This window comes from Scyliorhinus canicula, chromosome 18 (assembly GCF_902713615.1).
Source record: "Scyliorhinus canicula chromosome 18, sScyCan1.1, whole genome shotgun sequence".
Taxonomy (NCBI): domain Eukaryota; kingdom Metazoa; phylum Chordata; class Chondrichthyes; order Carcharhiniformes; family Scyliorhinidae; genus Scyliorhinus; species Scyliorhinus canicula.
Genome location: NC_052163.1, coordinates 75,887,758 through 76,890,511, shown reverse-complemented (window position 1 = coordinate 76,890,511; position 1,002,754 = coordinate 75,887,758). Strand labels below are relative to the sequence as shown.

Genomic DNA, 1,002,754 nt, shown 5'->3' with positions numbered 1-1,002,754 from the left:
GTTTACAGGGGCTGGGTTGTACAGGGGGGGGTGGGTACAGGGGCTGGTGGGGCAGGTGCTGGGGGGGGGTTTACAGGGTCTGGGGGGGTGTTTACAGGGTGCTGGGTGGGGTGTTTACAGGTGCTGTGGGGTGTTTACAGGGCTGGGTGGGGTTTTCAGGGTGCTGGGTGGGGTGTTTACAGGGTGCTGGGTGGGGTATTACAGGGTACTGGGTGGGGTGTTTAGGGTGCGGGTCGGGTGTTTACAGGGTGCTGGGTGTTTACAGGGTTGGGGTGGGGTTTCAGGGTCTGGGTGTTTACAGGGTGCTGGGTGTTTACAGGGTGCTGGTGGGTGTTTACAGGGTGTGGGTGGGTTGTTTACAGGGTGCTGGGTGGGGTGTTACAGGGTGCTGGGTGGGTGTTTACAGGGTGCTGGGTGGGGTGTTTACAGGGTGCTGGGTGGGGTGTTTACAGGGTGCTGGGTGGGGTTTACAGGGTCTGGGTGTTTACAGGGTGCTGGGTGGGGTGTTTACAGGGTGCTGGGTGGGGTGTTTACAGGTGTGTGGGTGGGATGTTTACAGGGTGCTGGTGGGGTGTTTACAGGTGCTGGGGGGGTGTTTACAGGGTGCTGGGTGGGGTGTTTACAGGGTGCTGGGTGGGGTGTTTACAGGGTGCTGGGTGGGGTGTTTACCGGGTGCTACATTGGAGGGAGTACGCTGCTGAGAAGGAAGTGATCTTGTTAATCGCACTTGGTCAGAGAGGCAGCTTCTCTGGAGTTATAAAAAACTGGGGATCGCTTTAGTGCAAAGAAAAACATTGAATATGAAACAGTTTTCCGGAGGTGGAGGCCGGAGTTGAGGTTTGACAGCTGGTACAAATCTTAGACAAGTGTTGAGATTGAGCGAGTGCCAGACATGTTCACAGACAGCTACGTCAATGACAGAGAGACACACTAATCCTTAGATGTGGCGAAGATAAAATCCTAAACTGTACCTCCACCCACCTAATCTCAGCCATTGAGGGCTCAAACATGTCATCCAGGTCTTTACCAGTTGAATATTAAGATCAGAGGTAAATATAACACCATAATAAAACCCTGAACAGCAAAGTACAACTCCAACATTGCAAATTCCTAATAGATTAGACCAGGGAAGAACAGAAATGAAACACAATAGGGACATAAACAATGCTGCCCCCTGAAAAAACAGTCACTCCACCGTTAGACAGTGAAGAATCCTTCCCCTGCTGAATAATCAGTCAGTCCACTTGGTTACCCAGCGAGTGATCCTTCCCCTGCTGTATAAACAGTCAGTCCACTTGGTTACACAGCGATGTGATCCTTCCCCTGCTGAATAATCAGTCAGTCCACTTGGTTACCCAGCGAGTGATCCTTCCCCTGCTGAATAATCAGTCAGTCCACTTGGTTACCCAGCGAGTGATCCTTCCCCTGCTGATAATCAGTCAGTCCACTTGGTTTCACAGCGAGTGATCCTTCCCCTGCTGTATAATCAGTCAGTCCACTTGGTTATCCAGCGAGTGATCCTTCCCCTGCTGAATAAACAGTCTATAAGACCATAAAATATGGGAGTAGAATTCGGCCATTTGGCCCATCATGTCTGCTCTGCCATTCTATTATGACTGATATGTTCCTCATCCCCATTCTCCTGCCTTCCCCCACAACCCTGATCCCCTTATTAATCAAGAAATCCCCTTTAGGGCAGCACGGTGGCCTAGTGGTTAGCACTGCTGCCTCACGGCGCTGAGGTCCAGGTTCGATCCCGGCTCTGGGTCACTGTCTTTGTGGAGTTTGCACATTCTCCCCGTGTTTTTGCGTGGGTGTTGTCATAATATACACACAAGTATATGATGGTGCACAGACAGACACTGACTGACACACTGAATGACCAATTAACACACAGAACACAGCAGCCAATCACCAGACAGGACACGGCCACTATAAAGCCAGAGGGCACTAGTTTCCCCGCTCTCTGGGGATGTAGCCTCTGAGACAGCCAGAGCCCGTGATCAGCAACACGAACAGCTACCATGTGCCAGCGGTATAGTCTGGTCAGGTTAGCCTCAGGTCTCCAGTCAACTTAACATAGTGTCAACCCACAGTGCAAGTATGTTTAACAGCTCTAAGTTCAATAAAAATAGAGTTGCATTTCTACAAGAGTTGTAGCCTGTATCTCTCACTGCTCTGGTAAACGCAGTGCCCTCGCAGACCCACATACCCAACACATCAGTTTCACACCCCACAACCCAAAAATGTGCAGAGTTGATGGATTGGCCACACTAATTGCTCCTTAATTTGGAAAAAGTAATTGGTAATCTAAATTCATTAAAAAAAAGAAATCCCCTTATTAAGCAGAACAGCAGCTTTGTGGCTTGAGGTGCTGTGACCCACAGGGTTTACAGACCAAGAGCGTGGAAGGGTTGGAATTAGACAGAGTAGTTATTTCTTAGAACATAATGAACTTGGAGCTGGAGTAGACAATTTAGCCTCTCGACCTGCAGCCACCATTCAATACGATCAGTGTGCTGATCTCATCATGGGCCTCAACTCCCGACCATCCTCCCTTTCTCCTTAACCCTTCACCCAATACAATTAAAATAATTTAGGATTACTACTCAAATTATTTTTTTCCAATTAAGGGGCAATTTATCGTGGCAATCCACCTACCCTGCACAGCTTGGGTTGTGGGGGTGAGGCCCACCAAGACACAGTGGACCTGGGGCTGGGATTGAACCCGGGTCCTCGGCGTCATGAGGCAGCAGTGCTAACCACTGCACCACCGCGCTGCTCCCCCCTTCAACCTATTACAAATCTGTCCTGCTCCTCCTTAAATTTACTCTTTGTTCCAGCGTCCACCGCACTCTGGGGTAGCAAATTCCCACAGATTCACAACCCTTTGGGAGAAGTAGTTTCTCCTCATATCTATTTTAAATTTGCTGTCCCTTATCCTGAGATTATGACCTCTCGTTCTAAAATGCCACTCAAGAGGAAGCATCCACTCCATGTCTACTTTATCCATACCAATTATCATCTTATATACCTCAATTTGATCTCCCCTCATTCTTCGAAACTCTAGAGAGTATAGGCCTAAACTGTTCAATCTCTCCTCAAACGACAACCCCCTCATCTCTGGGATCAATCTAGTGAACTTCCTCTGAACTGCCTCCAATGCTGCTACACCTTTCCTCAAATAAGGAAGCAAAACTATGCACAATACTCCAGGTGCGATCTCACCAATGCCTTGTAAAGTTGCAACATACTTCCTTACCTTTATATTCTATTCCTTTAGCTCTAAATACCAACATTCCATTCACTTTCTTTGCTACCTGCTACACCTGCATGCTCATTTTCGGCGAATAATGCACAAGGAAACCCAGATCGCTCTGCACTCCACGCAGTTACACATCGAGTGATCCTTAACCTGCTGAATAATCACTCTACACAGTTACACAGCGAGAGATCCTACTCTGCTGAATAAACAGTCACCCACACGGTTACACAGTGAATGATCCTTACCCTGCTGAATAAACAGTCCCACCCCACACAGTTACACAGTGAATGATCCTTACCCTGCTGAATAAACAGTCACCCCACACAGTTACACAGTGAGTAAACCTGACCCTGCTGAATTAAATAATCACTCCACAGTTAGACAGCGAGTGATCGTTATCCTGCTGGATGACCGTCACTCTGTAACGAGTTACACAATGAGTGAACTTGGCCCTGCTGAATGAATAATCATTGCACTGTTCGATTTCAAGAGTTCTTTCCCCTTCCCCAACTTATCCTGTGATATCAATCTGTCTGTCAAGGTGTACGTAGGCAGCTGAGGGTAAGGGGGGACCCCCCTGTGGAGAAAGTCCTGTACCTGGAGATATCTGGGGTGTAATTTTCCCTCCTGGGGACTAAGTCCCCATGGCGCGGCGGGAAAACAGGCAGTCAACCAATCCAGCGTCAACAGCCCCCGAAACTGAGCAATTCTCCAAATTTCCGGGGGCTAGTTTGATGCAGAGTGGATGGCGCCGCTCCAGCCGGCGCGAAGGGCCAGCGCGAGTTTACACATGCGCGGACTGGCCAGCACATTTCCACGCATGCGCGGGGTTCACTTCTCCGTGTCGCCCCAGGCAATATGGCAGAGCCCTACAGGGCCCGGTGTGGAGGAAAGAAGGCCCCACGGAAAACAGCCCGCCCCCCGGATCGGTAGGGCCCCGATCGTGGGCCAGGCTAACTGTGGGCCCCCCCCCCCCCCCCCCCCCACCCCACCCCTGAGGAACCCCCTCCACACACTGACCTGCCACTGTGCGTGAGGTGAGTACTTCACGCCTGGTGGGACTGACCAAAACTGGACGGCCACTCCGCCCATCGGGTTGAATCGCCCGGGAGGGCCGCTGTCCACGGCTACAGACTGGCGACGTTGGAATCCCGCCGCCGCCCGAAAAACAGCGCCGGAGAATAGGGCAGCCGGCGTCGGGGGCGGGACTCGCGCTCCCCCCATGCCCCCCTCCCCGGGCATTCCTCCGACGTGTATGGGGGGTCAGAGAATCCCGGCCCTGAACTCCACTGGCTGGGGAGAGCGGGTGTGGCAGTAACCAGTGCCCGCAGGGAACTCCCTGCACATGGTGCTTCCTTCATTTTATCCCACCTCCGCCCACAGATCACATGCCAACCCCGCATCCTTTCCACGTTTGCTGCCCAATAGTAATACAGGAGGTTTAGAGCTCCTGAGTGCCTCTCCTCTGCAGGAGGGTTCTACGATTTCTGGTGCTCTTCCCCACTCATAAGAAGGCCAAAATCAGTTTATCCACCTTGGCGAAGAATTTGGGAAGGAAGATCGGGAGCGACCAAAACCTCAGCAGGGCATTCATTATTATTGTCTGCACTCTCCCCGCCACGGAGATCGGGAGTGAGTCCCACCTTTGCAGGTTCCCATTCACCCCTTCCACCAAATTAGTTTGGTTCAATTTGTGGAGCTGGGCCCAGTTCTGGGCTATCTGAACGACATTGCTCCCAGCTCCGCCTCTCTTCCCTGGGAAGATGTTATTCTTGCTCAGGTTTAATTGGTACCCTGGGAAAGCTCCAAATTCCCTCAGGAGCTCCATTATCTTTTCCGTGCTGGCTAGGAGGTCTGAAACATAGAGCAGCAGGTCATCTGCATGAGGAGAGACTCGATGCCTTTCCACTCACCCGATGACCTGAGCACGATGGCTCAATTGCCAGAGCCTTTTATGCCGGTGTTCAGGAATGTGATAGGTCTGCATAACCCACACTCCACCGGGTCTTTCCCTGTCCTCAGTATCAAGAGCTCAAAGCCTGTGCCAACGTGGGGAGCAAGGCCCCCTCAACAGCGCGTTGTTGAACTTCCCCAGCATGTGTGGAGCCAGCTCCACTGCAAACGTTTTGTAGAAGTCCATCAGGAATCCATCTGGTCCCACCGCCTTCCCGGATTCATGCAATTGATGCAGCCCATAACCTCCTCCAGGCCCAACGTTGCTTCTAGTCCCTGCCCCTTTCCTCCTGCAGCACTGGAACGTCTAATCCATTGAGGAATTGCTACATCTTAAGTGTCCCCCTCCGGGGCCTCAGATGTGTACAGCCCTCAGTAGAAGGTACCAAAGGCACCATTGATCTCCTCTGGAGCCGTGGCCAAACTCCCCACCCCACCGTGTGCTCCCATCCGGCCGCCTGCTTCCTCAACTGATGGGCCAGCGGGCAGCTGACCTTGTGACCATGCTGAGGGAAGGTACCATGTGAACGGAGGAGCTGGCTCACTGCCTCCCCCGTTGAGATCAGCTCCAACTCCATTTGCAGTCTTTTCGCCTCTGCTACCAGCTCCAAAGTCGGGGCTGCAGAGTTCTGCAGATCCACTTCCAGAATGAAGTTAATCATCCACTGTGTAGTTGCTCTCTCCCCCCTGTCCCTATGCACCCTGTATGAGATCATCTACCCCTCTGACCACAATCTACAGTGCCTCCCAGAATGGGGAAGGTGATACCTCCCTGATTTAGTTGCAACTTAAATAATTGTCGATGGCCAATGCCACTTCATTACAACACGCCTTGTCCACGAGGAAGGCTGTGTCCCACCTCCACGGGAGCCACTGGGCCCAGCCCGGCCCTACTACCTCTGAAAGCACTGATTTCTCCACTGCAGGGAAGTCTATTCATGAATAGGCCCTGTGAACGTGTGAGAAGAAGGAGAACTCCTTCTCCCTCGGGTGGCTGAACCTCCAAGGGTCCAGGCCCCCCCCCCCCGCATCTGTTCCATGAAGACAGTCAGTTCCTACGCCATTCCTGACTTTACCCCTGACCCGGGACTGGCCCCAATAACTGTAAGGTTCAGCCCTGTAACCTCAGGCAGCAGAAACCAACGTCTTCTGGTGTCTTTCCATTATGTCAAGTACATCTGGGAATTCCCAACTTGACAAAAGAATCTCACACAAGAGGAAAACAACAGCATAGAAAATAACCATGGCCTCGCGTCCCTCCGTTTAGTTATTTCCTAATCCATTCTTTTCTACAAAGTCATTTGCCTCCCCGTCATGTTAAAGAAATGGTCCCTGTCCTTATAAGTGACTCAAAGGTTCGCTGGCTACAACAAGCCGAATCGTACCTTGCATTCGAAAAGTGCCATCCAGCTTTGTTAAATTCCACTCAGCGTTTAGCCAGGTCAGTCCCAATGCCCGGGTGGACAGGAATAGAGTATCCCTCCCAGTCACAGGTCCACGTAATCTTCACCCATCTTAGGATACGTTCCTTGTCCTGATGCCTCAGGAGTCGGACAATTACAGCTCACGGTGGTTCCCCGGGTCGTGGCCCTGCCAGAGCAGTGGGCCCTGTCAATGGCCGAGCAATCTGTGGGCCCGGTCAACCTCCGGGGGGTTGAGGGGTGGTTGTGTGGTTTAGTAGAGGCCCTGTCTCCGACCAGCTTCTCGAGCATCTTCGAGGGCAACACGGTCGCACAAGTGGATAGCACTGTGGCTTCACAGCACCAGGGTCCCAGGTTCGATTCCTGCTGGGTCACTGTCTGTACGCAGTCTGCAAGTTCTCCCTGTGTCTGCGTGGGTTTCCTCCGGGTGCTCCGGTTTCCTCCCACAGTCCAAAGACGTGCAGGTTAGGTGGATTGGCCATGATAAATTGCCCTTAGTGACCAAAAAGGTTAAGAGGGGTTATTGGGTTACGGCGATAGGGTGGAAGTGAGGCCTTAAGTGGGTCGGTACAGACTCGATGGGCCGAATGGCCTCCTTCTGCCCTGTATGTTCTATGTACTCAGCTGGGCTCTTACCTGCTGAGCTCTATGGTAGCACGATAATCCAGAGGTTCTGATGCCGAGACAGGTTCTCCTGGTTGTCCACTCTGGATTTCAGGATGTTTTGGGTTGCTGCTAATATTGTTACTTCAGCTTCTATTGAGGCAATTTGTTTGTCCTGCTCCGTGGCCGCTTTCTCTATTTCTCGGATTTTCGCCTCCTGGGCCTCCTCTCCACGCTGTCCATCGACCCACGTAAGGGGGCCAAAAGGCCTCGATAGCCGACTCCTTTGCCGACAACAGGTCTTCCTTCATTGCCTTTCTATGCTTTGGAGTTCCACCACAATGGACTCCATCAGCCTCTCCGTCGAAGACTGGAATGGCATTGACGACTCTGCAAGGTCCGCCGCGTCCAGTTTCACGCTGCTCCGTGGGTCCACTGGTTCTGATGCTGGGGTTTCACTCTGTCTGTTTTTGTTCCCTTTGTGTCTCATTTGGTCGCCCGTCGACATCCCAAACCGGCCGAGGTATCGATGAGGGTCAGGTTTCTACATTTTGTTTTCAGGTTTGGTGCCCGTTCATTGGGTGAAAAAAGGTCCAAAAACGAGTTTCCAGGTGGGAGCCATCTTTTGTGCGGTCACTTAGCTCAAGGCTGTCACTGGAAGTCCCAAATCTAGAAGGTTACCGAGTGAGTGATCCTTATCTTGCTGATGAACACTCACTCCACATTTACAGTGAGTAATCCTTACTCTGCTGAATAAATAGCCCTCCACAGTTAAACAGGGAATGATCTTTAGCCTGTTGAATAAACAGTCACTCCACACAGTTACACAGTGAATAATCCTTGCCCAGCTGAATAAACAATCACCCGACAATTGCAAAGCGAATCATCTCAAATGGATTGTGCTGTACACAAAGCCACCTTTTCTGGTGGATTAGATCACAGGGGAGAATACAAAGTAAAGTTGCAGAAGGCAAAGGGGCTAAAAATGATGTTATTCAGTCAAGTAACACAAATCAATCACACTTGATAGTTATGTTTATGCTACACCTACGTTGGATAGAGGATTGGCTGACTGGCAGAAGGCAGAGATTGGGGATGGCAGCTGGTGACTAGTGGTGTTTCGCAGGGGTCAGTGTTGGGACCACAGCTATTCACAATGTACATTAACAATCTGGAAGAAGGAACTGAAGACACTGTTGCTAAGTTTGCAGATGATACAAAGATATGTAGAGGGACAGGTTATATTGAGGAAGCAGGGGGTTCAGAAGGATTTGGACAGGCTAGGAGAGTGGGTAAAGAAGTGGCAGATGGAATACAATGTGGAAAAGTGTGAGGTTGTGCACTTTAGTAGGATGAATAGAGGCACAGACTATTTTCTTAATGGGAAAAGGTGTAGGAAATCAGAAGCACCAAGGAATTTAGGAGTCCTAGTTCAGGATTCTCAAGGTTAAAATGCAGGTTCAGTTGGCAGTTAGGGAGGCACATGCAATGTTAGTGTTCATTTCGAGAGGGCTAGAAAACAAGAACAGAGATGTATTACTGAGGCTATATAAGGCTCTGGTCAGACCCCATTTGGAATATTGTGAGCAGTTTTGGGCACTATACCTAAGGAAGGCTTTGCTGGCTTTGGAGGGGGTCCAGAGGAGGTTCACCAGAATGATCCCCAGAATGAAGGGCTTGTCACATGAGAAGTGGTTGAGAACTCTGGATCTGTACTCGATGGCGTTTAGAAGGATGGGTGGGGGGATCTTATTGAAACTTACAGAATACTGAGAGGCCAGAGACCTTGATAGAGTGAATGTGGAGAGGATGTTTCCGCTTGTAGGAGAGACTAGAAACTGGGGGAACAGCCTCAGACTGAAAGGACGATCCTTTAAAACTGAGATGAGGAGGAATTTCTTCAGCCTGGTGGTGGTGAATCTGTGGAACTCTTTGCCGCAGAAGGCTGTGGAGGCCAAATCACTGAGTGTCTTTAAGACAGAGATAGATAGGTTCTTGATTAATAAGGGGATCAGGGTTTACGGGTAAAAGGCAGGAGAATGGGGATAAGAAACATATTAGCGATGATTGAATGGCAGAGCACACTCAATGGTCCAAATGGCTTAATTCTGTTCCTATATCTGCTCCTATATAACAGGGGCTGGTTTAGCACAGGGCTAAATTGCTGGATTTGAAAGCAGGCCAGCAGCACGGTTCGATTCCCGTAACAGCTTCCCCGAACAGGCGCCGGAATGTGGCGACTAGGGGCTTTTCACAGTATCTTCATTTGAAGCCTACTTGTGACAATAAGCGATTTTCATTTCATTTTTCGTATCTTATGGTCTTTTATGGCCCAATGAAGATCATTGGTTAGCATAGGTGAGGCAACACCACTTTAACTAAATGCATTAATTTCAGTAGAAAACTGTCTCAATACTTCACATGTATGCTTTACTTCACAAACACTTCAGTTACTAGGAAGCAAAGGCCTTACAATAAAGAAAAAACTACTCACTCTCTGCTTTTCATTTTACTATTGAACTGATAAATGCATAAAAAAAGTTAAAATTCACATGCAGAGGCCATGGGTGTTTGAGCATTGAGATCACAGACCCAGTAATGGTATCATTTGCTCATTTTTAAATTTTATAATCAGGAATGGAATTAGCCACATCTGGACTTCTAATTAGCCACATGTGGCTAATGTTTAACACATTGGACACCACTGCACTATATGCACTGTGTAACACACACCAACTGCTATTCATCCTCGGCACCAGCTACAAATGTAACTGTACTGTGAATGCCCAGACGTATTGAATATTAATGTAGGTTTTGTAAATTAATGCAAAAAAAATTAAGATAAAAATCCCTGTAAAGTGAATTCAAAATCCACAGTGAACGTTATTTGGCAGGGGAGCAGCTCTATTAGTGTGCTTGTTGGGTCAATTTCCCCCTCCCCACCCATTCATTTAAATCAGCGAGATGTGAAAATAGAAACGTTTTCAGGGCTACAGGGAAAAGGTAGGGGAGTGACACTTGGTAAAGTGCTCCTTTAGAGGCCCAGCACAGACACGACAGGCCAAATGGCCTCCTTCTGCCCTGCAACCCTTCTATCAATCTATGAAACTAAAGTGAGTTAATGGGGTTAAGATAATCAGCCACAATCAAACTGAATAGCGGAACACAGAAGAAACTTATGTTGGTCACTGTGTTTGAAAAAAGGGAATTAACTGGTCGGCAACAGGTTCTTTCAAGCAGACACCATATAACCTCACACAGATAAAGATGATAATTTACACGCAAGTCAAGCTTCACTTCCAGATAGAAACCACCAACCATTACCAATTCTAAACTCCAATGGGACCCGTAAAAACAAAGGATAGGTACGGACCCTGGTGAACAGGAAATACTTACCGGTTACAGCTGACAAATTTGTTCTAAAACCTTGTGGTAGAGTTTGTGAAAGCTTCAAAGGGAACATGGATAGTCCACTATCATTAAAACATTCCCATTACTGTTCCCACATCACCTTTCAACAGCAATGCAACTTGGATTTCAGCTGAGAGAAGTCTTCACTTTGCTGTGTGTTGTCCTGCTTGAGGTTCGAATGTTTGTAACTGGGTGGGGTGTGGGCTGACACTCAGGTACACCAATGTGGAGGATAAAGGATGAGTAAGATAAAAGCACGGTCGCTGTGACAGATAGGGACTTTTGGGCACATTTTAATAACAGAGGCTCCAAATATTGCAGCTGCTTTGTCCAGGATTGCTGGTCATGGGCTTACATTTGGAAGCCTTGGTTACTCGCAAACCATTAGACTATGTCAGAACAAACTGCCAAATAAAGGATAAGGTGGTTCTGTTGTTTACATTTATATTGAAGGTATAATTTTCAGACAGTATGCTTCCCAGCAGGGCAGCACAGTAGCACAGTGGGTAGCACTGTGGCTTCACAGCACCAGGGTCCCAGGTCCGACTCCCGGCTGGGTCACTGTCTGTGCAGAGTCTGCACGTTCTACCCGGGTCTGCCTGGGTTTCCTCCGGTGCTCCGGTTTCCTCCCACAAAGACGTCCAGGTTAGGTGGATTGGCCATGCTAAATTGCCCTTAGTGACCAAAAAGGTTAGGAGGGGTTATTGGGTTACGGGGATAGGGTGGAAGTGAGGGCTTAAGTAGGTCGGTGCAGACTCGATGGCCGAATGGCCTCCTTCTGCACTATATGTTCTATGTTCTTTTTTTAGAATCCCTTAGAGTATATTGAAAATTCAATGCCCTGGTCAAAATATCCTCAGTGGGCATTGATCATGAGGGAGGGCAGAGTTAGAAAAATAATGGCCGCAATTTAGCTAAATGGGAACAAAGTCCCGGAATGGCCACATGTTTCCTGGTGCTCGCAGTGGCCAAGGCTGTACACAGCTCAATTTTCTGCTCTGTGAAACCCCATTTAAAACCACTTCCCCGATCCCGATTCCCCCCCCCCCCCCCTTGAATCCCAATGCACTATGAGAGGGCTGATCATCGCCACGTGAAAAATGCCAACCAAGCATCTTGGCAGAAGCAATGCAGTACCTTGGCAGTGCCACCTGGGCACCTTGGCAGTGCCAACTTTCTATCCTGGCAGTGCCCCAACCAGCTGGCAGTGCCACCTGGGCACTTTGGCGGTACCAGTCTCACGCTCAGCGCGCTGCTTCTCGGGCTAAGCATGGCCATTCGATTGCACCCAATCTCAGAGATTTAAAATGTATTCTGTTAAGAGGCATCTCTTGTGATTGCTGTGCATTTAATACTATTCAGTTACTTGTTTCTGATTTATAAAACATTTGGTAATTTATAACTTAAGCTATGGTCTGTTACAATGTTAATTATATCACTTACTGAATTCAAGCAAAACTTGTGTGAATAGCTGATACACCCAGTAGACTAGAAGAGAGTGATGCAGCTTCTCTGTGCAACCCCTGGGCTTATAGGACCATGGGAAGGTCACTCAAGTCTGTTTCGGCATTCAAGTAGATCGTGCCTGATCATAGAATCCCTACAGTGCAGATGGAGCCCATTAGGCCCATCGAGTCCGCACCGATCCTCTAAACAGCACTCTACCCAAGCCCACTTCCCCCGCCCTATTCCTAAAACCCCATTACTGAACAACACATCCCTGGGCACTAAGGGGCAATTTAGCATGGCCAATCTACCTGACCTGCACATCTTTGGACTGTGGGAGGAAACTGGAGCACCCGGAGGAAACCCACGCAGACACGAGGAGGATGTGCAGACTCTACACAGACAGTGACCCAAGCCGGAACTGAATCCGGATCCCTGGCGCTATGAGGGAGCAATGCTAACCAGTGTGCCACCGTGCCTGTTTATATAGGGTGGGGTAGGGTGGGGAGGGTAGTGCTATCTTTGTTCTTTGTCTCTGTTCACATATATACCATAAGCTCCATTTCCCCACTTTGGTTTCAAATCCCTTATACCCTTGCTTTCCAAAAATCTCTCAAATGACCTGCTAATCTGTTTTAACAAAGGTGGCGGAGGGATAAACATTAGCCAGGACACCAGGAGAATTTCTGTTTTTTGAATAATGTTGCTGCATCTTTTATGCTCGCTGGAGAAGGATTTGCTTCAACGTCTCCTCTGGCTCTCACTCTGCAGCTCCCTCGGTATTTTACTGAAGATTTGCTTAATAAGGCCAAGCAAAAAAAACCCCCATAATATTACATTGAAATCAAATTTGAGGGACATCAACACTGAAAATGTTGATACTTAATTATGCTTTTAATAAAGTAGACATGATACTGATGTTTTTCAAACAATGTCTTCTTCGCCAGAAAAATAAAGTAATTTCTTCTATTTTTTTGCTTCCAGACATCACTGACCCTATCTCTGTTACTGACACATTCTGCTATTTTGCTTTCAGACAGTGTTGACCTTTTCTCCGCTGTTAACATTTGCTCTGGACCAAAGCACTATCATTACCTCTCCCTCTGACTTGTGTTCCATTACACCTTTGTCATTCAATCACTCCCTCTAACCTATCCCTAACTTTTTCTTTTGCTCCACCTGCCCCTCCCCCAACCCCATTTTTCAACAGCACATCGTATAACTTTTCCACCTCCCTCCAGTTCCAAAGAAATCGTATTGGACTTGAAACATTAGTTCTGTTTCTCTCTGCACAGGTGCTGCCAAACCTGCTGAATTTTACAACATTTTTGGTTTTAATCCCTTCTGGCCGGCATTGGGCCAGCGGGACTATAACATGAGTTGCCCAGTCAAAACCCTGCACTGGGACCAGCGGCAGCAATTTATTTGAAACCAACATGATATTGACTTGATCTGGTTTGCTTTAAGCAAGGTTGCAATGTGGCTACTACTCAAAATAGTCATGCTCAAAACAGCCTGCAGAACTTTGAAAAACAACTGAAACCGAGCTCCACCATGGTCAAAACCTAAGACCATAAAAAAAAGCTTGAAAGCGTTTTGAGCTAAACAGAGAAATCTTATCTGGTTGTGGGATCTTATGTTGATAAAGCAAAGGGTGTGGTCCAAAATAAGACTTGTACACAGAACATCACAGAGAACAATCATCTCCCCATTGCTGCCCTATGTTCGGCCTGCATTACTTAAAGAGGTTAGTGTCCCCCCCAAAACAATGTTTCCCCCTCATTGGGCAAATGGAAAGGAATGATACAAAGATAGGATCTACAAAGTTAAAACTGGGCCACAAGTCTCTGAAGTTGTAAAGAACCGGGGGGGGGGGGGGGGCAGAATTCAAAGAGTTAAACCACTCACCCAATTGCAAGGTTTTTGAAGTCAGCTGACCTTTATGGGCCAGGAAAATGAAATAAAAAGAGGATTGGGGTTAACAACAGAAAGAACTACCCCTCCCTTCTGCAGTCCCATATTTTAAATAAACAATCAATCCCACACCCCAATCGTCACCAGAGTAGAGCTTTTCTTCTGACAAAGATCTGTTGGCACAAGACTGGTGGCATCTGGATAATTTTAATCCCAGTCCCCCTGAAACTCCGATGTAAGTGTTGGAAAATCTTGCTGTGTGCCAAGGTTCTGAAACCTCCCCTTAGCCCAATTACTCACCAGTGACCAATAAACTCCAAGAGCAGCTGATTAAATACATCAGCCTCCACGATGATTAACATCACCAAATAACTGGCAAAAGGCAATCTGCACAAAATATTCAATTTTCAGTTCATTAAATTCTTTAAAATGCCATTAATTTGCAACATATGCTGTGTGAATCAAATGGGAGATTTGGTGAATCCGAGCCTCACCCAAAAACAGACTCATAACCTTCAGATTAGAGCCAGTTATCTGTTTCCTGCCATAATTCACAGAAAAATTACTCTGTCGTCGTTTTCACCTGGACCAGAAGTTTATTTTGTAGGGTTTTTTATCTTCTTGGTCTGCCAGATAGCAAGCTGTGTGTTCAGGTCCGGGACTTGTTTGGATAAGCACCTCTCAAACTATGATCAGACACCAGTGCCTCTTTACTCTGGGAGAAGATGGGAAAGCAGAACCACACACCAGGGCCGGGATTCTCCCCTACCCGGCGGGGCAGGGGGTCCCAGCGTGTCGGGGGGTCCCCGGCGTGTCGGAGTGGCGTGAACCACTCCGGCGTCGGGCCGCCCCAAAGATGCGGAGAATCCTTTAGGGGCCACGCCCTCACATTGAGGGACTAGGCCCATGCCGGAGTGGTTCCCACTCCGCCGGCTGGCGTGAACGGCCTTTGGCGCCACGCCAGCCGGGGCCGAAAGGACTTTGCCGGCCGGCGTAAGTCCGCGCATGTGCCGGAGCATTAGCGGCTGCTGACGTCATACCGGCGCATGCGCAGGGGAGGGGGTCTCTGAGGCAGAAGCAAAAGAGTGCCCCCACGGCACAGGCCCGCCCGCCGATCGGTGAGCCCCGATGTGGGCCAGGCCACTGTGGGGGCACCCCCCGGGCTCAGATCGCCCCGCGCCCCCCCCCAGGACCCCATAGCCTGCCCGCGCCGCCAATCCCGCCGGTCAGGTAGGTGGTTTAATCCACGCCCGCGGGAGAGACCCGTCAACGGCGGGACTTTGGTCCATTGCGGTCCGGAGAATCGCCGCGGGAGAGCCCGTCGACCGGCACGGGGGGCCCGCCAACCGGCGCGATTCCCGCCCCTGCCGAATCTTGGGGGGCGGAGAATTCGGCACATGGCGGGGGCGGAATTGACGCCGGCCCCGCCCCAGGTCTCCACAAAAAGCCTCAGGCCTGATATATCTGTACTCCAGGAGTGGATTGCGTGTAACAGCATGAAAACCTGGTTCAGGTCCCAATAATGAATTCAACAATGGATGGCACCCCAATGCTTTCTTAATCTAGAAATGGAGGTCACAAAACCCAGGCAAAGAAGGTAAATGCCGGTCAAAATAAACAAAGGCACATTCAGGATGCTGCACTCACCGATATGCCTCTCTCTTGTTCTCCCTCAAATTGAGCCTGACAATGTGCCCTCCTCTTGACCTAAAGCGGCCGCAAGTCTCCTTGTGACAGCACCACCAAGATTGTAAGCTCGGCTCAGCACAAGCACTTTCATAGACTCAAGCCCCATTCCACATAATCTAGGTTGAAAATTCAGTGCAGTACTGAGGGAGCGTCTCAATGTGGGAGGTGTTGTTTTTCAGACTGACTGTCTCCAGCTGTTTGGGTGGACATGGCATTCATTGGAAAGCAAGGCTATTATTCCTCAATCGCCAAACAAGATTAACTAGTCGTTTATTTTAAGTGCTATTTGTGCAGCCTTGCTATGTCTAATTTGGTTGCTTGGTTTGGCTCTGTACAAGTCCTGTACCTTCACCTCCGCAAAGGGGAAAATAGCCTATGGTCATCTGGGACTATGGCAACTCTACCTTACCTTACCCGCAATTCAACATTGCCCATGATCTACTCAGCGCATGGAGAATCATAGGCCGAGGTGTCAATTCCTATCAATGTGTGACGTGGTACACCAATCTAATATTCACACAGTAGTGCAGTGTGTTGTACATGGACTACACCATAGACTACATTGAGTCCATGAAGACAAAAGTATCTGGCGCAATTCACTGATAACATTGCAGTGTCATCCGTTCTATAATTCATTTATAATTATGGATTTTGCTCCCTAATCCTCTCTCTATCTCTTTTCCCTTGAAGATGATCCTTAAAACTCACTGAAATAATAAAACAGAAGACACTGGAAACACTCAGGCCAGGTAGCATCTGTCGAGAGAAATAAAAGTGAATATTTCCGACCAATGACCTCTCGTCAGAAACTCCTTCACCAAGTGTTTAGCCACCTGTTCCAATGCCTTGCCATGGATTTGGTAGCAAACTACATTTTATTAAACTCCTGTGAAGAACATTTTATTATGTTAAAGGGGTTATATAATTGCAAGTCGTTGTAATAAGGCTCCACTTGGACCTACTCAATCTTATGCGTTATTGGAAATTTGCAACAACAATCCCAGGGGACCATTGACAAATCGACACAAGCTGTGAAGTCAGGGAGAGATCAGGGTGGAAACGGCACACTGCCAGCGCGTAAAGCTAATTTCCAGGTTGAAACCTCTCAAATCCACGACCTTCACTGTCTAGAAGGGCAGAGGGGAAGGGAACACCATCACCTCCAAGTCAAACACCCATCCCAACTTGGACATGTATCACTGTTTGTTTGTTGTCGCTGGATCAAAATGCTGGAACTCCCTGCCAAACAGCTCACTGATCTTTCACCACACGGTCTGCAGCAATTCACGAGGGAAGTTCACCATCATCAAGGGATGGACAGTAATTGGCAGCCTTGCCAATGACATCCACATCCTGTGAACAAATTCAAAAAGGAATTTGCGAGGGCAGTTGTAGAATAGTTTGAAAAAAATACTCAAAAGGTTTGCCCAATTGGACGCCACCAGAATTTCTCCCCGAACAATGAATTACTCCGAAACAATTTTCTTGTAACAGAAGAAGCCCAAGCTGGTCGAGGCACCTTCCCACACAAGGGTGTCACTTATTGTTCCGTATTCTGACAATAAACATGTTCAGGATTCACCAAGGCTGCTAAAATGTATACTGAAGGTGAGACAGCCACAAGAGACCCCATTTGTCGGAGCTGGCTTCACCAGCACAGGTCTCGTGCAGCCTAAGAGCTGCTTTAAGAGTAAACAGAGTTTCAAAGGACTTGCAACAACTACATGTGGCTTTCATAGCAGGAAACAACAGTTTATGCATGGTTGGGGAGGAAGTGCATGAATGAGCGAGTGCCAGCAGTGTCTGTGGACAGAATTCATTTTATTTGAACAGACTATAAAACAAATGCAAAAATGAAAGTCAGGGACGAGAAAAGGCTGCTTCTGCAATTCTCCTATCCTATCTAGCTACATGTTCAATATTCCCTCATGAAGTTGCCACCACTTGCACTCAACACATTCAGCTCTCTGGTAAACTATTCCAGTAAGTTCACACTCTAAGGCTGATTTGTCAAAAAAGAGGGTGGCTGATCGGCGAGGGGGGGAGGGGGGGGGGGGGGGGGGGGGCAATGAGACCCCAACCAGGCTGATCACCTGAAATGTTCGAGGATTAAATGGGCCTGTCAAGAGGGCACGTGTGTTCGCGCATCTTAGGCGACTGAAGGCGGACGTGGTAATGTTGCAGGAGACGCACCTTAGAGTAACTGACCAGATTAGATTGAGGAAAGGATGGGGCAGTCAGGCCTTTCACTCGGGACTAGATTCAAAGACTAGAGGGGTCGCGATCCTGATCAATAAGGGGGGTGGTATTTGAGGCGGGAAGAATAGTTTCAGATGTGGGAGGTCGGTACATTATGGTCAGTGGGAACCTGGACGGGGTGCAGGTGGTATTAGTAAATAAATGCGTATGCGGACTTCCGGTAGTGGCCATGTCCGAATAGGTCGCGAACAGGCCAGCTCCCACCGGATCGGAGTTTCGGGCCTTTAAACCAAGCGGCAACGACACTTTGGCGGTGATTCCCGGCGTGGCAAAGGACGCTGGAGAGGTTCCCCCCACTGCTGCATGGAGGGAACCAGGAGTTAAAAGAGTGATTGTGGGGAAGCGAGCAGAGCGGGTCCGGGAGGACAAAATGGCAGCCGGCGCGAACCAAGCAGCGTGGGCCCAGTGGTCGAGAGAACAGCAAGAGTTTTTGAGAAGCTACTTCACAGAGCTGAAGACGGAGATGTTGGCCGCTATGAAGGCGTCCATGGAAAAGATGGTGGAGACTCAGAAGGTGCAGGAGAAGGCGATCAAAGAGGTGGAGAGAAAGGTATCTGACAATGAGGATGAGATCCTGGGCCTGGCGGTCAGAGTGGAGGTGCACGAGCGCCTACACAAGAGATGGCAGGAGAGACAGATGACCTTGAGTATAGGTCTAGGAGTCACAACCTGCGGATTCTGGGCCTCCCTGAAGGTGAGGAGGGGGCGGACGTGAGCACGTATGTGACTACAATGCTGGGGACGCTGATGGGCGCGGGGGCCTTCCCGTGGCTCTTGGAACTGGACGGGGCGCATAGAGTCCTCGCGAGGAAGCCGAGAGCGAACGAACCACTAAGGGCAATGGTGATAAGGGACAGACAGGGAGCGTGTCTTGTGTTGGGCAAAGAAGGAGCGGAGCAGTAAGTGGGAGAACTGCAAAATTCGTATATACCAGGACCTGGGAGCTGAATTGGCGAAGAGGCGTGCGGGTTTCAACCGGGCTAAGGCGTTCTCCACAGCAAAGGGATGAAGTTCGGGCTGCTGCATCCGGCGAGACTTTGGGTAACGTACCAGGACAGGCACCATTACTTTGATACGCCGGACAAGGCGTGGACATTTATTAGGCATGAAAAGCTGGACTCGGGCAGCACTGTGGCTAGCATTGCTGCCTACGGCACCGAGGACCTGGGTTCGAATCCCGGCCCTGGGTCACTGTCCGTGTGGAGTTTGCACATTCTCCCCGTGTCTGTGTGGGTTTCACCCCCACAACCCAAAGATGTGCAGGGTAGGTGGATTGGCCACGCTAAATTGCCCGTTAATTGGAACAATAATTGGGTACTCTAAATTTTTTTTAAAAGAAAAAAAAAGAAAAGCTGGACTCGAACGAAAGGACAGCTGCATGTAGGTGAAACACACTGGCGGGGATGTGTAATCGGTTGTTGGCCTAATGTAAGATTGGCAGTAGAATTTAAGTTGCTCGCTTTTCTTTTTCTGGGTTTTTTTTTCTGTGTTTCTCGCAGGGGGCGGGGTAACGCCCGTGTTGTGTTTCTCGTTGCACGGGAAGAATCTGGATGGCTATCGCCCTCTGACCCCGTGGGGGAGGTGTGGCTGGGGGCCCGAAGGAGGAGACAATAGTAAGTTTGGAGATAGAGGTGGGAGCGGCCGGGGTCAGCTGACGTATGGAAGCATAATGGGGGGGGAAATCAGTGCTAAGCGGGTGCTTGGCATGGGGGTTTGGGATTGGGGGGTTGGGGGGGGTGGGGCGCTGCTCTGCTGACTGAAGGGGAGCCAACGTTTGGGTACAGATGAAGAGTTGGGTTGGGGGGGCCTCCCATCTTCATCCCCAAATCCTTCATCAAGTGGGTGAACAGGATTATCACCGGATTTGTGTGGGCAAACAAGTTAAAAGCGAGTTAAAAGACTGTTTTTGGAGCGCAGTCAGTTGGGGGTTGGCGCTTCCAAACTTCTGCAGCTACTACTGGGCGGCTAATGTAGGAAATGGGTAATAGAGGTGGGGTCGGCGTCATGCAAAGGCACCAGCCTAGGGGCACTAGTAACGGCACCGCTGCCATTCTCGCCGGCACGATACACCACAAGCCCGGTGGTGACGGCGGCACTGAGGGTCTGGGGTCAGTGGAGAAGGCACAGGAAGGAGGAGGGGGCCTCAATTTGGACCCCGATACGGAATAACCATAGATTTGCTCCGGGCAAGATGGACGGGGGGTTTCAAAGCTGGCATAGAGCAGGCATTAGAAGGATGGGAGACCTGTTTATTGATGGGACTTTCCCTAGCTTGAAGGTGCTGGAGGAGAAATTCAGCCTTCCCCCTGGAAACGCCTTCAGATACCTCCAAGTCCACGACTTTCTCAAAGTTGAAGGATACAGGACAGGGTGCTGTCTGGCTTCTGGGTAGGAGAGGGGAAGGTGTCGGACATCTACCATGAACTGCAGGAGGCCCCAGTGGAGGAACTGAAGGGCAAGTGGGAGGAGGAGCTGGGTGAGGAGCTAGATGAGGGCCTGTGGGCTGATGTCCTGGGCAGGGTAAATTCCTCCTCATCATGTGCCAGGCTCAGCTTAATACAGTTTAAGGTGGTACACCGGACAGCGAGAATGAGCAAGTTCTTTGGAGTGGAGGACAGCTGTGCGAGATGTTCAGGGAGTCCAGCAAACCATGTCAATATGATCTGGGCATGCCCGGTGCTTAAAGAATTCTGGCAGGGCTTTGCGAGGGCTATGTCCAGGATTTTGGACACCCGGGTGAAGCCGAGTCCAGGAATAGCGATCTTTCGGGTGTCAGAGGATCCGGGAGTGCAGGAAGCGAAAGAGGCCGAGGTTTTGGCCTTTGCCTTCCTGGTAGCCCGGAGACGGATCTTGTTAATGGAGAGAGACTCGAAACCCCTGAGTGTGGAGACCTGGGTTAGTGACATGGCTGGGTTCCTCAGCATGGAGTGAATAAAGTTTGCCTTGAGAGGGTCCTTGCTGGGGTTCTCCCGGCGGTAGCAACCGTTCCTTGACTTTCTAGGAGAGCGTTAAAATGTCAACAGCAGCAGCAATCTGGGGGGGGGGGGGGGGGGGGGGGGCTTAGGTGAGAGAACTGTCTATTTAAACATATTTTCTTTTTGTATAATGATAACAGCCACCTAATTTCGTTAAATATGTTTCATTTATTTTTCTGTTATTAGTGATGTAAAAATTCTGTTTGAAAAAGCTTTAATAAAAACAATTTTTAAAAAAGTAAATGTGTATGTGCCAAATTGGGATGATGCGGAGTTTATAAAGAGGATGCTGGGGAAGATACCGGACCTGGACTCACACAGGTTGGTCATGGGAGGGGACTTCAACACAGTTATTGACCCTGGCTTAGACCCGTGAAACTCAAAAATGGGCAGGGTGCCAGCAATGGCAAAGGAACTAAAAGGGTTAATGGAGCAGATTGGGGGGGGGGGATCCATGGTGATTTGGACAGCTGAGGGTGAAGGAGTTCTCCTTCTACTCACACGTGCATAAAGTGTACTCCCGGATTGATTTCTTTATTCTGAGCAGGGCCTTACTGACAGGGGTGGTGGACACGGGGTACTCGGCGATCACAATCTCAGACCATGCTCCGCACTGGGTTGGTTAGTAAAGTCATCAACCAGTGCCCGCACTGGAGGTTAGATTTGGGACTTTTGGCTGACGAAGGGGTGTGCGAGCGGCTGAGGAAATGTATTCAGAACTACTGCAAGTCAACGACACGGGAGAAATTTCAGTAGCAATGGTCTGGGAAGCACTGAAGGCGGTGGTCAGAGGGGAGCTGATCTCGATACGGGCCCATAGGGAGAAGGTGGACAGGGCAGAGATGGACCGACTGGTAAAGGAGATACTACAGATCGATAGGAGGTATGCGGAGACCCCAATGACAGGGCTTTTAAGGGAACGGCGGAGGTTAAAGGCGGAGTTCGGCTTGTTAACCACAGGGAGGGCGGTGGAGCAGCTGAGAAAGGCCACGATCTCGCTGATCCTGAAGCGGGACAAGAACCCGGAGCTGTGTGGGTCCTACAGGCCGATATCCCTGTTGGATGTGGACGCCAAACTGCTGGCCAAAATTTTGTCCTCCAGGATTGAGGATTGTGTTCCGGACGTTATTGGGAAGTATCAGACAGGGTTTGTTAAGGGTAGGCAGTTGGTGGCCAATGTAAGAAGGTTTTTAAACGAGATCATGATGCCCCGGAAGGTAGGGAGGTGGAGGTAGTGATCGCAATGGATGCAGACAAGGCTTTTGATCGGGTACAATGGGATTATCTGTAGGAGGTACTGGGACAGTTTGGATTTGGGCGGGGCTTTATTGACTGTGTCAGGTTGCTGACTCAGGCTCCTGTGGCAAGTGTATGGACGAATAGGACAACATCAGACTATTTTAGACTGCACTGGGGGACGAGACAGGGATGCCCCCTCTCCTCATTGTTGTTTGCGCTAGCTATAAAGCCGTTGGCAATTGCTCTGAGAGCCTCAAAGGGCTGGTCCGGGGGCGTGTGGAGCACAGAGTCTCGTTCTATGCAGACGACCTGCTTCTGTATGTATCGGACCCAATAGAGGGGATGGAAGAAATCATAATGTTTCTAGGGGAATTTGGCCTGTTTTCGGGTATAAGCTAAATATGGGGAAAAGCGAGATGTTTGCAGTCCAGGCGAGGGGACAGGAGAGGCGATTGGGGAGCTGCCGTTTAGATTAGTAGGGGGGAGCTTTAGGTACCTAGGCATTCAAGTGGTGCAGGAATGGGACCAGCTTGATAAATTAAATCTGGCCCGATTAATATGAAATGAAATGAAATGGAAATTGCTTATTGTCACAAGTCGGCTTCAAATGAGGTTACTGTGAAAAGCCCCGAGTCGCCACATTCCTGCGCCTGTTCAGGGAGGCTGGTACGGGTATTGAACTGTGCTGCTGGCCTGCCTTGGTCTGCTTTAAAAGCCAGCGATTTAGCCCAGTGTGCCCAAATGAAGAATGATTTCAGAAATGGGACGCGCTTCCATTGTCACTGGCTGGCAGGGTGCAGACGGTGAAGATGACCGAGATTCCTCTTTGTATTTCAGTGTCTCTCCATCTTTATTCTGCGGTCCTTTTTTAAACAGGTCAACAAAGTGGGACTTCCGGTGACGGTGGGCGGGCTTAGTCGCACGTTGGAGGGCTCCCGTTTGGGAACGGCATTGTCGGGGATTGACGCCCGATCCTAGGGGCAGTGAAGGTGGTGAAGGACAGGAGAAAGCACAGCGAAGGGATATGTCGAGGACCAGTAAAAAAACGGCTGTTAAAACAGCTGAAAGTTCATCGGGGAGGAGAAAGGTCGCTGCGGGGTCACCAAGGAAAATGGAGGCTGGAGCACCGGGGAGGCCGCATTGCTTACGGCTGAAGAAATAACTAAGGTGATGGCTGCGGAATTCGAAAGGCAGTTTACAAAACACTTGGAGACAATGAGGAAGGAGATGAGGGAGGTTTTGAGTGTGCTGGTGGAGGAGGCAATTTCCCCGGTGACGACAGCGTTGGCGAGTGCAGTGGCGGAGGTGCGGGAGCAAGGGGAGGCGCTGAAGGAAGTGGAGGAGACATTATTGCAGCACGGTGATCAACTTACCTTGATGGGGAAGGAGATGCGGAAGGTGATGGAGATTAACAAGGATCTGCGAGGAAAAATGGAAGACCTGGAAAACAGATCCCGTCGACAGAATTTGAGGATTGTGTGTCTGCCCAAAGGAGTTGAAGGGTTGAGACCGACTGAGTATTTTGCTGCGAAGTTGGCGAAACTATTGGGGGAGTAGGAGGATCCCTCCCGGTATGAACTGGATCGGGCTCATCGGTCGTGGAGGCCTGTACCAAAGGCGAGTGAGCTGCCAAGGGTAGTGACTCTGTGCTTCCGTAGGTACAGTGTGAAGGAGAAGGTCCTGTGCTGGGCTAAGCAGAAGTGGGTGGTGCAGTGGGCTGGAGCTGGTATACGTGTATACCAGGACTTTACGGTGGAGCTGGCGAGGAGGCGGGCTGCTTTCAACCGGATGAAGAGGGCACTGTACATTAGCAAGGTGCAGTGCGGCATTGTATATCCAGCGAAGCTGAGGGTGACTTACAAGCTCAAGGACTTTTATTTTGGAACGGCGATAGCAGCGGAGGAGTTTGCGAAGGCAGAAGGACTGTGGCAGAACCGAGAAATGGCCATGTGCCGATGTAACTTCATGACTGTATTTTCTTCTTTTGTTTGTTTGTTTCACTGCGTGCAGGTGTATGGGCTAAAGGAGCCGGTGTTGTATATATTTGGACAAGGGAAGTGATGGTACTTTCACTCGAAGTGAGGGCCCTTTGGGGTGTAGGTGGATATGCGGGGTTTGTGTGCTAAAAGGGGATTTCTGGGCTTTCTTAGGGCCGGGCAAGGGGGAAAGGGACCCGGGGGGTGGCTCCACGCTGGCCGGTTGAAGCCGGCCAGTGAACGGGAGTGAGGTGGGGTGAGGGGCTGCAGCCATCGGAGCCTGGCAGAACAGGGTTCGAGTGGTCTAGCCGGGGTGGAAAGTTGGGATGGGAAGGAACTGAGGTTGAGGGAAGGAGTTGTACAAGAGGCAGTGGGCGGGAGAAGTTGGGGAAGGGGGGGGGGGGCAGGTTTACAACTCTTGGTACCATGTACGGTACTTTCAGAGGTTGGATGGCGTTGAGTGTTGTTGGGGGGGGGGGGGGGGGAGAAATTGGACTCTATGGTGACCATGGGCGGTCCCGGACTCCTTTTTCTCCTTTGTTTTTTGTTTCCACCGTGGGAGGGTTTGTTTTATTGGATGCATATATTGACAGGTGAGCCGTTGTTTGGGGTGATGGGATCATTGTTATTGTTAAGGGGATTGATTTTGTATTTGTTACCGTTTACTGTCTGTGGGTGGGGTGTAAATTTTGGAGGAAAAAGTGAAAATGGAGAATAAAAACATTTATATAAAAAAACCAGTACAGTAGCATTGTGGATAGCACAATTGCTTCACAGCTCCAGGGTCCCAGGTTCGATTCCCGGCTTGGGTCACTGTCTGTGCGGAGTCTGCATATCCTCCCCGTGTGTGCGTGGGTTTTCTCCGGGTGCTCCGGTTTCCTCCCACAGTCCAAAAATGTGCAGGATAGCTAGATTGGCCATGCTAAATTGCCCTTAGTGTCCAAAGTTTCCTTTAGTGTTGGGTAGGGTTACTGGGTTATGGGGATAGGGTGGGGGTGTTGACCTTGGGTAGGGTGCTCTTTCCAAGAGCCAGTGCAGACTCGATGGGCCGAATGGCCTCCTTCTGCACTGTAAATTCTATGATAAAATTCTATGATAAACAGGTCAACAAAGTGATCACTGGCTTCGTTTGGGTGGGCAAGACCCCGCAAGTAAGGAAGGTAATGCTTGAGCGGAGTCGGGGAGAGGGCAGGCTGGTGCTGTCAAATTTTAGTAACTATGACTGGGCGGCAAATATAGCCATGATCAGGAAGTGGGTGGTGGGGGAGAGGTCGGCATGGGAGCGTATGGAGGCGGCTTCATGCAAGGGCACCTGTTTGGGTGCGTTGATAACTGCACCTCTGCCGTTCCCGCCGGCACGGTACTTCACCAGCCCAGTGGTGGTGGCAGCCCTGAGAGTCTGGGGGCAATGGAGGAGACATGTGGGAGCATCGGTCTGGTCCCCAATCTGTAATAATCACCCGTATGCCCCGAAAAGTATTGATGGGGGTTCCGGATATGGCAGAGAGCAGGGATTGAGAGGATGGGGGATATGTTTATAGAGGGGAGCTTTCAGAGTATGAAGGCGCTGGAGGAGAAGCTTGGATTGGCGAGGGGAAATTAATTCAGGTATCTGCAGGTGCTGGACTTCTTACGTAAACACGTGTCAAATTTCCACTCCTCCCATTAAGGGGGCTTCAGGACAGGGTAGTTTCCAGAGGGTGGGTAGGAGAAGGGAGCGTCTCCGACATTTACAATGAACTTATGGGGTCAGAGGAGACGCAGACCGAGGAGCTGAAGCGCAAGTGGGAGGAAGAGCTGGGAGGATGGTCTATGGGCAGACGCGTTGAGTTGAGGCAACGCGTCCGCAACAATTTAAGGTTGTTCATCGGGCTCACATGACAGTGGCCCGGATGAGCAGATTCTTTGGGGTGGAAGGCAGGTGTGCAAAATGTGCTGGAGGACCGGCGAACCATGTCCACATGTTCTGGGCATTTCCGAAGCTTAAGGGACTTTGACAGGGGTTTGCAGTTGTCATGTCCACGGTGTTGAAAACAAGGGTGGCGCTGAGTCCAGAGGTGGCGATTTTCGGGGTGTCGGAAGACTCGGGAATCCAGGAGGAGAAAGAGGCAGGCGTTCTGGCTTTTGCTTCTCTGGTATCCCGGAGACGGATACTATTAGCATGGAGGGACTCAAAGCCCCCCGAAGTCGGAGACCTGGCTATCGGACATGGCTAGCTTTCTCTGTTTGGAGAAAATCAAGTTTGCCTTGAGAGGGTCACCGTTAGGGTTCGCCCGGAGGTGGCAAACCTTCGTCGACTTCTTTGTGGAAAATTAATTGTCAGCGGGATGGTGGGGGGGATAGTTTAGCTGAGAGTAGGGGGTTAATAAAGGTAGGACCTGTAAGGAAGGGAGACAGCATTTGCACTATGTTTATAGTTTCATGTACATTGTTTATTGTGTTGATGTTACAATACCAAAAATACCTCAAAATGTTCATTAACAAAAAAAGGCTGATTTGTCAAATTTGTGCTCCTGCTTTGCCCACCAATTGCAAGCAGGTCTTCCCCTGATCTTAATAGATGGAAAATCACAGGTAGATTATCCAGGATTCCAAAATGCATGGTTGCCCGGTGAAACATGTTCTTACCATTTGCACAGCAAATCTGGTGAACTCCCCACTTTGGGTTAAAATGTTCTTACATTTGAATTCATGGCCTCCCGACCTACTTTCATAAATTCATTTTAAGTGGCACTCGTGGCTCAGTGGCAGCGTTACACTCCAAAAACCTGAACCCATAATCTAAGCTGATCCTTTAGGATAGCCCCAAAGACATGCTGCACCTTCTTTGAGATCAGACATCAAATTGAGCTCTTGTCCAACTCGTCGGGTGCATGCAAAAGATCCTATTGTGCTATTCAAAAAGAATGTCTGGTTCCCTAACCAAATACTTCCTTCAACAAACGTCACTGAAACTGACTAACCAACCCCTAACTGTAGGCTTATGTCGTATGCAAGCTGCCCACTTTGATTGTCCACGAAAGTGACTACACCTCAAGCAATTTAGAAGCAGTAAAGTGCTTTGGAATATCCTGTGGATATAAAAGGCACTATATAAATGACTCAAGTATAATTTACAATTTTATATATTAAAAATGGTGGAAATAGCAGGTCTGACAATATCAAGAGAAAGAGTCAAAGCTTCAGGTCAATGGACCTTTCATCAGAATCCATTAATAGTTTTTGTATAATTAGTTGAATTAATTTTACATACTTTCATAATATAGAACATATAGTGCAGGAGGCCATTCGGCCCATCGAACCCGGGTCCTTGGTGCTGTGAAACCGTAGTGCTAACCATGGCGCCACCGTGCTGCCCTCCAATGACCCCTCCTATTCTTTTTTGGACACCAAGGGCAATTTCGCATGGCCAATCCACCTAACCTGCACGTCTTTGGACTGTGGGAGGAAACCGGAGCACCTGGAGGAAACCCACGCAGACAGGGGAGAACGTGCAGACTCTGCACAGACAGTGATCCAGCGGGGAATCGAACCTGGGACCATGGCGCTGTGAAGCCACAATGCTAACCACTATGCTACCAAGCTGCCCAAGCTCCTCTAAACTCCAGAGCTTCATTTTTATAGCCGTTTTCACAACCATAGGAGATCCAAAGTGTATCTGCCAATTAATTACTTGTGTGGTCACCATTAAAATGTGGAGAAATACAGCACGGTCTGTTTCAGTTAATGTAATGTTTGCCAGCACATTGGGGAAGAATCACCTTGTTCCTCTTCAAATGGTACTATGGCTTCCTGTACAGACATGAGAAGGCAAATGTGTTCATTGTCACATCCGAAAGATGGCACCTTCAACATTGCACCATGAAGTCCAGCTTGATGGAGTACTGCTGGACAGAGTCCATACTTAACTCGGGAAGTTTGATGATTGAGGGAATTCTGCACAGGGATGCTGTTCTGGACTTTAACTGAGGGCGAGCGAGAGAGAAAGACAGCGAGACCCGAGAGCTGAAGTCCAGACACATTAACTAGGTAAGCAGATAGGTGATTGCTTCATGAGTTTAAGCTCTGAAAAGTTTTCCTCTAAACTGAAGCAGTAGTTTAAGTTATAAATTTAATACAGTACTACTATCTCCTTGATACTAATTTAAACTACTTGATATAACTACAAATAATCATTGAGTGAAACTTCTAAACTTAACCATATTTGGTTGAATAAAATGTAATAGTGAAGGCAGGGGAGGTGATGCGTTGCAGCAGGTAAGGGTGGCAGTTAGCACTGCTGCCCCTCAGCACCGGGGATCCAGGTTCAATTCTGGCCTTGGGTGACTATCTGTGTGGTGTTTGCACGTTCTCCCAGTGTCTGCGTGGGTTTCCTCCGGGTGCTCCAGTTTCCTCCCACAGTCCAAAGATGTGCAGGATGGCTAGATTGGCCATGCCCCTTAGTCCTCAAAGGTTAGGTGGAGTTATGGGGATAGGATGGGGGAGTGGGCCTAGGTAGGATGCTCTTTCAGAGAGTCGGTGCAGACTCGATGGGCCGAATGACCTCCTTTTGCATTGTAGGAATTCTATGATTCTATTGCTAAGGTTAGCGGATGAGACAGGGGAATTTGTAATGGAAAAAGAGAAAACAGCAAAGGTTTTGAACAACAAAGTGGCAGCAGGGCATTTAGAAATTCAAAACACAATCAAGCAGAGTCAACATGGTATTAAACATGGTATTATGAAAAGGAAATCATTTTGACAAATTTATTAGAACTCTTTGAGAATGTGACAACCAGTAGATGTAGTCCAAAAGGGATTCAGTAAAGTGTCACATAAAAGGTTACTACACAAGCTAGGAGCTCATTGTGCTGGGGTGGATAGTGCATTCGTTAACAGAAACAGAGAGTCAGGGCAGCACGGTGGCGCCATGGTTAGCACTACTGCCTCACAGCGCCAAGGACCCGGGTTCGGATCCCGGCCCCGGGTCACTGTGTGGAGTTTGCACATTCTCCCCGTTTCTGCGCGGGTTTAACCCCCACAACCCAAAAAGATGTGAAGGGTAGGTCAATTGGCCATGCTAAATTGCCCCTTAATTGGAGAAAAAAGAATTGGGTACTCTAAACTTATATTCAAAAAAAAAGAAACAGAGTCAGGATAAATTTCAAGTTGACAAACTGTAACCAGTGGTTAGCACTGTTGCTTCACAGTGCCAGGGACCCGAGTTCGTTTCCGGCTTGGGTCACTGTCTGTGCAGAGTCTGCACGTTCTCCCAGTGACTGCGTGGGTTTCCTCCGGGTGCTCTGGTTTCCTTTCACAAAGTCCCCAAAGACGTGCTTGTTAGGCGAATTGGACATTCTGAATTCTTCCTCTGTGTACTCATGTAGGCGCCGTCGTGTGGGATTTTCACAGTAACTTCACTGCAGTGTTAATGTGAGCCTACTTGTGACACTAATAAAGATTATTATTATTATGGGGCAACAACTATTTACAATCTATATTCAGGGCTTTATTAAGGGGTGGAGCATAGTGTAGCCAGATTTGTTGGCAATACAAAGATAGGTATGAAAGCAAGTTGGGAGGACATATAGGGCGCAGTTCAACTAATTGCAAACAAAGTTCCATAACAAGCAAGTATATCAGCACGCATGTTTCCCGATGCTCGCAGTGTCGAGAAACACTTGGCTATATAACGCAACTTGCGTTGAATGATTGGCCTCAGTGGGAAACGCGATGCACAGCCCCATTTCTACGCTCGGGAGCTCTGCTCACAGATCCCCCCAGTGTAGCAAAAGCCCACCCCCCCCCACCGCAAGTGACCCCCGACCCTCCCCAGCCTGAATGCATTATGGAACCCCCAACCCCCGCAACACCCACGCAAGGCACCTCAGCCCGATCGTGCAATAAATACCAGCTGGGCAGTGCCAACCTGGTAGTGCAATCCAGCTAGGGTTCCAGGCTGGCACTGCAAAGGTGCCCAAGTGGTACCAACAGTGCCAGGGCACCACCCTGCACAAAGGGCATGCAACTCGGGGCTTCCGATTCCCGGGAGACACCCACGAGCGCCGGTTCGTCTAGTCCCTGTTTGTGGAGACCAGTACCAAACGGCGAACGTCTGAGTTCTCTGAGGTGAAAGGGATCAAATCCCAACGTCTCAGTACCTCGGGAATCTGCACATTAGAATGAGACTAGCTGTCTTGCTCTAATCGGCAAATTTGCAAAAAAGTGATCTTGCCCATAATGGGTGGGATTCACGACGCGTCGTCTCGCGAGATCGTGTTGGCTCACGCGAGGCGTTGCAAGCTGGATAGATCCCGGGAGCGGGTTCTCCCGACTTTTATCGGCCACGCTGCACTGCAGCATGTTGCTTTCCGGGAACAGCGCAGCCATTAGATTGCGCCCAAAGAATCTGTTAGGTGGATTGGCCATGATAAATTGCCCTTAGTGTCCAAAATTCCCTTAGTGTTGGGTGGGGTTACTGGGTTATGGGGATAGGGTGGAGGTGTTGACCTTGGGTAGGGTGCTCTTTCCAAGAGCTGGTGCAGACTCGATGGGCCGAATGGCCTCCTTCTGCACTGTAAATTCTATGATAAAAAAGGGATATCAATAGGTTAAGTGATTGGGTGAAATATTGGCAGATTGAGTATAGTGTGAGAAAACATATTGAGTATATTGTGTGAAAACATGAGATGCTCCACTTTGGCAGGAATAACAGAATATTATGTAAATGGCAAGAGGTTGTAGAATGCTGTGGCACTGAGGAATCCAGATGGTCTTGTACATGAATGACAGATAGTATGTAAGTACAGAAAGTATTTTGGAAGGTAAGGGGATGTCAGCCTTTGTTGCGAGGGGATGGAGTATAAAAGTAGAGAGGTTTTGTGACAACTCTTCAGAGCACTGGTGAGACCACACCTTGAGTACAGCATTCAGTTTTGCTCTCCTGACTTAAAGAGGGAATGTACTTGCATTGGAGGTAGTTCAGAGAAGGTTCACCATATTTGTTTTTTTTGCGATGGCCGGGAATCGAACCCAGGTCAACTGCTTGGAAGGCAGCTATGCTCACCACTATACCACCATCGCTCACTTAAGGTTCACCATATTGATCCCTGAGATGAAGGGGCTTTCTAATGATGACAGGGTGAGCATTTGAGTTGAGAAGAATGAGGTGAACCTATTGAAACACATTGGCCGAGATTCTCTGACCCGGCGCTGGGTGGGAGAAACCCTGGAGGGACGCGGGAATCATGCCCCGCCACCCGTTTTCCCCATTCTTCAGCGCCGATTCTCGGGCGCCCGCGGTATTACCGCTGCCCCAGTCGGGGGCCGTTGACAGCAGCTTCCCCGGCGATACTCCGGGCCCGATGGGCCGACGATTTTGGCTGAGTCCCGCCGGCGTGGGTTACTCAGGTCCCACACAGCGGGACCTGGAAGGTGAGTCTGCAGGGGCCGTCCTGGAGGGGGTTGGGGCCCCCATGGTGGCCTGGCCTGCGATCGGGCCTACCAATCGGTGAGGGGGCTGGTTCCATGGGGGCCTATTTCTCTCCGCACCGGGCCCTTCTAGTGCTCCGCCATATTGCCCGGGGGCAGGTGTGGAGAAGGGAACCCCCGCGCATGCACGGAAATACGGCGGCTGTAGCGTGCATGCCCGGAATCACCCTGGTCGTTCCGCCATGCACGAACTTGCGCGGGCCATTCCACGCCGGCTGGAGCTGCCGAGACGATTTCGGCGCCAACCTAGCCCCCTAGGAAGGGGAGCATTTCCCTATATTCGGGGACTGTTGATGCCGGAGTGGTTGGTGCCGCCTTTCACGTCGGCGTGGGGACATAGCACCATTATTGAAGAATCCCACCCATGATTCTGAAGGGATTTGCCAGGTTAAATGCGGAGAGAATTTTTCCCCTCATTGGGGAATCTAGAGCTAGGAAGTAGTTTCAAAATAAGAGAAGACAGAGAAATTAGGAATTTCTTCTCTTAAGACGGCTGACTCATTGAATATATTCAAAGCTGAGTTACAGATGTTTTGGTCTACAAGGAAATCAAGGATTCTGCAGGAGTGGGGGGGGGGGGGGGGGGGGGTCACTAAAGTGGAATATCCAGATCGACCATGATCTTGCTGAATGGACTTGAGGGGTCAAATGACTTACTCCTGCTCTTATTTCTAATCTTCTTTCAGCACTACGCTAGATTATGTGCTCGAATATCAGGATTGGTGTTTAAACCAATGAAGTTTTGACTCTGGGCCAAGAGAGAAGACTGACACCATAATTAATGTTGATTTAAAAGAATGAGTGCAAGCACTAATTCCACTCCCGCCCCTACTTTCCCAAGGGAATCTTCTCAATATCTCTTCTGAAATTCCATCTTTGAAATATTTAATTAACAAGTATCTAGCCTCTTGCTCTAAAAAAACTCATGTATATAGTATTTTTCACAGACGTCTCAAAGAACCTCACTGCCAATGGCTTTTTTTTTGCTAAGTTTCTGTCAGTGTTGTAGAGAACGTGGCATCTAACTTAGTGCTCAGCAAACAGCAATGTGTCAGCGACTAGATAGTGTCTTTTGTGATATCGGGATAAATATTGGGCAGGACACTGGGGACAAATCATCTGCTCCTTTTCAAAATAATGCGATGTGTGATGTTTTACGTCGACTTGTGCAAGCAGTGGGGACCTTGTTTTAATGTCTCATCCAAAAGATGGCACTGCCAACAGTGCCACACTCCCTCTGCACTGCGCTGGAGTGCCAGCCTTGATTTTTGTGCTCAAGCCCTGATTGGACTTGAATCCGAAACCTTGTTAATCAGAGGCAAGTGTGTGACTAATCGAGCCATTGCCGACACACAAACTACTCTCAATTCCAAAAGCTTTCAGTTTTTCATGTGTTGGTTTTGTAAAAGATTGTCCAAAAATTCAAGTAAGCCAAGTCATTTTAATTATACAGGAGCACCACCTTGTAAAGTATGTTACTGTAAAACAAACAAACAGCTATTCTCCACCAAGCCATTAGAACTATTTCGGATAATGTAACTATTACTGATGGGCCCATAGTTGCCTGGGTCCAATGTTTTGCGGAATAGATAATACTTTCGCTTCCAGTGAATGTACCTGTGTGAATTTCTCTCCCGAGCCCAAACCAACTATGTGGCCCACTTTGCCCTAAGGACAGTGTCATCATTTGCAGTTTCACAAAGAGGCTAATGTGGGTAGCATTGTTGCTTCACAGCTTCAGGGTCCCAGATTCGATTCGCGGCTTGGGTCACTGTCGGTGTGGCGTCTGCACATTCTTCCTGTGTCTGCATGGGTTTCCTCCGGGTGCTCCGGTTTCCTCCCACAAGTCCCAAAAGACGTGCCATTAGGTAATTTGGGCATTCTGAATTCTCCCTCTGTGTACCCGAACAGGCGCCGGAATGGGGCGACGAGGGGCATTTCACAGTAACTTCATTGCAGTGTTAAATGTAAGTCTACTTGTGACAATAAAGATTATTATTATTAAATGGTGTCTTCCGCATCGCTGGTTTTCTACCAATTCCCAGAGGCTCAGCATTCATAAAACTGAATTCAAAACAGTTTGTCCACTATTCTGCGGGAAGAATTAGAGTTCCGCAAATACTGTCCATCCAACCGATTTTGACAGGATTCTTGTTTACACGAGTCGTTGAAGCCCCACTTGAGGCATTTTCTTCCCTGATGCTTTTTGGTCACTAAATGGAAATCTCAGGCCATTGTGAATCTCCCCAGCAGGAGGTTACAATGGCTTTTCCTTTCTGTTAGGAAGTGTCGGACTCTCCACCTCACATCACTGCTACCAAGCTCAAGGTCAGCGACTGTGTGTGTGTACTGAATGGAGATGGAAATTCAACATTGGACTATATATAAATTAATAACTATTTATAAAGAACCATGAGTAAAGGTATACTGTGCCTCCGTACTGAAAGAGTGACCATAAATGAAACACTTCATGTGGTTTTGGTAGTGTTCCAAACCAAGTAGAAGCAAAGCCTTCATACACCACTTCTGATGTAATGTAGCGAACAAAGTACGGCACCAAACCACAAAACGGCGATATTAGGTAAATTGACCAAAAGCTTGGTCAAAGAGGTAGGTGGATTAAAGGTTTGACAAAGGGTCACCTGGACTCGAAAAGTTAGCTCTTTTCTCTCCTTACAGATGCTGCCAGGTCTGCTGAGATTTTCCAGCATTTTCTCTTTTGGTTAGAGGGATTAAAGCTAGTCTTAAACAAAGAAAGACGGAGACGTTAAGGGATGAAATTTTGGAGCATGGGACTGAGGTAACTGAAGGTGAGGTCACCAATGATGGAGCGATTAAAATCAGCACAATAGGTCAGAATTAGAGGAGTGCAGATATCAGAGGGTTGTAGGACTGGAGGAGATTAAGATAGGGAGGGTTGAGGCTCTGATTGGATTTGAAAATAACCATATTACGCCTCTTCTTCCCTACAGGTGATGAATTATGTTGCATCCTGAGCCACAAGTGCCCCTAGGCCTAGTTGGCAAAGTTGAGGAAATGTCTGAAATGCCAAGAGAATGGGAATTCGCCAACCCAAACAAATAGAGCTTTGCTAATTTATTTTAAGAGTGGCACACATTAAAGCAGGCTACATTTTAAAACTGGTCGTTTACTTCTTTGCTGTCTGTGAAAACCTGTTGTGTGCAAATTAAGCTGTTGTGTTTCCTACGTTACAACACTGACTATATTTCACAAATAATTCAAAGGAGGAGGTAGAGGCTATATAAATGCAAGATTTTCGTCTGGAGGTTAATGGGTGCCTTATTGAAGTATATTAATTAAAGAGTGCAAACAAAGCAAAGTCATAATACTTTATTTCAAAAAAATAGACTTTACATACGATCCCAAAACGTCCAACCCCGATTTCCTACATTTTCAGCTGGGTGGAGTGTGGCTCTTTCAAAAGTATTTCATTAGGGTGTAAAGCACTTTGGGCCACCCCAAGGTCCTGAAAGACGCTATATAATTGGAAATCTTTATTTCCCCCCCAAAATGAGTGAATCAAACAAGTCTTTTATCACAGCTATCACATCACCTCGGTGGGCATTCTGTGTGTTGAAGGAAACAGCAGTGTGAGAAAGCCCTAGCAAGTGTAAGAGATTTAAGAGCCTCCCAATTATGAGAAGAGCCAGACTGGGAACATGTCTAGAACATAGATGGCTATCCATCATCCAAATATACACGTTTAGACCCTCTCATAACTTGCATTTATGTAGCACCTTTAATGCAGTAAAATGTCCCAAGGCACTTCACAGGAGTGTTAAAGACAAAAATTGATACTGAGGCAGAGTTACAGATGACCAGAATCTTGGTCATAGAGGTGAATTTTAAAGGAGGAGAGAGGTGCAGGGGTTGAGGGAGAAATTTCCAAGCTCATAGGCAGCTGAAAGCACAAACACCAATGACGGTGCAAAGTAAACCAGGAATGTACAATTGAATGAAGTCAGAGTTCTCAGGAGGGTAGTAGGGCTTGAGGAGGTAATGGAGATGGGGGGGGGGGGGGGGGGGGGGGGTAGTGAAGGAGAAACCAAAGAGGGATTTCAATACAAGGATAAGAATATTCAATCCAGCGTGTTGCTGCATGGAGCTTGTGTAGTTCAATGAGTACAGGGCACACACAAGCTGCATTGAAGCGCACTCACACAAGGAGCGCACTGGAGTCATGCTAACTTGAAACGCTAACTCTGTTTTTCTGTCTCCAAAGATGCTGCCAGGCCTGCAGAGTTTTTGCACCATTTTCTGTTTTTGTTTGAGTCAGCCAAGTAGCCTCAAGTTCTGCCAATTTCGAATGACTGGTTGTTTTGAGAGTGTTTCCAAGAGAATACATCTTAATTCCACAGTATACACATACATGTCAGAAGAGATATCATCCAACGGAGCGACAGGAGTCTGAAAAGATGGATTTCACCCTTTTCTGGTCCAGAATGTTGAAAGAGGCTTGCTGCTAGCCTCTCCCCTTGTGTATCCCTCCTTTTGGATATCATTACTCAGTAATTCAATTCCTCTCACTCAGTAACAGGGGAAATACTTTACCAACTGCAAGTACTGGACACAAGAGAATTGTTTCTTGCCTTTTACCAGTTATTCCATTGCAAACTTCATCCTCTAGCCTCATCCTCCAGGCTATTCCTACCATGAGGTGGGATATCATCTGGTGACAGCCACAGAATGTGACCATAACCTAGATCATTCACAACAATCATCCCTCCAGGTGGTTATTGGGATAGGGTGGGGAAGTTGACTTGGGTGGAGTTCTCTTTCAGAGGGTCGGTGCAGACTCAATGAACCGAACAAATGAATCCATAAAGTTGAGTGTGGCCACTACCTCGTCCCTCCTGTGAGGAGAAACAGGGTGCGTCGGTAAAGGCAGTCGGCTTAATGCATCTGCATTTGCAATCTGGGTGCCGGGACCGTACCCAAACAGGTACTTGTTTGCAGGAGGGCCCAAAGTTGGATCCAGGCGGAGGCAATGGGCGGAATTGTCTCGTCTTCTTTAAAAAGACCGAGCAGTGGCTTGTGGTCCGTGATGATAGTGAAACATTGACTGCGCACATATTGATGGAAATTCTTCACAAAGAAGACAACTGCCAAATCTTCTTTTGCGATTTGTGCACAATTGCGCATGGCCACATCCAGTGTGTGGGAGGCGAAAGCGATTAGCCTCTCTCTCTGCCATCTTCCACGTGCTATGATAAAATGGCGCCAATGCCGTTCGGTGACACATCACATGTGAGAATTAGCTGTTTGGCGGAATCATTATGTGCTAACAAGCCGGAGGAAGTGTTTAAAAAAAAAATAATTTCGAGTACCCGATTCTTTTTTTTTTCCAATTAAGGGGCAATTTAGCGTGGCCAATTTGCATACTCTGCGCATCTTTTTGGGTTGTTGGCATAAGGCCCACGCAGACAAGGGGAAGCCAGAGGAAGTCAACTTATTTTTTCCCTGAATGCTGCTTCCTGTTGCTCTCTCCCCGCCCATTCCTGGCCCTTTTTAAAAGGAGATGTTGGGGGGGGGGGGGGCGTGGTTAACACAATCGCGAGGCCGGGGATGAACTTGTCATAACAGTTCACCAATCTCAAAAAGCACCACGACTCTGTGGTGTAACCCTTTAAGGACCACTCGGTAGCCCAGGTACACCGCTTCCCTCGCATGGAAAATGCACATTTCCGCAAACGCCCGTCTCCAAGAAATGAGGGGCACCTCATCCAAATAACTTAAGTGTTCCTGTTCGGTTGCCCCGATGACCAACATGTCATCCAGATATACTGACACTCGCGTTAACCCTCGTAGTATATTTCCCATCACCCTCTGAAATACGGCACAGGTCAATGACACTCCAAAGGGTAGTCTGGTGTACTCATACAGGCCTCAATGGGTGTTTATAGAGACGTATTTCTGCAGGGTCCAATTCCAACTGCAGATACATGGCACATATCAAGCTAGGTAAATGAGTGCCCACTGGTCAATCCTGCGTCTAGGTCCTCGATGATGGGCATTGGGTAATGATCCAACCGGGTGGCCCTGTTGACCGTTAACGTATAGTCCCCACACAATCTGACCATTTTATCATGTTGGAGCACCGAGACCACCGATGCCCCTAATTGGCAAAATGTATTGGCCTGATGATCCTAAGCCCTTCGAGCTGGCTAAGTACGGCCTCAGCTTTCACTAACAAACTGTAAGGGACCGGGCGAACTCTGAAATATCTTGGTTGTGTATCCAAGTCAACTTGAACTTTTACCATGGCCCCTTAAACTTTCTCTAGTCCAGGTTAGAAAACCTCAGGATATTTTCCTCGCACATCGTACAAGCCCCTGGACCCCATTTGGAAAATCTATTGCCAATCCAGATGTAGGCGCTTTACCCAATCACAGCCTAGCAGGCTGTGGCCATGTCCCTTGACAATGATCAATAGGAGACGCACCGACTGTTGTCCTTAAATTGCCTGTGACCAGTAGATCCAACTGCTGTACTCCCTATTTTGTCCTGTCGAAAGTCTGCTTTCCAACAACACGGCTCCCTTGTCTAGCTCCATGTCCAATGGATACCCATTAACCTGTACAGTTATCTTGAAAGGGGCGGGGGGGTGCACTTGGGGTGCCGTAACACAATTCAGCGGCGTACACTCTTCCTCGGGCTGGTCCAGGTGGAAAGTGCGAGCCCGTGATTGGCGCCTGCCTCGACCAGGGTGCCCGACCTGTGCCTTGCTCTCCCTCTATTGACTCCGGGGAGGTATCCTATTGCGACGACACAGTCCTTGACCAACGGACCTGGCCCCTATGGCACTCGGTCTATGACAGGGTATCAGTCCTAGAAGGGCCTGTTCGCCGGGAGGGTGCGAGTCCTAGAATGTTTACTTCCGCATGATCTCCTGCAATACTCTTTCAGCACTTTTGCGGGAAAGCAAAATTTGTAAGCCTGAAGGTTTAGGGATTGTTCGGCTAGCAACTCCCTATGAGTAGCCATGTTATTGACGCCGCAGGCCAAACGGTTGCACAGCATTTCGGAAAGGGAAATTCCGTATTCACAAATTTCGGCTATTTTTTGTAGTCTTGTCAAAAAACTCAGTTACTCTCCAGGGGTCCTCGCTGCTGTATTAAAACGGTATCTTTGCACTAATCCAGATGGATTAGGGTTGAAATGTTGCTCCACTAGGGTTATCAATTGTTCAAAAGTGTTAGCATCTGGAGCTGTAGGATATGTTAGTCTTTTAATCCCTCCATAAGTATGTGCTCCACAGGGGTCAGCAATATTTCTGTCTGTCGATCATCTTCTGTGGTAGCGTTCTCCCAGAAAAAGTAACATATGCGTTCTGTGTACTGTGTCCAATCCTCGAAATGTGTCGTACATGCCCAATCTTCCAAATAAAGGAATTTTTGTAAAAAAACATTCCAACCGTGATCCAGCAAAGTAAAGGCGGTGGTTCACCCAACAGTGTAGCAGAGCAACAGTGATCCAGTTGTATCCTCATCACCAGTTTTTATTGACCACAAATGAGTCCGAACCGAGTTATTAAAAAGTAAACTTGGGTTATTGCAAAGCAATTATATTTCCAATATACCTCAGATCCCAGCCAGGTCTGCTTTGTCGGTTCCATACCTGGCCGACTTTACACAGATCTTAACCATGAATCATCTAGTTTCCCATCCTCTTAGCAGGGGGAGCTTGTATTCAGCGAGACTTACAGGGAGACGGATTGTTCCAACCCTGTCGGTCTTGTGCAGATTATAACAATCATGCTCAAGCAGTCAGAGGCTAGAGCCTCCAACAGACCATATAGAAATAGCATCATCATGGATTGCCCCACCAAATTCTTTAATGTCCTAAAGTAGAAGATCACTTTCACACAGAGCTAAGTGTAAAATCTCTCCCAGCTCAAGACGATTACTGAAGAAAAACTACAGCATTGATGCAATATTAAAGTGAACATGAAGCAAGCCTAACTGGGTCCATTATGTAAATGATATGCTCAATGGCCCAAATTGGACTGGATCCAGACTTCCGGTGGCGCCCTCGAGGAGGCAGGTCGCAGGTCGGATTGCTCCCGCCCGCGATGGGCAAACGGACCTTTAACAACAGACTTTTTTGGGACCTGGCAGCCTGAATCGGTGGAGGAGACGATAGGGAAGAGGTTTCCTTTCCGGGGTATGGGCAGCTGGACTAGAAGTGGTCGTGTGGAGCAGCAAGGATCGAAGCGGGAGCAGCGGGGACCCCAGACCGGGCGGCCAAGCATGGCGGACGGCAGGGACCGGGGAGCGAAGGCTCACTGGCCAAGTGAGGAACAGATGGAGTTCTTCAAGAACTGCTTCGCCGAGCTGAGGAGGGACACGCTGGACCCGATGAGAGCGGTGATGGACCGAATGGTCGAGACACAGGCGGTCCAAGGGAAGGCGCTCAGGGAGGTCGAGGCGAAGCTCTCCAGCCAGGCGGGCACGATAACGGAGCTGGAGCACGAAGTGGAGGAGCTGAACGCCCGTCAGAGGAGGATGCAGGAGCAGCTTGAAGAGCTGGGGAACAGAGCCAGGAGGCAGGATTTAAGGATCATTGGCCTCCCCGAGGGCTGCGAGGGGTCAGATGTGGGCGCATACGTTACGGGTATGCTCGAGGCGCTGAAGGGACCGGAGGCCTTCCCTCAACCCCTGGAGTTAGATGGGGCACATAGAGCTCCCGCAAGGAAGCCCAGGACGGGCGACCGACCGAGGGCCTTGGTGGTCCGCTTTCACCGGCTTGCTGACAGGGAACGTGTGCTGCGATGGGCCAAGGCGGAGAGGAGCAGCAGATGGGAGAACTGCGAGGTGCGCATTTACCAGGACTTGGGAACGGAGCTGGCTAAGAGGCGTGAAGGATTCATCAAGGTAAAGGCAGCCCTCTACAAAAAGGAGGTGAGGTTTGGAATGCTGTATCCTGCAAAGCTCTGGGTTACGTTTGAGGAACTCCACTACTATTTTGAGACACCAGAACACGTTTGCACCTTTATTAAAGAGAAGACGCTGGACTTGAACTAATCGGCACATGGTTCTTTCAGTGCTGTACAGTGGCGGCGGCCTGTTAACCCAAAATTGCTCTGATTAGGTGTGGACTTTTATTAAAAGAAGCTGGACTGGAACTAAAGGACTTTGGGCTCTCAGAGCTTTTGTGTGGCGGCGGTTTGTTAAACTATCCTGTACTGTAATGTTTTATCCAAGATTGTTTTCAGCCTGGACAGAGAGTGGGGGCTGGAGGGCGCACTGTTTAGGGTGTTTTTGGGGGATTGCAACGGGGGCGGGGGGGGGGGGGGGAAAGAGAGGGGCCCTGCAAAGGGGGATGGGCTAGGGTACCTTTTGGCGGGAGATCGGGGCCTCTGATAGGGGGATGGGCTAGGGGCTGGTTACGGGACTTGAAAGGGCACGGTGGGATACAATTAGGTTAATGGGTCCCTGGTGTGTGGGGGGAGGGCCCGAGCACTGGGACGGGAGACAGGTAGGCGCCAAGAGCATGGGTCAGCGTAGCTAGCGTAGGTCAGGGGGCACCAGGGAGAGTCGGAGGTGGGGCAGGGCGGGCTAGGGCCAAGCGCAGGGCTGACCTGGCAGGTCAGGCCTTGGGGGGCAGGGGAGGGGAGGGGAGGGGAGGGGAGTGTTAGGGCCACGTTAGTTTAGTTGAATACGTGTGGCATGGGCAAACAGAGCTGGCAGGGGAAGTGCCTTGTTAACATGTTTATTCTTTCCCACTGTTCGTTTTCACTATGTTAAGGCTCTTTGCACAGGGCCATTTTTCTCTCTGTAACTGTTACAAATTTGTGTTAAATAAAAAACTCAAAAAAAAACTAATTGGACTGGATCCATAATATTCCAGCAAGTGTTTCACTTGAGCCAGATTCTACCTGGGTCAGTTTTGAAACACTAATGCTGTGAGAACACAGCAATCTAAACAGAATGTTAAAGATCATTACATACTGCATCAGAACTGACTTGAGATGATGTTTGCATACCACCGAACACTTCCAATGGGGCTATAATTCAAAATCAAACAATTTGAATCTCTTCATCACCTGGAACCTTGAATTTTACATTTCTTATGAACCGTGGTGGGTTCGGGTCTGTGAGAGAAAATACATACATTTTTACATCTATCCTCTGTTCATTAATAGTAAAGGACAAGCTGGAAGCGTAAAGCTTTCAAACGCAGAGATGCCAGAATAAATTACCACAAATTTGATCATACCCTTGTGTCACCACATCTGTAATTCTTTCAAATATCTTGCGTATTATAGATAGAACATGTCAACAACAGAGAGGCCAACTGTGGGTTGCTGTATTTCAACAGGCCATGATTCTGGCACTGCCATTGTGGAGGTTGCCCAGCGGAATGAACATTTGCCCACAGACATGAAAAGGAGGTCAGAGAATCAGACAACACAGGAAATGGCCACATTCAGCTCATCATATCGGTTCTTTGAAAGAGTTAGCCAATAAATTCCATACCCTTGGTGTTTCCGCGTAGCCTTACAAAAGTTTCCTTTTAAGCAGATATATCCATTTCCTTTTGAAATATACCACCCCCTCAGGCAGCATATTATTCCAGGCCACTTTCTCATTCCTGCTCGTAGTTATTAGGATAGGTCTGACAATGGAGCTGATGAAAAGTGAGAAAATAAAACAGCATCAGGATCAGCACCGGTCATGCCTCAAACTAATGAAGTTACAACATGGGAACCCCCATGCATGCTAAACACAAGTAGCATGTAATGGACAGAGCTAAGCGATGCTACAATCAATGGATCAGATCAAAGCCCTGCAATTTCATAGAAAATAGGAGGATTAGGCCATTTGGTCCTTTGAATCTGCTCCGCCATTCAGTATGACCATTGCTGATCCTCTTATCTCAAAACCATACTCTGGTCGTTTCCCCTTACCTCTGGACATCTTTAAAGAGTCCATAAATCTATTTGTTTCTTAAATATATTCAGTAATTTGTGCCTCCACAGCCTTCTGTAGTAGAGAATTCCATAGCTTCTGAGTGAAGAAATTTATTCTGACCTCAATTCTAAATGGCCTATCCTGTATCCTGAGACTATGACCCCTTGTTCTAGATTCTCCAGCCAGAGGAAACAACAAGCCTGCGTTCAGGCTGCCCAGCTCTGTCAGAATTTTAGAAGTTTGAATTCGATCCCCTCTCGTTTTTCTAAATTCCAGTGAATACAGGCGCATTGGCCCAATCGCTCCTCAGACAAAATCCTGTCACCCCAACAATCAGTCTGGGGAATCTTCATTGCACTTCCTCTATGGCAAGTATATTATTTCTTAGATAAGGAGACCAAAACTGCACATGAAACTCCAGGTGCGGTCTCACCAAGGTGTAGTGTGATCTCCTTGCTCCTGTACTCAAGTCCTCTTGCAATGAAGGCCAGAATACCAATTGTTTTCCTAACTGCTTGCTGTACCTGCATGCTTGCTTTCAGTGACTGGTGCACTAAGACATCCAGGCTCCTTTTTACATCAATTCTGCCACATCCAGTCCTGAATGATGGTGGATAATTAAACTAATGGGGAGGAGGCAGCTCTGAGAACATCCCCATCCTTAAATGATGAAACAGCCCAGCTTCTGAGTGCAAACGACAAGGTTTGCAATCAGCTTCAACAAGAAGTGCTGAGTAGATGATCGATCTCGGTCTCCGACTGAGTTCTCGACCAACATAGAAGCCAGTCTTCAACCAATATAATTTGGTTTATTTGAGCGCACACGGCACTGCAAAGGCTATTGGCCCCGACAACATCCTGGCTGTAGATCTGAAGATGTGTGCACCAGGATTAGCTGTTGAGCTGTTATGGTACAGCTGCAACACTTGCATCCATCTGATGAAGTAGAAAACTGCTTAGCCATGTCCTACCCATAGAAAACAAGAGAAATCCAGTCTACCTAATTATGGTCAGTTTACTCTCAATCATCAGTAAAGCGATGAAAAGAATCAGCAAATGTGTTATTAAACAACACCTAGTTATCAATAAGCTGCTCAACAATTCTCAGTGTGGGTTCCACCAGGGTCACTCAAATCCAGACCTCAGTCTTGGTTCAAACCTGGACAAAAGGGTTGGAATTCCTGAGGAGGTAACAATGATTTCCCTTGACATCAAGGCAGCATTTGACCAAATGCGGGATTAAGGAGCCAGAACAAAACTGGAGTTAATAGGAATCAAGGTGAAAATTCATCATTGGTTGGAGCCATACCTAGCACAAAGGACAATGCTTGTGGTTGTTGGAGATAATCATCTCAGCCCTAGGATATCACTGCAGGTGTTCTTCAGAGTAGTGTCCACCTAACCATCTTCAGTTGTGTTATCAATGATCTTTCTTCGATCATAAGGTCAGAAGAGGAGATATTCAATGATGATTGCACAGTATTCAATTCAAAACTCGTCTGATAATAAAGTAGTCCCTGCCCATACACAGTGGGACCCAGACACATTTGGGCTTGTGCTGATAAGCGGGCAAGTAATATTCATGCCACAGAAGTGCCAGGCAATGACCATTGACTACAAGAGAAAGTCTAACCGCACCTCCCCCTTATATTTAATGGTGGTGGTGGTGGTGGGGGGGGGGGGGGGGGGGGGGGTGGGGAGGCGGGGGCGGTACTCTAGTAAAAGTTCCCGCCATCACAAGGGGGGAGTTGATGCGTGTGTGTGTGTGCGCGCGCGATGTAGCGAGGTAGATCAGCATTGATCACAAAATTAACTGGACAAAGGATATGAATATTGTGGCTCGAGTAAATCAGAGGCTGTGAATTCTGTTGTGAATAACTCACCTCCCATAAACTGTGAAAGACACCCAAACAGTGCAACTATAATTCTGCCAAACTTCATGTCTGGAGAGAACGCTTGGAGATTTCTACTGTGGAGTTCTCAGCTAATTAATTGAAGATATCCAAAAGAGGCACATTGATCAATACAAGTGTGTACATATACTGCAACAGTTTTGATGGCACTTAAAGCTGGTGTGATGGAATACTCCCCACTTGCTTGGATGAATGAGACTCCAGTAACACTCAAGAAGCTTGACACCATCCTGGACAAAAGAGCCACTTGATTGGCACCCCATTCAACACCTTAAATATTCACTCCCTCCAGCATTGGTGCACAGTGGCAGTGGTGTGTCCCATCTACAAGATCCACTACAGGAACTCACCAAGCCTCCTTCAACATTACCTTCCAAACCTGCGATCTCTTAAAGAACAAGGCAGCAGTTACATGGGAACAATACCTCCAATTTCCCCTCCAAGTCACAGACTACCCAGACTATTGAACCTATATCGCTGGTTCTTCATCCTCGGAACTCTCTGAGAGCCTTGTGGGACTACCTTTACCACACAAGTTGCAGCAGTTCAAGGGCTTTTAGGGATGGGCAATAAATTGTGGCCTTGTTAGTGATGCCCACATCCCATAAATAAACACAAAAATGGGAGAAGTAAAACAACAATATTGAAAGCAGGGAAGGAGTTGGGGATAAACAATTAAATTAAACAGCCTCCTCTATACAAGTCATATAAAGTAAAATAAAGGCATCAGGCAACTTCTGTGTCTTAAAATTAAAACAGTACATAAATCAAAAACAGCCATGTGCATTTTGCTGAATCCACAAAACTGGGTGTTGGCGTGGTGGATCTAGTCCAGCCTATTCCAATATTCTGCATGAGTCACACAGACCTTGAAGAGACGTTGACCCTCATATAGAGTCCATAAAGAGAACCTGCCTCGGCAAAACTCTACACATTCTGCTGCTAGGACAGACTGTTCTTATGATAAAATAATTTCTGTACAAGTGTTATGCAGCAAGCGGAATTGTGCTCATTTAGCGACAACCTATCGACATTGGATGAACTACAGAATCAAGTGGGAGTGAAGTGCCTTTTCACATGAAGGGGACTGCAAGATTTATACAAGGAAAAATGTAGCTCATCACCTTTTACCAAAATTGGACAGCATTTGCTGCATATGATTGTCGCTAGGATTTTAGCTTTGTGTAAAAAGGGATGGGGAAATTCACTGCACAATGTCCACAATTCTGTGAAAGACTCCCTTAATCGTGCAATCATAATCCTGCAAACCTAATGCCTGGTGAGAACACGTCCAACTATACAAGTGTGAAATAGTGATGTTGGCAGGAGGAGTTCTCAGCAGTTGAACTAAAGACATTGAAGAATAAGCTCATCGATCAACATAAGAATGTATGTATAAACTGCAACAATTTTCAAGTGAAAATTTAAACCCAGAGGCAACAATGGCCATGCATGAATGAATTGTTACCTTGCCTTCAGGTAGAAAGGCAGAAAGTCACAGGCAAGCTTTAAAAACATCTGCAGTGCTCCTACTCGCCCAACTGTAGAGGCTTGACACCTGTGGAATTTCAAAAGTTGTCAAGTTGTGGTCCATATGCCAAGACCTCATTGTAATTACGCAAATGGCATGGTCATACACACGTACATCGTCACTCAGCAATGTGGATGCTTTGTAGGCGATTTGAGAGACCAGCTGCTGAACTGCAACTATCGATTAAAAAAGCTAAACAAGGATTCATCAATAACAACACAGGTGATTAAGCGGCAAGTTGAAAATATTTACATTGTTAGTAATCAATTCGCTGGAATCAGAAATCTTTGTAGTTGCTAAGAAAACCCATCACTATTTACTTCTCAGAACACAAAGGGAAATGTTTTCACTAAAACTGTATATGAAACCGCTCTGGTAATGTTATGGAGTGCTCTCAGTGCCAGGGAAATAGGTACTTTTTGACAGAACGAGGAGTCCACCAAAAATTAAGCTGGAAAAGAAATATTAGTATCATGCACGACAAAGGGCAATTTTCTGCTTTGGATGTATTATATTCAGACACTTGTTAAATGACACAAGTAGCATATGGACTCAAAATGGTTTCATTCCACTTGTGCAGATAGCTCAAAAGCAATGCCATCTTCCCCCTTATTAACTCTTTTGCAAACTATATCACCTTCTGAACAAGTCATATTTAAGTTAATTTTGTCCCTTTGCAAAAGGCTCAAAATTCGAGGCAGAAGACATCAGTATGTAGTTTTGCAGGAAAAGAACCTGCACAATCTTATCAGAGGCTACAATAACACAGGACAGTGAGAAAACTTGAATACCCTTTACATATTTTCATTGTACTACAATCAAAAAGTACTGAAACATCAGGAGTGCGCTGCATTGTCCAGTTGCACAGGAATGTCTCCACACATTTATTATATTAAAGAAAAGCAATGTGCAATGAGTTAAAATCTGATAGATTTTTAAGTTACACAACATTCTATTGGACAAATATAACTGACATAATGTACAAGTCCTTACAGGTTAATAAGCTGCACTGAACAGGGTGATTTCCTATCCAGGATTTTTAGTTTACTGCAGTCTCACAGTTACACGAAGGCATGTTTGATGGGGAGGTATGGGCGGGTCGTTATAAAACATAAAACAGGACACTGTACATTTAGAGTTTGCAAAAACACCACTTAGGCATTTTGCACCACAAGTAGAATAATAAACCGGGCAGTTTATATATATTATGTATTTTTTTTCCTTTAGGAGAGAGGGCGGAGGGGTTTGGCGTTGCTTCTCTCCAATATCGCATTAAAGTTAGTTATAGCATCAGTATCAAAGCTTTCAAGTCTTTCATGTGCATAAACACAAGAGCTGAAATTGCTGATTCACTGAGAATGATACAGGTTTCTCTCTCCTTTTTAACTACACAGAACATTCTTTGTGCACCATCACCTCCTGTGCCCCCAACGGAGTCCATGCAATTTATTCCACTGGTCCATAAAGTGATTGTTTAGATGCCATCTGGAGAGGATTCGGCTTTTGTTCAGTACGTTCAGTGTCCAACCATTTTCTCTTTCCTTCCCATTTCTTCGGCCCTTTAATTTGACAGCTCACACGCCTTTGATTCAGTGGACCAGGGCACTATTTACACATTTGACATTTCTGCTTTGCTGAGTGCTATGGCAAGCTCTAGGTCCTCTTGTTCTTGCCTTCGTAACCGCTCCAATCTCTCATGTTCTGCTCTTTCACTCTCTCTTTTCGCCCATTCCAGTTGTTGCTCTTCATTACCAAACTGTAAAGAAACAAAACAGGGGAAAATATTAATGTGCATTTAAGAAATGTCCCTCGTGATGTAAACATGCAGCATCCCCACCCCTCAGATGGAGCAACCAACAAGCACCTGTACGATCAACACCAACACTAATTGAGAGACATTCATAGTGAGACAGTAGCACAAAAGGGGACTGATGGATCAGCAAGCTGCCCCACCCAGCCTCACTAATTCTTACTCAGTTGTTCAAAAACTATGTAATCAGATAATTTAGACTATTTAAGTAAATTAAGACTGGTGAAAATTAATTTAGAAATATCCTGTTGCATGCTTCTAGCATTTGACTGCAAAGAAAAAAGGACATTAAGCCTAAGTAGACTCTGCCAGATTGTACAATTTGCCCACAAACTGGGTATACCCAGTCCACTTCACTAATGCAGTTAGCCGACCACAGTTCATCCTCCCAGTTGATTAAGGTCTGTTGAGCTCATTGACATTTTTTGACATTCCAGGTTTTTTCAACCTTATTTCAACTGTGTGGGATCTTGCTATGTACATATTGGTTGTTGCTTATCATTCATTATAGTAGTGACTGCACTTCAAAGTACTTCATTGGCTGTGAAGGACTTGGGGATGCCCAGAGGTCATGAAAGGTGTGATTAAAAGCAGAATTTATTTTCCTTATAAATCTCATCACTCGACTGAGATACAAATACAGTCCACAAATTTTTCATGCAAAATGCTGGACTTTCTCCACCTCAATTTTTTATATCAATGAGATAAACATCAACTCATATTACAGGGATTTAGCATCATAGAGGTCTACAGCACAGAAAGGACCCTTTGGCCCATCGCATTGGCGCTGGTTAAAAACAACTGCCCAAGTATTCTAACACCATTTTTTAGCACTTGGCCCATAGCTTTGTATTCCTGGCACCGCAAGTGCACATCTCATAGAATCATAGAATTTACAGCGCAGAGGGAACCATTCTGCCTATCGAGTCTGCACCGGCCTTTGGAAAGAGCACCCTATCTAAGCCCACACCTCCACCCTATCCCCACACCGCCACCCAATCCCCGTAACCCCACCTAACCTTTTTTGAACACTAAGGGCAATTTAGCATAGCCAATTCACGCAGACACGGAAGAACGTGCAGACTCAGCACAGACAGTGACCCAAGCCGAGAATCAAACCTGGGACCCTGGAACAGTGAAGCAACTATGCTAACCACTGTGCTACCGCGCTAAATACTTCTTGTATGTAATGAGGGTCTCCTCCTCCACCAACCTTTCAGGCAGTAAGTTTCAGACTCCCTCACATCCCCTCTAAACTTCCTGTCCCTTACCTTAAATCTATGTCCCTTGGCATATCGTTCCACCAAGGGGAAAAGTTTCTTCCTGTCTACTCTTTATACACCTCATAATTTTATACATCTCAAGTCACCTCTGCTCCAAGTAAAACAACCCGTCTATCGAGTCTCTCTTCATAATTAAAACTCTCCAACCCAGGAAGGGGCTGGTTTAGCTCACTCAGCTAAATCGCTGGCTTTTAAAGCAGACCAAGCAGGCCAGCAGCACAGTTCAATTCCCGTACCAGCCTCCCCGGACAGACGCCGGAATGTGGCGACTAGGGGCTTTTCACAGTAACTTAATTGAAGCCTACTCGTGACAATAAGCGATTTTCATTTTTCATATTCCTCCTATAATGTGGATTCCAGAACTGCACACATTACTCTAGTTGTGGCCTAACCAACGGTTTATACAGTTCCAGCATAACCTCCCTGCTTAACTCTATGCCTCCGCTAACAAAGGCAAGAAATATAATATAGAAACTGTTGCTCTGATAGCGTCTGTAGAGAGAGAAGGGAGCTAATGTTTCGAGTGAGGATGATTCTTTGTCAAAGCAAGCATATAATATGTCTTCTTAACCACTTTATCCACCTGGTCTGCTACCTTAAAGAACCAGTGTACATGCACAGCAAGATCCCTCTGATCCTTGGTGCTTCCCAGTATCCTGCCGTTCATCATGTATTCCCTTGTCATGTTTATCCTGCCCAATTTAAATTTGCATGTCGAATATTCTGCAGCCTGGGGAAAGGGGGAGATTCAGGTACTTATGGTTTGAATTTGTTATCTGCATTTCTACAATCAAATGTCCTCTTATTTTCTCAAGTTCAGTTTGTATCACTCTACATAATAGCCTGAGTGCTAGAATCCGAATGAACATGCTTTTATACACTCTTTGCAATGTACCTGCTTCAACATAAGTGGTCAAAGTCACACAGATACAACTTAAGTGTGGTAATGAGTATGTTGGGTTAACTGGTTTAACCCTTTAGCCTCATATCCTTCAGAATCAACCATGATTTTGACAGAGTAGCTTCATGATTACTTGAGTTGGCGGGGCAGTACAGTGGCGCAATGGTTAGCACTGCTGTCTCACGGCACCGAGGTCCCAGGTTCGATCCGGGCTCTGGGTCACTGTCCGTGTGGAGTTTGCACATTCTCCCCGTGTTTGCGTGGGTTTCACCCCCACAACCCAAAGATGTGCAGGGTAGGTGGATTGAACACGCTAAATTGCCGCTTAATTGGAAAAAAAAATGAATTGGATACTCTACATTTATTTAAAAAAAATGATTACTTGAGTAGTCACGTGGGCTAAGGAAGTTATCAATTAAGAGACCATGGGCTCAAATCCCAGGATTTCCATCTCACAAAACCAATGGCTGTGGACCAAAGAGAAGAAATATTGCAGGCTTTTAGTCAAAATAGGGCCCATTTAATAATTTCCAGGTTTCATGCATCCTGATCTAATATGTAATTATCGTACCATATCCCCACCATTTCACCCTGCAGGGTGTCCTCGATCCCTCTTTCAGGAGTCACCCAGTAACATACCTTGGTGCCATCCAACTTACTGAGTTATTACATGTGTTTGCAATTCAAAAATGTACTTGCTTCCACAAATCACTTCAACACGATGCATGTTCATCTTATAAAACAATAACTGTACAATGTTACTTATCCAGCATCCATGCCTTTGTTATCTCAATACTCGTCTCTTTCAATGTCTTCTGGCTGGCCTTCCAACTGCATCCTCATCAACAGGAGCTCGCCCCATTGCTATAGTCATACTGCACAGAAAAGGTCCTTCGGCCCATCGAGTCTGCGCTGGTCAAAAACAACCACCTAACTGTTCTAATCCCATTTCCCACCACTTGGCCCATAGCCTTAGCATCCCAAGTGCACATCTAAATACTTAAATGTTATGAGGGTCTCTGCCTCCACCACCCTTTCAGGCAGTGAGTTCCAAACTCCCATCACTTTCTGGGTAAAAATGTTCTTTCTCACATCCCTTCTAAACCACCTGCTCCTTACCTTAAATCTATGCCCCCTGATCATTGACCTCTCCACCAAGGGGAAAAGTTTCTTCCTGTCTAATCCATCTATGCCCCTCATAATTTTATACAGCTCAATCTTGTCTCCTCCCCTCAGTCTCCTCTGCTCCAAGGAAAACAATCCAGGTCTATTTAGTCTCTCTTCATAGCTAAAACTCTCCAGCCCAGGTAACATGCTGTTAAATCTCCTCTGCACCCTTTCCAGTGCTATCACATCCCACCTATAATGTGGATTCCAGAACTACACACAATACTCCAGCTGTAGCCTAACCAAAGTCTTATACAGTTCCAGCATAACCCCCCTGGCTCTTAAACTCTATACCTTGGCTAATAAAGGCAATTATACCATATACCTTCTTTTTTTTTAATAAACAATTTTATTGAGGTAGTTTTTGGCTTTATAAACAGTTACAGACATCATCAGAAAGGAAGCAAAAAAGGCAAAAATGTGCAAACATCCACGTACTTTCAATACTTCCATCGTACCGTATTGCACAAGCCCGCTCCCCTCCCACCCGTACTACCCGCCATATTTTCCCTCCTACTCTACTCTACCCCCCCTCCCCCCACCCCCCTGCTGACGCTCACTCTCCCGCAAAGAAATCAATAAATGGTTGCCACCTCCGGATGAACCCCTGCACAGATCCCCTCAAGGCGAACTTAATTTTTTCCATCCCCAGGAAACTTGACATGTCCGCAAGCCACCACTCAGTCTTCGGGGGCTTTGAGTCCCTCCACGCCAATAATATTCGTCGCTGGGCTATCAGGGAAGCAAAGGCCAGCACATCGGCCGCTTTCTCCCCCTGGACGCCCGGGTCTTCCGAAACCCCAAAAATTGCCACCCCTGGACTCATCACCACCCTTGTTTTTAGCACCTGGGACATGACCCCCGCAAATCCCTCCCAGTACCCCCTCAGCTCAGGGCATGCCCAAAACATGTGCACATGGTTCGCTGGTCCTCCCGCGCACCTAGCGCATTTGTCCTCTATCCCGAAAAATTTGCTCATCCGAGCCACCGTCATATGGGCCCGGTGAACGACCTTAAATTGTATCAGCCCGAGCCTAGCACATGTCGCGGTCGAGTTTACCCTACTCAGGGCCTCTGCCCACAGCCCATCCTCCATTTCCCCGCCTAGCTCCTCCTCCCATTTAAGTTTCAGTTCCTCTGTCTGGGACCCTTCCTCCCTCATGAGCACCTTATAAATACCCGAGACTCTACCCTCCCCTTCGTCCCTCCCAGAGACTATTCTGTCTAGGATCCCCATTGGCGGGAGGCGCAGGAAAGATGGGACCTGTCTACGAACAAAGTCCCGCAACTGTAGGTATCTAAAATCATTTCCCCTTACCAACCCAAATTTCTCCTCCAAGCTCCTCAAACTCGCGAAGCTCCCTTCCAGGAACATATCACCCACCCTTCCCGCCCCTGCTCGCCGCCATACTCTGAACCCCCCATCCATACTGCCGGGGGCAAACCGATGGTTGTCGCAGATTGGCGCCCAGACAGACGCCCCCATCTCCCCCACATGCCTCCTCCACTGGCCCCATATCCGCAGGGTCGCCACCACTACCGGGCTGGTGGTGTACTTGGCCGGCGGCAGCGGTAGAGGAGCCGTGACCAGGGCTTCCAAACTGGAGCCCCTGCACGAAGCCGCCTCCACCCGCTCCCAAATAGACCCCGTACGCACCATCCACTTCCTTATCATAGCGATGTTGGCCGTACAGTAATAATTGACCAGACTCGGCAAAGCCAGCCCTCCCTCGCTGCGGTTCCTCTCCAACATCGCCTTCTTCACCCGCGGAGACTTTCCCGCCCAGACAAAGCTCATGATCAGCCCGTTAACTCTTTTGAAGAAGGACTGTGGGATAAAGATCGGGAGGCACTGAAAAATAAACAAAAATCGAGGGAGGATTGTCATCTTTACAGTCTGCACCCTCCCTGCCAGCGACAGCGGGAGTGCATCCCATCTCCGAAACTCTCCCTTCATTTGCTCCACCACCCTGGCCAAATTTAACTTATGCAGCCTGCCCCAGTCTCGTGCCACCTGGATTCCCAAATACCGGAAATTTTCCTCAACTAACCTAAACGGTAGCCCTCTCAATCTGTTCTCCTGGCCCCTTGCCTGTACCACAAACATTTCACTCTTGACCGTATTTAATTTGTATCCTGAGAACTGGCCGAACTCCCTCAGCATTCCCAGTATAGTTCCCATCCCGGCCACTGGGTCCGACACGTACAGGAGCAGGTCGTCTGCATAAAGAGAAACCCTGTGTTCAACCCCGCCCCTCACCATCCCCTTCCAACCCTCTGCGGCTCTCAGCGCAATCGCCAGCGGCTCTATGGCCAGCGCAAACAGCAGCGGGGAGAGCGGGCAGCCCTGCCTGGTCCCTCGGTACAACCTAAAGTACTCCGACACTTCTCTGTTGGTCCTGACGCTGGCCCTCGGGGCCTGATATAATAATTTGATCCAATCCACCAATCCCTCCCCGAACCCAAACCGTCCGAGCACCTCCCATAGATATTCCCACTCCACCCGGTCAAAGGCCTTCTCGGCGTCCATAGCCACCACTACCTCCACCTCTCTACCCGCCGGGGGCATCATTATCACATTGAGCAATCTCCTCAGATTGGCCGCCAGCTGCCTACCTTTCACGAACCCCGTTTGATCCTCCCCAATCACCTCCGGTACACAGTCCTCCATTCTACCCGCCAGTACCTTTGCCAGGAGCTTGGCATCTACATTAATCAGGGAGATTGGCCTGTAGGACCCGCACACCTCCGGGTCTTTACCCCGCTTTAATATCAGAGATATGGTGGCTTGTGACATCGTCGGCGGCAGGGTCCCTCTGTCCCTTGCCTCATTGAAAACCCTCGCCAAGACCGGGCCCACCAGCTCCGAGAACTTCCTATAAAACTCTACTGGGTATCCATCCGGCCCCGGGGACTTCCCCGACTGCATGGCCTTTAGGCCCCCCAATACCTCCTCTACTCTAATCGGGGCCCCCAGCTCTTCCACTCGCCCCCCCCCCAACTGTTGGGAATGTTAACCCATCCAGAAACCTTTTCATCCTCTCCGGTTCTTCTGGCGGCTCCGAAGTATACAGCTTACGATAGAAGTCCCGGAATACCCTATTCAATTCTGCCGGATCCTCCACTTTGTGCCCCCCCTCGTCCCTCACTCTACCCATTTCCCTGGCCGCCTCCCTCCTCCTAAGTTGCTGCGCTAACAGTCTGCTAGCCTTTTCCCCATACTCGTACACCACTCCCCTCGCCTTCCTAAGCTGTTCCACGGCCCTGCTCGTGGATAGTGCCCCCAGTTCCGCCTGTAGCCTCTGCCTGTCCCTGAGTAAAACCTCCCCCGGGGACTCCGCGTGCTCTTCATCTATCCGGCCCATTTCCCTGACCAATCTATCCATCTCTGCCCGGTCTGCCTTGGCTCTATGGGCCCCAATTGAAATCAGCTCCCCCCGCACTACTGCCTTTAGCGCCTCCCACACGGTCGCCGCTGAGACCTCCCCAGTGTCATTCACCTGCAGGTAATTTTTTATACATTTCCGAAGCCTCTCGCAGATCCCCTCCTCCGACAGCAGTCCCACATCTAGCCTCCATTGCGGGCGTTGATAACTCGCTCCCCCGAACTGCAGGTCCACCCAATGCGGGGCATGGTCTGAAATGGTAATTGCTGAGTATTCCGTGTTCTTTACCTCCCCCATACAGTCCCTGCTTAGCACAAAGAAATCTATCCTGGAATATACTTTGTGAACATGCGAGTAAAACGAGTAGCCCCTTCCTGTTGGCTGTCCCTCTCTCCAGGGGTCCACTGCCTCCATTTGCTCCATAAACCCTTTCAGCTCCCTTGCCATTGCTGAGAGTCTACCCGTTCTGGGACACGACCGATCCAAAGTCCGGTCAAGGACCATGTTAAAGTCCCCTCCCATTATTAGCCTGCGAGAATCCAAGTCCGGGATCTTCCCCAGCACTTTTTTAATGAAGTCCACGTCATCCCAGTTCGGGGCATATATATTCACCAGCACCACTCTTCTCCCCTCCAGCCTGCCCCGTACCATCAGGTATCTGCCCCCCCTGTCTGCGGATATGCCCTCTGCCTCAAATTGCACGCGCTTGTTGATCATGATTGCCACCCCTCTGGACTTCGAGTCCAAGTCCGAGTGGAAGACCTGGCTAATCCAGCCCTTCCTTAGCCTGGTCTGGTCTGACACTTTCAGATGTGTCTCCTGCAACATAATTACGTCCGCCCTCAGGGCCCGCAAGTGCGCGAACACCCGCGCCCTCTTAACCGGCCCATTCAGTCCCTTGACGTTCCAGGTGATCAGCCTGGTCGGGGGGCACATCCCACCCCCCCCACCCCGCCGGTCAGCCATAGCCTTTCTCGGGCCGGCCCCTGACCCGTGCGTCGCGCCTTTCCTGGCCCGCCCTATAGCTGCCTCCACCCTCGACCTCCTTTCCAGTGCCTATTTCAAGTCCCTCTCCCGTCAGCAGAACAACCCCCCCCTCCCCTAACCCCATCCCCCGATACCCCCACCCCTGCCATCTACTGGCTGTAACTTCCCCCCCCATCTGACTTCCTTGACTAGCCAATCTGCTAGCCCGGTGACTCAACACTCCGGCGCCTTCCTGTCCCATTCCCCTTGTTTCCCCGCCCTCCTCCCCACCCACTGGGGCAAGCCGGCTCCAGTGTCTTCCGCGTGCTGCACAAAAAGCCCAAACGGGAAAAAAAAAAAGGGAAAAAACATAGAAAAAAAAGAGAAAAAGCACATAAATGTCCATGAACAAAGGAAAGAGTCTCAAATGTTCCGCTTGGCCCCTTTGGCCCAGCAAACCGTTGAGCAGCAGTCCAGGCACATTCGGCGTTCCTCCCCACAGAAATCCTCGGGCCCTAACTCGCGTCCTTGGGGCCTCCTTTCGGGACCAGCCCCAGGTCCCTCCCAAAATCCATCGCTTCTTCGGGCTCGGAAAAGTAGTGGTGTTGACCCTGGTGCGTGACCCATAGCCGAGCTGGGAACAGCAGACCAAACTTCACGTGCTTCTTGAACAGCACCTCCTTGACATTCTTAAAGGCTGCTCGCCGCCGAGCCACCTCCTGGCTTAGGTCCTGATAGATGCGGAGAACACTGTTATTCCACGTGCTGCTCCTGGCGCTCTTTGCCCACTGCAGCACCCGCTCCTTGTCCACGAACCTGTGGAACCTAATCACCATCGGGCGGGGGGGTCCGCCCGGCCGCCCCTGCCTTGCCTGCACTCTGTGTGCCCCCTCCAGCTCCAGCGGTCGCGGAAAGGCTTCGGCCCCCATCAGCTGCTTCAGCAGGTCTGCTACAAACGCTGCAGCATCAGCTCCCTCCGCCCCCTCCGGGAGGCCGACCATCCTCAGATTGTTCCTGCGGACTCTATTCTCCAGCTCCTCCACTCTGTCCAGCAGTCTTCTCTGCCGCTCTTTCAGGCCGTCCACTTCTAGCGCTGCAACCGTTTGCGCTTCCGCCTGCTCCTCCACCGCCTCTCCCAGCTCCTTAACTTTAACATCCTGGGCGTCCAGCCTCTGGTTCAGCTGATCCACCGCTTTCTGGATTGGGTCCAAGCTGTCCCGCTTCAGCGCTTCAAAACTGGACTTCATTACCTGGAGCATGTTATCCAGCGCCAGCTGGATTGCTGAGTCCGGGGTCCGTGTGTCCGCCATCTTAGGTCCCAGGTAATTTTCTTCCGGTCCTTGTCTCTGTCCCTTTTTCTCCTTCTTCTTCTGCCTTCTGGAATCCCGCTGTTCCATATGCCGCAGCCCGCTCCTCAGCACCTCCGCTGCCGCTTTCCTTCGCCCAGCTCCTTCAATTTTACCTCCTGGGCATCTGAAGTGGGTCCAAGCTGTCCCTCCTCAGCAACTCCAAACTTTTTCTTTTTCCCTTTGTCCTGGAGGAAGGAAGGTCCGTGGGTCCGCCATCTTACCCTGCAGGTCAGCTTCCTCCTTTCCTCCGTCTCTCTCTCCTTCCTCCTCACCTGCTGGCCTCCCACATTTTCATCTTCTGCAGCCGCTCTCCTCTTCTGTTCCCGGCAGCCTTTCTGCCGCCTCCGTGGTCCCGATATCGCGGGGAAACAGCTGTTCAGGCCCGCCGGAGTGAGAGCCCACCGAATGTGCGGCTCACTCGGACATCGCCGCCACCGGAAGTCCACCATATACCTTCTTAATCACTATATCCACCTGCTCTGCTGCCTTAAGGGATTGGTGGACATGCACAACAAGGTCCCTCTGATCCTCGGTGCTTCCCAGGTTCCTGCCATTTATCATGTATTCCCTTACCTTAGAACATAGAACAGTACAGCACAGAACAGGCCCTTCGGCCCTCAATGTTGTGCCGAGCCATGATCACCCTACTCAAACCCACGTATCCACTCTATACCCGTAACCCAATAACCCCCCCCTTAACCTTACTTTTTATTAGGACACTACGGGCAATTTAGCATGGCCAATCCACCTAACCCGCACATCTTTGGACTGTGGGAGGAAACCGGAACACCCGGAAGAAACCCACGCACACAGGGGGAGGACGTGCAGACTCCACACAGACAGTGACCCAGCCGGGAATCGAACCTGGGACCCTGGAGCTGTGAAGCATTTATGCTAACCACCATGCTACCCTGCTGCCCCAAGGCTGCACCTTGTTTGTCCTTCGCAGGTGCATCACCTTGCACTTATCTGGATTGAATTCCATTTGCCATTGATCAGTCTGACCGTCTACATCAGGGATGGGCAAACTTTTCCGTGCAAGGGCCACATTCAGAAATTCACAATTTTAAAGGGCCGCATAGTATATTAAGTAAAATATTACTTCACCCGGTTATGATTCTGGGCGCCTCATATAGAACATAGAACAGTACAGCACAGAACAGGCCCTTCGGCCCTCGACGTTGTGCCGAGCAATGATCACCCTACTCAAGTCAACGTATCCACCCGAAACCAGTAAGTAATCCAACAGCCCCCCCCATTAACCTTAAAAAAAAATAAAAAATTTATTTAAAAAATGTTTTTTTTTAATGACTTGGGCCGCATAAAGACCTTTGGCGGGCCGCATGCGGCCCGCGGGCCCGTAGTTTGCCCACCCCTGGTCTACATCCACCTGTAATCGAAGGCTATCTTTATCACTATTTACCACCCCACCAACTTTCATATCATCCGCAAACTTACTGTTCAACCCTCCTACATTCATATCTAAATAATACATATGAACCACAAACAACAAGGATCCCAACACTGATCCCTGCGTGACCCCACTGGACACAGGCTTCCAGTCAGAAAAACACCCCTCGACCATCACCCTCTGCTTCCTGCCACTCAGCCAATTTTGGATCAATTTGCCAAATTTTCTTGAATCCAATAAGCTCTTACCTTCGCTATCAGTCTCCCATGTGAAGTCCAAGTAGACCATGTCAAATGCATTTCTGTCGTCTACATACCAGGTCACCTCTTTGACAAATTCAATCAAGTTGGTCAGACATGACAGCCCCTGTGTATTGTGCAAAGGAAAACCAGACCAAACTGAAACTTGCACCTGTTAAAAGGTCGATCACCGATTTCCCCAGGACAATAGACTCAAATCAAGGACCAGCAACAGTAGCAGACTCACCGGCGCCGCTTCCCCTTATTTGGAAAGGCATATGTACTTGGGACAATGATAACTAGGACCCTCCCCATAATCGAGGTACCCGCCCCTAATTGATTAGGGTGATCGAGACCCTATCGATCCTTTGGATCCTGTGTTAGCACCGCCCAAAAGGCCGTGAAAAAGGAGAAGGATAAGAGGCCCTGCGCAATAGGGATCGGTCTCTTTTGGGACCGGCCTGTGCCCACAACAACTCCAGCATAACGACCAGCCAAGTTCAAGACCCGCGGTCGCTCCCTGAGAGAGACGGGCCGCAGCCGAGATGAACCGGACGACATCCAGCCGACACATGTGGAGATTCAGATAAAGGCTTTATCTACCTGCACAGAGCTGGTCATCCAGAAGTGAAGTAAAGGTCACCTTAGTTGATAGGTATAGTTTAATGCATAGCCGCGTGTGTCATTACACACAGAGATAAGTCTTGAATAATAAACTGTCTTTGGAACTAACATACTGGTTGTGTGGTCACTGGTCAATACAGGAAACATACTCGCAGCTTGTGGTTTGTTAATAAACGTAGCAACAAGGGGTACCCTGTTCCCCAGGGTGGGAAGGAGGCCGTCGCCCTTCACCGTACACTGGGCCGGGACACAAGTGACAGGTCGTGAGCGGCATGGACCCCACCACCAGACCGGTCAGCAGTGCTGGAAAAAGCTGCATGACCTCTTCAGGACAGCCAGAGTGAGTGGTCAGTACCATGCCCTGGCACCAACCCGTCCCACACACTCACATGCCACCCCCCCCCCCCACGGGAATCGAACTCCACCCACTGGCAGTCCGTTCACACCCCACCCTGTTCCATATGCCAGCACCCATACCGTCCGCCAAGGCTGGGTGCCCTGTCCACAGCCCACCCCCTGTGCTACCCGCATCCGATTGCCTAGCGCTGTGCATTTTCTGTTTCCTCCCCCCACCCCTCCTGAGAAGGCGATGGACAACCGCAGGGAGAAAGAGAAGACTGGAGGGGTCCTGGACCTACAGCTCCTCATAGTCGCGGAGCGGTGGGTACTGGACCTGGTTGGTGAGCATGGGGAGAGGGCAGTCGCCGAGACAGAGATTGGCATCGGGGAACCAAATGAGAACCCGCTGAGTTACGGTGTCCCATAGCACACATGGCACAACCCCTACACCACCCCTAAACCACACCGCCACCACCTCAACCTCAGCACCCCACCTCCCCCACACACCCCAACCCAAGCACCCCACCACCCCCGCATCACTGCAACTCCAGCACCTCCACACCACCCCAGCACTTTCACCCCACCATAACCCCAGCATCCCACCTCCCCTACACCATCCCAACCCCAGCACCTCCACAAAACCCAACCCCAGCACCTCCACCCCACATCAACCCCAGCATCCCACCACCCTAACCCCAGCACCCCACCTCCCCCAGCTCACCCTAATCCCAGCACCCCACCTCCCTCACACAACCCCAACCCCAGTACCCCACCTCCCTCACACAACCCCAGCACCCCACCTCCCTCACACTACCCCAACCCGAGCACTTCCATCCCATCATAACCCCAGCATCCCACCACCCTAACCCCAGCACCCCATCTCCCCCACCCCATTCTAATCCCAGCACCCCACCTCCCTCACACAACCCCAACACCCCACCTCTCTCACACTACCCCAACCCCCCACCTCCCTCACACTACCCCAACCCAAGCACTTCCATCCCATCATAACCCCAGCATCCCACCACCCTAACCCAGCACCCCATCTCCCCCACCCCACTCTAATCCCAGCACCCCACCTCCCTCACACAACCCCAACCCCAGTACCCCACCTCTCTCACACTACCCCAACCCCCCACACACTACCCCAACCCAAGCACTTCCATCCCATCATAACCCCAGCATCCCACCTCCCCAACACCATCCCAACAGCACTCCATGTAGCCATCTAAGATGGACACCAGTAACACAAAATGGAAGACTGCAAAGAATACAGGGAAAAACAGACATAGTAAAGAGCAAACAGCTTGCAGAAGCAGTCAGCATTGAGACACTTGCAAAAACCGGTTTCCCGACAGCTGCAGAGTTCAGGCAGCGCTGTAAATGGGAAAACAGTTTACATACTAATGCAGTGATACCGGGACAATCCCGGGCACAATGGATACACTCAAGTATCAATCAATACTTTCAAAAGCGAAGCAGACACGATGGAGCCAGCGAAGCCAGGACAATGAGTCCTAAGAACCGCCCCAGCCATCAAGGAACGACCCTAGGATAGGGGGGTTCAAATCATATCGATTGGGAAAAGGCCCAATCGATCCCCAGCAGGTGAGGAAGCCCGCCCCAAGGGGCACGGACCTTCTGGGACCTATAAAAGAAGGTCCCGCACATGGTTCGGTCTCCTGTCTCCGGCCTTCGACTCCAGAATCCTGTCTTTTACACCAGCCGTCGAGCAGCAGCCATCGATAAGTAAGTGCCAAACGACGATCGCTACCTTGACCCAGGCATTACTTATACCCGTGCCGACCAGTAGTAACAAGAAGTTGCAGACCAGAACGGAACGAAGGCCTTGTTGCCTGACCTTGCCTGTTCCTTCTTAGATAAGCATTAGTCGTTTAATGGTAGAAGTAAGTTAGTCTTTAGCGTGTGCATGAGTATTTATTATAATTGTTATAATAAACTCTAACTGTTTGGACTTACTAATTGGTGTATAGCTTTATTGCTTTGAACTTGACCTTGATACTTGTGACGGTGTCTCTTACGGCACCTGGCGACTCCAGAGCATAGAAACGAGAAACAGAGCCAAGCGAGTGTTAAGCACACTTCCTCTGCTGGAGGAGTGTTAAACACACTTACTCAGAACGAGCAACACCCAGCACCTCCACAAAACTCAACCCCAGCACCTCCACCCCACATCAACTCCAGCATCCCACCACCCTAACCCCAGCACCCCACCTCCCCCACCCCACCCTAATCCCAGTACCCCACCATCTCCAAACCCCAGCACCCTACCTCCCTCACACTACCCCAACCCCAGTACCCCACCTCCCTCACACTACCCCAGCCCCAGTACCCCACCTCCCTCACTACCCCAACCCCAGTACCCCACCTCCCTCACACTACCCCAGCCCCAGTACCCCACCACCCTCGCACTACCCCAACCCCAGTACCCCACCTCCCTCACACTACCCCAACCCCAGTACCCCACCTCCCTCACACTACCCCAGCCCCAGTACCCCACCTCCCTCACAAAACCCCAACCCCAGTACCCCACCTCCCTCACACTACACCAGCCCCAGTACCCCACCACCCTCACACTACCCCAACCCCAGTACCCCACCTCCCTCACACTACCCCAACGCCAGTACCCCACCTCCCTCACACTACCCCAGCCCCAGTACCCCACCTCCCTCACAAAACCCCAACCCCAGTACCCCACCTCCCTCACATTACCCCAGCCCCAGTACCCCACCACCTCCACACTATCCCAAGCCAGCACCTCACCTTGCTTTTTAAAATATATTTTGTGGAATTATTTTGAGTTAATTTATATGAATCATTTCGCGGAGGGAAATGCTGCCATTAGTTCATTGAATTTAATGCTGATATTTGTCAGGATACTTTATTTAGTTAGGAATGTGATGCAAAGGGAAAAATGAGGTGAGGCCTGAGCCACTGAACATCAATGCTTGGGAATCAAAGTGCATGGGAAGAGGGCATGACTGACTGGTATTCTGCACAGTGTGAGTAGGAAGGATTTTAGTTCATAGCAAGTCCATTCAAGGGAAGCAAATGAGAGAGAATCTGGCCCATGCAGTTCTGTCCAATATGAGTTATTCAATGTTTGATTTAGGTAGTCATTCAATTGGAATTAACTGGAGCAAATTTTAATTCACGCTCATTTGTTTTTGCACATTAAGTTAAGTAGTAATGATTGCTCCCTATCACGGCATTAGAAATTACTGCTAAAGAGTAAATTTATAGCGTAGGTGTTCATTCAACATTCTGATATAGATGAAATACCATTACCCTAAAGCAGGAAACCACTGAGCTGTTGTTTCTCGTGTGGTGAAATGAGAGAACCATTTAATCATGTGGTCTTCCTTCTGTTTATGCTGTTTAGTGGGTTGCACTCATGATTATGTCTCAATTCGTTCAAAAGCTGCATACAACCGTATGCAGATTACGAAACTAGAAGCACACTATAGGGGCCAAGGTGGAAGGACACTTGTAAATTGCAAGAATGAACAAAACTGCCACTTGGGAGTTAATTGTTGTGATTCAATTTCCAAATATAAATGAATAGTGCAAAGTACAGTACAGGAAATGGAGCAGTAGGCACGGCGACTTAGCTTGGAGCTGTTTGGAAGTTCTGTAGAACCATGGTTTAGTTCAGTTGGCTGGACAGCTGGTTCGTGATGCAGTGAGGCCAACAACACAGGTTCAATTCCTGTACTAGTTTTGGTTATTCATAAATGATTCCATATGACTGCAGTGTGACTATAGTCCTAAGTTTCCTTCAAAGGTGCTGACTTGAGGGAGGTGAGTTTAGCTAAACGTTTGTTCCAAAATGTTAAATCTACAGGGAATAGTCAGGCTCTGTAAATATCCATGATGTGGAGATGCCGGCGTTGGACTGGGGTGAGCACAGTAAGAAGTCTTACAACACCAGGTTAAAGTCCAACAGGTTTGTTTCAAACACGAGCTTTCGGAGCGCAGCTCCTTCCTCAGGTGAATGGAGAGGTATGATCCAGAAACATTTATATAGACAAAGTCAGAGATGCCGGACAATGCTTGGAATGCGAGCATTAGCAGGTAATCAAATCATTACAGATCCAGAGAGACGGATAATCATAGGTTAAAAAAGTGTGAATCGTCTCAAGCCAGAACCTTTTTGCCAGTCCAGGCCAGATGGTGGGCGGTGGATGTAATACGACATGAATCCAAGATCCCGGTTGAGGCCGCACTCATGCGTGCGGAACTTAGCTATAAGTTTTTGCTCGGCAATTCTGCGTTGTCGCGTGTCCTGAAGACCGCCTTGGAGAATGCTTACTCGGAGATCAGAGGCTGAATGCCCCTGACTGCTGAAGTGTTCCCCGACTGGAAGGGAACATTCCTGCCTGGTGATTGTCGCGCGATGTCCGTTCATTCGTTGTCGCAGTGTCTGTATGGTCTCGCCAATGTACCACGCTTCGGGGCATCCTTTCCTGCAGCGTATGAGGTAGACTACATTGGTCGAGTCGCACGAGTTTGTGCCACGTACCTGGTGGGTGGTGTTTCCACGTGTAATGGTGGTATCCAAGTCGATGATCTGGCATGTCTTGCAGAGATTGCCCTGGCAGGGTTGTGTGGTGTCGTGATCGCTGTTCTGAAGGTTCTGTAAATATCAATTATGTGCTAATGGGAAACCAGATGAGGAAACTTTTGGCTATAGTCACACTGCAGCCATGCTGGGGCCCTGTATCCAGTGGTTTTCTCTTTTTAAAAATAATAATTTTAGAGTACCCAATTCTTTCTTTTCCCAATTAAAGTGCAATTTAGCAAATTCACTTACGTTGCGTTTCTCATATTTCATTGCATTGCATATTTCATTTTTTCATTTAATTTCTTTTTGGGTTGTGGGGGTGAGACCCACGCAGACATGGGGAGAATGTGCAAACACCACACGGATAGTGTCCCGGGGGTGGTATCGAACCTGGATCCTCGGTGGCATGAGGAAGCAGTGCTAACCACTGCGCCACCGTGCTGCACCTGCGCTTCTCTCTTGATTATATTTGGAGATCTTTGTGCAACAATATTGTCTTAACATGCCAGGCTGGGTCACTGTCTGTGTGGAGTCTGCACGTCCTCCCCGTGTGTGCGTGGGTTTCCTCCGGGTGCTCCGGTTTCCTCCCACAGTCCAAAGATGTGCGGGATAGGTGGATTGGCCATGCTAAATTGCCCGTAGTGTCCTAAAAAGTAAGGTTAGAGGGGGGTTGTTGGGTTAAGGGTATAGGGTGGATACGTGGGTTTGAGTAGGGTGATCATTGCTCGGCACAACATCGATGGCTGAAGGGCCTGTTCTGTGCTGTACTGTTCTATGTTCTATGTTAAACTGGCAGCAAGTGTTTTGATCCAGTTAACCTCATTCTACATGGCGCCATGATATCGTGAGGAAATCTTGGGATAAACTCCAAAACACCATGTTGCAACATTAAACAGAAATCTTCAGCTGTTACCGGTCATAATATCCACTCATGTATATAATGAGATGCAGACAGGCAATGATTGACACACAGGATGACCAGTAAGCATACAACACAGTGCAGCCAATCACCAGACAGGACACTACCACTATAAAGCCAGAGGGCACAAGGTTTCCCGCTCTCTTGGGACCCAGCTACTGATCCATCTCTGCGGCGATTGACAAGAATTCGTCACCCACCACAAAGACTGAATCTGTAGACTGAACTTCTGTAAATTTTGTGACTGAATTCATCGATTTAACCTTTGTAAATACTGCTTTGTTTGCCATGTATCTGCACTATCGACACCTTCCCATGTATGTACGTTTGTTCAAGCACCGTTTGTGTATAGTCAGGCATATATATATATATATATATATATATATACATACATACCTCAGTATTTATTTAACTAAAAAAAAGGGGTAAGATGTCATAATATCCACTCATGTATGTAATGAGATGCAGCCAGGCAGTGATTGACACATAGGATGACCAGTAAGCATACAGCACAGTACAGCCAATCACCAGACAGGACACTACCACTATAAAGCCAGAGGGACTAGGTTTCCCGCTCTCTCCAGCTACTGACACAGTCAGAGTCCACGAGTTAGCAAGTGCAAACACCATGCGGTAGCTAGTCAATCTGGTCAGGCTACTACAAGGCACCAGTCAGGTCAGTATAGTGTCGACCCACAGCTGAAATGTATAGCAGTTCTATAGTTGAATAAAAGAGTGTTGGATCTTCTCCAGTGTTGGACATCTGTTTCTGACTTCCCTGCATCGAGTGCAGTCCACATTGAACCAACCTGCCTAACACATCATTACCCATGAAAGGATAATGAGCATTGCAATGATTTACACTTCAAACAGTGACTCACACCTTCACAACTAGTGTCAGCAGCGGCAAAATGTTACAGACGGGCTGAATTCTTAGAAAGATTGTGCATCTATAGTTGTTCCATCAGTATCCATTTGCCTTGAATTATAAAACTGGGTGAATCTGAAGTGAGGAACTTGATTATATTAACACATAACGGAAGATGACTAGATACCAGAGGTTCAAAGAGAGGCTGATAGGAGTTTGTGCAAAACAAGATTTAAATCCCAAATCTCCATTTTTGGCCGTACAAATTGTTTAATTTTCCACCTGTTTATCACAAAACTTTGTTGCTATAGGAAGTTTACCAACGGAGTAGGTTAGAATAGAATCAGTGGTTTTCCTACAAGTTATGCAAGGGCAGAACGAGGTTAAATATCAAAAAGTCCTCCTTTTCCCAGAGAATGGAGAATCCTTGGAACAGATTGCTGGCTTATGTAGTGGGGACCGATTCTCTGAATTCGTTGTGCAAAGGGTGGGTCTGCTGTAAAGTTAATCAGAGCCAGGGTAGTGTCCTGGACTAATTTCATTCACCAAGGGACTTGGAGAGGAATTTTAAGATTTATGCACCATCAGGCCGCAAATTGGATAGGGTTTTTAATTGTTTTTTTGGCTCTCCTTGGGAGAGTAGGATGGGGATCCTGAGTAGGGTGGGAAGTGTAGGTAGTGTGATTCCCAAGGAATTGCAGTTGTGTGAAACAAGGCTGGATGGAGCAGAGGGTCTTTTTCCTGCCCTTTCCTTCAGGAGCCTTGAGTGATTAATAAACCTTAAAGACTAAATATAATAAACAGAGTGCCTCACTTTTCATCTTGCCATGAGTGAAAAGATCAGCTTTCAGCTGATGTCAAATGATTTGGGAAAGTTTATAGAGGAATCACACTGTTAAAGCCTCTTGTTTGCTTCACTCCTCCCACAAAGATTCCAATTGTGATGGCGTACAGTGCCAACCAAATGGTACCCTCAATGTTTGACCTGGTCTAAGTGTCAGCAAGAGAGGGGGCATCACCCGCCTCTCCTGTCCAACTCTCATACACTTGCATTTTCTTGATGAGGAATAGCAACTTCACCATCGCCCCCACCCCCAATCCTGCCTGCACAACCTTTTCCCACATTCAGGACTTTTCTCAGCATCACACTCGACGACGCATTTATCCAGGAATCACTGGGAGCCACCATTTTAGATCTCTAGTTATCTCACAGTTGGTTTCAGCGTTCTGGAAAAATAAAGTGTCTCTTGATATGTGATCATTGCAAGAACCTGAGCTTCACTCTGCATCATAAACTGTGCTGTGATGAGTCCCAAAGATCTATAAATACTGTTGAGTTCTGAATTCTGTACCGTGCTTCATTCCAAATCTCAGCATGTGGTGTATCTACACCACATGGACTGCAGTGGTTCATGAAAGCAGCTCACCATCACCTTCAAGGGCAATTAGGGATGGACAATAAATGCTGACCTAGCCAGCGACGTCCATATCCTATGAATGAATACATTTTTAAAAGTTAGCTTTAAATCAGGATAGTTTTACTCAGGAGAATAAATAAATACACACCTTCAATATCAGAGGGAGATCCAGCAGGAAGAGAGGGGTTTTGGAGAGCATGACCTGCTCCCCGAGCACCCAGCACACCCGTCTTCGCCCCCGAAGAACCTGCTCATCCTCGACCCGGTCATGTGAGCTCTATGTAGCACCTTGAACTGTATGAGGCTATGCCTCGCACAAGAAGAGGAGGAATTCACTCTTTCCAGGGCATCCACCCACGTCCCCTCCTCAATTTCCTCACCCAGCTCCTCTTTCCATTTACCCTTCAGCTCCTCCACCGAGGCCTCATCTACCTCCTGCATTACGTGGTACACGTCCAAAATCCTCCCTCCTCCAACCCACACCCCGAGAGCACCCTGTCCCGTACCCCACGTGGGGGCAGCAGAGGGAACCCCTCCACCTGCGGCCTGGCAAACACCCTAACCTGCATGTACCTAAACATGTTCCCCGGGGGAGCCCAAACTTCCCCTCTAACTCACCAGGCTCGCAAACCTCCCATCCACAAACAGGTCCCTCAACCTCCTAATGCCTACCCTGTGCCAGCTAAGAAACCCGCCATCAATGCTCCCTGGAACAAACCGGTGGTTCCCCCGTATCGGGGACTCCGTCGAGCCCCCCCACCTCCCCCCATGCCGTCTCCATTGCCCCCAGATTAGGGCTCGGATGGAAATCAACTCCCCTCTAATCACCGTCTTCAATGCCTCCCAAACCGTCCCCACTCGGACCTCCCCATTATCATTGGCCTCTAAGTACCTCTTGATACACCCCCGAACCCGCCTGCCCACCTTCTCAATCCTCATAAGGTACAATATAACTCATTTTTGGTTTTGCTATAGATATGTGTTTATCTTCATATCTTCATCTGCCTTTATTTCTGGTCTTGAGCTTTTGTGATGAATGTTGGATAGTTTTATATATATATTGTATTAATGAAATGAAAAAAATGAAATTAAATGAATTATGTGTCCGTTGCAGTAATGTTATTAAAATCACTCAGGTTAAGGTATCCAGGTTAAATGCCTGATAAAGCTGTGATTAAGAAGTTAACAGGTAGGCAGGCTGTGATGTCACGCATGAGACGGGCTGGATCTGTTTTTAGTTTTATTTTCAGCCCTGCCCTGTGTCTGTTGTTTTTAGTTTTATTTGTAGAATCCTGCTCTGAATTCTGAGGAAAGGAGTTGTGTTTTTCAAACAATTTTTGTATTTGTCTAAATCTCGGTAAATAAATCTGTAAGCAACTAAGTGTTAGCTGTATTAATGAGTGGCATTTGATCTGTGTATGGATTTGTTAAATTTAAATTTTAGAAGTCGATGAGAAAGTAAACTCAAAGGTCTTACTTTATTTTTTTAAGAACTATTTGACTGTGAATTAAAAAGCTGATTTTCTTTGGGTGTTAATGGGTGAATCATGTGTTAATAATAAAGTTTGTTTGAATATAAAAGATTCCTAGATATCAGTGGAATCTCTCCTGGAGTGAAGTATCCTTTTCTCACAGTTTACAAATTGAAAAATTGTTGGGGTCTTGTCCGATTTCCTAATATAAATTGGGGTCTGATCTGGGTACTATAACACTTTCCGTCTGTAACCAAACTGCTCTTGCTCCTTGTGATGTGAACTCTGATAATTTCAGCACAATCCTCTCTTCCATTCCATGTGACAAAACAAACTTGTATTAGAACTGACCAGAAAGCCAGCCATCCAGCACAGGACATGTGCTGAATGATGTTCCTGGAAATCAAGCATTGGTTTAGCCAGAGACATTCATTTTCTCTGACTTGGGAAACTTCTCTTTAAAATTGTTTTACTTCCAAGAAGGTTTCCTAAGGTGAGGAGGAATACTAAGGAATGAAACACTCTTTCACTTTTTGCATCAAAAACTCCAAATTCAGCAATAGCCGGGTGAAGGTTAAAATGCTTTCTAATTTGTCCTGCAATATGCCCTTGTTGCAGCCTCAGAAGGATATCTCCCGTTTGAATTTAAAGGCAACTTCCACATCAGCTTCCCTGAAAATCTCAAATCACATCCCCCCACACAAGTAAGCACAGCAATTCAATTGCTCAATTATTATGTTACAATTAGTCAAATTTGAAGAATGCAGATTCAGTAAATACCACAGTACAATAGAGACACCATGATATAAGATCTATTTTATGACTTGTTGAATGAAGAATGTTAGAACTTCTCCAGGAATTTTAATGTCAGTTTCAGGGTCACTTTGGGAGTACTGATGGAAATCAAAGCTAAGAAATTTATTATGAATTTATAAATCCTAAACCATGTTTCAGACCTTTCTATTTAAACAATTAACTGATGCAGCATAATGCAATTAATGGAAGATGACTGATTTCACAATTTAACAAGCAAGACCGTGTACACTACAACAGTGCAGCATTGCAATAAGTATACTTTTATTTATGTAGTGTCTTGCACATATTTCAGATGCCTCAATGAAATGCTGCTTTATGGGAAAATGCAGCACTCAATTTGTATACTTCAAGATATAGGTCACCTTCTTTGTGGTGTTGGCTGGGTGCTAGTTGTAGGCCAGAACACAGAAACCCCCCCTTTCCCCTTCTTCTTTGGCCTTTTGTATCAAACTGAACGTGCGGATATCTCATCTGAATGTCTCATTAGAAAGGCGGTACCTCCCACAGTGCAACATGCCATCAGTACTGCACTGGAGTGTCAGACTAGGTTATGTGCTTAAGTACATGAAGTGGGGCTTAAACCTACGATCTTCTGACTCATATTTGAGTGCTTCCAACCGAGCTAAGCTAACATGCAAGATGCGATAGTCATGCTAAGTAAACCCCAAATCTATTGTTGTTTGCAGCTTGAATAATTTTTATTTTAATAAAAATGAAAACTTCTGAGTCATAGAATTACAGTGCAGAAGTAGGCAATTCGGCCCATCGAGTCTGCACCGACCCTTGGAAAGAGCACCCTACCCAAGCCCACACCTCCACCCTATCCCCGTAACCCCACCCAACTCAACCTTTTTTGGACACTAAGGGCAATTTAGCATGGCCAATCCAACTAACCTGCACATCTTTGGACTGTGGGAGGAAACCGGAGTACCCGGCGGAAACCCACGCAGGCACGGGGACAAAGTGCAAACTCCGCACAGACAGTGACCCAAGCCAGGAGCTGTGGTGCAACTGTGCTAACCACTGTGCTTCGTGCTCCCCACATGTCAAAGCATAGTACAATTTAAGTTTAGTTTTCCTGTCCATTAATTCTGCTGTGACAACTTCCCTACGCCTCCCCAACTTCACTTTCTCAGCTCAACGTCAAGTCTCATTAGGAAGAATGATCACTAGGGTGAAGTCATGGATAAGAGCCCTAAGCAACCACGTAACAGTCAGGCAGGAAAGGAAACCAATGGCAGAGAAAATGTAATTCCTGGTGTCACAGGAGACTTTGATTTTGAAATTTGCAAAACTTATATGGAATGTCTGGGAGACAGGTAATCTGAATAGCAGGAATTCGAATAGCAGGAATTCAAATCGCAGTATGGCAATTTGAGAAACTGAATTCAGTTTAAAAGAAATCTGGGAATAAAAAGGTAATATCAGTAAAAGTGAATGGGCGGCATGGTAGCACAGTGGGTAGCACTGTTGCTTCACAGCTCCAGGGTCCCAGGTTCGATTCCAGGCTGGGTCACTGTCTGTGTGGAGTCTGCATGTTCTCCCCGTGTCTGCGTGGGTTTCCTCCGGGTGCTCCAGTTTCCTCCCACAGTCCAAAGAAGTGCTGGGTAGGTGATTTGACCATGATAAATTAACCTTAGTGTCCGAAACGGTTAGGTGGGGTTACTGGGTTATGGGGATAGGGTGGAGGGTGTGGGCTTGGGTAGGATGCTCTTTCCAAGGGCCCATGCAGACTCGATGGGCTAATGGTCTCCTTCTTCACTGTAAATTCTATGAAATCTATTACCATGAAGCCAACAGGATTGTTGTAAAAAGCTAAATTATTCACAGGTAACAAATCTGCCACCCTTATCTGTCTTGTGGTTGCAGCGAGCTCCTATGTCAGGGCAACTATGGAGAGGCAATAAATGTTAGCTATGCCCATATTCTAAGAACACATTAGAAAAAATTAAAAGACAATTACACATGGTATTGATCATAGAGCTAAGTGAAGGACAGGCATCAACATATCAAAGCAAATCAAAGTATTGATGAAGATTGGATCTACCACTAGTATTGGCAGGGGACTCACACTGAAGAAGGTAACATAACTGAGCCTGTGAATGAATGTGATATAATTCAGGTCTAGAGTAATGGTGTGTTCCATTTTCTATATTTAGAGGTGGTGTACAATTATGAATGGTACTGGTTGGAGGTGTGATTGTGTGAGACACATTGGATCTCAACCCTGTGAAGATATTGTAGTCGTTTTTTAAACTGCATGGTTGCACATTGGTCACCTGGAGGAAAATAAACAAAACCACTGAGCAGTGACCTTAGGGTCAAGTGACTCTTGTGAAGATTTCCAAGCACTGATCACTATCCAGAATCCACTGGGCATTTATTTGGATAGGGGAGACCTAGATTGGCAACAGTTCTGAGACAATTTATTGTATCGTATACTGACACATTTGATTTAAACTCACAACAGCTAATCTTCATTTGCTTCCTTCTCTTTACACTGTTAGCCGTGGCTTACTGCAACACTCCTGTATTTGAGTTAGAAGGTCATGGGTTGAAATAACACTACAGAAACTAGAGCACATAATCTCAGCTGGTCTTAGATGAAATGTTAAACCAAGGTACCCTCTCTGTACCTCTCTCAAGTGGATTCTAAAGACCCCATCCCAGAACTTCAAAGAAGAATAGGGGAATCTTCTAGCATCCTAGCCAATATTTATCCCTCGATGAACATTATTAAAGAACAGTTTATCTAGTCATTAATTTCATCACTGTTTCAGACTTTCACATATCCCTTCGTAATAACAATGACTGCAATTTAAAAGTCCTTCATTGACTGTGAAGCCCTTGGGAATGTTCTCAGATTGTGAAAGGTGCTATATAAAGTTGGCTCAAAGACTGGTTAGATTTTTAAAAATATGTTCCACTGTGCCCCATTGCTCCAGCCACTGTTGGAGCTTGAATTGCAATGCTCATTATAAATGAGCACAGTAAGAAGTCTTACAACACCAGGTTAAAGTCCAACAGGTTTGTTTCAAACACGAGCTTTCGGAGCACGGCTCCTTCTTCAGGTGAAGGAGCCGTGCTCCGAAAGCTCGTGTTTGAAACAAACCTGTTGGACTTTAACCTGGTGTTGTAAGACTTCTTACTGTGCTCACCCCAGTCCAACGCCGGCATCTCCACATCATTATAAATGAATCAGTCTGAAGTTACAAATGTACAAAATAGTCGCAAGCTGCCAAGGATAGACATGTACTCATCTCTAGCCACCTCACTGCATTGTGTAAAAAACATATTTTCATGTAAAAGATGGTGCTTGTCCCCTCACAATGTCATTGCACAGGTATTTCGCCAAATTTCAGCTCTATTCAACAACTATTCTTGATATCAAAATAAACACCAAAACTCATTGTCCAGAAAGGAATGGGGTGGGGAAAGGGTCAGGTCTTGTGTTTATTATAGATACCAGTGAAAAAAAAAAATTCCAGTCCTTTTCTGCCATTTCAAACTTTTGGTAAACATGGAAACCCTAAGAGAGAGGTCATGTGCTACATAAATTCTTAAAAATGCAAACAGATTTTTTTTTTTTAAAGTCAGATGAGATGGGTGGGGATGAGCTTGGCTTGAATTCTGAGCAAGTGGAATCTATGGGCTGAAAACTGGAGACGCTCTACAGATTTTACCTCGGGGTGTTTGAGGGGAAGCCTTCATTGTCAACCCTCTCTTCCCAGACTGCACGATCTGATCACAACTAAAGCTTTTATATATTAAACCACTGACTTCAAGATCTTACACATCCTATTTGCCATAGAAAAGATGACAAGTGTCCACTAAAGCAGGCACTGAAACTCAAGACTTTGTGTGTCAGAATCTAATCTACTGTACTAAAACAGAACACATACTGTTGGTGAATTGTTGCTGCTACTGACCGTTGAATGTTCAAAATATTATCTTTATCGGTTTGAAATGTTGCTGAGGGGTGTCACTCGGCAGCTGAAATGTATGAACCCGCAGCATGTGGCTTAGTTTCGGCTACCATCGTAACCTTATGGAGGTGCATTGTGTGTTACCACACTAAACTGTGGTCATGTGGCCTAATCACACGTTACCAAACAATTGTAACTTCCAAATGAGATAACATTGACTGCAGCCTACAGCAACAGAGGAACAAACTCAAAATATTTAAAAAAACAATGACAATGGTTAAATCACCGCAAATGCTGATCCATTGTGCAATGAAAGGTCTGCACATTTAGGTCCCTCTCAAACTTGTGATATTAATAGAATCCCCTACAATGCAGATGGAGGCCATTCGGCCCATCGAGTCTGCATCAAGCCTCCAAAGATCACCATACCTAGGCCCACTCCGCCACCCTAACCCTGTAACCCCCTCTGATCTTTGGACACTAAGTAGCACTTTAGCACAGTTAATCTACCTAACCTGCACATTTTTGGACTGTGGGAGGAAACCGGAGCACCTGGAGGAACTTGGACAGAAAGTGCAAACTCCACACAGTCACCCAAGGTCAGAATCAAACCAGGGTTCCTGGCGCTGAGACAGCAGTGCTAACCACTGTGCCACCATACCATCCAATATATCCTTAATATCGGATTCCTGCACTATCTAGAAATCAATTGATTTCTTTCTTCAATGCACTCAAAGACTGAGCCTCTACATCAGTCTGGGGAAGAAAATTTTAAAGATTCACCATCCTTCTCAATTCTAAATGGTCCACCCTCTTATTTTGAGAATGAGCCCCCTGATTCTTGAACTATCCCCACTCAGGGAAATCATTCTTCCTGTCAATCCCAAGCCCTGCAAGAATTGTTGCCTATTTTTATTCACAGTGCTCAATGTGCTAACCATGCATTGATCTTTTTCATGTGGTGGGGCAGGGCTGAGAGGAGGAAGATACAGGTTAGTGCCTCCAAAAAAAAACTTCACCATTCACTTAACCTTTTTGATAAGGCAAAAAAAAATTGAAAAAATGAGCCTCTAATTTTCCAAGTTTGTATATTCTGATGTAAACAATTCTTTTTTTTTAATTTAAAGTGCCCAATTCACCTACCCGGCAAATCTTTGGACTGCGTGGATGAGATCAAGCAGACTCGGGGAGAATGTGCAAATTCCACACGGACAGTGACCCAGGGCCAGGATCGAACCCGGGTCCTCGGCATCGTGAGGCAGCAACGCTAATGCGCCACCGTGCCGCCCATCGATGTAAACAATTCTATCTAAAGTATTAGGTGGTAAGGAAAGTTCTGAATAAAATCAGCTGGTGAAGCTAATCTTAGCTTCTTATCTTCTATAAGATTAGCTTTATCAAGGTTCCAAAACTTTGGGAAAACCCTTACTTCATTATTGCAAAGTTCTACTCAAATACTTAATACCTCCTCGTGGGAACTGTTCTCGAGGGCAAAGATGGATCCAGTCTTTTGGATTCAGTCATTTTTGACAGTTTAAAAAATCCAAAACATCTCACAAAATCAGAGTATTTTTCTTCTGGTACAATAGCGAACAAAGCAACGTTACATAAAAATTGGCGTAACGTGGAATTTATTTCACATGGGAAACTAGAGTCTTTGTAGCTCTGAGGTCCAATATATTCTCTGTTACGGTATTGATCCATACAGGTTCTAAGTTCAACTCCAACCTTTATTAAGCTAGCTGATTTTATTGAGGTAGGATTATAACTGATGCAATTAGTCTCAGCGCCAATGGGAACTAGATAAATAAAGTTAGGATTCCAGGTGCAGAATGCTATCCATCGGCCCTTTAGCAAAATGCATATGAAAGGCATTAGGTGAAGACAAGGTTCAGAAAATCTATGAAGATTCCAATCAACCAAGAGTCACCTGCGGTTGGCCGACTGGGGCATGTAAACATAGCATAACAAACTGTAGTTAGGACCTTCAGTAGATTTAAGCATCTTTTTTAATCGGGTGGAAGGCACCAACAGTACAGGGCAGGGAGAACTGAGTATTTCAGCACAATTAATGGTAAGCTTTAACATGTTGAGAAATCCTGCGTATCAATGATTTCCATTGCTCCAGGATTGTTGCCCGTGCCTTCAGCTACCTAAGCATGAAGCCCTGGAGTTCCTTCCCTGTATCTCTCTCTCACAGAATCTCTACAGTGTAGAAGACAGACCATTCGTCCCATCAAGTCTACATCAACCCTCTGAAAGAGCACCCTACCTTCGCCCACTCCCCCGCCCTATCCCTATAACCCCAGAACTCCACCTAACCGCTGGACACTAAAGGATCATTTAGAATAGCCAATCGACTGAACCTACCCATCTTTGGACTCCTCTTTTAAACTGCTGCTTAAACGCTACATCTCTGTAAAAACATGAAAAAACGGGCAGCACGGTAGCATGGTGGTTAGCATAAATGCTTCACAGCTCCAGGGTCCCAGGTTTGATTCCCGGCTGGGTCACTGTCTGTACGGAGTCTGCACATCCTCCCCGTGTGTGCGTGGGTTTCCTCCGGGTGCTCCGGTTTCCTCCCACAGTCCAAAGATGTGCGGGTTAGGTGGATTGGCCATGCTAAATTGCCAACACACCCAAGATGACTGATGTTGTTTGCATCCACTCCACAATGATGCTTCCCTCCTATCTGTATAGTTTGTGATGGCAGGAGTGAAGTAATGATAGATGTATGTGAGGGGAAGGAAAACACGCTGCCTTCATATAATTCCTAATTTTTAATTGCAGCTATTAATCCCACAAAGTCAAAAACTTATCAACTACATATTCCTGGGATTTGTTTGCCTCAGGAATGTATAGATAGCTGACTGTTAGGCCGTTTGTCTTCATGAGCTGTGTAACAGAAATGCGAAGGTCCTGTGACTTTTCAATATGCTCCCATTGTATCTAATGTACAGCATGGAAGCAGGCCATTCAGCCCAACTGATCAAGCTGGCTGTTTATGCTGCACACAAGCCTCTTCTCACTCCGTCAGCATATCGTTTTACTCTTTTCTCATGTGTTTGTCTGGCTTCACTTTATAGCATCTACACTGCTCGCCTCAACTATTCCTTGTGGTCAAAAGTTGCACATTTTCTCTCCACTCTCTGGCTAAATAAGTTCCCTTTTGGGTTTATTAGTGACTTTCTGCCCCTGGTTTTGGTTTACCCACAAGTAAAAGCACGTAGGTAACTACTATTAATTTGCATGTATCTCAAGTTGCTGATATTAATGAAATTTGTTGTTGTTATCCAGGGTTTACTCTCCACTGAAGCAACAGTGCTTGGACAAAGTCCTTCTTGAACATTCAGCCTGAAGAAATTCAAAAAAGGCAAACCCAAAATAAGCAATACAAGCTGAAATAGGACTGAACAGCTTGGGTTTTGAGGTCAAGATGCATCCCGCAGTTGGACACCCCATACTCTATGTAAACTGACCTGCAAGTCAGTTCAATTTTTATGGTGCATATTTCCGAGTGTAGGAGACAGGGCACTTGCAACTGCTTTTTTTTTAAAGAAAAAGCTCAGCACTTTTGATAAGACAAATGATACAGATTGATTCCAAGTATATGAAAACAAAAATGAACATAGAGTCATTGTCTGTAAGGAGTTGAAACTACAACATGAGTTTATGGACATTTTCTCCTCGTTTTAATGTTTTAAAAACACATCAATAAGTAATAAGCATCAGCTAGGATAGCTGCAATATCTATGGTCAAAATATTACAATGTATACTAAAAAAAAGAGGGCTTTCTAAAAAAAAAAGAGTCTTTATTTAAAGGAGCAGAATACACTATTTTTTACACAATCCCAAATGTTATAATGCTACAAATTCCTTTGTTAAAGCTTGAAATGGATAGTTAGAGGCAGGTTGGCAATACAGATCCGATAGATTCTTGTTAGGCAAGGGTATTAAGGATATTAAGGATTACGAAACTAAGGTGGCAACTTGAGTTAAGATACAGATCAGCCATGATCTGAGTGACTGGCACAGTAGAATGGGCTTTCCTATTTTCATCCCTCGTCAGGACTCAAAGCAGGATTTTCACCAGCCCAGGAACATGCAGTGGAGAAAGAGGATATCCAGGGGAATGAGTGGATAAATCTGTAGAAATTGTCACAAGGTGGTGTACTGCACCCAATCACTTACCTAAAATGCTGTGAAGTCTCACTCCGGTACCATGAATAGAATTGCATGAAAATTTAGTAACTGGACATGAACACTGTTGTTTTAATTTCCCGACTAAAATTGCCAAGCCATCTAAAATTCTGACAAGTAATGGGTTACTTATTAACAAAATGTTCAAACTTTTGGATCTTGATGCCAAATATCTGCTGCTCCCCGTGATCCCATGGGATTATTGCTCTGGTGAGGTCATGGGTTGAATCTCTGTTCAAGTTCATTGCATCATTCAGTGGAAGTGTTAGCATGAAGAGAACATTTTGTTAAATTGAATTTAAGGGGAGGATTGGATTTCTGGTTGCTGGATTTTAATATGAAACCCATCAGCTGCTGGAATTTTAAAATGCAAGCCACTAGCGATGATCATAACCAGGCTCACTGCCTCACTAGGGTATCACACAGATTGTCTAAACTACGATACATTTTCTATATGTCAACATGCACAAACATTCTGAAATAAAAAGATCTGACTTTCTAGCATCTAGGAAGAAATTCTTCAAAGAAAAACATGAACTAGAAAAGTGCACAAATTTAGCAAGGTTGTTACATCCAGGCATCGATGCAAATCGATAGGAATCACATTCAATTAATAACGTATTATCCCTGTCCAAGTAAAAAAAAAACAAGCATTTTGAGGAAGAAGTGAGGTTTTCTTTTAACCCTTTCAATCAGTTATTCCCTAGCAGGTAGCAAAACAAACCAAGTTCGGATCAGAACTCCCACCTTCATCTTCTCACCTCTCCATCCCAAATGGGTTTTTCTATTTGTTCCAAGAACTCGCCATCTTTCTTGATCTTTCTATGCCTCGTGCCTTTCTGCTGAGCAGAAAGGTAGGGCAGTGTACTCTTAGGACCCGAGCTATACTAGCACAGGTTACTATGAAAAACACTCTTGCTTTACCCTTCGAGCTGTGGATGGGTCTCAACTCCATTTAACAGCCTCCTGGGGCAGTACATGCGAGACCAAGAGTGCAGTGAGTACAAGCTCACTTCCTACCCTGACATGCCTTGGTGCATGATTTTACGGTCTGGCTGAAACAGAGGCAGCACCTCATGCATCAACTAAAAGAGAATTATGCAGCTCCTCTTACATTTGTTGCAAGGTCCTTGCGAACTGGGGATTTTGTATATTTCTCAGAGTGCAACACATTTAACTGTGTCTCCCTCTCTGCTGAATTGGTAATGTAGATTGAGTCACTTCTGATATCAGCTGTTAAAACATTCCATACAAAAGTGAAGAAACTAAAAAACATATTTTTAAAAACCATAAATACTTTGAAAAGGCTCCACAAACTTTCCCCTTTGAACCTGGCTATGCAAATATAGTAGAGATGGGTACAGATTTATGAACAGTTACAGTCAGACACAAGAAAATATTCTACTTCTATAAGATTCTTGGGAATGGAGTTCAGTCGCAGACCAGCCATGATCTCACCGTTTAGAGGAACAGACTCGAGCGGCTAAATGACCCCCTCTGTTATGTTTCTACTTCTTTAAACTTTTACTTCTAGAAGTTTCCAATTCCTTAGGGTTCCCCATTCCCTTTCGTTGTCTGAATCAGTTAAAATATTAAGTTAAATTAAGAAATGATAGTGTGAAATAGAAAATACATCTTAAGGGTGGGTCTGGCAGATCAGAACTCACTCATCCTCACAAACACATATTCCCAAAAGCTGTTTTCTTTCCAGCAACTGTCTTGCCTTAGGGACAAATTATACAGCAAGAAACATTTTGAAAGTATAAGCTTGCAAGAAACTATATCCAATGATATTTTTCCCTGATGTACAATAACAATCAAAGTCTATTTCCCCCTCTCTTCCATTATCCTTATAAAAAGCAAAACATTTCAGTTGATTCAGATATCAAAGCTGACAAATATGGCATAATCCCAAGGACAAACTCACAGCGTGAAACTAATACTGGGGGGTGGAGTACGGATGGATTAAGAAGTTTTAAGGGAAAGAGAGAAACAAGCAATTGCAGGACAGTGGTGAATAATGTGATCAAAGCAAAACTCTGTCGCAGGTGGAGTGCATCTGAGAACTACAGCGTGCAAGCGATTCACAAACTCACAAGGCAGAAGCTTCAGGAGACCTGAGAAGGTGAATCAAAACGGCAGTTTATATACGGCCAAAGGAAAAGGTATGCAAGGTGGCATACCGTATATAGGTCCCAACTGGGTCTACCGATCATACATATCCCAATCCAGACCGGCTCTTAAGGATTGATTCTATGAGCGCCAGCTGATGGGCCTCCACCCATTAGCGAGAAAGCTCATATTCCTCAAGTCCCACAGAGAGATCAATTGGGTTGTTGCCGTGGGTCTTGGGACGGTTATTACAAGCACAAATAGCAATGGCAAGTATATCTTCCCTTAGGTAAGTAGACAAAAGCTGCACTCAATACTCCAGATGTGGTCTCGCAAAGCATGTTTGCAATTGCAGATATCTTCAGTGCCAGGGACGCGGGTTCGATTCCCGGCTTGGGTCACTGTCTGTGAGGAGTCTGCACGGTCTCCCTGTGTCTGCGTGCATTTCCTCCGGGTGCTCCGGTTTCCTCCCACAAGTCCAGAAAGATGTGCTGTTAGGTAATTTGGACATTCTGAATTCTCCCTCAGCGTACCCAAACAAGCACTGGAATGTGATGACTAGGGAATTTTCACAGTAACTTCATTGCAGTGTTAATGTAAGTCTACTTGTGGCATTAATAAAGATTATTATTTTAACTCCAATAGTCAAATCCTCTTGTAATAAAGGCCAACATACCATTTGACTTTTTAATTGCTTGCTGGACATGCATGATGGCTCTCAGTGAATCATGAACAAGGACATCCAGATCCCTCTGAAGTTCAACACTTCCCAACCTCTCAACATTTAAGAAATACTTTCCTACCAAAGTGGACAATCTCACATTTTTGCACATTGTATTTCACCTGCTAAATTTATGCCCACTCGCTTATCATCTCCAAATCCCCTTCAACTGTCTTTGTATCCTTCTCACAACTCATACTTCCATCTAGTTTTGTATCATCTGCAAATTTGGAAATTTTACGTTTAATCCCCACATCAGAATTATTGATATAGATGGTGTACAGTTGGTGCCGAAGCACTGATTCTTGGGGTACCCCATTAGTCACGGCCTGCCAACCTAAAAATGACCCCTATTCCTACTCTCTGTTTTCTGTCCGTTAACCAGTTCTCAATCTATGGCAGTGTATTACCGCCCAATCTCCTGTGCTCTAATATTGTTTACATGTGGCATGTGGCACTTTATCAAAGCTTTCTGAAAATCTAAATATAGCACATCCACCGGTTCCTGCTTATCTATTTTGCTGGTAACATCCTCCAAAAACACCAATCGGCTTGTTAAACATGATTTCCCTTTCATAAATCTATGTTGAGTCTGCCTAATCCTACCATTATTTTCCAAGTGCCCTTCTATCACATCCTTTATTACACATTACAATAGTTTCCATACTACTGATATCAGGCCAACAGGTCTATAGATCCCAGTTTTCTCTCTCCCATCTTTCTTAAAAATAGTGGAGTTACATTTGCTACCTCATAATCTAATCAGCAACGAAAATTAATTTAACCCAGGTAATTAATTTAACCCATTTAAGTCGGTAACAATAGAGAGATATAGGCTTTTCACTGCAGAGAAAATGAATGCAAATGAACTCCGAATGATGTACACTCTAACAATGTTGTCTTTTTCTCCCCCTCACAAAGTATCTTCCTCTGGTGAAGAAAGACAATCTTACTGAGGTAAGTTACCAAAGTCCTTCAGTACCTGTGTCAACTGCTAATGCTTCATTTCTGAACATAGACAGTATAGGTCAACAGGCTATTCGACAAACAAAAATATCACAGCCAAGAAACTCTTGTCCTCAAACACAGTCTACACACACTGATGTTCTAGCAAGATTCACTGGATAGTGATCAGGAGTTGGTTTCTTGACTGATAGTAAAGATCAATTGCAGCATTCATAACAGCTGCCCTGGCTGAGAGCAGCAAACAGACAGGATTGAAACTGGGACCTTTTGATCTATCTGCCTTTGTACTACACTAACTTTACCAAGTAGGTCATTGCATGAGCTACTTGAAAGTTCTATTATTCTAACTCGGTGTGGAATCCCCAACATGACTGGACACCCATAACATGGTATGCAACTATTTTCACAACTGCACACTGACTCACTAGAGAGAGCTGAAGTCTTTAAACAGACATCAAGCTGCAATAATATAGAGTATCTCTGCAGTATTATTGTTACAATGACTATTATAAATTTGGATGAGAGTTTAAATTGGATAGATAAAACAAAGGGGGTTCACTAATAACTTTTAATAAAGGCATATTGATTTCCACAGATTTTTGAGACATTATATAAAACTTTTAAAAATTGAATCATGTAACAAAAAAAAGTGATTTCTCTTGAATTGCTGAACATTAGCTGAAGCTGCAGACCAGCTGGGTTCACTCCATGCTCTCCGCTGAATCTCTCCATGACTGCCTGTGAACACCAGAATGTAAGTTTGGGGCAGGGGTTGAATCTTAAATTACCTATTGCTGCTGTCAATTCCCCCACTCACTGAAAGATATTCAACTCGTACATTTAAACAGTGTTGCCATGATCCAAAGACAGGTTGGGCAGATGAAATGTTAAGAAATTTGGACCGTCATAGGTTTTGTTACATCCACTCTATTGAATGGAAGGTTTTGCTCAAAACTGCTTCAGTTCTTCTACTGGAGGAAATGGCACTGAGACCAGTAGCACGATACATGGAGGATGTCACAGAATCCCGATAATACAGAAAGAGGCCATTCGGCTCATTGAGTCTGCATCGGCCCTTTGAAAGGCCACTCTACCCCGGCCCTATCCCCATCCTGCAACCTCACCCTACGGGGCAATTGAGCATGTCCAATCTGTCATAATATACACACAGGTATATGATGGTGCACAGACAGGCAGTGATTGACACACAGGATGACCAATGAACACACAGAACACAGCAGCCAATCACCAGACAGGACACGACCACTATAAAGCCAGAGGGCACTAGTTTTCCCGCTCTCTTGGGATCCAGCCTCTGAGACAGTCAGAGCTCGTGAGCAGCAACTAGAACAAACACCATGTGGTAGTAAGATAGTCTGGTCAGGTTAGCCTCAGGTCTCCAGTCAAGTCAGCATAGTGTCAACCCACAGTTAAAGTATGTATGATAGTTAAGAGTTCAATAAAATCGAGTTGCATTTCTTCAAGTGTTGGAAGCCTGTCTCTCTCACCATTGCAGTAAACGCAGTCCTCACAGACCCAGCTTACCCAACACATCACAATCCACCTAATCTGCATATCTTTGGACTTGAATATCTTTGGATGTCTTCCAAAAAACAAGATAGATAATATTTAACAACAGTTAAATTAATATTCTTCCTAGTTGTCAGGCACCTAGTACTGTACCACAACTCTGCATAAAACCTGACAATGGAACTCAGACCAGCTTGACGCACATTGCCAAAATTAAAAGTGGCCATATCCAGAAAATATGATGGTAAAGCAAGAAAGTTAATGGAACTAGCTTCATCCGAAACTTTCCACACTGGTTCAAGAAGTAGCCATAACATGTGAAATTGGCTTATGCTTTCTCTAATAAATCTACTCTGCCAAGGAAAAAAATCTATTCCACACACAAACACATCGTCATTGTGCAATGAGTTTGTCAGAGGTCTATTCCATTTGGAAGGAAGAAATTCCCTGGGTGTTGGAAACATTTGGTTTTATCTACATATATAGCTAAATCTCTGAGAATAATAAGGCATAACTTGTCTCAGTGGAGGAAATGAGATGCAGATAAAACCGTGGTACCTTCCTGTAGGTAATTTCTGGAGATAGATATTCAGTTATAGTTTTTTTTAAAATTAAACATTCAAAAAAATTTTTTTTTAAAAATAAAGAGTACCCAATTCATTTTTCCAATTAAGGGACAATTTAGCATGGCCAATCCACCTACCCTGCACATCTTTGGGTTGTGGGGGCGAAACCCACGCAAACACGGGGAGAATGTGCAAACTCCACACGGACAGTGACCCATAGCCGGGATCGAACCTGGGACCTTGGCACCGTGAGGCTGCAGTGCTAACCCACTGCGCCACCGTTTCAGTTATAGTTTTCAACACAGCAGTTGATGATTCTAAACAAATAGTCAACTGTTTTTTTTGAACAGAATATGATGGGTTCAAAGTTGGTAGTTATTTAATCCTTTGCACTAACATAAGGCTAGATTTAAATGTAATTATCCGACAAGTTTCAAATGAAATCAACAGAAAAGTTACCCAGGGCACAATTCAAAACTAAAATGAAACAGTGCTGCTGAGCGAGATGAGTAGACATCAAGAGGAACATGAACTTTCAACAAACTGAGTCAGTCCTCTCCATGCATACAAAAATCATTGGACTATCACAGCCATGTACAGATTTTGTTTTTCATTTTGCAGGATAAACCTTCAAAGTTGAGGTTTTTCTGGATCAGTGCCACAATGATGAACCAGAAATGTTGCTATGCCTCTTGTGGTATACAATTGGGACCTTATAAAAAGATAGGCCCTGTCCTGACAGTAATTAGGTTTACGATGAAATCCAGCCTGTGCACACAGCTCATGATCTGCTCGACGGCCGTCATGACAGAGAGGTCCACAACTAGTCAGTCATCCACTTGAAGTAAACCTGTAGCTCAAAACAAAGCTGCATGGAAGTGCCTGAGACCTGGTATGCCGAAGAACACACAACTTTAAATCACAGGAGTGGTCCCAAAGCATTGGAAAAACAGACAACACTTTTTCCACATGCAGTTGGTTCAAAGTAATTAAATATCACTCTTTGTTTCTGGCCATTGCATCTTCCTGCAGTGCCTGGAGAAGATTAACACAAGCCAGTGAGTGAAAGACCAACTTGCTGTCAGTCTGGGTGGCCTGAACCGTTCAGTCTGGAGGCAGACAAAATGGCAGCCTCTGCTGGCTATGTTTGGAATATACTTGACGTTGATTCTGAAGTCCATAGGGGCAGCAATACAGACTGTAGCATCGGAAATGCAGTTATGCTCACAAAGTACAGATAGAATAAGAAAAATGGCTGCTGGGTAATGTCTAGCCTGCTGATGCAATCAAGAGGTCTGTAGCTAAATGTCACAGTGCTCCGGGGCACAGACTCATAGTTCAGAGGTAACATAGAACATACACTGTCATAGAACATACAGTGCAGAAGGTGGCCATTCGGCCCATCGAGTCTGCACTGACACACTTAAGCCCTCACTTCCACCCTATCCCCATAACCCAATAACCCCATCTAACTTTTTTGGTCACTAAGGGCAATTTATCATGGCCAATCCACCTAACCTGCACGTCTTTGGACTGTGGGATGAAACCGGAGCACCCGGAGTAAACCCACGCAGACACGGGGAGAGCGTGCAGACTCCGCACAGACAGTGACCCAGCGGAATCGAACCTGGAACCCTGGCGCTGTGAAGCCACAGTGCTATCCACCTGTGCTACCGTGCTGCCCTCAACGTCAACTAGTACAGGACATTGTCATCATCTTGCCTGCTCTGCCCAAAGGCAGGTCCTATGCTCATAGTAGTCTTTCCGCCTCGTTCGATACTGTGCCAGTCTTTTCATTTGCCAATAATTTTCTTCAATTTTCAAGCCACCCAGCATTGATATTCTCTTCCTCATTTTTTCAAGAATACTGAGACCCTGCCGCCTGTGTCTGCAAGTAACTTTTCCCCATCTCAATTACATTCCAAAGGCTCCAGATAAAAAGGATCAGTTTGAGTTAAATCAGTACCACCTCAGTTTATTTAAAAACCATCATGGCTTACACCAGTGCTGGTCATATGGGTCATTGCTGCAACTGAACAAGACTTTATGGTACGCACCCTTTCTTTAAAACAAATTGTCAAGTTGGGGGTGAGAGAAGAATTTGTATTGCAGGTGAATGTTGTTCATGCTGAGTAATGGAGGACCTACAGGATCTCTGTGTCCAGCTCAGTTAGGGGCAAACAGTTTCCTCTATTCTGCTTCCAGCAAAATGTTTCTGCCCAAACTTAGAAGAATATCCAATACTGCATCCATGTACAATGTTAGTTTCCCATCAGATGATCTTTGAGCTATTTTGGGCTGTAGGACATGTTGTGTTAGGTACGCTGGTATAACACTGGCTGCAACTGGATGCAGCTTAGATCAGAAAGATACTCCAGACCTTGTACTAGTCAATCAGGTTTATTCAACTAATAGCAGTTAGCACAGTTCTCTGTGAGTTTGACTCTCTGCTAACTTAAGTGTGGTTACTCTGTCTGACTGAACCAGACTAGCTCTTAGCCACGTGGTGGAGATGTGAGATTGTAACAACACCCTTGACTGAGTCTCTAGATGTTCATCAGTGGAAAGAGGCGGAGTGTGAATGCCTCGTGTCTTTTATAGACAGATCGCACCCGAGTGTCCTGCCTGCTTATTGGTCATGTCCTGTTCTGTGTGTCCATTAGCTGTTTGTCTGTGCCTGTCTGCATATCGTTATGTGTGTGTCTGCATGTCATGACATCTCCCCTTTTTTTTAATGTTTGGATAACATATGTGAACGTATCTACAAGAATAGGCCAATATTAACATATATACATGCAGTGGATGTGAACATATGTACATATGAAAACACCCGTCTAATACAATAATACAGAACATAGCAAACAGAACAAATGTTCAAAAGTCCGGTCTCTGTGGCGTCTGATCCTGGTCGACCGCCGGAGAGGTGGTGGTGGGGACATCAGCGCCTTGATGGGTGGGATTGAAGCCTGACTGGTGGCCTCGTGAGTTGAGATATCAGAAGGTGGCAAAAGAACAGAAGGAAACGGAGAAGAATGTGGTTGCGGGTTGGCAACTTTGCGCAGTGCCCGTCTGTTTCATCGCACAACAGAACCATCAGCCAGACGCACACCATATGAGCGGGGGGGGGGGCAGCCTGTCGAACAACGACAGCTGGAGGTGACCAGCCTCCATCAGGGATCTTGACCCGAACAGTGTCTGACGGGGATAACACGGGTAAATCGGTGGCATGAGCATCATAGTCCTATTTTTGCCGGTCTCGGAGTTGCTGCAGGAGGGGGAGGTGATCCAGGTCGGGCAAGTGTATGGCTGGAAGTGTCATTCGCAGGTCCCTGTTCATCAGTTGAGCCGGCGACATGCCAGTGGACAGTGGGGTCACCCCGTATGCAAGCAACGCAAAGTGAATGTCAGACGCAGACTCCACAGCCTTGCAGATGAGCTGCTTCATTACGCGCACCCCTTTCTCAACTTTTCCATTTGACTGTGGATAGTTTGGGCTGGAAGTGATGTGTTTGAACTGATACGACTGGGCAAACAGACCATTCATGGCTGCTGAAGCATGGGCCATTGTCACTCATGACAGTGAGTGGGATACCATGCCTGGAGAACGTCTCCTTACAGGCCTTGATGACGGTCCGAGATGGGAGGTTTGAGAGCTTCACGACTTCAGGGTAATTGGAAAAATAATCAATGATTAACACGTAATCACGACCATTTGCATGAAAGAGGTCGATGCCAACCTTGGACCACGGAGTGGTTTCGATTTCATGCTGCTGAAGTGTCTCCTTACTCTGCGCTGGCTGGAAGCGTTGACAGGTCGCACAGTATGGAACCATGTTCGCGATGTCCTGGCTAATCCAGGGCCCAGTAGACAGCCTGTCTGGCTCTGCTTCTGCACTTTTCCACACCCAGGTGGCCCTCATGGATTTGACGGAGTACCAAGTTCTGGAGACTATGTGGAATTACAATCTGGTCCAATTTGAGGAGGATACCATCAACCACCGTCAGGTTTTCCTTTACATTGAAAAATTGAGGGCACTGCCCTTTTTGCCAGCCATTGGCTAGGTGTTGCATAACACGCTGCAAGAGGGGTCTTTGGTTGTTTCCTCACAGATGCGAATAACCTTCTCATCAGTTGCCGGGAGGGTGCTAGCACATAGCTGCACCTGTGACTCAACCCGTGACTCAATTTGCTGGATGATGTTCAGTGGTTCACTAGGCATGGTGATGGAGCGGGTCAGTGTATTGGCAATGATGAGCTCCTTGCCAGGCGTATAGACCAGGTCAAAGTCGTACCTTCGGAGTTTGAGGAGGATGCGCTGCAACCGAGGCATCATGCCATTAAGGTCCTTGTGGATAATGTGGACCATGGGTCTGTGATCCGTCTCAACTGTGAATGTCGGCAGGTCGTAGACATAGTCATGAAACTTGAGAACGCCAGCGAGGAGGCCGAGGCATTCCTTCTCTATTTCTGCATACCTTTGTTCGGTGGGCGTCATTGCCCTTGATGCGTAGGCAACCGGTGCTCAGGATGAGGTGTCATCGCGTTGGCAGCAGTTCCGCACCGATGCCATCCTGGCTCGCATCTGTCGAGATTTTCATTTCCCTGTCTGGGTCGAAAATGCCAATACGGGTGCAGTGGTGAGCTTGGCTTTCAGCTCCAACCACTCTGCCTGATCGGCCACCTTCCACTCAAAGGCAGTGGCATTCTTCACTAGGTTTCGTAGGGCCGTGGTGTGAGGCGCCATGTTTGGGATGAACTTGCCCAGAAAATTGACCATGCCCAGGAAACGCAATACCGCCTTCTTGTCTTCCGGGACCTTCATGGCTGCGATGGCCTTGACCTTGTCTGTGTCGGGGCACACGCCCTGCTGAGAGATCTGGTCTCCTAGGAACTTGAGTGTCGACATGCCAAAGCAACATTTGGCCCTGTTCAGTTTCAGGCCATTAGCGTGGACACGGCAGAATAACTGCTGGAGACGGGAAACATGCTCCTCAGGGGTCGTGGACCATATGATGATGTCATCCACGTACACACGAACCCCTTCAATGCCCTGTATCATCTGCTCCATGATGTGATGAAATATCTCCGATGCCGAACGGCATACGGTTATAGCAGTACCGGCCAAATGGTGTGTTGAAGGTGGAGAGCCTTCTGCTGGACTCTTCCAGCTGGATTTGCCAGAATCCATTTGACGCATCTAACTTTGTGAAAAGCCTTGCATGTGCCATCTCACTGGTGAGTTCCTCCCGCTTCGGGATGGGGTAGTGTTCACGCATTACATTCTGGTTGAGATCCTTGGGATAAATGCAGGTGCGCAGGTCTCCAGATGGTTTTTTAACCACCACCATCGAGCTGACCCAGTCAGTCGGTTCGATTACCCTGGAAATGATCCCCTGCTGCTGCAGCTCCTTGAGCTGTTCCTTCAGGCGCTCCTTCAGCGGAGCCGGGACCCGGCGTGGTGCATGGACCACTGGCTTGGCATCAGGTCGCAGTAGGATCTTGTACCGATATGGCAAAGTGCCCATCCCATCAAACACATCTGGATACTGAGTGAGGATGTCATCAATGCCAGCTTGAAGATCCACGTTGGAGGATGTCGTTGCATAAACCCGCTGCACCAGGTTTAGCTTTTTGCAAGTATGCGCGCCCAGTAGGGATGCCCTGTCCGGCATGACAATTTCAAAGCTTTAGCCGTGCATGGGTACTCCGGTTGGAGACGAGTAGATGGCAGGATCCCAGTGCCGTGATGGCATTACCGTTATAGTCCAGGAGCTGGCAGGCTGCTGGAAGGACCTTGGGGGGCTTCTTGATGCGTTTGAAGTCTGCCTGTGAGAGGAGGTTGGCAGAAGCACCTGTCTCCAGCTTGAACTGGATGGAGCAGCGGTTGACCTGCATCACCGCACACCATTCGTCCTCCGAATCCAATGCGAGGATGGACTGAATGCGAGACGAATTAGGTGTGGCATGTTCACGTGTGGTAATGATGTCCACTCGGTAGGCGGACTCCAGGCACTGGTCCTCTGGATCTGTTGTACTGCCAGGATCAGAATCCTGTAATCATCGTTGCACATTCTGGACGCGCTATCGTCGGAATTGGGAGCGCTGGCCTCTGACTGGTGGTGCAGAGCTGCACAAGGCTGCATAGTGTCCAGGCTTCCCTGCAGTTTAAACATTGCCTGCCTCTTGCAGGGCAGTATACCTTTATGTGGGCGTTGCCGCAGTTCGGGCACTTCATGACGTCGGTGTCATGATGCAGTGTACGTTGTCGCACCCGCGCAGTGTGGGAGACGGCCGCTTCGTTAAATTAGTCTCCTGGTATATGTCGTGTTAGGTACACTAATATAACACTGGCTGCAACTGGATGCAGCTTAGATCAAAAAGATACTCCAGACCTTGAAGTTAGTTCAATCAGGGTTTATTGAACTATTAGCACAGTTCTCTGTGAGTTCGACTCTCTGCTAACATAAGTGTGGTCACTCTGTCTGACTGAACCAGACTAGCTCTTAGCCACGTGGTGGAGATGTGAGATTGTAACAACACCCTTGACTGAGTCTCTAGATGTTCATCAGTGGAAAGAGGCGGAGTGTGAATGCCTCGTGTCTTTTATAGACAGATCGCACCCGAGTGTCCTGCCTGCTTATTGGTCATGTCCTGTTCTCTGTGTCCATTAGCTGCCTGGCTGTGCCTGCCTGTATATCAATATGTGTGTGTCTGCATATCATGACAGGACACTTTACAGCTTTTACCTCAGCAGTTTGGGCTGGATGCAAAGGCCCCAGAGCTGAAAGACCATGTTCTAATGCACGGCATTCACCAGGAGCCAAACTGAATCCCAAAGGATATTACATGACAGCAGATACAGCGTTCATGTTGATAAACCTGAGTCAAAGTCACAAGGTAGATAATTAACCAGCCTAAGCTGATTTCTGCTTGATCTTGGTTGAAATGTCCATTGTCATTGATTGTATCAAAGACAGTGACAACTGCAGTTGAGCACTGGTGGAAAACTGTTCTTGATCAAAACTGCCATCAAGCAGCAATGGAAGTTAGAGAATCCTGACATCAAGCTGGTCGGGACTAATTCTAAAGAAGTACAATCCTTCAGGAATCACAAATTGCTGCTCACTTTATGCAGCTTACTATAACATAATGGCTCCATGCTGAAACTCAATTATTCCTCAATTTATAATTGCTGGTCCTTCATAAGGCGAACATGATAAGTAGTGGTGTGCCTGTACTCAGCTAAATTAAGTTTCACTGACCTTGCCCTCGGGAGAAACCTCCAGCGAAGGAGATGATGGCTGCAATAAGTCTTTTTGCTAAGTTTAGAGTTGATTTCACAATTCTGCAAATTGTGCAGCAGCTGAAGACACTGCAAGCAGGTGCTACATGCTGTGTTGTAACACAAATTCCGAAATCACCAGCCTTGACGCAGGCCAAATATGAGTGGAATATATATGAACAGAACAGGAAAGGTTTAAATGTGCTTTTACTACAGCCTGAAAAATGGGCAACCAAGGCAAATGCATTAATAGGTCAAATAAAATTCACAAACTACTCAAAGAGCACTCTGGGATCAGCAGACTGGCATTGATTTAAAGTGACAATACTGAAAAACTGTCGTGATTGCTATTCTCGGTCCACAAATTGACTACAATTCTTCCTCAAATGAGGTTGAATAAATGTGGAAGACCCAGAATTTTTGTTGGTGTGGGGGAAATGGGGTTTCTCATGAACTTAACAGTCTGAGGCCTTTCACTGATATGTTTACAAATTTAAGTACGGGTACCCCTGATTCCAGAGTGTACAGGATGGCAGGATCACGTCAATTAAGTTGGAAAGATTGATATATTTATCACAACCATATGAAACCTGGTCCAATAGCAAAGTTGGGAGAATCATATCACACGAACATACCTTTACCCTTTCTGCATCTTTAGGCTGATTGAGACAAAATAGCCTTTGGTTGTGATCACATCATTTAGTCAACACTTTCACAATTCTTTTCTATATTCCGGAAACTGAGCAAGCTAGGCCATTAAAGCACTGAAATCTGCTGACAGTAAGAAACTAATAATTGAAAAATGGAAGTCAGATTAACCCAGGAACGCATCCAAGGTGAAAGATGAGAACGTTAACAACAAACTTGCTGCAAATTGTGCATAGTGACTTAATAGGCTTGTGAGTTCCCGATACTGGTTGCGTCAGGAGGAATGCCAAACAATAGCCAGGTGCTTCACCACAGAACCGGAAAAGCCCTTCTTTCAAATGTATACAGCAGTAATCCCTGGAGCAGCACCAGCAGAGATTCTGGAACAGGATCATCTTCCTTTCCCCGCCCCCTGCCTCAAACCCTCATGGTTTGACACAATGCTTTTTAAAATAAGGTGGAAGGAAATTAACAGTCACCTATGTAATTCAGCAGTAATTGGCAAACTTGTTATTGCATTTCAAACGGTTTATTTTAAACGGCCCTCTGTGTGTGCTGTGAGGTTAATCTGTATTTTAAACGGCCCTCCGTGTGTGCTGTGAGGTTAATCTGTTGGTTCTTATAAACAGCTCTAACTGATTTCTCTCCGATTCTGATCAGGAATCTAACCAAAACACTTCAAGGCTCTAAACGTCAATCTTTTCACTTCAACTTTTATACATATTTGGGTTTATTGCATAGAGCACCGGAATCAATGAAGAATGGCAAAAGGTGAATAAAATCAGCCTCTAATTGAGCACAACAAAGTGGAGTTTAATTTTTACTTGCTGGTATCAGGCCTGCCACACCCAGAGATACAGTTCCCCAGGTAGCTGATGTGGTTACCCTGAAGTATGAAACCTTTTATGCAAAGGGCAATGCTTCGAAATTTGCAGAAAACACAGACAGGCCAAATCAAAGCATCTTAACTTTGATCTGTCAGCTCAGCAGTTTGAAAACCATATTTCATGATCTTGTAAACATCTTACTCAGGAAATCTCCCTCCCCCCCCCCACCCTCCCAAAAACACTATCCTTTAAAATTAGGCTGAGGCAACTCCCTTGAAAACTCCAGTGAATGACTGAGCCAATAGTAACCAAGAGTCATCGTGGTTCCATCACCAATCTGTTTTGTGTTACCCGATCTAAGGAGAAGTAGCATGAAGGGTGCTCTACATGGGCTCAGGGCTTGCAATTTGGGGGACAATGCAAGAGAAGCAAAGAGAAAAATTCAATGGCCTAGATAATGTATTATTCCCCAATGACCCCTCGCGCAAAAGCGTGCACGCCTGCAGTGTTTTGGATGTCAGCTGTGATGTTGCCCTTATTCTGCCCGTAGGAAGGTGGTGGCATAGTGCCACTGTCACTGGACTAGTAATTCAGAGACCCAAGATAATGCTTTGGAGACCCAGGTTTGAATCTCACCACAGCAGATGGTGAAATTTTAATTCAATAAAAATCTGGGATCAAAAAGTCTAACGATGACCAGGAAACCATTACAGGTAGTTGTAAAAACCCATCTGGTTCACTAATATCCTTTTGGGAAGGAAATCTGCCTCCTTACCTGGTCTGGCCTAACTGTGACTCTGGACCCACAAAAATGTGATTGACTCTTGAAATGCCCTCCAAACAAGGGCAATTAGGGGTGGGCAATAATTACTGGCCCAACGCCCAGATCCCAAGCATGAATAAAAACACACAGCCCAGAAAGAAAACGTGCTTTGGTGAGCTACCAGGAGTTCACTACCATGTTCTGAGAGAAGTTGGGGGAAGCAAGTCTACATTATCATTAAGCTTTTATGGCAATACCTGGATCATCATCATGCATATTTTGAGAAGTAATGAGCTTAAATCATAATCAACTGAGTATGAGAACAGTTGGGTTGGGCATTACTTGTTCTCTATTTAGAATTCACATGAACCATTTAAATAGACAGAGAATACATTTTTAAATGATGTTATGTTACAATTAACATTAACAAGAAGCAACCATTTTCAAAAGGCAAAGACAGTTTTCTGAAGAATTTTGACCTGTCAGTTTCTGATTTAGCAGTGAAAATGTTTGAAGAAGTTTCTATCTACATTATGGGGTGCACAAATCTGATAAGATCAAATCTTTGCTGGGATCCACCTTTGCTTTGGTTAAAACAGAGTTGATCTCATGCACTCCTATGTAGGTCTGCACAGACTTTGAAATGTATTTCTTATTACATTTTCATGACTTCCAAGAAGCATAGCTGAACAAAACACCATTTCCTGTTGATACATCAGCCCCAGGGAAATAAAAAAAGTCCTGCTTATTTTTTTTCTGTTATAAGGCGTGAAGAGGAGAGACAGGCAGTTTTGGCACATCAGATAGGGAGGAGCGGTCAGGGAGGGGAGGGAATGAGCATGGGCACTGGAGCAGGTGAGGGTGGGAGTGATGGTGGGTGCGAGAGTGAGTGCCTGAGTATGAATGAATGAGTGAAATAAAGGCAGAAAGTGATGCAGTGAGAATGAGAAGCAGAGAAAGTGTCATAAAGGAAGAGACATACACATACACGCACATCTAGAAGGACACAATACATAAAGAATGACAACAAGGAAACAGATTGCCCGGTCTAGCTTACTGTTACTCAGTGCTATATAGAAGATGCAAAATGTTGATTCATTGGCCCACCTGGGAGACGGACGGAGCCTACACTGGAGCCTACACTTAACAATTCTTCCTCGGGGAATGTCTTCAATTGAGCACCATTCTTCTCACTTCCTGAGGCAATGGCACTGAGTATGACAAAAGTCTGATTTATCTTTAGTCTTCTGGACTAAATAGCGTATCAAGGCCACAGCCAATTGGCAACCAATTCAAGGCTTTTCTTCCTAGGTTTCCTATATTATCTTCCCAGGACCTTTTCAACATTTTAAATTAAAGTTAGTCACAATGTTCCACCAACAACCTTTGAATTTCTAACCAATCAATACACGTGAATTCAACTGTGCAAACATCTGAAAATGCCATGTATTTAAAATTCAGAAATTACCTCCATTACTGCAATATTCTTGTAGTCACAATAATACACACTCTGTATCTGAAACTTCATTCACCTCAGCCGTAAAATTTCTTGCAGCCTGGCCCAAGTACAAAATGATATTGTAAAGGAGGAGGTCATTCAGCACATTGTGCCTGTCCTGGCTCCTTGGGGAAGCTGGCCAAACTCCTGCTGCTCTTTCCTCATAGCCCAGCAAATATTTTCTTTTCAAGTATTCAGCCAGTTCCCTAATGATTGCGTTGGGGCCTGGATTTATTGAGCATTTTCATCAAAGTATTACTGAAAATAAACTGCTCATAGTTTAGAACCCCAATAAACATGTCATTGTCTTTGTGGTAGTTGGTATTAGGGGTATTATGGTACACTGGACAATGCTGTAAGACCATTGGTGTGGGAGGTACTTGAGACTGCTATATCATTGGTGAAGCCTGCCTGCTGGTTCCGCCCAGTAAGGCGGAGCATAAGAGCCAGTGTCTCCCCAGCAGCTGCATTCTGTACCTGCGCTGTTGGGGGAAACATCTAGTACAATAAAGCCTTCAATTGTCACCCAATCTTGCTTCTGGAGTTATTGATCGAGCATCAATTTATTGTACTAGATTTTAAAGAATGGAGCTCCGAATCAAGCCAGAGTGTCTGCAACTCAGTTGTGCGACCAGTGGGCGCCACCATCTTGGCTGGAGTCTCAGGAGCCGGAGTGTCTGCAACTCATCCCCCACGTGGCAAACGCAGCGGCAACCTTCAAACACTGGCTGGCGACCTTCGACGGGTACAACTACACCCACGGCGGACCAGAAAATGCAAGTTCTTCACTCGAGGGTGAGGCCAGAGATCTACACCCTCATTGAGGATGCGGACAACTTCGAGGCCGCGATGGCCCTGTTGAAAGCACACTATATTCGCCGAGTGAACCAGGTCGACGCCCGACATCTGCTAGCGACGAGGCGGCAAATCACCGGGGAATCACTGGAGGACTTCTACCGTGCGCTCCTGGCGTTAGGCAGGAACTGTGACTGCCCACAAGTTTCAGCCAGCGACCACACAGAACTTTTGATCCGGGACGCATTCGTTGCAGGAATGCTGTCCTCCCAAATCCGCCAGCGGCTGTTTGAAAAAGAGACACGAGGCCTCAAGGAGGCACGGGCTCTTGCTAACTCCATGGATGTGGCCTTTTGAAACGCCCGCGTGGACGTCCCCGACTGCGCGGCAGCCCCTTGGGAAGCATGGAACCCCCCCGCGGCTGACTCCGGTGCATCCCCCATCCCCCCGCAAGCTTGTGCTGCACGACTACGAGGCAACCCCTGGGGGCCACCGGTGCTACTTTTGCGGGCAAGCCAAACACCCCGGCAGCTCTGTCCGGTCCGCTCCTCCCTCCACCTGCAAACGGTGCGGCAAAAAGGCCATTTTGTGGCGTTATGCCAGGCCCGAGCGGTCGCCGCGGTCTCGGGGGACAAACCGGGACTGCCACCCCAATCTTCTCCACGAGGCACGTGCGGCCAGTGGGCACCGCCATCTTCCTTTCCCAGAGCCACGTGTGGACCCCAGGGACCACGTGCGACGGATGGGCGCCGCCATCTTGCACACCCCCAGCCATGTCCGACCAGTGGGCGCCGCCATCTTGGCTGGATGGATCTGCGCGGAGTGCAAGACGCACTTCTACAGGCCACAGAAAGCGCACCTGATAAAGGCTTCCCGTCCCTTTGAACGCCTCAGTGTGGACATCAAAGGGCCCCTCCCCTCCACCGACCACAACACATAGTTCCTGAACGTGATTAATGAGTACTCCCGGTTCCCATTCGCCATCCCCTGCCCCGACATGACCGCAGCCACTGTCATAAAAGCCCTCCACTGGCAGCACGATGGCACAGTGGTTAGCATTGCTGCCTACGGCGCTGAGGACCCGGGTTCGAATCCTGGCCCTGGGCCACTGTCTGTGTGGAGTTTGCATGTTCTCCCCGTGTTTGCGTGGGTTTCACCCCCACAACCCAAACGATATGTAGGTTAGGTGGATTGACCATGCTAAATTGCCCCTTAATTGGAAAAAATAATTGGGTACTCTAAATTAAAAATTAAATAAATAAATAAAAGCCCTCCACAGTATCTTTACATTGTTCGGTTCCCCGCCTACATACACAGCGATAGGGGGTTCTTCCTTATGAGCGACGAACTGCGTCAATTCCTGCTCAGCAAGGGCATTGCCTCAAGCAGGACAACCAGTTACAACGCCCAGGGAAACGGACAGGTAGAGAGGGAAAACGGAACGGTCTGGAAGACCGTCCTTCTGGCCCTACGGTCCAGGGATCTCCCAGTCTCCCGCTGGCAGGAGGTCCTTCCTGATGCTCTCCACTCCATCCGATCACTGCTGTGTACCACGACCAACCAAACACCTCACGAACGTCTCCTTGTCTTCCCTAGGAAGTCCTCCTACGGGACCTCGCTCCCGACCTGGCTGGCAGCTCCTGGACCCATCCTGCTCCGCAAACACGTGTGGGTGCACAAGTTGGACCCATTGGTCGAGAGGGTCCATCTCCTTCACGCTAACCCGCAATACGCCTACGTGGCGTACCCCGACGGCCGACAGTATACGGTCTCTCTTCTGGACCTGGCGCCCGCTGGATCCCCACCCACACCTCCACCACCACCACCACCCTCCCTCCCACTGGCGCACCCACACCCCAACCCCGAGCAATTTCTCCAGACCCCGTCATCCAGTCGTCAGAGTCGGAGATGAAAATATTCTGCAGGGACTACTGCAGGTGGCGATTTATTTGGACAATGTCTTAATCACGGGTAGGACAAACAGGGAATACTTAAGGAACCTGGAGGAAGTGCTCAGGCGTTTCGCAAAGGCAGGCGTACGGCTAAAAAGGGAAAAATGTGTTTTTCTGGCCCCACAAGTGACGTACCTGGGATATAAAGTAGACAAGTCGGGCTTACACCCATTAGAAGACAGAGTAAAGGCAATAAAAGAAGCCCCAGCTCCCACCATGGTCCAGGAGTTACGATCATTTCTAGGGTTGGTAACCTATAATGGAAAATTTATTGAAAATAGGGCGTCCATCCTAGAACCCCTCCACCAGCTACTAAAAAAGGGGCAAGAATGGAAATGGTCCGCCCGCCAAAACCGAGCATTTAGGGACATTAAGGAACAGCTGTCATCCGAAAACGTCCTAGAGCATTATGACCCAAGGAAGGAGTTGGTGGTCATTTGTGATGCATCCCCCTACGGGGTAGGAGCCGTCTGAGCCCATAGAGGAAGGAAAGGGGAAGAACGGCCAATAGCCTATGCTTCGAGGACCTTGGCGATGGCTGAGAGGAAGTACGCCCAAATCGAGAAGGAAGGACTGGCGGTGATATTCGCAGTAAAAAAATTTCACCAGTATCTGTACGGGCAGAAATTCACCATAGTGACGGACCATAAGCCGTTATTAGGGTTATTAAAAGAAGACAAGTCAATACCCCCGATTGCATCAGCTAGAATCCAACGCTGGGCGTTGCTACTGGCGGCGTATAGATACGTTCTGGAGCACAGACCGGGAACGTGAGTTACAAATACAGATGCTTTGAGCAGACTTCCCCTCCCGGACACTCTGCCGCAAATACCAAAAGCAGAGGAGACAGTAATGACTAAATATTTTGGATACCCTACCAGTAGACGCACAACATATTCGGTTGTGGATGCAAAAAGACCCAGTTTTAGCCAAGGTGAAGCATTTACTGCTAACAAGGGAACTGGAAAGACCAGTGGAGCTCTAGATGCACCCATACTGGAGCAGAAGGGACCAAATAACCATAGAAGACGGTATCCTATTATGGCGTGCCCGGGTAATCGTCCCAGCTCAGGGCCGTCAGGCAATCTTAACTGAGTTACATCACGGACACACAGGGGTTTCTAAAATGAAGATGCTAGCTCGAAGCTACGTTTGGTGGCCAGGTTTAGACGCAGACATAGCAGCCTTGGTACGTCGGTGCCAGGAGTGCCAACAGGGGCAAAGAGTGCCACCAGCGGCGCCATTGCACCCGTGGGAATGGCCTGGCAGACCGTGGACCGACCTGCATATTGACCACGCCGGCCCTTTCATGGGCTCAATGTTTTTGGTGATAGTGGACGCCCACTCCAAATGGTTGGATGTCCACCGGGTAAACGCGGCAAGCACAGCATCGACAATTGAAACGCTCAGGGCCTCGTTTGCAACACATGGACTTCCGGAGGTATTGGTGTCGGACAACGGAACGGCATTCACAAGTGGGGAATTTGGAAAATTTCTGAAGGAAAACGGAGTCCGTCACATCAAAACGGCCCCTTATCATCCAGCGACCAACGGCCTGGCAGAGAGAGCGGTCCAGACACTTAAAGCAGGACTCAAGAAGCAGCCGGCAGCGTCAACAGACACAAAGCTCTCCCGCTGGCTGTTTGATTACAGGACGACATCGCATTCCACAACGGGCATAACGCCAGCTGAACTCTTAATGGGAAGGCGGCTGCGAACGAGGCTGAGTCTCCTTTTCCCAAATTTAACAGGGAAAGTGGAGAAACAACAGGAGGCATGATAATAGTCGGCAGCAGAGACATTTCCAGATGGGGGCACCAGTTTGGGTCAAGAATTATGGGAATGGACCAACGTGGGTCAAAGGCACGGTAGAGTCCCAAACAGGGCCCATATCCTATGAGGTTTCAATAGGAGGTAAGGTGCTGAAGAAACACCTAGACCAAATAAGGGCTGCGGAACCACACCTGGAGGCAGGCGAAGCAGGACCGCCTCAAGCTGGGATATTCCAGACGGAAAGGATACCCACACCCCAACCCCGAGCAATTTCTCCAGACCCCGTCATCCAGTCGTCAGAGTCGGAGATGGACACTTTCGACGAGGCCGCCACGACACCTCTCCCCGAGGATGAGGAAGAACAACTTCCAAGGAGGTCGTCAAGGAAAAGACGGGCACCTATAAGGTGCACCCCGCCCACTTCGGAGAACGACCCGGCGGACGACACAGAGGTGACAGACCCAGACATGAGGAGCAGGAAGAAGCTCAGAGGAATGCCAGCTGGCAGGAATTCCTCGGACCTTTGGGGGGGGGGGGGGGGGGGGGGGGGGGTGTAATGAACTCCAATTGGCTTTATTGGTTGTCCAATTGGAGTATGAGCTCCCTCAATGATAGCTCATTGAGGGGGCCCATATAATCACCTTTGTAGGCTTTGTGAGACAGTCTTAAGTTGACTGGACTGCTAGGAGCACTGTTTGTAGCTGCTCCTGTAATATTGTTATTGTAAATAAATATTGGTGTGGTGACGGAACTCCTGACTCCCGTGGATTACTACAAAAATAATGGAAGAAAAGTAAAATAAATTCTAAGAAGGTGGATAGGGCTAAAAGCTGTCAGGATGATCATATTTTAAAATTTTCTGAAAAACAGACATGAACACTACCACTTATGATTCTTAATATCTCAGTTAATTCACTAACGGGAACAGCAGCGCATCCCAGACTAAAACTGCTGCATAAAAAGTATTCATGCCATCTGAGTTGGCGCTCGGGCTTCATTTTACTCACCCTCATTTCGGCTGTGAGAAGGAAAGTGGTAACAGGCTAATAATCAATGAGAGCAATTTGCTTCCTTTCTCTGCCATTACTCCTTGTCAAGTTCCATCTCTTATCTGTCAAAGAATACTTCTTTGAGAGCTGTGGTGCACCAGCCAAAAACAAATCAAGTCAGCAGGTAACGATGAACGAGGACTTCTCTTTTGGGAAAATGTGTTCAATACGTACTATAATGATATATAATTTATTTTGTCTGCTTGCCTTCTTGTTAAACTTTTGTAAATATGTAACTCATTAAACAAACCAAAAAATGCAGCAAACACTTCAATACTGAAACACAGAGAATGCTCTAGAAACTCGAAGGAAAGACAAACTCCAGCTAAATGGCAAACAACAAGTAAAATTTCTTAAAGGCAAGGAAACAGAGGTACTGAGAACACTTGCAATGACTAATCAATGTAGAAACATGGCAGGCAACCTCAACAGGATAGCTTGCATTAGCCTATCGGTGAAGAGTACACGACCAAACCCAAACCTATTGATGCCTCTCCCATGTTTCCCATTTGTTTGGTTCAGTTCATAGTTCACGTATAACACTACAAGTTCACTAACTTTATAAATCATTTAAACGTATACAAAGAGAGAACACTGATGCACACTGGTTCACACACAATACGCACAGGACTGAGAACCTGTTGACACAGGTTAATTTAAAAAATCCAATCAATGTCTCACGTGCACCAGCTGAGTATTGCACGAGGAAATTGAACTGAAGCAGATCAGGTCAATTGTCTCAAGTAGTGCATGGTGGGGAGATGGTGGGGGTTGCGGGATGGGGGTAATGAAGAAGAAATGTTAACACCCAGCCACCAACTAAAGTATGTCTGGCAAAAGGCCTTGGTGATACATCTATCCAGGTTGAAGTTTATTTGGAAATGATTGTCACCTTGGACAGAACCAAAATAAACACTTCAATCCCAGTCCATGACAGCCTCATAACAATCACCATATCCAGTTTAATGTTGGCGGGAAACAGTTAGCCCCTTGCCAATCTACAATTGGTCATTTGCCAAATGATTATGGAATTACTTTCCCCATCTAAGCCCACGTCAAGAATTTTATTTTTGGAAAGGCTGCTAGTTGTCGTTATAAGGTTGGCCACTGGTTAGAAGAACTCCCTCTCCCCCCACACTATGTTAGACAGAAAGCGAGGGAAGGGCAAGATATATTGAAGAGATCAGTGTTATTATGCAGAAATGGCTAGCATGATTTTCAAAAGAATGGCAAGAGAAGCTGGTGAGGTGTCCAGTTGTAGGCTTTAGTAAAATGATCATACTAGCACAGATTGGGAGAGGGGACAGGGGGAGGGGGTTGATTGTGGACAGAGAGTATCACTGATCTCAACTTACAGAGCTGAAGTCTGCAAAACCCAAGGAAGAATCTTTAGAAGTTTTACTTGAGGAAGTAGGCGTGAAGGGATCTTTACCGCTGAATGGGTCACCGAGCCCCTTTTTACTTTGAAACGGGTCACCATCAAAAGCGCCAAAGGGCTGGAAAGGATCGTGGGACTTGACAGAGTTAGCTGAGCCAGGCCTGTTTACAGGGGTACTTTTACCTGGAAAGTTTAGAAAGAACAGAATTATTTCCCACCAGGACATAAAGTCAGCCTTTAACCACTTCACTAAATGCATTAGGTTTTCATCATTTTGTTTTGGAGGGGGGTTGCTTGGTGGGTGGGTGAGGATGGGGTGGGGGGAGGGGGTTCAAATTAGCTGTGAGAGACATTTTAGAATGCAACTAGAATTCAGAGAATTAGCAACTCCAAGAGCCAACACAGGCACTTTGGGTCAAATGGCCACCTCCTGGATGAAGTGCGGCACATTCACACTCCAATACACTGATACACTGTGGCAGTAGGATGTAGGTTCAAAATCCCTAATCCCAATCTCAGCTGTGTGAAGCACCAGGCAGAGAACACAAGTAAGTACACAGGTCACCTTTTCACCACAGTTTGCTTCAGCACACCACCTGGTCACTGATTCAAAGTAGCGTTGATGGAGGAATAGGAATGACCATTGCAGATTATGCAGAAAATCCAGTTGGACAGAATGCCACAAACATAATACAAGTCAAAGAGGGTGGGGAATTCACACTGTAAATCTGAACGTTCATCAGTGTGATCCGAGTAGCTCATTGTTGAAATGGCGTTGAAGAGATTAATCTGTCTTTTAGAAAATGGAACCACGGGAAATGTGATGTCCTTTTCGATCATACCTAGGAAAGTGCACAATTTTAACTGGCTAAATGTTAGTTTGAATGGTGATTGCCTGGAGGCAACATTTACATTTTGCACTATGCTATTTCCAGCCAAATCTGTCAAAACAGCTTGAAAATAGCAACAACTTTCTATACTTGCTTGCTAACTGGAATAGTAGAGATGCTGCTAATTTGGAAAGGTATGATCGAAAGAGAATGACATACTTGCACCTGTAATGTAGAAGAATATGGCCAGCCTACCCACGATTCCCTGGTTCAGTCCAGGTGTACTTTATTGCTCAAATCATTCTGCACATCACTTACCCTGAGATAACGAGAGAATGGGTTCTTTTCCAGCATTTAACACAGTTAGAGAGGGCATGGACCCTTGCAGGGTTCAACACAAGGTAAGGAGTGCATGGATTCCTACAGGATTTAAGTACAAGGCAGAGAAATCTTGGGCTCTTACAGGATTAAAGACAAAAAGAAGAAGTGTGGGAACTTCTAGAATTAAAAACAGATAGTTAGGACATGGATTCTTTTAGATTAAGACGACCTGGGTACATACAAGATTAAACAGAGAAAGCAAGACAGGTCATGGGTTCTTGAAGATTCAATACAGATTAAGGGGCAAGGAATAAACACAAGATAAAAAGGGCATGGGCTTTTACTGGGTTAGCACAGATGGAAAAGGTATGGGTTCCTAAGGGGTTTAAAAACAAGAGAAATTTGCATATAATTTAAAACAAATATAAAATGTATTTTGGAAATGCTAATTATCAATAGGGACCAAAAGGTGTTAAGAGGGTCAATTTCCATTTCCATCAGTTTCACCATCGTCTGGGCCGGTGGATTCTATCCTTTAAGAACATTACAATATTTTCCAGGTACACAGCACCGTGATAGTTCAATCAAAGACTTGGAATCAGCGAAATCATCCCGACTGAGTTACTGCCTGAAATCAAAATGTGCAGCATCAAAAGAATGAGAACCATAGATACCTCACTAAGACAAAGTAAGCGACAGTTCTGTTTTCTATGACAGGAAAGCAGGGGGTTTATTGAAAAAGAAAGAAAAATGGCAACACAAAAGAATAGCATCACAGCAATCAACGTACTTTATTTAGCATGAAGGGACAGAATGTCAATGCTTGTGGTGCAAGGTGCTCATCTGAGACATTTCACCCAGAGCAGGTGAAATGCAGAGGCTAGGGGCTTCTGCGGTGAAGGGCAAGTGGTGCGGGGTAAAGTCATGGGAAGTGATCATGGATGATTCTTATGCATGCCTGTTCCAGTTCACGAGTGATCTTACTAGTGGTCCACCCATACTTCAAATGAAGCTTTGTTGAGCGTTATTGTGGATAGGTATGATTTTTTAAAAATTAAATACTTCAAAGTTATTTTACAACTTTAAAAAATGAATAGAAGAATCGGCCCAGGCAAATAGTGGGGAGGCAGTGGCGCAGTGGTGTCACTGGGCTGGTGGTCCAAAGACCTGGATTCGAATCCCGCCACGATGGTGGAAATTGATTCCAATAAATATCTGGAACTTAAAGTCTAATAATAACCATTGTTGATTGTCATAAAAGCCCAGCTGGTTCACTAATGTCCTTTAGGGAAGGAAATCTGCCATTCTTGCCTGGTCTGGCCTGTGACTCCAGATGCACAACAAGGTGGTTGACTCTTAAATGCCCTCTGAGATGGCCTTGCAAGTCACTATCAAGCCTACCAAAAACTGCTAAAAAGTGAATAAAAAATAAAACAAAGGACGGACCACTCGACTTCGGCAAACCCAGCCCCATCAACCCTCCAAAGCCTTCCTTACTAACATTTAGAGGCTTGTGCCAAAATTGGGAGAATTGTCTCATAGACTAGTCAAGCAACAGCCTGAGGTAGTCATGCACACAGAATCAACCTTACAGATAACACCCCAGCAGGACAGACCCAGCAGAGGTGGCAGTACAGTGATATACAGGAGGGAGGGAGTTGCCCTGTGAGTCCTCAACATTGTCTCTGGATCCCATGAAGTCTCATGGCTTCAGCTCAAACATGGGCATGGAATCCTCCTGCTTATTACCACATACGTCCACCTTGTATCAATACTCCCCTGTATTGAACACCACTTGGAGGAAGCACTGAGGGTGTCAAGGGCACAGTATTTACTCTGGGTAGGGGACTTCAATGTCTATCACCAAGAGTGGTTCAGTAGCACCACTACTAAGCAGACTGGCCGAGTCCTAAATGCCATAGCTGCTGGACTGGGTCTGCAACAGTTGGTGAGAGAACCAACAAGAAAGAAATGCATTCTAGACCTCATCCTCACCAACCTGCCGGCCGCAGATGCATCTGTCCATGACAGTACTGGTGGGAGGTGACCACCGCACAGTCCTTGTGGAGATGAAGTCCGGTCTTTACATTGAGAATATTATTCATCGTGTTGTGTGGCACTAGCATTATGCTAAATGGGATAGATTCAGAACAGATCTCGTAACTGAAGACTGGGCATCCATGAGGTGCTGTGGGCCATCAGCAGCAGCAGAAGAATTGTACTCAGCCTGAATCTGTAACCTCATGACCCAGGATATCCCCCACTCTGCCATTACCGTCAAAACAGGGGATCAACCCTGGTTCAATGAAGAGTGCAGGAGAGCATGCCAGCAGCAGCATCAGGCATACCGAAAAATGAAGTCTCAACCTGGTGAAGCTGCAACACAGGACTACTTGTGTGCCAAACAACATAAGCAGCAAGTAATAGACAGAGCTAAGTAATCCCACAACCAATGGATCAGATCTAAAGCTCTGCAGTCCTGCTACATCCAGTCATGAATGATGGTGAACAATTAAACAACTCACTGGAGGAAGAGGCGCCACAAATATCCCCATCCTCAATGTTGGAGGAGCTAGCACATCTGTGCAAAAGACAAGGCTGAAGCATTCGCAATTATCTTCAGACAGAGGTACCAAGTGGATGACCCATCTCGTTTTCCTCCAGAAGTCCCCGCATCATTCAAAATGTCAGTATTCAACCAATTCGATTCACCCCACGTGATATCAAGAAATGGCTGAAGGTACTAGATACTACAAAGACTATGCTCCAAAACGTGCTGCGCCCTTAGCCAAGCTGCTCCAGTATAGCTACAACACGAGCATCTTCCTGGCAATGTGGAAAGTTACCCAGGTATGTCCTGTACACAAAAAGCAGGACCAATCCAACTCGGCCAATTATTGCTCTATCAGTCTACTTTCAATCATCAGTAGAGTGATGGAAGGGGTCATCAACAGTGTTATCAAGTGACACTTAGTTAACAATTACCTGCTCACTGACACTCAGTTTGTGTTCCGCCAGGGTCACTAACTCCTGACATCATTACATGGCCTTGGTTCCAATATGGACAAAAGAGCTGAACCCCAGAGCTGGGGTGAGGTGAGAGTGACTTTTTTTTAATAAATGTTTTTATTGGGTTTTTTTGAGCAAGGTATAATTACCGTTATGTACACAGAATAAGAAACACACACATATATATATATATATATACACACATTTAGAGGAGAAGGGCACACCCCAACATAAAAAAAAATACAATAACATATGCAATGGAATAACTGGTGGGGTATTGTGCACCAGCTCGACAGCGGCATCTCTGTACATCTGGCAAAATTACCCACCCCACAGAAGTAGGCGACTGCCTGCGGGGGGACTGGGGGGGGGCAAGCACACCTTTGGGTGCCGGGGAGAAAATCACAGCGTGCGATATTTGGCTGTGCTGTGTGCTGCTGTCGCCCGCCCTTCCCGGACGGGTCTTGTGCCGTCCCACGCTCGCCCCCACTTCTGCCGTCCTCCATCTCCAGTTTCCTCGTTCCACGCTCCTGGAAATGTTATGCACGTTTTGGCATCTTGTGTCCTCCCTCCGGCTCCCGCTTCCCTGCCCCCCCCCCCTCCCCTCCCCTCCACGGTTCGCCTCCCTCTCCCCAGGTTTAGCTGTCTTCCTCACCCCCCCCTCCCTCCTCGAGTTTAGCCGCCCCCTCCCCCCTTCCCTCCCAGTCCATCTCTCCCCTCCATGCCCCGGCTACCTTCTCCCGACCATTTTCCCCTGATTCTTGGCTACCCAACTATTCTTCCTCTTGTTCGTTAGCCACAAACAGGTCCCGGAACAATTGCATGAATGGCTCCCACGTTCTGTGGAAGCCGTCGTCTGACCCTCGAATGGCGAATTTGATTTTCTCCATTTGGAGAGATTCCGAGAGGTCGGACAGCCAGTCTGCAGCTCTGGGTGGTGCTGCTGACCGCCAGCCAAACAGGATTCTATGGCGGGCAATTAGGGAGGCAAAGGCAAGGGCGTCTGCCCTCCTCCCCAGGAATAGATCTGGCTGGTCTAAAACCCCGAAGATCGCCACTATCGGGCTCCACCCTCCACCCTCACCACTTTGGACATAGCCTCGAAGAAGGCTTTCCAGTACTCCACAAGTCTGGGGCAAGACCAGAACATGTGGGCGTGGTTCGCCGGGCCTCTTTGACACCATTCACATCTGTCCTCCACCTCCGGGAAGAACCTACTCATACGGGATCTTGTTAAGTGGGCTCTATGTACCAGGCTGAGCCTTGCGCACGTGGCGATGGAGTTGACCCTATGCAGTGCCTTGCTCCAGAGTCCCCACCCTATCTCCATCCCCAGGTCGTCCTCCCATTTCCTCCTTGTTGCGTCCAGTACGGTGTCGTCCCTATCTACCAGTCGGTCATACATGTCGCTACAGTTCCCTTTATCTAGGATGCTTGCGTCCAGTAGGTCTTCCAGTAGTGTCTGTCGTGGCAGTTGTGGGTATGTCCTTGTCTCCTTTCGTAAGAGTTTTTTGAGCTGCAGATACCGTAGCTCGTTCCCCCTGGCTAGCCGAAATTTCTCTGTCAGTTCATCCAGTGTTGCGATCCTGTCGTCCGTGTATAGGTCCCTGACTGTCAGTGTCCCTCCGTCCTGCCTCCACCTTTTGAAGGTGGCGTCAGTCAGTGCTGGTGTGAACCTATGGTTATTGCAGATGGGAGCCTTGTCCAACATTTTGGTCAGGCCAAATTGCTGCCGCAGTTGGTTCCAGGATTGGAGGGTGGCTGTCACCACTGGGCTGCTGGAGTGTTTTTTGGGCGGGGATGGGAGTGCTGCTGTGGCGAGGTCTCCTCCGCGCGCACCCACTCGGCCTCTGGCTCCTGGATCCATCCCCTTACTCGCTCGGCTGTTGCCGCCCAGTGGTAGAATTGTAGGTTTGGGAGGGCTAGCCCCCCCGGATTTTGTTTTTTGTAGGACCTTCTTTTGGATCCTAGCATTTTTACCCCCCCCATACAAACGTCATGATTAGTTTGTTCAGCGCTTTGAAAAAGGCCTTGGGAATGTAGATCGGAATGGATCTAAACAGGAAGAGGAACCTGGGGAATACGTTCATTTTGATCGCCTGGACTCTCCCCACGAGGGAGAGTGGGAGTGTGTTCCATCTTTGCAGGTCCTTTTTTACTTCCTCTGTCAGACTGGTGAGGTTCCATTTGTGGATCCCTTTCCAGTCATGGGCTATTTGGATCCCCAGGTAGCGGAATTTGTGTTGGGCTTGTTTGAATGGCAGCCCCTTTAGTGCTGCTGCCCCCCCCCCCCGCCTTGCGCGTGTACTGGGAAGATGTCGCTTTTGCTCATGTTGAGTTTGTAGCCCGAGAAGGCTCCAAACTCTTTCAGGAGCGCAATGATTCCGTCCATGCTGCTCTGTGGGTCCGAGATGTAGAGGAGCAGGTCATCTGCATAGAGTGAGACTCTGTGCGCTCTGCCTTCCCTTCGGATCCCCCTACAATTTTTTGCTGCCCTGAGCGCGATTGCTAGTGGTGCGATTGCTAGTGCGAACAGCAGCGGGGACGGTGGGCATCCTTGTCTGGTGCCCCTGTGCAGCTGGAAGTATTGGGAGTTGGTATTGTTGGTCCGTACACTCGCCATGGGAGCGTTGTATAGGAGCTTTACCCAAGCGGTGAACCCTGCTCCAAGCCCGAACCGCTCCAGTACCGCTATGAGGTATTTCCATTCGATTCTGTCAAAGGCCTTTTCTGCGTCCAGGGAGACGATCACCTCTTGTGTTCTCTCCCTGGAGGGGGTTATTATCACGTTCAGCAGGCGCCTGATGTTCGAGAGTGACTGTTCTTGACATCAAAGCAACATTTGCTCGAGTAGGGCATTAAAGAGCCCCAGCAATTCAATGGGAATCAGGGAGAAAACTCTACACTGATTGGAGTCATACCTAGCACAAAGGAAGATGGTTGTGGTTGTTGGAGATCAGTCATCTCAGTCCTGGAACATCACTGCAGGACTTCCTCAGGGTAGTGTCCAAGGCTCAAACATCATCAGCTGCTTCATCAATGATCTTCCTTCCAACATAAGGCCAGATGATTTCACAATGTTCAGCACCATTTGCAACTCCTCAGACACTGAAGCAGTCAACGTGCGAATGCAAGACGACCTGGACACTATCTAGGCTTGGGCTGACAAGTGGCAAGTAACATTCACGCCATACAAGTGCCAGGCAATGACCATGACCAATAAGAGAGAATCAAACCATCGCCCCTTGACATTGTCATCTTTGAAACCCCCACTATCAACATCCTGGGGGAATTATCATTGACCAGAAACTGAACTGGACTAGCCATATAAATATTGTGGCTAGAAGAGCTGGTCAGAGGCTAGGGATCTTGTAGTGAGTAACTCACCTCCTGACTCTCCAAAGCCTGTCCACCATATTTAAGGCATAAGTCAGGAATGTGATGGAATACCCCCCACTTACCTAGATGAGTGAAGCTCCAACAACACTCAAGAAGCTCAATGCCATCCAGGACAAAGCAGCCCACTTGACTGGCATCTCTTCTACAAATATTCACTCCCTCCACCACTAAGCATAGCATCAGTGTGTACCATTGACAAAATGCACTGCAGGAACTTAACAAGGCTCCTTTGGCAGCATCTTCCAAACCCACGACCACTATCATCTAGAAGGACAAGGGCAGCAGATACATGGAAACACAATCATTTGGAAGTTCCCCTCCAAGCTACTCACCATCCTAACTTGGAAATATATCGCTGCTCCTTCACTGTCACTGGGTCAAAATCCTGGAACCCTCTAATAGCACGGTGGGTGTACCTACACTACATGGCTACAGTGGTTCAAGAAGACAGCTCACCTCCACCTTCACAAGCAATTAGGGATGGGCAACAAAATGTGAGGACTGAATTTACTCCCTCAAATGCCCCAATATGTTTATCCAGCTCGTGATGCATAACAACAAGAACGTCCAAGGTTCAGTATCCAATCTATTCTGATGTTGCTGATCTAAGTCAAGGTTACAGGAGGTGCGCACTGCAACGGAGAGTAGAAAAGTAAGGTCCATGCACCTGATGGTCAAACAACAACCCTTGCCACATGGATGTTGTGTGGACATATGATGTTGCTAAGCTATAGAGACCCAGCAGTTCAACAGTTTCCTGATGCTCACTTTCAAGGGCTCCAATATGATTAAGTGTACCATAGAAAATCAACACCTTTAGGACAGAAGAAAGCAACTTAGTCAGAAGTAATAAAAAACATCAAAAAATGTGAGTGCTGCCATGGTATCAGTGATGCCATGGTGTTAGAGGGCACCTTTAGGAAGGCAGCTGCTATTCACTGTCAGAGCTCTATGGCAGTTACTATGGTATCAGAATATTATGGCCGTTGTATAGGAAGGAAGCTCCCAATCATTTTAATAGCACCTTTGAGGTTGCTTTGTCAGGAGTGACTCATTTTGAAGCCCACTTTCAGAGAAACATGTAACGGGGGAAACAAAAACCAATAGAAAATGAGCAGTTGTTGGGCAGAATGGATTCAAACAGTCAACAAAGGTTAACCAAAGAAAACAGTCTCCACTTGCATGTGCAATAACCTCGTGTTCTAATGCTGTCAGCTCAGAGTAAAACACATAGTAAAGATCAATACCGTTTTACAAGCATTAGCCCACAGCACCTCAGACACGCAAAGCATGAAAATGTACTGACTGATTGCTTTAGCTCAATCAGCAAGCAGGAGTTATTCAGAAAGGCAATATGCAGCTGATGACACACTTAAGTGCTGCTTTTAAAACCAGCCATCTTCATCTGCTGTGAGCAAGTGTGTCCTGGGTTTCTCCACAAATCAATCTGTGGCCAACAGGATGCATAGATGCAGGGCCAACATAATCATGGACAATCATTGCAAACACAGGGGGAACTTAACAGGGTACGATTTCCAAACATTTGAACATATTGCCTTGTCATCACAAGCAGGAACACTTCTGAAATGCCAAATATCGGACTTTTAAAAATTGCAACACAGACTGAGCTTGAGCAGATCGCACAAGCTGAAAGTAGCACAAAACATTAAACAAATCCTTTAATAAACTATATTTGTAGATCAGAAAAGAATCATTACTAGTTCCTTTGTAAACGAAAGCAGCAGGATTGGGGTTGAATGTTACATATAGTACCTAACGTAATGTCATAAAGCCGCAGATAATTTTAAAATCTCATTGTGAAAGTGGTTAAACTGCTGCTTTTGAACTGTGCATAAAACAGTAGAAATGCACACTTTTAAAAATAGATAATTTTACTTAATATCACGTTTTAAACACCAGTCAGTGATACCAGTAGTTGGAAATATTGCTTATTCAGAACGAAAGAGAACATTCTGTTAAGATTTTGATTTAGCTCAGTTCCCCACACAGTGTAACAGAGTAATCTATGACAACTGATTATGGAGAATCATACTAGAACGTACTGGCTCAACGTTCAGCTAAGAACCACGGTACAGTAAACACAAATCTTTAACTTCCACACAGGAAACATATTGCCTCAGTGATTTTAGACTATAGATCTACATTTGTTTAATTAAAAAACTATTTAAAGCTAGTTCTGTAATGATTATTAATTACTGGTCTCCAATTAAAGTTTAATGCTTGACATGCAATTCAGAGCAAATGAATACCCAGGGTCCAGTTGTTGCGCACACAGCTTCTTCAGTAACTATTGACACTATAAAACTGTTTGCAGCTAGCTCTATATTAAATAGCCACTGCTGTTTAAAGGACCTAACTCGCCCAATAACACAGCAAGTTTTAAACCGGTCTGAGTTAGGGAGGAAATATTCTGATCAAGTTCCCACTCCTGTTCCAGATTTGATGGCTCTGACTCAGTCCGGGAAGGAGGTCAGTCCGGGAGGGGCTGTCCGTCCGGGTGGGGGATCTGCCTGGGTGGGGGAACAGTCTGGGGGAAAGGGGGGGATGTTCGTGCGGGGACATTACTCTGCCTCTTGGATTCCTTTGTTGTATATTGACCCCGCTGCCAGAGTTTGCACGAACACTCTACATTCAGATTGCCTGCCCCTAACAGGCTGCCCTCGTTCCCCACTTTTATTTGCCTCTCTCTATAGCTTTGAGGGCCTCTTAGTCAATGGAGGGGTATTTGTCGTGGTGGGGTGGAGTATTGGGTATCGCTCTGTGTGGATGACTTACTTCTGTACATGACAGACCCAAATCGCCCATAGAAGGCATAATGAAGATGCTTAATACCGTTGGCTGCTTCCCTGGCTACAAATTGAATCCAGGCACGAGTGAATGTTTTCTGGTAAACCCTCCTGTTGGAAGAGCTCAGTTAAGTTCATTACCTTTCTAATACCAGTTTCCGTTATTTGGGACTCATGGCATCCTATAATTGGGAATAACTTCATAAGTTAAACTACGCAAACCTGATCAATAGTGTTAGAACGCATCTACAGGGGTGGAGCATCCTCCCTCTGAAATCTGGCGGGTTGGATCCAAACAATTAAAATTAATGTACTTCTTAGGTTTTTAAAAATAAATTTAGAATACCCAATTCATTTGTTCCAATTAAGGGGCAATTTAGCATGGCCAATCCACCTAGCCTGCACATCTTTGGGTTGTGGGGGCGAAACCCACGCAAACACGGGGAGAATGTGCAAACTCCACACAGACAGTGACCCAGAACCGGGATCAAACCTGGGACCTCGGCGGCGTGAGGCAGCAGGGCTAATCCACTGGGCCACTGTGCTGCCCTACTTCCTAGGTTTTTCTTTTTCTTTCAATGTATTCCCATTTTTGGCCCAAATCCTTTTTTTATTCTGGTCAACAGATTGATTTCTGCTTTCATTTGGGTAAGCAAGAATGCCAGAATCTGCAGTGTTCTGCTCCAGAGGGACAGGTGGACAGGAGGCTTGGCTCTCCCAAATTTATTTTTCTATTATTGGGCTGCTCAAATCCAAAAAATGTTGCTATGGATTAGTGACCCCTGTTGTGTTTGTGTTCTATATCCAGCAAGGAATCTACCAAACGACTTGTGACTTTTCCAAACCAGGATCTTTATTAAATCACACATGGTAAGATAAGCGATCTGTTACAGAGCAAGTTATCATGGAGTTTCTTTGTACCCCGCTGGGATTACCCCCAGACTTATTATTATTATTATAGGCACGACTGTCTTCTTGTACATCTTATAACCATCTGTTCATCACCGGATGTGCCTGCACTTATATCCGAGTTGCAGCCATGTAAAATGGCCACCTGCAAAGGACCATGGGAACTGTGGTCAATTTGGGACAGACAGGTACACAGCCTCAGTGTATTGTGCAAAGAAAACAGACTTGGCTGAAACTTGCATCCATTGAGAATCAATTACCATTTCCCAACACAATAGCATTCGCATTAAGGACCATCAACGACAGCAGACTAACCGGCGCCACCCCCCCTTATTTGGAAAGGCCTACGTGCCTGGGACAATGATAGCTAGGACCTGCCCAGCCATCAAGGTATCAGCCCCTTAATTGGCTGAGATCGATGAGGGTGATCGAAAACCCTATAGATCCATTGGACCTGGAGTAACAACCGCCCAAAAGGGCGCAAAAGAGACGAAGGATAAAAAACCCTGCGCACTAGGGATCAGCCTCTTTTGGGACCGGCCTGTGCGCGACCAACTGTAGCAGAACAACCAAGTTCAAGGACCCGCGACCATCCTGAAGGACGAGCCCAGCTGAGACAAACCCAATAACTTCCAACCAACCACGTGGACCCGGATAAAGGCCTCATCACTCACAGTGCCGGTCACTCGAAGTTAAGTAAAGGTCATCTTAGTTGTGAGGTGTAGTTTCATACAGAGCCACGTGTATTATTGCATAGAGACACAAGTCTTGTGTTATTAATAAACTGTGTTTTTGGGCTAACATACTGGTTGTGTGGTCATTTGGTCAATATAAGAAACAGCTTGTGGTTCACATAAAGGGTAAAAAGGCAACAGAGTGCCTGTTCCCATGACCACTGACTCGTGACGCGTGGTGGGTCAGTACCAGCACCTGCTGGTCAGAGGTCGCACCACCAGCCATCTACAATATTGCCTACAGGCATATCACCACAATCCCGATTCTATGTGGGGCCGAATGGAGGCTCGCTCATGCACTACCTCTACTCTTCATGTCATAATGACTGCACCACTGCCCTTCTCTTTTGCCAGATATTCCTCAAACCCAGCGGTGGACTCCTCCCATAGGATTTAGAAACAGATTAAGCAGAACTTTAAGCTTTTTCCCCCCACTGTCTTCTTTAGCCCCTATTTGTAACAATCACCTCTTCTTATCTTCTGATTTGGACTCTTCATTTAAATCTTGGAAGGCAAAGGGACTTGAGTACTTTGAGGACCTATTTGTGGAGGTGAGGTTTTCCAGTTTTAGAGAGCTGGCTGAAAACTTCAATAAACATACTTTAAAAAAAGTTTGTGTGGGGTTTCCCTTGCAAGGCTGGGTCTGGTGTTTAAGATAGTTACTCTGGAGTAAGAAGTGATTTTTTTCCCTCCTTCCAACTCCTTCAGAGTAACTATTAAGGTAAAACTGGCAGAAGCATCCGAAGTTAACAATTTAAATCACTTCTGTCGGATGGTTCACAGCGCAGCAGAATTGTCCAGAGGAAGTTAGCGCTTCTAGACAATTGCTGGGTAAACTCTGACATGGGAACTTCCTAAAGGGATTCCCAGTGCACCCTATGGATACCCCCTAAATCTGAGGCTGGGGAACCTGGAAGTTATGGCCCTAATTCCTTTGTTTAGTCATGGTTAGCCTTGTGTTTGAATGAAGAGACTGAATCCTATACCTGTTTACATTTATCTCACAGAATTTACAGTGCAGAAGGAGGCCATTCGGCCCATCAAGTCTGCACCGGCCCTAGGAAAGAACACCCTACTTAAACCCACACCTCCACCCTATCACCACAACCCAGCAACACCATCCAACATTTGTTTTTTGGACACTAAGTGCAGTTTGGCATGACAAATCCACCGGACCTGCACATCTTTAGACTGTGGGAGGAAACCGGAGCACCTGGAGAAAACCCACGCAGGCATGGGGAGAACTTGCAGACACCGCACAGACAGTGACCCAAGCCGGTAATCAAACCCGGGACCCTGGCGCTGAGAAGCAACAGTGATAACCACTGTGCTACCGTTCCACCCACGGCATCGTATTCTGTTTATATTGTTGCAGTATCCAATAAGAAACTGCATTTTAATTTATCCCAGTTTGTTGATTTGGTTTATTCGGTTAACCAAAATAAGCACACAGCCCTGATGAACCAAAAAGAATTAAAATAACTCTCAGCGAGGTGGTGAAGGCTTGTGTGGCAAAAATGGCTCAATTTGTTTGATTCAGAGAATCCATAGAATACCTCCAAGCACACACAAAAACTTCATCACTGCACTCTTACTGACTCCAGCAGAATACACAACTTGGTCACTGTACACTGGCTGAAAGTTCAGTTTGGAATCCACCGTTGTCCTTTATTATACGTATTAATTTATACATATATATTTATACATATATGGAGCTTCCTGCTCCAGCTCTGCACCTTCTCCGCATTAGCCGCCTAATAATAATACATCAGGTTTGGAAGAGCCAGGACCCTGACTGTCACTCACTCTGAAGCACCATCCTCCTAATCCGTGCCAATTTACCTGCCCACACAAACGATAAAATTAATCGTTCCACCCTCATAAAAAACATTTTCTGCAAAAAGACCGGTAGGCACTGAAATAAAAATAAAAACCACAGTAAAACATTCCCGTACCAGCCTCCCCGAACAGGTGCCGGAATGTAGCGACTAGGGGCTTTTCACAGTAACTTCATTTGAAGCCTACTTGTGACAGTAAGCGATTTTCATTTTTTTTTCATCTTAACAGCCTGCATTCGGCCTGTCAACGATAGTGGAAGGCTCTCCCATCTCAATATATCTGCCTTAGCCCTGCCCACCAGGATCGTAAAATACAACTTACGAAGCCGGGCCCAATCTCGAGCCACCTGCACTCCCAAGTACTGTGGCAACCCCCCCCCCCCCCCCCAAAAACCCCTCCCACGGAGAAGACACCACAAAACACTCATTCTTTTCCAAATTTAACTTATAGCCTGAAAAAGCCCCAAATCTCCTAAGCTGTCCCATTATATCCCCCACCGGGTTGATGACATACAACAAATAAATGATTATCAACCTAGAGGGAAACCCACGCTCCACCCTCCTCACCATCCCCCTACATTTATCCAAGTACCTAAGTGCTGTGGCCAAGGGCTCTTTGGCAGCACAAACAGGAGGGGCGACCTCACCTATGTAAGGGAAAGTACCCCAAGTTCACATCATTCGTGCGCACACTCGTCATCGGCTTCTTATGCAGCAATTTAATCCATGCCACAAACGTAGGCCCAATCCCAAATCTCTCCAACATTATAAATGAATAGCTCCACTTCACACAATTAAACGCATTCCCCACATCTCGCACCATCACCACCACCTTTGGCTCCCTCCCTTCTGCCGGAGAAAGCACCACATTCAGCAGACGTCGCATGTCCGACAACAATTACCTGCCCTTTACGAACCCTGCCTGGTCCTCCCCAATCATCTTCGGGAGCCCCTCCTCCAACCTAAGCGGCAGCACCTTAGCCAAAATCTTGGCATCCAGAAGACAAAACTTGCAGATCATGGGAATGCCCGAAGACATTGAAGAGCGGAGGATAGCATTTAGGGGAAAAGATGTTGGAAAAGCTGATGGGGGAGGGGGCCGTTGACTGGTCCCTGGAGGCTGACCGAGAATGGGAGCGATGCAAATAAGGAAGGCCCCGGGCCGGCGAATTGGACATTCTGAATTTTCCCTCAGTGTACCCGAACAGGCGCCAGAATGTGGCGACTCGGGGATTTTCACAACAACTTTATTGCCGTGTTAATGTAAGCCTACTTATGACACTAATAAATATTATTATTAGAGTTTTAGGCACTGCCCACTCGGAGCTTAAGCTGGCTCCCATTTTAGATGATATTAAGTGCGCTGCTTTCTTTCAACCTCCATCAGCCCCTCCTCAAAGAAATCCATTCTCAATCCTTGCTGTTCCCACCATTGCCCCATCTCCAATCTGCCAAGTGTAGTCACCTCCACGTAGTGTTCATCTCTCCCATAAAGCATTGTCCGCGTCCTTCCCACAGCACTAAACAGCTCCAACCAAAGCATCAAATAGCATTTCCGTGCTTTGATTATGATGAATCAGCCCACCCTACTCACTTAGACTTTAGCGCAGTCAATCACACCATATTGCTCGAATATCTATCCTCCTTTATCCAGTTTTGCGGGATTGAACTTTTTTGGGCTCCAGACACTGCATCTCATGGCCCTGTCATATGGCTGGGGGCGGGTTGGCGTGGGAGAACCGTGGGGGGTGGCAGCCCCCATAGAACGGGGCGCTGCTCAGCGTGGCGCCATGTTGCGGCTCCATCGGCGGCCTGTGCGGTCGCGTCACCTTATGTGTGCCGCGGCGCTGCGTTGATTGCGTGGCGCCAAGTCTCCGAAGCTGCTCTAAGGCCGCGCCCCCGTGCTTCCCGCCACACCCCTGCTAGCCCCCTTGTACGCTGGAGAATGGGATCCCGGAACGGGCACCGACCGTGGAGTGAAACACTCCTGTGTTGACGCTGGCGTCAACACTCTGCTGTCGGAGCAGAGAATCGCGCCCCTTCCGTCCACATTCAATCCCACAGCAAGCCAACTTGCTACCCCCTGTTGTCCTTAGTCATCTACATTGGCTCCAGGTCCTCCAATGCTTCAAATTTAACATTCTCATTTTGACATTTAAATCTACATGTAGCCTCGCTGTTCCTTACCTCTATAACCTCTCTCAGACCTACAACTGCTCCAAAAATCCGTTCCTCTGACTCCAACCTCTCTCTTTGTCCCATACTATGATAGTCATGCCAACAGCTTCCTCAGCCACACACTTGCATTTCTTCCCGAGATTTCTTGAACTCCCTTTCCTTCTTAAAACCTGACTCTTTGAATAAGGTTTTTATTTGCCTAATCCATAACACATAGGAGCTGACTTGGCCCATCGAGTCCGCTCCACAATTCAATCATGGTTAATATGTTTCTCATCCCCATTCTCCTACCTTCTTCCCATAACCCCTGATCCCCTTATTAATCAAGAACCTATCTATCTCTGTCTTAAAGACACTCAGTGATTTGGCCTCCACAGCCTTCTACTGCAAAGAATTCCACAGATTCACCACCCTCTGGCTTAAGACATTTCTTCTCATCTCTGTTTTAAAGGATCATCCCTTCAGTCAGAGACTGTGCCCTCGAGTTCTAGTTTCTCCTAATAGTGGAAACATCCTCTCTACATTCACTCTGTCTAGGCCTTTCAGTATTCTTTAAGTTTCAATGCGCTCCCCCCTCATCATTCTAAACTCCACAGACCCAGTGTCCTCAACCGCTCCTCATATGTCAAGTACTTCATTCTGGGGATCATTCTTGTGAACCTCTTCCGGACCCTCTCCAAGGCCAGCACATCCTTCCTTCGAAACGGGGCCCAAAACTACTCATAATATTCCAAATGGGATCTGAGCAGAGCCTTTACAGCCTCAATAGTATGCCCCTGCTCCTGTATTCTAGCTCTCTTAACATGAATGCTGACATTGCATTCGCTTCCTAACTGCCAACTGAACCTGCATGTTAGCCGTAAGAGAATCCTGAATTAGAACTGCTAAGACCCTTAGGATTTCCAAAGCATTTTCCATTTAGAAAATAGTCTATGCCTCTTCCTAACAAAGTGTATTACATCACACTTTCCGCATTGTATTCCATCTGCCACTTCTTTGCCCACTCTCCTAGCCTGTCCAGGTCCTTCTACAACCCCCACTGCTTCCTCAACACTACCAGTCCCGCTACACATCTTTGTATCATCTGCAAACTTAGCAAAAATGCCCTCAGTTCCTTCTTCTAGATCATTAAAGTACATTGTGAATAGTTGTGGTCCCAACACTGACCCCTGCGGAACACCACTAGTCACCAGCTGCCATCCTGAACAAGACCTCTTTATCCCCATTCTCTGCCTTCTGCCAGTCAGCCAATCTTTATCTATGCCAGTACTTGCCCCTCACACCATGGGCTCTTAAACTATTTAACAGCCTCCTGTACGGCACCTTGTCAAAGGCCTTCTGGAAAATCCCAATAGATCACGTCCATTGGTTCTCCTTTGTCTAACTTCCTCATTACCTCCTCAAAAAATTCTAACAGATGTCAGCCATGACCTCCCCTTGATAAAGCTGTGCTAACTCAGTCCTATTTTATCATGCACTTCTCAGTACTGTGCAATCTCATCCTTAATAATAGACTCTAGAATTTTACCAGCAACCGAAGCCAGGCTAACCGACCTAGAATTTCCAGTCTTCTGCTTCCCTCTCTTCTTAAACAGGGGTGTTACATTTACGTTAGCCATTTTCCAATCCTCTAGCACCCTCCCTGCCTCCAGTTGTTCCCGGAAAATCACCATCAATGCCCCCATAATCTCCTCAGCTATCTCCTTTAGAACCCTGGGGTGTAGTCTATCCAGTCCGGGTGGTTTATCCACCTTCAGACCTTTCAGTTTCGCCAGAACTTTCACCTCTACCTCCAACTCTCTTTAAGTTCTTCCTTGGCGCATTGTTTGCTCTCCTTACACCTCTATGAAATTCCTTGGGCAACCTATTGGGCCAGATAAGAGTATTGAAAGGATGCCATCTTGCAGTGCTTACAAATGTCCATGGAAATACAATAAAAGATTCCATGGTCAGCATTTAGAAGGGCAGCAGGGATGCTCTCTCCAATGTCCTGGACAACATATCCGTCAACCAATATCACAATATTCCCATCCTCCATGATGGGGGAACCCAACACATCAGTGAAAAAGACAAAGCTGAAGCATTTGCAACAATTTTCTGCCAGTGGTGCCTGATGGGTGATCCATTTTGCCCTTCTCCTGATGTCCCCAGCATCACAGACCAGGCTTAAGCCAATTCATTTCACTCCAGGTGATATCAAGAAACGGCTGAAGACACTTGATACTGCAAAGGCTATGGGCCCTGACAATGTTCTGGCAATAGTACTGAAGACTTGTGCTCTAAAAGTAGTTGCACCCCTAGCCAATCTGTTCCAGTGCAGCTACAACACAGGCATCCACCCAGAAATGTGGAAAATTTCCCAGGTATGTCCAAAAGGCAGGATTAACCCAACCTGACCAATTACAGCCCCAACATCAACTCCTGAACGCCAAAGTGGTGGAAGGGGTCTTTGACAGTGTTATCGAAGGGCACTTGGTCAGCAATGACCTGCTTACTGATGCTCAGTTTGGGTTCCACCAGAGCCACTCAGCTACTGACCTAATTACAGCTTTGATCCAAACATAAGCAAAAGAAGTGAACTCAAGAGGTGAGTTGAGAGTAACTGCTCTTGACATAAAGGCATTTGACTGAGTTTGGCATCAAGGCACCCTAGCAAAAAAGTCAATGAGAATCAGGGGGAAAGCTCTCCACTGATTCGAGTCATAACTACCACAAAGCAAGATGAATGTGCAGGAGTTCCTCAGAGTCATGTCCTAGGCCCAATGATCTTCAGCTGCTTCACCAATGGCCCTGTCTCCCTTGTAAGATCAGAAGTGCGAATGTTCACTGATGACTCCTTACAGTCTGTGTCCATATGCAGCAAGACATGGGCACTATTCAGGCTTGGGCTGATAAGTAGCAAATAACATTCACATCATAAGTGTGCCAGGCAATGACCATCTCTATTCAATGGCATTACCACCACTGAATCCCCCACTACCAACATCCTGGGGATTACCACCAACCAGAAACTAAAATGGACCAGCCATATAAATACTGTGGCTGCAAGAGCAGATCAGAGGCTGGGAATTCTGCAGCAAGTAATTCACCTCCTGTCTCTTGAGCACTCTGCACTTAAGAGTGAATGGTATGAACGTTTAGGGGCTGTTTAGCACACTGGGCTAAATCGCTGGCTTTGAAAGCAGACCAAGGCAGGCCAGCAGCACGGTTCGATTCCCGTAACAGCCTCCCTGAACAGGCGCCGGAATGTGGCAACTAGGGGCTTTTCACAGTAACTTCATTGAAGCCTACTCGTGACAATAAGCGATTTTCATTTTTCACGTGCTTGGGACAGATATGAAGGCGATGGCTGAGGAATAGGTGGGACCTGGGGTGGGGTGGTCATTATGGGAGGAGGCATGAATTATGTGCTGGACCCAAGGGTAGATCGTTCTAGGCCAAGATGGCAGGCCCTGAGGGGTATGGCAAAGGCGTTGATTGCTTTTCTGGAAGAAACGGAGAGGACAAACCCTTTGTGGTTCAGTCACCCGGGTGAATAAGAGTTCTCGTTCTTCTGCTCAGGAGACAATGTTTTTCCAGGATTGACTATTTTGTCATAAACCGAGCGCTAGCGGCAGGGGTGAAGAACCAGTACTCGGCGATAGTCATTTCTGACCATGCCCCATATTGGATGGACCTTGAGTTGGGGCAGGATAAAGGGCATCGAAAGGAGTGGCAGTTGGATGTGGGGAGGTCTGTCCCTCGATACTTTGGGAAGCACTGAAGGTTATAATTAGAGGCAAAATTATATCTATTAAGGCCCATGTAGAGCTGGAGGCAAGGAGGGAGTAGGAAAAACTAGAGATGATATTGTAGAGGTAGATCACAAGTATGCGGACAGCACATCTCAAGAACTATTAATTGAGAGGAGAAAACTGCAAATGCAGTTTGATCTGATCACTACAGGGGGGGGGTGGAATTCCTGGGTGAGCTGGAGTTTACCAAGCTGGAGGAGGAATTACGAGAAGACCTTGAAGCTCCGCTAGCATTGGATGAGATCAAGCAAGCGCTGAAAATGATGCAGTTGGGAAGGCACCGGGACCTGACGGGTTCCCAATAGAATTTTATAAAAGACATATTAGCCCCTCTATTGTTCAGGATATTCAGGGACTCCTTGGAAAAAGGGAGCTTTGCCACAGACTCTAAGACAGGCTTCGGTTTCCCTGCTCTTGAAAAGAGACAAGGACCCCTTAGACTGTGGGATGTATCGTCCAATCTCCCTATTAAACGTGGATGAGCAGCTACTAGCCAAGGTGGTGGGGAAAGACCAAACAGGTTTTATTAAGGGGCGGAGGTTGACAGGGCGGCACGGTAGCACAGTGGTTAGGACAGTTATTTCACAGCTCCAGGGTCCAGGTTCGATTTCCGGCTAGATCACTGTGCGGAGTTTGCATGTTCGCCCCGTCGCTGCGTGGGTTTTCTCCGGGTGCTCCGGTTTTCTCCCACTGCCCAAAGATGTGCTGGTTAGGTGCATTTGCCATGCTAAATTGTCCTTAGTGTCCAAAAAGGTTTGGTTGGGTTACGAGGATAGGGTGGAGGTCTGGGCATAGGTAGGGTGCTGTTTCCAAGGGCTGGTGCAGACTCGATGGCTGAATGGTCTCCTTCTGCAGCGTAAATTCTATGAATGAGACACGACCATTAAATGTAGTGCTTGCTCCAGGGGAGGGTCACGTCCCGAAGATTATAATCTCGCTCAACGTGGAGATGGCGTTTGACCGGGTAGAATGGGATTATCTGTTTGCAGTTTTAGAAAACTTTGGAATTGGGTGCAGCTTTGTGGTGTGGGTGTGGCAGTTATGTACGACCCCATTTGCCAGTATTTGCACCAACAAAGTGGCCTCCGACACAGGGACTTTTTCCCAGGGTAGAGGGGTCAATTACTAGGGGGCATAGGCTTAAGGTGTGAGGGGCAAGGTTCAGAGGAGATGGACAAGGTACGTTTCTTTTTACATAGAGGGTAGTGGGTGCCTGGAACCCACTGCCGGAGGAGGTGGTGGAAGCAGGGATGATAGTAACGTTTAAGGGGCATCTTGACAAATACATGAATAGGATGGGAATAGAGGGATACGGACCCCGGAAGTGCAGAAGATTTTAGTTTAGACGGGCAGCATGGTTGGCGCAGGCTTGGAGGGCCGAAGGGCCTGTTCCTGTGCTGTACTTTTCTTTGTTCTTTGACCCCTTTTGTCTTTACCGGGGTACCAGGCGGGGATATCCGTTGTCACCTTTGCTGTTTGGCCATTAGCCATGGCCCCGAGATCCCCAAATACATGGGGGGGGGGGGGGGGGGAAGAATAGTTATAGAGGTGGGGTGGAACACAGGGTCTCGCTGTACAGCGACAACATATTATATGTGAGGGATCCTGAGGCGCCAATCGATAACATTATGGGAATCTTGCAGCGTTTTGGGGCCTTTTCTGGTGACAAGATCAATATAGGAAAGAGTGAATATTTTGTGGTTGGGTTGATGAGGAGGGGGGGTGGGGCTGGGAGTACCATTCGGTATTTGGGTGTCCATATAGTGAGGTACTGGAGGGAACTCTGGAGGTTGAATTATACGACTCTGGTGGCAAAGGTCAAAGCAGATTTGCAAAGATGGGACGGTCTCTCATTATCCCCTGGCGGGCCAAGTGCAATCAGTCAAAATGAACATCTTGCTGAGATTTTTATTTTTACTCCAGTGCCTTCCGATATTCTTACCCAAGGTTTTTTCAGAGAGATGGACCATCTGGTGTCTGAATTTATTTGGGCGGGTAAGAGCCCAAGGATCAGGAGGTCATTATTCCAGAGGGAGACACAATTAGGGGGCTTGGCCTTGCCAAACTTTCAATACTATTATTGGGCAGCTAATGCTGAAAAGGTGCTAGAGTGAATCGGAGATTCGTATGGGCTTTGGGTTCGTGGAAGCAGAGTCTGTGAGGGGAGCAGGCCTAATGGCGCTTGTATCAGCTCCATTACCGGTGGTACCAAAAATACACTCGTCTAACTCGGTAGTACCCACGTTAAAAATTTGAAGTCAACTCCGCCATCATTTTAACTTGAGAGCCGCCTCCAGGCTGACCCCTACCTGTTCGATTCAGTTATTCAACCTGCTATGTCGGATGTGAAATTTAGGGACTGGAAGGATAAGTGTTTAGAGAAAGTGGGAGACGTATTTTTAGAAGGTTAGTTCGATAGCTAAGGGGAACTGAAAGAAAAATATGGGCTGAAGGTGCTGATGGGTTCAGACATCTCCAGGTGCACAGCTGGGTCAAAAAGTACTTTCTAGCCTTTTCAATGAAGCTGCCTTCTACCTTGCTCGAGAGGATCCTGCTATGGTTTGGAGGTGGCCAGCACATTGGGTATATACAAGCGGAGGATGGGGGAGAAGATGGGCTCTGTTGAGGGTGTGAAGGCGAAGTGGACAGAGGAGCTGGGTCTGCACTTGGAGGAGGAGGTTTGGAGTTAGGTGCTGAGGAGAGTGAACTCAACCTCGTCCTGTGCGAGGCTGAGTCTCATCCAGCTGAAACTTCTGTTCTGAGCACATCTTACAAAGGCTAGAATGAGCCAATTTTTTGAAGGGGTAGATGATAGATGTGATCAGTGTCTGGGGAGCCGGTACATCATGCGCACATGTTCTGGTTGTGCTCAAAACTGGTGGACCTCTGGAGACCTCTTTGGAGACTAAGTCAGCACTCCTGAACATTGGGTTGGAGCCTTGCCCTTTGGTGGTAATTTTCAGAGTTTTGGTTGGGCCAGAACTCCGGACGGGGGCAGACGTCCTGTCCTTTGCCTCACTGGCGGCAAGGAGGAGGATCGTCATGGGTTGGAGGTCGATGACACCGCCATGTGCCTCAGCGTGGCTGGGTGACTTAATGAGTTTTAACATCTCAAGAAGGTTAATTTTAGCGTGAGAGGGCCAGTGGAAAGGTTTTATTGCAGGTGGCTGCCGCTCATATTGTACTTTTAAAAAATCAATTTAGAGTACCCAATTTTTTTTTCCAATTAAGTGACAATTTAGCGTGGTCAATCCACCTAGCCTGCATATCTTTGGGTTGTGGGGTGAAACTCACGTAAACCCAGGGAGAATGTGCAAACTCCACACGGACAGTGACCCAGAGCCGGGATCGAACCTGGGACCTCGGCGCCGTGAGGCAGCAATGCTAAACACTGAACCATCATGCTTTAAAGAACTGGTCACTGTTAGCTTTTAGAAGGGTGGGGGATAGGGTGGGTGGGGGAGACTTAGTTTTAGTGTTGTAAGGGAGGAGGGGGAATGGTGGAGGGGACTCACTGTTTTATTGTTATCCTGTGTTTATGTAGGTTTTGCATTAAAATTATTTAAAAAATTTAATTAAAATATTACCCCCAAAAAAGTGAATGGTATGGAGAATTGAAATGTCACACTAGACTTTTCTAAAGGTTCAGTGGATATAGAAACCTCCATCCCACGCCTTCAGTTTGAAGATGTCCCAGCTTCAATCCCTGGTTTATGCCAAGTTAACCTCTCAATAACCAGCATTATTGGTACCAAAATGCCTCAGTGTCCCTGGCTGGTTGTGGAGGGAAAAATGCCAAGCTCGGATTCCCATTCCTGACTGGTATCCAGAGATCTCTTCTGCAAATAGCATATGTGGATATGAAGTCATGACAGTCAGTACTCCTGCTGGGGGTCTGTACGGCTGCAAATGGAGGACAGTATACTTGCTGGAATATGCACATTCAAGACAGAATTCTTGCTGGAGATGTTTGCATGGATACAATTTGAGGGCAACATCAGGTTCAGTTGTGATGCTGTGAAACAGCTTACAGATGTTCACTGTTTCGGCTGACACATTAAGAATGACCACTTGAGGAGGTTCAAAAGGCAGCCACGCATGTGCAACTGGACCTCAATGCAAACCTTCATCTCTGCGAAAGTTAGAGGGAAAGAGAGTTGGAGAATGGAGAAAGAACAGCAAGAGAAAATAAATAAAAATGCTGCCAGGGAGCTGTCCCTAGATCATTCCGGCATTCATTTTTGATTAGAAAAACACTCCAGTACACAATGATTAATTCACAATCACTATTTACACCTACAGATGTTTTGCCAAACATTTTTTGACCAATGTATACACACAGGAACCATTCTTGGCTGCTCATCAGCTGCTAATACAGCATTTATGTGCTAACAATCTGGTATAAATGTATAGTATTGTCACAGCACAGCTGGATTTAATGGGGTGGTTCATGATCTTTGATTATGCCTAATACCTAATGCATTTTCAGATCAACATTCAGTAGACTTTATTTCCAAAGAAAAGCCTATTCCTTGGAAGTTGAACATAAACTAACCACGGGGGGTGGGGGGGGGGGAAATGGTGGCTGAGTGGCAATATAACTAGGCCAGTAATCCTGGGCCAAGGCTAATGCTCTGGGGTCTTTGGTTCAAATCTCACCCCAGCAGCTGGTGGAATTTAAACTTGATTAATAATCTGGAATAAAAAGCTAGTCTCAGTGATGGTGACCATGACAACTATCACTGATTGCTGTAAAAACTCATCTTGTTCACTAATGTCCATTAGGGAAGGAAATCTGCCATCCTTATCCAGCCTGGTTTATATTTGCCTCCAGGCTCACACCAATGTAGTTGACTCTCAAATGCCCTCTGAAATGGCCTAGCTAAAGGATGGGCAAGAAATGCTGGCCTTGCCAAGGATGCCCATATACCATTAAAGAATAAAGGAAAAACAAGTCACCAGTAACTTCAGCCAGACCTTGAAGGACACAAACTACCCTGAAGCATTTAGAGAAAAAAACCTGTTTGGTGTTAAATGCAAACTAAGCTCATGAAAAATTACATGCTGGTCCATTTCACTTAATTGTGGTGGATTGCAACATACATTTTGTGAAATGCAGTCCAAAAGACACACAGAATGCAAATACAACTTTGAAGAGAAAAACAAAACAAAAAAAAAAGATACAAATGATTGAGATTGTGAGTACATCGGTACTCTATCGCCCCATGGTCTGATGACAAAGATAACAAGATGATAGGCTGAGAAACCTGGTGTCAGCCTCCTGCTTACTGACAGTGTTTGTCACAAACCAGTGCTGAGCTCTTTCTACAAAGAAATAAGCAGCAAGAGGGTGATAGCACAGTGGCTGTGATATCAAAACGTAATCGAGAAGCCTAGATTAATGACATAAAAGCCCAGCATGGCAGCTGAAGAACTTCAAATTCAAATAGAATGTGGAATTTAAAAATGCCAGTTTCAGTAATGATAGACAAGAAACTAGTAGAACGTCATAAAAATCCATCTGGTTCACCAATATCCTTTAGAGAAGAAAATCTGCTGTCCTTACTCGGCTGGCTATTTGTTGTTAATTGGATGTTAATTGGATGTCAATTATGAGTTCATTGTTTTCATATGGTGGGTATTAATTGAGGACTCAACTGTGCTCATATATATATATATATATATATAGGAGTGTATATATGGAAAGTATGGTTGCAGGTTACAGGTGCACAATGTATTGTTTCTGTACATAAAAGCCTGTAAATCCAGTCTCATCCTTCATTGTCTGATGATCTGCATTGTAACATCATAACAATGTAATTTAACTCTGAACTGGTCCTTGAAATGGTCTACCAAGCCACTCAATTGAATACAAAACAACTGCTCACCATTTGAGCAACTTGGGATGGGCAATAAATGCTGGATTTACCAGCAACACACACACCTGATAAATGAATAAAAAAATGTGCCCAGCAAGTACTGGACAGCCTATCTCACTACTTAAAAACAGTAGCAGAAATTTCACTCGGTGGCTCATGCTGAAAGAGCCACAGAGTGCGAATGCACAGAAGGAAAACACGCAAAAGGCAAGCATCGAAAAGAAGGCGGCAAGTGGAAGGACATACAGGAAAGGAGAGGCCAAAAGCGAGAAGAACATGGGAATCCAGAAAGCTGAGGGTAGGCATACAAGCGAGAGAACTGACAACTACAATGATGCAATGGAACAGCGAAGGATTCAAATAACAGAAGTGACTGGAATGGTGATGATTCTCACCCTGTGGCAAAAATATAAGACAGTAAAAGTAGCCCTCCCACGCTTATTGTTTCCTCCCTTGCTCAGGGAAGTCTGTTGAGAGCAGTGGATCATACACCCATGAGCAGCAGCACTCCCCTGTAACAAGTGGTAACTTTGGGTAAAACCTGCATTCAGCAGAAGTTTTGTAAACTTCAATGACTGCAGCTCGTTCCCCCCCAGCCCTCCTTCCTCAGTTCCTGCAGCTCAGGTTGCAGACTTTGCAGGTTTCTCTGAAGCACGTCAGGTGCTGGACAAGGACGACATCTCTCAGAGAACATGGGTATAGCAAGTGAAATTTCCTGAAAATTATATTTAAAAATACATATTAAAAAATCTTTTTTTTAAAAAGCCATTAAAACAGGGGTCATTAAAAAAACAAATAAAAATAAAACACAGTTACACCAACTATCTTCAAACTGAAACTTGTCAGTTACTTGAAAATATTTGCCACAAGCCTCTGCTGTGAAGAAACAATGCTTGTCGCAAGCTTAGCTGCTGAAACATTTTATGTAGTGTACCAACCGAAATACCCCGAAAAGCCACAGCAGCTTTTAACCCTTACCGTTTCGGTACACCAAAACCACAAGAGACAATGTTCACGTGTTAGTAGAGAAAAACATTTTGAAAAACTACTCTGCTCTATTTTAAAAATTACAGCAAACTGATTGCTCTCGCTAACAGTAACTAGGGCAACTTGTTTGAGAGAACGGGTGGTGGCCGCTGAGGTTTTAATTCAGAAATTTATTGTCTTGGTTCTCACAAAGGAAAATTAGAATTATCTACCATCAGAAACAACATCCCAAGAATGCCAAATATTGGCATTGTAGGGTCCCCCAAGTACAGACAAATTAGCACAAACACATCAGTGTGGAAATTAAGAAATAGTAACACCAGAATTCCAAACAAATCTGAACCCCAACGGAGTGACTGACAACGACAATGATGCATTGGAATAGCAAAAGATTCAAATAACAGAAGTGACTAGAATAGTGACGATTTTCACCCTGTGGCAAAAATATAAGACAGTAAAAGTAATCCTAACAAACTGCACTCAGTGTGCCTTAAGGGTGGGTTTTACCAGCAAGCACCTTCCAGAAAGTTTAATGGAAGATCAACATGGGTGGGGGTCGGGAATTGGTGTGTGTGTTGGGGGGTGGGATAGAGGGGTGGGACTTCCTCTGACATCGTTCCTTGATGGGCATATGCAGGTTTCTAAACTCTGCGAGAGGTCTCAAGCATGTTTTGATGTTGTCTGTGAATCACAGGCAAGCAGCCTTTGTGTTACTTTGTGATCAGAATATCAAAAAAGAGGTGGGTTTCCAGTGCTATCTGTGTGAACACTTATCTGTGAAGTAACTATGTACATAATGTACATAGAGAAACAATGTGCAAAGTGAGAGCATACGAGTGCACGTGTTAGAGGGAGGTGAGCACATGTCACAATGTATATTCAGAGAGCAAAGAAAGCGAGAGAATGTGAATTCGGCAGCCAGAATCAGATGTGTAAAAGCAGATTGAAAACTAGGAGAATGAGAGAAGGCCCTTTGACAGATTGCAAATGTGTTTAACAGAGTGCGGGAGATTACATATGTTTAAACAGACAGGAGAGAGAGAGAGAGAGAGAGAGTAGAGAGAGAGTACAAGAGAATAAAGTATGAGAGCATGAAAAGGAGAGGGGGTAATGAGACCTATTCGATAAAACAGTAACCTCGATCAGAAAACTGAATAGGAAATAAGAATTTGGAGCTGGGGAAATTTATAACAGAAGAAAATTGCCTTGTGTGCAAGTTTGGAACTGAGGGAAGAGATGTTCTTGAATAATGAAGCTTTCACATTGACAAAAAATCAATCTCAACATCTTGATATTTTAAAATCTATCTTATCTGATTTAAGGGTTCTTGTTATTTTGCCGATGGTAAATTAATAATTTGCTCCTATTTCTCCCCAACCAAAACAATGAAAGACAATTCACATAAACTACTCCGGAAATATATTACTCAACCATTAGCTTTTATTTATTTATTTTTTTTAAATGTTTTTATTCTCCATTTTCACATTTTCCTTCAAAATTTACACCCCACCCACAGACAGTAAACGGTAACAAATATAAAATCAATCCCCTTAACTATAACAACGATCCCATCCTCCCACCACCGCAAACAACGGCCCACCTGTTAACCCGACTTCCAACTCTCCTCCCATCTCTTCCTCTCACTTCCTCTTTACCTTCCCAATTGGGACCCCTTCCCACTCCATCAGTTCCTTATATTTTTCCAACACCCTTACCTCCCCAACCCCTATTTTAGACAACACCTTATCCTGTAGTCCCCTTATGGGAGGCAAGGAAAACTCAGGACCTGTCTCCGGACAAAATCCCGTACCTGCAGGTACCGGAACCCATTCCCACCTGGCAATTCAAACTCTTCCTCTAGCTCCTCCAGACTCGGGAAACCCTCCTCAATGAAAAGGTCCCCAAATCTCTCAATCCCTGCCCGCTGCCACCTTCTGAAGCCCCTGTCCAGCCTCCCCGGAGCGAACCAGTGGTTATCACAGATCGGTGACCACACCAACGCCCCCTCTAGTCTCATGTGCTGCCTCCATTGTCCCCACACTTTCAGGGCTGCCACTACAACTGGGCTTGTGGAGTACCGAGCCGGCGAGAATGGCAGAGATGCCGTTAACAAAGCCTTCAGACTCGTGATCTTGCAAGATGTCGCCTCCATTCGCTTCCAAACCGACCCAGTACCCATTTCCTAACCATCGATATATTAGCTGCCCAGTAGTAATTAATAAAGTTCGGAAGGGCCAAGCCCCCCTCCCCCGTTCAAGAAGTACCTTCTTCACCCTCTGGGCAGCCATTCATAATTTTATACAAATTAATTAAGTCTCTCCCGAGACTCCTCTGTTGCAAAGAAAACAACACCAGCCTATTTTGTCTGTCGTTACATTAATAATTTGATCCTATTTTCCCAACATTGGAAGGCATCTCTGCTAAGAATTCTGCTCCCGAGCCAACTCCATCCCTCTCCCTGGCTGAAGCTGAATTTTCATCATCATTATGAGGATTTCCACCTCTGCTGCATACCTAAGTCTGTTCCTGTCTCAGCTCATCTGCTGCTTTGTTACATTTGGCCTTGACTATTCCAATATGCTGCAGTCCAGCCCCCATGCTCTCCAGTTTGTAAACTCACCTGTTCCATAACTCACACCAAGTTCCATTCACTACTCAACCCCGTTTCCACAGACCGCAATTGCTTTTAAGCAATTCCTCAATTTTAACATTTGCATACGTTTTCAAATTCCTCCATAGCTTCTGCTATGAAACCGCGAATCTTAATTCCCACTAAGATCTCTGTGTTTCTCCAATGCCGACCTCTTGAACATCTCAGATTTTAATTGTTCTTTTGCCCAAATATTTCCTTATGTGGCTTGATGTCAAATTCTGTTAAAACTTTGGGCTATAGTACTGTGCTCAATGAAGCTACATAAATGTAAATATTTGTTATTGTTGCATGCATACAGCACACCCTGCACAAGGTCCAGTGTGTGCACAAACACAGTGCACAGGTTCCAGTGAGAACTCAAGGTTCCAATGTGTTGTCTCTAGAGTGTTACAGATTGGCAAGCACAATGATAAGGCATTGAGATGATATCTCAACTCCAGATACGTCAGATCTTTTCAGCACCATCCAATCCGTACTGCTCAATTTAACCAATAAATTAGGATAAAAATACATCTGATATCTGCTGGTCTGCTATTGGGCAATGGTTTTCAGTAGTTTTATATGGGACTGCAATATTATCAACATAGTTTCTATGCTGGATGAACAGCTTCAGAAAACATATATTCCTGCCTTAATAAACTTGAGATCCCTATTCCAGTTTCAAATTTGTTAAGTCATTGACAGAGATCCAAGTCTGTTAGAAGCAGTTTAGAAAAGGTTTACTATACTGATACCAGGAAAGGGCGGGTTGTCTTATGAGGAAAGATTGGAGACGTTAGGTTTGTATCCACTGGAGTTTAGAAGAGTAAGAAGTAACTTGATTAAAACCTTTAAGATCCTGAGGGTGGACTTCGTGCAGATGGTTCCTCTTAGAACATAAGAACATAAGAACTAGGAGCAGGAGTAGGCCATCTGGCCCCTCGAGCCTGCTCCACCATTCAATGAGATCATGGCTAATCTTTTGTGGACTCAGCTCCACTTTCCGGCCCGAACACCATAACCCTTAATCCCTTTATTCTTCAAAAAACTATCTAACTTTACCTTAAAAACATTTAATGAAGGAGCCTCAACTGCTTCAATGGGCAAGGAATTCCATAGATTCACAACCCTTTCGGTGAAGAAGTTCCTCCTAAACTCAGTCCTAAATCTACTTCCCCTTATTTTGAGGCTAAGCCCCCTAGTTCTGCTTTCACCCGCCAGTGGACACAACCTGCCCGCATCTATCCTATCTATTCCCTTCATAATTTTATATGTTTCTATAAGATCCCCCCTCATCCTTCTAAATTCCAACGAGTACAGTCCCAGTCTACTCAACCTCTCCTCGTAATCCAACCCCTTCAGCTCTGGGATTAACCTAGTGAATCTCCTCTGCACACCCTCCAGTGCCAGTATGTCCTTTCTCAAGTAAGGAGACCAAAACTGAACACAATACTCCAGGTGTGGCCTCACTAACACCTTATACAATTACAGCATAACCTCCCTAGTTTTAAACTCCATCCCTCTAGCAATGAAGGACAAAATTCCATTTGCCTTCTTAATCACCTGTTGCACCTGTAAACCAACTTTCTGTGACTCATGCATTAGTACACCCAGGTCTCTCTGCACAGCAGCATGTTTTAATATTTTATCATTTAAATAATAATCCCGTTTGCTGTTATTCCTACCAAAATGGATAACCTCACATTTGTCAACATTGTATTCCATCTGCCAGACCCTAGCCCATTCACTTAATCTATCCAAATCCCTCTGCAGACTTCCAGTATCCTCTGCACTTTTTGCTTTACCACTCATTTTAGTGTCATCTACAAACTTGGACACATTTCCCTTGGTCCCCAACTCCAAATCATCTATGTAAATTGTGAACAATTGTGGGCCCAACACGGATCCCTGAGGGACACCACTAGCTACTGATTGCCAACCAGAGAAACACCCATTAATCCCCACTCTTTGCTTTCTATTAATTAACCAATCCTCTATCCATGCTACTACTTTACCCTTAATGCCATGCATCTTTATCTTATGCAGCAGCCTTTTGTGTGGCACCTTGTCAAAGGCTTTCTGGAAATCCAGATATACCACATCCATTGGCTCCCCGTTATCTACTGCACTGATAATGTCCTCAAAAAATTCCACTAAATTAGTTAGGCACAACCTGCCCTTTATGAACCCATACTGCGTCCGCCCAATGGGACAATTTCTATCCAGATGCCTCGCTATTTCTTCCTTGATGATAGATTCCAGCATCTTCCCTACTACTGAAGTTAAGCTCACTGGCCCATAATTACCCGCTCTCTGCCTACCTCCTTTTTTAAATAGTGGTGTCACATTTGCTAATTTCCAATCCACCGGGACCACCCCAGAGTCTAGTGAATTTTTGTAAATTATCACTAGTGCATTTGCAATTTTCCTAGCCATCTCTTTTACCACTCTGGGATGCATTCCATCAGGGCCAGGAGACTTGTCCACCTTTAGCCCCATTAGCTTGCCCATCACTACCTCCTTAGTGATAACAATCCTCTCAAGGTTCTCACCTGTTACAGCCTCATTTCTATCAGTCACTGGCATGTTATTTATGTCTTCCACTGTGAAGACTGACCCAAAAAACCTGTTCAGTTCCTCAGCCATTTCCTCATCTCCCATTATTAAAACTCCTTTCTCATCCTCTAAAGGACCAATATTTACCTTAGCCACTCTTTTTTGTTTTATATATTTGTAGAAACTTTTACTGTTTGTTTTTATATTCTGAGGAAGTTTACTCTCATAATCTATCTTGAAATGAAATGAAATGAAATGAAAATCGCTTATTGTCACGAGTAGGCTTCAATGAAGTTACTGTGAAAAGCCCCTAGTCGCCACATTATGGCGCCTGTCCGGGGAGGCTGGTACGGGAATCGAACCGTGCTGCTGGCCTGCTTGGTCTGCTTTAAAAGACAGCGATTTAGCTGAGTGAGCTTTATGTTGCCCCCTAAAGATTTCCCAGTCCTCTAGTCTCCCACTAATCTTTCCCACTTTGTATGCTTTTTCCTTCAATTTGATACTCTCCCTTATTTCCAGAGATATCCACGGTCGATTTTCCCTCTTTCTACCGTCCTTCCTTTGGGAGAATCTAGGACTTGGGGGGTCAGTGTTTAAGAATAAGGGATCACTCTTCAAGACAGAAATGAGGAGAATTTTCTTCCTTCAGTGGGCAGTGAAGACACTGAATTTGAATATTTTTAAGGCAGAGCTAGACAGATTAACAAGGAGGTGAAAGGTTATCAGGAATAGACAAGAACGTTAGGTTGAAGTACAATCACATCAGGCAGGCTCGAAGGACCCAGTTGCCTACTTCCCCTAATTCACATGTTCGTAAGTTCAAGGCTATATCGCTTTTTAAACAAAGTCTCTGCCCTCTACTAATACTGATCTCTTGCGCATTCGCAATTTTAATTGCTATTGTTTTCAGCTGCGCAGGTCCCAAAATTCTGGAATTCCCATCCCGAAACCACTCCCTCCTTTAGGATGCTCCTTAAAATCCACATCTTTGACCACACTTCTGGTCACCTTTGCTAATATTTAATGTGGCATTTTTTTGTTAATATTTTAAATATTTTTGTTGCCTAATAAAAGTCCTGTGAAGCACCTTGGGACATCCTACTCTGATAAAAGTGCTAGAATTGCAAGTTGCTGTTATAGTTTATAAACCTATCGGATTTGATAGATTATTGCCTAGTTTTCTTAAGTAACAAATTAAATTTTATGACTTTCTTTTTGCACCATTTAAAGTGTAATAACTGAAGCAAACATGGAATGAAAACCTCCGTTCTGTATTCAACACTGTCAATTGAACAATCTGAGCCACATTTACCAATATTTTGAAAGTGGTTAATTCTGGTGTGACTGGCTAATAACACATGGTGGAGGGTTTCAACTTAAGGCCTACATATTTGGTATATTAAGGTACTGATGCATTGTGCCTGTTACATCAGCCGATTTCCTCCAAAAATAGATGACCATTTTCCTTAACTTTTCCCAAGTCACATACCATCAACTAATCAGTTAGATATCTCATTCAAAGCATATGCCAGCAAGATTCTATGTCAGTTGCTGGAATTCCGATGCAAGTTGTCTCTGGCCTTCCACTGTTTCCATTCTCTCTACTCTTGACATCAAGTTAATTTGTCAGACACCTTGTTGCCTACTCTTTTGATCCCCTTCCCTCTAAACTCTTCTTCAATCAACTTTGTGAATGGGACCAAATGCTTTTTGCCCTGACTTTCGCTGAGACTCCCCTCATAGCCCTCTTTCGAATCACCATCAAATACCAAAAAAAATAATGACCTATCACCCCGTTTTCAAATTTTCTTGCATGTTCAAAGATGTAGCCTTGTCCATCACTTGAATATAATCAGGATAGACACAGCAGCTTACCTCTGCTTCCTATCTCAATGGAACTGTCCTTGCTTATTTCCCTCCTTAGCTTTCTGATTGTGGGCAAAATGCCTCAAAAAGCTTCACTTCTCACCTTGAATGTCACATGTGGCATCCCCATAATGCCCTCACTATCTGGGACTCATTAGAAGGTATCATGTTATACTGAGATAAAGGCCAAAGACATCCTATTCTGCCTTCTCACCAATAATTTTAATCTCTCCATTGCTTCTCATCTCAGATAGCTTATCTGACAGCTGGTCTTGGATAAGCTTTAACCCCCTTCTGTAAAATGTCGGGAAGATTGACGCCATCGTCTTTGGCCGCCATAAGTCTTTGCTCGCTCATGACTAACTCTATCAAAATCTACAGTCATTGTTCAAACAACTATCCAGAAACCTTGATTAATGCCCGTGATGATTTGACTATGGCAATGATCTCCTGGCTGGTCTCTATTTCTTCTCCTTCCACAAACCAGAGCCTATGCAAAACTCTGCTCTTCCAATCCCATCCAGCACCAACTCCACTTTCCGATTACCCTGCCCCCAGTGATATAATTTATCTACTGTTCCCCCAATGGCTCAAATTTGACTTTTAAATAATAGTAATAATCTTCATTGTCACAAGTAGGTTTACATTAACAGTGCAAAGAAGATATTGTAAAAAGCCCCTAGCCGCTACATTCCGGCGCATGTTCGGGTACATGGAGGGAGAATTCAGAATGTCCAAATGACCTCACAGCACGTCTTTCGGGACTTGTGGGAGGAAACCGGAGCACCCGGAGGAAACCCATGCAGGCACAGGGATAACTTGCAGACTGCGCACAGACAGTGACCCAAGCCGGGAATCGAACCCGGGAGCCTGGTGCTGCGAAGCAACAGTGCTAACCACTGTGCTACTAAATGGAACAATGCAGTTTTCCAGCGAGAAGGGACAGCAGAGAGCAGGTCCCAGCACATACATTCACGTCACACGCCCTGTACGTCCATGCTTTTGGTGCAAAATCTCGAGGAGAGATTCCTCCATTTTCTAGCTGCGAGCAAGCAATGCGACAGGATTGTGAAGAACTAAAGATGGATCATGGCAAATGAAGATAACATTTAAAACCCTCAAAACTTCAAGGCATGGCAAGTTCGAGGACAAACCTCTTGATTTTTTTCAAAGGATGTCGCAACAACTTAAATCATCAGCTGAAGTCCTGAGCAGAAATATATCACTGAATGACAAAGCAAGTGAGATTGTGAGGACTAAGCAAGCTCATCTGTCGTATGAAAGGAACTAGAACGTTTAGTGTGTCATGAAGGTTGGCGGGCATGGGTCACAAAGGTCAGCCGGTTGGTAAAAGTGGGTCCCGGGGAAAAATGTTTGAAAAACACTGCTCTCCAGTCCACCCATTAACTCCTTCCATCTCCTATTTAATTAAATATAAATTATGAATGGCCGAGATAGGTCGGATATGGTCAACCTTTTTTTCATTTAGAAAGGAAATAAATAACCAGGAGCATATATTTAATGTAATCGATAGAAGCATCAGAGGGAGTTGAGGGAGTGAGATCTCCTTTGACCCAGAGGGTGGTAGCAGTCTGTAATTCACTTGTCAGAAAGAGTGATAGAGGTGGAAACCCTCATTCTATTTGAAACAATACTTTGATAACTGCCTGAGATGCTGTAACCTACAAGACTAGAGACCAAGAGCTGGAAAGTGAGATCTGGCTTCTTCACTCTTTTTCAGCTGGTTAAAAACATTACTTCCTTTGGGTGCTGTAGATTGCAACAATTCTAACCATGCTATTTTAACAGAGATTCAGCCTAATTATAAATAGATTAATTCTAAATAAAAAGTGCTGACAGGTATTTCCATCAATAAGCTAAGATTTAGGCTGACAGCATTGCAGAGGAGGAATTAAATCCTTTGTCAGAAGGCTAAAATCGTTTAACAGAACCAGTGACAGATTTCCTTTATTTCATACATTGGTTCACATGTCACCTGAACCCTCACCTTACTCTGTCCACCCCATCAGATCAGCTTGTGTTCTATAACTTGACAGAGGGCTATTGTCTAATTCACGGGAGCTTTGGTTGATAACAACTATTTTCTCACACAGTGGATTTTGTTTTCTTTGCAGATTTTATTTTGCTGTGGTGGGTGTTGCTTCCTCTGAAAATAAAAGCAGCATCAGAAAGTGCAGAGTACCACAAGTTGCATTTTTCAGTCTGCAATTCCTTGCAGAAAGGGAACACTCATTGTATTGAGCTCTTTTATACATAAATTAGCAGAAATAATCACTGTCTGCACAGGGCGGAATCATGTTGTTCACCGATAGGTTTGAGGAAATTGTGTCAGGATTTAAATAAAACAGTATGCTGAAATCCTAGCTTCGAGCTCAATATTACCCCAATACCACTGATAGAACCTCAGCTCCCACCCAATGCAAGACCCCAAGACCACTGTTTAAACCTCAGCTTCTACCCAATACAAGACCGCAAGGTTACTGATAAAGCACAGGTTCTACCCAATATCAGAGTCTAAGGACACTGATCAAAGTACAGTAAATGCAAGATTGGCTTCCTTTTTGCCGATATTGATTCCTACAACTTGCAGTGATGTATGGAGCTTACAATGCAGTTTATTAATAAATGTAGTAAGATAATGACATACAGAATGCGAGTGAGGAGAAGAATTGGGTTAAAAGCTGGGGTTGTGATTGGTGGCCAGTGCCTGGGTTGAGTAAAATGTGTAAAAACCTGTTAATGAGGCATCCTTTTAAGTACACAGGGGGATATGGTGGTGCAGTGGTAATGTCATTGGATTAGTAATCCAGAGGCCCAAACTAATGTTCTCAGGACACAAATTCAAATCCCACCATGGCTGAATTTAAATTAATTTGATAAAAAATCTGGAATATAAAACTAGTCTTAGTAATGGTGACCATGAAACTATCACCGATTGTCATAAAATCCTTTGACAGCGACCTGTATTGCCTAGAAGAGCAAGGGCATCAGATACTTGGAAACCCCACCACCTGGAAGTTCCCCTCCAAGTCACTCACCATCCTGACTTGGAAATACATCAGCCGCTTCTTCACTGTCGCTGGGTAAAAATTCTGGAACTCCCTCCCTAACGGCACTCTGGATATTCCTACAACACATGACTACAGCGGTGCAAGAAGGCAGGTCACCACGACGTTATCTAAGGAAATTAGGGATGGGCAATAAATGCTGACCAAGCCAGCAACACCTCCATCCCATGAACAGATTTTAAAAAATTGATTCTCTCATGTCCTTTAGGGAAAGAAACCTGCCATTCTTACCTGACCAGACTTACATGTGACTCCAGATCCTCAGTATTGTGTTTGGCTCTTGGCCCAGCAATCTGCTCAGTACAAGGACAATTAAGGATGGACAACAAATGCTGGCCCAGTCAGTGATGCCCATGCCCCACGAAAGAATTTTAAAATATGTTATCAGGAGAGATATTTCCTACTAGCAATCAGTATCTATGGCTGCCTCGGTGAATTACATTTGACAGCAATATCGGTGGTTGTAACTCACCAAGTTGGAGCTGAGAACCCAGAGGAATACACTAAAGCAGAGCACCTAGTGATCTCGCAAAAGCTAACAGTTATATCGGACACGCACCTCCTCTCTCGCGCACACAGGTCTCCCTTGCTCACACACTCACCCCATTCTCAACACGCTCTCACACTCACCCCATTCTCATGCGCTTGCACACTCACCTCCTCTCTCGCGCTCACATACTCAACCCCCCTCGCGCTCGCAGTCACCTTCTCCCTTGTGCTCGCACTCATCCCCTCTCGCGCACTCATCTCTTCGCGTTCACCGCCTCTCTCGCGCTCGCACTCACCCCGTTTCACGCGCTCACTCACCCCCTCTCTCGCACTCGCCCCCTCCCCCTCCCTCGTGCTCGCACACTCATCCCCTCTCTCGTGCTAATCTCCTCACGATCGCACTTACTGCCTCTCTCGCGCTCACTCACCCCCCTCTCGCGCTCGCACTCACCCCCTCTCGCGCTCGCACTCACTCCCTCTCTCGCGCTCACACTCACCCCCCGCTCGCACTCACCCCCTCTCTCGCGCTTGCACACTCACCCCCTCTCTCGCGTTTGCACACTCACCCCCTCTCTTGCGCTTGCACTCACCCCCTCTCTCGCGCACGCACTCACCCCCTCCGAAGCTAGTACACTCACAACCTCTCTTGCACACTCACCCCCACTCTCCCACTTGCACACTCACCCCCTCTCTCATGCTCGCACTCACAACCTCTCTCGCACTCGGACACTCCCTTTTTCACACTCTCAAAGCAACAACCTCTGTTGCACTCACCCCCCTCCCTCACGCACGCGCACATACCCCTTCTTGTGCATGCACACACACCGGGTCATTTGTGCACACTTAGCCCCTCTCTTATGCAGACATACTCCCTCTCACACACGCACTCCCCTCTCTCACACACGCACTCCCCCTCTCTCACACACGCACTCCCCCTCTCTCACACACGCACTCCCCCTCTCTCACACACGCACTCCCCCTCTCTCACACACGCACTCCCCCTCTCTCACACACGCACTCCCCCTCTCTCACACACGCACTCCCCCTCTCTCACACACGCACTCCCCCTCTCTCACACACGCACTCCCCCTCTCTCACACACGCACTCCCCCTCTCTCACACACGCACTCCCCCTCTCTCACACACGCACTCCCCCTCTCTCACACACGCACTCCCCCTCTCTCACACACGCACTCCCCCTCTCTCACACACGCACTCCCCCTCTCTCACACACGCACTCCCCCTCTCTCACACACGCACTCCCCCTCTCTCTCACACGCACTCCCCCTCTCTCACACGCACTCCCCCTCTCTCACACGCACTCCCCCTCTCTCACACGCACTCCCCCTCTCACACGCACTCCCCCTCTCTCTCACACGCACACTCCCCCTCTCTCTCACATACGCACTCCCCCTCACACACGCACTGCCCCTCTCTCACACACGCACTCCCCCTCTCTCACACACGCACTCCCCCTCTCTCTCACACGCACTGCCCCTCTCTCACACACGCACTCCCCCTCTCTCACACACGCACTCCCCCTCTCTCACACACGCACTGCCCCTCTCTCACACACGCACTGCCCCTCTCTCTCACACGCACTCCCCCTCTCTCACATACGCACTCCCCCTCTCTCACACGCACTCCACTTCTCTCTCACACGCACTCCCCCTCTCTCACATACGCACTCCCCCTCACACACGCACTCCCCCTCTCTCACACGCACTGCCCCTCTCTCACACGCACTGCACTTCTCTCTCACACGCACTCCCCCTCTCACACACGCACTCCCCCCTCTCAGACACGCACTCCCCCTCTCTCACACGCACTCCCCTCTCTCACACGCACTCCCCCTCTCTCACACGCACTCCCCCTCTCTCACACACACGCACTCCCCCTCTCTCACACATGCACTCCCCCTCTCTCACACACGCACTGCCCCTCTCTCACACACGCACTCCCCCTCTCTCTCACACGCACTGCCCCTCTCTCTCACGCACTGCCCCTCTCTCTCACGCACTCCCCCTCTCTCACACACGCACACCCCTCTCTCACATATGCACTCCCCCTCTCTCACACACGCACTCCCCCTCTCTCACACGCACTCCCCCTCTCTCACACGCACTCCCCCTCTCACACACGCACTCCCCCTCTCACACGCACTCCCCCTCTCTCTCACACGCACACTCCCCCTCTCTCTCACATACGCACTCCCCCTCACACACGCACTCCCCCTCTCTCTCACACGCACTCCCCCTCTCTCTCACACGCACTCCCCCTCTCTCACACGCACTCCCCCTCTCTCACACGCACTCCCCTTCTCTCACACGCACTCCCCCTCTCTCACACACGCACTCCCCCTCTCTCACACACGCACTCCCCCTCTCACACGCACTCCCCCTCTCTCACACACGCACTCCCCCTCTCTCACACACGCACTCCCCCTCTCTCACACGCACTCCCTCTCTCTCACACACGCACTCCCCCTCTCACACATACGCACTCCCCCTCTCTCACACATGTACTCACCCCTCTCTCACGCACTCACTCCCCCTCTCTCACACACGCATTCCCCCTCTCAAACACGCACTCCCCCTCTCTCACACGCACTCCCCCTCTCTCACACACGCACTCCTACTTTCTCACACACGCACTCCCCCTCTCTCACGCACGCACTCCCCCTCTCTCACGCACGCACTCCCCCTCTCTCACGCACTCACTCCCCCTCTCTCACACCCCCTCTCTCAGACCAGATCACATGATTTACCAAATTTAGGAAGTGTAGGAATTGAGCCAACCAGTATATTAAGGGATTGCATGGACTTAACCTTGCCCTAAGCCGGGTCTGCATGAAAGACTGAGGCATGTAGCTGCCCTGGGCAGTGTCACAGACTGGCCATGCAAATAAAGCTAAGTATTAACAATTGAGTTGCATAGGCTGAACAGTGCATTATAAAAAATGTGACTGTGTGCACTGACTGAGACCTTTTCCAGCGCAGCACTGTAAAGTATTAAGAGTTCTCGGTACCAAACAGCGCACAGCCTAGCAAGGGATCTGATGTACATCAGCACTGTCACATGGAAGAGAACTCTGGGGTTTTAAATGAGTTGCAAAGTGGTTTAATCGACTGAATAGCCAGTAACATGAAAGTTATATTTATAGGTAACAAATCAACTTCTTGAAAATCTACATCTATAAATGTTAGGCTGGGAATAGGTTAATTTATAATTAAATGTTTAATTTTCCTTAGAAGGGTCCATGGCAATTTGGTAAGTAGCTGATTGTGGGCAGCGTGGTGGCTCAGTGGTTAGCACTGCTGCCCATGGCATTGAGGACCCGGATTCGATCCCGGCCCCGGGTCATTGTCTGTGTGGAGTTTACCCATTCTCCCTCTGTCTGCATGGGTTTTGCCCCCACAACCCAAAGGATGTGCAGGTTAGGTGGATTGGCCAGGCTAAATTGCCCCTTAACTGGGAAAAAGTAATTGGGTACTTTAAATTTATTAAAAAAAAGGAAAACAACTGATTGGTGCGTTAAACCAGTTTGAGTCTGTGCATTAGTCCAAAATGAATCACCTTTCCTGTATACCTGAATTTAGTGTTCAAATAAAGAACATTTGAAAATTTTTTAATACAAACTTTAAAAAAGTGAAGTGAAAATTAAACTGTCACAATCTCGAGAACATAATGGCGCAATGTGAAAATTGGCAAAAATAGAACTGGCTGATCAACGATGTGAGCCATTAATTTGTTCCTCAAATTATGTTTGCTCTGAAATTATGATGGAGAGCCACCATTTTAACCACATCTGTGCCCATCTTGCAATTTTGGCATTTGCTCCTGCCACTCAAAATAGCCATATGGAGTGGTGAATAGCTCATTCAATTGCAGAATCAATGTGGATGGAATTGGTTGATTTCAAGCTCAGGCAGTTACTCAGACCCAGAATTGATCTGAGTGTAGTGACTGGGCCAGGGTTAAGTCAAAACAAGAGAAGTATTTTGTTCTATATCATCATTATTGTAAAATCTGCACATGTACATGTGAGAGAGGACATGCCAGAAAATGTACACGATTGTAAATGAGTGAAGGGCAAGCTAGTGAATGTTCAATATTGGCGATGGTTTGCAGCATTGGAACAGTACAGCAAGAATCAGCAGAGAGGAGGGGCAAAGAAAAAAGTTCAACATAAAAGCAGTGCTCGTCATCTGTTCACGGATACAGCTGAGAGCAATTGTTTTTTGAAGTAGGGTCTAACCTCATTTGAAACTCACAGTTCCTCTGACTCCCCAACAATTTTTTTTCCACAATTAATGTTTTTGTTGGATGTTTTAACGGGGGCAAAAGGTCACTGCCATGGGTGGCAGTAAATACTCAGCAGCATAAAGGTGAAAGGCTGGTCAGTGGTGCACACTTCCACCAAGTCAGCAGCAAGCGGCATACCGAAAGCCACAGGAGGAAAGTTTGCTGGTACACAGAGGAAGTGGATTAGGGTGGGGACTTGCAGATGGCTCCAACTTATCAAAGTACCATTGCACCCACTTCTCCTATCATCAATCACCAACACCTACGCTGAGAAAAAGAAAATCTGTTATTTAACATAACCGGACGTTTAGTAAACAGTTTACTCAGAAAGGTTGACAGAAAATTATTACAGTTTGAACTGGTTTTGGTTGTTTTCCGTTAATTAACAGTCCTTTGTGCCAATTAAAATATGGAACTTTTTTTTTGGTTGGTGAAGATTGATGCTGTTGAGGAATAGATTGTTTCCCCAACAACCTCGGAAAACTACTCCCACGCAGTGCTGGGGCATAGGCATCACCCACTTTCTCTGATCTAAATTCATAACACAACTGCAGCGTTTGATTAATGCCAGTCACAGGTTTAACTATATCACATCTGCTCTAATATCATACAAAGCCAGTGCCAGCGGTATCAGCTGTTAACTTTGCTAGGATTTTCCAGGGCGAGAAGATCCAACTAAAAAGGATCTCCATAGCCACCTGCCCTAGCAGATCCAGGCAAGTATATTTTCAAGTTGCAACTGGCTGAGAGATTCAGGAGTGGCAGTTTTCATGCAACGTTAAACTATTTAATTTCTGCTTAAACCTTGTTTGAGTTTGAAAATCCCAGTATCAGGTGGTTATGAGTGTCCTTAGTTTGAAACCCACGTTAGATATTTTGAGAGGTGGGCAGCGTGGTGGCACAGTGGTTAGCACTGCTGCCTCACGGCACAGAGGACCCGGGTTCGATCCCGGCCCCGGGTCACTGTCCGTGGGGAGTTTGCACATTCTCCCCGTGTCTGCCTAGGTCTCACCCCCACAACCCAAAGATGTGCAGGGTAGGTGGACTGGCCACGCTAATGTTGCCCCTTAATTAGAAAAAATAATTAGGTACTCTAAATTAAAAAAAACAGTATTTGAAAAGTGGGTGAGTTGTGACATACGTGTGTGCTTCATTCAAAAATGGTTTGTTTAAACAGCATACATACCAACAAGGAGATTGGATGTTATTGAAATGTCTTATTCTATGAGCAGCATTGTCACATTTAAAGTTAAAATAAATTCTTAGTGTTTTGTTTTTAGATACATGCCTAGTTGGCATTTATCGACTTGTGGAGTGATAGGGTGAGTAATGTTAGCGCTTGGAATGGAAGATTGCACATAGTGAACATTCCGCTACTCACTGCCCCTAACAAAGCTTCAGAACACCCCCTGCCCCACCCAAAGTACGAGTTACTAATACTCCCCTGACATGATAGAAAACAAATGGGGGCGAATTGTACCCAACTGACTTACTCACTCTTCCAACTTCTTCCGTCTGGCAGGAGATACAAATGTCTGAGAACACGCACAAACAGATTCAAAACAGCTTCCGCTGTTACCAGACTCCTAAACAACCCTCTTATGGACTGACCTGATTAATACTACATTCCTGTATGCATCACCCAACGGTGTCTATGTATTTACATTGTGGAGCTTGTGTTGTCCTTTTATGTATTTTCTTTTTATTCTATTTTCTTTTCATGTACTAAATGATCTGCTTGAGCTGCTCGTAGAAAAATACTTTTCACTGTACCTCGGTATACATGACAATAAATAAATTAAATCAAATGTTGATATATCCTGTTGCGGATATTAACAAACACGACAGTGGTAAAGATATTTGACCATTAAACACTCGATTTAATTGAGAGATTTTATTTTTGCTTTGGATACTGATATAGCCTCACGTCCATAACTGTCTCTGGGCATCCAGGGAAAATACTGAAGGAAAAATGTGACCTGCACACCAAAATGGAGGGTTTTAAGCACAAAGGAATTATGCAACACCAAAATCACACAGGTTAAAAAAAAAAGGGAAAATGAGGTGGGGGCATCAGAAAGGAAAGACAGAAGATAACTATTGATGTCCATGTGAGCAAGTTTTAATACAAACAGGTTTGCTAGCATGACTTTTTTAATACCCGATTGGCATAGCCAGGTTAGTAATAACCAGCTCTGCCCTAACTGCAGTTTTGTGCCTTAGACTCAAGCATGGCTGTTCAAATTAATGTCCTGCAGAAAGACAGGGACGCAAAGAGGTGGAATAGAATCCAATTTAGTTTGATTTTTGAAAATATTTTTCCAATAAAGGGGCAATTTAGCGTGGCCAATCCACCTATCCTGTACATATTTTGCATTGTGGGGGTGAGACCCACGCAGACACAGGGAGAATGTGCAATCCCCACACAGGCTGGGATCAAACCCAGGTCCTAAGCGCCATGAGGCAGCAGTGCTAACCACTGTGCCGCCGTGCTGCCCTCAATTTAATCTGATTTTAATGGATCACAGCACCATCACTGATACCATTATAGATTGCTGATCTGAAAGCCTGTTGCTGTAAAGTGCTTTTATATTTGGGGATTCCATGGGTTGAGTTGCAGCTCATCACCACCTTCTCAAGGTCATTTAGGGATGAGCAATAAATGTTGGTCTTGCCAGTGGCACTCATCCCAATAGCAATAAAAATGGAACTGATTCAACTTCATTCGTCCACTCACCTTTACAGAGCAGAGCTGATGTCATTGATACCAGGCAGCCAGTAACTTGCATGTGTGGGGCAGTTAACATGTTACAGAAAGTCATGCCAATGCAGGTCCTCAGCGTTAATCAGCAGTTTCAGTTCTATGCAGGTAAACACATTACTCAGAAATAGTACTGAGTCCCAGGCCACAGTGTCCAAAGGCAATCCCAGGTGTATATCCTCAGTTTTGACAGACATGGGAGGGGGATTAATATGGATGATAGTCAACTAGGGTTCCCACATACATGTTAAGTGCAGTAAGGACATGATCAAGCTCAGCCATAGTGCTCCCAGAGTAAATTAGCTTTCTCAATATTCGATAGATGCTCACCAATCAAAAAATGCTAATTTGATAGAGTAATCCTTATTCAAAAATAAGCCATCACTTTCAGAACAGGAGAGTGATTGAGGGAGGGTTAAAAACTGTTCTAAGCTTTCTCGTGGGTTTGCAAAACAAAGTGATATTTTTGTAAACATGCCACATGAAGTTGAAAGAAAGGGCGTGACACATCAATGGGTTTTCTCATACTTATCTAAACTAGGGTATTTCTGGGTAACTGCGCACTTAGAGGCTGTAGTACAATGCAAAATATTAATAAATGTTTTTATTGCTTAAATAATCTTAACTGTATTTAGACATTGGAGGGGAAATCCTCACCGAGCCTAACATCTGCTGCAACAAACTTAACCCTGCACAAACCCATTCCAAAGTCCCAATCAGGATCAGCTGGTTCACCAACACAGGACAGCAGGATGTGGTTTGGTGCCCAGTTTCCCACACAAGCTGCTGAACCTAAACCAAGTAGAAAAAAAAGCATTCAGGAGTAAGAAGTGTTATGGGCCAGGGTTTAGACAACCCCAAAGTGTATCATGGAGTTCACCTGACCCACAACTTTTAATAGATTGCGTATGGGGAGCACACGGCCCACTCTACAGGTATGGTACAGCAGAAATGGAAAAGTAATTTTTAAAGCAAAACAATGTTTATTCTATGAACTCAAGTTAACCTTTTTAAAACATAGTGAACATCTTAGCGACCATTAATTCAAATACAACCCCCAAAGACGACAACACTAAGTAATCCTCAAGCTGTCCTTTCAACATCCGTAAGACTCAACATGAGCTTTCAACAGAAGCACATCAGGTTAAAGTCACTACTGAGAGCAGTTATTAGTTATAAATCCCCAAAGGATTGATTTACAGTTTTTAGATTACAGAGAGACTAATACCCCTTCTGGTTGTGACTGCAGCTATCCAGCTCTGAAAACGAAACTAAAACACACCCTGTAGCAAACAGCCTAAAACGAAAGTAATAAGCTGACAGACAGCCCAGTTCCACCCACACTCTGACATCACTGATAAACACCCATTTCTTAAAGGTACATTTCTTAAACACCTATTTCTTAAAGGTACTCTCACATGACAGAAGGGTGGGACAGCGAACATTTTCAGAGTGAGTCAGCCCCCACTATATTTATACACATTCTAGTGGCTGACAGGAAAGTAGCAGAGGGCGCTTGGGAGCAGGCTGCTTGCCCGTTTTCATGGTCAAAGAATAGCGATGGGGGTGGGGTAATAACTTTGAAGGCAGACTTCATACAGTAACTTGATTATTTCAATGGTCAAAGTCAAAACATTACTTGAGTCTTATATTAATAAGACAGCAGGCTCCAGAGTAATTCTGAATTTCAGAATTTTAGGTCAAACCTGCCAAAATTGTTTTCACTGTGCACAGGAAGAATCTGGACATGTTGGTAATTCTAGGATGCAGTGAAAGAATAACACATCTTACAACGTGTGGTAAGGAGCAGCAGTCTGGAGATAAATCCAAACCTCAAAGAAGACTGATAAGAACTCCAGCACCTCTCTTAACAGACAAGCTCACTTGCAATAATCACATAATGCAGATATAAATGCAAATCTAAAAACAATTAAAATGTTTCTATCAACAGTTACAAACTAAGGGGGAGATGTCACTCCTATCTTTAATAAGGTGCTTAAAGGATCAGAGTGGTTGTTGTAGGCTGCTGCCTAGTACATAGTTAAGCGCTCTACATTTTTATAGTATTTTTTATGCTCCAACCATGGATATTCTCTGCTTCTTCTCCATTTCCTGTTTCTTGCGATCCCCATACCCTTCTCCCTGGCTATTTTCTTCATTCACTACTCATCAAATCAAATTAGAAAAAAATCTTCCTCTTCAATTAAATTTTTCTCCGAACCACATTCGAAATACAAAACAAATTTTAACCATTTGTATTAGAGAATTTTAAAACATCTCCGAGGTGCCATGACACACTCTACACAGCTCCTGGCTGAGGGAAAGCTTTCCATGAATGAAATGAATGAAACTCGCTTTTTGTCACGAGTAGGCTTCAATGAAGTTACTGTGAAAAGCCCCTAGTCGCCACATTCCCGCGCCTGTTCGGGGAGGCTGGTACGGGAATTGAACCGTGCTGCTGGCCTGCCCTGGTCTGCTTTAAAAGCCAGCGATTTAGCCCAGTGTGCTAAACCAGCCCTAATAGCAACATTGTTTAAAATATAAGGAATTCGATGACGAGTAGATTACCATGAAAAATAAAGTTCTGGCCAACTTGAAACTCCTATTATAGTACACCGGCACACAAGTGTCTAGGCCTCCACAAGCCTTGGACATTGCACATCACTCTACATAAGCTTCATCTGTATTAGCTTTATTTTATTCTGAAGTAAACATACCCATCATATCAACATACAGCCATGCTACTTGTACACACCATAACTCAGCATGAAGCCAATCTTCACCCTAAGCCTCAGGAATGTCCTTCACATTTTCCACTAGATATCCTCCTACAGTCAAAGCTCAATCTTCTCCTCAATCCCAGACAATAGGAAATCTGCTAATATATCTAAATTTATATATATATATATATATATTTAAAAACATAAATTTAGAGTACCCAATTCTTTTTTTCCCAATTAAGGGGCAATTTAGCATGGCCAATTCACCTACACACCTTTTTGGGTTGTGGGGCGTGACCCATGCGGACATGGGAAGAATGTGCAAACTCCACATACGGGGCTGATGACACGACCGTAGTGGGTCAGATCGAGAACAGAGTCAGAGCCCAGGGGGTAAATAGAGAACCTAGTGGAGTGGTGTAATGACAACAATCTCTCACTCAATGTCAGCAAAACTAAAGAGCTGGCCATTGACTTCAGGGAGCAAAGTATCGTACACACCCCTGTCTGCATCAATGGTGCCGAGGGGGAGATGGTTGACAGCTTCATCTTCCTAGGTGTGCACATCACCAACAATCCCTCCTGGTCGACTACGCCAATGCTACAACTAAGGAAGCACAACAGCGCCTATATTTTCTCAGGAAACTAAGGAAATTTGGCATGTCCACATTGACTCTTACCAACTTTTACAGATGCACCATGGAAAGCATCCTATCTGGCTGCATCTCAGCCTGGTATGGCAACTGCTCGGCCCAAGACCGTAAGAAACTAGAGAGAGTCGCGAACACAGCACAGTCCATCACGCAAACCCACTTCCCATCCACTGACCTGTCTACACCTCCCGCTGCCTTGGGAAAGCGGGCAGCATAATCAAAGACCCCTCCCACCGGCTTATTCACTCTTCCAACTTCATCCATCGGGCAGGAGATACAAAAGTCTGAGAACTTGCACTAACAGATTCAAAAACAACTTCTTCCCTGCTGTTACCAGATTCCTAAATGACCCTCTTATGGACTAATCTGATCTCTTCACACATCTTCTCTGAGTAGTACTGCACTCCTGTGTTCTTCACCCGATGCCTGTGTCTTTGTATTTACATTTTGTGCCCTTTTTTTTTCATGTATGGAATGATCTATCTGGACTGTATGCTGATCAATACCTTTCACTGCACCTCAGTACACTTGACAATAAACAAATCCAACAAATCCAATCCAACAAAGTCTCAGAGAACCGAGGTAGGCATTCTAACCAGTCCACCGTAATATTCGCCTGTTCCCATGACCGCCTAGGAACTGCTTCTGGGTCCAGTGGATCTGATTCTATCTGCCTCTTCTCCCCGCCCTCCGAAGCAAAGATTTGGCCGAAGGAGGCCTTTCAAGCAGGTCTGTCAGGTTGGGAAATGTTCCCAACTTGAGCTACCCGGCTCAGTATCAAAAATCTGGCCCTAACATTTTTCCCCTTTTACTTTCTGTTCCTTTTCCTTAACCATGATGGTCGCAACAAAATTCAGAGTTCTCGTTTTACATCAAATAGAGAACATTTATATGACTTTCGATAGCGCAAGTTTGCATTTAAAATTGGCTTTAGATACATATAGCTAGAGAACAGCTTCTTTGTTTCTTGTGGCAATATGTTATACTCTCCTCAAAATCATCCAGTCTCATCAAGAGTTGGCTGATTTCCTTAGTTAGTAGCACTGCTAATTGAGAAGTCAACTAGTTACGTTGCTGAATGGCTGGACCATTGTTTGGAAATGTTAACAAATGCAATGAATTTGTTTACATTTCCAACGCTGTAGATGTCCACAGATTCATTAACCGTAATGGCTGAACGCTAAAGGTTGCTCTGCTCAGAAGGTAGTTGATGAAATGAAATGAAATGAAACTCGCGTATTGTCATAAGTAGGCTTCAAATGAAGTTACTGTGAAAAGCCCCTAGTCGCCACATTCCGGTGCCTGTTCGTGGAGGCTGGTATAGGAATTGAACCGTGCCACTGGCCTGCCCTGGTCTGCTTTAAAAGCCAGCGACTTAGCCACTCAAGATTGAAATAAAGTTAAGTAGCTTTGGTAGTTTGTTTTGCAAAAAGAATGCTTTCATGGAAATCCAATGCATTAACTGAATTTGAAACCACCAAACAACTTGTGACGATACTGTGTATCACAGTTGGTCTGAGTCTCACTGTGGCGCGAAACCCCTCATCTCCTTAGGAGTCAGTGATAATGCCGCCCAGTCGGCGATAGAAGAATGAGTCAAGGGAACTCAAACGCTAGCGATGTAATAAAGTGAATCATCAAAGAAACAACTGCAAAAGGTGGTCTGGGCATAGTCAAGAAAATTAATTGGTGATATGGGACTACCCAGAGATATATAATAGTGCCAAAATCATGTAAACCAGCATATCACATGGGCCCAATCATAGTAGTTAACCTGAAATGAAAGGTGCACCTATTTATTTTTGGTTTAGTTGGCTAAATTAACCAATAGGATTTACCAAATACTGCAGTACGGTAGCATAGTCGTTAGCACAATTGCTTTACAGCTCCAGGGTCCCAGGTTCGATTCCCGGCTGGGTCACTGTCTGTGTGGAGTCGGCACGTTCTCCCCGTGTGTGCGTGGGTTTCCTCCCGGTGCTCCGGTTTCCTCCCACGGTCCAAAGATGTGCGGGTTAGGTGGATTGGCCATGCTAAATTGCCCTTAGTGTTCTAAAATGTTAAGGGGCGGTTGCTGGGTTACATAGAACATAGAACAGTACAGCACAGAACAGGCCTTTCGGCCCTCAATGTTGTGCCGAGCCATGATCACCCTACTCAAACCCACATATCCACCCTATACCCGTAACCCAACAACCCCCCCCTTACTTTTTTTATTAGGACACTACGGGCAATTTATCACGGCCAATCCACCTAACCCGCACATCTTTGGACTGTGGGAGGAAACCGGAGCACCCGGAGGAAACCCACGCACACAGGGGGAGGACGTGCAGACTCCACACAGACAGTGACCCAGCCGGGAATCGAACCTGGGACCCTGGAGCTGTGAAGCATTTATGCTAACCACCATGCTACCCTGCTGCCCTGTGGATAGGGTAGATACATGGGCTTCAGTAGGGTGATCTTTGTAAGGGCTGGTGCAGACTCAATGGGCCGAATGGCCTCCTTCTGCACTGTAAATTCTATGAAATTAAAACCCACAAATCCACGGTTCAGCCTTTAAAAATGTCAAAATGCTCCATCTGCACATACACCAAGTTCCTGTTTTACTGTTCCCTGTTTAAGACATACAGCTTTAATGTTGGTTAGTTAATGGTGCCCATATTTGCATTAAGCCTTGGGAGTTTAATTTTAAAGTCACTTTGTGCCAGCTCGGATGTAGGGTCATATGGCCCAATCGCCACCACTTTGGAGTGGCGACCTCTGCCTTGAGCTAGTGTGATCTGCGCAAAATCTCCTTTCATGTGGCTTAATGTAAACTCAATAAATTGGTCTCTTCTGCATGAGTGGAACATTTCCAATTCTGCAGCAAGCCTCCTCGACTAAAATTAGGCATAGCTCTGTGGGCACAGATAAGCTTTTTTCCTCGCAGTAAGCCAAGAAGATGCTTTCATGCTGCTCTTCTTCAAACTCGGCCCCAGAGTATATAAAACCCACTGTGTATCTTAATGATGGGGTCTTTCAATTTCGATCAATATGGTCATTTGACATTACACAGAACAAACTTCGGACTGGCACAGTACAATATGCTAATTCATCAAAACATCTTAACTGTTGAGCTATATTCGCTCCTATTTTTTCCAACATTTTGCAGACTGATTTAAACAGCAGCAGTCTTGTACTGGGGAATGGAGGATGAGGACATGGTGGCAAATAAGGTAGCATTGTGGTTGTGATTCTGGACTAGGAACCCAGAGGCCCGAGATGAAATCCTATCACAGCAGCTATGGAATTAAATGAACATAATTAAATATGCGTGGAATAAAAAGCTAGCATCAATAAGGGCATGTGTAAAAACCCACCTGGTTACCCATCGCAGTCTGTCCTATATGCAACTCCACACCCACAGCAATGTGGTTGGCGCTTAACTGCCCTGTGAACTGGCCTGGTAAGCCATTCAGTTATTTCAAACTGCAACACAAAACTATAAAGAACAAAATGTTCTGGCCCACCCGGCATTAACTTTGATACAACAAAGGCACATCCATCTTTGCAGCAAGATTCACCATGCGGCATAGACATAGAACATAGAGCAGTACAGCACAGAACAGGCCCTTCAGCCCTCGATGTTGTGCCGAGCAATGATCACCCTACTCAAGCCAACGTATCCACCCTATACCAGTAAACCCCCCCCCCCCATTAACCTTATTTTTTAGGACACTAAGGGCAATTTAGCATGGCCAATCCACCTAACCCGCACATCTTTGGACTGTGGGAGCACCCGGAGGAAACCCACACACACACGGGGAGGACGTGCAGACTCCGCACAGACAGTGACCCAGCCGGGAACTGAACCTGGGACCCTGGAGCTGTGAAGCATTTATGCTAACCACCATGCTACCGTGCTGCCCCTACTAGCTTGGTAGGGGGATGAGAACTGAAAGGGAATCGAGTTAGGAGAGAAACAAAACTGGCAATGGTAGGAAGAAAAGTAGTGAGTGAAATTCGAACGCAGCAGAAACAAAGGCCGGAATTAAATAGGGTCAAAATAAGGAAAAATGTTAAAAGTCAAAAATTAAAGGCACTTGAAAATCTGAATGCATGCAAAATTTTCAATAAGGTAGATGAAACGACGCACAAATAGAGGTAAATGAGTATGATCTAATTGCCATGAGGGTATGTGGCTGTAGGGTGACCAAGGCTAGGAACTGAATATTCAATGGTATTCGACATTTAGGAAGGGTGGGAAAAGGAAAAGGAGGTGGGATAGTGATGTTAATAAAGGATGAGATCAGTACATTAGTGAGGCAGGATCTTAGATTGGAAGATCAAGATGAAGAATCAGTTTGAATGGAGCTACAAAACAGTAAAGGGCAGCAAGCATTCCGAGAATTGTTTATAGGCCACAAAACAGTGGTGATAACGTAAGACGCAATGTGGCAAAATGGCCAACGGCCTGAATCTTAGGCCCGACACAGGATTGGACACTTTAAATACAGAATTGGAGACTACCACAGTCAGAACCACAGGCAGGCCCGATGGGAATGCAAACAGCCACGTTTGAATATACTGGTCAGAGAGTGGCAAGCAAGGGCAATGCTGGACTGGTCCTGAAACAGGAGGTTGGAGATAATCGGCCCTATTCAGATAGATTGATTTGCTGTGGATTGCTCAGATGCAGCCAGACTTTCTGGCACCTTGATTTCCCGTTGTTACTTTATATGGGATAAGGTTACGTGCGGACAATGGTCCTCAGGATGGACCCCTTGGGGAAGTTCTTGGTTTCCTGCTGAATTGAAATCGGCTACTCCATTGGGTGTTGCGACCCCCACCCAGTGACCTCATTGGCTGAAGGCCAGGAAAACCGCTGAAAGGGCGCAAAGAGAGGGAAAGAAGGGACACCCAGGGACCCTCCCCAGCGAAGAGCTGACACGGAGACTATGCCGAAGACTCAGCAGCGAATCAGAGACGGGTGGAAGAGGTGTGTGAGAACCAGCTTCGTAAACGAGTGCCTGAGACGAGGGAGGCTCAGAGGATTGGACCTGCAGCTCATTTAAGTTAATCGCCATGTCTAGTATTAGAATCTTGGGTCAATAATATTGGGAATAATTTGTGATTGTAACTGTTTTATTGTACTTGAGTAAATTTTGATTGAATCGTGAACCTTTGTTCATCTCACAAATATGGGCAAGTGGGTAAAATGTTCTACTAATAAACTGATTAAAGTGTCTGATAATTTACAGACAACAACAATATATGTGATGATGTGGCGATGCCTGCGTTGGACTGGGGTAGGCACAGTAAGAAGTCTTACAATACCAGGTTAAAGTCCAACAGGTCTGTTTTGAATCATTCGCTCCGAAAGCTAGTGATTCGAAACAAACCTGTTGGACTCTAACCTGGTGTTGTAAGACTTCTTACATCAGTGATATAAATCAGGAAATTAGAGTTGCATGTAACAAGGGCAATACAGTAATCAGGGGGGACTTCAATCTACATATAGAATGGGTAAACCTAATTAGCACTAATTCTGTGGAGGACAAATTCCTGGCAAGGAAACAAGACGCTATTCTCGAACAGTATGTTGAGGAATCAACTGGAGAATGGGCAATTTTAGATCGGTTATTATGCAATGCGAAAGGGCTAATTAATAATCATGTAGCAAGTCGAGGCTTCAGGGTAGAGTAACCACAAATGCTGGAATTTTACATTAAGTTCAAAAGTGATCTAGTTTAAATGAAACTAGGGTCAAAATTGAAGGAAAGAAAACTATGAAGGTATGAGGGGCAAGTTGGCCATGGTAGATTGGGAAACATTAAAATATACACTTCTAGGCAGGTGATGGCAAGCATTTAAAGAATTAATACATGGTTACAAGAAATATACATTTCTTTGCAGCATAAAATCTCAACAAGATAAGTGTTCCAATCATAAGACCATAAGACCATAAGACATAGGAGTGGAAGTAAGGCCATTCGGCCCATCGAGTCCACTCCGCCATTCAATCATGGCTGATGGGCATTTCAACTCCACCTCCCAGCATTCTCCCCATAGCCCTTAATTCCTCGCGACATCAAGAATTTATCTATCTCTGCCTTGAAGCCATTTAGCGTCCCGGCCTCCACTGCACTCTGCGGCAATGAATTCCACAGGCCCACCACTCTCTGGCTGAAGAAATGTCTCCGCATTTCTGTTTTGAATTTACCCCCTCTAATTCTAAGGCTGTGCCCACGGGTCCTCGACTCCTCGCCTAACGGAAACAGTTTCTTTGCGTCCATCCTTTCTAAGCCATGTATTATCTTGTAAGTTTCTATTAGATCTCCCCTTAACCTTCTGAACTCCAATGAATACAATCCCAGGAACGCCAGCCGTTCCTCATATGCTAGACCCGCCATTCCAGGGATCATCCGTGTGAATCTCCGCTGGACACGCTCCAGTGCCAGTATGTCCTTCCTGAGATGTGGGGCCCAAAACTGGACACAGTACTCCAAATGGGGCCTAACCAGAGCCTTATAAAGGCTCAGTAGCACATCGCTGCTTTTATATTCCAACCCTCTTGAGATAAATGACAACATAGCATTCGCTTTCTTAATCACGGATTCAACCTGCATGTTTACCTTTAGGGAATCCTCGACTAGCACTCCCAGATCCCTTTGTACTTTGGCATTATGAATTTTCTCACCGTTTAGAAAGTAGTCTATGCTTGGATTCTTTTTTCCAAAGTGCAAGACCTCACATTTTCTCACGTTGAAATGCATCAGCCATTTCCTGCACCACTCTCCCAAACTGTCTAGATCCTTCTGCAGCCTCCCCACTTCCTCAGCACTACCTGCCTGACCACCTAACTTCGTATCATCAGCAAACTTCGCTAGAATGCCCCCAGTCCCTTCATCCAGATCATTAATATATATGGTGAACAGCTGCGGCCCCAACACTGAACCCTGTGGGACACCGCTGGTCACCGGCTGCCATTCCGAAAAAGAACCTTTTATCCCAACTCTCTGCCTTCTGTCAGACAGCCAATCCTCAACCCATGCCAGTAGCTCACCTCGAACACCATGGGCCCTCACCTTACTCAGCAGCCTCCTGTGTGGCACCTTATCAAAGGCCTTTTGGAAATCCAGATAGACCACATCCACTGGGTTTCCCTGGTCTAACCTACTTGTCACCTCCTCAAAGAATTCTAACAGGTTCGTCAGGCACGACCTCCCCTTACTAAATCCATGTTGACTTGTTCTAATCCGACCCTGCTCTTCCAAGAAATTAGAAATCTCATCCTTAACGATCGATTCTAGAATTTTACCAACAACCGAGGTTAGGCTAATTGGCCTATAATTTTCCATCTTTTGTCTTGATCCTTTCTTGAACAAGGGGGTTACAACAGCGATCTTCCAATCGTCCGGGACTTTCCCTGACTCCAGTGATTTTTGAAAGATCTCAACCAACGCTTCCGCTATTTCTTCAGCCACCTCCCTCAGAACTCTAGGATGTAGCCCATCGGGGCCAGGAGATTTGTCAATTTTAAGACCTTTTAGCTTTTTTAGCACCATCTCTTTTGTAATGGCAACCATACTCAACTCAGCCCCCTGACCCTTTATAATTTTTGGGATATTACTAACGTCTTCCACTGTGAAGACAGACGCAAAGTACTTATTAAGTTCTCCAGCCATTTCCTCATCTCCCATCACTAGCCTTCCAGAATCAGTTTGAATTGGCCCAATGTCTACTTTGGCCTGACGTTTGTTTCTTATGTATTGAAAGAAACTTTTACTATCATTTCTTATATTACTGGCTAGCCTGCCTTCATATTTGATCCTCTCCTTCCTTATTTGTCTCTTTGTTAACCTCTGTTTGTTTTTGTAGCCTTCCCAATCTTCTGATTTCCCGGTGCTTTTGGCCACTTTATAGGATCTCTCTTTTTCTTTGATACATTTCCTGACCTCCTTTGTCAGCCATGGCTGTCTAATCCCTCCCTGGATAATCTTTCTTTTCTTGGGGATGAACCTCTGTACAGTGTCCTCAATTATGCATACAAACTCCTGCCATTTTTGCTCTACTGTCTTCCCTGCTAGGGTCTGCTTCCAGTTGATTTTCACCAGTTCCTCTCTCATGCCCTCGTAATTACCTTTATAAATTGCTTATTGTCACGAGTAGGCTTCAAATGAAGTTACTGTGAAAAGCCCCTAGTCGCCACATTCCGGCGCCTGTTTGGGGAGGCTGTTACGGGAATCGAACCGTGCTGCTGGCTTGCCTTGGTCTGCTTTCAAAGCCAGCGATTTAGCCCTGTGAGCTAACAAGATGTGGTAAAAGATAATGTTAGATTAAAAGAAGAAACTTATAAAGTTGCCAAAAGAAAGCAGTAAGCCTGAGAATTGGGAGTATTTTAGAATTCAGCAAAGGAAGACTTTAGAACCGGATTAAGAAAGGAAAAATAGAATATGAAAGTAAACTAGCCAGAAACATAAAAATAGACTGTAAAAGTTCATATAGGCAGTGCACTCCAGACCATCACCACCCTCTGGGTAAAAAGGTTTTTTCCTCAAATCCTCCCCAAACCCGGGTCACTGACTTGTGCAGATTTGCACGTTCTCCCATACGTGGGTTTCCTCCGGGTTCTCCAGTTTTCTCTCAAGTCCCGAAAGACATGCTGCTGGGTGAATTGGACATTCTGAATTCTCCCTCAGTGTACCCGAACAGGCGACGTAACTTCACTGCAGTGTTAATGTAAGCCTACTTGTGACAATAATAAAGATTATTATTCTAAAGATTATTATAAGGTGTGCAGGTTAGGTGGATTGGTTATGCTAAATTGCCCTTCAGTGTCCAAAAGATTGGGTGGGGTTACTGGGATAGGGTGGGGGCTAAGGCCTGGGTGGCGTGCTCTTTCAAAGGATCGGCTCAAACTCGATGGACCGAATGACCTCTTTCTGCACTGTGTGGATTCTATAAGTCTCTGACCTACATTGGTCCCGATCAAGTAACTCCTCAACTTTAAATTTTTCATCCATGTTTTCTAATCCCTCCATCAAACCCTTATTTTTGTAATTACATCTAGCTCCACCATCTGTTCAGACATCTGAGCTCATCTAATTCTGGTTTATTGAACATCTCTGATTTTAGCTGTTCCACCATTGATGGCCATGCCATTAGCTGTCGAGATCCAAAGTCCCTCAACCTCTCGGATTCTCTACCTTCCTCTGCTCCTTTTGGATGATTCTTAAAACCTGCCACAAATTTTTGACCATCTGCTCTAATATCACATTATGTGGCTCAGTATCTAATTTTGCATTATAACATTCAGGGACATTTTATTATGTTAAAGGCACTTTGATAAACATAAATTTTGTTATCTACAAGATGCACTGCAACATTCATTGAGGCTTCTTCAAAAGCAAACCTGAGACCTCTACCACCTAAAAGGGCAAGGGAAGTAGTTGCCACCACCTGCAAGTTCTCCACCAAGACACACAGCATTCCAATTTGGAAACATAATAACGTTCCTTCATGATCACAGAGTTAAAATCCTGCAATTTCCTCCTTAACAGCACTGTGGGTGTTCCTACTTCACCTGGACTGCAGCGATTCAAGAAGATGGTTCATCACCGCTTTCTCAAGGGTAATTAGAGGTGGACAGTAAATGTTGATCTTATCAAATGAAAAACAAGGTCTTTAATCCAACTGGCACTTCAAAATGTATTTAAGGGGTACAAGAAAAGGACACTGTCTGGTCTTGAGCATGTTACAACACTAAGAAACTTGATGGGTTCAATACAAGAACATGGTGGGCTATGTTAAGTCAGAGTAGGCTCCCTCAGTCAGCAAGCTCCCCATCTCAAGTGGAAGCAAGGATGAGTAAACCAATAATGGATTTACACACCATCCCCTGACTTAAGGAGGTGTAAATAAAGACATAGGCAGTACCTCATGCCTGCCCTTCTTGGCAACCTGAAGGGGCAAGAGAGGTAAAGAGCTTGTATCTTCTGCCCAATGGTTAGATAATCATAATACTTCTGCTAGAAAAGCCTGATGCAGCAAAAGGCGACACTCTGAGTTTATTAAACTGGGCACATATACGTCAATCCCAAGACAGTTTTTGGAGTTCCTGTGGGGCAACATCAGTTGGACCATCCACCAAGTCCTCAGTGACAGGCATTAGAAGGGGTCAGGCTATTGTGAGGATCTTCACTGGCCTTTCAACAGATTGGGGCAAGCTTGGCAGTCAATATATCCATTCAGGGACGGCACACATGTATCGAGAGGGCACAGATTTAAAATATTTGACAAAAGAAGCAAAAATGAACCAAAAAATTATTTTTCATGCAGCAAGTGGTCTGGAATGCAGTGCCTGAGAGTATGGTGGAGACTGGTTCAATCAAAATATTTAAAAGGGAACTAAACTGTTATCTGAAAGAGAATGTGCAGGGTTATGGGGAGAATGGCACAAAGCACATTGGCCATCTGGAGAGCTGATTCAGACACGATGAGCTGATTGGTCTTCTGCACCATAACTATTTTTATATTACCCTACATCTCAGTTTCTCTGACTCCAGCCTCCTAGCTATTACCCTCCCTCTTCACCTCGTTAACAGTCGTGCCTTTAGTCACCTAGGTACAAATAATTTGGATTCCTTCCCTAAATCCCTTCACCTCCCTCTCTTCTTTTGTGACCCTACTTCAAACCTAAATCATCTTTTGTTTTAATCAAACAATTTTATTGAGGTATTTTTCGGCATTGTAAACAGTTACAGATAACAACAAAAAACCCCAAAAAGGCAAAAATGTGCAAACAACGACGTAAAATCAATACTTCAATCGAACCATACTGCACAAGCCCGCTCCTCTCCCATCGACACTACCCGCCTATTCATCCCCCCTACTCTACTCTAATCTCCCCCCACCCGCTGACGTTCACTCTCCCGCGAAGAAGTCGATGAATAGTTGCCACCTTCGGGTGAACAGATCCCCTCAAGGCGAACTTAATTTTTTCCATACCCAGAAAACTTGACATGTCCGAAAGCCATAGATCGATCTTCGGGGGCTTTGAGTCCCTCCATGCCAATAGTATTCGTCGCCGGGCTATCAGAGAAGCAAAGGCCAGAACATCGGCCTCTTTCTCGCCCTGGAGTCTCGGGTCTTCCGAAACCCCAAAAATTGCCACCCCTGAATTCATCACCACCCTTGATTTTAGCACCCGGGACATGATCCCCGCAAATCCCTCCCAGTACCCCCTAAGCTTAGGACATGCCCAAAACGTGAACGTGGTTTGCTGGTCCTCCCCCGCATCTAGCGCACTTATCCTCTACCCCAAAGAATTTGCTCATCCGAGCTACCGTCATGTGGGCCCGGTGAACAACCTTAAATTGAATCAGGCCGAGCCTGGCACATGTTGAGGTTGAGTTTACTCTACTCAGGGCTTCTGCCCACAGCCCGTCCTCCATCTCCCCGCCTCCTCCTCCCATTTGAGTTTCAGTTCCTCCGTCTGCGACTCTTCCCCCTTCATGAGCACCTTATAAATATCTGAGACTCTACCCTCTCCTCCTTCTCCTCTAGAGACTATTCTGTCTTGGATCCTATTGGCGGGAGGCGTGGGAAGGATGGGACCCGTCTGCGGACAAAGTCCCGCATCTGTAAGTACCTGAAGTCATTTCCCCTTACCAGACCAAATTTCTCCTCCAAGCCCCTCAAACTCGCAAAGCTCCCCTCCAGGAACATATCGCCCACCCTCCTCACCCCTGCCCACCGCCATGTTCGAAACCCCTCATCCATGTTCCCGGGGGGCAAATCGATGGTTATCACATATTGGAGCCCAGACAGACGCACCCATCTCCCCTACATGCCTCCTCCACTGGCCCCATATCCGCAGGGCCACCCCCACTACCGGGCTGGTGGAGTACCTGGCCGGCGACAGCGGTAGGGGGAGCCGTGTCCAGGCCTGCCAAACCTGTGCCTCTGCACGAAGCCTCCTCCGCCCGCTCCCAAATAGACCCGTACCAACCATCCACTTCCTTATCATGGCTATGTTAGTCGCCCAGTAGTAGTTGATCAGGCTCGGCAATGCCAGCCCTCCCTCGCTGCGGCTCCTCTCAAGCATCATCTTCTTCACCCGCGGGGATTTTCCCGCCCAGACAAAGCTCATGATGATTTTGCCAGTCCTTTTGAAGAAGGACTGTGGAATAAAGATCGGGAGGCACTGGAAGATGAACAGGAATCTAGGGAGGATTGTCATCTTTACAGTCTGTACCCTCCCCGCATCCCATCTCCGAAACTCCCTCTTCATTTGTTCCACCACCCTGGTCAAATTTAACTTGTGCAACCTGCCCCAGTCACGTGCCACCTGTATCCCCAAGTATCGGAAACTTTCCGCAACCAGCCTAAATGGCAGCTCCTTCAGTCCGACACGTACAGGAGCAGGTCGTCCGCATAGAGAGAGAGACCCTATGTTCCACCCTGCCCCTGGTCATTCCCTTCCATCCCTTTGCAGCTCTCAACGCAATCGCCAACGGCTCTATGGCCAGCGCAAACAGCAACGGGGAGAGTGGGCATCCCTGTCTGGTCCCGCGATGTAGTCTGAAATAATCTGACATTACCCTGTTTGTCCTAACACTAGTTTTTGGGGCCTGGTATAGTAGTCTGACCCAATTCACCAGTCCCTCCCCGAACCCAAACCGTCCGAGCACCTCCCACAGATAGCCCCACTCCACCCGATCGAAGGCCTTCTCAGTGTCCATTGCCACCACTACCTCCACCTCCTTGCCCGTCGGGAGCATCATGATCACATTAAGCAATCTTCTCAAGTTAGCTGTCAGCTGCCTGCCTTTCACAAACCCTGTCTGATCGTCCCCAATCACCTCCGGTAGGCAGTCCTCAATTCTAATCGCCAGGACCTTTGCATCCACATTGATCAGGAAGATTGGCCTGTATGACCCGCAGGATTCCGGGTCCTTGTCCCGCTTCAGTATCAGCGAGATGGTGGCTTGCGACATCGGCGGCAGCAGGGTCCCTCTGTCCCTTGCCTCATTAAAAACCCTCGTCAAGACCGGTCCCACTAACTCCGAGAACTTCTTGTAGAACTCTACTGGGTATCCATCCGGCCCCGGGGCTTTCCCCGACTTTAGGCTTAAAACCTAAATCTTTAATCAAGCTTTTGGCCAGCCTAATATTTTCCTTTGTTTCGGTATTGTGCTTTTCTTCCTAAAACAGTGAAGTGCATCCAGTTGTTCAAGGTGTTGCATAAATGTAATTTGATCTGGCCTGTTTATTTTCAACACGGTGGCTTGGGGTTACCACATCAATACCCCCCCAACAATGTAATTCAGCAGGTCAGAGCTACACAGCATTGTGACTGCTGCAAGCTTTGACTGGTATGCATTAGACGCTCCAGTAACTCTAAAGCAGTGGTTCCCCGTGTGCAGCCCGTGGAGGCCATACAAGAGGGCAGGCAAGCACCTTTATTCTCCACACAAGACATCACGCAGCCAGCCTGGTTCGTGAGTGTATGGCATTAGTCGCCGTAAGCATGAGCAACAATGTAGTTTTACAAGCAACATTTTTGAAACTGTTACAATGGTGAGATTTGATTTTCAGCACTTGTGGGGCTAAAAAGAAAGTGGAAGAATTAGCTGGAAATGATGCCTGACATGAGATGGACACCTCCAGCTTAGAACCCGACATTAGTTGATTGGTGTCATCAAAAACAGCGCCATTCTTTCCATTAAATCTCGTAAGATTTTCTTTGCGCTGGCAACCAAAAGCAGATGGGGTAGGGTGGATAGATGGTCACTGTAGCGATATGCATCACTGTAAACACACAAGGGGATAATGTAAATATACTACAACTAAGTAAACACTAGAGGGAGGACCAGAGATGTCATGACATGCAGACCAATGGGCAGTCAAGATACCCAGAGGTGACACTACCACAAGGGGGCATTACACAACCCATATAAAAGGACAGAGCACACATGCTCTGTCTCTTTCCACAGGCGTCACTTAGAGAGTAGGACAGGGGCAGATCAGAAGCATCACACCCACCACATGGCTTAGAGCAGACTGGTTAGTTAGACTGAGTTGCTAAAGCAAGATTAGCAGGAGAGTCAAACTCATAGAGAACTGTGCTAATGGTTAAATAAATCACATTGAACTTACTTCAACATTTGGAGTATCTTTTGGTCAAAGCTGCATCGAGTTGCAGCCTGTGCTATCCCAGAGTACATGACACATGGTACCAGTAGTGCCTGTTGAATCTATATCGTTCAACTCAGCAAGATCCGTGTCTACCAGCAACAGCACCCAGGCAAGATGATCGTGATTCCGGTTCCTCAGCAACTCAGGTACCACAGCAATCTCAGTGCCAACTGGCGTGCATTCAAGCAGAGATTTGAGATTTACATGGTAGCATCCGACCAAGATGGAATGGCCGATGCTGAGAAGATAGATCTTCTACTCACCATTGCGGGTGAAAGTGCAACAGAAATCTTCAACTCCTTCAAGTACTCCAAAGGGCAGGACAAGAGAGACTTCGAGACAGTCCTGGACGAGTTTGAAAACTACTGCGAGGTGAACACAACAGAAATCGGTAAAACTGGCGCCTATACTCACCACGAGGCAGAGGTAGGGTTGCAACAGAAGCAAACGGCAATTTTGATTGGCAGCCATCTTGAGCAAGGAGCTGCGCATACTCAATCCATTCCAACGCTCTACATCACAAGCATCATGATGTCAGAAGCCCCGGACCACGCCCACTTAAAGAGGAAATGTCCGGAAATAGTGAAAAAAAATGTTACAGCCAGAAAACACAATTCTTTCACCTGGCACGACAGCACTGAACTTCAACCAGTAGCTGAAAGTAACCTCTGCAGAACCCTGCAACAAGCAGTTGGCACCGCCCTAAGAGATGATTTAGTCCTTGAAGACTATGACTCAGACGATGATTTCATCACTGGACGTGGTGACCTCAGTATCAAATCCGAACCGCAATGAGATGTGTTGTACATTGAAGCATCTGACACAGTCATGGACGAGTTCTTCAGATTTGACGATCCTCAGCCCAGCATAGACGACATCCCGACCCACGAGTCCAGGATTGTGCTGCGGCCTGACGCCAAGAGACAGAGAGCGGTACTAGCCCACAGAGAGCAGCCTGATGCCAAGAGACAGAGAGCGGTACAATCCCACAGAGAGTAGCCTGACACCAAGAGACAGAGAGCGGTACAAGCCCACAGAGAGCGGCCTGACGCCAAGAGACAGAGAGCGGTACAAGCCCACAGAGAGCGGCCTGATGCCAAGAGAGTGGTCCACGCACCACAAAGAGTCCCCGACTCCGCACAGAAAGCGATGACAGACTCCACAGCAAGACCACTGCACGTCTCCACACAGAGAATACAGAAAGACTCCACGGCGAGACCACTGCTTGACTCCACACAGGGAATGATGACAGACTCCACAGAGAGAGCAGTACAAGCCTCCATGGCGAGCTCGTTGACAGACTCCACGATGGAAGCAACGCAAGACTCCAGTGCGCAGTCCTTGCATGAACAAGACCATGAAGATCTCGCAACCTTATCTGAGCAATCAGCAGCAGACGATGCAAGTCTGCCACGTTCAAGTGCACAGCAAGACAACTATGACAGACTACCACGCTCACGTGAACAACAAAAAGACTATGACAGTCTACCCAGATTATTTGAGCCACCAGAAGAGGACTCTGACAGTCTACCCAGCTCATCTAATCGACAAAAAGACACTGAAGGTCCACCCACTGTATGTGCGACAAGTGACAAAGGCTTCACAATTCCCATACAAGATGTGCGACATCTCAGCGAGACTGACAGATCTCAGCTCGTATGTACAGATGCACTCGACAATCAAAATGAGGCTACTAGTGACTCCGGTGACACTACGTTAATTAAAACCTCATCAACTCGAACCTCTCCACAAGAACCTGAAAGGACTCCAGACGAGGAACATCGACAAGCCAAAGACGATTCAAGTGGACCGGACATGACTCCAGACGGGGAGCGCCAAGGAATCAGAGACAAAACTCTCAATGAAACAGCAGATGCCACAAAGGACACTGACACAAGTAACTTTGTGAAAGACTCGAATTCTCCACTCGGTGTGGTCATGGAGCGCAACAAACACAACAAGAAGCACGACAAAACCAACAACACTGGAACGACGACTGATACAACATGGTACAACTCTGCAAATGCAGGACATGGTAACAGCACAGCTCAAGACAATGGCAAGTGTGCAGACATACCATGGCATGATAATGCATCTTACAGATTCACGTTTGCTACACTACAAACAAGCAGACCAGCTTTCAAGGCAGCTGACATATACCACAAACACAGACACGAGTCCAGGTCAGACAGGAAAGATGACATCAAGAATCGCTAATTTGAACACCTCCTGATGACTTCTTGGTTCCTTAAGCACGGGGACACTGATGGCGTTCACAAGGAAATGACAACATCGACACTTCAATAACAAACCAAGAAAGCCACTCGACTGCGTAAATTCATGAACTTTGGACTCATAACTATTATTTGGTATTTTATAATCCACAATGTCATTATAACTATTCTTTGATCTTGTATACTCATCACAGTCATAATAACTTGGACATGTCATCACTTATTTACCTGTTTTTAACACTGTACAGAAAATATGTAACACAAAAAAGGGGGATGTGGTGATATGTATCACTGTAAATACACAAGGGGTTAATGTAAATACACTACAACTAAGTAAACATGAGAAGGAGCACCGGAGATCTCATGACATGCAGACATACAGCTAATGAACACAAAGAATAGGACACGACCAATGGGCAACCAATACATTCAGAGGTGACACTACCACAAGGGGGCATTTACACAACCCATATAAAAGGACAGGGCACACATGCTCTGTCTCTTTCCACAGGCGACACTCAGAGAGTAGGACAGGGGCAGATCAAAAGCATCACATCCACCATGTGGCTTAGAGCAGACTGGTTAGTTAGACTGAGTTACTATAGCAAGATTAGCCGGAGAGTCGAACTCATAGAGAACTGTTCAATAAATCACACTGAACTTACTGCAAAGTCTGGAGTATCTTTTGGTCAAAGCTGCATCGAGTTGCAGCCCGTGTTATCCCAGAGTACATAACACAACAGTCACAGGGTCTTTTGTCCTACCAAGGTGGTACAGGGACAATAGGGTTTGAGAACCACTGCTCGAAATGTCAACCTAAACATAGCTGTAATATTTGCACTGCATGCTCAAAAAAGCCGGATCCTGCACAAATCAACAGGCAGTTGAAGTTCGTTACAAAGGCCTGAAATTGTGGACCATCTCGAGATCAATACTATTTTTTCTTGTTTGTTGAAGTTTGTCAAATTTCTAAGTAATTCATCTAGTGTTTATACAGCTCTCCCTCAGCCAGCATATGGTGCCTTGATTATCTTTATTGTTGCTGGCATACGTGTCCATGCAGATAGTATTTCCTAATGGCACTGGGATATAAAGTGACCATGGAATATTTCAGTGTTATTTCGAATTAGTTCAAGTGGGATTCTTTAAGGTTTTTGACTCAGCAGCCATGTTTTCACAACCTAGAGAAAAATGCAACGTAGAAAACAAGACTTTCAATATCCAAGCAGCTAAAATTCAGCAGGTTGTTAAAACGTGGTTACCAATTCTAAAACCTTCAAGATCACTTTAATGTGTGGCCAAAACCACGGAAATTTCTATGTCTCATTTGCCACAGGAAATACCATTTGCATGGGCAGTATGCCAAGAGCAATAAAGGTAATTGCAGCACCATGTGACGAATAAACCTGCAAAAACATCAAATGAAGTGAAGAAGCCAATGCTACTTTTATGCTGGCTCTCAAAACAATTGGCAATTTCACTGCGCAGAACCCTGCAGCATTTGTATCACTGTGCATCTCAAGCCTGTCAAATTATGACCTCAAACTATCTCAATGGCATTTTACACCAGCAATGCTTGGTGACAAAGTAGATTTGAGAATTCCTTTTGCAACGGAGTTGATACGCGTGTGATTGTTAGTGTGAAGGAATCAGCCACCATGCTTCACTTCCAAAATCACTGAGGATTCAGATTCTTCCCAGTGAATCAGTACATAACCTTGCAGACTGAAAGCCCAAATGGGTTGGGTCTCGGACAAGTGGCAAATGGAAAGCTTTCTTGTTGTCTGCTCTGGTAATCTGGGTGGCTTGAGTTAGCAAAGCCCGTGGCACATTTTAAAGGTCTTTAAATCCTTGTTCTGCGAAACTAAACCTCAGCTTTCAAACAGAAACATATTGGAGTTTTCAATCGCTTGGTGGCTTGCCAAGCATGGCAGATGCACAGCTGCTTTCCCCCTCCCACCCCACTCAGCCATCATGCACCCACATAGTCAGCAAGCAGGTGGACATGGCTGGAGGGAAGTTACTTCATTTTCAACATCAGGATATGGACACCATTAGTAGGATCAGCATTTATTGCCTGATCAGAATTATTATAAGACCATAAGACCACAAGACATAGGAGCAGAATTAGGCCACTCGGCCCATCAATTCTGCTCCGCCATTCAATCATGGCTGATATTTTTCTCATCCGCATTCTCCTGCCTTCTCCTCATAACCCCATATCCATTTATTAATCAAGAACCTATCTATCTCGGTCTTAAAGACACACTGTGATTTGGCCACCACAGCCTTCTGCAGCAAAGAGTTCCACAGATTCACCACCCTCTGGCTGAAGAAATTCCTCCTCATCTCTGTTTTGAATGATCTTCCCTTTAGTCTGAGATTGTGTCCTCTGGTTCGAGTTTTTCTTACAAGAGGACACATCCTCTCGACGACCACTCTGTCCAGGCTTCTTGAACTGATGAACTGATCGGCAAGTGGCTTGCTGGGTCACTTCAAGGGGGCAGTTCGAGTTAACAACATTCCTGCGGACTGAAATCACATTATAGACCAGGCTGGATAGGGAATGCAAGTTTCCTAAAGTGCATCAGCAAACCAGCCGGAGTTTTCTTTACAATAGGCTGACTATTTTACAGTTTTTATCATGGGGTGGTATGGTAGCACAGTGGGGGGCAGCACAGTAGCACAGTGGGGGACGGTACGGGAGCACAGTGGGGAGGCGGTACGGTAGCACAGTGGGGAGGATGTATGGTAGCACAGTGGGGGACGACACGGTAGCACAGTGGGGAGGCGGTATGGTAGCACAGTGGGGAGGCGGTATGGTAGCACAGTGGGGGACGGTACGGTAGCACAGTGGGGAGACGGTACGGTAGCACAGTGGGGAGGCGGTACGGTAGCACAGTGGGGAGGATGTATGGTAGCACAGTGGGGAGGCGGTATGGTAGCACAGTGGGGAGGATGTATGGTAGCACAGTGGGGAGGATGCATGGTAGCACAGTGGGGGACGGCATGGTAGCACAGGGGCGGTGCGGTATGGTAGCACAGTGGGCGGGGCGATATGGTAGCACAGTGGGCGGGGCGGTATGGTAACAGTGGGGAGGCAGTATGGTAGCACAGTGGGGGACGGCACGGTAGCACAGTGGGGAGGCGGTATGGTAGCACAGTGGGGAGGCGGTATGGTAACACAGTGGGGAGGCGGTATGGTAGCTCACTGGGGAGGCGGTAAGGTAGCACGGTGGGGAGGCGGTATGGTAGCACGGTGGGGAGGCGGTATGGTAGCACAGTGGGGAGGCGGTATGGTAGCACGGAGGGGGACGGCACGGTAGCACAGTGGGGAGGTGGTATGGTAGCACACTGGGGAGGCGGTATGGTAGCACAGTGGGGGACGGCACGGTAGCACAGTGGGGAAGCGGTATGGTAGCACACTGGGGAGGCGGTATGGTAGCACAGTGGGGGACGGCACGGTAGCACAGTGGGGAGGCGGTATGGTAGCACAGTGGGGAGGCGGTATGGTAGCACAGTGGGGGACGGCACGGTAACACAGTGGGGAGGTGGGAGGTAGTATGGTAGCACAGTGGGGAGGCGGTATGGTAGCATACTGGGGAGGCGGTATGGTAGCACAGTGGGCTGGGCGGTATGGTAGCACAGTGGGGGACGGCACGGTAGCACAGTGGGGAGGCAGTATGGTAGCACAGTGGGGAGGCGGTATGGTAGCTCACTGGGGAGGCGGTATGGTAGCACAGTGGGGAGGCGGTATGGTAGCACAGTGGGGGACGGCACGGTAGCACAGTGGGGAGGCGGTACGGTAGCACAGTGGGGAGACGGTATGGTAGCACAGTGGGGGACGGCACGGTAGCACAGTGGGGAGGCAGTATGGTAGCACAGTGGGGGACGGCACGGTAGCACAGTGGGGAGGCAGTATGGTAGCACAGTGGGGAGGCGGTATGGTAGCTCACTGGGGAGGCGGTATGGTAGCACAGTGGGGAGGCGGTATGGTAGCACAGTGGGGGACGGCACGGTAGCACAGTGGGGAGGCGGTACGGTAGCACAGTGGGGAGACGGTATGGTAGCACAGTGGGGAGACGGTATGGTAGCACAGTGGGGAGGCGGTATGGTAGCACAGTGGGGAGACGGTATGGTAGCACAGTGGGGGACGGCACGGTAGAAAAGTGTGGCGGCGGTATGGTAGCACAGTGGGGAGGCGGTATGGTAGCACAGTGGGGAGGCGGTATTGTAGCACAGTGGAGAGGCGGTATGGTAGCACAGAGGGGAGGCTGCACGGTAGCACGGTGGGGAGTCGGTATGGTAGCACAGTGGGGAGGCGGTATGGTAGCACAGTGGGGAGACGGTATGGTAGCACAGTGGGGGACGGCACGGTAGAAAAGTGTGGCGGCGGTATGGTAGCACAGTGGGGAGGCGGTATGGTAGCACAGTGGGGAGGCGGTATGGTAGCACAGTGGAGAGGCGGTATGGTAGCACAGAGGGGAGGCTGCACGGTAGCACAGTGGGGAGTCGGTATGGTAGCACAGTGGCGAGGCGGTACGGTAGCACAGTGGGGACGCGGTTTGGTAGCACAGTGGGGAGGCGGTATGGTAGCACAGTGGGGAGGCGGTATTGTTGCACTATGGGGAGGCGGTATGGTAGCACAGTGGGGAGGCGGTTTGGTAGCACAGTGGGGAGGCGGTATGGTAGCACAGTGGGGAGGCGTTATGGTAGCACAGTGGGGAGACGGTATGGTAGCACAGTGGGGGACTGCATGGTAGCACAGTGGGGAGGCGGTATGGTAGCACAGTGGGGAGGCGGTATGGTAGCACAGTGGGGAGGCGGAACGGTAGCACAGTGGGGAGGCGGTATGGTAGCACAGTGGGGACAGACGGTACGGTAGCACAGTGGGGGACGGCACGGGTAGCACAGTGGGGGACGGCACTGTAGCACAGTGGGCGGGGTGGTATGGTAGCACAGTGGGGAGACGGTATGGTAGCACAGTGGGGAGGCGGTACGGTAGCACAGTGGGGAGACGGTACGGTAGCACAGTGGGGGACGGCACGGTAGCACAGTGGGGAGGCGGTATGGTAGCACAGTGGGGAGGCGGTATGGTAGTACAGTGGGGAGACGGTATGGTAGTACAGTGGGGGATGGCACAGTAGCACAGTGGGGAGGCGGTATGGTCGCACAGTGGGGAGACGGCACGGTAGCACAGTGGGGAGGCGGTATGGTAGCACAGTGGGGGAACGGCACGGTAGCACAGTAGGGAGGCGGTATGGTAGCACAGTGAGGGACGGCACGGTAGCACAGTGGAGAGGCGGTACGGTAGCACAGTGGGGGACGGCACGGTAGCACAGTGGGGAGGCGGTATGGTAGCACAGTGGGGAGGCGGTATGGTAGCACAGTGGGGAGGCGGTATGGTAGCACAGTGGAGAGGCGGTACGGTAGCACAGTGGGGGACGGCACGGTAGCACAGTGGGGAGACGGTATGGTAGTACAGTGGGGGATGGCACAGTAGCACAGTGGGGGGGCGGTATGGTCGCACAGTGGGGAGACGGCACGGTAGCACAGTGGGGAGGCGGTATGGTAGTACAGTGGGGAGGCGGTATGGTAGCACAGTGGGGGACGGCACGGTAGCACACTGGGGAGGCGGTACGGTAGCACAGTGGAGAGGCGGTATGGTAGCACAGTGGGGGACGGCACGGTAGCACAGTGGGGAGGCGGTATGGTAGCACAGTGGGGAGACGGTATGGTAGCACAGTGGGGAGGCGGTATGGTAGCACAGTGGGGAGGCGGTATGGTAGCACAGTGGGGGACGGCACGGTAGCACAGTGGGGAGGCGGTATGGTAGCACTGTGGGAAGGCGGTATGGTAGTACAGTGGGGAGGCGGTATGGTAGCACAGTGGAGGACGGCACGGTAGCACTGTGGGAAGGCGGCATGGTAGCACAGTGGGGACGGCACGGTAGCACAGTGGGGAGACGGTATGGTAGCACAGTGGGGGACGGCACGGTAGCACAGTGGGGAGGCGATATGGTAGCACAGTGGGGAGGCGGTATGGTAGCACAGTGGGGAGGCGGTATGGTAGCACAGTGGGGGACGGCACGGTAGCACAGTGGGGAGGTGGGAGGCAATATGGTAGCACAGTGGGGAGGCGGTATGGTAGCACAGTGGGGAGGCGGTATGGTAGCACAGTGGGGACGCGGTATGGTAGCACAGTGGAGAGGCGTATGGTAGCACAGTGGGGAGGCGGTATGGTAGCACAGTGGGGAGGCGGTATGGTAGCACAGTGGGGAGGCAGAACGGTAGCACAGTGGGCGAGGCGGTATGGTAGCACAGTGGGGGACGGCACGGTAGCACAGTGGGGGACGGCACTGTAGCACAGTGGGCGGGGTGGTATGGTAGCACAGTGGGGAGACGGTATGGTAGCACAGTGGGGAGGCGGTACGGTAGCACAGTGGGGAGACGGTACGGTAGCACAGTGGGGGACGGCACGGTAGCACAGTGTGGAGACGTTATGGGAGCACAGTGAGGGACGGCACGGTAGCACAGTGAGGAGGCGGTTTGGTAGCACAGTGGGGAGGCGGTATGGTAGCACAGTGGGGAGACGGTATGGTAGTACAGTGGGGGATGGCACAGTAGCACAGTGGGGAGGCGGTATGGTCGCACAGTGGGGAGACGGCACGGTAGCACAGTGGGGGAACGGCACGGTAGCACAGTAGGGAGGCGGGAGGGTAGCACAGTGGGGAGGCGGTATGGTAGCACTGTGGGGAGGCGGTATGGTAGTACAGTGGGGAGGCGGTATGGTAGCACAGTGGGGGACGGCACGGTAGCACAGTGGGGAGGCGGTACGGTAGCACAGTGGAGAGGCGGTATGGTAGCACAGTGGGGAGGCGGTATGGTAGCACAGTGGGGAGGCGGTATGGTAGCACAGTGGGGGACGGCACGGTAGCACAGTGGGGAGGCGGTACGGTAGCACAGTGGAGAGGCGGTATGGTAGCACTGTGGGGAGGCGGTATGGTAGCACAGTGGGGAGGCGGTATGGTAGCACAGTGGGGGACGGCACGGTAGCACAGTGGGGAGGCGGTACGGTAGCACAGTGGGGGACGGCACGGTAGCACAGTGGGGAGACGGTATGGTAGCACAGTGGGGGACGGCACGGTAGCACAGTGTGGAGACGTTATGGGAGCACAGTGAGGGACGGCACGGTAGCACAGTGAGGAGGCGGTTTGGTAGCACAGTGGGGAGGCGGTATGGTAGCACAGTGGGGAGACGGTATGGTAGTACAGTGGGGGATGGCACAGTAGCACAGTGGGGAGGCGGTATGGTCGCACAGTGGGGAGACGGCACGGTAGCACAGTGGGGGAACGGCACGGTAGCACAGTAGGGAGGCGGGAGGGTAGCACAGTGGGGAGGCGGTATGGTAGCACTGTGGGGAGGCGGTATGGTAGTACAGTGGGGAGGCGGTATGGTAGCACAGTGGGGGACGGCACGGTAGCACAGTGGGGAGGCGGTACGGTAGCACAGTGGAGAGGCGGTATGGTAGCACTGTGGGGAGGCGGTATGGTAGCACAGTGGGGAGGCGGTATGGTAGCACAGTGGGGGACGGCACGGTAGCACAGTGGGGAGGCGGTACGGTAGCACAGTGGGGGACGGCACGGTAGCACAGTGGGGAGACGGTATGGTAGCACAGTGGGGGACGGCACGGTAGCACAGTGTGGCGGCGGTATGGTAGCACAGTGGGGAGGCGGTATGGTAACACAGTGGGGAGGCGGTATGGTAGCACAGTGGGGAGGCGGCACGGTAGCACAATGGGGAGTCGGTATGGTAGCACAGTGGGGAGGCGGTATGGTAGCACAGTGGGGAGGCGGTATGGTAGCACAGTGGGGAGGCGGTACGGTAGCATAGTGGGGGACGGCACGGTAGCACAGTGGGGGACGGCACTGTAGCACAGTGGACGGGGCGGTATTGTTGCACTATGGGGAGGCGGTATGGTAGCACAGTGGGGAGGCGGTTTGGTAGCACAGTGGGGAGGCGTTATGGTAGCACAGTGGGGAGACGGTATGGTAGCACAGTGGGGGACAGCATGGTAGCACAGTGGGGAGGCGGTATGGTAGCACAGTGGGGAGGCGGTATGGTAGCACAGTGGGGAGGCGGTATGGTAGCACAGTGGGGAGGCGGTATGGTAGCACAGTGGGGAGGCGGAACGGTAGCACAGTGTGGGACGGCAGGGTAGCACAGTGTGGCAGCGGTATGGTAGCACAGTGGGGAGGCGGTCTGGTAGCACAGTGGGGAGGCGGTATGGTAGCACAGTGGGGAGGCAGTATGGTAGCACAGTGGGGAGGCGGAACGGTAGCACAGTGGGGAGGCGGTATGGTAGCACAGTGGGGAGGCGGTATGGTAGCACAGTGAGGAGGCGGTATGGTAGCACAGTGGGGGACGGCACTGTAGCACAGTGGGCGGGGTGGTATGGTAGCACAGTGGGGAGACGGTATGGTAGCACAGTGGGGAGGCGGTACGGTAGCACAATGGGGAGACGGTACGGTAGCACAGTGGGGGACGGCACGGTAGCACAGTGGGGAGACGGTATGGTAGCACAGTGAGGGACGGCACGGTAGCACAGTGGGGAGGCCGTATGGTAGCACAGTGGGGAGGCGGTATGGTAGCACAGTGGGGAGACGGCATGGTAGTACAGTGGGGGATGGCACAGTAGCACAGTGGGGAGGCGGTATGGTCGCACAGTGGGGAGACGGCACGGTAGCACAGTGAGGAGGCGGTATGGTAGCACAGTGGGGGAACGGCACGGTAGCACAGTAGGGAGGCGGGAGGGTAGCACAGTGGGGAGGCGGTATGGTATTACAGTGGGGAGGCGGTATGGTAGCACAGTGGGGGACGGCACGGTCGCACAGTGGGGAGGCGGTACGGTAGCACAGTGGAGAGGCGGTATGGTAGCACAGTGGGGGACGGCACGGTAGCACAGTGGGGAGGCGGTACGGTAGCACAGTGGGGGACGGTATGGTAGCACAGTGGGGAGACGGTATGGTAGCACAGTGGGGGACGGCACGGTAGCACAGTGTGGCGGCGGTATGGTAGCACAGTGGGGAGGCGGTATGGTAGCACAGTGGGGAGGCGGTATGGTAGCACAGTGGGGGACAGCATGGTAGCACAGTGGGGAGGCGGCACGGTAGCACAGTGTGGCAGCGGTATGGTAGCACAGTGGGGGACAGCATGGTAGCACAGTGGGGAGGCGGTATGGTAGCACAGTGGGGAGGCGGTATGGTAGCACAGTGGGGAGGCGGTATGGTAGCACAGTGGGGAGGCGGTATGGTAGCACAGTGGGGAGGCGGTATGGTAGCACAGTGGGGAGGCGGTATGGTAGCACAGTGGGGGACGGTACGGTAGCACAGTGGGGAGGCGGTATGGTAGCACAGTGGGGAGGCGGTATGGTAGCACAGTGGGGAGGCGGTATTGTATCACAGCGGGGAGGCAGTATGGTAGCACAGTGGGGAGGCAGTATGGTAGCACAGTGGGGAGGCAGTATGGTAGCACAGTGGGGAGGCGGTATGGTAGCACAGTGGGGAGGCGGCATGGTAGCACAGTGGGGAGGCGGTATGGTAGCACAGTGGGGAGGCGGTATGGTAGCACAGTGGGGAGGCGGAACGGTAGCACAGTGGGGAGGCGGAACGGTAGCACAGTGGGCGAGGCGGTATGGTAGCACAGTGGGGGACGGCACTGTAGCACAGTGGGGAAACGGTATGGTAGCACAGTGGGGAGGCGGTACGGTAGCACAATGGGGAGACGGTACGGTAGCACAGTGGGGGACGGCACGGTAGCACAGTGGGTAGACGGTATGGTAGCACAGTGAGGGACGGCACGGTAGCACAGTGGGGAGGCCGTATGGTAGCACAGTGGGGAGGCGGTATGGTAGTACAGTGGGGGATGGCACAGTAGCACAGTGGGGAGGCGGTATGGTCGCACAGTGGGGAGACAGCACGGTAGCACAGTGAGGAGGCGGTATGGTAGTACAGTGGGGGATGGCACAGTAGCACAGTGGGCGGGGCAGTATGGTAACACAGTGGGGAGGCGGTATGGTAGTACAGTGGGGGATGGCACAGTAGCACAGTGGGGAGGCGGTATGGTCGCACAGTGGGGAGACAGCACGGTAGCACAGTGAGGAGGCGGTATGGTAGCACAGTGGGGGAACGGCACGGTAGCACAGTAGGGAGGCGGGAGGGTAGCACAGTGGGGAGGCGGTATGGTAGCACTGTGGGGAGGCGGTATGGTAGTACAGTGGGGAGGCGGTATGGTAGCACAGTGGGGGATGGCACGGTAGCACAGTGGGGAGGCGGTACGGTAGCACAGTGAAGAGGCGGTATGGTAGCACTGTGGGGAGGCGGTATGGTAGCACTGTGGGGAGGCGGTATGGTAGCACTGTGGGGAGGCGGTATGGTAGCACAGTGTGGAGACGGTATGGTAGCACAGTGGGGAGGCGGTATGGTAGCACAGTGGGGAGGCGGTATGGTAGCACAGTGTGGAGACGGTATGGTAGCACAGTGGGGAGGCGGTATGGTAGCACAGTGGGGGACGGCACGGTAGCACAGTGGGGAGGCGATATTGTAGCACAGTGGGGAGGCGATATGGTAGCACAGTGGGGGACGGCACGGTAGCACAGTGGGGAGGCGGTATGGTAGCACTGTGGGAAGGCGGTATGGTAGTACAGAGGGGAGGCTGTATGGTAGCACAGTGGAGGACGGCACGGTAGCACAGTGGGGAGGTGGGAGGCAATATGGTAGCACAGTGGGGAGGCGGTATGGTAGCACAGTGGGGAGGCGGTATGGTAGCACAGTGGGGAGGCGGTATGGTAGCACAGTGGGGAGGCGGTATGGTAGCACAGTGGGGAGGCGGTATGGTAGCACAGTGGAGAGGCGTATGGTAGCACAGTGGGGAGGCGGTATGGTAGCACAGTGGGGAGGCGGTTTGGTAGCACAGTGGGGAGGCGGTACGGTAGCACAGTGGGGAGACGGTATGGTAGCACAGTGGGGAGGCGTTATGGTAGCACAGTGGGGAGACGGTATGGTAGCACAGTGGGGGACAGCATGGTAGCACAGTGGGGGACAGCATGGTAGCACAGTGGGGAGGCGGTATGGTAGCACAGTGGGGAGGCGGTATGGTAGCACAGTGGGGAGACGGTATGGTAGCACAGTGGGGGACGGCACGGTAGCACAGTGGGCGGGGCGGTTTGGTAGCACAGTGGGGAGACGGTATGGTAGCACAGTGGGGAGGCGGTACGGTAGCACAGTGGGGAGACGGTACGGTAGCACAGTGGGGGACGGCACGGTAGCACAGTGGGGAGGCGGTATGGTAGCACAGTGGGGAGACGGTATGGTAGTACAGCGGGGGATGGCACAGTAGCACAGTGGGGAGGCGGTATGGTCGCACAGTGGGGAGACGGCACGGTAGCACAGTGGGGAGGCGGTATGGTCGCACAGTGGGGAGACGGCACGGTAGCACAGTGGGGAGGCGGTATGGTAGCACAGTGGGGGAACGGCACGGTAGCACAGTAGGGAGGCGGGAGGGTAGCACAGTGGGGAGGCGGTATGGTAGCACTGTGGGGAGGCTGTATGGTAGTACAGTGGGGGACGGCACGGTAGCACAGTGGGGAGGCGGTACGGTGGCACAGTGGAGAGGCGGTATGGTAGCACTGTGGGGAGGCGGTATGGTAGCACAGTGGGGAGACGGTATGGTAGCACAGTGGGGGACGGCACGGTAGCACAGTGGGGAGGCGATATGGTAGCACAGTGGGGAGGCGGTATGGTAGCACAGTGGGGAGGCGATATGGTAGAACAGTGGGGGACGGCACGGTAGCACAGTGGGGAGGCGGTATGGTAGCACTGTGGGGAGGCGGTATGGTAGTACAGTGGGGAGGCGGTATGGTAGCACAGTGGAGGACGGCACGGTAGCACTGTGGGGAGGCGGTATGGTAGCACAGTGGGGGACGGCACGGTAGCACAGTGGGGAGGCGATATGGTAGCACAGTGGGGAGGCGGTATGGTAGCACAGTGGGGAGGCGATATGGTAGCACAGTGGGGGATGGCACGGTAGCACAGTGGGGAGGTGGGAGGCAATATGGTAGCACAGTGGGGAGGCGGTATGGTAGCACAGTGGGGAGGCGGTATGGTAGCACAGTGGGGAGGCGGTATGGTAGCACAGTGGGGAGGCGGTATGGTAGCACAGTTGAGAGGCGGTATGGTAGCATAGTGGGCGGGGCGGTATGGTAGCACAGTGCGGGACGGTACGGTAGCACAGTGGGGAGGCGGTATGGTAGCACAGTGGGGAGACGGTATGGTAGCACAGTGGGGACGGCACGGTACCACAGTGGGCGGGGTGGTATGGTAGCAGTGGGCGGGGCGGTATGGTAGCACAGTGGGAGGCTGCACAGTAACACAGTGGGGGGGTGGCAAGGTAGCACAGTGGTTAGCGCTGTTGCTTCACAGCGCCAGGGACCGGGTTCGATTCCCGGCTTGGGTCACTGTGTATGTGGAACCTGCACTTTAGAATCATAGTTTCTCCCCGTGTCTGCGTGGGTTTCCTCCTGGTGATCTAGTTTCCTCCCACAGTTCAAAGATGTGCGGGTTAGGTGGATTTGTGACGCTAAATTGCTTCGTAGTGCCCAAATGTTAGATGCGTTGCTGGGTTACGGGGATAGGGTGCAGCTGTGGGCTTAGGGAGGGTGCTCTTTCAGGGGCTGGTGTTGACTCGATGGGCTGAATAACCTCCTTCTACACTGTAAATGTTTCTCCTGGTTTATGGCCGGACCTCTGGATTGCTAGTGCAGTAGGATAACTGCTACTCAAATAAACCCCTTGATACGGTAGATTAGTGGCATACATTCTATTGTACTAGGTGGCAATGTGCATGGGCATTTTCTGCTACCTTCCACCATTGTTCTAACATAACCCAGATGAAGCTAGGGCAGTTCCAGTGGACCCAAAAGAACCAAATGCACCAAAAAACCCAGAAATTGCAATTCTTGCAACACAGAACTGTTAGCAGGCCAAAAGTTAACAAAAGTAACGGATAAAGGCACACCCATGAGTCGTGTAGCTCAGTGTGAGCAGACACACGCTCTGGTCTGGACCGCAGAAAGCGCATCCTCATCTATTACCAGAAATGTAAAATGAACAGCCTCATCCAGGCAGCATCTGCAACCACACAGCATCACTCAGTCTTCAGTCTGAAATAAGTGGGGACTTGATAAGATCATCCCATTGCTTAGTGAAAAGGGAAAAGAATTGAAAATGATAAACACACAATCTTAGCAAGAATTTGTAACCAATTTAAATAAAATTTCTACAATGGGTTATTTGTTCCAAGATTGGAGCCTCTTTCCACCAGTATAGAAATCTGCTTTTACAATCAAGGCTTAATGTATAAATTACATTTGTAATTTGTGTATTATTACAATTTGTAATAGACAACACTTGCGTACTTTGGAAAATGTCTTTCTGCTTGTAATTACATAAAATTACAATTTGGCTCCCAGAGTTGCTCAAGGGCGTGTGCTGCATGTGAGAAATGCCCTCAATATATTCCAATAAAATAGACTGAGTCAAACAACGGCTGCACACCAACAATTCACCTGAGACAACTTCTGGCAATCAGGTGGTTTCGCCACTTTAGGACATTAAAAATCGGGAGACGATTAACGGGTTATTTCGCCCACACCCTGTATATTTTGGTCAAGTATTTCCTTTGAACTTTTATAAAATATGCTCTCTTCGTTCACTTCATCCAAGTCTTCAGGCTGCTTTTTGCAGCTGCAAGCCATTCATACTCGGGCATCCCAGATTCCTTCCAATTTTCCTTCTCTTCTCCTACCCCCACCCCCGGCACTGCATTCACACCACAGCCACCCCAACCAGCACTGGTTTCGTTCTGTAACACTCCAACTACACCACCCAAAAAGTCACTTTCAAATCTGCGTCAAGCTTTGAGGTTAATGCTTTTGGAATTTACTTTATTATTAAAAACTGGAGGGGAACATTTAATAAGAATGATAATTACGTTGTTGACCAACCATGGCAATTAATCAATTAGTTTACCAGAAATCCAGATTTGACACAAAAAAAACATTTAAGTGTTGGAGAACTTTAGGAACCACTGGTCCAAAGATGTCAGCCCCCTTCCTACTAGACTACACATGTCATGTCTCAAATTACTCAGATACAAATCGCAAAATATACTTCTTTGAAAGCAATCTAAAAATGAAACAGGCAAGTAATTTGGATTTTAAGGCAGATACATGCAGGCTTTCAGTCCTGTGTTCAGTGAAGATCAGAGGAGGTTCACTAGTCATATGAGGATAGATTGAACAGTTTCGGCCTATACTCTCTAGAGTTTAGAAGAATAAGGGGAGATGTAATTGATGTTTACAAGATGCTAAAAGATATGGATAAAGTAGATGGGGCCTCACGGTAGCATGGTGGTTAGCATCAATGCTTCACAGCTCCAGGGTCCCAGGTTCGATTCCCGGCTGGGTCGCTGTCTGTGTGGAGTCTGCACGTCCTCCTCGTGTGTGCGTGGGTTTTCTCCGGGTGCTCCGGTTTCCTCCCACAGTCCAAAGATGTGCGGGTTAGGTGGATTGGCCATGCTAAATTGCCCGTAGTGTAAGGTTAATGGGGGGATTGTTGGGTTACAGGTATACGGGTTACGTGGGTTTAAGTAGGGTGATCATTGCTCGGCACAACATTGAGGGCCGAAGGGCCTGTTCTGTGCTGTACTGTTCTATGAAGCTGATGCTTCCTTTTGTGGGGCATTCTAAAATGAGAGGTCATAATCTTAGAATAAGAGCTGGCAAACTTAAAACAGATCTGAGGAAAAACTACTTCTCCCAAAAGGTTGCGAATCTGTGAAATTCACTACCCCAGAGAGCGGTGGATGTAGGGACAGTGAGTAAATTTAAGGAGGAGTTAGACAGATTTTTAATTGGTAGTGCGTTGAAGGGTTTAGAGAACAGGCAGGACAGTGGAGTGGAGGCCAGGATAGGATCAGCCATGATCATGAAATGAAAAATGAAATGAAAATCGCTTATTGTCACAAGTAGGCTTCAAATGAAGTTACTGTGAAAAGCCCCTAGTCGCCACATTCCGGCGCCTGTTCGGGAAGGCTGGTACGGGAACCCTGCTGCAGGCCTGCCTTGGTCTGCTTTCAAAGCCAGCGATTTAGCCGTGTGCTAAACCAGCCCATTGCTAAATCAGCCCATAATATTGAGGGTGTTAGGCTCAGGAGGCTAAATTGTCTACTCCTGCTCCTAGGTCAGGAGTTCTACAGAGGAGATGCTCTGGCTGATTTCGCAACCCAGCTCTTGGTCTGTAGCACTGTAGGTAGCAGATGAGGAACATATCAGTCATGATAGAATGGCGGAACAGACTCGATGGGCTGAATGGTCTAATTCAGCTACTTTATCTTATGAAAAGAAAACAGCTGCTGCTTGAACCATTGAGATAGACACTTCAAACTGAGCAGATCAAGTATTTACTTGGCAATGCATGGCATAACCTTTTGCATTGACATTGAATTTTGTTTGCCGAATATAACGGCATTCTCTGCAACTACATTCTTATCACTGCATCAGGTGTTTTTTGCATGGGAGTGGATTTTAAAAACATTCTTTAATTATTGTTGGTTTGATTGTGCTTATCAAGTCTGGATTCACTCTAAGTGATTGTGACATTGTACATCAGCAAAACCTATATGGGAAGGATCCAGCATTTTGAGACTCCATAAGGATAAAATGAAGAGGAAAAGCAAGAGCAGCAAAAATAACACACCATGACTGGAACTGATTACACGCAACAAGGAGTCCCACATGACACCAAATGCCCTTAGTGCCATAAAGTCTGCAGATCCTGAATCATCCTTATCAGGAATCTTCAGACACATGGAATATAATCATCCTCACTAGCAAGGGATAGCCAATAATATTCCGTTGCAATTTCATATGTTTAAGATTTAGGATTTTTAGACACAATGACAGGACTAAAGGTAAATTTGGGATTGCCATACTTGTTTCAGATACAAAGCAATCTAAATTATTCTACAGATCATATGTGTTCAAGCTAGAGGAGACCATGTTGATGAGAAGGATGTGCAACTCTGCACTTTAACTAAAATTAAGTCTGCAATGTTTATTTGGTAGTTTCCCAAACAGATCTAAGTGAATGAGTGTGCAATGGGTTCAGCAAACACTTCTTCCTCTGCTGGCTCTAAATTTAAATGCTTCACTGACTGATAAGGAGAATGCAACCCACTCTATGTGTTAGAACAACTAAAGACCTTGCTGCAGGCGTCCTTACTGTCAAAATCGCCATTGCTTGTAAACCAGATAGGCCAAAGTCTAGGATCGGTTGCACCTCCTTGCAGCATTCCCTCTTTTTGTTTGCCCTCACCTGGGATTATGCCGAATTCTGGAGTCCTGCCAACCCAATGTTTATTGCATTTCCCAGTTAAGTGCCATCCCAGGGTCATTTTACATTGAGGGAGGGATGTCTGCATCTTGGGATTTAATATTAACGGGGCAAAAGTGCTGGAAGATGCCATGCAAACTGATACATACTATATAATATATATGGGTATGTGTGTGCATGTGTGTGTGCTGTGAATTCAGTCACATCTCAAAGTAATTCACACACTTCCAGTAGAAAGAGAAATCACATAATGAGCATGCCTGCCTGGGATAGCAATGCAGTATAAAAGTGACTGCAAATCTAAGTACACCATCTGTATAAAGGACCCCCTCCATTCATTGTGCTGTAGCTAACAATTGAAGTGCCAGGAAAGCGGGTAGGGGACTGTTAGTAGCTTATAGTTTAGCTGGGATACTAGTAGAGTAAGGCTGGCAACGTTATTGGAGAGATTGCTGGAGATTTGGCCTTGCAATGTTCTGACCACATGATGCCAGATCACATGACATCCAATCGCATGTCTTCTGTAAATGTTACTGAATTTACCTTATAAAAATTGGCTTCCCTATAATTGAGAATCTTTATGGTTTTGCACCATCAGCTGTTGAGAGGAATTCAAATAACTAAAAGGTCAGCCAATAATAATAATCATCATCTTTCTTGTCGGCTTACATTAACAGTGCAATTAAGTTACTGTGAAAATCCTCTAGTCACCACATTCCGGTGCCTGTTCAGGTACACAAAGGAAGAATTAAGAATATCCAATTCAACTAACAGCACGTCTTTGGGACTTGTGGGAGAAAACCTGAGCACCCGGAGGAAACCCACACAGACATAGGGAGAACATGCAGACTCCACAGAGACAGTGACCCAAGTGGAAATCGAACCTGGGACCCTGGAGCTGTGAGCAAGCAAAGAAGGAAGAAATGGGGAAACCATCTCTGCCCTTCCAGCTCCCATCACAACCCCCCCACCCCCAAACTCGAACATTTTTAATCATAATCTTTATTAGTGTCACAAGTAGGCTTACATTAACAATGGAATGAATTTACTGTGAAAGCTCCCTAGTAGCCACACTCCGGCATCTGTTCAGGTACACAGAGGGAGAATTCAGAATCAGTTGACCTAACCTGCACATCTTTCAAGACTTGTGGGAGGAAACCGGAGCACCCTGAGGGAACCCATGCAGACACGGGGAGAACGTGCAGACTCCGCACAGACAGTGACCCAAGTCGGGATCGAATCTGGGAACCTGGCGCTGTGAAGCAACAGTGCTAACCACTGCGCTACCATGCCACGCACTGCCAGTTAATGGCCCCTAATCCTCAATTCCTCCTACCCAACCAATCCACAGTGACAGAGAATTCCTCTTTCCATGGCATACAGCAGTGCAACAAATCAATCCCAGAGAGAGCAGCATAACCAGTCGATCCCAGAGACAGAGAGAGAGAGAGAGAGAAGTGTAACCAATCAATCTCAGGGAGAGAGAGGTCATTCTACTGCCAGGTATACCGTGTTCCGAAGTCTCCCCTCTCAACCTGGCTGAGAAACCAGGGCAATGAGTAAGAAAGGGTTGATCAAAACAGGATGAAGTATGTAGGGACTCCTTATTTCCTCGGCTGCTTCAGTTGCTGTGAAGGTCGGCTAGGAGCCCAAGAAATACTCAGAGTCCGGATCTCTGGCAAACAAACCCTTAACGACACTACATGCAGAGAAAGATATGTCACTTGGAATTACCTCAACGGCTGCTCTGGCAGACAAAGGCTGCAGCAAAATGAAAGCTCGGGTTCCTTACCATAGGATCAAAGTTTCATTCTGGCACACTAAAATATATCACGCATAGGTGTTTTTCTTTCCGATCACTACGCCAACCCCTTCGGTGAACAGCAAATGGTGACAGGGGCAGAATTGTGTAGTCTGGAAGCTTCTGGTCATGATCTGGCATGGAGATAGCAGTTACCAGATGGTCGTTAACCATCAACAAGGTATCAACATTTAAGTTCTGAAGAATCCAATCAAAAGAGACCAATTCCAACAACACCTTAGGGAAGAACTTTCAAACTTCAATTAAGAATAGAAGAAAGGGTAGCACGGTGGCACAGTGGTTAGCATTGCTGCCTACGGCGCTGAGGGGCCCATGTTCGAATCCCGGCCCTGGATCACTGTCCGGGTGGAGTTTGCACACTCTCCCCGTGTCTGTGTGGGTTTCGGCCCCACAACCCAAAAGATGTGCAGGCTAGGTGGATTGGCCACGCTAAATTGCCCCTTAATTGGAAAAAAAAAATTGGGTACTCTAAATTTATAAACAAAGAAGAAGAAAAAAAAATAGAAGAAGAGTGTCCATGGTGTTTAGCATGTCCTGAATGCCAATATCATCAATGTCGGCAAAGAGACATTTGGATTCTCTGTCAGGAAACATTAGGGTTGGTTTGATGGAAATAATCAGGATATCAATTAACTGATTGATCACAAGTGCAAGACTTTTTGTGCCTGCCGGGAATGACCTGAACTCAAAGTAAAAGATACTGGATTACCAACAGGTAAAGGCCGAGATACAAGAGTACATCCATGACACAAAGAACATATGGCTGACTTGAATGATATCCATGGTTTCTTCACTGCCACAAAGACAACTAATGACCCAAGAGCTCAAGGACAGCTTCTCTGAGGCCCAAGGATGGGGAAAATCTGATCAAGGAAAGGGATGCTGTCAGCGCCCATTGGAGAGAGCATTCTGAAAACCTTTTCAATCAAGAATCAACTGTTGACCAAAGTGTTTTCAACTCCATCCCACAATATTCAGTGAGAGATGAGCTCAGAATTCCACCAATGCCCTTTGGAGGTGATGATATAAGTCATCGCGCAAATGAAGAACAGCAGGTGGTGATGGAATCCCTGCTGAAATCTTTAGGCACAGAGATGAGAAACTAACATTAAAGCTCCATGTCCTTATCCTACAGATTTGGAATGAACAGGAAGTCACAAATAATCTCAAGGACACTGTGACTGGGCAGAAAAGGGAAAAATCCAACAGTGTAAATTTCAAAGACTGCTTTCCACTGCAGGAAAAATAATTACAAGAATCCCAATGAGGGTTTAGACCATGAAGAGACAAGGCTGACATGATGTTTACAGCTCGTCAACTCAAGAAAAATGTCACTAACAGCATCATCTTCTCTATAGTGTGGTGGTTGGCTTGACAAAGACTCTGTAAATCATGAGACACTCTGGGCAATTCTTTTTTTAAATTAATTGAGAGTATCCAATTCATTTTTTGCAATTAAGAGGCAATTTAGCATTACCAATCCACCTACCCTGCACATCTTTGGGTTGTGGGGACGAAACCCACGCAAACACGGGGAGAATGTGCAAACTCCATACAGCCAGTGACCCAGGACCGGGATCGAACCTGGGACCTCGGTACCCTGAGACACCAGTGCCAACCACTGTGCCACCGTGCTGCCCCATTCTGGGCAATTCTGCTGAAGAATGGGTGTCCTCCAAAATTCAATATCAACCTTCGCCTGCTGATATGGAAGTGGTGATCTTTAACAATGGATCCATTACAGAACGTTTTGAAGTTAAGACAGGAATCAAACAAGGTTGCGTGATTGCGCCAACTCTTTTTTGATCTTCCTTGCTGCCATGCTCCATTGACTAGACACAAGGTCCCTGCTAGAGTGCAGCTTACTTATTGAATGGACGGTAAACTACTAAATCTCAGACAACTCAAATCAAAAACTAAAAATACCCAACTTCAGTTAATGAGCTTGAAAACTCTGATAATGCTGCAGTAAAACAGATCTCCAGAGAATCGTTGACATATTTTGTAACAATACCAGTTGATGTTATAACTGGACAAGAAGATCCCAGAATTGAACTCTGGCTCAGAAGACTGTAACTTTTTTTATAAAACGTTGAGAAACAGATTCAATGGATCGCTAATTAGTTTTAACAACAAGAACAAAAACTTTTATTAAACGTAAAAAAAAGGGTTGTGATACAAAGGCCTTTACTCCACCCCCACCCCGCTTTAGTTTAACAATTACACATAGGTTTTAGGATTAACACAGATTACAAGGTACACCTTAATCTACAATGGTTTCATTAACACAAAGACTCTTTTAAGCACACAAGATGATTGTGGGCAAATACACTCTCTGCTCTCAAACCCAAGTGAATATTTGTGGATGTCTCCTCAGAATCCCAGATGATTATCACATTAGAGTTTCTAAACTCCACTCCCAAAAACCACTTTAAAATCTACACTCATAATTATGCTTTTCCTTAGTGGTTTGCATTCCCTAATCCAGACTGGGTTTTCCAAATGACACTTTTAAACAAAGCTTCCACACCACTTTTAACAGTGAATACAATCCAGGAGTTTACACCAACCCTTTAAGAATTCCTTGTCTTGACTACTCACAATTGCTTTAACTCTCGATTCCCAGACTGTATTAAAATAGCATCACACATTTCAACTATCTCTGAAACCTGCTATCCCACTTTAAATCTAGTTACTGCAATTGCCTCTTTAAATGTGATCACTTTGTTTCCTCTTCCTTGAATTCTTCTGAATGATAACGTGGTCTCCGTTCTCTAAACATCAGGTGTCTTAAATGTTCTTTATGTCTCAATTCCCTGGTTATCTGGACTGTATCTTGTTCCTAATGAAGCTTGCATCTTTGCAACTTACCGTTTTCTGTCCAGCTTCTATAGTAAGATCTTACATACGAAGTGGAAAGATAGATGCACCAACTGTGTCCTCTCAAAACCAGCACCATAGCATCAAGATTATGATCATCCCCCAACAGTTTTGTTGGGTTACTCATGTAGATCGGATGTCAGACATCAGGCTTTCAAAGCAGGTCTTCTCCCAGCTCAGTCAGGGCTAATGTACCAGAGGAGGTCAGAAGTAGCACTTCAAGAACGTGGTGAAAGTCAACATGAAGAAATGCAACATTGACATCAATTCCTGGGAGACAAAGGCTTTGGATTGAACCAGATGGCAGCAGAGTCTGTGAGAAGGATTCCAGCATTTTGAGACCCAATCATGACAAAATGAAGGAGAAAAGCAGAGTAGCGAGAAGAACACGCCTTGACCTGAACTCATAACAAACGACCAAATGTCCCAGATGATAACAAATGCCCTTAGTGCCATAAAGACTGCAAATCCTGAATGGGCCTCATCAACCATCTTCGGACTCATAGTCCTCACGCCAGTGAGTAATAACCAATAATAATAATAGTGTACTGGGTAAAATAAATCATCTTGTCTCCTGCCAATGCAAGATGGATGCCGAGACCTGTCTATGCACATGCAGAGAACCAATTTTTCAGCGAAACAGTGCCAGTTTGATCTGATTTGGATTCTGGATTACAACCTCCATATCCTGCCTCTGCAGCTCCAGGGCTTCTTCATGGTGACAGGCCTAGGTTAAGGGGAAGGGGCTTTGGAGGAGGAGATTCAGAAAGTGTGGAGAGGCCATAGTATCAAATTGGAAGAAGCCCTGGAGCTCCAAAGGTAGGATACGGAAATTGTAATCCAGAATGGAGGCTGTCACCAGGTGAATCGGAACCTCCCCCATAATCCCCTCCCCCACCAACTCGGATAAGTCACGTCTTTTAATCAGTCTTTAATAGCTGTTTGTTGAACACCTCTTCTGCCCGATGCCTATTCCATTGCTCACAATGACATCACAAAGTAAACAAACATATTTGGCAGAAAACGCAGCCTAAAGAAATATCTAATATACAAAAGCTATTTTCTTCAGCCACTACCACGTTGTATTTACCTGTATGTCTGATGGTTTAAGTAATAAATGGATGTAATGCACTGAAGGCATGGTCTGCAACTTTTAGGTGACCAATGAATATGGTTTGTAATTTTTAAGTGTTCAAAGTTTTAAGGGGAAGTTCTACCATATGCACGTTATTTGGACTGTCAGTGTCTGTTTTTTAGTGCTTTGTTTCTCTGGTTTCTATATATTTCTTCTCCTGCCTGGATTTAAAGGTCATTAAGAAAAACAGGCTATGCCAATCTGAAATGATGTCTAAACCACAGGACTTGTCCCAACTCTGCACAAAACAGCGTTAAATAATAAATTCTATCAAACCAGGAATTTTAATGGCAATATTGAGTGCCAACTGAACTCCCTCCCAATCACTGTGGATGTTCCTACACCAGATGAACTGCAGTGGTTCAAAAAGGTTGCTTTCCAACACTTATTCCAGGACCATTAGGATAGACAATAAAATGTTGGTCTTTCCAGTGATGTTGACATCCCACAAAATAATTAAGAGCGGTAAACATGCCCATTCCCAACACCAGCATCCTTCACTTCAATGAAAACAATAATTAAAACACTACTGGGCTTCAAATGACATTGCCACAATGCGAGTTCCTCAGGACAGCAGATGCATGGGAACACCACTGCCTGCAAGTTTCCCTAATAGTGACACACCATCCTGACTTGGAAATATATCACCATTCCCTCATCAAAGAACTTCCCTCTGTCATAAAGTCAGAAGTGGGAATGTTCCCTGATGATTGCACAATGTTCAGCACCATTCGCGAGTCCTCAGATGCTGAAGCAGTTCATCCCCATATGCAGACAGACCCGAATAACATTTAGGCTTGGACTGACATGTGGCAAATAACATTTGCACCACACAAACGATAAGCAATGACCAAGGCACAGTCGTTAGCACTGCTGCCTCATAACCCGGTTTCAATTCCAGCGTTGGATGACTGTGTGGAGTTTGCACTTTCTCCCCACATCTGCATGTTATTTCTCCGGGTGCTGCGGTCGGTTTCTACCCAGTCCAAAGATGTGCAGGGTTGGTGGATTGGCCATGCTAAATTTCCCCTTGGTGTCCATGGATCTGCGGGTTAGGTGGGGTTACGAGGGTAGGGAGGGGTAGTGGATCTAGGTAGGGTGCTCTTACAGAGGGTTGGTATAGACTCGATGGGCCAAATGGCCTCCTTCTACACTATAGGAATTCTATCTCCAAAAAGAGGCAATCCAAACATCTCCCCACAATATTCACCACTGACCAGAAACTGAACTAGACTAGCCATGTAAATACTATGGCTACAAGAGGTCAGAGGTTGAGTATTCTGCAGACAGTAACTCGCCTCCTAATTCCCCAAAGTTTCTCTACAAAGCACAAGACAGGAGTGTGATAGAATACTCTTCATTTGCCTGGATGAGTGAAACTCCAACAATACTCAAGAAGCTTAACAACATCCAGGACAAAGTGCTTGATTGGCACCCCATCCACTATCTTCAGCATTCACTTCCTCCACCACCGGCACAAAGTGGAAGCAGTGTGTATCCATGTTACACTGTAGCAACTCACCAAAGCTTCTTCAAAAGCACCTTCCAAACTTATGAATTCAACCACCTAGACAGTCAACAGATGCATGGGAACACCACCACCTACAATTTCCCCTCAAAGCCTTGCAACATCCTGACTTGGGACTATATCGCTGTTCCTTCACTGTAGCTGGGTCAAAATTCAGGAACTCCTTCCCTAACAGTGTTGGAGGTGTAGCCAGAGAACATGGACTGCAGTGGTTCAGGAAGGCCACTCACCATCAAATTCTCAAGGGCAATTAGGGACGGGCAACAAATAATTCTGGCCTAACCAATAATGACCATATCCGATGAAAGAATTAAAAAAGTATTTTGACGGGCTTCACGTCCTGCCCAAATGAATGGTCGCAAACAACAAGAAACAACGTTCTTCCAATGCCAACTGAAATTGCTTTCCTGTTTTGAGAATTCTGATTATTTCAAAATTCTCAGATTCAAAAAGGTTCTATAAGAAGGCATTGAACACGACATTGCGAAAGAATAGTATAAGAACACAGCACTTGATTCATGCAGCAAAGTGTTTAGAAGCAGTTACACATAGCATCTGTGACCGTTTTGTATTTTTCTTTGGGAAGCACATTCTAATTCACACACAAACACAAGGTTTCCCCTTTCACATCCCTTTTCCAATTTCGTTTTAGCAATGCCATTCTATGCCCATTTCCGTTCTCAACCCCAAACAAGATTTGAAAAAGGAACACAATTTCTAACAATAGCAGGGAATAAGATCATTGCAAAACAGAGTACATGAGAGACAATTGATGAGAATGTAACAGGTAATGAAGTTTTCTGTTGCTGTGACAGCATGGTAGTATTTGGAAATGGGCAGAAAGCAATATTTGCCAATTCATCTTGCTCACTTATTGGCATCCCACCGGAAGAAACTAATGATTAGCTCAGAAAAACCACAGGCTCTCAACCAACTCTAAATGACTATCTCAGTAAGAAGTCTTACAACACCAGGTTAAAGTCCAACAGGTTTGTTTCAAACATGAACTTTCGGAGCACTGCTCCTTCCTCAGGTGAATGGAGCAGTGCTCTGAAAGCTCGTGTTTGAAACAAACCTGTTGGACTTTAACCTGGTGTTGTAAGACTTCTTACTGTGCTCACCCCAGTCCAACGCCGGCATCTCTACATCATGACTATCTCAGAGCAGTGATAGCAGAAGCCTAGGAATGTTGGGAGACAAGGGGATTTATACCATCACAAAATAAAATTAAATGCCTCAGACTGCCAACTGGACAACGGGAGTATGTATAGCTTAAGTTGTTTATCTTTATGTTTCAAAGAATTCAGAAGAGGATTAGACAATTATCTGAAAAGAAAAATTTACAGAGCTGCGGGGAAAAGGCAGGGGAGTGGGACTAGATAAATTGTCCATGACAGGTTGAATGGCTTTACTTCTGTGCTGTAACCATTCTATAACAAGTATTTGCTATACTTTACTTTCTGAAAATCTGAAGAACGCGAGTTGTGTTTCCTTGCAATCATGTGTCTCCAAATTAAAACTTTCATATTGAGTACCATTTGACACCAACACACTCAAGATTTCATTGCTCACAATCTTCCGCTTGGAGGAGCTAATTTATCATGACTTTAAAAAAGCATCGACTTTTGTGGGTCAATTTACAATTTACAGCATACAGCCAAAGATAACAAAGCAGTAGCATGATGAGATATTAATGCAAAGTGGTCAGTTCATTGTCAAAGGGTGTGAGGTAGGAGAATGTTGTGATCTGGATTGCACTGCTTGAACAGGTGGTGAACGCAGATTCAATAATAACCAGTCTCAATTAAGGAGGTCTCTGCCCACTGTATTTTTGCTCCATGGAAGGGTAGGTGGGGTGGGATGGAGTCAAGTCCGCTGCGTCCACGGACAGGTCTGATGCAGCAATGGAGACGGGCGGATGGCAAGGCCGGAAGGCTGGAACATTCACCTTGGTTTACCGGTTGATCAGCCCAGTTGTAAGGAAGAATGTCAGGTCCTCAAAGTCTCACTCCCCATACCCCAAATGACTCCCTCATACCTCCCATGTCCACTCCATATCCTCCATCCCCCTCCAAGCCACCTCATATCTCCCAATACCCCTTCAGTCCCCTCACATCTTCCATGTGACATTCTATGCCAACTCTTCAAGTATCCTCTATGTACAAAACCAATCAGCTATTGGCAAGGCTGGCAAGCCTTTGAAAAGATCCTTTGAAAAAAATGGTGAAGCTTACAAACTCTTACCAGCGCCAATCAACTACAGTCATTCAGTGTCAGCTTTTGTGCATTTCAGCCTTCTTACTCTGGTGTAACTAACACTTGGGCAGTTAAAAAAGCTCTTCAAGGAAACAGCAAGTTTTTGTGCATATGTGCACGAGCATCAACTTCTTGAAGGGAATGCATAATTGTTTCACTACTCTCTGATACATGTTGAAACTTGCTAGGGTCACGATGACAAAACGTCTTAAACATGTCTGTTGAATTTAGTCTTTTTTTTGGTTTTAGCAACCTCTCCAATTCGTGGTGCCAAATGTGATCACATGCTGATTATTGGTACTTAAGCCTAATGCACCTTTGTGTTGAGATTTGGGCGCCCCTATTGAGTCCAGGCTATTTTTGCCCCTCATTGGCTCTTTTGCAAATAAATCTTTCACAATCTTTCAATTACTCAAGAAATCCTTTCCATGTTTTACCAATAAATAAATTATAGTCCCAATTAATATTGCTAAATTGAAATCTCCAACTACCATAGCTGATCCCTTACTTTTCCCCAGTTCATTCCACAGACAAAGGCTTTTACTTGGCTAGGCAGTCTGATGAATGCCTTCAGTAATAGTTTACACCTGTCACCGTCTATTAATTCTATTCAAAGGAGAATTAAAGGACTTGATGGGGTATATACAGAGAAACTATTTTCCTTGCTAAAGAATTCCAGAACAAAAGACTGAAAATTAGATTAAAGATTAAAATGAGAGTGAAGACATTCAAGGCCATTAGGAAGCACTTGTTCACACAAGAGGCAGTGGGAATCTGGAACACCCCCACCCCCAAAAAAGTGTTGTAGGCAATTAAAACTTTCAAAACTGAGATTGCTAGACTTTTATTACGGGATATTTAACCAAGGTGGACGGATGGAGTTGAAATATTGATCAGTTGTGATATAATTTAATGGCAGGAGAGGCTTGAGGAGTTGAATGGCCTATTCCTGTTCCTATACTGTGATTTTGTGCTTGCCCTTGTTGCCCTTGTCTTTTCACACTTGTGCCTCAATTGTGGAGTTTGTGGGGGGATCCTCCAGCTGTGTTGTGCCCACGGCACATCCTGCTATTTCGGCAGAATTATGGAGAGCCCCAAAACGGGATTTGCGCTGGACGCAAATCAGTATTCCATTCACTCGGCCCACTCTAGCTGGCGTAATCAAGATCTTGCCCAGGAAGGGCAAAAGCATTTTGCAATCATTTTGATCTCATTAGTGAAATTAAAGTTGAATGCAGTGGCCTCTCGGTATTCACCCATGCCCCACTCCCCCCATTCCCGGATGCCATCTGGGCGCAAATCACTACTGGTCCCTAAAAGCAGGGACCTTGCACCAGGGACACCGAGGTGGTTAGTACCCTCTCTAAACTAACCTGTGTGCCGATGGGGGACCTTCACGGGCGGTGGGGATCAGGGGGCTATGTGGGGATCAGATCAAAGGTTATTCCCGGAATGGGGGTTGTGGGGAAAGTCGTCCCTCTACAACCTTGAAAATTTCATTCCCCGTTACCTTTTTCCAGCCTCTGGGCTTGATGAGAAGCCTAAAAGCTTTGAACTGAAATATTTACATTCAATTTGGCACTCCCTTACCTTTTACACACCGGATTAACAGATCCAGGCTATTTCAAAGGAGGCTTTGGCTTTGTTTGTTTTTATAGCTCATCACGCTCCCTTAACTCTGAAGTACCTTCTCTTTTGAGCAGGTGTTGTTTTAACCACAGCCTTTTCATAGAAGCTTTTTCTTTGTTCTGAAGTGCTTCCTGGAAAGAGCAGATGTTGTTTCTAACCAGTTTTTTTCTTCTGGGGTTTCCTCTGTTCTGAAATCCTTCCTAGAAAGACCAGGTGCTCTGTCTGAGTGCTGCCCCGGACAACCTGGCAGTGACAGGTTGCCACTTCCAGAGTGGCACTCCTAAGAGTCGGGCTAAAGGGAAAAGGGGCCTGAAGGGGGGCCTTTGGCTAACTTTTGGGGGGTGGGTGGCCTTTAAGCAATTGTCGACGGAGCAGACTGTAGTATTATTCTGCTGTAGCATTATTGAGATCAGGGCGCCCTTTATCCTGCCTTCCCAGTTTCTTTGGGTCTCATGGCACAAATCACCCCGGCTCCAATAAAATTTTAAAGGTGGATGGATTGCAATCTGGATCGCATCGATCCACCCAGCAGGAATTGCACCTAATTTCCAACCGGAGGCACACTAAAGACCATAAGACATAGGAGAAAACTAGGCCACTCGGCCCATCGAGTCTGCTCCACCATTCAAGCATGGCTGATATTTTTCTCATCCCCATTCTCCTGCCTTCTCCCCATAATCTCGGATTCCCTTATTAATCAAGAACCTATCAATCTCTGTCTTAAAGATACTCAGTAATTTGGCCTCTACAGCCTCCTGCAGCAAAGAGTTCCACAGATTCACCACCCTCTGGCTGAAGAAATTCCTCCTCATCTCTGTTTTAAAGGATTGTGTCCTCTGCTTCTAGTTTTTCCGACAAGTGGAAACATCCTCTCCACGTGCACTGTATCCAGGCCTCGCAGTATCCCGTAAGTTTCAATAAGATCCCCCCATTTTCTTCTCCACTCCAACGAGTACAAACCCAGAGTCCTCACCATTCCTCATAAGACAAGCTGTTCATTCCAGGGATCATTCTTGTGAACCTCCTCTGGACCCTTTCCAATGGCAGCACATTCTTCCTTAGATATGGGGCCCAAAACTGCTCAAAATACTGCACATGGGGTCTGACCAGAGCCTTATACAGCCTCAGAAATATATCCCTGGTCTTGTATTCTAGCCCTCTCGACATGAATGCTAACATTGCATTTGCCTTCCCAACTGCCGACTGAACCTGCACATTAATCTTAAGAGAATCGTGGACAAGGACACCCAAGTCTCTTTGTGCTTCTGATTTCCTAAGCATTTCGCCATTTAGAAAATATTATATGCCCCCATTCCTCCTTCCAAAGTGCATAACTTCACACTTTTCCACATTGTATTCCATCTGCCACTTCTTTGTCGACTCTCCTAGCCTGTCCAAATCCTTCTGCAGCCTCCCTGCTTCCTCAATACTACCTGTCCCTCTACAGATCTTTGTATAATCTACGAAATTAGCAACAGTGCCTTCAGTTCCTTCTTCCAGATCATTAATGTATATTGTGAAAAATTGTGGTCACTGCACAGACACCTGAGGCACCCCAGTAGTCACCGGCTGCCATCCTGAAAAAGACCCCTTTATCCCCACTCTCTGCCTTCTGCCAGTCAGCCAATCCTCTATCCATGCCAGGATCTTACCCTGAACACCATGGGCTCTTAACTTATTTAAGTCTCCAATGCTGCACCTTGACAAAGGCCTTCTGAAAATCTAAATAAATCATGTCCACTGGTTCTCCTTTGTCTAACGTCTCTTTGGCAAAGCCGTGCTGACTCAGTCCTATTTTATCATACACTTCCAAGTACTCCGTGATCTCATCTTTAATAATGGACTCTAATATTTTACTAATGACCAAAGTTTTTACGGTGAATTCAACCCACTACTGTATATGCTGTACTTCATTTACTGCACTGCATGATTCAATGATCCTTACCGGTACATGTGAGTTCTAATCTTATTCAAAGATACTTCACAGAATTACAGGATGACACTGCATGGTAGCAGCAATTCAAACCATCCTGTGTGTGCACTTGCTCTTTGAAAGAGCTATCCAGTCTCATTTTCCTGTCCTTTCCCCACAGCCATGTAACATGTTTCCCTTAACGTATTTATCCAATTACCTTTTAAAAGCTATTAGTGAATCTGCCTCGAGCACCTTTTCAAATAGTGTATTGTAGATCATAACGATTTGTTTTGTGAAAAAGAATTCTCATTGAGCCTCTGGTTCTTTTGCTAATTACCTTAAATTTATATTCACTGGTTCCCAAACCCATTGCCATCGGAAACAATAAATCCTTAATTACACTCCATAAGCATCCGTTAAATCTGCCATCAACTTTCTCTCTTAGTTCCTCTAGTTTCTCCATGTAACTGAAACTTGGGACATTTCTAACATGTAATGAAGTGCCATACAAATGTTCTCTCTTTGGACCAAGTGTTCATCTCACACAGCATGAGATACGCAGTCACCCTAGGAGGAATCACCGCTGGAAACATGCATCCTATCATATTGCCCTGCACAGAATTAGCGCTAGAGTCAACAAGACACTCATGTCAAACTGGTTAGAAGAAGCAGAAGCATAAAGAAATATAATTGAACAGAAAATAATTGACTGTTTTTTAATTTCTGTTTTTTGTTGATTTATGGTATTCTCATATCCTATCTAATCAATCTAATAACAATACTATGTCCAGTCTGTCCAGCCAGTTTTGATCGGCCAGGTTAAAGGGGGTGATATGTGACTGTTGGCATTTTTTTTTTTTGGGGGGGGGGGGGGGGGGGGGGGGGGTGATGCCTGGGTACATTCAGAAACCAAATGTCACAACAAAATTGGAAAATATGTAATTAACCAACCGTCTTCCGAAAGGTGGAGGACAACATGTATTTGCAAAACCACCTCACCAGACAGAAAACATTCCGCAGAGGTGTGGGAGAGGACAGCAGTGGCAGCGGGAGGATGGGCAGGATAAGAATAAAGGGTGGGAATGGAGATGATAATCGGGATGAAAGGAATGGAATGGGTATGACATGAAAATGATGGTATAAGAAGGATGAATATTTAAAGAAGTGACTATTGCAATAAAGATACTAATTGCACTGCAAATGTTTTGCGGATCTCTGCTAGTATTTATTGAAATAAAAACACACTGAACAGCTAAACAAACATAGCAAATGGTGAAAATAAAATCAAGCTACTAATGTTAATACTAGGGAATTATTCAAATGCATACTTACCCATGAGGCAATTCAACTTACCACTAGGGGGTGCTTTAGGCCGTGGGGGTACACTTTTCTTTGGGGGCAGTGCTGGTGTATCCCGTTTACTTTGAAAAGGGTCATCAGTGAATCCTTGCCCTCCAAACTGTCCCGAGCCAGAAGCAGCAAAAGGATCTGAATTTGAGGGCTGTAGATACAGTGCAAAGAACACATGGTCAATCCTGCTGTACCTTCCAGGGTGTGGTTTATATATAAAAAAATCATGTATGATGCTCGATCTCTCCAAGAACAAAGATGGGAAAGAATGTTCAGTGGAATCCATCTCGTCTACCAACAGCGATACCACTCCATGCCCAGCTGGCAGGAACCAAGGATGTACCAGAAGGCCTGCACCACAGCTGGGGGAGGGGGCAGATGGAAGGAAGGGGCAGCGTGAAGGGAATGCAGGGCAGGAGGTTGGAAGAAGAGAAAAATAATCACCAAGCCAGGTACGAGCTTCTGCAATGGCTAAATGGAGCTTGCTGAGCCCTCCGCTGAACATCGTCAGGGGCCAGTCCTCAATGCGAGTCATTTTTGGTGATTTCACCCTCTGCTCATCATGTTCTCCAAGTTCACTGCCCTCTTATCCTCCCGAAATGCCTCCCTCCATGTATACTCTCCAATCCATATCCACAGCTACTCCTTGACATCTTGTGTTTTGTTGTTCCCATCATGGATAAAGCCATCTCTGATCACTTTCTTGTATCACTCACGCCCACATCCCCTTCCTCACCATAACTGTACTTCATTCTGTATACATCCCTGGAAAAGCAATCCCCAATTCACTTACAATTGCACTTTCAAATTCACAGTTCTTGGCCTTCTGTTGAAAATTCTAATCTTTATTATTGTCACAAGTAGGCTTATATTAACACTGCAATGAAGTTAGTATGAAAATTCCCTGGTTGCCACATTCCAGCGCCTGTTCGGGTACACTGAGGGAGAATTCAGAATGTCCAATTCACCTAACCAGCACATCTTTCTGGACCTGTGGGAGGAAACCGGAGCACCCGGAGAGCATGCAGACTCCGCACAGACAGTGACCCAAGCGGGAACCGAACCTGGGACCCTGGTGCTATGAAGCAACAATGCTAACCAGTGTGCTACCGTGCCACTCCTGTTCACTACAGCAGTACTGCAGCTACTGATTTGCTCAACTATACCCTCTCCTGTCCAGCTCTGATGCATTACTCTCACTTACCCAGGTCATTACCCCATAATGGCCCTCATCTCCACTCGCTTAAATTCAAGGAACGCAGATTTGAAGGGAAATGATGGCAACTGATTCAGGTCTGGCAGGGCCTCTTAAAACACCAACGAATCCTGCTTTCCTCTGCTAATCTGATCATCCTGGAATGCAAACGTGACCCCCGGCATCTTCTCTCTACGACAAACCACCTTCCTAAATCCCTCTTCTGCCATTCACTTCAGTGTCACCGCCAAGCTCAAGGACTTCTTTATTATCATTAAGACAATCCAATTAGCTGCTGTTGCTGTGTCCCTCCCTACCACAAGCCTACCTGGCCAATCTTTATTCAACACTCCTTCCTGTCCTAGCCTTGAACTGGCATCTTTCAGAAGTTTCCCATTCATACCCCCTTCTGAGCTCATCTTGCTCATGAGACCCAGCTCTTTTCACTTGATCCCCTTCCCACTGAACTTATCACCTAACTTCGTGCCACTATCATCTCTCCGCAGTAAACCAGCCATCGACCCCCCACCATCCTTGCAAACTACAGTCCCATCTCCAAACTCCTTTTCCTATGAAAGCCCTTGAATGCGTTCCTTCCAAATTAGTGCTCGACAGGCAGGACTGGGGGGGGGTGGGGGAGGGGGGGGGGGGGGGGGGGGGGGGTGGTGGTGGTGGTGGTGGGGTGGGGGGGGAGGAGAATGTCAGGGGGCAAGGGCGAGGAAAAGGATGGGGCAGGCAGGGGGAAATAGTGGGCTGGGCAGGGGGAAATGGCTGGGCAGGGGGAAGTGGCGGGGCGGGCGGGGGAAATGGCGGGGCGGGCGGGGGAAATGGCAGGGCGGGCGGGGGAAATGGTGCGGCGGGCGGGGGAATGGTGCGGCGGGCGGGGGAAATGGCAGGGCGGGGGAAATGGCAGGGCGGGGGAAATGGCGGGGTGGGCGGGGAAATGGCGGGGCGGGCGGGGGAAATGGCAGGGTGGGCGGGGAAATGGCAGGGCGGGCGGGGGAAATGGCAGGGCGGGGGCGGGGGAAATGGTGCGGCGGGCGGGGGAATGGTGCGGCGGGCGGGGGAAATGGCAGGGCGGGGCGGGGGAAATGGCGGGGTGGGCGGGGAAATGGCAGGGTGGGCGGGGAAATGGCAGGGCGGGCGGGGGAAATGGCAGGGTGGGCGGGGGAAATGGTGCAGCGGGCGGAGGAAATGGCAGGGTGGGCGGGGGAAATGGCGGGGCGGGCGGGGGAAAAGGCAGGGTGGGCGGGGGAAATGGGGGCAGACAGGGCTAAAGTTGGGGTGAGCAGAGGGAAATGGCGGGGAACGGGGAGAGGGGAAAATGGCGCAGCGGGCAAGTAGGAGCAGGAAGAGGAAAACGGCGGGGAAGGGGAACGGCGCAGCGGGGAAGGGGAACGGCGCAGCGGGGAAGGGGAACGGCGCAGCGGGGAAGGGGAACGGCGCAGCGGGGAAGGGGAACGGCGCAGCGGGGAAGGGGAACGGCGCAGCGGGGAAGGGGAACGGCGCAGCGGGGAAGGGGAACGGCGCAGCGGGGAAGGGGAACGGCGCAGCGGGGAAGGGGAACGGCGGAGCGGGGAAGGGGAACGGCACAGCGGGGAAGGGGAACGGCGCAGCGGGGAAGGGGAACGGCGCAGCGGGGAAGGGGAACGGCGCAGCGGGGAAGGGGAACGGCGCAGCGGGGAAGGGGAACGGCGCAGCGGGGAAGGGGAACGGCGCAGCGGGGAAGGGGAACGGCGCAGCGGGGAAGGGGAACGGCGCAGCGGGGAAGGGGAACGGCGCAGCGGGGAAGGGGAACGGCGGAGCGGGGAAGGGGAACGGCGGAGCGGGGAAGGGGAACGGCGGAGCGGGGAAGGGGAACGGCGGAGCGGGGAAGGGGAACGGCGGAGCGGGAAGGGGGAACGGCGCAGCGGGGAAGGGGAACGGCGCAGCGGGGAAGGGGAACGGGGAACGGCGGAGCAGGGAAGGGGAACGGCGCAGCGGGGAAGGGGAATGGCAGAGCTGGGAAGGGGAACGGCAGAGCTGGGAAGGGGAACGGCAGACCTGGGAAGGGGAACGGCAGAGCTGGGAAGGGGAACGGCAGAGCTGGGAAGGGGAACGGCAGAGCTGGGAAGGGGAACGGCAGAGCTGGGAAGGGGAACGGCAGAGCTGGGAAGGGGAACGGCAGAGCGGGAAGGGGGAACAGCGCAGCGGGGAAGGGGAACGGCGGAGCGGGGAAGGGGAACGGCGGAGCGGGGAAGGGGAACGGCGGAGCGGGGAGGCAGGGAAGGGGAAAAGGAACGGCGCAGCGGGGAAGGGGAAAGGCGGGGCGGGGAAGGGGAACAGCAGAGCTGGGAAGGGGAACGGCGAAGCGGGGATGGGGAACGGCGCAGCGGGGAAGGGGAACGGCACAGCGGGGAAGGGGAATGGCGCAGCGGGGAAGGGGAACGGCGGAGCGGGGAAGGGGAACGGCGCAGCGGGGAAGGGGAACGGCGCAGCGGGGAAGGGGAACGGCGCAGCGGGGAAAGGGGAACGGCGGAGCGGGGAAGGGGAACGGCGCAGCGGGGAAGGGGAACGGCGCAGCGGGGAAGGGGAACGGCGCAGCGGGGAAGGGGAACGGCGGAGCGGGGAAGGGGAACGGCGCAGCGGGGAAGGGGAACGGCGCAGCGGGGAAGGGGAACGGCGCAGCGGGGAAGGGGAACGGCGCAGCGGGGAAGGGGAACGGCGCAGCGGGGATGGGGAACGGCGCAGCGGGGAAGGGGAACGGCGCAGCGGGGAAGGGGAACGGCACAGCGGGGAGGGGGAACGGCGCAGCGGGGAAGGGGAACGGCGCAACGGGGAAGGGGAACGGCGCAGCGGGGATGGGGAACGGCGCAGCGGGAAGGGGGACGGCAGAGCGGGGGAGGGGGAACGGCGCAGCGGGAAGGGGAACGGCGCAGCGGGGAGGGGGAACGGCGCAGCGGGGAAGGGGAACGGCGCAGCGGGGAGGGGGAACGGCGCAGCGGGAAGGGGGAACGGCGCAGCGGGGAGGGGGAACGGCGCAGCGGAAGGGGGAACGGCGCAGCGGGAAGGGGGAACGGCACAGCGGGAAGGGGGAACGGCGCAGCGGGGAAGGGGAACGGCGCAGCGGGGAAGGGGAACGGCAGAGCGGGAAGGGGGAACAGCGGAGCGGGGAAGGGGAACGGCGCAGCGGGGAAGGGGAACGGCGCAGCGGGGAAGGGGAACGGCGCAGCGGGGAAGGGGAACGGCAGAGCGGAAGGGGGAACAGCGCAGCGGGGAAGGGGAACGGCGCAGCGGGGAAGGGGAACGGCGCAGCGGGGAAGGGGAACGGCGCAGCGGGGAAGGGGAACGGCGCAGCGGGGAAGGGTAACGGCGGAGCGGGGAAGGGGAACGGCGCAGCGGGGAAGGGGAACGGTGCAGCGAGGTGGGGATAAAGTGGAGCGGGGAAGCGGGAAGGAAAGGCGGAGCGGGGAGATGAAAGGCGGAGGCGGGGAGAAGGGGAAAGGCGGAGGTGGGGAGGGGAAAGGTGCAGCGGGAAGAAGGGGAAAGGCGGAGGTGGGGAGGGGAAAGGCGGAGGTGGGGAGGGGAAAGGCGGAGGTGGGGAGGGGAAAGGCAGAGGTGGGGAGGGGAAAGGCGCAGCGGGAAGAAGGGGAAAGGGGCAGCGGGAAGAAGGGGAAAGGGGCAGCGGGAAGAAGGAGAAAGGCGGAGGTGGGGAGGGGAAAGGCGGAGGTGGGGAGGGGAAAGGCGGAGGTGGGGAGGGGAAAGGCGGAGGTGGGGAGGGGAAAGGCGCAGCAGGAAGAAGGGGAAAGGGGCAGCGGGAAGAAGGAGAAAGGCGCAGCGGGAAGAAGGGGAAAGGCGCAGCGGGAAGAAGGGGAAAGGCGCAGCGGGAAAGAAGGAGAAAGGCGCAGTGGGGAGAAGGGGAAAGGCACAGCGGGGAAGAAGGGGAAAGGCGCAGCGGGGAGAAGGAGAAAGGCGCAGCGGGAAGAGGGAAGGAAAGGCGCAGCGGGAAGCGGGAAGGAAAGGGGCAGCGTGAAGAAGGGGAAATGGGCAGCGGGAAGAAGGAGAAAGGCGGAGGTGGGGAGGGGAAAGCGCAGCGGGAAGAAGGGGAAAGGCGCAGCGGGAAGATGGGGAAAGGCGCAGCGGGAAGAGGGGAAAGGCGCAGCGGGAAGAAGGGGAAAGGCTCAGTGGGAAGAAGGGGAAAGGTGCAGCGGGGAGGGGGAAAGGCGCAGTGGGAAGAAGGGGAAAGGCGCAGCGGGAAGAAGGGGAAAGGCGCAGCGGGAAGAAGGGGAAAGGCGCAGTGGGAAGAAGGGGAAAGGCGCAGCGGGAAGAAGGGGAAAGGCGCAGCGGGGAAGGAGAACGGTGCAGCGGGAAGAAGGGGAAAGGCGCAGCGGGAAGAAGGGGAAAGGCGCAGCGGGAAGAAGAGGAAAGGCGCAGCGGGAAGAAGGGGAAAGGCGCAGCGGGAAAAAGGGGAAAGGCGCAGCGGGAAGATGGGGAAAGGCGCAGCGGGGAGGGGGAAAGGCGCAGCGGGAAGAAGGGAAAGGCGGAGCGGGGACGGGGAAAGGCGGAGCGGGAAGAAGTGGAACGGCGCAGCGGGAAGAAGGGGAAAGGCGCAGCGGGAAGAAGGGAACGGCGCAGCGGGGAAGAAGGGGAAAGGCGCAGCGGGAAGAAGGGGAAAGGCGCAGCGGGAAGAAGGGGAACGGCGCAGCGGGAAGAAGGGGAAAGGCGCAGCGGGAAGAAGGGGAAAGGCGCAGCGGGAAGAAGGGGAACGGCGCAGCGGGAAGAAGGGGAAAGGCGCAGCGGGAAGAAGGGGAAAGGCGCAGCGGGAAGAAGGGGAAAGGCGCAGCGGGAAGAAGGGGAAAGGCGCAGCGGGAAGAAGGGGAAAGGCGCAGCGGGAGAAGGGGAAAGGCGCAGCGGGAAGAAGGGGAAAGGCGCAGCAGGGAGGGGGAAAGGTGGAGCGGGGAAGAGGGAAGGAAAGGCGCAGCGGGGAGGGGGAATGGTGGATCGGGGAAGAGGGAAGGAAAGGCAGTGTGAGGAGGGTGAAAGACAATGCAGGAAGTGTTTGCAGTGTTCACCTATGAACTATCATCTTACTGTCTCCAGTGCACCTACATCCTTCCCGAAATATGAAGGCCAAAATTTCACAATGTATTCCATGCGATCTTAGCAAAATCCTGCGCGACTGTCACAAGACATTTTTATTCATGTTTTCAACCTTCTTGCAATAAATGCCAACATTCTGATTGCCTTTCTAATTACTTGCAGTACCTACATGCTAATTTCTGTGTACATTGTACAAGCCCATCCAAATTCCTCTAAATAGCATTGATAAGATTCACGCCTTTTAAAAAAGAATCTACTTTTCAATTCTTATGAGCAAAATGAAGAAGCTCGCACTTTCCCACATTTTACTATTCCTGCCACTCACCTAACTTGTCAGTATCTCTTTGCATCCTCTTTGAAAAGTACATAAAATCAAGTGGAACAACACCGGTAACAGTCAGAAAAGTCTACATTATGAGGAGTTTCTTCAGCTGCCAAAATAATGGTACAATGGAGCCCCAATATTCTTACTCCTCACTCATACCTTTCCAAAGGGCAGGTTCCTATCTATAAAGTCTCTGGAGTAAGAATGCTTATATGATTTCAAGATAACATTGTCTATTGTATGTAAAGACACAATTGAGGTTTCTGTTTACACAGATTTTAATTGTAAACTTTTCCTAAAAATTTAAACTCTGAGATTTATTAAATTCAGCCCTTTAAATGTAGAGTCCAAAGTACTGCCCACTCCAAGCCAATGAGTGCCGGTCGACACAAAAGCTGCTTTTAAACTGCTCTTTCACATCTGATCTTATACTATGGGTTTTGCAAAATCTTACATCAGCGAATCAGATTTTTCCAAACAGGGACTAGGAACCCTAATCTTTTACTGAGTCCTTTTCGGTCCAGTAAACATGCTGTTATGACATTTATTCTCCCTGTTTAACATTCCATAGAATCCCTACAGCGCAGAAGAGGGCCATTCAACCCATCGAGTATGCACCAGCCCTCTGAGAGAGCCCTCTAGCTAAGCCCACTCTCCTGCCCTATCTAGGCAATCCTGCGTATTAGCCATGGCCAATCCACCTAACCTGCACACCATGGCGACATGGTGGCTGTCACGTTATTAAACCTGGGGTAATACAGATTGCAACTGGATGCAGTTATACTATAAAGCAGACACCAAACTTAGACATTGGTTCAATAAGATTTATTGAACTTCTGTAACAAGGTACAGAGCTTGCGGTGGGTTGACACTCTACTACTCTAAGTATACTAACTCTAACTAACTAGACCACGCTAGCCCTGAGCCACGTGTAGAAGGTGCTAACTAATATATACACCCTGACTGTCACTACAGTTGTCACCAGTAGAAAGAGGCGGAGTTCTGATGCCTCGTGTGTTTTATAGTGGGGAAGCCCCCCTCGCATGTTCTGTCTATTGATTGGTTGTGTTCTGTCCTGTGTCTTGATTGGCTAACCTGGGTGCTAATCACTGCCTGTTACCTCATGATGTGTATAGGTGCATATTATGACAGTGGCGCAGTGGTTCGCACTGCTGCCTCACAGCACCAGGGACCCAGGTTCGAATCCGGCCTTGGATGACTGTGTGGAGTTTTCACATTCTCCTCGTGTCAGTGTGGGGTTCCTCCGGGTGCTTCCCCCCCCCCCCTCCACCATCCAAAGATGTGCAGGCTAGGTGGGGTTATCTGGATAGGACGGGGAAGTGGGCCTTGGTAGGCTGCTCCTCGAGAAGGTCAGTGTAGACTCGATGGCCGAATGGCTCCTTCTGCACTGTAGAAATTATATTCTATGTTAGTGTGCCACAACAGTATGAATATGTCACAGTCGGAATGACAGAGTGCAGCTGACATACAATATGACCTGTGAATATAAGCCAGGGGTCCAGTTCGCTAACTCCGCAGAGACCTGACTTCAATGTAGCAGCAGCAGAACAGGCTCAGCAGTTTTTCTGGCGAAAGAGGTGGAGGGGTAGATGGAAATGGGTCTCGGTAGTAATATTGCATCCAGGTTTCTTAAAGGAGAAATAAAATGTACTCGGAGCACAAGGCTCTGCTCAAATGTAACTGACTCCTCTTAGAATAATAATCTTTATTGTCACAAGTAGGCTTACATTAACACTGCAATGAAGTTACTGTGAAAAGACCCAGTCACCACATTCCGGTACCTGTTAGGGTACACGGAGGGAGAATTCAGAATGTCCAAACTACCGAACAGCATGTCTTTCGGGACTTGTGGGAGGAAATCTGAGCACACGGAGGAAACCCACACAGACACAGCGAGAACGTGCAGACTCTACGCAGACAGTGACCTGTGGCCATCTAAAATGGCTGCCTGCAAAGGCTAAGGGGAATTGTGGTCAGGTTGGGACACAGATGGAACACAGCCCCCATGCATTGTGCAGAAGAAACCAGACCTATACAGAAATGTTCACTTGCTAAAGGTCAATCATCGATTTCCCCAGGACAATGGGACACAGATTGAAACACAGCAGCAGTAACAGACTTGGGGACACCTATTTACCTTATTTGGGAATGCCTACATGCCTTGGACAATAACTAGGACTCGCCCAGCTATCAAGATACCCACCCCTAATTGGCCAGAATCAATTTGGATGATCAAAATCCTATCGATCCATTAGATCCCAGGTTGGGACCGCCCAAAAGAGCGCGAAAGATCGGAGGACAAGAAGAACTGCGCGACCAATATTCTGTCTCTTTTGGGTCCGGCCTCTGCCCCTACCAACTGCAGCACATCGACCAGCCAAATTCAAGGACCCGCGATCTCTACCTGAAGGACGAGCCGCAGCCTAGACGTACCTGAATACTTCCAGCCGCCACATGTGGGGATTCATACAAAGGCCTTTTCTAACCTGCACAGAGCCAGTCACTTGAAAGTTAAGCAAAGGTAATTTAAGCTCTTAGGTATAGTTTAAAGTGTAGTCGCATGTAGATTATTACGCATAGAACCAAGCTTGTGTTAATAAACAATAATTGAACTAATATACTGGTTGCATGGTCATTTGTCCAATACACGGAACATACTTGCGCCTGTGGTTATTATTAATAAAGATACAAGAGCAACAGACCCAAGCTGGAATCGAATCTGGGATCCTGGAGCTGTGAAGCAACAGTCCTAACCACCTTAATACCATCCATTACTTTATATGCAGAAAGATTAATATGCCACACATGCTCAGATCTATTGTGCACAAGATCCAATTATACATAAGGAATCTTGCATATGCGAGCACTCCCTTCTTTCAACTTTCAATTGAGATGGCCGTAGTAAACATCCAGAATGGCATTTTCCTATGTAAATAGTCATCTGTCACCATGTAACTAAAGGTTCCATCCACTAGGTAGCACTGTGGCTTAAGTCCCAACTATCCTAATTCCATCAGCAATTTTGTTTTGACCCATTTTGGCCTCCATGCAAGTTAGTTTTACCTTTTTCATTTTAGCAACTCTTAATATATTTTAAATATACTTTTCAGCGGCTTACTTCCCTTAACCTGGTTTCAACCGTCAGTCTTTAGAGCCCCACAACAGTAACCTCACTTCAACCATGGGCCTGTCACATTCACAACAACCATGCTACATTGCTCCATTAAAAAATAAATGCATGCCTGTGATTAGACCTCCAGGAAAAAAAACATACAACTTCTAAAGCACAGGACTCAGTCACATTCAGACACAGGCATACCATACATTATAGGATACATCTACAACATATTAGAAGATATGCCTACTTCTTAAAAATTATTTAACTGGGTGTCAGCGTCACTGCCTCGGTCAGCATTTATTGCCCATCCTTAATTGCCCCTGAGAAGGTGGTGGTGAGCCGCCACTCAGAGGAGAGCAAAGGCATTGAAAGCTAGAGTTCCCTGATAACTGAAGATAGATGAAAATGAAACAGAAAAAGGAGGCTTCCAATAGATGTCAGTTCATAATTCTGGATGGAGCCAAGCTGAATATACGAAATGCAGAGGAGAACTGAAGAAGCTAGAGGATGAAACAGATTGACAGGTTACAGAAAAGAAAACCAAAAGCCTTTTGAACATTTTAAAGGTATTGCAAGAGAAGACCGGGCTGTTTAGGGGCCAACAAAAGTGCGATTGTGGAGGCAGGTGGCAAGACTGAGGATCTAAATGAGTGCAATGCATTTGGTTTTACTTAAAGGGATGCTGCAAATATCATAATCAAGTGATAGTTGCAACAGTGAATAGGGTGAAACAGATAAAGATGAGGTACAAAAAAGGTCGGCAGTGCTAAAGTCACCCAATCTGGATGGTGTCCATATTAGTTTCTAAGGAAAGTTTCTTGTTAAAACTTGTTTTTAAGGAGAGACTGTCACTGGCAAGAGCACATTTATTGCTCATCCCTAAAGCCCTGGAGACAGTGATGGTGAACTGCATGCTTGAAGCACTGCAATTTGTGGTGTAGTCATACCATTGTGCTTTTTCTGTGGTGGTTTGATACAATTGTGTGGCTTGCTAGATCATTTTAGAGGGTAGTTAAAGGTCAATCAATTGCTGTGGGTCTTGACTAAGGGTGGAAATTAGGTAGGCTTTGGTTACAATCTTTCACAGGCATGTGGGTGGTGCCAGAGGACAGGAGGATTGTAAATATTACACTCCTATTTAGAAAAGAGAAAAGCAATAAACCCAAAAACTAGGGGACAGTCCGTCTAATATAATGATAATCTTTATTAAGTGACACAAGTAGGCTTACATTAACGCTGCAATGAAGTTACTGTGAAATTCCCATAGTCGCCACACTCCGCCGCCTGTTCGGGTACATCGAGGGAAAAATTCATAATGTCCAATTCACCTAACAAGTACATCTTTCGGAGCTTGCAGGAGGAAACCGGGGCACCCGGAGGAAACCCACGGGGACAATGTGTAGACTCCGCACAGATAGTGACTCAAGCCAAGAAACAAACCTGGGTCGTGGCGCTGTGCAGCAACATTGCTAACCACTGTGCCACCATGCTGCCTATTTGGAGGCAAGGAAACATTTAGAGATACTATTCCAGTATAAAATTAAAATCTGCATAGATCTGTTAAAGGCAAATTATCTTTGAAAAATGTGATAGCCTTTATCGATGTAGTAGTGGAGAGGATTGATGAGAGTACTATGTTTTTTGTGGACTATCAAAAGGCGTTGATAAAGCTTCACATAATAGGCTTGTTAGTAAAACTAAAGTCTGCGATACTCAAGGATCAATGGTTATGAAATCGACAAAGGGACAGAAAATAGATGGTGGTAATGGTGAACGGTTGGAAGTGCACAGCGGTTTTCTCCAGGGTCATTGTTCGGATCTCTGCTTGATAGAAATAAATTAACGACACTTGGGCATAAAGTGGATAATTTCAAATTTTTCAGATGTTATGAAACTCAGAAACACAGTCTGCGGTGAGAAGGTTAGGAACAGGCTTCAAGAGGGCACACAGACAGACTATGTAGGCGTGAAATTGGAGGGGATCCAGGATGGATCTTTGGGGTCACCAGAGGTAACAATGTTGGAGAGCAAAGAGAAGTCTTTGCAAGTTTCTCTCTGGCTAAGATCAGATAAGAACCGAACGAAACTTGTGCAGTCCCATCAATTGAGCAATGTTGCAGAGACATTGGAGGAGGTTGGTGTGGTCAACTATGTCAAAGGTTGCAGACAGGTCTAAAATGATAAGGATGCATAAATTATCTGTATCACAGTCACATAGATGCCATTATGACTTTGATGTGAGTCTTTAATCAGGCTGTAGCCTGACTAGAAAGACTCAAACAGAGTTCTGGGAAACATGAGTATGGGTGAAACAAACTACAGGGACATATTGCTTCAACTACAGACATAAATCAGTGCAACAGATATTCAACTTAGTTCAAGTGTGAAAGACTTCCATATACATGGTGCAAATAACAGATTCTAGTCAGAGAAGGAAACTAATAAAGCAGATTACCACGTGCCACCAAGACCAATAATTAAAACAAAATTCACATGACCACATCAAGCAACAAAAACAGATACCACCATCACATAAAAGCACACACATGGAGCACATAGAAACACGCATCAATTTCAGACAAAATAACACATTAACACCAGTAGTTTAACTAGGTCAGCCACATTAGCACGATGGCTAAAAGAGTATGAGAAGCACGTCTCCTCTAATCCACTTAGCTGCAACAAATTAGGAGTTTGATGGAATACTCACCACCTGCTTGACTGGGTGAGCTGCAACAGCACTTAGGAAGCTCACACAATCCACAACAGGGCCGTGGACTGAGGTAGGACGAGATGCTACAGTATAACCACTCATGTATGGTGCCAGCAGAATGCACCAATGCTAATGTGACAGCACCTCTCTTTGTGACCTTTACCAGCAAAAGGAACAACAGTACCAAAAGGCATTGGAACATAACCTCCAAGTCAAAACCATCCTGCCCTGGACAGTTATTGTCAACTTGTCATCAGCACTGGGTCCTGAATTACTAACCATCAAAAAGCACATCAGCTGTGGAAGAAAGTTCATTCAAGACTCCGGATCAACAGCCCAAAACTCCATTACAGACCATAACAGCTGCTTGGTGTCAGCAGTAGAAAAATTCACATGAGTGCAGTCCAGATTTATGGTTAAAACAGCCTAGAAATAATACTTCCGTTGGCAGCCATAGAATGAGTGGTCACACACAGGGCAGCTCTGGCTCAAAGGCATTGCTTTGAGCTCTTTTTACCCAAAGTGGGGTAGTTTTGACAGAAAAGTGTAGCTAAAGGTGCAGAGGAGAAGTTCTCCCACGAGTGGCATGCCTGCTGGTTACCAGACCCGGCAAAAAGTCAAGGACCTGGCAGCACAGTGGTTAGCACAGTTGCTTCACAGCTACAGGGTCCCAGGTTAGATTCCTGACTTGGGCCACTGTCTGTGCGGAGTCTGCACGTCTCCCCGTGCCTGCGTGAGTTTCCACCGGGTGCTCCGGTTTCGTCCCACAGTCCAAAGATGTGCATGTTAGGTGGATTGGCCATGATAAATTGCCTTTGGCATCCAAAAAAGGTTAGGTGGGGTTACGGGAATAAGGTGGAGGTGTAGACTTTGGTAGGTTGCTCTTTCCAAGGGCCGGTGCAGACTCGATTGGCCAATTGACCTCCTTCTGCACCGTAAATTCTATGATTCAATGGAACTGGAGGAGACCTGTGGCGCAGTAGCAATTGTGAAAATGGCGAAGGGGAGGAATCATTACAAGTTGGAAAGCCACAGATGGAGCAGTTGAAGGCGTTTATTAAAAAAGCGTTCCACCAGCAAGGGGCAGCATGGTGGTTAGCATAAATGCTTCACAGCTCCAGGGTCCCAGGTTCGATTCCCGGCTGGGTCACTGTCTGTGCGGAGTCTGCACGTCCTCCCCGTGTGTGCGTGGGTTTCCTCCAGGTGCTCCGGTTTCCTCCCACGGTCCAAAGATGTGCGGGTTAGGTGGATTGGCCATGCTAAATTGCCCGTAGTGTCCTAAAAGGTAAGGTTAAGGGGGGGTGGTTGTTGGATTACGGGTATAGGGTGGATACGTGGGTTTGAGTAGGGTGATCATTGCTCGGCACAATATTGAGGGCCGAAGGGCCTGTTCTGTGCTGTACTGTTCTAAGCAAGGGAAGGAGATGCACGAGGAACGGTCGTAGACCATCGAGGGAGCACACCTGAAAGGATCGATGGAGCGAGTGGAGAAATGTCTCGAGGTCGCAGATACGGGAGATGGAGAAGGTGATGTCCGACCACAGTGGTGGCGTTGGAGGCGGAGGTGGAGCTCCTGGGGGATATTTGCAAGTCACTAAGGGCAAAGGCAGGAGAACAGGTCTAGAAGGCAGAATTTGTGTATTGTCAGCCAGCCAGAGGGTGTGGAAGGTACGTGCCACAAGATACATATCAAGGATGCTGGCGGGACTTGGTGGTGGATAGGGTGCTGGACAAGGCCTCAGAGGTGGACATGGCGCACAGGTCCCCAAGGCAATAGCCGAGAGCAGGGGAGCCGCCGTGGCCAATGATTGTGAGGCTCCACAAGTTTGTGGTGCAGGAAAGAATCCTGCGGTGGGCCAGGGCGAAGCGGAACTGTGAATGGGAGGGGAAATGTGTCCGAATTTACCAAGATATCGGTGCAGAGCTGGCGAAGAGGCGTGCCAGATATATCAAGGCCAAAGCAGTGCTATACCAAAGGCAGATTCGGTTTGGGGTACTGTCCCCGGCGAACCTACAGGTAACTTTTGATGGTCGGGAGTATTATTTTAATATGCCATAAGGGGCCAATGACTTTATAAGAGACTATAAACTGAGGGAAGAATTGAATGCTGATGGGAGACGGAGGAGCTGGAACGACAGCGGTCAGACGATGCGGGTATTGTGGGGGGCCAGAGGGTGGGGTTTTTTTGTTTTGGGTTGGGTGATTTTGTCATTGTTGTTGTTTGTTAGTGCGCTATAAATTTGTAACTGGGCAACTGCAACCACCACACCCCGCCCCGCTATCTGTGATGGGATTTTTTGGAGGGGGCGGTGAGCTGTGGTTTTGGATGTGTCTTTGGAGCTGCCACGCTGGCAGGTGTTGCTGGTAAACGGAGGTGAGGTGGGGGAGGTGGCTGCGGGGGATGGCCAAGTGGAGAGGGGTGGGGGTGGTGGAGTAATGGGGAGGGGGGGGGGCGCGACGTGGCTGAGTTGAAGACCGAGCGTGGTAATGGGCGGTGAAGGGGGCCATCTGAATGGGCCTGGTTAAGGGCGAAATTCAAAGAGGAAGAATGGGAAGGGGATGATGGTGGATTGTAGAGGAGAGTGGAGGCATTAGCCTCTGGTAAGATTTCTAACATGGAATGTATGGGGACTGAACGGGCTGGTGAAGAGGTCTCAGGTCTTCACGCACTTGAGGAGTTTGAAGGTGGGGTTGGCCTTTCTGCAGTAGATGCACCTCTAGGTGAAGGATCAGGTGAGGTTGAGGAAGGGATGGGTGGGTCAGGTATTCCGCTCAGGGGTTGATTCAAAGTCGCGGGGGCGGCCACCCTACTGAGTAAAAGAACGGGATTTGCAGTGGCCAAGGAAGTGTGGGACCCGGGTGGGAGGTATATGATAGTGAGTGGGATGTTGGAGGGAAAGTTGATGGTGGTAGTGAATATATATGCGCCAAATTGGTATGACGTGGGGTTTGTGAAGGGATCGCTGGGAATGATTCCAGATTTAGACACTCATCAGTTGTTTATGGGGGAGGGATTTCAACTATGTGCAGGAACCAAGGGTGGATAGGTCGAGCCCTAAGTCAATGGGAAGGTTGAGGATGGTGAAGGAGTTGGGAGGGTTAATGGAATTGATGGGAATGGTGGACCCGTGGAGGTTTAGAAACCCGGGGGGGTGGGGGGGGTTCCTTCTTCCCACATGTGTACAAGGTATACAGAATTGATTTTGTGTGTCGTGAGTCGAGCTGTGTTGGTGGGGTGCTGGCGGAAGAGTACGCAGGAATCGTGATCTCCGATCATGCGCCGCACTGATTGGAGGTTAGACTTTGAGGCAGGAGCAGATGCCAGGATGGAAGCTAGACTCGAGGCTTTTGGCGGATAAGGGTTCTGTGAGAAAGTGCAGTCAGTGATCAGAGACTATATGGAGTTGAATCAGAATGGGGTGGTGTTGGCGGCCATGTTTTGGGAGGCGTTGAAGGCAGTGGTTTGGGGGGAGGTTATCTCGTTCAAGGCGCTCAAGGACAGGAGGAGGAGGAGGGAGGGAGGGCCCATCAGCAACGGAGGCAGGCTGCGACGAGGGAAATTTTGAGGGTGCGGACAGGGAAGGGGGAGGTTGTGTCGGAGCCGGGGAAGATTAATCAAGCATTATGGGAATATTATGAGAAGCTGTGCAGGGCTGAGCCGCGTGGTGAGGAAGGAGATATGCGGTGATTTTTGGATGAGCTGGAGTTCCCACGGCGAGGGGAATAAAAGAGGCAGGTGCTAGAGAAAGAGTGAGGCTGCAATGAATGAGGAGTTTCCGGTGAATGCGGTGGGTCAGGGAGCCAATCTGGGACGTTGCCATTTAGGGTGGCCAGGAACAGGTTTAGGTATTTGGGGTCCAGGTGACGGGGGAGCAGTCGACGATGCACAAGTGGAATCTGACACTGTTGGTGGAGGAGGTTAAAGTAGATTTTAGAAGTTGGGATATGCTGCACATGACACTGGCGGGGAGGGTCCAGCTGGTTAAGATGAACATGTTGCCGAGATTCCTGTTTGTGTTCCAGACCTTTATCCCGAAGGTCTTTTGCCGGAAATTGGCTGCAGTGATCTTGGAATTTATATGAGCAGTTAAGGTACCAAGGGTAAAGGGGTCCTAATACAGAGGCAGAAAGGGGGCTGGCGCTACCAAACCCACTGCATTACTACTGGACGGCGAACGTGGAAAAGGTGAGACGGCGGTTGGAGGGAGAGGGGTTAAAGTGGGTTAGGATGGAGGAGGAGTCCTGCACAGGGTCCAGCCTGAGGGCCATGGTGGCGTCGTCACTTCCGCTGGCACCGCGGAGGTACACGGTGAGCCTGGTGATACAGTCCACGATCAGGGTGTGGCACCAGTTGAGGAGACACTTTAGGATGGAGGGGATGTCAGTGCTGACACCGTTGTGTGGAAACCACGGGTTTAAGTAGGGGGAGAAGGTTAGCATATATAGGAAGTGGAGGGAGGCAGGGCTGGTGAGGGTGAGGGATTTGTACTTGGAAGAGAAGTTTGCAGGTGTGGAAGAGATGTGGGAGAGGGTGGAGCTGCTGAAGGGAAGTGAATTCAGGTATAATATGCAAGTGAGGGACTTTGCGTGGAAGGAACAGAGAGGGTTTCCCAAGCTGCCGGAGTTTACCCTGTTGGAGCGGTTGCTGCTCCCGGATATGGAGGGGAGGGCAGGATTGGTGATATTTATATTTGGCTGGGGGAGCAAAGAGCAGCTGGGGGGGGGGATAGGATGGGGAGTGTGGGGTGAGGTGACACATAGGCTAAATTCAACCTCCCTCCCTGTGTGCAAGAATGAGCTTGATTCAATTCAAGGTAGCGTGTAGGGTGCATATGACCCGGACGAGGATGAGTGGGTTGTTCCAGGGGATGGCAGACAAGTGTGAGAAGTGTGGGCGAGGGCAGGCGAATCATGCGCACATGATCTGTGCTGTGCCAAATGACTCGGCTACAAAAGTGGAAAAAAAAATCATATTTTCTTTGACTGCACCAGAGCTTTCCATTTGATGAACACAAAATAATTCATCGAAAAGAACTCTTGGGCATATGGTAGAAAACTTGCAATGTCCCTAAATCAGCAGAGCTTCTGTTCTGATGACCCCGGTTAAATGTTAAGCAATATATTTTGCTACAACCAGTAGAAAAGGTACATTTTAATACATTAAACATGCCCACAACATAAAAGAGATAACTGTTAAAATTTAGAATTCCAAAGAATGTGTGCACCTCTATCAATTCAAAGTTAAGCTGTATACTTTGAAATAAAATAATCTTTATTATTGTAAAATAATCTTTATTATTGTCACAAGTAGGCTTACATTAACACTGCAATGAAGTTACTGTGAAAATCCCCCAGACATCACATTCCGGCACCTGTTCGGGTGCACAGAGGGAGAATTCAGAATGTCCAGTTCACCTAACAGTACGTCTTTTGGGACCCGTGGGAGGAAATCGGATTCCGGCACCCGGAGGAAGCCCATGCAGACACAGGGAGAATGTGCAGACTCCGCAGAGATGTTTAGACTCTACTCGTGGTTGAGATGGTGGTATCGCAGAAATTCTGGGGCACCGATATCTAGTGTTGTGGCAGTGCAGTCACAACCATTAAACCTCATGACAATGTGGCCGATCTCAGCTGTGATGCTATATCAAGGGGCATGCACCCGGACCATGAGGGACACCTACTCCTGAGATTATATTGCACACCAATTTCTAATGACTGGATTGGGATCTTAGAACTGAAGCAGTGTGTCTCGGGATGGGAAGGAGGGGAGGAAAAAAAAGAGATCCAACTGTAAATTTACGTTTTTGGCAGCCAAACTTCATGTCAAATGCAAAACAAACAACAAAAAAAAATCACCTGGATACCCACAGCATGGTTTGAGGGAAAAACTGTGGAGGTGGTGGTGGGTAATTCTGTGTTAAATTTAGATGTTAGAAAGAGGTTACTCAGTATGTGAAAACCCCCCACGATTTCTAGAAATCTATAATTTGAGGGTTGTATTCGCTACTGCTGCATTTTTGCTTTTAAGATAGTGTGGTTCAAGTATAAACGGTAAATTAGACCTAAATTAGGCAAAAGAAAATTATTAGTTATTCGTTCCTCTTTATATTTAATGACTTATCTAAGATTAAAAAAGTTAATAAAATGCTTTTTTTGTAACCCCGTTCATCAACTGTGAAATCAGCATTCCCGTGTCTCTTCTATACAGGTCGACTCTGAAACGATCTGTCACTGCACACTGGCAGAGTCTCTGGCTGCGATATAGTGGCTGTGCGAGCTGCTGGTGCAAATATCGTAGTGGCAGCTAAATCTCGCGACAGCCTGAAAATGGGATTTGCACCAGTGAGATTTCAGTTCGGAATCTTCCCCGACCACCTCAGATGACACAATCGGGTTCACATCCAGGACCTGCGCGTGCCTGATTAGCACACTTTAGAATCTCATTAGCGGGCTTGATGCAACTACTTCCGCCTTCAAATTTATCTTCCCACCCACCCAGCGCAATTCACTCCTCGTTTTCAAAATCGGAAACCAGTCATGATAACCATATAGGGGGCAGGGGTAAGTATAAACCCCGGGTGGTGAGGGACATGCTCAGGCAGGACCAATGTCGCAGTGCCGAGGGCAGGTCCTCTGGGTGAGGGAGGGGCTGACCTTACATGTTGAGTGTGCCTATGCCTTTGGCAAGAGAATGTTTCCATGCTTGTTTGGGGGAGAGGGACGTGTTCTATGGAGCTGGCCATGCCTTCTCGATCAGATCCACCCCACCAGAGTGACAGCATAAACCAGGCCCCCAGATTCTCTGTGCACTGACTGCCAGAGAATCTGGAGTGAAAACTTGGCTGTGCAGCTGGAGACACACACGCTAGTTTTCAATCTAAAACCAACAGTTTGACAAATTTTGGGAAGATTCCACTCAGTTTATTCACTAGATGGCTTGCTGATGTCTTTACTTCAGCTGCTGCCCTTGCTTTTGGAGACCCTCAAACAAAATGTTCTTGGCAGCGTGTCACCTCCCGAGTCCTCAGGAGGCAGTGAGTATAAAGCACCAAATAAACTGCAAACGTTGAAATCCACCATGTTGTCTGTGCCAAACATATTTTAAACACCGTTTCCAACAGCAATTATTGTCATGCTGTTGGTTTTCATGGAATCGCAGAAATGTATGGAATAGAAAGAAGCCGTTCGGTCCATCACATCATGTGTGCGCCAGTCAAAACAATAGTTATCCAGTTTAATCCACATTCCATCCTTCGGTCTGTTGCTTTGTGGGCTACTGCCCTTCAAGCAGAGGTGGACTTACACTTTGGGGTCCCTACTACTTGTGACAATAAAAAAATTATTATTACACTCTCACTCTTTGTGAGGTCCCATGTCACACCCTTCCCCTGGTGATGTGGCAGCCCGATGGTGTGACAGTCCGTCCCCAATGACATCGAGCCCTGCCCCCACTGTTGTCATGGAAATTGGGGTATCATAAAAGACACAGAAATCTACCAGAGAGAGAAATGGCTGACACCACAAAATGCAGTAAATTCAACATTCAAAAACAATAAGAACAACAAAGATGTTAGTTGGTTGCTGCCCAGCCCAGCCCTCTCACCCTCAGCCCTACCTGGCTGGTCTTTGGTTGAGTTGCCCCTCTCCCACTGGCCACTGCTCCCCGATTCTACGAGAGACGATGCTGGTACCTGCCTGGCCATCTTTGCACCTTCTGACTGTTGCTCTTCTCACCTCTCGCTCGGGTGGACGGGCTCAAGTCACAACGACCGCTTGCTCTCCCGGCTGGTTGCTGCTGCTATCTGGCCTCGCCTCTGCTCTCTCTCGCTCTCACCACCACGTCTGGTTGATGCCCAGCCCAGTTGCTGGGCTGGTCACTGGTTCTGGACAAATCGACCCTTTCCCGCTGCTCCCTGAGACACGTCGCAGGTGCTTGTCAGGCCTTCGCACCACCCGACTATTGCTCCACTCATCTCTCGCTCGGGTGGCTGGGCCTCGCGCCTCAACGATCGTGTGTGTTCCTGGTTAGCGGCCAGCTATCTGGCCTGGTGGCCTCTGATGCTTTTGGTTTATTGCCCACCTGCGCCCCTCAGCACTGGCCTGTATCAGACCAGACCCCAACAGTGGCTGGGATACTGGGCCAAAACCCCAACATTTTAGTTTATTTATAAGATTGTGCGCAAAGAATGATTTCATCCAGGAGTGAGTGCATGAAGAAATAAAGCTTAGTTATTTTTTAAACAAAACTGTATTACGAATACAATATTAACTTTAACTTCACACCCGAAAAGAACATCTTACAACTACCCCTTAAACACTACTACTCAATTTCCCGTTAAACAACAAGAAAAGAAACATACAGCTCACAATCTATATTACTGTGGGAGAATTGTGGATTCAGCATTAGGCAGATGAAAATTCAACTCCTCTCTACAAAGATTTCTCCAAACACTGCCTCCGTAAAACTTTCCAAAATGTCTCTCTGAATTCCTTGGCTCCAGCCAGGCACGATCTCATCTCCCCAAGCTGAAAAACAAATGATCTATACAGGCTGCAAAGCACATTAACACCCCAGGACTTTCCCAGTTAAACCACAGTCCATTAGCCCAGACTGAAAAACACATCCTTTGTCAATTTCACCTTCTGGCTGCTAAAAGCACCCAGCCCCTGCAAAACAGAATTCTTAAAAAAAAAACATAACCACTGCAGTCAAACACACTCTAACCCCTGGCTTTTAACCCTTAAATTGGCCAATACTTGAAACCCAACATTCCTAAAGTCTTCCATTCGTCACAAGGTTGAGAGTTGCCCCGCTGATTCCCTCGACAGCTGTTGCCAGTGTCTCCTTTTTGACTCACTGAAAGTTTAGCTGGCTCGCACCACAATGTATAATATCTTCACAAGCCTCCACTATATCCTCTTCACAATTGCATCCTTCCTATATTGTGGCAGCCAGATCGCAGCATGCAGCTTAACTAGTTTTTTTGCACAGTTCAAGAATAACCTCCCTGTTCATATCATCTTTGTCTCAGCTAATAAAGGAAAGCACGTCTTAAACCTGAGCCATCTTATCTATCAATTGCATTGCCACATTTCAGCTGAGCTAAGTAGTCCATGGATACCTTCCTGCAGGTTACAGCTTTCTTTCTCATTATCAACCTCGTGGTCAATTTTTATATCATCTGCAAATGTCTTAGTCATGCCCCATTCATCAAAATCATTAGTATATACCACAAAGAGCAAGGAGAGCGAGTACTGGGCCCTTTGGAACCCAACTGGAAAGATCCTTTCAGCTACAACAACGCACTTCAGATTTCTAAAGAACACAAAAGCACAAGAAATAATAGCAGTAGTAGACCATATGGCCATGCAAAAGCATGCGGAGATTTGAAAAGAGTATGAATTTCAAAATCATAGTTGCTGCCAACCAGGAGCCAATACAGGTCAACAAACACATGGCCAATGGGTGACATGCAAAGTATTAGGATATTAGCAGCATAGTTTTGGATGAGCTGAAATTTATGAAGTGTGCAAGGTAGGAAGCAGCTCATAATATTTAATGTTATATTTTTTCTTTCTCGGCTGAGATCCCTAAATCACTGCCTATATCACTGTTTCATTCTCATTATTAAATTACCCTGTAGCCTCTCTAATCTAATGAAAATAGCTGGTTCTTAGCTTAGGTAACAGCAGGTTGCTGAAATTATCCTTGGGGACTTCCGGTTGCGGCTATGCGGAGCTAAGCCACACGTTCGGCAGCTCCCGCCAGGAACGGACTTTTGGGATCTTTTAAGGGCCCCCAGCAGTACTTGCTCGACGGTTCCCGACGTAGGAAGGTGCCTGCAGCGGATCCCCAGTGGTCTATGGTCTTGACCAGGAGTGGGGCCAGCAAAATAGCAGTGGCAGCGCCTAAGAAAAAGCAGGGGAAGAGAACCAAGATGGCGGCCGACGGAGGCCTCGAGGAATGGAGGCAGTGAGCGCAGGTGCAGCAGGAGACTCTCCAGCGATGTTCTCAGGAGCTGCTAGACTCGCTGAAGGCGAATGCGGACAAGCTGCTGGCTACGCGGGCAGCCCAGGGGGTGGAGATTCGGGAGCTCCGACAACACGCCTCCGAAAGAGAGGATGAGGCCGCGGCCCACGTGGTAAAGGTGGAGATGCATGAGGCGCTCCATAAGAAGTGGCAGGAGCGGTTAGAGGAGATGGAGAACCGGTCGAGGCGGAAAGATTTGCGGATCCTGGGCCTCACGGAGGGGTCAGACCTGGGGTCCTATGTGGTCATTTTGTTGAACTCGCTGATGGGAGCTGGGTCCTTCCAGGGGCCCCTGGAGCTGGAGGGGGCCCACAGAATACTGGCCAGGAGGCCCAAGCCGAATAAGCCGCCACGGGCGGTGCTGGTGCGGTTCCACCGGTTCGCTGACCGAGAGTGCGTGCTTAGGTGGGCCAAGAAGGAGCAGAGCAGCAGGTGGGAGAACACGGTAGTGCGGATCTACCAGGACTGGAGTGCGGAGGTGGCTAAGCGGAGGGTCGGGTACAACCGGACGAAGGCGGTGCTCCACAGAAAGAGTGTGAAGTTTGGCATGTTACAGCCGGAGGGTCTGTGGGTCACTTTCAAGGACCGACACTTTTATTTTGAGTCCCCGGAGGAGGCGTGGGCCTTTGTGCAGGCCGAGAAGTTGGACTCTGACTGAGGGTCGGGGGTTTCATAGAATCATAGAATTTACAGTGCAGAAGGAGGCCATTCAGCCCATCAAGTCTGCACCGGCTCTTGGAAAGAGTACCCTACTCAAGGTCAACAACTCCACCCTATCCCCATAACCCAGTAACCCCACCCAACACTAAGGGCAATTTTGGACTCTAAGGGCAATTTATCATGGCCAATCCACCTAACCTGCACATCTTTGGACTGTGGGAGGAAACCGGAGCACCCGGAGGAAACCCACGCACACACGGGGAGGATGTGCAGACTCCGCACATCCACACATGGGGACCTGAAGACACCGAAAGGAAGATCCAACTTCGCAAATTCCTGGGGCCCGACCAGACACCAACAATGCCCCCCCCCCCCCCCCCCCCCCCCCACCCCCACCCCATGACCCCGAAATCGCAGTTTGTAAATAACTGTGTTAACTTTTGGTGGGAAGGGTCTCTGTTTTATGCTGTTTTAAGCTGGTTGTGTGTTGGATCTTGGGCGGGTGGGGTGCTGTCTTCTTTGCGCTGGCGGGGTCGAGCAGAGGGAAAGCGTGGGCTTTTCTTCTGTTTCCCGTGCTGAGGGTGGATGGGGGCGGGGTCGGAGCTGAGAAGCGCAGGCTTTTTTCCCGCGCGAGAGCGGGGGTAGGGAGGAGGAGGGTCTGCTGATGGGTCTGGGGGAGGAGGAGTAGCCCCACGTTGGGGGGGGGGGTCGGAGGTGTGGCGGGAGTCGCCGGGGTCAGCAGAAGTTAGCTAGCTCACAGGATTGTTACGGAGGGAGTAACGCGGCTGGGAGGGGTCCTAGCCTTGGGGGGGGGGGGTTACCGGGTTGCTGCTGAAATGGCCAGGAAGGAGCTGGAGTATGCAGGGGGGGCCAGGGTGGGGCTTTGCCGCCGTGGGGACGGGCCGAGCGGGGGGCGCTGGCCTGGGGCTGGCAAGGGACGGGATATGGCTAGTCGGCAGGGGAGGGGGGCAGGGAGCCCTCTGATCCGGCTGATAACTTGGAATGTGAGGGGGCTGAATGGGCCGGTCAAACGGGCCCGGATGTTTACGCACCTGAAGGGGCTGAAGGCAGACGTGGCTATGCTCCAGGAGACGCACCTGAAGGTGGCGGACCAGGTTAGACTGAGGAAGGGATGGGTAGGCCAGGTGTTTCATTCGGGGCCGGATGCAAAAAATCGGGGGGTGGCGATTCTGGTGGGAAAAAGGGTGTCGTTTGAGGTGTCAAAGGTGGTGGCAAACAGTGGAGGGAGGTATGTGATGGTGAGCGACAAGTTGCAAGGGAGCAGGGTGGTGCTGGTGAATGTCTATGCCCCAAATTGGGACGATGAGGGTTTTATGCGGCGTATGCTGGGCCGCATTCCGGATCTAGAGACGGGGGGCCTGATACTGGGGGGGGGGACTTTAACACAGTGCTGGATCCCCCATTGGATCGATCCATGTCCAGAACGGGCAGGAGGCCCACAGCGGCTAAGGTGTTGAGGGGGTTTATGGACTAGATTGGGGGGGGTGGATCCTTGGAGGTTCGCGAGGCTGAGGGCCAGGGAGTATTCATTTTTTTCCCACGTTCATAAAGCCTATTCCTGGATCGATTTTTTTGTCCTAAGCAGGGGGCTGATTTTGAGGGTGAAGGATGCCGAGTATTCGGCCATAGTCATTTCGGACCATGCCCCGCACTGGATAGACCTTGAGCTGGGGGAGGAGAGGGACCAGCGCCCGCTCTGGCGCCTGGAGGTGGGACTGCTGGCAGATGAGAAGGTGGGCAGGCGGGTTCAGGGGGTGTATCAAGAGGTACTTAGAGGCCAATGATAATGGGGAGGTCCGGGTGGGGATGGTTTGGGAGGCATTGAAGGCGGTGATTAGAGGGGAGTTGATTTCCATCCGAGCCCATAGGGAGAGCAAAGAGAGAGGGAGAGGTTGGTGGGGGAGATGGTGAGGGTGGACAGGAGATACGCGGAGGCTCCGGAGGAGGGACTGTTGGGGGAGCGACGTAACCTGCAGGCCAAGTTCGACTTGCTGACCACCGGAAAGGCGGAAGCTCAGTGGAGGAAGGCACAGGGAGCGGTGTACGAATATGGGGAGAAGGCGAGTAGGATGCTGGCGCATCAGCTACGTAAGCGAGACGCGGCCAGGGAGATTGGTGGAATGACGGATAGGGAAGGCAACGTGGTGCGAAGGGGGGGGGGGGGGGGGGGGGGGGAACATTAATGGGGTCTTCAGGGACTTTTATGGGGAATTGTACCGGTCCGAGCCCCCGGTGGAGGGGAGGAGAATGGGGCTCTTTTTGGATAGGCTGAGATTTCCGAAGGTGGAGGAGGGACAGGTGGAGGGGCTGGGGGCGCTGATTGAGCTGGAGGAGCTGGTCACTGGGATAGGCAGCATGCAGTCGGGAAGGCGCCGGGGCCGGATGGGTTTCCGGTCGAATTTTACAAAATGTATGCAGACCTGTTGGGCCCCGTTGGTTAGGACCTTTAACGAGGCAAGGGAGGGGGGGCTTTGCCCCCGACTCTGTCACGGGCGCTGATTTCCTTGATCCTTAAACGGGACAAGGACCCCCTACAATGTGGATCATATAGGCCGATCTCGTTGTTAAATGTGGATGCCAAGCTGTTGGTGAAGATCTTGTCCACAAGGATAGAGGACTGTGCCGGGGGTCATTCATGAGGACCATACAGGGTTTGTGAAGGGAAGGCAGCTGAACACCAATCGTAGGCTTCTGAATGTTATAATGATGCCGGCGGTAGAAGAGGAGGCGGAGATAGTGGTAGCATTAGACGCGGAGAAGGCCTTTGATAGGGTTGAGTGGGGGTACTTGTGGGAGGTGCTGGGTTCGTGGAGGGGTTTGTCAGTTGGGTGAGGCTGCTATACGAGGCCCCGATGGTGAGCGTAGGCACGAATAGGAGGAGATCGGAGTACTTTCGGTTGAACCGGGGACGAGGCAGGGGTGTCCCCTGTCCCCTTTGCTCTTTGCGTTGGCAATTTAGCCCCTGGCCATGAGGGAGTCGAGGAATTGGAGGGGTCTGGTGCGGGGTGGGGAGGAGCACCGAGTGTCATTATACGCAGATGACTTGTTGCTTTATGTTGCGGACTCAGTGGGGGGAATGCCGGAGGTGATGCAGATCCTTAGGGAATTTGAGGGCTTTTCTGGGTACAAGCTCAACCTGGGTAAGAGTGAGCTGTTCGTCGTGCACCCGTGGATCAAGAGGAGGGGATTGGTAGGCTCCCGCTGAAAAGGGCGGGGAGGAGCTTTCGGTACCTGGGAGTCCAGGTGGCTAGGAGCTGGGGGGGGGCCTTCACAAGCTTAACCTCACTAGGCTGGTGGAGCAAATGGAGGAGGAGTTCAAAAGATGGGACATGTTGCCGCTGTCGCTGGCGGGCAGGGTGCAGTCCGTCAAGATGACGGTGCTCCCAAGGTTTTTGTTCCTGTTCCAGTGCCTCCCCATCCTTATCCCGAAGGCCTTTTTTAGGAGGGTCAACAGGAGTATTACGGGATTTGTATGGGCCCATGAGACTCTGAGGGAGAGAAGGGTGTTTTTGGAGCGGGGCAGGGATAGGGGGGAGGGCTGGCGCTGCCCAACCTCTGTGGGTACTATTGGGCTGCCAACGCAGCGATGGTGCATAAGTGGGTAATGGACGGGGCAGGGGCAGCATGGAAGAGGATGGAGATGGCGTCCTGAGTGGACACGAGCCTGGAGGCGCTGGTAACGGCGCCGTTGCCACTCCCTCCAACGAGGTATACCATGAGCCTGGTGGTAGCGGCTACCCTCAAAATTTGGGGGCAATGGAGACGGCATAGGGGGGAGGTGGGGGGCTCGATGGAGTCCCCGATACGGGGGAACCACCGATTTGTTCCAGGGAGCATCGATGGCGGGTTTCTGGGCTGGCACAGGGTAGGTATTAGGAGGTTGAGGGACCTGTTTGTGGATGGGAGGTTTGCGAGCCTGGGTGAGTTAGAGGGGAAGTTTGGGCTCCGCCTGGGGAACATGTTTAAGTACATGCAGGTTCGGGCGTTTGCCAGGCGGCAGGTGGAGGGGTTCCCTCTGCTGCCCCCACGTGGGGTACGGGACAGGGTGCTCTCGGGGGTGTGGGTTGGAGGGGGGAGGATTATCAGACATGTACCACGTCATGCAGGAGGTGGATGAGGCTTCGGTGGAGGAGCTGAAGGGTAAATGGGAGGAGGAGCTGGGTGAGGAGATTGAGGAGGGAACGTGGGCGGATGCCCCGAAAAGAGTGAATTCCTCCTCTTCCTGTGCGAAGCTTAGCCTCATACAGTTCAAGGTGCTGCACAGGGCCCACATGACTGGGATGAGGATGAGTAGGTTTTTCGGGGGCGAAGACAGGTGTACTAGGTGCTCGGGGAGCCCAGCGAGCCACGCCCATATGTTCTGGGCATGCCCAGCGCTGGGGGAGTTTTGGAAGGGGCTAGCAAGGACGGTGTCGAGGGTGGTAGGATCCAGGGTCAAGCCAGGCTGGGGACTCGCAATTTTTGGGGTTGAACTGGAGCTGGGAGTGCAGGAGGCGAAAGAGGCCGGTGTTCTGGCCTTTGCGTCCCTAGTAGCCCGGCGGAGGATCTTGCTTCAATGGGAGGATATGAGGCCCCCATGCATGGAGGCCTGGATCAATGATATGGCGGGGTTCATCAAATTGGAGAAGGTGAAATTTGCCCTGAGGGGATCAGTACAGGGGTTCTTTAGGCAGTGGCAGCCTTTCCTGAACTTCCTGGCAGAACAGTAGGAAAATAGGCCGGCAGCAGCAGCAACCCGGGGGTTGGGGGGAGGGAGAGGAGGGGAGGGTTTGTTTCGGGGGAAGGGAGAAATGTGTATATGTGTTTATTGAATATGCCGGGTGTTTATCTATTTCTTCTTTTTGTAGTTACTGGGTGGGTTTAGTTTTGGGGGTTAGTTTGTTTTTCTTTTTATTGTTGTTAATGCTGTTTTCTTGTTGTTATTTTCTGTTTTTGATATGTTTTTGAAAATCCCAATAAAAATTATTTTTAAAAAAAATTATCCTTGGGGTTTCAGATCGGGATGGGTTAGTGCTGAGGGGAGGGTAAGAAGGGAAATATCAACTGATATTTCAGATCCTATATGGAAACAGAAGAGGGGGCAGGTCTGGCCTGGATGTGATGTTTTCGAGGATAGAATGGACGATCAACATTCATCGTCAAGGTTTACATAAACCTTGGCTACATAGGCAAGTTATGGGAGGACAACCAATGTCTTTGGAACTGTATCTCCAGTCATAGCCCAAGGAGGGGAGAAAATAGCCTTGGGAGCCATCACTGCAGATCTGATTAGAATCATACAATTTACAGGGCCGAAGGAGGCCATTCGGCCCATCGAGTCTGCACCGGCTCTTGGAAAGAGCACCCTACCCAAATCCACACCCCCACCCTATTCCCCTAACCCAGTAACCCCACCGAACACTAAGGGCAATTTTGGACACTAAGGGCAATTTTACATGGCCAATCCACCTAACCTGCACATCTTTGGACTGTGGGAGGAAACCGGAGGACCCGGAGGAAACCCACACACACACGGGGAGAATGTGCAGACTCCGCACAGACAGTGACCCAAGCCGGGAATCAAACCTGGGACCCTGGAGCTGTGAAGCAATTGTGCTAACCACAATGCTACCGTGTGGCCCCCTAGTGAACATATTTTTATTTGTTCTGAAATAAGGGTTGCATTGGAAATGTCAGTTTCAGTCACTCAGCCACTTTAGTAGCCATTAATAACCTGCTATTGGATTGTAGGCTTGTCTTCTGAATAACTAGAAATGAGCCAATGGTTTGTTTTTCTTACAACAATGATCATTCTTTTTTGAAACCAGACCACAAATACTCGATCTATTGAATTTGTTTTTGCATTGTGCCAAGGTGTGATTTATGCATTTAATTTTTGGGTTGCTGGTCCTGTACCATAACCACCAGGCATCAACCATACACCTAATCCTGACCATTATGGGATAAAACAACTCACATCTGTGTATTTTTCAAACACACTTTAAACAATAAAACGGATATACAAACTGTTGGCTTGAGCTACAAATTTCTGAATATTTAAATATTTTTTCCAATAGTTCATAATATTGCAAATCCTCGAATGATATTAGAGTCTTATGGGTCCACCCAAGGGTTTTCTGTTAATTTCAGATGACCAAGTTTCAAAACCCAATTACAGTAATGAAACTAACAGAACATATTTAAATCCTGCAATTCTCATCCAATTGATAACCTTTTCTTGTTCATAAATATTACATTAAATCATTCTTTGATGAAGTTATTAAACTGAGGTCCTTACTAAAATGAACATAAAAATTCACAACACTGTTTAAAGAGGAGAATTTGTCTGGCGTCCTGGCCAATATTCCTCCCTTAATCAACATCATCATTAAAAACAGAGTCTGACAGACTTTGGGTATACAAATTAGTTTACACATGTGCCAGTGTGATTCAAAATAATCCATTATAATCTGCCACTGGCTTGTAAATTCACCTTCAGAATAACACAAATGAGCCAAAGGTTTGTTGGTCTTATAACAATAGTCCATGGTTTCTGGAGACAGGCCACAAATGGCAAGATCTATTGAATTTGTTCCTGCAATGTCCGACAGTGGGATTTACAAAATGTTTTGAGATGTCCCGAGGATGAAATACTTTGGTTGGGATTTGCTGAAACAAACAAAACTGGCAACTGACAGGAGAACAAGAAAGCTTTCATCAGCTACAGGGCTGCATGGTAATTGAGACTGTGCTTGAATAGAACAGAATTGCAGCATACAATGAATATGATAGATACTACAATGGAGTGGGAGAGATGTGCGAAAACCAATAGGAAATCCTGCTCTGTATAATCTTCTGGGCAAGTCTGTGATGTGACAATCTCACCTAATTTTAAACTTTAAATTGTGCTGGGAACCTGCACCACCCAACACTCACACATATAACTATTAATATCAGGACTCATATTTAACTTTCCAATTACTAACGTCAAAATTGAAAACGCTGCTTTCCGAGCTCCACCTACCCTTGCTGAATAGGAAACAAGTCACACTTTTCATACTTATAAGAAATGTTTCTCAAACATTTTCTTTAAATACTGCATGGTGCGGTAAATCATTTGATGTAGGAAAACACCAGTAAAAGTTATTTCAAGGCAGGAATTTCAATCAGCTTACTTCAGGCAGGATTGGCCCAGATTAATGTGGACAGACCACCACAACAAAATAGGTCAGTAGCACATTTGAATATATACATACATGGTGGATATAGCTGCAAGAAGCAATGGCATTCAGTCACTGCAATATGGACTGGTCCTGAAGAGTGAGAGAGAAGCCAGGAAATAATGAACCTTCTAGTCTAACATTTGTTGTGGGGAAGTTACTGGAATCCCTAACTAAGGACAGAATGACTAAGAACTAAGAAAAAGCGAGATAAGTCAGGTCCATTGAATAATTTTAATTTTTTGAGGAATAACTCAGGCAGGGAATTGTCCATGGGTGTTATTTCTATGGACTTCCAGCAGGGCAACTAATAATGTTTCACATAAAAAACTGCTAGGTAGGCTTAAAGTTCATATAATTGAAGGCCTGCTTCTCAAAATGCAGTTGCAGGGTTGCCAGCAACAACACTAGCCTCGCCTGGGGGATCTTCCTCTTAACGAGGGAGTGGGGTTATAAGTAGCATTCTGGATCAAGATGTTTCACTCAGGGAATTGAGAGATTCATTATCAGAAGTTTTTTTTAAATGGTTATTTTTCCGATTGGCAGGCAGTGACAAGTGGGGTACCTGCGGGGATCGTGCTACGATCCCAAATGTTCACATTATATATTAATGGTTTGGACGAGGGAACTAAATATATTATCTGCAAATGATTCAAAGTTGGGTGGGAGGGTGAGCTATAAGGAGGATGAAGTGATGCTTCAGCAGGATTTGGACAGACTGAGTGATTGGGCTTATGCATGGCAGATGCAGTATAATTATGGATAAATGTGAAGTTATCCACTTTGGTAGCAAAAATAGGAAGGCAGATTATTATTTGAATAGGTGTAAATTGAGAGAGATGGATACTCAGTGAGACCTAGGTGTCCTCGTGCATCAGTCATAGAAAGTAAGCATGTAGGTACAGCAGGCAGTAAAGAAAGAAAATTATATGTTGGCCTTCATAGCGAGAGGATTTGAGTATACGAATAAGGATGTTTTACTGCAATTGTAATGGGCATTGTGTGCAGCTTCGGTGTCCTTACCCGAGGAAGAATGTTCTTGCTATGGAGGGAGTGCAGCAAAGGTTTATCAGGCTGATTCCTGGCGGGACTGTAATATGAGGAAAGACTAAATCGGTTAGGATTATATTCATTGGAGTTTAGAAGAGTGAGAGGGGATCTCATAGAAACTTATAACATTCTAACAGGATTAGACAGGGTAGATTCAGAAAGAATATTCCCAATGGTGGGGGAATCCAGAATTAGGGAATCAAAGTTTGGGGATATGGGGGAAATCTTTTAGGGCTGAGGTGAGGAGAAGTTTCTTCACTCAGAGAATGGTGAATCTGTGGAATTTCAAGAAGGAATTAGATATAGCTCTTGGGGCTAAAGGGATCAAGGAATATGGAGGGAAGGTGGGATCAGGGTATTGAACTTGATGATCAGCTACGATCATCATGAATGGCGGAGCAGGCTCGAAGTGCCTCCTCCTGCTTCTATCCTCTATGTAAATGATGGACTTGCTTAGCTGAATGGTAGAAGACAGAGAATAGGGACAATGCATATTGAAGTGTGACATCACAGGAAAACAGATAAGAGATTGGTTTGTGAATATTTTGCCCAATTATCTTCAAACCTTTGGCAATTTATTGGTAATTGTAAGGTTTAATTAGTTGCAGCAAAGTTTACTAGCATTAATAAAAGTTATTGGGAGTAGCAGTGCCTGTTAATTATAAATTAAGAAATCTAATAAATTAAGACGTGGCAGTGCAGGTGATGTGTTGCACCTGCAGAATGTGGGTATTCCAGGATGCTGGTGTGATCCAAGGCAAACATGCCTGCAGTGTTTGCGGCTCGAGAAGTTTTGGCTCCAAATTATTGAGCTAGAGGTTGAGCTGCAGATTGCGATGCTTCAGAGAGGGGGAAAGTTGTCTGGGCACTTTGTACCAAAAGGCAGTCACACCCCTTAGAACAGGGTCTTCTGATTTGGTCAGTGGTCAGGAGAGTGTGAATGCAAGTGAGGCAGATGTGGGGACCCAGAGGAAATGGAGGAGCCACAGCCTTTGCACTTGTCTAAAGGTTCAAGATTCTTGCAGCCTGCATTGGGTGAAAGCAATGGCTGCAGGGTAGATGAGCAAACTGACCATTCATGCGGGGGGAGTTAATAGGAATTCAGTGGTAGTTGGGGAAAGTAGAGACAGGGGGTTAGATATAGTTCTCTGTGGCAAGACAGCAGCCCAGATGGCGATGCCAAGGTTCGGGACATCTGGTCTGGGCTAGAGAAAAACATGCAGTGGGAGGGGAAGGTCCTGTGGTCATGGTTGATGTAGGTACCAACAACATAGGTAGAACTATAAAAGAGGTTCTGCTGAGGGTGTATGAGCAGATAGGTGCACAATTAAAAAGCAGAACCTCAAAGATAGTGATCGCTGGAGTAATACCTGAGCCACGAGCAAAATGGAGTAGGGCAAATCAGATTAGAGATGTAAAGGAGTGGCACAAATATTGGTTTGCAATAAGTGGATTTTAATTCATGGGGCACTGGCACCAGTACTGGTGATAGTGAGAGCTGTACCGTAGGGACTATCTTCACCTTAACTGTGCTGAGGGTTTTCTGGCGAGTAGTATAACTCAGGTGGTAGAGAGATTGGGTGAAAGGTCAAATTTGGGAGAATGTGATAAATAACTAGAGAAGACAAGGCAAGGTGGGAACAAAGGAATGATTATCAGAGTGTGGCAGGAAAGAACAGAATGCACAAATCTAAGAGTGCACCAGCATATAAATTAAAAAACAGAATTAAAAAGTCTGTATCAGAACACACTCCAAATTAAAAATGAAGTGTGAATGACAAGCTCGTGATCAATGCGACAACTAAATCCTAGCACAAATGCTAAAGCAAACTTCCGGTACCAAGTCTCCATTGACCACAATCAGTTTGCCACATGTATCTTTGTATGAGTGTCATCTACATGTCCAACACAAAGAACTGATGGAGATCTGGAAGTTCACAAATGTTGAGGTTTGTATTTTATCTGAGCGCACACTCTTGGACGGAAACTGCTTATCGATACAATCTGAATGATTATTGCACTATTACCCCTTGGCAAATACACTGAGTCTCATAAGTTCATTTAAAATGGCAGCAGCCAAATCTTATACCTTCGCTGTAGACAGTATCAAGTACATGCTACTAAACTTTTCAAATAAACACCGTCGGACAAGTGGCTTTGAAAATACTCGATGTGCAGTAATGCAGAAACAGAAGATTACTAACATTTGCTCTTAACCAATATACCCATATTACAGAACATTTATCGTATGCTGTGCTTCAAAAGGAAAACCATCTGGAATTTGGCTAACTTGTGATATTTAGCATCTCCTCCCTTGTGGTCCTGTGCTATTGGGAATCTCCCACTGAATTGCTATAAAGGCGCATAATTGATAACCACCTCAACTCAAAAGGTGATTGATTTTCACAACATAAATGCAATATTCACTGAGCTAAATAAATTGAGCTGGTGTTGGGGCACTCTCCTCAGATGATGCAAGCTCTTCCCCAGACACATTAAAATTAGACCACTTACAGGCATCAGTGCTTTAAAATAAAGATTTCTTGAGCACATCTTCAGAAATAGCTACAGTGTACATGTATTCTAATTATATATCCAGAAAACTATTTTCTATAAACTTCTAAATTGCAGCCTGCACAGGAACACTGGAAAACGATGGTTTCACAGTGGCTTTTAACAAATAGACCATACAGTTGTTTTATATATAAAGGGCACACAAATTATACTGAAACAGTGAGAGTATCAAATAGTTACGCGGACTGGTGATAAACAGATTCATCATAAACAGACTGCAAAAGTTGGAAATTTGCCGAGAGTGGGAATTTAGTGCAGATAGGAAGGCTGCTTTTGCCTCCAATACTTTTAATAATTCATATAAGCTCAAGCGAGTGAGTATATCAAAGTTTTTTGTGCTTTACTGCTTAGTGCAAGAAATAGATGTAAATAATCTAGACCAAGCTACGGCAGAGTTGATTTGACTGTCTTGACTGCAGTTGTGGACATCAAGACCACAGTAAGCAATCTGCAATAGATGCCTCCATCTCTAATCTCTCCTGCTCACCGTGATTGAGCTGGATTGCAAGTTTGGGACACTGTGACACATAAAAGAGGGAGACAGTATCTGGAAAGTTGGCTCCAGATGTCAGTCACAGTTCATTGAACGGCAGATGCTCTGAATAGGGTTAACATGGCCAATAGTGTACAGATGGCCAGGAACAAGGATATTCAGAAACTATTGCTATCCAATGGGTACAAAGTACTTGCTACCTGTGAGAATAAAGACTGTCAGCACAGACAGCTAAAATGCTGACCATTTAATGAGACCATGGCACCACTGCTTGGTCAGCAAGGAATGGTATTTTTGGGACAGGCTCCATCGTAACTGGGTTGGGACAGGCTCTTTAAGGAAACGATATAAAAGTGGTCACAAAGGCTTTAAACTAGTAAATGGAGGCTGGAGGAGGGGATGGCACAAGTGGAATCAGTAGTATGAATAACAGTTCAGAAACAAACAAAAGGGAAGAAATTACAGTAACAGGCAGAAATTATGCTTAAAGTGCTACAGCTTAAAGGAAAAACTAAAAGTTGCAAAGTAATTAAACCAGGAGCAAAAAATAAGTAATGTATGAGGGAAGCTTTAGGACAGAAGGACAGATTCAAATGTGTAACTAAATGTTCCTGATACAAATGGAATGAACATAAGGAACCAAGTGAATGAATACAGACACATATTTAACTTGGAGAATATGACATAGTAACGTAGAACATTACTGTGCAGTAAAGGCCCTTCGGCCCTTGATCTTGCGCCGACCTGTGAAACCAATCTAAAGCCCATCTACACTATTCCATTATCATCCATGTGTTTATCCAATGACCATTTAAATGCCTTTATTGTTAGGCGAGTCCACTACTGTTGCAGACGGGGCATTCCACACCCTTACTACTCTCTGAGTAAAGAACCTACCTCGGACCTATGTTCTATATCTATCTCCCCTCAATTTAAAGCTATGCCCCCTCGTGCTAGCCATCACCACCTGTGGAAAAAGGCCATGAGTGAGAAATGGCTTCAAGATGTTCAGGAATTAAATATACCCAATTATAAACCCCAAGGAAAGTTGGGAAAATGGTAAATCGGCAGGAATAGTGTCAGTGATTAAGGATAAAATCATTTCAAGCGGTCAAGAGAATATAAAAAAGGGCGAAACAAATAATGGAGAGTTTATGGGTAGAATTAAGAAAAACGAAAGGAATTAAAAAATGAGTGTAACTTGTATATAGGTCCCTCGGTGACTGCTGTATAATAATAGAATGTATAAATTAGTGGTTAGCCAAGCATATAGTAAAGGCAGATTTTAAAGGGTGATTTTGACTTTAACAAAGATTTCAATAGCACATCAGAAAGGTAGTTAATTTCTTCAGTGTGATCAGAATAGTTTTCTGGGGCGGCACGTGGCGCAGTGGTTAGCACTGCTGCCTGCAGCGCTGAGGACCCGGGTTCCAGTCCCGGCCCTGGGTCACTGCCGTGTGGAGTTTGCACATTCTTCCCATGTCTGCGTGGGTTTCGCCCCCACAACCCAAAGACGTGCAGGGTAGGTGGATTGGCCACACTAAATTGCCCCTTAATTGGAAAAAAATTATTGGGTACTCTAAATTTATTTTTAAAAAATAATAGTTTTCTGCAGAAATATAACCTAGAACCAACAAGGAGGCAGCAAATACTAGTTTTAATAATGAGCCAATTTAGTTAACAACCTAACAGTGCATAAACATTTATTTATTAGCGACCTCGGGCCGAAGGGGATGAAATGATATGGGGGGGAAGGCAGGATCAGGCTACTGATTTGGATGATCAGCCATGATCACAATGAATGGTGCAGCAGGTTTGATGAGCTGAAGGGTCTCCTCCTGCTCCTATTTTCTACATTTCCATAATATGATCGAGTTTGAAAGGGAAAAATGGCAAACAGCTAAGATTCTAGGTTTAGATAAGGTTGACTTCAATGCGGTGAGACTTTCAATGGGGAAAGCGAAAAATGATCAGTGGAAGCTATTCAAAAAAGAATTTAGCATGATACACTTTCAGAGTATAAGCAGGTTCTGTAAGATGATTAGAGAGGGAAGAGAGAACATAAGAATAAAGGAAAAGTATACAAAAATGCAAAACATTACATAGATCCCGGCGAACATCTACAATGTTCTCACCTGCTTCCTTTAAAACCCTGGGATGGAAATTATCTGGCCCTGGGAGTTTCCCACGTTGCAGCTGTGACTACACTTCAAAAGTACTTCATTGGCTGTAAAGCACTTTGGGATGCTATATGGCTGTGAACATAATATATATACATTTATATATGGAAGCATAATGGGAAGGTGGCAGCGTAGTAGTATGGTCACTGGACTAGTAATCTGGAGACTCAGGGGTCCGGTTTCGAATCCCACCATGGCAGATGGTGACATTTGTTCCAATAAAATCTGCAATTAAAATGTATAGTCTACGAGCATGAAACTACTGTCAATTGTTGTAAAAACACATCTGTTTCACTAATGTCCTCTTGGGAAGGAAATCTGACATCCTCACCTGGTAGGACTCACATGAGACTCCAGCTCCACAGCAATGTGATTGACCCTTAAATGCCCTCTGAAATAGCCTAGCAAGTCGCAAGGATAATTAGGGATGGACAACAAATGCTGGTCCAGCCAGCGATGCCCACATTCCCTGAATGTTTTTTTTTAAAAGTACAAAGAGGTAATAGATTAAGTAAATAGGCAAAACTATGGCAAACAGGTTTCAATGTCGGCAGATTTTGAAAAACTAGGGTAGAGAGGTCCTAAGCGTACAAGTCTATACACATAAATCATTAAAATGTCACAAACAAATACAAAAAATAATGAAAAGACTAATGGAATGATGGCCTATATAACTACAAGATTAGAATAAAAGAGGGTAGAAGATAGGCGATGGGAAGTATGGTTAGACCACATCTAGAGCATTGAGAATCTTCTGCACACTAAATCTAATCGAAGGATTTATTAGCCTTGGAGGGAGTACAGTGTAGATTTACCAGAATAATAAGTGATCAGAAAAACTTTGTTGCATTCCCTAGAATTTAGACTTTAAGGGATGATTTGTTCTAAATATACCAGATATTAAGAGGGACAGATAGGGTAGATGGAGACAGACTATTTCCGGTGATTGGGTGACTAAGCCTTGGGGACATAACCTGAAATTACAGTTGGACTTTGAGGAGCAAAATTAGGAAAAATCTCAAGGATGGTAAAAGTTTGGAACTCTCTTCTGTAAACAATGAATATTGACACAAGATCAATTGTTAATGTTAAATCTGAGATTGATGGGTTTTTGTTATCAAAAGGTATTACAGGAAATGAGGCGAAGGCAGTGTATGGATTTAAATTACAGATCGGTCTTTACCGTGTTAAACAGTAGAACAGGTTTGAGAAGCTAAATGTTCCTATGTCACTAATTTGTAAAAGAAGGTGTTCAAGGTTGTATTCTCTTTTTTTTTAAATCACTAACTAAATGGAACAGGATGTGGAGATGCCGGCGTTGGACTGGGTGAGCACAGTAAGAAGTCTTACAACACTATGTTAAAGTCCAACAGGTTTGTTTCGAATCACTAGCTTTCAGAGCACAGCTCCTTCCTCAGGTGAATGAACAGAATATGGAACAGAATACTGAAGCAACTTCAGGATCTGATAGTTCCAAAAATTTCCTTTTACTGATCAAAAATGAAACTTAAATTTTGATATTTAAGTATCAGAATCAAATTAAGAATTGGAAAACATGGATCAGAGATTTTACAGCCAATATGAAGGCTATTCAGGCTACTGCGTCTGTGGCGATCAACTAAAAGAGCCGCCACTTCGCCACATTCCTCTCATTTTAAAAGCTATCAAGTATTTTGCACCCATCACTATTTCTAGTCAGGCAATCCAAGATCTAACAACCCTCTATGTAAAAAAAAATCCCACATCTCTTACCTTTTTTCTCATTTATTTTATAATTCCATTCCTTTCTCTCAGTTTCTCAGTCTGCACCATATCCACTCCCAGGACTCCACTTTCAGCACAAGCTGGTGTCATGTCTCTTTTATATTTCATCCCCCTTCTTCACCACCTCTCCACACCCTCATGCTCTCCATCCACCCTGCCTCTCCTTCACCCACCATTCCCCACACCCTTGCACTAAATCGCTTTTCCACCTTATTATCCAGCACTATCATTAAAGCTTCCTCCTTTCAGAACAACATGGTTCCTTCTTGCCCTCAACTAACATCCCACTAAATTTGTTATCTGCCATCTTATATACTTGAATTACCAGGATCCCACTACCAACTACATCTTCCTCTGCTTCTGGAGGTCTTTCCTTCCATGATACCCTTTGTTCCTGCTCTTCCTCAGCACATGCCATACAAACTTAGCAAACATAACATTGTGCTGGTTTCCACACCATTGTCCAGAGCTCTAAACACTCCATACATGACAATAATTTACGAGTACTTCTTTCAATCTAGTACACTATTAAGTGCCCATACAACTGCATTGGCAGAATCTCTCTCTCCACCGTGCCCCCAAGTCCCCAACCAATGCTGCAACAAGACACTGAGTACTTCCTCACAAATAAGGCTGGATAATTGCAGCTTCACAACTGGCTTGGGAGTTTGTCTGCCATGCAGTCAAGGGAAGGTGCATGGTCTTTCCCTAATGTATGAAATTTGCTGCATATATCACCACGGCATTCTAAATGGCGCCACACAAAATGTCTAATTATAAAGCTATCTATCACTGTCACACCTGCACAGAACTACCACTAGATGGATCTTGATCAACTCCAGAACTACTGATCCCCGAACCATTACCGACAGTGTCACTGCTGAACAAGGGGAATTATATCCATCCTAGCTTTCTGTGGCAAGTGCAAGGAGCGATTAACTGATTCAAGTAGAGGAATTAATTCAGCAAATACTCATACTTTTAAGACCCAAACTATGTATTACCTTGGACATCTGGGTGAAGTCTGCGAAACCTCCACTCCCAAAGGCACTACTTCCAAAGGGGTCCAACGTCCCAAATGGATCTGTAAACATAAACAACAACCCAGTTACAGATTCTGTTAGCCATACTAAATACCTTCATTATTACCCTCAAAGTGTAAATCTCTCCAATTTGAGGCATAACGCAACTTTAATATAAATTTTGTATTTCCTGAACAGATTTTCACACATCATAAACAGGGCTGCAATACTGAATACTTCACACTTATACTGTGCTCCATAAAAATGTATCAACAGCCCTGCAGAAATTGCATTCAATCTTACCAATAAGTAAATAAAACAGAATAAACATAAGACACTGGAGATAAAAGCTCAACTGTTAGATTTAAATTTAAGAGACTTACAGTTTGAGCCACTACTTAACATTTTTTGAAGAAGCAGGCATCTTTAATTTCAGTGACGGCAAAGGTTTGAAGCTTTACACACGTGAAGTGGGAGACAGCCTGAGTGAGGCAGCCAGAGTGGGGATTGAAAGTTGGTCATTTGGAGCAGTGTGGTAATTCGGTGCAGAGTGGGAGGAGGTGCTTTTTCTCTTTTTGTTTTGTTTTCTTTCTTTTTGCTTTGTAACTGTTAATCTGCAGGGAGAGATCCAGAGAGCATCCTTGGAAGTTAAGTGATAAAAAGACCTATCTCAGATATTTGCAGAGATAAGTGAAGGTTAAGTGTTCAATAAATTTTCTTAAATAATTTAATGGATGTAATCCAAAAATGTGCGGGTTAGGTGGATTGGCCATGCTAAATTGCCCGTAGTGTCCTAAAAAGTAAGGTTAAGGGGGGGGTTGTTTGGTTACGGGTATAGGGTGGATACGTGGGTTTGAGTAGGGTGATCATTGCTCGGCACAACATCGAGGGCCGAAGGGCCTGTTCTGTGCTGTACTGTTCTATGTACTCTATGTAGGATGATAGAAATATCGGTCAGTGAGGTTAAGTGCTGCACTTGTGAAATGTGAGGGATCAGTGATGCTTCCAGCGTCTCAAACGAGTACAGTTGCAGGAAATGCACCCAAATGCAGCTCTTCACAGACCGCATGGTTCGGTTGGAGCAGCAGTTGGATGCACTTAGGAGCATGAAGGTGGCAGAAAGCGCCATAGGCAGGTGTTTTAGTGATGTGGTGACACCCAAGGTGCAGGCAGATAGATGGGTGACCGCTAGATGCGACAGGCAGTCAGTGCAGGAATCATCTGTGGTCATCCCCCTCTCTCTTCAGTGACTTCATGCATATCATAGGCACAGTAGCAGTGTTTAGCACTGTTGCTTCACAGCAGCCAGGGACCCTGGTTCAATTCCTGGTTTGGGTCATTGTCTGCACAGTCTGCACGTTCTCCCATATCTGCGTGGGCTTCTTCCAGGTGCTCAGGTTTCCTCCCACATGTCCAGAAAGACCGCTGTTAGGTGAATTGAACATTCTGAATTGTCCCTCAGTGTATCTAAACAGGTGCCATAGTGTGGAGACTGGGGGATTTTCACAGTAACTTCATTGTAATGTTAATGTAAGCCTACTTGCAGATTATTGTTATTATTAATAAGTACACTGTTTTGGATACTCTTTTTGGGGGGGGGGGGGGGGTCTATCAGGGATAACAACAGCAGCAGCCAGAGCAGTGGCACCACGGCTGGCCTTATGTTAAGCAGGGTGGGACAATGAGCACTAGAGCAATAGTTAATGGGGACTCTATACTTAGGGGTACAGACCAGCACTTCTCTGGATGTGAAAGAGACTCCAGGATGGTATGTTGCCTCCCTGGTGCCAGGACAAAGGATGTCGCTGAATGGGCAGAAAGCATTCTGAAGGGAAAGGGTGAACAGCCAGAGGTCGTGGTACATATTGGTACTAACGACATAAGTAGGAAGAGTGACAAAGTCTTGCAGCAGCAGTTTAGGAAGTTAGGTAGAAAGTTAAAAAGCAGGGTCTCTCGGGTTGTAATCTCAGAATTGTTCCCTGTGTCACGTGCTAGTGAGGCTAGAAATGGAAAGATAGTACAGCTCAACATGTGGCTAAACAGCTGGTGCAGGAGGGAGGGTTACAGATATCTGGACCATTGGGATCTCTTCAGGGGCAGGTGGGACCTGTACAAGAAGGATGGGGAGCATGTAAACTGGAGGGGCATAAATATTCCGGCAGGGGGGTGGGAACCAAAGCAACGGTGAATTAACTGAAGGGGAACTAGAGAGTAGGGTGGCCAGTAAGACTCAGAGGAAGAGCAGGCAGGGTGTACTTGCTGATCAAAGAGGGTCTGGTGGACTGAAGTGCATTTGTTACAATGCAAGAAATCAATGCAAAAAATGTAACAGGTAAGGCAGAAGAACTTAGAGCTTGGATTAGTACTTGAAATTATGATGTTGCCATTACAGAGACTTGGCTAAAGCTAGGACGGGATTGGCAACTTAACGTTCCAGGATACAGATGTTTCAGGCAGGATAGAGGGAGTGTAAAAGCGGTGGGGGAGTTGCACTACTGCTTAAGGAGAATATCACAGCTGTACTGTGGGAGGACACCTCGGATAGATCATACAGCGGGGCAATATGGGTAGAGCTCAGGGTGGAGTCACAATGCTGGGGTTTACTATAGGCTTCCCAACAGCCAGCGAGAGATAGAGGAACAGATGTGTAGGCAGATTTTTGGCAAGGTGTAAAAGTAACAGGGCTGCTGTGGTGGGTGATTTTAACTTCCCCTATATTGACTGGAACTCACTTAGTACTAGGGGCGTGAATGGGGCAAAGCGTGTAAGGAGTGTCTAGGAGGGTTTCTTGAAACAGTATGTAGATAGTCCAATTTGGGAAGGGGCCTTACTGGACCTGGTATTGGGAAATGAGCCCAGCCAGATGGTTGATGTTTCAGTAGGAGAGCAGTTCGGGAACAATAACCACAATTCAGTAAGCTTTAAGGTACTGATGGATAAGAGTAAGTGTAGTCCTCAGGTGAAGGTGCTAAATTGGGAGAAGGATAATTACAACAATATTAGCCAGAAACTGAAGAATGTAGATTGGAGGCAGATGTTTGAGGGCAAATCAACAGCTGGCATGTGGGAGGCTTTCAGGTGTAAGTTGATAGGAATTCAGGACTTGCACGTTCCTATAGGATGAAGGGTAAGTATGGCAAGTTACGGGAACCTTGGATAATGAGAGATATGTTGAGCCTCGTCAAAAAGAAAAAGGAAGCATTTGTCAAGGCTAGGAGGCTGGGAACACACAAAGAAAATGTGGAATACAAGGAAAGTAGAAATAAACTTAAGCAAGGAGTCAGGAGGGCTAAAAGGGGTCACGAAAAGTCATTGGCCAGCAATTTAAGGAAAATCCCACGGCTTTTTATACATATATAAAGAGCAAGAGGGTAGCCAGTGAGAGGATTAGCCCACTCAAGGACAGGGGAGGGAATGAATGCGTGGAGCCAGAGGAAATGGGCAAGGAAATGAGTACTTTGCATCAGTATTCACCAAAGAGAAGGACTTGTTGGATGATGAGTTTGGTGAAGGGTGTGTAGATAGCTTGAGTCATGTGGAAATCAAAAAGGAGGTATTGGGGGTCTTGAAAAACATTAAGGGCCTGATGGGATATACCCCAGAATACTGAGAGATGCAAGGGAGGAAATTGCTGGGGCTTGAGAGAAATCTTTGTATCCTCACTGGCTACAGGGGAGGTCCCAGAGGATTGGAGAATAGCCAATGTTGTTCCGTTGCGTAAGAAGGGTAGCCAGGATAATCCAGGTAATTACAGGCCGGTGAGGCTTCCATGAGTGGGTAGGGAAACTATTGGAGAGGATTCTTCGAAATAGGATTTATCCCCACTTGGAAATGAGGGGAGAAACAACATGGTTTTCTGAAGGGGGGGTCATGTCTCACTAACTTGATCGAGTTTTTTGAGGAAATGACGAAGATGATTGATGAGGGTAGGGCAGTGGATGTTGACTACATGGACCTCAGGAAGGCCTTTGACAAGATCCCTCATGGCAGACTGGTACAGAAGGTGAAGTCGCATGGGATCAGAAGTGAGCTGGCAAGATGGGCAGAATGGTGGCATAAGTGGCTAACACTGTGGCTTCACAGCGGCAGGGTCCCAGGTTCGATTACCCACTGGGTCACTGTCTGTGCGGAGTCTGCACATTCTCCGTGTGTCTGCTTGGGTTTCCTCCGGGTGTTCCGGTTTCCTCTCACAGTCCAAAGACGTGCAGGCTAGGTGAATTGGCCATGCTAAATTACCCTTGGTGTCCAAAAAGGTTAGGAGTAGTTATTGGGTTACGGGGATAGGGTGGAAGTGAGGGCTTAAGTGGGTCGGTGTGGACTCGATGGGCCGAATGGCCTCCTACCGCACTATATGTTCTATGAATTCTATGAAGATGGATACAGAACTGGCTCGGTCATAGAAGACAGAGGGTAGCAGTGGAAGGGTGTGTTTCTGAATGGAAGGCCGCACTTGGAATATAGTGTTCAATTCTGGTCGCCATGCTACCAGAAGGATGTGGAGGCTTTGGAGCGGGTACAGAAAAGATTTACCAGGATGTTGCCTGGTATGGAGGGCATTAGCTATGAGGAGAGGTTGGAGAAACCTGGTTTGTTCTCACTGGAACGACAGAGGTTGAGGCCGACCTGATAGAAGTCTACAAGATTATGAGGGGCATGGACAGAGTGGATAGTCAGAAGCTTTTTCCCAGGGTGGAAGAGTCAATTACCCGGGGGCATAGGTTTAAAGTGCTAGGGGCAAGGTGTAAAGGAGATGTACGAGACAGGTTGTTTTTACACAGAGGGCGGAACCTGCTGCCGGGGGAGGTAGTGGAAGCAGATACGATAGGGGCTTTTAAGGGGCATCGTAACCAGTACATGAATAGGATAGGAATAGAGGGATATGGTCCTCAGAAGAGTAGGGGGTTTTAGTTCAGACAGGCAGCATGGTCGGTGCAGGCTTGAAGGGCCTGTTCCTGTGCTGTAATTTTCTTTATTCTTGGTTTCCCACAAACTACCTCATACTGACTGAATGAAAAATCTCATTCTGATTAGTAATTAAAAGCTATTCCCCAACATTGTAACACCCCCCCCCCCCCCCAAGAAACACAAAATGGGGCTCAGAAAATGCTCTGTGCTTCACACATCTGTAATATATACCATTTCAGTTTTCAAAATTCATTCATGCTCTGCGATTGAAGTTTTTTTATTTTTTGTTCATGGGATGTGGGTGCTGCCCATCCCTCATGGATGGTGGTGATCTGCCTTTTGAACCACGCAGTCCTTGTGGCATAGGTACATCCACAGTGCTGTTAGCTAGAGAGTTCCAAGATTTTGACCCAGCGACAGTGAGGGAAAGAAAATAGATTTCCAAGTCAGGGTGGTGAGTGACTTGGTGCTCCCATGTACCTGCTGCCCTTGTCCTTCCAATGGTCGGAAATTTGGATGTTGCTGTATAAGGAGCCTTGGTGAGTTCCTACAGGCTATCTTGTAGATGTATACGCTGTGGACACTGTGTGGCGGAAGGAGTGCATGCTTGTGGATGAGGTGCCAATCAAGCTTTCTCCTGGATGATGGCAAGCTTCTTAGGTGCTACTGCACTCATCCAGCCAAGTGGACTGTATTCCAATACACTCCTGACTTATGCCATGTAGTTGATGGCCAGGCTTTGTGGAGTCAGAAAGTGAGTTATGCACAGCAGGATTCCTAACATCTGATCTACTCATGTAGCCTCAGTATTTATGTGGCTTGTCCAGTTCAGTTTCTGATCAATGGTAACCCTCAGTATGTTATAGTGGGGGATTTAGCAATGGTAATGCCATTGAATATCAAAGGGCAATGGTTATATCTCGCTTGTTGGAGATAGTCACTGTCTGGCACTTGTGTGGCACAAATAGTACTTGCCATGCCAGCCCAATCCTGGATATTATCCAGATCTTGCTGCACTTGGACTGCTTCATTATCTGCGAGGTCGCAAATGGGGCTGAAGATTGTGCAATTATCAGCAAACATCCCCACATCTGATCCTATTATGGAATGAAGGTAATTGATGAAGCAGCAGAAGATGGTTGGGCCAAGGACATTACCCTGAGGAACTTCTGCAGTGATGTCTTGGAATTTAGATGATTTACCTCCAACAATTACATCAATCTTCCTTTGTGCTATGGATGACTCCAACCAATGGAGTATTTCCCCCGAATTCCATTTACTCCATTTTTGATCGGGTCTTTGATGCCAGACTTGGTCAAATTTCGTATCGGTGTCAAAAGCAGTCAACTCACCTCACCTCTGGAGTTCAACTCTTTTGTCCTAGTTCGAGTCAAGGCTATAGCCAGGTCAGGAGCCGAATGATCCTGGCAGAACCCAAAATGAATGTCAATGAGCAGGATTTTGGTAGTCCAGTGCTACTTGATAGCATCGTTGGTGATCACGTTATTGATGATCGATGATAGAGCCGAGTTTCATTTGTCCTGCTTTCTGTGTACAAGAAATACTTGGGCAATTATCCACATCACCTGGTAGATTCTGTACTCGGAGAGCTTGGCTCGGGAGGACACAGCAACTTCTAGTGCACACATCTTCCATATTATAGCCAAAATATTGTCTGAGCCTCTCGTCTTTGCAGCATCCAGAGTCTTCAGTTGTTTCTTGATATCAAGCGGAGTGCATCAAATTGGCTGAAGACTGGCATCTGTGATGCTGAGGCACTCTGGAGGGGGCCAAGATGGCTCTTCCATTTGGCACCTCTGGCTAAAGATTGCTGCAAGTGATTCAGCCTTATCTTTTGGACTGATGTGCTGGGCTTTCCCATCATTGACGATGGGGGATATTTGTGAAGCCTCCTCCTCCAGTGCATTGATAAATTTTCCACTACCATTCATGATTGGATGGAGCAGGACTGCAGAGCTTGGATCTAATCCAGTGGTTGTGGATATGCTGTTTGGGATGCAAGTAGTGCTGTGTTGTAGCTTCACCAGGTTGACACCTCATTTTTAGGTATGCCTGGTGTTGCTCCTGGCATACCCCCTTGCACTCTTCATTGAACCAGGGTTGATCCTCTGATTTGGTAGTAATGGTAGAGCGGAGGATATACCAGGTCATGAGGTTATGGATTGTGGTCGAGTCCAATTCTGCTGCTGCTGATGGTTTTCCAATCTTGAGTTGCTAGATCGGTTACAAATCTATCCCATTTAGTTGCAACCAGGATGTGAACACTCACCCCTGTTTCGCCCACTGGTAAATCGATCAAGCATGCAAGTAACAGTCACAAATGGTACGGTGAGAAACATTATGCGATTTTCAAATTAAAAACCAAATATTACCAGAAAAACTCCATCACCTTTGAATCACAATCAGGAAAAAATAAAATCAATCACAAATCAAAAACAAGGTTTTATGGCAGTAAAACCACATCTTACATGTCCAACCTTCATCTCAGTGGCTGTAACGGTCATTCAACAACAGCTTGCATTTACAGAGCACCTGAATTTAATTCTGCGCAGTGTCACATTGACCATAATTCAAATTTTTGGAGAAAAAAATATTAACTCTACGACAGTGTTGAAATGACCCATTCTCAAGAAAACTCTTCTGGAAAAACTTAACCGAAAGACACTAGAATGTGACTCGCCTATAATTAGGTCAGCATTGCTCTCACAGCTGCTCAGCATTCCATAAATTAACACCATATGTAACAGAGGTAGCTCAATAAACAGAATCCACATTTTTAAGATAAAGTATAGTGCTTTTCCTGTTATTGTCACGTTATGCTCATCACCGCTTTCAGTTTCTCAGCCAAAAGAATGAAGGGTATGCACAATAACAATTCTTCACGCCGTTGTACAGCAACCTGGCAACTTCAATTCCGAACAAACCACTTTACAATTACACTGCTATTAAAGTCACATTTGGAAGTTATTTTACTTCCTTTATAATCCTACTGCAGTTTTGTAGTGATTATAAATTAGCCATTCGTTCAGGCTGAACCGTGTGAACATTCACTCTCTGAAGGCTAGCAACAAGATGGTAAAATGGGACATGGCAGCACTGAAAAAATAATCAACATGTGGAATTCTCTATTTAAAATAATTGCAGCCCTCTCCTTCACCGTTATTGGGAGCTATGAAATGGCCTCATCATATTCGACTCGGTGACGCAACAAGACCATTAAATCCCGCAAAAGTCCGTTCGCAAGATTTGCCACACTCGAACGCCTCACAAGTTCTCACCAGACGTCACAATCGGAATCTCACTCTCGCTGGACAAAATCCAGATTAACATATTAAAGTGCGCCATTTAGCTCCTTTAAATATGTCTGCGCCCGATTCTTCCGAGGCTCGGGAACTAACACCTGCACCTGGGAGACATCGCCATGGCGTCGTGTAGCACTGGTCCACACAAATGTAAATCAGGTGTCACAGCACCTAGTGTGGTCTCCCAGGCCATCGGTGGTCGGGCTCTGGGCAGGGTGATACTCTGGCATGCCATTGGTACCTTGGCACCTGGGCCCTGCCGAGGTGCCCAAATATCGCTGCTAGACTGGCTGGGGCACTGCCAGGGTGCCACGATCTCTTCAGCTCATCAGTGCAGGAAATAAAGTAAGTGCGGCCTTGGCAGGGCATTCCCAACCGAGGCAAAAAAAATGACAGAGTCCCGTTCGATAGCAGGGTTGTTCTTGGTGCCATGTCGCCGCGGTATGCGCACAAAACGGGACTCTGCTTTCACATGGTAAATCGCGCCCAATGAGTATTGTTATTCAGATTTGTCACCTTTAGCTTTGCAGTAGTACATTCATCTAGTATCAGAAGGTGGTGAATTCAAACTCCTCAGCACAAAGTCTAGGCTAACTTTATTCACGGAGGTGCCTTCTATCAGTGAGAGAGGTTAAACCAAAGCTCCAACTGACCTTTCTGATGGACACAAAAGATGTTGCAGTATGGGGCTTGGAAGTCCTCCAGTATACCTTGGTCAATTTTAATATATCAACCATTAAAACGCATGCACTGGTTATTTATTCCATTACTGTGTGTGACCTTGTCACATTTCCTACATTAAAACAGTGACTTTATTCAAAAAGTCCCAAATTGTCTTCCTTTCTGAGGTTGTGAAAAATACTGTAAGAAGTCTTACAACACCAGGTTAAAGTCCAACAGGTTTGTTACAAACACTAGCTTTCGGAGCACTGCTGCTTCATCAGGTGAATGGAGGAGCTGCGCTCCGAAAGCCAGTGTTTGTAACAAATCTGTTGGACTTTAACCTGGTGTTGTAAGACTTCTTACTGTGCTCACCCCAGACCAACGCATCGTGCAAAATACTATACAGATGTAAATGCTTGCTTTTACTGGTACCCAAAGTATATTTCAAAACTTGTGACCAATTTACCGCCTCAGTATCTTTGCGTGAGTAGCCAGTTGCTCAGCATCTTCATACTGGTTCCAGGTTTACCATAACATTTTAAAAAAATACTTTTATTCAAGATTTTTCATTAACAAATGATTTTCCATATAAAATGGGCGTTGCAAGTTACAAACAATATAAAGAAACACAACCAACAATGTAGATCACATCCAAAAAACCCACACTCCCAAATGTAAAATAAACCCCCCTCCCCACCTCCAATGGTGACTAACTCATTAAAAAAAGAAATGAATGGCTGCCATCTCAGGTAGAACCCCCAACTGATCCCCTGACAGTGTATTTGACCTTCTCCAAATGCATAGATTCCATGAGGTCATTCAACCAGGCCGAGGCACTGGCAGAGTAGGAGACCTCCACCCAAGCAGAAGTCGCTTCTGGGCTATTAACGAGGCCAAGGCAAGGACATCAGCCTTCACCCCTCCGCCCTGCAGCACCAGCAAGTCCGATATCCAAAAATGGCCACAAAGGACCAGGCTCCAGCCTGTCGTTAAGAATTCATGACATGGTGTTAAAGAAGCAGACCCAAAAGCTTGGCAACTTGGGACCCGGCCAGAACGAGTGTGGTTAGCCGGCCCGCAAGAACACCACTCACATTTTCCCTCCACTCCCAAAAAAGAAATCACTCATCTTAGCCTTGGTCAGATGAGCGCTAGGCACCAACTTGAACTGGATCAGGCTGAGCCGCGCACAGGAGAACCTCGGGTTTACCCTGCAAAGGAGCTGACTCCACACCTCCTGGTCCAAAATAAGTCCCAATTCCCCCACCCACTTTGCCTTCATCTCATCCACTGGGGCGATTCCGCTGACGAGATCTGGCCATAGATATCCAAAATACTGCCCCAATCGGCTAAAGACAGAATCTTCCTCAACAGGGAGGCCAGTGGTGACACGGGAAATGAGGAAAAAGTCTTTCGAAAAAAGTTACGAATCTGGAAGTATTGGAACAAGTTCGGCCCAGAGTTCAAACTTTAGACAGCTCCTCAAAACTGCCGAACCGCCCCTCCACGAACAAGTCCCCAAACCGCTCAAGACCATACCCCTCCCATGACCTAAATGCCGAGCCTAAACTTTACGGCACCTAAAGATGGTTAGCACAGAGACCAACAACAACATGGAGCTAAACTTAACCTCCAACACCATCTACAAGGTTGCTGACGACATCACCGTAGGATCTCGAACAACGATGAGTCAGAGTACAGGAGCTACTCTCCCCAATCACTCCCATTAGCTAGCTGACTTCACTGCTAGCGGGGCCGCCCCTGCCCAGGGTTAAAATGAAAGAAAATACTGCTGCCACTCTCGGGAAACAGAGTAAAGCAAAACCCCTTCGAAATCATATTCCCACCAGGAGCTATATATTTCCTGTAACAACCATAATCCATATACCAACACCCCCATTACATTAAACCCCCACAACATCCAAAATATGAAACAATCTTCTCACTCAAGAACAAAGAAATAGCAACACATATATACAAGGCACCCCAATACCCCTTTCCACCCTCAACAATCAAAAACCTCACCAGGGACACACAATTAATTCAAACTGAGGCCATGTTTTTTAACAATGTAATCAGCCTCCTCTGGTGGATTGAAATAATAGTCCTTCGACGAATAAACCTTGAAACTTTGCCAGGTACACCACCCCAAACCAATCACCGCCCTTCTACAGGGTGGCTTTGGCCTTGTTGAAAGCTGTCTGCTTCCTTGCCAGTTGAACTCGAACACTCTGGTAGATCCTGATGATGTAAACTGCCCATTTGCAGTCCCGATGCTCCTTGGCCCATTTCAGGGGCCACTCCTTCTCTTGGAAGCTGTGGAACTGTACAATGACAGCCCGTGGTGATTCGTTCAGCGGGGGCTTCTGATGGAGCGTCCGATGGGCCCTGTCCAGCTCCGAGTGGATGTGAATATACCCTCCCCCCCTCATCTTCCCAAACTTCTGTGAAAAGTACACATTGGGAGTCAGGCCTTCCAAACCCTGCAGCAACCCCACAATTCTGAGGTTCTGTCACCTCGAGCGGTTTTCGAGATCGTCAACCTTCACCCTCAGCGTCTTTTCGCGCCAGCCAACAGAGATCCTAACAAGGCAATTTGCTCGTCGTGCTTTGACAAAGCCATTTCAACGTCCTTAATCATCGCACCATGCTCTTTATACAGGGCCCTGCTGAGTCCACACCTTGAGTATTGTGTTCAGTTTTGGTCTCCTAGTTTGAGGAAGGACATTCTTGTTAATAAGGTTGTCCGGTGCAGGTTCATCAGACTAATTTCCGGGATGGAAGTACTGACATATGAAGAAAGACTGGATCGACTGGGCTTGTACTCAGTGGAGTTTAGAAGAATGAGTGGGGATCTCATAGAAACATATAAAATCCTGATGGACTGGACAGGATAGATGCGAGAAGAAAGTTCCTGATGTTGGGGAACTCGGGGTGACACCATCTTTTGGTGCCGTAAAGTTTAGGATCGACATTTAGATCATGGGAGGGGTAGGGTCTTGAGCGGTTTGGGGACTTGTTCGTGGAGGGGCAGTTTGGTAGTTTTGAGGAGCTAGAACTTGGGGTCACAGCCTAAGTATAAGGGGTAAGCTATTCAAGTCTGAGATGAGGAAGAACTTCTTCTCTCAGAGAGTTGCGAACTTGTGGAATTCTCTACCACAGTTGGGGCCAGTTCATTGGATATATTCAAGAGGGAGCTGGACGGGGCCCTTGCGGCTAAAGGGATCAATGGGTATGGAAAGAAAATGTGAGCGGGATACTGAATTTGCATGATCAGCCACCATCATATTGAATGGTGGTGTAGGCTCGAAGGGCCAAATGGCTGACTCCTGCACCTATTATCTATGTTTCTATTCTCAGAGGTTTTCTCCAGCTTTGACCGTATGTGACCCAGGGCCTCTTCTGAACGTCTGTCGACATTCGAAGGTCCCCAGATATAACTCTCCACTGCGTCTTGAACTGTTTGTTGAATAGCGCCGCTAGTACACCAGCAAGACACCACCAGAAGTCCACCGTGACATTTAAAAGGGCTGGTGGCAGCAAGAATACATTTACCGGTGGTCAGTAAAGGACAGGAGCCGTTTCTTTTTTTTAAAGTTAGGTTTAAATGAATGCTGTAGAATTTTCATATACCAACTATTCACAACTCATCTCCAGAGTGAAAAGGCAATCGAGTTGAACTCAAGACTCCCAAAACAGCACAGAACTTAAGGCTAGCATTTTCTTGCCCATCAGTAGTTGTCTTGAATTACTTCAGTCTAAGTAATGAAGGTGCTCCGACAGCGCTGTTAGACTATGAATTCCAACAATGTAAAGGAACTATAAGGTACGACGAAATCATGATGGTGTGATGGAGGGCAAACTGGATGGTGATTATGTTCCCACACAACTGTTCTGCTTCTCCTAGGTGGTAGCGTTACTTGAGTATGTGAAGTGCTGTCGAAGAAGCCTCAATGAGCTGCTGAAATAAAGATGCACCCAACAGCTACTGCGCGACTTAAATTGCATGGCATGTTGATCAAGCAAACTGCTTCCTCAGGGTGGTGTTAATCAAGTGTTACTGCAGCTGCACACAGCTTTGCAAGTGGAGAGTACTCTTTTCAGGTTTCCCATAGCCATTGTAGAAATCATATAGTCAGTCACTTGCCTCATAGTACACAATTTCTGATCTGTGCTAGTCACCTTGGCTTTTTCTGTGTTTATCAAGGTGAGTAATTTGGTCATTAGTGACCCACAGTATGTTGATGGCAGGGTCACAACCTATCTAGCAGCAGCATGTATGAGAAGAAGTGAAAAGCATTATATGAATGAGAGGGAAGGAGTCAACATGGTCAAATGCACTTTACTAATCAAGTTCAAATAAATTGGGTTTGTTTTTGTCCCCTATGTTCTTGGTCTGTATTTAGTGCTGCTTAAAAGTACAGTGTGAAGCTTTGCTGAGTGAGGGAATCTCAGGATTAAGGGATAATCACTCACAAAACTCTAGTTTTGTTTCCATTTAGCAATTAACTAAAAATTACTGTTCAAGTTAAGAGGTATATCAAGTTTATTCCAGTCTTAACCTGGGATATACAAGCTGACAGCAGCTGTAATTACTTTATTAGGTAGCTTGCTTAAGCTGGTTCCTAAGCTCTAGCAGAGTCGACTCATCATTGTTTTCAGAGAGTATAAAATGCAGGGGTTTTTGAGTGCAGTGTGAAGCCAGGAGATTGGTGAGTGGGGAGGTTTGGTGAAGGGGGGAAACTATAAATTAAGATAAATACATTTAATTAATAATAAAATAATAATAATCACTTATTGTCACAAGGAGGCTTCAATGAAGTTACTGTGAAAAGCTCCTAATCGCCACATTCCACGCCTGTTCGGGGAGGCCAGTATGGGAATTGAACCCGCACAGCTGGCATTGTTCTGCATTACAAGCCAGCTGGTTAGCCCACTGTGCTAAACCAGCAATAAGATGGCAGGACAACTGATGAGTTACAGTTGCAGCATGTGAGAGCTCCTGGATGCCACTGCAATCCATGGCAACCATATCTGTACTAAGTTCCCATTGCTTGAGGATCTTTAGAGAGATGGAGGCCGAGCTGCAGACATGGTGATGCATCAGGAAGGGGGAATGTTACCTGGACACTTTGTTCCAGAAGGCAGTTACACCTGTTTGGTTAGCATATTTGATTTAGTCAAGGACAGGAGGATATGACTGAATGCCAGGGGACCAAGAACGTGGGAGTGAAGGTGTAGTACTGTACTGAGAGATTACTTTAGTTCTAAAGATCAAGTTCAAGTGGAACTAAGAAACATCAAGGGATAGAAAACATTAGTGGGAGTTGTTTATAACCACTAAACAACAGTGGTACATAAATTACAGTATAAATCAGGAACTTAGAGGAAATTAGTATAACAATGGTAATACAATAATCATAGGGATTTCAATTTACGACTCAACTGGGTAAACTTAATTAATATTAATGTTATAGAGGATGAATTCCTAGAATGCATGCAAGATGGTTTTCTAGAGCAGTACGCTGAGGAACAATCTACAGAACAGGTTATTTTAGATCTATTATTGTGCAATGAAAAAGAGCAAATTAATAATCTTGTTGTAAACAAGGGACTGGTTTAGCTCACTGGGCTAATCGCTGGCTTTTAAAGCAGACCAAGCAGGCCAGCAGCACGGTTCGATTCCCGTACCAGCCTCCCCGGACAGGCGCCGGAATGTGGTGACTAGGGACTTTTCACACTAACTTCATTGAAGCCTACTCGTGGCAATAAGCGATTTTCATTTCATTTCATTTCAAATTTCATTTCATTTCATTTAAAGGAGCCTTTACGAAAGAGTGACCATAATATTATGGAATTTTACATTTAGTTTGAAAGTGATGTAGTTCAATCAGTATCTCTGTGTAGTTTGCACTTTCTCCCTGTGTCTGCATGGGTTTCCTTCGGGTGCTCCGGTCCTCCCACTGTCCAAAGAAGTGCAGTTAGATGGATTGGCCATGCTAAATTGCCCTTAGTATCCAAACGGTTTGGTTGGGTTACGGGGATAGGGTGAAGGTGTCGCCCTCAGTAGGGTGCTCTTTCCAAGGGACAGTGCAGACTTGGGCTGAATGGCCTCCTTCTGCTCTATAAATTCTATGATTCTATGAAATCTAAACAAAGGAAGCTATGATGGGTAAATTACTTTGGTGGATTGTAAAATGAGATTAAAAGGTATGATAGTAGACAGGCAATGGCTAACATTTAAAGAACTAATACATGTTTTGTGTAGTAAAGGGAAGTTCCAACCATGGCTAATGTGAAAGAAATCAAGAAATCTATTAGATCAAAGGAAAGAGGGGTATGAAGTTGCCAAAAAACATCGTAAACCTGAGGATTGGGAGCATTTTAAAATTCTATAAAGGAATACCAAAAAAAAGGCTAAGAAAGAGGAAGATGGAATATGAAAGTAAACTAGCAAGAAACATGAAAACAGACTATAACAGCTTTGACAGGTACGTAAAAAAGAAAATATTAGCCAAAACGAATGTGGTCAATTACAAACTCTTAAGAATTTATAATGGGAAAATAAGGAAATGGCAGAGAAACTAAAATATTTTGTATCTGACTTCATGGAAGAAAATATTAAAAACCTCCCAGAAATAATGGAGAGTCAAGGGACCAGTGTAAATGAGGAACTGCAATATATTAATAAAGAAAAAAAGGTACTAGAGAAATTAATAGGGCTTAAACTAGATAAATTCTCTGGTGGTGGCTGTAGAGATAGTTGATGCATTGGTGGTTGTCCTTCAACATTCTAGAGACGCTGGAATGGTTTCTGCATATTGGAAGGTGGAGAATTTAACCCCACTAAAAAAAAAAAGAGGGAAAGCGCAAATGGGAGATTACAGACCTGTTGGCCTGATATCAATAGTAGAGAAAATGTGAGAATCTATAATAAAGGACGTGTTAACAGGACAATAATGGTAGGAGTCAGCACTGGAAAGGAAAACCATGTTTAGCAAACCTTTTGGGAGTTTTTTGAGGCGGAAACTAGCAAAATAAATAAGGGGAAGTGATGGATGTGATGTATTCAGGTTTTTAGAAAGCTTTTGATAACCTTCCACACTGGAGGTTAGTAAACAAAATTAGGGCACTTGGGATTGGGGGGGGGGGGGGGTAATATACTGACATGGACTGAGAACTTGTTCATGGACAGAAAACCGCGAGTAGGGTTAAATGGGTCATTCTCAGGTTAGCAGGCTGTGATGAGTAGGGTACTGCAAGGATCACCACTTGAGCCACAACTATTCATAATCTATACAAGTGACTAGGATGTGGGGATTACTTGTAATATTTCCATATCTGCAGAGGACACTAAACTAGATGGAAGTGTGAATTCTGAGGAGGATACAAAGACGCTTCAAGGGGATTTGGAGAGGCGAAACAAGTGGGCAAAACATTTGGCAGGTGAAATAATGTGAAGAAATGGGAGATTACTGCCCACATTGATAGGAAAAAGAGAAATATTTCTTCAATGACGAAAGACTTGGAAATATTGAACTTCAAAGGGACGACGGGGTGGCACACTGGTTAGCACTGCTGGCTCACAGCACCAGGGACCCAGGTTCAATTCCGACCTTCAGTGACTGTGTGGAGCTTGCACATTCTCCCTATGTCTGCATGGTTAGATGGGGTTATCAGATTACGGGGATAAGGCAGAAGAGTGGGCCTAGGTAGGGTGCTCTTTCAAGGATGGTGCAGGCTCCATGGGCTGAATGGCTTCCTTCTGCACTGTAAGGAATCTATGAACTTGGGTGCCCTTGTTCATGAAGGTACAGCAAACAATTAAGGAGGTAAATAGCCGGGCAGCACAGTGGCTAGCACTGCTGCCTCACGGCACCAAGGTCCCAGGTTCGATCCAGACTCTGGGTCACTGTCCGTGTGGAGTTTGCACATTCTCCACTTGTTTGCGTGGGTTTCTCCCCCACAACCCAAAGATATGCAGGGTAAGTGAATTTTCCACGCTAAATTGCCCTTTTATTGGGAAAAATTAATTGGGTACTCCATATTTACAAACAAATAGGTAAATGGTATATTGGCCTTTATTACAAGGGGATTTAAGAATAGGAGTAAAGATGTCTTACTTCAATTATGTAGAGTTTTGACGAGACCACACCGGAGTAGCGTGTGCAGATTTGGTCTCCCTACCTAAAGAAAACTACACTTTTGCCCTAGAGGGAATGCAACAAAGGTTCACCAAACTCCTTCCTAGGCTGCAAGCATTGTCCAATGAGAAAGATAAATAGACTGAGCCTCTCTGGAGTTTAGAAAAATGAGTGGTGATCTCATTCAATCATAGAAAATCCTTACAGTGCTTGACAGAGTAGATGTAGGCAGGATATTTCCCCTGTCTGGAGGGTGTAGAACCAGGAATCTGGGCCTGTCCCATTCAATCACCCATCAAAGATCACTGCACTCTACTGAGACCCAGCAGGAGATCATTGTACCCCATTGAAATGCAGGTCTATTGTCCGTAGCCCAGATCGAGCCAGACTTTCCTTCACCCAGAGTATCTACTGTTACCTTCTATGGGAACAGGTCATGTGCTGCCCACACCACCAGAGATGGGACACCTGGGACGGACTCAGGTGGCCTGTGAAATGGTCATCAACCGGACCATCGGCTGCTGGGACCCCTCCTGAGACCTCATTGGCCAAAAGACAGAGAAGGCGGGGAGAGAGGGGAATAAAGGTAAGCATCTCAGAGATACCAGCAGCAAAAACTCGGTGTGTGAGGTGACCTTGACCAGGCCAGAAGGAAGGAAGCAAGGAAGAAACAGCCAGCGAGAGTCACTTTTTCAAAGAGAAACCAGAGGGATTCAGGGATCGGGTCTACAGCATACCAAACCACCTTTGTGGGTAGTTTAGTCTTGTATACTGGATGTTTCTTGTATACATAGTGGGTAATTTACGGGTTACCAATATTTAATAAAGTGTGTTGCATTATATCTGTGTCCGTACTTAGTTCTACTCATAAATAAAGACACCTGGGTAAATATAAATTAAGGAGCTGTTTGAAGTATCTGAATTGGACAGATACAACAGGATGTAGGAGACACTTAAAAAGACGATATTTATTGCCCATTTCTACATGCCTCAGGTGTTAGACCACGTAGTGTGGATGAAATCACATGTAGGTAGATTTGCCTATCCATGCCCAGAATAGTGGCCAATCCTAGGCATCATGCTTAATAAAGGCCTTAGAGTGCAGAGCTTTACAAAATAATAACAGGGATGAAATACTTCACTGATATGGACAGACTAGAGAAACTGCTGTTTTCCTTAGAGCAAGATGGATTAAAAAGTTATCTGACAGCTGTTCAAAACTATGTAAAGTTTAAAAGAGTAACCAGACGGAAATGGTTTCCACCAATAGGTGTGTCATTAACCAGCATATATAGATTTACAAATTTTCACAAAAGATAGGCCAGACGAGGGAAAAAAATACGGAGTGAGTTGCGATGATTTGGGATGCATTGCTTGTGAGATGGAAGGTGGTCCAATAATAACATTCAGAGTGAATTCGGGTAATACATGAAGCAAAAAAAAGCTGGAGTAAGAGCAGGAGAATGGTACTTACGAACTGATAACTCTTTCAGAGAGTCAGATGGGCATGGCCCGCCAAGTGTCCTCGTGTACTGCATTATTTTATGATTCAATAACACAACTTGCCAATTTGGAATTTGAAGCTTTGGCCTCTGCAATTGCTAACCCAGTGCCACAATTACGCTACTGTGCTAAGTTGAAAGACATTTCTTACAAAATGGTGTACAAGAGAAAAACATCTAGTCCATCAAGACTGTCCCATCCAGCAAAGCAGGAAGCTCATATTCAATAAACCCAACCTTATGCAACAATATCCCAGGAAAGCCCCCCAAAAAAGGAAAATTCCTATGGCCAATTCAGAAAGAACACAAATTCCTTTCCAACGCTACAAGAGAATCAAACTTCTGAGACAGCAGTGACCTATGGCTCATTACAAATATGGTTAACTAAAAAGAAGCAAGACGTGCATTTATATAGTGTCTTTCACAACACTTCACAGCCAATGTATACTTTTGAAACATAGTAACTGTTGTAATGTAGAAGCTAACTCCCCACCACGAGAGATCTCTTTTCTCAAATAAGTGTCTAATTTGAAAGGCTTTAGGGATCCTATATTCACTATGTGGCAACAGTTAATTTAGCACAGACCCAAGTGGAGTTCTAACCATTCTGATTTCGGGAGTATGTGCAATACCTTAAAGCTGTGTTTTCTTCTTCGTAACAGACCACAGATTATATAAAATTACAGGACCCACTCCAAGAAGTACATCCAGAAAACAAACTTTAATAATCAAATGAGAAATAAGATCTGAAAACAAAATCAACAATGATCGATTTGTGCACTTATAGTTTGAAAATAAGTTTTGTGATTTATAATCTGCAACGGCTAGAATTGGTATAACGGCGACAAGAAAAGAAGGGCCATAGAGAATCGGACATAATCTAATATTAAGCATTTTGCAAAGCTTCAAAGGGGTACGATATGGCAGGAGAGTGCAAAGCCTTGGTTTGCTCCTCTTGCTCCATGTGGGAAGCCGGGATCATTTCCAGTGCAGTAAGTGTCTCCTGCTACAGCTTCTGGAAACCCGGATTTCAGAGCTGGAGTGGCAGCTGGGAACACTGTGGAGCTGCGTTGTTCATTAAAGAAGATATTGATGCAATACTGAGGAGAGATTATGTGCACAAATTATGTGGAATCTGTCTGGGTCAAGTTAAGAAATGCAATGGGGTAAAAAACATTTGTATGGGTGTTATACAGACCATCAAACTGTTAGCAGTAATGTTGGGAATAGCATTAAGCAGAAAATCAGAGATGCACATGATAACGAAATATCTGTGATTATGGGTGACTTTAATTTGCATATAGACTGAGTGAGTCAAATTAGTCACAGTACAACAAAAGTGGAATTTCCGGGATGTATACGGGATGGTTTTCAACACTATTATGTTGAGGAACCAACAAGGAAACAGGTCATCATGGACTGGGTGTTGTGCAATGAGAAAGGGTTCATTGGCAAGCTGTGAGAGAACCCTTGGGGATGAGTGACCATAATATGGTAAAATTCTTTATCAAGGTGGATAGTGAGGTAGTTGATTCTGAGACCAGGGTCCTGAACCTCAATAAAGGTAACTATGATGGTATGAGGCATGATCTGGCTATGATGGACAGGGAAACATCACTGAAAGGAATGACAATGGACAAGCAATGGCAGGCATTCAAGGAACAAATAGTGAACTCCAAAAGTTGCTTATTCCTATTTGGAACTGTCGCTAAACCATGACTTACAAGGGAAATTAGAGTAATGTTAGAGTCAAAGGAGAGGCATTCAAATTAGCAAGAAAAAGCAATAGACCTGACGATTGGGAACAGTTTAAAAATCAGCAAAAGCGAACCAAGGGATTGATTAAGAAGGGGAAAATATAATACTTTCAAAATTAGTTATTTTGGCATCTTTAGAGAGCAGGTACTATTCATTATTTTGAAAAACTAGCAAGGTGGAGAGGTTTAAGAATTAAGTTCTGAGTGAACAGCTAACACAGTTGAAGGACCTCCATTGATTGTGAAGTGGACGGACGGATGGGAGACTGAATAAGAAACCAGTCAGAGGAATGAAGGAACAGAAAGAAGCTTAAACCAAACACAACTATGCACAAGTTGCCATATTGTGAAACTGGATTTGAAATGATAAACATTAAAACAGAAGTAAATTACACTGGTACATTCCACTGTAATCAGAACAATATCACTTACCCTTATATAAGTTGCAGTCAAGTGGATCTAATTTTTCTTCATAAACTGAAAACTCTTCCATCAAAAAAAACAAATCCCCAAAACAAATTGCAGCTTAAGTTATTACTTTTATGGTGTTTATATCAATGAATTACAATACATTTTGTGAAACGTGAAGACTTGACCCCATGAGTATGAACCACAGTTTTAATGTTATACTTAATCCCCACGTACCGTGGCTGCAAACATGGCTTTCACCATTCTGCTACATATTAGAAAGTGTGAACCACAAGAATTTGTGACAATTACTCGCCATTTCTGAGAGTATTACTTTCAGTCAACCGAAAGAAAAGGCCGGTGTGAAGATGCAGTGCCAGAACAGAGCACTGAGGTTTACTCTCTACCCAGCCTAGGTTACACCCAACCTTCGTGCTGACACTTGGGCAAAACGTAGATAGTGATCAGGTTTCTAGTCTCAAAAGCCCTCGCATTAATTATAAAAATGATCCAAAAATGAGTATTAAAAATTGAGGAAATACTAAAATACGTTTTGAAAACAGTCACGAGAAAGCGTTGCTAATGAATGGTGATTTGTGAAATTAATAGTTTCAGAAATAGAGGTCTACAGCACAGAAAAGGCCCCTCAGCCTATTGCGTCGGCACAGGTCAAAAACAACCACCTAACTATTCTAATACCATCTACCAGCCCTTGGCCCATAGCCTTGTATGCCTTGGCATCGCAACTACACATCTAAATACTTCTTAAATGTTCTGAGGATCTCTGCCTCCACCGCCCTTTCAGGCAGTGAGTTCTAGACTCACAGCACCCTCTGGGTGAAAAGGGTTGCCTCACATCCCCTCTAAACCTTCTGCCCCTTACCTTAAATGTATGCCCCTGATCATTGATTCCTCCAACAAGGGAAAAAGTTTATTCCCGTCTACTCTATGCGCCTCATAATTTTACACATCTCAATCATGTCCCCCCTCAGTCTTTTCTGCTCCAAGGAAAACAACCCCAGACTATCCAATCTCTTGAGAACCAAAAAAGTTCTTCATTCATTCTGTGCGCTAAAATATTTCTGTTGCGGCATTGGGGTCCATCCCCTAGGACCAGTTATTCAGCAGTCATTAGGGACTACGTTCAGGGCAGCACGGTGGCCTAGTGGTTAGCACAACCGCCTCACGGCGCTGAGGTCCCAGGTTCGATCCCGGCTCTGGGTCACTGTCTGTGTGGAGTTTGTACATTCTCCCCGTGTCTGTGTGGGTTTCGCCCCCACAACCCAAAAATGTGCAGAGTAGGTGGATTGGCCACGCTAAATTGCCCCTTAATTGGAAAAAATAATTGGGTAATCTAAATTTTAAAAAAAAAATAAAAAAAATTAGGGACTACGTTTACATACCCGCATATACTGATCCTGGCTAATACATCTTCAGAAATCGTCTCCCTAAAACTAATTCTAAAACATTTCAGTTTTCACCTACCACATTAGAGAGAATTAAGATCAAAATGGAAACAGGTTAAGAGTGTCAGTTAAGGCAGGAGGGTTCATGCAAGGGTCCTGCAACTTCTTTTCAATACCCATTTCAGTGCACGATCATATTCTAAGCACTGGGATTCGAGCAGGAAGTCCACTCAAATGCTGTTAACATTACCTTAGAACAAAACTGCCAGCATCCTTAGGAACAATGAGTCTACTATGTCTCTGCAGCTGGTCCCTTAGTTTTGTCATCAGTGAAATACCCAACTTCATTGCAGTGCTGTAAACCAAATGTCAAAGCACCACTGCTATACAGCATTGAGGAAGCTGACCACACCATTGCCACCAGTAACAGCACTGCCAAAAGGAGAGGCTGCCGTTGATTCTGGCTGCACTGTTCACTCAGTATGTCCACATATAGGTGAGAAATAGGATTCCTCTTCACCCTCCTCCTCGAAGAAATTGCATTCATATAGGAGCCTTCATGATCTTAGGACATCTTAAAGCAATTTACAGATAATTAAATACTTTTGAGATATTGCCTCTGTAATGTAGCAAATTTAGTAACTAATTATCACACAGCAAGATCCCACAAACAGCAATAAGGTACTGACAAATGGTCTACTTTAGCACTGCCGGTTGTAGAAAAACCTTGGGTCACAACACCAGGGAGAATAGTGCCATGGGATCGTTCACATCCACCTGAAGAGGCAGGCGGGGTCTCAATTTCACATCCCATCTGAAAGACAGCACCTCCTCAGTATGGCACTGGGAGAGTCAACCAGGATTTTGTGTTCCTGTTTCAGAGTCGCACGTGAACCATAACTTTCTGAAATATTATTAAAACTAATCCACTGCTGACACAGTGCCACATTAGGAAAGGTCCATCAGCCATGAAATCCAAACATAAACCACCAGTTTAAAACTGTCAAAATATAAATTGAGCTGATTCATCAAGTCCTTTAACCAGAGATCAGTAATGTTGATGTGAATGTAACAGTAGACGTCACTTCCATAGAAATGATTTCTAACGCCAGAGTACTACCTGCACTTCATTCTGCAAAAGTGAAACATGTGCAGTCTAAACAAAACTACTTAAATATTTTGAAACCCTTCAATGCACTCCAAACATGTGCTGTTAATAATAGCTTTACTTTAAACTATATTTGCTAGTATAGGTGTCAACAGGGTGGTAACATTAGTCAGATTTCAATTGCTTTGAAATGGGTCTGCAAATGGGTCTGCACATTTCTACATAACCAGACGACAGCAAAAAATAGTTGGGGAAATTATTGCTCCATAGTTCATTTGAGAAAACACACTCCATATTGTACAGCAGGGAGCCAAAGCACAAAGTACAAATTATTCTGGTTCTACTTTTAAAATGTCTGTACCAAAATATTTTGCAGGAAATTTTAAAATTGTGTTAAAAAAAAAGGGCAGCAGGGTGGTGCAGTGGTTAGCACTGCTGACTCATGACACTGAGAACCCGGGTTTGATTCCGGCCCTGAGTCACTGTCTGTGTGGGGTTTGCACATTCTCCCAGTGTCTGCGTGGGTCTCACAACCACGCTACATTACCCCTTAATTGGAAAGATTTCCCAAAAAAATGTAAAAGAAATAATGGTTGAATCACCAATAATTCTGTTCCTGAATGACACACATTTAGTAAACGTTGAGCTGAATTTCTGGCACAATACTTGGTGTTTTAGAAAGCAATTTTACATGATTTGCAGATTTAATCAGTAACTAAAATCACATACAACATTTTTCTCATGGTCAAAATACTCCCAATGAAATGCAGTCCATTTTACACATAAACATTTGAATTATCCATCAATTTGAATTAAGCAGCTGAAATGAAATAGTACTAGGAGGAGATTTTGTGCAGTTCAAACTATCCAAATGTTTAAAAGTTAAACGGCTTTGAGACCATGCTCGTTAAATTCTTATAAACTGGCTGATGCACATTAAATTCTTATACGTCTTAGATGGATGATGTTTTCATATCAGTTTTGCTTTACTACCAGTAAATTGGAAACAGGGAATCGAAAATGGTTGCAAGTGTTCTCGACATCCAGTGGCAGCCACAAGCTAAATCGTCGCACAAAAGGTGGTTCCCGTCTGGAAACTCATTTTTGGATCTTTTTAACCCGATGAACGGGCCCCAAACACAAAGAAATTGTACAAGCCTGACCCTCGTCAATAGCTGGGCTGGTTTGGAATGTCGACGGGCTATCAAACGAGACACAAAGGAAATAAAAATTAACAGAATGAAATCCCCGCACTGGAGTCAGTGGACCCACGTGGCAGCGCTATGTTTAACATGCCGGACCTTGCACAATCATCAATGCTATCCCAGTCCTCAGCGATGAGGTTGATGGAGTCCATTGCAGTAGAATTCCAAAAACACAGAAAAACAGTGAAGGAGGACCTGCTGTTGGCAATGAAAATGGTTATCAAAGCAGCGGAGGCCCCCCACCTAGGTAGGGCGATGGACAGTGGGGAGCAGCAGCTGGAGTTTCAGGGAGTGAGTTTCAGCAGGACGAACAAATTGCCTCGTTAGAGGCCGAAATAACAATGTTGGCAGTGACCAAAGTCAGAGTTGACGACCAGGAGAACCTGTCTTGGCGCCAGTACCTCCGAACCGTCGGGCTACCAGAGGGTACAGAAGGTAAGAGCCCAATTGGGTAGATCACGAAGATGCTCGGGAAGCTGATTGGTGGGGGAGGCCCATAGGACACTTCGCCAGAAGCCACGGTCCGGGGAATCACTGCAGGCTATAATTATAAAGACTCCACAAGTTCCAAGACAACAAACATATCCTATGATGGGCGAAGACCACAAAGCACTTTGACTGGGAGCGACACTCCATTCTTATCTACCAAGACATTGGGGCCGACCTGTGCAATGCCAAGCGGAGTTTAATAAAGCCAAGGCGGCATTATTCAAAAGTAAATTTTGATTTGGCACGTTGCACCCGGCAAAACCTTGGGTCACTTACAAGGACAGGGACCATTTCTTTAACATGTTGGAGGCGGCAAACGACTTTGGACAGAAGAGTGGACTGGGCAAAAAAAATTAAGCACCGGGGGTCGAGGCCATGGATGTTTTTTATTCAGGAGTTTCCACCCGTATTTATTCAGTTATCTCTCTTACAGACCTTGTTGGTTTTTGCTGCTTGGAGTTACAGGGTTGGACCCTACAGGTATCAGAATTGTTCCATCTGGGCGAAGGGGAGTCTGGGACTCCTCTTTGGGTTTCAAAGTCGTTCCTCTTCCAACATGGGCAACTTTAAATGGGGAGACTGTTGTAGATCATTTAGGTCAGGATTATTACATACATAGAACAGACAGTGCAGAAGGAGGCCATTCAGCCCATCGAGTCTGCACCGACCCACTTAAGCCCTCACTTCCACCCTATCCCCATAACCCAATCATTCCTCCTAACCTTTTTGGACACTAAGGGCAATTTAGCATTGCCAATCCACCTAACCTGCACATCTTTGGACTGTGGGAGGAAACCGGAGGACCCGGAGGAAACCCATGCACACACAGGGAGAACGTGCAGACTCCGCACAGACAGTGACCCAGCGGGGAATCGAACCTGGGACCCTAGCGCTGTGAAGCCACAGTGCTAACCACGTGTGCTAGCGTGCTGCCCTTCTTGGGCTTCGTGTTTTTTGAGGGGGGGGGGGGGGGTGCTGAATGCTGGTCACACAGGTTTCATGGTTGGATGGTTTGAATGAGGGCGGTGGCAACAGCCATCTTGGACGGACTGAGGAAAAAGGCAAGCCTGGGCATGCAGTGGCATGTCCACAAATTGATTCTGGCTGGCCCTAAAATGGGTCAGGATGGTCACCTGGAGCAGGAGGGGTTTAACAGCCCGGGCAAAAGATCCAGAGTCTTCTCCCACTTGAAAAGCCTGAGGGCCAACATAATTTTTTTAAAATTATTTTATGGGATGTGGACGTCGCTGGTTAGGCCCATCCGTAATTGGCCTTCACAAGAAACACATCGGAGGGGCAAGGACCAGATGACGGTAAGGAAGAGCTGTGTGGGACAAGTGTACCAATCAAAGTTTGGCGCAAGGGCGAGAGAGGTGGCACTCCTGTTTAATAAGCGGGCAAGCTTTAGTTAGATAATGGTGAACGGGGCTTTGGAGGGTTCTCTGGTGGTACTGGTAGCCCCAAACTGGGATCATGCAGACTTTACCAAGGAAACATTGGTGGCGATCCCTGACCTCGATCCCTACCAACAGATCAGGGGGGTGACTTTAATGGTTTCCTGGACCGGAGGGTGGATAGGTCATGTCCTAGGTCATGCCCAAGTTTGGGAATGGCAATGGGGCAGATCGGGATCGGCAGTACTCCGCAGCCACGACATTGGAGTTGCTAGCAGAGAAAAGACTGCAAATGGAGTTTGAGCTGATTTCAACCAGCTCTGACATTCATGTGGGATCTTCTATCAGCATGGTGACAAGGTCAGCCGCCTGCTTGCTCACCAGTTGAGGAAGCAGGCGGCCGGATGGGAGATAGCACAGGTCAAAGATTTGGGGGGGGGGAGGAGAGAGACGGGAATGGCTGGTTGCAGCTCGAGAAGAGATTAATGGTGCCCTTTGGAGCTTTCGTCCGAGGGCTATACACATGAGCAACCGAGGGGCACTTGGAGTTGAAACAATTTCTGGATGGATAGGCTTACTGTTGGTGCAGGAGGATAGGGGGCAGAGACTGGAAGCACCATTGGGCCTGGAGGAGGTCATGGAGTGCATTAACTCCATGTAATCCAGGAAGGCACCAGGATCCGTGGGCTCCCGGTGGACTTCTACAAAATGGCTGTGATGGTGCTGGCACCACACTTGCTGGGGATGTTCACCGACTTGCCGTTGAGGAGGGGGGGGGGGGGGGGGGAGAAGAGATGCCACCCACATTGGTACAAGCTTCGATCTCATTTATTCCAAAGAAAGACAAAGACCCGGTGGAGGCCTATCTCACTCCTGAACACCGATGCAAACGTTTTTAGTGCAAAAGTTTCTGGCAAGATGCCTGGAGAGTTGTTTGCCAGAAGTGATTGCAGAAGATCAAACCGGATTTGTCAAAGGCTGACAGCAGTTGGCAAACATTAGGCGACTGTTGAGCGTTGCCATGCTCCCACCCAGGTAGGAGACACTCAAGGTGATCGTTTCCTTGAATGCAGAGAAGGCCTATGACCGGGAGGAGTGGAAGTGTCTCCTTGAGGTATTGGAACAGTTTGGTTTGGGCCAGTGTTCATCTCATGGGTGAAAATGCTGTACAGCGTTCCCCCCCTCCTCCCGAGTCCGCCTCATACAATAGTTTAGGGTAGTACTCCCTAAACACCTTGTTTATCTTCCCCGGCTCCAACAACACTTCCCCAGCCCCAATCCGTATCTCCAATATTTCCCTGGACTCGGCCTGCCTCTGCAGCTGGTGCACCAGCATGCGGCTCGCCTTCTCCACATACTCATATTGCACTCTTCTTGCCCTACGCAGTTGCCCTACCGCCCTCCCCGTTGTCAACCTTTCAAACTGGAGCTTGTTCCTCCTCGGTGGGCACCCTTGAACACTCCCTTGTCCACCTCCATTACCTCACTCGCTAGACGGTCATATTGCTCCTTCCGTTCGCTATCCGCACGAGCCTTAAACAAAATAATTTCCACCCGGCCAACTGCCTTTGTCCTCCCCATTCTGATTCAAATCCACATGCTCCTTAATTGCCGCCCGTACCTTACCACAAAAAGCTCCGTCCGCCAACAACCCCGAATCAAACCTCCACCCCGGCGTCTGCTCTCGTCCCGATCTAAACCGAATCTCAAGCCTGTGGGGCATATGGTCCGAGTTAACCATCCCCACATATTCTGTCCCTCCACCCCAACCAAAATATTCCGACTCACTACAAAGTAATCCTCAAATACACCTCATACACGTTGCAAAAAGGAATACTCTCTTCCCCCTGGGTTCTGAAAGTGCCATGGATCCACCATACCCATCTTCTCCATAACCCCCCCCCCCAGTTCCCTTGCCATTCGTACTCCAGCCATCGACCTGGGGCTCAACCTAGCCACCCTCGGCTCTAGGACACAGTTTTTTTTTTGTTTTTTTTTAATAAATTTAGAGTACCCAATTATTTTTTCCAATTAAGGGGCAATTTAGAGTGGCCAATCTACCTATCCTACACATCTTTTGGATTGTGGGGGTGAAACCCACACAGACACGGGGAGAATGTGCAAACTCCACACGGACAGTGACCCAGGGCCGGGATTCGAACCCGGGTCCTCAGCGCCGTAGGCAGCAATGCTAACCACTGCGCCACCGTGCTGCCCCTCTAGGACACAGTTAAAACCTCCTCCTATGATCAACTGGTGCGTGGCCAAATCCGGGATCGCTGCCAGCAACTCCCTCATAAAACCGACATTATGCCAATTTGGGGCATAAAACTAGCGCCCTTTCTAATACCCCACCTGGATCCCTCACCTCCTTCACACTCACAAATTCCATTTTTTTGCTCATTAAAGTCGCCACTTCCTCGATTTCAAATCAAACCCCAAGTGGAAAACCTGCCCAACTCACCCCTTCCTTAACCTAACCTGGTCCTTCACACGGGGTGCGTCTCCTGCAGAAAGACCACCCCCACTTTCAAGCTCATGAGGTGCATGAACACCTGCCACCTTTTAACCAGCCAATTTAATCTCCGGACATTCTACGTTATGAGCCTTACCGGAGGCTTATGCCCCCAATCCCCTTTACCGTCCATCATCTCCCCACTTAACTCACGCCCCCTTAATTCCACCCTATACATAGCTCATTCCAAATGGTCCTCTTCTCCACCTCTGACCATGTCATCACTCACCCCCTGCCATGTCGCAACAACCCTCCCCCCCACCAACGGTAGCATCGCTAAAGGCCTGAAACCAATTGAAGTTCAGGGGTGTGTCTATCACGGCACAAATTCGTAACATAGATTCATTCTGGCCGGAATGGACGCTATCTATAAAATTGGAAGAGAGGTTGATGAGGTTTAGGGACATGTATGTGGATGGTAGGTTTGCAAATCTGGAGGAGCTGATGCGAGAAGTTTCAACCTCCGAAAGGAGGCGAGTTCAGATCGTTCGTTTCGTTTACAAGATTACAAGATACAAGTTTACAAGATACAAGATTTCCTCCAGAAGGAGGCTCCCTCATTCCCTCCATTGCTTAAGCACACCTTGCTGGACAAAATGTTATCGCAGGATGAGTTAGGAGAGGGGAAGATCTCAGACATATATGGGCGACTGCTAGAGGAAGTAAGGGCCTCGTTGGATGACATAAGGGAGGTGGAAGGAGGAATTGGACGTTGATATAGGAGGAGGGCTTTGGTGTGAGATCCTACACAGAGTTAATTCCACCTCTTCTTCCATTAGTCTGTGCCTGAGACAACTGAAGGTGATACATAGGGCACACTGACCGAAGCGTGCATGTTCTTCCCTTAGGTGGTGGATAGATACGAGTGATGCCAGAATCACTCCCATGTGTTCTGCACATATTGGTAGAATCGTGGGCATCCTTCCTCAAGACCATGTCCGAGATCATGGGGGTTAGGATGAAGCCTTGTCCGCTGGTGGCCAACTTTGGGGTGTCGGTCAAGATGAAACTTTTTGAGGAGAAGGGGGCTGGCGTTGTGGCCTTCACCTCCCTGATATCCCGCCAACAAGTCCTGCTTGGGTGGAGATTGGCTGAGGTGTATAGTCTTAGTTTTGTTTTGCTCGGGTGGCACGGTGGCGCAATGGTTAACACTGCTGCCTCATGGCGCTATGGACCCGAGTTCGATTCCGGCCCCAGGTCACTGTTCATGTGGAGTTTGCACATTCTCCCCATGTTTACGTGGGTCTCACCCCCACAACCCAAAAAGGTGCGCAAGGTAGGTCAATTGGCCACGCTAAACTGCTCCTTAATGTGGCACAGTGGTTAGCATTGTTGCCTAAGGCGCTGAGGACCAGGGTTCGAATCACGGCTCTGGGTCACTGTCCGTGTGGAGTTTGCACATTCTCTCCGTATCTGCATGGGTCTCACCCCCACAACCCAAAGATGTGTGTGGTGAGAATGTTCCTAACTACGTGTGGAGTGTGAAGGCATATTTACAAGGCTATGTACATAAAAACTAATTTGCAGCGTCGCTTTAAATGACTTATTGGAAACTCCGAGTTGGCATAAGCCACTGGCAGTAATAGCATTGCCATTGTAGTCAAGGAGCTGGCAGGCCGGTGGAAGAATGCTTGGTCTGACGCGGATGGTGCCCAGATTGGATTTCGAAATGAGGTTCGCTGATGCGCCGGTGTCCAACTTGAAATGGATGCGAGCCTTGTTAACTGTGAGGACAGCACACCACTCGTCATCAGGATCCACGCTTAGGATGGCAGTGCATGCTTAGTAATGATGCCCACCCGGAATGGGGATTTGAGGCACTCGGCATCAGGATCTGTTGGGTTGTCGGGGTCGGAGTCTGGCACGGCCTGCAGTATTGAACGGACGCTTCCGCGCCATGGCTGGGATCGCTGGATGCTGGGCAGTGGAGCAGATCTGCAAAGTGCTGCGTAGTGGCCAAGCTTGCCACACTGTAGACACCGTCGTGATTTTGCCGGACATTGCCGCTTTAAATGGGCGGAGCCACAATTCGGACACGTCATGATGCCAACGTCAGCGTGTTCCGTGCGGCAACCCACATGCACAGTGTGGTCTAATTACGTACGCACCTGCCCTGGAAAAAGGCTGGAGCCCAGGAAAGCGCGCAAAATGGCCACTCTCATCAAGACTCAGGCCCTGCATTTGTGCAATCGCATGCACCCGTGGGGGGTTAGCTTTGCCTTTTCTGCCGCCCCGATGTGGGAGTACCGGTTGTTAGCATGCTTGTGGAGAACGCACGTTTCGATGGCGATGGTGAGGGTGAGCTGCTTGACTTTCAGGAGTTGCTGGCGAAGGGAATTGGAGTGGACCCCGAAAACGATCTGATCCCGGATCATGGAATCAGTTGTCGAGTCATAGTTACATGACTGCGCGAGGATGCGAGATGGGTCAAAAATGATTGGAAAGGTTGATCCTTACCCTGATGCCTCTGCTGGGAAATGTACCGTTCAAAGCTCTGGTTTACCTTGATGTCGCAGTGGCTGTCGAATTTCAGCAAGACTGTTTTAAATTTTGTCCTGTCTTCGCCTTCAGCGAATGTAAGGGAGTTGTAGATGTGGATGGCGTGGTCCCCGGCTGTGGAGAGGAAGAGTGCAATCTTTCTCGCATCCAATGCGGCCTCGAGGTCGGTGGCATCGAGATAGAGCTGGAACTTTTGGTTGAAGATTTTCCAATTTGCACCGAGGTTGCCGGCGATGCGGAGGAGGGCGGACGTTTTCCATGTCACCGGATGGCTGTTTGCTGGTCAACGCTGATTCACTCAAGGTAGGTCTGTCAATTTTCAGCATCCATACCTGGTACCATGATGTGTTGGGCAGGCTGGGTCGATGTGGACTGTGTTTGATGCAGTGTAGCGAGAGACAGAATTCCAACACTTGATGAGATGCAACACGATTTTATTTAACATCTAACTATTTTACATGTTCAACTGTGGGTTGACACTATGATACCTTGACTGGAGACCTGATGCTAGCCTGACCAGACTAACTGACTACCACATGGTGTTTGCAATGGCTATGCTCATGAGCTCTGACTGTCTCAGAGGTTGGATCCCGAGAGAGCGGGAAAACTGGTGCCCTCTGGCTTTATAGTGGTCGTGTCCTGTCTGGTGATTGGCTGCTGTGTTCTGTGTGCTTACTGGTCATCCTGTGTGTCAATCACTGCCTGTCTGCACTCCATTATATACATGGATTTATATTATGACAATATGTAGACGACTGCCTAAGAAAGTGGTACATCCCCCAACTGGAAACCATGGCTTAATCGGGAGATTGTTCCTACTGAAGGCCAGGTCTGAGGCGTTCAAGTCAGGCAACCCTGACCCATACAAGAAATCTAGGTACAACCTCTGCAAAGGCATCAGGGATGCCAAGAGACAATATCAGACCAAGCTAGAGTCACGGACTAGTGTCACAGACTCTCGTCGGCTGTGGCAGGGCTGAATCGCCATAATGGGCTACAAATCAAAGCCCAGCAGAATCTTAGGTGGCAGTGCACCCTTCCCCGATGAACTCAACACTATAGTTGGTTCAGGCAGGGAACCATCAAACCGCTGCACTGTCGACTGCCCCACCAGCCCTGGACACACCCATGCCCACCGTCACAGCTTCCAAAGTCAGATCGGCCTTCTTGAAAGTGAACCCTCGGAAGGCGACAGGACCGGACGGGGTCCCTGGTCGTGCACTCAGTTCCTGCGCGGACCAGTTGGCAGATGTGTTTGTGGACATCTTCAACCTCTCCTATACCGTTCCGAGATTCCTACCTGCTTCAAGACGACCACCATCATACCGGTGCCAAGTAACAACCAGGCAACTTACCTTAACGACTACTGTCCAGTGGCCTTGACATCGATCGTAATGAGGTGCTTCGAGAGGTTGGTCATGAGGCACATCATCTCAATACTCCCAGAATTCCTAGATCCAATGAAATTTGCATACCACTGCAACCGGTCCACAGCAGATGCCATCTCCCTGGACCTACACTCATCCATGGGAGCATCTCGACAACAAGGACTCCTGCATCAGGCTCCAATTTCTATACCTTAATCCCAGCCAAACTCATATCAAAGCTCTAAAACTTAGGACTTGGATCCTCACTCTGCAACTGGATCCTCAACTTTCTGAGCCATAGAGCACAATCAATAAGGATAAACAACAACACATCCTCAACGATAGTCCTCAATACCGGGGCCCCACAAGGCTGCGTACTTAGCCCCCTACTTTACTCCATATGTACACACCACTGCATGGCAAAATTTGGCTCCAATTCCATCTACAGGTTTGCTGACGACACGACTGTAGTGGGTCGGATCTTGAACAACAATCAGTCAGAATACAAGAGGGAAATAGAGAACCAGTGACAGCAGTTACGATCCTGGCTGAGCCCTTTGATGTTGGACAGCACGGTAGCATAGTGGTTAGCACAGTTGCTTCACAGCTCCAAGGTCCCAGATTCGATTCCTGGCTGCGTCACTGTCTATGCAGAGTCTGCATGTTCTTCCCGTGTCTGCGTGGGTTTCTCCGGGTGCTCTGGTTTCCTCCCACAGTCCAAAGATGTGCACGTTAGGTGGATTGGCCATGCGAAACTGCCCTTAAGTGTCCAAAAAATGTTAAGTGGGGGTTACTGGGTTACAGGGATAGGGTAGACACGTGGGCTTCAGTAGGATGCTCTTTGTAAGGGCCGGTGCAGACTCGATGGGTTGAATGGCCTCCTTCTGCACTGCATATTCTATGATTCTATGAATCTAGTGGAGTGGTGGAACAACAATTGTGGGAATCGTGGGAAAGCAGGCAGCATAATCAAAGACCCCTTAATGTCAGCAAAACTAAAGAGCTGGTCTTTGACTTTGTACACACCCCTGTCTGCATCAACAGGGCCAAGGTGGAGATGGTTGACAGCTTCAAATCCCTAGGTGTGAACATCACCAATCTGCCCTTGTCCACCCATGTTGGCTCTACGCCCAAGAAAGCACAACAGCGCCTATACTTTCTCAGGAATCTAAGCAAATACATCATGTCCACATTGACTCTTAGCAATTTTTACAGATGCACCATAGAAAGCATCCTATCTGGTTGCAGCGGAGCCTGGTGCTTCAACTGCTTGGCCCACGACCGTATGAAACTACAGAAATTTGTGAACACAGCCCAATCCACCAGGCGAATGCGTCTCCCATCCATTGACTTTGTCTACACCTCCCACTGCCGTGGGAAAGCGGGCAGCATAATCAAAGACCCCTCCCACCTGACTTACTCACTCTTCCAACTTCTTCCATCGGGCAGGAGATACAAAAGTCTGAGAACATTGTGTATTTTATGTTTGCCCTATGTATTTTCTTTTCATGTACGAAATGATCAGTCTGATCTGCACACAGAACAATTCTTTTCACTGTACCTCGGTACACATGACAAACAAATCCAATTCAACTTGCTGTGTAACGTTTATCACACTTTCTAGTGTACGTTTCTCCACTATAAATTCCTGTTTTAAAATGGAAATTACTGATGTAAGTAACCGGTCTCACTGCAATTGAAACCTCTCACCAGTGATGTACTTTCAGTTTTGCTCTCCCAGTACCTCAGCCTGTACTGCTACCACCATGCTCCGACCACCTTTCAAACTAATGCAAGCTTTACTATTTCACTGTAAGTTTTTTTTAAATCAAAGAACAGGAACATCATGTACGACTTTAAACTGGGGACTGAATTATTTGCATTACCTGTCCAATTTTGCCTCGTCTTTTATACACATGCATATCTTAAACTTCATTTATATTAGATAAAGTCAACACTTTGACTACAATACACATAAAAATCTATCAAATGCGAAACAACCAATTAAAAATAATTTTCACTTGTTTAATTCCTATGTCCACTGTGGGCTCGGAATAATGGCACCAATCCATTACAATATTTTAAAGTTAAATATTTAACAATAACACACCAATCTTAACCATTACTTTTTGCTTCTTTGAATATCTCCAGTAAGATTTTATTTGGAAATTTCTACCTCCACTAAAGCCTGTGTGTTTCAGTGAAGATTAACCACATAATTCGGAAATCTGAAAACAATGCACAAATAAAAATCTCAATGGTCCAGTATTCCTATAAACAAATTCTACCGATCAAGAGTCTCCCAGGTTCAATCTTGGGGTTCTCTTCAACTATATGTTAGCTGGGGTTCAGCATTCCCAAGCTTGAGGGAGCAGAGTCTCCAGCCTTAATCATTGTCAACTGCTGGAACAAGCACTAGCTGGTTAAGGGCAGGGCTGAGTTTGATTGTGATGATAAATATCCTGCACTTCCCATAACAAGTATGACCACTGAGACAGAATAATGGAGCAATGTTGGGGTGATGACCCAGAAGAGTAAGGATATGGGTGGCACGGTGCCGCAGTGGTTAGCACTGTTGCCTCACGGTGCTGAGGACCCGGGTTCGATCCCAGCCCCGGGTCACTGTCCGCGTGGAGTTTGCACATTCTCCCCGTGTCTGTGTGAGTCTCACCCCCACGACCTAAAGATGTGCAGGGTAGGTGGAGTGGTCAAGCTAAAATTTCCCCTTAAATCGGAAAACAATTAATTGGGCACTTTTAAATTTAAAAAATGTTGGAATTGTATAAAAACAGTGGTGAAGCCACCACTGAAGTAATGTGTGTAATTCTGGCCACATTACAGGAAGGACCTAATTGCTCTGGAGAAAGTCCCGAAGAGGTTTACAAGAATGTTAAAGAGCTAGAGAAGTTTAGCTACGAGGAGAGAGTGGATAGGTTAGGTTATTTTCCTTGGAACAAAGAAGGCCGAGTGGTGACTTAATTAAGGCGTATAAAATTATGAGGTGAAGAGATATAGAATGGACAGAATAAAATTGTTTCCCTTGATGGAGAATTCTAGAACCAGGGAACATAGATTCAAAACAAGTGGCAGACAGTGTACACAAAGGACTTTTTTTTTTACACAAAGGACGGTGGGAGTCTGGAATTCACTGCCCGAGTTGGTGGTGGAGGCAGAGACCCTAAACTCTTCTAAAAAGTCCCTGGATCTGCACCTTAAGTGCTGTAAACTACAGTGCTATAGATTAGGTGCAGGAAGGTGGGATTAAAAAGGGAACCTGGGTGTCCTACGCTGGACATGATGGGGCGAATGGCCTCCTTCTGTTCTGTAACTTTTCTATGGTTCTATAGTTCGGAAAAATTGTAATTTCTTTAAAATATCGCTGGAATCTTGAGTTATTTTTAAAGAACGTTTGAAAAGTACTTGAGGGTTTACATCCAGTGTGGGGGGGTTAATTGTAATTGGATTGGATTGGATTGGATTCTAATCCAATCCAATTACAATGAATCCCCCTACAATGGATAATTTTCTTGAATAAATAAGAAAGACTGATCCATGTGATTGGCTACCCTTGACCTGGCAGCAGTATCAACTCGACGGAGGTTAAGATGCGAAAAGCTGAATGGTCAGTCGGCTCTTTTTTTGGGGGGGGGATGTGTGAGAGAGAGAGAGAGAGAGAGAGAGAAGACAGCTGCTGTTTCAGTTTGCCACAGCCGACCAGACTGTTTAACAGTTATTTAAAAATGGTTAAGATAAAGGAGTCTCTGGAGAATGTGTGCCATTAAGATTGTTGCGAATCTAGCTAAGAAGGTTCTGTCGGAGTGTGCCATTTAAATGGCAACCGTTTCCGGGGACGTTGGATAAAACATGAACACGACTTGAGGGCTCAATTGATTAAGTGGGAAAGTGAGAGATTCGAGGCACAAGAGGCTGAATTAGAGAACTTTGAAAATACACATAGAACATAGAACATAGAACAGTACAGCACAGAACAGGCCCTTCGGCCCTCAATGTTGTGCCGAGCCATGATCACCCTACTCAAACCCACGTATCCACCCTATACCCGTAACCCAACAACCCCCCACCTTAACCTTACTTTTATTAGGACACTACGGGCAATTTAGCATGGTCAATCCGCCTAACCCGCACATCTTTGGACTGTGGGAGGAAACCGGAGCACCCGGAGGAAACCCACGCACACAGGGGGAGGACGTGCAGACTCCACACAGACAGTGACCCAGCCGGGAATCGAACCTGGGACCCTGGAGCTGTGAAGCATTTATGCTAACCACCATGCTACCCTGCTACCCTTATGGTGCCACATGTCGGCAGAGCATGGCGCAAATGGATGGGACTTTGCAAGATTTATCTTTGTTGTCGCAACTATTTAGGGTGAAATTTACCTTTACACTTGAAGTATCACTTGCCTGTTAATTCATATTCAATTTACATTTACTTCAACATGAATCGAATCAAAGTTACAAAAAGAGAAAACTTGTTAGTAATTTCATTTAGGAATCATTCAGTAAATTTGGTTATTTTGGCTTACGATTTTCCCCACAGACATTGTAACAGCCTAGTCATGGAATTCTACATCTCTACCCAGAGTTACTGGTCAGGACCAAAGATTTGTGGTTCAATAACACCTTTCTTAATTTCAGGATTTCCCAAAGCTGCATACACTCAATTAAATATTTCACATATAAGTCACTGCTTTGGAAATGCAGATAATAGCAGAGAATGGTCACATCACTAAAGAAGGCTATTCGCCTTCTTAAATCTGACTCTCTCCAAGAACAATTTATTTGTTCCACCCCTTCTCCCTTAAACCTGCATATTTTTCCATTCAAATGTTTATCCAATTCCCTTTTCAAAGCCACGATTGGATCTGCCTCCACACTCATTCTTTAAAATACATTTATAGTACCCCAATTCTTTTTTCAAATTAAGGGGCAATTTAGCGTGGCCAATCTACCTACCCTGCACATCGTTTGGGTTTTGTAGTGGTGAGACCCACGCAGACACAACGAGAATGTGCAAACTCCACACGGACAGTGACCCGGGGCTGGGATCGAACCCGAGTCCTCAACGGCGTGAGGCAGCAGTGCTAACCACTGTGCCACCATGCTGCCCCTTCACCATTCTTTAACTCTTTCTGCTTTTAGTGATGTTACTTGAAGGTTAGCTATTATCCAGGACACTACAGAATATACCTCTGCTCTTCTTTGAAATAGTGCCATAGGATTTTTTCTGTTCACCCAAAAAGGTAGACAAGAATTTGACCTAATGACTCATGCCGAACATAAGTGTCATGTTGGACTCGAAATCATAACTTTTGTTTCTCGTTCCACAGATGCTGCCAGACATGCAGAGTTTTCCCACATTTTCTGCTTTCATTTCTGAGAGAGCCAAAGTTAGGTGCCTTCTCCAGCGGCAAGGCGGGGGTTCACATTTACACACAGAAAGCACCATGGGTGTGATCCAACAGCCATGCTGCACCGAAAAGCAGCTCAACACGGCGCAGCATGGCTGTTGAAAGCCGGGAAACCCTGTTCCCAGGATCTACTCAGCTCACCACACCTGGCGAGGTCTCGCGAGATGTTGCAAAGTGAATCTTGCCCACAGTGGGCGGGATCACTTTTTGGAAAATCTGCATATTAAAGCAAGGCAGTTAGCCTCATTCTACTGTGCAGATTGCCGAGGTACCTGAGGCTTTGGGATTCAACCCCATCGTCTCAATGGTCTTGGATGAGTGCCATTCAGCACTGGTCCCCACAAACGGGGACCAGACGTAACGGCACTCATGGGTGTCTCCCAAGGGATCAGAGGCCCTTTGGGCAGGGTGGTGTTCTGACATTGCTAGTGCCACCTGGGGTACCCTGGCAATGCCAGCATGGGGTACCCTGGCAGTGCCAGCTGGCAATTGGGCCGGGGTTTCGCGGTGTGGGTGTTTTGGGGGGGGTGGCAGAGACCCTCTCATAGTACGAGTGGGGCCTGGGGGGGGTCGGTGATTGTTTTGGGGGCCTCGGAGATCGAGAGGCCATTTTAAAATCTTAATTTTTAAATAATCTCGCTACAATGGGAGGTTCTGCAAGCAGAGGTACAAAACGGGCTTCCTGTTCAGGCCCCTTATCCAACGAGAGTCGCAATGAATAGCCATGTGTTTCTCAGTACTGCGAGTGCCGGGAAACATGCGACTAAATGCGCTCGCTAGGGGACATTGATCCCATTAGGCAGAATTGCACCTCATATCTTTGTGTGAAAAAAAGTAGATAAAAAGCAGACACTTATGCTTTTGAAATGATATAGCTGCCACTTAATTATATCAAACTGTTACAAAGATATTTACAGCCGTTCAATGAAGGTGCCCACCAGTAACCTATGGCAAATAAGGATGGGCAATAACTGCCAACTTTGTCAACAATACCCACAGGGGAGATGGCGGTGTAGTGGTAATATCACTGGACCAGCAATCCAGAATATGAATCCTGCCACAGCTGCTGGCTGAATGTAAATTCAACCAGTCAATAAAATATGGAACTGAAAGCTTGGCTCAGTGGTGATGACCTTGAAACTATGATTGCAAAAACCCATCCAGTGAACAAATGAAGGGCTGTCATCCTTACCAGGCCAGGTCTACATGTGACTCCAGACCCACTGCCCTCAAATGGCTAACAAGCCACTTAGGTTAAGTGCAATTAGGGCTGAGCAACAAATCCCACATCACATGAAGAATAAAAAAAGAGACGCAGCCACTATGGAAGATACGTGTCACTATAAAATGTGCAAGGAGGCTCTTTACTAGGTCGGTAAAACACAGCAGTGGTTTCAATTCACACAAAGTCAACTATTTATCAAACCCTGCTTGCTCAAGAACGCTCTCCAAGCAGTAAAGGTTCCCAGCACACCCAGTTTTGAAAGGAGCCCAGTTGTCTGAACACAAGGTCACAGAAAACTTATTTAAAATTTAAGGAAGTATTTTTAGTGCAGTGACAGCAACAAGCATGCATATACAGAAATTATCCTTAGCCACACTTGCCCTTCCCTAACATAGACTTTATGGGAAACATTTTAGAGGGGAGGCAACTGTAAACTTAGTAACAGTGCATTATGATTCAAATTTATTTTCTGTCATCAGCTAGTCACTTTATTTATACAAGTATAATTGACAATAAACAGGTGCTATAAACATGCCTAAAATGCTGCCACTCCCACAACACACTATTCCACCTGAAATATGCGATTCACATTGCGGCAGTTTCACAGATGCCACCAGCCATCTAGGATCTCACTCGAGGTCGCTCCTCAAGTTTGAAATTCAATATCATAGATTATTCTGCCGTGGAGGGCATCGCATCACTGCTGTCCTCCTCGAGTATTTGTACAAGTCAAACATTAACTGAGTAAAATTAAGTGTAGAATCCTTCAGTGACATTGTCCTCTGTGCTCAGGGGTGTGAAGACCACATTTAGCAAACCCTTCAGAATGTGTGGTAGAAATGGAGTTGGAAAACCAGACCAATAACTGAATAATCTGGGACATATTACACCAAGCTACAGATAGCAATTGGGGTAAGAAGGAGCAGTTTCACCATTTGTTAAATCCATTAACGGTGCAAGTTAGCTCAGTTGGTTGAACGGCTGGTTCGTGATGTGGAGCATTGTCAACAGCGCGGGTTCAATTCGCGTACTGGCAGAGGTTATTCATGAATAGCCTTCATAATCTTGCCCTTCGCCTAAGGTGTGGTAACCCTCAAGTTAAATCACCACCGGTCAGCTCTCGAAGTGGAGAGCAGCCTAGGGTCCTCTGGGACATTTGTCATAAGAATATGCCTGCTAAGAGTGCAGTGGAGCATTGCAGCAAGGAAGATAGAGAATAGCTTCAGTGTGCTGGCGTAGCCTGTTTTGACACCAGTCCAAATGTGATTAGGGTCAGTGGTGGATCCACTGGTCAGGGTCATAGCTTGAGTGTCATTGTGCAGGTGGAGGAGGATGGTGACAAAACCCTTGAAGGCAGCCGAAATGTAAGACCATGTTCCATAAACCCTTCTGGTTGACAGTGTCGAAGGCTCTTGTGAGGTTAAAGAAAGCCATGTGCAAGAGTTCATGCTGTTCATGCATTACTCTTGTAGTTGCCACAGGGTGAAGATCAGCTCATTGTGTCCTTTAGAAGGCGGAATCCGTATTGTGACTCTGGGAAGAGCATTTTAGCCACAGTGAGAAGTCAATTAAGGAGGATTCTTGCAATAAGCTTCCCTACTGACAACAGGAAAATTCCTCGGTAGTTACTGCAGTCGACTTGCCACTTTTCTTGAAGACGGTCATGAGTATGGCATCTCTGAGATCTCCTGTCATGTTTTCTTCCTTCCAGATAATGGAAATGAGGTCATGTATTATTTCCAAGGGGCAGCACCCCTTGGGCAGAACCCCAGTGGTTCGCACTGCTGCCTCACAGCGCCAAAGACCCAGGTTCAATCCCAGCCCGCGGTCACTGTCCCTGTAGAGTTTGCACATTCTCCTCGTGTCTGTGTGGGTCTCACCCCCACAACCCAAAAAGCTGTGCAGGGTAGGTGAATTGGCCATGCTAAATTGCCCCTTAATTAGAAAAAAATAATTAGGTACTCTAAATTTATTTTAAAATATGTATTCACGCCAAGTGTGCTTCTCTGCCATGTGTTAATGCTTCAGCATGAATGATGGTGGACAATGAGAAGGAGGCGGCTCCACAAATATCCCCATTCTCAATGATGGAGGAGCCCAGGACGTCAGTGCGAAAGACAAGGCTGAAGGATTTGCAGCAATCTTCAGCCAGAAGTGCCAAGTGGATAATGCATCTCCTCTGGAGGTCCCCAGCAGCAAAGATGCCAATCTTTAGATGATGTGATTCAATGCACGAGACATCAAGTAATGGCCGAAGGCTCGGGATACTGCAAAGGATATTGGCCCTGACAACAATCCGATAGCAGGGTGGGCTTCGGCGGGGGAGACCGGTGTGGAGTGCTCCAAGGAAAGGGGGTTACAGGGGGGCAGTTTGTGGTAGGCCAGGTGCAAACACGGCCAACGCCTTGTTGTACGGCGTGGCTGCCGCAGACCACCGCCGTGCGCATGCGCGGCCACGGACCTGGCGGGTAAAGTTGGGGGGCTTTACGTGGCGCGGTCGCTAGTCCCCCACTGGTCCTAAGACCAGACGCATACTCCGGACATTGCCGCAGAATCGGAGAATCCAGCCATTGTGTTTGAACTTAAGTAATTATGTCATGAAATTTGAGTGGGATAAAGTATTGGAAGGGGCCAGGTCTGAATCGGTCAATTTTGAATGTAGTCAGTTTTGGCTGGGAGTTGAACAGTAGGTTCTGTAAAAGGCTGTCAGGTTAAGCATAGTCTGAAACAGAGAACAATCTTTAGGCTGTTTCCTGACAGGATCTCTCTCTGCAAACTATGTCTTAATGGAATTCTTTATCCAGAGGCTGGCAAGTAATCATGTGTTTGCTAACTTTGTTAAAAGTGGGTTTTGACCTGTGACAGGTTTTGCTTGATTGGAGACAAAGAAGGTAGCAGTTAGGAGTTAAAATTTTTAGCATTGTGGATAGCACAATTGCTTCACAGCTCCAGGGTCCCAGGTTCGATTCTGGCTTGGGTCACTGTTTGTGCAGAGTCTGCACATCCTCCCCGTGTGTGCGTGGGTTTCCTCGGGGTGCTCCGGTTTCCTCCCACAGTCCAAAGATGTGCAGGTTAGGTGGATTGGCCATGATAAATTGCCCTTAATGTCCAAAATTGCCCTTAGTGTTGGGTGGGGTTACTGGGTTATGGGGATAGGGTGGAGGTGTTGACCTTGGGTAGGGTGCTCTTTCCAAGAGCCGGTGCAGACTCGATGGGCTGAATGGCCTCCTTCTGCACTGTAAATTCTATGTAATTCTATGTAATGGTAATTATGAGTTATATTTCTGTGCTGTTAAAGCTAGTTTAATATTATATTATAATAAAGTTTGTTTTAATATACAATACCCCAATTTAAGGGTGGAATCACTCCGTATTCTTTCCTCACAGTCTTACAAATTTTTAAAAAAGTGAATTGGGTTCCTGTCCGGTAGCAAAAGTTGAGGTCTGGTCCAGGATCGTAATACTGACGTCATTACAGCCTCAGTCCAAACATGGACAAAAGGGCTGAACATGAGGCGAGGACTGCCCTTGACATCAAGGCAGTATTTGATTGGGTATATGGCATCAAGGACTCTCCATTGGTTGGGAGTCACACCTAGCACAAAGAAAGATGCTTTTGATTGTTTGAAATCAATCACTTCAGTTTTAGGACATGGCTGAATGAGGTCCTCAGGATAGAGTCCCCAGCCCAACCATCTTCAGCTGCTTCATCAATGATCTTCCCCTCCCCCCAGTAGATGGTCAAATGTGGAGATGTTCGCTGATGATTGTACAATATTCAGCGCCATTCACAAATCCTCAGATACTGAAGCAATCCATACCCATATTCAGCAAAACCTGGACAACATTCAGGCTTGGACTGATGAGTGGCAAGTAACATGCATGCCATACAAATGCCAGGAAATGACCATTTCCACCAAAGGAGAATCCAACCATCTCACCTTGACATTCAATCATAACATTACCATCTCTGAATCCCCCACTATCAGCATCCTGGGAGTTACCTTTGACCAGAAACTGAACTGTAACAGCCATGTAAATAATGTGGCTGTAAGGCTGGAAATGTTGTGGTGGGAAACTCACCTCCCGACTCCCCAAAGCCTGCCCACCAGCTATAAGGCACAAGCCAGGAGTGTGAGGAAATACTCTCCACTTGCCTAGATGTGTGGAACTCCAATAACACTCAAGAAGCTTGACACCATCCAGGACAAAGCAGCCTGCCTAATTGGCAACCCATCCACCATCTTAATCATTTATTCCCTTCAACACTAACACACAGAGCACTTGTGACTACGCTCTATAAGATGCTCTGCAGCAATTCACCAAGCTCCTTACACAGCACCTTCCATACTTTCCAGCTATACCATCGAGAAGGGCAAAAGCAGCAGATGCATTAGAACAGTACCATCTTCAAATTCCCCTCCAAGCCATCCTGACTTGGTGCTATATTGCAGTTCCTTCACTGTAGCTGGGTCCGAATCCTGGATCTCTCTTCACAACGGCACTGGGATGTGCATACCACATGGAATGCAACAGTTCAAGGAGGTAGCTCAACACCACCTTCTCAAGGGCAATTAGGGATGGGCAATAAATGCCGATTTAGCCAGTCATACCCCCATCCCATGAAAGAATCAAAAATATGTATACATATATTCATGCTGGATATTTCAGGAAGTTGTCAATAAAGCTTGAAACCACAATCTGGGTAATTTCTTGCCATAATAAATAACTACATAAAGTTTGCATCAATGCAGACATTCTTTTTATTCTGGGATGCAGAAATCACGAACAGGGCCAGTATTTATTGCCCATATCCAATTACTTTTGAGAAGGTGGAGATATGTCACCTTCTTGAACCAGTGTTGTCCATGTGGTGTAGGTACAGTTTAACATTAATGCTGCAGTTACAACTATTTAAGTTCAATTACATTAATCATGTTGCTCGTTTGAAATGACTCAACATGTTAGATCTGCCTTCAGTTATTAAACAGAATAAGGTGTTGGGAACCAGTCAGTGCTGAATGAATGACTCAATAACCGGTGAGTGGAGGAGGGGAGAGAGAGAGAGCAGTCCACATCCACCATCGCACTTTGCAATTTTAATTTAGGATTGAAAATATTTCTATATCGATGTGAAAGGGGATTTTACCTGGTGCTGACTCAGTCACAGTTGTGGGTAACCATCAGCTTGGGAACTCTATTGGGTTCTTTTAGGTTGGTTTCAGAATGAATATTTAACCCGCTTAAAGGCTTCTGGGGTTTATTGAAAAGCTTTTGTTACAGAATTGTGTTCCTCCTTCTTTCAGCTTAACTTTAAGTGTGCCTTTGCTTATTTACATCATTTAATAAACTCCTAAATAGATAGCTCAAGCATGAAGGCCAGGTGTAAAACTTGTTCTAACAGACCCGCCAATCTTAGATATCTACCCTGCTGTGAAAGGATGCTTGATGTTTGAAATGAAGAAACTACCATAAATGATTAGATATTAGGTCAATGATTGTGGCCAACATGAGGAATAACTTAATGGTGTGTACAAATGGGTGAAAAGATGAATAATTAATAATGGTCCATCTTAGCTCAGGAGCAGCACTTCCACTCTGGGAGAAAGTTTAAGATCCAAGTCCTATTCCAGAATTTAAGCATGTATTCCAGGCTGCTACTCCGGTGCATTACTCAGGGAGGGTTGTACTGTTGCACGTGTTGCTTGGTGAATGTGATGTTATACGAGACAGCGTCTGCTCTCTCAGGTGAGTGTAAAAGAACCGCCAACATTATTGGAAGGGTGGGGAGTTCTCCAGTGACCTGACCAACATTCATTCCTCAAGCATTGCCACCCCAACAACTGAATAACAGTTGAGGCACTTTACGGTGCATAAACTGCCTGTTTTTGTTGGCATTACAACTGTGACCATTTCATTGGCTATAAAACACTTTGGGGACATCCAGAAACATAGTAACAGTGCAATTTCTTTCAGCCTGAAATCAGCTCCACCATGGCCATGAAATTTAAATGAAAACATGCATGACTGAGCAATAGTTAAATAGATTCAATTCAAATTTAACTATAAGGGCTAGATATTTTTAATATTCACTCCTGGGACGTGGATGTCGCTGGTTAGGTCAGCATTTTTAAAAAATATATTTTTTATTCTCCTTTTTCACATTTTCTCCCAATATGTCAATCCCCATATCAATAACAACCATCCCATCCTCCCACCAAATCCCAAACATTAACCCGCATGTTCACATAAACAAATGACAAAAAGGAATCAGGAATGACCCATAGTCGCCATTAACACACACTGCCCACACCCCCCCCCAACCCTCCCACTCCCCCCAACTAATGTTCGATGTTATCCAGTTCTTGAAAGTGCATGATGAATAATGCCCATGAATTATAGAACCCCTCCATCCTTCCCATCAGTTCAAACTTAACCTTCTCAAGAGTCAAGAATTCCAACAAGTCCCCCCGCCACGCCAAGGCACAGGGTAGAGAGGCTGCTCTCCATCCCAGCAGGACCCGCCTTCGGGCAATCAACGAGGTGAAGGCTACAACATCTGCCTCCGCACCCGTTTCCAACCCTGGCTAGTCCGACACCCCGAATATGGCCACCCCTTCAAGTGCACCACTTTAGAAATTACACTAAAAACCTCCTTCCAGTAATCCTCAAGCTTTGGACAGGACCAAAACATATGAACGTGATTAGCGTCCCCCCACCCCCCGCAACGTTCACACACATCTTCAACTCCTTCAAAGAATCGGCTCATCCTCGCCCTTGTGAGGTATGCTCTGTATACCACCTTCAGCTGTATCAGCCCCAACCTCGCGCACGAGGTGGAGGCATTCACTCTCTGCAGCACCTCACACCAGAACCCCTCTTCCATACCCTCTCCCAACTCTTCCTCCCACTTTGCTGTGATCCCTTCCAGTGGTGCCTTTTCCTCTTCCAAAATAGTTCCGTAAACCGCTGAAACTACCCCCTTCTCCAGTCCCCCTGTCGCCAGCACCTCCTCCAGCAATGTGGAGGCCGGCTCCACCGGGAAGTTCTGTATCTCCTTCCTGGCAAAATCTCGAACCTGCATATATCTGAACATTTCCCCCTGCTCCAGCCCATACTTCGCTTCCAGCTCCTTCAGCCCTGCAAACCGACCCCTAAGAAACAAATCTTTTAGTGTCTTAATCCCCTTCTCCTCCCATTTCCCAAAATTTCCATCCCACCTCTCTGGCTCAAATCTGTGGTCCCCCCGAATAGGCATTTCCCTTGACCCTGCCCCCAACCTGAAGTGTTGGCGAAACTGCCTCCAAATTCTCAATGAAGCTATTATTACCGGACTCCCTGAGTATTTCCCCGGGGCTATCAGGAGCGGCGCTGTTGCTAGTGCTTTCAGTCCCGACCCCCTGCACAAACTCTCCTCCATTCTGACCCACTGGGAATAAACTCCTCTGACCCAGCTCTGCACCTTCTCATTTGCCACCCAGTAGTAATATAGCAGGTTCGGAAGACTCAAACCCCCTGCCTGCCTTCCTCTCTGGAGCAGCACCTTTCTAACTCTGGCCACCTTCCCTCCCCATATGAACAAAGTAATCCTTCCCCCAATCTCTCTGAGAAAAGCCCTTGGCAGGAAAATCGGCAGGCATTGAAAAATAAACAGAAATCGCGGCAGCACGTTCATTTTAACCACCTGTACCCGACCTGCCAGTGACAGAAGGAGACCATCCCACCTTGCCAGATCAGCTTTCACTCTCCCCACCAAACTAGAAATGTTGTACTTGCGGTGCCCCCCCCCCCCCCCCCCCCCCCCCTCCTGGGCATCCTGCACCCCCAGGTACCTAAAGTGAGTTCCTGCCCTATGGAATGGAAGCCCCCTAACCCTGCCCCCACTCCCGACTGAGACACCACAAAATACTCACTCTTGTCTAGATTTAGTTTGTACCCCGAGAAAGACCCAAACACTCGAAGTATTCCCCCTATTGACACACTCGGTTCCAACATGTATAACAGCAAGTCATCGGCATATAAGGCCCCCCCCCCCCCCCCCGCTATTCCTTTCCATACCCCCAAACTTCTTAAAGTGATGGCCAATGTCTCAATCGCGAGTGCAAACCAGCAGGGGGGACACAGGACATCCCTGCCTAGTCCCACGGTGGAGAGAAAAGTATCTCGAGCTGAGGTTGTTTGTGTGGACACTCGCCCTTGGCTCCTTATACAGCAGCTTTACCCAGTTCGCAAATCTTGGCCCAATCCCAAATCATTCCAGAACTGCCATCAAGTACCCCTATTCTACCCGGTCAAATGCCTTCTCAGCGTCCAGTGCCACAACAACCTCTGTTTCCCCTCTGCCGGTACCATAACAATGTTCAATACCTTCAGTTTGATCTTCCCCTATCACCTTCGGCACTCCTCCAGCCTACCCGCCAGTACCTTCGCCAATACTTTTGCGTCCACATTCAGAAGCGATATGGGCCTATACCACCCACACTCCGTAGGATCCTTATCTTTTTTTAGCAACAGGGAAATCGATGCCTGCCCCAACGTTTGTGGCAACACCCCCTTCCCTATCACCTCTTCAAACATCCCCACCATCAGGGGTGCCAGCTTTTCCTTGAATTGTTTATAAAATTCCACCGGAAACCCAACCGGCCCCGCCACCTTCTCAGACTGCATCCTCCCAATCGCATCCTTTATCTCCTGCTCCACTATCACTCCTTTTAACGTAGCCCTGTCCCCCTCCCCTAATCTCGAGTACTCCAACCCATCTAGAAGTTCCTGCATCTCACGGTCTCCCCCGGGTGGCTCTGACCTGTACAACCTCTCATAAAATTCCTCAAAAACCTTGTTAATCAGATCCGGAGCCACCACCAACTTCCCTGCCCTATCCCTCACCTGAACAATTTCCCTTGTCGCTGCTTCCCTCTGGAGCTGACCTGCTAACATACCTGACCTGCTTATCTCCATGTTCGTAAACTGCACCCCTTGCTCGCCTCAGTTAGCGCACCGCCTTCCTGGTAGATAGCCGGTCAAAGCTCGCCTGTAGTTCCTTCCTCTTTTCCAGCTTTGCTGGGTCCCCATCTTCTGCATAACTCCTATCTACCTCCAACATTTCATCTATTACCCTCTGCCGCTCCAACCTCTCCTCTTTGTCCACCCTGGCCTTAAACAAAATCACCTCGCCCCTCACCACCGCCTTTTGAGCCTCCCAGACTCGAACACCTTCAACACCTCACCCGTACAGTTGAAACCTACATATTCCTTAATTACCTTTTCAATTTTGTCGGTCAGCATTTATATTGCATTCAGTTGCCCTTGCAAAGGTGGTGGTGAGCTGCCTTCTTGAACTTCTGCAGTCCATCTGGTGCAGGTACATCCACAGTGCTGTTAAGAAGAGTGTTCCAGGATTTTACCCAGTGACAGTGAAGGAATAGCAATGTATTTCCAAGTCAGGGTGGTGCTCGTTTTGGAGGGGACCTTACAGGTGGTGGTGTTTCCATGTATTTGCTGCCCTTGTCCTTCTAGATGATCGAGGTCATGGGTTTACAAGGTGCTATCTGAGGAGTCTTCCCGCAGTGCATCTTGTAGATGGCACACACTGCTGTAGAATGCAGAGTATTGTAGTGAAGAAATGAAATGGCCATCCAGGAGTGTGGTGGAATAATCAACTCTAGAGGTAGAAAAGGTATGAATAAGGATTTGAGCAGCAATAAGCTGTAGTACAGGTGAAGATGGGCGGTGTCACAGAGATGAAATTGTGATAATATGCACATGTGGTCAGAAGCTCATCTCCGGGTCAAATTTGACACAAAGCTTGCAAAGAGTCTGGTTAACTTTCAAACAGTTGACAGACGGAGGGATGGAGCCAGCAGCTAGGGAATGGAGTTTGAATTAGAGGCCAAGGGCAATGGCTGCAGTCTTCCAAATGTTTAACTGGAGGAATTCTCTGCTCATCCATGCAGGATCTCGGATAAGCAGTCGGATAATTTAGCAACCATGGAGATGTCAAGAGAGGTGGCTGTCATCAGCACATATGTGAAAACTAACGCTCTGCTTTGGGATGATGTTACTGAGGGGCACCGTGTAGATGAGGAATGGGGGGGGGGGCTATGGACTGATTCTTGGCAGAAGCCAAAGGTAAAAGTGAGAGAACAAGGGGTTGTAAGTGATGGTCTGGCCACAATTAAATGGAGGGCAGCGATGAATCATTGGAAGAGTATGGTGTGGTCAACCTTCTCAAAGGCTCCAGACAGGTCGAGAAGGGATAGGATGTCACTTGCGGCTGTGGCAGCGGTGGAAACCGGAATGCGATGAGTCAAACATGGACTTCCTGGGAAGAGGGCATGGATTTGCAAGCCACAAGAGAGAGACAAACCTGATCAAGAGAGAACTGTTAACAACATCAGTTAACATGGGGACATTTAGTCCACCAAGGTGGTCAGACATTTAGTAGGATTGGAGTCAAGGGAGTAGAAAGTGGGTCACTGGAAGCAAGTCAAGTAACTGCAGTAGATGCAACAATCTGGTACTTCAACAGCTCACAGCACTGCAGGCTACTGCTACATAACCGAGAAGTCAACTTGTCCATTAAAGATATTTGGAGAGGTAAACCAATTATGCATAGTAAAATACAAGCAGGAGGAAGCCACGTCGCTCCTTCGAGCCTGCTCCATCATTCATTATGATCATGGCTGATCATCAAGTTCAATACCCTGATCCCACCATACCCCCACAAAATCTCTTGATTCCTTCATCCCCAAGAGCTATATCTAATTCTTTCTTGAAATTACACAATGTTTTGGCCTCAGCTACTATCTGTGGAAGCGATTTCCACAGATACCCCAACTCCACCTCTTCACCTCAGTCCTAAAAGGTTTATCCCTTATCCGCAAACTATGACCTCTAGTTCGGGACACTCCGACCATCGGGAACATTCTTTCTGAATCTATCCTGTCTAATCGTGATAGTTTCTGAGATCCCCCTCACTCTTCTGAACTCCAATGAATATAATCCTAGCCAACTTAATCTCTCCTCATATGGCTGTCCCGTCATCCCAGGAATCAGCCTGGTAAACCTTCGCTGCACTCTCTCCATAGCAAGAACGTCCTTCCTCAGATAAGGACACCAAGACTGCACACAATGCTCCAGGTGTGGCCTCACCAATGCCCTATACAATTGCAATAAAACATCCCAATTCCTATACTCAATCCTTTCCCCTATGAAGGCCAACATACCATTTGCCTATTTTACTGCCTGCTGTACCTGCATATTTACTTTCAGCAACTGATGTGTGAGAGCACCAAGATCTCACTGAATATCCATCTCTCGCAATTTATACCCATGCAAATAATAATCTGCCTTCCTATTTTTGCTACCAAAGCAGATAACCTCACATTTATCCACATTGTGCTGCATCTGCCATGCATGTGCCCACTCACTCAGCCTGTCCAAATACCGCATGAGCAATTCATCTCCTTACAGCTCACTCAGCCACCCAACTTTGTATCATCTGCAAATTTGCAGATAATACATTTAGTCCCCTCGTTCAAATCATTAATATATAACATGAACAGTTGGGGTCGTAGCACAGATCCCTGCAGTACCCCACTAGTCACTGCTTGCCAATTGTAAAAAGACCATTTATCCCAACTTTTTACTTCCTGCCTGCTAATCAGCTTTCTATCCATTTCAATCTTAATCTCATGTACTTTAACTTTACGTAGTAATTTGCTATGTGAGATCTTGTCGAAAGCCTTCTGAAAGTCTAAATAGAACACATTCACTGGTTCGCCATAGTCAACTCTACTAGTTACATCTTCAAAGGATTCTAGTAGATTTGTCATAGGAGTAGAATCTTTCCAATTGGCATTAGATACCTGACAAGCTATGGAGTGAGCCTGTGATAACATTCCTGCCAGAGTCAGAACATGAAGGGATCAAACTTTACTCCAGTCAGACAATTGGAGAAAGGGATTCCAATTCTGAATTCATTAACATTCATATTTGTACAACAACATACATTTGCAAAACATATTTAACATAGTTACACACTACCAAGGCACTTCACAGGATCAATCATCAAAGAAAATTTGACACCGAGCCACCTAAGGCAGCACTAGTCAACTTAAAAGGAAGTGAGGTGAAGAGGATGTGGTGTCGAGGTGGGAATTCCCAATCATAGGACATTGGCCTATGAATGTACGGCCAGCAATGGTGAAGCAATAAATGTCAGGGACATGCAAGAGGCCAGAATTGGAGGAGCAAAACGATTAGGAATCATAAGGCTGGAAGAGATAAAAGAAATAAAGAAGGGTTCAATGATAGAGTTACATGAAAATAAAGATAAGAATTTCAAAATTGAGTTATTCCTTGAACCAATGTTGGTCAAATGTAGCAAGGGGTATTGGGTGAATGGTGCTTTTTTCCTGTGGGTGTGAGTGGCTGCACACACCCTATGTCCCCTTCACAGATTGTCATCTTAGTGACAGAAGCCCTTAAAACCTTCCAGTCGTACAGTATCACCCACCCTTTCAGCTGCTATAAAGATGTTTCCAGCGATGGAAAGTGCTTTTGTTAATCAGCAAGTGAATTCTTCCACTACTTCACATTAAAGAAACAAGAATGACAACCTGGCAATTCAAAGCCAATGTAAGGAAAGTAATCTTGGTTGGAAAAGCAGCTCTAGTAAGTTAGGCAGTTTTAGCCAGTTTTTCTCCATTCATCTGAGTGCCCTCAGCTTTAGTGGGTGGAACGTGTCCGTGCAGGAGAAAATTTGCGATGCGAGACCTTGTCAAAAGCCTCTGAAAGTCTAAATAGACCACATTCACTGGTTCTCCCCGATCAACTCTACTAGTTACATCTTCAAAGGATTCTAGTAGATTTGCCATAGGAGTAGAATCTTTCTGTCCACATTAGGCAAATAGAAGCTTTAGTTCTGCAGCAACTTTTTAGAAGTTAGAAATCATGGTAATAGATTTTCTTTTTACATTAGACATCTAGCTGACCAAAATAAAAAACGTACAATATTATATGAAACAAGGCACAGGAAGAAAATAATGACATAAAATAATAAGAATGAATCTGTTCACAGGGAATTAAATACACTTTCCCAGAATGTTCAGCACTGTTCATCGCCCAATTCATTAATTTTTGGATGAAAGCCATGGGCAGCACGGTAGGATTGCACTGTGGCTTCACAGCGCCAGGGTCCGAGGTTCGATTCCCCACTGGGTCACTGTCTGTGCGGAGTCTGCACGTTCTCCCTGTGTCTGCGTGGGTTTCCTCCGGGTGCTCCGGTTTTCTCCCACAGTCCAAAGACGTGCAGGTTAGGTGGATTGGCCATGCTAAATTGCCCTTAGTGACCAAAAAGATTAGGAGGGGTTATAGGGTTACAGGGATAGGGTGGAACTGAGGGCTTAAGTGGGTCAGTGCAGACTCGATGTGCTGAATGGCCTCCTTCTGCATTGTATGTTCTATGTTAAAATAAAAGAGGATGCAATATACTGGAATAAGGATATTAATTCAGAACGGAACTGAAGTTAAATAGCTAGCACCACGATCTGTGAAAACCAGCAACTCAACAGTTTAACAAGATCCACAATTTTTGCCGGAGGGTTTTAGATATCAACTATCTTCCTCAAAGCACTTGTCTTGGTGATTCGTTCATCCCGTTAACAAAATTATCTTTCCCACTCTGTGAGCTCATATAAATTAACATTTCAAAGCAGACTTCCTCTGCCACCAGGTAACCTGAGACTCATTAATCTCTGAATACTGACCAGCTAATTCTCATTGCATGTGAGTGGATTTGATCAGTCACGTGTGTTTGTCCCTCAGCTGTCACGGTACAGCTAGCTAATAAGAAATTAATTCAACCTCGTAATAGAACAGGCATTTCTCTTCTCAAATCCTTTCTGAGTTTGAATTCAACAAGTTTTTGCATTCTGTCCAAACTTATTCTGAAATTTCGGGCACTTTCAATTCTCTTCCAGATGCACACAATGCCAAAGTCACATCTAACCTGGCAATATTATTTGGAGGAGATGGAAGAGTGGAATGAGGGAGGAGGGGAATGAGGGGAGTTTGAGGGAGATGGGGAATGAGGAGAACGAGGGAGAGGAGAACGAGGGAGGGGAGAACGAGGGAGGGGAGAACGAGGGAGAGGAGAACGAGGGAGGGGAGAATGAGGGAGGGGAGAACGAGGGAGGGGAGAACGAGGGAGGGGAGAACGAGGGGGGGAGAACGAGGGGGGAGAACGAGGGGGCACAAGAAGGGGGAGGAGAATGAGGGGGAGCAGAATGAGGGGGAGGAGAATAAGGGGGAGGAGAACGAGGGGGAGGAGAACGAGGGGGAGGAGAACGAGGGGGAAGAGAACGAGGAGGAGAACAAGAGGAAGGGGGAATGAGGGGTATGGGGAATGAGTGGAGAGGAAATTAGTTTTTATTAAAAACATTCAGAGTCTTACAGCACAGAAAGTGGCCCTTTGACCCAACATGTCTGTGCTGGTTATCAAGCACCTATCTAATCCCATTGTCCAACATTTGGTCAGTAGCCTTGTATGCTGTGGCATTTCAGTGCTCAGTAAAATGTATCTCAAATGTTGTGAGAGTTCCTGTCCCGACCAGCCTTTCAGGCAGCGAGTTCTAGATTCCCACCAGCCTCTATGTGAAAAGGATTTTCCTCAAATCCCCTCACTCATCTGCATAATCAGAAACCTGAGCTTCCGTGAACCTGCACAATAGGGCAACATAATAGATAATAATTGTTCGTTCTTTTATCTTTCATTAACAAGTACAGCAAAACCTGTGTAAACAGACACCATTTCTTAGCTGGGAATCTGAAATAATAGTAGAAAATAGTAGACATACTCAGCAGGTCAGGGTGCATCAGCAGAGAGAGAAACAGAGCTAATGTTTCAGATTGTGACTTTACATCAGAATTGGCAAAAAAGCCATCAGTCTAAGCTACTAACTCTTATTTCTCCCTCCACAGGTGCTGCCTGGCCTGCTGAGTACTTCCAACATCTTCTGTTGATTGTTGCACTGGGCCTGATGGAACGTTTATTGTCATTTAGAAGCAGACATTCACTCACCTGGACCCTTGGACGCTGCCGGTGCAAAAGGATCACTACTTCCAAAGGGGTCTGCCTAAAATTTAAACAAAAGTTGATGAAAATATGGAAAGATTCCAATTTCTTCATGATCTTAAACCAACTGTCAAAACTATGACATTCCTCTTAATGTGGCATTGATAATCTTTAATTATCTCAGTATATTAAACAAAGAACAGGTAAAATTAACTGCCACAAGAAAGACAAAGTCCAAATAAATTTGTGTTCAGCAGAGTCTGAAATCTTTTTGCAACTGCAGCACTGTAAGAAGTTCCAATATGTGACCAGGTTAGATTTTTAACATTTTTATTTTATTTTATTTTTTTTAAAAGAGTACCCAATTCATTTTTTCCAATTAAGGGGCAATTTAGCGCGGCCAATCCACCTAGCCTGCACATCTTTGGGTTGTGGGGGCGAAACCCGCGCAAACACAGAGAGAATGTGCAAACTCCACACAGACAGTGACCCACAGCTGGGATCGAACCTGGGACCTCGGCACCGTGAGGTTGCAGGGCTAACCCACTGCGCCTCTGTGCTGCCCTGTGACCGGGTTAGATTAGGATGAAGCAACGATGTGCAATAAATACTCAGCATCTTCTCCGATACTGAGAATAATAGCTTCGGCAGTGCTCAGCATTCCCATAATGACGTTTCATTTTATGCATGGTGGTTCATCCCCAGCTCAATGGGAGAATGCTCGTCTGAGTCACAAAGTTGAGAGCTCAATACCCACTCTGAGGCATTAGCGAAGTTAACATTTCAGTGCAGTAGTGAGGTGGTGCTGTCTTTCGAATAACATTTTAAATTGAGGCCCCATCGGCCCTCTCAAGTGGGTGTAAAAGTATCCCATTTGAAGAACAGGTACGTTCGCCTGTGTCCTGGCAAATCATTATCCTTCAAACATAACTAAAATGGATTGTCTCATCATTGTCATATCACTGTTCCTATTACATTACTGTTTGTGACATCTTGTGGAGTGCTAATTGGCTTCTGCATTTCCGACAATGGGTGGCACAGCAGCACAATGGTTAGCATTGTTGCTTCACAGGGTCACGGACCCAGGTTCGATTCCCAGTGTGGCAGCTAGGGGATTTTCACAGCAACTTAATTGCAGTGTTAATGCAAGCCTACTTGTGACACTAATAAAGATTATTATTATTATAATAACAGTGACTACTTCCAAAGGAGCCCACAATAACACCTGAAACCACTTAATTTGCGGCAGAGCCCGACTCTCAGCAAAGTGCACCATGTGAAACTGTCCCATTGCCAATAGACTTACTGCATGCTCACATCTTGTGCAGATAGGAAGATCGAACAACAACAATGTGACTGAAACACTCACCTGTACTTTTACCTCCTCAGGTTCAACTATACCAATTCTCTCTTGATCTGCTTCCAATTTACTACAGAACACAGAATTCATACAATACAGGAGGCCATTTGGCCCATTGAGTCTGCACTGACCCTCTGAAAAAGCACCCCACCCAGGCCAACTCCCCCGCAATCTATCCCCGTAATCCCACCTAACCTGTACATCTTTGGACTGTGGGAGGAAACTGGAGGAAACCTATGCAGACACAGGGGAGAACGTTCAAATTCCACACAGTCACCCAAGACTGGAATTGAACCCAGGTCCCTGGAGCTGTAAGGCAGCAGTGTTCACCGCTGAGCCACCATGCTGCCCCACAGTTGTATGGCCTATTCATTGAAGCATTTACAACCTTTGATTTTTTTTTTGGATGACTAGTGCATGGCCTGCACAATAACTGTTACTGCACAGCCATGCATGTGCAGATCTTAAAAGAACCATGGTTTGTTTCCCGTTCTCCACCTCCTGTAGCCCTCAACTGATTCAAAACTTTGCAGACCATATTCTCTCCTATAACAACAGAAGTATTCCTCCAACCACTGGTCACAGGTCCACCAACATCGCATTTAAAATTACCCCCATTGCATTTAGATCCCTCTTTGGCTTTATTCTTGCTTCTTCTGGAATCTTCCCCAGCCCGACAAGACCTCATCTCAAATGCAGCATATGATTCAACCCACTCTCTTCACCCCACCAATGATGCCCAGCTGGAACTGCGGCTAAAACATTCCTCTCTAACCCCTCATACTCTCCACCTCCCTCTCTTCCTTTAAGACCTTGTTTTACTTGGTTGTTTGTCCTAAAATCTCCTCCTTTCACCTTTTTAAAGAAAACTTGAAGTGAAGGCCTTTCAGATATTTTTCCATGTAAAAGACAGGATACTGCTTTTGCATGAGTCCTCATTATGAATTATATAGAAAACCAGTTGATGATGGATAGAACAGGAGTCAACCTTTACACAGTTTTATAGACATTTATTTACAGAGGTGCACGTTAAAACATGAATCACCTAACTCAACAACCAGAGTTTCTGCCTGCACCTATTTGTAGGGGTACAAGTGAATTTTCAGCCATTAATACAATTAAACACACAACGTATAATTAATCCTCACCAAACTGCCTGTCCCAGGCATATCAATCAATTATGGCACTGGTAGCAGTGACCATCACATAGTTCTAGTGAAGAAAATATTTTGCCTCCACAGTGAAAATCTAGGCTGACGTTCCAGTGCAATACAGAGGGAGTGCTGTGCTGTTGGAAATGCCGCCTTTTAGATGAAATCTGTTCAGGTGATGTAAAAGATCAAAAGAGTAGAGGAACTTTTCCAGTGTCCTAACCAACATTCATCCTTCAAATAACAAACCTAAAAGAGATTAACTGGTCACTTATCTCATTTCCTGCTAGTGGGGCCTTGCGTGTAAATTGGCTGTTGTTTCTCCTTACAGGGCAATAACTGTACTTTAAAGATAATTAACTGTTGCTTCCTTTGAGATATTCTGACATTCGAGATATAATAAATGAAACTTCTGTTTTTTTTAGGAGACGAAAGAATGAGGAAAAGCTTGATTAAATTTAATTCTAACCAGAGAAAGCGCAGTGCCCTAACCCACAACACCACCCAGTCCCGCAAAAGGGTCTCTTTTGAATAATCAAAAACCGCTTCTGCATTTTTAAGCTGTGGTTCACCAGCATATAGTGACAATATAACTAATATATGGCAGATCTGCATTCTACATCCAACTTTAACCAACAGCACACAATAATGCAAGTTACTCATAAATCACTCCTTTTAGGGCAGCGTGGTGGTTAGCACTGCTGCCTCACAGCACTGAGAACCTGGGTTCGATCCCGGCCTCGGGTCCCTGTCTGTGAGGAATTTGCACATTCTCCCCATGACTGCGATGGTCTCATCCCCACAACCCAAAGATGTGCAGAGCAGGTGGATTGGCCATGCTAAATTGCCTCTTAATTGGAAAAAATATGAATATGGTGCTTTAAATCTATAAATAAATAAATCACCCCTTTTGTGGTAAATAACATGATCACGTATAACAAAAACAGAAGACAACAGGAGGTGGGGGTGGGAGGATCAAAAATCAGGGTCTGTCCTTTTCACTGATACAGATCGATTGCAGTATGTTTACGGCTTTTCCTGTCCTTATTCTACATTTTCTGTATTGCTCTTTTTTGCCTTTCGTATGTAGTTTTGACATGTGTTGCGCCAGGAATCTCTCAGCATGGTGCAGCTCTGGGACAACATGGTGGTGCAGTGGTTAGCACTGAAGACCCGGGTTCGATCCCAGCCCCAGGTTACTGTCGGTGTGGAGTTTGCACATTCTCCTCTGCGTGTGTTTCACCCCCGACAACCCAAAGATATGTAGGTTAGGTGGATTGGCCACGCTAAATTGTCCCTTCATTGGAAAAAAAAATAATTGGGTACTCTAAATTAAGAAAACACATGGTGCGGTTCTGTACCATGAATATTTCACAATATTTATTTTTAACTTGTAATTTTCAGCACACTTGCCACTGCTTCCACGAACCAGTCCTACATATCTACAGATGGTGGTATCCGGAGTTTTACACAGCAATTCAGTATTAAAATGGGTGTTTTTTTCATATACGTTGCTTTCAAATCCTCCAGTTTTGACCTATCCAAACATACTGCACTCCCCCGCCTTTTACCTCTGACTTATCCGTCACTCATCTAATACTATAATAACCTGTCACCTGCTTCACCATTGGCAGCGACTTTAGCACCTATATTCTTATCCTCTCAAACTCTTTGTTTTGTTTGCGATGCCTCATTACCTCTCTACCTGCTCAAAACCATCCTCTTTGATACTGGCTTTGCCCCACTATCAGCCCTGACCATTATTCAATTTTCCCCTCCTGCTCTATCTCGAGTCTTTCACCCTGCCCTTCAATGTAAAGGAAGGTGGTCACCCTTGCAGGAATTAAAAATTCATCTCCCTCCCAAGAATTAAAGACTTATCCCCTGGCACTATTGCAAGCAATCCAGGGAATACATCATAGCAGCATTATGTATCATGTATTTTTGTTTTTGTTTTCTTTGAACGGGTTTATTTATTAGACATAAACATTTTAAAAAATAATGATGGCATCTGCATTGCAAGACAAGGAGGTGAAAGGAATGGAGTCAAGATTTTAATTATCTAATGAGTTATTTTAGGGAGGCACTGAGCTCTGAAGCACATGGAGCCGGGCTGGAACAAGCCAGTGGGAAAGGGCTGGATGTTGTCCCTGAGGTGATTCACAGAATCCCAACAGTGCAGGATGGGGCCATTTGGTCCATCGAGTCTGTACCGACTCTCCGAAATAACCACCATACTCAGGCCCTATCCCCGTAACTGCATAACCCCAACTAACGTTTTGGACACTAACGGGCAATTTGGCATGACCAATCCACCTAACCTGCACATCTTTGGACTGCGGGAAAACTGGAGCACCCAAAGGAAACCCATGCAGACAAAGGAAGTGTCACCCAAGGTCAGAATCAAACCTGGATCCCTGGCACTGAGAGGCAGCAGAGCTAACACTGTGCCACCCTGGAGGGCACAAAGCTGGATGGTGCCACATTCAAGAGATGGAGGGAAGGGTGGTAGTAATGACCAACAATTGAAGGGAGAAGGGCACATGATTAAACTTCTTGGAGGTCAGCTATACTGCGGGAAGGTTATCCAAACAGCACGGACAAATAAGTTCCTTCCCTAATGGAACTCACTATCAACAGGTGCATTGGATTTGATGACGGATGTGGCCGTCAAAATTTAATGTTGATTCTTGGGTTGTCAAACATAAGGAAAAGCCTAAGAGTGTACCAGTGGAATTGGATCTTAATTTTGTTTTTAAATAACTGACAGATGAACGGCACATGGCACAGTGCCAGGTTCGATCCCGGCCCTGGGTCACTGTCTGTGTGGAGTTTGCACATTCTCCCCATGTTTGTGTGGGTCTCACCCCCACAACCCAAAGGATGTGCAGGGTAGGTGGGTTGGCCATGCTAAATTGCCCCTTAATTGGAAAAAAAAAATTGGATACTCTAAATTTATTTCAAAAAAAGAACTGACAGATTAGACCAAGCTTGGAGGATAACCTGATGGGGCACAGGAATACATTTTACATCATTTATCTCAAGGACATGAACCAATGTCTTGATGGGGTTGCAAACAAAAATATTTTAATTTTTGAGGCTAAGTGAAAATGGAGACCCAAAGGAGATCTGTCAGACAACAGGGATTAGGGCTGTTGGTCCAAAATTGATTCTTGTAAAATAAGTCAGCCTGCGAAAGATGTACTAGACTCAAAATATTTGTTTCTAAAGTCATTAATATTAAATATGCTTCCAAACTTGACCAAAGTATCAGCACCTGCTAGAACAGTAAGCGTTTTGTAACAAGCAAATGTGAAATTTCAACTCAATACTTAACACTGAACTTTTTAATCCAAGTGCCACCTTCTGGCATCACAGAGAAACGTACTACTAATCTTAATATACTTCACCCTAGAAGAAAGGTTGACATTCATTTATGAGTGGGATGCAGGACACAGATGCTGATTTTAACATATTATAGTAGAAAACCAAAGCTGTCTTCATCATGGTCCTCTCACTTATTGACGTAACGGATCCAATAGTCAAGACCTGAATGAATGCCTAATGCTTCACAAGCCTTAGAAAGAATAAACTAAAACTGTTGCTTTCAACACTTTGGCTGTATGCTATTAAAGTCTTCAGTAGCCCCCTTTCAATGTACTCTTATCAGTTCTACTATTTGTTTTGATTAAATAACAATAATTATGCGTGCAACAGCTCTTTAAAAGAAGCAATATATCCCAAAGCCGTGTACAGGTTGCCCCATTGAAGATCAGTCACTTGGTAGTCTGTCTTTGGATCACAGAAGTGAAAATGCTGAGCAGTCAAAAGGTCAGTTTATGTTCAAAACAAATGTTGAGGTTACAACCACTTTTCCACAGAGGTTGGTTTCAGTCAAATTATGAGAAACAAACTTCTGTAATCCAGATGGATATATCAACCTTGGAGGGAGTGCAGTGCAGATTCACCACAACAACAGAGGCTAAAAGGGTTAAACTTTGAGTACAGGTATGTTTCCAATTTCCTGGCCCTAACTGTCGCCTCTCCACCTCCATCCCTCACTAGGGTGGTCTGAGGGCTCTCCAGTTCTTCCTCAACGCCCAACCAGCACAGTAGCATAGTGGTTAGCACAGTTGCTTCACAGCTCCAGGGTCATATTTTCAATTCTCGGCTTGGGTCACTGTCTGTGCAGTCTTCACGTTCTCCCCATTTTTGCGTGGGTTTCCTCCCGGTGCTCCAGTTTCCTCCCACAGTACAGGTTAGGTGGATTGGCTATGCTAATTGTCCTTAGTGTCCAAAAAAGGTTTGGTAGATAGGTGGGGTACGGGGATAGGGTGGAGGTGTGGGGATAGGGTGGAGGTATGGGCTTAGATAGAGTGCTCTTTCCAAGGGCCAGTGCAGACTCAATGTGCTGAATGGCCTCCTTCTGCACTGTAAATTCTATGATCTTTGAACCAGTTTCCATTGAGCACCATCCTCCTCCACTTGCTCCCTCATTGGACAATTTCCTCTTAATTCATCTCACTTTCTTCAAATAAAAGGTTTTGTTATGTGTAGTCGTATGGGTCTTTTGCGAGGTATTTGAAACATTCCTGGTTTCAACCCTTTTCGGGCATCATCTCTCAATTTTCCCAGACACCAATGACTTGCCCCGAATTGGACAATGTCATCAACTTTGTTTCCAATTTAATAGAATCATAGAATTTACAGTGCAAAAGGAGGCCATTTTAGCCCATCAAGTCTGCACCAGCCCTTGGAAAGAGCCCCCAACTTAAGCCCAAGCCTCCACCCTCTCCCTGTAACCCAGTAACCCCACCTAACCTGCTGATTATCATGGTCAATCCACTTAACCTGCAAATCTTTGGACTGTGGGAGGAAACCGGAACACACAGAGGAAACCCACGCAAACTCCACACAGTCATCTGAGGTCGGAATTGAATCTGGGTCCTTGGAATGTGAGGCAGCAGTGCTAAAACAAAAGCGGCAGCAAGCGGAGCGGGAGATCTTTGGAAGCGTGGATGAAGGCACGATGACGGCGGGCTCCGATAAGGCACTTCTGGCGCAGTGATCGACCAATAAACTGGTTGACCTTTTAACACTCCAGTTTAAAAAACAGAGGATTGAAACCTCAGAAGACCTTGCCAGGATAACGGATCCGATTCGGGCAGCTGTGGAAAGGATGGAGCAAAGGCTTGAATCCCAGCTAGCATCGCTACAAAAAATGGAGGAATCTGTGGCCGACCACAAGGACTGAGAGCCTCGTTGGAGGAGGAAATCTCCCTAGTGGCAGAAAGTCACTATTGCGCATTTGAAGAGTCTAAAGGCAGACGTAATATTCCTACAGGAAACTCACTTAAAAGTGGCGGACCAGATGAGACTAAGCGAGGGCTGGGTGGGTTAGGTCTTCCAATTGGGGCTGGATATTAAGACGAGAGGGTGGCCGTGTTGATTAGCAAGAAGATGGCCGTCGCAGCGGGAAAGATTGTGACCAACCCAGGGGGCAGATTTGTGCTGTTGAATGGGAGGTTGAAAGGTTCCCTGGTGATATTGGGCAACATCTCTGCCCCAAAGTGGGACAATGTGGAATTCATGAGGCGGGTTCTGGCGGAGATCCCGGACACACACAGGTTGAGGGGGGGGGGGGGGGGGGGGGGGGGCATTTTAACACAGTGCTTGCCAATGAGTTAGACTGATCATGTTCGAGACCTCGGAAGCTGTCAACGATGGCGAGGGAGTTAATAATAATAATAACAATAATCGCTTATTGTCACGAGTAGGCTTCAATGAAGTTACTGTGAAAAGCCCCTTATCGCCACAATGCGGCGCCTGTTCGGGGAGGCTGGTACGGGAATTGAACCCACGCTACTGGCATTGTTCTGTATTACAAGCCAACTATTTAGCACACTGTGCTAAACCAGCCCCTAGAGTTGTCGGGGTGGATCCATGGCGCTTCGATAGACCACGGGCGAGGGAATTTTCTTTTTTTCTCGCATGTCCACAAGGTCTACTCCTGGATAGACTTTTTTGTTCTGGACAAGGCATGGTTATAAGAGTGACTGGATCGGAATACTCGGTGATTGTGATGTCAGATCACGCGCTGCAATGTGTGGATCTACATACAGAGGGCATCCTATCTGAGGCCCCAGTGGAGGTTCAATAAACTACCTTTTAAAAAAAAAAGACGGAACATGCCAAGTGGATAATGAGGATCCTGTAGATGTAGTATATCTGGGCTTCCAGAAGGCATTTGATAAGGTGCCACACAAAAGGTTATTACATAAGGTAAGATCACATGGGATTAGGGGTCAGTTATGCGCTTGGATAGAAGACTGGCTAACCGACAGAAGGCGGAGAGTCGGGATAAATGGGTCTTTATCTGGTTGGCATGATGTAACTAGTGGGGTGCAAAAGGGTGCTGTCCTCGTCCCTCAACTAATGACTTGGATGCAGGGATGGAAGGTAATATAACCAAATTTGTAGATGACACTAAAATACATGGGATAGTAAGTTGATTGAGGAAGTAAGAAATTTACAAATGGGTATATATAGGTTAGGTGAGTGGGCCAAAATTTGGCAGATAGAGTTTAACATGGATAAGTGTGAGTTTATCCATTTTGGCCGGAAAAATCGAAAGGCAACTTATTATCCGTTTGTAGAGAAACTTCAGAGTGCTGTGGGTGCCCTCGTGCATGAATTACAGAAAACTAGTACGCAGGTAATAAGGAAGGCCAATGGAATGTTAGCATTTATAGCTAAAGGAATAGAGTATAACGGTAAGGAAGTGTTGTTGCAACTATTCAAGGCATTGGTGAGACTGCACCTGGAGTATTGTGCACAGTTTTGGTCCCCTTATTTGAGGAAAGATGGCACTGGAAGCAGTTCAGAGGAGGTTCACCAGATTCCAGAGATGAGCGAGATTGAGCAGTTTAGGCCTATACTTTCTAAAGTTTAGAAGAATGAGAGGCGATCTAATTGAGGTATTTAAGATGATAAAAGATATTGGCAAAGTAAATGTAGAGTGGATGTTTCGTCTTGTAGGGCAATCTAAAACGAGAGGTTTTAGGATAAGGGTAGCAGATTTAAAACAAAGATGAGGAAAAATTACTTCTCTCAAAGGGTTGTGAATCTGTGGAATTCAGCCATGTCCTTCACAATTCCCTTTCCCTCTTATCCCTTCCCCTCCCTCCCAGAACCACAGTATTATTTCCCTTGTCCTCACCTTTCACCCCATAAGCCATGGATTGAAAGGCAGAAGACTTCTGTCTTCCACCCTATCACAAACCTTTCTTTGTCCCTGTCTCACCCACCTCTTGCTCAAAAAACCTATTACATATCTGTTTTTTCCAATTCTAATGAAGGGCCATTGACCTGAAACGTTAATTCTGTTTTGCTCTCGACAGATGCTGCCTGACCTGCAAACTATTTTCAGAATATTCAGCTTTCATTGCATAGGCTATAATTCTTTGCCTTTAAGTATTAAAAAGTAATCAAATTGAGGTGTTTGAGGTGATTAAAGGATTTAGGGCAAACGGAGGAAACTGTTTTCTTTGGTGGAGCGATCGACAACAAGGGGACATTACTTTAAAATCAGAGATCAGTCATTCAGAGGGGAAATCAGAAGGACTTCTTAACATTTACGATAGTGGAAATCTCAATCAAAAAAGCTGTTGAGGCTGGGGATCAATAGAAACTTTCAAAAATAGGATCGATAGATTCTTGTTTAGGTGATTGTATTCAGGGTTATGGAATCAAGGTAGGTATATGGAATTAAGATACTGATCAGACGTGATCTAATTGAATGGCAAAAATGGTGCCTGCAGTTGAATGATCTCCTCTTGCTCTGATATTCTTAACAGTTTATACCATTAACTCTGGTTTTCGTATCCCAGCAACAGATTTCTAAGCTCAAAAGTGAGACAAAATACTGATTTAGTAATTATGGGGAGACAGCAAATGGACACATATCTCTGAGATCTCTGAAAACAAGCACCAACATAAAGTAGCTTTTCCATTGCCTCCTGCAAGATCCAACACTGAAAAAGCACACTTACTTTAGGTGGCACAGTGGGTTCCCTGCTGAAAGGGTCGGAAGATGACGATGTGAAAGGATCACTCTTTGGAGGCTTCTTGAAGAACTCGTCAGATGATACATTATGGAACGGATCGCTTTCTTTAAATGGATCGGCACCAAATGGATCTGTGCAGAAAATCAAGATCAAAAGGAGCCAGATTTAGCACATGACCGCAGGATGCAAGGTAAAGGAAGGATGAAAAATTGGGAATGTACAATGGGCAAACATGTAGAACATCAGTCTGAAATTGAAGAAAAATGTTCTGAGGATGCTGGAAATCTGGAAACATTCTACAATTATGTGGAGAGTAGCCCAATGAATGTTCAGAGCAAGGCTGATATAAGGTCATTGATCTGAAATGTTTCACTCTCCACAGATTGCATCTAACCTGTTCAGTGTTTACAGTATTTTCAATTTTAAGCTGATCTTATTGATCAAGTTAAATCCACTTTGACTAGTTCTGGCATTGTGCCTGAAGCATTGACATCTACAATAACATCTGGAAAACGGCTGAACAGAAACCACATGGCTGATCAATTAATTCCTTGTTCAAAATCTAAGATGATTTTGAGTACTAAAGATGCCTATCACTCAATCACACTTGCTTCACCAGGGGGTCATTCAATGGCATTTAACTTCTCTGTACAATGGATGCTGTGTAGAACCAGGAGGTTCCAGCTGAGGGGTTCAGAAAAACTCACTGACTCAGTGCCAATTCCAACATCGCTGGGACATGATGGGGAACTATGTTTAGAAAAGGAACAGAAACGCGAGTGTCTCCCACATCGGAAATCAGAAAGGAAATCTGCAATGTGCACAGCAATGAAACAAGATGGCTGGAGGTTGGGAATTACAACACCCTTTCACAGGAAATGGGTGAACACCAGGCACTAGGAAACAGGGAACAGTGAATTCCAAATATCATACCTGTTGAGGCAGTTGTCTGTTGTTGGGCAAAAGGGTCATTTTGGAATGGATCACCTGTTCAGGAAGCACACAAAAGCACAAATAAAACTTAGATAAATTGATTCATTAATTACTGTACACAGACGGTTAGTAAAAATACCATCACCAAATTTCAGTTTGATAATACAAGCTACTCACTATCTTTGAAGGGATCCGCCCCTTTGAATGGGTCCGTCTTGAAAGGATCTTCTGACTGGAATGGGTCTGTGTGCAGTTCTTGAACATTATTATTGAACGGTGATGCTTTGCCCCTGAAGGGATCATCCTGAACACAAAATAAAATTCAATCGATTTCCAATGAGCAAGTTCACCGATTATCAAAATATAAATATATAATGCATTCTATACTTTGTACACCCAAGGTTAGATTCTTCATCGAATCAAAATACATTTTTTGTCAAATTCAAATGGTTCTGAAAATCTATGTCTTTCTAATGTCCTCTTGCACATTCCCTGCTAGCTGTTCCCCCTTTGTCTCACCTGCTCCTACTCACTCCTTCCGAAGCAGGCTACTGTTTCTTGGAAGGAGGAAGACTGTCAATTCTAATAGGCAGTAGAATAATCTGGGTCGGGGTATCAGGGAAAACTATCAACATTTGTGCATTGCACAAAAAATGGGTGACGTGGTTATCTGCGAAGATGATCCCAAATTACTTTAAGAATAGAGAGACAAGATGTTGGATGAAAAATAAGATGAAGAAATGTAATGTGATGTGTTAAGATTCCTAAGTTTTAATGACAGAGGTGTAAAGTACAAAAGCAAAGAGGTAATACCATAGCTATAAAAAGTCTTGGATTTGGCTGGAGTTAGAATAATGTCCAGATATGGGTATCATACTTCAGGAAGCTGATGGTCCCATAGACAGTGAGCAGTAGAGATTCCCCATGATGGTTCCAGACATGAGAAGCATTAATTTACAGGCGAGATTAAAGAAATTGAGAATCTCTTCATTCAGACAGAGAAAAGATCGCAATGAGGGATACAAATTCCGAAAAGTTTTGATGAGATAAATTTGGAAAATCTATTTCTACCTGTCAATGAGCCTGCAACGAAACGCATGTATTTAATACTAGCTCCAACAATTCAAAGGGAAAGATTGGGAGGAATGCTTTTTGTGAAGAAAGTGCAAGCATTATTTGACATGCAACGAGAAAGAGCAAAGAAGCAACATCTATAATTTATCCATCTTATTAAAATTCTGATGGTTGTGAACAAGCTCCTGCCTGCAAAATCTTTTTCTGTAGTTTTGTATTCTGTCGTACCTGTCTTTCCCATGTTGACCGTTGTAATGGAAACAGAGTATGTCAATTTGCAGCACTGGCAAACCATATCAGCTCCATGTTTCTACACTCACGGGTCAGAGCAATTTTTATGCAGCAAGCTGACTTTCCTGTTTCCAGTGTGCCATACCCCATTTGACGATAAACAACATCAGAGTATTCTAAGGACAGAATGTATGACGAAGGTGGACAGTACATATTTGTATAATAGTGATGTGTTTTATTAAAAATCTTACTTCAACAAACCTGGGTCCAAATATCTCTCAACATCTTACCTTACTTCACCTCAAGTCTTGACTTCACACGTGTAACGTTGTAAGAGATCGAATAGCAGCATTCAAAAGGGATAAATATTAAAAATATTTAGAAGGATATTGGGAAAGGCAGGTGAATGGGCCAAAATGAATTGCTCTTTCAGAGAGGCTGCACAGATACTCCATTCAGGTTGTTAAATTCTATGATTAAATGTTGCTCTGAAACCAACTGGGAGCAGAAGGGCCTGGAAGGCCTGCTTGCTGGGATGGGAATGGTGTTCAACTCAGGCCAATAAATAAACATTTCAAATGGGCATTTTGGAGTTCTTCTGACCAAAAGAACAAGTATCGGCTTCAGCTGGCTTGCTCCTTTCTTTAAGGTGGTAAAGGGGTGGTACGGTAGGAAAGAGAAAAGGAGAGAATGAAGCCTGTGAAATAACTGCACAGCAGAGCCTCCCTACCCACCATTGTTGCAAAGCCGCTGTCTCTCTCTGCGATGCCATCGCTCATGTCTGCCAGGTTAGTCATGCTCCCGCCATGATCAGTTAACGAGCCATTCAGTGCATTGCTGTACTGGTCAATGTTTTTACTAACTTCCTGCTGCGAGTCTTGCAATTGGGAAAGTTTACTTCTCGCCTAGGGTTATGAAAGCAGAAGTGATCATATTAGTGAATTGGCATAAGATGTTCAACTCAAATACAATATTTAAGGAAAACCAAAAAACTTTACATCTATATAAAAGCAAATTATTGCGGATGCTGTAATCTGAAACGATGCTGGAAAATCTCAGCAAGTCTGGCAGCATCTGTAGGGAGAGAAAAGAGCTAACGTTTCGAGTCCAATGACTCTTTGTCAAAGCTTTACATCTATATTATGCGTTTCATACCGGCTGGATGTTTCAAAGCCTTTTACAACCAATGATGTACTTTTGAAGTCGACTCAACTAATGTAATGTGGGAAAAATGGCAGCTAATTTGTGCACAGTAAACTCCCACAAACAGCAATGTAATAGCGACCAGATAACGCCCCCTTGCACTTCTTTGAAATACAGTCCTCTGACAAGTACTGCACTCACTCGAGTACTGAGTGAGTGTCAGCCTTGATTTCTGTGTTCAAGCGCTGGAATAGAACTTAAGAGTAGAACTCAGAGGCAAGAATGCTGCTAATTGAGTCATGGCCAACACTCTCAGTTGATGCACAGATAGGTCAGAAGCCCATTGCTGTTCCACAGTACTTGACAAGAGTAGTTTAGCAACTAATCTATACCAACATAGCTCATAAAGATTCCTAAAGTGTATGACACCACCCATTAAAAAGTATAGATATCTTCAACTTGTGGCAGTGAAGAACAGATACCAATAAATTGAAGTGTTATAGTCACACACTTTGCTGCCCAAGTATCCTTTCACCACATGTAAAGAGCCAAGAATTTGAAATAATGACAAGCAACGTAACATAAGCAAGTTATGTAATACAAATAGTTGAAACCATTCTGCCTCCCAGTGGTCACTTTGAAATATGCACATTTGAAAACAATGCCAGTTGAAATGAAATGAAAATTGCTCATTGTCACAAATAGGCTTCAAATGAAGTTACTGTGAAAAGCCCCTAGTCGCCGCATTCTGGCGCCTGTTCGGGGAGGCTGGTACAGGATTATCAACTGGGCTGGATCTAAACAGCGCCAAACACACTAAGGCTGGAGGGGATGCTGATGACAAGGGAACTGGAGAAGGGGGTAGTGTCAGCAGTTTACGGGGTTATTTTGGAGGAAGCAAAGGCGCCTCTAGAAGGGATCAAGGCAAAGTGGGAGGAAGAATTGGGAGAGGGTATGGAGGAGGGGTTCTGGCGTGAGGTGCTCCAGAGGGTGAATGCCTCCACCTCGTGTGTGAGGTTGGGGCTGATGCAGTTGAAGGTGGTGTAGAGAGCGCACCGTACAAGGACGAGGGTGGGCCAGCTCTTTGAGGGGTAGAAGATGTGTGAACGTTGCCGGGGGGGGGCCCGGCAATCCACGTTGATATGTTTTGGTTCGATCCAAAGCTGGAGGATTGCTGGAAGGAGGTGTTTAGGGTAATCTCTAAAGTGGTGCACGTCAAACTGGACCCGGGCCCTCGGAGGCCATATTCGGGGTGTCGGACCAGCCGAGGTTGGAAACAGGCGCAGAGGCAGACGTTGTAGTCTTCGCCTTGTTGATCGCCCAAAAGCAGATCCTGTTAGGGTGGAGATCAACCTCTCCACCCTGTGCCCTGGCGTGGCGGGGGGGACCTGCTGGAATTCTTGACGCTTGAAAAGGTCAAATTTGAACTGAGGGGAAGGATGGAGGGGTTCTAAAATTAATGGCCGTCATTCATTATGCACTTTCGAGAATTGGATCACATCGAACATTAGGAGGGTTGGGGGCTGGGAGGGTTGTGGGAGGGGAACTGTATGTGTTAATGGTGTCTATGGGTGATTCCTGATTCCTTTTGTCATTTGTTTATGTTAACATGCGGGCCAATGTCTGGGGTTTGGTGGGACGATGGGATCGTTGTGATTGATATGGGGATTGGCATTACATTCGTTACTGATTATTGGTTACTGTTGGGTGTAAATCTGGGAGAAAATGTGAAGGAGAATAAAAAATATATTTTTTTAAATATTCAATGACTCAGATTCCACTGTTCTTTGGGAAAATAATTCCACATACTAATGGTCCTCGGAGAGAAATTCTCATCTCCGCCTGTTCCACAAATACCCTCAGGATTTTATATGCTTCAATAAGATTATCTGTCATTCTTATGCCATAAGACATAGGAGCAGGAGGCCATTAGGCCATCGAATCTGCTCCATCATTCAATAAGATCATGACCGATCGCAAATGATAATCCTCAATTCCACTTTCCTGTATTATCCCCATAATCAGTAAGGGAATCCAGGGTTAAAATTTGTTCATCTCAGCCTTGAAAATACGTAACGACCCAGTCTCTACACCCCTCTCTGGTAAAGAATTCCACAAATTCACTACCTTCTGAGAGAAGAAATTCCGTCTCATCTCTTGTCTTGAATGGGCAACCCCTTACGCTGGGATTATGCCCTCTCGCCCTAGACTGTCCCACGAGAGACAACATTCTCTCAGCATCTACCCCATCAAGCCCCCTGAGGATCCTATATGTCTCAATAAGGTCACCTCTCATTCTTCTAAACCCCAATGAGCACAGTACAAAACCTACTCGCCCTCTCTACTCACCCAGGATCAACCTTGCGAATCTTGTCTGGACTATCTCCAATACCAAGATATCTTTCCTTAGATAAAGGACCAAAACTGTCCACAGTATTCCAGGTGTAGTCTAACTAGTACCTTGTAAATTTTAGCTCGACTTTCCTATTTTTATACTCCATTGAAATGGATACAGTCCTAACCTATCCAATCTTTCCACATAAGAAAAGCCCTTCATCCCAGGAATCAGTTGTGGGAACCTTCACCGAACTTTTTCTAATGCAATTATATCCTTTCTTAAGCAGGGAAATCACAACTGAACACTACTGTACTCCAGATATGGTCTCACCACCATCCTGTACAACTGCAACAAAACATCCTTACTTTTATATTCTATTGCCCTCGCAATAAGGCCAACATTCCATTAGCCTTACTTTTTTAAAAAAAATTTTGAGTACCCAATTAATTTTTTCTAATTAAGGGGCAATTTTAGCGTGGCCAATCCACCTACCCTGCACATCTTTGGGTTGTGGGGGTGAAACCCGCGCAAACACTGGGAGAATGTGCAAACTCCACACGGACAGTGACCCAGAGCCAGGATCGAACCTAGGATCTCGCGCCGTGAGGCTGCAGTGCTACCCACTGCGCCACCATGCTGCCCCCCCCCCCCCCCCCCCATTAGCCTTCCCAAGCACTGGATGCACCTTTCCAGCATTCACATTGAGAATACCCTCCATTGTGTTTATCACCATGCGAAATGGAACAAATCTAACAACAGACGAGGAGCTGAAGGCCATCAGCAGAATTATAGGCAACCGCAATCTGCAACCTCATGGTCAGGAACATCCCCCATTCTACCATTACCTCCAGTCCAGGGGATCAACCCAGGTTCAATGAAGATTGCAGGAGGGCAAACCAGGAGATCACCAGGCACATAAAAATGAGGTGAGAAACTGGTGAAGCTACAACATAGAACTACTTGTCTGCCAACCAACATAAGCAGCATGTGATAGACATGGCTAAGCAATCTCACAATCAACAGAGCAAATCTAATTGTAAATGTTGGTGGGCAATTAAACAACTAACTGGAGGTTCAGGGTTCACAAATATCCCCGTTCTCAATGGTGGGGGAACCCAGCACATCAGTGCAAAAGGCTGAATAATTTCTAACAATCTTCAGCCATATGTATTGGGCAGATGATCCATCTCAACCTCCTCTTCCTGAGTTCCCCAGCATCCAGATGCCAGTTTTCAGCCAATTTGATTGACTCCACATGATATCAATAAATAGCTGAATGCACTGGAGATTGCAAAGGCAATGACAACATTACAGCAATAGTACTTAAGACTTGTGTGCCAGAACTAGCTGCGTCCTTAGCCAAAATCTTCTATTCAAGTAGAGACAACACTGGCACTTACCTGGCAATGTGGAAAATTACCCAGGTACGTCCTGTCCTGTCCGTAGAAGCAGGACAAATCCAACCTGGCCAACTATCGCCCTATCAGTCTACTTTTGATCATCAGCAAAGTGATTGAAGGGGTCATCAACAGTGCTATCAAGTGGTACGTCTTTAGCAATAACCTGCTCACCGACACTCAGTTTAGGTTCCACCAGGGCCACTCAACTCCTGACCTCATTACAACCTGAGTTCAAAAACGGACAAAAGAGCTGAACTAAGAAGTGAGGTGAGAGTGACTGCCCTTGACACCAAGGAGTCTGAGAAAAACTGGAATCAATGGGAATCAGAGGGGAAAATTTCCACTGTTGGGAGTTGTGTCTAGCAGAAAAGAAGATGGTTGTGGTTCATGGATGTCAAGCATCTCAGTCTCAGGAGTTCTTCAAGACAGTGTCCTTAGCCCAACTATCTTCAGCTGCTTCATCAATGACCTTCCCTCCATCATTGTAAGATTTTCACTGATGAGTGCACAATGTTCAGCACCACTGGTGACTCCTCAGACACTAAAGTACTCCATGCCCTTGTGCAACAAGACCTGTACAACACTCAGGCCTGGTCTGATAAGTAGTAAGTAACATGTATGCCAAACAAGTGCCAGGTTATGACCAAGAGAGAATCCAACAATCACCCCTTGACATTCAGTGACATCACTGAACATCACCCTGGGGACTACCATCGACCAGAAACTGAACTGGACTAGCCATATAAATATTGTAGCTACAAAAGCAGGTCAGAGAATTCCGTGGGGAATAACCCACGTCCTGACTCCCCAAAACCTACCTCACCATCTACAAGACAGAAGTCATGAGCGTGATGAAATATTCCCCTCTTTCCTGGAAGCTCAATGCCATCCAGGACAAAGTGGCCCGCTTGACTGACAGCCCATCCACCGTCTCCAACATGCACTCCCCCCACTATCGATACTCAGTGGCAGCAGTATACAAGGTGCACTGCAGTGACTCAACAAGTCTCCTTCGAGAGCACCTCCAAAACCACCTTCAACAACAACCTTCCAAACCGAGGACATGGGCAGCAGATACCTGGAAACATCACCGCCTGGAAGTTCCCCTCCAAGTCACACACCATCCTGACTTGAGACCTTTTGCTGTTCCTTCACTGTCACTGGGTCAAAGTCCTGGAGCTTCCTCCCAAACACACTGTGGGTGTGCCGACACCACATGGACTACAGTGATGCAAGAATGCAGCTCATCACCACCTTCTCAGGGACAATTTGCAATGGGCAATAAAAATGTCGGCATAGCCAATGATGCCCACATCCTATGAAAGAACAAAAGAAAAGGCACCAGGACACCCAGATCCGTCTCACCACAGAATTCTGCAATCACTCTTTTTTTAAATATTTTTATTGAAAACTTTTTCATTATAAACAGATTAACATGATATCAAACAGGTGCTTCAAGTTACGATGTAAAAAGAACATAATTATCAATCAAGAACACACCCAATCTTAACACGCCAACATTGAACTAAAACCCCTTTTACAACTGACGGTGACTAACACTTTGAGAAGGAAATGAATGGTTGCCATCTTAGGTACAACCTTTCTCCCAACCTCCTAATGGTGTACTTGAAAGACTGGCAGGCACTGAAATAAAAACACTCCCTTCCCTCTGTACAAAACCAACCGCCAGTCCCATCTCTTATTTTAACCCCAGTCCTTCAGCCCTCACGAATACCTCCGCAACCTCACTGTCTCAAGGTAGAAGTCACTAGAGTTATAGGTCACCCTCAGTTTCGCCGGGTAGACCACACAGAACCTTATGCCATTACTGTAGAGTGCCGCCTTCACCTGACCAAGGCCGCCCACCTTCTCGCTAGCTCCACAGATAAGTCCTGGTATAAATGAATACCAGCTCCTTTCCACTTCACTTCACACCTTTGTTTCGCCCAACTCAGGACCTTCTCGTGGTATTTGTAAAAACAAATTCTGACCGTCCTTGGCAGCTCATTTGTCTTCGACTTGGCCCTGAGCGACCGATGTCCAATTCATACCGGGAGGGTTCTTCCCCCTCTCCCAACAACTCGGCCAGCATCTTTGCAAAGTACTCAGTCGGCCTCGGGCCCTCCACCCCCTCAGTCAAGCCCACAATTCTTACATTCTGCCGCCTTGACCTGTTCTCCAGGTCTTCCACCTTGGCTCCAGGTCCTCTGTTGGCCTCCACCACCTTCCGCAGCTCCACACCCATCGAGGTGAACTGGTCACTATATTGTGACAGAGCTTCCTCCACCCCTTCAACTTCTCTCCTTGCTTCCCACCTCGACTGATGTCTTCAACGCCGCTGCTCTCATCGGGACCATCGCCTCCTCCAGCAACTCCTTCATCACTGCCATCATCTCCTTACGCATCTCCTCCACCTGCTTGCCAAACTGCTTTTCGAACTCTCCAGCCATCATCTTGGTCAAAGTCTTGACTGTGAAGGGCACGGCCCGACCCAGCAACCCATCCTCTGCCATCTTTCCCGCAGCCGGGCTGACCCGTTCGCCAGTTCTCCCCGACGGCTTTTTTCTGGTTCTTCGACGTTCCCCTCCTTCCTCATGTCTCCCTGCACCAGCTTATCCAAAAACTGTCCCGGGACCAGGCATTAAAAAACAGAGCCTAGAGCAGGAGCCACCCAACTTCCATCTACATGCTGCCAACGGAAGTCTCCGGTTTCATAATACAAAGAAGTAAATCATCTGCATACAAGGACACCCTATGCTCTATCCCTCCCAGATTTATGCCCTTCCACGTATTAGAAGGTCTTAATGCTATGGTCAGAGGTTCAATTGCTACAACAAATAAAAGTGGAAACAGTGGACATCCCTACCTCGTACCCTTATTCCGTGGAAAATAACGCGAGCTCAAGGCATTTGTGCGAAGATAAGCAGTGGGGGCCCTATACAGTAAAAAACTCTTGAGATATTAACTTTTGGCCTAAAGCACAGACAGTGACCCAAACAGTTATACTCCACCTGCCATTAATTTGCCCACCCAATTATCCTATCAATAGCCCTTTGCAGGCTCCTTATGCCCTCTTCACTCTCCTACCTACCTTTTCCCTCTTCACTCTCCTACCTACCTTTTCCCTCTTCACTCTCCTACCTACCTTTTCCCTCTTCACTCTCCTACCTACCTTTTCCCTCTTCATTCTCCTACCTACCTTTTCCCTCCTCCCATCTCATTCAATGAGATGTTTATTTTCCTGGAAATGTTTATAATAATTGCTAACTAGGTCACAACAGGGCAGCACGGTGGCACAGTGGTTAGCATTGCTGCCTACGGCGCCGAGGACCCGGGTTCGAATCCCGGCCCTGTGTCACTGTGTGGAGTTTACACATTCTCCCCGTGTCTGCATGGGTTTCGCCCCCACAACCCAAAAATGTGCAGGGTAGGTGGATTGGCCACACTAAATTGCCCCTTAATTGGAAAAAATAATTGGGTAATCTAAATTTAAAAAAATATATATATATTAAAAAAAACTAGGTCACGACAGATTCTTACACAACCAACTGTCGAACAGAAGAGCATATAAAATCTCTGCAGCGTTTTTTAAAAAAAATTCACCATGCAGAAAAATATGAGGTTTATAAAATGTGAAATTTTTATTAGTAATCATTTTGGTTCAATCTTTGCCCTCCAATCTGCTCCCCAGTTTTTTTTCAGCTCATTCTCTTATGTTTTTACCTTCTACATTCCTTTCTACCACAAACCAGCTTTACTGTACACATTTTCGTTCTTGTCCTTGCTTCTCCCAGTCCGCTCTCAAATCCCTTAACTCAACACTCATCTGCAGCCCACGCACTAGAGCATCTGCACAATACGACCTCACTGATCTGTTTGTTTGCCATTATGGAATAATTCAGCCCACAAAAACATTACTTTCACAACTCAAACACTTTGTACAAAGAAAATAAACTATCTAAAGCAAACAGCACAGATCTCCAATTGCACAACTTGTCCAATTTTTTGCATACTCTGTTTTGGTAACTGTATGTAAAAGCTGCTAGGTTCACATACTTAGTGTAACAGCACAACAACACTTATTTGATGCCTGACACAGAAATTCCTCCCAAGGCTTCAGGGGGATGGGCCGGGTGGGGAAGAGGGGGGAGGTATAAAGTACAAGATAAAAGGTAATTTTTTAAGTCACAGTCAGAGAGAGACAGCCAGAGCTTGGGTTTGGAGGCTGTACTAAATGAGGCTGCAGGGATGCAGGGAGCCAGTTCGAGGTGGGTACAGTAAGTCAATGAAGATCAGAAATGACAGTTTGATTTATGAGCAAGTTCTAGGCAGGAGCAAAAAAACAGCAGGGAAGAATTTTAGAAAGTAGAGGATGGACGGTCGGTAGAGAAAGTATAGTCAAGAGTCAGGTGGCACGGTAGCACAGTGGTTAGCCCTGTTGCTTCATACTCCAGGGTCCCAGGTTCGATTCCCAGCTTGGGTCACTGTCTGTGCGGAGTCTGCACGTTCTCCCCGTGTGCATGGGTTTCCTGCGGGTGCTCCGGTTTCCTCCCACTGTCCAAACATGTGGTTAAGTAGATTGGCCATGATAAATTGGCCTTCGTGTCCAAAAAGGTTAGGTGGGGTTACTGAGTTATGGGGATAGGGTGAAGGTGTGGGTTTAATTGGGGTGCTCTTTACAAGGGCCAGTGCAGACTCAATGGAACGAATGGCCTCCTTTTGCACTGTAAATTCTATGATATAATTTCAGCATCTAAGATAGATAAAAACCCAACCAATGTTGTCGAACCAGTGTTGTATCTTCGATTGAATTACATGCCAACCACTCCAGTGCACAGAAACAAAACACACATATCTCCAATGGGACACACAAATCCTGAAACTCCCTCCCTAACGGCACTGTGTACCTACACCACATGGACTGCAGCAGTTCAAGAAGGCAACTCACCACAAACTTCTCAAGGGAAAATATGGATCAAAAATAAATGCTGACTGAGCCAGCGAGGTCCATGTCGCATGATTGAATAAAGAAACTCATTGTGTTGTATTTCTTTTACAGATAGCATTGTCTATATATTACATAAATTCTTCCATGTAACACACAAAATGTACAATATCACATACACTAAGTAAGTTCTGCACAGCTCAATATTATTCAATGATTAAAATAGCTGCATACTTAATATCTACACGGTAACAAAGGCGCTCCGAAGCTGAGGCACAAATCTTGTTTGATCAGTAAGTGGTGCGTTGGACATAAATGTTTGAAGAGGTCAGAGAGTGGCATGAAGTTCACCTCTTGTAACAATATAAATAGGGATGTTAGGCAATGGAGCGCACCCACCATAGATTAGATTATTACCACAGAATTAATGAATGAGAGCGGGGAGCTATCAAAATTGAAAAACAACCTTTTTTTCCTCATTCATGGGATGTGGGTGACACTGGTCAGACCACCATTTATTGCCCATCCCTAATTGCCCTTTAGAAGATGTTGGTGAGCTGCCTTCATGAACTGCTGCAGTCCAGTGGTCAACACTGATGCCTCATAACGCCAGCAAACCTGGTCCGATTCCAACCTTGGGTGAATGACTGTGTGAAGTTTGCACTTTCTCCTCATGTCTGCATGTTTCCCCCCAGGTGCTCCAGTTTCCTCCCCAAGTCAAAAGATGTGCAGGTTAGATGGATTGGTCGTGCTAAATTGTCTCTTTGTGTCCAACGGTTAGGTCGCGTTATGGGGATAGGGTTTAGGTAGGGTGCTCTTTCAGAGGGTCGGTGCAGACCTGATGGACCGAAGAGCCGCCTTCTGCACTGTAGGGATTCTATGATTCAATGATATGATGTAGATACACCCATGGTGCTGTTAGGGAGAGAGTTCCATAATTTTTACCTAGCGACAGTGATGGAATGGCCGATATACTTCCAATTCAGGATGGTGAGTGGTTTGGAGTGAAACCTCCAGCTGGTGGCGTTCCCGTGTGTCTGCTGCCTTTATCCTTCTAGATGGTGGCAGTCGTAGGTTTGGAAGGTGCTGTCTAAGGAAGTGTTTTTCAAGCTTTTTCCCCGGGAACCAGTTTTGCCAACCAGTTGACCTTTGCGATCCACGGCAGCCGACCTTTGCGACCCCTGCCATGTTCACTTACGTATTAATGTGAAAAGGAAGCCTGCTTGGTCCTCACAATCTCACTTTAATCAGGTTCAAAGGAGGAGAGGGCAATGCACATATCAGGCGCAGGCTTCAGCTAGTTCCTTTCTGCCACCTTCATCTTTACGAAAACGGAAAATCCAACCTCGTACATGCAAGTCATCGTGAAGGGCAATAGCAACAAAATGCAAACCTCAGCACTGGATACTCCTGGGATAAGAGAAGATGATCCACCTTCACAGTCCCTTCTCAGAAGCTGGAAAAATGGAAGCAACTCTGCCCCATGATTTGGCGTCAAAAGTACATACATGGGAGGCACTTGATGGCAAGTGTATGTGCAGGGTGTGTGACCTGCTCTCTGCTGCTGCTTCTATCCAGAAGACTGCACATAGACTCATTTATTTTCAATGTAACAATAATGTGGAAAATTGCCCAGGTATGTCATGTACTCAAAAAGCAGGACGTATGCAACCTGGCCAATTTACTGCCCCTTCAGTCAATTCTCGATGTGATGCAGCTGCTATTCACTTTCTTTTTTAAATTATTTTTATTCAAAATTTTTGTCAAAAATATAATTTTTGCAGAACCATGCGCAACCATTAACATAACAAAATAAAAGTTAACCATATATACAAAGAAAATAATTCAACATAACGACCCCCCCTCGGGATGCTGCTGCTGCTGAACATTACTGCTCTCCTAGAAAGTCGAGGAATGGTGCCACCTCCGAGAGAATCCCGCCATGGACCCTCTCAAGGCAAAGTTGATTTTCTCGAGACGGAGAAACCCAGCCATGTCACTAACCCAGGTCTCTGCACTCGGGGGGCTTCGAGTCCCTCCACATTAAAAGGATCTGTCTCCGGGCTACCAGGGAGGCAAAGGCCAATACGTCGGCCTCTTTGAATTCCTGAACTCCCGATCGTCTGATACACCAAAGGTCACTATCTCTGGACTCAGCACCACCCGCGTGTCCAAGATCTTGGACATTGCCTTAGCAAAACCCTGCCAGAATCCCTTAAGAGCCAGGCATGCCCAGAACATATGGACATGATTGGCAGGGCTTCCCGCACACCTCGCACATTTATCCTCAACCCCAAAGAGCCTGCTCAGCCTGGTTGCCGTCATGTGTGTTCGGTGGACCAACTTAAACTGGATTAAGCTAAGCCTGGCACATGATGAGGATGAATTGACCCTGTTTAGGGCATCCACCCACAGGCCCGCATCCAGCTCCTCGCCTAGCTCCTCCTGCCATTTGCCCTTAAGTTCCTCCACTAGGGCTTCCTCCGCCTCATGAAGTTCCTGGTAGATGGCCGACATCATCCCCTCCCCTACCCAGGTGTCAGAGACCACCCTATCCTGTATCCTGCATGGGGGTAACAGTGGAAATGACACCACCTGTTTTTTCAGAAGGGCGCGTACCTGAAGGTATCTGAAAGCATTTTCAGGAGGCAAACTGAATTTCTCCTCCAGTGCTTTCAGGCTGGGAAAGGTCCCGTCTATGAACAGGTCCCCCATCCTTTTAGTGCCTGCCCTATGTCAGCTTAGAAACCCTCCGTCTATCTTGCCCGGGACAAATCTGTGATTGTTGCGTATCGGGGTCCAGACTGAGGCTCCCTCCACCCCTCGTGCCTTCTCCACTGACCCAGCACTTTAATGCCGCCACCACCACCAGACTGGAGGAGTAGCGGGCTGGCGAGAACGGCAGAGGTGCCGTTACAAGTGCCCCGAGGCTCGTACCTTTGCATGAGGCCACCTCTAACCGCCCCCACGTCTACCCCTCCCCCAATACCCATTTCCTAATCGTGGCTATATTAGCCGCCCAGTAGAAGCTGCAAAAGTTCGGCAGCAGCCCCCCCCCCCCCCCGACAGTCTCTTTACTCGGGGGGTCTTATTTGCCCATATGAATCCCGAGATGATCGTGTTCACCTGCTTAAAGAAGGACTTAGGGATGAAGATGGGAAGGAACTGGAAGACAAACAGGAATCTAGGGAGTACCATCATCTTAACGGTCTGCACCCTCCCCGCTAAAGATAGCGGGAGCATGTCCCACTTTTGAAGTCCCCCTCCATCTGCTCTACGAGCTGAGATAGATTAAGCTTGTGCAGGGCATCCCACTTTCGAGCCACCTGTTTCCCTAGGTACCGAAAGCTCTTCTCGACCATCTTCAGCGGAAGCTCTCCCAGTCTCTTTTCCTGCCCCTTAGCTTGGATCACAAACGACTTGCTTTTCTTCTCGTTTAGCTTGTACCCCGAGAAATTGCCAAAGTTCCTCAGAATCTGCATGACCTCCCCCATCCCCTCTAGGGGGTCCGAGATGTACAGGAGCAGATCATCCACGTAGAGAGAGACCCGATGCTCCTCCCCCCTCCACCCCAAACCAGCCCGCGCCAGTTCCTTGAAGTCCACAGTGCAATAGCCAGCAGCTCTATCACAAGGGCGAATAGTAACGGGGAGAGGGGGCACCCCTGCCTCATCCTCCGGTGGAGCCTAAAGTATTCCGACCTCACCCTGTTCGTGCACAAACTTGCCACGGGGGCCTGGTAGAGTAGCTGGACCCAACCTCTGAACCCCTCACCGACCCGAACCTTCTTAGGACCTCCCACAAGTACTCCCATTCCACCCGGTCAAAGGCTTTCTCTGTGTCCATCGCCGTCACTACTTCTGCCTCCCTTCCCTCTGCGGGCATCATGATGATGTTTAGGAGTCTCCGTACATTAGAGTTCACTTGCCTCCCCTTGACGAAGCCTGTCTGATCCTCCCTTATCACCCAGGGACACAGTCTTCAATTCCAGCAGCCAAGATCTTGGCCAGCAGTTTGGCACCTATGTTTAGGAGCGATATCAGTCTATAAGATCCACACTGTCGCGGGTCTTTCTCTCATGTGAGGATGAGTGAAATCGAACCCTATGACATTGTTGGGGGAGGGTCCCTCTCTCTTTGGCCTCGTTAAAGGTCCTTAGCAGGAGTGGGCACAGCAGTTCCGAAAATTTCTTGTAGAATTCCACAGGGTAGCCATCCGGCCCCGGGGCTTTGCCCGACTTCATGTTCCCAAGCCCCTTTACCATCTCCTCCAGCTCTATCTAGGCCCCCAGTCCTTCCACCAGATCCTCTTCCACCTTTGGAAACCTCAGTTGGTTCATGAATTGCTTCATCCCCTCCCCTCCCGGCGGGGGCTCTGACTCATGCAATTTACTGCAGAAAGCCCGAAAGACTTTGTTCACCCCCTCTGGGCCTATGACTGTGTTCCTCTCCTTAGCCCGTATTTCCCCAATTTCCTTGGCCGTCTCCCTCTTGCGAAGTTGGTGCGCCAGCATTCTACTCGCTTTCTCCCCGTACTCGTACACAGCCCCTTTGGCCTTCCTCAGCTGTGTTACCGCCTTCCCAGTGGTCAGCAGGTCAAATTCCGCCTGCAGCCTCTGGCGCTCTTCAGTTGCCCCGTCACGGGGGTCTCCGCGTAACTCCTGTCTACTCTGTGTATCACCTCAACTAGCCTTTTTCTCTCCACTCTTTCTTTCTTCTCTCTATGGGATCTGATAGAGATCAACTCCCCTCTGATAACTGCGTTCAGGGCCTCCCACACCGTGGACGCCGCTACCTCCCCCGTATCATTAATTTCGAGATAGTTTTTAATGTTCCTCCTTATCTGCCCACAAACCTCGTCGTCTGCCAGCAGCCCAACTAGCCTCCATAGTGGGGGCTGACCTCTCTCCACCCCAAGAAGCAAATCCACCCAGTGTGGAGCATGATCGGAGACTGCAATGGCCAAATATTCTGTCCTCTCCACCCTAGGGATTAGCGCCCTGCTCATCACAAAGAAATCTATGCAGGAGTAAACCTTGTGGACATGGGAAAAGAAAGAGAACTCCTTCGCCCTCAGTCAGGCGAATTTCCACGGGTCTACAACCCCCACCTGTGCCATGAATCCCCTCAGTTCTTTAGCCGCCGTTGGTCGCTTCCCCGACCTGGGGTTTGACCGGTCCAATACAGGGTCTATGACTGTGCTGAAATCACCCCCCATAATCAGATTGTGTGAGTCTAAGTCTGGAATTTACCCAGCGTGCGTCTCATAAATTCCCAGTTCGGGGCATAAATGTTCACGAGCACTACCCGAGTCCCCTGCAGCTTCCCGCTGACCATTATGTATCTGCCACCCTTGTCAACCACAATATTCCCTGCCTCAAAAGCCACCCGTTTGCTGACCAGGATTGCTACTCCTCTGGTCTTTGAATCCAACCCCGAATGGAACACCTGGCCCACCCACCCTTTCCTCAATCTTGTTTGGTCTGCAAGTTTCAGACGGGGAAGAGATGGTCGAATGAGGTAACCATGGTTGACAAGAGAGGTTGAATGTCTTGTTAAGAGAAAGGAGGAGACTTATGTAAGGCTGAGGAAACAGACAGGGCACTGGAGGGATACAAGATAGCCAGGAGGGAACTGAAGAAAGAGATTAGGAGAGCTAAGAGAGGGCATGAAAAATCTTTGGCGGGTAGGATCAAGGAAAACCCCAAGGCCTTTTACACATATGTGAGAAATGTGAGAATGACTGGAGCGAGGGTGGATCCGATCAAGGACAGTAGCGGGAGATTGTGTATTGAGTCTGAAGAGATAGGAGAGGTCTTGAACGAGTGCTTTTCTTCAGTATTTACAAATGAGGGGGGCCATATTGTAGGAGAGGACAGTGTGAAACAGACTGGTAAGCACGAGGAGATACTTGTTAGGAAGGAAGATGTTGGGCATTTTGAAAAACTTGATGATAGTCAAGTCCCCCAGGCCTGACACGACATATCCAAGGATTCCATGGGAAGCAAGAGATGAAATTTCATCCTCACTGTCAACAGGGGTGGTACCAGGGGATTGGAGAGTGGCGAATGTCATGCCCCTGTTCAAAAAAGGAAACAGGGATAACCCTGGGAATTACAGGCCAGTTAGTCTTACTTCGGTGGTAGGCAAAGTAATAGAAAGGGTACTGAGGGATAGGATTTCTGAGCATCTGGAAAGACACTGCTTGATTAGGGATAGTCAGCACGGATTTCTGAGGGGTAGGTCTTGCCTCAAGTCTTATTGAATTCTTTGAGGAGGTGGCCAAGCACGTGGATGGAGGTAAAGCAGTGGATGCAGTGTACACAGATTTTAGTAAGGCCTTTGATAAGGTTCCCCATGGTAGGCTTATGCAGAAAGTAAGGAGGCATGGGATAGTGGAAACTTTGGCCAGTTGGATAACAAACTGGCTAACCGATAGAAGTCAGAGAGTGGTGGTGGATGGCAAATATTCAGCCTGGAGCCCAGTTACCAGTGGCGTTCCGCAGGGTCAGTTCTGGGTCCTCTGCTATTTGTGATTTTCATTAATGACTTGAATGAGGGAGTTGAAGGGTGGATCAGTAAATTCGCAGACGATACGAAGATCGGTGGAGTTGTGGATAGTGAGGAGGGCTGTTTTCGGCTGCAAAGAGACATAGATAGGATGCAGAGCTGGACTGAGAAGTGGCAGGTGGAGTTTAACCCTGAAAAGTGTGAGGTTGTCCATTTTGGAAGGACAAATATGAATGCGGAATACAGGATTAACGGTAGGGTTCTTGGCAATGTAGAGGAGCAGAGAGATCTTGAGGTCTATGTCATAGGTCTTTGAAAGTTGCCACTCAAGTGGGTAGAGCTGTGAAGAAGGCCTATGGTTTGCTAGCGTTCATTAGCAGAGGGATTGAATTTAAGAGCCGTGAGGTGATAATGCAGCTGTACAAAACCTTGGTAAGGGCACATTTGGAGTACTGTGTGCAGTTCTGGTCGCCTCATTTTAGGAAGGATGTGGAAGCTTTGGAAAAGGTGCAAAGGAAATTTACCAGAATGTTGCCTGGAATGAAGAGTAGGTCTCACAAGGAAAGGTTGAGGGTGCTAGGCCTTTTCTCATTAGAACGGAGAAGGATGAGGGGCGACTTGATAGAGGTTTATAAGATGATCAGGGGAATAGATAGACATTCAGAGACTTTTTCCCCGGGTAGAACAAACCATTACAAGGGGACATAAATTTAAGGTGAATGGTGGAAGATATAGGGGGGGGGATGTCAGAGGTTGGTTCTTTACCCAGAGAGTAGTGGGGGCACTGCCTGTGAAAGTAGTTGAGTCGGAAACATTAGGGACCTTCAAGTGGCTATTGGGTAGGTACATGGATTATGGTAGAATGCTGGGGTGTAGATTAATTTGTTCTTAATCTAAGACAAAAGTTCGGCACAACATCATGGGCCGAAGGGCCTGTTCTGTGCTGTATTTTCTATGTTTTAGGTGCGTCTACTGTAGCATGGCTACGTCTACCTTTAACCTCTTTAGTGCGAGAACACGCAAGCCCTCTTGACTGGCCCATTTCAGCCCCTCAGCCTGGATGGCGGGCTAAACCCCCCCCTCCTCTGCCGATTAGCCATCTCCTTTTTTGGCCAGCCCTGAGCCCGCGTCTCCCGCTTACTCGAGCCCTCCTATTGGGCCCCTCCCGACTCTCCCTCTATTTCCCCATGTTGGCTCCTTTTCTGTCAGCAAAGCAGCATCCCATCCCATCCCCCCCCCCAGCAGCCCCGTGATCCCAAACCACCAAGTCAAGCACCCGCTTGACACGGGCTCTCCCCCCGTTACGCTTCCATGAGTCAGCTGACCCATGCTGACCCCAGCCGCTCCCCGCTTCTGACTCCGATTGTTCAGATGCCTCGTTTTTTCGGGCCCCTCCCTCCCTGTGGAAAGCCCAGCTTATCTGCTTCAATGGGCCCCAAAGAACATTTCCTGCCCCACTCTCCCCACGAAACAAACAACAAACCCTGGGCACAAACCCGACCCCACAAAAGAAATGGCTCCGGCTGCCAGGAGAGCAGCCCTATGTGTAGGGCCCCTCTCCTCCCTCTGCGGCCAAGCTCTACAAAAGCCGAAAACATGGCCAAAGACACAGGGAACAAACAAAAATAAGAGGGAACAACATAATGTCGCTCCCTCTGGCTACTCGGCAATTACCATTCCCACCAGAGTAACGTCCCAGCATGGCTAGCCTTTAGGTTGAGCCCAACTTTTTTTGCTTGATAAAGTTCCACGCCTCGTCCGGTGTATTAAAGTAATGGTGGCGATCTTGATACGTGACCCACAGCCTTGCCAAATGCAATAGCCCGAACTTCACCCCTTTGCTGTGGAGGGCTGCCTTAGCCTGGTTGAATCCAGCGCATCTCTTGGCCAGTTCTGCTCCCAGGTCCTGGTAGATGCAGAGTACGCTGTTCTCCCACCTGCTGCTCCGCTCCTTTTTAGCCCATCGCAGGACTCGTTCCTTATCCGAGAAGGGGTGGAATCGTACCACCATGGCCCTCGGCGGTTCATTCGTTTTGGGCTTCCTTGCAAGGACTCTGTGCGCCCCATCTAGTTCCAGAGGCCGAGGGAATGCTCCTGACCCCATCAGGGTCCCCAGTAACGTGGTCATGAATGCGCTCGCGTCCAAGCCCTCCGCACCCTCAGGTAGGCCAAGAATGCACAGGTTTTGCCTCCTGGACCTGTTTTCAAGGTCTTCCAGCCTCTCCTGCCACCTCTTATGTAGGGCGTTGTGCACCTCCACCCTGACGGTCAGGCCCAGTATCTCGTCCTCATTATCCAAGACCTTTTTCTCAATCTCCTTGATCGCCTTCTCCTGCATTTTCTGGGTCTCAACTATTTTCTCCATTGAGACCTTCATAGGAACCGTTTTCAGGTCAGCAAAGCAACTTCTCAGGAACTCTTCCTGTTCCCGCGACCACTGGGCCCAAGCTGCTTGATCCGAGCCGGCTGCCATTTTCTGTTCCCGCGTCCGTTCTTGCCGCTTCTTGTTGCTCGTTTGTTTAGCCATCCTGCTCCTGGTCCCCTCCATAAACTACTGCGGGGAGCCTTCTAGCGCTGTTTGCCTGCCGATTTGTTCCGAAAAGGGGTCGTCAAAGCTCCTTGAAAGGGCCCGTTGGTCCGTTAGCAGCGGGAGCTGCCGTAAACGTGACCTACCTGCACATGGCCGCCACCGGAAGTCGCAGCCGTCATTCTCAATGTAACAGCTGATAACAGCCGGTGGGTGCTTCTCCCACGATCGAGACCACACAGGAACGCCGCAACCGATTGTTCTGACGTGCTCTTGTAGCTACAGTATTTATATGGCTAGTCCAGTTCAGTTTCTGGTCAATGGTAACCCCCAGGATTGATAGTGGGGAATTCAATGATGGTAATGTAATTGAATGTCATGGGGCGATGGTTAGGTTCTCTCTTCTTGGAGATGGTCATTGCCTGGCACATTGTGACGCAAATGTAACTTGCCACTTGTCAGCCCAAGCCTGGATGTTGTCCAGGGCTAGTTGCATTTACACATGGACTGCTTCTGCAGCCAAGGAATTGCAATTGGTGCTAAACATCGTACAATTATCAGCTAACATCCCCACTTCTGACCTTATGATGGAAGGCAGGTCATTGATGAAGCAATTGGAGATGGTTGGGCCTAGATCACTACCCTGAGGAACTCCTGAAGGGATGTCCTGGAGCTAAGGTGACTGACTTCCAACAACACACCATCTTCCTTTGTGCCAGTTATGACTCCAACCAGCGAGAGCATTCCCCCAATTCCCATTGGCTCCAGTTTTGCTAGGGCTTCTTAATGCCACACTCAGTCAAATGCTGCATTGATATCACGGACAGTCACTCTCACCTCAGGAATTCAGCACTTCTGTCCATGTTTGAACCAAGGCTGCAACAAGGTCAAGAGGTGAGTGGCTCTAGCAGAACCCAAATTTTATTTTATCATTTTATTGGCATTTTCAAAATTATATACATTGCCATTAGTTTTCATTTATTGTACAGTCCCAAAGGTTTCTTCTTGGGTTTCTCTACAGTTTGTCGCCATCTGGCTCAGCGTACAATCCTCCCTATCCCCCCCCCCCCCCCCCCAACCCCCCTCCTCCAGCTCCCATCTCCTTGACCCACACCCCCTCCCTTCCCCCCATTTTCACTGCTGGTTTTCCATTTTCCTTGCTGGGTTCTGCTACCTATTCTGGGCCAGGATTTAGAGAACACCAAAATATATGATGGAGTTCACCTGACCAAAAACATTAAATAGATTTTGGTTATGGGGAGCACAAGGACCACTTTACAGGTGTGATGCAACAGAGAGCTAAATTATGTTTAAAACAAAACAATGTTTATTCTATGAATCCAATTAACATTTTATAAACACAGTAAAATTTATCAATTACCAATCCTGACCACCCCCCGAAAGATACAGTACTCTATAGATAACCCTTGATAACTTTCCAAACAACATCCACAAGTTAAATCCTTTTTAAAATAAAGACAGCATGTTTAAATGCTCTACAGAAACAGGTATTACTTTGAAATCATCAATGATCTGGAGACATTCCTTAGCTTGTAGAGAGATCATTATACAGCTGCTTGCTTTGAATGTAGCTATCCACCTCTGAAAACAAAACCAAACACACTGCAGCTGCCAGCTCAAAAACCAAAGTAAAAGACAGACAGACAGCCGAGCTCCACCCACACACTTGCATCACTGCAGCTATTTGATAGACACCCATTTCTTAAAGGTACACCCACCTGACACACCTCACCTTGCTCATCCACCACCCCCACCCCTGGTCCACCCTCTCTTTCCTCTTTCTTTCCAGTCCTGGCTATTTCTCCCTGGCTATTTATTTATTTATGTGTTGGCCACAAACAGGTCTCGGAACAGTCGGGTGAATGGCTCCCATGTTACCTGGAAGCCCTCTTCCAACCCACGAATGGTGAAATTGATTTTCTCCATTTGGAGAAAATCTGATAGGTCGGCTTTAGGCGGTGCTGCTGACTGCCAGCTGAGCAGGATTCAATGGCGGGCAATCAGGGAGGCACAGGCAAGGGCATCCGCCCTCCTCCCCATGAAGAGATCTGGCTAGTCTGACCTCCACATTCGGGCATGGCTCCACCCTCATCCCCACCACTTTGGACATTGCCTCGAAGAAGGCTATCCAGTACCCAGCAAGTCTGGGGCAAGACCAGAACATGTGGGTGTGGTTGGCTGGGCCTCCTTGGCACCGTTAACATCTATCCTCCACCTCCAGGAAGAACCTACTCATTCGGGTTCTGGTCAAGTGGGCTCTATGTCCCATTTTTAGCTGCATTAGGTTGAGCCTCGCACACGTGGAGGTAGAGTTGACCCTGTACAGTGCTTCGCTCCAGAATCCTCACCCTATTTCCACCCCAAATCTTCCTCCCATTTCCACCTTGTCATGTCCAGTTCGGTGTCGGCCCTCTCTGGAAGTCATTCATACATGTCACTACGGTTCCCTCTGCCTTGGATGGCTGCGTCCAGTAGCTCTTTTAATAGTGTCTGTCGTGGTGGTCGCGGGTATGTCCTTGTCTCCTATGCCTTTAGCTAATTGGAATATCTGCATCAGTTCTTCCAGTGTTGCAACCCTACCTTCAGTGTATAGGTCCCTGACTGTCAATGTCCCTCCGTCTTGTCACCACCTACCGTCAGTGTATAGGCCCCTGACTGTCAATGTCCCTCCGTCCTGTCTCCACCTACCGTCAGTGTATTGGTCCCTGACTGTCAATGCCCCCCCCGTCCTGTCTCCACCTACCGTCAGTGTATAGATCCCTGACTGTCAATGTCCCCCCCGTCCTGTCTCCACCTACCGTCAGTGTATAGGTCCCTGACTGTCAATGTCCCTCCGTCCTGTCTCCACCTACCGTCAGTGTATTGGTCCCTGACTGTCAATGTCCCCCCGTCCTGTCTCCACCTACCGTCAGTATATAGGTCCCTGACTGTCAATGTCCCCCCCGTCCTGTCTCCACCTACCGTCAGTGTATAGGTCCCTGATTGTCAATGTCCCCCCCCGTCCTGTCTCCACCTACCGTCAGTGTATAGGTCCCTGACTGTCAATGTTCCCCCCGTCCTGTCTCCACCTACCGTCAGTGTATAGGTCCCTGACTGTCAATGTCCACCCCGTCCTGTCTCCACCTACCGTCAGTGTATAGATCCCTGACTGTCAATGTTCCCCCCGTCCTGTCTCCACCTACCGTCAGTGTATAGGTCCCTGACTGTCAATGTCCCACCATCCTGTCTCCACCTACCGTCAGTGTATAGGTCCCTGACTGTCAATGTCCCCCCGTCCTGTCTCCACCTTTGGAAGGTGGCGTCAGTGAGTGCTGGTGTTAATCTGTGGTTATTGCAGATGGGGGCTTTGGCGGACATTTCAGTCAGTCCGAATTGCTGCCGTAGTTGGTTCCACGCCTGGAGGGTGGCTATCACCACTGGGCTGCTGGAGAGTTTCTTGGGAGGGGATGGGAATGTCGCCGTGGCGAGGGCCCAGAGAGAGGTCCCCTTGCAGGAGGCCTGCTCCGCACGCACGCACCCACTCGGCCTCTGGCTCCTTTATCAATCCCATCACTCTTTCCGCAATCGCTGCCCAGTGGTAGAATTGTTTGGGAGGGCTAGCCCTCCCCTGGATTTTGTTTTCTTCTTTGTGATCCTAGCATTCTCTCCCCCCCCCCCCCCCCCCTCCCCCCCCCCATACGAATGCCATGATTAATTTGTCCAGTGAGTTGGGGATACAGATCGGGATGGATCCTAGTAGGAAGAGGTATCTGGGCAGTACGTTCATTTTGATCGTCTGTACTCTCCCTGCCAGGGAGAGTGGGTGTGTGTTCTATCTTTACAGGTCCTTTTTGACTTCCTCTATCAGACTGGTCAGGTTCCAGTTCATCGAGGAACTGTTTCATCCCCAAGTCACCTGGTGCGGGCTCAGAGGTGTAGTCCCCTGGTAAAAGTCCTTGAGAGTCTTGTTAACCTTGCCTGGGTCCGTTTCCAGTGTGCCTCTGCTGTCCCTAATTTGCGCAATCTCTCTGGTGGCTGCCTGCTTTCTCAGCTGGTGTGCCAACAGGTGGCTGGCTTTGTCCCCGTGTTCGTATAGGTTCCCCCATTCCTGGCAGAGTTGGTGCACTGCTTTCCTCATGGAGAGCAGATCAAAGTTCATTTGTAGCTTTTTCCTCTCTGCCAAGAGCTGTACGGTCGGGGCCTCGGAGTATTTACGGTCTACCTCCAGTATGGAGTTGGCCAGCTGCTGCCTAGCCGTTCTCTCCTCTCTATCCCTTTGCGCTTTAAAGGCGCTAATTTCCCTTCTAATCACGGTTTTAAGCGACTCCCAGAACGTGGAGGGTGAGACTTCCCCGTTTTGGTTGGTTCTTCCTGCCCCCACCAATTTAGGAATCTAAAACTGAAATCAATGGTTCTTTCAAAAATGCATTTCATCTTCAAATACGAAGAGACATCATATTTATCATATTATCCTCCTTTTTTTTTTAAAAACTACCGAGACAGAGGGAGACACTGAAAGGCTGAAATACAGGGAAGAGCAGCAGATATATACAATTCTCACCTGATTAATTTCATCCTGGGTAGATTTCAGCGATTTAATGATAGTCTCAAGTTGGACTTTGCCAGCCTCAATACTCTGTTCTAATTGTACTTCCTCCTGTTGCAGTTTATTCAGCTCTACCTTGGCTTTGTTTAGCTCCTCTTCCTGGGATTGCATATCTGATTCCTGATTTGCGATCTGTGTCTTCAGCGATGAAATCTGCCCCACATAAATTCAATATAATTAAAGCACACAACACCAGCAATGTGACAATTGTCCTAAGAAAATATAGTGCACAGTATGCATCGTTCAAACATAGCATTCAAATACCTCATTATATCTGAGGCTTAGTCACATCACATATAATGCCTATTGGCTTAAAAAACGTATTATTTTCTGGACAATAGATGCTGCAGTCACAGTACGTCAAGTGGAGCTTACATAACAATGATTCACCACCATGCATTAGTCATGAAAAACACCTCCAACTCAACATCAGCTAAGACAGGATTACTTAATTAAAACACAAGACAACTGCTTCGCACAACAATATGCAAAAGATGCTGTCTGGGGTTCAAAGGATACAAAATATTCAATGGTTTGAATTGTTTGCAGAATGTATACTGTGCCCTCACATACACAAACATACACGTCCAGATCTCCAGTGGCATTTTTCAGATGATAAAGCTTTTTTGAATTCCTCATACAGCATATGTATGGATCATTAATTAGTGATGCATAAACGGGTCAAATTTGCTTTTATTTCATGAAAGGCAAATTTGTGTTGCAGCTTTAGAGATTGCATTTAGCAATTCTGTCATCCCCTCCCCCGCCCGCTTGGCTGGAGTCAGTTCACTCTGTCTTTCCTAGAGTTTTTTTTGTTATGAAACCTTACCTCAATTATGTTAAATTATTTGAAGCAGTAAATTCAATTAAGGTTGCAGCTTGAAAAGTCAAGTTGCGGGATGGCTTGAAAGAATCACAGTGATCTGTGCCAGGAAATTCTCCACAGAGCACATGCTCAAACCGTGTCATGCTACAAGCTGCAAACCGGATGCACAAGTGCAGTTGCTAATTCTCTCAAACTCAGCATGATAGCTCTTTAAATGAGCTAAAACATAAGAAGACCTGGATTTTGCAGCAGTAATGACCTCAAAATCACTTGCACTCGCTGTCATATTCCTCTGAAACAGACAGGAGCTTCTGGAGTACAGACTTTTGCAATTAAACAGAAGTAATCATCACTGATTCTTTTTTTAAATATAAATTTAGAATACCCAATTTATTTTTTACAATTAAGGGGCAATTTAGCGTGGCCAATCCACCTAGCCTGCACATCTTTGGGTTGAGGGGGCGAAACCCACGCCAACACGGGGAGAATATGCAAACTATACACGGACAATGACCCAGAGCTGGGATCAAACCTGGGATCTCGGTGCTGTGAGACAGCAGTGCTAACCACTGCGCAACCGTGTTGCCCTCGTCATCACTGATCCTATGCTTCTCCCAAGGGCACACTACTCAAATACGCCAAAGTGCAAACAATTAGAAATCCGGTGGCAGCCTTGGAGTGAGTGGTCACACACAGGGTGGCTCCTGCTTGAAGGTGTTGGTTTTAGTCCCTTTTACCTGAACCTTGGGGAATTTTGCCGTAATAATTGAGCAGAACGGGATCAGTTCTCCCACGGATGGGCATGTCTGTGGGCTATCAAACTTGACAGAAGACAGTGGGAGCAGCATCAATTGGGAAAATGGTGGAGGGGAAGGGTCATTGTTGACTGGAAAGCTGCCAATGGAGGAGTTGATGAGCTTCATTGGCAGCACGGTAGCACAGTGATTAGCACTGTTGCTTCTTCAGCACCAGGGTTCCAGGTTCAATTCCTGCTTGTGTCACTGTCTGTGCGGAGTCTGCACGTTCTCCGTGTCTGCGTGGGTTTCCTCCAGGTGCTCGGGTTTCCTTCCACAAGTCCCGAAAGATGTACTTGTTAGGTGAATTGGACATTCTGAATTCTCCCTCTGCGCCCGAACAGCCGCCGGAATGTAGCGACTGTGGGCTTTTCAAAGTAACTTCATTGCAGTGTTAATGTAAGCCGACTTGTGATAATAAAGATTATTATTATTTATTTGGGGGTTTTTTTTGAGTCAAATGGTTTATTGCCAACTTTCGGTGAGGAACAGCAGAAACAAGCAGCAGACCATGTCCCAGCAGGCTCCATTCTGAAGCTACGGCTGCCACCTCCGGGAGAACCCAAGCATTGATCCTCTTGAGGCAAACTTTATTTTCTCGAGGCTGAGAAACCCAGCCATGTCGGTAACCCAGGTCTCTCCACTCGGGGGGGTTTCGAGTCCGTCCACATTAAAAGGATCTGTCTCCGGGCTACCAGGGAGGCAAAGGCCAGAACGTCGGCCTCTTTCACTCCCTGAACTTCCGGGTCTTCTGACACTCCAAAGAGCGCCACCTCTGGAGTCAGCACCACCCGCGTACCTAGCACCTTGGACATTGCCTTGGCAAACCCCTGCCAGAATCCTCCAAGCTTCGGGCATGCCCAAAACATATGGACATGGTTTGCTGGGCTTCCCGCACATCTCGCACATCTGTCTTCTACCCCAAAAAACTTACTTATCCTCGCCACCGTCATGTGGGCCCAGTGGGCCACCTTAAACTGGATTAAACTGAGCCTAGCACATGATGAGGAGGAATTGACCCTACTTACGGCTTCCGCCCACAGACCCGGCTTTAACTCTCCTCCTAACTCCTCCTCCCATTTGCCCTCAAGTTCCCCCACCGGGGTTTCCTCCGCTTCCAGCAGTTCCTGGTATATGTCCGATAGCTTCCCCTCCCTCACCCAGGTACCGGAAACTACCCTGTCCTGTATCCCCCTGTGGCGGCAGAAGCGGGAGGGCCACCACGCGTTTTCTCAGGAAGGCCCGCACTTGTAAATATCTAAAGCCGATCCCTGGCGACAGTTTAAATTTGTCCTCCAGCGCCTCCAGGCTGGGAAAGCTCCCATCTATAAACAGGTCACCCATCCTTTTGATACCCGCCCTCTGCCAGCTCTGAAACCCACCATTCATCCTGCCCGGTAGAAACCTGTGGTTATTACATCTCGGGGTCCAGACCGACACGCCTTCCATCCTCTTGCGTCTCCTTCATTGCCCCCAGATCTTCAGTGCGGCCACCACCACTGGACTTGTGGAGTAACGGGCTGGCGAGAACGACAGAGTTACCAGCGCTCCCAAACTGGTGCCTTTACATGACACCGCCTCCAACCGCTCCCATGCCGACCCCTCCCCCAATACCCACTTCCTAATCATGACTATGTTGGCCGCCCAAGTAGTAGTTGCAAAAGTTCGGCAACGCCAACCCACCCTCCCCTCGACTGCGTTCCAGCAGCACTCTCCTTACTCGCGGGGTCTTAGTCGCTCACGTGTCGCTTGTTTACAGGTAGTTCTGGATACTCTTATTTACCCACCCGCAAACCACCTCATCCGCTAACAAACCCACATCCAGTCTCCACAGCGGACGCTGCTCTCTCTCCACCCTAAGCCGCAAATCCACCCAGTGCGGGGCATGGTCCGAGACTGTAGTCGCCAAGTATTCCGTCCCCGCCACCTTCAAGATCAACGCCCTGCCCAGAACAAAACAGTCAATACGGGAATAAACTTTGTGGACGTGGGAGGAAAAGGAAAACTCCTTTACCCTCAGCCGTGCCAAACCTCCAGGGGTCCACGCCCCCCCATCTGCTCCATAAAGCCCTTCAATTCCTTTGCCGCCGTCAGCCTCTTCCCTGTCCTGGATTTTGAGCAGTCCAATTCAGGTTCAATAACCGTATTGATGTCCCCCCCCACCATGATCAAGTTGTGTGACTCAAGGTCCTGGATTTTGCCTAACACGTGCCTCATAAAATCCACGTCGTCCCAGTTCGGGGCGTAGACGTTCACGAGCACGACTCGGACCCCCTCCAGCTTCCCACTCGCCATTATGTACCAACCCCCTTTATCGGCCACAATTCTCCCAGCCTCAAATGCCACTCGCTTACTGATCAAAATTGCAACCTGCCTGGTCTTCGAGTCCAGCCCTGAGTGGAACACCTGACTAACCCAACCCTTCCTTAATCTCATCTGGTCTGTGACCTTGAGATGTGTCTCCTGAAGCATTGCCACGTCTGCCTTTGGTCCCTTTAAATGCGTGAACACGTGTGATCTCTTAACTGGCCCATTCAGACCTCTCACGTTCCACGTAATCAGCCTGGATTACAACAGCTCTCAAGAATACATTACATAACCGTAAAGCAGAACAGACACACTCACTTAAAACAAAACCCAGTCTCCCAAAGGATAATGCTAACTTCAGCCCCCCCACCCCCCCGTATCAATTCCCTGCTAAACAAAACACCCTCCAACCAACCCTCCAGCCCACTCTTTCACCCAAGACTAAATACAATCTTGTTTAAAACAGAACACAATTACAAACCACCGCCACATCCCATCTTCAAAGCTTAAGTGTCTTTTAACTTCTTCTCTTTAATAAATGTCCAAACATCATCTGGCGACTCAAAATAGCAGTGTCGATCTTCATGCGTTACCCACAGCCTCGCTGGGTATAAGACCCCAAACTTCACCCCTTTCTTAAAGAGAGTCGCCTTTGCCCAGTTGAACCCCGCACGTCTCTTGGCCAGCTCCGCTGCCAGGTCCTGATAGATGCGCACCTCACTGTTCTCCCACTTGCTGCTCCGTTCCTTCTTGGCCCACCGTAAGACGCGCTCCTTATCTGAAAAACTGTGAAAACGAACCACCATGGCCCCGGCGCGTCATTCACCTTGGGCTTCCTTGCAAGGGCTCTGTGCAGGTATCTCATCCTCTTGGTTGGAGAGTTTTAACTCGATCTCCTGAATCGCTTTCCCCTAAGCCGCCTGAGTCACGACCATTTGGTCAATATCGATGCTTTCATCGGGTCAAGCGTATCCCTTTTCAGCTCGGCAAAGCAACTCTGGAAAACTCTATCTGCTGCTCCTTCGGCCAGTGAGCCTCCGTGCCCTGGTTCTTGCCGTCTGCCGTGCTTCGCCGCACTGCCAGCTCCCCTCGCTTCCCTCTATCGGGACTAATTCGTTTCACACGGCCACTGCTGGGCCAGCTGTCCATACATCGGGGATGGGGGGGGGGGGGGGGGGGGGGGGGGGGGGGGGGGGGCTACTCCATCATGGCCGTCACCGGAAGTCCCAAAGATTATTGTTATTAAGGACAATTTCAGCAGCAGCAAAAATAAGTGCAGAGTGTCTGGTGAAAGGCAATTGAGGGGGCAGTGGAACCTCTTCACTGGACTTTGAAACGGGTGGAGAAGAGCCTGAAGCTGCAGGGGGCAATGATCCAAGAGGTAGAGAAGGTGGTGTCCAACCAGGGTGACCAGATTGCATCGTTGGAAGCGGAGATGGCAATCCTGGGGGACATGTGTAAAACACTGCAAGCAAAGTTGAGGACCAGGAAAACAAGTCCAGGCAGCAAAATTATTGCATTATAGGCCTACCACAGGGAATGGAGAGAACGAGGGCTCCGTCGAGGGGATGCTGGCCGGATTGGTGGACGAGAAGGTGCTGGACAATTCCCCGGAGGTGGACCGGGCCCATAGATCCCTGAGGCAGAAGCCAAGAGTGGAGGAGCTGCGCGGGCAGTGATTGTACGTATGCACAAGTTCCAGGTTAGGAGAAGCACCTGAGGTGGGTCAGAAGCAACGGGATTTCGATTTGGAAGCAAACCGAATCCGGATTCATCAAGGTGCAGCGCAGGTCAAGAGATGGTCAAGATTCAAAAAGGCCATGGCAGTGTTGTACCAGCTGCAGACCCGGATTAGGATGTTGTACCCGTCCAAATTTTTGGTCAGGGTCGGGGGGCCCTTCGATGCTGGGGGTCCAATTGTATTGCACTCTGTTTGTTATGCTCTGTCCAGTGCATGTGGGTTTATTGTGGGTCTGTTCAAGAATGTTCTGTATGGGGGCCATTTTGGGCTAATATTTCTTGCATTGGATTAATGGGAGGGTGGGGCAAAGGACTGGAGAGAAGCAATGGGAGGGTACAGGAGAGATGGGTAGAGGGGGTAGTGACGGTTTAGGGCCTTCAAGTGGGAGTCGCCACGCTCGCAAGAAATGCTCATGAACGGAAATGAAGTGGGGGGGGCTGCAGTGGTTAGTCATTGTGGGGGAGGGGAGAAGAAGAGATGTGGGGAGGGAGGGGTGTTGGGAGAGTGGGGTGGTGGAGGGGATGGTACATGGCGGTTATGTAGAGTTAGTTTGGCCAAGGAATGGGCGGGGCGGGGCGGGGGGGGGAAGAGAGAGAGAGAGAGAGAGAGAGAGAGAGAGAGAGAGAGAGAGAGAGAGAGAGAGAGAGAGGAGCCCAAGGGTGATGATCGGCGACTCCTCCAGTAAGAATCGTGACATGGAATGGGCCAGTTAAGCGGTGCTGGGTGTTCACGCACTTGAAAAGTTTGAGAGCAGCGGTAATTTTCCTGGAGGAGACACATCTCCAGCTGAAAGATCAGATGAGGCAGAGGAAAGTATGGGTGGGCCAAGTGTTCCACGAGGGTTTGACTCGGAGTCAAGGGGGATCGCTAAACTGCTGAATAAGAAAATGAGGTTTACTGGGGCTAGGATGGTGCAGGACCGGGTTGGGGGGGGGGTTGTGACAGTGAGTGGGGTGCTAGTGGCAACTCCTGTGATATTGGTGAATGTGAGGCCAAATTCAGGAATAGGCTATTGGGAGCGATCCTGGACTTGGACTCGTGCTAATTATTGGGGAGGGGAATTTTAATTGTGTGCTGGAGCCGAGGGTGGATAGGTTGAGTCCGAAGTCGGTGTGGAGGTTGAAAATGCCATGAGAGCTGGGAGTGTAAATGGAGAGGATTGGGGTGGTAGATCAGTGGAGGTTTGGGCCATCCGGGAGAGAGGCAGTACTCCTTCTTGTTGCATGTAATACAGGTACATTTCCGGACTGAGTTTTTCGTGGTGAGCCGGGCTGTGCTGATGGGAGTGGAAGGAGCGGAATATGCAGGAAAAGTGATTTTGGACCACGCTCCGCACTATCTAGATGGGAGACTTTGTTCGGGTCAGGCAGCAGAGGTGGGAGTAGAGGTTGTATTCGGGGCTTTTGGCAGACAAGTAGTTCTGTGGGAATGTGATGGTGGCGATTAAGAATTACGTTGAGTTCGATCTGAAAGAAGAGTTATCAGCAGCCACGTTTTCGGAGGAAATTGAAAGCGTTGGTCCACCCAAGGGGTGGGTGGGGGGGGTCATTTTGTTCAGGGCTCATAATGACAGGTCGGGGAGGGAGGAGAAGCAGCGGTTGTTGGTTAAGATAGTTAAGGTGGATAGGCTGTACTCTGTGCCCTCATGAAGGAGATGCTGGCAGAAAGAAAGAGGCTGCACAGCAGTTTGACTGGTTCACGATGGGAAGGGCGGTCGGTCAGCTGCGGCAGGAGCCGGGGGTAGAGTATGGGTATGGGGAGAAGGCGATCCGCATATTTTCCGACCAGCTGTGGAGTAGGCAGTATCGAGGGAAATCCTGGAGATCTGATTGTAAAAATGTTATAAATATGAAATTTAAGTCAATCACGAAGTGTAATATCAGTAGTGAGACACAGTAAATACTGTACACTTAACAAGCAGATTGTCTGTGGTGGTGCTCTTGAAAAGGTAGATCTGCAGTTTATATTTTTTTATATTCATTCAAGGGATGTGGGCTTCGCTGGCTAGACCAGCATTAATTGCCAATTCCTAATCGTCCTTGAGAAGGTGGTGGTGAGCTGGCTTGCTGAACTGCTGCAGTCCATGTGATGTAGGCAGACCCACAGTACTGTGACGGAGGGAGGTCCAGGATTTTGACCCTGTGATAATAAAGAAATGGCAATATAGTCAGGATGGTATGTGGTTTGGTGGGGAATGTGCAAGTGGTGGTGTTTCCAGGTATCTACTGTCCTTCCCCTCTAGATGGCAGTGGTAATGGTTGTGGAAGGTGCTGCCTAAAGAGCCTGGGTGAGTTTTTGCAGTGCATTTTGGTGATGGTATACACTGCTCATTGGCAGTGCAGGGATTGAATCTTCATGGAAGGAATGTCAATCAAGCAAACTGCTTTGTCCTGGGTAGCATCAAGCTTCTTGAGTGTTGATGAAGATGCACTGATCCAGGCAAATGGAGAATATTCCATTACATTCCTGACTTGTGCCTTGGAGATGATGGACAGATTTAGGGAGTCAGGTGATGAGTATGCACCGCAGGACTCCTAGCCTCTGACGTGGCCATGATAGTTATATGGCTCGTCCAGTTCAGCTTCTCGTCAATAGTAACAATTTGAGGGCAGCACGGTAGCACAAGTGACTAACACTGTGAATTCACAGCGCCAGCGTCCCAGGTTCGAAACCCCGCTGGGTCACTGTCTGTGCGGAGTCTGCACGTTCTCCCATTGTCTACGTGGGTTTCCTCCAGGTGCTCCGGTTTCCTCCCACAGTCCAAAGATGTGCAGGTTAGGTGGATTGGCCATGATAAATTGCCCTTAGTGTCCAAAAGGTTAGGAGGGATTATTGGGTTACGGGGAAAGGGTGGAAGTGAGGGCTTAAGGGGGTCGGTGCAGACTCGACCGGCCGAATGGCCTCCTTCTGCACTGTATGTTCTATATTCTAACTCCAGATTGTTGTTTGCGGGGCAATTCACTGGCAATAATGTCATCAAATGTCAAGGAACGATGGTTAGATTCTCCCTTGTGGGAGATGGTCATTGCCGGGCATTTGTGTGACGTGCAAATTACTTGTCAGCCCAAGTCTGGATATTGTCCAGGTCTTGCTGCATTTGGACATGGGCTGTTTCAGTGTCTATAGAGTCGTGAATGGTGCTGAACATTGCGTAATCATCAGCGAACGTCTCCACTTTCGACCTTTTGACGGAAGTTGACTGATGAAGCAGCTGAAGATGGTTGGGCCTAGGACACTCTCCTGAGGAACTCCTAGTGATGCCCTGGAGCTGAGATGATTGACCTCCAACAGCCACAGCCATCATCCTTTGTGCCAGGTATGACTCCAACCACGTGAGGGTCTTCCCCCGATTCCTATTGATGCCAATTTTGCTAGGGCTCTATGATGCCATACTCAGTCGAATGCGCTTTGATGTCAAGTGCAGTCACTCTCACCTCACATCTGGATTTCAGCTCTTTTGTCCTTGTTTGAACCAAGGCTGCAATGAGATCAGGAGCCGAGTTGCACAAACGGACTCAAATTGACTGTCAGTGAGTAGGTTATTGCTAAACAAGTGCCACTTCATTGCACTGTTGATGACCCCTTCCATCACTTTACTGATGATCAAGAGTTGAATGATAGGACTGTAATTGGCCAGGTTGCATTTGTCCTGCTTTTTGGATACAGGACATCCCTGGGCAATTTTCCACATTACTGGGTAGGTGCTAGTGTTGTAGCTGTACTGAAACATCTTGGCTAAGGGGCATGGCAGGTTCTGGATGCACAAATCGTCCCTACTATTGCCAGAAAAATATCTGGGGCCCATCACTTGGTGAGCTGATGATGATGAAATGAAAGCATTTATTTGGATGGATCGGGGGGCAGAGCAGTAAGGATGGGTGCATTTTTTTTTTTAAAAGAGCATACTCTATGAGCTATAAAGAACAGTGGCAGAAGGGAATTGGGAAAATAGCCTTTATTTGATAGGAGTGCTCTAAATTTACCAAGAAGCAGCATGGCAGATGGAAGTATCTCGAAGTCAAAAAATATCAAATCAACTAAAATAAAGTAATGAATTTTGCTCTCTGGTTATAATTGGAGAGGGTGTTTTAAGATTAGGACATCTCAGTTAACCAGCTGTAAGAAACGTGTATTTAAACAGTATCTTGGAGTTTGCGATGAAGCGTGATGCGATGATGGGAAAAGCACACTGCTTTAGGAGATTAAATGAAAAAAATGAAATGAAAATCGCTTATTGTCACAAGTAGGCTTCAATGAAGTTACTGTGAAAAGCCCCTAGTTGCCACATACCGGAGCCTGTTCGGGGAGGCTGGTACAGGAATTGAACCGTGCTGCTGACCTGCCTCAGTCTGTTTAAAAGCCAGCGATTTAGCCCAGTGTGCTAAACCAGCCCCGTATAAATTTAGAGTACCCAATTCATTTTTTCCAATGAAGGGGCAATTTAGCATGGTCAATCCACCAAGCCTGCACATCATGGGTTGTGGGGGCGAAACCCATGCAAACACGGGGAGAATGTGCAAACTCCAGATGAACAGTGACCCAGAGCCGGGATCGAACCTGGGACGTCGGCGCCGTGAGGCAGCAGTGCTAACCACTGCGCCACCATGCTGGTGGATTTCCCGAACTCACATTGGCCCAGGTCTTCCTACATGGACATTGAAGCATGTCAGGACCCTGAGGAAATCCGAATATGCGCTCATCTGCAGTACTTACACGGAGCTTTCAACTTCTTTACCAGCTTCACTCCACCCAGACTGCTCCATGATTCCAATGGCAGTGGGATCAGGTGGTCATAGCCACAAAGACCTGGGCTATTTGACCTCTACTTATTCTGGTTCTTACACATTTACTTAGAACATTTCAAAGCAGTTATACAGCCAGCATAACTCATGTACATCAGCTGGATATAACAGCACTTCATCAACCCAACCAATGTTCCTCCCCCACCCCGGCAATTTTTAGCCCCCACCACCCAAACAGTTCATCCACACCACCCCTCCTGCTCCGCCTCTCCTAACTCGCCTTCTGAAATCCGTGACACTGCCCAGCCAATGTTGCAAGAGTCAGCATTGTTGTTGGGTATGGGAGAGAGGTAGGGTGAGCACAGTCATGCATGGGGGGAAGGGGGGGGGGGGGGGGGGGGGGGGCTGTGGTTAAGAACTTTTGTGCGATGGGGTTTGAATATGTCGGGAGTGGGGGGCATCATTGAGGATGGGGGACTGAGCATTGTCACGGGGTGAAAGGATTGAGCACTGCCAAGGAGGAGGGATTGAGCATTGCAGGGGGAATGTGAGGGGATTGAGTGTTGTCAGAGGGGTGGGGGTGAAAGTATTAAGCATTGAAGCGGAGGGGGCGGGGTGGAGCATTGTTGGGGGTGAGGGAATTGAACATTGTCGGGGGTGAGGGGATTGAACATTGTCGGGGGTGAGGGGGTTGAACACTGTCGGGGGTGAGGGGATTGAACATTGTCGGGGGTGAGGGGATTGAACATTGTCGGGGGAGTGAGGGGTTTGAACATTGTCGGGGGGGTGAGGGGGTTGAACATTGTCGGGGGTGAGGCGATTGAACATTGTCGGGGGTGAGGGGATTGAACATTGTCGGGGGTGAGGGGATTGAACATTGTCGGGGGTGAGGGGATTGAACATTGTCGGGGGTGAGGGGATTGAACATTGTCGGGGGTGAGGGGATTGAACATTGTCGGGGGTGAGGGGATTGAACATTGTCGGGGATGAGGGGATTGAACATTGTCGGGGGGATATGGGGATTGAACATTGTCGGGGGTGAGGGATTGAACATTGTCGGGGGATGAGGGGATTGAACATTGTCGGGGGATGAGGGGATTGAACATTGTCGGGGGATGAGGGGATTGAACATTGTCGGGGGATGAGGGGATTGAACGTTGTCGGGGGTGAGGGGATTGAACGTTGTCGGGGGATATGGCGATTGAACATTGTCGGGGGTGAGGGGATTGAACATTGTCGGGGGTGAGGGGATTGAACATTGTCGGGGTGAGGGGATTGAACATTGTCGGGGTGAGGGGATTGAACATCGTCGGGGATTGAACATCGTCGGGGATGAGGGATTGAACGTTGTCGGGGGGTGAGGGGATTGAACATTGTCGGGGGGAGGTGAGGGGGTTCAACATTGTCGGGGGGGATGAGGAGGTTGAACATTGTTGGGGGGTTGAGGGGATTGTGCTTTCTCGGGGGGGTGAGGGGATTGAACATTGTCGGGGGTGAGGGGATTGAACATTGTCGGGGATGGTGAGGGGGTTGAACATTGTCGGGGGGGGTGAGGGGATTGAACATTGCCGGGGATAGTGAGGGGGCTGAACATTGTCGGGGGGGGTGAGGGGATTGAACATTGTCGGGGGGGTGAGGCGGTTGAACATTGTCGGGGGTGAGGGGATTGAACACTGTCAGGGGGGTGAGGGGATTGAACATTGTCAGGGGAATGAGGGGGCTGAACATTGTCGGGGGGTGAGGGGGCTGAACATTGTCGGGGGGTGAGGGGGCTGAACATTGTCAGGGGTGAGGGGATTGAACATTGTCGGGGGATTGAACATTGTCAGGGGGTGAGGGGATTGAACATTGTCGGGGGGGTTGAACATTGTCGGGGGGATGAGGGGGTTGAACATTGTCGGGGGGGTTGAACATTGTCGGGGGGGGTGAGGGGGTTGAACATTGTCGGGGGGGTGAGGGGGTTGAACATTGTCGGGGGTTTGAGGGGATTGAGCTTTTTCGGGGGGTTGAGCATGCTTGGTGGTTTGGGAGGCACTGCTGGGGGCTGGATTGGACTGGACAATGTTAGGATGGAGATGAGAGCTTTGGTGAGGGGCCTGAGCACTGTTCGGACGGATGAGGGGTCTGAGCAGTTTCCTGGTTGGGAGGGGCTGAGCGTTTTCCAGGGGGTGGGGAACTGTGCATTTTCTGGGTGGGGGCGCTGTGCATTTTCCAGGTGAGTGGTGGGCTGATCATTTTCTAGGTTGGAGGGAGTTTGATCATTTTCCAGCTTTGGGGGTCGGTGCTGATCATTTTCCAGTTTAGGGGGCTGAGGATTTTCCAGGTTTAGGGGGCTGAGGATTTTCCGGGTGTGGGGGGGGGTTAAGCATTTTCCAGGTGGGGGGGGTGCTGAGCATTGCAGGAGTTGACAACTACATTTAAAGCAAGACCTTAAGGAGCATGTTCATAATCAGAACAGGGGCTGTAGCTGCGTTCAAATTACACTCAACAATATGCCACCTGACTCTGTTCCTGAATCCCTGCTGGAGTCTGCATCGAAAGATGCAAAGGGTCTGGCATAAAATGGTAACTGGACAGTTTAAATCAGAGTCAGAGCCGGAAACATCATGTCCGAAGCTGACCAGAAGATCTAGGCCATTAATAGATCATAGAATTTACAGTGCAGAAGGAGGCCATTCGGCCCATCGAGTCTGCACCGGCTCTTTGAAAGAGCACCCTACCCAAGGTCCACACCTCCACCCCATAACCCAGTAACCCCACCCAACACGAAGGGCAATTTTGGACACTAAGGGCAATTTATCATGGCCAATCCACCTAACCCGCACATCTTTGGACTGTGGGAGGAAACCAGAGCACCTGGAGGAAACCCACGCACACACAGGGAGAATGTGCAGACTCTGCACAGACAGTGACCCAAGCCGGGAATCGAACCTGGGACCCTGGAGCTGTGAAGCAATTGTGCTATCCACAATGCTACTGTGCTGCCCAAGTCAGATATCTATACTTGATTAGGACAGGAGCACTACAGATTATTCTGTTCTCAAGGCCAATCTATGTCCCCAAAAGTTACATAAAACATAAGAAATAGGTGGAGGCCATATGGTCACTCAAGCCTGCTGCACCATTTAGTAAGATCATGATCGAACGTTTACATCAATGCCGCTTTCCTGCCCAATCCCACATCTCTCAATTCCCTTAGTGCCCGAGAAATTTGGCAAGTTTAGTTTGAACATACTCATCGACTGAGCACTCACAGTTCCAAGGTACAGAATCCACAGGTTCACAACCCTCTCAGTGAAGAAATGTCTCTACCAGTCCTTAAATGGCTTACGACTTATCCTGACACCCTTGCCCCCAGGTTCAGACACTCCAAATAAGGGAAATGGCTTCTCGGCATCTATCCTGTCAAACCCTTGAAGAATTTTTACGCATTCCAATTAAATCACCTTTCAGTCTTTTAAATGCCAGAGTGTATGGGCCGATTCTACTCAATCGCTCCTTATAAGACAATCCCCTCATTCCAGGAATCAGTCTAGTGAATCTTCATTGCACCTCCCTCTAAAACAATCCTTCCTTACGCAAAGGAGACCAAAACTGTTCATAGTACTCCAGGGTATGATCTCACCAAAGTCCTATAAAATTGTAGTACGACTTATTACTCTTAGGGTAGGATTACCGGCTGTTCACGCCGGCAGGAAATTCCGATCACACGTCGGCACACGAGTTTCCTGGCGGTGAGGGGTGCTGTCAATGGGAAATCCCGTTGACAACAGCAGAACCAGTAGATCCCACTAGCGGACCGCCTCCCTCGCGGTCGGTAAATCCCACCCCCATTCTCCAAAACCCTTGCAGTATAGGCTAATAGAGCATTTTTGCTCCTAATTGAGACAGACAGATACAGCAAACAGAGTGTATCTGTTGGTTAAGCACAGTGTATTCAGAATGTAATTGCTAATCAGACGTGAGTCAGAAGCCTTATTTGAGCTAACTTGTCAGTATCAATTGGAAGGCTGCTGAAATTCTGACTCTGATTTCTGTTCCTGGAGAATTTGAGTGTGACGCTATTAGTGTAACTTGCAGGGCAGGAGAAACGTAAAAGGTTCAATTAACTATCTGAATACAAGAACTAAATTTCAGGTTGTACTCGCCATGACAAGCAGGCAGTACATGACACTTACAATGAGAGGTGTTCATGAGAAGAGCATGAACAGGGCTCTCACCAAAACATGCTCTATTCTAAGTAAATCTTGCAGTGGACTACAGCACTGTTAAGTAACTAGCACAAGACAACATTGGACAACTGCAATAACTATTACACACCACTGTGCAAATAAGGTAACGCTCACAACCCAGAGGGCCTACGCTAGAATAAGGGGCAGGAAGATGAGTCATTGTTTTTTTTTTTTATTTACTCAATGTGGGCATCGCTGGCTCAGCCAACTTTTATTGCCCATCCCTAATTGTCCCCGAGAAGGTTGTAGTGTGCTGCCTTCTTGAACTACTGCATTCGCTGAGGTGCAGATACACCCACAGTGCTGTTAGAGAGGGAGTTCCAGGATTTTGAGCCAATCACAGTGAAGGAATGGCAAGATAGTTTCAAGTTGTGATGGTGAGTGACTTAGAGGTGAACATGCAAGTGGTGGTGTTCCAAGATATCTGCCGCTCTAGGCCTTCTACTTTTTTTAAAATGTAGAGTACCCAATTCATTTTTTCCAATTAAGGGGCAATTTAGAGTGGCCAATCCACCTACCCTGCACATTTCGGGTTGTGGGGCGAAACCCATGCAAACATGGGGAGAATGTGCAAACTCCACACAGACAATGACCCAGAGCTGGGTTCAAACCTGGGACCTTGGCGCCGTGAGGCAGCAGTGCTAACCACTGTGCCGCCGTGCTTCCCTTGCTTTAGTCCATCTAGATGGTTGTCAGTTCGGAATGCGCTGCCCAAGGAACCTTGGTATGTTTCTGCAGTTTGTCTTGTAGATGGTACACATGGCTGCAACGGTTCACTGCTACTTCCGGACATGGAAGGGGAGGGAAGAATTGGGGATTATATGCAAGTGGTTGGGGGAACAGGGAGGCGAGCGGGTGGTGAAGACCAAGGAGAAATGAGAAGCGGAGCTGGGAGGGGAGATCAATTGAGGAATATGGAGTGAGGCACTGTGTAGGGTAAACAGGACCTCCTCTTGCGCAAAGATGAGCCTGATGCATATGGCTCGAGCGAGAATGAGTGGGTTCTTTCAGAGGGTAGCAGATGAGTATGGGAGGTGTGAGTGGGGGCCAGCGAATCACGCACACATGATTTGGAAGTGTGAAAAATTGGGAAGATTCTGGGCGGGACTGTTCAGTGTTCGTGGTCTTAGCCAAGTTAGTGGAGGAGGAGGAGGTGGACCCGATCCCTTTAGTGGCGATATTTGGGGTTTCAGAGAAGCTGGAGCTCATGGAGTGGAGGAAAGTCGGTGTCACGGCCTTCACCTCTCTGATTGCACGGCGGCGAATTGTGCTCGAGTGTCTATTGGCATCGCCACCGGGGGTAGCGGCTTGGTTGGGTGACCTGTACGACTTCCTGCGGTTAGAGAAGATAAAGAATGAGTTAAGGGGCTCTTCAGAGGGGTTTGAGGAAAGGTGGAGGATGTTTGTGACCATGTCTGAGGGGCTGCTCATCGTGGAGGAGGGGGTGAAAAAGGGAAAATATCTGTACAGACTGTATAGTTGATTGTTGGGAAGCATGTTTCCCGGGGTGTTTATTCGCTGCAACCTGTTTTGATACATGTTTGTAATAAAATACATTTTTTTTTTTAAAAACGGCTACAACAGTTCGTTGGTGGTGGAGGGATTGGAATTTTGTGGAAGGGGTAGCAATCAAGCGGATTGCTTTGTCCTGGATGGTCTCAAGCTTCAGGTGTTGGAGTTGCACTCATCCGAGCAAGTGTAGAGTATTCCATTGCACCCTTAGACACAGAATTTACAGTGCAGAAGGAGGCCATTCGGCCCATCGAGTGTGCACCGGCCCTTGGAAAGAGCACCCCACTTAAGCCCCACACCTCCACCCTATCCCTGTAATCCCACTTAACCTTATTGGACACTAATTTAGCATTGCCAATCCACCTAACCTGCACATCTTTGGATTGTGGGAGGAAACCGGAGCACCCGGAAGAAACCCACGCATGCACGGGGAGAACGTGCAGACTCCGCACAGACAGTGACCCTGGCGCTGTGAAGCAACGATGCTAACCACTTGACTTGTGCCTTGCAGTTGGTGCGCGGATTTTCCTAGCCTTCGACCTGCTTTGGTAGGCATGGAATTTATATGACTAGTCCAGTTCAGTTTTGGATCAATGGTAATCCTGGGATGTTGACAGTGGGGAACTTAGCCATGGTCATTGACTAATAAAGAGAAATCAGCCATCTGTCTCCTATTGTATTTGCTCATGAACAACGTATGCTGTGTTTTTTCTAAAGGAAAGTTAAAAAGACAATATATGAAATGTTAAATGTAATATAGCCTGTTAGAACAGCATCATTGACCTCTGGGAAATCGGATCAAATGAGCTTAATATAGTACAGGTGAATGGAACCAAACTGTATTGATTTTGAAACAGATTCAAGTGGGCATTAATGAACACCAGACAAACAAAATCAACCACTCTCTCACACAGAGGACATTGCGTTTTGAAAGAAGGGAAGCATAATCTTCTCAGGTTGTTTGTAAAGGCAGTAAGTTAGATATCAGTGAGCTTCACCCGCCGGCTCACTCCGTCTGAGTACGTTTGGCACTGACTAAATGGCAAAATTTGAAAATATTCCATTTTCTCAGCCCTGACATTCTTCAACTCAATAAGAACCAAATTTACAATAAGGAAAATAGATGAGTAAGAATCCTGTACACAGTCTGGGTCAGTCCATAACATTCCAATCCAACCAGAAACTTTGATTACACTCCACCATCTTGCAATGGTTAATATAAAGAGAATGTTCAACACTACAGGGAAAATTCTTCAAACAAGCTGAAATATGTGCACATTTTTTTGGAATCATGTAAAAAAAAAATGCAATACTCCAAAGGTTTATCTGGGAACACAGCCACAGCACTGAGAGTTAATGGCTGACATTTAGAAAAACATTTGTGCGAGGGAGTGGTCTGCCTCGTGGGGAAAGACATAACTGGCTGATGGGCAGGCACTGAGCAGCACTGATGGTGGCCCTGTAGAAAGCGGTGGTGACCTGGACCACCCTACCCCATCCTTCCAGCTCACACAAGCTGCCTCTGAAGACAGAGACCACATGGGAATGATACTTTGAAAGTAAATTATAAATCTGACGATTTATTGGAACATTATTCCTGGCATGCTCAATGATAACGTGCAGCCGAACTGAACTAGAAGGAAGGATGCAGGGGCAAGTTGTTTTCTGCAGAGTGCATGGTAATTCTATACAACTGAACAGCTGGTTGGAGGAATTACTTCGCTATAACACTCTCAAGGGATTCAGACAATAACATAAACCACACAACTGGACCTTGAGCGGCTTACAGTCATTGGAATCAGACTCATGATGCAATGCGGATAACTCCCAAACAACTTTTTCTTTCCATTCTTATTTTCCCTCCTCCCATCTGAAACTGATGTAGAATCGGTTTGGGTGGAGCTAAAAAAAGCAAGGGGCAGCAAACATTGGAGTTGTTTATAGGCCAAACAGCTGTGGTAATAGAGGGTACAATATGAGTCAGGAAATAAGAGGCATATGTAACACAGGTAATACAGTAATCATGGGGGACTTCAATCTACATATAGAATGGGTAAACCCGAGTAGCACTACTGCTGTGGGGGATGAATCCCTGGAATGTATATAACAGTTTTTGAGACGCCAACTAGAGGATGGGCTATTTCAGATCTAGCATTGTCAAAAGGAAAGGGCTAATTAATAATCTCATTGTAGGGGGAACTTCCACTTGCACGATGTAGGGGAAGCTCACGTGGTGTTTCTCCTGGTGGTCATTTTTACAAGTTCTTTCTTAATGCGCTGGTATATTGTTATTTGCCGCCACAAAAATTATTTTAAACACTCAAGGAACAAGTTGTGATAAATTACGCCCAAGAATTTAAAACATACGGCCTGAAAATATTAACTGATAGGGCAGCTCTGTGGTGCAGTGGTCAGCACTGCTGCCTCATGGCACCGAGGATCTGGGTTAGAACCTGGCCCTGGGTCACTGTCCGTGTGGAGTTTGCACATTCTTCCTGTGTCTGCGTTGGACTCACCCCCACAACCCAAAAAGATGTGCAGGGTAGGTGAATTGACCATGCTAAATTGCCCCTTAATTGGAAAAAAAGAATTGGGTACACTAAATTTTTAAAAGACAATATTAAATGATAAAGATAACCCTGCCAAGACAGCTACAGGTAAAATGGCAGCCAGCTCCCCCACACTTCTAACAATCAAAACTTTAAGCAAACTTCTGGTCACTGGGCTCGACACATCCCGCCGAAGTTTGGCTCTGGAGCTGAAAAATTCATTCACTCGGTCCTATTCTGTTTAAAAAGGGAGGGAGGAAGAAGATGGGAAATTATAGACCGGTTAGCTGACTTTGGCCATTGGTAAGATTTTAGAATCCATTATTAAAGATGAGATCACGGCGTACTTGGAAGTGTATGATACAATAGGACTGAGTAGGCATTGTTTTGTCAAAGGGAGGCCATGTCTGACAAATCTGTTATAGAGTTCTTTGAGGCGATAACAAGGAAGTTAGACAAAGGAGAACCAGTGGACATGATTTATTTAGATTTCCAGAAGGCCTTTGACAAGGTGCCGCACAGGAGACTGTGAAATAAGTTAAGAGCCCATGGTGTTCAGGGTAAGATCCTGGCATTGGTAGAGGATTGACTGACTGGCAGAAAGCAGAGAGTGGGGATAAAGGGATCTTTTTCAGGATGGCAGCCGGTGACTAGTCGTGTGCCTCATAGGTCTGTGCAGGGACCACAATTTTTCATAATATACATTAATGATCTGGAAGAAGGAACTGAAGGCACTGTTGCTAAGTTTGCAGATGATATAAAGGTAGAGGGACAGGTAGTTTTCAGGAAGCAGTGGGGCTGAAGAAGGATTTGGACAGGCTAGGAGAGTGGGCAATGAAGTAGCAGATGAAATACAATGTGGAAAATTGTGATGTTATGCATTTTGGAAGGAGGGATTTAGGCATAGACTATTTTCTAAATGGGAAAATGCTTAGGAAATCAGAAGTACAAAGGGACTTGGGAGTCCTTGTTCACGATTCTCTTAAGGTTAATGTGTATGTTCAGTCAGCAGTTAGGAAGGCAAATGCAATGTTAGCATTCATGTCGAGAGGGCTAGATTACAAGACCAGGCATATACTTCTGAGGCTGTATAAGGCTCTGGTCAGACCCCATTTGGAGTACTGTGAGCAGTTTTGGGCTCGTTATCTAAGTAGGATGTGCTGGCATTGAAAGGGTCCAGAGTAGGTTCACAAGAATGATCCCTGGAACGAAGAGCTGGTCCGATGAGGAACGGTTGAGGACTTTGGGTCTGTACTCAATGGAGTTTAGAAGGATGAGAGGGGGAATCTTTTTGAAAATTACAGGATACTGCAAGGCCTGGATAGAATGGATGTGGAGAGGATGTTTCCACTGGTGGGAAAAACTAGAACCAGAGGACACAATATCAGACTAAAAGGACGATCCTTTAAAACAGAGATGAGGAGGAATTTCTTTAGCCAGATGGTGGTGAATCTGTGGAACTCTTTGCCGCAGAAGGCTCTGGAGGCCAAATCACTCAATGTCTTTAAGACAGATAGATGGGGCAACACGATGGCACAGTGGGTTAGCACTGTGGCCTCGTGGCGCCGAGGTGCCAGGTTCGATCTCGGCTCTGGGTCACTGTCCATGTGGAGTTTGCACATTCTCTCCGTGTTTGCGTGGGTTTCACCCCCACAACCCAAAAATGTGCAGGGTAGGTGGATTGGCCACACTAAATTGCCCCTAAATTGGAAAAAATGAATTGGGTATTCTGAATTTATTTTTAAAAAGACAGAGACAGATAGACTCTTGATTAATAAGGGGATCAGGGGTTATGGGGAGAAGGCAGGAGAATAGAGATGATAAAATTATCAGCCATGATTGAATGGTCCGAGTGGCCTAATTCTGCTCCTGTGTCTTATGGTCCATTCGGTTCTCCCATGACACTATTCGTTTAGCTGTCGATTCTCATGCCAGCACCCTTACTGACATCAAGCGGCCCTTTTGCACCACAACGACAAGACCTGTACACCGGAGTCCAGGCTGACTGTGTTGATTAAGATAAGTGAGTCATTGCAGGACAAAGTCGATGACCTGGAAAACTGGTCAAGGCAACAAATCTACGTGCTGTTTGTGTACCAGAAGGGACTGAAGGCCGAGCTCCAACACAGTTTATGACGGAATTATTCAAAAAGGAGGTGGGCAAAGATCCATATCCTAAACCATCAGAGCTGGATCGAGCCCACTGTACCCTTCAGCCGAAACCTCGCCCTGGTGGCCCCGCGAGCCATTATAGTCCAATTCCATCGCTACAAAGATTTCAGTGGACAAAGGACCCAAGGCCACTCAATCAGGTCCACCGAAGCATGAGTGCAAACCTGGTAAGGAGGCATGCAGCATTCAACAACATCAAGGTGGCACAGCAGTTAGCACTGCTGCCTCACAGTGCCATGGACCCAGGTTCAATTTCAGCCTTGGGTGGCTGTCTGTGTGGAGTTTGCATGCTCTCCCAGGGTCTGCATGGGTTTCGACCCTGTGGTCCCGGTTTCCTCCCACAGTCCAAAGATGTGCAGGTTAGGTGGATTCGTCATGTTAAATTGCCCTGAGTTTTGGTGGGGTTACTGGGTTATGGGGTTATGGGGTGGGGGCCCAGGCAGTGTGCTCTTTCCATGGGTCAGTGCAGACTCCATGGGCTGAATGGCCTCCTTCTGTACTGTAGGGATTCAATGATTCTGAGTCCATGCTCTACAAGAAAGAAAGTAGCTTCTGGCTGATTCACCTTGCCCGTTCCCACATCACATTTAATGGAAATCATCATTTCTTTAACGCACCAGAGGAGGCAGATTCTTTACTTCAGTGGCGCATAATTAATTCTTGGCGGGCTTACTAACTTTGTGGTTTTGTTCTTGGATATCATGTGTTTGAATATCTGTATAGGCCATTTAACATGCTCACAATTAAAGACTTGTTCAACTGTTTGTTTACAGTAGAGCTCCTAGTACGTGGTCAGAACAAGCAACTTTCCAATGCCGTATTATATAACATAGCTCATATGTCGGGGTATACCCCATTAAAAAGGTTTGTTAATCAACAAATGTCATATGGCGAGCTGAGGATTTAATTCATGGTTTTATTTAGTTAAAAGTTTATTATCCCACTGTTTGATTTTTGTTCTATTGGTTTGGCAGTGTGACGATTGTTCTGGGGATGGAGTGAATTGGGAGGGATTTCCTGCAATGACAGTAACCAAAGACCTTTTTGTATTTGGCCATTTTCATTATGCAATGGGTCCTCTTGGCTTTTCTTTCTTTTACATTCAATTTATTGACCCTTTTACAAAGTCTTCCTATTTATATGACTAGCTCAGGCGGTCAGGGTGGTATGGCGCTCTCGATCAGATTAGGTGAATGTTATAGTAATAATAATTTTTATTAGTGTCACAAGTAGCCTTACATTAGCACTGCAATGAAGTTACTGTTAGTTAGGGGATTAAATCGCCCAGTAAAAAGTTCTGAAGTGTTTTCGCATCACAAGAGTCTTAACACTGATGTTGCATTTCTTCAAGAAACGCATTTTCGACTTCTGGTGGCGGCTACGAAGGAGTAAGTTGGATATTTGGTGGCTCCCGCTCTGGTCAGATTTTTGGACCTTTTCCCCCGATTTTCTACCGGACTTGAATTGTAAAAAGGATGTTAGTGGCCATTCTCTACTGAATTCCCACTTTGGTGCACGGAGAAAAGGACTAGAAGTGTTCGTAAGGGCAGAAACAAAAAGATAGAGAAGATTTGGGCTGTAGTTGCAACAGGAGATAGCATGGCGGAGGGTCAGACCTCTGGCTTGTCGACCCAGCTGTCTGTGGAGCAGCTGATGCAATTCATTCAGGAAGGCTTTGCTACGCAGAAATGGGACTTCTTGGACCGAATAAAAGAGTCATTTGAGCGGTTGGAGCTTAGACTGGACGCCCAGGATGGGGCAATCCAGAAGGTTGAGAAGGCGCTGGCTGAGCAAGAGGAGCATCAGACTGCGGTGGAGCTGGAAGTGGGGATGCTGAGGGACCAGCAGAAGAAGCTTCTGGAGAAGGTGGAAGACCAAGAGAATAGGTCCCACCGGCTGAACCTAAGAATTGTCGGGGTCCGAAGGAACGGACGCTGGGGCATACATCGCAGACATGTTTGAGAAGCAGCTGGGGAGGGGGCATTTGCCCAGCCCTTGGAGGTGGATAGGGCTCACAGAGCACTTGCAAGGAAGCCGCAAATGGGCTGGTGGTGGACTGAGAACTTTTTATTTTTAATTTAGATTACCCAATTCACTTTTCCAATTAAGGGGCAATTTAGCATGGCCAATCCACCTACTCTGCACATTTTTGGGTTGTGGGGGTGAAACCCACGCAGACACGGGGAGAATGTGCAAACTCCACATGGACAGTGACCCAGAGCAGGGATCGAACCAGGGAGAACTTTTGAACTTGGCTGCCACGTTCATGTTTTTGTTTTTTCTTTTTGTTTCTCTGTTTTTGTAAAACGTTTCTCGTTTTGTGTTTTATGGAAGACGTTTGTGATGCTGTTTGCATTGATTTGGAACCAGCAATAGAGCTGAGTGAATTAAAGTTTTCATTCGCACTGTTGGGGGATGGAGGTATGCTTGTGTGGGGATTGTTTGCTGTCGGAGTTAGTTTGTATAAGCGGGGGGGGGGGGGGGGGGGGCAATAGGTGGGAGACGCACTTTGAGGTAACGCGCCAGGTTAGACTGAGGAAAGGCTGGGTCAGCCAGGTGTTTCGAGGGTGGTCTATGGGCAGATGCGTTGAGTAGTCAACGCGTCCACAACATGTGCCAGGCTCAGCCTGATACAATTTAAGGTTGTTCACCGGGCTCACATGACAGTGACCCAGATGAGCAGGTTCTTTGGGGTGGAGGACAGGTGCACAAAATGTGCGGGAGGACCAGAAAACCATGCCCACATGTTTTGGACATGTCCAAAGCTTAGGGGATTTTGGCAGGGGTTTGCGGGTGTCATGTCCACGGTGTTAAAAAGGGTGGCGCTGAGTCCAGAGGTGGCGATTTACAGGGTGTTGGAACATCCGGGAATCCAGGAGGAGAAAGAGGCAGATGGTCTGGCCTTTGCTTCCCTGGTAGCCCAGAGACGGATAATATTGGCATGGAGGGACTCAAAGCCCTCAAAATCGGAGACCTGGCTATCAGACACAGCTAGCTTTCTCTGTTTGGAGAAAATTAAGTTCGCCTTGAGAGGTTCACTGGTAGGGTTCACCGGAGATGGCAACCCTACAAAATTTATTACATCGCTTCTATCTTCCCTTCCTTATCTAGACATTCGCAATCGTATTTTTGTAGGGGATCTAAACTGTAGATCCAATGCTGGATTGCTCCAGTCCAAAGACTTTCAACCTTTACAATGTTTCCAAGGCTCTTTCCATCTTCAGGATTCAAATGGGTTGTGTGGACCCTAACAAGGGTCCTCATGAGGATTTCCTCGGGGACTTCTGGTGACGGTGGGCGGGAGGCAGCCGCACATTGGAGGGCTCCCGTTCGGGAACAGCATTTTCGGGGTTTAATTCCCAGTTCTAGGGGCAACGAAGGTGGCAAAAGCAGGGAGAAGGCACAGTGAAGGGAAATGTCAAAGATAAGTTTTTAAAAATGGCCGTGAAAAAAGCAGCTGAAAGTCCGTCGGGGAGTGGAGCAAGAAAAGTGGAGGCTGGGGCACCAGGGGAGGCTGAAGAAATGACTACGGTGATGGCCGTGGAACTCGAAAGGCAGTTCACAAAACATATGGAGGCGATGAGGAAGAGGATGGGGGCGGTATTGAAAGTGCTGGTAGAAGAGGCGATTGCCCCGGTGAGGGCGGAGGTATTGAGCGCAGTGGCTGGGGTGCGGGAGCAAGGTGAGGCGCTGAAGGAAGTGGAAGACACATTATTGCAGCACAGTGATCAACTCACCTTGATGGGGAAGGAGATGCGGAAGGTGATAGAGATCTGTGAGCCAAAATGGACGACTTGGAAAACAGATCCAGGCGACAGAATCTGAGGATTGTGGGGCTGCCCGAAGGAGTGGAAGACCCGAGGCCGACTGAGTATTTTGCCACGATGTTGGCAAAGCTGATCCCTCCCGATATAAACTGGATCGGGCTCATCGGTCGTGAAGGCCTGTACCAAAGGAGAGTGAGCCGCCAAGAGTAGTGACGCTGTGTTTTCGTAGGTAGTGTGAAGGAGAAGGTGTTGTGCTGTGCTGGGTGGTGCAGTGGGCTGGAGCTGGTTTACGCATATATCAGGACTTTACGGTGGAGCTGGCGAGGAGGCGGGCTGCCTTCAGCCGGGTGAAGAAGGCACTGTACATTAGTAAGATGCAGTGCAGCATAATATATTCAGCTAAGTTGAGGGTGACCTACAAATCCAAGGGCTTTTATTTTGGGACAGCAGAAGCAGTGGAGGAGTTTGCGATGGCAGAAAGACTGTGGCTGAATTGTGAAATGGTCATGTACCAATGTAGAGAATAGAATAGAGAAATACAGCACAGAACAGGCCCTTCGGCCCACGATGTTGCGCCGAACTTTTGTCCTAGGTTAATCATAGAATTTTGGACAATTTGTCATGGCCAATCCACCCAACCTGCACATCTTTGGACTGTGGGAGGAAACCGGAGTACCCGGAGGAAACCCACGCAGTCACGGGGAGGATGTGCAGACTCCACACAGACAGTGACCCAAGTCGAAATCGAACTTGGGACCCTGGAGCTGTGAAGCAATTGTGCTATCCACAATGCTACCGTGCTGCCCTTAAGAAGTTAACCTACACTCCCTTATTCTACCCTAATCCAAGTACCTATCCAATAGCCGCTTGAAGGTCCATAAATTTTCCGACTCAACTACTACCACAGGCAGTGCATTCCATGCCCCCACTACTCTCTGGGTAAAGAACCTACCTCTGACATCCCCTCTATATCTTCCACCATTTATCTTAAATTTATGTCCCCTTGTAATGGTGTGTTCCACCCGGGGAAAAAGTCTCTGACTGTCTACTCTATCTATTCCCCTGATCATCTTATAAACCTCTATCAAGTCGCCCCTCATCCTTCTCCGTTCTAATGAGAAAAGGCCTAACACCCTCAATCTTTCCTCGTATGACCTACTCTCCATTCCAGGCAACATGTAGCCTCATGTAACTGTATTTCTTCACTGCGTGCTGGTGTATGTGCTAAATGAGCCGACGTTGTATATATTTGGACAAGGGAAGAGATGAGACTTTAACTTGCAATGATGGTTCTTTGGGGTTTAGGTGTGTATGCGGGGTTTGTGTGCTAAAGGGGATTTCTTGGTTTTCCTGGGACCGGGCAAGGGCGAAAGAGACCCAGGCGGGGGCCTCCACGCTGGACGGTTTAAGCCGGCCAGTGAACGGGAGTGAGGTGGGGGGAGGGACTGTGGCCATCGGAGCCTGGCAGAACACGATCCGATGAGTCTAGCCGGGGTGGAAAGTTGGGGAGGAAGGAACAGAGGTTGGGGGGAGGGGTTTTATAAGAGGAAGTGGAGGGGAGGAGTCGGGGGGTGGGTTTACGGTTCATGGGTGTCATTTACGGTACTCTTTTGGGGATTGGATGGAATTCAATGTGGGGGGGGGGGGGGGGGGGGGCAGGCTCTATAGATCAGTGGTGACCACAGGCGATTCGATTCCTTTTTCTTTTCCTGTCCTTTTCCCACCGTGGGAGGGTTTGTTCTATTCGATGCTTATATTGTCAGGTGGGCAGTTGTTTGGGGTGGTGGGAGGATGGGATCAGTGTTGTTGACAAGGGGACTGACTTTGTATTTGTTACCGTTTGCTGCTTGTTGGTGGGGTGTAAATTCTGAAGAAAATGTGAAAACGGAGAATAAAAATATTTTTTTTTAAATGAACGATTTCCTCCACCCACTCGAGGGATTTTTCCTATTCCTCATGTCCACCACGCATACTCACGTATCAATGATTTTATTTGGACAGAGCTCTTCACTCCACAGTTAAAACTGCTGAGTAGTCTGCCATAGTTATATCAGGCCACACGCACCACTCCCTTCACCTGGCTCTTGCGTCCAAAGCTAATGGTCGGCCTCCATGGCGATTTGACACAACCCCTACTACCTGTTGCGGTGACCTAGAGGGCCTAATTTTGAGCCCGAATAAAATTGGATATCATACATTAACGAACTAGACACTTTAAACTACAGTCAGAAAACGGGCTGCTGGGAATTTGGACTTGGCCAAGTTTGAATATACGGAACTCGGACAGGCTGCCTGGGCATGTCTGGGCCTGTCCTGTAAACTATCCATCAAGAGATCATCGCACCCTATTGATATGCACCGGTCTATTGTCCGCAGCCGAGACTGAGCCATTACCTTATTTGACAACGGGTACTTGCAGACCACACCATTGAAAATGGACACCTGGGGCAGGCCCAGCTGTCCTGTCAACAGGTCATCTAATGCAGACATAAAGCTGTTAGCTAACTAAAAAAAAAACTGAACATGACAAATCATATAGGGAGGTGCTGACAACAGGGAAAACCTTGCATTGAAAACAAAGCAACATTCAAAAGTGTTATAAATTCAAAGTTGCAAGGGGTCAAGTGACTATAATAAAGACCGATCCATTCAGCAAATTCCCAACCATCTATTATTCTGTTCATAAAAATAAATCAACTACTGATTTTCTGAATCATCACATGTATTAGGGCAGCATGGTAGCACAGTTTCTTCACAGCTCCAGAGTCCCAAGTTCGATTCCCGGCTTGGGTCAGTGTCTGTGCGGAGTCTGCATGTTCTCTCCACGTCTGCGTGGGTTTCCTCCGGGTGCTCCGGTTTCCTCCCACAGTCCAAAGATTAGGTGGATTGGCCATTCTAAATTGCCCTTAAAGTGTCCTAAAAAAAGGTTTAGGTGGGGTTACGGGGATGGAGTGGAGGTGTGGGCTTAAGTGGGGTGTTCTTTCCAAGGGTTGGTGCAGACTCAATGGGCCGAATGGTCTCCTTCAGCACTGTAAATTCTATGATTCTATTACAGCCATAATACATCCTTGTCGCCGCTCCAACTGAAGATATTATTGACACCCCTGTGCTGAACAAGGGAAGACTCGCACCATGAAGGTTTGATCGAATCAACCCAACCGATGCACAATCATTCTCTCACTTTTTGGGTCTGTTTATATTTTTCCTTCCTGAGGCTTGATCGGTCCTCTTATTCCTCTTAATCTGCAAATACCTGATCCTACATGTCCTTCCTCTTCCATGCATCATCACTGTGCCCAAATCAAATCCCATTGCACTGATTCTTGCACTAATTCATTAGTTCTCAATCCATTGAATGAAATTTTAAGAAAATGCTTCTGATGTTTCAGAAAATCAATAATAGATGTAAATTTATCAACAGAATCAGTGACACAATTTACTTCTGTATAACCCTTCTGAGTTTTGTCCTATTTTCCTTCCTACAAAATACTCAAAATTATCATCTGATCCCCAATATAAAGGATCCATTATTGTTCACCAGACCTTGTCCCTTAGATGTAGATAGAAAAAAGACATAAAATCTCCCAGCTTGCAAACAATGCTATTTGAGTACAGATCCCAAAGTGAAAGGTGCACCACACTATTCAACTATTCAGCCGCCCTTTAAAAGAATTTCAGAGATGGCGTACATGTATGAGTGTTAGAAGTGAAGGTTCACCGCTGTCACACAAATACAAGAGAACTGGAATCTCCAAAAGGGCTCCTAGATAGTTCAGGCCAGTGGTCTACTTGATTGTACACCGCTTCAAACTTAATGTGACAACACAGTTGTTGTGAAAGAACCTGGTACTAAAAATCTCCCCAACTTCAGTTGTTTATAAATTTTTGGTCCCGGGTTACCCCTGTTCTTACCGTCTGGTTCTCCTCCTGACACTTCTGCCGGATGTCACTGAGCATGTCCTCAAGCTTGGCCTTCTGCTGGTCCATTTCATCCAGCCTGTCCTGAGCAGCTTGCTTCTGGGACTCCAGTTCCTGCAGGTTATTGTTTTCTCTGTCCAGGTCATTCTGCAGCTCCTGTGAATAAGGCAACAGCCACAGAATTAACCTTTGGTAAACATCTCCCACAATTGAACACTCTACCCCAAACTTTAAAAACTGCTTTAGAAATGTGAATGTTGCGTTTCATTGTTGATTTATACCTAGCAATTAATGGAATATTCCAGAAGGTCTCAGTGGCTTTATTCAAGTGAGTGATTTAAATCACTGACCTTGCCCATTACAAGAAAACACACCATATACTTCAAGAGAATATGTAATTTCTCCTGGTTATGTGCGTTGCCTTATACCCCACTTGAAACAGATTTGGAGTGAAGCTGCAATGCCGGCCAAGGCTTCCCAGCCTCCTCTCAGCCCGAGGAGCATGTCTTCAAGATGTGGAATTTCAAGTTAAGATTTATTTCTCTCTGTCAACACCCACTCATATATCCCTGCGGTGCAACGATCAATAAAATGATTCCCAGGGTACGAGTGGATGATCTGCACATTTCACGCTTTGAGCACATAACTGAATCCAATAACACATCTGGTGCTTCAAGCTTCTGCATGCAGACCACCCTCTCTGTTCTTTCCAGCTTTCTATCAGTCTACCATCAATTTAAAAAATAAACCCTGCTTCAGCTGAACTCTGACTAGAAGTCAGGTTTAAAGCTAACTGACGAGATGATCTGTTTCTAGCTGTGTTGATACTGGCCAGGGCACCAGGGAAACTGTCTGCTTTCCTTTTACTGCCATGAGATCGTTTATATCCACCTGAAAAACTCAAGCTAAGGAGAAAAGAACTATAGCCCTAGGAAATATGAGCTTAGGGGATGGGGGCCACATTTGGACAATTTCAGATTATTAGATATACCATTATAATTGTGCTTGCCTGTAAAGAAAATGACAGAATTTGTAGCCAGCTTGACATGGTTGATAGCACATTTGTGTCAGGAGGTTCTGAATGCAAGCAGCATTGCAAACTTTAGCATGAAATCCAAATTAATACTTCAGGACTAAGGGAGTATTAAATTCTGCTGTCTTTCAAACAAGATGTGAAATCATGGACCCACCTGCCAGTGTAACTTAATTTAAAATACCTCATGGCATTATTCCAAGAGGAAGGAGACCCCCATTTCTGACCAGCATTTACTTTCCAAGGGGAGGTATTGTCACTGGGTTAGTAACCCAGAGACCCAGAACACTTTGGGAGCTGGATTCAGACCCCACCACGGCAGATGGTGGGATTTCAATTCACTCAATATAAAACTGGTCTAATTAAACCATTGTCATTGAACCTCATCTTCTTCAGGGAAGGAAATCTGCCTTACCTGGTCTGGCCTACATGTGACTTCAGATCCACAGCAATGTGTTTGACTCTTAAATGCCCTATAATGGCCTGAGCAAGCCGGTCAGTTCTATCAACCCGCTAGGAAGTCAATAAGAAATGAAACCAGACACACCAGCCAGCATCGACCTAGCCACCAGAAATTACAATAGTTAACTCAGCCCATCGGCCCTGCAAAGCCCTCTTTACGAACTTCTGGAGTCTTGTGCCAAAATTGGGAGAGCTGCCTCACTGACTAGTCAAACAACAGCCTGACACAGTCCAGCTCACTGAATCATACCTAACAGATAATGTCCCAGACACCACCATCACCTTCCCTGGATATGGCCTGCCCTGTCGGTGGGACAGGACATACCCAACAACAGTGTGGCATGGGAGGGAGGGAAGGAGGGAGGGCGCTGGGAGTCCTTATCAACTCTGGACCCCATGAATTCTTATGACACCTGGTCAAGTATGGTCAAGGAAACCTCCTGATGATTAATATGTATTAACATATCTGCTGATGAATCAATACTCCTCAATGTTGAACACCACTTACAGGAGGCACCAAGTGTGGCAAGGGCACAGAACGTACTCTGGATGGGGGAGTTCAATATCCAACACCAAGAGTGGCCCGGTACTACGACTACTGAGGACGACACAGTTACTAGGCTGGGTCTGCAACAGGTTGTGAGGGAACCAACAAGAGGAAAAAAATATACTTGACGTCGTCCTCACAAACCTGTTGCAGATGTATCTATCAACTACACAGTCCTTCTGGAGATAAGTCCAACCTTCACAATCAGGATATCCTCCATTGTGGTGTGTGGCACTACCACTGAGCTAAATGTGATAGATATCTAACAGCTCAAGGCCAGGCAACTAAGAGGCACTGTAGGCCATCAGCAGAAGACTCAAGCATAATCTGTAACCTCTTGGTCCGGCATATCCCCCTCTACCATTACCACCAAGTCAGGGGATCAACCCTGGTTCAATGAAGACTGCAGGAAGGCATGCCAGCAGCAGCACCAAGCATACCGAAAAATGTGGTGTCAACCTGACAAAGCCACAACACAGGACTACCTCCTTGCCAAACAAGGGCAGCAGGGTAGCATGGTGGTTAGCATAAATGCTTCACAGCTCCAGGGTCCCAGGTTCGATTCCCGGCTGGGTCACTGTCTGTGTGGAGTCTGCGCGTCCTCCCCCTGTGTGCGTGGGTTTCCTCCGGGTGCTCCGGTTTCCTCCCACAGTCCAAAGATGTGCGGGTTAGGTGGATTGGCCATGCTAAATTGCCCGTAGTGTCCTAATGAAAGTAAGGTTAAGGGGGGTGTTGTTGGGTTACGGGTATAGGGTGGATACGTGGGTTTGAGTAGGGTGATCATGGCTCGGCACAACATTGAGGGCCGAAGGGCCTGTTCTGTGCTTCTATGTTCTATGTTCTAACGACAACAGCAAATGATAGAGAGAGCTATCTGATCCCACTGCCAACAGATCAGATCTAAGCTCTGCACTCCTGACACATCCAGTCATGAATGGTGGTAGACAATTAAACTCAATGGCGGAGGTTCCACAAATATCTCCATCATCAAGTAGAGGAATACTCTCTACTTGCCTGGATGAGTGCAGCTTCAAAAACACTTGAGAAGCTCAGGACAAAATTTGTCTGTCACCCAATCCACCTCCTTTAACATTCACTGTTTCCACCGCCAACGTACAATGGCAGCAGTGTGTACCATCTACAAGATGCACTACAGGAATTACTAAGGCTCACCGTCCTAATCCATGACTGCTACCATCTAGAAGGACAAGGCAGTATGCAAGGGAACCTCACCACCTTGAAGTTCCCCTCCAAGACATCTTGGTTTGGGGGGGGGCACAGAGAAAAATAGAGAGAGAGAGAGAGAGAGAGAGAGAGGGAGGGTTTTTTAAAAATCCAATAAAAGGGTCCACTTCCAAGCGGGGACTTGGCTGACCAGGGGGTTGGTATGTGATGGTTGAAAGCACACTGGAGAGAAAGCCAGTAGTCTCAGTGAACGTGTAGGCCCGAATTGGGATGATGTGACGTTTATAAGACAATTGTCAGTTGCAATACCAGATTTAGACACTCACGAACTGGGTAGGACTCTGCTCCTCGGGGTGAAAAAGGTGGAATATTTGGTGCTGGTTATTTTTGACCATGCTCCATATTTGGTAGAACAAGTGTTGGAGGCAGGCCAGACACCACGTACGGGATGGAGGTTGAATGTAGGGCTTTTGTCGGGCATTGCATTCTGTAGAAAGATCTCAGGAGCCTTCAGGGAATATGGGAGTTCAATGAGAATAGGATGGTCTCGCCCTCTACTTTGTGGAAGGCGCTGAAGGCAGATATTAGAGGGGAGATCATATCACAAAAGACATACATGGGCAGCGACGCCAGAAGAGATACTGGGAGTGGACCGTGGGTATGCAAGCAACCCAACTCCTGAACTATTGGCACGCAGGAAAAAGCTGCAAATGCAGTTTGACCTGCTGTCTATGGTGCGGCACCAACTGAGGCGTTTGAGTGGGGTGGTGTATGAGTATGCGGAAAAAGCCAGCCGTCTGTTGGTTCACCAGCTAAGGCAACAGGAGGCTACTACGGAGATCATTCAGGTTAGGGATTCAGAGGCTAGGCTGGTTGCCATCCCAGACAAAGTGAATGGGGCATTTTGAGCTTTCTATGAGAGGCTAAATAGGCCTGAGCCACCAGAGGATGAGCTGGAAATAACAGAGTGTTTAAGAGGGTCTGGAGTTCCCCAGGGTGAGGGAAGAACTGCAGGAAGAACTGGAGGCAACGCTGGGTTTGGAGGAGATCTGAACAGCATTAGGAAAGATGCCGGATGGGTTCTCAGTGGAATTCAACAAGAAGTTTGATGGGGTTGTTTAATGACTCTCTGGCACAGGGTTCACTCCCTGAGGCGTTTGGGGCAGGCATCAATTTCTCTTCTCCTGAAAAAGGATATGGATCACACAGAATGCGGGTCATATCGCCCAATTTCAATGCTCACTGTAGACACAAAGCTGTCAAAATCCTGCTGTTGAGGTTGGAACACTGTCTCCCTGAGGAAGTTGGGGAGTCAAGATTTGTAAAGGGCCCAAAGATGTCATCCAATTTGAGGCAACTGCTTAATATGGTTCCCATCCTGGTGGTTGGGCCGGAACCTGAGATATTGATGTCGTTGGATGCAGAAAAAAAGTTCAATAGGTTCGAGTTGCGGTATCTGTTTGCGGTTTTGGAGTGGTTTGCGTTGGGCCCTGGGTTTGTGTCATGGGTTCCTTCTGCTAGTGTTCGTATCAACACCGCAGGTTTGGTGTCTTTTCAACTGTATAGGGGGACTATGTCTCCCCTTTTGTTTGCTTTGGTGATTGAGCCACAAGCTATTGCCCTCGGGGCCTCAAATAAATGGTATGGGGTAGGTGGAACACGGTGTCTTTGTATGTGGATGACCTTCTGCTACAGGTGAGGGACCCAGGGCCAGTTATGAGGGACATAATGGGTATTTTGAGGAATTTTGCCTTTGTCTTTGGATACAAATTAAGCTAAGGGAAGAGTGAGTATTGTTTGGTCAACACTTTGAGGAGGGGAGCCGGTTTGGGGGGGGGGGGGGGGGGGGGGGGGCGCTACCCTTACGCCTGGCTAGAATGAACTTTTCTTGGTATTTGGGAGTCCAGATGACTCGGGATTGGGCCCCAACTCTGTAAACTGAATTATACCAGCCTGGCGAGTAGGGTCAAGGCTGACTGCAAATATGGGCAGCACGGTAGCATGGTGGTTAGCATAAATGCTTCACAGCTCCAGGGTCCCAGGTTCGATTCCCGGCTGGGTCACTGTCTGTGCGGAGTCTGCACGTCCTCCCCGTGTGTGCGTGGGTTTCCTCCGGGTGCTCCGGTTTCCTCCCACAGTCCAAAGATGTGCGGGTTAGGTGGATTGGCCATGCTAAATTGCCCGTAGTGTCCTAAAAAGTAAGGTTAATGGGGGGGGGGGGGGGGGGGTTATTGGGTTACGGGTATAGGGTGGATACGTGGGTTTGAGTAGGGTGATCATGGCTCGGCACAACATCGAGGGCCGAAGGGCCTGTTCTGCGCTGTACTGTTCTATGTTCTATGTAGGGCAGCCTCCCACTGTCCTTAGGTGAGCTGTCCAATCAATCAAAATAAACATCTTGTCAAGATTTTTGTTCTTATTTCAGTATCTTCCAGTATTTCTACTCAAGTCATTCCATACGAACCACTTGTTCGAACCGGCAAAGTTAGATGCCACATTTGGGGGATGGAAGGGGAAGGGACTGGAGGAAGTGAGTCATTTATTCCTGGATGGATGATTTGCCAGCCTGGAAGAATTGAAAGAAAATGTGGGCTCGGGCTCGTTTAGGTGCCTCCAGGTACAAAATTTTGTTCGACGGACATTTCCGACATTCCTAGTGGCACCGCCATCATCCTTGCTGGAAAGGATTCTTTCCGGTTCGGGGTCAGAAGAGGGTTATATGTCCAGCATATATGGATGGATTTTGGGGGAGGATCTGGTTTTGGAGGAAGGGGTGAAGGCCAATTGGGAGCAGCGGGGGCCTATAATGGAGGAGGAGATGTGGAGTGAGGCCCTTTGCAGGGTGATCATCATGTCATTGTGCGCAAGGCTGAGCCTGATCCAGGTAGTGTTTAGGGCACACCTTACTAAAGTCAGAATGAGTTGTTTCTTTGTGGGGGTTGTGGATAGGTGCGAGCGCTGCTCTAGAGGGCCCGCTAATCACATGCACATGTTCTGTTCCTGTCCCAAGCTTAGAACATAGAACATTACAGCGCAGTACAGGCCCTTCGGCCCATGATGTTGCACCGTCCTCTGAAACCCTTCTAAAGTCCCTCTACACTATTCCCTTATCGTCCATATGCCTATCCAATTACCATTTGAATGCGTTTAGTGTTGGCGAGTCCACTACTGTTGCAGGCAGGGCATTCCACGCCCTTACTACTCTCTGAGTAAAGAACCTACCTCTGACATCTGCCCTATATCTATCTCCCCTCAATTTAAAGCTATGTCCCCTCGTGCTGGACATCACCATCCGAGGAAAAAGGCTCTCGATGTCCACCCTATCTAATCCTCTGATCATCTTGTATGCCTCAATTAAGTCCCCTCTTAACCTTCTTCTCTCTAACAAAAACAGCCTCAAGTCCTACAGCCTTTCCTCATATGATCTTCCCTCCATACCAGGCAACATTCTGGTAAATCACCTCTGTACCCTTTCCAATGCTTCCACATCCTTCCTATAATGTGGCGACCAGAACTGCTCACAATACTCCAAATGCGGCCGCACCAGAGTTTTGTACAACTGCAACATGACCTCATGGCTCCGAAACTCAATTCCTCTTGTGGGTTGTGGGTTTCTTCAGCACCATTTGGGCAGCACGGTAGCACAAGTAGATAGCACTGTGGCTTCACAGCGCCACGGTCCCAGGTTCGATTCCCTGCTGGGTCACTGTCTGTGCGGAGTCTGCACGTCCTCCCCGTGCCTGCGTGGGTTTCTTCCGGGTGCTCCGGTTTCCTCCCACAGTCCAAAGACGTGCAGGTTAGGTGGACTGGCCATGATAAATTGCCCTTAGTGACCAAAAATGTTCGGAGGGGTTACTGAGTTACGGGGAAAGGGTGGAAGTGGGGGCTTAAGGGGTTGGTGCAGACTCGCTGGGACGAATGGCCTCCTTCTGCACTATATGTTCTCTGTTCTATGTCAGCGATCCTGAACATTGAGCTGGAGCCCTGCCCTTTGGCGGCTATATTTGGGGTTTCGGACTTGCCAGAGCTGCGAACAGGTTTTGGGGGGGGGGGGGGGGGGGGGGGCAGACGTCCTTCGCCTCACTGGTTGCTCAGAGGCAAATCCTGTAGAGTTGGAGGCTGGTGACGCCACCTAGTGCTCGGCATGAGTTAATAGTAATTTTGCACCTTGAGACAGTCAAGTGCACCATGAGAGGGCCAACTCAAGGGTTCTACCAAAGATGGCAACAGCGTATATTGTCTTTCAAGGAATTGGTCACTGCTAGTTGTTAGAGGTGGGGTGTTTCTTGGTGACTAGATTATTTTAATTAACTGTTGTTAATTAAAATGTACAAAGTCTGTTTACAACTTAAAACATGGGGGAGAAAGTTTGCGCTTGAGGCAGCATCGAGTGAGAAAAACAACAGCTTCTATGGATTTGGAGATCTCTTAATCCAGCATTCATACTGAAAGGAAAGCTATACCCTGTCTGGATTGAATTCTTGCCCGGCTCTATCGGTCACAGGGATAGGGGCATTTCATTCTGGATGCATACCCATTTCATTTAAGCCGGGAACAACTGGTCAGGCAGAGGAGTCATTGAACCTAAAAATCAGAGGGGGGGGAAGGTAGTGGGGAGAGATGGAGAGAATAGTTTCCCCCTTCCCTACTTTGTCTGATCTCACGTGGTTTCCTGGTTCTTTGGACTTCTCACACATCAGCAGCTGCCGCAAACTAAATAAAGATGTCCAACTATACAGCATAATAAGGCATATGGGATTCTGGGATTTATAAATAGAGGTATACAGTATAAAAACAAGGTGGTTGTCATGACTGCATTGAATATAGGGCAAAACTGTAGCACAGTATTTAGTACAGTTGCTTCACAGCGCCAGGGTCCCAAGTTCGATTCCTGGCTTGGGTCACTGTCTGAGCAGTCTGCACGTTCTCCCCATATCTGCGTGGGTTTCTTCCGAGTGCTCCGGTTTCCTCCCACAGTCCAACGGTGTGCAGGTTAGGTGGATTGGCCATGCTAAATTGTCAAAAAAGGTTTACTGGGTTACGGGGATAGGGTGGAGGTGTGGCTTAAGTAGGATTCTCTTTCCAAGGGCCAGTGCAGACTCGACGAGCCGAATGGCCTCCTTCTGCACTGTAAATTCTACGATTCTATGATTGATTTCAACAGTAGGGAAGAAAGCATGATTGTGTATTTACAACTCTTGAAGAACAAGAGGGCAAGTTCGGGCACAGAGTGAGGCTAAAAATGGCTGTGACAGAGAAAGTTTGAAGGCTAGAAGTGATATGGGAATTACCCAGACAGTTTACTTGTCTCCAGCACAAGTGTACCCTCCCCAGATATGAGGGCAATAATCCAAACCTACATTGGACTTCAGCAAAGGGGAGGTTGTGGCATAGTGGTATTGTCACTGGACAAGTAAAGCAGAAACCCAGGGTAATGCTCTGGGGACACAGGTTCGAATCCCGCCACTGCAGATGGTGAAATTTGAATTCAAGAAAAAAAATCTGGAATTAAATGTCTAATGATGACCATGAAACCATTATCGATTGTCATAAAAACCCATCTGGTTCAGTAATATCCTTCAGGGAAAGAAATCTGCCCATCATTATCTGGTCTGGCCGACATGCGACTCCAGACCCACAACAAAGTGGTTGACTCTTAACTGCCCTCTCAAGGGCAATTGGGGATGGGCAACAAATGCTGGCACAACCTACAGTGTCGAGGTCCCATGGCGGATTAAAAAAAATATCAAAACATATTCTGTGCCAATTTAGGGGTCGAAACTTCATCAGTCTGTCCCAATATTAATTTTCTCGTTAGCTCTTATTCTTCTCACTTCCGTTTCCCAGTGTCTTGCATTGTCCATAGCAGGGAGGCTTCTTTCAGTTGCTTAGTGATCCACGTCTAAAAGATAGAAACACCACAGGCAATGCCTAGCTACTGCGCGGGGGGTGGTTATTGAGCAGCCTACTCTAGGCCAAAAATAATGTCTAATTCGTCTACGTTCACAAATACACCAACAGAATGAGGACATTAAGATTCGTATAGGCAACACACGTACCTGTACCTCATTAGTTTTCTGCCTGATGGCCTCCTCTTTCTCTCGGATGTCCTGTTCTAGTACATACTTCTCCCTGTAACAAACACACCATCATGCATCCTACATACACAAAAGTACATTAAAAAGAATACAATTGAGAAGATAGCTGAATGGATTATTATTTTTAAGGGTCATATTGGACTCAAAGCATTTATTAGTTCTCTCTCCATAGATGGTGCCAGGCCTGCTGAGTTTTCCCAGCATTTTCTGTTTTTATTTCAGATTTGCAACATCAACAGTATTTTTCTATCAATGCGTCGAGTAATTGCTGAAATGGCACAAGAAAATAATATCAAATGCTGCAGCGCTGCTTCACAATATGATTAGGCAGAGTCAACACAGATTTATGAGACAGAATTCATGTTTAATAAATCTATTGGGAGTTTTTTGTAACTAGCAAGTAACTACATGCTGCATTTGAACTAGTGCTTTAAACCTAAATAAGGGCAATTATGAGGGCATAAAATCAGAGCTAGTAACTGGCAAATGTGCTTTAGAGGTAGATCATTATAGGTTCAGTGGCAGACATTTAAAGGGATATTTCAGAATACACACTCCGATGAGAAAAAAAAATTCCAAGGCGAGGTGGGCCTTTCACCTGTAGTTAACTAAAAAAAGTTAAAGGTAATATTAAACTTAAAAAACATATATTTGCAGGTCAGAAGATTTAAAGAATATAAAGAACATCAAAGAATGACAAAAAGTTTGATAGGGAGGGGAAACTAGAGTATGAGGGAAAACTAGCTAGTATTAGAAAGATATATAGCAAGAGTTTCTGTAGATCTTTACATAAGAAAAAGAGTTAACCAACTGAGTGTTGGCCAGATAGAAGGTGCGCCTGGGGAATTGATAATGGAAAGCAGGGCTATGGCGGATGTATGTTGCATCAGTCTTTACTATAGATGACACAAGTAACATCCCAGGAATAGCTGTAAATCAATAAATGGAGGAGAGAAGAATTCAGGAAAATTACAATCACCAGGGAAGTGGCATTGAGATTGTTGGGTCTGCCGGCTGACAAATCTCTGGGTCCAGATGAACTTCATCTTAATGTCTTGACAGAAGTAGCTATTGAGATTGTTGATGCATTGGTTTTAATTTTCCAAATTCCCCAGATTTGGAAAGGCAAATGGAAAGGCAACTTATTATCTAAATGGGAAGAGACTTTGGGGTGCTCTGATGCAGAAGGATCTGGGTTTCCTTGTGCATGAGTCACAGAAAACTAGCATGCAGGTACAGCAGGTAATAAATAAAGTGAATGGAATGTTGGCATTTACAGCTAAAAAAAGAATATAAAGACAAGGAAGTATTGTTGCAACTGTACAAAGCATTGGTGAAATCGCACCTAGAGTATTGTGCACAGTTTTGCATCCCTAACTTGAGGAAAGATGTAGCAGCATTGTAGGCAGTTCAGAGGAGGTTCATTAGATTGATTCTAGAGATGAGGGGTTTGTCTTATGAAGAGAAATTGAGCAGTTTAGGCCGATACTCTCTAGAGTTTGGAAGAACAAGGGGAGATCAAGTTGAGGTATACAAGATGATAAAATCTATGGACAAAGTAGACGTGGAGTCGACACTTCCTCTCATGGGGCATTCTAGAATGAGAGGTCATAGTCTCAGGATAAGAGGTAGCAAATTTGAAACAGATGAGGAGAAACTACTTCTCCCAAAGGGTCATGAATCTGTGGAATTTGCTACCCCAGAGTGCGGTGGATGCTGGGACAGTGAGTAAATTTGAGGAGTCAGATAGTTTTTTATATAGTAATGGGTTGAAGGGTTACAGAGAACGGGCAGGATAGCGGGGCGGTGGCCATGATGAGATCAGCCATGGTCGTATTGAACAGTGGAGCAGGCTCGAGAGGTTAAGCTGCCTACTCCTGCTCCAAGTTCTTACGGTCTAAGATAGAACTATTCTGTCTAATTCCACCTTCCAGCTCTTGGTCTGTAACCCTGTAGATAACAGCACCTCAAGCACAAAGCTGGAGTTCTTGATTAACATGGGGATTGGGGTTATGGGGAGAAGGCGGGAGAATGGGGATGAGGATCATGTCAGCCATGATCGAATGTCAGAGCAGGCTCAATGAGTTGAATGGCCTAATTCTGCTCCTATATCTTCTGGTCTTATGGAGAAGGTTCCAATAGTTTGGAAGATAGCAGACTTAACTCCTTTATTCAGAAAGAGGAGACAGAAAGCAGGAAACTATCTGAGAGCCTCTAGAGGCTGGTCCGTTGGGGGGGGGGGGGGGGGCGCACACAGAGTCTTGCTTTATGCAGACGACCTGCTTGAGCGGAGTCGGGGAAAGGGCAGGCTGGCGCTGCCAAATTCTAGTAACTATTACTGGGCAGCAAATATAGCCATGATCAGGCAGTGGGTGTTGGGGGAGGGGTCGACATGAGAGCGTATGGAGGCGGCTTCATGCAAGTGTACCAATATGGGGGCGTTGGTAACTGCGCCTCTGCTGTTCCCACCGGCACGGTACCCCACCAGCCCAGTGGTGGTGGCAGCCCTGAGAGTCTGGGGGCAATGGAGGTGACATGTGGGAGCAGAGGGAGCATCGGTCTGGTCCCCAATCTGTAATAATCACCGGTTTGCCGCGGGAAATATGGATGGGGTGTTCCGGATATGGCGGTGAGCACGGATTGAGAGGATGGGGGATATGTTCATAGAGGGGAGCTTTCAGAGTAGGAGGGCGCTGGAGGAGAAGTTTGGGTTGGCGAGGGGAAATTAATTCAAGTATCTGCAGGTGCGGGATTTCCCACGTAAACAGGTGTCAACCTTCCCGCTCCTACCGCTAAGGGGGTAGTTTCCAGGGGGTGGGTAAGAGAAGGTAGCGTCTCTGACATTTACAAGGAACTTATGGGGTCAGAGGAGACGCAGACCGAGGAGCTGAAGGGCAAGTGGGAGGAGGAGCTGGGATGAGAGATAGAGGATGGTCTATGGGCTGACGCGTTGAGTAGAGTCAACGCGTCCACAACATGTGCCAGCGGGAGGGTGGGGGGGGGGTTATTTTAGCTTAGAGTAGGGGGTTAATAAAGGTGGGACCTGCAAGGGAGGGAGACGGCTTTTGCACTATGTTTATAGTTTCATGTACATTGTTTATTTTGTTGTTGATATAATACCAAAAATACCTCAATAAAATGTTTATTAAAAAAAAGCAGGAAACTATAGACCATTTAGCCTAACATTTGTGGTAGGAAAAATGTTAGAAATCATTATAGAATCATGGAACCCCTACAGTAGAAGGATGCCATTCAGCCCATTGAGTCTGCACTGATCCTCTGAAAGAGCACTCAACCTCGGCCCACCCCCACACTCTATCCCCATAACACCACATAACCTCGTATCTTTGAAAATTAATGGGCAATTTAGCATGGCCAATCCACCTAATCTGCACTACTTTGAACTGTGGGAGGAAACCCACGCAGACACAGTAAGAATGTGTAAACTCCATACAGACAGTCACCCAAGGCTGGAATTGAACCCGGGTGGTCCCTGGTGCTGTGAGGCTGTAGTACTAACCACTGTGCCACAGTGCTGCCCCATCCATTATTAATGATGCTACATAGGATTCTTGGAAAGATTCTTGGAAAAATTCATGGCAATCAGGCAGAATCTACACAGTTATGTGAAAGGGAAATCATGTGTAACAATTTATTGGAGTTCTATGACAGTGTCACGTGCTGTGGATAAAGGGAAACCGGTGGATGTACTGTACTTAGATTTCCAGAAGGCATTTGATAAGGTGTCACATCAAATTTTGCTGCAGAAAATAAAAGCCATGGTGTAGGGGGTAATTTATTGGCATGGATTGAAGATTAGCTTAAAAGGGAAACAGAATTAGCATAAATGAGTCTTTTTCAGATTGGCAGGATGTGACGAATGATGCGCCACAGCAATCAGTCTGGGGCCTCAACCTTTTACAATTTATATAAATGACTTTGATGAAGGGACTGAAGGCATGGTTGCTAAATATCCTGACGACACAGATAGGTAGGAAGGTAAATTGTGAAGTGAACATAAGGAGGTTACAAAGGGATATCAATAGGTTAAGTGAGTGGGTAAAGATCTAGCAAATGGAGCATTATGTGGGAAAATGCAAAATTGTCCATTTTGGCAGGAGCAATTAAAAAAAATCTTGTCATCTAAACGGTGAGAGATTAATGAGCTCTGAATTGCAGAGGGATCAGAGTGTCCTACTGCATGAATCACAAAAGATATACAGATACAGCAAGTAATTAGGAAAGCTAATAAAATGTTATTGTGTATTGTAAGGTGAATTGATTACACAAGTAGGGAGATTATGCTTCAGCTTTACAGGGTATTAGTGAGACCACATCTAGAGTATTGTGTACAGTATCGATCTCCTATTTAAGGAAAGATGAAATGCAGTAGAAACAGTTCAGAGAAGGTTCACTAAACTAATCCCAAGAATGGACGAATTGTCTTATCAGGAAAGGTTGCAGGGGTTAGGTTTGCATCCACTAGAGTTCAGAGGAATATGAGGCAACTTGATCAAAACCTTTAAGATCCTGAGGGTTACCGACAGGTTGGATGTGAAGTGTAAGTTTCCTCTTGTGGGAGAATCTAGAATTGGTGTCACTGTTAAAAATAAGGGGTCACTCATTTAAGACAGTAAGAAGTCTTACAACACCAGGTTTGTTTCAACTCACTAGCTTTCGAAGTGTAGCTCCTTCATCAGGTGAGTGAAGAGGTGAGTTCCACAACCACATAACCTGGTGTTGTAAGACTTCTTACTGTGCCCACCCCAGTCCAATGCCGGCATCTCCACAGCCAAGAAGATAATTTTTTTCTCTCAGAGGGTCTTGAGTCTCTGGAACTCTCTTCCTGAAAACACAATGGAAGCAGAATCTTTGAATATTTTTAAGACAGAGCTTCTTATTTAACAAGGAGATGAAAGGTTATCAGGGATAAGCAGGAATGTGGGGTTGAGGTTACGACCAGAACAGCCCTGATCTTAAGACCATAAGACATCGGAACAGAATTAGGCCACTCGGCCCATCATGTCTGCTCCGCCATTCAATCACGGCTGGTATTTTTCTCATCCCCATTCTCCTCTTATGGAATGGCAGAGCAGGCTTGCGAGGCCAAGTGGCCTACTCTCGTCACTAATTCGTGTCTGTATGATTTTTAGAAGGCATTCGATAACATTTCACACAAGAATTTGTGACACAAGATTAAGGATTGGGGTAACAATATTAGCATGGAGACACGATTGGTTAAAAGACAGAAAACAAAGAAGGAATAAATGGATCATTGTTGCAAAGGCAGAGTGCAACTAATGGAGTGCCACGTGCTTGCTCCTCAGCTATTTACAATTTATAGGAGTGACTTAGATAAAAGAGATCATGATGATGCAAAGCTAAATGGGAAAGTAAACTGTTAGAAGGCAAAGAGGCTGCAAATGGAAATAAACTGGTTAGGTTATTGGGCAGGGAAGGAGATGAAGCATAATGTGGGAAGCATCAAATTATCCACAAGAATATAATTTAAAAGATGAGAGGTTAGTAAATGCTGAGATTTGGATGGCCTTGTACAAAACACAGATATCATGCAGGAACAGCAATTAGGAAGAAAAATGGTAGGTTAGCATTTATTAAAAAGGGATTGGAGTAAATTCTGGCGGGGGGGAAATTGGAGACCTTGCATGCTCGGCCTATGTATTCCTCAAAACTATAAGAGGTTGTATCATTGAAACATAGAAAATCAAGAGGTTTTACAGGGTAGATGTTGGATGGAGTCTAGAACTAGGGGGTTCATTATCCCAGGATAAGACGTTGTTCATTTAGAATGGAGACCAGGAGAAATCTCTTCACAGCACGGTAACTTTTTTTATTCAGGTTTTTCATTTTATACAATACAAATTAAAAGTCTGTGCAGACCAGATCCAATTTACAAAAGCCAAACATTGGAAATAACCCCAAGACCCCAATGCCTTAACACCACCCCCACCAATCCCCTTCCTATTTCTAATTTTATTTTAAAATATTTTTATTGAATTTTTACATCTGTACACGATACAACAGGTGAGCAACATGGTTTGTATGTACAATTTACATGTTCTCCGTTCATTGACCATCCCCCCTCCCCCTTTTGTGTTGTTTGGGCTCCAAAGAGCCCATAATGGCTCTTTCTTCTGCCGTAGATTTGTTACTTTTGCCCCTATGGCTTTGGGGGGGGAGCCTCTGGCCCCCTCCTTGGTCTTTTCCTGAACCCGAATCCCTCCTGATATTTCCTTGGGTTCCTCCTCTGCTTCGCCCCTCCCCTCCTTGTTCCTATCTGCCCTCATTGGCCCCCCGCCTTCAATCCTATCCCTCTATTGGCCTCGAACAGGTCTTGGAAGAGCCTGATGAATAAGCCCCTCGCTTTGTGGAAGCCCTCGTGGGTCTGCCCACTGCTCGTGGTCTTTCCCTCCGCTTCTGCCATCTGTGGCCTCTCAAGCTCCCGTTTGCTGGCATGATTCTGTCCTTTCGCTTTCTTAATTGTGGATGAGATACACCCGAATTTTCGGGCTAATTTCAACTAAAAGTGCCTATTTGGCGATATTCTGGTGGAGAGCCACCTGATGTGCGTCTGTTCAGCACATAAGAATAAACTTTATTATTGGCACAAGTAGGTTTACATTAATACTGCAATGTCGCCACAGTCCGGCACCTGCTTGTGGTGATCTACCACTGTATATATATGTGTGTGCTTATATTAGGGGATGTACGACAGTACCTGTATTACAGGTTTTCCGGTAAGCCCCTGCCGGCTAGCTCCGCCCAAAGGGAGCAGTATAAATATTCATGTTCCCCTGGGATGCCATTCTACAGCTGCAGCCGAAGGAATAACATCTCACAGTAATAAAGCCTCTCTTGTACCGATTAGAGTCTTTGTGTGTAACTGTTAGCGCACACTGCTCAGGTACACTGAGGGAGAATTCAGAATGTCCAATTCACCTGACATGCATGTCTTTTGGGACTTGTGGGCAGAAACCAGAGCACCCGGAGGAAACCCACGCAGACACAGGGAGAATGTGCAGAGTCCGCACAGACAGTGACCCAAGCAGAAATCGACCATGGGACTCCTGCGCTGTGAAGCACTAATGCAAGCCACTGTGCTACGTGTACATCACCGTCGATGGAAATCAGAGGGTTGTTACTTTTTCTAACTAGAGCTGTGGGTGCACCATTTTCAAGTATGAAATCGATAGAGTTTTGGGAATAAAGGGATACAGGGATAGGGCAGGAAAGTGGAATTGATGTCTTGATATTATTGAATAGAGAAGGAAGTTTGAGAAGTCGTATGACTTACTCTTCATCCTACTGAATATATTTCAAGAAAAGGAACCTGCCATCTCTACCTTATCTAGTCAACATGTAAATCTAGTTTGTTAATGCTGAATGCATTTGCACACCAAGGAATGGCTTTGCCAATTTCATCACATACAAAGAATAAATAATACTTTTAAATCTATAGTGGCTTGTGATTCCACCAGTTACAAGCATTGTACAATGAACAGTCTCAACCTCACCCCATAAAATTCATCCCACGCAAATAAACAAAAGTGAATGACTGTGGCAATCAAAATTCAAACACCGTTAATCTTTAAAACACAGGTTTCAAGTCAGATGCCTAACCTGATTTTTAAAACGCCACCTATTTAAGACCTGTGGACTTGACATGACCTTAATCTCTTTCTCGCCTTCCAAGGAACTGATTCTTAGATAGCAGATAACCATATATAACAGAATAAAATGTCTACGCAATCCCAAAATTCCTGAGGACAGCAATTTAAATCTTGGAGAACTTCCAAAAAATAGGCACCGTGAATATCTTTCAATAAACATTTCTGTAAACTTGCACAAAATAAGCCTGGATCCTTACTGGTGAACATGATTCAGCTCAATACCAAGTGGTGCATTTGTCCAGTCAATAGGGGATGTCCAGTCAACATGTTTGACATTTATCTGCACACTTTCATCCTTGCGCTCTAGAATACAAACCATCAGGCAGGTTCACATTCGCATTTCAAAAGAGTTCAATGAAAACATGTTTGTTTCCAAAGTGCAAACAAGGCAACCTACTGCGGGTCATGTGGCTGACACCACACTGGAACACAGAGCAGTTGTGGTTTCTGTGGTTCTGGAGCTCTCAGAACTCATTTACAAGAAACCATACATAACTACCAATCACCAAAACTGTGTTAGTTTTCTTTTTAAATTAAAAACATTTCTCAACCGAAATGAATGCCCTGCTGTCTGCAGCTCCACCAATCAGGATCGGATGAAATATTTTGGAGTTTGTGAAAGGTATGACATGTACAGGTAAGGATTAGACCTAGCTATTTTTTTAAATTTAGAGTATCTAACTTTTTGTTTCCAATTAAGGGGCAATTTAGCATGATCAATCCACCTACCCTGCATACCTTTTGGGTCATGAGGGCGAGACCCACACAGACACGGGTAAAATGTGAAAACTCCACATAGGCAGTGACCCAGGGCCGGGATTGAACCTGGGACCAAGGCACTGTGAGGCAGCAGTGCTAACCACTGTGGCACCGTGCCGCCCTGACCTGGCTATCTTAACATTAAACTGCAGGTGGTGACGGTGATTATCTGTCTCCTTGTAATCGTTTCTCCAATGCTGCGAATGACAATGTTGGGGAGAGATTCATTTGCTTTGGAGTTCAATGGCCTCATTATCCGCAAAAACCCAACTTCATATCAATGCTCGATACATGATTATATATAGAGCAATGAAAATATCTTTCCCCTGATGCGGCCATCAATTCACACGAGACGATTAGTAGAAGTGAACAGTGGTTTTAATAAGCTAGATCTGCAACTGCTCTGTACTGAGTGCTACCTACAGGCTGCAGATTTATATGCCACCCCCGAGGGGGCGGAGCCACAGGCAGAGCCCTCAAGGGCATCAAAATAATACAATACAATAGTGGTGAATTGTAGTAGCAGTACGTTCACCACATCCCCTTCATGAGTTCCAGTTCTCAGCTCCCGTGTACATTCCTATTTCAGCTCCAATAAGTATCTAGTGCTTAATACCCTTGCTGGTGTAGCATTAACCACTGACCAGGATCGATTCTGATCTCATTATCAAGTATTCCCACTCAAATATGCTGAACTGCATAATACCCTTAACAGGTTTAACTGCAGTATACATTCCAGATTGTGCCAGGACCCAATAAAGTAACATTGGTAGCATGTAATAACTTGTTCAGTAAAGCCTGATGTCTCTATTAAATTGCCTGCTGTTTGTTGCACAATGTTTTAAGAATTACCATTTCGCTAATATGCCAGACGACTACTAACATCATGAAACTAAAAATCATGCACTGATAGCAAAGTAGTGAAGGGCATTGGAGAAGAAAACAAAACACCTTCTTGCCTGCATTCCAGCAGAGATCTCATACAAGTCAAGGTTATTATGTGGTAATATACTTCTCTGCTGCACCTGTGATTCCAGGATAGCATTGTCTGGTATTTGTAACAATATTTGGGCTATCTGATTTTCAAGTTCCCTGAAACTGTGATCACATCCGCTTCTGATTAGTGCAAATACCACAGCTTTTCCATCTGATTGAGAGTGCATCAGAATGATTTATAGCCTTGAAAATTGAACAATTCCTGACATGAACAAGATCTGTAAACAAAATTTCCACAAAACTGCATCCCTTCCATCAAACTGATACTTGTATTCCTGTACAACTTACAAGAATTGCATGCAAACTAAATGGAGGGTTTAATAAACAATACTGTATGTATGCATCAAGCTTCTGGAGGTGAATTTGCAGAATTATTGGTTGCATTCAAAGCTCGCCTTCTGGTCTTAATATATCTTTTTTTGCATAAAAATCATGTAAAACAAAAATCACGTGCATGCAAATACATGCTTTATCAAATCTTCTTGAAAACAGGATTTATTACCAATTTAAAACTTCAGGCTTCATCAACAAGGTAATTTGGAGGACAAGTTTCTGCATGTTTTTCCAACAGTTTGGAACGAAAAAAACAAATCACCAATAAATGTTTATAACTGTCATCACATAAGAATGGTGTTAAAAGGAGTTGAACAGTATCAACTGCATATCAAAGCATGGAAGTTGATCATCTCCATCTGCAGAAAGAGATGACTGGTTTTCAAGCCAGAAAGGAAAAGGGAACGGCCAATTGTGTATAAATAAACAGTCCATTTTTTCCATAGTACCAAGACTGTTCAGATTAACGACAATGGTTTTCTCTGGTGCTGCAAATTCTCAGGCAATATAACTATTTAATGAACATTACAAGATTACATCAGAATAAAAAGTTTGGAGCAGGGGCACAATTTAAAGAAAACTAGTTGATGCCTCATGGCATTATTGATTCACGATGTTTATTGTAAATTTGTCTCCCCAGCAGGTACCACAAATCTGATCAACTGGTTTACAGGGGCCAAATAACTGACATTAGCAAAGACAAATAAAATGTTATGGTCATATTCTTGGCAGAGATCAGTCACAGCATTCAAAACCAATGAATAGTGGTGATCATATAAATTAGGTTACTGACAATTTTCAGCACTAGATAACGCGGATGACTAATGACAGTTGATCTTTCCAGTCACACTGGTCCACTGGACCAATCACTGTACCATTAACAAAAGGCAGTGTTCAAAAGTGACACGAAAAAAGCCAGGTACTATATTTTTTCCTCAGGCTTGCAATATTGCTTGTGGCTGCAGACAGCTGGTTAAACTCATATCACAGTGGATGCCAAATCATCACATTGTGAAAACCATTTGGAGGACACAAGGTTCTAGCTCTCCAAGAAACTGAAAAGCAGAAGACATCATTAGTAATATTTGAATATTGCCATCTGGTACACTACCCTTTCATAGAATTTACAGTGCAGAAGGAGGCCATTCGGCCCATCGAGTCTGCACCGGCTCTTGGAAAGAGCACCCTACCCAAGGTCAAAAACCTCCACCCCATCACATAACCCAGTAATCCCACCCAACGCTAAGGGCAATTTAGCATGGCCAATCCACCTAACCTGCACATCTTTGTACTGTGGGAGGAAACCGGAGAACCCAGAGGAAACCCAGGCACACACGGGGAGGATGTGCAGATTCCGCACAGACTGTGACCCAAGCCGGAATCGAAGCTGGGACCCTGGAGCTGTGAAGCAATTGTGCTATCCACAATGCTACCGTGCTGCATTAGTGTCATGTTATTCACCTTGGGGTAACACGGACTGCAATTGGATGCAGTTGTACTTGAAAGTAAACTCCAAACTGTGATGTTAGTTCAATACGCTTTATTGAACTTATTAAGCAGTGCACACAGTTCTCTGTGGGTTTGATACTCTACTAATCTAAGTATGCTTACTATAACGAACTAGACCAGACTAGCTCTGAGCCATGTGTAGAAGGTGCTAACTGATATATACACCCTGACTGTCACTACAGTTGTCACCAGTGGAAAGAGGCAGATTGTTGATGCCTTGTGTGTTTTGTAGTGGGAGACCACCCTCTAGTGTTATGCCTGGTGATTGGTTGTGTTCTGTCCTGTGTGTTGATTGGCTGTACTGGGCGTCTGTCGCTGCCTGTCTGTATCTCATTATGTGCATGAGTGCATATCATGACATCTCCCCTTTTTAAAAAAAATGTTGGTTGCTTGGAGCATATGCGACTGTATTTACATGTGTAACTATTTACATTAAATGGCGAGTGGATGAATATATACATAAAAGGTGTCTAGCGTACAGATACAGAACAAAATTTACAAGATAAATGTCTATAAATCCAATCTTTGGGGCTTGCGTCTGATCTTTGTCGACCGCCTGAGAGGTGGAGGTGAGGACAACGGCGCCTTGACAGGCAGGATTGCTGCCAGATTGGTGGCCTTATGGTGCGAGGTGTCCAGAGGAGGCATAACAACATATGGAAAAGTAGGATCTGGTGATGGGCAGGCAACTTTGCGCAGTGCCCTTCTGTTGCACCTGACAATGGAGCCATCAGCCATACAAACAACAAATGACATGGGAGCAGCCTGTCGAACCACAACAGCTGGAGCTGACCAGACTCCATCAGGTAGCTTGATCCGAACAGCATCTTCGGGGATAGCACAGGCAAGTCAGTAGCATGAGCATCGTACGTCAGCTTTTGCCGGTTCCAGAGTTGCTGCATCTTTTGCAGCACTGGGAGGTGATCCAGGTCTGATAGGTGTATGGCTGGAACAGTCGTACGCAGGTCTCTATTCATGAGGAGTTGAGCCGGAGACATACCGGTGGACAGAGGGGTTGCCTTGTCCGCCAACAGCGCACAGTTGAAGTCAGAAGCAGAGTCCGCAGCCTTGCAGAGCAGTTGCTTCACTATATGGACCCCTTTCTCAACCTTCCCGTTGGACTGCGGGCAGTGTGGGACTGAGGTAATGTGGCTGAATTGGTACGACTTGGTGAAATTGGACCACTCTTAGCTATGGAAGCAGGGACCATTGTCACTCATGACAGTGAGTGGAATACCATGCCTGGCAAATGTCTTCTTGCAGGCCTTGATGACTGTCCTTGATGTGAGGTCTGACAGCTTCACAACTTCCGGGTAATTTTAGAAGTAATCTGTGATGAGCACATAGTCACGTCCATTGGCGTGAAAAAGATCGATTCCCTCCTTGGACCACGGAGAGGTCCCGATCTTGTGTTGCTGGAGTGTTTCTTTTGTTTGAGCAGGCTGGAAACGCTGACAGGTTGCACAATTTGAGGACCATGCTGGATATGTCCTGGCTGATTTCAGGCCAATAGACAGCCTGCCGGGCCCTGCGTCTACACTTTGACACCTAGATGTCCCTCGTGGGTTTGTTTGAACACTAAGCTCTGCAGACTGTGAGGAATAACGATACGATCTAGCTTGAGGAGGATCCCCTCGTCGACTGTAAGGTCGTCCTTCACATTAAAGAACTGAGGGCATTGCCCTTTTTGCCAGCCATTTGCAAGGTGGTGCATTACACACTGCAGAAGAGGGTCTTTGGCAGTCTCTTCACGAATGCTGATCACTCTTTCATCTGAGGCCGGGAGGTTTCTGGCACACAGCTGCACCTGAACCTCAATCTGGCGGCTGAGGTCAACCTGTTCATAGGGCGAGGTGATGCACCGGGACAGGGCATCCGCAATTATCAGCTCCTTGCATGGTGTGTATACTAACTCAAAAACGTACCTTCGGAGTCAAAGGAGAATGCGCTGAACCCTGGGCGTCATGTCATTCAAGTCCTTATGAATGATATGGACCAAGGGTCTGTGGTCAGTCTCCACTGTGAATGTTGGTAGACCGTAGACGTAGTCATGGAACTTTACAATGCCGGTTAGGAGGCCCAGGCACCGTTTTTCTATCTGGACGTACCTCTGTTCAGTAGGAGTCATGGCCCTTGACGCATAAGCAACTGGAGCCCAGGATGAGGAGTCATCCCTCTGGAGGAGCACCACACCAATGCTGTCCTGGCTTGCGTCCGTGGAGACTTTTTTTCCCTGTCTGGGTCAAAAAATGCAAATACCGGAGCAGTGGTGAGCTTTGCCTTTAGCTCGAGCCACTCCGCTTGATGTGTGGGTAGCCACTGAAATGCAGTGGACTTCTTCACCAGATGCCTGAGAGCCATGGTGTGTGAGGCCATGTTGGGAATGAATTTTCCCAATAAGTTCACCATTCCGAGGATGCGTAATACCACCTTTTTGTCTTCCAGGGTCTTCATGGCGTTAATGGCCTTGACCTTGTCAGAATCTGGTCGCACACCCTGCTGGGATATCTGGTTGCGCAAGAACTTGATGGATGACATGCCAAAGGAGCACTTGGCCTTGTTCAGCTTGAGGCCGTTTGCGTGGACACGTTGAAAGACTTGTTTGAGATGAGATGTTCTTTGGGGGTCGTGGACCATATGATTACATCATCTACGCAGACACGCACACCCTCAATGCCCTCCATCATCTGCTCCATGATCCTGTGGAATATTTCAGAGGCTGAGACGATGCCGAACGGCATACAGTTATAACAGTACCTGCCAAATGGTGTGCTGAACTTGCAGAGCTTCCTGCTGGATTTGTCCAGTTGTATCTGCCAGAAACCACGTAATGCATCTAGCTTCGTGACGAACTTGACGTGTGCCATCTCACTGGTCAGTTCCTCCAACTTCGGGATCAGGTAATGTTCCCGCATTATGTTCTGGTTAAGCTCTTTAGGATCTATGCATATCCGCAACTCTCCTGAGGGCTTCATCACACAGACCATCGAGCTGACCCAGTCAGTCGGTTCCGTCACTTTGGAGATGATGTCCTAGTGTAGGAGCCCCTGCAGCTGTGCCTTTAAACATTCAGAGGAGCCGGCACCCAGCTGGTGCATGGATTTCAGGCATGGCGTCAGGCCCGAGTAGGATCTTGTAGCAGTATGGCAGAGTACCCATTCCATCAAACACATCCAGATATTGAGCAAGGATGTCATCAATGTCAGCCTGAAGATCCACATTGGAAGAAGACATGGCATGGACTCGCTGTACGAGGTAGAGTAGCTTGCATGCATGGGCACCAAGCAGGGATGCCTTATCAGGCTTGACGATTTCGAATCGCAGTGTGTGACATTGATGGTCTTGTTGGAGACGAATAGATGACAAGATCCTAGTGCAGTTATGGCATTGCCATTATAATCGAGGAGCTGGCAAGCTGGTGGAAGAATTTTGGATTGCTTTTTAATGCGGTCAAAATCAGCTTGAGAGATGAGATTGGCAGAAGCACCAGTGTCCAGCTTGAACGGTATGCTGCATTGATTTACGTGTATGACAGCATGCCATTCGTCCACATTGGGGGATACGTAGGCGTCTTGCTGAATTTGAGGAGGCATACTCACATGTAGTGATGATGCCCACACAATATGGGGACTCCAGGCAGTCGTCCTCTGGATCAGTAGTGCTACCAGGATCAGAATCCAGTAAACCTTGCTGTACACATCGAACACTCTTGCGTTGAAATTCGGATCGCTGGTGGTACAGACCTGCACAGGGCTGCATAATGTCCAGGCTTCCCGCAATTTAAACATTGCCTGCCTTTTGCAGGGCATTGCCACTTTAAATGGGCGGTGCCGCAGTTCGGGCACGTCATGACGTTGACGTCGTTACGCTCCGTGCGTCGTCGCACATGCATAGTGCAGTCAGCCGACGTTCACACCTGTGCAGTTTGGTTTTCGGCCGCTTCGTTCTCCTGTTCGTGTTGCTCATGCCTGGTGCCCCGGGAAAAGCGCGCAAAATGGCCGCTACCATCGATGCTAAGGCTCTGCATCCGGGCGATGGCCTGTACACTCTCTGCCTCGTGGGTGGAAAGTTTTTCGTATTCTGCCGATTTGAGATGGGAGCACCGATTTCTCGCATGCTCATGCACTATACATGTCTCGATTGCGATTGGCAGGGTCATGTGTTTATTTTTGAGGAGTTACTCCCGCAAGGAATCGGCGTGCACCCCAACCACGATCTGATCCCTGATGATGGAATCAGCAGTGTCACCATAATTACAGGACTGCGCTAATATACGGAGATGAGTTAGAAAGGATTGGAAAGGTTCATCCTTACCCTGAAGGCGTTGCTGGAAGATATAGCGCTCAAAGCTCTTGTTTGTTTCGACTTCACTATGACTGTCGAACTTCTCTAAAACGGTCTTGAATTTGGTCTTGTCCTGGCCGTCGGTAAAACTAAGTGAGTTGAAAATCTGGATGGCTTGGTCCCCCACAGTTGATAGGAGCAGCGTGATTTTTCTGGCATCGGATGCATCGGCGAGGCCTAAGGCCTAAGGCCTCAATGTAGAGAAGGAACCTTTGCTTGAAGACCTGCCAGTTTGGAGCCGAGATTGCCAGAGATCCGTTACTGTGGAGGGGCCTGGATCTTTTCCATGCCGCTGGAAGGCACTTGCTGGTCGTCACGGAATCACTCAAGGTAAACCACTTAGAGAAAGTAGACTACTGGTACCATGTCTGTTATTCACACTGTTGTAACACGGACTGCAACTGGATGTAGTTGTACTTGAAAATAGACTCCAAACTGCGATTTTAGTTCAATACGCTTTATTGAACTTATTATGCAGTGCACAGAGTTCGCTGTGGGTTTGACACCCTACTAATCTAAGTATGCTTACTATAACTAACTAGACCAGAGTAGCTCTGAGCCATGTGTAGAAGGTACTAACTGATATATACACCCTGACTGTCACTACAGTTGGCACCAGTGGAAAGAGGCAGAGTGTTGATGCCTTGTGTGTTTTATTGTGGGAGACCACCCTCTAGTGATCTGCCTGGTGATCGGTTGTGTTCTGTCCTGTGTGTTGATTGGCTGTACTGGGTGTCTGTCACTGCCTGCCTGTATCTCATTATGTGCATGAGTGCATAGCATGACACTTAGTACAGCCATTTGGAAAAGAGAGAGAAATTCCAGGCTTGCCCACATCCCCAACCAACACCAGCCAGGATCAGAAATGTGGAGTGAAGGGCAATCTCTGCTCTGCAGTGTAAACATCTTCAGGAGACAAGAAGAAAACAGGAGGTGGGTTGGGGCTGGTCTGGGAGAGACGAGGGGGCTAATCTGGAGATATCGACAGAGTAGAAGAGTATTGCAGAAAAGAGAGGCATGTTGTCAAAGGTTTCCATTTTGCACTCAACGGGACAGATTTACAAGAATACCAACTGTAAAGGGAACAATTTATAATCCTGTAGTTGTGGTCCACATTGGGACAAACAACATAGGCAAGAGGATCTGTTTAGGGATTATCAGGAACTATGAACAAAATTAAAGAACACATCCTCAAGGGTTATAATCTCTGGATTACTACATGAGCCACGTGCAAATTGGTATAGGAATAAGAAAATTAGGGAAGTAAACTCTTAGCTAAAGGAGTGGTGCGGAAAGAGGGGTTCCATTTCATGGGGCACTGGCATCAGCTTTGGGATAGGAGGGATCTGTACCATTGAGACGATCTCCACAAACTGATCTAGGACCAGTGTTCTAGCGGAAAGGATAAATAGGGTGGTCACAAGGACTTTAAACTAGCAAATGGGGGGGGGGGGGGGGGGGGGGGGAATAAAAGGGTAAAACTACAATAAGTATATTGGTTAATGGGAACCAAAGCAGGTCAGCATGTGAAGAGAATGTAGAGGTTAATGGGATGAACAGGCAGTGCCAGTCTAACGACTACAGAGGAGAATGGAAGCGTAAAAAAATCAAAATGTAAGATGACTGTGGGAGTTAAAGTTGGGGTGAGGCTGAGTGTTATCAGAGATTAATAAAGGAGGTCAGAATGTGTGGAAAGCAAGAAAATCCTGCAAGGGAAAGACAAATCAGTACGACATATTTAAAAACCTTGTACCTTAAATGCACACAGTACTGGGAATAAGATCAATGAGCTGACGGCACAAATAGAGACAAATGGGTATGATTTGGTGGGGATCATTGAAACGTGGTTGCAGGGAGACCAGGACTGGGAGTTGAATGTTCATGGGTACTCCATATTCCGAAAGGATAGACAGGATGGAACAGGAGGCACAGTTGCTTTGTTGATTAAAGATTACATCAAGGCTGTATTAAAAAATTATATTAGGCACTAAGGGCCAAAATGTTGAACCAATCTGGGTGGAAATAAGAAACAAGGCAAAAAAACACCTTGGTATGTGTAATTTAGAGGTCCCAGAGCAATGCTTCCAAAGTGGGGCATAGTGTAATCCAAGAAATAATGAGGGCTTGTGAGAAAGGCACAATGGAAATAATGGGTGATTTTAATATGCATATTGACTGGATTAATCAAATTGGCAAAGGTCGCCTCAAGGGAGATTTCATAGAATGTATGAGGGAGTGTTTCTTAGAGCAATATGTATGGAGCCAACCAGGAAGCAGGCTGTTATAGATTTAGATTTAATTTTAGAGGATAGGACAGCTGATGAACAGTGGCGGGTGTTCAGGGAGATATTAAATATCTCTCAATTAAAGTATATTCTTAACATGAAGAGGAATTGTAAAAGGAAGAAAAACATAAAACATTCCATGGCTAAACAAGGACGTCAAGGAAGACATGAAGGCAGAAACTAGGGCATAATATACTACAAAAGCTAGTGGTAGGGTGGAGGATTGGTGCCTGCTGTTGGCCCTGGCTTGTGCTTCTCTGCTTGTTGCCATTCCTTCTGTTCCTTCTTTTATCCTTTGGTTTATCCCCTGTTGTTGTGCCCCTTATGTCTCGCAAGCACTTTGTGGGATTTTTACTCCGCCTCCCCCTTCCTTCCATTACTATCCATGACGCCCACCCCCCCCCTTCAAAAATTTGATTATCTTCATTTGGAGAAATTCCGACAGGTCGGACAGCCAGTCTACAGCTTCGGATTGTGCTATAAGCAGGATTCTTCGGCAGGCGATTAAGGAGGCATTGGCCTCCCCTCCCCATGAAGAGTTCTGACTGGTCTGATACCCCCAAAACTTATGGTCGCTTATAAAGTCACAAAATAATACTCATGGTCGTAATGTGTCGCCCAAAATCTAGTCGGGTACAGTACTCCAAACCAAATCGGTCGCCTGCACAATAACACCTTGTCAAAACAGGCATGCCTCTTCGCCAGCTCCTCTCCAATGTCCTGGTAAATCTGGACTCAATTACCCTCCCATTCACCTAACAAGCAGGTCTTTCGGTTACGTGGCGTTATGGGGATAGGGCGGGGCATGGGTCTGGATAGGGTGCTCTTTCACAGGGATTCTATGATTCTTCTCCTTGTCCAAAAACATGTGCATCCGCACAATCACCGCCTGCGCCGGCTCCCAGGCCCTCGGCTTCTGCCTCAAGGACCTATGGGCCCCGTTCACCTCTGGGGCCTTGCCCAGCACCTTCTCCTCCGCCAACCTGGCCAACATCCCCTAAACATACTTTGTGGCGCTCGTTCCCTCCACACCCTCAGGCAGACTCATAATCCGCAAATTTAGTTGTCCAGACCTATTCATAGAATCATAGAATTTACAGTACAGAAGGAGGCCTTTCGGCCTATCGAGTCTGCACCAGCCCTTGGAAAGAGCACCCCACTTAAGCCCGCACCTCCAACCTATCCCCGTAACTTAGTAACCCCACCTAACCTTTTGGGACACTAAGGTCAATTTAGCATGGAGCACTTGGAGGAAACCCATGCAGACACGGGGAGAACGTGCAGACCTATTCGCCTATTCCATCAGCTTAGACCGCAGCGACTTGCATAGATCCCACAGGAGCCCGACCTTCGTCTCCAAAGACACAACCCAGTCACTCTGGTCAGACACCACCTTCTCCATCTCGTGAATCGTCGACCCCTGCGCTTCGAGGCACTTTTCCACCCAAACCAGCGATCAGCGAAGAGGTGTCACTGCTCTCTCTATCGCCTTCAACCACTCACTGTGCACCTCCTTCCTCCTTTGTTGAAATTCTTGCTCGAGGCTTTCCTACTGACAACGACCCCCCCTCCCCGATAGTTTCACAATTGGTGCTGCACCATAGGTCTCCTCCAACTCCTTAGCCAGGTCTTTCACTGTCTTCTACCGGATCTGATAGTCAGTAGACATGCCAATCCAGGGGAGAACTTCTTCCCTTACACTTTCCACTCCACCTTTCTGCCAAAACGCTATGGACTCTTTTTAAAAACAATTTAGAGTACCCAATTCTTTTCTTTCCTATGAAGGGGCAATTTAGCATGGCCAATCCACCTATCCTACACATCTTTGGGTTTTGGGGGGGGACACCCACACAGACACTGGGAGAATGTGCAAGTTCCACATGAACAGTGATCTGGGGCCGGGATCAAACCCAGGACCTTGGCGCTGTGAGGCAGCAATACTAACCACTGTGCCACTGTCTCTCCTCCCCCCCCCCCCCCCCCCCCCCCAATCTCTGTGGATTACCCAAGCAAGAGGCTACAACTTATTAATCTTAGCAATAAAAAGATATGGTGAGCAAGCTCAGAAGGCACTGAAAAGGAAATAGGAACCTTTGGAGAATATGCATTTTTACAGTCTGGATCCTGCCTGCCAACGACAGAGGGAGGATGTCCCACTTCTTCCTCACCCTACTCACCAGACTAGTGTAGTTAAATCCATGGAACGATGGCCACTTGCGAGCCACCTGGCTACCCAGATGACAAAGGCTACTGAAAAGGTGATACCTCCAGATCAGTTCCTCTCCCTTGAGGGTTAACCGGAAAACATTCACTCTTTTCCAGTTTCAATTTGCATCCTGAAAAGGAGTCAAAGCTCCCAAGTAGTTTCATTATTTCATCCGTAGAGGAGACTGGGTTTGTAATATCTAGAAGCAGGTCGTTCTCTCTCACTCTCACGTTCTCTTGCTTCTTGCTCGCTCTCTCTCTCTCGCCTTGCTCTCTCTCGCGCTCTTTTCCGCTCCCTCTCTATCTCGCTCTCTTCCCTTCCATCCATCCGAGGATCTCAGCGCTATCGCCAATGGCTCAATTGCCAGCGGAAATAGGAGTGGCAACAAAGGACATTACAGCCTTGTACTCCTACTTAATGAGATGTCCCGAACTTGAAGTGTTGGTGCGTATACTGGCTGTAGGGGCACTGCAAAGCAGCCGGCCCCACAAAATGAATTTCTGCCCAAGACATAACCTCCCCAAGTCATCAAAGAGGTATTTCCACTCCTCCGTGTCGAACACCTTCTCCGTGTCCAAAGACACAATCACTTCTGGTTTGAAAAGCGGAGAGGAGGAAAGGACAGCATTCAATAATTGCGCACATCATCCGATAATTGTCGACTTTCAATGAAACCTGTCGGTCATCTCCGATCACCCCCAGAACACATGGCTGCAAATACAGAACCATCACCATAGCTATCAATCTGGCATTGACGTTCAGGAGAGAAATTAGTCTGCAAGAACCATGAGGGGTCTGGGAGTGTATAGGGGACAAGGACACTCGTGACAAGGAATCATTCACCATGTCCACTATCACTGGTGTTAACTGGCTTGCAAACATCTTGCAAAATTCGATGGGAAGCCCATCAAGACCAGGGAGCTACAACTACAGGATCCTCCCCCTCCCACATCCTTTCAAGCCTGTTAGAGATGTTCCTCACCCTGGCACTGGGCAGGCAAGATACCATACGGGCTCTTGGTCCTGCTTGCAAAGGATGCCATCAGTTCCCTAATTATAGAATCCCCTACATCTCCCACTTGTCTTTTTGCTCCACCTGCTTGAATGGCCTCTTGTACCACGGTGCAGTGGTCAGTTTGCTCATCCATCCTACAGTCCTTTTCCTCATCCACACAGGGAGCAAGTACCTCGTACCTGTTGGACGTGGTCAAAAGCTGAGACTCCTTCATTTCTGATTTCAGGATCCCTCTACCTGCCTCACGCGCAGTCACAACTTGCTGTTCCTGACCACTGGCCAAATTTGAGGTACTTAATCTACAGGGCGTGACTGTCTCCTGAATCAAAGCGCCCAGGTAACTCTCTCCCTCTTGAATGTGCCGCAGTATCTGAAACGCATTAATTCTGAGCCGAAATTCATCGAGCAACAAACACTTGCTGCAGATGTGGTCACTACAGCTCACAATGGGATCTGCCAGCTCCCACATCATGCAGGTCCAGTACATTGCCTGCCTGCCTGCCTAGCCATCTTTACTTAGTTAATTAATTCATTAATTAGTTTTGCCATGTTTCTTATCAAATTTAGCACAGAATCCCTACCAGTCAATCTGGTCACAGCTTTCCTGTGATGTCAGTTTTATTGAATTCCCGATATTCACTGCTCCGATGATCCGTGCTCCCTGGAAACTCGGCTATGAATCCGAGCTAAGTTACTTTATATACTCATCGCTCCGCGATTCGTCCTCCGAGACTGCTCCGTGGAGACTAGGCTGTGAATCCCCGAGCTAAAATGCTCCGCCCTCCACGACAGCTCATTTTAAACTGGTGGTTTGAATTGGCATTTTGTTTCACATCATAGCCAGTGTGTGGAGATCTGCAATAATCCCATTTTCTAAAGATTTCTTTAACACTGCGATTTCAAAATAAATTTATAATCCAAGTAACTCCCTCTTCCACCACCTCACCGACTCTCTCTTCCATGAATGCTCGAGTGTTCACCGGGTGCTCTCACTCTCCACTGGGAATTTATTGTAGACACTGCTCTTCCCCAAAGGGGTGGTTTTCCCCCTTCTCCTTCTACCTCTTAACTATTTCTGACCTGAATTCTACAGTCAGTCATAACTGCCTAATGCCAAGAGAGATGAACTCATATTATTGTACCTGTAAAAATGTTAGTTACCGTTGCTTGTAAAATAGTACGGGGCAAAATTAACTGTGGTAAGTGGGTAAGTACAAGTACATTAACCTTTTCAGCACACACCTCAGAACAGAATTGACAGGGCAGCATGGTGGTGCAAGTGGTTAGCACGGTTGCTTCACAGCGCCGAGGTCCCAGGTTCGATCCCAGCCCTGGGTCACTGTCCATGTGGAGTTTGCACATTCTCCCCAAGTTTGTGTGGGTTTCGCCCCACTATCTAAAAGATGTGCAGGTGGATTGGCCATGCTAAATTGCCCCTTAATTGGAAGAAATTCATTGGGTACTCTAAATTTATTTAAAAAAAAGAATAGAATTGAGGAAAGATTCAGCTTACAAATTTTGACATCCAATGCTGAGTTTTTTTAAAAACTACAAAAATCTGATACTGCATGCTGTCCATCCTTGGTTAGTCACTTTCACCATATTCTGACAATCTCAGTCCCAACAATTCAATGTTGTGTATAATACAGTCCTGTTTTTGTTAGGTACAAAGGGATTGATAGCTAAGGGGAATGGAGTTGAGATACAGATTAGCCATGATCTAATTGAATGGAAAAATAAGCTTGAGGGAGAATGGCCTACATCTGTACCTATATCCCAGTCAACAAATGACTTGAGAAAGGGCAGATATTCAGGACAAGAGAGACAGAAATAATTCGAGGATAAAACAAAGAGAGAGACAGATATATAGGTTCCAGTGGATATTCTGATGTATAATTTGGATATTGACCACAACTGATGCCTTCAAATGACCCAAAACATGAGGAGAAAGATCATTAATATACAAACATACAAATTAGGAGCAGGAGGCCACTCGCCCAAACCTGCTCCATCTTTCAATGAGATCACAACTGATCAGATTTTAACCTCAACTCCACATTCCTGCCTACCCCCGATAACCTTTCACTACCTTGTTGATCAAGAATCAATCAACCTCAAGAGTGTACGGCCAAAATTCCACCAGCACATCTCCTGTCCCACCAGGGGCGACAACACTCTTGACCACTGCTACTCAAAAATCAAGGACGCCTACCGTTCCATCCCCCGACCGCATTTTGGGAAATCAGACCATAAGACTGTGCTCCTTCTCCCGGCTTAAAAGCAGAAACTTAAGCGGGAGAATCCAGCTAAGAAGGTTGTGCAGTGCTGGTCCGAGGAGACAGAAGAGCTCTTGCGTGACTGCTTAGAGACAGTGGATTGGTCCATATTTAAGAACTCAGCGACTAACTTAAATGAGTATGCCACCACCGTCACAGACTTCATCAGCAAATGTGTGGACGACTGCGTGCCAAAGAAAGCAGTACGTACGTTCCCCAACTGGAAACCATGGCTCAACCGCGAGATTGACTCCCTACTGAAGGACAGATCTGAGGCGTTCAAGGCAGCCGACCCTGTCCTATACAAGAAATCCAGGTACGACCTCCGCAAAGCATTCTAAGATGCCAAGAGAGAATATCAAACTAAGCTAGAGTCACAGACAGACTCTCGGCAGTTGTGGCAAGGACTAAACAACAAGCACGGTAGCATTGTGGATAGCACAATCGCTTCACAGCTCCAGGGTCCCAGGTTCGATTCCGGCTTGGGTCACTGTCTGTGCGGAGTTTGCACATCCTCCCCGTGTGTGTGAGTGGGTTTCCTCCGGGTACTCCGGTTTCCTCCCACAGTCCAAAGATGTGCAGGTTAGGTGGATTGGCCTTGCTAAATTGCCCTTAGTGACCAAAATTGCCCTTAGTGTTGGGAGGGGTTACTGGGTTATGGGGATAGGGTGGAGGTGTTGACCTTGGGTAGGATGCTCTTTCCAAGAGCCGGTGCAGATTCGCTGGGCCGAATGGCCTCCTTCTGCACTGTAAATTCTATGTATGTAACATAACGAGCTACAAAGCGAAGCTGAGCAGTATCTCTGGCAGCAGCGCACCCCTCCCCGATGAACTTAATGCATTCTATGCTCGGTTTGAGCAGGTAACCAACAATCCGCTGTTGAGTGCCCCAGCAGCCCATAATTCACCCATACCCACCATCACAGTTTCCGAAGTCAGATCGGTCTTCCTGAAAGTGAACCAACGGAAGGCGACGGGCCTGGACGGGATCCCTGGTCATGCACTCAGAGCCTGCGCATACCAGCTGGCAGAGGTATTCACAGACATCTTTAACCTATCCCTACTCCACTCCGAGGTCCCCACCTGCTTCAAGAAGACCACCATCATACCGGTACCAAAGAAGAACCAGGCAACATGCCTCAATGACTACCGCCCGGTGGCCCTGACGTCAGTTGTAATGAAGTGATTTGAGAGGCTGATCATGAAGCGCATCACCTCCATACTCCCGGAACGCCTTGACCCACTTCAATTCGCATACCGTCGCAACCGGTCCACATCAGACGCCATTTCCCTGGCCCTACACTCATCCTTAGAGCATCTCGAAAACAAGGACTCCTACATCAGACTCCTATTTATTGACTACAGCTCCGCCTTCAACACCATAATCCCAGCCAAGCTCCTATCAAAGCTCCAAAACCTAGGACTTGGCTCTCCACTCTGCAACTGAATCCTTGACTTTCTGACCAACAGACCACAATCAGTAAGAATGAACACCAACACCTCCTCCACAATAGTCCTCAATACCGGTGCCCCGCAAGGCTGCGTACTTAGCCCCCTACTCTACTCCCTGTACACACACGACTGTGTGGCAAAACTTGGTTCCAACTCCATCTACAAGTTTGCTGACGACACGACCATAGTGGGCCGGATCTCGAATAACGACAAGTCCAAATACAGGAGGGAGAGAGAACTTAGTGGAGTTGTGTAACAACAACAATCTCTCCCTCAATGCCAGCAAAACTAAAGAGCTGGTCATCGACTTCAGGAAGCAAAGTACTGTACACACCCCTGTCAGCATCAACGGAGCCGAGGTGGAGATGGTGAGCAGTTTCAAATTCCTAGGGGTGCACATCACCAAAAATCTGTCCTGGTCCACTCACGTCGACGCTATCACCAAGAAAGCACAACAGCGCCTATACTTCCTCAGGAAACTAAGGAAATTCGGCATGTCCACATTAACCCTTACCAACTTTTACAGATGCACTACAGAAAGCATCCTATCGGGCTGCATCACAGCCTGGTATGACAACTGCTCGGCCCAGGACCGCAAGGAACTTCAGAGAGTCGTGAATACCGCCCAGTCCATCACACGAACCTGCCTCCCATCCATTGACTCCATCTACACCTCCCGCTGCCGGGGGAAAGCGGGCAGCATAATCAAGGATCCGTCCCACCCGGCTTACTCACTTTTCCAACTTCTTCCATTGGGCAGGAGATTCAGAAGTCTGAGAACACGCACGAACAGACTCAAAAACAGCTTCTTCCCCACTGTCACCAGACTCCTAAATGACCCTCTTATTGACTGACCTCATTAACACTACACCCTGTATGCTTCAACCGATGCCAATGCTTATGTAGTTACATTGTATATCTTGTGTTGCCCTATTATGTATTTTCTTGAATTTTGTTTAATTCCCTTTTCTTCCATGTACTGAATGATCTGTTGAGCTGCTTGCCGAAAAATACTTTTCACTGTACCTCGGTACACGTGACAATAAACAAATCCAATCCAATCCAACCTCTGCCTTAAAAACGCTCAAAGATTCTGCCTCCACCACCTTTTAAGGAGGAGAATTCCAGAAACTGACCATCCTTTGAGGAAAACAAATTTCTCATCTCTGTTTGAAATAGGTGTCTTCTTATTTTTAAACAGTGACCCCTAGTTCTAGATTCTTCCATAGGAGGAAACATCCTCTCCAAATCCACCCTGTCAATATGTTTCAATCAAGTTGCCTCTTACTCTTCGAAACTCCAGTCGATACAAACCTAACCTTCCCTCATAAGACAACCCACCCATTCCAGGTATTAATTTAGTAAATCTCTGAATTGTCCTGATCACATATACATCCTTTGTCAAATAATGAGACCAAAACTGTACACAGTATTCCAGATGTGGTCTCACCAATGCCCTGTGTAACTGAAGCATAACCTTCCTATTTTTATATTTAATTCTCCTTCCAGTATCGGATAACATTCTATTAGCTTTCCTAATTATTTGTTGTACCTGCATACTAACCTTCTGTGATTCATGCACCAGAGCACCCAGACCCCTCAGCACCTCAGAACTCTGCCATCTCTCATCAGATATGCTTATTTTTTATTCTTCCTTCCAAAATGAAGGATTTCACATTTGCCCACATTATTCTCCATTTGTCAGATCTTTGCCCACTCACCTAACCTATCTACATCCTTTTGTAGCCTCATGTCCTCTTCACAATTTACTTTCCTACCTATCTTTGTATCATCAGCAAATTTAGTAATCATACCTTCAGTCCATTCATCCAAAGCACACATATAAATTGTAAAACATTAAGGCTCCAGCATTGAACCCTGTTACACACCACTCGTTACATCCTGCCAACTAAAAAGGACCTATTTATGCCTACTCTCAGATCACACTAGATCACAGAAAAATACTGTATAGGTTCCCTTAAGGAAAATTTCAGGTTCTTCAGATAAGGAAAATTTCAGATTTTTCTGCAAAGCGGATACAGTGTCCCAATAAAGGGAATCTCAGAATTGTTACAGTGATGAAGGTCACTTGGCCCACTATGTCTGTACTGGCTCACAAAATGAGCACTTCTCTTAGTGCTATTCACCCCTTTCTACCCAGAAATCTGCACATTTGTTATTTTTAGAGAGTCTAAATCCCTTTCGAATGCTTCGATTGAACCTGCCCCCACCACAATCTCAGGCAGTACATTCCAGACCATAACCACTCACTGCGTGAAAAAGGTTTTTCTCATCTCAGTTTTGCTTCTTTTGCCAATTACTTTAAAACTATGCCCTCTCATTCTCGATCCTTTCCTGTCTTTTAATCTGTTCTGTCCGTCACCCTATCGCAGGCCTTCCCTCATGTCCTTTATCCACCTTGTCCCCTTTCACTTGCTTAAAATCTATTACATTTTTACCTGTTCCCAGCTCTGATAAAAGGTCATTGACATAAAACCTTAACTCTGCTTCTCTCTTCATAGATACTACTTTACTTGAGTATTGCCAGCAATTTCGGTTTTTATGTGGCCACACGGTGGCCCAGTGGTTAGCACTGCTGCCTTACAGTGCCACGGACCGGGTTCGATCCTGGCCCTGTGTCACTGTCCCGTGTGGAGTTTGATCATTCTCCCCGTGTCTGAGGGGGTCTCACCCCCACAACCCAAAAGGATGTGCAGGGTAGATGAATTGGCCACGCTAAATTGCCCCGTAATTGAAAAATAAAAGAATTGGATACTCTAAATTAATTTTTTTCTTAATTCAATTTTTATTTCCAATTTCCAACATCAGCAGTATTTTGTTTTGGCACACCGGCCTTTCCAGTGACACCCACATCCCATTAACAATAAATGGGGAGATGGTCGCATAGTGGTAATATCACTGGACTGGGGATCTAGAGACCCAGGGCAATGCTCTACGGATCTGGGTTAAAATCCCACTACAGCAGATGGTGAAATTTGAATTCAATAATAATCTGGAATTAGAAGTCGAACCATTAAAACATTGTTAACTGTTGTGAAAACCCACCTGGTTCACAAATGTCCTTCAGAGAAGGAAATCTGTCGTCCTTACCTGGTCTGGCCTATGTGTGACTCCTGACCCACAGAAATATGGTCGTCCTTTAACTGCCCTCTGAACAAGGGGAATTAGGGAGGGGCAGTAATTGCATGCCTAGCCAGTGATGCTCACATCCCATGAATAAATAAAAAATAAATAAATCTCCACAGTCTTCAAGCGACACAGATCTGAACATCTTTGGTGGACAACTGGTTTAAGCATTAATCTCCAGGTCTGGTTGGAAAGCTTGAAGCATCATTAGATCCTGCTCTCTATCATTAAACCACCCACCACTCAAATACCATCCAGTGACACGAAGCTAACTTCTGGCTTCTCCTCTCCACCAAAATGGACCTTCTTCAACTACCCACTCCTCCCTAACCTCAAGGGGCTCAGACTTTATTGTTACCGTTTGTTCAGTTGCACAGGGAGTAATTGTATGGCTACAGTTTGACTAGGGTAGTGGTTGAGGAGAATATTATCGGGCTCTCCTTGGGAGCTATCTGCCTGCTAACCTACTATTTTGTGCTGGAAAATATCTACACGCTCCACGTCCCCTCACCCGAGTCACCACTCTTTATTCTGAATGTGAGTGAGCCCTAAGCAGGCTAACCCAGCAATCAAACCTGGCGCCTGCCCAGTCTATGCAATTCAGTACCACGCCATGCAATGACTTTGGGGTGAACCCAAATGCTGTTTTTAAACCTCTGTGATAATTCACTTGAAAAAGCACATGAAGTAGTTTTCAGTAGATTTGTATTTCAAATAGCTGTGCATTTCTCGCTTGTGAGATTGTTTGATCCTGAAGCTGAGAGATACCTTTTCCCAATCTGATTGGGTGCAGTTGCCATTAATGAAATGCTCACCTTTGCAGTTCGCTGATTTCATTGCTAATTGCATCCAGCTCTTTGATGCCAGTGAAATCTCCTGAGCCAATCGAACTCGTGCTATCCTATTGGGAGAACAAATAGAAATACCCATTGTAAAGAAGGCAAAGATAAAGACATATTTTAAATATATATATATATATATATGTATCAATCACAGAATAAGTTAAAAACATACATTTGCCAGTAGCTGAACAAGTTATTTTGACTAAAAACAGAAAATGCTGGAGTACGCTCAGCGGGTCTGGCAGTATCTGTGGGGAGAGAAACAGAGCTAACGTTTTAGGGTAATGGAACATTAATTCTGTTTCTCCTCCACAGATTCTGCCAGAACTGCTGAGAATTTTCAGCACCTTCTGTTGTTATTTCAAATTTCCATCATCATTCTGCTTTTCACCTATTTTGAACAGATAAGTGACTCTGAAGCCCGAGCTGGGTAATACAGTCCTGCTTAGTGTGAGGTTATTGTAGTATCAGCTTTGCAACGCTAGAGGCTCCCAGTGAGTTACAGTGCTTCAACTCAAGAGCTCCTTCTGATGGCAAAAAGCAGAGACTGCAGCCTCACACTCAGAGACCACTTCAACTTAAGTTCTCAAACTTGTAGACTATTTACTTCTTTAATCCAGACCAACAACATTAAAAAGGAATAAAAATAGAAAATGCTGGAAAAGTTCAGCAAGTCTGGCAGCATTTGTGGAGAAAGAAACAAAGTCACATGGACTCAAAACATTGCATCCATTTCCCTCCCCACTGATGGTGCCTGACCTGCTGAACCTTTCGGTTCCTTCGGTTTGAAACCCTTCGTTTTGGTACATAAAAAGGGACAGTGGCTACTTCAATTACAGACTAGGCTGAATATGCTGAAATAGATGCTCATCTCAAGGCCTGGTCTGTGTTGGCAAGGCTGCAATTAAAGAACATAGAACATACAGTGCAGAAAGAAGCCATTTGTACCATCGAGTCCGGACCGAACCACTTAAGCCCTCACTTGCACCCTATCCCCATAACCCAATAGCCCCTCCTAACTTTTTTGGTCACTAAGGGCAATTTATCTTGGCCAATCCACCTAACCTGGACGTCTTTGGCCGGTGGGAGGAAACCGGAGCACCCGGAGGAAACCCACGCAGATACAGGGAAAACGCGCAGACTCCACACAGACAGTGACCCAGCAGGGAATCAAACCTGGGACCCTGGCACTGTGAAGCCATGGTGCTATCCACTTGTGCTACCGTGCTGCCCTAATTCTTGCCCATCTTTAATTGTCCAGGTGGCAGTGAAAGTCCTTCAACCTCTGCAGTCCTTGTAATGATTAGGCAGGAATCCAGGGATTATACATGTCAATATCAGAATGATATGCAACCTGAAGGAGATGGTGTTCCCACAACCTTGCTGCTTTTGTTCTCATCAGTGGTGCAGGTCACAGGGAGAGAAGGCACTGTCAAAGTAACCATGGTGAGATGCTGCCACGTAGGGCAGCATGGTAGCATAGTGGTTAGCACAATTGCTTCACAGCTCCAGGTTCCCAGGTTTGATTCCCGGCTTGGGTCACTGTCTGTGCGGAGTCTGCATGTTCTCCCCGTGTGTGCGTGGGTTTCCTCCGGGTGCTCCGGTTTCCTCCCACAGTCCAAAGATGTGCAGGTTAGGTGGATTGGCCAGGCTAAATTGCCCTTAGTGTCCAAAATTGCCCTTAGTGTCGGGTGGGGTTGCTGGGTTATGGGGAGGGGGTGGAGGTGTGGACTTGGGTAGGGTGCTCTTTCCAAGAGCCGGTGCAGACTCGATGGGCTGAATGGCCTCCTTCTGCACTGTAAATTCTATGATTCTATAGGACCAGTGATGGAAAGAATGAATAATGAGTTCAGTGGCAGATGCACCAACCAAATGAACACCAGGATCCTGGACAGTGATTGGTTGCTTGAATGTTGTTCCGGCTGCACCATCCAGGCAAGTAGCCAATATTTCATCACACTCCTGATGTGAGCCTTGTAGATAGCGGGAAGTTTTTGAGGGCTTCAGAAGGCAAGTCATTCAACAGCAGAGTACCCAATTTCTAATCTGGCAGCCACTCAGTTTATAACATGGCTATTTCTGTTCAGTTCCTAGTCATTAGTGACTCACCAAATTCTTGGTGGGAGATCCAGCAATGTGACATCAAGGAGAGTTGGGTGGGAAGGAGGAAACAAAATATCAGAGGGTGCAAAGCAGTGATGCGGCAGGAGTTGGTAAAAGATTGCGTACTGGCAACATCCAACCATACAATGGAACAGCAGCCGAAAGGGTGATAAAGTGTATTATCATGGCACATCTTCCACTTCAAACAATGTTTTCTTTGAAGAAGAACCAAGTGCCAAGATGGTACAATAGATGAAGTGCTGCCCAGTGTGAAACTACTCTAAGTTCCATTATAGGGGCTGGTTTAGCAGAGTGGGATAAACAGCTGGCTTGTAAGGCAGAACAAGGCCCGCAGTCCGGGTTTAATTCCTGTACCCGCCTCCCCGAACAGGCACTGGAATGTGGCGACAAGGGGCTTTTCACAGTAACTTAATTTGAAGCCTACTTGTAACAATTAGCAATTTTCATTTCATTTCATTTCATTTCATCAATCCCTGGTTTGTGCCATGCTGCCCCGAGTTGGCAATAGGTAAACCATTGTTTGTCGAAGCACGCCTGACCACCACAAAATTAAATAAATCAGCCTATTCTGATCCCAAAAAACTTGCAGTTGTGACAACAGGAGAGTTTTTGGCTCAGATGTAATGACTCTCATGATTAAATGTCTAGTCTCTCACAAGTATCGCAATTGGCAAAATGCAGGAGGGATTTTTAATAAAACAAAAAGAAAACTCAATGGCCCAGCAGTTGCACGCTCGCTTTCATCTGGACTTAAGCCAATGTGGTTCTGCCAATTGAAAAGTCTCTTGATCACCTACTCCATTCAGAATTTCAATCTGGTGCAATTACTGGCAATGATTTAAAACCGAGGTTCTGTTTTGCAAAGGAAACATCAAGTTGAGAGGGCAAATAAGCACACCACAGACAAAAAAGATGCAATTACACGAAGGTCATTGCTCTATATTTTGCTCACTGAACATATGTTCTGGTACATTATGAAAGCACACAAGTCTGATAAATCAATACTCCAGGATCACTACGGAATACTTTGGGTCAACATATAATCTGCCTTTCACCTCTGTCTCCCATCCTCACAGCAATGCAGGTTATTGCAGCTGAAGCTCTCTTTAACCCTGGACGTTTGGATTATATATGTTATGCCATATGGGGCTTGGCCCTGATTAATGACTGCAGGTGCTATAGGCAAGGGATATTTATTTTGACAATTTGCACTATTTAGATTACACTTAAATTTGCTATCTTACTAGCACCAAACGGTCCTTCAGCCAAAAGCATCTTTAGCAGTCAGGTTTGGCATGGATCAGTGAAGGTGAGCCATTGCAGCATGTGATGAGGTTGCCTAGTTCAAGGAAGCCCAATAGCAATCTGTCCTATGTCAAGGAATGGCAATCGTAGAGCATGACACAAAGTTCCCAGGACGCATACTGACATTAGTGCAACTCATTGCAAAGTGAATCCAATACCACGGTCCCTAAAGAAAGAAGTGACTCTGATTTACATGGCAGCATGTGTTGCAGCACTGCAGGATACTTTCTTGCAAAGCAGAACACAAATTACAGTTTAAAAGCAAATTCTTAAATAAAATTTCAAACAAGGGAAAAAGAAACGGAGTTAAAGGCATAAAGCGCAGACTGCACAATAATCCCTCAAAATTCCGACAAGCTCCCACGTATGGCATGATGTACGAGCAGTGACTGGCAGGTACTTTCCCAGAGAAAAAGGGAAAACATGAAGGAGAAGGTTTAATTGAGATTTAACAAAAGGTGTTCAAAATTTAATAAGGGATTGTAAGATTAAAAAGAGAGAACAGGAGGGTTGGTAACCCAATGGCACAAATGTTAAGACGATTGGCAAAAAAAGTCAGGGAGATTTAATTTACTCCACAAGTTTTTGTGATCTGCTATGCACTGCCTGAAAAATTATATATAATATATATTATAAAAGAAAAACACTTCCACTGCTATGGCGAAAGCAGGGATGTGAGACTAAGGTAGGTCTATCAGACAGCCGGTACAGGTACAATGGATGAATAGTCTCCTTCTGTTAGCGGTTAGTTTTACAGTTTGTATATCTGCAATCTGAAACCCTAAAAAAACAGAAAAATCTGCTTTCAGCACAAAATGAAATTGTTGAGGGCAAGGGCTTTTATCTAACATTCAAAACAAACCTTCAGATCTCCAAGCTCTGTGAAGCAGCATTGTGAAGAAATCAATCACATAACTGCCCTTCAGGAACACTAGTGCTCTTGATTACTGCTGCACATTCAGGGTGATAACAGCATGGTTAAAATGACCTTGTAGACTATTTTGCCTAGACCCAGATTTTAATCTGAGTTCAAATTCTGTGGAAAGCCAGGATCCAAAAAACACTGAGCAGAGGACAACACACAATGCTGCAATGGATCATCAGTAAAGCACTAGCGTTAGTGCTCAATTTAAAGCAGGACGAAAGCAGCCAGGTGTCTTGTACTGACCATTCCCAAAATGCTAACGCATGGGTAACATTGTATTGAATAATATAGCCAAACAATGTTAGGCATGGATCCAAGCAAATTCGGGTATTTATGCAGAGGCACAACAGCAAGTAAATCCTAATAAGCCTCTGAGGCCTCCACATTTGCACAGTACAGGCCATACTTGTAAATGGCTCCAACACTAACAGTTCAGCAAGCTACACTCCTTAATAAAGTCTTTTTTTATAAATTTAGTGCATCCAATTAATTTTTTCCAATTAAGGGACAATTTAGAGTCTCCAATCCACCTACTCTGCACATCTTTGTGTTGTAGGGGTGAAACCCACACAAATTCCACACGGTAGTGACCCAGAGCCGGGATCGAACCTGGACCTCAGCGCCGTGAGGCAGCAGCGCTAACCACTGTGCCACCGTGCTGCCCGAGACTCCTTAATAAATGAAACCAATTACATAACAAGAGATGATTATAAACCTCTAAACTATTTTTTCTCTAATTCTGAATGACAAGTACTCTGCCCACTCACAAACAAAGGCTTCAATTCTGCAGTATGTTCAAACAATGGCACCTAGTTTGAAATAAAATTATCTGGGTTCTACGGGGCAAATTACCAAGTTGCAATGCAATGCTGTGCCTTGGGAACAAGATCTGACCCATTCACAATCCATGCCCAAAGTAACTAATTCACCAGTGACAGTCAGGTTTGCACTAACACTGCAATGGTTGGTTGGGGCTGGTTTAGCACACTGGGCTAAGTCGCTGGCTTTTAAAGCAGACCAAGGCAGGCCAGCAGCACGGTTCGATTCCCGTACCAGCCTCCCCGTACAGGCGCCGGAATGTGGCGACTAGGGGCTTTTCATGGTAACTTCATTGAAGCCTACTCGTGACAATAAGCGATTTTCATTTCATTTTCATTTCCATGTTGTGGGGAACTTACAACAGGAATGGACATGTTGGTTAGGATAGCTCCAAATTGTTCCTCAAAATTGCAATATTCTCCTCTAACCCATCGTAGAATTTAACTTTTACCTCCAGAGCATCTTTGAAACATCTGAACTGAGGCTTTATTCAACTCAACCACACATTAAGCTACTGCTTTTTAACACTCGTACAACAGTGGAGTAAGAGGAAACATTAATAACATACAAATTAAAGGGGCAGGAGCTAGATTGCAAAAGCATACCAGGCACCTTACAGGATCTATAAGCATCAGTACAAAATAGTCATGCAATCCTTTCTTACGCTGCACATCGAGTCAAGGCTCTCTCTGGGAAACGTGGTTTCACTTTATAGGTCACTGAGTCCCTAGGATCTGTTTCATCATTCTAGCGGACCGTTGCTAATAGAACAACACAATTGGCTGCATCTCATCCACTCTCAAAACATATCCACAAGGAGGAAAAGACAGAAAGAGTCGTTGAGACTCACCATTACGATGCTTTCAAGGAGCTTCAACCAACAACACTGGCAGAGTCTATTTCTCCACTAACCCTCAAAAACCACAACTATAGGGACCCACAACAAAGAATCACAATATTAGAGTATCAAAATTTCTCTTATAAGTACTGACTGCATGCAGTCCCCACTGTATATGGTGGGTGTTTTATGCAATGCAACATATGAGGTGTGAGACCAAAATATTAGACTTCATATACCTTCTCAGTCTGATATGATGAAGCAGTTGGACACAACCAATGAGACAGCTTCTGGTCACTTTTTACTGTTCCCTATTGTGTATTAATAGATTTCATAAAAAATAAACTTCATATCCGTAGTAGGATTTGTATTTGTGTTCGCTGAATTACTCATCCAGAAACATAGATACATTTCTTTCCTCCATTCTAAAGACACTGACATGCTAAAGTATTTTTCCACACTGACATGCTAAAGTATTTTTCCACGGTCAATAGCAATCCTTCTATACCTTACCCAAGTAGCCTGTTGTCTGAATGATGATAGTGCTGGCGTGCCATATGACAATGGGAATACTACAACTAAATTTGATCAGGTCCTTACCGGACACCCACAAATCTATCTGACTATCCCCTACCCTTCCTTCCAACTGGGCTTACTGGATATTGCTGAAGCGTGGAAGCGCTGAATTATTATTGCTTGCTGAAACTGAGGGCTGTCTGGCAAATTTCAGAGCACCTGCTATTAGGTGGGTTATGAGGTTGTGGGGAAGGGCGGGGGTGTGGGCCTGGATGGGGTGCTCTTTCAGAGGGTCGGTGCAGAATCGATGGGCCGAATGGCCTCCTTCTGCACTGTAGGAATTCTATGATATCCGTTATACATAGCGGCAAGGGCAACAGCTGTGCTAAAACCGCTTTGGTTGTAATTAGGAGTTTTCACTTGTAAACGGAACATCAGGGCAGACAAACTTACATAGGGATTACCAACACACCCATAATACAGGAGGTTAGAGGAGGATGAGAGGTGGCAAGATTCCTGTGACTGTGCCAATGTATTTTTTTATTCTTTCATTAGATATGGGCATCGCTGGTTAGGTCAGGTTTTATTGTCTTTCCCTAATTGTCCTCCAGAGATGGCGATGAGCTACTTTTTTGAACCGCTGCTGACCATGGTACACCCACAGTGCTGGGAGGGAGGCAGTTCCAGGACTTTTACCCAGTGAGTGAAGGAATGGCAAATTACTTCCAAGTCAGGGTGGTGTGTGGCAAACAGTGGTGTTCCCATGTGTCTAATGCCCTTATCCTTAGATATCTGGTAGAGATCAGGATTTGGAAGGAGGTGCTGTCAAAAGAGCCTTGGTGAGTTGTTGCAGTGCATCTTGTAAATGGTACACATTGCCACTGTGTGCCAGTGATGATGTAAGGGGAGGTGTTTAAGTTGGTTGATGGGGTACCAATTAAGTGGGTGGCTTTGCCCTGCATGGTGTCGAGCTTCTTGAAAGTTGCTGGAGCTACATTCAGCCAGGCATGTTGAGAGTATTTGGTTTGGGAAGAAATGGAGGTAAGTTACTTGCCTCAGAATTCCCAGTCTCTGACCTGCTCTTGTAGCCACAATATTTTTATGGCTAAGTCTCTGGTCAATGGTAAGCCCCAGAATGTTGATAGTGGGGATTCAGTGATGGTAATGTTATTGAATACCATGGGGAGATGGTTAGATTCTCTCTCGTTGAAGACAATCATTGCCTGGCAAATGTATAGCATGAACATTACTTGCCACCTAAATTAATCCAAGTCTGAATGTTGTCCGGGTCTTGCTGCACATGGACACAACCTGCTTCAGCATCTGAAGAGTTGTAAATGATGCTGAATCATCAGTGAAAATCCACACTTCTGCTTTTATGATGGAAGAAGCGTCATTGATGAAGCAACTGAAGATGATTGGGCCTAGTACAGTTACTCTGAGGAATTCCTATAGCGACATCCTGGGACTGAGATGATATCTACATGTATGTATTATATGCAAGTGCACTGTATTAGTGGACTATATAGGTCATAACTGAAGAAACTAATCAAGATTCAAAGCAACATAACTAGCTTTGCTTTCAGTGCACCTAAACCTAAACAAGATGTGAACTGGTGAATAAACACAGCCGTTTTTGAAGAAAATAGAAGAGCAATTAACACACGATAAGCAACAACTTTGACATTTATTTTTTATTTATTTATTTTTTAAATTTAGAGTACCCAATTCATTTTTTTTCCAATTAATGGGGCACTTTAGCGTGGCCAATCCACCTAGCCTGCACATCTTTGGGTTGTGGGGGCGAAACCCATGCAAACACGGGGAGAATGTGCGAACTCCACACGGACGGTGACCCAGAGCCAGGTTCGAACCTGGGACCTCGGTGCCGTGAGGCAGCAGGGCTAATCCTCTGCGCCACTGTGCTGCCCAACTTTGACATTTATGTTCATGTAATTGAATAATGGCTATTATCACTTTTTTAGCCGATGTAAGCGACTGCCAGTTTAAATATGAATGTTTTATGTGAGGGGGCCTGTATGGGACATTACATTGTACAACTCCTTCACTTAGTCATGACAGGGTATCTTGTCAAAACCAAAACTGAATACAAGTTTATACCCACAAAGGTAACGAGTGACCAGATCATTTCAGAGCTTGATAACATCTAACATGCACTGGCTCACAACAGGCGTAACAACTAGAAGAAATTCACAGACAATGGGAAGAAAAAGCAATGGTTAGCAGAATGTTTAAAGCAGGCAGCCCTGTTAACATGTGCACAGTGAGTTACTCACACGCCTCATTTCTGTTAGTTGCGAAAGCTCAGGCCCAACAGGTGTCATGTAGCCTGAGAGGCTCTACAGAAAGAAAGGAATAAAGTAGGTCTACAGGTACATTATTGCACAAACATCAAGAACTTTAGCAGCGGGTTCACTTCAGAGAAAACACAGCTCTTAACTTGGGTCAGATTCAGTGAGATCAAGCGGCCAATAAAATAACAAACGTAAGTAAAATTTTAAAAACTTGTGCAAAGTGATCATATAGAAACTTTTTTTTTTCCTCTTTATTCGTTCATGGGGTGTGGCTGTCGCTGGCCAGACCAGCATTTGTTGCCCATCCCTGAAGGCATTTAAGAGTAAACCACATTACATTTTGATTTTGTGATCTCTTGAAAGTTTGTTGTTTTATTTTGGTCAATGATAATTACATTTAATTACAATACAGAAACCTGCTGAGCTAAATGCAAACACAGTGAAACCTGTAAATTACTGACACTTTAGGGACTGGTGTCCTTATTTTCAAATGGTCACTAAATGTTCTGTTAGCACTTATAATAGAATGGGACGGTCTTTATCCAGCATCCATCAAAGAGCTGTTCTTTCCTTGGGGATACAGCCATCAAAACATACAATCCCAGAGATGGAGTGGTCTTTGTTGCGACGGACATTAGTAAAGAGTTCCCCTTTCCACAGGAGCCGTTTCATTCACAAAACTGGCTGCTGGCATATGCTGACCTGCAGACACTAGCCTCCTAATATTTTGGAAGCAGGAAGAAAGCGAGCTCCAAGGAAGGACAAGTACCAGTGATCTTGACTCAGTGATAGTTTCTGAGACTAGCTTTACAACAGGCTGTCCTGTGTTTTTAATTGTGAAAGGGCTTGTCACATTGAAAGTTGGTGGTAGTTTGTGAGTGTCCATTGTTTCAGAGTGCCTCGTGGTTTAGTACACACTGCCCTTTTCTAACCTAAAACACGAGGCAATAAACAACGCATTGTATTATACAGGTCTGTATATACTGTGATAATGTTTGACAACAGAGCACAGGTTCCAATCATCATGGACCCCACTTGGACCACGGCACAACTCTGTCGAGACAGGCATCTTCCACTCACCAAAATTAAGTTTGTGACCTGGGACATCAGGATCCTCATGGACAAGGCCAACAATGACAGACCCAAGTGCTACACCACCATCATAGTTCGTGAACTCAGGCACCTTGTCATTGACGTTGCCTCCAGAAGTGAGACACAATATGCAGGACAAGGTCACCAAAAAGACCAAAGAAACAGGTACACTTTTTTCTGGAACAGTCTTCCAGAAGAGGGACAATCCAGTTTCTTTCATGGGGTGTCGCTGGTATGGTCAACATTTATTGCACATCCCTAACCGTTCTTGAACAGAATGACCCGCTAAGATATTTCAGAGCATAGGTAAGAGTCAACCATACTACTGTGGATCTGGTGTCACATGTAGACCAGACCGGGGAATGGTGGCAAAGTTCTTTTCCTGAAGTACGTGAGAAAACTAGATGGGTTTTTCTGAGAATCAATGATGGTTCCATGGTCACCATTACTGAGACTAGCTCTCAATGCTACATTTTTACTAATTGAATTCAAATTCCATCAGCTGCCATTTTGGGATTTGAACCTGTGCACCCAGAGCATTAGCGTAGGCCTCTGGATTATTAGTGCAGCGGCATTACCACTACATTACCATCAGTAGAGCAGTATGGTCGCACAGTAGTTAGCACAGTTGCTTCACAGCTCCAGGGTCCCAGGTTCGATTCCCTGCTTGGGCCGCTGTCTGTGTGGAGTCTGCATGTTCTCCCCGTGTTTGCGTGGGTTTCCTCCCGTGCTCCATTTTCCTCCCACAGTCCAAAGATGTGCAGGGGTGAGGTGGATTCCCCGTGCTAAATTGTCCTTAGTGTCCAAAAAGGTTAGGTGGGATTACTGGGTTACGGGAATGGGGTGGAGGTGTGGGCTTGGGTAGGATGCTCTTTCCGGTGCAAACTTGGTGGGTCGAATGGCCTCCTTCTGCACTGTAAATTCTATGATTCTATGATCGCCTCCATTGGGTGGGCTTGACCATCAAAAATTTGTTTGTGCGGCAGCTCAGCACCTCCCCATGTGTGATAAGCGAGCGTCTCATAACTGTCCGTCACATCCGAATGAGCAATCAACATGCCATTGTCATCATTCCTACACTTGAAGCAACCGAGGGGGCCAAGGAGGGATTCTATGCCAACCCTGAGTAATCACTAACCCAAGTCCCAGCAGGCGATAAACTGATCCTCCTTGGAGATTTGAATACAGACTCAGGAAAGATGTGAATCTCTGAACGGGTGTGATTGGCAAGGAAGGAGTAGGGAAAGCTCTTGCAGATGGGCAACATCACCACAACTCAAGACAAAAACAGTACTTCTACAGGACTCTGAAGTCAACAGTACACCATAAAATCCCCAGCACATGGAACAAATACTAAGTAGAAAGAGCGCAGGAGCTTCAACAACCCACAGTGACCAATGATATGCACAGTTTATTGTGCTGTCAAGATGATCAATGGCCGAAGCACTCGAGGATCTACACCTTTGAGAACCAAGCATGGCGAAGAGCTCATCAAGGACAGGAAGGCAGTAAATGATGGTTGGAGAGAACGTTGAAGAATTCTTCAACCAAGACTGACTTGAACAACTTCAACTCCATTCCTCAAAATTCCACCCAGCTTAGTCTTGGCACCATACTGATGTGAAACAAAGTTGAAAAAAACATTTGACCGCTGAAACACAATAAAGCCTCTGGAATATATGGAATCCTTGTCTAAATTCTGAAACACAGCGGAGATACACTCCTGGCACAGCTGCACAATCTGATAACTCTCATCTGGGAAGAAAATGCATGCTGGGGGATCTCAGGGATGCTGTGCTCCTCACTATACTTGAGGGAGAGGAATCGATTGCAGTAACCACTCTCTGCTATGTAACTCAGTGAAGGTCACTGCAAGGTTCTTCTTCAATCGCCTCTTCCCATTGACCAAAGAGCTCCTTCCAGAGTCATTTTTGCTCACCGAGGGGCATCATAGACATTGGATTGGATTTGTTTTTTGTCACATGTACCGAGGTATAGTGAAAGTATTGTTCTGCCTAGAGTCCAGACAGATCATTCCATACATGAAAAAAAAACATAGGACATACATAAATGCACAATATAAATACATTATCACGGAGCAGCACGGCGGCGCAGTGGGTTAGACCTGCTGCCTCACGGCGCCGAGGTCCCAGGTTCGATCCCGGCTCTGGGTCACTGTCCATGTGGAGTTTGCACATTAGAACAAAGAACAAAGGAAAGTACAGCACAGGAACAGGCCCTTCGACCCTCCAACCCTGCGCCGACCATGCTGCCCGTCTAAACTAAAATCTTCTACACATCCAGGGTCCATATCCCTCTATTCCCATCCTATTCATGTATTTGTCAAGATGCCCCTTAAACGTCACTATCGTCCCTGCTTCCACCACCTCATCCGGAAGCGAGTTCCAGGCACCCACTACCCTCTGTGTAAAAAACTTACCTCGTACATCTCCTCTAAACCTTGCCCCTCGCACCTTAAACCTATGCCCCCTAGTAATTGACCCCTCTACCCCTGGACAACGTCTCTTGTTATGGGCCAGGTTTTAGAGAACCCCAAAGTGTATCATGGAGTTCACCTGACCCCCAACTTTAATAGATTGTAACACTACCTGTGTTGCCCCTTTCAGTGTCCTGTGGACCTGTACACCAAGATCTCTCTGACTGTCAATACTCGAGGGTTCTACCATTCACTGTATATTCTCTACGTGTATTAGACCTTCCAAATTGCATTATCTCATATTTGTCCGGATTAAACTCCATCTGCCATCGCGCCGCCCAAGTCTCCAAACAATCTAAATCCTGCTGTATCCTCTGACAGTCCTCATCGCTATCCGCAATTCCACGTACCTTTGTGTCATCCGCAAACTTACTAATCAGACCAGTTACATTTTCCACCAAATCATTTATATATACTAGGAACAGCAAAGGTCCCAGAACTGATCCCTGCGGAACACCTCTAGTCACAGCCCGCCAATCAGAAAAGCACCCTTCCATTGCTATTCTCTGCCTTCCATGACCTAGCCACTTCTGTATCCATCTTGCCAGCTCATCTCTGATCCTGTGTGACTTCACCTTTTGTACCAGTCTGCCATGAGGGACCTTGTCAAAGGCCTTAGTGAAGTCCATATAGACAACATCCACTGCCCTACCTGCATTAATCATCTTTGTGACCTCCTCGAAAAACGCTATCAAGTTAGTGAGACACGACCTCCCCTTCACAAAACCGTGCTGCCTCTCGCTAATTCAACCACTTGCTTCCAAATGGGAGTAGATCCTGTCTCGAATAATTCTCTCCAGTAATTTCCCTCCCACTGACGTAAGGCTCACCGGCCTGTAGTTTCTTGGATTATCCTTGCTACCTTTCTTAAATAAAGAAACAACAGTGGCTATTCTTCAGTCCTCCGGTACATCACCTGAAGACAGTCAGGATCCAAAGATTTCTGTCAAGGCCTCAGCAATTTCCTCTCTTGCCTCCTTCGGTATTCTGGGGTAGATCCCATCAGGCCCTGGGGACTTATCCACCTTAATATTTTTCAAGACGCCCAACACCTCATCTTTTTGGGTCTCAATGTGACCCAGGCTATCTACACACCCTTCTCCAGACTCAACATCCACCAATTCCTTCTCTTTGGTGAATACTGATGCAAAGTATTCATTTAATACCTCGCCCACTTCCTGTGGTTCCACACAGATTCCCTCCCCTGTCCTTCAGTGGATCAACCCTTTCCCTGGCTACCCTCTTGCATTTTATGTACGTGTAAAAATCCTTGGGATTTTCCTTAACTGAAACATTCTCCCCATGTTTGCGTGGGTTTCGCCCCCACAACCCAAAGATGAGCAGGCTAGGTGGATTTGCCACGCTAAATTGCCCCTTAATTGGAAAAAATGAATTGGATACTTTAAATTTATTTTTTAAATAAATAAATAAATACATAGACACAGGCATCGGGTGAGCATACGGTGTGTAGTATTACTCAGTAGAGAAAATGTGTGAAGAGATCAGATCAGTCCATAAAAGGATCATTTCGGAATCTGCTAACAGCTGGGAAGAAGCTGTTTTTGAATCAGTTGCCGCGTGTTCTTAGACTTTTGTATCTCCTGCCCAATGGAAGAAGTTGGAAGAGTGAATAAGTCGGTGGGAGGGGTCTTTGATTATGCTGTCCGCTTTCATAGAACATAGAACACTACAGCGTAGTACGGGCCCTTCGGCCCTCGATGTTGCGCCGACCTGTGAAAAGGCAGCGGGAGATGTAGACAGAGTCATGGATAGGAGGCGGGTTTGCATGATGGACTGGGATGTGTTAACAACTCTCTGTAGTTTCTTATAGTCTTGGGCCGAGCAGTTGCCATACCAGGCTGTGATGCAGCCAGATAGGATGCTTTCTTTGGTGCATCTGTAAAAGTTGGTAAGAGTCAATGCGGACATGCCTAATTTCCTTAGTTTCCTGAGAAAGTATAGGCTCTGTTGTGCTTTCTTGATCGTAGCGGCGACTTGGGTGGACCAGGACAGATTGTTTGTGATGTGCACCCCCAGGAATTGGAAGCTGTCAACCACCTCTACCTCAGCACCATTGATGCAGACAGGGGTGTGTACAGGGGTGTGTAAAATACTTTGCTTCCTTAAGTCAATGACCAGCTCTTTAGTTTTAGACATGATCACTGAGTTAAATCGCTGGCTTTTAAAGCAGACCAAGCAGGCCAGCAGCACGGTTCGATTCCCGTACCAGCCTCCCGGACAGGCGCCGGAATGTGGAGACTAGGGACTTTTCACAGTAACTTCATTGAAGCCTACTCGTGACAATAAGCGATTTTCATTTTCATGATCTTCACTGCACAATGCATCCAAGGAAAATGTAAGGAACAGCATCAACTATTGTACCTTGTCTTTTTCAGCCTCACAACGCCGTTGACTATGAAGGGTTATGAGGTATCCTCCTCAAACTTGGCTGCCTGAGAAATTTATTGCCATCCTCCACCTACTGCACAATGACATGCAAACTATGAGGATCATAGCTTGCATGTCATTGTGCAGTAGGTGGAGGATGGCAAACAGACCTCATCTCAGTTAAGACTGGGGTCAAATAAGGCCTTACACTAAATACCCAGAAAACTAAGGCCCACTGCCAACCAACTCCAACATAACCTCCACGCAACAGCTCAGACCAACAGCAAGATCCTGGTCAACATGGACAGAAGACAGATGTAGTCACAGAAACAGATCACCACCTTCAATGTGCTGGCTCAGCCTTCGGTTGACCTAGAAAAAGAATACTTGAGGAACTGGATCTCAAACCGAAGATTAAGGTCATAGTTTACCGGGCAGCAGTGATCCTCATGCTCCTATATGGTTCAGAGACTTGGATGACCTACTGCAAGCACCTCAAATCACAGCACTGGGGCGTTTGTAAGATCCTCCAAATTCAATGGCAAGAAAAGTGGTCCCACAGCAGCGTTCTCTCTCAAGCCAATGTTCCCAGCATTGAGGCACTATCATTCAAAACCAGCTCGAGGAAATGTAATTCATATGCCTGACACCAGACTCCAAAAGCAACAGGTCTACTCAGAACTGGATCACAGCAGGATATTCTCTGGAGGACAGCAGAAAGGTTTTCGGAGGTGGGCTCTTGCAAGGGAACAGGGTTGCGGGCGCTGGCAACAGCAATGCTCCCGATGGGCCAATGGGCGTATATGGCGAGTCCGGTGGTGGTGACCACGTTGAAGATCTGGAGGTACTTTAGACAGCATTTTAGCTTGGAAGTTGGGTCGGGGGATGCCAATTAGGGGGAATCATGGGTTTGAGCTGGGGAGGATGGATGCAAGGTTCCGGGGATAGAAAGAGAGGGGGATTAAGGAAATTAAAGATTTGTTTCTGGGAGGGATATTTGCGAGTTTGGAGGAGTTGGGCGAGAAGTTTGGGCTGGCGCAGGCCTAAAGAAAGCTTTAGGTATATGCAGGTGCGGGACTCTGTGAGTAAGGTCTTTTTCACCTTCCCGATAGCGCCTGCCTCCTCATTGTTGGAGGTGGTGCTGTCAGTGGTGGATTTGGAGGGCGAGTGGTCTTGGCAATTTATGGGGAGGACCTTGGAGAAGGAAGGGGTGTCCAATAAGGGGGTTACGGCGAGATGGGAGGAGGAGTTGGGGTGGTGCTGGAGGAGGGCTTGTGGTGTGAGGTGCTGCCCCTCGACTTTGTGTGCCAGGCTGGGGCTGATACAGCTGAAGGTACTGCACACCCCACAAAGCCTAGGATGAGCCGGCTGTTCAAAGGGGTGGAGGATATCTGTGAGCGATGTGGGAGGGGCTCTGCGAATTATATACACAAGTTTTGGTCCTGCCGAAGTTGGAAAGGTTTTGGAGGACGGTGTTCAGCACCATTTCGGGAGTTTTACATATGGACATGGAGCCAGGGTCCCATCGAAGCCATATTCGGGGTGCTGGACCAGCCGGAGCTGCAGGCGGATGCGGGGGCAGGTGTTTTAGCCTTTGCCTCGCTGACTGCACATAGGCAGGTCCTGTTGGGGTGGATGTTAGCCTCTCCATCCTGTGCCTCGGCGTGGCAAGGGACCTGCTGGAGTTTCTGGAAAAGGAGAAAATGCACATACACCCAATCCTCCAAGCACTACCGCTTCCTGCACGTGGCAGGATCTGCAGATCGTGCATTTGAATCATCTCAGGATCCAACAATCTAGAGTGGAAGCAAGTCATCTTCAATCCAGGACTGCGTAAGAAGGAGATAACTGCAAAGTTTACAGATGGCATGAAACTTAACAATATGGTAAAAATGAGACAGATTGTCATAAACATCAGGAAGACACAGCCAGACTGGTGAAATAGGAAGACACGTGGCAGATGAAATGTGGAAGTATGAAGCTACACATTTTGATAGGAAAAATGAGAAGTGATCTGAAATAAATGCTATTATTTTAAGGGGTATAATTTTAAAGGGACCAAGAAACCTTGGGTGTATGTACACAAATCTTTGAAAATGGCAAGACAGGTTGGGATGGTTCTTAATTAAGCAAATGAGATCCTTAGCTTACAGAATCCTTACAGTGCAAAAGGAGGCAATTTGGCCCATTGAGCCTGCACCAACCCTTCAAATGAGCACTCTACCCATACCCACTTCCCCCCTATTCCCATAACCTACGATGCACATCCCTGGGCATTAAGGGACCAAGCCACCAAACCTGCACATCTTTGGACTGTGGGAGAAAACCAGAGCACCCGGAGAAAACCCACACAGACACGGGGAGAAAGTACAAGCTCCACACAGACAGTAACCCAAGCCGGAATTCAACCCCGGTCCCTGGCGCTGTGAGGCAGCAATGCTGACCACTGTGCCACCGGCTTTATTAATAGTGGAATAGAGTAAAAAATTTAGGAAAGCTGGACTAAATCTTTGTAAAACATTGGTTAGGCCATATTGGAATACTGTGTTCAATGTTGGCCATCACAGTTTAGGAAGGATGTTCAGGCCTTTTGGAGACTGCAGAAGAGATTTACTGGAATAGTACCAGGGATGAGGGATTTCAATTTTGTGGAGAGACTGGAGAATCTATGGCTCTTCTCTTTAGAGCAGAAAAGGTAGAGTTGTTCAAAGTCATGAATGGTTTTGATGGAGTAAATAGGAAGAAACTGTTTCCAGTGGGAGAAGCATTGATAACCAGAGGCAAATTTAAGCAGGTTGGCAAAGAACTACAGGGAATTTGAAGCAATGTATTTTTTTCAAACACCCCTTCAAAACAAACATTGTTCTGATCTGAAATGCACTACCTGAAAGGGTGAAGGAAGCAGATTCAATAGTAATATTCAAAAGAGAATTGGATAAATAATTGGAGGGAAAAGGTTTACAAGAAAATTGAGAAAGAACAGGTGGGTTGGAATACTGATGTAACAGGGTGAAAGGCCTCCCTACGTGGTATATAATTTGATAATTCTACAATTCTAAGACTCCCTCAAAATGTTTGAGTTTTTCAGGCGAACATTCCTTTTGGAGTGTCCATTTATACAGCTTTCACTGTGACATAAAACAAATGTAATGATATTTGAATGCAGGCAATATAAAACAAACCGAAGTACTGAATTCTATTTTGAACTGCTCAAGAAGATGTCTCCACATTTCAAGTATTTCCAATAACCGGTAGGAAACAAAACAACAATGTGCATTTATGTAAAATCTTTACAGCGGCAGACACTGAGTCAAGAAGGGAGAACATTGGAGTGACCAAAAGTCTGCAAGTTTTGTTTTTAAAAAGGGGAGCAACATGTTTCAGCAAATGCATTTCTGAAAAATTATGATCCAAGAAGAAGTTGAAGATTAACACCAGTGGTGGGCAAATGGAGGAGAAAGATTTACTAGAGATCACAGTCAAGGGTTTGGGAAGGATTGCAATGCTGGAAGAGATTGCAAAGATAGAGTGAACTTTGTGATTACTTAGCAAGACTTTGGAAAGAAAGAATATTATTACAACTGCAAAATTTGTAAGAATGCTGGGCTGGATTCTCCGCACCCTGACGCCAAAATCACGGCTGGTGCCAGGGTAGAGAATCCATTTCGGCGTACAAAATCGGGACCGGCGCCGGTTCCCCGGCCTCCGAAAAGCGGCATACTCAGAGAGTTCGCTGCGCCGCAAAGCACCTACCTGCGGTCATTTCTGGAGGACCATCCCGTCCCCAACCGGCCGAAGTCCCGACGGCGTGGATCTAGTATGGTCCTGCTGGTTGGGATACTAGCGTGGCGGCTGCGGACTCGGTCCGTGGTCGCACAGGTAGGGGGCGGGCCGCTCGGAGGGCGGGGGGGGGCCTGATACTCAGCCGGGCAATGTTTGGGCGGGCGGTCAGGGTTGGGCACACAGACGATCGGGGGTCTATTTTTAGTATCCAGCTCCACGATCTGAGTCCGCCATCGAGCACGACGCGGCCACTGGAGGCCACCGTTGTGCACATGCGCCGCCTCCGACCCGGAATTGCAACGCCCGGATCTGCAGCAAAAACTGCTAGAGTTATGCCGGGTCCTTGCCAGCCCCCTGCAGAGCTAGGAATAAGTGGCCCTTTCATGCCAGTTTTTTTGGTGTGAAAGTCCAGTTTTGACGATGGCGTGGGGACATAGTCCCAAAAACAGAGAATCCAGCTCGCTATGTTTAAACTGTCTTTGTGATTTAAGGTAAAACAGAAAACCTAGAAAGGGGGTTGGTAGGAGGTCTCGTCACTCGGACCGGCAACAGATCAGGTGGCCTGGTTACTATGAGCACTCTACCATGGGGAATGTTTCGGACTTGCAGAGTAGAATAGGCTATATATTGCTGGTATTCAGTTCAAAACCTCTCTGGAAATTGAGGGAAGTGCCTTTCAACAATCACCAGACATTAAGACTTGGCAAAGGGCAGCACAGTGGCACAGTGGTTAGCATTGCTGCCTACGGTGCTGAGGACCCGGGTTCGAATCCCGGCCCTGGGTCACTGTCCGTGTAGAGTTTGCACATTCTCCCTGTGTCTGCATGGGTTTCACCCCCACAACCCAAAGATGTGCAGGATAGGTGTATTAGCCATGCTGAATCGCCCCTTAATTGGAAAAAATAATTGGGTACTCTAAATTTATTTTTAAAAAAGACTTGGCAAGACAGGGAGACGTGAATCCAGTGGAAGCTGGGAATGGCTGTGTACTATTCTCTATGAAGACTGTAATCCTACGGAGAGCATATTGTAAAGTAAGTAAAGTCGCCATAGTCCCAGATGACCATAGGCTGCTTTCCCCTTTGAGGAGGGAGAGCTGACTGGTGGTGATTTAGCCTGAGGATCATCATACCTCAGACAAGGGGCAAGGTTGAGAAGATGGGGCCTTCATGAATAACCTCAGCCAGTATGGAAATTGAACCCATGCATCACAAACCAGCTGCCCAGCCAACTGAGCTAAACCAGCCCCCAAAGCATATTGCAATGTATTATAATAACAATAATAATAATCTTTTATTGTCACAAGTAGGCTTACAAGTAGGCAATGAAGTTACTATTTAAAGCCCCTAATCGCCACATTCCAGTGCCTGTTCGGGTAATGAGCCGGTACGGAAATTGAACCCGTGCTGCTGGCATTACAAACCAGCTGTCTGCAGTACGGCGTGGGTTATCGGTCACATTATTTTTTTTAAAATAAACTTAAAGAGTACCCAATTATATTTTGCAATTAAGGGGCAATTTAGCGTGGCCAATTCCCCTAACCTGCACATCTTTGGGTTGTGGGGGCAAAACCCACGCAGACACGGTGAGAATGCGCAAACTCCACACGGACAGTGACCCAGGGCCGGGATTCGAACCCGGGTCCTCAGCGCCGTAGGCATCAATGCTAACCACTGTGCCACCGTGCTGCCCTATCGGTCACATTAAAGCAATAATAAGGGTGAACGTTTCTGTATTAAAGAGTATTAAGTCACATACTAAATAACACTTAGTTGATGCTGCTTTTAGCCTGCTCATTACAGCAGAAATCAAAACTTATAATTTTGTTGTGTGATCCTTTCGTCGGTTACTGTGATTTCAAATCTCTTGTTATTCATCTCCAGAAATCATAACACTTCATGCTACGTTTTAACCATTGAGCATAGAGTATGCGAGGCTGAAAGATAAGCATTAATCAAGTCGGAGGTGAAGATATGTGCAAGAGTTTCACTAGCAGAGGGTTTGAGGGAGCAGTAGATGCTGGCAATGCTGCAGAGGTGGATCGAAATGGTCTTTGAAATGGTGTTGGTGTGACCTCTGAACTTTCATCTCAAGGTTAGATAGGGAAAAGGGTGTGACAGTGACATTTGTGGCAGGAATGAAGACCTTAGTCATCCCATTGCTGAGCTGCAGAGGGGGCTAAGACTCTCCCAAGATAGGATGTTGGACAAACAGTGGGAGCACAAAGGCAGCTGAGGGGTTGAGAGATGCAATGCTCGTCACTTCCAAGACAGAATTCTTTTTTCAATCCATTTATAGAATTAGATCATAGAATTTACAGTGCAGGAGGACATTCGGCCCATCGAGTCTGCACCGGCTCTTTGAAAGAGCACCCTACCCAAGCCCATAACTCCACCCTATCCCCAAAACCCAGTAGCCCCACCCAACACTAAGTGCAATTTTGGACACTAAGGGCAATTTATCATGGCCAATCCACCTAACCTGCACATCTTTTGGACTGTGGGAGGAAACCGGAGCACCCGGAGGAAACCCATGCACACATGGGGAGAACATGCAGACTCCGCACAGACAGTGACCCAAGCCGGGAATTGAACCTGGGACCCTGGAGCTGTGAAGCAATTGTGCTAATCACTACGCTACCGTGCTGCCCATTTACAGATGTGGGTGTCGCAGGTTAGGCCAGCATTTATTGCCTGTCGTTACTTGCCCTTCAGAAGGTGGTGGTGAGTTGCCTTCTTGAACAGCTGCAATTCTTGAGGCGTAGGTACACCCACTGTGCTGTAAAGGAGGGGGTTCCAGGATTTTGCCCCAGCGACAGCGAAGGAATGCCGATATCTTTCCAAGCCAGGGCGGTGATTGACTTGGAGGGGAACTTCCGGATGGTGGAGTTCCCAGGTATCTGTTGTTTCTAAATGATAGAGGTCATGTGTTTGGAAGGTGCTGTCGAAGGAACCTTGGCGAGTTACTGCAGTGCATCTAGTAGATGGCACACACAGCTGTCACTGTTCGTCGGTGGTGGAGGATTTGTCATTTGTGGAAGGGATAGCATTCAAACAGGTTGCTTTGTCCTGAATGGTGTCGAGCTTCTTGAGTGTTGTTGGAGCTGCACTCACCCAGGCAAGTGGCTCCTGACTTGTGCCTTGTAGATGGTGGACAGGCTTCTTTCCTAGCCTTTAACCTGCCATGGTAGCCACAATATTAATATGACTAGTCCAGTTCAGTTTTTGATTAATGGCAACACCCAGGATGTTGATTGTGTGGGATTCAGTGATGGGAATGCCATTGAATGTCATGGGGCAATGGTTAGATCCTCTCCAGTAGGAGAGGATCATGCCTGGCACTTGTGTGTCGCGAATGACTCTTGCCCAAGCCTGGATATTGTCCAGGTCATGTTGCATTTGGACATGGACTGCTTCATTGTCTGAGGAGGTGAGGTCACTGATGAAGCAGCTGAAGATGGTTGGGCCTAGGACACTACCCTGAGGCACCCCTGCAGTGATGTCCTGGAGCTGAGATGATTAACCTCCAACCTCAACCATCTTCCTTTGTGCCAGGTATGACTCCAACCAGCGGAGGAGAGTTTTCCCAGATTCCCATCAACTGCATTTTAGCTCAGGCTTCTTTATGCCATACTCGGTCAAATGCTGCCTTGATGTCAAGGGCAGTCACTTTCACTCACCTCTGGCATTCAACTCTTTTGTGCCTCCCATCCTATATGAACCAGAAATTGCTGAAAATAAACTGCCAGCTCAAGTCTCCAATTCAACTTGTTATGGGAGAGGCGTTTTCAGAACCACGAAATGTATCATTGAGTTCAACCAACCTCCCCCTTTAATGTATTGTTGCTTTTGAAGCACACGGCTTGTTCTCCAGGTGTGCTATTACAATTATGGACACGTGGGTTTTTAAACACAAAACAATGTTTATTCCATGAACTCAACTTAACCTTTTAAATAAACATTGGATCACTTAACACCCCTTACTTCAAAGATAACCCTGGAAATAATACAACACTAAATATCCTTCAGTTGTTCCTTTAAACATCCAAGAGACTTAACACCTTTAAACAGAAACACATCAGGTTAAAGACATTACTATTATGAGTTTAAATCACCCAAATGATTCAGAGATAGTCTTTTCTGGCAGAGATCACCGCAGATCCAGCTCACTGCAAACACAAACACACCCAAGCTCTTTTCCTCAAAACTGAAACCAAAAACAGAAGTGAGCTCAGCTCAGCTCCCCCACCCTCTGACATCACTTCAATAATATGAGCTGCTTCATTTCTTAAAGATACATTGCTTAAACGTCCATTTCTTAAAGGTACTCTCACACGACAAACTATATAGACGTAGGATTATTATTCGCCATTCTCATGACCTTGATATGTAGCCTTCTGAATCAGAGATGAAAACACACTGCTAAGCTAGTTAATTTTCTGATGTTGCGTCAATGCATTTACATAGAACAAAGAACGATACAGCGCAGTACAGGCCCTTCGGCCCATGATGTTGCACCGACATGGGAAGTCCAAAAACTAAAGGCCATCTAACCTACACTATCCCATTATCATCCATATGCTTACCCAATAAACTTTTAAATGCCCTCAATGTTGGCGAGTTCACTACTGGTGCAGGTAGGGCATTCCACGGCCTCACCACTCTTTGCGTAAAAAACCCACCTCTGACCTCTGTCCTATATCTATTACCCCTCAATTTAAGGCTATGTCCCCTCGTGCTAGCCACCTCCATCCGCGGGAGAAGGTTCTCACTGTCCACCCTATCTAACCCTCTGATCATTTTGTATGCCTCTATTAAGTCACCTCTTAACCTTCTCTCTAACGAAAACAACCTCAAGTCCATCAGCCTTTCCTCATCAGATTTTCCCTCCATACCAGGCAACATCCTGGTAAATCTCCTCTGCACCCGCTCCAAAGCTTCTCCGTCCTTCCTATAATGAGGCGACCAGAACTGTACGCAATACTCCAAATGCGGCCGTACTAGTGTTTTGTACAACTGCAACATGACCTCATGGCTCCGGAACTCAATCCTTCTACAAATAAAGGCCAACACACCATAGGCCTTCTTCACAACCCTTCAGAACAGATCCTTGTGGTACGCCACTCGTAACTGAACTCCATTCTGAACATTTCCCATCAACCACCACTCTGTCTTCTTTCAACTAGCCAATTTCTGATACACATCTCTAAATCACCCTCAATCCCCAGCCTCCGTATTTTCTGCAATAGCCGACCGTGGGGAACCTTATCAAACGCTTTACTGAAATCCATATACACCACATCAACTGCTCTACCCTCGTCTACCTGTTCAGTCACCTTCTCAAAGAACTCAATAAGGTTTGTGAGGCATGACCTACCCTTCACAAAACCATGATGACTATCCCTAATCATATTATTCCTAACTAGATGATTATAAATCGTATCTTTCATAATCCTCTCCAAGACTTTACCCACAACAGACGTTAGGCTCACCGGCCTATAGTTACCGGGGTTATCTCTACTCCCCTTCTTGAACAAAGGGACCACATTTGCTATCCTCCAGTCCTCTGGCACTAATCCTGTAGCCAATGATGACATAAAAATCAAAGCCAAAGGCTCAGCAATCTCTTCCCTGGCTTCCCAGAGAATCCTAGGATAAATCCCATCAGGCCCCGGGGACTTATCTATTTTCACCTTGTCCAGAATTGCCAACACTTCTTCCCTACGCACCTCAATGCCATCTATTCTAACAGCCTGGGTCTCAGCATTCTCCTCCACAACATTATCTTTTTCCTGAGTGAATACTGACGAAAAATATTCATTCAGTATCTCGCTTATCTCCTCAGCCTCCACACACAACTTCCCACCACTGTCCTTGACTGGCCCTACTCTTACCCTAGTCATTCTTTTATTCCTGACATACCTATAGAAAGCTTTTGGGTTTTCCTTGATCCTACCTGCCAAAGACTTCTCATGTCCCCTCCTTGCTTGTCTTAGCTCTCTCTTTAGATCCTTCCTTGCTCCCCTGTAACTATCAAGCGCCCCAACTGAAACTTCACGCTTCATCTTCACATAGGCCTCCTTTTTCCTCTTAACAAGAGATTCCACTTCTTTGGTAAACCACGGTTCCCTCGCTCGACCCCTTCCTCCCTGCCTGACTGGTACGTACTGATCAAGAACACGCAATAGCTGTTCCTTGAACATGCTCCACATATCCAGTGTGCCCAACCCTTGCAGCCTACTTCTCCAACCTACACATCCTAAGTCATGTCTAATGGCATTATAATTGCCCTTCCCCCAGCTATAACTCTTACCCTGCAGGGTATACTTATCCCTTTCCATCACTAATGTAAAGGTCACCGAATTGTGGTCACTGTCTCCAAAGTGTTCACCTACCTCCAGATCTAACACCTGGCCTGGTTCATTACCCGAAACCAAATCCAATGTGGCCTCACCTCTTGTTGGCCTGTCAACATATTGTGTCAGGAAACCCTCCTGCACACATTGTACAAAGAACGGCCCATCTAATGTACTCTAACTATATCTTTTCCAGTCAATATTTGGAAAGTTAAAGTCTCCCAGAACATCTACCCTGTTCCTTTCGCTCTTTTCCAGAATCATCTTCGCCATCCTTTCCTCTACATCTCTAGAACTATTAGGTGGCCTATAGAAAACTCCCAGCAGGGTGACCTCTCCTTCCCTGTTTCTAACCTCAGCCCATACTACCTCGGAAGAAGAGTCCCCATCTTGCATCCTTTCTGCCACCGTAATACTGTCCTTGACTAGCAGCGCCACACCACCCCCTCTTTTGCCCCCTTCTCTGACCTTACTAAAACACCTGAACCCCGAAACCTGCAACAACCATTCCTGTCCCTGCTCTATTCATGTCTCTGAAATGGCCACAACATCGAAGTCCCAGGTACCAACCCATGCTGCCAGTTCCCCTACCTTATTTCGTATACTCCTGGCATTGAAGTAGACACACTTCAAACCACCTACCTGAACACTGGCACCCTCTTGCGAAGTCAAATCTGTGCTCCTGACCTCTATACTCTCAATCTCCCGTACCCCAAAACTACAATCCAGGTTCCCATGCCCCTGCTGAATTAGTTTAAACCCCCCCCCCAAAGAGCACTAACAAATCTCCCCCCCAGGATATTGGTGCCCCTCAGGTTCAGATGTAGACCATCCTGTCTATAGAGGTCCCACCTTCCCCAGAAAGAGCCCCAGTTATCCAGAAATCTGAATCCCTCCCGCCTGCACCATCCCTGTAGCCACGTGTTTAATTGCTCTCTCTCCCTATTCCTCATCTCACTATCACGTGGCACGGGCAACAACCCAGAGATAACAACTCTGTTTGTTCTCGCTCTGAGCTTCCATCCTAGCTCCCTAAAGGCCTGTCTGACATCCTTGTCCCCTTTCCTACCTATGTCATTAGTGCCAATGTGGACTACGACTTGGGGCTGCTCCCCTTCCCCCTTAAGGACCCAAAAAACACGATCCGAGACATCACGTACCCTTGCACCTGGGAGGCAACATGAGTCTCTCGCGCTCCCACAAAATCTCCTATCTGTGCCCCTGACTATTGAGTCTCCAATTGCTAATGCTCTGCTCCTATCCCCCCTTCCCTTCTGAGCAACAGGGACAGACTCCGTGCCAGAGGCCCGTACCCCATGGCTTTCCCCTGGTAAGTCGTCCCCCCCACAAGTATCCAAAACGGTATACTTGTTACTCAGGGGAACGACCGCAGAGGGTCCCTGCACTGACTGCTTCTTCCCAGTCCCTCTTACAGTTACCCATCTATCTCCAGTCTTTGGTGTAACTACTTCCCTGAAGCTCCTATCTATGACCCCCTCTGCCTCCCGAATGATCCGAAGTTCATCCAACTCCAGCTCCAGTACCATAACTCGGTCTTGTAGAAGCTGGAGGTGGCTGCACTTCCTGCAGGTAAAATCAGCAGGGACACTAACGGCATCCCTCACCTCAAACACCCTGCAGGAGGAACATTGCACTGCCTTCCCTGCCATCCCTCTTAGTTCCAACCAAGTTCTGGTAAACAAATATAAAATAAATAAAAAATAACAATATAATATAGCATTTACCTGCTCACACCAATGGGTCTTATTATTAGGCTAGAGGAGGAGGGCGGGTGGGAGACACTATACGTGTAGTGTCTCGGGTTTCCTCTCCGCTAGAATTTATTGGCTAGGGGAAAATCCTTCCCAGAAGTCCGCGGGTCGTACTTCCGGTTCCCGCCTTATATTATCTTTGCTCCCACTGGCACCCCGCCGCTCTCCAGCTCTCAATGTGTCTCTCGCGCTCTTTCACTGACTCACCGCCGCTCTCCTCGCGCTCTTTTATTCTGTGTCCCCGCTGCACTCCTCGCTCTGTGTCCCGCCGCTTTCCTCGCGCTCCTTCACTGACTCACCGCCGCTCTCCTCGCGCTCTTTTATTCTGTGTCCCCGCCTCACTCCTCGCTCTGTGTCCCGCCGCTCTCCTCGCGCTCTTTTATTCTGTGTCCCCGCCGCACTCCTCGCTCTCACTGTGTCCCCGCCGCACTCCTCGCTCTCACTGTGTCCCCGCCGCACTCCTCGCTCTCACTGTGTCCCCGCCGCACTCCTCGCTCTCACTGTGTCCCGCCGCTCTCCTCGCTCTCACTGTGTCCCCGCCGCACTCCTCGCTCTCACTGTGTCCCCGCCGCACTCCTCGCTCTCACTGTGTCCCCGCCGCACTCCTCGCTCTCACTGTGTCCCCGCCGCACTCCTCGCTCTCACTGTGTCCCGCCGCTCTCCTCGCGCTCTTTTATTCTGTGTCCCCGCCGCACTCCTCGCTCTCACTGTGTCCCGCCGCTTCCCTCGCGCTCCTTCACTGTAAAGTATTTCTTGTGTGATACTTTTACTTACATCTTTCAAACTATTCCTGCCACTTCCAGCAACAGACCTGTACACCCCATGCATTACCCGAGTACACCCTCTAATTAAAAGGACAAAGTGTATTCGCATGCGAGTCCCACAGTTCAAATGGGCATTGTATAAACATTCAGGCAGCCACCAGTATGCTACTGAAATCCTAGTAGAGACATTTACAGGACACTATCATTGGCCGATTGAGTTTCGAACTTGGGTCTCCAAGTGACACATTACGCTGGGTTAATGACACATTCTGGAATTAAACATATGATGATGAGGCGGTCAAAACAAATACTGCCACACAGCTCAACACGCCTAGTTGTTTTTACCCACCGATTTACTCACCCCCACTCCCATTCTCCTAATATCCTGTTGAATATAGTTCCACAGGTGCTGAGCTTACACTGGGGTAACCCATCCAAGTGGTGGGATGTACCAACCCAGTCTGGTCTAAAGTTAACTGTTGCCGAGAAATTCCGAGAAAGTGGGAGTTGTATCATGTACTTACTGATACTGGTGTAGTCCTCTCTGATGGTGGGATCATTTCTGGAGTAAGCATCTGTGGAGGGTCCGTTCCTTTGCTGACTTTCTGTTGGATCAGATACATTGCTAGAGCAAACTGCTCCCTGTTCAGTTTCCCCATCTGCTTTGTGTCAGCGAGTGCCCTATTGGTAAATAGTTTACTGAATCAATGCAAGCTCAATATTGCAACTACAGCAAAACCATGCCAGCTGCCATGTTTAATGAAACAAACCATTAAAGGAATTTACGCGTTGACACAGCAGCAGTGTAATTCAGTGAAGAGATAAACTATGCAGTTGCAGTGAAGAACGTACAGCAGGTCACTTTGGACAAAGTGAAGAAACCATCTGGAAATGGCTCCCCATTTCAGCTGCATTGCTGTAGATTGATATCTCCCCTAAAAGAGGAAGTAAAGAAACTGGAGAGTTGCTGTTGAGCTGCTGGCAACAATCTCCCTGCAGTTGAAGGATCATGCGATCACAGGTCAGGAAGACCTGCTGGCAATTAAAAATCAATGAAACTAACTCATACCCACTTGACTTTTTGTTTAAAAAGCCTGTCATAGTAGATAAATCCAGCACATACAGTGCTACAGCACACTTCAGTGCATTCCTTTTTAAACAAAATAATAGACTTTGCTTTCAGACTAACTTCAGCTTTAAAATTTGTATTTGACTGAGTGCGGACTGTTCCCTCAACAACATTCAACATGCAAATGTCATCACTGAATCAAAATATACAGTCAATGAAGGGCACTTTATTAAAATGATGTTCTAACTCATGGGAATTATGAAGATGGCTTTATTACCCCCACAAGCATAAAAGTTTATCCGGTGATCTAATTGTGCTGTTTAAAATGATTAAAGGGGTTAAGAAGATAAACAGAACAGGGGGGTGATTACCTTCCGATAGAGGGAGGCCATTGGTGTGAAGTTAAGAAGCAATTCTTCACACAAAGCGACCTCTCCCCAAAAAAGCAATTGAGGCGGGAATCAATTGAAAATATCAAAACTCATACTGAGCTTTTGTTAGGTAAAGATATTAAAGAACCACGGCGGGTAAACAAATTAAGATCTGGATCATCCCTGGTGGTGTTCCTCAGGCGTCAGCATTGGGACCATTGTTTTTCCTGATGTATATTAATGATGGAGATCTTGGCGTGCAGGGGACAATTTCAAAGTTTGCGATGACACAAAACTTAGAAATACTGTAGACTGTGAAGAGGACAGTGCAGAACCTCAAAAGGACATGGGAATGTTGATGGAGAGGTAAGATAGGTGGCAGATGACATTCAATGCAGAGAAGTTTGAGGGGATGCATTTTGATAGGAAGAACATGGATGGACAATATAAAATAAGGGATAAAATTCTTAAGAGGTGTAGGAGCAGAGGATCAGGGTGCATATAGAATTTACAGTGCAGAAGGAGGCCATTCAGCCCATCGAGTCTGCACCGGCTCTTGGAAAGAGCACCCTAACCAAGGTCAACAACTCCACCCTATCCCCATAACCCAGTAACCCCACCCAACACTAAGGGCAATTTTGGACACTAAGGGCAATTTATCATGGCCAATCCGCCTAACCTGCACATCTTTGGACTGTGGGAGGAAACCGGAGCACCCGGAGGAAACCCACGCACACACGGGGAGGATGTGCAGACTCCACACAGACAGTGACCCAAGCCGGAATCGAACCTGGGACCCTGGAGCTGTGAAGCGATTGTGCTATACACAATGCTACCGTGCTGCCACACAATGCTATGTGCTTAGATCATTGAAGGTGACAGGACAGGAGGAGAGAGCAATTACATGAAGATTATAGTATTTTGGACTTTACTGATAGGGGCATAGAGTAAAAGAGCAAATAGGATTTGCTGAACTTCTACAAGACACTAGTTAGACCGCAGCTGGAATATTGTGTACATTTCTGTCCGCCACTCTATAGGAAGGATAGAACATAGAACAGTACAGCACAGAACAGGCCCTTCGGCCCTCGATGTTGTGCCGAGCAATGATCACCCTACTTAAACCCACGTAACCCATATACCCGTAACCCAACAATCCCCCCATTAACCTTACACTACTGGCAATTTAACATGGCCAATCCACCTAACCCGCACATCTTTGGACTGTGGGAGGAAACCGGAGCACCCGGAGGAAACCCACGCACACACGGGGAGGACGTGCAGACTCCACACAGACAGTGACCCAGCCGGGAATCGAACCTGGGACCTGGGATGTGAACACATTGGAGAGAGTGCAGAAGAGGATTACAAGGATCGTTCCAGGGATGAGAAACTTCAGTTAGGAGGATAGATTGGAGAGATTGGGACTGTTCTCCTTGGAGTGAAGAAGGCTAAGATGAAATTTAATAGAGATTGTCAAAATTGTGAGGGAGCTAAACAGAGTAAATAGGGAGAAATGTTCCCGTTTGTAAAAAAATCCCAAACAAGAGGACATAGATTTAATGCAATTTGTCGTTGAAGCAAACGTGATGTGAAAAAAATCTTTTTTACACAGCAAGTGTTCAGGTCTGGAATGAATTGCCTGGAAGTGTGGTGGAGGCAGGGTCAATCGAGGCATTCAGGAGGGCATTAGATGATTATGTGACTAGAAACAGTGTGCAGGTGCAGGGGTACGGGGAAAAGGCAGGGGAATGGCACTAAGTCATGATGCTCATTTGGAAAGCTCGTGCAGACACGACGGGCCGAATGGCCTTGTGATCCGTAACAATTCTGTGAATCTGTGATAATCTAACTAAATGGCAGAAAAGGCTCAAGGAGTTGAATAACCTCTAATTCCTTCCACTGATATAAAATAGGGTGTTATCATTGGTTGGAAAGTCACTAGCCTAAAGGTACTTTTCTCTTTCGTCATAACCTGGGTTCAGATCCTGGGAGAGCAATTTGTAAGTGTTGCGAACCCACCTGTCCGCAACTAACTACTTCTGCTTCAGAAACTGCAAACACACTGCCCTGCATGCTCAGCTCTATTCTGTCAGCACTCTGGTGTTTTCTTAATTCACAGAAAGGACATTGTGCTGACATTCTGAAATAATGGCAGCCTCACAGCATTAGCACACTGACACATTGATCTCACTTCAGCACATTGATCTCACTTCAGCACATTTAGAAGACATCATTGAGGCTGCAAGTCAGAGGCAGGTTAGGAGATTACTGAAATCTGATGGTAGTTAAGGTTGGGTTATTTTGCTTTAGCTAGTACTGCTAACTGTACAAGACACACATGTTGGGAGATGGCAGCATTGAAGGAAGGCAAGAATGTCTTCAGTTTTGTTGGATAATGGTCATTTGTCAATTACGAGCTAAGATGTTCCAAATACTGACTCAGACTCTCTCAATACACGCGGTAAACACTCAGCATGCATATTCTACAACTCTTACCATATATGAGCCAAGAGGTTCTGATGAAGCGCAGATTGCATGAAGATATCTTTGACTTCCAAGCCACTGACGTACCCATCCATATCCAAGTCTATTTTGAGGAAGATTTCATCATACCGCATCTTGTCATTAGATGGCACAACCCAGTTTACTGGCTGCAACAAACAAGATTTTTCCAGGTCACTGCAATTGCACAATATAAGTAAATTAAAGTAACACAGCATAAAGAGTCACAAATCGTCAGAGTCTGGCGATTAGCACTGACTTTATTCACCAACTGAACCAAAAGCAGTGTGAACAGCTAAAAGGGCAACCTACTGCAATATTCAGTCAGTGTCTGTATTTGCAATGTGAGTGATAACAGCCGCAACCACAATGGATGAAATCTAGTCAAATGGGCACATTTAAAGGAGTCATGCAGTTCAAAATCCAGCAGAGGGCAGCAGAGCAGAGCTACTGATCAGCTGTTCTGGGGAATTTGCATACGTGCAGTGCGGTCAGCCTAAGTTGAAGGTGAATCTGCGAAGTCGACCCGAGGAGTTTGAGTGAAGGCACTCATCCAGCAGAGGGCAGCAGAGCAGAGCTACTGATCAGCTGTTCTGGGGGAATTTGCATACGTGCAGTAAAAGGGGCAGCAGGGTAGCATGGTGGTTAGCATAAATGCTTCACAGCTCCAGGGTCCCAGGTTCGATTCCCGGCTGGGTCACTGTCTGTGTGGAGTCTGCACGTCCTCCCCCTGTGTGCGTGGGTTTCCTCCGGGTGCTCCGGTTTCCTCCCACAGTCCAAAGATGTGCGGGTTAGGTGGATTGGCCATGCTAAATTGCCCGTAGTGTCCTAATAAAAGTAAGGTTAAGAGGGGAGTTGTTGGGTTACGGGTATAGGGTGGATTTGAGTAGGGTGATCATGGCTCGGCACAACATTGAGGGCTGAAGGGCCTGTTCTGTGCTGTACTGTTCTAAAACCATGTAGACGTCCTGGTAACTGCTACCACAGAAATTAAGGCTCACCACCCAGGACAGCTTCACATCAACTCAGTAAGCAAGATCAATCTGTGGTTTGCTAGAGATTAAGGATAGTACAAGATTAATTTTATAACCTTCTAAGGAATAGTCGTGAATCTGAGGATTAGGAGTGTTTTACAAACCAGCAAAGAATACCAAAAAGTTGCTAAAAAAGGAAAAAAACTGAATATGAAAGTAAACTAGCCAGGAATATAAAAACAGTGTTTTTTTAAGTATATAAAAAGTAAGAGTAAACACTGGTCCCTTAGAAGCAGCGACAGGAGAAATTATCATGGAGAATGAGGAAATTACACATTTAACAATATTTTGTGCCTTCTTCACAGGAGACATGGCTAACAGACCGGAAATGGTGGGTGACCCAGGGTTTAATAAGAGTGAGGGAATTAAGTTCATTAATATCAGCAGAGAGGGGAGTGGTTAGCACTGCTTCCTCAAGGCACCGGGATGCCAGGTTCGATCCTGGCTTCAGGCCACAGTTCATGTGGAGTTTGCACATTCTCCCCTTGTCTGCATGGGTCTCACCCCCACAGCCCAAAAAGTGCAGGGTAGGTGAATTGGCCACACTAAATTGACCCTTAATTGGAAAAAAATTGGGTACTCTAAATTTATTATTTTAAAAAATTAATATCAGTAGAGAATAAGAACCGGACAAACTCAAAGGACTAAAATCCGAAAAGTCCCCAGGACCTAATTGTCTACATCCTGGGGTTCTAAAAGAGATAGCTGCAGGGATAGTATATATGTGGAATATGATCTTCCAAAATACCTTAGATTCTGGAAACAGTCCCAGAAAGTTAGCAAATCTAGCACCACAGAAAGAAACAAGGGAAAGAGAAACAGTGAACTACAAAGCCAGGTAGCCTGACATCAGTCATCAGGAAACTGACAGAATCTATTGATGTTAGTGATGAATACATTTAGAAAAGCAATGCATCATTAGAACAAGTCAATATGGTTTTACAAAAAGGAAATTATTATTAGAGTTTCTTGAGGTTGCAAATGGAAGGGTACCTAAAGGGGAATCAGTCAAGACTTGGATTTCCAAAAGGCATTCTTTGATAAGGTGCCACACAAAGGGTTAATGCACAAGATAAGGGCTATGGAGTTGAAATGAGATGTGACATGGACAGAAGATTGGTTAACAGACAAGCAGCAGAGTGTACAGATAATTGGGACATTTTCAAGCTGGCGGGCTGTGACTGGTGGAGTACCATCAGGATCAGTATTGACCTTTCAACTATATACAATCTATATTAATGACTTTGACAAAGAGACCAAGAATAACATAGCTAGATTTGCTGACAATACAATGCTAGGTGGGAATGAGTATAAGCTATAAGGAGAACACAAAGAGACTACAAAGATATGCAGTCAGACTAAGCGAGTGGACAAGGTAGCAGATGGAGTATAATGTGGGGTAATGAGAGTTTATTCATTTTGGTCAGAAGAATAGAAAAGCAGAATATTTTTTAAAACACGTAAAACATGTAAATGTTAATCTTCAGAAAGACTTGGACCTCATACAAGTAACATAAAAAAATAGCTTGCAGGTACAACAAGCAATTAGAAAAGTAAAAGACATGTTTGACCTTAATTACAACAGGATTGGAATACAAGAATAAAGGTTTTGCTGCAATTGTTCGGGGCTTTAGTCAGACCACACCTGCAATACTATGCCAATTTTGGTCTCCATATTTAAGGAAAGATGTGCTTGCATTGGAGGCAGCACAGTGGAGGGTCACTATTTTGATCCCTGGGTGAAGAGTTGTCATATGATGAGACACTGAGCAAATTGGGAATATATTGGGAGTTAAGAGAATTGAGGTGATATCATTAAAACATTCAATATTCTGAAGGGGCTTGGCAAGGTGAATACTGGGACGTTGCTTCCCTTGCTGGCAATCTAGAATGACTGGTACAGTTTCAGGATAATGAGCTGATTATTTAGGGCTGAGATGAGGAAAAGTTTCTTCACTTAAAAGGTTTTAAATCTTTGGAATTCTCTCCCCAAGCGGGTTGTGGATGCATCACCATTGATTAAGGCCAAGATAAACGGATTTTTGGTCTCTCATGGAATCAAGGGATATGGGGAGCAGGCAGGAAAATGCAGTTGAAGCCCAAGATCAACCATGATCATATTGAATGGCGCAGCAGGTTCAACAGGCCTTATGGTCTTCTCCTGCTTCTATTTCTTATGGTCTCATGTAACAACTTCCATTTACATCGCACCTTTAAAATAGTAAAATGAACCAAGGCACTTCATAAGAGCGTTATCAAACAAAATTGAACCATAGAATTTACAGTGCAGAAGGAGGCCATTCGGTCCATCAAGTCTGCACCGGCCCGTGGAAAGAGCACCCTACTTAAGCCCACACCTCTACCGTATTCCTGTAACCCAGTAACCCCACTTAATTGGACTTTGAGACACACAGATCTTAAAGGAGGAAAGAGAGATAGCTGGGCAATGAGTGTGCAGAAGGAATTTCATGATTTATGGTCAAATCCCACGCCATGTCTTAAGCTCAAAAACCAGGGTTGGGCAGTAATGCTGAACTGTCAAAGGATTGAGAATTCAGATGAGATGTTAAAACAAGGTGGCTGCAAAAGATCCCCTGGCAATATTTTGAAGGAAAGAGGGAGTTATCCCCAATGTCCTGGCCAACATTTGTCCCCTCAATCAACATCATAAAAAGTAGATTATCTGGTCATTCTCACACTGCTACTTGTTATGTGTAAATTGACTGCCGCACATCCTACATTACGACAGTTACTACACTCCAAAAAGTACATGATCAGCTGTAAACTGTTTTGGGATGTTGGCGGTGCAAAAGACGCTACAGAAATTCGAGTTATCATCAAGATACATGCACTGTACGTGGATGTGAGCAAAAACATTTTACACAATGAGTAGCAAAGACCTGGAATCCACTGGCTACAAATGAAACCAGAGACAATGAATAATTTCAAAAGAAAATTGGATAGACACTTGAGGGAAATAAATAGGCACGGTTACGGGAATAGAACATGGCTAGTGAGTGTCTAGATTGCTCTACAGAGTGACGTGAACTTGATGGGCCAAATGCTTTTCTTGCGCCGTACTAACTCCATGATAGCCAAAGGCATAGCCATCAACAGTGGGGCGATTAAAATCAGGGAGCTCAAAAAATCTGAATTGGAGGTGTGCTGATAAGAGGCTGGAGAGAATACAAAGGTAGGGAACAGAAGAGTTCATGAAGGGATTTGGGAAGAAGGGTGAGAATATTAAGAGTTGAGGCACGCAGACTTCAGAACAGAATTAGCAAAGTCTTACACATAAATCGCCATAAGGCCCTGTTAGATATCTGAAGAAACATCAAAGTGATAATCATTTTTGAAACAAATCAGAATTAAGAGCCATTGTATTGAGATCATAATGTTATATTTGTTTGAACAGCAATATGCAGCCAATCCATGTTCCCACCTCATTGTAAGTCCAGCGTACAAGTCTAACTTTTAATTCAGGTTAATAATTATCCCCAAGTATACAACACTGACTCTGACATTGCAGGAGTGATAACCAAATGGTAAAACTGGCTTAGCAAATACTTGCATCATCGCTTCAACGAAACATCGAGGGTAAAAGCACATAAGAACATAAGAACTAGGAGCAGGAGTAGGCCATCTGGCCCCTCGAGCCTGCTCCGCCATTCAATTAGATCATGGCTGATCTTTTGTGGACTCAGCTCCACTTTCCGGCCCGAACACCATAACCCTTAATCCCTTTATTCTTCAAAAAACTATCTATCTTTACCTTAAAAACATGTAATGAAGGAGCCTCAACTGCTTCACTGGGCAAGGAATTCCATAGATTCATAACCCTTTGGGTGAAGAAGTTCCTCCTAAACTCAGTCCTAAATCTACTTCCCCTTATTTTGAGGCAATGCCCCCTAGTTCTGCTGTCACCCGCCAGTGGAAACATGAAAGGATGTGTCAGGAGAGAGTCACTGAGTTCAATTCTATTCAATCACAGACTATTAGAAATGTCCGCCATCGTAGTATGTGCAAGCTTGACTTCTGATAGGATGTGAGCAACCAACCCAAGTTAAAACCTACAAAAGAACTTGCTTACAAAGCCAATGGTGTGAAATATGAATTCAGCCTTACAATATAAATTCTCAATGTTCAAGCTGCAGATTCCACTGGTACCTGAACCAGAGCTTCAGCAGCCCCTGAAACACTGTGGGCGCGATTCTCCTCCCCCCACGCCGGGTGGGAGAATAGTGGGAGGGCCTCCCGACATTTTTAACGCCCTCCCGCTATTCTCTCTCGCCCCCCCCCCCCCCCCTGACCCACGCCACAAATCGCCGCAACTCCGAGGCCGATGGGCCGAGCGGCCGGGCCTTCACACCCGTTTCAACACGGCAGCAAACACACCTGCTCGCTGCCGTCGTGAAACGGGTGCCAGGTGCACGTTTGGGGCATCTAGAGGCCCGATTGGCACGGGAGCACCACGACTGTGCTCGGGAGGGGACAGGCCCGCGATCGGTGCCCACCGATCGTCGGGCCAGCATCCAAAACAGACGCACTCTTTCCCCTCCGACGCCAGGCAAGATCAAGCCGCCACGTCTTGCCGGGCGGCTGAGGAGAAAGACGCCAACTGCGTATTGGCCAACCTGCGCATGCGCGGCTGACGTCATCGGCCCATCAGCCACCGTGACGCTTGACGTGCGGTCTTGATGACCGTCGTCAAGGCCGCACCGCCGTGACGCACGGGGCCGCGCTCCTAGCCCCGCCCGGGGGGGGGGGGGGGGGGGGGGGGGGGGGGGGGGGGGGGGGGGGGGGGGGGGGAGGAAGAGAATCGGCCCCGGAAGTGGCCATGAAGGCTGCCGTGGGTCACGGCCTGTCCCATGGCAGCCTTTACGATACTCCGCATTTGCGGAGAATCGCGCCCTGTTTTCCTTGGAGAACACACCCATCTGTGTCGTATGTTAATGGTGTGTTAATATTGTTAAAATACACAAGAAGGGCACTGTTTAAGTAAGTACTTACAACACTTATAAAAGAGGAGTGCTGGGGCACTGGGTTGGTAGCTAGGAGAGAGATGTTAAATACTGCATTTATAAATAAACAAACCATCAGGAAATTATTAAAAGCAAAGTATTACTGGAAAAAGGAGACATACTATCAAAGCTTTTTATCCTGCAAACATCCAGACAGCTACGTAAAATAAACCAACGGTAAAGGAAAGAACACTTTGAACTTAATGGTTGGAAGGTGGACTCTGATTGGCGGAGATGCTGCCATTGAAAATGCAGCAGGGGACAGCTAACTGCCAAGCTTTTGTTTAAATTCAAACCAGGCTCTGATTGGGCAAAGCCTTGCCATGGGGAATGAGCCCAGGAATGACTGTACGTCAGGTTTTTGTTTAGTTGGAAACGGTGCAATGTATGGACATGCTCTTTCTATCTACAAATTACAGGCCCTGTACATGAATATACACGGCTTCAACATGCATAAATGACTCGCATTGTGAGCCCAACTGGTACGTTCTCCGAGCACAATCAGGATTGTTTAGCAAGTGCTGCCAATTGTGCAATCACATCTCATGTTGGACTCGATGTTTTGAGTTTTGCAAGCACAGGCTGGTTGGGTATGGTCAGGTAGGTAGACCGGAAGTGCCAACGATTACAGATCGTACCAAACAGCAGGTGACTTTAACAATTTGCATAGTATGTCTTTTTTTCAACAATACTCAAGTTTTGCACTGCTACATTACTGAAAGCAAACTGCTGGAGATGAAGATCCAAAATAAAAATAGCATCTGTGGAGAGAGAAACAGAGTTAACGCTCAAAACTAATTCAGCAGGGGCATGGGAACCTGGATTGTAGTTTTGGGGTACGGGAGATTGAGAGTAGAGAGGTCAGGAGCACAGATTTGACTTCGCAGGAGGGCGCCAGTGTTCAGGTAGGTGGTTTGAAGTGTGTCTATTTCAATGCCAGGAGTATACGAAATAAGGTAGGGGAACTGGCAGCATGGGTTGGTACCTGGGACTTCGATGTTGTGGCCATTTCAGAGACATGGATAGAGCAGGGACAGGAATGGTTGTTGCAGGTTCCGGGGTTTAGGTGTTTTAGTAAGGTCAGAGAAGGGGGCAAAAGAGGGGGAGGTGTGGCGCTGCTAGTCAAGGACAGTATTACGGTGGCAGAAAGGATGCAAGATGGGGACTCTTCTTCCGAGGTAGTATGGGCTGAGGTTAGAAACAGGAAAGGAGAGGTCACACTGCTGGGAGTTTTCTATAGGCCACATAATAGTTCTAGAGATGTAGAGGAAAGGATGGCGAAGATGATTCTGGAAAAGAGCGAAAATAACAGGGTAGTTGTTATGGGAGACTTTAACTTTCCTAATATTGACTGGAAAAGATATAGTTCGAGCACATTGGATGGGTCGTTCTTTGTACAATGTGTGCAGGAGGGTTTTCTGACACAATATGTTGACAGGCCAACAAGAGGTGAGGCCACTTTGGATTTGGTTTTGGGTAATGAACCAGGCCAGGTGTTAGATCTGGAGGTAGGTGAACACTTTGGAGACAGTGACCACAATTCGGTGACCTTTACATTAGTGATGGAAAGGGATAAGTATACCCCGCAGGGCAAGAGTTATAGCTGGGGGAAGGGCAATTATGATGCCATTAGACATGACTTAGGATGTGTTGGTTGGAGAAGTAGGCTGCAAGGGTTGGGCACACTGGATATGTGGAGCTTGTTCAAGGAACAGCTATTGCGTGTTCTTGATCAGTACGTACCAGTCAGACAGGGAGGAAAGGGTAGAGCGAGGGAACCGTGGTTTACCAAAGAAGTGGAATCTCTTGTTAAGAGGAAAAAGGAGGCCTATGTGAAGATGAGGCGTGAAGTTTCAGTTGGGGCGCTTGATAGTTACAGGGAAGCGAGGGAGGATCTAAAGAGAGAGCTAAGACAAGCAAGGAGGGAACATGAGAAGTCTTTGGCAGGTAGGATCAAGGAAAACCCAAAAGCTTTCTATAGGTATGTCAGGAATAAAAGAATGACTAGGGTAAGAGTAGGGCCAGTCAAGGACAATGGTGGGAAGTTGTGTGTGGAGGATGAGGAGATAAGCGAGATACTAAATGAATACTTTTCGTCAGTATTCACTCAGGAAAAAGATAATGTTGTGGAGGAGAATGCTGAGACCCAGGCTATTAGAATAGTTGGCATTGAGGTGCGTAGGGAAGAAGTGTTGGCAATTCTGGACAAGGTGAAAATAGATAAGTCCCCGGGGCCTGATGGGATTTATCCTAGGATTCTCTGGGAAGCCAGGGAAGAGATTGCTGAGCCTTTGGCTTTGATTTTTAGGTCATCATTGGCTACAGGAATAGTGCCAGAGGACTGGAGGATAGCAAATGTGGTCCCTTTGTTCAAGAAGGGGAGTAGAGATAACCCCGGTAACTATAGGCCGGTGAGCCTAACGTCTATGGTGGGTAAAGTCTTGGAGAGGATTATAAAAGATACGATTTATAATCATCTAGATAGGAATAATATGATTAGGGACAGTCAGCATGGTTTTGTGAAGGGTAGGTCATGCCTCACAAACCTTATTGAGTTCTTTGAGAAGGTGACTGAACAGGTGGACGAGGGTAGAGCAGTTGATGTGGTGTATATGGATTTCAGTAAAGCGTTTGATAAGGTTCCCCACGGTCGGCTGTTGCAGAAAATACGGAGGCTGGGGATTGAGGGTGATTTAGAGATGTGGATCAGAAATCGGCTAGTTGAAAGAAGACAGTGGTGGTTGATGGGAAATGTTCAGAATGGAGTTCAGTTACGAGTGGCGTACCACAAGGATCTGTTCTGGGGCCGTTGCTGTTTGTCATTTTTATAAATGACCTAGAGGAGGGCGCAGAAGGACGGGTGAGTAAATTTGCAGACGACACTAAAGTCGGTGGAGTTGTAGACAGTGCGGAAGGATGTTGCAGGTTACAGAGGGACATAGATAAGCTGCAGAGCTGGGCTGAGAGGTGGCAAATGGAGTTTAATGTGGAGAAGTGTGAGGTGATTCACTTTGGAAAGAATAACAGGAATGAGGAATATTTGGCTAATGGTAAAATTTTTGGTAGTGTGGATGAGCAGCGGGATCTCGGTGTCCATGTACATAGATCCCTGAAAGTTGCCACCCAGGTTGATAAGGTTGTGAAGAAGGCCTATGGTGTGATGGCTTTTATTGGTAGAGGGATTGAGTTCCGGAGCCATGAGGTCATGTTGCAGTTGTACAAAACTCTAGTACGGCCGCATTTGGAGTATCGCGTACAGTTCTTGTCGCCTCATTATAGGAAGGACGTGGAAGCTTTGGAACGGGTGCAGAGGAGATTTACCAGGATGTTGCCTGGTATGGAGGGAAAATCTTATGAGGAACGGCTGATGGACTTGAGGTGGTTTTCGTTAGAGAGAAGAAGGTTAAGAGGTGACCTAATAGAGGCATACAAAATGATCAGAGGGTTAGATAGGGTGGACAGCGAGAGCCTTCTCCCGCGGATGGAGGTGGCTAGCACGAGGGGACATAGCCTTAAATTGAGGGGTAATAGATATAGGACAGAGGTCAGAGGTGGGTTTTTTATGCAAAGAGTGGTGCGGCCGTGGAATGCCCTACCTGCAACAGTAGTGAACTTGCCAACATTGAGGGCATTCAAAAGTTTATTGGATAAGCATATGGATGATAAGGGCATAGTGTAGGTTAGATGGCCTTTAGTTTTTTCCATGTCAGTGCAACATCGAGGGCCGAAGGGCCTGTACTGCGCTGTATCGTTCTATGTTTTATGTTCTAAGTCCAATATGACTTCTTCAGGACTAACATCAAGAAATAGTTTCGTACTTCACCATCTGGCTTCAGATCAGTTTGCCATCTAACATAACTTTCAGTCCTATTTTTAAACAAATATGTATATGGTTCACTTAAAATGGAATTACATCACCAGTTTGGTTGGAAGTCCATTCTAATTAGCTACAACCCTTGGAGAGCGGAGACCCTATAATCACTATCTTGAAGCTCATTGCTTTTATCCTGTAACCCTCTAGCTGTGTGATCACATTCTATGTACAATATTTTGATCCATTTTAACTTGTATTCCTCATGTTTGTGCATTAGAAAGACATACAGGTTCTTATTAACTGATTACATGACTTATTAAAATGCACATGATTTAATTATGTCAGTGGGAGACAGTGAGACTTGGGAGGAACACAATTTACTGAAGTCATTAGGTGATACTAATCGACTCCTTTCCTCAGGTACCTCCAGCTGTGCCCAGAAAACTCTCACCATCCCCGAGAATGTGAAAATGATTAAAGACCAGGGTTCTAATCCAAGCCTCACAGCTGAATAAAGAATGTATTTTGATGTTACAAGTTATTTTAAGTTCTATACAAAAATCTCAAACAAAGTCAAAACTCAAGACTGAGCAACTTTTAACTACCAGTCACATGCACACTAACAATAGCAGCAACAACACTACCTCCATAAGTAGGACAGCATGCACGCATATTACTGAGGGAACCTACTATGAAGGACTAGAGCAACGAGGGTCAAGCTTACACCAATTTCCAAAGAAACAAGATTCCAATCTTAAACATGCTGATGGAAGTGAAGAGACACACTGAATGAAAGGGCATAAAAAAATAGGCAAATCGCTAAGCTACTCTTGTAGTAGTTTGGGCCTATGTATATTCGCTCACCAGAGACTGAGCTGTGACAATGCAGGTTATCTTAGAAAGATGTACAGTGATTCCCATCTCATCACCTGTTTGATGTGCTTTGGAGAGATGCTGCCCGCGCTATTTAAACTGTTAATACTGCCATGTGACGGAGTAGATCGCAGGCTATCTTTAGGTGGAGGGCTGGCAGGTAGCACTGATACAGAACCAGCAAGTGCTGGCCCTTGCTTCTTCCTCTTGGATGGTGGCAGAAGCGCAGGTGGCAGTACAGAGGGAACTGGCTCCTTTTCCAAAGCTCTGTAAACAAGGTGCATTGCCTGCAAATAAAACAACAAAAGGTTGGTCAGTCTGTGTGTATATTTCAGCAATAGAGGTAGTTCCACTTGTGTAATCTGAATCTTCCTTTTAATTATTCCTAAACATCACTGTAGCTGTAATTACAACACAGAATAGTGAGTGACCTTTTTCAAATCAAATCTCATTTGTCTGAAAGCGAAGAATTTCACATTTTGAAATGAAACTTTTTCCACCTTAGTTTTCCGCAATACAGAGTCCAGAATCAAGCAGGGCCCCCAAGTAAAGAACTCCCCCATGTTGTCCAACAACCTGCCAAATCCCAACTTCAGGAGCAGTATATCCAACTGCCACACCTGCCCCTTTTCCTTTCAAAATGGAATGAATTAATGCCAAATAATGTGGCTTCGTAGGTAAGTGGAGCAATGGAACTAAACTCTCAATTTCTTCTGCAGCTTCAACGAATTGGTGCCAAAGCCCCTCCAGATCATTATTCCTTCTGCTTCTTCTGACCCTATCCCTTCTTCTAATCACACCCCTTCCTATGTATTCAAGATACGCTCTGATTTGCCTCAGCTTCAACCTTTCTCCTGCCTTCTTTCTGTACATTCTTCCTTTTTAGATGACAGTCTAGTTCCTTTTCACATCGTTTGAATGAGTCTGCCTCCACTGCACTCTCAGATAGTATATTCCAGGCTCCAACCACTCGCAGTGTGAAAAAGCATTTTCTTGCATCACATTTGTTTCTTTTGCAAATCACTTCAAATATAGGTCCTCTTGTCCTCGATTCTTTTCTGTCTGTTAATCTCGCCTATCCTTTACCCTATCATAGGCCTTCACTGGTGTCTTTTTTCTACCTTCCCCACCCCCCTTCACTTATTACATTTTTAACTTTTCCCAGCTCTGATGAAAGGTCATTCACCTAAAACCTTAACTCGGGTTCTCTTTCCACAGACACTACCTGACCCGAGTGTTGCTCACACTTTCTGTTTTTATTTTCAATTTCCAACAGCCGCAGCATTTTGTTTTGGGAAAAGGCAATCCAGATAGGATAATGCCGGCCTTGCCACATCCCATGAACAATAAATGTGCGCACTCTTAAATTTAAAGGACAAAGATTTGAACACCTTTGGGAGGATGACTGGTTTCGTTAGCAATCTCCAGGTCTGGTTGGAAAACCTAAAGCATCATCATATCCTGTTCTCCCGTCATTAAACCACCCGCTATTCAAACACCATCCAGTGACACAGATAAATCTGGCTTCTCCTCTCCACCACAATCCACTTTCTGGCAGAGGTCTGAATGTATCGGGACAAACATATTAAATCCAATGAGGTCACAATTTGTCAGTAAAAATACTGCCTTGCCCTGCTGATGGAACCAAGCCCCCATTTTTTAACACTGTTTCTATGGGGAAATCATTTCCAAATTAAGATGTTTTGACTGACAACACACTTGGTTCCTAGAAATGGTGTGGTAAGCCCAAGAACTGCTTGTACAACAAAGATCCAAGCTAGGACCTATCTACATGCTTGTTTCCACACACAGCTCTGACCAACACCACAGTGACCCCTAGGTGTAGATCATGCATTCTCTTACATCACTGCGTTGGTGGTACTGTACTCAGTCCTATGTTAACCCTCTATGTGCCAGAACCTTATACAGCAGTTCTGAACTCAAGTCTTTCTCTAAATTCTATCCCATATCCTGCATTTCTCTCTCTAGGCTCGCCTTGTCCACTCAACCTACCTCTTACTCCTTCATGCTACTCTGATGAAACAATTGATCACCCAACTTCATTTTCCATTTTAGCTGATATTGTTAACAATTCCCTCTCCACAGATACTGTTCCACCCACTCACACCCATCCTTCAACTCTGAAGTAATCACCCCTTTCCTCATTTAGTGCATCTCAACCTATCCTACTCATCTCCCTATCTCTAACCTCTCTTTCCCTTAGTATGTTAATGTGTTGACACTTCCCAACTGTGTCCCCATTTCCATGTTCGAATCTCTCTAACCAGGTTTCCGACTTTGCTACAGCGCTGAACCAGCCTTTATCAAAGTCACAACTTACATTCTATTTAATTGTAATCATGGTAAGCTATCCCTCCTCTTCCTTCTGTTTTCAACACATCAACACCATGCTGTCATTATTCCCCATCATAAACCCCCATTCCGAGGCCTCCATTTACATCCCTCCCTCTGCCAACTATCTCAAGCTGAGCCAGACAGTTCAAAACCTTGCTGTTGCGTTTGACCCCAAGATCAGCTTCTGATCACATATTTGCTTTATCACCAAGATGTCAACTTCCATTTCCGTACTATCACTCGTCTCCAACCATGCCTCAGTTTACCTGCTGTGGGAAACCCCATTCATGCCTTTGTGACTCTCAACTTAATTATTTCAATGCTCACCTGACCAACCTCCCTTCTTCCACCCTATATAAACTTATGCTTTTCCAAAACTCTCTCATTCATATGTTAACTTGCTCTAAATCTCATTCATCAATTACCACTTTGTTTGGACCTACACTAGCAACTGATCAAACTAAACACACTAAAGTCCTTATTGTTGATTTGATTTCCCCATGGCCTCACACCTCCTTATCTCAGTAATCACCAGCCCGACTAGCCTTTGTGGTTTCTGCTCTCCTCAATTCAGTTCTCTTATGCATCCCCAGTTTTTAGCACTTCATCATTGGCAGCCATGCTTTCATCTGCCTTGCTTCTAATTCTCCCCCTAAGCCGGTCCACCTATTAAGATGATCCTTAATATCTCCATCTGCAAAACATGGGGGCGACCATGGAGTGAGTGGCTGCACATCAGGTGGCTCCCGCTCAGGGCAGGGTTTTTTTTGGTCTTTTCCCCACCCGAAGTGCAAAATGGTTGAGGACAAATGGTACAGGAGTGCCTGGGAAAGGCAAATACTCCTCGGGTGTGGTTGGTGCATGGATCAGCGAACAAGGAGCGCCACGAGAAAGATAAGTGTTGTTAGAGCAGGAGAGTTTTTGTGGTGCGCCATAGGGAAATATGGCGGAGGGCAAGGGGGCTGCACTGCCTGCCCAGTGGTCAAAGGAGCAGTTGGTGGCGTTCTCGAATGATAAGTTTTGGCAACAGATGGAAGAGGCCCTGAAAAACCAAGCCACGGTGGTGGAACATCTGAGATTGGGATTGAGTGAGTTGAGCAGAGGCTGGAGTTCCAGGGCCTGGTGATCCACAGAGCGGTGTGTTTTCAAAAAGAGGGGCGAAGTTATAATAATAATCTTTATTGTCACAAGTAGGCTTACATTAACACTGCAATGAAGTTACTGTGAAAAGCCCCTAGTCGCCACATTCAGGCGCCTGTTCTGGTACACAGAGGGAGAATTCAGAATGTCCAAATTACTTAACGGCATGTCTTTCAGGACTTGTGGGAGGAAACCAGAGCACCTGGAGGAATCCCACGCAGACACAGGGAGAACGTGCAGACTCTGCACAAACAGTGACCCTAGCTCACTGGTGATGGGTTTTTGGGACAGGTTTTGACAGGGGAGCAACAATGATGAGTGTGCCTTTTGTTACTCTCGAGGGATAGATAGTTGGGTTGGTTTTGGGGGAGAGATGGGAATTGGAGGAAGATGGTTGGAGGCCTTGGGTGGGGGCCACCATGCTAGCTGGGCAGGCTAGTTAATGGGAGTGAAGTGGGGAGTTGCCAGGAGGAGGGCGTGGAGGAGTTGTGTTTTTACCGGAGGGCGGGGGGCAGGGGAAGAGGGTTGCTGACATGGGTGTGGTTGGTGTGGCACAGTTTGGAAGAGATCAATGACGGTGGACATCCGAGGGTGGCTTGAAGAGGCGCGTGATGGGGGGGGCTGGCTCAAAAAGGAATATGGCTGAATGGAAGGGGACGGGGAGGCCCTCCAACCAGGTTGGTCACGAGGAAAACGAGAGGGCCGAATGGGCCAGTTAATCAGTCTTGTGCTTTCGCATCTGAGGAGTTTGCAGGCGGACATGGCTTTTTTGCAAGAGACGCACCTAAAGATAGGGGACCAGACAAGGCTGAGAAAGGGATGGGTGGGCAGGTGTTTCATTCGGGGCTCAAGGGGGGTGGCAGTGTTGCTTAATAAGCGGGTTGCGTTCGAGGTCAGGAGTATTGTGGGGTTTGGAATGGATAAGCTGGCCAGTGGAAAGTTGGATGGATGCCAGTGGTTCTGGTAAATATCTATGCCCTGAATTGGGATTATGTGGATTTTATGAGGCAGGTGTTAGTGGGGTTTCCCGGCTTGGAATCGCATCAGCTGATTATTGGGGGAGGGTCATAGATCTGAGTTTGGACTGGTCGAGTCCCAAGTTGTCGAGGGTGTCAGCAGTCCAATAATTGTGTAATACCATTAATTTGCCAGTGAGCAAATTCCAGTCTACAACCTTTGACAATCCTCTCGACCTCATTACTGAGCTGAAGGATCAGTCTAAATTAAGTGGACTTCCATCATCAAGATTTATGCCAGAGTGCACTGATGGAGGCAAGTATGTGATGAACCAAACCAAGGTTGAAAAAATGGCAGAAGGTATACCGAGTTGTGGGTTTCTGAGGACAAATTTTCATTCAGATTGCTTCATCATTTGTGCAACTCTCAAAACTCAGGTCTTGGACTTCAGATCGATATTTTGATCCGAGACACTGTGACTTCATTCAACCAAAGGTAATATAAGACTTACCACAGCAAACTCATCTCTATCCAGGTGGCCATCCTTATCAACATCACTAAGTTCCCAAACCTAATAAGAATAAAAATTGAAATCAAAGAATTAAACCGCCTCAGCCAGGAAATGTAAGGGGGTTTTGGTGAAATGAATCTGAGACATAGAATAACAGATGGACACAGGCAAGATGCCAGCCATATTCAATACCGATGAAAACACTCCTATCAAGATTGAGAATGTCATGAATTTCTCTTTGTAGACACCACTTTCCTATGCAGTATTAAATTGAGTAACAGGTGACAGTCTAAGGCTGCATTGAGCTGTAGCTCATCAGTGACACCAATACATTTTAGAAATCTGTTGTGTGGTCTAACATAATGCAAAGCATATAAAAACATTAAACTCACTCTTAACATTAGCCATTTAACATTACAAATCCCTTCAGAACGTTCTCCCGGACGGGTAGTCCCTTTCTTTACTCTCTGGCTTTTCATTTGGGCAAGCTTCAAGTACACAATGCAAGCTGGATAATATGGAGTTCAGGCCCTAAATTAGCTTGAATTTTGTTCCTGTAGAATGGGTGAGTTTATCATTTGTCAAGTATGATCAGATGTATTTACAGATTATGAATGGTTATTAGCCACTCAAAGAAAGGTTTGAGGAAACAAGATGGCTGCTCAAAGCAAATAACTTTTTTCTCCCCCTTCAACCTGGCTTCAAAGTTTTGCCTGTATGACCAGTGCCTCCAGAGTCATGCAGTCACATATGTGCATATAAATCTTTTCCTTTCATTAACTTTGGTTCAAAAAATATTTTTGGTTTCCTCTATCGGGACTAGGTAAAAATAAGAGTTAATATTCACGCAAAGGTGGGCAGTTTAGGCACTTGCTCTTGTTCAAGAAATTAATTTTATAACGAAGGCTCAGAAATTGAAATGGGGGTTGATGGTATAAATCAATGTTATGGGCATACAGGGCAGTACGCTTAAGGCTAAACTTAAAGATACATGATCAAACATTTGTTCCCGCTTGCTAATTATGTGCTCACTCAATCTTGGTGCATCTGTCTACCTGTCAAGTTTTATGTAGTGGGTTTATGGCACGAGCAGAGGTTTAAAACATTATTTCAGTTGTGGTTCTGCACAGATCCAGATTAAGCACGAGAAAGTGATTGTGCGTTATTATATCTCAGCGTCAGTAACACTGGATACTCCAGCTTCAATTGTGTTTTTTTTTTAAAACTGTTTACAAATTGAAGGATTCGTAAAGGATTAGTTAATAGGGGGTCTGAAAAAGTAGTCTGAGAGAAATATCGCACAGAAAATAAGGAATAATACGGTCCAGAAACTGAAAATGGTGATAAAGAATGTAAATGTTCAGTATATGCACCATTGTGACCAGTGTATGGAACAAATCGTGCACTTCAAGATCCAAATCAATTTATTTGAACCATGATAAACAGATAGTAGCCGCTGCAATTCATAAGGATTAGGTAGGTTGTTTCCTATTCTAAAGATATATATTACTACCTTGTATTCCTCCAAATTTTATTCTCTTCTGAAGAACCAAAATGACTGAGATTGAAATCTATCATTATCCAAGAGCTTCGGTAATATTCCTTTCAGAAAGGTTTCAAAAGCTAGTTTAAAGAGAGCATTGAATAAAGAAATACAGAACTAGCTTCAATGCAATGGATAAAGTGCCGAATGGGGAATTAGCCTACAGTTGTTTGATTTATTCGCTGCTCTGCTACTGCATGCTGTTTCACTAACCTGCTTCAGTTTAAATAAGTGGCCTCTGTATTTGAACAAAAAGTGTATTAATCAAAGTTGCATTGCAAGTATTTTTGATTTAACAGTCAAAATCTCAAGATCAGTTTTGCACTGAAAATAACCACGTGCTTAGATATAACATGCTCACCCTTCCTAAGACATCCAGGGGTAGGTTTGAGTTTATCAACACGGGTTTGACCTTGTCACCCGAAAGGAGGCCGTTAACGGGAGTCAAGCTTTCAAAAATTCCATCAAATTTGGCCCGCTCTTCAGGCTGTGGGGAAGAGAGGCAGGTTAGTTACTGTTTTCTATTGGTGAGATTCTGAAAATGCAATAAAGCTGGTCTTGAAGACAACCTGTGTGAATATTAATCCCAGCATTAGACTTCAAAGTTCTGGCCTTTCTCACAATTACCACAATACTACTTAGCATGGTCATTCCAGTGGTTTATTATGTTAGGCATCTTTGAAATTTTGTTCTTCCACATTTTGGTACTCGTTTGACATTACCATGAACATTTCCAGAACCTCTAGCACCAGGCATATTTCAGCATGTTGCCATCCATTGCCTTTCACCAAAGTAAAGATCATAATTATCTAACTTTCCCTCCAAATGTCAAATCAATAGCCCACTCCAATCATCATTCAACCCTGTTGTTTCTGATACCACTCAAAATTCATCAATCTCCTTCACAGCACAAGCCAACGGCCCAGAAAACATTTATTTCTATCCCAGATGATCAATTCTACATCCTCCAATGGCAAAACGGAAATCTGATTTCTTTCCATTCTTTGTTGTTTGGATTGCCTCACTCAGCTCGGTTTCACACAGATAACCCTGGAACCTGTGATTACAAAATGGGCAGCTTTGGATGGTGAGCTCATGCTCACTTAAATTAAGTTGAGGTTATCCAAACAAATTGATCATTGGGCCATTACAGCAGTGACTCTCAATTCATCCAATCTGACCTGAATTTGAACATTTATCAGAGATGAAATCTAACCTATGTTAAACGTACAAAGTCAGTTATCCAACTCACCCTTACAGCCCAGTGTGTGTCTGAAGATGGAGGAGGTGCTATCAGTGCGGGACTACTGCTGTCGTGCTGCCAAAAGATAAAACAATTCATTAGTAATAAAGTACACACGCCTTCTGCATAGTGAAGTCTTGGAATAAGTTACACATGCAAATACATGTTCAAGGAAACCAGCAATAATAATCTTTATTAATTTTGTCACATGAAGGCTTACATTAACACTGCAACGAAGCTATTGTGAAAATCCCCTAGTCGCCACACTCCGGGGGATACACGGGGGAGAATTCAGAATGTCCAATTCACCTAACAAGCACATATTTCGGGACTTGTGGGAGGAAACCAGAGCACCCGGAGGAAACCCACGCAGACACAGGGAGAACATGCAGACTCCGCACAGACAGTGACCCAAACAGGATTCGAGCCTGGGTCCCTGGTGCTGTGAAGCAACAGTGCTACCCACTGTGCTACCATGTAGCCGTAAAATGCCACCATAAAATGAGATCTACAAGTCATGGGGCTTTTAAGTCAACTACTTCGCCTTAGGAAATAGAATTTATACATCTAGGCTAAACCACAAGATGCAGGAGCAGAATTAGGCCATTCGACCCATCGAGTCTACTCCTCCATTCAATCATGGCTGATATATTTCTTATCCCCATTCTCCTGCCTTCTTCCTGTAAGCCCTGATCCTCTTATTAATCAAGAACCTATTATCTCTTTCTTTAAGACGCTCAGTGATTTAGCCTCCACAGCCTTCTGCAGCAATGGGTTCCACAGATTCACCACCCTCTGGCTGAAGAAATTCCTCCTGACCTCTGTTTTAAAGGATCGTCCCTTCAGTCTGGGATTGTGCCCTCGGTTTCTAGTCTTTCATACTAATGGAAATATCTACTCCACATTCACTCTATCTAGGCCTCTCAGTACTTTGTAAGTTTCAATGGGATCTCCCATCATTCTCCATCGAGTGCAGTCCCAGCGTCCTCAACTGCTGCTCATAAGACAAGCCTCAAGCCCTTCATTCCGGGGATCATTCTTGTGACCTTCCTCTACAACCAGCAACTCCTTCCTTAAATATTGGACCCAAAACTGCTTACAATATTCCAAATGCTGGCTGACCAGAGCCTTATCCAGCCTACGAAGTACATCCCTGCTCTTGCATTCGAGCCGTCTTGAAATGAATGCTAACATTGCATTTACCTTCCTGACTGCCAACTGGACCTGCAGGTTAACCGTAAAAGAACCTGAACGAGGACTGGTCCCTTTGAGCTTCTGATTTCTGACGTCTTTCCCCATTTAGAAAAATAGTCTATGCTTCTATTTTTCCTACCAAAGTGCATAATCGCACATTTTTCCACATTGTATTCCATCTGCCACTTCTTTGCCCACTCTCCTAGCCTGTCCAAGTCTTTCTGCAGCCTCCCCGCTTCCTCAACATTGCCTGTCCCTCTAAATATCTTTTGTATCATCTGCAAACTTTATTTTTAAATTTAGAGTACCCAAATATTTTTTTCCAATTAAGGGGCAATTTAGCGTGGCCAATCCACCTACCCTGCACATCTTTGGGTTGTGAGGGCGAAATCCAAGCAAACACCCGAGAATGTGCAAACTCCACACGGACAGTGACCCAGAGCCAGGATAGAACCTGGGACCATGGCGCCGTGAAGCAGCACTGCTAACTACTGCACCTCCATGCTGTCCTGTATCATCTGCAAACTAAGCAATAATGCCCTCAGTTCCTTCTTCCACACCATTAATTCACCTGAGGAAGGAGCAGTGCCCCGAAAGCTAGTGATTCAAAACAAACCTGTTGGACTTTAACCTGGTGTTGTAAGACTTCTTACTGTGCATCATTAATATATACTGTGAATAGTTGTGGTCCCAACACTGACCCCTGCAGAATACCACTAGTCATTGGCTGCCATCCTGAAAAATCTTTTATCCCCACGCACTACCTTCTGCCAGACAGTCAGTCCCTTATCCATGCCAATACCTTGCCCCTAACACCATGGGATCTTCTCTTATTTAGCAGCCTCCTGTCTGGCACCTTGTCAAAGACTTTCTGGAAATCCAAATAGGTCACGTCCGTTGGTTCTTCTTTGTCTAATTTCCTCATTACCTCCTCAAAGGATTCTGACAAAATTGTCAGGCATGACCTCCCCTGCCGTGCTGACTCAACCTTGATTTACCATGCACTAAGGACTCCACAATCTCATCCTTAACAATAGACTCTAAAATCTTACCAACAACCAAAGTCAGACTAACTTGCGTATAATTTCCCGTCGTCTGCCACCCTCCCTTACATCAGTCATTTTTCAGTCCTCTGGAACCCTGCCTGACCCCAGTGATTCCGGAAAGATCACAACCAATGCCTCCACAATCTCCTCAACTATCTCCTTCAGAGTGTAATCCATCTGGTACGGGTGAGTTCACCATCTTTAGTCCTTTCAGTTTCCCCAGCACCTTCTCCTTAGTGATGGCCACTACACTCACCTCTGCACCATGAGTCTCGTGAAGTTCTGGTACGCCACTGGTGTCTTCCACTGTGAAGATGATGTAAAGTACCTATTCAGTTCCTTTGCCATTTCTTTGTTTCCTATTCTACTTCTCCAGCAGTCCAATGTCCATTCTTCTCTCTCTCTTACCTTTTAATATCGGGAAAAAACTCTTGCAATCTTCTTTTATATTCACTAGCTAGCTGACACTCATATTTCATCTTCTCCCCACTTATTGCTTTTTTAGTTGTCCTCTGCTTGTTTTTGAAGACTTCCCAATCCTCTGGCCTCCCACTAATCCTCGCCGCATTGTATGCTTTTTCTTTTCCCTTTATGCTGTCCCCGATTCCCTTGTCAACCATGGTTGCCTCGTCCTCCCTTCAGCATGTTTCTTCGTCCTTGGGATGAATTTCTGTTGTGCCTTACGAGTAACCCCAAAAAATTCCTACCGCTGCTGTTCCACCATCTTCCCTGCTAGGCTCCCCTTCCAATCAACTCTGGCCAGCTCCTCCCTCATGTCTTTGTAGTTACCTTTATTCAACTGTAAAACCATTACATTTGATTCCAGCTTCTCCCTCTCAAACTGCAGGGTAAATTCTATCATACTGTGGTCACTGCCCCCTAAGGGTTCCTTCACCTTAAGTTCCCTAATCAAGTCTGCCTCATTATACATCACCATAATAAATGACTTTTGACTTAGGGTTGATGGAATCATAACCCAGTGAAGTGACAAGCCCTTCAACAAGTCATTGTGAATGGTCATCTAATGCACTACGACTGATTCGCCTGGACCACACAACTCCAGTAGACACAACTGATTCTCTCACACCAAAGAGCACCAGCACACACCTTGACTAATCCTCCCGCAGCACATATCACCAATACAAGCACAAGAATGCAAGTACACACAAGGACTGAACTTCCCAGACCACTCACCACTACAGACCCTCCCACATCAGTACACACGGCAGCTAACTTCTTACATAACATTGGTCTCAGCTGAAGTCGTGTGTTCAATTCTGGGCAGTGCACTTAGTAAGGGTGTCAAGGTCTTAAGAGAAGACTACTAGAACAGTGCCAGCAAAGAGAAGTTTAACTACATAGAGAATTATGTGCAGAAATTAGGGTTGTTCTTCTTCTGACAGAGATGATTAAAATGAGATTTGAGGAAAGTATTCAAATTCATTGAGCTTTTTTGAAAAATATATTTTATTACAAACATGTATCAAAACAGGTTACAGCAAATAAACACCCTGGAAAACAAACTTCCCATCAATAAACTATACAATCTGTACAAATTTTTACCCTTTTACACCATTTCACCCTCTCCCTCCACCACCTTGCGACCTGAGGAAGGGGCAGTGCTCCGAAAGCTCGTGATTGAAACAAACCTGTTGGACTTTAACCTGGTGTTGTAAGACTTCTTACCTTGCAACGAACAGCTCCTCAAACATGGTCACAAATATCCCCCACCTTTTCTCAAACCCCCCTGTTGAGTCCCTTAACTCATACTTTATCTTCTCTAACCGCCATAAATCATACAGGTCACCCAACCATGCCGCTACCCCCGGTGGCAATGCCAACTGCAACTCCAGCACAGTTCGCCTGTAGCCATCTGAGATGGCCACCTGCAAAGGACCATGGGAATTGTGGCCAACCCAGGACTCAGACATATACAGAGTTTGTGTGAATTTGCAACCCAGATAGCTAGACCTGATCGAAACCCCCGCTTGTTTGCATTCTAATGGCTCATTTTCCCAGAACAATAGGACTGCACTCAAGAAACCGATACAGACACAGATGATCGATGCCACCCCCCTTTACTCAGAGAGCCCAACTGCCAAGGTCAATGAGCACTAAGGACCCGCCCAGCCACCAAGGCACCCACCCCTTTATTGGCCAAAATCAAAGACAGTGATCGAAGCCTGTCGAATTATTGGGTCCAAGATGAAGGACCGCCCCAAAGAGCGCGAAACCCTCGAGGTATAAAAAGAGACACAGCCATGTGTTCGGTCTCTTTTGGACTGGCCTGTGTCAGCCACTTTTGGATCCGGCCTGTGCCAGCCCAACTGCAGCATAACGACCAGACAGCCAAGTTCAGACCAGCGATCGCAGAGACAGAGCCACTTCTTCAAACAAGCCACATGAGATCAAGATAAAGGCCTTATCAATCTGCACAGTGCCGGTCGCCCTGAAGTTAAGTATAGGTCATTGTAGCTGATAGGTGTAGTTTAACTGGTAGTACATTGTGTTTGCATGTCGAAGTAATACTTGTGGATGTAAATAAACCATTTTTGAACTTGAACTGACTAACTGGTTGTTGTGGTCATTTCCCCGACTTCATACACCTGATACTATCCAGCACATCCCTCAGCCCCAGGGGCTCCTTGAATGCCTGCCTCTTTGCTTCCTCCAACTGGGGAAATTCCAGCTCATCCAGAAACCACCTCATGTTCCCCTCCTCTCCCGCTGGGTCTGTCTCATAAAGTCCCTGGTAGTACTCCCTAAACGCCTGCTTATCTTCCCTGGCTCCGACACATCCTCTGCCCCAGTTTGTATCTTCAGTATTTCCCTGGACGCTGTTGGATAGGAAAACAACATCGGACATGTGGGAGTCTTTCAAGCGACAGTTGATTAGGATTCGGGCAAGTCAAGTTCCTAAGAGAATGAAGGATAAGTATGGGAAGTTTAGAGAGCCTTGGATATCGAGGGAGGGATATTGTGAACCTCATCAAAAAGAAAAAGGAGACTTTTGCACGGTCTAGAAGGGCGAGGACAGTCGAAACCCTTGAAGAGTATAAAGAAAGTAGGACATAGAGCATACAGTGCAGTAGGAGTCTGCACCGACCCATTAAGCCCTCATTTTCACCCACTCCCCGTAACCCAATAACCCCTCCTAACCTTTTTGGTCACTAACGGCAATTTATCATGGCCAATCCACCTAACCTGCACGTCTTTTGACTGTGGGAGGAAACCGGAGCACTCGGAGGAAACCCACGCAGACACGGGGAGAACGTGCAGATTCTGCACAGACGGTGACCCAGCCGGGAATCGAACCTGGGACCTAGCGCTGTGAAGCCACTTGAGCTTCCGTGTTGCAAGGAAGTAAGAAGGTACTGACGTGGGAAATTAGGAGGGCTAGGAGGGGTCATAAAAAATCCTTGGCAAGTTTTATTCATATGTAAAAAACAAGAGGGTGGCCAGGGAAAGGGTTGGACCATTTAAGGACAGTGGTGGAAAACCGACCGGTGGCCCTGACGTCTATACCATGAAATGCTTCGAGCGGCTAGTCATGAGATGGATCAACGGCAGCCTCCCAGATGGTCTCAATCCATTGCAGTTCGCCTACCACGGCAACAGCAGATGCTATCTCTCTGGCCCTACAATCAACTCCCAAACATCTCGACAACAAGGACACCTACGTCAGACTGCTGTTCTTAGACTACATCTCTGCCTTCAACACCATTATCCCAACAAGACAAATAACCAAACTCTGCAATCTTGGACTTGACCCCTCCCTGTGCAGCTGGATCCTTGACTTCCTCACCAACAGACCGCAATCTGTCAGGATAGGTAACAACACCTCCACAATAGCCCTCAACACCGGGGCCCCGCAAGGATGTGCGCTCAGTGCTCTACTGTACTCCCTGTACACGCACGACTGTGTGGCAAGATTCAACTCCAATTCAATCCATAAGCTTGCAGATGATACGACTGTGGTGGGCCGTATCTCAAACAACGACAAATCAGATTACAGAAGGGGGATAGATCACTTGGTTGCATGGTGTACGGAAAACAACCTCTCTCTGGAAAGACCAAGGAACTGATCATCGACTTCAGTAAGCGTAGTACGACCCCCCACCCCCACCCCTTTATCTACACCAATGGCTCCGAAGTAGAGATGGCCAATAGCTTTAAGTTCCTGGGGGTCACCATCACCAACAATCTGTCCTGGTCCATTCACATTGATGCAACAGTCAAGAAAGCCCAACAACGTTTCTACTTCCCACAGAAGCTAAAGAAATTCGGCATGTCTGCATTGACTCTCACAAACTACTACAGATGTGCCAGAGAGAGCATCCTATCCAGCTACATTACAGCTTGGTATGGCAACTGCTCAGTCCAAGATCGCAAGAAACTGCAGAGTGTGGTGAACTCAGCCCAATGCATCACACAACCTTGCCACCCTCCCACTGATTCTGCATACACCTCACGCTGCCTCAGAAAGGCAGACGGCATTGTCAGAGACCCTTCCCACCCAGGCATTGCCCTCTTAAAAACCCTTCCATCAGGTAGAAGATACAGAAATCTGAAGATCTGCACATCCAGACATAGGAACAGCTTCTTCCCCGCAGTTACTAGACTCCTCAATGACTCTCCCTTGGACTGATCTGTTCCCTGCAAGAACACTATTCACAACGCCCTATGCTGCTCTTGTTTGGCATTGTTCCGCACTGTAACCAATCACTGTTTGTTGATGCACCACTGTCAATGCACTCTGTCGATTATTCTTTTGTCTACTCTGTACGTACTGTGTACATTCCCTTGGCCGCAGAAAATACTTTTCACTGTACTTCGTTACATGTGACAATAAATATCAATCAATCAATCTATGTGTTGAGCCAGAGGAAATGAGTGAGGTACTAAATGAGTACTTTGTATCAGTGTTCCCCAAAGAAAGGGACTTTGTGGAAGATGATTCTTGGTAGGGTGTGTGGACAGTCTGGATCATGTTAACATCAAAAAGGAGGAGGTATTAGGTCTTTTAAAAGATATTAAGATAGATAAGTCTCCTGGGCCGGATGGGATTTACCCCATTCTGATCCTTAGGGAAGCAAGAGAGGATATTGCTGGGGTCTTGACTAACATATTTGTATCCTCATTGGCTGCAGGAGAATCCCAGAGGACTGGAGAATAGCTAATGTGGTACAGCTGTTTAAAAAAGGTAGCAGGGATAATTCTGGAAACTATAGGCAGGTGAGCCTCACGTCAGTAGTAGGTAAATTATTGGAGAGAATTCTCAGGGACAGGATTTATACCGATTTAGAAACAAATAGGACTCGTAAGCGATAGACAGCATTGTTTTGTGAAGTGGAGGTCGTGCCTCACTAACTTGATTGTGTTTTTTGAGGAGATGACAAAGATGATTTATGAAGGGAGGGTGGTGGATGTTGTTTACATGGACTTCAGTAAAGCCTTTGACAAGGTGCCTCATGGCAGATTGGTACAAAAAGGTGAAGTCACAGAACGCAAAGGGTAGCAGTAGAAGGGTGTTTTTCTGAATGGAGGGCTGTGACTAGTGGTGTCCACAGGAATCTGTGCTTGGGCCTCTGTTGTTTGTAGTGTGCATAAACAATTTAGAGGAAAATGTAGCCAGTCTGATTAGTAAGTTCGCGGATGACACCAAGATTGGTGGAGTGGCAGATAGTGTTGAGGATTCTCAGAAGATACAGCAGGACATAATTAGGCTGGAGACTTGGGCAGAGAAATGGCAAATGGAGTTTAATCTGGACAAATGAGGTAATGCATTTTGGTAGATCTAACATTGAGGGGAAATACACCATAAATGGCAAAACTCTGAGAAATATAGAAAATCTGAGAGATCTGGTCGTGCATGTCCACAGATCTTTGAAGGTGGCAACACAAGTGGACAAACAAGGTAGTCAAGAAAGTATACGGAATGCTCCCTTCATTGGACGGGGCATTGAATAGAAAAACTGGCAAGCATGCTCCAGTTGTATAAAACCTTGGTTAAGACCGCACTTGGAATATTGCGCACAATTCTGGTCGCCACACTACCGAAGGATGTGGCGGCTTTGGAGAGGGTGCAGAGGAGATTTACCAGGATGTTGCCTGGTCTGGAGGGTGTTAGGCATGTGGAGAGGCTAAATAGACTCAGTCTGTTTTCATTAGAAAGATGGAGGTTGAGGGGTGACCTAAGAGGTCTACAAGATTAAGAGGGGCATAGATAGAGTGGATGGGCAGGCACTCTTTCCCAAGGGTGGAGGGGTCAGTCACCAGGGGGCATAGGTTTAAGGTCTGTGGGGCAACATTTAGAGGAGACGTGTGAGGCAGTTTTTTTACGCAGAGGATGGTGAGTGCCTGGAATGCGTTGCCAGGAAAGGTTGTGGAAGCTGATACCTTTTGAACGGCATTAATGTATCTTGAAAAACAGTAAAAAGTCTTACAACACCAGGTAAAAGTCCAACAGGTTTGTTTCAAATCACTAGCTTTCGGAGCACTGCTCCTTCCTCAGCTCCGAAAGCTAGTGATTTGAAACAAACTTGTTGGACTTTAACCTGTTGTTATAAGATTCTTACTGTGCTCACTCCAGTCCAACGCCGGCATCTCCACATCATCTTGAAAAACACATGGACAGGATGTGTATAGAGGGATACGGCAAAAGGAACTGCCGGAAATATTGGCAACGGTTGGTATCATGACCAGTACAGGCTTAGCGTGCCGAAGGGCCTGTTCTAGTGCTGTATTGTTCTTTGTACTGCCTTGGAGACATCAACAGGGTAATGGGGGAGGTTATACGGGTTCACTGCATGCAATGCAATGTGATCAATGTTTACAGGAAGAAGGACAACATTTCACCCCTCAGACCCAGTTTATTTTTGACAAAAAAGGAAACGGTAAAAAAATGGGATATTTGAACTATTTCAAAGGAAATTGTCAGGACACCGGAATATTTAATGAAAAACCAAGATTGTCACAGCAAAATTTGTTTCGGTCACCCTAAATGATCCTCAAGTAGCAGACAGCTCTTGTACACTGATCTTCCCTCCACAGAATTACAGCCGTCATATTTTACACTCAAACCAGTGTTGAGCCGCAAAGAACAGGCACTGAACAACTAACCCAATATGGCAATACTGCACATGAGTAAGTGTTTGCTCGTAGCAGCAACAATGAAAGCTCTATTCTACATATTTTCAATCATAAGCACGGGTCTGGACAACAAGCAGTTTCACTTGGTTAGTTTAGTAAAGTGCAAGGAAACAATCATGCTCATTAGATTTCACATTGAAAATCAACACAAATCGAATCATGCAACGTTCTGAAGGCAGGTCAGTTGAAAATACTGCTGTATTAAATGAAGTTAGAAATTAACAACTGTGAGTTTTGCTGCACATCATTAAAGACACATCAGTCAAAATACACTGATTTAGAATTTTGTTTGGAGGTTTAGACACTTACAAATTTGGGCGGTGGGAGTGTCACATTTAGACTGCTCAGGTTAACATCATGGCCATTCTGTGCACACGCTACCAGGCGTAAAGCCACATAAAAGCCCTAAAATGTAAACAGAGGGTTAAGTATGAGAGGAATTAGTGAAAATCAATTAATTAGAATTAACAAAAGCATGACTCACATACCTGTTTATCCAGGTAGCCTTTGCCTTCTGGGTCTGCCAATTCCCAAATCTGCAGACAAGCACAAAGATTACATGAAGACCATAGTCAAAGACCCTCCCCCATCCCCGTCAAAGGCACCAATGGAGACAGGAATCTAACCACACAAAGATTGGGCACCCATTCTACTCATGACACCAATTCATAAGTGACTTAAAGGGCCTTGAAGGGTAGAAATATTAAAGATAGCAAGAGTCTCCACAAATTTTGACTGAAATATTCTATACTGCTGACTTCAGCACAGTAAAAGGTTGAAACAGCATCACATCTGTTGGGAATGGTCTGGGCCCATGCATACTCAGCACAGCAACAGAATAAATGCAGACACTTTTAAGTAAACAAAAATCAAGCATCGTTTTGGAGCAATGCAGTGTCATTTCTACAAATATTAGCACCCAGTTACTTTCAGATCTACTTGTAGACAACAGCAGTATAGAATGTACCAGTACAAACTTCAATGCCGCAATGGCAAGAGCATTTAATTGCAAAAGCATCTGAGTGACAGAAGATTTAAGATTTGTTCCTATCTGCAGTGTTTGAGAATCAGAGCCTGGGCTGCAGTCAGACTATCACAATCTTAGTGCCTCTGGGTTACAGAACAGAATTGTGGTAGTACTGTATTAATGGTTAAATAGTCTTCAGCTAGGCTTGCCAACCCTCCAGGATTGGCCTGGAGATTCCAGAAATTGAAGTTCAATCTCCAGGACACTGCTCTTTGCAACCCTTCATAAAAACTCATCGGAACATTAAAAAAGGGTTGGGGGGTTTTGGTCAGTTTCTTAAAATGTGGAGAATGGGGAATAAAAGGCTGTTTGACTGACAGTCAAGCATCATCCAATTGGGTGGTGAGACTTTTTTTAAATTACTTTATCAGCGTTACAAAGTCAGAGCTCAGTGTGGGGTCAGGAGCAAACCCCTAATCCAGCTCCTTGCCTGCTCCAAAAATCAATTCAAATTGAATCCAATTCATGGTCCCCACAAGAGAGACATACCAGATCCAGGCACTACATCTGACCTCATGCACATCTTAGCCAAAAGGCCGAGAAGCGATGCTTGTAGTCAGTCTTTTTGCTTTCCAATTGGTATAGGAAGGCCATACGTCACAAGAATGGATATGTTGACCGAGTGGTTGCAGCGTTGGGGGGTCATGTGATGACACCTCCAAGAATGCATTTAATCACAGCTGACGACCCTACTGCCAACATCATTTCTCATGTCGAGAAAGAGAGAGGGGTAGCCAATTATAATTAAATTGTATAAACTATGGGCAACTTCAGCTTCCTGTTGAGATGTCAAAAAGTAACTAACATGCAAGTGATACAATTGTGGGGTTTTACTACCATTCTAGATATTTCTTTGGTGTAGGGGGAAAAGTCGTGTCAAAGAACAACAATGAAAAAAGAAAAGTACAGCACAGGAACAGGCCTTTTGGCCCTCAAGCGTGCACCGGCCATGCTGTCCGTCTAACCTAAAACTTTTTACACTGCCGGGGCCCTTATTCTTCTATTCCCATTCTATTTATCTATTTGTCAAAACTCCGGCAGCGAGTTCCAGGCATCCACTACCCTCCATGTAAAAAACTTCCCTCTCACACCTCTAAACTTTGCCCCTCGCACTTAAACCTATGTCTCCCAGTAATTGACTCTTCCACTCTGGGGAAAAAGCTTCTGACAATCCATTCTGTCCATGCCACTCATAATTTCGGAGACTTCTATCAGGTCGCCCCTCAACCACCATCGTTCCCGTCAGAACAACCCGAGTTTATCCAACCTTAAGAGTATTGATACAAAATGGCAACACAAGTGGAGAAGGTAGTCAAGAAGGAATACGACATGCTTGCCTTCATCGGATGGGGATTCAAGTACAAAAATTGGCAGGTGTCATGTGAGAGTACCTTTAAGAAATGGGTGTTTATTACTGCAGTGATGTCAGAGAGTGGGTGGAGCTGGGCTGTCAGTCAGCTTTTTACTTTCATTTTAGGCTGTTTGCTGCAGGGTGTGTTTTAGTTTCGTTTTCAGAGCTGGATAGCTGCAGTCACAGCCAGAAGGGGTATTAGTCTCTCTCTCTGTAATACAAAGACTGTAAATCGATCCTTTGGTGAATTAAAACCAATAACTGCTCTCAGTGGTGACTTTAACCTGATGTGCTTCTGTTAAAGTTCTTTTTTAAGTCTTATGTATGTTAAAACGTCAGCTTAAGGATTACTTAGTGTTGTATTCTTTGGGGGTTGTATTTGAATTAATGGTTGCTAAGATGTTCACTGTATGTTTTAAAAAGGTTAACTTGAGTTCATAGAATAAACATTGTTTTGCTTTAAAAAATACTTTTCCAGTTCTGCTGTGCCACACCTGTAGAGTGGGCCGTGTGTTCCCCATACCACAATCTATTAAAGGTTGTGGGTCAGGTGAACTCCATGATACACTTTGGGGTTCTCGAAACCCTGGCCCAAACACAGGTCATGCTACAGCTGAATAGAACTTTAGTTAGGCCACACTTGGAGTATTCAATTGGAGTGTTCAATTCTGGTCGCCACACTACCAGAAGGATTTGGAAGAGGGTACAGAAGAGGTTTAGCAGGATGTTGCCTGGTATGAAGGACATTAGCTAAGAGGAGAGGGGGGCTGGCATGTGGCGCAGTGTTTAGCACTGGGACTGTGGTGCTGAGGGCCCGGGTTCGAACCCCGGCCCTGGGTCACTGTCCGTGTGGAGTTTGCACATTCTCCCGTGTCTGCGTGCATTTCATCCCCCAATACCAAGATGTGCAGGTTAGGTGGATTGGCCATGCTAAATTGCCTCTTAATTGGAAAAATAAATAATTGGGTACTCTAAATTTATTTTTTTTAAAGCTATGAAGAGAGGCATCGGATTTATGGACAAGGTTTCTGACTGGTGTCACATCATGAAGCTTGAATCCATGCTTATTTTTGCTGGAAGAGAAATTGTGCAAATAGTAAAGGGAAAGTGGGGCACGGATACATTACAATAAGACCATGAAAAGCTGTCAAATGCAGGTCAGCTTCTTCCTCAGGGAAGAGGACTGGAAACATTGGACTAGAACCCCTCGGTTTGCTTCCAAAATCCTCTGTGTCCAATATCTTACCGCCAATGGCAGAATTTGAGAAAAGCAAGAAAGTCAGCACACTCCTTGTGGAATTCCAAGAAAGAAGCAGAGATTTGCTTCTCTATATCTCAAGCAGATTTTCAGAAATCCTAGTGCAAGGTGCTCTTACTGGAAGGGGAGCAAGGGAACCAACTTCACTACATTGGAGTCACAGTCAAATCTTTATTCTCACCTACATTCAGCATGCAGTTTCCAACAGAGAATCTACTACTGAGGGGCAGGATAGCGGGCTGATTTACATCCCTCCCTTGTACCCATGGACATGACACGGAGGACAATTCTAGCAGTCCTCCTGCCACTCCCATCAGAACAACTAGCTCAGCAGATTGGGATCAACCCTCAAACTTTGCACCTCAATCACCATCTGTGGAGGTCTGGGGAGGCAGGTTCACAGATCCAGAAATTATTCACAGATATACATCCAAAGTTTACTCAAGGAGCATGTGTCTTAATCCAATTAAGGCTGTATCACAATTCCCCCAGGCTTGTGCAATATTCGCTTTACCCCCTGTTAATTTAGGTTACAATATCTTAATACAAAGCCCTGCAAATAGGACAGGATAACAAGGATAATGCTACATTTTCATCCTCTTTAAGCTGTCATTAATATTCTGTGGTGCACAAACCAGATCATTCATATCTCTCTGCAAGATGATTTCTACGCCTATTAGGTATTAGGTTCATAACACATATAAACACAGGTTTTAGTAATACTTGCTAACACAGCAGTGTGTATGACTGGAAACTGTCATGTTGGGGATATTTTGGTGAACAAGGATGAATTATCTTCCCCAAACTTCAGTGACCACTGACCGGACTGGTTTTTCTGCATTCATAAACTAACAACAGGTTTCAAGAAATGTATTGATTGGTACTGTATTCTCACAGCATCTACTGAAGGGCAGACCGGTCAGCTGGATACAGCTGTAAATGCATTTCCTGTTTCAATCAGGGAGTTAACAAAGATATGCAGAGGGACAGGTAGTATTGAAGAAGCAGGGGGGCTGCAGAAGGATTTGGACAGGCTAGGAGAGTGGGCAAATAAGTGGCAGATGGAATACAATGTGGGAAAGTATGAGGTTATGCACTTTGGTGGGAAAAATTGAAGCATAGACTATTTTCTAAATGGGGAAAGGCTTCGGAAATCAGAAGCACAAAGGGTCCAGTCCCCGTTCAAGTTCTCTTAAGGTTAACATGCAGGTTGGAAGTTGGCAGTCAGGAAGGCAAATGCAATGTTGGCATTCATTTCAAGAGGGCTAGAATACAAGAGCAGGGATGTACTTCGGAGGCTGTGTATGGTTCTGATCAGATCTCATTTGGAGTTTTGTGAGCAGTTTTGGGCCCCATTTCGAAGGAAGGATGTGTTGGCCTTGAAAGAGGTTCAAAAGAATAATCCCTGGAATGAAGAGCTTGTCATATGTGGAACGGTTGAAGACTCTGGGTCTGTACTCATTAGAAGGATATGAGAGGGATCTTATTGAAAGTTACAAAATACTGAGAAGCCACGGTAGAGTGGAGGTGGAGAAGATGTTTCCATCAGTAGGAAAAATTAGAACCTGAGGGCACAGCCTCAGACTAAAAGGACGATCCTTTAAAACTGAGATGAGGAGGAATTTCTTCAGCCAGAGGGTGGTGAATCTGTGGAACTCTTTGGCACAGAAAGCTTTGGAGGCCAATTCACTGAGTGTCTTTAAGACAGAGATAGATAGGTTCTTGATTAATAGGGGTAATGAGGGGTTATGGGGAGCAGGCAGGGGAATGGGGATGAGAACCACACCAGCCATGATTGAATGGCGAAACAGACTCGTTGGGCCGAATGGCCTAATTCTGCTTCTATGTCTTTTTATTTATAAATTTAAAGGACCCAATACTTTTATTTTCAATAAAGGGACAATTTAGCGTAGCCAATCCACCTACCCTGCACATCTTTGGGTTGTGGGGGTGATGTCCACAGACACGGCGAGAATGTGCAAGCTCCACACAGACAGTGACCTGGGGCCGAAATCGAACCCGGGTCCTCGGCGCATGAGGCAGCAGTGCTAACCACTGCTCCACGTGCCGCCCACTCCCATGTCTTATGGTCTTATAAGATTTAATTTGGGGCCGTAGGAAAGGCTTTGCAAAAAAGGGAGAGAACGTTTTTTTTAAAAAGGAAGTGACGAACATCCTCAAAGTGTGATAGCAGATTTAATATTACAGTTCAAAAGGGAATTGGAATACTTAAAAAGAAAAATTTCTTTGGCTTTGGAGAAAGAGCAGGGGAGGAAGACAATTGGGCAGCTCTTTCAAAGGGCTGGCAAATATGGGCCAAATGGCCTCATTTTGTGCTATAACATTCTAGGAAAAGGTGATAGAAAAGAAAGGTCGAATTTCTAGATGGGTTGGAGTGCCCGAGGTTAAGGGAGGGGGACAGGGCTACATTAGAAGAAGCAATAGTGGAGCAGGAGATAAAGGATGCGATTAGAAGGACGCAGTCGCGGAAGGTGGCAGGGCCGGATGGGTTTCCGGTGGAATATTATTTAAAAATTCAAGGATAAGCTGGCACCCCTGATGGTGGGGATGTTTGAAGAGGTGATAGGGAAGGGGGTGTTGCCACAAACCTTGGGGCAGGCATCAATCTCCCTCTTGCTAAAAAAAAGATAAGGATCCGACGGAATGTGGGTCGTATAGGCCCATATCACTTCTTAATGTGGACGCAAAAGCATTGGCGAAGGTACTGGCGGGTAGGCTGGAGGAATGCCTCCCGAAGGTGATAGGTGAAGATCAGACGGGGTTCGTGAGAGGGAAGCGGCTCTTTTCAAACATTAGAAGGGTATTGAACGTCGTTATGGCACCGGCAGAGGGGAAGGAAACAGAAGTGATTGTCGCATTGGACGCTGAGAAGGCGTTCGACTGGGTAGAATGGAGGTACTTGATGGCAGTTCTGATCGCGGTTTGGGATTGGACCAAGATTTGTGAATTGGGTAAAGCTACTATATAAAGGAGCCGAGGGCGAGTGTCCGTACAAACAACATCAGCTCGAGATACTTTTCTCTCCACTGTGGGACAAGGCAGGGATGTCCTATGTCCCCCCCGTTTGGTGGGGAGAGTGAAAGCCGATCTGGCACGGTGGGATGGTCTCCCTCTGTCACTGGCGGGTCGGGTACAGGCAGTTAAAATGAATGTGTTGCTGCGATTTCTGTATATATTTCAATGCCGACCGATTTTCCTGCCAAAGGCTTTTTTCAGGGAGATTGAGGGAAGGCGAGTGTCCGCACAAACAACATCAGCTCGAGATACTTTTCACTTAACGGCGGGACTAGGCAGGGAAGGCCCATGTCCCCCCCTGCTGTTTGCACTCGCGATTGAGCCTTTGGCCATCACATTAAGAAGTTCAGGGGTATGGAAAGGAATAGTGTGGCGGGGGATAGAGCATAGGGTGTCTGGTTTAGCTCACTGGGCTAAATCGCTGGCTTTTAAAGCCGACCAAGCAGGCCAGCAGCACGGTTCGATTCCCGTACCGGCCTCCCCGGACAGGCGCCGGAATGTGGCGACTCGGGGCTTTTCACAGTAACTTCATTGAAGCCTACTCGTGACAATAAGCGATTTTCATTTCATTTCATTTATATGCAGATGCCTTGCTGTTATACGTGTCGGAACCAAGTGTGTCGATAGGGGGAATATTGAAGCTGCTTCGAGTGTTTGGGTCTTTCTTGGGGTACAAGCTGAATCTAGACAAGAGTATTTTGTGGTATCTCGGCTGGGTGTGGGGGCAGGGGTGGGGGGGGCTGCCATTCCGTAGGGCAGGGGCTCACTTTAGGTACTTGGGGGTGCAGGTTGCCCAGGAGTGGTGGGTGCTCTGCAGGTAAAACATTTCTAGTTTGGTGGGGAGAGTTACAGCTGATCTGGCAAGGTGGGATGGTCTCCCTCTGTAACTGGCGGGTCGGGTACAAGCGGTTAAAATGAACATGTTGCCACGATTTATATTTTTCGATGCCTGCAAGTTTACCTGCCAAAGGGTTACCTCGTTCACATGGGGAGGGAAGGTGGCCAGAGTTAGAAAGGTGCTGCTACAGAGGGGAAGGCAGGCAGGGGTTTTGGGCCTCCCGAAGCTGATGTACAACTACTGGGCGGCTATTGTGGAGAAGGTGCGGAGCTGGGTCAGAGGGGTTGATTCCCAGTGGGTCAGAATGGAGGAGAGTTTGTGCAGGGGGTCAGGATTGAAGGCACTAACAACAGCGCCGCTCCCGATAGCTCCGGGGAAGTACTCAGGGAGTCCGGTAATAATAGCTTCATTGAGAATTTGGAGGCAGTTTCGCCAACACTTCGGGTTGGGGGCAGGGTCAAGGAAAATGCCGATTCGGGGGAACCAGATTTGAGCCAGAGAGGTGGGATGGAAATTTTTGGAAATGGGAGGTGAAGGGGATTAAGACACTAAAAGATTTGTTTCTTAAGGGTCGATTTGCAGGATTGAAGGAGCTGGAAGCGAAGTATGGGCTGGAGCACGGGGAAATGTTTAGATACATGCAGGTTCGAGATTTTGCCAGAAAGGAGGTACAGGGCTTCCCAGAGGAGCCGGCCTCCACATTGCTGGAGGAGGCGCTGACGACAGGGGGACTGGAGAAGGGGGTAGTGTCAGCGGTGTACGGAGCTATTTTGGAAGAGGAGAAGGCACCACTGGAAGGGATCAAAGCAAAGTGGGAGGAAGAGTTGGGAGAGGATATGGAGGTGAGGTTCTGGTGTGAGGTGCTCTGGAGAGTGAATGCCTCCACCTCGTGCGCGAGGTTGGGGCTGATACAGCTAAAGGTGGTATACAGAGCACACCTCACGAGGGCGAGGATGAGCCAATTATTTGAAGGAGTTGAAGATGTGTGTACGTTGCGGGGGGGCCCCCGTTAATCACGTTCATATGTTTTGGTCCTCTCCAAAGTTAGAGAATTATTGGAAGGAGGTTTTTAGGGTAATTCTAAAGTGGTGCACGTGAAACTGGACCCGGGCCCCCTGGAGGCCATATTCGGGGTGTCGGACCAGCCAGGGTTGGAAACAGGTGCGGAGACAGATGTTGTAACCTTCACCTCATTGATCGCTCGAAGACGGATCCTGATAGGTTGGAGAGCAACCTCGCCGCCCTGTGCCCTGGCTGGTGGGTGGTGGGTGGGTGGGGGGGGGGGGGGGGGGGGGGGGGGGGATCTGTTGGAATTCTTGACCCTTGAGAAGGTTAAGTTTGAACTGAGGGCAAGGACAGAGGGGTTCTATAATTCATGGGCATTATTCATTATGCACTTTCAAGAACTGGATAACATCGAACATTAGTTGGGGGGGGGGGGCAATTGGTGTTAATGGGAGCTATGGGGGATTCCGGATTCCTTTTTGTCATTTGTTTATGTGAACATGTGGGCGTATGTTTTGGGTTTGGTGGGAAAAGATGGGATCGTTGTTGTTGCTATGGGGATTGATATATTTGTTGCTGATTATTGTTTATTGTTAGTGAGTGTAAATTTGGGAGAAAATGCGAAAAAGGAGGAGAATAAAGAAATATTTTTTTAAAAAGAAAAGAAAGAACGGACCTCCGGTGGCGGCCATGGAGGAGTAGGTCGCACATTTGATAGCTCCCGCCTGTAATGGACTTTTGGATCTTCTTCACACGGTTTGTTCGGATTTTATGGGCTAAATCGGTGAAGAGTGAGTCAGTAAGGAGAAATCCCTCTCCGGTGAATGGAGAATTGGACCAGAAGTGGCCGTGTGAGATGATATAGTCCTATAAGGGAGACGCAAGCAGAGCTGGTAACACGGGACAGCATGACGGAGGGCAAGGGCCGTGGAGAGATGACACAGTGGTTAACGGAGCAGCTGGTGAAGTATTTTGAGGATTGCTTCGCCAAGCTGAAGGAGGACACGCTGGACCCAATTAAGGCTGCAATTGATCAAGTGGTTCAGAATCAGGAAACTCACGGGACAACGATCCAGGCGGTTGAACAAAAGTTGTCTGAGCACGAGGAGTATATAACTGTGCTGGAAAGCCTCCAACGAGGTATACCACGAGCCCGGTGGTGGTGGCTACCCTCAAAATTTGGGGGCAATGGAGGCGGCACAGGGGGGAGGTGGGGGCCTCGATGGGATCCCCGATACGGGGGGACCACCGGTTTGTTCCGGGGAGAATTGATGGCGGGTTCCTGAGTTGGCACAGGGCAGGTATCAGGAGGTTGGGGGACCTGTTTATAGACGGGAAATTTGCGAGCCTGGGTGAGCTGGAGAGGAAGTTCGGGCCCCCCCGGGGAACGCCTTTCGGTACATGCAGGTGAGGGCGTTTGTCAGGTGGCAGGTGGCGGGGTTCCCTCTGCTGCCGCCGCGTGGGGTCCAGGACAGGGTGCTCTCGGGGGTATGGGTTGGGGAGGGGAGGATCTCGGCGGCGTACCAAGTGATGCAGGAGATGGACGAGGCCTCGGTTGAGGAGTTGAAGGGTAAATGGGAGGAGGAGCTGGATGAGGAGATTGAGGGGGGACGTGGGCGGACGCCCTGGGGAGGGTGAACTCCTCCTCTTCTTGTGCGAGGCTTGGCCTCATACAGTTTAAGGTGCTGCACAGGGCTCACATGACCGGGACAAGGATGAGCCGGTTCTTTGGGACTGAGGACAGGTGTATTAGGTGCTCTGGGAGCCCAGCAAATCATGCCTATATGTTCTGGACATGTCCAGCATTGGGGGAATTTTGGAAAGGCGTGGCAGGGACGTTGTCGAGGGTGGTAGGATCCAGGGTCAATCCAGGCTGGGGGCTCGCGGTATTTGGGGTTGCGGGGGAGCCGGGAGTGCAGGAGGCGAAAGAGGCCAGTGTTCTGGCCTTTGCGTCCCTGGCAGCCCGGCGGAGGATTCTTCTTCAGTGGAAGGACGCGAGGCCCCCAAGCATGGAGGCCTGGGTCAATGACATGGCGGGGCTTCTCAAGCTAGAGAAGGTGAAATTTGCCCTAAGGGGATCAGTGCAGGGGTTTTTCAGGAGGTGGCAGCCATTCCTGGCAGAACGATAGAAACAGGCCAGCAGCAGCAGCAACCTAGGGGGGTGGGATGTTTTGTACTAAAGGGACGGGCATAGTTGTTCTGTGCCAATGTCGGGCATTAATTCAATTCCTCTTCTGTGTATACGCCCCGGGGGGGGGGGGGGGGGGGGGGGGACTGTGCTGGAAAGCAAGGTGGGGATGATGAACGACCGCCAGAAAAGAATGCAGGAGAAGCTGGAGGACCTGGAGAATCCTGGAGAATAGGTCCAGGAGGCAGGATCTCAGAATTGTTGGCCTCCCTGAAGGTAGTGAGGGATCGGATGCAAGGGCCTATGTGATGGACATGTTGGAGAAGTTGATGGGGGCTGGGGCGTTCTCTCGGCCCCTGCAATTGGACAGTGTGCACAGAGCCCTCGCGAGGATGCCCAGAGCGAACGAACGGCCGAGGGCCATGGTGGTATGTTTTCATGGACAAGGAACACGTTTTGCAGTGGGCCAAGAAAGAACGGAACAGCAAGTGGGAGAACTGTGAGTTGCGCATCTATCAGGGGTTGGGAGCGGATTTGGCCAAGAGGCGAACTGGGTCCAATCGGGCAGAAATGACCCTCTTTAAGAAGGGGGTGAAGTCTGAGATGGTGTACCCAGCCCGCCTGTGGGTCACACATGAGGAACGGGATGTCTACTTTGAAATGCCAGACGAAGAATGGACCTTTATTAAAGAAAAGAAGTTGGAGGCGAATTAAAAGACACTTAAGCCTTGGAGAAGTTCTGTGGCAGCGATTTGTGGTGCTGGATTGTAAAAATTTAAGTAGCTCTATGTGAAATAATGGGCAATGGGCTGTGTGGATGGTTAAAGGTTGATCTGATTTGCAGGGACCTTGTTTGGGGGTGGGGGTGGGGGGGGGGGGGGGGGGGAGAGAGAATGAGCTATGAATTTAGTTCTGATTTTTGGTGAATATTTTTCAAAAGTGATTGTTTCTTCACTTTTTTTTTCTTGTTTGTTTACTGGGGAATGTGATGCTTTTAAAATGTTTATCCATGTGGGGGGAGAGAGGAGAGTACAATAGGGAGACAAACTGCTTGGTGCCAGGGCCGGGAGGTATCGAGTCAGCATGGGTCAGCTGGCTCTCGGAAGCGCAGTGGGGGGTGGACAGGTGTTAAGCTGGAGCTGCTTTGCTGACAGGGGAGGAACTGTTTCTAGGGGACAAATGGGAGGTCAGGAACGGCGACAGCCCGAATTGGGACTCGAGGAAGCGGAGGGCGCGAGCTCGAGGCTGGCCTAAAAAGGGGGATGGTTGGAAGCCCCCATCCAGGCTGATCACATGGAACGTGAGAGGACTGAATGGACCGGTCAAAAGGGATCGCGTGTTTGCGCATTTGAGGGAACTGAAGGTGGACGTGGCAAGGCTACAAGAGACACACATAGAGGTTACAGACCAGGCGAGATTGAGGAACCGGTGGGTCAGCCAAGTATTCCACTCAGGACTGGACTCAAAGACCAGGGGAGTAACGATCTTGATCAGCAAACAAGTCGCATTCGAGGCAGGGAGAATCGTGTCAGACAAGGGGGGTAGGTACACAATGATGAGTGGGGAGCTGGAGGGGGTGCGAGTGGTACTTGTGAACATATATGCTCCGAATTGGGACGACGTGGAATTTATGAGGCAGGTGTTAGGTAAGATCCCAGACTCAGAGTGACATAACCTGAAAATGGGATGGGACTTCAATCCAGTCATTGATCCAGAATTCGACCGGTCAAAATCCAGGACAGGGAGGAGGCCGGCTGCGGAAAAAGGAATTGAAGGGTTTTATGGAACAGATGGGGGGAGTGGACCCATGGAGGTTTGCATGGCCGAGGACAAAGGAGTTTTCCTTTTTTTTCCACATGTCCACAAGGTATACCCTCGCATCGACTTTTTTGTTCTGAGCAGGGCACTAATACCGGAGGTGGTGGATACTGAATATTCAGCAATTGCAGTGTCGGATCGTGCCCTGCACTGGGTGGATCTACAGGTTAGTGTGGAGAGAGAGCAACGCCCGCTGTGGAGACTGGATGTGGGGTTCCTAGCAGTCTGTGAGCGGGTTAACAAGTCCATCAAGAACTACCTGGAAACAAATTATACGGGGGAGGCCTCTGCTGTGACGGTCTGGGAAGCTTTTAAGGCAGTAGTCAGAGGGGAACTAATCTCGATACAGGCCCACAGAGAAAAAGTGGAACGGGCTGAGAGGGATAGATTAGTTGAGGAGATACTCTAGGAGGACAGGAGATACTCGGAGGCCCCGGATGCAGGGCTACTGAGGGTGCGGCGGAGGTTACAGGCAGAGTTTGGGCTGTTGACCACAGGGAAAGCAGTGGAACAGTTGAGAAAGGCAAAGGATCTACGAGTACGGGAAAAAAGCTCGCAGAATGTTGGCGCACTAGCTCAGGAAAAGAGAGGCGGCTAGGGAGATAGGTAAAGTTAAGAGTAAATATACTCTTAATGTCCTGGACCCAGCGGGGTGAACGAGGTGTTGAAGGACTTTTATAGTAAATTATATGAGTCGGAGCCCACGGCTGGGGTGAAGGTGATGAGGCAATTTCTGGATCAGTTGAGGTTCCCGAGGGTGGAGGAGGACCTGGTGGAGGGGCTGGGAGTCCCAATTGAAATTGAGGAAATAATCAAGGGGCTGGAGGGCATGCAGTCGGGCAAGGCCCCGGGGCCTGACATCTACCTGGTGGAATTCTACAAGAGGTTTTCAGAGATATTGAGCCCACTGCTGGGGAGGACATTTAATGAAGCAAGAGAGAAGGGAGTCCTCCCTCCAACAATGTCGCAGGCCTCGATTTCATTGATCCTGAAACAGGAGAAGAATCCGGAGCAATGTGGGTCATACAGGCCGATTTCTCCACTGAATGTGGATGCCAAACTGCTGGCTAAGATACTGGCCACAAGGATAGAGGGCTGTATCCCGGGGGTGATAGGGGAAGACCAGACGGGATTTGTAAAGGGCAGGCAACTCAAGGCCAATGTTCGAAGGCTTCTAAATGTTATTATGATGCCCTCAGAAGGAGAGGAGGTGGAGGTGGTGGTAGCGATGGATGCGGAGAAGCTTTTTGATCGAGTGGAGTGGAATTACCTGTGGGAGGCGTTGGGAAGGTTTGGGTTTGGTGAGGGCTTCATTGACTGGGTGCGGTTGCTCTATCAGGCACCAGTAGCGAGAGTGCATACGAACCTGCTGAGGTTGGGATATTTTGAACTACACCGAGGGACGAGGCAAGTGTGCCCCCCTCCCCATTACTGATTGCTCTGGCCATTAGAGCCATTGGCCATGGCGTTAAGAGCCTCTTGGAACTGGAAAGGGCTGGTTCGGAGGGTGGGGTGAGCACGGGTCTTGCTCTACACAGATGACGTGCTCTTGTACATTTCAAACCCGTTGGAGGGATGGGGGAAGTAATGCGAATCTTGGGGGAATTTGGCCATTTTGCAGGGTATAAATTGAACATGGGGAAAAGCGAGATGTTTGCGATCCAAGCAAGAGGGCAGGAGAAGAGACTGGGAGAGCTGCCACTTAGAATAGTAGGGAAGGCTTTTAATATCTGGGAATTCAGGTGGCCCGGGAATGGGAGGTACTACACAAATTAATCTTATCACGATTGGTAGAACAAATGGAAGGGGACTTTAGGACATGGGACATGCTCCCATATCACTGGCAGGGAGGGTACAGACCGTGAAAATGACGGTCCTCCCCAGATTTCTGTTTGTCTTTCAGTGCCGCCCCATCTTCATCCCTTGTTTTTTTAGAAATTTTAGAGTACCCAATTAATTTTTTCCAATTAAGGGGCAATTTAGCGCGGCCAATCCACCTACCCTGCACATCTTTGGGTTGTGGGGGCGAAACCATACAAACATGGGGAGAATGTGCAAACTCCACACAGACAGTGACCCAGAGCCGGGATCGAACCTGGGACCTCGGCGCCGTGAGGCAGCAGTGCAAACCACTGTGCCACCGTGCCGCTCCCCCATCTTCACCCCTAAGGCTTTATTCAAGCGGGTGAATAAGATTATTTTGGGCTTTGTGTGGGCGGGTAAAGCCCCACGAGCAAAGAAAGTGTTGCTCGAGCACAGTGGGGTGGGGGGTGGTTTGGCGCTGCCGAACTTCTGCAATTACTATTGGCCGGCTAATATAGCCGTGATCAGGAAGTGGGTAGTGGGGGAGGGGTCGGCATGGGAGTGGATGGAGGCAGCGTCATGTAAAGACACCAGTCTGGGAGCATTGGTAACGGCACCTCTGCCGTTCTCGCCGGCCCAATACTCCACAACTCCAGTGGTGGAGGCGGCTCTGAGGATCTGGGGGCAGTGGAGGAGATATGAGAGTTGAGGGAGCATCGATTTGGACCCTGATGTATAATAACCACAGGTTTGTACCTGGTAGGCTAGATGGCAGGTTCCGGAGTTGGCAGAGGGCAGAAATTCGAAAGATGGGAGATCTATTTATAGATGGGAGCTTTCCAAGCTTGAAAGCTTTGGAGGATAAATTTAAATTGCCAGCAGGGAATGGTTTTAGGTATTTGGAGGTGCGAGACTTCCTGAGAAAACAGGTGCCAGCCTTTCCACTGCTGCTGCCACGGGGGATACAGGATAGAGTAATTTCTAATACCTGGGTGGGAGAGGGGAAGGTGTTGGATATTTACCAGGAGCTTTCGGAGGCGGAGGTGGAGGAGCTTAAGGGCAAGTGGGAGGACGAGCTAGGAGGAGAGATAGAGGCAGGTCTATGGGCAGATGCCCTAAGCAGGGTTAATACCTCCTCCTCATCGTGCGCCAAGCTTAGCCTGATATAATTTGAGGTAGTCCACTGGGCACACATGACAGTGGCTAGAATGAGCAAGTTTTTCGGGGTAGAGGATAGGTGTGCGAGGTGCGCGGGGAGCCCAGAAAATCATGTGCACATGTTTTGGGCATGCCCAAAGAGGGTTTTGGCAGGGTTTTGCTAAGGCAATATCCACAGTGCTATAAACACGGGTGGTGCCAAGTCCGGAGGTAGCAATCTTTGGAGTGTCGGAAGAGCCGGGAGTGCAGGGGATGAAAGAGGCCGATGTCTTGGCCTTTACCTCCCTGGTAGCCCAGAGACTGATTTTATTAATGTGGAGGGACTCAAAGCCCCCGAGTGTAGAGACCTGGGTTAGCGACATGGCTGGATTTCTCAGTCTTGAGAAAATAAAGTTTGCCTTAAGAGGGTCAATGTTAGGGTTCACCCGGAGGTGACAGCCGTTCGTCAACTTTCTCGGGGAAAATTTAAAATGTCAGCAGGGGGGGGGGGGGGGGGGGGATTGTTGTTGTATGGTTGAGGTGTGTGAAGATTGGGCTGGGGGAGGAAATGTTTATTTTACCATGTTGATGTCATTGTTTTTGTTACTGTTATAAAAAATTTTAAATACCTTAATAAAATATTATTTTTTTAAAAAGGAAAAGAAAGAACAAGACCCTGAAAGAATAGAGCATCGGGGGCAGCACAGTGGAGCGCCGAGATCCCAGGTTCGATCCCGGCTCTGGGTCACTGTCCGTGTGGAGTTTGCACATTCACCCGTGTTTGCGTGGGTTTCGCCCCCACAGCCCAAAAGATGTGCAGGGTGGGTGGATTGGTCACGCTAAATTGCCCCTTAATTGGAAAAAAAAATTAATTGGGTACTCTAAATTTCTAAAAAAAAGATGAAGAATAGAGCATTGATGGAGTTGAAGCCAAGTACTTAAATCTGCTTCTTGCCCAATATAAACATGACAGAAAAATAATTTTGATGCAATCATGAAGCTACAGCAGCTAAACGCAAGGAATGCTGGCTTTATCCCCAATAATGCCTACTCCTTCAGCCAGCAGTCAATAACCTAACATAAACCATTTCCTGTTGAAAGAATACGAAGTGCTTGTTTAGTATTCACTCAAGTATCTTTCACAGGAAGCTGACAGATTGTAGCTATTATATTCCATTCGTCACTTATTGCATACATCAGCCATGAAAGCCTCTGTATCCCATCCCTTATTGATGGATTCATGACATTTGGTGCAATATGCAAGTTAGCATCAGACTTTTTTTTTCAAAAGACAAATTGGTACTGTACTACAATTTAATTCAGAAAGTCTCATACAGTGTAGGTTCTCCTTGAACAGCATCTCGGTCTAAAACAGTAAACATTGGCCAGGCCTCCGTAGTAGCTACAAGACAATTGTGTTTGATCACAACAAAGCACAGTGTGCAATTCCAAGCACCGCACCTAGGGTAGAAATCTTGTCCATGGAAGGGGTTCAGCTCAGAATGATACCTGGAGTTTTAAACCCGATAGATATTTTTGAAGTAAGGGTATAACTAAGAATATTCGGCAAAGAATGATAAATGTACAAACTGGATGGGTTACACCGAGCAGTTGGGGAGGGTTTCAATTAATATGCCAGGGGGGTGGGAACCTATGCAAGGAGTCAGAGAAAGAGGGAGCAAGGACAAAAACACATGGTAGAAAGGTGAATAAGAAAAGTGATAGGTGGAGAAACCAAAGGCAAAGTTCAAACAGGGCAATATAGAAAAATATTGGGAGCAAGGCAAACAATGTGAAAAAGACACACTTAACGGCTCTGTGCCTTAATGCACAGAGCATTTGTAATAAAGTGGATGAACTAATCACGCAGATAGATATAAATGGGTATGTTATAATTGGGATTTCGGAGACATGGCTGCAGGGTGACCAGGGATGGGAACTGAATGTCCCAGGGCTATCAGTATTTAGGAAGGACAGGCATAAAAGAAAAGGTGGTTGCATGGCACTGCTGGTTAAAGAAGAAATTAATCAGCTGAGGAAACAGGAGGCGGCGAGAGAAATAGGGAAAATAAAGAATTTGAGGGGGAAGACAGTGACGGACCCGGGGCAGTGAATTTTATAGCCAGCTCTACGAGTTGGAACCCCCGGTTTGGGGGGGCATAAATCAATTCCTGGGGAGGCTAGAATTCCCGAAGGTAAATGGTGGAGGCCCTGGGGGGCCTGATTGGACTTGGGGAGGTGACAGATGGACTGGAGGCGATGCAACCGGGTAAAGCTCCGGGACCTGATGGATCCCAGTGGAATTTTACAAGAAATTCTCTGGGTTACTGGGGCCGCTCCTGGTTAAGACTTTCAATGAGTCCAAGGAGCTGGGAATACTCCCCCCATGTTATCACAAGCATCAATTTCTCTCATCCTGAAGCGTGACAAGGATCCGGAGAGCTGTGGATCGTACAGGCCAATCTCCCTCTTGAATGTAGATGCCAAATTATTGGCAAAGATCCTGGCCACCAGTAATAGAGGATCGTGTCCCGGAGATAATTGGGGAGGATCAGACGAGATTTGTAAAGGGCAGGCACCTGACATCCAACATTAGACGGCTTCTTAATGTAATTATGATGCCAGCGGAGGGGCGCGAGGCTGAGGTGGTAGTTGCCATGGACGTGGAGAAGGCTTTCGACCGAGTGGAGTGGAAGTATCTATGGGATATTTTAGGCAGGTTTGGGTTTGGGCAGGGATTTGTGGAGTGGGTCCGGCTATTGTATCAGGCCCCAGTGGCAAATGTAAGAACTAACCGAGTTTGGTCAGAATACTTTAGTCTTTATCAGGGTACAAGGCAGGGATGCCCGCTCTCCCCATTACTGTTTGCCCTGGCCATAAAACCCTTAGCAATGGCTCTGAGAGCAGCAAATACCTGGAGGGGAATAGCGAGAGGGGGGTGGAGCACAGGGTCTCTGTCTATGCGGACGATTTGCTGCTTTATATCACGGACCCGGTGGTGGTGGTTTGGGGGGGGGGGGGGGGGGGGGTGAAATCATGGAGGTCTCAGGAGAAGTTGGGCAATTTACAGGCTACAAGTTAAATATGGGATAAAGCGAGATGTTCGTGATTCAGGCACAGGGCCAGGAAAGGAGGCTGAAGGAGCTATCTTTTAAAGTGGTGGGGAAGAGTTTTAGGTATCTGGGGATTCAAGTGGCCAAGGATTGGGGGCAGCTTCACAAGTTAAATTTGGGCAGAGCAGTGGATCAAATGAGAAGGGATTTTTGTAAATGGGACATGCTCCCACTGATACTGGTGCGGAGGGTTCAGACAGTGAAGATGACTGTCCTGCCGAGACTTCTTTTTTTTTAAATTTATTTTTATTCAAAATTTTTCAATAATTTTTACAAGCCACTACAAAAAGAAAAACAACAAAAAGAAAACATAACAGTAAAACAGAAAACAACTTAACCATTTAACAATTTAACCATTTAACAAAATAAGGTGGGGTATTTGCCCTTCACAAATGAAATCCATCCCCCCATCCCCCTGGTTTGCTGCTGCTGCTGACCTCCACCTAACATTCCGCGAGAAAGTCAAGGAACGGTTGCCACCGCCTGGAGAACCCGTGTAAGGACCCTCGCAAGGCAAACTTTACCTTCTCCAACCTGAGAAACCCGCCATGTCACTGACCCAAGCCTCAAGCAGGGTAGGTAGATTGGCCACGCTAAATTGCCCCTTAATTGGAAAAAATTAATTGGGTATTCTAAATTTATTTTTAAAAAGTCTAGGCCATTAATAAAACAAAAGCGGAACTTCCGGTTGCGGTGATGCGGAGCTCAGCCGCAAGTTCGGTGGCTCCCGCTATCTTTGGACTTTTGAGCTCTTTTAAGGGCCCATAGCGGCGCTGGTTGGACTTTTCCCGGTGTGGGAACACATCTGCTGCGCCTATCTGCCGGTGGATGGACTGGACCAGGAGCGGGGCGGTCACAAAATCGGCTTTGGAGCAGAGAAAGGTGCGAGGCAGGAAGAACAAGATGGCGGCGGGCGGGGGAACCGGCAGCATGGCAGCAGTGGTGCGCCCACTGCAAGCAGGAGCTGCTTCAGTGCTGCTTCAGGGAGCTGAAAGCGGAGCTGCTGGAACCGCTAAAGGCCTCACTGGATAAGCTTACGGCGACTCAGACGACCCAGGGTGCAGAGATCCGCGAGTTACGGCAAAAGGCCTCGGAGAATGAGGATGAAATCCTAGGCCTGGCAGTGAAGTGGAGTCGCACGAGGCGCTCCACAAGAAATGGCAAGCGAGGATAGAGGAAATGGAGAACCACTCGCAGCGGAAGAACTTGCGGATCCTGGGCCTCCCGGAGGGGCTGTAGGATTTGGACCTGGGGGCATATGTGGTCTTGATGCTGAACCCGCTGATGGGAGCGGGGTCCTTCCAAGGGCCCTTGGAGCTGGACGGTGCCCATCGGGTGTTGGTGAGGAAACCCAAGCGAAACGAGCCGCCAAGGGCGGTGCTCGTCTGTTTTCACCGCTTCGTCGACCGAGAATGCGTGTTGAGATGGACTAAAAAGGAGAGGAGCAGCAGGTGGGAGAATGCAGAGGTCCAGATTTATCAGGACTGGAGCGCGGAGGTGGCGAAGAAAAGGGCTGGTTATAACCGGTCGAAGGCAGTGCTGCGCAACAGAGGGGTGACGTTTGGCCTGCTACAGCCGGCACGCCTCTGAGTCACTTATAAAGATCGGCAGTATTATTTTGACTCCCCTGAAGAGGCCTGGGCCTTTGTCCAGGCAGAGAAGCTGGACTCGAACTGAGGAGGCTGATGGATATTGTCCGGAAGCTCTGTTTTCCCTTGTACTTTTCTGTTGGGTTTTTGGGATTTTTCTTATTTCGGTTCCTTTCTTTCTGGTGGAACGCTGGGGAGATGTTTTGTAGGCCCGTTGGGGCACGCGCCTTTTTCTTTCCCGCGTTTTGGGTTAGGGGCCGGGGTTTAAGTTAGAAGCGCGGGCTTTTTCCCGCGCTGGAGTCGGAATGGGAGGGGTCTGTACTGGTCAGGGGGAGATGTGGTTGGCTTACACCGGGGGGGGGTCATTGGGGTGGCGGGAGCAGCTGGGGTCAGCAGGAGTCGGCTGACTTATGGAAGTACGATGAGAGGGGCAACGCAGCTAGGGGGGCCCTAGCTAAGGGGGGGGTACCGGGTTGCTGCTGGAAGGGAACAGATGGTGCTAGGGGGGTCAAGATGGGGATCTGCCACTGTGGGGAACTAGCCGTGTGGGTTTTGCGGGCACGTGGTTGGCCGAGGGAGAGTTATGGCTGACCGGCGGAGAGGGAGGGGGAATAGCCCTCCGATTCGGCTGGTCACATGGAACGTAAGGGGACTGAATGGGCCGGTTAAGCGGGCCCGGGTGGTTGCGCATTTGAAGGGGTTGGGGGCGGATGTGGCTATGCGCCAGGAAACGCACCTTAGGGTGGCGGATCAGGTAAGGCTGAGAAGGGGGTGGGTTGGACAAGTGCTCCATTCGGGGTTGGATGCGAGGATGTGGCAATTTTGGTGGGGAAGAGTGTGTCCTTTGTGGCGTCGAGTGTGGTAGCGGATAGCTGTGGCAGATACGTTATGGTGAGCGGTAAGCTCCAGGGGGAGCGGGTGGTGCTGGTTAATGTGTACGCCCCAAATTGGGACGATGCAGGCTTCATGTGGCACATGCTGGGCCGGATTCCAGATCTTGAGACGGGGGGCTTGATAATGGGAGGAGATTTTAATACAGTGCTGGACCCAGCACTGGATCGTTCTAGGTCCAGGACCGGTAAGAGGCCGGCGGCAGCCACAGTGCTGAGGGGATTCATGGACCAGATGGGGGGGGTGGACCCTTGGGAGGTTTATGAGGACGGTGGGGGAGGGAGTTCTCATTCTTCTCCCATGTCCATAAGGCTTACTCCCGGATTGACTTTTTTGTCCTCAGCAGAGCGGATTCCGAAGGTGGGAGGGGCGGAGTATTCGGCGATAGCCATATCAGACCACGCTCCGCATTGGGTGGACCTGGAGCTGGGGGAGGGGAAGGACCAACGCCCTCTGTGGAGGTTAGAGGTGGGTCTGCTGTCGGACGTGGAGGTATGTGGGGTATAGAGGGGTATTTGGAAACTAATGACAATGGGGAGGTGTAGGTGGGGGTGGTCTGGGAGGCGCTGAAGGCGATGGTTAGGGGGGGAACTGATTTCTATTAGGGCACACAGGGAGAGGGGGGAGAAAAGGGAGAGGGAGAGGTTGATGGAAGAAATGGTAAGGTTGGACAGGAGGTACGCGGAGGTCCCGGAAGAAGGGCTTTGGAGGAAGCATCGTAGTCTCCAAGCGGAGTTTGACATATTGACCACCAGGAAAGCGGAGGCGCAGTGGAGGAGGGCGCATGGGGCGGTATATGAGTATGGGGAGAAGGCGAGTCGGATGCTGGCCCACCAGCTTCGGAAGCGGGAGGCGGCAAGGGAGAGTTAGGGAAGGAGGAGGGAATCTGGTACGGAGTGCAGGGGGCATTAACGGAGTGTTCAGGACCTTCTATGAGGAGTTATACCGGTCAGTGCCCCCTGGGGAGGAGGGTGGAACGGACCGCTTTTTGGACAAGCTGGGGTTCCCGAGAGTAGGGGAGGAGCAGACGGAGGGTCTGGGGGCGCCAGTTGAGCTGGAGGAGCTGGCCAATGCGATGAGGAGTATGCAGTCAGGGAAGGCACCTGATGGGTTCCCGGTGGAATTTTATAAGAAGTTTTCAGACCTGTTGGTCCCGCTGTTAGTGAGGACCTTGAATGAGGCAAGGGAGGGGGGGGCCTTGCCCCCGACGATGTCCAGGGCATTAATTCCATTGATTTTGAAGCGAGATAAGGTCCCGCTCCAGTGTGGGTCTTACAGGCCGATCTCGCTCCTCAATGTGGACGCGGAGCTGCTGGCCAAGATACTGGCCAGGAGGGTGGAGGAGGTGGTCCCGCAGGTTATTCACGAGGACCAAGCGGGTTTTGTGAAGGGGAGGCAGTTGAACGTCAATGTGCGGCGGCTTCTCAACGTCATAATGATGCCGGCGGTGGACGGAGAGGCGGAGATAGTGTCATCGATGGATGCGGAGAAAGCCTTTGACAGGGTGGAGTGGAGCTACCTGTGGGAGGTATTGAGGAGGTTTGGGTTTGGTGAGGGATTTATTAGGTGGGTGAGGCTGTTGTATAATGCTCTGGTGGCGAGCGTGGTGACGAACGGGAGGAGGTCGGAGGACTTTCGGTTGTACCGGGGACGAGGCAGGGGTGGCCCCTTGTCTCCCCTGCTGTTCGCGTTGGTGATCGAGCCCCTGGCCATGGCACTGAGGGAATCGAGGAACTGGAGGGGGATTGCGCAGGGGGGGGGGCTGCCGTTGTACGCCGACGGTTTATTGTTGTACATTGCAGATCCAGCGGGGGGGATGCCTGAGGTGATGAGGATTCTCCGGGAGTTTGAAGACTTCTCTGGCTATAAGCTCAATGTGGGGAAGAGTGGGCTGTTCGTGGTGCATATTGGGGACCAGGAGAAAGAGATGGGGGGCTCCCGCAGAAAAGGGCAGAGGAGCTTCAGATACCTGGGGGTCCAGATAGCCAGGAGCTGGGGGGCCCTGCATAGGTTAAACTTTACGAGGCTGGTGGAGCAGATGGAGGGGGTGTTCAGGAGGTGAGATGTGTTGTCACTCTCCCTAGCGGGCAGGGTCCAGTCGGTTAAGATGACGGCGCTCCCGAGGTTTCTGTTCCTCTTCCAGTGTTTACCCATCATGATCCCGAAGGCTTTCTTTAGGAGGGTCAGCATGAGTATTATGGGGTTTGTGTGGGCGCGGAGGACCCCGGGAGTGAGGAGGGTATTTCTGGAGCGAGGTAGGGAAGTGGGTGGATTGGTGTTGCCCAACCTGTGTGGGTATTACTGAGCTGCGAACGTGGCAATGATTCGGAGGTGGGTGATGGAGGGGGAGGGGGCTGCATGGAAGAGGATGGAGGCGGCGCCGTTGCCGCTCCCCCCGGCAAGGTACTCTACGAGTCCGGTAGTGGTGGCTACCCTCAAAATCTGGGGGCAGTAGAGGCAGCATAGGGGGGAAGTGAAGGCCTCAGTTTGGGCCCCGATATGGGGGAACTACCGGTTTGTACCAGGGAGGATAGATAGAGGGTTTTTGAGCTGGTACAGGGCAGGTATCAGGCGGATGGGGGACCTCTTCCTTGACGGGAAGTTTGCGACCTTAGAGGAGTTGGAGGGAAATTGGGGTCTCCCCCCAAGGGAATACCTTCAGGTATATGCAGGTTAGGGCGTTTGTTAGGCGGCAGGTGGCGGAGTTTCCGCTATTGCCGCCAAGGGGAGTTCAGGATAGGGTGCTCTCGAGGACGTGGGTCGGCGAGGGCAGGATCTCGGCAATTTATCAGGTGATGCAGGAGGAGGAGGAGGCCTCGGTCGAAGAACTGAAAGCGAAGTGGGAGGAGGAGCTGGGAGAGGAGATAGATGAGGGGACGTGGGCGGACGCCCTGGGGAGGGTCTTTTTGCCGGTTCTCTTTTGGGGGGGGGGGGGGGGGGGGGAGAAGACCACCAGGTGTGGTAGGTGTTCCGGGGAGCCCAGCGAATCACACCCACATGTTTGTTGGAGGGCATTTGGAAGGGGGTGGCGGGGACCTTGTCAAAGGTGGTTGGCTCCAGGGTGGAACCGGGCTGGGGGCTCGCAATTTTTGGGGTAGTATCGGAGCCGGGAGTGCAGGAGGCGAAAGAGGCCGGTATTCTGGCCTTTGCAATCCTGGATCAGCGACATGGCTGGGTTCATTAAACTGGAGAGGGTCAAGTTTGTCCTGCAAGGGTTCTTCCGGCAGTGGCACCCTTTTCTTGATTTCCTGGCGGAGCGTTAGAGGGTGGTCAACTTCAGCAGCAACCGGGGGGGGGGGGGGGGGGGGGGTACGGGTTTGTTGCGGGGGTTCGTTTTCATGGTTCAATGCTTATTTAATTTTCTTGTTACTTTATTGTTTTTGTATTGGGGGGGGGCTACTGTTTTTCTTTGTTGGGATAAAATTTGTTGCTGGAAATTTGAATTAAAATTATTTTAAAAAAATAAATAAAACAAAAGCACTGGTCCTAGTACCGGCCCTTGGGGAACACGGTGTACACCTTCCTCCAGTCTGAAAAGCAACCTTTTCCCACTTTTCGGTTTCCTGTCACTCAACCGACTTTGGGCCAATACTGTCCCTTTTATCCCATGAAACTCAACCTGGCAAGCTTTGTTATGTGGCAATTTATCAAATAACTTTTGAAAGTCTATGTCCACCACATCAACAGCATTACCCTCACCAGCTTTCTTTATTACATCATCAAAAAGCTCAATTAATAATAATCGCTTATTGTCACAAGTAGGCTTCAATGACGTTACTGTGAAAAGCCCCTAGTCGTCACATTCCGGCACCTGTTCGGGTACGGGAATTGAACCCGCGTTGCTGGCATTGTTCTGCATTACAAGCCAGCTATTTAAGTTCGGAAAAAACACAATTTGCCTTTAACAAATGTGTGTTGGCTTCCTGTTGTGGCCCACGATTGTCCAAGTCACTGATTTTTGTTCCGCATTATCGCTTCTAAAAAGCTATCTTACCACCAAGGTTAAACTGACCGGTTTGTAGTTCCAAGGTTTATTCTTACACCCTTTCATGAACAAGGCTGCAACATTTGCAATTCTCCAGTCCACTGGCACCGTCCCTGCATCGAAGGAGGATTCCAAGATGATAGCCAGAGCCTCTGTAATTTCCACTCTTACTTCCCTCAGCATTCTCAGATGCATGCCATTCAGTCCTGGTGGCTTATCAACTTCAAGTACCCAACCAGTCTTTTTAATACCTCCATTTTCATTTTTTTTTTAATCCCATTCAGTAACTCAATTATTTCCTACTTCTCTGTGACCTTTTGCTTGTCAAACACTGATGCAAAGTACCTTAGCCACACAAACTGCCTCAATGCAAAGGTTATTTTTCTGATCCCTATTTGCCCCACCTCTCCCGCAACTACCCTTTTATTACTCATGTGCCTATTGACAATGATGGGATTCTCCTTTATGTTAGTCACCAGTCTCTTTCCATGTTCTCCCTTTGCCTTTTTCATTGTCCCTCTGAACTTTCTACGGTCAACTTAGTTCTTTCTCACCTGTATTATCAGCCTGACATTTGCCATTTGCCCTATTCCTCAACAGGAGCACTCTGGCTTTGTTTGCCCTACCCATGGAAAGGTACTTCAACAGTACCCAAATGATTTCCTCTTTAAAGCCAACCCATTGTTTCATTGTAGTTTATTTTTTAAAATAATTTTTATTGAAAAATTTTGAATTTATACAACAATAACGCACCATAGTAAAATACCAAAAATAACAATAATATTAACAATCATAAACATTCGCCCCACCTCCATGAACAACACAGCATTTTAACAACAACGCAAATTAACACAATATAAAGTTACAGAATAGACACTACAATAAGGAACCCCCCCCCCCCCCCGGGTTGCTGCTGCTATTGACCAAGTTGCCTATCTTTGAGCCAGGAAGTCCAGAAAACGCTGCCATTGTTTATAGAACCCTTGTATTGATCCTCTCAGGGCAAATTTGACCCTTTCCAATTTTATAAATCCCGCCATGTCACTGATCCAGGTCTCCACACTTGGGGGCCTCGCATCCTTCCACTGTAGCAGAATCCTTCGTCGGGCTACTAGGGACGCAAAGGCCAGGACACCGGCCTCTTTCGCCTCCTGCACTCCCGGCTCTACCACAACTCCAAAAATCGCGAGTCCCCACCCTGGTTTGACCCTGGATCCAACCACCCTCGACACTGTCCCCGCCACCCCCTTCCAGAATTCTTCCAGTGCTGGGCATGCCCAGAACATATGGGCGTGGTTCGCTGGACTCCCCGAACATCTGGTGCACCTGTCCTCACCCCCAAAGAACCTACTCATCCTAGTCCCGGACATGTGGGCCCAGTGCAGCACCTTAAATTGGATGAGGCTAAGCCTCGCACATGAGGAGGAAGAGTTGACTCTCTCCAAGGCATCTGCCCAAGTCCCGTCCTCTATCTGCTCCCCAAGTTCCTCCTCCCATTTAGCCTTCAGCTCCTCCACTGACGACTCCTCCACCTCCTGCATTACCTTATAGATGTCAGACACCTTCCCCTCTCGGACCCACACCCCCGAAAGCACTCTGTCCATCGTCCCCCGCGACGGCAGCAGAGGGAATCCCTCTACCTGTCGCCTAGCAAACGCCTTTACCTGCAAGTATCTGAACATGTTCCCTTGGGGAAGGCCAAATTTATCTTCCAGTTGCCCCAGGCCCGCAAACCTCCCGCCAATAAACAGGTCCCTCAATTTGCTGATGCCCGCCCTTTGCCACCCCCTAAATCCCCCATCCTTGTTTCCCGGGATGAACCGATGGTTGCCACCCAGTGGAGCCTCCATCGAGCCCCCTGTTTCCCCCCGATGCCGTCTCCACTGTCCCCAGATTCTTAGGGTCACCGCCACCACCGGGCTCGTGCTAAACCTCTTAGGGTAGAGCGGCAACGGTGCCGTTACCATGACACCCAGGCTCGTACCTCTACATGACGCCATCTCCATTCTTTTCCACGCCGCCCCTCCCCCCTCCATCGCCCATTTATGCACCATTGACACATTGGCTGCCCAATAGTACCCCAGAAGGTTGGGCAGCGCCAGCCCGCCTCTATCCCTCCCTCGCTCCAGGAACACCCTCTTCACTCTCGGAGTCCCATGTGCCCACACAAAGCTCAAATTACTGCTAGTCACTCTCCTAAAGAAGGCCCTGGGGATAAAGATGGGCAGGCATTGAAAGAGGAACAAGAACCTCGGAAGCACCGTCATTTTGACGGACTGTACCCTCCCCGCCAACGATAACGGCAGCATGTCCCACCTCTTGAACTCCTCCTCCATCTGATCTACAAGTCTGGTGAAATTATGCTTGTGAAGAGTCCCCCAGTCCCTGGCCACCTGCACCCCCAGGTACCTAAAGCTCTCCCCTACCCGCCTAAGCGGGAGCCTACCAATTCCTTCCTCCTGTTCTCCAGGGTGCACCACAAACACCTCGCTCTTGCCTAAATTTAATTTATAACCTGAAAAGGTCCCAAACTCAGCTAGCAACTCCATCACTCCCGGCATCCCTCCCACCGGGTCCGCCACATACAGTAACAGGTCATCGGCATACAACAACACCCTATGTTCCTCTCCACCTCGCACCAAGCCTCTCCACCTCTCTGAATCCCTCAACGCCATCGCCAGCGGCTCGACTGCCAGTGCAAACAACAAGGGGGACAGGGGGCAACCCTGCCTGGTCCCTCGGTAAAGCCGGAAGTACTCCGACCTCCTCCTATTCGTGGCCACGCACGCCATTGGGGCCTCATATAGCAGCCTTACCCATCTTCACCAAATCCAAACCTCCCCAACGCCTCCCATAAGTACCCCCACTCCACTCTATCGAAGGCCTTCTCCGCATCCAGTGCCACCACTATCTCTGCCACCCCCTCAATCGCCGGCATCATGACATTCAACAATCTCCGCACATTCGTGTTCAGCTGCCTTCCCTTCACAAAACCTGTCTGGTCCTCGTGCACAACCCCTGGCACACAGTCCTCTATCCTGGTGGCCAGGATTTTTGCCAGGACCTTAGCATCCACGTTGAGGAAAGATATGGGCCTGTATGAACCACACTGCTGGGGGTCCTTGTCCCTCTTTAAAATTAACGAGATCAGCGCCCGCGACATCGTCGGGGGCAAAGTCCCCCCCTTCCCACGCTTCATTGAGTGTCCGCACCAGCAAGGGGCCCACTAGGTCCACAAACTTTTTATAAAATTCCACCGGGAACCCACCCAGCCCCGGTGCCTTCCCTGACTGCATCTGCCCGATCCCCTTAACTAGCTCCTCCAGCTCAATCGGTTCATTGTAGTTTTAATGTCAATCTTTCATTCCAATTTAACCGGAGCAGCTCTGTTCCCACTGAAATTGGCTCTCCTCCAATTAACTCTTTATATTCTAGATTTCTCTTTGTCTTCCGTTTGGAGGTAGGTCACAGCTCAGGCACCATCCAATTGTATGGTGGAAATGTTTGGAGGGGCTAAATCTGGTTTCGATGTTACCAATGTGCACCTTCATTACCTCTCATTCCTTTTTAATTCTAACAATTTGTCCCAACAGAATGGACGCACTTTATCTCTGCAAACCAACAATCTTGAGCAGTGGGAGGCCACAGGAGCAAGGGCCAGTTCCTCAAACATACAGCTATAACATAGAAAATGGGTATGTTACTTTTAAACTAACTAACCTTGAAACCAATCGAAAAGAAAATTCCAATACTTCACCACATATCTCAAACTTCACCCAGATCCTCCAAATCTCAATTCCATTGATGAACTTATTTTAAAGAAACTGCTGAAAGCTAGACAGTGAGAGTTGAGTTAATTTCATAACCTCTGAAAGAGCAGAATTTTAAATTAGCCCCACATTAGTTCCTCAAACTCGCTGTATACGTTTTTATAATTTACACAGGGGTGGTCATAGAATCCCTGCAATGCCGGAGGGCCATTCAGCCCATCAAGTCTGTACTGACCATTTGAAAGACACCCCCCCCCATACACAGATCCAATCCCCACCCTATCCCTGCAACCCTACCTAACCTTTGGACACTAAGGGGCAATGTAGCATGGCCAATCCACCTAACCTGCACATCTTTGGACCATGGAAGGAAACCAAAGCACCTGGAGGAAACCCACGCACACACGGAGAGAATGTGCAAACTGCACAACTGTCACCCAAGCCTGGAATCGAGCCTTGGTCCCTGGCGCTGTGAAGCAGCAGTGCTACCCACTTTGCCACCCTTGGCCCATGTCATAATATACACCAGTATATCATGGTGCAGACACACACACTGATGGACATACACTAGGACCAATCAACATGCACAAACACCGCAGCCAGTCACCAGTTAGAACACACGCACTATAAAGACAGAGGGCATCACTTTTCCCGCTCATTCTGGATGCTGCCTCTCAGAAGCACAAGAGCTTATCAGTTACAGTACAGACTCTCACCACGTGCTGAGTGATTCAACTGGTTCGGACAGGCACAGGTCTCTAGTTAATTTAGCACCGTGTAAACCCACAGTAATAGTATGTCTAGCATTTTATAAGAGTTAATAAAATAGTGTTGAACCATCTTCAGTGTTGGTGGCCTATGTCTACTTCACAGATCCAAAGTGCCCAACACATGGTACCAGTAGTTGAGGGATGGTAGAACTTCTGAGACCTACCTACCAGTGATCAGCCTTCCACCAGTCTACAGCCATCCTGCAACATCGACAGCGTCCGCCAGCCGCCGCCCCTCCGCATTACCGGCAACCTAGGCTCCAACTGGAAGATATTTAAACAGCGCTTCCAGCTGTACCTCGAGGCCATGGATCTGGAAGCTGCCTCGGATGCACGGAAGATTGCTCTCTTCCTCTCCACAGCCGGGGACCATGCCCTCCACATTTTTAACTCGTCACCTTCGCCGACGAGAAAGATAAATCTAAGTTCAAGACGGTCCTCCTAAAGTTCGACAGCCACTGCGGGGTAGAGGTGAACGAGAGCTTCGAGCGCTACATCTTTCAGCAGCGCTTACAGGGTAAGGACGAACCTTTCCAGTCCTTTATCACCCACCTCCGTGTCCTTGCGCAGTCCTGCAACTACGGGTCCAACCTCTGACTCCATGATACGAGACCAGATAGTTTTCGGCATACAGTCGGAGCCCCTTCGCCAGCAGATTCTCAAGGTCATGCAGCTCACCCTGTCAACTGCCACTGAGACCTGTGTGTTCCACGAGCACGCCTCCACGTGATATTCCCGCATCCAGGCCGCTGAAACGGTGCGGCAAGCTCCCCACGAGGCAGAACGTGTCCAGGTCATCAAATCGCTCCAGGGCCTCAGCCTGGATGAAGGCGGCCATTTTGTGCGCTTTTCATGGGCTCCCGCGTTTGGACGCAATGAACATGGCAACGACGAAGAGTGTACTCCGCAGGCGTGCACCACACTGGATCGCACCGCGCATGCGCGGTGGCGTAACGAACACACTGACACAACGGCCTGCGGTAACTGTGGCTCCGCCCATTTAAAGCGGCAGTGTCCCGCTAAGTCCCGACGATTTTTGCAGTGTGGCAAACTTGGCCCCTATGCTGCTTTATGCAGGTCGACTCAGCCTGCTAGTTTCCGACGATCCAGCCAGCCTCTCAGAGATGTCCGGGCTATTCAGCCCACAATCAACGAGCCTGTCCTAGACCTGTCCCCCGACTTTGACAGCGATGACCAGCAAGCCCCTTTTCAAGTCGACATCATAACCAAGCACAGGATGTCTCCAAAGCGCAGCACCAAGCCCATTCCAATACACAGCATTGATCCAGATGATGAGTGGTGTGCCACCCTTACGGTCAACCGGTCCCGAGTAAGGTTCCGCCTGGACACCGGTGCCTCCGCCAATCTCATTGCGTGGTCTGACCTTCGCAGCCTTCGTGTCCAGCCTGCCATCCTTCCATTTGCATGCCAACTGCTTGATTACAACGGAAATGACATTGCTGCCAGTGGCTCCTGCCAACTCGAGGTGACGCATCACGCTCACACAGCTGTGCTATCCTTCGAGATCGTTGCCTCCTCGAAAGCCTCCTTGCTTGGTGCGCAGGCATGTAAGTTGCTGAACTTGGTGCAGAGGGTTCACTCTCTCTCTCCCGCCGATGTGCCTGCCTCTCCTGACACCGACTTCAGGGCGCAACTCGACTCCATCATCCAACAGTACCACAACATCTTCGAGGGCATGGGCACACTCCCGTATACATACAAGATTCTACTCAAGCCAAACGCCACGCCTGTGGTACATGCACCTCGCAGGGTCCCAGCTCCCCTTAAGGACCGCCTCAGACAACAGCTCCAAGACCTCCTGGACCAAGGGGTGATCTCCAGGGTCACGGAACCAACCGACTGGGTGAGTTCCATGGTCTGTGTGAAGAAACCGTCCGGTGAACTAAGGATCTGCATAGATCCTAAGGATCTTAATTGAAATATCATGAGGGAGCACTACCCAATTCCCATGTGTGAGGAACTCGCGTGTGAAATGGCCCACGCCAAACTCTTCACAAAACTCGACGCCTCAAAAGGCTTCTGGCAAATCTAGCTGGATGAATCTAGCAGAAAGTTGTGCACATTCAATAAGCCCTTTGGCAGATACTGCTACAACCGAATGCCATTTGGGATCATCTCGGCGTCCAAGGTATTTCACAGAATCATGGAATAGATGATGGAGGGAATCGAAGGTGTTCGTGTCTACGTCGACGACATAATAATCTGGTCCACCACCCCGCAGCACATCAGTCGCCTCAAGCGTGTTTTCAAACGCATACACGAGCATGGCCTCCGCCTCAATAGAGCTAAATGCTCTTTCGGTCAGTCAAACATCAAATTCCTGGGTGACCACATTTCCCATTTGGGTGTGCGGCCGGATGAGGACGAAATTGCTGCTATCACTGCCATCAAAACGCCCGAGGACAAGAAAGCGGTCCTCCGGTTTTTGGGAATGGTTAATTTCCTAGGAAAGTTCATTCCTAACCTCGCCTCGCATACCACGGCTCTCACGGTCCGGAAGACGACGGACTTCCAGTGGCTCCCTGCCCACGAGCTCGAGTGAAGGGAACTGAAGGCCAAGCTATCCACAGCCCCAATTCTGGCCTTTTTTGATCCGGCAAAGGAAACAAAAATCTCTACAGACGCCAATCAGTCTGGCATTGGAGCCATGCTTCTGCAGCGTGATGAGGCCTTGTCATGGGCCCCCATTGCGTATGCGTCACGGGCAATGACCCCCACGGAACAGCGCTACGCGCAAATAGAGAAGTAGTGCCTCGGCCTCCTGCCCGGTGTCGTAAAGTTTCACGACTATTTTATGGACTTCTCCAGTTTACTGTCGAGACCGACCATCGTCCGCTCGTCAATATAATACAGAAGGACTTGAACGATATGACGCCTCGCCTCCAGCGCATCCTGCTCAAGCTCCGGATGTATGATTTCCAACTCGTTTATACCCCTGGCAAGGACCTTATCGTTGCCGACGCCCTCTCCAGGTCAGTCACCACTCTATGCGATCCCGAGGGGTTCGTTTGCCAGGTCGACGCCCACTTGAGTTCGCAGCCTCCCACTTGCCTGCATTGGATGCACGCCTGGTACAGATTCGCCGCGAGACAGCGGCTGACTCCCTACTACAGCATGTCATGTGCCACATGACGAACGGGTGGCTCACGGGCCAATGCCCGCAGTTTTACAACATTCGAGTCGATCTGGCAGTCATTGATGGGGTTCTCCTGAAGCTAGACCGCATCGTGATCCCGCACAGTATGCGCCAGCTGGTCCTGGAACAGCTACACGAGGGCCATCTAGGCGTTGGAAAATGTTGCCGAAGGGCCAGGGAAGCTGTATATTGGCCGGAGATCAACGACAACATTGTCAATGCGGTACTCAACTGCCCCACCCGCCAGCGCTTTCAGCCGGCCCAGCCACGGGAGACGCTGATGTCCCATGAGCTGGTCACATCGCTCTGGACCAAGGTGGGCATTGACCTGTTCCACGCATTGGGTCGGGACTATGTATTAATTATAGATTACTTCTCAAACTACCCGGAGGTAATCTGGTTGCACGACCTCACTTCATCCGCTGCCATTCGGGCGTGCAAAGAGACATTTGCCCGGCATGGCATCCCGCTCACAGTAATGTCAGACAATGGCCCCTGTTTCACCAGCCAGTAATGGGCCAGCTTCGCCCAGTGGTACAATTTCGCACACATCCAGTCCCCTGTACCCTCAGTCCAATGGCAAAGCAGAAAAGGGGGTTCACATAGTCCAGAGGCTTCTCTGCAAGGCTGCCGATGCCGGGTCTGACTTCTATCTCGCTCTGTTGGCCTATCGCTCCGCCTCGCTCTCCACTGGGCTGTCGCCCGCACAATTGTTAATGAATTGTACCCTGAGGACGATGGTGCCGTCTATTCATACACCGAATCTTGATCATGTCCCTGTGCTTCACAGGATGCAGACGTCTCAGGTGCAGCAAAAGGCGACACATGACTCACGTGCTGCTGATCTCCCCGACATCCAGCCGGACAACAAGGTTCGCATTCATCTCCCGGATGGTGGCTGGTCTGCAACTGCTGTTGTCCTCAGGCAGGTGGCCCCCTGGCCGCTCCTTCTTGGTTCGGCTACCAGATGGATCCCTTCTGCGCCGCAATCGGCCGTGCCCTTCGCCTTGTTCTACATTCGTCACGGGATCCTCCTGGTTGCTCCCCTGCTGACCCTGCCATGGGCTGTGCAGAGCTTCCGATCACTCTGCCACCTCCTGACTGTGTTGCAGCCCACCCAGCCCCTGACTTGGCGGCTCTCGACCCACCCTTGAGGCGGTCAACCAGAGTTCGTCGCCTACCTCAGAGACTGAATTTATGAACTTTGCAAATTTATGGACTCTGAGATGTTTCCTTCCTTGTTTAATCGTTTTCTATTGGTTTGTATATAGCACTATTCTTGTTCAATTTGTTGCATACTACTTATCTGCATCAGGCACCTTCCCTTGTATATAGCTTTGTTTTCCTGTATATAGCTCTGTGCGTATGTCTTTGCACCTCACATGTAGTTAGGGACATTCTTCACACACACACTATTTATTGTAAGAAGTCTTACAACACCAGGTTAAAGTCCAACAGGTTTGTTTCAAACACGAGCTTTCGGAGCACGGCTCCTTCTTCAGGTGAATGGAAAGGCTTGTTCCAGCCTTTCCATTCACCTGAAGAAGGAGCCGTGCTCCGAAAGCTCGTGTTTGAAACAAACCTGTTGGACTTTAACCTGGTGTTGTAAGACTTCTTACTGTGCTCACCCCAGTCCAACGCCGGCATCTCCACATCACACTATTTATTGTCACACATGCACATCAATTTTTTTAAAAGGGGGGAGGAAAGTCATAATATACACCAGTATATCATGGTGCAGACACACACACTGATGGACATACACTGGGACCAATCAACATGCACAAACACCGCAGCCAGTCACCAGTTAGAACACACGCACTATAAAGACAGAGGGCATCACTTTTCCCGCTCATTCTGGATGCTGCCTCTCAGAAGCACAAGAGCTTATCAGTTACAGTACAGACTCTCACCACGTGCTGAATGATTCAACTGGTTCGGACAGGCACAGGTCTCTAGTTAATCTAGCATCGTGTAAACCCACAGTAATAGTATGTCTAGCATTTTATAAGAGTTAATAAAATAGTGTTGAACCATCTTCAGTGTTGGTGGCCTATGTCTACTTCACGGATCCAAAGTGCCCAACACATCAGTCCAGATTTGGTTTGGTTTTATTCCCTCTGATAGCAATCAGGCTGAACTTAAATAATGCACTTTGTCTCACAGCTGTGAAGACTTTCACACTGAGAGCAAGGAGAAATCTGTTACCAGAGAATTATCAGGAAATAATCTGCTGTGGATTCCAAGAAAAACGTGCATTCAGTTTATATCACACAACGATTGTTTAGTCACAGTGGCCTCAGCAATTAATTCCTCTGGCATCTTGAGAGCAAGGTCACAAATCTCACACAAATCGTGCCACAGTAGCACAGTGGTTAGCACTGCTGCTTCACAGCATCAGGGTCCCAGTTGATTCCTGCTTGGGTCACTGACTGTGCGAAGCCTGCACATTCGCCCCATATCTGCGTGGGTTTCCTCCGGGTGCTGCAGTTTCCTCCCACCAGTCCAAAGATGTGCATGTTCGGTGAATTGGACATTCTAAATTCTCCCTCTGTATCCAAACAGGTGCCGGAGTGTGGTGACTAAGGGCTTTTCTCAGTAACTTGATTGCAGTGTTAATGTAAGCCTACTTGTGACACTAATAATAAAGATTATTACCTCTTGGTATTTCTAAGTATAAATGTAAGCATTCTATGGGCAGCATGGTAGCACACGTGGCTAGCACTGTGGCTTCACAGCACCAGGGTGCCAGGTTCGATTCCCTGCTGGGTCACTGTCTGTGTGGAGTCTGCACATTCTCCCAGTGTCTGCGTGGGTTTCCTCCGGGTGCTCCGGTTTCCTCCCACAGTCTAAAGATGTTCAGGTTAGGTGGATTGGCCATGATAAATTGCCCTTCGTGACCAAAAAAGATTAGGAGGGGTTATTGGGTTCCGGGGACAAGTGAGGGCTTAAGTGTGTCGGTGCAGACTCGATGGGCCGAATGGCCTCTTTCTGCACTGTATGTTCTATGTTCTATTCTCAGGCCCATAAACTAATACAATCCAAGTAATTACACTCTCTGACAAAATGTTAAGTTGCTTTGACAGTTGTGGCAGACTGTGAAATAAGCCACGTTAAATCTATGCTTTTCAGTTTGCTCAGTATGCATAACTTGTTTCCACCACTAGAGGGCAGACATGATGAGCCAGAAAAAGCAGCCACGGCCTGCACTCACAAGCCAATGATGGAATATTCTGGGAGAGAGCCCAACAATATTTTATCCATGTATTCCCAACAGACACAAAATCAGTGCACAGGATATGAAAAGAAAATCCAGTTTCTAGGTTTTTTTCTGCAACGCATTCAGAGTTGTTTGTTTCAATTTAGCATTAAAACTGCTTCAGGTCTTCATCTCCTGCCACCATTCCTGATTGACTACAACTATAAGCTTGCTTGTCCATTCATTTTCAGGATGCCGTAGCACATTAAAGCAATAGATGGAGATGGTGCAGGAGTGTAGCACACAAAGTCCAAAGATGTGCGGGTTAGGTGGATTGGCCATGCTAAATTGCCCGTAGTGTAAGGTTAATGGGGGGATTGTTGGGTTACGGGTATACAGGTTACGTGGGTTTAAGTAGGGTGATCATTGCTCGGCACAACATCGAGGGCCGAAGGGCCTGTTCTGTGCTGTACTGTTCTATCTATGTTCTAAAGTTCATACTGTACACATCAATGAGCTGAATTACAATGTGTGCAGTGCTCTCCAAGTCAATATGTGCTTTATTTCAGCTCTGAAGGTCAGAGACCCGGAATATTAACTGTATCTTCCCTCATGCCATGTGACTTGCCACGGGTTTCAAATACTTTGCTTTTATTTGAGATTCATGGCCACTGTAAAGCTTCTGCAAACTTATAAACAGAACTATCAATAAGTTATTAAACTTGGGTGATACAGGGGAATGATTGCACAAACTAGCATGACACTGACTTTATTTTTAAAGATGGTGGAGGAACCGACAGCAGGAAATCCTCTTTCCAAGTACAAGATTGACACTGCAACATCATGTATCCCACTGCCACTTCTTGTGGGCAGCACGGTAGCATAGTGGTTAGCACTGTGGCTTCACAGCGTCAGGGTCCCAGGTTCGATTCCCTGCTGGGCCACTGTCTGTGCGGAGTCTGCACATTCTCCCCATGTCTGCATGGGTTTCCTCCGGGTGCTCCGGTTTCCTCCCACTGTCCAAAGACGTGCAGGTTAGGTGGATTGGCCTTAGTGCCAGTTAGATGGGGTTATTGGGTTAAGGGGATGATGTGTTAGGCAGGTTGGTTCGATGTGGACTGCACTCGATGCAGGGAAGTTAGAAACAGACGTCTAACACTGGAGAAGATCCAACACTGTTTTATTCAACTGTAACTACTATACATATTCAGCTGTGGGTCGACACTATACTGATCTGACTGGTGACCTTGTAGTAGCCTGACCAGATATACTAGCTACCGCATGGTGTTTGCACTTGCTAGCTCGTGGACTCTGACTGTGTCAGTAGCTGGGTCCCGAGAGAGCAGGAAACCTAGTGCCCTCTGGCTTTATAGTGGTAGTGTCCTGTCTGGGATTAGCTGTACTGTGTTGTGTGCTTACTGGTCATCCTATGGGTCAATCACTGCCTGTCTGCATCTTATTATATACATGAGTGGATATTATGACAGGGGATAGGGTTGAAATGAGGGCTTAAGTGGGTCGGAGCAGACTCGATGGGCCAAATGGCCTCCTTCTACACTATATGTTCTATGTTCTTGTTGGCAATGGATGAGGCTTCATCTCAGCCTGTGCTCGAGACTCACAGTCAGGGAAGCTCGAGCAATCACCTCTTACTATTCCTGGTCTGGGTGCACTTGGCCCAGGCACTGGCATCAGAAAACAAGCGTTCCCAAAAACCACCCCGTCTATCATTTTTCTCAGTCACGTAGGCGCATAAACTTGCCCCAAAAATATAAAATTAGTACAGAAGTATTTTGACAATATTCTACTCTTAATATATTTCAGCAAATTATATTCCTCTTAGGGCAGCACGGTGGCCTAGTGGTTAGCACAGCTGCCTCACAACGCTGAGGTTCCAGGTTCGATACCGGCTCTGGATCACTGTCCGTGTGGAGTTTGCACATTCCCCCCGTGTCTGCGTGGGTTTCGCCCCCACAACCCAAAAATGTGCAGATAGGTGGATTGGCCACACTAAATTGCCCCTTAATTGGAAAAAATATATGGGTAATCTAAATTTATTTTTAAAAATAAAAAAAATAAAAATGATATTCCTCTGTGAAAAACTTACTGTGGCAGCAGACATCAAAAGCACCAGCACACCGGTAAGCTTGATAATGCCAGATGGCGTAGAACTTTAAAAACTGATCACATGGCCTGAACAGAACAATTTTTCCAATTAAGGGGCAATTTAGCATGGCCAATCCACCTGCCCTACACATCTTTGGATTGTGGGAATGAGACCCACGCAGACACAGGGCGAACTCCCGGATTTGGCAGTTCTGTGGATTGCTCCAGTGATGATTTCCTGGCTGAATTCTCCGACAATGGCCAGATAATTGCCAATTTAGGCACTGCTGAGCAAAAGCAGCTCAATCAGAAACAAACAAAAGTTGCACAAATTATCCACTTTCGGTTATAAACGTGGATTATTTCCATACCTGGGAGACATCAGGGCCAGGTATTTCAGTCATCATGCTGTGTTCACAGAAACAAGATTTAGCCAACAGTTTTTACAGTAATGACGAAGGAAGGACTCATTCAAGTTGTCAGTACCTGGTAAACCCTTATCACTGCAGTTTAAGGATTCACTTAAAGCTGACATGAGCACTTTACACTGTCGGCTTTCTAGCATTCCTGCCACTTATGACACCATGATTCTTCAAGACTCCTTCAACAGCATCTTCCAAACCAATGACTTGTAACACCTAGGAAAATAAGAGTTGCAGGCACATGGGAACACCACCCGAAGGAAGTTCCCATCCAACTTAACACCGTCCTGACTTGAAAATCACCATTCCTTCACTGTTGCTCGGTGAAAATCGTGGAACTTCCTCATGACAGTATCTGTACCCACGTCACTTGTAGTTCAAGGCAGCGGCTCAGCATCATCTGCCCATGAGCATTTAGGGATCACTGGCCTTGCCAGCGACACCCTCCTCCAAGAACTAATAACTTTTTTGGGTGGGGCGCATTGTCCTACAATGTACATCAGTGACAGCTTTTCTCTAATTACATTCCTATGAAGTGGCTTGGGACATTTTCGTAAATACATTGCAAATTGTTCTCGTTTCCCAGTAAGTCATATCTGCCTTAATCAGCTCACAACCTGCAATATTCAAAGATAGAAAGGAGTGCCACATGCTACTTCAAACATTCCTGCCTCTGTGGAATTTGCAATAGGCCATTGTTAAATAAATCCTCAGCATTAGTTTATTAAGATTGGATACAAGTTCAAAACCATGTTTGGAAATGGGGTACAACACTGTCACCCTGATTCTGCCATGTAATCCCTGCACACGCTACTTTCCTCAGAGCATATAGAATTTGTCTACAAAATTCTGCCAGCGATTAAATTTTACTTGCATTGTTTAATATTTCCATCACAGTATCCTACAATACAGGAAGTTTTCGTGGTCTTGAAAGCTTCTTTTGCAGGGATTGCAGTTCCTTACCTTTCCTAGAATAGCGTCAGAGAGACCAGACTTCTTCAAGAACAATGCTGCCTCATTGGGCCCAACTTTTCCTGTATGAGCTGGATCCACCTAGAAAACAGCAACACCCATTCAGTACACATCAGTCCCTCACCAAACAAACAGTTCCCTCCCCAATAGCTCAGGTAAGATTATCTGTAAACTGTTACTGAAATTCAAAATTTAATGTGATGTAAAATAAATGTAAGTCTTGCCCTTAGCTCATTGGAGGGATTCTCACTCAAGTCAGAAGGTAGCAGGTTCAAGGCAAACTTTAGAGATTTGAGCACATAATCTAGGCTGAATGTCAGTGTACTACTGAGGATGTGCTGTACTGTTGGAGGTGATGTGTTTTGAAAGAGATGCTAAACTCAGTCCCACGCTGATAGAGCCTAGTTTCATTCATATAGGTGCTAGTTGAATGCATGTAGCCAAGAGGCAAAAATATTAAAAGTGTCTTTATTGTGGGGACTCAGTCAGTGTCTCAAATAATGAATTAACCATTGAGTTCCAGTGTATTCAGCACTGAGAACGTATTGTTCACTGTCTAATCAATTCTTAAGATCTCTGCCAAGCTATGAGACATCGCAAAATGGGGGGGGGGACGGACCTGAAGAAAGAAAGGCGAACCACGGTGGGGGAGACACAGCTAAACCTGAGGGAAGAAAGGTGAACCGTGGTGGGTGGGTGGGGGGGACACAAGAGAGGGGAACCAGCGGGATGGGGCGGGGACAGGGGAACGGGAGCACGGGATGCCAAAACGTGCATGACATCTCCAGGAGCGGGTAACGTGGAAATTAATGATGGAGGACGGGAGGGGCAGCAGTAGTGGAGGCGAGCTGGGGACGGCAGCGAGAACCGTCCGGGAGAAGCAGGCGACAACAGCACACAACACAGCCAAGTATCGCACACTGTAATTATCTCCCCGGCACCCAAATGTATATTTGCCCCCCCCCCCCCCAAAATCCCCGCCACCCCTGCCCCCACCCACCCCTGCAAACAGTCGCGTACTTACGTAGTGTAAATAATTCTGCCAGATGCACAGAGCTGCCTCTGTCAAGCTGGTGCACAATACCCCACCAGTTAGTGTATTTCATATTTTATTGTATGTTATGTTGGGGTGTGCCCTTCTCTTCTAAATATGTGTATATATGTTTCTTATTCTGTGTACGTAACGGTAATTATACCTTGTTCAAAAACCCAATAAAAACATTTATTAAAAAAAACAGATCATCCTCTAATAACATTCATTTGAACACACTAGGAGGGCTCAGCTGAGACCTAGAAGCCAATGAAAGTAAATGAGGGGTTAAACCATAGATAAGAATTCCCTTAAAAATAGGACCTCGTGGTATAAATCTTTGTTCCTGAATTCTTCAATCATCTGTTTATTTTTGTTCAAGTGATTTCATTTTGTGCTTTTTGCTTCAGTCATGTGCTTGACTTTATGGATTGTTTGATATTTTGTTTCTAAGTTCTTACTCAAGTGTACTCAAGTGTGTAATTAGCAATAAAATTATATTTTTGACCCCCCCCCCCCCCCAACCACACACAAACAACCACTACCAACCTGTCTACCAATTCTTATTAGAAGGTAAAATAAGAGTTCCAACATACGTGTATTTTCCCAAGCAGATATAACATTTCCCACAGCATTATTTCAAGAGAACAAGGGCACTCTCTTAACCAATATTTCTCCTTCGACCATCAGCTAAAGCAGATGATTATTTGCTTGATTCCTGATTACAAGGCCTCGTTGTGCACAAATTAGTTGCATATTTCCTACACTATAACATTGATTACATTTCAAGAGTACTTTATTTGCTATAAAATGCTTTGGAACATCCTGAGGCGGTGAAGGACACCAAAAAAATGTAGATCATCTATTTTTCCACACTGCTAATAACAAAGTGAGGTTTGAAAGATACCTGATTGTTGTTCCATCAGGTTTCCCTGGTTTTGCATTATTTAACAGCACTTTCCAGTCACTTTTAGCCAACCAAACCCAACGCTACTCTGCATATTTGTGTCCCAATGTTGTGCAACTAAAAACACGCCATTGGAACTTTATATGAACAGTCCCAAAGATCTCCAAATCACAGTCGCCAAAACATGTTGGATTGTAATAAGCAAGTCTTTTATCTTAACTCATTTCATCAATGTTGACCCTCTCTGTCAAGTACAACAGGAATAAAGTCAATGCACAATTACTTTGCTGCAAAGATGATTGGATTGAGGGTGTCTGTTCAAATCTCTCACTGAAAACAGTTGCAGTTATATCATCATGAAACAATTGCAGGATTGTGATGAAATTTCTTGGACATCCAAACATATGGAGCACAATCCACAGGGCCTCATGATTTACTGAGTCAAATGCTTTGGGTCAGGTTGATGAATGCAACAAAGAGTTCCTTGTGTTATTCTTAGGTTTGTCTGGTAACAAACACCATGTTAGAAGTTCTTCTGGAAGGTCTACAGCCACAGTGTATCGCTGGAAGGATCTCCTTAGCCACAGGAAATGGCTATTTTTAAACAAGATGATGATTGTGAATCCAGTGGACTGGGGATGAGTCACAGATAGTCAACCATTTAGAGTACCGCAAACATCAAGACTAAGGTGCAGTTATCAGGAGGTGGGTGAGGAGATTACCAAGGGAGCAAGATATCGCCTGCTGGGCTTGAAATTTCTTAAAGCTAATAATAAGTTAGCCTATCATCTGTTGTTGATAAATTGCTAGAATGTTAATTTCCAATTAACCAGAGAGAACCAGCATGGGCTTGTAACGGTTGACCTACCTCGTTCAAGTTTCTGAAGCGATGCCTAAATAAGTGGACAGGGGAATGTCAAAGGATGTTATTTATGCAGACTTCCAGAGGCATTTGGTGAAGTCCTTCATATGAGCTACTTAGCTGAAACTGAAACTCATGTCATTGAAGGTAAATTATTGAACTGGTTAAGAAACTGGCTCAGCAGCAGGAGAGAAAGTGTAAAGACAACGGGCAGGATGGCGCGTGCTGGCCCACATGAATCTTTGTTGGAGCTTCGACTATTCACCATATTTATTAACAGCTTAGATGGCAAGGTAGAGGGTCAGTTTATCATTGTTTGCAAACTAATCTTGTATTCTCTTCCATTTAGATGATTACGGGTGATTTGAACAAAATATAAAAGGGGAATTGATAAGATAGATAAAGAGAAACAATTTCTGTGGTTGGTTTAATCTTTGACTAGGGATATTCAAAATCATGAATGAGATTACTGAAATAAAACAGCTTACCTGACGATAATAGGTCTCGTACATGGGGTTACCACTTGAAAGCTGAGGAAAAGAAGAACATCAATTAGCATTTTATAAGCATTTGTCATTTGATCAAGTTAACTGTAGGTGACCTTCCATGCTTATCTTATGAAACACTTTGTTCACTGACAGCTTTTTATTCGATTGTAGCACTCAGAGCCATAGGACATATGTTCAAGTCATATTGCAGGATAGAAGCTAGGCTGACACTAAAGTACAGTATTAAAGGAGTGTTAACTTATCAGAGGGATTATTATTTGAATCAGACATTATACCAAATATCTACTCAGAAAAAAAAATACGTAGCTTTATTTGAAGAAGAGCAGGATAGTTTTCCACACTGTCGTGGTTAGCATCTATCCTCAGCCAACATCACTAAAACAGAATAACTGGCCTGATGAAGTCATTGACCTGAAATGTTAACTGTTTCACTCTCCACAGATGCCGCCTAACCTGCTGAGAATTTCCAGCATTTTCTGTTTTTATTTCAGATCTCACAGATTATCTCAATTTATAAAATTTGGCATTTGTTCAAAATTTTGAGTCCCCACTGTTGCAATTCTCTCCCAATTAATTTGTCGCGTCCATAGCAGAAGACCCATTTCCAATAGCAGACCTGTTTCTCCTAGAATCCAAAACTTATAACCTTAGGCACGCTATGACCAGGACAACCGGTTTAACCACACTATTTGGCACTTGCCACTTCATTTTTTTTTAAAATATTTTTATTCTCTTCCTTTTTCACATTTTCTCCCAAATTTGCACCCACCAACAATAAACAATAAGCAGTAACAAAAATAATGTCAATCCCCATATCAACAACAATCCCATCCTCCCACCAACCCCCAAACAACTGCCCGCATGTTAACATAAACAAATAATAAAAGGGAATTAGGAATCACCCATAGTCAACATTAACACATACAGTCGTCCTCCCCGTCCCCCCAAAAGAATGTTCGATGTTATCTAGAGTGCGGGAAAGCATGCCAGGAGCAGCACCAGGCCTACGTAAACATGAGGTGACAACCTGATGAAGCTTTAAAAAAGGGGCTATTTGCATGCCAAACAGCATAAGCAACAAGTAATAGACAGAGCTAAGCAATTCCACAACTAACGGATCAGATCTAAGCTCTGCAGTCCTGCCACGTCCAATCATGAATTGTGGTGGACAAATAAACAACTCACTGGAGGAGGAGTCTCTTCGAATATCCCCATCCTCAGTAATGGAGAAACCCAGTACATCTGTCTAAAAGACAAAAAACATTCACAACAATCTTCAGCCAAAGTGCTGAGTGGTTGATCTATCTCGACCTCCTCTGGAGGTCGCCAGCATGACAGATGCCAGTCTTCAGCTATTTCAATACACTCCACCTGATGTCAAGAAAATGGCTGAAGTCACTGGATACTGCAACGGCTATGGGCACCAGAGGCTTGTGCTCCAGGACTTGCCGCACCCCTTGCCAAGTTGTTCAAATACAGCTATAACATGTGGAAAACGGTGGAAAGCACTGCTGCCTCACGGCGTCAAGATCCAAGGTTCGATCCCGGCTCTGGGTCATTGTCAGTGTGCAGTTTGCACATTCTCCCCGTGTTTGCGTGGGTTTCGCCCCCACAACCCAAAGATGTGCAGGGTAGGTGGATTGGCCACGCTAAATTGCCCCTTAATTGGAAAATATGAATTGGGTACTCTAAATTTATTTTTAAAAAACAATGCGGAAAACTGCCCAGGTATGTCCTGTGCACAAAAAGTAGGACAAATGCAACCTGGTCACTGACCACCTCATCAGTCTGCTTTCAATCACCAGTAAAATGATGGATGGAGTCATCAACAGTGCTATCACGTGGCATCTATTTAGCAACTGCCACCTAAGGTGGTGTCCTGCAAAGGACGTTGGGAAATTTAGCCAAGTAAAGGGCAAGCAGGCTGCAGTTGAAATAAACATTGATGAGCAAGCTGCAGACTAGACATCGCAATAAGCAGGAAAAAGGCCATCCCCAGGTACAATAGAACTATCCATTCAATCACACTTGTTTGCCAGACACAGCGGCACCTAAACTCCTTATTTGGAAAGCCTACATGCCCACAACTCTTGCAGGCATGGCCACAGAGTGCCCACCCCAAAATCAAAGTGGCAGCCCCTGATTGGACTTGATCGATTAGGGCGACTGGAAATGACATGGGGTCACCCAAAAGGGGCGCAAAATCCAAGCAGGTTAAAAGGTGCTGCACCACCTTAGAATATCTCAGCAACAGCCCGAAACAGCAACGAAACAACGGTGATCTTCACCGGCCACCACAAAGAGGACCATCACACCACTAACAGAAGGAAGACCAGAGCCAGAGCATCAGACCAGACCAAGGACCGAACATCGAGGACTACAGATATCGAATACAGATAAAGGCTTTTATCAGTCTGGGTACTTGCGAGTCACTCCGAAGTTAAGGTCTAGTATGAACTTTGGTATTCTGTAAAATAACTGCTGTTGTAATTGATTAAGTGTAACATTGTGCAAGTGTGAATAAACACTATTTGATTAAACAAAGCGGTTTGCATACATTTGTCCACCGCATACGGGTTAAAGACACACTGTGGGAGCAGCATAACAAACTGCTCATTGACGCTCAGTTTGGGTTCGGTCAGTGTCACTCAACTCCGGACCTCATCACAGCTTGGTTCAAACATGGACAAAATAACTTAATTCCAGAGGTGAGGTGAGAGTGACTGCCCTTGACATCATGGAAGCATTTAATCGAATATAGCATCAAGGAGCCCGAGCAAAACTGGAGTCAATGGGAATCAGGGAGAAAACCCTTCCTTGCTTGGCACAAAGGAAGATGGTTGTGGTGGTTGGAGGTCAATCATTTCATCTCCAGGATATCACTGCAGGTGTTCCTGAGGGTAGTGCCCGAGGCCCATCCATCTTCAGCTGCTTCATCAATGGCCTCCCTTCCATCATAAGGTCAGAAGTGGGGATGTCCACTGATGACTGTACAACTCCTCGTACTGATGACTCCTCAGGTACTGAAGCAGTCCATGTCTAAATGCAGCATGACCAGGACAACATCCAGGCTTGGGCTGACAAGTGATGAGTAACATTTGCGCCACACAAGTGGCAGGCAATGGCCTTCTTCAACAAGATAGAATCTAACCATCGCCCCTTGACATTCAATGACAATCGCTGAATCCCCCACTGGGAGTTACCATTGATCAGAAACTGAACTGGGACAGCCAAATAAAAATCCTGCGATGGTTAACTCACCTCGCCGACTCCCCAAACCCTGTCCACCATCTACAAGGCACATGTCAGGAGTGTGCTGGAATACTCTCCAGTTGACTGGATGGGTACAGCTCCAACAACACTCAAGAAGCTCAACAACATCCAGGACAAAGCAGCCCGCATGATTGGCACCCCTTCCACAAACATTCATTCCCTTCACCCATGACCATTACCAAAGTCACGATCAGCAGAAACATGGGAAAACCACCAACTTCTAAGTTCCCCTCCAAGTCACTCACCATCCTGACTTGGGAATATATTGTCATTCCTTCACTGTTGTTGGGTCAAAATCCTGCAACTCCCTCGCTAACAGCACATTGGGTGCATCTACATCACATAAACTGCAGCAGCTCAAGAAAGCAGCTCACCACTACCTCCTCAAGGGCAATTAGGGATAGGCAATAAATGCTGGCCTAGCCTGCGACGCCCACAGCCGTAAATTAATTTTAAAGAATAATCTCAAATTCTTCCTATCCTGAATTGGGATTTATCTACCATTAAAGCAGCAATGTTGAGAACACCCGTGCACATTTCAAGATCCAAAATATTCTGAAAGGACAAAGTGAGCAAGAACTAGAGACACAAATAAAACTCTTTCACCGAGGATTCAAGAGATGGATTATCAAACTCGGGGTTCAATATATGGGCTGCAATTTGGATACTCCTACTTTAATCTGTTTTGAAAAAAAGTCCTAACTTCAAATCCTTTCCAGAGTCTTCTGACTGAGTGTTCAATGAAAGTAATTATAGGTGTTTCTGTTCCTTAAAGCTCCTCCCACTACCTTAATAAAGGGAAGTGGGGAACTCAATATCCCAAAATGGCTACCTAGATATGCTTCATGACTTTATTTCAAGTGGAGGTTAGCTTCTTTGAAGTAAAAACATAAGAGATCTTGGAATTTGAAGCCAGGTGAAATTTGGTTTGCTACGATGTAGTTAGAAACCAGTAGACCAAGTTTGAATTTCCAATTACCTGCTTAAAGAATAAAGCTATAAAATTGCACAGTTTTAAACAAACAAAATAGCTTTACTACGCAAAGTTAGAAAAATGGAACAATTTGCAATATCACCTTATACTTTAACATTCAGAATTAACATGATATAAATTTTAACAGGCAAACTGTGGTCAAACTCACCACACTGAAGATCAAATGGCAGGTGCGACCAAGAGAGATCCCATGGATTTCTCAGCAACCCACCCAGATGTAAGTGACCACTGTAAATTATTCTATCTTGTTAAAATTGTGTCCCTCATGAGGGATTTTCAACTAACGCTAGCCTCTAAATACCATCTAAAGCCGCTCTGACTCAGACTGCCTCAACGACTGCTCACCTCCCAATGTTTCAATCACTTGTCCTGAGATGGTGTTCCACGAGATTCACAACGCTGCACTCCCTCCTCGAATTATTGCTTACTTCCATTCAACTCTTTCACAGACTGCAAGCTTCACTAATCTGGCACTGCCCCTGGATTTCTCTGAGCTCCAGTCTGCCACTGTATCGAGCTATAAATGGTTCCCAAGGCTTCTCAGAGCCTCAATTGCCTGGCATGGAACCAGTTATCTTCCGCCACCTTCTCAGCTCTTCAGGAGTTTGCTACGCCCTAAATGTCTGGAGCCTGTTAACAGCTCCCAAGGCTTCTCTGTGAGCTGTGAGCCACAAGACCAAAACAGAGATACTTCTAGACACTAAAGGCATCGAGAGGTACGGGAAGGGAGTGGGGGAATGGCTTTGAGATAGAGGATCAGCCATGATCATACGGAGTGGTGAAACAGTTAAGGGGCCAAATGGACTACTCCTGCTGCTATTTTCAATGTTTAAACAACTGTCTCGAACAGCTCGCAGGGCTTTATTTGTGCCCTAACCACTTGGAACCGGCCAACAGCAGCCTCCTTTCTGTACAGCCTCTTTCTCTGCTGCAGAACACACTCTCTCCCAACAAACAGGCAACTAAAAAGAAACCAGAGAACCTTCTTAAGCTCCACCCATCCACGTGGTGATGTAGCCATTCTGGGTTCATTGAATGCTTTTCAACTAACTTAGCTCCAACATCCAAACAAAACACCTCTGGGCTGCACTTCTTTCAAGCAGTGTAGACATCAAATCTCCAGCAAAGTAGGTCCATATGCTGTTGTCTCATTTCTTGTCTTTCTAGCTGTTAACCCTTTAAGTCAGCATGGCCCTAACGCTTTAAATGCAGTGGGCTCCAAGCTGCTTCAGTTGCATTTATCCCGTTTTCTAAAGTTAAACTGTAATCTTTCCAGAACTAAACATTACCTCTAAAATATTACATGACCCATCAGCTGGATATTATAGTTTACATCCCACCAACTGGACTGTTGATGCTTTAAAGAAAAGATCTGGCACAGTGGTTATTAAGCAGTGTTGCCGCATAGCACCAGGGACCCGGGTTAAATTCCAACCTCGCGTGACTGTATGGAGTTTGCCCGATCTCCTCGGGTCTGCGTGGGTTTCCTCAGGTTATTCCAGTTTCCTCCCACAGTCCAAAGATGTACAGGTTCGGTGAATTTGCCATTCTAAGTTGTCCCTTAGTGTCCAAATGTTAGGTGGGGTTACAGGGATAGGGCGGAGAAGTGGGCCTAGGTAGGGTGCTCTTCCAGAGGGTTGTGTGTAAACTTGGTGGGTCGAATGGCCTCCTTCTGTACTGTATGGATTCTATGAAATCATGCTCCATTTTAACTGAAATCTCAATTTTTGTTTCCTAAATAGCTATCAAATAAAGATCAACGGGTCACTGTCCGTGTGGAGTTTGCACATTCTGCCCATGTCTGCTTGGGTTTCACCCCCACAACCCAAAGATGAAATGAAATTAAAATCGCTTATTGTCGGACTTCCGGTAACGGCGGGCGGGAGGCGGCCGCGCAACGGAGGGCTCCCATTCAGAAACGGCATTTTCGGGGCTTTAAGTCCGGTCCCAGGGTCCACGGAGGCGTCAACGGCACGGAGAAGGCGCAGAGGAGGCACATCAGAAGAAGATGTCACGGGTCTGCAAGAAAACGTCTGTTAAAAAAGCAGCTGAGGGCCCGTCGGGGAGTGGAGAGGTCACCACGGGGTCACCAGGGAAAAAGGAGGCTGGAGCACCAGGGGAGGCCGCATTGCTGAAGGCTGAAGAAATAACCACGGTGATGGCTGCAGAATTCGAAAGGCAGTTTACAAAACACTTGGAGGCGATAAGGAAGGAGATGAGGGAGGTTTTGAGTTGCTGGTGGAGGCGATTTCCCCGGTGACGAAGGCGGTGGCGAGTGCAGTGGCAGAGGTGCGGGCGCAAGGGGAAGTGCTGAAGATAGTGGAGGAGACGGTGGCGCAGCACGGTGATCAACATACCTCGATGGGGAAGGAGATGCGGAAGGCGATGGAGGTGAACAAGGATCTGCGAGGAAAATTGGAAGATCTGGAAAACAGGTCCAGGCGACAGAATTTGAGGATTGTGGGGCTGCCCGAAGGAGTTGAAGGACCGCGGCCAACGGAGTATTTTGCCACGATGCTGGCGAAACTATTGGGGCGGGGGAGGATCCCTCCCGATATGAACTGGATCGGGCTCATCGGTCGGGGAGGCCTGTACCAAAGGCAAGAGTAGTGACTTTGTGCTTCCGTAGGTACAGTGTGAAGGAGAAGGTCCTGTGCTGGGCCAAGCAGAAGCGGGTGGTGCAGTGGGCTGGAGCTGGTATACGTGTATACCAGGACTTTACATTGGAGCTGGCGAGGAGGCGGGCTGCTTTCAACCGGGTGAAGAGGGCACTGTACATCAGCACGGTGCAGTGCGGCATTGTATATCCAGCGAAGTTGAGGGTGACGTATAAGCTCAAGGACTTTTATTTTGAAACGGCGGAAGCAGCGGAGGAGTTTGCGAAGGCAGAAGGACTGTGGCAGAACTGAGAAATTAAAAAATGGCCATGTGCCGATGTAACCTCAGGACTGTATTTTCTTCTTTTTTGTCTCTTTTTTGTTTCACTGCGTCCGGGTGTATGGGCTAAAGGAGTCAACGGTGTATATATTTGGACAAGGGAAGTGATGGGACTTGCACTCGAAGTGAGGGCTCTTTGGGGTGTAGGTGGATATGCGGGGTGTATGTGCTAAAAGGGGATTTCTGGGCTTTCCTAGGGCCGGGCAAGGGGGAAAAGGGACCTGAGCGGAGGCCTCCACGCTGGCCGGTTTAAGCCGGCCAGTGAACGGGAGTGAGGTGGGGGGAGGGGCTGCGGCCATCGGAGCCTGGCAGAACAGGGTCCGAGTGGTCTAGCCGGGGTGGAAAGTTGGGGGGAAGGAACCGAGGTTGGGGGGAGGAGTTTTACAAGAGGCAGTGGGCGGGAGGAGTTGGAGGAGAGGGGAGGGGAGTGGAGTGGGGGGGGGGGGGGGGGGGGGGGGGTTTACAACACTTGGGTATCACACACGGTACTCTTTCAGAGGTTGGACGGCGTTGAGTGTGTGTGTGTATGTGTGTGTGTGTGCGTGGGGGGGGGGACTCTAGGGTGACCATGGACGGTCCCAGACTCCTTTCTCTTTTTCTCCTTTGTTTTTTGTTTCCACCGTGGGAGGGTTTGTTTTATTGGATGCATATATTGACAGGTGGGCCATTGGTTGGGGTGGTGGGAGGATGGGATTGCTGTTATTGTTAAGGGGTTGACTTTGTATTTGTTACCGTTTACTGTCTGTGGGTGGGGTGTGAATTTTGGAGGAAAATGTGAAAATGGAGAATAAAAACATTTTTTTTTTTTTAAATCGCTTATTGTCACAAGTAGGTTTCAAATGAAGTTACTGTGAAAAGCCCCCAGTCGCCACATTCCGACGCCTGTTCGGGGAGGCTGGTCCGGGAATTGAACCATAAACTGCTGGCCTGCCTTGGTCTGCTTTCAAAGCCAGCAATTCAGCCCTGTGCTAAACCAGCCCCTTGATAATGTGCAGTTAGGTGGATTGGCCATGCTTAATTGCCCCTTAATTGGAAAAAAAATAAAATAATTGGGTACTCTAAATTTATTTTAAAAAATAAAGATCAACGAAAATTAGGATTTCAGACACAATAGATCCAATTCCTACAATATTTCAAAATACAGATGAGCAACCTGAATATAAATTACAACTTAGAATGTTATTTGCAGTTACACCGTAAAGGCTTTTGCTTCCCCTTTTCATAGAATTTACAGTGCAGAAGGAGGCCATTCGGCCCATCGAGTCTGCACCGGCTCTTGGAAAGAGCACCCTACCCAATGTCAAAACCTCCACCCTATCCCCATAACCCAGTAACCCCACCCAACACTAAGGGCAAGTTTGGACACTAAGGGCAATTTATCATGGCCAATCCACCTAACCTGCACATCTTTGTGACTGTGGGAGGAAACCGGAGCACCCGGAGGAAACCACGCACACACGGGTAGGATGTGCAGACTCCGCACAGACAGTGACCCAAGCTGGAATCGAACCTGGGACCCTGAAGCTGTGAAGCGATTGTGCTATCCACAATGCTACCGTGCTACCCATTTTGAAATGTACAAAAAGTGAACATCCAGTTCAACAAGGTGCAACAAAGGTTCATCAAACCACAGGGCAGCACGATAGCGCAGTGCTCAGCACTGCTGCCTCATGGCACCGAGGACCCGGATTCGATCCTGGCCCGGATCACTGTCCATTTGGAGTTTGCCCATTCTCCCCACGTTTGCGTGGGTCTCACCCCCACAATCCAAAAGATGTGCAGAGTAGGTGGATTGGCCCCGCTAAATTGCCCCTCATTTGGCAAAAAAAGAATTGGGTACTCTCAGCACGGTAACACAATGGGTAGCACTGTTGCTTCACAGCTCCAGGGTCCCAGGTTCGATTCCCGGCTTGGGTCACTGCCTGTGTGGAGTCTGCATGTTATCTCAGTGTCTGTGTGGGTTTCCTCCGAGTGCTCCGGTTTCCTCCCGCAAACCCCGAAAAACGTGCTTGTTGGGTGAATTGGACACTCTGAATTCTCCCTCAGTGTACCCGGACAGATGCCACACCGGCGACTAGGGACTTTTCACAGTAACTTCATTGCCGTGTTAATATAAGCCTACTTGTGACACTAATAAAGATTATTATTAGAGACCAGTGGAGAACCCCCAATGACTTCCCCACTCTCAAGGAACCACAACCCCCAACAGGAACTCCCCAACCTCCGACCACCTGCTACAATCCCCAGAGACCTTTGATTCAGTGCAGGAAAATGGTGTTGAAGTAAAACATCAGTCATGATCTCACTGAATGGCAGTGAGCTTGAAGGGCTGAATGGCCTACTCCTGCTCCTATTTCTTATGTTCCATCATGCAACTTCAAATAATTCTGAAACACAGAATGCTAATAAGCTTCAATGTGGGGCTTAGCTGGGCTAAACTAAATTACTGATCGTGAAAGATGAATTATTAGCCAAGGTAGCAAATGCCGATGCGCTCATTATAACGGGAAGCACGACCAAATATAGTAACTCTTCATTTCTACAATATTGCAAAATTAACATATCCAACAGACGAAAAACAGAACCAATAAACTTTTTTAAAAGCTAAAACAATGATATCCACCTTAATAAATATAAAATCAAATCTCTCACCAACTGAATCCTTGGTTGAGGCACTGAGCTGAAGATGGATCACATTGAAAAACATGTTCACCTTCTGCTTAAGATACAGTTTTGTCACAATTCAATGGACGATCAACGTGTGAGCAATGGGAAAAGAAAGTTACCTAAACATCCCACCAATTTGCAATTCTCAACCTACAGCGCTTAACAAATCATGTACAGAAGCTACAATGTAGAATGTCAATCGTAAATATGCATTGAGTATACTAATGTTATAATCCACGGAAGGATTGTCATGGTTCTTTGCCCAGGCCTCCCACCCCACTTTAACAGAAATTAGTCCAACACTAACTAGATAATTGGGACACAATGAAAAAAAGGTTCTTTCTGCTTCCTCAAAATCCACTTAGACTGAATAACTATAGCAAAATCTTTACAAGTCTACCCCAGTCAAATAAAATCTTCAGTCTTTGCTGTAAACAATAGGAAGCAGCTTATTACACACCTTGAGCTTGTTTTTCTACCTTAAGAGAAGACAAGACAATTTAACTGCCATCTTGTCTCATACTCTAGAGAATTGTCCACTAGAAATATACCACTAAGTAACACTGAGTTTCTCAATGATCAACCTATCCACCCCTGATGGGTGATAACACCAGCTACAGACTAAATGCCAAATTGACTCCATCTATAAAGAGCAGACAAGACAGACCTGCTCTGACACATCTCTTGGGTTTCAGTGAGTCAGATGTATTCTTGCCTTCTTTAACCAACGTGCACTCCCACAAACAGTCTGACGGAGGGCAACAGTGCAGAAGGAGGTCATTAAACCCATCGAGTCTGCACCAGATCTTGGAAAGAGCATCCTACTTAAGCCCACACCTCCACCCTATCCCCATAACCCAGTGACCCAAGTTAACCTTTTCGGGCACTAAGGGTAATTTAGCATGGCCAATCCACCTAACCTGCACAACTTTGGACTGTGGGAGGAAACCGGAGCACCCGGAGGAAACCCACGCAGACACGGGGGGAACACACAGTTAAATAAAGTGAGGTTTGCTCAGTTGCCATACTTTCTGTAACAGTCGGTGCACATTAAACATGGCATCAAAACCGACAGCCCTTTGGCAATTGCCATCAGTTAAGTAACTCAACACCTACTTTTTGTCAGTACCTTACATGTCCCAACAAAATAATTTCAAACACTGGCAGCTGAGAAAGACATTGCGGAAACTTCTGTGAACGATGGATGTCTTCATATTTCTGCCATATTATTGTTAAAAAAGATATCTCTAAAATTATTCAGGATACAGTAGTTTTTGAAGTAGGATACTTTGAGGAAATATAACCAGATACAGAGAAGACCATCAGGTGATGTGCAATTACTCTTCATTCCCTATTATAATAGGTTCTATTTTTGACGGTGAAATGGGTCCAAACGCAGCTGCGTTCAAGAAATTTCCATGAAAATTAAATTCAAAAGTTAGACTAAGATCTTCCTCTACAGAGCAAAGATATAGGAGGCTGCATCTTACGCCATGGATGATCAAATCTATTTGATCACAAATCAGCTTCAGAGTATCATGTTTCAATGGTGAAATTATTCCATGGCCTTAAAAAAAGAGGTTACAGGTTACTTAGTCATTGGTATTGGAGAGAACATGCTGTGAACAAATTGGCTGCCACATTTCCCACATAACAACAACGATTGCAATGCAAAATGTACTCCACTGGCTGTCAAATGTTTTGGAAGGGGATGACAGGCTGAGGGGATGACAGGCTTTACTTGTATGCAAATGTAAGCCTTTCTTTTTAGGTGATAAAGACACTGAAAAGGTGAAAGCAGCATAGAGCTCTGTGCAAGGGTGTAAAGGGTAGAAAGTTATTGTACGGCTGCTCACTCACATCCTGTGAAGGTGCCTTGACAGAGGGCTGGGTGATACTCGTGCAACTGAGCAGAACCCTAGCATCTGTATACCCCCAAATCCATCTTTGAAAATCTTTCAACGTAAAATAACATCACAAGCACAAGATGGAATCTAATGAAGAAGCTCCATTAGATTTCATATTTCCAGAATACAAACCCATTACAGCTTTAATGTACACCCCCATCTAAACAGAGCTTTGATTTTCACACAGGTCACAACAACTGACTCCCAGGCTTCTATCAATGTCATTCTATCGCAGCCACAAAAATTATTCTCTCCCTTTCCTGCCCCACAGCCAAAGTTAGGAACTTTGACATGAATGATTACATGCATAAATGGAATTTCAAACCGACCCTCGGTGACTCATTAGGAACACAGGAATTGGAGTAGGCTTGGCACATCAACCCACAAATCTGTTCTGTTAATTAGATCATGGCTGATCTGTACCTCAACACCATTGCTCTAAATTCCATGATCCTCTTGCCTAACAAAAGTTCATCAGACTCAGGCTTGAAAATTTCAACCGACCCTTCGACTGGGCCATCACTGTTCGGAATTTGAGGTGTCATTTATGAGGAATTGCTGTACTGCAACAGAAAATCTCTGAGATATTAACAATACCGATTGACATTCATTTCAGTACATTATTAAAGGCCGTATAGTTGGAAATGCATCTTTCAGATAGAATGTTAAATTGTGGGCCAGCTTAGGTGAATACAAAATACTAGGAGTAACATTTGAAGCAGAATTGCAGGGTCCTGCCAGTATCATGGCCAACCTTTGTTCTTTAACCAACATGAGAAATGAGTGTCTGGTCGCTTACTTCACTGCTGGTCACAGGACGGTATGCCAATTAACTGTATCAATTGCTTACATTGCAACAGTGACAGCACTTCAAAAATATTTCATTGGCTACGAATCAATTTGGAATGCCCTAATCTGTGATGGGGGCTATATAAATGCAAGGTACTTGTGTTTTCAGAAAAATGTTAGTTGAGTAAAACTAATTTCATAAGTTTCAAATAAAACATGAATAAACTCATACAATTTTAAAATTGTTTGTCCAAAAACATGGCAGTTTAGACACATATTTGCAATTGCTCTTGTATGCAAGATATTTAGCTTGCAAGCCCACTAACCCTAGCAATACAGTTCAGAAGGATAGATCTACAGCATTTACTCCTGTTAATTCAAAGCAAATTTTAAGCACCGAAAATGAAAAATATTCAATAATTTGAATTAATTGAAATTGGAAATTTAATATCAAGAAACTGAAGCAAAAAGTATACTTAGGCAACTTTGAATTGAGACTATGCAGCACTTCAAATATATCAAAGCATTTCATATAAAATTATTCTAAAGTACAGTGACTTAAATAGGCAAATATGATGGCTAGTTTGTGCATAGAATCCCACAAAGAACATTGAGGTGAGTAACCACATAATCTATCTTTAGTGGTGTAGTTGGAAAGAGGAACATTGGCCAAACCACCACAGGAACTCCTTGCTCCATTTGAATAGTGCCAGCGGTTCACAGCTTAACATTGATAAATGGTCCAACAATGCAGTTCTCCCTGACACCATACTGGAGTGCTAGTCAAGGTTATGCACGCAAACCTGGCTTCCAACTTTGATTTGAGAGGCAGAGTGCTACCAAATCAGCCAGCTGAGAAACCACAGAAGAGACCTAAAACGCATATGTAGACAAAGGAACAACACTTGAAACAACCTCAATATTAATATAAATTTCGAGATTATCACCGCAGTAAACATGGATTCCCAATTTGCCACGACGTTTAAGTCTTGAACTAGTTTGCTTCCTTGCTTTCTTTATAGGAAATGCTATTTGGAATTTTCAATAATTTCCATTCACAGGAAAAGATCTTTCCACAAGGATGTGTTGTGTTGAGCCATTTAAATTGTTTTAATAGCATTTACTACACAAGAACTGCAAAATAATCTAGAAGCCACAGGCACAAAGCTCCCACAGGAACCCACTGCATGCCACTACCACTGCCTATGTACTGAAACAAGCATTATCCAGTGGAGGGCTGTGACAGTTGTTCTAAAGCTGCACAAACAGAAAGCAGAATACTATAAAAGGAAATGCAAGCTGGTAATTCAATTAAGACATTCTAAGGACATCAAACTGAAAAGCACAGCAAAATAAGTCACACCTCCCAATTAAAACATTTCACCCAGCAGGCCCAGATATCAACAGTTTGCCACACTTTAGATAACAAGTTACAATAGGACTGTTGTTATATGTCATAATGGAGAGGACTCCCCACTCCGTTTGAGCAATGAAATTGCCAGGCAAAACTCCCAATTGTGGTCTGAAAAGTGTGGTGCAGTATACCGAGCTTATGGGGTTTGTCATGAACACTATTTACAGAAAATTGTTCATATTCAAGGACTAAGAACATTCTGGTACAATTTGTGTTTGAAAAGACATTTTCTTAAGGAGGTAGTCCCAGGACTCTGATCGGCATTCCTGGAAGATAAATTATTTTACAAGGTGATAAGAAGTTTTAAAGAGGCTGGAAATGTCTTAGACCCTAGTGGAGCATTGACAAAGGGTCAAGTTAGTTATGGCTCGGGAAAAAAAATATGCCTGGAAAACGGTGTTTAAAAATTGGTTATGGTTTTGCTTTGAGAAGAAGGACGACCAACTGCTTGTGAAAAGAAGTCAGCAGCCTTTTTGCAGTCCACAGCCAGCCCACAGCCGCAAGTGAATATAAACTGCTCCTAAATTGTTCTACGAGCTTGGATTGAGTACTTTCAAAGATTCCTCAAGCCCACCTGAAAAGGAGCAGTGCAAGAGTCACCAATTGTTTCACAGAGCAGTCCCGAGAGACCAACCATATAAACCAGATGTCATTTCAAGGAGTCCACCACCTTTCCTTTTCCCTTGAACCACTTTTAACCTTTGACAGAATTCTTCAATTTTATTTTGTGTGTGTGTGCACGCGAGAGGCACACTTAGAGTATCTTGAAAGAGTAGTGAATACAGATTCATATTTCATAATGCATGTTAATAAGCTTTGCCTTTCTATTTGACAAGAAAAGTTCCTCTCAGTCAGAGAGAAACAGAAGAGCAGATGTGATTTGACCCAAGTGGACTGGGAGCAGACACTTTTAGGTAAATCTGTGACAGAATAGTGGGACACGTTCAAGAGGAAATAGGGAGAGTGCAAGGCCAACATGTTCCAATCAACAAAAAAAGGGTGGGACCAACAAATCCAATGAACCTGGGATATCGAGGAATAAAAAGAAAATGGAAGGATTATGGTAGATATCGAGGGTTCAAAACAGCAGAAACCTAGATATGTGCAGAGAATTTAAAAAGGAAATTAAGTGAGCAAAAAGGGGACAGAAAAGGATATTGGCAGGTAAAGTAAAGGAAAATCCTAAATAGTTTTCCAAGCACATTAAGGATAAAAGGATAACTATGGAAAGAGTATGGTCCATTAAGGACCACAGTGGAAATTTGTGTATGGAGCCGAAGGTCAGGTTCTAAATTAACATTTTCTGTTGGTGTTCACTCGTGAGAGGAACGGTCTAGGTATAGAAATCAGGGAGAAGGACTGTGATAAAATTAAAGAAATTAATATGGACAGAGAGGAGATTCTGAGTGGTCTGGCAGGCTTAAAAGTAGACAAATCTCCAGGACCAGATTAAATATACCCCAGGCTGTTGAGTACGGCAAGGAAGGAAATAGCAGGGTTGCTGGCAATAATCTTCAATTCCTCTCTGGCCACAGAAGAGGTGCTGGAGGACTAGAGGATAGCCAATGTGGTACCATTATTCAAGAAGGGAGGAAGGGATAAACCAGGAAACTACAGTCAGTCATTCTAACCTAAGTGGTGGGGAACCTATTGGAAGCAATTCTGAGAGACAGAATTAATCTGCATTTGGAGAGGCAGGGATTAATCAAGAACAGTCAGCATGGATTTGTTAAAGGGAGGTCATGTCTGACCAACTTGGTTGAATTTTTCGAAGAGGTGACCAAGTCAATACTCAATGCATTTGGCGTAGTCTCTGGACTTCAGCAACACTTTTGATAAGTTCCCACATAGAGAATTAACAGTGAAGCAAGAGCCCATACCCTTTCCATTGTTATCCTTTTATCCTTAATATGCTTGGAAAACAATTTAGGATTTTCCTTTATTTTACCTGCCAATATCCTTTCCTGTCCCCTTTTTGCTCACTTAATTTGGCAAATTGGATCCAGAATTGGCCGAGTGCCAGGAAACAGACGGTGATGGTCAAGGGGCGTTTTTCTGACCAGAACTGTGACCAGTTGGGTCCTGCAGGGATCAATGTTGGGGCCCTTGCAGTTTGTGGTTTATGTAAATGATTGAGACATGCATGTAGGAGGGTTGATGATACTGTAGCCATCTGGGATGGCCACTTTCGGTATACAAAATGGAATCTCACAGAGACTCTCGGGAAATATGGACAATACTAAGCAACAAGCAGGCACAGAGCCTGAATGTATATTTGGAAGGCAGTTTGCAGACGGAATCGAAACTCGGAGTCGATTTACATATTTGATGGCCCATCTCCGGGAAACAAAGGACGAGTACTCAGGTAGCCGATACTGTTCCAGACAGCCCGGCGCCACTACCCAATCAAAAGACACAAACAAAGCAAGGCCAACGGCCACCAAGGACACGCCCAGCCATCAGGGCACCCACCCCTTTATTGGTTTAGATCGATGACAATGATCAAGAAACTGCCCAATTAATTGGGACCAAGCTTAAGGCCCGCCTAAAAGCACGCAAAGCCCCTCCAAGTATAGGAAGGAACCCCCGACAAAGGTTCAGTCTCTTGGATTCGGCTCTCAAGCGGAGAGACCCTTCCACCAGCATCACCAGAAGCAAGTAAGTTCAAGGTCAACGCTTGCTACCAGACGGACGACCTTAGCTGTAATCCTGTTACCTCTTTGAACCCAACTGCCTCAGATCCGAACAACGGCCATTGTTCCTCTGACCTAAGTGGGCACCCGAAGTTAAGTATAGGCATTAGTGATAGATATAGTTTATTTTGTAGTATTATCGTGCATGAGTAGATCTTACTGTGTGTAAATAAATAGTATTGACTGGTGTATTGGCTCGTTGATCGGTATTCGGGTTGAACCTTGTGGCAGCATCGAGAGATACCTGGCGACTCTGAAAGTATACACATAATTAGGATTAAGAAAGGTGGCCATATTGATTGCTATATTTATAGCAAATAAACAGAGCAACAATATTAATATTAGTGGGGTGGTAAATAGAGAGGAGGATAGCCTTAGATTATAAATCCATAAACTATAGGAGCAGAATTAGACCATTTGGGCCATCAAGTCTGCCCTGCCATTTGATCATGGCTGATCTCATCCTGGCCTTAATTCCACCATTCTGCCCGTTCTCCATAACCCATTAGCAATTAAAAATCTGTCTGACACCTCCTTAAATTTACTCACTGTCCCAGCATCCATCGCACTCTGGGATATAGATGAGCTGGTCAGATGGGCTAATCAGTGGGAAATGGAATTCAATTCGATAAGGTTAGATCCTCAGGCGTGCCTAACTGGAAGATGAGATGTTGTTCCTCCAGTTTGCGTTACGCTTCACTGGAACATTGCAGCAAGGCCAAGGACAGACATGTGGGCATCGGAGCAGGGTCAGTGTTAAAATGGCAAGCAACAGGAAGGTCAGGGTCCTGAATGCGCACAGACCGAAGGTGTTCAGCCTTGAAGGCACACTGCAGCCTTCCAGTCTCAACATCGAATTCAACAACTTCAGATGATTAGCGCTGCCCCATCTCGGCCCATTTGGTTTCATCCCATTTCATTTTAACTGTATTTTACCATTTCTTTCTTTCTTTATATATATTTACCCCCCCTGATGTACCGTCAATTACCACGAGACGAGAATGGTGAAACAATCGAGGCTTTATTGCATAAGATGTTGTGCCTCCTGCAGCTGGAACCAGAATGGAAGCAGCACAGGAGAGCATACACTTTTATACGCCGCCTGCTGGGAGGAGCCAGCAGGCAGGGATTTACCGTAGTACTTGTAATACATGGGCCATGCCGTAATACATGCAATATATTACCAGTGGTGTTTACCACATTCACTCCCTGTTTAAAAAAAGAGTCAGCAGGGGTGACGAAAACATTACAGATTAAGTCTGTGGGGCTTTGACCCTCTGCTGCGATCGCCTCAGTCCTGGTGGTGATGTGGGCGCCGACGTGATCACCTGCGACTCCAGAAGCATGATGTCCTCGTCTTTGTCACCCCTGAGTGGATCCAGTGGGAGGACGGATCCTGCTAGGGTGGGCTGCGGTGAGGTTTGCTGGAAGGAGGGTGGGTGGCGTAGGGGTGAATGAGGCAACGGGGGGGGGGGGGTCAGGTCAGGAGTCGTGGGTGGGGACCCAGCAGGTGCCAGGTCCCGGAAGGAGACTGTATCCTGGCGCCCGTCGGGGTGTGCCACATAGGTGTACTGCGGGTTTGTATGGAGGAGGTAGACTTTCTCGACCAAGGGATCCGATTTATGGCTCAGCACACGCTTCCGGAGGAGGACAGGTCCAGGAACCGTCAGCCATGTTGGGAGCGAGACCCCAGAGGTGGACTTCCTGGGGAAGGCAAACACACATTCGTGAGGGGTTTCATTAGTGGCAATGCAGAGGAGCAACCAGATAGAGTGGAGTGCGTTGAGGAGGACCTCCTGCCAGCGGGAGACCGGGAGATTTCTAGACTGAAGGGCCAGCAGGACAGCCTTCCAGACCGTCCTGTTCTCCCTCTCCACCTGCCCGTTTGCCCGGGGGTGGTAGCTGATCATCCTGCTCAAGGGCTGAGCAGGAACTGACGCAGCTCATCGCTCATGAAAGAGGATCCCCGATCACTGTGGATGTAGGTGGGGAAACCGAACAGAGTGAAGATGCTGTGCAGGGCTTTGATGACCGTGGCAGTAGTCATGTCAGGGCATGGGATGGCGAAGGGGAACCGGGAGTACTCGGCAATTACATTGAGGAAGTACACGTTGCGGTCGGTGGAGGGGAGGGGCCCTTTGAAGTCAACGCTGAGGTGTTCAAAGGGGTGGGAGACCTTCACCAGGTGCGATCAGGTCACCAGGGGCTGGTTTAGCTCACTGGGCTAAATCGCTGGCTTTTAAAGCAGACCAAGCAGGCCAGCAGCACGGTTCGATTCCCGTACCAGCCTCGCCGGACAGGTGCCGTAATGTGGCGACTAGGGGCTTTTCACAGTAACTTCATTGAAGCCTACTTGTGACAATAAGCAATTTTCATTTCATTTAGGGGCTGGTTTAGCTCACTGGGATAAATCGCTGGCTTTTAAAGCAGACCAAGCAGGCTAGCAGCACGGTTCGATTCCCGTACCAGCCTTCCCGGACAAGCGCCTGAATGTGGCGACTAGGGGCTTTTCACAGTAACTTCATTGAAGCCTACTCGCGACAATAAAGCGATTTTCATTTTCATTTCTATCTGGCTGGTAGAAGTGCGGCTTGCACTCTGCGCAGACCTGACAATCGGTGGTTATGGTCCTGACCTCCTCAATGGAGTAGGGCAGGTTGCGGGCCTTGACAAAAGGGAAGAACCGGGTGAGCCCCCTGGGTGGCAGAGGTCATAGTGGAGAGCCCAGAGTCGGTCCACTTGTTCGCTGGCACATGTACCGCGGGATAGGGCATCAGGGGGCTCATTGAGCTTCCACGGTCGATACAAGGTCTCATATTAAACATGAAGGTACTGACCATTCCCTATCGCTGTGAAGCAACAGTGCTAACCACTCTATTTGGTTCTCTTTCATCTGGAGCCAAGTTAGGAATGGTCAGGCTATCTCCTGGTCACTGTTGAGAACATATCGTGATAGAAATTCAGCTGCTAGCCTGTCAAAGAGGGCTTTCAATTCTGAACAGGTTTGAGAAAATGGCAGTGTTTCACAGCAGCAGCATCAAGTCCATCTTCCGACAGAGCCAATAAGACAGCCTTTTGCATAAATTTTGTATATCTGCTCCAGTAAACCCTGCGGTCTCAGCCATTGGTTCCTCCAATGACACATCATCCAGTGGAGTTTTAAATGTGCAAATTCTCTTGTTTCTTTATCTGGAGATGGAAAAAAAATTATCTGGTCAAATCTCCCAGGTCGCAATAAAGCATCATGTAAGAGCTCAGGACGAATTGTAGCAGCCACTACAATCACATCTTTGTTACAAACCTCCTGAAACCCCAACTTCTTTGACTGTTCCAATTGTTCTCCTTCAGGCAGGAATATTTTCCTCTCAGGGTCTCTCCTTTTCGCCAGGGGCTAACCAATTCCATCCATTTCATTAACAAGAAAAGAGAGCATTCACTCTTTAACACTACGGTCCGGTGTTCAATCGAGAAAGACAGACAGGAAAGAACATCGGCAACGGTAGCATTGTGGATAGCACAACTGCTTCACAGCTCCAGGGTCCCAGGTTAGATTCCGGCTTGGATCACTGTCTGTGCGGAGTCTGCACATCCTCCCCGTGTGTGCGTGGGTTTCCTCCGGGTGCTCCGGTTTCCTCCCACAGTCCAAAGATGTGCAGGTTAGGTGGATTGGCCATGATAAATTGCCCTTAGTGACCAAAATTGCCCTTAGTGTTGGGTGGGGTTACTGGGTTATGGAGATAGGGTGGAGGTGTTGACCTTGGGTAGGTTGCTCTTTCCAAGAGCTGGTGCAGACTCGATGGGCCGAATGGCCTCCTTCTGCACTGTAAATTCTGTGAGGTTGGAAGCTGCAGCCTTCACCACTGTGATCTTTGCACATCCAGGCAATCCATACAGGGAAATTCGATGAATGGGGGTCACACCCATACTCACAAATACCTCTGGGTTCATCACTAGCCATTCAATAATCTGTCAGAGTTTCAATTTGACTTGATCCAGGCCTCCAATCTGGTCCCACTGGACAGGTTTGAAATCAGTCAGTACGATGCTGCTTCTGAGACAGGAAGGCTGCACAATCCTCAGCGCTTCATGGAAATCTGCAACAGTAATTTGGTTGTCCAATGGTTCCTTGGAGCTGCTTCCCACAAGCTGCAGAGCAGCCTCTCGACACTGTGCTGTCAGGTCGGCACCAAAATTACCACTCGTAGCTTCTGCCAACCAAGACAAGTCAACATCAGCCCTCAGAGGTATTGCCGAGGTGCCCGCTTGCAGAATGGATTGTCACTGCAACATGGTCGGGTCACAAATTGTAATCTCTCAGTCTGGCCTCCTTAGCGCAGACTCCAAGGCTTCGGAACTGCTGCTCGCCACCACCACTAACATCTGTGCCCATCAGGGTGAAAAGCTGGGCCACAAGCCGGTCCTCGGGCCAGTTTACTGCTGCCCCTCTCCGGGGCAAAAGCCAGACTATGTCGTCAGTGTGGAGACGACAAGGCCCGGCTTGGGCCATTTCAAACAGTCACCTCAGTTTCTGCTCATGCCCCCCTGGCCGAACCTCCTGGATAGCAGCAGGAGGCGCCTGCCGCTCATGGGCCAGGACATGGAGCAGTGCAGTCTTCCCCACACATGGGGGCCCAAGCAACAATAATTCCCGGGGTCAGGGTCGCCCTAGGCAGCCCTGGTCCTTGGGGAGCCGGGGCGGCAGGCTCATCAACCCCCAGAGAGGGAGGCCACCTGCTCAAGGCCTCCTCGGCGCAGATCTGGGGCCTCAGCCTGGAATTGCTCGCCGTTCAGCACCCCCAGGTCCCAGGAGGCCGGTGCTGCCTGGCTCCAGCTCCAGAGCGGTAATTTTCAGGAGGCGCAGCCCAGGCAAGGCCCACAACAACAAACCCTGGGCACAGATAAACATCCCTCAGCAGCTCTTTCAGCCCCTCCCCCCAGGCCCCCTGTGGCTAATTTGGTTTTTCTCTTGCTAAATATGGAAATAAAAATATTTATCAATATAGCTGTTCTTCAATGGTCAGATACTGAGCCATGCACAGCGCGGCTCTGCCTGGTAAACACCAGCACCGGGGAGCCGAGCCCGGGGCCCAGAGCAGCTCGAGGCCAGGCCTCTGACCCCAGCCACTGAATCCCGCCACCCAGTGCAATACAAATAATCAAAACATTATGTAACTTCATTCACTTAGGTTAAAAAAAATGATGAAATGCAATAAGCAGCTCCAGGATGCAGTTAAAAAAAATCCCCTGGCTTTGTCACTTATAAGTTATAGGGGTATGGATAAAGAATTTCAGCCCTGCTTTAATATGTTATTTCTATATTGTTACCACTTCACAATCACTTTAATTAATCTTTATTGTCACAAGTAGGCTTAATTAACACTGCAATGAAGTTACTGTGAAAAGCCCTCAGTGGCCACATTCCAATGCCTGTTCGGGTCCACAGAGGGAGAATTCAGAATGTCCAAATTACCTTACAGCACGTCTTTCGGGACTAGTGGGTGGAAACTCCGGAGCACCCGGAGGAAACCCAGGCAGACACAGGGAGACTCCGCACAGGCAGTGACCCAAGCCGGGAATCGAACCTGGGACCCTGACGCTGTGAAGCAACAGTGCTAACCACTGTGGTGCCGTGCCACCCAAAAGTGGATTGTTTTATCTGCTCTCTCCACTAAATAAATTAACTATTTATCCCTCAAGCTGAACAAAATGTGATGCAAGGTCACCAGTTAGTCCAGGAGCAACCTGATGCAAAAGTCAGAACCTCAAGGTTTAAATATTATTTCTAATTTATTCCATGACATCACTGTCAAAATCACAAGGTATAGAATTCTTTATCATTTTATGGAACTAGTGTCTATCATTCCCAAATCAAATGGAGAGGAACAACACCCCCTCCATTATAGGACAGTGTCAATCACAGAGCAAACTGCCCTCTTGTCTGCTGATTCCAGTCTTAGACAATTATCACAACTTCATCAGTCTGCTATACCAGCCATCCTTCTTATCATTCTAGGAGTTGTCCATGAAGTCCCAAATTATGGGCATTTTCTACTCCAGCTTTAATACTGCCTTTAAGACTTCAATGAGTATTCCAACATTTACCAGAGACAAATTTTCATTTCATCATCCTAATCCAAGTCACAGTGGTGAAATGGTAGTGTTGTGCCTGCAATGTCACCCCAGTGTCTCATCCCTTCACCCAAATCCATATAACTTTGTTACATTTTTCAACTCCCACTTGTTCTTAGTATTTTCATTTCAAAATAAACTCACCCTCTGCCCACACGCTTTTTCTTCATGCAGTTCTTTAGAGTAAAAGGAAACGGAAAAATTTGCCTGAGTAAACCACAGCAATAGGGTAAAGCATTAATGAACACCTGCGTCACATCAACTGAGGTAATCTGAGAGAGAACATTCCACTGAAAGAGTTTCTACAATGTAAACTGCAATACTAAAAGTGGAAACATAGAGATCAAACTAGCTAAACAAGAAGATGAATACGATATAATGACCTGAATCAAAATAATGGGTCAACTCATTCAGCGGCCCTTTTTGCTGGATCTGATGGAACTATTCACAGACATCAGATTAGTGACTTCTGTTGTAAGACTCACAGAACGCTGTGATATAATCTACACTAGAAAGGACACAAGGCACAAGATCCTGCAGGTAACAGATCACACTGAAGTTACAATCCCTCATGTCAGATATCATATGTAATCATAATTTGAGTTATTAGTCTTTAAAGTAAAAGTTATCTTCTCTGCTCTTGAACTCTTCAAATGCTATTGTGATTAGTTCATTTCCTCTCCCAAGTTGCATATCTTTTGAGTTTGTGGATATTATTAGGGAATCTTGAAAGTAATGTTCTTATTATTTTGTAGCAAGATGTGTAAACCAATACTTTTTTTAAAAAATCAAATTCTAGGTCACTTATCCTGAAGGATGGAGCAATCCCTCTCATTACTGAGTAACAAACGTGGGGACACTCTTCCTCCATTTGTAGAACAGCGGTTCAAATTGGCAGAGTGCCAGTGAGAAAACACTACAGAATAAGAATTTTGGGTCATCGGAAATCAATTTCCAGAAACATGGCCCCATTGCCTTTAAACTACTGAAATTAATTGGTTCACACAGAAAAGCTATGATGGAAGTATCAACTGGCATCTAAGGTTAACAGTTAAGGTACATCACTGGAGTGGAGGAGGTGGTGAAACTTTTTCCTGTACTCAATCTTTCATGATTGAATAGGATTGCCTCCACCACAACCTCCTTGCTTTGAAGGCAACAAAAATATTGAAACTGTTTTGCTTTCTTCACAGTTGACTAAAATCAGATCAGATCTTGCACTCATTCGAGAGTAACTTGTAGTATCACAGATTGTTACAGTTGCATGCAAACTTGAGATTCAGCACAAGTTTAAAAAGTGTCAATCATATTTATATTACATCAAAACTGAAAACACACAACAGGTATTGGTTTGTTGCAGGATATTGATGAGGAGGTAGTGCAATTAGGATCAATATTGTCAAACACACTGCAGGATTAGTTAATTTGAAACAGATTAAGCAGTTGTTTATTGCAGTTATTTATTGGAACAAAACCACGTGCAAGACAGATACATGATGGAATCCACAGATTTTCTAGTGTTGCGCACAGGTATTCAACTTAATTAAGTAGCTAGGGCAGCACGGTGGCAGTGGTTAGCCACTTAGAATTGAAGACACTTGTGATCTTTATCCACTGCAACATAATGCAGATTTCAACTCTTTTTGACAAAGTATCCTGCATATTAATTCTTTAAACATTGCCATAATTAGTTAGAAACTGGAATTAGCGAGTAAGAACGACATGCCCAGAAGGTAAAATCACATTGAAAGAATAAGGGAAACCAAACAAAACATAAGTAAATTCCCTTATTTGTTTCAGAAATAAACAAAACGGTGTCAAGGGGATAACTGAGTTCACACTAAGATGTTTTCAAAAGCTGAAACTTGAACAAGATATGCCGTAATGGTGATCAGTAAATGTGCGAGGACTCCTCCACATAGTTATTTTATGAATCAAGGAACTCAATGTGGCTACAGGTTGTCCAGAATGAGTTTTCTGTGTTGTGAATCTCCTAAAGCCAGAATAAACATCTAATAGTGTCTATCTGAGATTTAATTACTTTAAGGTTGAGTCGCCTCCTGCCCCAATCCTGAACTTGCATCCTTCCCTAGTTTCTCTCTGAACTTCTGTCATGCCCTCACTGAGCTCTTTCATCCATGAGACCCACCTTCTGCTTTCTCAATCCAATTTCCACTAAACATAGGCCCCCCCTACCCCACTCTCGTCATTATCATCCCCTTTTCAAAAAGCTAACCCCTGAACCAATCATCCCATCTCCAACCTCCCTTTCCTCACTAGTCTCTGAACAGTTGTACTTCCCACCTTTCCCAGAATGCCATGCCTGAAACCTTCCAATCAGGTTTCTGCCCATGACACAGAAGCAAAAACCAGTTATCAAAGTTAAAAACAATGTCCTATGCGATTGTGACAACGGTACTTGATTAATCTTGATTAAAAAGGGGATCAGGGGTTTTGGGGAGAAGGCAGGAGAATGGGGATGAGAAAATATCAGCCATGATAGAATGGCGGAGCAGACTCGATGGGCCGAGTGGCCTAATTGTGCTCCTATGTCTTATGGTACACCACCTTTCATTGTCTGCAGCCTTTGATTTGGCTTACCACACCATCCATCTTCAATATTTCTCCACTTGTCCAGTTGAGTGGGACTGCACTCACCTGGTTCTTATCTATCTAACTGAGTGATAAATCACATGCAATGACTCACTCTGTTACCTCTGGTGTCCACTTCAACACCACCTCTCTCAATCTTGCACTGTTGCTAATTTATCAGACTGCTCATCCGACATCCAGTACTAGATGAATGGATATTTCCTCCAACTAAATATTGGGAACACTGAAGCCACTGCCCAGCTTCACTCCAAAAGTCCATTCCCTCTCTTCCAATCTTCCTGACAACTGGCAGAGTAAATCACACTGCTTGTGATTTTTGGTATCTTCCAACCAGATATCCACGCCACTACAAAGGTAATTTCCATATCCATAACATCATTCCTGACTTGAGAATTCTACCAGCTGGCCTCCAACACTCTACTAAATTGGCTCCCAGTCAAGCAATGTCTTGCTTTTAGAATTTGCAGCCTCGCTTTCATACGCTTCCTAGGTCTCGCTCCTCCCCATCACAGTAATCACCTCCTCCATCAGAACCCTCCAAAATCTCTGCGCTCAATTCTGGCAACTAGAGCATCCTCGATTTAACTCTTCTTGGTAGCCATGCCTTCAGCTGCCTGGGTCTCCGCAATTTCTTCTCCAAACCTCTCCGACTCTATCACTCTCTCTCTTCCTTTAAAACCTACTTCCTTGTCCAAGCTTCGGGCATCTGCTCCAGTATCACCTTGTGTGGCCTGATTATAAGGTTCCTGCGAAGCACCTTGAGATATGTTATTGAGTTAAAGGCACTACATTAATATAAATTGATGCAGTTTAATGCCAAGTTAAAATGAACAACTAGAGCTGTGTAATTCATGGGGTGGCACGGTGGTGTGCACTGCTGCCTCACGGCGTTGAGGACCCGGGTTCGATCCTGGCCCTGGATCACTGTTCATGTGGAGTTTGCACATTCTCCCCGTGTCTCCGTGGGTCCCACTCCCACAACCCAAAGATGTGCAGGGTAGGTGGAATGGCCACTCTAAATCGTCCATTAATTGGAAAAAAATAATTGGGTACTCTTAATTCATATTAAAAAAACAGATCCGTGTAACTCTCGTACAGTTATGTCAAAGCTCTGAAGGACAGTGATAACAGAATCTGCATCTGCAAGATGGTGGCGGAGTGGTAATCTCACTGAACTAGTACACCCTAGGCCCAGGCTCTGGATACATGGGTTCAAATATCACCAAGGCAGCTGGTGGAATTTTAATTCAATTAATAAAATCTGGAATTGAAAGCTAGTCTCAGTAATGGTGACCTGGAAACTATCAAACCCAACTGATTCCCTAATGTCCTTTAATGAAGGAAATCTGTCAGCCTTACCTGTTCAGGCCTATATGTGACTCCAGATACAATGTGGTTGACTCTTGACTGCCCTCTGAAATGGCCCAGCAAACCACTTAGTTATGGGGTAATCAGAGATGGGCAACAAATGCTGGCCTTGCCAGCAACATCCACACCTCAAGGAAGAATGATTGAACATTTTCCCGGGCAAGGTCAAGCTCTGCAGAGGTTTGAACAACAAACTTCGATTTGAAGACCATGACTTGCTGTAGGTGGCAGGTGTGGAAAACCTAAGCATGGCACACAGACCCAAGAAAGATTTCAAAGCTAAATACAATACTCAGAGAATCATTCTAAATACAAAAAGTCAACTCAGAGAAGGAAAACGCAAGTTGGAGCCAGTCAATTCCCAAATAGAAAAATGTTTTCCCCAAGGACATCACCTTCCGAGACAGCAACAGACAAGAACACTTGCCAACAGAAATAAACAACAGAAACACCTGATGGTCCTCATGAATCTAAAGTGGGGAAGACGATTCAGCTCTCATGGCATGTTAATATTCCATTGATTCTTTGTTGTTGGCTTAGAATCATAGAGTCGCTACAGTGCAAAAGGAGGCCATTCGGCTCATCAAGTCTGCACAGACTTTTGGAAAGAGCACCCTACCTTGGCCCACACCTCCACCCTAACCCCGTAACCCCACCTATCTTTTGGACACTAAGGGCAATTTAGCATGGCCAATCCACCTAACCAGCACATCTTCGGACTGTGGGAGGAAACCGGAGCACCCAGCTGAAACCCATGTAGACACAGGGAGAAAGTCCAAACTCCACACAGGTAGTGCAAACTCCACATAGACAGTTACCCAAGGCTGGAACTGAACCCAGGTCCATGGCGTTGTGAGGCAGCAGGTGTAACCACTGTCCCACCGTGCCGCCCAAAGCTTATCCAAATGCAACACTTACGTAATGCCTTTGAAGGAGTTAAAATGTCTCAAGGTACTTCGCAGGATCATAATCAAATAAAAACTGACACCAACTCAAAGACAACAGACATGAGGGAAAAAGTTGACATTAGAACAGCTGTTAAAGAGTTGGGCTTTATAAATCATCTTTAAAGGTTGTAAGAGAGAGATGAAGAGCTTTATAGAGAAGTAAGCGTTTAGAATCTAGTTGGCTGAAGGCATAGCCACCAATGGTGGAGTGAAGGCAGGGCCGGATTAAGACCCTTAGAGGCCCTAAGCACTTAAAAGGTTTTGGTGCCCCCATATATATGTAATTCAAAATATAAACAATAATAAACCATAAAATTAAATTTTATTTATCGAAATTAAACAAAACTTACAGTAAGATGGAAAATGTTTATTTTTGTATACCTCCACTATTTATATTTGAAAAGTTTTCTCCTACTTTTTTTAATTGCAAAGTCTTTGATCAGATCCTCAAAACTAATCTTAAGTAACACATCTGCTTCTATACTTAATAGAGATAAGGCATCCAGCCTGCCTTGTTGCATAGTTGTTCTGATGGGATTTTTAATATACTTCAACTGAGAAAATGAACGCTCATCTGAGCAATTTGTGACCATTAATGTTAAAAATATACGAAAGCCAATGTCTACATTTGGAAAGGCACACTTCTACAATTCTCTACAATTATTTTATAAAGTTCAGCATGACTGAATCTTGTTTTTACACTTTTTGTTGCACTGAACTTATGGCGCACATATGAATGAAACTGCTGAAGCTCAGCTGAGAAATTACTGTTGAAGTCCTCTGGGTAAGCATCAATCAGCTTTTGACAGCACTGAGAATACCTTTCAATGTTAGTAGATGATGAAGTGACATTATGTGGCCCATCACTTAGAAAAGAAAATCTCTCTGCTATTTCTTTGTATATCTCTCCTCTTCTTTTCATCTCAGTTTCAAGTTTGTCAACAATTGTGTAAAAGGTGGTGATACGAAATTTATCTCTGGCATTCAGATATACATCTGGTGCATCTCCGTCATTGGGTACCTTCTTTCTGATACGTTTGCGAGTTGTAGCTGCCTTGTAATCAACATCTGGTAGCATTTCCTTTGTAGCTGCTTCATATCTTTCAAATTCATCTCGTGAAGTGCACAGTTGGTCAGCTAATGATACATACAGATCTGCACATGTTTTTAAGTTCACATCCTCATTTTGTAGAACTTGGCTTACTCTGTGAAAATTCTGCAAAATCTCATTCCAAAAATTCAACATAAAAACGAATTCTAGCTCTTGCATCTTATCTGCAATATTATTTGCTTCTCTTCTAACGTCTCCCTTTTGTGACTGGTCTTTGGCTATATATTCTAATGCTTCTAAAATTTTAAGGAAAGATTTCAAAATTGCTGCTGTTGCCATAGCATGTGCCACCCATCTGGTATCAGAGAGGGATTTTAAGACACTTTCATTTCCAATACAACCTTTAAGAGTTTTCCACCAGCTGCTTGAGGCTGAAAAAAAGGTATAGAGTAACTGCACTGTAGAGAAGAAATTAACTGCCTCTTGACAGCAGTCAACAGCACTTTGGCCAACCAGATTTAGTGAATGAGCTGCACAGGGCAAATATATAGCAAACTTGTTTGTTTCTAAAAAATTTTGCTGCACCCCCTTATAACGCCCAGACATGTTAGCAGCGTTGTCATAAGACTGACCCCTACATTTTGAAAAGTTTAGCCTACAAGCTTCACGTAAGTACTGCAACACCTGATTTGCCATTTCCTCACCGGTATGGCTTTTCATTTCCAGAAAGGTTAAAAAGCGTTCAATAGGCTGTCCATCTTTTAAGTACCTAAGTACAACACTTAACTGATCGATATGTGATAGATCTGGTGTTGAATCAACTGACAAACTAAAATAACCAGAAGATTTTACTTCGTCAACAATGAGCGCATGGACCTTTTGTGCCATTAGTTTTTTTTTTCCTTCGATTTCAAAACCCTTGGCGGAGGTCTGCACTCTCTGAGTGCTCTTGTTATTATTGTTTATATCTGTATGTAATTTTTTCATTTAATGTGGGGGCCCCTTTTTGCAGATCCTGGTTCAGCTGCACCATTTGCAGTACTGCACCATATGGCCCATGGACCATGGTAAATTTGGCTATGGAAAATTTCTATGGTGCCCCCTTCCCTTGATGCCCTAAGCACGTGCTTATTTTGCTTAATGGTCAATCCACCCCTGAGTGAAGGAAGCAGGGGATAACACAAGACGCTGGAGTTGGAGGAACACAAGAGTTCTGAAGGTTGTAGGGCTCAAGTAGAATACTGAGAAGGCAAGAGGTCAGGCCATGCAGCGATTTCATTGAGGGTTTTATAAAAATGAGTCAGGTATTACACAGGATCTGGTGAAAGTTAGAATAGAGGAAGAAGGGTTTTGGATGAGCCCGGGTTTATGGAGGGTAGATAAATTAGGAACATTAGGAAATCAACAGGTTTGCACAATTATTGGTTAATTTTACACTTCAGTTTTAATACTCTTTGTGAAAAGTATGGATACTGCCTCACAACAAATGCTGCAAACAGTTTTCAATTTTCATGTTGCCTACCAAGATGGATATGAAGAAAGGCGAAACAGGTAGTGTTTTACACCTGTGGTGATATGCATGTACACATCAATGTATACAGTTATCGGTACAACCTCTGACCAGAAGATGGCGATAGAGATCCACCATATGACTTGAGACACCCGCCAGTTGGTAGTAAGTCATACAAGAGAATAGTCGCATTTAAGAGTAGCACCGGGAGAATTTGCTGAATTCATTAGTAGCCATCGTCTGTATTATCGTTCATTTGTTATCTTTCCACGTGCTTATTAATAAATCATCGTTCTAGTTAAACAACTAGATGTTCTGTGTACATCATTATCACGGTCATAACACAGAACACAACAACACCTTCCCCACACTACATATCCTTCAGCATCCAAAATATATCCCTTTTGGATCTGAACAAAGTCAATGATTGAGCATCTACAGCTCTATACATCAATAGATTAGAAAATTCCAATGGTCCACAATTCTTAGGATGACAAAATTTCTCCTCATCTTACTCACTTTGGTAGCAAAAATAGGAAGGCAAATTATCTGAATGGGTGTAGATTGACAGCGGTAGATACTCAGCAAGACCTTGGTGTCCTTGTGCATCAGTCACTGAAAGTAAACACTCAGGTACAGCAGGCAGTAAAGAAGGCAAATGGTATGTTGGCCTTCATAGCGAAAGGATTTGAGTATAGGAATAGGGATGTTTTATTGCAATTGTATTGGGCATAGGTGAGGCCACACCTGGGGTACTGTGTTCAGTTTTGGTGTCCTTCTCAGAGGAGGGATGTTTTTGCTATGGAGGAAGTGCAGCAAAGGTTCACCACTCTGATTCCGGGAGTGGCGGGAATGTCATAAGAGGAGAGACTAAATCGGTTAGGATTATATACATTGGAGTTTAGAAGAGTATGGGGGGATCTCATAGAAACGTATAAAATTCTAATAGCATGCGACAGGGTGTATACAGACAGAAAGATTGTTCCGATGGTGGGTGAGTCCAGAACTAGGGATCATAGTTTGCGGATAAGGGGTAAACCTTTTAGGACTGAGGTGAGGAGATAAAACTCTTCGGGCTAAAAGGATCAAGGGGGGAAGGTGGGATCAGGGTATTGAACTTGTTGATCAGCCATGATCATAATGAATGGGGGAGCAGGCGCGACGGGCCGAATGGCTGGAAAGGTTTTAGAGAAAGGTATTTGGCACAATCACGGGGGTCTTACATATGGGTGTGGAGCCTGGTCCCTTAGAAGCCATATTCGAGATGTCGGACCAGCCTGAGTTGCAGACGGCAGTGGATGTTTTAGGTTTCATCTCGCTGATCGCTCGTATGTGGGTCCTGTTGGGATGTTGGTCAGTCTCTCCACCCTGTGCCTCGGCATAGCGGGGGAACCGGCTGGAATTTCTGACCTTGGAGATGGCGAGGTTTGCACTGAGGGGGGTGAAGGAGGGGTTCTACAATTCTTTGGGGTTTGTTTATTATGCACTTGCGGGAATTGGTTACCGTTAACTGTTGCCGGGAGGGGGGATTGTTCCATTTTTTGTATTGTTGCGGCTGCTTTTATTTCTCTTTTGTATGGTGAAAATTATGAAAATATGGCAAATGAAAATATATTTTTAAAATTAATAAACTTGCAGTATGAGCAAAGAATTTGATTTATTCCTATCCAATTCACACACAAAACAAATAATCATGGTCACAGCATTTATGACAATTGCAAGATTAAAATGCATCAGTCCATATGGATTGTTGTTATATATTTGTAGGGAAGAGGGAAGTCATAAGAATTTATTTGAAGGTTGATTTCCCTCAAGGAAGAGAGGGAGAGAGAGAGAGACAGAGATAAATGAATCCCGCCTTATCGATAACTGAGAAGCCAGAGAGCTGACTCCTCATGCTATACATTGAGAAGATTAGTTCATTAGCATATGTGAATTTACCCATTTACAATGGGAGAATGCAGATTCAAAAATGAGAGCAAGGACAAGTGATTACCTGACAGCATAAAAGAACAGGAATACTGTAGTATGAGAGACCAATAATCAGATATTTGCTGCTATATTATCATTAAGGATAACTATCAAGAAGAAATGTTTTCACATTAAAACTTGAAAAGTTTTGTTAAACAGTTTCTTTTTTTAAAAATCCAATTAAGGGGCAATTTAGCCTGGCCAATCCATCTCTCCTGCACATCTTTGGGTTGTGGGAGTGAGACCCATGCAGACACTGGGAGAATGTGCAAACTCCACATGAACAGTGACCCGGGGTCAGGATTGACCCCTGGTCCTCGGTGCCATGAGGCAGCAGAGTTAACCACTGCACCACTGTGCTGCCCTTTGTTAAACAGTTTCATACGATGATGGGGTATTGAATTCCATCAGTGCATACTGATTTACGAGCTCAAAGCAGTTTTCGGATTGAGGTGGTGTACATTACAGGAATTTCTGGTTCGCTGCTGGAGAAGGTGGTGGAAGCAGGTACGATAGTGACGTTTAAGGGGCGTCTTTACAAATACATGAATAGCATGGGAATAGAGGGACCCCGGAAGTGTAAAAGGTTTTCAGTTAGATGGGCAGCGTGGTTGGCGCAGGCCTGGAGGGCTGATGGGCCTGTTCCTCTGCTGTATTTTCCTTTGTTCCTTGTTCATAGTTATGAACGGAAGAATTAAATTGAAACATCTTGTTGAAAGAAGATGGCAATTGATTGGAATATAATCAAAACACAAGATTATTTTGTAAAAAATGTTTATCTTCAATTTTCAAAGTCTTAAAAATTAATGGGTCAGTGTTGTCAAAATAGCCCTTTGCTTAATCAAATTACTATGGCTTTCGTCTGTAATAAAATAGCGGGTACAACCATAAACTTTTACAGTAGGTTATTTGTGGCAAAGGAATTACATACAGTAAAGTTCGAACTGATAAACACTATCTCAATTTACACAATATTCCTATGCAACATGAAATATTTTGACACTTCTGCAATTTATTTATTCTGACTTAAAAACACATCAATTACAACACCTAGGAATGTTGTAGTTTTCTTTTCCTCATCATCTACTCTTAATTTCAAATTTCAATCGTAAGTAGCGATTTTTATTATTAGATCTGAAGCAAATAAAATTAGTTTTTTTGTATACTTTGCAATAGCTAAATTAGCAAATGTAAGTTGTGCTCAGCAAGGCCATAAAAAGCAAACCAGACACTAGGCTTTATTTCGAGAGGGATAGAATTAAAAGTAGGGAAATTATGATAAATCTGTATTCAACCTTGGGGTTAAGAACATAGAGTGCAGAAGGAGGCCATTCGGCCCATCGAGTCTGCACCGACCCACTTAAGCCATCACTTCCACCCTATGCACGTATCCCAATAACCCCTCCTAACCTTTTTGGACATTAAGGGCAATTTAGCATGGCCAATCCACCTAAGCTGCACGTCTTTGGACTGTGGGAGGAAACCGGAGCACCCGGAGGAAGCCCACGCAGACACATGAAGAACGTTCAGACTCTGCAGACAGTAGCCCAGAGAGGAATCGAACCTGGGGCGCTGGCGCTGTGAAACCTCAGTGCTATCCACTTGTGCTACCGTACTAAACTCCATTTAGAATGCTCTATGCAGTTCTGATTGCCATTTTATTTTATTTTTAAAGATATAGAAGCGCTGCTGAGAGCCTTTTACAAGGACAATACCAGAAATGCTTCGGTATACAGGTCATGAAAGGATCAACAGGCTGGGTCTCTTTACTCTTGAAAAAAATGCAGAGGTCGAAGGGATAATCTAATCGAGGTATTGAAAATTATGAACAGTTTTGATAGCGTAGATACAGAAAAGATGTTTTCTCTTGTGGGTAGAGCATAACTAGAAGCCATCAATATAATTGTCACCAAGCAATACAATAGCGAATTCAGAAAAAATGTATTTCCACAAGAGTGGTGAGAATGCGGAACTCAGAACCACAAGGGGAGGTTGAAGTGAATTGCTTAGATGCATTTAAGGGGAAGCTGGCAAGCATATGAAAGAGAAGGGAATAAATGGTAATAATAATAGATTTAGATGAAGAATGATGGGACAAGGCTCGAATGCAGCATAAACATTGGTGTGACTGGTTGGGCATGTTTCTGTGCCGTATATCTCATGCAATGTCTCCTCTTAAAATAATCCCCTCATCCCAGGAAGTAGACCGGCGAACCCAGTTGCTGAACTGTGATTAAGGAACCCAGGAGTCATTTCCAAGAATACAGCATTGGCCTATTCAAAAACATACAACAGAACAGGCACATTCAAAGCAAGAAGGAAAAAAAGTCTGCGGGTATGTTTCCAATTTAGCATCAAAATAAAATTTCTGGAATTTTTATTTTTCGGCAACTGACAAATATCTCAATTTACACAATATTCCTGTGCAAAGGAAACCTAGTGGAACATGACATTGTTAACAGGCTAACAAAGTTGAGTTTAAACTTAAAATGCCTTAGGAATAAATGTTGGTCACAAATAGATATTTCACAACTTCAATGAGCTGGTGATTTTGAGCTTCAGAACCAAACCTTGCAGTCAACAGAAAAAACATCTTTATTTTAATCCCTGCAACAGCAAACACACACCATTCAACGTGTAAGTTGTGATGATCTAGATTGAATGTGCTGCCTGAAAGGGTAGCAGAAGCAGATTCAATAACTTTCAAAAGGAAATTAAACAAATACTTGAAGGAAGAAAACTCACAGGGCTAAAAGGAAAAACAGAGGAATGGGACTAATTGGATACTACTTTCAAAGGTCGAGCACAGCTGGGCCAAATAGGCTCCTCTGTGCTGTATGACACAATTAACATCTGATGAAGGGAGGAGACAAAAAGGAAAGGCTAACGGTCTTTCTCATCACCAATCCCTTCCCCTTTTTTCCTCTTGAAGGTCCCAATTAATGCTGGCATGTCTCGTCCAAGCTGTAATTCTTCACAGATGAGACACCGGGGAGTTGGGAAGGATTTTGGCCTTCGGGGCACCACATCTACCTTCACCCTCCGTCTACTTAAATGCAATTTCCCAAAAGAAGTTAATGACTTTATGCTCTCTACCCCATGAAGCAGATCGAAATTGCTGCACCCCTACTGCAGCAGAGACCAGCTAACTCCACAGTACTATCAAACAAATTCAACATCTGGTGGTTTTATATGTACATTGTATCGTACCTTTACAAATTCAGCCATTAGAAAGAGCTTCTTATTTAAGGTACTTTTCCTCCTGCCACCGAATGGTGGCCTGCACTCGAGTCCTGCTAAAGCCACTGTGAACACAAGAACTGTACACAAAGAACACAATCCTTCCTCAGACCGGTCTTTGCTACACGTTCATTTGGAACCTTCCTCCAGCAGTATTCTTCAACTTTTAAAAAAATTCATTCTTGGGATATTGACATTGTTAGCTAGCCAAATCTTCATTGCCACCCACCTGCCCACAAAAGGGCAACTTCTGAGTGTTGTTCTTGAACTGCTGCAGTCCACATGGTGAAGGTATTCCAAGATTTTGTCTATATCCAAATCAAGATGGTGAGAGATTTGGAGGTGACTGTGTCCCGATGAAGCTGCAGCTTTCACCTTTCTGGATACAGATGCAGAGACGGCAGATTTGGGAAGAATTGTCAAAGAAGTCTTAATGAGTAGCATTCATTTAGGGGAAGAAGAAATACAGCCACAGGTTTTTGATCCATTTCTTGCATTATTTTTACTATATTTTTGAATGATGAATTTTCTTTCCTGAATTACATTCTTCTTCTCTTCCTCAAACCAAAATAAAATATTTTAAAGATTATGAAACTCACGGTGAAAATGAGCATAGGAATTTTAGTTTGAAAGGAATCTCCTACAATATTAAATCCAGTTTGTTTCACATGCTCCTTATTTGGACATTACATTGTGATGTGCAGAATCATGTACTGCTGGGTTCTCCTATCCCTAGCTTGTTTCACAAGTTCCACATGTCACTACAGCACAAATTCACTCAGATAAATTCTCCTGGTCCTACATTTCCATAGCCAAGGCCACTGAAATCCACCCGTAATATATAAAAATGGTTTTAGCTAATTAGTACATGCTGCACAATCCATCTTCTTGCTGAAATACTAATTGCAGGACTCCACATTACTACAGCAATCAAGCATGAAAATGGTCGACGATGAGGAGAATCCACTAAGTTCCTAGTCATTGTGCGCCAAGCCAGTCCAGCATGACAAAAATGCTGTTTTACTGGTCACGCTGACCAACAAATTACAGTAAAGTCTTGTCCTTCGTAGGGGTTACGTTCCTACAAACAGGGAACATATTTTATAGTGGGAGCGAATTAGATCGGATTTAGCCATTGCAAAATTACTTGCCTGTTGTACATCTAAGCTTTGCTCGTCATATGAGGAAACCTCTCCAACTCCTTATTCATCACTCTTGCACAGTGATATCCCTCAAATTCAAACCCCAAGCACAAAAAAAAGCATGTCCATGAATTCATACACAAAACTCAACCTCAACGATTTATAGTTAGGGTTTTAACTTTACCCAGCATATATGATCTGCAGTACCAGCATGGTATTTGGCAGCTTGGCTTTGAGCTTATTCATAGTTCATAAAGAAGCTTGATGTACTTTTAACTCTTTCACCCAAATAAATCTATACTTTTGTTTCAACAAACTAAAACCTGCAATGCATTAAACCATGTAGTAGCTGTCCAATTTATGCAGTATTGTGTTTGCAAACTTGGCCACTGGCTACCTAGGAAGTCAAACCCTTACTTCTAGGCCCTTTCCCTCATTTGTAATCCCTTCATGACGATGAACAGATATTTTAAAATTAACCTCAACAGAAATCTTTCCAATTTCAGAAGATATTTCGGGGCAAATACCATGGATGGGCAGAGGTTTGGATCGCGATGCGTGATCGGGTGTTCAAACCCTTTTGGTGGGTAAACAAATTCACAAAAGAGGTTGCTAACGGCGGGGGACTACTGTATTTCACACATTTTATATATATATATTATTTCATACATGTTGATATAGTTTCCCCCTTACTCTTTTTTTTAAATATAAATCTAGAGTATCCAAATCTTTCTTTTCCCAATTAAGGGGCAATTCAGCACGGCCAATTCACCTACACTGCACATATTTTCAAGTTGTGGGAGTGAGACCCACGCAGACACAGAGAGATTGTGCAAACACCACACGGACAGTGACCAGGATAGAGATCGAACCAGGGTCCTCAGCGATGTGAGGCAGCAGTGCTAACCACTGCACCACCATGCCGCCAACCTTACTGGTTCCAAGTGCGTGGTTATTTCTCAGTTTAAAGGTGCCACCAGGATATTATTTTGCAATTTATCACGTCCACGTTTGGAACATAGCCTGACTTTGCCCAATCTCAGCTTATCTGCTGCTGAAGCCATCATTCATGCTGTTGCTTTCTATAGGGCAGTGGTTCCCAATCTTTTCAGTAACACAGAACACTTCAATGAGAAACAATTCCACAGCACAACCACTTTTTTTCAAGTGAATCGATTGCTCATAAACGGCGCACAAGGGGCAGCACAATGTCACAGTAGTTATCACTGCTGCCTCACAGTGCCGAGGTCCCAGGTTTGATCCCGGCTCTGGGACACTGTCCGTGTGGAGTTTGCACATTCTCCCCGTGTTTGCGTGGGTTTCGCCCTCACAACACAAAGATGTGTAAGCTAGGTGGATTGGCCATGCTAAATTTCCCCTTAAATGGAAAAAATGAATTGGGCACTCTAAATTTATTTTAAGAAAAATAAGCGCCGCACAATGTAGAAGTGAGCCAACAGTGGCCAATCACATATAGGGGCGGTGCATAGGGTGCATCAAATTCAACAATCCGCAACAAACTGAGTGTTTCCCCATTGTGCGCCCATTCATCCTGTGTGCTCAGTTTAAATCAGCATTCGGACTGAACTTCAGTTTAATTCAAAGCCAGAATATTCAGTGCAATAATAATTCCAGTTAAAATGCTAATAAGTATTGGACATGAAGATATACCAATCAATGCCAGCCAGAAAATAAGAAAAAAACATACTGTTGCACTGTAATATAACTGGTGCCCACATCATATGAAAACAATTTTTCTTACATTTACCAAGTTGAATGTCAAATCTAAACATCAATGATAGTTTATTGTAACACATTGTATATGTTTGTAATTCCAAGACAAGAATTTATTTTCTCAATCTTTTTTCAATTCCCAATTCTTTTTTTCCCCAATTAAGGGGCAATTTAGCATGGCCAATTCACCAACCCTGCACATCTTTTTGGGCTGTGGGGGTGAGATCCACGCAGACACGGGGAGAATGTGCAAGCCCCACACAAATAGCGACTCAGGGCCAGGATCGAAACCAGGTGCTCGGCGCCGTGAGGCAGCAGTGCTAACCACTACGCCGCTGTACCGCCCTAATTTCTCAGTCCTTAACAAGACACACATCATTTCTTTGCTCTCCTTTAACAACACATGGTTTGCATTGGCATCATTTTGTGTTAAACTAACTCTGGTACGTATCCCTGCTGTGTGCAAAATGATAAGCAATATATTTAATATAATGACTGCATACTCGATAAAAGATGGTTTTTCACACAGTACGATGATAATCTGAGTGTAAGACTTCCAAGTAAAGGTGTTTTCTGCTATTTAGAATTTAGAACAGTACAGCACAGAACAGGCCCTTCGGCCCTCGATGTTGTGCCGAGCAATGATCACCCTACTCAAACTCACGTATCCACCCTATACCCGTAACCCAACAACTCCCCCTTAACCTTACTTTTTAGGACACTACGGGCAATTTAGTATGGCCAATCCACCTAACCTGCACATCTTTGGATAGTATTTATTGCTTGGAATTTTCATCCATAATATTTGATTCCTTGCTATTGCCATACATGGGTGTGAAAATGATTAGCTAAAAGGTATTAGAATAAGTGTAGGTGCATCTTTCTATTTTGTATCATTTCGCCATAATAAATCATTAATCCTTTGGGGAAGAACATTTTGGATATGTTCAGTGAATGGCCGATTTTATATACACGAGTATTATTCCTTTCAAATCAATTCACTGGGTTCTCTCTGTCTCAGGTTCCAAGTACTGAGATCGTCTCCCGTAAAATCCCAGAGTAAAAATAACTGACGAAGACTCCCAGGAAGTAGAGGAGCAGCCACAGCTTTCTGTTGGGTATTTTCTTGCAAGGCCTACATTTGTTGCCCATTAGTAACTGCCCTTGAATTGAATGATGGCTGAGCCATTTGAGAGTTTTTGAGTCAAAAATATGACTGCAGATCTGGGGTCACATGTAGGCCAGACCAGGTAAGGATGGCAGATTTCTTTCCCTAAAAGGATATTTCCCTGGATACGTTTTTGCAACAACCAATGATAGTTGCATGGTCATCATTACTAAGGCAAGCTTTACATTGCAGATTTTATTAACTGAATTTAAATTAAAGCAGCTGCCATAGTGGGATTTAAATTCAATTACCAAAGCATTAGCCTAGGGATCCAAATTACTAGTCTAATTAATGACTTTACCATTGTCCCTTCTTTCTGTTCCGTGAAACTGGCAATTAGGGCAAGGCGAAGCCTGTAGTGAACAGTGGTTGCTCAGTATAGCTAGATAACAGGGAATGAGTTGGTGGTAAGATGCTGGTTTGGAGCCTGGCCAAACCAGTGGGACAGTCTCAGATAAAGTTATTAAGCAGCTGGGAGCTGAGCTGTTGGGGCAATTCAAGTTGTCACTTGAAAAACTCATTGCAGGCACAAGAAGCACGAGGGCTTCAAAGGCAGAGTTCAAATTACTGCTGAGAGAAATCAGAGGTTATTATCCTCAAGGGATAGGTGCTAAGATTATTCATGAGTAAGGCACAGGATTTTTGTAACTCACCATGATCACTGGAATCTAAGTGAGTTGCTGAGAAATTTTGTGGGATTTCTCTTGGTTGTGTCTACCACTTAATATGCAGTTTGCAGTGTGTTCAACCACAGTTTGCCTGTTAATTTATGTTTACCTTGTGTTAATTTTGGATCTTACAGTACAAGAGTATAAGCTTAGAGTTAGAGTATAAGCTTTATTGACTCTTGTCTAGTAAAATTCCTGTTATTTGTTTAAATCCATGGGATTGTGTGGCTTTATTCTCTGGGGTATCTGGGATTTCAAACTTTGTCTACTTTAAACAAAAGTTTATTGGTCCCTAACCACATCATGACCCTATTCCTACTGACAGCTCTCCCACATTTTACTCTCCGTAAATTTGAGATCCTCCGACTTCCAGTGGCAGCCATGGTGTGAGTGAATCATAGAATTTACAGTGCAGGAGACTATTCGGCCTATCGAGTCTGTACCGGCTCTTGGAAAGAGCACCATACTTAAGCCCATACCTCCACCCTATCCACGTCATCCAGTAACCCCACCTAACCTTTTTGAATACTAAGGGCAATTTTGGACACTAAGGGCAATTTAGCATGGCCAATCCACCTAACCTGCACATCTTTAGACTGTGGGAGGAAACCGGAGCACCCGGAGGAAACCCACGTACACACGGGGAGAACGTGCAGACTCCGCGCAGACAGTGACCCAAGCCAGGAATCGAACATGGGACCCTGGAGCTGTGAAGCAATTGTGCAAACCACTGTGCTACCGTATTGCCCATCCTTAATTGCCCTTGTGAAGGTGGTGGTGTGCCACCTTTTATAACCACTTCAATCCTTGAGGTGCAGGTACACCCTAACATGCTGTTAGGGAGGGAATTCCAGGGCTTTGACCCTGTAACAGTGAAAGAACACGATATATTTCCAAGTCAGGATAGTGAATAACAGACGGGAACTTCTAACGTGATGGTGTTCCCATGTGTCTGCTTCTCTTGTTCTTCTGGATGGTAACAGCCGTGGGTTTGGAAGGTGCTATCTAAGGAGCCTTGGTGAGTTCCTGCAGTGCATCCTGTTATTGTTTATTAGATTATTGTAATTTTGGTTTGCATTTTGGTTTTGCGATTATATAAACTGTAAAACTTTAATTTTCAACCTCCAACTTATTTTAAATTCATTTCTTAAAACCTAGCTTGGTCAACTGGCCTAATATCTCACATGGTTTCATACTTTTTAATTACAATGTTTTATTACATTAATAGCACAATACAAATGTACGCTGTTATTTTAGGAGCATTATGTTGCAAGCCCATTAAAACATATGTGCCATCATATTACCAGCATTAGCTCTCAATTAGAGGCACCCTTTTTTATTTGGATCGGGCTTAACAGCAATGATAAGCAAGCAGTTTGTGCACCCTTATTTGACAGGACTTTCCTCACTATCTGGTACACAGCAAACATCAGATCTTGAAATGATGCAGCAATCAACAAATATTCCAAAAGCTAGCCCAAAAAGATTTAGCATTAATCTTTCCTTCGTCTTCGACTTAGAACCAAAGATAATTATCATGCATCAGCACAATGATCCTATTAACTGTTGACAGCATTTCTAGTAATTCTTCATGCATCAGGGTCACTGCCAAAGAAGCTTCTGCTTTGAACAGGCTTCACAATTGAACTGATGACCCCTGAACCTTCCCAGGGGACTAAGCCCAAACATAAATTACAGCACCTCTTTTAACCTCCAGTTCAGCTGGTCTCAACATTCTTCCACTTCTGCCAATTCAGCCCCCATTATCTTTATCAGCCAGGCTGTGCAATTAAAGAAACAAGTTGCATAGTGCGCATAATTTAGATTTCGCTCACAAGGTCGAATTCACACTTTAGCTAAAGATAGCAATGACACAAGTGGTGGGTACTATACTATCAAGCAAACAATCAACTTGCAACAAAAGCCCTAAGAATGAAAGTTTAGCAAAATAGCAACAGAATATCAAACTGAAAAGTCATACTGATCCCATTAGCAAGATTTCCATGTGGCTGAATTCTGAATGAAACACCATCAGCAACAGAGAAAGATGTACTTAGGACTGAAATGTCAACACTGGCAAATCCCACTACTGATTTAGATTTATCTTAAAAGAGTTACCACCCCATGACTAAACTTTCTTGCAAAATGAATCCAAAGAGCATCAAAATGCAAATTACCAGCTCAAAAAGCCTGAAATCGTTTTCTTGCTAACTGCAGAAAAGGGTGGACAACTGCAAGCAAGGACACGTCATCCCATGGCCAACTTCAGCAAAATACTTTCATGGCTAAAAAGTCAATTTAGTGGTAAACATATTTTGGTTGTGGGGCGGTAGAGAGGAGGTCAATCATTTCTGTAGTATTTCATTGCTTCCAATCTCTTCCTGGTTTGGCAATGCATTGAAGATGGACTTGATTACATCTTCTGTCGTGCCAGTCAATCAAGTCTGGCATTGGATGAAACACAAAAATGAACTGCTGGTGAGAGTTCCTTTAAAAAATGCCCCATTCTCCAAAAGAGACAGTCAGAGAAAGGTAATTAAAAGGGTATTGAAATCCTTTTTTTTTTAAATAATTTTTATTGAAATTTTTTACAGAAAATATATCAAACAATGAAAAGCAACAATAAAACACCATAATAACTGTACCACCCCCAAGTCCGTATCAACGCATGTATCTCACCCCCCCCAAACCCAGTGAACAACAAGAGAACTTAAAAATAAATTAAAATTAAATAAGTAAACATAGTCAACGTCTCTCCCCCTCTCCCTCCCCCTCCCCCGGGTTGCTGCTGCTGCTGACCCAGTACCCTATCGCTGAGCCAGAAAGTCGAGGAAAGGTTGCCACCGCCTAAAGAACCCTTGTACCGATCCTCTCAGGGCAAAGTTGACCTTCTCTAGCTTAATAAAACCCGCCATGTCATTGATCCAGGTCTCCACGCTTGGGGGTCTCGCATCCTTCCACTGTAGCAAGATCCTCCGCCGGGCTACTAGGAACGCAAAGGCCAGAACACCGGCCTCTTTCGCCTCCTGCACTCCCGGCTCCACCCCAACCCCAAAAATCGCGAGTCCCCAGCCTGGCTTGACCTTGGATCCCACCATCCTCAACACCGTCCTCGCCACCCCCTTCCAGAACTCCTCCAGTGCCGGGCATGCCCAGAACATATGGGCATGGTTCGCTGGACTCCCCGAACACCTGACACACCTGTCTTCGCCCCCAAAGAACCTACTCATCCTAGTCCCGGACATATGGGCCCAATGCAGCACCTTGAATTGGATGAGGCTAAGCCGCGCACATGAGGAGGAAGAGTTAACCCTCTCCAGGGCATCAGCCCATGTCCCATCTTCGATCTGTTCCCCCAGTTCCCCCTCCCACTTAGCTTTCAGCTCCTCTACTGACGCCTCCTCCACCTCCTGCATTACCTTGTAGATATCAGATATCTTCCCATCCTCGACCCAGACCCCCGAAAGCACCCTGTCACTCATCCCCCTCGTGGAAAGCAAAGGGAATCCCTCCACCTGCCACCTAGCAAACGCCTTTACCTGCAGATACCTGAACATGTTCCCCGAGGGGAGCCCAAATTTCTTCTCTAACTCCCCCAAGCTCGTAAACCTCCCATCCATGAACAGGTCCCTCAGCTGTTTGATGCCCGCTCTGTGCCAACCCTGGAACCCCCCCCCCCCATCAATGTTCCCCGGGACTAACCGATGGTTCCCCCTTAACGGAGCCTCCATCGAGCCCCCCACTTCCCCCCTAGGTCGCCTCCACTGCCCACAAATCTTGAGGGTAGCCGCCACCACCGGACTCGTGGTATACCTCGTAGGAGGGAGCGGCCACGGCGCCGTTACCAGGGCCCCCAGGCTTGTGCCTCCACGGGACGCCATCTCCAACCGTTTCCATGCTGCCCCCTCTCCCTCCATCACCCACTTACGCACCATCGACACATTGACCGCCCAATAATACCCCGAGAGATTGGGTAACGCCAGCCCCCCACCATCTCTACCCCTCTCCAAGAAGACCCTCTTCACCCTCAGTGTCCCATACGCCCAAACAAAGCTAATGATGCTGCTAGTCACCCTCCTAAAGAAAGGCCCTAGGGATAAATATGGGCAAACACTGAAAAAAGGAACAAGAACCTCGGGAGAACCGTCATTTTGACGTACTGCACTCTACCCGCCAGCGATAGCGGCACCATGTCCCACCTTTTGAATTCCTCCTCCATCTGCTCCACAAGCCTGGTAAAATTAAGCTCATGGAGAGTCCCCCAACTCCTGGCCACCTGCATCCCCAGGCATCTGAAACTCTTCACTCCCTCTTAAACGGGAGCCTCCCAATTCACTCCTCCTGATCACCCGGGTGTACTACAAATACCTCACTCTTGCCCAGATTTAACTTATAGACCGGGAAGCTCCCAAACTCAGCCAACAGCTCCATCACCCCCGGCATTCCCCCCTTTGGGTCCGCCACATACAACAGCAGGTCGTCCGCATACAGCGATACCCTATGTTCTTCCCCACCCCGCACCAGGCCCCTCCACCTCCCCGACTCACTCAGCGCCAAAGCCAGAGGTTCTATCGCCAGTGCAAAAAGCAAGGGGGACAGGGGGCACCCCTGCCTGGTCCCACGGTAGAGCCTGAAGTACTCTGATCTCCTTCCATTGGTAACCACACTCGCCATCGGGGCCTCGTAGAGCAACCTCACCCATTTGATGAACCCCTCTCCGAATCCGAACCGCTCCAGCACCTCCCACAGGTACCCCCACTCAACTCTATCAAACGCCTTTTCTGCATCCAGCGCCACTACTATCTCCGCCTCCCCCTCCACCGGCGGCATCATAATAACATTTAACAATCTCCGCACATTCGTGTTAAGCTGCCGTCCCTTGACAAATCCTGTCTGATCCTCATATATCACCCCTGGCACACAGTCCTCTATCCTGGTGGCCAGGATCTTCGCCAACAACTTAGCATCAACATTGAGGAGCGAGATTGGCCTGTATGATCCACACTGCAAGGGATCCTTATCCCGCTTCAGGATCAGAGAGATCAGCGCCCGTGACATCGTCGGGGCAAAGCCCCCCCCCTCCCATGCCTCATTGAAGGCTCGCACCAACAGGGGTCCCACCAGATCCGCATGCTTCTTATAAAATTCCACCGGGAACCCATCCGGCCCCGGCGCCTTGCCTGACTGCATTTGACCAATTCCCCTGACTAGCTCCTCCAACTCTATCGGTGCCCCCAGCCCCTCCACCAGCTCCTCCTGCACCTTTGGGAAGCATAACCTGTTCATGAAGCTCTCCATCCCCCCCCCCCAAACAGGTGGCTCCGACCGGTACAGTTCCTCGTAAAAGTCCCTAAAGACCCCGTTCACCTCTGCCCCCTTCTGCACCACATTCCCACCCTTATCCGTCACTCCACCAATTTCCCTAGCCGCATCTCGCCTGCGGAGCTGATGCGCCAACATCGTGCTCGCCTTCTCCCCATACTCATATACCGCGCCTTGCGCCCTCCTCCACTGTGTCTCCGCCTTTCTGGTGGTCAACAAGTCGAACTTGGCCTGCAAACTACGCCGTTCCCCCAGCAACCCCTCCTCCGGGGCCTCCGCGTACCTCCTATCCACGTCTAGGAGCTCCCCCACCTCCCTCTCCCTCCATTCCCTATGGGCCCGGATGGAAATCAGCTCCCCCCGGATCACTGCTTTCAGAGCCTCCCAGACCATCCCCACCCGGACCTCCCCCGTGTCGTTGGTCTCAAGATACCCCTCAATACTCCCCCGGACCCTCCTACACACCTCCTCATCAGCCAACATCCCCACATCCAGGCGCCACAGCGGCCGCTGGTCCCGCGCCTCCCCCATCTCCAGATCGACCCAGTGCAGAGCATGGATTGAAATCCATTTTTACATCAGTTTTGAAAAAGAAATCGGAAAACTTATTAGAAAAGGAATAGATGGAGAACTAGAAAGAGAAAAATCAAAGCATAAAAAATATATTTTAACTTAAAATCCTGTCTCAAGTACTTTTTTTCATAGTTCTATAGGATTATTATAGAAACTACTGCTGATGTCACTGCTAAAATACTGTTTATTTTGTCACGGTACTGAAGTAAGCGACACTAGACTGCTTAGGGTGATATGTATCTTTCTGGAGCAGTTAGCAGGGTTGCATTATTCAAGACTGGAACTGAAATGATTGCCCGTCAATTACACTTGGATGTCTCTCAGCTTAAAGTGACTGATTTACCTTACACATATCATTTATATGTATCTATCCCCCACTTGCTGGCTATCCCCCACCCACTTATGGCATGTTACTGGAGACACTGCTGCATTTTCAAACATTGAATATATTCAAGACAAAGATCAATATTTTTGAATACTAAGGAAATTCAAGGAATATGGGGATAATGCATCAGGAAAGGTTTGGCTGAGGTAAATGATTGGTCATGAATGGCTGAGCTCTTCTTGGCTTACTCCTGCTCCTTTTCTTATAAATTCTGTTTCCTGTGATATGTAGTGATTCTTTAATCAGAGTCTAAAAGTGTTTGCTGTGTCCTGCAAATGTTCCATCCTGCCTCCAACTCATTGGTTGAAAGTGGTGTCAATAGACCCAAAAAGTGGTGAACCTGTGGAATTCTCTACCACAGAAAGCAGTTGAGGCCAAAACACTATATTTTCAAGAAGCAATTAGATGTAGTACTGGGGGGCAAAGGGCATCAAAGAATTTGGGGGGGGGGGGGGGGGGGAGGTAAACGGGATCAGGCTGTTGAGCTGGATGATCAGCCATGATTATAATGAATGGCAGAGCAGGCTCAAAGAGCCAAATGGTCTCCTCCTGCTCCTATTTTTTATGTTTCTATATTTTTAGGCACTCTGCTCACGGTAGCACAGTGGGTAGCACTGCTGCTCCACAGCTCCATGGTCTCAGGTTTGATTCCCGGCTTGGGTCACTGTCTGTGTGGAGTCTGCACGTTCTCCCCGTGTGTGTGTGTGTTTCCTCCAGGTGCTCCGGTTTCCTACCATAGTCCAAAGATGTGCAGGATAGGTGGACTGGCCGTTCTAAATTGCCCTTAGTGACCAAAAAGGTTAGGTGGGGTTATTGGGTTACAGGGATAAAGGGGATACGGTGGTGCCGTGGGGCTTGGGTAGGGTGCTCTTTCCAAGGGCAGGTGCAGACACGATGGGCTGAATAGCCTCCTTCTGCACTGTAAATTCTATGAATAATGCCTACCTGATGCTGTTCAGCTCATAATTAAACGGGAATGCAAAACATATTTCCCATAGAAACCCACAGAATCCCTACAGTGAAGGAGGAGGCCATTTAGCCTATCGAGTCTGCACTGACCCTCCAAAAAGCACCCTACCTCGGCCCAATCAGCAGCCCTATCCCCGTAACCTCACCTAACCTGCACATCTTTGGAGCACCCAGAGGAAACCCATGCAGACATGGGGAGAACATGCAAACTCCACACAGGCATACAAGGCCGGAATTGGACCCGGGTCCCTGGCACTGTGAGGTTGCAGTGCTAATCACTGCGCCGTGTCACCCTTTTTTCAGTATTTTTGCTGGAAATTGAGATAATCAAGAATCAATTCAGTGTCCCTCGAGCAATTTGCACAAAATTAGGTGCATGAAACAACAATAATCAGATAATCTATTTTGGTGGTTAGTTAAGAATTAAATCGTGGACAGAACCCCATGAGAAGTTCCCTGCTCTTATTTAAATAGTGGCATGGGATGGTATGTATTTACTGAATTAGAATGACTGAGCTTCAGATCAATACCTTAACAAATGATGGTACCTCTGACACTGCAGCACTCCATCAGTATAGAAATGTGTGTTCAATCCTGGAATTCGGTTTTAACCCATGATTTGCTGATTCAGGGGCAAGAGTACTAGCACTCGGACAAAGGCAGAAGGCAACAGGTTATCAGATATAGTGGACAATTAGATGCAAAGCTCAGTCATGTGGAAAGATTAGAGATGCTGGAATTGTCCTCCTTAGAAGGAAGAATTCATAGAACAGGGCGGCATGGTGGCAAAGTGGTTAGCACTGCTGCCTCACAGCGCCGAGGACCCGGGTTCAATCCTGGCTCCGGGTCACTGTCCGTGTGGAGTTTGCACATTCTCCCTGTGTCTGTGTGGGTCTCCCTCCACAACCCAGAGATGTGCAGGGTAGGTGGATTGGCCACGCTAAATGGCCCATTCATTGGGAAAAAAACAATTGGGTACTTAAAAAAAAACTTTCCACTGGCAAGAGAATACATATTTAAGATATTCGGCAAAAGAACCAGAAGAGATTTATTTTTTAAAATACAACAAATGATAGTCTGGAATGCATTGCCTGAAAGGGTGGTAGCAGCTTCAATACTAATTTTTTTAAAATTGCAAACATATTTGAAATGAAACAGCACGAAGGGAAATGGACGATGGACCAAATGGCCTCCTTCTGTTCCTTATGATACTATGAATACAGGTTTGAATGAGACATAATGATAAAGATGCAAATAAAAATCGGTGAAGCAGAAATGCAAGCTTTAACAATCTCCAAACAGAGGGCGGCACGGTGGCGCAGTGGTTAAACCTGCTGCCTCACGGCACCGAGGACCCGGGTTCGATCCCAGCCCGTGTGGAGTTTGCACATTCTCCGTGTCTGTGTGGGTCTCCCACCACAACCCAAATATGTGCAGGGTTGGTGAGTTGGCCACGCTAAATTGCCCCTCATTGGAAAAAGAAGAATTTAAAAAGAAACAATCTCTGAACAGATTGTCATGCAAGGATAAAATTTAACATTATATATCAACATAAGACAGGAAGACATAAGACAAGACTTTTCACAACATCCCAAGTTTCTGTCTTCCATTATCAATAATTGCCACCATTAACTTCCTGACTTGGCTGTGTGTCATGACAGGAGGAAGGGCCTTTTTTTAAATCACCACATTACATCCGTCTCAGTCTCAGTTAACAGGAAATAAAGCACTTTTGAGAAGTATCACTTCTGTATATAATATTGGTTCTACAATACATAAATAACTTACAGGCACTATCAATCCCACAATGTGCAACATTTGACAAACAGAAAACCACTTTTGTACAACTTAAGTATGATCAATATTCAGAACCATTAATATGTGATTGTTAATTCAGGGGACCCGATATCTGTTCCGCTTGCCTCATCTTGTCTGCAGAGAGATTAGATTAATCAGCAATTTCCTCTTGGAACACCCTGTTAGAGCCTGATAAAGGAGAACACACAAATATTTTCTGTTGCAGAACCAAAAGAGCACTGCCATCTGCCAAGTGTACAGTACACAAAATAACCACAAGCACAGTGGTAATTAGCTAATTAGCCGATGTTAAAACACAGACCTCAAAGTGTAAATTTTGCCCAACCTTTTCACTGTAGGCGGAATTTCCTAAACCAGGAGAACAGAATTGTAGAACAAGGCATGCATTTCCTATGATGCACAGATGTGGAGATGCCGGAGTTGGACTCGGGTGAGCACAGTAAGAAGTCTTACAACACCAGGTTAAAGTCCAACAGGTTTGTTTCAAACATGAGCTTTCGGAACACTGCTCTTTCCTCAGGTGAATGAAGAGGTATGTTCCAGAAACATATAAAAAGACAAATTCAAAGATGCCAGACAATGCTTAGAATGCGAGCACTCAATTACCTGCAAATTCTCGCATTCTAAGACTGATTAAACCAATGGAAGGAAATAAGCAACAGGTGAGAAAAATGCCCAAATATGCATTGCGTATTCAGTACAAAAAAAGCATGAGGAACAAATTGCATGAATTGCTGGTGCAAGTTTAACATAGAGGGTATATCATGATCGGTATTGCTGAGACATGACTGCAAAATGATCAGGACTGGGAATATATCAGATTGTAAGGTCTACACAGCAAAGATAAAGAAAATTGTCACGCAGAGGAGCAAACTTAATGATTAAGGATGAAATCACTTCCAAGGCAGGATATAAAGAAAAGTAAGCACACGACAGATAGTTTATGGGTAGAATTAAGAAAGGGATTTATAACTATAGTGGGAGATACATATATAGGTCTCCTGGTCACAGCTGTGAAGTGGCAATTGCATAAATGCAAAGGTTAGGCAAGCATGTGGCAAACATGTAGTGGCTTTAATGAGGAATGTTTACTTTTATATCAATAGGTCAAGCACATCAGAAAAGTATGAATTTCCTGAATGTATCCAGGATAGTCTTCTGCAACAGTAGACCCGAGAACCAAAAAGGGAGCATATCATATTTGATTTAGTCGTAAATAATGAGCCAGCTTGAAAAGAAAGGGATATCAAAAAGCAACAAATTTTTACAATTACTGGAGTCTATAACTAAAGATGGAGTAACTTAACATTTTGAAAATTTCTAGCTGTTCAGAGAGTCAGCAAGGGTTTGAGAATGGTAATACCTGATGAACCATTTTTTTTTTAAGGGGACTAAAGTAGTGGACAAGGGTATCTTAGAATTTACAGCGCAGAAAGAGGCTATTCGGCCCATCGAATCTGCAATGGCCCTTGGAAAAAGCACTCTACTTAAGCCCATGTTTCCACCCTACCCCGTAACCCAGTAACACCACTTAACCTTTTTGACACTAAGGGACAATTTAGCATGGCCAATCCACCTAACCTGCACATCTTTGAACTGTGTGCGGAAACCGGAGTACCCAGAGGAAACCGACGCATACATGGGGAGGAAGTGTAAACTCCACACAGTCACCCAAGGCCGGAATTGAACCCGGGTCTGTCTACAGGTTTTACTTATACTGACTTCCAGAAAGCATTTACAAAAGTTACTTATAAGAGATTGTTCGGGGGCATCATGGTGGCGCAGTGGGTTAGCCCTGCTGCCTAACGGCGCCGAGGTCCCAGGTTCGATCCCGGCTCTGGGTCCCTGTCCGTGTGGAGTAATGTAAGCCTACTTGTGACAATAATAAAGATTATTAAATTCCTGGGAATAGAATTAATGTGTAATCTCTCCTCATAATTTAACCCTTGGAGTTCAGGTATCCTTTTGGTAAACATACGTTACACTCCCAATGCCAGTATATCCTCCATAGGATGTGGTATTGACAACTGTTCGCAGTACTCCTGGTGTCATCTAACCAGGGCTTTGTGTACTTGAAGCATGTACACTCCTTGTATTCCAGTCCTCTAGGCTAAATGCCAGCATTCCATTAGCCTGTTTGACTTATCTGTAGCTGCTCATGACATTTTAATGATCATGTACTTGGACCACTCTCTGGTCCTCCACTATTTCTATCTTTTCATCAGTTATATAGTACCTTGTTCTATCCTTTTTAGATCCAAAGTTGACAACCTCACATTTGCCTATATTGAAATACATTTATTTAATCTCTCAACATTTCTTTCTAATTTTCTGCTTCCATCTACAATGTCGCCTACCTTATATGATTGACAAATCCAGACATGTGGCTTTCTATTAAAGTGCCTATGTACGGTAAATTGTTGGAGACCCAATACAGATCCATATGGAACATCACTGTAGAACATCCTGCCAATTGGCGCATCTTCCCATCTTGATTCTTTGTCTCTTGCCGCTCAGCCAACTTCCTAACCAGGTCAATAATTCTTCAGTTCTGTGAACTTCAAGTTCAGCAAACAGTCTCTTTTTTTTTTAAATATAAATTTAGAATACCCAAATCATTTTTTTTTCCAATGAAGGGGCAATTTAGCGTGGTCAATCCACCGAGCCTGCACATCTTTGGGCTGTGGGGGCGAAACCCACGCAAACACAGTTGGAATGTGCAAACTCCACATGGACAGGGCCGGGATCGAACCTGAGACCTCGGTGCCATGAGGCTATGCAACCACTGTGCACCGTGCTGCCCTACCAGATGGGTTTTTACAACAATTGACAATGGTTTCATGGTCATCATTAGATGTTTAATTCAAGACTTTTATTGAATTTCAATTTTACCATCTGCCGTTGCGGGATTTAAATCCAGATCATTACCCTGGATCGCTGGATTACTAGTCCAGTGGCAATACCATGTCACTACCTCCCCAGGGTATATGGGGCAACAAGTATATGAAATTAGCCATGATCTCATTAAATGGTGGATAAGGCTCTCAAGGGGTGATGTGAACTAGTCCTGTTCCTATATTGTATCATGTACGACTTCAGGCATTGACAGTTCTCCCCTGATTCCCATGAACTTTAATTTTACTAGGTTTCTTCAATACCACACTTGGTCAAATGTTGGTTTAGCTACAAGAGCAGTGAACCTCACCTAAACTCTGGAATTCAGCACATGTCTGTGCTTGGACAAAGGCTATAATGAGGTCTGGATTCCAAGATATTCTAGATGAACCCAAATTGAGCAGTGAGCAGGTTATTGGTAAGTGCCACTTGTTAGCACTTTCCATCACTTTCTGGTGATTGAAAGTACGCTGATGGGGCAGTAAGTAGCTGTTTGGATTTGAAACTCCCCTGGGGAATGCAATCTGTTCTAAAATTTTATTTTAGCATTTCCAGCTCCACTCAGTTCACAGGCCTAATTGCACTGAACTAAAAACCAAACATCTTTAAATAAAAGCACTCATTTCTCAGCAGGATTTGTGGCAAACAGGAAGGCCACATATTCCATCCCCAATCTGCACTGCGTTAGTTTTAAGCAGTTGACTTTGTAGTAGTTTGATTCAACCGAGTGGTTTGCTGGGCCATCTCTGTGTCAATCATATTGCTGTGGATCTGGGGCCACATGTAGGACAGATCAGGTAAGGTTGGAAGATTTCCTTCCCTAAAGTGAACCAGATGGGTTTTTTACAACAATCAACAATGGTTTCATGGTTATTAGACTTTTAATTCCAGATATTTATTGGATTCAATTTCCACCAACTGCCATGAATTGAACCCAGATCCCCAGAGTATTACCCTGGGTCTCTGGATAATCCAGTGACGATACAGTTACGCCACTACCTCCCCTAACTGATCAGTGGTGATGGAGCAGTTAAGAGGGGAGAAGTTGACCTCAGCGTTAAAGAAAGTGTCAAAGTTGAAATCATTCTGGATCAACCTTTGTCAATGACCAGGGAAAGGGAGGGAGTCCATGGCTCGGATATGGTGAGGATCAATTATAATGGCTTTGGTTTTGTAAATATTAAGTCGGAGGTTATTTCTGCTTGTGCAGGACTAATGTTGGACAAGCAGCCTAACAAATCAAAAACATTGGAAGGGTCAAGGGAGATTACAGTGAGATAGAGTTGGGTTTTGTTAATGCACATGTGGAATCTGACAATGTTTTCCGATGATGTCGCCAAGAGACAGCATGAAGATGAGAAACAGGAGGGAACCAAGGATAGGTATACTTATGCAGAAAACAAATTAGCAAGAGGAATTTGCAGAACAGGAATAAAACAAAATGAAGTAGTTATAAAGCAGAGGGAAAATAACTCAAGCAAATATTAGAAGACAATATAAAAGGAGTCAGGCTTATGTAAAAGAAAGGTTAAAGTGCATGCACAGCAATGCACAAATGTGGGAAACAAAGGCAAAGTAAAATTTAAACACCACAACATTATTTTTTTTTAGTTTTTGGGGGCAATGCTAGCGTGGCCAATCCACCTGTATATCTTTAGGTTGTGAGGGCGAGTCCCACACAGACACAGGAGAATGTACAAATTGTCCACGACAGTAACTCGAGGCCGGGATCGAACCCAGGTTCTTGGCGCCGTGGGCCAGCAGTGCTAACCTCCTCCACAGCATTATAACAGAACCCTGCCTGAAAACTAGGCAAAACTAGAAAATAAACATTTCAGAATAATGCATTTAGAAGGAACGGAAAAAGTAAGGAATGAAGCAGAGTGCCAGGCTTTACAAAAGAGGGAATATACAATGTAGACAGGGCGGCGTAGATTAGGAAAAAGTACAGGTGAAAAAATGCTGAATATTTTTTTATTTGTTCATGGGGCATGGGCATTGCTGGCTGGATTTATTGCCATTGCCTTCGAGAAGATGTGAGTTAGCTGCCATCTTGAACTGCTGTAGTCTGTGCATGCAGAAACACAACAGTGGTGTTAGGGAGTTCCATGACACTGACCCAGTGACAGAACAAGGATGTATGATTCATAGAATTTACAGGGCAGAAGGAGGCCATTCGGCCCATCGAGTCTGCACCAGCTCTTGGAAAGGGCACCCTTCCCAACCGCACACCTCCACCCTATCCCCATAACCCAGTAACCCCATCCAACACTAAGGGCAATTTTGGACACTAAGGGCAATTTATCATGGCCAATCCACCTAACCTGCACATCTTTGGACTGTGGGAGGAAACCAGAGCACCCGGAGGAAACCCACGCACACACGGGGAGAACTTGCAGACTCCGCACAGACAGTGACCCAAGCCGGGAATCGAGCCTGGGACCCTGGAGCTGTGAAGCAATTGTGCTAATCACTATGCTACCGTGCTGCCGTGATGTTGAGCTTCTTTTTTTATATATAAATTTAGAATACCCAATTCATTTTTTCCAATTAAAGGGCAATTTAGCATGGCCAATTCACCTAGCCTGCACATCTTTGGGTTGTGGGGGCGAGCACAGGGAGAATGTTCAAACTTCACACGGGCAGTGACCCAGAGCCAGAATCGAACCCGAGACCTCGGCCTATGAGGCAGCAGGGCCGATGCTGAGCTTCTAGAGTGTTGTTAAAACTGTATTCATCCAGACAGGTGGAGAGTATGCCATCTAGCACAGTGATTGGCACCGTTGCTTCACAGCTCTAGGGTCTCAGTTCGATTCTTGGCTTGGAGTCTGCATGTTCTCCATGTGTCTGCGTGGGTTTCCTCCGGGTGCTCCGGTTTCCTCCCACAAGTCCCGAAAGATGCGCTGTTAGGTAATTTGGATATTCTGAATTCTCCCTCTGTGGACCCGTACAGGCACCGGAATGTGGCGACTAGGGATTTTTCACAGCAACTTCATTGCAGTGTTAATGTAAGCCTACTTATCATAGAATTTACAGTGCAGAAGGAGGCCATTCGGCCCATTGAGTCTGCACCGGCTCTTGGAAAGAGCACCCTACCCAAGCCCACACTTCCACCCTATCCCCATAACCCCACCCAACACCAAGGGCAATTTTGGACACTAAGGGCAATTTATCATGGCCAATCCACCTAACCTGCACATCTTTGGACTGTGGGAGGAAACCAGAGCACCCGGAGGAAACCCACGCACACACGGGGAGGATGTGCAGACTCCGCACAGACAGTGACTCAAGCCGGAATCGAACCTGGGACCCTGGAGCTGTGAAGCAATTGTGCTATCCACAATGCTACCGTGCTGCCCAAACTTGTGACAATAAAGAATATTATTATTACACTCCTAACTTGTAGATGGCAGACACACTTTGGGGAGTCAGAAGGTGAGTTACTATCTGTAATTCCCAGCCTCTGACCTACTCTTGCAGCGATAGTATTTATATGGCTAGAACAGTTCAGTTTATTTTTTTTTATTTAAAGTACCCAATTCATTTTTTCCAATTAAGGGGCAATTTAACGTGTCCAATCCACCTAGCCTACACATCTTTGGGTTGTGTTGCGGGGGCAAAATCCACACAAACACGGGAACAGTTCAGTTTCTGGTCAATTGTAATGCTCAGGATGTTGACAGTGGCGGATTCAGCTTGGCAATGCCACTGAATGTCAAAGGGAGATGGTTAGATTCTTTCTTGTTGGAAATAGTCACTGCTTAGCACTTGTGTGGCGCAAATGTTGCTTGCCACATATCAGCCAAGCCTGAATATTGTCCATGTCTTGCTGCATATGGATGCAGACTACTCCGGTATCTGACAGTCGTGAATGGTGCTGAACATTGTGCAATCAAAAGCCAACCTTCCGACTTACGACCTTATGATGGAGGGAAAGATTTTGATGAATCAGCTAAAGATGGTTGGGACTAGGACACTCCCCTGAGAAACTTCTGCAGCGGTGTCCCAATGCTGAGATGATTGACAAGACTCCCAGAATTGTTATAGCACAGAAGGTGGCCATTTGGCACATTGCATCTGACCTCCAACAACTATGACTGTCTTCCTTCGTGCTAGGTACGACTCCATTTACTCTCTGATTACCAGTTTTGCTCGGGTTCCTTAGCTAGGACAGCTGGTTATCAGTGGCAGTTGTTTAAGGAGATACTCAATTCCCCACAACTAAAATATATCCCAGTGAGGAAAAAAGATTTGAAGAGGGGTTAAAAAAAAAAATCCAAGGAGGTCAAGGACATTTTTTTTTTTTAATAAACAATTTTATTGAGGTAGTTTTTGGCTATATAAACAGTTACAGACATCATCAGAAAGAAAGCAAAAAAGGCAAAAATGTGCAAACATCCATGTACTTTCAATACTTCAATCATAACATATTGCACAAGCCGGCTCCTCTCCCACCGGTACTACCCGCCATATTTTCCCTCCTACTCTACTCTACACCACCCCCCCCCCCCCCCCCAACCCCCTGCTGACGCTCACTCTCCCGCAAAGAAGTCAATAAATGGTTGCCACCTCCGGGCGAACCCCTGCACAGATCCCCTCAAGGCGAACTTAATTTTCTCCATACCCAGGAAACTCAATATGTCCGCAAGCCACAACTCAGTCTTCGGGGGCTTTGAGTCCCTCCACGCCAATAATATTCGTCGCCGGGCTATCAGGGAAGCAAAGGCCAGCACATCGGCCTCTTTCTCCCCCTGGACCCCCGGGTCCTCCGAAACCCCAAAAATTGCCACCCTTGGACTCATCACCACCCTTGTTTTTAGCACCCGGGACATGACCCCAGCAAATCCCTCCCAGTACCCCCTCAGCTTAGGGCATGCCCAAAACATGTGCACGTGGTTCGCTGGTCCTCCCGCGCACCTAGCGCATTTGTCCTCTATCCCGAAGAATTTGCTCATCCGAGCCTTTTGGGGCCTCACGGTAGCATGGTGGTTAGCATCAATGCTTCACAGCTCCAGGGTCCCAGGTTCGATTCCCGGCTGGGTCACTGTCTGTGTGGAGTCTGCACGTCCTCCCCGTGTGTGCGTGGGTTTCCCCCGGGTGCTCCGGTTTCCTCCCACAGTCCAAAGATGTGCGGGTTAGGTGGATTGGCCATGATAAATTGCCCGTAGTGTAAGGTTAATGGGGGGATTGTTGGGTTACGGGTATATGGGTTACGTGGGTTTAATTAGGGTGATCATTGCTCGGCACAACATCGAGGGCCGAAGGGCCTGTTCTGTGCTGTACTGTTCTATGTTCTATGTTCTATGAGCCACCGTCATATGGGCCCGGTGAACGACCTTAAATTGAATTAGCCCGAGCCTAGCACATGTCGCGGTCGAATTTACCCACCTCAGGGCCTCTGCCCACAGCCCATCCTCCATTTCCCCGCCTAGCTCCTCCTCCCATTTAAGTTTCAGTTCCTCTGTCTGGGACCCTTCCTCCCTCATGAGCACCTTATATATACCCGAGACTCTACCCTCCCCTTCTTCCCTCCTAGAGACTATTCTGTCGAGGATCCCCATTGGCGGGAGGCGTGGGAAAGATGGGACCTGTCTACGAACAAAGTCCCGCAACTGTAGGTATCTAAAATCATTTCCCCTTACCAACCCAAATTTCTCCTCCAAGCTCCTCAAACTCGCAAAGCTCCCTTCCAGGAACATATCACCCACCCTTCCCGCCCCCGCCATACTCGGAACCCCCCATCCATACTCCCGGGGGCAAACCGATGGTTGTCGCAGATTGGCGCCCAGACAGACGCCCCCATCTCCCCCACATGCCTCCTCCACTGGCCCCATATCCGCAGGGTCGCCACCACTACCGGGCTGGTGGTGTACTTGGCCGGCGGCAGCGGTAGAGGAGCCGTGACCAGGGCTGCCAAGCTGGAGCCCCTGCACAAAGCCGCCTCCACCCGCTCCCAAATAGACCCCGTACCCACCATCCACTTCCTTATCATTGCGATGTTGGCCGCCCAGTAATAATTGATCAGATTCGGCAAAGCCAGCCCTCCCTCGCTGCGGTTCCTCTCCAACATCGCCTTCTTCTCCCGCGGGGATTTTCCCGCCCAGACAAAGCTCATGATCAGCCCGTTAACTCTTTTGAAGAAGGACTGTGGGATAAAGATCGGGAGGCACTGAAAAATAAACAAAAATCAAGGGAGGATTGTCATCTTTACAGTCTGCACCCTCCCTGCCAGCGACAGCGGGAGTGCATCCCATCTCCGAAACTCTCCCTTCATTTGCTCCACCACCCTGGCCAAATTTAACTTATGCAGCCTGCCCCAGTCTCGTGCCACCTGGATTCCCAAATACCGGAAATTTTTCTCAACCAGCCTAAACAGTAGCCCTCTCAATCTGTTCTCCTGGCCCCTTGCCTGGACCACAAACATTTCACTCTTGACCGTATTTAATTTGTATCCTGAGAACTGGCCGAACTTCCTCAGCATTCCCAGTATAGTTCCCATCCCGGCCACTGGGTCCGACACATACAGGAGCAGGTCGTCTGCATAAAGAGAAACCCTATGTTCAACCCCGCCCCTCACCATCCCCTTCCAACCCTCTGCGGCTCTCAGCGCAATCGCCAGCGGCTCTATGGCCAGCGCAAACAGCAGCGGGGAGAGCGGGCAGCCCTGCCGGGTCCCTCGGTACAACCTAAAATACTCCGACACTTCTCTGTTGGTCCTGACGCTGGCCCTCGGGGCCTGATATAATAGTTTGATCCAATCCACCAATCCCTCCCCGAACCCAAACCGTCCGAGCACCTCCCATAGATAGTCCCACTCCACCCGGTCAAAGGCTTTCTCGGCGTCCATTGCCACCACTACCTCCACCTCCCTACTCACTGGGGGCATCATTATCACATTAAGTAATCTTCTCAGGTTGGCCGCCAGCTGCCTACCTTTCACAAACCCCGTTTGATGCTCCCCAATCACCTCCGGTACACAGTCCTCCATTCTACCCGCCAGTACCTTTGCCAGGAGCTTGGCGTCTACATTAATCAGGGAGATTGGCCTGTAGGACCCGCACGCCTCCGGGTCTTTACCCCACTTCAATATCAGTGATATGGTGGCTTGTGACATTGTCGGCGGCAGGGTCCCTCTGTCCCTTGCCTCATTAAAAACCCTCGCCAAGACCGGGCCCACCAGCTCAGAGAACTTACTATAAAACTCTACTGGGTGGACTTCCGGTGTGCATCATGAAGTGAGTGAGCACACAGAGGCAGCTCCTGCCTAAGGTTGCAGAAAAGAGCTCTTTTTTGGGCAGCATGGGTTGGAATTTCGATGAAAAGGCGTGGGTGAATGTTCAAGGAGTATTTTCCCCCAGGAATAGGATGTTTCTTGGTTATCAAACCCTCAGAAACAGTGCAAGATTTGTCTGAACAGCAACAAACAAAAGCCTCTGCAAGCATGCTAGCGGGGGAAGGGCCAGCTTATAGGTCTCAAGCTGACCTGAGGGCCTTTATGAAAGCTGAACTCTAGCAGCAGAGGGAAGAACTGTGAAAAGATCTCACCAAGGCCATTGAAGAAGCGGAGACGGACTTCCGGTAGCGGTAATGCGAGCTAAGCCGCACATTCAGTGGCTCCCACTATTTTCGGACTTTGGGGCTCTTTTAAGGGCTCGTAGTGGTGCTGTTTGGAATTTTCCCCGTGTGGGAACACGCCTTCTCAGATTCTCCACCGGTGGATGGCCTGGACTAGGAGTGGAGCGGTCAGAAAACCGGCTTTGCAGTTGTGGCTAAGCCGCACCGCAGCTCCCGCTACTTAAGGACTTTTGGGCCGATTTGAGGGCCCCAAACGGCGCTGTCTCGACGAATCCCGGTGGGGGAAGGTGTCTAGAGGAGCATTCCCCATAATTTATGGTGCTCACCCGGAGTGGGGCAAAGGAAAAAGCTGCAGCAGCTCCACAAGAAAAGCGGGAGAAGGACAAAATGGCGGCCGGCGGAACACCCGAGGACTGGTGGAAGTGGGCGCAGGAGCAGCAAGCTGCTCTTCTGCGCTGTTTTGCGGAGCTGAAGGCTGAGTTGCTGGACTCACTGAATGCGACTACCAACAAGCTGCTTGGAGCTCAGGCGGCCCAGGAGGTGTCTATCCGGGGGTTGCAGCAGCAGGCCGCTGAGCGGGAGGAGGAGGCCATGGTCCTCGTGGGGAAAGTGGAGTTGCACGAGGCACTTCACAAAAAGTGGCAAGACCGCTTGGAGGAGCTGGACGTTCGCACGAGGTGAAAGAATTTGAGGATCCTGGGCCTGGCGGAGGGGCTGGAGGGGTCGGATCTCCCGTGGTACGTGACCACGATGTTGAGCTCGTTGATGGGAGCGGGGTCCTTCCATTTGCCCCTGGAGCTTGAGGGAGCTCACAGAGTGCTGGCCAGGAGGCCTAAGGCAAATGAACCCCCGCGGGCGGTGCTGGTGCGGTTCCATCGATTTAGTGACCGGGAGTGTGTGCTGCGCTGGGCCAAGAAAGAGAGGAGGAGCAAGTGGGAGAATTCGGTAGTACGAATCTACCAGGACTGGCGTGCGGAGGTGGCAAAGCGGAGGGCCGGGTTCAACCGGACGAAGGCGGTGCTGCATGCCAAGCAGGTCAGATTTGGAATGCTGCAGCCTGCGCATCTGTGGGTGACATATAAGGACCGGCACCACTACTTTGAGTCCCCGGAGGAGGCGTGGGCCTTTGTACAGGCGGAGAAGCTGGACTCAAACTAGGGTCTGGGGACACACTATGGCCGTTGCTGTTATCGCTGTTGCTGTTCTTCAATTTTGACACGTGTTTTTTTTATGCTGCTTTTCTTTTTGCTCTGTTTCCGGGTGGGTTTGTCTGTTGGGTATGGGTGTGGGGTATGTGGGGAACGTTGGGGGTATGTGCTTTATATGTTCTCTTCTGTACGGGGTCGGGGGTTGGGGTGAAACTGGATTTTGAGGAGCTGCGTCGGAAGGGTGGGGTGTGGCAGTGTGAAAGCGCGGGCTTTCCTCTGGTTGTCCGCGCTGCGGGGCAGGGGGGGCGGAGCTGGAGGTGGGGGCGTGGCCTCTACTGGTTTTCTTTCCCGCGCTGAAGCGGTGCCAAGGAGGTGTGGCAAGAGGGGGATGACCCCATGCTGGGAGGAGATGGGTTTTGGCAGGAGCTGCCGAGTCAGCAGAAGTCAGCTGACTCACGGAAGTACCATGGAGGGTGCTTCGCGGCTAGGTGGGGTCCTAGCCTGGGGGGGTGGGGGGGATACCAGGTTGCTGCTGGAATGGCCAGGAAGGAGCTGGCGTGGGCCAGGGGGGTAGAGGAGAGGCGTTATCGCCATGGGGAACGGGTCAGGCGGGGCGAGCTGGCCTGGGGCGAGCAGTCGATAAGCTATGGATAGCCGGCGGGGGAGAGGGGCAGGTTGCTCTCTGATTCGGCTGATTACCTGGAACGTGAGGGGGCTGAATGGGCCGGTTAAGAGAACCAGGGTATTTTCTCATCTGAAGGGGATGAAGGCGGACGTGGCTATGCTCCAGGAGACCCCCTTGAAGGTGGCGGACCAGGTTCGTCTGAGGAAGGGGTGGGTGGGGCAGGTTTTTCACTCAGGATTGGACGCGAAGAATCGGGGGGTGGCGATCCTGGTGGGGAAGAGGGTGGCGTTCGAGGCGGCTGAGGTGGTGTCGGACAAGGAGGGCAGATATATTACGGTGAAGGGTAGGCTGCAGGGAGAGAAGGTGGTGCTGGTTAATGTGTATGCCCCGAATTGGGATGATGCCGGCTTCATGAGGCGCTTGTTGGGCCGCATTCCGGACCTGGAGGCAGGGGGCCTGATCATGGGGGGAGACTTTAACACAGTGCTGGATCCCCCACTGGACCGGTCCAGTTCAAGGACGGGTAGGAGACCGGCGGCGGCCAAAGTGCTGAGGGGGTTTATGGACCAGATGGGAGGGGTGGATCCCTGGAGGCTTGGGAGGCCGAGAGCGCGGGAGTATTCCTTTTTCTCCCATGTCCATAGGGTCTATTCCCGAATAGATTTTTTCATCCTGAGCAGGGGATTGATCCCGAAGGTGCAGGATGCAGAGTATTCGGCCATAGCGATCTCAGACCATGCTCCGCACTGGGTTGATCTGGAGATGGGGGAGGCGCGGGACCAGCGCCCACTCTGGCGCCTGGATGTGGGGCTGCTGGCTGATGAGGTGTGTAGGAGGGTCCGGGGAAGTATTGAGGGGTATCTTGATACCAATGATACGGGGAGGTCCGGGTGGGGATGGTCTGGGAGGCTCTGAAGGCAGTAATCCGGGGGGAGTTGATCTCCATCCGGGCCCATAGGGAAAGGAGGGAGAGGAAGGAGAGGGAGAGACTGGTGGGGGAGCTCCTGGATGTGGACAGGAGATACGCGGAGGCACCGGAGGAGGGGTTGCTGGGGGAACGGCGCAGTTTGCAGGCCAAATTTGACTTGTTGACCACCAGAAAGGCGGAGACACAGTGGAGGAGGTCGCAGGGCACGGTATATGAGTATGGGGAGAAGGCGAGCAGGATGTTGGCGCATCAGCTCCGCAGGCGAGATGCGGCTAGGGAAATTGGTGGAGTGACGGATAGGGGTGGGAATGTAGTGCAGAAGGGGACAGAAGTAAATGGGGTCTTTAGGGACTTCTACGAGGAACTGTACCGGTCAGAACCTCCGATGGGGAGAGGGGGGATGGAGAGCTTCATGAACAGGCTACGGTTCCCAAGGGTTCAAGAGGAGCTGGTAGAGGGGCTGGGGGCGCCGATAGAGTTGGAGGAGCTAGTCGGGGGGATTGGACAGTCAGGTAAGGCGCCGGGGCCGGACGGGTTCCCAGTGGAATTTTATAAAACGTATGCGGATCTGGTGGGCCCCCTGTTGGTGCGAGCTTTCAATGAGGCATGGGAGGGGGGGGGCTTTGCCCCCGACGATGTCGCGGGCACTGATCTCTCTGATCCTAAAGCGGGATAAGGACCCCTTGCAGTGTGGATCATACAGGCCTATCTCACTCCTCAATGTTGACGCTAAGTTGCTGGCGAAGATCCTGGCCACCAGGATAGAGGACTGTGTGCCAGGGGTGATACACGAGGATCAGACAGGATTTGTCAAGGGACGGCAGCTCAACACGAATGTGCAGAGACTGCTAAATGTTATTATGATGCCGGCAGTGGAGGGGGAGGCGGAGATAGTGGTGGCGCTGGATGCGGAGAAAGCGTTTGATAGAGTTGAGTGGGGGTACCTGTGGGAGGTGCTGGAGCGGTTCAATTCGGGGAGGGATTCATTAAATGGGTGAGGCTGCTCTACGCGGCTCCGATGGCGAGTGTAGTTACAAATGGAAGGAGATCGGAGTACTTTAGGCTCTACCGTGGGACCAGGCAGGGGTGCCCCCTGTCCCCCTTGCTCTTTGCACTGGCGATTGAACCTTTGGCTATGGCGTTGAGGGAGTCAGGGAGATGGAGGGGTCTGGTGCGGGGTGGGGAGGAACATCGTGTTTCGCTGTGTGCGGACGACCTGCTGTTGTATGTGGCGGATCCAGAAGGGGGAATGCCGGGGGTGATGGAGCTGTTAGCGGAATTTGGGGGCTTCTCGGGCTATAAGTTAAATTTAGGCAAGAGTGAGGTATTTGTAGTACACCCAGGTGATCAGGAGGGAATTGGGAGACTCCCATTTAAGAGGGCAGTGAAGAGTTTCAGATACCTGGGGGTGCAGGTGGCCAGGAGTTGGGGAACTGTCCATAATCTTAATTTTACCAGGCTGGTGGAGCAGATGGAAGAGGAATTTAAAAGGTGGGACATGGTGCCGCTATCGTTGGCGGGTAGAGTGCAGTCCGTCAAAATGACGGTTCTCCCGAGGTTCTTGTTCCTTTTTCAGTGTTTGCCCATCTTTATCCCTAGGGCCTTTTTTAGAAGGGTTACGAGCAGCATCATGAGCTTTGTTTGGGCGCATGGGACCCCGAGGGTGAAGAGGGTCTTCTTGGAGCGGGGTAGAGATGGGGGGGGGCTGGCGTTACCCAATCTCTCGGGGTATTATTGGGCGGCCCAATGTGTCGATGGTGCGCAAGTGGGTAATGGAGGGGAGGGGGCAGCATGGAAACGGATGGTGAGGGTGTCCTGTGGAGATACAAGCCTGGGGGCCCTGGTAACGGCGCCGTGGCCGCTCCCTCCTACGAGGTATACCACGAGTCCGGTGGCGGCGGGAAAAGGGGGGGGGGGGGGGGGGGGGGGGGCGGACGATGACTATGTTTGTTTATTTAATTTAAATTTATTTTGACGTTCTTTTGTTGTTCATTGGGGTTGGGGGGTGGGGGATGGGATACATGCGTCAATACGGTCTGGGGGTGGTACGGTTATTATGGGTTATTTTGTTGCATTTCATTGTTTGTCGTTATGTTCTATACTTTCTGTAAAAAAATTCCAATAAAAATTATATTTAAAAAAAACTCTACTGGGTATCCATCCGGCCCCGGGGACTTCCCCGACTGCATGGCCTTAAGGCCCCCCAATACCTCCTCTACTCTAATCGGGGCCCCCAGCTCTTCCACTCGCCCCCCACCTACTGTTGGGAATGTTAACCCGTCCAGAAACCTTTTCATCCCCTCCGGTTCTTCCGGCGGCTCCGAAGTATACAGCTTACGATAGAAGTCCCGGAATACCTTATTCAATTCTGCCGGGTCCTCCACTTTGCGCCCCTCTCCCCCCCCACCCCGTCTCTTACTCTACCTATTTCCCTGGCCGCCTCCCTCCTCCTGAGTTGCTGCGCTAACAGTCTGCTAGCCTTTTCCCCCATGCTCGTACACCACTCCCCTCGCCTTCCTAAGCTGTTCCACGGCCCTGCTCGTGGATAGAGCCCCCAGTTCCACCTGTAGTCTCTGCCTCTCCCTGAATAAAACCTCCCCCGGGGACTCCGCGTGCTCTTCATCTATCCGACCCATTTCCCTGACCAATCTATCCATCTCTGCCCGGTCTGCCTTGGCTCTGTGGGCCCCAATTGAAATCAGCTCCCCCCCGCACTACTGCCTTTAGCGCCTCCCACAGGGTCGCCGCTGAGACCTCCCCCATGTCATTCACCTGCAGGTAATTTTGCATACATCTCCGAAGCCTCTCGCAGATCCCCTCCTCCGACAGCAGTCCCACATCTAGCCTCCATTGCGGGCGTTGATAGCTCACTCCCCCGAACTGCAGGTCCACCCAATGCGGGGCATGGTCTGAAATGGTAATTGCTGAGTATTCCGTGTTCTTTACCTCCCCCATACAGTCCCTGCTTAGTACCAAGAAATCTATCCTGGAATATACTTTATGGACATGCGAGTAAAACGAGTAGCCCCTTCCTGTTGGCTGTCTATCTCTCCAGGGGTCCACTGCCCCCATGTGCTCCATAAACCCTTTCAGCTCCCTTGCCATTGCTGGGAGTCTACCCGTTCTGGGACACGACTGATCCAAAGTCAGGTCAAGGACCATGTTAAAGTCCCCCCCCCATTATTAGCCTGCGAGAATCCAGGTCCGGGATCTTCCCCAGCTCTCTTTTAATGAAGTCCACGTCATCCCAGTTCGGGGCATATATATTCACCAGCACCACTCTTCTCCCCTCCAGTCTGCCCCGTACCATCAGGTATCTGCCCCCCCTGTCTGCGGATATGCCCTCTCCCTCAAATTGCAAGCGCTTGTTGATCATGATTGCCACCCCTCTGGACTTCGAGTCCAAGTCCGAGTGGAAGACCTGGCTAATCCAGCCCTTCCTTAGCCTGGTCTGGTCAGACACTTTCAGATGTGTCTCCTGCAACATAATTATGTCCGCCCTCAGGGCCCGCAAGTGCGCGAACACCCGCGCCCTCTTAACCGGCCCATTCAGTCCCTTGACGTTCCAGGTGATCAGCCTGGTCGGGGGGCACATCTCTCCTCCCCCCCCAATACTTTGACTTAGTTTTTGAGGTGGAGGACACTAGTACCATTCCTATAGGAATGGGCAATTCAAAGGTAATAGAAAGGGTGGAATTTGGAACAATCAGAATCAATAGGAAAACAGTACTCAACAAACTCTTGAGATTGAGGGCAGACAAGTCCCCAGGGCCTGAGGGTGTTAAAGGAAGTGGCAGCAGAGATAGTGGATCCATTGGTTACGATATTCCAAAATACCGTGGATGCGGGAAAGGTTCCAGTGGATTGGAAAAATGCTAACGTAATGCCCTTATTCAAAAAGGGAGGGAGGCAGAATGTGGGAAATTACAAACCAGTTAGTTTAACATTTGTTAGAATTGTCAAGGACGTAATATCAGGACATTTGGAAAGCCAAAGTGCCATCCATTAGAGTCAGCCTGGCTTTATGAAGGCAAATCGTGTTTGACTAATTTGCTCGAGTTCCTTTTTTTAAACAAACATTTTTATAAGGCATTTATGGTTTTATAACAACAAAAGATACAAATACAAATGTAAACATGATTCAGTATGTAACACCCCCGCACCCCCGCCCCCCCCCACCGACCAACAACACACACAATTCCCAAATCCCTCCCCTATCTAGGTTCCCTCCCACTCCATAAGGTCTTTATAAATTTCCAACACCTTCCGTTCCCCCACTCTCGTTTTTGAAACTACCCTATCCTGTATCCCTCATGACGGTAGAAGCAAAAAGGTCAAAACCTGCCTTTGGACAAAGTCCCTCGCCTGCAAATAGCGAAACCCATTCCCACCCGGCAATTCGAAATCCTCCTCCAAATCCTCCAAACTAGGAAAGCTCCCGTCGATAAACAGATCCCCCAATCTCTCAATACCTGCTCTCTGCCACCTCCGAAACCCCGCATCCAACCTCCCCGGGACAAACCGGTGATTGCCACAAATTGGAGCCCCAAAGTGGATAATGGGGATCCTGTAGATATAGTATATCTGGACTTCCGGAAGGCCAGTTTGATAAGGTGCCGCACAGAAGGTAGGTAGCAGATGAGGAATATATCAGCCATGATAGAATGGCACAGCAGACTCAAAGGTCCAAATGGCCTAATTCTGCTCCTATACTCAGTCATAAATGCTGCCTTGATATCAAAGGCAATCACTCTCACAGTTCAGCTCCTTTGTCCATGTTTGGACGTAGGCTTAATAAGGATAGCCCTGTAGAACACAAACTGAGTATCAGTGAGTAGGTTATGGCTGTCTAAGTACCACATGATAGCACTGTCAACGACACCTTCCATCACTTTGCTGATGATCGAGAGCAGACTGATGGGGCAATATTTAGCCTAATTGGATTTTTTATGCTTTTTGTCGACAGGACATATCTGGGTAAAGATACCAATGTTGTAACTGTACTAGGACAGTTTGGCCAGGCGCGCTGCTAGTTCTAGAGCACAAGTCTTGAGTACTATTGCCGGAATGCTGGCAGGGCCCTTAGCCTTTAGTATCCAGTGCCATTAGCCATTTCATTTCTTGATATCATCTGGAGTGAATTGAATTGCAAATTAAGATATATCGATGTCCCAGGTTCAATCCCCTCTCTGGACTGAATTCGTTTTAAGCCATTCCAGCAGGCTATTTCTTCTTACTTAGCAAGGAAGGGAAAACGTTAGCTGGAGTTGGTACTTTTGATCAATATCCAGTGATCTCTATGGGAGAGTTGTGCATTTTGAGCCAGATCTGGCTCTAGCTTAGCCACGCTGCTCAAATAGTTTGCCAATGCCTAACGTCACAGCATCACAGCAAGTGTGAAGTTGCAATGATCATGATGGGAGCTCCATAGGAGTCAACATTTTGTCTGCGGTGCAGGGAAAGAGATGAACAGTACATATTTGCATTATTTTATATTTTTAGATATTACCTATTTTTAGTTACATCTACTCAAAAGTATGACAACAGTAGTAAGTTAATCAAAATCATTTATTGGATCAGTGCAATTTCCAAACTCCAAACTCTACAACAAAACATAGTAGCTTGCTCAGAATTAAGATTTACAATTGAGAGCTTGGCTCAAGTTAGAATCAGAGCTTAATGGGAAATGGAATGAGAGTTTGGTCAAGTTAAAAATCAGAGCTTGATGGGAAATGGAATGTCAAGTCTGTGCAAATGTGTACGTGCATTGTGAAATGAATACCTTCTGTGAGAAAGCGTTATCACGGCCTTGGCTGTCTGGAAAGCCTGTGAACCATCCGTGGGAGACTAACTGTTTGTGAGAACTACACTCCTCAGGACTGTCGATAAAAACTTGCTATACTATGAAACATGTGAACTAACTATTATTAATGATGGGAAGAAATAATTACATGAAGGAGGGGCGTAATGAGCTAATTGTATGACTAATGATTGAAAGGTTTGATGGGTTTTGTAAGAATATATAGTCAACTGTAACTAAGAGAAATTTGCTTTTTCACTTGCTGTAACTCAGTTACACTTGTGCTACAGCCCCGAGGTAAATAAACGGCTCTTTGAAGTTATCTGGTGTTCGGCTGCTGATTACCTCCGGACTGCAAAATTTAGTATTATCATTGGGTGGAGAATGCGGGCATCTCTAGTGCGTGGACAGAAGCAGACGGTGTAAGCAGCAGATCGCCTCCGGATGCATAGGGGAAAATAGGACCCCCAATTGTGAGTATTTTTATCACTTTGGTTTTTCCCCTTCGCTGTCCCAGTCGTGAGCCTGTCCTACTGCCTGCTGCTGGAGACGTCCCTACGAGATTCAGGTCAGTCCGGCGAACCCCAGAAACTTAAAAAAAGCTTGGTTCGAGTCCCTGAGGTTAGATTCCTCTAAATGCTACGGGTTTGAGTCCCTGAGGATCAATTCCTCTAAAAGCTACGGGTTTGAGTCCCTGAGGATCAATTCCTCTAAAAGCTACGGGTTTGAATCCCTGAGGATCAATTCCTCTAAAAGCTACGTGTTTAAGTCCCTGAGGATCAATTCCTCTAAAAGCTACGGGTTTGAGTCCCTGAGGATCAATTCCTCTAAAAGCTACGGGTTTGAGTCCCTGAGGATCAATTCCTCTAAAAGCTACGGGTTTGAGTCCCTGAGGATCAATTCCTCTAAAAGCTACGGGTTTGAGTCCCTGAGGCTAGAATTCCTCAAAAGAACCGGGCTGGAGTTCCTGAGGCTAAATTCCTCAAAAAACCAGGTTGGAGTCCCTAAGAAATAGTTAAAAGAGGTAAAGAGATATCGATGCCAACATGGTCCTTGTTATTACCTGAAACCTTCGCGATAGAAGGTTCCCATTAACTTTGTAAGACGGGTGACATAGAATCTTTACGGTGTCACCTTTGAGCTGTTAATTGGTTTGTACGGAGCACGGTTACTCCGTGATTTAAATTATAATCTCCTGCAGATGCGGATAACTCTGCTTAACAACACATAAACAGGGCAAAAGCGTGTGGACCCTGACATAAAACACCACACACGTAATTTCCTTAACCAATTGGGAAACAGGGCAGGATAACCCTGTAATAAATTCAAAATTGGATTAGTGATCTAGGATCACTATTAAAATTGTAATCAGAAGGACCATCTGGCATCAGATAAGGGGTATAATGGGTAATACGTTAGACACCACTTTTGAAAGTGGCAGTGCACTGCAAACGCTTTGTGAACAGTATCCGGAACACTCTAAACAGCTGCGATTATTATGGGGGGAATTGCATAAAAATTTAGGAGAAGAGAAATGGCCACTGGGAGAAAACTAATGCATTAAAATTGGGTATGAAATTGACAGAGAAAGGAATAGTTAAAACAGCCACGGTCTTGGAAAAAAAGGAATGCGCATATGGGAAAAGAACCAAGTCATTAGGCTATCCGCCTTGAATCTGTATAGTAATCCATGTGAGTTTAAGCTTAAGTGGGATACGGTGCTGTCAGGGACTGCGGAGTCCCCAAATCTTATCTCCCAGAATTCTGACATAATAAACTGCTTTGTTACTGATACTCAGGCCTTCGTGTGAATATTTTTACCCCTAACATTTGGTGTAAGTCTGGAAGGATGTTGCTGAGCTGGACGCTGCTCGAGCACCCGGTGGACAAGGCGAGTAGTCAAACCTTTGACCGCCAAAAATTAGAGTCACTCGGCAAGGCAGACGGACGGTGAGGTAACATCAAACGAATCTGGTATCAAGGCCAAATGAGTGAAAGAGTCAGTTTACAATTTTGTTTTTTGGTTTTTGAAGAGCAAAATACTCTGGTACAAAATAAAACAATGATCAAAGATGGGTGTGATCTTTGTGGAACAGAGGAAAATGGTGAGATACACAGAAGTAGAGATAAGACAAATAAAGTTAGAAGCACAAATTACATAAATTCAACCTTCACACCATTTGGGAAAAAGGCTAGTTTAAAGGAATTGAACTCTGACTCCTTTAAGCATAGCAATAAAGCGGGTAAAGATAGCGGCAGTACAGATTGTGCAAACTAGCAAAAGACATCACAAAACTGCCAACAATTACGGCTAACGACTGTCCCGGAATGTCTCAAGGAGAAAAAAAAAATCAAATTAAGTCCAAAAGATCAGAAAAGGGCTAAAACACTCTATTAGTTTTTGTTCAGGAATATCTGAGGATGACTAATCCCCCTCCCAAAAAGAAAAATGGGGAGTAAAGTCAATACAAGATTACGGTTAGAAACATAACAATGGATACATGTCGAGAATAACTTCAGATCGTTTCAAGCCATCCAGATAAATTCGGCAGTAATTCAATTCATTTGAAATAAAAGAAAAATAAACATCCAGTAATGTCTCTTTCCAAAAACCGGTTAAATAACGAACATTGAAAATTGAAAGAAAGGATGGATAATGTCTGAGGTCACGTAGCGGATGGAGATGGCATCATGCCAAGTTCTCCACCACTTTCGATTCTGTACAAAAATTTAACCATTTCAGCAAGCAGGTCATCTGCACAAAGAAATATAGTCTCTAAGAATAGCGAATGCCTCTAAAATTAATCAGTGGAAATTGACTTAAATGGAATAACACAGATAAAGTTTTCAAAGAAGAATGAAAAATTTTGTTCAGTATTTCAATTGAGCTATTGTGAAATTTCTGTCTCTTTACTCTGATATTTGCGAGAATGGGTATGCTTGATCTGTGAATGTTGATATCTCTCTGCTACGATTTATCTTCTGAGAAAGTAACCTTGAGTTTATAATCTGGAATTTTAAAATAGGCTCCAGAAAGATTTTTACCTAACTGGCAGTGGAAGTTAGGATACGTATGACAAGTTGCAATGCATATGACATATGATCAAGCTGGTGTTTCATTAGTTCAGGGTTAAAACTTCCCTGACACAAATAATCATCAGTAGGGTAAAACTAATGTGTCTCACAACACAGATGTTTTAATTATGAGATTGTAGAATTAAGTATAAAGAACAGATGGGTAAATAAAATATGTCCATGATCATGTTCGTCTGAGAAAGAACCACGATACAGCGCAAAATTGGTTCAGTCAGAGATTTGATAACATATTGTGTTTGATATTTTAAAATAATTGTTCAAAATTAGCTTGGAAATTAAAACTTCAGAAAAGTAACTCTGATTAAAGCAAATCCATTGAGAGCACATATCGTTCTGAGAGACTTGATAACGGGAATTTGGCAGCAATCCAACTTTTACTCCCAGTCCATTTGAGTGAAAAATATAAAAAAACGTTTAGAGATGCAAATGGCATCCTTCCAATTTATCCACCCACTATACGCCCCTTTTTGACTCTGCAAGAAAATTAACCCTTTCAACAAGCTTTTGTGTATAATCCAGAAGATGTCTTGACACTCCCATGCTGGGTTTGCCTGTGAGCTCTGGCCTTTTAATTCTGATAAAGTAATGAAAAGTCCACACAACTGAAGGTGCATTTTAATTGGAACTTACAAATCTTAAGTTTTGAATTTTCAGATTTTTTTCAGATTAATTAAGCCACTCTGTCCCATGCAGAATGGATCTTTGGTGTTAGAACATAGGACGTACAGTGAAGAACTTTACAAGTAACTATAGGTGCCATGATATTTGCAGAAGCTTCAGGAATTTGAGACAGTCAAGTTATTATAAACTGGCTAATTAACCAGGCAAATGCACATCAAGGTCGGGTTCAAATGCAACATAACTAGGAAAATGGATATGAAGGGTTTGGAATATATATATATATATATAGGACAACTAACCCCTGCATAACACAAGTGTTCGGCCCATACAGGAAAAGTTTCATACGGACAACATCTAACACCTGGTGATGACCAGGACACTTTTCCTTTAAATTTTTAGGTTAAACATTCAGGAAAGGCTGGCATGACAGCAGCACCTGTGGAGATTTGTGATGACTCTTGAGATCTCAGAACCACTACGAGCACTTCAAGGCGTTTGAACATCATTGACTTCACGTACACAGGATGCACGTAGCTACATGAACTATGTGGCTTTATATAATTTTATTAATGGGATATGCATCCCAGCAGTCAGACTGGAACAAGGATATAGCTTATTTTAATGCTTGACTACAGCTACATTTGGGGAAAGACATCGGATGCGTATACAACTTGTGTCTGCTTCTCGCGCGTTCCGGTATTGTTCATAATATGAATTAAATATGTAGAGTGTTTTAAGTAAGGTTGTTATGAAGCAGGCTGCCAATGACACGGGTGCCACTAGATTTTGAGGGCATGACGACACAGGGTTAGAAGAGGTATAATCAATAATATAGTGACTTGATTTAAGACAGAGACTTCTATGGTAAATTCACTAGACATGCAAAGGTTGAATGCGAAGGTAGAACAACTTAGATATTAATGACACAAAATGGCTGAACAAGCCACATTCCCTCTAAACTGTCTTATGAGACCCAAGCGTGGGTATGTATAGGCAGTATCCGCTAAAACAACAAGCTATTCCCAGCCTGGGCTCTCATTCAGTCACGGGCTTACTAGGCCAGCTCCAAACTCAGCATCTCACCATGGCTCGACAGAACAAGTATGAGATTTATCTCTTGAACAATCCAAAGCTCCAATTCCACCATTGCACCACTATTAATCCTTCACATTTTCTCGCCATTCCACCCCTTGAGCAAGAACACCCTGGACACGATTGCATGTCACTTGTAAAGGAAGATTCACCTGTCAGGGAGGACCTGCCCCTCTTAACAATCCAGCAGCAGCCTTTGAAACCCCGTTCTCAGCCCAACAAGCTGAGTTATTTGCCCTAATTCGCGCCTGTGTCCTCGGAAGGGATTTAAGGGTGACTATTTATACAGACTCTAGATATGCCTTTGGAGTCACGCATGACTTTGGCCGAGTATAAGGAACAAAAATAGAGAATTTTTGGCATCCGCCAGCAAACAGATTTCACACAAGGCATTAGTTTCTCACTTGCTACAGGCCCTGATGCTGCCCAAACAAATGGCGGTTATAAAATGCACTGCCCATACATCGGGTAATAACCCCAACAAATATAGGAAATCGACAGGCAGACCACCAAGCCAAAGAAGCCTCCCAGTGGAAGGAGATGGTGGTGCCACGAATTATGAGTCAGACTAAAAGCTCACCAAGCCAGTCTCCATCGGAAAAGCCAATGCCAACTATTACCGACGTCGTTAAGTTGCAGGACGCTCCTAAAAGTATGAGAGTTGTGGGAAGAATTGGGGTGTCATTATAATCACGTAACTAAGTTGTGGGTCACCCCAGCAGGACAAACTTGTATGACCAACGCCTTGGCAGCCTGGGTCACTGAATGTGTTCACTTTGCAACTCATTGTGATGCAGAAGCTACGGGTGATATATTGCTGAAGACTTGGTGGCATCCAAGCTGCAGGAAATAGCTCAAAACATTAGCAGTCGTTGCCTGGTATGTCAGCGATATAACCCTGGGAAAGCAATACCCTGTGAAATGGGTAAAACCCCGTTACCGGATGGTCCCTTTGAGACACTCCAGATGGATTACATTGAGTTGGAAAGATGCCAATGTTATAAACATGTATTGGTTATTGTTGATGCATTTAGTAAATGGATAGAGGCTTACCCCACTGTAGATAACAAAGCTTCCACAGTAGTAAAAGTTTTGACGCGAGAAATTGTTCCTAGATTTGGGCTTCCACATCGATTAAGCTCTTATAATGGACCTCATTTTGTGGGACAGATCAATAAGGAATTTTGTACTCAGCTGGGAATGAAACAACAATTACATTGCGCGTACCGACCCCAGGCAGCGAGAATGGTAGAAAGAGCTAATCAGACATTAAAAACGAAACTGGCAAAACTACAGGCAGAGACTAGAGACTGGAACCACTTGGCTCAAATTATTGCCTATTGCCCTCTTCCAGATACGTGCAACCACGGCCGGAAAGACACGACTGAGTCCCGCCAAAATTCTACACGGCAGACCCTTTCGCACCCCCTGGGATCAAGAAAACAATGACTACTGAAATTGCCAACTCTGTGATAACCTTCACTAAGGTGTTGAAAGTCCTCCATTCAAGGGTACGAGCTGCTTATGAGGAAATACCTCCCTTCTGTCACTATTGATCTGGGAGAGTATGTCCTGATTCGTAATTGGATTAGGAAAGGACTGGGGAAAAATACTTGGATCCACATCCATCATTGTGAGGCCTTGAAGTGAAATGAAAAGTAACCTTTTTTGTTTCCAAGCCCTAGGTTACAGTTCCACCCAGCCTGTAGGATGAAGTACCTACTTATCACCGTAGTCCTGCTGGGACTTTTGGAGACAAATGGGGAGGGCAAGAAAAGAACCTATGGAGGTAGCGGAAAACGAGTCCATCACCTGTGTCGGGAGGACACTTTACGCTGCATCAACAACGACCCTGAGGAAGGAGGATCCTGGAATGTGACCCCGGTGGGCGGATGTTCGACCTACGTGTGACGACCGCACCAAACCCTGCTCCTTGATGGAAGAACTGAAGGAAGATTGCCCTGCCATCGGATTGGATGTAGATGGGACTATAGTTGCAAAAACAGGCATAGTACCGCCAGGACAAAAGTATAAGGGAGAGATGTGTTAGTGAAGAACAACCCTTCAAAGGACAAGGCATAATGTTAACGAAAGGCAGAAAAGGGAATTACGTATAAACACGTATCTGAGCGGATCATAGGGGTCTTACCTGGTGCATTGATTAATGATCCTGGGAGTGGTAACACTTATAATAATCATAGAACATAGAACATTACAGCGCAATACGGGCCCTTCGGCCCTCGATGTTGCGCCGACCCGTGGAACCATCTGAAGCCTATCTGACCTACACTATTCCATTTTCATCCATATGTCTATCCAGTGACCACTTAAATGCCCTCAAATTTGGCGAGTGTACTACTGTTGCAGGCAGGGCGTTCCACACCCCTACTACTCTCTGAGTAAAGAAACTGCCTCTGACATCTGTCCTATATCTACCACCCCTCAATTTAAAGCTATGTCCCCTCGTGTTGGTCATCACCATCCGAGGAAAAAGACTCACTGTCCACCCTATCTAACCCTCTGACTATCTTATATGTCTCTATTAAGTCATCTCTCAGCCTTCTTCTAATGAAATGCTTGTGTAAAAGTGTCAGTGAAGCAGTAATTCCTCAACAGTTAATACAGCAACATGAAGTGAGCCTAATGGATGAGAAAGAAGATGCAGAGGGAAGGAGGAAAATGATAGAAGTGCAAATAGAATGGGAAAGACTGAGACAAGTGGCTATGGATTAGAAGTTATCATGAAATAATAAAAGGGGGAATGAGAGTTTGGCTCAAGTTAGAATCAGAGCTTAATGGGAAATGGAATGAGAGTTTGGTCAAGTTAAAAATCAGAGCTTGATGGGAAATGGAATGTCAAGTCTGTGCAAAATGTGTATGTGCATTGTGAAATGAATAGCTTCTGTGAGAAAGCGTTATCACGGCCTTGGCTGTCTGGAAAGCCTGTGAACCATCCGTGGGAGACTGTAACTGTTTGTGAGAACTACACTCCTCAGGACTGTCGATAAAAACTTGCTATACTATGAAACATGTGAACTAACTATTATTAATGATGGGAAGAAATAATTACATGAAGGAGGGGCGTAATGAGCTAATTGTATGACTAATGATTGAAAGGCTTGATGGGTTTTGTAAGAATATATAGTCAACTGTAACTAAGAGAAATTTGCTTTTTCACTTGCTGTAACTCAGTTACACTTGTGCTACAGCCCCGAGGTAAATAAACGGCTCTTTGAAGTTATCTGGTGTTCGACTGCTGATTACCTCCGGACTGCAAAATTTAGTATTATCATTATCGCAATCCAGGGTCTCAGTGAAAGCCAAATAGTTCTGCAATAAAAACACAATTTTCCAATGAAAGCAATAAGTTCCTCTAATTAGCCAATAATAACCACCAATATATGGAAAAACTTAACTGAAAGTAATTCAAAGCATATGCCTATATATTGTAAAGTTGGCAAAATGTACCCTTAGTTGCAAGATCCCTTGCAAATAGCAATGGTCAGCATAATTCCATCAGCACACAAATGGAACACCCACAACCTCCAACCCAAACTCTGCATTCCTTTGATTCCAGGTTTTTGTGTATCTCCTTGCCCATTTCCAGGATTACCTCCCTACTTTCTTAATCAATAATATTTACCTCCCAGTCATTTCTTTGAATAAAACCAACCTGAAATTGAAAGACAGGAAATGCCCAGCTGGCCCATCAAGCCCGTCACACATCAACATCTTTGACTTGGCATTAGTTTTATACTCATTGCTCTTGTGAAGCATCTTCGGCTTCTTTTCTAGATTTAAGAACCCATACAAATGTAAGTTGTTACAAGTGCTGTTAAAGAGTGGTCCAAGGGGCAGCACGGTGACTCAGTAGTTAGCACTGCTGCCTCACTGCACCAAGGTCCCAGGTTCAATCTCGGCTCTTGGTCACTGTCCATGTAGAGTTTGCACATTCTCTCCATGTCTGTGTGGGTCTCACCCCCACAACCCAAAGATGTGCAGAATGGGTGGATTGGCCACGCTAAATTGCGCCTTAATTGGAAAAAATTAATTGGGTACTCTAAATTTAAGGAAAAAGAATAGTGGTTCAAAAAATTCAAACACACTTAAAATTTCAGAGAAATCAATCACATATATATTTGCCTGTCGTACATTAGATACACTTTGCGAGCAAGGCTCCAATTCCAACCGTAGTCATTTGTTTCACAGAAAATATAGTGCAAGTACAAGGTTAAGATCCCACAATTTAATCAAATTAAAAACTAAAAGTTGTAGACGATGAAAGAGAACTGAAGGATGTTATTCAGCCTCAGAGATTCCGCTAACAGTCCCAAAGGTGAGCTGGTAATTTTCAATAGAATTGCTTGATTGAATTTATACCTTTCCTCTCTGCACAGTATGCAGCCGTCGAGTAATGACGGCATCCTTGTAAAAGACTAGCCTTTATATTGAAATCACCTCCATATACTTGGTGCAGTGTTTAGCACCCATACTGTGAATCTGAAAGGAGCAATTTCATAAAGATGTTTTATCTTTAACCCTTGCGTTGCAAACAGGTCATCAAAACAAATGCAATAACTAAAGCTTTAATGGTTAATGTGAGGCACCATTCAGGATTTGTGAGCAGCTTCTAGACAATGACCTTGATGGAATTCAAATGACATTACCACAAGTTGGTTTATTAGTGGCTTGAAAATATCGACAAGTAATCCTGAATAGCCAAATTTTTTGCCCGGAAGTGCTGACCAATATGACAGTATTTTAGAATTGAGTCATGAAAAGTTTGGCAGGTTATAAATAATGCAGGTGCCAACTGCAATAGCAGAAAAACAAACATAAAGGGTCATGAACCCTCACATGGTGATTTTCTGATCTCAATCACATTGTCAGATAAAGGTTCTGAATGCGGATCCGTGATTTTGGAGCATGTCGGTGGTCTGAGAGGGAGTCACCAATCCAATTTACCAGGGAATGGTGCTGATAGCTAGATAGGCTAAAAAGAAAAATCCAGCACTATCCAGATCAAATTTTAGCATCACATTTCCAAGTATATTAACCAAAATAAGGATAAAATAGGTCAGTCAGAATCACAAGACAGAACACAGGCCAGAACCAGATCTCAGTTCGGAGTGATGTAAACAACTACCACATGTACTGAATAATTCCACTTCACACTAGCTGTCCTTGACTCAGTATATAAACATCCTCATAGAATAAACACTAATTTTTAAAATCAGCAACCAGTGAGGCACTGAATATGGTAAAGCAGTCCAGATAAAACCTGTGCATGCTCCCATAATCAGAAGCACTTCATCTGCTATAGCAATGTAGTAACTTCTCGCTGTCCCAGCTAGTTTTTTTTCATGACGCTTTGATTTTCTTGGTTTTCGAGGGTTTTAAAACAGAGTTGTTTGCAACAATCATCAGTGGTTACTGATCAGGAGCAGGAACGTTAGCTGATGTTCCCCTTCCCTCCAGCCCAGGGTCACAAATTGCACCCTGGCTATCTGGATTCAGAAACAGGAACCAAAATGAAACCTTCCAACTCTCGATTATTTAGTACCAGACTGGGCTTTTGCCAATAGCTCAGGGAAGCTTTAATTTTGTAAAGCCAGATTAGGGTCGCAAGGTGTATTTTTACATATAAATCACTGAGACCAATGATTTATCAGCTTTTGGTCTTATGGATTAATTCTGAATGGTTTCATCATCATACTGGCACCAATGAGAGCTGATTCCAGAGTCTCACTTTTTTGTTACTCCAACACATTGCATTCAAAGAACAAAGAACAGTGCAGCACAGGAACAGGTCCTTCGGCCCTCCAAGCCTGTGCCGAACATGATGCCATAACCTTAAACCTTCTGCACTTCCGGGGTCCCATCCTTCTATTCCCATCCTATTCATGCATTCCTGGTGCCACAGTGGTTAGCACTGCTACCTCACAGCACTGAGGACCCGGGTTCGATCCCGGCCCCGGATCACCGTCCGTGTGGAATTTGCACATTCTCCCCATGCCTGCGTGGGTCTCACTCCCACAAACCCGAAGGTGTGCAGGGTAGGTAGATAGGCCACGCTAAATTGCCCCTTAATTGAAAAAAAAATCTAGTAGTCTAAATCTTTTTTTAAATCCTATTCCAGATCAAGACACCCCTTAAATATCACTATCGTACCTGCTTCCACCACCTCCTCCGGCAGCGAGTTCCAGGCACTCACCACCCTGTGTGTAAAAAAACTTTCCTCTTACATCACCTCTAAACTATCCCCCTCACTCCTTAAAAACTTATAGTCCCCAGGTTATTGACTTTTGCACCCTGGGAAAAGGCGTCTGACTATCCATTCTGTCCATGCCACTTACAATTTTGTAAACCTCCATCAGGTCACCCTCAACCTCCGTCGTTCCAGTGAAAACAATCGGAGTTTATCCAACCTCTCCTCATAGGTAATACACTCCATATCAGGCAACATCCTGGTAAATTTTGTGATTATACATACTTGATGGCAGAGGGCAGATCCTCTTCATCAGAATCATTAGTGCTGACATTTTCCAAATTTTCTTTTTTATTCCTCTTTATTAGAGTACTCAATTGTTCTTTTTTTCCAATTAAGGGGCAATTTAGCGTGGCCAATCCACCCAACCTGCACATCCTCGGGATGTGGGGGCGAAACCCACACAGACACGGGGAGCATGCGCAAAGTCCACCCAGACAACGACCCAGGGCTGGAACCGAACCTGGGGCCTCAATGCCGCAGGAAGCAGTGCTAACCACGACGCCACTGTGCCGCCCTACATTCTCCAATTTTTCTAGCACTGCTTCAACAACTTCATTTGTTTCTCTTTCCCATTTATAGCAGTGTCCCCACAATTTATCATACAACATCTCACGGCAGTTCTTTCGGCAGCAAGTGTAACAGAGGGAGGGGTGTTGTCAGCTCATGACAACGGATCAGGTCCTATTGGACAAAATTAAAAGAAAATGGGAGAATGCATTGTGCCAGGAACTTGAGGATGGGGAGCAGAATGAGAGTCTATATAGTTTTCTTTTATAAATTTAGAGTACCCAATTCACTTTTTTCAATTAAGGGGCAATTTAGCATGTCCAATCCACCTAGCTTGCACATTTTTGGGTTGTGGAGGCGAGACCCACGCAAACACGGGGAGAATGTGCAAACTCCACACGGACAGTGACCCAGAGCCGGGATCGAACCTGGGACCTTGACGGAGAGTCTATATAATTAACGTAACCTCGTCATGCTCTCGGCTCAGCCTGATACAATTCAAGGTGGTGCGTGGGTGGCACGGTGGCGCAGTGGTTAGCACTACTGCCTCACACTGCTTAGGACCTGGGTTTGATTCCAGCCCTGGGTCACTGTCCATGTGGAGTTTGCACATTTTTTTTTTTAATTCAATGTGATGCATAGGGTAGATTTGTCCAGGGCTCAAATGAGTGGATTTTTTGCAAACGTAGGGGATAGGTGAGCGGTGCTCTGGGGGCCCTGCCCATCTCATACACATGTTCTGGTCCTGCCCTGGGCCCGTGAACATTTGGGTCTCCTTCTTCAGCACCATGTAGGGCATCCTTGGAGTCGACTTGGAGTCATGCAATAGAGTCTATTATCAAGGGTGAGAGGGGCGGCTTATGGCGCAGTGGTTAGCACTGGGACTGCAGCGCTGAGGACTCAGGTTCGAATCACGGCACTGGGTCACTTTCCGTGTAGAGTTTGCACATTCTCCCCATGTCTGCGTGGCTTTCGCCCCCACAACCCAAAGATGTGCAGGTTAGGTGGATTGGCTACGCTAAATTGCCCCTTGATTGGAAAAAAAAAATTGGGTACTCTTAAAAAAAAATTTAAAGTAAAAAAAAAAATTAAGGGTGATTGCCCCCAGGGGCGATATTGTGGTGCAGTGGTTAGCACTGCCTCCTCAGTATTGAGGATCCGAATTTGAACCCACCCCTGGGTCACTGTCCATGTGTAGTTTGCACATTCTCCCCATGTTTGCATGGGTCTCATCCTCACAACCCAAAGATGTGCAGGGCAGGTGAATTGGCCATGCTAAATTGCTTCTGAATTGGAAAAAAAAGAATTGGATACTTTAAATTAAAAAAAGATGAGATTGCAGAGTACTTAGAAGTGCATGGTAAAATAGGACTGAGTCAGCACGGATTCGTCAAGAGGAAGTCATGCCTGTCAAATCTGTTAGAATTCTTTGGGGAGGTAACGAGGAAGTTAGACAAAGGGAAACCAGTGAATGTTATCCATTTGGATTTACAGGCCTTTGACCAGATGCCGTGCGGGAGGCTTCTAAATAAGATAAGAGCCCATAGTGTTTGGGGAAAGGTACTGGCATGGATAGAGGATTGGCTAACTAGCAGAAGGGGCAGAGAGTGGGGATAAAGGAGTCCTTTTCAAAAGCCAGTGACCAGTAGTGTTCCTCAAGGGTCAGTGTTGGCACCACAGCTATTCACGATATACATTAATGATCTGGAAGAAGGAGCTGAGGGCATTGTTACTAAGTTTGTAGATGATGCAAAGATATGTAAAGGGACAGGTTGTGTTGAGGAAGCAGGGAGGCTGCAGAAGGACTTGGATAGGCTAGCTAGGGGAGTGGGCAAAGAGGTGGCAGATGGAATACAATGTGGAAAAGTGTGAGGTTATGCACTTTGGTAGGAAGAGAGGCATAGATTATTTTCTAAATGGGAAACGGCTTCGGAAATCAGAAGCACAAAGGGACTTAGTTGTCCTAGTTCAGGTTCTCTTCAGGTTAACATCCAGGTTCAGCTGGCAGTTAGGAAGACAAATGCAATGTTGGCGTCCATGTCGAGACGGCTAGAATACAATAACAGATGTACTGCTGAGGCCGTCAGACCCCATTTGGAATACTGTGAACACTCTTGGGCCCGTATCCAAAGAAGGATGTGTTGGCCTTGGAGAGGGTCCAGAGGAGGTTCACAAGAAGAATCCTGGCAATGAAAGGCTTGTTAAGTGAGGAGTGGTTGACGACTCTGGGTCTGTACTCGATGGAGTTTAGATGGATGAGGAGGAATATTTTCAACCAGAGGGTGGTGAATCTGCGGAACTCATTGTAGCAGACGGCTGTGGAGGCCAAGTCACTGAGTGTCTTTTAGACAGAGATAGATAGGTTCTTGATTAATAAGGTGATCAGGGGTTATGGGGAGATGGCAAGAGAATGGGGATGAGAAACATGTCAGCCATGATTAAATGGTGGTGTACCAGAGTTGGTTGCAGAGGACCAGACGGGCTTGGTCAAGGGCAGACAATTTACTGCGAACATCAGGCGGCTGCTGAATGTGGTAATGATTCCCCCCGCTAGGGAGAGAATACCAGAAGTGATCGTCTCCCTGGATGCAGAAAAGGCCTTCGACAGAGTCGAGTGGAAATACCTCCTCGAGGTACTGGAGCAGTTTGGGCTAAGAGCAGGATTCACCTCCTGGGTGAAAATCCTGTACAATGCCCCAAAGGTGTGCGTTCAAACCACTGTTGGACAGGAGAGCACTGGAATAATTGAGTCAAAAGGTAAATGTCCTGGGAAGAGCTGCAACGCTTACTTTCAATGGAGCAGCCTCATAATGCATGGCTGCTTACCTCGGATCCAACTGCCTCAAAGCCCAACCCCCACCCATCCCATTTCCTAATGTTCAGGTTGTTCTCTCCACAGCTCTGCAGCTTTTGGTTTGTTGGTAACAGGGCTCCTTATTTGCAATGATTACAGGAAGGAAGTACACCATCTATCTGTTATCATCAAGCTTTGGTTTGTTGGTAACAGGTCTCCCTATTTGCATTGATTACAGGAAGTACAGTATCTATCAGTTATCATCACGCTTTGCTCCCAAGAAATTAAAGGAATGCTCAGCTACAGTGAACAAAATAGTATCAATAGAAGCCAAATCCAACTGAAGGACATTGACTTACTCCTGGTTCAAATTACTTTTTAATTCATTCATGGGACATGGACATTGCTGTTTGGGCCAGTAATGCCCATCCCCAATTGCCCTTGAGGGGGCATTTAAAAGTCAACTACATTGCTGTGGGTCTGGGGTCACATGTCGGCCAGACCAGGTAAGGACGACAGATTTCCTTCCCTAAAGGACATTAGTGAACCAGATGGACTTTTGCATCAATCAAAAATGGTTTCATGGTCATTAGACTTTTAATTCCCGACTTTATTCAATTCAAATTTCACCATCTGCCACGGTGGGATTCCCTAGATTTCCCCTGGGTGTCCAGATTACTAGTCCAGCGACAATACCAGGAGGCAACTGCCTCCCCTATTATCTCGAAACTCAGAACCTTTGGGGTAGGCAGCAAGTCGGGTGAAATATTTCCAGCAACAGGTTCAATTGTGAAGTAAGTTATTGGGAGGGCCACTGAATCAGAGATCCACAATTGAATTGTTTTCCAAGATGAAATTAAATGAAATGAAAATCGCTTATTGTCACAAGCAGCCTTCAATGAAGTTACTGTGAAACGCCCCTAGTCGCCACATTCCGGCGCCTGAATTTATCCATGAAAATAAGCTGAGTGTGCTTCCTGATTTTTACCCAGATTCAACATTTCTTACTGCTCAAGAACTTTTAGACCAGACAAAGGAACTAATGTTTAGTCTGGTACAAAAGCAGCTGCTGAGAACTGTAACCCAAAAACAGAGAAATAGCGACACATACACGTGCAAAACATTACAACAAATATGAAGTGATAGGCACAATGGAAGGGTGACACACAGACCTCGATAATATCAAGCAAGATCAACCAACCTGTACAATTTGCACAAGTTTATTCATTTTTTAAAAAATATTTTATTGAGGCATTTATATATTTACATATCAAACACAATCATAAAACAAACCAGCCAACAAGGCTGTAAATAACCAACTAAATACCTAACACCCCGCCATCCCGCCTTTATTATTAATTATTGACAGTGAACGGAAACAATGCATGGCCAGAAATATAGGAAGCACCAAGTACTTGCTCGCAATGAAGAAACAGTTGAGCATATACTCATTAGAATCTGCCGTCCTTGCCTGGTCTGGGCTATTAGAATTGAACTTGAAACACATCATTGATTCAATCTTTTAGCTAAAGAAAGTGCACAATACAAGATGCCTCCATGAAAAGCGGAGAAGAAAAATCAAAACACACACTGAAATCCATTCATGTTACTGGGAGTTTGAGAGTAATGTGTACTCTCAGGACATCAAGATATTAACATCAATAACATTAGAGATGTCGCCATACATATTTGAATTGCACTGCATTCTAACCAATTTTGGCGCTGCGCAGACATTAGCTATTTACATCCTTGTACAGTGTTACAGTAAAAAGAGGAAATTCAGTCCTAATTATCATCAATTTTCATTCAGGTTAATTTTTGTGGTAATGTGGGATAGCCCTCACTGGCGGAATGTCTGAAATCCAGAATCAATAACAAATAGTTTGAGGCAAAGTATTAAGGATAAACACTTGCAGAAACTTACCAATGTTAAATACGGAATAAACCACTGCCCAGCACACAGTGAATAGAAATTGAGTTGCACAGGATGTACACCATAGAAACAGGCCATTCAGCCCATCAGCTAGAGTATATGATCCACATGAGCCTCCTCCTTACTTCATCTAACCCTGTCTGCATACCGTTCTAGTACTTTCTTCACATACTTATCTAGCCTTTCCTCAAATGCATCAATGATATATGAGAATTGATCCAATAAAAAGGGAAGACAGTTCCTGATTCAACAGAGTTCATGTAGAAAAGTTAACGTCCTAATAAAGAAGTTGCGTCAGGACTTCCGGTTAGTGGTTGCACAGAGGGCAGCTCCTGCTTGAAGGCATAGAAAAGAGCTCTTTTTACCCGAAATAGAGTACAACTTCGACAGAAAAATGTAACTGAAGATCGGAGGAGAAGTTCCCCCTGGGTGTGGCAGGTCTGCTGGTTACCCAATCAGGCAGACGGTGAAAGACCTAGCCGAGGAGTTGAAAGAGATCTGTGGAAAGATGGCGGAGGGGGAAGGATCAGTGAAAGTTGAAAGGCTCCAGATGGAACAGTTGAAGGCCTTCATTAGGGAAGTGTTCCGCCAGCAGAGGAAGGGGATGCAGGAATATCAATCGGAGGCTATCAAAGGGGCTGTGGGCACCCCTGAAGGATTCAATGGAGAAGCCAGAGAAATGTTTGGAGGCACAGGGGCTGCAGATCCGAGAGATTTAGAGGGTGATCGCAGAACACAGCGATATATGTAGCCATGCTGGCCACGCAAAATGGACACTGAGCCAAACTAAAATGGAAGGCTGCTGGGAAACAGACAGTTCAGCCAGAACAGCAGTCTGCAAAGAGCAGTTTGCATTCTGCAGCAGCAGAAACCAGTTTGGGCTCAGGTAAAGAGACCTTAGCTAGGTGCAAATGGCAAAACGCTTTGCATGCTAATGAGGCCATCAGACTTGAACACCCACACAATAGATACATTTGGTTCTGAATGGACACATTCCAATCAAGACCCAGACATCGAGGCACCAGAAACCTCCAAACAAAAGGACATAAGAAACGCCCCCTCCATCACGGAGACCCCCTCGCATTGGGGAATTAATCCAGTATCGATAAGAAATTGATCCAATAGGTAGAGCCCGCCCGAGAAGAGGGAAGGACAACGGAACCCCTATAAAAGATAGGGACCTCGTGTTGTCCGGTTTGTTAAACCTGTGCTCCGGCCCCGACTGACACCTGGTATCCTGACTCCAGCCGTTGAGCACCAGCCGCCGAAACCGTAAGTTCAACGCTCGCTACGCGATCCAAGCCCACTAGACTCCCAAGTGCCAGAACGCTTGCTGAAGGCTGCAGACAAAACCAGGACGAAGGCCTCGTTCTCTGACCTTGCCTGTTCCTGTTAGATAAGTATTCTGTTTGCTTATGTTTAGTTGTAGCTTAGTCTCTTAGTGTGTGTGCATGAGTATTTATTATTAACTGTATAATAAATATTGATCGTTTGAACTTGACTAATCGGTGTATCGTCTTTATTACTTTGAATTTGACCTTGGAATACTTGTGACTTTGCCTATACGGCAGCTGGCGACTCCAGAGCTTAAATAATTACATAGAACAGAGCCTAGCAGTGTTAAGCACACGTCGAACTCGGAGGCGTGTTAATACACTCCAATAAACGCGTTTTACGCCCATAGTAAAACGTGCAACATTTAGTGGCGACTCCGCCGGGACCCTGTTGCAAGTGGAAACACCACAGTGTCCAGGACCCTGAAATTTGAATTAGAACTCCAAATTGCAGAGAAAGAAAGAGATCACAAGTATTCAAGGTGTTCAAAATAATAAGCGAAATTCGGAAGTGTGTTTTAGTGCATGCGTACTAACAGGGCTGTAAGGTAAAACTGAAAGCTTTTTGTTGCGACAAACTTTCGGTAGTTTTGTGATCGGAAAATAGCGTAAGCCGTACCCTTTTTACAAAACACCACCCCAGCAACCCCCTGTTCCAAATTATAAAAAGAGGGTCAGAGGAAATGGCCATGCAGGCAATGGAACGTCTGATGGATCCAGCAAAGTTTGTGGTCGCAGCGACCAGCAGCAGTAGCAGAGTAGGCCAGTGTCCCACGTGGGAGCTGGAACTCCGCAAATATCTGCAGGGAAAGGGATGGCCCCTTTGGAAAGAGTTTTGTGCAAATGAGGAGACAGGTCCCGGAAGTATAGGTCATACTTGGTGGGAGAACCTCTCTCAGATACACAAAAAGAGTTTAGGGAAAGCACGCAAGCCGATGGCGATTGTGTCCTGCTTGGCACAGTTGCGAGGCGCAGAGGAGGTCATCAGGACGCTCCGGGCAGATTTAGAGGAAAGGAACCGAATGAGTAAGGTCGATGTCAGGGACATCGAGAAAGAAAACCTGGATCTTAAAGGGAAGTTGGCAGAGAAGGGTAGAGAGGTGGATGATGCCAAGAGGGCTCACCAGTCTTGTCTAGCTCATCTGAACAGTTCCCAGACCCAGTATGAGAAAGCCTATCAGGACGTGCAACGTGCCGTTCTGATAAGACAGGAATCGGAAAAGCAGGTGGAGGCATTGCAGAGGCAATGTTCCGATCTCAAAGCAGCTTTGAGAGCACTCCACGCTGCAACGACCGAACAAAGACAAAGCACAGTTGACCACGCGAAATGCAGGAAACAGATTGCGGAATTGCAATCTCTGCTTTCGGTGCAGAATGGCTTCCAAAGCACCTTTGGAGCTCAGTTAGATGGGGAAAACGCCCCAGATTGGCAGGAATTAAGCGAGACAGCGCAGCGTTATGTTCAGGGAACATGTGCGCCAGCAGCTCAGCAGAAACGACAGGCACCCCAACCCCCCACAGCTCAGATCATAACCGCACCCATGAATCCCGTAACCACACAGAGGAAAGCCGAATCAGAAGGCGCCCCAGACATAACTTACACCACCCCTTTAACAGTAACCCAGCTAAGGGACGCTTGTGAAAAGATCACTCCGTTCCTCCCCACCGCAGACCCCCACCAGTTTTTCGCTAAAGTAAAACAGCAGGCTACCATGTACGGCCTGGATGAGAGAGAGCAGGTTAAGCTCACCGTGTTGAGCTTAGACCAGAGTGTAGTGGCAGCCCTCCCCGACCCACAAAACGTGGCAGGAGGCAGCCTAGAGGAGATGCACACTGCTATTTTAGATGCCATCGGGTACAATAGAGGTGACCCCGTAGAAGGCTTGAATAAGTGCAGGCAGAAGAGATCTGAACACCCCACAGCATTCGCCGGAAGGCTGTGGATTCACTTCAGCGCAGTTTTCGGACAGCTAGATAGAGCGCATTTAACCCGCGAAAACATGGTTAAATGGACGCGCACAATTATCTCACACGCAACAGAAGCAGGACAGAGCGCTTGCAATAATTACGACCCCTCAGAAGAGGCCCATAACGAAAAATGGGTCCTCAAAAGATTGTCCCGCGCTTGGGAGCAATCGCTTCAGGCAAAAGGAAAGGTTAGATCCCCAGAAGAGGCTCAGGCTGCTGCAGATATCCAAGCAGTCAGAGAGCACCAGAAGCCCGCATGGGTAAATGAAGGCAAGAGCAGCCCACAACAGAAAGGACAGGAGTGCTATAACTGTGGACAGTTAGGGCATTGGGCAAAAGAGTGTAATGCACCCCAGCGATCTCAGAGAGGCCAGCAGACAGGCACTCTGAACCGCAACAAAGCAAAACCCATCCACAATGTAGCAGTACAGTCAGGACCCACCAATGTGGACGAGACGAACTGACGGTGTTCGGGCTCCCCCACTTGGGTCTGTGACACACTATGGGACTCATCAGGGAGGCCCGTAGTCACGGCAAAAGTAAAAGGGAAGCCCATAGAGTTACTGTGGGACACAGGAGGATCCCGCACCACCATTAACTCCACAACCACGGCACACTCAGACACGTGGCCGACCACCTCCACCATCACACTTAGCGGGTTCACCGGACACTCGCAGCAGGGACATATCACAGCACCCGTAGCGATCCAGCTAGGGAACATTTCCACAAGACACCCCGTAGTTTTAGTAAATCTTCCCCGGACAGCAGAGCACATCCTGGGGATAGATTTTATGAACGCTCATAGCTTGTCGTTCGACCCAGTGAACCAGTGTGTCTGGCGAATGGCGAGATCAGACAGAGCCCCAGCCACCCTCACAGTAGGAGACTACGCTAATCGGATTAGCGCAGTAGGAGAGTACTCATTCGACCTGACTACACTCCACACCGACAGACAAATTAAGGCCCTACTAAACAAACACAGGACAGCATTTGCAAGTCACCGTCATGACTGTGGCAGAATGACTGGACAAGTTCATGTTACCGGACAGGACCCCCGACCGCAAAAGCAGTATAGATTTCCCCTCGAGGCAGAGGTGGAAATAGAAAAAGTTATAGGCAGCTTGTTGGAACAAGGTGTACTGAGAACGGTAGCCTCCACCAACAATGCCCCTATTTGGCCAGTGAGGAAGCCCGATGGATCATGGCGTCTGACCATCGATTATCGGGAACTCAATAAAGTAACCCCCGCAGTAGCCCCAACGGTAGCTACTAGTCCCGAGACCATGCTCAAGCAGGGTCTCAACGCCAAGTACTTCACGGTATTGGACATCAGTAATGGATTCTGGTCAATACCATTGGCAAAAGCGTGCCAATACAAATTCGCATTCACTTTCAAAACTCAGCAGTACACGTGGACATGCCTCCCACAAGGATTCCACAATTCACCCTCCATTTTCCACCGACAGCTGGCAAGTGGATTAGGAAAATTTTCCCGACCCGAATGTCTGGTACAGTATGTAGACGACCTACTACTGCAGACAGACACAAAGGCAGAGCACATTTCGCTTCTGGCCGAACTCCTGGAACTCTTAACTGAAATTGGCTGTAAAGTTAACCCGAAAAAGGCCCAAATATTGGAAAGTAAAGTGATGTATTTGGGATCAGTCATCACGCACGGCAAACGCGAGATCGAATTCAAAAGAATTGATTCGATTGTCAAATTGCCCCTTCCCCAGAATGTATCAGCCCTCCGGTCGTTTTTAGGACTGGTTGGCTATTGTCGGAACCACATCGACGGATTCGCGACAAAAGCCGCCCCACTTTCAGACCTCCTTAAGAAAGGAGCCCCCTGGGAATGGCTTCCGCAGCATACAGGCGCTGTGGAAGAGTTGAAACGAGCCCTTAGTGCAGCACCCGCGCTGCTAGTCCCCGACCAACTTTCACCGTACGCAATAGAGGTAGCGAGCACAGATCTGACCCTCTCGGCCGTGTTGCTTCAGGAACGGCACGAGCAGCTAAGACCAGTGGCTTATGCCTCCCGACTGTTAGACCCAGTAGAACAAGGATTTTCGGCCTGTGAGAGGCACCTCCTTGCTGTCTTCTGGGCAGTGCAGTATTTCTCATACATCACCGGACTCAACCCCATTACCATTCTGACCGAACACACACCCACACAGCTACTACTAGACGGTCGACTGAAGGACGGTTCAGTTAGCCAGATTAGGGCAGCTAGGTGGACCCTACTTTTACAAGGACGGGACATTACAGTAAAACGGACACGCACCCACACATACTTAGCAGACAACCTCCAATACCCCGGACAGCCCCATGACTGTGAAATTGTAGCTCCCCTGCATAACACAGGACCCTTTTTAGCCAAAACACCACCCAGGAAGATAGGGAACCCGAAACAAAGCCCCCAGCCCACAGACACGTGTGGACCCTTGAGGATTTATGTAGACGGTTCCTCCACAGTTTTAAATGGTGAGCGTATCACAGGATGCGGCATCTATGTAGAGGACGCGCAGGGGCGCGCTCTCGAAGAAATAGCTCTTAAGTTACCAGGTCACTTAGGCGCGCAGGCAGCAGAGCTAGCAGCCATAGCGTACATAGTGGACCACCCCGATTCTTTCCCCAGCCCAGCAGACATATATTCAGACAGCTTATATGTCTGTAACAGTTTGACCGATTTTCTGCCCCTGTGGAGGACACGAGGTTTTGTCTCCGCAGACGGAAAACCCCTTCCATCAGCCCCCTTACTCCAGCATATTTTAGCAAAAGCGAAGGACAGGACCTTCGGCATAATAAAAGTTCGAAGCCACCATAGGTCATCACCCCCTGGGAATGTAAAAGCCGACGCATTGGCTAAGGCAGGTTCCAGGAGAGGACACTTATGGACCCCCCCAGCTAGCGCACCAGCTAGCGCCCCTGTGAGCGCAGTCCAAGTCTCACAGACTGATATTAAAGATCTCGTGGCAGCACAAAAACAGGACGGAGACCTCAGGGAGGTTTTCAAGGGAAACTTTGTGCCTGCTTACGAGCACTTTAAACACGCACTGACCACACATGAGGGTGTGATCATTAAGGACCGACTTTATGTGGTCCCACAGCAGGACAGGAATCAGATGATTGCCTTGTTCCATGACGGACACGGGCATCAGGGAATTGATGCAACAACGAGGCACCTCAGGCAACTCTGTTGGTGGCCTGATCTCAGGAATGATGTAACGCACTACATAGAGAATTGCCTGATTTGTGCTCAGAATAACCCGGAGCGGTATTCTAAGAAGGCACAACTTCGGCATACTCGCCCAGTTAACGGCCCTTGGACAAACCTCCAGATCGACTTTATAGGTCCATTGCCCCCTTGTCGGAATGGCTATAAATACGTTCTGGTGGTGATAGATACCTTTACCAAGTGGGTAGAGGCATTTCCCTCACGAACAAACACAGCTAAGACAGCTGCAAAGATCCTGACCCACCACATCTTCACGAGATGGGGTTTACCCCGAAGTATCGATTCGGACCAGGGATCTCACTTTACAGGACGGGTCATGAGGAACGTCCTGACAATATTCGGAATCAAACAGAACTTCCACATTGCGTATCATCCACAGTCCAGCGGGATTGTGGAGCGCATGAATCGGACCCTAAAAACTACCCTTAGGAAAATGGTTCAAGAGAACAATTCCACATGGGATTCAGTGCTCCCCTTTGCCCTTATGTTCATAAGGAACACTGTCTCCACATCGACAGGATACACACCACACACACTCATGACCGGACGCCCTATGAAAGGTACAGAATTCCTTTTAGGACTGGACATGACAAGCCCCGAAGTGACGGCCCTCACACATGAAAAGGCAGTTAAAGAACTAGTTGAGACTGTGAGGTCTGCACAGCTCGCAGCCGCAGTCCAGCTAGGGAAACGCCGACAGCAACGGACTGCCTGTTTCAATAAGACCGTACACACCACAGAATTCCAGGTTGGGCAACAGGTAATGTTATCTGTTTATAACCCCAGCAGTTTTTTGGCTCCAAAATATTCCGGTCCCTACTCAATTTCGGACAAAATTAGCCCCTCCGTTTATAGGATCAAATATCCTAATGGGAAGACCGCGTGGTTCCATATAAACCAATTAAAGGCTTATGGAACACAGGCCAACCATGCTCACCATGTCCTGCTAGACGCGGCAGAACACTTCACCCCGCCCACCAGAAACACTTTTTCACCATCCCCCTCACAGACCAGTTCATCAACGGACTCGCCCACGACTCCGCCCACAGACCACTACAGACCACGCCCCGACACGCCCACAAGCTGCCACAGCAGAGACAGTAGGACAGACACTGACTCTGAAGACAGCGACACCACACAGCCATACAGCCCACACTGCACCACCTACGACCCCGACTCCAGTGACCCCATGGAAGTCACTTACCTCAAAAACCCCGAACCACCACCCGAACCCGACTACCCCGACAACACACTCGACGCCACACAATGGCACAGGGACAATTCCTACAGACTTGTCCGCAATGACGAAAGTGACCCCCGGTCACACAACTCCAAAATAGCATGCCTGATCCACACAAGGGTGTGGGATCCGGGAGAGCAGGACGACGCAATGTCTGACTCCCGACACGGCAACCCCTTTGTGACCCTGTTCACAGAGGCAGAATCAAAGTGAGGTGTCCAGATGATGTAAGATAGGAATCGTTTGAGGGAAACGATGTCCTTTCTGATGGAACCTGCACGTATGTTTGTCTTCGTTTTATGTTTGTTTGTCTCAGGATTGTACAATGTTTCAGTTGGAGGATGGACATCTTCTTTTCAGCTGAAAAGATTGTGACCACCTCACATGCACGTTAGTTTGTCCGCAGATACTTCTGAGAACTTCGGTTTGATTGGAGATCTTTTCCAAAGTTGTAAGGCCACACGCCAAATAGCTTGTCCGCAGATATTTCTGAGAACTTCAGTTGTATCCTCTGGTGAACCGACACGGTTCACGACTTGTTCCCTGTTTTCAGAACGGAGCATCTTGGCTCCATTGTTTTTAGGTGCCCCTCTATTCGGCGAAATAGAGGCTGCAAGTCATGGTAAACACATTCGTACCCGTTTTTCCAGGTTACTCAGGCAGTGGACAAACGGCACTGAGGACCCGCCCTGTCTGAGAACCAACCCTTGGTCAGCCAAGCTCGGGTATGGCACAGCACGCCCTACCCGGGGATCCCATCCAACTCATACCCGTAGCGGCCCATACGCAACTCATTCGGATGTTTGTTTCCAAATTTGTTTTCATTTCACGTTAGGTAGCCCTTCGGCCGCCATCCCACATGCTATTTACATCCGGAAACATTCGGATGGTAAATCAGCAAAGCCTGCGAGACGGCTCGCAGAAGGAAGGATTGTTAGGTGTATGCTGGTCTTTAAATTCGCTTTTTGAAAAAAAAAAAAAAAATGAGGGGAGTCACAGGGTGTGACTTAGCCAGTCATTTTTAAGGGTCAATTGGGTTTTGAAAGACAGATGCACTAACAAGTAAAGGTCTTAAACTGTGTATTGACAGATACTGTGCTTGATCCCAAAGGTTTCAAAGGACGAGACAGAGGTCGAAGCCAGGATTGTCAATACCGGAGGAAGAAGGAAGAGAAAGAAGAAGAACAGCAAAATGATGGAAGCCCACTTATTACTATTTAATGTCATATGTATATGTGTGGAAACAAGACACGTTTCCCCCACAACCCCCACCGTAAATGTTAGTACAGCAAACCCCCAGTGCTCAGCTCTGATCAGCGAGGTTCAGACCTGGTGTACTAAATTCATGACGTGGTACTCCATGTCCTACATAATCGAATCACTGTTGGTGATTGCGATCCTCACCATCCTAGTGCAGACCCTCAGGTTGAGGAAATGGAAGAGGAGAGCCTCTCGTTCCAGCACCTCACCCATCTATAGAGTGCAATCCCCCATCTTCGGATTCCACCAAACCCCTCAACCCCTCACTGATTACAACACTCTGTAAATAAAATTCAGCCATGTATTATATTGTTCCATACTCGACTGCCGAGTTGGGAAGTGTGATGTTGTGGTGTGAATGGTTAAGGTTTAGAGTGATTAAATGTTTAAGTTAAGGTTAAGGTTAATAGTGATAGGTAGAGGTTCCCAATTGTAGTAATGCATGTCCCTTTGACATAGGGCCAAGTAGAAATGTTAGTTAAATTTTTTTTCTCTTCTTCCCATAGTTTAGAACAGAGTAGAACAGGAACTGGCAAGAGGTCAGAACACAAGGAGGCAAAGCACATAGGTGATCCTTCACAATAGTATGATTGTGAGGATCACAAGGAGGGAATGTAGCCATGCTGGCCACGCAAAATGGACACTGAGCCAAACTAAAATGGAAGGCTGCTGGGAAACAGACAGTTCAGCCAGAACAGCAGTCTGCAAAGAGCAGTTTGCATTCTGCAGCAGCAGAAACCAGTTTGGGCTCAGGTAAAGAGACCTTAGCTAGGTGCAAATGGCAAAACGCTTTGCATGCTAATGAGGCCATCAGACTTGAACACCCACACAATAGATACATTTGGTTCTGAATGGACACATTCCAATCAAGACCCAGACATCGAGGCACCAGAAACCTCCAAACAAAAGGACATAAGAAACGCCCCCTCCATCACGGAGACCCCCTCGCATTGGGGAATTAATCCAGTATCGATAAGAAATTGATCCAATAGGTAGAGCCCGCCCGAGAAGAGGGAAGGACAACGGAACCCCTATAAAAGATAGGGACCTCGTGTTGTCCGGTCTGTTAAACCTGTGCTCCGGCCCCGACTGACACCTGGTATCCTGACTCCAGCCGTTGAGCACCAGCCGCCGAAACCGTAAGTTCAACGCTCGCTACGCGATCCAAGCCCACTAGACTCCCAAGTGCCAGAACGCTTGCTGAAGGCTGCAGACAAAACCAGGACGAAGGCCTCGTTCTCTGACCTTGCCTGTTCCTGTTAGATAAGTATTCTGTTTGCTTATGTTTAGTTGTAGCTTAGTCTCTTAGTGTGTGTGCATGAGTATTTATTATTAACTGTATAATAAATATTGATCGTTTGAACTTGACTAATCGGTGTATCGTCTTTATTACTTTGAATTTGACCTTGGAATACTTGTGACGTTGCCTATACGGCAGCTGGCGACTCCAGAGCTTAAATAATTACATAGAACAGAGCCTAGCAGTGTTAAGCACACGTCGAACTCGGAGGCGTGTTAATACACTCCAATAAACGCGTTTTACGCCCATAGTAAAACGTGCAACATATAGTGGTGGCATTGGAGATGGAGGTGGGGCTCTTAGGAGACCTTTGCAAGATGCTGAGAGCAACGGTGGAGGAGCAGGTTTAGAAAGAGTTCCCCAAGGTACACCCTGTTGGAGCAATTGCTGCTTCGGGATGTGGAAGGGCAGGGCAGGATTGGGGACATATGCGGGTGGCTGGGAGAACAGGGAGGTGAGCAGGTGGTGAAGATTAAGGAGAGTGGAAGGGGGAGCTGGGAGGGGAGATAAACTGTGGAGTATGGAGTGAGGCGCTACAAAGGGTAAATGCAACCTCCACGTGCACAAGGATGAGCCTGATGATACAGTTCAAGATGGTACACATAAGACCATAAGACATAGGACCAGAATTAGGCCACTCGGCCCAATGAGTCTGCTCCTCTTATCAATCAAGAACCTATCTATCTTTATCTTAAAGACACTCAAGTGATTTAGTCTGAGATTGTGTCCTCTGGTTCTCGTTTTTCCTACAAGTGGAAACGTCCTCTCCATGTCCACTCTATCCAGGCCTCGCTGTATCCTGTAAGTTCATATGGCCTGGGCAACATTGAGTGGGTTCTTCCAGGGGGTGGCAGACGAGTGTGAGAAGCGTGGACGGGGACCAGCGAATCACGCACATATGTTTTGGGGCTGCAAAACGTTTGGAGAGATTCTGGGAGCAAGTGTTCGTGGGGCTAACAAGGATAGATGGTGGGTTGGAGGTTGAGCCAGACTCTCTGGTGGCGATATTCGGGGTATCAGAGAAGCCAGAGCTGATGGAGGGGAGGAAGACGTTGTGGCTTTCGCCTCTCTGGTTGCCCAGCAAATAATTTTATTGGAATGGTGGGGAGCAACGCCACGGGGGGCTCCCTATCCTTCCCATCACTGCCTTACCTTCTCTACGTTACATTATTTTGCCCTTGTGAATAACATGAATGTTAAACTCCCACCAATTAAATCTGCATCAACCACAATACTTGGCTGTCTTACATCTGATATTTCATTGATTCATCAGTAAAGTTAAGAAATAATTGCAGGAGTAAATCAATGGCCCCCTCAGCTTGCTCCACCATTCAATGAGGTCATGGCTGATCCTCAACCTCAACTCCACTTTGCCGCCCAAACTCCAGATCCCTCAATTTCCTGAGAGTTCAGATCCCTCAATTTCTTGAGAGTTCAAAAATCTATCATCTCAACGACTGAACATCCATAGCTCTCTGGCGTACAGAAATCCACAACCCGAGTGAAAACATTTTCATCTCCATCCCAAATGGCTGTCCCCTTATCCTGAAACTCTGCCTCCTAATTCAACACTCTCCAGCAGGGAGATAACTGCTCAGCTATCAAGCCCTTGAAGAACATAAGCAATAGAAGCTGCTGTGTGCCATTAAACCTTTTGAACCTGCGCCACCGTTCAATAAAATCATCGCTGCTCAATTCCTCTTCCTCACCGTCGCCACATCCTTTTCATTCCCTCAACCAAAATGCGATCAATCTAGGTGTTGAATATATTCAATAACTGAGCACCCATCATTCCATGGGCTATAAAATTTCACAGCCTGAATCCAAATAGCTGACCCCTTATTAAGGCTTTTTGGGAGTACGAGATTGCCCAGCCAGGGGAAAGATCTTCCCATATATTTCCTGTCAAACTCCTCAGAATTTCACGTGTTTCAACTGGATCACCTTTCATTCTTCTAAACGCCAGGGAATATATGTCCAATCTACTCAACCTTTCCTCCTGGAACAATGTCCTCATTCCAGCAACTAGTCTAATGAACCTTTGTTGTACTCCTTACCGGACAAATATATCCTTCCTCAAGGAGAACAAAACAGCACAGTAATCCAGGTATTGCCTCACCAAAGTCATATATAAAATTGTAATGAGATTTCTTCATTCTTATGCTCCAAATCCTTTGTAACAAAAGCTATCTAACCATTTATCTTCTTAATTGACTGCTATGCCTGCATGCTAACTCGGACTCACACACAAGGATACACAGGTTCCTCAGAATCCAAACATCTCCCAGTCTAGCATGAAAGAGGATAACTTCACACTTCAACACATTGTATTCCATCTTCCTTGTTTTTTCCCACTCACCCAATCAGTCTATACTCCTCTGCAGCCTCTTCTTGCTCTTCACCATATATTTTCCTATATAACTTCACAATGTCAGCAAACTTGGATCCATTACATTCAGCCCTCTCATCTAAGTTATTAATGCAGATTATAAACAGGAAAGACTCGAGCACTGATACCTTACAGCTTCCCGCTGGTTACAGACTAGCGATCTGCAAATGTCCCATTTATTCCTATTCTGATTTCTATTGCAAGCAATCATCAAGCCAGGCTTAGTTGTTACCCATGAGTCCTAATTTTGTGTAGCAACCCCTTAAATGGCACACCACTAAATGCTTTGAAAATACAAATACACTACAGCCATTGGTTTCCTTTTTATCCACCTTTTAGACATAAAACTCTATTTTTCAGACACAAATTTCCTTTCATAAATCTGTGTTGACTCTAATTGATTATGTTCTGATTTATGCTCTGTTATCATGTCCCTAATATATTTTTTAATCCATTCATGGGATATGGCTGAACCAGTATTTACTGCCAATCCCTCATTGCTAAGGGCAGCACGGTAGCACAGTTGCTTCACAGCTCCAGGGTCCCAGGTTCAATTCCCGGATTGGGTCACTATCTGTTTGGAGTCTGCACGTCCTCCCCATGTCTGCGTGGGTTTCCTCCGGGTGTTCCAGTTCCCTCCCACAGTCCAAAAGTGTGCAGGTTAGGTGGATTGGCCATGCTAAATTGCCCTGTGTCCATAAAGGTTAGGTGGGGTTACTGGGCTACGGGGAGAGGGTGCACTTTCCAAGGGCCGGTGCAGACTCGATGGGCCGAATGGCCTCTTTCTGCGCTGTAAATTCTATGAATTGCTCTTGAACTGAGTGACCATTCCAGGGGACATTTAAGAGTCAACCACATTTATATGGATTTGGTGTCACATGTAGCCCAGACCAGGCAAGGACTGCAGATTTCCCTTCTTCAAGGACATTAGTGAACAAGGTGGGTTTTTCGGACAATGGTTTCATTATCAGCATTTGACTTTTAGTTCCAGGTTGAATCCAGCATCTTGTCACCGAATACTGATCCACAGTTTCCCTCTTCTTCCTCCTTTAAGTGATAGCGTTATATTTCCCAATCCTTGGGACTGTTCCAGAATCTCAGGAATTCTGAAAGACATCAAACCAATGGATCCACTATCTCTGAACGCGCCTCTTTTAAAACTCCAGGCGCAGGTGTCAGATCCAGGGAATTTTCTGCCACTTAGTCCCAGTAATTTCTCCAGCACCTTTTCTTATATATACATCCGTACTGATTTTTTTATGCTCCTCATTCCCGCTGGACTCTTGGTTCCCCGTTATTTCTGATCATTTTTTATGTTGTCTACTGTAAAGTCAGATACAATATATGTATTTAATATTTTTGCCATTTGAAGTGCAATCAGTCCACAATTGTCGTTGTCTCTGCCTCGAATGGGCCCATGTTTACTTTCACTAATCTTTCCTATTTACATACCAATGAAAACATTTACTTTTTTTTGAGAAAATATTTTATTGAGGCATTTATAATTTTAAACATCGAATTTCAATTAAAAAAATACCACAATTAATATACCTAACAAACCTCCCCGAGCACAAACTGCAGCCAACATGGCTTACACAAACAGTGCCACCTTCCCCAGCCACCTCCCAAGCCTCTCTCTCTCTCTTCTTTCCCCCCCCCCCCCAGTGCTGACAGTTAATTTTTTTCTCAAATAAGTCGCTGCCACCTCCAATCAAAACCCTGCAACGAACCTCTCAATGAACCCCATGTCACGAACCCACACCCCTGACTTCAGGAGCTCTGAGTACCTCCACCCTAATAAAATCCGTCTCCGGGCCACGAGGGAGGCAAAAGCCAGGACATAGGCTTGCCACCTCTGGATTCTGTACCACTGTCATTTGTAATACCTCTGACATGACGCCAGAAAACCCCTGCCAGAAACCCCTCAGTTTTTGACATGCCCAAAACATTTGGACATGGTTCGCAGGAACCCCCAACAGCGCCCACACCTATCCTCTACCTCCTCAAAGAACCTCCTAATCCGGGCCACAGTCATGTGTGCCCTGTAGACCACCTTAAACTGCATCAGGCTGAGGATGCATAACTCTCCTCAGGGCCTCCTCCCATTACCTGGCCTCCAACTCCCCACCCAGCTCTTCTTCCCACTTTCTCTTCACCTCCCTTATTGGGGCTCCCTCCCACTCCATCAGCTCCTTATAGATCTCCGAGACCTTCCCCTCTCCTACTCCTGTTCTTGACACCACCTTACCCTGTAGCCCCTGGGGTGGCAGGTGCGGGAAGGTCAAAACCTGCCTCCGCAAAAAATCCCTAACCTGCAGATACCGGAACCCATTCCTCTCCCCGGCAACTCAAACTCCTCCTCCAACTCCTCCAGGCTCCAGAAACCCTCATCAATAAAGAGATCACCAAATCTCTCGGTCCCTGCCCACTGCCACCTCTGAAACCCCCCGTTCAACCCACCCAGATCAAACTGGTGGTTATTACATATCAGTGCCCACACCGATGCCCCCTCTATGTTGCCTCCACTGTCCCCACATCCTCAGGGCTGCCACTACTACTGGACTTGTGAAGTATCAAGCCGGCGAGAACGGCAGAGGTACCATCAACAATGCCCCCAGACACATGTCCTTACATGAGGCCGCCTCCACCCGTTCCCATACCGACCGACCCCCCCCCCCCCCCCCACCCCCCGCAATATTCGCCGCTAAGTAATAGTTGATAAAATTCGGGAGAGCCAGCCCGCTCCCCCCACGCCCCCACCAATGAAAACATTTACAAACTGTTTTTATATCCCTTGCTTGACTACCCTCATTCACACTCCCTTTTTTTTACCTAATCAATTTCTTGGTACGCCTTTGCATGAATTCGAAAATCCTTCCAATCCTCAGGCGTATTATTGTTTTTGACAACATCATGAACCTCTTTCTTTCAACTAATACTATTTTTAACTCTTCCCTAGCTACATTTGGACTAATTTTATGTTTCAGTAAAATCATCTACCTTCTTCTAAACTTCAAAGTATAGGGCCATTCTACACAATCTACTGTTCTTGGATACGTTTCTGCCATCACAATTTTATTTGATTGACTACATATTTCCTTTTATTATTTTAATAATAATAATAATCGTTTATTGTCACAAGTAAGCTTCAATGAAGTTACTGTGAAAAGCCCTGAGTTGCCACATTCCGGCGCCTGTTTGGGGAGGCCGGTATGGGAATTGAACCCGCGCTGCTAACCTTGTTCTCCATTACAGATCAACTGTTTAGCCCACTGTGCTAAACCAGTACCCATAAGCCTCCATACACTCCACCCAACTGGGACAACCATGGTGCTCCAGGCCACTGCATCTACAAATGCTGCTCTCGATCATGACTGCTAGAAAAGAACTGTCCTTGTTTGGTTCATTTATCAACATATTTCAGCAAAGATTGAGCATGCAGAATTAAACAACTTAATTATTATTTTCAAGGTACTGATTGCTCAGAATAGTGGAACTGTAGAACAGGTTGGCAGATCATGCAGTGAACCCAGATTGAATTCCTTCAAGCGAGAGCTGTATCTGTTTCTGGCTGGGTGAAGATAACCTTGCACAAAATGTAGGTGTCCTGTAATCAAAAATAGGACCAATGCTATATCCTGGAGCTGACTGCCTAAGAAGGCTGGAGAGGAATTTTCCAATTATTTTCTCTCTCTCCCAGGAAATAGTGATGGATGCAGTGTACATATATTATAATGCATAAGTGATCACCAGTGTGGGACAAGCTAAACAAACCAGCATGTGTTCTGCCATCCATCATTTTCATAGGTTTGAAAATGCAATATCTCCCAAGTGAAAGATTACCGTATCCCGAAGCAGATCTATCTATGGAGAACTGTCTCAGGGCAAACACCAGAGTGGTCAGTAAAAATGATACAGGTAAATCGTGTTTTTACGAACTGGGATGGGGCCCGAGTTCATTCCATAAAAAAGGATTTGACTGAAAACTGGTGTAGTGGGCAGCATGGTAGTGCAGTGGTTAGCACTACTGCTTCACGGCACCAAGGACCCGGGTTCGATCCTGGCTCTGGGTCACCGTCCGTGTCGAGTTTGCATGTTCTCCCTGTGTCTGCGTGGGTCTCACCCCCATAACCCAAAATGATGTACAGTTTAGGTGAATTGGCCACGCTAAATTACCCCTTAATTGGAAAAAAGAATTGGGTAGTCTAAATTTATTTTTAAAAACCGGTTTGGTGTTTTTGCGAGGGAACACTTCAGCCTAAATCAACCCCATCAGCAAAATGACCTATGTGGAGGCTGTTCTGCAGGACTGACAAACAGGAAATTTCAATAGAGGATGCCCATTTACAACAGGTTGACACCACCCCCACCCCCACCCCACCCCCCGGAGTGCTTACATTACCTCAAAGTGAGAAATCCCACAAGGCTCCTGGGCAATGCATAGTTTCGAAACCGGATACACACTTGGCCCCAAGCATTCCGGATACGGGATTTTCAATAATAATAATCCTTATAAGTGTCACAAGTAGGCTTACATTAACACTGCAGGGTGAAGTTGAAGGTTGGTAAACAATTAAGATTTAAATTAGATCTGAGGGGTGAAAAGGGTGAGATGTTTGAGGGAGCAAAGCTGCACAATGGGCGGCTGATCTAATATCACCATTTTGCATCACTTTCCGAGATCAAATTTGGATGGATGAGCATCTGCAGAGGCCTGATGGAGGAAACACCATCAAAAGATTCATGAACTAATCCTCGAATTAGAACAACACAGAACTAGTCAATGAAAGTGAGAGCATGGACACACAACATCAGGTTTCAGACAGTTACAGGAGCTCCAACAGTTCCTGAATGATCATGACGATGATGGTTAATGAGTGTATGTCGTAGCAGCGGTAATTCAGATGAAAAAGGTGGTCAGTTTAGAATGTCAGGCAGTCAAGTAAATAGCAATGTTTTAATATTCCTTTTGATTAACGTGGAGGGTCAGAAAGGGATTAGCGGCAGAGGTATCATTTTAGCAAGGCAAATGCTCCTAAACGCTCTGCAGTAAGTTCAACAGAGAAGCTGACAGCCTCTCGGTTATTTTTTCAAATACATTTTAACCTGTGACTTGAATGCTTCAGCCATATAAATTGATCCACTATGGATAGGAGGCAAACAACCACAATCCAGTGCAAGTCCACAAGCCTGTCCGTAAAATCTGTATTTCTGGTAGATTGGTATTACATAAAAACAGGATTTACCTGTATACGGTAAAATCTTTCAAAAAAAGAACTTACAAACATTTGCATTCTATTGTAGACCACTTATCATGGGAAAACACCACAATCAACAGCCCACATGGAGACAAACATGAAATTTGGTTAGCATATCCTACAGACCATCTATGCCAAACTCTCAAACTCTGATGTGTCTGGAAGGACAGAGGTGGCACAGCTACAGTGGTTCCGCAAGCATCAACAACAATATGAACTGTCAGTCTATGGATGCCCATGCTGATTCTGCGTTGTAGCCATCTAAGATGGACACCAGTAACACAAAATGGAAGACTGCAAAGAATACAGGGAAAAACGGACATGGTCAAAAGCAAACAGCTTGCAGAAGCTTTCAGCATTGAGACACTTGCAAAAACCGGTTTCCCGACAGCTGCAGAGTTCAGGCAGCGCTGTTAATGGGAAAACAGTTTACATACTAATGCGGTGATACCGGGACAATCCCGGGCACAATGGATACACTCAAGTATCAATCAATACTTTCAAAAGAGAAGCAGACACGATGGAGCCAGCGAAACCAGGACAATGAGTCCTAAGAACCACCCCAGCCATCAAGGAACGACCCTAGGATAGGGGGGTTCAAATCATATCGATTGGGAAAAGGCCCAATCCATCCCCAGCAGGTGAGGAAGCCCGCCCCAAGGGGCACGGACCTCCTGGGACCTATAAAAGAAGGTCCCGCACATGGTTCGGTCTCCTGTCTCCGGCCTCCGACTCCAGCCTCCTGTCTTTTACACCAGCCGTCGAGCAGCAGCCATCGATAAGTAAGTGCCAAACGACGATCGCTACCTTGACCCAGGCATTACTTATACCCGTGCTGACCAGTGGTAACAAGAAGTTTCAGACCAGAACGGAACGAAGGCCTTGTTCCCTGACCTTGCCTGTTCCTTCTTAGATAAGTATCAGTCGTTTAATGGTAGAAGTAAGTTAGTCTTTAGCGTGTGCATGAGTATTTATTATAATTGTTATAATAAACTCTAACTGTTTGGACTTAATAATTGGTGTATAGCTTTATTGCTTTGAACTTGACCTTGATACTTGTGACGGTGTCTCTTACGGCACCTGGCGACTCCAGAGCATAGAAACAAGAAACAGAGCCAAGCGAGTGTTAAGCACACTTCCTCTGTTGGAGGAGTGTTAAACACACTAACTCAGAACGAGCAACAGCGTCGGACTCTTCAGTCATAAAAGAACCCACAGAAGAGGGCTCAACCATTACAACTTGGACATACTCAGAGAGTGTACCCCTGTTATTATTGATGAATGATGAATGGAATTATTTCTAATTACATTAACTCTGTTTTCCTCTCCACAGATGCTGTCAAGCACGCTAAGTATTTCCAGCAATTTGTTTTTTATTTCAAATTGCATTTTACTCGCCTTGAATATAAATAAGATGTCAGAAAATAGGCATAAAGCAAATTACTGATGCAAATCATACAAAATGGTTGTGGAGGTACTGAGAGAGGGGGTGGGAAGAAAGGCAGGGGCCATGAATATTGAGCTATGGGACAGACTATCTCAAGAGCACTTCAGTTAGCACTGTAGCATTGCAGATCTAGTTTCTGGCATTAGCACGCTATGATTTGGTTCAGTACTGACAAAAGTAGATCTTGCAGAGAAATGTATTCACTGAACTACAAATGGATCAACTCTGTACAAAAAAATTTCAAACATGAGCCAAGACCAGAGAATGATCAGCTTTCCGTTGTCCTTACATGTTCTTTCACTGGTACTGGCTCAACATCCTACCGAACACCATCAGGGAGCACCATCAGCGCATCAGACTGCATCAGTTCAAGGAGAATGCCTACTGCCATATTCTCAAGATAACTAAGGGTGGGCAATTGACACCAATCTTTCCAGCATTGTCCACACCCCAGGAATAAATAAATACACACCATAACACAGATTAGATTAGAACGTGATAATTTACAAAAAAGTTCCGAACAAATAAGAGCCTCGCTTCAGGAAATAAGGACAAGAAAATTGTTATGACAATGTCACTAGTGCCAAGTTTTGAAGAACAATTTCTGTAAAGGTCAGGCCATTGCAACATAAAGTACGACTGAAAAAAACTCAAAGTAACAAAGAGTGGACTCCATCTTCCTCTTCAGACCACCAATACAACAAAGATCTATATTTATTTCCAATTAATCTAAAATAAAGTATACCACAAAGACATCCATCGCCTGAAGCAAAAACAAACTTTTTTATGTGTACCCAATTCCCCCCCCCCCCCCCCCCCCCCAAATTACGGGGCAATTGGGTGAGACCCATGCAGACACGGGGAGAATGTGAAAATGCCACACAGACAGTGACCCAGAGCCGGGATCGAACCCGGGTCCTCAGCGCCATGTGGCAGCAGTGCTAACCACTGTGCCAGTGCTGCCCCAAAACATTAAAAAAAACTTAACTGGAAAAATACTTTTCCCACATAGCAAGTTTGTACTCTGCATCATGTAGCCACCTGGGGTGGCCACGTCCTGATTTCATAATGGACACTTGCAAAGAGTAACGGGAAAATTGGACAGTGCTAAGAAAACAAGCAGGTGCAAGGTTTGCCTGTGGATTGGAGTTTGTAGCTCCCAGACAAAACCGATACTACAAGCCATTAGCATAGTAATGAGCTATCTCCGGGGACAAAAGAGAAACATTTAAGCAATCGGTACCATGGCAGACTCCCCGGCGCCAGTGGAGACTAAAACAAAGGCAGGCCAACAGTCACCTAGGACCCGCCCAGTGATCAAGCAACGACCTCTTTATTGGAGAAATCAATACAAATGATTAGGACATGGTCCAATTAATTGGGGCCAAGTTCAAGAACCGCCCAAAAGAGCGCAAAGCCCCTTTGGGGTATAAAGAGCCCCCCCCCCCCCCCCCCCAAGACAGATCGCTCTCTTCTTCTTCACCTTCATCTTGGCTCTCAGCGACGAGAGACCCACCAAGCACCAGACAAGTAAGTCTAAAGTCAACGCATGCTACGAGATAGGTGCTCCTAGCTACTATTCTATACCAGTTTGATGCCAGCAGCCTCAGAACCGGACAACGGCCATTGTTCCTCTGACTGAGTGGGCACCCGAAGTCAAGTATAGGCTTTTAGTAGTAATTGTAGTTTAGTGAGCAGAGTTTGTGCACGAGTAGTAATTGACTGTGTGTGCATTGATTTCAAACTTACTAACTGGTGTATTGAGTCTTTGATCAGTATTCGGTTTTGAACCTTGTGGCGGTATCGAAAAAATACCTGGTGACTCTCGAGCAAGCATAATTAAAACAGAGCAAATTAAGGAGAGCATAACGAGCAACATTTACTGGCGACTCCGCCGGGACTCGACTTAGAAGTGGCCCCACCACTCCGAGAGAACCCAAAATTTGAATTAGAGATCCAATTGGAAACAGAAAAACCACAAGTGTTTGAGCAATACTGATCAAGCCTACAGAATTCGGAAGTATGTTAATGCATGCGTACTAACAGGTATACAAGGCAAACCTGAGAGATTTTGTTGCGTAAAACTGTCGGGAGTTTTGTAGGCCGGAAATTAGCGTAAGCCGTACCCGTGTTTACATCACCGCTTTATCACCCCCTGTTCCAAATTCAGTAGAGAACCCAGAGATAAGAAAGGCAATGGAACGCCTTATGAACACCCAGGAATTTGAGGTCGCAGCGACCAGTAGGGTAGGACAGCGTCCCGTTTGGGTGAGGAAATTAGAAAATACCTCAAAGGGAAAGGATGGCCCCTTTGGAGCAAATTCTGCGCTAATGAGGAAATAGTTCCCGGGAGTATAGGACATACTTGGTGGGAGAACCTGACAGAGATCCACAAGAAGAGCTTGGGAAAATTTCGCAAGCCAATGGCAATCATGTCCTGTCTGGCACAATTGCGAGGCACAGGGGAGGTCGTTCGGACGCTCCGTAGAGAGATAGAGGAGAGAGATAGAACCAGTGAGGTAGACGTGAGTAAGATAGAGAAGGAGAATAAAGAGTTGAGAGAGAAGCTAGCAGCAAAGGACAGAGAGGCGGATGATGCCAAGAGGGCACTCCAGTCTTGTCTCACGCACTTAAGCAGCTTCCAAACCCAGTACATTAAGGCCTACCGGGACACACAACGTGTGGTCTTGGTAAGACAGGAAACCGAGCAGCAGGTAGAAACATTGCAGAAACAGTGCAATGACTTAAAAGCAGCCCTAAGAGCACTCCATGCTTCCACAACGGAACAACGGCAGAGCTCAGTCGACCACGCAAAGTGCCGGAAGCAAATTGCAGAATTGCAATCCCTGCTTTCAGTTCAGAACGGCTTTCAGAGTGCATTCGGACCCCACCTAAACCAGGAAAACGGCCCCGATTGGCAGGAATTAAATGAAACAGCCCATAGATACGTAGGAACATATACACAGGAGAAACCCCAGAAAAGGAGAGCACCCCAACCCCCCACTGAACAGGCAGAACATACCCCCATGAACCCGGTAACCACACACCGCAGGGCCGCAGCAAAAGGAGAAGCAGATTTTCTGTACACAATCCCCTTAACCGTGACCCAATTACGGGACCCGTGCGAAAAAATTACACCGTTCCTCCCCACTTCAGACCCCCACCAATTCTTCGCTAAGGTTAAACAGCAGGCCACCGTGTACGGCCTGGACAAGAGAGTGCAGGTAAAGCTCACAGTTTTAAGCCTCGACCCTGCAGTCGTGGCAGCCCTTCCCGACCCACAGAATGTAGGAGGAAGCACCTTAACAGAGATGCACACAGCGATCCTTGATGCGATCGGCTACAACAGAGGAGACCTGGTAGAAGGCCTAAACAGATGTAGGCAAAAGAAAACAGAGCACCCACAGCGTTTGCTGGACGCTTGTGGATACACTTGACATCAGTTTTTGGAGAATGAAATGAAATGAATGAAAATCGCTTATTGTCACGAGTAGGCTTCAAATGAAGTTACTGTGAAAAGCCCCTAGTCGCCACATTCCGGCGCCTATTCGGGGAGGCTGTTACGGGAACCTAACACTAAGGGCAATTGGCCTGCTTGGTCTGCTTTCAAAGCCAGTGATTTAGCCCTGTGCTAAACAGCCCGCGCTGTTAGCCCGCGCCCACTTGTCTGCAGATAACATGGCCAAATGGACTCGAATCCAGGTCTCTCATGTAACAGAGGCAGGACAGAGAGCTTGCGCGAATTATGACCCCTCAGATGAGGCTCACAATGACAAATAGGTTTTTGAAAAGGTTGTCCCGCGCATGGGAGCAATCCGTTCACAGCAAAACCACATTTTACAAACCCGAGGAAGAGCAGGCAGATGCAGACATGCATACAGTTAAAGCGCACCAGACCCCGCATGGGTAAACGAGAGTAGGAACAGCCCACCCCAGCCCAAATCACAGGAGTGTTATAACTGTGGACAATTAGGACACTTTGCACGAGAGTGCAACGCGCCACAGAAACAACAGAGAGTCCAACAGACAGGCACCCTAAATAGGAATAGGGCAAAGCCCATCCATAGTGTTAGCGCCCGTTCAGACACTGGAGACATGTGCGGCGCAGACTGACAGTGTTCGGGCTCCCCAACTTGGGTCTGCGACACCCTTTGGAATAAGTCCGGTCGACCAGTCGTAGGAGGCAAAGTCCGGGGTCAGCCGTAGAATTTCTTTGGGACACAGGAGGGTCCCGCACCACACTCAATTCCTCCACGATGTTCCAGAGGGACACGTGGCCCACAACAGACACCATCACCCTCAGCGGCTTTACAGGTCATTTACAACAGGGGCATCACGGTAGCATTGTGGATAGCACAATCGCTTCACAGCTCCAGGGTCCCAGGTTCGATTCCGGCTTGGGTCACTGTCTGTGCAGAGTCTGCACATCCTCCCCGTGTGCGCGTGGGTTTCCTCCGGGTGCTCCGGTTTCCTCCCACAGTCCAAAGATATGCAGGTTAGGTGGATTGGCCATGATAAATTGCCCTTAGTGTCCAAAATTGTCCTTAGTGTTGGGTGGGGTTACTGGGTTATGGGGATAGGGTGGAGGTGTTAACCTTGGGTAGGGTGCTCTTTCCAGGAGCCGGTGCAGACTCGATGGGCCAAATGGCCTTCTTCTGCACTGTAAATTCTATGTAAATAAATTCTATGTAAATCTAACAATACAAATCAGTAACATAACAACCAAGCACCCCATAGTGTTAGTTGATCTGCCCCGTACAGCAGAACATATTTTAAGGATCGATTTTATGAGCTCCCACAACCTTTCCTTTGATCCAGTCAACAAATGTGTATGGAAAATGGCAAAGGCATCACGAGCCCCCGCCACGCTCACAGTAGGAGAGTATGTAAACAGGATTTGCTCAGTAGGAGACTACTGGTGCGACCCGCAAACCATTAGTACAGACAGACAGGTTAGGGCAGTCCTGCAAGAACACAAAGCAGCATTTGCACAGCACAAGCATGACTGTGGCAGAATAGGGCAGCACAGTGGCCTAGTGGTTAGCACAACCGCCTCACGGCGCTGAGGTCACTGTCCGTGTGGAGTTTGCACATTCTCCCCGTGTCTGCGTGGGTTTCGCCCCCACAACCCAAAAATGTGCAGAGTAGGTGGATTGGCCACGCTAAACTGCCCCTTAATTGGAAAAAATAATTGGGTAATCTAAATTTATAATAAAAAAAAGACTGGCAGAATAGCTGGCTCTGTGCCGATTACAGGTCCTGACCCCAGACCCCAGAAGCAATACGGGTTTCCCCAGGAAGCACAGGGAGAAATCTCGAAAGTCATAGAGAGCTTGTTAGACCAGGGCGTACTGAGATCAGTAGCCTCCACTAACAATGCCCCGATTTGGCCCGTCAGGAAACCGGATAGATCATGGCAATTGACCATTGATTACCGGGAACTGAACAAAGTAACCCCAGCAGCAGCCCCCACCGTAGCCACGAGTGCCGAGACCATGCTCAAACAGGGACTCCAGTCACGATTCTTTTCAGTTTTGGACATGAGTAACCGCTTTTGGTCCATTCCATTGGCTAAAGCATGCCAGTAGAAATTCGCATTCACATTTAAAGGACAGCAGTACACGTGGACGTGCCTTCCACAAGGCTTCCACAACTCCCCCTCCATTTTCCACCGACAGCTGGCAAATGGATTAGCAAAATTTTCCCGCCCCGATTGTCTGCTCCAGTAGGTAGACAACCTGCTACTACAGACAGACACAAAAGCAGAGCACATTTCGCTTCTCGCAGAACTCCGAGGAATCCTGAAAGAAATTGGCCGTAAGGTAAATCCCAAAAAGGCCCAAATTTTGAAAGAAAAAGTGATATACTTGGGAACAGTTATCACACATGGTAAACGCGAGATTGAGCAAAAGAGAATTGACTCGATCATCAAATTGCCCCTTCCCCACAATGTCTCAGCCCTCCGGTCATTTTTAGGGCTGGTTGGCTACAGCCGAAACCATATTGACGGTTTCGCCACGAAAGCAGCGCCCCTATCTGAACTTCTCAAGAAAAAGGCACCTTGGGAATGGCTTCCACAGCATTTGTATGCTGTGGATGCTTTAAAAAGAGCACTCAGCACAGCCCCCACACTACAGGTCCCAGACCTCCTATCCCCATTCGCTATCGAAGTAGCAAGCACCGACCAAACCCTTTCGGCCATGCTCCTCTAGGAATGCCATGACCAGTTAAGACCCGTAGCATACGCCTCACGAGTTTTAGACCCTGTCGAGCAAGGATTTTCTGCCTGTGAAAGGCACCTGCTTCGCAGTTTTTTGGGCAGTGCAATACTTCTCATACATAACAGGGCTCAACCCCATCACCATCCTCACTGAACACACCCCAACACACCTTTTGTTAGACAGACGACTTAAAGATGGCACAGTCAGCCAAATCCGAGCAACCCGTTGGACCCTTCTTTTACAGGGACGGGACATTACAGTCAAACGAACAAAGACCCACACTTTCCTTGCAGACAATTTACAGTACCCAGGCACCCCTCATGAATGTGAGATTATCTCCACACAGCACAACACAGGCCCATTCATTCCAAAGACACCTACCAGGAAAATAGGCAGTTCATCCCAGAGACCCCAGCCCACAGACACGTGCGCACCCCTAAAAATTTATGTGGATGGCTCCTCCACAGTTCTGAATGGCAAACGAATAACAGTTTGCGGCATTTATGTAGAGGACGCGCAGGGACGTGCCCTAGAAAAGATTTCCCTAAAGTTGCCAGGACACTTGGGCTCGCAGGCAGAACTGCCAGCGATACCATACATTGTTCCCTACCCCAGCAGACATCTATTCGGAAAGCTTGTATGTCTGTAATAGTCTCACGGAATTCCTACCCCTGTGGGAAACAAGAGGATTTGTTTCCGCAGATGGAAAACCCCTACCCTCAGCCCTATTACTCCGCCATATTTTAAAGCAGGCAAAGGACAGGAAATATGACATTGTTAAAGTTCGCAGTCACCACCATCCTTCCCCCCCGGTAATGTTAAAGCAGACGCCCTAGCGAAGGCAGGTTCTAGACATGGTTATTTTTGGACACCCCCCCCCCCCCAACATCCAGGATTTAGCGCAGGCTCAGAAACAGGATGAGAAACTCAGGGAAATTTTAAAGGGAACCTTCCCAGCCCCTTATGACAAATTTAAGAATTCCATAACCACATATGACGGTGTGATTCTGAAAGACAGCGTTTATGCAGTTCCACAGCAGGAAAGGTACCAGCTCATTTGTCAGTTCCATGACAATAACGGACATCAGGGAATTGAACCCACTTTAGCCGACCTCAGACTGCTCTGCTGGTGGCCAAATTTAAAAGCCGACGTGACACACTACAAAAAGAATTGCTTAATCTGTGCCCAGAACAATCTGGACAGATATGCAAAAAGGCTCAACTTAGACATACCCGCCCCGTTAATAGCCCCTGGACTAATCTCCAGATAGATTTCATAGGACCCCAACCCCCTCGCAGGAATGGATATAAGTATGCGTTGGTGGTCATCGACACCTTCACAAAATGGGTGGAAGCTTTTCCATCGCGCACAAATACGGCAAAGACATCGGCAAAAATCCTAAACCACCGCATCTTTACAAGATGGGGACTCCCCCGCAGTATAGAGTCCAATCAAGGCTCCCATTTTACAGGACGAGTTATGAAAAACATCCTCACAATTTTCGGTATAACGCAAAAGTTCCACATCGCATATCACCCCCAGTCACGTAGTATCATAGGACACTAAAAGCCACCCTCAGAAAAATGGTTCAGCAGAATAATAGCACCTGGGATTCAGTTCTCCCATTTGCGTTAATGGTTTTAAGAAACACGGTATCCACGTCCACAGGATACACCCCCCACACTCTCATGACCAGACGCCCCACGAAAGGGACAGAATATTTATCAGGATTGGATTTGACCAGCCCCGCAGTGACAGCCCTCACACACGAAAACGCTGTATAGCAGCTAGTAGAGAATGTTAAAGCGGCCCAACTCGTAGCAGCTGTGAGACTGGGAACACAAAAGAAACAGAGCAAGGCTTGTTTCGATAAGACAGTGCACGCCACTGAGTTTGCAGTAGGGCAGCTAGTGATGCTTTCCCTATACAACCCAAGTTCATTCCTTTCACCAAAATTCTCAGGTCCGTACTCCATTTCGGACAAAGTAAGCCCCTCTGTATACAAAATCAAATATCCTAATGGAAAGGGGCAGCACGGTAGCATTGTGGATAGCACAATGGCTTCACAGCTCCAGGGTCCCAGGTTCGATTCCGGCTTGGGTCCCTGTCTGTGCGGAGTCTGCACATCCTCCCCGTGTGTGCGTGGGTTTCCTCCGGGTGCTCCGGTTTCCTCCCACAGTCCAAAGATGTGCAGGTTAGGTGGATTGGCCATGATAAATTGCCCTTAGTGTCCAAAATTGCCCTTAGTGTTGGGTGGGGTTACTGGGTTATTGGGATAGGGGGAGGTGTTGACCTTGGGTAGGGTGCTCTTTCCAAGAGCCGGTGCAGACTCGATGGGCCGAATGCACTGTAAATTCTATGATAAATTTATGAAAGCCAGCGTGGTTTCACAGAAACCGGCTTATGGCTCGCAGAACAACCACACACACATCCTGCTCGCAGCAGCAGACGACCACGCCCCGCCCACAGATGACACATTCCTACCCTCCCCCAGCCCATCCTCAGACACAACTTTAACTCCGCCCCCAGAGACACGACTCCGCCTCTCCCCGCCCCCAAACAGCAGCGACAATGACTTTGACAGCACTGACGACAGCTACAGCACACCACGTTACAACTATTCCCCTGTACCAGGCCCCACTCCCAGCGATTCCGAGCATGATTCAAGTGACCCCTTTGAGATCACCTACATCAAAGCCCCTGACCCAGACCCAGCACCCGACGATTACGGATTGCACCCCAGCAGTTCAAAACTTGATACACGATTCTGGCACCGAGACAATGCATTCAGGCTCATCCGGAACGATGAGATGGACCCCAATTCGCCCAACGCAGCTTTGGCAAAGTTACTCCAGTCGAGAGTATGGCAGCCTGGAGAAGTTGATGACATTGAGTCTGACTCCCACCAAACGAATCCCTTTGCGACTCTGTTCGCTACTGAGAACTGAGGTGTCCAGATGATGGTTAAAAAGGAACCGATAAAGGGATACGGTGTCCTTTCTGATGGAACCTGCACCATGTTTGTTGCATGTTTGTATGTGTTTCGTTACGTGTTGATTGTTTAGCATTTCCACAGTTTTCACAGCCCCATGCCACCGCTCTTTTAACGCCCCCTGGCAGTTAATGGAACAAGTTTGTCCACGGACAACCGCCTAGTTTGTCTGCAGAAATCTCTGAGGACTTGCCGAGACACCGGTTCGTAACTGCTCTTCTGATTCAAGAGTGAAGAGAAGAGGCATTATTGCAACCCCCACGACGACCACATTCGTACCCGTTCTTGCCGGTTGCTCAGGCAGTGGAGAAACGGCACTGGTCCCTGCCCTGCCTGAGGACCCCCCCTCTGGTCAGCTACGCTCGGGTAGAGCACATACCGTCCTACCCGGGGATTTCCATCCATTTCTTACCCGCCGCGGCACATATGCACCTCATTTTGGCTCTTTCACTTCAAAAGATTTTTGGTTTGTTTCACAGCGACCCTTAGGTTGCTTTCCTCGTGCTTTTTACATCCTCAAACAATGGGATAGTAAATCGCACAGTCTGTGAGACGGCTCGCACTGTGTCAGTATTTTTTCTACAATGTCTTGTCCAGCAATTCGTTTTTTTTTAAATGAGGGAGTCGCAGATGGTGACCAATTATAAAGGGTAATTGGCAATAAAGGACAGACAGACAAACACACAGAATCTTAAGCAAGATAATAACAGGTATTATGCTTGTGTTCACAGGATTCTCGAAGACTACCAGAAGAAAAGAAGAGAAGAGAAGAAAAGAAGAGAAGAGAAGGAAAGATGAAGACAACCTCCATCTTTGTGACATGGATCTTAGCAGGATCCCTTTGGTTGCTGGAGACTCAGACAGCCCAGGGGGCCGCAATCCGGGAGCTGCAGCAGCAGGCCTCCGAAAGGGAGGATGAGGCCGCGGCCCTCGCGGAGAAGGTGGAAATGCACGAGGCGCTCCATAAAAAGTGGCAGGAGCGGTTCGAAGAGCTGGACAACCGGTCGAGGCGGAAAAATTTACGGATCCTGGGCCTCACGGAGGGGCTGGAGGGGTCGGACCTGGTGGCCTATGTGGTTGTTTTGCTGAACTCGCTGATGGGAGCTGGGTCCTTTCAGGGGCCCCTGGAGCTGGAGGGGGGCCCACAGAATACTGGCCAGGAGGCCCAAGCTGAATGAGCCGCCGCGGGCGGTGCTGGTGCGGTTCCACCGGTTCGTTGACCGGGAGTGCGTGCTTCGGTGGGCCAAGAGGGAGCGGAGCAGCAAGTGGGGGAACACGGAGCTGCGGATCTTCCAGGACTGGAGTGCGGAGGTGGCTAAGCGGAGGGCCGGGTACAACCGGACGAAGGCGGTGCTCCACAGACAGAGTGTGAAGTTTGGTATGTTGCAGCCGGCGCGTCTGTGGGTCACCTACAAGGACCGTCACCATTATTTTGAGTCCCCGGAGGAGGCGTGGGCCTTTGTGCAGGCCGAGAAATTGGACTCAAACTGAGGTCAGGGATGGGGTTTTGTATGTAAATGCAACTGTGTCTAATGTTTTCTTTGGAGGGGGGGTTCCCTGTTTCATTCAAGATGTGTGTTGGCTTTAGGGTGGGTGGGGCAATGTCTTTATGTCTTTTTGTATGGGTCTGGTGGACGGGTTCGGGCAGGAAGGTAAACTGGGAGTGCGGGGAGCTGGTGGTGGGAACCGGCAATGGGGGTGGCCCTAGAGGAGGCGGGGTTGGGCAGGGCGAAAGCGCGGGCTTTCCTCTGGTTTCCTGCGCTGCGGGGTGATGGGGGCTGGGGCGGGGCTGAGAAGCGCGGGCCTTTGCTGGTTGATATTTTCCCGCGCAAGAGCTGGCGCGGGGGGGGGGGGGGGGGGGGGGGTCCTGCTGATGGGGGACGCTGGCCAGTGGAGGGCAGGGGATGGGTTATGGCTAGTCGGCAGGGGAGAGGGGCAGGGAGCCCTCTGATCCTGCTGATAACCTGGAATGTGAGGGGGCTGAACGGTCCGGTCAAGCGGGCCCGGGTGTTTACACACTTGAAGGGGCTGAAGGCGGATGTGGCCATGCTCCAAGAGACGCACCTGAAGGTGGCGGACCAGGTTCGACTGAGGAAGGGGTGGGTGGGCCAAGTATTTCATTCAGGGCTGGATGAGAAGAATCGGGGGGTGGCAATCCTGGGGGGAAAGAGGGTGTCGTTTGAGGCGTTAAATGTGGTGGCTGACAGTGGCAGGAGGTATGTGATGGTGAGTGGTAAGCTGCAGGGGGAGATGGTGGTGCTGGTGAATGTTTACACCCCAAACTGGGACGATGCGGGGTTTATGCGGCGCATGTTGGGCCGCATTCCAGATCTGGAGGCGGGGGGCCTGATCATGGAGGGGGACTTCAACACGGTGCTGGATCCCCCATTGGATCTATCCAGGTCCCGGACGGGTAGGAGGCCGGTGGCGGCTAAGGTGTTGAGGGGGCTTATGGATCAGATGGGAGGGGTGGATCCCTGGAGGTTTGCGAGGCCAAGGGCCAGGGAGTACTCGTTTTTCTCCCACGTGCATAAGGCCTATTCCAGGATTGATTTTTTGGTCCTGAGCAGGGGGCTGGTTTCGAGGGTGGTGGATGCTGAATACTCTACCATAGCCATTTCGGATCATGCCCCGCACTGGGTGGACCTCGGGCTGGGGGAGGAGAGGGACCAGCGCCCACTCTGGCGCTTGGAGGTAGGGCTGCTGGCAGACGAGGAGGTGGCCGGGAGGGTTCGGGGGTGTATCAAGAGGAACCTTGAGGCCAACGATAACGGGGAGGTCCGAGTGGGGACGGTCTGGGAGGCATTGAAGGCGGTGATTAGAGGGGAGTTGATTTCCATCCGAATCCATAGGGAGAGTGGACAACAGAGGGAGAGGGAGAGATTGATTGGGGAGATGGTGAGGGTGGATAGGAGATATGCGGAGGCTCCGGAGGAGGGATTGCTGGGGGAGCGGCGCAGCCTTCAGGCCAGGTTCGATCTACTGACCACCAGAAAGGCAGAAGCTCAGTGGAGGAAAGCACAGGGAGCGGCGTAGCCTTCAGGCCAGGTTCGATCTACTGACCACCAGAAAGGCAGAAGCTCAGTGGAGGAAAGCACAGGGAGCGGTGTATGAATACGGGGAGAAGACGAGTAGGATGCTGGCACACCAGCTCCGAAAGCGAGACGCGGCCAGGGAGATTGGGGTAGTGAAGGATAGAGATGGGAAGGTGGTGCGGAGGGGGGTAGATGTTAATGGGGTCTTTAGGGACTTTTATGGGAAATTGTACCGGTCTGAACCCCAGGTGGAGGGGGGAGAATGGGGCGCTTCTTGGACAAGCTGCGATTTCCGAAGGTGGAGGGGGGGCAGGTGGAGGGACTGGGAGCGCCGATTGAGCTGGAAGAGCTGGTTAAAGGGATAGGGAGCACGCAGTCGGGGAAGGCGCCGGGGCCGGATGGACTTCCGGCCGAATTTTATAAAATATATTCGGACCTGTTGGGCCCCCTGTTGGTTCGGACCTTTAACGAGGCAAGGGAGGGAGGTCTTTGACCCCAACTATGTCACGGGTGCTGATTTCCTTGATCCTTAAGCGGGACAAGGACCATCTGCAGTGTGGGTCATATAGGCCGATCTCGCTGCTAAATGCAGACGCCAAGCTGTTGGCAAAGATCTTAGCTACAAGAATAGAGGATTGTGTGCCGGGGGTTATTCACGAGGACCAGACAGGGTTTGTAAAGGGAAGGCAGTTGAATACCAACATATGAAGGCTTCTCAATGTCATTATGATGCCGGCTGTGGAAGGGGAGGCGGAGACAGTGGTGGCATTAGATGCAGAGAAGGCCTTTGATAGGGTTGAGTGGGGGTATCTGTGGGAGGTGTTGGAAAGGTTTGGGTTTGGGGAGGGGTTTGTCCGTTGGGTGAGGTGGCTTTATGAGGCCCCGATGGCGAGTGTAACCACGAATAGGAGGAGGTCGGAGCACTTTTGGCTGCAACGGGGGACGAGACAGGGGTCTCCCCTGTCCCCCCTGCTCTTTGCGTTGGCAATTGAGCCCCTGGCCATGGCGTTGAGGGAGTCAGGGAACTGGAAGGGCATGGTGCGGGGTGGGGAGGAGCATTGAGTGTCACTTTATGCGGACGACCTGTTGCTGTATGTGGCGGACCCGGTGGGGGGAATGCCGGAGGTGATGAGGATTCTCAGCGAATCTGGGGGCTTTTCTGGGTATAAGCTCAACCTGGGTAAGAGCGAGCTGTTCGTTGTGCACCCGGGGGATCAGGAGGAGGGGATTGGTAGGCTCCCACTGAAGCAGGCAGGGAGAAGCTTTCGGTACCTGGGAGTCCAGGTGGCTAGGAGCTGGGGGGCCCTGCACAAGCTCAACCTCACAGGGTTGGTGGAGCAAATGGAGGAGGAGTTCAAAAGGTGGAATATGTTACCGCTGTCACTGGCGGGTAGGGTGCAGTCCGTCAAGATGACGGTGCTCCCGAGGTTTTTGTTCCTGTTCCAGTGCCTTCCCATCCTTATCCCGAAGGCCTTTTTTAGGAGAGTTAACAGGAGTATTACGGGATTTGTATGGGCGCATGGGACTCCAAGGGTGAGACGGGTGTTCTTGGAGCGGGGCAGGGATAGGGGGGGGCTGGGGCTGCCCAACCTCTGTGGGTACTATTGGGCTACCAACGCAGCGATGGTGCGTAAGTGGGCAATGGACGGGGAAGGGGCAGCATGGAAGAGGATGGAGATGGCGTCCTGTGTGGACACGAGCCTGGAGGCGCTGGTAACGGCACCGTTGCCGCTCCCTCCAACGAGGTATACCACGAGCCCGGTGGTGACGGCTACCCTCAAAATTTGGGGGCAATGAAGACGGCATAGGCGGGAGGTGGGGGGCTCGATGGAGTCCACGATACGGGGGAACCACCGGTTTGTTCCAGGGAGCATCGATGGCGGGTTTCTGGGCTGGCACAGGGTAGGTATTAGGAGGTTGAGGGACCTGTTTGTGGATGGGAGGTTCGCGAGCCTGGGGGAGTTAGAGGGGAAGTTTGGGCTCCCCCGGGGAACATGTTTAGGTACATGCAGGTTAGGGCGTTTGCCAGGCGACAGGTGGAGGGGTTCCCTCTGCTGCCCCCATGTGGGGTACAGGACAGGGTGCTCTCGGGGGTGTGGGCTGGAGATGGGAGGATTTCGGACGTATACCGCGTAATGCAGGAGGTAGACGAGGCCTCGGTGGAGGAGCTGAAGGGTAAATGGGAAGAGGAGCTGGGTGAGGAGATTGAGGAGGGGACATGAGCGGATGCCCTGGTACGGGTGAATTCCTCCTCTTCCTGTGCGAGGCTTCGCCTCATACAGTTCAAGGTGCTGCATAGGGCCCACATGACTGGGACGAGGATGAGTAGGTTTTTCGGGGGCGAAGACAGGTGTGCTAGGTGCTCGGGGAGCCCAGCGAACCACGCCCATATGTTTTGAGCATGCCCAGCGCTGGGGGAGTTTTGGAAGGGGGTAGCAAGGACGGTGTCGAGGGTGGTGGGATCCAGGGTCAAGCCAGGCTGTGGACTCGCAATTTTTGGGGTTGCAGTGGAGCCGGGAGTGAAGGAGGCGAAAGAGGCCGATGTTCTGGCCTTTGCGTCCCTAGTAGCCGGCGGAGGATCTTGAATCAATGGAAGGATGCGAGGCCCCCAAGCGTGGAGGCCTAGATCAATGATATGGCGGGGCTCATCAAATTGGAGACGGTGAAATTTGCCCTGAGGGGATCAGTACAAGGGTTCTTTAGGCGGTGGCAGCCTTTCCTGGACTTCCTGGCGGAACGGTAGGGAAATAGGCCGGCAGCAGCAGCAACCGGGGGGGGGGGGGGGGGGGGTGTTTGGTTTGGTGAGAGGGAGAATTGTATATATGGGTTTGTTGGATGTGGCGGGTGTTATCTCTTTCCTTTTTGTTGTTTGCTTTTGTTTTAGTAGTTGCTTTTGTAGTTGGGTGGGTGTTGTTCTTGGGTTTTTACCATGGTTGTTCTGTTAATATTGTTTTGTTGTTTATATTTTATGAAAACCTTAATTAAAAAAATTTTTTTTTTTTTTTTAAATGATGTTAGAATATTTTTGAATTGTTTGAATGAAGATAGTTTATTGAGAATAGTTAGAAGTTCCAGTTTTTGTATTTCGTAATGCATGCCTTAATGCCATAGCGGCCCGTAGAGTTTTTTTTGATGATGTATGTATTTAAAATTGTTTAGGTAAAATTATGTTACATAGTCTAGGTCAGTGTAGAGCCCAGTCATGGGTGCCCCGCTTGGTCAGAGAACGAAGACGGCGCAGTAATGTGATCCTTCACGCTTCGCGTTGAGGATCACAAGGAGCGAGTCCACCTGGGGTGGCCACGTCCCGATTTCATAATGGACACTTGCAAAGAGTAAAGGGAAAATTGGACAGTGCTAAGAAAACAAGCAGGTGCAAGGTTTGCCTGTGGATTGGAGTTTGTAGCTCCCAGACAAAACCGATACTACAAGCCATTAGCATAGTAATGAGCTATCTCCGGGGACAAAAGAGAAACATTTAAGCAATCGGTACCATGGCAGACTCCCCGGCGCCAATGGAGACTAAAACAAAGGCAGGCCAACGGTTACCTAGGACCCGCCCAGTGATCAAGCAACGACCTCTTTATTGGAGAAATCAATACAAATGATTAGGACATGGTCCAATTAATTGGGGCCAAGTTCAAGAACCGCCCAAAAGAGCACAAAGCCCCTTTGGGGTATAAAGAGCACCCCCCAAGACAGATCGCTCTCTTCTTCTTCACCTTCATCTTGGCTCTCAGCGACGAGAGACCCACCAAGCACCAGACAAGTAAGTCTAAAGTCAACGCATGCTACGAGGTAGGCGCTCCTAGCTACTATTCTATACCAGTTTGATGCCAGCAGCCTCAGAACCGGACAACGGCCATTGTTCCTCTGACTGAGTGGGCACCCGAAGCTAAGTATAGGCTTTTAGTAGTAATTGTAATTTAGTGAGTAGAGTTTGTGCACGAGTAATTGACTGTGTGTGTAAATAAATGTGCATTGATTTCAAACTTACTAACTGGTGTATTGAATCTTTGATTAGTATTCGGTTTTGAACCTTGTGGCAGTATCGAAAAGATACCTGGCGACTCTCGAGCAAGCATAATTAAAACAGAGCAAATTAAGGAGAGCATAACGACAAAATTTGTCAATAAAATATGGATCATTGGTTGCTTTGTTTAGCTGTCCAGCTTATACAATCGTTCCTAGTTTTGGGCTATCTAGGGAGCAGAAAGTGGTGGCTGGAGCTGATGATTCCTTCAGGAGAACTGGGAACACAGGGGGTTGATCTTGCCTTCTGAAATAACGAACAGAGCATCTCAAAAAGCAAAATAGTGAAATCTTCATATGGCACAATATGAAAAATTCCATTCGCCAACCCACAGGGATCCTCCATACATACAGGACATTAAAACAACACAAATAAGCTTTCCTTCTGCATCAATCAGTCCTTGTCGAATGATGTGTGTTAAATCATTGGTTTGACAACACATCTCAGTGTTGGCAATACAAAGCAAAGCTTTGGCCTTCACACTGGCAGTTAAAGAGAGTCTTTCACATATTTTTTCTCCCCTCAAAAGACAGGTTGTGTGCATTAGTTGTGTCTCAAACTCCAGCAACCATTCCAAAATTAATCTCCATTCCTCAGGTGCAATCCCAGACCCAAACTATATCCAGCTATCTGACCACCACGGTTTTTCTCATTCAGCAACAGTCTGACTTACCAGGAGAGATACCAACAATGTAAAACCATTTGAAAAGACAACACTCCAAGTCGAACTGGCAGATGGCAACACACTGGATGCATACAATTCTATGAAGTCTACATTCTGCATCAAAGGAAAGAAACAATTTGTGCACAATATATGCAGTGTATATATATACTACTTGGATGAAACAATCAGTGACAAAAATATTCTGAAAAAAATGCTGTGCATTTTAGGTGGGGTTACTGGATTATGGGGATAGGGGGTGCTCTTTCAGAAGGTCGGTGCAGATTTGATGGGCCGAATGGCCTCCTTCTGCACTGTAGTGATTCTATGGTTCTATTCTATGATTCTATCTAGCTGATGGCATCTGAAATCATGCAAAAGAGCAGGAAATAAGTTGCACTGAATGGCATCTGTTATATAACAAGGTGTCTGTCGGAGGGGCAAGCGACACCGAGTAGAGGTTAGGGTAGTTAACGGAAAGCACTGCCAATAGGATACATTTGAATAAGCCAGGAGAGAAGTTACAAATCTGATATCTAGAAACAGAAACCGCATAAAGGGCGGTACGGTAGTACACTGGTTCACACTGTTGCTTCACAGCGTCAGGGTTCGATTCCCGGCTTGGGTCACTGTCTGTGCAGAGTCTGCATGTTCTCCTGATGTCTGCGTGGATTTCCTCCAGTTGCTCCGGTTTCCTCCCACAAGTCGCGAAAGACATGCTTGTAGGTGAATGGGACATTCTGAATTCTCCCTCAGTGTGCCTGACCAGCCGACATAGTGTGGCGACTAGGGGCTTTACACTGTAACTTATTTTCAGTGATAATGCAAGCCTACTTGTGACACTAATAAAGGTTATTCTAAAGAGGGCAGATGGGTTGAAAACTGTTCACTAAAGTGTGGTGAAGATGCAGGCCAGAGGACAAGGAGCAGTGGGTGCTCTGAGGTGCAAACAGCTGGCAACGTAGAGGGTAGCAAGGCCACCAATCAATTGTTACACTAGTTGAGGGAGGAAATTTCCAACTACAGGGAATGGAAGAAGAAATTGTAATTTCACCCACACTTTTACAATATTTTCATCCTCATTTTCAAAGTCTTCCTATTTATGTATCTTCCTCCAAACCTAGATCTTTCCAAGATACCAGCACTCCTTCAATTTTGGTCTCAATCATCCTGGATTTTGGGGGCAGCATGATGGCGCAGTGGGTAGCACTTCTGCCTCACGGCACCCGAGGTCCCAGGTTCGATCCTGGCTCTGGGTCACTGTCCGTGTGGAGTTTGGACATTCCCGCCGTGTTTGCGTGGGTTTTGCTCCCATAACCCAAAGATGTGTAGGGTAGGTAGATTGGCCACGCTAAATTGCCACTTAATTGGAAAAAATGAATTGGGCATTCCAAATTTTTTTTTTTTTTTTAATCATCCTGGATTTTAATACGCCACTGCTAGTCCTGCCAGGCCCTAAACTCTTAAATTACATCTACAAAACTCTCACCTCTTTTCTCCTTTAAGATACTCTATAAAATCTAACTTATAACCAAACATCTGGTCAACTACCTTTACATCCCCTTATGCAGCTCAGTATCAAATTTTGTTTGGCAATCTTCATATAAATGTATAAATTACTTGTGTAATCTACCGGGGTCATCAAGCCTACCAACCTCCTCTCCTGAGCAACCATACAACACAATGCTCCCTCATCCCTAAAGTCAATCAAAAGAGGAGAACATTTATCCCATAATTCATTTTTATTCCCCAATTAAGGGGCAATTTACCTACCCTGTACATCTTTTTTGGGTTGGCGGGGGGGGGGGGGGGGGGGGGCCACAATTCAGTTCTGGCCAGAGCAGACAACAATCATCCAAGCAGCATTACATGATACCAGCTCTGTTCTACTCTGGTACCAACACAACAGGGGACATACAGGATTTCTGATCAAAATGCGAAACAGAACCATCTACACAACCTAACCAGCCCCGCTGCCAATTAAATCAGTGTCTTAATCATCATGGCTAGGGAAATTAAGGGTGGTGTCAACCTGAAAGAAATGGCATATAGTACTGTGAAGATGAGTCATAGGTCAAGAAATTTCCAAAAAGAATTCAATAAGCTGACACAGAGGTTACAATACAAGATCACTCATGACATTGATATCATGGATAGAGGATTGACTCACTAACAGAGTCAGGAGACACGAGTCATGTTCAGGTGGCAAACTATAACCAGCGGTGTTCCACAGAGATCAGTGTTGCGCCCTCAACTATTTACAGTCTATATCTTTTTTTTTAAATAATTTTTATTGAGATTTTTGAAAAATGTATAACAGAAGAATAATAATAATAAACACCCCCCGGCACCCATAACAACGCATATAACGAACACCCCCCCCCCCCCCCCAATAAACAACAAAATAAATTAACAATAAATTAAATTAACATAAACAATGCCCCCCCTGAAACCCCCCCGGGTTGCTGCTGCCGCTGACCTAGTTCCCTATCTTTGTGCCAGAAAGTCAAGGAAAGGCTGCCACCGCCTAAAGAACCCTTGTACCGACCCCCTCAGGGCGAATTTGACCTTCTCCAGCTTAATGAATCCCGCCATGTCATTGATCCAGGTCTCCACGCTTGGGGGTCACGCATCTTTCCATTGCAACAAGATCCTCCGCCGGGCTACTAGGGACGCAAAGGCCAAAACACCGGCCTCTTTCGCCTCCTGTACTCCCGGCTCCACCCCAACCCCAATACAGTCTATATCAATGAAGCGACAGTGTGTACTTGCGCCAAACTTGCTGATGATACAAAGATATATAGGAAAGCAAGTTTTGATGAGGACACAGAATGTGTATAATGTGAGGTTGTATAATGTGAGGTTCTCCACTTTGGGAGGAAGAATAGAAAAGCAGAATAATATTGAAATGAAGCGAATCTGCAGAATGAAGCAGTGGAGGGATCTGGGTATCTTTGTACAGGAATGGGGCAGCACGGTGGCGCAGTCTGTTAGCCCTGCTGCCTCACGGCGCTGAGGTCCCAGGTTCGATCCCGGCTCTGGGTCAACTGTCCGTGTGGAGTTTGCACATTCTTCCCGTGTTTGCGTGGGTGTCGCCTCCACAACCCAAAGATGTGCAGGCTAGGTGGATTGGCCACGCTAAATTGCCCCTTAATTGGAAAAAATTAATTTGGTACTCTAAATTTATATTTTTTTAAAATCTTTGCACAGGAATCACAAAATGTTAACATGTAGGAGTTGCAAGTCATTAAGACAAATAGAATGTTAACCTTTATTGCAATGGGGATGAAGTATAAATGTAGGAAATTCCTGCTACAGTTGTAGAGCGTAGGTTATCCTGTACCTAGAGTACTCCTCCTTGAGGAGGAATGTAGATTGGAAGCAGTTCTGAGACGGTTCACTAGGTTGATTCCTTGGAAATGATGAGCAGGTTAAACCTGTACACATTGGAGCCGATCTTTTTAAAACATAGAAGATTCTGAATGGACTTGTAAAGGTAAATGCTAAGAGAATGTTCCTCCTCACAGGAAAATCTTGAACTAGGAGCAACGGATTTGAAACAAGGCGTCTCCCTTTTATCATAATAATAATCTTTATTGTCACAAGTAGGCTTACATTAACACTGCACTGAAGTTACCGTTAAAAGCCCCTAGTCGCCACATTACACCGCCTGTTCAGGTACACAGAGAGAGAATTCAGAACATCCAAATTACCTAATAGCACGTCTTTCGGGACTTGCGGGAGGAAACCGGAGCACCCGGAGGAAACCATATGCAGACGGGGAGAACGTGCAGACTCCGCACTGACAGTGACCCAAGCCGGGAATCGAACCTGGGACCCTGGTGCTGTGAAGCAACAATTCTAACCGCTGTGCTTCCATGCCGCCCTTTTAAGACAGAGCTGAGAAAGATGTCTTTTCTTTCACACGGAGATTAATCTTTGGAATTCTCTACTTCAAGAACAGTGGAGGCTAAGGCATTGAATATATTCAAGGCCAAGTCAGACAGATTTTTAATCTAAAAGAGTCAAGTGTTACGGGGTGGTGGTGCAGGCAGGAAAGTGGCAGGGTCGGCTCGAGTGGGCAAATGGTCCACTCTCATTTCTTTTTTACGTTAAATTACTTTTTTTTTAATCTCAAAAGTTTACATAACAATCTGAGGTTTGGTGATGACACAATGGGCAACCAGGTGGGCTACTAAACAAAGAGACAAGAAAGATCCAGTTCAATTCCTGATCTGCGAGTTAATTTCACCCATAGCAGTACAAGTTATTCAACAGACTGATTTTCAGTGAATAAGGAACAGAAGACCTCCCACCTCTATCAAGTGTCGGTGGTGTACATACATTTACTTCAGTTAAAGATAGGATGAGACTTAGCAGGGATGCCTCTAAGCAGACAGTCTCTACCTAGTCACAAAGAATAGTTACCATGACATGAGCTAATGTATTCAGGAGAGATGAAAGGCAGGGGGAAGAAAAAGCACACTGATATTCCCATTTCAGTTATTTATTTTCCTCACAAAAACACCAGAGACTTATGCCCTGCTCCCAGGCCTCTGCCAGTGCCAGTCTGAACCACTAGGCATGGACAGACAGCTTCCAACAGTCAAGAGCCAAACAATAGTATACTGACCAGGGGCAGCGAAGACAGACTGTACTCATTGGCAACAAAATATATAGTAGGCCACAAATGCTCAGTTAAATGAATGCAGTTTCACATCAATTCAGTAACAAAATGATATATTTACAATGTAACTAACTGAATTTGCAATCTTTACAAGTTCAGTACAATCCGAACTAGAGCCGTGCTCTCACAACAAGCGTTCTTTGAATGCTTTAACTGTCAAGCCTGTGCATGTAGTCCCTAAAGATGCAGATTACTTTCTTTGATTTTCTGCATCTCTCACATTTTGAGTGAGTAAAAAGCCAGGCAACTAAACAAAGAAACTGATGAGCCACATTCCAAGAGATAATGTATTGCTCATGTTATCACCACTATCCATTTTATGCTAAGGGTTGCACACCTGCAGCATCCCCCTTCCCTGTAAATGTTCACTCAGCCCCTTATACTATGTCGAATGTCCCCAATAGGGATCCACTTAGCATTTGTAGAGAAAATAACAAGTACATGAAGGATCATAGAGCCATTAAATTATGCGGGACATAAAGAGATGTATACAGCATCAATGTCCTGACACCATGTTACCGGATTTTCATAGCCACTGAGGAGCAAACATTTATACTTCATTCATCACAGAATTTGCACTGTAATAAGGCAATGCACACCTCACATGAATCCTTTAACTTAATTAACGTCTCCAAAACAAATTATAGTAAAAGCTGTCACTTGTGTAAGCAGTCTGAAACCATGTCTGACACTTCTAAATGTCAAATACCCATCAAAAAAGGTTGAGTTTGGTCCTCGCTGTACAAATATATGGAATGAGTTTGGTTCTGTGCTGGGCCTCAGACTGGGGTTAAGCTGCATTGTGTGGTATATATGTAAATCCCCTTTAAAACTGAGGTTTTCACATATTTTCTTTTCTTTTGTAAAGGTGGGTACAAAGAATCAGTGATCGGTTCCTGCATGGGTGCAGACGAGTTTGGTTTCCAAGGAGAGGGCGTGATGTGTCATTGATACTGCTAGATTTGAGGGAGATATATATTGGTCGGCGCCCGAACATAGCGTGATAAATTTATCCAGAATTGGACTTCCGGTGGCGGCGATGTCCAAGTGAGCCGCACATTCGGCGGGCTCTCATTCCGGCGGGCGTTTAGGGGCTGATTCCCCGCAATAGCGGGACCACGGACCTGAAGGAAGGCGGCAGCGAAAGTGCTGAGGAGCGGGCTGCGGCACATGGAACAGCGGGAGTCCAGGAGGCAGAAGAAAAGAGAGAAAAAGGGACAGAGACAAGGACCTGAAGAAACTTCCCTGGAACCTAAGATGGCAGACACACGGACCCTGGACTCAGCAATCTAGCAGGCGCTGGATAACATGCTCCAGGTAATGAAGTCCAGTTTTGAAGCGCTGAAGCGGGACAGCTTGGACCCAATCCAGAGAGCGGTGGATCAGCTGAACCAGAGGCTGGATGCGCAAGATGTTAAAGTTAAGGAGCTGGGAGAGGCGGTGGAGGAGCAGGCGGATGCGCAGACGGTTGCGGCGCTAGAAGTTGACGGGCTGAAGGAGCGGCAGAGAAGACTGCTAGACAGAGTGAGGAGCAGCTCAATCTCCAGATTGAGCCCGCAGGAACAACCTGAGGATGGTCGGCCTCCCGGAGGGGGCTGAGGGAGCTGATGGCGCAGCGTTTGTAGCAGACCAATTGATGCAGCTGATGGGGGCTGATGCCTTTCCGCGACCGCCAGAGCTGGAGGGGGCATACAGAGTGCAGGCGAGGCAGGGGCAGCCGGGCGGACCCCCCCCCCCCCCCCCCCCGCCCGATGGTGATTAGGTTCCACAGGTTCGTGGACAAGGAGCAGGTGCTGCGGTGGGCAAAGAGCGCCAGGAGCAGCGCGTGGAACAACAGTATCATCCGCATTTACCAGGACCTAAGCCAGGAGGTGGCTCAGCGGCGAGCAGCCTTTAAGAATGTCAAGGAGGTGCTGTTCAAGAAGCACATGAAGTTTGGTCTGCTGTTCCCGGCTCGTTTATGGGTCACGTACCAGGGTCAGCACCACTACTTCTCCGAGCCTGAAGTAGCGATGGACTTAGCAAGGGATCAGGGGCTGGTCCCGAAAAGAGGCCCCACAGACGCGAATTAGGGCCCGAGGACTACCGTAGGAAGATACGCCGAATGGGCCTGGACTGCTGGTCAATGGTTTGCTGGGTCAAAGGTGCCAAGCGGAACATTTGGGACTCTTTCCTTTGTTCATGGACATTGGTTTGGGTTTTTTTTCTCTACGTTTTAGTTTTTTCCTCTTTTTTCTGTTTTTTCCTTTTTGGGCGGATTTGTACTTTTGTGCAGCTCGCAGAGGACACTGGAGGTGGCACGGTAATGAAGGGGGGGGGCGGTCAGCAAGGGGGGCCAAGGACGTGGGTTGGGGTTTTTTTTTGTTTTGTCGATGTCCATGCCTTCCTGTGCTAGTGAGTTTGCTTCAGTGGGTTGGAGAGGGGGATGGGGCGCCGGGGAGTGGGGAGGAGGACGGGGAAAGAATGGGAATAAGAATAAGACAGGAAGGCGCCGGAGTGTTGAGTCACCGGGCTAGCAGATTGGCTAGTCAAGGGAGTCAGGTGGGGGGGGGGGGGGGGGGGGGGGTGGGGGGTGGGGAAGAGAGAGAGAGAGAGAGAGAGAGAGAGAGAGAGAGAGAGAGAGAGAAGAGATCACAGCCAGTGGATGGCAGGGGTGGGGGTATCGGGGGATGTTGTTGGGGGGGGGGGGGGTTGTTCTGCTGACCAGCGTTTGGGGGGGGGGTTGTGCCCCCCGACCAGGTTGATCACCTGGAACATCAGGGGACTGAATGGGCCGGTTAAGAGGGCGCTGGTGTTCGCGCACTTGCGGGCTCTGAGGGCGCACGTAATTATGTTGCAGGAGACACATCTGAAAGTGTCTGACCAGACCAGGCTAAGGAAGGGCTGGATTAGCCAGGTCTTCCACTCGGACTTGGACTCAAACTCCAGGGGGGTGGCAATCATGATCAACAAGCGGGTGCAATTTGAGGCGGAGGGCATAGCCGCAGACAGGGGGGGCAGATACCTGATGGTACGGGGGAGACTGGAGGGGAGAAGAGTGGTGCTGGTGAATATATATGCCCCAAACTGGGATGACGTGGACTTCATTAAAAGAGTGCTGGGGAAGATCCCAGACCTGGACTCTCGCAGGCTAATAATGTGGGGGGATTTTAACATGGTCCTTGACCTAGCTTTGGATCGGTCGTGTCCCAGAACGGGTAGACTCCCAGAAAGAGCTGAAAGGGTTTATGGAGCAAATGGGGGCAGTGGACCCCTGGAGAGCCAGACAGCCGACAGGAAGGGGCTACTCGTTTTACTCGCACGTCCATAAAGTATATTCTAGGATAGATTTCTTCGTACTAAGCAGGGATTGTATAGGGGAGGTAAAGAACACGGAATATTCGGGAATTACTATCTCAGACCATGCCCCGCACTGGGTAGACCTGCAGATCGGGGGGGGCGAGCTACCAACGCCCGCAATGGAGGCTAGACATGGGACTGCTGTCGGAGGAGGGGATCTGTGAGAGGCTTCAGAGGTGTATGCGAAATTACCTGCGGGTGAATGACACGGGGGGAGGTCTCAGCGGCGACCCTGTGGGAGGCGCTAAAGGCAGTAGTGCGGGGGGAGCTGATTTAAATTGGGGCCCACAGAGCCAAGGCAGACATGGATAGATTGGTCAGGGAAATGGGTCGGATAGATGAAGAGCACGCGGAGTCCCCGGGGTAGGTTTTACTCAGGGAGAGGCAGAGACTACAGGCAGAACTGGGGGCACTATCCACGAGTAGGGCCGTGGAACAGCTTAGGAAGGCAAGGGGCATGGTGTACGAGCATGGGGAAAAGGCTAGCAGACTGTTAGCACAGCAACGTAGGAAGAGGGAGGCGGCCAGGGAAATAAGTAGAGTGATGGATGGGGAAGGACCCCAAGTGGAGGACCCGGCAGGATCGAATACGGTATTCTGGGACTTCTATCGCAAGCTGTATACTTCGGAGCCGCCGGAAGAACCGGAGGCGATTAAAAGGTTTCTGGATGGGTTAACATTCCCAACAGTAGGTGGGGGGGCGAGTGGATGAGCTGGGGGCCCCGATTAGAGTGGAGGAGGTATTGGGGGGCCTAAAGGCCATGCAGTCGGGGAAAGCCCCGGGGCCAGATGGATATGCAGTAGACTTCTATAGGAAGTTTTCTGAGCTGGTGGGCCCTGTCTTGGCGAGGGTTTTCAATGAGGCAAGGGACAGAGGGACCCTGCCGCCGACAATGTCGCAAGCCACTATATCTCTGATATTGAAGCGGGGTAAAGACCCGGAGGCGTGGGGGTCCTACTCTCAATCTCCCTGATTAATGTTGACGCCAAGCTCCTGGCAAAGGTACTGCCGGTTAGAATTGAGGACTGCGTACCGGAGGTGATTGAGGAGGACCAAACTGGGTTTGTGAAAGGAAGGCAGCTGGCGGCCAACCTGAGAAGATTACTTAATGTGATAATGATGCCCCCGGCGGGCAGGGAGGTGGAGGTAGTGGTGGCGATGGACGCCGAGAACGGTGGAGTGGGACTATCTATGGGAGGTGCTCGGACGGTTTGGGTTCGGGGAGGGATTGGTGGATTGGATCAAATTATTATATCAGGCCCCGAAGGCCAGCATCAGGACTAACAGAGAAGTGTCGGAGTACTTTAGGCTGTACCGAGGGACCAGACAGGGCTGCCCGCTCTCCCCGCTGCTGTTTGCGCTGGCCATAGAGCCGCTGGCGATTGCGCTGAGAGCCGCAGAGGGATGGAAGGGGATGGTGAGGGGCGGGGTAGAACATAGGGTCTCTCTTTACGCAGATGACCTGCTCCTGTACGTGTCGGACCCAGTGGCCGGGATGGAAAGTATACTGGGAATGTTGAGGAAGTTCGGCCAGTTTTCAGGATACAAATTAAATACGGCCAAGAGTGAAATGTTTGTGGTACAGGCAAGGGGCCAGGAGAACAGATTGAGAGGGCTACCGTTTAGGCTGGTTGAGGAAATTTTCCGGTATTTGGGAATTCAGGTGGCACGAGACTAGGGCAGGCTGCACAAGTTAAATTTGGCCAGGGTGGTGGAGCAAATGAAGGGAGAGTTTCGGAGATGGGATGCACTCCCGCTGTCAGGGAGGGTGCAGACTGTAAAGATGACAATCCTCCCTAGATTTCTGTTTGTTTTTCAGTGCCTCCCGATCTTTGTCCCACAGTCCTTCTTCAAAAGAGTTAACAGGATGATCATGAGTTTTGTCTGGGCGGGGAAATCCCCGCGGGTGAAGAAGGCGATGCTGGAGAGGAACCGCAGCGAGGGAGGGCTGGCTTTGCCGAGTCTGATTAATTATTACCGGGCGGCCAACATCGCTAAGATAAGGAAGTGGATGGTGGGTACGGGGTCTATCTGGGAGCAGGTGGAGATGGCTTCGTGCAGGGGCTCCAGCTTGGCAGCCCTGGTCACGGCTCTTCTACCGCTGCCGCCGGCCAGGTACTCCACCAGCCCGGTAGTGGTGGCGACCCTGCGGATATGGGGCCAGTGGAGGAGGCATGTAGGGGAGACGGGGGTGTCGGTTTGGGCGCCAATCTGCGACAACCATCGGTTTGCCCCCGGGAGTATGGATGGGGGGTTTCGAGCATGGCGGCGGGCGGGGTGGGCGATATGTTCCTGGAAGGGAGCTTTGCGAGTTTGAGGAGCTTGGAGGAGAAATTTGGGCTGGTCTGGGGAAATGATTTTAGGAACCTACAGTTGCGGGACTTTGTTCGTAGACAGGTCCCATCTTTCCCACGCCTCCCCCAAATGGGGATCCAAGACAAAATAGTCCATAGGGGGGAAGAAGGGGAGGATAGAGTCTCTGATATTTATACGGTTCTCATGCGGGAGGAAGGGTCTCAGACGGAGGAACTGAAACTTAAATGGGAGGAGGAGCTAGGCGGGGAAATGGAGGACGGGCTGTGGGCAGAGGCCCTGAGTAGGGTATATTCGACCGCGACATGTGCCAGGCTCGGGCTGATTCAATTTAAGGTCGTTCACCGGGCCCACATGACAGTGAATCGGATGAGCAAATTCTTTGGGATAGAGGACAAATTCACTGGGTGCGCGGAGGACCAGCGAACCACGTTCACATGTTTTGGGCATGCCCTAAGCTTAGGGGGTACTAGGAGGGATTTGCGGGCGTCATGTCCCGGGTGCTAAAAACAAGGGTGGCGAGGGGTCCAGGGGTGGCAATCCTTGGGGTTTCGGAAGACCCGGGAGTCCAGGGGGAGAAAGAGGCCGATGTTTTGGCCTTTGCTTCCCTGATAGCCCGGCGATGAATACTATTGGCGTGGAGGGACTCAAAGCCCCCGAAGACTGAGTTGTGGCTTGCGGACATGTCGAGTTTCCTGGGTATGGAAAAAATTAAGTTCGCCTTGAGGGGATCTGTACAGGGGTTCGCCCGGAGGTGGCAACCATTTATTGACTTCTTTGCGGGAGAGTGAGCGTCAGTAGAGTAGAGTAGGAGGGATAAAATGGCGGGTAGTACCGGTGGGAGAGGAGCGGGCTTGTGCAGTATGTTACAATTGAAGTATTGAATGTACGTGGATGTTTGCACATTTTGCCTTTTTTGCTTTCTTTCTGTTGATGTCTGTAACTGTTTACAAAGCCAAAACCTACCTCAATAAAATTGTTTATTTAAAAAAAATTTTATCCTGTATTCTCATGGGTAATTGGGAGCAGACACGAAGGAAGGTGTGAACCATTTTCCCATGTTTTCAGGGCTTCATCCTGTCTCTCCCTTGGTCTCTGGTGGGGCTTATAGAGGCATCTAGCTATGCTTAATGATTGCATCAAGGCAGTGATAATGTTGTTCTCCTGTTCCCCTCTGTATTCATTATGTTGAGCCATTTTTTTTCCTTGCTCAATGTAATGTATTTATTTTGTTATTTTGTTGGGTTGTTTGCAAAAATGTAAAACCTTAATAAATACCAGTTTTCATTGACAATATCTAAAGTGCACACTGATTTGCTGCTATAAACTAAATACAATTAACTTCCACTGTGTACTCCTAATGCCATGAGTTAAGCCAGTAAACCACTGGTTCAATCAGTTTCTGTATTAATAAAAATTTCTGTGCCAGAGGAATGTTAGTCCTTACAAGGGATAGCTGTGAAATCATCCTGGAATAAACTGCTCTCCCGCTAACAACTTGCCTTTGCATCAAGATTGCTGGCTGCAGTTTAATCGATTTTTAAAAAAAATTTAGAGTACCCAATTCTCCCCCCCCCCCCCCCCCCTCCCCTCCCCCCCTCCCTCCCCACAATTAAGGGGCAATTTAGTTTGGCAATCCATCTACCCTTCACATCTTTGGCTTGGTGGGGGTGAGACCCACGCAGACACAGGGAGAATGTGCAAACTCCACACGGACAATGACCCGGGGCCAGGATCGAACCCGGGTCCTCGGCGCCATGAGGCAGCAGTGCTAACCACTGCGCCACCGTGCCGCCCTTTAATGCTGAAACTTTCTGACCTGCTGCCAAAGTTTTAACAAAACTGATAGTTTTTAAATATGAAATTTGGGAAGTAAACAGATTCAGAGAGGAAAAAGAGCGATGCATATACAGATTGCAATGAAGTGTTGCCATTATTCTGTAAAGTTCTTTTATGGCAATGTAAACACTACAATCTGAGTGCGTATGTATGTGTGCACAAGGTACTGATAAAAGTCTATACCATTCTCATAGTGACAGTCCTTGTAAACAAGTGTGTTAAATTCTGAATGCCCCATAATCTTGAACACAACATAAAGGGCCACGCCCTAACAATCTTAGAACCGAGAGCCTTACGAAATAGGTAAATCTGCTCATTATTTTCCACCAGAGAATGGCAAAGATTGCAGCAGACCTGAAGTAATTTTCTTTTATTATTATTCGTTCATGGGACATGGGCGTCGCAGGCTGTGCCAGCATTTATTGCCCATCCCTAATTCTCCTTGAGGGGGCAGTTAAGAGTCAACCACATTGCTGTGGGTCTGGATTCACATGGAGGCCAGACCCCGATGGCAGATTTCCTTCCCTAAAGGACATGTGAACCAGATGGGTTTTTACGACAATTGACGATGGTTTCAAGGTCATCATTAGACTTTTAATTCCAGATATTTTATTGAGTTTAATTTCCATCACCTGCTGTTATGGGATTTGAACCCAGGTCTCCAGATCAAAATCCTGGGTCTCTGGATTAGGAATCCAGTGACATTCGCACTGTGCCACCACCTCCCCACAAAACAGGTATGATGATGTTAGTGAGAAAAAATGGCAACAGAGGTAAGGCACTGTTGGTTTCTATATCGTTTTGACCAGTTGGCCTCAGCACGCTCCAGTTCACTAAAATAATCAATCCACAATACTTTCATCTTAAAAACAAAATATCCCTTTGACAGTGTCTACTTCACAGGTGGAGAAAAAAGAACACAAAAGTCTTTCATGTACCAGGGATGCCTCCAGCAACTGAGGAAATCAATCTCCTTAATTGTCAGGAAAACAAAATACTGTGGATATTAGAAATCTGAAAAACAGAAAAGGCCATAAACACTCAAAAGGCCATTAGCCTAAAACGTTAATTCTTCCTCTCTACACAGCTAACTTGATGTTGCCAGAATTTTGTTTTTATCTAACACTGATATTTAGCCAAAGAACCAAACACTTGACCTGTTCCCTGACACATCCACTATCTCAAACTCCTACACATATACATCAATACAAGTACTGTCATGACCAATATAAAATCATAACGGCGGTGGATCCTGCAAATCAAAATGTGACACAATACATTCATGTGCACAAGACTGCTTCCATCTCATAAATCACTGACAGCACTGCCATAATACAAATGAGGTTGCTTTGCATAATTTTCAGCAATACTAAACCATCTTCAGGTCTCTACAAAGTGCTATGTTGTTCTCCCCAGACCATACCATGCCGCTAGCCTGAGCCAGGTAAAAAAATGTTCCAACATTTCTTGTAAGTAGCACTTTTTCAACAATATCTACATCCTCACGGTGGGAGCAAATAGCCTGATATCTAGCCAGAAAGTTTCCGAACGGAGATAATCTGAATTAAAGTAGTAATGGAGCTCCGGGAATTACTCTTTACAAGTGATGGAGCAAACATTAGTCACGTTTCCTGATCCACACAATTATCCAGTGACCCCTGCTGGTTGTTTGTACTTTATATGGATTTTTCAATATACGGATGTCAGGTACAGTTGTGAATACCCTGTCACTGTCAAATCGCACAGCAATCACCAATACGGCTTTCTCATTTGAAGAATGGTCATTTGCAGAGACATTTGAAGAATTAATAGTGCCCGTGAAGCTGTACTAAAGCAAGTTATCACATTCAGAAGACCATAAGAGTCGGCTGAAAATAAAACCTTCCGGGGTCCTATATTGTGCTTTCTAACCATAGACATTTATCAATCAACTTCGTATACTGCTCTCTAGAACGAAAAATAAAGCAGCAAAACTCCAGATCAATGTCCCAAACTAAAATGAAGGCGGCAAATCATTGAATTTTGGCAGTTTCTGGGAACATCAGCCTTTCGGAGCATCCGAGGAACTGGGAACTTGAGAAGGAAGGGATGCCAGGCTTCCACCGGAAACATTGACTGGCCGTGCAGTGAGTGTAGACCCTGGGAACCGGCCGAGCCTCCAGACAGCGGGCTGCCTGTAAACATGCTGCAGAGACCCCATGTTAATGAGGTGACTGGAGGTGGGCGGGGTAAATGGGTGCAGGGCATTCACAGCCGAGGCACCTGCTGCGGGGGACCAGCACGGGGGAGGAGGCTGCCGCTCAGCCCCACCGCCCCTCGCTTATCTCGACCCAGCACCGCTCTCCCCAGCCGCGGCCTAGCCGCCTCAGTTACCCGCTCTAGCCGCTCACTGACAGGAAGGTGCCCGCATTCGATGTCCGCACCAGGGACTTGGGGCGCTGGGCTTCGGCGGATGCCGTTCCCCGGATTTTCCCTCGCCACCCCTTCCCCTCCCGCGCTGCTCTCGGTACCTGAGTGAGTGACACAAGCGCCGCCATCTTCCCCGCGGAGCAGCAGCCGCGCACACAGCGCGGGGGGGGGGGGGGGGGGGGGAGCGAACGCGTGCGCACGGCTGCGTCAACACGCCCACACTACGCGGGACCTCGCACGCAGAGGGAAAGGGCGCGCCGCCAGTGGCGACGTTTGCGTAAACCGTATGACGTCATCGCGCCCACCGGGGCGAGCACGCAGCAAGCCTGCTGGATCTACCCACGTGTTGTTAGGGGCTGCAATCAATGGCCTTGAAAACCATTGTAAGAAGTCTTACAACACCAGGTTAAAGTCCAACATGTTTGTTTCAAACACTAGCTTTCGGAGCACTGCTCTTTCCTCAGGTGAACGAAGAGGCCTCAGCAAGTCTGGCAGTATTTGTAGGGAGAGAAAAGAGCTCACGTTTCGAGTCCGATGATTCTCAAAGCTAACAGACAGAGAAAGTGGGAAATATTTATACTGTGGAGTGAGAATGTAAGATGAGTCATAGCCACAGAAACCCAGGGAAACTGGGTGCTAATGGCCACAGAAACCAATTGGAAAGAGTGCTAATGGCAGTCCCCAGAGAGGACAAAAGATGTGAAAGGTCAAACAGCAGAGAAACTAACATCAGAGGAACAGGCCATTCAAATAGTATTGTCCCAAGAGAGCACAGAACGGGGAGTGCAGGAGCTACAGGGAATGGAGGTGCGTGCCTTGGGGCGCAACCCCTTCCGTCCGAAAGCATCCCCCCGCACTCCTGCGGTACCTTGAGCGGGGTGACGTCCGGATCGACGCCGGTGGCCGTCGGACATTCCTCCCCGAAGGGAGCCTTCTCCAGAACAAATGGATGAGGAGCCATGTCCGTGTCAGATTTGTGGGCGCCGACCCCGTCGCGGACACCGGCCCTGGGGGCGCCAGAGGCGCCGTCGTTCCGACAGAAACTGGGGCCATCCCAGAGGCCGTACCTTCCATTTGGATGAATCTGCAGCGACTACTCCTGAGTACGTGGAGACGGAGGACGACTGCCTGCAGCTGCATTGTGTGGCAGATCCCCGTGTGACTCCCATTAAGGTAACAGTAAGGGTCAATGGTCACCCGCTTGAGATGGAGTTGGACACTGGCGCAGCGGTCTCCGTGATCGCCCAGAGGACATTCGACCGCATCAAGCAGGGTATAGAGACCCTTGCATTAACCGACACACAGGCCAGGTTGGCCACCTATAATGGGGAACCACTGAACATTGCAGGAGCTATGATGACCCCTGTTGTTCATGGATGCCAGGAGGGGCATTTCCCACTTATCGTGGTGCGTGGCCACGGGCCCAGCCTGTTGGGTCAGGACTGGTTGCGCCATTTGCGGCTGCAGTGGCAGCACATCCTCCAACAGTTTCTGGAGGGTTGACTGAGGTGCTAGGACGGTACCCAGATGTATTCCAACCCGGTCTGAGGAAAATAAAAGGGGCCATAGCTCATATCCAAGTCGAACCAGGAGCCACGTTGCGCTATTTTCGGGCGAGCCCGGTACCTTGCGCCTTGCTTGAGAAGGTAGAAGGGAAGCTCACTCGTTTGGAGACTTTGGGTATTATCAGGCCCATCTGTTTCGCTGACTGGGCAGCACCAATTGTATCTGGAATGAAGCCAGATGCCACAGTCCGCTTGTGCGGCGACTATAAACTTACAGTGAATATGGCTTCCCGGCCCAACCGATATCCAATGCCTCGCATAGAGGATCTCTACGCGAAGCTTGCAGGCGGACTCTCATTCACAAAATTAGATATGAGTCATGCCTACCTACAGTTGGAGCTGAACCCTGCCTCCCGGCCAAATATAAAATTAGTACACACCGGGGCCTGTATGAATATACATGGTTGCCCTTTGAGGTATCCCCTGCCTGCACTATTTTTCAACACGACATGGAGGGAATTTTGAGAGGTTTACCGCGTGTCTCTGTCTACTTAGACCAGTGCATCTCAAACTATCTGATGTGGCGTACCGGCAGTTTTTTTTTCAATGTGACAGGGACCGGTGAGCGAAACAAGCCAATCCAGGATTACTGTCTCTTTCTTTTCTGGAAACACTCCAAGTACCGGCAGACGATGGCTCGCGTACCGGCACCGGTACGGGTACCACACTGAGAAGCACTGACTTAGACGACGTTTTAATTACAGGGACGTCAGAGCAGGAACATTTGGAAAATTTGGAGGCTGTCCTTAGACGCTTTTCGGAGGCTGGAGTCCGTTTACGTTGCACAAAGTGCGTCTTTCAGGCAAAGGAAGTAGTCTACCTGGGTTATCGGGCGGACCGCGAAGGTTTGCACCCCGTCGTGGAGAAGATGCGCACAGTTCAACAGGCCCCCGCCCCGACTGACACTTCGCTTCTTCGTTCTTTTCTCAGCCCCATAAATTATTACGGGAAGTTCCTCCCCAATCTGGCAACTACGCTGGTCCCGTTGCACCTTCTGCTAAAGAAGAATCACGCCTGGGTTTGGGGTCAGCCGCAAGAAACCGCTTTCCGGCGGGTAAAACAACAATTGTCGTCGTCTGGGTTACTAACCCACTATGATCCTGGAAAGCCTTTGCTCATCACATGTGATGCGTCCCCATATGGTATTGGGGCCGTCCTGTCCCACAAGGTGGATAACGGGGCCGAGTGGCCGATAGCTTTCGCCTCCCGCACATTGACTGCAGTGGAAAAGAAGTATGCACAGATCGAGAAGGAGGGCCTGGCACTGGTCTTTGCGGTGAAACGCTTCCACCAGTACGTGTATGGCCGCCACTTCACTATCGTGACTGATCATAAGCCTCTGCTGGGACTTTTCCGAGAGGATAAGCCAATACTGCCCATTGCTTCCTCACGGATCCAGCGCTGGGCTTTGTTGCTCGCTGCATACGAGTATTCTCTGGAGCACAAACCAGAAACCCAGATAGCGAATGCCGACGCACTGAGCCGATTGCCTTTATCGACCGGCCCCATGTCGACCCCCATGACCGGTGAGGTGGTTGCAACCCTAAATTTTATGGACATCTTGCCTGTCACTGCATCACAGATCCGTGAGTGAACCCAGACGGAGCCAGTCCTGTCAAAGGTTCGGCACATAGTCCTGTATGGTGGGCAGCATAGACAGCTCCCAGGCGAAATGCGGGCATTTTCCTCCAAGCTGTCAGAATTTAGCGTGGAAGACGGTATCCTCTTGTGGGGGACGCGTGTGATTGTCCCGGAAAAAGGACAGGAGCTAATACTAAGAGACTTGCACAATGGGAACCCGGGTGTGACCAAAATGAAAATGTTGGCCCATAGTTATGTCTGGTGGCCAGGCCTTAACACTGACATTGAGAAGATGGCCCAAAACTGCTCCATTTGTCAGGAGCATCAGACGCTTCCGCCGGCCGCGCCCCTACATCACTGGGAATGGCCAGGGCGGCCTTGGGCATGCTTGCATGCAGATTTCACTGGCCCTTTTCAAGGATCCATGTACCTTCTATTAATCAGTGCCCAGTCTAAATGGTTAGAGGTGCATAAGATGGTAGACACAACGTCCTGTGCGATAATCGAGAAGATGCGTTTGTCTTTCAGTACACATAGCCTCCCCGAGATGCTGGTCACGTACAACGGCACTCGGTTCACAAGTGAGGAGTTTGCGAGGTTCATGAAGATGATCGGCATACGCCATATCCACACCGCCCCATACCACCTGGCTTCAAATGGGTTGGCGGAGCGCGCACTGCAGACATTCAAACGTGGCCTAAAGAAGCAGTCTTCCGGGTCAATGGACATGAGACTGGCTCGTTTTTTGTTTTCATATAGGACCACCCCACATGCAGTGACTGGGGTAGCTCCCGCGGAACTCCTAATGGGCCGGACCCGCCTTAGCATGGTTTTCCTGGACATTGGCGCAAAAGTGCACCACACACAAGAACGGCAGGGACATGGTTTTTCTCGGCATCGGCCGATTCGGCAGTTTGCGCCCGGTGACCCAGTGTTCATTTGGAATTTTGCTGGTGGTGCCCAGTGGGTCCCTGGCGTAATCCTTCGCCAAACGGGCCCTATCTCTTACCAGGTGCAAGCCCAGGGTCATGTCCAGCGCAAGCATGTAGACCACGTTCGGTCCAGAAGACGATCCCTTCCAAAGATTCCCCACCCCCGGAGCTCATTTCTCCAGCCACAGAGACCAGATACAGTGGAAAGTATTCCTCACAATTTTCCTCTGGTGCCGCACTCAAAGCCTGCGCAGGTCATTGCAGAACCGCGTGGAAATAGAGACGCCGAGATGACGGAGGCAGCGGACTCCGATTCCGAGATGGAGACACGGGATTCCTCAGAGGGGGAATCCTCGGGCCCACAGGCCGTGGATGTACAACCGTTGCGCCGTTCATCATGGAAGCGCTGTTCTCCGTCCCGTTACAGGAGAGTGAGCAGCAAGGGTGTGTGTAGCAAGGGTGAGTGTGTGTATGTGATTTCTTTCTGGATTCTTCGTGGCCCTCAAAATATACCCGTAATAATTTTACAAACTTCCATCAGGTTGCCCCTCAGCCTCCGTCTCTCCTCATAGCTAATACACTCCATACCATTCAACATTCTGGTAAACCTTTTCTGTACTTTCTCCAAAGCCTCTACACTCTTCTGGTAGTGTGGTGACCAGAATTGGACACAGTATTCCAAATGTGACTTACCCAACGTCCTATATAACTGTACATAATTTGCAAGCTTTTTACTCGATACCCCGTGCTATGAAGGCAAGCATGCCATATGCTTTTTTACCACCTGTGCTGCCACTTTTAAGGATCTCTGGACCTGTACTCCCAGATCACTCTGTGTCTCTATGCTCCTGATGGTTCTGCCATTTATTTTATAGCTACCACAAGGCAGGAAAGTTCCTGCAGCTCCTTGCATACCAACAAAGAGGTAGCACAGTGGTTAACACTGTTGCTTCAGAGCACCAGAGTCCCAGGTTCGATTCCCAGCTTTGGGTCACTGTCTGTGTGGAGTCTGCACGTTCTCCCCATGTCTGCGTGGGTTTCCTCCAGGTGCTCCGGTTTCCGCCCACAAGTCCCAAAAGACGTGCTGTTAGGTAATTTGGTGTACCCGAACAGGCACTGGAATGTGACGAGGAGGGGCTTTTCACAGTAACTTCATTGCAGTGGGCTGACTTGTGATAATAAAAGATTATTGTTAACATGTTAAAGATCAGGACAACGTATTTCTGTGTAAAAAAAAATGTGGTCAAAGGCACAAATTAAGGCAGTTTGGCAAGTTTTGTTCCAGATGCAAAATTTTAAAAATCACTTTGCTCAGAATTGTTACTCTAAGCACATCCCCAGATCAGTCAGCACAGTGGAAGACACAGTCTCCACTGGTGAAACACCATTGTTTGTTGGAGTAATAACAGAGAAAAATAATTTTTTTGGAGACATCAAAATATTCTCCAGCACTTTTACGGTTGATGAGAACAAATGGCTGCTGCCACTTGAAGTGAATGGTACAGTGGTCCAATTGAAGTTAGACACTGGCGCCAAAGCCAATTCAATCAGTATGACTGATTTTTAAAAATCAAAAAATTCAGCCGATTAGAGGAAATCACAAAATATCTCCGAGAGATTATAATGGTTCAAATATTAAATGTTATGGTGCTTGTGAACTGAGTGAAGAACACAATTTATTCCATTCCATTCTGTATTATATCGAAGGGCTTGGATTCATTATTAGGTGATCAGTCCTGTGAAGAATTAGGTCGAGTGCAGTGGATATGTAGTGTCCACAAAGGATTGGTTCAACATTGCATTGATTCTGAGAACATTGTCAGCAAATTCAGTGCTTGTTCCCTATTGTTTTGGTGCACTATCGTTCACCTACAAGATACAACTCAAAGAGGATGCAACACCTGTGATACATGCACCAAGTAGAGTACCTTTGGGAACGTCTCAAAAAGGAGCTAGACAGAATTACAAAATTAAAAGTAATCATAAAGATTGAAGAACCTACCAATTGGGTAAATTCAATGGTATGTGTAAAGAAAAAGAATGGCAATATTCGCATATGTATGGATCCCAAAGATCTCAACGAGAATATTAAAAGGGAACACTGCCAAATACCAAAGCGTGAGGAAATCACATCTGAGAAGGCTGGTGCACAATTCTTTACAAAACTTGATGTATCTCAAGGTTTCTGGCAGCTAAAGCTAGAGGAATAAAGTACAAAGTACTGCACTTTTAATACGCCATTTGGACGGTATTGCTTTCTGAGAATGCCATTTGGCATAATTTTTCACCGTGCCACAGAGCACATAATCAAAGGCATCAAAGGTGTATGTGTGTACGTGGCTGATACCATCATTTGGGGCTCAACCATAGAAGAGTACGATATGAGGTTGCTTAAAATTTTAACGACTGTTAGGGGCAGCAGGGCGGCAGAGTGGATAGCACTGCTGCCTCATAGCTCCAGGGCCCTGGGTTCAATTCCGACCTCAGGTGACTGTCTGTGTGGAGTTTGCACATTCTCCCCATGTCTGCGTGGGTTTCCTCCTGGTGCTCTGGTTTCCTCCCACAGTCCTGAAATGTGCAGGTTCAGTGGATTGGCCATGCAAAATTGCCCTAAGTGTCCAAAAAGGTTAGGTACGGTTACTGGGTTACAGGGAAAAGGTGTAGATGTGGACAGAAGTAGGGTGCTCTTTCCAAGGGCCAGTGCAGACTCGATGGACCGAATGGCCTCCTTCTGCACTGTAATTTCTATGATTCTCACTGTAATTTCTATGATTCTCATCTACACGCCAAGCAAATATTTGTTCTTAGCAGATGCATTATCAAGAGCACCGATGCAAAGTAATGTTGGTGAGATTACTGAGGATGTAGATCTGCATGTCAATCTTATTTCCACAATACTACGAGCATCAGATACAAAACTGTGAGATCCAAGAAGAGACCAGGAAGGATCAAACTCTTCAAGAGGCGATGAGGAACTTCAACTCACACTGACCCCAAAGTCGATGCATGGAGTTCTACAATATAACATCTGAACTCAGTATCTTCAATGGAGTGGTAGTTTGTTTGAACACTATAGTTATACATAGAACATAGAACAGTACAGCACAGAACAGGCCCTTCGGCCCTCGATGTTGTGCCGAACAATGATCACCCCACTTAAACCCACGTAACCCGTATACCCGTAACCCAACAATCCCCCCATTAACCTTACACTACGGGCAATTTAGCATGGCCAATCCACCTAACCCGCACATCTTTGGACTGTGGGAGGAAACCGGAGCACCCGGAGGAAACCCACGCACACACGGGGAGGACGTGCAGACTCCACACAGACAGTGACCCAGCCGGGAATCGAACCTGGGACCCTGGAGCTGTGAAGCATTGATGCTAACCACCATGCTACCGTGAGGCATGGTAGACAATGTGGGAAAATGTGAAATTGCCCGTTTTGGCGGGAAGAATAAAAAAGAAGCTTATTATCTAAATGGTGAGAGATTGCAGAGATCTGAGGTGCAGAGGGATTATAAAAGGCTAATATCATAGAATCTCCACAGTGCAAAAGAAGGCCATTTGGCCCATTGAGCCTGCACCGACCCTCTGAAAGAACATCCTACCTTGGCCCAATCCCCTACCACATCCCCCTAACCACATCTAGGGGCAATTTAGTATGGCCAATCCACCTAACCAGTACATCTTTGGACTGTGGGAGGAAACTGGAGGATCCTGAAGAAACCCACAGAAATTCCGTGTCTAGCAAAAGGATGTGCTTAAGAAGATACATGAAGGACATGTCGGGATTGAGAAGTATAAACGGAGAGCTCGTGACTCTGTGTACTGGCAGGTATTGACAGGATAGTCAGTTGTTGTGACACATACCAGACACGTCATTGCAAGCAAACAAGAGAACCTATGCAAATCTGATTTACCTACGGCACCATGGCAGGAAGTAGCTATGGATCTCTTTCACCTAAGAGAAAGATTACTTAATTATCAAACTATCCCGAGATGGCTCTCCTGCCGAGTGTGATGGCAAGCTGTGTAATACTGCACCACCAATTCAATTTTTGCTAGACACGGAATTCGTCAAGTCGTCGTTAGTGACAACGCTCCTTGTTTTAGCTGTAAAGTGCGGCAACAGTTCAGTCACATATGATTTCAATCATGTTACATCAAAAAAACAATACGGCACAGGAACTGGCTCTTCGGCCCTCCAAACCTGTACCGGTCCTGATACCACCACTGGCCAAAATCCTCAGCATTTCCTAGCACCGTATCCCTCTAAAGAACAAAGAGTAATAACGAACAAAGAACAATAACATCAAGTCCATTGTACCCACAAGCCAATGGAAAAGCCGAGAAAGGTGCACATATTGTCAAGCAATTGTGGAAGAAAGCATTGGACAGCCAATCTGATCCATATCTCGCAGTATTGAGTTACAGAGCGTCACCATTGTCACATGGCAGATCGCCAGCAGTTACTCATGAATAGAAGGTTGCATACCACACTTCCATACTTGGAAAAGAAGAAGGAGAATGCAGTGGTACTGCAGGATATGCAAAACATTAAAGCAAAGCAAAAGCAGTTCTATGATAGAGTGTGTAGACATTTACCATCACTGAGTAGCGATAACATTGTGAGAGTAGAAGATTAGCCAATTGGTTGAGAAAAGCCATTGTACTTGAAGAAGCAGCACCTTGTCCCTACAATGTACAGATAGAGGAAGGGTTGGTTTTAGGAAGAAATTGTTGCGCACTCTTGAAAACCAGAGAAGACTTTCACAACAACGTGATGGATGATGAATCTACGTGAGAATCAACGCAAGCTGCAGTGTCAGATAGTTCAGCAGTTCCTGAGCATGAGAATGTCATGCAGAACATTGAATCTACAAGTTCTGAGCAGTAAGGTCAAACTTTGAGAAGATCAACCAGAATCAAAAGAAGACCTGATCGATTCAATTTGTAGATTTGGACTATTTTGTACATATTTTGCTTCCTGTTCTTATGTGTGTGTCTATATATTTTATTTTATTTTATTATTTTTGAATTTTTTGTTTAACACAAATTTGTAACATTTACAGAGAGAAAATGGCCCGGTGCAAAGAGCCTTAACATAGTAAAAACGAACAGTGGGAAAGAATAAACATGTTAATAAGGCACTTCCCCTGCCAGCTCTGTTTGCCCATGCCACACTTGTTCAACTAAACTAACGTGGCCCTAACCTCTTCCCCCCCCCCCCCCCCCCCCCCCCCGAGGCCTGACCTGCCAGGTCAGCCCTGCGCTTGGCCCTAGCCCGCCCCGCCCCACCTCCGAGACTCCCTGGTGCTCCCTGACCTACGCTAGCTACGCTGACCCCTGCCCTTGGCGCCTGCCTGTCTCCCGTCCGAGCGCTCGGGCCCTCCCCCCACACACCAGGGACCCATTAACCTAATTGTATCCCACCGTGACCTTTCAAGTCCCTTAACCAGCCCCTAGCCCATCCCCCTATCAGAGGCCCCGATCTCCTGCCAAAAGGTACCAAGTGCAGGGCCCCTCTCTTTCCCCCCCCCCCCCCCCCCCCCCCACCTTGTTGCAATCCCCCCAAAACACCCTAAACAGTGCGCCCTCCAGCCCCCACTCTCTGCCCAGGCTGAAAACAATCTTGGATAAAACATTACAGTACAGGATAATTTAACAAACCGCCGCCACACAAAGGCTTTGAGAGCCCAAAGTCCTTTAGTTCAAGTCCAGCTTCTTCTTTTAATAAAAGTCCACACCTAATCAGAGCAAATTAGGTTAACAGACCGCCGCCACTGTACAGCACTGAAAGAACTAAGTGCCCATTAGTTCAAGTCCAGCTTCTTATCTTTAATAAAAGTCCAAACCTGTTCTGGTGTCTCAAAATAGTAGTGGAGTTCCTCAAACGTAACCCAAAGCTTTGCAGGATACAGCATTCCAAACCTCTCCTCTTTGTAGAGGGCTGCCTTTACCTTGATGAATCCTGCACACCTCTTAGCCAGCTCCGTTTCCAAGTCCTGGTAAATGCGCACCTCGCAGTTCTCCCATCTGCTGCTCCTCTCCGCCTTGGCCCATCGCAGCACACGTTCCCTGTCAGCAAGCCGGTGAAAGCGGACCACCAAGGCCCTCGGTCGGTCGCCCGTCCTGGGCTTCCTTGCGGGGGCTCTATGTGCCCCATCCAACTCCAGGGGTTGAGGGAAGGCCTCCGGTCCCATCAGCGCCTCAAGCATACCCGTCACGTATGCGCCCACATCCGACCCCTCGCAGCCCTCGGGGAGGCCAATGATCCTTAAATCCTGCCTCCTGGCTCTGTTCCCCAGCTCTTCAAGCTGCTTCTGCATCCTCCTCTGTCGGGCATTCAGCTCCTCCACTTCGTGCTCCAGCTCCGTTATCGTGCCCGCCTGGCTGGAGAGCTTCGCCTCGACCTCCCTGAGCGCCTTCCCTTGGGCCGCCTGTGTCTCGGCCATTCGGTCCATCACCGCTCTCATCGGGTCCAGCGTGTCCCTCCTCAGCTCGGCGAAGCAGTTCTTGAAGAACTCCATCTGCTCCTCCCTTGGCCAGTGAGCCTCCACTCCCCGGTCCCTGCTGTCCGCCATGCTTGGCCGCCCGGTCTGGGGTCCCCGCTTCGATCCTTGCTGCTCCACACGACCACTTCTAGTCCAGCTGCCCATACCCCGGAAAGGATGCCTCTTCCCTATCGTCTCCTCCACCGATTCAGGCTGCCAGGTCCCAAAAAAGTCAGTTGAAAAAGGTCCGTTTGCCCATCGCAGGCGGGAGCGATCCGGCCTGTGACCTGTCTCCTTGAGGGTGCCACCGGAAGTCTGTGTGTGTGTATATATATATATATATATATATATATATATATGTATATATTTGTTAAACAAGTTTTTAAAATTTTGAAGAAAAAAATAATACAGTTAGACTCACAGGCTAATGTTATCAGATGCAATAATACTGATGATAATGTATTTATTTATTCCTTCAAAGGCAAGGGGATGTAGTGAAATCATGGCCGTGTTGTAATTCACCGATTAACCACTTGTAATGGTTACTAACTAACCATTAGTATACAAGTGAATGTTAGAATCAGGTGACCTCAGACTGACTGGAGAACTGGGACAGAGGTTGCTTGTGCATGTTCATACTGTTATTCATCTGTTGTTTTGTATGTAATTGACCCACAGTTAATGTTAATAAATCATTCATAGCTTTAGCTACAAGTGTTATTGTAATATAAATCAGGTCATCCGACAAGAAATGAAAAGGATGGAGCCAGAAAGAAGTGTAAGAATACATTTTCTGTATTTATCATGACAGATTTCCATGCAAAGTTTAATGAAATTAGTCAAGCATATTCACAAATTCATGTTGACTCTGCCTCATTAGCACATGGGGCGAAATTCTCCCAAAGGGAGACAAAGTGCCGACGCTGGAGTGAAACCCGGAGTGTTTCAGTCCGACATCGGAGGCCGCTCCTCGCCCCCTATTCTCTCCCCCCCCCCCCCCCCCCAACCCCCCTTGGGGGACTAGGAGCGGCGGCGCGTCAATCTCGCGCACCATGCCTTGACGTTTAGGTCAAAGCGGCGTGGCCTGAATGACGCGACCGGCGGCGCCTAAATTACGTCATCCACGCATACGCAGGTTGGCCGGCACCAACCCGCGCATGCGCGGTTGCCGTCTTCCCCTCCGCTGCCCCGCAAGACATGGAGGATTGATCTTGCGGGGCGGCGGAGGGAAAAGAGTGCGTCTTTCAGAGATGCCGGCCCGACAATCGGTGGGCACCGATCGCAGGCCAGACCCCTCCTAAGCACGCCCCTGATGCACGATCCTCCCTCTGCCCCCCAAAGGCCCCACATGTAGCGGTCGCGCGATGTTCACGCCGGCAACGACCAGGTGTGGTTGGCGCCGGCATGAACCGGTCGGATTTGGCAGGCCGCTCGGCCCATCCGGACCGGAGAATTGAGCGGCGATTCTCCGAGCGGCCTGTCGCAAAATGCAACACGCCATTGGGGGGGGGGGGGAGAATCGCATGAGGGTGCCAGGGCGGCGTGGCGTGATTCACCCGGCACTCCCACGATTCTCCCACCCGGCGTGGGAATCGCGCCCATTCTTTTCTATTTTAGTTCCAGATTATCACTTTAAACTAATTAGATTGGGTTACACATCAAAATAACGTGAAGATTGACTTCCTCAGCCATGATAGCTCCATTGTGATCCCATCCAATTTTTATGGGCCCCACTTCTTTCATGATCCCAATATTTTGTGGCTGGGCTCCATGTTATTTGCACTGGTGCAGGGGACGCTCTGATGCTTTAGTAGCAGACCATTGGCTACAACAGGAGAAAGAATGCAAGTGTATTTATTGAGGTGGTAGAAGCAACAGAAGAGATGCCAGAAATAATTTACAGAGTCAGAGAACCCCAAAGCTCCCTGGGCCCTCAATGCCAGACCTGTTGATAGAGAATGGGCGAGGAAAGGCAAGATCAAGACAAACGTCAAAACTGGTGGAGCAGAAAAGACCGGTAGGTGCATTTTACTGTATATTCTCATGCTCTCACAACAGCCATGTAACTAAGAAAGGAAATAAAAACACAAATAAACCTTTTAGACAATAGAGAGGAAAAATATTCATTTTACAGAGCCTCTGTATCACTCACTAATTGAAGGGATCAAAACAGGATATGATAATCTGTACAAAAACACTGGTGCTTTTTGCTTTATATTTGCGCTGGTTAGCAGTACATCCTAATTTTCATTTGTGTTATTTGCTTTAATTTGTTTTTGTTATCGACTAAAGTGATGAACCTTTAGAGATTCATGATGATCCATCTTGGTCTCCTCCAGAGGTCCGTCCCATGTATCACAGATGCCAGTCTTCAGTCAATTCCATTCACCCACATGATATCAAAAAAACACGGAAGGCACTGGATACTGCAAAGGCTATGGGCCCTGACAATATCCTGGCAACAGTACTGAAGACTTGTGCTCCAGAACTGGCCCGTCCCGAGCCAAGCTGTTCCAGTACAGCTGCAACACTGGCATCTACCCAACAATGTAGAAAATTGCCCATATGTGTCCTGTACACAAGAAACAGGACAAATCCAATCCAGTCAATTACCGCCCATCAGTCTACTCTCCATCATCAGCAATGTGATGGAAGGAATCATCAACAGTGCTATTAAACGGCACTTACTCAGCAATAACCTGCTCACGGATGTCCAGTTTGGGTTCCGTCGGGGTCACTCAGCTCCTGACCTCATTACAGCCTTGGTTCAAACACGGACAAAAGAGCTGAATGCCAGAGGTGAGGTGAGAGTGACTGCCCTCGACATCAAAACAACATTTGACTGAGTATGGCATCAAGGAGCCACAACTAAACTGGAGTCACTGGGAAATTAGGGGAAACTCTCTGCTGGTTGGAGTCATACCTGGTACAAGGAAGATAGTTGTAGTGGTTGGAGGTCAATTATCTCAGTTCCAGAACATCACGACAGGAGTGCCTCATGTTATGGGAGAGATGTTTTCAGAACACCAAAATGTATCATGGAGTTCAACCAACCTCTCCCTTTAATAGATTGTTGCTTTTCCAGCACACGGCTTGTTCTCCAGGTGTGGTGTTACAATTATGGACACGTGGGTTTTTAAACACAAAACAATGTTTATTCCATGAATTCAACTTAACCTTTTAAATAAACATTGGATCACTTAACACCCCTTACTTCAAAGACAACCCCGAAAATAATACAACACTAAATAATCCCTCAAAATGTTCCTTCAAACCTCCAAAAGACTTAACACCTTTAAACAGAAACACATCAGGTTAAAGACATTACTATTATGAGTTTAAATCACCCAAATGATTCAGAGATAGTCTTTCATGGCAGAGATCACAGCAGATCCAGCTCACTGCAAACACAGACATACCCAAGCTCTTTTCCTCGAAACTGAAACTAAAACTCCCAAAAAGCAGAAGTGAGCTCAGCTCAGCTCCCCCCACCCTCTGACATCACTTCAGTAATATGAGCTGCTCCATTTCTTAAAGGTACATTGCTTAAACATCCATTTCGGTACTCTCACATGACACTCCGGATTGTGTCCTCGGCCCAACTATCTTCAGCTGCTTCATCAATGATCTCCCTTCCATTATAATGTCAGAAGTGGGGTTGTTTGCAGATGATTGCACAATGTTCAGCACCATTCGCGCCTCAGATAATGAAGCAGTCCATGTTCAAATGCAAGAAGACCCGGACAATATCCAGGTTTGGGCTGACAATTGGCAAGTTACATTCACACCACACAAGTGCCATCTCCTACAAGAGAGGATCTAACCACCGGCCCTTGATATTCAATGATATTGTCGTCGAATGAATCTCCCACAGTCAACATCCTGGGGGTTACCATTAATCAGAAACTGAACTGGACTAGCCACATTAATACTGTGGCTACCAGGGTACGTCAAAGGCTAAGAATTCTACAGCAAAAAACTCACCTCCTGACCCCCCAAAGCCTGTCCACCATCGACAAGGCACAAGTCAGGAGTGTAATGGAATACTTCACTTGCCTGGATGAGTGCAGCTCCAAAACTCAAGAAGCATAATCCAGGACAAAGCAACCCGCTTGATTGCTCCCCCTTCCACAAACATTCAAACCCTCCACCACTGAAGAACAGTGCCAGCCAGGTGTACCATCTATTGGATGCACTGTAGTAACTCACCAAGATTCCTTCAACAGCACTTTCTAAACCCATGACCACTACCATCTAGAAGGGCAAGAACAGCAGATACATGGGAACCCACCACCTGGAGATTCCCCTCCAAGTCACTCACCACCCTGACTTGGAAATATATCGCCGTTCCTTCATTGTCACTGGGTTAATGTCCTGGAACTCCCTCCCGAACAGCATAGTGGGTGTACCTACACGTCAAGGACTGCAACGATTCAAGAAGGCAACTCATCACCACCTTCTGAAGGGCAAGTAGGACGGGCAAGAAATATTGGTCGAACTAGCGACGGCTACATCATTAAATGAATTTTTAAAAAATTCATACCAGCACACCCAGGTCTCCATCCTGCTCAGCAGGCTTAAGTTTGGAACCCTGTATGGTACATACATGTTTAATGTTGGCCTATCTACATGTAGAACATTACATTGAACAGTAACGGTCATCAGCAAGGCATGGACCCATTCTGCCCAGCTCCCCACTCTAGTATCCGGATTTGACGGAAATCATTCTTTTAATTTAAAAAAAATATATTTTTATTGGTTTTCGTATGTATTTGCAACAACAAGGAAAGGGGCACAACAAAAAAAGGAAAATAAACAGGTATGAACACATAGGAAACATATATCCAATGAGGCACATTAACATTATTCAGTTATTCTAACCGTACTATTAACTACATACATGTTGTCCCATGATATTAAAACATACCAGTGGTGTGTTTGAGGGCACTAAGGCGGAACATGTTGTTTGCCGGGTTTTATTTCCCTCGGTACCCTTTGGTTCCTCTGCATCTACTTCCCTTGCTCTCTGGGTGATGCTTCCCCTCCTCCCTTCCCTCCCCCCCCTCTTTTATTTCCCTTTGGCTCATTTCCCCCTCTCCGCCCATCCCTCCCTGCTCCGCACCCCCTCCCTTATTGGTCGCAAACAGATCCTTGAACAGGCTGGTAAATTGCTTCCATGTATTGCAGGAGCCCTCTTCCAATCCTCTGATGGTGAACTTTATCTTCTCCAATTTGAGGAATTCTGCTAAGTCAGACAGTCAGTCTGCATCCTTGGGTGGCACTGCAGATCTCCAGCCGAGCAGGAGTCTTCAGCGGCCGATTAGAGGGGCGAAAGCTAGGGCATCTGCCCTTCTCCCCGTAAAGAGCTCTAGCTGTTCCGATACCCCGAAGACCGCCATCAGCTAGCATGGCTCTACTGTCACCCCCACCACCTTGGACATGGCCTTGAAAAAGGCGGTCCAGTGCCCGACACGTCTTGGGCAGGTTCAGAACATGTGGGTGTGGTTGGTTGGGCCTCCCTGGCACCGATATATTTGTCTTCCACCTCCGGAAAAAGTCATTCTTTTAAAATGTTTTCATCATGCATGATTTACAGAGAGTTCAGACATCTTCATCAACATCATTATAATAATGTGACAAATAAGCTTACATTAACACTGCAATGAAGTTACTGTGAAAATCATTAATATAGGGATAGTGAAGAATAAAAGTTCTAACATCAATCCCTGGCAAAATCTACCTACAACTGGTCTCCAAACAAAAGGCTTTACCATTGATAACAACCCTCTTGTCTGCAAGAACTCAACCAATAATTTATCCAATCCAGTAACTGCCCAGAAATCTCTCATGAATTGAACTATTTTGGAGAACTTTGACAATTTTTTTTAAAAATCCAAGCATATGACATATGGCAGGAGACTACCTTCCACCAACCTGGTAACAGCCTCAAAATATTCAACCAAGTTAGTGAGATGTGAACTTCCTTCTCAGACTAATAACTCTCTGCCCAGCTGGTCATATAAAGTAATGATCCCTTCTAGAAACTTACCTGTAGCCAAAATCAAGCCAATGAATGAAAATAAATTCTGCCTTGTTATCTGCTTTGAATTGGTGTCACATGGTGTCCAGTCTAAGTGAACAGTCACCGACTTGACGCCCCTGATTTAATGCAGGATTATATATGTATCAGAGAGGTTAGTTATTTCAGTTGACTGGATGACTGGTTTATGATGCAGAACGATGCCAACAGCACGGGTTCAATTCCCTACTGAGGTTACCATGAAGGCCCACCTTCTCAACCTTGTCCCTTGCCCGAAGCGTCGTGACCCTCAGGTTAAAACACTACCAGTCAGCTCTCCCCCTCAAAGCAGAATGTGGTCAGCTGAGACTATGACAATTTTCATTTTCACTTCATATATGAATCCATTTTAGCAGTTCCATGCAAACCATACATTGCAATGTCAACTGAACATAGTCCATTAGTATGAAGTTGATGCACTTAGGCCTTCTTCCCTAGAGTCTCCTAGAGTCTGTCTGAATTAGCTCTGACAGCCCTATACAATTCTTTTTTTTAAAAAGTATATTTATTGAGGTTTTACATTTTAATAAACAAAGCAACAAGAATGATACAGCACAGCAAGCAAAAAAAAAAGGCTCCACACACATAAATACAGAGGGGGACAGGGGGACAGCAGTATAACGAGTTCGATACAATCATTAGACATAGCTTGATGCCTCTAAAAGCCCAACCAGAGAACAAGGAAGAAACAGGATGAAGCCATGAAAACATGGTTTTAAAAAAAGTGCACACCTACCACGTGGCGATTGCTCACAACAGCCTCGAGAGTACAGGATAACATTTTCGTGCCATGTTTGGGCACGCACCAACATACATCTCCCTCCACTCCAGCAGCACCAGGAACAGCAATGACACCCCTTGGATACCAGGCCCATCTGCACCCATGCAGGAATTATTCACAGATTCTTTACACCTACCCTTTAAAGAAAATACACGAGAACCCTAGTTCTAATAGGGTGTTCCATATATATCACACAGCACAACATAACATAACCTTAATCTCAGGCCCAGCACAGAGCCAACATCATTCCATACATTTATACAGAGAGGACCAGCAACAACACATATGGTGCGGTGGGGGGGGGGGGGGGGGGGGGATGCCACTAAATTCCTCCCTCCCTCCTGGTACAATAAAGTGAACCTCCCATAGACCACCAGGCCGGACCAGGATTTATTTATTTATTTTTATAAATTTAGTGTACCCAATTCATTTTTTTTTTCAATTAAGAGGCAATTTAGCGTGGCCAATCCACCTAGCCTGCACATCTTTGGGTTGTGGGGGTGAAACCCACGTAAACACTGGGAGAATGTGCAAACTCCACAAAGACAGTGACCCAGAGCCGGAATCGAACCTGGGACCTCGGCGCTTTGAGGCTGCAGTGCTACCACTGCACCACTGTTCTGCCCCTGGACCAGGATTTATGACAGCACACTGCTCACCCAGACGAAAAGAAGAATATGGTGTCCAAAAAGATTAGATGGGGTTACTGGATTACAGGGATAGGGTGGAGGTGTGGGCTTAAATAGGGTGCCCTTTCCAAGGGCCGGTGCAGACTTGATTGGCCGAATGATCCCCTTTTGCACTGTAAATTCCATGATTCTATGGAATCAGTCTCGACCCCAATGGGACAAGCAGGACCTTTCCTTCAGCCAGGAGAACAGACCCCTGCCTGTCAGTCAATGCAAACAAACGAGGGAGACTGATATGTTTTTGCCTCTCCAGAAACTGGGTCATAAAGTCTGCTGGAAATCCAGAGACTTTCAACTTTTATTCATCTCCAAAGAATGATGAGAAAGAAACCTATCCAGGCCTGCACCATGTACACCTTAAATGATTCAATCTGAATGTGATTAGGTTCTTGTTCTGTTAATATTCCAGCTGCATGCTTCATTCTCCAGAACCCATCTTTGCTTGTGTGCGTTTGTCTGTGTGCATGACGGAGGGAGTTTTTTTCACCTGTTTACGTTTCAGAATGTTGTGTGAATAAACCTTACCTTTTCATCTGATTTAAACCCTAGAGTCTGCCTCATGCTGTTACTAAAAGTCACACCACCAAAAAATACACTCCTTGAAGCACACATCGTGTTCCAGGCGGAAAGAAAGAGGAAAAGTTATACCACCAAAAGTAGAAGATGGCATGATAATTGCAGATGTATCTCCTCACATAGTCTTTAACACCACTTTTCAAACCTCTATCATTTATAAGAAGAAAGGCACAGATGCATGAGAAAACCACCACCTGCATTGTGGGCAGGATCACTTTTTCGGCAAATCTGCTTATTAGAGCAAGACAGTTAGTCTCACTCTAATGTGTAGATTCCCGAGGTACCTGAGGCTTTGGGATTAATCACCTTTGTCTTTTTATATAAATGAGTAATTTTTTAAATAATCGTTAATAAATTATATTTAATAAATAATTTGTTGTATTTGTATTTCTATTTCGCCTATCCCTTTTATTCTTTTATTTTTAATAAGTGTTGGCCAATTGTCCTGTCTGTCAATTGTCTGTCTGTCAATTGTCTGTCAGCTAATTGTCTGTCGGCCAATTGTCCTGTCGGCGAATTGTCCTGTCTGTCAATTGTCCGTCGGCCAGCTGTCCGTCGGCTAATTGTCTTTCGGCGAATTGTCCGCACAAGGTTCAGCACTGGTCCCCTCAAACGATGAGTTTGGCACCTATTGTACAAAATGGGGCTGTGTGCAGCCTCAGCTGTCCATTCCCCGTTCAGGTCCTTTATACAATGTGAGTTGCATTGAATAGCCATGTGTTTCTTGGCATTGCGAGCGCCGGGAAACACGAGGCTAAATGTGCTCACTATGGGACTTTGTTCCCATTTGGCTGAATCACACCCTGTATCCTGACTTGGAAGTACATCGGTATTCATTCGTCATTGTTGGGTTAAAATTCTGGAACTTCCTTCCTAGCCCTGTGGTGGTACTTGCACCACAGATACTGCAGCAGTTCGAGGAAACAGCTTGCCAACACTTATTCCCGAGCTATGATGGATGGGCAATAAATGTTGGCCTTACCAGTAACATTCACATCCCAAGATCAAATATTAAAAACCCTGACTCACAATTACAAACTCCTTGTAATTATGTCATCGTTTTGTTGTAATTCACCAACTGACCACTAGGAACCTCACTAGTATATAGGTGAATGTAAAGTCAGCTGACCAGACACAGGCTGGAGGAAGTAAAAGTGAGAGCTTGCATGTGCATGATTTTGCTGTTGTTCATCTGTTGTCTTGTATATAGTTTAACCCCAGTTAATGTTAATAAATAGTTTATAACTTTAACTACAAGCGTTCTTGTAATAAATCAGGCCATCCAACAAGAACATTACATGGTACCAGGGATGGATGGTATTAAACACTGAGAAAAAAATCTATCAGCCTGCCACAGAGATTTGAAGATATTACATACTCTAAGAATTAACAACATGGAAGTCGTTGAAGCCACCAAAATGTCTCAGCTTTCATGGTAATGTGGACAGCAACTGGCAAGTTTTTAAACAACAGTTTAACCTGTCCCTTATTGCAGTAAATTTAGAAAATCAATCAGATTCAAATCAGGTAGCAATGCTCCTAACAGAGGCAGGGCATGAAACAATTGCTGTGTTTAATATGTTTACATTTGCAAATGTTGAAGATAGTAAAACTCTTAATGAAGTATTTCGAAGGTTTGATGCACATTGTACCCCCAGAAAGAAATTTATGAACTCTATGTGTTTAGATCATGTTTACAGAAGACAGAAGAGTCCATAGATCAGTTCATCACTGATTTAAAATTAAAAGCTATAACCCGTAATTTTTCTGTGGTTGAATCTTACATGATTCGGGACCAGATTGTGTTTGGTGTGAATGAAAATAAGCTGAGGAAACGGTTACTGAGGGAATTAGAGCTGTCTTTGGAACAAACAGTTAAGATTTGTCAGTACGGCATTCTGAAATGTTTCTCAGTAATGGCGGCACCTTCTTGGAGGACAGCACTCAGGTTGCCGTCCTTTTTTCAAAAAGGTGGGAAATGTCCAAAAAAAGGCAGGAAAGTTCCTGCAGCTCCTCGCACACCAACAAACAGGTTAAAGATCAGGACAAAGTATTTCTGTGTAAAATATGTGGTCAAAGAGTTATAACACAGCAGACGACATTTTTGGAGGCATCAATAAAATGCTCCAGCACTTAAAATGCAACCTGATACTCCATTAAAAATATGGATTTTTATCCATATTTTATGTACCACAGGTTTTGCATCCACTTTGAGTTGTACCTTGTAGAGAAATGGTACTGTACCAAAAGCTGTGAACACATCGCTGAATTTGCTGATAATGTTCTCCGAATCATTGGAGTGTTGATCTAATCCGTCGAGGATTAGGACAAATGGCTGCTACCACTTGAAGTGAATGGCACAGTGGTCCAATTGAAGTTCAACACTGATGCCAAAGCTGATTTAAGCAGCATGACTGATTTTTAAAATCTAAAAATTCAGCCAATTAGAAGAAATCACAAAATATCCCTGAGAGATTCTAATGGTTCAAGCATTGAATGTTATGATGCTTGTGATCTGAGTGTGGTGGTGAAGAACAGTTTACTCCGTCCCATTCTATATTCTATCCAAGAGCTTGAATTCATTATTAAGTGATCATTCCAGTGAAGAAATAGGTCTAGTACAGTTGGTTTTTAGCATCCTCGACGGATTAGATCAGCACTCCAATGATTCTGAGAACATTATCAGCAAATTCAGCGATGTGTTCACAGCTTCTGGTACAGTACCATTTCTCTACAAGGTACAACTCAAAGTGGATGCAAAACCTGTGGTACAGGCACCAGGAAGAATACCTGCACCTCTTTGGGATTGCCTCAAAAAGCAGCTAGACAGAATAACTAAATTAAAAGTAATCAGAAAAATCGAAGAACCTACCGACTGGGTAAAATCCATGGTTTGTGTAAAGAAAAAGAATGGCGATATTCTCATATTAATGGATCCTAAAGATCTTAACGAGAATATCAAAAGAGAACACTACCAAATATCAAAGTGTGAGGAAATCCCATCTGAGATGGCTGGTGCACAATTCTTTACGAAACCTGACGCTTCTGAGGATTTCTGGCAGCTAAAGCAAGGGGAACAAAGTACTGCACTTTTAATATGCCATTTGGATGGAATTGCTTTCTGTGAATGCTGTTTGGCATAACTGCGGCAGCAGAAAATTTTCACTGTGCCATGGAGCACATAATCAAAGGCATCAAAGGTGTACATGGATGATATCATTGTTTGTGGCTCAACCATAGAAGAGCACAATATGAGGTTGCTTAAAATTCTAATGAGCGTCAGGAGAAATGGGCTGAAGCTCAACAAGCAAAAGTGGCAATTTGGAGTAACTGAGGTCACATTCCTAGGTGACAAGCTCTCATCGCATGCCATTGAACCTGACAAGATCAAAATCCAAGCAATTCTCAACATGCCAAAACCACACGACAAGAAAGCCATCTTAAGAGTGATGGGTATGATTAATTTTATAGGAAAATTCATTCCAAACCCGTCAGCAAAACCAGCACATCTACGTGATCTCCTGCACAAGACAACAGATTTCACTTGAATTGAGTAACATGAGCAAGAGTGGAAGAAGCTCAAGACTTCGATAACCACCATGCCAGTTCTCACATTTTTTGATGCATCTAAGCAGATTAAAGTGTCAACAGACGCATCCAAAGATGGTCTGAGAGCAGTTATTTTGCAACTCGAGCATGTCGCGTATGTATCACTATCCATGACGACAACAGAGCAGAGGTACACTCAAATCGAAAAAGAAAGCCTGGATTTAGTTGTTGGCTTGGAGAAATTCCACGACTAAGTCTATGGGCTTCCAACTTTCACATTTGAGACAGATCATCGTCATCTGGTTATCATCAAAAAAAATCACAACCAGATGTCTCCGCGCATCCAGAAGTTGACGATGAAGTTACAATGTTACTACAATTACAGGCCAGGCAAATATTTGTTCTTAACAGATGCATTATCAAGAGCGCTGATGCAAAGTATTGTTGGTGAGATTAATAAGGATGTAGATCTGCATGTCAATCGTATTTCCACAATACTGCCAGTATCAGATGCGTGAGATCCAAGAAGAGACCAGGAAGGGTCAAACTCTTCAACAGGTTATGAGGAACATCAACTCACACTGGCCCAGAGATCAATGTATGGAGTTCTACAATATAAGATCTGACCTCAGTATCATTAATGGAGTGCTACATCGTTTGAGCCCTGTAGTCATACTGCAATCTCTTCACAAGGATGTACTAAAGAGGATACACGAAGGACATCTTGGGATTGAAAATTCTAAATGGAGAGCTCGTGACTCTGTTTACTGGCCAAGTATAAATCAGGATATTGAAAGGATGGTCAGTTGTGACCCATGCCTGACACATCGTTGCAAGCAAACAAGAGATCCTATGCAAATATCTACGGCACCATGGCAGAAAGTAGCTATTGATCTCTTTCACCTACAAGGGAAAGATTATTTAATGATCATAGACTATCTTTCAAACTAACCCAAAATGGCTCTACTGTCAAGCATATTGGCAAGCAGTGTAATACTGCATACTAAGTCAATTTTGCTAGACACGGAATCCTGCACGTCATGAGTGATAACAGTCCCTGTTTTAGCTGTAAAGAGTGGCAACACTTCGCAGTCACGTATTATTTCAATCACATCACTGAGTCCGTTGTACCCTCAAGCCAATGGAAAAGCTGAAAAAGGTGTACATATTGTTAAGCAATTGTTGAAGAAAGCAATGGACAGCCAATCTGACCCATATCTCGCACTATTGAGTTACAGAGCGTCACCATTGTCACAAGGATGTGCTGGCCTTGGAAAGGGTCCAGAGGAGGTTCACAAGAATGATCCCTGGAATTAAGAACTTGTCATATGAGGAACGTTTGAGGACTCTGGGTCTGTGCTCGTTGGAGTTTAGAAGGATGAGAGGGATCTTATTGAAACTTACAAGATACTGCGAGGCCTGGATAGAGTGGACGTGGAGAGGATGTTTCCACTTGTAGGAAAAACTAGAACCAGAGGACACCATCTCAGACTAAAGGGATGATCCTTTAAAACAGAGATGAGGAGGAATTTCTTCAGCCAGAGGGTGGTGAATCTGTGGAACGCTTTGCCGCAGAAGTCTGTGGAGGCCAAATCACTGAGTGTCTTTAAGACAGAGATAGATAGGTTCTTGATTAATAAGGGGATCAGAGGTTATGGGGAGAAGGCAGGAGAATGGGGATGAGAAATTATCAGCCATGATTGAATGGCGGAGTAGACTCGATGGGCCGAATGACAAAATTCTGCTCCTACGTCTTATAGTAAATCACCAGCATAGTTACTCATGAATAGCAGGTTGCGTACCACACTTCCATACTTAGAAAAGGAGGACAATGCAATGGTACTGCAGGAAATGCAAAACATTAAAGAGAAACAAATGTAGTTTTCTGATAGAGTGTCTGGACATTTACCAACTCTGAGTAGCGAGAACATTGTGAGAGTAGAAAATTAGCCAATTGGTTGAGAAAAGCCATTGTACTTGAAGAAGCAGCACCTTGTTCCTACAATGTACAGATAGAGGAAGGGTTGGTTTTAGGAAGAAATTGTTGCGCACTCTTGAAAACCAGAGAAGACTTTCACAACGTGATGGATGACGAATCTACATCAGAATCAATGTCAGCTGCAGTGTCAGATAGTTCAGCAGTTCCTGAGCATGAGAATGTCATGCAGAACATTGAATCTACAAGTTCTGAGCAACAAGGTCAAACTTTGAGACGATACACCAGAGTCAGAAGAAAACATGATCGACTCAATTTGTAGATTTGGACTATTTGTACATACTATGCTTGCTATCCTTGTGCATATATGTATCTATATATTTGTTAAACCAGTTTCTAAAATAAAAAAAAATACTGTTCGACTCATAGGCTCATATCACATGTAAATATACTGATGATAATTTATTAATTTATTCTTTCAAAGGAAAGGGGATGTAGTGATATCATGGTTGTGTTGTAATTCACCGACTGACCACTGGGGTCTCACTAGTATAAGTGAGTGTAAGGTTAGCTGACCAGACACTGGCTGAAGGAAGTAAAAGGGAGAGCTTGCATGTGCATGATTTAGCTGTTGTTCATCTGTTGTTTTGTATATAATTGACCCCAGTTAATGTTAAATTGTTTATAATCATTAAGAACCAAGATGGCGCCAGAGCATGGCGACTCTCTGCGAGCTCTTCTGAACAGATCCTCTTTTCATTTATCTTATACTCGTACTAATCTTTTAAAATTTAATTCTAAGACTAACATTATAACTAACTTTTCTCTCTTATCTTACCTTGCAGGTTTGAACATCCTCCGAGGCCTGTGGAGACCTTTTGACCCGACTCGACCTGACCTGGCTGCATCCAAGGTGACCCGCCCTGACCTGGAAGCAGATGAGGCGCAAACCGGAAGTGAGGCCCCAACCTCCATTTGGACCCGACCCGGACCTCGGAGCACCCAACCCAGCATAAGAAACAACGCCAGCACCCGGACTGCCCAGCCCAGTCACTGAAGCTCTCTGCCCGGCCCCCGAACACGAGACCCAGCCCAACTCAACCTGGAGAAGCCTGCTCAGTGACCCGACCCGGAGTGGCCCACCCAGCAACCCAACCTACCTGGAGATGGAGGAAAGAAAAATCCACTTGGAGGCCCGACCGGGCCGACTCCAAGACCCGACCCCAGGATCATCCAAGGAGGGAACAGAACTTGGGACCCAGCCTAACCTGCCTCAGGAAGCCCCTGCCCGCAACCCAGGACCGCCGAAACGGCGGAGACCCCGCATGACGACCTGAATGCGCCGCAAAGTATTCCCGTGCTAGCAGAATGCTGGGACCGGATCGCAAACATGCCACTCCAGCAACCCCACTACCTCAACCAGCACACGGGACCCTGCCCGACGCGACGCCAGACACGTAACCAGTGCCCTGGTCCCCGCCAGACGCAAGGGGACTTCTCCCGTTGGATCCTGGCACCATCCAGCCGCAGGCGCTCACCTGAGGAAGGAGCAGCTTACTCACTCTTCCAACATCTTCCATTGGGCAGGTGATACCAAAGTCTGAGAACACGCACGAACAGACCCAAAATCAGCTTCTTCCCCGCTGTTACCAGACTCCTAAACGACCCTCTTATGGACTGACCTAATTAACACTACACCCCTGTATGCTTCACCTGATGCCGGTGTTTATGTAGTTACATTGTGTACCTTGTGTTGCCCTATTATGTATTTCTTTCATTTTCTGTTCATGTACTTAATGATCTGTTGAGCTGCTCGCAGAAAAATACTTTTCACTGTACCTCGGTACACATGACAATAAACAAATCCAAATCCAAACTTTAACTACAAGTGTTCTTGTAATAAATCAGGCCATCAAACAAGAACATTACACTCCTGGCAGAAAATCCTCAGTTTTTTCTTTGTCCAATTGATGGTTCAATCACCTTGCCCGCTTTTTGTTTCTTTCTGGGAATACTCTGAGTAACACATCGATGGGAATGAGACCAGAGACCTTCATCCTCCATTTCCCAAGTAAATGTTAACAACCCCACTTTTATTCCCCCTCCCCCTTTACTGAGCACATTAAAATTTTTCAGCTGATTAGAGGGTAGAACATGCCTAACAGACCTACGGAATCAGAATCAGAGAATGGTTACAGCGCAGAAGGCCATTCAGCCCATGTCAACACTTTGCAAAAACAATTTAGCGAGTCCCACTTCCATCATCTAATTTCCTCTGGTTTTAAAAATGTTTAATTGAATCTGCCATAACCATTTGCTACGTAAAAAGGCTTTACCTCACATAGATCATGGAACATAGAACATTACAGCGCAGTACGGGCCCTTCGGCCCTCGATGTTGCGCCGACCCATGAAACCATCTAGAGCTGATCTGACCTACACTATTCCATTTTCATCCATATGTCTATCCAGTGACCACTTAAATGCCCTTAAATTTGGCGAGTCTACTACTGTTGCAGGCAGGGCGTTCCACAACCCTACTACTCTCTGAGAAAAGAAACTGCCTCTAACATCTGTCCTATATCTACAACCCCTCAATTTAAAGCTATGTCCCCTCGTGTTGGTCATCACCATCCGAGGAAAAAGACTCTCACTGCCCACCCTATCTAACCTTCTGACTATCTTATATGTCTCTATTAAGTCACCTCTCAGCCTTCTCCTCTCTAATGAAAACAACCTCAAGTCCCTGAGCCTTTCCTCGTAAGACCTTCCCTCCATACCAGGCAACATCCTAGTAAATCTCCTCTGAACCCTTTCCAAAGCTTCCACATCCTTCCTATAATGTGGTGACCAGAACTGCACGCAGTACTCCAGGTGCGGCTGCACCAGAGTTTTGTACAGCTGCAGCATGACCTCGTGGCTCCGAAACTCAATCCCCCTACTGATAAAGGCTAGCACACCATATGCCTTCTTAACAGCCCTATTAACCTGGGTGGCAACTTTCAGGGATTTATGTACCTGGATGCCGAGATCTCTCTGTTCATCTACACTACCAAGAATCTTGCCATTAGCCCAGTACTCTGCATTCCTGTTACTCCTTCCAAAGTGAACCACCTCACACTTTTCCGCATTAAACTCCATCTGCCACCTCTCAGCCCAGCTCTGCAGCTTATCTATGTCCCTCTGTAACCTATAACATCCTTCAGCACTATCCACAATTCCACCGACCTTCGTGTCATCTGCAAATTTACTAACCCATCCTTCTACACCCTCTTCCAGGTCATTTATAAAAATGACAAACAGCAGTGGCCCCAAAACAGATCCTTGCGGTACTTGGCAATTGGTTTGATTGAGGTTTTGGGGATTTTGAAAGGAACTACTTGTGTTCCATTGTCTACTCTTGGTGGTAGTTCCAAAGCCCAGAAATCAGAGCCCAGGCCGAAACGCCTGTTCTTTTTTTTTTTTAAATAATTTTTATTGAGAAATTTTGATTTTATACAACAATAACGCACCTTAGTAAAATACCGAAAATAACAATAATATTAACAATCATATACATTCGCCCCATCCCCATGAACAACCCAGCATTTTAACAACAACGCAAATTAACACACTATAAAGTTACAGAATAAACACTACAATAATGCACCCCCCCCCCCCCCCCCCCCCCCCCGGGTTGCTGCTGCTATTGACCCAGTTACCTATCTCTGAGCCAGGAAGTCCAGAAAAGGCTGCCATCGTTTATAGAACCCTTGTATTGATCCTCTCAGGGCAAATTTGACCTTTTCCAATTTTATAAATCCCGCCATGTCACTGATCCAGGTCTCCACGCTTGGGGGCCTTGCATCCTTCCATTGTAACAGAATCCTTCGACGGGCTACTAGGGACGCAAAGGCCAGGACACCGGCCTCTTTCGCCTCCTGCACTTCCGGCTCCACCCCAACACCAAAAATCGCGAGTCCCCACCCTGGTTTGACCCTGGATCCAACCACCCTCGACACCGTCCCCGCCACCCCCTTCCAGAATTCTTCCAGTGCTGGGCATGCCCAGAACATATGGGCGTGGTTCGCAGGACTCCCCGAACATCTGGTGCACCTGTCCTCACCCCCGAAGAACCTACTCATCCTAGTCCCGGACATATGGGCCCGGTGCAGCACCTTAAATTGGATGAGACTAAGCCTCACACATGAGGAGGAGGAGTTGACTCTCTCCAAGGCCTCCGCCCCAAGTCCCATCCTCTATCTGCTCCCCGAGTTCCTCCTCCCATTTAGCCTTCAGCTCCTCCACTGACGACTCCTCCACCTCCTGCATTACCTTATAGATGTCAGACACCTTCCCCTCTCCTACCCACACCCCCGAAAGCACTCTGTCCATCGTCCCCTGCGAGGGCAGCAAAGGGAATCCCTCTACCTGTCGCCTAGCAAACGCCTTTACCTGCAGGTATCTGAACATGTTCCCCTGGGGAAGGCCAAATTTATCTTCCAGTTCCCCCAGGCCCGCAAACCTCCCGCCAATAAACAGGTCCCTCAATTTGCTGATGCCCGCCCTTTGCCATCCCCTGAATCCCCCATCCGTGTTCCCCGGGATGAACCGATGGTTGCCACCCAGTGGAGCCTCCATCGAGCCCCGTTTCCCCCCGATGCCGTCTCCACTGTCCCCAGATTCTTAGGGTCGCCGCCACCACCGGGCTCATGGTAACCCTCTTGGGGGAGAGCGGCAACGGTGCCGTTACCATGGCACCCAGGCTTGTACCTCTACATGACGCCATCTCCATTCTTTTCCACGCCGCCCCTCCCCCCTCCATCACCCATTTACGCACCATTGACACATTGGCTGCCCAATAGTACCCCAGAAGGTTGGGCAGCGCCAGCCCGCCTCTATCCCTTCCTCGCTCCAGGAATACCCTCCTCACTCTCGGAGTCCCATGTGCCCACACAAAGCTCAGAATACTGCCGGTCACTCTCCTAAAGAAGGCCCTGGGGATAAATATGGGCAGGCACTGAAAAAGGAACAAGAACCTCGGAAGCACTGTCATTTTGACGGACTGCACCCTCCCCGCCAACGACAATGGCAGCATGTCCCACCTCCTGAACTCCTCCTCCATCTGATCTACCAGTCTGGTAAAGTTATGCTTGTGGAGAGTCCCCCAGTCCCTGGCCACTTGCACCCCCAGGTACCTAAAGCTCTCCCCTGCCCGCCTAAGCGGGAGCCTATCAATTCCTTCCTCCTGGTCTCCAGGGTGCACCACAAACACCTCGCTCTTGCCCAAGTTTAATTTATAACCTGAGAAGGTCCCAAACTCGGCTAGTAACTCCATCACTCCCGGCATCCCTCCCACCGGGTCCGCCACATACAGTAACAGGTCGTCGGCATACAACGACACCCTATGTTCTTCTCCACCTCGCACCAAGCCTCTCCACCTCTCTGAATCTCTCAATGCCATCGCCAGCGGCTCGATTGCCAGTGCAAACAACAAGGGGGACAAGGGGCAACCCTGCCTGGTCCCTCAGTAAAGCCGGAAGTACTCCGACCTCCTCCTATTCGTGGCCACGCACGCCATCGGGGCCTCATATAGCAGCCTTACCCATCTAATGAACCCTTCACCAAATCCAAACCTCCCCAACACCTCCCATAGGTACCCCCACTCCACTCTATCGAAGGCCTTCTCCGCATCCAGCGCCACCACTATCTCTGCCTCCCCCTCAATCGCCGGCATCATAATGACATTCAGCAATCTCCGCACATTCGTGTTCAGCTGCCTTCCCTTCACAAAACCTGTCTGGTCCTCATGCACAACCCCTGGCACACAGTCCTCTATCCTGGTGGCCAGGATTTTTGCCAGCACCTTAGCATCCACGTTGAGGAGAGATATGGGCCTGTATGAACCACACTGCTGGGGGTCCTTGTCCTTCTTTAAAATTAACGAGATCAGCGCCCGTGACATCGTCTGGGGCAAAGTCCCCCCTTCCCACGCTTTGTTGAGCGTCCGCACCAGCAAGGGGCCCACTAGGTCCACGAACTTTTTATAAAATTCCACCGGGAACCCATCCGGCCCCGGTGCCTTCCCTGACTGCATCTGCCCGATCCCCTTAACTAGCTCCTCCAGCTCAATCGGCGCACCCAGCCCCTCCACCTTCTCCTCCTGCACCTTCGGGAAAGAAAGCCTGTCAAGGAACCTCTCCATTCCCCTCCTCTCCCCCGTTGGCTCCGACTGGTACAGTTCCCCGTAAAAGTCCTTGAAGACCTCATTCACCTCTACCCCCTTCCGCACCACATTCCCACTCTTGTCTCTCACTCCAGCAATCTCCTTAGCCGCATCCCGCTTACGGAGCTGATGAGCCAGCATCCTACTCGCCTTTTCACCATGTTTGTACACTGCCCCTTGTGCCTTCCTCCACTGTGCCTCAGCCTTTCTAGTGGTCAGCAAATCAAATTTAGCCTGCAGGCTGCGCCTCTCCCCCAACAGTCCCTCCTCTGGTGCCTCTGCATACCTCCTGTCCACCTCCAGCATCTTTCCCACCAGTCTATCCCTCTCACTCCTCTCGCTCCTCTCCCTGTGTGCCCGGATGGATATCAGCTCCCCACGAATTACTGCCTTCAGGGCTTCCCAGACCATCCCCACCTGAACCTCCCCCGTATCATTCACCTCAAGGTACCCCTCAATACTTGCCCGGACCCTCCTACACACCTCCTCCTCCGCCAACAACCCCACATCCAACCGCCACAACGGACGTTGGTCTCGCACCTCCCCCATTTCCAACTCTATCCGATGCGGAGCGTGGTCAGAGATTGCAATGGCCGAATACTCGGCCTCCTCCACTCTCGGAATCAGTCCCCTACTCACCACGAAGAAATCTATCCGAGAGTAGACCCTATGTACGTGGGAGAAGAAAGAGTACTCACGTGCCCTCGGCCTCACAAACCTCCATGGATCCACTCCACCCATCTGATCCATAAACCCTCTCAGTACCTTGGCCGCCGCCGGCCTCCTACCCGTCCTAGAGCTGGACCGATCCAGTGAAGGATCCAACACCGTATTAAAGTCCCCCCCTATGATCAGACCTCCCGCCTCCAGATCCGGGATCCGTCCCAACATACGCCTCATAAAGCCCGCATGATCCCAATTTGGGGCATACACACTAGCCAGTACCACCTTCTCTCCTTGTAGCCTGCCCCTAACCATCACATACCTACCCCCCTTATCCGCCACCACCTCCGATGCCTCAAACAACACATTTTTCCCCACCAGAATCGCCACTCCCCGGTTCCTCACATCCAACCCAGAGTGGAAAACCTGCCCCACCCATCCCTTCCTCAGGCGGACCTGGTCCGCCACCCTCAGGTGGGTCTCCTGAAGCATTGCCACATCCGCCTTTAGCCCCTTCAGGTGAGCCAGTACCCTTGACCGCTTCACCGGCCCATTCAACCCTCTCACATTCCAGGTGACCAACCGGATCAGAGGGCGTCCCGCCCCCCTCCCCCGTCGGCTAGCCATAGCCCGTCGACTGCCCGCCCCAGGCCAGCGTCCCCTGCTCGACCCCGTCCCCATAGCGACAACCCCTCACCTCTGTCCCCCCAGCCCCCACCAGCTCCTTCTTGACCCTACCAGCAGCAACCCGGTATTCCCCTTTCCCCCCCTCCCTTCCCCCCCAGGCTAGGAACCCTCCCAGCCGCGAACCGTCCTCCATTGTACTTCCGTGGGTCAGCTAACTTCTGCTGACCCCGGAAACTCCCGCCAATAGCCCGACCCCTCCCAAAGTGGGATCATCCCCCAATCTATCCCTCCTCCTGGCACCGCTCCAGCGCGGGGAAGAACCAGTTAAGGCCCCACCTCCCCCGTCACCATCTCCGCCCCCCCCCCAGCCCCGCAGCGCGGGAAACCAGAGGAAAGCCCGCGCTTTCGCCCTGCCCCACCACACCCTTCTGACGCAGCTCCCAAATATCAGCCCCCCTCCATACCCCCACTCCGACATAGAATACAACATACCCCCCGACCCTCCCCGCAAGATACACAGCCCAAACAATGCCCCAAGCACAAAAACAAAAACATAGCAGAACAACCCCCCCGTAAATAACCATATCAAAATTGCAAAAGTACTAAAACAAGAAGAAAAAAACAGAAGAAAAAGAGAACACAGCAACAGCCGAATCCAGCACTAATATCTTACAGCCGACCTCGCAACCCCCAACCCCTAGTTCAAGTCCAGTTTCTCCGTCCGCACGAAGGCCCACGCCTCCTCCGGGGAATCGAAATAATGGTCCCGGTCCGAATAAGTTACCCACAGGCGCGCGGGCGGCAACATTCCGAACTTTATCTTTTTTCTATAAAGCACCTCTTTCGTCCGATTAAATCCGGACCGCCGCTTAGCCACCTCCGCACTCCAGTCCTGGTAGATCCGCACTACCCCATTCTCCCAATTGCTGCTCTTCACCTTCTTGGCTCAGCGCAGCACGCAGTCCCGATCACTGAACCGGTGGAACCTCACCAGCACCGCACGCGGGGGTTCATTCTCCTTAGGCCTCCTGGCCAGTACTCTGTGTGCTCCCTCCAGCTCCAGGGGCAGATGGAGAGACCCGGCCCCACTAGCGAACCCAGCATTACAGCCACATAGGCTGTCAGGTCCGATCCCTCCAGCCCCTCCGCAAGGCCCAAGATCCGCAGGTTTTTCCGCCTCATGCGGTGATCCAGCTCCTCGAAGCGTTCCTGCCACTTCTTGTGGAGTGCTTCGTGCCCCTCCACCTTACTCACGAGGACCACGGCCTCCTCCTCTCGTTCAATGGCCTGCGTCTGCAACTTCTTGATGGCAGCACCCTGGGTGGACTGAATCTCTGACAGCCTTCTGTTTGTTTCCTGCAGAGAGCTCAGTACTTCATCCTTGAATTCTTTAAAGCAGCGCAGGAGATCAGTTTGTTGTTTCTGGGCCCAGAGTCTCCACTCCCCTGGAGCTTTGTCGGTGGCCATCTTGGATCCCTTCCCCCGTTTTTTCTGAGGAGCTGCTGCTGTTTTTTCCACCTTTCCACTCCGAGTTCGAGTCATGGACTGCAGGGAAAGTCGTTCAGCACACCTTCCCCCACTGGGAGACGTCGAAAAATTTCCGTTTTGGGCTCTCAAAAGAGCCGAAAAATCTCTTTAAAACGGGAGCTCCCACATGTGTGGCTTATTGCTGCATAACTGCCACCGGAAGTCCCGAAACGCCTGTTCTTGATGGGTGAAGCCAATAGGCAATTGGCATCAGACATAGCATCATGGCAGCAGCCTTGTCTGATCCTGTTCTCACTTAACGTCCACAAAACAAATAATTCTGGCATTGGATAGTAACCAGAGGTCAATGGCTCGTGTGGCCCACCTAATATAGGGAAGACTGAGATTATTGCAGCCTTCCAGGTGCTTAGTTGCTGGAACCATCCCCCGTTTCACAGCCTGGGAATTAAGGCTGAATCTCTACTGTTTGTTTGGTCTGATACACGTTATACATTTACCATTTGGGCTGTGTCATCTGTGGATTTGTTTTCTGACTGTTGTAACCTGCCCAGATCCTATTGGCTGGGGGAAATTGGTTACTCCAAGTGGTACTTCGGATCCAAGCAAAACAATATAATAATGGAAACTAACTCAGGGACACACAGCCAAAAAAGAAAAAAAGAGCAAGGGAAACTTAGCAAAGATCAAATTATAATGTGAAAAGAGGGGTCGATAAAGCAATCCAACCCCTGCGGTGCCAACCGAGCTTGGAAGGCCTCGAGTGTGCCCGTGGACACTACATCCTCCCTTTCCAGGGACACCTGGCTGCGAATGAACCCCCCCCACCCCAACTTGTTGGTCCACAAAGTACCGGATTTCCCCTGAGGGGATGAGGGGAGACTTGGTGCTGGGCAGGAGGGAGCTCTTTGCCTTGTACAAAGGGTGCCAAATTCCTCCTCCATGCCTGCCACCGAGCAGCCGTCCTCCTCCAGGCTGTCACAGTCTGGGCCTGAGTCCTCCACCACATTGAGTGTGGTGGGTGGCATGGGCCCACCGACTAGCTCTGGGCCTGTCATGGTGCTACCCTCAGGATCATAAACGGGCGGGTTCCCCGCTGGCTCCCCCTGGGTTCTGGGTCAGTAGGCGGAGAAGTAATAATAATAAGAATAAGAATAATAATCGCTTATTGTCACAAATAGGCTCCAATGAAGTTACTGTAAAAAGCCCCTAGTTGCTACATTCCGGCGCCTGTTCGGGGAGGCCGGTACGGGAATCGAACCCGCGCTGCTGGCATTGTTTTGCATTACAAGCCAGCTGTTTAGCCTACTGTGCTAAACCAGTCCAGGAACAGACCCAGGAATAACTCCGGAATGGTAGCCGGGCACTCTGGTGTTGAAAGTTAGGACGGAGGGGGGCTCCCTCGCCACCACACACCAACCACCTGAAAATGAATGAGTTGCTGCTGCCCCCCGGTGTTGAGAAAACAAAGGTATCCGTGATGCAAAACAGCACCGGGCGGATCGGGCCCTTGGGGGTCTCGTCAAATCTGGCCTGGGCCCTCCCGCTCAGGAGGCAGCGACGACTCGGGTATGCTGTGGGCCTTTCTTCGGCCTTCTTTTTGCAAGGGCTGTACGTAAGGTCAAGTGGGATGCACCGGGGCGACACCCACCCCTCACCCAGGTCGGGGGTAACGAGGTGTTATTCCCCACCCCCTCTTGGAATTGCGTCATTTGCAGGGGTTGGGATCATTTGACTCCTCTGCTTGAGGCCCCTCCGCACCATCCCCCCCTTCCTCGATGCCCAGCCTCTGGTGCTGTCGTTGGGCCGATGTGCCCTCAGGCCCAGGGCTACACTGCCAACACCCTCTGGGGCATGTAAATTGGCCATCAACAGGCGCAGCGCCTGACAACGGGCCGATGGTGCTTTGGGATGACAGCGAGATGCAACAGTGGCACCCGAGCCAGCACTGGCGGTCACAGGGTCCCGGGGTGTTGCCAGGCCATGAGTGTCCTGGGCCGACCCTGTGCCGCCATTTGGGGCACCCGCTGGCCATACGGATCTCCCTCCCCTCCACGTCAGCAGCCGTCTTGGTGTTTGGTGCCGGCTGCTTTGTTTCCCCCCCCCCCCCCCCCCCCGGATGTGAGGGAAAGTTGATAGAGAGGGGGCAGCAGTGGCAGCCGCGGAGGCAGGGCAATTGTGGCCTCAAGAGGGTCCACTGCCACGTCGGTCCCACCCACAGTGAGACCCTTTTCTAGGGTGAATGGACCATCTGCTTGGCCCGATGCTTCAGCAGAATTTGGACAGGCTGAGTGAGTGGGCATATGCATGGCAGATGCCGTAAAATGTGGATAAATGTGGAGTTATCCACTTCGGTAGCAAAAATAGGAAGGCAGATTATTATTTGAATGGGTGTAAATTGAGAGAGGTGGATACTTAGCGAGACCTTGGTGTCCTCATGCATCAGTCGCTGAAAGTAATTGCGCAGGTATAGCAGGCAGTAAAAATGGCAAATGGTATGTTCGTAGAATTTACAGTGCAGAAGGAGGCAATTCGGCCCATTGAGTCTGCACCGGCCCTTGGAAAGAGCACCCTACCCAAGCCCACACTCCACCCTATCCCCACACCTCCTATCCCCGTAACCCCAACTAACCTTTTCTTTTGGACACTAAGGGCAATTTATCATGGCCAATCCCCCTAACCTGCACATCTTTGGACTGTGGGAGGAAACCAGTGCACCCGGAGGAAACCCATGCAGACACGGGGAGAACGTGCAGACTCCGCACAGACAGTGACTCAAGCGGGAATCGAACCTGGCACCCTGGAGCTGTGAAGCAACTGTGCTAAACACTGTGCTATTGTTCTGCCCTTGATAACGAGAGGACTTGAGTATAGGAATAATTACAATTGTATAGGCATTGGTGAGGCCACACCTGGAGCATTGGAGGATTATATTCATTGGAGTTTAGAAGAGTGAGGGGGGCATCTCATAGAAACTTATAAAATTCGAACAGGATTAGATAGGGTAGATTCAGAAACAATGTTCCTGATGGTGCGGGAGTCCAGGAGTGGGGATCATAGTTTGAAGATATGGGGTAAACCTTTTAGGACTGAGGTGAGGAGAAATTTCTTCACCCAGAGAGTGGTGAATCTGTGGAATTTACCACCAGAAAAATGATTGTTGAGGCGAAAACATTGTGTCATTTCAAGAAGGAAAATAAATATAGCTCTTGGGGTCAAAGGAATCAAGAGATATGGAAGGCGGGTGGGGTGGTGGAGATCGGCATTGAACTCAGCCCTGATCATAATGAATGGTGGGAACAGGCTCGAAGGGCCGAATGGCCTCCTCCTGTTTCTATGTCACTACTCAGTTGCTTAAAAGATTTCAATCATCCCCACCAACATCTCCTTCCCAAAACCTTAAATCTATGACCTCAAGTCTTTGTGCTGTCAGCCAATAGCAGTTTTTCTTTGTCAACCTTCATCTAAACCTGTCATAATCTTGTATACCTCAGCTTCTCCAACCTAACCTTATAGTTGAAATCCTTTATCCCTGAAACCATTCCAATAAATCTCCCCCGCGTCCTCTCAAGGACTCTCATCTCCTACCTAAAGTGCGGTGACTAGAACCAGACAAAATGCTCTAATTGTAGCCTAACCACACCTAAGGTTCAGCACAACTTTACGGTTTTGTGCTCAATTATCAGGAATAAGATCCCATGGTTTTGATCAGTGGGTCCTGCTACCTTCAAGGATTTATGAATGAGACTCCAGGTCAGTGTCCTTGCACACTCTAAAGCTATGCCACAATGTCGATGTTGCCTTTCCCCATCCCTTCTATTAAAATGTAACATCTCAGTTATGTCAAATTCTATGTCACTAGTCTGCCAATTCTGCAAGCCTTATTGCAAACCTCAACTTTTTAAATTCCCCACACCCCCTTCATGTCTCTCCCCATGTCCCCGCACCCCCCCATCAAAACCTCAATGTTGTTAACCGCCAGTTCGATGGCACTTCATTATACTTTTTCAAACCTACATGGACAAATCCATTGCATTTCCTACATCAACCGTCCATGTTTCCTACAACAGTGACTACTTTATAAGTGTTTAGATGAGTGTAAAGCACGCAGAAGACCCAAGGTCGTGAAGTACGCCACAAAAGTGCATGGTTTTTCTTTTGAACTAGCATTGCATAACTGCTGAATGTTCTTCTGAATTTCAGCTGCCAGTTCAATTCCCCCCTCCCCCACATGGGTTGCGACTATAGCTGGCAAGGCCACCATTTGTTATCCGTCACTAATTGTTCTTGCGTAGGTGGTGGTGAGTCACCTTCTTGACCAAATGATGTCCAGGTGGTTGAAGTGCATTCGCATGATGTCCTCATGGAAGTTAAAGGTTTTTGACTCAGCGACAGGGATAGTGATTTATTCCCAAGCCACGATGGTGACAGGTATGGAGGGGAACCTACAGGTGATGCACTCATCCTTCTGGGTGACAGAGCGCGCAGATTTCACCTAGATGAGTTGACGCAGTGCATCCTATAAAACAAGTGGGTCTCTGGAAGGCCGCGGGTCCATTCGTTGTGGCATTCCCAATCTCGGCAAGTAGTGCCCAAGACCCACAGCTGGCTTTTAAAAATGCCAGACGTGACTGGCTTTCAGAATGCCAGCTGTCCAGTGTATGCGTACCCCCTCTGCAGGGCGTAGGCCTGGAGCCTAGCAGGGAAAACCACCTCCTCCTGACGATAGGAGCATATTTTAAAAACAAATCGATGCAGTCTTCCTGCTGGAGTGTCGGCAGAGAGTCAGTCAGGTTGCCCAAACATTGATGTCACGTGCCCTGGGCTGAAGAGAGCCTCCTCCATTTTATTAGCAGCAAGCAAGCAACAGGGCTGAAGAATTTTAAATGGATAATTTCGTAATAAGGAAGAGAGGACCAGAGGCACAAACAGGCAAAAGATTTATACGATCTGAAGAGAAACCAGAGTGTACTAAGAGAGACACACAAACAGGCCAGGATCTCTCAACTAACTCTGCTCGAGAGCTGCTCAGGACAATCCACAGCCGGACAAAGCAATGTCGGTGTGAACTCTGCTGAACAGCCCATTAACAAGAAGCTGAAATCAGGAAGAAGTAGAAAGATGATTTTTTTTTTGGATATGGCTTTATTAATTGTACCAATGCAAATCAAGATGCAAAGTCCATGTGTGTTATATGCAGGAAATCATTGAATTTACAGTGCAGAACAAGACCATTCAGCCCATCAAGTCTGCACTGGCCCATGGAAAGAGCACCTTACTTAGCCCACGATTCCACCCTATCCCCGTAACCCCACCTAACCTTTTGGACACCAAGGGGCAATTTACCATGGCCAATCCACCTAACCTGCACATCTTCGGGAGGAAACTTGAGCACCTGGAGGAAACCCATGCAGACACGGGGGAGAACATGCAGACTCTGCATGGACAGTGACCCAAGCTGGATATCGAATCCAGGTCCCTGGTGCTGAAAGGCAGCAGTGGTCACTACTTGTGACTCCCTCAAAACTTCAAAAGGCATTTGAAGACTAAGCATGGTGGGTTTAAGGACAAACCTCTTGATTTTGTTCAACAGATGCAGTGAGAACTTAAATAGTCAGCTGAATTCCTTAGCAGAAATGTAACATTGAATGACAAAGCAAGTGAGATTGTGAGGACAAAGCAGGCTCACTTATCACATTAAAGGTAAGTGAAAATGGTGGGTCGCGAAGGACGGCCGGTTGGTAAAAACGGGTTCCAGTCAAAAAAGTTTGAAAAACACAGCTGTAAAACATACATTGTAGCCTCAGAGTGCCGGTGGTGGAGGGATAGAATATTCAAAGTGCTGATCAAGCAAGCTATTTTGTCTTGAAGTGTATCCAGCTTCTTGAATGTTGCTTGGAACTGCACTCATCCAGGCAAGTTGAGTGTATTACATCAAAATCCTGACTTGTGCCTTGTCGATTGCGAACAGGTTTTCGGGATCAGGAGGGGAGTTACTCACTGCAGAATTGCCAGTCTCTGAAGTGATCCTGGAGACACAGTATTTATATGGCTGGTCCAGTTTAGTTTAGTAACTCCCAGGCTGTTGCTGGCGAGAGATTCAGCAAAGGCAATGAACATCAAAGGCACATGGTTATTACTTTGGTTGGGATGGTCATTATCTGGCAATTGTGAGATTTGCCACTTATCAACCCAAGCCTTAATGTTACCCAAGTCTTGCTGCATATAGGTATATATTGCTTCTGATTCTGAGGAGTCACAGTCTTCAGTATCAATCAAACATCCCCACCTCTGACCAGATGAAGAAGGGAAGGTCATTGATAAAGTAGCTGAAGATGGTTGGGCCAAGGACATTATCCTGCGGAACTCCAGAGCGATGTCCTGGGACTGTGAGAACTGGTCTTTGACAACCGTAACCATTTTCCTTTGTGCTAGGTATTAAAAATCAGGGTGGCGCAGTGGTTAGCACTGCTGCCTGACAGCACCTGGGTCCCAGGTCCGATCCTGCCCCTGAGTCACCGTCAGTGTGGAGTTTGCACATTCACCCTGTGTCTGCTTGGGTCTCACCCTCACAACCCAACAAAAAAAATGATGTGCAGGTTAGGTGGATTGGCTATGTTAAATTGCCTATTAACTGGAAAAAGAAAATTGGATACTCTAAATATATGAAACTTTTTTAAATAAAAGGTATTGAAAATTAGACTTCTGAGGACAGTTCCCAACTCCCCCAGTGAGCTCAAATTGGATTCTGGGTCTGTGACAATATAACACTGGAGGAGTGAAGGGACATTGGTGGGGCAGAGCATCAAACCTGCACTAAACTTGATTTGGGAGTGGCAGTTTAACATTTACTGAGAGGTGAACATTTTTAAAAAAAGGCACATGCCTTTGTCAATGAATAAAGAGCCAGAGGCACAAATATTATTAGGGATGAGCAAAAAAAATGCTGGCCTTAGCAGCAACACCGGCATCCCATGAAATAATTTTAAAATCTTCAAAATGCTAGGAAACATAGGCCCAGTATAGTCAATCGCTCATCAAACAATTCCCTTCTTCCAGGAATCAGTGGACTGAACCTTGGTTGCACTCTCTCTTAGGCAAGGTGACCAGAACTGTTCACAAGGGGCTGGTTTAGCTCACTGGGCTAAATCGCTGGCTTTTAAAGCAGACCAAGCAGGCCAGCAGCACGATTCGATTCCCGTACCAGCCTCCCCGGGCAGGCGCCGGAATGTGGCGACTAGGGGCTTTTCACAGTAACTTCAATGAAGCCTACTCGTGACAATAAGCGATTTTCATGTTCATTTCATAACATGGGTGTGACTTCACCAATGCTCCATTATAGTTCCTGTAAGTATTCTTTACTCTTGTAATAAAGGCTGTACCTGTATTGCCAGACCAAACACTTTGGCTGAAATTTTATAAATTTAGAGTACCCAATTCATTTTTTCCAATTAAGGGTCAGTTTAGTGTGGCCATCCACCTACCCTGCACATCTTTGGGTTGTGGGGGTGAAACCCACGCAAACACGGGGAGAATGTGCAAACTCCACATAGACTATGACCCAGGACCGGGATTGAACCTGGGACCTTGGCGTGTGAGACAGCAGGGCTACCACTGCACCACTGTGTTGCAATATCTTAACGCTGAGGCAAAACAGGGGCAGAGAGAGAGAGAAAGAAAAGGAAGGAAATCCTGCTCTCCAGGTTCTACTATCTCGTATGACATCTTGCCCCATGGGCTCCAAGATCTGCGGGTCAAGAATCAGCCTGTCAGCCACATGACAACCCAAGGCAGAATTGAGGGGCGACCATTGCCAATGACTCACATGCATGTTAACTTTTTGTGATTAAAGGAAAACCAAGTTTCTCAGTCGTGCATATTAAAGAAATATACTGTTCTTCTATTCTTACAACCAAAGTGCATAGCTTTACACTTCCTCATATAAACCTCTGCCCACTTTGTATTCTCCTCAAAGCTTACTTTCTCACCTAACATGCATAGGTCAGCCAAATTAGATACATTGGAATGTTCCTTCATCACAATCAATATCACAGATTGTAAACAGCAGAGGTTCAAGCACTGATCCTTGCTATATTCTGCTGGGCACAAGCTGCCTACTTAAAAATGACCATTTATTCTTACTGTTTTCTGACATTTCACCAACCCTCAATCAAACCAATCCAATAAGCTGACATTTTATGTTGTGAATCAAGTGCAATTTTATCAAATGCTTTCAGAAAATTCAAAGATATTACATCCACTGGTTTTGCCCTCATCTATCCTGCAAATTACAGTCTGAAAAACTAACCTTTGGCAAACACAATTTCCCTTTTCAAAATCAGTGTTAACTCTGGTCAATAATATGATTTTCTAAATATCTTGGTATGTCCCTAACTAATGGACTCCAACATTTTAGACTGTCAGGTTAACTGGGCTAGAGTTATAATTTTTTTTCTCCCTCCTTTCTTGAATACAAATTAACATGCATATTTGCAAATTCAAGAGCACAGAAATTGAGGGAATTCTTGAAGATTAAAACCAAAACATCCACATCGAGCGCACAAATCGTTGAGGAGGAGGCCGAGGGCGGGTGAGCAGCCAAGGGCGATGCTGGTACAACTGCACAGATATCTAGACAGGGAGAATATTCTGCGGTGGGCGAAGGAGATGAAGAAATGCACCAGGAAAGGGAATGTGATTCGGATCTACCAGGGTCTGAGTATAGAGCTGGTGAAGCACCAGGCTGGGTTTAACAGGGTCAAAGCGGTCCTGTTCAAAGAAGGAGTGAGGTTTGGGGTGCTGTACCAGCCTGGTTATGGGTCACATACCAGGGCCAGGAGTTCTAGGGGTGGCTATCCGGAACCGTGTGGAGCATAATAAGATAGGGGAGGTCTCGGTGGCGACATTGTGGGAGGCATTGAAGACAGTGGTTAAAGATGCGGTTATTTCGATTAGGACTCAGAAGGTGAGGGTGTAAAGGTAGGTTAAGTCCATTCTGGCAGTGGACCTGCGATACACGGTAGCGCCTGAGGATGTGGTGCTGAAGGAGAAGCAGCATCTCAAAGTGGAGTTTGGGTTAGTATCAACGGGGTAGGCAAGGGACATCTGGTGGATGAGGTGGTTGGGGAAGAACAGGCAACAGGGCCAGAGGTAATTTGAGGCATTTGAGGCATTTTATTGGAGGTTGTACAGTTTGGAGCCCCCAGCAGAGGTTCAGGGCCTGAGGCGGTTTTTGGATGGGCTGGAGTTCCCGAGGGCGGATGAGGTAAGGGTACAGGGGCTGGGAGCGTGTGGGGGTGTTGCAGTTGGGAAAGGCCCCGGGCTGGGACAGATTCCCTGTGGAGTTTTGGAAGAGGCTTGGGCAGAGCTGGGGTCCATTAGTGGAGATGTACAATGAGTCAGTGGGATGGGGTGATCTTCCCCCCCAGTGTGTGTCAGGTGTATCGTGCTCATTTTAAAGTAAGGTGAAGACCTGGAGCAGTGTACCACCCGATATCGTTGTTAAATGTGGATGAAAAGCTATTGACGAAGGTGCTGGCGGTGCGGATAGGGAATTGTGTGCTGGGGGAGGACCAGACAGGGTCAGTAAAGGGACGGCACCTGTCAGCCAATGTTTGAAGGTTATTGAATACGATAATGATGCCTTCGATGGGCTGGGAGGTGAGGTGGTTGTGTCTATGGACGTGGATAAGGTGTTTGACCATGTGGAGTGACCGCACTTGTTCGCGGTGCTGGGGTGATTAGTGTTTGGACAGGGATTTGTCATCTGGGTGAGATTGTTGGATAGTGCTCCTAAGGCGAGTTTGTGGACCAATAACATCAATTTGGAGTATCTTAGGTTGCATCAGGGGTGTCCGCTCTCCTTTGCTCTTTGTCCTCGCGATTTAACTGTTGGCAATGGCAGCTAAGGTTGAGGGGTTGGAGCACCGAATCTGTTTATATGCTAATGACCTCTTGTTATAGTTTGCGAACCTGGTTGAAAGTTTTGACAGGATTATGAGGGTCTTTTTTCAGGAAATAAGGTCAATATGGGGAAAAGTGAGGTTTTCCCGATCAACGCCCAGGAACGGGGTGGAAGTCGTTCGGTATCTTGAGATAAAAGTGGCACAGAGCAAAGGCACAAGTTGAATCGGACAAAACTGGCGAAGGGAATGAAGGAGGACTTTGGAGGTGGGAAATGTTGCCTTTGTCGTTGGCTGGAAAGGCTGTAAAGACGAGAATCTCCCAATTTTCGTGCCCAAGCCCTGTTTTAGTAGGGTGAATAAGATGATATTGGAGGTTCGTGGGGGTGGGCAAGGTTCCCCAAACCAGGATGGTGTTTCTGGAAAAGTATAGGTGGGCGGGGACTGGTGCTGCCGATTTTGCAGAATTATTATTGGGCAGATATTTTTTTTAAATTTAGAGTACCCAATTATTTTTTTTTCTAATTAAGGGGGCAATTTAGCAAGGCCAATACACCTAATCAGCACATCTTTGGGTTGTGGGGGTGAAACCCACGCAGACACGGGGAGAATGTGCAAGCTCCATATGGACAGCGATCCAGGGCCGGGATTCGAACCTGGGTCCTCAGCGCATTGGGCAGAGAACATAACTGTGGCATGGAAGTGGGCAATACAGGGGAGGTGTGGGGACGGATGGAGTAGGCTTCGTAAGGGACCAGTCTGAGGGCCCTATTGTTGGCACATCTCCGTTTTAACCAGCCATGTACTCCACAAGCCCGATGGTGGTATCTGCGTGAGGGTGCGGAATCAATGCCGACAGCACTGTAGAATGGAGGGCATGTCCTTGTGGCCGTCGATTTGTGGCAACCACAAGTCTAAATGCGAGGTTTTGGGGGTGGGAGCGGTTGGGGACAGTATGTTTAGAACCTGCTTGTGGTGGTGGTGGTGGGGGGTGTTTGTTTGGGGAATTTGAGGAGCTTGAAGTATACTTGCTGCCGAAGGGGAATGGGTTTAGGAACTGCAAATGAGGGACTTCTTGAAGGAGTTGGTTTAATTCCTGCGACTGCCACCTCCAGCTCTACAGGACAATCTTCTGTCTGAGAATGAGATAGGCGGAGGATAAGTGTGCAGGGAGTCCAGTGAGCCACATCCATATGTTTTGGGCATGTCCAAAGTTGGAGAAGTTCTGGAGAATTTGCGAATGTAATGTTGAAGAATTTGGGAGTGGAGGTGGTGCTGAGCTTGTGGGTGGCGATATTTGGAGTGTTGGAAGATCCAGGTGTGCAGGTGGGGAGAGAGGCTGACCTGTTAGCCTCCCTGATAGCCCCGAGGCAGATCTTGCTGTGCAGGTGGGACGTGGAGCCGTCGAAAGCGGAGCATGGGTGAGTACCTTAGTAGAGATCAAATGGCTCGAAAAAAAAATGAAGTTCGCCATGAGAGGGGCGGAGGAGGTGTTTTCCACAAGATGGAGGCTGTTCATTTACTTCTTTCAGGAACAATAACACGTCTGGGGGGGGGGGGGGGGGGGGGGGGGGGGCAGTTGAGAGAGTGGTCGTGTGCGTTTAGTTTGGGTTGGGGGGGTGCAGATCTGGGGGAACAGTAGCAATTGTGCATGGTTAACTGTTGCTATTTGCTTGTTTCTGTTCAGTACACATTTAAAAATACCTCTAAAAATATTTTTTTTTTTTTTTTTTAAAAAGTAGATACATTTGGTTTGAAAAATTGGGAATCGGATTTATAAAATAGTTTACCTATCCCACCCAGGGGTAACACTCCAAGGGATCCAATGTTTGCATTCACTCTAGAACTTCTTTAAAAATAAATTTAGATTACCCAATTCATTTTTTCCAATTAAGGGGTAATTTAGCATGGCCAATCCACCTACCGTGCACATCTTTGGGTTGTGGGGCGAAACCCACGCAAACACAGGGAGAATGTGTAAACTCCACACGGCAGTGACCCAGAGCCGGGATCGAACCTGGGAGCTCGGCGCCGTGAGGCAACAATGCTAACCACTGCTCCACCGTGCTGCCTTCAAATTAGAACTTATTAACTACTTAAGTCACTTGCTAGTTTACTCATATTCAATGTTGTTTCCTATTAGTTTTTGGTCATCCTTTGCTGAATTTTAAAACTCTCAAGCTTAGTACCATTATTAGCTCCTTCCTTTAATCTAATACTATCTTAACTTCTTACAGCTATAGTTGGAACACTTTTCTCATGAAGTTTGCATTTAAGGGAAAAGTATATTTTTTGTGAATTATTAATTCCTTAAATATTTGCCATTGCTCATCTACGGTCATATCTTTTAGACAAGTTTCCCAATCTATGCGAGCCAATTCATCCTCATATCCATAGAATCCATACAGTGCGGATGATCATTCGGCCCACCGAATCTGCACCAACCCGCTGAAGGAGTATCCTACCTAGGCCCACTCCCATGCCCTAAACCCATAAGCCCACGTAACCATATTTGGACTGTGGGAGGAAACTGGAGCAACTGGAGGAAACGCACACAAACCCAGGGTGAATATGCAAACTCCAGTCACCCAAGGCCGAATTGAGCCAAGATCCCTGTCATTATGAGACACAGTGATAATCACTGTGCCACCCTTAACGACATAGTATGTTTTGTTCAGATTTAAGACCCTACTTACAGTGTTAGCTATATCATATTCAAACTCTTTTTTCAAATAAATTTAGAGTACCCAATTCATTTTTTCCAATTAAGGGGTGATTTCGCGTGGCTAATCCACCTAGCTTGCACATTTTTGGGTTGTGAGGGCGAAACCAATGCAAACACAGGAGGAATGTGCAAACTCCACATGGACAGTGACCCAGAGCCGGTATCAAACCCGAGACAATGGTGCCGTGAGGCCGCAGTGCTAACCCACTGCGCCACCGTGCTGCCCCAACATATTCAAACTCAATATAAAATTCTATGATCACTCTTCCCCAAAGGCTCCTTTGAGGCCAATTAACCATTTTTCATTGTATGATGTTAGATCTAAAATAGCCTGTTCCCTAGTTGATTCCTCAACATACTGATTTAGAAAACTATCTTGAATTCATTCCATTAAACTTCCTGCAACTTTGTTTAGACTTTTGCCAGAGATTAAAGTCCCACCCCTATGATTCTTGAATGAACCATGTTACATGCCATTTTTCCTGAATTATACTCTACTGTTAGAGAGCCAATAAACAACTCATCAGAGTTTTCTGCTCTTTGTTTCTTACCTCCAGGCGAACTGATTCTACATCTTGATTTAAGTCACCAAGCTAAAATACTTTCTACCATTTGTACCTCAGGGCTTACAAGCCCCAACCCTTTTACAACAAGAATCGCAGAGGAATTCCACCCCAAACCCACTCATGCGAGGTCAGTTCTGCTGCTCCTGGTGAAAATGAAAGTCGCTTATTGTCACAAGTAGGCTTCAAATGAAGCTACTGTGAAAAGCCCCTATTTGCCACATTCCGGCGCCTGTTTGGGGAGGCTGGGACGGGAATTGAACACGTGCTGCTGGCCTTGGTCTGCTTTACAAGCCAGCTATTTAGCCTAATGTGCTAAACCAGCCCCTGGTTTAAACCAGTCAAGCTGGTTTAAGGCACAATAGCCAGGTTGGCGCAGCCCACTAGTTTTCGGCATGGGTGTAAAAAGAGCAGGGTGACTGAAAAATCTGTTGCACAAAGTACCGTTTCATGCAAGCCTAAACCAACAAAATCAAAATAACAAAACTGGTTGTAGGAGTGCAACTTGTTTACACATTGGCTTTTAAATTGTATAAAAAAAAGTGAGGGATGTACCAGCTTGGAAATTATGCACCATCTTCCCTATTTTCAAATAAATGCACTGTAAAAGTTCCTTGGCTTTAATGATCTATACTCTAAACTCATTAGAGCTATCCTACCAGCATTCATTTTCCCACACCAACTGTCTTTGGTGAAATTGCTAATTTATCCAAAACTACGTCTATGCCAATCGGATATAGAAACAGAAAATTCGGGAAATACCCAGCAGGCCGGGCAGCATCTGTGGAGAAAGAAACAACTAATGTTTCAGGTCTACGCATGTCAATAGGAAATGAATTAAATTGAACCAAACTTATATCCTGCAAGGTCCTCCCAGCCGGAGAAGTCTTTCATTCACCTGGGCCAGAAATTCCCATACCCGGATATGAAAGGTTAAAAGTCTTATGAACAGCCAAGAAATTTAGTTTTATTACATTGAGCAAAAGTCAAAATGATGAAAAGAGAAAGAAGCAAACGACTATAATAAAGCTTTGTAAAAAGCCTTTATTGTAGTTAACACTGAAACATTGTGAATCCCAGGAACATTCAGCAAATCAGCTCTAATGTCAAAGGTACCTGATGCAAGACTGGGGCTTACTCAAGAAAGTATGAAAAGGGCAAACTGAATCATAGGTTGTAATTAAGAGGTTCAACTGCAAAGATCACTGGTGTAAAAATGTGAACTGTGGTTGCATATTGGTCCAGTGACTTATTCCAATATCAGAATGAGATAGTATAATGAAACAACTGATCAGCAGTGGGGTATGAACAATAGGCCAAATACACCCCATTCAAGTCTTGGGCTGTGTTGCTCTCCAACAGGTTAGCTTTACTTGGAACAAAATAACTCTGGAGAGCTGGAGGAGAATGAGACAAGCATCAGGCAGAGCAACGTGTCCACGTTCCTCAGCAACAGTGCATCGTACAAGGTCTGAACCATCAAACTAGTGGACAGGTGGGTGGGAGAAAGGTGGGGATGCAGGCGAGAAAGAAGAGGAAATAAATAGCACCAGTACCAAATACAAGCTGCATTTCCAATTATCCTTCAGATACAAGCTTCTGGTTTTGAACTGATACACAGAGGAGTTTTAAATTAACAGAACTGAGCTGTATTGTACTGGGCTTTGCGTTTTTCAATTCTAGTGTTCCTAGATCTATTTCAGTCAGCAATGGCATTTTGGGAAAGGTCGGATCAGGAGGTCTGCAACCAGTAACCATCATTGGTTATTGTTCGAAGACCTGCCGAGTTGAGAATGAACAACCTATCATTTCAACATCTACCCTTTCCTCAACACCACATCAGCAGGTACAAAATAAACCCAGCATAAAAATAACCACAGGAATATCAACTTGGTGCTGACTTTTTCCAATCCCTCCTGCATTACGGCATAAGAAGCAACATTGCAGAAGAGGGATTTCCAATGTCCCATGAAATTAAGCACTGAGCCCGACTATCAAAGACTATTCCCTCCTCCTCAACCACCCTTCCAGCACCACCCCCTCCCCCCTCACTCTATTCCAACACTCGAGGCTGCACACACTCTTTGGTCATAAAAGTTAACAATTCTGCTGACTAGCACCCAAGCAAACCACCTCCCTCGGCTAAATTGCTTGATAACTGAAACAATGAGAAGGTATGCAAATGAATGGACTCTAAATTAGTTCATTCTCAGGCCAGGTGGTTTCAGAGTGGGTCACTTCAACAGATAAGTTATGGTACAGGCTATCAAGCTCAGCTAAAGTATGAACAGAAACAAATAATAGAGCCGTAAGAGCTAAGTAACGTAAGAGGATGAAAATAGTGAACTTGGATGCTAAATTCAGACTTAAAAATGGACAAATAGATTTTGGGGGGGGGGGGGGTGGCTATAGGGATTTTGTTGTTAGCTTATATCCTTGAAAGGTAAAGTGCATCCTGTATACATTCTGAACAGTTACACATTGTTGGAAAGTTTGTAAATGAAAGGTTTTTTGATTAGTGACTTCAAGTTCCTTCAGAAAGCTAACCATAAAATAGCAGAAGGCTTAAATTAAAAACTCACATAATATCCACTTGGTGAACAATAAAAGCTTTTTTTGCCATTTTAAACTGCCAATGATGGGAGGTCATCGTCAAAAGCTTGCATTTGAACATATTTCTCAACAGCCCATAAATGGTAATTTATATTTTCTCCTTTTAAAAAAGACAGCATCACTTCTCATTAGACAATTCATGGGAACAATTCAAGGTGTTGAAGATGAAACTTATGCAACTATTTTTTTTTTTAAATGTTTGACAGATTATATACAAAATAAAATCAACTTCAGTGGTCAAAAAAGGCAGGGTTCCATTTATGACTTGCAAGGCATCGGCCAGGTAACTTCAGTGAAACAGCAACTTTTCAGCTATCTGCCTGCCGGGTGAGGCACAAAGGTATTATTTTACCTCAGGCAAGTACATCTGGCCAATATTATTTAAACATAATTGAATTAGTTCAACTGTGCCTAGTGAAATTCTGCAGAAAGTAATGCCGTGAAGATTCCAATCATGAATGCTCACATACAGCTACTCAGTTCAAAGTGAAAAGATGCAGGGAACTGGATTACAGGTCGAGAAGAAAGCACAAACAGCGTTACCTACTCAGGACAACCCATTAGCAGAGCAACGGTTCAGCACAAAGAGAAACACCTCAGATAATCTTGAGTATCAATTGGTGCAAACCGGAAACTAAGAGAGACAGATTTCCACTTCTGTTGTGTGCCTCAGTGATCAAAGCCATTTTCCTGATAATAATGCCTTCAGGCTCCGTTGAATCAGAGATGGAACAATTATTTCAGCCCTTTAACTATAAATAGTCGTCTCTCACCCTAGAGAAGCAAAGCAAAAATTATAATGCAATACCAAGGCCCGAGAAAAAAATCACCCCCCTTGATCAACCTATGACTAATCCCCTCCTTATCCCTTCAAAAATGACACTTCATTGTGATTTATAAAGATGCTTCAGCACATCATGAAAATAACTATTCAACCCATCTGTGCACCTCAAAATATTACTCGACTCCTGCAACCAGGACAGGTACATAATTATTTTCTATAACCCATCTTGGACACAGCTATTCTCTTTCTTCCTTAGCACCCGACAACCCAACCCCACCAAATTTAACTGAAGATGAATTTGCTGCATTCAATAGTGTGTGGGAAGCACCAATGTCGTGTAGGGATGTTCTGCCTGCCCTACCATGCCGATTGCTATGGGAATCATTTTGGTGCTTTGCCCTAGTCAAAACCTTTAGATTATTTCTTTGACTCTCTAAACTGTGGCCAGTTAGTGCTATTAAGAATATTGGCTCCACAAAGTAGCTTAACATTAAGAAACAGCGATGTGCAGTATGAGAGTGAGCATTAACTTAAACTGCTGCTACTTACTCAGATGAGCTAAAGATTCCTGCAGTGATTGCAAGCTGCAGTTTAATACCGTGCTTTCACTTTTTAAATAAAGATACAGACTGCAACACACACTTTCTAAACAGCAGAGAAAGATAGGTTGCTTTTTAAATACAGCAGTTTTTAAATGTGGGAAATGTTGCGTTTTTATTGTTTTAAAAATTTGCTGTCTTCACGATGGTTATGTTTGCATTTCCAGAGTTGGCAAACATAAACTAGGCAATATCCTATTAGGGATCACAACTGCTGCCAGCTTCAATCCAGAATGGCAATCTCACATCTACTACTTAATGATTGTACATTTCTGTCCATATCAGCCCCGCCTCGACACAAACATACAAAGAAAAAAATCTACTGAAAAATCTGATTGTAGGCAAGTTTGAAACATTACGCTGCAGAAGCACTTTTGACCTTCAGTGTCTTTCATACAAGTCCAGGCCCATATTCACAAAAGGCACAAATGCAAAAAATGTGTTGTATCTAAAATTCAGGGGCTAGGGAATTTTTGGCGCATGTACTGCATAAACTTTTGTGAATACAGGCCTTATCACCCCTGCCCCACCCCCCACCCCCCCTCCCCCCCAACCTGCCAACACTGGCTAGTCTTAATGAGCTGTCAAATATCTGACTGACTAAAGGGACACTGTATCTGATTTGTTTAAATATGTGCTTTCCAGTGCTGCACTTCACAATGTTGATATGGCCAGGTAATGCACACTAGGCCTGGCCTTACCAAAAAACCACCCGCTGCAGATACAGAAAGTGAGCTGGGTTCTGGAAAGAAGCATGGGTGGGAGAATGGGGCTGGGACGAGGAAAGATGGGGAGAGGAGAAGAGGGAGAAAAAAAAATCATTCATCATCAAAATTCTGCTGCAGAAGGAAGTTTGCGGCGAGGTTTTCATTCTTCTCACAAGCGAAGTAGGCCTGAATGACGAGTCCCTCAGGGAAACCCAGCGCCTTCAACTGAAACAAGAAAACACAATATTAACTGTAGTAAGTTGTTTTTTTTCCCTCCTTTCTACTTCATTGGAGGCATGTCCAAAAATTAAAAAAACAGTAAGACAAGACCTTGATAAGGGCATAGCGGAGCATTGCATTGGAATGACTATACAGACCAAACCATTCATTCTACATCTGAATATTCTCAGCAATTTTCCCATTTTAGACAATGGCATTAGATTGGAATTATGCTCAAAAAGGGACGAAAAGTGCAGTGCAAATCATCACCTAGAGACTCAAAAGCAGTTACATGTGAAGTTCACAAGACAAAATGAGAGCAGAAAACTAGCTGTCTTTGCACAGTCACTAAGTACTGGACATCCAGCAGTGTGTTAAAAATTAATGGGATGCTGCTTTGTAATTCGACATAGTGACCATCCAGTCTCATCTGTGCTGACAAGCCCAAGCAATGAGCTTAAGACTAAAATCTTCCTTGTGGGTAGGGAAACTAAATTGAATGTACAACGACCTCAAGTAATCATGAGAAACAGGGATGCCCCGTCTCCCCACTGTTGTTTGCGCTGGCTATAGAGCAATTGCCAATGGCTCTGAGAGTCTTGAGGTGCTGGAGAAGACTGGTCGGGGGGGGGGGGGGGGGGGGGGGGGGGGGGCGCACACAGGGTTTTGCTCTATGTGGATGACCTGCTTCTGTACATTTCAGACCCAATAGAGGGGATGGAAGAACTCATGAGGGATCTTGGGGAATTTGGCCGGTTTTCAGGATATAGGCATAATATGGGAAAGAATTAAATGTTTGTGGTCCAGGCGAGGGGACAAGAGAGGCGACTGGGAGAGCTGCCGTTTAGGTTGGTAAAGGGAAGCTTTAGGTACCTCGGCATCCAAGTGGCACGGGAATGGGACCAGCTGCATAAATTGAATCTGGCCCAGCTGGTGGACCAAATGAAGGACAATTTTCGGAGATGGGACGCGCTTCCGTTGTCTCTGGCTGGGTGGGTGCAAACGGTGAAGCTGACGGTCCTCCCGAGATTCCTATTTATATTTTAGTGTCTCCCCATTTTTATTCCACGTTCCTTTTTTAAGCGGGTCAACAGAGTGATCACGGGCTTCGTCTGGGCGGGCAAGACGCCGCGAGTAAGGAAGGAAATCTTACTCAATCTTTCATAAACATTTTGAGATACCTCAAAATGTTTATGAAAAAAAAAGTAATCATGAGAATTTTCACTGAAAATGAGAGGTGACGCGATTGCGGTTTTTCAGGGTATAAAGGGTGTGGGTAATGTCAACTATGACAGCTATTTCACCTTGTCCAAACCAGCAGCACACAAAGACATAGCCTGCACTTTATTTATTAATTAAAACGTCTTTCATGTATACAGCACATTTCACTGGTTGACGAAAAAGATAGAAAGTAAGGTGAAGCAGAAAAGGGGGACAAATGCCAGGTGGAGCTCAATATACAAGGTTCAGAGTGAAAAACCAAAGAAGAGACAAAGTATAAGAGACTGACAGCAACACAGGAGGAAATCCAAAAGAGGGTAGCGCAGTGGTTAGCACTGCTGCATCACGGCATCGAGGACTCAGGTTTAATCCCGGCCCCAGGTCACTGCCCGTGTGGAGTTTGCACTTTCTCCCCGTGTCTGCATGGGTTTCCTCCGGGTGCTCCAGTTTCCTCCCTCAGTCCAAAGATGTGCAGGTTAGGTGGATTGGCCATGCTAAATTTCCCCTTGGTGTCCAAAAGATTAAGTGGGGTTACTGGATCATAGAATTTACAGTGCAGAAGGAGGCCATTCGGCCCATCAAGTCTGCACCAACTCTTGGAAAGAGCACCCTACCCAAGCCCACACGCCCACCCTATCCCCATAACCCCATCCTACACTAAGTGCAATTTTGGACACTAAGGGCAATTTATCATGGTCAATCCACCTAACCTGCACATCTTTGGACTGAGGGAGGAAACCGGAGCACCCGGAGGAAACCCACTCACACAAGGGGAGAACGTGCAGACTCCACACAGGAAGTGACCCAAGCCGGAATCGAACCTGGGACCCTGGAGCTGTGAAGCAATTGTGCTATCCACAATGCTACCGTGCTGCCCTTACGGGGATAGGGGATAGGGTTGGGGTGTGGGCCTAAGTAGGGTGCTCTTTCCAAGGGTCAGTGCAGACTTGATTGGCCGCATAGCCTCCTTCTGCACGCTAGAGATTCTATGATTCAACATCAGTAGGAGGCTGGCTATATCTTTCATTAATTTTTATTTTACCCAAATATTTCCAACTCATCCCTTGCTCATATTGAATTTTTCTTCCAAATTTCCACAACCAAGGGCAGGGGTACAGGCTGGATAAACTGTGCCAAGGTATCAAGGGGCTTGAGCCAAATGCCTACTCCTGCAAGCCGATTACTTAGATCTTATGCACAAATTCTAGGTATCATAGGTTGGGAGAGTGTTCTACGTGTGTGTAACAACATGTGAAACGTCATCACCTGAAAGCTAGTTTGGATATATATAGGTTATATCTCAAGGAGTTGTATTTTTACCATAAAAATGGGTGGTCCGCCTTGAGCGGCAACTCTGGTCTGCTGCTCCAGTTTTAGTCCTGCATGCATATATGTCTGGTGATAGCTGGAAGAAGCACAGCAGCAAGGCATGGCTACAGGAATCCTGTAGCTACAGGAATCAAGCCAAGCAGACTTGGGCTTTAAAAACTAAGGGACCTGCAGCACACTTCCCATTTTATATTTGAAAACACTCCACTAGATAGAGATTTTTTACTCTTGGGAATAAATGTAGCATTTGTCGAAGGCTGTAAAGATTGGCGTACATAGATACATTCAGGGAACAGAGTCAACAAGATAACTAGATATAAAAAATAATGTTGCTGATCTCATTTTGTTTCAGGTTTAGAACATATCATTTTGCTTTACTAATTATTCTCAACTGCTGCACAAACATTGAAATACACATTTCCACAACTGCACTGATGGTCTGAAATGGAGATCAAAATTTGATGCCTATATCTGTTAGTGATATTTTGTATGTCTCTCTTTATTACAACTTAGTTTACAAATCTTTGCACGCACAAAATACAACATACTCAGGTTTTCAAAATTCATTTACCCTTTCTATTGCTTCCTTCTCCTGGGGTGTAACCTGGATGTAGTTAGTGTGTGGTGACCCGTGACCTTCCGCCCCTTCACTTCCAGCCTCTCCCAAAGGATCATTAAGCATCTGAACAAACTGTTCCTGGTGCTGAGTTATTTGCTGGAAGACAATCAGAAACACAATGAGAGGACATCAGTAGGACTGGCACATCAGGCCACTATTCCAATCAACAAGTAACTTCTTGTCGGTGGAACCCTGATACACAAAAAGTACATAATTAAATAACTGGAATAAAGTTGTTATATCTGAGAAAATGTCATCATTTGGCACCTTTTTTGTGCATGTCAACGTGAAAGGTGTTGCTACTTTTGAATGGACACTTTCCATTCCAAAGACCTAATTTGAATGCACATACTAATGACTGACCCATTGCACTGGCCAATTTTTCAATACATTGTTTTGCTGAACCCCTTCACCTCTATAACAGATGATATCACCGAAAAATGTGACGTGTCAGATACACACCGTCAGCATCAATCACTCCTGGCTCAGGTCATTTGGTGGAAGACCAATGAATGCTCATCCACTCTACCACAACTTCTGAAGACGGTCTTTTATTGCTTTCAATCTCCCAAAACCATCTTCTGGTGACCACAGTTGATTACCATTTAACTGCCAAGTTAGTGGCAGCTTTTTGCTACGAACCAAAGCCAACCAGAACCAAGTACATCCCGGTCAACGCCATTGCAGTTTGAAGTGTCCAGTCGTAGGTGCCTTGCTGAAGGAAACATATCAATGTCAGGGTGAGGAAATATGAGAAATTCAGTACGATGTGAAAGATGAAAGGCAAAAGATTGCAGGAATTGCCAGTCATTCCATTGGAATGAAGAAAATTAAAAGATTAACAAGAAATTAAAGACAAACAAACAAGTATACATCAAAAGTAACATATGTACAGTTGTGGAGCCCATATTTTTGACCTCCCAGTGGTCAGTTCCCACAACAGAACCGTTTTAATTATGTACATGCTTCCTCCTGTTATTAGAACATACAAGAGGATATGTTTGGCATCAGCTGGCGTGCTATTGTGGTCGCACGCATGTGTGTCCTGACCACCTGTTCCTCTGGCTCCCCTGCCCTACTTGCCCTGTATTTTGCTTGATGTCCTCTCCCGTCCTTCTACCTCTCTTGCACATACACACACCCTCACTCACACCCTTCCGGTCCTTCCTCCCTCCCCAATTGTATGCTGATCATAAACAGGTCTTAGAACAGGCTGGTGAACAGCTTCTGCGAGTTGTGGAAGCTTTCCTCAGATCCCTCAATGGAGAATTAAATTTTTTCTAATTTAAGGAATTCTGCCAAGCCGGACAACCAATCTGCAGCCTTGGGTAGTGCTGCTGATCCCCAGGTGAGCAGGAGTCTCCAGCAGGGAGGCAAAAGCTAGGACGTCTGACCCCCCTCGACATAAAGAGCTCTGGCTGTTCCGACACCCCAAAAACTGTCACTAGTGGGCATGGCTGGATGGCACGGTGGCGAGCACTGCTGCCTCAGGATGCTGAGGACCTGGGTTCAATCTCAGCCCAGTACACTGTCCATATGGGTTTCACCTCCACAACCCAAAGATGCGGAGGTGGATTGGCCATTCTAAATGGCCCCTTAATAGGGAAAAAATAAACTGGGTACTCGAAATTTATAAAAGAAAAAAGAACTAATGGGCATGACTCCATCCTCAATCCCATCAGCTTGGACATGGCCTCGAAAAAGCTGGTTCAGTGCCAGATAAGTCTGGGGCAAAACCAGAACATGTGGTGCAGTTGGCCGAGCCTCCACGGCACTGTTCACATTTGTCCTCTAACTGCGGGAAGAACCTGTTCATACATCTTCTGGTCAAATGCATCCTGTCCACTACTTTATGTTGCATTATGCTCAGCTCAGCACATGAAGCAGAGTTCGACCTATGCAGTGCTTCAATCCAGAGTCCTCCCCCTATCTCTATGCCAGTTCTTCCTTCCCCTTCTCCTGTGCCTCATACAACGGTGACCGTACTTTCTGTAATAGTTGCCCGTACATGCCCCGCAGTTGCGGTCCCCTTATTTGCCTGCAGTCAGAAGACTGCCCAGTAGGGAGTGTCCTGGTAGCTGAGGAACATTGCTGTCTCCATGAAGAGGAAGTTCCTTAACCGTATGTACCGGAGTCGGTGCCTTTCAGGAGCTGGAGCTCGTCAGCCAGTTCCTCCCTACTTTGCAGTCTACAAAAAGGTCTCTTTGACCTATCCCTATACTCTTTCAGCGGTTACTGCCCAGTGGTAGAACAGGAGGTTCAGAAGCACCAGGCCCCCCCTATTCCTCGTTCTCTGCAGTACGCTCTTTCGGATCCTTGGGTTCTTCCCCCCTTTTACCAGACTCGATAAGTTCTATCTGTGGATGAGTGTCCAGTCATGGGTTATTTACATCCCCAGGTATCAGAAACAGTGGTGCAATGGTTAGCATTGCTTCCTCATGGCGCCGAGGTCCCAGGGTCGATCCCGGCTCTGGGTCACTGTCCGTGTGGAGTTTGCACATTCTCCCTGTGTTTTCACCCCCCCACAACCCAAAGATGTGCAGGTTAGGTGGATTGGCCACGCTAAATTGCCCCTCAATTGGAAAAAAAAAGAATTTGGGTTGTGCCAGCTTGAACAACAATCTCCACATCTCGGATTCCCACCCCTCCTCTGCAGGTTCTTAGAGCAGACCTCACACTTGCTCAGGTTACGTTTGTAGCCCGAGAAGGCGCCTTAGAAGTTCCATTATTCCTCCCTATCCTCAGATAGGGAGTTTGAGATGTAGAGGAGCAGGTCATCCGCAAATAGAGAGACTCCCCATCTCCCCTCTGGATGCCTCTCCATCCTTTCGCTGATCAGCGAGTGATGGCCAGCAGTTGAATTCCAGGGAAAAATAGCAGCGGGGACAATGGGTATCCCTGGCTCATGTCTCTGTGCAGCCAGAAGTATCCAGAGCTGGTGACGTTCATCCGTATGCTCGCCAAAGGAGCGCTGTACAGTATTTTCACAGCAACTTCATTGCAGCGTTAATGTAAGCCTCCTTGTGACAGTAATAAGGATTATTATTAGTTTTACCCGGGAGATGAACCCTGACCAAAACCATTCTAGTACCTCCATTCTACTGTGTCGAAGGACTTCTCTGCGTCCAGTGAAATGAACACCTCAGGTGTCTGTCCCCCCCCCCCCCCCCCCCCCCCCCCGGTGGGGTCATGATCATGTTCAGCAGGTGCCTGACATTCGCTGTTAGTTGCCTGCACTCGACAAAGCCTGTCTGATCCTTTACAACTACCTCCGGCACACAGCTCGCCAGTCGCCTCGCTGGGGCCTTTGCCAGAACTTCTGTTTAGGAGTGAGGTGGGTCTGTACGACCCGCACTCTGTCAGGTCTTTTGTCTTTTATAGGCATCAGCGATAATGAGGCCTGTGCCAGCATGGGTGGCAGGGTCCCCCTTGATAGAGAGTAGCTGAACATCTCCCACAGATGCTTCCCCGACTGCATGGAGTTAATGCTCTCATGACTTCCCCCAGTTCGAGTGGCGCTTCCAAACCCTGTTTCTTTCCCTACCCCACACTGGTATGTCCAGCAAGTCAAGGAACTGTTTCATCTTTGAGCCCACCTCTGGGGGCTCGGAGGTGTACTGCTCTTGGTAGAAAGTTGTAAAGGCCTCGTTGATGTTGTCGGATGCTGTGACTAGTTGGCCATTCTCAGCTTTCACCTGTGTTTATTTCCTCGTGGCTGCCTACTTTCTGAGACTGCATTCTGGGTGGAGAGCGGGTCAAATTCCATTTTTCCTTTCCACCAGGAGTTGCAAGGTCGGGTGTGGAGTACCATCGATCCACCTCCAATATGGGATTGATCCACTGTTGTCTAACCACCCTCTCTTTACTGCCCCTTGTCCTGTACACTATTATTTCCCCCCTTATTGCCGCCCTGAAGAGTGCCCCAGAATGTGGAGGAGACCTCCCCGTTCTGGTTGCAAGATACATATCCAACGATGACATTCTTCCACAAAACGCCTTGTTGGCGAGGAGGGCTGTGTTCAGCCTCCATGGGGGTGCTGGGCCAGGCCTGTCTCCAACCTCACATCCATGTAGCGTGGTGCGTGGTCAGAGATTACTATTGTGGAGTATTCCACCTGTACCACCCCTGGAAGCACCGCTTTATCCACTACAAGTGTCTGCAGTCTGGGTCTTCCTCTCCTGACTCTTGCTGCTCCTACTGTCTTTTCGGCTTCTTGGTTGACTCAAGGGCATTTCCTCGAGTTGTTGCTTGTTTTAGGGCAACGATGGGGGGGTTTCTTGAGGACAGCCATCTTTCGTGTGACTGATCTGCACATTGCCAGCACCAGAAGTCCCAGAATATTTAATTTAAGATTGTTGAGACATGGATTGCCGGAGCAGGATTAGTGATGCAACCAAAGCAGCTCTTAAAAATGGAAGCAGATAAATGTTAGGAAGATAATGAGGAAAGGGGCAGCAGATCTCAGAGTACCAGCACAACTAAGGTGCGAAAAGGTCAGCGAGTGGAACTTTTTGGACAGCTCGTTCAAAAAGCCAGCACAGCTAAGGTGGACCAATAGCCTCCTCCTGTGTGGGAAAATTTAATAATTCTGGCACATACAACAGGACACTTTCATCTCTTCAAATCTGGATTGAATCTGAACCAAGATCGAGGGGCAACAGTGTAAATATATTGTGCCATACAATCTCTCTTGTTCACACTGTAGTACTACAGAAATTCTAAAAATATCAAGATTGTTTTTCACTTTACAATCTCTGTTTTTTGTGCATGCTACGCCTACATCCCAAACTAAGGAACCAAAAAGAGAAGCGTTCAGTAATTTATTTCCAAGCACTGTTCAAAATTACAAGGGATTTTGATAGTGAATAAGAAGCAACTGTTTCTATTCAAGAACAGTCCATGACCAGAGCTCAAGGATTTAGAAAAACAGGTTAAAGAACCAGAGGACATGAGATTTAAAAAAAATACAAGTTGTGATGTACAATGGACACAGATTCAACAGTGACTTTCAAAAGGGAATTGGATAAATACTTGGGTAGGTAATAAAAATTGCAAAGTTCTAGGTAAAGAATAGGGGTGTGGAACTAATTAGATAGGCCAAATTACCTCATTCCGTGCTATGCGGTGCCATGAAACCATGTGTTAATATTTACAAGTAATGCAGGTTTTGATAAGGAAGGGTGCAGCTGGTATCGCAAGACAATGGGGTTGCACTTGGACAACATCCACTGGCCAACAACAAATCCAGTGCAGTTTACTGACTGATGGCCAAAGCAAAAAAACAGCACATGGTTATACTCTTAACAAAACATTCACTGGCACTGCCAACTGAAAGGGGGGCAACAATCCTCAAGGAGCATCAGAGAAAAGATTCTTAATTGCAGGAACCAAAAAGATTGAGTGTTTTTAAAAATTCATTCATAGGATGTGGGTGTCACTGGCTGGACAGCATTTCTTACCCTAATTGCTAATGAACTGAGTGGCTTGCTAGGCCATTTCAGCGCATTTAAAAGTCAACCACATTATTGTACATCAGGAGTCACATGTAGGCTAGACTAGGTAAGAATGGAAGATTCCCTTTCCTAAAGGACATTGGTGAACCAGATGGGTTTTTACAACAAAGCTTTTAAAATCATGATTAGGCTTTTAATTCCAGACTTCTATTAGATTCAAATTTCACCAATTGCTGTGGTGGGAACTGAACGCGGATCCCCAGAGCATTACCCTGGGTCTCTGAATTACTAGCCCAGTGGCAGTACCACTATGCCACCGTCCTGATTGCAAATCCTGTATCTTGGGCCTACTGTCAAAGCTTCTCTGACCTTTCTTTGGGCAGGTTGTCAAAAAATATTTTGCTTGACTCTGGTCCTTGAAAGGCAAAGGAAGGTGTTCTGAACTAAAGGATGAAAACACACCAGGGGTTTAATACAGGAAAACAGAATATCCTGCGGTGCACCCAGGTTGGGTTTGCACGTGAACAGCAGCCAATTGGGGAAAGGCAACAAAACTGAAATGCAGCTAAAGTAACCAGATCTTTGAGAAATAAATGTAAAGGTTTGTCAGTTCTGCCAACAGTGGCGCTGGTGGTTTGTTAGTGGGCAGGCAACAAATGGATGGCATACTTGTAAGAGCGTTGGGTTGTCTCGACCAAGCTGCTGGAGGAGGGCCGGAAGTAGTGCCGGGTTCTGCTGTATTATCTGACGCATCTGCTGAAACTGCGGTTGAGTTCGCAGAAATTCCAGTGGGTTACCTAGAAGAGAACACCAGTAGTTAGCAACCTACACAAACCAAAACAAAGACCTATATTTAAGTGAATTTAACCTGAATAATTTAATAATATATATGCAGATTCTCTGGTTCCACATTCCCTCACTATTACAGCACCAACATCTCAGACACTGCCCACCACCAGTGTGATGACTTGCTACATTCTAACATAAGTGTTTGGTGATCGCTTGAAAGCTACTCAGATCAGTAACACAGTGAAGTTTTTTAAAATTTAAAGTACCAAATTCATTTTTTTTTTCCAATTAAGGGGCAATTTAGCATGGCTAATCCACCTAATCTGCACATCTTTGGGTTGTGGGAGTGAGACCCACGCAGCCATGGGGAGAATGTGCAAACTCCACATGGACAGTGACCTGAGCCAAGATCGAACCTGGGTCCTTGGTACCCAGTATGGCATCAATGGGCCCTAGCTAAACTGGAGTTAATGGCAACCGGGGAAAACTCTCCGCTGGTGGAGTCATACCTGGCATAAAGAAGATGGTTATGTTGGTTGGAGGTCAACCATCTCAGCTCCAGGACATCACTGCAGGAGTTCTCAAAGTGTGTCCTAGCCCAACCATCTTCAGCTGCTTCATCAATGACCTCCCTTCCATCATAAGGTCAGAAGTGGGGATGTTTGCTGATGACTGCACAATGTTCAACACCATTCGCGACTCCTCAGATAATGAAGCAGTTCACGTCCAAATGCAGCAAGTCCTGGACAATATCCAGGCTTGGGCTGACAAGTGGCAAGTTACATTTGCGTCACACAAGTGGCAGGCAATGACCATCTCCTACAAGAGAGGATCTAACCACCGCCCCATGACATTTAATGGCATTACCATTGCCAAATCCCGCACAAACAACATCTAGAGGGTTACCATCGATCAGAAACTGAACTGGACTAGCCCTATTAATCCTGTGGCTACCAGGGCAGGTCAAACGTTAGGAATCCTACGACAAGTAACTCATCCCCTGACCCAACCCAACCCAACCCCCACCCCCCCCCCCCCCCCCCCCCCCCCCCCCCCCCCCCCCCACACACACACACACACACACAAAAGCCTTTCCACCATCTACAAGGCACAAGTCTGCAGTGTAATGGAATATACTCTCCACTTGCCTGGATGAGTGCAGCTCCAACAACACTCAAGTAGCTTGACACCATCCAGGACAAAGCAGCCTGCTTGATTGCTCCTACTTCCTCAAACAGTCAAACCCCCCATCACCAACGAACAATAGCAGCCTTGAGTAACATCTACAAGATGCACTGCAGTAACTCACCAATGTTCCTTAGACAGCAAACCCACGACCACTGCCATCTAGAAAGTCAGGAGCAGCAGATATCTGGGAACCCCAGCACCTGGAGGTTCCCCTCCAAGTCACTCACCACCCTGACTTGGAAATATATCGCCGTTCCTTCACTGTCGCTGGGGCAACATCCTGGAACTCCCTCCTGAACATAGTGGGTGTACCTACACCTCAAGGACTGCAGCAGTTCAAGGCGGCAACCCACCACCACATTCTGAAGGGCAACTAGGGATGGGAAATAAATGCTGGCCTAACCCGCGATGCCCACATCCCTAAATGAATTTTTTTAAAAAGGCACTGTGCCACCGTGTCGCCCTAGTAAAACAGTAAAGTTGGTAATTTTTCTGTTACCCAGATTAATTGATTGCACTCACTGCTTGGTGTAGACTGTGATGCCGGCTGTGATGGCGGCTGTGTTGTGACTCGAGGTTGTGGTTCCTCTGGAACTTCTGGTTCTGCCGGGATTCCCTAAACAAAGAGAACAACACCTATTACGTACCTTTGCTTGTATTCAATGACACAAACTAAAAGCAGCACTATAAAATCAGGCCAAACATTATGAAATAACCCATGCAAAGCTCCACTCTGCCATATTCTTGGAAACCAGCACAGGTGAGGATAAAACAAAAAAAAAAGAGTTTCCCCCAAAATTAATTAACATGGTCAGAATTACAAAATCAAAACAGCACAGAGGCCAGAATGGATCAGTGCCAAGCATGGTTCAGATTCATGATCACCACCCCCAGATCTTGGAACGACTCATGCGCTGGAAAAACTGGCAGTCGAGTTAAATATGACTCTTCTAGCTCGGTTTCTCTCACCAGATGATGCCAAACCTCAGTTTTGCTAGCACTTTATTTTAGATTTCCAGCATCCACAGTATTTTGCTTTTATTTAAGAAGCGCATTTCCCTTGCCACAGCTGTACAACCTCTGATGACAAAATTCTAATGGAGTCAGCCTGGTTTTACATACAACAAAAGTAAAGGAACCACCTGGCCAAGCTGGCAAACTATTGCTTCAACCCCTCAATTGATACCATGTTAAAAAGCCAAAACATAAAATGGTGGTAATATTCAGTAGGGCTGGCTGCATTTGTGGAGCAATGACACAGTGACTTTTTATTACAAAACAAAGAAAGAAATGTAATAGGTTTTAAGCCAGTAGAAAGCGGAAAAACAAAAAGGTCTGTGATTGGGTGGAGACAGGTGAGATTAAATGACAAAAGATTTCATGATGAAAAGTCAATAAGAGTGATATTGGGTATAGTAAAGAACTAAAAGATGTATCCAGATGAGGTGTGAATGACTACAAAGCAGCCACCTGAATTCATTAAGAGGCAAGGCTGAGCCAGCAAACAGAAGAGAGGCCGAGGTTGGTTTAAAGTTGCTGAATTCAATGAGTTCAAAAAGTTGTTGGTGCTGAGTCAAAAGATGAGGTGCTGCTCCTCAAACTTGCATTGCACAGTGGCGAGCAAGGGTTTCCTCCTACAATCCAAAGATGTGCAGGAAAGGTGGATTGGGGCAGCACGGTGGCGCAGTGGTTAGCATTGCTGCCTCACGGCACTGAGGTCCCAGGTCCGATCCCGGCTCTGGGTCACTGTCCGTGCAGAGTTTGCACATTCTCATGTTTGCATGGGTTTCGCCCCCACAACCCAAAGATGTGCAGGCTAGGTGGATTGGCCACGCTAAATTGCCCTTAATTGGAAAAAATGAATTGGGTACTCTAAATTTTAGGAAAAAAAGGAAAGGTGGATTGGCCACGATCAATGTGTGAGGTTACGAGGATAGTGGTCAGAGTGGCGCCATGGTACAGAATTAAAATGACTAACTACAGGAAGCTCAGGGTCACGCTAGCAGACTGAATAGGGGTGGGGTTCTGCAAAGTGGTCGCCCATTTGTATTTGGCTTCCCCACTTTAGAAGAGGCCACTTTGTGAGCAGCGAATTAAAAGTACAAGTACTGTATATATGTGTAAAAGTAGAGTTTCCAAGACTAATCTTTTGGCCAAAAAGCACAGGATCAATTTTTATACAACTAATATTTGACGGGTTAAATCCATCCTCTCCTATTGCCTCGCTATCGGAGAATTGCCAGAGACTGTTGCCGCCAAACCCTCCCCCAAATGTAGTACCCGATGACCCAAAAATAATTTTTATTATTGAACTTTTATTTAAAATGCAAAATCTTGCTATCACAGTATAAAGTTTTTCTTTTCTGGCATACAGCGATGGCTATTTTTTGTTGTTGCTTGTTTCAGGGCAACAATTCAGATAAAAGCAAATTACTGTGGATGCTGGAATCTGAAACAAAAGAGAAAATACTGGAAATCTCAGCAGGTCTGGCAGCATCTGTAGGGAGAGAAAAGAGCTAACGTTTCGAGTCCGATTACTCTTTGTCAAAGCTCAATTCAGATAGTTCTGCATGAAGCGGAGTCAATTTCTGCCAATTTTCATTGACTTATTTCACAACTGAATTTTCCAACTCTGGCCACATGCTAGGCTTTCCCATTTGCACATTTAATCTGAGACATCGGCCGAAACAGCATAGAGAACTTCTTCCAATTTCTAACACTTATTTTAAAAATCGCTTATTGTCACAAGTAGGCTTGTGAAAAGTTCCTAGTCGCCACATTCCGGCGCCTGTTCGGAGAGGCCGGTACGGGAATTGAACCCACGCTGCTGGCCTTGTTCTGCATGACAAGCCAGCTGTTTAGCCCACTGTGTTAAACCAGCCCCTCTTCTCTGACATCTTGAATTATCGAGCTCTGCATGGTTATTTGTCTGCACAATGACTTTCCAAGTTTGAACTGGGCTGTGCATCTGCCATTCCTTTTTGATGCCATATTGTCATATTAGAGGGTGGGAATGCCGCACGCAATAAGGTGGGAGCCTTGATAGCACATGCTCTTTACCAACCCGCCCAGAGCAAGATTAACGGAGAAACCCATCCAAACGTGGAACATTTCCCACCTCTCATCTAAGACTAACATCAATGTGGAGATCCAACATTGTATTAAATTCGCAAGTGCATCCTTTGGACGCCCAAGGCCAAGAGTCTTTGATGACCACAACATCCATGCTGATACCAAGATCCTCATGTACCAGGCAGTCGTCCTCCCAACTCTTCTTTCCATCTCAGAAACTTGGGACGATGCACAGACGCTACCTCGACCGGTGCCATCAACGTTGTCTGAGACGCATTCTCCGCATCAGCTGAGAGGACAGGCGTACTAATATCAGTGGCCTTGAAGGTCATGATCATCCAAACCCAACTCCACTTCTTTGCCCAGCTCAAACAAGGCTTCCGAACTAGAGTTCCGCACGCATGAATGCGGACTCAACCGGGATCTGGGATTCATGTCGCATTACATTCGGCCCCCACCAACAAGCCTGGACTTGCAGAGGCCTACCGACTGAACTGGCTTGGGACAATTCACACCTCTTTAACCTGGAGTTACCTCTCTCTCTGCATCTTTGATGATTTGATTGCCTGCAGGTGCTCGCATTCCGGGGCATCTCTGACTGTGTCTATATAAACATTTCTGGAACAAGCCTTTCCATTCACCTGAAGAAGGAGCCGTGCTCCGAAAGCTCGTGTTTGAAACAAACCTGTTGGACTTTAACCTGGTGTTGTAAGACTTCTTACTGTGCTCACCCCAGTCCAACGCCGGCATCTCCACATCAGAACTAGAGGATGACAAAGGAGGTGCTTCACAGACACCCTGAAGCTTAGCTAAAGAAATGTGACATAGACATCAAGAGGCCCTTGCTCAGAGACCTACTTCAAGGAGCCTCCTGATTGAAGGGACAATTCTTTGAGGACACCCAACGACAAGAGACGTTCTGGAAAAGGAGCCTGAGAAATGAATACCAGTGAACTAGAGTCCCAGGACCCACCCCAACTCCCGGAAAAACCTTCCAAGCATGCGGTCGAAGATGTGGCTCTAGGATTGAGCTCATCGGCCATGCATGAACCCACAGAACCCATGACCAGTAACACCGAGTTTCTTAAGTGGGCATCATACTCATTAGCGTGTGATTACCGAACAAGACGACATCTTGATGCGCACAGGCATGAGGGGTTGAACAGCAAGCCTTCGATGTGTGCTAGTTTATGATTCTACAAATGAGTAGGTTTGCACCAGGACAGATTTGACGTTGAAGGGGAGTGGGTGGTAAACGGAAAGAATTTGGATGTTTTGGGCCAAAAGTCAGGGGTCCACCTTTACACGAGATTGACAATTACTAGTGTAATACACCATGAACCGCTGTTTCATTTGGAAGGAGTGTTTGGGCCTTGTCTGGTGAGAAGAAAGATGGTCAAAGTACAGGCGTTGTGCCTCCTGCACTTGGATGGAAAGGTGGAGTGAGAGAGGGAGAAAGATTGGGATGAGCATTGAGTGGACAACGGCGAAGGTTCCTTTGGAACATTGGAAGGGGAGGGATTGAGAAGATGGGTTTAACGGTGACATCAAGCTGGATGAGGCAGAATTGGCAGAGCGGGTGGCGATGCATTCACTGTGCATGATATGGTGTCCTCTACAATGGAATATATACTTCTGTTCAGTCCACAAGCATGACCTGCCTGTCATTTGTCACTTGAGTTTTGCACTATGCTTTCTCTCTGACCTTTCTAGCCTTGGCTTGCTGGTGTTCCAATGAAGATCAAAACAAGTTTGAGAAAGAGTACCTTTATTTCAACTCAGTACTTTGCATTCTTCTGGCAGCGCTCGCACCCTCCCCCACCAAAATACACATCCAGCCCAGAGGTGGTAGCCACATTGAACCAAATGAGACAACATTTTTTATAATAATAATCTTTATTAGTGTCACAAGTAGGCTTATATTAACATTGCAATGAAGTTATTCTAAAAATCCCCTCGTTGCCACACTACGGCATCTGTTCGGGTACATGGAGGGGAATTCAGAATGTCCAATTCACCTAACAGCATGTCTTTTCGGAACTATCATCTTGGTTTAACCGAGATGTCCTCCATGGGCAGCATCTGCGGTAACCACAAATGCCCACCAGCTTTAGGGACGCCACCTTTAAGAAGTGGAGACAGGATGGGAGGATGCTCGCAGTCAGGGATTTTTTACATGAGGGACAGACTCGCAACTCTGGACGGACTAACAGATGGACTGGAGCTAGCGAAAGGAAGGAGCTCTGGCATCTACAAATCAAAACCTTTCTCCGCAAGGAGATGACAATGTATCCTAGGACCCCGAGAGACACTTTGCTGGATCCAGACGCGGACAGTAGGGAGAAGGGAAAATTGGGGGAGTGCTTGTACTGACAACTTCTGGAAAGGGCAAGAAAACCATTAGACGGGACAAGTCAGAAATGGGAAGATGAACTTGGAACGGTCGTCGGGTGGGGACTCTGGAGCCAAGCACTAAGTAGTGCCAACTCCATGTCCTGCGCAAGTCAAAGCCTCATGCAGTTTAAAGTGGCGCACAGAGCGCACCTAACCAGAACCCAAATGAACAGGTTCTTCCCGGGGGTGGAGGACAAATGTGAAGGGTGCCAGATTGGCACGGCCACCAAGGTTAGATATTCTGGGCCTGCCCCAGACTTGCCGGTTCTGGACGGCCTTTTTCGAGGGCAGTGTCCAAGGTCGTGAGGGTGAGGGTGGGGCTGTGCCCAAGAGTGGTAGTCTTTGGTGTTTCGGACAAGCCAGTACTACATTTGGGGAAGAGGGCTGATGCCCTGGCTTTTGCTTCCTTAATTGTACGCCGGAGAATCCTGCTCGGCTGGAGATCAACAGCGCACCCGTGGCTCCAGACTGCCTGGCAGGCCTGTCGGAATTTCTCCACCGAGAGAAGATCAAGTACACCATCCGAGGGTCGGATGAGGGCTTTCACAAAGCGTGGGGCCAATCATCAGCCGGTTCCAATACCTGTTCAAAGTGGGGAGATGAACACAACAGATGGGGGGAGCATACAGTGGTGGTAGTGGCGGTTTGTGCGCTAGGCTGGCTAGGACAGATCGCACATGGCTGCAAGGAACACCATGGCAACACAAACCACAAAGGCGGCATGGTAGCACAGCAGTTAGCACTGTTGCTTCACAGCACCAGGGTCCCAGGTTCGCTACCCCGCAGTGCAGGGGTGCACCCACATAGCATACACAAAGATGGCAGCCATTTTGGCTGTTCCCTGGTCAAAGGGAAAACCCGGAGAGTAGGGGCCCGGCCTCATGGTGAGAACGGCGACCACAGCCATTTTGGACAGCCTCCTAACAAAGGGAAACCCTAGAGTGCAGGTAAGTATGGTTAATCCTGCAGGAAGTCAACTGGAACTTAGGGGACTTAACAGCCCAGTCAAAAGATCCAGGGTCCTTGCCCATTTGAGAAGTTTGAAAGCCAACAGTCTTCCTGCAAGAGACACACCTGAGAGGGAAGGACATTACAGGGAAGCAGTGCACCAGCTCCGCCAGACAAGGGGGATCTTTTAAAGCCAGCCAGCTTTCTCTCTATGGCACACTAGCTGAGAAAGGAGGCAGTCACGAGGGACATAGCTCAGGTTAGGGACAGTAAAGGCAGGCTGATCGCTACGTTGGAAAAGGTCGACGAGGCCTTCTAGACTGTCTACTGGGGGCTGGACACCTCCGAACCCACCTGAGGGGGACTCTGGGATTAAGCTGTTCCTCGACGGACTGTACATGCCAGTCGTGGGAGTAGATAGAAGACGGGGTCTGGAAGCACCATTAGACCTAGGCACCAGGTAGGGAAGATGCTGCGGCTTGATGGATTCCCAGCGAACCTTTACAGAAGCTGTGCGACAGCACTGGCCCCGCACTTGTGGCAGATGTTCATAGACTCGCTGGTAAGGAGCTCCCTCCCACCAACACTAGCACAAGCCTCAATATCACGGATACCCAAAAAGGACAAAGACCTGACTGAGTGCGGATCCTACAGGCCCATCTCGCAAAAGCCCTGGTTAAGCAGCTGGAGAGCTGCCTACCAGAGGTGATCGCAGAGGACCAGCAAGTGGAAAACTAGAGTAAACAACAACAATATAATTAAATAAAAACTAACACACTGGTTAATACAAATGCTGGCTGCATAGGGGACTACACATGAGGCAGGTCGGCCAAATGGGAATTACAGCTACAGAGGGAGGGGAGACAAGTATGTGTAAATATGTGGGCTGGTTTAATAAATAGGGGCTGGTTTTGCACAGGGCTAAAGAGCTGGTTTTTAAAGCAGACCAAGGCAGGCCAGCAGCACGGTTGAATTGCCCTACCAGCCGCCCCGAACAGGCGCCGGAATGTGGCGACTAGGGGCTTTTCACAGTAACTTAATTTGAAGCCTACTTGTGACTATAAGCGATTTTCATTTCCTTTCATTTTTCATATGGATATTGACTTTTGTTATCTTTGTTTGTTTTTTCTGTTCTTTGGTTTCTCTATTTTGCAATTTTAATTTCTCCTTTGTTGTTTTTACTTGGTATTAGGCGCTGTTTTGCAGTCTGTAACTTAACCTACAAACTGGAATGTGTAACATAAAATGTGAAAACCAGCCACAGAAAGCAGATAGGAACGAGGCGGGGGGGAACGCCAAAGGGGAGCCCAGGAAGAGATTGACACAGGGTCCAGAGGGCTTATCACAAAGCCTTAAGAATAAAACAAACCATCTACGGTGAGAGAAAGGGCCTAGGATAGGACCCAGAGACAGCAGAAAAGAGGAGTGGTGGGGGCACCGAAAGGGAACAACATGCAAATTATCACCGGTCCATTTATTTCTTGTACAGCGTAAAACTGCAAACTTTAATAAAAATATTTTAAAAATATAAAATGCGAAAACCCATAAAAACATTTTTTAAAAATCTCCACCTTCATCATGTTCTATATTAATAGCCGTAAAGAACTGGAGTATTGCTGAAAAAATACACGCCGTCAAATCTTTTTGTCTTTCTCTCATCAGGACAGGTGCAAGAATGCCAAATTTCGAAGGGAGCAACAATTTGTATCACATGAGAAAGGGTTCAGATTGGTTTGGTGCATTCTCCGTGGCAACACCTCAACCAATCAACCACCTTTTCTAATGCAATTGTTACTCACTTGAAATTTGGCGTTCTTGCATCTGTCCACTAAGTACAGGATCTAAGCTTTGACAACAAGTCTCTTCTTTCAGAAATACTTGTTCTATATTCTATTTGCTGGTTCATATCTAATTTCTTTCTTTATCCCTTTATGTTGCAATCAGGTAGCTATGCAGCCACTCGTGTCTTCTCTGGACACACCTTTTGTTTCTTTACGATAGCCACTATTACTCTTGCTGGCTTTTGTACCATGAAATCCTTTGTCATTTAACCTCTCCAGGGGCTGGTTTAGCACACTTGGCTAAATCGTTGGCTTTTGAAGCAGACCAAGGCAGGCCAGCAGCACGGTTGAATTCCCGTACCAGCCTCCTTGAACAGGAACCGGAATGTGGCCACTAGGGGCTTTTCACAGTAACTTCATTTGAAGCCTACTTGCGACAATAAGCGATTTAAAAAAATGTTTCATTTCTCCTACCCTCCATTCTATCACAGACCTTCTCATTTGTTCTTCATGTCCTCTCCCCCAACTGACTACATTTCTATTCTGATGAAAGGGCATGAACTCGAAACATTAACTGTTTTGCTCCACAGATGTTGCCAGACTGCTGAGTTTTCCAAGCATTTTCTACTTTTATCTCAGATTTCCAGACTATGCAGTACTTTGATTTGTTGCAAAGGAGATGGGGCTTTGCCATCAGAACTTTTAAAAACTTATATCAAAATTGGCATATATATGTCTTCAAGGGAGATGCAAAACAGCAATTGTAGAGGCTAGACGAACTGCCTTACTGTGCTGAGATCAGCAATTTAAGTCTATTGGAAAGAAGCCATTTAGTCCAACATGCTGCTCACAGTATACACTAATTCAGCAATTTTTTACAGTCGGTACAAATTGCAAAGACCAAATTTTCCTTCTCCAGAACTTGTGATTAAGGAATTAGAGTGGCAATTAGCATTGGGTTGCCTCTCCATGCCCTTTATTCAGGTTTTTAACATTTACAAAGCATTACAGCATAAAATCAACCCAGCTCAAAACCCGACCCAGTTATCCCTTGACCCCAATCACATCCCCCTTCCCCCACCAAACAGTTGACGGTAACTAGCTCCTCGAAATGTAACAAACCCATCTCTTGTGGAACCACTCATTTGCCCCTTAGGGTAAGCTTCACCTTCTCGAAATGCAGGAACTCCATTAGATCTCCCAGCCACACCGAGGCACAGGGTGGAGAGGCTGACCTCCACTCCAACAGAACGAGCCTGCGAGCGATCAGCGAGGCTAAAACATCTGCCCCTGCTCCTGCCTGCAACTCCGGCAGGTCTGACACCCCGAATATGGCCCCGAGGGGACAAACTCCAAGTCCACTTGCAAGGCTTGCCCAATTACTTGGAGGATTTTTCTTCCGACCCTGTTTCGCCTGACTTTCTGTCTGAGGTCACATGTGGTCCAGGCAGTGCCGCACATCCCCGAGGTCCAGCGTTTAAGTTCAGCGCCATCAAAGGATGGTTCCCAGCACAGGGCTATTACCCAGAGGTTTGCACTCTGAGAATTGCCATGCAAACAAACACCTATCTGTGGAGTTTCAGGAGGGGTTCCCCAACGCATCTTGGGCGTCCCTCCCCTTCGCCACCAATCCGAAGCTGTGGCCCATTAACTTAGATTAACCCTATATTCCAAGAAGCAGCACACTGAAACCTGAATATTGCAAGCTAATCTGTCAGATGATCAGACTGTTCAAATACTGATTAAATCTTCGACTGACGACCATCAAAACCATGATGTGGAGCTGCCGGCGTTGGACTGGGGTGAGCACAGTAAGAAGTCTTACAACACCAGGTTAAAGTCCAACGTGTTTGTTTCAAACACTAGCTTTCAGAGCACTGCTCCTTCCTCAGGTTTCATCAAAACTGCATGGGGCCTGCAGCTTCCAATGAAGCTCTGCTGCTCTATTCCAAGTCTACTAATTCATGTATTTTCCAACATTCTAATTAGGAAGTATAATTTTGTCAGAACATTATGCCGTCTACTCTTACACATACCTTAGCTTGAGGGATAGTTATTACTACTGGTTGCCATCAATTCCACTGCTGTACTATAGATTACCTAGTTTGATAATTTCCACAATGCCTTTCATTTGAACTGTCCTCCACCAAGCTGTACACTTCACAATTACCTCATCTTATCCCAAACAAAGGGCAGCACGGTGGCCTAGTGGTTAGCACAACCGCCTCACGGCGCTGAGGTCCCAGGTTCGATCCCGGCTCTGGGTCACTGTCCGTGTGGAGTTTGCACATTCTCCCCGTGTCTGCGTGGGTTTCGCCCCCACAACCCAAAAATGTGCAGAGTAGGTGGATTGGACACGCTAAATTGCCCCTTAATTGGAAAAAATAATTGGGTAATCTAAATTTAAAAAAAAAATAAAAATAAAAAAATAAAAATCTTATCCCAAACAAAGGCACTTAGCATAACACTAAGTTATGTAAACCAGAGAATTCTAGGCTCTAACTGCACTCAGAAAATGGAGCACTACAGTTACCATCAAGCGAAGGTTAAAAAAAGATACAGGATCAGCCTTTACTTGTGATGCCCTTCAAGAACTATCAACCTGTTCAGGCTAATACATGAAAAAAAAATCCAAATGGAAAAAAAGGTGGGATGAAAATCAATACAAAAAAAACATCAATGCCCATTAAGCAACTCTCGTCAATGACAAGAGATGGGAAGGAGGAAAGGTCGTTCAGCTCATTTTGCTCACTCCAATTATATACACAATCTTTCAGGTAATTTTCAACTTTCCGGTTTTGGTTCTCAGTCAGTGCCTCCATCTACAGGCAAGAATTAATACTTCAATACTTTAAAACATTCCAGAGTCCACTTCCGACTCACCGTCAGAAGATATTCCACAGCTCTGTCAGGATTATTGAAGCTTGCCCGTAGCGCCGCAAGAACCTGCTCCCGTTCATAACCCATTGACATGATTTCCGCCACCAGATTTTCATAAGCCTGTCCTGTAACTGGAATAAATGTTCCTCAGTAAACGTACTTCACTCCAAATAGGAAACCAATCCGCAGAGAGCATAACATGTCAACAGATTAAGCTGAGATATTTCCCATATCTCTTTTAACAAACATTAAAATTTTAATTAGGTCTTTGACAAATGCATTTTGGACCCTAGACAGTCAAACTGTTTTAAAAAGGGATAGCAACACATTGCTATTTCCATTTACAGTACATCGCCATGCCTTGCATCCCGTGTAGAGTAAATATGATTGAATAGGTAAACCAGAGCAGAATGGCCCTTCACCACATCTGTTCCACACAGCTAGGATTTCCTGCAGTGCTATCAGGATGCCCACAGCATATGGAAATGTCAGGAATTTGAGTGAAAACTGGAAAAAAGGACAGACCTTTCCTCTTCAACAATAGAATCCAAAATTGGCAGTATGGTAATGTCTGATAACAGTCCATGTGCTCTGCACATTTCCTGCCTGATTCGCTACGTGGAGTTTGTTTGGTTCACTGTTGGCTACTGCTGCAATTTGCTGCCTCAACATAAATTTCCTACAGTGTATCAGCTTTGTTTTATTTCTGTATCTAAGAATTTCCCCGTGGAATGCCCACAGATATCAAGACATAGATAAATGAGGACTGAGCGAAACCAGTTGAGAAACAAGTGTAATAGCTCGGCCTTTTTTAGATTTTAACAGCCAACGATTCAATTATCAGTCTTAAAACATATTTAAAATTATTTATAGATACCCTGCCTATCTCTACCTCACTTTAATTTTATTTTATATTTGCCTTTTATCAGTTACTGGGTTGCAGATATTGTATGTGAGACACTAGAAAGGAAAGGTAATATAATCGAAATTCTTCTGTTTCAGAAAAAAAATGAGCAGAAAGCAGGATTAGGCTATTGAGTAGGATGATCAGCCATGATCGTGATGAATGGCGGAGCAGGCTCGAAGGGCCAAAAGGCCTCCTCCTGCTTCTATTAATCTATATCATGCATGCCCAGTATGTAATCTGACATCAAGTTGAGTTCAGGAAAATGCATATTCCAGCAGCACGAGAATCTTATGTGCTCCCTCGCATCTTCATAGTGTCTCAAGGTTGTCAAATAGCTTAACCTTCCCCTCAGTTGCTGCCAGGTCCTCTATGAATGGTTAATAGGGGGTGTAGGTGTTTGCCTACTTTAGCTCATGAAATGTATTAACCATTTCTACTTTACATTACTTGTTCGTCAGTTCAAATACAAGTGAAAGTCTGAAGGAGATAGGTTTTCTTGACTTTCTTTGGAAAAGAATCTCAAGACAGCAGCCAGTAAATCTAATGTAGTTAGACTTGGTTGTGTCAACAGAGCAACTGGGGCAACATTAAGAACCCTCAGATCTTACATATCAGGACCGACACCACTATTTTGATACGCTGGACGAGGCGTGGACCTTTATCAAAAATGAAACGCTGAACTCAAATTACTGGTCTGGAGCATGCTTTGGGGGATGTTGGGGAGTGGGAGGGCACAATATTTTTGTGTTTTTTCTGTATATGTGCTGGTTTGGGAGGGGTTGTTCCCCGCGTTCGATTTTTGGGGGGGGGGGGGGGTCAGCAGGAGTCAGCTGACTCGCGAGAGTGCATTGAGGGGAGCATGGGGGTTAGCAATCGCTTAGGGAACTGGGTTGCTCCTGTACTGACTGAGGGGGAGCTGGAGATAAGAGGGAGAGTCAGGGCGGGGAGCCTCCGCCTGGGGGGCTGGAGAGTGCGGGAGGCGTGAGCACGTGGCTGGCCTAAAAAAGGAGATGGCTAGTCGGCAGGGGGAGGGGAGGGGGTAGTCCCCCGATCCGGCTGATCACGTGGAATGCGAGGGGCCTAAATGGGCCAGTCAAGAGGGCTCGGGTACTTGCGCACTTAAAGGGACTGAAGGCAGACGTAGCCATGTTACACGAGACACACCTGAAAGTTGCAGATCAGACTAGGCTGAGGAAGGAATGGGTAGGGCAGGTCTTTCACTCTGGGCTGGACGCGAAGAACAGGGGGGTAGCAATCTTGGTGATCAAGCAGGTGACTTTCGAGGCGGCGGGTATTGTGGCGGATAAAGGAGGCCGTTATGTGATGGCAAGTGGTAGGCTGCAGGGGGCCCGGGTGGTGCTGGTGAATGTATATGCCCCAAATTGGGACGATGCAGGGTTCATGAAGCGGATGTTAATTCGGATCCCGGATTTGGAGGCGGGGAACCTGATTATGGAGGGGGGGGGGGGGGGGGGGGGGGGGGGGGGGGGGGGGGGGGGGGGGATTTTAGCACGGTACTGGACCCGGCAATGGATCGGTCTAGGTCAAGGTCGGGTAAGAGGCCGGCTGCGGCCAAGGTCCTGAAGGGGTTTATGGTTCAGATGGGGGGAGTGGATCCATGGAGGTTTGCTAGGCCAAGGGAGTTCTCCTTCTTTTCCCACGTGCACAAGGCCTACTCACGGATAGACTTTTTTGTGGTGAGCAGGGCGCTGATCCCGAAAGTGGAGGGGACGGAGTATTCGGCCATTGCGATTCGGATCACGCCCCGCACTGGGTGGAGCTGAAGTTAGGGGACGAGAGGGGCCAGCGCCCGCTGTGGTGCATGGACGTGAGATTGTTGGCGGATGAGGAGGTCTGTGGGCAGGGCCGGGGGTGCATACAAAGGTATATGAAATTTCATTTCATTTTTTAATTTCATATGGAGGCCAATGACAATGGGGAGGTCCTGGTGAGTGTGGTCTGGGAGGTGCTGAAGGCGGTGGCCAGAGGGGAGCTAATCTCCATCAGGGCTCACAGAGAAAAGAGGGAGGGGGAGAGATTGGTAGGAGATACTTAGGGTGGATAGTAGATATGCGGAATCCCCCAAGGAGGGGCTGCTGAAGGAGCGCCAGAGCCTCCAAACGGAGTTTGATTTGCTGACTACAGGGAAAGCTGCGGCCCAGTGGAGGAAAGTACAAGAAGCAGCGTATGAATATGGGAAGAAGGCGAGTCGGATGCTGGCGTATCAGGTGCGAAGGAAGGAGGCGGCTAGGGAAATTGGGGGAATCAGGGACATGGGAGGGAACACGGTGCGGAGTCCAGCCAAAATAAATGCGGTGGGTTACCCCTGGGAAATGCCTTCAGGTATATGCAGGTTCAGGCGTTAGTCAGGAAGCAGGTAGGGGAATTCCCGTTGCTGCCTGCCCGAAGGATACAGAACAAGGTGATCTCGGGCGCGTGGGTCGGAGAGGGTAAGATCTCGGAGATATACCAGAAGCTGCAGGAGGCCTCGGTGGAGGAGCTGAAGGGCAAGTGGGAAGAGGAGCTGGATTAGGGCCTATGGGCTGACGCCCTGGGAAGGGTCAATTCCTCCTCATCTTGCGCCAGGCTCAGCCGATCCAGTTTAAAGTGGCACACAGGGCGCATATGACAGGGTCGAGGATGAGTAAGTTTTTTGGGGTGGAGGACAGATGTGTGAGGTGTTCGGGGAGCCCAGCTAACCATGCCCATATGTTCTGGACATGCCCAGCGCTTGCAGAGTTTTGGAAGGGCTTTGCAAACGTTATGTCTAAGGTCTTGAATACTCAGGTAAAACCGAGTTGGGGGATAGCGATATTTGGGGTATTGGATGATCCGGGATTGCAGGAGTCGAAAGAGGCCGGAGTTCTGGCCTTTGCCTCCTTGGTAGCCCGGAGAAGGCTCTTGTTATTGTGGAGGGACGTGAAGCCCCCAAGTGTAGAGGCTTGGGTCAACGACATGGCAGGGTTTCTCAGGTTGGAGAAGATAAAGTTTGCCTTGCGAGGGTCCTTGCACGGATTCTCCAGGCGGTGGCAACCGTTCTTTGACTTTCTTGCGGAACGCTAGGTGGAGGTCAACAGCAGCAGCAACTGGGAGGGGAGGGGGGGGATTTTCCTTTTTGAAAGGGGCGCTTGCCCTATTTTGTTTTGAGTTGGGTGTTAATTTGTTAAACTGTTTATCGTTTAGAGGGTTAAGTTGTTATGTTTGGTTGGCATGTTGCCCTTCTTTCTTTGTATTATTTTGTATTATTATGTAGTGTTTTGTAAAATTATTGAAACACTTTGAATAAATACATTTTTTTAAAAAAAAGATCCCTCAGATCATCCCAAGCACCCAACATGATATAATCAGCAGTAGAAGCTGCTATATTTCACCAAAACCCTGACTTACAATAAGTTGAGAAAAACATTTAATTACAATCCAATTGAACGCACTGGTTATTGACCAGAGGCATTCACAACAGCCCGAAAATAGATCAGTAGCTGATTTGTTGCCCGCAGAACAGAATACGGTGTGAAAAAGCCCACAAGGAAAGATATACAACAGAAGGAAGAAATCACAATTTTTACTTAACTACAGAAGATCTCCATTAGCCAACATAATGCCAAGTTGTGTGACTTGTGTAAGCATCATTTTTTCTTCCTAGCATCATGCACACAATTTTTATTACCTAGTGACTTATGTACACAAGAATTTTAATTTATGCAAGTTAATACAGCAAGAGATTGTGAATTATCACCCGTGTGTCAGTGCCTAATATTTTAGCAGTAACACAAATCCTTCCGATTAAGCTTACCTAATGTAGAGGAGGCTGTTTCCACCAGATTCAAATCAATTTCTTCGGCCACAGACCTAAACAAAAAGGTTATAATTAAACAATGACATTTAATCTATCATACTGCCACCTCAAAATAGAAATCAGATCAGAGCATGGTCCTAATATTACAATATAGGTTTCACAAGTAGTGATTTTCTATGAACACGCCACATCAGTTCAGATTCTATTTGGCTGCAGGCTTGCATTCTTAATAAAAACACAAACCTTGCAACTTAACAGTGGCCAAGGACTCCCCTAGTTAATGCAAGTTATATGCTTGGTGACAAACAATGAAAGTTTGTTATGGATGATTTGTTAATTACGAAGTTGCACCAAGCTTCCAAACTGCACACAACTGACTGCTCAGTAAACAATCACTGTCATCAAGTACAGCACAACCCGCAAAGCAATAAATGTAAATCTGCCTGAAAGAGTTACATTTGTCGCCAGTTAAACTTTTATTTTCATAAACACTTTCAGCTGTTTTTATTTGCTCCTTGCAGCTTGCACCATTTGAAGCAAGATAGGTGGCTTATTCCTCAGCTTCTGCCAAATTTTGTTCTTGAACCTGACATCCAGGGAGGTACAGAGGAGCAAGCTGCAGTATAAAGAAGCTTGCAACTTCAGTTGAGTACTCCAATCTGACAGCAGGACTAGGGTTGTGAACATAATCGGATACTGCAGAGCACCAAAATGCTATGTTGCCAAAAAAACTTAAAAACCAATTCCTGCAATATACAGTTTGATTAACTACAAGCAATTTAAACACAACTATTCTCGCAACAGCAGCCCAGTTTGCATTGTTAGCTCCCTGATCAACATGATGACAAGAACATTTTCAGAAATTAATGACATACAGGTTTAAAATCTCATTAAGAGGGTAGTATGAAATGTTGGGAGTCCCAATGAACTCTCTCATGGAATTTTAAGATATGGACTTGTCCTTACAACACTGTGCATACTGAGTTTCCAATCTGTCATATCATTCTATGCTAATCACAAAGGTAGAGTGTTGTCCGGGAATGGCGTGAGAAGACATGGGGAGAGTGAGAACACAGGAGAAAAAGCAAAATGGCATGCCTCAATAATAAATAGAAACTGTTTTGTTTTTGAGTGCTACACTTTGAACAAAAAGGAATACTCCTCCAAAAAAACAATCAAAACCTTAAAATCCATATTTTGGAACACAAGCAAATCAAAAATTGAAAAATAAAACTGGCGTACTTGTACACATCCTGAAATTTTAGTGCAAACCACGTTCTGTTCCAAGACTCAAAAATGCACATCAGCTCAAAACCAAAGTTTTTCATGTGTCTGATTTGATCTTTTGAAAAATCAGCTGCATCAGAGAGATATTAAGTGATTTGTTCTTCTTTCTTCCATACACTTAGTGCATGCAGTAAGACACTAGTCATGTTCCAGGAAAAGACATGTTAAATTTATAGAAAGAAGCCTGTAAATTCAGTTAATGTCCCCAAAGGACTTTTCCCTCGGGTACTTTTGCTTTCCTCCCCAACCTCAGGACATAGCCTACGTATTAATGTCCAGCATCTTCCCTACCCAATTTTATTGTACCTTGGGTTTAGTGCTTCAGTAATGGCACTGGTTTCTTCTTTTGTTTCTTCTTCCTTTGGCTTTTCCTCTGTGATTGTGCTGGAAGATTCTGATGTCGGAACTATAGCTGGTGGCGAGGCAGGGGCAAGGGAGGTGGCACCTGAGGTTAGAGTAGGGGTAGAGATGGAAGTTTGACTTGGAGGTGAAATTGAATCTGCAATTAAGCTTGGAACTGCAGTTGAAGTTGGAGCCGCAGTTGAAGCTGGAGTTGCAGTTGAGGTGGACGCAGCTGCTGTGGTACTCGCTGAAGCAGGCAGTGTTGTTGGTTGTGCAGATGCAGGAGCTGCTTTTGGCTGTTTTCAAAGAAGAAAAAGTTAAGTACTAATGCGTGGCGAGGTCAGCTGTACTGATAAAATTATAACAAATGAAAGTACTGAGCACCACAGCACATCCAACCAAGACACAAACTTAATGCCAGTCTCAAATGATAATCACACTCAGGCTTTCAAGAGCCTATATTTTGAGGTTTTCTTCCTGTACCGTGCAAGGCCTTACATCTTCCAGTAGATCCTGCAGAAGATTATGGGCTAGTCCATCCTAATCTGCAGGAGAAAAAGCGTTTGCCTCATTCCTTCAGGACAATGGCTAGTTTCAGTCAAATAGCATTTGTTTCATATTTGCCTGACTGAAACTTTCACTTTGCTGCCAGAGTGAGCACCTTACATACACGAGGACAGTCAGATGAATAACTTCTGTGACTGCAGATTTAGACAGAGGAGGCTGTCTAACAGCGAACCGTTGGAATGTGTCTCATGCTAGCTCCAAAGTAGCACTGGAAAAGTTTGGGAGCATTTCACCTGTCTCCTTGGAACTAAAAGGAGCGAAGGCGGATGTGACAAAAAACAAAACAAAATCTACTACGACATTTTGCCAAAAACACTGAAATGGCGAGGAAGTAACACACACACACACACACAATGAAGCTTTTAGGATGGTTGCTGCTCTTCAAATAAAAGTTATGATGGCAAGAATATGGATCAAGAAAAGTTGTTTTATTTTCCATAGAAGTAATTGGAAATCAGCAGCTATTTTGAAAATTTACAGAATTTCTATTTATGGCAACAATTTTTGAATGCTGCAGTTTCATAAAAGCCAGATACAAGAGGCACATTCAGGGAAAAAAAACACTGCAAATTGTCAACTAGAAGTGTTGCGAAAATAAGAGCATAATACGAAGTCAATGCCATATATACACATTAATTTTTTTTTTAAACAAGTCCAAACAAAATGTACTTTATTGATTTATAGGAACATGAAATTTGTGCCATTTTAGTCCTGGTTTTTAAGTGCCTTCTGTTTATAATTTAAAAACCAAATCTATATTTGGCAATTACCACAAACTAGAGATCACAACTCTCTCACACAGACACATTATTTCTTTGAGAGATTGTTCAATAGTATGCAAGAACTGGCTAAAGAAAAAGACCCAAGACTCTCACATTGGGGTCTGGTGACATTAGTGCAACATTTAACCCAACTTGAACTCAGTTGCAACATTCGTTATCAATTTAATTTGTACTGATCTTCAACAAAGCTGTTTTCAAACAACTCAAATGACGTTAGCACACAAAGATGATAAGTGGGGCTAGGTGCTTTGTGAAGCACAAACCTTTGAGAATTCAGCCAACTTTTCTTCCATGTATTATTGTAAGTCTTCCCTCAGTCTCATCACACTAAGCATCAACTGCAGGAAGACTGAGTGTAGGCCAATACTATTCTGTAGCTGGGTCAGGAAGAGTACCTGTGGTCATTATCCTCAATTTCCTTTCCTACTGAAGGGAAAATTGCAAACAGGAAGCCAACCCTCAAGACACCTTGCACTGGTGTTCCTTTGTGGTTCACTTTGGACAGGTTCCTTTCCAATATCTGACAGCCTTCCCAGTGCAGTGCATCCAATTTACCTTTGCCCCATCAGCCAGACCCACAGCAAAATAATCCTTTAATATCCTTTGTAACATATTTTAAACCATTGATGACATTTTTATATAAAATGCATTGAAATAACTACTACTTGCTGACTGTGAACGGTTCTGAGATTTGTCTCCTTCCCTGCCAAAAAGCTCCCAAGATTGATGTGGAAATAACTACCCTATACTTAAAAGTTAGATTTTACGAACAAAGCAATACAGCCAACATCCTCACTACAATATAGCAGATGCATTTGGGAATATTAAATGACAGCTGTAGATCCTCTCAACATATGTTCCAAAGGAAATATTAGCAATACCTACATTCCCGACCAACATGCAAGCTTGGCTGCAGAACAGCACTCCAACTACAGCTACAAAGAAGCTACAAAGAAATCAAGCCCTTCAACTACCCAATGATCATCCTAAAAGAGCAAGAATTTTTACCAAACTTCACCTCTTTGCTGTTAACTCCTCTACATTGACTGCCTCAGCTCAAGACATCAAATAAGTTCATGAACTTCTTAGGATTCAAAAACAGTCAGCTTTTCTACCGTCTCTGCCTCTTCTGATCCAGCTCTCCTTAGGCTGTTTTCAGATATCCAAATCACCACGTTTTTTCCATGGTTATTTTACACACTTCCCCTTTTCCACCAGCCCTAAACTTATATTGTTCATAAATGCTCACATCTACTTCCTCAATTATCAAATTCAGCTCCATGATTAGACAACGGTTTGTCCCTACACCAATATAATTTATAATCACAATTCCCTCTTCACAAAACCTACTCCATTCACTCGGATTACAAAATCCCATTTCCTAACATTCCTAAAAATCTAAAACGCATACAGTAGTCCCCCGTTATACCGCGCTCCGCAATACCGCGGTTCGCGATATACCGCGGGGGGGCTGATGGACCCCAACTGTCAGTTGTGTCAATTTGACACTGCCGAGGGGGGGGCGGGGGGTGGGGGGGAGAAGAGGGGGGGGGCGGGTGTTGGGGGGGAGAAGAGGGGGGGCGGGTGTTGGGGGGAGGAGAAATGGGGGGGCGGGTGTGGGGGTGGGGAGGAGAAATGGGGGGCGGGTGTTGGGGGTGGGGAGAAGAGGGGGGCGGGTGTTGGGGGGGGGGGGAGAAGAGGGGGGGCGGGGTGTTGGGGGGGGAAGAAGAGGGGGCGGGTGTTGGGGGGGGAGAGGAGGGGGGGGTGTGGGGGGGAGAGGAGGGGGCGGGTGTGGGGGAGACCCCCCTGTGGGTGTGGGGGAGACCCCCTGTGGGTGTGGGGGAGAGAGGGTGGACCTGGGGTGTTGGGGGAGAGAGGAGGGCCCTGCGGGTGTTGGGGGAGAGAGGAGGGCCCTGCGGGTGTTGGGGGGGGGGGGGGGGGGGGGGGGGGGGGCGGGTGTTGGGGGGGGGGGGGGGTGTGGGGGAGACCCCCCTGGGGGTGTGGGGGAGAGAGGGTGGACCTGCGGTTGTTGGGGGAGAGAGGGGGGCCCTGCGGGTGTTGGGGACGGGGGAGGAGAGGGGGGGGGGAGGGGAGGAGAGGGGGGGGGGGGGGGAGGAGAGGAGGGGGGGGAGGGGGCGAGCCGGAGGGGGCGAGCCGGAGGGTGTGTGGAGGGGGCGAGCCGGAGGGTGTGGGGGGACAGGGGGCGAGCTGGACGCTGTGGGGGAGAGCAGGAGGGTGTGGGGGAGAGGGGGAGAGGGAGCGAGCCGGAGGGTGTGGGGAGGGGGCGAGCCGGAGGATGTGGGGGGAGAGGGGGCGAGCCGGAGGGTGTTGGGGGCGAGCCGGAGGGTGTTGGGGGGGGAGAGGGGGCGAGTCGGAGGGTGCGGGGGGAGAGGGGTCTAGTTGGAGGATGTGGGGGGAGAGGGGGCAAGCCAGAGGAAAAAAAAAGAAATTGACACTGCCGGCTGCTCTCTCCCTCCAATCAGAAACATTAAAACGTAAAAGTTGGATTGGAGGGAGAGAGCAGCCGGCAGTGTCAATTTCAGCGGCCGGCTGATTTCAGTGAGAGCAGCTTCCTTCTCCGGATGAAAGTGAGCCGGCCGCTGAAATTTTAATTGGATCCACGATGGGGGTTTTAAATTTATTTAAAAATCTATGCTAGCGCTTCCCATTGTGAGTCTACGGGGGTCTGACCTCTCCCCCCGCCCCCCCGTAGACTCACAATGGGAAGCGCTAGCATAGATTTTTAAATAAATTTAAAACCCCCATCATGGATATCCGCGGCTCGGTTACAACGCGGGTGGCTGTCTTGGACCCCAACACCCGCGTTACAAAGGGGGACTACTGTAGAAGTTGTGATGGTCCCAACTGCCTATTTATAGCCCTCCAACAAAGCTTCATGGGCCATTTTCTGGGATCACTCTTTGTGCCTGATCAGTTTGCAGTCCTTCCTTAACCATTCAGTATGCTTCTCTCTCCTTGACTACCCATATTTGCTACAATTGTCTTCACTTGTGCTTGATACTTGTTGCATCAAAGACGCTACATTGTAGAGTAGGAAGAAGTCTCATCAGCTGTTGCAAACACGTGCACAACCGCAATCTAAACTCTTCTAAAAAAAATAAATTTTAAGTGCCCAATTCATTTTCTTTTCCAATTAAGGGCAATGTAGTGTCGCCAATCCACCTACCCTGTACATCTTTTTGGGTTTTGGGGCGAGACCCACGCAGACGCGGGGAGGATGTGCAAACCCCACATGGACAGTGGCCCAGGACCGGGATCGAACCCGGGTCCTCAGCGCCGTGAGGCAGCAGTGTTAACCACTACGCCACCGTGACCCCCTTCCCAATCTAAACTCTAACATCTTGCTTAGTTGCCAGCTCTCCAATCTGGAAATGCAAAACCATGGCATAATTAACCCAGAGCTTGATTTCATTCCTCCAGAATGCTTTCCTTGAACCTTCAAAATCATTGTTCATTTTCTTTCCATTGATCCAATTCAGCTGCCAAAACCAGAGTCCATGCCTTTATCACCCAAGGCTCTGAAGCATGACATCTCCATTGCACGACTTGCAAACTTTACTTCTTCCACATCCATAAACAACTCTGGAATTCCATGGACCACATTCTCATCCACACTTATTCCTTTCTGGTTCAAAGCGCCGCCTGAGGATTCATTTTAAAACTTTTGGCCACCCCTTTAAATGCCAGCCATGGCTATGCCTCTCCCTCTTTATGAAAAATACTCTACGCTCAGAGTTTTGCAAACTCCGGGTCACGATGCGTGGGTGGTTGTGGGCGGGTGTCAGGAGGGTCGGAGCGATTGGTCATGGCATTGTCGATTGCAGGAGAAGCTCCCAATGGCCGCAAGCGGCTTTTAAGAACGCTGGCCGCGACTTACGACAGCAGCATGCTTCTGAATAGTAGGGGTTTACATGGACCCCTCACGTCCTAAGGCCCACGTGAACGCCAGGACAAGATCACAAAACTGAGCAAATGGGAGCCTAGCTTGCCAATGGGGAATTGAGTGGTTAACTACATTTACAAGGCTTCAGTTCATCTGGCCTCGAACAGGACTAGTGAGAGTTGAATACAGAGGTCCAGGGCCTCTGGTAAACAACCGACTAAAAAGAAACTGAATTAGAGAACAAAGCAGTAAAGAGTTGATTTCTTGAGGTATGGTTTTGTTAATTGTGCAAATGCAAATCAGATGCAAACCCTGTGTGTATTATATGCAGGGAAGGACTGGCTAATGGAAGTTTAAAAGCCTCAAAACTTCAAAGGCATTTGAAGATTGAGCACGGCAAGTTCAAGGACAAACCTCTTGATTTTTTAGACGTCCTTTGAAAGTATGGATTGGGGTGACGAAGTAGTCAGAGTGAGTTTCAGTGAATGAGGGAAAAGTAGGTGAAGAACAGGAGAAACAAACAGGGAATTTTGTCAGAACTTAAATCACCAGTTTAAGGCCTTAGCAGAAATGTAACATTGAATGGCAAAGCAAGTGAGATCGTGAGGACCAGCAGGCTCAGCTGTTGCTTTAAAGGTAAACGAAAATTATGAGTTGCAAAGGCCAGCCTGTTTGTAAAAGTGGGTCGGGGAGATACTGCACTAGCTTTCACTAGTACTCTCCATTTTTCTGACTTAATTCCCTGATTGTTTCTCCTCACTGATGACTGTTCTTCACCCACTTTTCTCTCATTCACAGAAACTCACTCACCACGTCGTCACTCCAATCCATATTTTCAAAAGGACATCTAAAGAGCTTTACCAGCTTGCCCTGTTGCCTGTATCCACCAGTCAAAAGAATTTCAAGATGGCTCTTTATAAGGGAAGAAACCTATAGAGGCAACGGCTTTATTTACCTTTGTATACTCAGTCCTAAATTACTAATCTGGGCCATGATGCTACATGCTTCACCATTCAGATCCCAGCCCAGTCAAATTACTTACCTTTGTTACCATAACCACTACGAAGTTCTTCTCATCAATTTTGTAATCTTTAAGTTGTGTGTCATCATTGAGGATTTTGCCTGCAACAAACAATCGGCAATGAACTTAGACCTTAATCAATAGATGTTATACAATCAAGGTAGAATATAACTGACCATCTACAAAGGGTTACACTCAAAACATGTGCATATCACAAGTGCAGGTGTGAAGCAAAAGGGAAGTATCAGTGTGTAGTTGTACTACTGTGCATACACAGAATACAGTAGTTCAAATCTCACCATGGCAAATTAAACAAATAAATAAACCTGCTAATTTGTGAGCTGAAATCAGAAAATGACTATGAAAGCTGCAGAATTGTCATAAACCCCCAAACCGATTCACGGATAGCCTTCATTGAGGGAGTATATAGATTTTTCAAAAATGTAGAGATCAGGAACTGAATCAAAGATGGAGCTGTGCGTGGAGTCAGCTAGAGAAATGTAGAACACTTCAATCACTCTCAGTGATTAATGGGTAAGACGAACTGCAAAGTTCAAGCAAAGAATACAGAGCAAAGGACAGATCCCAGGATACCAATACCAGCAAGTGTTCCAATAACTAATAGAAGGCAGTATTAGTTAATATCATGTTATCTGCAGCATCCTCCTTTATCAATATTAGGAATCTACTTGTACATTTGAACCATACGCACAACACTTATGCAGTGTCAGAGATCATCTTGGAAACGCAAAATTTGAAATGATCAAACCTGCTTTTCCATAGCAATCAGCTTATTCAGCGGTTTGGACAACAGAACCAATGGCATCTAACTTCTGCAGACAGTGCAAGAACCCAGACAATACCCAGGTGTACAGAAAGCATTCACTCCTCAATTACTTGCAATTTTGTTCAAAATACAGGAGTGATAGAACAGCGATCTGTGCCAATTGTCCCTCTGCATTGAGCACTGTAGCTTTGCTATCCAAGGAGAAAAAACGCAAAGGGACTCATATTTCCTGAGCAGAGTTTACTCCTGAGGGAGCAAACAACTTTTCCTCTTTGTCTAGAAAGCATTAATATGAAAGCTGCAGAATTGTCATAAACACCCAAACCGATTCACGGATAGCCTTCATTGAGGGAGTATATAGATTTTTCAAAAATGTAGAGATCAGGAACTGAATCAAAGACGGAGCTGTGCGTGGAGTCAGCTAGAGAAATGTAGAACACTTAATGATGATGCAAAGACTCACAAATTTACAACTGCCACAAGTGTTATACACAATAATCAATCATATCTGCAGTTCATTTTGTGACTTCTGTGCCCATTTAACTCGAGGCTTCCTCAAGTCTATATCCAAGCGTCAACACAAAGTAATGACAGCCTGAGCTCGAGAATTTGCTTACATCTCTTCATTTGAGGGGGCAGACTTGCAGGGCTATGGGGAAAAGGCTGAGGAGTGATACAAGGTGAATTGTTCATGTACAGAGCCAGCTCAGACAACGGGACGAATTGCCTTCTTCTGTGCTGTAACCATTCTATCATACCTTAACACCAATTATACGGCAAAAGATAGTCAGACAAGCCTGGGGACAGCTCAAAATTGTTTTTAAAAACTGCCCGAAAGTGATGGTTTTATTTTGGAAAAATTATGCATTTTAAATTCTTTAAAAGCAAATTATTGTGGCCAGCTCACATCATTACCTGCACTAAATGGTCTGACCTAACTTTTAATTTAAGCAATAGCAACTGCTTGGACCCAGTTGACGGACCCAAGTCTTTGAATCCCTGATTTGCAACTAGCATGTTTCACACCTTGTACATTTGCAAAACTGGACTGAAGTTTCTTTAAAAAATGACTGGTATGTTACATAACCTACATGCATTTCACATCACTTGTGAGTTCGACAAGGTGCAAAAATGAATGAGGTTTAACGAACTGTGCATTAATGATGATGCAAAGACTCTCACAAATTTACAACTGACATAGGAACATAGGAATTAGGAGCAGAAGTAGGCAATTCAGCCCTTTGAACCTGCTCCACCACGCAATCAGATCACAGCTGATCTCTTCCTGGTCTTAAATCCACCTCCCTACCTGATCCCCATATCCCTTTAGCCCGTTTTTGAAATCAGAAATATATCGATCTCCTTCTTGAAACAATTGAATGATTCAGACTCCACCGCTCTATGGGGCAGTGAGTTCCATATATTCATCACTCTCTGTGAGAAATAGTTCTTCCTCGTCTCAGTTTTAAATCTTACCACCTCAACCTATGTCAGTGACCTCTCATTCTAGATTGCCCCACAAAGGGGAACATTTGGTCTACGTTTAATTTATCAATCCCTCTTAGTATTTTATATACCTTGATCAGATCCCCTCTCATTCTTCTGAACTCGTGAGTATGAGCCCAGACTGTTCAATCTCTCCTCCCACATCAACCCTTTATCCCCAAAATCAATCTGGTGAATCTCCTCTGAACTGCCTTCACTGCCACCACATCCTTCCTCAAATAAGGAGTCCAAAACTGGACACAATGCTCCATATGTGGTTTCACCAACACTATATTATCTCAACAACACTTCTCTACTTTTATACTCCAGTCCTTTTGCAAAAAATGTTAATTTAAACAAATGGCACAGAGGCACATTGTATTTATTCCAATACAATAATAGGGAAACTTATTTAAGGAAGGGAAATGCAAATACAGTAGGAGAGAAACTCTTTGGTGGTTTACAGTACATGATATGTACATAACCAGCAGTAGCATATAGGTAAACGGTAAAGTTGCCATAGTACCAGATGACCAGAGGCTGCTTTCCCCTTTGAGGGAGAGCGCTGACTAGTGGTTATTTAACCCGAGGATTGCCTCAGGGAAGGGGCAAGGTTGAGAAGGCAGGTCTTCATGAATAACTTTGCATATAGATGTGTAAACATCTGCACAATTCCCAGATTTAGGTCAATTAAAGGTTTTAAGAAAGATGGAATTATAGACCAGTTATAATAATAATCTTTATTGTCACAAGTAGGCTTACATTGAAACTGCAATGAAGTTACTGTGAAAAGCCACGAGTCGCCACATTCCGGCACCTGTTCGGATACACAGAAGGAGAATTCAGAATGTCCAATTCACTTAACAAGCACATCTTTCGGGACTTGTGGGTGGAAACGGGAGCACCCGGAGGAAACTCACACAGACATGGGGAGAACGTGCAGACTCCGCACAGACAGTGTCCCAAGCCGAAATCGAACATGGGACCCTGGTGCTGTGAAGCAACAGTGCTAACCACTGTGTTGACGTGCCGCCCCTAACCTAACATCGGTTGTTAGGAAATTATTGACATCGATAACTAAGGATAAGGTGACTGAAATTTTAAAACCGATCAGAAAGAGTCAGCATTTGTAAGGGTAGGTCATGCCTGACAGGCCTGATTGACTTCTTTGAAGGGGTGACCGAAGTACATTTCTGGGGAATTTCTATGCATCATATTTATAAGAACTTACAGAAGGGATTTGGTCAAGACCCTCAGGAAAAGCCGTTAGATAAAGTTAAAACACATAGAACCACGGACAAATTATATACTCGTTGAGCAAGTTAGTTGAGCAGCAGGGGACAGATCCAACTGGTATAATGTGCCTACTGGAGTCTCATAAGGAATTGGCTTTGAGGCCTCAACTGTTCACCAAATTTATTAACAGCTTAGATGATAATATAGAAAGCCATATTTCCAAATACCAAGATAGATGGCACTGTAATCCACATTGGGGAATGGATTCATAACCTATCAATATCAACACAATTATGGCAAATGGAAGTTAATATAGGCAAATCTGATTCAGATGATTTCTAGATCATCCAATTTGCATCTAGAAATGATAGCATAAAGTGAAAAAGGCTAGATACAGTGAAGATCCGAAGGAAACAATATAAAACGTCATGAACAGGAGCAAATAATAAATCCATAGAATCCCTACAGTGCAAAAGGATGCCATTCAGCCCATTGAGTCTGCACTGACCCTCTGAAAGAGCGCTTTACCTTGGCCCAGTCCGCTGCCCTATTCCTATGACCGCATCGAATCACTATGGGGCAATTTAGCATGGCCAATCCACCCAACCAGCACATGCATAGAAAATAGGAGTAGGCCATTCATCATGGCTGATCATCAAATTCAATATCCTGATCCCACCTTCCCCCCACATCCCTTGATCCTCAGGAGCTTTATCTAATTCCTTCTTGAAATCACACAATGTTTTGGTCTCAGCTACTTTCTGTGGTGGTGAATTCCTCAGATTCACCGCTCTCTGGGTGAAGAAATTTCTCCTCAGCTCAGTCTAAAAGGTTTACCCCTTATCCTCAAACTATGACCCGTAGTTCTGGACTCCCCCACCATCAGGAACATTGTTTCTGAATCTACCTTGTCTAATCCTGTTAGAATTTTGTAAGTTTCTGTGAGATTTCTCCCCACACTCTTTTAAACTCCAATGAATATAATCCTAATCGATTTAATCTCGCCTCAAACGACTGTCGCACTATCCCAGGAATCAGCAATCGGTGCACTCCCTCCATAGCAAGACCATCCTTCCTCAGAAAAGGACACCAAAACTGCACACAATCCTTCAAGTGTGGCCTCACCAATGCCCTATACAATTGTAGTAAAACATCCCGATACACAAATCCTCTCGCTACGAAAGCCATTTGCCTTCTTTATTGCCTGCTGTACCTGTGCTCGTACTTTCAGCGACTGATGCACAAGGACACCAAGGTCTCGCAAAATAAGGTGCAAGTTTGCGCCATGGCTTAGTTGGTGAAAGCGGCTATCTTGTAAAGTGGAGATCCCGAGTTCATATCTCAGCGGTGCCTTTCTACGCTTTTTGGGGGGGGTGGCACGCTGGCAGTGGTTAGCACTGCTGCATCAGAGCTCCAGGGACCCAGGTTTAATTCCGGCCTCAGGTGACTGTGTAGAGTTTGCATTTCCTCCCAGTGTCTGCTTGGGTTTCCTCCGGGTGCTCTTGTTTCCTCCCACAGTCCAAATATGTGCAGGTTAGGTGGATTGGCCATGCTAAATTGCCCTTAATGTCCAAAAAGGTGAGGTGGGGTTACTGGGTTACAGGGATAGGGTGGAGGTGTGGGCTTAAGTAGGGTGCTCTTTCCAAGGGCTGGTGCAGACTTCATGGGCCAAATGGCCTCCTTCTGCACCGTTGATTCTATGATAAGTAGACACTTCTCTCCATTTACACACATTCAAATATAATCTGCCTTCCTATTTATTGCTATCAAAGTGGATAACTTCACATTTATGCACGTTATACTGTATCTGTCATGCATATGCCCACTCACTCAGCCTGTTCAAATCCCGCTGAAGCATCTCTGCATCCTCTTCTCAGCTCACCCTCCCACCCAACTTTGCATCATTTGGAGATAATACATTTAGTTCCCTTGTTCAAATCATTAATATATAATGTAAACAGCTGGGGTCCTAGCGCCGATCCTTGCGGTACCTCACTCATCACTGCCTGCCTAATGGAAAAAAATACATTTATTCAAACTCTTTGTTTCCGGTCTGCTAACCAGCTTTCTACCCATCTCAAAAACACCATCTGCAATCCCATGTACTTTAATTTCACATAGTAATCTGCTATGTGAGACCTTGTCAAAAGCATTCCGAAAGTCTAAATAAACCACACCCACCAGTTCTCCCTGGTCAACTTTACTAGTTCCATCTTCTTTTTTTTTAAATAAACAATTTTAATGAGGTATTTTTGGCATTACAAACGGCAACAGTATAAAAACAATGTACAAAGAACAATAGACATTGTGCAATCACCAACTCCCATCCCGCCAAGACCAGCCTAATTGACCCCCTATTTTACGCTACCCTAACCCCCACCCCCTGCTGACGATCAATTCTCCGCGAAGTCGTCGATGAATGGTTGCCACCTCCGGGAGAACCCGAAAAGTGACCATCCCAAGGCGAAATTAATCTTTCTCTAGGTCGAGAAAGCTCGCCATGTCAGTTAGCCAGGTCTCGGACTTCGGGGGCTTGGAGTCCCTCCAAGCTAGCAGTATCTGTCTCCGGGCTATGAAGGAAGCAAAGTCCAGAACACCTGCCTCTTTCTCCTCCTGGATTCCCGGGTCTTCCGACACTCCGAAAATCGCCACCTCTGGACTCATTGCCACCCTTGTTTTCAAAACTCTGGACATGACGTTGGCAAACCCCTGCCAATATCCCCTACGTTTTGGGCATACCCAGAACATGTGGACATGGTTCGCTGGTCCACCTGCACATTTTACACACCTGGTCCTCAACCCCAAAGAATCTACTCTGCCGGGCCACTGTAATGTGGGCCCGGTGGACCACCTTGAATTGGATCAAGCTGGGTCTTGCACATGTTGCGGTCGCGCTGACTCTGCTCAACGCATCCGCCCATAAGCCATCCTCCATCTCATCTCTGAGCTCCATATAGTTCCACCGTCAACAATTCCAGTAGATTTGTCAAGCAGGATTTCCCTTTCGTAAATCCATGCTGACTTTGTCTACCACTGCTTTCCAAATGCTGTGCTCTGAAATCCTTGATAATGGACTTTAACAACTTCCCTACTACTGATGTTAGTAGGGTCAAAGGGTCTATTGTTCCCTTTGGCTGTGGAAGGAAACCGGAGCACCAGGAGGAAACCCATGCAGACGGGGAGAATGTGCAAACTCCACAAAGACACTCACCCAAGGTTGGAATTGAACCTTGGTCTCAGGCACTGAGAGGACAAGACACGGTAGCATAGTGGTTATTAGCACTGTTGTTTCACAGCTCCAGGGTCCCAGGTTCGATTCCCGGCTTGGTCAATGGCGGTGTGGAATCTGCACGTTCTCCTTGTGTCTGCGTGGGTTTCCTCTGGGTACTCCGGTTTCCTCCCATAAGTCCCGAAAGACGTGCTGTTAGGTGAATTGGACATTCTGAATTCTCCCTCCGGATACCCGAACAGGCGCCGGAATGTGGCGACTAGGGGCTTTTCACAGTAGCTTCATTGCAGTGTTTATGTCAGCCTACTTGTGACAATAATAAAGATTATTATTATTAATGGCATGCTGGCCGGTACATCCAGAGGTCAGGGATGGAAGGGTGCAGAAGCCATCCTTCAGCTAAAGGAAGCCCTGGGTAAACCCTATCTGTAGCACATTGAGAATTTCTGGGCATGATACCTTCGGGGTGATATATTGGCCTTGAAGAGAGAGTTCAGATTAGGTTTATCACAAAGAAACCTGGACTCAATGGGTTAAATGGAGGAGAATTGCATTCTCAACAATTTAGAAAGTTAAGAAGTGATTTGAAGGAAGTTTTCAAGATATTTGAGAAAACAGGTAGGGTGGATAGAGAAAAACTATTTGTATTCCTCCAGGTATAAACTGTGAATCCCACATATTGGGGCCAATACTGATATATGTCCTAGCTTAAAATGCCTCAAGTGATTCCGGATTTTGATCGATAGCACCACCACGGGACTGCTAGTGTACCTAGGGAATACAGCTATCCCCAGAGCCCCTGACTAATCCTCGCCGTCTTGTTTGCCCAAAGAAATTCAGAAATCAATTTATCCACCCTCCGGAAAAATGCCTTGGGAACGAAAATTGGAAGGGATTGCAAGATAATTAAAAATCTTGGCAGCACGTACATTGTCATGGTCTATATTCACCTCGCCAGCAGCAGGGCATCCCACCTCTTCAAATCCCCTTCGACTCCCTCTACCAGAACAGTCAGATTCCATTTGTGCCTAGTTGCCCAGTCATGAATCCCCAAATACCAAAACTGTGCAACCTTGAATGGCAAGGTCCCACGGTTCACACTTCTACAAGACCACGCTTTTTCCCCACATTTAATTTGTACCCTGAAAATGTCCAACAGGCTCATAATCCTCCCCATGCTCCCCAGTGGATTTGAAGCATACCACAATAAATCATCGGCGTACAACCCCCTATGCTCTCAACCGCCCCCCACACACAATCCCCTGCCACTCATTCGGGGCTCGCAGCACAATCGCCAAAGGCTCAATAGCCAACGCGAACAACAACAGGGACAACGGGCATCACTGCCTTGACCCCCGATGAAACCTAAAATACCCCAAATTCATCACATTCATCCTCACACTCGTCATGCAAGAGGCATAAATACTGGAGCCATGCAAGAAACGTCGGCCTGAACCCAAACCTCCCAAGAACCTTGAACAAGTACCGCCACTCAAAGCGGTCAGTGGCCATCTCTGCAGCCATTGAAACAATCACCTCTGGTACTTTACTCTGTGACTGGGTCATAATTCAACAATCTCTGATATTACTGGAGAACTGCTGCCTCTCAACAAACCCCCCTGATCTTCCGAGACCACATCTGGCGCACACCCCTCCAACCATCTCGCCAACAGCTTGGTCAATACCTTCATGGCTGTAGTCAATAATCAGATGGGCCTGTAAGACCCACACTCAAGTCAGGTTCTTGTCCTTCATGGGGATTAATGAGATAAAAGTCTGTGCCAGCATAGCTGGCAACTCCCCATTTGCCAACGATTCGTTAAAACATACTAAAGAGGGGCTTCCAGTGGCGACCATGGCGCGAGTGGTATCACATTTGGTGGCTCCCACTCACTGTGGACTTTTTGGACCACTTCCCCGATTTATGGTGGATTTGATCAATAAAACAAGATGCTGGTGAAGTAGAAGAGGAGGATTCCCCACCAGTGTACGGATTCGTGGACCAGAAGTGGTCTGAAAAGAAGAGAATGATGGTCGAAAACGGGAGTGGAGCCTGCAATACAGGGGTATATGGCAGAAGGTCAGGAACTGAAACTTCCAGCCCAATGGTCGATAGAGCAACTTGTGGCCTTTCTCCATGAGAAATTTGCTCAGCAGAGAAACGAATATCTGGAAGACCTGGCCAGGGCGGTGAATCCTATGAAGTTGGGGATCAATCGCATGGAGCAGAGATTCAAAACCCAGGGCCAGGCGATCCAGAAGGTGGAAGAGGCAGTGGCTGAGCAGGACGATCAGCTAGCCGTGACGGCGATGGAGATGGGCTGATGAAGGACCCTTGGAGGTGGACAGGGCACTTATGAGGAAGCCACTGAGGTATGAGCCACCAAGGGTGATGGTGCGAATGCACTGGATCCTGGACAAGGAACAGATCTGGAGATGGGCCAGGCAGATGAGGCACTGCTTATGGGAAGGCAGCGAGTTGCAAGCCTATCAGCACCTGGGTGCAGAACTGGCCAAAAGGAGGGCGAGTTTCAATAAAGCAAAATCAGCCCTCTTTAAGAAGGGGGTGAAGTTTGGCATGTTGTACCCAGCGCGTTTGTGGGTCACATACGAGGGCCAGGAACTTTACTTCGGATCGCCAGAAGAGGCGATGAACTTTATTAGGGACAAGGGACTGGCAGGAGATAGAGGACATTGAACTCAGGGGCGAGCAGTTGTGTTTTTGAACTGCTGTTAAACTTCTTTTTCTTTTGTATGTATTGTTCTGCACGAAGTTTGGAGCCGCTCAGTTTTGTTTACAGGTTAACTGGGTTCCTAATGGGGGATGGTGGGTGGAATTATCTTCTTTGTGTTTGTTGGGGATTGTAATGTTTGCATATGTAAGTTGGTCGAGCGGGGGTGGGGGGTAGGATGCTTGGCGCCATGGGCGGGGGCTACCATGCAAGCTGGATGGGCTAGCTCACGGAAGCACAGTGGGGGCCGAGCAGGTGATAAGTTTGTTGATGGGAGTTGGGATTGTTATTTTGTTACGAGGTGGGGGGCGGAGGGAGAGGGAGGGGGGTATAGATCTGCTGACAAAGGAGGGATTTGCAGCAGGATGGGGGCTGTGACGGTGGGCGCCTGGGGGAGTGCCTGAAGAGGCGCGGGACGCGGGCTGGCCTGAGAAGGAATATGGTAACGGCAGATGTGGCAATATTACAATAGACACACCCAATCATGGGGGATCATATGGTTACAGATCCAGGGCTGGATCGGTCGAGTTCAAGGGCAGGGAGGGTGCCAGCGGCTGCAAAGGAACTAAAAGGGTTTATGGAGCAGATGGGACGGGTAGATCCGTGGAGGTTTGGACAGCCAAGATCGAAGGAGTTTTGTTTTTCTCCCACGTACACAAAGTATACACTCAGATCAAATTTTTTGTTTTGGATCGGGCTTTCCTGACGGGGTTGGTAGACGCCGAGTACTCGGCGATTGTAGTGTCAGACCATGCCCCACACTGGGTGGATTTATGGGTAAGCAGCCCCCAACATGTCGCACTGGAGATTAGATGCAGGACTGTTAGCAGATGAGGAGGTGTGTGGGCAGATAAGGGAAGCCATCCAGAATTACGTGGAGATAGAACAACACAGGGGAGGATTTGGCAGCAATGGCATGGGAGGTGTTGAAAACAGTAGTTTGGGGGGTGGGGGGGGAGAGTTTATTTCGATACGGGCGCATAAGGAGAAGGTGAAGCGGTCAGAAATGGACAGGCTGGTTAGGGAGATTCTCCAGGTGGACAGGAGGAATAATAATAATAATCGCTTATTGTCACGAGTAGGCTTCAATAAAGTTACTGTGAAAAGCCTCTACTCGCCACATTCCGGTGCTTGTTCCGGGAGACTGGAAAGTGAATTGAACCCCACTGCTGGTCTTGTTCTGCATTTACAAGCCAGCTGTCTTAGCCCACTGTTACTCGGAGGCTCCGGAGGCGGGGCTGTTGGAAGGAGCGGCAGAAGCTACAGATGGACTTTGCTAGCTACAGGGAAGGCGGTGGGGCAGTTGAGGAAGGTGAGAGGGGTGGTGTATGAATATGGGGAGAAGGCCAGTAGGATGTTAGCACACCAGCTCAGGAAACGGGAGGGCGGCCAGGGAGATAGGAAGAGTGAAGGAAAGAGGGAGGAACATGATCTTGGACCCAGCGGGGGTGAACGGGGTGTTCCTAGGAATTCTATAGTAGGCTGTACGAGTCGGAACCCCCAGCTGGGGTGGAGGGGATGAGGTGATTTTTGGAAGGACTGGAGTTTCCATGGGAGGTGGAAGGATTGGTGGAGGGTCTGGGATCCCCGAAAGGGCTCTTTGAAGTAGTGGAGGGATTGGAGGCTATGCAGTCGGGCAAGGCCCCGGGGCTGGACGGATACCCAGTGGAATTCCCCAAGTAGTTTTCTGGGGTATGGGCCCTTGCTGTTAGGGTGTTTAATGAGGCTAGGGAGCGAGATGTCCTTCGTCCAACAATGTCACAGGCTTCGATCTCTCAGATTCTGACGCGAGAGAAGGACCCAAAACAATGTGGGTCATACAGGCCAATCTCCCTTCGGAATGTAGACACCAAATTGCTGGCCAGGATCTTCGCCTCGAGAATAGAAGATTGATCCCAGGAGTGATAGGGGAGGACCAGATGGGATTGGCCAAAGGAAGGTAGTTAACGGCCAACGTTCAAAGGCTCTTGAATGTTATCAATGTGCCCTCTGAGGGTAGGGAGGTAGAAGTAGTGGTCGCTAGGACGTGGAAAAGGCCTTCGACTGGATGGAGTGAAATTATTTGTGGGAGGTCCTGGGGCGGTTTGGGCTTGGGCAGGGCTTTGTAGACTGTGTCCAGTTGTTGTACCAGGCATCGGTGGCAAGTGTGCGGACGAACCAAGTGAGCTCAGAGAATTTTAGACTGCACCGGGGGACGAGGCAGGGATGTCCACTCTCTCCATTGCTGTTTGCCTTGGCGAAAGAGCCGTTGGCTTTAGCGCCCAGAGTGATCCAGGCGAGGGGGCAGGAGAGGAGGTTGTGGGAGATGCCGTTTAAAGTGATGGGAGGGAGTTTCCGTTACTTGGGAATTCAGGTGGCATGGAGATTACAGTAAAATTAAATCTGGCCCTGTTTGTTGAGCAAATGAAGGAGTACTTTCGGATGTGAGGCATGCTCCCCATGTCACTGGCGGGGAGGGTACAGACCATAAAGATGACGGTTCTCCCGAGATTTTTATATATTTTTCAGTGTCTCCCTATTTTTATCCCAAAAGCTTTTTTTTTTTTTTTTAAAAGAGGGTCAACGTGGCGATCTCTGGGTTTGTATGGGTGGGTAAAACCCCACGAGTAAAGGGGGGGGCTGGCCTTACCAAACTTTAAGAATTATTACTGGGCGGCAAATAAAGCTATGATTAGGTAGTGGGGGAAGGGTCAGTATGGGAGCAGGTGGAGGCAGCATCATGTAAGGGCACAAGTTTAGGAGCACTGCTAATGGCACCTCTGCCATTCTTGCCGGCTCGGTACTCCACAGGCCGGTGGTGGTGGCAGCATTGAGGGTTTGGGGACAGCGGTGGAAGCATATGGGAGTGGAAGGAGTGTCGGTGTGGGCTCCAATTTGAGGGAACCACCGGTTTGTGGTGGGGAGGTTGAATTGGGGGGGGGATCCGGAGCTGGCAGTGAGCAGGGATCGAGAGGCTGGGGGACCTGCTCATTAATGGGAGCTTTCCATGTTTGGAGGATGGGTTTGAACTGCCGGGAGGGAATGGGTTTCGTTATCTGCAGTGAGGGACTTTGTACGGCGGCAGGTCTCAACCTTTCCGCTTCTACCGCCACAGGGGATACAGGATAAGGTAGTTTCAAAAATGGGAGTGGGGGAGAAAAAGGTATCGGAAATTTCTAAAGAGCTCATGGAGTAGGAGGGAACCCAGATATGGGAGGTATAGCGTAAATGTGAGGATGAGTTGGGCAAGGAACTAGAGGCAGGTCTGAGGGTGGATGCTCAGAGTAGAGTCAACATGTCATCATCATGTGCCAGGCTCAGCCTGATACAATTTAAGGTTTTAATGAATGTATACGTGCCGGTACACATGACAGTCGCCCGGATGAGCAGATTTTTTGAAGGTGTGGAGGACAGGTGTGGGAGAGCCCGCAAACCATGCCCACATGCTCTGGGCATGTCCGAAGCTTAGGGGATTGTGGCCGAGATTAGCCGATGTCATGTCCACATTTTTAAAGACAAGGGTGGCACCGAGTCCAGAGGTGGCAATTTTTGAATGTCAGAAGACCCAGGAGTCCAGGGAGAAAGAGAGGCTCACGTTTTGGCCTTTGCCTCCTTGGTAGCCCGGAGACAGATCTTATTGGCGTTGAGGGACTCGGAACCCCCGAAATCGGGGGTTTGGGTTACGGCATTGCTGGGTTTCTCAGGCGTGAGAAAATCAAGTTTGCCCCAAGAGGATCATTGTGGATAGCACAATTGCTTCACAGCTCCAGGGTCCCAGGTTCGATTCCGGCTTGGGTCACTGTCTGTGCTGAGTCTGCACATCCTCCCAGTGTGTGCGTGGGTTTCCTCCGGGTGCTCCGGTTTCCTCCCACAATCCAAAGATGTGCAGGTTAGGTGGATTGGCCATGATAAATTGCCCTTAGTGTCCAAAATTGCCCGTAGTGTTGGGTGGGGTCACTGGGTTATGGGAATAGGGTGGAGGTGTTGACCATGGGTAGGGTGCTCTTTCGAAGAGCCGGTGCAGACTCGATGGCCAAATGGCCTCCTTCTGCACTGTAAATTCTATGATCAACTTTAGGGTTTGTCCGGAGGTGGCAGCCATTTATCGACTTCTTTGGGGAAAAGTAAACTGTTAGCAGATACAATTAGGGAATGAGGGGGGTAGGGGGAGATAGCTTAGTTTAGGCGAGATCAGCAAGTGGAGAGGATCTGGGGAAATGTGTGTCTAAGCCATGTTGGCCGGGTATGGCTGTTGGTTGGGGGTGGGTGTTATTTACTGAGTTATGTTTACATTTGTAATTGTTGTTATAAAATCATACATGCCTTAATAAAATGTTTTTTTTTTAAAAAAGCACACTAAAGAGATGAGATGCCAATTCCACCAAAAATTGTTTATAAAATTCAACCGGGAAGCCATCTGGCCCTGGAGCCTTCCCCGATTGCATCAATCCCACACACTCCATAATCTCCTGCAGCCCCAGTGGCACCTCCAATGGTTGTCGCTTCTCCTCTTACACCTCCAGAAATACCAACTCATCCAAAAAGTGCCCCACATGTCCATGTCACCCCTCAGGTTCCGATCTATACAACCCCTGTGAAAAGGCATCAAACAGCTCATTGATTTTCTCCGGTGCCATCACACAGCACACAGACACACACCCCCCCCCCCCCCCCCCCCCCCCCACCTGCACAGGCGGGCTAGCAGGTGACCTATCTTTTCCGCATAGTTATATTGAACCCCACGTAACCGGCGAAGATGACCCACCGCATTCCCAGTTGTCAACCAATCAAACTTGCCCTGCAACTTCTTCCTTTCCACCAACAGCTCCCGAGTAAGGCCACCGAATACCTACAATCTACATTTACAATAGCTTCCAATAACTTCTGCCTCTCCTCCCTCTCAACTTAACCCTTTTTATTTTTCTAAATTTAGAGTATCCAATTCATTTTTTCCCAATTAAGGGGCAATTTAGCATGGCCAATCCACCTAACCTGCACATCTTTGGGCTGTAGGGGCTAAACCCACGCAGACACGGTGGCGGTTTTTAAACTGAATAGTACCGCAAACCCCCTCGACTTAGAATCAAATCCAGAGTGGACCGCCTGCCCCACCCATCCCTTCCTTCACCCGTAGATGCGTCTCCTGCAGGAAAACCACACCTTCCCTCAAATTCTTCAGGTGTGCGAACACCCGAGACTGTTTAAATTAGACCATTTAACCTGTGCACATCGCACAATACAATCCTCACCGGTGGTTTCTGACCTCCCCCTCTGCTAAGTTCTGCCACCATCACCAAACCCAAGCCCCGCCCAACCATCCGTCCCCTCACTAACCTGTGCCTGTCCAAAATGGTCACCCCTCCATCCTACCCTAATAATCCCAGCCAAAAAACCCACCAACGCCCACCCCCAACCTGCCCCTTCTTCCCACTCTGCTTATTCCAGACCGTCCCCTCTTTGACACACCCACAAATCCAACTACCCCGTGCAAAATCAATCGGCTGCAAACCAAATATTACATGTACATAGCACAGCAATAACAAAACAGTAAAAGGCACACGTGCTAAAACACCCCACGTACTATGTTTATACCAATTTTATTTCTTCAGTCGATAAGTCATAATCCATACAAAAGCTCCAACATTAGCCCAAGTACCTCAGTACACGTGACAATAAACAAATCCAATCCAATCCAAAACCCATGCTCCCTGACAAGTCATTCATCTCCTCCAGCGTCAAAAAGTTAATATTCTGGGCAGCACGGTGGCGCAGTGGATAGCACTGCTGCCTCATGGCGCCAGGTCCCAGGTTCGATCCCGGCCCTGGGTCACTGTCTGTGTGGAGTTTGCACATTCTTCCTGTGCTCGTGTGGGTTTCACCCCCACAATCCAAAGATGTGCAGGGTAGGTGGATTGGCCACGCTAAATTGCTCCTTAACTGGAAAAAATGAATTTGATACTCTAAATTTATTTTTTTAGAAGTTAATATTCCCTGACCAGGAAAGTCACCTAACGTTTGGCCAGTACAGCTGCCCGAACTGAACCTTGCTCAGAAAAAGCGCCGCTGTGACCTTGTTAAAACCTGCCTGTCGTTTGGCCAGGACAGCCCCAATGCTTTGGTAAATTTAGATCCAATTCCTCTCCCAGCTACAGTCTTGAATCACCTTGGCCCAGCTCAGAATGTTTTCTTTGTCCTGGAATTTGTGCATACACAATCACCGCCGAGGCGGCTCCCTGGCCCTCGGCCTCTGTCTCAAGGACTGATGGGCACGATTCACCTCTGAGGCCTCATCAAAGACCATTTCCTCCACCAACTTCTCGAACATACCAGAGTCGTGGCCCGCGGCATTCGTTCCCTTCACTCCCTCCAGCAAACCCACCAAGTTCTGCCACCTGGACCGATTCTCCTGGTTGCCCAACCTCACAAGACTCCCCCAGCATCGCCATCTCCGCCTCCAACAATGATCACACTATGATCAGACTCCCACCCTTTCCACCTCTTGGATCGTTGCACCATGTGCTTCCAAACACTTCTCCACACGGTCCAAAGTCCCGTGAAGAGGTGCTATTGCTCCCTCAATCGTACTAGACCAGTCACCCTGCATCTCCTTTCGTTGTTGATGAAATTTCCCCCATAATAAAGTCTATCAACTGCTCCACAGGCAGTGTGGCTGATGGCAATGACCCTGCCCCCTCCACCATTTTTTCCAACGGTGCTGAGCCATGAGTATCCTCCAATTCCTGAGCCAAGGCGCTCACCGACTTTTGCTGGGTCTGGTATCCCATCGAATTTCCACTCTGGGGGAGAAATCCCTACCCTCCTCTCACTTCATCCACAAAGGTCACCCATTAAATGGGCAGACAGGTGCAAAACCAACACCTCCAAGCAAGAGTCACCTTGTGTGCGACCAATCAGACCATGGCGGCCACCAGAAGTCACAGAAATTGATACTTGAGCAATTATTAATTTTAAAATCGAGACCGATAGATTTTTTAAAAAAAACTAACTATTAAGTGATTTGAGGCAAATGGAGTTGGATTACTGATCAGCCATGGTCTCATTGAATGGGGGAAAACGGGCCGCACAGTGGCTAGCACTGTGGCCTCACTGCGGCAAGGTCTCGATTTCAATCCCGGCTCTGGGTCACTGTCCATGTGGAGTTTGCACATTCTCCCCATGTTTGCATGGGTTTCGCCCCCACAACCCAATAATGTGCAAGCTAGGTGGATTGGCCACGCTAAATTGCCCCTTAATTGGAAAAAATGAATTGGGCACTCTAAATTTATTTTTAAAAAGAGTTTGAATATGATATGGCTAACACTGAAAGGGTCAAGCGGTGAAATGGTTGACTTCCTTTTCTACGCCCTTTATGTCACCTATTTTAGTTCCTGCACGTGACTCTGTCAACAGCTTGAACCTTTATGCACACTTATGAACTAGTAAAATTTCACATTACCTGCATATATTAGCTTTTGCCCAGCAGCTGGAAAAGCATCACTTCCCTTCTCTGCTTCAATCTTTTCCTTCAGCGACTTTACCTGAAGGATAAATAACAGAAAGGAAGAAGTCAGTTTCAGTGCTGCTCTGAACTTACAAGGTTTGCAGTGAACAGATTTTCTCAATTTTAATTTCAGCAGTCTATTAGAAACAAGGATTTGATTTATTAACACAACATTGAAAGCCTGTGTGTCAAAGACAAGGAGGGGGGTTTCTCACTGCACATACTGCTCTAGGCCTTTTGTCAATTATCCAATGCCACAAGTGATACATTTTTAAAATATCATATTTGTGTCATTTGTATGCAAGTTAATCTCTCACATTACTGGTGCTCATTTTATGAGAGAAACGGCACAGTGGTTATTGTGTTCCACAGAAATATATAGAAACAATACAATCATATTGCCCTCCAAAATGCCATCGATGTGAATAAGGGGAATTTACACCCAACCATTAAAACCATCGTCAATCCCATTGCAATGAAGTTACTGTGAAATTCCCCGAGTCGCCACACTCTGGCGCCTGTTCGGGTACACCGAGGGAGAATTCAGAATGTCCAATTCACCCAACAGCATTTCTTTCGTGGCTTGTGGGGGAAAACCGGAGCACCCGGAGGAAACCCACGCAGACACGGAGAGAACGTGCAAACTTTGCACAAGACAGTGACCCAAGCCAGGTATCGAACTTGGGACCCTGACCCTGTGAAGCTACAGTGCCGCCCTTAATAATGATATAAATACCATTTTAAACCATTTACAGCTTAACCCCTCTCCACACTGACCCATGAAACAATCGCAGGCTTTCATCAGCTGCGGTACATCTCTCTGGTGGCTTTATTGGCACTTCAACCCAGTACTCAGAATAGCTGCACAGTCACAACAGTTTCAGAGACTCGGGTTCAATTGTGAAATCTGACCCAAAAGGACAATCATATTTAGTCAGTTCTACCCACCTCTGCAGCAACAAGCCTGAAACTTAAGTAGGGTGCTTTTAATTCCACGTCACTCAACACTGCTCAAAACGTACCAAGAAAATCAGAAAATATGCTTTGCATGCAATGCATTTATCAGCATTTTATAGACCGGTCTAAAAATGACACTTGCCAACTAGCCTGGCATGACCCACTTCCTGATTCTGAAGAGCAGAGGACAAAACAATTTATAGCAGGTCAACCAAAAAGTTGCGGACAGAACACGTGCACATCTTTCATCCGAACGGAGGTCACTGCTGATCGACCCACCTCAAGTATCAAATTCCTGTTTATTCCACAAATGCCTGATCTCGCCAGCTTTTTATGTTTCTGTTTCAGATTTCCACTATTTTATTTTACAAAGCAACTGGTCACAGTACCTGTAAGGCCATCCTGTTATTACCACTCCTTTTTTTATTCATCAATGATTTCTCAAACATAAATGCAAGTAGAAAAAGCAAAGCAAGTAAACTACTTGGCATTCAAATTAGGGAGAGAGATCAGACCATTATGGCACTGTGCGGGTGCAGCATAAATTGGTCTATAATTACACAAATCTTTTTATTTTAAAATGTGCTTCTGGGATGTGGCAATGCTACAGATATTTTAAATATCACCCACAGTGTGGGGAACTGGAGTCACATGCAGACAAGACCAGATTCCCTTATCGGAAGGCATCATTGAATGAACCAGTTCAGTTTTATAACAATCTTGCAGCTTTCACGACCATTCCCCTACTGCTGGTTCGCTAACTACCAGAGTTACTGCATTTAATTTAATTTGCAATGGAAGTCTCAACCTCTAGGTGGCTTAGGCCTACATACACCATAAGCAATTTGCTACAAGACAAATATCTGATTAGCCAATCATTTATTCTACCTTCACTGGACCCAGCCCTTCATACTGCTCTCTTACTTTGTGGCTGCTAATCCTTAGTGGACTGCTCCAGCATCACTGAACTGAACATATTCTTACCCAGGTCAATTTTATTTTAGTTAAAGTGAGATTTTTCTTACTCACTGAAAGCTTTCTAGTTCAATGGTGATCTTTCAGTGCTTATTCCAGCCCAAATTCAAGCACAAAATGGGTGTTATAATCTGTGCGACACTTGAAACTCATCAACTTTTGGCAGCATCATATTGCTGTAAAATAGCCTTGGAGATCCACCCTGTGAGAAATCAGGTGCTCACAAAGATAATTGTGCTTGAAATCTTTAACAGTATACCAATTATGCAACATCTTAAATTTTTTATATAACACCATATGTGTCTGTCCCAAGTGAGTTCACATTTGTGATCAGAAAATTCCACTGAAATGAAAAAATGAAAATTGCTTATTGTCACAAGTAGGCTTCAAATGAAGTTACTGTGAAAAGCCCCTAGTCGTCACATTCTGATGCCTGTTGGGGAGTCTGGTACGGGAATTGAACCCGCGCTGCTGGCCTGCCTAGGTCTGCTTTCAAAGCAGGCGATTTAGCCCTGTGCTAAACCAGCCCCTTAACACAGGACTTGAGATGAAATCTGAAAAAAAGGTTGCTACTGAGCTGGAGATTTATTTTTCGCAAGTGTTTTGCTCTGGGTTACAGCACTGTACTTTCACCTCTAGCTGGAGGCTGATTGGCGGGAGAGTGACATCCTTCAATGGTCGTATTAATTAACATCGACCACAATCTTCCCATTCTCTAAATGGAGGGGGTTAGGGAGGGAATTCTAGAGCTTAGGAACAAGGCAGCTGAAAGCACGAACGGTGATGATGGAGCAGATTGTAGATAGTATGATACACACAAAAAAATGGCTGTTACTTGTGCTGCAGTAGGGAAACAGCTGCAGTGGGATCACCATGTCAGCAGTTGACCAACAATTCACTCAGTGTTACACAACATTCCTTACCCAAGAAGGCTGGGCTGAAGAGTTTTCTTCAGTTTATCTTGCACTTTAACATGGTATATGAAAAGTAGCCCTCCAATTTTACATACCTATGGAGAAGTAGCTCATTTATTTCTAACTCAAGTCCCCCATAATTGTGAACGTGTCAATGGGGCAAGATCGATGCTTACTAATTCCCGAACATCCATTACTCACCAACAAAACTACGGCTCGAGACTTCCGGTGACGGTGGGCGGGAGGCAGCCGCACAATGGAGGGCTCCCGTTCGGGAACGGCATTTTCGGGACTTTAAGCCCGGTCCCAGGGTCCACGGAGACGGCAAAAGCAGGGAGAAGGCACAGAGGAGGCACAGTGAAGGAAAATGTCGAGGGTGAGCAAAATAACGGCCGTTGCATATATTTGGACAAGGGAAGTGATGGGTCTTTCACTCGAAATGAGGGCTCTTTGGGGTGTAGGTAGATATGTGGGATTTGTGTGCTAAAAGGAGATTTCTGGGTTTTACTAGGGCTGGGCAAGGGGGAAAGGGACCCGAGCGGAGGCCTCCACGCTGGCCGGTTTAAGCCGGCCAGTGAACGGGAGTGAGATGGGGGGGGGGAGGGGCTGCGGTCATCAGAGTCTGGCAGATCAGGGTCCGAGGGGTCTAGCCGGGGTGAAAAGTTGGGGGGGGGAGGAACCGAGGTTGGGGGGAGGAGTTTTAAAAGAGGCAGTGGAGGGGAGGAGTTGGAGAGGGGGGGGGGTGCTTACAACTCTTGGGTATCATGTACGGTACTCTTTCAGAAGTTGGATGGCATTTTGTGTGTGGGGGGTTGGGGGGGGGGGGGGGGGGAGGAGAAGAAGAGTGGACTCTATAGGTTAATGGTGACCATGGACGGTCCCAGATTCCTTTTTCTCCCTTGTTTTTTTGTTTGCACAGTGGTAGAGTTTGTTTTATTGGATGCCATATATCGACAGGTGGGCCGTTGTTTGGGGTGGTGGGAGGATGGGATCGTTGTTGTTGTTAAGGGGATTGATTTTGTATTTGTTACCGTTTACTGTCTGTGGGTGGGGTGTAAATTTAAGGAAAATGGAGAATAAAAACATTTTTAAAAAAACAAACTAGGGCAGCATGGTGGCGCAGTGGTTAGCACTGTGGCCTCACGGCACCGAGGTCCCAGGTTCAATCCCAGGCTCTGGGTCACTATCCGTGTGGAGTTTGCACATTCTCCCCGTGTTTGCGTGGGTTTCACCCCCACAACCCAAAAATGTGCAGGCTAGGTGGATTGAACACGCTAAATTGCTCCTTAATTGGAAAAAATGAATTGGGTACTCTAAATTTAAGGAAAAAAAACAACAAAAAAAACAAACAAACTAAGGCTGAACATAGAGCAAGTACAATGGCTGACCAATAATCAAAACAATAAGAAAGCAACAACTTGCATTTTAAAAGTACCTTCAATATTCAGAAAATATCCCAAGGCTCGTCATAGAGAAAAAATTATGGCAATAATATTTTGCAGCAGTGTTAGGTGGCTTGAAAGATGTGAAATGGTTTTTAAAAGGTAAGAATGAAGTTAAAAAGGATGAAGGGGTTGAGGGGCAGAATCCTCCTCATAAAAGAGGACACAAATCAGATGCCAGAAACGTTGGAGAATGAAAGGTTTATTGAGAGGGAAGAACTGAGGGAAAGCAATAATAGTAGAGAAATGGTGCTGGGAAAATTGATGGGATTGAAAGTGGATAAATCCCCATGGCCTGATAATCTGTATCCTAGCGTGCTTAAGGAGGTGGCTCTGGGAATAGTGGATACATTGGTGGTCATCTTCCAGGATTCTATAGATTCTGGAACAGTCCCTGCAGGTTGGAGGATAGCTAATGACACTCCAATATTTAAAAAGGGAGGTAGAGAGAAAACACATTTTTGGGCAGCACGGTAGCAGTGGTTTGCACTGTTGCTTCACAGCACCAGGGTCCCAGGTTCGATTCCCGGCTTGGGTCACTGTCTGTGCAGAGTCTGCATGTTCTCCCCATGTCTGTGTGGGTTTCCTCCAGGTGCTCCGGTTTCCTCCCACAAGTCCCGTAAGACATGCATGTTAGGTGAATTGGACATTGAATTCTCCCTCCACGTACCCGAACAGGCGCCAGCATATGGGGACTAGGGATTTTTCACAGTAACTTCATTGCAGTGTTAATGTAAGCCTGCTTTTGGGTCCTTTTCAAATTGGCAGGCTGTAACTAGTGGGGTGCCACAGGAATCGGTGCTGGGGTCCCAGCTATTCACAATATATATTATTGATTTGGATGAGGGAACAAAATATAACATCACAAAGTTTGCAGATGATACCAAGTTGGTTGGGAGGGCGAACTGTGACGAGGATGCAAAGATCTGACAGCATGATCTGGACAGGTTGGGCGAGTGGGGAAATCAATGGCAGGTGCAGTATAATTTGGATAAGTGTGAGGTTATTCATTTTGGAAGCAAAAACAGGAAGGCAGATTACTACCTGAATGGTTGTAAATTGGGAGAGGGGGTGTGCAGCGGACCTCGGTGTCCTTGTGCACCAGTCGCTGAAGCTAAGTATGCAGGCGCAGCAGGCGGTAAAGAAAGCTAATTGTATGTTGACCTTCATTGCGAGAGGTTACATGTACAGGAGCAGAGATGTGTTGTTGCAATTGTACAGGGCTTTGGTGAGGCCACACCTGGAGTATTGTGTGCAGTTTTGGTCTCCTTTTCTGAGGAACAATGTTCTTGATCTTGAGGGAGTGCAGCGAAGGTTTACCAGACTGATTCCAGGGATGGCGGGACTGACATATGAGGAGAGATTGACTCGGTTGGGATTGTTCTCGCTGGACTTCAGAAGAATGAGGGGGGAATCTCACAGAGACTTATAAAATTCTATCAGGACTAGACAGGGTAGATGCATGGAAGATGTTCCCGATGGTGGGTGTGTCCAGAACCAGTTGTCACAGTCTGAGGATTCAGGGTAAACCATTTCGGGCAGAGATGAGGAGACATTTCTTCACCCAAAGAGTGGTGAGCCTTTGTGGAATTCATTACCACAGGAAGTAGTTGATGCTAAAACATTGAATATATTCAAGAGGCGGCTAGATATAGCACTTGGGGCAAATGTGATCAAAAGTTATGGGGAGAAAGCAGGATTAAGCTATTGAGTTGGATGATCAGCCATTATCGTGATAAATGGCGGAGCAGGCTCGAAGGGCCAAAAGGCCTCCTGCTGCTCCTATCTTCTATGTATGTATCGGAGTGGTTGAAGAATCTACCAATGAAGATGAGGAGGGAGACAGAATAAACTAGATGATAATAAGGGCACAAGAAGGGATGTTAGCAGACAATAAGTTAATTAAGAACCAGTGCGGATGAAAGTGATGTTTAAGTGGGGATCACTATGGATAAGGTGGTGCTTGCCAGAGCTTGAAAGATGGAAGGTTACGGAAGTTGAACACAAGACAGACGAGGTGAACTTGAGAAATGGGAATAAAGCCAGAGGCAGTGATGTTGTTATTGCAACCAAGCCTGTTAATGGACAAATGAAACAACATGGACAGGTTACATACTGTCTGGTTTTGCCTTGAACGAACAGTAAGGGAAACAAGTGCAAAGTCTATGGCAGGGCCAAATCAATGGTTTTAGGCTTTCTATTATTCTGAAGGAAATTGTGGTTCATTCAAGACAACGTTAGACAGGCAGTTCAACAGCACAAGGTAGGCACGGAACTCAAAGATGTGAAGGTACAGTTGGATGTTATCATACGCATGTAGAGGATGATTTAAAGTTTACAGATAGCACCAAAAAACAAAATACAGGCAAGGAAAATAAGATGACTGAGGATAGATATTTGGAATACATCAAAGGTGACTGCTCAAGGAAAAGTAATTGATCCAGAAAACATCCTTTTGCAAATTTACTGTAATTAAGTTGAATGAATTTTGCCTCATCAAAATAAAAATACTCATACTCCGCAACACTATTTAAATTACAATGATCAATAGGTTCCTCACCAAGTTAGTAAACTCACAAACCTCAAGAGTTATTTCGTCCTCAGCACCCCTAAAATTAACTCTTTGCCACACATTTTGAACACTGAGCCAAGGTCAGATCAACTGAATGCAGAGAAATCAGATTAGCTCGATCTCACCCGCACCAGATTCATAAGAATTCCTACAGTGCAGGAAGTCATGCCATCCATCAAGTCTGCTCTGAACATCTGAAAGAGCACCAACACCTAACCAATGGGCACCAAGGGACATTTTAGCATGGCAGGTCCATCTAACCAGCACATCTTTGGACTGTAGGAGGAAACCGGAGCACCCGGTGGAAACGTGGGCAGACTGGGGGAGAATGTGCAAATTGCATACACGCAGTGACAGGTCGGAATCAAACCAGAGTCCTTTGTGCTGTGAGGCAGCAGTGTTAACCATTGTGCCACTGTGCCGTCCACACTTGCACTTTTAGTGGGAGTAACTGGGCAGCTGATACAAACAGAAACAATATCTAATTTACTCCATTCATAATCCAAAAGATGCTGAAGCCAAATGTACCACAGCTGCTTTACCAACCAAAAACAGACGGGCAGCACGGTAGCACTGTAGATAGCACAATCGCTTCACAGCTCCAGGGTCCCAGGTTCAATTCCAGTTTGGGTCACTGTCTGTGCGGAGTCTGCACATCCTCCCCGTGTGTGCGTGGGTTCCCTCCGGGTGCTCCGGTTTCCTCCGACAGTCAAAAGATGTGCGGGCTAGGTGGATTGGCCATGATAAATTGCCCTCAGTGTCCATAATTGCCCTTAGTGTTGGGTGGAGTTACTGGGTTATGGGGATAGGGTGGAGGTGTTGACTTTGGGTAGGGGGTAGGGTGCTCTTTCCAAGAGCCGGTGCAGACTCGATGGGCCGAATGGCCTCCTTCTGCACTGTAAATTCTATGTAAACATCAAGTGCCTGTCCTAACCAGAGTTCCCACATTAACATGAGCAGGCTGCAAATGTACACACAAACATCCACTTTCAGACTAATACAAGGCACTGATCCCTTTGTATCTAATACAGCAACAGACAGGAAGGGTTCAGTGCCTTATTTTTATTTTTGCAAGGAGATTGAAGCATGTTGAAGCATCTTAAAATTGTCCAAAAATTTGAAAAGATCTCTGCAGAAGGACAAATGTGTAAAGTATACTTAAATAACAACAAAGAAAGAGGTTAGAAGAGTTTTGTTTTGAATGGATGGTGGTTAAAAGACAGAATTCCCAACCAGAAACAGAATTAGCTTTTTCAAAGCTTTATAGATTCCAAATGGAAAATTACTTAAAAGTAAAATTAAAAAAGAGCATGAGGAAAATACAGGGGCTAGCTTTTCCGAAAATCTGCGCAGGTGCAATGGACTCAATGGAATTTAATAAAACACAAAGCCAATGATTTTAATTAACAGCACACCTATTGCCTTCAAAGTTGATGCACTGTTGTATAACAGAGGAGATTAACCAGGGTGTTGCCTGGGCTGGAGTCTTTCAGCTATCAAGAGAGACTAATTAGGCTGGGATTGTTTTCTTGAAGCAGAGAAAGCGGAGGGAGGAACTGGATTGAGGTGTATAAAATTATGAGGGGCTTTGGAAGGTACTTTTCCCCTGAGCAGAGATGTCAATAACAAGGGGGCATAGATTTACGTTAAGGGGCAGAAGGTTTAGAGGAGATGTGAGGAAACAAACAAATTTTCACAGAGGGTGGTAGGAATCTGGAACTCACTGCCTGAAAGAGTGGAAGAGACGGGAACCCTCACAACATTGTAGTATTTAGATGAGCACTTGAAATGCCATAGCATACACGGCTACAGGCCAAGGGCTGGAAAATAGGATTAGAGTAGGTGCTTGTCAGCCAGCGATGGCACGATGGGCTGAAGGGACTCTTTCCATGCTGTAAAAATTCTACAACCCTCTGACTAAAACGCCTTTTTTTTTTAAACGAACAATTTTTAATGAGGTATTTTTGGCATAACAAACAACCGCAGTACAAAAAACAATACAGTACAAAGAACAGTAATCAAAAAACAGCCACCGACATTCGTCCCTCAAAGGCCCGCCTATTTAACACCCTATTCTATACTACCCTAGCCCCCCCCACTTGCTGACGATTAATTCCCCACGAAGAAGTCAACAAATGGTTGCCACCTCCGGGCGAACCCTGACACCAACCCTCTCAAGGCGAACTTGATCTTTTCCAGGCCGAGAAAGCTCGCCATGTCGGTTAACCAGGTCTCTGACTTCGGCGACCTAGACTCCCTCTAAGCCAGTAGTATCCTTCGCCGGGCTACCAAGGAAGAAAAGGCCAGAACATCTGCCTCTCCCTCCTCCTGAACACCCAGGTCCTTCAACACCCCAAAGATCGCTACCCCGGACTCATTTCCACCCTTGTCTTCAATACACTGGACATGACATTCACGAACCGCTGCCAACATCCCCCAAGTTTTGGGCATTGCCAGAACATAAAGACATGGTTCGCTGGTCCACCCACATATCTGACACTTGTCTTCCACCCCAAAAAATCTACTCACCCAGGTCGCTGTCATGTGCACCCGGTGAACCACCTTAAACGGGATCAAGCCGAGCCTTGCGCATGTAGCGGTCGCGTTGACCCTGCTCAGCGCCTCCGCCCATAGGCTGCCCTCCATCTCATCCCCAGTTCCTCCTCCCACTTACGCTTCAGCTCCTCTGTATTAATCTCCTCCGCCCCTATTAATTCTTTGTAGCTGTCCGAGATGCTCCCCTCCCCTAGACACTACCCTATCTTGAATCTCTCTTCGTGGCAGGAGTGAGAAGGATGGTACCTGCCGGCGCAGAAAGTCCCTCACCTGTAGATATCTGAAATCATTCCCTGTTGTCAGCCGGAACTTCTCCTCCAGCGCCTTTAAACTAGTAAAGCTCCCTTCCAGAAACAGGTCCCCCATCTTCTCAATCCCCGCCCTTTGCCATACCCGAAATCCCCCATCTAAGCTCCCCGGAGTGAACCGATGGTTGTTGCATATTGGGGACCAAACCGACGCCCTCACTGCACCAACAAATCTCCTCCACTGACCCCAGATTCTCCAGGCCGCCATCACCACGGGACTGGTGGAATATCTTGCCGGAGGGTACAGCAATGGTGCCATTATCAGTACCCCTAAGCTGGTGCCCCTGCATGAGGCCGCTTCCATCCGCTCCCAAGCCGCCCCCGTCCCCACCACCTATTTCCTTACCATCGCAAAATTAGCCGCCCAGTAATAATTACTAAAATTTGGCAGTGCAAGACCCCCCCCCCCCCCCCCCCCCCAATTCCTCTCGCGCATCACCTTTTTCACCCGTGGGGACTAACCCGCCCAAACAAAGCCCAAAATGATTTTGTTGATCCTCTTAAAAAAAACTGCGGTATGAAAATCGAGGCGCATTGGAACACAAGTAAAAATCTCGGCAAAATCGCCATCTTAACCATCTGCACGCCTATTTTTTTTGAACAAAAAGTATTCACGAGCATGAAAATAGCCTCAGGGACTTCCGGTTGCGGCTATGCGGAGCTAAGCCGCACGTTCGGCAGCTCCTGCTTTAATAGGACTTGTGGGCTCTTTTAAGGGCCCCAAACGGTGCATATTCGATGATTCCTGGTGGATAAAGGGGTCTGGAGCAAAACCCCCTGGGATTTATGGTGCGGACCTGGAGTGGGGCGAGGAGAAAAACGGCAGCAGCTCCCCTGGAAAAGCGGGGGGCGGTGGACAAAATGGCGGCCGGTGGAGCCCCTGAGGAGTGGAGACAGTGGGCGGAGGAGCAGCAGGCAGCCCTTCTGCACTATTTTACTGAGCTGAAAGGGGAGTTGCTGGAATCCCTGACAGTAACTACAAGTAAGCTGCTGGAGACCCAGACAACTCAGGGTGCAGCGATACTGGAGTTGCAGCAGCAGGCCTCTGAGCGCGAGGATGAGGTTTCGGCCCTCGTGGGGAAGGTGGAGATGCACGAGGCGCTCCACAAAAAGTGGCAAGATCGTTTCGAGGAGATGGAGTTTCAATCAAGGAGGAAGAACTTGCGGATCCTGGGCCTCGAGGAGGGGATGGGGGAGGTGCGGGACCAGCGCCCGCTTTGGCGTCTGGACGTGGGGTTGTTGGCCGATGAGGTGGTGTGTAAGAGGGTCCGGGGGATGTATCGAGAGGTACCTCGAGGTCAATGATACTGGGGAGGTCCGGGTGGGGATGGTGTGGGAGGCTCCAAAGGCAGTGATTAGGGGGGAGCTGATCTCTATCCGAGCCCATAGGGAGAGGGGTGAGAGGGAGAGACTGGTGGGGGAGCTGTTGAGTGTGGATAGGAGGTATGCGGAGGCCCCGGAGGAGGGATTGCTGGGGGAGCGGCGTAGCCTGCAGGCCAAGTTTGATTTATTGACCACCAGAAAGGCGGAGGCACAGTGGAGGAAGGCGCAGGGAGCGGTCTACGAGTATGGAGAGAAAGCGAGCAGGATGCTGGCGCATCAGCTTCGCAAGCGGGACGCGGCTAGGGAGATTGGTGGAGTGAAGGATAGGGGTGGGAATGTGGTGCGGCAGGGGGCAGAGGTCAATGGGGTCTTTAGGGACTTCTACAGGGAACTGTACCGGTCGCAGCCGCCGGTGGTGGGAGGGGGAATGGAGAGCTTTTTGGACAGGCAAGGGTGCAGGAGGAGCAGGTGGAGGGTCTGGGGGTGCCGATCGAGTTGGATGAGCTGGTCAGTGGGATTGGCCACATGCAGTCGGGGAAGGCGCCGGGGCCGGATGGGTTCCCGGTGGAATTTTATAAGAAATACAGGGACCTGTTGGGCCCCCTGTTGGTCCGGACCTTTAACGAGGCATGGGAGGGGGGTGTTTTGCCCCCGACGATGTCACGGGCGCCGATTTCCCTGATCCTGAAGCGAGATAAGGACCCTGTGCAGTGCTGATCATATAGGCCGATTTCACTGCGGAATATGGACGCCAAGTTGCTGGCCACTTGGCCACTAGAATAGAGGACTGTGTGCCGGGGGTGATGAATGAAGATCAGACGGGTTTTGTGAAGGGGAGGCAGCTGAACACTAACGTGCGAAGGCTGCTAAATGTGATAATGATGCCGGTGGCAGAAGGAGAGGCGGAGATTGTGGTGGCATTGGATACGGAGAAGGCCTTTGAGGGTCGAGTGGGGGGTACTTGTGGGAGGTGTTAGAGGGGTTCGGGTTTGGGGTGTGGTTTATTAAATGGGTGAGGTTGCTGTACGAGGCCCCGATGGCGAGTGTGGCGACAAATGGGAGGAGGTCAGAGTACTTCAGGCTCCACCGTGGGACGAGGCAGGGGTGCCCCCTGTCCCGCTTGCTTTTTGCGTTGGCTATTGAGCATCTTGCCATGGCTCTCAGGGAGTCGGGGAGGTGGAGGGGTCTGGTGCGGGGTGGGGAGGAGCACCGAGTGTCGCTGTACGCAGATGACTTGCTGCTGTATGTAGCAGACCCGGTGGGGGGAATGCCGGAGGTGATGGAGATTCTTGCTGAGTTCGGGAGTTTCTCGGGATATAAATTGAGCCTGGGCAAGAGTGAGCTGTTTGTTGTACACCCGGGAGATCAGGAGGAGGGGATTGGTAGGATCCCGCTAAAGAGGGCAGTGAGGAGTTTTAGGTACCTGGGGGTTCAGGTGGCTAGGAGTTGGGGGACTCTGCACAAGCTTAATTTTACTAGGTTGGTGGAGCAGATGGAGGAAGAGTTTAAACGGTGGGACATGCTGCCGTTGGCGGGTAGAGTACAGTCCGTTAAAATGACGGTGCTCCCGAGGTTTTTGTTTTTGTTTCAGTGCCTCCCCATTTTCATTCCGAGGGCCTTTTTTTAGGAGGATGAACAGCAGCATTCTGGGATTTGTTTGGGCGCACGGAACTCCGAGGGTAAGGCGGGTCTTTTTGGAGCGGGGCAGGGATAGAGGGGGGCTGGCGCTGCCCAACCTCTCTGGGTACTATTGGGCGGCTAACGTCTCGATGGTACGTAAGTGGGTAATGGATGGGGAGGGGGCAGCATGGAAACGGATGGAGATGGCGTCCTGTGGAGGCACGAGCCTGAAGGCACTGGTAACGGTGCCGTTGCCGCTCCCTCCAACGAGGTACACTACGAGCCCGGTGGTAGCGGCTACCCTCAAAATTTGGGGGGTAGTGGAGGCGACACAGAGGGGAAGTGGGGGGCTCGGTGGAGGCCCCGCTGCAGGGGGACCACCGGTTTGTCCCAGGGAACATGGATGGCGGGTTCCTGGGGTGGCACAGGGCGGGCATTAGGAAGTTGGGAGACCTGTTCACTGACAGGAGGTTTGCGAGCCTGGGTGAACTGGAGGAGAAGTTTGAGCTCGCCCCGGGGAATATGTTCAGGTACCTTCAGGTCAAGGCGTTTGCTAGGCGGCAGGTGGAGGGGTTCCCTTCGCTGCCCCCGCGGGGGGTAAGGGATAGGGTGCTTTCGGGGGTGTGGGTCAGGGATGGGAAGGTGTCTGACATCTACCAGGTGATGCAGGAGGTGGAGGAGGCTTCGGTAGAGGAGCTGAAGGCTAAGTGGGAGGTGGAGCTGGGGGAGCAGATTGAGGAGGGGACATGGGCGGACGCCCTGGAGAGGGTGAACTCCTCCTCTTCATGTGCGAGGCTTAGCCTCATCCAGTTCAAGGTACTGCACAGGGCTCATATGTCCGGGACAAGGATGAGCAAGTTTTTTGGGGGTGAGGACAGGTGCATTAGGTGTTCGGGGAGCCCAGCAAACCATGCCCATATGTTTTTGGCATGCCCGGCAATGGGGGAATTCTGGCAGGGGGTGGCGAGGACAGTGCCGAGGGTGGTAGGGTCCAGGGTCAAGCCAGGCTGGGGACTCGCGATATTTGGGGTTGGGGTGGAGCCGGGAGTGCAGGAGGCGAAAGAGGCCGATGTTTTGGCCTTTGCGTCCCTAGTAGCCCGGCGGAGGATCTTGCTGCAGTGGAAAGATGCGAGACCTCCGAGGGTGGAGACCTGGATCAATGACATGGCGGGATTCATTCAGCTGGAGAGGGTCAAATTCGCCCTGAGGGGGTCGGTACAAGGGTTCTTTAGGAGGTGGCAGCCTTTCCTCGACTTTCTGGCTCAACAATAAGGAACTAGGTCAGCAGCAACCCGGGGGGGGAGGGTGTCTCAGGGGGGTATTGTTTAAGTTAATTTGTTTATTGTTAATTTATTTTGTTGTTTATTGGGTTTGGGGGGGGTGGGGGGTTTGTTACACGCGTTGTTACGGGTGCCGGGGGGTGTTTGTTATTATTGTTCTGTTGATATATATTTTTCAAAAACTTCCAATAAAATTTTTTTTTTTTTTTAAAAAGAAAAAAGCCTCAGAACCAAAATATCTATCCCAAATTTATCCTCCAAATGAATCTAAGCAATTACTTTGCTTGCAGAACAGGGCAGCTCCATGTAAAAGGCTGGAACAAATGTGTCTACTGCCACTATCCTACATTTTTCCAATCAATTGCCAACAGTCCCTTTTCTGACACAAGAAATGTTAGACCTCTCGATAGCTTGCTAAGAATCACTTTCCTTGCATTTCACTATTTGCAGCAGAGATACTGAACAACCTGCTACCAAAGTTTCCACAACTCTCTAAAAGTAAACGCATGTTTCTTACAACTGGAGTCTCTCCTCAGCAGGGGTCAACATTAAGTAAACATTCCAAGGCATCAAACCAACACATGGCGCTATTAAAGTTCTTGTATCGAATTATTCCAATAATGCAGTCATGAACACAATCGTTGAGTCAAAAGTGTTTGGTGGTATGAGCATAACAAACATCCTGTAGCATTCCAACTGATTATGGCACTTTTTTGGAAATACTAACATGTCGCTCCAGTCACCTGTGGAAAAAACCCTCAGATGTATAATGTGCAAATTGGACAGAATAGTGAAACCATGCAGTGCAGAAATTTGCAACACACATGGTTACAATTTCCCTTATCAATAATACAATAATAAATCTGTGGTGAAGGAGACATCGTAGATTTTCCCAGGCAAATTCATCAGGTGTGAGAAATCCTTAAAGAAGCCTTCTCAGCCCAAAAAAATGTTTTAAAATTACAATTGCAACCCAATCTGAAATTTCAGCACTTGTTTTTTTTTAAATAATTTTTATTGAGATTTTCAAAAACATATCCAAGACAGAAAATAAGAAAACAATATTAACAACAAAACGAAAAACACACTAACCCCCAAACCCCCTCCTCCACCCCCGTGACTACAAAAAGGAGAGATAGATAAACACCCAGGGGCAGCACGGTAGCCTTGTGGATAGCACAATTGCTTCACAGCTCCAGGGTCCCAGGTTCGATTCCGGCTTGGGTCACTGTCTGTGTGGAGTCTGCACATCCTCCCCGTGTGTGCGTGGGTTTCCTCCGGGTGCTCCGGTTTCCTCCCACAGTCCAAAGATGTGCAGGTTAGGTGGATTGGCCATGATAAATTGCCCTTAGTGTCCAAAATTGCCCTTAGTGTTGGGTGGAGTTACTGGGTTATGGGGATAGGGTGGAGGTGTTGACCTTGGATGGGGTGCTCTTTCCAAGAGCCGGTGCAGACTCGATGGGCCGAATGGCCTCCTTCTGCACTGTAAATTCTATGATGATAACCAATAAACACATATACGCATTTCTCCCTTCCCCCGAAACTTAGCACCCCCCCCCCCCCGGTTGCTGCTGCCGGCCTATTATCCTACCATTCCGCCAGGAAAGGCTGCCACCGCCTAAAGAACCCCTGTACTGATCCCCTCAGGGCAAATTTCACCTTCCCCAACTTGATGAACCCTGCCATATCATTGATCCAGGCCTCCACGCTTGGGGCCTCGCATCCTTCCATTGAAGCAAGATCCTCCGCCAGGCTACTAGGGATGCAAAGGCCAGAACCCCCGCCTCTTTCACCTCCTGCACTCCCGGCTCCACTGCAACCCCAAAAATTGCGAGTCCCCAGCCTGGCTTGACCCTGGATCCTACCACCCTCGACACCGTCCTTGCTACCCCCTTCCAAAACTCCCCCAGCGCTGGGCATGCCCAGAACATATGGGCGTGGTTCGCTGGGCTCCCCGAGCATCTAGCACACCTGTCTTTGCCCCCGAAAAACCTACTCATCCTCGTCCCAGTCATGTGGGCCCTGTGCAGCACCTTGAACTGTATGAGGCTAAGCCTCGCACAGGAAGAGGAGGAATTCACTCTTTCCAGGGCATTCGCCCACATCTCCTCCTCAATCTCCTCACCCAGCTCCTCTTCCCATTTACCCTTCAGCTCCTCCACCGAGGCCTCATCCACCTCCTGCACGACGTGGTACACAACCGAAATCCTCCCCCCTCCAACTCACACCCCGGAGAGCACCCTGTCCCGTACCTCATGTGGGGGCAGCAGAGGGAACCCCTCCACCCGCCGCCTGGCAAACACCCTAACCTGCATGTACCTAAACATGTTCCCCGGGGGAGCCCAAACTTCCCCTCTAACTCACCCAGGCTCGCGAACCTCCCATCCACAAACAGGTCCCTCAACCTCCTAATACCTACCCTGTGCCAGCCCAGAAACCCGCCATCGATGCTCCCTGGAACAAACCGGTGGTTCCCCCGTATCGGGGACTCCATCGAGCCCCCCATCTCCCCCCCCTATGCTGTCTCCATTGCCCCCAAATTTTGAGGGTAGCCGCCACTACTGGGCTCGTGGTATACCTCGTTGGAGGGAGCGGCAACGACACCGTTACCAGCGCCTCCAGGCTCGTGTCCACGCAGGATGCCATCTCAATCCTCTTCCATACTGCCCCTGCCCATTACCCACTTACGCACCATCGCTGCGTTGGCAGCCCAGTAGTACCCACAGAGGTTGGACAACACCAGCCCCCCCCTACCCCTGCCCCGCTCCAAAAACACCCTTCTCTCCCTCGGAGTCCCATGCGCCCATACAAATTCCGTAATACTCCTATTGACCCTCCTAAAAAAAGGCCTTCGGGATAAGGATGGGGAGGCACTGGAACAGGAACAAAAACCTTGGGAGCACCGTCATCTTGACGGACTGCACCCTGCCCGCCAGCGACAGCGGCAACATGTCCCATCTTTTGAACTCCTCCTCCATTTGCTCCACCAGCCTAGTGAGGTTCAGCTTGTGAAGGGCCCCCCAGCTCCTAGCCACCTGGACTCCCAGGTACCGAAAGCTCCTCCCTGCCCTTTTCAGCAGGAGCCTACCAATCCCCTCCTCTTGATCCCCCGGGTGTACGACGAACAGCTCACTCTTACCCAGTTTGAGCTTGTACCCAGAAAAGCCCCCAAATTCCCTAAGGATCTGCATCACCTCCAGGATTCCCCCCCCACTGGGTCCGCCACATAAAGCAACAAGTCATCTGTGTATAATGACACTCGGTGCTCCTCCCCACCCCGCACCAGACACCTCCAATTCCTCGACTCCCTCAACGCCATGGCCAGGGGTTCAAGTGCCAACACAAAGAGCAAAGGGGACAGGGGACACCCCTGCCTCGTCCCCGGTACAACCGAAAGTACTCCGATCTCCTCCTATTCGTGGCTACGCTCGCCATCGGGTCCACCCCCCTTCGCACCACATTGCCTCCCTATCCGTCATTCCACCAATCTCCCTGGCCGTGTCTCGTTTACGTAGCTGATGCGCCAGCATCCTACTCGCCTTCTCCCCATATTCGTACACCGCTCCCTGTGCCTTCCTCCACTGAGCTTCCGCCTTTCCGGTAGTCAGCAAGTCGAACTTGGCCTGCAGGTTACATCGCTCCCCCAACAGTCCCTCCTCCGGAGCCTCCGCGTATCTCCTGTCCACCCTCACCATCTTCCCCACCAACCTCTCCCTCTCTCTATGGCCTCGGATGGAAATCAACTCCCCTCTTATCACCGCCTTCAATGCCTCCCAAACCGTCCCCACCCGGACCTCCCCATTATCATTGGCCTCTAAGTACCTCTTGATACACCCCCGAGCGCGCCCGCCCACCTTCTCATCCGCCAGCAGTCCCACCTCCAGGCGCCAGAGCGGGCGCTGGCCCCTCTCCTCCCCCAGCTCAAGGTCTACCCAGTGCGAGGCATGGTCCGAAATGACTATGGATGAATACTCGACATCCTTCACCCTCGAAATCAGCCCCCGCTCAGGACAAAAAAAAACTCGATCCGGGAATAGGCTTTATGCACTGGGGAAAAAATGAATACTCCCTGCCCTCGGCCTCGCGAACCTCCAAGGATCCACCCCTCCCATCTGGTCCATAAACCCCCTCAACACCTTAGCCGCCGCAGGCCTCCTGCCCGTCCTGGACATGGATCGATCCAATGGGGGATCCAGCACTGTGTTAAAGTACCCCCCCCTCCTCCCGTCTCTAGATCCGGAATGCGGCCCAGCATACGCCGCATAAAACCCTCATTGTCCCAATTTGGGGCACAGACATTCACCAGCACCACCCGGTCCCCTTGCAGCTTGCCGCTCACCATCACATACCTCCCTCCACTGTCAGCCACCACCTTTGACACCTCAAACGACACCCTTTTTCCCACCAGAATCGCCACCCCCTGCTTTTTTGCATCCAGCCCCGAATGAAACACCTGGCCTACCCAGCCCTTCCTCAGTCTAACCTGGTCCGCCACCTTCAGGTGCGTCTCCTGGAGCATAGCCACGTCCGCCTTCAGCCCCTTCAGGTGCGTAAACACTCGGGCCCGTTTGACTGGCCCATTCAGCCCCCTCACATTCCAATTTATCAGCCGGATCAGAGGGCTCCCCTCCCCTGCCGACTAGCCATAACCCGTCCCCTGCCCGCCCCAGGCCAGCGCCCCTCGCTCGGCCCATTCCCCACGGCGGCAAACCCCCACCCCAGCACCCCCTGCAGACTCCAGCTCCTTCCTGGCCATTTCAGCAGCAACCCGGTATCCCCCCCCCCCCCCCCCCCAAAATCCCAGGACCCCTCCCAGCCGCGTTACTCCCTCCGTAGCTCTCCCGTGAGCCAGCTAACTTCTGCTGACCCTGGCAGCTCCTGCCACACCTCCCAATGTGGGGCTACTTCTCCTCCCCCAGACCCATCAGCAGACCCTCCTCCTCCCCCTCTTGCGCGGGAATTTCAGCACTCGTTTGACAACTATAGAATGTAGTTTACAAAGCTGACAAGCAAGCCCTCATATTTACACTCTCAACTCGCACCCTGGTGTCCATTATTATATTTATACAATATCAAAATCCCTATTAGATTCCAGCCTGTAACTCACCCTTGGGCATCCAATGTACTCAATATTTATCCCTCAACTAAGATAACCAAGAACAGATCATCTAGCCATTGTCTCATCACCGTTTGTGGGAAAGCACGCACAAATTGGCTGCCATGTTTCCTCCATTACAACAGTGACTTCAGCATTCATTTTGTAGAACATCATGTTTGAAGTGCCCTCAATGTAATAAAACATCACAAAGAACTTCACGTATAAAGCAAAATATGACAATGAGTCATATAAGGAGATAAAATGGCAGATAATCTAAAACTTGGACAAAGAGATCGGTTGGAAAGGAAGAAAGCAAGATAGAAAAGCTGAGAGACGTAGGAAAGGAATACCAGACGAGAGCAGTACGGTGGTAGTGGATAGTACTGCAGCCACATGGCGCCGAGGTCCAAGGTTCGATCCCGGCTCTAGGTCACTGTCCATGTGGAGTTTGCACATTCTCCCTGTCTTTGCGTGGGTTTCACCCCCACAACCCAAAGATGTGCAGGCTAGCTGGATTAGCCACGCTAAATTGCCCCTTAATTGGAAAGAATTAATTGGGTACTCAAAACAAAATTTAAAAAAAGGAATACCAGAGCTTAGGGCCCAGGCAGGCACGGCCGCCATGGTCGAGCAATCAAAATTATGGATGCTGGAAAGATCAGAAGGAGAAGAGAGTTGATTTTTCAGAGGGTTGTTGGACTGGAGGATATTACAGAGAAAGGAAATGAAATGAAATGGAAATCGCTTATTGTCACAAGTAGGCTTCAAATTAAGTTACTGTGAAAAGTCCCTAGTCGCCACGTTCCGGCGCCTGTTTGGGGAGGCTGGTACGGGAATTGAACCCGCGCTGCTGGCCTGCCTTGGTCTGCTTTAAAAGCCAGCTATTTAGCCCATGGTGCTAAACCAACTATTGAAGAATTTGAAAACAAGGATGAGAATTAAAACCAAAGAGTTGCTTAATCGGGAATCAACTGATGGCATCAAGGACACAAAATATACGTTCGAATAACCTCAAGCTTATAGAGGATAGAAAGTGAGAGGTTGGTTTGCAGTACATTAGAATAGCCAATTCTACCTGACTAGCTGAGGCAAGGGCTGATTGATGCTGGAAGCAGAAAAATAAGTAGAAATAAGCAGTCTTAGTCATTACATGTGACTGGAAGCTTATCTTGCAGCAAAAAAAATCAGACCAAGGTTTTGGCCAAGAGGAGATCGGGCTTTACAGCGTGAAGCTGCCCTCTTTAAGGGGGTGAAGTTTGAATGCTGTACCAGACCCTCCTCTGGGTGAGCTGCAATGGTCGGAAACAATATTTTGGAACGCTGGAGGAAGCGATGAGGTTTGAGAGAGACAATGGCGGACAGTGAAATTTGGAGAGGTGTTTAGGAAGGTTGGTTCTTCCTGTCCCTCTGTCCATGGAGGCTGGTTTTATTTGGGAACGAGGGGGACCCCCCTTGTTTCTTTGTTCGTGAGGGGGTTTGTTTTCTCTCTTGGGGGTGGGGGTTGTTGGGGGATGGGGAGGGTCGTGGGCGAGTGCATTGGGCTCTGCTCTGTTTTTTCCCCCTCTGGGGGCCATTGTCCTTCATTCCTCTGTAGGGGTTCTGGGTTTTTTTCTTTCAGTCTTTGAATGGTGATGCTGTTTGCACCAAGATAGTGTTTGGGCGGGGTGGAGTGGGAGGGCAATCAGTGGGGGGAGGGGCATGCTGCATCTGCCCAGTGGGACAATTTCCATCCAGATGCCTCGCTATTTCTTCCTCGATGATAGATTTCAGCATCTTTATCACTAGTTTATTTGCAATTTCCCTAGCTATCTCTTTTAGCACCCTGGGATGCATTCCATCAGGGCCAGGAGACTTGTCTACCTTTAGCACCATTAGCTTGCCTATCACTACCTCCTTAGTGATAGCAATCATCTCAAGGTGCTCACCTGTCATAGCCTCATTTCGATCAGTCACTGGCATGTTATTTGTGTCTTCCACTGTGAAGACCGACCCAAAAAACCTCAGCCATTTCCTCACCTCCCCTCTCACCCTCTAAAGGACCAATATTTACCTTAGCCACTTTTTTTGTTTTATACATTTGTTGAAACTTTTTTCTATCTGCTTTTATATTCTGAGACAATATACTCTCATAATCTATCTTACTCTTCTTTATAGCTTTTTTAGTAGCTTCTGTTGCCCCCTAAAGATTTCCCAGTCCTCTAGTCTCCCACTAATTTTTGCCACTTTGTATGCTTTTTCCTTCAATTTGATACTCTCCCTTATTTCCTTAGATATCCACGGTCGATTTTCCCTCTTACTACCATCCTTCCTTTTTGTTGGTATAAACCTTTGCTGAGCACTGTGAAAAATCGCTTGGAAGGTTCTCCACTGTTCCACCATAAAGTCTTTGCTCCCAGTCTACCTTAGCAAGTTCTTCTCTCATCCCATTGTAATCTCCTTTCTTTAAGCACAAAACACTAGTGTTTGATTTTACCTTCTCACCATCCATCTGTATTTTAAATTCCGCCATATTGTGATCGCTCCTTCGGAGAGGATCCCTAACTACAAGATCATTAATCAATCCTGTCTCATTACACAGGACCAGATCTAGGACCGCTTGTTCCCTCGTAGGTTCCATTACATACTGTTCCAGGAAACTATCGCGGATACATTCTATAAACTCCTCTTCAAGGCTGCCTTGACCGACCTGGTTAAACCAATCGACATGCAGATTAAAATCCCCCATGATAACTGCTGTACCATTTCTACATGCATCAGTTATTTCTTTGTTTATTGCCTGCCCCACCATAATGTTACTATTTGGTGGCCTACAGACTACTCCTATCAGTGACTTTTTCGCCTTACTATTCCTGATTTCCACCCAAATGGATTCAACCTTATCCTCCAGAGCACCGATGTCATCCCTTACTATTGCCCGGATGTCATCCTTAAATAACAGAGCAACACCACCTCCCTTACCATCCACTCTGTCCTTCCGAACAGTTTGATACCCTTGGTTATTTAACTCCCAGTCTTGATCATCCTTTAACCATGTTTCAGTAATGGCCACTAAATCATAGTCATTCACGATGATTTGCGCCATCAACTCATTTACCTTATTCCGAATACTACTAGCATTCAGGTAAAGTACACTTATGTTGGCTTTTATACCTCTGTTTTGAATCTTAACACCTCGATCAGTAACCGCTCCTAAGTTATATTTCCTCTCAACTTTTCTCCCAATTTTCCTTGTCGTTGAACCCATATCTTCATGTAACAACCTACCGCATCACTTACCATTTACGTTTTCGCTTCCCGTTTTATTCCTTTTAGTATTACTGGGCCTATTCACTGAGATCCCCTCAATCACTGTACCTTGTACTGTCGCCCTTTTTGAATTTTGACTATGGCTTCTCTGCCTTACAATTTCCCCCTTACTGCCTTTTGTTTCTGTCCCTGTTTTACTACCTTCTGAGTACTTCAGGTTGCACCGGGGAACGAGGCAGGGATGCCCACTCTCCCCATTGCTCTTTGCCTTGGCTTTCGTGCCATTGGCAATGGCGCTGAAAGCGTCAAAGGACTGGCAGGGTGTAGTGCAGAGGGGGTGCATAGGGTCTCGTTGTACACAGACAATCCACTGCTCTATACATCAAACCCTTCGGAAGTTATTGGTGGGGGGAAGATTATGGGCATATTGGAGGAATTCAGCCAGTACAAATTGAATATGGGGAAGAGCAAGGTTTTTCAGATGCAAGCGAAGGGGCAAGAGGCTGGGAGAGTTGCCATTTTAGAGTAGTGGGGCGAGCTTTCAGTATTCGGGCAATCAGGCGACGCGGGGTTGGAGCAGCTGCATAACCTGAATCTGGCTCGGTTGGTGGAACAGAAGAAGGGGGATTTTAGGAGATGGGATGTGCTCCCGCTGTTGCTGACGGGGCAAGTGCAAGGTGACTGTTCTCCCAAGGTTCTTATTTGTGTTCCACAATCTCCCGATCTTCATTCCAACAGATTTTTTTTAGGAGGGTGAATGCACTGATTTTGGGATTTGTTTGGGCTGGCAAAGTCCCGTGGATCGAGGGGGGTGGCTAGCTCTTCAGAATTTTGTTTAATTACTATTGGGCGGCGAGTATAGCCATGGTTAGGAATTGGGTAGTGGGGGAGGGTCAGTTAGGGAGCAGATGGAGGCAGCCTAAAGACTCGGGTTTGGGGGCATTGTTGACGCCACCTTTTTCTAAAATAAATTTAGAATACCCAATGATTTTGTTTCCAATTAAGGGGCAATTTAGCATGGCCAATCCATCTAACCTGCACATTTTTGGGTTGTGGTGGTGAAACCCACGCAGACACGTGGAGAATAGAACATAGAACGATACAGCGCAGTACAGGCCCTTCGGCCCAGGATGTTGCACCGACATGGAAAGTCAAAAACTAACGGCCATCTAACCTACACTATGCCATTATCATCCATATGCTTATCCAATAAACTTCTAAATGCCCTCAATGTTGGCGAGTTCACTACTGTTGCAGGTAGGGCATTCCACGGCCTCACCACTCTTTGCGTAAAAAACCTACCTCTGACCTCTGTCCTATATCTATTACCCCTCAATTTAAGGCTATGTCCCCTCGTGCTAGCCACCTCCATCCGCGGGAGAAGGCTCTCACTGTCCACCCTATCTAACCCTCTGATCATTTTGTATGCCTCTATTAGGTCACCTCTTAACCTTCTTCTCTCTAACGAAAACAACCTCAAGTCCATCAGCCTTTCCTCATAAGATTTTCCCTCCAACCAGGCAACATCCTGGTAAATCGCCTCTGCACCCGTTCAAAAGCTTCCACGTCCTTCCTATAATGAGGCGACCAGAACTGTACGCAATACTCCAAATGCGGCCGTACCAGAGTTTTGTACAGCTGCAACATGACCTCATGGCTCTGGAACTCAATCCCTCTACCAATAAAGGCCAACACACCATAGGCCTTCTTCACAACCCTATCAACCTGGGTGGCAACTTTCAGGGATCTATGTACATGGACACCGAGATCCCTCTGCTCATCCACACTACCCAAGAATTTTATCATTAGCCAAATATTCCACATTCCTGTTATTCTTTCCAAAGTGAATCACCTCACACTTCTCTACATTAAACTCCATTTGCCACCTCTCAGCCCAGCTCTGCAGCTTATCTATGTCCCTCTGTAACCTGCAACATCCTTCCACACTGTCTACAACTCCACCGACTTTAGTGTCGTCTGCAAATTTACTCACCCAACCTTCTGTGCCCTCCTGTAGGTCATTTATAAAATGACAAACAGCAACGGCCCCAGAACAGATCCTTGTGGTACGCCACTCGTAACTGAACTCCATTCTGAACATTTCCCATCAACCACCACTGTCTTCTTTCAACTAGCCAATTTCTGATCCACATCTCTAAATCACCCTCAATCCCCAGCCTCCGTATTTTCTGCAATAGCCGACCATGGGGAACCTTATCAAACGCTTTACTGAAATCCATATACACCACATCAACTGCTCTACCCTCGTCTACCTGTTCAGTCACCTTCTCAAAGAACTCGATAAGGTTTGTGAGGCATGACCTACCCTTCACAAAACCATGCTGGCTATCCCTAATCATATTATTCCTATCTAGATGATTATAAATCGTATCTCTTATAATCCTCTCCAAGACTTTACCCACAACAGACGTGAGGCTCACCAGCCTATAGTTACCGGGGTTATCTCTACTCCCCTTCTTGAACAAAGGGACCACATTTGCTATCCTCCAGTCCTCTGGCACTATTCCTGTAGCCAATGATGACATAAAAATCAAAGCCAAAGGCTCAGCAATCTCTTCCCTGGCTTCCCAGAGAATCCTAGGATAAATCCCATCAGGCCCCGGGGACTTATCTATTTTCACCTTGTCCAGAATTGCCAACACTTCTTCCCTACACACCTCAATGCCATCTATTCTAATAGCCTAGGTCTCAGCATTCTCCTCCACAACATTATCTTTTTCCTGAGTGAATACTGTCGAAAAGTATTCATTTAGTATCTCGCTTATCTCCTCAGCCTCCACACACAACTTCCCACCACTGTCCTTGACTGGCCCTACTCTTACCCTAGTCATTATTTTATTCCTGACATACCTATAGAAAGCTTTCGGGTTATCCTTGATCCTACCTGCCAAAGACTTCTCATGTCCCCTCCTTGCTCGTCTTAGCTCGCTCTTTAGATCCTTCCTCGCTTCCTTGTAACTATCAAGCGCCCCAACTGAAACTTCACGCCTCATCTTCACATAGGCCTCCTTCTTCCTCTTAACAAGAGATTCCACTTCTTTGGTAAACCACGGTTCCCTCGCTCTACCCCTTCCTCCCTTCCTGACTGGTACGTACTTATCAAGAACATGCAATAGCTGTTCCTTGAACAAGCTCCACATATCCAGTGTGCCCAACCCTTGCAGCCTACTTCTCCAACCTACACATCCTAAGTCATGTCTAATGGCATCATAATTGCCCTTCCCCCAGCTATAACTCTTGCCCTGCGGGGTATACTTATCCCTTTCCATCACTAACGTAAAGGTCACCGAATTGTGGTCACTGTCTCCAAGGTGCGCACCTACCTCCAGATCTAACACCTGGCCTGGTTCATTACCCAAAACCAAATCCAATGTGGCCTCGCCTCTTGTTGGCCTGCCAACATATTGTGTCAGGAAACCCTCCTGCACACATTGTACAAAGAACGACCCATCTAATGTACTCGAACTATATATTTTCCAATCAATATTTGGAAAGTTAAAGTCTCCCATAACAACTACCCTGTTACTTTCGCTCTTTTCCAGAATCATCTTCGCCATCCTTTCCTCTACATCCCTAGAACTATTAGGTGGCCTATAGAAAACTCCCAACAGGGTGACCTCTCCTTTCCTGTTTCTAACCTCAGCCCATACTACCTCGGAAGAAGAGTCCCCATCTAGCATCCTTTCCGCCACCGTAATACTGTCCTTGACTAGCAGCGCCACACCTCCCCCTCTTTTCCCCCCTTCTCTGAGCTTACTAAAACACCTAAACCCCGGAACCTGCAACAACCATTCCTGTCCCTGCTCTATCCATGTCTCTGAAATGGCCACAACATCGAAGTCCCAGGTACCAACCCATGCTGCCAGTTCCCCTAACTTATTTCGTATACTCCTGGCATTGAAGTAGACACACTTCAAACCACCTACCTGAACACTGGCACCCTCCTGCGAAGTCAAATCTGTGCTCCTGACCTCTATACTCTCAATCTCCCGTACCCCAAAACTACAATCCAGGTTCCCATGCCCCTGCTGAATGTGCAAACTCCACACAGACAGGACAGCGCCTTTACCGTTTCTGGCCAGGTATTCCACAAGCCCGGTAGCAGTGGCAGCCCTGAGGGTGTGGGGACAATGGCGGCAGCACCTGAGGCTGGAGGGGGCCTCGGTTTGGGCACCAATCTGCAGGAATTATAGATTTGCTTGGGGGGAGGGGGCTTCTCCAGCTTTGAGGGGTTCCAGTATTTAAAGGCAAGAGATTTTGTCAGGAAGCAGGTATCGTCCTTTCCCCACTTCTGCTCCAGGGGCTACAGAGCAAGGTGGTGTCAAAAAGAGGAGTAGATGAAGGTGAAGTGTCGGATTTATAAGGAGTTGATGGATTGGGAGGGAGTATCGATGGGGTAGTAAGTATAAGTGGGAGGAAGAATTGGTGAGAGGTGGAGGCTGGGAGGAGGGCGAACGCATCCTCTTCGTATGCTAGGCTTAGCCTTAATCAGTTCAAGGTGGTTCACAGGGCACATATGACTGTGGCCAGGATGAGCAGATCTTTTGAAGGGGTGGAGGATAGATGAGGGCAAAGCGTGGGTGGGCCCGCGAATCACATTAGTGTTTTGGACCTGTGACCCAGAACCTGGGACCTCAGCGCCATGAAGCTGCAGTGCTGATCACTGCGCTACCGTGCTGCCCCAGAGATGGATCTTATTAGAATGGTGGGACTCGTGGCTCATTTTGTTTTATGGTTGTGTTTGATGTGCGTATGAAATGCCTCAATAAAATATTTTTCCAAAAAAACTTAGTGGAAAATGACATGTTTTTCCGACGGTGTCACTGAGGAGAGTCAAGAATAGATTCTTAAAGGACACAAGAGGTAACACTGAGGAACAAGAAGAGAAGCTATTGCAGGTGATTATCTAGCTATGATTAAATAGATAAAATGGAATACGGTGTGCGCTGTCCCAACCCTTTAGAGGGGTTTCACAGTCGGCGCAACATCGAGGGCCGAAGGGCCGGTACTGCGCTGTAATGTTCTAACCCAGCTGGGTGACAGTGGGCCATGGGGAGGATGGTATGATCAACCCTGTCAAAGGCTGCAGACAGGGAGGGACACTTTATTGACAGTCATATAGGATGTGATGTGACTTTGATAAGAGGCATTTCAGTACTGTGGCAGAGGCAGAAATCCGACTGGTGGGAATCAAGCATGGAGCACCAAAAATCTGGGACGTAATTTTGAGGGGTTTGGGGCTGATGTTTTGAGAGGAAAGTCAATGATGGCAGGTTTGAAGGAGGAAATGTACTTCATGAGTCATCCTAAAGTTGCAAAAGGTGCTATATAAATGCAGCTTTTTCTCTCCACATAGAGACAGCATTTGAACCTGTACCGCATCCAGTAAATGACCAAAGCTGAAGGTCAACATCCTTTCTAGAAAGAAAAGCAAGTTGTCTACACCAGTCTTCCAAACTAAACAGTGGGCAACTTCTCACACAAGCAATAGAAATGCCCGATGGGATGTTCCCATTTTGAAGGCAGGGAACATCTGGACGCCACATTCATTAGATTGCACCAGAGATCAGATCAGATCTGTTCCAGATCAGCAGTTCCCAACCTTGTCCTTTATGGGGACCACTGATTGTCATCAAAAGCTTTGCGGACCACCACATACACAAGCTGTTTCAAATATTATTTATGTAGCCTATCGCTGAAGGGAGTTGAACTAATCAAGTGGGTATTAAGAACAGCTATTTCTAATAGTTTATGATGCACACTCTTGACAGCACATTTACCTGAAATAGGCCTACCAGTGGAAAAAGATAAAGCTTACCCTTAACAAGGCGGCTGATTCTGTTTCGCAGACATCAAAAGCTGGATGTCAGGTTCCGCGATGGCAGCCTCAATCGGAGGTCTGGTTCAATGTTACGGTTATTCCAATATTTGGTCTACAATGCATATAGCCTTGAAAATCCAGTCTCGCAAAGGTAGGGAAAGGCATCAGAAACTTTACTGCCTTGTGGGACAGTTCTGGGTGTACCTTGGCAACTTTAAGCCAAATGTTAGCCAGGTAGTTCTGAGAGAAATCCAGCCTTAAAGCGCCGTCACAGGGCAGTTCTATAAAGCTGCCTTGCTCTCTCGAGGTAAAGATGATAGATGTTGGTCGACCCTCTCACTCTCAGCTCTGCCTGGTTGGCCTCTGGTTGACTCGCCCCACTTCTGCTGCATGATGTTGCTCTCCATTCCCTGAGACACGATGCCGGTATTTGCCTGACCTTTGTTGCACTTCTCGGCTCACGCTCTGGTGGCCAGGCCTTGAGCCCTGACAACCTTGGGTGTTTCTGCCCGGCTACATGGCTATCTGGCCTGGATTCTGCTCTCTCTCGCCATCGCTGCCTGGTCTGGTTGCTGCCCAGTCCAGCCCCCTCATTCTCAGCTCTACTGCCTGGCTGTCCTCTGGCTCTGTTGGAGTCGCCCGGCTCCCACTGGCTGCTGCTGCCCAATTTCCCCGTATCTCCCTTCTTCGTATCTCCCGACTGCTGCTCTGCTCACCCCTGGGCTCTAGCTTGGTTGACCAGGCCTCGAAGACCGCATGTGCTCCTGGCTGGCTGCTGGGTATCTGGCCCGGTGGCCTCGGTTCTTTTTGGTTGGTTGCACGACCGCCCTCCTCAGCCTTGACCTCGAGTGTCGCCCAGTTGCTCCCCTTGATTGCCATTGGCCAGCGCTGTCTCCTCACCTTGCTCAAGGCTTTGCAGGCTCGCACCCCAACGCTAGGTCAGCAACTTCACTTTTGTCCAAGGCTACCCATCAGAAACCTCGCTGCTGCTTTGCACCTTTACTCAATGAAAGTTCAGAAATTTCACACCAATTCAGGAGATGTGTGTCTGAACTGCTCGAAGTCTCCACCACCTCTCAATGCTTGGCAAACTGCTTTCCTGCTCTAAAGGGGAATCCACCAATCAGAGCCCGATGTCATTCTGTATTGCCTAAGAATGAGCCAATCATCAAATTTAGAGCTACCCTGGCTCTGATGGGTGCCCTTTCCGTATGGGGGGCTCCATGGGCCAGGGCCCGCACTGCAGCACCGTGTTTCACTGAAAGTCTGCTTCTGGCCACACTATTTAATTGCAGAAAATAATATAATACCGAAAATAATTGTTAAAGTAGTTTAACAAGGATTATTAGTATGCTACATCAGATGTACGTTATTTTTTCTCCATGGGCATTAAACAGGCAAACTGACCACCTGCAGTACCCTTACGGACCACCAGTGGCCCACAGATCACAGGTTGGGAACCACTGTTGTAGATTCCTCTGTGCAAATTTGCTAGCTACCCATAAGTTTCCAGACTAATTATCTTTTAAAGTCCCATGTGCACACACTAGCAATGAGACCCTTTCCAAGGAAGAACAGGATTAAGTCACTCATGCTTCACTCCCATATACTCTGAATTATGACAACGGTGATATTGTTAAACCTGGGAACAAATTATCTGTGCATCCTTGGGCAGAAGAAAGTGTGATGTACAATGCAAATTGTTTCAATAAAAAAAATCACATTTCTCTACCCCTGCCAACCCAAGAATAAAGACGCCAGAATTCAATTCACAGAAAAAATATTTGTGTTTAAAATAAGATCTTTGTTAAAGAAACCTCCATTCCAAACTATTTACAGTTTTCACTGTAGATCAGTGAGAATTTTATTTTATGCAAGTACTTTCACCAAGTGTGCAATCACTTACAGGTTATCCAAATATGATATGCACAGGGTCAATGGTTAAAGGGTAACACACAAACAGAATGAGGCAGAATTAGAAGCTAAAATACATCCCATTTTTCTGGAAGCTCAGTTTCACAGGTGCAAAGCACCAACCCCAGCTGAAATATGAATTCATGGGCACCAATACCTTACTGTTGTGGCTATTCTTGACTTCAAGAGCCCATATACGAGTCAAGCCTAAATCAAAGTAGAGCTCAATCCTGTTCCGAGATGCATTTTCCAGCAGAAGTTACTGAAAATCAATCAAGATGAACTATGATTCAAGCTAGGAAGAGATCAGCCATGATGTGATTGAATGGTGGAACAGGCTCGAAGAGCTGAATCGCCTACTTCTGCTCCTAATTCCTCTGTTCCTATGTAAGCTTTCCCCTCCCTGCCCTTGGTAGCTGAAATCAATAGCAGGACCCCAAATGTTGCCATGGGTCAGATTAGCTAAAGTACAGGCCAAGGAATAAACCACAGAAGACAGTCTGCTCTGAATGACTCAACATGGTCTATTTATTAGCTAAGCCACCGGGAAAGCTAAAAACAGCTTTAAACAAGACAAGCTTTAAACAAGACAATATCAAACGTCATTATCTTTCACCAATCATCCATTTACAAAGCACAGAAAATGTGTTTTTAATGTAGTTAGAGCTTGCTGCAATGTCAAAAACTACAAGTTCTCTCCCCCGTTAAGGCATTCCTTAAAACCAGTCTCTTTGACCAAGCCTTTTGGTCATCTGAACAAACAGATTAAGTAGCTTAGTGTCAAATTTTGTCTCTTAGTATGCCCTTAGCACATTTCACTACTTTAAAGGTGCTATATAAATAGAAGTTGCCATTAAAGGTGGTCTTTACTCAATGCTATCAGAAAATAAGGATTTGGTACTTCAAAACCTGTTTGCGATGGCTTCAAATGCAACTTTTAAAAATTGATTTTGGACAAATACCTGTAATCTCCTCGTCCATTCTCGCTCCTTCAGGCTTTCTCTTGTTTTCTCTTTACTGATTCTGAAAGGCCAGCTAACTTTCTAATGTTTTCCGACACGGTTTGCATTTTCAGTCTTTTGCTAGTTTCCCCCAAAATTAAAACCAATTAAAATAATCTTGAAATTTTACAATTAATACTAAGGAGGAAACACCTGGCTGCACTTTGAACCTTTGGTAGGCTGTAAACAGACTTATTCACCATGGAACACACCTCCACTCTTTCCAACTTACTACTTAAAATTAAATGTTTTCACTGTTAACATTACAATGTTACACCACTGCAGTAATGAAACATTTGAGTAACTTTTTATTACTTCACTTTCACAGTCAATTTGAAAAATAAATTATCTCCCTGAAGGGCAACTTAACATGTTGAGATCCCACCACTACCCCCAAAATAAAACAAACACAATAACAAACACAAACATAAAACAGATTTAAAAAGGGCAACAAAGGTAAATGTTCTCGAAATGTGGGGAGGGTTTACATCCCTTAAGGTTTACACGTGTAAACGTGCATGACTTTCTCTTTGCAGTGACGAGGTGAGCAAAACGTAAACTTAGTTTTTCATTAAAAAGGGTTGCGGGGGCGTTGTAACATTTCTTAATGGAGGGCATTTCACGCACAATATCACATCGAAGTAGCAGGCCCCAGACTTAGCTACTCCTGCACACTTCACACTGACAACTGTACTGTGCTGCTGTGTCATGGTTGTTTTGGGCTCGATCCCAGTGCAGGTTTAATGTTACTCTTTCTAATTTTGATGCATCATGCCCAGTCCTTCTATTCACGACGCTCCATGCCGAGATCTTACCACAGAAAGATTTTTATCTAACCGGCCAAACGTGCTCTCTCCCCAGCTTCCCTGATTAAAGCCCAGTCAGTGTAATCCAGTAGCAGCCAGGACTTCCAGCGGCTGATGAGCCAAGCTTCTACCACATTACTGGTCAGGGTGGGACAACTGGGTAAACAATCCCGCTCCAGGGGCCTCGAGAGCAGTGTGGGATGGTCCCGCGGTCCCGCAGAGCCACTAACCTCAGTGGGGGGGGGGGGGGGGGGGGCTAACTGACTAGCTAGAGGCGGCCGGATGCCTCAGGATCCTCGGAGTTTCCCAAGGCCACAGCCCAGCCAATGCCAACCGGAGACGGTGGAAAAGGTCCACGATCAACCCGCCGTTACCAGCCTTCCCCTCCATTCCCGCATCAAGAGGCCGGGTCCAGCTCCTACTCCAGGCCTAGGCCCACACCGCCACTCGCCTGTCCGCTCCCGCGGCCTTGCTCACAGTGCGCCGCAGCCCCTCCTCGCCCCACTCCACTGTGTCTTGGGGCCCGGGAGGCCTGCACACACTCACCGTCTGCTCGGAATCGATGTCTATGCGGAAGGTTTGCTGCTGGAGGGTCTTCAGCGTGATCTGCATCGTCTCCCGCTCTCGGTCCGTCTAAGCCCTTCCAGCCACTCAGTCACTCGGAATGTCAGCGCGCGCGCTCCCGCGGCGTCCTCGCGCCCAAACTACTGCGTCATCACGCCGGGACCGCACCACAAGTGCGTCCTCCGACCGTCATTGCGTTCCCCGCCCATCGAAGGTGCAGAGCAGGAGGAGGCGGGGCCTCTCAAACGGACACAGCGCAGGCGCAGTTGTAACCTCGCCTCCTTCTCTCAACCTTCCGTACCACACCCGCCCCGCCCCGCCTCACCTCACCACACCACACCACACCAACCCCGCTCCTCCCTCTCGCAGTGCAGTGTGAGTGCTCTGGGTCTCACTTGATTGCCGTGCCGCAGCCATATTGGTGATGGAGAAGGTCTTCCGGCGCGGTGAGCGCATTCGAGCGTTCGCCTGCGGGAATTAAAGGCGGCTGTTTAAACCGTTGTGTGAAATTGAAGGAATCAACACCCGCTCTTCTTTCTATCAACCCACGCACAGACTCGACCATATTTTCCCAATAAGTTCCAAACCGGCTGTGCGCAAGCAGCCGGTATGACGTCGCAGTGGCCATGACGTCTGCCGGGCACGTGATCGCGGTGACGTCACTGGGCTGATGTTTCCTCCAGAATTTGCACAGCCCCTGTACACCCTGTAATAGAACATAGTACAGTACAGGCCCCTCAGCCCACTATGTTGAGCTGACCATTTATCCTAATCTAAGATCAACCTAACTTACACCCCATGAATTTACTGCTGTCCATGTGCCTGTCTAAGCGTCCCTTAAATGTCCCTAATGACTTGGACTCCACCACCTCTGCTGGCAGTGCATTCCACACCCACCAAGAATCTACCTCTGACATCTCCCCTTTACCTTCCTCCAATCACCTTATGGCTGTCCCCTCGTGACAGCCATTTCCACCTGGGGAAAAGTCTCTGGCTATCCACTATCCATTCCTCTCATCACCTTGTACACCTCTATCATGCTGACTATTTTTAGTCAAATTATGTTTTTCTAAATAATCATAAATCCTTGTAATGTTCTGTGATCGGGCTGATGTTGAATCTTGATATTGTAGTGTGAACAAAGAACGTTAGACTTTGTTTTAAAGTTATTTATTAATAACACTACACTAACAAATGACTAAAATGTCTAAGATTAATACAGTTGGAAATAATGGCCTAACACTAACTTACACTAAGAACGACTCTAATATGTGACTGCGACAAAACTCCTTCCTATCACACCTTGTCCTGGAACACATGGTGTGTCCGGGTCACATGCCTGCATACTCAAACCACCTGTTGGTTGGATGCTGGAACTACAATATAATGTGGAGATGCCGGCGTTGGACTGGGGTGTCTTTCATTACACTCCTGTATTATCTTGATATACTACGGAGTGTAATATGTGTTACTCAAACCTTGGTTACCGATTAGGTCTTCTGAATCTCGATTAAGAAAATTCAAACTCGTCCAATAGTAACAAAAGGTTTATCGAGTAACCATAACAATAATTGTGTTGTGAGTTCTTTACTTTAACATTGATACTAGTGGTAAGGCTAACAAGATCTAACTACAGTAACTGCACTTGACTCCACTAACCATCTGAGCTCATAGAACATAGAACAGTACAGGCCCTTCGGCCCTCAATGTTGTGCCAAGCCATGATCACCCTACTCAAACCCACGTATCCACCCGATACCCATAACCCAACACCCCCCCCCCCCAAACCCAACCCAACCCAACCTTACTTTTATTAGGACACTACGGGCAATTTAGCATGGCCAATCCACCTAACCCGCACATCTTTGGACTGGGAGGAAACCGGAGCACCCGGAGGAAACCCACGCACACAGGGGGAGGACGTGCAGACTCCACACAGACAGTGACCCAGCCGGGAATCGAACCTGGGACCCTGGAGCTGTGAAGCATTTATGCTAACCACCATGCTACCCTGCTGCCCCATCATCTGATACTCCTGTCCTGGTCACAGTCCATCCAAAAGAGAGGGAGAGAGACACAATGTGGTTGCCTTTGTACCCCTGTTGGTCTAACCTTCAAGTAATTATGTGGTGCTACTGATTACACATTAACCCCTTATGTACATGCACATACAGAGATCACTACATCCCCTTTTTTTCTGGTGTTACATATTTTCTGTATGTTGCAAAGAAAATTGAAGAAACATAATGAATGCAGTTTGCAAATGCATTACACAACATCAATGAGTTAATCAGTGAAATGTTAATACATTTAGTCTTCTAAGTTTTTCTTTTTTGTTTGCTTGAAACAGATATATAAACGATTATATGTACAATTTATGATCATATTGATCATTATACAAAGCCAATGAATATTTATGAGTTCAATCTTAATTTAAAAAATTCTGAGTCCAACTTTTCAAATTTATTCGGTTGAGTTGCTTTCTTCTTCTGGTGTTGGCTTGGTGATGTTGATGTTGTCATTTCTTTGTGAACGTCGTCAGTGTTCTTGTGTTTAAGTAACCGAGAAGTCATCGTGAGGTGTTCGAATGGTCGAATCACTTTGTTGTCTGACTTTGACTTTTTTTTCTATGCTTGTGGTAGCGACTCTGTGTTACATCCTTGTTGTCTGATGTGGACTTTTTCCTGTGCTTGTGGTATTGATTCTGTATGTCATCTTTGTTGTCTGACCTGGACTTTTTCCTGTGCTTGCGGTATTGATTCAGTATGTCACCTTTCCTGAAAGCTGGTTTGCTTGTTTGTAGTGGAGCAAATGTGAATTTGTGAGTTTTTTGCCATGCCACGGTATGTTTGTACTCATGCCATTGTTTTGAGCTGTGCTGTTACATTGTCCTTCATGTGCAGAGTTGTGCCAGGTCATACAAGTTGTTGTTTCATTGTTGTTGTTTCTGTCGTTTCTGTCTTTGTTGTTTCCGTTGTTGTTCTTGTTGTTGCTTTTGTCATGCTTGTCGTTTCTGTTTTAATTGTTTTCGTTGTTGTTCTTGTTATTTCGGTTGTGCTTGTTGTTGCTGTTGTTGCCTTTGTTATGCTTCTTGTTGTTGTTTTTGTTGTTGTGCTTGTAGTTTTTGTTGTTGCGCTTGTAGTTTTTGTTGTTGTTCTTGTTACTGTTGTGCTTCTTGTTGTTCTGGTTGCACTCAATGACTGTTCCATGTGGAGAATTTGAGTCATTCTCAAAGTTATTGGTGTCAGTGTCCTTTGTGGTATCTGATGTTTCATTGAGCGTTTCTTCTTGAGGATTGTGAGAATTATCTGATGTTGCATTGATCTTGGTGACATCAGTCATTTGTGGTTGAGGTGATTCCTCTTTGATTCCTTGGTGCTCCTCTTCTGGAGTCATTTCTGGTTCACTTGAGCCATCATTGATTTCTTGGTGCTCCTCTTTTGGAATCATTTCAGGTTCATTTGAATCATCTTTGGTTTCTTGGTGCTCCTCTTCTGGAGTCAAAGTCTTCAAGATTTCATTTTCTTGTGGGTAGTTTAGAGTAGATGAGGTTTTAATTGACATGGTCTCACTGGACTCAAGAGTAGTTTCACTTTGATTGTTGAGTGCTTCTGTACATACGAGCTGAGATCTGTCAGTCTCGCTGTGATCTTGCATATCCTGTATGTCAATCATTATCACATTGTCACTATTCTCACATACAGTGGGTAGACATTCAGTGTCTTCTTGTTGGTTAAATGAGCTGAGTAGACTTTCATAGTCTTCTTCTGGTGGCTCAAATAAGCTGGGTAGACTTTCATAGTCTTTTTGTTGTTCACATGAGCTTGGTAGACTTTCATAGTCTGCTGCTGGTTGCTCAGATAAGGTGGATAGACCATCATAGTCTTTTTCGTGCATGGTTGTCGCTCTCGAGTCTTTAATTGCTTCCATTCTGGAGTCTGTCAACGAGCTCTCTGTGGAGGCTTGCGCGGTCTCTCTGTGGAGTCATGCAGTGTTCTCTTTTGGAGTTGATCTGTGCTCTCTCAACGGAGTCGTTCTGTGCTCTCTGTGTGGCGTTGTTTTCTTCTTGGCTGATTGACAGGTTGCTGTCATCCAATGTTTCAATGATCTGCCATTGCATCATGGTATTGGATTCATCTACCATGAGTAGATTTGTATTGAGCTTTTCAACCATGTTGCTGATGCTATGATCATCATATCCGAAGAACGCAGCCATGTCTGAGTGGTATTCTTCAATGTACAACTCATTTCTTTTTGTTTTGCATTCGTTATTATGCTCTTCATGTTCAATGAACAAATCATCTTCTTTGGTTTCGGATTTGTCATTATGCTCTTCACTTTGGGTGGTGCAAACTGCTTGTGCCAGGGTGTTACGGTACAAGTCAACTGCTGGTAGAAGTTCAGACATTGTTCTGTCTTTCGAGGTAAGGAAGTTGGGTTCTGTAGCTTTAAAACTCTTTTTTTCAATTTTCGGGCATTTTCCCCTTTAAGTGGGCGTGGTTCGGGTCCTCTGTCATCATGACGCTTGTGACGTCATGCGTAGGACTCGATTGCGCATGCGCAATCCGAGTTTCCCTTACTGTGCGCTCTTTTCGTAACTGCGCATGCGCGGCTTCACGGCCATGCACAAAACGCTGTTTTGCCGGTTTGCGTCTTTTAGGGAAGTGCACATGTGCGGACTGGCCAGACTGCACAGGCGCAAGATGGCTGCTGCTCAGAACTTCCGTCTTCGCAAGTTTCAACCCTGCCTCTGCCTTGTGGTGAGTATTTGCGCCATTTTTACAGATTTCGTTTTCTGGATACTGATTCTTTGTTTGTAAACACTCAAAGTATTGATTTTGTTTTTGTTCATAAGCATGACATTTTTGTATAGCGATTTCTAGAGTTAGATACTTATTTTGTGAAAGTTCTTCCCTCAAATTCTTTTCAGATAGTCCAGGAATTAATTGATCCATTATCATAGTGTCTCTGAAATCAGCATAATTACAACCTTGTGCTATTAACTTGAGGCCTGTAATAAAATCAGTGATGGGCTCTCCGTTTCTCTGGCATCTATGACAAAAGTTAAATCTTTCCAGCATCTCACCAGACTGACTTTTACAGTGTTCATCAAATTTTTTGCGTATTACTTCTAATTTGGTGTTGTCTTCACCTTCTAAGTAATTAAAGCAATTTTAGATTTCACTAGCTTCATGCCCTCCTGTTGAGAGTAGCAGTGCTATTTTCGTTGCATCAGAGGCCGTGCTCGAATCATTAGCTGCGATACATATTTGGAATATTTGTTCAAGCATTTTCCAGTTATAACTTAAATTATCGGTTGTTTCCAGCTGCCACGGAGCTCCAACGAGTTCCACCGAATCAGTTCGTCGTCAAGGATCCATATGCTGCGATGTCTTCCACAGTCGAATATCCAGGTTGAATTTTCTTCTCTTTTTGTCTAACCTAATCTAACTAGTTCTTTTAAAGCCAACACGTCTGGTACCATCTTTTATTACACTCCTGTATTATCTTGATATACTACAGAGTGTAATATGTGTTACTCAAACCTTGATTACTGATGACGTCTTCTGAATCTCAAAGAAGACTCAAACTCGTCCAGTAGTTACAAAAGGTTTATTGAGTAACTATAACAATAATTGTTCAAGTTCTTTACTTTAACATTGATACTACTGGTAAGGTTAACAAGATCTAACTACAGTAACTGCACTTGACTCCACTAATCATCTGAGCTAATCTGATACAGTGACCCAGAGCCTGGATCGAACCTGGGACCTCGGCGCCATGAGGCAGCAGGGCTAACCCACTGCGCCACCGTGCTGCCCTTTTACTAACAGTGTTGATATAACTCTGTATACATTCAAATAATCGGGCTGGTAATGTTCATTAATTAAGTCTATCAGGTTGTCTTCGAACCCTGATGGACCCCCATAGTGCTTGAGGTGAAGACGAGGTAGTCTGGCTATTTTCTGGTAAACTAACCTGCTCATTGGTTGCTTCAATGTTCTGCGTTTCTACAGCTGTCTGTGTAATCTCAGGCGTGCGAAGAGGATAAACCCCATCATCCAGTCTTTTTAAAAATAAATTTAGAGTACCCACTTCTTTTTTTCCAATTAAGGGGCAATTTAGCGTGGCCAATTCACCTACCCTGCACATCGTTGCGTTGTGGGGGTGAAACCCATGCAGACACGGGGAGAATGTGAAAACTCCACACATACAGTGACCCAGGTCCAGGATCAAACTCGGGTCCTCAGCGCCATGAGGCAGAAGTATCTAAATCTACTCAGAGGTGTGGTACGGTATGCCAACAGGGCTTCACTGTGTGAAGCAATGGCCTTCTTGAGCAGAGTCTTAGCGATGTAGACCCCTTTTTCTGCTTGCCCATCAGATTGAGGATAGTGCGGACTAGAGGTGACGTGCTTGAAATCATATCTCCTAGCAAAGTCCTGCCAGTTGTAACTGCTCCCAGGCATCTGCGTCCAATAACGATGTTCTTCATGATTGAACTATGGGCAGCACAGTGGTTAGCATTGCTGCCTCACGGTGCCAAGGTCCCAGATTTAATCCCGGCTCTGGGTCACTAAAAGTTTGCACATTCTTCCTGTGTTTGCATGGGTTTCGCCCCACAACCCAAAGATGTGCAGAGTAGATAGATTGGCCACGCTAAATTGCCCCTTAATTGGAAAAACCTAATTGGGTACTCTAAATTTTTTTTTTGAAGATTGAACTGTTAGGAATTTGATTAAATATTTCTTCCTCTTAACTTTCATCTGTAGGTTACAAGCACCTAGAGTCGTAATATTTTTCCCATTATAGTCGATCAGGACAAAATCTGTATTTTGGATATTCGGTTTTATTTTCAACTTCATCAAATCGGCTTTGTTAATTAGGTTTGTGAGATCTCCGATGTCTAACTTTACTTTTACAATGGTCTTGTTTATTTTGAGCACTTTAGTCCACACATCTGCTGTTTCCACTATCTGAATTTTTAGTGCTCTTTGTCGTCCAGCATTTTTATTAATTATGTTCACAAAGACAGAACCTTCAAGGCCAATTGGTTCATCATTCATTTCATGTTGCCTGTTCAAGGCTGCACCTTGTGTAATTGATGAATCGCTAGTTTCTGCAGCCTTGGCTATTACATTCACGCACTTTGGTTGCTGTCTTCTTTCATTGAACAGGTATTGTTGCGCAAAGTGATTTTTTTCCGGCACATCTGGCGCAAGCTTTGCCGAATGCAGGGCGTTTTCTCGTACCATGCATTGTGCCACACCTCCGGCACAAAATGGCGTGCTCCAATAATGTTTTAAAATGGCCACCACTCAAACCATGTTTCTAATTTTGCTGTGACACAGCAAAGATGATGTCAGTCGCAGCCTCTTTTTTTCCCTGCCAGGGTCTAGATCCCAGTGATCTGCTTTTGTCCTACCTCACGGGCCTTGCAGATATTAATAGCATCTGCTAATTTTAAATCGCTTTCACTCAGCAATCTCTCGTGTAATAGGAGTTGGTTTAGCACAGTAGGCTAAATAGCTGACTTGTAATGCAGAACAATGCCAGCAGCGCACGTTCAATTCCTGCACTCGCCTCCCCGAACAGGCGCCGGAATGTGGCGACTAGGGGCTTTTCACAGTAACTTCATTGAAGCCTACTTGTGACAATAAGTGATTATTATTATTAATTTATCACATTGTAAACTGTATACGATTTGGTCTTTAATCAATGACTCATGGAGGTCTGCAAAATTTGCAGGATTGTGCTTTGAGACGAAGAGCATTGACAAAACAGTCAAATGTTTCGCCCGATTTCTGCAGACTCTACCTAACATGCAGCGCTCGAATGTTTTGTTTTTTTGAGGACAGCAATAATGATCAAATTGCTCGATTATCTTTAAGTAGCTCTTCTTGTCTTCTTCCGAAGCAAATTGAAAGGTATTGTAAAAATCAATTGCTTGGGGAACGGCTACTGTCATTAGGAGCGCTATTTTGTCTGAAGCTTCTTAGAGACCAAGAGGCCCGCACTTAAAAAGTGAACTGTTGCTTGAAAGCATGCCAGTTCGAGTCAACATTACCAGTCGTGGGAAGTTGGTTGGGAGTCTTCAATGCTTCCATCTCGCTTCGATGATGCTTGTAGTATTTCATTTTACAGCCGATTTGCTCTGAGTATCCGATTGTTCTCTTGTGTCTTTTCAATGTACCTAACTTTCCCTAACTGTTCTCTTTCGACACCGACTCCTAGTTACCATGTAATTTTCTTTGATTGGGCTGGTGATGAATCTTGATATTGTAGTGTGAAAAAAGAACATTAGACTTTGTTTTATAAACAAAGTTATTTATTACTAACACTACATGAACGAATTACTAAAATGTCTAAGTTGGAAATAATGGTCTAACGCTAACTTACACTAAGATACCACAGAGCTACTCGAATATGCGATTGTTACACACTCCTTATTAACAACTTCTCCTGGAACACATGATATGTTCGGATCACGTGCCTGCATACTGACACTAACTGCTGGTTGGCTGCTGGAACTACAACAGTTATACACATTATTATTTATATACAGATGATAATACAGACGACAGTCTACTTATCATCACACACCTCCTCTGCCCCTCAACAACCCACTCAGCCCCTCAACACACACCCTGCCCCTCAACACCCCCACCAGCCCCTCAACATCCCCCTCAGCCCCTCAACACCACCTCAGCCCCTCAACATCCCCTCAGCCCTTCAACATCCCCTTAGCCCCAGCATCCCATCTGCCCCTCAGCCCCTCAACATCCCCGCAGCCTCTCAACACCCCCTCAACATCCCCCTCAGCCCTTCAATACCCCCCTCAGCCCTTCAACACCACCTCAGCCCCTCAACATCTCCTCAGCCCTTCAACATCCCCTTAGCCACAGCATCCCATCTGCCCCTCAACATCCCCTCAGCCCCTGAACATCCCCCCCAGTCCCTCGACATCCCTTCAGCCCCTCAACAGCCCCTCAACATCTCCTCAGCCCTTCAATATACCCTTAGCCCCTCAACACCCCCTCAGCCCCTGTACACCCCTTCAGCTGCTGTACACACCCTCAGCCCCTGTACACACCTGTGGTGATATGATCTGCATACCTGTCTGCCATTGGGGCAGAACACCGGCTTACCATTGGCCCTGGTCGGTCATGTGCCTCTCGATCGATTGGCCGAGAGGCTGAGTTAATCACGCCTCCATTAACGAGGTATAAATGGACAAACGCCCGGCGATCGTCCATTCCATTGTAGACGATCGCAGAGCTATTTTCTAGTCTATTAAAGCCTGACTTTTGTAAAGCACTCGTCTCACGTACAATTGATGGCACATCAATTTAATAGACTAAGACTTTTAAGATGGAGTTCCGGATCAAGCCCGAATGCTTCCGCATCAGCCCGCAAACTCCGAACTCTGCAGAACTTTTCCAACTCTGGCTGACATGCCTCGAGGGGTTCCTAGCATCTACAACACCACCCCCCCCCCCCAACCGGGGCACAGAAACTGCACGTCCTCCACTCCAGCGTGGGTATCGACGCCTACGCAATAATCAAAGAGGAAACGGATTATGATGACGCAATACAAAAGCTAAAAGGACAATTCATCAAACCAGTCAACAGGATATTCGCCCGACATATGCTGGCCACCAGAAAGCAGGTCCCCGGTGAGTCACTAAACCAATATTACCGGGCCCTCCATACCCTGGGGAGGAGTTGCTCCTGCGTAGCAGTCTCGGCTACGGAGCACATGGAACTACTGATCAGAGACGCTTACGTGGCTGGGATGCTGTCCCCCGCTATCCGCCAGCGGATGCTGGAAAGAGACGACCTCAGCTTAACTGAGACACTGACTCTCTCCTCCTCTCTGGAGGTCGCGGATCAAAACGCCCGCTTCTATGACCCCAGCCAGGCCTCCTGGCACGCTTCACTACCGCCACCCGCCGCTCCCCTCCTCCCTCAGGCCTGTGCCGTGGGACGCCCCGACAAGTCCACGGGGCCCCGCTGCTACTTTTGCGGGCTCGCGAAACACCCTCGTGCGCGCTGCCCAGCCCGTTCCGCCCTCTGCGGGAAGAAGGGCCACTACTCCACGGTCTGCCAGGCCAAAACGCTGGCTGCGGCGTTTCTGGACGCCACGCAGCACTCTCCCCCCCCGCCCCCAGGCCTCTGCGACCTGCCTGTGCACCTCTCTCTCTCCTCCGGGGCTGCTCCAGCGCACCGAGCTCCTCGCGCCCCGCCGGCCGGCCAGCGCGCCTCTCCAGGCCCTCCCGGTCCCGGTCTGCCCGCCTCGCGAGCCTCCCCCCCCCCCCCCCCCCCCCCCCCCCCCCCGCCCCCGGGCCCCGACGCCCGACCAGCGCGCCTCTCCGGGCCCTCCCGGTTCCTGTCTGCCCGCCACGCGAGTCTTCTCCCCCCGCCCCCGGGCTCCTGTGCCTGGCCTGCGCGCCTCACCACCCCCGTTCGCAGCCGCTCCACTCGGCTCCCCGGCACCACTAGCTCCGCCCCCAGCGACCACGAGGGCCTCCTGGGCGCCGCCATCTTGGGGCGCCAACCCCACGTGCGGGTCCTGGGCGCCGCCATCTTGGGGCGCCGACTCCACATGCGGGTCCTGGGCGCCACCATCTTGGGACGCCGACTCCACGTGCGGGTCCTGGGCGCCACCACCTCGGGACCCCGACTCCACGTGCGGATCCTGGGCGCCGCCATCTTGGGATCCCGAATCCACGTGCGGATCCTGGCCACCGCCTTCTGGGATTTGCACGCAAGGTTCCTCCAGCATCGACTCGGACGGCGACGACGGACACTGATGTTCTCCACGGCTCGCGGCCATTCAGCTCGACCAGTCACGTCCACGCACGCTCGCCAAAACGACAACGCTGATCCACCTCAACGGCCACGAGACGGGCTGCCTGCTGGACTCCGGGAGCACGGAAAGCTTAGTTTACCCTGACACGGTAAGACGCTGCGCGCTCCCTGGCCATCCGATAACACACAAAATCGGGTTAGCCTCAGGTTCGCACTCCGTCCACATCACCGGGTGCTGCATCGCGGACCTCACGGTCCAGGGGAAGGTTTTTAAAAATTATAAATTCCTTGTCCTCCCTGACCTTTGCGCACCGACACTCCTAGGACTGGACTTCCAGTGCAACCTGCAGAGCTTGACCTTCCAATTCGGTGGCCCTATACCCCCCCCCCTCACTGTCTGCAGCCTCGCGTCCCTCAAAGTGGACCCCCCCTCCTTGTTTGCTAACCTCACCTCCGATTGTAAACCCATCGCGACACGGAGCAGACGGTACAGCGCTCAGGACCGGTCCTTCATCAGGTCCGAGGTCCAGAGGCTGCTGACGGAAGGGGTCATCAAGGTCAGCAACAGTCCCTGGCGAGCCCAAGTGCTGGTGGTCCGTACGGGGGAGAAAAACCGGATGGTCATCGACTATAGCCAGACCATCAACCGGTTTACGCAACTGGACGCGTATCCTCTCCCCCGTATTTCCACCATGGTAAACGAGATCGCGAGATACAAGGTCTTCTCCACTGTGGACCTTAAGTCCGCTTATCACCAGCTCCCCATCCGCGCGAATGACCGCATGTACACCGCGTTCGAGGCTGATAGGCGCCTCTACCACTTCCTTAGGGCTCCGTTTGGTGTCACAAATGGGGTCTCGGTCTTCCAACGGGAGATGGACCGAATGGTCGACAAGTACGGATTACAGGCTACCTTCCCGTATCTTGATAATGTCACCATCTGCGGCCACGACCAGCAGGACCATGCCGCCAACCTCCAGAAATTCCTCCAAACCGCAAAACTCCTTAACCTCACATACAATAAGGATAAGTGCGTATTTAGCACCGACCGTCTAGCCATCCTCGGCTACGTAGTGCATAAAGGAGTGATAGGCCCCGACCCCGAGCGCATGCGCCCCCTGATGGAACTCCCTCTCCCCAATACCCCAAAATCCCTCAAACGCTGCCTGGGGTTCTTCACATACTACGCCCAATGAGTTCCCAACTACGCTGACAAGGCCCGTCCCCGCATTCAAACCACGACCTTCCCGCCGTCGACAGAGGCCTGCCAGGCCTTTAGCCGCATCAAAGCGGACATCGCAAAGGCCACGATGCGCGCCATCGACGAGTCCCTCCCCTTCCAGGTCGAGAGCGACGCATCAGAAGTTGCTCTGGCGGCCACCCTGAACCAAGCGGGCAGACCCGTGGCCTTCTTCTCCAGAACTCTCCAGGCTTCCGAACTCCGCCACCCCTCTGTGGAAAAGGAAGCCCAGGCCATAGTCGAAGCAGTGCGACATTGGAGGCACTATTTGGCCGGCAGGAGGTTTACCCTCTTCACAGACCAACGGTCAGTAGCCTTCATGTTTGATAATGCACAAAGGGGCAAGATCAAGAATGACAAGATCTTACGGTGGCGGATCGAGTTGTCCACGTACAACTATGATATCTTGTATCGTCCTGGGAAGCTCAATGAGCCTCCTGATGCCCTGTCCCGCGGTACCTGTGCCAGCGCTCAGATAGACCGCCTCCGCTCCCTCCACGCGGACCTCTGCCATCCAGGGGTGACCCGCCTATACCATTTCATTAAGGCCCGCAACCTGCCTTTCTCCATCGCGGAAGTCAGGTCAGTAACCCGCGACTGCCACATCTGCGCTGAGTGCAAACCGCACTTCTACCGCCCCGAGCGCGCACACCTGATCAAAGCATCCCGCCCCTTCGAACGTCTCAGCATTGACTTCAAGGGGCCCCTTCCCTCTAACAACCGCAACATTTACTTCCTGGCGGTGATTGACGAATTCTCCCGCTTTTGCTTCGCCATTCCCTGCCTCGACATGACCACATCGACCGTCATTAAGGCACTCCTCTCCATCTTCTCACTGTTCGGCTACCCCACGTACATTCACAGCGATCGGGGGTCTTCCTTTATGAGCGACGAGCTGCGTCAATTCCTGCTCGACAGGGGCATTGCCTCTAGCAGGACGACCAGCTATAACCCCCGGGGTAACGGACAGGTCGAGGGGGAGAATGGTACCATCTGGAAGACCATACTACTGGCCCTCCGGTCAGGAGATCTCCCTATTTCCCGATGGCAAGAGGTGATCCTCGATGCCCTACATTCTATCCGCTCACTCCTCTGTACCGCAACTAATCAGACACCTCATGAACGCCTCCTTGTTTTCCCCAGGAAGTCATCCTCCAGATCCCCTCTCCCGACGTGGCTGGTCACTCCCGGACCCATCTTGCTCCGGAAGCATGTGCGGGTGCACAAGTCCGACCCGTTGGTGGAACAAGTCCAGTTACTCCACACTAACCCGCAGTACGCGTATGTGGAGTTCCCCGACGGTCGGCAGGACACGGTCTCCCTCCGGGACCTGGCACCCGCCGGCGTGCGGCCTTCTCCCCCCCACCACAGACCCCCCCTCTTTTTTTTTCACCCCAGCACCCCACTCCGGTTCCCCATTCCACATCCATGGCGTCTCCACGGCCAGCTCAGGTGACGGAGGCTATTCAAGGTACATCGCTCCAGGACTCCAGGACGTCAGCGGAACCATCGGCCGACCCGACGTCAACTCCTCCACTGCGGCGGTCTGCCAGGACGTCAAGGACCACAAAAAGACTGATCAAATCTTTCTAAAGTTCGACAGCTCCATGGACTTTGTGTACATATCGTTTTGTCTGGGCCAGTGGGAAGCCCCCAAATTCGATAAGAGAAAGGAGAGAAAATTTATCCTCCCGGCTGCTACCCATATCACCAGTTCTCTTCCCCCCCCCCCCCCCACCCCGGCTCTCGTTCATAACCCCCCCCCCCCCCCGCCTTCCTTCTCCGCAAGGGGTGAATGTGGTGATATGATCTGCATACCTGTCTGCCATTGGGGCAGAACACCGGCTTACCATTGGCCCTGGTCGGTCATGTGCCTCTCGTCCGATTGGCCGAGAAGCTGAGTTAACCACGCCTCCATTAACGAGGTATAAATGGACAAACGCCCGCCGATCGTCCATTCCATTGTAGACGACCGCAGAGCTATGTTCTAGTCTATTAAAGCCTGACTTTTGTAAAGCACTCGTCTCGCGTACAATTGATGGCACATCAAAACCTTCAGCCCCTGTACACACCCTCAGCCCCTGTACACCCCTTCAGCCCCTGTACACCACCTCAACCCCTCAACACCCCTCAGCCCTTCAACATACCCTCACCCCTCAACATCCCCTCAGCCCTTCAACATACCCTCAGCCCCTCAACACCCCCTCAGCCCCTCAACACCCCCTCAGCCCCTGTGCACCATCTCAGCCCCTCAACATCCCCTCAGCCGGTGACTTCCGGTGGCGGCGATGACGTAGGAAGCCGCACATTTGGGAGCTCCCGATTCAAACGGACTTTTCGGCTCTTTTTAGAGCCCAAAACGGAATTTTTTCGACGTCTCCCGGTGGGAGAAGGTGTGCTGATCGACTTTCTCCGCATTTCATGACTCGAACTCGGAGTGGAAAGGGGGAAAAAAACGGCAGCAGCTCCCCAGAAAAAACAGGGGAAGAATTCCAAGATGGCTGCCGGCGGAGCTCCAGAGGAGTGGAAGCAGTGGGCTCTGGAGCAAGAAGCTGCTCTCCTACGCTGTTTTGCAGATTTCAAGGCTGAGGTACTGAGCTCACTGCAGGAAACGAACAAAAAGCTCTCGGAGGTTCAGACGACCCAGGGTGCTGCCATCCAGGCATTGCAGGCGCAGGCCACTGAACGAGAGGAGGAGGCCGTGGTCCTCGTGAGTAAGGTGGAGGGGCACGAGGCACTCCACAAGAAGTGGCAGGACTGCTTCGAGGAGCTCGATCACCGCATGAGGCGGAAATATCTGCGGATCTTGGGCCTTGCGGAGGGACTGGAGGGGTCGGATCTGACAACCTACGTGGCTACGATGCTGAACTCGCAAGTGGGGGCAGGATCTTTCCATCTGCCCCTGGAGCTAGAGGGAGCCCACAGGGTACTGGCCAGGAGGCCTAAGGAGAACGAATCCCCGCATGCGGTGCTGGTGAGGTTCCACCGGTTCAGTGATCGGGAGTGTGTGCTGCGCTGGGCCAAGAAGGTGAAGAGCAGCAACTGGGAGAATGGGGTAGTACGGATCTACCAGGATTGGAGTGCGGAGGTGGCTAAGCGGCGGTCCGGTTTTAATCGGACGAAAGAGGTGCTTTACAAGAAGAAGATAAAGTTCAGAATGTTGCAGCCTGCGCGCCTGTGGGTAACTTATTTGGACCGGCATCATTATTTTGATTCCCCGGAGGAGGCGTGGGCCTTCGTGCGGACGGAGAAACTGGACTTGAACTAGGGGTTGGGGGTTGCAGGGTCGGTTGTAATACTTTATTGCTGGATTCTGCTGCTGCTGTGTTCTCTTTTTCAGTACTTTTGTAATTTTGATATGGTTATTTATGGGGGTGTTCTGTTTTTTGTTGGGGGGCATTGTTTGAGTTTTGTATCTTGCGGGAAGGGTTGGGGGGGTTTGTTGTATTCTATATCGGGTTGGGGGTATGGAGTGGGGCTGGTATTTGGGAGCTGCGTCAGAAGGGTGTGGTGGGGCAGTGCAAAAGCGCGGGCTTTCCTCTGGTTTCCCGCGTTGCGGGGCTGGGGGGTGGAGACGATGACGGGGGGGGGGGGGGGGGGGCATTAGCTGGTTCTTCCCCACGCTGGTGCGGTGCCTGGAGGAGGGACAGGATGGGGGATGATCCCACTTTGGGAGGGGTCGGGTTTTTGGCGGGAGTTTCCGGGGTCAGCAGAAGTTAACTGACCCATGGCAGTACAATAGAGGACGGTTCGCGGCTAGGAGGATTCCTAGCCGGGGGGGGGGGGGGGGGGGGGGGGGGGGAATGCCGGGTTGCTGCTGGCAGGGTCAGGAAGGAGCTGGTGTGGGCCGGGGGGACAGAGGTGAGGTGTTGTCGCTGTGGGGACTGGGTCGGGTGGGGGGTGCTGGCCTGGGGCGGGCAGTCGACGGGCTATGGCTAGTCGACGGGGGAGGGGGGCGGGACACCCTCTGATCCGGTTGGTCACCAGGAATGTGAGAGGATTGAATGGGCCGGTGAAACGGTCGAGGGTTCTTGCTGAGGGGGCTAAAGGCAGATGTGGCAATGCTTCAGGAGACCCACCTGAAGGTGGCGGACCAGGTCCATCTGAGGAAGGGGTGGGTGGGGCAGGTTTTCCACTCTGGGTTGGATGTGAAGAACCGGGGACTGGCGATTCTGGTGGGGAAAAATGTGTTGTTTGAGGCATCTGAGGTGGTGGCGGATAAGGGGGGTAGGTATATTATGGTTAGGGGCAGGCTACAGGGAGAGAAGGTGGTACTTGCTAGTGTGTATGCCCCAAATTGGGACGATGCGGGCTTTATGAGGCGTATGCTGGGATGGGTCCCGGATCTAGAGGCGGGAGGTCTGATTATGGGGGGACGACTTCAATACGGTCCTCCACTGGATCGGTCCAGTTCCAGGACGGGTAGGAGGCCGGCGGCGGCCAATGTTCTGAGGGGGTTTATGGACCAGATGGGAGGGGTGGATCCATGGAGGTTTGTGAGGCCGAGGGCACGGAAGTATTCTTACTTCTCCTACGTGCATAGGGTCTATTCTCGGATAGACTTCTTCGTGGTGAGTAGGGGACTGATTCCGAGAGTGGAGGAGGCCGAATATTCGGCCATTGCAATCTCCGACCACGCTCCGCATTGGATAGAGTTGGAGATGGGGGAGGTGCGGGACCAGCGCCCGTTGTGGCGGTTGGATGTGGGGTTGTTGGCGGAGGAGGAGGTGTATAGGAGGGTCCGGGCAAGTATTGAGGGGTACCTCGAGGTGAATGATATGGGGGAGGTCCAGGTGGGGATGGTCTGGGAAGCCCTGAAGGCAGTGATTCGTGGGGAGCTGATATCCATCCGGGCACACAGTGAGAGGAGCGAGAGGAGTGAGAGGGATAGATTGGTGGGAAAGATGCTGGAGGTGGACAGGAGGTACGCAGAGGCACCAGAGGAGGGACTGTTGGGGGAGAGGCGCAGCCTACAGGCTACATTTGATTTGCTGACCACTAGAAAGGCGGAGGCACAGTGGAGGAAGGCACAAGGGGCAGTGTATGAACATGGTGAAAAGGCGAGTAGGATGCTGGCTCATCAGCTCCGCAAGCGGGATGCGGCTAAGGAAATTGCTGGAGTGAAAGACAAGAGTGGGAATGTGGTGCGGAAGGGGGTAGAGGTGAATGAGGTCTTCAAGGACTTTTACGGGGAACTGTACTGGTCAGAGCCAACGGTGGAGAGGAGGGGAATGGAGAGGTTTCTCGACGGGCTTTCTTTCCCGAAGGTGCAGGAGGAGTAGGTGGAGGGGTTGGGGGCGCCGATTGAGCTGGAGGAGCTAGTTAAGGGGATTGGGCAGATGCAGTCAGGGAAGGCGCCGGGGCCAGATGGGTTCCTGGTGGAATTTTATAAAAAGTTTGTGGACCTAGTGGGCCCCTTGCTGGTGCGGACACTTAATGAAGCGTGGGAAGGGGGACTTTGCCCCCGACGATGTCGCGGGCGCTGATTTCATTCATCTTAAAGAGGGACAAGGACCCCCAGCAGTGTGGTTCATACAGGCCCATATCTCTCTTCAATGTGGATGCCAAGGTGCTGGCAAAAATCCTGGCCACCAGGATAGAGGACTGTGTGCCACGGGTTGTACACGAGGACCAGACAGGTTTTGTGAAGGGAAGGCAGCTGAACACGAATGTGCGGAGATTGTTGAATGTCATCATGATGCCGGCGATTGAGGGGGAGGCTGAGATAGTGGTGCCGCTGGATGTGGAGAAGGCCTTCGATAGAGTGGAGTGGGGGTACTTATGGGAGGTGTTGGGGAGGTTTGGATTTGGTGAAGGGTTTATTAGATGGGTGAGGCTGCTATATGAGGCCCCGATGGCGTGTGTGGCCACGAATGGGAGGAGGTCGGAGTACTTCTGGCTTTACCGAGGGACCAGGCAGGGCTGCCCCCTGTCCCCCTTGTTGTTTGCATTGGCAAATTGCATTGAGGGATTCAGGGAGGTGGAGAGGTTTGGTGCGAGGTGGGGAGGAACATAGGGTGTCGTAGTATGCCGATGACCTGCTACTGTATGTGGCGGACCCGGTGGGAGGGATGCCGGGGGTGATGGAGCTGCATGCTGACTTTGGGACCTTTTCAGGCTATAAACTAAATTTAGGCAAGAGTGAGGTGTTTGTGGTGCACCCTGGAGACCAGGAGGAAGGAATTGGTAGGCTCCCGCTTAGGAGGACAGGGGAGAGTTTTAGGTACCTGGGGGTGCAGGTGGCCAGGGACTGGGGGACTCTCCACAAGCATAATTTCACCAGGCTTGTGGATCAGATGGAGGAGGAGTTCAAGAGGTGGGACATGCTGCCATCGTCATTAGCGGGGAGGGTGCAGTCCGTCAAAATGACGGTGCTTCCGAGGTTCTTGTTCCTCTTTCAGTGCCTGCCCATCTTCATCCCCAGGGCCATCTTTAGGAGGGTGACTAGCAGTATTTTGAGCTTTGTGTGGGCACATGGGACTCCGAGAGTGAAGAGGGTTTTCCTGGAGCGAGGGAGGGATAGAGGCGGGCTGGCGCTGCCCAACCTTTTGGGGTACTATTGGGCGGCCAATGTGTCAATGGTGCGTAAATGGGTGATGGAGGGGGGGCGGCGCGGAAAAGAATGGAGATGGCGTCATGTAGAGGTACGAGCCTGGGTGCCTTGGCAACGGCGCCGTTGCCACTCTCTCCTAAGAGATATACCACGAGCCCGGTGACCCTAAGAATCTGGGGACAGTGGAGACGGCATCGGGGGGAAACAGGGGGCTCGATGGAGGCTCCATTGGGTGGAAATCATCGGTTCGTCCCGGGGAACACTGATGGGGGATTTAGAGGGTGGCATAGGGTGGGCATCAGTAAATTGAGGGACCTGTTTATTGGCGGGAGGTTTGCAGGCCTGGGGGAACTGGAAGATAAATTTGGGCTCCCCCAAGGGAACATGTTCAGATACTTGCAGGTAAAGGCGTTTGCAAGGCGACAGGTAGAGGGATTCCCTTTGCTGCCCTCGCGGGGGACGATGGTCAGAGTGCTTTCGGGGGTGTGGGTCGGAGAGGGGAAGGTGTCTGACATTTATAAGGTGATGCAGGAAGTGGAGGAGTCGTCAGTGGAGGAGCTGAAGGCTAAATGGGAGGGGGAACTTGGGGTGCAGATAGACGACGGGACTTGGCGGATGCCTTGGAGAGAGTCAACTCTTCCTCTTCATGTGCGAGGCTTCGTCTCATCCAATTCAAGGTGCTGCACCGGGCCCACATGTCCGGGACTAGGATGAGTAGGTTCTTTGGGGGTGAGGACAGGTGCACCAGATGTTCGGGGAGTCCTGCGAACCACGCCCATATGTTCTGGGCATGCCGGCACTGGAAGAATTCTGGAAGGGGGTGGCGGGGACGGTGTCGAGGGTGGTTGGATCCAGGGTCAAACCAGGGTGGGGACTCGCGGTTTTTGGAGTTGCGGTGGAGCCGGGAGTGCAGGAGGCGAAAGAGGCCGGTGTCCTGGCCTTTGCGTTCTTAGTAGCCCGGCGGAGGATCTTGCTGCAGTGGAAGGATGCGAGGCCCCCAAGTGTGGAGACCTGGATCAGTCCATGGCGGGATTTATAAAATTGGAGAGGGGTGGTGTTCCTTATTATAGTTTCTATTTTTTATTTTTTTTCTTCTCTATGGTTATGTAACTTAACATTGTGTTAATTTAAGTTGTTGTTAATATGTTGTGCTGTTCATTGAGGAGGGGCGAGTGTTTATGATTGATATCATTATTGTTATTGTTGGTATTTTATTATGGTTCAATGTTGTTGTATAAATACAACATTTTTCAATAAAAATTATTTTTTTTAAAAACATCTCCTCAGCCCTTCAACATCCCCTCAGCCCTTCAACATCCCCTCAGCCCTTCAACATCCCCTTAGCCCCAGCATCCCATCTGCCCCTCAGCCCCTCAACATCCCATCAGCCCCTCAACATCCCCTCAGCCCTTCAACATCCCCTCAACCCCTCAACATCCCCTCAGCCCCTGAATATCCCCCCAGTCCCTCGACATCCCTTCAGCCCCTCAACAGCCCCTCAGCCTCTCAACACCCCCTCAACATCCCTCTCAGCCCTTCAACACCCCCCTCAGCCCTTCAACACCACCTCAGCCCCTCAACATCCCCTCAGCCCTTCAACATCCCCTTAGCCCCAGCATCCCATCTGCCCCTCAGCCCCTCAACATCCCATCAGCCCCTCAACATCCCATCAGCCCCTCAACATCCCCTCAGCACCTCAACATCCCCTCAACATCTCCTCAGCCCTTCAATATACCCTTAGCCCCTCAACACCCCCTCAGCCCCTGTACACCCCTTCAGCTCCTGTACACACCTTCAGCCCCTCAACACCCCTCAGCCCTTCAACATACCCTCAGCCCCTCAACACCCCCTCAGCCCCTGTGCACCACCTCAGCCCCTCAACATCCCCTTAGCCCGAGCATCCCATCAGCCCCTCAGCCCCTCAGCATCCCCTTAGCCCCTCAACATCCCCTCAGCCCCTTAACACCCCCTCAGCCCCTCAACACCCGTTCAGCCCCTCAACAGCCCCTCAACATCTCCTCAGCCCCTTAACATCCCCCCCAGTCCCTCGACATCCCTTCAGCCCCTCAACAGCCCCTCAACATCCCCTTAAGCCCTTCAACATATCCTCAGCCCCTCAACACCCCTCAGCCCTTCAACATACCTTCAGCCCCTCAACATGCCTTCAGCCCTTCAACACACCCTCAGCCCCTCAACACCCCCTCAGCCCCTCAACACCCATTCAGCCCCTGTACACAGTAGTGGGTCAGATTTCAAACAATGATGAGACAGAGTACAGGAATGAGATAGAGAATCTGATGAACTGGTGCGACTACAATAATCTCTCCCTCAATGTCAACTAAAAGAAGGAGATTGTCATCGACTTCAGAAAGCGTATTGGAGATCATGCCCCTGTATACATCAATGGGAACGAAGTAGAGAGCTTCAAGTTTTTAGGTGTCCAGATCACCAACAGCCTGTGCAGGTCCTCCTCCTCCTCCCCCCCCCCCCCCCCCCCCACCCACCCCACCCCCCCAATGCCAACACTATAGTTAAGAAAGCCCACTAACGACTCGACTTTTTCAGAAGACTAAGGAAATTTGGCATGTCATCTACGACCCTCACCAACTTCTACAGATGCACCATAGAAAGCATTCTTTCTGGTTGTATCACAGCTTGGTATGGAGCCTGCTCTGCCCAAGACCTCAGGAAACTACAAAAGGTCGTGAATGTAGCTCAGTCCATCACGTAAACCAGCCTCCCATCCATTGACTCTGTCTACAATTCCCAGTGCCTCAGAAAGGCAGCCAGCATAATTAAGGACCCCACGCACCCCAGACATACTCTCTTCCACCTTCTTCTGTCAGGTAAAAGATACCAAAGTTTGAGGTCACGTACCAACCGACTCAAGAACAGCTTCTTCCCTACTGCCATCAGACTTTTGAATGGACCTACCTCGTATTAAGTTGATCTTTTCTCTGCACCTTGCTGTAACTGTAATGTTATATTCTGCAGTCTCTCCTTCCTTCCCTATGTACGGTTTGCATTGTTTGTACAGCATGCAAGAAACAATACTTTTCACTGTATACTAATACATACGACAATAATGAATCAAATCAAATCGAAAGGATCTGGGGGCCCCAATTAGGCTCGGGGAGGTTATAGAGGGAATTGGGGGCGATGCAATTGGGCAAAGCCCCGGGACCAGACGGATACGGGGTTCTGTAAGATGTTTTCCAGACTGTTGGGGCCACTCTTGGTAAAGGCTTTCAATGAGTCAAAGGAGTTAGGAGTGCTCCCACCAACGTGATCGCAGGCATCGATTTCCCTTATCTTGAAATAGGATAAAGATCCGGAAAGCTGTGGGTCGTATAGGCCAATCTCCTTGCTAAATGTGGATGCAAACTTGCTGGCAAAGATCTTGGCCACACGGATAGAGGACTGTGTTCTGGGGATATTAGGGGAGGACCAGATGGGATTTGTTAAGGGACGACACCTGGCGTCCAACATTAGGTGGCTCCTTAACATAATAATGATACCTGCAGAGGGGCGCGAGGTCTAGGTGGTGGTGGCCATGGATGTAGAGAAGACCTTTGACCAGGTGGAGTGGAAATATCTGTGGGAGACCCTGGGAAGGTTTGGGTTCAAGCAGGGATTTGTGCATTGGGTCCGGTTGCTATATCAGGCACCAGTGGCAAATGTAAGGAAGAATCGGGTGCAACCAGAATATTTTAGTCTGTGTCGGGAGACGAGTCAGCGATGTCCACTCTCCCACTGTTGTTTGCCCTGGCCCATAGAGCCTTTGGCAATGGCGCTGAGAGCATTGAACATTTGGCGGGGATAGTGAGGGGGGGGGGAGGTGGAACACTCTATGCGGACGATTTGCTCCTTTACGTAATAGACCTGTTGAGGGGATTGCAAAATTTATGGGGATACTGGAGGAATTTGGCCGAGGAGGGGGGGGGGCCGAGGTGGGGGGGGGGGCCGAGGCGGGGGGGGGGCTGGGGTGGGGGGCGGGGCCGAGGGGGAGGGGGGGCCGAGGCGGCGGGGCGGGGGTGGCCGAGGAGGGGGGGGGCCGAGGCGGGGGGGGGGGCCGAGGCGGGGGGGGGGGCCGAGGTGGGGGGGGGGCGAGGCGGGGGGGGGGGGCGAGGCGGGGGGGGGCGGGGTGGGGGGCGGGGCGGGGCCGAGGGGGGGGGCCGAGGCGGCGGGGCGGGGGGGGGGGGCCGAGGCGAGGGGGGGCGGGGCCGAGGCAGGGGGGGGCGGACAGAGGGACGGACGGAGGGACGGACGGAGGGGGCCGCCCTGGGGAGGGCGGCCACCGCGCATGCGCTGGTTGGCACCGGCCCAACTGCGCATGCGCGGGACCCGAGTCTCTGGCGCCCCCGAACACATGGCGCCCCGGGCGACTGCCCGAGTTGCCGGTACCTTGGGTGGGAGGGAGTTTTAGGTACTTGGGTATTCAAGTGGCAAGAGAATGAGGTCAGCTTCACAAATTAAATTTGGGCAGACTAATAGAGCAGATTAAAAGGGACTTCCGAAGGTGGGATGTGCTCCCACTGTCATTGGCGGGGAAGGTACAGACTGTGAAAATGACAGTCCTCCCAAGATTGCTGTTCGTTTTCCAGTGTCACCCAATTTTCATCCTGAAGGCGGTTTTTAGGAAGATGAATGCGGCGAGCTCGGGTTTTATTTGGGCCGGGAAAGCCCCACGGTTGAAGACTTGAGCGGGGGCATGGGGAGGGGGAGCTGGCCCTTCCAAACTTTATCAACTATTACTGGGCGGCTGGTATATCGATGGTCAAGAAGTGGGTAGTAGCATCTTGCAAGGTCACGAGTCTGAAGGCTTTGTTTCCGGGACCTCTGCCATTCTCTCCGTCTCGTTACTCCACAAGCACAGTGGTAGTGGCAGCCCTGAGAGTGTGGGGGCAATGGAGACAACACATGGGACTAGAGGGGGCTTTGGTGTGGTCACCAATCTGTGACAACCATCGGTTCACTCCAGGGGGGCTGGACGGGGGCTTCAGGAGGTAGGGATCGAGAGATTCAGAGATCTTTTTATTGAGGAGGGTTTCCCGAGTTTGGAGGAGCTAGAGCAGGGGTGGGAAAACTACGGCCCGCGGGCCGCATGCGGCCCGCCAAAGGTCTTTATGCGGCCCACCAAGTCATAAAAATTTTTTTAAGGTTAATGTGGGGGGGGGGGGGGGGGGGGGGGGGGCTGTTGGGTTACTTACTGGTATAGGGTGGATACGTTGACTTGAGTAGGGTGATCATTGCTCGGCACAACGTCGAGGGCCGAAGGGCCTGTTCTGTGCTGTATTGTTCTATGTCCTATATGAGGCGCCCAGAATCATAACCGGGTGAAGTAATTATTTTACTTAATATACTATGTGGCCCTTCAAAATTGTGAATTTCTGAATGTGGCCCTTGCACGGAAAAGTTTGCCCACCCCTGAGCTAGAGGAAGAGTTCGAGTTGCAGGTGGAAATGGGTTCTGGTACTTGCAAGTGCGGGATTTTGTTTGCAGCAGGTCCCGGGCTTCCAGCGCCTCCCAATAAGGGGGCTACAGGACAAGGTGATGTCAAAACAGGGGTTGGGGAGCGGAAGGTCTCGCAAATGTATGAGGAACTGATGGAGTGGGAAGGAGTTCCAATAGGGGAGGTGAAGAGGAAGTGGGAGGAAGAGTTGGGAGGGAGTTGGAAGTCGGGTTATAGGAGGGGGCCCTGAAGAGAGTCAATGCATCCTTGTTGTGTGCCAGACTTAGCCTGATCCAATTCAAGGTGGTCCACACGGCTCACGTGACTGTGACCCGGATGAGTAGGTTTTTTGAGGAGGTGGAGGACAGGTGTGGTCGGTGCGGGGGGAAGTCCTGCGAACCATGTCCATATGTTTTGGGCGTGTCCGAGGCTGAGGGGATTTTGGCAGGGATACTCAGATGTCATGTCAGAGGTCCTGGAAGGGAGGGTGACTCCGAGTCCAGAGATGACAATATTTGGAGTGTCGAAAGATCAGAGAGCCTGGGGGGGAGAGAGGCCAACGTTTTGGCCTTTGCCTCACTGGTGGGCCGGAGACGGATTCTGCTGGGATGGACGGACTGGGAGCTTCCAAAGTCGGGGGTTTGGGTCAGCGACATGGCAGGGTTCCTTAGGTTGGAGAAAATCAAGTTCGCCTTAAGGGGTTTGTTACAGGGGTTTGCTCGGAGGTAGCAGCCGTTCATCGACTTCTTCAAGGAAAATCAGGTTGTCAGCAGGGGCGGGGGGCGGGGAGTGGGGAGATGGAGGGAGGGGGAGGCATGGAAGTGATGAATAAGGATAGGAAAACTAATGAAGGGAGAACCAAGAGATGGAGTCGTTACATGGGCCATAGTTAAGGTTTATGATTAGGGGGCGATGGATATGTTATTGTTGTTTTTTTTTGTGTTTGTTGGACCCTTTTGTTTAAAATGTTAAAATTCTAAATGCCTTAGAGGCTGCATGTGGCGCAGTGGTTAGCACTGGGACTGCGGCGCTGAAGACCCGGGTTCGAATCCCAGCCCTGGATCACTGTCCATTCTCCCCATGTCTGCGTGGGTTTCATCCCCACGACCCAAAGATGATGTGGAGGTGCCGGCGTTGGACTGGGGTGAGCACAGTAAGAAATCTTACAACACCACGTCAAAGTCCAACAGGTTTGTTTCAAACACTAGCTTTCGGAGCTACCTGAGGGGTTCACCTGAGGAAGGAGCAGTGCTCCGAAACCTGTTGGACTTTAACCTGGTGTTGTAAGACTTCTTACTGAATCCAAAGATGTGCAGGGTAAGTGGATTTGCCACGCTAAATTGCCCCTTAATTAGAAAAAATGAATTGGGTAGGGGTGTCCAAAAGGTTAGATGGGGTTACAGGGATAGCGTGGAGGCACGGGCTTAAATAGGGTGCTCGTTCCAAGGACCGGTGCAAATTTGATGGGCCGAATGGCCTTGTTCTGCATTGTAAATTCTAAAAGACCGCTGGCATCCCCTCCAATTTTCTGCTCACCATCACAAACCTACCCCTTCTGGGCTTGCCACTGTTCCCCACCTCAAACGCTACCCGCTTATTTATTAGCACCACCACTCCCCGTGTCTTCAGATCCAATCCCGAATGAAAAACCTGTCTAACCCACCCCTTCCTCAACCTAATCTGGTCCCCAATTATCAAATGTGTTTCCTGTAGAAATGCCATATCCACCTTTAAATTCCTCAAGTGTGCGAAAAATGCGTGACCGTTTGACCGGTCCATTCAAGCCCCATCACATTCCATGTGACCAGCCTGGTCGGGTGGTACCCCTCACCCCCCTATCCTGCCAATCAATCATACCCCTTCTTGGGCCCGCCCTTGGATGTCCACCATCACCAACTCCTTCTCATAGCAGACAAACTGCCCCATCCCCGCCAGCAGTCCCCCACCCTCCCCTGAACAAAACAACAATCCCATCCCCCGCTAAAGCTCAAAACACCTGATCGCACCCCACTGCGCTCCCGTGAACTAGCCCGCCCAGTTAGCCTGGCAGCCCCCGCCCATGGCGCCAAGCATCCTACCCCCCAATGATTCCCCTCCCTCCCCCCGCTCACACTCTTCCATCATGAAAACAAAAATAACACTGTAAAGAAGAAAAAAAAGGTGCACTCACCATCCACCATCCTCACCAAAGAATCACATGAAGACGCTAAACAGCCCCTAAGAGAAGAAAGGGCCTCCCGGGCCATCGCCAAAACGAAAGAACCCAGAACAATACAATAAAAAGAGGGGCAGGTATGGTGATTTGCACATGCATAGCAATGTATATAGTTATCAATTAATGTATATAGTTATCCACACGACCTCTGACCAGCAGGTGGCGATTGAAATCCACCATGTCACTACACAGATCTGGTAGTAAGATGTATTAGAGGACAGTCGCATTAAAAGTAGTTCCAGTTTGAGGAGCTTGGAGGAGAAATTTGGGTTGGTAAGGGGAAATGATTTTAGATACTTACAGTTGCGGGACTTTGTTCGTAGACAGGTCCCATCTTTCCCGCGCCTCCCGCCAATGGGGATCCTCGACAGAATAGTCTCTAGGAGGGAAGAAGGGGAGGGCAGAGTCTCGGGTATATATAAGGTGCTCATGAGGGAGGAAGGGTCCCAGACAGAGGAACTGAAACTTAAATGGGAGGAGGAAATAGGCGGGGAAATGGAGGATGGGCTGTGGGCAGAGGCCCTGAGTAGGGTAAACTCGACCACGACATGTGCTAGGCTCGGGCTGATCCAATTTAAGGTCGTTCACCGGGCCCATATGACGGTGGTTCGGATGAGCAAATTTTTCGGGATAGAGGACAAATGCGCTAGGTGCGCGGGAGGACCAGCGAACCATGTTCACATGTTTTGGGCATGCCCTGAGCTGAGGGGGTACTGGGAGGGATTTGCGGGGGTCATGTCCCAGGTGCTAAAAACAAGGGTGGTGATGAGTCCAGGGGTGGCAATTTTTGGGGTTTCGGAAGACCCAGGGGTCCAGGGGGAGAAAGAGGCCGATGTGCTGGCCTTTGCTTCCCTGATAGCCCGGCGACGAATATTATTGGCATGGAGGGACTCAAAGCCCCCGAAGACTGAGTGGTGGCTTGCGGACATGTCGAGTTTCCTGGGGATGGAAAAAATTAAGTTCGCCTTGAGGGGATCTGTGCAGGGGTTCACCCGGAGGTGGCAACCATTTATTGACTTCTTTGCGGGAGAGTGAGAGTGAGCAGGGGGGTGGGGGGAGGGGGGGGGGTAGAGTAGAGTAGGAGGGAAAATATGGCGGGTAGTTCCGGTGGGAGGGGAGCGGGCTTGTGCAATATGTTACGATGGAAGTATTGAAAGTACGTGGATGTTTGCACATTTTTGCCTTTTTTGCTTCCTTTCTGATGATGTCTGTAACTGTTTATAAAGCCAAAAACTACCTCAATAAAATTGTTTATTAAAAAAAAAAGTAGTTCCAGGAGAATTCAATTATGTGTTACCATTTGTATTATAGTTCGTTAGTTATCTTTCCACGTGTTCATTTTATTAATAAACTATCTTACTCGTCAAAGAACTAGATGTTCTGTGTGCATTTTTACCATGGCCACAACAGACAACATAACTTGGTACGAAGAGTGACGGATAATTGACGATAACTACAGAGAAGACGGGATGAAAAAGACTGAAGAAAGAAAAAATAGAAAATTCTTCCACAGTAGCAGGCTCTCAAGCCATCAAAATTTATAATGCCTTTTCGTTCGATAACGAAGCATAAGCAAGAGCTTCGATGAAGTAATTAAATACTTTGATTGGCATTGATCCCGGAAGAAAAATGAAATGTTCAAGCATTATATCTTTTGCACGTGTACTCAGAATGCAGGCGAATCTTTCAATTGATTTGTAACTGACTTGGGATTAAAGGTGCAGTCACAATTTTAGTACGTTAAAGTCGGCGATGATCCGTGATCAGACAGTGTTCGGGACATTGAACGATAAGGTAAGCGATAGGCTATTGAAGGAAGAAGAGCTTCAATTAGAAAACGCTATCAAGATTTGTCATGAAAGTGAGCAAGTTGCACAGCAGATTAGTATGCTCAAGTGGAAACGTTTTGCCGCCAATGTGGAAGAAGACACTGCACTATACATAGAACATAGAACATAGAACATAAAACATAGAACATAGAACATTACAGCGCATAATAACACAGTCATTTAAGCAACGTGGTCTCGGTGCAGGCGGCCATTTTAAGCGGTCGAACGGGTTCGCCAGATATGCCATCGATGCGGCACTCAATATTTGCCACAAAGATGTCCAGCCTTTGGACAGCTCTGTTCAAAGTGTGGCAGAACAAACCACTTTGCCTGCCTCTGTCCCTCTCATTGGACGCTGGAGCGAGCAAGACCTGTTCATTTGGTGGAGAAGACAGACAGTGAAGTCTTGTGTGTCGTTGATGTGATTTTCAGTGAGCGCAGATCAATAGCTAATTGGTAACTGAAGAAATAATCCCTGTTTTGGGGAAGTTGGCTCCAGAGAAACACGATGATCTATCATATGCTGAAGGAAGAGTTTCTGCTGTGGATTCCCAAGTACTCGAGGCCAGTCCATCAAACCATTTGCAGCAAGAACAGATGGATACATTTTTATGCAGTTCTACAACAACAGACAAAGCATGTATCGTTATATCAGATTAGGACAAGCCACTAATTAAGACTAAAACACAAAGTGAAGAAGTAATGCCTAATGTTGAGGACATTGATCCAGTAAGATGCAAGGGTTTGAAGATCATTCCCAAAGTTGCATACTTGCTTGCAACTATGAAAGCGTCCAAAAGTATGCTGACATTGGATATCTCACCAGTTGATGGGCACGCAACACAGCGTTCGAGCACAAGCACCATGGATCAACCAAAACTCCTCAATCCAGCAAAGGCTCCAGAATCAGCTATTGTGGCAGAAGAGCCAGAAACAACTTTCACAGCAGATGATCCAGAGACAGCTATTACAGCAGCAGATCCAACAACAGTTTTGCAGCAAAAGATCGAGAAGCAGCCATTGCAGCAAGGGATCCAAAAACAGCTAATCAATCCCTTGGCCAAGACCAGTAGCAAGAATGATGCTCTAGGTGCACACGCAGATGTGAGAGTTAACTGCACCGACTTCATGGATAATGCCGCTGAAGCTAAGAAGAAAAGGAAAGAGCTGATTATAAAAAAGAGAAGGGAGGGTAAGAGAAGAGTCGAGGGCACAGTTGGTCGACCGGGCAACAGCTGCAACACTGAAGCCACAAGTATAAACAATAAGGCCAATATACAAGAACACACATTGAGTAGGAAGCATCACTTCAAAAGGTTGAAGAGTTGGTGACTCAAAGACCAGCCAGAAAATCGGTCTTTCAAAAGATGAAACAAGATCACATATTCGGTCAAGGTACAGGAGACCAACAAGATGTCGCTAACCTGAAAGACTGAATGTGCAATGAGCTGTGTACAAAGGACATACTTGAAATTGTTACGCATATCATGTTTTATAAAGCACAGTTGAAATGAAATGAAATGAAAATCGCTTATTGTCAAATGAAATTACTGTGAAAAGCCCCTAGTCGCCACATTCCGGCTCCGTTTGGGGAGGCTGGTACGGGAATTGAACCGTGCTGCTGCCTGCCTTGATCTGCTTTAAAAGCCAGCTATGTATCCCAGTGAGCTAAACCAGCCCCTAAACAGTTAGAATTGTATGTGTAAAACGTTTAAAATTACTATGCATAATCATGTTTTATAAAGCATGGTTATATTTGTTAAACATTGGGCAGCACGGTGGTGTAGTGGTTAGCATTTCTGCCTCACAGCGCCGAAGTCCCAGGTTCGATCCCAGCTCTGGGTCACTGTACGTGTGGAGTTTGCACATTCTCCCCGTATTTGCATGGGTTTCGCCCCAGAAACGCAAAAGATGTGCAGGCTAGGTGAATTGGCCATGCTAAATTACCCCTTAATTGGAAAAAATGAACTGGGTACTCTAAATTCATTAAAAAAATATTTGTTAAACATTCACATGCCTCACAGAGGTGAGGATCCACCGGCCCCCGCCCAGATGACCTGTCACACGTGAGTTGTTAATGCCATACAGAATGATCCATCCTTCGGGCTTGTGGGACACTCGCCACTGCTACCTGTACTCCATCCTCCAGCTGGTCCTGCCGGTCCTCCCCGGGTTTGTCCTCCAGCCCCTCCAGGTCCAGCGCCTCCTCTGCCTCATCCTCGGAGGTGGACACATGTTCCTCCCCCTTCACCTCCAGCATGTCACCCTGCTGCTGTGCCATGTTGTGGAGGACACAGCAGACCACCACAAAGCGGGCGGGGGGGGGGGGGTTGTACTGCAGGGCACCACCAGAGCGATCAAGGCATTGGCACTGCATTTTGTGGAGTCCAGTGCACTGCTCAATGACAGCCCTGGCGGCCGCATGGACCTCGTTGTATCGGGTCTCTGCATCGGTCACCAGCCTCCGTACTGGCACATTAGTCAGGTCTGATGTGTTAGGCAGGTTAGTTCGATGTGGACTGCACTCGTTGCAGGGAAGTTAGAAACAGACGTCTAACATTGGAGAAGATCCAACACTGTTTTATTCAACTAGGAGCCGCCTGCACGTGGATAGGTGGGATCGCTGCCATCGCAGTGGTGGCGTGGGCCGGCAGGATCGCTGGCAGATCGGTGGCCTCATGGCAGGGTACGTCCGGACTATGATGGCCAGCGGAGCACTGCGGTCAGGTGGTGGACGTGGAACTCTTTGCAATGCCCGTCTGCTGCGCCGTAGCAGGGAGCCATCAGCCATGCGGCCAAGGAAAAACATTGGGGCAACTTGTTTGACAACAACAGCTGTGGCTGACCAGCCGCCCTCAGGCAACTGGACACGAACATGATCGGCTGGAGCCAACTCGGATAGATCCGTGGCATCATATGTGGCCTTCTGTTGGGCCCAGGACTGCTGCATTTTTTGTAAAACCGTGAGGTGGTCAAGATCTGGAACATGGATGGCTGGAACTGTGGTCCTCAGAGTGCGATTCATTTTTTTTTCTTTTTAAAATAAATTTAGAGTACTCAATTATTATTTGTTTTCCAATTAAGGGGCAATTTAGTGTGGCCAATCCACCTACCCTGCACATCTTTGGGTTGTGGGGGTGAAACCCACGGGGAGAATGTGCAAACTCCACACAGACAGTGACCCAGGGCTGGGATTCGAACCCGGGTCCTCAGCGCCGCAGTCTCAGTGCTAACCACTGCGCCACGTGCCGCCCCAGAGTGCGATTCATGAGCATCTGCGCTGGAGACAACCCAGTGGACAGTGGGGTTGCCCTGTATGCCAGCATTGCCAGGTTGAAGTCGGTGCCTGAGACTGCAGCTTTGTACAGCAACTGCTTGACAATATGGACCCCTTTCTCGGCCTTCCCGTTTGATTGAGGGTAGTGGGGACTGGAGGTAACGTGACGGAAGTTGTAGGACCGTGCAAAATCAGACCATTCCTGGCTGTAAAAGCATGGACCGTTGTCGCTCATTACCGTGAGCGGTATCCCATGCCTGGCGAACGTTTCTTTGCAGGCTTTGATGACCGCCTTTGACGTGATGTCGGACAGTTTCACCACTTCTGGGTAACTGGAGAAGTAGTTGACCAGGAGTACATAGTCACGCCCCTTGCCGTGCAAAAGGTCGACACCTACTTTGGACCACGGAGACGTCACGATCTTGTGCTGTTGCAGTGTTTCCTTGGTTTGAGCTGGTTGAAACTTCTGAAAGGTGGGGCTGTTGAGGACCGTTTTGGCAATGTCCTGGTTAATGCCTGACCAATAAACCGCCTCCCGAGCCCTGCGTCGGCATTTCTCGACTCCAAGGTGACGCTCATGGAGTTGACCCAGCACCATAGCCTGCATGCTCTGAGGAATAACGATCCTGTCGAGTTTCAGAAGGATTCCCTCCACAACGGTCAGCTCGTCTTTCACGTTAAAGAATTGGGGACATTGTCCCTTCTGCCAGCGTGTGCTGCACCACACGCTGCAGTAGAGGATCCTTGACCGTTTCCTCATGAATTTGAACCACCCATTCGTCAGAGGCTGAGAGCTTGGTGGCACACAATTGCACTTGCGCTTCTATGTGGCAGATTAAGTCACCTTGTTCACACAGTGTGGTGATGGACCGGGATAGGGCATCTGCAATGATCAGCTCTTTGCTTGGCACGTACATAAGAACTAGGAGCAGGAGTAGGCCATCTGGCCCCTCGAGCCTGCTCCGCCATTCAATGAGATCATGGCTGATCTTTTGTGGACTCAGCTCCACTTTCCGGCCCGAACACCATAACCCTTAATCCCTTTATTCTTCAAAAAACTATCTATCTTTACCTTAAAAACATTCAATGAAGGAGCCTCAACTGCTTCACTGGGCAAGGAATTCCATAGATTCACAACCCTTTGGGTGAAGAAGTTCCTCCTAAACTCAGTCCTAAATCTACTTCCCCTTATTTTGAGGCTATGTCCCCTAGTGCTGCTTTCACCCGCCAGTGGAAACAACCTGCCCGCATCTATCCTATCTATTCCCTTCGTAATTTTAAATGTTTCTATAAGATCCCCCCTCATCCTTCTAAATTCCAATGAGTACAGTCCCAGTCTACTCAACCTCTCCTCATAATCCAACCCCTTCAGCTCTGGGATTAACCTAGTGAATCTCCTCTGCACACCCTCCAGTGCCAGTACGTCCTTTCTCAAGTAAGGAGACCAAAACTGAACACAATACTCCAGGTGTGGCCTCACTAACACCGTATACAATTGCAACGTAACCTCCCTAGTCTTATACTCCATCCCTTTAGCAATGAAGGACAAAATTCCACTTGCCTTCTTAATCACCTGTTGCACCTGTAAACCAACTTTCTGTGACTCATGCACTAGCACATCCAGGTCTCTGCACAGCGGCATGCTTTAATATTTTATCGTTTAAATAATAATCCCTTTTGCTGTTATTCCTACCAAAATGGATAATCTCACATTTGTCAACATTGTATTCCATCTGCCAGACCCTAGCCCATTCACTTAACCTATCCAAATCCCTCTGCAGACTTCCAGTACTTTTCCTCTGTACAGACCTCTGTACTTTTCGCTTTACCACTCATCTTAGTGTCATCTGCAAACTTGGACACATTGCCCTTGGTCCCCAACTCCAAATCATCTATGTAAATTGTGTACAATTGTGGGCCCAACACGGATCCCTGAGGGACACCACTAGCTACTGATTGCCACTCATAGAAACACCCATTAATCCCCACTCTTTGCTTTCTATTAATTAACCAATCCTCTATCCATGCAACTACTTTACCCTTAATGCCATGCATCTTTATCTTATGCAGCAACCTTTTGTGTGGCACCTTGTCAAAGGCTTTCTGGAAATCCAGATATACCACATCCGTTGGCTCCCCGTTATCTACTGCACTGGTAATGTCCTCAAAAATTTCCACTAAACAAGTAGACAAGTTCGAAGTCATAGCGGTGGAGTCGAAGAAGAATTCGCTGTAACCGAGGTGTCATGCCATTTAAATCCTTTTGGATTATGTGGACTAGAGGCCTGTGGTTCGTTTACACCGTGAATTTTGGCAGGCCATAAACGTCATGAAACTTTACTATTCCTGTCAGGAGACCCAGACATTCCTTTTCGATCTGGGCATACCATTGCTCAGTGGGCGTCAGGGCCCTGGAGACATATGCCACTGGAGCCCAGGACGAGGAGTCATCTCGCTGGAGGAGCACCGCCCCAATGCCGCCCTGGCTTGCATCAGTTGATATCTTTGTTTCCTTGGTTGGCTCGAAGAATGCTAGAACCGGGGCTGTGGTGAGCTTTGCCTTCAGCTCACACCATTCCGCTTCATGTGTGGGCAGCCACTGGAATTCCATTGACTTCTTGACGAGATGGCAGAGGGCCGTGGTGTGGGATGCCATATTGGGAATGAATTTCCCGAGAAAGTTGACCATCCCGAGGAAGCGGAGGACCGCCTTCTTGTCCTCTGGGGTCTTCATGGTGTTTATCGGCAAGACCTTGTCGGCGTCTGGCTGCACACCCTGCTGCGAGATGTGGTCAACTGGAAACTTAATATCCGATTGACCAAATGAGTACTTGGACCTGTTGAGCTGGAGACCATGTTCATGAATTCGCTGGAAGACCTGCTTGAGGTGAGCAATGTGTTCCTGGGGCGTTGTGGACCAGATAATCGCATCGTCCACGTATACTCGCACCCCCTCGATGCCCTCCATCATCTGTTCCATGATGCGGTGAAACACTTCGGAGGCAGAGATGATGCCGAAAGGCATGCGGTTGTAGCAGTAGCAACCGAACGGGGTGTTGAACGTGCACAGCTTGCGACTGGACGCGTCCAGCTATATTTGCCAAAAGCCCCGGGAGCGTCCAGCTTAGTGAAGAATTTGGCATGAGCCATCTCACTAGTCAACTTTTCACGTTTCGGGATCGGGTAATGCTCCCGCATGATGTTGCGGTTTAGATCCTTAGGATCAATGCAAATGCGGAGCTCCCCTGATGGCTTCTTTACGCAGACCATGGAGCTGACCCAGTCGATTGGCTCTGTGACCTTCGAGATGATGCCCTGGTCTTGGAGGTCCTGTAGTTGCTTTTTCAGACAATCCTTGAGGGGTGCCGGGTGCCCCTCACCCTCACCCCGGGTGCGGGGTGCCCGCGTGGTGCATAAATTACAGGGGTGGCGTTCGGCTTGAGCAGGATTTTATATCGATACGGGAGCTGCCCATTCCATCGAATACGCTGTGGTACAGCATGATAATGTCGTCTATGTCGGCTTGCAAATTTCCATCAGGCGAGGCCGTCGCCGGTGACGATGACATGGTGTGGACTCGCTGAACCAGGTTTAGGAGCTTGCAGGCCCGAGCATCAAGCAGGGACGCCCTGTCAGGCCTGACGATTTCAAACCAAAATGTTGCCTTGATCACCTTGTTGGATACCCCTAGTTGACACGAGCCACCGGCAGCTATGGAATTGCCACTGTAGTCAAGGAGCTGGCAGGCCGGTGGAAGAATGCTTGGTCGGGCCTGGATGGTGTCGAGGTCGGATTGTGAGATGAGGTTCGCAGACGCGCCGGTGTCCTGTTTAAATCGGATGCAAGCCTGGTGGACTGTGAGGACAGCGCGCCACTCGTCTGGATTCACACTGAGGATAGAGAGGCATTGCGAGGTGTGGTGGAGGCCAGCTCATGTGTGGTTATGATGCCCACCCGATATGGAGACTTGAGGCAGTCAGCATCAGGGTCCGTTGGGCTGTCGGGATCGGAATCTGGCATGCCTTGCTGTATTGAGCGGACACTTCTGCGCCGCAGCTGGGATCGCTGGCTGCTGAGCGGTGGAGCAGATCTGCAAAGGGCTGCGTAGTGGCCAAGCTTGTCACACTGGAGACATCGGCATCCTTTTGCCGGACATTGCCGCTTTAAGTAGGTGGAGCCACAATTCGGACACGTCATGACGCTGACGTCAGCGTGTTCCGTGCGCCATCGTGCATGCGCAGTGCGGTCGGTCGACGTACGCACCTGCGCAGTCGCGTTGTCGGTCTCGTCGTCCACTCGGTTGTGGCACGCATGCGCAGGGATCCTAGAAAAGCGCGCAAAACGGCCACTCTCCTCAATGCTCAGGCCCTGCATTTGCGCAATGGCCTGCACCCTTTCCGCTTCGTGGGAGGCCAGCTTTGCGGTTTCTGCCGCCGTGATGTGGGAGTAACGATTCTTGGCATGCTCATGGACAACGCACGTCTCAATAGCGACAGAGAGGGTCAACTGTTTGATTTTAAGGAGCTGCTGCCGCAGGGAGTCAGAGTGGACCCTGAAAACGATCTGATCCCGGATCATGGAATCAGCCGTTGAGTCATAGTTACATGACTGCGCTGGGATGCGGAGATGGGTCAAGAAGGAGAGAAAAGGTTCATTCTTACCCTGAAGACTCTGCTGGAAGAAGTACTGTTCAAAGCTCTCATTCACCTCAATGTCGCAGTGGCTGTCGAACATCAGCAGGACTGTTTTGAATTTTGTTTTGTCTTTGCCGTCGGCGAACGTAAGGGAGTTGTAGATATGGATGGCGTGATCCCCGCAGTGGAGAGAAATAGCACAATCTTCCTGGCATCCAATGCTGCCTCGAGGTCGGAGGCCTCGATGTACAAGAGGAACTTTTGCTTGAAGATTTTCCAGTTGGCGCCGAGGTTGCCGGAGATGCGGAGTTGCGGAGGAGGCTGGATGTTTTCCATTTCGCTGGATGGCTGCTTGCTGGTCAATGCTGATTCACTCGACAATATCAATATGACCCTGGTACCATGATGTCTTAGGCATGTTGGTTCGATGTGGGCTGCACTCGATGCAGGGAAGTTAGAAACAGACGTCTAACACTGGAGAAGATCCAACACTGTTTTATTCAACTATAGAACTGCTATACATATTCAGCTGTGGGTCGACACTATACTGATCTGACTGGTGACCTTGTAGTAGCCTGACCAGACTGACTAGCTACCGCATGGTGTTTGCACTTGCTAGCTCGTGGACTCTGACTGTCTCAGTAGCAGGGTCCCGAGAGAGCGGGAAACCTTGTGCCCTCTGGCTTTATCGTGGTACCTGTCTGGTGATTGGCTGTACTCTATTGTATGCTTACTGGTCATCCTATGTGTCAATCACTGCCTGTCTGCATCTCATTATATACATGAGTGGATATTATGACAAGGTCCTCAGAGGGTACCCCTTACCTCCCAAGAGCCAACCGGACATCCTGGAGTGGTTCTCCAAGAGGCCGGGGATGTCCGACTGTACCAGAGTGTAGCTGTCGTGCACACTCCCTGGGAAGCATTCAGACATATACATGATCTTCATGTGGTCGTACATGAGCTGGATGTTCAGGGAGTGGAACCCCTTCCTGTTGATGTAGGGCACTTCCAGATGGGCCGGTGGCGCCGTCGTGTTAAGCACACTGAGATAACACGGGCTGCAACTGGATGCAGCTATAACTGAAAAAGACTCCAGACCTTGAAGTTAGTTCAATTTGATTTATTGAACCTGTCACACAGTTAGCACAGTTCTCTGTGAGTTTGACTCTCTGCGAACCTAAGTGTGATCTCTCTGTCTGACTGAACCAGACTAGCTCTTAGCCACGTGCTGTCTGCGTTACGTAATATATACACTGGACTCACTCTGTTGATGTGTCGAGTGGAAAGAGGCGGAGTGTGAGTGCCTCGTGCCTTTTACAGTGGGAGACCACCCCCAAGTGTTCTGCCTGCTGATTGGTTATGTCCTGTTCTCTGTGTTCATTAGCTGCCTGTCTGTATCTCATTATGTGTATGTCTGCATATCATGACATCTCCCCTTTTGAAATGTTTTTCTGCAGCCTATGTGAAAGTATTTACATGTGTAGGCCGAAAAACTAACGTATTTACATGAGATGGCAAATGGGAGCATATGTACATATGCAAACCGGGTCGTAGAATCGAAGTCGCCGGCACCAGAGATTCGGCGGGGGCGGAAATCGGACCGCGCCTATCGGCGGGCCCCCCACCCCCCAGCAATTCTCCGGCCCGCGATGGGCCAAAGTCCCACCGCTGTGATGCCGGTCCCACTGGCGGGGATCAAACCACCTACCCTACCGGCGGGACCAGGTGACGCGGGCGGGCTCCGGGGTCCTGGGGGGGGGGGCGCGTGGCGATCTGGCCCTGGGGGGTGCCCCCACGGTGGCCTGGCCCACGATCGGGACCCACTGATCAGCGGGCGGGCCTGTGCCGAGGGAGCACTCTTTTCCTTCCCCCTTCGCCATAGTCTTCACGATGGCGGAGGTGGAAGTGGCCCCCTCCCCTGCGCATGCGCGGTGATAACGTCAGCAGCTGCTGACGCTCCAGCGCATGCACGGACTTCCGCCGGCCGGCGAAGTTGCTTTGGCCCCGGCTGGCGTGATGCCAAAGGCAGTTCCCGCCGGCTGGCGGGGCGCCAACCACTCTGGCGTGGGCCTAGCCCCTCAATGTTAGGGCTTGGCCCCTAAAGGTGCAGAGACTTCCGCACCTTTGGGGCGGCCCAACGCCGAGTTGTTCACGCCACTCCATCCCACCGGGACCCCCCGCCCCGCCCGGTAGGGGCGAATCCCGCCCCAGGTGTCTAATGTGTGAAAACAGAACATAGCAAACCAAACAAATGTTCATAAATCCAGTCTCAGGGGCTTGCATCTGATCCTTGTCGACCGCTGGAGAGGTGGTGGTGGGGACGACGGTGCCTTGACAGGCGGGATTGCAGCCAGATTGGTGGTGCAGACCTGCACAAGGCTGCATAATGTCCAGGCTTCCCGCAATTTAAACAGTGCCTGCCTCTTGCAAGGCAGTGTTTCTTTAAGTTGGCGGTGCCACAGTTCGGGCACATCATGATGTTATTACACTCCGTGCATCATCGCACATGCACAGTGCGGTTGGCAAACTTTTGCACCTGCATAGTGTGGTGATTGGCCACTTCGTTATCCCATTTGCATCGCACATGCGTGGGGCTCCGGGAAGAGCGTGCAAAATGGCCGCTTTCATCAAGGCTGAGGCGCTGCATCCAGGCAATGGCCTGCACACTCTCTGCCTCGTGGGAGGCAAGTTTTTCAGTTTCAGCCTATTTGTTTTGGGAATACCGATTTTTGGCGTGCTCATGCACTGTACACGTTTCAATCGCGACTGACAGGGTCATATGCTTCATTTTTAAAAACTGCTCTCTCAGAGGATCAGAATGAACGCCAAAACCGATTTGGTCTCTGATCATGGAGTCAGCAATATCACCAAAGTTGCAGGATAGCACTGGTAGACAGAGATTAGTTAGGAAGGAGTTGAAAGATTCGTCTTTACCTTCTAGGCGTTGTTCAAATATATAGCGCTCGAAGATTTCATTGGTGTCCACTTCACAATGTCTATCAAACTTGTCCAGGATGGTCTGAAACTTTGTCTTGTCCTGGCCTTTGGTGAAGTTAAACGAGTTAAAGATTTGGATGGCTTGATCCCCCGCAGTTGAGAGGAGAAGCGCAATCTTTCTAGTATCAGACGCACCCTCGAGATCTGAGGCTTCGATGTACAGCAGAAAACTTTGCTTGAAAGTTCGCTAGTTGGCACTGACATTGCCAGAGGTCCACAGCAGTTGAGGAGGCTGGATCTTCTCCATGGTGCCGGGATGCATTTGCTGGTCGTCACGGAACAGATTAAGGTAAACCACCTAAGGATAGCAATCTACTGGTACCATGCCGTGTTAAGCACACTGAGATAACACGGGCTGCAACTGGATGCAGTTATAACTGTGATGCATGATCAATTGCACAAAGACGAGAGATGAATACAACTGAGGCTTTATTACACTAAGATGTGTGGCCTCCTACAGCAGCTGGCGAAATGGCTGCTGTACGGGGAGCACACATATTTATACTCCTCCTACTGGGTAGAGCCAGCAGGCAGGGACTACCCTTGTACCTGTAGTACAGGGCCTTACCACACCTCTCCTAATATATACAACAGTGGTGATTACCACATTGACTCCCTGTTAAAATTGAGTCAGGCGGGGGTGGCAGAGAACTATATACAGAACAAGTTTTTTTTTTTTTTAAATAATTTTTATTGAAAGAGTTTTTCCATACAGACATTTACCCCTACTAATTTTTAAATTATTTACAACACAATCCCTCTAGGCAAATGTCCCTCCCTCGCCCGCCCTCTCGCGCGCACCAGTCCTCCCCCCCCCCCCCCCCCCCCCCCCCCCCGGCAACCTTAACAACCAAGGCAGCCTACAGTTTCAGACATGAGCAGCGAGCAGGCTTGCCCGCGTTACAGTCGTGCGTGTCCCCCCACGACCCTTGCTGCCCCCCCCCTCCCCTCCCCCCCCCCTCCCTCCCCCCCCCCCCCCCCCCGGGTTGCTGCTGCCACGACCCCGAACGTCTATCTCTGATCTAAAAAGTCAAGGAAAGGTTGCCACCGCCTGGCGAATCCCTGTACCGACCCTCTCAGGGCAAATTTGATCCTTTCTAGCTGAATATAGCTAGCCATATCGTTAATCCAAGTTTCAACGCTTGGAGGCCTCGCGTCCTTCCATTGAATTAATATCCTTCGTCGAGCCACTAGGGACGCAAAGGCCAGCATTCCGGCCTCCCTAGCCTCCTGTACCCCCGGTTCTACCCCGACCCCAAAGATCGCAAGCCCCCATCCTGGTTTGACCCTGGACCCCACCACCTTCGACACCGTCCTTGCCACCCCCTTCCAGAACCCTTCCAGCACCGGACATGCCCAGAACATATGCACATGGTTCGCTGGGCTTCCCAGACATCTGACACACCTGTCCTCACCCCCAAAGAACCGGCTCATCCTTGTCCCCGTCATGTGAGCTCTATGCAGCACCTTAAATTGAATGAGGCTCAGTCTCGCACACGAGGAGGAAGAGTTGACCTTCTCCAGTGCATCCGCCCACGTCCCGTCTTCTATCTGCTCTCCCAGCTCCCCTTCCCACTTGGCTTTCAGCTCCTCCCCCGATGCTGCTTCCGCCTCCTGCATTATCTTGTAGATGTCTGATATCTTCCCCCCTCCGACCCAGACCCCCGAGAGCACCCTATCACTCGCCCCCTTACTGGGGAGCAGGGGAAACCCCTCCACCTGCCGCCTAGCAAATGCCTTCACTTGTAAATATACAGAACAAGTTTTAATATACAGAGGCAAAGAAAATGTTGGAGTCCAGTACCTGGTGCTTTAACAGTCCCAAACCAATTACAGGTTTCGCCGGTCCGAGGCCTTGGCTCCCAACGTCAGATTCCGGTGTCGGTCTGGTCCTCGGTGACTCCAGGAGCGTGCCGAAATCCTCCTCATCCTCGGCCGTGGGCAGGGGAAGGACTGATGGTCCTGCGGGGGTTGCTGCTGGTGCGCCGGGGGAGGGGAGGGTGGCGTCGGGCCGGAGGGGTATGTGTGTGGGGAACCTGCTGGTGCCAGGTCCCTGAGGGAGACAGTATCCTGGTGGCCGTTGGGGTACGCTAAGTAGGCATACTGGGGGTTAGCGTGGAGGCGGAAGTCCCTGAATTCTACGCCCTGGATCTTGACCGTGGCTATATATCCCACGGAGTGGGACCCGGAGGCCAGGGAGATTCTCTGATTGGCGGGGTGTACCGTGAGGGAGCAGCGCCTTACCGTATTGGGATGGATGAAGCTTTCGATGCTCCCGGAGTCCAGCAGACAGGAAATCTTATGCCCATCGATCTTCATGCTTGTCGATGGGGTGGCTAGATTGTGCGGGCGAGACTGGTCAATCGTGACCAAGGTGAGCCGCGGCTGGTCATCGCTAGTGTCGGACGATGGGGTGCCCGGGGAGCATGGGTCCTGGTATGATGGTGGCACCCATGTGCCGTGGGTGAGACAAGATGGCGGCACCTGAAGATCCTGAGGTGGACAAGATGGCGGCATCCATGGGCCGCATGTGGTCCAAGGAGGGGAAGATGGCAGCGCCCACTGACCGTGCGTGGTCCGAGTAGGGGAAGATGGCAGTGCCCACTGTCCGTTCACGGGGGGGGGGGGATCGGGGCGATAGCGGCAACTGAGCAGGCCTGGCACACTGCGGCGAAGTGCCCCTTCTTGCCGCAGGCCTTGCAAACGGCATTGCAGGCCAGGCAGCATTGGCAGGGGTGTTTTTGCTGCCCACAGAAGTAACATCTGGGGCCCCCGGGGTTGGCTGACTGGTGCGAGGCACATGCGTAGGATTGGCAGAGTGGGGTCCCCGGTGGGGCGGCCGTCTGCGGAGTCCACGATGCGTAGGAGGAGTGGGCCACGCGGCCGGGGGTGTAGGCCTGGATATTGCGTGAGGCAATTGTCATCGATAGCACCAGCTTTTTGGTTTCCACGAGGTCGAATGTGGCCCCCTCTAAAAGTCGCTGACGGATGTGGTCTGACCCTATCCCCGTGACGAAAGCGTCCCGCATGAGGAGGTTCGAATGTTCCGTGGCCGTGACGGCCTGACAGTCACAGTCTCTGACCAGGGGAATTAAAGTACGCCAGAAATCTTCTACAGACTCACCCAGGGAGCTGACTACGAGTAGAGAGTACGTGTCTGGCGAAGAGGTGTTCGTCCGCTGGGCGTAGTTCCCTTTCAGTAGCACCATGGCTCCTTCGTAGGTCGGCGCGCCCTGGATAAGCAGAGAAACGTTGGAGCTCAGCAGCGAGTAGAGGATCTTGATCTTCTGAGCTTCCGAAATTGGGCCTGGTGCAGACCTGATGTAAGCTTCGAAACAAGCTAGCCAATGTTCAAAGTCCTTTTTGGCGTTGCTTGATTGCGGATCCAGCTGCAGGCGATCTGGCTTGATGCGGAGGTCCATCTTCTGAAAACTTTAGTGTAATAAATTGATGCACGATCAATTGCACAAAGACGAGAGTTGAATACAACTGAGGCTTTATTACACTAAGATGTGTGGCCTCCTACAGCAGCTGGCGAAATGGCTGCTGTACGGGGAGCACACATATTTATACTCCGCCTACTGGGTGGAGCCAGCAGGCAGGGACTACCCGCGTGCCTGTAGTACAGGGCCTTACCACACCTCTCCTAATATATACAACAGTGGTGATTACCACAAACTGAAATAGACTCTAGACCTTGAAGTTAGTTCAATTTGATTTATTGAACCTGTCACACAGTTAGCACAGTTCTCTGTGAGTTTGACTCTCTGCGAACCTAAGTGTGATCTCTCTGTCTGACTGAACCAGACTAGCTCTTAGCCACGTGCTGTATGCGTTACGTGATATATACACTGGACTCACTCTGTAGATGTCCCTAGTGGAAAGAGGCGGAGTGTGAGTGCCTCGTGCCTTTTATTTATTTATTTTTTAAAAAATAATTTTTATTGAGAAATTTTGATTTTATACAACATTGACGCACCTTAGTAACATACCGAAAATAACAATAATATTAACAATCATATACATTCGCCCCATCCCCATGAACAACCCAGCATTTTAACAACAACGCAAATTAACACACTATAAAGTTACAGAATAAACACTACAATAATGCAGCCCCCCCCCCCCCCCCCGGGTTGCTGCTGCTATTGACCCAGTTACCTATCTCTGAGCCAGGAAGTCCAGAAAAGGCTGCCATTGTTTATAGAACCCTTGTATTGATCCTCTCGGGGCAAATTTGACCTTTTCCAATTTTATAAATCCCGCCATGTCACTGATCCAGGTCTCCACGCTTGGGGGCCTTGCAGCCTCGTGCCTTTTATAGTGGGAAACCACCCCTAAGTGTTCTGCCTGCTGATTGGTTATGTCCTGTTCTCTGTTTTCATTAGCTGCCTGTCTGTATCTCATTATGTGCATGTCTGCATATCGTGACAGCACAAGGCGACATGCGTGAAATCCTGTTGGGCCTGGTCCTTGTCAAAGTTTATGTAGTTGGCTGCCTGAGCAAACAGGCCATCCATGATTTCACGGACGCACTTGGGGGCTGTAGTTTGTGAGATATCACACAAGTCCCTGCTTGAGCCCTGGCATGATCGTGAGGCATAGATGTACAGGGCTGTGTTGACCTTGACGGCCACCGCCAGCGGGTATCCTCCTCTTCCACATGGTGCCAAGTCCGCAAGAACATGGCACCATCTCCTTGCTGAGGCGGAGCCTCCTATGGCACATACTGGGCGGGATTCTCCGACCCCACGCAGGGTCGGAGAATTGGCGGGAAGCGGCGTCATTTCCGCTCCCGCAGGTTTCGTAATTCTCCCGCCGGAAAAAAACCGGCGTTGTGCAAATCCCGTCGGCGGCCTGTGAAAACAGCTGGCGCCGGCGGGATTTCATTTTATTTGCACTGACCTGAAATCTCCGGCCCGGATGGGCCGAAGTCCCGCCGACGTGGCCACGGGTCACGTCGGCGCAAATCAGAGTTGATTTAAAACGGCGTCAACCATTGATGATGGTTGACGCCGTTCAGTGTCGGGGGTGGGTTGAGGCATTGGGGGGGGGGGGGGGGGTGGGTTGCGGCCATCGGGGGGTAGCGGCCATCGGGGGAGTGGGTTGCAGCATCGGGGGAGTGGGTAGCGGCCATCGGGGGAGTGGGTTGCGGCCATCGGGGGAGGTGCTTGCAGCATCGGGGGAGTGGGTAGCGGCCATCGGGGGAGTGGGTTGCGGCCATCGGGGGAGTGGGTTGCGGCCATCGGGGGAGTGGGTTGCAGCATCGGGGGAGTGGGTAGCGGCCATCGGGGGAGTGGGTAGCGGCCATCGGGGGAGTGGGTTGCGGCCATCGGGGGAGTTGCTTGCAGCATCGGGGGAGTGGGTAGCGGCCATCGGGGGAGTGGGTTGCGGCCATCGGGGGAGTGGGTTGCGGCCATCGGGGGGGTGGGTTGCAGCATCGGGGGAGTGGGTAGCGGCCATCGGGGGAGTGGGTTGCGGCCATCGGGGGGGGGTGGTGTGGGTTGCGGCCATCGGGGGGGTGGGTTGCACCATCGGGGGAGTTGCTTGCAGCATCGGGGGAGTTGCTTGCAGCATCGGGGGAGTGGGTAGCGGCCATCGGGGGAGTGGGTAGCGGCATCGGGGGGGTTTGGGGGCAGCGGCGGGCAGAGAGGGGGGGGGGGCGACGGTGCGTTGGCCCCGGGCATCCGTCGCCCCCCCCCCCTCTGTACGCCGCTGCCCCCTACCCTAACCACCCCCCCCCTCACCACCCCTACCTCCCTCCAACGCCCCTACCCCCCTCCCCACCACCCCTACCCCCCTCCAACGCCGCCCCCCATCTCTCGCAACGCCGCAACCCCCCCCCCCCTCAACGCCGGGTCCCCCCCCCCCTCAACGCCGGGTCCCCCCCCTCAACGCCGGGTCCCCTCCACCCTCAACGCCGCAACCCACACCCCGTCCCCCTCCCTCTGAAGGCCGGTACCCACACCCCCCCTCTCTCCTCCTCCCCCCCTTCCTTCCTCCATCCCCCCCTTCCTTCCTCCGTTAGTGGGGGGGGGGGGGGGGGTGCGGCGTTAGTGGGGGGTGGGTGCGGCGTTCGAGTGGGGTAGGGGTGGTGAAGGGGGTAGGGGTGGTGAGGGGAGGGGGTTGGGGTAGGGGCAGCGGGGTGCAGAGGAGGGGGGCGACGGATGCCCGGGGCCAACGCACCGTCGCCCCCCCTCTGCACGCAGCTGCCCCTACCCCAACCCCCTCCCTTCACCACTCCTACCCCCTTCACCACCCCTATCCCCCTCCAACGCCGCACCCCCCTCCAACGCCGCACCCCCACACCCCCACTAACGCCGCACCCCCCCCCCCCCCAACTAACAGAGGAAGGAAGGGGGGGGGAGGAGGAGAGAGGGAGGGGAGGAGGAGAGAGGGGGGGGGGGAGGAGGAGAGAGGGAGGGGGGGGAGGAGGAGAGAGGGAGGGGGGGGAGGAGGAGAGAGGGAGGGGGGGGAGGAGGAGAGAGGGAGGGGGGGGAGGAGGAGAGAGGGAGGGGGGGGAGGAGGAGAGAGGGAGGGGGGGAGGAGGAGAGAGGGGGGGAGGAGGAGAGAGGGGGGGAGGAGGAGAGAGGGGGGGAGAGGGGGGGAGAGGGGGGGGAGAGGGGGGGGAGAGGGGGGGGAGGAGGGGGAGGAGGGGAGGAGAGGGGGGAGGGGAGGAGAGGGGGGGGGAGGAGAGGGGGGGGGAGGAGGAGAGAGGGGGGGAGGAGGAGAGAGGGGGGGGAGGAGGAGAGAGGGGGGGAGGAGGAGAGAGGGGGGGAGAGGGGGGGAGAGGGGGGGGAGAGGGGGGGGAGAGGGGGGGGGAGAGAGGGAGGGGAGGAGGAGAGAGGGAGGGGGGGAGGAGGAGAGAGGGAGGGGGGGGGAGGAGGAGAGAGGGAGGGGGGGGAGGAGGAGAGAGGGAGGGGGGGGAGGAGGAGAGAGGGAGGGGGGGGAGGAGGAGAGAGGGAGGGGGGGGAGGAGGAGAGAGGGAGGGGGGGGAGGAGGAGAGAGGGAGGGGGGGAGGAGGAGAGAGGGGGGGAGGAGGAGAGAGGGGGGGAGGAGGAGAGAGGGGGGGGGAGAGGGGGGGGAGAGGGGGGGGAGAGGGGGGGGGGAGGAGGGGGAGGAGGGGAGGAGAGGGGGGAGGGGAGGAGAGGGGGGGGGAGGAGAGGGGGGGGAGGAGGAGAGAGGGGGGGAGGAGGAGAGAGGGGGGGGAGGAGGAGAGAGGGGGGGAGAGGGGGGGGAGAGGGGGGGGAGAGGGGGGGGGAGGAGGGGGAGGAGGGGAGGAGAGGGGGGAGGGGAGGAGAGGGGGGGGGAGGAGAGGGGGGGGGAGGAGGAGAGGGGGGGGTGTGGGTACCGGCCTTCAGAGGGAGGGGGACGGGGTGTGGGTACCGGCATTGAGGGGGGGGACCCGGCATTGAGGGGGGGGGAGACCCGGCATTGAGGGGGGGGGGAGACCCGGCATTGAGGGGGGGGGGAGACCCGGCATTGAGGGGGGGGGGAGACCCGGCATTGAGGGGGGGGGGACCCGGCGTTGAGGGGAGGGGGGGACCCGGCGTTGAGGGGAGGGGGGGACCCGGCGTTGAGGGGAGGGGGGGACCCGGCGTTGAGGGGGGGGGGACCCGGCGTTGAGGGGAGGGGGAGACCCGGCGTTGAGGGGGGGGGGACCCGGCGTTGAGGGGAGGGGGGGACCCGGCGTTGAGGGGAGGGGGGGACCCGGCGTTGAGGGGAGGGGGGGACCCGGCGTTGAGGGGAGGGGGGGACCCGGCGTTGGAGGGGGGTAGGGGTGGTGGGGAGGGAGGTAGGGGTGGTGGGGAGGGAGGTAGGGGTGGTGAGGGTGGGTTGAGGTAGGGGTGGTGAGGGGGGGGGTTGAGGTAGGGGTGGTGAGGGGGGGTTGAGGTAGGGGTGGTGAGGGGGGGGTTGAGGTAGGGGTGGTGAGGGGGGGGTTGGGGTAGGGGGCAGCAGCGTACAGAGGGGGGGGGCGACGGTGCGTTGGCCCCGGGCATCCGTCGCCCCCCCTCTCTGCCCGCCGCTGCCCCCAAACCCCCCCCCCCAAATGCCGGAACACCCCCCCCCCCCAAATGCCGGAACACACCACCCCCCCCCCCCCCCAAATGCCGGAACACACCACCCCCCCCCCCCCAAATGCCGGAAACACACCACCCCCCCCCCAAATGCCGGAACACACCACCCCCCCCCCCAAATGCCGGAACACACCACCACCCCCCCCCCCCAAATGCCGGAACACACCACCACCACCCCCCCAAATGCCGGAACACACCACCACCCCCCCAAAAGCCGGGTCTGTCTCTCTCCTCCTTATCCTCCAAAAGACGCCGGGTCTCACCACTTCCGCAGCTGGTGAAACTGACGCGTATCGCGTCAGTCAGCTGCTAGCCCCTCCGGGAACGGAGAATAGCGGCCTTAAAGAAGGCCCCGACGCCGGAGTCATTAACACCGATTTTTCTCGCAGGCAACCCGCGTTACGAAGGGCTACGGAGAATCCCGCCCACTGTCTGTCATTTGTTCAAACGGCCTGTACACCTTGGGACGTCGTGGCTTCCCCCTCTAGGTTCCTGCCTGGCCTGATGGTCAGCCAGGTTCTCAGGGTGTGGGGTGGGACCCTGTACATGGGCCACCACCTCCAGCCTTTGTCGATGCTGCTGCCGCCGCCTTCTCCAGTGTCTGGTCACCTGGCCTGTCAGCAGCACCACAAGGGAAGCTTCCACAGGGTCCAAGATATTGTCCATACCATTTAATATCTGTAAGAAATTGGAGAGGGTGAGACAACCAGCTGTATCTTCCACCCAGGGATCCTCCAGTCCCCCATTACGACCTCCCCCACCCCACCTAGCAAGTCCTGCCCACGCACTCCCGACCGCAGAGGGGGCCTCTGGTCACATCCTATATCCCAGACACCCGTCTGTAACGTTACCTGGAGCAGGCACTGGTCCCCTCCCCGGCTCACACACCCACTCAGTGCTAGGTCCACCTTGGACGGTCAGATGTTGGCCATTGCGTCCTTGGTGTTGCCTCCCGCAGTGTTCAGGCAGTGTCCAGGCATCATGATCTGATTGGGATGCTAGGCAATAACCCCCACGTACTACATGGCACACCTTCCCACGGGATGTGCAAAGTGCTCACTTAACTATAATTGCCAATTCCCTATTAGCAATAGCCTTCGCCGTGCGGCCAGAGGCCTCCACGGTCAGGCGGGCTGGGGATGACCCTGAAATGGGACAACACGATCCAGGGGTTGGCATGGCAGACCCATGGGCACTGAAACACCCACCCCCCAGCCCAGGACTAGCCACACCCCCTGCTCCACCACACCCCACCGATGGTCCACCCTGACTGAGACTGGCCCTTGGGAACTCCCCTACCCGCCCTCCAAGCTCCGGAGCAGCAACCCCCGGTGGAGAAGATGGCTACTTACCTCCTCGGGTCTCCGCAGCACCCCTTCTGCCAGCTTCACTTTTTAAAGAGGACTACTAATTGACACTTGCTGGGGGTGCCATTAGATCACTGGGCCATTAGATAGGGCATCGCTTCTGTTAATCGTATGGAGATTGTGTTTGAATGGTGATTATTGGTTCTCGACTTTGGCCTCTTCGCACTCTTGTCGCACTCTCACTTAAGTGCAACATGGCTATTAAATCATGCCCAGGGCTTGTCAGAAAAACATTACAGCGCAGGAGGCCATTTGGTCCATGCCAGCCTGAGGACACGCGGGTGCCCTTTCTAATCCAACCTTCCTACCCCCAGTCCATAGCCCTGTAGCTTAGAGCATTTAAGGTGCAGATCCAGGTATTTTAAAAAAGAGTTTAGGGTCCCTGCCTCCACCACCAACTTAGGAAGTGAATTCCAGACTCCCACTGCCCTCTGCATAAAAGAGCTTTTCCTCATGTGCCCTCTGCACCTTCTGCCACTTATCTTGAATCTAAATCCCCTGGTTCTAGAATTCTCCACCAAGGAAAACAATTTTATCCTGTCCACTCTAGCCCTTCCCTCATAATTTTGTACACCTGAATGAATTCACCCCTCACCCTTCTTTGTTCCAAGGAAAATAATCCCAACCTATCCAATCTCTCGTAGCTACATTTCTACCCTGGGAACCCTGGTTCTTGTAAACCATCTCTGCACTTTCTCCAGAACAATGCTGTCCTTCCTGTAATGTGGTGACCAGAACTGCACACAATATTCCAGATGTTGCCTCACCAATGTTTTATACAATTCTAACATTATATCCTTATTTTTATATTCTATACCTCTGCCAATGAAGGCGAGCATTCCATATGCTTTTGTAACAACCTTGTACTGCTACCTTTAGGAACCTGTATACTTGTACACCAAGATCTCGCACTTCACCTACCCCTCTTAGTATATTCCCATTTGTTGTGTACTCCCTAAATGCATGACCTCACATTTTTCTGTGTTAAATTCCATCTGCCACTTTATTGCCCACTCCACCAACCCATCTATATCGTTTTGGACATTATAGTTATCCTCTACTGTGCATCACTCAGCCAATCTTTGTGCCGTCTACAAATTTCCCAATTGTGCTCCACACATTCATATCCAAATTGTTAATATAGATAAACAGTATATACATCAAGCCCTGTGGAACACCACTTCAAACAACTTTCCATTTAAAAGGGCAGCCATTGACCACTACCCCTTGTTTCTTGTTACTAAGCCAACTTTTTATCCGTTAAAAAATTTTTTTTTAGAGTACCCAATTCATTTTTTCCAATGAAGGGGCAATTTAGCGTGCCCAATCCACCGAGCCTGCACACGTTTGGGCTGTGGGGGCAAAACCCACGCAAACACAGGGAGAATGTGCAAACTCCACACAAACAGTGGCACAGAGCCGGGATCGAACCTGGGACCTCGGCGCCTTGAGGCAGCAGTGCTACTCACTGCGCCACCGTGCTGCCCCATCTTTTTATCCAGTTTGCCACATTACTGTGTATCACATAAGCTTTCACTTTCTTGACCAATCTGTCATGTGGGTCTTTGTCAAAACGTCTGACTAAAATTCATGTACACCATCCACCGCACTACCTTCATCAATCCTTCTTGTCACTTCCTCGAAGAAGTCGATCAAATTTGTGAGGCAAGAACTTCCTTTAAGAAATTCATGCTGACTATCCCTAACTAGTCTATGCCTTTCTGTGACAGTTGATTCTGTCTCTCAGGATTGGTTCTACTAATTTGCCCACCACTGACCTAAGACTAATTGGTCTATAATTGTCAGTCCCTTTTTAAAATAATTTTTATTGAGATTTTTGAAACATGTATAACAACAGAATAATAATAATAACAATAATAAACACCCCCCCCCGGCACCCATAACAACGCATACACGAACCCCCTCACCCTCCCAAAACCCAATAAACAACAAAATAAATTAACAATAAATTAAATTAACATAAACAATGCCCGCCTGAAACCGCCCCCCCTTTTTCCCCCCCTCCCCCCTGGGTTGCTGCTGTCACTGACCTAGTTCCCTATCTTTGAGCCAGAAAGTCAAGGAAAGGCTGCCACCGCCTAAAGAACCCTTGTACCGACCCCCTCAGGGCGAATTTGACCTTCTCCAGCTTAATGAATCCTGCCATGTCATTGATCCAGGTCTCCACGCTTGGGGGTCTCGCATCTTTCCATTGCAACAAGCTCCTCCGCCGGGCTACTAGGGATGCAAAGGCCAAAACACCGGCCTCTTTCACCTCCTGCACTCCCGGCTCCACCCCAACCCCAAATATCGCGAGTCCCCAGCCTGGCATGACCCTGGACCCTACCACCCTCAACACTGTCCTCGCCACCCCCTGCCAGAATTCCCCCAGTGCCGGGCATGCCCAAAACATATGGGCATGGTTTGCTGGGCTCCCCAAACACCTAATGCACCTGTCCTCACCCCCAAAAAATCTGCTCATCCTCGTCCCGGACATATGAGCCCTGTGCAGTACCTTGAACTGGATGAGGCGAAGCCTCGCACATGAAGAAGAGGAGTTCACCCTCTCCAGGGCGCCGCCCATGTCCCCTCCTCAATCTGCTCCCCCAGCTCCACTTCCCACTTAGCCTTCAGCTCCTCTACCGACGCCTCCTCCACCTCCTGCATCATCCTGGTAGATGTCAGACACCTTCCCATCCCCAACCCACACCCCCGAGAGCACCCTATCCCTTACCCCCCGCGGGGGCAGTGAAGGGAACCTCTCCACCTGCCGCCTAGCAAATGCCTTGACATGAAGGTACCTGAACATATTCCCCGTGGGGAGCTCAAACTTCTCCTCCAGCTCACCCAGCCTCGCAAACCTCCCGTCAATGAACAGGTCTCCCAACTTCCTTATGCCCGCCCTGTGCCACCCCAGGAACCCGCCATCAATGTTCCCTGGGACAAACCGGTGGTTCCCCCGCAGCGGGGCCTCCACCGAGCCCCCCACTTCCTCCCTGTGTCGCCTCCACTGCCCCCAAATCTTGAGGGTAGCCGCCACCACCGGGCTCGTAGTGTACCTCGTTGGAGGGAGCGGCAACGGCGCCGTTACTAGTGCCTTCAGGCTTGTGCCTCCACAGGACGCCATCTCCATCCGTTTCCATGCTGCCCCCTCCCCATCCATTACCCACTTGTGTACCATCGAGACATTAGCCGCCCAATAGTACCCAGTGAGGTTGGGCAGCGCCAGCCCCCTTCTATCCCTGCCCCGCTCCAAAAAGACCCTCCTCACCCTCAGAGTCCCGTGCGCCCAAACAAATCCCATGATGCTACTATTCACCCTCCTAAAAAAGGCCCTCGGAATGAAAATGGGGAGGCACTGAAACAAAAACAAAAACCTCGGGAGCACCGTCATTTTAACGGACTGTACTCTACCCGCCAACGACAGCGGCAGCATGTCCCACCTTTTAAACTCCTCCTCCATCTGCTCCACCAACCTAGTAAAATTAAGCTTATGCAAAGTCCCCCAACTCCTAGTCACCTGAACCCCCAGGTACCTAAAACTCCTCACTGCCCTTTTTAGCGGGAGCCTACCAATCCCCTCCTCCTGATCTCTCGGGTGTACAACAAACAGCTCACTCTTGCCCAGGTTCAACTTCTAGCCCGAGAAACTCCCAAACTCAGCAAGAATCTCCATCACCTCCGGCATTCCCCCCACCGGGTCTGCTACATACAGCAGCAAGTCATCTGCGTACAGCGACCCTCGGTGCTCCTCCCCACCCCGCACCAGACCCCTCCACCTCCCCGACTCCCTGAGCGCCATGGCCAGAGGCTCAATTGCCAACGCAAAAAGCAAGGGGGACAGGGGGCACCCCTGCCTCGTCCCACGGTAGAGCCTGAAGTACTCGGACCTCCTCCCATTTGTCGCTACACTCGCCATCGGGGCCTCGTACAGCAACCTCACCCATTTAATAAACCCCACCCTAAACCCGAACCTCTCTAACACCTCCCACAAGTACCCCCACTCAACCCTATCAAAGGCCTTCTCCGCATCCAATGCCACCACAATCTCCGCCTCTCCTTCTACCGCCGGCATCATTATCACATTTAGCAGCCTTCGCACGTTAGTGTTCAGCTGCCTCCCCTTCACAAAACCCGTCTGATCTTCATGTATCACCCCCGGCACACAGTCCTCTATTCTAGTGGCCAAGAACTTCGCCAGCAACATGGCGTCCACATTCAGCAGTGAAATCGGCCTATATGATCAGCACTGCACAGGGTCCTTATCTCGCTTCAGGATCAGGGAAATCGGCGCCCGTGACATCGTCGGGGGCAAAGCACCTCCCTCCCATGCCTCGTTAAAGGTCCGGACCAACAGGGGGACCAATAGGTCCGCGTATTTTTTATAAAATTCAACCGGGAACCCATCCGATCCCGGCGCCTTCCCCGACAGCATGTGGCCAATCCCTCTAACCAGCTCCTCCAACTCGATCGGCGCCCCCAGTCCCTCCACCTGTTCCTCCTGCACCCTTGGAAATCGCAGTCTGTTCAAAAAGCTCTCCATTCCACACCCCCCCGGCTCCGACCAGTACAGTTCCCTGTAGAAGTCCCTAAAGACCCCATTGACCTCTGCCCCCTGCCGCACCACATTCCCACCCCTATCCTTCACTCCACCAATCTACCTAGCCGCTTCCCGCTTGCGAAGCTGATGCGCCAGCATCCTGCTCGCCTTCTCTCCATATTCATAGACCGCTCCCTGCGCCTTCCCCCACTGTGTCTCCGCCTTTCTGGTGGTCAATAAATCAAACTTGGCCTGCAGGCTACGCCGCTCCCCAAGCAATCCATCCTCCGGGGCCTCTGCATACCTCCTATCTACACTCAGCAGCTCCCCCACCAGTCTCTCCCTCTCCCTCCTCTCCCTGTGGGCTCGGATGGAGATCAGCTCCCCCCTAATCATTGCCTTCAGAGCCTCCCACACCATCCCCACCCAGACCTCCCCAGTATCATTGGCCTCGAGGTACCTCTCAATACATCCCCGGACCCTCCTGCACACCTCCTCATCAGTCAACAGCCCCATGTCCAGACGCCAAAGCGGGCGCTGGTCCCGCACCTCCCCCATCTCCAGATCCACCCAATGCAGAGCATGGTCCGAAATTGCTATAGCCGAATATTCGGCATCCTCCACCCTCGGGACCAGCCCCCTACTCAGGACAAAGAAATCAATACGGGAATAAACCCTGTGCACATAGGAGAAAAAAGAGTACTCCCGAGCCCTCGGCCTCCCAAACCTCCAGGGATCCACTCCTCCCATCTGGTCAATAAACCCCCTCAACACCTTGGCCGTCGCCGGCCTCCTGCCCGTCCTAGAACTAGAACGATCCAGTGGGGGATCCAGCACCGTATTGAAGTCCCCCCCCATGATCAGGCCCCCCACCTCCAGGTCAGGAATGTGGCCCAACATACGCCTCATGAAACCAGCATCATCCCAATTTGGGGCATACACATTTACCAACACTACCCTCTCCCCCTGCAGCTTACCGCTCATCATCACATACCTGCCGCCACTATCAGCCACCACCTCAGACGCCTCAAATGCCACCCTCTTCCCCACCAGGATCGCCACCCCCCGGTTCTTCGCGTCGAGCCCTGAATGGAAAACTTGCCCCACCCACCCCTTCCTCAGACAAACCTGGTCCGCCACCTTCAGGTGAGTCTCCTGAAGCATGGCCACGTCCGCCTTCAGATGCGAAAACACCCGGGCCCGCTTCACCGGCCCATTCAACCCCCGCACGTTCCACGTGATCAGCCGGATCAGGGGGCACCCCGCCCCCCTCGACTAGCCATAGCCCATCGACTGCTCGCCCCTGGCCAGCACCCCCCCCCACTCGGCCCGTTTCCCACGGAGTCCCTTTTTAAACAATGGTACCATGTTCACATTTCTTCAGTCCTCCGGTACGTCCCGAGGATTGGAAAATCATCCTCAGAGCATCTGCTATCTCCTCCCTGACCTCCTTCAGTAGCCTGCGAATTGCCAGTCTTCCTAACAAACAAAATTCCCCAACAAATTAATTACTGTTCTCAATGGCCTACATCAAAAGTGCAAATGTGTGTTACTGCTTTGATTTGTCCTTCACTGCAATACACTGCTGCATGCATGTACTACATTAGATATTACACCAGTGTGCAACTTCAGGATAGTGATTTCAAAGATCAGCTACATTGATTTTCGGAAATGGCGATGGAACAGGTCTCAAACCCATCGATTGAACAAGGAAGAACAGTTCTTAATCTGGCTTGGAAGATCATGTGAAAGAATTTTTAGTCATGATGATTCTGAATACGCTGTAATCCCTTTGACATTTTTGTACAGGTTTATTTAAAACAAACTTTTTGTCTCTGGAAATACATTCAGATCCTACAAAATCAGTTAAAGACAATTTTCTTTTTTTTCGCAAGGTACCAAAAATAATCAAAACCTCGGCTGAAAAGTGGGACATTACCTCAGATTGCAATTATTTACACCAATTTCGGATAATGTGATTTAAGATGGAATATTCAATCGGGTACTGATGTGAATGCAGTTTCAATGTGATGGTTAATCTATTCATCAGCTCCTCCTCCATTTGAAGCAAAGTTCCTGAAGCAGAGCTACAAAGCTATGCAATAATTTTGATAAATACCAAAACTGGTTTAAGATCATTCATTGCTCCCTGATCTTTCCAATTCCTGCATTTCAGTCATGCACTATAGCTGTGGTATTTATATCAATGATGCCAACTTACATACATTACAGGCTCATTGTCACAAAACTAATAGTGCCAGTCTGTAAAAACATGCAGCCACTGTTTCATCCTCGATGTCTGTTAAATTTAAGAAGCATTGTATTCTTCATTAATGCTCCACTATGCTTGGTCAGGAATGGGATCCACACCCAGTACAGTTCATGGTAGTACATTCACCATGTCGGGCAGCGACATTCAGCAGCAGCAGCAGAGGACCTAAAATAATGGCAAAAAATGTTTCAGAAGCTACCCCCAGGAATAGATCAGCATCTTTAGGTCCACAGCAAAATATTCTCATTTGCTGTGGGGATTTCTCTCAACTGTGGAAATGACACACAGGTTCAGACAGTCTGCCTTCCCAAAAACAAAACAGCTGCCAACAGCTTCTCATTTTTTTTTTGGGGGGGGGGGGGGGGGGGGGCAGAAGAGAAGAAAGAAGGAAAAGACAAGTAGCAGACTCCCAAATGAGCCAGATTTCACCCCGGTATGGTGTGAATCAATCGGTTCCAGTGAATCAACTGCAACCACTGCTAGGCTCCGTTAAGATATTAATGGCACAATAAATTGATTTTAATTCTCAATCGGGAGTGACCAGCACCCATCAAGTTTGACTGATTCTCCCAGGGCAGCAAGATGTGAAGTTGTGTATTTGAAAAACTGTGTAATATGAAATCGTAAAGTCCCAAGTTTGCAACAATGATATTTGCTTTGCAGGAGACATTTCAATTAGGAACTCCAAAAGAAGACACTGATGAAAGGATTAAATCACAGAAAAACATTGACGAATGGACAAGACTGGAAATACACAGATTTCACAATTCATCTTTTGTTGCAGTTTTATCATCCGATGCATCCTCTTCTTCTTCCTCCTCCTCCTCCCCCCCCTCATCTTTCTTTTCCTCATCCCCTTCCTCCTCTTCATCATCCTCATCGTCAGCCTCATCTTTCTTTTTCGCTTCCTCAGCAATACGTTTGCTTTCTTCCTCATCCTGTTTTTCCTTCATCTTCTTCTCGGGCTCCTAAATAAAAGCAATAAAGAGACATTGGGGTATCACAGGTTAGCCTATGAGCAACTCACATCCCAACCTAGACCCAACTAGACAGCATTCCTTCAACACAGCAAACCGTCCTCCCGCTAACATTGAAGCAAGTATCATGGACTTACACACTTTGTGAGGAGTAAAATTCAGGGCCATCAATTTGCAGAGTCAGCAGAATATTCAAATAATAGGGATTTTTATTTGTTCAAACTTATGTCAGTGAAGGGACACAGAGGGTAATTAACAGTTTAAAGCTTGGCCAAGGCTTTGGTGGGGGAATCAGGGTTCCAGCTCCTCGAGCAATGAGATGCCTTTGGGAATATATAAATTAGCTGGACTTAACCTAAACAATGATGCAGAGGGTAGGTTTACGGTGTTTGCATGCACCATACACAGAAGGTAGGAATGTGTTTAAAATTAGTTGTGGGGGGGGCAGCAGGGTGGCACAGTGGTTAGCATTGCTGCCTACGGCACAGGTTCGAATCCCGGCTCTAGGTCACTGTCCATGTGGAGTTTGTACATTCTCCCCGTGTCTGCGTGGGTTTCGCCCCCACAGCCCAAAAAGATGTGCAGGATAGGTGGATTGGCCACGCTAAATTGCCCCTTAATTGGAAAACAAATTTGGGTACTCTAAATTTTTTTTAAAAATTAGTTGCAGGGTGCTTGTGGTAGGTGCAAGAGATCACCCAGACTAATTGGAGCAAATCTGAAGCTGTGCCGACGAAAGAGAAACACAGGTTTAATATGTCCGATTTTAATGCGGGAGAAAAAGCAAACAATAATTCATTCAGCAAGGGACGTCGGTGACATCATGCACGAGCAAGGCACACAAAAGGTGGCAGGGTTTTTGTTTTTTATCCCTTTTACCCGTTTTTCCTGGGGATTTCAGTGTCCAAACCCAGTTAGTGATTGGGAGAACTTTCGCCCGTCAACAAAGAAGCCCAACGTGAAGAAAGCCCAGGAGGGTAGCCCATTGAAAGAACCTGAAGGAGGGAAGATGGCTCCTGCGCCCATTACATTAGACACACTGGCTGTGGCGATGGTGCAGGAGCTGGAAAAATTCAGCAAGCAGATGGATTGGCAGCTTGAAGGGCAAGGCAAGGAGATAAAGTAATAATTTAAAAACACTGTTGAGGAGGCTCTGGGCCCGATTGCTTGTAAAGATCTCGAATGTGGCAAAATCACAAGGTGAGACGTTAAAGGGTGTGGAGGAGACCTTATTGCAGCATATGGGGCAGTTCACCTCGTTGGAAGCAGAGTTGCTGCTCGTGGCGAAGAGCAACAAAGGCCTGAGGTTAAAAATTGAAGATCTTGTGAACAAGTCGAGGAGGTTGAACATCAGGATGGCGGAGCTGCTGGGGGAAGTGGAGGGTTCGAAGCTGACCGAGGACCTCTCGGAGATGTTTTCTTGGCTGTTGGGAGGGGATGAGTTATTCACCCATCCAGGGTTTGATAGAGATAATTGGGAAGGCAAGGTTGAAAGAGCCATTGTGGAAAGTGAATATCCACTTTCACAGCTACCAAAGAAAGGAGAGGGTCTTGGAGTGGGCAAAAAAGAACCATAATATTGATTGGGAGGGGGCAGCACAGTGGCGCAGTGGGTTAGCCCTGTTGCCTCACGGCGCCAAGGTCCCAGGTTCGATCCCGGCTCTGGGTCACTGTCCGTGTGGAGTTTGCACATTCTCCCCGTGTTTGCGTGGGTTTCGCCCCCACAATCCAAAAATGTGCAGGTTAGGTGGACTGGCCATGCTAAACTGCCCCTTAATTGGAAAAAAATGAGTTGAGTACGCTAAATGTATTTTAAAAACATATTGATTGGGAGAGGAACACGGTGCGGATATATCAAGATATTGGGACTGAGCTGACGAAGTGGCAACAGTCTTCAACAAGGGGAAGGCGAAGTTTTATAGCAATGGTGTGCGATTTTGGATGGTATGCGGCACGACTACGGGTCACAATGAACAAAAGATTATTTCTTCTACGCACCAGAGGCCTTCATCAGAGAGCAGTTGGGACCGGTGTGAGGACTGTTTCGGAAACCCTTTATGGATTGTGGGGGGGGGGGGGGGGGTGTTTGGACAGGGTATTTGTGCCTCTTTTTGTTATGTTTTTTCTTGGGGGCTGGGGCTGTAAGAAGGGGGATTGGCATGTTGCTTGGAGGGGAGAGAAATTTGGGAATGATGTTGGGGTTTGGGAACTTTGGTGGGAAGAGTTGGTCAGGAGAGATTGGGTGGTGGTTGTTTTTAGGGGAGCATTGGTTGAGGGCCACCTAGCTAGCGGGAAAAAGGGGTGTTGGATCCAAAGCTGGACCTTTCCAGGCCGAGGTCATGGCCCCTTCGGAGGTGGCGAGGGTATTAGCCACATTCCTGGAGGAGATAGGAGGGTGGACCTGTGGTGGTTTATGCACCCGGGGGCAAGGGGTTTTTGTTTTTCTCCCCCGGTACACAAGGTGTACTTGAGGAATTACTTTTTTGTCATGGGTAGGAAGGACCCTGCTCCCTGGGGTGAAAAACGCAGACTATTTGGCAGTGATTATTGCTTTTTTAATATAAATTTAGAGTATCCATTTTGTTTTTTCCCAATTAAGGGGCAATTTAACATGCCCAATCCACCTAACCTGCACATCTTTGGGTTGTGGGGGTGAAACCCATATAGGCATGGGGAGAATGTGCAAACTCCACACGGACAGTGACCAGGGCCGGGATTCAAACCCGGGTCGTCAGCGCCGCAGTCCCAGTGCTAACCATTGCGGCAACTGCCGCCCCGGCAGTGATCATTTCTTACCACACGCTGCATTTGGTGGACTTGATGTTGGATGCAGCGCACAGGATGGAGGCGAGATGTAGGGATGTTATCTGCCATTGGATTTTGTGGGAAGATCTCTGGAGCCATAAAGGTGTACGTTGCATTGAATGAGAATGAGACGGTCTCACCCTCAACTTTCTGGGAGGCATTAACGGCAGGGGTTCGTGGGGAGAGCATCTTGTATACGGCATACATAGATAGGGAGGCCAGGAAGGCGCATCAGGAACTGGTGGATGAGATTTTGGACATGGACCAGGAGTATACGAGTGACCTAACACCTCAGTTAGGATCACGCAGGAATAAATCGCAAATGCAATTTGACCTGTTGTCCATGGGCTGGGCCGGGCGGTGGGTGGTGTATGAATATGGGGAGAAGGCGAGCCACCTTTTGGCCCACTAGTTAAGGCGACAGGAAGATGATAGGGATACAAAGGTGAGGGAGCCTTGGGGTGGGGGGTGTCTCCTTTTGGAACGGGGCCTTTTATGGGCTTTATAGGTCTGAGCCACCAGAGGATGAGAAGAGGATGGCACAGTTTTTAAAGAAGTTTGGAGCTCCCCCAGGCGGGAGAGGAATTGTGGGAGGAGTTGGAAGTGCAATTGGGGATGGAGGAGGTTCGAACAGCTTTAGGAAAGATGCAGACGGGGAAGGCGCCAGGGCCAGTTGAGTTCCCGGTAAAATTTCATAAGAAGTTCGCGGATCAGCTGGCCCCGTTGGTGTTGGGGATGTTTAATGATTCACTGGTGCAGGATTTCCTGCCGGGGAAAGCATCCATCTCCCTCCTCCTGAAGAAGGATAAGGATCACACAGAGTGTGAGTCATACAACCCAACTTCGCTACTCAATGTGGATATGAAGCTTTTGGCTAAGGTCTTGGTACTGAGGTTGGAACCCCGTCTCCCAGAGGTAGTGGGGGAAGATCAGACAGGCTTTATGAAGGGCCGAAAACTTTTATCCACCAAGAGACGGCTACTCAACATAGTTCTTATACTGCCGATGGGACCAGAACCGGAGATAATAATTTCTCTGGATAGAAAACAGTTTGATAGGGTTAAGTGGAGCTATCTTTTCACAATTCTCGAAAAGTTTGGGTTGGGTCCTGGGTTTATGTCGTGGGTGCAGCTGTTGTACAAAGCTCAGTCTGCCAGTGTGCACACTAACAGCAAGAGTTTGGGGTTGTTTCGGCTGCACAGGCGTACAAGACAAGGGTGACCTTTGTCTCCTCTCCTGTTTGCGTTCGGTGGGACTGGCTGGGACTAGTTTCTGGTATCTCAGGATCCAGATGGCATGGGATTGGATGCAGCTTCTCAAATTGAATTACACCAGTCTGGCGAGCAGGCTCAGAGCGGATCTACAGAGGTGGGACAACCTTCCGTTGTCGCTGGCGGATCTACAGGAGGTGGGACAACCTTCCGTTGTCGCTGGCAGATCTACAGAGGTGGGACAACCTTCCGTTGTCGCTGGCGGATCTACAGGAGGTGGGACAACCTTCCGTTGTCGCTGGCGGATCTACAGGAGGTGGGACAACCTTCCGTTATCGCTGGCAGATCTACAGAGGTGGGACAACCTTCCGTTGTCACTGGCAGATCTACAGAGGTGGGACAACCTTCCGTTGTCGCTGGTGGATCAGGTTCAGTGCATTTAGAGAAAATCGTGCCGTGATTTTCTAATGCCTCCCATTTTTTCTACCCAAGTCGTTTTTCCAGGGGATGGAGCGGCTCATAGCGGTTTTCATATGGGCAGGTAGAACTCCTTGGATTAGGCAAGGGTCCTGCAGAGGTAGAGGCAGGTGGGGATGCTGGCACTGCAGAATTTGATGTTTTATTACTGGGCGGCCAATGCGGAGAAGGTGTTGGAGTGGTGGGGTGAGAGAAAGCAGGAGTGTGTGTCTGTGTGTGGTGTGTGTATAGCACAGGTGCCGACTTTATTGAAGAGGATTTTCTCCTGTGCAGGGTCAGAAGAGCGCAACACATCCGGAATATATGGGTGGATCTTGTTGGTTGGGGGGGGGGGGGGGGGGGAGAAGAGAAGAGCAGGTCTCAGTCGAAGAGGTGAACGCAAGGTGGGAGGAAGAGCTGCAACCCATATTGGAGGAAAAGGTGTGAAGTGATCCCTCCGCAGGGTGAATGCTATGCCATCCTGGGCAAGGTTGAGCTTGATGCAGCTCAAGAAGGTGGTGTTTAAGGCGCACGTCACCAAGGCCTGGACGAGTCTGATTTTTGCGGGGGTTGAAGATAGGTGCGAGCGGTGTTCGAAAGGGCCCGCAGGCCACACACACCAGTTTTGGTCCGGTCCCAAATTGGTGGGTGTTTGGGTTTCTTTCTTCAGCACCATATTGGCAATCCTAAATAGTGATTTAGAGACCTGTCCGTTAGCAGCTATATTAGGGGTGTTGGACCATACAGAGCTGAGGACGGGTGCAGGGGCGGATGCCTCGCTGATTACTCAGAGGCGAATTCTACTGAACTGGAGACAGGCGACACCACCTAGTGTCTCAACATGGCTACGTCTTGGGAGTTTTTGTACCTCAAGGAGGTCAAGTTTACAGTGAGGTGGTCGTTCGGTGTGTTCTACCATACATGGTTAAGGAACTGGTCACTGGTACTGTTGTCATTTGTAGTTTTTTGATACGTGTTGATTTTGTTTAAACAAATTTTATAAATAACGCATGTTTTTGCAAAAAAAAAGAAGCAAATATAGATTCACGAAGGGGACCTCTTGCCAATCTAATTTTACTGGTTTCCTTTGAGGGTGACAAAGATAGGGGTCAGTGAATGTGGTACACTTGGATTTCAATAAGCTCTTTAATATATCTCAACTGGAAATGCTTGGTGGCTAAACAAACTAAATCAAATATTGGGATGTATTAAAATATCAGTACTGACAAGTCTTCCATTTTATGAAATGATTGGTGTGATCACACTAATGTGTGCATTTGTGCTCTCTGCCAAAGAGAAAATTGCAGCTTTTGAAAGAATACAGGAGGAAAGCGAAGGAATGGAGGGATTATGTAAATTGGCATATTCTCATTAGAAAAGAGATGGTTGATATGTGGTAGAATTTCTGTTCTTCAAGGGACTAGATAATATAGACCCCACAACCTGTTTCTCTTCAGTAACAAAGGACGAGGCCCCCATTTCAAGGGGAAAAGTGGTAAACTAATTTGTACAAACATTAGGAATTTTAACATGGTTGAGGAGGCCATAAGTGTGCATAAGTTTGAAGAGCTTCAGGAACGCAGCTCTAACCCACCAACGTCTGGGTTTAACTGAAGAATGACAAATAGGCGGGCTGACATTTTGATTTAATGAACAGGCAAGCTTAGAGCTGTGATTCCCAAAGCTTTCCACCACTGCAGGTTTTCCTCACCTTGTGTTTGCATTTGTTGTAGCCTGGGGCGCAATCTAATGGAAACATGCGTGATGGACAGTGTGATTCTCGACGGCTGTGAGGGCAAGATCGCGGCTCGTATTTAACAGCACTTTGTGACATGAGCCCCCATGATCTTCTTGCCATTACTGGCGGTCTCACCATCTGATTTGCCAGACTAGCACCTCAGCATCTCACTGCTAACAAGGGGCAGCTGCTTTTAAACACTCCCTCACCATTCACACCCAAGCATGGCAGCAGGCTGATCTGGTCCTCGCTTTGGGGATTCCGGCCTGGCCAGGCTTCCCGACCCCGTCGAGATGGGACATGTTGTTCCCCCGAGGGGGTCAGTGGACCAGCAGCAGGGCCATCAATACCACCTGGGAAGCAGTAGCAGTGGCTGTCGGTGTGGGTGGCAGAACAAGGAGACCCAGCTTCCATTGTCAGAAGACGACCACCGACCTCAACCGAGCTGCAAGGGTAAGTTACCACCTCTCTCCTGGCATCAATTCCACCTGCCACCTCAAAGGAGGGGGAAATTACCAACAACTTCCCCATATCTTTTTTAAAAAAAATATTTTATTGAGGCATTTATATTATAAATTTTAACAAAATAAACATCCACACACCAAACAAACAACAAAACCCAGCCAACACGGCTTACATAAACTCCCCAACCCCAATTCCCCATCAACCTTCCCCAACTCCCTATGCCTCCCCTCAACCACCACCGCTGACAGTTTAATTTTTCCCCAAGAAGTCGATAAACGGCCGCCACCTTCGGGCAAACCCTAGCACCGGTCCCCTCAGGGCGAACTTCATCTTCTCAAGCCTGAGAAACCCAGCCATGTCACTAACCCACACCCCCGACTGCGGGGGCTCAGAGTTCCTCCATGCTAACAAGATCCGTCTCCGGGCTACCAGGGAGGCAAAGGCCAAGATATCGGCCTCTCTCTCCCGCCGGACTCCCGGAACTTCTGACACACCAAAACCGCCACTTCTGGACTCGGAACCACCTTTACCTTCAATATCTCCGACGTGACATCAGCAAACCCCTGCCAGAATCCCAAGCTTCGGACATGCCCAAAACATATGGACATGATTTGCAGGCCCACTCACACACTGCCCACACCTATCCTCCATCCCTTTAAAGAACCTGCTCATTCGCGCCACAGTCATGTGCCGTGTGGACCACCTTAAATTGTTTCAGACTAAGCCTGGCACATGACGAGGATACATCGAGTCACCTCAGGGCATCCTCCCATAACCCAGCCTCCAACTCCCATCACCTTCCCCATATCTTTGTACAGATCTTTGTGCTTGTTTCTCAGCACCCCAGCACAACCTCTTCATGTCCAGGTATTGTGCCCACCATGCCACCTGCTATAGACCCCCCTGACCCATAAAGTGTGTGGCTCACAATGCCCTCTCTTTGTCCCCGCAGGGAAAGGGTGGAGATTAGAGTCCTTACCCCCGATGAGGACCAGGCCCTGGAGATCACGGGGTTGTCCGAGGAAAGGGCAGTCATCAACAGCGAGGTTGGCCTGTGCCGCAGAAGTGAGGATCCAGTCCCCTTCACCCAGATGACCTGTCTCGAGGGAGACAAAATGATCCTTCCCTCTCACTGCTCACAGGTCCATTGTCTCGCAGGATCTCCATCTTGTGGGGCCAGGCCATCCCGAGTCCTTCCTTAATGCTCCACCATCCAAAAGACCACCTCAGAAAAGACTCGAGGAGAACACCATTGAAGCATCACAGCTATCATCCCCAATTTCCACCAGCGCAGAGATAAACACCTCGGCGGGTGACATGTGGCAGACTTCTGGGGCACCATCTGGTGAGCACCACAGTTGCTGAAGCAGATCAGGTGGAGGCTGAAACATCCAAAGGAGTCAGCAGTCAGAGGTCTGCTGGATCCCAGGACTCAGTTGAGTCCCAATCAGATGCTCAGCCTCTGGACAAGGTTATTCCAGAGCTGATGCAGATGATAGGGCACAGCCATGCGATTCAGGTGGGGATGTCAGTGCATTCCAGTGAGTGCACAGCCGATTGGAGAAGTCCCAAAGGCTATGGCCGCAGGAGATGATGCCGACAATGCATGGCACCGAGGCCAACACAGATGGGTGGCAACAGCAACGGAAAGGCCAAAGTACAACATCAGCGCCTTGAGCGGTGATGTCCAAGGCATGGCTCAGTCTGTGATGACCATGGCTGAGGGCCTCGACATCACGTCCCGGACGCTATGGGACATGTCCCATGTGCAGGTGGACATTGCTGGAGTGTGGCCCTGCCACTGAGGAGCATGGACACCACGGTGAAGGCAATGAGGAGCCGCTTGGACTGGCAGAACAAGATGATGCAGAAGCCTCTGGAGCTCACTCCAGCTGCCCCCTATCCCATGGAGACCCCAGGCTCCATAGGCACCACCAGAGAGGAGCAAGTGCTGAAGGCCAACCTGGGGCCGGCTAGCAAAGATGACAGCGGGCTCCAGTTCTTCTGAATCCCCCCCCCCCCCCCCCCCTCCCCCCGACACTGGTGCATCTCAAGGGCAGCGGGCAGAGCAGGGTGGCACCTGCGACACCAGTAAGTCAGACAGCCCTCTGACTCCAGGCCCTCCAGAGGACGTCTGCCATGGGCAACAAAGCTGCCTCCACCTCTGACCTGCATCCTGGGACACACTATGATCTAGCAGTAGACCACGTAAGATCAAGGAGAGGATCACTGGGGGTGTGAGAATCAGGTGAGGTTGAGGGTCTCGCTGGTCCTCTGGGCATGCCAGATCCTTGCCACTGCCCGTCCTCCGGCTCCACCTGCAGCTCCTCCCCAGGCTCCAACTCCATCCCCTCCTGGTCCCTCCGCTGCTGTGCCAGGTTGTGGAAGGTACAGCAGACCACCACAAAGCTGGGGACTCTCCTTTGGGTTGGGGGGGGGGGGGGGGGGGGGGGGTTGAATTGCAGTGCAGCACCAGAGTGGTCCAGGCATTGGAAATGCATTTTCAGCACTCCAATGCACCGCTCAATGACAAGAGCCTCATTTTATCGTATCCCCACCTTAGTCTCCGGCCACCGCACTGGTGTCATCAGCCAGGACCTCAACGGGTATCCCTTATTCCCCAAGAGCCAACCCGTCATCCTGGGTGGTCCTCAAAGTGTCCCAGGATTTAGCTGTTATGCATGCTCCCTGGGAAGCATGCACACACGTGTTTCAGAAGCAATGGTTGCACACTAGCTGAACATTTAGGGAGTGGAACCTTTTCATATCCTTGATGCCCCGTTGCACGCAATGTGACATGCGTTCCATCAATTACCCCCTGGACCCGGAGCATCTCGACGATGGCAGGTACACCCACCGTGCTGTTAAGATGTTCCAGGTTTTGACCCAGCAACAATGAAGGAAGAGCGATATATTTCCAAGTCAGAATCGTGAGCGTCTTGGGGGGAACTTGTAGGTGTTCCCTTGCATCTGCTGTCCTTGTCCTTCTAGGTAATTAAGGTTGTGGGTTTGGAAGGTGTTGTGAAGGAGCTCTGGTAAGTTCCTGCAGTGTATCTTGCAGATGGTATACACTGCTGCTACTGTGTGTCAGTGGTGATGGGAGTGAATGTTTGAGGTGGTGGACAGGAGGCCAATCAAGTGGGCTGCTTCTCCTGGATTACGCTCCTGACTTGGGTCTTGTAGATTATGGGCAGACTTTGAGGAGTCAGGAGTTAGGTTAATCACTGCAGAATTACTAGCCTCTGACCTGTCATTGTAGCTACAGTATTTACATAGCTGGACCAGTTCAGTTTTTGATCAATGGTGATCCTCAGGATGTTGATAGTTGGGAATTTATCAATGGTAATGCCATTGAATGTCATGGGGAGATGGTAAGATTCTCTTATCAGAGCTGGTCATTACCTGCCTCGAGTATAGAGTGAATATTTCTTGCTATTTATTAGCCCAAGCCTGAATGTTGCTGCGGTCTTATTGCATTTAGACACAGACTGATTCAGTATCTGATTAGATTTGAACAGATCTGCACATTTGCCGCGATCATCAACCACGATCATCCCCACTTCTGACATTATGATGGAGGGAAGGTCACTGGTGAAGCAACAATGGGCATCACAGTGGTGGCACTGCTGCTAACGGCGATGAGGACCCAGGGTCGATCCCAGCCCCGGGTCACTGACTGTGTGGAATTTGCTTATTCTCCCCATGTCTGCCTGGTTTCGGTATCTTCCCCATGTGGGGTTTTCACCCCTACAACCCAAAGATGTGCAGGTTAGGCAGATTGGCCACACTAAAAGTGCCCATAAATTGGAAAATAATAATTGGATACTCTAAATTTATTTTTAAAAATAAAAGTTAAACTGATGAAGCAACTACCGAGGAGTTCTTACTGTGATGTCCCTGGACTCAAATGATTGATCTCCAACAACCACAACCATCGTCCTCTGTGCCAGGGTATGAGAGTTTTGCCCCTTATCCCATTGACTAGAGTTTTGCTAAGGCTCCTCAATGCTACACTCAATCTAATGCTGCTTTGATGTCAAGGGCAGTCACTCTCACCTCGCCTTCCTTTTTGGAATAAGGCTGTAATGAGGTTGATGAGTGACCCTGTCAGAGTGAGCAGGTTATTGCCAAGTAAGTACTGCTTGATATATCTGTTGATGATCCTTTTCATCACTTTGCAATGATTACTAGTTGACTAATGGGGCAGTAATTGGCCAGGTTGCATTTGTCCTGCTTTTTGTGAGCAGGATATATCTGGGCAATTCTCCACATTGCTGGGTAGATGCCAGTGTTGTATCTACACTCTAACAGCTTGGCTAGGGGCACAGCTAGATCTGGCCGACAAGTATCCAGTATTATTACTGGAGTGTTGTCAGGGCCTTTGCAGTATTCAGTGCCTTCAGCCATTATCTGATAGCACGTGGAGTGAATTGAATTGGCTGAAGACTAGCATCTGTGATGCTAGAGACCACAAGAGGAGGCCAAGGTGGATCAGCACTTCTGGCTGAAGCTAGTTGAAAATGCTTCAGCCTCGTCTTTTCAAGTGATGTGCCGGGCAACAGTATTGATGATGGAGATATTTGGGCTCCTCCATGCAGATGCAGAAAGCTAACACAGTGGTTAGCACATCGGATTCACAGCTCCAGGGTCCACGGTTCGATTCCCCTTGGGTCACTGTCTGTGCAGAGTCTGCACGCTCTCCCTGTGTCTGCGTGGGTTTCCTCCGGATGCTCCGGTTTCCTCCCACAGTCCAAAAGATGTGCAGGTTAAGTGGAGTGGCCATGCTAAATTGCCCTTAAGTGTCCAAAACAAAAAGGTGGGGTTACTGAGTTACGGGGATACGGTGGAGGTGTGGGCTTAATTAGGGTGCTCTTTTCACGGGATGATGCAGACTCAATGGGCCAAATTGACTCCATCTGTACGGTAAATTCTATGATTCTAAGCAGATGCTGTCCCAAAAGATGTGCTATTAGGTGAATTGGATATTCTGAATTCTCCCTCAGCACGGTAGCATGGTGGTTAGCATAAATGCTTCACAGCTCCAGGGTCCCAGGTTCGATTCCCGGCTGGGTCACTGTCTGTGCGGAGTCTGCACGTCCTCCCCGTGTGTGCGTGGGTTTCCTCCGGGTGCTCCGGTTTCCTCCCACAGTCCAAAGATGTGCGGGTTAGGTGGATTGGCCATGCTAAAAATTGCCCGTAGTGTCCTAAAAAGTACGGTTAAGGGGGGGGGGTTGTTCGGTTACGGGTATAGGGTGGATACGTGGGCTTGAGTAGGGTGATCATTGCTCGGCACAACATCGAGGGCCGAAGGGCCTGTTCTGTGCTGTACTGTTCTATGTTCTATGTACCTGAACAGGCACTGGAGTATGACAACTGGGGATTTTCACAGTAACTTCATTGCAGTGTTAATGTAAGCCTACTTATGACGCTAATGAAGAATATTATTATGTTTATGGACTTGATTCACCAATTGATTTTGCAGGATTACAGAGTTTAGATCTGATTTCTTGGCTGAGAGAGCACTTAACAGTCTATTGCATGCTGCTTCAGGGCTTGGCTAACCCAGTCACTGGTGGTTCTAGCGAGCCACTCTTGGTGACAGATATTGAACTCTCACCCAGAGAATAATAATAATAATCTTTATTGTCACAATGACGTTCTCACCTACTCGGTACAAGTTTGGTGGTGGTGGCAGCCAAAAGGGTGTGGGGGCAATGGAGGCAGCATATGAGACTGGAGGGGGCATCAGTGTGGTCACCGATCTGTGACAATCACCAGTTTGTCCCGGGGGGGGGGGGGGGGCTGGATGGGGGCTTTAAGGCAGTATTCTTCAAAGTTGGTGGGTCGCGGGCGGGTGTCGGGAGGGTCGCGGAGCTGTTATCCGCGGTGCTCCTGATCGCGCAAATCCCCGCGCAGCAGCCGGCTTTTCTTAACGCCGGCTGCAAGCGGCCTTCACTTCATTGTTCCTAGATTACCTGGAGTAATTTTAAAAGGTGCAATGAAGTAAGTAGTTTGTGTGTGTAAGGTTCCTGTCTCCATCTATATTAGAATAAAAAAGAATGCAAATCATGATTACTCATATTTGCATTACCTTTTTCACAATGGCATTTCCATGCTCATCTGTGTACTGTTCCTCTGTAATCGTTTTTTGTTCATTTATTTTATTCATTTATATTTTATCTTTTTCATTTATTTTTTTTTTTTTTTACAAGTTCCGGGGGGGGGGGGGGGGGGGGGGGGGGGGGGGGGGGGGGGGGGGGGGGTTATTTAATAACATTTTACGGAAGAAATGCAGAACTTTGGACAGATGGAGACTCCATACTTTCCGACACCGGAAGGCTTCACCTTCATCTAACAGGTTCCATTGGAGGAGCGTGTACGAGGGCCAAAGGGACCCAAAACCATTTTCTCCATTTTTATCAGCAGCAAACAAGGCAAGAGAAAATGGTGGGTCGCTCAGGTCGGCTGGCGTGGGTCACAAATGTCAGCCGACGTAGGTCGCGAAGGACGGCCAGTTGGGTCCCGAAGGTCGGCCGGGTTGGTAAAAATGGGTCCCCGGGAAAAAAGTTTGAAGAACACTGCTTTAAAGGTATGGCAGCAGGCAGGGTTTGAGAGTTTTGAGGATCTATTTATCCAGGAGAGCTTTCCGACCTTGGCGACATTAGAGGAGGAGTTTGATTTGCCGGGTGGGAACAGGTTTTGGTATCTTCAAGTGCGGAACTTTGTACGGAGGAAGGTCCCAAGCTTTCCTCACCTCCCCCTGAGGGGACTACAGGATAAAGTGCTGTCAAAAACAGAGGGTGGAGGTGGGAAGGTTTTGGAGATATACAGGGAATTGTTAGAGTGGGAAGGGGCCCCTATCAGAGAAGTGAAGTGGGAAGAGGAGCTAGGAGGGGAGCTGGAAACTGAACTGTGGGAAAAAGCCTTGAAAAAGGTAAATAAGTCCTCGTCCTGTGCTAGACTTAGCTTGATTCAGTTCAAGGTAGTCCACAGGGTCCACATAACGGTAGCCTGGATGAGTAGGTTCTTTGAGGAGGTGGACAGATGTGGTCGGTGTTGGGTTAGTCCGGTCAACCATGTCCATATGTTTTAGGCATGTCCAAAACTGAGGGAATTCTGGCAGGGGTTTGCGGATGTTATGTCAGAAGTCCTGGAAGGTAGGGTAACTCCAAAATTGGCAATATTTGGGTGTCAGAGGATCCAGGGGCAAAGGGCTGTGGGGGAGGCGGATATCCTGGCCTTCTCCTCCTTGGTGGCCCGGAGACGGATCTTGCTGAGATGGAAGGACTCGGAGCCCCAAAATCAGGAGTGTGGGTCATCGATATGGTAGGGTTTCTCAGTCTGGAGAAAATCAAGTTCGCTCTGAGAGGATCAATACAGGGATTCGTCCGGAGTTGGCAGCTGTTCATCGATTTCTTTGACAAAAATTGAACGTCAGCAGTAAGGGGGGGGAAAAGGGAAAAGGCAGGAGGGGGGGAACATGAGGCATGGTAATGTTAAATAAGGACAGGGAACTTAGTACATGGGTAACTGGGGACAGGGCGGGAGAAGAAGTGGGGGACATGGTTTGTTTGTTGTTCTTTTAGGGGGTAATTTGTGCGTTGACCCGCACGGTTGTTTTAGAAATGTCAACATGTTAAATTGTGAAAATTATAAATGCTTCAATAAAACATTTTCTTAAAAAAAACGGCATGCTAGGATTTGGAATGCACTGCCCAATAAGATGGTGGATATAGATTCAATTGTATCTTTCAAAAGAGTGTTGGAGAAATACTAAGGAGAAAAAAATTGCAATGATTTGTTGAAAGCTCGGGAAGCAGGACCAACTGAATTGCTCTTCAAAAGAGCCACTGCAGACTCACGAGGTCAAAATGGCTGCCTTCTGTTCTGTTTTGCCTATGATTACAACAGGGGCATTGGAATTTGGCCCAGCATTCCTAGGAGATGTGCGGAAGGGGTGGGACTAAAAAATAACATTAGTGTTTTAAATCATTCTATATTGTCTTCAGTTGGAAAGTTGGCATGTGAGAGTCAGTTAAGAACAGGACCAGGCTCAGCTCTGACACTTCAGTCCAATCTGCTTTTGCGTTCACACCATCATGAGATAAGGTGCCAGACAGGCAAAGACATTCCAATGAATGGAAGGGGAAAAGGCAAAAAGTAAAGCAATATCCCTGCTTAAAATAATTCATAGACTTGAAATTAAATGAAATGAAAATCGTTTATTGTCACGAGTAGGCTTCAAATGAAGTTACTGTGAAAAGCCCCTAGTCGCCACATTCTGGCGCCTGTTCGGGGAGGCTGTTACGGGAATCGAACCGTGCTGCTGGCCTGCTTGGTCTGCTTTCAAAGCCAGCGATTTAGCCCTGTGCTAAACAGCCCCTTGACAGGGCCAAGGCCTGTCTTACATTTTATTTTCCTCTCTTCCACCCCCATCCCCCACCTCATCTTCATGGTACAATCCCTGCTTTACAAAGCAATGAGGGGATGTATTGCTGGCCTCTACCAATATTACTTAGCATGTTAAATATCACAAGCACAAATCGATGTGCCCTGCTTTCTTAAGACAAAGTATTGCAGCAACAAAATATTTATACAATTAGTTTATAGATTGTCTTTCTCCCACCATTCCACCTCCAATTCACAACCACCTCACCTTCGTTTTTCCCCATGTCTGACCGCCAAACTCTTCTGCATACTTTTCATCATCGGTGATGAGAAAGTTGTCAAAAATAGTACCAGATTTCACCTGTAAAACAAGAATTAGGATAGCGTGTTGGAACTGGCTGCTTATTTTAAAAAATCTTTTTAAAAATAAATTTAGAGTTCCCAATTGAGGGGCAATTTAGCATGTTCAATCCACCTACCTTGCACATCTTTGGGTTGTGGGGGCAAAACCCACGCAAGCACGGGGAGAATGTGCAAACTCCTTACAGACAGTGACCCAGAGCCGGGCTCGAACCTGGGACCTCGGCGCCATGAGACTGCCGTGCTACCCACTGCGCCACCGTGGCTCATTACCAGGGGTGCTGGAATTGAATTTAAACAGTAAAGCCATCGTCCTGAACCTGGAGAATTACAGAACCTGCATGATTTCAGCAGAACGTAAATTAATCTAACTCCCTCATGGCATCTGGTTCAGTATCGTCTTCAAAGCCAATCACTGAGATTGGGTTGTCAGCAACAAGGATGCTAATCAGAGTTCTCTGTAACCTTTTGTAAGACAGCCATAGTGCTGTGATTATGTATTCCACACGTCTACTGATTTAATGATAGGACAAAGGCCAGACCTGATATTTGAAGAGTAGGTTTGCAATCCCAAGTATTCCCAATGTAAATATTGCCACAAAGCATACTGAAGCCAGTCAGTATCACTGCCCATTACTGACCTGCCACAGATCCAGTCCAATCACGCCGATGTTCGGAAATCTGTAGATGTTCGTGTCAGGAGCATATTCAGGATTGTCAATCTCTGGATGGACCCAGGAACCTTTGTAGCTGGGATTTTTTATTTGTTTTGGTTTCCATTCACCCTAGATTTTAAAAAATGAAAATTTAATTGGCCAATGTTTAATGCAACATACAACATCCCAGGTGTGCAAAGTAAGGTGGCAATGCATGCGTGAAGCTGAACAAAAGGGGAAACTGCCCTTTGTTACCAATACTCCAAGCACTCAAGTTTAACAGTTTCTGTTAGGTGCTACAGTATTCTACTTCGTAGGGCTATGAAAAATAAAGATCTATTTTCTTTTTTTTTTTTAATTTAGAGTATCCAATTCATTTTTTCCAATTAAGGGGCAATATAACGTAGCCAATCTTTGGGTTGTGGGGGCGAAACCAACGCAAACACGGGGAGAATGTGCAAACTCCACACGGTCAGTGACCCAGAGCCGGGATCGAACCTGGGACCTCAGCGCCGTGAGGCAGCCGTGCTTACCGCTTGCGCCACAGTACTGCCCTAAAGATCTTTAATAAGGCAAATAGCGAAGCCCTTATACTACATCTACCTTAATTAAACCAACGAAAATACGATTATAGATTCAGTTACATGGATGAAAGGGGGAGTGAAAAACTTGTGAAATACATTTTAAAAAATAGTTTCCAATGAAGGGGTAATTTAACATGGCCAAGCCACCTACCCTGCACATCTTAGAGTTGTGAGGGTAAGATTCATGCAGATACGGGAAGAATGAGCAAACTCCACATGGATGGTGACCCGAGGCTGGAATCGAAGTTCTCCGCGGCGTGAGGCAGCAGTGCTAACCACTGCGCCACTCTCTGTGAAATACCTTCGTTTAACAACTCAAAAGAAACCGCATTCAACATGTTTCAAACTTAACATTTTGCAAATATTTTGTATATTCTATTCATAGCCGACAAAAATGTACATCTTGTTTCTGTTAAGATCTTTCAATTTTAGAGTTATGCCTTACCCCAGTTGATAACAGCAGGATAAGAGCTACTCGCTGTACAGGGTTGTACTGTAAGTGTATGCAGCTACACAGTAGAGAAAGTGTTTAAAGCCTTAACATATGCCATTGTATTTGGGAAGAATGGACATTAACTGCTGCCTAATTTATTGCCAAAGTGGAGGCGGCACGGAGGCCCAGTGGTTACCAATGCTGCCTCACGGCACCTAGTACGCAGGTTCGGTCCCAGCCCCGGCCGACTCTCCGTGTGGAGTTTGCACATTCTCCCTGTGTCTGCGTGGATCTCACCCCCACAACCCAAATATGTGGAGGGTAGGTGAATTGGCCATGCTAAATTGCCCCTTAATTGGAAAAAAAAAGAATTGGGTACTCTAAATTTATATTCTTTTAAAAACTGAACAGTTATGTTCTCCTTATTACAAAAAGGATATAAAGGCAGTAGAGAAGGAATACACCGGAACTGAGATAATAACTACTCTTTTATCTAGAAAGAGGTATTCAACATAATGGGAGTGGTTTGTGGTTTGACAAGGTAGATGTAGAGAAGATATTTCCATTTGTGGGAAGATCAATACTAAGGGTCACAAATGTAAAATCTTCACTAATAAACCCCTTCCCCATTTCCCTTCTTTTGCTGACAGTAATAGACACAAGAAACCTCTTTACCCAGAAAGCGGTTAGAGACTTGGGATATTACAGAACAGGAGGTTGTCATTCAGTCCATCAAGAACAAAGAACAAAGAAAAGTACAGCACAGGAACAGGCCCTTCAGCCCTCCCCAACCATGCTGCCCGTCTAAACTAAAATCTTCCACACTTCTTCCACAAATATATCCTATCTCTTTTGAAGGGCAATCCAGTTATTCCCACTGCCCCACTCTTTCTCCAGATCCCTGACATTTTTTTTCCCCTTGCAAGTATTTATCCAATTTGCTTGTGAATCAGTATCCATCACCTTATCAGACAGTGCATTCAATATCATAACCACTCATTAGACCTGGGGCTGGATTGTCCGAGCCACCGCGCTGAAATCGCGATCGCGAAACCGGTCTCCGAGGAAAACTGGCCGAGTTCCCGACGGCGTGGCTCTAACCACCTAGCGGCCGTCGGGAACAGCTGTGCGGCCGCCCTGGTGGGGCGGGAGCCTCATGGACCCCCAGGGGTGTGATCGGGTGTCACGGACCCATGCGATCTCAGGGGGCCTACATTTCTGGTGTCGGTATGCGTGGCTGAGTCTGCCACGTCCCACGGGGTGGCCGCTGCAGGCCTCCGGCGTGCGCACACGCGGACTCCCGACCGGAAATGCAGGGCCCCGTATCCGCAGCCAGAGCTGCGAGAAACACTCCGTGGCCGTGCTAGCCCCCTGCAGGTAGGCGAATCATTCAGGACTTTCTTCAGGAACATAGCCCATTGGAGAATCCCACCTTGGTTCTTTTGCCAATTACCTTTAATCTGTGCCCTATGGTTATCCACCTTTCAGCCTTTGGAAAAAGTTTCTCTCTATTTACTCTCGTCTAAACCCGGAATGATTTTAAGGAATTCTTATCCAATCTCCTGGAGTCTTTTTTTGAAGCGAAAGAACCCGAGATTTTACCCTCATCCATGAAACCACATAATGAATCTCTTCTGTACCCTCTCCAAAGCCTGGTGCCCAGAATTGGACACAAAATTCAAGCTGTGATCAAACATTTTTTAGGTTCATAAGGCTTTTGTACCATGTGCTTCTATATAAATAGCTCAGGATTCCATATGTCAGAATGTTGAACTTACTAATGTATCGTTGTTGCGGCAAAGATGCATTTAAGGGAAAGCTAAATAATTGCATCACAAGATATGCTAATAGGGTTAAATGAATGTGAGTGGAACCAAATATCTGGTTTCTATTCTGTAAATTTTCTGTAATACGAACAATTTTACTTCCATACCTTGTACTCTGGGTTTGGGATCACTGGAGGCTCCCACTCTCCATCCATTTCTTCATCCCAATCCTCAGGTTTTTTGGCATCTGGGTCTGGAATGTTCTCAGGTGTATCCCAATCCTGCATTTGTCAGTAGATATGAAGAATGCTGTTGTCAGATCAGACAATTATTACCTGCACTGGAATAGTTAGCAGCTCCATCAATTTAATCATTGCCCTCATTAACTCGCTCAGTTTATTCCTAGATAAAGCTTTTTACCTATTGTAGAGTTATCACTGCAGATAATTGAGGACAAGTCAAGTTCCTCAACACCAAGTGATGCACTGTCCTAGTCTACGTAGTCAGTGGGAGGTGCAATATCAGTCTGGGTTTTCCAACCTTCCATCTCCCCTCTCAATGACTTTCCATTATGTATAATGGCAGAAGCTTGCTCTGGCGGATTATGATACTAGATAATAAGTTTCTGTAATATTTGGGAACGGCTACTTGCACAACAACACCTGATGGATGAACAACAATCACATGGAGACCAAAGCAACTGCTGCTCATAGTTCTCCAATCTCACCTCTGGCATTTTGTCATCAACATCATCAATTGTCTCTCGGTCATCCCAGTCCTCTGGCTTCGTCACTTTAGGATCCTTGATTTTCTTTACTGGCAGGAGGTCCCAGTCATTTTCCAGATTACCCGACTCCACCTTTGCGTTGTCAATCTTAACTTCATATGTCTGATCAGGTTTGATGATCAGCGTGTACAGGTGGGTCAACTCATCGTCCTGCAAAGAACAAAAACAAGAGCAGCACGGTGGTGCAGTGGTTAGCACTGCTATCTCATGGCGCCGAGGTCCCAGGTTCGATCCCGGCTCTGGGTCTCTGTCAGTGTGGAGTTTGCACATTCTCCCAGTGTGTGCGTGGGTTTCGCCCCCACAACCCAAAGATGTGCAGGGTAGGCGAATTGGACATGCTAAATTGCCCCTTAATTGGAAAACTGAATTGATACTATAAATTTTTTATTTTTTTTATTTTTTAAAGAACAAAAACAAATGGTGCTTACAGTAGTGTCAACACACTTGTATGGGATCTAACAAACCAATTTGATCACAAAGTATTGCTGTCCCAAAGTTTGTGCTTTGTCACCCCCTCTCAGAGAGGAGTCAAGCAGATTCTGGTAAGAATGGGGAAATGTGTAAAGAATTGTATGTATGATTGTCATTGGAAGGTTGCAGAGATTAAATTGAAACTTTTTAATGGCCTTGCTGTTTGTGGTATGGGACCACCCAGGCATGGTTTTCCCTTTTGTTCGCCTTTCCCCATGCTTAAAGATATTTCATCCATTTGGCACTTGTCTGATTAATGCAGATTGGAGTAGAACTGGACTCCATCCCCATTCCAATGGCATTTGCTGCTCATTTGAAACCCTCTGAACATTTCTCATTCCCTGGTTTCCCAGTTCCCATATTGTTCCTTGGTCAAGGTCCCAGGTGGAAAACCTGCTTTGCCATCGCCATCAGTATGGCTCACCAACAGGAGAACAAATGGCAGGAGAATTTGCTCTTTTCCCATTGAATATTTATAATCCTACAAACATTCCGTTCGTCAGACTGCAGCCTCTTTGTCCATTTCAACTCTTTAATTTGCAGCCATGCCTTCAACCTCCTCCACTTTCTGGATTTTCCTCCCTCAAACTCTTAGTCTCCCTCTCCTCTTTTTAGACGCTCCCGAAAACCAGCTTTTTCATCCAATCACTTGACCAGCCCACCTAATTCGTCATTTTCCTTACTCCACATCACTTCGCGCACAGGCATGTTTTGGCAATGGTACAGGTAGCTTATAAATTAATACACACCTTGCACTTAATGTCTTTCTTGATTAGATGGTTTTTGCCTTTGTAGTTGATAATTACATGTACTTTCTTTGTTGAGTATCCACAAATATCGGGACCTTAGGTGCAATGAAAACAGACATATTTTTCAATTCATGTTCAATTTGATTCTTGAAAAAAAAGGAAGAAAACTGCAGCATTTATTTGGTGATTTATTTAGGGGTGGCATGGTGGCACAACCCCCCCCCCCCACCACCATCGTAGGGATTCTATGATTTAACCTGAGGATCACCATAGGTGCAAGGTTGAGAATCATAGAATTTACAGTGCAGAAGGAGACCATTCGGCCCATTGAGTCTGCACCAGCTCTTGGAAAGAGCACCCTCCCCAGGCCCACACGTCCACCCTATCCCCACAACCCAGAAACCCTACCCAACGCCAAGGGCAATTTTGGACACAAAGGGCAATTTAGCATGGCCAATCCACCTAACCTGCACATCTTTGGACTGTGGGAGGAAACTGGAGCAAACCCACGCACACACGAGGAGAACGTGCAGACTCCACACAGACAGTGACCCAAGTCGGGAATCGAGCCTGGGAACCTGGAGCTGTGAAGCAATTGTGCTAACCACTATGCTACCATGCTGAAGGCAGGCCTTCATGTATAAAGTTAAGCCGGTACGGGAATTGAACTGCTGTTGGCCTCACTCTGCATCACAAATCAGCTGTTCAGTCAACTGAGCTAAACCGGCTCCTCCCATTAATTAATACACATGGAATGTGTGTATAGTAAATGCTAGTATGACACACAGAATGCTGTGGCCAGTGCAATATTGCAGCACATAATATCTATATGGGCCTAGTCAGTTCCTTGCGAAGAATGCTTCAGGCACTAAATTACTCATGGACTTCGCATGGGGACTGAAGAGGGGATCACTGTAGATTAATTGAATTTTTAGTTTAGAAATGAACTGTGGTAAAAAGCAGTAATAGTTGGCTAAATCTTAGACCACATTTGAATCAGATGACTGAGACTCACTGGGAGAATTTACCTGCCTGCCACTTCTTAATTATAATCTAGAGGCTGCTTTATTTTCGAATGTGTGATATGTCAAATGGAATAAGTTTATAAGCCAACATAACTTCCTCGCAAAGTACTTTAACATTGGTTACCTAAGCCCAGTGAACTCACCGAACATGAGATAATATTCAGATTCTCCGTGAATGGCTTCCTGATCCAAGTCAGCTGGAAAGAGTTTAATGTAACCACCGCCGCAGTCAATCTTCTGCTCATGCTTCACAGTGAACTGTATCACCAGGGTTTTATCCTCATTGCTGAATGGCTCAAATCGTGCTGACAGGGCATAAAATCTAGCATCCTGGCTGGTCTGGATACCTGGAAAGGATTGTAACATTTTATAAATTTCATAGAATAGTTAATTGGATAACTTTGTGCACCCAGTAACAAGGTGATCAGTATGCAATGGGCACCAATATAAAAGTGATATTACACAAAGAACTAGATTAAGCAGATACAATGCTGTGCAGTCAGTTTAAATTGTCTTGATGAGACCTAAACAAGTGGACAGAGAAGCTCAACTCAGATTCACATGTATCTGCTCTGTAACCGAGTCGCTCTGCCCACAACCAACCAACCAACTCCATTCACAAAAGACTTTAAAATGACTGCTCCCGATTTTCATCAGCAGAAACCCACATCAGGCGGGTTAGTGGTACACAGATAAATGTAATTGAACTTGACTCAAGTCAAATACAGGCCTGTCCTAACAGCAGCATGACTTCAGGCACAGAGAAACTAACAACTGACTTGCCACGGTTGTACGGGGTTTCTTTTTTTAAAAATATTTTATTAAGGTATTTGCAAGTTTTTATAATAATAACAATAACATAAACATGGTATAATAAACATTTCCACCCCCATCCCAATCTTCACACACCCCAATCATAAAACAACAATCCGGCCCTCTTTCTCCCCCCCCCCCCAATCCAGGCCCACGTCCAACCCCCCACCCACGGCCACGCCCCCCACGGAATACTGCATCTGCTGACATTTTAATTTTCCCCGAGAAAGTCGACGAACGGCTGCCACCTCCGGGTGAACCCGACCATTGACCCTCTTAAGGCGAACTTTATTTTTTCGAGACTGAGAAACCCAGCCATGTCACTAACCCAGGTCTCTGCACTCGGGAGCTTCGAGTCCCTCCACATTAATCAGATCCGTCTCCGGGCTACGAGGGAGGCAAAGGACAAGACGTCGGCCTCTTTCGCCCCCAGAATTCCCGGTTCTTCCGACACTTCAAAGATTGCTACCTCCGGACTCGGCACCACCCGTGTTTTGAGTACCGTGGACAATACCTCAGCGAAACCCTGCCAAAACCCTCGAAGCTTCGGGCATGTCCAAAACATGTGGACATGATTTACTGGACTTCCCGCACACCTCGCACACCTGTCCTCTATCCCAATAAACTTACTCATCCGGGCCACCGTCATGTGTGCCCGGTGGACTACCTTGAATTGTATCAGGCTAAGCCTGGCACATGATGAGGATGTATTAACCCTGCTTGGGGTATCCACCCACAAACCTGCCTCTGTCTCTCCTCTTAGCTCGTCCTCCCACTTGCCCTTCAGCTCCTCCACTGGAGTTTCCTCCGCCTCCGAAAGCTCCCGGTAAATATCTGATACCGTCCCCTCTCCCACCCAGGTAACTGGAGATTACTCTATCCTGTATCCCCCGTGGCGGCAGCGGGAAGGCCGAAACCTGCTTTCTCAAGAAGTTACGCACCTGCAAATACCTAAACTCATTCCCTGCTGGCAATTCAAATTTATCCTCCAAGGCTTTCAAGCTGGGGAAGCTCCCGTCTATAGATCCCCCATCCTACTAATTCCTGCCCTTTGCCATCTCTCGAACCCACCATCCAGCCTACACAATTGTACGGGGTTCCTGACACACACCTTGAATAGCATCTGTAGTTTTGGTCTTCATATTTAGGAAAGGATGTACTTGCATTGGAGGTGGTAGGTACAGCAAAGGTTCACTGGTACGGAATGGTAGCACAGTGGTTAAACTGTTGCTTCACAGCGCCAGGGTACCAGGTTCGATTCCCGGCTTGGGTCACTCTATGCGGTTTATGTGGTTTCCTCCCACAAGTCCCGAAAGACGTGCTATTAGGTAATTTGGACATTCTGAATTCTCCCTCTGTGTACCTGAACAGGCGCCTGTGTGTAGAGCCTGGGGGCTTTTCACAGTAACTTCATTGCAGTGTTAAATGTAAGCCTACTTGTGACAATAATAAAGATTAATTATTACTAGATTGGTTCCTGGGATGAGAGGCTGAGTAAATTTCTTTGTGAATACCAAAACAAAATATTGGAATAACTCATCAAAATAGTTATTCCGAGGGCGGCATGCAGCACAGTGGTTAGCACTGCTGCCTCACGGCGCTGAGGACTGGGGTTCGTCCTGGCCTTGGGTCACTGTCCGTGTGCAGTTTACTACATTATTTATACACTTCCAGTGGGAGTCACAGGTTAATAATCAAGAGTGGGAAGTTTAGTTAACTTCCTTCCTATCTCATTGATACTGAGACCAATACCACTCTGAGCTGATTTTTTGTTTTTTTTATAGAGTATTCAATTCTATTTTTTTCTATTAAGGGGAAATTTAGAGTGGCCAATTCACCTACCCTACACATCATTGGGTTGTGAGGGTGAGACCCATGCAGACACAGGGAGAATGTGCAAACTCCACATGGACAGTGACCCAGAGCTGGGATCGAACCCGGGTCCTCAGCGCCATGAGGCAGCAGTGTTAACCACTGTGCCACCGTAAGGTGAGGCAAGCTCAGAACTGCGCATCACGTCTGGGATCTTCTTGGTTTGGACGCCTTAAAGACACATGGAATGAACTTACTGAGTCACTGGACAACCTTCGAACACTGCTTTTTTTTAAAAATGCCGATGTTAGCTCATTAAAAAGGAGAAATTAATGCTTATTAGTTGACTTGTAGGGTGCAGAAAGTTGAGGAGAATGTTTCCAGGGATGAGGGATTTCAGGCGTGAGATTAGATTGGAGAAGCTGGGGAAATTCCCCTTTGGAGAAGAAAAGGGCAAGAGGACATTTGATAAAATTATTTTAAATCATGATGATCTGGACAGGGTAGAAGAGAAACTGCTCCCATTGGCGGAAGGATCAAGAATGAGTGGACATTTATTTATGGTGAATTGCAAAAGAAACAAAGGTGACATGAGGAAACTTTCTTTTTATAAATTTAGAGTACCAATTATTTTTATTCCAGTAAAGGGGCAATTTAACATGGCCAATCCACCTACCCTGCACATCTTTGTATCGCGGACCCAAGGAGAATTTGCAAACTCCACACGGACAGTGACCCAGGGCCGGTATTCGAACCCGGGTCCTCTGCGCTGTAGTCAGCAGTGCTAACCACTGTGCCACGTGCCGCCCAAGGAAACGCTTTTTAAATGCAACCAGTGCTGAGGAGCTGAATACATTTCCTAAAGGTGTGGTGGAAGCAGATTCAATCGTGACTTTCAAAAGGGAATTAGATAATTATCTCAAGAGAAAAAAGAATCAGGGCTACAGAGTAAAGAGTAGGGCATAATTACAATAGGGCATAGAAAATAGGAGCATGCGTAGGCCAATCAGCCCTTCAAGCCTGCTCCACCATTCAATATCATGACTGATCCTGCCTATCAACACCATACTTCCGCACTTTCCCCATACCCCTTGACACTTTTTAAAGAGTGTAGAAATCTATTTCCTTCTTAAATATATTCAGTGACTTGTCTTCCACAGCCTTCAGGGCAGCATGGTAGCACAGTGGGTAGCACTGTTGCTTCACAGCTCCAGGTTCCCAGATTCGAATCCTGGCTTGGGTCACTGTGTGTGGAGTCTGGACGTTCTCCCCGTGTCTGCGCGGGTTTCCTCCGGGTGCTCCAGTTTCCTCTCACAAATCCCAAAAGGCATGCGGTTAGGTGAATTGGACATTCTGAATTCTCCCTTTGTGTACCCGAACAGGCGCCGGAATGTGGCAACTAAGGGCTTTTCAAAGTAATTTCATTGCAGTCTTAATGTAACTCTACTTGTGACAATAAAGATTATTATTACGTGCTGGAGAATTCAGGGCAGCATGATAGCACAGTGGGTAGCGCTGTTGCTTCATAGCTCCAGGTTCCCAGGTTCGATCCCGGCTCTGGGTCACTGTCCGCGTGGAGTTTGCACATTTTCCCCGTGTTTGCGTGGGTTTCGCCCCCACAACCCAAAGATGTGCAGGTTAGGTGGATTGGCCACGCTAAATTACCCCTTAATTGGAAAAAATGAATTGGGTACTCTAAATTTAAAAAAAAACTCGGACGGCAGATTTCCTTCCCTAAAGGACATTATTGAACAATAGACAATGGTTTCATGGGCATCAATAGACTTATAATTCCAGATTTTTATAGAATTCAAACTCAGGTCCCCAGACAGAGCATTATCCGAGGCCTCAGGATTACTAGTCCAGTGACAATACCACTACGTCACCGCCTCCCCCTTGGTGGAGGGATCAATGACCAGGACATAGATTTAAGGAAAGGGACTGGAGGTTCAGAGGGAATGTGAGGAAAAACTTTTTCCCCCCCAGAGCGTAGTGGGAGTCTGGAACTCGCTGCCTGAAAGGGTGGTGAAGGCAGAGACCCTCATAACATTTAAATAATATTTAGATGCGCACTTACATTGCTGAGGCATACAAGGCCAAGTGCTGGAAAATGGGATTAGAATACATAGGTGGAGGCCTCCCCGTGCCTGCGTGGGTTTCACCTCCCACAACCGAAAGATGTGCAGGTTAGGTGGATTGGCAACGGTAAATAGCACCTCAATTGGAAAAAAAATAACTGGGTACTCTAAATACATTTTTAAAAAGAATACATAGGCGGTTGTTTTTGACCAGCACAGATGTGATGCGCCAAAAAGCCTTTTCTGTGCTGTAGACCTTTATGACACTGGCAGAAAAGTGGAACTACTGTGTAACAAGTTTTTAAACATAGAACATACAGTGCAGAAGGAGGCCATTCGGCCCATCAAGTCTGCACCGATCCACTTAAGCCCTCACTTCCACCCTATCCCCGTAACCCAATAACCCCTCCTAACCTTTTTGGTCACTAAGGGCAATTTATCATTGCCAATCCACTTAACCTGCATGTCTTTGGACTGTGGGAGGAAACCGGAGCACCCGGAGGAAACCCACACAGACACGGGGAAAACGTGCAGACTCCACACAGACAGTGACCCAGTGGGGAATCGAACCTGGGACCCTGGCGCTGTGAAGCCACAGTACTATCCACTTGTGCTACCGTGCTGCCCAATATATATTTTCGCAATCAGGAGGACGGCCTCTACTATGTATGAGAGTGGGTTCCATTTTGCAAAGCGTTCCCACCAGGCGGGGGTTTCGGTCTCGATCTCGAACAGTTTTTAAAAATAAATTTAGAGTGCCCAATTCACTTTTTCCAATTAAGGGGCAATTTAGCGTGGCCAATCCATCTCAGCACACAGCTAAATCGCTGGCTTTTAAAGCAGACCAAGGCAGGCCAGCAGCACGGTTCAATTCCCGTACCAGCCTTCCCGAACAGGCTCTGGAATGTGGCGACTAGGGGCTTTTCACAGTAACTTCATTTGAAGCCTACTTGTGACAATAAGCGATTTTCATTTCACTTCATTTCATCTACCCTGCACATCTTTGGGTTGTGGAGGCGAAACCCACGCAAACACGGGGAGAATGTGCAAACTACACACGGACAGTGACCCAGAGCCGGGATCGAACCTGGGACCTCGGTGTCGTGAGGCAGCAGGGCTAACCCACTCCGCCACCGTGCTGCCAACCGATGAAGTTTACATAGATCTGTATTTATAATGAAAATCTTATGAAAAGATGACAAAAGACATTTAACATATAATAGATATCCTCATTATAATGCTTTCCCACCAGGTTGGCATGGTGGACAGAAAAGGCTAATGTTGTAGCTTCACATGGGTACAGCCAGCAAACAGCTATTACTAGAAACAAGGTGTCATGTTTAAATTTAAACTTTAAGTTTCAAAGCTCACAAACAACAAGGACAAGATAGTTGGAGCCACCTGTTTAAAAATATGAAACTACATTTCTGGTGTTCAGCCCATTTATAGGAATTAAAAATGCAAATGTGCACTCATTACTTCCCAGTTCCTCTAAAAACTACCTGTTCTGAAGTTGCACGTGTGGCTGACTGACAAGGCCCTACTTTTGTGAAAATCATTAATCGGGACATAATAATAATCGCGTATTGTCACAAGTAGGTTTCAATGAAGTTACTATGAAAAGCCCCTAGTCGCCACATTCCGGCATCTGTTCGGGGAGGCTGGTACAGGAATTGAACCCCCGCTGCTGGCATTGTTTTGCATGACAAGACAGCTGTTTAGCCCACTGTGCTAAACCAACACCAGGCTGGTTTCAGGCAAGAATCAAAGCACTTGTCTTAATAGAGTATCACAGAACAATGTAAGAATCAAACCGGTGTGCAAAACAGGACTTAATTTTTTTTAAATTCTGAAATGATCCATATGAACCAAAACAATTACAAGAAACTTGCTGGGCCTACACACGATTCCTCATCCAATCCCTCACCCAATCCGTTTCTCAACAAGGGGATCAGCGAGATGCATACAGCACCAGGAAGTCTCATCCTTCATATTGCACGTAGCTCTGTTCTACCAAGTGATTGAAATCCCATCTCCAGAATGAAGGAAGAGAACAAACAGAGTATGCCGTCATTTATTGAATAATTGTTATTTACAAGACAGCACTGACAGAGGCCTGAGAGTCAAGAGCCAACCTGTTGTTCTCATCCATTACAGCGATGAGGAGTAGCAAAGGAAATGCTTTCCAATAATGTGTGTAAGCCAGAGGAACAGCACTTCACCTTTCAATTACAGAATTATTTTTGTTTTTAAAGAGGGGACAATTTATTGCAGCCAATCCACCTACTCTACACATCTTTGGGCTGCGGGGATGAAACCCATGCAGACACGGGGAGAATATTGCTGGAATCTATCATCAAGGAAGAAATAGCGAGGCATATGGATAGAAATTGTCTCATTGGGCAGACGCAGCATGGGTTCATAAAGGGCAGGTCGTGCCTAACTAATTTAGTGGAATTTTTTGAGGACATTACCAGTGCAGTAGATAACAGGGAGCCAATGGATGTGGTATATCTGGATTTCCAGAAAGCCTTTGACAAGGTGCCACACAAAAGGTTGCTGCATAATATAAAGATGCATGGCATTAAGGGTAAAGTAGTAGCGTGGATAGAGGATTGGTTAATTAATAGAAAGCAAAGAGTGGGGATTAATGGGTGTTTCTCTGGTTGGCAATCAGTAGCTAGTGGTGTCCCTCAGGGATCCGTGTTGGGCCCACAATTGTTCACAATTTACATAGATGATTTGGAGTTGCGGACCAAGGGCAATGTGTCCAAGTTTGCAGATGACACTAAGATGAGTGGGAAAGCGAAAAGTGCAGAGGATACTGGAAGTCTGCAGAGGGATTTGGATAGGCTAAGTGAATGGTATAGGGTCTGGCAGATGGAATACAATGTTGACAAATGTGAGGTTATCCATTTTGGTAGGAATAACAGCAAACGGGATTATTATTTATGTGATAAAATATTAACGCATGCTGCTGTGCAGAGATACCTGGGTGTGCTAGTGCATGAGTCACAGAAAGTTGGTTTACAGGTGCAACAGGTGATTAAGAAGGCAAATGGAATTTTGTCCTTCATTGCTAGAGGGATGGAGTTTAAGACTAGGGAGGTTATGCTGCAATTGTATAAGGTGTTAGTGAGGCCACACCTGGAGTAGTGTGTTCGGTTTTGGTCTCCTTACTTGAAAAAGGACATACTGGCGGAGGGTATGCAGAGGAGATTCACTAGGTTAATCCCAGAGCTGAAGGGGTTGGATTATGAGGAGAGGTTGAGTAGACTGGGACTGTACTCGCTGGAATTTAGAAGGATGAGGGGGGATCTTATAGAAACATATAAAATTATGAAGGGAATAGATAGGATAGATGCGGGCAGGTTGTTTCCACTGGCATAGCCTCAAAATAAGGGGAAGTAGATTTAGGACTGAGTTTAGGAGGAACTTCTTCACCCAAAGGGTTGTGAATCTATGGAATTCCTTGCCCAGTGAAGCAGTTGAGGCTCCTTCATTAAATGTTTTTAAGGTAAAGATAGATAGTTTTTTGAAGAATAAAGGGATTAAGGGTTATGGTGTTCGGGCCGGAAGGTGGAGCTGAGTCCTCAAAAGATCAGCCATGATCTCATTGAATGGTGGAGCAGGCTCAAGGGGCCAGATGGCCTACTCCTGTTCTTCGGTTCTTATGTGCAAACTCCACACGGACAGTGACCCAGGATTGGAACCCGGGTCCTTGACGCTGTGAGGTGGCAGTGCTAACCACTGTGCCATCGTGCCGCCCCTCAATTGCAGAATTCTGGACTGAACACCATTCAATGCTTTCAGATCATAACATCTGCCCTAAAGCTCCAACACTGACATAGTTATAGAAGCTGAGAAGTTCACACGCACACAAGTCAACCAGCGCTTCTATTCCTGGTTGTTATTAAGTGACATTGGCACGTGCTGGAACAGACTTGGCTGCAATGTCACAGCCCTAAGTATGAAATAGATTATGGATTACCTCTCACTCAGGTCAAATAAAGAATATTGGGGCGGCATTGTAGCACAGTGGTTAGCACGGTCGATTCACAGCTCCAGGCTCCCAGGTTCGATTCCCGGCTTGAATCACTGTCTGTGCGGAGTCTGCACCTTCCCCTGTGTCTGCGTGGGTTTCCTCCGGGTGCTCCGGTTTCCTCCCACAGTCCAAAGATGTGCAGGCTACAGCGGCGTGCAGAGGGGGGGGCCGACGGGGCGCTGGCCCCGGGCAGCGACTGGATGGGGGCAGCACCGCGGTCGGCCCGAGCGCGCCTGCGCACCACGGTCGGCCCGAGCGCGCCTGCGCACCGCGGTCGGCCCGAGCGCGCCTGCGCACCGCGGTCGCCGCGGTCGGCCCGAGCGCGCCTGCGCACCGCGGTCGGCCCGAGCGCGCCTGCGCACCGCGGTCGGCCCTAGCGCGCCTGCGCACCGCGGTCGGCCCTAGCGCGCCTGCGCACCGCGGTCGGCCCGAGCGCGCCTGCGCACTGCAGAGGCTGGAGAGGGAGCAGAAAGGGCGCGAATTTTCCAGAATGGACGGCATTGCCACCATGGGTGAGTTTTATTTATTCATTTATTTATTTTATTTATTTGATCTATTTTAAAACTCTTCTCTGCACCCTCTCTGTAGCTGTCAACTTTTAAACTGTCGTGCCCAGAATTTGACATTTGGGCCAGGGGCACCCATTTGGGACAGAACAGTATTTTATAAAAATTCATCATGGCCTCTTAACTTTTGCCCTCTTACCCTTTATACTTAAAGCCCAGGGTCAGCAGGGTGCAGGGGAGATTCTCAGAGACTTGACTGCAAGCTGCTGGAGCTCGGATCTTGAACAGAGCTTTTATATCTGGATTTGGGGACCCTTTATGCACTGGCATAGTGCACAAACAGGCCCCACATGACCAGGGTTTTGTGAAGAAGAAGGGATCTGGAAATGTGTTGACTGTGAAAATTATATTTGTGGAAATTGGGTGAAGTAGTTTGATGAGACTTGGTGCTAAAGCTTTAGAGAAATGAAGATGGAATTTGATTTGAAGAAGTTCAACGTTTTGAAGGATATTGTGGCTGAAATGAAAGCGATACGTGCTGAATGAGCTGACCGAAATGTGTGAGATATGTCTTTGTATCTGCTATGTGTAATTTATCGGTCATATTATTGCAATTTTCCTGTTAATTCATGTTTAATTTACGTTGATTTTGGTGTGATTGCTAATATAAAAGTGAAGTCTTGTATATTGGTCTTAGTTGGGTTGTTTGTAGTTGTTTCCACAAGGGTCATAACAGTATTTCCATGACGTTCTGCTCATATCCTTCTCCATGGGGGTTGCAGAGGAGGGAGGCGCAACTTTTGAGACATAACATCTCACCCATTGATTTAGATTTAGAACAGTACAGCACAGAGCAGGCCCTTCGGCCCTCGATGTTGTGCCGAGCAATGATCACCCTACTCAAACTCACGTATCCACCCTATACCCGTAACCCAACAACTCCCCCTCAACCTTACTTTTTAGGACACTACGGGCAATTTAGTATGGCCAATCCACCTAACCCGCACATCTTTGGACTGTGGGAGGAAACCGGAGCACCCGGAGGAAACCCACACACACACGAGGAGGACGTGCAGACTCCGCACAGACAGTGACCCAGCTGGGAACCAAACCTGGGACCCTGGAGCTGTGAAGCATTGATGCTAACCACTATGCTACCGTGTTGCAAAGCAAAATGACTGAAGAAGAGAACAATATCCCTAGAATTCCAGCGCTAAGGGGAAATTGACTAACTTACAGCGCAATTTAACCTCAGGCAGCCGTCCTATACCTTAGAGATGGCAAAGATAAAGAGGTCAGTGAATAGCTCTAGAACGGGTGCAACTACGTTTTTTATAGGTTTTTTGGTGATATTTAATGAAATATTTACGTGGGATGTAGTAAGAGTGAAGCCTGGATGATCAGAGGACTGCTATGGCATTTAATCTCGGAATTGGAGACATTTATTCCTTAACATGCTAATATTTGAATACAGATACCACTAATTTGCAAGTCTATGATATAAATTGCACAAAATTATCAGTGGAGATGAACAAGAAAGAGAGAAATTAAAAAAGGAATGTTCAGACTTTGCAAATTATTATGACAATGATGTGGTTGCAATTCAGTTATATGACGAAATTATTGATTTTGTGATGCTCCTTCGAGCTGGAGGGACTAGAGTTCCCCCTGATCCTAAAGATGCTCTGGAGTCTTTACTGCAGTATGGGAGGGATGTCTTTCCGACGCTGTGTGTTTCATACAGATTACTGCTTACAATTGCATTTTCAGTCGCAAGCTGTGAAAGGTCATTTTCAAAACTGAAATTAATAAAAACATATCTGAGGTCTTCTATGTCACAGGAGCGACTGACCAACCTGGCTTTAATAAGCATTGAAAAAGAATTTCTCACAGCTGATGTAAAAAGTGAAGTAGTTCAGGTGTTTTGTGACAGGAGGTATCATTTGGGGAAAAGAACTTAATAAATTTGATTGATTAATATTAAAATCGAATAAATCAGGGTAGCATGGTGGTTAGCATAAATGCTTCACAGCTCCAGGGTCCCAGGTTCGATTCCCGGCTGGGTCACTGTCTGTGCGGAGTCTGCACATCCTCCCTGTGTGCGTGGGTTTCCTCCGGGTGCTCCGGTTTCCTCCCACAGTCCAAAGATGTGCGGGTTAGGTGGATTGGCCATGCTAAATTGCCCGTAGTGTCCTAATAAAAGTAAGGTTAAGGGGGGGGGGTTGTTGGGTTACGGGTATAGGGTGGATACGTGGGTTTGAGTAGGGTGATCATGGCTCAGCACAACATTGAGGGCCGAAGGGCCTGTTCTGTGCTGTACTGTTCTATGTTTAAAGCGTTTATTTCATGTTTCATCTGTGTTTATATATTCAAAATGTTTTCCTTTCTCATAATATTTCTCAGTATATTAGGCCTTATACTTGAGTCTTTGGGGGCATATAATCAAGATTTGCCCCGGGCATCACCAGACCTCTGCACGCCGCTGGCAGGCTAGCTGGATTGGCCATGCTAAATTTCCCTTAGTGTCCAAAACCAAGGTTAGGTGGGGTTACTGGGTTACAGGGATAGGGTGGCGACATGGGCTTAAGTAGGGTGCTCTTTCCGAGAGCCTATGCAGACTGGATAGGCCGATTGGCCTCCTTCTGCAATGTAAATTCTATGATTCTATGATCAAAGGACAGTAGGACTCTGCCGAAACTGTATCTCAGAGACAGGCTGCTTCACATCCTTTAAAAAGTACCTGGATGAGCACTTAGTACGTCATAACATTCAAGGCTATAGGCCAAGAGCTGGCAAATAGGATTAGGTAGGCAGGTCAGATGCTTTTCATGCTTCGGTGCAAACTCAATGGGCCGAAGGGGCCCCTTCTCTGCTGCATTTTTCTGGATTCTGAATGCCAGTAACTTTAGAAAAGACCAGATAATAGAAGGGACAGAAATAAAATCCCCAACAAGAAACAAAATAGAGAAGGATTTACCGAGCAACCGGCCACGTGCTTTTTAGCGGTGGAGACAGCCGGCCAGCAGGATTTACAGGGCCCGCGTTGTCAATGGGATTTCCAGTTAACTGCACCCCTCGTCGCTGGAAAGCCCGTGCTCCGCCGTGGGACCGGAACATCCTGCCAGCATAAATAGCTGGTAAATCTCACCCAATAACATTAATTTATGTTAGTCGTTGAATTAATAAGGGAAGCTAGGGGTTCTCTTTAAAGGGCCATTGCCCGGGTTCAGATCCCGGCCCTGATTCGCTGTCCGTGTGGAGTTTGAACATTCTCCCCGTGTCTGCGTGGGTTTCACCCCCGCAACCCAAAGATGTGCAGGTTAGGTGGTTTGACCTCACTAAATTGGCCCTTAATTGGAAAAAAATAATAATTGAGTACTCTAAATTTATATATATTTTTTAAAAGGGGCATTGCCAGGATACAAATTACATACATACAAGTTACGGTATCATTACTGAGGATCTAGGAGTTCCATATAAAATAAAATTAAGGATACTGTTCCCAAATCAAATCAGTCCAGAGATTAGCAAGGAAGTTCAACAGATCTACAGAAAACATTTAACATCTTCAAACATTGTACGCAGGTCAACCTACCTTTGTCTTTCTCCGCATCCCCATAAAACTTTCCAGCTGATAGCTTGAATTTGCCATAGTCCGATTTTTGTTTGGATTCAATCCATCGGCTATTCCAGGCATCTGAAATCAGAATGGTGGGGGGGGGGGGGGGGGGGGGGGGGGGGGGGGGGGGAGGTGGAGGAGAAAACCATTAGTGACATACTTATCAATAACTTACTTTTCTGTGCTTGTCTTAATGATTCCACCAATTCAAATCAACCTTACATTCAAAATCAGCTAACCAGTAAGTTCAGATAAAGGGAGGATTGGTGAAAGGTCCCACTGATATAGTGCCGTCCACGGCCCTAGGACATAGCAAACTTGACAGCCAATAAAGTATTTCTAAAGTGTTGTCACTTTTGAAACACAGAACATTTCTGCAAAGAATCCCTACAGTGCAGGAGGCCATTCGGCCCATTGAGTCTGTACCGCCTCCCAGAAGGAGCATCCCATCCTGGCCCCTGCCCTATCCCTGCAACCCCACCCAAAAGTTTGGACACTAAAAGGGACAATTTATCATGACCAATCCACCTAATCTGCACATCTTTGGACTGTGGGAGGAAACCAGAGCATCCGGAGGAAACCCATGCAGACACGGGGAGAACGTGCAAACTCCACATAAGACAGTGATCCAAGTTGGAATTGAACCCAAGTTCCTGGGGCTGTGAGGCAGCAATGCTAAGCACTGTGCCACTCTACATCTTGAATAACAAGATCTAGGGCAGCACGGTAGTACTGCTGCCTCATGGCACCGAGGACCCGGGTTCAATACCTGCTCCAGGTCACTGTCCATGTGGAGTTTGCACATTCGCTCAGTGTCTGCATGGGTCTAACCCCACAACCCAAAAAGATATGAAGGGTAGATGAATTGGCCATGCTAAATTTCCCATTAATTGGAGAAAAAAAATGGGTACTCGAAAAAAAACAATTAAATACATTCTGCTGCTGATCATGGCTCATAGCTCCTCATGGATGCCCAGTTTCAAGTTGCTAGATCTGTTCTAAATCTATCCTATTTAGCAAGATGGCAGTGCCACACAACAATACTGAATGTGAAGATGAGAAGTTGAGGATGAGCTCAAGTGGGTTCTTCCAGGGGTGGCAGGGTGGCCCAGTGGTTAGCACTGCTGCCTCATGATGCTGAGGACTCGGGTTCGTCCCGGCCCCGGGACACTGTCCGTGTGGAGTTTGCACAGTCTCCTCTTGTCCGCTTGGGTCATACCCTCATAACTCAAAGATGTGCAGGTAGGTGGATTTGGTGATGCTAAATTGCCCTTTAATTGAAAAAAAAGAAATTTTAAATTACAAAAAAAAAAGGAAAAAAGTAGGTTGGTTCCCTCAGCATCTACTTCAGACCCAGTGTAGCAACTTTGTTCTTTAGGATTCTATCAGCTCAGTCAGAAGCAGAGCCACTCTTGGTGATGGGCACTGAAATCCAGACAGAGTACATTCCGTGCCTTACCACCCTGAGTGCTTCTTCCAAATGATATTCAACATGAAGGGACAACTAATTCATCAGCTGGGTGAGTAAATTGGGCCCATAGGAGTTTAAAAGAATGGAGTGAGTGGTGGTCAAATTGAAACATTTAAGATTATGTAGGGGTTTGACAGAGTGGACACAGAGGTTGTTTCCCCTGGCTGGGGAACCTGGAGCCACAAATTTTGAGATAAGCTGCTACACTAGCTTAAACTCTGGTATCTAATTTTGTCCATTTATGGCAAAAGGTCATCAACCTGAATTGTTAACTCCTTTTCTGCCCACCTAAACATTTCCAGTATTTTCTGTTTTTATTCATACCAAGTATATTACTGAGGTTCTTAGTGGTGAACACTGCTGCCTCACAGCGCTGGGGACCTGGGTTCAATTCCAACCTCCGGTGATTGTCTATGTGGTGTTTGCACTTTCTCCCCGCGTCTGTGTCGGTTTCCTCTGGGTGGTCTAGTTACCCCCCACAGTCCAAAGATGTGTAGGTGAAGTGGATTGGCCATGCTGAAATTGACCCGTAGCACCCAAAGATGTGTAGGTTAGGTGAGGTTACGGGGATAAAGCAGGGAATGGGTGTAGGTAGAATGCTCTTTCAGAGTGTCAATGCAGACTCGATGGGCTGAACGGCCTCTTTCTGCACTGTCGGGATTCTATAACTACTTCAGCTCTAGCAAGACTTTCAATTTATCCAATGTTCAATACAGGGTTCCTTCCACCATTTCTCACTGGGGCTTCAAATACAGAATAGTCACAAATTTGGAAAACTGCTGAATGGTTTTATGACCCTCCACATCCATTAAGGCACACAACTCAACTAGGTTTGAGAAGTTGTACGGCAAGCCAACAAGTAGAGCTGAAAGTGCATAGATGAGTGCTTTTTGCCAGTGAACTATTTATCTTAAAATAGAAAGCACCCATGATACTCCCGACAATGCACTGTTAACATCAGCTACGCTGTCCTGGGAATGCTGCCAAGCACTCATTGTTTCAAAATATTTTAATCATCCCCCTTCACAGTCACGTTGCCGTGCTCGCCTCCCAAACCCGGAACTGACTAGAAGCAAACTGTCTCAGCCAAGGTACGGCAATTTTAGTTTACTTTTAAATCCGGCACCTGTTGTTGGCCGACCACAGGTGGTGTGGCAATGCAGGATCAAAGTTATACATCAGCCAGGTTTCCCACGCTGGACTGGCTTGTTAGGTGAATTGGACATTCTGACTTCTCCCTCTGTGTATCCGAACAGGCGCCGTAGTGCAGCGACTATGGGACTTTCACAGGAACTTCATTGCAGTGCTAATGTGAGCCTACCTGTGACACTAATAAAGATTGTTGTATAATCTGTACAGTATCTGACCGGAGTGTGTTTGTTAACACACTATTGAGGAAGCTAAACTGACCATCCTAATTTGTATACACATCTTCTCAACCAGTCATCAACACAGTTTAAGAATAACACATTTGCTGGCATTGACAGTCCAGTGTGTGTCAAGGTAATCCGGAAGAACATCAAGCTGGAGGCCCAACACCAAGTGATGGGACAAGGAGTGATTGCCTCACTGCTGCACTCTCTCATATATGGATGAGGGATGGTACAATTGGAATGACCAGAAGTTTGGGAATTCTTCACAAGGTGAACATTTAGATTTTGGAGTTGCACTCGCAGAGATCTAGAACTTCATGTTCTCACTGATCTCCTGGCCAGACCCAAAATATGAGAAAGCTCTGAAAATACCCCCGTAAAATATGTTGGCATGTTCATAGCCTGCTTCGGCTTTTTTGTTGTTTCAAATCAAACAACAATTAAATTATAGTCTTTAATTTACTCCTTCCTATCTCTGAAGGATGGATAGATCTGACCAAGATTATTTTACTGTAGTGAAAAAGACCAGTTCCTGTTGATCTGTTATATCTGGTGAGTATTAATTCCAGCTGTGATTACTTCTTTGCCACAGCGTCTGTTTCTAAGGGCATATTATTTATTTAAATTTGGAGGGAAATTGAAATAATGGAATTCAAAACGACACCCACATCCCATAAACAAAAATCCTCAAATTCCTCATGTTTAAACATTAAGTCAGTTCACAAACTACCTTGACTTTGGAAATTTCCTTATAATGGGACCTGTGGGAGCCCATTAGAAGTGGATCCGAGTCTGTATTGCTGTGTACTGTGTTATTGTACTTTTGCTGAAGTAGCAACACTTCAGAAGAAGTTAAATGGAAATTTGGTAAATTAGGACATTCTGTATCTATCCTGTGTATGCAGGATATATAGATTCAAAGTCAGCAAGTTCAGATGAAACAAGCATGTCACTAAATGGAACAGCAGGCAGCACGGTGGTGCAATGGTTAGCATTGCTGCCTCACGGCGCTGAGGACCCGGGTTCGATCCCGGCTCACTGTCCGCGTGGAGTTTGCACATTCTCCCAATGTCTGCATGGGTCTCACCCCACAGCCCAAAACGATTTAGCCATGCTAAATTGCCCTTTAATTGGAAAACAAAAGAATTGGATACTCTAAATTTATTTTAAAAAATAAAAAAAAAATGGAACAGCAACAGAAATGAAATAAAGAGAAAAAATCTCTGCCTTTCTAGCAAGGAAAGTGGTTCAGTGGAACAAGAGAACATGCAGAAAGATGTTGAACAGTAATTAGAACATGCAGAAAGATGTTGAACAGTAGTTAGAACATACAGAAAGATGTTGAACAGTAATTAGAACATACAGAAAGATGTTGAACAGTAATTAGAAGTTAAAGGAAACACTTCTAAAAAAGCATAGGTAGAGACAAAGCAAACAGCAAATAAAAACTTCCAAACTACTGAAAGCTAGCAGTGAGGAGGTGAAATATAGGGCGAATAGGAGTTTGTAAATATTCTGCCCCAAAGTAGTCACAACTGAAGATATGAGCAACATCTCCCAAGAAGGAAACCAAGGTTAAAATGAGATTTGAAACCAAAGCTTCTGGAGAGCCTGTGACTTAGTTGAAACTGACTTATATAAAAAGGGCACACAGCCATCAGAACTCAGATGATGATCCCAGTGGTGTAGCACAGGCAGGCGAAAGAACATAGAGGCTAGATCCAGAAGCTGAGAATGGGCAAATTTTTTATTGCTGCAGCTGTTTCCAATACTTGAAGATTACATTGGTGGATCTATACCATCCAGACCACTGTGAGCAGAATGGAGGTGGTTCTGGAGACATGTGCCGTTTTTGTTGAGGACTGTTGAGCACGCAACCCGGGTCAGTTGAGCGCTGCTGTTGGCTGGGAATCAGTCTAAATCCTAGAAGAGGAACTGAAATTCTTTGTGAGGAAGACAGAGTTTTGAAGGACTTTGTGACTGACATTGATAATAATAATAATCTTTGTCACAAGTAGGCTTACATTAACACTGCAATTAAGTTACTGTGAAAAAGGGCAGCATGGTGGCCTAGTGGTTAGCACAACTGCCTCACGGCGCTGAGGTTCCAGGTTCGATCCCGGCTCTGGGTCACTGTCCGTGTGGAGTTTGCACATTCTCCCCGTGTCTGCGTGGGTTTCTCCCCCACAACCCAAAAATGTGCAGAGTAGGTGGATTGGCCACGCTAAATTGCCCCTTAATTGGAAAAAATAATTGGGTAATTTAAATTTTTTTTTAAAAAGTTACTGTGAAAAGCCCCTAGTCGTCAAATTCCGGCACCTTTTCGGGTACAGTAAGGGAGAATTCAGAATGTTCAAATTACCTAACAGCACTTCTTTCGGGACTTGTGGGAGGAAACCGGAGTACCCGGAGGAAACCCATGCAGACAGGGGGAGAACATGCAGACTCCACACAGACAGTGGCCCAAGCCGGAATTGAACCCGAGATCCTGGAGCTGTGAAGCAACAGTGCTAACCACTGTGCTACCATGCCGCCATGACATGCAAGCTGAGTGGACTGCCAACCAATTCTGAGATCTGTCTTAGTTGTATCTGCCATTTAAGTTGAAGTTTATAATCAATTATAAATTTGCTTGTTAATTCATGTTTAACTTATGCTGATCCCGAGTTTTAGAGTATAGGTAGTTACCAATAGTTGTGGAACATAACATTTGCTTTGTTTGACTCAAATATAGTTAAAATATTTTGGTTTAAACCATGGAATCGCATAGCTTCATAATTTCAGTAAATAACTTTTGTTTTGGATTTATTCATCTTTACAAAAAAGCTACTGGTCTTGGCTGAGATCATAACAAAGCACAGATTTAAAGATAGGATGGAGAAGTAGAGCTAAATGTTGTCAGCAAATGGAATCTGACCCCATGATTTCTGATGCCTTTGAATAGCACGTAGATTAGGAAAGGGAGAAGGGTCAAGGCTGGGAGATTCCAGATTTAATGCTGCAGAGGCAGAAAGAGAAGCCATTGCTGCAGATGTGAGCATACCTTGGCTCTGCCCATCCCCTCAAACTCTACAAACCTCCCGGGTAGCTCGTTCTCACCTCTTGCACATCTCCAAAATAATCACTCAATATTAGTTGCCATATCTAACATTTTCCTTCACATCAAAATCTTTGACCAAGTTTTTGCGTACTGATCCTAATATTACTTATGAGGTTTTGTGTCAAACTTTGTCAATAGCACTCCTGTGAAGCACCCTGGGTAATTTTACAATGTTAAAGAAATACAGTAATTCATTTAATAACCCCTTTCATCACCTTAGGAAGTGCCAAGGCATTTTTACAGCCAAAGTATTTTTGAAGTGTAGTTACTGTTGTAGAATACACTATATAAATGTAAGTTACTGGGAAGAGAAATGAGCCGTAGGTGAGTGAATCAAGAATGAGCAAGTAGCTCTCCTCTTAGAAAGTTACCATGCAAACTTTGTGAATGTAATAGCCAGTGTGATTTGTTGTTTATCGCAATGTCTGTGGGACCTTGCTGTGTACAAATCACAAGAGTGGCAACAATTCAAAAGCACCTTGGAACACCCTGAGGTTGCGATAGGTTGTATAAAAGCAAGTCTTTTCCTTTTGGCCTATAGTTTGAGGGGAAAATGCAAAGTCAGCTGTTAGCAATAACAAAAGAATTAAACTGAAACGCCAAAGATCAAATTATATCACAGTACTTCTCCTGGAGCTCCTCCCCAAGATTCACAGCACAGTGTGGCCCTTCCCCTCGGCTGTCAGTAGGATAACAGCCATACTTTGTCAAACCCAAAAGGGTAAAGAGGGTTGTGATCAGGAAAATTCTTGGGGGGGGGGGGGGGGGGGGGACCTCGACATCTCCCCCCCTTCTTGAAACACAGTTAAGTGAAAAGGTTAAACAGTCCAGAAAAATCACACCAGTGCACAATGAATTAAGGAAAACATCCAATTTAGAAAAGAGGGCGCAACAAGACAAGGTCCCGGTCCTCAGAAATAACAAAGTGACCCATGGCGAGCTGAGAGTTAATGGCAAGAGGCGGCGAAGGGGATTTCAGTGCAAGGGTGCCGTCCGTGTTAGCTATGGAGAAGGAATCCAGTTGCAGAAAACTAATTGCAGGCAGCTAGTTACAGTTCGACAAGCAGGTTTGTCAATCTCACCTCCGTCTGAGAATTGCTCGGTGAAGAAGGCAGCAGGCTGGGCAATGCCGGCCACAGAGCAGAGCAGCAGGAGCGGTAGCAGCATCTCTGTCAGCTGTGTGGGGGGAGAGGATGGAGCTGGACAAGCGGCGCAGGGACACCCAAACCAGCGGCGACGGTACAGGCAGCAGCAAGAGCGCTGACTCCCGGCTTGAAACGTGTAGGTCAACCCCCTCTCTCCACACGGCTTCTAACCATTGGCCACAGTCAGCAGCAGCCCCGGCAAATCAGCTCCAAACACGTTTTTCCGACATTCTGGTTCCTGGATGGGTCCAGGCAGCACCTCTGGTTAACCAGACATCTCTGCACTTTAGTCAACGTTTTGTATCTTTTTTTACGCACACACCAGAAAGACCAAAGCTGCCACCTTTATTTGAGAATGGTTTATTAGGCAGTCCAGGCCAGCTCAATGCAAATTACATTTAAAGAGAGTATAATTACCCGGGTGGCAGAATTATATGGGAGATTCCAAATAGCCACTGATCTGCGATTCACCATTTTCATTATGTTACACGCACTTTATGGCAGCTATGTACTTTCTTAGATAAAGGGACCAAAACTGCACACAATACTCCAGATATGCTGTCACCAAGGCCCTGTGCAGCTGCAGTAAGACACCCTTGCTCCTGTACTCAAGTCCTCTTGCAATGTAGTTCCAAGTCATTGCAATAGAAATGTGCAGATAAAAGAAGAAAGTAGCTTCTGGCAGCATGCTCTCAACCATAAACCTAGCAGAATGAAACATCCAACAATGGGCTGAGTTTGGCGGCACAGTGAGTAGCTGTTGTCTCACGGCACTGAGGTTCGGTCTGGGCCCGGGTCACTGACCGTCTGGAGTTTGCACATTCTCTCCCCGTGCCTGCGTGGGTCTCACCCCCACAAACCCAAAGATGTGCAGGGTAGGTGGATTGGCCACGCTAAATTGCTCCTCAATTGGAAAAAAATAATTAGGCACTCTAAATTTATTTAAAACCAACAATGGGCTGAGTCCGTGTGGAGTTTGCATATTCTCCCTGTGTCTGCGTGGGCCTCACCCCCACAACCCAAAGATGTGCAGGGGAGATAGATTGGCTGAAAAATACAATGGGCTGAGAGATCGTGATGGACTTGGATCAGAGAGAAGCATCAGAGGCAAGTGAGCTTTTCAACAGGTTTAATGCAGCAGATACTTCAAGAGAGATACCACCACGCTACCGTAGGGCCTCACGGTAGCGTGGTGGTTAGCATCAATGCTTCACAGCTCCAGGGTCCCAGGTTCGATTCCCGGCTGGGTCACTGTCTGTGTGGAGTCTGCACGTCCTCCCCGTGTGTGCGTGGGTTTCCTCCGGGTGCTCCGGTTTCCTCCCACAGTCCAAAGATGTGCGGGTTAGGTGGATTGGCCATGCTAAATTGCCCGTAGTGTAAGGTTAATGGGGGGATTGTTGGGTTACGGGTTACGTGGGTTTAAGTAGGGTGATCATTGCTCGGCACAACATCGAGGGCCAAAGGGCCTGTTCTGTGCTGTACTGTTCTATGTTCTAGAGGTGAAAACCTCAAGAAGATCTGGGAGTTTTAAAGATTGTTGGAAATTGAACTGAGGGATAATTTTTGTAGTCAGTCTGCAACCCGACCCTGTGCAAGATACATACATACACCCCTGGTATGATTGATTTGGAATCCAACATGACTGGCAAGCCTGTACTGTTCACATCACATGGTTGGAGAATGTTCTATAATTTACCTTCACTGACCATCAAATGTGGCATTATTATGTGCAGAAATTCAGCCTATCGTACTCGTAATTTTCATAAACAATTTCAACTCTGACTCTGCTTGGAATTTGTGTATGCCAGTAAGCAGAATTCTGCTGAAAATAAGTAGCCAAATACTGTCTTTCTGATACCCTACCGCCTTCCAGCAATCTTGTTCAAAAACAGTCAACCAAAACTTCTTTTCCACCTCTCACCACATTGCTTAAGTTGCTATTTCTAGAAAAGAGAAAAATGAATTTTAAGCTTACCTTTCTCCTCAGATTCGAGTCTTGATTTTTAAAAAATATATTTTTATTCGCCATATTTTCCTCATTTTCACCAAACAAAAGAGATACAGAACCAAAACAATCCCAACAATATAAAAAAGAAAACAGTCCTCACCCGCCAACCCATCCCCCCTCAACATTCAACGGCAACCAACTCCCTAAAGTGTATAATAAACAAACCACAAGAATCCCTCCATCGCACACCCCCCCCCCCCCCCCCCCCCACCCCCCCCCCCCCCCAATCAGCTCAAACTCCAGCAGATCCCCCCGCCACGCCGGTGCACAGGGTGGAGAGACTGACCTCCACCCCAACAGGATGCGCCTATGGGGGCAGCATGGTAGCACAAGCGATTAGCACTGTGGCTTCACAGCGCCAGGGTCTCAGGTTCGATTCCCAGCTGAGTCACTGTCTGTGCGGAGTCTGCATGTTCTCCCCGTGTCTGCGTAGGTTTCCTCCGGGAGCTCCGGTTTCCTCCCACAGTCCAAAGACGTGCAGGTTAGGTGGATTGGCCTTGATAAATTGCCCTTAGTGACCAAAAAAGTTTAGGACGGGTTATTGGGTTACGGGGATAGGGTGGAAGTGAGGGCTTAAGTGCAGACTCAATGGGCCAAATGGCCTCCTTCTGCACTGTATGTTCTATATTCTATGAGTAATCAGAGAGGCGAAGGCCAAAACATTTGCCCCCGCACACGCCTGTAACTCGTACACCCCGAAAATAGCTTCTAGGGGACCCGGCTCCACATCCATATGCAAGACCCTTGAGATTGGCTAAATACCGTCCTCAGGCAGGACCAAATAAATACCAAACCTCCCCCCCCCCTCCCCCACCTCGCTGCCCAAATAAATTCAATTTGTCCACCTCCCTGAAGAAGGATTTCGGTAAAGAGACCAGTTGGCACTGAAATAGGAACAGAAATCGCGGTAAACATTCATTTTAACAGCCTGCATCCGCCTACCAACGACAGAGGGAAGTTGTCCCACCTTACCAAATCGGCCTTCACCTTCCCCACCAGACTACTAAAATTATATCTTCGGAGCCCACCTCAGTCCCAAACCACCTGCACACCCAAGTACCTAAAGTGGATTGCCGCCAGACGGAATGGCAGCCCCCCACCCCCGCCCCTACTCCCAGCTGGGAGACCATGAAATATTCGCTCTTGCCTAAGTTTAATTTATACCCTGAGAACGTCCCGAATCCTTGAAGTAGCTCCATTATACTCCTCACTGATGTGCTCGGTTCTGAGATGTACAAAGCAGATCATCAGCATATAAGGGTACCCTATGCTCTACCCACCCTTCACTATCCCCGTCCACAACCCCAAGCTCCTTAGCGTGGTGGCCAAGGGCTCTATAGCCAGTGCAAACAACAGGGGGGGGGGGGGGACATAGGGTACTGCTGCCCCGGTGCAGAGCAAAGTACCCCATATTCATATTATTTCGAACGGTCGCCATCGGTTCCTTGTACAACAGCCGCACCCACGCCGCGAACCTTGGCCCAATTCCAAATCTTTCCAATACCGCCATCAAATAACACCATTCTACCCAATCAAAAGCCTTCTCTCCACCAAGTGCCACCACCAACTCTGTCTCCTTTCCTTCCGCCGGAGACAAGATCACATTCAGCAACCTCCGCACGTTCGAAAACAGCTGCCTTCCGTTCACAAACCCTGTCTGATCCTCCCCAATCACCTTCGGGAGATATCCCCCTAGCCTTGCCGCCAAAACCTTTGTCAATATCCTGGCATCTACATTACGACCCACACTCTACTGGGTCCTTATCCTTCTATAGCAGCAGGGAAATCGTCTGTGGCAAGACACCCCTGCCTATCGCATCCTTGAACATTCCCACCATCAGTGGTGCCAGTTTATCCTTAAATTTTTATAGAATTCAACTGGGAACCCATCCGGTCCGGCCGCCTTCCCTGCCTGCATCCTCCCAATCGCCTCCTTCACCTGCTCCCCCACTGGCCCCTCCAAGCCTGTTCAATCCACTTCATCCAACCTTGGATACTCCAACCCGTCCAGGAACTCCCTCATCTCACGTTCCTTCCCTGGTGGCTCCGACCTATAGAACTCTTCAAATACTTTATTGATCTGCTCTGGGCCATCACCAGCTTCCCCATCTTATCCTGCACCTGAACTATCTCCCTTGCTGCCACCTCCCTCTGGAACTGGCCGGCCAACATAAGCCCTGTCTTCTCCTGCTGCTCATAGACCGCTCCCCCCCCCCCTTCACCCTTCTCAACTGGTGCACCGCTTTCCCTGTCGACAACCGGTCGAACCTCGCCTAAAGGTCTTTACTCTTGGCCAGGATCCGGGTCCCCCACATACCTCCCATCCACCTCCAGAATCTCCTCTGTCAGTTTTTGGCGCTCCTCTCTCTCCTCCTTGTTCACCTTAGTTTTGAACGAAATCATCTCCCCCCCTCACTACTGCCTTCAGAGCTTCCCAAACCACCAACTGCGAAACTTCCCTCATGCAATTAAACTGCACATATTCCTCGAGCACCTTCCCGATCCCTAACAACCCCACGTCCATTCTCCATCCCGGCCTCTTAGCCACCCCCTTCTCCAAAACACATCCACACATTGCGGCGCATGGTCCGAAATCAATATCGCTGAATACTCCGACCTTCTGACTCCAGCCAATAACGCCTTCCCCCACACTGAAAAAAAATCTATACTCGAGTACACTTTGTGAACCGAGGAGAAAAACGAATACTCTCGCTCCCTTGGATGAAGGAACCTCCCCGGTCCACTCCTCCCATCACTCTCATGAGCCCAGCCAGTGCCTCGCCCACCACTGACTGGATCAGCGAGTGCGGCTGAGAGGTGTCCACCTTCGGTTCCTGCACCATATTCCAATCCCCACCCTACTATTAACTCGTGGGTGACTAAATCCAGAATGGCACCCAGCACCCTCTTCACAAACTCCGCATTGTCCGACTTGGGGCCACATACACTCGCCAGCACCACCAATCTCCCTTCCAACGTTCCTGTCATTACTACGTACCTGCCTCCCAGGTCCACCACCTGGTCTCCATCTGAAACCTCACCTTCCAGCCCATCAAAAAAAAGCTACCCTCTTGAGCCCTTTTATCAAACCCCAAATGGAAAACTTGGCTCACATTACCCTTCCTGAGCCTCACCTGATCCTTCACCCTCAAATGGGCCTCCTGCAACATTACCACGTCGGCCTTTGAGCTCTTTAAATATGTAAAGACATTCAATGTCTTCATTGGCCACCCTAAACCTCTCACGTTCCACGTATTCTGAAAAGGGGTCTCTCAACCTGCCCCCCGGCCCCTTCTAACCGCCATCTGGGCCTGGGCCCTGCTCCACCCCGTCCCTTTGAACTCCCCTGTCCCAGAATCCCCCAACCGTCGTCTTGCAAACAGCTCTCCCAGTATCGATCGCATCCTCCCACTTTTCATACCTCCAAAGCTCATTGAAACCTGCTCGAACACGTTCCAACAACCAGAGCCCCTTCCCCACCACACTTCCGTACACTGGCCAACCCTCACTTGTTAGTATGGAGGCCCCTGCCCAGGGCCCCCTCCCCCCAATCCCCTCCCACTTGACCCGGTCCCTGAAAACAAAGACAACTATAACCAGTGCAAGAAACTGTGCCCCAGAAAACTGCCATAATCCAAAAGCCCAATATTCTCATACCCACTGTAGCCCATAGTAAAGATAAACTATCCTTTCCCATCAAACAACCCAAAAACCCGACTGCCCCCCCCCCCCCCGCAGAAATACAAAACAAATAAACAATCTGAAATGAGAAATAAAGCCTGTACATAACATTTAACCCCCTCCCCTCAGTCCAAAGCCAAACCCCAGTCCCATTTCTCAATTCAACCCCAGTCCTTCAGCCTTCACAAGCCCCTCCACTGCCTCCACCGTCTTAAAGTAGAAGTCTCTCGAGTTATAGGTCACCCTCAGCTTCGCCGGGTAGACCATGCCAAATCTCACACTGTTGCTGTGGAGTTCCGCCTTTACCTGACAGAAGGCACCCACCTTCACGCCAGCTCCACAGTTAAGTCCTGGTACATTCGAATACCAATTCCTTCTCACTTCATCTCACCACGCCTTTGCTTCACCCAACTCAGGACCTTCTCCTTAACATGGAATTTGTGGAAGCAAATATAACAGCCCTTGGCGGCTTGTTTGCCTTCGGCTTGGGCCTGAGCGATCAATGAGCCCTGTCCAGCTATAAGGATAGTTGAGGCAAGTATCATAGGTGCGTTTAAGGGTAAGCTGGACGAAGACACAAGGGAAAAAGGAATTGTAGATTATGCTGAACAGGTTAGGTATGGTGGCACGGTAGCAGTGGTTAGCACTGCTGCTTCACAGAGCCAGGGACCCGGGTTCGATTCCCGGCTTGGGTCACTGTCAATGTGGAGTCTGTATGTTCTCCCCATGTCTGCTTGGGTTTGCTCCGGTTTTCCCATACAAGTCCTGAAAGACGTACCTCTGTCCCGAACAGGCGCTGGAATGTGGCGACTAGGGGATTTTCACAGTAATTTCATTGCAGTGTTAATGTAAGCCTACTTATGACGCTAATGAAGATTACTATGAAGAGTGATGGGAAGAGAATTGTGTGGAGCATAAACAGTAAAGTCCCATTTGGGGCAAGTGGTTTGTTTCTGGACAGTACATTCTACCTGAAATGAGACTGATTATGACATTGTTAATTCTTATGCAAGGAAGAAAAAATAGAGAAATGCAAGCTTTTCATCCGAAATGGAGACATCAGAGAAGTGATTTTATAAAAGCAAACAAGACAATAAAGAGAATGGAAAAATCCAAATTTAGAATAATGGACAGAGGCAGGATGTTGTGACAAACGAAACCGTGGTTGTTTTTTTTCTGAATGAGGAAGTGGTATCACTGAAACAAAGGTCTGCGGTTTGTAAATGTGATCTTTGATAACTGGGTGTAGTTTTCGGATTGCCAACTCTGGCTGGGAGTTTCCGGGAGATGTCGGCCCGCCCCCGCCCCTCCTGCCATTGGCCGCCGGGGCTTGTCAATCAGTCCCAGGTTTGAATTTTGGAAATCCTGTCGATGCAGAATGATGGCACAAGTATAATTCAACAATAATTATTATGGGGGTCACAGTAACCGAGAGTTCATCAGACAAATTATATAACAGGTTCCTTTTAATAATAGTGAAAGTAAACACGTTTTATGAGGCAATATTTTCTCAAATGATTATCCTAACAAAGACTATTTGAGGTCATATTTACTGAATGCCTGAGCTCCCTACCCCTCCCCCCAGGAGCAGGTCGGACACCCCGGAACGAAAATCAGCCAACACCAGCACCCGGACCGAAAAGCAGCCAACACCAGCTCCCGGACCCCTCACCCGGGGGGACGCCGGGTAACCAGGCAACACCGGAACCCCGACCCCATGCCGGGTAACCAGGCAACAGCGGCACCCGGACCCTTCACCTGGGGAACACCAGGCAACATCGGAAATGGGGTCTGGAGAAGTGGGCACCTAATCCCTGAAGTTAAATTTTAGCCCGCCGTGCTGCAACAGTTTGAGCCGTTTTGTCAGATTAAAGGTAAGTGTGAGGAGTTTATTTCTCATCTGTTTGAAGCACAAACACAGCGTGGTATCTGTGGAGAGAGCAGGCAGGTTCATACCCCCAAGCCCATTCTGCTGAACATTCCCACCCAGAGCCCTCTGCTCACAGGCTAGCTTATCATTTGTGTGCCTCCAGCACTTTCTCTTTCAGATTTCTGCTACCTACAGTCTTTTTTTACAAAAGGATAAAGACTTTGCATTTATATAGCGCCTTTCACGACCACCGAATGCCCAGAAGAATTTGCAGCCAATGAAGCATCTTGAAGTCTAGTCACTGTTGTAATGCAGGAACGGTGACAGCCAATTTGCACATAGCAAGATCCCACAAACAGCAAAATGATGACCGGACAATCAGTTTTTGTGATGTTGATTGAGAGATTAATATCAGCCAGGACACCGGGGAAGAGATCGATATCGGCTAGGACACCGGGGATATGTCACCTGCGGTTCTTGAAAATCGTGCCATGGGATCTTTTACCTCCACGTGAGAGGATGGGCTAGGCCTCAGTTTAACATCTTATCCAAAAGATAATACCTCTGATTGTGCAGCATTCCCTCAGAACTGCATTGGAGTGACGACCGACAATTTTGTATTCAATTTCGGTATTGAGACTTGAATTGACATCCCTCTGATGCAGGTGAGAGTGCTACCCACCGAGTCACAGCTGACACCATTATTAATATTCCTGTATGTTTATTGGTCTCAACTTTTTTGATTATAAGTGTCACTCAATTGCATTTCAGCACAGAGAAAGCAACTCCACAACCATTGGATTCAATCAAAGCTCAGCAGTCCTGGCACATCCAGTGATGAATAGGGATGGACAGTTAAGCAACTAGCAGGAGGAGGTTCCACAAACATCCGCATCCTCAATGATGGGGAGCCCAGCACATCAGTTCAGAAGACAAAGCTGAAACATTTACAACATTTCCAGCCAAGAATGCTGGATGATCCATCCCACCCTCTTTCTGAGCTCCTCTACATAACAGATGCCAGTTTTCAGCCAACTTGATTCACTCCATGTGACATCAAGAAACATCTGAAGGCATTGGAGACAGAAAAGACTATGGACCCTGACAACATCCTGGCTATAGTATTGAGGATACTACTCGTCCCTAGTTAAGCTGTTCCAGTACAGTTGCAGCACTGGCATCTTGGTAAAATTGTCCACGTATGTCCTGTCCACCGAATTTGCGGAGGCGGTGGTATTGTCACTGGACTGACCCATGGTTAACTCTTAAATGCCCTCTGAAATGACCTAACTCAATTAAAGGGCAATAAGGGATGGGAAATATATGCTGGCCCAGCCAATAATGTCCACGACTCAGGAATGAATTAAACAAAAACAGGAGAAATGCATTCTGACCAATTATCACCCAATCAGTCTACTCTCCATTGTCAGCGAATTAAAAGAAGTGCAATTTACTGTATTAACAAGCAACATTTACTTAGCAGTAACCTGCTCCCTGATGGTAAGATTAGGTTCCACTGGGGCCCAATCTCCTCTCAACGTCACTGCAGATTTGGCCGAAACACGAACAAAGAGCTGAATTCCAGATGGTTCCGGTGGTGACAACGTGCTGAGCGGATGCACACAGGGTGACTTCCAATGGGGCGCTCGGTTTTCAGCCCTTTCCGCCTGATGTACGGGTGTTTTTGTTTGAGGAAACTGAATAATTCAGTAGTACAGGATTCCCCCCATTCTTACCATGTCCGATAGAAGCAGCTCCAAACAGAAGTTGGGCAAGGGAATGTCACCGTACCTGGAGCTCTTAGAACCCCAGCAGACAAAAACATGGCAGCAGTGGCTTCCGCTGAGGGTGGGACCCCTCAGTTGGCGACCGAGATGTTGTTCAGCTTTCTGGCTGATAAATTTAGGAAGCAGCGACAGGACATCACTGAGGTTCTAACGTAGGCAATGGAAGCGACTTTGGCCCCAATCCGGGCGACCATGGAGAAGTTGGACAGGTGGAGGTACGCAAGGAGACCATTCAAAAGGTGGAGGTGGCGCTCTCCGATCATTCTGACTGCGCTGACTGCGCTGGTGGAGGATGCTAAAGGTCAAGGTTGTAGATCTGGAGGACCGGTCCAGATGGCAAAACATAAGGATCGTTGTATGCTGAGGGGCCTGGACGGCTCCAACTCCACGGACTATATGTCCAAGATGTTTGGAGGGTCCCTCGAGTTGGACTATGCCATAGATCGTTGAGGCAGAAGTCCAGATCGGGGGAGCCACCTTGGACGGTCATATACAGGTTCCATTGCTACCTGGACAGGGAGCGGTTACTGAGATGGGCAAACGACCATCAGGAATGTTGATGGTCATCATATGCCATCAGCATATACCAAGATCTTGGTAGCGAGCTGGCGAGAAAACGTGCCTTTAATGAGGCCAAGGCTGGACTGTACAAGAGTAAAGTGAGGTTTGGTGTGGTGTACCCAGCTTGTCTTTTGGTAGCTTTCAAGCGCAGAGACTATTATTTTGACGCATTGGAAGATGCAAACTATACGGCGCAGAGGTCCCGGGTTTGATCCCGGCCCTGGGTCACTGACCGTGTGGAGTTTGCACATTCTCCCCTTGTCTGCGTGGGTTCCACCCCCACAACCCAAAGATGTGCAAGTTAGGCGGATTGGCCACGCTAAATTGCCCCTTAATTGGAAAAAAAATAATTGGGGACTCTAAATTTATTTTTAAAAAAGGAAGATGTGACCGAATTTGTCAGGAAGCACGGACTGGGGATGAACTAAAGTGATTGAGGACTGTGGTGTGTGTTATTTGTATATGATAAACTCCATCTGTTCTTGTACTTGGTAGGGGATTTTTGGAATATGAAGGAGAATTTAGGGCTATGTTTGGGCTTGACGGTTAGTGTTCGTAAGGGGCGGAGTTGGGGACGATGTTTTGTATTATTGAGTATTGGTTTTTGGGGGAGGGGGACTGGGTGTTGTTTCATTTTCCTCTAAGGTTCTGTATTAAAGTTCGGTTTGGGCAGGTGAGTTGTTCATTAATATTTTGTTGTGTTGACTTTGATCTTTGCCCTGTATGGGGGTCACCCGGCTAATGGTGTAGCTAGTTAACGAGAGTGGAGATGGGGATAGCTGCAGCTTGTTACTATGTGGCATCCTTTTTTTAAAAAAAATTGTACGGTAATGAACTTGAGGTTTTGGTTTTGTCTGGATTGGGAGTTATGTTGGGTGGGGGGAGAGGTGTGGTTTGTTTTTTGATTGGTTGATTTCCAGGGGGACGAGTGACGTTGGGGGAAGGGAGGAAACTGCTGATGGTGACGATTCCTTGGTTGTTGGGCTGGTTCTATGGGGGATGTGGTGACGATCTAGAGTGGGCCTGCAGCTGGTCAGGTTGAGACACTGCGGGAATGCCTCACATGGTGGATACAGCTGATCCTGGGCTGGGGGTGAAGACCCCCCGATCCAGCTGATAACCTGGAATGTGAGGGGATTAAATTGCTCAGTAAAGAGAAACCCGGTGTTTGGGCATTTGAGATTTTTGAAGGCTGATGTGATTTTTTTAAAACAGGAAACTTATTTAAAGAATTAAGGATCAAACAAGGTTTGCGAAAGGGATGGGTGGGGCAGTTAAAGCAGTCCGGTTTGGATTGTAGGGTGAAGGGGGGGGGGGGTCGCAGTGTTAATTAATATGAGGGTGGTTTTCTTGGCAGGCAATACACTGGTGGACCCAGGAGGGAGGTATGTAATAGTGGGCTATTGGTGGGTACTCCAATGATGCTGGTCAATGTGTATGCACTGAATTAGGATGTCACAGCTTTTATTAACAGAGTGCTGGTGTCTATCCCAGGTCTAGATTCATTCTCATCAGCATATTGTGTTTTAGGTTCGAGCCTGGATAGGTAGAGTCGGAAGTCCCGGAATCCATCAGGGGTGCAAAGGGGTTATTGGTGTTTGTGGAGCAGATGGGGGGAGCACACCCTGGAGGTTTGGATTCCTGAGGAATGGGGAGGTTTCCTTGTTTCTCACGTTCATGGGTCTCCTCCGAAATAGACTTTTCTGGCGCGGGTAGGACCCCCCCCCCCCCCCCCCCCCCCCCCCCCCGGCCGGAGACTGGAAATGGTGTTGCTCGCGGATAAGAGGTCTTGTGAGTGATTATACTCTGCTATTGGGGAGTATGTTAAGTTTAACAGGAATGAGGTGGCCTTGACGTCCATGCTCTGGGAGGCCCTGAAGGCATTAGTTACGGGGAGATAAATCTTATTTAAGGCACGTGGGGAAGGTGGCAAGACAGAGGCTGGTGGACTCCATTCTTGAGGTGAGCTGCCAGTACCTGAATGACCCGACGTCGGAATTACTGCAAACAGAAAGAAGTTGAAAATGGAGTTTGAATTGTTGACCATGGGAAGACAGTGACCCAGCTGCGTCGCCCAAGGGGGACGTTCTGTGACTATGGGGAGAAGGCCAGCAGTCTGTTGGCTCACCAGTTGAGGTGGCAGGCAGCTTCCTAGGAAATAATACGGGTCGAGAACTCGGTTCGCAGGGTTGTTTCCGCCCCCGAAAAGGTGAATGAGGTGTTTGAGACTTTCTATCGTGGGTTGTATGAATCAGAGCTTCAAGTTGGGGACTTGTCAATGAGACAATTTTTGGACGGAGTGACTTTCCCAGAGGTGGAGCAGGAGAAAAGGCAGAAGATAGAGGTGTCGATTGGGCTGGAAGAGATTATGAGTTGTATTAGATTAGTGCAGACGCGTAAGGTGCTGGGACCGGATGGGTTACCCGTTGAATTTTATAAACAGTTCACTGGACAGCTGGTCCTGCTTTTCCTAGATATGTTTAATGACTCCATTGGTGGCGGGGTGTTACTGCCCATGCTGACACCGGCATCGATTTCCTTGATCCTGTAGAAGGACAAGGATCCCATGGAATGTAGGTCATATCGGCCTGTCTTGTTAAATGCTGACGTTAAGTTATTGGCAAAGGTGTTGGCAATGAGGTTAGAATGCGGTCTACCGGAGATGATTTCGGAGGAGCAGACTGGATTTGTGGATGACTGGCGGTAGTCAGCCAATATCAAGAGGTTGTTAAATGTTGTTTATCGCCCTCCTTGGAGAGCAAACCGGAGGAGATTGTTTCGATGAATGCAGAGAAGGCATTTGACAGGGTTGAGTGGGATACCTCTTTAAAACTTTGGGGTGGATTGGGTTTGGACCTAAACGTGGGTCATGGATTAAGCTTTTATACAAGGCACCTTTCGCAAGAATAAATACGAATGCCCTGTGTTTGGGTATTTCCAATTGGGCAGAGGTACAGGACAGGGGTGCCCATTATCTCCTGTTGCTGTTCGCATTAGCAGTTGAGCTACTAGCCATCGCATTCTATTGGGTAGAAGGGGTTGGAGCGCAAAAGGAGGGAGAATAGGGTGTTCTTGTATGTGGGCGATCTGTTACTGTAAATTGTCGACGTTGTCTCCAATGTTGGGAAGATAATGGAGCTGCTCAGGAGGTTTGGCTCCTTTTCAGGGTACAAGCTAATTCTGAGTAAGAGCAAAGGTTTTCTAGTGAACCCCCAGGGAGCTGACGTGGGGAGGCTGCCATTCCCTCTGACCAATAGGTTGGGGTTGTTTGTTGGTGGATTTGTTTGTTATAATGAAAATTTTGCTTGAATGAAATATTTTTAAACAATGAGGTGAGAGTGATTTCCCTTGACATCAAGCAACATTTGATCAAGTGTGGCATCAAGGATCCCCACCAAAACTGAAATCAATGGGAATCAGGGGGAAATACGTGACTGGCCGGAGTCACACCTCGCACAAAGAAGATTAGGGCTAATCATCTCGCCCCTGGGACTTTGGTGCAGGAGTTCCTCAGGGTATTGGGCAGCATGGTGGCACAGTAGTTAGCACTGCTGCCTCAGCACCTGGGACCCGGGTTTGGACTTGTGGGTTTCCTCCGGGTGCTCCGGTTTCCTTCCACAGTCCAGCTGTGCAGGTTAGGTGGATTGGCCATGCTAAATTGTCCCTAAGTGTCCAAAGGTTGAGTGGGGTTACTGGGCCTAGGTATGGTGGTCTTTTGAATGCCCTGCACTGTAGGGATTCTCGTGTCCAGCCATCTTCAACTGCTTCTTCAGTCCTTCCCTCCATCCATATGGTGTGGGAATGTTGCCTGAGGCAGTGGGAGTGTTCAGTGCTGCTTAAAACTCCACAGAATCAGAAGCAGTTCCATGCAGTATCAACCAACAGAGGTTTTGATAATGATCAATGCTGTGGTTCTGGATAAGGCTTGTCCTCTTCACTGCTCCAGCTCAGCCCAGACAAGGTAAATTTACTCAGGAACCTTGAGGAATTCTTCTTTACATTTTCAGTTAAATTCTGGTATGTTGGGGCCTCACGGTAGCATGGTGGTTAGCATCAATGCTCACAGCTCCAGGGTCCCAGGTTCGATTCCCGGCTGGGTCACTGTCTGTGTGGAGTCTGCACGTCCTCCCTGTGTGTGCGTGGGTTTCCTCCGGGTGCTCCGGTTTCCTCCCACAGTCCAAAGATGTGCGGGTTAGGTGGATTGGCCATGCTAAATTGCCCGTAGTGTAAGGTTAATGGGGGGATTGTTGGGTTATGGGTATACAGGTTACGTGGGTTTAAGGAGGGTGATCATTGCTCGGCACAACATCGAGGGCCGAAGGGCCTGTTCTGTGCTGTACTGTTCTATAACACCACTAATTACCAGTTAGCAAGCACCCCCTACAACTGAGAAAGTTGCTGTCGAGGGGCTGTTTTGAGAGCGGATTGCAACAGGGGACTGAGAATCTGTTTTGCACAAATGGTTGGTCACCTGAAAGGATCCCTTTTCCTGACCTTGTGCTTTGTTTTTGTCAGGATGTTCAGGAGAGGTGGATTGAGGAGTTCCGCCCTGGCGAGAGCCCAGGCTCAGCTCTCTGGACAGAGAGTATTAGGAAGCTTTGATGACTCTGGGGATGAACTGCAGGTAATAAAAAAAATTGTCTTTTCTACTTTAAAAAATAATCTTTTCAACATGCTTAGTTGCAACCTCCTTTGGCTCCTGGGTTGATGACCTTGGTTTTTTTTTTTTCACTTTCCATCTGTCTATTACCTATCCCCAACCCTGACAGCTATTCACAAAATGTGTCTCTCGTTATAATCTGTCTAGAGACCGAAAAAAGAACAGAAAATCAACTTCCAGTTAACAGCTGAAAGAATTCAAGGTTTCGGGTTTTGAATTTTCACGAACAAATATCTCAGAAACACTATTGGATAAACGCTATTTTCATCTTGGGCAACTTAAATTACAGAGAAAACACAATTTCTCATTTAACTCCTAGCACTGCTGAAAATATCTTGCTACAATTGTGTGCTACATTGTCCCTTAAGTGGACACCTCATCCTCCCTCCAGAAAACATTCTAAAATGATTTTCAGTTTCCAATAACTTCTTCTTTCTCAGCTGGGTTCTAATTCTAGAGCTGACTTCCACTGTGTTGCTTGCTCTGTATTCTCTCCCTCTATTTCATGCTAGGTGATTCTTCCAATCTCCTCTAAATCCTCACAAAACCCGGTCTTTTAAATCTGAAAACAAGCTCCCCACCTGTGAGGTGAACAATCGAGTCAGTATTTCTCTGCTCATGTGCAAGGCTGGCTGGCGTTATCCTCTCAGATGGCTGCAGACCACCCCAAACAAACCTGTTTGTCTTTGATACATTCATTGATTTGCAGGGAAGTCTGTAACCTTATCTCAATTGGCTTCCTTTGTCCTGTTCCCTATGGCAACGTGAAACACATTAGCATTGTATTTGGGTGGAATTGCTAATTAGCTATCTTGATCCCAACTCCCTACTATTTTGAAATTAAATGGACCATTCACAACACAACTATTTATAATCCAATACCACCAACAATTTTCTGGGGGCTTTTGGAAGACTCGTGGCATACTTGGGAGGCTTTGCCATTGTCTCCAAGCATAAATATCTTGCATTCTCTCCTCAGTAAAACAATCCAAGCCTTCCCAACAATCAAACCACCTAGGTTCAGTATCAGTTAGACTGCAGGATGGGTCACATGACCCCTTCAATTTAACCTAAATTAAAGTTGCAGCCCCAAAATCTAATAATCTTAGAAACCTCACATTGTAACACTCTTATGTCTTCTCACTTTGATTTTTTTCTCTTTATATCCAATATTGTTTCTAACTTCTGTTTCTTCTGCCATTTAACCACCTCCTATCCTCTACATAAGCACTTTGTAGGTCATTCCATTTCTATTTCTGTCTGTGTTTCTGTTCTTCTCTCTTTTAACTCTGTAGGGCTCCAACAGCTCCTTCAGCTCTGATCAGTTAAGCCCACATGCCATGGGCAGCACGGTGGCGCAGCACGGCGCCAAGATCCCAGGTTCGATCCCGGCTCTGGGTCACTGTCTGTGTGGAGTTTGCACATTCTCCCCGTGTTTGCGTGGGTTCGCCCCCACAATCCAAAGATGTGCAGGCTAGTGGATTGGCCACGCTAAATTGAAAAAATGAATTGGGTACTCTAAATTTATTTTTAAAAAGCCCGCATGCCACAGTACTGTGCATCTTCTAACTGAATTACCAACAAAACTGAAGTAAATACACTCTTCTATCTCTGAAAATATATAGAGCCCTTCCTGCCACTGATATTTCCTGGCAGGATCGGAATCGTTGCCACGGTAGCACAGCGCCAGGGACCCGAGTTTGATTTGCAGCTTGGGACACTGTCTGCGTGGAGTCTGCAAGTTCTCCCCGTGTCTGCATGGGTTTCCTCCGGGTGCTCCGGTTTCCTCTTTCAAGTCCTGAAAAACGTGCTTATTAGGTGAATTGGACATTCTGAATTCTCCCTCCGTATACCCGAACAGGCGCCGGAATGTGGCGACTAGGGGGGTTTTCACAGTAACTTCATTGCAGTGTTAATGTAACCCTATTTGAAAGATTATTATTATTACTACGGTATCCTAAGAAAGTTATTCATCTAACTGCTGGAAGGCTCACAATATGCCCCTCCACAATTACCTTCCCTCCTCTTTCCCCTTGTAGAGACTTCATCTGAAAGCCACTTTCAACTCAATTTGGGAATTACAAGTATCAACTATGTGTGTTCCACTGCTGAACCTCCTTGAATGTATACACTTTCTCTTTGAGCTAACAATAGCAGCCTTTATCTAAATTGTCACTCTGGTATTTGCAGGAATATATGGACACTGTCTATAGGAAAAACAATTCCATGAAGATTAATCCATTCAACCTGCATGAAATTAGTGACCTTTCAGTAGAGAGTTTGGTGAACAATGAATGGAAAGAGAATCGTTATTCAAAAACTGCAGCCACTATAAAGCCAGCAGAAGGCATCAGGGAGTTGCCATTGACTGGCAGTCGATTCTTGAAGAAGGCAAACAAATTGGCAGTTTCACAAAGTCCCACGGTGAGCAAGAGCATGTTGAAGAAATCTAATGAGGTAAACACAAGAAGAGCAGATGCTGCCTCGCCGTGGGTCAGATCCACCAGCACTGCACTTGACAGACTGGCACAAATAGAAAACAAAATCATGAGCAAAAGGCTGAGTGCACACATGATTGATTCTGACGAGGATTTGCGCATTTCCGACGAGAAACAACTTTCCCCCAAGTCAAGCAGCGAGTTAAGTGGGAAAGGGAGCAGATTCCTGAAGAGAATGGCAGATACTGTGACAAAGCAGGAATACAACGTTAGGGGTCTGAAAAAAGAAATGGAATCTTCAAAGACAAACCAGCATAATGCACACCAACGAACTCTAGTTAGAGTGGTCACAATTGACAGTGATGAGGAACAAATGAGAAAGATACTAGGTGCCTCCTTAGAACTGTCTGATGAAAGTGAACTCACAAAAATATCACATGTGACTCCACAGCACAGTTCCAAGTTGCGTAACCAGGTGCGTACCTACACAATACTACTTTCACAGCTTCCATTTATATTACGTCTTTAACGTAGTAAAACATCCCAAGGTGCTTTACAGGAGCATTATCAGAAAATGTTTCACACTGAACCACGCAAGGATATGCTAAGACAAGTGACCGGACGCTTCATGAAGAGGAAAGATCAGTTAGAGGCAGAGAGACAAATAGAGGTAATACTAGAGGTAGAGGCCTACATAGGTGAAGGAGGTGTGGGTGTACAAGAGGTCAGAATTGGAGAAACACAATACTAAGAGTTACTGGTCTGGAGGGAGGTAGAGAGATGGGAGGAGAGGGTTAAAGAGTCTGGGAGGAGGAGGATTATTTTGAGGAAGTACCGAGAATGATTTTTTTAAAAAAAATAATTTTTATTGAAAAATTTTGTATTTATACAACACCATCGAACCATGATAAAATACCAAAAATAACAATAATAATAGCAATAATAAACATTCGCCCCTCCTCAATGAACAACACAATATATTAACAACAACTTAAATTAACACAATGTTAAGTTACATAACCATAGGAAAAAAAAATAGAAATTGAGCCAGGAAGTCCAGAAAAGGCTGCCACCGTTTATAGAACCCTTGTATTGATCCTCTCAGGGCAAATTTGACCCTCTCCAATTTTATAAATCCCGCCATGTCACTGATCGAGGTCTCCACACTTGGGGGCCTCGCATCCTTCCACTGCAGCGAGATCCTCCGCCGGGCTACTACGGACGCAAAGGCCAAGACACCGGTCTCTTTCGCCTCCTGCACTCCCGGCTCTACCGCAACTCCAAAAATCGCGAGTCCCCACCCTGGTTTGACCCTGGATCCAACCACCCTCGACACCGTCCCCGCCACCCCCTTCCAGAATCCTCCAGTGCTGGGCATGCCCAGAACATATGGGCATGATTCGCCGGACTCCCCGAACACCTGGTGCACCTGTCCTCTCCCCCAAAGAACCCTACTCGTCCTAGTCCCGGACATGTGGGCCCGGTGCAGCACCTTGAATTGGATGAGACTAAGCCTCGCACATGAAGAGGAAGAGTTGACTCTCTCCAAGGCATCCGCCCCAAGTCCCGTCCTCTATTCTGGTCCCCACGTTCCCCCTCCCATTTAGTATCGAGAAGGATTTGATGAGGTAATGCAGTGGATATTGTCCACATGGATTCAGTAAGGCATTTAACAGAGTCCCACAAGGCAGACTGGTTAGAAAAGTGAGATCTCATAGGATACAGGGGAAAGTGGAAGGTTGGATCCAAAATTGGCCCAGTTACAAAGGGTAATGGTTGATTGATTTTTTTTCCGAATGAAAAACTGTTTCCAGTGGTGTCCACAGGGTTTGGTGTTGGTCCCTTGCTGTTTGTTGTATATATTAATGATGTAGTATTAAACGTGACAGGCATGATTGAGAAATTTTAATATGACACAGAAATTGGGCGGCATGGTAGTTCGTACTGTTGCTTCACAGCTCCAGGGACTCGGGTTCAATCCCTGCTTGGGTCACTGTCTGTGCGGAGTCTGCATGTTCTCCCCGTGTCTGCGTGAGTTTCCTCCGGGTGCTCCTGTTTCCTCCCACAAGTGCTGAAAGACGTGATTGTTAGGTGAATTGGACATTCTGAATTCTCCCTCAGTGCATCTAAACAGGCGCCGGAGTGTGGCAGCACGGTAGCATTGTGGATAGCATAATTGCTTCACAGCTCCAGGGTCCCAGGTTCGATTCCGGCTTGGGTCACTGTCTGTGCGGAGTCTGCGCATCCTCCCCGTGTGTGCGTGGGTTTCCTCCGGGTGCTCCGGTTTCCGACCACAGTCCAAAGATGTGCAGGTTAGGTGCATTGGCCATGATAAATTGCCCTTAGTGTCCAAAATTGCCCTTAGTGTTAGGTGGGGTTACTGGGTTATGGGGATAGGGTGGAGGTGTTGACCTTGCGTAGGGTGCTCTTTCCAAGAGCCGGTGCAGACTCGATGGGCCGAATGGCCTCCTTCTGCACTGTAAATTCTATGTAGGGGATTTTCACAGTAACTTCATTGCAGTGTTAATGTAAGCCTACTTGTGGCACTAATAAAGATTATATTTTGTTATTGCTGTAATTGGCTCTGTACTTGATAATGAAGAGGATAACTGTCAACTGCAGAATTAAATCAAAGCTTTGGTTAAGTGGGCAAAGAAGTGGCAAATGAAATTCAACCTGGTAAAGTGTGAGGTAATGCATTTGGGGAGGGCAAATAAACAGGAAGATATTGAGAGAGATTGAGGAAGTCGGTGAGCTTGGAGTGCACGACCATGGGCCCCTGAAAGTAGCAGAACAGGTAGATAAGGTGGTCAAGAAAACATGTGGAATGATTTCCTTTATAGAGCGAGGTATTGAAGACAAAAGCAGGGATATAATAAGGTTGGTTGGGGCACAGCTTGAATTTTGTGTACAGTTCTGGTCATCTCATTACAGGGAGGACATAATTGTTCTGGAGAGAGTGCAGAGGAGATTAGCAAGAATGTTGCCAGGACTTGAAAACTGCAGCTATGAGGAGAGATTGGATCAGCTACAGTTGTTTTTCCTTCGAACAGAGGAGGTTAAGAGGTGACCTAATTAAGGTGTACAAAATTATGAGGTGCCTAGACAGGGTAGACATAAAAAAAACTTGTTCCCCCTCGCCGAGGGATCAATTACCAGGGGGTATAGATTTAAGATGATTGGTGGAAGAATAGAGGGGAATTGAGGAAAAGCATTTTCACCCAGAGGGTGGTGGACGTCTGGAATTCACAACCTAAGTTGGTGGTTGAGGCTGAAATGCTCAATTCATTTAAAAGATACTTGGATTTGCAGCTAAAGACCTGTAGTCTGCAAGGCTACAGACCAGATGCTGGAAACTGGGATTAAAATGAGAGGCTAGTTTATTTTTCTTTTTTTTTGTCCAGCGCTGAAATGATGGCCTTTTCTTGCACCATAACTTTGCTTGGATTCTATAGTTCTCCAATGAGAGAGATGGGGTGGAGGGCTAGGAGATAGGGAGGAGAAAAGGATACGACCAATTTCAATACATGAATAAGAAGTTTAAATTCAACAAATTGCTTAAACTGTTTAGGTCAGGGAGCAAGGAAATTATGCGTTAATAGGATTTGTGCATGTTGTCAGATGGCTAACAGAGTTTTAGATTTTTTTTCAGGTGGCTAGTAAAGTTTTTGATGTTGTTATTGACCCTCCAAAAGAGCACTCTACCTCAGCCCACACCCCATCCTATCCCCGTAACCCCACACTTGATCAATAGCCAATCCACCTAACCTACGCATCTTTTGACAGTAAGGGGCAATTTAGCTATGGCCAATCCACCCAACCTGGACATCTTTGGACTGTGGGAGGAAATTGGGAGCTCCTGGGGGAAACCACGAGACACGGGGAGAAAGTGCAAACTCCACACAGATAGTCACCCAAGGCCGTTATACAAGGCTAGATTTGCAACGTATGAGTCCTTTAAATTTAATTGCATGATTGTACATGCATGGTTTTTAAACCCAGAACAAGACCTAAATGATATCTTCCAGGCTACTGTGCAACCGTGCACACACGCAGCTGAGAAATATAATAGGTTGCTCATATTTGTACTTGTGAGAACTGAGGGGTACGAATAGGGCCCATTAAAAAATTAGCCTTGGGATTCCTTGGGACCGTACCGAACATAGGGTTGATGTGGATTGGGGCCTGGAGGAAGTTGGCACCATATCTCTTCTTTCCCTAGCTCCAGGTTCTAATGTTCCATTACATGTCACTCTTGGAAGGTACCCCAACAGATATGTATTTTTTGAAGTTCCACATTGCACCAGAGTAGAGAAATACCATGGTTGTCAGTCAGTCAGCTGGGTACAGAGGGGTATGTCAGATCTCGGCATAACAGCAGAAATCCTGTGGAGTTAGTCCATCAGCTGGCTGACTTTTGCCTTCTTGGAGCAGCCAGCTGCCTGTTTGGGTTATGCTGTTCTCATTTCATGCTTGAAGCTATTTGTGGCAAGTGCTGCAGGAAATAGTAGTTATATCATAAAACAGACAGGTCCATATTAATGCTTCCTCCAAACCTCGGTTTATAACACAACTGGATCTTTCCCAGCATTAACAACACTGTTGGACATGGTCAATTACCTATTTGATTGTTGCAGATCTTTGGCAGAGCAATCCAACGTGAATCCCATGGCCAATACACACTTTCATATCCTCCCTTGTTCAAACGTTTATCCAATTTTCCCTTAAACATTGCAATGGACTCCATGTCAGCCACTCACTGTTACTTTGGCTTTCCATATCTCTGTGTCATGGAATTTCTCAACCTCCTGACTCACTCCCTATTTCAAATCGAGGACACATTTACTCCCCAACCTGATGAAAGTCTTTCCCAATCACTGATCAAAACCTTGCATAATGTAAAAATCTGCTCCTTTAGTCTTTTCTGAACCACTATTTAGGCTTTTTATGATGGTCTCCTATCGCTGACATTGTTGTGATTAATCCATGGTAGCTTCTTCCCATGACATTACAATCCTTTCTATAGAAGAGTGATCTAGTTAATATCATTTATTTACCCTTGTACTGTATACCTCTGTACTTTCACTTTCCGGAAATTCTGTTTTTCAACCCTTGGTTTTATTTTCATCCAGACGGTTCAGCATCTTTTGTGTTATACACCAGTCCATGCTTACCAACATTAAATTACGCCTGCCACTTGCCTATCCAGTCCACTAATTTCTTGGTCTGCCTGATACCTTCACAGACTTCATCAATGATCGTGAAACCTGTTATTATTGTGTTGTCGGCAAATTTTAAGGTTGTAGTCACCATGCCCAAATCATCCAGGTGCACAAGGAATAAAAAGCGTCAGCTATGCCCCTGGAGCGGCTTTGTATGAGAATTCCCTTGTTCAGTAGTTGCATTGCAAGTAAGAGCTGGAGAAATCTTTTTGATCTTGAGGGAACTGTTGTTACTTTCCTCCTTTTTAGAGTAATGTGCAGATTTAAAGGTATGACTGCCTATTTATTGGTATTGAGAGCCATTATAACTGGGAAGGTGAAGCGTCACTGATAATTGGAGCATCAAGCTTCAATAAGATACTGAAACCCATCCCATTCTATGTAATCCTTGGTTTCGGTGTAACACTTGTTTTGTTTCTGTGGATTTGTAAATGTTTGATTGTACTTCCTGACATGCTCTAACTCCTGATCTTCATTGACTTGCAATTTGTTTGCATATAGTCTGTCTTGAGAAACTATCCAAGGGGCCAATTGAGAATGCCCTCTCCTCCAAGTGTGGGCTCCCCTGTGAGTCAGTCTCCAAGAATGAAGTTTGTGAAACGACTCCCATCTTCACCATCTGAACGGAGTGAGATTAAGTCTCTGGATGAACTCTTTACTGAACCCTCTATTGCTGAGGATGTGAAAAGTCTTGACAATGAATCCTCTGATGGTGAGTATCTCTTTGTGCCTAACATTAAGCATCTTGTTAGAATTGAATTGGTGATGAGCATAACATTTGAACATCATTCAAGTCCTTCCATTTGATTTCCTTTTGTTCCCATTTTCCTTTAATTTATCTTTATTGGGTTTTTTGGTCTGGGAATCATTAATTGTGATATACCTTAAGGGTAGAGTTGGAGGAAGTACAGAATTCCATATTGCAAATAGCTTGACAGTTGGAACACTATGTCCTCAAGTTTTGTATTTGAGAAAGAAAATCCTAGACTTTCTGGCACCCAGCAGATTGGAGGGATACGGTTCAATTGGTTGGCGGGCAGCCAATGGGTTGGCCAGGACTATGCCGTCCATCCGGGTGTCCATCCGGGTGTGTCCGTCCACCCAGCATGTGTGTCCGTCCCCCCGGGCGTGTGCGTCCGTCCGACCAGGCATGTGTCTGTCCGTCCGTCCGTGTGTCTACTTACCCTGGCTGTTCTGTGGAGTTCAAGCAGCTTTTCCGGCACTGCTGGCCGCCCCTGGCAGGGGTCCCACAGCACCTACGGCCTCTGCCACCTGCACCCAGGCCCAGTGTACGGCGTAGGTGGCAGCCTCCGTCCCAACCTGGGGGAAGGGTGCCCTGCGTCTCCAGCAGGTTCTCGAGCTCCACATCTGCAAATCGGGGTGCTGCTCTTCAAGTTGCCTTCTTATTGGTTGGAATGAGTGTGAGTGGGGAGTCGAGTGCTAATATGCGGCTGCAGCTTGACAGCCTCTCGAGTGCCAATCCTGATCCCGGTAAATCGGACAGTGTTTTCCATTGGAATTGCACTAGTTCCCCATGGCGCCAGTGCTAGCCCATTAAGAGATCCTGAATTGCTCCAGGACTGGTGCCGCTTCCATAAATAAACATAAACATAAGAACTAGGAGCAGGAGTAGGCCATCTGGCCCTTCGAACCTGCTCCGCCATTCAATGAGATCATGGCTGATCTTTCGTGGACACTGCTCCACTTTCCGCCCGAGCACCATAACCCTTAATCCCTTTATTCTTCAAAAAACTATCTATCTTATCTTAAAAAACATTTAATGAAGGAGCCTCTACTGCTTCATTGGGCAAGGATTCCATAGATTCACAACCCTTTGGGTGAAGAAGTTTCTCCTAAGCTCAGTCCTAAATCTACTTCCCCTTATTTTGAGGCTATGCTCCCTAGTTCTGCTTTCACCCGCCAGTCTTAGAACACCACCGATTCAGTCCAGGAGTCCAGCACTTAGTCTCTGAAAGAGAGAATCCCGCCCTTAATATTTAAGTAACTTCAGGTTCATCTGGTTCAATCAACAAGGGGCGAGGCCACATTGGATTTGGTACTGGTAATGAACCCGGCCAGGTGTTAGATTTAGATGTAGGTGAGCACTTTGGTGATAGTGTTCACAACTCGTTATGTTTACTTTAGCAATGGGCAGGGATAGGTATATACCGCAGGCAAGATTATAGCTGGGGGAAAGGCAATTATGATGCTATTCGGCAAGATTTAGGATGTATAGAATGGGGAAGGAAACTGCAGGGGATGGGTACAATCGAAATGTGGAGCTTTTTCAAGGAACAGCTACTGCGTGTCCTTGATAAGTATGTACCTGTCAGGCAGGGAGGAAGTTGTTCGAGCAAGGGAACCGTGGTTTACTAAGGAAGTTGAAGCACTTGTCAAGAGGAAGAAGAAGGCTTATGTTAGGATGAGACATGAGGCTCAGTTAGGGCACTTGAGAGTTACAAGTTAGCCAGGAAGGACCTAAAGGGAGAGTTAAGAAGAGCGAGGAGAGGACACGAAAGTCGTTGGCGGATAGGATCAAGGAAAACCCTAAGGCTTTCTATAGGTATATCAGGAACAAAAGATGACTAGAGTAAGATTAGGGCCAATCAAGGATAGTAGTGGAAAGTTGTGTGTGGAATCAGAGGAGATAGGGGAAGCATTAAATGGATATTTTTCATCAGTGTTTACACTGGAGAAAGACAATGTTGTCGAGGAGAACACTCAGGTTCAGTCGACCAGGCTAGATGGAATTGAGGTTCAAAAGGAGGAGGTGTTAGCAATTTTAGAAAATGTCAAATAGATAAGTCCCCTGGGCCAGATGGGATTTATCCTAGGATTCTCTGGGAAGCCAGGGAGGAGATTGCAGAGCCTTTGTCCTTGATCTTTATGTCGTCTTTGTCGACAGGAATAGTGCCGGAAGACTGGGAGGATAGCAAATGTTGTCCCCTTGTTCAAGAAGGGGAGTAGAGACAACCCTGGTAATTATAGACCTGTGAGCCTTACTTCGGTTGTGGGTAAATGTTTGGAAAAGGTTATAAGAGATAAGGTTTAGAATCATCTTGAAAAGAACAAGTTGATTAGCGATAGTCAACACGGTTTGTGAAGGGTAGGTCATGCCTCACAAACCTTATTGAGTTTTTTGAGAAGGTGACCAAACAGGTGGATCAGGGTAAAGCTGTTGATGTGGTGTATATGGATTTCAGTAAGGCGTTTGATAAGGTTCCCCACGGTAGGCTATTGCAGAAAATAGGAAGTATGGAATTGAAGGTGATTTAGCGGTTTGGATCAGTAATGGGCTAGCTGAAAGAAGACAGAGGGTGGTGGTTGATGGCAAATGTTCATCCTGGAGTTCAGTTACTAGTGGTGTACCGCAAGGATCTGTTTTGGGGCCACTGCTGTTTGTCATTTTTATAAATGACCTGGAAGAGGTTGTAGAAGGATGGGTTAGTAAATTTGCAGATGACACGAAGGTCGGTGGAGTTGTGGATAGTGCTGAAGGATGTTATAGGATACAGAGGGACATAGATAAGCTGCAGAGCTGGGCTGAGAGGGTGGCAGATGGAGTTTAATGCGGAAAAGTGTGAGGTGGTTCACTTTGGCAGGAGTAAACAGGAATGCAGAGTACTGGGCTAATGGCAAGATTCTTGGTAGTGTAGATGAACAGAGAGATCTCGGCATCCAGGTACATAAATCCCTGAAAGTTGCCACCCGGTTAATAGGGCTGTTAAGAAGGCATATGGTGTGCTAGCCTTTATAAGCAGGGGGATTGAGTTTCGGAACCAAAGGTCATGCTGCAGCTGAACATAACTCTGGTGCGGCCGCACCTGGAGTACTGCGTGCCAGTTCTGGTCACCACATTATAGGAAGGATGTGGAAGCTTTGGAAGGATTCAGAGGAGATTTACTAGGATGTTGCCTGGTATGGAGGGAAGGTCTTACGAGGAAAGGCTCAGGGAATTGATGTTGTTTTTAGTTAGAGAGGAGAAGGCTGAGAGGTGACTTAATAGAGACATATAAGATAGTCAGAGGTTAGATAGGGTGGACAGTGAGAGTCTTTTTCCTCGGATGGTGATGACCAACACGAGGGGACATAGCTTTTAAATTGAGGGGTGATAGATATAGGACAGATGTCAGAGGCAGTTTCTTTACTCAGAGAGTAGTAGGGGTGTGGAACGCCCTGCCTGCAAACAGTAGTAGACTTGCCAACTTTAAGGGCATTTAAGTGGTCACTGGATAGACATATGGATGAAAATGGAATAGTGTAGGTCAGATAGGCTTCAGAATGGTTTCACAGGTCGGCGCAAACATTGAGGGCCGAAGGGCCCGTACTGCGCTGTAGTGTTCTATGTTCTATGTTCTATGTGTTGCGTACCTGGGTCACGTGTGGCTGGAATTCACCATGCTCTAGCCAAAGGTGTCATGATGACATGTTCATGTAGTCTGAAAGAGAGCAAAGTTTTCCCTTTGTCCAGAATGTTTCTCGAACCCTTTCCTAGTTGGTAACCTAGTTTCCTCCGGTCCCAAATTTCCAGATTGTCTGACAGTTGATTTGAAGCTGTGTTCCTCATCACTGTTGGACACTAACAGGTTCAAAACAGCTTCATCCCCTGCACCGGACTCCTGAATGACTCTGACTCTGTTCTGGACTGATCTGATCTTTCACACATCTTCTCTATTGAGTATTAGTAGCACTCCTGTGTGCTTTACCTGTCATTGTGTCTATGTATTTACATTGTGTATTTATCTATGTCCTATTTTTTATTCGTGTATGGAATGATCAACTTTTCACTGTACCTCGGTTTACCTGACAATAAAACAAATCAAAATCCAATCCACTGCATGATGCGCTTACCTGCTTAATTGGCAGGAAAGCTCTTAATTTTTTTTTTAACTAGGCCATACCTGGCAGATAGTTTGACATTTTATGTAGAAGTCCAATAGATAAGACATCACACACAGGGAGGGACAACAAACTCTGGGCAAGCATTCCCCATTCTAATGGTATCAGTTTCTGCACAAAATGTGTGCTCTCCTACAGTAGTCAAACAGGCACAATTAAATTAGAGATTGTTGTTATACAGGACAGTGATCTTTATTATCAATTACACTGTATAGTTGAAATACTGTGTCATTTTCTAACATTAATTCCATGTCTGATTCAGACTTCAGGCTAAATATCTTGGCTCTGGAAGATTTGGTTCCAACTGTAGAACAGAAAACTACAAAAGAAGCATCAGCCCTGAAGGTAATCGGTTTGTCCAGGTTGAGGTTATTCAGTTTAAATATTCCAACCTGCTTGCCAGCTATCTGGTGTAGAGCCAGTCCCTGGATAAGCTGTTATTTGATTTGAAGTTTTGCAGCAGTAGGCAATCTCCTATTCTTGAATGGATGGGCTGCCAATCTAAGGTATTTTTGGAGTTGGCCCAGAATGAATTTCAATTAAACTGACCTCAGCAATCTTGGTGGGTCAGCACTCAGATTATTGAGCAGGTACGGGTTGTAGACTGCTATCCTTTTAGTCTAGCCAGTGTCTCTGCAAGCCTGCTCTAATGCACATAGAAAATGTAGAAAATAGGAGCAGGAGTAGGCCATTCAGCCATTTGATCCTGCCCCCCCCCCCCCCCTCATATCCTTTGATCCCCTTCGTCTCAGGAGCTATATCTAACTCCTTCTTGAAAACATACAATGTTTTAACCCGAAATGATTTGTGTGGTACTGTAGTAAATTCCACAGATGTACCACTCTAGGTGAAGACATTTCTCCTCATCTCAGTCCTAAGTGGTCTGTCCTTTATCCTCAGACTGTCACCCCCTCCCCGGTTCTAGACATTCCCACCATCGGGAACATCCTTCCTACATCTACTCTGTCTAGTTCTGTTAGAAATTCATAGGTTTTTATGAGATACCCTACTCATTCTTCTGAACTTTTTCCTGCAAATATAATTCCAGCGAATATAATCCTAACCGACTCAATCTCTCCTCATAGACCAGTCCTGCCATCCCAGGAATCAGTCTGGTAGACCTTCAGGGCAGCATGGTGGCGCAGTGGTTAGCACTGCTGCCTCACGGTGCCGAAGTCCCAGGTTTTATCCCGGCTTTGGGTCACTATCCGTGTGGAGTTCACACATTCTCCCCGCGTTTCTGTGGGTTTCGTCCCACAGATGTGCAGGGTAGGTGGAGTGGCCACGCTAAATTGCCCCTTAATTTGGAAAAAATGAATTCCCCTTTGAATGTGATTTGGCTTCGGGTCAAAATTGATTTTGTGGCTTAGGCTTTTGTACAGAGCCCCCACCGTGAGTGTACATACAAATGCCCTGAGCTCGGGTTATTTTCAATTAAACAAGGGTACAAGACAATCCGTTGTCTCTGCTTTTTTTGGAATTTTTTGAGGAAATTACTAGTGCAGTAGATAACGGGGAGCCAATGGATGTGGTATATCTGGATTTCCAGAAAGCCTTTGACAAGGTGCCACACAAAAGGTTGCTGCATAAGATAAAGATGCATGGCATTAAGGGTAAAGTAGTAGCATGGATAGAGGATTGGTTAATTAATAGAAGCAAAGAGTGGGGATTAATGGGTGTTTCTCTGGTTGGCAGTCAGTAGCTAGTGGTGTCCCTCAGGGATCCGTGTTGGGTTCACAATTGTTCACAATTTACATAGATGATTTGGAGTTGGGGACCAAGGGCAATGTGTCCAAGTTTGCAGATGACACTAAGATGAGTTGTAAAGCGAAAAGTGCAGAGGATACTGGAAGTCTGCAGAGGGATTTGGATAGGTTAAGTGAATGGGCTAGGGTCTGGCAGATGGAATACAATGTTGACAAATGTGAGGTTATCCATTTTGGTAGGAATAACAGCAAACGGGATTATTATTTAAATGATAAAATATTAAAGCATGCTGCTGTGCAGAGACCTGGGTGTGCTAGTGCATGAGTCGCAACAAGTTGGTTTACAGGTGCAACAGGTGATTAAGAAGGCAAATGGAATTTTGTCCTTCATTGCTAGAGGGATGGAGTTTAAGACTAGGGAGGTTATGCTGCAATTGTATAAGGTGTTAGTGAGGCCACACCTGGAGTATTGTGTTCAGTTTTGGTCTCCTTACTCGAGAAAGGACGTACTGGCACTGGAGGGTGTGCAGAGGAGATTCACTAGGTTAATTCCAGAGCTGAAGGGGTTGGATTACGAGGAGAGGTTGAGTAGACTGGGACTGTACTCGTTGGAATTTAGAAGGATGAGGGGGGATCTTATAGAATCATATAAAATTATGAAGGGAATAGATAGGATAGATGCGGGCAGGTTGTTTCCACTGGCAGGTGAAAGCAGAACTAGGGGGCATAGCCTCAAAATAAGGGGAAGTAGATTTAGGACTGAATTTAGGAGAAACTTCTTCACCCAAAGGGTTGTGAATCTATGGAATTCCTTGCCCAGTGAAGCAGTTGAGGCTCCTTCATTAAATGTTTTTAAGGTAAAGATAGATAATTTTTTGAAGAATAAAGGGATTAAGGGTTATGGTGTTCGGACCGGAAAGTGGAGCTGAGTCCACAAAAGATCAGCCATGATCTCATTGAATGGTGGAGCAGGCTCGAGGGGCCAGATGGCCTACTCCTGCTCCTAGTTCTTATGTTCTTTTATTTGCCTTCGCATTATGATGCTGACCATTGTTTTAAGGTTGTCTAACAGATGGAGGCAACCTAACAGATAGAAGGGAATAGAGTGTGGGGGGAGGGAGCATAGGGTGTTCTTATGTGTGGATGATTTGTTATTGTATATCACGGACCCACTCTCCATTGTGGGGGAGATAATGGAGTTGCTCAGGAAGTTTGGCTCCTTTTCGGGGTTCAGGCTGAATCTGGGCAAGAGCGAAATATGTTCTGGTGAACCTCGGGAGGGAAGCTGATCTGGAGAGACTGCCGTTTCGTCCACCTAGGGCTAGTTTTGGATATCTGGGAATCCAGATGGCCCATGACTAGGCCTCGCACCATAAACTTAATCTTTCTAGTCTGGTGCATGAAGGCCAATTTGAAAAGTTGTGATGCCATCCCTCTGACCTTAGCGGGAAAGGTGTTGACGGTGATGATGAATATTCACCCGAGGCTTTTGGTTTTGTTCCAGTGTCATATAGAGTTATAAAATGTTCAACTCAAAACTTTCAGTCCTTCATCTCCTTCTTCAGGGAACAGATTACCATCATGGTTGGGGTGGGGGGAGGTGTTTGTCATTTCATATTTTTTATTAAGGTTTTGTTTTCTCTATGGGGAGAACGTGGAGGGAGAGTGGGGGATTGGGTGAGTGTACTTTTGCTATGGTACTGGGTTAGGATTTGTTCTACTGTTTTTTTTGTTATAATTAAAATCTTATTTGAATAATTTAAAAAAAATAAAACCACATCCACTGGCTCCCCCTCCTCAATTCTGTCCGATTCTGCCACTGAGGTGTCAAGCATGATTTCCCTTTTGTAAATCCATACCTACTCTGTCTGATTCTGCCACTGTTTTCCAAGTGCTCTGCTATAAAATCTTTGATAATGGACTCTAGAATTTCCCCCACAACTGACATCAGGCTGACTGGTCTATAATTCCCTGTTTTCTCTTTACCTTGCTTTTTAACTAGTGGGGTTACAATCTGAAGGAACTGTTCCAGAGTCTATAGTGTCTTGGAAGATGATCACCAATGAACCATGTGTGTTATCTGTGGAGTGGCATAGATTGCGGTGTAAGCACATTGGATATTTCCAAAGCAAGTACTTGTAAGGAGAATATAAGGAGGGGGTAAATAGGAAATACGATTGCAGCTGTGAAGCCATTTACCGACACACTACTATATGTACAGAATCATAGAATTATCATTCTGCCATCGTACCTGTGCCAGACCCTTGAAGGGACTATCCTATTAATTCCACTCCCTAGTTCTTTCCTATATTCCATGCAATTCTCTCTGTTCCATCAACATGAAAGAAAACCTGGGGGGGATAAACTGAACCTCCCATGTCAGTTTTGTGTTGGTTACACTGGTCCAGGCTTAGTTTTATTAGGCGAGGTGGTGAAGCATTCTGCCTTTCATTATTTGTGAATGAGGATCTGCAAGTTAAATGTAACTAAATCTGTTCCAATGGTATGTACTATTGTTACTTTTAACATAAACCTAGTTGGTATTTCATGACGTACACCACATAGTCTGACGGTGATTACTTCTCCCCTGTTAAAATAGCAAGGCTTGCAGTGAACATTTTGCAGCAACCAGGATGTTCTGTTCTACCCTGAGTAACACTGCCAGATATAATCACATTCCCATTTGTAGAGAGTGATGGATTGCTTACATGATCCTTGGCGCTAAGCTTGAGAGAAATACCTGGTGAGCATCTGAAAATCGTAACCAGCCAGATGTTAATGTAACTGCATTGCACAATATTCAGGGGATTCGTATGGCAAGCTGCCAACACACAGCAATTATTCTGCATTCATTATGTAAATCAGAGTGAGAGGCCTGGCTGATTTTTAATTTCCCCAATCTGCCCTCCGCCCTAGCCCGGGGCTACTGAGGCCAGTGATAATGTTCCCTGGCTGAGATCAGCTGAAAGCACAGAATGGTAATAATAACCAAGAACTTCCTGGTCTGCATAGCTCATTGGACACTGTACTTACCCACACTGTACTTACCCACCAAATATTGTGAAAGCTATATAAGATGTTATTAAGCTAAGAAAGGGATTGGTATATCTTTTTATGTTGTTAGTTAATTATTTGTTATGCAATGTTTTCTAAGGATTCAGTCTGTTGTTGATTTTTTTTTTAAGAATGAAGAGAGCCAACTCTTTGATGATCAGAACACACAATCTGTTTCTCACATCTCAAGGCCACGTATGGCAAATGAGCTAGTCAGTCAACATACTCAACCTACTACACCTTCAAGAGAAAAGGATGAGAGTGACGTGGAAAGTTATATCATGACAGAAAGTGCTGGAACTGGAAGTGAAATCACAGAACATTTAACTGGAGATTCTAATGTGTCAAGGAAGAAAAAGAACATTCCAGAGAAGCAGCACAAGCAATTAAAAGCTGATGATGAGAGCACTCTGTGTTCCGAATACTCAGAGGACTTTGAAAATTCTAACTCTGAAGTATCAACAGTAAAAATGGACCAGAGTGAATCATGTACTGACCAGTCATCTAAGGAGGAGCTAAGGACTGATTACTCTGCCAACTGCACTTTTAATTCAACATCCTCAACTCCAGACCAGTCAAAGTTGGCAGCAAGCACTAAATCTCACTGTTCAATGAGAAGAAAGCGAGAGCCAGGACTGACTAGAGTGACTGTAAAGGATACAGCAATGCAGACGCAGCCATCTGCATTTACCTACAATTGGCCCAGAGGTTAATTTGTGAATTGTAATACTTATTTGCAATTTCTTCCCCCACTTCCAATCTGCTTTCACCACCTGCTTCTCCCAGTTTTTCTCAGTGAAGGATTTGGGGCAGGATGTGATTTCTGTTTAAGGTGGATAGAAATTAAAAACCCTGGAACATAATCTGCCCCGTTCCATCCAGTTGACAGTCCATACCCAGTGAAACTCCAGAATAGGAATCAAAGTTACAACTGTAATACTTGATTATGAAACAGGTGATTTACCAGCATGCTGTTGAGATTGTCTAAAAACATTCTTTCCCTCTGGTCTGATGACTGGTTATTTGCAACTCCAACAGCCTTGGATGTTGAAATATCCCCCGGAGTACTGTGGAATATTGTATTCACTTCCCCCAAACTTCTTTCTAGATTATTCATTGAGGCTGATTTAATGGAGATGATATGGTTGCTGATGGGTGGAGTGTACTTGGGATAATTATGTTTGATTGTAATATGACTTATGGGGCAGACTTGATGCACAAACTAGAACTTTTCTGATATCACTTCAATGCCTTTGTAAGCTTTCCAATCAAATTCCCATCTCAACCAAATCACTGAAATATTCCAAAACAAACTCACAAATTACATCCCTTGTGACTGTGGTGCATTATCCCTTTTTAACCTGCTACATTTGACAGTCTACCACAACTTTGTCCTCAAACGCCACCCCTTCAATAGAACATAGAACATAGAACATAGAACATAGAACAGTACAGCACAGAACAGGCCCTTCGGCCCTCAATGTTGTGCCGAGCCATGATCACCCCACTTAAACCCACGTAACCCGCAACCCAACAATCCCCCCTTTAACCTTACACTACGGGCAATTTAGCATGGCCAATCCACCTAACCCGCACATCTTTGGACTGTGGGAGGAAACCGGAGCACCCGGAGGAAACCCACGCACACACGGGGAGGACGTGCAGACTCCACACAGACAGTGACCCAGCCGGGAATCGAACCTGGGACCCTGGAGCTGTGAAGCATTGATGCTAACCACCATGCTACCGTGAGGCCCCGAATAGCTGCTCAGTGTGACTGCCCACATGTCATCCCACTCTTATCTAGCCACAATATCTTTAGCAATGGTTTCCCCTCAGGCCCCCTCCTCCTGGTCATTAATCTAGGTAATGTAAGGTCACCATAGTTCCAGATGACCATAGGCTGGGGGGGAGAGCTGACTGGTGGTAATTTAACCTGAGGATCACCACACCTCCGGCGAGGGGCAAGGTTGAGAAGACGGCGAGGATTTCATAAATAACCTCAGCTGGTACGGGAATTGAACCCGCGCTGTTGGCCTTGCTCTGCATCACAAACAGGCTGTCTAGTCAAGTGAGTTAAACCAGCCCCCTGGCCTACATGCTGCTGGTTGGTGATATCATCAGCAGACCCATCCACATATATTCTGGCGAAACACAGCATTACCTCTCTAATATCTTTCTTAACTCCTGAAATGCCTGAATTATTAAACTGCTAATCCAACATGCTAATCCAGCATTCTAGCCCTCTAGATACAAGGCCAGCATTCCATTTGCCGTTGCGATTTATTTTCTGTACCTCTTCATGCCATTTTAAATATCCACTCTGTACTCAAAATGGCACCCTGTAACAGTTAACCTTTCTCATCCTTGGCTTCTTTAATAGGGTGTTGATAAGTTTTGAATTGACCCTTTATTGTTGCATTTAAACAGTTCATTTGAAACTAAATTCACTTCTACAAGGAACAGGCCAATGACTGTACATTGCCTTTGTGTTAAATGCAGCTGTTGGCTAAGTTATCCACTGTATCACAAAATAAACATTCCCTACTCTTTCCACAGAGGAAGGCGTAGCAGTCCTTGGAGCATCTCTTGGAGCTGCGTATATAGATCCCACCCCATTGCCAGTCACGTTATCAGCCCTGAAGCAATGGAAGGTAAACATGTAGCATTTTATTTATCAAGCTGATGCTAAATGAATGCTAAAGAGCTGCCTCCAGCAGATCCAAATTGGAATGGGAATATGGTGCTAGGGGATGTTGAAGCTACTGCATAATAGCGAGTTCTGGACTCGACTTGGGTCATTGAGCTGAACCTGAAGAAAAATAGCAGTCTCTGCACTGGAACCCCATATGAAGGACTGGGGATGGATTAAATTGTTATGTCAGAGCTGGTTTGAACTTTTGGATAAATCACCATAAGATTTCATATAGGATTAAGAGACAGGGACCTGACTAACTTTAAAGTTGAGTAGAATTAACTTTGCATAAAACATTGAATTCAGTTTAAATATGCACTCATCAAGAACCTTGTGATTTAAAACAAATGTGTTGGAGCTGGGACAGTGATCTAGATTAAGTGGATATCAGACCAATAGAACAAAAGACTGCTCTGGGGCAAAGCCCAGAGACTTGGCAGTCTTTTATAGTCTTACTCCAGTACAGAAGGGCTTGACGTTAACCTATATTTACTTCCTTTTGAAATTTAAGGATGATATTCTCACTTTAAAGCTCTTGGGTAATTTTCCTGGATTTTTCAACAGTAAGGCTGTCAAAGAAAATAAATTGCATTTTTATAGTACCTGTCTCAGGATGTCTCAAAGCACCTTGCATACAATGAATTATTTTAAAATGCAATCATCTGGTATGTAGGTGAATTCAGGAACAGTTCCACAAACCACAGAGATGAATGACTTGCTGTTTTTAGTGTTTTAGTTGACTCTACAAAAACTGTTCTCTTCAAAACCAACTTTAGTGTGAACAGATCATATTCCAATTAATAGGGCGGCACATGGCACAGTGGTTAGTACTGGGACTACGGCGCTGAGGACCCGGGTTCAAATCCCGGCCTTGGGTCACTGTCTGTGTGGAGTTTGCACATTCTCCCCGTGTCTGCGTGGGTTTCACCCCCACAACCCAAAGATTGCAGGTTAGGTGGATTGGCCACGCTAAATTGACCCTTAATTGGGGGGGGGGGAAATTGGGTACTCTAAATTTTAAAAAATATATTTAAATTAAATGTGTCTCGACACTGTGAATGGGGAGGGGAGCCTATAGTTTGGACTTTGGTTCTGACTATTAGGGTAGTTCATATTTAAATGACAATTAAATCAAATGATGAAATTCTCTAACACATTTCTAATTTCTCAAAAATGGTATAATCAACAATCCTGCCGATATTAGGAGGGCTAGTGCAGTAAATTAAATGTGAAGGGGAGAGAGTGGATTGCTAAAGTTGAGATATGAATTTGAGGTTCTGCTCGCCGCTCATGTGGAGCACCTATTAGAGGTCACTGTGGCTAATTACTGATTTTAGTCAATCAAATCGCACAGCAAATGGAGCACCCAGTCCTCTGATCTGCACTCGAGCGAGACTTGACACTGGGAACAGAGACTCAAAATTTTGGCCTGTCTTGTTAAACAACATAATTAAATTTCTGCATTGATCAAACCCAGAGCATTCCTGACTTCAGCCGGCCGCTGGTTGTAGGGGTGGGGTAGGGAAGAGGGAGGTTTTGGTCCTGTCATCTTGTGCCTTAAATAAACATGGACAAATACAATAAAATTAACTGTGCTGTAAATGAAACCTACCTTTCCCAAGGTGTGCCATGATTGCCAATCTTTCTTCAGCAGTACAGTGTGGTACTCATTACTTCCTTTGCTTGTCAATCCACAGCACTGACAGCATACAATCCTGCCAGCTTTGTTCTGAATGACATGCTGAAACAGCAGCTCACTCTGATTCGCCAGTTTGTGCAAGTCAGCCGGCATCTCTACTTATCTGTTGTGGCTTCAATAGAACAAGACAACTACCATTACACAACCTTGGAAGAAACTAAAGAGGTAACTAAACAGTGTGTGCAGTAGGACTTTACAGTTTGCTCTCCCCCCCCCCCCCCCCTCCCAATTGGGAGGTCAATTGAATTGATGAGAACTTTCATTTGTATACTGTTAATGTCGTTGTAAAAATCCTTGAGTAAGTTGCACCTTGTCGAGTGAGGTGTAATTGAGTTTTTAATAGTTCTAACTTCATATCTGCTGCTAAACATCCTCATTCACCCTGAAAAGTTATATTACTTGTATATTTGTGGAACATCAAATTTCTCCATTCTGAACAACTTTTTAAAAAGTTTGTTTACATTTTAGTTTCACTTCTACCTCAGTTCAGTCATTTATTTTATATCTGAAAATTTAAATTAAAAATGGGGGATAATCATAACTTTCTGGTTTGCTGTGTGTGAATATTTCAATGCGATTGGCTTTTCTTTGTAAATATTTTTATTTGAATTTTCCCCTTTTTCTTTGAAACAAAATACACCCATACAACTGGTACAGTACAGCATAATCATATCACCGTATAGAAAGAAAAATATATTGAATCATCTAACCCAACGATTTGACATAAAAGAATCAAAGGATGAAGAGAAAACGAATAAAATAAAAATAGAGGGAGAATGGACACACATGCACCCTCGAGTATAGTACATTAGAGATAGTACTGCATATTCTATGGAAAACCATGTAAAAATAAATCTAACACCGCTTAACCTGTATATTTAGGATAGGGGCCTCATACATTTTGGAATAAGTCCGACTTGGATCGATGTATGCAAGTTAGAAATTCCATTGGAATGCACTCTATAATAATTTTGTGCCAACTATGTACAAAAGGTGACTTGTCAATGATCCAAGAATATGAAATATTTTCATGCTGCGAATGATAGAATATTATACAACTGTTACTCGTTATCACCAATTTATACGTTTATCTGGAAGCCCCAGAATCCAAAACACCGGATCCATCTCCAAGGTCATGTCAAACATTTATACCTCACCAATAGTTTTTTTTATTTTGACACAAGACCAGACACGATGAGTATAGTCCCCTATTGCAATTCTACGTTTTTGGCACAGTGGAGATATGGCGGGTTCCATGTTGGGTCTTAAAACTTGGTGTAATATGCAAACGATGTAGCATTTTTAGTTGAATCGCCTTTGCTGTATTACAGACAGAAATTTTATTTGCATTCTCCCAGATATTCCACCAGGTCTCTTCAACAATATTCACTGTACGAACCCTTTCCCAAATTTGCTGTACCTATTGAATATTTATATTGAATCAAAAGTGTCATAAAACCTACTAATGAACTGTTTTAGATCTGTGAGCAGTAATATATTTTCTACCGGGGTGATACTGGGATTAAGATTTTTAAAAAATTTTTTAAATATAAATTTAAAGTGTCCAATTCATATTTTTTTCCAATTAAGGGGCAATTTACCATCGCCAATCCACCAACCCTGCACATCTTTGGGTTGTGGGGGTTGATGTGACCATCAATTCACTAGACACACGATTGGAAGTAAACTGTGGTTTTAATAGTCTTACAACTAAGCCAGCCTGCGACCAGAGGAACTGAGAGCAGGCTTATGGCTGCAGTACTTTATACTTCCGGTTAGTGGGAGGAGCCATGGGCGGAGCCACGGGTGGAGCCCAGTACAAACTCCTCATCTCCCCCTATGGACAGAGCCGTGCAACGGCTCACATACAGAGCCCACAAGGACACAATACAACACAAGGCAATACAGTGTGAATTACGATGCATATAATTCACCACAGGGGTGAAACCCACATAGACACAAGGACACTGGGATTAAGATGCCAAGTTATTTTATTAAGAATAATGTCTCAAAATTGTAAATATCTAAATAAAGTATGTCTGGGGATATCACATTGCTTAAATAATTTTTATTCAAATTTTTCAACAACAAATTTTCTCCCAACAATAAAATAAACAAGGTATAGAAATAAACAGAAAGAAGGACCCCCCCCCCCAATACAAAGCAATAAATTAATAACAGTACAAAAAAGAAGAAAGTAGCAAACAAACAGTCGCAAAAACAAACCCCCTTAACAGACCCCCCCCCCGGGTTGCTGCTGAGATTGACCACCCTCTAACCCTCTGCCAGAAAATCGAGAAAGGGCTGCCACCGCCGGAAGAACCCTTGTTTCCAATTAAGGGGCAATTTAGCGTGGCTAATTCAGCTACCCTGCACATCTTTTTGGTTTGTGGGGGTGAGACCCACACAGTAACGGGGAGAACGTGCAAACACCACACGGACAGTGGCCCAGGGCAGGGATCGAACCCGGATCCTTGGTGCAGTGAGGCAGCAGTGCTAACCACTGTGCCACCCTGCCACCCTTTCTTGACTTTGTTCATGAATTCCGGCCTTTTATAATCCCAGTCTGGTCTCCCTGGATAATCAAAGGAAGAATTATTTCCAGACACAATGCCTGTATTTGAGAAAGTAATTTCAGATCTACATTTAAAAGCGAAATTGGTCTATAGGAGGCACAATCTTTTGGACTTTTACCTGTCTTCAAAACTAAAGAAATATTTCCTGCTCCAAGACTGAGGTAGCTGTCCACTTCAAATGAATGGTTATACATATCAATCATAGGTTCTATCAGCATATCTTTGAGTTCCTTATAAAATTCACTTCCAAAACAACCAGGTCTTGGAGCCTTACCAGGTTTCAGGCTGGCCACAGAATCCAGGATAATGACATGCATTTATACAACATTTCCAACATCAAAAAGCTGCCCAAAGCACTTCAGAGTGGTAATCAAAGTATAGCGACAGAGCCAAGAGGAGAACAAAGAATAAAGAAAATTACAGCACTGGAGCAGGCCCTTCGGCCTGCCAAGCCTGCACCGACCATTCTGCCCGTCTGAACTAAAAACCCCTGCCCTTCCAGGGACCATATCCCTCTATTCCCATCCTTTTCATGTATTTGTCAAGACTCCCCTTAAAAGTCACTATCGTATCTGCTTGCACTACCTCCACCGGCAGCGAGTTCCAGGCTCCCACCACCCTCTGTGTAAAAAGAATTGCCTCATACATCTCCTTTAAACCTTGTGCCTCGCACTTGAAACCTATGCCCCCTAGTAATTGACTCTTCCACCCTGGGAAAAAGCTTCTGACTATCCACTCTGTCCATGCCCCTCATAATCTTGTAGACTTCTATTAGGTCGCCTGGATAATATCAGAAGGTATTATGGAGGAGGTTTCAAATTAAGGAGGTGTTAAATAAGGAGTGGAAAGGGAGTGGGAGGAGGCGTAAGGAAGACAGTTGGAATTTTGGTGTCTAGACAGCTGATTCTGAAACTGCTTTTCAACGCATCCTTAGTGAGAAGGATGACATGCAGAGATTGGCATGAAGACTCACATTTACATTGCACCTTTTATGACATCGGGAAGACCCAAGCATTTTACAGCCAATGAAGTACTTCTGAAGTGTAGTTAGTTACTGTTGTTGTGTAGGAAATGTGAAAACCAATTTGAGAAATGCAAGGCCCAGAAACGGATAATGCAGCAATACCAGTGGTAAATACTGACCAGAATAGCAGGGAAAGCTTCCCTGCTATTCTTTGCAATAGTGACATAGGATCTTTTGCATTGACCAGAGAGGGCAGGCTTGAGCCTCTGTTGAACATCTGATCTGAAAGACAGCACCTACGATAGTGCACTATGTAGTTCTGCACTGGAGTGCTAGCTTAGACTTTATGCTTCAGTCTCTTTCGAGGCAATTGAACCCACAGCCTTTTGACTCAGAGATGTGAATGCTACCAACTTAAAATATTATGCGTAGATGAGGGCAATGTTTTTGTTTATCTACGCTCATTAAGGGGCGGCATGGTGGCGCAGTGGTTAGCACTGCTGCCTCACACACCAGGGACCCAGGTTTAATTCCGGCCTCAGATGCTGTCTGTGGAGTTTGCACTTTGTCCCCATGTCTGCGTGGGTTTCCACCGATGCTCCGGTTTTCTCTCGCAGTCCAAAGATGTGCGGGTTAGGTGAATTGGTCATGCTAAATCGCCCGTAGTGTCCAAATGTTAGCTGCGGTTATTGGGTTTCAGGGAAGGGTGCGGAAGTGGGCCTAGTTGGGGTCCTTTTTTCAGAGGGTTGGTGTAGACTCAATGGGTCAAATGGCCTCCTTCTACACCGTAGGGATTCTATGATTCTAAGGTGGAGAGTCACCAATTGTTGCATCTGTGCCAAGTTGACCTTTGTACCTATTTTGTGTCCAGTTTATCAGACGTCGTAGGTCGCCACCACTTACCTTGGATCAGGCCCTGGAAGAAGTGCACCAAGAAATGAAGGAATATCACTGCATATGACTGTTACCAAGACAGGGAAGTAAACCTTGCAATGTTAATGATGAAGAGAAGAGCAACTTCTGCTAAGACTGGTGGCTCCTGTCAATGTTACCAGCATTGTCCTGCTCACTTGTCAACACAGCTTTTCAAACTGATCTGTGTTTTTTTGAGTAGTTTGATTCTGCAGTTCGGAAACTCGTGTATTATTGGTACTCATTACAAGAAAGCAGATATGAATGAGAAATATAAAAATCTCAGACTGTAAAAATAGATTGATTACCCATTGCTGATTGCAGTGTTCGATAGAATCTGCAGTATTTTTTTCATCAACAATGTCAGTGCTTTCAAAATGTTATTTATATATTGTAACCCAATCCCTTTGAAGTTGGTCAGTAAGAAACAATTTAAATTTTTTTCAGTGTCTCAATGCTTCACAACCAATGCATTCCTTTTAAACTGAAGTCACCTTTGTGAATGTGGTAGCCAATTTCTACACAAGGCCCTACATAACTAGCCAGTTTATCTCTTTTAATGATGCTGGTTGAAAGAAGAACTTCACCTGGAATGTAAATGTCACCACAGTCCCAGAGGTCCATCGGCTCCCTTTTGAGAGCAGACTGGTGGTGATTTGACCCGAGGGTCACCACACCTCTAGCGAGGAGCAGGGTTGAGAAGGCATGGCCTTCATCCCGATACGGGGACTGATCGCAAACCAGCCATCCAACCAACTGAGCTAAGCAACCCCCACTTCAGCTCTTCAGATAGTGCTTGGATTTTATATGCATCCACCCAACAGGCAGATGGGGCCTTGGTTTGAAATGTTGTCTAAAAGTTGAACCTTTGACAGTACAACGCTCCTTCAGTATTACATTTGTGTCATTGTGGGTGATGTGCTCAGGCACCTCGGGTGGAACTTCAAATTCAGTATTCTTATGTGGGTGAGTATTATTGACTGAGCCAAGCTTACAGTTGAAATTCCACATTCAATTCTTATTTGTCAATAAAACTAATGTCTGTAGTTAACAACACCACTGGAGACCGACAAAGCTAAGTATCTCTGAACAAAATGTGCTTGTTTGAATTTCTTTTCCAGACCAGACAAATCATTGTATTATACTTTACATCTTGGGTAATGGTAAGTGCTCAACCTATTGTGTTCTAGGATTTGTTACAATCCCTGTAGAGACTGATTACTTTAAAGAAATTCAAACTCCAGTTAACAGCTGAACGGATAACACAAGATTTCACGTTTTAAGACGTCTACTGTAACAAATAGATTAAAAGCACAATTTAATAAACTTTATCTTTGTAGGCAACTTATACTTGAACACAGAACAGAACTTCTAACACAACCACGAAAATACACTTCACAGGTAAACTTTACATGGTCATTTGGGTAGACATTCAATTTTCCTGGAACAAGTCCCAAATGATTCTTGGCCCCAGTGATAACTCGGCCTCATAACTTCTAAGCAAGTAACCAACAGTCTTTTGCGATGAGAGTATTGCTCAGATCCTCTAATGCAATGTAGCCGAATCTTCTAGCTTTGTTTTAACTCCTCATGTACTTGATCTTTGAAATCAGAGTTTCCACCCACATCTTAGAACTAAACTGACAGTTTAAAGCACAACTGTTTACAATCCTACATTATCCACACTTCTTGGGGTCTCCCACTCTATCCAACATTAGCACAAAGGCTGCTGCTATTGTTTCCAAGTGAAAGATATTTATAACTTCTTCCCAGTAAAACAGTCGGGGCTCCTTTTCAAACCACCTGGGCTTGCTGTCTGGTGAACTTCAGAGCAAGCCACATCACACAATTGTTATGGTGTAGAAGGAGGCCATTTGGCCCATCATGCCTACACCAGCTCACCAAACGAACATCATAATTTAGTGCCATTTCCTTGCCTTTTCCCCATACCCCTGCACATTGTTTCTATTCAGTTAATCATCTCATGCTTTCTTCAATGTTCCAGGCAGTGCATTCCAGACCTGAACCACTTGTTGTGTGAAAAAGCTTTTCCTCACATCATATTGCTTCTTTTGCAAATCACTTTAAATCTGTGCAGTCTCATTCTTGATCCTTCTGTGAATGGGAACAGTTTCTCCCTATCTACTCTGTCCAGCCCCCTCGTGATTTTGAACATTTCTATCAAATTTCCTCCTAGTATTTTTCCCTCTAAGGAGAACAGTCCTGACCTTTCCTATCTCACCTTATAACTGAAGTTGCTCATCCCTGGAACCATTATTCTTGTAAACCTCTTCCGCGCACTCTCCAATACGTTCACATAGCTGCTAGACTGGGACTGCAGCAGGTGGTGAGGGAACTAACAAGAGGGAAAAGCATACTTGACCAACCTGCCTGCTGCAGATGACAGTACCGGTAGAAGTGACCACTGTACAGTCCATGTGGAGACAAAGTCCTGTCTTCACATTCAGTATCCCCTCCATTGTGTTGTGTGGCACTACCACCATGCTAATTGGGATAGACTTTGAACAGATCTAGCAACTCAAGACTGGACATCCATGAGGCGCTGTGGGCCATAAGCAACAAAATTATATTCAACCACAATCTGCAACCTCACGGCCTGGCGTATCCCCCACTCTACCATTACCACCAAGCCAGGGATTCAACCCTGGTTCAATGAAAAGTGCAGGAAGGTATGCCAGGAGCAATACCAGGCATACCTAAAAATGTGGTGTCAATCGGATGAAGCTATAACACAGGATTACTATGTGCCAAACAACATTATCAGTAAATAATAGACAGAGCTAAGCAATTCCATAATGAACAGATCCGATCTCAGCTCTGCAGCCCTGCCACATCCAGCCGTGAATGGTGGTGGACAATTAAACAACTCACTGGAGGAAGAGACTCCACAAATGTCCCCATCCTCAATGATGGAGGAGCTCAGCACATATGTGCAAAAGACAAGGCTGAGGCATTCGCTACAATCTTCAGCCATGGGCAACACAGTGGTGCACTGATTAGCTACCACATGACGCTGAGGACTTGGGTTCGATCCCGGCCTTGGGTCACTGCCCCAATGTCTGCGTGGGTCTCACCCCCACAGCCCAAAAAGATGTGCAGGGTGGGGGAATTGGCCAGTGAATGAACCCTCTTGGTCTCCTCCAGATGTCCCAGCATAACAGGCGTCAGTCTTCAGTCAATATGATTGACTCCACGTGGTATCAAGAAAAGGCTGAAGGCACTGGATACTGCAAAGGCATGGGCCCTGACAAATTCTGGCAATAGTATTAAAGATGTGCTCCAGAACCTGCTGAACCCCTAGCCAAGGTGTTCCAGTGCAGCTACAACACTGGCATCTACCCGGCAATGTGGAAAATTACCTAGGTGTGTCCTGCACACAAGAAACAGGACAAATTAAACCCAGTCAATTACCACCCAATCAGACTACTCTCCATCATCAGCAATGTGATGGAAGGAGTCATCAACAGTGCTGTCAGCGACACTTACTCCGCAGTAGCCTACACACGGACACTCAGTTTCTGTTCCGCCAGGGTCACTTGGCTGCTGACCTCATTACCTTGGTTACAACATGGACAAAAGAGCTGAATGTCAGAGGTGAGGTGGATGCATGCAGCTCCAACAACACTCGAGAAGCTCGACACCATCCAGGACAAAGCAGCCAGCTTGATTGCTACCCCTTCCACAAATGTTCAAACCCTCCATCACCAATGAACAGTGGTAGCCATGTGTACCATCTACAAGATGCACTGCAGTAACTCGCCAATGTTCCTAGCACCTTCCAAACCCATGACCACTACCATCGAGAAGGACAAGAGCAGCAGATACCTGGGAACCCCACTACCTGGAGATTCTCCTCCAAGTCACTCACCACCCTGACTTGCAAATATATCACCGTTCCTTCACTGTCACTAGGCAAAATACTGGAACTCCCTAACACAGTCGGTCTACCTGCACCTTGGAGACTGCAGTAGTTCAAGAAGGCAACTCACCACCATCTTCTGAAGACCAACTAGGTATGGACAATAAATGCTGGCCAATCCAGCAGTTGATGTGGTGTATATGGATTTCAGTAAAGCGTTTGATAAGGTTCCCCACGGTCGGCTATTGCAGAAAATACGGAGGCTGGGGATTGAGGGTGATTTAGAGATGTGGATCAGAAATTGGCTAGTTGAAAGAAGACGGAGAGTGGTGGTTGATGGGAAATGTTCAGAATGGAGTTCAGTTACGAGTGGCGTACCACAAGGATCTGTTCTGGGGCCGTTGCTGTTTGTCATTTTATAAATGACCTAGAGGAGGGCGCAGAAGGATGGGTGAGTAAATTTGCAGACGACACTAAAGTCGGTGGAGTTGTAGACAGTGCGGAAGGATGTTGCAGGTTACAGAGGGACATAGATAAGCTGCAGAGCTGGGCTGAGAGGTGGCAAATGGAGTTTAATGTGGAGAAGTGTGAGGTGGTTCACTTTGGAAAGAATAACAGGAATGCGGAATATTTGGCTAATGGTAAAATTCTTGGTAGTGTGGATGAGCAGAGGGATCTCGGTGTCCATGTACATAGATCCCTGAAAGTTGCCACCCAGGTTGATAGGGTTGTGAAGAAGGCCTATGGTGTGATGGCCTTTATTGGTAGAGGGATTGAGTTCCGGAGCCATGAGGTCATGTTGCAGTTGTACAAAACTCTAGTACGGCCGCATTTGGAGTATTGCGTACAGTTCTGGTCGCCTCATTATAGGAAGGACGTGGAAGCTTTGGAACGGGTGCAGAGGAGATTTACCAGGATGTTGCCTGGTATGGAGGGAAAATATTATGAGGAAAGGCTGATGGACTTGAGGTTGTTTTCGTTAGAGAGAAGAAGGTTAAGAGGTGACCTAATAGAGGCATACAAAATGATCAGAGGGTTAGATAGGGTGGACAGCGAGAGCCTTCTCCCGCGGATGGAGGTGGCTAGCACGAGGGGACATAGCCTTAAATTGAGGGGTAATAGATATAGGACAGAGGTCAGAGGTGGGTTTTTTACGCAAAGAGTGGTGAGGCCGTGGAATGCCCTACCTGCAACAGTAGTGAACTCGCCAACATTGAGGGCATTTAAAAGTTTATTGGATAAGCATATGGATGATAAGGGCATAGTGTAGGTTAGATGGCCTTTAGTTTTTTTTCCATGTCGGTGCAACATTGAGGGCCGAAGGGCCTGTACTGCGCTGTATCGTTCTATGTTCTATGTAATCCAGCGACGCCCGCTCCTGTAAATGATTTTTTTTTTTTTAAATCCTTACTATAGTGTGGCCCCAGAACTGTACACACTTTTCCAACTGGGGTCTAACAAGTGCCACGTATAAGTTTAGCATAAGCTCCTTGTTCTTGTGCTCTATGTCCCTATTAGTACAGCTTTATTGACTGCTCTCTACTGTCCTGCCACTTCACTGATCTATGCACATTTTCACCCAGGTCACTCTGCTCCTGCACCTTTGCCCCGTATTTTATATTGAGTCTCCATGTTCTTCCTACCAAAATGCATCATCTCACACGTCTCTGCATTGAACATCATTTGCCATTTACTTACCCATTCCACCAACTTGTCTATGTCATTTTGAAATTCTCCATTGTCCTCTTCACAGTTTACAGTACTTCCAAATTTTGTGTCATCCGCAAACTTTGAAATTGTCCCCTGCACACCAAGACCTAGATCATTAACCTACATTGTCATGGCACCCTGGGCTAGTGCGCACAGAGTTGCAACACAAGTGAAATTAGGTATTATTTTAAATTCCTGAGATTCTTGGCTGAGCCCAATAAACTGCAGTCACCAGGTTTGTAACTTTAACACAACTAACCTTTTATTATGTACTGTATTATAATTAAACTGACAGAAAAATGTAGCTGACTATCTAATACCCTTTTCCCAACTCCTCACCTTTTTTTAGAAAATATTTTATTGAGGCATTTATAATTTTAACAATTTTAAACATCAAATTTCAATAAAAACAAAACCACAATAATATACCCCAAAAATCCCCCTGGGCATAAACCCCATGGCTTGGCTTACACAAACAGTGCCACCTTCCCCAACCATGTTCCATGCCCCCTCCCCCCCCCCCCCCCCCCCCCCCTCCCCTGCTGACAGTTTAATTCTTCTCGAAGAAATCGATGAATGGCTGCCACCTCCAAGCAAACCCCTGCATCGAATCCCTCAAGGCAAATTAAATTTTTTCGAGTTTGAGAAACCCACTCGCTAACCCACATCCCCAACTTCGGAGGTTCCGAGTCCCTCCATCCTAGTAAGATCTGTCTCCGGGCCACCAGGGAGGCAAAGGCCAAGACTTAGGCCTCTCACGCCCCCTGGGTTCCCGGGTCCTCCGACACATTGAAGATCGCCACCACTGGGCTCGGCACCACACCCATTTGTAATACCTCTGAAATGCCTCCTCACCTTCTAACTACCCCCTCTCTATATATACACACACACACACACACACACACACACAGACAACACAGAGGGGGGAGAATGATATAATCTTTATTATTGTGAAAATCCCCTAGTCGCCTCACTCCAGTGCCTGTTCGGGTACACAGAGGGAGAATTCGGAATGTCCAATTCACCTAACAAGCACGTCTTTTAGCACTTGTGGGAGAAAAACCGGAGCACCTGGAGGAAAGCCTCTCAGACATGTGGAGAACGTGCAGACTCCGCACAGACAATGACCCAAGCGGGAATCAAACCCGGGACCCTGGAGCTGTGAAGCAACAGTGCTAACCACTGTGCTGCTGTGCTTCCCTGATTGGGAGTTAAGGAAGATATTACGGTAATAAAAATAAAAGGATAATTGATGCACTAGGATGGCTTCCAGTTACTGTTTTTCTGAGTTCAAGCTTTTTTCTCGGTACTTCCTTCTAGGGTGAGGTGGTTTTCTCTGGCATGGTTGTCTACTTGTCTACTTTCACAATTATTCAGGATAGATTTAATAGTTACATGGAAAAATGTAATCTGATTAGGAACAACCAACATGGATATCTAAAAGGGAAAATCACGTTTTGCTAACTTGATGAGGATTATTTGAAAAGGTAACAGAGGGGTCGATGAAGGTAATGCTGTTGACATAGTGTGCATGGACTTTCACAAGGCAATCCATATACTGTAGTTCCACATAACACACTTGCGAGAAAAGTTACAGCTCATGGAATAAAAGAGACATAACATCGTGGATTCAAATTGTCAAAATAATAACGCATCTTTTGTTGGACTGGACACAAAATGCTGTTTTTAAAAAAAACAAAAATTCCTGAACACAATCTAGGAAATTATGCCACCTCTCCACCTTTACACTGCTGCTGTCTCAGTCTATATTCAGGTACTTGAAGTCCCCTTTACAACTACTGTTTAATGTTTGCATTCCTCTGTAATTTCCATGCAGATTTGTTCTTCTACATCCTTCTCACTACTTGGTGGTCTATAAACTACAGCGAGCAATGTAATTGCACCCTTTTTGTTCCTGAGCTCGAGTCAAATTGATTCTGTCCTTGAACCCTCTGGGTGTCCTCTTTCTCCAGCACTGCAATGCTCTCCCGAACCAATACCACACACTCCTTCTTCCTTTCCTATCTTTTGTGAGCACATTGTACCCAGGGATATCTAACACTCTGTCCTCCCCTTCCTTGAGCCAGCTTTCTGTTATCACCACCACATATAATATTTTACAAATAAATTTGGAGGGATCGATCCCGGCCCTGGGTCACTGTCCGTGTGGAGTTTGCACATACTCCCCATGTCTGTGTGGGTCTACTCCCACAGCGCAAAATGATGTGCAGGGTAGGTGAATTAGTCACGCTAAATTGCCCCTTAATTGGGGAAAAAAACAAATTGGATACTCTAAATTTATTTTTTAAAGGTGCTAGCATTAGTCATTCGGCAGGGTCAACTTCAGTGAGGAATGCTGTGGGTGGAAAGATGGTGGAGATGGGCTCTCCGGCGGGACACTTCAGTAATGATGGATATGCTGGCAGAGGTAATGGCGGCCGAGTTTGATAAGCAGTTCAGTAAACATTTCAAAAATGCTGGAGAGTTTTAAGCAGTCGCTGGAGGACTTGTCGGCCCCAATAAAGCAGGCAGTCAGAGACGGTGTGGGAGCATGGTGAGGCGGTGCTGTCCAGGCAGTGACCAGCTCTTGAAGCTGAGCTGTTGAAGATGGAGGACAGTAATAAGGGCCTGAGAGCAATGGTTGAGGACCTGTAAAACAGGGCCCTGTGGCTGAATTTGCAAATTGTGGAGTTGCCTGTAGGTGTGGAGGGCCCAAGGCCGACGGAGTACTTATCAACAATGTTTGGGAAGCTGTTGGGGGAGGGAGATGAAACCTCCCCGTCAAGCTGGGTGGGGCACATCGGTCCCTTCTGCCGAAGCCGAGGGCCAACGAGCCACCTAGAGCTGTGATAGTTTGCTTCCACAGCTGCCAAATGAAGGAGAAGGTGCTGCGATGGGCTAAGCAGAACCGTGAGGTGGGAAGGCAGTGGCATTCGGATATTCTAGAATGTTACAATGGAGAAAGAGGGCAGCCTTCAATAGGGCGAAGGCAGTTCTCTACAAAAGCAGATTGCATTTTGGAGTGGTCTGCCTGAAAAGTTGAGGGTCACGCACAACTCTAGGGGTCACTTCTGCAAGGCAGTGGAGGCATTCGTGAAGGCAGAGGGATTTGGACTGAACTGAGAATGGTGGAAGTGGAACTTTGTTTTTAAAGAGCTGTGTGTTTTGTATTTTTTTTGTTTTAATGGGGTGGTGTTATTCCTTTTGTATTATGGTATTGTGAATTGAAAAATGTTTAGGCAGTGTTCGTGGAATGGGTTACTTCTCTCCTTTGCCTTTTTTGGTTTATGGGGTTGGTATGGGTATATGGAAATGGAGAGGGGGTTAAGAGCGGTTGGGAATGGGGAAAGGGTTTTCGGGGTATTAAGGTGCGTGTGGAGGGCTCCTTGGATTTGTTTTTGTTAATTATTAGGTGAGGGGGACTCTGGCGAGCGCTGCTACCCTGCTAACAAACTGCAGTTCACTAATAAATGGGAACAAGGTGGCAGGAGGGGCTGCTGCCTGCTGACCCTGTCTGTGCAGGTTTTGGTGTGCCCAGGTGTGAATGGTATGGGGATGATGGAGATAGGAGCAGCTTCTGTAGGAAGTAGTTGTGGTGTTTTTGGGGTAGGGATAGGTTGCTGACGGTGACTGAGGTGTGTCCGTTGTCCCATCTGAAGAGTAGAGCTAGGTGCCAGCTTGGGTGGGGGCTTCTGGTCGATGTGTGTAGGGGAATGGTTGATCCAAGGGGGCAGAGAGAGGCCCCCAATTTGGTTGGTGATGTGGAATGTGCGGGGGCTGGGGCCCCGGTAAAACGGGTGTGAGTTATTGCTCATTTGAAGAACTTGAGGGCTGGTACGGTGCTGTCGCAGGAGACTCACTTACGGGTGAAGGACCAGGTAAGGGTTGGTTAAGCCAGGTATTTCACTCGGGCTTCAATACTAGGGCCGAGAAGGCGGCAATCCTGATCAATAAAGGAGTCTAATTTGGTCGTGGTGGCAGATCAGGGGGGTAGATATGTTATGGTTTCGGGGATGTTGGCGGGCAGGGTGGTAGTTTTAGTTAATTTCTATGCTCCAAATTAGGGAGATGTAGTTTATGAAGAGGTTGATGACGACTATCCTGGATATAGGATCCTGCAGAGTGATTGTCATACAGTTTCGGATCTGAAGGTGGACAGCTGCTAGCCCAAGGTTTCGTCCCCTTTGTGTGGGGAGGGGGCCGATGAAGGTGTTGCAGTTTATGAGATGGGGTGGATCCATGGCAGTTTCTGCACGCGGGAGTCTCTTGCCCGGGGTTTGGGGAGCAGAATATTCTGCTATTGTTATTTCAGATCATGCCCCGCATCTGGTAGATGTGATGGAGAGGGGGCTGGCCTAGAGTTTATATGTAGGGCTGTTAGCAGATCTTGGGTTTTGTTTGAGGGTAGTGAGGGAAATTGATGAGTATGTAGGGTTTAACAAAAATGGGGAGGCTCTCCCTCGGTGCTATGGGAGGTGTTGAAGGCAGTGATGCAAGGAGAGATAATTACATATAAGGGGCAGTCTGATAGGGAGGCTAGAGAGGACAGCCAGTGGCTGGTGGGTGAAATTTTGGAGGTGGATGTTAAATATGCGGAGGACCCCACCCCTGAACTATTGGTTAGCAGGAGGAAACTGCAGACACAGTTTAATCTGGAGACTACGGATAAGGTGGTGCATCGACTGTGGTGGGCTAGGGGGGGAAAGTATGAATATAGAGAGAGAGATGCCTGGTCATTTGTTAGCTGGCAGACCGCTCCCTGAGAGATTGTTCAGGTGCAGAATATGGGATGTAGGCTGGTGGCTGCGTCCGAGAAGGTGAATGGGCCTTTTGAGGCGTTCTATGAGAAGTTGAATAGGTCGGAACCGGCAGAGAACAAGTTGGATATAGGGAAGTTTTTGGAGGGGTTGGAATGTCCCACATTGGAGGAGGAAGATCGGGAACTGTTAAAAGAGCTACTGGGGGAGGAGGAGGCTCGGAAGACAATCAAAAAAATGCAGGTGGGCAAGACGCCAGGGCCAGATGGGTTCCTGGTGAAATTTTATTAAAGGTTTGTCAACCGGTTGATACTGCTGCTAAAGCACTCAATGGCTCGGGGTTATTCACTGAGATGATGTTGCAGGCATCCAACTCATTGCTTCTGAAGAAGGATAGGGACTCGTCGGAGTTCGGGAAGTATCGGACAATCTCTTTGCTGAATGTAGTATGAGTTTGAAGTATTTCCAGTATTGCATAGATGACCGAGGCAGGGCTTCCCAAACTCTCTTCTTTGAGTTGGCCATTGCATTGAGGAATTTGTGGGATAGCGAGGGGAGGGGATGGAGCATAGAGTGTCCCTGTATGCTGATGACTTGTTTTTTGTTTTTTTTTAATTTATTGGAATTTTTTGAAAAATATATATCAACAGAACAATAATAATAACAATAACAATAATAAACACCCCCCGGCACCCGTAACAACGCATGTAACAACCCCCCCCCCCCCCCCCCCCCCCCCCCCCACCACCACCCCCCCAAACCCAATAAACAACGAAATAAATGAACAATAAGCAAATTAACTTAAACAATACCCCCCTGAGACCCCCCCCTTTCCCCCCCCCCCCCCCCCCCCCCCCCCGGGTTGCTGCTGCTGCTGACCTAGTTCCCTATCGTTGAGCCAGAAAGTCGAGGAAAAGCTACCACCTCCTAAAGAACCCTTGTACCGACCCCCTCAGGGTGAATTTGACCCTCTCCAGCTTAATGAATCCTGCCATGTCATTGATCCAGGTCTCCACGCTCGGAGGTCTCGCATCTTTCCACTGCAGCAAGATCCTCCGCCGGGCTACTAGGGACGCAAAGGCCAAAACATTGGCCTCTTTCGCCTCCTGCACTCCCGGCTCCACCCCAACCCCAAATATCGCGAGTCCCCAGTCTGGCTTGACCATGGACCCTACCACCCTCGACACCGTCCTCGCCACCCCCTGCCAGAATTCCCCCAGTGCCGGGCATGCCCAAAACATATGGGCATGGTTCGCTGGGCTCCCCGAACACCTAATGCACCCGTCCTCACCCCCAAAAAACTTGATCATCCTCGTCCCGGACATATGAGCCCTGTGCAGTACCTTGAACTGGATGAGGCTAAGCCTCGCACATGAAGAGGAGGAGTTCACCCTCTCCAGGGCGTCCGCCCATGTCCCCTCCTCAATCTGCTCCCCCAGCTCCACTTCCCACTTAGCCTTCAGCTCCTCTACCGACACCTCCTCCACCTCCTGCATCACCTGTTAGATGTCAGACACCTTCCCATCCCCAACCCACACCCCCGAAAGCACCCTATCCCTTACCCCCCCGCAGGGGCAGCAAACCACCTGCCGCCTAGCAAACGCCTTGACCTGAAGGTACCTGAACATATTTGCTGATGACTTGTTAATGTACATCTCGGACCCATTCCCTACAATGGGGTGCACAATGGCACTGCTGAAGAGGTTGGTGCGTTCTCTGGGTATAAGTTAAATCTTGAGAACAGCCAGTGTTTTTCATCACCTGCCAGAGAACGGAGTTAATCTTGGGTGGGGGGGGGGTTGCCATTTTGTTTGACGGGCATGTATTTTATGTACTTCGTGGTGCAGGTAGCACAGGATTGGGCTTGGCTATGGCTATTAAACTTTACGAATCTGGTGGGTATAGTTAAGGCTGACCTACAAAGGTGGGATAGCCTACCTCTCTCCTTGGCAGGCCGAGTTCTACCAGGCTTTCTTGTTCCTGTTTCAATGCGTGCCAGTTTTTTTTGCCAAATGTGGTTTTTTTTTGTGAGGGTACTGAGACTGATTTTGTCCTTTATCTGGGAAGGTAAGGTTGCTAGGATTCAGCGTAAGCTCCTGCAGAGTGACCGGCAATCTGGGGCTTGGCGTAGCTGAGCCTGATCTTTTATTGGGCGGCAAATGCAGAGAGGTGTTGGATTGGTGTGGGGACCAGGAGGCAGTTTGGGTGAGGATGGAATCTGGTTCACGTAGGGGGTCAGGGCTGTGGGAACTGGCGATGGCCCAGCCTCCTTTCTCTCCAGGGACGTTTTTCTGTAACCTGGTGGTGGTCACGACATTGAAAATATGGCAGCAATTCCGGCAGCATTTTAAATTAGATAGGATGTCAAAGCTGGCACCAACCTATGATGACCACATATTTCAGCCAACAAGATTGGATGCCAGATTTCGAGGCTGGATGGACAAGGGGGTGGAAGGTTTGGGGACTTGTTTCCGTAGGTGCAGTTTGCTAGTCCAGAGGAGTTATCAGAGAAGTTTGGGCTTTCACAGTCTGAGAACTTTAGATATCTGCAAAGAACGAACAAAGAACAAAGAAAAGTACAGCACAGGAACAGGCCCTTCGGCCCTCCAAGCCTGCGCTGGCCATGCTGCCCTTCTAAACTAAAATCTTCTCCACCTCCGGGGTCTGTACCCCTCTATTCCCATCCTATTCATGTATTTGTCGATGCCCCTTAAACATCACTATCGTCCCTGCTTCCACCACCTCCTCCGGCAGCGGGTTCCAGGCACCCACTACCCTCTGTGTAAAAAAACTTGCCTTGTACATCTCCTCTAAACCTTGCCCCTCGCACCTTAAACCTGTGCCCCCTAGTAATTGACCCCTCTACCCAGGGAAAAAGCCTTTGGCTATCCACTCTGCCTATGCCCCTCATAATTCTGTAGACCTTGATCAGGTCGCCCCTCAACCTCTGTCGTTCCAGTGAGAACAAACCGAGTTTATTCAACCTCTCCTCATAGCTAATGCCCTCTGTACCAGGCAACATCCTGGTAAATCTCTTCTGCACCCTCTCTAAAGCCTCCACATCCTTCTGGTAGTGTGGCGACCAGAATTAAACATTATACTCCAAGTGTGGCCTAAGGTTCTATACAGCTGCAACATGACTTGCCAATTTTTATACTCAATGCCCCAGCCAATGAAGGCAAGCATGCTGTATGCCTTCTTGACTACCTTCTCCATCTGTGTTGCCACTTTCGGTGACCTGTGGATCTGCTGGTGAGGGCTTTGCATTTCTCATGCCGCGAGTTTCATTGTTGGGGAGGGTTCCGTCACACGCAGGAATGGAGGAGGGGAGCACCTTAGGAATTTATAGGAGGTTAATGGTGGAGGACACTGCATCCCTGGTGGAGACTAAGGCCAAGTGGAAGGAGGAGTTGGGGGTGAAATTAGATGAGAGGGTGTGGCTTGAAGCCTTGCATAGGGTGAACGTTTTGTCGTGCGCGAGACTGAGGCTAATACAGTTGAAGTGCAGTGAGCACACCTAACTAGGGCTAGGATGAGTCGGTTGTTTGAGGGGGTGGAAGATATGTGGGAGGGGCCCGGCCAGTCATATGCATATGTTCAGGGCATGTCCTGAGCTAGTGAGATTTTCAGTTTCCTTCTTCAGCACCATGACGGCGATTCTATAGATGGAGCTGCAGACTGGTGCGGGGGCGGATGTCTTAGCCTTTGCCTCATTGGTCACTTGCAGGCGGTTGCTGTTGGAGTGGAGGTCAGCGCCTCCACCCAATGCCTCGGTATGGCTGGGGGATCTTATGGAGCTTTTGAGAAAATGAAGCATACGTTAAGAGGCGGAATTGAAGGGTGGCATGTGGCACAGTGATTACCACTGGGACTGCGACGCTGAGGACCCGGGTTCGGATCCCGGTCTTTCTGCTGCCAAGATCAAACTGAAACTCCTTGGGTCTGAAAAGCATTCCACTGGGATATGATCCAATCATCACCTGTTACCAGGCAGAGTACGGTTATTTTGTGCCAAATAGGGGCTGTTTAGCACAGGGCTAAATCGCTGGCTTTAAAAAAATTATAGAACAGTACAGCACAGAACAGGCCCTTCGGCCCTCGATGTTGTGCCGAGCAATGATCACCCTACTCAAACCCACGTATCCACCCTATACCCGTAACCCAACAACCCCCCCCTAACCTTACTTTTTAGGACACTACGGGCAATTTAGCATGGCCAAAGGCAGGCCAGCAGCACGGTTCAATTCCCGCACCAGCCTCCCCGAACAGGCGCCGGAATGTGGCGACTAGGGGATCTTCACAGTAACTTCATTTGAAGCGTACTTGTGACAATAAGCGATTTTCATTTCATTTCATTCAATCAAACCGCCTCCCACCCCATCTCACTCTGGTGCTGACAAACCTGCAGCCTCTTGTTCAAACCAGTTGAAACTAGCAGAATGCTCTCCTGTAACATCTGAATTAAGCTGCTTCCCTTCAAGCCACATGTACATTAATCAAGCTCGACTCAATGCTATAAACCTCACCATTGCAACAGGGATTTCAATACAGACTCAAAAGAATCTGTGTTTGCAGTTGAATACTTCTGGGTTTGTGACAATCTCCCAAAACCACAAGTTAATTCAAAAACAAAGTATGCTAGATATGTGGAAATAATCAGCAGATTTAGCAGCATCTGTGGAGAAAGATACAGTTAATGTTTCAGGTCCATGACCTTTCACCAGAACTGGAAAACATTAGAGATGTAACAGGTTTACAGAGACAGAATGTAGAAAAGGGGCAGCAGGGTAGCATGGTGGTTAGCATAAATGCTACACAGCTCCAGGGACCCAGGGTCCCAGGTTCGATTCCCGGCTGGGTCACTCTGTGTGGAGTCTGCACGTCCTCCCTGTGTGTGCGTGGGTTTCCTCCGGGTGCTCCGGTTTCCTCCAACAGTCCAAAGATGTGCGGGTTAGGTGGATTGGCCATGCTAAATTGCCCGTAGTGTCCTAATAAAAAAAAAAGTAAGGTTAAGGGGGGGGTTGTTGGGTTATGGGTATAGGGTGGATACGTGGGTTTGAGTAGGGTGATCATGGCTCGGCACAACATTGAGGGCCGAAGGGCCTGTTCTGTGCTGTACTGTTCTATGTTCTATGTTCTATGTTCTATGTAAAAGGAACAAGTGAAGATCTGCGATGGGGTGGAAGGCTGGAGAGATAAATACAGAACTAATCATCATGCCAGGCCAAATGCTGGCGGTAATAGGACAAGTAAAGAAACCAAAGCTGTGTCCCAAGAAGGTATAAATGGGAAAATGCAGAATTAATGCAAACAGCTACAATCCAGAAGCAAACACGCAGACAAAAAAATGGGAGCAGTGATTATGACGTAACTTTTTCTCCTTCTGGTGGGAGGTTATCAAGCAAAAACATTGGGTTGAGGTTTACGGTAGGCTCCTGATGTCAGGGTGAAAAACAGCTCCCACGCCTGCATTTGCCGGCAGTGGGACTGGTTCAGCAATTTTACAGCAATTAATCTCCTAATCAGCTGTCTGAGGGTCTGCCAATTAACTCAGAACATTGGGTGGGTTCCTAATGCTGTTGGCCCAATCAGAGACCAGTTGTTCTACAGCTGCCCTGATGGGAGATGTGGGTGTTGCAGTGGCCAGTCGGAGACCTCCAGGTACCTCAAAATGGAGGTGTCCTCAGACAGGTCAGCTGCATCAGTGATAGGATATAGCCCTCTGATTGGATCATTGAGGCTAAGGGAGTTAAATTCCTGCCTGCAGTTCCCTCCCCACACCCTCAACCTTTCGGGAAGGGATCCTCAAACTCTGATGGCACCCCCACAGGGTGGGGATAATGGGTAATTACTCTGACTGGCAGGAGGTGGCTAGTGGTGTACCACATGGATCTTTGTGGGGCCTCAATTATTCACATTATTCATTAATGACTTGGATGATGGCATAGCAAGTTACATATCCAAATTTGCTGATGTTACAATGTTAGGTGGCTCTGGAGCTAGCTATCATTTGGATTTGGATTTGTTTATTGTCACGTGTAACGAGGTACAGTGAAAAGTATTTTTCTGCAAGCAGCTCAACAGATCATTCAGTACATGGGAAGAAAAGGGACTTAAACAGAATGGGAGGCAGGTTCGTGTGATGGACTGGGCGGTATTCACAACTCTCTGAAGTTCCTTGCGGTCCTGGGCCGAGCAGTTGCCATACCAGGCTGTGATGCAGCCCGATAGGATGCTTTCTATGGTGCATCTGTAAAAGTTGGTAAGGGTTAATGTGGACATGCCGAATTTCCTTAGTTTCCTGAGGAAGTATAGGCGCTGTTGTGCTTTCTTGTTGTTTAGCGTCGACGTGAGTGGACCAGGACAGATTTTTGGTGATGTGCACCCCTAGGAATTTGAAACTGCTAACCATCTCCACCTCGGCCCCGTTGATGCTGACAGGGGTGTGTACAGTACTTTGCTTCCTGAAGTCAATGACCAGCTCTTTAGTTTTGCTGGCATTGAGGGAGAGATTGTTGTCGTTACACCACTCCACCAGGTTCTCTATCTCCCTCCTTTATTCTGACTCGTCGTTATTCGAGATCTGGCCCACGATGGTCGTATCGTCAGCAAACTTGTAGATGGAGTTGGAACCAAGTTTTGCCACGCAGTCGTGTGTGTACAGGGAGTAGAGTAGGGGGCTAAGTACGCAGCCTTGCGGGGCACCGGTATTGAGGACTATTGTGGAGGAGGTGTTGGTGTTCATTCTTACTGATTGTGGTCTGTTGGTCAGAAAATCGAGGATCCAGTTGCAGAGTGGAGAGCCAAGTCCTAGGTTTTGGAGCTTTGATATGAGCTTGGCTGGGATTATGGTGTTGAAGGTGGAGCTGTAGTCAATAAATAGGAGTCTGATGTAGGAGTCCTTGTTTTCGAGATGCTCTAAGGATGAGTGTAGGGCCAGGGAAATGGCGTCTGATGTGGACCGGTTGCGATGGTATGCGAATTGAAGTGGGTCAAGGCATTCCAGGAGTACGGAGGTGATGCGCTTCATGATCAGCCTCTCGGAGCACTTCATTACAACTGACGTCAGGGCCACTGGGCGGTAGTCATTGAGGCACGTTGCCTGGTTCTTCTTTGGTACCGGTATGATGGTGGTCTTCTTGAAGCAGGTGGGGACCTCAGAGTGGAGTAGGGATAGGTTAAAGATGTCTGTGAATACCTCTGCCAGCTGGTCTGCGCAGGCTCTGAGTGCACGACCAGGGATCCCGTCCGGGCCCGTCGTCTTCCGCGGGTTCACTTTCAGGAAGGCCGATCTGACTTCGGAAGCTGTGATGGTGGGTATGGGTGAATTATGGGCTGCTGGGACACTCGACAGCGGATTGTTGGTTACCTGCTCGAACCGAACATAAAATGCATTAAGTTCATCATGGGAGTGTCCCTTTAAGAGATGTTTTGTATTATCACATGGCTTCAGTGATGTCATTGTGTGGGTGGAGCTGGGCAGTGGCGCTATGTTTTAGTTTCGTTTTGAGCTGGGAGCTGGCTGTGGCTCTGAGTTTTACTTTTGTTTTACACTTTTTGGAAGCTGGATAAAGACAGAGAAGTCTTGTGTGTGTCTCTCTCTCTGCATGTTAAAACATGTCTCCAGATCACTTGATAACTTCCAAGTAATAACTGTTTTCTGGAAGGAGTTCAAACCTACTGTTTTGGTAAAAGGAGTTTTCTGGTTTATGGATGTTGTTACTTGATTGAAACAGCTAAAGGGAATTCATTGAGGGTTATATATAGAGTACGGTAGCTGTGTGGGGTATTTATGTTTATAGTTGATTAAAAATGCGTACTATGTGTGTTTATAGAAATGTGAATTGGATTTGTAGAATAAACTTTATTTTTGATTAAAAGTGCTTAAGGCCTCTGTTGACACCTGAAAGGTCGGCCCTTATGCTCCTTATAACCAAAATCTCCTAACAGTATGGGTCAGGTGAACTCCATGAAAAACTTTGGAGTTTTCTAAAGCCAGGCCCATAACATAGCATAAAATTGTAAGGAGATAGTGACAGACTAGGTGAATGGGTAAAATAGTGAAAGATGGAATTCAATGTAAGCAAGTGTGAGGTTATCCATTTTAGACCAAGAAAGGATAGAGCAGAGTACTTGCAAAATGGAAAGAAGTTGGGTTCAGTAAATGTCCAAAAAGAGGTTCGGGTGCACAGGTCCTTAAAATGCCAGCAACAAGTGCAGAAAATAAGGAAAAAGGCTCATGAAATGCTAGCCTTTATTTGATTTGATTTATTTTTTTATTGTCATGTGTACCTAGGTACCGTGAAAAGTATTGTTCTGCTTACAGTCCTGGCAGATCACTCCAAACATGAATAGATAGAACATACTATAATAACGGTTATAAAAGATATAGGATGAGGATCTGTCGTAAAGAGCTTGCAGAGAGTCGCTATGCTCTGCACCACCTTAGAACTTAAAATTTTTTTTTTAAATCCAGCTGCAGCCGGGTGTTTTGTTTTTTGTGCCCGTTGTCAGTCAAGAAGAGCTGGTCCTATTCCCTTGTAGTTGGCCTCCTTGGCTCGGTACTGGTGTTTGGAGAAATGCCCGATCAGCTCTCCAATCTCTCCCTGCTACCCAGCCCAGACCCAGTCAGGCTGGCTTGCACCACATTGCACAAACCTCACTCCACTCCCTGATCCGCACAGCTTCCACTGGCTTCTCCCTGTAACGTAGCGCCGAGGCTGCGGCACATGACCCTGCTGCCGCAGAACCGTATTCGCCCTTCCTCGCAGCTCTCACCACCCAGCAAGCCAGCTGGCTGCTGTTTCTTTTTTTTTTTTTTTTTTAATTTTGTTATTGGAATTTTTTGCAGAAAATATAACAAAAAGTATAGCAAAAAGCAGTAATATGCAACTAACAGCCCCATAACACCCACAATTCCCCCCATACCGTAACATCACATGTATCACATTCCCCCACCCCCCCCCCCAAACAAGAGAACTTAACCATAAATTAAAATTAGATAAATCAAATTTAAATAAAATAAGCTAACATAATCAACGTCCGTGTCCCCCCCCCCCCCCCCCGGGTTGCTGCTGCTACTGTCCCAGTACCCTATCGTTGAGCCAGAAAGTCGAGGAAAGGTTGCCACCGTTTAAAGAACCCTTGCACCGATCCTCTCAGGGCGAATTTAACCTTCTCAAGCTTAATAAAGCCCGCCATGTCATTGATCCAGGTCTCCACGCTTGGGGGCCTCGCGTCCTTCCACTGTAGCAAAATCCTTCGCCGGGCTACTAGGGACGCAAAGGCCAGCACACCGGCCTCTTTCGCCTCCTGCACTCCCGGCTCTACCCCAACCCCAAAGATCGCGAGTCCCCATCCTGGCTTGACCCTGGATCCCACCACCCTTGACACCGTCCTCGCCACCCCCTTCCAGAACTCCTCCAATGCCGGGCATGCCCAGAACATATGGGCATGGTTCGCTGGACTCCCCGAGCACCTGGCACACCTATCTTCACCCCCAAAGAACCTATTCATCCTCGTCCCAGTCATGTGGGCCCTATGCAGCACCTTGAATTGGATGAGGCTAAGCCGCGCACACGAGGAGGAAGAATTTACCCTCTCCAGGGCATCAGCCCATGTCCCGTCTTCGATCTGTTCCCCCAGTTCCCCCTCCCACTTCGTTTTCAGCTCCTCTACTGACGCCTCTTCCTTCTCCTGCATAAGCTTGTAGATATCGGATATCTTCCCCTCCCCGACCCAGACCCCCGAGAGCACCCTGTCACTCACCCCCTTCGCGGGGAGCGCAGGGAATCCCTCCACCTGCCGTCTAGCAAATGCCTTTACCTGCAGATATCTAAACATGTTTCCCGGCGGGAGCCCAAATTTCTCTTCCAACTCCCCCAGGCTCGCAAACCTTCCGTCGATAAACAGGTCCTTCAGCTGTCTAATGCCCGCTCTATACCATCCCCGAAATCCCCCATCCATGTTCCCCGGGACGAACCTATGGTTCCCCCTTAACGGAGCCTCCATCGAGCCCCCCACTTCTCCCCTATGTCGCCTCCACTGCCCCCAAATCTTGAGGGTAGCCGCCACCACCGGACTCGTGGTATACCTCGTGGGAGGGAGCGGCCACGGCGCCGTTACCAGGGCCCCCAGGCTTGTATCCCCACAGGACGCTCTCTCCATCCGTTTCCATGCTGCCCCCTCCCCCTCCATCACCCACTTACGCACCATCGACACGTTGGCCGCCCAGTAATACCCCGAGAGGTTGGGCAACGCCAGCCCCCCCCCATCCCTACTCCGCTCCAAGAAGACCCTCTTCACCCTCGGGGTGCCATGCGCCCAAACAAATCCCATGATGCTGCTGGTCACCCTTTTAAAAAAGGCCCTAGGGATAAAGATGGGCAAGCACTGGAAGAGGAACAAGAACCTCGGGAGAACCGTCATTTTGACGGATTGCACTCTGCCCGCCAGCGATAGTGGCACCATGTCCCACCTTTTAAATTCCTCCTCATCTGTTCCACTAGTCTGGTGAAGTTAAGCTTATGAAGAGCCCCCCAACGCCTGGCCACCTGCACCCCCAGGTACCTGAAACTCTTCACTGCCCTCCTGAAGGGGAGCCTCCCAATTCCCTCCTCCTGATCTCCCGGGTGCACTACAAATACCTCGCTCTTGCTGGCTGCTGTTTCAAATGATTTTAGAATGGAGCCAGTGCTTGGTGTGCTGTTGATTGACTATATGGAAGATTGGAGTATAAAGACACTGAAGTTATGGTGCAGCTGTGCAAAACCCTGGCTGGACCCCACTTGGAGTCATTGTGAGCAGTTCTGGGCACCATACCTTTGGAAGGATTTTTTGGCCTTAGCTGGAGTGCAACGTACATTTATAAAAATGATACCTAGGGCAGCATGGTGGCGCAGTGGTAGCACTGCAGTCTCACAGCGCTGAGGTCCCAGGTTCGATCCCGTCTCTGGGTCACTGTCGGTGTGGAGTTTGCACATTTTCCCCGTGTTTGCGTGGGTTTCGCCCCCACAACCCAAAGATGTGCAAATGTGCAAGGTAGGTGGATTGGCCATGCTAAATTGCCCCCTAATTGGAAAAAATGAATTGGGTACTCTAAACTTATATTTTAAAAAATGATACCTGGACTGCAGGGGTTAAGTTACGTGGAGAGTTGCGGCGCTGAGGACCCGGGTTCAAATCCTGGCCCTGGGTCACTGTCCATGTGCAGTTTGCACAATTTCCCCGTGTTTATGTGGGCTTCACCCCCACAACCCAAAGATGTGCAGGTTAGGTGGATTGGCCACGCTAAATTGCCCCTTAATTGGAGAAAAAATAATTAGGTATTCTAAAAAAAATTTTAAGCTACGTGAAGAGATTGCACAAAATAGAGCTGTTTTCTCTAGAATGTAGAAGGTTATGGGGTGATCATATCAAAGTATTTAAGTCCTTAACAGGGCAAGACAGGATAGATAAAGGGCGTGAATCCCGCCCCCGCCATCCTCCTAATTCTCCGGCCCCCAAAAATCAGTCACTTTCTGGACTCTCTTTGCCATATCTGGCTACTCTCGGGACTCTCTTCGCCCTTTCTGGCCACTCTGGACTCTGCCCTGTCTGGCCACTCTCTGAACTCTCTTTGCCCTTTTTGTCCACTCTCTGGACTCTCTTTGCCCTTTCTGTCCACTCTCTGGACACTCTTTGCCCTGTTTGGCCACTCTCTGGACTCTCTTTGCCTTGTTTGGCCACTCTCTGGACTTTCTTTGCCCTTTCTGTCCACTCTCTGGACTCTTTGCCCTTTCTGTCCACTCTCTGGACTCTCTTTGCCCTTTCTGTCCACTCTCTGGACACTCTTTGCCCTGTCTGGCCACTCTCTGTACTCTCTTTGCAATGTCTGTCCACTCTCGGGACTCTCTTTGCCCTGTCTGGCCACACTCTGGACTCTCTTTGCCCTGTCTGGCCACTCTCTGTACTCTCTTTGCAATGTCTGTCCACTCTCGGGACTCTCTTCGCCCTTTCTGGCCACTCTGGACTCTGCCCTGTCTGGCCACACTCTGGACTCTCTTTGCCCTTTCTGTCCACTCTCTGGACTCTCTTTGCCCTTTCTGTCCACTCTCTGGACTCTCTTTGCCCTGTCTGGCCACTCTTTGCCCTTTCTGTCCACTCTCTGGACACTCTTTGCCCTGTCTGGCCACTCTCTGGACACTCTTTGCCCTTTCTGTCCACTCTCTGGACACTCTTTGCCCTGTCTGGCCACTCTCTGGACACTCTTTGCCCTGTCTGGCCACTCTCTGGACACTCTTTGCCCTTTCTGTCCACTCTCTGGACACTCTTTGCCCTTTCTGTCCACTCTCTGGACACTCTTTGCCCTTTCTGTCCACTCTCTGGACACTCTTTGCCCTTTCTGTCCACTCTCTGGACACTCTTTGCCCTTTCTGTCCACTCTCTGGATTTTCTTTGCCCTTTCTGTCCACTCTCTGGACTCTCTTTGCCCTGTTTGGCCACTCTCTGGACTCTCTTTGCCCTTTCTGGCCACTCTCTGGACTCTCTTTGCCCTTTCTGTCCACTCTCTGGATTTTCTTTGCCCTTTCTGTCCACTCTCTGGACTCTCTTTGCCCTGTCTGGCCACTCTTTGCCCTGTCTGGCCACTCTCTGGACACTCTTTGCCCTTTCTGTCCACTCTCTGGACTCTCTTTGCCCTGTTTGGCCACTCTCTGGACTCTCTTTTCCCTTTCTGGCCACTCTCTGGACTCTCTTTTCCCTTTCTGTCCACTCTCTGGACTCTCTTTGCCCTGTCTGGCCACTCTTTGCCCTGTCTGGCCACTCTCTGGACACTCTTTGCCCTTTCTGTCCACTCTCTGGACACTCTTTGCCCTTTCTGTCCACTCTCTGGACACTCTTTGCCCTGTCTGGCCACTCTCTGGACACTCTTTGCCCTTTCTGTCCACTCTCTGGACACTCTTTGCCCTTTCTGTCCACTCTCTGGACTCTCTTTGCCCTTTCTGTCCACTCTCTGGACACTCTTTGCCCTTTCTGTCCACTCTCTGGACACTCTTTGCCCTTTCTGTCCACTCTCTGGACACTCTTTGCCCTTTCTGTCCACTCTCTGGACACTCTTTGCCCTTTCTGTCCACTCTCTGGACACTCTTTGCCCTGTCTGGCCACTCTCTGGACTCTCTTTTTCCTTTCTGGCCACTCTCTGGACTCTCTTTTCCCTTTCTGGCCACTCTCTGGACTTTTTGCCCTTTCTGGCCACTCTCTGGACTCTCTTTGCCCTGTCTGCCTGCCCCTGTCTGGCCACTCTTTGCCCTGTCTGGCCACTCTGAGGACTCTCTTTGCTCTGTCTGCCTGCCCCTGTCTGGCCACTCTCTGGATTCTCTTTGCCCTGTCTGGCCACTCTCTGGACTCTCTCCGCCCTGTCTGGCCACTCTCTGGACTCTCTCCGCCCTGTCTGGCCACTCTCTGGACTCTCTTTGCCCTGTCTGGCCACTCTTTTAACCTAGGACAAAAGTTTGGCGCAACATCGTGGGCCGAAGGGCCTGTTCTGTGCCGTATTTCTCTATCTCTATCTTTGCCCTGTCTGGCCACTCTCTGGACTCTCTTTGCCCTGTCTGGCCACTCTTTGCCCTTTCTGTCCACTCTCTGGACTCTCTTTGCCCTGTCAGTTCTCTCTGAGGACTCTCTCTGCCCTGTCTGCCTGCCCCTGTCTGGCCGCTATCGGGACTCTCTCCACCCTGTCTGCCCATCTCTGGACTCTCTTCGTCCTGTCTGCCCTCCCCTGTCTGGCTGCTCTCGGGGCTCTCTCCATCCTGTCTGCCCATCTCTGGACTCTCTCCGTCCTGTCTGGCCGCTCTCGGGACTCTCTCCACCCTGTCTGCCCATCAGGGGACTCTCTTTGCCCTGTCAGACCACTCCCGGGACTCTCTCCACCCTGTATGGCCACTCTCAGAACTATCTTCACCCTGTCTGGCCACTCCCTCTACTCTCTTTGCCCTGTCAGGCCACTCTCGGGACTCTCTCCACCCTGTCTGCCCATCACAGGACACTCTTTGCCCTGTCTGACCACACTGAGGTCTCTCTCCATCCTGTCTGTCCACTCTTGGTGCTCTTTCCCCCTGTCTGGCCCCTATTGAGGCCCTCTGCCACTGTCTGGCTGCTCCTGGGCGCTCTCTCACATTGATTGGCCTTCCTTGCTGCTCTCTAGATTTTTCTGAGATTGCTCCCATAGTCTATAATCAGTCTAACTTTGAGATTTATTTCAGTTGAGTACTGAACTGGGGTTTCTATGTCAAGTGTATATTGTGTGTGTGAGACTGTAAACATAATACACAAAGTCCACTGAGTATTATCCAACTTTGTGCTATTGCCAAGAATGAAAGAGCTCGATTTTCACTAAGCTGAATTACACAAAGAGACTTGGTGTAAATACACCTTGTACCATATTTTAGTTCACATTTATTTACAGCCCTGTGCAGCATAGCTATTTCCATTTTATTTCAAAGGAAATTAATCGTCTCAACTTTACTTTATATTGTATTGTCCTGGTAGTTCTCACCATTGCTCTTAGTTTCTGGGATCTTCTGCCAGCATGTGTCGCTCTTGTTCATCAAGTTCTTAGTTTGTTATTAAAAAATATATTTACATTTGAACACAGAACAGAGAAAATTAAGTTTTAAAAGTTTAACCCTTTACGGGGAACAATACAACTACATCAAGCTATATTCCACATAAACTTTGAAAAGTAGATTTAATTGTAAATTTTCAATCTGATTGACTGTATTAAAGCATCTTCCTGAACTAGATTATTGTTAAATAATCCAACACTTGCATTGGTTGTGAAGGGACTTGAGTGGTTGATTCCCCTGACTGGGGCATCGAGAACATTGGAACATTGGATAAGGGGCTGATCATTTAAGACTGATGTGAGGAGAGATTTCTGGAATGAATGTGCAATCTCACAGAATAAGGCAAGGGAATGAGGTTAAGTAGAACGCCCTTTCAGGAAGTCAGTACCGACTTGATGGACTGAATGGCCTCCTTCTGCACTGTAAAAACTCTGGGCACGATTCTCCGTCCTGCTGCACCGTTTTCTGGTGCGGCACGCCCCCGCCAGCAGCAGGATCCTCCGTCCTGGCAGCCGGCCAATGGGATTTCCCATTGTGGGCACCCCCAAGCCGTCGAGAAATCCATGCGTGTGAATGCGCTGCCGGCGAAGCGGAGGATCCCACCGACAGAGAATCCAGCCCTCAGTGATTCAAAGGGGTGTGATTCTTTGGCATTCTCAACCTCGGAGAGCTGTGGACACTCCATCGTTGTATATATTTAAAGCTGAGATAGGCAGAGTTTTGATATCTCAGGCAATCGGGGGAGATGTGGTGTGGGCTGGAAAGTGGAGTGAGGCCGAAGTTCAGCCATGATCATACAGAGTGTCGGAGCAGGGGCTACTCGGTGGTGCAGTGGTTAGCACTGCTGCCTCACGGCACCAACGACCCGGGTTCTATCCCGACCCGGATCACTGTCCGTGTGGGGTTTGCACATTCTCCCCGTGCAGGGGACATGACCTCCCACTTTCAACTGCCCTACTCAAACAACTTTTTAATTCCACCTCGAATATTTTATAACTAATAAATTAATGTGGTGAAAGAAACTGAAAAGATACATTTCTTTACACCCTTTAGATCGTTATCCCAGGTTGCTCGCAACAGTGTCCAGGGGATTAACATCTAATTCCTCCAATCCGTGCACAGAGTTTGGAGTCTGAAGAACATAGCTTCAGTGCTTTAGTTGGCCCATAGCTGCCCAACATTACAAGCACCATGCCATGGAGGGATTTGAGTGCAACAATGAGAAATGGGATGCGTTGAGGGACTGGGAGTCAATCAGTGAGGAAAAGGGTGACGAACAAATGAGACATGGTGTAAAATGGAATATAGACAGCAGAGAAGGAATTTAACCTATGACTAGACTTACATGAAATGCATGAAGACCACAACTGTTATCCTCGATATTAATCTAAACAAAGTGAGGTTGATATACAATACACTTCAATGATGCAGGTAACTCGAGCATCAGTTTAAATATTCCGATTGTACAATATGCAAACTAATCATCAAACTCTCTCCATCCATGTCATATTCTTATTTGTTTACTAATACATACTGTAGGTGACAATCAAGTTAGAAGCTTTCCCTCTCAACACAGCAGTGTCGATCAGCTGAACTGATCCAGGACAGCAATGGGCCACTAAATCTAGTCTTAATGCGTTTAAGCTAAGAAGGGGAAACAGTTATCTAGGATCCTCCAACTAAGATAGGAAATAGGAGCGAGAGTAGACCATTCAGCCCCTCGAACCTGCTCCGCCATTCAATAGGATTATGGCAGATCTGTTTGTGTATTGAGCTCCACATTCCCTTTTACCCACAATAACCTTGGATTCTTGTTAGGCAAGGGAATTAATCTACCACTACCTTAAAAATATTCAGTGACACCCCTTTCCACTGCCTTTCGCTAACTAAATATTATCCAGTGCCACAAGCTGGTAGGTTCAGTGAGTTAGATTAGACTTGTATGTCTTTCTGGTCCGGGGGAAAGGAATTTAATTCCAGGGTGTGTGTGTGACTGCCTTCAGTCGGTGATATGGACATTTTAAAAAGTCTGAAGAGCGTAAACTAAAACGTTGCCCTAAGCACTGCTGGATGACCGTTAGCCTAAATATATCATCAACCCCAGCCAAGCCTCCGAGGTATAATTTCAGCAGGACTTGAATACCAGCAGTGACTACTGCAACAGAATTTTTAAAACTCTTCTTGGGACAGGAGGGTCACAGAGAAATCCCTCAAGTTAATGTGTAAATAACAGTAGCACTTGTCTACTACTGAAAAAGGTGTGCATTTATATAGCACCTTTCACAAGCTCAGGATGTCCCAAATTCCTTTACAGCCAATAAAGCACTTTTTGAAGTGTAATTGCTGCTCTGGAAACAAAACTACATAGAGCAAACTTCCAAAAACAACAATAGATTATCTAGATAAATGGGCGGGTTGGTGGCACACTTCTGCCTTACAGCTCCAGGTTCCCGGGTTCAATTCCGGCCTCAGGTGATTGTCCATGTGGAGTTTGCGCTTTGTCCCCATTTCCTCCGGGTGCTCCAGTTTCCCCTCACAGTCCAAAGATGTGCAGGTTAGGTTGGCCATGATAAATTGCACTTTAGTGTTCAAAAGGTTAGGTGGTGTTACTGGGTTACAGGGATAGGGTGGAGGCATGGTGCTCTTTCCAAGGACCAGTGCAGACTCGATGGACGGAATGGCCTCCTGCACTGTAGGGATTTTATGATCTATATATGAAGCTTTGTCGACACTGATAAGGCATCACTTTAAACTACACAATGCCAGGGAAGTAGTGAGCTGGAGAGAGGGGGTGAGTGAATGTTTGCTACTGGAAATTGTGTAACAGGGTTAGTGTTCGTTGAGGGATCAATATTGGCCAGGACACCAGGGGAGAATGCTTCTGCTCTTCTTCAAATGGTACCATGTATTCTATTACATCCAGATAAGAGGGCAGGCTGGGTTTCAGTTTGACACCACGCGTGAAAGACAGCGCTTTCCCTCAGGATCAGGCCGGAGTGGAAACCTAGATTTTGTGATCAAGTCTCTGAGGTGGACCTGAATCCACAACCTTGTGACACAGAGGCTATAGTGCTGCCGCTGAGGCATGGCTGAAATTGACAGCTGACTGGAGAATTATCAAGCAGTACCAGAGCAAAGATTATACAGAACCGGAAGAACCAGTATCAGGCATCCAAGGAGCCAGCGCCTGGAGAAATATTACTTCGCACCAATGACATGATCATGAAGCACCATTACAACCTTTGGTACTGGAGGAAACATGCCATTAAAGGACAGACGTTCTTGCAATTTTCCTTTAGGTCAGATCACTTCCTTTTTGTATATAGAGTATTATTATTACTGATAAGGCATCACTTCAGAATGCACAATGCCAGGGATGTTGTGAAATCTGCCACTCCCAGAGCTGGGTAGAGAGGCTGAGTGAATGTTTGTTCCTGGAAGTTGTGTAACAGGGTTAGTTTCTTGTCAGACACACTATAAAATGAGATTATTCCAGCATCAAAATCGACATAGACTCCCACTCTGGTGGGCATCTGAACCGTGAGTTTAGTAGCATTGTTATCATGCAAGGCTGCAAGGCTCCCTGGCTCTGAGTACAGACACCACGATTCCTTGTTCTGTCCGAGTGAACATTCTTTACCCTTGCCTTTCCGGCTTAGGCTTTCATAACACATCCCAACATCCCACCGACGGCGACCTCCTCCAACTTCCACTTCCCAATAGCAGCGACCGTAGCTCAATCTTTCGGTGCACACAATCTGCCACCAGTAGTTGAACCTCTTTGAGCTATCGGGGTAGGGTTGCTGATGCTTGGCTCCTGACACAGACCGGTTACTGTCAGCCAGAACAAGGTGAGGAAATGCTGTGTGAGGATCCAGAGTTGGTGACTGCCCATCTGTGAATGAAAGGGGAGTTGAAGTAAATGCACAAGATCGCAAGAAACTTCAGAGGGTGGTGAACTCAGTCCAACGCATCACACAAGCTTGCCACCCTCCCATTGATTCTGTCTACACCTTCCGCTGCCTCAGGAAGGCAGACAGCATTGGCAGAGACCCCTCACACCCAGGATTTTCCCTCTTCCAGATCCTTCCATCAACCTGAAGATAGTCTGAAAACCCGCACATCCAGACAAAGGAACAGCTTCTTCCCCACAGCTACAAGACTCCTCAACAGTTCCCCCCTCGGACTGATCTGTTCCCAGTAAGAACGCTATTCACGACACCCTATGCTGCTCTTGCTCATGTATTTGCTTTGTTTGGCCCCTTATTCCGCACTGTAACTAATCACTATTTGTTAATGTACTATTTGTCAATGTACTCTGTCGATTATTCTTTTGCCTGCTAGGGGCTGGTTTAGCTCACAAGGCTAATCGCTGGCTTTTAAAGCAGACCAAGCAGGCCAGCAGCACGGTTCCCGTACCAGCCTCCCCGGACAGGCGCCGGAATGTGGCGACTAGGGGCTTTTCACAGTAACTTCATTGAAGCCTACTCGTGACAATAAGCGATTTTCATTTCATTTCATTTTCATGTACGTACTGTATTGTTCCCTTAGCCACAAAAAAATACTTTTCACTGTACTTCGGTACATGTGACAATAAATATCAATCAATTGATCAATATCAGCTGCTCACTCTCGCAAAAAAGGAACTGTCCAAATGCTTTCAGTGACAGAGCATCTGCTGATTAGAAATATTACATTGAGGGCAGCACATGGCACAGTGGTTAGCACTGCTGTCTATGCCGCTGAGGACCCCCTGAGGGTTCGAATCCCGGCCCTGGGTCGCTGTCCATGTGGAATTTGCACATTCTCCCCATGTCTGCGTAGGTTTCAACCCCACAACCCAAAGGTGTGCAGTTTAGGTGGAGTGGCCACGCTAAATTGCCCTTAATTGGAAAAAAAATAATTATTTTATTTTATTTTATTTCATTTTTTAAAAAAATTACATTGAATAAACAGCACAGGAACACCCATTAAATGTCAATGTTCATGCTCCACTCGATATACTTCATCTCACCCTTTTGGCATATCCTTCTATTCCTTTCTGTCTCCTGTGCTTATCCAGCTTCATCTTAAATACATTTATTTTTATTATTTTAAAAAATAAATTTAGAGTACCCAATTCATTTTTCCAATGATTAGAGTGTCTTTGGGTTGTGGGGGCGAAACCCACGCAAACACGTGGAGAATGTGCAAACTCCACACAGACAGTGACCCAGAGCCAGGATCGAACCTGGGACCTCGGCACCGTGAGGCAACATTGCTAACCACTGTGCCACCATGTTGCCCGGATCTTAAATACATTTATGTTACTTACTACTCCAATGGTAGTAATTTCAATATTCTCACCACACGGAGTGAAATATCCTAAGGTGTAGATAGGAGACAGCTATTTATCAGGATTTCAATATAAAATACTGAATTTTGCATCATATACAGGTACTGTGGCACAGTGGTTGTTTATGATTTAATCCAAAAACCTGGGCTAAATGCTCCAGAGATGTGAGTTTAGATTTCACCATGGTAGCTTGTAGATTTCAGTTAATTAACTAAATCTGGAACTCATCTTCTTAGAACCATAGAATCATAGAAAAGTTACAGCACAGAAAGAGGCCATTCAGCCGATCTTGTCCATGCCAGCCCAAGGACACCCAGGTGCTCTTTCTAATCCCCACTTCCTTCACCCGGTCCATCGCCCTGCAGCTTCCAGCACTTAAATTGTAGATCCAGGTACTTTTTAAAGAGTGTTTAGGGTCTCTGCCTCCACCACCAACTCGGGCAGCGAATTGCAGACTCCCACTGCCTCTGACCCCCCCCCCCCCCCCCCCCCCCCTAGGAAACAGTGACCATAATATAGTAGAGTTTAGCATTCCATTTGAGAATGAGAAACATGGGTCAGAAACACCGTGCCGAATTTAAATAAAGGTAAACACAAAGAAATGAGAGTAAAGTTGACTGAAGTAGGCTGGGAAAGGAGTTCAGCTGAAAAGATGATTGATCGGCAAAGGCAGACGTTTATGAAAACAGTTCATGACCCACAACAAAGATATATCCCACGAGGAAGAAAGATTCTAGGAAGGGCCTTAATCAACCATGGTTAACCAAGGAAGTTAAGGATAGTATGAAACTTAATGAAAAAAATATATACAATGCAGCAAAGATGGTAAGCCAGAAGATTGGGGAAGTTATAAAAACTAATAAAAGATGACCAAAAAGTAATAAAGAGGGAAAAGGTAAACTATGAGAGTAAGCTAGGAAGGAATATAAAAACAGACAGCAAGATTTTTAAAAAATATGTAAAAAGTTCAACGAGGACTGAATGTTCTAGAAATGAGGTGCCAACCTGGTGAATTTGCAACATGTACGCTAATCAATGGATGTACCATTCTATAAATAAAACCAAGTGATCCCATAACCAATTATTCAGATCAGAGCTTTGCAGTCTTAAGGGAATGATGGTGGAAAATTAAACTTCCACTAAAACCCCTCTGAGGCCTTAACATCCTTCCTAAAGTGTGGTGCCCAGAACTGGCCACAATAGTCCAGCTGAAGTCTAACCAGTGTTTGTGAAGCTTTAACAGAGCTTCCCTCCTTTTATAGTCCATTCTTCTAATGATGAATCCAAGGATCCTATAATCCTGTCACCCCACATTTTCTCTAATTATCCTGCTACCTACAGAGACTCATGTACCTGTACCCAAGGGTCATATTTTAAATTTGTATCATTTAGGTTTATTGCCTCTTCTTGTTCTTCCTACCTCTCCACAGAATTCCTGACCTTTCTCTCCCCTAATAATAATAATAATAATAATAATAATAATAATCACTTATTGTCACAAGTAGGCTTCAATGAAGTTACTGTGAAAAGCCCCTACCCCCACAATGGGAATCAATTTTGGAAAGCTAACAAGGATATGTCTTTTAACTAGTTTAGGTTTTCTGCTGAGGTAACTGACAGGGTTTTTAAAAAAAATTAGCATACCCAGTTATTTTTTTCTCCAATTAAGGGGCAATTTATCGTGGCCAATCCCCCTAACCTGCACATCTTTGGGATGTGGGGTGAAACCCATGCAGGCATGGGGAGAATGTGCAAACTCCACACAGACAGTGACCCAGGGCCGGGATTCGAACCTGGGTCCTCAACACCATAGTCCCGGTGCTAACCACTGCTCCACAGAGAGGGTTGATGGGGGTAATACAGTGACTTAGTAATAAACTGCCACATCATAGGCTTGCCAGCAAAGTTAAAGCCCAGGGGAAAAGGGACAGTGGTAGCATGGATACAAAGTTAGCTGAGTGCCAGGATGAAAATAATAGTGGTGAATTGTTGTCTTTCAAACTACAGGCAAGTATATAATGAGATTTCCAAGGGATTGGTATTAGGATCACTGTATTTCTTGATACATGATATGTATACTAATGATATATACTAATATTAAGGCTTGGATGGATAAGTTCAATTTCAAACTTTGCAGATAACCCAAATTGTGGAAGTATAGTGAATGGTGAGGAGGATAGTGATAGACTTCAAGAGGACATAGACCGGCTGTTGGAATGAGTAGACACATGGCCAGTGAAATGAAATACAGGGAAGTATGAAATGAGACATTTTTGTAGGAAGAATGAGGTGAACCAATATAAAATAAAGGATACAATTTTAAAGTGGGTGCAGGAATAGACAAACCTAGGGGTTATATGTGCACAAGTCATTGAAGGTGACTGGGCTGGTTGAGAAAGTGGTAGAATTAACTGTTGTTGACATCAAGGCTGCTTTTGACTGATGATCCCTAGAAAATCTGATCACAATGGGAATCAGGAAAACCTCACCATTGGTTGGAGTCATACCAACACAAAGGAAATAGTTGTGGTTGTTTGTGGTCAATCAACTCAATCCCAGGGCATTGCTACAGGGGTTCCTCAGGGTAGTGTCCAACCATCTTCAGTTGCTTCATTGATGACCTACCCTCCATCGTAAGGTTAGAAGTGGGGATGTTCATTGATGATTGCACAATGTTCAGCTCCATTTGCAACACTTCAAATAGTGAAGCAGTTCATGTCCAAATGCAACAAAATGTGGACAACATTCAGCTTGGACTGACACAAATGCCAGGCAATGACCATCTCCAACAGTAGAGAATCTATCTGTAATGATGCCCACAAAGACCATGGGAAATTGTCAATTGATCTTCCCGTGGGGTTCATGGAATATGAATTCCCTTATTGAGCGGTCGGAGGCTGGTGGTGAATTATTAGCTGCAGAATTCCTAGACTCTGACCTGCTCTTGAAGCCAAAGGTGACATGGTGGCACAGTGGTTAGCACTGCTTCTTCACAGCGCCAGGGACTTGGCAATTAGGGATGGACAATAAATGCTAGACTTGTCAGTAATACCCGAATCCGATGACTAAGGAACTTACCTCATCCTGAAATATTCACATTCGACCAGGGAATTCCTTCGCAAGGGATTTCTATTAGAAATTGTTGACTATCCTATCTAGCTATTGTCGACAGTGACTGTTTGTCCTCTTCTCCCAACATTCTCAATCATTCCTTCGATTTCTGATTTAACTTGAAATCTTTTTGAATAAGATATTTTTTCAATCAGTTTCCCCTCACAATTCTTTTTCTTTTGTAATTTCAATTATGTTCTGCTGTAAACTGGATTATACTCCAGTTGTAAACAAATGCATTATACTCCAGCTGCTTATCTTTGTTCACTATCTCCCATGAGACTACATTGTAATGGAAAACCCATGCAATACTTCACACAGGAGTTGGCAAGAAGGTTACACAAAACACGAGTCAGATTGCAGCTAAAATACTGCATTTAGTTCTAATCACCATGTTACAGGAAGGATTTGATTGAACTAGAGGGTGCAGAGCAGATTTACAAGGATATTACCTGGACTGGCCCAAGCCTCAATATCGCTGAGGCCTAAAAAAGACAAAGACCTGATGGATGCGGGTCCTACAGACCCATCTCATTCCTAAACGCTGACCCAAAGATCCTGGCAAAGTCTTTGGCGAGGCAGCTGGAGAACTGCATGCGTGGAGGACCAAATGGGCTTTGTTAAGCTCAGGCAGCTTACAGAGAACATCAGATACCTGCTGAACGTGATAATGATCCCATCCAGGGACAGAACGCCAGAACTGATCACCTCCCTGGATGCAGAAAAGGCCTTCAGCAGATTCAAATGAAAGTACCACCTAGAGGTACTGGAATGGTTTGGGTTCGGGCCAGGGTTCGCCTCCTGGGTGAAACTGCTGTACAACACTCCTAGGGTGATCATATGGACAAACACCATCAGATACCACCCTCTGAATAGTTCCAGAGATGTAGAGGAAAGGATTGCAAAGATGATTCTCGACAGGAGCGAAAGTAACAGGGTAGTTGTTATGGGGGAACTTTAACTTTCCAAATATTGACTGGAAATACTATAGTTTGAGTACTATAGATGGGTCAGTTTTTGTGCAGTGTGTGCAGGAGGGTTTTCTGACACAGTATGTAGACAGGCCAACAAGGGGCGAGGCCACATTGGATTTGATACTGGGTAATGAACCCGGCCATGTGTTAGATTTAGATGTAGGTGAGCACTTTGGTGACAGTGATCACAACTCGGTTATGTTTACTTTAGCAATGGGCAGGGATAGGTATATACCGCAAGGCAAGAATTATAGCTGGGGAAAGGCAATTATGATGCTATTCGGCAAGATTTAGGATGTATAGGATGGGGAAGGAAACTGCAGGGGATGGGTACAATCGAAATGTGGGGCTTTTTCAAGGAACAGCTACTGCGTGTCCTTGATAAGTATGTACCTGTCAGGCAGGGAGGAAGTTGTCGAGCAAGGGAACCGTGGTTTACTAAGGAAGTTGAAGCACTTGTCAAGAGGAAGAAGAAGGCTTATGTTAGGATGAGACATGAAGGCTCAGTTAGGGCACTTGAGAGTTACAAGTTAGCCAGGAAGGACCTAAAGGGAGAGTTAAGAAGAACGAGGAGAGGACACGAAAAGTCGTTGGCGGATAGGATCAAGGAAAACCCTAAGGCTTTCTATAGGTATATCAGGAACAAAAGAATGACTAGAGTAAGATTAGGGCCAATCAAGGATAGTAGTGGAAAGTTGTGTGTGGAATCAGAGGAGATAGGGGAAGCGTTAAATGGATATTTTTCATCAGTGTTTACACTGGAGAAAGACAATGTTGTCGAGGAGAATACTCAGGTTCAGTCGACCAGGCTAGATGGAATTGAGGTTCAAAAGGAGGAGGTGTTATCAATTTTGGAAAATGTCAAAATAGATAAGTCCCCTGGGCCAGATGGGATTTATCCTAGGATTCTCTGGGAAGCCAGGGAGGAGATTGCAGAGCCTTTGTCCTTGATCTTTATGTCGTCTTTGTCAACAGGAATAGTGCCGGAAGACTGGAGGATAGCAAATGTTGTCCCCTTGTTCAAGAAGGGGAGTAGAGACAACACTAATTATAGACCTGTGAGCCTTACTTCGGTTGTGGGTAAAATGTTGGAAAAGGTTATACGAGATAGGGTTTATAATCATCTTGAAAAGAACAAGTTGATTAGTGATACTCAACACGGTTTTGTGAAGGGTAGGTCATGCCTCACAAACCTTATTGAGTTTTTTGAGAAGGTGACCAAACAGGTGGATGAGGGTAAAGCGGTTGATGTGGTGTATATGGATTTCAGTAAGGCGTTTGATAAGGTTCCCCACGGTAGGCTATTGCAGAAAATAAGGAAGTATGTGATTGAAGGTGATGTAGCGGTTTGGATCAGTAATTGGCTAGCTGAAAGAAGACAGAGGGTGGTGGTTGATGGCAAATGTTCATCCTGGAGTTCAGTTACTAGTGGTGTACCAGGGGCAGCACGGTGGCCTAGTGGTTAGCACAACCGCCTCACGGCGCTGAGGTCCCAGGTTCGATCCCGGCTCTGGGTCACTGTCCGTGTGGAGTTTGCACATTCTCCCCGTGTCTGCGTGGGTTTCGCCCCCACAACCCAAAAATGTGCAGAGTAGGTGGATTGGCCACGCTAAATTGCCCCTTAATTGGAAAAAAATAATTGGGTAATCTAAATTTATAAAAAATAAAAATAAAAAAAAAAAAAACTAGTGGTGTACCACAAGGATCTGTTTTGGGGCCACTGCTGTTTGTAATTTTTATAAATGACCTGGAAGAGGGTGTAAAAGGATGGGTTAGTAAATTTGCAGATGACACGAAGGTCGGTGGAATTGTGGATAGTGCTGAAGGTTGTTATAGGTTACAGAGGGACATAGATAATCTGCAGAGCTGGGCTGAGAGGTGGCAGATGGAGTTTAATGTGGAAAAGTGTGAGGTGGTTCACTTTGGAAGGAGTAACAGGAATGCAGAGTACTGGGCTAATGGCAAGATTCTTGGTAGTGTAGATGAACAGATAGATCTCGGCATCCAGGTACATAAATCCCTGAAAGTTGCCACCCAGGTTAATAGGGCTGTTAAGAAGGCATATGGTGTGCTAGCCTTTATCAGTAGGGGGATTGAGTTTCGGAGCCACAAGGTCATGCTGCAGCTGTACATAACTCTGGTGCGGCCGCTCCTGGAGTACTGCGTGCAGTTCTGGTCACCACATTATAGGAAGGATGTGGAAGCTTTGGAAAGGGTTCAGAGGAGATTTACTAGGATGTTGCCTGGTATGGAGGGAAGGTCTTACGAGGAAAGGCTCAGGGACTTGAGGTTGTTTTCATTAGAGAGGAGAAGGCTGAGAGGTGACTTAATAGAGACATATAAGATAGTCAGAGGGTTAGATAGGGTGGACAGTGAGAGTCATTTTCCTCGGATGGTGATGACCAACACGAGGGGACATAGCTTTAAATTGAGGGGTGGTAGATATAGGACAGATGTCAGAGGCAGTTTCTTTACTCAGAGAGTAGTAGGGGTGTGGAACGCCCTGCCTGCAACAGTAGTAGACTCGCCAACTTTAAGGGCATTTAAGTGGTCACTGGATAGACACATGGATGAAAATGGAATAGTGTAGGTCAGATAGGCTTCAGATGGTTTCACAGGTCGGCGCAACATCGAGGGCCGAAGGGCCCGTACTGCGCTGTAGTGTTCTATGTTCTATGTTCTATACTACTGGCTGGAAGTTGGCATGGAGTTAGGGGGAGAATTCTGGATTGAAGCACTGAACAGGGCGAGTTCTACCTCCACATGTGCAGGGCTTAACCTAATGCAGCTAAAGGTGGTGCTTAGAGCACACCTAACCAGAACTCAAATGAGCTGGTTGTCCCTGGAGGTGGAGGACATGAGCGAACTGTACCAGGGAAGCACGGGCAACTACACCCACATGTTCTGGTCCATTTTTGAGGCTATGTCCAGGGTTGTGGGGGTGAGGATGGAGCTGTGCCCAAAAGTGGCAGTCTTCGGGCTATCAGATCACCAGAGCCCTTCACGAGGAAGGGGGCCGAAGACCAGTCTTTGCCTTCCGTTTTAAAAAATAAATTTAGAGTACCCAATTCATTTTTTCCAATTAAGGGGCAATTTAGCGTGGCCAATCCACCTACCCTGCACAGCTTTGGATTGTGACGGTGAAACCCATGCAAACACGGGGAGAATGTGTAAACTCCATACGGACAGTGACACAAAGCCAGGATCGAACCTGGGACCTCGGCACTGTGAGGCTGCAGCACCACCGTGCTGCCTTATCTTTGCCTTCCTGATCGCCCACTGGAGAATCCTGCTCAGCTGCCGATCGGCAGCACTAGCCAAAGCTGCAGACTGGCTGCCCGACCTGGTGGGATTTCTCAGGCTGGAGAAAATAAAAATGGCCATCCATGATTCGGAAGAAGCCTTCCACAGGATGTGGAAGCCGTTCAACAACTTGTTTCAAGACTAGCCAGCAACCAACAAAATAGTGTGGGGCAGGGGGGAGACATGGGACTGGCCATAGAACAGAGAGGAGAAAGAAGGGGGGAGGGGGCCCTGGGGGAGGAAGAAAGGAGGGGGGGGGGGGGGAAACAAACACACACAAGTGGAACACGAGGGAAAAGCAGGAGGGACAAAACCCACAGAAGGTTGGCTCGTAGGTAAGCTAAGGCCTGAACCTAACTGTACATAAGTGTCTGTAAGTACATGTCTTGGCCATAATGGAGAATGTCAAATAGAACATAGAACAGTACAGCACAGAACAGGCCCTTCGGCCCTCAATGTTGTGCCGAGCCATGATCACCCTACTCAAACCCACGTATCCACCCTATACCCGTAACCCAACAACCCCCCCCCCTTAACCTTACTTTTTTATTAGGACACTACGGGCAATTTAGCATGGCCAATCCACCTAACCCGCACATCTTTGGACTGTGGGAGGAAACCGGAGCACCCGGAGGAAACCCACGCACACAGGGGGAGGACGTGCAGACTCCACACAGACAGTGACCCAGCCGGGAATCGAACCTGGGACCCTGGAGCTGTGAAGCATTTATGCTAACCACCATGCTACCCTGCTGCCCCACATATATAAGAAAAGTACATCTGTTATAGGGGGGGGGGGGGGAACGGACAGCCACAGTTGTTGTTGGAATGCACCTCATTTGTGGATATAGATGTGTTGGTCTAGCACTGTTTTGTGCATTGTTGGATACAAAATATGAAAACCCAATAAAAATATTTTCCAAAAAAAAATGGGCAAACAAGCGGCAGATGAAATTTAATACTGAGTAGTGTGAGGTGGTACATTTTGGCATAAAGATAAAGAGAGACAATAGAGACTTAATTACACAGAGTGTGCATCGATCTTTGAAGGTAACAGAACATATTGAGATAATAGCATAGCATATAAACCTTGGGTTTCTTAAACGGAGGTATTGGGTACAAAAGCAGGAAAATTATGCTGAACCTTTATAAAGTTCTGGTTAGGCCCCAAACTATTTTGTCCAGTTCTGGTCACCACACTGTAGGAAGGATATGAGGATCTTTGAGAGGTGCGGAGGAGATTTACCAGAATGGTAAATGTGATGGGGGATTTTGGTTACAAGGTTAGGTTGGACAAGCTGGGGTTGTTGTTCTGGGGGAAGGGAAATTTGGTTGAGGTGTACAAGATTAAAAAACTATTCCCGTTATTTTATAGTACAAGATCTGAGTTACACTAATTTAAGGTCCTGGGCAGGAGATGCAGGGGAAAATGAGGAATAACATTTTTACGCAATGAGTGGCAATGATCTAAAACTCTCTGCCTACAAGGTGAAAGTAGAAACAATCTATGATTTCAAAAAGAAATTGGATGGACACTTTAATTAAATAAACTTGCAGGGTTACGGACATTAAACAAGTGAGTGGGATTGACTGGATTACTGTTGTGAACTGACATCGACTTGATGGGCCGAATGGCCTCTTTTTGTGCCATAAATGACTCTGACTCAAATATTTACATCCTGAAATATTTCTCTCCCAAGAGCATGAGTGGTAAGCAGTTTGTTTTCTTGGAATTCAGTGGACTTCCAATGTGAGCATAAACCCTAAGATTCAGAGCACTGTATTATCTAGTTACCATAAAGTAACTGTACATGTTAGCCACTTTGAGGCTTGTTCACTGTCAGCACCCATACATTCACTGATACATCCTATACGTAGATAAGGCTCCACTCTGGAGCATGAATCTCTTTAATCTCAGTCAATTAAAACTCCAACTGCCCGCTACACACCACTCCCCATCCCTAACAATGTTTTGTTCATATCTGAAGAAGGTGGATTGGATTGAATTGGATTGGATTTGTTTAATGTGTACCAAGGTACAGTGAACAGTATTTTTCTGCAAGCAGCTCACAGATCATTCAGTACATGGGAAGAAAAGGGAATTAAACAAAATTCAAGAATATACATAATAGGGCAACTCAAGATATACAATGTAACTACATAAGCATTGGCATCGGATGAAGCATACAGGGTGTAGTGTTAATGAAGTCAGTCCATAAGAGGGTCATTTAAGAGTCTGGTGACAGTGGGGAAGAAGTTGTTTTTGAGTCTGTACAAGTGGTGACATTACTGGCATTGTGTGCCTTTTACCCAGGTGTGCAGCCATCCCTATCGATACTTACACATACTGACCAGGAAGTTCCTGCCCAGGGTTGGCTGGGGCACTGCCACATACTGCTGCTGGACCCATTCTGCCAGCTTTTGCAAAAGAGATATACCCATATCAGGGGTGGGAACCTGTGCTTTGAATGGTTCAGACGCATCCTTCATCCTTCAAGAAAAAAGAACATGTATTTGTATAGTCTGTCACAACCTCAGTAAAAGCAAATTACTGTGGATGCTGGAATCTGAAACCAAAAGAGGTCTGGCAGCATCTGTAGGGAGAGTAAAGAGCTAACATTTTGAGTCCAGGTGACTCTTTGTCAAAGGGTCTCTCTGTCACAATCTCAAGGTGTCCCAAAGCACTTTACAACAAATTAATTTTTTCCAAATCCAAATGGTCATGGCTATTTGTGTATCCCGCACAGGGCACACTTGACAGGGTTGATAATAGTCCCCGTGTGGCTCGAGGAGTATGTATTTCCCCATTAACTACGGAGCAGGGACTTTGTATATAAGGTGGGTCTGACAAGAACAGGCCTCCAGAGAGAGAGGACTAGTGAAACCTAACCGGGTCCTGTGTGTGTATGTTTCTGTTGTGAATAAACCAGTACTGTATTTTTACGCAACTTACTCCGCTGTCTTTACTAAAGTTGAAATGTAGGAAATGTGGCCATCAATATGTGCACAGCAAGCTCCCACGAACAGCCGTGTTGCCACGACCAGATCCTCTCTTTTTTTTACAAATTTAGAGTACCCAATTTTTTTCCAATTAGGGGACAATTTAGCGTGGCCAATCCACCTACCCTGCACATCTTTGGGTTGTGGGGGTGATACCCATGCAAACATGGGTAGAATGTGCAAACTCCACATGGACAGTGACCCAGAGCCGGGATCGAGCCCGAGTCCTTGGCGCCGTGAAGCAGCAGCGCTAACCAGTGCTCCACCGTGCTGCCCCAGATCATCTCTAATGATGTTAGACAAAAGGTCATCGATCTGAAATATTAACTCTGTTCATCTGTACAGATGTTGCCAGACCTGCTGAGGATTTCCAGCATTTTCCAGGTTTACAGCTTCCTCTGTACTGCACTGGGAATATCATCCTGGATTACTGTGTGTAATCAATTCTCTGACTCAGATGAAAGACAGCTACCCACGAGCATCAAGCAGTAGCAGCTTCACCTGCAATCTGTGATTTGATTTTATCACAGCTGGACCAGTAGTCAGGTTACTAGAATGGTCTTTACAACCTGGACATCTGGGCCACACAAAAACAATAGCTTTCTATTTATATAGCACCTTTAATATAAAACCCCCGAGAGATGTTTTACCTGACAGTATGAAACAAGTTATGACACTGATCCACATAAGATGATATCAGGGCAGGTGATAAAAAGCTTAGTCAAAGAGTTGGGTTTTAAATGGTGCTTTAAAGGAGGACAGTGAGGGGCGACTCAATGGCGCAGTGGTTAACACTGCTGCCTCACGGCGCCAAGGACCCGGGTTCAGTCCCAGGTCACTGTCCATGTGGAGTTTGCACATTCTCCCCGTGTCTGCGTGGGTCTCACCCTCATAACCCAAAAATGTGTAGGGTAGGTGGATTGGCCACACTAAATTGCCCCTTAATTTGAATTTAATAAAAAAATAAAGGAGCTGAGCGAGTTGGAGAGGTTTAGGGAAGGAATACCAAAGCTGAGGGCCCTGGCAGCTGCAGACAAGCTCACCAATGGCAGAAGAATTAAAATCAGGAATACTCAAGTGGCCAGAATGAAAGGAGCACAGACATCTCCAGAGGTTTGTCGTTCTGGCGAGATTAAAGAGACAATGAAGGGTGAGGCGATAGAGGGATTTGAGAATTCTTTACCCATTAAGGGACAATTTAGTGTGGCCAATCCACCTACCCTGCACATCTTTGGGTTGTGGGGGTGATACCCATGCAAACATGGGTAGAATGTGCAAACTCCACATGGACAGTGACCCAGAGCCGGGATCGAGCCCGAGTCCTTGGCGCCGTGAAGCAGCAATGCTAACCAGTGCTCCACCGTGCTGCCCCAGATCATCAAGATGATTGATGCAGGTAAGGCAGTGGATGTTGTCTATATGGACTTCAGTAATGCCTTTGACAAGGTACCTCATGGCAGACTGGTACAAAAGGTGAAGTCACCCGGGATCAGGGGTGAGCTGGCAAGATGGATACAGAACTGGCTAGGTCATAGAAGGCAGAGAGTAGCAATGGAAGGGTGCTTTTCTGATTGGAGGGCTGTGACTAGTGGTGTTCCGCAGGGATCAGTGCTGGGACCTTTGCTGTTTGTAGTATATATAAATGATTTGGAGGAAAATGTAACTGGTCTGATTAGTAAGTTTACAGTGAATGGTAGAACCCTCAAGAGTATCGACAGTCAGAGAGATCTAGGTGTACAGGTCCACAGGTCACTGAAAGGGGCAACACAGGTGGAGAAGGTAGTCAAGAAGGCATACGACATGCTTGCCTTCATTGGCCGGGGCATTGAGTATAAAAATTGGCAAGTCATGTTGCAGCTGTATAGAAACTTAGTTAGGCCACACTTGGAGTATAATGTTCATTTCTGGTCGCCACACTACAAGAAGGATGTGGAGGCTTTTGAGAGGGTGCAGAAGAGATTTACCAGGGTGTTACCTGGTATGGAGGCATTAGCTATGAGGAGAGGTTGAATAAACTCGGTTTGTTCTCACTGGAACGATGGAGGTTGAGGGCGACCTGATAGAGGTCTACAAACTTATGAGGGGCATAGACAGAGTGGATAGTCAGAGGCTTTTTCCCAGGGTAGAGGGGTCAATTACTAGGGGGCATAGGTTTTAGGTGCGAGGGACAAGGTTTAGAGGAGATGTACGAGGCAAGTTTTTTACACAGAGGGTAGTGGGTGCCTGGAACTCGCTTCCGGATGAGGTGGTGGAAGCAGGGACGATAGTGACGATTAAGGGGCAGATTGACAAATACATGAATAGGATGGGAATAGAGGGATACGGACCCCGGAAGTGTAGAAGATTTTAGTTTAGACGGGCAGCATGGTTGGTACAGGCTTGGAGGGCTAAGGGCCTGTTCCTGTGCTGTACTTTTTTTTGTTCTTTGTTCTATCTCTAATGATGTTAGATGAAAGGTCATCGACCTGAAATATTAACTCTGTTCCTCTCTATACAGATACGGTATAGCTCACTATATGAAATATCAAGGCATTGCTTAAATGGGAGTCAGTGTAGGTTGCTGAGCACAGGAGTGATGGATTAATGGGACTTTGTGCAAATCAGGACACCTGAAGGAGAGTTAAATACACTCGGAATGGGTAATAAATGCTGATCTAACCAGCGATGACCAAATACCAGAAATATGAACTTTAAAAAATATACTTTTAGTAGATTCTGGATTCATTAAAATATTGCAGAGATTGTTACAGAGAATAATGTAAAATATTTGGCCCTTACCTGTCTGCCATCGAATTTAGCCCCTGTAATGAAACAACGAATTGGAAACATTGTAAATGACAGCATCAAAACCATCTTTATTATATCAAATATCCTGTCCAGAGATTCAAATATGTTCCAAAGTTTACTATACCATCGATTAATGTTTATTTTATGTCAAAAACCAGAATGTTGTGCTTCTGACGAATATGCAGCCCAGAAACATGTCACATCCCTGACCTTCACTTGAGATTCTTTCCATCTCCTGTAACTTGTGCAGGTTTAGTAAAACTGCCAGAGAATCAGCTTTACGCCCTCTGGTTACCATTTATCTCCATTCTCCTGTTTACAGCAAGTATTTGTCGATTCAGCCCCTTTACTCCAGAGGTTGCACCAATCTCCATCTCTAGTTACTGAATTGCCAAAAAGAATCGTAGAATAGTTCAGCATAGAAAGAAGCCTTTTGACCCATCTTACATTTGCTGGCTTTTTACAAGATCTATCCAAACAATCCCACTCCTTTTGCCCTATTCCTGTCGGCCTGCACATTTTGTCTATTTGAAGTGTATTTTCAATTTTTTTTTAAAAATGTTTTTTTTTAAATTCTCTTTAAATTTTAAATGCCCAATTATTTTTTCCAATTAAGAAGCAATTTAGCGTGGCCAATCCACCTACCCTGTATATCTTTGGGTTGTGGGGGCGAGACCCACGCAGACAAGGGGAGAATGTGCAAACTCCACACGGACAGTGACCCAGGGTCGGGATCAAACCCGGCTCCTTGTGACGTGGAACAGCAGTGCTAGCCACTGAGTCACTGTGTCACCCTCACTTTTATTTTAAACAATACTCTTGCATCTGCTTCTGCAACCCTATCAGGTGCTGCATTCCAGATCACAACTCACTACATAAAAAATCTCTCATCACTGGGGTGGCATGGTAGCACAGTGGTTAGCACTGTTGCTTCACAGCGCCAGGGACCCGGGTTTGATTCCTGCTTGGGTCATTGTCTGTGCAGAGTCTGCACGTTTTCTCCGTGTCTGCGTGGGTTTCCTCCGGGTGCTCCAGTTTCCTCCCACAGGCCCTGAAAGACTTAGCTGAGTTGGACATTCTGAATTCTCCCTCTGTGTACCCGGACAGGCACCAGAGTGTGGCGACTAAGGGATTTTCACAGTAACTTCATTGCAGTGTTAACGTAGGCCTACTTGTGACACGAATAAAGATTATTATTATTTTTACCAATTAGCTTAAATGTGTGTCTTCTGTTTACCAGATCTCCTGTCAATGGAAATGTTTCCTTATTTATTCTGTCAAAATCCCTCATGACCTTGAACATCTCTAATACATTTATCCTTAACCCTCTCTCCACTAAGAACAATCGCAGTTGCTATTCGTGAACAAAAATTAAAATTTAAGGAGCAAACCTAGAAATGTGAATATTCTAGGGGCTGGTTTAGCTCACTCAGCTAAATCGCTGGCTTTTAAAGCAGACCAAGCAGGCCAGCAGCATGGTTCGATTCCCGTACCAGCCTCCCTGGACAGGCGCTGGAATGTGGCGACTAGGGGCTTTTCACAGTAACTTCATTGAAGCCTACACGTGACAATAAGCGATTTTCATTTCATTTCATTAATAGACTGTAGAAATTTCAGGGATTGAAGATGAATTAGTTTCCACTACCTTACTCCTCACTGCATGTATCTCATAGGGCAGCACAGTGGCACAGTGGATAGCACTGGTTAGGTGGATTGACCATGATAAATTGGCCTTAGTGACCAAAAAGATTAGATGGGGTTATTGGGTTACAGGGATAGGGCGGAAATGAGGGCTTAAGTGGGTCGGTGCAGACTCGATGGGCTGAATGGCCTCTTTCTGCGCTGTATGTTCTATGTTCTATGTACTGCTGCCTCACGGCGCCGAGGTCCCAGGTTCGATCCCGGCTCTGGGTCACTTTCTGTGTGGAGTTTTCACATTCTCCCCGGGTTTGCATGTGTTTCGCCCCCACAACCCAAATATGTGCAGCCTAGGTGGATTGGCCGCGCTAAATTGCCCCTTAATTAGAAAAAATGAATTGGGTACTCTAAATTTTAAAAAAAGAAATGTATCTCATTATTTCTCAAACCCATTTACTTCATCTTCCTGCTAACTTCCTAATTCTCATGCCCCATGGGATTCGAACATTTACCACAGGGAACAATTTGCCCAAATAAATTTGTTTGTCCTGTTCATAATCCTGAGAACTTCACAGTAAGAAGCTTTACAACACCAGGTTAAAGTCCAACAGGTTTGTTTCGAATCACTAGCTTTCGGAGCACTCGTTCGAAACAAACCTGTTGGACTTTAAACCTGGTGCTGTAAAACCTCTTACTGTGCTCACCCCAGTGCAATGCCGGCATCTCCACATCTTGAAAATTTCAGTTTAAGAACATTAGAAAATAAGAACTAGGAGCAGGAGTAAGCCATCTGGCCCCTCAAGCCTGCTCCACCATTCAATGATCTTTTGTGGACTCAGCTCCACTTTCCGGCCCGAACACCATAACCTTTAATCCTTTTATTCTTCAAAAAACTATCTATCTTTACCTTAAAAACATTCAATGAAGGAGCCTCAACTGCTTCACTGGGCAAGGAATTCCATAGATTCACAACCCTTTGGGTGAAGAAGTTCCTCCTAAACTCAGTCCTAAATCTACTTCCCCTTATTTTGAGGCTATGCCCCCTAGTTCTGCTTTCACCCGCCAGTGGAAACAACCTGCCCGCATCTATCCTATCTATTCCCTTCATAATTTTAAATGTTTCTATAAGATCTCCCCTCATCCTTCTAAATTCCAATGAGTACAGTCCCAGTCTACTCAACCTCTCCTCGTAATCCAACCCCTTCAGCTCTGGGATTAACCTAGTGAATCTCCTCTGCACACCCTCCAGTGCCAGTACGTCCTTTCTCAAATAAGGAGACCAAAACTGAACACAATACTCCAGGTGTGGCCTCACTAACACCTTATACAATTGCAGCATAACCTCCCTAGTCTTAAACTCCAGCCCTCTAGCAATGAAGGACAAATTCCATTTGCCTCCTTAATCACCTGTTGCACCTGTAAACCAACTTTCTGTGACTCATGCACTAGCACACCCAGGTCTCTCTGCACAGCAGCATGCTTTAATATTTTATCATTTAAATAATAATCCTGTTTGCTGTTATTCCTACCAAAATGGGTAACCTCACATTTGTCAACATTGTATTCCATCTGCCAGACCCTAGCCCATTCACTGAACCTATCCAAATCCCTCTGCAGATTTCCAGTATCCTCTGCACTTTTTGCTTTACCACTCATCTTAGTGTCTTCTGCAAACTTGGACACATTGTCCTTGGTCCCCAACTCCAAATCATCTATGTAAATTGTGAACAATTGTGGGCCCAACACGGATCCCTGAGGGACACCACTAGCTACTGATTGCCAACCAGAGAAACACCCATTAATCCCCACTCTTTGCTTTCTATTAATTAACCAATCCTCTATCCATGCTACTACTTTACCCTTAATGCCATGCATCTTTATCTTATGCAGCAACCTTTTGTGTGGCACCTTGTCAAAGGCTTTCTGGAAATCCAGATACACCACATCCATTGGCTCCCCGTTATCTACTGCACTGGTAATGTCCTCAAAAAATTCCACTAAATTAGTTAGGCACGACCTGCCCGTTATGAACCCATGCTGCGTCTGCCCAATGGGACAATTTCTATCCAGATGCCTCGCTATTTCTTCCTTGATGATAGATTCCAGCATCTTCCCTACTACCGAAGTTAAGCTCACTGGCCTATAATTTCCCGCTCTCTGCCTACCTCCTTTTTTAAACAGTGGTGTCACGTTTGCTAATTTCCAATCCACCAGGACCACCCCAGAGTCTAGTGAATTTTGGTAAATCATCACTAGTGCATCTGCAATTTCCCTAGCCATCTCTTTTAGCACTCTGGGATGTATTCCATCAGGGCCAGGAGACTTGTCTACCTTTAACCCCATTAGCTTGCCCATCACTACCTCCTTAGTGATAACAATCCTCTCAAGGTCCTCACCTGTCATAGCCTCATTTCTATCAGTCGCTGGCATGTTATTTGTGTCTTCCACTGTGAAGACAAACCCAAAAAACCTGTTCAGTTCCTCAGCCATTTCCTCATCTCCCATTATTAAAACCCCCTTCTCATCCTCTAAAGGACCAACCTTAGCCACTCTTTTTTGTTTGATATATTTGTAGAAACTTTTACTGACTGTTTTTATATTCTGAGCAAGTTTACTCTCATATTCTATCTTACTCTTCTTTATAGCTTTTTTAGTAGCTTTCTGTTGCCCCCTAAAGATTTCCCAGTCCTCTAGTCTCCCACCAATCTTTGCCACTTTGTATGCTTTTTCCTTCAATTTGATAATCTCCTTTATTTGCTTAGATATCCACGGTCGATTTTCCCTCTTTCTACCGTCCTTCCTTTTTGTTGGTATAAACCTTTGCTGAGCACTGTGAAAAATCGCTTGGAAAGTTCTCCACTGTTCCTCAACTGTTCCACCATAAAGTCTTTGCTCCCAGTCTACCTTACTAGTTCTTCTCTCATCCCATTGTAATCTCCTTTGTTTAAACACAAAACACTAGTATTTGATTTTACCTTCTCACCCGCCATCCGTATTTTAAATTCCACCATATTGTGATCGCTCCTTCCGAGAGGATCCCTAACTATGAGATCATGAATCAATCCTGTCTCATTACACAGGACCAGATCTAGGACCGCTTGTTCCCTCGTAGGTTCCATTACATACTGTTCTAGGAAACTATCGCGGATACATTCTGTAAACTCCTCCTCAAGGTTGCCTTGACCGACCTGGTTAAACCAATCGACATGTAGATTAAAATCCCCCATGATAACTGCTGAACCATTTCTACATGCATCAGTTATTTCTTTGTTTATTGCCTGCCCCACCATAATGTTACTATTTGGTGGCCAATAGACTACTCCTATCAGTGACTTTTTTACCGTACTATTTCTGATTTCCACCCAAATGGATTCAACCTTATCCTCCATAGCACCGATGTTATCCCTTACTATTGCCTGGATGTCATCCTTAAATAACAGAGCTACACCACCTCCCTTACCATCCACTCTGTCCTTCCGAATAGTTTGATACCCTCGGATATTTAACTCCCAGTCATGACCATCCTTTAACCATGTTTCAGTAATGGCCACTAAATCATAGTCATTCATGATGATTTGCGCCATCAACTCATTTACTTTCTTCCGAATACTACGAGCATTCAGGGAAAGTAAACTTATGTTGGTTTTTTACCTCTGTTTTAAATCTTAACATCTCCAGTTTTATTCCTTTTAGTATTACTGGGCCTATTCACTGAGCTCCCCTCAGTTACAGTACCTTGTACTGTCACCCTTTTTGATTTTTGACTATGTCTTCTCTGCCTTGCACTTTCCCCCTTATTTCCTTTTGCTTCTATCCCTGTTTTACTACCTTCCAACTTCCTGCATCGGTTCCCATCCTCCTGCATCATTAGTTTGGCTATCCAAACTGCTCAACCTTAAATCCTGATATTCCAGATCTGTATACAGTCTAGGTGACCAAGACTGCTCACATACTCCACTGTTACTGAGAACTTTGAAGGAGGTGCAGCATTACCTGTATAAACACAAAATCTTCATTGTGCTTCAGAAGGTCACTGAGATCAGTAAATGATTTTTCAAAATCTTTCACTTTCTTTTCCAGCTCGCAGATCTTGACATCGATCTCTGTCGTCAAACGACTCTGTTCACTCTCCAGATAGCGCAGGGCTCTCCTCTCCTCCTTGTCAATGTGCTTCCTCAGTGTCTCATATTTTGTTTTGATTTTCACCTGTACTATTTTCTTCACGCTCTTGAAATGCAGAAGGAATTTTGTTACCAACAAGCACTGGTCACTTCACCTCATTGTTGCAAAAATGAGACACAGAGAAAACTATGCAATCCTTTTTTAAAAAAATATTTTTATTCACCATATTTTCATCATTTTTCACCATGCGAAGAAAGAAAACAACAACAGAACAACCCCATCAATATTTTTCTTAAATTTAGAGTATCCAATTTATTTTTTCCAATTAAGAGGCAATTTACCGTGGCCAATCTGCCTAGCCAGCACATCTTTTAGGTTGTGGGGACGAAACCCACGCAAACACTGGGGGAATGTGCAAACTTGACATGGGCAGTGCATGATAAACAAACCCTAAGAATTGTAGAACCCCTCCTTCGGCCCCCTCAACTCAAACGTCACCTTCTCAGGAGCTGGTCAGTGGGATTGGCCATCTGCAGTCGGGGAAGGCGCCGGGACCGGATGGGTTCCCGGTTGAATTCTATAAGAAATATGCGGACCTGCTGGGCCCCCTGTTGGTTAGGACCTTCATGGCTCAACCGCGAGATTGACTCCCTACTGAAGGACCGATCTGATGCGTTCAAGGCAGATGACCCTGTCCTATACAAGAAATCCAGGTACGACCTCCTCAAAGCCATCCGAGATGCCAAGAGAGAATATCAAACTAAGCTAGAGTCACAGACAGACTCTTGTCGGTTGTGGCAAGGACTAAACGACACAATGGGCTACAAAGCGAAGCCGAGCAGTATCTCTGGCAGCAGCGCACCCCTCCCGGATGAACGTAATACATTCTATGCTCGGTTCGAGCAGATAACCACCAATCCACTGTCGAGTGCCCCAGCAGCCCATAATTCACCCATACCCACCATCACAGTTTCCGAAGTCAGATCGGCCTTCCTGAAAGTGAACCCGCGGAAGACGACGGGCCCGGACGGGATCCCTGGTCGTGCACTCAGAGCCTGCGCAGACCAGCTGGCAGAGGTATTCACAGACATCTTTAACCTATCCCTACTCCACTCCGAGGTCCCCACCTGCTTCAAGAAGATCACCATCATACCGGTACCAAAGAAGAACCAGGCAACGTGCCTCAATGACTACCGCCCGGTGGCCCTGACGTCAGTTGTAATGAAGTGCTTCGAGAGGTTGATCATGAAGCGCATCACCTCCATACTCCCGGAACGCCTTGACCCACTTCAATTCGCATACCGTCGCATCCGGTCCACATCAGACGCCATTTCCCTGGCCCTACACTCATCCCTAGAGCATCTCGAAAACAAGGACTCCTACATCAGACTCATATTTATTGACTACAGCTCCGCCTTCAACACCATAATCCCAGCCAAGCTCATATCAAAGCTCCAAAACCTAGGACTTGGCTCTCCACTCTGCAACTGGATCCTCGATTTTCTGACCAACAGACCACAATCAGTAAGAATGAACACCAACACCTCCTCCACAATAGTCCTCAATACTGGTGCCCCGCAAGGCTGCGTACTTAGCCCCCTACTCTACTCCCTGTACACACACGACTGCGTGGCAAAACTTGGTTCCAACTCCATCTACAAGTTTGCTGACGATACAACCATAGTGGGCCGGATCTCGAATAACGACGAGTCAGAATACAGGAGGGAGATAGAGAATCTGGTGGAGTGGTGTAACGACAACAATCTCTCCCTCAAAGCATCCTATCGGGCTGCATCACAGCCTGGTATGGCAACTGCTCGGACCAGGACCGCAAGAAACTTCAGAGAGTCGTGAATACCGCCCAGTCCATCACACGAACCTGCCTCCCATCCATGGACTCCATCTACACCTCCCGCTGCCGGGGGAAAGCGGGCAGCATAATCAAGGGCCCTTCCCACCCGGCTTACTCACTTTTCCAACTTCTTCCATCGGGCAGGAGATACAGAAGTCTGAGAACACGCACGAACAGACTCAAAAACAGCTTCTTCCCCACTGTCACCAGGCTCCTAAATGACCCTCTTATTGACTGACCTCATTAACACTACATCCTGTGTGCTTCATCTGATGCCAATGCTTATGTAGTTACATTGTATATCTTGTGTTGCCCTATTATGTATTTTCTTGTATTTTCTTGAATTTTGTTTAATTACCTTTTCTTCCCATGTACTGTATGATCTGTTGAGCTGCTTGCAGAAAAATACTTTTCACTGTACCTCGGTACACGTGACAATAAATAAATCCAATCCAATCCAATCCAACCTCTGCCTTAGTGCATCAGTAGGTGCAAGAAGAGAATTGGAATTGGAAGGAAAGTGGAGTTAAGGTCACAATCAGATCGGCTATGATCTTATTGAATGGTGAACAGATCTAAGGGGCTGATGGCCTACTCCTGCTCCTATTCTGCTCTCTCCAGCCGTTTCTTGATATCAATTCAACCCTTTGAGTTTGTCCCACCATTCAATAAGATTATGGTGGATTGGGTTGTGCCTCAATTCCATTTTGTCCTCTGCCTCCCCCCATAACCCTTCACTCCCTTGTCTATCAAAAATCTGATGTGGAGATTCCGGCGTTGGACTGGAGTGAGCACAGTAAGAAGTCTTACAACACCAGGTTAAAGTCCAACACGGTAGCATGGTGGTTAGCATCAATGCTTCACAGCTCCAGGGTCCCAGGTTCGATTCCCGGCTGGATCACTATCTGTGTGGAGTCTGCACGTCCTCCCCGTGTGTGCGTGGGTTTCCTCCGGGTGCTCCGGTTTCCTCCCACAGTCCAAAGATGTGCGGGTTAGGTGGATTGGCCATGCTAAATTGCCCGTAGTGTAAGGTTAATGGGGGGATTGTTGGGTTACGGGTATACGGGTTACGTGGGTTTAAGTAGGGTGATCATTGCTCGGCACAACATCGAGGGCCGAAGGGCCTGTTCTGTGCTGTACTGTTCTATGTTTGTTTCAAACACTAGCTTTCGGAGCAGTGCTCCGAAAGCTAGTGTTTGAAGCAAACATGTTGGACTTTAACCTGGTGTTGTAAGACTTCTTACTGCTTCATGAAGGGGGAAGAGTCCCAGACGGAGGAGCTGAAACTCAAATGGGAGGAGGAACTCGGCGGGGAGTTGGAGGACGGGGTATGGGCGGAAGCCCTGAGAAGGGTAAACTCAACTGCAACATGTGCCAGGCTCGGCCTGATTCAGTTTAAGGTCGTTCACCGGGCCCACATGACGATGGCTCGGGTGAGCAAATTCTTTCAGATAGAGGACAAGTGCGCTAGATGCGCAGGAGGACCAGCGAACTACGTTCACATGTTTTGGGCATGCCCTAAGCTGAGGGGGTACTGGGAGGGATTTGCGGGGGTCATGGCCCGGGTGCTGAAAACGATGGTGGTGATGAGTCCAGAGGTGGCAATTTTCGGGGTTTTGGAAGACCCGGGAGTCCAGGAGGAGAAAGAGGCCGATGTTCTGGCCTTTGCTTCCCTGATAGCCCGGCGACGAATACTGCTGGCATGGAGGGACTCAAAACCCCCGAAGACCGAACTATGGCTTTCGGACATGTCAAGTTTTCTGAGTATGGAAAAAATCAAGTTCGCCTTGAGGGGATCTGTACTGGGGTTCGCCCGTAGGTGGCAACCATTCATCGACTTCTTCGCGGGAGAGTGAACGTCAGCCGGGGAGGGGGGGGGGGGAGATCAGAGTAGAGGAGGAGAGATAAATAGGCATGTAGTGTCTATGGGAGAGGAGCGGATATGTGCATTATAATTTGGTTGAAGTGCTGGTTTTACGTTGATGTTTGCATATTTCTGTAATCTGTAACTGTTTACAATGCCAAAAAAACCTCAATAAAAATTGTTTGTTAAAAAAGAAAGACTTCTTACTGCTATCAAAAATCTGTTTGGCTCTGCCTGGAATAAATTCAATGATTCAGCATCCACTACACTCTGGGGAAGACAATTCCACAGACTAACAACCCTCTGAGAGAAAACATTTCTCATCTCTGTCTTAAATGGAGACGAGTGGAAACATCTGCCCAGTACCTACCCTGTCAAATCCCCTCAGGATCTTATACGTTTGAATAAGATCACCTCTCATTCTTCTAAACTTCAGTGGGTATGGGCTCAGCCTCCTTTATCGTTCTTAATAAGATGAGCCCCTCATCCCAGGAATGAGTTGAGTGAATTTTCTCTGAACTACTTCTAAAGCAATTATATCTTTTATTATTTCCAAATAAGGCCAAAACGGTACAAAGTAACTCCAGATGTGGTCTCGCCAAGGCCCTGTATAACTGCAGTAAAACATCCTTACATTCCCCTTGTAATAAATGTCAACATTCCATTTGCCATCCTAATCACTTGCTGTACCCACATACTAGCTTTTTGTGATTCATGTACCAGGATACCCAGATCCCTCTGTACCTCAGAGTTCTGCAATTTCTCCCATTTAGCTCACTGGGCTAAATCACTGGCCAAGCAGGCCAGCAGCACAGTTCGATTCCCGTACCAGCCTCCCCGGACAGGCGCCGGAATGTGGCGACTAGGGGCTTTTCACAGTAACTTCATTGAAGCCTACTCGTGACAAGCGATTTTCATTTCATTTAATTTTTTCATATGTTACATTCCTATTCTTCCTGCCAAAGTGGACAAGTTCACATTTTTCCACATTATACTCTACCTACCACATTTTCCCCCACTCACTTAACCTGGGCGGGATTCTCCCCTACCCGGCGGGGCGGGGGGTTCCGGCATAGCGGAGTGGCGCCAACCACTCTGGCGTCGGGCCTCCCCAAAGGTGCGGAATTCTCTGCACCTTTAGGGGCCAAGCCCTCACATTGAGGAGCTAGGCCCGCGCCAGAGCGGTTGGCACCACGCCGACTGGCGCCAAAACCTGCGCCAACAGCCTTTGACACCCGCCGCCCAGCGCCGGGGCTGGCCGAAAGGCCTTCGCCGGTTCGCGCATGTGCCAGTGTGTCAGCTGCCGCTGACATCACCACCGGCGCATGCGCGCTGGGGGATTCTCTTCCGCCTCCGCCATGGTGGAGGCCGTGGCGGCGGCGGAAGAAAAAGAGTGCCCCCAAAGCACTGGCCCGCCCGCCGATCGGTGGGCCCCGATCGCGGGCCTGGCTACCGTGGGGGCACCCCCCGAGGTCCGATCGCCCCGCGCCCCCCCAAGACCCCGGGGGCCCGCTCGCGCTGCCGATCCCGCCGCCACCAGAGGTGGTTCAAACCACGGCGTGGGATTGGCGTCTCAGCGGCGGGACTTCGGCCCATTGCGGGCCGGAGAATCGCCGCAGGGGGCTCGCCGATCGGCGGGGCGTGATTCCCGCCCCCGCTAATTCCCGGGTGGTGGAGAATTTCTGCCACGGCGGAGGCGGGATTTTCACCGGCCCCGGGCGATTCTCCGACCCTGCGGGGGGTCGGAGAATTTCGCCCCCTGTCTCTATCCCTTTGCTTACTTCCTCCAGACAACTTATTTTCCTACCTATCTTGGTGTCATCAATAAATTTAGCTACCATGCATTTGGTCGCTTCATCCAAATCATCATTGTAGATCCCTGATTCTTGTGGCACTCCACTTGTCACAGCTTACCAGCCTGAAAAAGACCCATTTATCTGTCATCGCTGTTTGCTGTCAGCTGACCAATCTTTTATCCGTGCGAATATGTTTGACAGGCTCCTCCTACCTGTGCATTCTTCTTCTCTTTGTGGAGATCACTCAGAGCTAATTGAACGGCTTCAACATTATTTTGGATCTTCAGGAGCTGATGTTGCAAGTGATTCTAAAGTAAGAGCATTGGAGAAATTGAAAACATTATGATGATCAAGCTTGTGTGCAGACGATGCTCACACCATTTTCAAATTGCTCTAAAAAAGACAAAGTGACCAAAACAAAGTGCAAGAAGAAAACCATCTCACTTACAGCTCACAATAATAACATTCACCATTGAACAAAACTGAAGAATGATGTGAAAAGGGGAAATGTTACCAAAACTATAGGAGGAATCCACACAACAGGTGATAGTGCAAAGCATAATTGGGCAATTTCAAATACTTTGAGAAAACAGGCAAGGAGGGGATAGCAGATCACCTGAATTGCACAGAAATGAAGGACCAGTCAGTATCTGTGGACTTAAGGTGGCACGCTGGCCCAATGGTTAGCATTGCTGCCTCACGGTGCTGAGGACCTGGGTTCGATCTTGGCCCTGGGTCACTGTCCATGTGGAGTCTGCACATTCTCCGCATGTCTGCGTGGGCCTCACCCCCTACAACCCAAAGGTGTGCATAGTCGGTGGTTTGGCCGCGCTAAATTGTCCCTCAATTGAGAAAATTATTTTTTTGTTTGTTTTAAAAAATTTTTTTTAGAGTACCCAATTATTTTTTTTCCAATTAAGGGGCAATTTAGCGTGGCCAATCCACCTAACCTGCACTTCTTTGGGTTATGGGGGTGAAACCCACACAGACACAGGGAGAATATGCAAACTCCACACGGACAGTGACCCAGGGCCAGGATTTGAACCCGGGTCCTCAGCGCCGTAGTCCCAGTGCTAACCACTGCACCACCGTGCTGCCCTGAGAAAAATAATTGAGTACTCTAGATTTATCTTAAATAAAAGAACCGGTAAGGGGGAAATTGTATCAACATGTATAAAATAATATATATATGAAATGTGTGAAATACAGTAGCCCCCCGCTGTTAGCAACCTCTTTTACAAATTTGTTCACCCGCCAAAAGGGTTTGAACACCCGATCACACATCGCGATCCAAACCTCTGCCCATCCATGGTATTTGCCCCGAAATATCTTCCGAAATTGGAAAGATTTCTGTTGAGGTTAATTTTAAAATATCTGTTCATCGTCATGAAGGGATTACAAATGAGGGAAAGGGCCTAGAAGTAAGGGTTTGACTTCCTAGGTAGCCAGCGGCCAAGTTTGCAAACACAATACTGCATATATTGGAGAGGGGATAGGCAGTGAGTTGGTCAGCTACTTCATGGATTAATGCTTTGCATGTTTTAGTTTGTTGAAACAGAAGTATAGATTTATTTGGGTGAAAGAGTTAAAAGTGCATCAAGCTTCTTTATGAACTATGAATAAGCTCAAATACGCTAAATTTATTTAAAAAAATTATCTGTGGACTTGTCAGTCTGGATCTTAGAGTCACGGGATTTCCTTCAATAGAAAACAACTTTTAGTAGGGAACGGGATCAGACACCAGACATGGTGTCAATACACAGGTGAATTCAGCTTGGCCTGGGTTTACTTTGACCTCTGGGTCAGAATGTTGTGGGAGTTGTGGGCCCATACTAGCCAGGCACTGAGCAAAGTTTCCTGAATCACTGCTGCTTTGTCTCCTTTTCAGATGATTCAGTTGGATGTTCAAGACCCCCACAGCACCAAAGAGCAAAGTGTTCTCATGACATGGCCAACATTTCTCCCTTAGTCAAAACGATCAAAACAACTCTCTGCCACAAACAGCAGTTGAAGCTGGAACAGTGGTGAAATTTAAAATTGAGATAGATACATTTTTGTTCAGCAAAGGTATTAAGGGATGTGGGCCAAACGCACGTTCATGGAGTTAGGTCACAGATCAGCCATGATCTCATTGAATGGCGGGACAGGCTGGAGGGGCTGAATGGCCTGCTCCAGTTCCTATGTTCCAAACCAATCCATCTCATGGCTGTGTGAGCTATTACTAGGTCAGAAGGGCACTTCTCAAAGTAAATCATTGTGTGAAAAAATAGTGTGAAGCACTGCTGCCTCACGGCACTGAGGTCCCAGGTTCGCTCCCGGCCCTGAGTCACTGTCCGTGTGGAGTTTGCACATTCTCCATGTGTTTGCTTGGGTTTCGCCCCCACAACCCAAAGATGTGTGGGGTAGGTGAATTGGTCACGCTAAATTGTCCTTTAATTGGAAAAAATGAATTGGGTACTCTAAATTTTTTTAAAAACATCCTCCAGCTCTACTCCATTCCTCTGATTCTGATGCCTTCTTCAATCCCTCTTCTTTGCCTCATCGAAGGCTGTGCCTGCAGTCACCTGGATTTCACACTCTGAAATCTCTCCCTTTAAGCAGCTCCCTCAAATCCTGACCAACTTGATCCTCGTCCTGTCCTAATCTCTGTTGCTTTACTGTATCTTCAATCATCCTCACCACTCTTACAGAACCTCGGCATTATTTTCTGCTGCTGACAAAATGTAAGATAAAATAACAGAAAATGCTGGTAATCAGAGACCAATAACGAAATTCCCTCCACCTGAAACATTGACCGTGGGTTAGATTCTACGATTTTGAGACTATGCCCGGAGCATGTGTTTAGTATTATAACCAAAAGGGCAGTACGGTGGTGCAGTGGGTTAGCACTGCTATCTCACGGCACTGAGGTCCCAGGTTCGATTCCCAGCTCTGGGTCACTGTCCGTGTGGAGTTTGCACGTTCTCCCCGTGTTTGCATGGGTTTCACCCCCACAACCCAAAGATGTGCAGGGTAGGTGGATTGGCCACGCTACATTGCCCCTTAATTGGAAAGAATTTATTGGGTACTCTAAATTTAAAAAAAGGAATTTCGACCAAAAAGTCAGCCCCGCCCCTGCACCGATGCTCCGCCCAGTGGGGGACTAGTAGCCGCACCACGTAAAGCCCCCAGCTTTCCCTTCAGATACGGATGGAGAATTGCCGAGTCCGTGACCTGCAGCGGTCCCGCCGTCCAACATGGCGCCGGATGTGCGCGGACTGGCCTACCAGATAGTGCCCCCCTGTAAACCCTTGCCAACCCCAGACCACCCCAATTCCTGCCGAAGCCCCCCCCCGGCTAGCGGAACGACTACCCCCCCCCACACCCCCGACTGTGGCGGCGCTGGACACAGTCCGCAGCCACCATGCGAGGTTGACGAAATTCAGACCACAAGTGACCCGCGCCATTGAGAAGTCGGCACATCGGGGGCTGAGCATCAAGGGAGGGCCTTCAGGTGACTTCCTGAGGCTATCCCAATGGCGTGCGGCGTACTCAATGATGACGCTGTTTTGGAGGAGGACGGAAAAACAACGCTGCCCCCGGTTTCGACGTCAGCAATCGGAGAATCCAGCCCTCTGTTTCTCCACAGTTGCTGACTGACCTGCTGAACATTCTCTGTTTTTATTTTGTTTCAGCATCCACAGTATTCAGCTTTAGCTGCAATGTTTGCACCAATACTCGTTATTTAAAACAAATGCTGTCAAATCTGAAAACAGTGAATTAGTGAATAGGACATTTCTCAAGCTAACTCCAGCATCGCCAGCTCTAGGTCAATGACAGCAAGTATTAGATCCAGAGTTGATGTGTGTCCTCATCACCCTACACCCTACACGTCAGTCTCTCCATTGCCAATGATTCTGTCTTCAACATTTCAAAATACTATAGTCCTGCTGTAATTTCCCCAAAATTCACTGCCTGGCACTGATTGATTGACGGGAGTAGAATATAAATCAGACATTAAAGGAAAAGTAACCTGAGCTACAATTAAATAACCAATATCCATTTTTAATTCAGTAATGAATTATTGCGTTGGACTGATCCCACCCTTGGCACAATGCCAAGTTACACAACTGACACTGATTTAATTAGAGTTTATCTGGTTACAAAGCAGCAAATTAAAATGATGAATATAGGAGAGGTGGCACTCCATCTTACTCACAGCCTGGCACACACCCTGATATTCAGCAAGTATCACACACTTACCCTCAGTTCCTTCTCCCCTTCACTGATGCTGCCACAGCGATGGTCCTTGTGTTTCCCGATCAGAGTGCAGAGGGTGCACACACACACTTTATCATCCTTGCAGTAAATCTTCAGCAGCTCCTGGTGCTCTGTGCATTTCCACCGGGACACGTCTGCAGTGGGATCTACAAGAAGATGGTTTTTAAACACCGTGCTCTCGGTGTGATGTCTCAGATGCTCAGGGCACATCGAGGCTTCACATTTTAGGCAGGTTTTCACGGCTGGCCGCAGTTTCTCGGTGCAGTAGTTACACAGAACAGCATCCTGAGAGACCTCCAGAGCCAGGTATTTCTGGACGATATTTGCCAGTTTGAAGTTCCTCTCCAGTTCGGGCCTGTCCTTGTACTCTGCCCTACATTCCGGACAGCAATAAGGAGCTGCCACATCATTCCAGCCTTCTTCAATGCAGGATCGACAGAAACTGTGTTTGCAATCGAGTATGACAGGGTCTGTATAAATCTCCAGGCAAATAGCACAAGTTAATTCCTCTCCTAAAGCCTCCTGGGCTAAACCGCTTGCCATGTTCAAGTCAGAAGTGTTCAGCGCTGTTGTGTTAACTCCGATTTATTGTACAGCACAACAATAATAGATCAGCAAAAACAGCTTTATGGCCCCTTGTGGATAAGGGTGTGTAGGCGCACCTGTTAACAGCACTCCATGATTTAATTTACTGAATATTGAGCCCAGGGACCTGAGAATAGAAGATTCACTAATTTACCAGATATTTGAATACCTGTAAAAGTAATTGAATGATTTGTCGTTTTATTGTCAAAGCAAGCTCAGGTTAATAGATGACTCTTTGTCAAAGCTTTGACAAAGAATCATCCAGACTCGAAACGTTAGCTCCCTTCTCTCTCCACAGAGGCTGAGATTGTCCAGTATTTTCTGTTATTGTTTCAGATTCCAGCATCTGCAGTCATTTGCTGCTTTCTCAGGTAAATAGATGTCAAATGTGAACACAGAAAAAGCAGGAAACACTCAGCAGGTCAGGCAACAGCTTTAAGCAAAGGAAGAATTTTATTGATTCAGGAATAGCACTTGATCAGAACAGGAATATATTACACCACAGAGTGAGGGAAAGGGAGGGGGGATAGACCAGGTATGTGAGGAATAGAATGAGCTGTAAACTGTTTGGGAAGAAAGGGCAATAATTTGAGATAAGGAGACGCAATGGAAACACAGGACAACAACTGACAGCTATATAGCTGCTTGGATGGAATGACATGTTCGAAGGCATTTCACAGAATCGTTATAAAACAAAGTATTGGGCAAACCGCATAGGGAGATAGATAATATGCCTAGTACCAAAAGTTTGGTCAGATAGGTAGGATTGTCTTAAAGGAAGAATGTGAGTTTTAGAGACTTAAGAGAGACCCAGAGTATATGTAAATAATTAAGGCAGGTTTATTTTCACAGTAACTTCAATGCAGTGTTAATGTAAGCCTACTTGTGACAATAATAAAGATTATGATTAGATTAAAGTGCAGAGAGAAGTGCGAAAATGTGGCCAAGTGCAGCAGGCGACGGTGATCCAGATGTGAAGGATAAAGTTAGACAACAGTAGGGATCTGGACCCATCTGCTGACAGTGTCCTCAACTCAAGTGCCATCCCATTGATTTAAAATGTCTTCCAATCTGTAAAATCTTCACTTCAGTCAGCGAAGCCCACATCTTGGAAATGAATTTTTAAAAAATGACCCATTTATCCTAACTCTCTGTTTTGCGTTAACCAATCTTCCAGCCACGCTAATATATCAACCTCCAACATAATGATTTCTTATCTTGCGCAGTAACTTTTTATGTAACCCTTTACCAAATGCCTTTTGGAAATCCAAATACAAAAGGGGCGGCACGGTAGCATAGTGGTTAGCACTTTTGTTTCACAGCACCAGGGACCCGGGTTTGATTCCCGGCTTGGGTCACTGTCTGTGCGGAGTCTGCACGTTCTGCAGATACCACCAACTGCAGGTTTCCCTCCAAGTCAAACACCATCTTGACTGAGAAATATATTGCTGTTCCTTCTTTGTCACTGGGTCAAATCCTAAAACATTCTACCTAACAGTACTTAGCTGTGCCTACATCACACCATTACAACAGTTCAAGAAGACAACTCCTTCAGGGCAATAAGGGATCAACTTTGACTGTGATGCTGACATCTCATGAATTAATTTTGAAAGAAGCTAGTGGCTCAAGTCTATAGCCCTCAGATTTGAGGGTGTGATGATGGGAAGTGTGGGGAAAGAGTCTTAAGGAAGGACCAAGTGACCTGTCAGAACAGGCAGAAATGGCATCGTGTTGCAGTGGACATGGGGCCATTGTCAGAAAATTACAAGTTTACGTGTTTGTTGTTGTGGGAAATGGGCGCAGTTTATGACGGAGAGGGTGCAGGAGAGATTTGCTGGAATGACTGATTTCTGTTAGATGAGGGAGTCAAGGGTTATGGGGGTGCAGACAGGAAAGTAGAGCTGAAACCAAAATCAGGTCAACCATGATCTTTTTGGATGGTGGAGCAGGCTCGAAGGGCTGAATAGCCACTTCCTGCTCCTATGTTAGCTGATATCCTGCTTTCTACTTTATTGTGACGTTGAAGCTGAATATTTCTCTGATTGAGTGTTATAATCAGTTCTAGTTTCAGTTGGAAATATATCGCCATTCCTTCACTGTCACTGGGTCAAAAACCTGGAACTCTCTCCCTAACAGCACTGTGGATGTACCTACACCACATGGAATGCAGCGGTTCAAGAAGGCACCTCCTCGAGCGCAATTAGGGATGGGCAATAAATGCCGGTTTAGCCAGATGTGGAGTATTTCTTTATTTAATTTTTAATAAACAATTTCATTGAGGTATTTTTGGCATATAAAACAATGACATTGTATAGTACTGTACAAAAATAAAAGCAATTAACACATAGTACAAACCACAACTCCATTCCCGCAAGGACCTGCCTAAGCCACCCCTCCCCCCCCCCCCCTCCACCCCGCTGACGATTAATTCTCCGCGAAAAAGTAAATGAATGGCGCTGGAGGGTGTGCAGAGGAGATTCACTAGGTTAATCCCAGAGCTGAAGGGGTTGGATTATGAGGAGAGGTTGAGTAGACTGGGACTGTACTCGTTGGAATTTAGAAGGATGAGGGGGGATCTTATAGAAACATTTAAAATTATGAAGGGAATAGATAGGATAGATGCGGGCAGGTTGTTTCCACTGGCGGGTGACAGCAGAACTAGGGGGCATAGCCTCAAAATAAGGGGAAGTAGATTTAGGACTGAGTTTAGGAGGAACTTCTTCACCCAAAGGGTTGTGAATCTATGGAATTCCTTGCCCAGTGAAGCAGTTGAGGCTCCTTCATTACATGTTTTTAAGGTAACGATAGATAGTTTTTTGAAGAATAAAGGGATTAAGGGTTATGGTGTTCGGGCTGGAAAGTGGAGCTGAGTCCACAAAAGATCAGCCATGATCTAATTGAATGGCGGAGCAGGCTCGAGGGGCCAGATGGCCTACTCCTGCTCCTAGTTCTTATGTTCTTATTAATGGCTGCCACCTCAGAACCCCGATAGTGAATCTCTCAAGGCGAACTTAACTTTCTCTAGACCGAGAAATCTTGCCATGTCTGATAGCCATGCTTTGGTCTTCGGGGGCGTGAGCCCCTCCATGCCAACAGTATTCGTCGCCGGGCTACCAGGGAAGCAAAGGCCAAGACATCGGCCTCCTTCCCGTCCTGGACTCCCGGGTCCTCCGACACCCAAAAGATTGCCACCTCAGGGCTCATTACCACCACAGTTTTCAAAACCTGGGACATGATGTCCGCAAATCCCAGCCAGTTTAGGGCACAACCAGAACATGTGCACGTGATTAGCCGGCCATCCGGCGCATCTGGCACACTTGTCCTCCAGCCCGAAGAATCTACTCATCTGGGCCACCGTCTTGTGGGCCCGGTGCATGACCTTAAACTGGATCAGACTGAGCCTGGCCCATGCCCCCGAGCTCCTCTTCCCATTTAAGCTTCAGGTCCTCAGTTTGTGTATCCTCTGCTCCAATTAGCTCTTTGCTAATATCTGAGACTCTACCCTCACCTACCTCTCCCCTCGATATCACCCTGTCCTGCCTCCCCTTTGGCGGGAGGCATGGGAAGGACGGCACCAGTCTGCGCACGAAATTCCGCACCTGTAAGTATCTAAATTAATTCCCTCCTGCCAGCCCAAACGTCTCCTCCAACGCCCTCGTGCTCGGGAAGCTCTCTTCCAAGAACAGATCACCCACCCTCTCAGTCCCCGCCCTCCGCCACAGTCAATACCCACTGTCCATGTTCCCCGGGGCAAATCGATGATTGCCGCAGATTGGGGTCCACACCGATGCTCTCACTTCCCCTATATGCCTCCTCCATTGGCCCCGGATCCGAAGAGCCGCCACCACTATCGGGCTGGTGGAGTACCACGCCGGCAGGAGCACGAAGCAGCCTCCATCCGCTCCCAAACCGACCCCGTACCCACCATCCATTTCCTTATCATCCCTATGTTGGCCGCCCAGTAGTAGTTGCTGAAGTTCGGCAACGCCAGCCCCCCTTCCCCTCTGTTTCTTTTGAGCATCACCTTCCTCACCCGCGGGGACTTCCCCGCCCAGACAAATCCCAGGATAATTTTATTCAGCCTCTTAAAGAAGGACCTCGGGATGAAAATGGGGAGACACTGAAATATGAACAAGAATCTCGGGAGAATCATCATCTTAACAGTCTGCACCCTCCCCGCTAGTGACAGCGGGAACATCGAACCTCCTCCCTCACTCGTTCCACCAGTCGGGACAGGTTGAGTTTATGCAACTTGCCCCAGTCCCGTGCCACCTGTATTCCCAAGTATCTGAAGCTTTCTCCTACCAGCCTGAACGGCAACCCCTTCAGCCTACTCTCCTGCCCCCTCGCCTGAATTACGAACAACTCGCTCTTAGCCATGTTCAATTTATATCCTGAAAACCGGCAATTCCCTCAGGGTTTCCATGATGCCGTCCATCCCCGCCATTGGGTCTGATACGTATAACAGCAGATCAGCCGCGTATAACGAGACTTTATGTTCCACTCCCCCCCTGACCAGCCCTTTCCAGTCCCTTGAAGCTCTCAGAGCAATTGCCAGGGGCTCTATGGCCAGTGCGAACAGCAGTGGGGAGAGAGGGCAGCCCTGTCTTGTCCCGCGGTGCAGTCTGAAGTAATCTGATGTCGGCCTGTTCATCCTTACACTAGCCTCTGGGGCCTGATATAACAGCCTAACCCAGTCAATGAACCCCTCCCCGAACCCAAACCAGCCCAGCACCTCCCACAGATAGTCCCACTCGACCTGGTCAAAAGTCTTTTCCGTATCCATAGCTACCACTATCGCTGCCTCTCTGCTCTCCGGGGGCATCATAATCACATTAAGCAGCCTTCTTAGATTGGCCACCAGTTGCCTACCCTTTACAAACCCAGTTTGGTCCTCAGCAATTACATCCGGTACACAGTCTTCAATTCTAGTCGCCAAGATCGTGGCCAGTAACTTAACGTCTGCGTTGATCAAAGATATCGACCTGTAAGACCCACAAGCCTCTGGGTTTTTATCCCGTTTCAGAATAAGCAAAATAGTGGCCTGCGACATCGTCGGGGGTAGAACCCCTCTGTCTCTTGCCTCTTTAAAAACCCTGACCAGCACCGTCCCCACTATCTCGGCAAACTCCACCGGATACCCATCCGGCCCCGGGGCTTTACACGACTGCATGATCTTCAAGCCCCCAATACCTCTTCGATCCTGACCAGGGCCCCCAGTCAGTCTACCAACCCCCTACCCACTCTTGGGAAGGCCAATCCCTCCAGGAATCACCTCATCACCTCCGGTCACCTGGGGGGTTCCGGTGTACAGCTGACTATAAAAGTCCCTAAACACCTTGTTCAGCCCTATAGGGTCCCCCACCAGATTTCCCTCCCCATCCGCTATCCTTCCTATCTCCCTAGCGGCTTCTCTCTTCCTTAGTTGTTGCGCGAGCATTCTGCTGGCCTTCTCTCCATGCTCATATATCCCACCTTTTGCCTTTCTAAGCTGTTCGATGGCCTTGCCTGTAGTCAGCACCCCGAACTCGACCTGCAGCCTCTGTCGTTTCCTGAGTAACTCTGGCTTCGGGGACCCCGCGTAGCTCCTGTCCGTCCATAAGATTTCCTGAACCAGTCGGTCCGTTCCTGCCCTATCTGTCCTGTCCCTATGAGCCCGGATTAAGATCAGCTCCCCTCTCGACACTGCCTTCAGTGCCTCTCAGAGCATCGCTGCTGAGACTTCTCCGGTATCATTTACCTGCAGGTAATTCTGCATGCATCTCCTGAGTCTCTCACACACCACCTCGTCCACCAGCAGCCCCACTTCCAGCCTCCATTGTGGGCGCTGGAAGCTATCCTTACAAATCTGTAGGTCTACCCAGTGTGGAGCATGGTCCGATATGGCAATTGCCGAATATTCTGCCCCCACCATCCCGGCCAGCAAGTCCCTACTCATGACAAAGAAATCAATTTGGGAATACACCTTGTGTATGTGGTAGTACGGAAACTCCCTAAATCTCCACGGATCAGCTCCCCCCATTTGCTCCATGAACCCTCTCAGTTCCTTTGCCATCGCTGGCAACCTGCCTGTTTTTAAACATGACCGATCCAGGCTCGGGTCCAGGTCTGTGTTAAAGTCCCTGCCCATGATCAGCTTACGCCAGTCCAAGTCGGGGATCTTCCCGAGCAACCTCCTAATAAAATCCACATCGTCCCAATTAGGGGCATACACACTAACCAAGACTACTCTCACCCCTTCGAGCTTACCCCTAACCATAACAAATCTGCCTTCCCTGTCCGCAACTGTACCCTCCGCCTCAAATTGAACCCTTTTATTCATCAGGATTGCAACCCCCCTCATCTTAGTGTCGAGCCCTGAATCCAGGACCTGACTAACCCAGCCCTTCCTTAGCCTAACCTGCTCTTCCACTTTCAGGTGTGTCTCCTGCAGCATGACTAGGTCCACCTTCAGAACCTGCAAATGTGCGAACACACGCGCCCTCTTCACTGGCCCGTTTAGCCCTCTAACATTCCAGGTGATCAGCCTGGTTGGTGGGCACTTCGCCCCCCCCCCCCCCCCACCCCCCTTTGCCGATCAGCCATCCCCTTTCCTTGGCTAGCCCCCCAGCCATGTGTCGCGCATCCTCTGGCCCGCCTCCTGGCCGGCTCCACCCATGACCTCCTCACTGTTGCCATGTCCAATTTCCATCCTTATCAGCAGATCAACTCCCCCCCCCCCCCCCCCCCCCCAGCAACACCATCCTACCACCTAACCCCTGCTCCAATCTAACTATATGAACACCCCCCCAGTGGCGTGCAGAGGTCTGGTGATGCCCGGGGCAAATCTTGATTATATGCCCCAAAGGCTCAAGTATAAGGCCTAATATACTGAGAAATATTATGAGAAAGGAAAACATTTTGAATATATAAACACAGATGAAACATGAAATAAACGCTTTATTCGATTTTAATATAAATCAATCAAATTTATTAAGTTCTTTTCCCCAAATGATACCTCCTGTCACAAAACACCTGAACTACTTCACTTTTTACATCAGCTGTGAGAAATTCTTTTTCAATGCTTATTAAAGCCAGGTTGGTCAGTCGCTCCTGTGACATAGAAGACCTCAGATATGTTTTTATTAATTTCAGTTTTGAAAATGACCTTTCACAGCTTGCGACTGAAAATGCGATTGTAAGCAGTAATCTGCATGAAACACACAGCGTCGGAAAGACATCCCTCCCATACTGCAGTAAAGACTCCAGAGCATCTTTAGGATCAGGAGGAACTCTATTCCCTCCAGCTCGAAGGAGCATCACAAAATCAATAATTTTGTCATATAACTGAATTGCAACCACATCTGTTTAGCTCACAGGGCTAATCGCTGGCTTTGAAAGCAGACCAAAGCAAGCCAGCAGCACGGTTCGATTCCCGTAACAGCCTCCCCGAACAGGCGCCGGAATGTGGCGACTAGGGGCTTTTCACAGTAACTTCATTTGAAGCCTACTCGTGACAATAAGCGATTTTCATTCATTTCATTTTTCATTTCATTGTCATAATAATTTGCAACGTCTGAACATTCCTTTTTTAATTTCTCTCTTTCTTGTTCATCTTCAATCACTCCTGAATTCAAGTTCAGAAGAAAAGAAAATCGGTCACTGAGTCTTTGAAGACGGACACTGCGGTCTTCAATTTCAGTTTTTAATCTGTTCACAATCTCTACCATTACTCTATTCATTTCTTCTTGTGCCGTCAGTCCACTATCTCTTGCTGACTCTCCAGGCATTATTCTTCTTCTCCTTGTTCGTGCAATTGGTATTCCCCAATTTTGACAATATTCATTGGCTAAATCTATTGCATTGTGGATAATTTCGTCATTCTTCAAATTCAAGATATGAATAAGTCCTCTCAGATCACAAGAAGCTTCATGGAACCCCATTTTCGGATCCTGCAAACGTTTTGAGACTTTATCCACTGATGATAAAACTGAGTACCAAAAATTTAATAAAGCTATAAACGGGAACTGTTGAATAGAGTTCAGTAGCGATCCTGCATCAGATTTAGTTTCCCTTGAAAATTCTCCTTCCAGCAGGTGTTGAAGGCTTGCAATAACGTTGTCATACTCTTCGTGGATTACTTGCACAGCATCATGGCTGGAACTCCATCTTGTGTCACACTGTCTTTTCACAGTCCGAGTGACAAATGATTTTAACACTTCCCAATGAGAAGTAGATGAAGAAAAAAAAGTAGAGTTTTTCTAGAATGCCAAAAAATGTAACAACAACAGATTGCACCTCACTTGCATGGACACAGGACAAATTGAGGCTGTGGTTCTCGCAGTTCACAAACACAGCTTTTGGGTTAACTTCAAGAATTTTTTGTTGAACACCTCCTCTCACTCCAGCCATAACTGCTGCGTTATCATATGCTTGACCACGACAGTCATTCATGGAAATTTTGTCTTCTTCCAATTTTTCCTGAATTTTATTTACCAGGCTGACTGCATCTTTCTTGTTGACTTGAAAAAATCCCAGAAATGTCTCCTTTGTTTCTACTTTTCTGTTTTCATCAATATGAACATAACGCAGAATTTCAGAAATCTGATCTTCATGGGCAATATCTGGAGTTGAATCCAGCATTATGCTAAAATATTTTGCGTCCTTAATTTCGGAAATTATATTTTTCTTGACAGTTTCACCAAGAAGATTGATTTTTCGTTTTGAATTCTGTTGGACAAGTAGATGACACTTTTTGGTTTCTCTTTCCCTCTCTGCAAGTGTTTTGCTAAGATGTCATCATATTTGGCCAAAAGTCTGATTGTTGCTAGAAAGTTTCCTGTATTTTCACTGACTGTCTCCCCTGACTCTGATAACCCAGATATTCCTTCTCCTCGATGTCCACGATAGGCCAGATTCTGTTTTGCCAGAAAGGATATAACCTCGACAATCCGTTCAGTTATAGCTTTCCATCTTTTCTTTTCAGCAGACATTTGCTGTTGAAGTTCAGCATCTATCGTAGTTGAATGATGGAGTCGAACTACAAGGTTCAGGTATTCCCTCATGTGAGCTCTATGAGAAGGGCTTTTCTCATGGTCAGGTATTGTTGGATTTAATTTTCTCCAAGTGGAGAAACCGTCTTCCTTTCCAAAGTTTGACACAGACAACAAATGCTCCTTTGAAAACAAAAAGCAAACAAAACAGTAGCATGCTTTCCGATATGGAGAGTATAACAACCATTTTCTCTCCACAATTTCTCCGTTTGTGGAAACTTTATCAAACCACTGTTTGGAAAATGATCTCCCATCCTTCTCAGCAAATGGACCACTTTTATTCTGATATCTTTCAGGGCCATGTTGTAATATTGTCATCTTCAAATGATCTGGAATCGGTTTCTTCAAACAGCCAAAATCGCTTCTTTGCAAAAATATGCTAAAATCTTCTTTATTTTCTTCACATGGATCATCATCCTGACAACGAGACTGAGGAGAGAGAGTATTATGTTCTGACCGAGCTGAATCCGTATCAGAAAAATCCTTCTCTGCACCCACATCATCTTTTACTTCTCCAGGTTCTCCTACTTCTTCTTTACTTCTTTTTATCCATGCATCTAATGCCCCTCTTTGATGGGACTCTTCTTCTACTCTGGCCCTCTTTTTTTTCCTGTTCTGTGCTCCACTCGGTTGTACACGAAATACTCGTAACATTCATTTTCTATCTCAAAAACCGTAAGACGCATGAGAAAATGGGACGAAAATGGTAAACAATCGGTCAGTTGCAGACGGATAAACCATATTTCATTTCTTTGTTCCTTCGTATCAAATTATTTCACATTGATTCTCCACTGATAATTTTGTGCAATTTATATCATAGACTTGCAAATTAGTGGTATCTGTATTCGAATATTAGCATTTAAGGAATAAATGTCTCCTATTCCGAGATTAAATGCCATAGCAGTCCTCTGATCATCCAGGCTTCACTCTTACTACATCCCACGTAAATATTTCATTAAATATCGCCAAAAAACCTATAAAAACCGTAGTTGCACCTGTTCGAGCACGATTCACTGACCTGAGTAGGTAAAAGAACTAATCTAGATGCACAAAAAGCTGAAGAAAAGACGAGTTATGACTCGAGGAAACGCAGGAACGAACAGCCACGTCTGCTTGTTGCTTTTGATGGTTGCACCACGTACATCATGCGCATGCGTGTGGGGGGGATGGGGAGAAGGACCATTTTCTCTAGACAGAAAGGGTACACCATGTTAAAGGAATAAAGGGCTAACAACTGCCTCTGCAGTGTGGTGAGCCTCCAAAAATTGATTTATCACCGCTGAAATTTTAAAATTACTATCTTATTTCCTTCTCTGGGGCAGCACGGTGGCCTAGTGGTTAGCACAACTGCCTCACGGAACTGAGGTCCCAGGTTCGATCCCGGCTCTGGGTCAATGTCCGTGTGGAGTTTGCACATTCTCCCCGTGTCTGCGTTGGTTTCACCCCCACAACCCAAAAAATGTGCAGAGTAGGTGGATTCGCCACGCTAAATTGCCCCTTAATTGAAAAAAATAATTGGGTAATCTAAATTTTGAAAAAAAATTTTTTTTTTTTTTTTTTTTTAAATTTTTTTTTTCCCTTCTCTGATTGGATGCCCCCATCCAATGGATGCCCGGGGCCAATGCACCGTCGGCCCCCCCCTCTGCACGCCACTGCACCCCCCCCCCAACCTGGCTTCCGTTGACTAGTCCACCCAGCTAGCCTGGTGGCTCCCAGCTTCGGTGCCAGCACGTCTCTCACCCATTGTTCCCTGGCTCCCCTCCCCCCGGTCCATCCATACCACTTCCCCGAACCAGCCCCGCTTAAACAAAAACTCTATACAAGTCAGAAACATCCCCAACAATAGAGGGGGGTGGGGGAGAGGGGCTGGGGGTGAGTGCCGGGGAGGGGAGGAGAGAGCGAGTGCCGGGGAGGGGGGGAAGGGAGGCCGTCCGCCTGGCCAGGTGCTATCCGCCAGCAGTCGCACCCATGCAGCCCATGGCACCTGGCTGCGCGGGGGAGGGGGTGGGGGGGGGGGGGGGAGACGGGCAATGATGGCATAGTGTCGTTTCTCCCCCCTTGCAGGCCGTCATGTTTGCTGATCAGCCAGCGATGTTGGCCACCATGGCGGCAGCAGCTATTCTACATGTTGCCCTGGAGGAGGAGGAGGAGCATGCCAGAGAGGCGGCGCAGGCTGCCGCAGAGGGGCAGGCGGCAGCCGCCCAGGCTGGAGGGCCACCCGCCCGACAGGACGAGGAGGAGGAGGGGGGGGGGGAGAGCACGAAGAGGAGGAGGTGCACGAGGAGAGGGTGAAGGACGTCGTGGCGCCACGGCGATGGATACGACGGATACGACGGAGGAGGCCCCGTGTGTACCGGCCCAGTTCGCCGTACCAGGACCTCACGGACCGGGAATGCAGGAGGAGACTCCGGATGAGCCGGGAAACCGTGGCACACATCTGCCACCTGCTGGCACACCTGGCACGGCGTGGCACTGGGGGAGGACACCCTCTCCCCGTGTCCGTCAAGGTTACTGTGGCCCTGAACCTTTATGCCACGGGGTCATGCCTGGCACCGGGTGGGGACTTGTCTGGCATCTCGCAGACATCGGTACATCCGGGCAGTGACAGACGCCCTTTATGCCATTGCGGACCGCTACATCCCGTTCCCTGTGGGCTGGGCGAGCCAGGATGCCCGGGCCTTGGGCTTCTCTGCCGTGGCCGGTTTTCCCATGGTCCAGGGCCACGGCAGAGATGTCCACCCTCCAGATAGGATCGGCCACATCATTGTGGTGTGCTGTGTCCTGCACAACATAGCCCAGCAGAGGGGCGATGTGCCGCAGGCAGAGGGTAGGGGGGAGTGGAGGAGCAGCAGGAAGAGGCGCAGCCCTCCCCAGATGAGGAGGATGAGGGCAATGGTCAGGACAGACGGGCTGGACATGGGTGGGTGGCTGCCCACCGTTACCGGCTGGGCCAGCGGGCACAGGACAGGCTGATAGCCGCCCGGTTCACTGACTAGGGGGCGTGCAAATCGTCGAGTATGGCTACGTTCCGTACACCATGGCAACACCCGACCACCCTCACCCCCCTTCACCCACCCAGCACCAACACCCTCACCCCCCTCACCCACCCAGCACCAACACCCTCACCCCCTCTCACCCACCCAGCACCAACACCCTCACCCCCCTCACCCACCCAGCACCAACACCCTCACCCCCTCTCACCCACCCAGCACCAACACATTAACCCCCCTCACCCACCCAGCACCAACACCCTCACCCCCTCTCACCCACCCAGCACCAACACCCTCACCCCCCTCACCCACCCAGCACCAACACCCTAACCCCCCCTCACCCACCCACAGCCACCCCCACCCCACCCGCATGCACACCACCCCCCTCCATTGCAGTTCCACCTGCAGCACGATGGGCCGGGCTCACGGTTGCCGGTGGAAGTGTGTCTATTGCAGGCCATGGGGGATGATGACGACCCGCTCTGCGATGAGCTCCTGGCTCTACATCATTGGACAATGTCTGACCCATGGCCACGGTATCACCCTCCACCCGGACCATCCCTGCAATCGGCCGTGACACTGCAGTGCACGGTCCCGTCCTCTGCCCGGGGGGGGGGGGGGGGGGGGGGGGGGGGGGGGGTGGTGGAGAGGGCGGCCCAAGTGGAGGGGGGTGAGGGTGTTGGTGCTGGGTGGGTGAGGGGGGGGTTAGGGTGTTGGTGCTGGGTGGGTGAGAGGGGGGTTAGGGTGTTGGTGCTGGGTGGGTGAGAGGGGGGTTAGGGTGTTGGTGCTGGGTGGGTGAGGGGGGGTTAGGGTGTTGGTGCTGGGTGGGTGAGGGGGGGGTTAGGGTGTTGGTGCTGGGTGGGTGAGTGGGGGTGAGGGTGTTGGTACTCACCTGGGGCCGACGTAAGACCACCCCTCACACACACACACTGGTGCTCAACATGCATGACGCCCCCGCAAGCTTCGGACAGAGCACAAAGGCAGCTTCTGTAGGTGTGAAAGTGATTTTAATAACAAACTGTCCATACACGTGCCCTAGCCCCTAAAACTGTGCCCTGCACCCGTGCCAACTTACTCAGTGTCTAATTGTTTGGCCTTACGGGCCCTTTGACTATGTTTAGGTAGTTCCCCAGACGGTACAGCAGAACTGGAGGTGGAAGGGGCAGCACGGTGGCCTAGTGGTTAGCACAAACCGCCTCACGGCGCTGAGGTCCCAGGTTCGATCCTGGCTCTGGGTCACTGTCCGTGTGGAGTTTGCACGCTCTCCCCGTGTCTGTGTGGGTTTTGCCCCCACAACCCAAAAATGTGCAGAGTAGGTGGATTGGCCATGCTAAATTGCCCCTTAATTGGAAAAAATAATTGGGTAATCTAAATTTAAAAAAAAAAGAACTGGAGGTGGACTCCTGTGATTCCTGCCCTCTGACTCGGGATCCCTTTGGCGGCCGTTTCCTGGAGTGGCCCGGCCTAGATGGGCCAGGCTGCGGCTTGGGTGACTGGGATGGCGAGCTGCCAGCCTGTCTTGCCCGTTGCCCACCAGATGCACCTGGGATGGAAGGGGGGGGGAGACCGAGGTGCCACGGTGTTCCGGAACCTCCCCGACAGGGGGACCCGGGATGGACCCCAGCACCTCCTCCTCCCTCGGGGTGCCCGATGGCCTCCGGGCCTCTACATGGGTCGGGGGTGCGAACGGACCGGCCATCCGACACCCCCGCCGACACCTGGCGTTGCCAGTCCTGGAGGCCCGTGCTGGTATCGACAAGGGTCTGCAGGTTTGCAGCCATGGAGCTCAGGGAGTTGGCCATCCCTGTCTGTCTGGGCGAAGCCGTCCAGCACCTGGGCAATGGCGCCGATGCCCTCAGCCATGGCCTGCTGGGACTGGGCATGGCCTGCTGAGACTAGGCCATGGCCTGCTGGGTCTTCTCCATGGCCTGCTGGGACTGTGCATGGCTTGCTGGGACTGGGCCATGGCCAGCTTGGACTGTGCCATGGCCTGCTGGGACTGGGCATGGCCTGCAGAGACTGGGCCGTGGCCTGCTGAGACTGGGCCATTGCCTGCTGGGACTGGGCCATTGCCTGCTGAGACTGGGCATGGCCTGCTGACACTGGGCCATTGCCTGCTGGGACTGGGCATGGCCTCCTGGGACTGGGCATGGCCTGCAGAGACTGGGCCATTGCCTGCTGGGACTGGGCATGGCCTGCAGAGACTGGGCCATGGCCTGCTGAGACTGGGCCATGGCCTGCTGGGACTGCGCCGTGGCCTGCAGAGACTGGGCCCTGGCCTGCTGAGACTGGGCCATTGCCTGCTGAGACTGGGCATGGCCTGCTGAGACTGGGCATGGCCTGCTGACACTGGGCCATTGCCTGCTGGGACTGGGCATGGCCTCCTGGGACTGGGCATGGCCTGCAGAGACTGGGCCATTGCCTGCTGGGACTGGGCATGGCCTGCTGGGACTGCGCCATGGCCTGCTGGGACTGCGCCATGGCCTGCTGAGACTGGGCCATGGCCTGCTGGGACTGGGCATGGCCTGCTGGGACTGCGCCATGGCCTGCTGGGACTGGGCCATGGCCTGCTGAGACTGGGCCATGGCCTGCTGGGACTGCGCCATGGCCTGCTGGGACTGCGCCATGGCCTGCTGGGACTGCGCCGTGGCCTGCAGAGACTGGGCCGTGGCCTGCTGAGACTGGGCCGTGGCCTGCTGGGACTGGGCCGTGGCCTGCTGAGACTGGGCCGTGGCCTGCTGAGACTGGGCCATGGCCTGCTGGGACTGCGCCATGGCCTGCAGAGACTGGGCCCTGGCCTGCAGAGACTGGGCATGGCCTGCTGGGACTGCGCCATGGCCTGCAGAGACTGGACCCTGGCCTGCAGAGACTGGGCATGGCCTGCTGGGACTGCGCCATGGCCTGCTGGGACTGGGCCATGGCCTGCTGGGACTGCGCCATGGCCTGCTGGGACTGGACCATGGCCTGCAGAGACTGGGCCCTGGCCTGCTGGGACTGCGCCATGGCCTGCAGAGACTGGGCCCTGGCCTGCAGAGACTGGGCATGGCCTGCTGGGACTGCGCCATGGCCTGCAGAGACTGGGCCCTGGCCTGCAGAGACTGGGCATGGCCTGCTGGGACTGCGCCATGGCCTGCAGAGACTGGGCCATGGCCTGCTGGGACTGGACCATGGCCTGCAGAGACTGGGCCATGGCCTGCAGAGACTGGGCATGGCCTGCTGAGACTGGGCCATGGCCTGCTGGGACTGCGCCATGGCCTGCAGAGACTGGGCCCTGGCCTGCAGAGACTGGGCATGGCCTGCTGAGACTGGGCATGGCCTGCTGGGACTGGACCATGGCCTGCAGAGACTGGGCCATGGCCTGCAGAGACTGGGCATGGCCTGCTGAGACTGGGCCATGGCCTGCTGGGACTGCGCCATGGCCTGCAGAGACTGGGCCCTGGCCTGCAGAGACTGGGCATGGCCTGCTGGGACTGCGCCATGGCCTGCTGGGACTGGGTCATGGCCTGCAGAGACTGGGCCATGGCCTGCTGAGACTGGGCCACTGCCTGCTGAGACTGGGCCATGGCCTGCAGAGACTGCGCTATGGCCTGCTGAGACTGGGCCACGGCGTTGAGCGCCTCTGCCATCTGCTGCTGGCTCTGGCTCATGGCTTCCTGTGAGAGGGAAGACAAGTCCTGGGCCACATACGCCACCTTCATGGAACTGCCCAAGCCTCGCATCCTTCTCCCCATGTCTGACACCATCGCACCCATTGCCTCCACCACGGACGCCACCCGTGCGGTTTCAGCCTGGGTGGCACGCATGACCGGCACCACTCCCAGCTCCTGGCCGCGGGTGGACTCCTCCACCTGCTTCTGCAGCTGCTGCAAGCCAGCCATCATCCTCTTCCTTCGCCCCAGGTTTGGTGGCTGCATCGGGCCTATGGGTGGGCGTAGTAACTCCAGGAACCCGGGACCCGTCTGGGCGGCAGATGTTCGCTTGCGCCAGGATGCTCTCCGACCTCCCGGCCCCTCTGCTGCTCCTACCTCCACCTGCTGTACCAGTACGGCTGTGGGGGAGGGGGGATATGGGGGAGGGGGGATATGGGGTAGGGGGATATGGGGAGAGGGGGATTATGGGGGAATGGGGACGGGCCATGGGTGGCTCACTTGCTGGTGGGCCCCCGACCTCTGCATCGGCAACCTCCCGGTCCTCAGGTCCGCCTGCCAGTTCCAGGGCCCTTTCCTCGGACGGTGAGTGGTTTCTCATAAGTTGGGCCCCCTCCAGTCCTCTGACGCTCCCTGTTGTTGTTGATTGCAAAACATTCCCCTGAAACCACCATCATAACCGGACCTTTTTAACTCTTTTCTTTTTTGTATTTTCCCCTACCAAAACTTCAGCCAAACAAGAAACCTAAAAAGGAAACATTCAAGGAAACCACGAAAAAGAACAAGATAAACACATCGCAAACAAAATACATCAACCTAAAAATGTCGAAACAACCGAAAAGAACAGACCCAAGCATTCGGGCATCTCTCACAGCGAGAGAGAAACAAAATAGACTTAAAAGTTCTACCATGAGTCCAAGAGTCCTCAGCTCAGAGCCAGCCCTTTGCTTCTTAACAAAGTCCACCTCCAATATTTGGGGTGTCAGATGAGCCGGGAGTGCAGGAGGAGAAAGAGGCCGGTATTGTGGCCTTTGCGTCCCTGGTAGCCCGGCGGAGGATTCTGCTTCAGTGGAAGGATGCGAGACCCCCAAGCCTGGAATCCTGGATTAACGACATGGTAGGGTTTGTTACATTAGAGAGGATAAAATTTGCTTTAAGGGGATCTGTGCAGGGGTTCTTCAGGCGATGGCAACCGTTCCTTGACTTCCTGGCGGAGCGTTAGGAGATGGTCAGTAGCAGCAGCAACCGGGGGGGGGGGGGGGGGGGGGGGGGTTTGATGTTTGGTTGGAGATTTATTGTTTATTGGTTATTGTTTATTGTTCATTGGTTAACGTTCATTGTTTATTTGTTTATTTATTTTCGCTGTTTCACTGTTCTGTACAGGAGTGGGGGGGGGGGGTTCTATTTTTCTTTTCTGTTATTTCTGATGTAAAAGTTTTGAATAAAATATTTTTTTAAAAAACAAAGTCCATCGCCTCCTCGAAATAGTGGTGCTGGCTCTCATACATAACCCACAATCTCGCCGGAAAAAGCAGCCCGAATTTCACCTTGTTCTTGTACAAAATCTCCTTCATCTGCCTGTAGCCTCCCCTCCTCCTGGCCACCTCAGTGCTCAGGTCTTGGTAAACACGCAGGGTGCTATTGTCCCAGGTACAGCTTCGTGTGCTCTTGGCCCATTGAAGAACCTGTTCCTTGTCCAGGTACCTGTGGAACCGGACCACCATCGCTCATGCGGGACCTCCTCATCGCGGCTGCTTCACCTGCACTTTGTGTGTCCTGTCCACCACCAGCGGGCGAGGGAACACCTCGTTCCCCAGCAGCTTCTGAAACATACCCTCCACATACGCAGCAGCATCCAGCCCCCCAGTCCCCTCCGGCAGGCCAACAATTCTTACATTCTGCCGGTGAGATCTGTTGTCCAAATCCTCCAGCCTTTCCAGGAGCATGTTTTGCTGATCCCTCAACCTCCGAATCGCCACGTCCGCCATAGTTTGAAAGTCTGCCTGCTCCTCCACCATCTTCTCCAGCTTCTGGAGCTTCTCAGCCTGAACACCCAGCCTTTTTTCTAATCGATCAATTTACTTCTGGAGCGGCTCCAAATTATCGCGCTTCAGAGCTAAAAAGCCCTCCTGCAAGGCCTGTAGCAGCTGCTCCATTGTAGGCTTGGCTGTCGGCGCCTTGCTCTGGACATCGGCCATATTGGTCTCTCTCACAGCCTCCACCGTGCCCTTGCTTGACCACTTATGCTGTTTACCGTCCCTCCGGCTTCTTAAGTCCATAGAACTCTGTATGGGTTCAGTGCCTGAGTACTATTGCTTTCCAGTTCTGATGTACCATCAATTGTACGCGAGGTGAGTGATTTACCAAAGTCTGGCTTTAATTGACTAGAACACAGCTCTGCGATCGTCTACAGTGGAAAGGGACGATCGTCAGTCGTCTGACCATTTATACCTCGTTACTAGAGGCGTGGTTAACTCAGCCTCTCGGCCAATCGGTCAAGAGGCACATGACCGACCAGGGCCAATGGTAAGCCGACGTTCTGGCCCAATGGCAGACGAGTATGCAGATCATATCACCACTTTCACCCCTTGCGGAGAAGGAAGGCGGGGGGGGTGGTGTGAACGAGACCCAGGGTGGGGTGGGGTGGGGGACAACTGGTGATATGAGTAGCCGTCGGGAGAATACATTTTCTCTCCTTACCCTTATCGAATTTGGGGGCTTCCCACTGGCCCAGACATAACGATATTTACAAAAAGAAAGTCCATGGGGCTGTAGAACTCTAGAAGGATTTGATCAGTCTTTTGGTGGTCCTTGACGTCCTGGCCGAGCGCCGCAGTGGAGGAGTTGACGTCAGATCGGCTGATGGTCCTGCTGATGTCCTGGAGTCCGGGAGCGATAGACTTCGAGTAGTCTCCGTCACCTGAGCTCGCCGCAGAGACGCCATGGATGAGGGATGGGGAAGCTGAGTGGGGTGCTGGGGTGAAAAAGGGGAGGGGGGGTCTGTGGTGGGGGGGGGCCGCACGCCGGCGGGTGCCAGGCCCCGGAGGGAGACCGTGTCCTGCCGACCGTCGGGGTACTCCACATACGCGTACTGCGGGTTAGCGTGGAGTAACTGGACATGCTCCACCAACGGGTCGGACTTGTGCTTCCGGAGCAAGATGGGCCCGGGGGTGACCAGCCACGTCGGGAGAGGGGATCCGGAGGACGACTTCCTGGGGAAAACAAGTAGACGTTCATGAGGTGTCTGATTAGTTGCAGTACAGAGGAGTGAGCGGATAGAGTGCAGGGCATCGGGGATCAACTCTTGCCATCGGGAAATAGGGAGATTTCTGGACCGGAGGGCCAGTAGTATGGTCTTCCAGATGGTACCATTCTCCCGCTCGACCTGTCCGTTACCCCGAGGGTTATAGCTGGTCGTCCTGCTAGAGGCGATGCCATTGTCGAGCAGGAATTGACGCAGCTCGTCGCTCATAAATGAGGACCCCCGATCGCTGTGTATGTACGCGGGGCAGCCGAACAGTGAGAAGATGGAGAGTAGGGCCTTAATGACGGTCGATGTGGTCATGTCGGGACAGGGAATGGCGAAGGGGAAGCGGGAGTGTTCGTTGATAACCGCCAGGAAGTAAATGTTGCGGTTGTTAGAGGGAAGGGGCCCCTTGAAGTCAATGCTAAGACGTTCGAAGGGGCGGGATGCTTTGATCAGGTGTGCGCGCTCGGGGCGGTAGAAGTGCGGTTTGCACTCGGCGCAGATGTGGCAGTCACGGGTTACTGACCTGACTTCCTCGATGGAGTAGGGCAGGTTGCGGGCCTTAATGAAATGGTGTAGGCGGGTCACCCCTGGATGGCAGAGGTCTGCGTGAAGGGAGCGGAGGTGGTCTGTCTGCGCGCTGGCCAGGTACCGCGGGACAGGGCATCAGGAGGCTCATTGAGCTTCCCAGGATGATACAAGATATCATAGTTGCACGTGGACAACTCGATCCGCCACCGTAAAATCTTGTCATTTTTGATCTTGCCCCTTTGTGCATTATCAAACATGAAGGCTACTGACCGTTGGTCTGTGAGGAGGGTAAACCTCCTGCCGGCCAAATATTGCCTCCAATGTCGCACGGCTTCGACTATGGCCTGGGCTTCCTTTTCCACAGAGGGGTGGCGGAGTTCGGAAGCCTGGAGAGTTCTGGAGAAGAAGGCCACGGGTCTGCCCGCTTGGTTCAGGGTGGCCGCCAGAGCTACTTCTGATGCGTCGCTCTCGACCTGGAAGGGGAGGGCCTCGTCGATGGCGCGCATCGTGGCCTTTGCGATGTCCGCTTTGATGCGGCTAAAGGCCTGGCAGGCCTCCGTCGACGCAGGGAAGGTCGTGGTTTGCATGAGGGGACGGGCCCTGTCAGCGTAATTGGGAACCCATTGGGCGTAGTATGCGAAGAACCCCAGGCAGCGTTTGAGGGATTTGGGGGTATTGGGGAGAGGGAGTTCCATCAGGGGGCGCATGCGTTCGGGGTCGGGGCCTATCACTCCGTTACGCACTACGTAGCCGAGGATGGCTAGGCGGTCGGTGCTAAACACGCATTTATCCTTATTGTACGTGAGGTTAAGGAGTTTTGCGGTTTGGAGGAATTTCTGGAGGTTGGCGTCATGGTCCTGCTGGTCGTGGCCGCAGATGGTGACATTATCAAGATACGGGAAGGTAGCCCGTAATCCGTACTTGTCGACCATTCGGTCCATCTCCCGTTGGAAGATCGAGACCCCATTTGTGACACCAAACGGAACCCTAAGGAAGTGGTAGAGGCGCCCATCAGCCTCGAACGCGGTGTACAGTCGGTCACTCGCGCGGATGGGGAGCTGGTGGTAAGCGGACTTAAGGTCCACAGTTGAGAAGACCTTGTATCTCGCGATCTCGTTTACCATGGTAGAAATACGGGGGAGAGGATATGCGTCCAGTTGCGTAAACCGGTTGATGGTTTGGCTATAATCGATGACCATCCGGTTTTTCTCCCCCGTCCGGACCACCAGCACTTGGGCTCGCCAGGGGCTGTTGCTGGCCTCGATGACCCTTCCGTCAGCAACCTCTGGACCTCGGACCTGATGAAGGTCCGGTCCTGGGCGCTGTTCCGTCTGCTCCGTGTCGCGACGGGTTTGCAATCGGGGGTGAGATTAGCAAACAGGGAGGGGGGGTCCACTTTGAGGGACGCGAGGCTGCAGACAGTGAGGGGGGTATAGGGCCGTCTAATTGAAAGGTCAAGCTCTGCAGGTTGCACTGGAAGTCCAGTCCTAGGAGTGCCGGTGCGCAAAGGTCAGGGAGGACAAGGAGTTTATAATTTTTAAAAACCTTCCCTTGGACCGTGAGGTCCGCAATGCAGCCCCCGGTGATGTGGATGGAGTGCGAACCTGAGGCTAAACCGATTTTGCGTGTTACGGGATGGACAGGGAGCGCGCAGCGTCTTACCGTGTCAGGGTGAACGAAGCTTTCCGTGCTCCCGGAGTCCAGCAGGCAGTCCGTCTCGTGGCCGTTGAGGTGGATCAGCGTTGTCGTTTTGGCGAGCGTGCGTGGACGAGACTGGTCGAGTTGAACGGCCGCGAGCCGTGGAGAAAATCCGTCGTCGCCGTCCGTGTCAATGCTGGAAGGACCTTGCGTGGCAGACCCGGAAGTCGGTGGCCAGGATCCATATGTGAGGTCTGCTCCCCAAGATGGCGGCGCCCAAGATCCACACGTGGGGTCGGCGCCCCAAGATGGCGGCGCCCAGGAAGCCCTCGTGGCCGCTGGGGGCGGAGCTAGCGTTGCCGGCGCTGCGAGCGGATGAGGTGAGGCGCGCAGTCCAGGTGCAGGAGGCGAGTCGGATGCATCAGCTGCGGGAGGAGGTAAGGCGCGCAGGCCGGGTGCGGGAGGCCGGGGGCGGGGGGAGCAGAGTCGCGCTGCGGGCAGGCAGGGACCGGGAGGGCCCGGAGAGGCGAGCCGGTCGGGCGCCGGGGCCCGGGGGCGGGGGGAGCAGATTCGCGCGGCTGGCAGGCAGGGACCGGGAGGGCCCGGAGAGGCGAGCCGGTCGGGCGCCGGGGCCCGGGGGCAGGTGGGAGAAACGTGCGGGGCGGGCCGGCAGAGACCGGGAGGGGCCGGGGAGGTGCGCTTGTCGGCCCGCGGGGCGCGAGTCGGGAGCGGCTTGGGCGGCCCTGGGGGAGAGAGAGAGGCACACAGGCCGTTCGCAGAGGCCTGGTGGCGGGGGGGGGGGGGGGGGGGGGGGGGGGGGGGGGAGCGCCACAGCCAGCGTTTTGGCCTGGCAGACCGTGGAGTAGTGGCCCTTCTTCCCGCAGCTCTTACAGAGGGCGGAGCGGGCTGGGCAGCGCGAGCGAGGGTGTTTAGCGTACCCGCAAAAGTAGCAGTGGGGCCCCGCGGATTTATCGGGGCGTCCCGCGGCACAAGCCTGAGGGAGGTCGGGAGCGGCGGGTGGCGGGTGGGAAGCGTGCCAGAAGGCCTGGCAAGGGTCATAGGTGCGAGCGCTTAGATCTGAGACCTCCAGGGAGGCGGAGAGAGTCAGCGTCTCCGTTAAACTGAGTTCGTCTCTTTCCAGCATCCGCTGGCGGATCACGGGAGACAGCATCCCAGCCACGTAAGCGTCTCTGATCAGTAACTCCATGTGCTCTGTAGCCGACACCGCTACACAGGAGCAACCTCTCCCCAGGGCATAGAGGGCCCGGGCGTATTGGCTTAGAGACTCACCGGGGACCTGCTTTCTGGTGGCCAGCAGATGTCGAGCGAATACCCTGTTGACCGGTTTGATGAATTGTCCTTTTAGCTTTTGTATAGCGTCATCATAATCTGGTTCCTCTTTGATTATTGCGTAAGCGTCAATACCCACGCTGGAGTGGAGGACGTGCAGTTTCTGTGCCCCGGTGGGGGGGGGGGGGTGGTTGTAGATGCTAGGAACCCTTCGAGGCAAGTCAGCCAGAGTTGGAAAAGTTCTGCAGAGTTCGGAGTTTGCGGGCTGATGCGGAGGCATTCGGGCTTGATGCGGAACTCCATCTTCAAAGTCGTAGTCAATTAAATTGATGTACCATCAATTGTACGCGAGGCGAGTGATTTACCAAAGTCTGGCTTTAATTGACTAGAACACAGCTCTGCGATCGTCTACAATGGAAAGGGACGATCGTCAGTCGTCTGACCATTTATACCTCGTTACTAGAGGCGTGGTTAACTCAGCCTCTCGGCCAATCGGTCGAGATGCACATGACCGACCAGGGCCAATGGTAAGCCGACGTTCTGGCCCAATGGCAGACGAGTATGCAGATCATATCACCACAAGTTCCGCGCTCAAAAGCGCAAAAAAGTCGGGGGGAAAGGTCCAAAAGTCCGACTGAAACGGGAACCACCAAATGTGCGACCTACTCCCTCATAGCCACCACCGGAAGTCAGATATGGTGTATTTATAATAATCTTTATTGGTGTCACAAGTAGGCTTACATTAACACTGCAATGAAGTTACTGTGAAATGCCCCTAGTTGTAACATTCCAGCGCCTGTTCGGGTACACAGAGGGAGAATTCAGAACGTACAATTCACCTAACAGCATGTCTTTCAGGACTTGTGGAAGGAAACTGGAGCTCCCTGGAAACCTACGCAGACACACGGGTCACTGGCGTCGTGAAGCAACAGTGCTAACCATTAAATAATATAAACCTTGGGTGCGATTCTCCGGCCGCGTTGCGCTGAAGCAAGAGCAAAGCGCGGCTGCTGAATGCTAGGAGAGGTCTGCAGGAGCCTCCCAAAAGGTTCCGAGACTGGCTAGATCGAAGCCTGTGAGACGCCGGAGTTGGAACTCTGCCTCAAATCAAATAAGAAAATATGAGAAACGAATGGGTGGGACCGAATGTCGCTGACAGAAATAGATCCTAAATCTACTTACAACCTACCTGCCCAGGATCCACCGGCCTCCTTCGATTCTCCGGCCTCCCCAGGGAGGCTGCAGCCAGGCGCTGATCCCTGCTGGCCCACACAAACATGGACCAGGCGGAACGGCACCCGGGGGGGTCTCCCGGGTCAGAGTAAGTGCAGAGGGGCACCCTAGCCCTCCCCCTGGAACATGGGCATTTTGGCACTGCACCCTGGCACTGCCAAGGTGCCCAGATGGTACTGCCAAGCCAGCAGGATGCCTTTGTGCCCAGGGTAGCACTGCCAAGGGCTGGGGGTGAGGGGGGCCATGCCAATGAATCGAGGGTGGAGGGATGGGTTTGAAGTGTGGGGGAGTGCAGGACACGTAAGTAGGAGCCTCTGGGAGGTTGGGTGGGTGATGGGTGTAGGTCCTAGAAGGGAGGTGGTGCTTTAAGGGGGGACCTGATGGGGGGGACCCCAGAGTGGGGTCACTTGGGGGGTGTGGGATAGTGTCCATGTGTGTTGGGGGTGACATTTAAAAAAATATATATTTTTATTCTCCATTTTCACATTTTCTTCAGAATTTACACCCCACAAACAAACAGTAAACGGTAACAAATACAGTGACACTCCCCTTATCAACAACAACGATCCCATTCTCCCACCACCCCAAACAACAGCCCACCTGACAATATAAGCATCAAATAAAACAAACCCTCCCAAGGTGGAAAAAAGGAATCAGGAATCGCCTATGGTCACCACTGACATATACAGTCCACCCCCAACCCCCCCAATATTCAACGCCATCCAATCCCCGAAAGAGTACCGTGAATGATACCCACAAATTGTAGACCCCTCCACCCCAGACTCCTCCACTCTACTTCCTCTTGTAAACTCCTCCCCCCAACCTCGGTTCCTTCCCCCAACTTTTCACCCCGGCTAGACTCAACGAAACCTGTTCTACTAGGCTCCGATGGCTGCAGGCCCTCCCCCACCTCACTCCCGTTTACTGGCCGGCTTAAACCGGCCAGCGTGGAGGCCCCCGCCCGGGTCTCCTTCCCCCTTGCCTGGTCCCAGGAAAACCAAGAAATCCTCTTCAGCACACAACCCCCGCATACACACCCAAGCCCCAAAGAACCATCATTGCAAATGAAAGTCCCATCTCTTCCCTTGTCCAACTATATACAGCGTCGACTCATTTAGTATATTCACCAACACACAGTGAAAAAATAAAGTTACATGTGGCTACATCAGTACACAACCATTTCTCAATTCTGCCACAGTCCTCCTGCCTTCGCAAACTCCTCCGCTGCTTCTGCCGTCCCAAAATAAAAGTCCTTGGATTTGTAGGTCACCCTCAACTTAACTGAATATACTATGCTGCACTGCACCTTGCTGATGTACAGTGCCTTCTTTACCCGGCTGAAGGCAGCCCGCCTCCTCGCCAGCTCCACGTAAAGTCCTGGTATATGCGTATACCAGCTCCAACCCACTGCACTACCTGCTTCATCTTTGCCCAGCACAGGACTTTCTCCTTCACACTATACCTACGGAAACACAGAGTTACTACTCTTGGCGGCTCACTCCCCTTTGATATAGGCCTCCACGACCGATCCTGATCCAGTTCATATCGGGAGGGATCGTCCCCCTCCCCCAATAGCTTCGCCAACATCGTGGCAAAATACTCCGTCAACCTCGGGCCTTCCACCCCTTCGGGCAGACCCACAATCCTCAGATTCTGTCGCCTGAATCTGTTTTCCAGGTCTTCTTCATTTGGGCTCACAGACCCTTGTTGGTCTCTGTCACCTTCCCCATCGAGGTGAGTTGATCACTGTGCTGCGATAATACCTCTTCCACTTCCTTCAGGGTCTCACCTTGCTCTCGCACCTCCGCCGCTGCGCTTGATACAGCCGCCCTCACTGGGGCAATCACCTCCTACACCAGCACTTTCAATACCGCCCCCATCTCCTTCCTCATCGCTTCTATGTATTTTGTGAACTGTTTTTCAAGTTCCGCAGCCATCACCGTGGTCATTTCTTCTGCTGTGAGCGATGCGGCCTCCCCGGTGCTCCAGCCTCTGCTTTCCTTACAGTTCCTGCGCTGACTTTTTTTATTCACCGGCAGTCTTCCGTTAACCTCCTTTTTCATGGCCATTTTTCTCCCAAACTTGGACATTTCTCCCGCCTGTGCCTTCTTACAGCCTTTCCAGCCTCCATTGCCCCTGGGACCGGGCGTTAAAACTCCAAAATTTCTATTCCCGAGCAGGAGCCCTCCAGTGTGCGGCTGCCTCCCGCCCGCCGTCACCGGAAGTCGTGTTGGGGGTGACATTGCCCATGGATGGGGGTGGGGTGGGGGACGGCGGGGGTGGGGGGCACACGCTCACTTACAGATCGGGGCACCCATTCAAAATGGCGGCCCAACCTCTGAGTCTGGGCTAAACTGGTGAGAAACTCCCCAGGCTCCAAAAAGTGACTAAGGGAGTGATTCTCTCCAAAGATTTCGAAGTTAATTTGTGGCGGATGCTTCAGGGAGTTTCCCGCCATTTGGTCACACCCATTTGGGGTGGGGTTCCAACTCCGACGTCTCGCAGGACTTCAGAGAATCCCGGAGGCGTGGAGTCTGTTGGGAGGCTCGCTACAATCCTCTCAAGCGAGAGCACAACACGGCTGGAATATCGTGCCCCAAGTGTCATTGAATAGCGGTGGGGAACTGCCTGAAAAACCCACCAGAAATTAACTTTGAAGTTTTGGGGGAGAATCGCGCCCCTTCTCTCCATTCAGTGTTACACTAACAACTCCAATGGAGACTTGGAGACATTCAATTTGATTGAACATGCTGAGTGATGTTTGTTATGCTATTCCAATACAACACGAATTTGGAAATTCCTCTGGGATCAGCACATGATCAACAACTCTCAATTGATGTCCATCTGACCATTGATCAATCACGCCAATTCTAAAAGAGGAGTTAACAGACTGCGAATCCCGAATGGCAGAGCAGACTCGATGGGCCAAATGGTTTCCTTCTGCTCAAGGCTTATGGCCTACAGAATGAGGCTTTAATTTTTTTTTAAATTTAGAGTACCCAATTCATTTTCTTCAATTAAGGGGCAATTTAGTGTGGCCAATCCAGGTACATCTTTGGGTTGTGGTGGCAAAACCCACGCAAACACAGGGAGAATGTCCAAATTCCCCATGGACAAAGACCCAGAGCCAGAATCGAACCTGGGATCTCGGCGCTGTGAGGCAGCAGTGCTAACCACTGTGCCACCGTGATGCCCATAATGAGCTTTAATTTGATCCATTGGTTGTGTGATTACTGAGCTCCATGTAGTATTGAGTTGTAGTTTCACTACGCTGGCATCTGATTTTTAGATATGCCCAATACTGATCTTGGCATGCTCACTGATACTTATCATTTAACCAGGATTGGTCTCCTGGCTTGGCTATAACAGAAGAGAGATGGATAGGCCAGACAATGGGCGAAACTAAATGTTGACGTCAACGCAAGATTCATGGACTTTCACGACTGCAAAGCTGGCCCCGAACCTGGATCGATTTGGCAACTGTGAAAGGGGCTAGCGCTGGCGCCATGTGGAGCACAATCTATTCCAATGAAAAACAGTCCGCGATTTGCCGGGTCCATGATTGACACCCAGGGGGCCGACAAACTGCAGCTGCATATACACACTTTACCCTCCACATACACTCATCCCAGCCAACATGATGGCACTGATTGTGCTGGAGCACGCCCATACAGCTGATGGATTGGCTGGGGCCATAGGGCACATACGGGGGGGGGGGGGGGGGGATTGGCCTGGGGGGCCACCTCTACGACCCGTGGCACTAAGATCGCAGTGGGCAGTCAGCGGCATGCGCAGCTGCATGGCTGCCTCGCTGACTGCGGCAATGTGTTCTGTGCCTGTCCGCCCCGACCCCACAGCCCACTTCCTGGCCAACCCCCGCTACTCCCCCCCCCGCCCCCCGACCCCGGCAGAAGCCCCCCGGCCAGTGGCACATCTTTCTACACCCCCACTCCCTCCATCAGCAGCCATGACGCCAGTTTCACAATTTTTAAAAGCACAAGTGAACCGTGCCATTGGAAACTCAGCCCATCGGCGGAGGAGAATCGTGGAGACCCTGGAGAATAACAGGTCGGGTCTGTTAATGATATGCAAACGGTGTTTACTGTATGTTTGTTCCGGAATGCATTGAAGCCGCTATTGAGGTGGCGGAGAATTGGGATTTGGCATCAAATCAGGGACCGTAATTTCAGCATCAGAACCTATTCTTTGCCCATTCGCGTTTCCCGATTTTGGCATTGGCCAAGGAAGAATCCTGCCCCATGAATTTACAGACAGTGGTGAAATATAATCTACTGCTGCAGATGGTCCACAGCATCTCATAGATGCCCAGTTTTGTGATGTGAAATCTGGTCTCAATCCATCCCATTTAACATGGTGATAGTGTCACATAACAAAACAGAGAGCATCCTCAGTGTGATGGTGGGACTGAATTTGGTTGAATGGTATGGCTCTGTACAGTTTACAGTTAGCATGACACTCAGGCTGATTCTGGACTTCTCTTTGGGGCCGCTCACTCTATTTTGGCACACTTGTCAAATTGCTCATGAGAAGGACTTGGCAGAGTGTTGGCTCGGCTGAGCGTGCCTTTCTTCTGTCCAATTCGTAGGCCGATACCTGGTAGTCCATCCGGTTTTATATCTTTTAGGTTAAATAGCTTGCTGGACTTTTAAAATATATGTATTTATTCATGGGATGTGGGCCTTGCTGGCAAAGCCAACATTCATTAACCTACTGCCCTTGAGAAGGTGAGGTGTGGTTGTACTGCTTTAATATTTGTACACAGCCAGCAGGGTGCTCCAGGATTTCGACCCAATGCGGAAGGAATGGTGATATTTATCCAAATCAGGATAGCATATGATTTGCATGGGTGCTTGCAGGGGACGGTGTACTCATGAATCTGCTACCAGATGGTAGAGGTTGCTGCTTTGGAAGGCTCTCCCGAATTAGCCTTGGGGAAGTTGCCATCTTGTGGATGGTAAAAGGAAAGTCACCATAGTCCCAGATGACCGATTATAGGCTGCTTTCCCCTTTGAGGGGGAAGAGCTGACTGGTGGTGATTTAACCGGAGGATCGCCACACCTCAGGGCAAGGTTGAGAAGGTGGGGCCTTCATTAATAACCTCAGCCAGGTACAGGAATTGAACCAGCCCTGCTGGCCTTGCTCTACATTGTGAACCAGCCAACTGAGCTAAACTACACTTAATGGTACTGAATGTTTAAGGTGGTGAATCAGTTGTCAATCAATTGGGGTGCTTTGTTATGCAGGCAAGTGAAGGGTATTCAATCACACTCCTGTTTTGCACTTCATAGATGGTAGACAGGTTTTGTGGAGAAAGGAGGGGAGTTACTGCAGAATTACCAGCCTCTATCTTCCTTTTGTAGTCACAATATAGAGTTCTTTTTTAAATGTATATTTATTTAAGTTTTACATAATAACAATCAACCAGCAGAAATGCATGGGAATGTTGAATTCCGTGATCTTGTCTTGCAATGATTCTACAGAACTGCTAGTGACTTAGCCAGAACGATGATTTATTAATGTACACGTGGTAAGGTAATGATCAGAATCTTATACAGACCAAGTTATCATACAGTTACATTAGACTGTCCCAGAACTACCCTTATGCATGACTGTCCTCATGTACGCCTTACAACCATCTGCTGGTAGCTGGATGTTACCCGACTGATGTCTGATGCCACCTGCTGGTGGGAGGTCACACTGCTGAGTACATGTATAATATTATCTGCAGGCATATCACCACAGAAAACAAAATTAAAAAAATCACAAGCAAATCTAAACAAAAACCACAAAATTAAACTTTTTTGAAAAATTCAAGGCATTTACTTAAAAAAAATATAGAGCAAACTTTCTGATAATACGAAAACAGAACAGCCGAGAAAACAAATCCAGCAATTATAATCCAAGGTCGTGACGAGGATTCCTCTGCGGCTGAAAAGAAGTCCACGTAACATCAACCGGCAGCCAAATGTCAAGGATGCATCAGGAAGAACCTCTCACCATGGAGAGAAGGTTGACCTGCTAATATGTGGGGCTACCAAATCCAAAGAAGTAAAGCTGTCACTGGAACATTGACAGAATTTAATTGGCAAACAGCCCAGTATCATCAAAAATCTCAAACACTCAGCAATCCTAACTGCACTTCTTCACCAGGTTGTCAATGGGTTCTCTTTGTGCTACTGGTGTCTGACCCTAGATAAAAGTTAAATCAATTATCAGGGGCATATGCCCCATTGCTTTCACTTCCTTTCCATTTTGCTTTTCTTTCCTGAAAGGGAAATAAAATGAATTTTTCTTGCACGGAGGTGGAGATAGAAATTTTGTAATAATTGCATGATTTTGGATAAATTATGTTTAACAGGCTGGAATTATACATAGAAATTGTTTTGCTTGTTAGTCACAGCTGAGGATATATGTTTTTGCATTACTAAATCGATCATTTACCTGCCTCTTTAACAGAGAAACTTATGTAAAGAGAAATTAGCGATAACTTCCTCAGAGTGCAATCAGCATGTCGGATTGCCACTCCTTGCCCAATTACTTAGGGCAATTTTCTTCTCTGGTGTGGGATGAGGGGGGGGGGGGGGGGGGGGTGTCAGGTTGGTGGGAGTCAAGCTGGGGAGTTTGCCGGGCTGGGGGTGTTAGATCAGGTTGTGTGGGGTCAGATCAGAGCACGTGGGGTGGTATGGTATGAGGCGTGGACAGAAGGGCCGAGCAGGGGTAGAGGGTTGGGTAGAGTGATGGGGGGGTCGGAGTGAAGTCAGGAAGGGAGGGAGAGGGGTTGGCTTGGATTGGGTCAGGTTGGGTTAGAGTAGAGTGGGGTCAGGATGGGAGGGTGGTCGGGTGGCAGTGAGCTGGGGGTCAGGTCCAGCCTGCTGGGGAGTGGTGCAGCGACCTTGGGTCAGGTATAGAGGAGTGGCTGGCCCCGGCGTTCAGATTGGGTCTGGGGGGTGTTCGTGTTGGGTGTGATCGGGTCAGGAAATTGCGGTGGGGGAGGGGGAGTCGGGTGTCGAGCCTTGGGCGGGTGAGAGTCTCGCTGACTGGAGGGGAAGAGCTGGTCTCACTTTAATGTGCAGATCAATCAGTTATCAGAGGTGTGGGATTTATCCCCTTCATCTTGGAGACCTTGGGTAAACGGCATTTTGTACTGGTCTCTACGATCAGGGACTAGACAGAAATGCTCTTGTGGGGGTCTCCCAGGGGATCGGAGGCCCCCAGGTGGATGCCTTTGGGCAGGGTGGTACCCTGGCACTGCCGAGGTGCCCATGTGGCATTGCCAGCTGACAGGGCACTGGCAAGTTAGGGAGGGGGTGGGGTGGGGGTGGGGTTGGGGACCCTCCCATAGTGTGTTGGGGCTGGGGTGGGGGGTTTGCGTCAGGGGCTGTGTGTGGGGCAGTGTGTGGCCTGGGCTGTACGTTCCCCACTTAGGCCCTGTATCTAACGTAGGTGATGTTTCATTGCCATGTGTATCTCGATGCTGCAAACACCAGGAAACATGCAGCTAAATCCTCTCTCTTTTAGTTGAATTGCACCCAGTGTTTAAGTTTAATTTTGCACATTTTACCCCCGGCACTAATTAATGAGGCAGCTCACCATTTCTCAAGGGCAATAAGGGATGGACAATAAATTCTGGCCTAGCCAGCGATGCACACGTCCCATTTCTTTTTTTTTAAGATGCATTTTATTGCAAACATTTATCAAAACAGGTTCCAGCGAACAAACACCCCGGGAAACATACTTCCCAACAATCAACTATACAGTCTATACAGATTTTTCCCCTTTTTCATTCCCTCCCTCCCCCCCCCCACCCCCCGCGACGAATAGCCCGTCAAACACGGTCACAAACATCCCCCACCTTTCCTCAAATTCCCACTGCAGAGCCCCTTAACTCATACTTTATCTTCTCTAATCGCAGGAAGTCGTACAGGTCACCCAACCAAGCCGCTACCCCCCCCCCGGTGGCGATGCCGATCGTCACTCCAGCGGAATCACCCAGCTTTCATCATCTATGACGGTGTCTAGATCCTTAAAAAGAAAATAAAAGGTTGCCAACTCAGGTTACAGTTCCCCACTGACCTTCCGATGGTATATTTAATTTTCTCTAAATGTAGGAAATACATTAAATGAGCCAACCAGGCAGAAGCACTGGGCGGGATGGGAGACCTTAAGCTAAGCAATATTTGCCTCCAGACTATCACAATGTCCGCCCCTACCCCAGAGTGAAACGCCGGTGAATCTGAGACCCCGAATGTGGCTACCCAGAGAATCGCCGATATAATGTTGAAAAATTAAACGGAGAAGCCGGCAAGTTTGGGGCAGGACCGAAACACATGCATATGGTTAGCCGGGGCAAGCGAACAACAATCACATCTATCTTCCACATTTCAGAAGATCCCACTCATCCTTGCTTTGTCCTGTGCAACACCTTAAACTAAAGGGTTGACTCTGGAGAGGGCCTCCCTCCAAGTCTCATCATTAGTAGGCACAGGACCCTTCTCACTCTCCCATCTTGCCTACACCCCATTCACTGGAGTGGGATCCGACAAGAGAATATAGCCATACAGGTCTGAAATAGACCCCTTGCCAGGCTGAGACAAGGATAAAATTCTCTTCAGCAAAGGGGGGGGGGGGGGGGGGGGGGGGGGGGGGGGCAAAGGTAGGCTAAACCTGAGGGGAAAAGTCACGAACCTGAAAATAATGAAAAAGGCTAGAATTGAGCAGCTGAAATTTGAAAATTAGTTGAAATCTAAAATGGATAAACCTCCCCTCTACAAATAGGTCCCCAGAATAGACATAGGACATACATAGAACATACAATGCAGAAGGAGACCATTCAGCCCATCGAGTCTTCACCGACCCACTTAAGCCCTCACTTCCTCCCTATCGCTGTAACCCAATAACCCCATCTAACCTTTTTTGGTCACTAAGGGCAATTTAGCATGGCCAATCCACCTAACCTGCGCATCTTTGGACTGTGGGAGGAAACAGGAGCCCCCGGAGGAAACCCACGAAGACACGGGGAGAACGTGTAGTCGCCGCACAGACAGTGGCCCAGCAGGGAATTGAATCTGGGACCCTGGCGCTGTGAAGCCACAGTGCTAGCCACTTGTGCTCCTGTGCTGCCCAATGCTCAAGTCCCTGTGCTTTAGGGTGGCACGGTGGCACAGTGGTTACCACTACTGCCTCAGCGCTGAGGACCTGGGTAAGATGTGCAGGCTAGGTGCAGGCCATGCTAAATTGCCCCTTAATTGGATAGAAAATAATTGGGTACTCTAAATTTATAAAATAAAATACAGTCCCAAGTTTTAAATGATGAATCCAAACCAGAAGTTAAGAAGAAGTGTTTGAGGGGGGCACGGTGGCGCAGTGGTCCCAGGTTTGATCTTGGCTCTGGGTCACTGTGTGTGGAGTTTGCACATTCTCCCTGTATTTGCATGGGTTTCGCCCCACAATCCAAAGCTGTGCAGGGCAGGTGGATTGGCCATGCTAAATTGCCGCTTAATTGGAAAAAAATGAATTGGGTACTCTGAATTTATAAAAAAAAAAGAAGTGATTGTTACAAGTAGGGGCTGAACAAGACAGGGAAAATGCAAAGTGCCAGTCCACAGAGCCGTAAAATAGATAAAGAGTGTCCAATTTGAGTTTTTGAACAAAGGAGTCCGCATTTCCTAGCATGTCAAAAAAGTGGTCTTTTTCCCCAACAGTCACTCGCAGATGAGTTACATCGAGCATTCTGAACCTGACTCCATTCTTACACATGATGGCTTTCACTCCGTTAAAAGCAGCTCTTCGTTTTGCTAGATCCACACTCATATCACAGCCAAATGGAGTGGCCTTCCTACTTGAGATTATGATGTTCCCTTGCCCATCAAAGAATCTGATCCTTTAAACTGAGAAACCTTAGGATGACCACACGAGGCGGGTCTCCAGAACGAGCCTTCGGTTGAAGTGAATGATGAGCCCAGTCTCATTCTGGGGGATGTAAAAAACACCTTCACCTGTCATCTTGCAAAACATGCCCGAGAAATAATCAGTCAGTGTGCAGCCCTCAGTCCCCTCCGATAACCCCACAATACGAATGTTCTGCCCCCTTATTTTCCAGGTCATTAAGTTTGGTTTTTAAAAAAAGATGTTTATTGAAAATTTTTCATTTTAAATAAAACACTAAAACAATTAATTCAAGTAACAATGACACAGCAACAAATAATCAAAAGCACAAATTAACTTAACCCCCCCCAATATTAAATGAAATCCCTCAACAACTGACGCTAACTAGGTCTTTAAAAAAGGTAATTAATAGCTGCCATCTTGGGTAGAACCCTTCTCCGTCCCCCTAATGATGTACTTGACCTTCTCCAAATGTAACAACGACATGAGGTAACCAACCAAGTCAAGGCACTGGGCTCGGAGACTCCACCCAATCAGAACTTATCTCCAGGCTATCAATGAGGCAAAGGCAAGGGCATTCACCTTCACCACCCTCTGCAGCATCGGCAAGTCTGAAAAATGGCCATCAGCAAACATGGCTCCAGATTCACATTAAGTAGCTCTGACATGGTGTTAAAGAAAGAGACCCAAAAGCTTACTAACTTGGGGCAAGACCAGGACATACAAGTATGGTTAGCTGGCCTGGCCCCTCCAAGAGCAATAGCCGTCATCCATTTCAGAAAACAAAACATTCATCCTCGCCTTGGTCAGATGAGCCCTGTGCACCACCTTGAACTGGATTAGACTAAGCTGAGTACATGAGGATGTAGAGTTTCCCCTGTGAAGGGCCTCGCTCCTGACCTCATCATCCAGAATAGGATCCAATTCAAACCCCCATTTCACCTTCGCCTCATTCAATGGAGCTGACTCCGCTGATGGGATCTGGCTGTATAGGCACAAAACAGTCCCCCCACCAGACCCGGCCAAAGACAAAACCCTCTTCAATAGGAAGCAGGGTGGTGCCAAGGGGAAAGAGAGAAATGTTTGTGCGAAAAATTGCGAATCTGGAAGTATTTGAAAGGACTGGTACCAGGCAGTTTAAATTTCTTCAACAGTTCCTTAAACCTGGCAAACCTTCCCAAACTTCTTCAAATCCTTCCCCTCCCATGACCTAACTGTCGAGTCCAGACCCATTAGTAAAAAGAGGTGATTATTGCAGATAGCAGCCAGCAAAGACATGGAACCGAGTTTAAAATGCTGTCTGAACTGCTTCCAGATTCACAGGGTGAACACCACTCCCGGATTCGAGGAAAACCTTGCCAGAGAGAAATGTAACAATGAGGTTACTACTGCACCCTTAAAGGAGTTCGCATCCATTTGCCCCCAAATGAAATGAAAATGAAAAATGAAAATCGCTTATTGTCACGAGTAGGCTTCAATGAAGTTACTGTGAAAAGCCCCCAGTCGCCACATTCCGGCGCCTGTCCGGGGAGGCTGGTACGGGAATCGAACCGTGCTGCTGGCCTGCTTGGTCTGCTTTAAAAGCCAGCGATTTAGCCTAGTGATCTAAACCAGCCCATACTGTTGAAACCAGAACCCGGACCACTAAACCACTCCAGTACCATCTCAATTTTGGCTGCCCAGTAGTAAAATAATAAATTGGGTAAAGTCAAACCTCCTGATTGCCTACCTCTCTGGAGGAACGCCCTTCAGATTCTAGTCTTAACTGCCCAAATAAAAGAGGACACTAATTTATTAATTTTGACAAAGAAGGACTTGGTGAGAAAAGTGGGGAGCCATTGAAAAAGAAATAAAAATCTCGGGAGCCCATTCATCTTAATAGACTGGACCCTGCCTGCCAAGGACAGGGGGAGGATATCTCACAAGTCAGTTTGACTCCATTAACCAGACTAGTATAATTTAGGTTATGAAGCAAGGCCCGATCGTGGGCCACCTGGATTCCCAGATACTGAAAGCTAGATCTGGCAAGGTGTAAAGGTAACATCCCCAGATAGGCTCCCTTTCCCAAGGGGTTCACTGGGATGTATTCACTCTTGTCCAAATTCAACAAATACCCAGAGAAGGACCCAAAGCTTCCAATACAGATTCATTGTCTCATCCATAGTGGATGCTGAGTCTGCAATATAAAGAAGCAGGTCATCCACATACAATGTCACCCTATTCTCCAATTCTCCCCAATTTATCCCCCTCCGTTTACAGGAATATCTAACAGCTATAGCAAGTGGATCTATTGCCAGAACAAATAGAAGCAGAGACAATGGACATCCCTACCTTGTGCCCCTATTCAACAGAAAATAGCCTGAATTTAAAGCATGTGTGTGAACATTAGCAGTGGGGGCCCTATAAAATAAACTAATCCAGGCTATAAATTTTGTCCAAATCAGGGCAGCACAGTGGCTAGCACTGCTGCCTCACGGCACCGAGGTCCCAGGTTTGATCCCGGATGTGGGTCACTGTCTGTGTAGAGTTTGCACATTCTTCCCGTGTTTGCGTGGGTTTCGCCCCCACAACCCAAAGATGTGCAGGGTAGGTGGATTGGCCACGCGAAATTGCCCCTTAATTGGAAAAAATTAATTGGGTACTCTAAATTTATATTAAAAAAAATTTTTTTTGTCCAAATCCAAACATTCCAAGAATCCCAGAGATATTCCTATTCCACCCTATCAAACGCCTTTTCAGCATCTAGGTAAACGATCACCCCTGGTTCGGGCACAGAAAAGGGGGAGAGGACAACATTTAATAGCCGTCGTACATTGGCCGACAATTGCCGACCCTTGACGAAGCCTGTTTGGTCTTCTGATATCACCTATGGGAGGCAGGGTTACAACCACAGTATCAGCACTTTTGCAAGTAACATAATGTCCACATTTAAAGGTCGGTACAACCCACACCCTGTTGGGTCTTTGTTTTTTTTTTCAGGATCAGGGAAATAGAGGCCTGTGCAAGTGTAACGGGCAACGAATCCCTGGAAAAGGAATCATTAAACATATCTAAAATTAGAGGGACCAATTGTTTCACAAACCTCTAAGACTCAATGGAGTTGCCATCAGGGTCAGGAGCTTTACCCGTCTACATCAACCCAATTTCCTCTGGGCCCAACGAGGATACCAACTCTTCCCGCCACTTCCTTGTCACCACTGTGTTACCACACCCTGGGGCCAGTGTGTGGTCAATTCCAGCCTGACTTGACACAGAGTCACAACACAAGTGAATTAACCAATAATTCTTAGAAAAATACGCAGCATCTTTGGCCCTTAGCTTCCCTATGATTAGTCACCAGGTTTGTAATTTTAAACACAGTAACTTTATTTCTAACAAGATCATAATGAATGACGGAGGAGACTCAAAGGGCTGACTGGCTTCCTCCTGCTTCTATCTTCTATGTAGGTTTCTACGAATGAAATTTGCAACAAAGACAACTGGTTAACTCTTATCTAATTCCTAATACCCCACTTTAACTTAGCCCCCACCCTCTACACACACACGGCAAACAAATACAGAGGGGAAGGGGTAAGTAAGGGCAGCATGGTGGCGCAGTGGTTAGCACTGCTGTCTCACAGCTCCGAGGTCCCAGGTTCGATCCCAGTTCTGGGTCACTGTCCGTGTGGCATTTGCACATTCGCCGTATGTTTGCGTGGGTTTCGCCCCCACAACCCAAAGATGTGCGGGGTAAGTGGATTGGCCACGCTAAATCCCATTGATTCTGTATACACCACCCGCTGCCTCAGAAAGGCAGACAACATTATCAGAAACCCCTCTCACCCAGGCTTTGCCCTCTTCCAGACCCTTCCATCAGGCAGAAGATACAGAACATAGAACGATACAGTGCAGTACAGGCCCTTCGGCCCTCGATGTTGCACCGACATGGAAAAAATCTAAAGGCCATCTAACCTACACTATGCCCTTATCATCCATATGCTTATCCAATAAATGTTTAAATGCCCTCAATGTTGGCATGTTCACTACTGTTGCAGGTAGGGCATTCCACGGCCTCACCACTCTTTGCGTAAAAAACCCACCTCTGACCTCTGTCCTATATCTATTACCCCTCAATTTAAGGCTATGTCCCCTCGTGCTAGCCACCTCCATCCGCGGGAGAAGGCTCTCGCTGTCCACCCTATCTAACCCTCTGATCATTTTGTATGCCTCTATTAAGTCACCTAAATGTATGAAGGCCCGCACATCCAGAGGAACAGCATCTTCCCCACAGTTACGAGACTCCTCAACGACTCACCCTTGGACTGATCTGTTCCCTGTAAGAATCTATTTGCGACGCCCTAATCTGCTCTTGTTTGGCCCTTGCTCCACACTGTAGCCAATCACTATTTGTTGATGCACCATGTCAATGTACTCTGTCAATTATTCTTTTGTCTGTACGTACGTGCTTATGTACGTACTGTGTACATTCCCTTGGCTGCAGAAAAATACTTTGCACTGTACTTCGACACATGTGACAATAAATATCAATCAATCAATCAAATTGCCCCTTAATTTGAAAAACTGAATTGGACACTCTACATTTAAAAAAAATCATAAGTACGAGGGGAAAACCGTCCGTAATAGCCTGCATGGAGCACACCGGGTTGATTGTTTTCCCAAGTATGGCTGAAGGACTATGAGCTCGGACGCTAACTACAGGAGTGATATATATAAGGTCGGCCAGATAGGGATTACAGACAGAGAGAGAGGACCTGGTAAGGGTCATCTTTTGTAAATAGTATGCATTATAAATGAACGTCTTC

General features: G+C 47.3%; 5 protein-coding genes and 1 non-coding gene across 12 annotated transcripts; 1 reads left to right on the top strand and 5 right to left on the bottom strand.

Annotated features, from left to right (window-relative positions):
- Positions 1-31,141: 31,141 nt before the first annotated feature.
- trnag-ucc lies at positions 31,142-31,213 on the bottom strand. Its single transcript has one exon. It is a non-coding gene; the product is annotated as a tRNA-Gly (tRNA).
- A 15,564-nt stretch (positions 31,214-46,777) lies between these two features.
- Positions 46,778-631,261, bottom strand: eps15l1a (epidermal growth factor receptor pathway substrate 15-like 1a). Of its 6 annotated transcripts, none has more exons than XM_038777805.1 (25): positions 631,202-631,261; positions 495,548-495,589; positions 492,252-492,341; positions 453,374-453,421; positions 453,195-453,290; positions 443,503-443,568; positions 442,612-442,737; positions 440,708-440,767; positions 435,801-436,031; positions 424,997-425,151; positions 421,582-421,738; positions 402,389-402,451; positions 393,538-393,623; positions 364,671-364,743; positions 355,379-355,540; positions 326,780-326,977; positions 304,091-304,261; positions 302,229-302,355; positions 302,052-302,105; positions 301,104-301,249; positions 290,548-290,602; positions 236,107-236,186; positions 196,680-196,827; positions 101,518-101,723; positions 46,778-47,755 (listed from the first exon to the last, which is right to left on the bottom strand). In XM_038777805.1, the coding sequence occupies exons 1-25, from the start codon at positions 631,226-631,228 to the stop codon at positions 47,609-47,611; spliced, it is 2,814 nt and encodes a 937-aa protein (XP_038633733.1). In that variant the 5' UTR covers positions 631,229-631,261; the 3' UTR covers positions 46,778-47,608. The 6 variants fall into 6 exon arrangements, with proteins under 6 accessions (XP_038633733.1, XP_038633734.1, XP_038633735.1 ...); XM_038777806.1 differs by having other exon boundaries at positions 364,677-364,743; XM_038777807.1 differs by lacking the exon at positions 631,202-631,261 and adding an exon at positions 518,516-518,543.
- Positions 631,262-678,481: 47,220 nt separating this feature from the next.
- LOC119952973 (UV excision repair protein RAD23 homolog B-like) lies at positions 678,482-766,192 on the bottom strand. Of its 2 annotated transcripts, none has more exons than XM_038776634.1 (10): positions 766,010-766,192; positions 733,565-733,646; positions 716,682-716,761; positions 710,351-710,682; positions 708,755-708,810; positions 704,058-704,185; positions 693,502-693,595; positions 691,672-691,799; positions 685,501-685,644; positions 678,482-682,385 (listed from the first exon to the last, which is right to left on the bottom strand). In XM_038776634.1, the coding sequence occupies exons 1-10, from the start codon at positions 766,073-766,075 to the stop codon at positions 682,272-682,274; spliced, it is 1,224 nt and encodes a 407-aa protein (XP_038632562.1). In that variant the 5' UTR covers positions 766,076-766,192; the 3' UTR covers positions 678,482-682,271. The 2 variants fall into 2 exon arrangements, with proteins under 2 accessions (XP_038632562.1, XP_038632564.1); XM_038776636.1 differs by having other exon boundaries at positions 704,058-704,179.
- A 54,619-nt stretch (positions 766,193-820,811) lies between these two features.
- calr3a (calreticulin 3a) lies at positions 820,812-864,287 on the bottom strand. The gene is made up of 9 exons (XM_038777005.1): positions 864,067-864,287; positions 857,017-857,118; positions 844,311-844,514; positions 843,143-843,237; positions 841,863-842,072; positions 841,303-841,416; positions 838,338-838,481; positions 837,605-837,697; positions 820,812-822,264 (listed from the first exon to the last, which is right to left on the bottom strand). Exons 1-9 carry the CDS (start codon positions 864,149-864,151, stop codon positions 822,058-822,060), a joined length of 1,254 nt encoding a protein of 417 aa, XP_038632933.1. The 5' UTR covers positions 864,152-864,287; the 3' UTR covers positions 820,812-822,057.
- Positions 864,288-873,538: 9,251 nt separating this feature from the next.
- On the top strand, positions 873,539-906,209 carry c18h19orf44 (chromosome 18 C19orf44 homolog). The gene is given in 10 exon segments (XM_038777555.1): positions 873,539-873,690; positions 878,552-878,660; positions 880,887-881,609; positions 886,858-887,068; positions 891,518-891,600; positions 896,147-896,723; positions 898,575-898,631; positions 898,634-898,669; positions 900,408-900,574; positions 904,821-906,209. Coding segments are annotated over 10 exon segments (2,109 nt in total). The 5' UTR covers positions 873,539-873,634; the 3' UTR covers positions 904,911-906,209.
- A 26,889-nt stretch (positions 906,210-933,098) lies between these two features.
- Positions 933,099-964,396, bottom strand: LOC119953502 (E3 ubiquitin-protein ligase TRIM62-like). Its single transcript, XM_038777846.1, has 6 exons — positions 963,836-964,396; positions 959,806-959,901; positions 953,953-954,186; positions 948,313-948,335; positions 944,877-945,025; positions 933,099-933,706 (listed from the first exon to the last, which is right to left on the bottom strand). Exons 1-6 carry the CDS (start codon positions 964,394-964,396, stop codon positions 933,162-933,164), a joined length of 1,608 nt encoding a protein of 535 aa, XP_038633774.1. The 3' UTR covers positions 933,099-933,161.
- Between the last annotated feature and the right edge of the window lie 38,358 nt (positions 964,397-1,002,754).

Excerpts from the sequence above, each read along its gene's own strand:
- eps15l1a (XM_038777805.1), bottom strand. The coding sequence starts at position 631,228 with ATGGCGGCGCTTGTGTCACTCACTCAG. Across the intron at positions 302,356-304,090 it reads ACAGCGGCTTTGCAACAATG|GATGATCCCTTCAGGGGCAA; the intron begins GTGGGTAGGGAG and ends TTTTGTGTTCAG. Across the intron at positions 301,250-302,051 it reads ACAGACAACTGCCTCAACAG|ATCCATTTGGTGCCGATCCA; the intron begins GTATGATATTTG and ends TTTTCTGCACAG.
- LOC119952973 (XM_038776634.1), bottom strand. The coding sequence starts at position 766,075 with ATGCAGATCACGCTGAAGACCCTCCAGCAGCAAACCTTCCGCATAGAC. Across the intron at positions 733,647-766,009 it reads ACATCGATTCCGAGCAGACG|GTAAAGTCGCTGAAGGAAAA; the intron begins GTGAGTGTGTGC and ends TTTATCCTTCAG. Across the intron at positions 685,645-691,671 it reads ACAACCCAACGCTCTTACAA|CAAATAACTCAGCACCAGGA; the intron begins GTATGCCATCCA and ends ATTGTCTTCCAG.
- calr3a (XM_038777005.1), bottom strand. The coding sequence starts at position 864,151 with ATGCTGCTACCGCTCCTGCTGCTCTGCTCTGTGGCCGGCATTGCCCAG. Across the intron at positions 844,515-857,016 it reads GGATGCGGAGAAAGACAAAG|GTATCCAGACCAGCCAGGAT; the intron begins GTAGGTTGACCT and ends AATCCTTTCCAG. Across the intron at positions 838,482-841,302 it reads TCCCAAACCCAGAGTACAAG|GGTGAATGGAAACCAAAACA; the intron begins GTATGGAAGTAA and ends TTTAAAATCTAG.
- LOC119953502 (XM_038777846.1), bottom strand. The coding sequence starts at position 964,396 with ATGGCAAGCGGTTTAGCCCAGGAGGCTTTAGGAGAGGAATTAACTTGT. Across the intron at positions 948,336-953,952 it reads AAGATTTTGTGTTTATACAG|GGGCTAAATTCGATGGCAGA; the intron begins GTAATGCTGCAC and ends GTTTCATTACAG. Across the intron at positions 933,707-944,876 it reads GAACTTCCTGGTCAGTATGT|ATGGGCAGTCACCAACTCTG; the intron begins GTAAGTATCGAT and ends TTTCATTCACAG.